This window comes from Bombus flavifrons, chromosome 16, assembly GCF_040668555.2.
Source record: "Bombus flavifrons isolate JBK064 chromosome 16, iyBomFlav1_principal, whole genome shotgun sequence".
NCBI classification, from domain to species: Eukaryota; Metazoa; Arthropoda; class Insecta; order Hymenoptera; family Apidae; genus Bombus; species Bombus flavifrons.
In genome coordinates, this window is record NC_138457.1 from 6,511,121 (window position 1) to 7,600,518 (window position 1,089,398).

At 34.9% G+C, this 1,089,398-nt stretch overlaps 99 protein-coding genes, 28 long non-coding RNA genes and 3 other non-coding genes across 323 annotated transcripts; 66 read left to right on the plus strand and 64 right to left on the minus strand.

Moving 5' to 3' along the window:
* The first annotated feature begins 773 nt into the window (after positions 1-773).
* On the plus strand, positions 774-4,090 carry LOC138188413 (E3 ubiquitin-protein ligase TRIM23). The gene is made up of 7 exons (XM_069130159.1): positions 774-1,218; positions 1,364-1,578; positions 1,658-2,218; positions 2,276-2,384; positions 2,509-2,882; positions 2,939-3,307; positions 3,410-4,090. Exons 2-7 carry the CDS (start codon positions 1,510-1,512, stop codon positions 3,602-3,604), a joined length of 1,677 nt encoding a protein of 558 aa, XP_068986260.1. The 5' UTR covers positions 774-1,218; positions 1,364-1,509; the 3' UTR covers positions 3,605-4,090.
* Positions 3,867-8,738, minus strand: Calr (calreticulin). The gene is made up of 8 exons (XM_069130160.1): positions 8,581-8,738; positions 6,838-6,942; positions 6,522-6,725; positions 6,025-6,176; positions 5,499-5,765; positions 5,186-5,422; positions 4,863-5,006; positions 3,867-4,671 (listed from the first exon to the last, which is right to left on the minus strand). Exons 1-8 carry the CDS (start codon positions 8,663-8,665, stop codon positions 4,654-4,656), a joined length of 1,212 nt encoding a protein of 403 aa, XP_068986261.1. The 5' UTR covers positions 8,666-8,738; the 3' UTR covers positions 3,867-4,653.
* A 1,141-nt stretch (positions 8,739-9,879) lies between these two features.
* LOC138188548 (enolase-phosphatase E1) lies at positions 9,880-13,470 on the plus strand. The gene is made up of 7 exons (XM_069130480.1): positions 9,880-10,329; positions 10,560-11,305; positions 11,411-11,707; positions 11,783-12,152; positions 12,237-12,555; positions 12,628-12,800; positions 13,332-13,470. The coding sequence occupies exons 1-7, from the start codon at positions 10,105-10,107 to the stop codon at positions 13,371-13,373; spliced, it is 2,172 nt and encodes a 723-aa protein (XP_068986581.1). The 5' UTR covers positions 9,880-10,104; the 3' UTR covers positions 13,374-13,470.
* A 936-nt stretch (positions 13,471-14,406) lies between these two features.
* LOC138188550 (uncharacterized) lies at positions 14,407-39,201 on the plus strand. 4 transcript variants are annotated; one of them, XM_069130482.1, is made up of 3 exons: positions 14,407-14,541; positions 36,659-37,177; positions 37,608-39,201. In XM_069130482.1, exons 2-3 carry the CDS (start codon positions 36,712-36,714, stop codon positions 37,796-37,798), a joined length of 657 nt encoding a protein of 218 aa, XP_068986583.1. In that variant the 5' UTR covers positions 14,407-14,541; positions 36,659-36,711; the 3' UTR covers positions 37,799-39,201. The 4 variants fall into 4 exon arrangements, with proteins under 4 accessions (XP_068986583.1, XP_068986586.1, XP_068986585.1 ...); XM_069130485.1 differs by having other exon boundaries at positions 36,659-37,174; XM_069130484.1 differs by lacking the exon at positions 14,407-14,541 and adding an exon at positions 29,353-29,531.
* LOC138188551 (uncharacterized) lies at positions 14,706-25,638 on the minus strand. 9 transcript variants are annotated; one of them, XR_011175537.1, is made up of 11 exons: positions 25,509-25,638; positions 23,632-25,391; positions 23,127-23,309; positions 20,841-22,360; positions 19,967-20,636; positions 19,442-19,909; positions 19,107-19,331; positions 17,873-19,033; positions 15,393-17,581; positions 14,934-15,303; positions 14,706-14,843 (listed from the first exon to the last, which is right to left on the minus strand). It is a non-coding gene; the product is annotated as an uncharacterized LOC138188551 (long non-coding RNA). The 9 variants fall into 9 exon arrangements; XR_011175541.1 differs by lacking the exon at positions 25,509-25,638 and having other exon boundaries at positions 23,632-25,120; positions 25,216-25,442; XR_011175540.1 differs by lacking the exon at positions 25,509-25,638 and having other exon boundaries at positions 23,632-24,803; positions 24,918-25,442.
* On the minus strand, positions 26,605-29,325 carry LOC138188554 (uncharacterized). 3 transcript variants are annotated; one of them, XR_011175548.1, is made up of 3 exons: positions 28,833-29,325; positions 28,584-28,744; positions 26,605-28,394 (listed from the first exon to the last, which is right to left on the minus strand). It is a non-coding gene; the product is annotated as an uncharacterized LOC138188554 (long non-coding RNA). The 3 variants fall into 3 exon arrangements; XR_011175547.1 differs by having other exon boundaries at positions 28,584-28,765; XR_011175546.1 differs by having other exon boundaries at positions 26,606-28,394; positions 28,584-28,756.
* On the minus strand, positions 32,312-35,007 carry LOC138188553 (uncharacterized). Of its 4 annotated transcripts, none has more exons than XR_011175544.1 (6): positions 34,874-35,007; positions 34,479-34,677; positions 34,153-34,350; positions 33,660-33,953; positions 32,730-32,993; positions 32,312-32,612 (listed from the first exon to the last, which is right to left on the minus strand). It is a non-coding gene; the product is annotated as an uncharacterized LOC138188553 (long non-coding RNA). The 4 variants fall into 4 exon arrangements; XR_011175543.1 differs by having other exon boundaries at positions 34,412-34,677; XR_011175545.1 differs by adding an exon at positions 33,071-33,368 and having other exon boundaries at positions 34,169-34,677.
* A 37-nt stretch (positions 39,202-39,238) lies between the features above and the next one.
* On the minus strand, positions 39,239-42,441 carry Echs1 (Enoyl-CoA hydratase, short chain 1). The gene is made up of 7 exons (XM_069130481.1): positions 42,221-42,441; positions 40,776-40,985; positions 40,486-40,610; positions 40,137-40,341; positions 39,633-39,752; positions 39,489-39,556; positions 39,239-39,418 (listed from the first exon to the last, which is right to left on the minus strand). The coding sequence occupies exons 1-7, from the start codon at positions 42,315-42,317 to the stop codon at positions 39,353-39,355; spliced, it is 891 nt and encodes a 296-aa protein (XP_068986582.1). The 5' UTR covers positions 42,318-42,441; the 3' UTR covers positions 39,239-39,352.
* A 1,286-nt stretch (positions 42,442-43,727) lies between these two features.
* On the plus strand, positions 43,728-45,411 carry LOC138188138 (uncharacterized). 2 transcript variants are annotated; one of them, XM_069129652.1, is made up of 4 exons: positions 43,728-44,187; positions 44,522-44,769; positions 44,861-45,006; positions 45,148-45,411. In XM_069129652.1, exons 1-4 carry the CDS (start codon positions 44,130-44,132, stop codon positions 45,284-45,286), a joined length of 591 nt encoding a protein of 196 aa, XP_068985753.1. In that variant the 5' UTR covers positions 43,728-44,129; the 3' UTR covers positions 45,287-45,411. The 2 variants fall into 2 exon arrangements, with proteins under 2 accessions (XP_068985753.1, XP_068985751.1); XM_069129650.1 differs by having other exon boundaries at positions 43,732-44,242.
* Positions 45,412-46,972: 1,561 nt separating this feature from the next.
* Positions 46,973-49,757, plus strand: LOC138188219 (inositol 2-dehydrogenase). The gene is made up of 4 exons (XM_069129798.1): positions 46,973-47,145; positions 47,548-47,790; positions 48,159-48,540; positions 48,932-49,757. Exons 1-4 carry the CDS (start codon positions 47,063-47,065, stop codon positions 49,379-49,381), a joined length of 1,158 nt encoding a protein of 385 aa, XP_068985899.1. The 5' UTR covers positions 46,973-47,062; the 3' UTR covers positions 49,382-49,757.
* Positions 49,758-50,489: 732 nt separating this feature from the next.
* Positions 50,490-53,656, minus strand: rngo (DNA damage inducible 1 homolog rngo). Of its 3 annotated transcripts, none has more exons than XM_069129796.1 (6): positions 53,149-53,656; positions 52,484-52,702; positions 52,146-52,400; positions 51,497-51,802; positions 51,275-51,421; positions 50,490-50,772 (listed from the first exon to the last, which is right to left on the minus strand). In XM_069129796.1, exons 1-6 carry the CDS (start codon positions 53,408-53,410, stop codon positions 50,561-50,563), a joined length of 1,401 nt encoding a protein of 466 aa, XP_068985897.1. In that variant the 5' UTR covers positions 53,411-53,656; the 3' UTR covers positions 50,490-50,560. The 3 variants fall into 3 exon arrangements, with proteins under 3 accessions (XP_068985897.1, XP_068985896.1, XP_068985898.1); XM_069129795.1 differs by having other exon boundaries at positions 50,490-50,775; positions 53,149-53,655; XM_069129797.1 differs by having other exon boundaries at positions 50,490-50,775; positions 53,095-53,236.
* Positions 53,657-57,886: 4,230 nt separating this feature from the next.
* Fer1 (48 related 1) lies at positions 57,887-61,436 on the plus strand. 2 transcript variants are annotated; one of them, XM_069129246.1, is made up of 3 exons: positions 57,887-59,530; positions 59,890-60,227; positions 60,712-61,436. In XM_069129246.1, the coding sequence occupies exons 1-3, from the start codon at positions 59,259-59,261 to the stop codon at positions 60,849-60,851; spliced, it is 750 nt and encodes a 249-aa protein (XP_068985347.1). In that variant the 5' UTR covers positions 57,887-59,258; the 3' UTR covers positions 60,852-61,436. The 2 variants fall into 2 exon arrangements, with proteins under 2 accessions (XP_068985347.1, XP_068985348.1); XM_069129247.1 differs by having other exon boundaries at positions 59,908-60,227.
* A 7,000-nt stretch (positions 61,437-68,436) lies between these two features.
* Positions 68,437-76,666, minus strand: Alh (coiled coil domain containing protein Alhambra). Of its 5 annotated transcripts, none has more exons than XM_069129217.1 (13): positions 76,115-76,666; positions 75,941-76,020; positions 75,712-75,876; positions 75,441-75,638; positions 74,690-75,355; positions 74,277-74,620; positions 72,988-73,461; positions 72,729-72,912; positions 72,424-72,643; positions 72,037-72,189; positions 71,699-71,906; positions 71,493-71,621; positions 68,437-71,349 (listed from the first exon to the last, which is right to left on the minus strand). In XM_069129217.1, the coding sequence occupies exons 1-13, from the start codon at positions 76,221-76,223 to the stop codon at positions 71,199-71,201; spliced, it is 3,081 nt and encodes a 1,026-aa protein (XP_068985318.1). In that variant the 5' UTR covers positions 76,224-76,666; the 3' UTR covers positions 68,437-71,198. The 5 variants fall into 5 exon arrangements, with proteins under 5 accessions (XP_068985318.1, XP_068985314.1, XP_068985315.1 ...); XM_069129213.1 differs by having other exon boundaries at positions 71,699-71,963; positions 76,115-76,660; XM_069129214.1 differs by having other exon boundaries at positions 71,699-71,963; positions 74,277-74,608; positions 76,115-76,659.
* Positions 76,667-77,204: 538 nt separating this feature from the next.
* LOC138188223 (uncharacterized) lies at positions 77,205-78,438 on the plus strand. Of its 2 annotated transcripts, none has more exons than XM_069129806.1 (2): positions 77,205-77,374; positions 77,516-78,438. In XM_069129806.1, the coding sequence occupies exon 2, from the start codon at positions 77,520-77,522 to the stop codon at positions 78,228-78,230; it is 711 nt and encodes a 236-aa protein (XP_068985907.1). In that variant the 5' UTR covers positions 77,205-77,374; positions 77,516-77,519; the 3' UTR covers positions 78,231-78,438. The 2 variants fall into 2 exon arrangements, with proteins under 2 accessions (XP_068985907.1, XP_068985906.1); XM_069129805.1 differs by having other exon boundaries at positions 77,206-77,346; positions 77,422-78,438.
* A 384-nt stretch (positions 78,439-78,822) lies between these two features.
* On the plus strand, positions 78,823-82,989 carry LOC138188220 (uncharacterized). Of its 3 annotated transcripts, none has more exons than XM_069129800.1 (3): positions 78,823-79,025; positions 81,551-81,836; positions 81,947-82,989. In XM_069129800.1, exons 1-3 carry the CDS (start codon positions 78,823-78,825, stop codon positions 82,436-82,438), a joined length of 981 nt encoding a protein of 326 aa, XP_068985901.1. In that variant the 3' UTR covers positions 82,439-82,989. The 3 variants fall into 3 exon arrangements, with proteins under 3 accessions (XP_068985901.1, XP_068985902.1, XP_068985903.1); XM_069129801.1 differs by lacking the exon at positions 78,823-79,025 and adding an exon at positions 80,040-80,828 and having other exon boundaries at positions 81,947-82,985; XM_069129802.1 differs by lacking the exon at positions 78,823-79,025 and adding an exon at positions 81,241-81,444 and having other exon boundaries at positions 81,947-82,985.
* LOC138188225 (uncharacterized) lies at positions 82,600-83,837 on the minus strand. Its single transcript, XR_011175426.1, has 2 exons — positions 83,701-83,837; positions 82,600-83,423 (listed from the first exon to the last, which is right to left on the minus strand). It is a non-coding gene; the product is annotated as an uncharacterized LOC138188225 (long non-coding RNA).
* On the plus strand, positions 83,304-86,937 carry LOC138188221 (arylalkylamine N-acetyltransferase 1). Of its 3 annotated transcripts, none has more exons than XR_011175424.1 (5): positions 83,304-83,438; positions 83,628-83,908; positions 84,001-84,099; positions 84,516-85,007; positions 85,079-86,937. XR_011175424.1 is itself a non-coding variant. In XM_069129803.1 (5 exons), exons 1-4 carry the CDS (start codon positions 83,360-83,362, stop codon positions 84,894-84,896), a joined length of 840 nt encoding a protein of 279 aa, XP_068985904.1. In that variant the 5' UTR covers positions 83,304-83,359; the 3' UTR covers positions 84,897-84,930; positions 85,079-86,937. The 3 variants fall into 3 exon arrangements, 2 of the variants coding, with proteins under 2 accessions (XP_068985904.1, XP_068985905.1); XM_069129803.1 differs by having other exon boundaries at positions 84,516-84,930; XM_069129804.1 differs by lacking the exon at positions 85,079-86,937 and having other exon boundaries at positions 83,317-83,438; positions 83,563-83,908; positions 84,516-84,896.
* A 3,559-nt stretch (positions 86,938-90,496) lies between these two features.
* On the minus strand, positions 90,497-95,667 carry LOC138188386 (uncharacterized). Its single transcript, XM_069130105.1, has 7 exons — positions 95,604-95,667; positions 93,198-93,494; positions 92,608-92,883; positions 92,314-92,546; positions 91,780-92,046; positions 91,242-91,491; positions 90,497-90,987 (listed from the first exon to the last, which is right to left on the minus strand). The coding sequence occupies exons 1-7, from the start codon at positions 95,665-95,667 to the stop codon at positions 90,815-90,817; spliced, it is 1,560 nt and encodes a 519-aa protein (XP_068986206.1). The 3' UTR covers positions 90,497-90,814.
* A 7,808-nt stretch (positions 95,668-103,475) lies between these two features.
* On the minus strand, positions 103,476-226,838 carry LOC138188226 (uncharacterized). 2 transcript variants are annotated; one of them, XR_011175428.1, is made up of 4 exons: positions 226,713-226,838; positions 225,967-226,070; positions 105,216-105,431; positions 103,476-103,574 (listed from the first exon to the last, which is right to left on the minus strand). It is a non-coding gene; the product is annotated as an uncharacterized LOC138188226 (long non-coding RNA). The 2 variants fall into 2 exon arrangements; XR_011175427.1 differs by lacking the exons at positions 225,967-226,070; positions 226,713-226,838 and adding exons at positions 107,623-107,766; positions 107,827-108,013.
* On the plus strand, positions 103,566-197,515 carry LOC138188224 (adenylate cyclase type 6). Its single transcript, XM_069129807.1, has 22 exons — positions 103,566-103,926; positions 120,085-120,245; positions 134,682-134,942; positions 137,343-137,501; positions 144,898-145,111; positions 146,575-146,885; positions 173,822-173,971; positions 181,943-182,064; positions 184,034-184,126; positions 184,409-184,555; positions 186,687-186,845; positions 187,270-187,518; positions 187,931-188,090; positions 188,768-188,865; positions 189,382-189,466; positions 190,125-190,241; positions 192,818-192,949; positions 193,904-194,142; positions 194,350-194,488; positions 194,821-195,040; positions 195,666-195,814; positions 196,571-197,515. Exons 2-22 carry the CDS (start codon positions 120,165-120,167, stop codon positions 196,901-196,903), a joined length of 3,618 nt encoding a protein of 1,205 aa, XP_068985908.1. The 5' UTR covers positions 103,566-103,926; positions 120,085-120,164; the 3' UTR covers positions 196,904-197,515.
* LOC138188217 (probable peptidoglycan muropeptide transporter SLC46) lies at positions 214,265-222,841 on the plus strand. 3 transcript variants are annotated; one of them, XM_069129793.1, is made up of 9 exons: positions 214,266-214,493; positions 217,745-217,967; positions 218,615-218,845; positions 219,703-220,054; positions 220,410-220,805; positions 221,299-221,436; positions 221,615-221,698; positions 221,896-222,052; positions 222,142-222,841. In XM_069129793.1, the coding sequence occupies exons 2-9, from the start codon at positions 217,956-217,958 to the stop codon at positions 222,254-222,256; spliced, it is 1,485 nt and encodes a 494-aa protein (XP_068985894.1). In that variant the 5' UTR covers positions 214,266-214,493; positions 217,745-217,955; the 3' UTR covers positions 222,257-222,841. The 3 variants fall into 3 exon arrangements, 2 of the variants coding, with proteins under 2 accessions (XP_068985894.1, XP_068985895.1); XR_011175423.1 differs by lacking the exon at positions 222,142-222,841 and having other exon boundaries at positions 214,265-214,493; positions 221,299-221,432; positions 221,896-222,034; XM_069129794.1 differs by lacking the exon at positions 222,142-222,841 and having other exon boundaries at positions 221,896-222,056.
* Positions 224,449-225,737, plus strand: LOC138188227 (uncharacterized). The gene is made up of 3 exons (XR_011175429.1): positions 224,449-224,644; positions 224,811-225,060; positions 225,249-225,737. It is a non-coding gene; the product is annotated as an uncharacterized LOC138188227 (long non-coding RNA).
* Positions 226,839-227,236: 398 nt separating the features above from the next.
* LOC138187938 (uncharacterized) lies at positions 227,237-228,746 on the plus strand. Its single transcript, XR_011175292.1, has 3 exons — positions 227,237-227,306; positions 228,060-228,137; positions 228,612-228,746. It is a non-coding gene; the product is annotated as an uncharacterized LOC138187938 (long non-coding RNA).
* Positions 228,747-231,359: 2,613 nt separating this feature from the next.
* LOC138187987 (uncharacterized) lies at positions 231,360-237,011 on the plus strand. 2 transcript variants are annotated; one of them, XM_069129336.1, is made up of 6 exons: positions 231,360-231,647; positions 233,208-233,273; positions 234,034-234,099; positions 234,534-234,696; positions 235,341-235,692; positions 236,254-237,011. In XM_069129336.1, exons 1-6 carry the CDS (start codon positions 231,524-231,526, stop codon positions 236,431-236,433), a joined length of 951 nt encoding a protein of 316 aa, XP_068985437.1. In that variant the 5' UTR covers positions 231,360-231,523; the 3' UTR covers positions 236,434-237,011. The 2 variants fall into 2 exon arrangements, with proteins under 2 accessions (XP_068985437.1, XP_068985438.1); XM_069129337.1 differs by lacking the exon at positions 233,208-233,273 and having other exon boundaries at positions 231,361-231,647.
* Positions 237,012-237,885: 874 nt separating this feature from the next.
* LOC138187990 (parathyroid hormone/parathyroid hormone-related peptide receptor) lies at positions 237,886-269,020 on the plus strand. Of its 4 annotated transcripts, XM_069129342.1 has the most exons (15): positions 237,890-238,118; positions 240,036-240,735; positions 253,155-253,237; positions 257,287-257,386; positions 257,720-258,878; positions 263,313-263,419; positions 263,648-263,806; positions 264,443-264,537; positions 265,066-265,418; positions 265,745-265,875; positions 266,037-266,122; positions 266,294-266,438; positions 266,630-266,894; positions 267,865-268,028; positions 268,358-269,020. In XM_069129342.1, the coding sequence occupies exons 7-15, from the start codon at positions 263,669-263,671 to the stop codon at positions 268,481-268,483; spliced, it is 1,503 nt and encodes a 500-aa protein (XP_068985443.1). In that variant the 5' UTR covers positions 237,890-238,118; positions 240,036-240,735; positions 253,155-253,237; positions 257,287-257,386; positions 257,720-258,878; positions 263,313-263,419; positions 263,648-263,668; the 3' UTR covers positions 268,484-269,020. The 4 variants fall into 4 exon arrangements, with proteins under 4 accessions (XP_068985444.1, XP_068985441.1, XP_068985443.1 ...); XM_069129340.1 differs by lacking the exon at positions 257,720-258,878 and having other exon boundaries at positions 237,889-238,118; XM_069129341.1 differs by lacking the exon at positions 257,720-258,878 and having other exon boundaries at positions 237,891-238,118; positions 265,087-265,418.
* Positions 269,021-271,776: 2,756 nt separating this feature from the next.
* Positions 271,777-281,233, minus strand: LOC138188299 (protein obstructor-E). 2 transcript variants are annotated; one of them, XM_069129938.1, is made up of 6 exons: positions 281,092-281,233; positions 278,447-278,667; positions 273,806-274,009; positions 273,381-273,575; positions 272,552-272,750; positions 271,777-272,223 (listed from the first exon to the last, which is right to left on the minus strand). In XM_069129938.1, the coding sequence occupies exons 2-6, from the start codon at positions 278,508-278,510 to the stop codon at positions 272,151-272,153; spliced, it is 735 nt and encodes a 244-aa protein (XP_068986039.1). In that variant the 5' UTR covers positions 278,511-278,667; positions 281,092-281,233; the 3' UTR covers positions 271,777-272,150. The 2 variants fall into 2 exon arrangements, with proteins under 2 accessions (XP_068986039.1, XP_068986038.1); XM_069129937.1 differs by lacking the exons at positions 278,447-278,667; positions 281,092-281,233 and adding an exon at positions 275,330-275,555 and having other exon boundaries at positions 273,806-274,011.
* Positions 281,234-286,718: 5,485 nt separating this feature from the next.
* LOC138188293 (solute carrier family 7 member 14) lies at positions 286,719-353,241 on the minus strand. 2 transcript variants are annotated; one of them, XM_069129929.1, is made up of 15 exons: positions 353,029-353,241; positions 347,635-348,683; positions 321,209-321,360; positions 319,660-319,813; positions 313,285-313,515; positions 300,711-300,919; positions 292,157-292,328; positions 290,896-291,079; positions 290,493-290,617; positions 289,835-290,093; positions 289,504-289,741; positions 288,951-289,095; positions 288,764-288,857; positions 288,549-288,676; positions 286,719-288,080 (listed from the first exon to the last, which is right to left on the minus strand). In XM_069129929.1, exons 3-15 carry the CDS (start codon positions 321,353-321,355, stop codon positions 287,758-287,760), a joined length of 2,409 nt encoding a protein of 802 aa, XP_068986030.1. In that variant the 5' UTR covers positions 321,356-321,360; positions 347,635-348,683; positions 353,029-353,241; the 3' UTR covers positions 286,719-287,757. The 2 variants fall into 2 exon arrangements, with proteins under 2 accessions (XP_068986030.1, XP_068986031.1); XM_069129930.1 differs by lacking the exons at positions 319,660-319,813; positions 321,209-321,360; positions 347,635-348,683; positions 353,029-353,241 and adding an exon at positions 313,599-313,695.
* A 358-nt stretch (positions 353,242-353,599) lies between these two features.
* Positions 353,600-355,235, plus strand: 140up (RPII140-upstream gene protein). The gene is made up of 4 exons (XM_069129939.1): positions 353,600-354,254; positions 354,325-354,576; positions 354,645-354,896; positions 354,975-355,235. The coding sequence occupies exons 1-4, from the start codon at positions 354,106-354,108 to the stop codon at positions 355,087-355,089; spliced, it is 768 nt and encodes a 255-aa protein (XP_068986040.1). The 5' UTR covers positions 353,600-354,105; the 3' UTR covers positions 355,090-355,235.
* Positions 354,634-360,706, minus strand: twf (twinfilin actin binding protein). 2 transcript variants are annotated; one of them, XM_069129931.1, is made up of 5 exons: positions 360,236-360,688; positions 360,032-360,109; positions 359,295-359,954; positions 359,113-359,231; positions 354,634-355,807 (listed from the first exon to the last, which is right to left on the minus strand). In XM_069129931.1, exons 1-5 carry the CDS (start codon positions 360,258-360,260, stop codon positions 355,637-355,639), a joined length of 1,053 nt encoding a protein of 350 aa, XP_068986032.1. In that variant the 5' UTR covers positions 360,261-360,688; the 3' UTR covers positions 354,634-355,636. The 2 variants fall into 2 exon arrangements, with proteins under 2 accessions (XP_068986032.1, XP_068986033.1); XM_069129932.1 differs by lacking the exon at positions 354,634-355,807 and adding an exon at positions 356,104-358,728 and having other exon boundaries at positions 360,236-360,706.
* A 527-nt stretch (positions 360,707-361,233) lies between these two features.
* Positions 361,234-363,239, plus strand: LOC138188298 (toll-interacting protein). Its single transcript, XM_069129936.1, has 6 exons — positions 361,234-361,442; positions 361,900-362,073; positions 362,185-362,318; positions 362,415-362,619; positions 362,710-362,880; positions 362,954-363,239. The coding sequence occupies exons 1-6, from the start codon at positions 361,365-361,367 to the stop codon at positions 363,062-363,064; spliced, it is 873 nt and encodes a 290-aa protein (XP_068986037.1). The 5' UTR covers positions 361,234-361,364; the 3' UTR covers positions 363,065-363,239.
* A 16-nt stretch (positions 363,240-363,255) lies between these two features.
* Positions 363,256-365,393, minus strand: Pex16 (peroxisomal biogenesis factor 16). Its single transcript, XM_069129933.1, has 5 exons — positions 365,113-365,393; positions 364,786-365,032; positions 364,434-364,707; positions 364,250-364,353; positions 363,256-364,156 (listed from the first exon to the last, which is right to left on the minus strand). The coding sequence occupies exons 1-5, from the start codon at positions 365,240-365,242 to the stop codon at positions 363,901-363,903; spliced, it is 1,011 nt and encodes a 336-aa protein (XP_068986034.1). The 5' UTR covers positions 365,243-365,393; the 3' UTR covers positions 363,256-363,900.
* Positions 365,394-366,018: 625 nt separating this feature from the next.
* Ts (Thymidylate synthase) lies at positions 366,019-367,956 on the plus strand. 3 transcript variants are annotated; one of them, XR_011175456.1, is made up of 5 exons: positions 366,019-366,297; positions 366,372-366,635; positions 366,718-366,980; positions 367,051-367,365; positions 367,606-367,956. XR_011175456.1 is itself a non-coding variant. In XM_069129935.1 (4 exons), exons 1-4 carry the CDS (start codon positions 366,105-366,107, stop codon positions 367,258-367,260), a joined length of 930 nt encoding a protein of 309 aa, XP_068986036.1. In that variant the 5' UTR covers positions 366,019-366,104; the 3' UTR covers positions 367,261-367,380. The 3 variants fall into 3 exon arrangements, 1 of the variants encoding a protein (XP_068986036.1); XR_011175457.1 differs by having other exon boundaries at positions 367,051-367,317; XM_069129935.1 differs by lacking the exon at positions 367,606-367,956 and having other exon boundaries at positions 367,051-367,380.
* Positions 367,012-369,620, minus strand: LOC138188301 (protein ILRUN). Of its 2 annotated transcripts, XM_069129940.1 has the most exons (4): positions 369,422-369,620; positions 368,882-369,132; positions 368,168-368,526; positions 367,012-368,091 (listed from the first exon to the last, which is right to left on the minus strand). In XM_069129940.1, the coding sequence occupies exons 2-4, from the start codon at positions 369,034-369,036 to the stop codon at positions 367,985-367,987; spliced, it is 621 nt and encodes a 206-aa protein (XP_068986041.1). In that variant the 5' UTR covers positions 369,037-369,132; positions 369,422-369,620; the 3' UTR covers positions 367,012-367,984. The 2 variants fall into 2 exon arrangements, with proteins under 2 accessions (XP_068986041.1, XP_068986042.1); XM_069129941.1 differs by lacking the exon at positions 369,422-369,620 and having other exon boundaries at positions 368,882-369,246.
* A 1,144-nt stretch (positions 369,621-370,764) lies between these two features.
* Positions 370,765-376,761, plus strand: LOC138188438 (uncharacterized). The gene is made up of 6 exons (XM_069130205.1): positions 370,765-371,385; positions 372,555-373,210; positions 373,429-373,678; positions 375,500-375,748; positions 375,820-376,067; positions 376,157-376,761. Exons 2-6 carry the CDS (start codon positions 372,556-372,558, stop codon positions 376,360-376,362), a joined length of 1,608 nt encoding a protein of 535 aa, XP_068986306.1. The 5' UTR covers positions 370,765-371,385; position 372,555; the 3' UTR covers positions 376,363-376,761.
* An 86-nt stretch (positions 376,762-376,847) lies between these two features.
* Positions 376,848-378,083, minus strand: CRIF (growth arrest and DNA damage-inducible proteins-interacting protein CRIF). The gene is made up of 2 exons (XM_069130206.1): positions 377,391-378,083; positions 376,848-377,279 (listed from the first exon to the last, which is right to left on the minus strand). The coding sequence occupies exons 1-2, from the start codon at positions 377,834-377,836 to the stop codon at positions 376,937-376,939; spliced, it is 789 nt and encodes a 262-aa protein (XP_068986307.1). The 5' UTR covers positions 377,837-378,083; the 3' UTR covers positions 376,848-376,936.
* A 54-nt stretch (positions 378,084-378,137) lies between these two features.
* Positions 378,138-378,782, plus strand: l(2)37Cg (RNA polymerases I and III subunit AC2 l(2)37Cg). Its single transcript, XM_069130217.1, has 3 exons — positions 378,138-378,264; positions 378,361-378,458; positions 378,530-378,782. Exons 1-3 carry the CDS (start codon positions 378,247-378,249, stop codon positions 378,738-378,740), a joined length of 327 nt encoding a protein of 108 aa, XP_068986318.1. The 5' UTR covers positions 378,138-378,246; the 3' UTR covers positions 378,741-378,782.
* Positions 378,783-378,957: 175 nt separating this feature from the next.
* On the minus strand, positions 378,958-380,299 carry RpS2 (ribosomal protein S2). The gene is made up of 3 exons (XM_069130215.1): positions 380,241-380,299; positions 379,566-379,914; positions 378,958-379,475 (listed from the first exon to the last, which is right to left on the minus strand). Exons 2-3 carry the CDS (start codon positions 379,911-379,913, stop codon positions 378,981-378,983), a joined length of 843 nt encoding a protein of 280 aa, XP_068986316.1. The 5' UTR covers position 379,914; positions 380,241-380,299; the 3' UTR covers positions 378,958-378,980.
* On the plus strand, positions 379,910-382,733 carry LOC138188443 (testis-specific serine/threonine-protein kinase 3). Its single transcript, XM_069130213.1, has 6 exons — positions 379,910-380,611; positions 380,763-380,894; positions 381,090-381,393; positions 381,791-382,350; positions 382,437-382,526; positions 382,595-382,733. Exons 2-6 carry the CDS (start codon positions 380,799-380,801, stop codon positions 382,640-382,642), a joined length of 1,098 nt encoding a protein of 365 aa, XP_068986314.1. The 5' UTR covers positions 379,910-380,611; positions 380,763-380,798; the 3' UTR covers positions 382,643-382,733.
* On the minus strand, positions 382,528-390,403 carry LOC138188387 (uncharacterized). The gene is made up of 15 exons (XM_069130106.1): positions 390,264-390,403; positions 390,070-390,192; positions 388,327-388,478; positions 387,314-388,258; positions 386,834-387,245; positions 386,263-386,759; positions 386,093-386,232; positions 385,750-386,012; positions 385,398-385,649; positions 384,969-385,312; positions 384,637-384,889; positions 384,318-384,552; positions 383,858-384,231; positions 383,387-383,677; positions 382,528-383,287 (listed from the first exon to the last, which is right to left on the minus strand). Exons 1-15 carry the CDS (start codon positions 390,397-390,399, stop codon positions 382,929-382,931), a joined length of 4,776 nt encoding a protein of 1,591 aa, XP_068986207.1. The 5' UTR covers positions 390,400-390,403; the 3' UTR covers positions 382,528-382,928.
* On the plus strand, positions 388,615-390,048 carry LOC138188444 (RWD domain-containing protein 2A). The gene is made up of 3 exons (XM_069130214.1): positions 388,615-389,077; positions 389,159-389,605; positions 389,698-390,048. The coding sequence occupies exons 1-3, from the start codon at positions 388,883-388,885 to the stop codon at positions 389,914-389,916; spliced, it is 861 nt and encodes a 286-aa protein (XP_068986315.1). The 5' UTR covers positions 388,615-388,882; the 3' UTR covers positions 389,917-390,048.
* On the minus strand, positions 390,383-391,539 carry APC10 (anaphase-promoting complex subunit 10). Its single transcript, XM_069130216.1, has 3 exons — positions 391,331-391,539; positions 391,011-391,263; positions 390,383-390,929 (listed from the first exon to the last, which is right to left on the minus strand). The coding sequence occupies exons 1-3, from the start codon at positions 391,353-391,355 to the stop codon at positions 390,638-390,640; spliced, it is 570 nt and encodes a 189-aa protein (XP_068986317.1). The 5' UTR covers positions 391,356-391,539; the 3' UTR covers positions 390,383-390,637.
* Positions 391,540-391,680: 141 nt separating this feature from the next.
* On the plus strand, positions 391,681-395,227 carry Mtmr6 (Myotubularin related protein 6). The gene is made up of 13 exons (XM_069130207.1): positions 391,681-391,852; positions 392,146-392,259; positions 392,344-392,506; positions 392,575-392,732; positions 392,813-392,938; positions 393,008-393,142; positions 393,247-393,379; positions 393,454-393,680; positions 393,775-394,025; positions 394,091-394,231; positions 394,299-394,425; positions 394,493-394,762; positions 394,831-395,227. The coding sequence occupies exons 1-13, from the start codon at positions 391,829-391,831 to the stop codon at positions 394,972-394,974; spliced, it is 2,013 nt and encodes a 670-aa protein (XP_068986308.1). The 5' UTR covers positions 391,681-391,828; the 3' UTR covers positions 394,975-395,227.
* On the minus strand, positions 394,873-400,413 carry LOC138188442 (calnexin). 4 transcript variants are annotated; one of them, XM_069130211.1, is made up of 9 exons: positions 399,796-400,181; positions 399,450-399,702; positions 398,552-398,847; positions 397,755-398,414; positions 397,537-397,677; positions 397,260-397,385; positions 396,446-396,607; positions 396,256-396,352; positions 394,873-395,015 (listed from the first exon to the last, which is right to left on the minus strand). In XM_069130211.1, exons 2-8 carry the CDS (start codon positions 399,691-399,693, stop codon positions 396,296-396,298), a joined length of 1,686 nt encoding a protein of 561 aa, XP_068986312.1. In that variant the 5' UTR covers positions 399,694-399,702; positions 399,796-400,181; the 3' UTR covers positions 394,873-395,015; positions 396,256-396,295. The 4 variants fall into 4 exon arrangements, with proteins under 4 accessions (XP_068986312.1, XP_068986310.1, XP_068986313.1 ...); XM_069130209.1 differs by lacking the exon at positions 394,873-395,015 and adding an exon at positions 400,188-400,413 and having other exon boundaries at positions 396,021-396,352; positions 399,796-400,104; XM_069130212.1 differs by lacking the exons at positions 394,873-395,015; positions 397,260-397,385 and adding an exon at positions 396,851-396,973 and having other exon boundaries at positions 396,021-396,352.
* Positions 400,414-401,381: 968 nt separating this feature from the next.
* LOC138188310 (B-box type zinc finger protein ncl-1) lies at positions 401,382-416,220 on the plus strand. 4 transcript variants are annotated; one of them, XR_011175467.1, is made up of 10 exons: positions 401,382-403,155; positions 403,331-403,662; positions 403,745-403,949; positions 404,022-404,520; positions 404,611-404,778; positions 404,853-405,103; positions 405,178-405,535; positions 405,623-405,855; positions 405,988-406,682; positions 413,933-416,220. XR_011175467.1 is itself a non-coding variant. In XM_069129956.1 (10 exons), exons 2-10 carry the CDS (start codon positions 402,475-402,477, stop codon positions 406,090-406,092), a joined length of 2,832 nt encoding a protein of 943 aa, XP_068986057.1. In that variant the 5' UTR covers positions 401,382-402,289; positions 402,378-402,474; the 3' UTR covers positions 406,093-409,758. The 4 variants fall into 4 exon arrangements, 2 of the variants coding, with proteins under 2 accessions (XP_068986057.1, XP_068986056.1); XR_011175466.1 differs by lacking the exon at positions 413,933-416,220 and adding an exon at positions 408,271-409,758; XM_069129956.1 differs by lacking the exon at positions 413,933-416,220 and having other exon boundaries at positions 401,382-402,289; positions 402,378-403,155; positions 405,988-409,758.
* Positions 416,221-416,344: 124 nt separating this feature from the next.
* ric8a (ric8 guanine nucleotide exchange factor A) lies at positions 416,345-420,232 on the minus strand. Of its 3 annotated transcripts, XM_069129960.1 has the most exons (11): positions 420,203-420,232; positions 420,000-420,093; positions 418,665-418,711; positions 418,440-418,579; positions 418,098-418,207; positions 417,565-418,018; positions 417,248-417,494; positions 417,031-417,175; positions 416,812-416,962; positions 416,626-416,745; positions 416,345-416,545 (listed from the first exon to the last, which is right to left on the minus strand). In XM_069129960.1, the coding sequence occupies exons 2-11, from the start codon at positions 420,019-420,021 to the stop codon at positions 416,419-416,421; spliced, it is 1,563 nt and encodes a 520-aa protein (XP_068986061.1). In that variant the 5' UTR covers positions 420,022-420,093; positions 420,203-420,232; the 3' UTR covers positions 416,345-416,418. The 3 variants fall into 3 exon arrangements, with proteins under 3 accessions (XP_068986061.1, XP_068986058.1, XP_068986059.1); XM_069129957.1 differs by lacking the exon at positions 420,203-420,232 and having other exon boundaries at positions 420,000-420,102; XM_069129958.1 differs by lacking the exons at positions 420,000-420,093; positions 420,203-420,232 and having other exon boundaries at positions 418,665-418,892.
* LOC138188312 (protein tramtrack, beta isoform) lies at positions 418,948-433,600 on the plus strand. 5 transcript variants are annotated; one of them, XM_069129962.1, is made up of 7 exons: positions 420,274-420,405; positions 420,563-421,705; positions 421,763-423,270; positions 425,240-426,968; positions 427,094-427,126; positions 427,591-428,583; positions 429,007-433,600. In XM_069129962.1, exons 6-7 carry the CDS (start codon positions 427,620-427,622, stop codon positions 429,561-429,563), a joined length of 1,521 nt encoding a protein of 506 aa, XP_068986063.1. In that variant the 5' UTR covers positions 420,274-420,405; positions 420,563-421,705; positions 421,763-423,270; positions 425,240-426,968; positions 427,094-427,126; positions 427,591-427,619; the 3' UTR covers positions 429,564-433,600. The 5 variants fall into 5 exon arrangements, with proteins under 5 accessions (XP_068986066.1, XP_068986063.1, XP_068986062.1 ...); XM_069129961.1 differs by lacking the exon at positions 427,094-427,126; XM_069129963.1 differs by lacking the exon at positions 427,094-427,126 and having other exon boundaries at positions 420,563-421,171.
* Positions 427,148-429,106, minus strand: LOC138188315 (uncharacterized). The gene is made up of 3 exons (XR_011175468.1): positions 429,025-429,106; positions 427,567-428,520; positions 427,148-427,428 (listed from the first exon to the last, which is right to left on the minus strand). It is a non-coding gene; the product is annotated as an uncharacterized LOC138188315 (long non-coding RNA).
* An 859-nt stretch (positions 433,601-434,459) lies between the features above and the next one.
* On the plus strand, positions 434,460-438,460 carry LOC138188313 (leucine-rich repeat-containing protein 15). 3 transcript variants are annotated; one of them, XM_069129966.1, is made up of 5 exons: positions 434,460-434,896; positions 434,966-435,169; positions 435,298-435,392; positions 435,550-435,660; positions 436,146-438,460. In XM_069129966.1, the coding sequence occupies exons 2-5, from the start codon at positions 435,067-435,069 to the stop codon at positions 437,208-437,210; spliced, it is 1,374 nt and encodes a 457-aa protein (XP_068986067.1). In that variant the 5' UTR covers positions 434,460-434,896; positions 434,966-435,066; the 3' UTR covers positions 437,211-438,460. The 3 variants fall into 3 exon arrangements, with proteins under 3 accessions (XP_068986067.1, XP_068986068.1, XP_068986069.1); XM_069129967.1 differs by having other exon boundaries at positions 434,460-434,593; positions 435,004-435,169; XM_069129968.1 differs by lacking the exon at positions 434,460-434,896 and having other exon boundaries at positions 434,983-435,170; positions 435,301-435,392.
* A 519-nt stretch (positions 438,461-438,979) lies between these two features.
* On the minus strand, positions 438,980-441,230 carry ND-39 (NADH:ubiquinone oxidoreductase subunit 39). Its single transcript, XM_069129970.1, has 7 exons — positions 441,013-441,230; positions 440,603-440,811; positions 440,244-440,537; positions 439,786-439,955; positions 439,567-439,692; positions 439,311-439,497; positions 438,980-439,226 (listed from the first exon to the last, which is right to left on the minus strand). The coding sequence occupies exons 1-7, from the start codon at positions 441,056-441,058 to the stop codon at positions 439,050-439,052; spliced, it is 1,209 nt and encodes a 402-aa protein (XP_068986071.1). The 5' UTR covers positions 441,059-441,230; the 3' UTR covers positions 438,980-439,049.
* A 1,283-nt stretch (positions 441,231-442,513) lies between these two features.
* Positions 442,514-444,716, minus strand: xit (ALG6/ALG8 family glucosyltransferase xit). Of its 3 annotated transcripts, none has more exons than XM_069130372.1 (7): positions 444,395-444,716; positions 444,012-444,284; positions 443,762-443,930; positions 443,494-443,700; positions 443,198-443,437; positions 442,986-443,131; positions 442,514-442,919 (listed from the first exon to the last, which is right to left on the minus strand). In XM_069130372.1, the coding sequence occupies exons 1-7, from the start codon at positions 444,541-444,543 to the stop codon at positions 442,520-442,522; spliced, it is 1,584 nt and encodes a 527-aa protein (XP_068986473.1). In that variant the 5' UTR covers positions 444,544-444,716; the 3' UTR covers positions 442,514-442,519. The 3 variants fall into 3 exon arrangements, with proteins under 3 accessions (XP_068986473.1, XP_068986472.1, XP_068986475.1); XM_069130371.1 differs by having other exon boundaries at positions 443,494-443,703; XM_069130374.1 differs by having other exon boundaries at positions 443,494-443,703; positions 444,012-444,273; positions 444,395-444,534.
* A 114-nt stretch (positions 444,717-444,830) lies between these two features.
* On the minus strand, positions 444,831-448,945 carry LOC138188498 (myotubularin-related protein 10-B). Of its 2 annotated transcripts, none has more exons than XM_069130370.1 (10): positions 448,571-448,945; positions 447,956-448,150; positions 447,707-447,862; positions 447,495-447,619; positions 447,264-447,416; positions 446,683-446,987; positions 446,465-446,611; positions 446,234-446,403; positions 445,995-446,165; positions 444,831-445,681 (listed from the first exon to the last, which is right to left on the minus strand). In XM_069130370.1, the coding sequence occupies exons 1-10, from the start codon at positions 448,631-448,633 to the stop codon at positions 445,211-445,213; spliced, it is 1,956 nt and encodes a 651-aa protein (XP_068986471.1). In that variant the 5' UTR covers positions 448,634-448,945; the 3' UTR covers positions 444,831-445,210. The 2 variants fall into 2 exon arrangements, with proteins under 2 accessions (XP_068986471.1, XP_068986470.1); XM_069130369.1 differs by having other exon boundaries at positions 446,234-446,406; positions 448,571-448,944.
* A 151-nt stretch (positions 448,946-449,096) lies between these two features.
* Positions 449,097-451,729, minus strand: Hpf1 (Histone PARylation factor 1). The gene is made up of 6 exons (XM_069130377.1): positions 451,596-451,729; positions 451,045-451,208; positions 450,363-450,932; positions 450,140-450,288; positions 449,835-450,073; positions 449,097-449,763 (listed from the first exon to the last, which is right to left on the minus strand). Exons 2-6 carry the CDS (start codon positions 451,174-451,176, stop codon positions 449,453-449,455), a joined length of 1,401 nt encoding a protein of 466 aa, XP_068986478.1. The 5' UTR covers positions 451,177-451,208; positions 451,596-451,729; the 3' UTR covers positions 449,097-449,452.
* A 55-nt stretch (positions 451,730-451,784) lies between these two features.
* Mgat1 (alpha-1,3-mannosyl-glycoprotein 2-beta-N-acetylglucosaminyltransferase) lies at positions 451,785-456,085 on the plus strand. Its single transcript, XM_069130376.1, has 11 exons — positions 451,785-452,043; positions 452,231-452,358; positions 452,415-452,520; positions 452,600-452,751; positions 452,823-453,053; positions 453,128-453,266; positions 453,342-453,570; positions 453,638-453,742; positions 453,808-453,898; positions 454,009-454,179; positions 454,589-456,085. Exons 2-11 carry the CDS (start codon positions 452,254-452,256, stop codon positions 454,700-454,702), a joined length of 1,443 nt encoding a protein of 480 aa, XP_068986477.1. The 5' UTR covers positions 451,785-452,043; positions 452,231-452,253; the 3' UTR covers positions 454,703-456,085.
* ND-19 (NADH dehydrogenase [ubiquinone] 1 alpha subcomplex subunit 8) lies at positions 455,742-457,324 on the minus strand. The gene is made up of 4 exons (XM_069130379.1): positions 457,196-457,324; positions 456,905-457,104; positions 456,297-456,475; positions 455,742-456,091 (listed from the first exon to the last, which is right to left on the minus strand). The coding sequence occupies exons 2-4, from the start codon at positions 457,031-457,033 to the stop codon at positions 455,875-455,877; spliced, it is 525 nt and encodes a 174-aa protein (XP_068986480.1). The 5' UTR covers positions 457,034-457,104; positions 457,196-457,324; the 3' UTR covers positions 455,742-455,874.
* A 644-nt stretch (positions 457,325-457,968) lies between these two features.
* LOC138188500 (CXXC-type zinc finger protein 1) lies at positions 457,969-461,138 on the plus strand. The gene is made up of 6 exons (XM_069130375.1): positions 457,969-458,173; positions 458,373-458,494; positions 458,573-458,663; positions 458,728-458,948; positions 459,021-459,597; positions 460,032-461,138. The coding sequence occupies exons 1-6, from the start codon at positions 458,144-458,146 to the stop codon at positions 460,542-460,544; spliced, it is 1,554 nt and encodes a 517-aa protein (XP_068986476.1). The 5' UTR covers positions 457,969-458,143; the 3' UTR covers positions 460,545-461,138.
* A 1,090-nt stretch (positions 461,139-462,228) lies between these two features.
* PMCA (plasma membrane calcium-transporting ATPase 3) lies at positions 462,229-550,834 on the minus strand. 16 transcript variants are annotated; one of them, XM_069130327.1, is made up of 16 exons: positions 550,628-550,834; positions 509,893-510,170; positions 509,607-509,804; positions 509,275-509,501; positions 508,853-508,988; positions 508,626-508,760; positions 507,040-507,075; positions 505,590-505,960; positions 504,620-505,104; positions 503,208-504,253; positions 502,184-502,398; positions 501,563-501,714; positions 497,027-497,159; positions 493,942-494,010; positions 489,632-489,716; positions 471,324-471,464 (listed from the first exon to the last, which is right to left on the minus strand). In XM_069130327.1, exons 2-15 carry the CDS (start codon positions 510,047-510,049, stop codon positions 489,684-489,686), a joined length of 3,393 nt encoding a protein of 1,130 aa, XP_068986428.1. In that variant the 5' UTR covers positions 510,050-510,170; positions 550,628-550,834; the 3' UTR covers positions 471,324-471,464; positions 489,632-489,683. The 16 variants fall into 16 exon arrangements, with proteins under 16 accessions (XP_068986423.1, XP_068986424.1, XP_068986425.1 ...); XM_069130328.1 differs by lacking the exon at positions 471,324-471,464 and adding an exon at positions 485,456-485,590; XM_069130322.1 differs by lacking the exons at positions 489,632-489,716; positions 493,942-494,010 and adding an exon at positions 476,406-476,474 and having other exon boundaries at positions 462,229-471,464.
* Positions 472,236-473,947, plus strand: LOC138188508 (uncharacterized). The gene is made up of 2 exons (XR_011175520.1): positions 472,236-472,866; positions 473,168-473,947. It is a non-coding gene; the product is annotated as an uncharacterized LOC138188508 (long non-coding RNA).
* Positions 475,657-479,485, plus strand: LOC138188507 (uncharacterized). Its single transcript, XR_011175519.1, has 3 exons — positions 475,657-475,986; positions 476,059-477,650; positions 477,692-479,485. It is a non-coding gene; the product is annotated as an uncharacterized LOC138188507 (long non-coding RNA).
* Positions 528,425-529,355, plus strand: LOC138188214 (uncharacterized). The gene is made up of 3 exons (XR_011175419.1): positions 528,425-528,529; positions 528,618-528,796; positions 528,887-529,355. It is a non-coding gene; the product is annotated as an uncharacterized LOC138188214 (long non-coding RNA).
* A 361-nt stretch (positions 550,835-551,195) lies between the features above and the next one.
* LOC138188494 (xanthine dehydrogenase/oxidase) lies at positions 551,196-566,842 on the minus strand. Its single transcript, XM_069130312.1, has 26 exons — positions 566,712-566,842; positions 566,467-566,651; positions 559,236-559,285; positions 558,971-559,151; positions 558,736-558,867; positions 558,425-558,590; positions 557,321-557,537; positions 556,947-557,167; positions 556,781-556,883; positions 556,555-556,682; positions 556,348-556,470; positions 556,120-556,287; positions 555,758-556,039; positions 555,532-555,636; positions 555,041-555,254; positions 554,719-554,902; positions 554,115-554,411; positions 553,973-554,055; positions 553,695-553,888; positions 553,454-553,612; positions 553,160-553,288; positions 552,552-552,682; positions 552,222-552,474; positions 551,782-551,878; positions 551,593-551,703; positions 551,196-551,456 (listed from the first exon to the last, which is right to left on the minus strand). The coding sequence occupies exons 2-26, from the start codon at positions 566,649-566,651 to the stop codon at positions 551,389-551,391; spliced, it is 3,981 nt and encodes a 1,326-aa protein (XP_068986413.1). The 5' UTR covers positions 566,712-566,842; the 3' UTR covers positions 551,196-551,388.
* Positions 566,843-567,258: 416 nt separating this feature from the next.
* lap (phosphatidylinositol-binding clathrin assembly protein lap) lies at positions 567,259-599,509 on the minus strand. Of its 34 annotated transcripts, none has more exons than XM_069130343.1 (20): positions 599,258-599,509; positions 598,862-599,187; positions 584,594-584,736; positions 583,482-583,557; positions 582,461-582,475; positions 581,674-581,776; positions 581,381-581,589; positions 581,202-581,308; positions 581,077-581,118; positions 580,889-580,983; positions 579,144-579,312; positions 578,601-578,729; positions 578,335-578,464; positions 578,053-578,139; positions 576,195-576,911; positions 574,568-574,751; positions 574,390-574,498; positions 573,577-573,639; positions 572,592-572,852; positions 567,259-571,755 (listed from the first exon to the last, which is right to left on the minus strand). In XM_069130343.1, exons 2-19 carry the CDS (start codon positions 598,989-598,991, stop codon positions 572,601-572,603), a joined length of 2,760 nt encoding a protein of 919 aa, XP_068986444.1. In that variant the 5' UTR covers positions 598,992-599,187; positions 599,258-599,509; the 3' UTR covers positions 567,259-571,755; positions 572,592-572,600. The 34 variants fall into 34 exon arrangements, with proteins under 34 accessions (XP_068986444.1, XP_068986434.1, XP_068986440.1 ...); XM_069130333.1 differs by lacking the exons at positions 598,862-599,187; positions 599,258-599,509 and adding exons at positions 585,106-585,234; positions 585,316-585,406 and having other exon boundaries at positions 582,461-582,472; XM_069130339.1 differs by lacking the exons at positions 598,862-599,187; positions 599,258-599,509 and adding exons at positions 585,106-585,234; positions 585,316-585,406 and having other exon boundaries at positions 579,144-579,264.
* Positions 579,308-579,965, plus strand: LOC138188506 (uncharacterized). 2 transcript variants are annotated; one of them, XR_011175517.1, is made up of 2 exons: positions 579,308-579,577; positions 579,653-579,965. It is a non-coding gene; the product is annotated as an uncharacterized LOC138188506 (long non-coding RNA). The 2 variants fall into 2 exon arrangements; XR_011175518.1 differs by having other exon boundaries at positions 579,308-579,515.
* Positions 586,863-589,720, minus strand: LOC138188134 (uncharacterized). Of its 2 annotated transcripts, XR_011175374.1 has the most exons (4): positions 589,235-589,720; positions 588,941-589,170; positions 588,172-588,486; positions 586,863-588,103 (listed from the first exon to the last, which is right to left on the minus strand). It is a non-coding gene; the product is annotated as an uncharacterized LOC138188134 (long non-coding RNA). The 2 variants fall into 2 exon arrangements; XR_011175373.1 differs by having other exon boundaries at positions 588,172-589,170.
* Positions 599,510-601,068: 1,559 nt separating the features above from the next.
* On the plus strand, positions 601,069-602,007 carry LOC138188505 (protein KRTCAP2 homolog). Its single transcript, XM_069130380.1, has 3 exons — positions 601,069-601,185; positions 601,418-601,636; positions 601,712-602,007. Exons 1-3 carry the CDS (start codon positions 601,182-601,184, stop codon positions 601,882-601,884), a joined length of 396 nt encoding a protein of 131 aa, XP_068986481.1. The 5' UTR covers positions 601,069-601,181; the 3' UTR covers positions 601,885-602,007.
* Positions 602,008-602,057: 50 nt separating this feature from the next.
* On the minus strand, positions 602,058-604,071 carry Stoml2 (stomatin like 2). Its single transcript, XM_069130378.1, has 7 exons — positions 603,640-604,071; positions 603,444-603,560; positions 603,223-603,370; positions 602,904-603,152; positions 602,679-602,834; positions 602,357-602,601; positions 602,058-602,278 (listed from the first exon to the last, which is right to left on the minus strand). Exons 1-7 carry the CDS (start codon positions 603,712-603,714, stop codon positions 602,099-602,101), a joined length of 1,170 nt encoding a protein of 389 aa, XP_068986479.1. The 5' UTR covers positions 603,715-604,071; the 3' UTR covers positions 602,058-602,098.
* A 2,570-nt stretch (positions 604,072-606,641) lies between these two features.
* On the plus strand, positions 606,642-615,541 carry LOC138188533 (lysoplasmalogenase TMEM86A). Of its 4 annotated transcripts, none has more exons than XM_069130439.1 (6): positions 606,642-606,799; positions 608,945-609,108; positions 611,298-611,491; positions 611,907-612,034; positions 612,903-613,013; positions 613,099-615,541. In XM_069130439.1, exons 1-6 carry the CDS (start codon positions 606,779-606,781, stop codon positions 613,171-613,173), a joined length of 693 nt encoding a protein of 230 aa, XP_068986540.1. In that variant the 5' UTR covers positions 606,642-606,778; the 3' UTR covers positions 613,174-615,541. The 4 variants fall into 4 exon arrangements, with proteins under 4 accessions (XP_068986540.1, XP_068986538.1, XP_068986541.1 ...); XM_069130437.1 differs by having other exon boundaries at positions 613,109-615,541; XM_069130440.1 differs by having other exon boundaries at positions 611,907-612,022.
* On the minus strand, positions 609,023-611,400 carry LOC138188535 (uncharacterized). 3 transcript variants are annotated; one of them, XR_011175524.1, is made up of 5 exons: positions 611,276-611,400; positions 610,654-610,746; positions 610,265-610,567; positions 609,283-609,514; positions 609,026-609,163 (listed from the first exon to the last, which is right to left on the minus strand). It is a non-coding gene; the product is annotated as an uncharacterized LOC138188535 (long non-coding RNA). The 3 variants fall into 3 exon arrangements; XR_011175525.1 differs by lacking the exon at positions 609,283-609,514 and having other exon boundaries at positions 609,023-609,163; positions 610,483-610,567; XR_011175523.1 differs by lacking the exon at positions 609,283-609,514 and having other exon boundaries at positions 609,040-609,163.
* LOC138188532 (intraflagellar transport protein 81 homolog) lies at positions 615,104-620,246 on the minus strand. The gene is made up of 13 exons (XM_069130436.1): positions 619,438-620,246; positions 618,991-619,139; positions 618,275-618,386; positions 617,732-617,848; positions 617,517-617,576; positions 617,286-617,438; positions 616,712-616,990; positions 616,240-616,557; positions 615,992-616,142; positions 615,753-615,901; positions 615,539-615,619; positions 615,301-615,464; positions 615,104-615,241 (listed from the first exon to the last, which is right to left on the minus strand). Exons 1-13 carry the CDS (start codon positions 619,540-619,542, stop codon positions 615,145-615,147), a joined length of 1,935 nt encoding a protein of 644 aa, XP_068986537.1. The 5' UTR covers positions 619,543-620,246; the 3' UTR covers positions 615,104-615,144.
* A 986-nt stretch (positions 620,247-621,232) lies between these two features.
* LOC138188534 (dynein light chain 2, cytoplasmic) lies at positions 621,233-623,769 on the minus strand. Its single transcript, XM_069130441.1, has 3 exons — positions 623,593-623,769; positions 622,903-623,020; positions 621,233-622,734 (listed from the first exon to the last, which is right to left on the minus strand). Exons 2-3 carry the CDS (start codon positions 623,008-623,010, stop codon positions 622,573-622,575), a joined length of 270 nt encoding a protein of 89 aa, XP_068986542.1. The 5' UTR covers positions 623,011-623,020; positions 623,593-623,769; the 3' UTR covers positions 621,233-622,572.
* A 2,233-nt stretch (positions 623,770-626,002) lies between these two features.
* cathD (cathepsin D) lies at positions 626,003-629,265 on the plus strand. The gene is made up of 7 exons (XM_069130411.1): positions 626,003-626,236; positions 626,779-627,026; positions 627,615-627,733; positions 627,990-628,189; positions 628,274-628,396; positions 628,471-628,717; positions 628,833-629,265. Exons 1-7 carry the CDS (start codon positions 626,175-626,177, stop codon positions 628,992-628,994), a joined length of 1,161 nt encoding a protein of 386 aa, XP_068986512.1. The 5' UTR covers positions 626,003-626,174; the 3' UTR covers positions 628,995-629,265.
* Positions 629,266-629,720: 455 nt separating this feature from the next.
* On the minus strand, positions 629,721-631,315 carry Coq3 (ubiquinone biosynthesis protein COQ3, mitochondrial). The gene is made up of 4 exons (XM_069130414.1): positions 631,002-631,315; positions 630,398-630,890; positions 630,130-630,310; positions 629,721-630,050 (listed from the first exon to the last, which is right to left on the minus strand). The coding sequence occupies exons 1-4, from the start codon at positions 631,211-631,213 to the stop codon at positions 629,926-629,928; spliced, it is 1,011 nt and encodes a 336-aa protein (XP_068986515.1). The 5' UTR covers positions 631,214-631,315; the 3' UTR covers positions 629,721-629,925.
* Positions 631,316-631,375: 60 nt separating this feature from the next.
* LOC138188525 (uncharacterized) lies at positions 631,376-633,377 on the minus strand. Its single transcript, XR_011175522.1, has 3 exons — positions 632,610-633,377; positions 631,923-632,211; positions 631,376-631,848 (listed from the first exon to the last, which is right to left on the minus strand). It is a non-coding gene; the product is annotated as an uncharacterized LOC138188525 (long non-coding RNA).
* Positions 633,378-633,410: 33 nt separating this feature from the next.
* Positions 633,411-639,232, minus strand: Dna2 (DNA replication helicase/nuclease 2). 4 transcript variants are annotated; one of them, XM_069130409.1, is made up of 14 exons: positions 639,013-639,227; positions 637,961-638,709; positions 637,626-637,890; positions 637,381-637,558; positions 637,035-637,320; positions 636,541-636,951; positions 636,224-636,466; positions 636,011-636,157; positions 635,545-635,935; positions 635,117-635,310; positions 634,688-634,880; positions 634,426-634,629; positions 634,170-634,352; positions 633,411-634,098 (listed from the first exon to the last, which is right to left on the minus strand). In XM_069130409.1, the coding sequence occupies exons 1-14, from the start codon at positions 639,118-639,120 to the stop codon at positions 633,892-633,894; spliced, it is 3,759 nt and encodes a 1,252-aa protein (XP_068986510.1). In that variant the 5' UTR covers positions 639,121-639,227; the 3' UTR covers positions 633,411-633,891. The 4 variants fall into 4 exon arrangements, with proteins under 4 accessions (XP_068986510.1, XP_068986508.1, XP_068986509.1 ...); XM_069130407.1 differs by having other exon boundaries at positions 633,412-634,098; positions 638,995-639,224; XM_069130408.1 differs by having other exon boundaries at positions 633,414-634,098; positions 634,694-634,880; positions 638,995-639,218.
* Positions 639,233-641,602: 2,370 nt separating this feature from the next.
* On the plus strand, positions 641,603-644,597 carry slv (sugar transporter SWEET1). Of its 5 annotated transcripts, XM_069130416.1 has the most exons (6): positions 641,603-642,089; positions 642,164-642,337; positions 642,404-642,528; positions 642,664-642,833; positions 642,923-643,399; positions 644,054-644,185. In XM_069130416.1, exons 1-4 carry the CDS (start codon positions 641,838-641,840, stop codon positions 642,791-642,793), a joined length of 681 nt encoding a protein of 226 aa, XP_068986517.1. In that variant the 5' UTR covers positions 641,603-641,837; the 3' UTR covers positions 642,794-642,833; positions 642,923-643,399; positions 644,054-644,185. The 5 variants fall into 5 exon arrangements, with proteins under 5 accessions (XP_068986517.1, XP_068986516.1, XP_068986519.1 ...); XM_069130415.1 differs by having other exon boundaries at positions 642,664-643,399; XM_069130418.1 differs by lacking the exon at positions 644,054-644,185 and adding an exon at positions 643,637-643,724 and having other exon boundaries at positions 642,664-643,399.
* A 662-nt stretch (positions 644,598-645,259) lies between these two features.
* TBPH (TAR DNA-binding protein-43 homolog) lies at positions 645,260-659,310 on the plus strand. Of its 5 annotated transcripts, none has more exons than XR_011175431.1 (5): positions 645,266-645,733; positions 648,247-648,416; positions 648,587-648,727; positions 652,432-653,389; positions 658,913-659,310. XR_011175431.1 is itself a non-coding variant. In XM_069129844.1 (5 exons), exons 1-5 carry the CDS (start codon positions 645,496-645,498, stop codon positions 653,284-653,286), a joined length of 1,326 nt encoding a protein of 441 aa, XP_068985945.1. In that variant the 5' UTR covers positions 645,266-645,495; the 3' UTR covers positions 653,287-657,010. The 5 variants fall into 5 exon arrangements, 4 of the variants coding, with proteins under 4 accessions (XP_068985943.1, XP_068985944.1, XP_068985945.1 ...); XM_069129844.1 differs by lacking the exon at positions 658,913-659,310 and having other exon boundaries at positions 652,432-653,107; positions 653,186-657,010; XM_069129842.1 differs by lacking the exons at positions 652,432-653,389; positions 658,913-659,310 and adding an exon at positions 650,487-652,425 and having other exon boundaries at positions 645,260-645,733.
* A 1,360-nt stretch (positions 659,311-660,670) lies between these two features.
* Pmp70 (ATP binding cassette subfamily D member Pmp70) lies at positions 660,671-665,194 on the plus strand. The gene is made up of 12 exons (XM_069129835.1): positions 660,671-660,882; positions 660,958-661,000; positions 661,563-661,753; positions 661,834-661,903; positions 662,052-662,149; positions 662,282-662,462; positions 662,535-662,747; positions 662,826-662,895; positions 662,972-663,444; positions 663,532-663,831; positions 663,907-664,068; positions 664,155-665,194. The coding sequence occupies exons 1-12, from the start codon at positions 660,767-660,769 to the stop codon at positions 664,230-664,232; spliced, it is 1,995 nt and encodes a 664-aa protein (XP_068985936.1). The 5' UTR covers positions 660,671-660,766; the 3' UTR covers positions 664,233-665,194.
* A 561-nt stretch (positions 665,195-665,755) lies between these two features.
* LOC138188234 (midnolin-B) lies at positions 665,756-682,787 on the plus strand. Of its 4 annotated transcripts, none has more exons than XM_069129834.1 (6): positions 665,756-666,549; positions 666,622-666,916; positions 673,118-673,205; positions 678,070-679,134; positions 679,529-679,868; positions 680,463-682,787. In XM_069129834.1, the coding sequence occupies exons 1-6, from the start codon at positions 666,429-666,431 to the stop codon at positions 680,717-680,719; spliced, it is 2,166 nt and encodes a 721-aa protein (XP_068985935.1). In that variant the 5' UTR covers positions 665,756-666,428; the 3' UTR covers positions 680,720-682,787. The 4 variants fall into 4 exon arrangements, with proteins under 4 accessions (XP_068985935.1, XP_068985933.1, XP_068985932.1 ...); XM_069129832.1 differs by having other exon boundaries at positions 665,757-665,995; positions 666,116-666,916; XM_069129831.1 differs by having other exon boundaries at positions 665,757-666,916.
* Positions 682,788-683,914: 1,127 nt separating this feature from the next.
* On the minus strand, positions 683,915-689,137 carry mib2 (E3 ubiquitin-protein ligase mind bomb 2). Its single transcript, XM_069129819.1, has 11 exons — positions 688,860-689,137; positions 687,952-688,412; positions 687,759-687,874; positions 686,873-687,474; positions 686,649-686,817; positions 686,304-686,571; positions 685,907-686,218; positions 685,466-685,829; positions 685,085-685,296; positions 684,764-685,005; positions 683,915-684,525 (listed from the first exon to the last, which is right to left on the minus strand). Exons 2-11 carry the CDS (start codon positions 688,380-688,382, stop codon positions 684,212-684,214), a joined length of 3,030 nt encoding a protein of 1,009 aa, XP_068985920.1. The 5' UTR covers positions 688,383-688,412; positions 688,860-689,137; the 3' UTR covers positions 683,915-684,211.
* Positions 689,138-690,086: 949 nt separating this feature from the next.
* LOC138188239 (polyadenylate-binding protein-interacting protein 1) lies at positions 690,087-693,289 on the plus strand. The gene is made up of 8 exons (XM_069129840.1): positions 690,087-690,562; positions 690,664-690,788; positions 690,871-691,125; positions 691,209-691,403; positions 691,470-691,579; positions 691,644-691,872; positions 691,968-692,293; positions 692,904-693,289. The coding sequence occupies exons 1-8, from the start codon at positions 690,412-690,414 to the stop codon at positions 693,025-693,027; spliced, it is 1,515 nt and encodes a 504-aa protein (XP_068985941.1). The 5' UTR covers positions 690,087-690,411; the 3' UTR covers positions 693,028-693,289.
* A 786-nt stretch (positions 693,290-694,075) lies between these two features.
* On the minus strand, positions 694,076-696,351 carry LOC138188252 (uncharacterized). Of its 2 annotated transcripts, none has more exons than XR_011175436.1 (5): positions 696,212-696,351; positions 695,716-695,967; positions 694,891-695,631; positions 694,557-694,804; positions 694,076-694,473 (listed from the first exon to the last, which is right to left on the minus strand). It is a non-coding gene; the product is annotated as an uncharacterized LOC138188252 (long non-coding RNA). The 2 variants fall into 2 exon arrangements; XR_011175437.1 differs by having other exon boundaries at positions 694,557-694,835.
* Positions 694,335-696,586, plus strand: LOC138188242 (neurogenic locus notch homolog protein 3). The gene is made up of 7 exons (XM_069129848.1): positions 694,335-694,452; positions 694,532-694,643; positions 694,702-694,827; positions 694,902-695,075; positions 695,380-695,633; positions 695,765-695,987; positions 696,197-696,586. Exons 2-7 carry the CDS (start codon positions 694,544-694,546, stop codon positions 696,565-696,567), a joined length of 1,248 nt encoding a protein of 415 aa, XP_068985949.1. The 5' UTR covers positions 694,335-694,452; positions 694,532-694,543; the 3' UTR covers positions 696,568-696,586.
* Positions 696,587-697,218: 632 nt separating this feature from the next.
* On the plus strand, positions 697,219-701,707 carry Pink1 (PTEN-induced putative kinase 1). Its single transcript, XM_069129838.1, has 7 exons — positions 697,219-697,539; positions 698,538-698,818; positions 698,896-699,428; positions 699,583-699,705; positions 699,802-700,216; positions 700,514-700,612; positions 700,685-701,707. The coding sequence occupies exons 1-7, from the start codon at positions 697,404-697,406 to the stop codon at positions 700,937-700,939; spliced, it is 1,842 nt and encodes a 613-aa protein (XP_068985939.1). The 5' UTR covers positions 697,219-697,403; the 3' UTR covers positions 700,940-701,707.
* A 142-nt stretch (positions 701,708-701,849) lies between these two features.
* Positions 701,850-705,175, plus strand: LOC138188236 (leucine-rich repeat-containing protein 34). Its single transcript, XM_069129836.1, has 10 exons — positions 701,850-702,530; positions 702,608-702,740; positions 702,813-702,947; positions 703,039-703,272; positions 703,333-703,562; positions 703,632-703,797; positions 703,854-704,096; positions 704,156-704,237; positions 704,301-704,549; positions 704,630-705,175. Exons 1-10 carry the CDS (start codon positions 702,334-702,336, stop codon positions 704,836-704,838), a joined length of 1,878 nt encoding a protein of 625 aa, XP_068985937.1. The 5' UTR covers positions 701,850-702,333; the 3' UTR covers positions 704,839-705,175.
* Positions 704,881-706,321, minus strand: LOC138188243 (uncharacterized). Its single transcript, XM_069129849.1, has 2 exons — positions 705,428-706,321; positions 704,881-705,357 (listed from the first exon to the last, which is right to left on the minus strand). Exons 1-2 carry the CDS (start codon positions 706,292-706,294, stop codon positions 704,998-705,000), a joined length of 1,227 nt encoding a protein of 408 aa, XP_068985950.1. The 5' UTR covers positions 706,295-706,321; the 3' UTR covers positions 704,881-704,997.
* An 814-nt stretch (positions 706,322-707,135) lies between these two features.
* TRNAM-CAU (transfer RNA methionine (anticodon CAU)) lies at positions 707,136-707,207 on the plus strand. The gene has a single exon. It is a non-coding gene; the product is annotated as a tRNA-Met (tRNA).
* A 314-nt stretch (positions 707,208-707,521) lies between these two features.
* Positions 707,522-707,594, minus strand: TRNAK-CUU (transfer RNA lysine (anticodon CUU)). The gene has a single exon. It is a non-coding gene; the product is annotated as a tRNA-Lys (tRNA).
* A 141-nt stretch (positions 707,595-707,735) lies between these two features.
* LOC138188232 (slit homolog 1 protein) lies at positions 707,736-714,598 on the minus strand. Of its 7 annotated transcripts, none has more exons than XM_069129824.1 (5): positions 714,059-714,598; positions 713,286-713,707; positions 711,919-712,246; positions 710,898-711,500; positions 707,736-710,309 (listed from the first exon to the last, which is right to left on the minus strand). In XM_069129824.1, the coding sequence occupies exons 2-5, from the start codon at positions 713,672-713,674 to the stop codon at positions 708,774-708,776; spliced, it is 2,856 nt and encodes a 951-aa protein (XP_068985925.1). In that variant the 5' UTR covers positions 713,675-713,707; positions 714,059-714,598; the 3' UTR covers positions 707,736-708,773. The 7 variants fall into 7 exon arrangements, with proteins under 7 accessions (XP_068985925.1, XP_068985924.1, XP_068985921.1 ...); XM_069129823.1 differs by having other exon boundaries at positions 713,286-713,769; XM_069129820.1 differs by having other exon boundaries at positions 713,942-714,598.
* LOC138188254 (uncharacterized) lies at positions 714,559-715,957 on the plus strand. Its single transcript, XR_011175439.1, has 3 exons — positions 714,559-714,685; positions 714,773-714,858; positions 715,105-715,957. It is a non-coding gene; the product is annotated as an uncharacterized LOC138188254 (long non-coding RNA).
* Positions 715,958-716,332: 375 nt separating this feature from the next.
* LOC138188228 (cytospin-A) lies at positions 716,333-745,186 on the plus strand. Of its 8 annotated transcripts, XM_069129814.1 has the most exons (14): positions 716,333-716,630; positions 717,366-717,513; positions 722,770-722,867; positions 726,747-726,890; positions 735,281-735,623; positions 738,043-738,408; positions 738,483-738,695; positions 738,772-739,227; positions 739,577-740,012; positions 740,282-742,093; positions 742,594-742,788; positions 742,870-743,043; positions 743,236-743,621; positions 743,948-745,186. In XM_069129814.1, the coding sequence occupies exons 3-14, from the start codon at positions 722,782-722,784 to the stop codon at positions 744,035-744,037; spliced, it is 4,701 nt and encodes a 1,566-aa protein (XP_068985915.1). In that variant the 5' UTR covers positions 716,333-716,630; positions 717,366-717,513; positions 722,770-722,781; the 3' UTR covers positions 744,038-745,186. The 8 variants fall into 8 exon arrangements, with proteins under 8 accessions (XP_068985915.1, XP_068985912.1, XP_068985913.1 ...); XM_069129811.1 differs by lacking the exons at positions 716,333-716,630; positions 717,366-717,513 and adding an exon at positions 718,502-718,956; XM_069129812.1 differs by lacking the exons at positions 716,333-716,630; positions 717,366-717,513 and adding an exon at positions 721,896-722,069.
* On the plus strand, positions 724,284-724,355 carry TRNAC-GCA (transfer RNA cysteine (anticodon GCA)). Its single transcript has one exon. It is a non-coding gene; the product is annotated as a tRNA-Cys (tRNA).
* LOC138188253 (uncharacterized) lies at positions 727,684-733,613 on the minus strand. Its single transcript, XR_011175438.1, has 3 exons — positions 733,187-733,613; positions 732,699-733,047; positions 727,684-728,585 (listed from the first exon to the last, which is right to left on the minus strand). It is a non-coding gene; the product is annotated as an uncharacterized LOC138188253 (long non-coding RNA).
* Positions 745,187-745,237: 51 nt separating the features above from the next.
* HDAC3 (histone deacetylase 3) lies at positions 745,238-747,121 on the minus strand. Its single transcript, XM_069129847.1, has one exon. It carries the CDS (start codon positions 746,714-746,716, stop codon positions 745,415-745,417), a length of 1,302 nt encoding a protein of 433 aa, XP_068985948.1. The 5' UTR covers positions 746,717-747,121; the 3' UTR covers positions 745,238-745,414.
* A 3,251-nt stretch (positions 747,122-750,372) lies between these two features.
* LOC138188244 (sex-lethal homolog) lies at positions 750,373-765,669 on the plus strand. 9 transcript variants are annotated; one of them, XR_011175432.1, is made up of 7 exons: positions 750,373-750,510; positions 754,233-754,539; positions 754,615-754,790; positions 754,878-754,991; positions 755,788-755,948; positions 761,462-761,826; positions 762,567-762,708. XR_011175432.1 is itself a non-coding variant. In XM_069129850.1 (6 exons), the coding sequence occupies exons 1-6, from the start codon at positions 750,455-750,457 to the stop codon at positions 762,821-762,823; spliced, it is 1,071 nt and encodes a 356-aa protein (XP_068985951.1). In that variant the 5' UTR covers positions 750,373-750,454; the 3' UTR covers positions 762,824-765,669. The 9 variants fall into 9 exon arrangements, 8 of the variants coding, with proteins under 8 accessions (XP_068985951.1, XP_068985958.1, XP_068985954.1 ...); XM_069129850.1 differs by lacking the exon at positions 761,462-761,826 and having other exon boundaries at positions 762,567-765,669; XM_069129857.1 differs by lacking the exon at positions 762,567-762,708 and having other exon boundaries at positions 761,462-762,408.
* Positions 760,476-769,572, minus strand: LOC138188255 (uncharacterized). Its single transcript, XR_011175440.1, has 3 exons — positions 769,452-769,572; positions 762,325-762,495; positions 760,476-760,903 (listed from the first exon to the last, which is right to left on the minus strand). It is a non-coding gene; the product is annotated as an uncharacterized LOC138188255 (long non-coding RNA).
* Positions 769,494-772,147, plus strand: LOC138188250 (uncharacterized). 3 transcript variants are annotated; one of them, XR_011175435.1, is made up of 2 exons: positions 769,494-769,627; positions 769,947-772,147. It is a non-coding gene; the product is annotated as an uncharacterized LOC138188250 (long non-coding RNA). The 3 variants fall into 3 exon arrangements; XR_011175433.1 differs by lacking the exon at positions 769,494-769,627 and adding an exon at positions 769,735-769,862; XR_011175434.1 differs by lacking the exon at positions 769,494-769,627 and adding an exon at positions 769,757-769,886.
* A 25-nt stretch (positions 772,148-772,172) lies between these two features.
* LOC138188233 (cytosolic 10-formyltetrahydrofolate dehydrogenase) lies at positions 772,173-777,082 on the minus strand. Of its 3 annotated transcripts, none has more exons than XM_069129829.1 (8): positions 776,915-777,080; positions 776,586-776,638; positions 775,588-775,729; positions 775,268-775,502; positions 774,209-774,888; positions 773,705-774,119; positions 772,937-773,595; positions 772,173-772,835 (listed from the first exon to the last, which is right to left on the minus strand). In XM_069129829.1, exons 3-8 carry the CDS (start codon positions 775,721-775,723, stop codon positions 772,258-772,260), a joined length of 2,703 nt encoding a protein of 900 aa, XP_068985930.1. In that variant the 5' UTR covers positions 775,724-775,729; positions 776,586-776,638; positions 776,915-777,080; the 3' UTR covers positions 772,173-772,257. The 3 variants fall into 3 exon arrangements, with proteins under 3 accessions (XP_068985930.1, XP_068985931.1, XP_068985928.1); XM_069129830.1 differs by lacking the exon at positions 776,915-777,080 and adding an exon at positions 776,712-776,814; XM_069129827.1 differs by lacking the exon at positions 776,586-776,638 and having other exon boundaries at positions 776,915-777,082.
* Positions 776,159-776,731, plus strand: LOC138188256 (uncharacterized). The gene is made up of 2 exons (XR_011175441.1): positions 776,159-776,266; positions 776,348-776,731. It is a non-coding gene; the product is annotated as an uncharacterized LOC138188256 (long non-coding RNA).
* Positions 777,083-778,230: 1,148 nt separating the features above from the next.
* LOC138188238 (protein Red) lies at positions 778,231-780,015 on the minus strand. The gene is made up of 2 exons (XM_069129839.1): positions 779,524-780,015; positions 778,231-779,454 (listed from the first exon to the last, which is right to left on the minus strand). Exons 1-2 carry the CDS (start codon positions 780,013-780,015, stop codon positions 778,396-778,398), a joined length of 1,551 nt encoding a protein of 516 aa, XP_068985940.1. The 3' UTR covers positions 778,231-778,395.
* A 138-nt stretch (positions 780,016-780,153) lies between these two features.
* On the plus strand, positions 780,154-784,791 carry LOC138188247 (thioredoxin-related transmembrane protein 2 homolog). Its single transcript, XM_069129862.1, has 6 exons — positions 780,154-780,284; positions 783,192-783,422; positions 783,509-783,689; positions 783,757-783,943; positions 784,023-784,218; positions 784,291-784,791. The coding sequence occupies exons 2-6, from the start codon at positions 783,279-783,281 to the stop codon at positions 784,387-784,389; spliced, it is 807 nt and encodes a 268-aa protein (XP_068985963.1). The 5' UTR covers positions 780,154-780,284; positions 783,192-783,278; the 3' UTR covers positions 784,390-784,791.
* On the minus strand, positions 780,453-783,231 carry LOC138188246 (N(4)-(Beta-N-acetylglucosaminyl)-L-asparaginase). Of its 3 annotated transcripts, none has more exons than XM_069129861.1 (6): positions 782,932-783,231; positions 781,974-782,251; positions 781,754-781,910; positions 781,453-781,678; positions 781,002-781,300; positions 780,453-780,735 (listed from the first exon to the last, which is right to left on the minus strand). In XM_069129861.1, exons 2-6 carry the CDS (start codon positions 782,101-782,103, stop codon positions 780,483-780,485), a joined length of 1,065 nt encoding a protein of 354 aa, XP_068985962.1. In that variant the 5' UTR covers positions 782,104-782,251; positions 782,932-783,231; the 3' UTR covers positions 780,453-780,482. The 3 variants fall into 3 exon arrangements, with proteins under 3 accessions (XP_068985962.1, XP_068985960.1, XP_068985959.1); XM_069129859.1 differs by lacking the exon at positions 782,932-783,231 and adding an exon at positions 782,436-782,808; XM_069129858.1 differs by lacking the exon at positions 782,932-783,231 and adding an exon at positions 782,288-782,478.
* kz (putative ATP-dependent RNA helicase kurz) lies at positions 784,617-789,790 on the minus strand. Of its 2 annotated transcripts, XM_069129816.1 has the most exons (16): positions 789,658-789,790; positions 789,411-789,590; positions 789,056-789,340; positions 788,397-789,002; positions 787,969-788,320; positions 787,616-787,889; positions 787,171-787,357; positions 786,862-787,094; positions 786,569-786,792; positions 786,237-786,482; positions 785,967-786,156; positions 785,751-785,891; positions 785,479-785,682; positions 785,193-785,411; positions 785,032-785,129; positions 784,617-784,956 (listed from the first exon to the last, which is right to left on the minus strand). In XM_069129816.1, exons 1-16 carry the CDS (start codon positions 789,730-789,732, stop codon positions 784,880-784,882), a joined length of 3,591 nt encoding a protein of 1,196 aa, XP_068985917.1. In that variant the 5' UTR covers positions 789,733-789,790; the 3' UTR covers positions 784,617-784,879. The 2 variants fall into 2 exon arrangements, with proteins under 2 accessions (XP_068985917.1, XP_068985918.1); XM_069129817.1 differs by lacking the exon at positions 789,658-789,790 and having other exon boundaries at positions 789,056-789,324; positions 789,411-789,549.
* A 167-nt stretch (positions 789,791-789,957) lies between these two features.
* Positions 789,958-791,219, plus strand: LOC138188249 (ARL14 effector protein). The gene is made up of 3 exons (XM_069129866.1): positions 789,958-790,314; positions 790,378-790,640; positions 790,714-791,219. The coding sequence occupies exons 1-3, from the start codon at positions 790,240-790,242 to the stop codon at positions 790,796-790,798; spliced, it is 423 nt and encodes a 140-aa protein (XP_068985967.1). The 5' UTR covers positions 789,958-790,239; the 3' UTR covers positions 790,799-791,219.
* Positions 791,220-791,344: 125 nt separating this feature from the next.
* Positions 791,345-801,437, plus strand: LOC138188248 (GTP-binding protein Di-Ras2). Of its 3 annotated transcripts, none has more exons than XM_069129865.1 (5): positions 791,345-791,667; positions 791,745-791,883; positions 792,782-792,987; positions 795,518-795,736; positions 796,319-801,437. In XM_069129865.1, exons 3-5 carry the CDS (start codon positions 792,850-792,852, stop codon positions 796,550-796,552), a joined length of 591 nt encoding a protein of 196 aa, XP_068985966.1. In that variant the 5' UTR covers positions 791,345-791,667; positions 791,745-791,883; positions 792,782-792,849; the 3' UTR covers positions 796,553-801,437. The 3 variants fall into 3 exon arrangements, with proteins under 3 accessions (XP_068985966.1, XP_068985964.1, XP_068985965.1); XM_069129863.1 differs by having other exon boundaries at positions 791,347-791,667; positions 792,778-792,987; XM_069129864.1 differs by having other exon boundaries at positions 791,347-791,667; positions 791,749-791,883; positions 792,778-792,987.
* Positions 801,438-802,101: 664 nt separating this feature from the next.
* On the plus strand, positions 802,102-807,869 carry LOC138187951 (doublesex and mab-3 related transcription factor 3, truncated). 3 transcript variants are annotated; one of them, XR_011175294.1, is made up of 4 exons: positions 802,102-803,581; positions 805,431-805,667; positions 806,015-807,414; positions 807,539-807,869. XR_011175294.1 is itself a non-coding variant. In XM_069129257.1 (4 exons), exons 2-4 carry the CDS (start codon positions 803,378-803,380, stop codon positions 806,657-806,659), a joined length of 1,086 nt encoding a protein of 361 aa, XP_068985358.1. In that variant the 5' UTR covers positions 802,102-803,021; positions 803,361-803,377; the 3' UTR covers positions 806,660-807,869. The 3 variants fall into 3 exon arrangements, 2 of the variants coding, with proteins under 2 accessions (XP_068985358.1, XP_068985359.1); XM_069129257.1 differs by having other exon boundaries at positions 802,102-803,021; positions 803,361-803,581; positions 806,015-807,869; XM_069129258.1 differs by having other exon boundaries at positions 802,102-802,421; positions 802,489-803,581; positions 806,015-807,869.
* Positions 807,870-807,886: 17 nt separating this feature from the next.
* On the minus strand, positions 807,887-810,722 carry hyx (cell division cycle 73 hyrax). Its single transcript, XM_069129256.1, has 4 exons — positions 810,522-810,722; positions 808,843-810,110; positions 808,614-808,755; positions 807,887-808,536 (listed from the first exon to the last, which is right to left on the minus strand). The coding sequence occupies exons 1-4, from the start codon at positions 810,650-810,652 to the stop codon at positions 808,500-808,502; spliced, it is 1,578 nt and encodes a 525-aa protein (XP_068985357.1). The 5' UTR covers positions 810,653-810,722; the 3' UTR covers positions 807,887-808,499.
* Positions 810,723-810,963: 241 nt separating this feature from the next.
* Positions 810,964-812,439, plus strand: Hou (GID complex subunit 8 homolog protein Houki). 2 transcript variants are annotated; one of them, XM_069129393.1, is made up of 4 exons: positions 810,964-811,167; positions 811,297-811,501; positions 811,582-811,976; positions 812,133-812,439. In XM_069129393.1, exons 2-4 carry the CDS (start codon positions 811,381-811,383, stop codon positions 812,307-812,309), a joined length of 693 nt encoding a protein of 230 aa, XP_068985494.1. In that variant the 5' UTR covers positions 810,964-811,167; positions 811,297-811,380; the 3' UTR covers positions 812,310-812,439. The 2 variants fall into 2 exon arrangements, with proteins under 2 accessions (XP_068985494.1, XP_068985493.1); XM_069129392.1 differs by having other exon boundaries at positions 810,964-811,501.
* Positions 812,440-812,539: 100 nt separating this feature from the next.
* LOC138188015 (nucleoporin Nup35) lies at positions 812,540-814,587 on the minus strand. Its single transcript, XM_069129377.1, has 3 exons — positions 814,447-814,587; positions 814,045-814,152; positions 812,540-813,969 (listed from the first exon to the last, which is right to left on the minus strand). The coding sequence occupies exons 2-3, from the start codon at positions 814,150-814,152 to the stop codon at positions 813,118-813,120; spliced, it is 960 nt and encodes a 319-aa protein (XP_068985478.1). The 5' UTR covers positions 814,447-814,587; the 3' UTR covers positions 812,540-813,117.
* A 230-nt stretch (positions 814,588-814,817) lies between these two features.
* On the plus strand, positions 814,818-946,054 carry LOC138188018 (uncharacterized). Of its 5 annotated transcripts, none has more exons than XM_069129386.1 (6): positions 814,818-815,069; positions 939,077-939,282; positions 940,246-940,381; positions 941,025-941,164; positions 942,354-942,621; positions 944,624-946,054. In XM_069129386.1, the coding sequence occupies exons 2-6, from the start codon at positions 939,094-939,096 to the stop codon at positions 944,689-944,691; spliced, it is 801 nt and encodes a 266-aa protein (XP_068985487.1). In that variant the 5' UTR covers positions 814,818-815,069; positions 939,077-939,093; the 3' UTR covers positions 944,692-946,054. The 5 variants fall into 5 exon arrangements, with proteins under 5 accessions (XP_068985487.1, XP_068985486.1, XP_068985485.1 ...); XM_069129385.1 differs by lacking the exons at positions 814,818-815,069; positions 944,624-946,054 and adding exons at positions 873,545-874,010; positions 943,604-943,737; XM_069129384.1 differs by lacking the exon at positions 814,818-815,069 and adding an exon at positions 873,547-874,010.
* LOC138188016 (cell adhesion molecule 2-like) lies at positions 815,066-826,446 on the minus strand. Of its 6 annotated transcripts, XM_069129379.1 has the most exons (7): positions 821,724-821,855; positions 821,144-821,349; positions 820,935-821,070; positions 820,417-820,550; positions 819,513-819,780; positions 817,510-817,625; positions 815,066-817,128 (listed from the first exon to the last, which is right to left on the minus strand). In XM_069129379.1, exons 1-6 carry the CDS (start codon positions 821,839-821,841, stop codon positions 817,555-817,557), a joined length of 933 nt encoding a protein of 310 aa, XP_068985480.1. In that variant the 5' UTR covers positions 821,842-821,855; the 3' UTR covers positions 815,066-817,128; positions 817,510-817,554. The 6 variants fall into 6 exon arrangements, with proteins under 6 accessions (XP_068985480.1, XP_068985481.1, XP_068985479.1 ...); XM_069129380.1 differs by lacking the exon at positions 821,724-821,855 and adding an exon at positions 825,919-826,446 and having other exon boundaries at positions 815,066-817,625; XM_069129378.1 differs by having other exon boundaries at positions 815,066-817,625.
* LOC138188027 (uncharacterized) lies at positions 931,682-937,716 on the minus strand. Its single transcript, XR_011175326.1, has 5 exons — positions 937,495-937,716; positions 937,014-937,064; positions 935,781-936,072; positions 933,968-934,145; positions 931,682-933,674 (listed from the first exon to the last, which is right to left on the minus strand). It is a non-coding gene; the product is annotated as an uncharacterized LOC138188027 (long non-coding RNA).
* Positions 945,907-948,190, minus strand: LOC138188013 (ribonuclease H2 subunit A). Of its 4 annotated transcripts, XM_069129368.1 has the most exons (3): positions 948,061-948,116; positions 947,572-947,760; positions 945,907-946,984 (listed from the first exon to the last, which is right to left on the minus strand). In XM_069129368.1, exons 2-3 carry the CDS (start codon positions 947,728-947,730, stop codon positions 946,139-946,141), a joined length of 1,005 nt encoding a protein of 334 aa, XP_068985469.1. In that variant the 5' UTR covers positions 947,731-947,760; positions 948,061-948,116; the 3' UTR covers positions 945,907-946,138. The 4 variants fall into 4 exon arrangements, with proteins under 4 accessions (XP_068985469.1, XP_068985473.1, XP_068985472.1 ...); XM_069129372.1 differs by lacking the exon at positions 947,572-947,760 and having other exon boundaries at positions 948,061-948,190; XM_069129371.1 differs by lacking the exons at positions 947,572-947,760; positions 948,061-948,116 and adding an exon at positions 947,466-947,565.
* On the plus strand, positions 948,171-950,376 carry LOC138188025 (ubiquitin-like protein 4A). Its single transcript, XM_069129400.1, has 3 exons — positions 948,171-948,306; positions 949,019-949,124; positions 949,200-950,376. The coding sequence occupies exons 1-3, from the start codon at positions 948,259-948,261 to the stop codon at positions 949,496-949,498; spliced, it is 453 nt and encodes a 150-aa protein (XP_068985501.1). The 5' UTR covers positions 948,171-948,258; the 3' UTR covers positions 949,499-950,376.
* On the minus strand, positions 949,655-952,028 carry Gem2 (Gemin 2). 2 transcript variants are annotated; one of them, XM_069129391.1, is made up of 6 exons: positions 951,901-952,028; positions 951,210-951,444; positions 951,037-951,121; positions 950,770-950,928; positions 950,406-950,693; positions 949,655-949,846 (listed from the first exon to the last, which is right to left on the minus strand). In XM_069129391.1, the coding sequence occupies exons 2-6, from the start codon at positions 951,314-951,316 to the stop codon at positions 949,754-949,756; spliced, it is 732 nt and encodes a 243-aa protein (XP_068985492.1). In that variant the 5' UTR covers positions 951,317-951,444; positions 951,901-952,028; the 3' UTR covers positions 949,655-949,753. The 2 variants fall into 2 exon arrangements, with proteins under 2 accessions (XP_068985492.1, XP_068985491.1); XM_069129390.1 differs by having other exon boundaries at positions 951,210-951,480; positions 951,901-952,015.
* A 129-nt stretch (positions 952,029-952,157) lies between these two features.
* On the plus strand, positions 952,158-956,255 carry LOC138188011 (ATP-binding cassette sub-family F member 2). 3 transcript variants are annotated; one of them, XM_069129362.1, is made up of 9 exons: positions 952,158-952,302; positions 952,899-953,086; positions 953,171-953,574; positions 953,645-953,808; positions 953,890-954,117; positions 954,210-954,597; positions 954,683-954,874; positions 954,949-955,152; positions 955,231-956,255. In XM_069129362.1, the coding sequence occupies exons 2-9, from the start codon at positions 952,906-952,908 to the stop codon at positions 955,369-955,371; spliced, it is 1,902 nt and encodes a 633-aa protein (XP_068985463.1). In that variant the 5' UTR covers positions 952,158-952,302; positions 952,899-952,905; the 3' UTR covers positions 955,372-956,255. The 3 variants fall into 3 exon arrangements, with proteins under 3 accessions (XP_068985463.1, XP_068985464.1, XP_068985465.1); XM_069129363.1 differs by lacking the exon at positions 952,158-952,302 and adding an exon at positions 952,321-952,447; XM_069129364.1 differs by lacking the exon at positions 952,158-952,302 and adding an exon at positions 952,665-952,833.
* Positions 955,784-957,459, minus strand: Tmem98 (transmembrane protein 98). Its single transcript, XM_069129399.1, has 4 exons — positions 957,140-957,459; positions 956,946-957,055; positions 956,736-956,868; positions 955,784-956,667 (listed from the first exon to the last, which is right to left on the minus strand). Exons 1-4 carry the CDS (start codon positions 957,293-957,295, stop codon positions 956,392-956,394), a joined length of 675 nt encoding a protein of 224 aa, XP_068985500.1. The 5' UTR covers positions 957,296-957,459; the 3' UTR covers positions 955,784-956,391.
* Positions 957,460-957,543: 84 nt separating this feature from the next.
* LOC138188021 (ubiquitin-conjugating enzyme E2 J2) lies at positions 957,544-961,539 on the plus strand. 2 transcript variants are annotated; one of them, XM_069129395.1, is made up of 5 exons: positions 957,544-957,630; positions 958,862-959,145; positions 959,482-959,716; positions 959,788-959,916; positions 959,992-961,539. In XM_069129395.1, the coding sequence occupies exons 2-5, from the start codon at positions 959,030-959,032 to the stop codon at positions 960,202-960,204; spliced, it is 693 nt and encodes a 230-aa protein (XP_068985496.1). In that variant the 5' UTR covers positions 957,544-957,630; positions 958,862-959,029; the 3' UTR covers positions 960,205-961,539. The 2 variants fall into 2 exon arrangements, with proteins under 2 accessions (XP_068985496.1, XP_068985495.1); XM_069129394.1 differs by lacking the exon at positions 957,544-957,630 and adding an exon at positions 958,494-958,750.
* A 9,498-nt stretch (positions 961,540-971,037) lies between these two features.
* Positions 971,038-978,770, minus strand: Twi (twist). Of its 4 annotated transcripts, XM_069129374.1 has the most exons (3): positions 975,910-976,929; positions 973,625-973,786; positions 971,038-973,559 (listed from the first exon to the last, which is right to left on the minus strand). In XM_069129374.1, exons 1-2 carry the CDS (start codon positions 976,763-976,765, stop codon positions 973,650-973,652), a joined length of 993 nt encoding a protein of 330 aa, XP_068985475.1. In that variant the 5' UTR covers positions 976,766-976,929; the 3' UTR covers positions 971,038-973,559; positions 973,625-973,649. The 4 variants fall into 4 exon arrangements, with proteins under 4 accessions (XP_068985475.1, XP_068985474.1, XP_068985476.1 ...); XM_069129373.1 differs by having other exon boundaries at positions 971,038-973,786; positions 975,910-978,770; XM_069129375.1 differs by having other exon boundaries at positions 971,038-973,786; positions 975,866-976,934.
* Positions 978,771-985,200: 6,430 nt separating this feature from the next.
* LOC138188211 (uncharacterized) lies at positions 985,201-988,891 on the plus strand. Its single transcript, XR_011175416.1, has 5 exons — positions 985,201-985,703; positions 986,498-986,802; positions 987,268-987,425; positions 987,714-987,881; positions 988,347-988,891. It is a non-coding gene; the product is annotated as an uncharacterized LOC138188211 (long non-coding RNA).
* Positions 988,892-989,056: 165 nt separating this feature from the next.
* LOC138188150 (uncharacterized) lies at positions 989,057-992,958 on the plus strand. The gene is made up of 3 exons (XR_011175382.1): positions 989,057-989,807; positions 989,989-990,647; positions 991,879-992,958. It is a non-coding gene; the product is annotated as an uncharacterized LOC138188150 (long non-coding RNA).
* A 248-nt stretch (positions 992,959-993,206) lies between these two features.
* Positions 993,207-995,949, plus strand: LOC138188028 (uncharacterized). 2 transcript variants are annotated; one of them, XR_011175328.1, is made up of 4 exons: positions 993,207-993,424; positions 994,070-994,523; positions 995,278-995,358; positions 995,425-995,949. It is a non-coding gene; the product is annotated as an uncharacterized LOC138188028 (long non-coding RNA). The 2 variants fall into 2 exon arrangements; XR_011175327.1 differs by having other exon boundaries at positions 994,070-995,358.
* Positions 995,950-997,462: 1,513 nt separating this feature from the next.
* On the plus strand, positions 997,463-1,001,047 carry LOC138188022 (uncharacterized). 2 transcript variants are annotated; one of them, XM_069129396.1, is made up of 7 exons: positions 997,463-997,547; positions 997,896-998,430; positions 999,030-999,245; positions 999,447-999,633; positions 1,000,363-1,000,471; positions 1,000,547-1,000,669; positions 1,000,733-1,001,047. In XM_069129396.1, the coding sequence occupies exons 3-7, from the start codon at positions 999,146-999,148 to the stop codon at positions 1,000,895-1,000,897; spliced, it is 684 nt and encodes a 227-aa protein (XP_068985497.1). In that variant the 5' UTR covers positions 997,463-997,547; positions 997,896-998,430; positions 999,030-999,145; the 3' UTR covers positions 1,000,898-1,001,047. The 2 variants fall into 2 exon arrangements, with proteins under 2 accessions (XP_068985497.1, XP_068985499.1); XM_069129398.1 differs by lacking the exon at positions 997,463-997,547 and having other exon boundaries at positions 997,583-998,430.
* A 103-nt stretch (positions 1,001,048-1,001,150) lies between these two features.
* Positions 1,001,151-1,004,663, minus strand: LOC138188010 (protein brambleberry). The gene is made up of 9 exons (XM_069129360.1): positions 1,004,381-1,004,663; positions 1,003,910-1,004,295; positions 1,003,240-1,003,425; positions 1,002,950-1,003,172; positions 1,002,581-1,002,877; positions 1,002,280-1,002,492; positions 1,001,977-1,002,210; positions 1,001,590-1,001,914; positions 1,001,151-1,001,516 (listed from the first exon to the last, which is right to left on the minus strand). Exons 2-9 carry the CDS (start codon positions 1,004,279-1,004,281, stop codon positions 1,001,390-1,001,392), a joined length of 1,977 nt encoding a protein of 658 aa, XP_068985461.1. The 5' UTR covers positions 1,004,282-1,004,295; positions 1,004,381-1,004,663; the 3' UTR covers positions 1,001,151-1,001,389.
* A 1,069-nt stretch (positions 1,004,664-1,005,732) lies between these two features.
* Positions 1,005,733-1,010,119, minus strand: LOC138188009 (nonsense-mediated mRNA decay factor SMG8). Of its 2 annotated transcripts, none has more exons than XM_069129359.1 (15): positions 1,009,958-1,010,119; positions 1,009,641-1,009,767; positions 1,009,271-1,009,545; positions 1,008,956-1,009,186; positions 1,008,692-1,008,885; positions 1,008,524-1,008,627; positions 1,008,247-1,008,440; positions 1,007,947-1,008,186; positions 1,007,663-1,007,866; positions 1,007,467-1,007,576; positions 1,007,179-1,007,337; positions 1,006,907-1,007,117; positions 1,006,521-1,006,832; positions 1,006,186-1,006,365; positions 1,005,733-1,006,007 (listed from the first exon to the last, which is right to left on the minus strand). In XM_069129359.1, exons 1-15 carry the CDS (start codon positions 1,009,996-1,009,998, stop codon positions 1,005,884-1,005,886), a joined length of 2,706 nt encoding a protein of 901 aa, XP_068985460.1. In that variant the 5' UTR covers positions 1,009,999-1,010,119; the 3' UTR covers positions 1,005,733-1,005,883. The 2 variants fall into 2 exon arrangements, with proteins under 2 accessions (XP_068985460.1, XP_068985459.1); XM_069129358.1 differs by having other exon boundaries at positions 1,009,623-1,009,767; positions 1,009,958-1,010,113.
* Positions 1,010,120-1,010,429: 310 nt separating this feature from the next.
* On the plus strand, positions 1,010,430-1,013,394 carry rdgBbeta (cytoplasmic phosphatidylinositol transfer protein 1). Its single transcript, XM_069129402.1, has 8 exons — positions 1,010,430-1,010,631; positions 1,010,850-1,010,998; positions 1,011,082-1,011,170; positions 1,011,272-1,011,279; positions 1,011,341-1,011,412; positions 1,011,477-1,011,575; positions 1,011,645-1,011,800; positions 1,011,880-1,013,394. The coding sequence occupies exons 1-8, from the start codon at positions 1,010,581-1,010,583 to the stop codon at positions 1,012,129-1,012,131; spliced, it is 876 nt and encodes a 291-aa protein (XP_068985503.1). The 5' UTR covers positions 1,010,430-1,010,580; the 3' UTR covers positions 1,012,132-1,013,394.
* Positions 1,013,395-1,014,420: 1,026 nt separating this feature from the next.
* Positions 1,014,421-1,016,577, minus strand: LOC138188215 (uncharacterized). 2 transcript variants are annotated; one of them, XR_011175421.1, is made up of 5 exons: positions 1,016,531-1,016,577; positions 1,016,262-1,016,369; positions 1,015,935-1,016,146; positions 1,014,861-1,015,014; positions 1,014,421-1,014,537 (listed from the first exon to the last, which is right to left on the minus strand). It is a non-coding gene; the product is annotated as an uncharacterized LOC138188215 (long non-coding RNA). The 2 variants fall into 2 exon arrangements; XR_011175420.1 differs by having other exon boundaries at positions 1,014,421-1,015,014.
* Positions 1,016,578-1,028,955: 12,378 nt separating this feature from the next.
* LOC138188029 (uncharacterized) lies at positions 1,028,956-1,030,708 on the minus strand. Its single transcript, XR_011175329.1, has 3 exons — positions 1,030,317-1,030,708; positions 1,029,879-1,030,058; positions 1,028,956-1,029,803 (listed from the first exon to the last, which is right to left on the minus strand). It is a non-coding gene; the product is annotated as an uncharacterized LOC138188029 (long non-coding RNA).
* A 13,985-nt stretch (positions 1,030,709-1,044,693) lies between these two features.
* Positions 1,044,694-1,071,547, plus strand: Pdfr (Pigment-dispersing factor receptor). Of its 7 annotated transcripts, none has more exons than XR_011175321.1 (13): positions 1,044,694-1,046,233; positions 1,048,259-1,048,366; positions 1,059,873-1,060,033; positions 1,060,635-1,060,738; positions 1,061,544-1,061,688; positions 1,063,104-1,063,206; positions 1,064,179-1,064,299; positions 1,064,784-1,064,862; positions 1,064,959-1,065,044; positions 1,065,611-1,065,791; positions 1,066,503-1,066,617; positions 1,068,315-1,068,498; positions 1,070,070-1,071,547. XR_011175321.1 is itself a non-coding variant. In XM_069129366.1 (13 exons), the coding sequence occupies exons 1-13, from the start codon at positions 1,046,152-1,046,154 to the stop codon at positions 1,070,080-1,070,082; spliced, it is 1,392 nt and encodes a 463-aa protein (XP_068985467.1). In that variant the 5' UTR covers positions 1,044,694-1,046,151; the 3' UTR covers positions 1,070,083-1,071,547. The 7 variants fall into 7 exon arrangements, 3 of the variants coding, with proteins under 3 accessions (XP_068985467.1, XP_068985466.1, XP_068985468.1); XR_011175322.1 differs by having other exon boundaries at positions 1,070,075-1,071,547; XR_011175323.1 differs by having other exon boundaries at positions 1,068,315-1,068,494.
* Positions 1,071,548-1,071,651: 104 nt separating this feature from the next.
* On the minus strand, positions 1,071,652-1,075,894 carry myd (stromal cell derived factor mayday). The gene is made up of 5 exons (XM_069129356.1): positions 1,075,157-1,075,894; positions 1,074,471-1,074,930; positions 1,073,670-1,073,933; positions 1,073,118-1,073,299; positions 1,071,652-1,072,970 (listed from the first exon to the last, which is right to left on the minus strand). Exons 1-5 carry the CDS (start codon positions 1,075,208-1,075,210, stop codon positions 1,072,794-1,072,796), a joined length of 1,137 nt encoding a protein of 378 aa, XP_068985457.1. The 5' UTR covers positions 1,075,211-1,075,894; the 3' UTR covers positions 1,071,652-1,072,793.
* Positions 1,075,895-1,076,960: 1,066 nt separating this feature from the next.
* LOC138188406 (sodium-coupled monocarboxylate transporter 1) lies at positions 1,076,961-1,087,849 on the minus strand. Of its 3 annotated transcripts, none has more exons than XM_069130150.1 (9): positions 1,087,565-1,087,849; positions 1,080,486-1,080,828; positions 1,080,027-1,080,252; positions 1,079,883-1,079,950; positions 1,079,424-1,079,719; positions 1,079,119-1,079,337; positions 1,078,792-1,078,975; positions 1,078,331-1,078,615; positions 1,076,961-1,078,181 (listed from the first exon to the last, which is right to left on the minus strand). In XM_069130150.1, exons 2-9 carry the CDS (start codon positions 1,080,816-1,080,818, stop codon positions 1,077,933-1,077,935), a joined length of 1,860 nt encoding a protein of 619 aa, XP_068986251.1. In that variant the 5' UTR covers positions 1,080,819-1,080,828; positions 1,087,565-1,087,849; the 3' UTR covers positions 1,076,961-1,077,932. The 3 variants fall into 3 exon arrangements, with proteins under 3 accessions (XP_068986251.1, XP_068986252.1, XP_068986250.1); XM_069130151.1 differs by lacking the exon at positions 1,087,565-1,087,849 and adding an exon at positions 1,086,196-1,086,520; XM_069130149.1 differs by lacking the exon at positions 1,087,565-1,087,849 and adding an exon at positions 1,083,946-1,084,297.
* On the plus strand, positions 1,080,744-1,083,236 carry LOC138188411 (uncharacterized). Its single transcript, XR_011175497.1, has 3 exons — positions 1,080,744-1,080,860; positions 1,081,969-1,082,267; positions 1,082,935-1,083,236. It is a non-coding gene; the product is annotated as an uncharacterized LOC138188411 (long non-coding RNA).
* Positions 1,087,850-1,089,398: the final 1,549 nt, after the last annotated feature.

Consider the following 1,089,398-nt stretch of genomic DNA (forward strand, 5'->3'; position numbering starts at 1 on the left):
TAACCTCCTATAGCCTCATATTTTCCTAATACAAACCGCTATTTTGGCGGACAAGTTATTGCGCTCGAATTTTTTCAGAATGTTAGGCTATTTTTAGGAATTTCAAGGAATTTCAAGGAATTTCGAATAACTTTTATGGTATCTTATTATCTTAATACTTGCCAATACATACCAATCTTCCCGAACTCTATCGTCGTTTTTTATTACTTATTTCTTAAACTTATCAGTATTAGGAGGGATTTAATGATTGTAAATGATGAAATGCTTTTAAATTATTAGACGCCTTATTCATTTGCAAATTAAAATTGTTTCATTCAATACAATTTGCAGGTTTACAATAATTATACAATTTTATAATCCATTCATTTGCTGTATATGTAATAATTCGTGTGGTAATTTGATTCCGTCGCTCGACTGGTTTGCTGAAAAAACTTCTCTCATATAAAAATAACAATAAAAAATGTATAAGTGTGTACATCACGGTATGTTTTGCTGTTAGTTTTCGAATTGACACTAAGCATCTGCTTTCGGCTTTTTTTTTCATTATCATTGCCACTTTCACAGTGGATACGCACGTTTTAGTCACTAAAAACACCAGAGGAAAAAATGTAAATATAGTTAGACCGCTTGACCGTTAGAGGCGGTAATTCATAGAGCTGAATTTCTCCCATGCTGAAAATTATGCAGAAAATTAGAATTGTTGCATATTCGCCTTGATATATCGCGAATGTAATTGTAAATCTGCCCTAAAATTGTAATATTACTAAATATTTCAAGCTGAAATAGAATTTTTGGATCTTCTCTTCTTGCATTATTGAATTGAATAAATATTATCAGTGAAATTTTATAACTATAGTACAATTTTACATAATAAATTCTTTTATGTAACAAATGAAGCTTTGGAAGTCAATTTTATGAATTAGAAGTCAACTAATATGATCTTAATATAAAATTATATGAATTATATATAAAATTATAGAAAAGACATCTATAATATATAACTTGTAACTTGTTAATTTACTAATATTATCAATTAATAAATTTGAATGCAAGAAGACCTTGGAATAGACTGTCTTGTTAATTGACGAAATTCGTCTGAACTGCATCTAATTATTAAGACAGCACTGTATCTAGTAAAAAAATAAAACTTTACTTATTTGAAATCATCTAAAACAATCATTTCTTATCGTATAATTAAATGATAAAACACGTGGAAAAGTTATGCAAAAATATTTTAAGCTTCTAAACTTATTTTACAAAAATTAAATTACATTACTAGTTGTTATAAGTTATTTGTTATTACTGATTTAAATATTTTCTGTCTATTGTAATTTTGTATATCATTAACCACGAATTATTACAGCTAACAAATATTTTATGCAGTTGTATATACGAAAATACTCTCTAACCTAAAACTTGCTTAAAAAGTGGAGTACTTGCATTAATACCCATTGTTCTGTAACTATTAATAATTTCTCATATATATCTAATTTCAATAAAGAAATTATCATGACTGACAACTTGGATCGTCTGAGCAAATACTTTAAACAGACTCTAAAACCTACTGTAAGAACCAACGTAAGTCAAGCATATTTAATAAACCAAACCAAATAAACTATCTTAAATTTCTGATTTTGTTTTAAATATCAATCTTTAGGTACTGGAATGTCGTGTCTGTGAAGAAGTATTTACTGTTGATGGAATAAAAGTACCAAGATTACTACACTGTGGTCATACAGTATGTCATTCATGTCTTTTACGATTGAGACCTTGCATGACAGATCAGCAGTTCTTATTGTGCCCTTTTGATAGACAGCCAACAGGCATTAGTCAGAACAATGTCTGTAACTTGAAAAAGAATTTTGCTCTAATAGAATTGCTAGAGAGACTAGAACAGTCCAACAGTGAGAAACTATCTATACTTGAAAGGGAGAGATTCCAATCTAATCAAACTTGCGATGAAGATGAAGCTCATACAGCAGTATTATATTGTACAATTTGTATGACACATTTGTGTGAGAATTGTGATAGTACCATTCATTCTTCAAGGACTTTAAGCAAACATAAACGTGTAGCTCTATCAGAGAAACCGAAGGACAAACCAAAGTGTCCAGTGCATACAACACATGTTGCAGAATTTACTTGCACTCAAGAAGGTTGCCATAATTCCCTTATGTGCTATTTGTGCAAGGATTATGGTAGACATAGTACGCATAAGGTAACAAACATAATTTGTAATTAGTGATCAATATTCTACTGTCTATTCTAATTGTAGCTAGCTTTGGTGGAAGTTGAGGCAGAGAATATTAGAAAATCTATTGTCACTGCTCTGCAGAAAATGACACAATTTATGGAGAGTATGAGAGATACAGCACACAGAATAGGCATGTTTGCTCTCATTATTCTAACACTTTCATATTTTATTTCAATTCTTTATTGAACAGTAGTTAATGCAAAGATTCAATAAGTAAATCCATAGTAAATCTTTATTATGATTGTTGTTATTAGAAACGGTGATACAAGAGCTAGAAGGATGGGCAATAGAAGATGCAAGACAAAGAGTACGTCAGCATTTTGAGGAACTAAGAGCTCTATTGGCTGAACAAGAAAATGCAGCCATCTCTTGTATTGAAACAGAAACCCGTGGGAGATTATGCGCTTTAAGCCAACAACAACAGGATTTAACTACCACTAGGTCTCAAGTAGCTGACGTGTGCATTCAGTGCGAAAGTATTTTGGATTCTGAAGATTGGAAGTTATTAAGTAGCGCAACGAAAGTTAAAGAAGTGTTAACCACGTTGGAACAACAGCAGCAACATTATGCTCAACTTGGCCCTGACTTCCTCACACCTGAGTCCTCTATACCTATAATATTCAGCCGTGTAAGTGTTTACATTATTAAGTCGAAGCATCACAATAATTCATAATGGAATTACAGGACAACAGAGTACATATCGGCACAAAGATTGACATGCGTGTGGTAATCTTAGGATTAGACGGTGCTGGAAAAACAAGCATTCTATCAGCCATAAGAGGCATCACGCTCTCCGGACCACCAATTTCTACAATTGGTTTTAATGTAGAAAGTCTAGAGTATAAAAATTTAGTATTCACTTTATGGGATGTTGGTGGACAACAGAAGTTTAGGCCACTATGGAAACATTACTATCACAATACACAGGCAGTAATCTTTGTAGTTGATGCCAGTGATAGATCTAGATTCGAAGAGGCTCAGAACGAACTATCAAAAATTGTAAATGAACGCGAATTGAAAGACGCTTTATTCCTAATATATGCCAATAAGCAAGTGAGATATCTTTTACAATATTTTCTTATACATGAATCATTGATAAACTTCTAATTAATTTTATCTATGGGGTTTTTGATCTATTGCTTTTTAATTCTGTAGGACCTCGCTGGTTGCGCCAGTGTCGAAGAATTAACTGATATTCTGTGTTTGCAAAAATTATGTTGCGGCCGAGCATGGCATATACAAGGCTCGTCTTCACTTACAAACGCTTGTGGTTCTACACAAGGTCTTGATTGGTTAACCCAACAATTGGGTGCTCATGAAACTTTATATACCATACCCACTATATCATAAAATTTATGTATGGCGACTATGCCTTATAGAACGAATGAGATTACAATGAAGAAAATTCAGACTTTGTATTTACATATTTAATTAGTCTGCAATTTGTTTTATAAATTACGTATTGCACATTCCGCGTATATCTTTCTTAATTAACTCAACAATTGTGATAATGTTTTGAAGTTATGTTTAGCTTATTGCCTTTGATATGATGTAACTGTCATGTGATAATAGTCGTATTAATCGAAAGGCGAAAATAAACGGCCTGGGCACGTCTAGAAAAGTCTTATTTATTTTATTACATTGGTTACTTGGTTTTGCTTTTAATACATAATCGTACCAATCATATTTATATTTATATTTCATTCAGTCATGTCTGCATACATCCAATCATTCTTACATTTTAACTGGAGCAAGATGTTTAATACGCGCGTACACTGTACGGAAATTGAAATAATATATAATATATATATTTATATATATATATATATAATATAGCATCATTAAATTACATTTCAATTATCTTTCAATTGTATATAAAAACACTTGACAAACAAAAACGGAACAACTTAGAGTCTTTCATGGAGCTGTGCCATGGGGAGGGGAGGACACGGGGCAAGATGACTCTATATGATATATATATATATATATACACACCATATGTATTCTGGTAGCACATAATGAGCACTTTGATTTCTTTTTTTTGACACTCAACGTTCAGGACAATAACCTCACATCGATGAATTTTATGGAACACGACCGAACGATTGAAGACTAGGTTTGAAAATTCAGGTTACGAAGATGAGGCCATGTTTCTTTAGAAAAAAATGAAAGAACTTTTATGGGTACACTGACTCAAATTGTCCACGAATTTAATAAATATTTCTTTTTCCTCGTAGAATTTCATTCGATTGAAAGGGATCTGATTCATTTTATGGCAATGGTTAGTTTTTCTTTTTTATCGCTATGATTTTTATGTGTTCTTATGGAAAGTTAGTGCGTGTCGCGGCCACACAGCTCCTGGAATACAGTCTGTGTTCGTGTCCATCACAACACATTATTTACAATTCATCATGCTCCTGAAAAATACAGAAAGACAAATTTTAGTAATACGGCGTTAAATGTTAAGATGGTGGGAATTGTTTCATCTCATTCTCAGCAACGAAGAATTCCAGCCATTTTATCAATCAATTTAAATCAGAGCTAAATAGAATCATCATGAGAATTAAATAGAAGGAACAGTTTTTAATATTTTTTAAATGAAGCTTACTTCAGTATCAGGGACATTATTGTCCTCTTCATCCGCATCTTCATCCTCATCATCATCTTTATTATCTTCATTTTCTTTAGTCTCCTTTTGTCTCTGTTTTCTTTCCTCCTCATCTTGAGCCTCTTTCATCTTTTTCTCACCCTCCTACAACGCGCAAATGATCGCCAAATAAATTTATGTAACTTGATACTCAAAATCGTAATAATAATTATGTAACTTCAGCAACGAGGAATTCCAGCTTTTTTATCGCTCATTAGAATCAGCAACGCTTCTAACATCATTATTTCTGCCAATAATTATATATAATCTTTTTTAATACTTACAATAGTGGGTTTCCAAACTTCTTCCCCAAATTTACGAGCGACCTCAAGATCATCCGTAATCAGGACATTATCGAATATTGTACCAGATTTTACTTGCCAGAGATCAAAACCGATAGCGCAAATTTCGTCCCTCTTGTACAATTCTGGGTCAGGAGTGTATTCGGGATTGTCAATCTCTGGGTGGATCCAGGGTCCTTTGTAGTTAGGATTATCAATTTGTTTCGGTTTCCATTCACCCTAAATACAAACAAATTAATTTACGTGAGTATAAATCTGAATTTAATTTATTTAGACACAAATTTGTACAACTAACCTTATATTCGGGATTATCAATCATTGGTGCTTCCCACTCTCCGTCCATTTCATCATCCCAATCTTCGGGTTTGGTGGCCTCGGGATCAGGAATGTGCTCGGGTTTGTCCCAGTCCTCTGGTTTTTGGTCATCTGGATCGGGGATGGTAGCATTGTCATCCCAATCTTCAGGTTTGCTCTGGGACGGATCTCTGATCTTCTTCGGTGGAAGGAAGTCCCAATCTGCTTCCAATTCACCTGATTCAACTTCCTCATTGTTGATTAAAACCTACGAAACAAATACAAACATTTAAATAAAAGAAAAGTTAACCATTTTCCAACAAATACGTATATATGAATCACAGAAAATGTCGTTCTTTGTTACTATCGTAAATAAGTAACTTAACTTATATACACTTTACGAACAAGATAATCATTGCTCTTCGAGATCCTCTAGCACCTATTCTCCACAGTAAATCAATGAGAACATGTGACTCTAGGCTCGATATATATTTCTACAACTTAATGTTATAATTATACTCTCTTACTTTGTATGTGTTGTCAGGCTTAACAATCAGAGTATACAAGTTGGTATATATATCATCCTTGCAGCGGATATCTTTGTTAATCAGAAGATTTTTGCCCTTGTAGCTGAAGATCACATGAACTTTCTTTGTTCCTGGTCCACAAATATCAGGTCCTGTGAAGAAGTATCACATTTAGCAATGATCATGTTCATTGGATTCCTGCCAAATACATATAATACATGCTATGTATTTTTGTAACAAAGAGAGAAAGTAACCCTAATAAGCATTTTTAATATTCGCTAGATCTAACATTTTGTTGTTTTATCAATCATCTTTAATTAATGAAATGGTTAATGTATCTTTAAAGGTACCTGAAATATGTATGGTTACTATATTCAGGGCATAAGTAAGAATTTGCTCTCCGAGATCCATTAGCACCAGCATGCCACAGGGCATAACCAGTGACTCTAGGCTCGGTTTCTTATTCAAATCGCTTTAAAATAGTTAAAGATTCTTACCAAACATGATCTGATATGGACTTTCACCATGCATATCTTTTTGGTCCAACGAGCAATCAAATACTTTTACGTATCCACCGCCGCAATCAATATTTTGTTCATGCTTAACAGTAAATTGAATAACAAGTGTTTTGTCTTTATTGCTGAATGGCTTGAATTTCGTGCTCAGGGCATAGAATCTGGCATCTTGAGATGTTTGGATACCTGATGCAAATGAGAGAAATTATTGTATCAGTTGTTTTATTAAATCGTACATATAGAGAATCATGTTTTTCAACTCATGTAAATGCTCTATAAGATACAAAAATTTCTTTACCTTTATCATTTTCTGGATTATTCCAAAATTTTCCATGGCTTAAAACAAACTTTCCAAATTCCTTTCCAGGATGTTCAGAATATACCCAATTCTTTTCCCAGGAATCTGTAAAAAATTTATTCATGAAAATACTAATTTGATGCTAATGATTTTAAAAATCTTATTATAACAAAATAAATCCTTGATTACATGATTTTAATGTAAGAAATATGAAGTACAAATTTAACAAACAATCTACAGCAAGAAATTTTCTAGAATAAAAACATTAAGATTTTTGTAGTACAAGATGTTATATAAAGAATAAATTGTTGCATAATAAATAATTTGCAAACAAAAGCAATTACCAGATATTTTACCATTTTTAAATATCTAAAACAAGATTTCATGAAAAAGCATCATTTATTATGCAACAAAATCTAATAATTATATAAATAACAATTTCGAAAATCTTAACATTTTATCAAATTCATATCATCGAATTTAATCGACTATCTTTCGCCAGAGATAGTAATCTGAAAGTTATTAGTCGTATTTGAACAGAATCGATATCTATATTGATTATCATACATACAAATAATGTTACAACGAAATCAATTTAAAGATCGAATCAAACTCAATAAACATATACAGAATACCTAGTAATCATGGCACAATTGAGAAATGGACGATTTTATTCTTGAAAAAGTAAGTCGAAAATATAGAATACGATTTTGTCATGGGACGCTACGTTTTCGAGCTGATTTGAAAATTTGTGAAATATACCCGAACTTGATTAATTCCGGACTGGACAGAATTGAATAATCAACAGGAGGTTAATCTACATGTGAAAATAAGTCGAAACGACGAAATAATATCTTTTTATAAGATGTTCCATTTCCGAGGAAATTAAGTTTAAAAATTTACTAAATACGTACCGGATTTAATTACCGTGTTCAAACTACATTTTCTTGAAAATCATAAACTGAATGTTCTAAAATTGAAAATTTTACATCTTGTTTACTTAAATTACATGTAGAATAAACATCCTATAGATTGTTTATTCATATCCAATCGGTAATTAAGTTTACACATATAAAATATATTTTCAAATTCATTTTCATTAAGAACAAAGCTCTGTATGAAAACTTTTAATTATTGTATATTTTAGATATATTTTTTTTATATAAAATCACCCTCTTGTCGGTCGTACCACAAGTATTGGGACACCCTGTATAATTGCATCGCTCTCAGCGTTCAACGCAGATCAACCAATCGATTGCGCGTCATGTCGGCGAAATGCAACGTATGCTTATAGCCCTCGCCACGAGACGGTTCTCATGCCACGTTTACGGCGACTTTGATTTTCCTCTGTGGCATATGGTATCGTAAACAATTCTACGGCGCTTGATCATGAAATCTAGCATTAATTATGTAGAAATCCGTGTGCACATATAGAGAGCACGGTATTGCGGAAACGATCGAGGTAAGGGCGTGTGGTTACCAAGGAGAAATACACCGCTCGGTCTCTCTTGGAATCTATTAGCAGATCTTTCTGGAAAGTACTCCCCGATAAATCAATTTTCCACTCTACTACACAACTATCTTAATTAAAGACATGGGTGTGGTTTTTTCCTATGAAAACACGTAGGGAAGTTCCGTTAATTGTTCTAGACTATCTTTGGTTTGGGTAGTTGCATTTCGAAATGGAGTTACAGAATAAGAATGAAATTACGATGGAAAATGTCTGGATGCGTGTTTACTCACCATCGAGGAACTTTTCCTCAAAGTAGACTTCCGCGGTGACGATCGTAACCGCCAACAGAAGGAAAATTGAGCTGAAGAATCGCATTTTCAGACGCCGGGACAACGAAAGTCCGGTCGACGAGGATGCTTACTCTACGACGAACTAGCCGATAATGCTCGAATCGTGGACGTGGTTGGTGAGTTAGCGGCTGTTGGGGTAGACAGATGGAGGATGCTGATTGGCTGAAACGCGAGCACCAATCAAAGCTGACCACGCTCAACCAACAAGGCGCCGCGCCGTGGCAGTTTATAGTCATGCCGCACGCACATACTTCACGTCACTGATTACCTCATTTTATCTATTGTCGATATAGTAGAGGATATGGGATAATGATTCAGTGAAACGTTGTTATTGGTCGGCCTGCTGATGGCCATTATTTGAATCAATATTCAAATAGGACTGACTTTCATGAATTTCTTTTGATACATTTGTTTTAAATATATGTATACAATATTGGATTGTTTTTTGATTTTGTTATGATCAATAAACCAGAATATAGGTATAGATTAAAATTATGTAAGAAATTCATATAACATAGCCTTTATAGACAAAAAGGCGTCACAGGCTTGACAATGAAAAGCTGATTGGGGAAAGTGTTTCGTCGTTTTACAAGGGCAGGTGAAAATTGGCCTCGTCATCAAAAAAGATTTTTCGCGAGAGTGCTGTCTGGGCAAACTTCTTGGGGGCTGGTGCGCCCATCCTCAAAGTGACATGCAAGAGTCATTTAGTCAACTCCACATGGTACATTGTGGTACTATAGGGTCCTTTATAGGTCTGTCTGGATGTTTCTAAAATATGGGCCAAATTTCTCTTACAATTATTATAAAATTAACGAAATTAATGAATAATTGTATTAAAGATTGAAAAATTTTAAATAAGGATTACTACACGTATGGAATTTTCATTACTATTGATCAATGTTAATTGTTCTTTTAGAGCTTTATGTTGATGATTAAATCAAAAGAATTCCATAGTATTGTTAAAAATTTGCTGTATTAAGCTGCAAAATACAGCAGTAGATAGATAACGAATAATCGCTTATCATGCACACTCTCGATCGGAAAATTATGTAATCGCGAGCAAATGTAGGTCTGACAATGAAACTTGACCGGCATATTTACACGGTAAACATGAAGTCGTCGATAAAACAGACACAGCCTTCCCTCACGTTTTATTCTATGTTTCTATTTGTCCATGTAGAAATTTTAACGATTTACACGTGTCACGATAAACTAACTGGTCGAATAGAGATTCTGATCCTTGCTGATGTAACCACTTATCACCTGGAAGAACAGCTCCGAACGATGTATCGGGTTTCAGAACATATTGTATACCGATTTGTTTCCTTGGTAACGGCTTGTAGCAGGCGCACTTCGCTTTGGTCGAACTGCCACAAAATCTACAAGTAAAGCCAGTAAGGTCCAATCAGATCAGAGAAGTCGGTGGACCTGCAAGAAAACAGAAAAAATTAAAAAAAGGGAAAAATGTTGCACTCGAAGGCAACAGCTGCTCTGTTGAGGTTGAAGGAGATAGACAAGAAGTATAATATAAAACGTAACGAGGGCACGAGAGTTCAGAGTAACGTCAGCACTGAAAGTTCTCTGGAAAGTTCATCTAGAAGTTTGCAAGTCAAATCTAAGATCTTAAATGACAAAGAAGATAGTTCAGCTGTAACAACACCTAATGCAGAGACGGAATTTAGATCCAAGGTACTGACCAGTTTTGCTGGATCATTTTAAATAACTTGTGGAAGATTTCAAGGTCATTTATTATGATATTGAACGTAGGAGGTATTTATAGGGAAAGAGAATTATTTTTTATAGATATCACATCTATATTTTTTTGGAATCGATACTTTTATAAATTAATCTTTAATAATGTTTTATTCTTGACAAATTGGAAAATTTATTTTATTTAACTATATTCAATGCTTATTTAGGCATTTTCTAAATCCAAGATGGAGATTAAGATTCCATTCAACAACATAAAAGATGATGAATCCTCAATCAGTGACAGCGTGACCTTGAATAAGTCTTCAAAGACATCCCCTAAAACGAGATCCATAATCGAAAGTATTGAAATAGAAGAAGAAAGTAAAGATTCAAGGTTGAAAGAATTTCCTGAGAGTCTCTCAAATCTGGATACGAATTCCAAAGATAAGGTTAAAATTCCCACGATAGGATCTCGAGATTCCCCAAGGAACAATGATAATTCTTCTATCGCTACAGCGTTCTCCAGGCGTTCAGATGTTTCTGAAACAATTTCAGAAGCAGTTAAATCCGTGAACGAGACTTCCTCTAAAAAAAGCGATGAAAAATCGTGCGAACCAGAAGTGACGATGGCTGAGGATAATGTCCCGTTATCGAATAGCGATAATAAAGAAACGACGATAGAAGAAGTTATCAGGCTAATCGAAGAAAAAAGCGAAATCACCTCTGAACAATCAAACACGATGAACAAGGACATTTCCATGGAGAAGATTTCCTTCAAAGAAGAACAGAAGACTAGATACGAAGATGACACTTTCGAAGAAGCTTCTAGTTCCATTGAATCATCCAGTTCTGTCGAACAGAAGCTGGAGAAGAGCTCGGTAGAGGATACTGTGATTTCTGGGGTGAAACATATTAAGATTACTCCACACAGGCAGACAGAGAATGTTCAGAAGACGGTGGTTGACGAAGACAGGTTATTAAAATAGAGATTCCTGTGTTTTTTTAAATATTTTTCTTTTTAGAAAATATCTTGAGTCGAAGGTACATTATAATATTTAGAATTATGTTCATTTCTCAGAGACAAAGAAATCGTGGAGTTGATCGCGCCAAAAATAATGCACAGTACCAGCGAGTGTGATATTGGCCTCGACGAGGAGTTATCGAATTACGTGAAGAGAACGGAGAACATGGACGAAGCAGGGCCGATCAATCTTCTGAAGCTACCTAAACAAGTAACTCCAACGCGGAGGCACGTTCGTCGAAAAAAGTACCGGAAGTTGCCCAATGAAAACACAGAGGAGAAAACTGACTCGACTTCTGAACACGAAAGATTAACAGAACGTAAGGAAAACAGCCAAGAGTCCATGACATCCACGTAAGAAGCAATTCTGTTATCTAAATAATATGTAAATAAATTACTTTACCATGTGTATTTCCTGTATTGTTTTAGAAAAAGTGAAAAGGATCCGAAGGAAACTTCCTTACCGACCGAGTACGGCAGAGGAGAATTTATTAACAGAATAGAAACTGGAAGGTCAGGAACTAAGATAGAAGATGGCAGTTCGAAAACGAATTTCAGTGAAGAGAAACTTCTAAGAGAGACTCCAAAACAGTCTGATGTTACCTGTACTTTAAGAAAATTGAATAAAGATGCAATTAATGCCATAGTTAGAAGAAGTAGGGTTCAAACCCCAGTAGAAGCTTTAAGTAGCCTAAATAAACCTAGACCTTGTAAAAATTGTGGAACTATAGCGAAGCTTCCAGTTGTAGATGCTGTAGATTATGACAGTGACGCTTCATCTCTAGAAAAATTTAAGACGGTAAATATTTTAGAGAACAAATTTTTGGACAATTTAGTACTTTTAATATTTCTTTAACATATAAAAAATTGTGAATCTTTATAGGGCAAGGAAACTAATTGTGATCAAAGAGTTAAACAGAAGAAGACTAAGTGTAAGAAAGTTTCGAGGTCATCGAAAAATCGAAAATCACCAAATTGTAACAAAGTAGAGGGAAAGCACTCGAGATTCGAATGCAGACAAATGCATAATCTGCGGAAGCACGCAGCAATACTCAGACTGCAACAAGAACGCGAAGACATCCGTAATTACTTGCTGGAGCTGGAAGGCACGCGATTAGAATTTGGTCCAGGCATGACGTCGTCTAAATTATCCGTCTTCAAACCTCTTGAATTTCCAAAAATCGCAGCATTTGTAAAACCTGGTAGATTATTTTTCTTTTAATTCATTCATTTCTATTTCCCTTAATTCATGTATCTTTTTTTCGTAATAACAGATGAGGAGGATTCAATATTTAAAGCCAAAGGTGGGCTTGCCGAATTACAGAAAAGAATACTGATGATAAAGCAGTGCCTAAAGGATCAATACATTCTTTACAGGGATTACAGTAGTTTAGCACAGACAGTGAACTCAAAATATATTCCTGCCAGCCTGGAGGATGCAAAGAGGGTATATGTTTCATTTATATTTCTTTGCCTATATAAAAAAGAGAAAAATTCTGAAGTATCAATACGTGTAATCTCTACACAAAATCTATTATTCACCATAAAATTAAAATATACAATACCATTGCATTAAGTCCTCCTCACAGAAACCATATTATTTTAGTAGAAATCGGTCTAAGAAAAATTACATAACTTTTCTGATAAATTTCTAATCTAAATAAACATTATTTACAATTAAAACTGAATAGTAGCCATTCCTCATCAAATTTTTCCAAAGTTACTATTACATTCCTAATCTAAAATAAGTACACGTTTACATAACAATTTTTCACGGCGCACCATTGTGTAGTACAACAAAAAATAGTAAGAAAGACAGTATCGACCGGTAGGAAGTACAAACGCGTAGGAAACAATGGAAAGACAATAGAAATGGCTTACGAGGAAACAAGCCAAACGGGATTCCCCTTTGCCGGAGGAAGTTTTTCGGTCGACGACATCCACATTCGAAAGTTTTAACGAAATAATCCTGTTTCAGACGATTCGCCAGTTACAGAGAGCAACGATTAAGAGCAGGTGACCGGTCGTTTCTACGAACCTCATGACAAGAACCGACCAGGCACGTGCAACGTGATTTTTCTACCGTGCCAGAGTGAACGGTGTTGTTTCGCGCAGTACTGTGTACTGTGTATTATACTTCCTCTGTGATGGTTGTGCGTCGACTTTTGCTTCGTATTATTGTACCAGTTTTGTGAAATAAATTTGTCTTGGAAGTGATCCCATGTTCATCGTTACTTTAGGTTAGGCGATTCTAATGAAATTTTATGGATAATTACAATTGGGAGTACAAGGGCCGACTCAAAAAAAGTTTCAAATTAACAATGAAATTATATTTGAATTTGATTCTTGCGCTAGAAGTGATTCACAAGAGTTTAGACAAAGTTATTTAACTACAAAGTATTTTACTTTAGTTCTATTCTATATTTTGTGTAATAAAGCTGATCGAAGGAAAAAATCCAAAAAAATAGGTAACTAAAACTCAAAACTTGTTACTATAGAGAGAATAACAAAACAAAAAGTGCATTACTTAAATAACTCAACTGAAATCTAATCTAAACTTTGTAATCCCCAATGAATCAACAATACTAATTATAGCTTATCTTCAAACAATCCAATAATAAATCGAAATCGCCCATTTCATTCTAGATAAAATTCCTATTCACTCTCACAATAAAACAGATTTTAAATCAATACCAGCCATCAATCATAACTTCGAAGATTGTTTCAAAATTCCATTATAATCGAGTCTATCCATCATAGCCCGCTCGATCTAAAAAATTTGCAGCTTATACACAAAAGCGTTGAAACATCCAGCCGGCATCTCAGTGAATCGATACCACGATATCATGTTGAAAAGGGTCTGGAGAGAGAAGGGCAGACCCTACGCAGCCATCCACGCTTTGGAGCGTGTGTACGCGTGCGTGTTGCACGCGCACGTGCAGGAGAAGCTCGAATGAGCGGCGGTGATGCCGGCGTTCTTTCATTGACGTGCTGTTCGCTATATCCTGTATTCTTCAGTCCCGAGCGAGCCTCTGCACGCTCGTGATCACGGATTTTGTGTTGGTGGCTTCTCTTGAGTAAAACATATTCGAAAACTTGTAATTTTTGACAGTGACTGAAAAATATTTCAAAATAAAATAAATCATACTTTAGAAGAATTTGGTGATTGAAGTTGGATGACATCTACGGTGAGTCTTTTAAGATTTCTTTGTGTTGTTTTTGGTTATTGAGTATTGTTGACTCTTTGACTCCTTCTTCTTGGGTACTTCTGTTTTTTGTTTAATTACAATAAAATAGAGAGAAATTACTGGAGTTTATAAGGTTTGAAGAAATTTAGTATGATTTTGGTAAAATGTTCTGACTGTTTTGAGAGTATATATTTAGTTGTTTGTAACACGCGGATATTTGAATAGATGACATCAGCAAGCGTCTGGAACAAGCGGCGCGCCACAATTCTTATCTTATTAAATATACATGCACCTTGCTACACCTGGAAAGCAAAACCACATATACTGTGTCAAGGTTCAATGGATCAATTGAAATTGTGCAACCGTAGACCGGTTTCTGCAAGTAAACTGACCTGCGGCTAATTAACCTTACTACCTGAGTAATTATTCAGGAATATCGGATCGATTAATGCGCTCTTCATTTCATTGGTCTCTTTGCCAAAATGCTCGTATATGGAGTAACGAATTTTTGATTTTTGCAAAAGTTCGACGTCTCAATTTTCCAATTTCCATAGCGTCAAACTTTTATTTCTTCATTTTTTAAAGCGTCAAGTGTCCAAATTTTAAAGCAACAAAATGATCAAAATTTTAAGTTTAGAATTTTACAGAATTTTCAATGCGTCAAGATATCAAAATTCTCAATTAAACATTTTGCAATCTTCAAGCCATCAAATTTTTGAGATTCCAAATATAAAATTTTCCAATTTTCGTATCTTTCAACTTCTGAAATTTAAAATAACAGTTTTCTTTATTTCTGATACAAAATACCCAAGGAAAACCTTAGCCACATCAAGAAATAATAAAACGCAAACCTCAGTAGCTCTTGAAACCCGTGGAGAAGCCGCGAAATCGCGGCTCGTGGCAAGCGTGTTCCCACGAATTTCTCCGCAGCGTCGATCGCGTCGAACGCAATATGTACGCTGGAATATCTTAGAAATTCGAGCGCCTTTAGAATGGCGAAAGTAATCGGGGAGCTCTCCCGGGATCTCCCTCTAGAGACCTTATCCTTGATGGAATCGAGGTCGTCTTCGATGATGTCGCCGTTTCATCGACGTCTATTCGTCAGATCTCGATGTTGTCGTCATCACGATGTTGCGGAAAAACAGTCTCGAATCCGACGTTTTCTAATATCCGTTTCCGTTCGACCCTAATGCGTCTTTCTCCGTGCTACGTGTCACTCGTGTGAAATAGAACAGGGATTCTAGGAGGGGAACAGATCAAGTGGGGAGCCGACCCTAATGATGCTGGGCCGACAAAGCAAGAAACTTCTTTTCGTCTCTTCGCATAACATGGTAATTTATGGCAATGGTAATTAATACGAGTCGAACAACGGGACCGTGAAATGCCAAAAACGTGTCTGAATTTTGTACTTTTGACTGGCCAATTACTTTCGAAGGTCCTTTGTTTCTTATTTTAGTCGTTTTGAGGTTTGGATATTTGTTTTGAGGATTGGATGTAAAATGAACCGTGAAATAGCAGAGACGTGTCTGAACCTCGTAATTTTTATTGATCAGTCATTTTTTATCATATTTTGTTTCTCATAGATAATCATGAACTTTTTGGTTAGGATAAAATTGGATAGTAAATCTAAAATAATTTTGACAATATTAATTTTTATCCCGGTTATGTTTTTTGGGAACATTTATACCATATAATGTTGGAGATGCAGATATCCTCGTTTTCTTTATGTTTGGAGCTCAACCGAGCGTGAACTTTGACCTGGAAGAGTGCACACACGCTCCGTCGACTTCCAGCCATTGTTATGGGCTAATTTACTTTGGAGGAAGCTTGAAATTCAAAGATGTTCCGCTCTATACAATTCGATATATCTAACTTGCTATACTTCCAGAGTTAACCTAACTTATCTTGAAGGGGGAAGATGAACAAAGGTCAAATGGACCATCTGTCTCACGTTACGCTTTTCTTCCGGAAGAAACGTTTTAAACAACTTAAAGGCCACTGATCAGGTCAATGTGAACATTAATTTTAGGTCAACCATAACTTTCAGTCCTTGTAATTGACCTTTAATAACACCTCTGGGTTTTTCATTCTAAATTATCTTTAGTTATTTTTGTTACCAGTTTTACACTTGAACGAGTATCCAATAATCCTGTGATAATGTGATACGCAAGGCTCACATGGTGAATGTCACTTCACGGGTTGTAGGTAATTCAGAGTGTTGATCCACGCGTCTCGAGGGCGAGTTTAATTACCACGCGCCATCTTTGTTAATGGTAATCAATAATGGACGTCTTTTGCATGGTATTAAACACATCTGGCTGTTTATTGACCCGCACCCCATTAAGAACTTCTAATCGATCCTCCATGAACTTCAGTGTACGACCCTTGTTTCAGGTTATAATTATTCATGGTGATAGTCGTCAGTTATAATCGATCCAATGTGCGTACAAATTCGAACTGATTGACAACGCTGGTCGTCATTGATAAAATGAAGAACTTGTAGGTGTCATTAAATCTGGTCTTTTATACTGTTAGTTCTCCGGATTTCGAACTTTCAGAATTCCAAATTAAAGATTTCCCAGTTCTGAAATTTTCACATTTAAAATTCACAGTTCTGTAATTTCCAAATTAAAAATTCTCCAAGTTTAAAATTCTGCAATTTTCAAACGCTCAAATTATCTTTTTCCAATTCTGAAACTGTAAGATTTTCAAATTTCCAAATGTAGAATTCTTCAAATAGTCAGATTGTATAGGAATTATAATATTTTTACAATAACTACATTGCATGTATTATGTAATAATTACCAATCATATAACTGCATAATTACAATTTGATGGAAATTGTCTTTTTTTAATCGATTGAACACGGAACGAGAGTGGAAACAATTGTTCCAGGTTGCAGATTGTCGATTGCCCAACAAGCAAAGAATCGATTCCGCAGTGCTACAATGATTTCGTTCCATCCATTCGACTCTTGACGATTTCTCCTCCGTTCATCGAGATGCTTTCGATCAATTAACGCAGTTTTTTCGATGCGTCACTGTAAACAACGAGGATTCTTTAGAAAAAAGCGCCATTCAATAGTTCATTTGACAGAGTCAATCAATCTTACCGCCATTACTCATTGAAAATTCTGAAGAATCGCTTCTTTATACCCAATACCCTGTGCTTCATTTCATGTTATAAGTGTCCCTATTTTATTCTCTAATTATATGCCGTGTTTCCAGCATTCAGTCTCTTCAATCATAAAGTGACATTCAGATAAAAAATGAGCAAAAATCCTATCCTAAGATCTTCATTTACGCGTAACCTACTATACTTTAAGTTATACCTGTCTCTCTTTTGTTCTCTAATTATACGCCATAATTCCAGCAAACGTTGTATGTTGTATCGGGGATCAAACTTCTCTCATGTGATACAGTTTGCGGCGGCGCGGGGAGTTACGAAATCACCAAGCCGGTTGCCCAAGACGCTATATGTGTCCGGTAGTTTCTCTTTGTTCCACTGGCTGCCTCCAGGATAACCGGCTATCCTCGCCTCTGTACACACATTTTCGCGCAGCGTTGTAATTACACGGTTCTTTCTGTTATACTTTGATCCATTTAGGCCGAATTATGTTTTTCCCCGTGAAATTTCATGCAACGTCCACGTAATCTCCAATTACCATCGTGTGGTAATAAAACAAGCCAGTGAGTTTCTTTAACAGGCAATTACTAAATTAGAAAATCGCTACTTTCTGACTCCATTTGACACTATGCTTATATTTGAAAAAATTTAAGATTAAATATCTAATTGTCTACTGCCTAAATTTTATAAGAAATATATTTTCCCAAATATTGTAACTTGAAATTTCAATGTATCGCCTTTAAAAAATTGAAATGAAGTTAGAATCGATAATAATCTAATACTTCGATTAGGTTTCCTTCAGATTGGCCAATTGCAATCTTTGTTCTCCGAAGACCCAAGGACGCACTTTCCCTGCTCACATGGCGGAACTATTTTTAGAATATGGCTGGTAAAAGGAGGAAAGGGCAGCGAGAACTCGGTTTGACGAAGCGTTTACTTCGATTTTCTCCCCTTAACTTGTTGTTTTGTCCGTCTGTCGCCTTCAGGCTAGTCTTTCATTCGACTGAGCCGCCTTTATCCTTCTCCGTCGACTGCTGACTATTTTCGTGCCAGAAACGAATGCAGCGTCACGGCGCCAGCGTCCGGCTCCCTAGCCAAACAAGAGAAAATTGTACAAATCGCGGCGACATGTATTTGCATCGTAAAGTCGCCTCCAAGACAACGCCGCCTTGACTTGACCCTGTACATGAGGTATATACCAGGCTATGTATAGTCAAACCCTCAAGGCCTAACTTATTTTGGTCTCCAGTTTCGTATTGATAGAAAACGAGGCCTTTTTAAACTTTGTTACTCACTTAACAATCATTTCTCTAGACTAATTCCATTATTATTACTAATACTTCTATTTAATTCTTCTATAATTACTCTATAAAACAATTAATTTGAGAATTAGAATCCCTAAAGTAAAGTTAGATTCACTGTAAACAAAAAAGGAGAACTTTTGTTAAGGAGGAACAGGAATTAAATTGATGCTTGATAATAAAACCATGACTCGCGATTCTGTGGCTTCCCCATGGTAAACGAAACGAGGCGGAAATTGATGGAAAGTCATTGACAATGAGTCACTGGCACCGCTTCAACGACTAGAGACGCGGGGGTGCGGATAATGTCATCGCCAGAATTAATTTAGTGGCCATCGGGGTGAATAACCTAGAACATCAGCTCTGTTTGGCCAAAAAAATGTTCGTTAAGTCATCTGGAAGCGATGACGCACTCGAACCTTAATTAAAAAAGCGCTTCAACAAAGAATCTGCACGTCTTCTTCGCTAATTACATTTTTCTGTCCATCATAACCTCGAAATTCAAACCAAATGGTGTTTCTTGTGTTTTTTCTTCTAGTCACAGATTTTTATTCCTTTATGTATTTATTATACAAGGTGTCCATGATTATTGGAATATCATGTATGATGTTCCAGGGGAACTTTGTATGATATTAAATATGGTCCTGATCCGATGCTAATTGTCTTTTTCTGATCAATAAAGTTTGACTTTTTTTATCCTGTTTCTTTTTATGCGTGAGGATTCGTCAGGTGATCTTCTCGCTCTTGATGGCCTCTCGCTTTTATACCGGATCACCTTGGGTGAGGAAACCCCTCTCTCAGTTGACTTCATCTCTGCTAGTGTCCACACGACGCTCGAATCTCTTTTAAAGGACGATAAACGCGCTCATGGTTACCTGATGCACACCTTGGACATGTGATGCCACTCCTCCTGACCCCAATTTGCGTCCATTTTTCGTCATCTGGAAGGATCACCGATGTTAGGCGCTTTTTTTAGCGGTTAGGGTAACTAATCTTACCTAGTGCGTGCGTGAGGTCGATATGCTTCTTCCGGAAGCTGTAAACAGGGTCGTAAATCGCGTCACAGCTTTCCATTCTTCTTCTTTCATGGGGAACACGATTCCACAAGGAGGAAGATATATTGGAGGTTAAAGATGAAGAGAGAGGATGAATTGAAATCGGTCATAAATAGATTAGAGGAGTAGGAAGAAATAGGCAGAGCAAGAAACATTTGTTCAAAGAACGAAAAATATGGTGAACAGACATTTTTCTACAGCTAATCTTTTTTAAAAAATATTGTTTGTTAAGACTTATTGCTGTGACTTCCATAATAATTATTACACTGCGATTCGAGACTAGAATATAAAGAAATATCTAAAATATTTGAAGTAGAAATTAAGAGAGATTAAACGATTAAATATTCAACACTAAAGCAATACAAGAGAGAAGAAAAAATACAAGTGCAGCGAGAAGAAAAGGGGGAGAGAAACAAAAGAAGAGAAGAGAACTTGAAAGCGAATAAGGGAGTGGCTGGGGGCGAGGAGAGACAAGAAGGAAAGTGGCCGAAAGGGAGAAGGAAATGGAGCCAGAGACTAAACACGAGGATCATGGTGGTCGATGACGCCGACGGTAACTCGTGGGAGCCTGTCGCCTTAAATACCTCGTGACATTATCCGCTTTACAATGTACCTGTATATAACATTAAATTAAAAAATGGTGCAAAGTACAAATAAAGTCAGAAAGATATTTTATTCGACAACCGTCGAATTTCCAAAATTTCAAAATTTTCAATTTTTAAACTACAAAATTTTAAAATTCGTTTCCCAGATAGTTTGACAAAGTTATTAAATATATGTAGCCTCACACAAAGAAGTAATTCAAACAAATACTTACTGATGTAGGTGGCGTTTTCGAGTTCAATAGTGGATGGATCATTGTTTTAAGCAATACATTTGAAAAAAGTACATATATTGAGTTTGAATTGTATGGAAGAATTCAAAACGCGTTGAGACAGTGAAGCATACAGAGAAAACAATGAACGTCGCTTCTGAAGTGAGCTATACGATTGCTTCAAAACGTTATAGAACACGGGAAACAGAGAGATGTCTTCGTGATGTGAATAACCATGGTTTTGTATAGCTGTAACAGCTAAATGCCATTGGAGAAGTGGAAATGAAACTTCCCAATCTGAAATTAAATTGGAACTACATACATATATATTTCAATTACGTGGGTACAAAGAACTGGTATTGAAAAATGCGAAGGCTAAACAAGCAGTAAAATGTGGTTTTGTCGTAGTCGATCGAGTCGTTAAGAATGATTGCACAACGTTGTTTATTTCCAATGCTATATTGTTTTTATCCATCGTGAAAATATATAACCTAGTCAATTTTTCATTTCTCCTATTTTTTTAAATTAATTCTTATAACTTTTATCTCATTCCTAATTAAAGTAAATTCGTAATTAACAATTAATAAGAGGAGAACTTGTAGTTTTGGATGAGTAGGTTATAATTTTCCATAGCTATTTTGTAATGATCAAAACGATGCGGAGACAGGGCAACGGGAATCTGGGCGAGCAAAGACCACTTATACGCTGCAGGTTGCATAACGGTTTCGCGCAGCATCCAGCGTATACAGTATCCAATGTCTGCAAAGAAAGAAAAAGGTGCGGACACGTGCGAGCGCTTGACTCCTCGAACTATTCGATCGATACACGCTCTCCGCCAAACAATTGGGGGATCGAACTCGATGTAACAGTTCGAGTAAACAACCTCCTAACCTCTTCTCACTGAAACAATACGTTCTGCCCTCTTCTAAATGCTTTTTCACGTCCCATTTTAGCAATGTGATGAACGTACACTTAATTGTATACAATTTACAGTGTAACTTCTTATTACATATTACTTCACAAATGCGTGAAGATGTATCTTCCCCTAGGTATAGAATTCTAACCTCTCAACTACTGATCATCTCTCATTATAATATATTTTTTGTCTACTACAAAGACTCGTTGGTGATATTTCATCAAGAAACAGATCAATGTTGTGACAGCAGAAGGTAAGAGGAGAATTAGTGAATGAATTTCTGGACAAACGAGAGGCGGGGTCGTTATGGCGAGTTCCACGAACTGAAATCTCGTTACTTGCTCGGTGGTCGAACGGTATCCCACAAAGGGGACGTCTTGTCGACGTGCCGCGGACTCCTTTGAGCTGTTTCCAGCACCGCACCGTCTGGACTTCTCTTGCCAAGGTCCGATTCATTCGACCGCAAACAACTTCCTTCATCAAGAAGTTTGTGCCTGACTTTTTCAACTTCATTCTTCTACCTCTTCACAGGAGTTGAATTATCGCGTCATTCACTTTCCAAACTATAAATTACTGTATTTCTCACCATTCTTTTCACATTCTCCACCTGTTGCACAATAATTTATTAATTGACAGTATTATAATCATTAGTGAATTATTAGATTATAGGTCATGTAAATTTCTTTTTATAATTTTATAGCTATAACAATTAATATCATCCAATGAAATCCCTATGCTGTTCTACAAAAATTATATATAGAATTAAGAAAAGATATTTCGCATATTTTGTGGCATAAAAAGACATTATTTCTTAGAAACACTCCAACATTTGAAATAAAATCTTCCATAATTTTTCTTCCTTTCTGAAAAAAGGTTATGTTTATATATGGAAGACTATAGAAGAGTTCCTATAAATGGGGATTCTCAGATGTAGAGCCTAGCAGAGAAATTCCTCTCCTAGCATTAAACTTTCATTAAATGCAATTAAACTGACACAATAAATTACACAGAATTTAATTAATCTTCATAAGGATAAAGAACTTTTACATCAATAATTACATCAATTATTTTTAATCTTAACCTAATTTTTGCAAATTTCCAAACCTATAAGAAGATTCGAAGAATATTTAAAATTTTGATTTACCATAAGAAAATCTAATCGAATCAGGATCTAATAATATAGATTCTAATCTCCAATTATAAGTCGGTATAAATGAAATTAATAAACTTTCGTGGATGGTTTTAAAAACGAGTTTTAAACGAGTATCGAGCAAAGAAGAGCGCCCGGCACGGAAGGACGCCGGAGTCCAAGGAAAAAGAAGAAAAAAAAGAGTATAAAGAACAAGCAGGATGACTCGCAATCCTGATGATACTTGTCTGTCCTTGAATCGGCCTGTAAGGTAACTTAACGATCTCCGTGGATTTTTATCGGACGTCTTTCCAAAGGTACTGCCGCGTTTCAGAAGCTCTCTGATCTTCAATTAATCTCCAATTAACAATATTTCTTGTAGTTTTGTTTATTAAAAAAAATTTGTGGCGCTGCTTTTCCTTACTAGCTGAAGAAAAGATAGAAACATATAATTCTTGGAATTTATCGAAGAGTAGTAATTCGATGAAACTGAGTATTTTGCAGAATCTATTATAAATTCTATTTTTATAATTATTATGAAAAATAATAAAAATAAAATTTACAATAATAATAGAATTTATAGTAAGTATAACAATTATTCTTATAATTATTTACAAATACAATTTTACATTTAAATTTCATTAACGAATAAATTTTTCATTAAAAAATAATTGGAAGGAAATTATTATACATTCTATCTTTTTACTTTAAGGTATTGTATCTGAATTGTTTTAAAAATAATTTTTTACCTTTAAACAAAGTAATCTTCTTTCGTTAAATATATTAGTTTGTGTAAATATTGCAGATTCGATCACCTCTTATTTTCTTATTGTTCTATAAGGCTAGTGACGTTAGAGTGTTTAATTAATTAGCAAACAGGTTGTGGATCGTTGCTTCGCCTCATCAGTATCGTATCTTTTAAGAGTGTGTATTGCAAATGCACATTTTTCTTCGCAGTATTGTTCTTTCCCGTCAAATCGAGGACGCCAGCATTAAATCGTTGGCTTTGGAAAAGAGCATGCATCGTGAATGGAGAGTTTCTCTCCGGGGCTTATTACGGCCCTCCTTATTTCATGAATAATGCGTTACTTTTGCTGTTAATGCAATTATTTGCAAATCTATTATTGGCTCTACAAAAATAAAACAGAAAGGTATATAAATATTATTCAAATAATGTATAAATAGAGAAGCCCCAAATTTGTAACCATCTACATTTTTGTAAAAAGCATTAAAAAGAAAAAAGTGTTGTTATCGATTTTAATTTAATTAGGTCAATAATAATTCACTGAAAAATTAAAGTTTATATAATTAAAATTATGAGGCAAAAGTTCACGTATATTGTTTGAATCATATTTCTTGTAATTTATATTATATTATATTATATTTAATTTAATTGCATTTCTATCACAAAATTTAATGACAGTAATGCAACAAGGATAACAAAATAAAAAAATATTCCAATTAAATAATTGTTGAAAGAAATCCGCGACAATATAATTCTTTGTTTCGTATGGAATAAGGGCCCAAACTAATTCTTTTCTGATATCTATGTATCTGTCTTACAACACTGTTTAGCAGACTTTAACAAGTAATTATTGAAAAGGCACAGTGGAAAGTTTATACAACAAAAAATCAAGGAAAAATATTATAATAATGGAAACGCTCCCACACGTATTTTATAGTTATCTTCGTTGATGATCATGTCGCAATGATTGTTGCATCAGAAAAAACTTCATTGGTCGATGCTTGGATGGCAGGAACACGATTTTCCAACCTTATTTCCGACGTTTCTTGAGCAACATCGCGATGAGCAGGAAGTTGTCACGAAACTACCTTCCGGAAGTAGTGACATCTTTGTTTTCCATTACTTCGTTACTCATTCTAACAAAATTGCAATCAAACATTCGACTAACTATGAATCCTAAATATAAAAATAATTTTTTATACAACAACCATACAACTCTAACGAAATCATTACAAAATTATTACAAAAACGTTTACGGCGACAGTAAAATTATTTAAAAAATATACTCACACTTGACATTAAGAAATTATTGCAACATTGCTTATTATTATGAAAATTATTAAAGATGTATATTCATATATCACTAATGAAAATGATTAGAAAATTATTATAAAAATACTTGTGATTGGTAAAATAATTTTACAAAAAGTATCTAAAATTATAGACAATCAGTAATTAATAACCGATAGTTAATTATTACATAGATTTATAAACTATAAAATCATATTTTAAAAACAAAATTATAAAAAATTGTCAAGGAAAGAAAACGAAGAATAAAGAAAATGAAATATAGCGGAGAAAAACGTACGACTGCGTGTAACGTGAAATTACAAAGTATAGAGGCGCCTTCTGTTGATATATCGTACTCTATTATTTCCAGGCACCGTTACCTTTTATTACACGGCAGATTTTCTTTTGTGGGTGGCTGCTTCCTCAATGGGACATTATAACGCCCGCGTGTTGCCTCCAACTCTCCAATGTTATCTAACCTCCAAAAAGAAACGTGAGAACGTATTTACATACATATATCAATGATAGAAATAATCGAAAAGTTGGGTTAGATGGTGCGAGCATCGATGGCAATTATACAAGACAGACAACCTGTGAAACACGTAGGTTAAGAAGATAATCGATAAACGCTGCACCGTTGTCACAAAACTGGTTTGCCAACCCTTCCGGGGTTTCATAGCTGTCCCTGCATGAACTTTGCTTTGGAAAGCTGATGTTTGGCTTTCCAGACTTGCAAAATCTTTCCCCATAGAGATTGGCGTATATGATACTTAAGAAGATCCATTTCTTTAAAGTTCAAGTTACGTAAATCAAGATTTGTTTATTAATTTTGAATTAATATTATTTAATTTATTATTAATTTATGGATGAAGAGATTTAGGAGGATCTACTTTCAAAGTTTAGGTTATAGTATAAATTAAAATTTGTTTACCTGTTGAGTTTGAATCTTCATTTATAAGCTTCATCAGAAAATCAATGCTGGAATATTATCGTATCGTTGATTTAAATTAAAATGAACTTGATGTTGGTACATTATTATCTGTGCCAAAAATCTATAGAGTGTGTTATGTGTCTGGATTTAATTAAGTTCGTCTAGACGCCTATGGTGATTCAACGTCGACGATGGACTCGAGAGAGGAAAAAGATGAAGAGGACCGGCTATTCTCTTATGTAATGGAGACTGAACTTTCTGCTCGGTGTAGCGTGCACTGCACACAAACAGCCTCGCAACTTCCAAGCAAAACGAAGGAGCCATTGTTTCTCACGTGTTCGACCGAGTTTTTCTCCTTTTTAACCCTATTAACGTCAAGTTTTCAACGAAAATATAAACGCCTCTGCAAGTTTTTATTTAGAACTTATGTCAGAACTCAAAAGACTAGTACACGTGTCTGCGAACCCATTGCGAGGTTATGACCGCACCTGACGATCATCTTCCAGACCTCCACCATAGAGAGCTGGTATTAAAGTCAATGAGAACTGGTTCGTGAACAGAATATGATGTCACTTTCGTGTTGGTGACTGGCAGCGAGGGCACGGGAAAATAATAAACAGGAATATGCGAATAGAATAATGATTAAGATTAGATACGATTCCAGTAAGCGAGTGATTCTCTTTGTTCGTCGATCTCTTATTTTCCTTGGCCTTATTCTACGATATTTGCCTACGAAATTTGCTCGTTTTCGGATAATGACGATCACTGTACTATCCTTGGAGCATCAGTTATTCTTCTTCCAACACTCAGCTTAATTTCTTTTACAATTTATATTTATGAAAATTCATAATTGGCAATTTAGATGTTTGAAAGATTAATAATTTTGAAAGACCCAATTGTTTGGTAATTAAGAAATTAAAAACTTTGGACGGTTAGTAATTTAGAAATTTAAGATTTTGATCCATTGATTGATACACTGGCTGCTGATAACGCTACATTGACGTCACAGCCTGGTCGCTCCCGAAGGCGGGTAATGCAGGTGACGCTGTATAAGCATGACACGTGCAAATAGTGACGAGCTTCAAGGAAAAAGATTTCATAATTTGAAAATTTGCAAATTAAAAAGTTCCAGATCATAGTCCCAGATGGATTAGTAATACCAAAAATGTACGGCGTAATATTGAATTCCTTTTATAAGATAGTAATAAATCAATAAATATAAGAATATTTTATTACTACGTATTTTTTAAAAACCAGTCATTTTGACTGCTTTTGGTAGAAATAGCTTACCTATTTTCTTAACTAACGTCGTTTTAATTATCGGCAGCTCTAGTGTTAAAAACTAAAAATATATAACTATTTCTTTATAAATAACAGATCAGAGTAACTCCGAACCATTTCACACTATAATTAGTAGCATTTTATTGAGTATAAAACAGCAACCCTCCTGTGGTCTAGTGAATCAGCTTTTTCAAGGATTCATTCTCGAAGAACGTGGTAGAAAACAGGGAGAATCACGATGTTGTAATCGGTTCTGACAAGTATAGTCGCGGATCCTCCTGTCAGTACGTGTTCGAGGGGAAAGGAGATGGTTCACCTTTCACCCTGGAGTAACTGTAGAACGAGGAAAGTCAGGGAATGGATTATGCTTGGCGGAGGTGAACAGCTGGGACTCGATATAACTCGCCACGATTACGTTTCTGTTGCCGCCTTTACCATGGAGTATTAATTTTCATTCATCGATGTTCAAAAGTAAACGCTTCGTCCTTGTTAATCGATGCGTTAATTTCGATATCAATATTTAAATAATATTTTTTTTAACGAAATTCAAAATATTAATTCTGGAATTAATATCCACGCTTTCGTTTAGAAATTTTAAGATTTTTCATTGTTCTCGCTTTCAAATTTTTTAATTTCTATATTATCAGGTGTTCAAGTTTTCAAAATTTGAAACTTTCTAATTTTCATATCTTCAAATCTCTATTACCAATCATTGAAATTATCAAATTATCACAATTTCGAAGTTCCAAATCTTTAAATCTTCACACATTCTAGATTAGGGAACGTTTAATTCTCCATGTTTTTCAATTCTCAAATTTTCAGACTTTTTGTAAACGTGTCGCATTTTCGTGTTTCAAAATTGTAAAATTTGACCGATCTCCCAAAACTTTCTTTGGTCGAGTGATTATCGAAACTTTAGAATTTAGGTAATAATTGTTATATTGCTTTCTTCGAGTGAAAAGTCGAGTTTCTACTGGTTGATTATATCAGCGAGACGGATCGCAGTGAACTGGTAGAAGCCACATGCTCTTCCGTGCTGAATCAGGATCGAGGCGGTGCATATTTGAAAAACAAACGAAAGCGCGTTTACGTAAGCGCTGACTCCTTTTCGTCTTCCTCGGCCGTTCCTCGTTCAACGAACTATGATAGCAAACTTTGAGCGGTTTCTGGTGTTGTTGACACGCGAAGTTCATTCACTTTTCCGTTCGTATCCTTTGTTCATCGAATTCCTTTGGTATGTTCCTATATTTGTACTTCTTTCAAATCTAAAGTAAGCATTCATAAAATTATTAATCTTGAATTTTTATGAAATATATTAACAAAACTTTTAGGATTTTCTAATTATTAAATTTTTATTATTATTCAAGAAACTCTTACTAATGCATCCTTACCAGTATATTTAGTTTTATTAATTCATTGATATTCATTACTTATAGTTACTGTTAGTTACTTACAGTTACTATTTATTTTCTGGGAAGCTTCTTTGATAACAAATTTTTTTCTAAAATCTTCCTTTGTTCTTGTAGCAAACCTACCACACTGTGAGGTTCAAACTATACTTTAGCATCATAAATTTTAATTAACGACTCTCCATCAATCCATTTAATTCTTCCTCCTATGCAGACATCTGGGAACTCTAAATTTTACTATCTCATTCAACCATTTTTAAAAAGAAGACATAGAGGGATCATATATACAGTTACCTAAAGTATCCAACTGTTAAGAAGTATAATTTATTTTACTTTCAAACTACTGGACCATCACTCTTATTTTTCATAAAATATCCTGATATATTTACACTTTCCATAATTTTAGATGAACTATACTAAATAGCTAATATGTTCAGATACTTTTACAATCAATATTTCTTCCAACTTCTTTGTACACCTACATATATGAACCTTAGCCAAGAATTTTCTAATTATCCCAATTATCTTCTTCGCAATAGCAATCTCCTGCAAACAACATTCTTCAGACTGTCATTTATCCTCTAAACCCGGATAACTACGTTAACTTTTAGTTCCTGGATAAACCTAAAGAAAATCCGTCTCTGTATCAACAGAGAACCACTCTGTCCAGCCAGGGAACGGTATTATCCACGTAAGAACAATTCGATCGTGATTCAGAGTTGGAGAGCGTGGGTGTGCTACGAATAATCGGCTCGAGAAGGGACAGAGGGCCGGCTGGATCTCAAAGTGAAAGTCCTGGATCGACGTTTAGTCGTGCCGCGGCCACAGACTTGCACGGATATTCTACAACGCGGTCAAACGTTATTCTCCTCTCAGTTCATTCGCTTCTTCACAGTTTCTTCATCAACATATTTATGTGAAAATGAATAAACAGTGGTGTACATGTGACCATTTTGGATTAAGGATCTACCAGTGATCTATGGAACTGTCAAGGTTTGATTGCGACCTTAAAAGTCAAACACAATTCTGAGTCGAGATTTATGAGTGGTTCGACGCTTGAGGATCTTTTTTCGTTAGTTCTTGAATTATTGCTGTTATTATTATGGTTTGATTGTAAGATTGGAAGCTGAATGCTATTCCGAATTGAGATTTATGGCTTGTTTTGATTCTTTAAGATCCTTGTCTTGACAATTTGACTAATTTAGAGTTTTGTTGTTCAAGCTGATTAAAATTTAGTACATTTAGCTATCTCATTTTAAGCTTGAATTGCGATAGGTCAAATACTTGAAAAGATGTCTCTTCTTGTGAGTCTGTGTTTACAACATTGACAAGTCGAAGACGTCTCAAGAATTCTATGAACAGAGTGCAGTAGTTATCTGTGCCGTATTAAGAGTCGATCAACAACTTCTTCGAAAGGAAGTCCAAGATTGAATGGATCTAGCAGTGTTATGAAACCACAGAGACCTCAGAATCCCATGTTCGAATGATAATTATTCTACTACTAATTGCTCTATTACTATCCCGACACAAGTACCATTTAAACCAATCATTAATTAATCACTTGGGTTTTTCCAACATACGCTATCTGTTCAACATCCATAATTCCACTTTACTAATCCTCTAACCTGTTTCAAACTGCTTATACTTGTTTTTTCCTTAATTATTCTCATCCTATACGCTAAAAACATATTCCATTTAGCAATTAAAATTACATGTGTGTCCTTCTATAATCCATTAAATTTCTATTAACACTAAGTGCGATCTTCTGCTTAATGTAACATCATAAAAAAGTTAATAAAGTAGGCTGAAGTCAGGTTTGCGTGATCAGTGGGGCGTTAATCGGATGAAGGCTCGTTAAAATCCGCATCGTGATCGATCAGCCGACTAGGAGAGGAACGATCACTTTCCGTATTATTACTTGGCTGTGTGAAAGGCATAACCTCGGTGCTCGTGCGCGCAATAACGGAAATATTAATGTACGGGCCTCGTTCGAACTTTCGACCAGGCTCTCTGTAACAAGCCACGAATCGATCGTGTGCTATTGCCTGTTCCTCCTGTCCTGTCCGCTTCGATCCACCATGCGTGAAGGCTCAACCAAGGCTTACGGTACATTGTGGCGTTATTTCGTACACTAATAGCCAGTCTCTGCCTTTCCACTTGGTCCTCTTGCTTCAGAATAAAGAACTTCCCCTGAAAATAGATCCAAGTTACTTTCGATCATCATCAATAAACTGCAAGACAACTAAAAAGAGTAAAACCTAAACAGAAAATTTTTTCACCTTTTCTACACCAATGTTGCACATAATTGTATCCTTTGCGCTTTTACACTTTTAAATGTCATATGAGTGCATAAAAGTCTTTAGTGTAATTATTAGTTAGGCCTGAAACGTAACTGATATTACTTCATTCAATTTTATCTTATGAGACTTGTTTCCCATATTTGTTCACTGTGATAGTTTGTAAAATATATTGGGTCAGATTCTACTTGGCTTTTATGAAGATACAATTTTTAAGGAATTTTTGTGATCACGTAAGAAACTCGGCGAGGAAAGTTCTTTGTATAAGGTCCACTATAAAAATTCTGCTCGTGTATATATTACTTAACATGGTCATGTGTACGTACAACCACGCATGAAATAAATTTTTAGAGGGAAAGAAGAGTAATGATACACAAAAAGTTAAGCAAGCATGACTGGAAAAAAATATTGAAAATGTGCCAAATAGCGGCTGGCCTGGAAATCATACAGCGCATGATGAGGCAAGCTTATTACTCACAAAAATATGGAAAAGAAGGAAAAAAATTCCAAAAGTACAGGTGGCAACAACTATCCGTGAAACATTATCTTCATCAGAAATATCATTATAAAGCAATTATTATCCTGTTCATGTAATAGTGTCAGACTTCTTCACCAACCACTTTAATTACCGCCGTTAACAAGTTTTACGAGTTTTCTTCCCTTGATACCGTTCCATAGCTCATTCCGAATTTTAATGAAAATTGCAAATTATGATTATCAGATCATGTCCGATTGTTATCAAAATTATTCCGCAACTATTGCATAACCATTTAATTGTATAATCAAGTAAAAAATTTTTGAATTTTTTTTACTATTTTTTATTATTATATTATGGATGTTTACGTGTTATATCCATAGTTCATAGATGACCAAAAGCTTAGGTTAATTTCAAAGTTTTCTTCTTTTTGATAGCATTAATTAATGACGTATTAAATTTGAAAAATCCAATGCTCGATATATAAAACGAATTGCAACAGAGCTCGCCTGTAAAAAGGAATCAAAATGTGTCTTATCATGTTTTTCTCCCGTAAAAAAATTTCCAAAAATTTAGATAACAACTCTCACTACAATCTCAATTGTTTTCATTTCTTATGGCGATTTTTAGTGTCAGAGTACTCTATTGCAATCGTACAAAGATTAAATCGGTACATAACATGTTGAAGGCTTAAAAAAATAGGTTTATCTTTTGTAGTTTTCATAGCACTTGTAATAATATTTAGTGAATAAATAATTACTCTATGGATTCCATTTTTTGAATCATATTCATAATAACACAAATTTGCATAAACATCCGTCTATTATCTAACTGTACCATTTCCATACAAATAATGAATCTCGCCCAATTATTCCACGCTATTCAACCATCGTATTCAGCTACAATGTCGTTGAACCAAGCAGCGTCATAGTTTTTCACGACAGCCACGTTTCTCGCGTGGATTTTTCGAGATCTCTTGGTAATACATAATTAAAGGGCAGAGGAGCACGGAGTGTTGTTGACGACAAAATTACCAAGGATTCAAGCTCGTTCGAACGAAAGATTTTTTACTGTGATTACCACACCAGGCCGGGAGAGTCATCCATTAAATCAGTGGTGCGCAACTTGTATCGTGCCCGACGATAATTTACGAGCGTGCTTATTAATCTTGTAACAGCTATCGAACCGGAATCAACGCTTATTTTGTAACACAGAATTCACTGAACACAACTGCAGCAACATATTTCCCATATATAGGGTGTCTCAGGTTTTTACTCAAAATAAAGATGGCATATTCTATAACTGAAAAGAAGAAAAAATGTTATATATAAATAGGTTAATATATGATTTATAAAAAAATTATAACAAAAATATGAAATGACAACAGATTATTCTTACTTTAAATCTAATGATACCAACCTAATCATTAGATATTAGGCCATTAGATTTGTATTTGGAAGGCAGGGCCTAATGTAAAAAATTCGTAATGCAATGAAATTAAAGAGGATTTGCAATGTAATGAACTCAATCTTTGCATTTGATCCATAAAAACTCGCGCAAGTAATCTACTAGGAAGAAATTTTCTTTGTCCATAGTGCGATGTTTCATAACAGTTATTTAATGTACACGTCAGAAGATTTGACTAGTTTACGCAACAGTAAATGCTTTTCCCTTCTCCGGTTTCTAAAAAAAAAAAGAAATTTGAAAATGAAATTTTTGCACTGAATTATTAGATAACAACTAGATTATGCTACACAGACCATAAATATTACTAAAAGATTTATGTGTACTATATGAAAAGTTAGCTCAGCTGTGACCTTGAAATCTTTTCTGGAGAAAAAAGTAGAAATTGAAAAGAATTTGAAGAAGTTTTATGCCTCACATATATAGCAATATTTTTCTCTGTTATGTAGATTATTTGCCATAGAATTCTTTTTCCAGTTCTATACTATATAGATGTTTGCTATACTATATAACAATCTTCCACGTTACCAAAAAGATAATAATTTCAGTTATGTAATATATTTTTTACAGTTGATAATATTCTTTTACGAAATCCTTGAAAAGATATTTCTCCAAATTATCATAAATTTATTCCCCAAAGTGCAATTCCCCAAAATAGGTTATGTAATACATATAAAAGAACAAGTTCTTGATGAAATGAGCAACATCTGGACATACTTCTACCAGAGTTTCTGTTTCTGGAACTTGTTTTGTCCCGTATCAAGGGAGTTTGCGCACCGCTGAGCCCGGTCGACCGATATCAAACGTCGATAGACTGGTAATATGGCGTTTGTATCGGGAACGAGGCACAAGCGGGTGAAAGAGGAAACGAGAGGAGCGGTTTACCTGGACGAAACTCGCTGCCTGGCAACCAGCTCGCCACCGGGCGACTGAGATATGTATATTGTTGATCCGTTGCAAAAGCTATGGAAATCGCTCCTCCTAATCTGAGCCTAGGCTACACCTTCGTTATAGAAGCTTTTAATCAAGCTTTTCAATTTATTTCCTAGCCTAAAGTGCTTTCATATCATGATACCTTACAGTGACAGCTTTTGATATACTATTTGCTCTTTCATACTTTGTATTCAACTTGGTATTCTCAGTGGAGTCTGTAGATTAGTTTCCACAAGTCTAAAAGTGCTGGAACAAATTTAGATACATTATTTTCTTTTCTATTTTACTCTTTATTTAGCTTGGTATGCTTAATGGAATCTGTAATTTAATTTCAAAAGTAGAACTGCTGACAGATTTTGGTACACTACTTCTTTTATTTTTTACTTAATATGGCATATTAATATACAAAAATCCAGAATTGCTAAAACAGCTTTTGATATATTACTTTTTTTATTTTCTACTTTATTTGCTATTGTCAGTGAAGTCCAAAAATCTAGAAACGTTGCAACAGATTTTCCACTATTTAACAAGAATTCTTGTTTTGCTTAACTCAGTTAAGTTCATAAATTACTCTCCAGGAAATGAAAAATTTCATTTATTCCTCTTCATTTTGATAGTTATGTGTCTTTCATACATTTAGATGCTAAAAAAGAAAACGTGGTTTAATTTCTAATATTTTATCACTTTGATAATAAAAAATTAACTGTGATTCATTTTCGTTCTAATGTTAAATGGCTAGCTGCAGTCATTGTTCGACACCGAGTGTCTTGCCTCGGATAAATATCATCCTACGTAATGGGGAGCGTGTTAATGTTGATTGCGGGCCGCGTAACAGTTCACGACTCTCGGACCGGTATCCTGGAGAACCACGTGCGTGCACACAGCATGCATACTTAAAGCCTGTGCGAATAACTCTTTCGTAATCGCTCGATTCGTATTCTTAAATCACTCGTTGTTCGAACTCAACGTCCTATACTCCAACAAAAACAATGCAAATATTGTTAATATTGAAATTAAATTAACCTGTTCAAATAGTTTTTTAGGAATAGCAACGATTCCATACTTCGAATATAGGTTAGGGTTACTTCCCTATCTAAATTCATTTAGATCCCATTATGTACTGTTCTAGGCTCTCAAATATTTCGAAAAAATTCTGGGATACTCACTGAAGTCTCCACTGCAATATTTTAATTCAAAGAGTTAAGTATTTTTTTAAATCAATGAATATCTTCTTCAAAATTTAAATAAAAATAAGAAAGTGCAGGACAGATTGCAGATTTAACAATTTATTTATAATTCACTGTATTTACATAAATTAATGTTGGGGATTTCCTAATTGTCTGATGCATTAACGTTGCATCAAACTGCAGAACCAGAACAAAGGATCCTATCTATCCACACGACTGCTGTACCATGACAAGATTCTAAAACGCGTATATACATACACAAACATCGTGCTAGAAACATCAGACATTTGAATGCAAAGGGATCGGGTAAAACAAAGCACGCGAGACCAGATTACGGTTCTAGCGGAGCGAAGATCTAGGAACAGAAGTGGACTAAGCAGCCGTTATTGGAGCATTAATAAAAAGCTAGCTGGTTATTGTTCGTCAATAAAAGACAGGCGGGCTATTACGCGATTCAGCGTGGGCCCGCGCGGTCCGATTTCAGAATCGATAACGCGAAATCTCGCCCACGTTTCCCTTAGCGCACTTTCCATCTGCGCCGTGAGAAACCGCTTTATTTATACCTAGTAAGTTCTTTTTCCATCACGACCCACGAAGTGTACACGCGTTTACGGTTGCATTTTAATATGCAAGCGTGGGTGTTTGACTGCGTTCGACCACATTTGCCATTTGTGCATTTTGTCGGTGGCTTTAGAGGCAAATTCAGTGTAGAGATACTATTAATTCGTTATTTTGTTACTTACTCAAAATTTATTGCTTATTTATGACTAATTTAATTTAAGGGGATAAAGTTTGGTAATCTATTCTAAGAAAGTAAATCTGGGGAATTTTCATCATAGTTAGAAAATAAAGAGTTGGATTTTATATTCTAAATACTTCCTATTTTGGAATTTTCTATTTTGGTTATTCTCATTCTGCGGAAGTTCAATAAAATTCAATTACCATAGCCATTTACAGCTGCAAAGGGAAAAAGATGGACAAAAAGTAACATATATAGGCGAACATTATAGTCTAACGGGTATTTGCTGATCGTCGGTAAATCAGTTTTTCCCTTTTCATCTCTCGAACAGTTGTCGAGAATCCGGTTGGGCTACTCGGATTTCTTCACCGGCGATTTAAAGTCCGTGTATCCGTCCACTATGAAAAAGGAAATGTGTGCATGGTGAATGCATTATATACGATCTGTATTTACGGTAACGGGAATATGTCGTGTGTTAAAGCTCCTTCAAAGCAGCAGCTTCCTTGATAAACCGTGCAATTTAACGGCGCCTGGAAAACCGCTTGCGCCGTACGCTTAATTATTATCGGTGACAGATTACGATACTACGATTGGCCATTTTACGTATAATTTTAGTTTTAGACACTGGTTATATTCTATTTCGTTTTCAAACCAAGCCGCGTAAATGACCAATGTAATAATGATCATTTCATACAAATATGCAGCTTTCTAATTACTATACTGTAGTGTATTTTCAACATTTGAGCAGAAGATTTTTAAATACAAGAATATAAACAATTTCTCTATTTGGAGAAAAATATTTGTGAATGTTTAGTATGGGAGTTGAATACTTCTTGTAAGAAATAATTATATACATTGAAAATATTAGATGTCATTACTGCTTAGCTCAAATGTTTGATCATTTATTTACCGTTCTGTATAGCGTTATCTCTCAGCTATTACAGCTATTACACAAAGCTATAAGCTAGTGACAAATGTATAAGCTAGTGATTATAATCCTTTAAATATCAAAAATCTTTTTTCAGATTAATAATTAAACAACTGTTGAAACATTCCCAAACTTCAAGCAACAAAAATAATGGCAAGGCAGCAAACAGCCGACAGGAACATTCCCCATCTTCGAGACATCTTTGGATTCGGTAATAAATGGGAGAACACGCGTCTCCAAGCTGAAGAGAAGGCACCAGGACACGACAGCGCCGTATCTGTTGGTTCAACTTCTGGTGAAGAAGAGAGCCCTAAAAACAGTAAGAAGAAGAAGTCGCGTCGTCGTGATAACAGCAAGACTTTAACGGAAAGCGACGTAAAACACCTGGAGAGACACCTATCTATGAAAAAAACCATTCGCAAGAAAATCATGCGCGACCTGCAACAGGCATTCGTCGAGGACCCGAACGAGTTTCGGGTAGACGATATACCGCCAGAACAGCTCAAGGCGGAAATCAATATTCAGAGCCTGAGTTTTGGGACACCATCGCAGAAACAGGGACGCACACGTGGCAACGCGGAGAACACGTTTCTAGACATGCTCCGTGCTGGAGGTGGTAGGATTTTTTTAAAACCATTCATTTTCCAGGATCAGCCTAAAAAATACATAAATATGTTAATTGAGATGTTTTGATGAAAGTTTGTCAATTGGACTGAAGTCTTATTATTATTAAGCATATACAATTCCAGACATATGTATTTTTAAGGTTATCATTAAGGGTTTCTAATACCATCAAAATTTATAATTCTGCAAATTGTATTAAATTTAATATTGTTGAATTATTATTCTGTAATTCGGTGTTAATATTTATCAAGTGTGTCCATTTATTAGTTGACTAACTGATAGCATACTACTTGACTGATTGAGAGCCTACTATTGATGTGTGTATTAATTCTTAGAGTTATATTTCAAGAAGATTATTTATGGAAAAATAAGTTCTTGAAAAATGGAAAAGAATAATGAATGGTAATTCATTTGTACTCCAGGTCTGGAAAAGAACTCTGGTGACGGAGACAGAGATTCTGGACACGGTGGCTCCCCCACTAGAGAAACTCCCAATGCACAAGATACGGATGACGAATCTAGTTACCCCTATGATACACCAGTTGCAACGCCATCAAAGAAAAGTGGCAACTTTTGGAGACGTTTCACCATGAAGAGCCGTAACAAGCGGTAAATCCCCCGAACGAACGTTGAATCGATCACTACCAACTTAATTTCCATTTCTGTAACTATACCAACTTAGTTATTCGAGCAGAGCTTGCAACTGTGATATATATACGAGAGAGGAAACCGAGTTGTCTCGTGTGAGCACACTTCCCCAATTTTTTTTTTACTGGATCTCGAGAAATTTCCGAAGCCCCTTTGCACAAGTGAGCCAATATTATTAGTCAAATTTTACACATCAAGGTATTAATATTAATAAATTCTCTTGCATAACTATAATACTAAATTTTACAAATTACAAATCATTCAAAATCGTAGAATTATAATTTAAAAATTAAATAAACTATAATAATAATATTGGTTGACAAATCATTATGCGAAAAGTCCCAGGTCTAACTGCAAGAACACTGAACCAACAATCTAAAAAAAATCTAAAAAAACAAATCTCTCATAATCAAAAATCACCATCTTACATATCAGAACAATATTTTTGGAGTTCCTTTTGAGAACGCTTTTTGGCTGAAAGTGTTTGCGAACAATCTTTGTAAATAACGATTTAAAATGTTACGAATGATGATTGAAAGTTCTCTGAGATCCTACTGATTCCATAACGTTACACGGAACTCCCTTTGGTGTGTACTTAAAGTAATAATTAATTAATTAAGGAATGCAGCGAGGATATTTAGAGCGTAAGGGTAGCTAGTTTGAATTATTTTTTTTTTATATATATATAATTTCTAAGATAAGGACGAGGAAAACCAGATGGAAATAACAAGTATGCACAGCTCTTTCATCATACCTGTACATTGTTAGTGTTAGCTAGTCAAGCAGGTTTTGCAAGAGGATCGACATACGAAGTATTCTAAAACAATTCGTCCTAATTTGATACTGCTATTTTTTGTGCAAATTTGATACATTTATTATATTTATCACACACGGAAACTTTTAGGACTAATATACATATATTTTAATATGAAAATAAAATTACGTTTGGAAGAGAAAAAAATGTTCAAACGAAAACGAAAAATTTAGAATTATCTTTTTGGACTGAAAAAAAGCACAATGAAAAGGGGAGCATCTTTTTATATCGTAAAATATAATCTTCGATTCTCCGAGAAAATCTGAAAACAGAAGTATAAATATTCCCAACTAATAAGCGAGATATATACATTATTATGCAGTTCGATATTTATTGTATAACGATGTTTATGTGAAATTCCATTGTTCCTATCGTTCTTGGATACCTTTTACGACGTCGATGGCATTTCTGTGCTTTCACAAGAGCATTAGAATCGCTATTAATAAGAAACATTTACCTGGTATGAACTGTCACTTGTAAATGTATTATACTCAAGGATTATGATATTAGATGTAAAGGTAGCTATTAAATAAAAGTTCTTTATGAACGTTAAATCTTGGTCTTTGTTTTCCTTCAAAATAAACAATCGTGTTTATTAAAAAAACATCCTTTTTGATAACAAGTGTAAAAAATATATAAGATGTATAAAAATAAGTATGTAGTTATACATATATATCTTATAATGGAGTAAACAGTAAATGCTTTTTACTGGTTGGTGAAGTTGGGTGGTCTCTTCTCAATGAATGCACTCATTCCTTCCTTCCTGTCACTCTGAAATTTTAATTATATACCATTCAATTTTTGTTTTTTAAATTATTATATTTGAGAAAGAAATCCTTACTGTTGCAAATGTTCCATGGAACATTCTCTTTTCAAAGTGTAGCCCTTCCCTCAAAGTAGTTTCATATGCTAGAAAAACAGTAAAAAAATGAATATTTGAATAAATGAATAAGAACAATCATGGTTACATAATTTCAATGATTACCAGTATTAACAGACTCCTTCGCCATGGAGACAATTAATTGAGAGTGAGAGGCAATTATCTCACCCAATTTGATTGCCTCAGTAACAAGTTTTTCTGCTGGGAAGATCTTGCTAACCAAACCTGCAACAAAACACGTCTAAATATATACATATAATGATATTCGTATATTATATACAGGATAATTTGTGATTCTTAGTAGGATAGAAATGCACAATTGGCAGGAAATTATTCTATATGTGAAAATAAGTTGAAAATGAAGAATAAAACTTTGTCGCTCAAGGTTTTGAAGAAAATCGAATTTGAACGTTTAACAAAAATTAACCGGTACACGAGTATTAAACAAATCTCCAAATTCGATTTTCTCGAAAACGAAATCTCCAACGTAATTACATTATTCTTGCTTTTCGTCTTATTTTAAGCCATAGAATTTCCCTGACTTCAGTTGTATTATGAGTTACAAACCACTTCGTCTACAATTTACTTTTCAGTTTCTAATAAACCTACCGCATTTCTCTGCCTCCTCAGCAGTGATCTGACCTCCTGTTAGTACCATTTCCATCGCTTTGCTCTTACCAATTACCCTAGTCAATCTTTGAGTACCACCTGCACCTGGTATGGTACCAATGATGATTTCTGGTTGACCGAACTTTGCCTTGTCTCCGGCATAGATGATATCGCACATCATTGCCAATTCACAGCCTCCGCCTAACTGTGTATAAAAATATACTATTTAATATCTAAGATATAAGCAAATATTTGTTTTATCTGCTAAATATTATACAGTGATTTGGATATTTGATATATTTCTGAAAATTATCAAGTTGCTATTTTTTTGTAAATTATATTAACTTACAGCATATCCATTTACGGCGGCAATCACTGGTTTCGAAGTTCGCGTGATTGCATCCCAGCTTGTAAGGAAGTTCCCTCTAATAGTTTGCGAATAAGTATTATTCTGCATTTCTTTGATGTCAGCTCCTAAACAAAAAAGTTCGCAATTTAATTCTAATTGAATAATTCATTAATAATTTGCTAATGAATATTAATTATGGAGTAAATTATAAATAATCCATAATATAATAATTCTAATTTATTAATCTAATTAGTTAATTATAATTTCAATTACGACAAAATGTGTTTTACCGGCTGCAAATGCTTTTTCGCTGCCAGTAAGAACTATGGCCCCGATGCTGTCGTTCGTATCCAATTTATTTACAGCATTATTTAATTCAGTCATCAATTTATCACAAAGAGCGTTTAAGGCTTTTGGCCTGTTTAACGTGACCAGACCAACGTTCTTCTTTTCGCCAGCAATATCTACCTTGATGAATTCATAATTCTGTTGAGTCTGACCTACAATAAAAGAATTTTTTAATAATAATTCCAGTTTTGTATATCACTTGACTTGATTTCACACAATTGACGAAATAAATCTTTTGGCGCGGAAAATTAGTGGCTTTATTTGGAATTTAGTATTTCCCAAGGTTATAGATTTTTTCGCTAATTAAGTAGCTGTTTATTTACCGTTTAATTTAATTGCTACAGAATCTGAATCGTAATAAGATTCGAATTGCGCTTTTGCACAAGAAAAAGCGAATTAAAAGTATCGGTTAAATATCAGTTTTTAAAAATTAAATCGGTAATTACATTAAACTGCAAGTAAAAGTATATGTGGAAATAATAATATATGCATGTATAAAAACGAATACATTTTCTGCTGTAAATGTGCATGTGGCACAGTAACTTATTATTTCTTTGTACACGTGTCTGTTCTTTATTTATCATATATGTAAATATATGTATATGATGTTCGCACGATATATGTACAATATATACAATGTATGTATAATATATATCTATAATATACATACCATTTTAGTTAAAGGAACAATATATAATAATATAATAAATCTCGCTTAACTTAAATTTATACAAATTATAAACAAAAGATAAGAGTTAGATGTGAATTAGACGTTATTTCATCTGGCCACCGAGAGGCGGCTGACAATCAATACTAACGCACACGCTATCACGGACGCACAATTATGTACAAAATTCAGTGGTACTGAAGGTTTTTTGCAAATATCTCGGAAACTAAGATCAAGCGATGGTTATGTGCATGGGAAAGTTGTTCAACGCCATATCCTCAACAGCATAGTAAAAGATCATCAAAACCTAAGATGACAGAGGTTTTTTAGGTAATTACCAAAGTTGGAAAAAGAGTATTGCCCCAAAAAGAAGTTCTGCCATAATAATAGTTACCAAAGGAACAATATTTACACTATAGGAATGGCATTAAAATTAAGATAAAAGGAAGAAGTATCACTGAATTCTTTACTATAACCTTTAACCTATAACTGATTATACTCCATTGCTTATATAATTGAGCAGATCGAAACATGAAAAATTTTGAACCAAAGTATTCTGTAAACAAAAAGAGGATTTTACAAAACGGACCCTAAAATTTTGTAACAATCCTAGAGATCTGTGTAACTGCATAGTACAATTTATATCAAGTAGCGTTCTAAAAGCAATTTACATATTCTATCCTTCCTTCCCGGCAATTCAACCAGCAACATAGTACTTACAACAGTAGTATTTCACGTTCCTCGCAAAATATTGTGGTTTTTGACCAATCTGCAATCCTTTGTTAAACAGAATTTGTCCAACGCGTATAGTAGCCATAATGCTTATTAGTAGGAATACTATTATTTGAGAATAAAAATAATGAGCTTAGGACGAAATGATAAGACTAACTTGTCACGTACACTGTGCATACGGGATAAACAAGATCCCGTGATCCACGTGGCTACTGGCACCAGTGGTGTATCTAAAGATCACTAAACCCTATTACTTTCACTAATAAAACCAGTACATATAAATAATTTCCTTCGATGTTATTTTCACATAGAAATATTACAAAATACATATTTCATGCCATATATATGAGTTATATGGCAAAATGCAACTATGAATTGCATTTTCATGAGGGAGTTCAATGCAAGTCGCTAAACATGTTTTGCTTCAATGATTATGTGAAAAGAATTTCGTAATCTGAATAAGTTTATCAAAACAATTTGGTATGATGTAATTTGTGAGAGAAAACATGTTTGTTATTTTTTTTATATAATTTGAGTTTTGTAGTTTATTTTGAAGACAGATATTTGTACACTACTTACATAAAGTAACAATCTGAGATATATTATTTTATTATACAAAACATTTAATATTACGGTTTTACAAAACCACATGTTAGAACTAGTTTTCGCTAATATAAAAAGCTATCCATGTGGTTTAAACAAATTTCTTGAAGAACCAAAAATTGGAGTCTTTAGCATAATTAATAAATTCTGCTCCAAAAGTAATATTATTAGAATCAAAAGAATATCAATATAATAGAATTTAAAATAAAACAGTAAGAGATAAAATAGTAGAGATATATCAAACATACTTAAGATTAAGCTCTGACGATTTTATTTCAAATTCTAGTGTTGCCTTTAGTACAGAATGTACTAATTATATTGAAAACTCTAATATTGGTCCTTTAATCCTTTAAATGTGATTTTATTTTATTGTAATACTATGTTAAAGTATAGTTGTATATAATAATATAGCACATTAATTAATAATGCATTGAAATTCTTTTCAAATTATATTCGAAAATTAACACATGTTCATGATTGAGAATGAGCTATGAGACTGACATCTTTGCTCCATCCGATGAAAGTAGCTTGCAGTTATATGTCGCAATCGATAAAGTAGGTAAGTGGGAATAAACATAAAAACAAATAGATTACGCGATGACGGAAAAAGACGAGATTTATAAAAAAATTCCGTTGCAGGGATTGACTAACTTGCGTAATGCAACTACTGAGTAAACAAAATAATTATAATCTTTTCACTGTCGTATCTTATTTGATCGATAACTCAGATGATCCTGAATGTAGACAACCAGATGCATTCCTTGTATCAGTGTCACGATTGAATTGTTAATATCTCGAAAGAAATAAAAAAATGTTATTTTATTGACCTTTATATAAGGAGAAATAATCTACCATTTTGTAAGATAGATAATTTTAAAAGCTTACCAATATAGTATACAAACAGTATCTTTATCTTTAAATACAAATATACGAATATCAACGCATGATTAAAGATTAAAAAAAATAGAAGATTGTAAATAAATTTTGCATTAGAAGAATACACAAATTTCCCCTAACATCGTGAACTAATTAATTAAAAATTAATTTAAGAAATTTTTACTGAATCGAAGAAATTGATTTAAAAGATTTTAGAAATAACTCTGCTCTAATTTTAGTGTACTATGATATTTGTAACAATCATGATTTATATATGACATTGGAAGGTTTATCAACCTCAGTAGTATAAAAAGAACTGAAATAAAAATATAGATGTATGTCAGGGTGAAAGTATTAGGAGATTCAGTGTTAAAGTGGGAGTCAGCCAAGGGCAGGTAATAGTAGGGATTGCTTTCTTATGTGTGAACTTGAATTCTCTGTCAGTTCACGGACGTTCATCTGGCAACGTCATGCAAGTACCGCTACATGTCGTGCTGCTTCTTATATTCATTTTAAGAGGGCAATCCGCGGGTAATTACAATATAAGTATTAATTAGAATGCGGATCTTTGATTCTACTTTTATTATCTATTTCATTTAACTATTTATTTCTAAACGATCAAAACGACTTGGACTTTGGTTTTTTGCTCTAATGTCGAAACAACTCTGTATTATCGAAATGTAACAATCGTTTTTATTGAACTCAAAGACCCGATGGCATTCATTAATCGCAGAAACCGATATAATAACCAGCAAAGACCGACTTCTTATCGATGAAGAAAATAACAGAAACGTTATTTATTTACCCCAGAGGAAATTTGGGAGCAAGATTTGTCCATGGACATGCAAATTGGGGCTTCCACAAAAGGATATGATTTGGTCGCCTTACGCTGTGGGGCAGAAAAAATGGTAGTGGGTCTGCAAACATCGGAAAATTTTTCAGGTGTGATATACACACGAGGTAGTTTTTATTCCAGACAACCTTCGTGTTTCTTGAATCCTGATCATGGTGGAAACTTCACTATGACTATTCCCTTCAACCAGTGTGACACAGAAAATGTAACTACATCGTAAAGTCTGCTGTAAATTTGGAAAAGTTACTACAAAATAAGTTGGTTTAAGATACACTGGTTTAAGATATTTGTTTCAGGTTGATAACAAATATCGGAACACCCTGGTTCTTCAGCATGACGATGAGCTAATTACTCCTGGTGACGCTGCTTTTATCTTGGAGTGTGACTTTTCCAAGCCCAGAGATCTCATAGTGTCAGCAGAATTGCCTGGAACTGATAAAAAGTAATTAGGTTTTTGTTAAATGAAGTTTTTGATTTGAAACATGTTAGACCATATACTTAAATTTTTGGATCTTTAAATTCCTCATAAATGCATAAAAATCTTTAGAAGAAACGAAGTCGTGTACTATGTTTTTATTTGTAGAGAGATAAGATCGAGTATATCTCTAGTGGACGCCGATCCAGGACGAGATAAAACGAAAAGGTCTGGATACGTGGAGAGCGACACCAACGAAGTTGTCTTTGTGCCTAACTCGGTCATCAAGATTAACGACGAGTTGTAGATCATTGTCTAGTACATTTTGTAATAAAGCTTACTTCTATTTTTAAATTTTGCTTCAAACTATCTAATATAATTATAATATAAATATTTAATATAAATAAATATAATCTATTATAAATATTTCAATTTAACTTAATACTCCCTAAATAATCCCATAGATAACCAACAATTAATTATTGCCAATCTTTTGGATTAGAAACTTGTTTATTTCCTTTTTAAAAATATCCCGTTATGATAAATACTTCAAGCTCAGCCCCCAGAAAAATTGTATTACATCCTATTCTTTATGTTCAATTTTCCATGAAACCTTCAACTAACTTTGAGAGTGATGAAACTGACCAATGAATCTGATTATTAATTAACTATCAGTAATAAAATTCCACTGTGATTTACGCAACGAAATTTTTTCGCGGCGACAACGACAGGATGTCCATCAATGACGTTAGTTCGTTGCACATGCGATACGACAGTCTGATAACCTTAGAACAAATTAGAAATTACTATATTCTCTCGTTTACATAATGCACTAAATAGTTAAAATAGTAGGTCATGCATGAAAACCAGAAAAGAATAACATGATAAATCACATTTTTGTTGTATCAGGGCTGTAGATCTTTTTATTCCTTTTGTTTTTAAAATTAATATGCATTTCTACCATTCTCTTTTATTTGTATCTTTAATTTTGATTTAAAATATTAATTAGATTTTTTTATATAATAAGTTGCTTCTATCTCAACTTTAACCATCAAGTAACATAAAACCCAGAAGATCAAGATAAATTTAGAAATTTTGTCTCCCCCACATCTAAGAGAATTTTCCAATAATTATATTCAATAATCATTTTGACAAATTTTTATGTGAATCATTAGTAGTCTAAAATAAGAAATCTTTTGAGTCATTAGTGAAATTATTTTCTTTTTTATTAATGGTTCAGAACCTTTTCCACAAAAAAACGTTTCATTACTTACATCCTTTATTATTTAAATTCTGTAATCATAACATAATTATCAAAGATCAAGTTTTCTGAACTTGGAACACTGAGATTAAAGTTTGCCACTGAATGAGTCAATAAAAGGTCAGTCGATAATTGGATCAACACGTTACCAGATAAAAAAGTCAGAGGATCAAAATACACAGGATATTGACACTCTTACAACAGGAGCTTACAATTTTCCACTTCTGGCTACGAAATGTTCATATCTCATGCAGAATATTTCAAAAGTGTCACAACTCAAAATAATTCAATTCTGTATTAGAAGAATATTAGAAGATCATTGTTTTCTATATTCTATTCTTCTTGTTAACTTATGCGTTTACTAAGGATAATATTCGTTTTAAACTTCCAAATAGTCTTTTATTTTTCCTGAAAAACTTGTTTCAGTTGTGTCATTTTTGAAATACATGTATGATACATGTATTACAGAAACGATTAGGTGTTAATGAATGAACAGAGTAACGTTAGACGACTGCTACAACTGGACATTTGCGATTTCGATGCTTTATATGAATGAGAGACACGTTCTTATTAATCGAACGATTAACTGGATTTGATATATTCATACCAGCTTGATGGCTATCTTAATGAGGCCAATATTTGAACCATAGCTACTTTATGAATTTACGTTATGTTAATCGCACACATCTCCCCCCACTATCCAGCTCGTTTATATACATATATAACAGGTCCATCGTTCCAGACTGTCTTCTGCCGATTGACGAATTCGGAGAACCATATTTTACTTACTTATTTAATATTTCATATTCCTAACAAGGCACAATGGCAACTGCGAAATTCAAGAGTGCCTCACCTTACACAAAACCACAACCAAAGCCCCCACAGCAGGATTATCTTTATCAAAAGTGAGTATTTTTCCAAGTAGGTCGTTCAAGTTCATTGAAGGTTTTGTATAGAATTTAATTAATGCAAACTAGATATTCTTCCCTTCCCTTCTTTTCATTATATGATACTCTATCCAGAGCAGAATTGGACACTTTGTAACTGAAATGAAAACAAGAAATTAATTTATTTGAAAATAAATTTCAAAATCTTATTTGAGAAATAAATTATTCCAAAATGACATCTACCTATTGACATAAAATATGTGTCTTGGGAACAATTCTCCTATATTTTACTTTTCTTCATCTCTTCTCTTTTAATATGTTCCAAGCCGGTTGTTGAACGTTATTCTACTCATATAGACTACTTAGTTCGCTCTTCCTTTTCCTCTTTCATGACTGAAAATGGATTAAATGTTATTATAGGTATCTGGAGGATCTGACACTGAGGAAGGATCTACTCCATCCTAAAGTAAGACTTGCTCTATTTGGAGTCGGCCGTGCTGGAACCATTCATCTGTCCAATATTATTACCAGTTCGCGTGTCAAACTGCTCTACATCGTAGACAATGTCGAGTCTAAATGGATGAGCCTCAAGGAGTACTGGCAACTTGACGACGTTGTCTTCTTGAATAGCAAACAAGCAGATAAAGTGTACAATGATCCTAAGTAAGTAATTTAGATTTTCATATGGGAAACATTTTAGATACAATGAAAGATGTATATATCGCAAAAGTGATCAAATGAGTTAGATTTTTAAATAGGAAAAATTAAAAATAACAAATCATTAACTAGCAAATTTAAAAGAAACTTTCAAAAAGTCACTTGCTTCTGCGATAAGGAGGATTATTGTATTAATATTCCCCACTACTGATCTTTCGATTATTATCAAAAATAATCCTTTCAAACCCCAAACATTTCCATTACAATTACTTAATTTCATGATAAAAATATCCAAAGTAGATTAAACTCGAGAGAAAACATAAACATCAATTAGGAGTTCAATTAACAATTAAAATCGTTTTTCATGTTGATAGTGTGGACGCAGTAGTTGTTGCATCGCCTACGTACACACATGAAGACATTGTAAGGAAAGCTTTGGAGGCGAAGAAGGCAGTGTTCTGTGAGAAGCCGATCGCTGAGGACAATGCTAACTCGATAAAATGTTACGAGACCGCGAAAAAGGTCGGCAAACCATTGTTCTGCGCCTTTAACAGGCGATTCGATCCCAGCTATTCTGCTGTTAGGAGCAGAGTGAGGAATGGAGAGATTGGACACGTTCAGATCATCAAAACTGTCTCTCGTGACTCTCCTCTTCCCAGCATAGAATATTTGAAGATGTCCGGAGGTATATTCCATGACTGTATGGTCCATGATATTGATATCATGACTTGGGTCCTTGGAGAGTACCCTATCAAGGTGAGATTCCCTGGATATTGCTATCAAACACTTGTAGTTGGAGTTTCAAGTAGGATAATTATGTAGAATATTGGATTAGTCCTTCGCTGATACCATGGAGACCTGAATTTATAAATACTACAGCATTATAAAGAAGTTTCCATGATTTAAAAGGATCCTAACTTCATAAAATTATAGGGTACAGATAGAAGTAACTAATAGTTACAAAAATCTTCAGTTCTAATTAAAAACAGAATGTAGCTTTGATTTTTAATTGCTACTATAAGCACTTAAAGTCAATAAGTATCATGAGATCATAAAAAGGTTTCATAAACAACTATTGGTAATGTTGATTTCTATCCTATTGACTGGTATTTGATGAATTATTAAATGTTGGAATATTTTCTTGCAGATTGCTGTCCAGGCACACGCACACATTCCAGAGATAAAAGCGATCGATGACTTCGACACAGTTGTAGTGACCTTGTATTTCCCATCAGGAACCTTGGGGACCATCGACTTGTCACGGAACAGTAGCTTCGGTTATGATCAACGCTTGGAGGTGTTTGGCCCCAAGGGTATGATCAAAGCAGATAATGAACAGCCAATGCATTGTGTCACATCCCAATATAATCTCGACGGATTAACCAGCGCACCAATATGGTATTCGTTCGCCAGCAGATTCATGAATGGCTATCGTCGAGAGCTGGACCACTTCATTGACATTGTACTTGGTAGAGCTGAATGCTCCGTATTACCCAAAGAAACTCTAGCTGTGATTAAAATTGCGACTGCATGCCAAGAATCCGCTCGTACCGGCAAGATGGTGGAAATAAAGTGGGCGCCAAACGAGCTACCCTAAATGAGGTCATGGTCTAGCGAATTTTTATCATTCCCATGATATTCCACCATTTTGTATCTTGTACGATCGTGATACATTCACTTCTAATTTTGTCTTTTAAACGAAATTTTCATTTCCTTTCACGACAGACGAGGGAAAGTTAAGATTATCTTCGCTGAATCATGATTTGCACGCACGAGTGAAAAGACTTAGGTGAATCTTGCTTGTTACATGTTTTTTTCCTCTTTTTTTTTATCGGTATAATAATATAAAGAAAATACAGAAAAATACCATATACCCTAAATATATAGTAATGATACAAAATTCACATTGTCTGTTAGCAGACTCAATCATGAAAGTTTGTAAGAACGAAACAATAAAAAATTCCCAAAGTTTATTCGTGTTTCTCTTCTTTTAATTCCTTACCCTTTGAAATAAAAAAAAGAATTAATGCAAAATTCTTTCTAGATTGGTCGATGCGTGATTGGTTTACATTACAAAATTCTCTTTTTTTCGTAAATAATAAAATTACAGAAGTGAAACTAATGTATTCTTGGAGGTATCGCAAACTGATTTTTAGTCGCGAAGCTCGAAATGTCCGTCAAATCGTGCAATGTGTCTCTTTGATTAAAACATTATCCTTTCAGAAGTCTATTTTCTTTTATCTAATCTAATAAATAAAAATTTTGTGAGACATCTACAAATGTGACGCAACTTTCACGAAAGGCAATAAGCTGCACCCCTAACTTATGACTTTGTTTTCAATTCATTTTATATTGATTCCTAAAATTGTGTATTGCAATAATGGTAGGCTAGGTTATCAGAGCACGCTGACTTCCACTTGAAATTCCAAATTTGATTCATTTCATTTCTGTATATCTAGCAAAAAGAATACAAAAGTCGGAGAAGATATATGTAGCTTTACTCTGAAGTAGCCACTTATTAATTAAATGAAATATGATATCTATACATACATCATAATATCTGCTCGACGAAATAAAATCCGAAACACCATTTCATGCTAATTGTCGAGCAGTGAGTATGCTTGCTTGAGCTGAGTTTCGATCGTGTGGTTTCCAGATTTTATAATAATCAATATGAAAATTCGCTACCAAAAATCAAGTACAAATTTTCCATTCCCTTATCTTTACTGTTCAAACATGGAAACCCCCACAATTTCTCTTTTCTTTCCTTGTTGCTTTATAGTCTAAAGGATTTCGTGAATAACGCATCGGTGGCTTGAGTTTTGTCTCCATTAAATCTACGCAGTTCGGCGATGACCTGTACTCTGCTGAATCCCAGAGATTCGATTTCTTTCACTGTTTCTTCTGTGAATGGGTCGTGGGGGAAGACTGTAGTTTCTATGGAGCCTAATCTGCTTGATGTCCCGCTTGAACTATTGCTTTCTTGCCCTTCTAAAACACATAGTATTCATTAAAAAAAAGTCTTTTTATATTCTAGCAAGCCACAAATAAAACTATAAAATTAAGAGCCATAATTATAAATTATCTGTTTCAAGTCACTAGTCCAGGCAAGTTAGGAGGATTTGTCTCAGTTGGATCTCCCTAGGAAAAGGAAAGTTACAGTGGCTAACATATAAGACCTTGTATTAAATTCAGCTGCATAAACTTCAACATTGAAAAGTAAATAATAGCGATAATATCACGAGCATTATTTTTGAAAATTTTCCTTGGAATTTAATACTATTATTAAAATTTCCATAATACATTTACTTGGATTTATAAATATATCCTTTTTTATTGCCACCACTAAAAGTCGAAATACACAATAAAGTAACATATATACAAAGGAAATTTATTGGGTTTCATTATGGAATGTTACACAAATTATTTAACACAGGATCTTATAAGGAATTATGGTAAGAAAGGATAGCCTGGACAGATACATACTTACCCTGCTGGCGACGTTGCTTCTTTGCATCTCTGGAGCCATAATCCAGTGCTCTTTGAGGTCCTCCCCTCTTGTCATCCTTATCATCTTCTGTGTCGTAAATACTTGCATCGCTATAACCACTTAACCTTAGCCACTCTGGCAGCTCCCCTAATCAGAATTAAGCATTTATGTTGTATAACAGATAAAAAGACATTGTGCAACCATAGAAATATTTAAGACCACCTTCTGCTAAAAATGGCGTCTCTGCACCGGTGGTGCCAATTTTGAGCACGTTTTTCTTCAAATCTATGCAACATTGATGCCTCTTTAACATGTCCAGACCCAGTAGCATGTCCATGCTTTGTTCCGCGAGGACAGTGAACGATGTTGTTAGATGATCATTACCAATTTGAATTTGTACCATGTGAATACGGCCAATGATGCGTTGAGTTCCAACACCATGTGCTATTCCAGCCCACCTTGTGTCCACCAATCGCATTATGTGGCATCGTTCGGCACAAGCATCCGACATTATAGTTGATTGTGCACCTGAATTTTAAAAACATAATATTACTATATATTGCGAAATGTTTTTTTTTTAAGAGGAGCAAATTCATGGAATTTTTGAAGACAAAAGTACAGTCTAGGTCAGAGCACGGATTTCAATATCTAAATTTAAATTTCTCCCACCATGAAGTACCACATACTACAAAGAATGACTTTCAAAATGCAGGAATTTAAAAATAGATACATTGGCACAAACAGCAGCCAAACAAAAATACATAAAAATGATCTTCTCTCCAGTTCAATGATGATCTCTGACATTTATCACTGCGCATTTACGCACGTGTATAACTCATTATTTATAAATGTAAATAAAGTTGATATTTACCAGTATCAATAAATGCTTTAACTGGGAATCCATTGACTTTACAATTAACATATAACATAACAACTGATCCAAATGTTTCTGGATTATACTCCATTGCAGCTTCCATGTTTGCTTCAATGTTTTTTTGCCTAATATCCTCTGCGATAAACCTCTGTGCTTCTGTGTCAAATGGATCTGCATTCATCATTCTTAGTCTTTGTGCTTCACGCTCTTCTCTTAATTTTATTTGTTCTCTGAGTACAGTTGTAAATCTCTCTACAAATCAATAATATCTATTGTAGAGTAAATTCTTAGATTTTCAAAATACAGTTCTTAATATGTACTTTTGGAAGACTCACCAAGATTTCCAGAAAGTAAGGCACTAGCCAGCTTGGGATTATTCTGGCTCAGCAACGCTAGTTGATCTGGATTAGCCAAAAACATGTCTCTTATTATTTCTGGATCATCCTCCTTTCTAGGGTTTTGCATTCTGGCTATAGTGCTACTGGAAGCTGTTGGCTGTCGACTGCTGGATGCTCCTGGTACTCTGATGGAACTGAAGTCCAACATGGGAATAGCTAGAGTAATATGTATCTTGGAATTTAGTACATTCTCTTCTTTACTACGCAATAGTGCGCTCTTAAATAATTGATATGACTAAGCACATGGCGACAAAAGCTATCTCTAACAAATCAAACTCAACACAAGTGAATACAAAAAACTTGTGCTAAACTGAACCGGACAGGTGTGCGGACAAGATGAGAGGAACTTAGATGATTCTCACACGAAGAAAAAAAAAACTGTATTCTAATAGACACTATTCTATAGTGAAACCAAAAGGGGGATAACATGCTCGATCGAGTCTGTTAAGACAAATTCATGGATCGTGCGTTATAAGTTTGGTAATATCTGATCGAGAGACGTTACAATACAGTGAAAAAGAAACGTAAATCGAAGCCGAAAAGCTAACCTCACGACCCGCCTCGATCGCCACTTTAAATAATGGTGCTGTATTGAAGCTGACCTCCGTTTAACGGGTGAAGGTTCAACTCGGCCCCGCTTTGATGCATGTGCTGCAAAATCACCACGTCACCGTCACGGATCCCGTGATCCTTCAGCGATTTCTTGTCGTTCATCAATGGTAGACCATTGAAAGCGATCACCATCTCATGGACTGGTACATTGCTCTCAATCTCGCAAAGAGCCTTGAAACTCTCCAGCTCCATATCCTCGATCACGTCCAGGACGAAGATGTCGTCGCTGAGCGTGGTTACCGTTACCTTCATCGTGTGTGTGTTTTACCTAGTTGCTTGTGCTCTCGGTTCCGTGCGTGCACAACGATTGTACGGTAGATACTAGGGGCAAACAAAATGGGCAATGAAAGTGGTCACTGGGTGGCAATAAAATTTCACGTGAGAATTTTTGCCGCTCCCCTCGCGCACGGGATGTCCGTACGAAGAGCGGCTACAGGATGTAAACAACAACCCAGCTCAGCGAAAATACTGGCTGGTCTTTGAGGCTTGACCTGAAGGCTACTTAAATCACCTCGAGATATCGAGGAGTAACGAGATCGTGAAATTGTGCCGATGAGCAGACTGCGCGCCAAGCTTGAATTTCGATTTGAATGCGTCATTCTGTCAATTGCTGTTTTAGCAGAACATCGGCGTATTGAATAAATTTTACTACGCAACATACACAGACAGATTACATTGAGAGATATGATCGAAAGTTTGCGGAGGTTGCTGTTGTGGGTTATGTTATTATATATTGTTCAACAACCTTAAGATGGGCGTTTTCTAAATTATCACGGAAATAGAAATTTCTAAACTTTGATATTCCATTTGTTTCAGTCATAGATTAATTAACTAAATCTTGTCTTGTGTGAAAAATAAATTATTGACTTGTGCTACAATAATACTGTATTTTGTACCATTATATTATTTGCTCCATTTTTCTGGTCAAAGGAACATCTCTATCTTTTTGATTAGTAATAAAGCAGCTCGAAATCAAATTTTCTAATAGCATTGAGTAGATTGAAATATGTATTTAAAATATTGAAATCTAATCGAGATTCTTTTCGTTTTATCCTTGGCGGATAATCTAGAATCCTACATTACATTATCGTCAACAGAGGGCAGACCAATGAACTTCAAATTTCTAAACCCAAGATATTCAAACAATAAAAATTGCTGGTTATTACTTAAAAAGTTATTCTCTTCATCTATATATTTCAAATTGTATGAACAGATTCCACACAACTCCACAGATGTTAAAATGTTTGCATAATGTCAGGCTCATGGACTTGCAATGGAGCAAATCTTGTTAGGATCACAATAGCAATAATCGGGATGTCGATTTATCATAGATTTCAATATCTATAATCAACGTTTACTGAGGAACCCTGTGTACGCACAATTTGAGAATTAAACGTCCCATACATGACGCTCAGATCGACGTAGCGATAACCTTATCTCCCACAGTGAATTGATCTTATCTTGATCATCCTATTTTCAAAGCAGCCTGTGGTATCGATAATTTTCAACCTAATACATTTATTTCGCCTAAGAAAATTATAGATTTTTGTGTACCAACCTTTTCACCTTAGATAAAGAATATTTCCTGATTTTCTGAAAATTTACCGTCTTTTGGAATATTTTATGATAAGGAATCGATCCTATGGAGGAAAAAAAGTATGGGCTAAAGGTGGTGCAGTGAAGCATGCAACGTTCAGGGGATCCTGCCCTCCTGGAGGGCGCGACCACGAGGACACCACAGGGGGTGCCATCCCCCATAAACCGGAAACGGATGCAGAGGTGGATATTAGACAGGTGGCTCAGAATTTCGCGTTGGACAGGGCTGATGGTTAAATTAGCGCATGATTTCGACGGCTCGCTCGATTACACTCGGAACAGGATGTGTCACGACAAATATCGTGCAAGGTGTGTTTGTAATGTTGTATAACACTGTTTCACGCTGTTTAATGATGTTTCCTATAGCCTGTAGAAGTTTGTTTGTCAATAAACAGCACCTGAAAAAGTAACAAAAATGTTAGGAAAATATTACTATGTATAATAAATACAATAAATATTCAGAATACAGCACTGTCTTACGTGGTTTGATGACTTTTTGTAGAAGTTTATAAAAGTTTGTAGAAGTTTATGTACCAATAAACAGCACCTGAAACAGAAAAAAAAATGTTAATTAAATTTTGAATAAAATTGTATAAGATCAAATGATATAAATGAGCGTATATTTTATTGTAAAATTGATTAGTGTGAAAGTTTTGAAACAGGGATTCCATTAGAGGGTATAACAGCCTACTGTAGGGCTGCAAATCGATTAAGCTTTGGAAGATGAATCGAGAGTGGGTATAAATCGATTTCACACTCCTGCTGAGTATAAATTAATAGACACTTATGGGGTTGTCTGTACTTCGAGTGGGTACCAGGATGTTCCCCGGGATTGTACCGGCTACCAGGTGTTGGACATGGGTTCCGGGGTGCAAGGATGTGCCATAGAAAATCGGTTAGGCATGGAGAGCGAGTCTTTTGGAGAAATGATGCGCTTTTATCAACTCCAATCTCTTTGTTTGCATTGAAATAATTCGCCCAGAATATAAATAGCATACTGAAAATTAAAATAAAGTATATTACATTAAATTGAATAGTTGTGATGATAGGAATCTCCACAATTTCCTCCCCTCTAATTTTCAATGTTAAATAGTAATGATAATTCTTTTCTAGCGGTTATAAAAAATAAATATTACCTTCTACAGCAGTACAATTTATTCGTTTCGTACTTAGTATTTAACTTCGAATTGAGGGCACACGTGCCCAGGGGATTTGCCATTTAAATCTGGCCCCCTTTGGTTATCTCTCGATCTCGAGGATCAAAAATCCAGCCACACAATGGTCCTGCCCCAATTCTGTGTTTTTCTTTTGGATTAGATCCAGACAGGCTGCGGCTTTCGATCTTCAGATTCGATTTTTTCATAATCAATCTTTGCACCTGCACCTTGCGCCATTAAAAACTATTTCATTCCTTTGTACAATCAATTATTGATAATTCATAATTGTAAAAAACTTTCTCTTACGCAAATTGCAAATTAAACGTTTCTGAATTAAAGCAGAAAATTGTACTCGTGGGAAAGGAAAAAATCGTTCCCTAGATTTTCCCTGAAACAACAGATGGAGCGAATAATTCATCCTGATGCAACGGGTCCTCTTAATTTGTAGCGTGTTAATTGTCTAGCCTCGGCGGATACGTTCAGTAGAAAGTTTTGTGGGAAATCGATAATGGTCCGTACTTTATATCCTGTCGGCGCTTCAAAGAAAATCTTTTGGTACCTTCAAATATCCTAAAATTAACATTTCCTTCCGTTTTGTCGTATATTTTTAATAGAAGCATTATTAGAATACTTTCCGGTTTTACTCCTACTTGAAGTTTGATATCTTACATTTTTTAGAACCACCACTTTTACTAGAAATTCCTCCTTCAATTTCAGACAAATTTAACTTTCTTCCTTTTTTCAATCCTTTTTGGATATAATATTTTTGGATTTCATTTTAAGGAATAAAATTATTACAAGTTCCCTACTCTATTATGTTGGATTTGACAGGATCTGTTTTCTTGAAAGAAAATTCAGAATATCTTCTCTTCTTTATTTTCTGAGGTTCTATATTATTCCACAGGATCCACAGGAAATGATGAATGTTGAGGACTAGCGAGTTTCATGGTTGTCCATAAAAAGAGCATCCAAGGGAATCAAAGGTGTAACGGAGAAAGAAATTAGGGGCACGTGTCGTGCACGTGTACCGAAAACACCGTGCAAGGGTTTACTCGGGGGTTAACCACTTCTGCGACATTTGGCCTAGCCGGAGCACCGTGTAATTATGTGGCCTGTAACAGGTCCGATATGATTGCTACTGTATCATTATCGTGCCGCAAAATTATATTACTTAATAGCGCAACAATATGTTTCTATGAAACTTTATGTCACGTGAAAGAAAGTTTTCCAAGCTTTGCACGATATGTACTTTTTAATATAGAGCTGTTATTCTTTAACATATTGTAGTCAGCTTTTTGTTAATTTTCTCAGTTAAATTCAAGTACGATATTTGACATTGATAAAAGTTCTAATATAATCCTTCCATTACGAATTGAATCTTCTAATCTTCTGAAGAAAAATGTCTTCTGGTTAAAAGTTTCTTTACGTAATTTCCTTCTCTAAATTCTTTCTTAAACCCATTACTTTTTCTAAAAATCCTTTTTTCAATTATTGAACTCCTTCCCCCGATTCTTGCTATATTTACTTTCTTATAATTTCTCCTACATTTCTTCCTTTCTTTAGTTCACCAAAATCCTTTGTCCAGTTTCTATTAAATCGTATAGCTGATCCTCTTCTTGGAATTCTTTTCCAGATTCTTTCTTATTCAACCAATTTCCACCGAATTTACAGCTTCTTCCTTAAACTTCCTTTATCCATATATATATGACAACTGTCTAACATCTAAAATATCCATCTTGGTGTGCAAATTCGATTCGTAAATCTATTCAATTCGCATTATCGCTCCGTTTCTTCAATCCAGAACCTCCCTGTTCCTTATCAGATCGATGAAGAGGCGGAACCAGCAGCCAGGCAACTAGGGGTAGGTAGGCTCCACCACCAACTAGCTCGACGAATGGGGATGCAGCTAGACTTTCAACCCCAGGAATGGCTTCCCTACCGCTTTTCTCTTTCAGTTTCGACAGACTACCTGAACCAGTGCTCATCAATGATCCACAGTTCCATTTCACCTTTCTAACAGCCTAACATTCACTCAACAGTTCGATATTCTCTCTTTCACCTCAAATCCAAATAATTATACATACTAACAATACCATGTCAGTGATTTTCCTATCTTTTCTCTTATGAGAATCAATTTTAACATCAATACATTAAATACATTGTTACTCATAAGTAAATAAATTCTTAAATTTGGTTATTAGTGGACCCATGAATGTGATAACAATATAACAGTTTTATCAAAGTGTACGAATTAATGCATTAACCCATTAGGTTCTAAGCACGTTTTAATTTATCACAATTTTGCAACTTCTCTTCAATTTTTTCAAATTTCATAAGAACATAAAACCCAATTTAGTGTGAATGATGTGTGTCGAACGTCCAATTAGAAGTTTGAAGAATCTGAACTATGAGTGGAAGTGAAGAGAACGTTGTCCAGGAAGAAGATCGAGGATGAAGAGATTGGCTGATGGTTTCCTTACATCCAAAGTGGTTCCTCAGTTGTCTGGAAGAGGAATTTTGAATTAGATCACAGTATGACCAACAAGGAAGGATTGAATACATTGTGTTAAGTGTCTGGACAAACCTGGACACGTGCCCTGGCTTCCTCCTGGCACGTGCCGCTGTTTAGAAGTATTTTCTAGCACGCGCTGAGGCCACGTGTCACGTCGATGGTATCAGTGATCCTCGGAACGTGATCGAGGGTGCTTGCATTGGAATTCGCTGGAAATTTCAACGAAAACTGCCTGCTGATCCCAGTTTAATTGAATCCATTCAATGTTCCTTGCATTGAGTTTGAAGAATTGTCTCTTCTGCGTTCAGAAAACGCTATATAGCGTTCCAGGAAGCACTCCGAAATTACACAGCAGCGTCGTCCGTGATCTCAATAATCTGTTTAATATTTCCTGTATTAAGTAGAAGATATTGGTTCTTCCGCGTTCAAAGAAGACTATAGTGTCCATATAGACATGGCTTAGAGGTTGTATAAAAGCATTGTGACTGATCTCAAGGATGATTCTTGTATTAAATTTGAATGTGGATCCCATTTGAGAGATTCTCAACTAGAAACTACAGTGTGAAGTCAAACGTTCAAAGTATCCTGTAACTCGTGATGGAAACGTTTGAATCTCACATGAGAGATTCTCAAGTAAAAACTACAGTGTAGAATCAAATCTTCCAAATTTCTACATCGATCTAAATAGGATTAATAAACAATCTTATAAACACTATGTAAGAGCATTTCAATGACTTAATTTGAACTAGTCAAAGATTCTAGTCACTATACCAAAGAATTTATCTGAAATACACAAGTACCAAAGAAATTTAAGTATAAGACAAGCTTCTTCAAGATGTATTCTATGGATAATTTGGAATTAGACATGATGAATCGCCAGTACATGTACGAGGCTCATAGTTTCCTTGGAAATCCTGCGATTCCAGCTCTGCCACCGCATTGCGGAGCACCTACCACGGCTACGCTGCCTTCGATTCCGTCGCAGCTAGCTTCTCATACTGCTGGCAGTACTGGAAGTACCAGTGGCAGTGAAATTTATTTATATGACGAAAACAGCACCGACAATGAGAGCGCTTACAGCAGTGACCAGGAAAACCACACCAGAGAGTGAGTATTACCTGCGCAAATAAATTTTTATTAAAATTATTTTCATATTTATTTTTATTCAAAAGAGCGTTTAAGTTAGCTTATGATATTTTGTCAAGACTGCGAGTCAAATTAGTTTTATATTAAGAAAATTTCTTCCTCTGTCTTTCATTTTCTCGTGGCCCATATTTACACTGAATCTCACAAACATCTTAAGGATATATACAAAAATTGTCGTCTACAGATGATAATCCCAACAAATACAGTTCAATAATACAGTTCTTCTACTATTTTGAAGCACTTTTAAACCTAACTTTCAAGGAATCTTAGAAATATCTTCAAAAATAGGTGTCTAGAGATCATTATTCTATTAAAAACAGTGTAATAATGATTTCTAGACGAAGTCAGAGCAACAGAAGAAACGGGGCAACGGGAAAAAGTCCAAGGCAGGCGGTGCAACAGAGGCAGGCTGCCAATATGAGGGAGAGGAGACGTATGCAGAATATAAACGACGCCTTTGAAGGCCTTAGGGCTCACATACCAACTTTGCCCTACGAAAAGAGACTCTCTAAAGTAGATACATTAAAATTGGCAATCGGTTACATAAAGTTCCTGAACGAACTGGTCAGAGCTGACAAGGGCAACGATCCTCTGACAGGAAACGGAGGTCTCTCGAGGTGCTCCGGTCGTGACGACACTAAGAAGGTCATAATTCGTGGTGAGGCCAATACCGATCGCACTCACATCTCCTTTCTATCATATCCACGTCATTCTTTCCTTTTTCTTTTTTTTTTTTTTAATTTATTGACCTAAACTGTGATAGATTTTACCTATCAATTGGCTTAAATTGTCTTTTAGATTTACCTGTCATCCTTACAGAAGGATTTTTGTGATTTACAATAATATATTTGACATTGTTCTTTTGTTTACTCTTTTATGCAAAACAATAAATGGATTACAGACAGTGATATAAAATCTTAATTAACAAGCACATTGAATTTCGGACTATCTGGTTTTTACAGACTTGTTTCATTGACAGTTTGTTAACAATTTTATTGATCAGTTTTACGAGCAACCAAATCCTATAGTTCGAGTAATAAACAAGGAGAAGAGAATATTTAATTTTATTAAAATTCTGATGGTTATTTCAATAGAAATTAAGCTCCTTGATATACTAATTTTGATCAATAATCAAATTTCAGGCAGCGAGGGGAACCCATTCATTTTCCATTCTTTGTCCTGGTCTAGGAAGTCGGACATCTCCCCGAATGGGACGATGTACGCGAAAGTCTGGACCCCGGAGGACCCAAGAACATCAAAGAATGGCTCGACATTCGAATAAAGTGCTCAGGTGTTAATTATTAAGTGCGTCGAGCCTGTTATTTAGTATCTAAGGACAGAAATTGCTAGTCAATCATTCATTTTTCCTAATTTTTAATCGTACCAAAAGAACAACATTTGTTAACAAAAAAAAGAATTATGCTAATTAATTATCCTGTATCTCTAGTCGATTTTAACACGGTTGGACAGTATTATTAAATTATTATTGTTAACATTATTTAGTTGTCCTATATATGGACAGTACCATTCTTTAAATTAATGTGTTAATGGAATTTCAGATAGGAATTAAATAAGAAATTCCTATAGAATATGAAGAACATGTGTAACTTCTTTCAGTTTTTTTTTTAGACGTGCTCAAAAAACAGCGAATCTACGCTTAGTAAATAGAGGAAGAGGAAATACATAAAAATTCTGTCAGGAGTTTTTCTCTTCTTTTAGGTAATCAATTGATTTCTCTATTGTCTGACAGAATTCATGTTACTATTGTACATATAAAGTGAGTAAAAAAGTGTAAGCAGATATTGTTTGTACGTGAAATGTGAATATGCAACAGAATGATTGTCAACGTGATTGCCATCCAAGCCAAATAAAGTAGGTTCTTCAAGTTTCAAACTGTTTCATCTTTTGTCACCATACATTTTTTATATTTTACCGTAATTCCTGCTTTCTTCCATTCTTTCTCTTTTATTATTGAAGCAGTAGTTAATGAAGTTTACTTGGATAAGTTAAAATTCCAATATTCTGCGCACTTCCTGATAGGTGTACATAGTTCTTTTAGAAATCAATAGTCTTCCCACTGTAGCTCGTTAAAATTTAATCCGAAACCTCTTTGCTTGGTTCAGAGAAAACTGAAACCAAAATAATTTTTCTTGAAGTAGCTTTTCTTTAATTTTCAAATTTCTACAGTCTCTGTCAATTTTTCAGTCTTCCAAATTTTTTATACCTTTCCATCTCCAATTTGTCTCGTTCCTCTTAATTAATTTTAACAAGTTATGTTACTGATGTTATGTTACAAGTTATGTTTTCAGCACGAAACAGACTCTATTTCATCAAATTTTCAGTCCAAGACTAATCTCTCAATCTTTTAGACTTTTTCATATCTTCAATTTTCCTTGTATTCTTTTCCTCCATTTAATATAATTTAAAAAGTTTATTCCCCAAAATTTCATCAAGATTCAATGCAAAGTAACGTAATGAAAATAAAGAATGTGTTTCCCGAGTGTCCAAGAAGTCGGACAAGGCTTTGAATGTAGTATTCTTCGCAACGAAATGGCGGAGGACTCCGAAAAAAAAGAGGGTAGAAGCTGCGCCAAATTCTGGCGTAGAGTTCGCCTGAAAGGGGAGTAGAACCGATGTGGATGAGACAGAGAAGGAAAATCGTGGGCGGTACGTCGATATTGCGGTGTCGCGACGTCCTGCGACTCGGGAATAATGGCGTCGACGGCTGCGGATCTTCCCACGACGCGATCCTCTTTTCCCTCTTCGTTATTTCTGTACCCTGAATACGGTTTTCTACCCGTGCCTCACTGGTTGTTACGTTAATGAGCCGAGCCATTTACTTAAAAATAGATATCATTAGCATAATAACTAGTCCACCTGCTTTTACAAGTTTCTGACCGTCTTCCACTTACAGTACTTACGTTTTACTAGTTAAAAGTATACGTATGTACAGTTAAATATGGAGTTAAAAGTGTATATGTATAGTTAAGCACTGTGTAGGGCTCGAAATTTTGCTTCGAGGGTGGAGTTGTATGGTAAGCCAGAATATTGTAGAAATTATTCCTTTGAAAATGTTTTATCCATCACTAGTTGAATTCCCTTTCTAATTTTTATGAAAATCTTTTCTCCTTGCGTCTTCTTCATTTAAGTTTGTCTTTCCCATCTCTTCTACTCATGTCTTCTCTTTGAAGTTCATTTAAAGTCCTTTGAAATTACAATATTTAATTCCAAATAAATGAATTTTTTAATTACAAACAACCAATTTATCAATAATAAGAACATGACTATACTAAAAGGAATACAATTATAAACATATTATTTTATTGTATTATTGTGACCAAATTCTGCACTTAAAATCACATTGTTTCTTATCGAAGAGATCAGAAATTACACTTACTAGAAAGACAGTCTACTAGGTGAACTAGGTCCAACTTGGTGGAGCCGCAGCAGGACGTGGGCCGCTATCAGCTGTGAAAACAGCATTGTTTATAGACACCGTGGCACAATGAGGTGTAATTGAATCCATATTCTACCCCGTTGTATCAGGCGGCACTCAACAGAAAGCTAGCGGAACGCCCCTGGTGCCCCAGGGGGTGGTTATACTTAACGGTTCGGAAATCGAGGGTGGTCGTCGATTTGTGGACAATTAGGGGCGATATACGTGTCCCTTGGGACGAATCGAAACAGTTCCCAGCTTCTCCGAGAGTGTTCTTTCCTCTCTTCTTTGTTTTTGGTTATTTAAACAGAATTGGAATAAGTATTTTATATTTGTCGTCAAATATTTAAGAAATATGTACTTTGAAGTAATTCAAGATGCTTAATAAGTACCATTAAATATAACAGAGTACTTAGATATCTCAAGAATTTTAGTATCATCATATAAATATTTAAAATTGAAGGGAGAAATTCTAAAATTCCTTACATGGATACATTTTAGGGTACGATGAACAACGTTGGATAGTAGATCTGTATGGACGTTGCATTCAGAGCGATGCTACGGTATTACTACATGAATCGCGAATTAATACTTTATTTGTGTGTCACTCCAGCTGCGAGGATCAACACAAGTGCGACCCTCGTGACAAGAGGGTGCTCTTAATGCGCGTCTGATACGCGGAAGGGGCTGCAGCCGCGATTCTATGGTTTGCTAATTTTCACGGGATCACGGTACCGTGACGTTCGAGCCGATTAGGTTCAACCTGGGGTATTGAACTTTCACGCCTCCCCTTAACCGCTGGACTTCTCTATGAAGATGCCCTGAAAAATGATTGAAGCTTTAATTCCATCCTTGTGAATAATAAAAATGAATATATGATCAATTATATTATTATCAAAATGTTGGGGCTTTTTGTTTTAGTTCTGATTGAAATAGAATTTCATTTTTAGATAATATGACTGAAGTAAAGAATTGGAAAATATTAGAAAACGATCGCGTTTCATATTGGCAAGAATATTAATGTAACACTTGATATTGAAAGATATAAGTGCTAAAAAATTGATGCGGCACGAAGTGGCGCGTGATAAGGGCAGGTGTATGAACACACCTGCGTCAACTGTAGATAAGTCTGAACCAGCTTCAATCACCTGACGAATAGCTGTCCTTTTATCAGTTATTAATCTTATTTACTTTTGTAATCATCGCACAGAAAATACTAAGAAATACTGTTAGTATACGATATACTAGTCAGTCACTCGTTATCAGTATATCAAATGCTAAAACAAGTTGCATTAAAGTTTCAATGTTTCAAGGAGAATAATTTACCCTTTTAACTTGAAACATTCGTATCTAACTGCTTAATTTACAATGCCCAGTTTTCTCTTTTCCTCTATCCGTACTGTAAAAGAAAGGAGTACAAATTAGTATAGAACAAAGCATGAGTAAACCAAAGGAAACAGGAAAATATATCAAATTCATAGATAGTGGTTTGAATGTAACCTGAGAGCAGAATTAACAATGTTACATCGACAGACAGGAAGCTGGGGTTCCATTACACATACTGGGGGGTGTTCTGAGCAAAAGAGAGCATCTATCCACCCTTCTGCTCCCCCTCATAGATTCCAGCCCCACAGGCTGAAAATTGGGGCACGCAAATACCTGGGCAGCTGCGTGCTCCAGGGTGTTTTCCGAAGTTCCAGCGAAATCATCGACCCCTGAATAACCCTGTCGGATCATTCTTATCCTTGTAGCTTTCCCTAAATATTCTCCACGCGATTGTACAAGTAGACAATGTAACACTTGATTTGATTGTCGTTAGTGGACGATTAGAAACGGTAAGAATAACGAACTGGGCTGGCTTCTCATGAATTTCTTCTACTTTGTGCTCTGTATTCTTCGACAATTTTCTTCTACTTACTAATTATTTCCCAAATTACATTTGGGTTGCACAAGTAGGATTTAATAAACCAGATTGCGAAAATAAGATTATTTCAGTTCAGTTTAACTGAAATTTAGAAGTGAAGAGATGAGTTTATGCATGAGATGTAGGTACTGTTGGCATGAATGAATGAATAAGTAACATCTTTAGGAGTGGAACATGTAGACAGATAAGAATCTAAACTCCATAGGTGAAATCCAGCGTGAAAACTCGGGCTCGATGAAATCCTATTACTTTACATTGGACATTGTTCTGCTGTAATGCGAAACTGAAGCTTCCCCTCCCCAGAAGATGATCTAAAAATACTGACACGTGAAAAGAAAAGGCACGTGCAATACTTTTGCTATATTCTCACTTTTATGTTCTGTAACATTAATTTCTTAATAACTTTTGCAGAAAAATTGAGAATTAAATTAATGTTATAGTAACGGGCCCATTGGTGAATTCTCACCTCTGCTACAATTATAATTATTCTGTCAGACTTTAATATAATATATATTTCTCTTGGGTGAATTTTTACCCATCGTACAAATTACCAACTAAAAAGCGAACATCACTATAAAGAAGTTAATCGTCGACTTTAACATTAACGTGGAAATTATTCATTTTCATTGATTTATTTAATTTACGTTGAATATATTAAGAGGATCAATTGGTTGTTTCTGGTAAGAGAGTCTTTCAGCTTTATCCATGAAACATAGCGTATTCGTACAGTCTCGTGTAATATTGATTCGTCGGAGACGAGGTCGCAGGTGAGCCTTCCCACGATCGTTGTCCGGCACTGAGGCAAACGTCAGGGATTTGTCTGGAGATAGCCATCCATGCCTCCATAGACGAGTAAATATACGCTTTTCCCCTTTGTTTCAGAAGAAATCAACAAACTTTCCATCCTACGTTCAAAATTTTCTTCGACAACCGCTTCAAACCAACTAAAAAGTATATTTCAAGGTATATTAGTTCATAAGTAGGTATTCCTAAGAAAAAATACATTTACTCCAACAAATAAGTAAAATCTAATATATACTTTTATATCTGAAAATAATTCTAATCGTCCGGTCTGTTCTTTGCTTTGTTTACCAGTATTATTTTGAATGGTAAATGAAGAAATTGCTACTAATACTAGTATCTGAAACTGAACGGAGCAGCTGTAGCTCTCAGAAGGTACCTTCTCCAAATAATTAGACTCCTATTAAAGGATCCATACAGAAGGAACGGAAGGATCTGGAAACAGGAGATGCGTCGATCCAGTGAAACGATGCTGTCGTCGTTTACTCTTCTTTTATTACATGCTTCCGTATGCACAGTTACATTACAAAATCGTATCGCACAGTGATTTACATCCCTGGATTCGGAACCGATCCACGCGACTCCGTGACGACGCTTCTAAATAAATCGTGTGCACCAATGACAAACGAAACTTCCAGTTTTAACTTTCTTGATCGATGAACGAAAAATATATATATATAGAGAGAGAGAGAGAAAGAAAGATTTGAGCGTATGATTATACAGCGTTGTTGTCAGAAGCGTCGTCTTTAGTCGGGTTAACTCCTTTTATGAGCTCTCGTCCATCCCTTGCACCTGAGGAAGGCCTTCAATCCTCTAGATTCGACAGTGTAAAATCTTTGCAGATGTACATATAAAAGTGAAACTTTCTAGGCATCCAATTCGAAGCAGAGAGCCTAGTCTCGTTGGCGCTGGTTCTCCTGAATTTAAGCCAGTGGCTCTTCTCACTGTTCGACACACGTGCTCTTCACAGTATTATCATATTTTGTCCAATTTAAAATGACGAACTTAAAAAGACATATACATAGCTTTCACATATAGATTATTGAGAATTTATTAGATAAAATTGAACATCTGGATACTTACATTTTTTTCAAATGTTTTTTTCAAGACACTTCTAACACATTCTGAGAGTCGGTTTTCATAATAATAATAATAAAATAACGATTCCTTTAGAACTGAAAGTCTTAGATCTGGAACCAAAGAACATATAAAGATAAAAGTTCTAATAAATTAAAAGCTAAAATTAAAATTCGTCGATTAAGCAGCGCATAAAACAAAGTAACCGATTTAGAGCATTGACAGTGTTAAACTCAGGATGCCCCTAGGAAATGGACAAGATTTCGGTGAATCGTTACACTAAACGCGTTAAAAAAACAATCAGCCTTTTCTCACGTTAGAAAATTCAGTTTTTTTTTCCCCTGTGTGGAAACACATATGGCATTTCGATCGGTATGCTCCTTCCTTTATATCCTTACACGGGTACAATAATAGACGTACGTAGTAGAGGACAGTTTAAAGGTAGCTAGCCACGGAGCAGCCCCGGATTTTTAGCTGCTCATGTTTGTTTCTCACTTGAAAATATACAAAAGACTACCGGAGGACGCGGCAGCCTTTGAAATGTCCTCGTGATTACACCCTTTTTTTTATCTTTTTACATAAAGCTACCGCTTTCTACAAATTGCGAGCTGTCCCAAGAACGTGGCCGTGTTTGACCCTTGACCTTTTTACAATATCTAGCACACAGTACGCTTTATATTTAACTGGCGCGTTTCTTGGGAAAACCAACAAGTGCATCGAGACAGATAAGTGTTTGTCTCCTTTCCATTTTCCAGTTTCTCTTCTCTTTCTCTTCAAGTAGAATTATTTTACAATATGAGTTGCTTGTTTCTGTTCGCTCGTCCAGAGATTGGGAGGGATATCAGCTAACTCTCGTAGAAAAATGAAAACACGCTTCACAAACGGCGCCAAGATTGGTTCACTTGCATACTTATTTTTTTTCTTTTTTAATTCTTTTTTAACTGTCCAACAGTGACTCTTAGCGAAGAGATCTCGAGTATCAAAATGCTACGGGTACGATCTGTGCCAATATTTCGGCCAATCAAAGCATTGCTGCCGCCTGGACATTGTGGTTTCATGATTTACAAATGCCTGAATGTCTCCTAACGCCAGTTTCTTGGCAAACAAAAGTATCGTACGCGGGACCAATGGGTCCTGTGTATTCCATTTCCACTGTACTCGAGCAGCCTCCAATTTATCGTTCGAATAAATAGATTTTTGCTCATTTGTTTCTCGCTGATTCGTCTTTTGGAACAATTAATTTGTTCGAGAACATCATCGTGAGCATAATAAGTTCTTAATATCAACGAATCTAACGATACATCTACCCTAAACGCATCAACTCTTGCGTACATAAGTATATACGTACCAAACATTTAAGTTACAATTAAACTACAAGCGAATAGAAAATCCTAATGGACAGAGCCACATTGGGTTTATACAAAATTTATCGGAGAAACATCTTTATCAAAACGTCTTGGTACAATGTTCGTCCAAAAGGTTTCAGTGACTTTGAGCGCAAAAACAATTTCCTATTTTCTTGTCTATTCTGTATAAATCCAATTGCGGCCCAGAATTAGAGAAGACTTTGGTCAAATTAAAGTGAAATTTTTAAGCGACAAAAATCTCCGACAGTCGATCCACAATGGATTTAGGAACACAATAATTTATTTGTACACGAATAATTGAAAAGTGAACACAAAATTAAACGAGAGCATGGAAATGTCGAAATTAGGGAGCGACGTTCTGTTCAATTTACGTTTGTTTCTTTTTATCATCTTCGATCGAGGAAAGGTTTCATCAAGGCGATTCCAGTCCCAAAATCTCGAACAACTTTGTTTTCTAATACGTTGCTCGAGTTTAAAGGGAGTTCAATGATTCGATTGCAAAAATTTGGCACGGTCTGCTGTGTGTAAAAATATTATCGTTAACTGCTCTCTGTTTCAACACCACACTTAATACACGCTTTGTTCTCGCCTCTCTCTCGCTTTCTCTCCCTCACTCTCGCCCTTCTATCGTACCGTATATTATCTTAAACATACAGCGATACTACATTGAAATATAATAAACGCATAAAATACTCTTCATCGGTATAAACGCATTGTTGTCTTTGACGATCACCCGACGTTTTGGAAATCCTTTAAAACTTTTGACTAAGTCATCAGTCATTAATACTCCTTTTTTCATTTACAACAGAGAACACCATATCCATATCGTACACCTTAAAAAATTCAAATATTAATTCATTTATACATGAAAAGAAATTTCTAAGAAGCTTGAAAAATTAAAATTAATTTAATTTTTTAGTATTTTTGGTATTTAAGTACTATGAAGTAACGAAGAATGTAGTATAATAGGTTCGTTTAGGTTCGAAAATGTATGATAACTAGACTGTGAATGTTAGTGCAAATTTATATTTTTATGAATAGGTATAATTAAAAAATTGGAACTTAGGCAAAAGTTTGTTTAATCTAATATAAATATTTTATATATTTTTGCATATATAAATTTGAATTGCATGAATGCATAAAAATCTTTAGTGATATAGTGTTCTATGTAAGATACAATCGAGGTACACGAAGAAAACTCGACAGAATTTTAGTAAATCGATTTTCCCTGAGTGGTTGCGTGCTATTCTGAACGCTTGGTGTCCTCATGATCTATCACTAAATCGTATTATCAACGCGTTTATAGTACAATTTAAGCCTAAAGGTTCCTCTCGGTTCCCTTTAAAATCATTCGCCTATCTTTCCTCATCGAGAATCGTCTTTCCGCAAAAATAATACTTTCCGATCAAGAACACAACGTGGTAACGTTTTACAAAATCTCATTTCCTACTACAGAGTAACAAAAGTATTAGTATACAAATTCTTACTAGCTAGGCATTAATTAAGAACGAAAAAGAAATTCATGAATCTGTATTAACATTAAAACAGATATTCTTTTCAAACGGAAAGACAGATTGTTCCATTGCTAGCAATGTTACTATTTTATCAATTCACTTATTAATTTTTTATTTTGGTGAACCGAGAGACAGAAAATTAGTCTCCCCATAATAATCATTTCCTTATTCTCAACGAATCGAATATCATTCATACAAATGTAGCTCTTATACTGAGCAAATGTCCTTTCATGAAAATTTTCATAGTTCAATTATTTAACAATGAGTTTTTTTTTTTTTTTGTCTTTTTGATTATGCGTCTCGTATCGACAAAGGTCGAAAATTCAATATTCTTGATAGTCTAATCGAAGTAAACTGTATGCTGCCATCGAGAAAGACAAGGTACAACAAAGAACAATCGCAAATGAACTCTTTATGCGAAAACGAAGCGCGTGTGCAACATTCTGTCTAGAAATAACTTTAACCGTTTCCTCAATTTCCATGTAACGGTCGTAGTTCGATCATCCGCTCTGAAGAAACCATTAAAAACCATCATACTATAAAGAATTATAACTATTCGATCCGTTTCACGGCCATCTTCATTGATGGAAGGCAGTGCTCGAGTTATATATCTAAGTATATAATTTTACATATATAAGATTAGAATTTACATCGGTTCCAGCCGTGAGACGGATCAATTACGAGACATTTACAAATTTAATATTAAAGATGTAGTCATCTTTGCGAAGCGTCGACAGTGGTGCGCTAAAGAGAACCCGAGAAACGAATTTTCGTTTGTAAGATGGCGAAAATGAGATGTCTTCGTAGAAAAGATGGGTGACTTTGCCGTACCACTAGACTCATACGCAATTTTCCTTTTTTTTCTTTTTTTATATAAAATGTACACCTACTTCGTATTATTATTGCTATTCGTCGCGATAGATTAACTTATAGTCTAAAATTTGTACATCTGCGGATTTACTGTTTCATCATACGATGTCGATGACAATGATGAATGATAATGATGATGTAAAGATTGTCTCAGACGTGCTCGATGACGTGCAATCAAAGGAAAAAACAAAAAGAAAAAACGCATCTCTACTTCTAGATTGCTTCTTTGTTCGAATTTGCAAGGCCTCTGTTATCGCGTTTGTATGTAAAGCTAACATAACTGACAAACTTTTGAACTGACAAAATTGCTTTCGAAAATTCGCCAAGTAATGATACAAACATACATAACGCGTGTATTCGCACGCAATAAAATCGTGAATTACAAGTATCGATAAATGCAAATATTTTCTTCCCGCTGTGTAGAAACTTTCCTTAGTTAGCATGTATTAATCTATCGAATTGATCACACTTTATCGAGCAGAGACCAGTCAGAGATCGAACCAATCAGCAAAGAAGCACGAAGGACAAACGACTTCCCTGTGTTCGTGTTTTAAGGATGGTAGCACGTTTCAGTCGGCGATGACAGGTCATCACGCCTGCTATCAGACGCAGCATATTCTTCCTTATTTTCCATCTATCTTCAGCTGGGTTTTCCAGGTGGTCCATGGCTGGGTGGAGAAGGTCCATGTGAATGAAGGTTATGAACATTACCTACTTGATTACTTGCCAAACTGGACATTGTGGGTTGGTACATTGAAGGTATGTAATTGCTCGACGACTGTGGCACTGACCTGAAACATATCAAAGCTCCACCTACTTTCCACGGAAATACGTTTAGCTATATGACATTTTACTCAATACTGCGGTTTCCAACGCCACATTTTAACTAAATCAAATATTGCAAGCCAAAAGAAATAAAAGTGTCGATTTTTACCTTGGTACCCCGCGTAGAGGATCTGGTGTAACGGACGAATTCCTGACCACGCCAGGATTACTAGCCGGCGCAGGGGAGACTATATTACTAGGCTGTCCTTGGTGGTACGCGCTTCCGGCCGGGCTGTGTCTATTCACATTAATTAGGAAAAAATAAATTCTGCAGTATCAGTACGCGTGATACTGAATACAGAACAAATATATTACCTGATCGTTGGACTTGGCTGGGGTGCGACTAACGACGTCCTGTGTTGATACTGTGAAAGTGAAGCTGCAGCTGGAGGTGACGGATCCGGAGGCAGGCCATTTTCTAGCGTCGTAGAGTGATTACTGGAGCTCGAGTGTGGCATGTACGTGTTATTTACTCGTGTTTCCCTGCTCACCCTCGGAACAGGGGCCGCAGCTCCTGGTGGGACTTCGGGATGTGGAACATTAGGGTGCGATGGGTTGACTGTTGGGTGTATGTTATTCACTATAATTTAAGACGATTAAATTTTCAAATGATTATTCCAAATACTAAATATGGAAAAATTCGAATAAATTACCTGGGTGAGCACTAGGCTGGGATGTCAGAGGGATTGCAAGTCTAGCGTTCACAGCCAATAAATGATCTCTCCTTTGCAGAAGACTATTTACATGTTCCTCTAACCTAAGGTTCTCTGCTCTCAATTGGTGAAGACACGAAAGTAAAGAAGCGACTGTGGAAAGAATTTCAGGTTTCAAGAAACTTTTTATTTAATCCATTTAAGCGTTAGTAGATCAAACGAGCTGGGAAGCAACATACTTTGCATTTTGGTTAAATATTTTTGGTATACAAATTCATCATTGCAAAAAAAATACAGTAAAAAGATGGTTCATGCATTTCTTTTTAGTTAAAAATCCCCGATTTCACCAAACCCATGCGACTAAAAGCATATTTTTCTTTGCCGTACACTCACTGTCAAAGTGTTGAGCTTGCTCCATTAGAAACTGGCTTCCTTGCTCCCATTGTCTCTCTAAAAGTTGGTCAAGCGTTTGGGGTATTGCTCCACCGCCCAAAGAACCGGTGCTGGTTGTACTAGCGTTAGTGTTGGCATTGGTGTTGGTATTGTTAGTGGCATTAAAAACCGAAGAAAATGATGTAGGCTGTGCACCTGTTTGACTGGATCGTATCTGTAAAATAATATATTAGGATAAGAACACAAAATCTCAAAATAGAAATTTTTTCCTTGTTTTATTTTATTTCGAAGATACTTACAGATGCAATCACTCGACTATGTAGCTGTGGGCCAACCAAATTCGTTGTAGGATTACTAGCTTCTGTAAAAATAGAATGTGCTTCAAGTTCCTGGGAAAGAGTATCAGACATTTTTTGTGCCATTGTGGAGGTTGGGTTCAACTGGTTTCCTAACATATGTGGTGCACTAACTCCATTCTGGAATCTAATAGATATTACAAATTAGCATATGTACAGTAATATAAAACACTGTATTATAGCACTCATCTTTATTTCTTACAATTTTATATCCTTCTCTTCTTTTGGGTTTGTGAGAGTCGGAGTACTGGATGCAGAAGGCGTTGGTGTTGTAGAAGCAGCGCTGGCGCTTTTCCGTTTCTTTCTTCCAGGCCCACTACTGCTCATACTCTCAGAACCAGGACTGCTGGGTGGAGATTCTTTGACAGTAGGTCCCATGTTGTTTGCAGATCCAGAACTAATGTTACTAAAATGACCACCGCTCAATGTTGGTCCTTGAATAATTGATGGTACAGGTGCCACAGTTACAGCAGGTGGAGGAGTTTGATGATTACTTCTTCCTCCTCGTTTAGACGTTGTTACCACTGCACTGCTAGACACTGATGTTACCACGGAAGAAACTGGTTGAGACTGTTGTTGTTGCGTCTGAGACTGTACTTGTGGCAGTGCTGGTTGACTATTCGATGATCCACGTTTCGGTTTACGAGCCTTTTCTTGCTTATCTGACGATTGAGAACTGAGAAAGCAACGAAATGAATATTTATTCAGTGGTATTGAATAACTGTATTTTTGTGCGGCCTTGAAACTAAGAATACTCGAAAAGTTCTGGAAAATTGATTTGTTATATAAAATTCAAAACAAACGGACCGTTGCGCACTGCCATTTACATCACGTTACTCCTTTCCTTCGTTCGTTGCCCTTGAGGCCCCTTGAGGTAGAAAAAACAAACATAACCTCAAAGTATCCTTAAAGCTACAGACGAATCAGAGGACGTCAAGAAAATCACAGTCGTTCACAATAATTTCTGTCAGAATCCGATTACGATTTACATCACACAAAAGCGAAATAAAAAATTCTCCTGAATTCATTTTTGCATTCGTATAACTCGTAACTCGTCGTCGCGAACACATTCCAATCGCCACGATGTTTTCCGGAGATTTTACATAACGCAGTCGCATCCTTGATGAAACGATATTTTTCACAGTACCATAAATCCATATGTAACAAGATTTTTTCTACCTGAATGTTTTTTACGAAACGCAAGAAGAGGTTAAAAACAAAGAGGCTTGTTTATCCAGCTAGTCAGCCATTTTGATACCTCCTGTTTTGGCGCGCATTTCAAATTACCCGCAACACTCACGATTTTTCTTAATTTTAACTTTTCTTTTTATATTACAAGTACATACACGTATGTTACAAATATAATTATATTATATAATATTAATATTAGTTAAAAGGTTTCAAATGATAATAATAATTATTAACGTTATTAGTAAATGGACATTTTACATAGGAAAAAATATCAGTATCAAAATTTAAATGTAAACTTACCGAGATCTCTTAACAGGTGCTTCTTCAGATATAAATCTTTCAGAATTCGACATAGCACTCGTCCTCGGTTCCGTAGTAGCTGCGGTAGTTATGATACTCTGTTGCAATTGTTGGTATAACGTTGGAGCACTTGTCACCACACTCTGTACCGTATTGGACAATGAAGTCGCAGTCAGTGGAACAGATACGACTATACTATTCGATGTGGTTGTTGGTGATTGAGTAACAACCGATGATTGGGATTGCGTTACTGCCATTATCACAGGTGTAGTGGTCACTTCAGTGGTGATTGGAGTACTTGATGATGACTGAATGGGGCTCTCTACCTTTAACTTGACAAAAAACTTTCAAAATATGAAACATATCGAAACACAAAGTTTGTAATGAAAATTATCGTACGAATTCTTATTTACTTTTTTCGACTTTTCCGGTTCAGTGTTCGTACTCAAACTTGTCGCTTCCGTTATGGTTGTCTGCACGTTATTGCTTGATACAGCTTGCTGTACAACAGAACTCACAGCAACCACAACCGAACCGCTGGCTTCGGAACTGACTGATTGATTTGAATTTTCATTCCCTATTACCGTCGGCGTTCGCGCCCCTGTCTTTCTTTTTTTACTGTGGCTCGAAGTTTTGTTCGACGATGAGGAGTTCGATTTCGTTTGTCCACTATTTTTGTGACCGGAGCTCGAGTTCGATCCGGATTTAATGGTAGCGGCGGCCACCGCGGCAGTGGTGGACGCGGTGCCGTCATGTCCGAACACACTCTCCGATTGGGTGACAATCGTCTCTACGAAGTTGGAAGTGGTGAATTTACTGGAATTTGTTGTGTTGTCTTTGGGTGTATTACGGCCGCTACTGCTTTTGTCGTCAGCAACGCCATTTATTTCTAGACTTGGACTAGTATTCGATTTGTTTTTAGAATTTGTAGCTGATTTGGAACTTGAACTCTTTCGTTTACCACTTGACGAAGATTTTATCGGAGTCTCCGCTTCCTTTTCAGGAGACGAGTCTGACGAACCATTATCAGCGGGTATTGGCTTATAAGGTGGTATTGTTTTTACATTACCACCTTTTTTCTGTAAGTGAAACGATCAAATTGTTACTAGAATCGAATCGATTCGATTTCGTCGAGATTTTGGTTTTAAACAGTATGACACATACCAATTTCGAGTAATGATGCTGACAATATCCACAGTATTTAACATTATCTAGATAATTGCCAGCTTCTTCACAGAGCAAGCCAAGAGCCTGAGCACAAGTAACATGAAATTGCTGCCTGCAGCCAGTCTTGTTGCACTGCATACAGGCTCCCACATTTGCTCTACTACCCCTTCCTTGTTCCTCACAAATATAACATGACTGTAACAACCACATTACATACTTTATATTAAATAATCATTAACAAGTCTATCTTAATTTGTGATATCTTTACCTTACTGAATCTTTCAGATGGTATCAATTGCAAAATAATTGGTTCCATTGTTGTCACGTTACCAAACCTAACTTCAGGTATATAAAGCGCACAAACCACATGTGCCCATCCAGCCTGATCGGTTCTCTTAAGAGCACCATCTCTGCTCGGACATAATTCGCAGCGCTGCAAAACAATTTGACACCCAAGTAAACAATGTACTTTTCAAGGCAATAATTATGAAACTTACTACACGGGCACTACGTTCCTGCGACTCACACTTCCTGCAGTACCATGGTCCCGTAGGTACCGTAACGATACCATAACAAGCTATAACAACATTAGGATGTACCATTACAATTGTATACCCTCAATTCTAAGCATATAACTCTACGCAGAAGAAGAATCAACGTAACAAACAAACCTTGGTGTACAGCAACTGTACAACCTTGGCCATCACAATACACCAGTGGATTTTCAGTCCAACCCCTCTCGTCAGAACACACGCAGCACCCTCCAAGCATCTCCTTCATGCTGTGTTCCAAGCAATTCGGAAGACGAGACTAGCATGAGGAGCTAGGCGAGCCGTAAGCGGAGATGTAACGCGAGGTAACCTCGCTTTCGCAATTGCATCCTGGCAACGTGCGATTCTCAACTCGTTTCTTCTTTGACTACTTTCCTCGATGCTTGTGGACACGCGTGACGCATTCAACGGTGAATCGTGGCTTGGAATGCGCGACCCCACGTTGCCCGTTGCCCGCACGATTCCACACCGTGGGAACACGAAGCACCGAGACCGAGGCGCTTTCAGAGTACCGTGCACCGGCTGTTCTTTAAAGAAATACCGTTTCGAAACGTGCTCGAACGGTTTGTTATTTACAACGGCGCTCTATTTGTTTCGCTGTTCGGCCATCTTATTTTGTTGTTGCGCCTTGCGTGCGCACGCGTATCCGCGCGCTCTACCGCGAAAATGTTAGAGCGTGTTCAAAAATCGGCCGACGTTTACTTTCTTTATAGTAGCTTCTTTCCGTCCGTGCTTCTTTCATAACAGTTATCAGACTGGATTTTTACGCATTTATGGGAAGTTTGAAGCTGTAAAAATGTACACAATACATGTAATATGTAAATATATATAAAATATACAACTACAGTATTTATTATATTTGATAAAAGGAACAAATTTCTATTTAAATACACCTTCTTTATCCATAAAAATCCATAAAAATATAAAAATATATAAATTCAATTTACTATTATTCGCTATTTATAAAATTTCCTTCTTTCTTTTCCACTGAAATATGAATTCAAAATTTTCGATTTATAAAGATTAAATTATTTCTTTTTCATTTACCTATAGATTCTTACATGCTTTCAAATTGATGCTATTAATATTTTTCGTCAGAATTTTAAAGAATATAGAAGATTAGTTTGTGAAGGCTAGTTTAGAGATGAGAATGAATCACGTGCTCTATCAATGAATATGTTATGATCCGAATTCCAATATCGACCAATCAAAACCCTAGTTTACGATTCTATTTATGTGTAACACCTTCCAACAATTTACATTTAAGTAGAGTGAGTCCATTGCACGACTAATTGTGATGTAACGAGAAACATCGACTTATAACATATTTCTGTTACCGATATAAACAAAAAGTTACGTAATATAGAACTATCAATTAAGGTATACATAAATAAAAGACAATAGAATAAACAGTAACTCTGCTTCAGGTGAAAGAGTGATTTAATGAATGAAATAAAAATACGATGGTAAAATAGATTTCTAACTTACTGACATCTTCATTTTTACAATATTGATACATAGAAAAATGGAATCAAATAACGATCAATATACTTTCGAATGGGCGAATGACACTCACTTATCGGAGATTTTATCTTTCTTACATGAAAATTTCGATAAGGAAGAGACCATGTTGAAAAGTTTGAGAGATAATAATTCGTTAACAATAGAGGATGAAGAATCGATGAGGATCGATCACGAGCGACTGATACGGGCAATTTTCGCTTTTTCACCTTGCATCATAGCGATAGGAAAATCATCGAAAAAAATCATCGGAGTAAACCTGATGATAGTTAGTAAGAATTCGAAGTCCGATGATGGTGCTGATGGCGTTTCCGCTGCCTTCAGCAACAATCCTCCTAAAAATGAATTAATGAAACAATATTTCAACTATTTATCAGAGATCAGCGAAACGGCTGATTTATATGGAAAGTTTCCAAACTCCAAGGCAGCCGTGGAATTTTATGCGGTCGCTGTGGATAGAAATTATCGTGGACAAGGACTTTCAAGGTCACTAATGGCTGCAGGAATTTCTTTCGCGAAAAATACCGTAAAAGACGTCGGATTCATATTTGGTGTGTATACATCTCTGTATTCGAAAAAAGCGGCGGGAAGACTTGGATTGAAAAGCGTTATGGACATAGATCTTTTGCACTACAAAGATAATGATGGGCGACCTATTTTTCAAGACACTCCGCCGCATAATGTTGTTTCTGTTATGGTCTTGCAACTTATTTAAAATTTTCCAGATAGCATGTATCGTACAAAAAAGTATACAAATGTATATTTCTGCTAAAAAGTATATGAGCTAAAATTGAGTATTCTGTATCTTTCAGTTCTCATACGCCATTTAATTGTATAATAATTATTGTTTCTAAAAATGTATTATTAACAAAAATAATTATTAATAAATATTGCTTTGAGATAAATTATTCGGCAGTTTTATATTAAATATTAAATTAATTTAATTTCATACTAAATAATTTATCTATAATCATTGTTTATTATATATTAATTATATATCACTGATTTAATTAGTACTTATTATTTACACTCTCTACTATCGCTTTAACACATTTGCCATCATCACTATAATTAATTACCAACTGTAAAACGTGTGAAAGACATTTCTGATTTATATTCATGTATCTTTACATGTTTGCTCGAGCGACCGATCAAACGCTAGCGCTAGAAACTGGACAGGTTGGTCTATTGCAACTTGCTTGTTTGACAGCCTGGATGGCTGCGATCCAATCGAACAATTCTTCTTCCTAAGAACATTCGTCATTTGATATTGCTATAGAATGCGATAACGTCAGCTACATAACCATATGATATCTTGTTCTGGGAAGTACCAAGACTGCACTGAAAGTCCCGCGAATCAAATTGACTATTTTACGTGTTACACTACGATTATAATATCCTCGCTCTGCTCTACCAATTGCAATTCGCTAAAGTTGCCCTACAGGAGCGGAATCGAAATTTTGGAACGCAATATATCTACAAACACAAACAAAGAGAATTATACATTATTGTAAGTAATTTCAAATTTCTTTTATGAAACTTTTAATAATAAAAATTGATATAGTTGTTAGTGACAATTCAAGGAAACGTGCCTCATGATTTATCTATTAATGAAGTATCTAGGTTGTCATCGATGGAAGTTTCCGGTAATCGGTTTGAACTTCTCGCTTCTTCACGACAGTTTTTTATGTCTTCGGTGATAAATTTTGTAACAGTGTATTTCTGAAATGTCACAGACATTAGACATAGTATTTTAATATTTGCTATATTTTACATTATTGTCTGAATTTTTTTTAAATTATTAACAAATACGAAATGACTAATATTGTCATCATAAAATAAAGTTTTTTTTTCAAAATTTTCCAACGATAAAATAAAAGGACGATGCACCCTCTCGTGTTAAGAACAATTGGAAATTTCAAACTTAGAAATCCGTTAGCAGCGTTGCAACAATATTGTTTTACCTTGGACCGCTTCAATTATCATTTACGGAATTGCCAATTAATATTATCAATTGTAAAATCACTGATACGTTGTATCTTGTGTGGTAATGTCCGCTTAAAATTTAGACGACTACAGCTTTAGAACTGACAAGGAACGCTACTCGATTGACGACAGAATCACACAGATTTTTCGACACGATTCGAAAGGATAAACTATGAAGCTCGCAAAAATATTTCTAGAAATGCTATTGGCAATTGGTTTAGGACTTGATCCTACTTTTGTTTATTGTATCTTTCTGCAATAAATCAGAAGAAAGTAAGCAAGAGTTTATCTCGTACGGTGACAGCCTACGCGATGTGTCACGTCGCGAACATATCTTTTGACGAAGAGAGCCTCTCTATATTATAATATTAATATTTATTATATTTATAGTTGCTATATAATAATGTTAAAAAATATTTCCATAGACAAAGTCGCTAAAATCACCATCCAAAGCGTGCTGGACCTTCTTCGCAAAAATAGATCTAGCTCCTACCAACCAATTATCAGTAGCATCTTTAAAACATTCTTCTTCCTTCGAACCGTGTCAAGAAATTCATCAAAATTCCATCATCAATCGAATGGCTTGCCAGTGGAAAATCTTGAACGACGAAGAATTTCAAGTTTATGGCCACTGGTGGAGGGTAATGAACAATCCTCAATGAAGATTTGGCTCATTGACTAATTAAATTAGCTTTACACACGGTTAACGACCTCTGATGGCCTGTGGTTCGACTAAATTTATCTCTGCGGCACTTTCATCAGCTCCCCCTCTCTCCACCCATCCACAACAAGTTGACACATGACCTTGTATGCAGCTATATGGTTCCACTGACTCGCATATATCACGTTTCTTAAACGGGTATCGCATTGTTGTCGAGTATAATGGGTTCATTCGACTCCAAAGAATTCCTCGCTATCCGTTCGCCTCATAATAAATCATAAATGTTATTCGTTGTAATAGCAGATGCACTTGCTTTCCAGTTGATAGAATTGTTTGAAAAATTGAAATTTCTTTATCGGGTCGGAATTGTGTGCTTGTTTTCGATCTCGTTCGACCGATTTGGTCAGTTATTTTAAGAGATATGAGGATAAAGAGAGCTGATGGAAAAATTGGAGAAATTCTAGCGCACGTGAAATGTGATAACATTGTTCGTGTGTCTTTCAAAACACGGTACATAGGTGCCGTTTTATCCATCAACCGATAGCCTGGTAATCGACGGTGTTAGGTCGCTGTGTTAGGACGGTGTTTGTATTCTCATGGAAGTGGCTGATCATGGCCAGTGTAGCGTGATCCAGCATTGTCTGCACATCTGTCAGTCAAAATGAGGTGAGAAGAAATAAAATTAAACTGTAACTCGTTATTGAAAGTTATTAACGCGATTCGGTAGCTTTTTGGCAGACCACAGGTAGTGAATCGAGTAATCGTCGAAAGTTGTGATTCTAATTTTTTAAACAGTTAGCTGTTTTCGACGAGTATACTCGTTGTGAGGAACTGGCAATATTTTGCGTTATGACGAGCTCTGTCAGTAATAGAATTAAAAAATAAAACAGTCATTTCGTTTCAACTTAATTCTATATACATACTACATACTCTGTATTTGACGAGTATACTCGTCATCGCTTACTTTTTCTGACACACTTTAAGTACACACTTTCCAAAGTTCTCAAAGAGGTCGCAACAGCTAACTGGCTCATATTAGTTGCACTGATTGATTACAGTACTCGTTATAATATTAGTTAGATGAAACAGATCTGTCTAAGTCCAACATTTTTCCATAAATATCCGTTGTTTAATAATGACGTTCAGAGAATATTTTGTTTCCTTTATGATTTACATAATATAAGAAGAAAATTTCTATTTGTAGGTACTATATCGTATAGAAAGATGGAAAGAAAATTTTTCAGGACGCAATTGAGATAGGCAAACGTTTCCTTATTTATAAGTTCATCAGTGTGACCCATCACACGCACTTCCCATGTCATCTTTTCTAATGTAAATATAGAATAAATATTGCATTAGTTATTTCAAATAATTGTATTTGCGTTTAGGAAACGAAACGGAATGCCACCGTACCGAGTCTGGGGTTCCACAGAGGATAGGACCATCGACTTCGAGTCCTTGACGAACGAAACTCTGGAAGGAGCTCTGGATGTCATGAGAAAGAGCTTCTTTGTCTACGAGAGCGTATCCAGAGGTGTAGACCTGCTCTCGGAACCTGGTGCATCAGAGGAACTCGAGAAACTTTGCCTGGATGCTGCCAAGGATGGCGTCAGTGTAGTGGCTGTGGACATATACAGTGGAGAAGTTATTGGAGTGGCTTTTAACAAGCTGCAGGTAAATAAAAAGGATGAAAAAGCCAAAACATACTGCTAGATATGAGTTTGTACGAATATCTACGATAATTACCGTATAACCATTAAAAAGACACTGCCTTCATTGTCCAGGTCCTTAACAGTTCATCAGACAAGAGCGCTTTCGAGATATTCAGTGAAAACTGCAAATACAAGTCGTCGAAAGCTCTAGTGGACTTCATGATCAACATAGACGCTAAGATGAATTTATTCAAGCACTACAACACCGACTGTATTTTTGAAATAATGTTCTTGGCTACCTTGCCGAATAATCAGAAGCGTAGGATAGGGGAACTATTGGTATCTACATCCATAGAAGTTGCAAAGGAGTTGAAAAAGGGAAAGGCTGTGAAGACACCAGTTACGATAAATGGCGACAATACGATACAGAATCTGGAAGCAGTGCCTAACCTAGTGTCTGCGATCATGACATCAAACTATTCACAAAAGATTTCAGCAAAGTGTGGATTCGAGAGCCTGGTGTCAACCAACTACAAAGAGTTCCAGTTTAATGGGAAATCTTTCAACGAGAGGATAGGGGACGAACACTTGAACTGTCTCCTAGTGGCTAAAAGACTATTTTAGACTGAATGTAACTAGTTAGGACACTAATTTATTATTGGACTGCGGATTACTATGAATCGAAAGATGCGAGGATGTATATAATGTGCAACAATATATAATATAATAATATGTTAACATTGCTATACCGTTAGACGATATAAATCTTTGTGTAAATTCTATTCTTATTTTATAAAAATATGAATTTATATGAATATCCATAATCTACTTATTAAGAAGGAATTTGATACTGATAGGTTTATCTTTAGAGATACAACAAAAAATACATATTTTCTTGCATAAAATTGTACAATACGAAGAAAATTGGCTTAGTGTCTATATATATTTCCACGACCTTGCGTTATTAAGTTAATCTGATTGTTGTAATCGAGTTTAGAGTGCTTGCACGCGATAAGGTAGCACATGTATAGTGTGTCAGCAGATAATTTACTAATCAGTGAAGAGTACTAGTTAAAAATATTCTCTTACACACGTTATGTCTTATTCTGCCAAAACATACAGGAGAAACAAGTATTATTCAAGTATTATTATGTCCAGGGGTCTTTTGCAATAAACAAATTATTCTTTAACGATCCTTCTTTTGAATCGTTCTTTTATCTATCACGTCCAAGTATTCGACATGATAATCTTTATTTATGAACGTGTCCTAAATGATGCAAGCAGTTCAGAGTAATCGCTTTGAAAAACAATAATGCGTCGATTATAGTTCTACAACTTGTACGCAGATAATATGAGCGTTTCCCCGATATGCATTAATTGGACGCTGAAAACTGAAGCGGAGGCTGCTTATCAAGACACCAGAGCTGTGCCAACAAAGGCCTTAATAGCCAGAGTGTAGGTCGCTTGGAAGAAACTACTCGAATTTAGCTTCATTCTGTTGTCGCACATGCAGCCGGGAACATCATTTTCTTCAAATATTGGTCTATGACTGAGTTATCTCTGCCAGTCGTCTCAGTACGTGTTGCTTCCTATCTGTTTCTTTATCAGCCTGTCAAAACAACAGGTAACAGATAAAAACGCCTTTCATCTTGAATAAAATTGATAAAACAATTAGTCGAACGTTAAATCACAGAAATTTATATGAAAATCTATATTATCTATATTTATCATAATTGTTAATCGAGCAGCTTCCTCGGAGAAAGGATTCATGAGACAAAATGGTGAATGGATTAAGTCCTGTTGGAAATTTTAGTTCCAGTTTTACCATTTCGCTTCTCAGCCATGTCTCTGGAGTCTGATGATGAACTGAACTACAAACTACTCACCAGAGACAAAGTAGAGGATGCTTTGGCTATACAGGCTCAGACCATGAAACAGGAAAATCTGGCAATAGGTTTGGGGATGTTTGAAGAAGATGGAGCTCCAGAAGAGATGTTGTTAGTCTTCAAGGAAGTCATCAAAGATGGTACCACGTTGATAGCTGTTGACAAGAAGACGAATGAATTAGCAGCTGTGGCGTTCAACAAGCTTCATGCAAGTTTTCATTCATTTCCATGGTAGCTAGCCAGTTTTTCCTCTAACTTTCTTTAAGTGATTTTCACCGAACGTTTTCTATCGCTTTGAAGGCTAGACCCAAAGAAGGAGTAAAGGATGAGCTAGAGGTGTTCATAGAGGAGAACCTGAGGCACCAGACGTGCAGGCAGCTTGTCAAGCTTCTCGATGACGTAAGTGTCTCTTAATGATTGGATAAATTGCCTCGTTTAGATCAAGTGTTATCTTCAATTTGTTCGGTAATTGCTTTGCTACCATCACAGGCTTTATTTAGAGACTCGGAAGATCTAGATGTATTTTTGAACTTGATTAAGACGTTTCTTGTGACTGTAACAGTACTAGTTTATCTTCGGAGCTGAAGCTATGAATTTCAGACCACGCCGCTACTTCTTCTTGCCACTTCTTCGCACCAATCAATAAGATCAATAATGAATCGAAGCAAATTCGTGGACTCGGCCTGTATTGAAATTCATAACTTCAATTAGAGTGTCATCAATAGCAACCAAAGCGTTATTAGAACAATCTTTTCTTAAATTTTCTTAAACAAACCAACTAAGATTAATTCTGCTGCTTCTTGGTCCAAGAACAGACTCAGTGCAGCGTAGATATTTTTGAGAGGAACAATGCAAATGGGGCGTTGGAGTTGTTTTATCTTGGCACCAATCCACGTTACCAAGGCCGAGGGATCGGCCGCCAAATGGTAGAAAAGTGTATCGAGTTCGGTCGAGGACTGTTGAACGGTACAATGAAGAGAACATCGATCGACGGTGACGTTCTAGAGCAGCACGTGCTCCCAGAGATAATTTTTGGTGTATTTGCCTCTAACTACAGCCAACGAATCGCAGACAAATTGGGTTTCGAGGTTCTACATGAGTTTCGATACGAAGATTACAGCTTTGCTGGCAGAAAAATGTCCGAGAGGATAGGAGACGTTCATAGAACGGCCAGGTTGCAGGTTTTGAAACTTTAAAAAGAACTAAGACGCGCGAGAGATAGGTTTTGTAGTGAGTTCTTTGATGTTATGTTGTTATGAGAGTTAAGAGTCTATGAAAACTGTAATATTTGGAATGGTTAATAAATGGTACTAATATGTACCATTTAATGAAATATTTTTGTTAATCAAGAAATATTATCAGTATTTTTTGTTTGTAGAACCTTTCGAGATATGAATATAATATTCCAAGAAAAATAAAGGAAGAAGGAATCCAAATGGTAATTCAGTTTGTCTCACTGTGCCATGAGTTTTATCAGACACATTCTATTGTCAGATATTAAGTAACAATTAAATAATTAAAACTCTTTGATAGAATAATGTTCGAATTTACATTCAGATTTGTTCTCAATCCCAAACTAAAATTCAAATTCAAATTTCAATTCGAATTTAGTAATTGAATAAATATCGAAACTAGTTTTAGCTAGTCATTTTTAAAAGACGCATTTCACCATCTAGTGAGAGGATTTCAGAGGAAAAAAGAAAGCAGTGATGGGCAGAATCAGTACGAGGGCACTCGAGATGAATATCAAGTCCGACAGTGAAGAGATTCTACGTTATCTCACGAGTGTCTCGTGGCTGGTACATAATTAACTTCGTTAGTCGGTGCCTGCTTTTCAGTAACTTAATTGATCTTGTTATTCAAACGAGTGGGCGACGAGTGGTCGAGTGACGAGAAGATGAGCTTTATACGACGACCTTTTTTTTTTACCTTTTTTATATAAGTATATATATGTATGTATTAACACATTTACAATCCGGTACATAATTGTTGAATATAGTGAATATATTGAGCGTAATTATGAATCTAAACATCGACCACGGGAATACGCTTATTTTCCTTTCTTTTTTATCAAATTGCTTTTTTACAAAATCCCCTCTTTTCAATACTACATACGTACTGTTATGGGAGATGCTTCCGAGGAGAAATGCAATGCGTTACATGAAAAAGTTGTAACAGAATTTCTCAAATAAAATATTTTACAAATATACTTAAGAATTTCGATGCAAAATTATTAAGAGCAGTTCTCCTCATTCTCGTAATATCTTTTTTATGTTAATTTCGTCGCATCCCATCGCCGAAATTTTCGATTCCACTTATTTAAAAATTTCAACTTCGCGTCCGCCAAAAAATTCTACAACTTAATTACACAATTAATGAAATATTTTTCATACTTCGATAAATCTAAGTTTATTATATTCCAGTGCTAACGAACGTCAAAGCTTTTGATCCGCTATTGTAAATCAAATTTGAAAAGTCCTAATAAAGAAAATTACAAAAGTAAACGATTGAAAAATTGTTTAAGTGCGGAATTAATTTGGCGGACCGGAAGTTGAAGATGCTACTGTATACGAGCTACGGTTGGAAATGTCATAGTTAACGTTATATTCACGGGGAAGACACCCAGTATAAATATATATGTATATGTATATATATTATGTGTGTATATATACGGCACTGCTGATCGCTGGTAAATAGTATTTTTTTTTTTTTGTTAAGTTTCGTAAAGCGTCTATCTGAAAGAGATGCGAAATACGCGTTTATCGTTTCGCATTGCTTAGCATGTCGCGCGCTAATTTACCATTGTAATCAGTATTCGAACGCACTACGGTCCTTTTATAAAAATATTCAACCACAAGCAACCAGATAAATGTAACAATATTTCTCCATTCAAGTTTGCATCAGATGCAATCTTCTTTTTTTATTTTTGTGCAACAGAAATTTGGATCTCTTTCGATCTAGTTAGTTATTTTGTTTGTTTTGTTTAACACATTCGCTGTTATCAAAATACTTCATCAGAAGTGTGTTTACTTGAAATAATTCAATTCTAAAAGATATATTAAATAACAAACACGTTCATACTTTCTTCAACTTCTTAGATCATTTGATCGAAGATACGAAATATAATACTATGATTCAATATTGCACACTACAACAACTAATAACTTAATAACTAATTGAGAGATAAACCGAGCGAATATATTATTAACAACAATGTAAAAAGATACAAATATTGAATTGATTCTGCACCGACGCATCATATGCATCAATAGCAGCGAATGTGCCTACGATAGGTCAACCCTCCCAGGTGGTGAGCGTTCGATAAAAAAATAAATCACTATCAGAAAGCCAGCGATTAGATATCCTGTACGCAGAATATAGTTTCATTCTTTTCAACATTTGGCGATAACAACCAGCGCGATTGAACAGCGTCTTATGCATCAGATAATTAGGAAAAAGCCCTGGAAGTGTTGACTAGTTGATTCACAATGAAAACACTCATCGTGCTTGAGCCACATGAGAAAATGATTCGCTAAAAAATAAATTATTAAAAATCAACAGTTTGCTATTTTTTCTTCTTTACTTCTTTTTTTTAAATTTTCTTCTTATTTCTTTTTTATTCTTTAATAGACTTTGTAACCTTCTCTAAGCGTAACTTCTCCGATTCACCAAGTTTCCCTTCTGTCGAATTTATTTCCCTCGTTGAACCAGAGTAACTTATTTACTCGTTAATTGCGCTTTCTTTAAAAAAGTTTAGAATCATTTTCTTTGTATGTAACTGCGTCTGTAATTCAATTTACGTCTCGTCGATTAAGAAAGCTACAAATTGAAATCGGCTTCCCTCTTGCGTCTTCCGTTAATTGTATAACATGATTTACTTCTTAATATATATATATACGTATATATACGATTAAATGTTGCGACTATAGAGTAATAATATAATAGTAGTACGTTCGTTATTGTTTTTCTTCCGTTTTCGTCTTTTATTATTGTAGCAGCTATAGCAGAATTGCAGAAAGAATAGACCTTAATAGGTCTAGCCAAAATTCATCTTCAGTTATCATAAAATAACTCCAAGTTCCTTTAACAAGTAAATATTATATATAAAATGTAAAGTGAAGATTATATTACTGAAAATTTACTGATAAACTTCCCCAATTTCTAAAACTAGCATCATTGGATCAGAGATAATGACAATAGTTGGGTTATAATCTATAATCCAATGGTACCAATCACGCTATTTAATGTTTTATTCTCATTCAGTTACAGCAATATGAGAATATTAATATGATACTAATAGAATAAATAAAATAGAAATAATGACATCAGAGACCATCTCAAAGCCTATTCTTCTTGCAATCTTGATATAATTACACTTGGAACGCTTATTATCAGTGTAAAAAAGTCATGGACGTATATAGCTTCTGCGATAGAATATGATTGACATATTTCCAACAACGAATATTCCTCTTTCTCTTACATTTCTACCATCTCAACATCTGCCAACAACAAACTACACTTAATTCACGGTACTTGTCTATGTGTGTCACGCTATTCTCAGTACGGCTCTAATAAATACTTATTAGCTATCGTTTACACGAGTCGCTACAGACTAAAACTCGGTATCTCATATTTTGGCACGAATTTTACAATTTTGCTTTCAGCCACTTTCAATCACATCCTCATTTCTTTTTGATTTTATGCGGACAGCGGTTTTTGATCAGCTTTTGGGACTGCGTGTCAGTCCAAGGAGAAGGAGGAGCGGGATTGACAGTCATGGAGAAACGATTCACCCTAATTCGTCTAAGATAAAATGCAGTGCTTACATACTAAGTACTAAATACGTAGAAAAAGAAGGCTCTTCTACAAAAGTTGAGCTAACACAGCTATCATAAGCAGACTGTGGATACCTATACATTTATGGAAAAAGACACAAAAATTTGCTGGATGTATATTATATAAAATATTCAAAGTAAAGTACTTCTTATAGTATTTCATAGATAAAATCTACATTTTGGTTTCATTACTTTACATTTATAAGAATGTGAATGTGTATTGATATCCACAATCCAACCATAAGACTTTGTTAATTAAGTACATGCATTTATCAGTTCAAAGCATTTCTAAAATAATTGTCTTTTAAAATTATGTTTTTCCTACTTGTTTTCATGGTCACTGTATACTTGATGAAAATAATAGGCTTAAAATTCTAAATGACACCTTAAATTTCATTTAATATAAGATAATTCATCTACTTATTTGATGTTTTAGAAACACTCTGTACACAGAATACTAATAGAACAATACTGAAAGCGTAGAATTATTTTCGCATAAATAGTTGCGATAAATAATTAAAATGGTCAAGAATATCAACAGGATTATCCACGCGAATGAATTTTGTAAAAATATAAAAAAGGATCGCACAGTGTGCGCTGAAGAGATCAGAAATTTTGTTAAATAGAAACATGTCTCATGTAAGTTTTTCCGACTAGTTCGAATTTGTTCGTGCGCCATATTTGTTCGTGTAAAATCGTGCTTTCACGCGTACGCACACACTCGCGTTTATACTCTATTTCTAAGACTGAAAAATCTGACGTTTAACATTCTTCTTCTCCTATCTTTGGCAAATATACTTATCTAAATATTCGCGTGTGCACGAAGTGGAAATGGAGGATCACAGAATCGCGATAAACCGGTAATTGCTTTGCCATCAGACAGTAAAAGCTCTATACTTCAAATATAACATCCCAAAAAATTTTATAAAATCAAAGTTTGTAAGTTTTTTTTATCTAAAAAGGTGCACCTGTGAAGATTCAACCACGTCATTTTGTCTTCTTTCATATTTGTTAAAAAAATGGTTGTAATCCCAATATGGCAACTTGGGAACATATTAGAAGCCAAATTGGTATGTTTCTGTTTACAGTTATAGAGTTATAGAGAGTTAATATTATAGAGAGATTGAATCGCTCTATTTTCTTCGATATTTCAACAGAGACATTAGATTCACAATTTCTGTTGCTAGATTCATTAAACATGGCAATGAATAACAGAGAAACCTAACCTCTAAGCAGGTCCTTTTCAATAATATGCAACTTTCAATCCAGTACACACTATTATACTTTGAGTTTATAAAATATTTTCTGTATTTTTTGTTTCTTTCTCTGACACACTCATTCACATATACACGTACGCACACCTATTCACATATATTCTCAACACGTATAATTCGAACGTTCTTTGTTTCGAAAATATTAAATATTCTCGTTATCAAAATAAAATATAAATCGGCAATAACGTTGTGTGACTAGACGGATGTTCTCGCTGGCAAATTACATAGGAAACATTGATCGCTTCTCTCCTTCCTCCTCCTCTTTCTCTTTCGCTTTTTTTCTTTATTTCGCGTATACGAGATAATCGGTATTATTGCTTCCCCCGGGTCCATGCCACCTCCTTTATCACAACTGTGCACAGAAAGCTTTCCTCCAGTTCAAGAGAGGTCACTTCATCGATCAGGGGCGGTAAAGCCAGTTTTCTATATTTGTTTCTGTAGTATCCATAAATGTAATGATACTGATAGAAAACAAAACTTAAGATTAATCCTTTCACAGGATTAATTAATTAGATAAAAAAAGAGAAACTTTTTCAAACACAGTGCAAAGAAAGAATCGGTTCAGAACTGATGTAGAACTGGCCTAACTGCTCTAAGTCCGTATGATCCTATTTCGTCTCAAATTACTTGTTGTGTCACAAAAAGTTGTAAGTTTTAATCATTGATTAACTTTACGATTTCACCGTATCATTTTCAACTACTACAATATATTTGGCAGCTTGCTTAACTGGGCTTTGGGCTACAACAGTTAAAAAGTTAATTAAGTCACTACCCCAGTCGATTGCAGAGCTCTCACTATACGTGTTCTTGCACATGCTACTCCCAAAGCATCTTCTTTCTCCTTCTTACCCCTATATCTTTAACTTCTATAAAATATTGACGTTCGATTTCTTCTGTTTTTTTTTTTTTTTATACGTTTAAACAAAAATTTGTAGAATGATTATTATGGATCCTTCATGCTGTAGAGTTAAATACGAAGACTCTAGATGGTTTCCTGAAAGATGTTCATCTTTGAGAAGATTCACACTGTACGTCAGGTGGTTGCATGGTCAAGTAGCAGGGCTGAGTGTCACGGAAATGCGATCTGACGAGAAGACCTAGGCCTAGAAGGACCACAGGAAGACCCAGCAGAGCGCAGATTAACTCTCCCGTCACTCCGGGAGACCATGTGATGAAACCTGTTTAAATTCTTCGTTTGAGTAAATTGAGTTTTGTAAAGTAAGCGATTTTAGTGTGTCTCAAAAGCGTAATCAAGATCCGAGTTACGAATGTGATTTACGAATCACATATATAATCACTTCAAATGAGACAATAATTCCTACAGCTTGTCATAGTTTTCTGGTGATTATTTAGGTTTCTAATTTTTCCTAAGTATCTCAATCCTTATGAGCAAAGATATACATGGTTAATTAATTAGAGGCTTTTTACTCACGGCCGTGAACATCCATTTTATAGATGCTCCACCAGATTACAGACAATGGAAGGGACACAGTGGCGGTAGCAACGGTGAAGACAGCGCTCTCACTTATAGACAAGAAGTTCAGTACAGAAATTGAGAAGATGATATACGCTATTAAGAAGATCCAGCCACGAGTAGAAATATTTGAGCAGTTGTCGCTGTTTTTGAAGTGACACGTGAGTCCATGCTCCACCACGCGGTATAGTTCCGCTGGAGATAATCCCTGGAACAGGAAAAGTACAACTCCATTTACTGGAATGAAATTTTAACTAGTACTTGACTAAATCGATCAAATGAATAAATCTTGTCTATTGAATCCCAGTTATCTGAACATGAATTTCTACTATGAATGAAAAATTATAGATAATGGGGAGAATCATTAAATTCCTATGTACTATTAGATTCTTGTAGGTAAAGTGATTGAATTTTTAATAAAACTTTCAACGTTATGTCTACTGAGTAAATAGAATCCCACCATAATTTTAAATGTAAATTGGTTTAATTAACTTACTCTGCCTATTCCTGGCAACGTGTCGATCCAGGACATCGATAAAATGGCGAAGAACGCGATTAAGTGAATGTAGAAGAGAGTTTCGAGGATTGGAGGTTTTGGAATATGTTTTGGTTTTATGGTGGGGTCAGGATCTGTCACGTGGAGCAATCTACCTCCCTCTTCTTCAGAACCTCGTCGACGGATGTCTCGTGACGATACCAATCTTGATACTGTATAAAGGAAAGAGTTTTGTTGGCTCGCCATTATTTGACACATATTCTGTTGCTGGAACATAAAAAACATTATCTTTTTTTGTACAATTGCCTATTTTTATGACAGAATAAAATAATTTATAAAATTAATACGGAATCTGTATTCTCCATAGAATACACTTCATCATAGAATATTAAATTTTCTTGGTAAATCTTTTATTTTTATGTGACGGTATACGTATATTTATTTTTTAATAATTGTTCTTAAATCCTAGTGATTATATACACGAGATAAAATGTCGTCCACAATATTCTTCTCGATTCATTTTTAAGCTCTCACCTCAGTGGTATAATGGCCCTCGAGCAAAGTGAAGAACATAGCGAAAGCGGCTAGTGCACCGACATAAACGAACGTCCAAATGGCCTTCACGCCCCAAGATCCTCTCATAGTTGTGGTATGACCCGAAACTTCCTGTCCTCTACATCGAAATTGATCACAGAGGCCATAATCAACGCTTATGAAGAGACCCACAATTATCGTAGTGCTTGAGAAGATCCTCTGCAAGCTCATCACTATAACAATTGATTATTTTTCATTTTCTTTTTATAAGAATGACAAAATGTGGAATCTTACTTTTGCGACAAAAGAAGAAATAGTAGACCAGGGAAAAGACAAGAGTAATGCCTTTTATGGGATCTTGTAGATGACAGAGGACCCTGTCCTGGTCCAAGCAAAGCGTGATCACTATGCCAGAGAGAGCATAAATGAGACTGATTTTGAGCAGAGCACAACGAGGGATCTTGATTCGCATGCTGTTTGGAATCAGAGCAGGTGGTGGAGATACTCTTCCCGCGATGAAACATATTATGCCCAGGATGAAGGCAGAGCAGAAGGCAGTGAAGAGAAGTCCTAAAATTGGTACAAAGAGGTTTTATTTTACATTTTTTATTTATTCCTTCACGTAGAATCACTATCTTCTCGTTTATAACCTACATAATAGGAAAATTCTCTGTAGGATCGTAATGGAATCCCATAGCAAACAATCCTAATCGATACTACAAACTTCTTATATCAATATCATACCAATTGTGTAAATACGTATACACAGAACGTACGGTTTGAAAAAGACGAATGTGTTGGCGCGACAAGGAAGGATAAAAGCAGAATAAAATCGCCTACGCGAAGGAACTAGAATTAGCATTATCCATTCGTTTCCGGGATACCTGTGTAAGCGTTGGACACGTAGCTGACGCTCTCGAGATAAAGGGGATAGGTGATAATCAAAAAGGTAATGGACACGACGACGGTCAGAAGGGTTGCGACGAAGCTGAATTTTTGCCAGGCCACCCTGTCCGTGTCGAACAGCTTATCAGTGACCTGATAAGCGACATATGGCGAGTCGTCGGTGTCGGTGTACTCCTCGATCTCAACGTCGCTTCCTGTGCACCGCAGCTCCTCCTGTTCTTCGTCGTCGACCACCGTCGAAACACAACTCGCCAGGCCCGCCAGTTTTGCAGTTTATTTTGTTCACCTCTCTGAAAAATATTGTTAAGACGTGCTATTATTAATCATCAATTAAATGCAATACAGATAAAATAGTTGATTGATAATTTTCTCTTGCAACGCAAGGCTATGTTATTTAACTAATTCTTCATTTACTGCTTATTTTTTGTTACATATTTTATAATATATGATACATAATATACATATTATATAACATATATTATAATAATCTGACCCATATTATAGCAATTGAGGATTGACGCAACCGAGAAATGAAAAAACGAAGCGAAGAACTTAGTGCTAAGTTCTAAAGACATGAATTTAAAGCGCAAACGTAGTACTGTATTTTGTGTACGTGGACTTTAGTCAACTAGAATTGAACAAAAGAACAGTACATCTGAACGCAACACGAAACTACAAACAAGCGTAGTACTAAGTACGTGCATGACCTGTAAACTATTCCTGGAAGAAAAAACACAATACAATATTTACAATTCATCCAATGTACACTAAGATCGATCGTCATTTGCAAGGGTGAGCTTTTTTCTCGCAGCAACGTAACTCACGCAAAACGATTCAGTTGAGTTCAGGTCGATTTGTTTTTTATCCCCGACATTTTTCCTTTTCGTCCTTGCAATGGTGCACAATTAACGAGCACGTTGCATGCACGCGCCGTTCCTCTACATACGCTTTTCACCGTGCAGAGATTAGATAACCGGTCTTTCCGTTATCGGCTCACCGGAATCGGAGAATTTCGTGCCCGGTTCTCCTGTATGGAAATCTGTATGCGAATGCAAACAGAGAATGGTTGGGTGGCTAGTTGGGAAGTGACGAGCATAGTAACGTTAATTCCCTTTTTTATAATGCTTTAACTTTTTATTTAAAGTGGAATTTGATTAAAACAGAAGGTTTTTATAGGTATATCTTAACCTACAATTAGATTGCAACGATGCATTAAAAAACTGAATAAGTCGAAAATGATGGCTAGATTATAAGAAATATAGTCGTAGCTAAAATGACGAGTTAACTCGCGTTGCTGCCGATGGCCACTGATATAGTGTTACGTCTTTCTACGATCTATGACTGATTGTTGTCGACGTAATATTACGTCTTCCTGTAAATTACAGCTGGTTACCACTGACGTAATATTACGCTTTTTTTATAAACTACATTTGGTTACCACTGACGTAATATTACGCTTTTTTTATAAACTACATTTGGTTACCACTGACGTAATATTACGCCTTTTTTTAAACTACACCTGGTTACCACTGACGTAATATTACGTCTTTTTTTTAAAAACTACATCTGGTTACCACTGACGTAATATTACGCTTTTTTTATAAACTACATTTGGTTACCACTGATGTAATATTACGCCTTTTTTTAAACTACACCTGGTTACCACTGACGTAATATTACGTCTTTTTTTTAAACTACATCTGGTTACCACTGACGTAATATTACGTTTCTTTATAGACCATAGCTGCTTACTATTCACGTAATATTACGTCTTTGTATAAACTACAGCCGATTACTAGTGACGTAATAGTACGTTCTTTCACAATCACAAAAAAGACGACTAAAAATGCAATATCGACTATCTTTGAATATCTTGTGTTTAGTACTGTTATATAAATGATGCACATATATATTATATCTTTTATTTGACGAAATATTAATTGTAGAACAGATAGAAGAGAAAGATCGGTAATCAAATTTAATCAAACTTCGAAACAAGTATTAAATTACGAAGCTTTAATTTTCAGCGGGCAGGCTGGATTTAATAAATGCAGTAAATGTATTTTAGGAATGAAATGCATCTTTCCTTCTATTAAAGTATCTATACGTTCGCCGTCTTTCTTGCCAGTTTTGGAGAAGTGTTGATAAAACTTTTAGAATTAATGAAAGCCCTCCGTAAAGAGAAGTTATTTAATTCAGAAAATATTTAACTGTGCGTGTGTATGTGTCCGCGCGCGCGCGCGTGTCTGTGTGTGTATGTATGAAAACGTTCAAGTGACCGAATTTAATTAAACTGATATAACTAAATTAATTAGATCGAAAGAGTTTCTCCAGTTGAACATAAATGAAGTGTCCATTCCAATTTATAAAACGTCGTTATTTACGTGCAAGTTCTATCATATCTGTGTACAAAGTTTTGTTGCTTCCTCCTTGTAAAAGCTCTGACATTTTTAAAGCGCATGAATTTCATTAGAAAATGTGTTGTAGCTCGCGTAATAATTTTTGTCACGAGTAATTGAAAAACTCGGTGAGAAAGTAATGTAAAAAAATGAGAGTACATTTTGTTCTAAAAAGAAGAAAAGAATTAGAGTGGAGGCTACATAAGACATACATACTTATCTAGGGAATTTTCTTACAGATACCATAAAACTTTGTGAATACGTGCTCTACATACTAAATGTAGTCATTTTTTAAACTGCTTTAGTAATGTTTAATTCAACATCTGCTAACGCTTTCAGTAATTTTTAATTCCATGTGGGTATATATATTTGATCCCCGGTAACTGTATTATAATAATCTTTCGTCGACTCTGTATTTTAATACTTGAACAAGCGTACAGATTATTTCCCAAATCAGTGAACGTTCCCTAAATTGAAAATTTTACTGATATCACTTGTCATACGATCAAAAAATTCCCCACATCAGTCCAGTACTGGTACACAGATTATTTCTATCTATTTTCTAAGTGAGCGAACTTTTCCCAAATTGAAAATTTTATCGCTACCATTTTTCATACGATCAAACATTTCCCTATATCGATACAAATCCGACATAGATGCTGCAAAGCAGGAAACCAATTAATATGTATCGTGTCGCGACATGTCAGATTTTTCCCCTAGGATCGCGCAGCCGATAAAGCGTAAAATCCTGTCGGAAGCAGATTCCTTTCACTGTTCGACCGGCAGATGTCACAAAGCAAATTCCATTCCGCAACGATGGAGTTAACGGTTCGCTATTTCTGGGCTCGAAATAATATCGATCTCCGCGATAACGGACCAATTTGTACAAGTTATCTAACTCAATGCAATAGATAGAAAAAAAAAATATATATAAAATCGGAAAATCGACAGAGAACGGATTAACTTCGCCCTGAGAAGCTTTCTGATACAATCGCAAAATAAAGCAGATATCTAAGTGATCTCATTTAACCGAGACACCTTGTATATGAACAAACACGGTTTCATACTCTCTCTCTCTCTCTTTTTATTCCCAATTTTTCGGCACAGTCAACCGAGAGGCTTTTCAACGGCGATCGCTTTTTACAAGAGATCGATTAACTTTTACTTATTATGTTCTTAAACGTGTACACGCGAGGCCTACGTGCATTCGCTGGCCCGATTTCGTATAAGCTTACTTGCGAGATTTTACCGTAAACTAATCCGTGTCGCTCACCGCGTATTCTAAGGGAAAACCTACTACTACCCTACCTTCGTAGATCGTATGATGAGGCGTTGGATCTATCCTGAAGAAGGTACAGAAGGTCTAGGTAAAGAATTCTTCGACTCATAACCTTTTTTCTTTAGCACTTTAGACTTTTTATTTTGACACAGCGCAATCGACGTTCTTCGTGAGTCAATGAGAATATGTTCGAATGATTTCGATGAACTCACGAACAAATACCTTGGCTTATAAGACTTTCTTACCCGGTCGGTAATAGTCGATCGCGACACGAATCGAATGGAGAACTTCAATGGGTTCCTTCGGTAAGAATACGGCTTTGTTGGCTTATCGGTAGCTTATCTAGCTATCCCTTTCTCTCTTGATCTCTTCATCTCTTTATTTGCGCGAACAGCTCGGCGTTGAAGCATTTATAGCTTTATAGCCATCGATGATCGACGGTGTCGTTATATAGCGAATGAAAACTCGTAAGGATTCACAAGATCGCTGGATCTTAATAAGAATACGAACAACTACGTTTAGTACTTTCTGTAGTATTTACTACTTTGGAATGTGTATTACTAAATGGAATATGTATTTTGCAATATTATGTGCAATTATTATAATTCAAATTTCTTGCCACTATGTGATAAAAATTCAAGTTGAAACCAGAAGTGTGTTCCATGAAATACTCGATTAGAAATATTGTACAAAATGTTCGTAATTCGAATTTGTAATCAAAAAGCTAATATTACATGATAAGCATTCAAGTTGTGACCAAGCACGTAGTACTACGTTCCAGTTACTATATACGTTTAGAGTTTTAATTGGATTGTTTCTCTCTTCTGAAAAATATGTAAAATACGGTTAACCGTCATGCGAAACAGAATGGTATTTGGTGGGAAAAAGGCGGCGTTTAAGGGCGGAACAAAAGAATCTAATTACTAGCAACTTCACTCGTCACAAGTGGCTCGAGACAAGACCGTAACTTGGGTCTCTAAAAACAATAGGATAAAGTGTGACGCAAAGCGACCGGATTGAGCTTTCTTTGGGAGTTTAACCTATGTTATTTTTTAATTTTTCACCACCTCGATAATCTAACGAAACGCGACACAGCGGAAAGGAAATAATTGAATAAATTCTACCTGAGCCAAAGACCTTTTTTGTAAAAAAGAAACTTTCAACCGAGAAGAATTAGCATTTAATGCTAATTAGCAATGCAAGAATTAGCAATTCGCATCAAACAATTTAATTTTAGAATTTAATAAATTCTGGAAACAATACTGTTTAATAATATTCTATCAAAATGTTTCACTTATAAAAGCGAAGTTAAAACATTCAATGTCTTCCAGATAATTTATATGTTTTTTAATGAAACATTTTTGGTAATTTCATTTAATAAAGACAACGTAAATTTTAATCATTATAATATAAATTTTAATCATGTATAATCAAGACAAATTTTGTATACATGGCGGAAAATTAAGTTATCTCCTATGAGAAATGTGAAAAGAAAGATTCTAAATTTGAGACTCGGTCGGTAAGATGGCGACAGGATATTGGCATTTTCCAGCCGAAGAATTAACAAACGTTAGGCCACGAAAGTGCGAACCCCGGTGTCGAGGAACTCTCTCGCTCTGAAACGAGACACTTTAGAGAACATTGAGTGTACTCGAGGGATTATATCTCAGTGCATCCTTGTCCAAGATCGGAAAACTTTTCCTTAATACAGCCAGAAACTTCCGACCAATCTCCACAGAATTTATACAACTTTCCTACCGCCAAACAAACTACCCTATAAACTGTTATTTTTCCCCTTCTTCAAATTGACATCGAAATTTATTAGAAAATAAATGGAACAAGATTACAATTTATATTTCAATTTATTGAGAAATAATTTGAAAATGTTTAAAAAATAATTAGAAGTTGCATTATGGGTGTTTGTGTTTTTTTTTATTATCAATAGTGAATCACATTATGTATTTAATTATTCTTTATTATTTGCTATATTTTTTGTTAGGAAACATATCTATGTATAATTTATTTGTTAATTTAATTAACGGCACGTGTTTGTTTATTGCACTATCAGTAAGTGATTTTTATTTATTTGTACTTCGTGCTTATCAATGATATTTGTATTTGCTGTATGGTATTTGCTTCGAACAAATACAATACGAAATACAAATTTTTAATTTCGGTAACATAAAATCAACTGGGAAATATGAAGGGAAATGAATTTTGAAATTTACCAACAATAATAAGGTAATAAATAACTTCTTAATTACAGGAAAACTCCCGTAAACAGTTGCGTTCAAAGCAACAAAGAACGCCAATAAGCTGCACGTCTACAGCCAATATCCAATACAAACTGCCACAACATCTAACCTAACAACATAATTTCGATAAGAGATCGAAAAACCGATAACCTCGAGCTACTAGGTACACCGCTATAATAAAGTATGAACTAGTTTCTGGTCACCTGTCACGAACATTCAAACGTGCTTGCGGAATCGAATAAATCAAAATCATTCGCGAAACTGTTTTGCAGGTTAGAGTTTAACTTGATCGATGGAAAATTTCGAATCGAATTCCATCGAGGCAGGGGAAAAAGGTGAAAAAAGAATTTCACGAAATAATGGCTTATGAACGAACTCTATATACGTGTTGGTATTGCGACTTACCTTCGAAACCTAACCTGACACCGCCCAGTGTCACACCAAAGCTGCTTCGAATCCTTCGGGAACTATCCTGTTCCTGTGGACGCTGTGCCCACTGGGGATTCACATTCGTAAAACGTCAGGAAACTCGATGGGTTTCACGAAAGCCGCGAACCACACGAAAAACCAGAAAAAACCACAACTTCGTCCCATTGTGAGACGACAACTGGCTTCGATGCGGGCTCCGTCCGCTGGCGCGCAGTACTGTCGCTAGGCGCTTGGAGACCACCGCCCTCTGTGCACGAAAATCGTTTCATTTGAATTTAGAAATATAGTGTGTTTCGGTAATCGTGGTATAATCGGTAAGAGGGTGATTCTACGTGAACAGATAAGTTGAAAATATAGTATAACATTTTTTCATACGACGTTCCGTTTTCAAGAAAATAGAGTTTGAACATCTTTTAAGTAGAAATAGAAAAAGTAGAAAGAATTTTTTCTTATACGGCACTTTAAATCATCTCCTTGCTAATTTTAGCACAATTATTAGAGCATCCCGTATATTGTTAATATTTACTAATTGAATGTAGTATAGATATTATAAGAAAGAATAGTATTTTTTATATTTTTAAACGTCTATTTTCTATATTTCATTATAATTTAGATATTTTTTGGCAGCGTTGTAATTGCTTTTGTAAGAACTTGCCTCTTTTTAGAAATAAATTCTGTGAAATTTTTAAACATTCCTTTGTGAAAGCTGGACAATGTGTTTAATTTTTGATGAACGAATAAAATTGAAAATTTGATTTATAATCCAATATTTCCTTTTTCACCGAAATATTTTTGTTAAAAGTGAAGCACTTTATGATTACATTAATTGCATTGTACATTGTTCTCCAGCAGTAGCATTTTATAAAATTTACAATAAATAATCCTTTTGGAAATTTCATCAAATGAAATAATTTGTTAAAAATATCTTTCTTCGTGGTATTATATATATTTTTAAATATAAAACTGTTGTAATAACACGTCTTTAAATATTTCAAAGTTGACTGTGCAATAAATCACCATAGGAGAGAACGGTCCTGGTATCACGCATGCGCAATGGATGTAATTGTAACTGGCGTAGATAAAGCGGGGGATATGTTTTACTCTTCGTCGAATTAATCGTGAAAATTATGAATTGTTAATTGCAGCTTGACGAATGTCGCCTGCAGATCTTCTTTCGTTTCCAAGTAATTGTTTCGTATGTCTGTGTTAATAACTCGTTGCGAAGACGGAAAAATGAATGATCTCATCGACGACAGGAGAATTCAATTACGCGCTCTGAAAATTCGTATCGCTGCGTATTCAATTGAAAACTGATTAATCCAGATGAAAAAGTATTTCTGATTGTATCTCGCGAATTTCTAGCATTGTACAATTCGATATGAGATTAATTAATCCAGATAAATTGCTCTTCTCGTATGGTGAGAAAAATGATTATTTTAGAAACGAGATTCATTCGCAAATTTTGAAGATTCTAACCTAACCTTCGCAAATTTGGTATTGCAAATGACATCCAGAAACGGGAACTGAAAAGAGGCAATTATTTAGTTTTAATAATCGTCATCTACAGATAAAGACGCATTTGGCGGGAAAAGCCGTTATTTTTAAATTTTCCAGTTTACCATCAGATTTTCACGAATTTGAGATCTTAGACATCACGAAGCAACGAGGATACAATTTCTCCCGACTCTCTGTCATTTTCAAGGAAAGTCGTGAGACACAGGGTATAGGGTGATTTTGGCACTGGCTTTAAAATTCTATTCGGGACTTAGACAAAGCGGAATTTGAAACAGTATTCCCACGGTGATCAAAGAGATGCAAGAATAATGTCGATTGTAAACTTCGCCAATTGCAGAGCTTCTCAAAGTTTCGCAGCACAGTCGTGAGAAAGGGCAATTTCGGTAACCAGATACTCACGTTTCAATGAAACCTGGCTGAATTATGAACAACTCTCTGACATATCCGTTTTAATCCCCTTACATTTGAAACTACTCCATCTCCAAATTTGAAACTCAAACCTAACCTCGCTCTTTTTTTTATCGAGAAATCAAACTGTTTTTATTAAAACTCCCCACTGTAATTTAACTTGAACTTTCAATTTTCAAGGATATTACACATATTTGGAGTCTTGAGTATGTCCTGAACGATCGCCGATGAAAAGGAAAGGTAGAAAAACGAAATAGTACGTTTGTAGAAGTACAGTCTGCGATTAGGAGGAGAAGCCTCCAAAGCCGAGGAACAGAGAGAGAGAGAGAGAGCGTATGAAATTGGAGCGTAGCAATCAGAAATGGGATGTTCATTGAATTCGGCCGGTAAAGGGGAAAGAGTAAACCACGACAAGGAGCACAACACACATTGTGAACCAAACCCTGAGGGGAATCGATAAGAACTGGGTTAATACGATCAGCTAAAGCAGCAGACTCCTTTAACCTGGCTATTATATTTAGAATCGACCATATGGCCAAATGTGGTAAACAACCCCATGGGGCATGCATTTTAGTTCATTCCCTTTGAACAGAATCGCTTTCGTCGCATTATTCCGTCTTGTGGTTTGTCTTTCTGTGAATCTAAGTGATTTTTAGAATTCTCCATCTAAGATCTGCCAATTCCTTACTGGAATTCCTGCGAAAGCTTAATCCACAAAGAAACCTGCAAACGATTCTCACTTTCATCTAAATTTCTCCCTCTATAACATCCAGACACCAGTACTCAAACCATTCTCCAATCTAAACTACGTTCGTCGTCGTAGCTTTGCTAAAAACCGCAATGCCGAGCAAATCCAAAGCGTAAATCCTTGGTTCCATAGAACTGTATCCCACTCCAACGCAGGAAATAATTGTTTCCACTTAGTTAATAGGCGTCAGTTCAGCGGCCGTACCAAGACGGACGGGTTAATCTTCAGTCGGGGGTTGCGTGTCTCCGGCTCAGGGCTGTAGGCGTGGGACGCACGTCGAGCCCTGCGCACAGTACGCGTACTGAAAGTCGCGCGGAAGCCGCGCCGGAAGGTTTAGTCTGCGCGCGACACTTGTCCGAGACGCGTCGCGCTCCTCTCCACCAGAAAGTGTATCCTCACAACGATTCCTTCGTAGAACCACGAGGAATATTTCAATCGAACTCTCAACAAACCTTTCTTCGTTGATCGATCATGGCTTCACACCTGCACCACGGGACACCGTGCGATAATCCTATGGTGGTCCTCTGATTCTAGGGTTGCTGGCATTCTTGAAACTTTCTAGACCGTTTCAGTGAGGAACAGAGATCTCTGTAGAGATACGGAAATAAGTTGGAGAATTGAGTTTTATTTTTCTAGTTACCTGCTGAATTTTTGCAACTTGCTGTCATCCGAAGAATCCAAGATGCAGGAAGTGAATAATTTCATACTGATTCGCTGAGTTCCAAGAGATCCCGAGCTTCTTGCGATCCTGACAGGGGTCTGATTGTCCGGGGAAACAAAATTTGAAGCTTCTCAGTTCTGCGAATCCTTCGATCATGAATGATCCAGCCGATTCATCGAGGAAGATTCCCAGCGAAGCGTAGGCTTCTGTGAAGAAGAAGATCTGTTAAAGTATCTCTCTTCGATAGTCTTAAGATATATTCAACAAACTGTTACCTATCGATTATTAGCTGCGAAAAATTGTTGTTAGACGAGAAGATTCGTTAAAGAATCGAGTTTGAAGGGTTTAAGAGGAGTCAGACAGTAGCAGATGAGGCCAAGTCCAGGCAAATCTGTTACCAGGCTGAACATTGAGCGTCGAGGGGCCTTGGCTCGCTTAAGCTGTAATTGCCAAGCTGCTGTATGCAATTGGACCGTTTGTTCCTGTCGTGTGTCCGTGATTGATCCACATTCCTCGTCCAGATCATCGCTTTCTTCTCTGCAGGCCAGCATTCCTCACAGTTTTGGCATCCCATTTCGCCAAATGTACATTTGCGCTGAATTTTAACATGATCCTTCGTACCAAGCTCTGCAGAGACTCTTCAAAGGCTCCTTAAGACAAACTAAAATCAAAAGAAAACGCCTCGAAATATCAGTTTTTAGCTTCTGATCGGCTAGAGATATCGATCCTTTGAGTGAACAGGTGTGGAGGTGGAAATTACGAGGAGGATCTCGTGTGAAATCTCGCAAAGGGACTGGAGTCTGAGTTTGGGGAACGGAGCAAGCATTTGGTGAGGTTTCGCAAGGATCTGACAAGAAGGGATAGTGATGAAGCTGGAAAAGAGCGCGGCAGATCGGATGGATCTTCGTGGAAGATTGATCAGTCAGTCTGATAAAACAGAGGAAAAATCGTTGTGAAAGGGGCCTAAGAGTGCCGGGAATCAAAAACGTGTCAAGATCGAGCATCGAGCGAAGGTAAGAATGCTCGAGTTTTATCGTCGATTAGCGTGACGACTCGTTGATCGTCCTTCGCGAGCACGCACTCGTTCTGATCGACGATTATGAGCGCCGCTGACCTGTCAGCTATGTCCATCTGTTTGGTCATAAAAATCGCAGTTAAAAATTCATCGACAGGAATTTACTTTAGCCGGGTCATTTTTGATCCTTCGTGATCCAGTCGCGTTTGACGTTCGTCTTGTTTCAGCCTCTTTACTTTTACACAGTTTACAAATGGATATTTTTAAACCTTTGTGTTAGAGCCTGATGCAATAGCCAGTCGCTAACAAATTTCGTTTCTATTCGATCGGAGATGGAACAAAGTCCCTAGGAAATGTTCGCACGTTTACGTGCAACGATCTAAATATTGCAACTTCGCTCGTTGGTGAATAAATACGATATTACAGAAAACTGTAACAATTTCAAACGAAAATGTCTGTTTTATCGGCTGGACATTTTTTGTGAAGTTACAATCAACTTATTTACAAGTATCGATTTTAGACCTTCTTTCGTCCATCATCGTAAATTCGTTCAACTTGGCCCGTTTAGAAAGAACTCGCACGAAACAAAGTTACTCATCGAAACGGTCCCTGTTATTCAACCGAATCATCGAAATTACGCGAAGAAGAAGCGAGTTTCCTTAAAATGTGGAAAACAGTCCGGAGCATGTTCAGTCGTTTCATTCGGCTCTCTAATACTTCAGCCGGTGCTCTAACCCCGTCACGATTATGTCATCGTTTCAGTTCGCCTCGTCAAAGTTACATAGACCTAGACATGGTTGCAGGGGGGAAAACCCGGTTTTCGCTGCAATTGGCAGTCGGCTATTCGCGTCTGCGATCATAATGGCCCGAATAAGCAGCGGTAGAACGCGTATGCCTTCGTTCTATTATTGGCTTATGATCGACAAGCATAATAACGTCCCTTTCACTACCCTAATTGGTCGATGCTCGTTAAATCCGAGACTCTGTCGTCAACCGTAAAGACAGACTGATTTGAAGCAAACAAGAGACACTGAACATCACAAGGATCATCCTTCGAAAGTGTTGGGATCACTCATCTGTCGTTGACAAGGAATATATTTTAATTAGAAAATTATTATTATTCTCTCCGTGATAATAATCACGGCTACGTATAATAATAGAAAACGTGATTTTGGGTTTAACTTTTACGACCATTTACAAGGTAAACTTATTTATTTGCAGAGGTTTCGACACAGAATTGGCAATTAATAAAAAAAAAAAAGAGTAAAATTGGAGATAAAAATTCACCTGTCCCAAAAATATATCGAACAGGTTCAAACGAATCATATTCGATTTCACATTTACGTTACGTAGCCTGTTGTCAGCGAACATGCCGGGTATATTTTTTTCTTCTTTCTTTTTTCTATATTTTTCCAGTTTTCGATAACGACGATGGCCGCAACGATCGATCCGGTTAGAGGTAATCCCCGCCGTTTGCGATTCTTTTATGGCCTCCGATAATATCTGCAAGTGAATCCGAAGGAATATTAAATTTTCGTTAAAAAGATCGTATTCGACGATGTAAGTTAGACAAATTCTCGAGGACAACCGCAACGATCGCACCATATAGCGATATAGTCGATGGCATCGACGCGTAAAATTACGCGAAGGAAATTCAGAAACGCGCATCGATGTTTCGTTTCGTTTCGTTCCGTGGAAACATTTTCGTGTCTCTAAGCGTTTTAAAGATGAAGCTCACACTCGGCTGCATAGAGCATCCGCTACGCGAAATATGTATACGATATGCAGAGCGTATGCAAGATACAGGAGATATGCATAATGCAAAACGTATGGAATTGTGTTTAAAAGAAACGAAGAGCACAGAATCTACGGCTCGGTTTCATCAGAGAAAAGCGAACGAATTACACGTTTGATCGGTAGGATGCACCGACAGAAACGATTCAGTAGAGGATCCTTGTGATTGCTATAAGCAATACATTCAGGTTTCTCTAACTATTATATACATCTAACTATATGTCATTTAATTTTGATATTTTTACTATCAAAATAATTCATATGAACAATCTTAACCGCGATGATAAAGAAAACAATTTATGTGAACTTTAACTTAAAAGAGAATGTAATACAACCGTAAGAAATAATTTAATGTTGTTAAAGAAGAAAACCAGATACTGAAATATCATTTGAAAATTAATTTCTTACGGTTGTATTACATTCTTTTTTAAAGTTAAAGTTCATATGAATTTTTTACTATCAAAACAATTCATATGAACAATCTTAACCGCGATGATAAAGAAAACAATTTATGTGAACTTTAACTTAAAAGAGAATGTAATACAACCGTAAGAAATAATTTAATGTTATTAAAGAAGAAAACCAGATACTGAGATATCATTTGAAAATTAATTTCCTACGGTTGTATTACATTCTTTTTTAAAGTTAAAGTTCATATGAATTTTTTACTATCAAAACAACTCATATGAACAATCTTAACCGCGATGATAAAGAAAACAATTTATGTGAACTTTAACTTAAAAGAGAATGTAATACAACCGTAAGAAATAATTTAATGTTATTAAAGAAGAAAACCAGATACTGAGATATCATTTGAAAATTAATTTCCTACGGTTGTATTACATTCTTTTTTAAAGTTAAAGTTCATATGAATTTTTTACTATCAAAACAACTCATATGAACAATCTTAACCGCGATGATAAAGAAAACAATTTATGTGAACTTTAACTTAAAAGAGAATGTAATACAACCGTAAGAAATAATTTAATGTTATTAAAGAAGAAAACCAGATACTGAAATATCATTTGAAAATTAATTCCTTACGGTTGTGTTACTTTCTTCTTTGAGTTAAAGTTCATATAAATTTTCTACTATCAAAACAACTCATATGAACAATCTTAACCGCAATGATAAAGAAAACAATTTATGTGAACTTTAACTTAAAAGAGAATGTAATACAACCGTAAGAAATAATTTAATGTTATTAAAGAAGAAAACCAGATACTGAGATATCATTTGAAAATTAATTTCTTACGGTTGTATTACATTCTTTTTTAAAGTTAAAGTTCATATGAATTTTTTACTATCAAAACAACTCATATGAACAATCTTAACCGCGATGATAAAGAAAACAATTTATGTAAACTTTAACTTAAAAGAGAATGTAATACAACCGTAAGAAATAATTTAATGTTATTAAAGAAGAAAACCAGATACTGAGATATCATTTGAAAATTAATTTCCTACGGTTGTATTACATTCTTTTTTAAAGTTAAAGTTCATATGAATTTTTTACTATCAAAACAACTCATATGAACAATCTTAACCGCAATGATAAAGAAAACAATTTATATGAACTTTAACTTAAAAGAGAATGTAATACAACCGTAAGAAATAATTTAATGTTATTAAAGAAGAAAACCAGATACTGAGATATCATTTGAAAATTAATTTCTTACGGTTGTGTTACTTTCTCCTTTGAGTTAAAGTTCATATAAACTGTTTTCTTATATCTTAATTTTAATGCTACAATTAACATTGTATTGCGTTATTATAATATTTCTATTCTATGATTATAGATTACATTGTATTTGTTATATTTAAACGAGGATCCTGCCAACTTATGGTAGCGTATTGCTGTAGGTATGCAGTATTGTTCGGTGTAATGCTATTCATGCACCTGTCAGTCATTAATGCCGCCCCCTTGATCCGGGTTTAATATTTAAGCCCGAAACCGAAACCTTTGTCGACCGTTTCCGGTTCGCGTGATTAGCATAATGTTGACCGCCCGCGCAGAACTGCAGCTTCCTCTGTTCATTGAAGTCTGTTTTCAAGAGTTTTCCACGTTACACGCTGAAGCGAATTCACTTTTACGCTTTCTTACCTTCGCGAATAAATCACCGGGCAAAAATTCTCGTCCCATTAAAATTATGGGGGATTTTTTAATAATTTCGTTACTAATCCTAACTAGACTGCGGATATTCATGCAAATTTATATTTCTACGAATTTAATCGAGCAAATAGAATTCTGTATATGAAATTGATTAATCTACTGAATATTGTCACGTACACTTACCAAATATTGTACTTTAGACATTTCGTATGTTTTTGTGTTAATACATTCAGGTGCCTAGGCATTTTGGTATCTTTAAATTGGTCATAATAGCGTAAACATCCACAGTGTTTTTCTAGAAACAAATCTAAATTTTTGTAGGGTGTATTCAAATTATAGGGAATTTTCTAGTAATTTTGTCATTAAACAAGATTGGACTGCTGATATTCATGCAAATTTATGTTTCTACGAATTTAATCGAGCAAATAGAATTCTGTATATGAAATTGATTAATCTACCGAATATTGTCACGTACACTTACCAAATATTGTACTTTAGACATTTCGTATGTTTTTGCGTATTACGTGCTTTCAGGTGCCTAGGCATTTTGGTATCTTTAAATTGGTCATAATAGCGTAAACATCCACAGTGTTTTTCTAGAAACAAATCTAAATTTTTGTAGGGTGTATTCAAATTATAGGGGATTTTTTAATAATTTCGTTACTAATCCTAACTAGACTGCGGATATTCATGCAAATTTATATTTCTACGAATTTAATCGAGCAAATAGAATTCTGTATATGAAATTGTTTAATCTACTGAATATTATACTAAATATCATTCTTTAAATATTTGATACATCTTCACGTATTATGTGCATTCTATACGTTTTTATATATTTAAATTGCCTATAAATACCTAAGTTAATTATAATAAATACATAACCTAAAAATTGTCTAATGTGCGCAAACAATCCGCAGTGTAATCATAATGTACAGAGAATCAGATTATTCTGTGCAAACTTCGAGATTGAATTTTAAGACTCTGATATTTAGATGACCGAGTTATCCACGTCTGCGTGTGACCATAAAGAAGGCAGGAAAAAGATTAGCGTCAGACGAGTTGATTTTTACGATCGTGTCGAGATGAAAGAGATGATATCGATGTACGAGTCGTTATTCCTTTCGACACGTTGGTTTTCTCAAATCTCATCCGGATTCTTCGAGGATCAGCAGTTACCCAAGAGCTCAGCAAGCTGTCCTATTCCCTCGGATAAACGTCGTTCACTGAATTTCGATCGACTGCGAATGAAATTATAATAACTCGCAAAATTGTAACCTCTCGAGCTATATGTATCAGGAGAAAGCAACAGCAAAAGTAATTTCTAGAAGATTTTTTCCAAAGGAACGCGATAACGTAGATCGAATTATAACATTCGATTTTTACAAATTTTCCGAAGTTTCGTAACTTTCTCCTAATTTTTGTTTCTACATCGGAAAACTTATTCCAAATTTTCCCTACATTGGACAAATATCTCTTTGCAGTCTTATACTTGGGAAATTTTCTTTTCAATTTCCCTGTATTCTAAAAATTTTCCTTCGGAATTTTCGCTATATTTGGAGAAAACAACGATGAAAGCACCTTTCTAGAAAAATTTCACAGAAACAATGACGAAATTCTACTAACTAAAAGTATCGAAATAAATTCCCCAGATATATTTGAAGAAATCAGTGTTAAAGCTACTTCGAAGAATCTGTCGTAAGAACAGTGATAAATTCTGAAGAAGTTTGTACAGAGTAGCAAACAATTTAATGGACCGCCTATAAACTTGCCGCATACTTTTACGGCACGACAATTTCCATAGACTTATCAAACTTTTACTAAGATTTCGCCGAGGGAAGGCTGTTTTTCAAAGTTACGTAAATATTACTAGACGATTGATCGAGACGTCGCGTGACGGTAATTTAGAAGCAGATCGGATCGGCAGTGAGTGAAGAGAACGTTTCTTGTGTCTCGGCCAGTGGAATAGGGCGGCCTTTAATCAGACGACGCGACGCTTCCTCCGCGACCATGAAGGTACCTGCGCTGGTTGTCGTTCGATCTTAATTGGCACTGGTTACGTGAACATGAATAAATAAACACGTGCTACCTGATTCCTCCTATTCTCCGCTTTTCATCACCGTCGTCTACTCTTATCGTAAAAATAACTGAAATACAACCTTCGACAAGATATACCGATAATATAGATTTTTTTCGTATCTCGAACTACTTCAAACTTAATCCATGGCTAATTTAAGCTTTGCAATGTCAAACGTTTTTCTACAAATATACCAATCAGAACTCAATTTTCAGTTTTCTCGTTTCACGAATTAAATCAAACCAGGCCTGAGTCAAATTAACCCTAGTTTCTGTAATTTCTTCTTTTGAGATGACGATGAAAGATAGTTGTACTAATTGAAACGTGATACTCTTTTCTCGTGTTTCAAGCCAGCTGAAACCTAATTTAGTGTAATTACATAGATTTTAGTAAAAAGATAACTGCTGCTTTGGTTATTCATTTGTTAGGCGAGAGAAATGGCATTTGTAGGGACATTTCCTAGTTACCATTCTCATCTAGGGGTCTCCAGGGAAATTACTAACTGTACAGCTAGCATGCACAATTTTGAGGATCGTTATTTGCTATGTTGAATAGCACAAGATACGAGAATTTCGGCCGCCCATTTTCAGTGCTGTCAATTAATCGTATCCTTTGTGAGCCAGTGCAGGTTTGATCGATTCCACCTGCTGCTTTTCCACCGTTCCCCAATCTATACTGCAATTAGGATCGTTGTAACCAAACATAACAACGAGGAAATTAAACTTGTTCATTTTTAGGGGAAGGATCTAGGGACTTTTTTGAAGTTCAAGACGAGGAATATGCGGTGAACGATTTTTGAGCTGTGGAATTCTTTTTCTTAGGTCTCGAACGATAGATATCGAACGATAATCGAAGATATTTAACCATTTCGTTTGGTCTTTAACAATCTCTTTTATAATCAAATCTCGTGTTTTGGACGCAGGGTCGTGTGTAATTGGAGGACAGCGATCAAACGGGTGTACTGATTTGTGCAACACGAGCAGAATATTTTTATTTTTATCGTACGGGTATACAGAGAAATTCGTTGAGGAAATAGCGACACAGAAAAATAATGAATAATCTGTAACGAACACCGAAACGCTTCGATAGGCGATAACAATGAAAACAATCAACCTTGTGCAAACAACTGCACTATTAACGTGATTATGCGAAACATTAAAGTAACGTAGCTTTAACGCTCAAACTACATCATTTCGATGATCATAGCGAGTGAAATTTTGAAAAGATCCCTGCAAAGTTGCTGAAATCAAAATTTTCTAAACAATGACCAACATTCAAGCAATCAAAAACTCGTGAGGAGACTAGTAACATTTTTTAACAACTCCTCATCGTCCCAAAAATTCTCAAACCAAATTCTCAATGATCAAAATCCTAAAACTCGATATTAAAAGGTCAAGAAGAATAGAAAATCGCGTCGTCTTGGATTAACGAAGATGAGGATTGAAGTGTTCAGAGGAAATTGTGGTTTCTAGTAAAATTTGCCAACCCAGACATTGGGTTGCCAGTGTTTGTCGTGGAAAATGATCGAACTAGGGACTTCGTTATACTCTATCGATTATCGTTAACCACTAGCTGAGATTTTCGTGGCGTCATTACCGACCAAAACCGCAATACCTCTGAATTCAGTGTACATACTCACGGGGGCCCAGGATAATTGCAGGCGTGATGACATTCGATTTGTTGCCCTACGGCGACCGGAAGTCGAGTTGCCCTTTCGACTAATTGCCATGGATTCACTGTGATTGCAACTATAACAACGATATATTACTACGTACATGTTGCTAAGGAATATCAATTTACGCGGGTGCATCGATCTGTTCTAATCAATTATCGATGTATTATTAGATCTATGCAAAAGTTCTAGTACTCTTTTCAAGCGTTTGTGTATAGTTACTTTTAATCGATCTAATTTCCCGCCCTTTTTGTGCAATTGTTTAGTTGGTATTGATCTATCTGAAACGCCAACTTCATGATCGATTAGTGACGATCACCATAACCTCAAAAAACAGCAGCGACCACGATACAACGCTAGGAATCTACTTACGTAAAAACAAGTATGCATTTCCATTTAAGAAAATAATGCAATTATTTATTGCACTGCATCACTGCGCTAAAAAGAAATTAAAAAAGAACATGGTCCTACGGATGTATATTTTTGAACCATTCATCTTACTCCTTTGACATTTTTCTATAACTATATATTGGTAACGTATATCATGGAATAGCTGCGTGGGCTACCCTGTATATTATCAATAAAGGTTTTCAAATGAAAAGATTAATATGTATCACGAATACAATATTTCCAATATTTATTGACGAACTGCATTTTTGTCGAGAATGTCGAAATATTGGCAATATTATTCATTGCCTGAGGGCAACCTTAAAAAAGTTAAAAAGTGAATTTTTCCTATCACTATATTGAAACAGATTTTGTAACAACAAGATTTTGTAGAGAGTTTCAGAGTTCAATTTGAAATTTTAATAAAGCTATTCAAGTTTTCCCTTGTTTTTCTTCTTCCAGGATGATGACACCGCGATAACGAGATACCTGGAACTCGATTTTGCGTCGTTTCACCCGATTGCGATAATTAGCCCAATTTCCTACAATTTTTTCATTGATCCCTGACGAGGTAATGGGAATTGTATGGTATGCTAGTCCCTGTCCTCTTTATTATGTAATTGTGTGTCAACGATGGATGCTGTTCTGATTGCTTGATCGCATGGGCATGGGACACACTTGTTGAACACACGTTCGATACTTATCCCATAAGCCGCTTCATTCAATTTTCAACCATTTCCTTCTTACTATCCTGCCCGACATTAAACACACATATAATTACTATACTAAACGTTAAAATTCTTATCACTATATTATTAGACGATTGATCTTTATCGGATGGAAAACAAATTTCTAAGCGTCTCTTTAATAAATATTTTTGTCTTTGCAGATGTATCATTATTCATAATTGTAATTCAACATGTAAATGTAATTTAACAAGAATGACAAAAACGTGGTACTACGTGTTTTTAGTACATTTACCACGCTACTTCTATTTCACTGAACAATTGGAACTTTTTAAAGGTAATCTCGTGAATAAATACTCTTCTATCTTCTTCCTAAATAAATAAATAAATAAATAATGCGAGAATTTAAAAGGGATAGCTCCTTCATGCAAATGTTTCGGCAGTATAAAAAGTGGCTAGCAAATTTTTTTCTCCGAGTTTCTTGGGTTATTGTGCAACGTCGGGGCGACACGAAGGACAAATTGGAATCTTTGAATGGCCCTCGAGAACACTCGACAGCGGCTCGCCTTTGCCACTCGATATCGAAAATCCCTTTTTCTCTATTCTACTCTACCAATCGAGCTTCAGGTCCGCAGACAATTCATCCGTTCGTCCACGGCTGTTCGCTGTTCTTTAAAACGTTTCCTCACTATTACGTCTCCCTTTTCATGGATTATTTCACGAAATAAGTAGAAGACAAATTGTTTCCCACACTCATAGACCCAGTTTGCAAGATGACCTTAAGATACTTGTTTACGAGAAAACAAATCACTGTTCCAAATATCCGAGTACTTTTATTCTTAAATTCTTAAATTTTCGATAGACGCAATATGTAGCCAAAAAGCTAGGTTAAGTATATTAAAAGAATATACAAAATTAGAAGAAAGCTGCCTACTTATTTAATCGTTTGAGGAAACTTTCAGACCATTTATTCTTTAGCTTTGCGTTATTTTAATTAGTTTAATGGCACGCAGACTCGAAAAATGAGGTTAGGTTACTTGACCTTTAAAAACATGGTGGTTATGCTGAAAGTTTCAGATTGCAATTTTCATGCTCGTACTATTCGAACCAGTTAAGACTTGAAATACATGTAAGATAGACTTAAAATTTAGACATCGTGTGCTATCTAGGTGTCAATTCCAAATTTGTGAGATACGATTGAATCTGGATTTGTTTTAGGAAATAAAGGTTCTAAATTGATCGATCCCCTATTCTCACAAACTATAGCTATGCAACTATACTAGGTTACAGTTATGCAATATTAAATTTTACTTGCAATATTGCAACTGAAAATTCAATGATTCATAATCAACTGCCCTCATTCACAGAGAAAACATGAGAACTGAAAAATGAGTTATCGTCAAAGATAATACGAGAACCATTTTCCAGACGAAGCTAATGTCTATACGCTGTAGTGCAGGTGACTGATGGACGAAAATCGATTCAAGACACGCGGCGTGCGTTAATTTTTAACGCGACTTCGTTTCCCCGTGCATAGCGCCATTTGAAAACGGATGTCGTGTCGTTTCTTTATTTTAAAAGGGAGAGATTAATGCAAGACGCAGAAAATGTCAGCCAAGTATTAAGGTATTTGTAGCGCGACAATATTCCTTAAAAGTAAAGCAAAATTTATACTTCTCCAAATTTTCTCCAAAGTGTCACAGTGTAAAGTCGGCTTAAGTCTCACTGTCCACGTGGCAACGTCGCGTCGCTTCGTAAAGGCGCAAGCGTGGTCCGTCCATTAAGCCAGCTACACACTTTTCGGTAAGTCTGTCAGTTACAAAGTTACTAAACGGTCCCTACCAGTGATGGTGTGAACCTATTACATGTGCCTACTTATTCCTATGGTACTCTAGCAAGCGTAGCTATACCTACATGTGTTATACGACCATAAGTTGAATGATATGTATGAATGAATGTTATTATTTTCTTTACTGTACTTGCTCTATCCGCAGAAGTGCCAAACTCTTTTAATTCGATTACTAACTTTGAATACGACGTTTCTTTCTCTACACGATGGTAATCTTTGGAATTTCAAGTTCCACAAGCACGGTTCGCCTCTGTAAATTTCTAATAATTCTTCCAAAATGCATAGCAACGAAAACGGTTCGTTGCTGTTTCACGAACAGGTGCACGTTACTTTATAATAACCACTACATGCACTCATACTCGCTGTTAGCATCGACACATCTGATACGCGTGTATGAAGCGACGCTTCGTGGACAATGGGCTTAAAGCACACTGAGACTCGAAAGTCATATTCCAGATGAAACCAAACCAAATGAAAATCTGTTGACCGTAACGTCGGTTTGCTAGCGGTCGAGACTGCGGTCAAAAGTCGAAAAGGAACACGGAGGACGAGCGTTTAATTGAATTTGTAGGAACCTGCAGTAAACTATATGATTTCGGTTACAAAATATATTACAGACCCAGCTAACAAAATGAAGTTGTGGATCGAAATAAGAAAAAAATGGCCTGCAAACTTCTACGGCCACACAATTAGCTCAATTACTTTTATCACTTACATTTATCACTTCCACGTTACTACGTTACTGCTGCAAACATACCGCATTAGCCATCTTATGCATCCTCATCTAAAATTAGCATGATTTCCATTAATACTTGGAAAATGACATTGTTCCTGCTTCGATTGAACGAATAAAAATGAAAGAGATTGCCACGGGATCTGATTGTTTAGTTTTACTGTGAAATCTCACATTTCAATCGATCCTGATCTGTGTCTGTACCTTAGGCTCGTAGCGTGAATCAGGCTTTAGTGTCGGTACAACATGTTTCAACGTAGACAGAGTTTTGAAAATGTTCAACTTTGAAGTCGAATATCTCCATTTCGGTGAAGCAAATCTTCTTGAAAATTGAATCCTGTAAGGATAATATACTAAATAAAGTATTGTCAAGATTTCAGAGGAACTGTAGGAAAGAAAGGCTAATTTCCACTGCAAATACCTTAATGCATCGTTGACAAGGCGTTAATAGAGCGAGGGGGAGAATAAAAGGTGTACACACTTCGTGCATCAGGTCGACGGTTCCAAGCGGAAATAAAAATAGAACTTGCTCGTTCTGTCTACTTATTTCTTCCTCTTTTATCGTTCGTTTTCTATTTCTGTGGCTGTGCTCTGACACGCAGCGTAATTTTCTCGTCGTTCATTCATTCTCCTCCGATACTCCACCGTATATTATTCGATACTATGAAAAATTCAAGCCATGAATTCCAAAAGCAGCACAAGTCCACTCTCGACAGTTATTGCCATGAGTTATGGATAGAACTGTTTTTGGCTGGATTATTAAGAACGCTACATCACGAGATATACACTGTACGACCAAATGCTCGCAGTTAGGTTTGCTACGTCTACAAATTAACTGAAATAGATTACATTTTTAATTAAATGTTTAAATTGATCATACACTGATATATCACGAGTAGCCGGACGCTTTGCTCGACTTGTAGTAACAGCGTGTGAATTTGACCAAATTATACGAATCAACGATGAGTTAACAATTAAAAGCAACACTTGCTACCTTCTTATTAACCTACCTACGTATTCAAAAACAAAGCACTAATTTATCCTCGTATTTACTGTACACGGTGTATACGCATGTATAGTAATTTAATACACACATTTGCTGTTTAAATATCAGCGACTGTATCAACATCGTGAGTCTTCCTATTTGTTTGAAATAACCTTCTTAATCCGCCCTATAATCGAAGAGTTGACTAGTCTTCAGATAAAGAGTTTGTAAAGTAAAAAAGTACTTCTGTCAGATATGTTTTATTATTTTACTACTTAATTTTATTATATAATATTTTATTATATAATTTAATTTGTTTTATAGTTTTATTATTATATTTCTTGTTACATATTATTACGCATATAGTCGATTAAATTGACTTTTGAAAATCAATTTAATCGGACCTACACCTTAGCTACAGCGATCACGAAGAACCAAACCATTGTAGTTTCATTTGACCGTATGATAATTTTGAGGTTAGGATATGCCTCGTCAGAGATAAACAAGTGTCCCGTGTACATTTCAGCGACAGTGTGATTTTTTTAAGTAAATTCTGTCAAATTTGATAAGATCCGGCTCGGAGGAATGGCACGATGATTTCATTGGGAGAATCATGTTGTTCGATATCGTTGAGCTGGTTCGAGGGTGAAGAAGAATCGATACGATCATTTATAGGGAATTATGTAAAACAGGGCATGGCTGTGGTATAATTGAGGAATAAATTTCATCGTTTGGCCCAATTAGCGGCAGTAAACCAACGAAAGTAACGATAACGAGTCAAGAAGACCAGCTGTTGGAATACTGGAGGCCATTTTTCACAGTGAAAAGAGAGAGGGAAAAGACCAACCATAGAAATTTCATGCAATTCTAACCTATTCATCAGAAACTTCGTTAGAATTAGTTGGAAAATTCTTTGAAAATGTTAGGTTATGTTCGTAGCTATCAGGTTGGCCAGTTGTTAGTAGTTGTACATCGACGAGTGTTCTACAGCGGGAAAATTTATCATAGAAACAAGTCACTGGGTTCTAGGTTGCTGTTAAGCATCGACAATACAACACACGTACACAGTGGGTTCCGAAAATAACCTAACTTTTTAACACTGTCGACCGGTGTCACGTGATTTCGTTCTGCCATCTGTCGTGACCACCTAAATAGCGCGAGACGAAACGATTTAACAAATACAAAATAAATGATCGATTGAAAATGAATGGTCAGAAAATAATTACGTTGTCGATTTCGGTAACTGAATGCGACAATCAAGAAATGAATTATTAAAATACCGACAGTCAGAAACCAATCCAGACAGGAAAAAACCAATGGCGACATCAGTACGACATCCTTCGTTATGGTGGTGTCAAATTCTTATGGCGGTTATACCATTGGAAGGAAAGTTGTAACGATCAACGTCAGAGTGGATTTTGTTCACGCGTCGAAAGATCCGATTCCGTCGCACGATAATACGATGGCCCATCACGCGGCTACTGCAGATGCTTTTCTTTAAAACAGATCAAAATGTTCCACCTCTCAGCCTGTTCGCCAGATTTAGCGCAATTACTTTTTGTCTCGACGAAACGACATCGCTTGTCGACAGTCCGCACACATCTTTAGCTGCAATGTCTGCCAGTGTGAACGCGCCTTAACGCGCAATCACGTTGAGTCAACCATTCGATCGCTTGATCAGATTGTCGAACATTTATGGTCCATATAATAATCTTTCTAACAACGGTTCGCATATAGAATTGACGAACAATGAGAAAGTGAAAAACTGGTCTACCAGCCCTGCAGCCTTTTACGTTTGCTTTTGTATTTTCATTGTTCCCTTTTAACGCCTGAAACAGTTCACAGAGTGAAACACACGTTGGCCATTTTCATTCGCTTGCAGAAGTAGCTGCCGCTGGCGGGAGGCAATCGCGCGTGAAATTGCTCTGGCAAATTTGTTTCTGCTCGTGAGGGGGGGGGGATAGTGAGAATTGGCGGGAAAAACCGGCCGACCCATTTCCGGCGAACATTGCGAATTTCCGAAAGCGAAGGGTCACAGTCGACCCATCCTGCGAAATCATTCTCAATCTCGTTGCCTGGAAGATTTCAGGATTTTCATGGAAATTCAACGAAAAATCCTGTTTTTCTTCCCTCCTTCCCAAGTTTCGCGTCAACGATGAAAATCCAATAGGATGTTTACGTGCGCTATTGTTTGGACGCAAAGTACTGCCAGTCCGATTGGGCATTCGATACGTGGAAACAGCACCGATGGATCTCTCGATTCTTTGAAAAACCCGTTAGCCTGCTTTTGACCGGTTTTTAGAAGTTTTATAGCACGTACGCAGTGAACATTGAAAACACAGTAGATTGAAAAAGTTCCGGGACTAATGTCATTAGGAACACAGCTTTCAAGGTAAATGAAATTTTATTATTTGCTATTCAACATACGTCTCCTCCTACACGAACGTTCTACTTCTCTCTATATACAAATGTTGGTATGTAACTGCTCATGTAAGTGTCGAGAGTGCGCGTGGTCCTCTTTTGAAATTGTCTTTTCTCTTCGTTAGTTTCTTCGTTATTGTCTTGAGTCGTATGGGCTGCAAGGTGATCAACGAATGAGGTATGATGCCGCGGATCATGAGATATTTTATACGCCAGAACTACGAGAAGAATGGTGAAGAGACGGACTTATGCAGTTTTAGGTAGATTAGTGGAACCACCTGGTAGAACATGTGGTGAAACCACTAGAGCCATCTACAATGAATGAGAGTTACAGAAGTTCTTCTGAGATTGTATTTAAAACAGCCGTCACGTTCTTCTGAATCGTTTCTGCATCGTCAGAACGCTGCTCTTTCAGTGCCATCTTGGGCTTAGGAAGAAGTCAGCAGAAGCGAAATCCGGGCGGTAAGCTGGGTCTCAGGCAACCCATCGACCAAGCGTCAAATAGCTGAGTGGTGAGATCCAGGAGATGTCAGTCCGATGAAAGTGACGGTCACAAAATCAGAAATGGGAACGATGTTGGTGGTATATTTTTATTCAAGGTCACTGATTCACTACGAATTCGCGCCATTCGACAAGACTGTAACTGGATCATTTGATACAGAAGCACTTGATGGCTTTTGAAAGGAATTCGTAGAGTCAGGCGGGACACGTAACGAGAGCGAGAATGGTCTCTTCTGCATGGCGATGCTCCGTCAGACTATAATCGTTGATTGCCTTGCAATTTGTTGTTAGAAAGTCGGTACACTGATTAACCACCCACGCTACTCCGCAGATTTAGCTCTTCGCTTCACTTCATCCCGTTTCCTACGTTGAACGTGTCACCGTGAAAGGACAGCGTTTCGACGATGTAGAAACAATTCAGAAGAATGGCAGATTAATCGGCTCTGAACAAGCCAACTGCTATGACTAATACACGAGCGATCTAAAATTCGTGTATATGTGTGTAATATTATTATCACATCACCAAAACAACCAAAAGCCATTAATAAACACACGAAATGGTCATAAGTAATGCATCTAGTAACATTTCACACTTTCATGCGAAGAAAAACAGAAAGGAGGTTAATTAGCATAATTTGTTATTAATTAATTTCACAATTAACACAGAAATATTGATTCATCAACGCGGTATCTGACGTTATATCATTCAAATGAACAAAAATCATTAATTAACTCGCGGAATAATTAGATCTATCGCGTCTAGTGACATTGCACATTTATCTAGGGGAAAACAGGAGAAAGCTTTCGAGCATAATATTTACCGCGAAATCATTTTCTCGAGAGAACCTAGCGAAAGACAAAAGAAAGAAAAAAAGATAAAGAAATGTTTGAGTTGGAATGCAATGTGCGAGAGATGAAAATATTTTTCTGGTTGACAGGAGCAAGATGGAGTAGCGGAGGACGGCGTTGAATTGGTCGGAAGAGCTTTTCGACCGACACAGACAGAGAAAGGGACGATATGGAGAAATACGGCGTCGAGTTCCCGAGGCACGAGTGGAGCCACCGCCTCAGCCTTCGTGCAAGTCGAAGAAGTCACCAGGTAAATCATAAATAACATCAGCGTTTACTTTCCAAAGCCTTCGTCCCGGTTCCTTTTACGACTTCTTTCCTGTCTCTTTTTTCTTTTTTTTTTTTTTTTTTTATTTTATTTCGGTTTTCCGAGCGAGGAAAGAGATCTCCGAGTGTTCTCAACGCAGTAAGATTTGCAGAAACGCTTAATGTGGCGGAAAAGTTTCTCAGAACCGAAGGTTCATATTAAGAAAGTTGGCTGAGAACGATTCTTCGTCCGGCCACACGGAACATTCAAACGGCGGAAAGTTACATTTGCTCTTTGATTGAGAAACGACTTTACCGTCCCCACCCACTTTACCTTTAAACTTCTTGTTTACCTCTTTCCAAGGAAACATCCTATCTCGGACGGTTACCGTGTAATATTAGGTATCTTCGCCTATGTTTCGTAACGTGTAATGCTAGGTGACTATGAATTCCTGGATAATTCTAATGATTTAGATGTTAGTCGCGATAATTTTCTAAACTAAATCTCAGGGGGACCGAATTTCACACGTAACATAAATCCTAAATCTCGAAGTAGATTTTGTGAGTCTTATGCGAAGCTCGGACAAGTTTCCTTAGAAATCGAACTGAAATTTGAAATTAAACGAGAAGAGTAAAAAATACGAATAACACTAGTTTCACAACTGATTGAGATATTAACGAAAGTCCCTATATAATATGTATATAAACAAGATGGAGACTGTCGTAGGGTACCAAGAAACGAAGTTATCGTAGAAGGTAGGATAAGCGAAGAGGCGATAAGCTGGTTAAGAGTTTTGGAAAAAAGCGTAAGAATATAGGTAGTGAACTAATTGTGTGCCAAAGACAGATACGTGATAGTATATAGGTTAATTATAGGATAATGTATCTGTATAGGTTAAGTATATAGATTAAGAGAAATAAATATATGTATGTTTAATTTGTAACATTAGTATGTGTAGTACGTACAGAACTAATTGTAAGCCAGAAACGAATACGCGATAGTATATAGGTTAAGAGAAATGAAATTATACGTAAAAAAAAATGAGACTTCACCATAAATTTAAAAACAATTCCAACACGATGTACGAAACAGATTAAGGGGAGAAGAAAAACGACGTGTCAGCGCCTTTGCTATATGGTAATTCGCAAAGACGTTGGAAAATCCCTAGACTAGTTATTTTTCCTGATCCAGAGTCTACTCTTGTAACGAAGAACGATGATTTTGCGAAACGTCGGACGCGAGGTTAAGATTAATCGAGGACAGAGATAATCGGCTTAGATCGATTGATTAATTCCACCGGCCTGTGTCGACAATAAGAGCCAGGTTCAATTTTCGTTTCTCCTTAACTGCACTCGTGGCTCGCGAACGCGATGTAATAACGCGCGACAGTGCGTTTCACAAGGCGAGCGAATAAACTAGTGAATAATGGATGAGTCAACGAAGCGTGTCACGCTCTTTAGAACGACGGAAAACAGGGTTACTCTATTACGACCGCGATAACCTGGCTACGGTATGGTTGTTCGTTGTTTATCGCTAAATTTGTTCTTGCAAACTGACGCCGGTTTATTTTTAAAGCACGTAGCGCTTCGTTTACACCCATTGGAATCGCCATGTTGGCGATTCTCGCGTCGATTATGGCTGACGAACACAAGCACCGCGACCACTTCTTGCGTTTGAGAAGCTTGGATACCGTGTCCAGTAAGGGGCACGGTATATCAGTTTCGGTCTCGTTGTCTGTATTACAGTTGACCGAAATCGAGACTCCTCGGCGATGAATCATCGTGTAGGGGACTCGATTATATGAAATCGATACGATCCGTCATTTTGCCGAATCTAGAGAAAGGCAGCGCGAGTGAAAGAGAGACAGATCCGAGAGACGGCTCGATGAAGTGAAACATATCAGCTGGAAGATGTTAATGCAACAATGGAACTATTTTATTTTCGATTATTGTTGAACGAAACTTTCGTCAATGTAATTGCGAGGTGTTCCTGATTAAAAGAGGATCAAACGCGTTGCAACTTGCAGCATATTTGCTTATCTAGTGACATTATCTTACTGTCTTTATCATATATCAAGTATACGTGCAAACGTGATTTAAACTACATCGCGTTTGGTCTCGTCTTAATCAGAAAAATCTCACGAATACCTCAGTAAAACTTGAATTGAAGAAAAATCAAAAATAGGAAAGTATCATCGTTGTCTCGTGGGTAACTATTGCTTTTTTCATGGACAATTGAATTCGGATCAGGTTACACTACTCAGTTGTCGAACTTCGTGTTCCGTCGGTGGGAACATTAGGGGAACTCCCTCCGGTAATGGAGGAGACGACCTGTCAATTACGGGGAACAAAAAAGCGAACATTTAGGTAGACACTATTGTATCACTACGTTTATCGATATAGTGCTCTGTCCTTTCATCAGATAATGAAAGATGCATAAAAATCTAGTAGTACGTCTTTTTTTTTGTATTTAGGGAAATGAAAGATCCTGCGAGTGCCATTGAATTTTCATTTCTTAACCTACAGCGCTTCTATAGTGATTCTTTTCACTGATGAAGTATTAGGTTATTTTATTAGGGTTAGCATTAAGGTTAGGTTACCCTAGGCTACCTGAGGTTCAGTTAAGTTAGGTTAGGAAGAGTTGATGGAGATATGGCTCTGCGTTTCTTGGCTTTGTGAAGCTTGGAGATCGTATGCAGTTAAAGCCGTGATAATTTAATATGAATCTCCATCGATATAGTACTCTGTCCTTTCATCAGATAATGAAAGATGCATAAAAATCTAGTAGTACGTCTTTTTTTTTGTATTTAGGGAAATGAAAGATCCTGCGAGTGCCATTGAATTTTCATTTCTTAACCTACAGCGCTTTTATAGTGATTCTTTTCACTGATGAAGTATTAGGTTATTTGATTAGGGTTAGCATTAAGGTTAGGTTACCCTAGGCTACCTTAGGTTCAGTTAAGTTAGGTTAGGAAGAGTTGATGGAGATATGGCTCTGCGTTTCTTGGCTTTGTGAAGCTTGGAGATCGTATGCAGCCAAAGTCGTGATAATTTAATATGAATCTCCATCGATATAGTGCTCTGTTCTTTGAAGAATCAAAGGAGAATTCCTCAGCTACTGAAGAATCGACGAAAACCTATTACGTGCACAATGTGTCAATTATGATATTTCATATAAAACCAAGAAATCTGTCCAATCCTTATGAACGAGAATCATCATATTTCTGATTTAATGGATTGTAAAAGATAGCTTATCTTGTAAAAGAGAGCCTCATTTGGGACTTCGAAATTGATGAAGTTCGTCACGAGAATTTGCGAACCAATGCGACCGAAACGATTCTCGCTAGATGCGACTTCGACCAAAGATAACCCGCAGCATAGAAGGCGCGGTAGTTCTCGCGTGATTGAAAAATTCCACTGACTTCACAAAGAGGAGGAGCAATGACAAAAAAAGGGAAGAAAAAGATGACACAGAAACAATTTGCTTAATGGCGTTTGTTCATTCACCGATTAATCGTAAAAGTGGCTACAATCGGTCTGCCTTCACTGTGTACGTCCTTTTCGCGTTAAAAGATGAAAAAGTGGCACGACTGTCGCCACCAGATGCGAAGCAGTGGAAAAATTGCTCGGGCGGCAAGTGATAAATTAATTGTTTTGCCTATCGAACGACAAGTGCCGTGAAAGATTCGAGTGACTCCGTCCGCCACAGTGATTCGAATGATTCATCTGCATGAAAATATTCGGCTGGTATTTTACAGCGGCGACAAAAAGTATCGAAGAATGTGCGCGTTTGGCAAACGCGACGACTATTTCAACGAGCGATTATCACAGCAGCTCCACCGCAGAATCTACCGCGTAGCCACCGCAAACCCGAGCTTTCGTTTCGCCACGATATTGTTTAACCATTAAACTTTATTATTTCGCCCGCGGTTATTTAACTAGGTTACGAAACGTCGAGCAATTTTTCGCCGATTTATGCAAACACGAGCTCTCGCTGGGTAGAGGAAGGTTTTCAGAATGCGTTTATTTTAAAATTTTTGGCGAATGCGAGGTAGTACGTTTTGTTTCAGTTCGGACTGTATATTCTTTTCCTTCTTCTGCTTTTCCTTCTCTTTTTTTTTCTTTTTTTTTTTAATACTCCACGTAATATTAGGTTTCATAAATTTAATATGTTTCGCGTAATATGACACCAAGGTTTTTTTTTAAAAATTAAGGCATTTCGCATAATACAGATCACATAATAAGATTTAATTTAATATTAAATTAAACGTAGTACAGTACTGCACAGTATAATATTAGTGAGATTTTCTTGATTTAGATCGTTTTACGCACTACAAAATTTTTCATTAAATTTCGGGTATCTTACGTAGTATCAAAGCCTCTTTTTAAAATGCAACATGTTTCGTATAGTACGAAGACCTTTTAAATCTAAGATCCTTCACGTAGTGCTATGTTGTTTTTAATCTACCACTTACGTACCAAAACGTGCGATCTTGTGTTACTTTAACGTGGCATTTAAACGATAATTCATCGTGACGTAGTTATTAATATTTATTACCTGTACAACGAAATAAATGCAACTATACTTCTGTTTGAATTTATAGCACTTTGCGTAATTACATCGCGAACGTTATTCACGACTGGCAGAAATAAAATTTGAAATTCCAGATCGATTCGAGACTATGAGAAAATTCGAACGTGTTCAACCGCAGCCGATGAATAATTCATCGCGTATAATTAATCGAATTCGCTAAGTTGTTTCACGCCTGGAGGGATGGCAACCGCCTCCTTTCAGTTTCAAAATCTCCGTCCTCTGCTTTATTAATATTTCGGCCCGATGCTCGTTAATTATTCATCAGGGATTCGTTCGATCATCGCGATTTATCGCGACACCAGATAATCGCCGACCAAACCTGTTATCATAGGGTATTATTTTAACGAGAACGAGATTTATAATTGACACGCGATCATGGTGATCATATCTGACATTACAACGCGTTAATAGCGGATACAACGAAAATTCAAGCGATTCGAGGGTCCTATGTAACATGGAATTTCCATTCAACGAATTTCATGGTTAATGATTGCACGTGTTTTCGAAAGCTCGCGGTAAATCGCTTCTCAAGCGAAATAACTATTTTATATAATCTACACCGCTGTTCATAAATATTTGCACATTTGCTGAACTTGCCAGGAACATGGCAATCGATCCACGTTGTTAGGAAGAATAACCGTGACAGTTGATGCAGATCGACTGTCTGATCTTAAAACTCGTCTTAGTCAACGCGACGAACCTTTCGTATAAAACATTCACAAGCTTTATGTCAGAAATGGGGGAATAAGAGAGATGATAAAATGTCCCTAGAGAAGCATCGGCGAATATCTAGGGAAGTAGAAAGCCGAAGACAGGGGAAATGCGATAGGAAACTTTTTGTCACGCGGCAGTCGCGTGTTCAGCTTTCCATGAATTGTCTGGAAATTCCTGCCGACTGATACGTTATCGAGGTTTCCACGCGTGCAATCGTGCACGATTGCACGCGTGGCCGACGAATTCAGCGAATGTTTCGAGCGCGGTAAATTTCATCGGGGCTTCACCGTGAAACGATAACAGACTATTAGAAGACTGCACATGTGTAGATTCTCTTATCACTGGTTGTTGATTCAATTTTCAGTAGTGTGCAATCTGAACAATAAAAATCGAAAATAGACCTGCCACTCTGCTGCACGTATAATAGCAACCTAACCAATAAATGTAATGCGCTTTGAGAACATAAGAAATATACAGGGTGTTGCAAAGGAAAAATCTGAAGCTTCGAGAGTTTATAGTTACAGTACGGTGGAGTTTCGATAATCCGATCTGATGTGAACCTAACCTATCTCGGATAATCGAAAACGATAATCAGAAAATGGAAAAATAATACGAAAGATTCGGTAACTGTTAATGAGTCGCGCATTAAAATAGTACAAAATCATTTTGATAATGTAATAACGTACATGTATTTAAGTTTATTTAAGTATCTAATTGATGGAAAGTTTGATTAACCGTCTTAACAATACCTGACTATTTTTCGTACTCTTTATGTTAAATTTTCGAGAGAAGTTACGATAAAGTTTAAAATACATCGAGTAATGCGAAACTTTGGTTAAACGGGACTCGGACAACTGAGACTCCATTGTATTGTACAATGTAGCAAAAAGATAAGGCAGCTAATTACAGAGTGCAAACTTTCCGAGAAAATTTTCTAACCTCTTTTGGAACAAAGATACGGCCTGGTCCAGTTCCTACGATTACCGCCATGTTTGATTTTCAACTGTTGGACGATGTTTGTCCCCGAAGCAAGAGAAATTATCCTTCTTAAACTGCGAAAAGAACATCGCACAATAGACGAGGAACAAATATAAAGCGAATTGGTCTCTGTTCCAAGATAAAATAAATAAAAAATATAGAACAGAATTCATTTCGTTCGAAGTCGTTGAATTTGAAAAGTCGAATATAAAAATTCATGGATCTAACTAATTCCTGATCAAACGTATGTAAATTGAATTTTCTGGAGGGGGAAAAAAAAAAAAAAAGAAAAAAACAAAATCTCGAACGAAAAATGTTCCAAAACACGTCTTCCTACTTCGTGTCACTTCCGTATGAAAAGTGCAATGTGTTCAAACAGAGCTAATCCTCGTTGAATCTCGTCAAATCCAAAACAAAACGTATCGGCTGACAGGAAAAAATAATACATTTTTCGAACATGTCTGTGCGTTCATATCCTGCCAAGCGAATATCGCTGTCAAGCTCGAAAAAAATAAGTGGAAAAGTCACGAAATTTTCGCCTGTCCGTTTCGTTTTCAATCGATGAATGATAGGGGAGTTTTATTGCGCAAGAACGACAGATAAAGATGGTTTAATGGCCAGTGACGAGATGGTCGAAACGGTGGATGGTAACAAAAGAACAGTGAGGCCAATCGAATTAACAAAATTCCTCGATGTAGCGACTAGGAGAATGGCTGACGAAGTGGCGGCTTAATTCGAGCAGCCGAACGGAAATAACAAGCTTTATGGAAGTTTATCGACCAGTCCAGGCAAGATTAACGAGTCCCTGTTGCGAACTGCTCCATGCAATTCCTTTCGCTTCGCCAACAAAATCTAGAAATTCCTATTTTCTTACTTTGAAATATGCTTCACAAACGAATGGTAGAAATTGGAATTTTCTAAAAATGCTAGAAACCTGAATTTTCGTAGGAAAAATCGTGGAATTTTTAGTATTTTGTCACGTTGAGAGGAGTTTCGCGGGAAAATTGTAGAAATCTGAGTTTTCGTATGAATAATCGGGAGATTTCCATTTTGGAATATTGAAAAGTCTTTCCCCCCCCTTCAAAAAAAAAAAAAAAAAAAAAAATAGTAGAAATTTGAATTTTTACATACAGGGAAAAAGGAAAAATTTGTATTTCGTTATACTGAAATCTGTTTCACGAGGGAAGAGTAAAAATTTGGATTTCGATATAAATTTTTGTAACATCGAGAAATGGGAATAATTTTGGCGTGTATTAAACAGTTTATGGTACATTCTATTGCGGGATTTTGAAACGTCGAATTCAATGATATTTCTCTCTTTTTGTAGATTTTTTTCTTTTTTAGGGTTTTCAAGAAAAGCGTTGGCGAATATTTTAATAAACATGTGTATATTTCAGTATATTGTGCAGGATATGAATATGTATTCTAATGGAAAAAATAAGTTTTCCTGCTACTGTTGGATTTTTAGTTTAGAGTTTCGATTACAAAGAATATTTAAGCACAAACAAGCGCATGTGTTAAAACAATCTGTACCTGTTGTAGTGAAAACAAACATTCGCCTTGTCATTCATTCATTTTTAGGGAAATTGTGAAATCTATTCTTTGACGAACAATAGGGAGGAACTGATATGAAATAAAAGTGCAAAAGAGAAAAGAAGAATGGAGAAAAAAGTTACATTTTCTATCGAGATGGATATTTATCAGTCAGATGTTAATGCTATGATTGTTGGTGCTATGAAAGTGCCATTTGTCTGTTTCTTCTACATTTTATCTTCTAAATTAAATTTTAAGATTTCAATTTTGCTCGGGGCCCCGGGGTTGCAAAGCCCGTACCTACCGATTACGGTAGGCCCCCTGGAGGTTGAAATCGTAATTTCTTTTCTCCCTTCTGAATTTTTATTTTGGAATTTTCAAGCAAATTGTAGAATACCAAAGCAGGATAAATATTTAAATAAGCCTATCTTAAATGTTGCATATCGAGTGTCTAACATCAAATATTAAATAACAAATTAAATTTCTAATATGAAATATTAAATCAACCGACAGGTATCGAAATTTATCGCAAATATTCTCCAAAATTAACTATTATAATCATGCTAATGTAAAAGAAATTTGCCGATATCCGGATAAAATTTATGTATATTATACAATATTAAATTAAATATTAAATTTATGTATTAAAATTTATACTATACTATATATACAGTATACATATACAGGGTGGTCCATTTACCTTTATCACCTGGAATATCTCGCTTTTTTTTCATAATATTTAAAAATATTTCAGGCACGAGTTAAATAATTTTGGCTACAATTTGACAGGGCTACATTTTTCGTAGGTGGATGCGTAGGGAAGTATGCGAAGGTCACTGTTGTCTTTTTAAATAGAACCATATGTCGTTTAATATATGAGTCGACCCAGTTGGACATTAGAGAAAAAAGTGTTCGCTTATTTATGTCGAGAAATTATTAGTTTAGCAGATATTTTACCTTCAATTTATGAAATCCAACGTGTGAAAAACGAAGATAAAGTAAACACGAGAATATCGGTTCGCATCTCTCTTTGTCTTTTGTACGTTAAATTTCACGAATTGAAGTTAAAACATCTGACAAACCAATAGTTCTTCGACATATAATAAATCAATGCGTTTTTCATAGGGAAAACCGAGATGGATCGACTAACGTATTAAAAGACACATAAATTCGTTAGAAAGACACATCGGTGACCTTCACGCGTCCTCTACGCGTCCATCTACGATGAGAGCTAATAACGTCAAACTATGTCAAATTCAACTCGTATCGAAAGCGTTGTTTAATATTATCAGAAGCGAGCGAGATATTCCAGGTGATGCAGTTAGGTGGATTATCCTGAATTTGTAGAAAAATGGTAAAATTTAGCAAATATTTGAAGGAGCATACACCGTGTCACACTGTATTTAGAAACCTTAATCAGTCAATAAAACAGAGTTATTTGATGAAAGTGACTAACTCGCGGGAGAGTGGAGTTAAAAAATCCTCATCTCGTTTAACAAGTCGATAAATTCCCCCTAAAGAACTATTCACCGTAAGGGAGATCTTAATTACGTCGAGAAGTTTTCCGGGATGATAAAACGAGACTCGACGACGTTAATTCAACAAACGACCCCTCTATGTTGTTTCAAGCCACCCGTTGGTTTGCTCACCCATTTCATTTCCGATATAGCGTTTGACGATTTCAAGATGAATATTTAACCAAACATAACCTAAAAATCAATCATCTTCCGAAGTACTTTTCTTTCTTCCTTTAAAGAAACTAGAACTTTCTTTGGTTTTCAGTTTTCTAGATAGGCGTATAGTATCTGGCTGAAGGATTGCGAATTGCTACGAGGAAAAACACATTTAACCAAACATAACCTAAAAATCAATCATCTTCCAAAGTATTTTTCTTTCTTCCTTTAAAGAAACTAGAAGTTTCTTTGGTTTTTAGCTTTGTAGACAGGCGTATAGTATCTGGCTGAAGGATGGCGAATTGCTACGAGGAAAAACACATTTAACCAAACATAACCTAAAAATCAATCATCTTCCAAAGTATTTTTCTTTCTTCCTTTAAAGAAACTAGAAGTTTCTTTGGTTTTTAGCTTCGTAGATAGGCATATAGTATCTGGCTGAAGGATGGCGAATTGCTACGAGGAAAAACACATTTAACCAAACATAACCTAAAAATCAATCATCTTCCAAAGTATTTTTCTTTCTTCCTTTAAAGAAACTAGAAGTTTCTTTGGTTTTCAGTTTTCTAGACAAGCGTGTAGTATCTGGCTGAAGGATTGCAAATTTCTACGAGGAAAAACACATTTAACCAAACATAACCTAAAAATCAATCATCTTCCAAAGTATTTTTCTTTCTTCCTTTAAAGAAACTAGAAGTTTCTTTGGTTTTTAGCTTTGTGGATAGGCGTATAGTATCTGGCTGAAGGATGGCGAATTGCTACGAGGAAAAATACATTTAACCAAACATAACCTAAAAGTCAATCATCTTCCAAAGTTCTTTTCTTTCTTTCTTTAAAAAAAAACTATAAGTTTTTTTGGTTTTCAGTTTTCTAGATAGACGTGTAGTATCTGGTCTAAGGGTTGTGAATTGCTACGAGGAAAAGCAATCGATATCAGAAAATTATAGGTTATAACAATGGATAACTCTCTTTAAAAACCTTGGAAGGAAGGTTTAATTTTTAATTCATGTTATTAATATCGGCAGATGCGTGTAGCAAGTAGAATTGAATTATGTAATCTCGTAGCTGGTAGCATTTTACATAAATATAATTATTTATATCGTTAATGCTATAATAGGCTAGAAAATGAAAAATTGAGTGATCTACGGAAGCAACCTACTCTTACCCTATACCAACGACCCCAGTTAAAGATTAATAATTCATTCGTTTAAAGATCGCCAGGTTTACAGGTGCATAATTAAAATCATATTAGGTCCGGATGATCATATATTCATGTGGAAAGACCACGAGGTATGTAAATTCCGCTGTATTAATTTTTTAACGCTGCATCCTACGTGAAGACCTAAACAACCGATTCAAACTAACTTATTCAAAATTAGAGGGAAAATAATGACTCTTGGCAAAGATAAACTGTACTGAATGTAGAAATACTTTGCTTAAAAATTACAAAATACTAAAATGCCAAAATGATCATAGGAATAACTCTGATCGATTGTAATTGCAATTTGATCTGAATCCAAAGGAGGAGCTCCATTATTAAATGACCAAATTATATTCGCTGTTGACGACAAGTAGCTGTTTCGTTGACCATGTAAATATTTATTGCTATTATTGGTAATTTAATGCAGAGACCGATAACAAAACCGCCTAGTCCATGTTCAGTTGATCCAGATTCGTTTCGAATTAGGTCATGTGTTTATAATTAATTTTGTTTCGAATTACAAAGCTTTGCAATTTACTTTATGCTTACTTAAATAAAGCGGATAAATCGGTCACATAATTATTCCATCGGAATTATAGATTCCCAATCAATCACCATCGTGTTTATGGTTATGCTTGTTCGAACAAAATTTTGGCTACGTACATATAGCTGGTTAAATACATTTCAAATTATTAATCGTCAGCCTGGAAACAGCTTTTAAAAAATTTCCAAATTCGCCTTCGAAGGATAAACCGCACAAGATTTTTGCTATTCGATTGGGAAAAAATGTTCTTCCCTTGATTCGAGCATTTTGCAGAAAGATTTCGACGAAAGAGAATCGTTAGCAGTAGGATCGATAAAGCCCAGGATAAGACACGTTGAAAGGAGCAGAAGTGAATAGATGGGGCTTCCATGGCTGATTAGGTAATAGAAATTTAATACGACTCGGACGTCGTTCGTCCTTCGTCTTCCAGCGTGCATTGATTTCAACTGATACATTGGAAAGCTTTCAGCTGCCTCTGCCATCCTACTTTGTCTACCGCACAGTCAGATACATCTACCGTTACCACTAACACGGAGACAAAATTATTCACGAGTCTCTAGATTTGCTATTTACTGGATGGTCAAAAAATTCCAATGACGCAAAGTCCAGTCCAATTTCTGAGCTCTCAGCTTTCCATAAACAAATACAACGCGATACAAACAAGTTCTAATAGCTTTTCGTAACACAAAAGGATTTGTACCAAAATCGATTACGAGCAAAAATGTTAAGCAGCTGAGAGATTCCGTCGATTGAACGCAGCAAAGCGAGTTAAAAAATGATCAGAAACAAATTAAAGCGACAGTGGAAAATGGGACGAAGCGAAAGAACACCTGCTCGCGCTACAAACCCCAACAACGGCTTCTTCAAAAATCGCGCGACGGACACCGAACGATCCAGGACTACTGTAACGTAATCGCATGGTTCAGCGACTCGACTAATGTAAACTCGGCTTTAGGTTCGAGAATAGAACGAAGATGAAAGATTTCGGAAATAAATTTTCGCTTTTTCTCCGTAGCTAATAGAAACTTCATTTCTGCAAGCGCCACGTGTTAACAGAGTCGATTAACTGATCGTAAGGAGGAGTAACACCCATGGAGACCCATGTCAAGAAAACGTGACGTTAGGCGAACTTCCGAAAACCAAGATGAACCAAACACGTGTAAACTGTCTTGTCTCGTGAAAGTTCACGACCACCTGTCCATTAGCCTGACAACTTGCAGTCACGTTTCAACAAGTCGCACACGATAACTCCATTTAGCTAGAAGAGTTGGCACGGTTTCCCATGAAACAATTTTCTCTCTTCGCGCGATACGGTGTTCGAGAAGCAGCAGCACGCAGCTTATGAAAGTTCAGCTTGAACATTCCCCTGGCGAAGTGAAAACAAACTGGAGCGTCGAAGAAACAAGCAACAACAGAAAGTGTTATTCCTCTTCTCCACGGGGGCTCGAAACAAATGTAATACATTTAAGAATTTTATTACTCCGCCTCCTCTGTCTTTGCTACCCCTCGCACGTTTTTCTTATCTTTCACATATTTTCTCCTTCCTTTTTTTTTTTTTTATCTCTTTCGTCTCTCCTGAAAGACAAACTGGTATCTCACGAACCCTGGTCCTAGCACCTACCATGTCTCAGAGATTGGAAAGCTTGGAAACTGAGTTCTCCTCTTCCCTGGATTTAAGAGGAGATTTAAATTCTTTATACGATACTCTTCGACTACAATTCTTTTCCCTCAACTATGATCTACTGTTAGAAATCCAGATGGTTCTGTATCAACTTTTTGGGACTCTGTGTGTTCAATTGGCGATTGGACTCTTTAGAAATTGTCTTTGCCAGAGAAGAATCGGAAATTTGCATGTTTCAATTTTCTTTCCTCTTTTCTGTGTTCAATAGTTTGCACTCCGAGTTTGTATTATTCGTTAATTAAAATATCAAATAAATTGAAATTTTGATTATTAAATAAAATTAAAATATCTCGGTATTTATATTGGGTTGGCAACTAAGTGATTGCGGATTTTGTAATTACCACCTAATGACAATATCCGCAATCACTTAGTTGCCAATCCAATAGTTACTATCGCATATTTGTATCGTTGGTCGTCATCGAGGTCCACTTGGAACGTAGTACTACGAGTTTCCCAATGTATTTTTAAATTTGATTCATTACATATTCAGATTTTCAATAAATGAAATTTAACTTGTCGACGGGCAGTATAACAGACTGTAGACAGTCATCTACCATACATCACAATTATTGAGGTTGACTGACAGAGGAACGAGTGGATGAATTAATAATAGAAAAATATATTGAAATAAGTATAGGTATAAGTATAAGTACAGGTATAGTGTATGCTGATCCAAAAGAGTGTTGCAATACAATAGAAGAAGATTGATTGGGAGCACGTTTATATATTTATAGCAAAGGACACTACTAAAAAGTTAACATTGTAGCTGTAGCTGAAGGCTACAAGAAACAGTAATAGAAATCTATTATAGCTCTTTTCTTTCTAGACCTTGTAACCCAAAACAAAATTTATATTCAAAGATACAATAATATAGACCTCTCCTTATTTTCAATTTTTTTCACTAAATTCTATTTTCTTTTTAGCAACGGTCTCCAGGTCATAGATATATAAAAGAAAGAGGATATAGAGTTTTTCTTCAAGTAATTACTTCAACAACCATATATTCCAACTACAAAGCGATGGATTAACAAATAAATTAGCCAGAATCAATTGGATGACGTAACAGGCTAATCTCACCAACTAGAAACCCACCTCTGCAAATGAATATAACTCTTCAACATAAATGAGATTCAATCTATGCATCTCTCTTCCTTATGTAAATTACTAAAATTTACTAATTTACTAAATTACTAAAATAATACAAATACTTATGCAAATTAACAAAATAGAAGATTCAAATACTTTAAACCATCCTATCATTCATCAACAGCATCACGTCCTAATTCACCATTCTTCCTAATTCCAGAACAAATCCGTCTTTCCACGTGGACATAACTGTTTAACACAAATAATCGTGGTCTTCTCCATGTGGTCTTAAGTTATAGAAGATCCAAAGGTGTTAGACCCTTCTGGCCTCCATTGCTTCAACCATTCTTCATCCAAAGCATCGTGTTCATCATCCCCAATCCCATCATGTTCATCATCCACAAACGGTAATCCAGTGGAACGATTTGATTTACAGGGCGAGGTGGCTACCAGGTCTGTAACCGGGTCCGTGAGAAGCACGCGAAGATGGGCCAGCTTGCGACAGCACGTGAGCAACAGCGACGGTGGCAAGCCGAAGGTAGAGCTGTTGCTCGATCCCCCGGGATCCAAGTCCTCGACACCATCTTCTCAACCGCATACACCCAACACCCCTCGAACTCCTCATACACCGCTGAGGAAATCCAACTGGGAAGTGATCGAGCACTTCACTGGCGCGCCACGTCCCTCCATCATCACGGTGAGCCCTTGTACAACTGGAATTATATCTAAAAAGGTAGCTTAACAGGTTCAATGAGAAGTTCTTCAGTGACACATGTTGCTGTTATTTTCCTTTTTCTTTTTTTTTTGTGTATTTCTGAACAATTTAACTGGTACGTTCTAGCCATGTTTCAAGTGAGATCTAAGATAGTAAATAAATTTTTTTTTTTTGTATTTCTGAACAATTTAACTGGTACGTTCTAGCCATGTTTCAAGTGAGACCTAAGATAGTAAATAAAGTATCTTTTTTTTTTTTTTTTTTGTTATGGAAAGTAGAGATTCTTCCATATGGAAAATGTTAAGTCAGAAGATCCTGCTTCTATCTGAAATGAATTCTTTCGTTCCTAACGTCGATAATAATAGAACAGACCCGAGTGCAATCGATCAGTCAGAGCGCGTTGTTCAGAATATGGTTGAAATCTGAAAGATTAGAAATATGTCGTCTGATAATCGTAGTGCGAGTTGGAATCTAAAGAAATTTCTGTCTAAAGGAAGAAGACTAGTATTTTATAAATAAAAATTCGACGTTACTCTTTCAACAGCTCAATATAAATACATACAGTTTGATACAACTTAACATAGTTCATCTTCCTATTGCTCTGCATTCTCATTGATCCATGTACATGTGCATGTGCATTTACATATACACTCACACACCCAACCTTATTTAATCCCCATTTTCTATCTCAAACCTAATCCAATCTACATCTATATCACCTGTATAGATGTATTAGCCTTGGACTGGGTCTTTGATTAAGGGATTTGAATATACAGATTCCACAAAGTTTCATAATTAGAAGCACTATCTGGCTTGTAACTATTATATGTATTATTATGCTAACTATGACATATATCTTTTCCTTTTTTATATATTGCTGAGGTTGACTCATAGAGGAACATGTGGATGAATTTGTAATAGAAAAATATACTGAAATAAGTACAGGTATAAGTACAGGTATAAGTACAGGTATAAGTACAGGTATAAGTACAGGTATAAGTACAGGTATAAGTATAACTTGTATAGATGTTAGCCTTGAACTGGGTCCTTGATTAAGGGATTTGAATATACAGATTCCACAAAGTTTCATAATTAGAAGCACTATCTGGCTTGTAACTATTATATGTATTATTATACTAACTATTACATATATCTTTTCCTTTTTTATATATTGCTGAGGTAGAGGAACATGTAGATGAATTTGTAATAGAAAAATATACTGAAATAAGTACAGGTATAAGTACAGCTATAAGTACAGGTATAAGTATAACTTGTATAGATGTTAGCCTTGAACTGGGTCCTTGATTAAGGGATTTGAATATATAGATTCTACAAAGTTTCATGATTAGAGATACTATCTGGCTGTTAACTATTATATGTATTATTATACTAACTATTACATATATCTTTTCCTTTTTTATATATTGCTGAGGTAGAGGAACATGTGGATGAATTTGTAATAGAAAAATATACTGAAATAAGTACAGGCATAAGTATAACTTCTATAGATGTTAGCCTTGGACTGGGTCTTTAATTAAGGGATTTGAATATACAGATTCCACAAAGTTTCATAATTAGAAATACTATCTGACTGTTAACTCCTTGGCTAATAACCACGAGTTTGTCTGATGGTAAAGAATTTGTGCCATAAGTGAAAACCACAAGTCTAAAAACACTATTTGTCCTCAAACGTTGTTTATTATTTCACAATTCCTTTTGTAGCCTCTAAATATACATGTCATAAGAACTATACATCTTTCACCAGTTGGGGCACACGGCTGAACAGACGAATGCCACGTTCTTGCTTACTATGGCTGGCGCGATCGGCAGATAGCGCGTAGGCCAAAGGCTTAACTATTATATGTATTATTATACTAACTATAGTGCATGCTGATGCAGATCCTCACTCTTACAGTGTTACAATACAATTGAAGAAGATTGATTGGGATCACGTTCATATATTTATGGCAAAGGGCATTACCAAAAAGTTAACATCGTAGCTGTAGCAGACGGCTACAAGAAACAGCAATAGAAATCTATTATAGCTCTTTTCTTTCTAGACCTTGTAACCCAAAACAAAATTTATATTCAAAGATACAATAATATAGACCTCTCCTTATTTTCAATTTTTTCTTTCACTGAATTCTATTCTTTTTGTAACAACGGTCTGCAGGTCACAGATAGGTGAAAATAAGGTGTAGAGTTTTTCTTCAAGTAATTGTTTCAACATATATATCTATATCCATATTGATTTTTTCCTTTTTCAGTGACTATTTCTCCTAAACTAACAACACTTTCTAATTCCAGAAACCCAATTTGTACCCGCGTTGTGACATCGGGAAGGGCCACTACAATAAATTGTACTCTGCTTTTTGTCGACAGATGAGCAGGGGATCAGAGGTGGGAGTTGGGCTTAGAACCGGGAAAGAGCCGACACAGGAGGCGAGCGTTAACGCGACGATAACTCAGCCAGCGAGGAAATGTGCGCTCTGCCGTTTTTTGAAGTCGCTGTGCGCCTCTCACCGCTTCAAAAACTTGCAGGTAAACACCTGGACGAACAGAGTGAAAAGGCAATTGGAATAACGAAGCATCCTTTTTGGCCGTCGTTATCCTTTTTGCCGGGGAAAATTCAACCTCCGACCTTGCGATGGAAATTCTCTCTCTCTCTCTCTCTCGAAAGAGAAAGAGAAGAAAAAGAGAAAGAGAAAGAGAGTTGTCCGATCGTGTTATTGGAAGGAAAGCACAGCAGTATCGGACGTTGCAGAAAATCTGCACGTAAAACGTACATAAATTTACAAAAGTGCAGCTTCTGATACGGAACATGCGCGAGCTGGACAGAGCTACGACTGGACTATTGGGTTGGCAACTAAGTGATTGCGGATTTTGTCAGTACCACCTAATGACAGAGTCCGCAATTACTTAGTTGCCGACCCAATAGTAAGGAAACGATAGTAGGAGAGGGAAACACGAGACTGTAGGTAGCGCAAAGTTAGGAAAATTAGGTATTACGAGGCTATAAGATTATGCTAAAGACAGGTGTAACGCGGTATCGATGTAATACGATTTGCGTGCTATTTCCACCACCATATCGATAGTCCGAGTAAGTGAAAGACGAGTTACAGCAGAAATAAGGAATCGGGGTATTTTCGTTGCTTGTTAGAACATTTTGAAGCATCCTGTACATCAAACATTTTTCCAATCTGCTAGATAAATAAAAGTGTGAAAAAAAAAAAAATACGACGAATAACAATGAACTACAATAGCTGCGTTAGTTGAAACCACTAGACCCAACGAATTTCGAACGTTCAAATAAAACAACCAACGAAACAGCTAAAAAAGTAAAAACAATTAGAAAATTGTTGGAACTGCGAAAATTGTCGGAGAAAATATAGGAAACAGAAGTAAAACGTTGCTCGCGATATAGAGACGATCAGTGACAAGGTGTGGTTGTTTTCTGACTAAATTTCAACCACTATAGAGTAATGTTGCAGTTACCTAAATAGGAAAACATGAAATCGCGCAATAAGTTTGCGCGGCCAGAGAATCTGAAACTGTACGGGGCTGTTCGCAGACAGTTGCGCAACTCCGGTGCTCGTTCCTCTTCCTTCCTGCCATTTGGAATCGAATCTGTGGCGAGCGATTGAGTTGCCATAAATTCGCAACTCCAGTAGAATAGTCGTGAAAATGGCGAAAAGTTTGACGACGTGGTTTCACAGCCGCGAATTGAATTCGCGTTGATCGACGATTTCAATAGCATTTGCTTCTTTCCTCCTTTCGACGAAGCTGCAACGATGAAATTATCGATGGTTCAAAATACATAGACGTGATATTACGTCGAGGAGTTTTACGCTTTGAAGCGTTTTTCAATGGAAATAAAAAATAATTAAAATTCATAAAATTGCCATTGCACGATGATTATTCGGATTTTTAAGGTCGGTATTTGAAGTTTCTTTGCGGAAGATTCGATGCGATTTAGATATTAGAAAGTCAGTGAGAAATAGTTTGCGTGTTTAATTTTTCATTTTTTCATTTTTAATTTCTAATTTCTAATTCCCGATAGCCACTGGAAATCGAATTAATTGACAATTATCACGTTCTAAATTGTATCTCGTTATTTCCGGAGAAAATTCGTCGATGAAACTGTCGTTGACCAGAGTTTGAATATAGACACGTAACACTATGTTATTTCCCTTATGCTACGCTTCATAACGACTACAGTCAGTGCTATATTCTGTGTCGTAGATAGCATGGTATCTCTTAATTTTACTTTACCGACCGCTAGCGATTCAACAGCACACGCACGTCCGACCGGCATCTCAGGCGCAGATTCTCCCTGGCGCCGGCTCTGTTTCGGTTTACACTCTCCAATACCGTTCTTTTCGTCCATCGCGAACGGTAAGTTTTTCAAATTGCTATAAAACCGTGGCAGCTTACGAAGCAACGCAATTGACGCAACTGAGCAAGGTACCTTAGTATTAAATAACAAATTACTGCTCGAATAATGAGAAAGATTGTCGGTGACAAAAGCTGATTAATAGACTATCGGTCGGTAAGCGTCGGCAATAAATACCGATTAATCGGCGATCGATCGGTAAGCGTCGGCGAGAAATACCGATTAACCGGCTATCGGTCGGTAAAGTGTTAATTTTCAGAACAGTCGTTCGTATTCCTATCGTTCCATTATTTTTTGCTATATCAACGGTGTTTCATCGAATTTTACTTTTTGATTTTCTTAAAGTAATGCTATATAACGTTTTATTAAATACAACATTTATATAGAACAGAACAACTATTTTATATATAACATAATAACTCCAAGTATTAACGAACAGCGCTCTATTCTCTCTTGCACATCTCAAACAGCAACGAATTTATTTTGTTGCATATCCATTCGTTCATTTTCTCTTCCTCTCTTTCATTCCTCGCTCGTACAATGCAGATGTGCACACATCTATTTTCTAACATTTTCTATCTTCTTTTCTCTTTTCTATTTTCTTTTATTTAAAAGAACACCCGATAATAGAATCGTCAGTGGTTGGGACTTAACCCTATGCACTCCTATGTCGACTGTGACTCGACATCAGTTTTTATCTCACGAGCTCCTTTGTCGAGTCTCACTCGACGTTCTTTCAGTCCCACCTTTTTTTGTGAAACGTGCGAAAGAAACGCAGGAACTCTGCTGCTGGGAATTGTTTCAAGATATATCATACACTTAAAAACTACAAAATTCAATAGAGCGAATAAAACTGGTTTTTAAGTGAATTTCTTTCCTCCTTTATTTATTTAAATTGTCTTATCTTTTAGTCGAAGTAAATTTCAAATAAAACGCTCAAAAACGTTAGGAGCTGCTGGTAACGAAATTGAAATAAAATTCAGAGTGCAAAGGGTTAAGAATCAGATACACGGTACGATAGGAATTCTTTAAATTTTCAGCGCAACACAGCATCGAACTTCCCGTTGACTGACAAATATTACAATTGTAATGGTATTCGGTTGGTAACTAAGTGATTGCGGATTTTGTCAATACCATCTAACGACAAAACCCGTAATCACTTAGTTGCCAACCCAATATTTCCGAGTTGCTTTTCGACGAACATTCGACGGTGAAACGTTGCGCGATCGGTTTCTAAGCGTCACACAATTGGCAAAAAATCACCTCGCAAGCGAAACAGATGGTGGACGTTGAATCGATCGATTATCAACTCGTGACGTTTCAATTTTTCCATTTGTGGATCGAGGGGGGAATTAGTTCCAGCGGACCAGGATAATGGAAAATACGCGTAGCACGTCGTTGCAGATTATAAGCACCGATGATCACCGGTTCCGCGAATTACAAAATTGTTTATTCTCATGGATGGTCCTGCTCTTTCATGTTGCTGCTCGCGTTTGTAGCTCGTGGCTAAAAATCGCTGTTTGCCCGCCGGTGTTCACCACCAGCACCGGATCAGATAATCCGGTTGAAATCGCTGCATTATGAAACATCCGCGTAATTCCTCTCTGCAAATATTGTCCGACGACTGTGAACCTCGTGTTACATTCTGTAACGCCGCTTTAGCTTTTGCTTCGTCACAGCACGATGAATCCGATTACGGTGCACACCTTTTCCTTGTATTCTTCTCTTCTTTATATTCCAGCGGTCGATCAAAACGATAACTAGTTACCATGCAAGCTGATATTTATCGCGATTTAGGTTACGTCTCACTGAAATTTGATCCGCGTCACGCAGCTACCTAGCTTTCTCCTTCCAAACTCGATTTCTGCCGCGTCTAAGTTACATTTCAAACATTGGGTTGGCAACTAAGTGCCACCTAATGACAAAACCCGCAATCACTTAGTTGCCAACTCAATAACTTTCGCTTACATCAGCGAATGAAACATCGTTTTCGTTACACATTAATTTACACATTAATAATTTATCAATAAAACATTATTCACTTGACGTGTATTGAATTTAATTGACGTGGATCGTCTTAAGTCAAAGAACAATTGCACATGTAAAGAAATTGCGTTAGGTCGAGTACTATGCGATGCTACTGCTGCAGTAGCGCGTCATGTTACTAGCATCTCGTTGATGCTATCGAATGTTCTCAATGTTACAAACGCGTTGATATTTCCTGTTTGTCAAAAGTGTCGAGAACGTAGCATCACACCGATGCTCCAACATTTCCAAAGTTTCTCGGACATGCAGCGTCGCGTCAACGCTACTCGGGTCAAACTGACCCGAAACCGTACCACACGTCCCTAGCAATCCGTTTCCTTCGGTTACGCCTGCTTAATCCGAGCTTCAGATCGCAGCTGATCCTCGAGGCTCGAGAGCTCTCGATCCCTGACGCGTACAGCTTACGTTTGACTAGAGCCAGCTTCCTGCTCCACAGTAAATCTTCGTTCTGTCGTGCGATAGGACTCCGATGGATAACACCGACGTGCAATTTCCACGTCAGATTTCGAGAAAACTAAGCAACAAAAACAACTGAACACTGTTCTACTTTATATCTAATTTATTATAATATCAGGTTTCGCATAAATGGAAGGATGCCTACGATGCGACATAAATTTGACCGAAAACAAATTTAGAGATTGAAAGCTAATTTACATTTGGCCCATGTCGTATGTATTGGAACAGAATTAGACGCTGTTTCGATTGCCAGAATAAAATCGAAGGCTTTCGCAGTCGAAAATTATTAATACGAAGCTATTAGATTGGCAACTAAGTGATTGCGGATTTTCTCATTACCATCGTATGATAATTAGATAATTAGATGGTAACGACAAAATCCGCAATCACTTAGTTGCCAACCCAATATGTTCTCAGGGTACGATATACCGTAAATCAAGCAGAATTTTAATATACCGAGCAATTAATAAAATAGGACAATGTTCTTGAGATCTTTGCACGATAGAAATTGACAAGCTAACTGCATTCCTTTTGCACAATTACGTTAACGTGGTACTACGTTTGCCTGAGTTATACAAGTTCCTACGACTCTTCGCGTAGTCTAGAATGATAGTAGTTTAGTAAATTTTAGTTTAATTAAATTTGGTCACGTATTCCGGTCGAAATTAGCGCAGCCTTGGGCCACAAGAAGAGTTTCACTTCGATAGACGATTAATCAAGGAAGAAGTCTGTGTTTTTCGTTAATCGAACACCAACAGCCCCGCAGCTATCTCCAGGTATCTTCTTCGACTTAGGAAACTTAGACGCTAGCTGGCAAGCTCTGTAGCAATAGCTTCTCTTCCTCTTTTGATACCTCGTATAAACCATATCACCTTACGCGACAGATACAAACGTTTAGAACCACTGTATCGCGTGAAAGTCTTGGTAGCAACGACGATATTCCATTCTTTTTATATATATTGGGTTGGCAACTAAGTTATTGCGGATTTTATCATTAGATAGTTGTTGAGATATGTATAATTGTCTGTGCTGGACTGAGTCAAATGCGTAGTAAAGATGCTTGTATGTGAGTGTCGATGTGTGGAGGTGTGTGTGTGTGCGCGGCGTCCGAAAAAACAGACGACTGTAAACTAGTCAGTCGGTTAAGAGTCGGTTAAGAGTCGGGTATGGAAGAATGTGGTGAGACGCGTGCAAGTATGTATCGATGAATATATAAGGAATCGTCCATGAAATAAATATATTACTATTTTAATATGAATCGTTAGTGTAAATTTAGTGTTCCTATAACATTATTTTCGGCTTCAAAGATCCACAATTCTCAACAATAGTAATGACAAAATCCGCAATCACTTAGTTGCCAACCCAATAAAACGTTGAAAAGAATATATCGGGAAGTTGAAAAGGATGAACCAGGAAAAGATTAAAAAATTGCTGCGAATTCAACGGATTGGTCGTCTCGAACGAACGAACGAATCGGACTGTCCATCGTCGCGATTTTCCATTCTCGTCGGAAGCTCGCTGACGGATAATTTAAAAAGCAGGAAAATTTTGCTGGAGACAAATTTTTAGCGGCATTTACTCGCGTTAGAAGCTACTAGGTCTACTTTGTCTCTTAAACAGTTCGAAGAATACTTTGAAATATCTTGATGAATTTTGTAGCATGTCCTTTCGAACAATCGATGCGATTTCGCGATTAAACAGTGTTTCTTCCGAGAACAAAGGCCACGGCGTTCGCTTGAAATCGCTTTCCAAGTAAATTTGTCCGAACCTATGGAACTGATTCGGGGAAACGCTAAAAACCGGGGAAATGAAAGAAGAAATAAAATATAAAAAGCAATACCGCGGGATTAACGGCGAGGCAAGCGAATGAAACAAAGAAAATGGAAAAGGAGGAACGACAATGGCGCGGCGTTCCACTGGTTTATTTCGCCTTTCAATGGCCCGCCACCAAGCTTCTCTCACTCACGATACTTCCGTGCTTCCTTTGATTTCACGCATCTCTAATTCAGCCAACGGTTCCAAGTAATTCTTTAATCCTGTCCGGCCTTTTTCCTTTTTGTCCAACTCCAGCCAGAATTCGACTCCATCTCGATCGAATAAATCGATCGTCTCACGCTCCGATGCTTCGCAAGCTTTCGAACTCTCGCGAACGATCGTCCAACTGGGAACATTTTCCTGGCCATCGAGGGATGCACATCTTCGCGAGAAATATTTTTCGAACGAACGCTAAATTAGTTGCACACTTGACTGTCGACGTTGTTTTAGGAGATTCACTCGAAGCAACGTCTGTCGCAAACGCGGCGAAGTATTGCAACGCTTGCGGAGTAGACATTGTCCGGAAAGCCCGATTTTCCGTACGCGGCATAAGGACAGCTCGGAATATGTGAAAATTACTGAAAACGAGTGACACATGCAACTCGACTTTCAACTCACGACTACTCAGCTCGACTCTCAACTCACGACTACTCGGCTTGACTCTCAACTCACGACTACTCGGCTCGACTCTGAACTCACGACTACTCAGCTCAAGATTACTCAATCCATGACTACTCAACTCAACTCTCAACTCACGATTCTTTCAACTCGACTACTCAACTCAAGACTACTCAACTCACGACTCTTTCAACTCACGACTCTTTCAATTCAAGACTACTCAACTCAGGATTACTCAACTCAAGATTACTCAATCCATGACTACTCAACTCGAGTCTCAACTCACGACTACTCAACTTACGACTACGAAACCCGACTCTCAACTCACGACTTGACTCCTGACAATTCGACTCTCCACTCACGACTACTCACAACTCATGACTCCCCCACTTGTTTATGGTTCACGCGATATTTCTTAGGCCATTTGTCCACGATACTACAATATAATATGTAACATTAGCTATAGAAGATTATAAACAATCTTTGGCAAATTTACGGTGGAAAAGGTTGCTTCTAGTTCCTAATCTTTTCAGGAAGTAAATGTGTCAGGTAAATGTTTGAGAAACGTTGAAAGAAAATTACTTGTTCCTGTTCCTTTTTACATTTTAGGTTGAAATGCTGTATCAACGCTACTTTCTCAGGATGAACCAAAGCAACATGACGCACGTTCTCGGTTTACTAGCGGGGCTGGCGTTTGCCCTGGGTATGCTTCTGATGCTGAGACTCGTTGTGGAAGACAGCCAACAATTCCTTGCCACTTTAGAGAGGCCAGAAAACCTGTCGCTAGCAGTGACGTTGGTCGTCTGCGTCGCAATTTATGCTGGTAAGTATCAGAAAATTAAGAGACAGGGTACAAAATCCACCAAGAGTTTACCACCAAATCATTGGACAAATCTTTGGCGCGAGAGATTCCCTAGCCGTGCGAAGACTTCTCCGGAAACAAAATCCAAACACACCGTGCAAAATCTCCGCGAGTATCGCGCAAATAAAATCTGGAAATTCAACTTGGTCAAATCTTACTGCCAAATTGTCGTTGTCCAAATATGATTCACATTTCACATGGACCGTACGAAAATAGATTCCGCTGGTGCGAACGAAAGCGTGAAATCTCCGCAACCGTCGCCGCAGGACAGCAATTTTCTTCGAGACGAACGATCGAACCTGAATTTTATCCGAAGGGTCAACGAGATCGTTTTCCACGTTTTCCGTCGCTTTCGTTTCAGCTTCGGTTGACCCACTTGCGCCGCTTGAATGTTAATTAAAATTTCCTCGGCAAACGTTCTGCCCGCGTGTAACGAACGCATAGTTTCAGCAAAGAGACAACAAAACCAAAGAGGGTTGCGAGAAAAGGTGGGGGAGGAAAAAAGTATAAAAATATCAGAATGCCATCGCGTCCTCTTACGACAGCGCGTACGTGCGTCGTAATAGTCGTACGAAGCACGTGTGCATCGTCGCTGACATCAAAGGTCGAGCGGCGCATCAGATTTTCAAAGCGGTTCTCCACGAGCAAGTTTTTTTCCATCTACTTTCGCAACCCTTCGTCTCTGAAAGCGGCTGTTGCCGCTCACGAAGTTCCAACGCGAGCGAAACGGCCACCGCTAACTTCATCGGAAAACTTATCTGCGACACGTACTTGCACCTCATAGGGGAAAAGCTCTTAGCAGTGAACTGTTTCTGACGAGTATACTCGTCGCGTCATCGTACTCGGTATATCAAACGGAACAGCCTCTTGCAGAGATCTCTGCATGATAGACGACGACCCCATCGATCACGAGGAACATAGCGACGACCAGTTACGAGGAAAATACCCTGCTACGCGTCCTGACAAAATCCTCGCAATCGTCTCAGTCGCTTTGTATTTATCAGACCAGTTTAATCGCTGTGGCAACTAAGTGATTGCGGATTTTGTCATTAGGTGTTAGTAACAAGATCCGCAATCACTTAGTTGCCGACCCAATACAACGTCGAGCTACACTCGTGGTACGTCTTTCGGGCCAAAAAGCCGATTAATAGGCTATCGATCGGTAAGCGTCGGCGACAAAGACCGACTAATCGGCTATCGGTCGGAATGCGTCGCCAACAAAAACCGATTAATAGGCTATCGGTCGGTAAAGTGTTAAGAAGATAACAATGAAATACGAAATACCGTGAGTCGTTCGTAGCGTTCAAATGTGCTGGCACTTTTTTAATTAAATCGTAGCACAAGCGGTTAAACGTTGCATACAGGGCACAGACTAACTGATCCTCTGGAGTTCCAGCGACTTGTCGAGTTTCCTTAAATTGCAGCCTTGGTAGCAGCGATATCCAGGCCTGGGATGAACGAAATCTGGTTAGCCGGCGTGAGTGGAATAGTCCTGGTGACTCTACTCGCGTTGCAAGTGGTTTTGAATGTACATCTGGCGCTCGGATCAAAGGAACATCGGAGCGGAGGTCCTTTGGCTGCAGTGTGGGCTGTGTGCTTCTTCATTTACATGGCGTACGCACTTCTGCCCATAAGGCTGCGGCACGCGTGCATCGCTGGTTTCATTTTCTCGCTGGCGCATCTGATCGGAGCGTTCGTCCTCTACCCTTCGCAATATCCTGCCATGATGGAACACGTGAGTGACATTCTGTAGCCTTGTAAATCCCGCGTTGCAATTGCTATTTTACACGCGCCTGGCTAACGCCTCTACCGGGCAAAAAGAATCGCGGCAAATTGAAACGCCATGTGGTGATCGGGTGGCACGAAGCAACTCTCATCGCGAGTTTTTGGCTCATGACCCCATCGTTGCGTATTTTTATCTCTTAGAAAGATCGTTAAACGAATGTTCACACAATGTAACAATATCCATCGTGATATTACGAAAAGCTGCAAGTGGCCAATTTCCTACGCATTCCACTTGCACGTTTAATGGGAAAAATATCGCAACAAGTCGAAGCACGACAAAGTTTCGTTTCTCCCATTTCTCCCTTGGGCTACTTAGGTAGTTTTTACAACCAACTTTCAACCCATTACAACGAAGATTAAAAGCTTTCGTAAAAATACGATGACCCAGGTGCGCGAGGATTTTCCTCCGACCTTCTTCGTATAATATTTCCTCCTCGGTGTAATATTCAGCATGTAAATTGCATACGTTAAGCAGACTTTTGAATTCCATCAGACAGTTGCTGGGAAATGTCCATTCTTACCGTTCGTCAAATATAACGAAATATAATAAATCGTCGCGTTTTTCCGATTCTCTTGGAATATTCTTCGCCGTCGAATGAATTAGACTGGAAGCGGATCGACAGACTCGGACTCGTTAGACTGCGGATTTTTACGCGGAGAGTTCGAAGGTTTTATAGGAAATTCGAAATCGTAACAATCCGCGTGATATTTGCAAACGTGCGAAACACTCGAACACTAAAACTATAGGTTTTAACGCTTAGCGATTGAAATAAGTTTCTCGCGAGATTCCATTTCTTTGATTACAAGAGAAAACCTACGAATTTCCACGAACATGGTATTCGTTGCGAGTTCTCAACTTTGGTTGCCAACTAAGTGATTGAGGATTCTCTCATTATATATATAATTTACTTTATTTATTTAATTTATATATATACATTGTGGTTGGTAACTGGTGGTACAAGCGGAAAGGGGGTGATTCTAGGCGAAAAAAGAAGTCGAAAATATAGAATAAAAATTGTTCGTTTGAGGCTTCGTTTTCGAGAAAATCGACTTTGAATTTTCGCTCGGTACGCGTGCGGTACGTTATAACGGGTCTCACTGTAGATCGTTGTTTCGATGGAAAAATTAAAAAAAAAAAATTAAAAAAGAAAATTGTTATTCTATATTGTCGACTTCTTTTTTCGCGTAGAATCACCCCTTTTCGCTTGTACCACCAGTTACCAACCACCCTGTATATGAAATTTGTAGTAGATTTCTTATTAACTCTTGCTGTATTTAATTTCATTATTCCCAAAATAAGCTCGATTTTATAGAAGCGATCGTCCGATTTACCCCAAGAATTTACGTTATTACATATATACATATCGACAATCGATTCTGTAAAATCGAGCTTATTTCGGGAATAATGAAATTAAATACAGTAAGAGTTAATAAGAAATCTGTACAAATTTTAGCTGGAAAATCGAGAATCCTAAATTACCGATCTTCTCTCGTGATCTAATCTATTCGGCAAAACGGCTGCCGGTAAAACAGAGCAAAAGTAAAAACATCGGTTGGCGGGTAGTTTGAATTCCATAGAATTTACATGCATACGTATATATATATATATATATGTCGAGTGTAAAAAAGTTGAGAAGCTCTCGAAGGCGAAGCGAACGTTTAGATGTGTTTTCTTTATGGAAAAATGGCTCGGGTTTATGGGCAAATCTTGAAGCGAACGTAGTAAATGGATTCAGTGTAGGGAACGTTACGATCACGACAGGCGTAAAGTTGGTAGAAATTTTTGGCCAAGTATCGACCCTTTGCTAGTTAATAATCTCTTATTAAATAAAGGAGAAAGCAAGACAGCGAAGGAATTATTTCGAGGAGGAAATTTAATGAAATTTCATTTCATTAAATTTGATTCAATTTCACATTATCGAAAAATCCAAGCACTCTTTTACTAGACATAATATTAGTATACCTGCCACTCTTTCTACTCGAGATACGCTTCTCTTGATTTTTCAAACTCGTGCTCAATCGTTGTAACATGGAGCGTTAGGTTTTAACGCCACGTCGATAATACGAGGCAAAGTCTACTGAAAGTAAATTTTAAGACACAGAATAGATGGTTCCAGCGCTGTGATTTTTCTGTCTGATTAAATCACAAGAGAAAATAATGTTATTATCTACTCGCTTAGTAATTTTATATAACGAAGGAAAATTGCAACACCGCAATTCCAAGCTACCTGCACCGTAACAAAATCCCTGCTTCGTGTTATTTTTATTAATTAGACCAGAGTTTCACATTTTTTTTTTTTTTTTTTTTCGCTTTTCATTATTATCCACAGTTTGAAATATAAAAGCTTATCAGCTTTATTCGTTCCCCTTTTGTCGTAACTTTTAACTTCGCTCAAACAAACTGATATTCCAAACATGTTGCAATTTTACTTCGATTCCGAACGCGAATGAAAGAAACGTGAGAACGTTTCTACAAATTTATTTATTTATCACATTGGCTTGCTTTTGCATTTCGTGCATTCATTTCGAACTTACGACCACTTCAAGTGGAAAAGTTTCAATTTTTCTTTCGACACTGTCAACTTTATCCAACTTTATCCAAAAGTGGTACAATTTTTCTTGCTCTTTGACTTTCTTTTTTGGATGATAAATTACGCTGAACTATGATAAATCATGCTCATAGGCTTCTTGGTTCTAGCCACGAGTTTCTATAAAACAAAGAAGAAAAAGGAGCAAGTGGGTGAAAATACAAAAGGAGCGCGACGAAATATTTGTCGCTAGGTGAAAGTTGTACTTCCGGCGATTGGAGTTGCCACGTAGTTTTCATCTGGAAACAAAATTATTGTATCGCTGACGCGGTGGGAAATCGCCTTTTCCTCGCCCTTTCCTTTCACACGTTCGCTGCAATTTGCCAAATTGTCGAGACTCTCGTTTTACGAAAAAGCCTTGGCAAATCTTTGAACGTTCGAGCTATTGCGCTTTCGTTGCCTTAAGCTCTGCCACTCGTGTGAACTTCACTCCACTTGTCCCTTTTTCACAGGTTTTATCGCGATTGAATAAAACGATAGAAGAAATGGGCAAAAGGTATATAGAATTTTTGGTGTTTTTGGTATTTTCACAGCTGTGCAATTCTTTTTACTTTCGGTGCTGGTAATTAGAAGCGAGTCCTCGGAGATGTTGAGAAATTTTTGAAATATCTGGGGAAAGTTGGAAGTATCGAAGCAGATAGAAACGTTGGAATTTTCCGGAATATCGATGAAATTGGAAAGAAGAAAATTTGTGGAAATATTGCAGTAGCTAGAGATATTGAAATGTTGAATATCGATAAAATCGAAGACGTTGCAATTTTGTTAGCATCGAACGAAATCGCATATTGAAATCTAGAGATATTAACAAAAATCAAGGTCAATTTGATTTTAGAAATATTCAGATATATTTCTGAAGAATTCTAAAGCTGAAAGCAATCAAATTTGTAATTGCTGTAGCAGTCAGATATGTTAAAAGCTGGGGATATTATAAAATTCCCTAAATTGAATAATATACAGTTATAAAAATTCTAAGAACATTGAAAAAATTAAATACCAAAGTCAAGAAATATTTGAAAAATTGAAAGCAATCAAATTTGCAATTGCTGTAGCAGCCAGATATGTTAAAAGCTGGGGATATTATAAAATTCTCTAAATTGAATAATATACAGTTATAAAAATTCTAAGAACATTGAAAAAATTGAATACCAAAGTCAAGAAATATTTGAAAAACTGAAAGCAATCAAATTTGCAATTGCTGTAGCAGTCAGATATGTTAAAAGCTGGGGATATTATAAAATTCCCTAAATTGAATAATATACAGTTATAAAAATTCTAGAAACATTGAAAGAATTAAATACCAAAATCAAGAAATATTTGTTAAACTGAGAGCAATAAAATTTGCAAATACTGTATCAGTCAGATATGTTAGAATTCCAGAATATTATATTATAAAATTGGAGATATTAAAAGTTGAGAACATACGTCTAATTAAGTACTCGTGTCATTCTCAGTACTTTCATCTACCTAAGTAAATGGGATAGAAGGACGTAGACGTTGATGGTCCTTCGCTAAAAACTGCACTGTTTAATAAAATAGATGAAAAATTGATGGAAGGTGAAGGATGGTTTTCCGTGCGGTTAGAATTTAGTGTATTCGAATGGCAAGCCTCAAGCAATTTTCGAAATTGCCCGGTGCTCTCGGTCAATTAGCTTTCGCTCTCGTTGCTGAAATCCGCAAGCATACTGTATCGAAAATATCGATACGAGGGAAGTTTGCGGAGGGCAAACTTTATTGGTAAAACCTAGGGAAACATTGATCTGGCCATTCTCAACCCCGTAAATTCCATCAGAATATGCGAAATTCCGTATCTGTTACGTTCCTTCCACTTTCCGTGTAGAACCGATAAAAGAATTCGAATCTAAACTTAACACTTTACCGACCGCTAGCGATTCAACAGTATACGCACGTCCGACCGGCAGCTCAGGCGCAGATTCTCCCTGGCGCTGGCTCTGTTTCGGTTTAGACTCTCCAATACCATTCTTTTCGTCCATCGCGAACGGTCAGTTTTTCAAATTGCTATAAAACTGTGGCAGCTTACAAAGCAACGCAACTGACGCAACTGAGCAACGTACCTTTGTACTAAATAACAAATTACTGCTCAGATAATGAGAAAGATTGTCGGCGACGGAAACCCCGATTAATAGGCTATCGATCGGTAAGCGTCGGCGAGAAATACCGATTAATCGGCTATCGATCGGTAAGCGTCGGCGAGAAATACCGATTAATCGGCTATCGATCGGTAAGCGTCGGCGAGAAATACCGATTAATCGGTTATCGATCGGTAAGCGTCGGCGAGAAATACCGATTAACCGGCTATCAGTCGGTAAAGTGTTAAATAAGAAATCTCAGCTGCATCCAATTGCAGGTCATTGCCAATATGTTGCTGATAACTAAAATTCTACTTTAAAAAGTTATTAACTGATTAAATATATTATATATTATATAAATTTCTAGTCGAAGAAATTTTAATCTCCCTTGCAATTAGATGCAGAATAGAAAATATGTTTTTATTAATACTTGACAGATAAACACTTTTTGCACTGTTTAAAAGACATTTGCTTGTGGAAGGATTAATATCGTCGAGCAGAATTAGAATTCCTGACATCCACACATTAATTTCATTCAGACTCAAACAGTAGTTGCTGGCTCATAAAAAAAGTCACGAAAACTGCTAATTATTACCTTTAGCATATAATTAGCCACTTCAGTATTGCGCTTGTGATAACTACATAGAAAATGAATAGAATTTTCCCCAACGAAGTGTCGCTTTCGATTTCAAATTCAACTTCGTAAAGTAGATAAAATTTGTTCCTCTGAAATATTTCCTCCGTTTGTATTTTTTACACTATAGCAATATCCGTCTACTGTTACCATAGGCGCAGACCAAAATAGAGAAGCTTATTAACTCCCATTACCACCATCCTGACTATTCAATTCCAGGGAATATCTCAGAGCTTTTATTTTATTTATTTATTCATTTGTGTGCATTATAAGGGTAACATTCTTTGCCATAGACAAAGATGGATAAATGAACAAATATTCAACGATTCATAGCAAGTGACAGTTTATGCAGAAATAGAGACGAATTAGGTACATTAGGTTTTCTCACACGTTTCTTAAACACGAGCGGTTTAAACGAAGATACGGTAAAGAAGTGAAATAGATGGACGAGTGAATTGGTGTATTTACAAATATGCTGGATGCAGCTTAGTAAGTTTTAGAGATGCGTGGACTAATGGAAACTTCCTGACAGTCATAGATGGAGCATTAAGCTGAACTTCTATATAGTTTACGTACACAGCTGTACACAGTTTTATAGGAAAATGTAACGTCAACTGTAAATCTGCGTTGTTCCAATGTAAAACGTCTGGAGGATGCTAAAAGCGGATCGTCGTTGTGGTATTATCGGACTTCTTTTAAATACACAGCACATGCCGTTGGACCATATCTAGGAACACATCTACAAATTCTCACTTTATCCTCTAAGGATAAATTCCTTTTGTCAGTAGCTTCGTCGTGTTCCATGTTAACACGCCTGGCACTGCTTTGACGAGTACCAGCAACCACTGGAAGTCGTTGGAATTGAACAGTCGCTCGCTCAAAGGACACGCTTAACACGGCTCACAGAAGACGCTGCCTCACCGTAATAAAGCTGAACTTTAGGTTCTGGACAGTGGTGCATTTGCACGTGCTGTCTCGGTTCCAGTGTGCACCGAATTTCTTGCAGAACTTAGTTTGAGGAATATGCGAATTAAATTTACTTAATCCTTCCTCTTTGAACTTAGACATCCCAAAACTCCTCTTCTCCTTTTGTGTAAAACAGTCACTTTCGAAGGTAACCCAAATCTGATTTAGAGGTTAGGTTTGTCTATCTTTCTCTCCCTTAGAAATTTGCCTTTAGCTCGTGGGGAAGTTTGGGATTTTTCTTACGACTCGCTACTTTGTTAAGTCTAACTTACGCGTCTGTTTCAGCTTCGATGCACACCGAGTCTCTTGGAGAAATTAATTTAGGGAATGTGTCTGCTAAATTGACCAAACTCCTATTCTTTGAACCTAGACATCCCAAATCTCTTCTTCTCCTTTTGTATAAAACAGTCACTTTCGAAGGTAACCCAAATCTGATTTAGAGGTTAGGTTTGTCTACCTTTCTCTCCCTTAGAAATTTGCCTTTAGCTCGCGGGGAAGTTTGGGATTTTTCTTACGACTCGCTACTTTGTTAAGTCTAACTTACGCGTCTGTTTCAGCTTCGATGCACACCGAGTCTCTTGGAGAAATTAATTTAGCTAAATTTACCAAACTCCTATTCTTTGAACCTAGACATCCCAAAACTCTTCCTTTCTTTTTGTATAAAACAGTCACTTTCGAAGGTAACCCAAATCTGATTTAGAGGTTAGGTTTGTCTATCTTTCTCTCCCTTAGAAATTTGCCTTTAGCTCGCGGGAAGTTTGGGATTTTTCTTACGACTCGCTACTTTGTTAAGTCTAACTTACGCGTCTGTTTCAGCTTCGATGCACACCGAGTCTCTTGGAGAAATTAATTTAGGGAATGTGTCTGCTAAATTGACCAAACTCCTATTCTTTGAACCTAGACATCCCAAAACTCTTCTTCTCTTTTTGTATAAAACAGTCACTTTCGAAGGTAACCCAAATCTGATTTAGAGGTTAGGTTTGTCTATCTTTCTCTCCCTTAGAAATTTGCCTTTAGCTCGCGGGGAAGTTTGGGATTTTCCTCGTGACTCAGTACTTTTCATAGACCCTTTTTAACTCTAACTTACGTATGTGTTTCAGCTTGAATGCACGTCAGATCTTTTGTGAAATTCATTTTAGGGATTGCATCTATTAAATTTACTAGCTTCCCTCTCCTTCGGGGATTTTTGAACCTCCATTTTTCTCCTGACTAGGTATTTTTCTATGGACCCTTCTCGACTTTAACTTACGCGTGTGCTTCAGCTTCGATGCACGTCAGATCTTTCGTGAAACTTACTTCGCGCATTGAGTCTACGGAATTTATCAAATTCCCACTACTCGTATGAAGCTGAAATTGAATAGGAGATCAAGAGGGAACCATTTCCTTTTCAACAATTTTTCAGGCTTCCTGTTTTCATTTCGGATAACACGAGATGAACTCCTGTCGTGGTGAACAGGAGTTTCTGGAAGATAGATAGCCTTTTCGATCTACGAGGATCTTCTTTTGATCCTCTTCGCTCTTGTTTCCCGGTTTCACGATCCAGCTTATTATTTTCCCAACGCTGCAAATTAACTACGCTGTTTATCTCGCCAGACAATAAGAGCTTCCAGATTAAGACAACCTACCAGTTAATTAATTTATTCAAGAAACTTGATACGCGCTTCAAACAACTCGGATATAATTTCAAAGAAGGGAATATTGCGTTACCCGGAAAGTTGGTTCCGATTTTTAAGGAATTTGGTCGCCTTGAAACATCATATTGCAAATTTTCTCGCCAAAAAACCTGAGAGAGAAGCACGGAACATTCGAGTTGCGTGAAAAATGGAGAAAATTCGTGGAACAAAATGCCACCTATATCGTTCAATAAATATAGATGTTTCAGGACGTGCCAATATTTTCTTACAATTTTTCCAAACAACATTTCACTTAATTAATAATTACATTTCATTGAATTAATAATTACTGCTCATTATAAATTACATTTTTAAATTTCTAAATGACCAATTTTTCCCCAATATTGTTGAACTTGGACGTCTCCAAATTTTCCAATATATCAGCATTATTTCAAAAATTCGATAGCTGCAAAATCTGTCGTTTCACGCGTTACTCCATACGCTGAAATATTCTACACCTGTTAGCTGAAAATTATTTGCCCATGAAAATTATCGAACGACTAGTAATAGCAAAATAATAAAACTATTGGAGAATGTTCTCGTCGATTTGCCGCTCTATTACACACGATCACGCTGGCAACATATGCGGCCACTGATAAGAGATAAGAAAAACAGATCGATGACGCGAAAGCATAAAGCTGACACGGACTCTACTAGGAAATCTCATGGAAACAGTTCGTTGTTATTGGATTTCTTTCGAGCTTGGTATCTTCATCCATCAAGCCCCCTTGCTTACTCAATCCCCACCCTCTTCTAGCCAATTTATTTAGCTTTTATTACACTGAAAGCACACAATGCATCCTCCAGTTCTATCAACGCGCGAGGAAACAGTCTCTTCGATGGATTCTTTAGTCGTCTACCTTTCTTCCTTCGACCGGTGTACGCTGCAATACGGTTACACAAAAACACTTCCATCTATTTTCAAACATTTCACGGAAAACTTCTTCGAAATACTTCGAAAATTGACTCAAGGATTTAGGGGAATTAATTTCTGTTCGGTGAAATTCTAAAAGTATTCGTTTGTTGCCTGGGTCGAGACTCGACGACGTAAAGTCTGAAGAAACAGTAAAACAGCGAGTCTCAGTTTTATCGACGAATTAAACGCTCAGCTGAAAAGCCGCGGTGTTCGTGTGGCGAACCGTCGTTTTATTTGGCAACAGTTGGCAAGAGCGTTGGCAAGAACACCCACTTGCAAGTTGTCGAAGTGTGTCGCAAATTACGGTGCAATTTTCGGGAAAAGTCGCGTGACATCGGCAACACGGGAATTTGAAGGAGGCAGCCGGTTCGAGGAACCGAGGAACAAGAGCTAGTCGCGGTAACGACGCGATTATTAACCGAAACGCCGCAATCGATGCGCGTTAGATCGAGATACGCGCGAAAACACGCCCCGGCATCACGACACACTATGAAAGTTTCACGTTAATAATAGACTCGGGTCGTATGGGACCCGACCAACTTTCATACTAGGGAATTTCGAGGGTGCGTTCACCCTGACTTCACTGACCAACTGTTTCCACTGCCCTGGAAAATATTACTCACGAAAATAATTAATACCTCGACGTGTTCCAAGATTCCTGATTACTTTCATATTTAATTATATAAAATTGTATGAAATTGTCCAATTAGGCGAGTAATTTGGGTAGATGAATCTTTGAATGTCACTCTTATCGTTGTCATCATCGTCCAACGAGCAACTAGAAACATGTCCGACCAATGAGCCAAAAATTCCTCACTTGCGTCGTTCAGATTCATTTTGGTGGGTCGAAATTGCAAAGCTTTGGAAAAGTAACTAAAATACTGCTTTTTGCTAACAGCACAAGCCCGTATACGTCTAGTAATTTGTCTACTATGGTCACTAACGGATTGAGGTTAGGTTGAGGTTAGATTAGATCCAACTAATAGTCTACTCGGTCGGTAACCGAGCAAAACGCCGATTTCTAGCACTGATTAAAGACACAAGATAAGCGTGACATTAAATGGCACTTTATGTTCTATGTTTTGAAGTACCGACCTGCGAAAAGTCAGAATGTTTCTCGTGTCTTTTGTCATTCGAATTGATACTTAACCTAGTCATGGAAAAAACGACGGAAACGATACATACGCACGTATACGCATATAGAGTGAGTCACCTAACGGTTTAAGTGGAAATATTTTCGACGCCATCGATTATATCGGGAAATGTTTCAGATAAAAGTTGAATGGCTTCGGGGGGAGCATGTTCCGATATTATTAGCTTTTCCGTAGGTGGGCGCGTAAAAGTCACGTGTAGGTCAGCTTTGCCTTTTTAAAGGGAATCATATTTCTGTCACGTATTAATCGACGCAGTTCCAGATTCTCCATGAGGAAGAATGGAAAAGCTCTTAATTTTACTTTGCAAACCTCATGTTATGCAAGTGAAAAACGAAAGGCACTAGTCGAGTCTCGCAGCAGTATCAAATGAAATTTCCAAATATTCCGTTTGACGTAATATTCCTTTGACGTGTAACATGTTCTTAAAAAGCGTCTGTGACTATTGCGATACTCTGGTGTGTCTTATAAGAACCAAGTACAAGCGTAAGTACAAAATTACAGCAAACGTAAGAAACATAAGAACTTCGAATGAATTCTATAAAAACGAAGAAATCGAAGAATCAACCATGGAACATGAGACGGATACGATGATGGCCTCGGTCTCTGCGCGAGCCTCGCAGTCGCCGCGTCGAAGAGTCTCGCGATCTTCCGAAAATTCCAGCTCCGATATCCAACTATACAATTTAATGTATCGTGTTAGTAATTAATTATTCATATTAGTAATATAAAATTAAATAACGCTGATAATACAGGCATTTTGAGCGGCTTCTACGAAGCTAAACGGCTGCGGATTATCGAAACACAAAAATGTGTTTTCGACCTTGAAACAAGTGCAGGTAAGGGAACAAGCGTTCGTACGAACTTCCTTCGTCGTTTGCCTGCCTGCTGCGTATTTCTCAAGTTGGCCTCGTGCGTTATAATACGTCCCGTACACTTTCACGAGCTAATCCAACCTAATTCAATGACCGAAGTTTCACGATTAAATACGCCACGCTGATGTTCAACCGGGGCAATCTGAGCAACATTGTGAACTGAAGAGCAGGATGGAAGAGAGGATGCAAAGCTTCTAATTACCGGCACAGGTCACGTTTCGATGGTTGTTGACGCGGCGAGTCCTGTTTTCATCGAATTTCCCAGCAAATCCGTCTTTCGTTGCCAATAACGCACGACCAAGCTAACGAGCTACGAAGCTGACCAGGCGCAACAACCGCAGCATTATTATACCGAAATCCCATGATCGATGCAACGCATGTTCAATGGAAGATACTCACGCAACACCGCTCTTTTCTTATCTTGTCAACCAATTTAATTTATTTATCGTTGTGGATTTGGAGTGACCGTCAGTTTCTCACTCGGACAACACATGTCCCATTTTTGAGGTTAGGTTGAGGTTAGGCCAAACTGTAAAGCTTATGACGCGGACATCATCGGTGCGGATGGGTCAGAACAAAGGTAAACAGCTGACAATATCGGAGGATACGCACGAGAGTACAATTAAACTAGGGAAAAGATGGAAAGTCAGGGTGCAAGGAGGAGACGAAGCTTGTGGTGGGAATAGCAAGAATATTCTACGACAGTTTTCATCAGAGAGTCGTACTACGTCGTGTTCAGTCTCAGCAAGATCGTACAACCGTTGTGTTCAGAACGTCGAACTTTTCGTGTATAGTAACAGTGCAAATAAGCTACCAAACTATACTAACACCCGGTATATTCAATTTATGTCCACCTTGAGCGTTAAGTCATTCAAAGTTCGCGATATCGGTTGAACCTGACCGATCGCTATTTATTAGGTTGGCAACTAACTGATTGCAGATTTTGTCATATACAGGGTGGTTGGTAACTAGTGGTACAAGCGGAAAGGAGGTGATTCTACGTGAAAAAAGAAGTCGGAAATACAGAATACACATTTTTTTTAATTTTTCTTTTTTTTTTTTAATTTTTCTACAGTGAGATCCGTTATAACGAGACGCGATAAAGTGCACGCGTACCGAGCGAAAATTCAAAGTCGATTTTCTCGAAAACAAAGCCTGAAACGAAAAATTTTTATTCTATATTTTCGACTTCTTTTTTCGCCTAGAATCACCCCTTTTCCGCTTGTACCACCAGTTACCAACCACTCTGTATATATAGGTATGAGATAGGTGGAATTAGAATCAGGAAGCTAAAACGTTCACATTTCTATAGTAATTTACTCAGTTTATTCCAACTTAAACAAACGTTATTTCGTCTCACGCTTTATACCTTTTCCCTGTGAAGCTTTTGCAACCATCAACATGGTAAACAGGTGCACAGAAAAACAGCTTGTTGCATATAGCAGACACAGGTACTTGCAAAAGAGAATAGTTGAAAAAGCTAATTGGTAAGTTTGTGAAGTTTTACGAGGTAGAGAAGAGAAAATAGGAAGTCTGTATCTTATTAGTTTGGTAAATATCTGTGCAAGTTGCAACAGACCTAAAATTTAAAATATACGGCCACGAACAAAGGTATCGGTACACTGTCTAAACTAGAATACCTTAAACTTTCTTAATAACTTTGTTGGTAACTTTATTAACATTGGACCAAACAACTCGAATTTCCTTGAGTAGCTGGATTGTACCACCTAACGACAAAATCCGCGATCACTTAGTTTCCAACACAATAAAGGAACCAGTTTTCCAACCGCGGACTCTAAAAGGGCAAAGCAGGGGTGACATCTTTTTTAAAGGTCAATTATACTCCACGAGTTGCTAGAATCGGCCACGTGAAATTCGGTGCATGAACTCCTCGTTCAAAAATAACTCTTAAGAGAGTTAAAAAAGAAGCAGTATGTGTTTCTCTCAAAGAATATTCTATATCTCTATATCTCCTGCAATTGGAGGCATGAAATTTGGCGTAGAAACTCTTCGTTCAAAATAAAGAAACACGTGTCTCGGCGTTTTTTGAAATTCATCCCTTAAGGGAGCGAGAAAGAAGAACCAATTTTTTTTAAATTAAAAAATAGCCGTATCTCTGTATCTACCAAAGTTGGAGGCGTGAAATTCAGCATAGAAACTCTTCGTTAAAAATAAAGAAACACGTGTCTCTGTATTTTTCCAAACTCATCCCTTAAGGGAGCGAGAAAGGAGAACCAATTTTTTTTTTAATAAAAAAAAATAGTCGTATCTCTATATCTACCAAAGTTGAAGCCGTGAAATTCGGCGTGGAAACTCTTCTGCATGGGACAAATCGAAAGATAGGAAGCATATAGGAGAAGAGGAGTTTCTGGCGACTCGCTCGCATGTCAAACGATTCCATGGAATTCTGAAATATCGTTTGCCTTGGAGTCGTAACGCGAGAAGATACACACAAACTGTGATGAAATATTCAGTTACGGTCGTTTCGCATGTGAAAGTTTCTCGTCTCTCGGAAGAGAACGTCGTTTCTGCCTGCGCAGGATTCTTCAACTTCCGGCTGCTTGTTTTCCCCTGGTTCTGTCAGTGGCTCCTCCAAGTCCAGGCCATTAGGCCAAGCGACCGTGGCCGTAATTGAATTTGCAAGTTTCTCGCTGGGGGACACAACGATTTCATCGTCATCCGCTGGCTTCCGTTCGCTCTTTTGTTCCGTAGAAGCCAAATCGATACTGGGAAAAATCATTTGTCTGTTGCTTCGCTCGTGCAACGAGCTACACGAGAAGAGTTTCTTCCTTTCGTCCACCTGATTCCATTTCTTTCGATATTTTCCACCTCTTGTCTTGTCTTTTTCTATTTGTTTATTTATTTATTTATTTATTCCCAGCTTTATGCGTTTATCATTTGGCTGGCTGGAAATCCTCCCATTTATCCTATCGTTACGTGACCTTGCTTTTTAAACGCAGTGGTTTAAAAATGAAAAAGTGGTTTATTGGCTTGGCAACCAAGTGATTGCGGGTTTTGTCATTAGGTGATATTGACAAAATCCGCAATCACTTAGTTGCCAATTCAATAGAAGCGACTGCAACGATCGACTATAGTCTCGACTATTTCACTTGCAATTTCTTCTCATTCTCGTTTGTCTGTACGTTGCAACACCTGCTATCTGATGGCTCATGTTCCATGTCTGTTCCATCGTTTCAAACTATTTAAATCCATCTGCTGGTTTGGCAACCAAGTGACTGCGGGTTTTGTCAATACCACCTAATGACAAAATCCGCAATCACTTAGTTGCCAACCCAATAGTTTGGCGCTGGTGTAACGTCAATTCCTATCAGAGGCCGGATGCGTGCAGGTCTTCACCGCGTACCCTCAATTAGCCCAGGAACCCACCATAAATTTAAACTTTTAGTTTATTATTTTTGTGTTATCCGTTTATGGATGGTCGTTGAAACAACCCTTAGGTTGTTATACGCCCTTTACTAATTACGGGGAAAGCAGGTAGTTACCTAATGGGAAAAACCCAATACTTGACTGACGAAAAAGCTGCTTTTTCCCATAAACAATATTACCTACTAGCCACGTTGGTAGGAGGCTTTCTCCTCCTATTTTCGTTTATTAACATGGCCTATAACCAATTGGCATCGTGGATCGTTACCCTCGCTTTTCCTAACGGAAGGTGCGAACAGCGAATCCGCGTTGTTAATTAAACAAAGGGCACACCCACACCGAGCTTTCCTCCGTAATGAGACGAGAACACCCGAAGAGAAATAGAAAAAAACCCTAGAATAGTGGACATCTGTCGGATCAGTGTAAACCCGTGCTGTGAAATAAAGACAATAGTTGTGTTACGACTCAGCTATTTTATTTCATCAAGCAATCCTTAAATTTACGTGACACTGGACTCGAACAGGGAACGATAATTTGGTCCGAGAAACACGAAAGGTTGTCGTTGCCTGGCCCAAGTGAATACCACGCTCCGACAAACGAACCAAGGGATCTCTAAACGTAAATAAATAAGAAAAGAAGGAAAGATGTTGCGAAAGAGAATTTCCCATTGTATAATTAACAAACGTCGATTTAACCAGGCGACTGTTTGTTAAATTTACTTCAATTTGAGCGACACCGAAATGATCATTAGCTACGGTCCTGCGAATGGTTAAATCCACTTGCTGCTCACATTTCACGCGCTATTATTCCCATAACCTTGCATTTATTTCTTTATTTTCCTATGGCGGTTCTCGTAGAGAGATCGAAGGAACTCGCTAAAAGGTCGAGGGATTTTATTCAGGTTAAATTCGATACAAACATTCTTCCCCCTTTCTTCTTTCTTCTTCGAAGCCTTCTACTTTTACATCCTTCGTTTCACTTCTTTCTTTCTTTTTTTCTTCTTCTTCTTATTTCCTATTCGCTGCAAGAAGAAAGAATTTTCTCCCCAGGCACCTCCCACCCCGCGCCACCGGAAGAAACTCAGAAAGTAAAAACAAATTCCCTAGAATTTTAAACGTTTCCTACTAGCCATCCTTTTATTTGCATCGCCATTTCTTATTCATATATTCGTCCGTTTGCAAGAACAGAGCAAAAAGAAAGGGAAAATGGTCAGAGCCAAAACGCTTTACAGACACTCGGTGGGTTCAACGCTGAAGGAAGCCCATCTGCCAAGGAAACTACGCTGTTTCTCTTGCCCCATTAACATAACAGTTATTACCATAGGGAGAAATCCGCAAGCGTGTCGTCTGTTATCCAAAGAAATCCCTGTTCGTGTATCTTCTGTCCCCGTCGGACAGACGGCACTCGTTTTTTCGTATTTTAGTTCCCACCAATATGTCGGCCGATTATTTGCTTTACGTTGAAATATTTTCTACGCTCGATTTACGTGGAAACGCGTTACGGTGTATCGCGACGCGTCCACACTTAGGTTTCGTATCATGTTACAGCGGCCACTTAATTGCCAAACTGTTACAGGATCCCTTGAAACGTTTTTAGAATCGAAGAATTTTTTTAATCGAACCGAACGACAATTCCTTTTTTTTTTATAGAAGTTGCGAGGAGTAGTTTGTTGGATGTCATATAAAAAATTTGTTTTCTTTAGAAAAAACTGCAGGAAAGCCACCTTTCCGCCTTCCAATGAAAATTTAAACGACGTATTTTGCAGATTTATTTTATTTGTATAGGTGGATTTATGTGCATTATTTAGGTCCATATACACGGTGAAAATTTGATCGCAATCGGCTAGCTCCAAAATCTTTCCACGCTCGTCGCTTGCTATCGCGATCAACCGATTTCGACAAAATTCTCGCCGCATACGCAACTCACGTAAACGTTCGAAACGTGTTGTTTACATGGAACTATCGCTTTCACAGGAGGTTTCGAGCTCGCCGTAAAGTCACACACACACACGACAGTATATAATATATATACACATATTCGTATGTGAAATATTTTGTCATACGATCCGTGTTTCTCGGAAATATTTCAGCGCCTGCAGATAAGCCGGGTACGCGCTGCTCGCGTGTAAAGAGACTACAGAATCGCGTCAGAGGATCAAATATTCTCAGGTTCGTTCGCTCGCCACTTCTCCACGTTTCTTGAGAAAAAATTCCACTTTTGCCTTTCGACGTTGAAAAAAGGACAGTGTATCCGCGGCTGGAGAATTTGGCGAGTAGAAATTGATAGGAAAGTCGAAGAGAAAGAAACTTCAGCACAGAGAATATGCAACGCCAAGACACAAAGTATTCCACGAAATACAAAGGGTGAAACGTTAGAGTTCTGTGAAACGTTCAGGGCTGCAGCAATTACGGAGGAAAGAGTTGCGCGAAGAGAAAAAGAAAGAAGAGAAAAACGAGGGAAGATAATACGAAGTGTCGTATAACGCGAGAACGAAGGAGAAAGGATCAGCGTGAGTTTAAATTGCCAAAGCAAACCACGGTCAAACGAGGGGCAAAATCGTGGAGAAACTGGGGCAGGATAAATTTTAAGGCGATGAAAAATGGATGGCCATGGCCATTGAACGAGGTTTGCGATCCTCTGGCAAACACAATCGCAGAATTATCGTTTCGTAACGTGCAACTATTCCTCTTCACGATTCCGCGATTATCGTTCGATTGAAACTTCATGGGTCTTGAAAAAGAACGAAATCGACGATAAAAGAAGATTGTTTGCCCACGACGTGCGTATTATTCGATCGATTTGAAAAGTTCGAAGAAATCATCAAACGCGATCTCGCGATGATTCGTGGATTGCGACGAACGAACGACGACTGTGTTTCTCGTAAATTTAAATTCTCCTGGTTTCAATAATGAATTTCGAGAATTAATTGAATCGATCACGACGACAGTGATTTTCGTAAGATGAAATTTTCAACTAGCGTAGAAAATTGAAATTGCCAATATTCGAAAGATTATCGACGAACGTTCGCTCTCCGCCAAATCCCAGTTTTGCGTTCGGTTGCAATTTTATCGGCACTGAAATATTAACGACAACGTTCGGCTGTATCGCGAATTCGCGATTATCGTTCCATTAAAATGCATTTCTTTTTTTTTTTTTTTTTTAATAATAACGCTCGTTTCCACGGTTTTTCCAATTAACAGCGGATTGAAATTTTCGCCTTCCGAAAAATTCACGGTATATCCTCGCGTTCGATTGCAATCCAGCCTTTCGAACGTTAATAATAAAGAAAGTAAGAAGAACGCTGGTTCGATCTCTCGATTATCGTTGGATTGAAATATTCCAGATAAAAAAAGCGACGCGTAGGAATAAATAAATATTCCATCATCGCTCGATTTAAATCGTCGTCTTTTCAAACGTTAATAATAATAACGATAATACTAATTCTCATCTCGAAATTATCGTCGAATTGGAAACTTTCTAGATGGAAAAAAGGTACATAGAAACGAACAATGCGATTATCGCTCGATTCAAATTTCCCTCGTATTTCGAAGCACCGATAACGATAACAATAACGCGGTTTTAATCTCTGAATTTTATCCATCACGTTAAAATTTTCTACGTTCAAAAGCGAAGAATGGAATAAAAAAAAAGACCAAGTAATTATGATAAAAGCAAATTGGCATATTAATGTTTGAATGAGAAGGTAGCTAACTGACGGCAAGCGTTTGACATGGCCGCTCAGTGATTGACGTAAATCACTAGAATTCTTCTCTCTAGTGGAGGGAAGTTACTAGATGGAACGTTTTAATGAAAACGAGGCAGAATGATATATTTGAGCTTGTAGTGGTTATTGGCACTCTGCTGCTCAATGATATACGATGATTAATCAACAGCAGCGATAGATAGGAAACCACAACGAATCGTTGCTTTAATTAACGCGAAATTCAATATGTCGTTGTCGTTGTAAACAGCCTTTCGGATTTCGAATCGCGAGTTGATATTAAAATGGGACACCCGCGTTCCATAAAACTACCACTGTGAAGCATACGCGTATTTCGACGTTTTCGAATTCCTTTTGAAACTATTGAAGAAGAATTAGCCGGCAAAAACGATAGAATGAAAATCGTTATATCGTCGACAATTATAATAAACAGTATCGTACAATGAATATGGGATATAAAGCGAAGAACGTATATAAAACATTTTAAATATTTTACGGAGTATAAAATCACTGAAAAATATTTGTAATATATTGGAAAATGTCACGTGAATATAAAATAGTATGAATATATTGAAACGTATAAAATGAATATAAAATATTTCAAAAACCTTGCCAAGTGTAAACTGAATATAAAATAGTTTGAATATTTTACAAAGTATAAATCGAACACAAAATATTTTTAATGCATTACAGAATATGAAATAAAGATAAAATAATTGAAATATTTTGTAAACTATAAAATGAATACAACATATTTTAAATATATCGTAGAATATAAAAGGAATATAAAATGCGTTCAATATTTTGTAAACTATAAAACATTTCCACTTTCAATTTTGAACGAATCTCAATTTTCCCGATATGTATGTATTATTTGAAAAACGGAATTTCCCGAATGTTTCAAACGATTCGAGTAGGTGAACGGTGATTTCCTATGGAATTTTTCATGGAGAAGTGTAAACGAGGAGGAGGGGAACGTTTTCGTAGAAGAAGTTGCGAAAAGGGAAAATCGTGACATCGTCGGCCACTCGAACCGGAAAATTCAATTGCCGTTTTCAGCGCAGCATTTCTATTGGTCGAGCCTAGCCGGAAATATGGTCGGCAAGGAAGTTGACAGAGCCACAGGGTTACCAGGAAATTTAACTTCCGCTGTTTGATCGCGATCTTCGTAAAAATTGTACAAATATTTGGAAAAATTAATTTTATGCTTGTACGAAAGAGAATTAAATTTAGTTATTTATTACTTTCATGAAAGCAGAAAATTTCATATCGTCAAGTTGAATTTTCTATTTCAAAATACGTTTAGTATTTTTTTCTGGCTATTTCACCCCGAATTTTTGTTCCAGCAATTTATATCAAATTCTCGTTTCTAACATTTCCATTCCCCTTCGAATATTATCCAAATTTTTTCTCCCCAACTTTGGCAATTCCTCTTTGGAAATTTTATCTCTGACCAACATTTTTTTTTATCTCCTTGTCGATATTTCCTCTGAAAATTTATTTCCGACAATTTGTCTTGGACTTTCCTCCGAAACGTTTCCCTCGACTTTATTGGGGTGGCGACTAAGTGATTGCGGATTTGACAATACCATCTAATGACAAAATCCGCAACCACTTAGTTGCCAAGCCAATACTTGGAAAATCGTTCTCGAAGGTGGCGGAAAATTCATTTCAACGATAAAACACAAAAGTTCTCTGCTTGCTGGGAATTTTCAAAAATCCAGCGACACGATGTTTCCGATAAATGTTGATATTATTACCAGCTACATCGCAGGGATAATTAAAAATACCTCTGCCTTTTCCATCCGCTTCGTACAATTATTACGCTCGCTCAGATTATTCCAACCGTTTCATCCCACGTCTTTTTTCTTCTACGCAAACTAATTCCCTTTCATGGTACAAAAATTCCACGACAATAAAAAAAAAAAAGACCGCGTCAAATATTTCGTAACATTTGGCAGAATCTGTTACCGACGAACCATAAGAAGATCGAATTATTCAAATAGCAATTTGCTCCCATCGATATCTTTTGCTCCATTTCATTCTAACTTTTACAACGTTATAACTAACTCTAGTTTATCGGAAAATCGTTATTATCGGCAAATACGTACGTATCGTATCTGGTCCGATTAATAACCAGCTGTAGATGCTTGACGACGCGATAAACGACATTTTTATGACATTAAACGGCCGTTTACAGTTAACACCGAGCTGGTTAATCCCGCGAGGTGGACGACTAATTTCACACAGCCCTAAAATCGTGCAAACACTTTGCCACGCAATTTCCAGCTTCATCACCGGCCGAAGCTCTTCCGCTGTAATTCAATTGGCCGATTTAATGAAATATTACCGACTTTATTAAAACGTTACGACTGCACACGGTTTAATGGATCCATCGAGTTCAATTCGTCGGAGAGAAAACTTGTCTTTGTCAATGCATTTGCAAAAATTCCGCAGGATTGTTCCACTCTTTCTCTGCTACGAGTTAATGCACTTCTCAGTGAAATATCTTTCTCTTCTTTATTTTTTATTTATGTCTTCTCTATTTTATTTTGCAATTTTATTTTATCGAAAAATTGTTCGTCTGAAATTTCTTTGCTTTCGGTTGTCGGAAGATTTCTGGCTGGTCGATTGGCTCGTTTCAAACATTTTTCACGAGGAATATGTTGTTATCTCGAAAGCTGTTTACTTTGAAATTCTTGAAACTTGGATTTTGTTTCCCTTTGGTTTTACGAAGATCTTAAGATGGTTAATTAGCTGGTTCGAAATATTTCGAAATTTCCTTAGTTCGCAGCTTTCTACTTTGAAATTTCTTTACCTCGCAAGCTTTTTATTCGAGAATCACGTTATTTCGAAATTTTTGAAAATTTGAAACTTCTTTCACTTTAAAAAGACTTCCAGACGAGCGATCAGTTGGTTGGAAATCTTTTGCTCTGCAATTTCCACAGTTCCTTTCCTTCTGATCTTCAAAAAATTTAAAGGTGGTAGCATAGCAAATTTTATTTTACCTTCCGTGCAATTTATCGTATTCAACTTCCAAAGTTACTTTTTTTAATCGAATTACAAAATATCGCTGCCTCCTCTGTTTTTCTTTTTCATTTTAATCAGAAAAATCGCAAAGTTTCGCCTACCTGAGGACTTCTTTCAGGTCTAACGAACAGGTCGATCAGACGATTTTCCAATTAACAACCGCCTTTGACAACAATTAACAACCAGCTAAGTCGAACGCACGCCACGTAAAATTCATTTTGTTTCTGCTTCTGAGTATTTCAGGCGCCTTCAACCCGCAAGTTGCGCCGTGCAACAGCTACCACCAGCTTCCTCTAACACGTTGCCAAGGCGCGTAACCGCGTTAACTGTCCAAATTTCACTTGCAAATTCCGATCGGTTTATTACACATTTTCTGAAATTCGAGTCAAACCTTCCATTTTCCTTCTTCCCTAATTTTTTATTCATACGGGGTGGATAATACATTGGTTTTTCATATGAGAATTAAAGGAATGCGGCGGAGGGAAATTTGAAAGTAAAATTTTAGGGGAAGAAAATTTCCGACGGAAGGATATTCCAAAATGAAATAATTTCGAGACTTCGTCCGTTAATTTTTAGTCAATTTTTTATTACAATTATTAATTTTTAGTACAATGGTCAGACTATTTGATTGACAGTAAAGTTGAGCAAGATTTATCTACAAATTCGAATTTTCCTCGCATTTTCTACCGTACGATCAATTTTCGAAATATGAGCTACATTTTTATTAAAAAAAAAAAAAAAAAAAAAAATGGCGCAATAAATTTGGGCTAAAAATTAATCGTTGCGGAAGATTCGATGGATAGTTAGGAATTTTAAATATTGGAGAAAATGTTACAATTTGCAACATCGAGAACGTGGAAATAAAAAGATCTTCGAAACGATGGCCAATGAAAATTTACGTGAAACGAATTGCAAGGAATTGCAATCTCACGTTGCCGAAGGCAGACAATTTTTAATTTGATGTTAGAAAAAAGACGAGTTGATCCATTTACATTCGCGAATTTTCTTTTTTAATATTTAATTGCCCTAAAAAAAAAAAAAAAAGGAAATTACCAGGATTCGACAATCAACGTCCTTCACATTGCTGTGTCTTCCATTTATTGGGTTGGTAACTAAGTGATTGCGGATATTATCATTAGGTGGTAATTATAAAATCCGCAATCACTTAGTTGCCAACCCAATAGAATTTTCCTCCAGGAAATTTCCATGAAATTGAAACGAACTGAAGTATCTGTAAATTACGACAAACCGATGTTTGGTCTTCGACAAGTTAACGCATAACATAACAGCGTGAAAGCTTTCCATCTGAAAGATGAAATTCGTCCTTGAAAATATCTCGCGAGCAAGCATGGAATCGTGTGAAAAAAAGCATCCTGTAAATACGTAGAGAAATATTGCTGGAAAAATTCTACAATATTTTTTTACACTCAACCGTTCTACCAATTTCACGCTGCACGATAAAACAGATAAACCGATTTACTTCTTTGGACATTTAGGAGGAACGAGCGAGAAGTGCTGTTTTTATTTGTTGGAAACTGAAAACAACGAGTAAACTGTGTGTTTAAATGGGAAATACACGGTACAGGTTGCTTTTATGCGTACAAAAAAAAAAAAAAAAAAAAAAAAATCTAAAAACGTGAAAAAGAGGAAAGAAGAAAGCGGTGAAATTTGTTGGAAAGCGAAGCAGACAGCACATGTAAGAGATTGCAGCGATGCTACAGGTGGTTGTTGCGGATCGATTCGTCTGACCAGCGATCGTCTGAAATAAGTTTCGCCATCAGGAAACTTCTTTAATACCAGTTTCGACCGTATTATATTTTATATTCACTCGCCGAGAAACTTCAATTCGTAGGAAACTTCGACAACACAAAAATCCTACCAGCTGTACTTTCACCTCGAATCGTAACGTTTCAGCCTAACCTTCCAACGCTCTTTCCAACATTTCAATCCTACGATTTTGAATTTCATCGATCGTTAGTTTTCCTCTGGGAAACTTTAGCGAGAACGACGACTAGTAATTTAAAAAATACGACGACAGTGGCAAACGCCTTCAGCGATAATAAATTCCGTTTACTTTCTATCTATTCGTAACAAATATCGTTTTTCATTATTCATACTCGATTCTCCTCATCGGAATTCACTGGGATTCACTGGAATTGTATTGGGCACATATTTTCATAGTGTTCATATATTGGGTTGGCAACTAAGTCATTAGATTGTATTGACAAAATCCGCAGTCACTTTGTGGTGGATGCTTAAACGTGTTGCTTCAAATGATAAAACGAGTTAACACTTGTTATGGTCAAATGAATTTAAAAATGGTTCTTAATACGAAGTACAGAGTTAGTACAATACGTCTTGATCGTCGCTCGCTCCATGCTACTCGTTAGAAGGATATTAGATACTCTGTATCCTAGAGAGCGTGTTCGTTTATTTATACTAGTCGAGAGAGTGCCAGAAGGTTGAAATTCGACACCGCTAGACGGTTACACGTAGCTGCGATATTGTTTTGGCCGGAGTTTTTTATTATTACATTTCGTACATGGAGACGGTGTCGATGTCTCGAGGCAAAACAACATGAGTCACTCTCGGTTCGCATCGTTCTATGACTCATGCGCCGCTGCAACTTAGTTGCCAAGCCAATATATCAACACTATGAAAATATGTACATACTTGTACCGCTATTGTATTGTATTAGCTCACTTTTCTTCCATTTCGATTCCGAATGAAATATGCCAATTAAATCTTTGTATCGTCGACTGATTCGACGAAAATGATCACATTGCGAGGGATGCTGAAAGGATGACAAATACATAATAAAATTATCTTCCACAAGTTTAATATATTTTTTTCATCAGCCTGTATTTGAAAGTAGAAATTGTCAATCTCTGGCCAGACGGAAGTTTCCGTAACGAAAAGTAGCGAGGGCCGATCAAAGGCCGGACGGTTTATTGAATTTACAAAGTTGCCAACGGCTCGATACACGTGGCCATACTAATTGCAAAGCCCATGCTAATTAAATGTCTGTACCGGCCTAGCAACAGGAAACACTTGACGCTCATACAACTCCTACCTCTTTGATGTATCCCAGAGCTTCGGCACAGGCGCTGCCCACTTGTGGTGTTTCCTTTAGATTTCCATTTCGATGTGAACTTGCCTTTATTATCATATACATACACGGCAGGCAAAAGAGTAGCGAAATTTCCTCGAAATTAGAATGCTGTTTAGACTGGACATTTTGAATTTGTTAGGAAGAAATTTATGGAGATTCTGGTCAAATATGCTTTTGTATATCAGGTCTGTAAGTATGAAACCGGAATTTGCCTATAGATGGCCCTAGCTGATAATGTAGTTATCGCTAAATTGCGTCATTGATGCCAAAAGTCTTTGTCGACATCTCACAAACATTTTCGACTCGGAACGATACAAGTTTCATACAACAGCATAGTTTGTAACAGCGTTGAACGTGTCAAATTTTGTGCCTGGAAACTACGATTTGCGGACAGCATTGATTTTCTCTTACCATTTGAAGAAAACTGCCGCAGAATCGCATCGAATGCTCGTCGAAGCTTACGGTGAGCATGCTCTTGGTAAATCACGGTGCTTTGAGTGGTTTAAAAAATTCAGAAGTGGCAATTTTGACGCGAGGAACGAAGAACGTGGAAGACCACCGAAAAAGACCGCCGAGCTGTTAAAACCTGGCGAAACCGTTAATACCGAGCGCTACCGACGACAAACGATCGATTTGAATCGAGCTTTGCGTGAAAAACGACCAGAATATGAAAAAAGGCGACACAAAGTAATTTTGCTTCGTGATAATGCACCATCGCATACAGCAAAACCGGTGAAGGAAACGATCGAAGCGTTCAGTTGGGAAATACTTTCGCACGCGGCTTACCCACCAGACTTGGCTCCGTCCGATTACTATTTATTTGCATCGATGGGACACGCACTTTCCGACCAGCACTTCGCTTCTTACGAAAATGTACGAAAATGGCTCGATGACTGGTTTGCCTCGAAAGAGCGACAGTTTTTTTGGCGTGGCATCCACCAATTGCCAAACAGGTGGAAAAAATATATAGCCAGCGATGGGCAATACTTCGAATAAAATATTTTTAATCATTTTCATACAATAAACGTGTATTTTCTATACAAAAATTCCGGTTTCATATTTACATACCTGGTAAGTTTTCGACTGAGTAAAGAAACGTCTAGAGCGTATAGATTTTACACCTGCGAAGCAAAAATTTGTCAAGATGTTGATGAAATTTGGACCGTGTCTAATGGTCTTGATCGCATAAATTTGCCACGAGGAAAGTTTATCTGACATGTTTGTGAAATTTCCAAAGGATAAAAATGGAAGCTGGATAAAAGTTTGAGGGGATCTTTGTCAAATTTGGACAGCGTCTAAAGCCTGGATCATAGAAATTTCCCATTTGCCGAGATCTTCGTGAGATTCCAACTGTGTCTAGAGTCTATTCTCTACATTTTCAACTCGCTAAGCAGAAATTTCTCTTCTAAAGAGTTTCTGAAGAGCAAAGTAAACGTCGTAGCATGTCTAAACTTTAGATTCTAACAGATATAAAATTTCAGATAGCAAATATGGTACTTGCTAGGCAAAAATTCGTCGAGATTTTCGTAGAATCTCGGCTGTTTCGAAAATAAATTTGTAGACTCGCTAAAATTTAATGATATTTCAGCTGTTTTTAAATTCTACGTTATTTAAATTTCCGCCTTACTGGGCGAAAATTTATTTAGATTTTCGGAATATTCCAACTGTTTCCAGAGCCTAGATTATATCAATACGAATCTTATCCACTCTTTATCTTTATTATATCGACAATTAAAAATTTATGAACACTGCGTCTAGGTGCTAGATTAATATAATTTTCGATTTCCTACGCAACAATTAATTAATTTCGGTGATGTGTAAAATCTTAGAGGCAAATATTTATTCGCATCTTCGCAAAATTGTCCTCGCGTCTAAGCATTAGATTGAGTATATTTATTTTTTATCGTTTAATTATTACTTTTTTATTATTTAATCACTTAGTTGCATAAATATATAAACTAACCCCAATTTATAAACAAAAACTCAATATATAAATACATGTACAAGAGAGTACTCGGACTTGTCGAACAAAACTCGATAGCGTTTGATTTGGAAAAGAGTAAATTCTTGATCGATCGAATGACTCGCGTTTCAATCGTATCGAGTTCGTGTTCCATTTAAGAGAATCAACTAAACGTTTTAAGGAAGGATTGATAGCGGCCTCCTTATCTGTAGAACCTCTTTCTAGCTGCACACTTGATCCCACTCTTACAATCTCCTAATCCGCTGTTGAAATTGCCCCTTCGACTATGTCGAACCTCTTAATCGGCTTATTCTCACTGTCTGTAGAGAATCTACTTCTGTCCAATAAAACTGAAAATCTCACGGAAAGCACCAATTGAAAAGGGAACGTATATTGCGTTTTGCCGTCGCCAACATGTTGCATAACAGTGCAGTACTACTGAACGTGTTAGTCTATTCAAGGGACGAGTGACAGAATTGTAATGGTCAGTGTATGTTATTGCCTTGGCAACTAAGTGATTGCGGATTTTCTCATTACCACCCAATGATAAAATCCGCAATCGCTTAGTTGCCAACCCAATACTGCAAGAAAGCGCTTAATTTACAGTTGCCTCGTTCATTACGAATCTTTCTGCTCATCACTGGCAAACAAATTTTCGATCAGACGTGTAACAGCTTATTAGATAGCGGTATATGTAGCTTAGTATACAACAGACGTAGCAAAAGCTTGGAAATTTCAACGTTGCAAACTATAAATATCTATGGAATGTTCAATTTTCTATTTCAGCTGTTAAGCTCTATCGTGGTAGTGGGTGGGACAAATATGGCAGGCGTTCTGACGCATCATCCCCGCGAACTGGCACAGAGGCAAGCCTTCCTGGAAACCAGGCAATGCGTCGAAGCTCGATTGACTACACAGAGAGAAAATCAGCAACAGGTATCGTACGCGAAATTCTATGAAATTCCATCTTTCTTCGACCGTGCAGACAAAGCACCGCACTTTTATTCGCAACGATAGAAGTCGCAGCTCCATCAGCGGAGGGAACTACAGTCTCTCGTGAATTTAGTATATCGATGGCTGTAGACATTTCCTGAACTCAACAAATTAAAAATCTGCTCGTCCAATTTGGAAATTTATCTGAATTAAGAACGGTAGCTAGTTTAGAAATTTAATTGGAAATTTATCAAATTGTAAACTTGCTCAGCTTGGTAATTTCTTTAATTGGGAAATTACCAATTTTGCAAGTTTCCCCAATTTCTTGATTTATCCAATTAGAAGTTGATCGAGTTTCTGACTATGGAGCTTCGGATTTCTAATGATCAAAAATTAGTAATTTTACTTAATCTATTTAGCTTTGAAATACGTCTAATTTAATGTTCACCTAAATTCACCTATTTCTCGATATTTGCCAAATTTAAGTTCTTTTATCCGAATTGTTGATTCGGCCAAACGTTAGCGAATTTTTCTTTGTGGACAAGGAAGGTATATTTTTAAAATTCAAATACCTTTCGATGTGCTGTGAAACGATGCTATTTAACTGAGAATTAACTTGTTAATAACGCACAGCCAAGTATTTAATACAATGTCCATAACGGAATGCGCCATATTATTGCAATATTCGCATAACGCCAGCGAACCTTTTATCTCTTGTTTTAACGAAAATCGTTTTTTGACAAAGAGCTGCATCACGCCGGAGTCCATGGGAAATGTTCGCGAATAAAATCTCTGTTTTACATATTTTTAAACGTTCCACCTCCGGAACATCGTGCGAAACACAATTCCGAATTTTTTACGCGAGAAACAAGCTTCTCTATTTGTAAATTTATCCGTGCGAAAAATTCAGCGAACTCGCGATACAAAATTAGAGAACCGGCAACAGATTAAAAAGATAGGACAACAAAGAAATGAAAACAAAAATCGTATCGATGCAGGATATAATTTTTTGTAATTGCGTTACGTTAAGTAACGTTAATTGCTGCTCAATTACGCCGATATTTGGTATTCTATGGGGAACATTAATATTACCAGGTTGGAAAATCGGCTAGTTACTAATAACGAGTTTAATCAGCGCCAGTTCGATCGAGCAAACTAACGAAATTCTAATGATCAAACCTGCCCCGTTGCTGCCAGTGCACCTCGATAATTAATGTACTTCACTAATTGTTTATTAATATCATCATCATCAGCCACGTATAGCAAACTATTTGCCCGACATTTTCTAATTTACTGTGATTTTAAACTAGAGGAAAATAATTGTTCGATAATTTACCGAGTAAGTTGGTCTTCGTTTAAACTACGTGAAAATTCGAAACGAAATCGCGATAAGTAGATCGCTGATTTCTATGCAAGTTCACGTCTTAACGAATATAATTGAACGACCTAACCTCGTTACGAACAAACCTATTTAAAGAAATCTATAAAGGAATATTAAAGCGAGTAACTAGTTGCGAATCAGACTTATCGTTTTTATCTGCTAAACGAAATTTCAAGAATTATCAACAGCTAGTTATCTTCGATACATTTCAATTTTAATTAGAGGTAATTAACCTAACTCGTTGGGAGGGGCGAAGGTTCTAATTTCTGAGGTAGTTAACCTAACAACAGGTAGATTATTTTTAGCAGCTCGGCTAAATAATAGCTGGCAACTGACGGAAGTCTGCTAAAGATAATGGTTTATCGGAGATCGGTTATAATTCCAGTGGACATTGTAGCCGTGACCAGGTTCATTGTATGCTTTAATCAGGTATCCGTGACCTGACGCGATAATAATCCACCACTGTCCTAGTAGCTCTCTCTTGTTTATCAAGCACATGGTCCTTGGCTTCATTCGCTCGATATCTTGCCTCTAACAAACACGTTCTCAATTTGAATTTCTGCAATTTTGTCAAATACACGCTGTATCGCTAGAAATTTCCTATGTAAAAAGAATATTCAGGCTAGCTTTCTGAGATATCAAAATTCTAACCTAATTCCTAATATAATTCTAACTTTTCTAATTCTAAGTTTTTCAATTCTATGTACACGCAGTAATACTTCCTTCAAACTTACCAATACTACAAATGTACGTATATTCACTTTTCCAATTAAATTTTTTATCAAGGAATTTTCTAAGGTAGCAAAATCCTAACCTAGCTTTTTCTTAAATTCTTCAGTTCTATGACAGACGCAGTACTTTCTACAAACTTATCAATACTACAAATGTACGTAATATCGTTCTCTTTTCCAATTAAATTTTTCACCCAGGAATTTTCTAAAGTAGCAAAATCCTAACCTAGCTTTTTCTTAAATTCTTCAGTTCCATGATAGACGTAGTACTTCCTTCAAACTTACTAATACAAATGTATGTAATATCATTCTCTTTTCCAATTAAATTTTTCACCTAGGAATTTTCTAAGGTAGCAAAATCCTAACCTAGCTTTTTCTTAAATTCTTCAGTTCGATAACAGACGTAGTGCTTCCTTCAAACTCACTAATACAAATGTATGTAATATCATTCTCTTTTCCAATTAAATTTTTCACCTAGGAATTTTCTATGACAGCAAAATCCTAACCTAGCTTTTTCTCAAATTCTTCAGTTCTAGGAATTTTCTAAGATAGCAAAATCCTAACCTAGCTTTTTCTTAAATTCTTCAGTTCTATGACAGACGCAGTATTTTCTACAAACTTATCAATACTACAAATGTACGTAATATCGTTCTCTTTTCCAATTAAATTTTTCACCCAGGAATTTTCTAAAGTAGCAAAATCCTAACCTAGTTTTCTTTAAAATTCCTGAGTTCTTCGGCACACATAATGCTTCCAAACTTACTTATTAACACTTATTAACGTTACAAAAGAACATAACATTCTCTGTGGAACTAGTAGCATTTTCTGCTGCACAGAAAGTGTTCATCAAAAATCTTTTCAAGATGGCAACATTCTAACTTAACTTTCCTTCAATTCCTCAGTTTCATGATACACACAGTGTATCTAAAGTAACTTAAAAAATATCGTACAGTGGCTGTGACAAGTATAAGGAACTTGATACACTTGAACCTAATCGATTAGCATACATGGTGTCTCAGCTAAAAGAAGCTACCTAAACGTCTCCTTCGTTTTTCGTGATATGAAGAATTGGTACAATTTGAATGGCTACAACGAACAAATACCCTGAAAAACAAATTTTTATCGATAGTAGTGTTGCTACGCTCTACCATTGCGGTGCAACATCGAGTTTTCCTCGGTTTATACTTATACCACTATACAAACAGAATAGGAAAACTGGTGGAGAAGACAGATGAAATAGAAGATCAATTTGCGCTATTTTCATCAACAGAACCGAATTACTTTCTTCGTAACGAGATGAAATTTTGTTTGTTCGCGAAGAGCTTTCATCAGCACGAAATTAAAGCATACCGATGACCAAGTGAAAGCTGTTCAATCTCGCCTGCTAAAGTACTAAGGTCAGTTGTTTTTCCTATCCCAATACTTCAATTGGAAAGTTTAATTGCAACATTAATTGTCCTTTCTGTTTTCCTTTTGGGTGATTGGTGGTACTGTGAGAATTTTTGCCAACAAGGCTACGTATGTACAGAGACATCGTGCGTATATTATTGCAACGCATACGAATTTGGTTGACTTCGATTAGAAATTATCGAAGGATGAATTTGTTTAATTTCCCACAATTTCTATCGTTCGGATTTCCAAATACACGATCCTACATTTTCGCGTTTTCCGCATCGAGCTTGCGATTTTCCAACTTTCTGACTCGTTGATTCTCGTGTTTGCCATTTAAATTTTCAATTTTGTAACTTTTCAAATTTTAATTTACCAACTTCGCCTTTCAACTTCATCAATTTCCGCTTTACCAGTTTTAACTTTCAACGTTGCGTCTTCCAAACATCCAATATCCAATTTTTCAAATTTCCATCGCAACGAAAGTTTAGCTTGCAAGCAAATAACCACGGGCAGGTAGTAAGGTATTTTACGATAGAAAAATTTGTCACGGTGTTATTTCACGATCGAGAAAACATTGGAAAACGTCAAGTTCTACTTATCTTCGAATTGACAGTATTTTTATTCGAACGATCAACCGATTCACGACGAAAATAATTGCACCTCTGTGAATTTTAACACAGTTTCACGTGGCCAACAGTGGGTCATTTCTGGCCTGAACGAGCGCAATGCGTGATCGTTGTTGCTTAGAACTGCCTGGTTTCCCTTATTTTTCTTATTTTAAGGCTGCCAGTTTGCATGAGATTCGCGTATACCGATGGAATTTATGGTTCCGTGGTATGCAGTTTTGGCACGATGCTACGATACGCTGTTAAACCGGCAACCATCGTCGACAAGTTCTTTCATAGTACTCTCGCAACAAGATATATCGCGTTCAAGATGGAATTTCCTTCCGAGAAAATTAAAAAGTCGGACTCTAAACGTTCTATGAAATATGTTTCTCATTACACGTTCCATCTACACTGAATGTAGAAGATATTCGCATACTCTTAAAAACAGAATAACTTTTTAAGAATTGGATCAAACGATTCGAGCTTTTTTCGAGGAGTCAGAAAGGCTAATTTACCAGACGACGCGTAAGAAAATTTAGCAAGCTAATTCCTCGGACATTTCGAAAAACAGCTCCTGCTGTTCCAGTTTCAGCTCGGTCCAATTTTAAAGAAAATTTTTCTATTCTAAAGAGTGTACGAATACTTTACATACGACAGATGACGAGTATACTCGTCAAACACGGAGTATGTGTTAATTGCTAAACTGCAGTTTAGACAGCAGATTCTAACTACTTTTCACGCATGACGAGTATACTCGTCGTGGCACAAAATACTGCCATCACTTCACGACGAGTATATTCGTCATAACTCAAAGTACTGCCACTTCTTTATGACGAGTATACTCGTCGTGGCACAAAATACTGCCATCACTTCACGACGAGTATATTCGTCATAATACAAAATACTGTCATCACTTCACGACGAGTATATTCGTCATAACTCAAAGTACTGCCACTTCTTTACGACGAGTATACTCGTCGTGGCACAAAATACTGTCATCACTTCACGACGAGTATATTCGTCAGAACGCAAAGTACTGCCACTTCTTTATGACGAGTATACTCGTCAGAGACAGCTGGCCGTGTAGCTGTCCGAAGCTACAAATTGCTGCGATAAACCGTTCAGAAGGGCAAGAAGAATTGATCTCGATTGGAAATTTTAATCAGCTGAGAATATCAAGCAATGGAGAAGTCTAATGAGAATCCAGGAAATCCAATACGGCGAGGCGACAAAGGAATGAAACTAGCCGACACCTGGTCAGAATGAAATGGAAGGTAGCGTTACGTGACTTGCAATAGGAAATAGCGGCCAAGAGGTCGTGTGTATTGGCCGATCACGAACGATAGGTGATCGCACGTGACACAGCACAGGTGCGCGCAACCTGTTGTGTGCGGAGAGGCTGATCGATTTATACGGCGTCAAATTAGTCGCGGTGAGGGGCCGCTGTAATTTCAGATTCTACGACGCGTACAGTATTCGTGCGCTTGGTAACAAGAGAAACCAGACTAAGTAACGATCGCAACTGAATATTTCATAGTTTGTATGAAATTGAGCGAGATACATCGACGAACGGAAGAATCACCTGGTAAAAGGAAACATCCCATTGGAATCGTTCGATCACGCCTAGCGAAAAAAGAAGCTGACGACGACTGGCTTCCTCGCAACAATATCAGCAGCCTCATTTTCGTATTTGTCGGTCGCGAAAATTATGCGAGCTTCCGTGGCAAGGGATGGTACGCCATAGGCAGAACGAGTTTGAACGTGGCGAAGATCCTCGACGAGGGTGGAAACATGTGCCGGTGATGATGAAAGCGGTGTAAGTCGTCAGTGGGGAGAAAGTTTCTTAAAATATTTAGAGATAAAGAGATAGACAGCCAATGCGAGTTTTAGCTCTGCTTACGTTTAGACATGTAAAACCAAGTGCAATTTTTGCAGACCATAAGGCTGGAATAAATAAATACACATGCGCGCATTCTTTGACAGAGAACGTTCTAAAATCTACAGGTTACCGTCGCTGTTAAATTTCAATTATGGCGAGTGACAAGTCTGGCAAAAGATTGGCAGGTAGAAAGTCGAGGAACAGAAGGTTGGATGTGGATAAGCAGAGGTTGGAGGAACCGAAGATGGGAACTGAGTTGAAACATTGAAAAAGCGGAGCGGTATGAAAAATTTGGGAAGAGAGAAGGTTGGAAAACTGAAACTGCGAAATGGAAGGAAAATAAGGAAGGAAATTGGAAAATAGGGAAAATCAAGTACGCTGGAAGGCAAAGAAATGAAAAGTCGAAAGATGGAAGAGTAGCTGGAATTTCGAGCTTAGGAAACAGATGCAAATGGAAGAGTGAACGTCGAGACAAGCAAAATTCAAATTTGACAGTGTTCGCATTGTAGCTCAAAAGTTTCGATGACGTACGATTAGGTGTGTGGGTTGCGCAGATTTATTAGACGCGCCGCAAGTTTCCACGTAACGCGGTTAACTAACCAGCTGGCAGGAGTACCAAGAGGAATTCAAAATAGTTGCTGTTAATAGCGGCAAATCGAGACGTCGAAGCAGCTGTGTTCCATTTGCCAATCGAGTTACAACGCTGAATTCTCCGAAACAATTCGTTCGATAGCCTGGGATACGAGAAATTTCATTAGCGACCTCTGTCCATGCTTGCAACTTCAAAAATTCTATTACAACCTACGAGTTTAGAAATTACAAGAGTTCCCTTGCCATATATTTAGCAGTAACTTCACTAAGACGCTTCACCAGTCGATCGACCGGTTTCAAAATTTTATTCAAAATTCTACATTCATCGTTCATCGTTTCTTTCGTTCACCCAACTTTATGCAGACTTTTACATCGACAAAGATTGAGAAACTGACTAATCAGACGATATAGGAATTTACACAAAGTTAGACGAACGAAAGAAACAACGATGAACGTACGATTTTTAATAAAATTTTAAAACCGGTCATTTGACCGTGCCTGGTAGGAGCAGTTAAGCGAATGAACGAATAATCCAAATTTTTCACCGAAACTGCCAGTTCATTTCAAACGAAAAGTCCCTCAAATTGTCAGAACGAGGTACTTGTCGTTGCTTCACAAGCCATCTGTTAGGCTTAGGCACCTTACGAACGCAGAAAATCACAGAAAAGTGTTGTATCTTCGGACAAGATCCAATGGTCAGGACACTGACGAAGGAGAACTATGAATTTGCTGCGTGAAAATGTTAGGCTACAGCTTATCTGATACTCTCTGCAAATTAACGTAGATGAGATACAGAAATCACTTGATAGGTAGAATACAGCGTTTGCTTGGTGGTTCCAAGTTATAGAAACGGCGAATATTCTGATCCAGCAACCTGTTCTCTTCTTTTCTTTAAATAAACTTTCAGTTTCGTTGAAAGATTTGTATCGTTCGTTCGTAATATCTATTGGGTTGTCAACTAAGTGATTGCAGATTTTGTCATTAGGTGGTAATGATAAGATCTGCAATCACTTAGTTGTCAAGCTAATAATATTAATAACTTGCAATTAGGATGACGTAAAGTACGTTATGACGTACACATAATGTACAATATTTCAGAAAGAATACTTTCTCTGTCTTTCATATTTATAATTTTGAATTTTTCCAATTACACGACCGATGATACCGGAAATAGATATATTCGAACAGCTGTTAAAGGTAGAAAATGAGAGAAAAAAATGGTTCTAATCTGACAATCCCTTGGGATATTTGCGCGAAGTATGCGAGGAAGGGACCATGAATTCCCGTGCGATGCGAGGAAATTGCATTCCCCTTGCTCTTTGCTGTTCGAACGTCGTAGACGAGAGGCTGTACGCGATGAACGACGACGAATTTTCTCTGATTTTTTTGCAGGAACGGCTTCTATTGAGCGTGTTGCCACGCCACGTAGCCATGGAGATGAAGGCAGACATCGCAGGGAAGCCGAAAGATACCATGTTTCACAAAATTTACATTCAAAGGCACGAGAACGTCAGGTGAGTACCGCCTCGAGTATCCAGACGCGAAGATATCAACAAAACAAAAAAAAAAAAAAAAAAAAAAAAAGAAAGAAGAAATATCTCAGAGATTTGGCGTCGTTATAAAGTTCAGGTTGATCGTGATTGACGATAGTTTTTGCACAGTTTGACTGCCTTTTGGGCATTTAAGTTAGATGAAATTAGAATTGCACGTTTGGAGGTTTCAGATAGTTCGGTCAGAGGTTTGAAACTTTTTGTTTGAAGGTTTGAGAGCTTTTGTTTCGAGGTTTGAGAGCTTTTGTTTCGAGGTTTGAGAGCTCTTGTTTCGAGGTTTGAGAGCTTTTGCTTCAAGGTTTGAGAGCTTTTGTTTGAAGGTTTGAGAGCTTTTGTTTCAGGGTTTGAGAGCTTTTGTTTGAAGGTTTGAGAGGTTTTGTTTCAAGGTATGAGAACTTTTGTTTCGAGGTTTGAGAGCTCTTGTTTCGAGGTTTGAGAGCTCTTGTTTCGAGGTTTGAGAGCTCTTGTTTCGAGGTTTGAGAGCTTTTGTTTCAGGGTTTGAGAGCTTTTGTTTGAAAATTTGAGAGCTTTTGTTTCAGGGTTTGAGAGCTTTTGTTTCAAGGTTTGAGAGCTTTTGTTTCAAGGTTTGAGAGCTTTTGTTTCAAGGTTTGAGAGCTTTTGTTTCAAGGTTTGAGAGCTTTTTCTCGGAGGTTTGAGACTTCTTGTCTGTAAGATTAAAATATTCCAAAAGAAATTTGGTCAAATTTCCCGTAAGGTTAGTAACTGAAGTCTTCATAAATAATACTACGTACAATTTACCGAGTTTAAATCCTTCTTTTCAAAGGAGCAAGTTTATTTAAAGTACGATACACTAACTAAATGTATTCCATTACAAATTCATCGAATTCAATTAGTTTTTCCAAGACAAGGGATTCTTTCTGTAAGAATTAACCATATTCTACCGCGCCGTTCTTCTTCTTTAAAAGAAACCTATTTACAGACCTCATTCGTATTCTACCGCACAATAAACAGACAACTGCATTCATTGCGTAATAATTTACCATAAAAATCCACCAAACAGCGTTTCCTATTCAAAAAGAGAGAACATTTCTGACCAAATCGATCACATTCTACTATACAGCGCTCAGAGCTCATTACACGTTTACCCGTCGATTATTTAAAATAAGACTTGTACCAAGCTAGTTCCTTCATCCATAGAAAGACGTTTGTCTCTGGAAACCGATTACACTGCACTATATATTAGACCAATTGTATTAACACCTCAGACGTTTCAATCAAAAATCTACCGAAACCTAACTCCTTTTGCCAAAGGAAGAGTTCAAACCACTCTTCTTCTACTGTGTAGTATTCAGACAATGCAGTATCCACTCCCGAGTCATTGAAAATAGAAATCTACTGAAACCAGTTCCTTGGAAACTCTTAGAAAGAAAGACAATTATCTGTCCAAATCAATCCTATTCTACCGTACAATCTATTACACAATTAACTGCGTTACACAAAATCCCATGTAACGCAGTTAATTCGTTACTGTTGGATTGGCAACTAAGTGGTTGCAGATTTTGTCATTAGATGATATTGACAAAATCCGCAACCACTTAGTTGCCAACCCAATATATATATATATATATATATATATATATATATAGCTATATTTCTATATAAAAATTCGCGTAATACGACAGGCTACCGTACCAGATTGCTAATAAAATATGTGAAAATTAATAGACACGCGTATCTGACTGAATAATTCTGGCACGGTGTATTCAGTGAGGCGAAACAGCTGAACATCCAACTCTATTATACACCAGGCTGACACACGCGTCTATTATACGTTACGGTAACGCGTATCTGCCACTCGAGGCTCGTTAAGTCGCACGACATCTACTACGAATTCCAATTAACATGCTGATATAATAACGACTAGAATATAATACCGAAGAATATATAATATTGCATTTGTTCTATTTTCTAGCATCCTGTTCGCCGATATCTGCGGGTTTACTTCGTTGTCGGATCAGTGCACTGCCGAGGAAGTCGTTAGGCTGTTAAATAAACTGTTTGCCTGGTTAGTCTATTTTATATTTGTCTTTAACATTTTTCTATTTTTCCTATATTATGTATTTTTTTTTATTAAAATTTCATTAATCAATAATTTACTAAAATTTTGTATCAAGGCTGCTCGTCATATTTTTTCGTTGTTTCGTTAAACAATTATACAAGTTGTTGATTTTACATTAGAACGTTTCGATCGAATCTTTGCTTCAGTTTTCTTTGGAAATTGATGATTTATTCTAATTAATAGAGGAATCATTCGCATGGAAATTCTGTAATCTGTTTGTTACGTTAGCTTCGACACGCTGGCGGCTGAGCACCATTGTCTTCGAATCAAACTACTCGGCGACTGCTATTACTGTGTCTCTGGACTTCCGGAACCGAGACCAGATCACGCTCGTTGTTGCGTGGAAATGGGTTTGGACATGATTAGCGCCATTACGTGAGTCTTTTGTCATGTTAATTGCTACGTGCATCCGATTTTTTTGTAGCTTTAATCACTCACCTATCACACGAGCCTCGTTGCTTCTCCCTTTTCATCAACTTAACACGTTCATCGCTAATTTTTACCTCTGTTAAGCGCTAACCAAAATCACTTTTATTTCAATCGACACTGTTAACGAATTATCAACGAAAATTCTTTTTCTAATATTGGCTTGGCAACTAAGTGATTGCGAATTTTTTCAATACCACCTAATGACAAAATCCGCAATCACTTAGTTGCCAAGCCAATTTTAAATTGCAATTAAACGTTATCACTTTACCGACCGCTAGCGGTTCAACAGCATACGCACGTCCGACCGGCAGCTCAGGCGCAGATTCTCCCTGGCTCTGGCTCTGTTTCGGTTTAGACTCTCCAATACCATTCTTTTCGTCCATCGCGAACGGTAAGTTTTTCAAATTGCTATAAAACCGTGGCAGCTTACAAAGCAACGCAACTGACGCAACTGAGCAAGGTACCTTTGTACTAAATAACAAATTGCCGCTCGAATAATGAGAAAGGTTGTCGGCGACAAAAAACCGATTAATAGACTATCGGTCGGTAAGCGTTGGCGATAAAAACCGATTAATCGGTTATCGGTCGATAAGCGTCGACGATAAAAAACCGATTAATCGGCTATCGGTCGGTAAAGTGTTAAGAAAAATTGCCGATATAAATTATCAAGAAAATTCTCTTTCCAGTAGATGGGGAAAATAGATGTTTGGGAAGATTGTTAATAAATCGTTGAGAGAATTTATCGTGCAATGAAATGCAATTAAACCTTAGGGAAAAGCTTGCATCTCCTACGAAACACACTACACGCTGTACATCCTTGGAAATATCTGTGCGCTTCGGTTGATTTTATAAGGAAAATAGATAGAATACGAGCTTCTTTTGAGAGCTTTGTTCTGAAAAGAATTTACGATTTGTTTCGTTATAAATCGTCATTATAGAATCCTCGAGAGTGACCATGTTCGTTTCTACGGCCACCACCACTCCGAATAACCTTTTATTCTCCAAGGAAATCATTTCTTTGACAAGACTGGATGTTTTTCAGTCTCATAACGAGAATCCACGTCTCGACAGTGTACGGTCTACTTTGACTCGTTTGCTCTGTTTCCGGCTCTTACAACGCTCTCTCTAACCTGCTTCTTCTGCTCCGCCATTTCTTCTATCATACGACGGAAACGCTATTAAACGACAATTCTACGAAAATGCAAGCTACCTGTGTAATTTGAAACTACCTGTAGTCACGAGATTAAGAAATACAAAGAAAGCTCTGTTTAGTTTCAACGAGGATCTCCGATGGTACGTTCAACGTCCGAGGAATTTTTCAAACACCCTGTATGTCGCAATTTACCATCATACCTATCATATTTATTACCATCGTATCTACGCTTAATCCACTTGCAGGAAAAATGAAGTCTATAACTGAAACTACAATCGCAACTGAGAGAATGAAACGTAATTAACTTTTCGCTTCCAACAAGCTTCCAACGGGATCTGACTTTCGAGAATTTTTTAAGCAGCCTACATACCACGATTTCTCACTGAAAATTAACTCGTTTCTCACTGTAAACACAATTCTACTCGCTGCCTTTTTTTACATTAAACCAACTTTCACCGACATGCTGGTCTAGACTGGAGGACTTTTGAAACACCTTGTACATAGTATAACTTCTCATTCATATTTTTACATAAATAATTTCAAAGAAACAATCCATCCTCTGTAATTACGATCTTTTGTAACTCGCAGTAACAGACCGTAGTACTCCATTTTAGAGAAGTCACAACTTTTTGGACACTCTGTATGTATTAGGTTGGCAACCAAGTGATTGCGGATTTTGTCATTAGGTGGTACTGACAAAATCCGCAATCACTTAGTTGCCAACCCAATACTATAATTTCTCATTCCAACCTGCACAGCATTTACTTAAAGAAACGAATTATCCTTTGCAACGATACTTCTTTTCTTTTTTTTCTTTTTTTTTAATTAGCAGTAAGAGATCGCGATATTTTATTTTGAAAAAATCAATGGAAATCCGATTATCGTGATGATATTCTCGATATACTTGGCGATACACTTTTCCAGTTTATATCGAGAGGTTGGTGCGGTGAACGTGAACATGAGAGTGGGGATACACACAGGCAGAGTTCATTGCGGGGTCCTTGGCTTGAGGAAGTGGCAGTTCGACGTCTGGAGCAACGACGTCACCCTGGCCAACTACATGGAAAGCGGCGGAATACCGGGGCAAGTTTCTCTCCTATTCTCTTTTTCCTTTAAGGGCGAAATTTCCAAGTGACCATTGGGGAACCAATTTCCATTAGGGAAGAACGTTGTCTTACATCATCAACTTACCGTTATTTTCCTATTGTATGCTTTGAATAATAAAAATACTCCGGTGGCATCCTGAGCGAAACGTGTGATTTCCGCGTGGCAGTCAAAGTGTTAATGAACACCTGAGATCTCTAGTATGATTTTAATATAATTAAAATCGACAATTCAATTGCTAATGATATTAATTAATAACGCGACAATCGTATGTACGTTAAATACGTTAAAATCCGCTCGAGGAAGCTGATAAACAGAAAGTTGTGATTTATTTTTCAAAAACCTCGATCGATGAACTGTACCGTCGTGTTGGAAATGACGAGCTGCGATTATTTCTGTACAGACGGGTGCACATCACGAAAGAAACACTGGACTGTCTTGATGGCGTTTACGAGGTGGAAGAGGGTCATGGGGGTGAGAGAAACGCGTATCTGAAGGAGCACGATATCAAAACCTACCTAATTGTCCCCGGAGACACGTATAAGGGTAACTTACCCTCGTCTGGGCTGAGGAAAGGTTTGCCAGCGAATGGCAACGTGTCGAAAGAGATGAGAGTGATGGGACACGGTTCGCAACACGGCAAACAGAACAAGTAACTGGTTCATTGTTTCTTTTCATTTTTCTTCTTCCTTTTTCGTTTTCTCCTTATGAAAATAATTTTAGACCAACGCGCGTGGATTTTCCTAAACTTCGTACATTCCGAAATTGTAAGTTTCTTCGGAATACGAATCTTTAATAAGAAAGTTAACTTTCTTTTATTTTATTATATTAAATAAATATCATTATTTATTTATTCATTATATTTTAAATATTAAATAATATATTTCTACGGATCGTGCGAAATGGTCGATTGTACGATATAATTCGCAGGGATTGGGGTATCGAAAGAAAAATTTTCAAGACTTAAGTCGCGACAGGTGTTTAATTTATGAATTTTCAGTTTTTCAATGTAAGAAGTTTCTCTTGTACGGACCTTTCTGTATCGGTTATTAATCCTGCGACAGATTAGGGTTTGGCGAGACGACCGAGGCGAAAAAGGACCCGGAGGACGAGGTGAACGAGTACCTGATGAGAGCAATCGACGCCAGGAGCATAGATCGATTAAGAGCGGAGTATTGTACGCCCTTTGTCCTAACTTTTCGTCTGCCCGACGTCGAAGGAAAGGTAAATGCAAATTCTTGTCCCCTTCCTGTTCATCAATTTATTTGAAAGATTCGTATTAATTTATAATTCCTGAAATAATTTATCTTTCCTCTAAAAGACTCTCAATAATTTACTGCCGTAAGGTCGTGCAATAATTCTAAATAGTAAATTACGCAATTTTGTGTTCGTCTTCGGCTTCCTTTTATTCTTTCGCTATTACCGTCATTATTTTTTAACACGTTCACACTAGCGCTGCTATTTTATTTCTCTGCTCCAGAACCATCGAATGGTTATTTGTTTAAATAAATCCTACCTTTTTCCATTAATGTACGTTAATTTATTGTTATTATTTCCATTATTTAATTCCATTATTTAAACGTTTAACTATATGACAATTTGTTCTGCTCACTAAACTAACTACATTTTTGCTGGTACGCACCGTCCGATGGAACGTTCGAGCGTGAGCCACCGGTGGTACACGCCGTCTAATGGGAGACTCGAGCGTGAGCCACCGGTGGCGCACGCCGCTCGTACGTGCTAAATCAAGTTCTCGCTCAAAATCAAAGTGACCTAATCTACTGTTGTTTAAACGGAATAACATTCGAGGGGTTTGTTCGTAAGAAAACTGAGAAAGTGCTATGTATCCGCGAAGATTTCGAAGAAGAAGAAACTATTTATTTGTAAACCATTTGTTGCAGTATTCGCGCGAAAGGGACAGAATGCTCTCGGCATATTTCGTGTGCTCCGGCTTCGTCTACATGGTCGTCGTGATTGCTATAGCGATCACTCTACGAGGGTAACTCTGTCATTCTGTTAATTAAACCATCGATCAACTAGGCTTTATCCAAATGTCCCTTTGCCTCATATCGAAAGCCAATAATTTTCAAAAGTTTGTAACGCGATCGGAATTTCGGAAAATTCTATTTTATTTCGATTCTACTGAAATTTAACAAGGACATACGTAAATCGAAACATATTCCCGTGCAAACTATATTCCCAAATTTTTCCGTTCCATTTCGTTGCTACGTTTTGAACAGCCACTACCAGAAGATCGAACATGGTTTCTGTCGATATAGTTCGTCAGAAATAGGATAATAGCAGTTAGAAAAATATATAACAGTTAGAAATGAGAAAGGTTGTGTAGAAGGACCGATATTGGTTTCAGTTACGATTCTACCATCTGTTATCGTATCGGTTCTGTATCCGCGTATTTCGAAGTGCTTCTATATCGACGGAAACGGTTCTATTGGCCGAGCAAAAGTGAAGCCTCCAGAGGCTTTCATAACGGTTACGAAATTGAATCATTTTTCAGGAGCGGATACTTTTACACTTGTGTGACAGTGAGCACGTTGATCATCGCCACGATCAATGGGATACTACTGGCAGAGAAGAACGAGGTGAGACTTTCGCTCAGACTATCGTCCTTTCCTTCTATCTGCGAGGAAAAGAATTCTTCAAACGAATTTGAGGAATCGCGTTGCAACGTGCATCGCGAGCAAATCGATCGCGTTCGCTCTTTGGAATCTTGCCACTTCCTCTTGACCTTGAATTCGTGGCGTGATTCCAGGTCACAATGCCGAGGTCGTTAATCGTGTCTCGTACATACGTCGCCGGCGATTGCATAATTCGCGGTATTTGTCCCCGTACAGGCAACGAAAAATTTCGACGAAAGAAGGAAAAGCATAGAGAAAATTTCTATGGAATTTCGCTGGCACGGTACTCTCGAAATATTACGCGTTCCACGATTACTTCCAGCCATTGGATTGGCAACTAAGTGATTGCGGATTTTGTCAATAACACCTGATGACAAAGTTCGCGATCACTTAGTTGCCAGCTCAATAGAATGAAAAATATGACAAAAACGAACGATAGGTTGCGCTATTAGGTTTCCTACAAATTTTCAGTGACAGTATTTTCCAAATTTCGTTGGAGAATTTTTATCAAAAAAAAAAAATACTATAAGAATACTATAAGAATAAGACTATAACCGAAGACTTGAAGAGACCAAATCTTCCAACTACGTAGACGATGTACGTTGAAATTCTGTTTCTTTAGAGAGTGCCACGGTGTCTGCGAGATTTTGCGGTGCACGTGTTCGAGAATCGAGGAGTCGCTCAGATGTTAGCTACGTGTGTCGTGTTTCTCACTTTCGCCACAGCTTTATCACCGTTGGTAAGCTCACGTTATTACAGTACTACACACTATACGTTCTAACATTATGCTAGTGCTCCAAGGTAATACAGATTGCTGTACTATAGAGACATTTGTTTCGACGTATGTTTATTACTCGCAAGCAGTTTGTTAGTAACGAAAACACAGATAAATCCGTTCAAATTATCTCTTCTTTAGGTTCTTCCACCTAAACCAAGAGGAAGATTTTAGATATCGATGAATGATAGCCGTCTATTGAGATGTGTATAATTTTATGTGCTACGCTAGATTAGCTGCGTAGTAGTGATACATGTGTGTGAATATGAGCGTGTGCAAGTATGTGTGTGCGCGTCTCGAAAACAAAGGAACGTAAACTGTTCAGTCAGTTAACAGTCTGGTATGGAAAAAGATGATTTTTCAAAATTTCAATTATTTTATGTGTTACATTTTTTTGGCAGCACCCACTTTGCCAGCTCATAACTCTTTAAATATCGAGTTTTTTTTCAGTGAATTTTTTACGTAATCTCGAAATATCAATAAACAAATGGTAAAAAGAAGGATAGCAAAAATATTTTGTGTTTCGCTTGTACAGAGCTGCAAAGATCGCCCGAAATTCATACCTCTAGACCAGAATACCCCCTTAAAAGACTGTTGAGGGTACGCGCCAAAGATGTGTAGACATCTGGCTACCATGTTGCCCTCGGTGTGCGCCCTGGTCTCTGATGTGGATCGATGTTACACGTGCAAGCGTATCGATGAATATCCTTGAAATCCTTTATCAAATAAATATATAACTATTTTGAGATAAATTCTAAACGTGAACTTAGTGTTCCTATAGCATTATTTCGGCAATCGAGATGCAAAATTATCAACATCATCTAATAATTTACTTACCATATACCTTGAGCAAGTAGCCTATTTCTTAACAGACTACGAATATCGAACGCTATATTGCTGAATGTCGTTCGTTATTTAGCTTCGTCTATATTGCTGAATGTGGTTCGTTATTTAGCTTCGTCTATATTGCCTATCACGTAGTAACATGGACGTACAGCGTAGAGAAATCTACTGTAATATCAACGATTGCAAGCATTCCACCAGCTCGGTATAGTATTGTCTGAAAGCTGGTGTAATTCCTCAAAATCCGACAGAATCTGGCGCACCGTATTATTAGGAGAAAATTCATGAGAGTGGCTATCGATCATCATTTAATACTAGGTATATATAATGAAATAGATAGCTATAGCCATCATCCATCATCGACGAATCTATAAATCCATTGATCTGGCAGAGAATATGAACGACATTGGCCTACGATCTCATTAGAATTCCATTTTTCCTCCACTACTTGTCAGATAGAAAACTATTAAACACGTATAGAGTATTAACGGTATTATGAAACTAAGAAAACTCTACAAGTTTCTTTTCTATTTTACACGTAGAACTTTTATACAAACTATACTGATAAAACTGTAATACTATTGCCGTATTTACAGCAATTAAAGTTTTTAGATGACTAGCAATATATCATGGATCTAAAATAAATTTTAATATTACATTTATTTGGTCAGTTGGTTTTATTTTAATATTCACAATTGGAGGATTAACAGGAGTGATACTATCTAATTTATCGATTGATATTATCTTACATGATACATACTATGTATAGGAAATTTTCATTATGTTTTATCTATAGGAGCAATTTTTGCAATCATTACAATATTACTTCGTTGATATCCATTAGTTACTGGATTAATACTAAATAAAAAATGATTAAAAATTCAATTTATTATAATATTTATTGGAGTGACTTTTTAGGATTAATAGCTATACCTCGACGGTATTCAGATTATCCTGATTTAATTTCTTCTATTGGAGCAATAATTTCTATAAATAGAATATTATTCTTAATTTTTATTATTTTCGAAAGACTTAGTTGCCAACCCAATAGAAGCTATTTGTACAAAGTTGTGTCACGTACAATTTGTCGGCGAACGAATCGAGAAATGAAAGTTCTATCGAAACGTATATTTCGTCAAGGTGATATTAGAAAACATTTGGAACTTTACGGTTAGATTCGTAAGTATGTATAGTACGAATATGTAAAGACAAGGCGTGATGATACCAAACTTGGTGAAACCAAGGCCAAGCGTAGCGGAAACCATACGTCGTTCCTCAACTCCTGCACGCCAAATAGTTCAGCAAACATGGTAAGAGGTTGATTTAAAAATAGCTGCAGATATATTTGGAGCTTGTTCGAGATAGACCTTTTATGGCAACAGTTTTAAATTTGAAACGTGGGTGGCAAAAACTGCCAAGGAGCTAAATATAAAAATACATGTTAGCGGACGAGTGCAGGGAAGCGTTGGAAAACATGCGCGATCGATGAATGAATTTGCGCGTGTTTGATAGACCGAGCCAGTTTCTAATCGAAACGACAATTAAAAGTACACAACATAGGACAATCGATGGGTGATTTTGCATTTTACATGGTTCGGTTTCATTTTCACCGATCGTTTGATCGAGAAAGAAGAACTTTTTAGGAGGAAAAAATTGAAAACGCGATGGAAACCGATTGATTTGTTTTTCGATTGCAGGTAACGCTGGAAGATGGTCACGTGTGTGGGAACGTGACGTCTTCATTGACCGAGTGGCCAGATAATTCAAGCGTAACGTTCCAGAGTATCGACACGCCCGTCGATGTTTGCTATTACACTGTCTTTGCTGACGTAAGTAACTGTGATCGATTCGATGTGCCCAGCCGCGAAGCTCCACCTTGAATTAACTCGGGATTAACCGGAAACGCGATGGCTGCTACTTGTGTGCAACTCAGACCGCGTTCCCAAGCTACGTCAAAATCGTTTCCATGCACATGCACGCGATTCGATGACTCTGTGCTTTAATCTAACTTCACTTTACACGAGTTTACACTAATGAAGTTTGTATGGATCTTCAAAGATAATTGCACAAGTCTAAATCAAGCTTGCTCTGACCTAATCCTAGCGAAACTGTACCATCAATCGAAGTCGAAATGAGCTATTTATTCGGTGTGCTGATTGATGCGAGCTGATTGACTCGAGCGGGACAATACTTTTAAATCCAAGACAAAATGAGTCGAGATCTTGTTTGAGATCTTTAGCTGAGTAATACCGATTCAAACCTAGTTGAATTAAGCCGAATTATGCGAAACCTAGCTATGGAAATCGAGTCAAACTGGGTCGAACCTAGTCAATTCGAATCAAACTGAGTCAAACTCGGCTAAAAAGTCTGAGCCAAAGTGATTCAAACCTAGACAAGTTGAGTCAAATTGAGTCAAATCCAGTTAAAGTCGAGAAAAACTCAGTCTTAAACCCAGCTAAAGTCGAGCCAAACCCAGATAGAGTCGAGCCAAACTGAGTCAAACCCAGCTAAAGTCGAGCTAAACTCAGTCTCAAACCCAGCTAAAGTCGAGCCAAACTGAGTCAAACGCAGCTAAAGTCGAGCCAAAGTGACTCAAACCTGGACAAGTTGAGCCAAACGCAGTCAAACCTAGCGAAGAGAAGTCAAAACGAGTCAAATCTAATTGAGCCAGGTTGTAATTTAAAACGCCTATTATTGCTATTCCTGTATCTGTGGCCCTATTATCCCTAGATTTCTGCATCTATACGTAATAACACATTAATTTCGTATGATATATGTTACAGCTTTTCCCGGTACTAGTGATGCTAGTTATGATAACCTGCGCTGTCTATCAGATTTTAACATCGGTGTTCAAAGTAGCTATACTAAGCCTAGTAGTCGCTTGCTATTTATCCATCAGCATCTACGAAGCCATATACGAAAGAGATGTAGAATTGACTGGAAGATGGTTAGCAGGTGTTCTGGTGATTTTCTTTATGACGTGTCTCATTGCTCATTCCCAACACACAGAAGCTACTTACAGGTAATACCTTTCACTCGCAATAAAATTAATACTCAGATCCATTAACAAGTAACGGCTTCATCACAATCTTACGAATACGATCATTTCTCTAAATTTGGGTGAATTTTTTGGAAAGCTTACAAATTGAAATAAAATACCAATATTCCTGCCAATCGCTATTTCTTCGAATTGGGAAAAATGACGAATGAAAAATGTCGGTAAATGCAGGTTGGACTTCTTGTGGAAATTGCAAGCAACTGAGGAGAAAGAAGAAATGGAGCACCTGAAAGCCTACAACCAAAAGCTGCTGGCCAACATACTTCCGGAACACGTGGCTGCCCACTTCTTATCTACGGTTAATTCAGACGTAAGAACGTTAACAATCTATTTATACAAAAGAAATCGTATAAATTTTATCGGTCGATAATTAAGATTCGCGAAGACCAACAAAATCTATCACTTCTTCTATCGTAATTATAGTAAACTATGGAACTAATATCTTTGCTACTGAAGATATCTCGTATCTGTCACTTAATAGAAACTAGAAAAACAAGCGTTGAAAATCTCAACTCCGATAGTTAAACGAACTGTATTCGATTTCATAGTGGAAAATTGGGTGTCCCGATATTTTTAATTGGATCGCAACTCTTCTCTGCCCGTCAGCTTATCAACATTCTTCCATGTAATTAACGATCGCAGGAATTGTACCACGAGCAGTGCGACTTCGTTTGCATAATGTTCGCCTCGATACCTAACTTTTCCGAGTTTTACGTGGAGCTCGAGGCGAATAACGAGGGCGTCGAGTGTCTCAGGCTGTTGAACGAGATCATCGCCGATTTCGACGAGCTTCTAGCTGAAGAGCCGTACAAATACATCGAGAAGATCAAGAGCACTGGTGCCACGTACATGGCTGCATCCGGTGAGAACCTACACCACCAGCTATCCCTTTCTTTTTTCTTTTTTTTGTACACCTCCCTTCTACCCGATTACACTATTCAACGAGGCACTGATTAAAATTCGCAACGTCGTATCTCCTGTGTTTCTCTTCCTTTCTCCTATTGCTACATATTTTTTAATGCCAACAGAGGACCAGCTTTATCTTTTTCAGGGGAAAAATTACGTATTTTCCGTGTCACAGGCTACCAGTCTGTTCTATACTGTTTTTTTTATTTTTTTCCTTATATTTTCGAATCTCTTCGGCAAATCTTTCGCGACCTAGTTTCTTGTATTGTTTGTTTCGTTTTTCGAAAATTCTGAATTCTTCGTGATGAAACATTGGGAAAAATTTTGCAAGTTTTTCTTTTTTACAGAAGAATTGGGTATTTTTTAAAGAGATCACATTTTCTCGTTACTGAATATTCAGTGATTCAAAGTATATGTTACGTTAGTGGTAATGTACTGCGTTAAATCTGTTCAAGCATCTCGTTGTAAATCTTTTTATCGGAAGAATTCGAGCATTTTCCTGGCAATTTATTTTAAGAGAAAAGAGAGGCCCGGCAATTTTTAATCTTCTAAGAGAATTTTCCTTTGTACTCTTTCGGTAGGATTAACGAAGAACACCTGCGACATGAAAGATTACAAACACGTAACCGCGATGGCAGACTACGCGCTCAGGATACGCGAACAGCTGGCGTCTGTTAATGAACACAGCTTTAACAACTTCCGGTTGCGTGTGGGCATCAATATTGGACCGGTAACGTCGATCAATTTCGCACTAGCTGTACGACACTCATCGAAACATCTACTTTCGTCCAGAACTAAACACTCAGCAAAATTCTATAAACTTCAACAGAACATGAGTATTAGACAAACTCCCTGAAATTCCTCTACTCCGAAATAAGCTTAAAATCTCCTACATTCTAAAAATTTGGTAATGTTGTAATTTGAAACTGTCCTGGTGTACAATAAAACGTGGTAAATATTGGGTTGGCAACTAAGTCATTCACCTAATGATAAAATCCGCAATTACTTAGCTGCCAATCCAATATATCTAAACCAAAAATCGAATATTAAAAAAGAAAAGAAAATGGAATCCCATTAAACAGATGTTAGAACCTATTCTCATATACGGTGAACCATAGAACGAAAAGTTTCTCCGGATTCCAAAATTAAATTTCCACAAAGAAAAGCCCCAATAAACGAACTTTCCCTCCTTTCCTCGTATACGATAGAAGTTAAAAAAAATGAATCCCCATTAAAGAAATGTTAGAACCTATTCTCATATACGGTGAACCATAGAACGAAAAGTTTCTCCGGATTCCAAAATTAAATTTCCACAAAGAAAAGCCCCAATAAACAAACTTTCCCTCCTTTCCTCGTATACGATAGAAGTTAAAAAAAAAGAAAGAAAAAAAAAAAATTTCTAAAACGGGTGCAGAGTAAAAATCAAATTTGTCCGAGAAGAAATCCCAGTGGATGATATATTTTTTTTGAACTTGTTCCAATGTAGGTCGTCGCCGGGGTGATAGGCGCCCGAAAGCCGCAGTACGATATTTGGGGTAACGCGGTAAATGTGGCCTCGAGGATGGAGTCTACAGGCGTGTTGGATGGGATTCAGGTCACCCAGGAAGTTCGCGACATCCTAATCGCCAAAGGATATCCGCTCACCTGTCGTGGTACCATTCAGGTGAAAGGCAAGGGTAGCATGGTCACTTATTTCCTGGATGGTCCTCGTGAGCCAACCAAGGCCAGCAATATCAACAGCAATAGCAACGAGGAGAAAATCAGCTCTGTAACGAATGGTAATTTCGATGGACCTGTCTCGCCTACCGTCGACGTCTGAACCATCTTTTTATCTCGTATGGTCCATAGGGACCGAGAGAGAATTTATGGAACGAGAACAACATTTTTCTGTAGGGGAAAAAATATTCCTATTTTTCCGGATGTGCGAAGAATTTTCGAACGGCGAAAACTGATTGTAAATGAGAAAAGGATACGCTGTCTTTTGGGTGAAATAGTCAGCTTCTGGATTCAGCTTCGTAATATCTTTGCTGAAGCAAAAAAAAAAAAAAAAAAAAAAGAAATTTGAGGAAAGAAAGAAATCCAAAAGCAAATAAAGAAAACGCAAAATTACGCGGAGGAGATCAAACGGACTCTCAGAGGAAATGCAAAGAAATCAAAATTCAAAGGAATTTAACTTTTTAACGAAAACACGATCGAACGATAGTTGTGGCAACGTTGCAATGAGAAATCATGTTTATAGACACGAGACAGACAGACGATAATAATCGTTTCCTATATTGCTCGTGTTCTTTCTCCGATCGATAGAAGCAAGACAAATTCATTGGAAATATAAATAATATCGTGTCTGAAGTTGAAGATGAAAGGAGAGATCAAGATCCTATGCATAGTATTTTTCCAAACAGTCGAATCATCTGTACACTACTTAACCGTTAGAAGAGGGATAGAAAGGAGGAACATTAACGTTAGAACTACTTAACCCGTCGGGAAAAAACGTCTCTTTTTGTCGTTAATATTGGGTTGGCAACTAAGTGATTGCGGATTATGTCGATGCCCCCTAATGGCAAAATCCGCAATCACTTAGTTGCCAAGCCAATAGAAACACGCAAGTGTTTTTTCAAGGATATCGATATTCCTCGCAAAGTCTTGAACTTTTTTTTAACACTCTGTATATATCACGTTATCATTACTTTCATGGTATTTAGAGATATGGTATTTAGAGGTTGGCAATTCTGGTGTTAAATTATTTCGCTGTCTGTTCGCCTGTCCTACGATCCACCGACTACCGTCCCCAATGACGATGAGAATCGATTTCTAAGATTCGTCGAGTAGTTGTGAGTGGAACACGCAGGCGAGAAATCGTGTAAGCTCAAACTAACTTCCACTATGTATCTCACCAATACAGCGCGCTATATACAGCATCGTGTAGTGCGTGTCGTACTTAAGCCGTATCTCGCTATTCTCTCTGATTAGCTACTTCGGTTGCATTCTAATCCGGGGAATATGATCCTTCTAAGTTGTCAGCCGTATCAATTTACAGGCTTTGGGATCAAGTAACTAATTCAGTGGTCAAATATCGTAATGGAGATGTATATCTGCAGAATAGAAACGCTCGAGTACGATTCGACGAATTGGTTTTCTAAGAGGATTGTAATTTAGAAAATTGGTTCTCCAAAGGGAAGGTATTATGAAAGTATAATTTGACAAATTTCTCTTCTTTTTTGTCTTGTATTATTTAAAATACGTGGTCGCATTAGTGGATAAGATCTGTAGAAATTTATTTAGACAGCTATAATTCCACTTGCGTTCGATTTGAATAAATTATCAAATAATTTTCCAATTTCCCACTTTTCTAATTTTCAAACGATCCTACAATCGATTGTCCTGGTTTTCGAATAGCCCGCGCTCCAGCTTTCCACTCCAACGTACCAAGAAAAATATAATCTTCGATATGGTTCGACGCGGTGTCAATTCTCAGAAAATCATGTCGATCTGTTCGAGCGATATTTGACCAAGTAAAAGAACGCGATTACACATTCGAAGGTGGTAATTTGATATCTGGCTGTCAGCTCGTTACGCCCATTCTTCTAGTCAATACACGAAAGATTAATAGGAGACGCTCGATACAACGAAACCGTGGCTGGGTTCTTCATACTGAAATTTCGTTGGAAAAAAAAGACAGAACGAGATGGGACCACGGCAAGTTTCTACGAATGAGTTCACGGCGAAGACGAACGAAAGAAAGAAAAAAGAGAAAGAAACGTACTCGAAGAAAAGAGAAAAAAAGACTCACTATTTTTACATTTCTCTTTTTTTAACTCTAATTCATCGACAAGATTAATCGTCGATTAATGAGTTTTTTAATCACGTGTAAAGATCATCTTCTATATATATACCTATACATATATATACATAGAATATATATTTAAAAATATATATATATATATTCTGAAAATATTTTAGATAAGAGAATACACGCGTTTCTGCACAGTGTAATTTGGTCTGATAGTAGATAGTGTTTATCGACTAAACAATGCCGCGTATGGTTGCACTAACGATACCTTCTAAGCAACCGCAACTGTGTTCTATAAGTCAATAACGTGTTACTACAGAATTCTTTCGTAATTTTCTGTTCATTCGGTGAGAAATGTAGTAATACGATTTTTTATTCTTCTCAATAAAATGAGAAATGTTTTATTGAAAATATTTCCAATACAGAACGTAGTACTACGTTTATCGAGACTTTGCGTTTATTAAAAGATTTGTGGCTGTCGCAGAGCGGATTCTCACACTTGGCACAATTCTACGTAATACTGTTCGAAGCTTTCGGGTGGAAACTCAAAAGGAACCTGTTTCCAACGTTTCGCCAGTATTGCGGCTGACAGCGACGGGCCAGGACACGAACACGATTCACTGCGTTTTTAAACTGCGAAGCAGCTGGTAAAAGAAATTTCTTTTGGACTCGGTTTCTACCAGAGAGCCTCGAACCGTGTCGTGTTCGTACTCTTGCGAGTGTTAAGCGTGATCAAGATTTAATATTTCAAATTTTGTAATAATTCCAAATTTCTTAATTTTCGACTTTTATCATTTTTCAATTTTTTAACTCAACTTCTCCAATTTCTTCAAGCTGCCGAGTCCTCTAATTTTTAATTTCCTTACTAATTTTATCGCTCTCCGCATTTCTATATTCGCTAAGGAAAAAAAAAAAAAAAAAAAAACGTATTACTACGTTCGTAAATGTTTAGCTACGTATTTTCATTTCAGTTAGAAAACTGTTAAATAATCTACAGATGCGAAATTTCCTAAGCGATCTAAATGCCTAAACTCTTCTTTATTTTGTATCACCGTACGATACTTTGAAGAGGCAACGTCCGTGTCGTGTATGCAAGGCGAGTCAAAAGTCACGTCACGCTGTGCAATTTAAATGAAAAAATTCCCAACGAAGATTATATTATAATTATGAATAAGCGACGCAAGATCGATGTTCTGACATAGTCAATAAAGTAATGGAAAATCGGAGCCTGGTGCGCTGATTCAATTACGTGTATTAGCAAATTTAGCAAAATTTTGATCACTAGAATCTAGTGACATTTTCCTATCTATCGATAAATTGCGCGTTTCTATGCGTTTCTAGGAAATTGAAAGATGCAAACGTTTCTCACGTTTCATGCATTCAATGTACACGATATACAAAAATTACGTATCCAAAAGTTACGAAACAAAGTGCTTTCTCAGTTTTTTTCATAGAATTGTGAAACTTCCAGATATTCGCAGTTTATCTGCCAACGATATTCAAACCTCTGATTGAATTATTCGTAATTTAATATTTTCTCCTTCTTTTTATCAAAATTTCTTCCTTTCTTTTACAAATCTTACTTTTCTTAGAATGCTTTAATTCCTATAAGTATGTGACTTAACGATACGATGAAATTAAAATTTCATTTGACGAAAGATATTTCGTACGCAGTGAATCGATGATAATATTTAAAGATATTACGACACCAGGCTCTGTACAAAGAGAAACTTAGAAACGAATTAATCGTCGTGCGTAGTGTCTGTCGTGATCGTGATGGATGTGAAACCTTCCAAAGAGTCTAATTAGTCGTCAATTGAAGTTGATCTTGAGCTGATAGAGCGAGCCTATAATTCAATGTTTCCTCTTGGCAAAAGAAATTGTATTTTGATGTTGCTGGCGGGTCCAGCCGTTGATAAATGTTAATCGACGTTACGATCGAACCAACCGCGGGCCATCGTTCGATAGATCGAATTAAGATCGACTTACAGATGCTTCGATGAAAAATTATCCAAATATTTTTCAATAGCTTTTCTACCCTTACAACTTCATTTTTGCCGATTAAAAATATTAAATCGTACACGAACGTGTCATTTCTCCCTTCTTATTAAAATATTATACTATTGCAACGTTAAAATATTGAAACGTTCCAATATCAAAGTTCTTTCATCGAGGCATTAAAGTACGAATTGCTATCGTTCTTTTCTTAAGATTTCTTCGATCGAGAAAGAGATCTATCGAAGCACCTGTAACTTAATATTACAAAAAAATAAGCTAAAATTTGTCATATCAAGTCTAAGTGTGCAAAAGCCCAACGATGTGTTAGCTTTCTAGCGATAAACCGTTTCAAGCGAGTTCTCGCTGTTATGGCTGGTGTTGTAGAGATCCTTCGTCAAGGCGTTCGTTAAAAAAAGAAGAAAATTCTGGAAGAACGAAAGTCTCCGTAGAGATCGGAGAAACGAAAATCGAATAAAATCTGACTTTCCGACGAAAAATTATTTTTCGAACCTCTCTGCGATACTCGTCTTAGAATGAGAATGGAAACTAGTCAATTTGAGATGAAGATGAGGATGCGTCAGGCTTTCGCCAGATTCGAGGATAATCGTTACTCTTCCTCCGTCTTTCGTGTAATTTCTCGATGGCCTAATCGCAGCAACCTGGAGTCCATACTGAACGTGTATCATAGTTATTAATCGCGGCATGTGATTTGCCAGGAATAACATGAAATAAATTTTTATTAAAAAAACAAAACCAGCTACAATGGATCGAATCATTTTATACCTTTCTACGAAAATTCACACCCACGAAATCCCCGACAAGTTCACTCCTCTAATGATTAATTACCTAAAGATTTTTAAAACAGTACGAGTTTACGGTAGTACGAACTATTTTACGAAAAAGATTGATATCCGACGATGTTAAAAATCTAAGCATAATGCAGATACTCGCTGGAAAAATCAACGAGACTAATAATAAAATCAATGAATTAGAAAGAGAAAAGAGCTATAAGCAAATATCTTGTAATATACAGTAGCATAATCTGCAATTTATTATAAAATAATTGATCCTAGCAGAATTTATTATAAAAGAAGATTGCTAAATATGATAGGCATTTTCCAATACTAATCGAATAAAATCATTTAATTAATTTTCATAGAATTTGATACTTCTTCAAGCCAAATAAATCCTTTGATAGATCTAACGAAGGATATTATTCGATACATAATTAATATATGTATCACGTACATCGATACTGGCGCTATCGAAGAAAGAAGAGCCATTTTATGTTACAACAATAACGAGTAAATTTTCTCGTTTAACTTGACAGGAATTAAAAAAGAACCTGACTTTTAAGTAAGTATTAAATGAGAATTTTAAATATCACGTACAGTGATGTAGGTGTTATTCAAGAAAAAAGAACATTTTATTTTTTAATTAGCACGAGTAAATGAACGAATATCGATAATATAATATAATGTTTAATATGAATTTTATCTGTCTGATTATTTAATAGCTTAACTTATTTCACAGTAACGTCATCGATTGCCGTTAGGCTTTTTTTCCCTTTTTGTTCCAACTAATTGATAGTATTAAAGAAGCGTGAATTTAGTATTAGCTTGTAGAAACTATTAAAATGATAAAAATGTATATCGTATTAAATCGTTGAAGGCGCCAATTTACGATAAAAATTAAGAAATTGTTCAATTTGATTTTGTCATAATGGAAAAACCGACCTTTGCTATGTCAAAAAATCGTTACCGTTTGATTGACATTTCGTCACCTTGTCAAGCTTTATATAAGGAACACGGAAGTCGCGCGCGAGCTCTTTTGTGCCTGAACTTCCGGAGAGTGAACATCGAAGAGGAAGTTAAATAAAAGGTAAATAAAAAAAAATATCAAATAATAACATTGAAGCCAGTAATTTGTAACGTCTAAACCATTAATTCACAACACTTAAGCTATTAATTTATAACATTTAAGCAATTAATTTCTAACATTTAAACTATTAATTTATTACATATAAGCCATTAATTTATAACATTTAAGCTATTAATTTATAACATTTAAATTGTTATTTTATACAATTAAGCCATTAATTTCTAACATTTAAACTATTAATTTGTAACATTTAAGCCATTAATTTATAACATTTAAGCAATTAATTTACAACATTTAAACTGTTATTTATAACATTTAAGCCATTAATTTATAACATTTAAACTATTAATTTATAACATTTAAGGCATTAATTTATAACATTTAAGCAACTAATTTATAACATTTAAACTATTAATTAATACCATTTACACCATTAATTTATAACATTTAAGCAATTAATTTATAACATTTAAACTATTAATTAATACCATTTACACCATTAATTTATAACATTTAAGCAATTAATTTACAACATTTAAACTGTTATTTTATACATTTAAACTATTAATTTATTACATATAAGCTATTAATATATAACATTTAAGCTATTAATTTATAACATTTAAACTGTTATTTATAACATTTAAGCCATTAATTTATAACATTTAAGCAATTAATTTATAACATTTAAATTGTTATTTTATACAATTAAGCCATTAATTTCTAACATTTAAACTATTAATTTGTAACATTTAAGCCATTAATTTATAACATTTAAGCAATTAATTTACAACATTTAAACTGTTATTTATAACATTTAAGCCATTAATTTATAACATTTAAGCAATTAATTTATAACATTTAAATTGTTATTTTATACAATTAAGCCATTAATTTATAACATTTAAGCAATTAATTTATAACATTTAAATTGTTATTTTATACAATTAAGCCATTAATTTCTAACATTTAAACTATTAATTTGTAACATTTAAGCCATTAATTTATAACATTTAAGCAATTAATTTACAACATTTAAACTGTTATTTTATACATTTAAGCTATTAATTTATAACATTTAAACTATTAATTTATAACATTTAAGGCATTAATTTATAACATTTAAGCAACTAATTTATAACATTTAAACTATTAATTAATACCATTTACACCATTAATTTATAACATTTAAGCAATTAATTTATAACATTTAAACTGTTATTTTATACATTTAAGCCACTAATTTATAACATTTAAACTATTCATTTATAACATTTAAGTAATTAATTTGTAACTCTACATTCATTGATTTAAATCAGTACCATCAATTCGTAGTGAGTGAATTAATGATTTATTTTGTTTTATTTTATTAACGAAATCTTTCAGGTCCCTGAAGTGCTATTTTATTACTATATAGCATCCTTTTTTAATTTTAAATACAGTACTTAATTTCTCATTTCACTATTTTGTATAAAAGCAGTGGTAACACAAGGTGTAATATTAAGATGTAATTTTCTATGTCTGCTAAAAACCAAGGAAACAACACCATATTCATGGAATCAAGGAAGCAAGTGTAGTTTAACCGAAGGCAACGACATCTTATCTGTAGCTACACATGAGTCAGAGGACATTTCAAATCATGTTGTTGTTTCGCCTCGGAGTACCAAAACCGTTAGATTACAAGTAATGTAAGAACAAATAAACTGCGGACAAAACAATGCCGCCGCTACAATGTCGCTTTATTATAAAATAATTTTACATCTCTGCTTCCAATGCTTAAAAACTGTTTATGTAAATGGGACCCGAAAGTAGTTACCTCCTCGTGGTGGGTCCCGGTAATTGGTATCGTTTTCCAAATAATAATACACCAAGTACTATTTTGAATATTAGTATTATTATTTGAAAACGATATCAAGCTAAAAACTACATGAGTATAGTCTGGTCTTGATCATCCAAAATAGTTTTGGTGATCTAGACTGGACTAATAACCCCCCGCGGGGGCACCGTGGGACATCGTGGGACATCGCAGGACACCGTGGGATGCGAGCGTTTTAGCCTTAATTAATCATAAGGTAGATACCTATGTTATGTGCATTGTAAGCTCATTCTGTACAAAGATACTTATCTATCTTGGAACGAAAAATAAAGATCTGGTCTCTCTTGATCCCCTCGCTTACCACACTGAAAAAATTGTTCCCGCGATATATCGGTTCACGGTCGCTCAGTTCTTTCAAACCGTAGCGTGACGTACTCGCTCGCGCGTATTCCGGGTGCGTGCGGGTCAACGTGCACTGGACAAATCTTTGGATTCGTAAGTCGCCCCAGGCACACCTCTGTGGTTAGTAACTGCTCGAAAACTGCCCGTCGTTTGCCTCGAATCACGGGAGTTGTCATCGCACTGGTGATACCTGCGATCCGCGATACTGTCCGATTGGTACTTCGGTACTCGGGCAGAGACCTGCATTTCACGTCCTCCGTAATCCTGTTCAAGTGGCGATCTCGCGGGGGTGGACCCCACTGTTCAGTTGGGGCCTTGCCTTCGTAATCCTGTTCAGCGGTCCCTCCCCGGGTTCTCACTTGTTTCAGTTGGAGTGTGTTAAATTGCAGGCCTGTTTGCTTGGTCACTAGTATCATCGGTCGGTGCCTTCGACCGTGATAAGATCCAGTCGACTTGACAGGTATCGAGTGAAGGTCAATGCTTGGGCTTTCCGCTGAACCTTAGAGTTATCTGGTGCACGGGAGTACGTCGCGTAGGTTTGTTAGTTCTTTCGAGAGATCGCGATCTCGTTCGTTTCGGGCGCGCCGCGATTTTTTTCTTTATCGTCTGATACATCGGGCATCTTCTTGTTTTCCCATTTTTAAGGGAAACTTATTGAAATCACGTTATATAACTTTTCAATATCTTCAATATCTTATAGCGTCGCAAAAGTAGAACGTTAAACAATTTAGTACAGCGACTCGTATGTCCCTTCTGCAAGACACGAAATGGTATATACAGTGTCAGCAGCTTCATTTTCTTCTTTTCGTTCCAAGTTAGATAAATGTGTCTTCGATACCGAATGCTGCCAGTAGGGATGCGAATTATTGTATAATATTTGTACTGATCGATGTAATCGTTATGTGGGAGATAGATGTTGCGTTACGTATGCTTTGTTCTACGTTTGTAAAGATTCATGTAAGCGCTGCGTTGGAGATATATGTTTCGCAGTTAGACTACGAAACAACTATTTCTTTACGCAGGCCCATGGTCAAGTAGAGTCAAAACTCGACATTCTGCCAATAGGTTGAATGTCGAGATCGATGTGTAGTTTTTAAATAACCCATGGGCGGGTCTCGTGCGTAGTCACCTCCTCGTGGTGAGACCTGGTAATTGGCATCGATTTTCAAAAATTAATCAGTCGATTAATCTTTGGAAAACGATACCAAGCCAAGAACTACGCACCAGTCCAGTTTAGATCACCAAAAGCCTCTAAAAGAATTTTGGTGATCTAGACTGGACTAATAACCCCCCGCGGGGGCACCGTGGGACATCGCAGGACACCGTGGGATGCGAGCGTTTTAGCCTTAATTAATCATAAGATAGATACCTATGTTATGTACATTGTAAGCTCATTCTGTACAAAGATACTTATCTATCTTGGAACGAAAAATAAAGATCTCGTCTCTCTTGATCCCCTCGCTTACCACACTGGAAAAATTGTTCCCGCGATATATCGGTTCACGGTCGCTCAGTTCTTTCAAACCGTAGCGTGACGTACTCGCTCGCGTGTATTCCGGGTACGTGCGGGTCAACGTGCACTGGACAAATCTTTGGATTCGTAAGTCGCCCCAGGCACACCTCTGTGGTTAGTAACTGCTCGAAAACTGCCCGTCGTTTGCCTCGAATCACGGGAGTTGTCATCGCACTGGTGATACCTGCGATCCGCGATACTGTCCGATTGGTACTTCGGTACTCGGGCAGAGACCTGCATTTCACGTCCTCCGTAATCCTGTTTAAGTGAAAAACTCGCGGGCGGGGGGACCCCACTGTGCAGTTGGGGTAATGCCTTCGTAATCCTGTTCAGCGGTCCATCCTCGTGAGTGGACCCCACTGTGCAGTTGAGGCCTCTTGCCTTCGTAATCCTGTTCAGCGGTCCCTCCCCGGGTACTCACTTGTTTCAGTTGGAGTGTGTTAAATTGCAGGCCTGTTTGCTTGGTCACTAGTATCATCGGTCTTTGCCATCGACCGTGATAAGATCCAGTCGACTTGACAGGTATCGAGTGAAGGTCAATGCTTGGGCTTTCCGCTGAGCCTTAGAGTTATCTGGTGCACGGGAGTACGTCGCGTAGGTTTGTTAGTTCTTTCGAGAGATCGCGATCTCGTTCGTTTCGGGCGCGCCGCGATTTTTTCCTTTATCGTCTGATACATCGGGCATCTTCTTGTTTTCCCATTTTTAAGGGAAACTTATTGAAATCACGTTATATAACTTTTCAATATCTTCAATATCTTATAGTGTCGCAAAAGTAGAACGTTAAACAGTTTAGTACAGCGACTCGTATGTCCCTTCTGCAAGACACGAGATGGTATATACAGTGTCAGTAGCTTCATTTTCTTCTTTTCGTTCCAAGTTAGATAAATGTGTCTTCGATACCGAATGCTGCCAGTAGGGATGCGAATTATTGTATAATATTTGTACTGATCGATGTAATCGTTGTGTGGGAGATAGATGTTGCGTTACGTATGCTTTGTTCTACGTTTGTAAAGATTCATGTAAGCGCTGCGTTGGAGATATGTGTTTCGCAGTTAGACTACGAAACAACTATTTCTTTACGCAGGCCCATGGTCAAGTAGAGTCAAAACTCGACATTCTGCCAGTAGGTTGAATGTCGAGATCGATGTGTAGTGTTAAATAACCCATGGGCGGGTCTCGTGCGTAGTCACCTCCTCGTGGTGAGACCTGGTAATTGGCATCGTTTCTCAAAAATTAACCAGTCGATTAATCTTTGGAAAACGATACCAAGCCAAGAACTACGCAACAGTCCAGTTTGGATCACCAAAAGCCTGTAAAAGAATTTTGGATGATCTAGACTGGACTGCACCGTCGGACACCGTTGGACACCGTGGGATATGTCTTGACTATGTCGAATCTATTCTGAGCCCATTCTGTACAGTGATACTTATCTCACTTGGAACGAGATATAAAAATCTATTCTTTTTTTCCACTGAATCTTGCAGTTATTTTGTGCACAAGAGTGCGTCACATGAGTCCATCGATTCTTTTGAAAGATCCCGATGTATGAAATTATTCTCTTATTTCGAATGATTTTTTAACGTATTATCTTATTGTTTCAAATTGAGTTATAACGTCATAAACTTGCAATTTAGTAACAGTTAGATTCAAATACCTCGAAACAAGGTTTCGCGCGTGTTTGTGCAGTATTCTTTAAGTATATTTAAGTGGCGAACTTTTGAATTCTTGCAAATATTTTCCAATATTTATAACACGCGACTGTAGTGTATTAGTGGAATGTATATTTCGTATTCTAATAACGAAAATTCAGAGTATATATTCTAATTGCGAACAGTATAATTCTTGCAAACGATTGCATTGCATTCACGGTATTCGTAAGCATTTGTTCGCTATCGAGAAATATCTCACAATTTTCAACTAATATTTTTCATACCCGTACCAATTTCTTAATAATAATCTTTTAAGCGCAAATAAATAACAGTATTTTCTAAATAAACGTTCGATAGGGAAAAAAAGAAATTTGTCGAAACGATGTTTCGCTTCTTTTCCACCCCCCACCCCACCCCACCCCCACACCCAACCCGCCATTAAACAGCTTTATTTTCAAGGAATATTTGTAACCGCGCGCAATGCGGTTGTAGAGTCAGTGTTTGCTACGCGATAGTTTCTTTTCAATATTTTAAAATCACTATAGTTTTGATTAAATTCGATCGAAAAATCACTCGCGAAAGTAATAAAATTTTATCAAAATAATTTGTTACGCGATATTAGAGTACTTGTTAGCCGATTATAATTTTACCTTTCGCGGTAACATATTCTTTTATTTTTCTTTTTTTACATATTTATTTTTTTGAATATTCGTTTTCGGTATTAGAGTCAGTGCCTCCCTCAAGAGGATAAAGCCTCTCCAGGAGCTCAAGAATGTAAGTAGTTTTATATAATGTATTTCAATTTGTTTTATTTATTATATTTTGTTTGAAATATTGTTAATTATAAAATAAAAACGATTGATAATTTAGAAAGCTGTAAATGTCCTTTTTAATTGAAATAAAGTTTTCAAATCTTAACATTAAAATACAATAATTGTCTCTGATGTGCATCAAAAATCACTGAATTCTCAATTTTTTTATTTCAAACTTTTATATTAGAATTTCAATTTACATTACTTATTAGAGTTTATTAAAATTTTAGTCTTTATTATTGCTAAAGTTCCAAGTTTGTATTACGTATTAACAATATACATGATATCTTATGTTTTGTTATAGACATATCGCTGCTTCAACTTCTTCATCTTCTTTGGGAATGTTCTAACGGTGGCTGAAAAGCCAAGAATGTAAGTATTTTTACATTATGTCAATTCTGTATATTTTTCTTATCACTATCATTTAAGAGATACAATTTGATTGAAAATTTGCCAGGTTAGAATCTTCTCAGGTTATTCTTTCATTAAAAGAAAATAAGCGTTAAAGTCTTAATAGCAAATTATGTAACAAACGACTAACATATTTCACAAATCATTAGATTCTTCATTTTTACATTTTTAACTTTCATATTAGAGTTTCACTTCTTATACTTATCAAAGTTTATTAGAATTCCAATCTTTGTTATTACCAAACGTACAAATTTAATAAACTTCCATTATCTCCAATTTTTCAAGCAATCTCCAATCACTCATCATGTTTTATTCTATGTTTTATTTAGTTCACCACTGGACCTCCCACGGTTCCTGTCTGATGTTAATCTCCATGATGATATTCGCTGGAGTGGTCCAACAGCCATGGTACGCCCTCTGTTTCTCCGCTTCGAACGGTGAGTCGCATGCGTTTCTGTTCCTCCGGTCACCCAATCACGTCGTAGGACGAAAGGTCCGAATCGACACGGGTGACTGGTTGTATTACGTAGAATTGTTCGCGAGCATAGTGACCGCGGGTATTTTTTATACCCGTGAGTAGTAACATTCCTTTTTTAAATTTATTAGTTTAGGATAGGTCTTCTTGCACATCGCGATTATTATAATTAGTTTTTTAATAGTTAAGTTAAACGTGTATTCGTGTTATTTATAAATATGTATGTTAATATTCCGTATGAATATTTGCAAATGGCAAATATCTACACGAATATACCTCGATCCTAAGCAATGAATTTTATTAGAAATAAGAGACGCTGAAGCGATCTCGTTTGAGCATTTTGTAGCGGAGAAATCGGATACCCTCCGATTTCGTTGCTTTGAAAGATGCAATTGTAGCTGAATGAATGTTAAGTCACGTTGGTTTATTTTACTTTGGCTAGAATTTCAAATATGAGTTAAAATTCATTTTTTCCCGTACAAGAATGTGTGAAATTTTACGTGCAAGAAGACACTTCGCGACAGGCAGATTTTTTAATCAAAGCAATAATTTTGAACACTGCATCTTCACTTTCGAGTATATGCTTTGATAAAGAGATCGCCTGAGATTATTTCTTTCTTAGTAATATATTTAGAGTAAATTATTCCATTTGATCGAGTCTCAGTCTTTTTCAATTAACGCTACCTTTTTGCAATATTAAAGTTTTTTGTTCTAATTTATTAAATTAATAAAGTAGAATTACTTAGTTACTATTAAATTAATAAAGTTGATTTAATCAGAAACGAAGTAGTAAAATATAAAATCAAAGAACGTTAGTCCGTTAAATAAAAATTACACAAACTAATCATCTTTTTAGATCAGGATTTTCAGGTTTAATCCTTTCCGTGCCCATTGTCAGGACCCCATTCACGTGCCCAGGTGCTACTTGAATGGGAGAAAGACAATGGGCACGACGATCTAGAATTAAGTAACGTAATAATTGATCAGCGACTGACGATGCGTTAGTGTATCGTGCACGACGTATTTTCCACATTATGCGTGTGTGTGGTTAGGCCGTGGAATTGCGTCGCTTGTTCCCATTCCTCGCAACTTCAAATATTAAAAACGTCGAGACATATATCGATTGAATTACGTCACAATTTCTGATAATATCACCCACACGATTAAGTGTAATCACACTCTCGATATTGCTATCAATTGCAATTATAATTCCAACTTTGCTTATATTTCTTTTCAAAATATAATTCCCTCACGCGTGTTTTATCACGTTTCACGCAATGGTCGCTAGCCTTCGTCAGTCGATTTCAGGAAAACGGTACGTACCTTAGAGTGTGCATGGTGTGTGTTAAGCTCGGGTGTCGGAGGCGTCCCGGGACGTCCTCTCTAGTGTAGGACCTTTGCGCCCGAGCGTTTGTGTGAGAACCGTGGAGCGTGTGTGTTGGTGTGCCTGTTTTGCCATTTTTAAATATAGCGCTAGGTAGAATAGGTAGTATACTTTCTGGTATGTCTGTTAATTATAAGTAGGTAGGGCCGGGCAGGTTGGCACAGTCTCTGGTCGGGTAGGCGCGTTTTCGCGTGACCAACCTGTTTCTGGAAATCTGATTTGAAAAATCGACGGTGAAACTGGCACGGGTAGAGCATGCTCTCGTCTCTGGTTTTGCCTATCGATTTTTCGAATTTCGCGGTCGCGGTCGCGAGTAGGCTCGAAACGAACGTTTATCGCTCGAGCACGCACATGCGAGTGAGCAACGATCACTGCCGTGATCGTTGGTCAGTCCATGTGCACTTTAATCAGCTTCCGCGATTTATATTTTTATTTCACCTTTATAAGTTTTTTTTTTTTTTTTGTTTGCGATTTAGAAGTCTCGAGCTTAGATTTAAGTTTCAGCGGGCATTGCGCCCGAAGAAAGAAGAGGCTATAAGCCGAAGAGGCCCGGCAAACTGCCACTCAAGAGGGCAACTACCAATGGCTACCCATCCTCTGGGTCATCCAGAGCATGGGAAGTCATTATCGTTACTACTTTGTCACTATGCTCGCTTTTAGTGTTTGTAGTAGTAGTAGTAGTAGTAGTAGTAGTTTTTGGCCGATGTATATCAGTCCATCGTCCCATTGGGCAAATCGCGATTTTTTCTTATTAGTGTGGCGACAGATTAATTACGGGTTGAATTAGAGTAGCGAAATAACATCGCGGCTTTTCATTAGCGTGGCGAGAAAATGATTACGGTTTGAATTAGTGTTGCGATAAAAAAATAATCGCGTTTGTTTTAGAGTTGCGAATTACCATATCGCGATTGTCTTTTGCAATTTTTATTATGAATTTTTAGAATTTCTTAGAGGATTATACGTATCAAAATTTATTCTATTTTCTATTGTTTAAAATTAGATTATAAAAATGTTGATTTTTATTTAATTTTATAGTATTGCAAATAGCAATATCAGAATATTTAAAGTAGCTTTTTCATATAGTAAATAGTAATTTTCATTGAATTCACTTTAAAAGAGTTAGCGTTGCGATAATGAAATGATCGCGTTTTGTTAAGTAGAGTTGCGTTTACGAAATGCCCAAACCCTCCGATTGCATTTGTCGGACACTGGATCACACGTACAGCTGCAAGAGCTGTACAAATGTGATCGTTGATCGGCAACCTCCTAAATGGTTGCACTACGATACCCCGCTATTAGTGTTGCGTATTGCTTAAATACGAGTGCGTAAATTTATATTTATTAGCGTTGCGTATCAAATTTCGCGAATTTTCAGAATTTTTTTTTTTTTTTTTTTAATGGTAGATTAATTGATATTGCAGATATAAAACGAAGCACTCGTCGCGTTTGATTTTGAGAATTTTCTGCTTCAGAAATATTAGTAGTAAATTAGCGTTGCAAAATAAGAATATTCCCTTCCACTCACGGTTTATTGATCGGGTTTATATAGAGTGGAAGGCGATCGAATTTTACTAGCCCTTCTGGCTACTGCTTTGTTTCTTTTTCAGCGCCCCTTAATGTCCCCCTTATTAATGCGTCCCTTAATGTCCCCCTTATTAACGCGCTACTTAATGTCCTCCTTGTTGATGCATCCCTTGATGTCCCCCTTATTAACGCATCCCTTAATGTCCCCCTTATTAACGCGTCCCTTAATGTCCCCCTTATTAACGCATCCCTTAATGCCCCCCCCCTTATTAATGCATCCCTTAATGCCCCGCCCCCCCCTTATTAATGCATCTCTTAATCCCCCCGCCCCTTATTAATGCATCTCTTAATCCCCCCGCCCCTTATTAATGCATCCCTTAATTTCCCCCTTACTAATGCATCCCTTAATGTCCCCCTTATCAATGCCCTTACTAACGTGCCCCTTATTAATGTGCTTCTTATTAACGTGCCCCTTATTAATGTACTTCTTATTAACGTGCCCCTTATTAATGTACTTCTTATTAACGTGCCCCTTATTAATGTGCTTCTTATTAACATGCCCCTTATTAATGAGCCCCTTATTACTACGTTTAATACTGAAAATACTGCTACAAGACATATTGCTTTGTTAGCATGAACGTTACCATGACTGCTAATATACTGAACTTTATTATGAATGTAATATATGTATATATTTTTTAAATTATATCTTATATATATATATTATTATCTTATATATATATATATAACCCAACCCAATAGAATTCCATCCAAACCTCTTATGGATTTCCACGAGTAAACAGTTTTAATGTTCAATCTGCCATTTCTTTTGCAAAACATCTGATTATCATTTTCCACTTCTCTGCAGCTTGTACGAGATAAGCTACCTCTCGTGTGTCGTTCGCTCCGAGTATCATTGTGCGGCCCGCTGCTTAAAACTGACTTTCTTTCGTTGGTGTAAGGAGGTTAGCTCTCGTGCAGAGATATTTCGGCCGATTTTTAATCGTCAATAACCAGTGAACAAAGCCGAAAACGCAATTCTGTATTCTTGATTTTCGTCTTATATCCGCTTCAAGAATCATCCCTTAAATTTCCTGAACACCCTGTATATAGGATCAAATTATTGAAAATATCGATTTCTACAATATAGCCAAAAATCATCGAGATTGAAGTGTAGTTAGCTTTTCTACAGTTCAACACGAGTCAATTTTATTTCACTCAAAAGCGATAATATTTTTTGAACCGTTTCCTACTTCCCGCGTTTTCTTCTGATCCTCTTTTACGCACGCAATAATATTTATTAATCCCTGAACATGCAAGTACCATTGTACCACTTGATATAGCAATATAAAATTATGTAAAATTGTTGATGTGAAAGTTGAAAATGATTGCTGTGGCTGAATCGAATCTCTTTGAATCAACTACGCGTACATAGTTAGGAATCTGAATCAAGTCTAGTCTTTACCGCGCTAAATGTTCCTTGTTACGTGGGGCTAGTTGGAAGTCAAACGTTGGCAACAGTGCTATTTGACTATGTGTGGTCGATAGCAGTTCGCAAGTTCTTAGCAGCGGCACGTGGTTATCGTGCTACTGCTGCTACTATGATTTAATACATTTCTAATATATTTTCTTTTCTATTGTTTACGATATGATTCGAAAGATATTGTTTCTTATGAACCACTATTATCGTTGTTGTGCCACCATTATTGTGTAACTGGATCATTGGACTTGCTGTTGGTGAACATGTGACAAAGGTAAATCAGCATACTATTACACAATACATGTAGAAGGATTGCATAAAATATTTGTGCAACATTATATTTTATACCATTTACATAGCGATCAATTTAGAATAAAAATTTAAATTTTGTATTATAAAAATGTATTATTATTTATAATTATATGTTATTATTAGAATGATACGTATATTATCTGATGAAGAAACACTCTATTAGGAAATAAAGATATAAAGATCCTTCTAGCTAGTGTATGTACGTTAATAAAATTTCTCATTAGAGACAAATGTTGCATCAACTCTGTGTATCATTATCGCAGGATTTCTTTGTCAATTTATGTTATTAAATTCTATTTCTTTTACACCATGGTGACGAAAGGAAGCTTCAAGGCTTTGTTCAATATTTCTTCTGTTAAATTTTTCTTTGTCGTGTTGCTCTTACAGTTTTATGAAATTTGAAGAAATCGATTGTCCTCTTCTGCAATGAATTATTTTAATTTCCTAGTCGTAGACGTTGCTTTTGGCTTTCTGATTTGCGCAATTGGCTACTATCAAGTACCAAACTCAAAACATCCAGGAGACCAAAGTGTTCGCGTAAACAAATTTTCGCGTGAACTTCCTCATAATAGAACAGTAACTTCATACGTAGAATACAAAATCAAAGAGACAATATTTTTCAATCCTCCTTTTTTTATCTCCGAAATTATTTTGCCAGCTAAATCGCATAATTTCTTCGATACAATTAGTTTTATGGTATTTACATGAATATAAATAAAAATATCGATAAAGTGTGCTCGATTATTGTAATTTTTATCGAATTACTGGAATTGGTATCACTCTGTTGCGTTAGACAGAAATTTCGTATTACAAGGCTACATATAATAATTTGCACTCAATTCTATAATAATAATGCTCGTTTTCGTTCAGTGTTTCGGTTTTTATGCTCGACCAGACATTGCCCTACCATATTACCGCAGTCTTGTAAACTCAATTTTTTATGAATTCTAATTATGTCATCGTTCGTAATTAAGCCTGTAATTAGTAGAAATCCTATAGAAGCAAACACGTAAACGCTTGGTATGTTTAAATATAGTACTGTAATAGGAATTATATTGTTCATATGATAGAAGACCACATAACGGGTGTTCATATAATACAGGTTCTACTGCATCTATCGCTTTCATAAATATTTTCTGTTACGACTAAAAAAAAATACGTAAATCATTTTATTTATCTGCTTGAATAATTTTTCTTTTACGTAAGTATTGATTTGGTAACTAAGTGATTGTCATTAGACAACAGGCATTAAGCAACAGGAAAAGTTTTGTTATATTACGAATCTGTCTTGCTTTTTTGGAAAATCAGAATCAATTTACAGATAAACTACTTATCTATATCAAATCAATGACCACTTTTAGTTATCGAGAACGTTGCTTTCTCATTTTTAATTACAAACCGCAATAAGCTGCGATAACCGATAACAGTTAACTAAATAGCAACTTCCGAGCGTTGAAATACGCGAGTGGTGAAATCGTCGTAAACGCAAAAACAAGTACACGTCAACGACCGGTCAGGACGTTTCCTTCTTTTTTCTAATATCCATCGTCTTTCTCCATCACCTTCTTCGTCGATATTGTCGGTAAAAAAGGAACTGCGCCAGTAGACGAAGCACTAACAAGGACACAATTCAGTTGCTGGTGGAGTAACGTAGGTTTTTTGATACGGTACATTATAAGACTATATTAATTAATATAAAAAACTGTCGGTACCACTATCAGCCACTTTTTGTACAATAGCACTTCTTAAACTATTTCTGTGGGCTGTGTATTATATCATTTTTTTGCGAAACAAATTGCTTATTTTTACCATCGACAAATATAAATGTCCCGTAAGACCGGGGGTCATTGAGGGGGGGGAGCTCCTCTAAACAGATTATCGCTCAAAGGTTAGAGTTTAGTAGATCGAAAAAATGATACATATACAATGATAAGGACAGTGGTTATTTAACCGAAACAGAATGCCATTTCTTGGGAGTGAATTACGTGAAACGAGACACAGAATGGTGGGAAATTGGGAGGACGATGGTTCGTTAATATCGATTGTGCGTGATACTTTAATTTTTCTCAAATGATTTTCACATTACTTTGAACAATTGTATTAAAATTATAAGATCATGTTTGTTTAGGATTATATTAAATAAAGATATATTTTTCTACACGTTTAAGATTATCTATAGATATTCAGATAACCAATCAGGTTTCCCAAAAGTCGATCCTTCGAGTATAAAATAGACATAAATGAAATTGGAATAGAACAATGAAATCTTCTAATACGATTTATATATTAATATCAACCCTTTGCGCTCGAGACGTTTTTCGCCTATCGAACAAATTGAGACGATTTGCCGTAATATTTGCCGTATTCCTTACAGCTAACTTAAAATAATTTCACATACAAATTAACATATAAAACTATTGTATTTTAATATTTTATGAATATTTGCATCTCAAATGCTATCTTCATCACTGTTTCTCTATCGTCACGCATTCTATGCGAGACATTACTAGATGTAATTTCGTCGTTTAAATAACGAAAAATCAAACTCGTCTTCGCTTGGCCTGAGCTTTTATCGTCGCATTCCACGCTTACAGGGTTCAATAAATTTGAAAATATTCCTATCGCCATCGACTGCCTAGCTTAAACTGACGCCGAAGACACAGCACGATCCGTGAACGCGATCTATTTTGAGATAATAAAATCTTATAGCCAATCGAAGTCAATCGTTCTACGCTTCGTAAGATCATATATGAAAAGTTGAATAACCCACTGAACCTATTACATTGGCATCAACGCTTCCAGTTCCAAAGGAATCAAACCTAAACAAACATGGTCGCGCGCTCGAATCACTGCGTGTAACGAAGCGATGGCTCCTCCCCAGCGCGAAGGGTTAAGCTGTGGTTAATTTAGGTTAATACTAAGTTGATAATAGTAATCTCTGTTTGAAGCGTTGAACGTTGAAAGTTTGATTGAGGCACAATTGTTTGAGATATGTGTTTGAAAATAATTTTAATTCAGATGTTACGACTAACTCGAAGATTTATAGAAAACACGTATTGTCTCATCCAACTTGGTTTTAAAAATGAAAATAATTATTACGCCGTTGAATTTCTTCTACGAAGAATCTTACCGGAAATTTTCTTTTTCTCTTTTAATGCAATTTTATAGTTCGCTAAATGTTTTAAGAAGGAAATTGCATGATATTCGTTGCAGAGAGGGTCGGTGTTTGCAAAGAGTGGGGGACACCGTTTTTACTTATCTTTGCAGTTTTTATGCCATGCCAGTGCAAGAAATCGGAATCTCGACGTAGAGTTCTAAGCGTAAGCGATACCAAGCTGCAAGAAAGTCAGAATGATCACGTGAAATGGTTCAATTGGCGCGCTTGTCCCTGACACCGAACGTCATTCTAAAATAAACAATAATCATGGGCAGTGAGGTAAATAAATCAATTATACTTTTATTTCTCTATCATTTCCTCTCTGTTCCCATTTCTTATATTTATTACTGGCTTTCTTCCTTATTTTAAAGCAATTCAAAATAACTTACACTATTAAATATTCCATTATAATAATTATTTTTAATCCCTGAGAGAATGAATGAATTATTGTTCTTAAATTGTGGGATTAATATCTTCAATTACTGTTCCATTTATTCATTCATAAATTAAATTATGATATTTTCAAATCGCACCATGCAACTATGATTTTTTATTTATTTTCTTCACACAGTTTGAAGAAATAATCCATTAATTTAATTAGATACAATTATTTCGTTCAATATAAAATTGAATAATTGCATTGAATTAAATAATTCAATTAAATCAAGTCGAACAGTCCATTAATTTTTGTATAATTCCTGTGTAATTGCGAGATAACAGTATCACAGTGAAAACAAAGTAAAGAGAATATCTCCTAATCGTAATATTTTTCAGACCACACTTTACCAAATTTTTTCTATGGAATTTCCACCATCGCTATTTTAGTCCCTCCATCAAAATTAACGAACGACAAATGAACTCTTTTTATCGACGAAAATCCACAAGATTATGATGAATATTGCAAATAAAAAATATTTTTTTCTTAGTTGAACCTGAACGAGAATACGATATCCGGCGAAAAATGGAGAAAATACTTCCGATGGATGGAGAAAGTGTCGGTAGAGCCAACGATGTGGCTGTACATGATGGCATTCATGATCACTTCTGTCGTGGAACAAGCTTTTTTCGTCTACAAAGCGTGTCGAGTGGATCACGGTTATTCGGAAGAAATTTGCGCTAATCTGAAGGATAATGCGACGATAAACACCAAAGTACAAGTATGTATAATACGTGTACTGTGTAATCTAAAAAAGCCGCGAAGATTAAGAGCAGGAACGTATCTTAAAATCCATCTCGCTTAAATAATAAAAAAAACATTTTTTAAGATTCGTTGCGTTGATAGAGCGCGAGAGAAAGAAAGCAATAATGACGATATATTTTACAAGATTTATGAACGATATATTTGTCGTAATACTTAAGATAAGAATGGAAGCACTTCGGAAGAACAAACATTTTTCATATTGTAAGATAAATATGACGATGTTGTAAGACCCGAATTTTTTAATCGAAATATGTTTTTTTTTTTCAATGGTATCAGGATTGCAAAATTGAGTACTGTTTAATCTTACGTGTATATATAACATTCTGACAAATTGGAAAAATTCTTAATAAAATATAATATGACGTTGCTTATTAAATATAACAGTAAATGATATTAATAAAAAATAGAATATTTTAGTATACTGGGCATTCCAGAATTTATAAGCCAAACATGGATATAATCAAGTAAAATGTAGATCAGTAATAGTATAATAAAAAATGTCATATAAAGACATATTATTCCAAAATTGGTTTGTACCATGAATACAAAATTTAACAAATTCTCCATTATACTGTTAAATATTTTTACATACTACATCTACATAAAAATTCCAATCCAGATATATGTTTAATTTTTAATGTTAGATATAAGAGGGGATATGTGAGTGCAATCGTGACAAGTGGGTGGGAGGTAGAAATATATAGGCAGAGACCCAAACGCATTAAATACTTTGAATATATCGATGAAGTTTAACTTTTAAGGCTTGGAACACGCTATATATATTTTCCTAAAATAAAATATGAACATTTTCAGGTAACAGTGTCAAGCTTCCATCAATGGAATAACATAGCAGGCCATGTGGTTCCTATAATACTAGCTCTGTTTTTTGGGAACTGGAGCGATCGACGTGGTCGAAAACTGCCTCTAATTATTGGGCTACTAGGAAAGTTCATCTATTCTTTCATGGTTGTAATCAATTCCATGATAGATACGTGGGATCTAAATACTATAGTATATACAGCGAGTCTTCCCATGGGCATGTTAGGTGGAGATGTCGCTATTTTTGGTTCCTGTTTTGCATATATATCAGACATATCATCCGTTCAGCAAAGAACCCTAAGGATTACCATTTTAGATGTGGTTTACCTCAGCACTATGCCTACTGGTAAATGAAATTCTATATTTTACTTAGTTGTGGAAAGATTTTGGAGATGTATGTATTAATAAATGAATCGTGGATGTTTATGTAAATTGATATGTTTATGGAGATATGAAAAGAGACAAGACTTAAATATTATAACTTCACTATGGATATTTTATGATGCGGGACAATATGACAAGATACTTCAGAGATCGGCCACTTTATGGCAGACAGAAAAGAAGCTTTGACAGAAGAGAACTTGTAGATGATGAACATGCACAATTTATTAATAAAAAGCGAAAAATTAATGATCATAAAAGCATTAAATATATATTAGAAGAAAAGAGAGGAAATGTAAATTATACATTTTTTATTTCAGGTGTGGCTCTGGGCTCTTATCTTTACTCAAATGTTGTCAAATCATCCTATACCATAATGTTCAGCATAAATTCCACTTTACTAGCTTTAGCCATTTTGTACTCATTGGTTAGACTAAAGTGGCAAACACTGCCTCGGCAACAGTCACTAGCAGGTACTAATTTGTTAACTGACTACTTTGATAAGAAACACGTGATGGCAACTGTGAGGACAATGACCAAGAACAGGCCAAATCATGGAAAGCTTCACCTGTGGCTTCTGCTGGTCATCATGATGCTATATACTTTTCAAAGAGACGAGAAACCTATGAGTTTCTTGTATACTCAATTGAAATTCAAGTGGGACGTGAGAAAATTTAGCAATTTCAGAACATTCCAATCAGCTACCTTTGTGATAGGTCAGTTACAATAAGATTTGTTTTTTTTTTTTTTTTGAAAAATTTATGACGAATATTGTATAGAAAACTGTATAAGAAATTGTCACACAGTCAATTATTGGAAAAATTGAAATTTGAGTCAATCTGAAAAGAAAGATTTATTCTAACTTAGAAAACCTTTTGAGCCTTATTACCAATTAGCAATTTCTTTTTACAAATTTTTATAAGAATTTATATTCTTATATAAAAATATTCTTACATAAAATGCGAAAAATTTGCGAGAAGCTTACAACTGATTATAGAGTCTAAAAATTATTATAACCATCATAATTTGTCTGAAGGAAGCTAAACATCGAGTCAGACAAATATTTTCCATGCTGTTTCATATCAGTGAAAGTTGACATTCTCCATTGGAGTACTTTCACTGGCTGAAAGAGTGGTTTTCTCTGTGAGAAACAGTTATTGAATAATCACGACACTGAAATGCATTGGCGTAACTTTATCTTTATTTTAGCGATGCTAATCGGCGTGCCAGTAATGAGCAAACTGATGGGAATTAGAGATACTATTATGGTAGCCATTGGCGCTATTGCTCATGCTTCTGGAAGAGTAATATTCGTCTTAGCCGAGATACCAGAATTATTCTATGTTGGTAATAAGAAACTACAATTATTCGTTAACAAAATCATCAAGTGCAACTAAAAATAGTTATCATTTTTTTTTTTAAATATTTTGATTGATTTTCTATTTCTATGTTTTTTAAAATAAATTAAGATTTTGGAAATTAGATTCGAGAATAATTGTACAATAAACATATTTTATAATTTCAGGTGCTGCTGTAGCTGCTCTTGGACCAATAGTGGCACCAGTCCTGAGGTCAATGACCTCAAAACTAGTTCCTGTGGACGAACGAGGTACTTACATAAATTGTGATATCTTTTCACAAAATTGAGAATAAGTTTTTTAAATAATAATTTCCCTTGATTATAACTTTGAATATAATCATAACTTTGTTAAATTTTAATTTTTCAAATAATTTATTGCATGATAACTCCAGATTACCAATTTCATTTTAATATTTCATATTAACAATTTTCATGGTAATTCACAGGGAAGGTATTCGCAATTTTATCAGTTTGTGATAATGCAGTGCCTTTGTTCAGTGGCATATTATATTCCCAGCTATATAATGCAACCATAGACTCAGCACCTAGCTCAATTTATTGGCTGACCTTTGTCACTCAAGTGTCCATTCTAATTCTTATTCTGTGAGTATAAAAAATTCATAAGATGAAAATATAAAGCATTTTATTAGACTAACACGTGTATTCATATATTCACTTTAATTATGTTTCAGAATAATTCAGTTTTCTACGAAGAATAGAACACATTTAGAACACATAGAATATATAGATAATGAAACTGACTGTTCATCAATACCTCCTACTATGAGTCAAAACACAAGTAGATGATCTTCAAATGAAAATGTATGCGATTGAATCTTAGACAAATGTAATTTTAATTTTCTTTTTATTTTGTAAGATATATGTTTGATTAATAGGCTGCTGATTTCCAATAGAATATCATAATCAAAGATATGTAGTATACAAAGAGATATTTGTAAAATACTAGGGGAACAAATTTTCTTAGATTCGATTCAAACATATGGTGTGTACTGATGATCTGTATACTAACCATGATCTGTATATTTTCTTTAATTGTAAATTTTCATTTTGTGTAAATATCCGCCGTCTAATGATTAATATTGTATTATTAAACCCCTATGAGTCACAAATTTTGTATAGAATAATTTCCTCAGATTTCATTGGTGCAAACCATAAGACCTATATTTAATTAACTGTGTTTATAAAAATGTGAATATGTTTAGGTATCCGTAGTGCAATGATTAGTATTTTATTACTAGATATCTATAGTCCATACATCACAAATAACATGTATAAAAGAAGAAAACTTTAATTAATGATACAAAAGCTTTTAATTCACCATGTTGAGAAATTTCCTTAGATTTTTAATATATAACATTGTATTTATTATATGTTAATATATTATATATTATATATTATATATTTTATATTATATATTTTATATGAATTGCATTTATATAAAAATATTATAATTCAAATGTATTATTTTTCCCTCACAAATTAATCTCTAGTGACGCGAATTGACCATGTTGGAAAATTTCATTAGATTGTTATTATACGATTGTTACAAGTTACAATGTGTTGTGTTTGCTTCGCAAATTAATTGGTCTAATGACGCGAATTAATTGGAATTACATACTTTTCTTTCTTCTTTAGTTTGATTAGATTTAACATAACATGCATCATACTGTTTTAGTATTCAAACCAATGACTAATGGCAAAAAAGGAATGTGCACTTTGATCAATTAATATTTACATTTCATTTCATTTCGATCTTTACATTCGCGTTTTTGTTCTCATCTGAGAATAATTCACCATCTGGTGAATGCAAAATCATGCTGCGTCTAACTTTCGATTAGTTAATTACTATTCATCAGGTGTCCACACCAAACGTGTCAAGGATGTAGGATCATTGTTTATCATCTTATGTTTTCGACGAATGATGGCAATGGAAAATCAACAAAAACTATATTTTTGTTATACCTTGCTTTATCTAAAATATTCCTAGTAAATATTTTTTAATTTAAAACATAAAAATTTCCAAATTATTATATATTTGAAAATCTCAAAAATTACATATTTTTAATCCAATCCTTCGTAAAAATCTTTCGTTTTAGAATTAATAAACGATATCTACAAAAATTTATTTTAGATTAAACCAAACATCTATGTATTATAGTTCGTGTGTCGTGCACCTTAATTAATTAGAATTAAAAATTAATATCTATACAAAAATTGCACCGCTACTTCTACGATATTAAATAACTTATATCTCAAACAGAAATTTAATAAAACTTACTTAGCCCAGCAAAATCCAAAAAATTCTAAAGTCCTACTGACAAAGGAATATTTTACATTGTAGTAAATATTCAGCATCAGAAATCCGTACAAAACGTTAGATGCGAACGATGAGCTAAAATTAACGTTCAACCGTCGAACTATGTAATTTGAGACATATTAGGGGAGATAAAGATCTCGCGTCAGACACAAAAGCAGTATCAAATTAAGGATTGTTTCTTCCAATAGTCCCAAACCGATCAAAATAGTAACAATGAACAATAAATGATTTTCCATATAAATCCTGGAAATTTATGATCCTATACCTTTTGAAGAATTTTGGCGATTTCTTTGTTAAAATATTTAGAATATACGGATAAAATGTTTGTTGTATTTTGTTCCTAAACAATTTCCAGTTTCTAAGTTATGAATTTTAGCCGACAGTAGTTCTAACATTAATACTGTATAATTTCAATAAACACGTTTCCAACACGTAGACGTATCGTTGGTTGAAATTATAAATTTTAGTTTATTAATCATGTATAGCTTATGAATTTTAATCATTGGTAGCTCTACCACATACAAACGGTTAAATTTCCTGAAAGCGTGTCTTCAGGAACCTAATAAATGAAAGAGCATGTATGAATGAGAATTAGCAGCCGCGTATGTGACACGCGGCTATGAAAACGGGAATTCCTTGTTTTGTTCATACGGGTAGTATTGCCATGTGGCAGACCTCTGACCCAGATTAACAACCACCTCTCAAAAACTCTCCGGTATAAAAGGTCTGCAGCTTCTGCAATCATCGCCTGTTCATACTTAAACACGTACTGAAGAGCAACTTGTGAAATTTATTTAAAAAAGAAAAAAATTTATTCAAGATATCCATCAGAAGATTTTCAGCTGATTTCTATAATGGTAATATACACTCCCGGACATTTGTTTATTTTTTATATGAAGAAACATAGAATATTGCTAATTAGAGAGAATTATGAAAAGCTTCCTAAAAGTAGTTTCGGAAATTCTGAAAAATTAAATGAATCTTCCATGTTCAATAACTCTAACAAATTGCAATTATTTCTAGATTTCAACGAGAAGACTCATCATTATCTTCATTGCAACTCTAGCTATGTTTGCGGCCTTAATAAATGCAAAACCAACAACGAACCGCCCAGCAGGCGCCATAACAGCGTATCCTATACCACAGCGACCACCATACGCACCAAATCCATGGGTTTATCCAAAACCCACGGTCGAACCAATTCATCAATGAAAATCATAAAGTTGGAAGGTCTAGGTGGAAGAAGAAATATGAAGAAAGGAAAAAATATTTAGTAAGTTCTTGGAATTTCTTTCCATAATTACCAGACTGTGGCTTTTTATGAAAATTCTCATCTTTATAAACGTAATGAAACAAATTTCACACAATCTAAGTAATACTTTGTTTCATCCACTGAATATTACAATAAGTATTATATTTTTGATATTTTTTTGCATTCTTGTAATTTTACATTTCCTATAGATGAATAAAAATCTGCATTTTAATAAGTACCATATGAATCCAATAAAAGCCAATAGCCAGTTGGCTAGAGGAAGATTGCAAATGAAACGTGTTAACGCACTGTAAACTGTAAGTCATTCATGAGTTAACCATGGTCAGGTACAATTTACTAACCAGACCACATGTGTTGTATATGAAGAGCAAATAAAATAAAAGAAGAGAGAGAGAGAGGGAGAGAGAGAGAGACGGAGAGAAAGCAACTTCTCGGGTACGTGTAATAATATCGGGTGTCCAATTCGTCAGTCATTACTTTTTAAAAGTATTATAGACTATTGAAAACAATCAAGCGAAACACGATTTTATTTGGTTTGCGTTTGATTATATATAATAGTATAGATTGTATAATGTATACAGAGTGTTATGTAACTGCAAACAATTTATAATCTAGTAAAATCGAAACAACAAAATGTATAATAAAAACTGATTCACTTTGTTCAAAGAAACAATGTAGAAAATTATAACAAAAAATTATTCAATTTACAAGAAAACAATTATTAATATTTAACGCGTTAATTTTTTTACAATCCCATTTTCCTAATATAATTACATATTCATGTCATTCCAAAAAGTTACTTTCTACTTTTGCACAAAACGCTATCGATAACTAAAACACATTATCAATTTCGAGAAAGGTCTAAACAATGAAGATACGAATTTTGTCGTAGAAATAAAGACTTACCTTTCGATGAACTGCTCCTTTGTTCTTCATTTCAAACGTACCGAAGGAGTTGTAAAAAGATACTGCTAATGACAGCTTCTATTCTTCGTTGCTTCTTTAGCCATCTTGAAAATGACAAACATTTGATGATAATACAGGGTGTTCAGGAAAAAAAAACATTCAATATTCAAATATATGGCACATATGACACACTATACTGAGCAAGAAAACTTTAGTAAAATTTTCGAAATGGTACGTGACTTTATAAAAGGTCAAGGGTATATAGAAATGAAAAGAGGACATGGGGGACACTTTCTATAAATATAGTAAATATAGTAAGTAACCAGTAGTAAGTCAATTATACTGCTAAGATAAAAAATACTCATATCTCGGGAATGGTTAAATTTTCGTCCTATGTTTGCTAGAGTTTTTTTACTCAGTATGGTGTTTTCTATGTATCATATAAATATTAGATGGATTTTTTGAATGTATATTTCCTTCAGTTCTCTGTGTGATAATTTGTGAACTAATGACATTAATATATTTAAAAAATACACGATCGATCTTATTAATTGAAATTTATAAAGAAATTTACAAAGAAATATATTCTCTTTATTTTCTATTTCCTGCTTCCTACCTCTTACGTGTATAGATCATTCCAGATTATATTAATATGGAAACCGTTAATCGTTCAAAACGTTAATCTATTTTTCGTCACATTTTCGTGCTAAAAACGCAATAAAAAGGAAAAAAGATTAAAGAATTACCTGTAAAACTGAAAGCACGAGAAGAATATCAATTTTCTAGATGAATTTGCACTAATTTATCAACACTTTTTACATAAATCACGGAATCGTTATAATCACATATTAAAAATGGCCGATTACTTCGAATTCTTTATTGCACTAAAAAGAATCGCGAAACAATGTTCTCCACCGGAAGTAAAACCCCCAACATAAACAACCAATCACAAACAAACTTTTTAAAAAAGACAATGGGGATTGGTGGGTACTAACCAAGCCATAACTTTATGCAAGCAACAATACAAATATAAAATGAAAATTAGGAAAGGAGTAAAAGAAATTCCTAGTTTAGAAATCTAGATATGATTGACAGATTATTTTAAGATAGACAGAAGTAAATATAAAAGGCTCAATTTTGATAAAATACATTGTTTGTATGAACAATTGACTACTGTAGTGCCCCTCCCCCCTGTGGGGAGAATAATGTGGCAGTTCGAGGGAGCTTGCCGGTTCTGCTCATTCGAGATTATCGTTACATTTTTTCACATGTGCTGTCACATTTTCGTGAACTTTTTAAGAAAATCGCGGCTGAAGTACAGTGATCCTGACTGAAATCAGGTAAGTTTATTAAATAAATGATTTTTATAATAAGAGTCGTATAAATTTCGGTATAAATGAAAGATTTTTTCATTTTCGGGATCTTGGCTTTCGATCGATAAAATGTTCGTAATAAAAACTGTCGTAAGACAGTTAGATTTAGATCACATTTTCTCATTAATCTTACCGGATCTTTCAAAATTTTAATTTAAATTGATATAATATTGCATATTTTCGTATTTGTTATAAAATAAGTGGGATAATAAAAATTTTTACGTGGATTGTGTAAGATAATCGCGGTTTAACTCCAGTGATTCTGACTAAAATCATGTGAGTTTATTAAATAAATGATTCTTCATGTAGAATATGTATAAATTTTGGAATAAATTAGTGGATTTTTAATAGAAAAATTGATTTTCGTGACTTTAGCTTTCTAATGGGTAGGTGTACCAGAACTCTCAATATTTAGTAAAAAAATAAGAAATTTAATATGAAATTTCGTATATTACAAGCAAATTACATGAACAATGATCTTTTAGAATATCAGAGTCCCAGGGGAAGTATCGACACAGAAAGTTAATTTTTTCGAATCTCCTATTTGTAAAAGGAACAATCTTTTTGTGACAAAAGTATTTTCATTCTCAATTTTACATATTATTTTTACTAAAAATTTAGTATGTTTCGTTTTTACATTATTTTCGAATTGTAAATTATTAGAATTTTGTTTCATTCCTTTTACGTTTGAAATTTAATATTAAATTTTTTCTGCTATAGGAAAACTTGCGTCGATTATCGATTGCAACTATATCATCAAAGAGCTTGAAGAGAACGCGCGACAACGATATCGACAAGGTAAGTGGTGTTACCTTTCAATTTCTTGTCTTCTGTATGTGCAGCTTTTGTGAAAATTCAACTGGAAAAATGTGATATTTTTTAAAACTTTTTCCACCGTCAAGTTCATTAAAAATTTAGTGCGTGGCAATGATTCGTTTTTACCTTAGTGAGCTTCGTTTTTGTACATTGATATAGGTTTATGGATATACTTCTAGCTAGTGCAATTTTTTGTAGCGAAACTTTTTCATTGATATAGTAAAAAATTTTAAAAATTTTTCTTTTCGTTCTTTGCTATCCAGTTTCATTAATAATCTTTATTAACACATTTCATTCACGCGCATTCTACATATGCCTATTTACCTATTATTTCTAAAATAAACGAGGTAGAAAACGATTTCATCTAAAAGGAAGAGTTGTATGTAAGTCTACTTACGAATTCATTCCTATATTATAAAATATCAGCAATTTAATACCAATTCTTGTTTGTTACAGGAAAATTTGTTCGACCATCGTCTTCTACATAGCAAATCAACGGCAGAAGGTAACGTGGAAATTAACGAAAGGTAAGTGGCGACGATGTTTTCTTTCCATTGTTTTCCAATATTTTGTACTCAAATGCACCCACAAGCCCTCCCTGAATAATTAGAGAAAAATGATTAATTTATATCGTAATACGTATATTAACGTTAAAAGCTGCTACTGATTTATTTATTTTTCTCGCTGTTTTCTTTCGTTGAAAATTCTACATTATTTGAAGAAAAATTTGTATAAAAAAATTAACGTATGTCTTTAAGTTTAAAATCTCCAGTTTGGAATTTTAAAGAATCTGAGATATATTATTGCATAAAAAATGACTGCTGAAAAGTCTCGAAAAACATTTGTTATTATTAATTTATTATAAGTACATTCACAGTGCAATGTTAAACGAAGGAAGATAGATTTATTAGCCAATAGTTTCTTATTTTCTAGTCGTACAATAAATATCCACAGACACATATGTATAGAAACACTTATTCTTTTTTATTTTTATAATATACAGCACTAACACAAACATCACGAACATTTATTCTTGCAAAGCGATGAACGATAAAAAGGACTCATTGGAAACGAGCAACGATATAATTCGATTACAACTTGTCCCACATGAATAACGTACAACTGCAAGGGAATCCGCGTTATTATGGTAGAACGAATTCTTTGCTAATACGAAAATGGCCATCCTATACTACGTCGGAAGGATATATTATGTCTCAATAATAGACAGCCGTAATTTTGTCAAATACACGGTTTGCAGTGTTCGTAAAACCATTGGTGAGTGGTAGTTCCAATGAAAATGGATGATAGTTCATGGTAGATGGAAGTGGATATATGATAAAATATTTCATACTGGGTCGCTCGGGAAGTTAATATATATCGTAATACGTAGATTAAAGTTAAAAATTGCTACTTATTTCTTATTTTCCCACCGTTTCCTTTCGTGGAAAATTCCACGTTATTTGCACGCGACACGAAAAGCGTTTTTTCGAATATAGTTCCCTCGTATTATCAAAATGTTCATCCTAATATTTTTAAATTAATAAATACAGATAAATTGATATTAACGTAAAACGCGATACGTAAATCACCTTTTCGTTTCTGTAAAAAATATCGTTCTTGTCGTTACTATCGAAATATATATTACAATAAATTGTCAGGTATAAATTTTCTCGTTGTGATTTGCTAAGTATTAACATAGAACACGACAGGTAATTCGTTTTTACATTTAAGAATATTATTCTGGCTTACCGGCGTATAATTCATAATTTTTATAATTATATGATTTTTTGAATTCCTTTTTTCCAAATAGAAGTTCTCAAATTATATAAATTTCAAATTATATAATTCGAATCGATATAATCGAATTAATAATCTGTATATCATATAATAGTTTGGTTCGGTTACATTAATTTTTGTTAATTTTATATGCTCTTAAATATGGAACGAAACAAAGTGCATTATAAGCATTTGATACCTTTCTTTTACGGGAAAGGCAAAAATGGTATACAAGTAGCAAACAAAATGGCACACAAGCGTTGTGGTTGAAATTATACCCCCTTGAGCACGACTTACTTGTGGGTGATTTCTTCTATGTTTATACATATGTATTTTTTGTATGTTCTTTATATATATATCTTTATCTATGTTTTTAATATGTTTTTGCATATATTTTTCTATGCTTTTATATATTTTTTATATCAATGTTTTTGTATATGTTATATTGTTATGTTCTCCAACATGTATTTTTACGTCTGTTTTAACATTATGTAAATATATTTTGTCTGTTTCAACATTTTTATATATATATTTCTGTAATAGAGATACATTATGGCATTTTAGTATTCTCTACAGAAATATTCTTTTTCTTAATTACTCGCGTTTTATATGCTGCATATGTGCGCATATTTTTGATCATGACGATGCTTGTTTATGATCGTTCTTATCAATTTGAAATTATTTTATCACTTTATAAGGATATTTTATTTTTTGCTTTTTTTTATATGATTACAATATATGTTAATATTTTACTTGCTATATGTATATTAACTTGTGTTTGTTTATATAGATTTATATGTATGTATATTTGTATTTATGTATTTATATGTATATTTACTTATTTTTATATGTATATCTACTTATTTTTATATATGTCTAGTTTAATCATTTCTATTTATAAATTTGTTACTTTCACATTATTAACTGATGACCATTCAGATTTTTGTTTCAAAATTCATCGTTTTGTTTTTTAAATTAATTTTAGTTTCTTGAGTAATATTTAGATTTTTGTTTCAGTTGTTTTGTTTTAACTGAAGATATCACGAAGGTAACGTGTCTGTTTAATGTTTCTATATTGTTCAACTCAATTGTGAATTAATTTTTCATTTCAATGTATTTATTGTAATTCTGAGTTGTTTAAACGTCGGCTTTTCTGTTTGATATAATTATTATGCATTGTGAGTGGATGGATCAGCCTGAATTCTCGTCTCTCATGCACAATAATTTAATTTATGACATATAAATTTTCACTGATAATATTAATTCAATTATGCAAGCGAATTGTAGTTTGTAGTATGTTTTACATTGATTGGATCACCATTCGTGGATCATGGAGTAGCGTTCGCTTTCGCTACACGTTCCTGCTCGTGCATTACTCACACATTTCAAATATTGCGCTCACAATTATACCAGCTGACTTACTTACGTATTGCCACTCTTTCATGTTGTCAGTCGGCCTTCCTGCTTCTTCGCGAGCGGTTTGAATGGCAGGTCTTACGTGTGTTGCGTGATCGGTCTTTTAAACATTCAGTTTATGAAAATTCAATTTTCAGTGTTGTTCCTTCCATTAGTAAAGAAAGGTGATTAAGAAGATGTACGTGCCTAAGGAAATTATTATTGTGGTGCTGGCCATTCAAGTGGTTTCCTCTGAATCAGAAGGTCTTCCAGGAATTTTGGGAGGAATTGAAAATGTCGCCAACAGTGCTACTACTTTTCGTAAGTAATTTTAAAAATAATTCTAGTTTTATTTCTTCTTTAAACAATTTTCTTTTACACTGATACTGGGTTTCTTTTTTAGTTTGAGCCTTGATCTTCGTTGCTTCTTCAAATCTTGAATAATTCAATGGAATTTGGAGAATGATGGGAGATGATAGAATGTTTCTTATTTTACTAAACTTGATTCTCAATTTGTAAATCTATTGTTTTTTTATCTCTCTTTATTTAATTCGATTTTAATTCTCTTGATTCTTAGTTCGATTTTTTAATTTCAATCTCTGTTGTTTGAAATAAATTCTGAACAATTCAATGCAATTTGGATAATGATGGAAGATGGTAGAGTACTTTTTGTTTTACTACATTTGATTTTCAATTTGTAGATCAAGTGATTTCTAACTATGGAAATGGAATAAAGTGTAACAAGATATAAAGCCAATTATGGAAGTTAGCCTCGTCCAATTATTTTTAACTCGTTCATAGAAGAAAATACTTTCACTTAGATATTATACTGTGATCTGACTTAAAAAGTCATCTCCAGTTTTATTAGATTTGAAAGTTTTGTCTTACACATAGAAGTCTGTATCTTAATTTACACAAATTATAATGAATATCATCTTTTTTGTTTCATGTTCGTCATTTGTACGATATATACAAGCATTAGTTATTTTGCAAGTAAAATAAGCATCGTTTTTGCTGTGTTATTAATCTTTGAAGAAATATGTTAATCTGAGGAGAAATCAAGGTTTTGTCATAAAGACATTTTAGAAACAAAAAATTAATATTTCGCAGACAAGATCAGTGAGATAATAAGATGATTCAGAAACAAGTAGTAGTCATACGTTTTTTTTTGTAGTGTGAGCGTCATTTTATAATCATTATCAACTAGACCTGTATATCCTTTTTATTGTATAACTACAGCAATTGTCTCATTATGCCCGTGATTGCACGCTGAACAAACTCAATTACTGCGAATCTGAAAAATCACACGTACATTCCAATGTTCGTGACTGTATCGCGTTCAAGCAATCGTTTCCTCATTTTTTCCGCTCTTTCGCATCATTTTACTGCATCATTCGTCATATTTACATTGTCAATACGTTTTCATTTAATGGTTACGTAGCATTATGTAGAATTCACCGAGCTTTTAAATATCTGCAAGTTTTCTTTAAGAAAGTTATTCGTATTAATTTCGTTATTGTGAATAATTACTTTGTTTGGAGAAATGTATTATTTCTAGAAATTTTTTAGATTTTTTAAAATTAAATTTATCAGTTGCTATTATATATAAATACTTCAACTTACTGTATTATTACTGTATTTTAATTTTCCGAGTTCAGTTACTCAATCTTCATCATTCACTACTGCATACATTAGTTTTCATTTGGAAGCCATTATCGTGGTTAATAACTCGGTTTGACCCTTGTTCAAATGTCACAAGTACACTCGTGAAAATGAGAAGCACCTACGCTGAATTTACGACCAATCGACCGTTTGTTGATCGTTCGTCAGGGAAAGGAGTTGTGTTTCACTGGAAACTTTGCGTTTACTCGTTTGTTGCAGTGTCAGGACTTTTGCAACGACAGAAAGAATTGATACACCGCGTTACGGACACGGCCTCTAATTACAGTATGTGACACTTTCATCCAAACAGTTCTCTCAGTCATAGTTTCCAAATTATTCCATCAGCTATATTTCCATTTCATTATTAATATTTATTTCGGAACAATTAAATATCAATATTTTCACCACAAAATTTGTATTCACATTAAATTAATGTTTACTCGAAATTCAGTTAAAGTTGAGTTCAATGTTAATTGGATTTGTAATAGCCAACAATTAGTCCAAGGATATTATCATGAAAATGGAATGAAGCTTGGAAAGTTGCCTCTATAAGAAAGCTAGTATTGCACCATGACTGCAATAGCATTTTTAATGGACAAGCCTAATGCGAGTTTCAGTTGCTAACAACATCGTTCAATTGCGATAACAACCGGTTGCGAAAATCTCAAGAGCTTCTTCTGAAATATATCCTTGCTTTGGCTAACATCAATTTTCTGATAATTTGGTAGTACCACTGCTTGGGCAATACCTCATAGAAAATACTACATCAGCCAGCAACCATAATTGCAATTCCAGAGCACGTTGACAACCCTCAGGCCTATTTTTCCTGTAAAGCCAATGGAATCAACTTTTTACCGTAGAATTTGACCTTCCTAATTCGATATGGGTATTCATTACCAATTGCTATTTATCACAAGAATACTTTCTGCATCACCATCAATCTCCATCCTCCGCTAAATCGCTTTATTATGACTATCAGTGTTCTTGTAAGTGTAATTATTAAACAAAAATAAAAAGTAAACTCTGCACCTTTTTATTGTTTCAGTTAACACCGCGGTGGAGACGCCGAGGAATCTTCTCATCAACGCGACTAAACTCACCACTGGTTACAGTAGGTACTCTAAACTAGAAGCTCATGAGAGTATTGCACCACTTGTACAAACTTTTCACGAATACATTACATTGAAGATCTGCTTCAAACTTTGTCAATGTAATTAATAGCTTGCGGATTTCTATGCATTTATGGGAAATTTGAAACTGTAAAATCGTACAGAAGGCACATAATATGGAAAAATATATAAAATTTTCAAAGTATAGTGCTTTCTATTAATAAGTAAGAGAATTTTCTATCTACATGTATGAAAATATGAATTTGCATAAAAGACCGCAGTCTAGTAATCATGATAATCAAATTTCATTTACAATGCTAATGAAATTTTCACATGGTTTTGTACAACACACATAGTGTATTCACGAAAAGTTTGAATGCTTTCGTGAGCCAGTGTATGTAATTACTGCAATCGACACTAATTGAGCAAAGGACAGTTGACAGCGCAGCCTCGAAGGGTCTGGAGTTGAAAATTCGAAGGTTCATAGACAAACTTCGTAGCAGAATGCCCTATGGGATACCAGAACTTGGAATCCCACCTTTGGAACCGTATCGTCTTGATGAATTGGACATACATGTAGACAATTCGGACATAGGGAAGTAAGTTAGAGGATTGATTAAGTCTTTGGTCACGTTGAAGGTCCTGAAGAATTCCTAAACCACCATCTCTGCTTTAATCCGATGTACTTTGAATATCAAATGATTTTCTGTCACATTTCCGGTATTGGAAGAAGTCGAGCGAACTTCCCGGAAGTTGTTGGTATGTTCACTAATGAACGGCTTCATGGCTCTGTCAGACTTCTGATGTTTGTGAGAACCTGAGATTATATGGCAGATAAGTTTAGGAATTCTCCATATAGAGAAAGTTGAGACTAGGAAGTCACGTTTGTTGGAGAGTTTTATGCAAATGTGTGAAAAATCAGCCGAACTTGACTTACGCGAGTCTTACGTACTCAAATACCGCGTGTTCAAACTATTTCAAGCTTCTAATTGCTCAAAAAATTTAATTTTTATGTTGAACTCGTTTTGGAATACCAAGTCCAATTTCTCGGCCATCAGACTGAAATAAATAAATACATACATAGATATTGAACATTTTTTCTACGTCTGCTTATTGTTGGAAATATTTCCAAAGCAAGATAAGAAGGAACATCCTGTATGAGAGGAAGAATAACTTTTTATATAATACCTATTCTCACGCTATCTGTTCAAATTAGTGGCTAACATTGTATTGGATTTTTCAGCATATCCATCGTTTTGGAGGATATCGTGCTATACAATTTGTCGACCTTCGTGGTCAACAAGGCGAAACTATCCTTGATCGGACCAACGTTTGCGGCGAATATTTCTATTCCGGAAATATACGCGGAGGGCCTTTACAATATATCCGGAGTCCTGGGGAACACAGTCGATTTGAAAGGTGCTGGGTCTTTCAAAGCGAATATATATGATTTCCAACTGTATGTGAACAGTTTATTGGGATTTCACAAAGGAGTGTACTTGAAGACCTTTGACATGGACTTTTCATTGAGATCCATCGATATCAATTTGGGAAACTTCATGGATGATGATGAATTGTCCGACGTCATGAACAAGGTGGGATCACTTTATCAAATTACCAATAGTTAGTGGTTGGTTTGTAATTTAGGAGCTTTAGCGGATTGAATTAGAAATAAACTCGAATTTGAGTATATAGTTTATGCAACATCTATTGAAGAAAAATGAGAAAAAGACTAAGGTATAAATACTTTGTAACCAACTTTGCTAATTTTATATTTCAATAATTCACAATAATTTTTATTACTATTATATTCACTGTGTGAAGAAGATGATCAAGCAGAAAAGTAATTTTAGATCTCTGATAGATTGAATTAATTAGAAAACAGTACATTTTAGTACTTATCTTCTGTACCATGGTTTGAAGAAAAGAAAAAAAAGATCAGGATACAAATAATTTGTAATAAAAATCTTATCAATTTTTATTTACATCGATGTTTCTTACGAATTTTTATTGTTGTAATATTCGTTTTGTTGAAAAAGTTGTTAAAGCAGAAAATTGAAGATGATATAATTATTTATTTAACTTCAATGTTCGAATGTAACAAATTGGTAGGGCAGAAGGGCCGTGAAATTGAATTTGCATGCATTTATCCGTAGGTCTTTAAGGAGTTAACACCAAAGGTCATAGAAGTTATCAAGCCGGACATACTTCCGGGTATCCAGAGTTATGTAGGTAGCAAAATTAACGAGACCGTCCATCAAATCACCCTGAAGGACATAATTAGTGTGTTGGGCAATAACGAAATCCGAGAATTTACGCATATTATTGCGGTCTAAATATACTTCTAATGAATTCTATCATTTGTAAAAAGTTTAAAAAATAATACCAACGATATTTAACTATATATATAACTATATATTTAACTATTTATAGAATTCAATTTAGTATGTTTTTAATTTGAAGTCAAAGATAGTCATTTGTTCTATTCTTTTTAAAAGATCTTTTCCTCCTTTGAAAGACCTTACAAAATTTGTCAATAATTACATTTTGAAAAATTACACTTCAATAAAATAGTCGTTGGCAGTATTTGTTAAATTATGAGCATCATAAAGTAGGTTCTTTAAAAAATGATTTTAGATATGAAAATTTTGTTATATAAAAATAGAATTTCTTAAGGTAGCTCAAACATTGACGTTTCTTTAAGTATGCCTTTTTGAAGTAAATCTTGTCTGTATTTCTTACAATTTTGGAGATATTTAGTGGTAAGTAGAGTGTGGTTCTTTAATCTTGTAGTTTGTTGTAGAAACTTGTTTAAGTTTTTTAGTAGTGCTTTTATAACGTTGTTCTGAATGTTCCAACATGTTCTTAAAATTGTACTTTACTATATGGGAAATATACAAGTTCTTATTACATATATACAGAGTAATATCTCTTTTCGCCTCTTTTCTTGTATTCTAGCCACTTTCACCAGTCCTTCAAATATTCCATACACTTTCTGAATGTTACACACCACATCTTATCGAATGTTTAATGTTTTTATTATTCATAAACTATAAAAGTAAAAAAGTAGAAAAGTATTTATAATGTCGTGTTGCGAAGGAAACATGAAGATAAACTGGTTATTAAAGAATATTTTAAAGAAATTCGAAGCTCTTTAAGGGATCAAAGGTTACCAACAGCAATACAAATGTAAAACGAGACACTAATTTTCCACTCAGATTCAATGAACTTGCGCCGAGGGACAAAATTGCTACACTTCATGCTTAATTCATTGATTCACGTGCCAGCCGAGAGTGGCATTCTTAATTTCTCGGCATAGAGTGTGAAAGTGACTGGTCCTTGAGTTAAATCTTGTTTAATTATCTGCTCGTATCATTTATTAACTATCTAAGTCATTAATTCTGTCATAACTAATTATTGTTATGATAATAATGTAATATAGTAATTTGAACTCTTTTGGTACTTCTAATGTAGCACTGTGTATGTATTACCCTCTAGTAGCTTAGAATACATTGTTCATATATATATATATACATTGTATATAGTGTATACATATTATATGTATCGTAAATAATAAAAATTAACGTAATTTAAAATAATATAAGTAAGTTTAGTTTATGTTGATAAAGGTAACTTGAGTTATTAAGAAAAATGTATTTTGAAGCACGTCGATTGTCAAATATACTCAAGTTAACACAACTAATTGATTTTTCTACATATTATTCATTAATTTTCCAAATACCATAACTAATTAGTCAATTTTTAGCAGGGAGATTATAAAACATCAACATCAAGAATCAAGATAGAAGAACTGCGCAGTTGCAAGTAATTCGATGATAATCAAGTAAATGGCTAGTCATTCATAATCGATTCTAATGATAACTTGCCCTGTTAAGATTAACGATAGGCCAATAACCAGATTTGCTTATCGGCTTATTAAAAAGTTATCTGCTCGTTGGTATAATTTTCCCGGATTAATTAACGTGTGATACCTTCTTGAAGAAAGGAGAACATTCTGAAGGTACTTCAAACTTTAAACGAAGAATTTTTTATTATGATTTTTCTTTCCTTTTTCCTATCTTCCCATTTATATCTCGTTGTATGATAAGAAAATTTTCACGATAATTGTTAATTGCTTCTTAATCCACACCGATAACAGTGGACGCTTCTACGCTTGATAATTTATGGATTATTATGAACGTTGATTGTACAGCGATTACTGAAATGTGATGGTTTAGAATATTGATAGTCATGCTGAAAGAGATTGATGATGAATTGCTTTTGTCAATTTGAGAGGCGTTTTTCTATGCCTCCTATGATAGGAACAAAAATCAAGCGACGCATGTAGCATACTATGTAGTCGAACACTATTTGATATTCCCTTTATCGCTTTGCTCTTAAACAAAGACAATTCTGTTTGTTTTTTAATTGAACAATGGGAATAAACATGTAGACATAGTGACTTGATTAAATAGTCCACTTTGTAACTTATTAGAGAAATAGCAGAATATTCTTCTCAGAAAATTCCAGAATTATGAACCGATGAAAATTCAATACTTATTACTTCAATAATTTTATAATTTATATAACAATTTTTCTGTTTCGTAATTACGATATTTATTACTTTAATCAAAGTCCTGGCAAATCTCATCACATTCCCTTTATTCATTAGAACAATGTGTTCAATCAAATCAAAAAAGAAGATTGTTCTACATCTGTTACTTTAGATTTTACAAATTTATTAATTAGAATGTTTTCAGAGATTGAATTATTCGTGTTTCTAGAAACATTTCAATAAAGAGGACAATTTCTATTGTCTTATCGTTCTTTATTTAGATGAATTTCAGTAAGATCGAACGCGAAATAATTCCTGTCAATTTCACTTCTTCTCTTGCCTGATTTTACTGTAAATACAAAATATTGGATTGGTTCTTGAACATCCCCAACTATAAAAGCGGCCCAAGCTTTAGCTAACAATAGATTACGATCGAGTCGCGACGAGTCCATTATCATCGTTATCGACGCTATTTTACAATATCGTTATCGTCGATCACCAAATACTTGCACGTGCTCCATCTCTTTTATATTTTGTGTGACCCGTTTAGAAGATAATTCCTTTTGACCCCTTTTCACCCTTCTATCTCAATGATCAATATCGATTAACTCCAAAATTAGAATTCTTATTTGTACATCTGTTTCCTTCATTTTTATCAATTATATCATCTTCTAGTTAGAAATTGACGTTTTCAATTTGCAATTACAAGTAGAAATTCTGCCAAGGAAGCAAGGTGTGAAATGTATATTGTAGACTATCTGATACATTGTATTTTTTCTTATGAATGGCTCTTGAAGAGTAATCTGTTCTCCTACTGCAATTGCTTTGTTAGTTCTCTAATAGGGTGAAATATTTCATATATGCCTTCAGATGAATAAGACTGCAGACATTCACTTGATTGCTATTGTTTCGGCTACATATATATCAATTGTAGAAATTTATTTTACATAATTAGAATTGAATCGGTTAATTAGTTCATAGACAAAACGTGCAACGAATAATTTATTTAACAATTTAATAATTTAATAATTAATTTAGCAAATTCATGATTGATAGTTAAACAAAGTTTCATCGCCATGAAGTTTGATGGACGTTTAGAATGGTTCTTTGATGAGTAATAGATGATCTAAACTAGAATCGAAACTCCAAATTCCTCTTCCAAAACCGACTTATGTTACTCTTTAATTTGTGGTAGCAATCTTGTTCCTAAAATTTGAAAACTAGTTTTTCCTTGTAGCTCGCGCTAACGTCCAGTGAAATATTAAATTTACTTGTTCATTTGATTTTTGATTAACGATAATTCTTTTCTATTTTTCATTTACTGTGAAATTATTGACTTTGTATTTCAACTTAAATTTCATTATATTTTAATTTCTTTTCCAGGCTCAAAAACTCCGCCCGAAGCATCCCTTCAGTTTCACCATCAATTCAGTTTGCAGGAAATAGTATTTCTCTGTCAGGACAGCAGTGTGCTCTTCTATTTTTCACCTCGTGACCGGAGTCAACGAAAAGCAACAGTTGGCGGAGCTTCAGAGCGACGAGGAAATAACTATGCCCGAGTATTGTTGTGACAAGAACGTGTAGCTCGCATGGAAAGGGAGAGAGAGAGAAAGAGAGAGAGAGAGCAAATCGGAAATCGCACATGCGTAAGATTCGACGATATAGAGCACCAGAAGAAGACAGTCGCGCTTAAACGGCGCCCAGCGTCAGACGTGTTAGTGCGTCGTCAGAGACAGTCGATCATCCAATCTATCCAAGGAACAGTTACCTCTTCACCAAAAGAATCTTAAAACGAAGATCCAGTTAGAGCGAAGAAGAGATTATTGTCATTTATGGGCGGATAAATCTTTGGTTGGGGTTACTAATGATGGGAATCAGGGGTGGTGCTTTGAACTTTCTTCATGAAGATTTCCACCACTTTTGCATTTTGTGACATAGAAGAACGCTTTTGAGGATTATCGAAGTATTTCTTCAGAACTTCTATGGTGGAATGAAACAACGATTCTGATCAATTTTGGATCCATCGAAGGAGTGTTTACACATCTTTTGCCAGCTTCTTTTGCATCCCGCCGAGTAGCTTCCGGTGAGTGACAATATTTAAAATTTGTATAACGCCTTCTGTAGAATGAGTGCAACTTTTTAATATTGAATAGAAATACAGAGGCGTGCAAAATATTTTTATCAAATCATTATGTAATAGTAGTTATTGGTTAAACACTTGCCAAAGTTTTAGAATAACGCGTGTAGAATATTTAATATTTTTGTAAAAAAAGAGTCAGGGACTGTGGCAGTTTTTCAGCACCGCCGCTGCAATATTTATTTGCATAAAGTTTCTCAGAAATAAAGTGCATCCTGAAAGAGTTCAGAGCAAGAAGAAAAAATTTCTGATAACTTTCTATTCCATACTCTCCAAATAGTGCTACTACGGTTTTAAAACATTCAATACAAAAATTATTTGTAGGTTTTTAATGCTTAAGGTATGAGAGCAGTTGATTATTAAACTTCAAAGTTCAAATAAGTTTCTAAGGAGGCTGGTTAGATGAAAATATATGCCAAAAAATATTCATGGCAATTATGTTTCCTTGAAGCTGACTTCCTTCGTATTTTATGTTCTTGAAAAAAAAAAGAAAAAAAAAAGAAAAAATGTGAAAGAGAAGAAACAGAAGAAAAAAGTACGGAATCTGGCGAGTGAACACATAAGCGGCATTTATTAAGGTCGTTGGTGGAAATTCGCGGAGCTCGAGACGAGTTTAATGTTCTCGAATCCATGCTGCTAGATAAATACTATCATAAACGACGGCTCTTTGGATCGCCTGTTGGGCAGTTGATGCTTTTATAAATAAACTCCAGAATCCGTTTCTGGTGTTTCTAATCGTCCCAGGAAAACATTAGTAAAGTGAGTTTTAATTAACTAGACGCCAGGTGTTAATACCATATTGCTCCACTTGGTCGTTCGATCCGATAGCAATCTGTGTACTTGAAACAGATTTTTGGCTCAAGGAAGAGCGTTGTTGATAAACGTATGTACCAGTTCTTATTGCTGTTATTTTTCTTGAAGTCTGATGAAATATAAAGTCGAGGAAAAAGTAGGAAAATGTTTGATGCGCCTAGTTTCTTTAAATCAAATAAATTCCTGGCTAAGGCCATTAATTATTCTTTGATTTTAGAGAAGCAAGATTTTGTAGTAAACAAGAGTGCTGTTGATAAACGTTGCCCGGAATTTTTACTGTTTCCCTTGTAATCTGATAAGATAGAAGAACGAAGGAAAAATTAGAAAATGTTTTCTAGTTACGTTCAGTAAAATTAAGCGGTTTCTGTTCATCGATGTGTAGATTTATTGATAAAGAACTAATGAGAAAAAGAGAAGAGAGAGTGAGAGAGGAAAAGGAATTATCGTTTAAATTATCAGTTCCCTATACATAATAGTATTGAAGGAAGGAAGATATTTTGATAATATTTTTCATTCATATTCGTTTTCTATCTCCAATTGTTCTATCCTCTATCAAGTGAAAATTAACTCTGACTTAAATTGTTTTCAACGTCACGTTCGAAAATTTGATTTTGTGATAGAATATTCCTAGATGTTCTATACAGTTTAATAAAGTAAATTTAATTTAATTAACAGAAGATAATACTTCTAGCGAAACACTGAAACAAGCGTCTAATAGTTTCACACTGTTATAATTAAGTAATTAATTAGTCAGGGTGTTTGGTCTAATCCTCCAGGCGTAAATATTTCAACTATTTTGTGCATTTTCAGAATAAATCCAACATTTACATATTAAAAATGTGTCACATAGGGAATTTAATTAAAGTTACCCTTGAGAGAAAGAGTAGCGAGCTGTGCGATGTCTGTAATGCAGCACATCGGCTTTATAAATGAGCTTTCTTGAAGATTATTACAGAGGAAAGAATAAGGAGTAACGAACACTTTTTAGATACAGCTCTCTCTCATTTTGTTTTCTCACTCATGTACATTAAGACCTTAGGACTTTTTGTAATACTTATAGCATTGCGTCAGTAATTTGCAGAATCCTTCGATATTGTTATTCTTGAAAGGTTTATCTCTTACTTAAAAGTTTGTAATATTTTTCATTTGTATTTTTTATGGAGATTTGGAATTTGGAAAATTTTCCATTTGTATTCTCTATAAAATGAAGATATATAAAATATATAATGTGGGAATTTTGAAACTTCTCCCTTATATTTCTTAAACACTCATTATGGAATTTGTAAAAAGTCTGTTAATTAGTATCTTTTAAATATCCATCATGGGAAATTTTAATATCTTTATCTGCATTTTCTGCATACATCCATAAAATGTATCCATCCGTAGAAATTGTAAATTTTGATTCATTTAAAAAAGATTATACAGTTTTCCGGTAATGGTTATTTAACAAATACTAATTAACAAATTTTGTATATATTTGGAAATAAGTGCCTGAAGGTACAAAGGAGAAGTTTTAGAATTTTCACGCTGCATAATCATTGTACTCGGGAAGTTCTCTACGCTGAGACTTTTTAAATGATATTTTCATACATTCATTTTTCTTTAATTGTGGACATTCACGTGTGGACTATTACGTTATACATATAAACCTTGGCTTATGTCAGAAGAAAAATATATTTTTACAACAATTCTGTTACGTTCTTTTGGTGTCGTGTCTGCATATGGAGCAGAAACGTTTATCATGGTTTTCGTTGACTGTTGAAGTATATGACTGGAAGCAGATAATTTGGTATATGGAAGTTTATTAGCTTTGATGGTTGATTAGGAGGCATGTGCGTTGAATTTCTAGCTTATTCTCAAGCCTGGTAGTAGAACGACCTAATGTATAGTCAGACACATTATCATGATTAAAGGTAGTTTGAATAGCGTGGGCATGCTATATTGTTTCTGCATATGCTTGATTCGTCGAATCGGCAGATCCATTGAAAAATTTAATTATTTAATTTTTCTAATTCGATTGCCTTTACTTAAAATTACTGTAACCATTCAGGTTTGCTATTTAACACTTTAACTTGAAGACTTTGGAACTGAAAATATAGTGACTGACGTGGTTTGGCTTTAGATGTAATTTTTCTAACATGGATATAATTTTATTTTATGGATAATTATAGCTGCATTTATGAAATATCGAAATACTTTAATTTCAAGTGTATTTCCCACATTTTTAAAAGCTACTTTGATCTTTCAACATTGTTAAATTTTTGTATAGGGAAAACTTGCAAATTCGTTGTTTTTGCACTCTCGTTATTAAGAACGCTATACCATCACGGATGAAATGTTAATGACTTTTGTTATTACAACTCTCGGGCATATTACACCTATGTTATGCAAGGATAATGTTTCAGGATATTTTTATGGAAATTTGGAATAACAGAGACAGCGTGAGGAACTCTGACCATTCTCGGCATTTTCTTGGATAAACATTATCATCCCGTGCGGCAGCAGAAGCGACGCGTTGCTGAAAAGAAATAATTATCAAAGATGTGAAATTCATTGTAAACGTCATATACCTGTGTTAATTGAATATTGCTGCTCATCATCGATTTTGAAATAAGCGTCCCTGAGTTTTAACACGACAATGTCCTCAATTGACGATATGTTTCTCAATTCTTCCTTTTGAGATTGAATTTTATCTCTTTCATTTCTCCCTTTTAGTTTTGAAACTTTAGTTCATGAATTACATTATTATCGATATTATTGAGATTATTTCAACTTTCCTCAACACTCAGTTCAGTGTAAAGTTATCTCTTTTTTGCCAAAACTATTTGATTTGTTTAATCAATCTTTGCAATAGATTGTTTATCGTTTATATATATTTCTTCTTTTTTTTATATTCACAGTTTTTAATTAAAGTCTTATCTCAATTTCCCCAAAGTTCAGTGTGTTACTTAATTACCGGGTCCAGTGGCTCAGAAGAGTCGGAGTGCCAGCATATTCTTCCCCCTGTTGCAGTAGTATAGTAGTAATACTATAGGAATTTTGGCAGAAATAGTTAGGCCATTGTGAAAGATCAAAGCGTGTTTGAAGTTTCAAAAAACTCAGGTTAAAAGCGTTTTTAAATGAAATTGGGATTTTGAATGAATTGACAAAAAGAAATGTGAATTAATTGACTAACGAAATTGTGAATTAGTTGTTTATACCGTTACTAGTTACTTCATATTGTTTACTTAAAACTTTCTTTACATCGCTACTAAGTTTCACAGATTTAACTTCTTTAATTCGATAATCGTTGCTTTCCATAATCTGTAAATTTAGAAAATTGTAAAATTAAATACTTCTAAGCGAGTTGCTCGAAAAAAGCGATTAAATTCTCATCACAGAGTTACTGTAAAAGTTTCAAAAAGTTATTTAACAGCTTGTCAATTTCTCCGTTGGAATGAACTTCTTGTCATGGCCTTTCGAAGAAATTGAAGCGAGCTTTTTGGAATTTGCGAAGTTCGTAGTGTCACGAAGCTCGTAGCGTCACGAAGCTTCCACGTAGCGTCACACAATGTGTTCGGCATTCGGCACGTGACTCATCGTATTAAGACAGAAACGCGCCTTTGTTAGCCCTTCGGGGCATTAATTACAGAGATGACACATTGCGGAGTAAACCAATTAATAGCGTGACATCGGCCCCACTTTACTTTCAACCTATTGCCTTCTACGTATATACGATCTTCTATATATATATATGTATGTATGGTTTCCATGAGACGATCCTCTATCGATCTCTTGAAATGGTCTTTGGTGTCATCAGGCCGTTTAAAGATATTCCTTAGGTCTGTGAAGTTGATATTCCCAAGCACAGATTTTTTTTTGCAAGAATCAAACGGTATTCCTTTGTCCACGATTAGGCCACATTTCACATTTGCCTAATCAAAATGTTTATTTGTCCACATTTCACTAACTAAAGGTTACCACCAAGTTAAGAAATTTGTTAGCAGTACCACCATGAAGATATTTCATTGATTTGTAAATGGGATATAATTCATGGGGGTGCTGATAACAAATTTTTTTAATTTCTTGATAATCTTTTCCTGAAGGGGTGGGCAAATGAAAATTTAGATTGGACAAATGCAAATAAATACTGTTTACTTTTTATAAAAATTCTCACTGAAGATTTGCTCAACTTCACAGACCCATCGCCCTTTGTAGTTTACTTGCCCGTTTCTAACTTCCTTGTTATGACTTCTAGTGTGGATCATATTGTGCAGTATCCGTGTTGGACAAAATTGTAATTTAAGTTATGGGCCATTGAAATGAGAGTTGAGTTTGATTGAGATTTCAGATTACTTGGTTTATCGACTGCATCTTTTTTCATTAAGAAGATTTTCCTCATTTTATTTCATCAATTTTATTCTTGTTCTGATTTTGAAATTGCAATGTAGCTCTACAATATAATTTGTTTAATTTTATATTAGTGCGAGTCACATCTGTACTTATTGAAAATTAGCGCAATGCTTGCTGATCAGCAAAGTATGGTAGTTCCTTATGAATTAGGTAAATACCTGTGAAATTTTTGTTATTGGTTGACAATTGTTGATTTGTCTGAGAACATTATTGCAACATGATACACAGTGTGTATACTTGAAAGTGTTACTAAAATTGCAATTATCTGTAAATCATCTTCAATATTTTTCGTGCTCCATTGGCTGACAGATGTTGATTTCTCCTTGAATATTATTAAAACGTGGCACAATGCCCATCCATGATCAAACAAGATCTTCTTTATGATATTAGGAACTATTTCCAGATCTTTATTATTCCATACGCCACTTGCTTCATATAGAATTTCTTGAAAAAATTTCTTTCTTCCAATTAATAATCTAACAAAGATACAATAAAATTGTAGAAAATTAAGTCAACTAATTAAGAAAAATTTATTATACATGTAAAAATTAACATGTTTACGTTATTAAATTTAGAAAAACTTAATTTTTACAATTTTCTAATGCGATATACCATACATACCTCTTCAATAAACGTCGATATTTCTAGAATAATAATTATGAAAATTTTGTTATGCCGCCAGTGTCAAGGATAGGTTTCTGCAATTATTATTGTACTTCGGTGTATAGTCGTTCAGAGAGTTGCAGCTACGACCGTACGTGATTCTGTATCCTCCTAATTACTGTTATTTACGATCACTATTACAGTAATCACGTTATCTGATCGTTTGTTTCTACAACGTTCCTCCGTGTATCGAGAATTAATCTCTCAAAGAGATTAATGTTGCAGACAAGGTGGTTCGTTATCCGTGGCTAATAATCTGGTTGTCAATTCAGAGGAATCGGTAGTTTAACCTCGATGCACCCTTATACCTCTAACTAATTTGCACATTTTGTTCAAGTTCCATTAGAGCATTATACAACCTGCACAGATATCATTTTCCTCTCCCTTTTTATTGTGTGAGTCCAATGTTTATTATTTCTCGCATAATATTAATACAATCTTATCAATATTATAGATATTATATAACGTATAATAACAACGCATTTACATATTTCTTCCTGGAATATCCTTTTAGTCAAATGTTCCCCTAACTATGACTTGTGTTCATAACAAGCCTCGAATAAAATTTTGAACAATTAGTTGTTTCTGTTGTCAAAGTAGAATGAGAAGTGGGTATGTGTAAGATACTGAAGAAATTGAAGACCTAGTTTCCCTTGAGAAACGACAGTTATAATAGCAAATAACTTGGAAAGTATTCTCTGCTATGTTGAATATTATTGAATTAAAAGATTGTATCAGTTTTAATTGCTATAATTTTAATAGATTCCAGAGGTACGAAAATAGGAGGAAGTATAAGCTGAAAGCTATCCTAAGGCGGAAGACAAAGATTATGAGTGATACTAATAATAATAGTAACTATAATTCTATTATTATAATTGAAAATTTACTACTGGAATTGTAACTTCATTAATAGAATTCTATTGTCTTTTAATTACCACAATACTATTGTCTCATCGTCATTCAAAGGCGGTAGGTATTTTTGCACCACAGTGTCTCGCAGTTTTACAATATAAAACGAGAGATGATAGTTGCTAGAGTCCAAAGAACTATGTGGACCATTTTCAGTCCGGCGAAAATTACTGATATTTACGTAGCTCTGTTCCCAGCTTCTCCGCTCGATAGTACGTTTAATTGCAGCTAGATTAAAGTTCAGTGACCCTGCTGAGTCTGGAAATAAACGTGGGCTAGCAAAGTAACATGCGAAAAGCGGGGTTGTTTTGAACAAGTGCTCCGTAACAAGCTTCAGCTATGAGTGATGAGTTCTACCACTAACGAGCCAGGAAGCCGCTCCTGTATACTTCCATTTTTTGTTTATTATCTAGTTTTCTTCTTTTTTTTATAAAAGAAATAGGAATACTTTGTATATAAAACCACATTTCATTTCTCTCGCTTGAGAAATTATTCTGTTAGGAGATCTGCTAAAGTATCGTTCAGAAATTGAATTATTGAACAGATCATAAAACGAAGCCACAATTCTTTAAGATATTTGTATCGTAGATTTTCTTACAGTTGCTTCAAAATGTTTATGACGCGTTATTTAATATATTATCGCATGATTCAATTATTTACTTATTATACATAATTCAATTTTTAGAGATGGAAATACTCATTAATATCTTTTTCTTAGAGAAAAGATGCGGCTAATCTAACGCAGTGCATATTTACAACATAATCATCCGGCTCAATTCATTATAACTGAAATAGAAATGCAAAAGCAGGCGTTAAAACCGAGAAACTCGAAGAAGAGAAGAACATTCCACCATACCAAAGAAATTGGAGAGCTATTTGCAGTTGAAGATTATAACACCTATCAAAGATGCAGTTGACGTCTTTGATCACATGGTTGCATGCTGTTCAACCGAAAAGGAAAATGAAGAAATGGCCAATTGGCTGATCATATATATATCTAGAAAAAGTGCAAACATATGATGTAATTGCAAAAAATGTAACAAGCTACAATTGACAAGAAGAAAAATATTGCAATCAATTTGCGGAGATAAAAACAGAGAAATATTGTAGGGTGGTAGGTGGTAGCAACTATCGAAATGATCTGAAACGAACAGACCGTAGAAGCCATATAAAAAGGGATGCTCTTTTCTATGTTTGTGAAAGTCAAATACGGAACTTTCTTTTCCCTCATTTCTCTCTTTCTTCAGTTTTTGCGCAGAGAATCTTTCTTCCCCTGCTTGTTTCATTAGTAAACTACAAGGATGAAAATGTATAACTTCCTTGAATTATTACTTCTTTATAAATCTTCCAACTTTTGTACAAGTTTAATGCACGTCCGGCTTGCAGAATAGCAATCTTCATTTGGAAAAAATGACTTTAGTAATTGATATTGTCTAATTTATTAGATGCGAGAATTTATAATTTAAACGAAATGCTATGTATCTACGAGATCTAGTTTTGAATGTTATGAAAAAATTAATATTGATACTGACTTACTTCCAAATTTTGGAGCATTATTACGAAATTGGTTCAGACTGTTACTACTTTGAAATTATCAAGGATTGAAATAATAAGAAATAATAATGTTTCAAGAATATGATGTTCAACATTGTGTAACTAAATGAATGGAACCTGTTTCATCGACGAATTTTCAATGTTTCTCCTTAGTGCTTTTGATTTTCCAAATAAGAGTAACATTTGTTCAAATGTTTTATTATTTCATAAAAATTCCTTATAGAATTGCTATAAAATGTAGTTACAATTTAAAATGCACTACAAAGAGTCAAACAAACGTAAAAAAGAAAATATAAAGGAGCTGGAAGAACAGCTTAATTTTCTGCATGACGGACCAAAAATAATTCCTTTGGTGACATACTATAAACAAACTGCCTTATATAGATATCAGTGCAAATTCATATTTTTACGAACACTAGTATGTTCTATGACATAAATATTGTGAGCTGGTAGTTATCTTAAACCGGGAAGCAAGCGTCATTGCAAACAAAATAATAAATAGAATAGTAATATTTGTTACACCATGTGTACATTACAATGTTTTCTGATATAATACATAGTATTATAATGGAGGTCTAATAATAGAGAAAAATAGCCAAATACGGAATATCATTTTGTTTTTCAAACATCGTTCGTATAAAATCAATCACGACAAAAAGCATTTATTCTACTCGTTTTTCTGTGGTTGCTGCGAACGTTTAAAAGTTCCTTTCTACACTGTATTGATTTAATCCGAATCGTAATTTGATACGCGAATATACCAATTCTTAAAAATTAATTCCCTGGATTTCTTGTTAAGAGCATTTTCCCTTTTTCTAGGTGATCTTTTAGTAAAAAAATTCAAATTAAAACACTGGAGACTCCTGATTTGACTATCGTTCGGATAACCAAGGAGAGAAAAGCAACTCCATATACAACAGCAGAGCTACTGACGTGTTCACAGCTAAAAGAAATCATCCAGCCAATTTAATAATTTGAGACTGTTCATTTATGATTACACGTGCATGTGGCATACACCAAGCTAAGTGTAAAATCCACCAGCCACTGATTATCAATATTATGATAAGCACCTTACTTTGCACATATTGTATATTTTTGCATTGCGTACATCTATGTATCTTGAACATCTCCACAGATGAATAAAAATCCTCAGTCGTAAGAATCGAGGATGGATTTTAGCATAGAGTATCATCAATTATGTTGTTAAGGATGAAAGGCTTGGCTGGTGCGATTGCATTCGCGTGCGTGACCCCATTTCTGGTTGTGTCGCGTAACCGGGAAGCCTTCAAGTGTGTCGTCCGCGGCTTCGCGAATCCACTGCTTGCAAATCCCTAGGATAAGGCCAGATTTATTCATGATTCATCGCCGTTTACCCGTATTTTATTATCGCCCGTGGCTTTTACGAGTCTGTCTTTTACGAGACCATCGTCACTGCGAAGAAGACTCCTCATTGTTCTCGTGTTCATGACAATCTGTTGGCCTCTCTGAATACCTCGTCAAACTCTAAGATAGAACCTGGCGGTGATAACCTACAATATATACTGGATTACGTTTATCTTCTCTCGTTTCTTCTCAGAGACTTAAGAGCTGTTCTAACGCAAATATAATTTCGGCTTTATTTTCAATGGATCTTTAATTGACTGTTCTTTGATTTAAATGCCTCTTTAAGAGCGTATAATATGTGAATTAAGAGTAGAAATATTTCAATTCAGAGATCATTATCATATATTATTTGTTGTTTATCGTCGCACCCCTTGGTGAGGTGTGCAATTTGACATTTTTATTTTACTTGGCACAGTTGCAATATTTTATATGGATCATTTTTATATTTTAACGAGCTGAGTATTCTTTAATCAGAATCTTTTTACTTGTGTATGTTTTTGGAGTTTCAATGTCGTTCCAGTTAGAATGATTTCAATTACTTCATTTGAGCAGCTTTTGATGCTTTCATAAAGTGATATCTCCAAGGGATTAATTGTAGGAAATCGTACAATTTTGCTGAGTTATTATTTATTATAATGATTTCTTTAAATGTGGCTGCGTTATTAGTACACTTTTTTGAGCCTGTTACCACCACTCCTTTTATTTTGGACATTTTCTTTAATCAAAACTCTATCGTCTGCACCGCAAATGGGACAATTCTCTCAGGAGATACGAGAAGTAACATTTTTCCCAGAAACCTGCCAGTATATTCTTTCTCACGTATCTATCTCCACAACTAATTAAACTCTCCATTTCCCATTCTTTTCTACACTCTACTTAATTTCATCGCACGATTCGTAGACAGAAGTCTATAGAAATGTCAGAATCGTTAAGAAAAAACAATTCGAGGCGAGGATTTTGTTTTATAATTTCGTTGCTTAACACAAGAACAATATTAATACAATAAATAATAATATTTATTATTGTATTTATCCAAAAAAATGGCAGCAATTCTGCTTCTGATCTAATATTAGCCAAATAATTGAATCGCAGCTACTCTTTTTCCTAATTTTCCTCGGGATCACTGGTCTACTTTCATCGTAAAGGAAGCGAGGGTTGTAAGGTAACTTCAATTTCGGAGTTCTCAGGACATCAAGCCCTCACCATTGCCATTGACATTTCCATTTTCTTTGTGGAAGCCTAGCATTCTTGCCAATAACGAAACGAATCTCGTCGAAGCTTGCAAAGCAAAAAAATTCGTCAAAGGAACGTGGTGCAAAGGCAACCATAAATGGGTAGCCTATTCATGCCAATGAAAACAGATGTCAGTAATACGTGGAGAATCAAGACTCAGAAGTCGATGACTCACGAGGATCGTTACTTTAATCGTGTAATTTTCTCTGTTTCTTACGATTTACTACTGTACATTCTCGTAATCTTTAGGTATCTTTAGGCTTGTGATCTTTCATAGTCACATTATAATTTAGAATAGTCATAATAATAGATAATAATAATGGACTTTCTCGAGTACCACGTACACACAATTGAAGTGATTCAAAGTGTTTCAGATCACATTAACAAGTTCTCACTTCGTATTATAACTAATTAATAAACGTTTATCGGAGCAGAAGGAAAGAACGAGTAGATGGACAAATTGAGTTTAGGAAAATTGACCTGATATTGGATGAGAAATTGATTGGAAGAAGAGCTGGATAATTATTCGTAGAAGGTGACTGATGGTTTAAACCCTCATAAAGGGTTGGGCCTCTCACTCTTGGAACACTAATAGAGAGTTAATAAAATGACAAACAAGGACGTAGCCTTTTGGGTTTGCCTACGAGTCCATTTCAGCATTCGTTTGCGAAATCGTGATTATCTTGTTGATTTGATTGACCATGTTAGGGCCAATTCAATTACCAGTATCGAACAAACCCTATCGGAGGGATTCCGTAGGTCGGAATTGCGAGAGCTTCTAATTTTGCCGTACGATAGCAAATAAAATTATTGTTATTGAATCTATGAGTTTCTACTTAGATTTATAAATCTTTTTAAGCGGAAACAGGTTGTTTGATAACGTTCACGATTTTTCCTCATATTTGTATCTTTTTAGCTATCTTTCTCCTTTGGATATATTTTGTTCATAAAAAGCGTGGAATGTATAAAAAGTAGTAATACTATATTGAATACTATAACCAAATATTTAAAAGCTATGTAATTTTTAAAACATTTATGGAAATGTAACATGTAACATTGTGGGTCATATAAAGTGAAGGAGGACAGTGTGTTGTAAATATAAAGATGGTAAAGATATATGTAGTGTAAACAATACTTGCAAAAAGAATCGAAAAAATTGATGAAAGACTAAAGAGAATCAGAAAAGTTCTTTCTCAAAATACTTGTTGACATTACATTAAGTTACATACTTAGACCTTGTTCTATTTTGGAATTCAGACATTTATGAGGAAAATAAATTCACTTTTTATTGTCTGTAGATTAGGGAAAGTATGATTGTATGTTTGTATGCGATTTATGTGTCGTGAAAGATAATTTGTTAGATGTGGTATTTCCACGTGGCCTATAGTATCTAATTGACAAAATATAATCCGTTTCAGGGTAAGGAGAGTAGACCACGAGTACGGTGTGCTGATTCAAAGGGCAAACGGAATAAGACGCAGCTGGAAAAATGAATGGCTACGTAAGTTCCATAGTCAAGCTACTATCGTACTAACAGTACAATAAGTTTATTAGTATTATTGTTATTATTATCATTATTATTGTTGTATTGTGTTATTTGATATATTGTATTATATTACATTGTGTTAATTCATAGAATGTTATTTATCACGTTATATTTTGCTATGTTTTGTTATAACTACATCAGATGTGCGAGTTTGTTACAGAAGTTGTACTTTGCTTTGATAATAACAATTCAGTAAAATAGAAAGAAATAGAATTTTACTTTGATTATTTAACTTTTATAGAGTGAAATGTGAAACTGAGAATCGTTAAGATATTCAAAGTAAAATTTTTTGCATGTTTGAACCAATATTTGGTACATTATGCTTGAGAGTAATGACCGTGGTGGAGAATTCCTCGCCGAAAGAAAAGCCAGAAATAGAAGGAACAGTGTGGAAACGAAGCTTCCTAGATAGTCACGAATCCCTTCTTGTTTCGATATAAATCCTCTGTAAATATCAATAATCCCTTTGTCACAGAGTTGTTACTCATTCATCTTCTGTTTTCTCTCTGTACTTGGGAATAAACCAATCACGGTGCTTGAATTTTCTCCTGAAAATCAAGCCCCTTTATACTACCTCTCTATTCAAATATAGCTTCGTCAATATATTGTTTGGAACTCCCATATTAAATTTACCTTATGTATGTCATATAGAATTTTTACTCTTTAAAAATTATTGATAGACCGTATAAATGGATTTTTATGCAAATTTATATCATTGTAAATGCGATTTAAACAGAAATTGGATAGGGTGTGTATTAAATTTCTCAATATTGTTTGCATTAAATTTTGCAGTTCCCTTTCTTCAAACAGAACAATGTAGGGATGTTCGGTATTTTTCTGCACTCTGCTGTTAAATTTATTTCTTTCTTATTCCACAGTGTTATTATCTGTCAAGTTTGAGACACACACGTCTTCGTTCTATAAACATTCTCTTATCCGAAGTAAAAATTGTGCTCTGGTATTATATCAAAATTGTGAACTCTGATATTAAAGTTATTTATTTTCATCCTGCGTGGTTGTTGTTTTTGGACTTATTATCTGAAGTATAAGAACATTCTTCTACAATGTGAAGGAAGATCGTTATAGCTTTAATATAAATATTTTAGTACGGCACACTGAAAACAGAAGCCAACGACTAATCCCTTCCAAATCCTTATTTTTCTTCTTTTCAGAAAACTATTTGTCACCAAGATATTGCACATCGTAATTACAATTACTCAGGAAAACGGAAACTGCTATTTGGGACTTAGTTCATCTCCGTCGATTGAAAAATACACATATTATCAGGAAGACAGATTAATCTTCATTTTCGTTCCTATCATGAAACGAGCCAACGAAAACCACAAGAACTCGTTTGTCCAGAAACAAATTGCGTTATATTTTTTTAATTAATGAAATAAACTTTCATCATATGGGAAAAATACGATATTTCATAAAAATTCCACGTTGCTCGTATCACTCTTGTTTTTCATGCAGCCAATCCTATATTTACTTTAATTTATGTACATTCCATCTCATATAGAATTTTGTACATAGTTGCACACATTGTGTTTACAATTTTTTCCAATCAAATTATCTTATCGAATGCTATTTTTAAGTTCTGATTATCACATTCGCTGCTATTGAACATGAAGCGTCATTCAATTATTTTAATTTAATTGCAAACAATTTTGACGAGACGATTGTTGTGTCTTTATGTATCCACGTCTCTGTATTTGACGTTGAGAAGATGAAAAAGAAGTAATGAAATAATGTGCTGAAAGGAAGAAATCTTTTTCTTCTTCCAACTAAATCCTACAAATTTTATGAATTTCAATGGACAATTACGAATTGTCTTGTTTTGAAATTCATACCGTATCATAGACGTTTCTCTTCCTTGACAAAACAATATGCGTATAAGTTGTCATTCAACGATGTTATATATATGTTTTTATACAACCTTTTACAAATCGTATTTCTGTATTTTTTATATTTTGATAAAACGATTTACGAGTAAGTAACTATAATTCTATTTCGGAGAAAGGGTGTAGAAAATAGCAGCGAGTGAATGTGAGTAATGGAAAAAATTGTGAAGTCAGCTCCCCCCGGCACTTCACAGTCGAGCAACACACGAGCTACTGGCATCCACTGAATTTCCAGGATTTTCCAATTGCAACTAGAAGAATTGCACGCTGCAGGCGATTTTCTTACGAGATGTTGAAATATATGTACATATGTTACCCTTCGCATTTGCATGGGAAATATCGTCGACACCCGTCGTTTGCTCACCAAATATTTCTACAAACTTGGAAAACTCGTTTCTGTTGTTTCATCCGTGAGATAAGCTTCCCTTTCGAACACGTGAACCTTGTTAGATAAGCTTCCGCTGGATTTCTGAATCCTAGTATAGCATTCTGTGGTTCGATGATCCAGCTGATGTATATTTTAAGATTAACTGGCATGTTGTAGAACAAAAATAATCGGATGTACAAGTCTTGTTTTCTCTAGGATATACTATGTATGTATGTATGTATGTATGTATGTTGATATATAAGGTGACCGATTTTAACCTATACTTGTGAATTATTGTTAAATTAGTTGCTGTATGAAAAACATATTCGGACAAGAATTTCATGATTTCTCGAGTGGGACATAATCTGATGCGATTACTTGCTCTGTAAATAAATGCATGTAGGTCATATGAAGATGATATACATTTTTATACTTTACTTTATACTTTGAATATTTTATATATTTCTTTCATACATCAGATGCATTCCTGTACTTTCAGATTCCCCATAAATGCATAAAAATCCGCAGTCTAGTTATCACCGTGTGAGCAGAATGATAATTAAATTGAGAAATGTATGATACTATAAATATAAATTTCATATGTATGAAATACACAAATACTCTTGTAATACATAGGATAACATCTACATTTTATACAATTTTATTGATATTTCATTTCATTTCATTTTATAAAGGATATTAAATTTATTGTTAAATGATAAATACAAAAAATGAATTTTGTATGTAAAAATAATACAAAGTCAGCTTAATGAATTGTCAAGAACGCTTTCATATGAAGGTATTAAACTTATTGGAAAAGTTCGTTGACTATTGTAACTTGGTCGGTGGTCCATTGTGACCAAGCGCACAGTGTATTAACAAAAAATATCAGATTCTGTTCTCAATAGGAGCCGTAAAAGATGAAAGAACCTGGTCTTTGAATTTATTTGGGTCTCGTTGTCTTGAATACCGGTGCACTTGTCAGTGTACTCTCTGGAACTATTACAAGCCAGGTTTGATGCCTGATAATAATTGGATGAGAGAATAGGGCTGGTTTGTTGCAGTGGAAACGGTTAGTGGGCGGAGATCTGTTGGTTTATTTTCGAAGATTAATACACAGATCATAGTGCAAGCAAACGTAAGGGATTTCCTAGTCCAGAAATAATTCCAAATTCTGGTTAGTTTAATCCTGTTATACTCTTTTAATTTTTATGGTCTTCCAATTTCACTTTTGTTTTAAGAAACAAAAGGATTTGAAGACTACGACAGAAGAAAACGAAAATTCATATTTTTATGAAGGATTAATTTTAAAATACTGTATTCCATTAATTAATTAACTTTCAAAAAGATTAATGTTTTTAATTAAATTCGCTTTTTCCATAATTCTAGAAGTATTTCTTGTGGTAATATCAAAATACCCAGAATACTAAAATATTGTTTGTTTCTCCAATTACACGTTTGCTTCTACAATACTTACGTATCTCGCAGGTTCTTTTCATTCTAAATTATTCTATATCGAAATATGGCTTTTTAGTTATAACGTGATATTAGTATCTGAATTATCGTATTTTCCTTTATTCCCATATCAAATACCATTAAAATTAGGTAAATTTACAAAAAGGAATTTCTCATGTTCATCTCCTGAGAACTTCATTTCTAATGCCTTTTAGAAAGATCTTACAAGTTAGGAAAAAACAAAGCAGTCTTAAAAAATGTTTCATCTTTGTTTTCAGGAGAACGTAGACTTTAACAAACCTGTGAGCCTCAACGATCAGAAGCGAATCCTGAAAATGAAAGCTGATCAGTGCCATAAGGGCAATATTTCATCGTCTGGTAAGTATTTTTTCTCCTTTTATTTTTCTTATTCTGCTAGTGATAGCGCATGCATTTTATCAAATAAAACTTGAAGACTGTACAAAGGCTCCCAAAATCGCTTTAACAAAAGTTAATAAAACATACTTCATACAATGGTACACACTTTTCAATTGCAACATTGTTAGAGATCTACGTCTTTCTCTATGTCGATTATGTGTTTAGTAATTTTGAAAGAGTCGCTTAAAAAAGAAAAAAAATAAAGCTGAATTAGTACTTATTGTAGTTATAAATAAATATTGAATGCTGTGCATAATGCCGAAAATATGAATAACGTTCTAAAATAATTAACAGGAACTGGAAGGTCGAGAGTTTCAACGACTACTGACTTTGATGTCGATTAAGCTCATAGCCAAAGGGTTTGGCACGGCTTAATTCGAGTTATTTCATCGAATTAGACCATCGCCAGTTACGGAAGTGTAGCTACGTTTGGCACCTGACGCTACTCCTCTAAAGCCATTCTCCATTTCCATGGAAAATCCCCTAGTTATCTTTGGATATTCGATACGCTCTGATGTAGTTTAATTAAAATTATATTGTAATATCTTCATCCGATCTTTCCTCCTGTAATGAAATATTATCTAATTTAAAGCAGACATCATAACTACTTTTAGATAAATTTGAAAAATTATACTATTAGAGCTAATTTCTTTACTTAGAAAGTTTCGCTTGCGAATAACCATTATGAATGATTAATATATATTCTCAATATTTATTGTTAATATTTCAAGATTCTCAACTGGAAGGATCAATATGTATCTTCAATACAATATCATCAGTATTTGTTGACAATATTACCAATCGTCTAAGATCACTGTTAGTTCATTCCTTAAAGCCAGATCTTAATCCTCTAAGTATCTAAGTACATCTACATCTTGAGCTGTTATATAGATTGCCATACATATATCTACGTCAGTCTTTGGAATTTCGTTTCTCTTCGTGTTTCTTTGGTTTGTCTATCTGTCCATGCGGAAAGCTTTATGCTTCCCTTTATGAAGTTTACCAGTTCCCACATTTTTCGGTTCTTGCTCTTACTATTTCCGTGCATTCCTTATCTCTCAGTGTGATCCATCCGATTAATCTCACAAATACAATAGCACGCTACTAGTCTGTAGGCATGTGATAGGAGTTTGAATAAAAGCGTAGATAAAGTACGACCAACGAAGAAGATGAGATAAAAGGAAGATGTAAAATCGGAAGACAAGAGCTACGTACAATAAACAACAGTGAACAACGTAACTTCGCACCATCTTTTTCTTCCAATCTTTTTGCTCGCGAAAATTTGTGGAATTTTTCTTTCATCTGGCGTGAAAAATAACGCTGCTGCCTTTGACATTCGAATGTTAAATACGCGGAAATTGTTAAACATCTGGAGATAACGTTTCATATAACATTGAATTTCGTGTTTGGGTAATGAAGGTACCAGCGCCAATTCTGTAATTAATCATTCAGCGTGAGTAACACACACAAATATACTGCTTCATCAGCTTTGAGCTAGGGGATTTCACGATCATTCCATGAATTTCCCACGACCCGTTTGTAACGAGAAATTTATGAAACGCGACAGACGCACTAGAAGTGGAAATTTAATACGAAACCAACCAGCTCTCCAATGCTAGTCTGGCTATTTGTCCCACACGCTTTAGTGCCGGGTGTAATTCGAGAGAACAGGCTGGGGAAAAATGCTGTGAATTTAAATGCCTTTGGAATCGTAAAAGGATTTGGGAAATTCATGGGTCGTTTCCCGCTGCCGGGGCAAAATTTAGCAAGGAAAAAGCGGCCGAGGAAATGGAAAATAGAGCTGGCATTCAAATCACGATTTTCGTGTCGGTCGAGGGCTTTTGCTGCCTCATCCAATTATGGCTGTCGCACTCCCAGATGCGGGCAAAAATAGTACTTGTTGCTGGAAAATTATTTCTCTTCTCGTTCATTTTTTCAACGTGTCCTGTAATCACTAAACTTCGGTTTTTAAATTCACACATTTGAAGGAAATTGATGGATTTAACTCCGTTCAATTGACTCCATTCGACGCATGATACTCTTTCACGAGTCAGCAATGGTTGCTCACTTGCCACAGGATTAAAGATTGTTAGCGAATCAATCAAATCTATACGTTTTATTTCATAATTTGTTCGATAGGATCGACTTATTTTTAAGATTGTAATAATCACGATATCTTTGTTGAAGAGACAAGAATATAATATGTAATATAGTAGAACAAAGTATATCAGGTCTGTAAGTATGAAACCGGAATTTGTCTATAGATGCCCCTAGCTGATAATGCAGTTATCACTAAACTGCATCATTGATGCCAAAAGTCTTTGTCGACATCTCACAAACATTTTCGACTCGGAACGATACAAGTTTCATACGACAGCATAGTTTGTAACAGCGTTGAACGTGTCAAATTTTGTGCCTGGAAACTACGATTTGCGGACAGCATTGATTTTCTCTTACCATTCGAAGAAAACTGCCGCAGAATCGCATCGAATGCTCGTCGAAGCTTACGGCGAGCATGCTCTTGGTAAGTCACGGTGCTTTGAGTGGTTTAAAAAATTCAGAAGTGTCAATTTTGACACGAGGAACGAAGAACGTGGAAGACCACCGAAAAAGACCACCGAGCTGTTAAAACCTGGCGAAACCGTCAATACCGAGCGCTACCGACGACAAACGATCGATTTGAATCGAGCTTTGCGTGAAAAACGACCAGAATATGAAAAAAGGCGACACAAAGTAATTTTGCTTCGTGATAATGCAGCATCGCATACAGCAAAACCGGTGAAGGAAACGATCGAAGCGTTCAGTTGGGAAATACTTTCGCACGCGGCTTACCCACCAGACTTGGCTCCGTCCGATTACCATTTATTTGCATCGATGGGACACGCACTTTTTGACCAGCACTTCGCTTCTTACGAAAATGTACGAAAATGGCTCGATGACTGGTTTGCCTCAAAAGAGCGACAGTTTTTTTGGCGTGGCATCCACCAATTGCCAGACAGGTGGGAAAAATGTATAGCCAGCGATGGGCAATACTTCGAACAAAATATTTTTAATCATTTTCATACAATAAACGTGTATTTTCTATACAAAAATTCCGGTTTCATATTTATATACCTGGTATTTTGAATCGTATTAAATTGAGTAATAATTTCCAATTGGCAAAGTATTTTGAAATTAGTAAATTTTGAAGAAAAGTACATTTTATGAAAAAGCGTTTGCAATTGAACGTTCTTGTTAAGTTAGATCAAAGATATACAAAAATAAAAACGGCAAGCACAAATTATGAAAGTGGACATTAAGGAATATTTAAGAAGACTATATTCATAGAGAGTGCAATGAAGAGTAGAGCAATTTGTCTAGAGTAGTGAGAGACATATCTTCATTTAATATATAATACATATTATATATATGATACATAATATATTTTAATAAAAAATACTAATTGGATTGGAATTTCTTTCTTACAGTTATTAGCTGATCATCATGTTTTACATTTTAATTCAAACGAAGAACTGCGTGGACCGTTTAATTAATTAACGGGCATGTCTTCGTCCTTGAATAAAACAAGCTCCGTAGAAGTAAAAGAACTCGAGCAGATAATGGATTGAAAGAAAAGGAAACGACCAGACTGATATAATAATTAAATTACGAGGCATCGTGTGACAGGAAGCATATATTGATATTGATACTAATCGCTTAATGAAAAATCGATTCGTGACAAAGCTATTCTGTTAACGAGCCTTTTCGGATCTCCCTGTTAAAAAGCAATATAGTAAACGCCTATCACGAATTAATTTCCATTTTAATTATCACTTGACATTGTTTTATCAAACAAAAGATATGAAAGGAAATATTAGATCACTTTTAACATCTTTAAAGCAATCTTATAAAAATTGCATAAAAGAATTATGTAATTTCTTTTCCTATACTTTTTCTTACTTTACATATCAATACCATAATTACAAATTTTAGCTGCAAATATTAAATTTCCTTTGTAACAAATATGAAAAAAAATTAAAAAGCTTATTCAAAAAGGAAGCTATACTCTTTCTTTGAAAAGTTGTTAAATATTAAACAAATTTCGTTTATATCATATTTCACCAAATCACATAAGGCGTAAAATTTGGCACATTCAGATGATTTTTGTTGATTAATTTCAACGTACTAGAATGATCGATAACGTTGCAATGTCAGTTGCGTTACTTTCCTTCAACTCGTGAAATTTTATACCAACTGGATTGCAAGTATTGCTTTTAACTCCGGTTTCCAGCTCCTCCTTCTTTCCCTTTTTTCGAGAACTTGGAGCCCGATAAATCAATCTTGACGTCGAGATAATTTACAAGGCTGTCGATGGGGTGATAACAACTCATGGAGAATTTCGATTCAGTAGCTTCGCCGAGCGTGTACCGGAAGTGGGCCACGCGTGCCTCAGGAAACAGATGAGTCAGAAATGCAATATCGCTTTTTACGAGTCACGAAAAGTCAAATTGGCGAATTCCTTTACTTCTACTTTGGCGAAATTACAATTTTAGTCATCTTGCATTTTTTTTTTTTTTTTTTTTTTTATTAATTTCATTCTACATTAAATTTAAGATTAATTGTAAAAACGCTGGATTCATCGAAGCAGGATTGGAAAGTTTACTTTGTTCCAGTAAGAGCAAACACAGAATTTTCTTTCGATTTTACAATTTTATTTCATTAAAGTGTTACGCGTATACAGTAGCGTTTTGTTCCTTTTGTAATTTTTTTAGAAAATTGCTTAGAAGAATATTTATTCTGGAAAAGGCAAACACAATGAACTTGTTGACTGCGTTATCGATTGACGCGATAAAAAATGTTGTTTGCATCGGTTCTGTACTTCCATTTCGTTCAATATCTCATAATGCTGTACTTAGAGTAATAATACTACATAGTAGGAGATAATGGAAATATGTAAAATTAAAATACGACAATATTGGATGTAAAAGCAGAACATTCGTTTGATGTCGCGCATGACCACAAGAGAATTCATTGAATAAAAAAACAGACAAGATCGTTCAGTTGACACAATGTCTCAGCACGATATATCGAAGCGTCCATTATTCGACGAAAAATACACCGGGCAAATCCCGGTTCGTTTCGACAACCGTTTTCATTGAAAAATTATTTTTGTCCATGATATCACTGGCTCGAACCAATGGAATTTTATTTATCAAGAAACAAATTAAAACTTCTTTCTTAAATTCTCAGAAAGAAATTCTAAGAAACCCAATCCTTAATTTAATTAACGATATCTATTCAGATTGCATTGCTATGAAATTTTAATTAGAAAATATTTATCAAGAAATAAATTCAAAACATTTGACAAAGAGCCTTTGTAAAAATTCGACAGATCTCGATCTTTACCATAGCCAACAATATTTTCAGGGAAATTACATTGTTGTACATTTGAATTAAGGGGTAAATTATAAATATTTGATTGGACCTTAATCACGCAATTATAATTACACCACTTCACTAGACGATTAATTATAAAATATATTTATAAAGAACTGTATAAAGCTGTTTAAAATATTTGTAGAGAATTTTCTATAAAATGTGTAACAGGAATTGCTTTAAAGTTGAAAGCTTTTACCTCTGACGAAAATGAGAGAGCAGAGTCACGTTTCGGCGAAATGAAGAGTTTTCGAAATCAGAGCAAAATTGAACGAACTTTTGAAAGCCGAGTAAATGTGGGGTGATGATAAAAAGCTCCTTAATCCAATACCTTTCCATGAGTGATATCAAATGGAAACCACGCGGTCAGCTTTTTTTCTTTCATGCACACGCGATACCATAGTGTGATATATTGCTTCCCTGTCGTGTAAAAAATGAAAACAAAAAACATAAAGAATGTCATGGTGCGCAGGCTGGTGCCCGGAAGTTTGGGATGAGATATTGTGCTGGCAATCAACGGCACCTGGGGAGTTGGCCATCCTGCCCTGTCCATCTTATATCACTGGGTTTGATGTCCAGGTAATTATCATAATTAAAATTGCAATTCCTGGAATTTCTAATGAAAACTTAATAAAATGGTGCCTATTATATTGTCGTATTGCTATTATTGAATCATTAGGGATCACAACAATTTGAAGTTACCAGGAAATCTAACACTTTAATAATGAATTTGAACGATTCCAATTTTCATGATGTGTTTCGCTTGTACTTCACGATCTGTTCTAATGAATATATTTGAATTTCCAGGCGAATGCATCCAGAGAATGCATGTCAGATGGCCAGTGGTTTTGGAATAGTAGTACCAATAGTACTTGGAGCAACTACAGTCAATGCTACAGAAATTCATTGGTGACTGTTGTAGTGGCACTGCCCGGTGGTGAAAAGAACAACGGCACTCTTATTAAAGTAAATGCATGTGAACACTACTAAATTTATCAGTGACATTAATAAGAAACCATCCAGAATGAATCCACAGATAGCATGTTTAATTGAATGGGTCGTTAGGAAATATAATAATAATACTACTGTGGAACCAGATTCTGAGTTTTTTTGTTATCATCTTTAAGAAACCTTGACGACTTTGAAGCTTCAAGACTTCATTGATCACGAGAGAAAAAACTAATCCGTGGAAAAAGGAACAGAAATGTCAGAAACTCGTTCAGAGGAGATAGAAATCGATGGGAATTACGCGAATGAGGTCAAACATTTTTCAAAAGGCAATCGATGATTAGAGACTATTTATTGCGTTCCTGTTGCAATTCTCAGAATTGCTTAGCACGACGTGAAGTCCTATTACGTGTAATTAATTCGATAGTGTTACAATCGTTTTGTGAAAAACGGGGAAACAGAATATTGTATCATGGCCAATTTGCTTTCGCAAGAAAATTAGCATGTGAACCATATCGGTGGCCTCTCTTTGATTGAAACCTGCGGTTTATCGATCACATTCACGCAGACTGATTTCCCCCGTGCTTCATAATGTCTCCAATTACCTTTGCAAGATTTAATAAATATTCTAATTAACAGTAACTTATGTTTCAGAAATTTTTTCCGATAGTAAAGACCATCTCGAAAGTCGGGTATACCGTCTCTCTCTTCACTCTGGTGATAGCTTTCTTAATTTTGCTTGTGATCAAGTAAGTATCAGCTCAGGGATACTACTTTTTATTCCTGTTTTTCAATTTTTAATAAGTACCAGTAAAAGGTATTTTTATTATTTAGAGCTAGAGCCTATAATATTTCAATTTTTCTAATCCTCCATTTTCACTATATTAGGTTGTCGCATGAGTTTGTACTAATACTTACAATTATTGACTTCCATATATTAATTCACAAATTCTACGTTTCAAAGTATAACGTTGAATTAATTTTATTTCTTGAGGGTAAATCAAAATACGAGTGATCCGACCGTTGCAATTTCATCAAGTAGAGAAGAGAATTTAGTCAGAGAAGAGAATTATATTTTTTTGATGGCGGAACCTCTTTTTTTCTTATTCAGCAATTCTCTTATCATCTGCATCCACCAGACGTTTTTAATGCTAGTGTTGTTTATAATTCCATACAAGAAAAATTAGAAATACAAACACATGGAACAACTTATTAATTTTATTTTAACTAACATGTTTCAATATCTGATCTTTAAAATCCCGAATCATTACTTTAAGTTTATCCCAAATTGGACGTAGGAAATTGAGGTGCCCCCGGAATATGCTGCACATGCATTTGTTCGCCTCGTTCATGCTCCGCGCGTTTATGGCGCTGATGAAGGACATACTGTTCGTCTCTGGAATCGCCTTAGCCTCAGATGTTATGATAAAAAATGGAAACACATATTGGCTAGTGGACGAGAAAGAAAACAGCTGGCTGTGCAAGGTGTTCACCAGCTTCTGGCAATACTTCATCCTTGCAAACTACTTTTGGATATTAATGGAGGGTCTCTACTTGCACAACTTAGTCTTTCTAGCACTCTTCACCGATATAAACTCAAGCATCATTGGCTACGTTTGCCTCGGATGGGGTGAGCATCTCTCAATAGCTATCTTCTGAGTAATGTAGTATTTCCTTGAAAATTCTGAGCTACTCTAAATCTTATCAAGTACATTGTTCATTCATACGATATAGTTAATTCATAGTTCTGTTTTTGTTCTTCCCTTTCTTTTTTTTTATATTAATGCGGTAAGAAATATCAATTTTGGAAGGACTTGCATCGTGATAGATAGTAGTGGCGATGTGAACTTGTCGTTCGTGTTGTCTTTTATTGTTGCTTAAAGTTTCCTAAACTGCTTTAGTGAAATTATCATGTAAAGTAGCAAAGTTAGTTTCTCTACGTGCCTGTGCCCTCAGGTCTGCCAGCTGTATTCGTATCGTGTTGGATAGTGGCGAGAGTGACTCTTGATAACAAGTATTGCTGGACCACTCATGAAAATTCCAACCTCTTCCTCCTCATTCGAGTTCCGACTATGCTGTCGATTCTGGTAAGTTACGTGTATCTTCTATATTCTATTCAAGTTGTTCAACTTTGTCTCACTCTCCTTGTCGCAACTTGGGAAAAGTGTTCATAACTTTTTCCACGTTAAAACTTTTTGATCACTTCGATAGACTTGAATATGAGAATCACCGGTTTCAAATTCCACAGATCAATTTTGGGCTGTTCGTCAATATCGTTAGAGTGCTCCTGTTGAAGCTCAAGTCCACAGTATCGGAGGAGACGCAAAGATACAAGTAAGTTTCGCCACCTAATTTCCGATAAGTCCTTTGAGTTATACGCCTGTTTACACAACCTAGTTCTCTGAGAACTCCTACAAGCTACCTCGTTCCAGAAGATGAGTAGTTTCAATTCTCTTTGAGTGTAGATTGTTCTTCGCGTGTTAAAGACTCTGAATTACTTTGCAGAAGGTGGGCGAAAAGTACATTGGTCCTGGTGCCACTTTTTGGAGTACATTATACCGTTTTCTTAGGCATGTCTTATAGTATTGGTGTAGATGAGACTGTTGAAGTTGTGTGGCTCTTCTGCGACCAACTGTTCGCTTCTTTTCAGGTATATGACTTAGAGAGTCTCTACACACTTTTCTTCGACTTCACTATTTTATAATATCTTCATCTGCAACGTCCAATTCTCTCTGCTCTTTCCATTCCATTGTGGTTTAAAGTTCTATCCTCGTCAGTTGTTCATTACGACATTGTAATTATGGTTCTTAATTAAATTTCTTGTTCTTTTTTTGGTAATAGGGTTTTTTCGTGGCCGTTTTGTATTGTTTCCTGAACGGTGAGGTGCGAACCGAGGTAACCAAGGCGATCAGGAGCCAGAAATTGCCTCGTTTTCGCACTAGGTGGAACTCAAGACCATCCACCCACTCTAACAGCACGTGCAGCTGCAATGCATCGAAACTTGGTAGACGGTCAAAGCGGCCACGTTGGTGGAAAGAACCTTGGCTCTGTTTTCTTCACGACAGGACAGCTCGACGCTCAACCCACTCGATGGCGAGTACACAAGGTGTCCTCTCTATCCTATCAAATCCTTCGTTCTCTCGCGCACGCCTTCAATGCTATCTCGATACCGCTGGCCATTATATTTTCAACACCGTCTTTGACATTTCATTTTCATATCTTCACCAGTCTGCATGTTTCTGTGTTATGTTCTAATCAATTAATGTATTTTAATTTGACGAAAGATTTCTACCAACATTAGAAATTGGTATGCGTGATCGGATCATTTGTTTTGATATTATGGACTAGTTGATCACTATTTCATTACTTTCGGTAGATATCAGTCCGTATTAAATTATAATACCTTGAGAAATAGGTTGTTATTCTACAGTGGATCTATAGAATAGTTGGTGATTAAAACGAGAATCATTAATAAGAATCATTAGTAGTCAACTTGATATTCTTTTCTGGTTATTAATATTCCAGTGCTCAAGATTTTCACCAGTCATTTGCTATAATTTGTTGTGAATGATGACGATGCAGTTCCTCTTCCCATTTATTTTTTTTTAATTTTTTTTTGATTTATGGTTCAGTAGAAACAGCGAATCTCTGCATTTGTCCTTGCAAATCTCTGTACAGAATAGTTGCTCTCTTGCTTGTAGATCTCTAATATTTTTCATCCCTAAGTGGAAAGAATTTTTAAATTTTAGAGATAGTATGATATATCGCTTTCAATGCTTTCCACGTTGATTTACCGATGCCTCTTCAATCTTTCATGCAAAATTGCTCCTTTGTCTTGCCATATATAACGTTGTCCCCAAAAAATGAGTTTTAGACGAGAGAATAATTGTAAATTCTTAAACTCTTTTTAAACAATTTTATTTGCCATTCTATATTTGTTTATGTCAACATTGAAAGTATTCTGTTTGTAAAATTGCGTGAGCTACAATGTAAATTGGTCTTTATATTTGATGTATTTCTGATGGAGTTGAAGAGGGTATCGAAGCGTTAAGGAATGTGATTGCTCATTCTCTCAGATATTGGCACGCGAGGAGGTAGTTTAGCGAGCAGCAGAGGTTACTTGGAAATCGCAGGGAACGGACAGAGCGCATATCCGGGAAATCAGGATCAACAGGCGAATCACACGTCACCCCTCTACAGTAAATACACGGATCAATCGTTACTTTCCTTTTGCTCGAACGTGAGTGCAGAGTTTTCTCCACCCATCTACATGATGGAATTACACTCTTTTTATTCACATGATCAAGTGTAAAAAGTAATTTTATAAAGTAGATTTTTAGTATTGTATAATAAATCGAATATATTACGCTCAGAAAATGTCATAGAAATTTCAAAGATATTGAAGCGTTTATTTACTTATATAAATAAATTTAATTAATTAATGAATGAATTAAATATTTAATAATATACTTAAAAGTATATTAAATGGAGCTAATGTATTTTTTCATGAACTTTCAGCTAACTAGGGATTAATAAATCTATGTTCTAAGATTGGATTTCATTTTTTAGGTTTCGGAAGTAACACCTTGCACAGGGCTCAATACAGATAGAATTCGAGAGCAGCATTGTTGGAGTGATTCAGAGTGTTGTCATCTCGCCTACGAGCTACACAATTTACATCATGGGTCCTCATAAAACCCGTAACCAGATTTAAATCAGTTTACTACTAAGACTCTGCGTGCAAACAGCTAATAAAAATAATGAGAAAATTTCTTCAGTGGAAGAACGTGTACTATACACGATTATTATAAAACGTATGAAGACTGTAAATCCATCAACGGTCCGCCAAAATTGTTTTAATCATAACGCTGCTAAAAAGTCTTGAATAATTCAGCATCCACATTTCTTCTACTGCTTTTGTATTACTCTATATTTTTTATAATGAAGTTGCTAAAACGAGGGAAGACGGACTTACAAAATTTCTATTTTTGTAGATGTTACTATTTGCACTATAATTGTTATACAAAGGTTTCTAAAGGATTTCATCGGGTTTTACTACAGAGTGATTTACACGAAACAATTTAATTGACAAGTATTAACACCGTAGGGTAATTAATACAATTTAACGCTAAACTGTAGCAGTGATAAATGACTTGCCAGTATTTCTATGGCCAGTTTGCTTTAAATTGCTAACTATAAGCTTAAACACACAGGTTTATTCTTTACAGAAATTCTTATATTCTAGATGTACGAAGTGCATCAAGTTACGTTAAGTCCAACTGTAAGTGCGTGTGAAATTATAATAATTTAAACTGGATATACATGTCGCTCAGAAAGTTCGTTCCGATTTTTAAGAAAAATTCAAATGCAGCACATTTAAATTTGGATATACATTTATTGAATTATATAGGTGCCATCTTGTTCCACAACCTTTCTCTATCTTTTACGCAACTTGAATATTCCATTCTTCCAGGACTTTTCAGGTTTTTACGTCGACCAAAGAGTTAAAGCTTTTGCCACTAATTGGAAATTTTGTAATGATCTATATAGGTGAAAATCTGAGAGTGTCATGTCTGATGAATACGATGAGTAGAGTAGCACATCCCAATCAAGCTCCAACAGCGTTTATCGAATAAGAAACTAACTATAAAACTAACAAAAATTAATGTAACCTAACCAAACTATTATATAATATACAGATTATTAATTCGATTATATGTATAATTTAAAAATTATATTTGGAAAAAATAAATTCAAAGAATCATATAATTACAAAAATGTTATGATGAATTATTTTCTGGTACGTCAGAATAATATTCTTAAATGTAAAAACGAATTAACTGTCGTGTTCTATGTCAATCTTTAGTAAATCACGACGAGAAAATTTATACCTGACAATTATAATACGTATTTCGTTCTATGTTAATATCAATGTATTAGTATTGATTAATTTAAAAATATTAGAATGAAAGTTTTGATAATACGCGGGAACTATATTCGAAAAAACGCTTTTCGTGTCGTGTACAAATAATGTAGAATTTTCAGTGAAGGGAACGGGCGAGGAAAATAAAAAATAAGTAGCAATTTTTAACGTTAATATACGTATTACGATATACATTAACTTTCTGAGCGACACAATATTAAATATTTTTTATAATATATCCACTTTCATCTACCACGAATTATCATCCATTTTCATTGGAATTACCATTCACCAATAGTTTTGCGAATACTGCAAAACGTGTATTTGACAAAATTACGACTGTCTATTATTGAAACATAATATATCCTTCCGACAGAATAGAGTGGTCATTTTTGTATTGGCAAAGAATTCGTTCTACCAAAATAACACGGATTCCCTTGCAGTTGTACGTTATTCATGTGAGACAAGTTATAATCGAATTATATCGGTGTTCGTTCCCAATGAGTCCTTTTTATCATTTATCGCTTTGCAAGAATAAATGTTCATGATGTTTGTGTTAGTGCTGTATATTATAAAAATAAAAAAGAATAAGTGTTTCTATACATATGTGTCTGTGGATATTTATTGTACGACTAGAAAATAAGAAACTATTGGCTAATAAATCTATCTTCCCTCGTTTAACATTGCACTGTGGATATACTTATAATAAATTATTAACGACAAATGTTTTTCAAGACTTTTAAGCAGCTATTTTTTTATATAATAATATATCTCAGATTCTTTAAAATTGTAAACTGGAGATTTTAAACTTAAAGACACACGTTTATTTTTTTATACATGTTCTTCTATCCTTTGACCTGTAGATGTTATATATATTGCATCAGAATCTGCTGAACCCGACTGTAAACGGATGTAGATATGTAATAATTTAAGTTGGATATACATATGTATTAACTTTATATATTGTACATCCATCTTCAATTATTTTTTCGTGTAGTCAACGAGCAAAGTGAACGACCGTTAGTCTGTGAATATCGCATTATCACTAGAACTACCACCCACTAATTGTTTTGCGAAAAATACAAAACATACGTTTGACGAAATTACTCTTGATTCTTATCAGGATAAAAAGATTAAGGAAATAGTTGAAGTTGGTAGTACTAGTGTAAGCAAAGAATTCATTCGACCAGGGTTACGTGGATTTCCTGAGACTTGTACTTTGCTAATATGGAACGGATTGAAATCGAATGATGTCCATATCCGTTCCTAATGAGTCTGGATAAACTGTCAAGATATAGTCCTTTGTCGTTTATCACTTTGTACATAGGATATGTGAATAATTGTCAGTGACGTGTGTATTTATGATGTACAATTGCAAGCAAATGTATGTTTTTATTCTTGTGTATACTTGTATGTGTGTATTCGGGTTGTTATTTCTTGCAATGAATTCAGCTTACGAACACGAAGAGATCGGCTGAAAATTTTCCACGTGCTTTATTGCCTATCTGTATTTCAAATCTAATCAATTCATTATCCGTTATCACGTTCTCGACTGTTCATAATTAAACATAGATGTATGGAGACATTCCGATTAACGAGGGTTACGTGGAATTTTTTCGATGTCAATTTCATTGTCAATTATTGGTTTCCTTTCTTGTTCGCTGTTATTGTTTTACCAGGAAGATTCGTTGGAAAAATATTATTGAACGAACATATCAATATTAAGAATGAATCATAATTAGTAAATCAGTGTAGTAGCTTGAATTTAAAATGAAGACTTGATAAACAGATTCAGTACTTTGATATGTAAATTTTTAGATACATGAAATATTCCAGTGTATGAGAGCGTCTCTGATACAACATTTTCTCTGATTAAATCATGGAAAAGTACTATATCTGTTAAAAAATACAAATGCGTAATTGCATTGGATTGTATCATATTTAAAAACATTTATACTACCTTTTGTCTCAACAGCTTTCTATTTTAGAGATCAAGTCCAAGCTCTTATATATGTATATTCGATGTAAAAGTTCATAATTGATTGAAATAAAGTGGAACATATGTATACATTGTTATTTTCCTAACAGATTTTTTTATTTGAAAACTATTTGGTCTACAATTTTGTGCTAAATACAAGCACATCATTTTTACAATAGTTCTTATCGATGATTCATGTATTTACATTATTACATTCTACTCATTTTCTTGTAGTTTCTACAGTGGCACACAATAGAAATTGCATGTGTTATTTTCTTGAGATATATCTTGCAAGTGGACACTGCGTTGAGATCGACTATGCTGGCCACTGTCAAATCGGATATTCATTCTCAACATAGTGTCCATTTGCGAGAAATGGTCTCGAAAGCAACTCGTGATAGTTTTACTCTCAAATGAACGCATATCTTTGCAAATCATTCATTCGTACATTAAAGTCATCACTATGATCCTCCCTCTACAACTGTACCTATTAACGGAACTTTCTTTTTCTCATGCGGCAAACCGAGTGGTTCACTGAAAATAAAAAGGGTATATTAAATAAAAATTCACAAAAAATGAACAATTTTATGGAAGAATTATGTAATATTAAATTATGGAGGAAAGACTTTAATGGAATATTGTGTTTCTATACGTTGGTCAAATACCTAGAAGCTCCAATTACAAAATTTATGAATTATTATGAATTCTACATTAATTATCTGATATAACTAATAAGACTATATAATGTTTAATTTCCTTTGTAGGTGAAGGACTTATAAGTCAAATAGGCGAGTGAAGAAGTGTTGACAGAATTGCATCTCTTGTTTGAGATTTATTGGAAATTTATTATAAATCCGCTTACCATCCACTGACGTTGTGCGCGGGAAGACATGTGTTTTCCAGCTGGCTGAAAGCCTTTCCTTCTTCGCAGACCTGCAATCGTGGCCGACCATTCACACACACGAAATAACGTTGACAGTCATAAGGACTGGCGTAGAACTCAAACTTGTACAGTCGATTTTCATCGTTAGGATCATTTGGGCACCGTAGTCCTAAGAATGCTACATTGACAATAGTAAAACAGCAATTAACAATTAAACAGTGTAGTGAATAATTGAAGTCACGAATCACTATATTATGTAAGTTATTGGTATAAATGTTCTCGCCCTAATTAGACATATTTAATGACATTTAAAATAACATCAAAATCTTTTCCTTTGGATATCTTAACGACAACAGTGTCAACAACATCACAGATGTATGAAAGATGCTGTTTGAACTTACTCCAAAAATATCTAACTCCCTTGAAATATTAATTGGTGTATCTGTCCTGTTACAGAATGCACCTCAATTGCAATAACAAAAACAATTATTCCCAATATAATTGGCAAGTTTTTCATTAATTTGAAATCTTGAGGATAAAGTTGAAAATTAAAAATAAACTAATATCTTACAAATGTCGTAAATGTTTATAATTCTTTAATATTGAAATATATATATTTGTAAGAACTCGAGAATGTGAAAAGAATGTTGTGTTTAGGTTTAAGTCATCATCTTCCACTTTTTGTAGAAATCCTGCTCTTGTATGATGCTTTTAATATGTAAAAAATTCCTTACGCTGTGGTGCGACGAAAGAAGATAAAAAAGATGTTTAAAAGATGTAAAGAAGAGGAAATATAAAATCCGCTTACATTCAACATCGCAGTCTGGTACTTGATCAGGCCAGTCGCAACGATAAGATTCAGAGTTGAAGGCCAACCCTTCGGGACAATGGAAAACATGTGCTCTCCCCTCTACACAGGACATGAATTTGCCACAATTGTGTTGATCTCCGATTTTGAAGAAACCATACTGATGGGGACAGTCATCCGTTGGCTGTGGTGTCTCTGAAAATTAATTTTTATTATTTTAATTTAATTGCCAATAAAATTATTTTTCAAGCGTTTAAATGCTGTCTTCATATATCTTCAACGGTTAAAATATGCAATTCTCTTAATGTGAATAAATATCAACGAAATTCTATACCTGTAAAATGTAAGTATAAAATGTAAGTATTGCAGAGTTAATTTACAAAAAATGATCAAATTTGAAAAGACTATTGTCACATGATACTAACGCCGGTTAGGTCTTCCATCACAATCCACACCCGCAGGATATTCACAAGGATAGGCGAACCTCACGTTAGGATTGAATAAGAGTCCCTCAGGACATAATTTGTGTTCGGGGATACCATCAATGCATTCGATGTAAGCGTCACATTGGGATGGCACAGAAAATCGACCATTCTTTTCAGGACAGCTATCTTTGTGTACGCTGGCCGCTGTAAACATAAGATAAACAGCTTTCTTTACTTGCTAACTCTATTTAATCTTGAATCATGTTATCTCCATACTCTGTGGGAAAAATTGGGTTGTTAATGATCCAGTAAATATTCCACCCTCGATTTTCTTCCAGAGGAATTGTTACATTGAAAAACGTTTGAAACAGTTTGGTTCAGAAAAATAACAAGTTCATTATAACATATGGTTCTTTTAGGTTTCCCTTTTGGAATTTTTTTACAGCAGCCTATACAACTGTTTCTGTAGATATGTTGCAATATATATTTGTTAATATTTTTGCAATTTCCAAACATATTTTTCAATTGAAGTAATAGATGGAAATTGTCCTAAACATATTAAATAATTCAGTTCGCCTATGTAATATTAAAAGATATGTTTATATGTAATGCTAACAATAATATTGTTTAATAATAATTTAATATGTATTATATTTAGTATATATATCATATATGTCATATATTTAATAATGAAATAAATTAATAATGAAAATTTGAATTTCAGGGAAAATCATGAAGCAGTCACGGTATAACAGAAAAACATTCTCTTGAGATTGCAAGTAACTGTTATGGAACGTGAAGATGAAGCTGTTAGGAGAATCCAGGTTTTTCAACGTACATTTGTCAAACACCTGTTCCGATATTATTTCACGACAGAGTTTCTCGATGAGAGTTTTATGAAATCGTCTGAGTTACTTCACCTTCTGTTGCAGAATCAGTTTGCACTGGTTCTGTGCCTCTTACTGAAGTGATCCACGACGATGATCTTCCAGGAATAGATATTTCGAAATGTTTTCATTTTCCATCAGTTCAAAGTAGATTTTAAGAAATTCTGTGATTTATCATTTTTTAAACGATAAAAGTAACTCGTCACAGTTTATTAAGAATTTTTGATCCAATCTTTATCCACTCGATTTAGTTTTACTAAATTTAATAATCTGTTCTCTATAAATCTGGTCTAGTTCTTCATCAACTCGTCAATCTCAATATAAGATTATGTATATATGTATATTAATTGTTTGAATTTATTCACTACTATCTTTTATATATCTATCATAATTTATTTCAAAATTTTTTGCACAGGTTTCCCATAAAATCTTTTCTCCAAATTCTTCCATTTATTATTATCAAATATCAAAAATATCCTTAATTATCAGTTCTGTAATATACTATTTCCTGTTTTACATATTCAGAGCTTTTAAAAAATGTCTTCCTCTTTTACGCTTAACACCATTCTATTTCTTTATTAATAAGTTAAACAAACACAGAAGACGCTGATTGCTAATGAATGGTTAATAGTTGCAGAGCTCTTTTCGCGGTCCTTCGGATTGGGAAACCCTGGCCCCTTGCATAATGCAGCACCTTGAAGACGAAACCGGTCCCTGAACCGCGCATGTATTCACGCTCACTATCGAATTCTCGAACGGAGAAAGTTCGAGGATGCGATTTGACCTCCGCACTTCTCTATCTATCTTCATCTTACACTGAATATTATTCAATTATACTAACCGAAATTGAAATTGAAACTAAATCAAGTCGTTCACAGATCGAAGTGGTTAATTCTATTTTTTGATATTTATATCTTACATAATTTCATCAACTTTCTCTATTTTACGATTTGTGAAGTTAACCGATTTGGCAAATAAGCAGCTCAGTTCACTGACTAACAACTAAGGAGTGAAGTAATGTGTAAAAGTTATGTAAATGCAATATAAAGACGTACATAAAACATTATTATGCAATTATGGAAAAGTATTTTGGAAAAGTAGTTAGCGATATAAAATAGTTGCAAATAAAAGGATTTCCCCGTTTAACCTTTTTAAAAATTTAAATTTTACAGATTCAAACTATATGGTTGAAAGTACTTAAGTGAATTTTTGTAGAGTTTCTTACATGTATGTGTATATATAAAACGCGTAAAAATCACAGAAGGTATGAAAGTCTGAAAGTATAGCGTGATGATACTGTTAAATTACCACTTAATGCCAGTTCAGGATTAAGTATCTCTCCTTCACTTAGCGGAAGCTGTAGCTTCCCTTAGGCGTCGAGATCGTCGTCTTCAGTTTACGTAACTTATTACAAAATCGGAAATCTATGATTTATAGTATGCTTTATTGGAACTCTCCGTTTGTTTACACGATTAGAAAATATTGCAAGCGTATATTGTAAATGTTTCACTTCTTAGTTGATGTGTTCGATATTAGCGAATTAGAAGTTTCCTTTCTTTTAGATAAATCTTCGGCATTAAAAAATTGATTTCTTTTGTAGCGTGAATAATGAATAACACTCAGGTTAGCAATCGAGTGAGGATCTTAATGAGAAACGGTGTGATTTTGATCATAAAGCGATAATGAAAATTATTGTGGGAGAATGGTCGTGCAAAACGTGACGTGGTGATGCAACATGATGATGAAAAGCTGAATGGTTTACCGGGACAGTCAATGAATTTTAACAAACACGACTATTTTTATCGATGGAATAATTTGGAACCTAAGCAACAAGACACAATTTACATGAGCAAACAAGCTGAAGCCATTGAAATATCTCTCTCCATCTGTTTCTACTAATTTACGAACCTACATAATGACCAGAAGAATCTGTTGAAGTATCTTTTAATGCATTCTGAATCCATAAAAGAGGCAGTGGTTCTTGGATTCTTAAAAGAACCGGTTAGATCAGTATTATGGGAAATATTCTATGGATATTCTGTATTATATGTGAATCTGTAGTATTATTATAGATAACATTATTAGCATTATTGTAGATGTCTTGTTTTATAGGGCATTATGATAGAAGATATCTAATATGAGTATTATAGAATTCAGTATTATAGAAGATCAGATTTTAAAGAGCTGTAAACTTCATTGCAACGAGTACTCTACCAATTTTTATCTTCACTGCAATTACTAGCACTTACACTGATTCTGGAATCCCTATTATCGCAATAACTATGATAATTAACAAAGAAACTCTACTGAAATGATATCACTGTAATAGTTATCATATTGTAAGTTTTATCATATGATTCCATTGACTGAATACAAAATTGCTAATTATACCTGTTCTATCATGTGACACTTGAACTTGGAAATTGTATATTTATCTATCTATATGTTTTAAGAATTAGTATGTATTCTTCTAGCTTGAATAAGAACATCGTATATTAATATCTTAATATTTGCATTTAATTAAATAACATTTAATTAATTGAAGGCCTTTGGCAGAAATTAACATGATATTTATTAAAAATATTCATTAAAGTTTCATAGTTTATTAGAAAATTGAAAAATTAGAAACGCTTTCCTTGAAAATAGAGATTTTTTTCTATGATTACACAATTTCTTTTTTATGAATCATCCATTCTTAATTAATTCCACCATAACGAGCAAATTACAAGTGATAATATTTTTCTTTTTGCAAATAAAACGTATTCTTCGTTAAACGATATATTTTGAATAATTTAAATTGCAAGGGATAATAATATCTTTCATTTTGCAGTCTATCATGAATAAGATAGTCTCCCTAAGGAAGAGTCTCTCATAAGTAATCACAGATGAGCACACGTATCTTCAGGAACCATGTATTATAAGACACAAGAAATGTCACTGATTCTGCTTTGCAAAATGAAGAGAACGGCGTTCGCTTTCTCGAAGATACGATCTTGTATAGACGAGAGCTGAAAAGAAGCCCTCTGGAAGGAATGCGAGTCTGGTTGGTTATTTCTAATAGACGTAACACAGTCATAAAGAGGAGCACGCGTATTGGCTGAAAGTGCCACATATGGAAATATCGGATATAAAAATACGTGAGCGATAGTCCTCCTTCCAGATAGATACTGAATCTAGGGTAAGTGCCCCCAATATCGCCTACCAAATTTTCAATTGTTCTCAAATAAAAGGTAAGGTCTCAAGCGAAAGAGATACTATTTGCGTTTCATGTACAAATATAAAGTACGTCTTTTTATATATATATATATATATTTGTGTAGAACTTATGTTGCCGAATCCTTCCTACTTCTTTTTCCTCAAAATATTACTGGTGAGCGATATTACGGGCTAGGCCTAGGCGATATTAGGAGCACTTACCCTACGTATATACCAATGGAAGCGTTCACATGCCGATTTTCGTGATATATAGTATAGCGATACTGGTTTCCTGTATCCCAAGTACCTCCGCCGCTGGCGATACTTTTCGTATGAAGTCGGTAGATCAAAGAATGATCAACACAGGCGATATAGACACAGGCAACCTATACACGAACAAATGAGACTGTATGTTTCATTTCCAGAAGTGTATCACGAACGTGTATCGCAATACGCAGTTCGTGATACACGTATCGCGTGTGAAAAGGGCCATAGAGGGCAGACCCTCTCTTGCCCCTGTGCCGTCCCGCGAAACTTTCCAACTGGTCACAGTACTCACAGCTCGCGAAGCCGAGGACGCCGCAGGCGATCAACAAACGAGCGGTCGTTGTTGTTATGGTCATCTCGAGCTCCTGCTGTCTCGACTTCCGAAACCAAAACTATCTGAATCCTCCTGCTCACGAGCTTTTATGATCTTCGCTCTACCACCACGCATGCCGGCTCCTTCTCGATCTTCTCCTCCCTCATACGTTTTTTGGGATCACTCAAAATTTTGAGATGCTATGTTACATAAGACAAATTTAGATTTGCAATAGATTACTATGGGAGGATAATAGAAATTTGAATTTGGATAGAAATTGAAGATTGGATGAGAATATTGTATATTAGTAGTGCATCGTATATTTATACTTCATTCAATAATATTTAATTAGATAAAATCATATTTGACTGCAAATATTTCTGCGAATATATATTTTTAGAAACTCAAATAAAAGGATAGGACCTAGAATTGAGATTTGTTTCATCTACTTTGGATATTTTACATATTTTTATGCATTATGTACATTTCATTTATTTTTCAAAAATTGTATTTATAAAGAAATATTTTGGTGTATTTCTATATTATAAAATGTAAACGATGACCTAATGCATAATTATTTTTTTTTAAATTATACTTTTTATATCTCAATCTATAGGTACAATTAAAATAAAAAATCTCCGTACCTGTGTGTGCGAATAAATTAATCTTTTTCATACAATTGCATTATCTTTCTTATTCAAAAATAGTTCTTCCTCCGATTTAAAATATTGGTTCTTCGAAACGGCGTCTATAATGTCATCCTAACCTCACTTTCTTCGAGCTCGCAATGCAAAGTAACATTCCAAACCGAGTCTGTCCATCTTACAGCTTATTTTTCTAATGTATCGAAGAAAAGGTTTGTAGACGAGCGATACGTAGAAAAAATCGAAGAAAATGTCAAGGCTCTGCTGGTTGGACGCCCGAGGCTTCTCCAACCGCGAAACTTAGCACATCGTTCGACGTTGCGCAAATTCCTATATCTTTTTAACCGCTTTTTTCTTATATCTCTTCTATATATGTATTATTCTTTCCTTCGTACTTCCGCGAAAGGATTCGTATCCTTTACATTTTCATGTGAAAGTGAATCATCGAAATTGAATATTCATAATCTCTTCGTAAACACAGTTACGTTGTCTGTATTATTTTTTTCTGGAAATGTTTTATGTGTTCTATCAATAATCAAAATTATGGTAGATAAAACTCTTGCGAGATAATTAGTTTTGCACTTAGGTGAATGCATTTGTACACTTTGATTTTTATTTTTTCTACTTTCTGTTTTAAATTTATTAATTTCTATTCTTTTCTATATCTTCAATTTATTTAAGCAATTGTTTTTCGTGTTAATTTGCAGGAGGAAGAATTGACTTTGCACCATTTCATTCATTGCCATTGTAACGAGTAATTACATGACTCTTTGGTCTTGGAGCAGAATTCGTTCCCAGCAGTGTTTCGATACGATCCTTTGTGTAGCGTTCAATGGTTATTATAACGTGAAATCGATTTTGGTTTACGCCTTATGGTATGGTTAACCATTATTTTTACGAGAGAAGTCAAATTGAAAAATTAACGAGATGCGTGGGACTTGTGATATGAAATTTTATTGCATTTCCTTACCCATGATGGAAAATATGGTTATAATTCCGGACGCTATAGATTATTTTAGTAACTCAAATAAAATAATAAATATTGATAACAATATGGAAAACTAATATAACTTTCAGATATCCTATTTAAATTTTGATGTATTTTAATATTATGTAAAGCGGAGCGGGCAATGAAATTTTAAAGATAATAAATATAAATTAATATTTACTAATAAAATACATTTAAATTATTATTTGTAATTAATTATTATAATAAAATTCCTCTTAATAGATGTAAAATTTGATATACAATAAAGAATATTATCATTATAAAACAAATTATTAATAAAACAAATGTTAATTAATCTTTATTAATTGATTAATATTTGTGAAATTTATAATGAAAGTTTTTATTTTGTTTTGTCGATTGTTGTCATTATTCTGAATATAATATTTGAGCCAAGATAAGTTATAGGAATACACATATTTTACATTGACAGATTATGATATTGGATTAAATGTGATAATGTTAGATAATTCGACCTAAAATGAGTAAAAGTTATATTATACGTGTTCATTAAATTATTCAGTCTCCTCCATTTGTATTAATTACATATTCCACAATATTTAAGCGAACTAATCTGCTTCCTTTTAAATACTTTCCATTGCGCCTATGTGCAATCTCCATTCATAGTTTAAAACTAGTTTGCGAAAAATTAAATATTATTTAAATGAGTACTTCGATCTTTTGATTAGAATTTGTAAACCTTTATATAGATATTTCGTGATTTAAAAGGAATATAGAAAGAAAGCTGAATCTAATCCTTTTAATTAAATTTTGTTTTATTAATGGAAGTTTGTTCACTTTATGGACACTGTGAGAACTTTGACTTACTTCAAATGCTCAGAATCACTTTGGACACAATAAACACTTTATTTTTACATAAGCGGAACTAAGCTTATTTATTTAACACTTTAACCTAATCCAATCTTCTAAATCGAAGCTAAACTTTATAATAAACTTCGTTAAAATTTTCCTACCTTCTCGACACGTCTCAATGCTTCGAACTCTTGTCTCTAATTGATTATTTACAAAACGAAATACGTTGATAACAAATTAAAATAATTAAAATACATGTAAAATGTGATATGATAACAATGTCACTGCCGAGGTACCGAATAGATGTGACGTTCAATGTTTTTTCATGTCCTGCATTTTTGGGGTCACCTGACTCCTCATATCATTTTTGTATCGCATGCAACGTTATCAACAGTAGAGTAGCGATTTGAATCGAAACTAAATTTTCCTATGAAATTACAAATAAGTTATAAAACTACATTTTTAATCGAATTCGTTATTAATTAGAAAACACTCTGATTTTTTGGCAGGTAGGTATGTCACAATCTTTTATGCCCTCAGTCGATAATAATATGCAACAAGGTGTTATCATTGATCAGTAACATAGATTTCTTTGGCGGGTGATAACGCAGGGAACTTCTTTAGCCTGAAGTTGTTGGGCTGCACTTCTTTGGTCTAAAGTTGGCGGTGTGTATAGCTCTGAAATCAGTCACTATGTCTACAAATCAATCAAATTTTCATTTGCAAAGAAAGTTAATTAAGAGAATTAATCTGGCAGACCAGTGCCTAAGACGGTAACGTGGCCGGCTACCACCACGAAACCAGAGTTTCAATCTCGTTGTGCCTGCACTTTTTCTAAAATTATTACATATGATAATAATTGACTCTATTCGTCAACGGCTTTAGCCGCGTAAACTACCAGATACCCATAAGAACACCCAAGTCAAGGTGAGTTACTTTTTGAGAATCTTTCGGGAATGTTACACATTTTATTTTTCGAAAATAAATCTACAGTTGGTTACTTTCTGAATAATCACTTTTATTTTTGATCCTTATCAATATTAAACAACGTAGTTACGTAAGGGTATATATATTACATGGAAAATTCTGTTCTCCTAGTGCGCATATATCTTCCCAAGATACCACGATTTTCCCCGAGAGAAGAAAAAAATTTGTATTTCGATAATTACACCGACTCACACATTCTCCGATCTAGTTCTCCCTCTCACGCTCAACCTTTCACTCTCTGCCTCTCTTACTCCGTTATCTTTTGTCATTTTTCACTCCTCCACACTGGAACATATTATTCAATTTTCACATTTTTTCTAAAATTATTAACTTTAAAGACGATCCGAAAAGCTTCTGCATTATTCAATTCAAAAACAATCAAATTGATCTCTCCAAATAATACTCAAATGATATGTCTTTGTCCGATTATCTATTTTCCTGCAATGTTCTTTGTTTTAATCCTTATCCGTTCCCGTAACAAGAAACGTATCCTAACCTCAAAACAATATAGAATTGTAAATATATAATACTGTAAAATGTTAAATATACCGAATAGAAGTTGAATAAATAATGAATCTGATTTTTTGTTTCGTCCAGAGTGTGTGTGGACCATGTATCATCCAACCCAACGTGTGGAAGGACCAACATCGCTACACACGATGTACCAAACGGGGTAATTCCCCACTTTTGGTGGAGGATGCACGATCAGAACTCTGAAAAGTGAGTTTCCATCGAGATACCCTCGTTTTCGAACGAAATTTCAAGAATTTGTCCATATATGTAGAGAACGAAGAGAAAGGGATCTGGATGGGAACTCTGTGGTTACTTGGAGGTAGAAACCGAACGGGAAACGAAGAAAACTAGTTTCTTCCCCGTACTGGCGTCACTTCCCTATTTGCAGCAAACGAGAAAAAGAAGCGAATGTTTATTCAAATGGACGCACACGATCCCTCTCGCTCGTTAAACGCGTTGGAAGATAATTTTCATCGTAAGCTGCACCACTGAACACGTGACTATATTTTTCTAACACCATTCCGCTCTCTTCTCGGTGTTCCGGAGTAATTTACCGCAATTTCGAAGTACGCTTTGTTCGAGCATGGTGCTTGATGAGCCTGAGTGAACCTAACGTTAGTCGATTCTACTCGAAAAATCATTTTTCTCGCCTGTTTTCCTTACGAGAGAACGAGTAGAAGAAAAATTTGAACAACACATCGCCTTATGATTGCAATACTTATACAATCACACAAGAACATTTCTTTTTAAAAATTGTCAATCAACTTGATAAGAATTTTTGGTAATTTTATGCTCTTCTTATGTATGTTGTCAAAAAATAAAAGTTTCTTCTTTCTAGGGAGTTTCTGAGATTTTATTCGCGTTGGTAGGAAGATGTCAGAGGTTCATCGAGCAGCCATACGTCGCAGTAGGCCATTTCCTCCTATCTAAGAATTTGAAAGACTAACTAAAAAAGCAAAGAGCAAAGTGCCGCGTCGAGATTCCGCTTTTGCCGTCATTATTCTTCTCCATTGGTTTGTAAAAGAGATTCTTGAAATTTTATATTCCACAAGAAAAAAGAAAGATCAAAAGTTCTCTATTTTTTAGGGCTCGAGTTATTTCTAAGCCTTGTTCGACGATCCAGGAATTTTTTATGTGGATGTGCAGGCACTGTTCTTTCACAAAATGGAACCATTTATCTTCAAACAACTTCAGCTCCTGGCTTTTTCCCTAGCGCAAAGGTCTAATTCGTTTTGTGGATCGATAATTACGCTATGGTTTCCAATCTCTCATTCTTCAACGAGTACCAACAATCATTAACCTTTTTCTTTTCTAATATTCTTCTATTAGGACGTTAGTCATAGTGATATGTATTCAGTTAACAACTCAAACTGAAAATGTACCCAGCCTGTAAATAGTCTGACTTGGATTTAAATCAAATGTTATCAACTATTTAGAGTATATTAAAGCTTTTTTAGACGAACAAAGTTGATAATATGTCCAGTAATTTGATTTCTATGCCTTCTAAGGAATTTTTCTTGGGGAATTCCCTTTTCAAATATTGTTCCAGGGATTAAAAGTGCTTCGATGTTATTGATACTCGTTCAAAAACTGTCGGGGATATTCAAAGATTGCTAATCAATGCTGAATAAGCGGATATTCGGAACAGCGATCACCGCTCAACTTAGATCGAAGCATATGAGGGATGAAGAAGACATTTTCCCCTAATTATCTTCCTTTTTAGATTATCTTAATTGAGATATGGTTGTACTTTGTTTTAAAGTAAATTTTTCTAGAATCTTTCTAACCTAACCTAGTCAACATAACAAAATCGATATCGTAGTTAAAGTCATATATGGAAAATACTGTTTGTTACTCTTCTTCATCGCTGATAAGCTTCTAATAGCGACGTTACAGGGGTCGGAACTGAAAACTAAAAAAATCCTAATACAGCAGCCTCGTTCTTGGATCGATCGATCCGCGATCGAACCTATAGATCGATGGTCGCGCATAGAAAGTATATCTCGTCATATATATATATGATACATATATATATAATATAATATAATATAATATATATATATATATTAGAAAAATTTTTTTAACAGACGCATTAATACTTAAAGATAAATGTTCAGATTAATCTTTCATTCTTCCGCGACATTTACTCCCACTCTTGCGCTCTCTTCTTTGATCATTCGTTCTACTACCAGAATTTCACGGTTTTCCCTTGCAAAAGGTGCAGACTGATATGTGAAAAGATCACTGATCGATATGTAGATCCGATATGGAGATCCGAGAATAGAATAAATGGAGAGACGTAAATTTCCCAAGCTGCCCCCTGTAGCTGTCTTTCCGCTGTAATTTCTTCTTTCCCTTTTGCCTTATCACTTTTCCACTTGCTCATTTTCCCAATTTTCCCGTTTTTTAACTCTTCTATTCAGTTTCTCAATTTTTTCACTTACCAACTTTTCACACTTTACCCAATTTTCCTATATTTTTTATATTTAGTTAGTATCTTCTTTAGCCTCATCCTTATATTTCATACGATTATACCAGCTTCCTTTGTTCTCACAATTTTCCTCATTACAATTTCTTCTCTTTGTTTCCCAAAGCAAAGTGACAAATACGATCATCGAATGGACGTTTATGATATTCCAAGAGTATTCTCTTCTTTGTTAATTTTAAAAACAAACAAACCTAAGGTTGTCGGTAATATATCCACTAGTAACAATCACAACTCTACTCTAGAACGTAAGATACATAAAACCATTTATAAATAATAACAATTGAGTGGTCAACAGTCGTTGTAGGAACTTGTCATTATTAGAACTGGATGTTCTCTACTGAAGAACATTTATAATCAAATAACAGATACCATTTTCCTATGGTGCTCCACAGTAGGGCACCCCAGAGCTGAGAATTTTTATCAGTTTCAAAATATCAATAATTTCAAATCTACATATTGCTCTCTCTCTCTCTCTCTCTGTCTCTGTCTTTCTATCTATTTATTTATTTAATTTGCCTGTTTGTTGATTTATACCAGCCCTCTGCAACTCCCATAGAACCTTATTTATGGTGTCTAGCAGGGGGCTAACAATCTTTAATCGAATATGTCCAATGGAAACGCGACATCACGTCGCAGTTCCAGTTTAATGTACAAGATAAGATTAAAATTCCTTTTGTAAGATTATAATCATATAATTCTAAGCTTTCTTCAAGATTGGGAAAGACTAGATTTAGGCAAGATCCAGTTTCTTTCTTTCTTCATATTTTCTCCGCTATTTTGTTTCTTTCCATCTTCATCTTCTACTCTCGTGTTTTCTTCAACTCTCAGGAACAAAGTTTCTTTGTTACGATCGTCTTGTTCTTTAATTCTTCTCTCTTCATCAATTAGCTGCACGTCTACACGCATCTTTCAGCAGATAAAATGCTCTCTTGGAAAACACAAGTGTCGCTTTACACCTAAGAATGGTAATGGTTGCGCTTGAACTTCTTTTTGGGGCATACCAAATTTATACTTATTTTTATAACGTATGAGAGTTTTTGAGGAGTAAAATGCAGTACTATGACTTTTATGGATAGGGATCATCATTTTATATATTATGTGTATATAAAGTTCAAACACATTGCGCAGTTTGTTTGGACGATGTTTAGACTTTGATCAGTAAGGTTGTCTTTATCATATTGGCTTCTATAACGCATCCCGTCTTTTGCGGGTCTTCAGTTTGCTGGTATCTATCTAAGAACAACATGTTTCTTAATAATACTAATTAAATCTAACTTACACCTAACTCAAACAAAGATCAATTTATTCAGTTAATCGAGCTCTCAACCTGAATGAGTCATAAAACATGTATATCCAAGTAAACTGTCCAATATTCATAAACTTTATGTATAGACAACATTAAAGATAATTATCTCTGCGTTTTAAATACGGTATTTTCAGATTTTATTCGTCGAAAACTACCACATATTATTAAAAAGGTAAAAAATTCGGAATGCTCCAAAATAAAGTTTAGCCATGGTCTCTCCCCCTAACTTTTATTTTTTTCTTCTTCTTCTTCATGATTCCGCCTCTGACAGCTCTGCCTCTCATTCTCTCGCACTCTCAGACTCTCCCATTCTCTCGCGCTCTCTCTCACTTTTATACAACTAGAATAATAAATATTGCCGCGAAAATTATTTGCTACATTCGTCCCAAACAGTAGTCAACAAGTTCGCCCATCGGAGACTCGCGGTTCCGCTATTTTTGTTTCTGTCTTTACCTTTTTTCGATTCAGGGGGTTCTTTTGAATGATCATTAAAAGGTGGATTATGCTCGACGATCGATTAGGATGGATTTGGAAATTGACGTTTCTCAGTGTGGAGAAGTGAAATTAGTAAGGGAAGCTCAGAATTTCGAAGCAGCACCTCCTGCACAATCGTCGAGCGCTTATCGAGAGACATTCCGGGTTTCTATATCCTTTTTTTAAAAAAACCAGTTCGTGAAATTTCCTCGTTAATTCTTCACAGAAGAAACAAATGATTAAATCATTACACTCTACGTGAAGAAGCATATGCATCAATTCTCTTTCAGCCATCTTAAATAATAAATTTCCAACTTATTTGTGTCGGGCACCCTAATTTTAAAATCAACAAAATTGTTTTAAAGCAATTCGAGATTCAACATTAATGCATATTCTGCATTAATCATAATATAAACTATAATATTAAAGAAATCTCTTTGAAAACCAATTATCTAATTTATCTGTTTACCATTGTAACCTTACAATCAATGGAACTCTAATTTTACAATAGTAAAATGCATCAGTTCACCATTAAGTATAACATAATCTAACCTTAAAAGACCTTTCAGAAGCAGCTATCCAACTTATTTATGTCAATCATTCTAATCTCAAACAATTCTCCAATAATTATAACATAACCTAGCGTTAAAATATCTCCTTGAAAAGCAACTATCCGACCTATACCTGTCAACCATCATAATCTCAAACAGTCCTCCATTAATCACAACATGAACTTAAAAGAACCGTCTTGAAAAACAATTACCCAACTTCCTCCTGTGAACCATCCTAACCTCAAAACCAATGAAATATTTTCAAACATAATGTCACTTACCAAATATTTAACTTGTGTGTTGGCTAACTAAAAATTATAAATGAATAGCCTCGCGAGTACCAACTCCATAGCCCCTCGCCTCATAACCTCTCAAAGGCCATTATACACCGCGAGCTCCGAAAGGGTCGTTTTTTTACGCCGATGAACGCTCGACGCCGGCCAGGCTCGCATAATAATTTATCTTGATATCATCAAATATATATATTTATATCGGCGCTGGTAGCCGCTCAATCGTCCCAGGTGGGGAAGCTTTCGTGGTCGATGAACAGCGATGATTGGCCAGCAGTTTCTGGCCTTTGACTTGGTGTCCCACCGAAGTTCGTGCTGCCGAACACAGGCTGCCCAAATGCATCCAGTTGCTGGCCCTCATAGATGCTGCGATCAATCGTCGTGTACGACGGATGCGTTTGTTGTTGCGGTTGTTGCTTTTGTGTATCTGTTACTGTCAATTCGATGTTCCCGGCTGACACGTTTTCCTCTAGATTCTCCGAAGTGTTTCCCTCCTCCAGGCTGCTATGCTTGATACCGTAGTAGAAGTACATGATGAAACCTAGGATTGGTTATAGATTAGGTTATGTTAGGTTTTATAATTTGAAACTTTAAAAACTTGAGAAAGTTTAAAATGTTATTAAGACATATTTAGACTAGGATACCTTAAACGTTTCTTATTAGTGATTCTGAGTAATCAATAGGATAAAATAGATTAGGAGTAGAATTATTATTAATAGGAATTTGACATTTCTGTGCATTTACGGGAAATTTAAAGATACAAAAATGTATTAACAGTTAATAATATAAAGAAACATCCAAAGTACTAAAATATCCGAAGTACTGTACATATTACATAAATTACTACTTCTGGAAGCTTCAGGTTGTAAACCAGATATCTAATAAGAATTATATTTGGATTTTGCATTAGCATTGCACTAGCTTACGAGGTGCTTACAAGACGCCGTATCTCTTCGAGTAATCATGATTCAAATTGCATTAAAGTAAAAAAGAAATTTGTTAGGTTTACCGAGAATCATCCAGACAGTGAATCTGACGAGTGTCAAGATGCTCAGCTTGAAGATGAGGTATATGTTCACAGTGATAGCAATCGCCGGTACGAATGGGAGTCCCGGTGTCATAAACATTACGCTACTTCTAAAAATGTTCCAATTTCACAATAACTGAGTAAAAGAATATTTAGTTAAAGTTTAAGTAAAAGTTCTATTTCGAATTGAAATTTACCTGTTTTGTGACTTTCTACTTATGGCAAGCAACACTCCAATTATGGCAAAGAGGAACACGAACATCATTATTGTTGTGAACGTTCCCATATTTCCTAAAATGAATAACGTTAATATTACATTATTGAAATCGATTGGAAAGTTGAAAGAAAGGTGAAAGGTTAAAGGTTCATTTCTCTGTGTCTCACCCATGCCGCAAACTATAATCAAATCGAAGATGAGGATCAGCAAAAAGAGTACGCCGACTAATTTCATGACGTAGCGACCAGACGCCTCCGTCGCTGGGCCTCTGTCAACCCAGGGGAAGATGGCAGGACAGAGATATTGTGCTGCCTAAGATAACAAGACATTTTATATTAAATATCAGAATAAACTCCAAATTAAATTTTAAAACCGAAAAAATTAGAGATTAATTATTATACTTATAATATATACTTTGTATACTACAAAAATATTTAATTGTTAAATCCAAGAAAAAAGGGAAAGATTCAATATTAAATACTGAAAGAAGATTCTAGAATAAAATTATAATTGGCAATAGAAATATGTATTACTTTAATAGAGTATAACGAGAAAACAAAAAATAAAGAAAATTATAGGTAGAAGAATAAAACAGTATTCTATAACGTTATAATCAGGGAAAACAGGAATGTTACAGAGTTATAATTAGAAACGTGAAGAATATTCCAGAATTATAATCAGAGAAAGAAAGAAACATTTCGAAGCTTCTAAATTCTATACCTGTAACCGACGTTGGAGGTAATTCAAAGGTGGTCCAATTATTGGCGTATTTCCTGGATATTGATGCGCGCTGCCACAACCGGAGGCAGCTGCAGCTGCATGCACACTACCGTAGAATTTATTCTCAGTTCTATCACTGACTAAATATTGATCATCTTTACCCAGACCAACTTCATCCTCCTCTGCACCATAAGTATCGTCCGAGTCTGGCGACGAACTATTGCATCTCCTCACTCTTCTCACCTGAAGAACAAGCAGTTCATCTTTGACTATTCATTCGTATAAACATTTTTATCATTATTGTCACAATAGTGTTCATTATTCTTGCAACTTTACCATGATACGTTGGCCACTGTTTGCTGCAGCAAGATCTGATTGTGTAGCCTGGACAGAATTCAGTGCAGTAGTTAGCTGATCGGGTCTCAGCTCCTTTCCATAAGTCACTTGACCATTTCCCTGATTTTCTTTAGTTGGTGATCGGCAAGGTGTTCTTAAACTCTGTGGTAGCAACTCTACAAGGTTCGTTGAGTGAGGTTGATAACGGAGAATCAGTACACAGGTAGACACCAAAGTGTACGCTAGCAGAGTACCTAAAAATCCAAGGACAAAGAACATTTTAACTATGTATTTGATACTATATACGAGGTGATTATCTCGCTGGAGACGTGAAAGAAGAAGCTGCTGATTGAACATTGTTTCGACCTAAAGAATGACTGGAAACCGTTCTTATTTTTAACTCTTCAAGGGCAACTTCTCCTTTTTGTAGCCTCAAGCGAAAAAAGTCGCTCTGTGTTTTAACTATAGTTTAACGAACTATTAACCAGATAACGATAGATACGTCTCGCTATCGTTAGTAATCGATGAAAAGAAATATTTCACGTGACTTAAAGAAGACTCGATATTGGAAGAATTAACTGGATCGGGTTACTTCGAAGAAAATTCTTTACGGTGTGAAGGAAGAGGCAGAGCTGATTTTTTATAGAACTCACCGATGGACATCATCTCTACCAACACTTCTAATTGAATAAACAGCGCAGCCAAGGCTGCACACACGCCAGAAGTCAGTGTTGCTATGACTGGAGTACCTGTTGCTGGCCACACTTGGCTCAGAGTCCTAGTGACCATACAAAAATACATCAGCGGGATTTTTATGAAGCAAATATAAATAATATAGAAACTGTAATATTTATTTCAATGAAGTTAACATAGAAAATTTTCAAATAGAAATTTGTAACATCTCTAGAAAATGTATTATCTATTTTGTTCTTATCTTATTTAATTAATTTTAATTAATATTTATTTTAACTAATACCAATTCAACTTTACTTAGAAGAAGATTTAAAAACGCAAATGAGTTGAGTCTTACCGACAACGCTGTCAGGTCAAACTTACCTGAATATAAGGCCATCCTGGGCCATAGCATAGACTATCCTAGGCATGGGAAACATGCTACCAAACATGGAGACTGTCAATCCAGCCAACGCACCAACTGCCACGATATATTTGCACTTGTATGCTCCAACTTGACCAAACATCTCCACCAATGCTGAATCTTGATCTACCTCATCGTATGGCACTGAAAAAAGGAAGTAGAACATTCTATCAATTTCTCACCTAGTACCTTTCATACTTCTTCTTACTTTTTCCCTTCTTCTTTTTTAGGCTGTTTTTCTAAGGACTTTTATCAGCAGACTGTGTTAAGAGAACTGCCAAGTATTCGTGTTCGAAAAATGTAAAGGTTGGTTTTTTAGAAGCATCAATTATGTCCGTTATTTAGAAGCATAACGAACCGTGCCTGTGTGACGAGGGTAAGCGAAGGATCACGTGTCGTTGAAGGGTGGCCAGAGATGCGTGAAGGGAGGTCAAGGATGGCCAAAGGCCTTTTGGTCGACGGATGATAGAGTTGAAGCGAATAATCTGTGGAAATGCCATCACTTGCCTGTTAATAATTAAACTAGCGTCATTAAATAACAACTATTCAGTCTAGAACATCTATAGAATGTTGTTCTCGTAGCTATATTTATTTTGTTGTTTGTTGCAATTAAAGCAAACCACAAATTGAGATTAGAATAATTTTCAAACTTCTGTGTTAATAATGTTAATAAAACAAAGAGATTGAATTCATAAAATAACTGAATATTTGGTTACTCCTTATGCTGCACTTGTAAACTATTGTTGTCACAATTATATTTCATCTTGAAACTTATATCCTTTGTTTGAATGTAAGCACTTAAAGCTTAAATTAAAATGATGTTAACATTCTTGCTTTAGCATATTGCAAGCCATAATATATTTATCCAATTGTTTACATTTTCTATAATTTAAGATACAAAAGAAGAAAGAGATTAATGTTTATTAAATTTTCCATGCGTTTTACAATTAATAAATAAGAAATTTCATTTTTCTTTATTCCCTCCAAAATAGTGTTATATATATTCATTATTGGCAGTTGTTTTGTCATTTGTTATGAAGACACAGGCTGTATAATTCCAAATATTTCTTCTTTCCACGAAAGGGTGAATTTAAATTGAAACTTAATCTTTTAATTAGAACTCTTCTACTTTTCTGTTTTTGTGTTTCCTATGTTTGGTCCTGTTTGCATCTGAAAATTGTAGAAATAGCAGACAGTAAAGGGAATCGGACAAGTACTTACCAACCAGCGTCAGCATCATGCTGGTGGTGACATAAGCGGTGAGTATTATGATTAACGAGGCGACTATAGCGAGGGGGATGCTCCTCTTCGGGTTTGTCGCCTCTTCGCCGGTGGTCGCTATAATATCGAAGCCGATGAACGCGTAAAAACACGTCGCTGCACCGGTGAACACCTGCAACAAGTATATTGCCTATTAATAGGACAGTTAAAGTCAGGAATTCCTATTCAGGTGTGTGTATGAATGTGTGTGTGTCAACAGCACACGATCGTTTCGTTTTTTCTTTTTGAAATATTCATTGATGGATTTGTTCTAGTTTGCAATTCATACTTTCAATATCCTCAAGTTGAGAATTTGTCCATGGAATAAATTTTTAAAAAGTTCCATGTACCCTTGGTCTGGAAAATAATTCATAGAACATTTTGAAAGAATGACACATTCTACAATGATGAAAATATTCGTAGAATATTCTTGAAGAGTTTCATATTCTTTAACTTAGAAGGTTATCCTTACAATTTTCTAGGTGAAAAGCACCATGCATTCTTTATTTGAGAATTTATTCAGAGAATATTCTACAGAAACTTTATGTCACCGAATAGGACATTTTATCTACAAAATGTTGTGTAACAACAGTATATTTTTCAACTAAGAATTTATCCATAGAATAAATATCCTGGAAGATGATATAAAAATTCTATGCTTTCGAATAGGCGATTTATCCATAGAATTCTGCATCAGAATTTTGTTATTAATATCTTGTCGAATTGAAAATTTATATCCCTTCGTAGAACGTGATGGGAAATTTATCTGAAAAGTTAAAATAAGATACTGATCACATTCTGGGAGAAGTTCGATCGTGAACAAGGGGGAATAATTGAGAATGAGAAATGTTCTCCAGCCTGTTAGGGTTGGGTGAGCAGAATGACAAACGAGTGTTCGTTTCATTACTAACCTCAACATGTTGCAACTTTTCTGCACAACCGTTTAACCTGCAATTCTGGCTGAAACTTATTTCACAAGGAATTGAAATGTAACTCACAATGAAATATCGTTGATAATTTTACAAGGAATTTAAATCTGATCTACAATCCAATATACATAGTATGAATGTACGATAATATTCACAATTAATAATATAGTTTCACTGAAATTTTCCAATTTTGAAAATCATAGGAGCCTTTTGGACAACTCAACGCTTGATGATTAACAAAAAGAAATGATTCTTTAAAGAATTTTCTAACAACCTAATATTTAGTAAATAATCAATGAAAGAATTATTTAGGAATAAAATAACTATGCGATTGAAATAACCAGATACTGGAATGAATAAATCAGTGGAACAATGGCCAAGGATATTTCGTTACTTGAGAAAAGTAAATCCCTAGGACGGGAAGGATAGAAATCGGCAAATTAAGTTGCTACCTTAATAAAAACGTTCTTTGAGAGCTGAAGAGTCTTCCAGGCCTCCTTTCAACGCGGATACTCCGTAGCCCATTAAATTTTTCAAGGTCCCCTAATGTCGTTATGAATTCTGATGTCGGCAGCTTCAACGAAACTGAATAAAATTGAAAACTTAATTCAATCTCGTAGGAAACGAAACCTGAGCATTACGACCATCTTTATTTCATAAAAGTGATGAATCATAAACTGGAATAATGTCACAGCCTTAGATACCAAATTGAATGTGAAAAAAGGCTACCGCTATCGATCGAATTATTCTGAAAATACTAGGGATCTCTTCTAGAATTCTAGAAATTATACTTAACGCTCCGTCTGTAATCTTATCTTTACTTTACTCTTTACATCACGTCGTCTGCACATTGGATCGTTTAAGTCCATACAATTTCTTTTGTAGGTTTCTTTGAAAATCCGAATCCCAAAATTCTTGAATACTCTTCCAAATTCGTAGAATATTATGTAATAGTATTTTTTTGCTACATGTTATTTTAATCTTCTTAACGGAGGAAAGACTTAAACAAGAAGAGAACGATCCAGTGTGTAGATGTTGGAACGAAAAATGAATATGAAGATGAATTAACAAAAATTTCTCGCTGGAATAGGAATAGATCAAAATCCAATTCAGAGGAACTAAATCTGAAGACGAAATACCACGATCAGCTGGATCACTGTGAACATCCACAGAATACTAAAAATCGGATTTAAAAACGAAATCCCTAGGAATTGGTCGAAATTATATTTTATAGGGATTTCTTCACTCCGATAGGACGGGAAGAATAGAAGGGGAATAGAAGTAGATTGGAATGTAATTCGGAGCAACTAGATTGAGAGCAACTAGCTTTTCCCTATTAACCGGATCGCCGTGAAAATCCCTAGAATACTGGGGATTCCTAAAAACTGATCGGAATTTTATTTTCTACGACCATTTCGCGTGTTTCTTCGACCCAAACGATCGAATGAAATAAAAAGGAGTAAAAGATAGGAGGGAAACTAGTTTAGACGGACAGGTTTATTCGTTCAAAGTGTTCATCGAGGAAGGAACTTGGCAAGTTGAAATGTTAACAGGTTCTATAGGATGACTTCTTTTCTCGGAAGAGAAAAATCTCGTGAATGTTTGAGAATACACGCTTGACCCTGTAGTATTTCGCCTCCGCAGTTCTCTCACGCCCCCATATTCCAAGCACCGCCCACATAAAGCCTCGAGTGGAAATCCTCCAAGCAGAGAATGCATTTCCTCGTTAAAAAGACACAGACATCTGAATTTAAACGGGCGTAACCCCCCTCTAACCATTCGCCCTGTAGCCTTCGTTCTTTTTTCTTACGCTTCGTTTTATTTCTGAAATTTATTACGTGCTTTTTGCGTGGAGCTAAACGAGCAAATTTGTAGGTTATGTTGGAAGCAAATGTTACCACGATGAAATACATGGTCGTACAGGAGAACGTTAACGAACAAAATGGCTCGCTTTTAGCGGAGTAAATTGGCAGATACAGGGATGTAAAACCAAAGCCCCTCAAGGCCCGAAACAACAAAGGAGGAATCACTAAAGAAAGTAATAGAGTAAATTCTATTAAATAATTATACTCTGTTAAATTAGCAGAAAATGTTACATCAAATTGTATAAAAATATATTTTTTGATGTTGTCAGTTTTAAGTAGAGTAGACAACGTTGCTGTATTGTAAAAAATATCTTTATTACAAAAAGATACAAACCAAAAAGATATATTCTCATTAAGCAGCTAGAGAACGAAGTAATTAAGCGAAACAAGAGATCAGAATACTAAGCCAAAGGCAAAGAGGTAGCCACTTTCAAAAAGTTAATATTCCTAAAGAAGACTTTCATCTTTACACGAATATAACATTTCAATCAGAAAAATGACTGTAAACTAAGATTTGTAATTTTTAATAATGTTTGTTAGCTATCATGGATACGTCAAAATCAAATAGACTTGCGGGCAACTTGCTCCAGGATTCGATTAGTTTCAAAAACAAGCGTCAACTGCAATCTGACTATTGAAGGGTGAGCATATTAATTTCACAATTCGTTCATTGTATAAAATAATAAGACAAAGACCAACATCTATCTATTTATATATTATCGTTTATTTTCCAATTGAATCCTCACAAAAAGTAGATTTTCATTTGCAAGTAATAAATAAATTATCGTTAACATCGTTAAAACGATCTTTATTTCAATAAGAAACTTAATTCTTATTCACAATTAAAACATTATTTTGACTTTCTATTTATTATTTAATAGAGAAATAAAATTTTCCCTAACGCTGAACGGAGGAGTTTCAAAGTACCTTTGGGTCGTTAAAGAATCGCGATTCGTCCGTATTCTTATTATTCCGAATTAATGACGACGCTTCGGATGGCTATTGACCTACAACGCACCTCTTTATCCCCAGTTGTATTTCCAAGAGGCCTTAACAGGGACGGAAGTTACAACAAGAAACAACTACAGAATTCCTGCGTCACTGTTCGATGGACATTACGGAATATAATCAATCGAAATTGCTCGGTGGTCGACAGTCACCCCTTACAAAGGGGTAGTTTCAGAGGTGTGATCAAAGAGAGAGGAGGTAGTTAACGCATGCATTAATATTAATCGAGAGGTTGACACAAGCAGTCTGCCGTGACCTCTCGAGCAATTTCCGGCGTGGGGGTGAGAAATAGGAAGGGACGAGGTCGCTAAAGATTTGAAAAGCCACCCTCAGAAAACCCACGCATACTCCTAAGGTCAGATAGAATGCACGTATTAACCGTTTCTGGGACGTTGATTTCACCAGGCATTTGAGAATTTGGCGAATTTCTATGGAAAGGCGAGGAGGAAGTATGATTTTGAATAGGTTAGGAATAATTTAGGGAAACGAATTAGTGTGTACATACCGCTGGCTCTTTCATTTCTAGAAGATTAATATCTGAAGGCATTGAAGAAGTTGGAATCTACAAGATTTTAATCGAAACTCGAGGAAAAGTTTAATTTTGTATACGTTAGGAGTAATTCAGAAAATCGAATATATATGATCTGAATATATATGATATATATAATCTTTAAGGGTGTTTGCGAATCTCGAGGATTTTCATTGAAAGAGGAGAAAAGAAAGTCTTTTATAGATTAGCAACGATTAAAAAAACTTCATACGTTTGAAAGATCTCTAGGGACAATTAAGGATCTAGAGAATTTTTGTCGAAAATTAGCAAAGAAGATTCATTTTCTCTTAAAAGTTAACTTTCTTAATTTATCTTTCTGAATTTAATTTCTCTAATTAAATATCGATATGTATTCTTTTATATCTGTTTATAGTTCTAAGTATTATAAGACTGTTATAGGTTAGGTTTATTATAAAATCCTTCATATAAGTTAATATCTTTGCTGCCATTAACGCATACAGCTTTGTGCTTGAAAGAACAATATTGCGCCATAATGATAGGTATTATTGTTATTATTATTATTACATAATGAACGCCCTTTATCTGCAAGATATTTCCCTCAGTATGAAGTTTTGCCGAAAATAACTTGATGGCGCATCGTTTGCGTCATTAGACGCACCGTAGAAAATCCCTATGATGCACACAGGTCACGTCACTGAACACCTAACAGAAAATACCCATGACGCATACGTTGCGTTAGCAGGCGAAAGTGTTAATTTAACAAAGCCAAGCAATATTAATAACATCAACGATATTGAACATTTAACAGAATGGAATAAAGACTCGTTCGGATCTCTTCGAAAAAAACGTAAAAAGAAAATAGAATTATAGCGGATAACCTACGTTCATTTTATCCCTAAAATTTATTTTCGACCCGCACGGATGCATATTCACCAAAGTTAACTTCACTTTCGTCAGGTTTTCGAAATTTTATACAAACAAGTTTTAACTTGGAATATTTATCGAAGAAATGGTAGAATCAGGTCAATGAAAGGTTGCTTTCTCGGTAGGGGCGAATAATGAAGTGGTATGGGGTGGTTTTTCCAAGGCACGAACAGGCTTTTCAGGGAAAGTAACGCAAGTTGGAAACGTGACGATGAAAAATTCACGTTTTCAAGGGGACACACACGGTCTCGGCGACGGAAATATTCATCGTGGATCGCCGATAAACACGCGATGGGGGTTGCTGAGGGGGTTGAAAAGGGAAAGTATCGCGTGCATAAATGCCAGAATACGACTAGGCAAACTTTTTCTCTTTTTAATTAATAATTCACGACCGTCGACACTTTGGATCGCTGACGACCGACACTAAATACATAACGTTTGGCTGAACTTCGTTTTGAGGTACGCAAATTTGTGATATTTTTTTTTTTTTTTTATAACATATGAATAATTTTCGACGAGTAGAATGCAAGAAGACTGTTCTCAAGGCTTGAAGATCATTATCCTAAAAATAATGCATGTATTATAGCTTACTGTACTGTATATTACACTTTATGTGAAACTAGTATTTCTAGATACTACTCGTAAAAAGCAATATCATATATCATGAAAGGAAATCATAAATTCTGTATGCCTCGTAACGCAGTTCAATCTAATTTTTATCTTGAAACAGTGTGAAGCAGAGGGCAAGCAGAATGTTAGAAAATCGCCATTTTTCACATCGCCTGGAATTGAAAAATTCATGCACAACCTGAAGACTGTGTCTCCCCAAGGAAGAAGAAACGTTCTTACCATTTCCCTGAGAAACGATGGATAAGTTGTTAAAAATTAAATCCAAATATGCGAACATGACAGTAATCGTACTTACATAAGCGTTATATTTCATCTTGCTCTTTTTCAGATATTGAACGATTTTCAAAAAGATGAACGAGGAGAGTCAGTTGATAAATCGACTAAAGTTATCGATGATAAAATGACTAAAGTTTTGAATCGATCAAAACCCAAGCATATTCTTGCGAACACATGTGGATGCAAAGTCGTTGATCACGTTGTTGGTTGCTGTTCGCATGTGACAATGATATTACGGTATTTTGGATTCGCACTGTTGAGATATATGTAATTTTCTATACTGTACTGGGTCAAATGTGTAGTAGAGATGCTTGTATGCGAGTGTCGGTGTGTGGAGGTGTGTGTGTGCGCGGCGTCCCAAAAAACAGACGACTGTAAACTAGTCAGTCGGTTAAGAGTCGGTTAAGAGTCGCGTATGGAAGAAAGTGGTGAGACGCGTGCAAGTATGTATCGATGAATATATAAGGAATCGTCCATGAAATAAATATATTACTATTTTAATATGAATCGTTAGTGTAAATTTAGTGTTCCTATAACATTATTTCGGCTTCAAAGATCCACAATTCTCAACACGCACGATTCCAATCTGCAAATGATTTAGTTGCTAATTTTCCCATTCTAACTACTTTCAAGATGGTTTAGTATCTTAAACAAAAGGGTAAAATATAACGCTTAGGTGAGCTCCATCACTATCATATCCACATGTTTCGATTCATTTTTCACAACTTTCTCATCGTTTCTTCAGAAAGCGACATCTTTTGTTCCTTGGGAAACACCTTTGAAGATACCGCATGAATTTCTCAATTCCAGGTGGTACCACAGTTGGCCATTTTTTAACATTTTTCTTTGATGGAAACGTTTCATTGAGAAACACGAAGATAGGAAAACCTGAAAACGATAAAATGCGGGCGTTGTCAATTTTCTTCTATTTATTCTGCTTTTCAACGAGATGAATATTCCAATATTTACCCGTTTCAACACCTCCGACGTCCTTTGAATAAACGTTTCGCGAATCCTTCGGGATGAAGAAACTCCGGTGCACCCACGGGATATTTAATATCATGAATATTGTTTTTATTCGTTTGCCTCCTATCTGCCCCTTCATCCCGTGTAAAAATGCTACTCTGCATGCCACATACTTGAGCAGCCATGCGTGTAAAATAATCGAATTATCGAACAATGAAATTTTTCTAAAGTTTGCTCTTGAAAATTGCAGGAAGTTCGAGTGGAAGAATGGTTGTCGAGTGGCTTGAAGAAAATGGAGTGGTTTAAATGTGACTCATTTCTATGAGCAAACACCTTATATTAAAAGAGTTATTTTTTGTGAGATGTAATAATATTTATATATCTATTTGTAAATTGATGATCTTGTTAGATTAGATATATTGTTTAATTAAAATCTTATTGGTTAAGAGGAATTGATTATAGATAGCATAAATACTAGAAATTCTATCAAACAAATTAAGTAACGCAAGATGAAGATTGACAAAATTCGAGATTTTACTGGCTAAGGAGAATTGATTATAAATAACATAAAGATTATAATAATATAATAATAATTATATTATAAATCGAGATGAGATAAAAAATACTACAAATTCTGTGGAACAGATTAATTAACGTCACATAAGATGAATATTTAAAGAAATCTCTGATTCGATAGATTCCTCGCCTGGCAAATCAGAGGATTACGGATGATTTTCGAGAAACGACTACTTAACGAACAATATCCAGTTGAAACCTAAATAATGCATCCCCGTGCTAAATCCAATTCCATCCGTACGGGTCACACGGTTCCCGGCTAGCGTGGATTCCCCGCGAGCCGTGAATCCGAATTCCCTTTCTCCGTTTGTCCACCTGATGCACTGTACGGTTTCACCGGTTTCGTTGAAACCCTTTCGACGCAACAAGTTTGCCATTGTTCCGTGAACCGCGAGTGAAAAGCTGCCGGAAATGGACCGGCAACTCTGCTTCCTTTCAAACACCTCGCGCTTTCCCACACTTTTTCTTTTGTCCCTCGCTGAGACGAGATGCTGAAGCTATTCAATTTGCTGACAGAATCGCGTAGATTTCTCGATATTTAACGCTAACTTTACCGGATTATACGGCCGGTTTCAAAATTTAATTGAAGATTGTACATGCTTTGTTATATCTCCTGTTCGTCTAACTTTGTGCAAATTCTTATATTATCTGATTAATCAATATCTCGATTTTTGTTAATGTAAGAATTTACATGAAGTTAAATACCTTTTATGATAATTTACATAAATTTATAATAATATAATTGATCTCGTTTAACTTTGATTGAATTGATTACTTAATTGATCTCGTTTAACTGAGACACCCTTGCATATGCATTTAAAAATACTTACACCACTCCAGTCATACGGAAAGAAGCCGTCGTGCTCGTTCCAATTATCGGTATCCACGTAGTACATCCCCGCCGTCATAATGAACACCCAAACGGCGAGATTGATGGCGTTTAACACGTTATTGAACACCAATGATTTCTTCACGCCTGCGGCCATTAGCAGCATCATCAGTAGGGTGATGACGAATGCGAGGAAATCGGGCGGTCGACCTTCAACAAACCAAAATTATCTCATTCGTCGTCGTTAATACTCTTTTCACATTGGATCATCGAACGAATTCTCCTCAAAAATATCTGTAAGTATGAAACCGGAATTTGCCTATAGATGGCCCTAACTGATAATGTAGTTATCGCTAAACTGCGTCATTGATGCCAAAAGTCTTTGTTGACATCTCATAAACATTTTCGACTCGGAACGATACAAGTTTCATACGACAGCATAGTTTGTAATAGCGTTGAACGTGTCAAATTTTGTGCCTGGAAACTACGATTTGCGAACAGCATTGATTTTCTCTTACCATTTGAAGAAAACTGCCGCAGAATCGCATCGAATGCTCGTCGAAGCTTACGGTGAGCATGCTCTTGGTAAATCACGGTGCTTTGAGTGGTTTAAAACATTCAGAAGTGGCAATTTTGACGCGAGGAACGAAGAACGTGGAAGACCACCGAAAAAGACCACCGAGCTGTTAAAACCTGGCGAAACCGTCAATACCGAGCGCTACCGACGACAAACGATCGATTTGAATCAAGCTTTGCGTGAAAAACGACCAGAATATGAAAAAAGGCGACACAAAGTAATTTTGCTTCGTGATAATGCAGCATCGCATACAGCAAAACCGGTGAAGGAAACGATCGAAGCGTTCAGTTGGGAAATACTTTCGCACGCGGCTTACCCACCAGACTTGGCTCCGTCCGATTACCATTTATTTGCATCGATGGGACACGCACTTTTTGACCAGCACTTCGCTTCTTACGAAAATGTACGAAAATGGCTCGATGACTGGTTTGCCTCAAAAGAGCGACAGTTTTTTTGGCGTGGCATCCACCAATTGCCAGACAGGTGGAAAAAATATATAGCTAGCGATGGGCAATACTTCGAATAAAATATTTTTAATCATTTTCAAACAATAAACATGTATTTTCTATACAAAAATTCTGGTTTCATATTTATATACCTGGTAATTCGTTGCATATATACGTAAACCACAAAGATCATTGTTATAAATTAATTAATGTTAAAATAGGAAGGTCCGTGGTATCGAAATGAGATGTTTGTTAATTTTTTTGCATCTTTGTTAAGCTTGGAATACATGCGATTGAAAAGTGTCATGCTAATTAACGGAACCCAATTTGTGCCATCGACTAACGAGACCAGGGATATCGGACTTAGTGGAACGCTTCCGGTTCACTTCGTCTCTGTAACCATTCTCGATAGCTTGAAATCCCACCCCTTCTGACTTTTTGAGAGTCGATTGCTTTCAATCTGAACCATTCCTATGCACAACCACGATACTTTCCATACTTTACGAAATATTAGATATATTCCATAGGGTGTCGTAAAAATAGTAATAAACGTGGTATGATGGATAAGACGACGATTGTATGTGAGAAAATAAGTGAAGAATGTTGAGTACAATTTTTTTGCAGGACGCCTTCTTCCGAGAGAATGAAATTTGAAAATTGATCAGGCAAGATACAGGTTATGTGCAATTTTGTATCTTTTGTTCCGAGTCCTCGTTCGAGTGAAAAAATCTTTTCAGGTAGCATCACATTTTCACCGATTTTACCATGATTATTGAGACACCCTGTACGATATGATACCATTTGTTCAATTTCAATAATACCTGAACAATTTTTCAATTTTTACGATTTTAAAAAGATATTCTGTTAGAAGGGATCTTGCAATCTAAATAGTTGGAAGTCATGATACATAATACTAAATGTAACAACTTGTTCCTCAAAAAGTCCCTAAAGCCGAAGAAGTCCCTAGAATCTAATTTGTACGAAGAGTTATCATAATAACAGAAACAACGGCAATACTCTTCGAAAGATTCTTCAACAATTTAACAATATAAAAATAGAGTAGAAGAATCGCGACAGAAATATAATCTTCGATCGAACGAAACGAGGCAAAGTCGCTGCATTGATGGAAACGCGTCGAAGGGATCTCAATTTCCGTCGTGGCGGCGTTAATACCGAATTGTTTCCTTTACGTGTTCCCTCATCGTCGTAATTTCTGTAGAAAATCAATTTCTGCATTTCAATCGTCCAGTATCTTCATCCCCTGCAGCGGTTGACCGTCTTCATCCCTTGATCGTTGTTTTATTTATTTCACCAGTCCCCTTTCCTCCCCTCCCCCTACATCCACACCACTATTGTCGATTTTGCATCCATTCGTTGGATATGCATTTTACTGTGTTCTATTTCTCGTCCGTTTTCCACCGAGACATTAACTTAGATTCGCTATATTCTTTTTTCACTTCTTTTTTCCATTATTCTTCCCTTCCCTCTTTTTTTTTTTTTTTTTTTTTTTTTTAGTGCTTTTCTCGAGATCGAAACATTGTGACCCTTCCTGGTAAAATTGCTTTTCCTTCTTCTCTTTATCTTTTCCTGCTTGTTTTTCTTTTTTCGGAAAAATATAATGAGTTTTCTAACAAATGAAATTCTCTGTCAGAACACTATCGAAATTAATCGTTCATTTAAGTCCAACTTACGAGAAACGGTAGTGGACTGTCTTACACCACTATGATTCTCAACCCCTTAAATAATTATCCAAAAGATCTTTGCTATTATTCTAAATTAATATATTCTAATAATTATCTAAAAGCTGATTGGTATTAGGCTTGGTGTCCACTATCGAAAACCATATATTTTTCACTACACACGTACCCTATAAAAACCGGAAAAAGAATTGTTGAAAAGCTATCAAGTTACTCGAGCCACCGGGACGTGAAAGAAAAAAATATAGAAAATCGATGTGTATGATGGAGAAGCGAAAATGTCGAAGTTAAATAGAGGACTTGGATCATCTTGGGCGAACAATGATAATGGCAACGCCTGGCAGAGCTTAGGAAGTTCGTCCTGCGGAACTGGAAGTCTGTTTGATCGAACAATATATCGTCGAATGGCGCATTGGTCCGCTTGATAGAACAAAGAAGACAATTCTCAGAGGGAATCTCCTAGGTTCCAATCGAATCGATCATCAGTGTGCTCCATTGTGCTCGTTCGAGGAACTGAAGACTTGGTAATGTGAAAGTTTTCGGCATTATTGCAAACATGGATTAAATCTAACATCGGTGGGGTTTGAATTGAACCTGTAGTATTTTGGAGGTTAGGAATCGTACATTTTACGAGTTCATTGAGAATCTATTTCATAATTTGAATTTTACCAATATTGTTATTCAGTAACATTAAGGATTTATTTCTCCATCTGAAACAAAGGCTACAGTTCTATTTTATACCTAACCTCTTTAGGGATGAATTTATTAAGACTAAGATTAAGGTTAGGAAAGTATATGTTTAAGTATTGAAGTACACCATTTTTATCCCATTTCATGGCTAAATTTTTCAGAAGCTAATTTCCCAAGGTTAGAGGAAAATGAAAAGAACAGATGTTTAAAAAGGAAGATTGATATAACCTAATTTGAATAAAGAAAAATGTTCAAAATAGGAAATTAATATAGCTTAACCTATAGATGCCTCGTCAATCATCGATCAAAATTCCTCTAATCACCGATCAAACAGATTCTCCATTTTCTACTGAAATATTGAACGAATGAAACCTAACATCAAAAACGAATGAAAAGAAAAATGTGAGAAATCAGCGAAAACTACAAAAGCCCTTCTTCATCCTAGGATACGTTAGTTCGCGTTATCCAGCCTCTCTTTAAGGCTTGTCCTCATGAATATTAAGTTCGAATAGCGTGTACGTGTTGGATACGTGAATCATGGATCACCCAGTGTATCCTTTGCTGCGAAACGAGGGGAAAAAGCGGCGAAGGGTCGCCCAGAGGAAGAAGGGAACCCGGGGATAACAAAAAGGGGTGCGAGAGGGGCGCTTGCGCGGATCAAGTCTAGCACCTGTGGACCTCATCGATCCGAAACGAAGCCGAGCACTTCGATGCTCTTTAACCTGCCCACCTGAACCCACTTCCTCCATTCTTATTCTCTGCATCCGGCGGATGTCGGATTCTTCGTCTTCTCCCTTATTGTAAATCGATCCTTTGATCTTTCTCTAACCTCTAACACTGCAGTTGGCAGATCTGATTTCTAAACTCAATTTATTCCTTTGGATACAATTCTGTGGGGATCCTTGAAATATGGCTGCTTATAATTAGGTTAGGGTTATTTTTCTTCAAGAATAAATTGAATTTGGTTGAATATACGCTGTCACTCATAAATATATCAGGATACTTCGTCTGTAAAAAAATAGTATGTGTATTTTATCGGAGTATACAAATTTCATGACAAATTATAGCAGCACTACAGTTCGTATCGAGTCACTAAAATCTAATGTAACTATTAAAAATGTAACAATGTACGTACTACTACGTACATATATTCGCTGTTTAAATATCATTGTTGTAGTAACATCGAAAGTCTTTCTATCAACTTCGAAGAACGCTCTAAAGCGATTTTAAATTTGGATCCTGTTAACCTTCTTGGATCCTGTTTGGATCCTGATTCAAATTGGATCCTGTTAACAATAGGTTAGCTTTTACTTCGACTTGTTGCAGAGTAAACCTTATTTAAATAACCTGAGACTTCAATGGATTTCGGTAACATTTGGAATTTATTAATACTGAAAGAATTGTCATTCTAAGGTCATTCTAAGTCCAAATTGAAGCCTTATTAAATATAGATTATATTCTATTTCAACTTGTTACAGAATAAATCTTCTTCAAATTAACTTAAATTTCTAAAACTAATTTAAATCTGTTAATGACGAAAGAATCAAAATACACATTAGGTATTTTTATAAAAAATATGACTAGAAATACAAAATGTAATGACGTGGATCGAAATCTATGGAGCACCCGGTAGATTTTAGATGGCTGAGACCAAGAAAAAAAGAAATACGAGGAAAATAAGTTGGCACTTCTTCCTTTGTTCTCCGATGGGACTCTTAAGTACGACCCAGCTGCAAAGTATCTAGGAAGCGAAGTATACGTGGTGCATTCGAATAATGGCGGACGCACGCTTCGTTGAGAAAGCTGGCTGAACCGTTACCATCTGCTGGGACGATGAAATGGCAAAGGTGAAGACGTTAAGGAAATTCATTCAAGGATCATCGTGCAAGGGACCTTCATCAGCCAGCTGGAAATATACACAAAATGTCGCTTTTCCATGTTCTCACTAGATTTTTCAATGCTTTGGTTAAAGCAACCCTTGGCGAACAGAGACACTTCTAAATATTTCACGTGCAAGTTTGTCAGATAGTTCAGATATTATTATTGCTTCAGATAAACATAACTTAAAAGATGAAACAACATAATAGTAGTTAATATTTGACATGTTTAAGTATATTTGAAGATTTGAGAAGAAAATTGGGTGGAAATGCATGGAAAAATGCTTTTTGATCGAACGTAAACTTAAAGTTGAACTCTAAGTAAACACTTGACTGGATTGGCGATATTCTATTATACATAGCCACAAAGATTATGAGAAATAAACTGATCGCAGTTAATGAAAAATTGTGATTTATCCTTATTCTGAAATACTTCTTGGTGAAAATAAACAAATCTGAATACTTTGAGGTTATGTAGATCAAGTTTTCCCAGAAACCTAGATTTACCATTATTACAGATAACCTAACTTAGCTTTTCCACCAAGTTTTCCAATAGCCTCATGACATAACCATTGAAACTATCGTGTGTCAACGTAAAGTGTAGTCAAAAATTTGCAACGACATTAAAATTTTGCTAAGAACTGTATCTCTTGGACGATGAAACCGACCCTCGACGATTAAAAAGCGGGAAAACGCGCCTTATCGGCAAATCGCAGGTCTTCGTGACTCGTTAAGCTCTTTTTGCGTTGAAACAATTCAAGGCAGGAAACAAAGAAGAGTTTTATTGTTTGCCAGGAAATATTCCTTTGGCCTCGTGCACTCGAGAGCCCTAACTTGATAATCGTCGAGCTAACGAAGTATCAATTCTTAGGTTATTTTTATACGCGGAACGGTTTATTGTCCACCATGTTTGAATAGCCCGAACCTATTGAAAAAAATTCCCTAGCTGAAAAACAGATACGATATTACTAGTCTTTATTAAAGAAACGTAGTTTGAGTATTATTATATTATTATAATTTAGGAAGTATAAAGTATCGAAGAATATTATACATCAGATATTTTATATCAGGATTGAAGAGAATATAAGATTTTTATTAAGCTTCTAAATTAAAATTCAAAGGAAACTCTTTAGAAGTAAATTACGAATACAATAAAGTTGTTTTCCACCGAAAAAGCGTAGTTCATAAAATCTCAAACATTCTTCTCCATATTTTACTAGAGAAAGATCCATAGCTATAAATATCAAATAACCAACCTTTATTAAACAGACATAGCTTAATTTACATAAATAAATTTTGATGAACAAATAACTTCCCTTATTAAACCGTCATGAACGAGTGAAAAATTGTGAGATATTAAAACGGAACACTTCGCATATCGAATGTACTGATAAACCTGCCATTATTAATCCTGGTATTCTTAATTTATTACAAGTAATGGAAATGTCCGACTAATTTATGCGCAAACCTTTTCCCGTTTCCTTTCATTTCTCCTTTTCTCTTTTTACATTTCATATTTTCTCCACGTCCGGTTTCTAATTTCCGGCCTTTATATCGTTGTTTCTACGGTTACGTTGTTTCAGACTAAAACATCGTTAACGAAGATCAAACTGCCATGTTCGATTAGCTCAATCGTCATGCCGATGTCTTCCATTGTTTCTTCTACCACGAGTTTTCCTGAAAACGATCCGATAAAAGGGAAATTCCGATATTTCTCTCGTCTTTTCTCAGATAGAGAAATTTCCTATCTTATTTGTCCCACGAACAACTAACCTGTGATCAACGATAGCTGAATGATAGTAATTCTTCGATTTTGTAGGTTATATTTTATATCACATATTTCTATATATATATATTTATTAACTATTTAATAGAAGTTTCAATGTCCGGCTGAGCAACTTTTTACAATACTGTTTGTTAAAAATTTCCAAGAAGATATAGAGAAAATAATTTATTGAATTATTTTATTATATAATATTTGTCATATAATGTTGCTATTTCCGTATTCAGAGGTAGGATCATATTAACTATTATTTTATTCTTTGGATAAATCTATCACACCGTTCTGAGCCGAAAAACCTTTATTACACTTTCTTACATGGACTAGGGATAAAAACAAAAGAACATCTTAAATCTATCGATTGTATCTAGAACTATCTTCTAGTTACTATTTATTGTAACTAGCGTATCTGCATATGGATGGCGAGCACGAACTCGCGTTGCCATCTTTAACATATGAAAACACTAGTCTGCTAGACAAGAGATTTTTGACCATCGTCGCGAATAAATAAAAATAAAAGGAAAAGAGATTAAAAAGGATTTGGAACACAGACAAAAAATATGGCTGGAACTTTTGTACTGGCGGGTCGATTTGGAAACAGATGGTTTCGCAAATGGTGGAAGGAAAAAACAGTGAAACAAAGAAAGGAAGAAAGGAATTCAAGCTTGTTTCACAAAGAGACAAATGGTGGCCAGGAATATCGAACTGAAACACGTTGTCTGTTTTTTCATCTCTTATTCTCTTCGTCTCTTTCTATTTCCGTAGAGGATTTTTAAACGATCTCTGTAGTATTCTATCCTACAAAATCATAAACGCAATCCACTTTCCAATTTTTCCCTTCTTTTTTCTCACCTTTTCCCGATAATTAATTTTTTTAATCGATCCTTTGTAACGCGAATTGGAACTGCAACGTATCGTTTCGATATGTTTTAAATCATTTCAGCATGCTATGTTATACAGTTTCTAACGTGTAGATTCTTTGAACGAGAAAGTCATTTTTGAATTCTAGATTTTCATCAACTCTTTGCCTGGAATTAAATTCAAGGTAAATTTGTACACTTGTATGAAACATAGAATAATTTGCGATAAATTAAACGATCGTGTTATAAATTTACAATTTCAGTATATTTCATTTAGAATTCACCCTGAAGCTAGCTGAAATTAAAGTTAAAATTAAAAATAATGGCGAGTCAGTCTTATTCGTTAGTCAGTTGAAGATTAGATTTTCAGAAAATTATTATTTATTGTTATTTTGACGAGGGAGGAAAGCTCTTTTAGTAAAAAATAAGACAATGTAGGAGAAGTGTAAAAAAAAATACTACAACACAAGATGATAGAAATTAGAAACAAATAATAAGTTCCAACTGAGAAGAAGAAGGTAAAATATAAAATTAAAAATTCAAATACAAAAGTTATAAAATCTAACGTTATGACATTTTTAAGTTCTGAAAAATATTAAATTACATATCTGTAGAATCTATGCCCTAAATCGCGTCTTTTCCAAATATTTCTACAATATATTAACGATTACAAAAGAAGAAGATTAGGAGTGGACACGGTATAAGCTCGTAATAGAACTATACTGAAGATTTTTATTCGCCTCAAATGACCGTTTCGTCACTCGAAACGCGTCAACTTTAACGCCCCATTGATTTTACGAGCACGCTATATCGACTTTAGCAACTGTAAGTCCGACTATCTGAAACTTGCTACTTAAACCGCGGGTCTGACTAGGGTCGAATTCATGCCACTTGCACCGCGTTCCACCATACGTACTACTGTCCCAACTGTCTGACCATAAACTTCCCTAACTCCTCAACCACGCTCTTCACAACCCACAAAGCAGAATTCTCGTAAAAAAAGTTTCGCTGAATCAAGATTGCCAACGTTTTCAACAAATATATTTGGATATAATGGATCGTAAAAGTGATGGAACACCTGTGGACAGCTTATATGAGACATTTAGAAGAACGACTGTTCAATTGATTGAGAAATTAGATTTTATTTTGAAATTATACAGGGTATAATAGAACACGCGAGACTAATTTTGGAAGCTGGTTATACGACAAATAAGAATGAAAACGATTTATATAAACGTACGTTCAAAAATCTATCTTCACAAACAAATTTACTTTTTTGATTTTGCATTACACAATTACCTTTACACGGTAGGCGCTCATGCATTTGGACGTAATCAGCGCTTGTTAGAAATTGCGAAATGAACCGCATTGTTCGAGTGAAGATGCGAACTGGATTCGTAGAATCGTTTCTCGCGCTAGAGAAATCTGATAATCAGATTACCAACGTATTTGTCGCGGGGTAAAGAACAAACCTTTGGGTGCGAAGGGTCGACTCGATCTCATGAAATTAATTTTGCCGCAAACTCAAGTCTCGTTGCTTCGCTTGCTTTCCTAGTGATAGTAGTGAGAAAATGGTCGGATTAGCAGTCCTTTTTCTATTTTCTTTTTTCTTTACATAACGCGTATGTTTGTGTGAGAAAATCAAGTATAGCATTAATAAAACAAATTATAAAGTATTTTAAATAATACTAATAAATTAAATAATTTTAGAAGATTTGACAATATTCCGCGAGATTCACGAGTTTTATTAACCTTTGCAGTAAGATTATTTTTAAAGGAAAATTCATCACTATCCCCCGCCTAATACGATAAGAAATAATGATAAAATAATGAAACAGATTACAAATTCTACTTTTTAGAACATAAAATTTGTTTTGCCATCCCCTTTTGCAATCGGGATTTTTCGTTCCTGTAATTCATCACTGTTGCCTTTTCGTTGCAGACAACCAATGACCTAAGCTAATTGCTTTAAACGACCCGTACAAGAGCACACTCTTCATGATTTTCTTAACTATAAATAACACTGAAAATAATATAAAATAAATGATAAATTGTACATTGAACATATGAATTATTAAACATTTGCTAAATAAATTGTTCTATAAATTATTTAAAGTCTGACTGTCCTGAAAGAATGCATTTACACAGGCCTCGGTATCAGTAGAACAATCCTATACTCATACAGACATCAAAGTGTCACGAGCCAAATACGAGATGCATAACCAATACTCTCAAGTAGAACAATCCGCCACTGGTGAGACACTCGAGTAGAATGATCCTTGTACGCGATCGATCCACCGCGAATAGAATGTTCCACTTTCGCGTTCGCCAGTAGAAGCGCCGCGTGAGTAGCCAGACATGCAGAAATGTAACTCGTAACAGGGAGACCGGATATCCAGTTACCCGGGTTCCTCTTTGTTGTTTCATCAACCCGTATTCATACCGTGTAATAATCGGATGCAGCGGAATAATCCTAGCACAAGTCCGGAGACACAGTGTCCTAACAATTTTGATATAGGCGACAAAGAGAGTATTTCTACGTGAAAAATAAATGGAAAATATGCAAAATATATGGAGTATCATAATAAAATGGGAAAATGGGAGGTTTTAGTATTTCTGAGAAAACGAACACTTATATTTCGATGTATCATGTCACAATATTATATTCTCTCATAGGTATTAGGAAAGAATGAGATATTTTATTCGTCGTTTTATTCTGCACCATTTTTAACTTTTCTTTGTGATATGAAGTAATATATAATGCGTTAAATTAGACTGTGAAAAATGAAAAGTACATTGTGCACGACAATTTTTTGTAATTACCATGAAACTGCAGGAAATTTTCAGTCAAATTAATAGGACGCAGCCCGTTATAATGAGCACACACGGTAGCATAACACAGTAGGAAAAATGTAAAATTCAAAATTCGTTAAAATTGACATTTCCCTTTTTCCTCGTGGATCCTTCATATTTAAACTTGATTAATTGCTGACTGAATACGAGAAAAACAGTTAGTGGTTTGAAACGAAAATAAGTGAAATATATGGAATAAGATGTTCCCCTTAAAAGGCCTCGTTTTCAGGAAAATAAAATTTGAAATCGTATTCCGTAAAAAAAGTAAATTTTCAAATTTGATTTTCTCGGAAATAGAGTATCCTGTGAAAAAATTGTACTCTACATTTTCGATCAATTTTCACACGTAGAATAACATCCCGTCGACTCTTCTCTCCTGTCCAATCCGGTTCTCACCAAATTCGAATATATTTGACAAAATTTCAAATTCGATTTTCTCAAACTCGAAACGTCATACGAAAAAATTTCATTCTACATTTTCGACGTATTTCCACACGTACGATAACCTCCTGCCGATGATTTTATCCTGTCCAATCGAAAATTAGCCAAGTTTGAGTATACCCGACCAATTTTCAGATTCAATTCTCTGGAAAACGAAGCATCGTATGAAAAAACTTTATTCTACATTTCCAATTTATTTTTTAACGTAGAGTTACTCTCCTTTCTATTGTACCATGATTTCTGGACATCCTATACATGTGCATGTAGTATGAGCCAACGATTTATCGGACCAGCCATGAAATCTTCATGCTCAGTGTTCGCAGCACTGCCACTTGTGAAACATCGTATTAACGACCACGACGAGCGTGAGTAAAAGAAACAGACTATCAAATGAAGTTTCTTTGAGCTGGTACGCGATGTAAATCTCTCTTCTTCGTGCATTTTCGCCTATGCATTTCAGCTCCTTTGATGGATCACGGAAAAAATTGTCGGGCCTGTTGTATAAAAGCACTGTGGCTACCTTTTTACCATTTTGCCTAGAAGCGATAGTGTACCACCTCTTAGTACTTTTTAGCGCAGGTGCAATTTTTCAGCGAGTCATAATGTCATCTCCTAACCGTTTCCTTTAAGAAACGCTTTTTACCAAGTAACGTATTATATAGTATCTTTTAAACATCTTTTCACGTGAAACTATTTTTCAATTAGTCATAATGGCAGCCTTTATCGTTCTTCCCAGAGGGAAAATTTCATTTTGAAATTTATCGTAAGGGATGACCTCATAATAATTAACAGCGGTATTATCATTTTTATTTATTTCTTTTTTTTTTGCAAGTTTTCAACGAGTACGTAAACTCAAAAATAGATTCTCATGAATTCGGCAAAAATTCTTCGAAAATACGTAAATAGATCGTAAAAAAAATTCATCTTTTCGAAATATACTTTTCACAATATGTAATGGCCAAGAACAAACGCGAACAGTATGCGTCATTGGAATGTTCGAAAAACATTATCCTTGTGAGAATGATGCAAACGCAAACAACCGACAGACTACTGTCGATAAGTTTTTCAAATAGATTTCACGTTGTTTCTAAAAACAGTCGTTCATCAGCAACGCAGCATAAATGTGTAAATATTGTGTGTTACGTGTACAGTTCGTGATAAATACAAATCATACAATCGACATACAAATGTCAGAATCGTTTCTAATAAATTCACTTCAGTGGTGGAACTTGTTTATCCTGCGTGTAATATCATGAAAAATTTCAAGTCCCAATATAATGACAATTAGCGGATTCCACTATACATTTTGTACATGTTTAACGTAGTTAAACGGTTGAATGGGATAGTAGCTCACCGAAAATGGTTCCCACGCTGTTGGCTATCGCTCCGGAAACGGCTCCATTCGTAAGGGCATCCAGGCAGGCGCTAAGAGCGCAGGCACACGCGCTCGTACCTATAAGGTACTCCAGTATCATGTTCCATCCAATAATGAATGCTATTAATTCGCCTACGGTCACGTAACTGTACATGTAAGCGCTGCCAGTTGTGTGAGGCACTCGTACTCCAAACTCGGCGTAACATGCTCCTGTAACATCAACACGAAATGTCATGTTAAGTTAAATAAAATCCAAAGGAGCTGTTGTTATTTCTTTGGCGAATTTTTCTTACCCCCACATTTCAGGATTATTCTTTCGATAACTGTATTATCACGTAAGCGTTTATTATACATTTGATAAAGCGCCTTTATGATATTCTACACTGAATCATCGATCGCGCACTTTTTTTGGTTTTTAGGTTATCTTCTGCGCTCCTTAATATTATTACTATTAATGATACTTTCAATAAAATAATAACTAATTATTGAACCTGGGCCCATAATCTGTTGTTATTTCTGTATTTAGAGGTAGGATTACAAAAGCTATTATCTTTTTCTTTGGATAAATCTATCACATCGTTCTGAGCCGAGAAACCTTTATTGCGCTTTCTTACATAGACTAGGGATAACAAGCAAAAGAATACCTTAAACATATCGATTAAATCTATCGATTGTATCTAGAACTATCTTCTAGTTACTATTTATTGTAACTAGCGCATCTGCATATAGATGGCGAACGCGAACTCACGTTGCATTTTTAACAGGAACAGATAGTTTGGACAGAAAGTAACGTAGAATTTCAAAGGTTGCAATCTAACTTGGTTCATACATTTCTTAGTAAAATTCTTTATCTTTGGTAAAAGGAGGCTACCGTATAAAAAACTGACTGAACTTTCTGGCCAATCAAATGCATAGTCACACGATTTAGATTTCTGTCCTCGATAACACGATAGAGAATATGAGAAAAATTCTCGAAACTTTCATTGATGTGATACGACAAAATTTGTAAAAAGCTGTTGGTAAAATATTTGGAGAGTTTCTAAAAATATTTTGTGTTACAATATAACAAACATACTCGGAATCTTCTCCCGGGAAAAAATTTGTTTATTCGCAAACACATTTTCGTTGAGACGTAACAAAATTTCTCAATATGAATTCTTGATAAAATATCCAAAAATTATCAGAATGCTTTTTCATGTGACAAACAAGCTCAATTCGGGATATTTTAAAAACACTCAAAGACCTTTTTGCTCTAACATAGACAAATTTCTCAGTACGAGTTGTCTGTAAAATACCCAAAAAGTGTCCAAAACTCTTTCACATATAATAAAAAAAAACATTCTCGGACTGCTTGCTAATTAAAGATACGTATAGAATTTGCAAAACCGTTTTTGCCACAATATCAAAAAAAAAAAAAAATGTTCAAATGATCACTCTAGCAAAATACCAGAAAATTTCTTAAAATTATTTCTACATAGAATGAACAAAAAGTAGCCAGAATATTTTTCAATACAATATGAAAAATGTGAAAATTCTTGCAAATTAAATATACCGCGCAAATTCCCAAACTCCTTTTTTCTTTCTTTCTTTCTTTTTCCAACAATATCAAACAACCTGTCCAACCACAATTTCAACTAAATATAAAAAATGTTCTGAAAATACTAATAAGTAAAGCAACCAAGAAGTTCGCATTTTCAATAGTTTCAAAAGTTTCGTACCGTATTGAAAATTCCTCTGAGAACATTTTCCCGATGGAAAATATCACAAAAGCTCTCGAAGCCATCTCGCCCTTTTTCATTAATATCAACAAGCTTTGTCAAGCTATTGTTTCAGCAAAATAGCAAAAAATTCCTGAAACGTCTGATTCGCGTTCGGAAAACAAAATCGATGGATAGTAGCCAGAGAAACATCAACAGAATAATGAGGCAGAGGCGGCGATTAACGATATGACATGATAAATTAGCAGTCGGCACCGGCGTACATCAACGTTATCGACGTTTTAATCCGTTGGTTGATTCGATCGGACAACCAGCCTCGTTCTGATGTAACAGCTGATTAAAGCTTCACGCGTTTAAAGGCCGCTAATTGATGCGCGAGTACGACCTGCAATGATTTAAATTAATTAGCCTCACGGCGTCAATTTCCTTCCTGATTTTTCACTTTTTTTTTTTTTTTAATTTCATTGACCGTGACACGTACCTCGCTCGAATAAATATTAAAATGTTCGATTCGCGTTTCATCGTCGATAATCTCGACGTATGGCGACGGATAATTTTCAGACGTGATAATTAAGTACGTTTACGACGTGTTTGTTTAATTCGTTTATTTATGAAACTAGGGTATTTCGCGGGGATATCAACGTGCAATTTTCGTGGTATTTTTAGATTACGTTATCGGGACAGATGTAGGAGTTTCGGTCTGGAAACTGGTTTTCAACTCGGCAAATATCGGACAAAATAACGCTGCGATAGTAAGAATAAGGAATGAATAATAAGCTTGTGTTTTTGTTTAACTTGTGGGAAATTTATGCAAGCAAAAATATTTTCTGTATAAAATTACGTTAGTATTCTCTTCGATATAAGTAGGAAACATATCGTATGTTTTCTTTAAACTGAAAAATCTTCTCTAAATATTCTCTTGAATGCAAAAAAAAAAAAAAAATAGAAGATACAATATGCTGTACCTTTAGAAGACAAGCTACGTTGTATTTTACCTCGAAAAGGATACTAACATATTTTAGAAAGAATATTATATATTATATATAATATGTAATATTTTATAATATAACATAGAAAATACCTCAACTTTCACAAGTTGGAAATAAAAATGTAATAATATAATAAAAAATAATAATATATAACAATTAAAAATAATAAAATAATAATAAAAATAAAATAAAAATAATAATGATATATAATAATTAATAATAATAATAAAATAATAAAAGATAATAAAAGATATAATATATAATAATTAAAAATAATAAAATAAAAATAAAATAAAAATAATAATAATATATAATAATTAATAATAACAATAAATAATAATAAAATAATAAAAGATAGTAAAAAATATAATATATAATATTTTATAATATAACATATTTTACATAGAAAATATGTCAACTTTCACAAGTTGGAAATACAAATTTATTAATACAACGTCTTGCGTGTTGTTGTAACATATTTTATCAATCAACATATTGTATATACAACGTATTTCCATTAACTGAACATATTTCATATTTTAACTTTCACAAATTGAAAATGAAAATTAATCGATGCAGCGCCAAGCATCTCCTTTACAAGAAAAAGAAATATATTTCATACGGAAGATATTTCTATTTTAAAGATAATACAATGTATTGTACATGTCTTTTTATAATACATTATTATTGTATATCATAGAGAACTGAGAGACAAACGTATTATGTAAGATCGCCACGTAGCAATCTACGTACAGTTATGGGATTGGCGCGTCTGGTTACAGGAAAGCAAGGCTGATGCGCAGCCCGTAAATCTAATCCGACATTCTTTTCCACTCGCCTCGAGCCATAGCAGCTGTCCTGCCGTATATGTGTCAGCAAACAGAGATGTATGGAAGCACGTGCACCATGGTGATCATGGACTATATTCGTGACCGGTGGCCTGATATAGGGAAAATAGGAAAAGGGAAGTTTTGATGATACAAGTTAGATGAGAAAATGGATAATACAATTATATAGCACGTGTCGTGTAACTGTAGTTTTGAGAAAATAGTTTTGCAACGAAAGTGGTAAAAGGTTTTATCAGATAAAATGAAATTGCTTAGACTGACGACTATTTACGAGTGAGAATATTGTAGAGGTTTCGAGGTCAGTACATTTTTTTATGGTATGACATCAAAGTGGAAAATAGGTTTAAAAGCTCTGTGAAGTTTGATTTTACAAAATTTATGGAACGAGTCTCAGCACTATGCCACATATATATATTTTTGTGGAAATTTTATTTCAATCCATTAGGATAACTCAAAGAGAATAATTCGAATGAAATAATTAAAAAACAGGATTTTAGTTGATTCTGTTTTATACTGCGAAGAAACAACGATTCCTATAACTAATTAGACAATTGTTAAAAATTGTCCCACGATATACACAGGCCGGACAAAGAGAAGTGTAGCCAGGCTATATCTGTCTAGACAGCCTATAAGTAGAAGCAAAGTGTACATTGTCAGACATTTGTAAGTCTTGATGTGACATGATAACACGATTCGTAAGTAGAATATACGCTATATCTCGAGTATAGCAAGTAGAATAGAATTATACGTAGCATTCTGTTTTCAAGGAGAATAACTTTGTGTATAATCAGACTTTAGAATAAAATTGCGGTAAGCAGAATATTATAATAATTTGTATTTTTCATTAACTTAACACGTGTGTTTTAATTGCAATTATTTCACCATATTCATCAATCATATCATCACCAATTGTGATCAGACTGTGACGGGCAAGTGAAACAAGATGTTAAGGGGAGTAACTTCACATATAGACAGACCATAAGATGCAGTTGTACTAAACAGGACAGTGGAGGAATTTATTTTTATTATCTTCGTGTATGTCGTACGTGTAAAGATATACTTAATGTATTGTACATTAGAAACATTGTTTCTGGCATGCACGTCGACTAAATTCTATTTTACGAATTCTCTAAGCGAAATACAACGTTCCAAGTAGAATATAATCGACTGTAACTGGACAGAAGCAAGTAGAACAGAATTATACATAACAGCCAGGTTCTAAGGAGAGTAACTACGTACACGGCCAGACTTCGAAGTAAAATTCCCCTAAGGAAGGCAATATGACGATTTATCTTTTAATTACCTTCGCGTATATTATAGTTGCGCATGCAAAAATTTTGTCCAATAGCGTCATCGACTAAAATTCACTTTATGATTGAAAATCAGCATTCTTGTGAATATTCTACGAATGCTTGAAAACAGCCTCGATTGTTCTCGTCACAGGAAGAATGAACAATGAGAAAGAATGTTTTTATGGCGTATGGTTGCAAATGTTTGATTAATTGTAAATGACAAAGAGGAAACGATGATATGCGATTTCCCGACTATTTATACGATATAGAGATCATCTGTACATGCGTAAAGATAATTTCATTCGTTTTATTTCTTATTAATTTTATTGCTTTATAAAGATTTAATAAACAGGCTTCTAAACATCTGATATCGATTTTCAGAAAAATTATACATTAAAAATGATATGCATTTGTTGATCTTTGTCCCGAATCCTCGTTCAAACGAGGATAATTTCATTAGAGTGGGGAGCGATCGAGCATTCATTCGTCTGATGTAAACGCGCCCTAAGGCAAAGATGAACCGCGTGTACGATCGGCGTGAGCCACTTTAAAATTTTTCCAAGTGGAAACAGAATTAGATCACGTGATGTTTTACCGCCTTAGACCGTTCTCGACGGTTTCCGCCACACAAACACCGTAAATCTAATCCGACCGCGTATCTAGCCGACGATAAATACGGTCGAGAATTCTCGCCGGCAGCGATGGTAAAACAACGCTTCCCATGAAGACGTACTGCTCCCACAGCTGCGTATACTATACTTTTCCCAAACGTTTCTCTAACACACAAGAGGGTTAAAACATCTTTCATCTCGAGGGAAAAACACATAATCCTTGGACTTGTTATTACAGGCCGATATTTATCTTACAATATTTCATTTTATTTTCAATATTTTGTTTCTGAATGTTGCCTACATTTTTCAGTATTTACAATTGTACTTAGAATAGCGAGATACCAGAAAATTTGCAGGATGCTTTTGTCATTGGTAGAAGCAATCAACCATATTTTGAAATATTAAGAACAAATGAGCGAGATTAATAACGAATCAAAAATAACTAATTTTGTCAAAATACTGATTGGTGGAATTGTACCTTTTTGCAATTTATGGTTTCATGCTCATTTTCTTTCCTTTTTGATGTTTCAGTTTTTGGCTTCTTCTGTATCGCATAAATTTTGCAAATTTCATTTTATTTTCAATATTTTGTTCCTGGATGTTGGCTACATTTTTCGGTATTTACAATTGTACTTAGAATAGCGAGATACCAGAAAATTTGCAGGATGCTTTTGTCATTGGTAGAAGCAATCAACCATATTTTGAAATATTAAGAAAAAATGAGCGAGATTAATAACGAATCAAAAATAACTAGTTTTGTCAAAATACTGATTGATGGAATTGTACCTTTCTGCAATTTATGGTTTCATGCTCATTTTCTTTTCTTTTTGATGTTTCAGTTTTTGGCTTCTTCTATATCGCATAAATTTTGCAAATTCTTGTAAGAGCTGACTTACCGGAAAAGATGGAAGCAATGGCCGCGATTATGAAGGAGATGACGACGCCTGGCCCGGCGACGCTGCGCGCCACCATCCCCGCGACTAGGTACATCCCTGTCCCGACGCAGGAGCCAACCCCCAAGGACGTCAGGTCCAGAGTCGTCAGGCACTTCTGTAGCACAAAAACTTTCGTTTAACAGCCTATTTTATAATCTTCCTTTAACATAATATTTAATAGAACATTGCATCTCATATTATTATCAATATCTAATGCAATATTATATATACATATAATATTCAGTAATATATTTAGTCCTCTGTAGAAGAATTATGTCATTGACATTAGAAAATTGTCTGTCGAATTTCTTTAAAAAAGAGAAAAATATGCGGATAGATATCCAGGAATTTTTTCATCAAATTCTAGTGACTGCAAGAAATTCCAAAATGTAATGAAACTATTTTCTTCTACTGCTTTCAAAATAAGAAAAATAAACTCTAGAAGATATCTAGAGGATTTTTACAAGTCTTCTCACCATATCTGGTGATAAAGAAAAACAAAATTCACTAAATAACTTCAAACAATCCCAACTCGTGAAGAGAGTAATCTCTTTCCCAATTTTTCAAGTAAAAAAAAAAAAATCAAGTAACAGACACAAACTTCCACTGAAAAAAAAAATAACTAAATTGAGGGAAACAATTTCCGAACGTCTCAATATAGAAAGACACTAATCTGTTTCCCTATTTTACCAGACAAGAAAGATGATGTGTAGGAGCGAAGACATAACATATTGCGAAAAGAAATTAATTCCCCATGGTCTATCATCGCGATGATTGATCACCTAGCCAGAACAGGAGATCTGAAGTAGCGTAGGAGTCGAGCGCAAGGGCTTGTAAAATCCTGTTAAAAATAGCTAGGGATCGATACGTGCAGGTGGATAACACGTACACAGATGCTTCTTCCTCTCAAGAATCCAGAATCTTAATGTCAGCCGGCTTGTCGTCGAAAGAAACATGGAGATTGCTCCCAGGCACAAAAAGGAGAGTTAAATTTGTTCCACGACTCTATTTCACCTTGTCTATTATCGGAACCTACCTACCTACGCGAACCAACATCCATTCGATGAGATAAATAAAGTTTCTGATTCGCTGGAGGATCGTATGAAACCGTGCAAGTGGGAAATCTTTCAGAAAGAATCGTATTTCTAGGGAAAATAAAAAGTCCCTATGAGACAAATTGCCACTTTGTATCTTTCTACTAATATTTGGTAAAATCTTTCGTAAAGCTATTAAAATATTCGATTATAATGGTAAAGAGCGGTTAGAATTATTTTATGGAAAAAAAGGAATCGTGGGATAAATTAATATTAGTTCTGTACAAGTTTCCTTTTTAAATTTTTCGTATATTTCTGAGGGCTAAGATAATTGAAATTACTGAAAAATTAGGATCGTTGTTTACAATATCAAAAGTTCAAGAGACAGAATCGAACCCGTTTTCAGTTGGATTGTTTGAGGTTATGTTTGAAAAAGTTCAAAAAAGAATGGAGATCTAGTATGGGAAGATACTTGCCTGTAATTTCTGCTTGGAATCGGTCGGATGCAGTGGCTCAGGTCCAGTTTTCCTCTGGTCACCCTGAAGACTGTCTACATTCTTCGTTCGTATAAATTTCCCGAAGAGCTCCAGGCCCTTTTCTCGGTTCATCAATTCGAGCTTCATTTTTCCTGTAACCAAATGCCATCGAAATATTTAACAAATAACGAACAGGATCATCTTTCTTTTGAAATTTGAAAAAGAGAAGAAACGTTAAGGTTAATGGTCGAAATCTCTCGACAAAATTTTAAATCAACCTCACAAAGTTCTAGTCTAATTGAAATTTGGCTGACTCATATTTCACGATGTCAACTTTTCTTTCTACCAGGGACACTTTAATGGCAACATTCATCGTTCCGAAACTCCCTATTCTTCGTCTAATTAACAAACGCCTGCACTTCGGTGTCCCTCCTTTACTTTCTATTTTACAAAATTAAATTTATTCACGTTTATTCAAGTTTAGAAACATTTCCCAGTTTTAGCTATTTGACTCGAGATCTTTTGCTTGAAAATTTTAGTTTCTCACTATCTCGGGAAATCACTGCACTTTTTATTATTTCATTAAGAAAAGGCCAATTTTTTAAATATTTCCTTATTTCGTAAAGAAAAATTGAGGTCTACTATACAAGACTGAGAAAAACCTACAGAAAAATGGGGAGGTTAAATTTAAGAAAAAAAAATCCCTAGAATCGAATTATTGGATTCGAATGAAAATTTGACATGAAGATTCGCGGATGGGTTCGATAGTGTCCCTCATAGATTTTCGAAAGGTTAGGAAGTCGCACAGGCGAATTATCGATTTATTATCCAGCGACGTCTGACGTCGTCTGCGCAGCGTGCGTCTTTTGTCCTTCCACACGATATCCCTGGAAAAAAAGAACCACGCGAAAGAAGAAAATTACATCCCGCGACCTCATCACTCTTAGTCACTTGCTAGGAACCATATTGCCCGGGGGAAACCACGGCCAAACAGAAAACCACCTATCCAACACGCAACCAGGACATTCTAGCGTATCAACATTTATTTCTAGCAACCTTTCTCCACATAGTTGCCATTTTCAAACGTTTATCTCAATTTTGTACGAATCCAAAAATTCATTTCTTAAAACTACGACGACATTGTCTATAAGAGTAATAAAATAAAAAATAGACGAAATATTTTGTAAGTAATTGTTCAAAGTCAGAACTTTAGATTGAAGAAATATCTTGTGCAACGAGAAAGTTAATTAGAAATGATAAAAGAAGAGAGAATATTGAGATATTTGGAAAGTGATTACTAAAAGTTAAATGAAGAATTTTTAGAACAGACTGTTCCATTTTAGGGAGGTGCTATTTTCAAGGAGAAAAAGACAGTGGACTAAAAATAGAGTGAAAGACGCCAGTGTAGTTCCAGAGAGTAGCATGGACGCAATAGAGAAAAGAAGGATTGTGCAAGGGTGTAAACAGGAAGGATAATCGTTCAGGAAAAAAAGGTGCACTCAGAGAAGGGTACTCGCAGATAAATTATTCAAGGCACGCTCCGAAAGTGGCGTCTATGAAAATGCCCCTTGCGTTCAGCGATGCTAATGGAATTCCTGAACGTTATCCGATCGCTCACGGACCCATTCTACTGCATCCAAATCCTGCCCATTTAAAATCAACTGTTACATTTTAAGCTCTCTGACATCTTTCAATTCGAATACTGCCTTAATCCATACAGCTGAATATTTGATAATAAATGATTTATCTGTATATTAAAATGGTATCCAAATATACGAGAGAATCCAGAAATTTATTTCAAATAATTGGACCATGGTGGCCACAGGTATAAGTTAGGTTTGAATTAGGTTAGATTATATCTAGACTGTATTTGAGTAAAAGCAAAATTTCATTTAAAATAATTGGATCGTGGTGACCACGCCTATAGATTAGCGTTAAGGTTATATTTATACTATATTTGGGTAAACTTGAGAATAATTTAGGTTTATGTTAGGTTGAATGAAATTTGGGAAAAGCTAGGTTAAAATTGAATTAGATCTGGGTCAATTTTCAGTTACATTGGAGTTAAGTTTCAGTTAAATCGCATCAAGTCTAAGTTGGCAATTTACTTTCCAAGTATCAAAACTGTTTTGGAATTTCTTCGTCGAGCAAGTTTTTACAGCGGTTGTTTCTGCTGCGTTTCCATCGCGGAGGTAGGATGCACGCGAAATGAAAATGCCAATTAAAGGCGAGATGGCGGCACGATAGAATAGCGGATGAAAGTTTCGCAATTTCACGGATGACGTTCGGGCATGCACACGAGCGTGCAAGAAATAATCGCGAGCTTTCAGTGCAATGGGGGCGGGACGTGATTTTTCCGGTTACTTGGTAACGAGCCACAAAAGTGGTTCGTCGGTATGCGACGCGGCATTTCCCGTCATAACGGACACGTACGCGGTTTCGCACAGTTTCGACCAGTTTTTCCAAAGCTTTACGCGACTTTTCTTTCATGAAACTTCTACCTAACCTCTCTCTGTCTATTTTACATTTCTATTTCGCTTCAATAAAACTTATGACCGAGTGCATTTCGTTTACATGTAAATGTTCACTCAAAAATAGAAAATGGCGTCTAAAAACGACCGTTCTTGAAATTTTTATACGAAAAGATAGTTTAAAGGTTAGGAAGGAAATCAAAACGAATTCTCGTGAGGACAAAATTTGTCGATTATTACTTGTGAACGATTCCTAACCTCTAAAACAACATTTCGTATTGATATTTAATCTTCTAAATAATTTCTAAAATATTCATGCTCATAGTTCCAGCAAGAAGAGGCCTGTAGAGGCTTATAGAGAGATTAGGAAACATCGTAGACGAGAATAAACAAGAAATAAGGGTTCTTGTGAGAACAGAATATATATAATTTTTAAGGCTCATTGGTTAATCGTTATTCGTAAACGAATTCTAACCTCTAAAGTAATACTTTGTGCCGAAATTTTACTTTCAGTATTAGTTCCTAAAATGCTCATTCTCATATCTTCCAAAAGGAAGATGCACATTACAGATTAGGAAATTTTTGTGAATAATAATGGAATGTCTCTGAGGTGGCATTTCCACGACGCAATCTAAGTCCCGGATGTCGAGTCTTTCAGAGAGATGAGCTTGTACGCGATTGCTCGTTGGCGACTGATGCGTGCAGTGCATGTTGTCTCTTTCATCTGCGTTGTCTCCTTGAATCTGAAATTCCAAACTGCAGTATATTGTTGTTAATTGTATCACTATCCATATCGTTCAACTCCCTGGGTTAGATAGCCTTCTGACGTCAAACTACCAAGCGTATACCTTGCCGCAATTTATCAAGCTTTATTAATCCTGGCATAGATCATAGCTGACCACAACAATTTTATTTAATATTTCATATTTAACGTGATGAAGGCCATTAGTGGTTATTCTCGTGCACGATATAAATTAAAATTAGGTAACCAAGTACCAAGCAAATTAAAATTAAGTAACAACGTAAAGCAACCTAAACTGTAATCTAACCCAAATTTCATCCAAATCCAATTCAACTGTAACCTAACCTTCCCCAAATTTAACCTCACATTTAACTCGATAAAAACCATAGTGGCGTAAAGTGTATAATACAAATTAAAATTAAGAACGTTATAGAGAAATTGCAATTTCGATATTTAGAGAAGAAAATTTTGGCAAGTAGTTTCGAAGATTATTAGGTAAAAAACTTGTTGAGAGGTTTCTCGATGCCATGCAAATTTTATTTTCGTACCACTGTAAATTTTGTGCACCTCCAAAATTACGAATTCCACCTCCTATCTCATGTACACTCTCGTAAAACACACTCTAGAGGAACTATTTTAAGAGTTAACTCGGTATCCGTAAAGGGTTCCATCCTCCTTTGTGGAACGAACTTCGAAACCTTCAAAATAGATTACGAGGTTCCTTTAGATTTTTTTTTCGTAAACGCCTATTATCTGGCATTAACTGATTTGCCCCGGATAATTCGCTCCTGTTGAACGATTTCAAACATGGCGTCAGACAGCACATTAACCACCCCAGTGAAAAGTTTGAAAGAGGTTAACTTGGAAGTACCACGATCAAACAAGTTCTCCAAGCTCTCGACGAAAATCTAATTTAGTGCATATTCTCGGAGAAATCTCGCTCGCAATTAATGAGAACCTGGCTTAGGTGTGTGCAGCATGAAAAGAGGCGATAGAAAAATTTCATTCCATATTTTCGATATATTTTTTCACGTAGTATCGCCTCCTTGGCTATTTTCATAGCAATAAATGTGTCAAATGATACAAGACTAATGCCAAACTCACCATAAAGTCGTTTAAAGTTCTTTTTCGAACTTTTAATGGTTCGAAAGGAGGCTCGTCCAAAGCCATTCATTTCGAAAGGCATGGAAGCGAGAATTCTACCCTTTTACCAAACTTTGATGGTGGATTCGTGCACCGAGGAAATTTATGAAGCGCGATTCATTTGTTTATTTATGGCTGACGGTGCATCCGCAACGGGCGATAAACGGGGCCGCCGGCTACTAAACTGCCTTCTGCATGAAGAAGCGCGATACGACCTAACCTAGACGTTCGCCAAGAGCTTGCCAAGGTGAAACGCACCTAATTTTTTACTCCAAAAAGGTGTAAATATCTTTTGAAGATTTGCGAGACTTCCGGTGGATGTACTCGCAACAAATTTGCAGAGAAAATAATCGAAATATTAAAAAATAATTTGATTGATAAGATTGATATCAGTTAAAAAGCAAAATTAATAATATATAAATTAGGTTAGTTTAATTTTAACCTAAAGATTACATCAGAATATCAACTTTGTTGAAGAAGGCTACTTATGAAAGAAGCCAACTAAGGTGCTACCGGATGAATATGATAGATGAAAAACTTCCAAGTTCTCACATTAATTCCTAACGAGGTTCTAAGTTCTTTCGAGCGAGAACAGGTGTCCCCCCAAGAAGACCTTCTGCGAAACTTTCAGAAAATTGCATTCTCCTCTATTCTACTCTTTTTCCGCTCGTTTTTAACTCGTAATTAAGGGAGAATCGCGATGGTTAATCAGAAATAAGCTGCTCAACGTAGCTTCGTTCACCACTTCCAGTTCTTTAACGAGAAAACCTAACCTACAATAACCTCCAAAGCTTTGTAACATTCACAGTTTGCATAAAATCACCCTTACACTTTGAATTATACAGAGTGTCCTAAAATTGTGATTCAATTGGAAAGAGTATGCTTCTTCTGAACAAATAAGATCAAATTATAGAAACAAATTTAGGGAGACTAAATTTCCTATCTTGTTTAACTGAAAACTGTATCTTTACGTGCAATACCTTCAGTTTTCAACTTAATTTTGTTTTATTCTGTCATACATTACCACCCACTTCCTATTTGTACCACAATTTTTGAAATACTTTGTATAGTGAGGAAAACAAGGTTAGGTTACAGTCTTTCACGGCTCAGGATATCGCAGTTCAGCCTATTACACGCTTGACACTATTATGTCTAACACTATTTTGTCGAACAGGCTCCCAAGAAAGAGCCGAGTCCAAAAGAAACAAAATTACAACGTTTCGTGAACATTGTAGTTCCGCATTGTGAACCATGCGCATGTGTAACAATGTGAATTGTGAATGTTAGGTTAACCCTAACCTCAAACGATAATTGTTTAGCAAACAACTAGTAGCAAGAACGACTAAGACCATGAACAGGGTAGAAGAAACGCCGAAGGTAATAAGCAACGAAGCAATTAGAAGAAGTAATGCGGTCATAAAAGAAGGAAAACGAGAGAAAATGGGAAAACATAAACAAAAGGTGAAATACGCGAGGTTATAATTAGACAGCCAGGTAGACGTCAACTCTGTCTGCCGTCAGAAATGTGTGCTCCAGTTTCACCGCTAATTATATCATCGTTCCAGACGTGTTTCATGCCAGACAGTAGAATTATTGTATGGAAGAGCCGAGATGCGTAAACGCAACGCGAAATCGCAGCACAGATGATGCCTCAGACGCTCTTCAGTCATGAACCAACCTGTGAAGGTTAGTTTGTACATAATCTATCCGTGAAGTGACGAAATTTTCAATATATTTGTAGGAGTGAGATTTTTATTCAAGGTAAGAAATAAATTTTTTTCCGGCTTTCTAGAAATTTTATTTAAGGAGAGGTGTGAAGTTATCTAATTTGAAGTTGTCAAATTAAAATTCTGTTACTAGCAATACGCATAAATAAAACTTAGCGAGGTCAGAGATCCTATGGTGTTAACTTTGCTGCCGCCATTGCTACAGATAAATCACGTGACAGATTGAGAACAGCCGGCGAATGAAATCTCGTTCGATGGATACTCGTTTACGCTTCGTTGCACCCATCCATTGATTTACTCACTGTATTTTAAGGCATGAAAATGGACATAGATGACCCGTGGATATTTTTACAGTCCGCTGAAAGTGGTAACTGGTTCCTGTCAAATAGAACCTGGTGTGATTGATCGAATCCCTTTGTCGATGTATCTACGCTATTTTTTCGTCGTATAAACCATTTGTCTGGTATTTTTCTACTTGCCCCAGAAAATAAATTTTCCCTCTTCTTTTTTTTTTCATTTTTATGTAAGAAAAAAAATCTGTAAATTTCATCGCATTACAATTTCAATGCATCAATGCGTGCCATGAATAAAATTCCCTAGTCAGAAGTCGGTAGATCAGACGATAGAAGTGCTGACAATACCATAAGGCGTTTCCTTGAGAAATCGAGCCGTGAAATGACCTAGTGGCACCGATGCCGGGCCAATGATGTAGAGAAACTGCTCGAGGACAATTAACTCGGCAGAACCTGAACGTTTCTTTGAGGAAAGTGCTTCGCTACTGGTCGGCCAATCACGGCCTCCATCTTCCAGCACAACCGGGACAAAGGAATTCCCTATTCGGGTCTCTTTTTCGCAGTATCCATAACCCAAAGCAATACTGATTGTTATTCCACTTTCCATTCTATTAATTTTAAATACGTCCATGGCTTATTACAGATGGGCAGTCACAATGGAACGGAATTTTTAAAAAATCATTTTTCTTATTGGTAATCCTGGAAATATAAGGCTCTTTTCACATCTGAGCAATTTCTTTAATTTTTCTCATTTTCTAAAGTTCGAATAATTAGCAATTTTCCTTTTAATTCGTAATACTGCAATAGTGTACAAATTTTTAGCTGAAAAAGTAAATTGCATTATGGAATGAAGTAATTATTAATGAATTAGATATATACTTTTCATTTATGTGTCAAATCAATTTTTATTTTAAATGAATTATCAATGTTAAATAATTTTGATTTTTATGTCAAATCAGTTTCTATCAATTTTTCGCAAATGAATATCAAGAGTTCCTTCATGGATAGTGACCTTGAAAAAATTTCTGCCTTTCAAGTACAATTGTTTTTCTTTTTTGCAGTGTGCAAAGACCTATACAGGTCAGGATATTTTTGGAAATATCTGAAAGGAAACAGAGAACGTTTGCCAATTCCATGGATAGACGCCTTTGAGACCTCTCGCATGTCGTGACTCGTTAAGCTGATCAACGATCGCAATTTCGAATCAGTCCTTTAATCTACCGACTGCTATTGGTTATCCATTACGCGTTTAACGAGGTCGCCGCTGCAAGAAACGATATTGCACCGGTATGGATTTATTTACAGCACGTCCTGACCAGCATCCCGCACTTCTTCATCCGCATCCCCTTGAATATCCAATAGAAAAGCGCGATATCCGCTTTTTTCCCTATTTTCCTTTTTTTTTTTTTTCAAGGCATTTTTCATAATTCTCTTTAAAACATGTATCCACACGAAACGGATAATTTAAAATCGTAGTCAAAATCATAGAATATCATTCTTTCTGTCAGAACTGAGAGAAAAATGTCATAAAATATCAAAAAAAAAAATAAAAAAAAATATTGTAACCTTGTCCGACTATGGAAAATGTTTTAGCTAACAGAACAACATCTCAATGTTTACCATATGAAACTCAATGTTTGAATCGATCATTTTGTCGTAAATATTCGCTAAATTGAATAGAAATAAAACGGGATAAAATTAGAAAGCTTTTATGTCTGTCTAGACATGCTATAAGTGGAATTAAACTGTATATGCTCAGACACGCAATGGTCTCGCAAAATTTGACATAATGATACGATTTCTAAGTAGAATATAAGCTATACTCGGATTATAGCAAATGAAAGAGAAATGTACATACAATATATAATAGTAACATTCAGTTTTTAAGAAAAATAACCTTCTATATGGTCAGACTTTACAATAGAATTTCTGTAAGCAGAATATTGTAATAATCTGTATTTTTAGTTAACTTTAAGCATATTTTAATTATAATTATTTCTGGCAAAAATTCATTTTAAGATTTTTATAGCACATATACAGACCATAAGATAAGATTAGTAAACAGGATAATGGAACAATTTATTTTTTTATCTTTGTGAGTAGCGTACATGTAAAAATATACTTCGTGTATATCTTTTATACTTCATGTGTTGTATGTTACAAAAATTGTTTGTGACACAATCATCGACTAAAATCTATCTCACGAATTTTACAGGCAGAATATAGCGTTCCGAGAATGCAATCGACTGTAGTCAGACACAGGCAAGTAGAACGGAATTATACATGGTAGCCAACTTTTAAGGAGAGTAACTTCGTACATGATCAGACGTTCAAATAAAATTGCACTGAGCAAGGCAATGCGACGACTTTTTTTTATTATCTTCGTGTACATTATAGTTATATACTCTGAAAATTGTTTCTAAGAGCATCGTCGACTAAAATTCACTTAATGCTTTTTTTAAGGTAACAAAGTACCGCGAGCACTCCCGACGCGATTCATTTAAAAATTTTTTCAAGTGGAAACGAAATTGGATCACGTGATGTTTCACGGTTTCGAACGGTTCTCCACCATTTGTTAAGTTTAATAACTATATTTCAATAACGATAACAAATGTATCAAACGATATATTAAAAATTGGAAATTTTTCGAAAAGTCTTATGAACGCTAGTATACACGCGATGCATCCAGACGTTTCCCGCAGCGTTTTTCCAAAGCCCAACTCTTGTACCTGCCAGTAAGACGAAGAACTCGATTTCCTGTCGCGAAACATTAATAATTCGCCGCTGGACTCCTAAGAAAATTCATTACACTTTATTTACCCTAATTTCAATCACGATAAACAATGCCCTGCATGCTTCTATACTTTCACGTGCAGCAATTTTCAAGGGGAATCACGAGAAAAGTGCGAACCGTTGTTCATCTGGAAACCACTGGTGAAGACAAAATGGATTCGAATGGAAGAAATAGATGAAAATAGGTTAAGGGTTCAAAATAGAATGGTTGGCTCAGTGGGTAACATGGTTGGCCACCACGAGATTGAACAAGGTTCGGATCTCCAATACTAAGAAAATTTATTTTCCAAGATTTTTAATAGCCATATAGTTGAGGAAACTGATTAGGGGGAAACAAGGGAAAAATGTGGCGGCAAATTTACGGAAAATGGGAGGAAATAGCAGTTTTCCTAGAAAACGGAGCGGAAAATAGTCTTCAAAGCTGGGATAAGGAAAGAAGTTTAATGGAAATTAGAAGAAAAAAGGAAGTAGATTGCGTGAAAAAGGAAGAAAATAGGTATTCGAAAAGAAAAATTGGACATATAAATATATCCTGAGTATCAGAAGAAAATATATTAGGAATAAGGAAAATATAGAGATAAAGAGGAGGATAATGAAAATGTGTGAAGGTAGTAAATGAAAGGTAAAGGAAAGGGCCATGGAAGGACACACGGACGAAGAGAAAAATCCGACCCACAAAAAATATTAGTTTTCCAAAAACAAACTAGAAGTTCGAAGCTCCCGTAAAAAATGGAATTAGAAATTCGTAGAAAATATCAGTTAAGGGAGGAAATTATACGGAGCTGTTTCACAAAGGAACGAAACATAAATAAAAAGTAAACAGTAAGATGAATAATTCCAAGGAAAAAAAATTATCTTGACATTTCTAAAATAAGATAACACAAGAGGGTGAGTGTAAAGACAAAGAAAAACTTGAACGCGTGAAAAAGTAGGTCTGCGATAAACGAAAGCGGAGTAAGGAGGAGAAAGGATGGAACGGGTGGGATCTCATTCAATTAAATCGGATGGAGAGAGGAAGGTGAAGAGGGGAAAAGCATCCCACAGTTCGTTCTCGTGTCAGGAACAGCAGAAAACGAAGGCACACTTGCCCGTGAATTTATTTCCCCTATGAAGATAGCTAGCAGGCCGGTTCTTGGCTGTCATCCAACTTCTCTAGGGTCGACCTTCGCACCGAGAACGACCTGAACCCAGGGACGCATCTATCGGGGGCGTAACCCAACTTCTCCAATCGCCTATTTCAACCCTCGTGCATTACTTCTCGACTTTGAAGTTCACGGAGATAATCCTGTATCGGCGTGCCTTACATTTCTCTATTTTTACCAACTGTATAAATAACTTAAGCAAAATTTCGTTTGATAGACGTAGTCATACAGTGACTCGTCAATGTATCTCAACATCCATCACAGAAAAATTGCATGTATATATATATTGTGCATCTTATATAAAACATTTTAAAACTTCATTAACACTATGACGAGAGAAAAAGTTGGAAACTAATCTGAAAGTGTATCGTATGTAGGAGTTACAGTATATTTACAGCAAACATATATTCAGTATAAAGTATAATATAGAGCATAGATAGTTTTAAAATGATTGAATATCGAGAGTCTTATCAATACAATGGATAATTGATTCTTGAAATATTTTTGTGATTCCTGTGAAATACGTACTTGCACTAAATATCTTATACTTTCTACGTGCATTTTCCAATTTGTTTCAAGCTTATCCAATTATGATGATAGAATCTTGTAATAAAATTAATGAAATTTTTATGTATTTCGTATAGCACACATAATATATTGATAAACGTAACCACAAGCGTCCGAATACTTTTATGAGCGATTCTACTTCCATGAAATTTCAATTTCAGACACGAAGATAATTTGGAGATCGTTCGAAAGTCGTATAGATAGTCGTAATTCAACGTCAAGGAGTCTGGAGCATCCGGTTTCAACCTGGCCTTTCCGGGTCAAACACTCGCACAGAAATCTTTTTACTTCTGACACGGAAACTCGTACGACCGTGAAACACCGCATAAATTTATCAAAAATGGAACAGAAACTTCCGACTTGAAAGTTGAGAACTTTTGCAGTTGGCAAACTCGAGAATCAAGTAAAAGAAAAGATTTACATCCGTGAGATTCCTGTCAGATGTTTATAGCGTGTTACGAAAAGATTTGTTTATTCAAAATATCATAATTTTGGATTTAGATTATTTAATGTATAGAATTATACATTTTCCATGTGCTTTTAGTTTAAGAAATAATTAGACTAAGTGATTATGCAAATTCATGTGTTTATGAATAAAGTCAGAGGAACAAAAATTAAACAAAAATTTGTTTCACACATATATTTGTACAAACACATTATCTATTGCTTCCTTGCTCTCTCTAATTCTACATAATTTTGTCAAAACGCGTAAAGACGCAACAGTTGCGTTGGTCATAGCGAAAGCGTCAATCATATTCTTTAGGCAAACAGGAGTCGTTCAAACCTTCAAAAATTCAAAAAATATTCCGAGGTACGTATCAATGCCTCTGTTACGTTATGCAATTGTTATATAAAGGAAAATATTTGAAACCTTTCTCGATAAGAATAAAACCTGTAGGAAAGAAATTCAAAGTGATAAAATTTCGCTTCATTCGCTTAAGAAAAGTGAATTGAGATTTGAAGAGAATATGAAATAGTTTCACAATTGTTCCTGATATTTTTAAAAACAAGAGAGGAATCTTGGACAATTATGAATAATCAAATAAAATATATTTCAATACCGTGTATTACAATAATAGAATTGAATATTTTTGCGTCAAGGACCACGGTCTAATTTCGTCGCACGGCCCTCTTTTGACCTGGTTTTCATACGGTTTCGGCGCACCTGATACAACGAGGATATGCCCCGCCTTTGAGCGACGAGAATTCGATATATCAGTCCGTTTCTACATTCTGATCTAACTGTCAAATGGACTGTCTGAATGCATCAGCAATTTCAAATCAGCAATACAAAAAATTGTATCAACCTAACCTATCACGCTCCATTTATTAACAGAAATAAAGACAACCATGGGAAATATGTACAAACTCATAAAAGTATTCAGACACTCGCAGACAAGTTTTATGAACATATTATGCAACGATTTATGCATATAAACCTAACCATTAATTTTTATTTCGGTTTATACTTTACAAGTAATGATAAAGGTCGTCGGTACCACGTAAAAAGTAAAAAGTACAAAATAAAATTGAAAATTCTAAAATTTAGTAACCTAACCTCAAACTATTGCATCGAAATTCGTGATTGACTCAATGAGACCAGAATAGAAATTACTCTTACCTTAAACTAATCTAATAATTTTCTCTTGCTGTATTTTAAATGAACAATTGCAAGACGAACTCAATTATGATTCCTCTTCTGGAATCTACCACTGCTAACCTATCTATTATCCATCGTTTCCTCGCTATGTTTTAAATGAACAATTCCAAGACGCAGTCCATTATTATTCCTCCTCTGGAACCTAGTACTATTAACAATTAACATACTATCTACCATTTTCTCACTATATTTTAAACAAACAATTTCAAGATAAACTCCGTTATACTTCCTCCACCGGGACCTAGTGTACTGCTATGAGGACCCTAGTATTACTAAACTACTACTACTAATACTATTAAATGAATCTCTCGTACTACTAACCTACTATGTACCATTTTCCCGCTATAGTTTAAACGAACAATTTCTAAGATGTGCTCCATTATAATTCCTCCAAAGGGTTTATAATAGAGGATATGGAACTTTGAGCGATTAAAAACAATTACAATGTGACACACGAAACACCAGCATCTAATGAACTGGAAGATACCAACAACAAATAACAGCATACGTTGCCCGCGCAATAATTACAGTCGTCACATTTCTTTCAACCCTGCAAGGGCTGACGTTTTAACGGACAGGCAGTTGTGTACACGACAGGATGCGCCAGGTAAAATGGTGTCTTTGCAGAACTGCAATTACGTTCGCTCGTGTTTCACAGTGACAGCGTCAAAAACATCGCGTTTTGCCGCAATTACCATTTCGAGCGACCGGTTTAATTGAACGGAACGACCCAAACGATTTTTCTTCCCGTCCCTAACTGTTTCGAATGTTAAACATCGACCATTCTTTATTTTCCAATGATCTGGATGAATATTTACATGGCTACCATAATGATTATACACGGGCACGTTTAATTAAACGGATCCAGACGGCTACCGGACCATTTTTTTAGGTTAATTGCCGTGCGACTTGTTATTTTTACGATTTCATTTCCTGGTAGTACCCATATCGGGGAAATTTCTTTATTTTGAGAATATTTTAAAATTAGAGTTCTTATTGCAATGTGTTGAACATATTGGAAATTTTGTGCAAGAAAACATTTCATTAATTCAACCAACTCATAACATAAATGCAATATAAATTTCGAAATCTGAAAAATTCGTAAAATAATATAAATATCGAGATTCGAAACACGTGGAAAATAATATAGGTTTTAAAATTTCCAGTTTTATTTTAAACAATCGAAAACATTTCAAGTTTAGGAGAAAATTGATTATAAGAGAAGATTTCATTAAATCGACATCCAGCTGGGAGTGTAAAGCAAAGCAGAATGAAGACAGTGGATAAAACCTGTTAACGTCGCTAATTGCATTTCGATTAGGGTCGATAACTGTGTGATGTAACTGGATTCAATACCTTTTCCCCTCTATTTTTCCAATGTCGTGGCCAACGAACAAACCGTGTATTCCCAGTAAAATGGTAGATACAGTGTGTTGAGCAGAGGATTGGAACGTATAGTATATATCGTTGAAATGAGGTTAGGATGCGGGTCAGCCATTGGCAACGCGAAATATGTAATTCGATTGTTTCGACTGCGCGTTGTTTCTTGCGAAACAATGGATAAAACCGGAGCTATTATTAATCCCTCTCGTGATACACTTGAAAACGCTACTACTGCAAATTAAATGTATCACCGTCGGAATTATAATCCCTGATGTCAAATTGCATTAACATTCGAAACTTTAACAACTTGGAAATTCATCGAAGATATGTATTTCATTCCATTCTCATCTCATTGCGATATATTTTTCTAAATCATACTATATTGAATTTTATTCTTACTGTATTGTATACATTTTAATATAAAAACAAAGTTTTTTTTCTCTTTAAGGCCATTTCCTTTTCTTAGTCAAATTAAGTTGAAATTATCGAATTAAAAGTGTCGGATAATTAACGACAAGTTCATTAATACAATCCTTTCGGTTGTACAACCTGTTCATTGAGAATGGGTCGCGTTATGTGAAACACCGATCGTATAAATGACTGTCCCACTTGTCTAATTAAAATTGACGCACGCCTCTTGGACAATAATAAATGACGATTTCTAGGAAGCCGGCAAATATGTTCAGCCCTTGTTAATTGAAAATTAACAATAACAATAAAAGTTTATTAATCTACCGTTGCTCGAGCAACGATAATTAATACGGTTGATTATTATCTTCATCAGCGAATTTAAATCGGTCGTCGTGTAATAGTTGGGCGAAGAGCCCACTCAAAAAATACGGCGCTGTACCGTGAAAACGTTGACACGCACGCTCGCCAGCCATCGTGGTCATCGATCATGCACCTCTTTTCTCCACGTGGCTCATTGCAACAAATGGTCGCATTAATGTCGCTTCCACTTGGCTATAATCTCATTAAATTATTGCTTCTAAATGGTCGAACTTCGTTTAAAGGTACAGCAGATTTTTCGTATCTTCTTTAATAACGTATGATTTTTGCACAAAAATAGTGAAAGATGTAAAATAAAAAATGTATATTATATTGTAACTTCATTTTTAAATTTTTAGGCCTACATCAGACTACTGCCACAAAAATTCGTATCTGAATAATTTTGAGATTACTTACTTTTCATTAAATAATTTTGCCCTTAAAAAGCACTTAAGAGGTGAGATTTTTATGTTAATTGAAACGTTATTAAATAAGTGTAAATAACTTGGAAACAACTGAAGCGATATCTCATAGTGGCAAAAGGTGGTCTTTTTGGAATTTATGGTTTCGAATGCGAATGAAATATTGAGGTTATTCTAACCCTGAATGGATTAATCGTTGTCTTTTTATTCCATATTTTATTCCAGGAGTCCATTCATAGCTTCTGTTTCTTTACAATTTAATTATGAGCGAGAATCAATTTGCACTCCCCTATTTTCAGCCAGGTCCGTCAAAACTTTATATTTTCACACGTGGAATCGTTGATTATTCAATAGAATTAGTTCGCAGATTCCTTTGAATCTTCGCTGCTATCTAATCAATGGATCAAGAATACGAATGTGACTTGTTTTGCTCACAATTAGATTTTTCCTAGTTAAGAACAGTTTTATCTCCTACCACGTGACCCAGTTCCACGTGCATGCCACCGAGCAATGAGACTGGAGGTCTCTATACCATTTATCGTTTCCAATCGTTAATTACCGCCATTATACTTTCCCTAATCTTCATTAGAAATCGATCGCCATAGAAAATTCCCTATACGGTGCATTCATCTGCATGATTACATTTTTATTTACCCTAATCATCGTTTGAAATCAAATATTCTCCGTACGACATATTCTCTGTATTCATTTGCATGATTGTAATATTACTTTCATTCCATTTCCACTAATCTTCGTTGGTTATCATTTCAGATGGACTGTATAGGGAAAAAAATAAACCTGTTAAACATATTCGTCAAGATACGAAAATTCTCTATAAAATTGGCCTTTCTGCACGATTGCAATTTTATTTTAATTTTATTTCGCCTAATAAAATACACAAAATCACACGAGTAAAGGGAAGGTGTTGTTTCGACAATTCTCATTTTGAAACTATTAATCATCTATCCATTTCAATTCAAGAAAAAAGCCAATGCCAACTTCTAGATGATCAAACAGAAATAGAAGCAGGATGTACATCCAGGAAATTTTCCTAGATCTAGAAACCTTTTTTATATCTCTGATTTATCTAGTAGATTTCTATTTCTAAGTTGCTATTGACCTTGATACATTATTTGTTTCGAGGTTAGTAATATGTAAATTACTGTATACAAAATGTAGAACATTAAAAGATATTAAAAAGAAAATAAAAAAAGATAAACTTAAAGTGTAAAATTGACGATTTGAGAGAAAACCATAGGGAAGGATACAAATATTTTAAAAACTAAATTCTCTTTAATAAAAGTTTGAGCAAAAAATGGAAAAAAACTGGAAAATGTTTGGAACTTCTAGACATTCAGTAAGAAAAACAAAGGCAAGGCTAGGATCAAAATTACTCAGAGTTAAGAGAAATGGTGGCAAACAGATGTTTCGGGAGATTATCTGGTTGGAACGCGTCCAAAACGAGACCACGGAGAATTAGATTGCGGGAATTTTACAAAACCGTGGGGAAATCGGCTTACGATTTCTAGCCGAGGCTTAATCCGCGGAAAATCGGTCTGCAATTGGTCTTAAGTTCGACTATCCTATTCAAGCTGTTGAAAAAGTTTCGTTCCTTTCGCTCGTTTTAAAAAGAAGATTCTAAATTTAAAATATAGAAGATTTTAAAAAATTGAAGAATAACAAACGGAAAAAAATATTTGAAAAAGTACAAGGTACTGACAAAAGCGCGGTTCTAGTAAAACATTAGAATTTAAGAAAATAAAGACAATAAAAATCCACATAACGAAATCTTGGAAAAGGAATTAAATATTAAAATTGATTTTTAAAATATTAAATTACAAAATAGAGCATAGAAAATGGTAAAGAAATTTATTAATAACGTTACGATGAGAGGAATTCTCACTACGATTGAGAAAATGCACTTGAATGATGAAACTTTTAATGAGAAGTAAAGTGGAACGAGTGAGATTTCGTGTGCGTGCACGTGATATGGAAACTGTTACCGGAAACTAAAACTGGCGAACAGTAATTATCAAAACCTTAGATAATTTGTGGACGAAGTTCCGCAACAAAATATGCTGGAGACTGTACAGATGTATAATTAGTGTTGGAATTGAATTTCAAGAATTGTCACCAAAATATCAGAATCGTCAAACAAAAATAATTCAAAAACAGATTCACATAAAAGAGAAAACAGATGTTCTTAGTGAAAGAATTAGCAACAAGCATACAACAAAGCTACCCAAAATAAAACTATGAGCAGTTTCGTTAAAAATATCCCTAGGAATCAAGACCTAGTAAAATTCCAGTAAAATTGTAAGAAAATTTCAGTAGAAAAGACTTTTAGCAGTTTTAGCAGAATTAAACGCTAATTTAACACAATTTGATCTCAATTTGACACAAAAAGAAGTAAAGTCTCTATTTCAAAAATTCCTAGACGATATATAGAGACATTACGTCTCGGACACGTTTTATAACACCAGATAAAGTGTCCATTTTAAAAGGAAGGTAGATTTTCGAGCTACTCAAGCTCTCACGGGAGGAAAGCTGTCGTTCGTCAATTAAAAGAATTATTCTTAACGAAATATCACCGCATTGTCGTTGATTAACGCGGTGTACGTGCGACTGCAGATTTTGTTGGCGACGAGGAGGCCTTACAACGTAACCCTGAACTCTGGTACATCGATCTACCGCAATGCAACGGGCAGAAATACCAGGAAGCCTCCTCGTGCGAAAGAAGAACCCGGGAAAGAAGATCCTCTCGAGTGGAGAAGACTGATGAAGGTATACTTTAAACATTGACACTATGTGGCATAGTTATTATACAAAAGAATTATAGAAGGACTTAGTAGGAATAAAATTCATAGGCTGCTTCACTGATATTGATATGAAATATTTGCATTTATGAAATATTCGAAGGTGCAAAGATGCACATATAACAATGCATATATTAAATGCAGAGATAAATTCTTCTCGAGTTTTGTGTAAAATTTGTATGTAATCAGTGCGAAGTCTGTCGAAAAGAATTCATTTCTGCCTAACCCTAGCCGTAATCTATTAATATACGAAAATGTACAGGGTATATCGCGATTTGTGAACAGTTGATTGGCAATTCGAAACTCGAAGAAACTCGAGTTTGAAAATTTGTCAAATAGTGCGTTCAGAAGCTATCATCGATCAACACCAAAATTGGAAAATACAGAATAGCGATAACAAGTTTTTTAAAATATGCCTTGGTCTTTACCATTATTTACATCATTTTTTTATGACGAATGAATTTATGATACAAGGTCATTTGTTTTTTTTTTTTTTTTTTTAATTCATATGTATAATGAAACTCAGGAATCTAGAAATTAATGGTGTTGACCAGTTTTGCTTCTGAAAGGCTCGATAAAATTGTCGAACCTTATAGAATTATTTCGTTATTAGACAAATTCTTTATCTTTATCATTTTTATCGATCAAATGCATTTAGAATGAATGAAAAGTATTCTGAATTAATCATTTAATTTATCTTAAATTGTTCCAAATTGATGACGCACCGGGTGCGTCCTACATTAACAATTTCTTGAGAAAATGCGAAGAAGAAAAGAGAGAAAAAAACAGATTTCTCGAAAGATCTACAATATAATAGCTCGTTAAACTGAATTTATACGGTTTCTGAGTTGTTAAGAAGCAATTTCACTGGAACAATTTTTTGCTACGAGACCTCAGGTTTGTCGGAAGTTGAGCGAAAAAATTGAATCTAACTTGCATTAAAGAGTAAACCTATTAAAACGTGGCGGGAAACGCCTGAGGCAGGGCGTACAAGTTTCTAGAGATGGTCATAGTTCCTCCAGAGAAAAAGTGTAGGATGTAACGCTGTTTCATACTGTGCAGAACAAAGAGTATCTTTCAGTTGCTCTACCACGCCCTCTCCTTTAAAATTTCATTCATCTGTATTCTTTACAAGACTCACTATCTAATCTTTTCGCTTTATTTCTGCTTATTATGTAATTTTTAAGCCACAATATCTTATTTTATTATCAAGCTTGATTTTATTTTATCATCAATCCTGATAATTCCACAATATAATTCATTTTTATCAATTTCCCTGGTACCAAGGGCAGCAAAATCAAGTAAATTTTCACTGAATATACAAAATTATTTTCTGAATATATAGACTACAAGAATTTAAAAGGAAAATAAAAATATTATTTATCATAGAACTTGCAAATTGAAAATTATATATTTATATTAATATAAATATTTAATTTGTAAATATATTAATATATTAGTATAAAATTGTATATTAATTCCACAATGCCTGTGTTTTACACGTTATTTTACTACTTGATCCTTAACTTTTCATCGAATGATTAAAAACCTGAATGTAGAACAAGTGGATGGAAGCCTAGCAACAATTTTCCAAACCGAGTAACAACGGATTAGAAGCAAATTGCTCTGGCTATTCGCTGGCTAACAAGAGAACAACCAGATGGAAGAAGCGAAAAAGTATTAATGAGAAATAATCGCAGAGAATGGGAAATACGTTTTACTTCATCGTGGTAATGGGTGGAGCCTAGGCAAAGCCATCCAACCGGAAGTCTGCTGCTGGAGATTATCCTTCCACCCGACAATTTCACAATCATCAACGTAAAAAAAGGAGAAGATGAAAGAGAAGAACAGGAAAAGATTTCAACGAGCAGTAAAAACTGTTTTATCACTTAGAGACCCGGTTTTCATAAATTAGCAAAGCTGTTAAAGCGGATAAACAGCAGATGAATAATAAAGAATGAATGCGAAGAAATATAAGCGAAATCCTATTTCTAGGTAGAAAAACCCGAAAGAAACTATCGTAGTTGTAAGATATATATGTACTTTTATCAATCACTATATGTATATAGCGCTCGTTAAAAGCACTATAAATAGAAATTTGATCTATGTATGTATCTACGAAATTCGTGAAATTATTTAAAGTGTGTAAAATTGATTTAGTGGAGAGGTTATATTGTAAAACGTTCAGATAGCTTCGGTGGCGCTTTGTAAATTGATCTTTAGTGCTTGCACTAAGCTCTGCCCTCCTACTTTTACCCGATAGTGTATGTGGCACGCGATTGTTCCGGTTTGCACGTCGACCGACTGATATTCATGCCGGAACGTTTCGCTATTTTTCCGTTGTGTTTTTTTTCTCCCCTATACTTTCGAACGTTGCCACTGATTATACAGGACATCCACTTTTAATGGATCTGCTATGTCGAAGCATTGAAATTATTTGTGCTATCGATACCAGAAGGAGAAATTATCACTCTTTGATCTATTATTGTATCTCAAACTTTCTCACAGTTTGTACTCACCTTATTATGTAAATCTTATCTTTTTATACAGTTATCTCTTAATTTTTTATAATAATTTTTGTCTTTTGTGACTTAGCAACGTTAACAGGTTAGGTCACAACATCAATGCATTTAGAATGGAAGCAATTAGTATCAGGTTCGTACCAGTATTTTTTCCACCGAATAACATGTTTCGTTTAATAAGTTTGATTTGATAGAATCACGTACTCCATCGTCTCGTTTGAAGATTTCAATGAGTTTCGTGAAAAGCTTCAACGCTGATTCTGTACAAGTGGTTAATAACTAACTCTTACACCATTCGTTCAATCATGTTTCATTCTGTCAGTCTTTGATTCTAATTCGACTGTACTTAATTTACAACTAGAGATCTTAACTTTCAATGGATGTGTATCATTGAAAGTTACAATAATATTAAATGCTCAAAGTATTATATTGATGGATGGTTATAGCAAAAGTTTAACAAAATTTGAGGAATGAAAAATTAAATTATAATATCTGACTTTATTTTGTAAGCTATACTTCGCAAGTTAAGTGTTATTAACCTAAAAGATAAAGAATTAAGAATTACCTAATACTATTAGCTTAGGTTAGGTTACTTAATTCTTAATCTTTATCTACTGCCATTAAGTTAGGTTAGGTTACTTATTTCTCAATTTTTTGTCATTTCGGTTAATTTTACGTTAAGAACCTTTATATTGCGAAGTACAGCTTACAAAATAAAGTCAGACATGAACGAAATGTGCTCTGAATAAATTTTATTGTATATTTTCGACTTATTTTTACATATAGAATCGTCCTTTTGCCAGCTGCACCATAATTATTGGAACACTACGTGTTATTTATTCGAAGCTTTCTTATAGTTATGGATGTAGGTCTAAATAAAGAAGTAGTGTAGTGATTCCATGATTATCTTAAGCAGCATAACTAAGTTATAGGCCGAATACGTATGAAACCAGATATTTAATTCAGGAATGGGGATGAACGAGTGCGCGGCCAGACGCATGAATTCATACTTGACCCGCTTGGAAGTCGGTCTTTCAAGAATAAAAATCAAGAAACCCTGCTAAAAATACACAGAAGGCAGCGTTAGGCTGGTCCTAATTGAGAATTTTGTGGCTTTCTTTGAAAACCCCGCTCTTCCACCTTGAACCCTACTTTTTGTTGAAAACACTTCGGCCCACAAGCATAAAAGAATTGTGTAATTACCTTTCCCTAACCTAAAAATCTTTCAGTCAACTTCTCGCAGTAGCCTCGATGAATTTTCACTTCTTTATGATTCAATTTCTGCGCGATTATAATTATTTGGAACATATTTCATATATAAATCGAATCACAATGAAATAGAAATCCGATGTGAATGGCTTAAGAGAATAACTATAATTCATATATAAACTGAGCGATAGAAACAATTCATATTCAGAAAAGCTTAAGTGAAATGTCCCCAGAAGAATCTTTAGATTAAGAAAAGTAACTATTATGTATACAATTCTCACGGAGCTTTTGCTTTACGTTTCTAGTAAATATAATTTAGATAAGAATCGAATTATAAATTACAGAATGAAAAGTCCACTAAACAATTTCTAGATTAGGAAAAATAAAATTGCTTGAGCAATTGCTGTTCGAAATAACCCATTGAAAATCCACCAAACTCGAATCAACATTATCAGTTCCTCCATTACAAGCCATTCAGACAATCGACGATTATTCTCTTAAGTATAGGGCAAATCATCCATAGAAGCAGATATTAGGATAATAATCATGGAATACGATTAATTAGTAAGAAAAGGAGGTATCAGTTACACGGTTCCTGAATAAACAAGGAAAATACGGATTACCGGAAATGGTTGAGGAGAATAGCTGCCTCGAATAATCGCACAGACTCGAGAAGTCGGTCAATTAACAGGAATAGGTTCGCACAATGGCTGGTTTCGCGTGAAGCAAGGTAGAGTACTCCGAGCAATTTCATGTTAGCACTGGATTCCAGCGTTCATTTAAAAAAAATATAGTGGCTCACGATAGTATTCGAACATTTACCATAGAAGTTGTAAAATATTTGAATACAGCATGAATAGTATCAAACATATAATTAATGCTAATAAAGATGGTTTTACTGTACATATACCCCCAGCCATAAATATTGGAATACCTGACAATATTTAATAAAAATTGCATTCTTTTCATTGCTTGTATTTTCTAATTATACCTCATAATGTAAAAAGCTTATTAAAATAGAATTTAGTTGAGTTCTCCAATCAATGTAACAAATAGGTGTCCTAATACTTATGACCTGCAGTGTACAATGCATATAATATATTCACAAATAATTTGTATAGGTATTCCAATATTATCATAAACCACTAAATCAAATAATCCCACAGAAGCCAGTTTCTGCATCATATTTCTTCTCTTTCATAGTATTTGGATCATCAACCAATGAAAACTGATGTCTTTCACACTGGAAAATGTTTCACGTTTTGTAAACGACCAGGGACCAATTTAATCCTTACATTATCGTCCCACTTTCCAGCTTATCACTCCAATTTGTTGCTCCCACTAGATCCAAATATGCCATCTACTGTTTATTCATCACGGACCATTTGCTTCTTTATTTTCTTTGCTCTTCTATTTTATCGTGGTCAGGAAAAAATTGACAAGCATATATGCACAGATGCAATCAAGCGGTCATATAACAAACTTTCGTTCGATAAAAACCTTCCTCTTTTCTCTATTTTTACTTCTGTTTCCTTCGTCGTTGCTCTTTCAAATCGACCTTTTTCCTCTTCTTTTACTTTTAACGAGAAGCATGAGCTATCATTAAGAGGTATTTCTGGAAAAACTTGTCTGCAAAATTTTCTCTTCAACTTAATATTCTCAACCGCCCCCTCCCCTCCATTTGTTCTTGTTTTTGTGTTCCAAGTTCTGGCAGTGGCATATTGCTCTCTACTTCCTTCATTTCAGGGAATTATGTGGATGATAGAAGAAATAAAATTATTTTGTTATCGTTTGGTTGAAATTTCTTGGATATTATATAAAATTGCTGTAGTTTCAAAACAGGAGTTCTACATGTGTTCTGCATTTAAATTTTAATTCTTAGATTTAAGTTTCTATTTTATATATATAATTATTAAATTAATTATGTATTAAAAATATAAGCTCAGGTTACTTTAATAGAATAAATGTGCCATTGATTTTGTTGACATCTTAAGCTTACAGTTTGTATATTTCAATTTCTGAATGGTAAAGGTAGAAATTCTATATTCTAAATTTAGACCTTTCGTATTTTATTCTCCTTGATCTAAAATTGGATCCTCTATGTCTAATGTAAACTCAGGCTATTTCAACAGGGTAAATGTTATTGATTTTGTGGACAATCTAAGCTTAGAATTCCTATACTATAATTTCTTCATATGTTAAATATGCAATGTGTTGATATTCTAAATTTGCATTTCCTAAATCTCTGTATTTAAATCATCTAATGAAGTCTTGCATCACTGTAATTTGTACATTCCAGATTTAAATCTCCTATATTTTAGTACACACTATGAATCTTCTATATTTCAAATAACCCAGTCTTCTTGAGTCTCCAGGTTTCAGACCAGCAAGATCACACACATCTCAAAAACTGAACAGAAAATCAATAAATTGAATATTGCAAAAATTCTTTACAAGCTCCTACTTCTGACAAATTGAAGCGAAGAATCCTTACCATATAAAACCTGACTTCTAAGGAGATAAGCACAAAAACCTAATTTTCTCAATATATCGATTATTGGACTTGCCCTATTTTGCAATTCATGTCTTCAATTTGAAGCCCAAAAGAGAATAATAATTCCTTTAGATATTTACTGCACAAAACCTGACATATATAAAAAGATAAGCACAAAACGCTGATTTTGGTTGATGAACTTATATTATTTTGCAATTCATGGTTTCAATTTGAAGCCCAAAAGAGAGTAATAATTTCTTTAGATATTCATATAGAGAAATTTTTCGTTTAACGTGAAATGATCATAGTTGAAATAAACAAAATATAAAGAGACTACTGTTGCGTGCAGAGGAACATTTTTATCACGTTCCCGACGCATCGAGACAAGTCTTTCGTGTTTACGACGAGCGGCTTAACTGTTTGGTCGATCGGTCACGGAAATACGATAGCCTGGACAGGGCCGTTTAATGTCACTGCCAGGTATTACTGGGAACGAGAGTGCTAGACATCGGACAGATCGAAGAGGACCTTCATAGAGATGTTCCACTGGGAATACGAAGGAGAAGAGCACTGTTATATTGCCTAGCCTTGAGAGACTTGATCCCAGAACAACTGAAATAATTATTATACTAATTGGTATCTTACTTGAAAAATCTTTTTAGGGTGGAAAATAGATAATAACTTTGAAGGCTAATTAAATAAATAGGAACGAACTTCAAAGCTTTACTTTGACATAACAAGGACTGTGAAGAAATTACTTTTTGTATAAATAGAATAATTTAGGTTCAAGGAAAGTGACAGAAGATAAATTCCAAATATTACCAAGTCTGTAGTTACAGAAAATTTTGTGAATGGGAGAATTATAGAAGAAAAAGACCAAGTCTAACAATTATCTAATTCGTTTCCATAACTTTCCACTTATTAATGAAAAAAGCTGTCAATATTTCTTCAAACCTATATTTTAATAATATTTTCCCAAAAGATCTGTATCTCAAAAAATGTTTGAAAGTCATCTAAATTTCCTCAACATTGGACTTATAAACCGAGAAACTAAAAATGATATCAAGTCATTCTTCACAGCTTTTCAATGCCAAATACAGAAACCCAGCGAAATTTCTTCAGAACAAGGTTTTCTCCTGTGTCTTTCTCAAGAAATTAATCTGAAATGAATGACAAGAACAAGTTTCTAGCCCCTAGGAGGGAAACATTGGATCTTTTGCACTTCCTTCTATTATCCGTCGCCTCAGTTCTTAAGGAAAGTTTGACATGCTTCGTTCCATCGACGTGTAAGAAGGAAATAGAATAAGATGTCGAAGATGTCGTTCCTCATCAGCCGACCAGACTAAATTCGAATCGAAACTTCTCTTCAATTATTCCCTTTCTCCCCGTTTCATGGATCATGCAACGCCGCCTGTCGCAAATTAACGAGCTTTCTTTATTTCAGAATGATATATTATATATATGTATAGCTTCGTGCTACGTCTTCGAAAGTAAGGGAACGTCAAAGTTAATGAAGAGAGGACCATAAGCAAGAGAAATAGTTCTCTTTTCTACTGTTTACTACTGATCTAAAATTAGACATCGTGAAGGAGATCACAGTGCACGCGATGGACTGCTTCTTTTCTGGAAATATCACCTCTGTGATAACACATTGTGAATTGTTGTAACTGAGTGGATGTCTTTCAAGGAGGTCTTGTAGAGAATTGATTAGGGTCAATGGTATGAAATTGGAAAATGAACAGTGATCAAATTTATGAAATTTCTTGGCAATTAAAAAGATTTCCAATAGATAGCAGATAATTTGTTAAGAGTTGCCTTCTTCCCTTGATTTTAGGACTATATCTCTATCTTCTATTCTAATGAAGATTCCTAAAGTCTAACTTCTTGTTTCCTGGCCTTAGTGCCTCTGAACAAACATAAAAACCAGGATCCTCCTCTAGAGACACTTAGACCATCCTATATAAAGCTCAAAGCTAAGCAAACAAGACTATCAACACCATTTCTCTACATTCCAACTTTCTTATGCCAGACAAGAATTACTCCAATAAATGTGTCTTTATCGCATTCCCTTTCAATCATCCGTAGTCATTAACTACTTGAAAGATCTCCATAAGACAAAGCTCGTATAAGACTTAGCTTTTGTAGAGGCTTAGAACTCGTAATTTTTCTAAAAAAGAAAACACCAAAACTGATCCAAGTCTATAGAACTCTGTCCAACACTATTCGACACAGAGTACAACCAATTAATAGAAAATGACAGAATAAGGTACTTACCTCGTCTCGTCTACCCCGTCGTCGCGGTCACCCTCCTCTGCGTCCACGCCACAAGGAATCACAGTTCACGGTGGAGTGGTACGAATTGGTACACTAATCCAAAACGGTCATCGGAACTAGCTGAGTGATTCTGGACGTGTAACACGCCAGTTGTGCTGCCACACGTAGCAGGGGAACGCGAACAGACGAGGATAACGATGGTACAACGGAGGACGAAACCAGCTACACTCTCTCCGTTTCTAAATGCACATATATACCTATCTATCTATCTATCTATAAGCCTATCGGTCTAGATTTGATCAGACTCGCACGATATGACCCATCAGTCTCTCCTATCCTTGCACTAGGTACGCTGGCTCTTCTTCTTCTTCACCATTCAGTCCAGCTTCGTCTATTCTAGCTAGTTCAGACCAGCTAAGTGATCCACAGCTACGAGAAAATGATATTTTATGATATGTTTGGTTCACCAACGACGGTCGTCCAGCCGGATTTCCTCCCTTCCTTATTGGGCCTTTTTTCTGTTCTTGTCTTTGCCCTCTTTTTCTGTTCTTCCTCAGCTTTTTGTTCTTGTGTGGTTGGTGTTATTTGGTGTCAGCTCGCTGGTCGGCTGTTTAAGTGAGAAAAACGTAGCTGCCGCTTTCTAAACTAACGAAAATTCCGGCACACACGACTCTCTCTCGCTCTCGCGCTCGCGCTCACACACGGCTCCCGATGCTGCTGGCCAGAGTCACATTTTAGTGCGACACACACGGGTGGCGGTACTCCGTGGGGCTACGCTCTCTCTCAGCTTGCCTCCGTCTCTGTCCGCCTTGGTCGAGCCTCTATCCCGCCCCTAGACAACCGACCCCACTATCGCGAATCCCCACCTGCGTGCAACCCCTTGACGATACACCCCCAACAGAATGGTGGTGGTGGTGGTGGTAGCTATAGTAATGATGGTTTAGACCTCTTCATGGTATCGGTTTGCTCATGAAAATATCGTTTTCAGGCCCCTGACAGTGTAACCAGTTACATTGTTTGTTGTGGATTTATTGGTAAGACAGGAACACCTGGAAAAGGATTTGGTATTAGTACATTATTGCAAGTAAACTTTTGTAATTGTAGTATGATATCTATGGCATGGTATTTTAGTATTATAATACCACCCATGGTATACTGAACAAATAGATAACAATAGTTCAGTACAATATTAGAAGTATATTACTACTTCAGCATGTTTATGTATGTATGTAAGTATACAAGTATGTTTTTTGTTCATTATTCTTTAGAACTGGGATGATAGTTCCACAGAAAGATTGTAGAGTGTGTCAAGTTATTTCCATCACTAGCACCCCCTGAAACACCCCTGTCAAATGATACACCACTGAAGCTTCACCATGCTTCCCCTCCACAAACCAATAAAACCCGGTAGTGTACTATCTCCAGGGGCACCCTGTTCCTTAAAATATTCTACAAATCTCCTGCACAAATAAATAGGGACCTGCGAACATTAGAAAGCACTATTTGAAGCATTCAGCTGAGAAGATCTATATGACTCTTTCTATTCTTCCTCTATTTTTCCATTCAACGTAATTATTCGTAATCACACATAAGTACGCATATAATTGCCTATTATTATAGCAGCTATTACTATACAAAGGGAGTAGTTTAATATCTCGTATGCAATGTGATACCTCCTCGGAATGAATTAATTACTAAAGTCATCTCGGAGAAGTCCCTTTTCAAAGAGATAATTCCAGCGGTCAGATCCACCAGTTGCTGTAAACGACCATCCAGTCCGAGGAACCTCTTCTAAATAGGAACCTGTAAACGACCCAATATTTGCATGACTAAACCGGTACCATGGTGACATTTACTTTTAAAATAGCTGAACGTTGTGATTGTCAGCATTTGCAGACGATCCTCCTTTAGACTACGAATTTTATCCTGGCCCAAAATTCACCCGCTCCCCCGACGATTATCGATTGACCAAACTTTCACAATCCCTTTAAACTTAAACTGTTGAAATATTCACACGATGTCTCTTCGATGTTGTTCTAGATAGAGCGACTGCATTGAAGTAATTAAATTGTAAGAATTGAGCTTGCCAGATCATCGATAGAAATTGAGATAATTAAGATGGAAAATTTGAAACAAAGAGATCTATCAAGTTCCTGCAACCCCTTTGTCAATAGCATAGAAGAATTCTACAGTGATCTAAAAATCGATTATTTTGGGATTTTTGACTTGGAAAAATGTCCAATTTCCATATTTCAGGATTTTCACACTTCCAATTTCTAAACTTGGAAATTTTCAAATTTCCAATCTCCAGAGCTGGAAATGTCCAACTTTTCATAATTTTCAAACCGGACAACGTTGAACTTTCCAATTTCCAGACCTGGAAATTTTCAAATTTCCATTTCCCAGGCTCGAGAAATTCTAATTTCCAATTTTCTAATCTCCAGATTTTGAAATCTCCAACTTCCAGGCCTGGGTATTTCTGAATTTCTAATTCTTCAATTTCTGTACCCAGAAATCTCCAAATTTTCTATTTCCAGATCCAAAAAACCAACTCCCTGAAATTCCTTAATATTACTCACATTGTCTAGCTTGGACCCAACAATAAATTGCTGGCTAAGTAATTCGTAACTAACTATTTAAGATACAAATAATACAATAGTGGTATGGAACCCAAAAAACAGTACGTGTCTGTGGTATCCCCAGAAAAGCGGCAGCTTATCCCCGTCGAGCAAGCCACCCCTGCCGCATCGTGGCTTCAAGAGCACCCCCGGCTCAATAGTGTACGCAGACGTGCTATCTAGATACGTCTATCTAGAGACCGTGTCTGCCTTTCTGGCCCTGGTTAAATGGACAAAACTTGTTTTGATCTGTGAACCTATAAGACTAGTGACTGAAGCTAACTGATATTGCTACGGGGCTTTGCAAAAGGTATCTACACTGTGGTCCAGATGAAGTTTGATGAATTGTGATATCTCAGAATATAGAACTGAAAGACCAGGAATATGTAACCTTGCCTTGCTACAAAATTTATTAGAATGTTAGAAATTAAATTTAAATAAATAAAGATATGCAGAAACCTTATTGAATTTTTCTTTATTGAAAAACAAAATTTTTTACTTAGAGACTTTGAGTCAATCAACAAAGGAACATGTTCGTCTCGTCAAGTATTTGAGAGAATTCGTTTTTTGAGTAAATTACACGAGAAATTAGACTCGATTCAACTGCCTTTAAGTTTTCGAAAAAATGTTGTTTTCGAGAATGGTCAGATGAAGAATTAATATTAGACTCGATTAATAATTTTCAGTAGACTTGAATTCTCTGTAGACTTTCATAGAGAAAGACCCATAAACGTTTGGAACGTAGAACGTGAAAGCGAGACATCGTTCGATCGATCTCGACGTGATAATTATAGTAAATGCATTGAATTATTCGGTCCCGGAGGCTTCCAAGTCGAGTACTGAGAAAACTATGCGAGGCGAAACGTAACCTGTCCGTCCTGTGCCAACTTTCACTCCAAGCGTGACGATCCCAACAGTGCCGTAAAGAAACCAAGGGAGGGGGGCGACTCTAAGAAAACTGAGAATCCCAAATGTTGCCCGATAAAAATTCACGGCCTCGTAAAAACAACTAATCAAGAACGGCAAGTAAAACGAGGAGTATCGCCCATCCAAGTTAATCTCACGGTACCTTAACAATTTATACCAATGTATTTGGAAAGTTAAGTAAAATTATTAAATGAAAATTTGACTCACTCGATGAAGGAATGAAATAAATGATGTTAATGCTTAGTAAATGATTTTAATAAAACGAAGAGAAGATGTAAATAATTGCCTCTTAAGGGTCCACTTAAAAATACTCTATATCATACTATAATATAGAAGAAATATTTTAATTATGAATGATATAATAATGTGATTTTACAAACTATGTTTTACGAATAAATTATATTTATAAAACAAAAAGATTTGAATTATTCATCTATATATTATATTTTTGTACAAAAATTATGTACATTATGCATATTATATTTACAATACAATTACAATATTACTCCAATGTACGGCCCTGGTTCCACCCCTAGCGCCCATCCCTACGTTCACCCTCACCTTCTTCTGGTTCCCCCACCACGCGCATGAAGGATTCTCCTATTGACGTTCTACCCCCTCCACAGCTCTCCCTCCACGCCTCCTTCATCTTTTCCAGCACACCCACGCGTACTATCCCTCTTGCGTATCACAGGCCATGCTCTGACGTAATATTGTTACGTCAGAACAGCATCGTACGCCGGCGCATATACGATGCACCTGTTCGTTTCTTTTAGGTTTAGATGTCGTTCACGAGATTAATTCGAATAGGTTGGAAGTAAATTTTGGTCGAACTTTTTCTTGGTATATACAAAATTTTTATTATAACATATGATAGTTCTAAAAAGTAAAATCCAAAAATATTGGTACTAAAGCGTGAAAATAATGACTTTCAAAGTTACACGCATATAAAAATCATATTGCACGGTTGGACGCCATATTGACTTAGTAGACAAAGTCATCGTCATGATACCAATCTCTTTTACAGGACGTCTTAGAATTAATATATTTTTATATTCTTTTCGTCAAAAACTATTAAATGTTATAAAATGAAGTCATAAGTTCAGTATGATCTAAAATGAGGTTCATAAAATGAAATCCCCATATCCATTTTAAGTTTACCCGATATAGGTTAAAGAATTGACAATTGCATATTTATAATTTTAAATACGATTTATGCATTTATAATTCTACCTATTTTGTGCATAGCATTAGTCTGGAATTATATAGTGACATTAATTTAGAATATTTAAACCATTAATTTATAATAATATTTAAGCTATTTTTTGTAACTATATAAAATAACTATAACTATTTCTAATTAGATATAATTATAGTGATGAATTATGCGTGAAACATGTTGATTAATATCAATACATAATACATATTTAAAATTTGTTTCTTCTACTATAATGTTTTCTCCTTAATGGGGCTTTTATCATTAATTTCAATCTAAGAAGATCATTAAAAGGAATAGTGTCTTTTCTTAGATAGGACTCCAATTCATTAAATATACTTTACATACCTAAAATGCAAACTATAAAATTCGAATATTCAAATATTCAAAAAAGTTAAAGAACCCTTCTTTTGCAATTATTTTGTAATACGGTAATCAAAACCAGTATCCTGTTGAGATCATAAAAGACCCCAAAGTATCATTTCAAGGTTAAGTTAATAAACATAAACCTTCATTTTTTTAAATAAACCATTCATTGTATTTGTTCACAAGGAAATTTAACTAAATTTTTTTAATTATTTTTTTAGAAATACGATAGAAATTGCGATTTTTTGTTTCTCATGTAGTACTTACGGAAGAGGAGCGAAGTCTGTTAAAGATCGACATAATTTGTGAATATGGCGGTTGAAAATATATAACTTTGATGCCTAATGGCTTTCAGGATACGTAGAAAGTAACGAAAACGAATAAACACGGGATAAATCTGAATAAAACACGGAAACATTACGTTAACGAAGTACACGTAATTCACATTAAGAAATTCAAACGCAATACTAATATATCGATTCTTATAATTTCGATTCTCGAATCATACATATATTGCCATTTTTATATTCGTACAATTCTCGATATTTATATAATCGATCTTAGTCAACCGAACGGGAAAATCCCCCTTTTTGACTTTAGCAAGGCGTTTTCTTCTTTTTTTGTTGTTATTATCAGTTATTGTTTACCTGGAATTGTTCCCAATTAATTGCGATACTTTTTCTGCTTTTATAAAGTACAGTATATAATAAAATACACCAATTTGATGGTGTTAAAATTAATTAAAAAGTTATACTATCAGTTATGACTAAATAAAGTTATAATCGAACAATACCACACTGTAAAGAAATATTAAAATGCATTGCGAATTTTTAATTTCACGTTCAAGTCGTGTTATTTATTTTTAGTCATCTTTAATGTTTTTAATTTTACCTATATTTTTTTATACTTTTAATATATACTTTTAATTTGATGTTTTGTATAAACGATATGTTAAACAAAATCATTATTTCAAAATATAATTGACCACTTAAATAATTTTTAGAGTTCTTTGTTTTTCAAGTAGTGAATATTAGTCCTCGTTACTGGAAAAAATGTACGGTGCACAGCTTTTAGGTTGGGTTGTCTAGTGCAGTGGGAAGCGTATAGCTCGCTCTGGCGCGCGAGGTTGGCTAAGTGTTAACAAATTGAATCCTTAACCTCACTTTCGTTATGAAGTAATTATTGTATAATAAAATAATTGAATTTGGAATGTAGTTTGTAATAATATTAATTTTGATGCCAATACACTATGAATATATAATTTTATAGTACTTCATGTTATCAGTGCTTATTGAATGTATGTTAAATAATACATGACCTGAAAGCGATAAATATAGAAGAAACATGTTACGTACAGTAATAGATAGAAGATTGATCTGCACTGTGTTTTTCCCATTTACTTCTTCGTCCGATAACACTTCCAATGATAAGTGGATAGATACATCCAAAGTAAAAGGATTTTTAGGCAAATACAGATGTTACTTTTATGACGAGTAAGAGTAATCATTTAATTTATATTCATCCATTTATTTAACACATTATTACAATATTTACTTTACACAGAAAAGGGTATCCAACCAAAGAGGTACAATCAGTCTTGAATGCAACATGTGCAGGGAGTGCAACAGGATTTGTCTTGGGTGCATTATATAAATTAAAAAATGTGCCACAAACATTCAAACATGAGAATCAAGCTGCATTATATCAACACAAGTTTGAATATCGACAAAAGCTGCAAAGAAGAGTTGAAATTGTTACGTTTAAAGCAGGTTTTCCAGTTGCCATGAAAATGGGACTGTTTTGTTTCTTATTCTCGTAAGTCTTGCAACTAATTTCTATTATAATATTGTACAAATATAAATTAATCTAATATTCTTTATCAGGAGCATGTCTTCATTCTTCTATGTATATAGAGGATACAAATTTGATATACTAAATTCCACGTTTAGTGGTGCTATAACTGGTTTCATATTCAAAATGAATATGGGTATAAAGGGATTAATTGCAGGAACCATAGTAGGTACAACATTGGGTACCTTTTATGGCTCTGTCACACAATTCCTTTTATGGATAACTGGAACTGAAATGGAGAACGCTTATGAAGCTGGAAGCAAATTAATGAACACAAGACGAGAGTATGTTTGCTATATTAATTGAACTTAAAAGTTTTCCATTCTAAATTTGAATACCAAAGATAAATTTTCATTTTTTAGTAAAATAAAAGAACATGCAAAGGCTGCGAGAGCAGACGAATTATCAGAACTGCAAATGATGTATATTAAGAATCAAGAAGCGAATGAAGCACTTAATAAGAAGGAGAAAGAGTAAGAATTTGAAGGATAAACATTTAATAACGAATGTATATATCTTATTAACATATATCTATTAATTTATGTAATTATTGTGTAATTATTACATAAAATATTATGTAATAATATTTATATTTAATAAATACAAAACATGTATAGAACATATTCAAATCATTTTGGTCTTATCCATAATATTTAAGATGAATGATGAATAAAAACATCATTCTGTAATATAATCAATTGTCATTAAAAAACAATCCTTCTTTACATCCTAATAATACTCTGTGCATTAAATTATAAATGAATGTAGTATAAATACAAGTTTGAAATCGTAATTACAGAATAGGCCTAATAGTTGGAACTTCTTTTTAAGATTTGAAGTATCTGCATATAAATAGTTCTTAAATTATAAAACAAATAATCCTCCTTAATAAGGAAACAAGCTAGATAAAACAAAAAACTTTCATCTTTTAACACAAGAGAACACAATATATATTTATCTGTATATGTGATGAGCATATTATATATCTTCTTGGTTCAACTCAACAAATTTGAAAAACATTTTTTTAAATCTCTTGTTCCGAAGTTCCTAAATCTTGAACCTTGGTTAAACGTTTTGCCCCTCTGCCTGGTGGACCCTTAGGTTTCGCAAATTTTGGCTGATGTAAACTGATTTTTGGATGTAATTCCTCTTGTAAAAATTCTTCAGTTAGTTCTCTTCCATCATCTATTTCAAGCTATATAATCAACATATTTTAAAGGGAATTATTACATTGCATTACAAACCAGAAACATCATTTACTTTGTGAGAAAAAAATACAGGAAAAATGAAAAATAAAACTCTAACTTGATAGGCCTATTCTGTAAGCTGAATGTCTTAAACATATCTTAAAATCTTAATCATAATTACATACCCATCCAACGACTGATTCACGTGCGCTCCTTAGAAACCTATTAAATTCTGTGCAGATAAATCATGATAAATAAAGAAGTGTTACACGTTACCTTATTGGCAAATTAAAACACAACAAAGTGTAAGATTAAATTGCATAATGCTTTATTATTTCTAGCGTGTTTAGTATTGGCAAGATACACAATTTGTTTGATCATAATGAACCTACAATTATGTACTAACAGGTTGGAAACGGAATTATACTAAAAACTTACAGAATAGGCCTGGTACAATATATTATAAATTGAAATATTCCCAGGCTACAGTGTGCGTTATGTTTAAATATAGAACACATTATTCATTAACAAGTTTTTGAGCATTTCGCGAAAAACTTTCCTTTTTTTTGCAACTAGACATAGAAATGTGTGCCAAATTCTATTTGTTCGTCAACATGTAAAAATAGGAAAACATCAATAAGGAATTTAAGCTGAAAAAGCTTTTACACAACTATAAAGGAATGAAATACTAATAAATTATGAGTATATTATATTCAAGAACTTCCAATTCTTGTAAAAAATCTCATGCTTTGAGCTTAACTTTCATATCAATGTAAATGTATGTATAATAATATATACTTGGTAGCAAATGAAAAGTAACAAAATTTTTTCGATGGATTTGAATAAATGCCAAGAATCTGACACACTTTTTTATTATTATCCTTGTTAAATTAGGCCAAACCCTTTCAATAAGTTTTTTATTTATTTCTTGGACGAAAATTTTTAAAAAGTTTATAAAAAGCTACGAGAGTTAAAAAAATACAGATCACAAAAAATAGAATGCCTCTCGAATATCTTGTTTGCTGGCTACTAGATTATAGTCCCATTTGCTATACATTTCGTATTAGGAATGTTTTAGAAGAAATCTAAAAATACTTTAGAAGAGATAACAGTAACTTATCACAATTCATTATGCGCTGTTCTCTAATTAGTTTAAATTATTAAATTGAAGCTTATAAGAATATGATATATGTTTAAAACAAGTTTCCTTGTTTAAAACATATCTTATTATACCTTACATCTTTTATTAAAAATAAAAGTAATAAAAAGTTAAAAAATAACCGTAAGGTGTATAGAATGTGTGTGGGTGTGGGTGTATGGGTAAGTGCGTACATACGTGTATATGAATGTTCAAATATTTTTATCTATATAAATTCAAACACTGCACAATTTTTCCGATTGTACAACTAATGGGACATACCAAGTTCAGTCTTTATATATATATTTGTGGAATCTAATGTTTTGTATAATTTACAATAGTATAGAACATGATAATATATATATATATATATATATATATACATACATATATACATACATATATAATATAATGTATATAAATATATATATATACATATATAATTTAATATGTATATAAAGTAAATAGTATTATCACTAGCTTGTGTTCAAAAATGATAATCATGTGCAAAGAAAATATATCCACAAGTTAATGTGGTAATTTGCACGTTTATCACTTATCCATTTATCTTCTTATTTATATTTCACAGAGAAGTTAGGTGAGTGGCATTAGCTAACTGGAGCACATGGAATTTTCCCTAACTCTCTAATAATCACATAAGGTATGCAGGTTTTACCACAGATATTTGTTTGAAACACTCTACCTCTATTTATCACTAATTCCTACATGAGTGTTCGAATGAATTTGAAAGTCAAGCCTTCGAGTTTTACTTAATAAAATTACTAATATATGAAAAATGAGTACTTAAAAATACAATATATCACTTTTCATTGGACTAGGAACTAATTCACACAGTTAACTCACTGGGTTTATTTTTCACATCTGACACAATAAACATTAAAAGTAGCATAAGAATTATATAAACTATAAAAGATGTAAATTAAAGGAACTATATAGAGAAAAAAATATCTTCATAAGATTTTTTATTAAACATTGGAACGCAATTAAAAAAATGCAAAATCCAATAGAAGGCTTCACTTTCAATGTCAAGCAACTAATTCTCACTTCATGATCTTTCTGCTTTTCTTGTTCTTTTTCGTACAGTATTTTCTGTACAAATAAACAATTATCCATTACGTTATGGTACTGGATCAACAAGAACTACATCTCATGGAAATTCTATGCATTGCGAGTTTCTCATAGTTATCAAAAAGATATTTTGTAAAGATCTTAACATGACAATTTTGCTCTTTAAAATTTAGAAAAATACATTGTTTGGTCTACTCTGAATTGCTACATAGATATACATATCACTTTGACCAATTATTACTAAATATCAATAAATATATTGCTAATTAATAAAAGATTTATCTCTGTAAAGATGCGCATTAAACATTTTCTCATTTAAATCACTCCATAATAACTGCATAACTATACTGTGCTAATGTCGAAGTTATTCAAAACCGATTACACCATCTTACACTACATAACATATTCGATCAATTAATATCGTATTATCACAAATTCAGAATTTACGAAGGAAGATATTAAATGTGTAAAACATCTGAAATATTTTATAACATTTAAGAAACATTTAAAAATGACAGACAAAGAACGTAGATTCGGTTAACTCAAGATACAAGATCTCTTCTGTTTTGACTTTTTCTCGGATATAGATTGAGGAGGAGCATAGGGCGTTGATGGAGTTGCAGGAGTTATTGCAGCTGTTTCTTTTATAGTTGGAGGATCTTCCAACATGTCTGCCAATTCCTCACCACTATTTACTTCCAACTAGGATTTATCAAATTTTTACGAAAATAAAAAAAGAAAAAAAGAAATAATTTAATTTCAACATTAAGATTCACATGAAAAGAAATGAAATTTGAAAGCAAGAAATACTACACAATGCGACTAAAAGGGTAAAATATTCGTTAATATCGATGCACGCTATAAGAACTATCTTTTTTTAATTAAATATGAAATACATTTCTCACTGGTATAAAAAATGCATAACATACAATTGAGTATTTTTATCTTTCAAAAAGCGTATAGATTCTAATATGATTTACCAGTTTTAAATGATCCTGTTAAGACATTCATGCAAAAACAAACCAATAGAAACAAAATAAATTAGAAGATATGGTTTACATCAAGAACTCTTATTTATTTACTTACTTTTTTCGTTATAGTCACTCCAAGTGATTGAATAAGTTCTAATAGCGGAGCTTTACACGATGAATATAACATCCTTTCCTTAATACTGCAACTGTATCCTGGCATGCTATATATAAAAACTGCAACATAAATAGAGGTACATTATTGATTGAAAGACTAACATTTTTATTTTTAGAACATACCTATACATTCCATGTAATCTCCTTCATGCGTGTGCTTAAAATTATAAAGATGATATCTAGCAGAATCAGATGGGACTTTTGTTGGTAGTTTATCCAGTGAAACTTCACAAGCCATAACTAAATGTATCTTCTCCTCTTCTAAGTCGATTTTTAATTGAACATATTCATGTATACCTTTACCAAGCTCCATGATTGCTTGTTTTGCCTCATCCGTAACAGGGAAGGCAACACCACTCAATGTTTGATGCCTTGTTTCTACGCTATAATCCGTAGTAACTGTGTTTTTTTTAAGTTCTGCTAACTCTTCTTCTGCAGTGGTTAATGGTGCCGGTGCAGCATTATTCCTTTTGTATTTGTGATAACCTTCTAATGTTATATCCTCTGGCACCGTACCATGCAATTCTTCCTTTATAGACGCAGTTCCAAATTCTTGTTTCAAAGTTGCTTTTGTCGACGCATATAACATCTTTTGCCTAACTGGTGCAGTATCGGGTGACCAAGAGATAAATAACCAGTCATAACCAGAGTCAGAAGACTTAGTATCTAATCGATAAAGAATATATGCAGGTTGATTCTCAATGATCAACGGTTTGATCATCTTATCATAATCATCTTGCCACTTGTTCACTGGTTTTGAAGAAGCAGCAGGTGTTAGTTCCTCTATGAAACAAAGATACACTTTTATTCATGAAACTTGTATTAAATTCACACTCACTGAGGGCAAGAGGCAAACTTACCATTCTCAATGGAAACTTTCAAGACTCGTATTTTTCCATCTCGACATTTAGCAAACAATTTCTTAAGGGCATCGTTCGCTGAAATAACCAAACCATTAATTTGTCATTATTGTTGTAAAGATGTTTTGAGGTTAATGGCCTACATTGTAGAACTTTCTACGAGATTGTTATGTGGAATCAATATTACAATGTAATAATGCGTACCTTTGATCCCTGTCTGATGTGACATGGTTCGTAAAGAATTCGAGCTCTGTTGAAAATATGGTAGGAAATTGGTCGCGCTTCCTCCCCGACCTCTTCAGATTAATCGTGAACGAACGATCCACCACCACCACCACAAACGGACCGTTCAAATGACTAGAACACGATGAAAAAAATCGCAACGGAATCCGAAATTAGGGGAAACCACCGATACACAACCTATTTAGAGGAGAACTTTTCGGGAGGATCCTAGCAACAGAGAAACGTACGTCACGCCAGTGAACCTGTCAAGAATGCTCCAAATCACGGCCGTACGACCGTGCTCCAAACCAAGCGATTATAATTTATTATCTTGAACAAAAAAATCTTAACTGAAAAAAGAAGCGACGTAAAAACCCACAGAAAATTATTTCAAACGCGAAAAATGCAACTTATTCAAATATTATTATTAAGACGAATAAAAGTTTTTGAAATTTTGCAACATGACTTTTGCCCTTTATTTGCGTGTATCTGTTTTAACCAACCTTCAGTTCCATTTACAAACTTAATCACATTATTAAATTACGGATTTTTATGCAAATTCATATACATATTTAAAACGATAATTAAAATAATAAAATCTCAGTAGAAGATTATTTTACTTACAAAGTATTATAGGAAGCACTACACTTTGGATATTTTATATTTTTTCTCATATTATTTACATTCTGTGCAATTTCCTATAAGTACATAAAAATATGCAGTCTATTATTTTACTATATATTGTAATCTAATATTAATTGCATTACATATACATATTTACTTATAATTGATTTATATCTTACAACAATATTTTAATTTTATTTCAAGATTTTTAATTAGTGCTGGAAAATATATTTTTATAAGAATCATTTGTATTATTAATTCACGCATCTAGATTCTCGTTTGGAATTGGAATTTCTGTAATATCATTCGCGTTTGAAATGTACACGTAATTCGAGTGTTTGAAAGATTCTCTTAAGATGTCGTGACATCAGCGTGACAGATGTGTGTTATGATTATTCTGATGCAAAAAAAAATACGTGTAGTTTGACAGGTTTCACTTATATCGAAGTCGATTATACTATTATATTAAGAATATTAAGGAAAAGTTATGAATTCAGTAAACCTTCGGATAACTGTTAGGGAAACCGAAAGGCGATCAGATTTGTACGAAGAGTGGAAAAGACGGGTAAATAATGTAACTTTTACAACAAACGTTGCAATTCTTTTTGAAATCAAGTACTGATACCATCACGTTAATTCAATCCATTTTTAATATTCAATTAAATTAAAATGAAAATCGTATAGTATTTTAAAATTAAAGATTCATTTCGTTAATTATTATCAATTAACAGTTAAATTCATAAATATTAATTTTTTGATGACTCATTCGCCGATTTGTTAAACAATATTAGTTTATTATACTATTATACATTAAAAAAATTCTTGGAATTCTATATTAAATAATAGAATTAGTAATGCAAATTGATTGAAAAGAAACTGCAAATAAAATGTTGCATTAACATAACGTTGCCAATTAATGAGATGTAATTATTCAGTGGAATTTGTCACACCTCCAGCAAAATTTACAATATATATGAATAAATAAATATTGATTTGAAATAATAATAATAATAATGTTCCAGGCTTTTCTAGGCCCACTCCCACAAGGATTTCTTAGATTGGAAGAGCGCAATGCTCAACAACAGCAAGAAGCTGCAGATCAGCAGGCTGCACTTGCTCTTCACCAGCTGCAAATGCAGAACATGCCAACAATGCATGAACCTCATGTTGGTAGACTTAGTATTACAATTGTTCAGGTAATTCTATGATTTTAGTAGACATGTAGGAGTTAATTCAGTTTTAAAAAGTAGTAGTGTATGTTTTGTAATAATATTTTAATCGTAATTTCAAAAAGATACTTCCTATAGGCTAAGCTTGTAAAAAACTATGGGATGACAAGAATGGATCCTTATGTGAGATTAAGAGTAGGCCATGCTGTATATGAAACACACACATGTTCAAACGGAGCAAAAAATCCACACTGGAACAAAGTTATTCAATGGTATGTAATTTGTATAATAAATTTATTATAAATCAAATTTATGTACTTATTCCATCCATCACTTTCTTTTATCTTTTTATTATTTTTATTATTCAGTTACTTGCCACCAGGAGTCTCACAAATATATGTAGAAGTTTATGATGAATGTTCGTTTGTAATGGATGAATTAATTGCATGGGGTCACATAGATATTCCATCAAAGGTCCTCCAGAAAGGGGAGATGCACGAAGATTGGTACATGCTTAGTGGAAAGCAAGGAGACAATCAAGAAGGAATGATAAATTTAGTTTTTAGTTATACGGTAAAAGTTATTAGTAATATAACAGAAAATATATTTAATCTACTACCAATAAGTTAATACCTGTAGTTAATAATTTATCCATTTTGATAGACTAAGTGTCATCCGTACGTGAGTGCACCTCCAATTATGATGGTTCCTTCTTCAACAATGCTTGGCATGACACAGTATGCACCAGTAAATGTTTACACAGCACCTCCTACAGCTGCAGTACCGCCTATTATTCCCAGTTCTATGCCAGATGCTGAAGTTATATTAAAACAGGTAATGTAAGAAGATAATAGCTTCACTCTTTTCCGCAATAAAACAACTTTTGTAATAATGTAATAACTTATAGATTTCAGAGATGTTCCCGAATGTGGATAAAGAGGTAATTAAATCAGTTTATGATGCAAATAATGGAAAGAAAGATGTAACTATAAATTCATTACTCCAAATGTGTGAATAAGTAACTTTTTATGCAACTCGTCATTTAACTCCAAAGGCCATATTTGTATTTTCTTGCTATATTGTATTTGAATGTGTAATATATTTGCAAATTACTACCATGCATTTTATGGTATATCAACATTTAGTGATTTTAATATAAGGGGATCCATAAAATATATTGGGCAGGGAAATATATTTTTTAAAGAAATATCTCTTTTAATCGTTTATATATTCATTCATCCTGTTTACATTTGTTTTCTTCTTATATATACAGCTATATGTTTCGTTCTACATATGTAACATAAAAAATTTCAATTTTCTATATTTACACATAGGAGATCCCGTATTCGTTAAGAAATCTGTATTTAGATCTTACTATTCATAAAAAATAATAAACGTGTACATTTACATATTTTTATTTGTGTATTTGGAAACGAATTACAAAAATATTGTACTCACGCATATTTAAGCAGAATATATCTACAAGTACTATAAAAGTATTCAATCTAATTTTGATTAAAACACAGCATTTGCAAAAATGGAATGGTGGCTTTCAATTTTGCTATAAAGTTAAAACAATATTTCTAATTTTTCTATTAAATGTAAAATATATTAATAATATATCTATGAATTGTTAAGTGCTTCAGTAAATTGTAGAGCTAATTTATCCTTACCTATAATAAATAAAAATTTGTCAACACTTATATAATTTATGACAAAAATCAGTAATTTCAAATTTATCCTAAAAATATTCTTTTTTTAAATTTGAAATTATCCTTATTCCTTTTATAATCCCTATTCCCCCAAAAATAAGGTGTATCAATAACTCTCTTAAACATTTAATAACTCCATAAACTAACTTGACCACATGTAAAAATATGTATTTTGCCAATGTGGCAAGTACTTTTTTATTGGCTCTGTTAAAAATTTTGCTAAAGGTACTCTATTGGAAAGTGCAGTTAGAATCGTATATATTCTAATGCAGCTATACTTATCATAAAATGGAGACTTTAACATGTAAAGGAGCAGAGCAAGTCTTCGCCTGAAGAATTCTTTCTCTTCTTCTTTGCTAAATGATATATTTTTTGTCCTTTTACTAGCTATATTTAAACTGTAAAATAACATTGAGTTTTTATATCATTATATAATTCAACCCTTTTTATGTAGTTATTTGATAAGTTTGGTACTAAATTTTATCTTTTACCTGAGTAAATCAATAGCAAATGATAACAACCATGGTGGCCAACGTTTTTCTCCAGTAAAAGATATACATGCCAAATGAAAAAGTGGTTTCAAAATATAAAGAGTCTAAAAATGAAATAAGAGATATTAATGAATAAATATTTTCTGGAGCTATTATACTTAGTTGGATTTGAATACATTTCTACCTCAGCTAATATTAAATCTTTTTCTGATACTGAAGATCTATTTAAGTTATGATTATTGTCAACATTAGAAGACAATGGTTCCCAAGTACGCATGTGTGAATGCCTGATATTTCTTATACTCCTAACAATAGTGCCAGACCGTTTCAATCTGAATCCTTCGTGTAATTTTTCATCATGTGAGTTGCTTAGCTTTTCTCTGTTTAGTGGCTGTATTGGAGGGCTTTTTATTATACGTTCCTTATACAGATGAATCAGTAGAAGTCTTAACACAGTCCTATGAAGGATTCATTTACAAATATTAATAATTGAGAGGAACGTGTAATCTGAACTTCAGAAATATTATGCTACTTACTTAAATATTTGGACCATAGTGATCATGAACCATCTTCCAGTTTGGCCACATAATTTTTTTGCAGTGATCTCAAAAAGAGCCTCCGTGTATTCTACCACAGTCAACCAAATTTTAATTTTTGATTCGAACTGAGGAAACTGTAAATGAACGCATTTTCCGCTACACATTAACAAATCATTGAAAAATACTATCAAATTCGAAGCTGAGTATAATAACTCCGACCAGAAGGCGGAATTATTAAAATGACCTAAAAAAAATGTTTATTGAATAAAAATCGAGGAGAAAAGTCATCGTATTTGAAGAATAAAAGTAACGAATTTTTCTAACCAGCCGTGAAGTAAGGTAAGCAATGGACCGTATTTTCAATCTCAGATAACAATTGTGGATTTTCTATAACCCATTTTCTATATGGTTCGATGATTTTCAACACGGAAGAATTTACATTGCCCAACACCATTTTGATCTGTTAAACAATCTAATAAAATATGATCTGTGTGATCAATAATAATTAACCTTCCAATATTAATATACTATATTTTATGCAGTATATATAGTACAGGACAAAAATCATTGGTCTCTTCCGATAGATCGGGCAAACAAAGAACATTTGTTTTTAATTTTGTTTTCTATCAGTTGTGATAACGATTTATCATATAATAGAACTCTTGTCAGAATAAACATGTTCTCTATATATATACAATGTAGTATGAGAAATTGCGTAAGATGTATTAAAAGTATAAATATTTTGTAATGAATATTAATGACATAATAATATCTAATAATAACGAGAAGTTAAAACATCTTAATATGATATACAATATTTTATAATTATTCTAAATTTATATTAAGTTCGTTTATATTTATCGATATAATAATTTCACATGTAATTAGAATTAGTTTTTATAATAAATATTAATATCGTAATAGTATTTAGTAACAATGAAAAATTAAAACATCCTAGCATAATACATTTTATTATCATTCTAAACTTATGTTAAATGTACAAATTTACAAATTATATTCAGTCATCGATGTAACAATCGTACAAGTAAATAATTAATTTTCCCGCCTATCAGGTGTATATAAAGTTCTCATAAATTATTGATGGAAATAAGAAATATATTATAATTTTAATTAATATTAATAATTTTGTGCTTTTAATAAAATTCGTTCTTGACAAATTTTAACGTATTTAAAAAGCTTTTAAATTAAAGCTTTTGTTACTATAGCCAAATACCGCCAAAATTTACTCCATGTTATACGGCGAAATCATTAACATTAGCTATTAAAGTATTATAAATCTTTTATTTTCTGGAATTATGAATAAATGTAAAATAACGAATGAAACGAATGAAATCCAAAAATGTACTCAGAACGGTGAAGAACACGAAGAATATCAGTATTTAAATTTAATAAAAAAAATTATAAAAGAAGGGACGAGGAAAGATGATCGTACAGGTGTAGGCACATTGTCCATTTTCGGGACACAGATGCGATTTAATTTACGAGACAGTAAGTATTTTTCATATTTTAATAGAAGTTTAATATCTTATATATTTAATTACAATAACAAGATATTACCATAGATGTATTCCCATTGCTAACTACAAAGCGAGTATTTTGGCGGGGCGTAGTGGAGGAGTTGTTATGGTTTATTAGAGGATCGACAAATGCCAAAGAATTAAGTCAAAAAGATGTTCACATATGGGATGCAAACAGTTCACGTGAGTTTCTAGACTCTTGTGGCTTTACAAATAGGAAAGAAGGAGATTTAGGACCTGTTTATGGATTTCAATGGAGACACTATGGTGCAAAGTACCAAAATATGGATACAGATTATAGTGGACAAGGTAAGACAATAATCGAATATTCCTATGTTTAATCGTACAAATTTAATTATCTACAAGTACACTGAAAGGTTTGTTTATACAGGGATAGATCAGTTAAAACAGGTCATAGATAAGATACAACATTCTCCCAATGATAGGCGAATTGTAATGTCAGCATGGAACCCAAGCGACATTTCAAAAATGGCTCTACCTCCCTGTCACTGTCTTGTACAATTTTATGTGAACAATGGAGAGTTATCATGTCAACTTTATCAAAGAAGCGCTGACATGGGTCTTGGCGTACCATTTAATATCGCATCTTATTCTTTGTTAACTTACATGCTGGCACACATTTCAAATTTAAAGGTAAATTTACAAGAAAGGAAAATTGGCAAAATTTTTTAACAGAAACTTGTATCTTTTTGTTTATTTTTAGCCAGGTGAATTTGTACATACAATGGGTGACTGTCACGTATACCTCAATCACATATCCGCACTCGAGGAACAAACAAAACGTGTGCCAAAACCATTCCCATATTTAAAAATCGTTAGGAACGTTGAAAACATAGAAGATTTTACAGCGGATGATATCGAACTTATCGGATACAACCCACACACAAAGTTATCTATGCCAATGGCCGTTTAAAAACAAAATTGAACACAGAGTACTGACACAAGCTTATGTACACGTTTTTATCTAGAAGTAAGATTCGGTCATTAAGAAAATACATGTTCGATTGATATTAAATTGGTAAATGAATATATATTCATATAGCATTATTATATTTCAACCATATCTATACTTTATTTTCTAATAAAAAGTTTTCGTTCATAACTTTAATAAACTCGTATCTTAATAATTATACATACATATACACACAAAAAAATATATATATATTTTTTGTATATATATATTTTTTCTAGTTATTTATATTTATATCAATTTCTTTCAGTATTATTTTCAAAAGTGGTCCATACATGTCTGTTACAGCTCTAACAAGTATAAACCATAATCATTTCGCCACATTTTGCATCACAGAAACAATCAAGTAAAAGAAGATTTTTCAAAAGGATGTAACTGACAAGCATGGACGGTAAAAGGCCTTATGTAAGCAACTTTCAGAATTTAACAAATTATTTTACTTTTATACAGTGTCTAGGTCCAGTACTATCTTAAATCATATATATAATTATCTATTGAAAATATTATTTTCTCGCGTGATTGTAGAAGGAAATAAAAACGTTTCTAGTATCTTTAAAGTGATATTTTAAACGAACATGTCATATTTAATTTGGTTGATTTAAAAAATAATCGAAAGCGTTTAAAAAATGTGAGAAGAAAGTTAAGAAAATTCTCTGGATATTAGGGGCTAGCACATCTTTGTATCATTAGACGATGAAGTACTTAATTGATGCAGTTGTTGAGTAATGGCCAGAGTGCCACTTTCACTTACTGTAATAGTTATCCAAATAACATCTAAATTTTAAAAAAGGGATTATTACTAAAAGATAATATCACAGATGAGTAACAACAAGAAGGTAAATGATTTTACCTCCAAACAAGATTTCTGTAGATTTTACCATCATCCTCCATTTACTTTGAAATGTACCACAATGTGGAGGACTTTGAAGATCCACGCTCACCTCTGTTATTTCTCCTGGGCCTAGAGATGGGACTGGTATTTTTGTACATTCACCCATTTGCACTCCTCCTATATATTGTAAGCAAACTCCATCAGGCCATGCTTCTCTACCACTGTTTTGTATATGCCATGATTTTCGAAAATTAGTAAGTGGTGGTATTGATTCTCCTTCGCCAATGGTGCTATCGCTTATCAGCATCATACAAGGAAATTTATGTTGAACTGGAGACTCAAAGTCAAAGTAGCTACAAATTGCCGCTTGGAGATTCCTAAAATTTTATGTAGATCATTTGCACGTACATATACATTTACGTATTTATTTATGTTTCATCAACAAATGTCTATACAATAGTTACCATATTTGTCTTTCATAATTACAGTTTTAAAGAATAAGTTGATATTCTAATGTAGCAGTTACTCCATTGAACAACAATTTATGTAATACATGAACAATAACTGAAGAAATTGCAAATGTTATGCGAGTGTGAGTTGTCAGTGATATAAATACATAAATAAGCAAGGATGGATAAGACAATACAACAAGTAAACATGGCGACGGTAGGGTTAGGTCGGTGGACTAAACTTGACCAACGTAGAACGATTACAAGTGGGAGAGTATCTCACCAATTATTCATATCCAAAAAGAACTCAGCAGTAGTTTCGTTGAGCTGGCTGCCAGCCAGCAGCTTCTGCAGCTGCTTCACCAGATCATCTCTGTCGGTGGTGCCTAGACAACTAAACTGGTGAAGCAAATGCTGGTCCACGTTGTCCATGTTCATAATGTATTTCGTCCCTCGTTCAATACTCCATGTAATGGGAACTGTCACACCGCGAGTCCGTGAGACTTCTCTGTTCTGTTATCGTTTGATCTTTAACTGCAAATTTTAAATGTCATTCTTCATGACGTTCATCCCTGCCATAGACATGAAAAATATAGACCGCGGGTGTCAAATGAAGAGCATGGTCCTCGTTAAAAAAGAGATAGACATATCTAACGTGGTATCACTATCTCTTTTTAACAGATACCATGCTCCGCCCATAGAAAAGGAAAGAGAGACGCGTTATTTATTTCTCTATCTCTTTTTTAACGAAGCCCATTTTCTCAACACGGCATCCGCGGTCTATACTTCTGATGTCTATGATCTGTGCGCAGTGGATACATACACTTCACACTCTACCCAAAAATGTACCGATTATGAGTACAGCCCCGTGGATGGTAAAAATCCGACTCTGTCGCCTTCTATCCCTTTATTTGCGTGATGTCACCTTGACCTTGAACGCTGCTAGTCTCCGTGTTTCTACAGCGAATAAATAAATACGCAAAACGGACGTCGATCTCTTCTTGAAATCAACTCGTCCGCAGCGTCAACGCGGTCCTACATACACGCAACTTGGGTTGCATATATGCAGGGGTCAAATGAATTTTAATTATTAGCGTATTATGATCAAGTAAAATATAATTTATCGTAGATTGTAGATTCTTATGCGTTTATCAAAAATCTACAAATGCAAGAATGCACAGAATGCAAATATATGTAAAGGACATAATATTTATTTTTTTATTTATTATTCTTATTCTTTACCTTTCAATTTAGAATGATTTCCGGTTTGCATTTCTTCATTTCTTGAATCTATTTTTTAAATCTGTTCTTTAAACCTATTCTTTCCTATCCTTTTCTATCCTATCTATACTGTTTATATCTTTAACTACTATATCACTTATATTTTCACAATCTAAGAGAACATAGTACAAAAACATAACATACAAAAATATAAATTATAAAACATTTAAAATGAAGCACTTGTTATAATATTTAGTGAACAAAATAAATTTTTATGTATAAGTTCCACTTTCTTAGTTATATTATTAAAGATATGAAATTACAAATCATATTGTTATAAATACTTCAATTTCTTGAAATTTACAATAAGAGAGAATGTAGAAACAAAAATGAATGTAAATAATCCTAACCGATGTAAACTGTTCGGTATATCGATACGGAATACATATAGTGATGAATAAACATACAGATGAATTTACATATAGTGATGAATAAAAGTGTAAATCTGCAAAAGATACTATCCTTTAGCAAGATCTTTTTAAGACTTCTAAGTCTAAAGCTTATGTATATCATAAATAGAGTTGGAGAGATATTTATGCAAACTAATATCTTTAAGAATAAAATTTGAAAAATGGGACCTAAACAGAAATTTTTTGCATCTATTAAATATCATAACAGATGTTACATTTTGAATATTTCATATATTTTTGCATATTACGTGCATTTCTGAAGTTTCCCATAAATGAATAGATATCCGCAGTCTAATCATAATTTATCATTAAATACACAATGAACTATTTTAATTTTATTTTAACAAGCAAAGCAATAAGCTAGTAGTGATATAGTAACCGATATAAGAATTATAATGAGAAGAAAAGTTTCAATTCCTTAAATAACGATTATTCAAAATAAAAGTCGTATATACCTTTATTTTATAAGTTTATTTTATAAGTTTGTAAGTATTAAAATATAAACTATTCTCATCTTTTATTTATTACAGTATGTGTAATAACATTTCTTGTTTTTGTTACGTGAACGCACTTAAGCGCCAAATCTCTGTTGCCGCACTGCGCATGCGCCTACGACCCCTCCTGCATCTGGTCTCGAGGATGCGTGCGCATCACGCCGCGTAACAATTGAAATACGAAAGAGAAGACAGTCGCGATCCGAAGTTGATCATGTAGATATTCCAAAAACGTCCGATCGCAAGGTGATTTCGCGTACAAAGTGGACAAAAAGGAATGAGTGTCGATTGAAAACGGGAGTGCAGTTCGCAATGAGACATATTTGAACCGTGTGAACCAGTGGCTATCGTTAATTAGTCGCGAGTTCTTCATCACCGATAATCCCAAGCTTTTCCTTTTTTCTTTTTTTTTTTTTTAGAGAGAAACGCGAGCTCGTGCATCGATGAAACGTTCAAAATCCTTGGAAAATTACTTTCATATTGACGTTAGGACATCGTGATGAAAGTTGGAAGTTATTTTACGATTAATAGCTCCGTTTCGACGATCGCGGAATAATTGGTGATAATAATCTCGTCGAAATCGAGATACTGGGAGAATTAAGGTAAGTATAGGTGGATTTGATATTGTGGCCAATTTGGAGTATCATTATTTAACCCATTAAAGACCAAGCAGTAAAATACATGCATGTAATATGTAAAAGTTGCGTAAATGCTATTAGAAAAACGTAAACAAAGCAGGTTATTGTTTTATCAGGTTACAAGAAGTATATTAAAATAGTAGATACATTACAGAAGTTCATTACACAAATCGAAGGTACAATAAGAATTTCACATGAAAAAAATGATACATCATAGTGTTATAAAATACTTTAATTTTTTTTTTTTTTAATTTTATGAAAGTATAAAATTTAGATAAAAGAAGAAATAATAACAAAATTAAAATATTCCATATTACAAAAGTATACAATGTACATTCGATAAAATCTGCTAATGCAAATCAATTGAAACAAAATTACAAACGAAATGTATTAGCGCAACTTTGATTCTCAATGGGTTATCTACGCTACTTTTATATTTTCGTGAATTCTATAGAGTTTTCACGAGCCAGCTCCAATTCATGGTTTGTGCCTAAACTTGATCTTTTAATTCAGTCGTCCTTAAGAAACAAATTCATTCAATTCAATATCGTATACAGCGAATACATTGAATGAATTTGTAAAAAGAGAAGAACGAATGAAATTTATCAAATTATCACTTTATCGCATGTTTCCATAACGTTTTCTTCATGTTTGACACAGAATTGTAGGGACGTTGCTTAATACGCGGTTCTTCCATTTTCGTGATGCGTATCTAATACACGTATTTTGATAAATCGTTATAAATAAAATCACACGTACTAGGCAAAATGACTGAGCTGTAACTGATACAAAAGCTGGAGTATGGGAAAGTATGGAAATTGGGTTTTGATAATGTTGCCATTTGCCGAGAAACACTATCAGTCCTATTACTAGACTGCGGATTTTTATACATTTGTGAAAAATTTGGAGGTGCAAAAATGCGTATAATGTATAATGCAAAGATATGTAAAATATTCAAAGAAGAGTATTTATTATAATATTTAATACATGAAACAAATTTCTATTCAGATTTCGCTTCTTTAGTGTTAATACTTTAGTGTTAATGTTCATAAAAATCCGCAATTTACTTTCCTGGCACACCATGTACATATAAGCATTAGTATAAGAAATGAACTGAAACTTGCCTTCGACAGCATGATTGGGCCGTCCTCTGGCACGGGCGGTGTCCCGGAGCACGAGTTATCGGACAACCAGTCCCGTGTCGGGAAGAAACGCATCTTCGAGGATCTGGATATCGAGAGCTTCTGCGAGGAGGTCCAGAACGGTCACAAACGGTATCAGTATCAAGAAATCGAAGCTCCAATGGAAGTAGTCGCCTCCAACCAAGTAATAGGAGACACCGCGGCTCTATTCTCTCCGTTATCGGCCCAGGAAGCCGTCGACGAATGCCCAGTCGCTCGATTGGAAGTACTTCTCGTGGACGGCACTAATTGCACCTGGACAACCGTCTCGGAGCTAGAATCCCAACAAAACATTGTCGATATCGCGGCTTCACCTACCACATCCTCCTCGTCGTCCGAACACAGGCAAGAACAAGTGATCCAAGAGATCCAAATCGAGGAAACGAGCTATCCTATTGGCTCTGACTATTGGGAGCCAGTTGTTACCGTTCCATCGCCTAATATGCAACAGGGCAAGACCGATGCGTGTTCTAGTAGTCATCATCAGCAACAATTTGATGATCAGGAGACTGGAAACCTTTCCTGGTTGCTGGATTTCAAGTTGGATCCGTTTATCGAGGCTGCTGACGAAAAGTCCACTGTACCTTCGCCCAAAGATGTTCACAGTGGTGTGCAGCTATTCAAGATATTGTCAAACCTTTATGTTTAATATTTAATTACTTGATAAGTTCTCAAAGTCTATTACCTTCAAAACTAAGCTAAAAAATGAGAAACTTTTATTCTATACTTCTTACTTTTACATAGGAAATCGCATCATGCTATGTATTTAGAAAATTATTCACCAATATAGTTCGAAGAAATCATATGTTTCATATTTTTTACGCAGGGAATAAGACAAGGGTAAATGGACGTTCTTATGGATCTACTTACGTGAACGACGTGAAAAGGAGTTACAACGAAAACGGATCGTCACATCAGGAGTCGAATCATAGTTACTCTAGCCTGGATAATAGAAATTTTGCGTCTTCTCGATGTAACGGCCCAAAGAAGCCGCCTTTCACGTACACAGAGCTTATCGAACACGCTCTTCGGGAAAGGGGAGAGCTCACGGTGTCAGCTATTTATCAGTGGATCTCGTGAGTACTTTCCAAGAGTATTTGAACCCCTCGGAAGCCACACTCGTCAATTCAATGAAAAAGAAAGTAGAAAAAAGGAATTATTATATATTCATTTTAGAATATATATATTTATTTTAATAGAACAATTTTCAATAGACTTTGTATGTAAACCACTAGAACTTTGTATAAGTACTGAATTTATAAAATAATAATTAGTAATAATATCGTAATTAATAATTTAGGTATTTATACAAATTCATATTTTTGAAAGAATGAATAGAACATAAGTAGAATTTTCTTAATGAATATTTTCTTTGGATATCTTGCATCTTTTCCCATATCAAGTACATTTCATAAATCTTTCTATATTTAAATTTCCTAGAAACATTCATAGTCAAGACACTAATCTTTATTATCAAAATTATTTGTTGAAAATTATCTGTGGTAAGCCTTGACCCAAATTCTCCATGAACACAAAATCCACAATGTTCTATCGAAATTAAGTTAAAATACGAGAATAGAGGATACGGAAAAGAATACATAAAATTTTAACTAAATTCACAGATATTAGAACTATAAGAATGAAATACAATTATGTACTAGATAAATATTGTAAGAGGAGGATTGAAAATGAGTTCAGGGGCTCGATTATCTATATTATCTATATTTGACAAACCTTCGATCGAACAGGTGAAAGCACAGAACCAGTAAATTGTGCACATTCGTGTTGGTGGAAAGTAGAGGGAGGGTTGAAACGAGCAAAAGAGCCGGTACCAGCTGGTACCACTGCGTAGCGAGGGCAGCGGTGCCAAGGGGTACCATCTAAGAACGCGACCCTCCCCGACCAGCTACCCCGCATCGACGCGGACCACGTTCTCGTAAATTCGTAGAAACTCGTTTCCTACATTTCCTACGGTTCGAAGGAGAACCATATATACCGAATGTATTACATAGTACACTTAGGATGAATCACTTCCAGGGAGATGAATTCGATACTTACAAATCTACAAAATGACATTTTTATAGATACATTTGATCTTTTATTTTATTTTCTCCCTTTTGATTTCTTCTTTTTTATGTATTTAATGTATGTATTAATGGTATTGGTTATTTAATGAAGAGGATCAAAGTGGTTTAATAATATAACTGATATACAAAATTCTCTTTACTGTATAGAACAATTAACAAATTTATTCTTTCTGAAAGAAATCAGTTGTTACACTGGGTATTTTGCACTCATACTTTTAGTATATTGGATAGTTTTTGATATTTTTAACTTATTTTTGGTAATTAGGTCACATATACCAAACAAATTTTCAAATTAAATGATATTTCATATTATTTGAAACCAACCATAATGAAAATCAATAAAAATCTATAATGTAAAGGTGCATTGTTCTTTTTTTGTTTGCATAATCATTAGATACATGTATGTAGTTATTGGATCAGATAAAGTTACTATTTAAAGCCTTGTGCTTGGAGCGTTCCAGCGGGTCTTTCGTCTTTTCCTAAAGACAGAGAATTAATTAGGGGAGTGTGTAACACTCCGTGACGTCGCCGCAAGCAGGTGAAGAAAATTGTTCTCGTGGGGTGAGCACGCTTGTCGACGTTGAACCGACAAGTGACAGGAACTATTTAAACGTCTGTCATTATGCAAATGTAGACATTCACATGATTATTTACTGCTCATTGAATAAGTGACAAAATTAGAATTTTTCTATATAGTAAATTCTATATTGTAAAACAATTTTTATAAAATTTGTCAACTCCCGCCTAACTTACTTATTTTTGTTTACTATATTTGGAAAATTAATAAATTATCTTTCTTATTATATCTAGAGAACACTTTCCCTATTACAAAAGCAACGATGACCGTTGGAAAAATTCTGTGCGGCACAATCTCTCCATAAATCCCCACTTCAGGAAGGGATCAAAGGCACCACATGGAGCTGGTCACTTATGGGCCATTGCGAATCGCTCAGGAGATCCTAGACCTAGACAATCCATTAACAATTTTAACACTAATCCTTCCATAAAGCAAATGAGCAAGAATACTCTTGAAGTTGAAAATCTGAGAAAGAACATCAGGTAATTAATCACTGTTTAGATAAAAAATTCATGATGGAATGTTTATTTACTTTAACCACTGACATTTTCAGTGAAATGAATCCAATAGATGAAGTAGAAGCGGCAACTGCCAGCATTACACAACAGTCTTCAGAAGAAGAGGCTGATAATGTAGTGAATTCTGTGACGCTAGAACACTGTGCTGAAGAAATCCTTAGTGGTATTAAGAAGGAAGTAGAGGTACAATATCTTGTACCTATGATAGTCTCCAACAATGAACATGAATCAACCCAATCCAATCAACAAACACAGGAGCTTCATTATCCTGTGAAAGAGAGTGGTAATCGAATTAATTAAACAGTGAAGCTTTTATGAATAAGAGTTCAACTTTGAATGTTATTGATTAAGTTGGCAAATATATCTTTGTAGATTTCCTTAACCCAGTATCAAAGGAAGTGGTTGCAGAAGAATGTGGACTTATCAGTGAAGGTTATCTAGTCACAGACCTAAATCCTACTACTTTGGGCCTGAACATGGTTGAACCAGAAATCATTACACCTGAAAATCTTTTTGGAGAGGAGTTAAGTTTCCAGTTCTATGAATTGTCGTCTCCATCGCAAATTCAATCTGCCTGACATATGGGGAAAAACAAGTTGCGATTAATTGTAATTGACGAGCTGCACGTACAAAACAATCAGGGCTGCGATCAAGTGGAAAACAGAGAAGATATTCATGGTGGTATCGATGAAAAGGAATTTCAAGAATCAATGGTTGAAAGCTGATTTTTTTTGACAGTACTACAGCAAGTCTCATATGATAATCAGAGCAAAAATGGTTATTACATTCCTTTGAAGATTCTCGAAACCTATGAGTGAGCAAAGTTGAATGAAATGCAGCATATTATTGCTCCAATTGTGCCTGGATATGTGTCTTATCGAGTCATTTAATACTACATATTAGTATAGTTTTCTTTTAGCCCTTACAGAATAATATGTACCGTTTTTTGTATTAGTAAAAGAAAATACAATATTTACTACAAGCTGTAAATATTATTATTCTTTTAAACTCTGATTACTTTGAAAATTTTATATACGAAGAAGTAGGAATTCAACTAACAGTGAATGTTTGTAAAGTGTTCATTTTACTATGTAGAAATTATTTTACAATACAACACGTTTTCATCAAACTGTCTATTCCGTAGGTATTTAATTATTTTTGTTGAGAATCTGTTTCATCTTCATCTTCCTCTGCCTTATTACTTTCAGATTCTCTAAGCAATCGTTCTGCTATTTTCTTTTCTCTCTCCAATGCCTTTGCTTTCTTCAGTTCCTTCTTTAACTTCTTCTCATCTTTTTCTGCCATTTTCACTGCCTCTGTTAGTTTTGTTTGGGACATAGATCCTTGAGCTATCAGTTGATGTCTAATCTTTTCAATCTTACGTTCCCTTAGCTCTTTAGCTTCCAATTCTGCCTTCTGCTTTTGAGCTATTTTTTCTTGTACCTGAGCTATTAATTGCTTCATAGTGGCCATTTTCTTTTCTATTTCTGCTTGCCTATAGAAAGATATATATTTAGACATTTATTGTTACATTATAGTATATATATATATACTATTATATATTATATATACTAGTATATATATATATGTTACTATTTTTACATACCTAGTTAACAATGCTTCTTCTTCCATTTTCTTTTTTTCTTTAATCTGTTGTAATCTTTCTTGAATATTTAATGGATGTGCAAGACTTTCATATTCTTTCATGTCTTCTACTTCTTCAGGAGTAGGCCAAGCCAATCCTGCAGGTTCTCCTAAAGCTTCCATTCCATACCTTCCTAATATTCGTTTCTTGTATTTGACTGTCTCATGAAACCGATCTTGTGGTTCATTGTAAGGCTTTTTCCCTAACAATATATTCCTATGTGCTTCTGTAAGTCTTGATTTATTTCTCTTTCTTTCTAACTCAGCATAATCTTTCTCTTCTATAAGGACAGGTTTCTCCTCAGCGGATTCAATAATTGTACTTCCCTTTGAAAAGTAATATCTTGGACCAATGTTTTGAAATTTTAACTTCAATGGTACATTGAAAATTAGCTGTTTTATAGACATTTTTTTGCCCTCCTTTTGTTTATTTTCGCGTTGTTTATTATATTAATAATGCAGAATTATTAACAACTTTGGAATTAAGTAATGAAAAATGTTTCCCTTATTTAACTAAATCATCGAACTATATTGTTCTTTGCAATTAATGAAAGTTATAATTAATATTTCTTATTAAGATCATTAAATCTATCTTGCAATACACTAAGTGAATATGAACATAAAGTAAATAGGTTATGTCAAGTTATATATCTAACTATATATATATGTCTAACTATATATATATATGTATATGTCAGGTTAGGCTATGTAGTATAACAACGTCTGTATGTTCAACGAGCTTGTGACGATGTTGATGATATTGTGAATTTAATATTATAATAATATATTTTACAATAATTAGTTTAATAGTTGATAAAATGGGTCGATTAGCAGAGGTACGATATTTATTAATATTAAATTATATAGATTATATGTTTTGCAATGTAAAATATAAAACATAACCTATTATCGAAACTTTATTTTATATGCAGGTGATTAGCGAACAATCATCCGAGAAATGTAAAACTTTTGTATTCATGGGTGAAGGTTATACTTTGGGAAATTCCTTAGTAGCAGTAATCTCGCAAAAGTACGCCGCATTAATTAGAACGTAAGTTCAACCATAAATAGACCATTAATTATTAATCATCTTTATTACAGTCCTGATGTGGAGTTTTGTGCTTGTTTCGTCAATCATCCTGCAGAAGGAAACATATACTTGAGGATCCAAGCGAAAAACGGAAAAGCTGTAGACATACTACGAAAAGGATTACAAGATTTTGAAAAGATTTGTGATCACACTTTAGAAACTTTCAACAATGCTTATGAACAGTTTAAGACTTCTAGAGATATGTTTGTAGATAGTACATAGAGTAGTATTTTTTACAGAAATAAATAATTTATTTGATTTTTACTTTATAACTATTATTATTTGTGAATATTAATATTTAACTAGATAATATTTTACAATTTTTTTTATATTACATGTGTCTTTATATACCATAAGTGCATAAACATCTACCAGTCTACCTACAAAATATGGTATGTAATAAAAATAGGAAAGAAAAGGGAAAATGACCAGAATTAGGTAATTCATATGGAAATTTATTTCTTAGGCAACCTCAGCAGGCCTCTGTCTGCCCACAACTCTGTGGCTTTTTGACAAATAGTCTGCGAACTCTTGATAAGGAGCTTTCCTTAGCGCCTGATCGTGCCAGAGATCTGGTGTTAAGTAGGCATAGGTTTTGGCAATAGCTGCATAGGTAGCTTTTGCAAAATTACCAAGAGTACAAGTAGATCCTCTGGCCGAGGTATAGCAGTCCTCTATACCAGCCATCTGTAACAATTTCTTAGGCACAGGCGCTGATACGATACCTGTACCCCTCGGTGCTGGAATTAGACGCACCTGAACCGATCCACACTTGCCAGTAACTTTACAGGGTACAGTGTGAGGATCACCAATCTTGTTTCCCCAATAACCACGACGTACTGGCACAACTGAAAGCTTAGCCAGTATGATAGCTCCACGAATGGCAGTGGCCACTTCCTTAGAGCATTTTACACCTAGGCCAATGTGGCCTTTATAATCCCCAATAGCTACGAAAGCCTATAAAATGGGAAATTACTAATATCATCTCTAGTGAATTAATAATCATACTAGATCAACATTTGAAAAGTTATGCCTATATAAAGTTACCTTGAAACGAGTACGCTGTCCAGCTCTGGTTTGTTTCTGTACTGGCATGATTTTCAGTACTTCATCTTTCAATTCAACTCCAAGGAATTTGTCAATGATCTCATATTCTTTGATAGGCAAGGAAAAGAGATAGATGTGTTCTAAGGATTCTATTTTTCCATCTCTAACAAGGCGTCCAAGTTTAGTTACTGGGATCCATTCTTTGCTATCTTCTTTACCACGTCCACGACCACGACCTCGACCTCTGCCTCCACGGCCTCTACCTCTTGGACCTCCACGGTCACCTCCTCCGCGAGAACCAAACCCTCCACGAAAACCTCCACGCGCGGCTGGAGCAGTGTCCGCCATTCTGTTTGACATTGACAAAAGAAATAAGATTTATAGATTATTAAATGAAAAACTAAATAATTAAATAATGTATTTAATAAAATAGTTAGGTTAGGTTTGGATTATGTTTTTGAACGGTAGAAATATTTTATTTGTTAGGGGGCAGTACCACACCAACCCCAAAACGCGTGTCTCTGATGACTTTTAGATTGATATTTTAAATACAAAATTTAATTTTTACAATATTTATTAAAATTATAGGATTTTTTATATTTATAAAAGTAACAAAAACGTGTTTTATAGAGAATCGAATAATGAAAATGAAAAAATTACTCATAGCATACTTACGTTCCTCCTCTCTCCTGAGTTACAGGAGAAAGTCCATCACCTCTCTCACATTCACGAAGTCGAATAAGTCGATATATCTCGATTAGATGCTACATCCGATATTTAAATATACATTTCAATAAAACACGAACTCTTAATGTTTTCATTTAACTAATTTTTTAATTAATTTTTTATCTCTTTGGTATCCTTAATTTTTTAAAAATTCATTTTCTTAATGTTTGAAGTAATATAAATACATATAAAGTAGGCCATGAATTCTGTCATCATGTTTTACATCGAGCATGATATTTAATTACGCAAAATGGTTAAATGACTTTGATATTTTCATAGCTAGAACTCTATTCCACTGCAACCTTGATTGTTAAATAAAAGTAAGCGGAAGAACAATCTTAAATTACTGTAAAATGTATAAGAGTTTTTACACAATATTATAATAGTTCTGTTTTTTTAATTACATTTATAAAATTATGAATTTGCATATAAATCTGCAGTCTACTAATCAGTTATGAATTATTATAACAGGATCAGTAGGATGTCACTTGTGGATTACGAAATCTCATGACGAGTTTGAGTCAGACGTCATCCGAGGAGGCAGTTTTATTAGCACGCGGTTATAAATTTCTAAAAAAGCTGGGAGAAGGTGCTTACGCGAAGGTTAATTAAGCATCTCGCAAATTATTAAGATTATAAAACGATACGGTAAACGATTTACAAAAGAGGGGTATAATTCAAATTCATTCCTCCCCTCGGTCGGTAACATCGTTTTCTTTACTTGGAGTTACCAAATATATGCACATTTTTTACAATCTTTCTTTGATTAACATAAAATTTGTGTTTGTTTAATCGTAGGTGTATCTGGCGGAGTATAAACCAGAATCAGATCCAGAAAGGAATAGTACTTTGGCTTGCAAAGTGATAGACACCGGGCTAGCGCCGAAAGATTTCGTCCGAAAGTTTCTTCCCCGGGAGCTCGACATTCTGGTGAAATTGAATCACCCTCACGTGGTGCATGTACATAGTATATTCCAAAGACGTACAAAATATTTCATATTTATGCGTTACGCTGAGAATGGCGATCTCCTGGAGTTTATACTGAAGAATGGTGCGGTTGCAGAGGGACAGGCGCGTGTATGGTTTCGACAACTTGCTCTTGGTAACACCGATATCTCTTTAAATCAGAGACCATATCTGTTATGACTTAAATTTAAGAAGTTATAGTATAAGAATTCATATTTTAGTTTAAATGATTTCTCTCACAAATAATCATAGTAAATTTAATATTTTTTAAGATTAACATTCCTTTTTGTTATTGGTAACTATTGATCAGGAGAGTCTTAATCATCTATAATAACTATTTATAATGCCAGAACATTTAAAGTTTGATTTTTTAATAAATGTATTTTTTGAAAGATTTTTAAGAATTAGAGCTTTTAAAAACAATTACTATTTTGGTCCCTGCTTTAAATACAGTACATGATGAAATAAATAAGATCAGGAGAATTATTAAAAATCATGACTATTCTATATTAAAAACTCTATCTTTGCTTCAGGTCTTCAATATTTACACGAAATGGAGATTGCTCACAGAGACATGAAATGCGAGAATGTTCTACTAACGTCAAATTTCAACGTCAAGCTTGCGGATTTCGGATTTGCTCGCTACGTGATAGATAATCGAGGTAAACGCGTTCTGAGCGATACTTATTGCGGTTCTCTATCGTACGCTGCCCCAGAGATCCTTCGTGCTTCCCCGTACAATCCAAAGATCGCGGATCTCTGGTCCCTTGGCGTCATCCTCTACATTCTTTTAAACAAATCGATGCCCTTTGACGACACTGATATCAAACGTCTGTACGAACAACAAACAAATCGCAAATGGAAGTTCCGAAGTAAAATCGCAGAAACCTTAAGCGAACAAGTAAAGAAGCTAGTGACTCGTCTTTTGGAACCTGATGTCTCGAAACGCTGGAAGCTGGATCAGACATTGCACAGTGAATGGATTGCAATGGATCCTAGACTTCTGGTACTCACACCAACTGAACAGACTGCTCTTAACAACGCAATACAGGAGAGGAAGAAAATCGAAGAGAAATTTTCTACGAAAGATCCTGTGAGACTGAAGGATTATTTTTTTATCACTACACTGCTGATGTATATGTAATTTAATTCTTTTTTATTAAAATATTTGTTTTTTAGAAATTGTTCAAAGTGGAGGAAAAGAAGAAAACGAACAACACTGCTAATGTGAAACCTGAAGAGGTCACCGTGATTAAGAAAGCTGCCAGAGTTTGTATTTTATTTTATTCTTTTTATTTTCTTTTGAAGAAATATATATAATGATTTCTGCTGCTTAGGTAACAATGTCTTCTGTAGTTGCTGGACCCATATTTAAACGCTCTTAGCGTTCAGGAGTATACGTATGTTGAGCTTTGTATGAGTCTCCATGACCATAAAACATCAAGTTGCTGTCAGAAGAATTTTTCTACACCTTCATACATCTTGAACAGTTTTATACACCTCTTAAAGGTTCTATTTTATTAGTTTCCTTCATACTGAATAACAATAATCACACATCATTCATTGTACATTGAGACACCCAAATATTAGGAAAATAATATTTAATATACTTTTGTTTAAATTTCTCAGTTACATATCAGAGATAATGCAAGAAAATTAATTTAACAATCTTCAATTTCCTATGTATCGTGCTTTCATTAAAGTTGTATTATTTTTTGAAGTACATTGCACATAGAAATTATGTTCATCAACGAACGTTTCTACTTTTCCTTTGAGGGGAATCCCAATAATATTTCTAGGACTTGCTAGTCCTTCAAGATCCCATACACCATCTGATAGTAATAACAAAAGCTGATTATTTGGAGATGTACTTATTTCAAACACGTCCGTGACTGGCAAAACATATTCTTGCAGATCTTCCCATGGCTGATAACGTAAGACCAAGGTCTGTGTGATCAGTCGTAGAACGATCCACAAGGTATCTATCCTTGACTCCGCAAATGCTTCCATTATTCTTGGTATGTGTAGTTCTACAAATTATGAAAGTATTTGCATAAACATTCGTAGTCTACTTATTGACTATTAAAGCATTTCAATAAAATAGAAACATCAAATGAACTTGGACAAACCTTTTGAATGAACAAGTTCGTTCTTTGTATTACTAAATAAAGATATGGATACAGAATCAAAGTTTACAAATACAATAAGTTCTTTTTCGTCCATAACAATTAATTTTTTGACATGAAAGTCACTGTCGTTTGTTTGATATGTTAATACAGTGCCGTTCAGTGCAGATTTACTAAAACAATGCGAGGAAGAGTTTGTAGATTTACATTGTACTGGCTGAATAATTGTAGATTTATTAGAAGCAACAATGGTGTCTTCTACGACTTCCAATTTATTTATATAAACAGCTCGATCTATAATGATAAAATATTTAAGTATTAATAATAATTAAAGTTACCTGTTGTTTATGGAGGGTATACCACTTTGTTTCGAAAAATTGAAAAAATTCTTTTTATATATTTTTAAGTTTGATATACATAAAATATTGTGGTGTGCCCTCTTAAAAGTTAAAAAGAAGGATGTAAAAGAAATACTTTGTAAAGCTGTATTAATGGTTTCGGCTGCCTCTAAAGATATCTTCATTTTTTCAGCAATGGGTAAAACACTCGAATAACTTGTGTAAAAATTCTTTAACTCCGCTCCTCCATAAGTATCTTTAACTATAAGATCTCCATGAATATGTAAGCTGTTTTGAAATTCAATTTCTGTTTTTATTGTTTGAAGATGATTATTCTTCTTTAACTGATGATCTACTAGCTCAGTCAAATTCACATCATTTATTAAACCACTAACAATGAGCTCAGATACATTAATAGAACCTTGAAACTTTTTCTGACCATAAATTCTTTGGTTCGTAGATTTTGTTAATACTTCTTCTATAGTATTTCCCATTACAGTTCCAGACACCCTAATTAATAATAATGAATAATAACAATTGAATATTAATTTTAGTTAAACCAGTTTAATGGTAAATAGATTAATTCTATTAATTACTCTATATCGCTAAAGGTAGCAGTGATAAATGTTTTTTGTCCCTTTATGATTGCATGTTTCTTCAACTTCGTCAAAGCATTAGCAGCCCATTTATCAAAATTGTAACCATTCAAATTCTCTGCAGTTAAACGTATGACTGTTTTCTTTCCAGTTACAATATTTTCTCTCGAATCGTGTCTCATAACATCTTTCTTAAGATCCAGTTTGTTAATCGTATGTTTTGCACTCAAGTTTCCTAAATTTGTCATATATTGTAAAATTTTTTTAAAAAAATTTTAGAAGAATCCTTTATTTTATCTCACAATTTTATTATTATTACCTAAGACCTTTAATGTATGGAATGTCCATTTTGCCTTCACTTGTTGGTCTTTATCCTTTAGCAAAGAATTCTCAAATATATCATTGAGATCTGATAGTGAAGATTTTAGTCTTGAAACATTTGAACCCACAATAAAAGGAACTTCAATATTATTCAAAGACACAGGGTATGATATTTCTTGTAACTTGGTTTTGCTTAAAACACGTTTTGAAATGTTTTTCCACATTTCAATATTTAATGTACTTATTTCATTCTAAAAGTGATTATTATTTTAATAATGATTTGTCCTATAATGTTATAACAAAATATTTATATGATAATTCATTGCTCACATCTAAAATAACATTTCCATTTATCACTATATTTTCAAAATGCAAATTCTTTCCATAAAGTGTTGTAACATTTGTTGTCAACCAAATTTCTGTAAACAGTTTTTCTAGTCTAATATTATTTACATTTGTTATTGCTGGTTCAAGTGGAAATCGTGCAGATCCCTTAATAAAGATATTAACTGGAGTCTCATCTTCAGCAATTTTAAAAGAATATGGTAAATTTATTGCATTTGCTTCTATATTACCAGAAATTCTCTTTTTATGCAAATTAAGATCTTTCTCTGTGTCTATCAAATGAAATGGAAGATGAGAAGCATGTATATGATTCGTACTAAAATCGCTACCTAAAACGAAGTACTATTAATAAATTGAATAAAAAACGTTATATCGTTAATTAATTTTTATTAATTTTTATTAATTATAACTTACGAAATATTATATTTTGCAAAGATTTCATATCGGTGAGCCTTATAGCATTATCCAAGAAATCAGTCATATTAATATTATTAATGTAATCTACATAAACATGTTGTTCTAATATTAGATTTTTAATTATCTTGTTACCTAATTCTATGTAAAATCGAACAGGTAATCTGAGAGTATTTGTTTTCAAGTTTGTTGCTTCTATAGAGGTATTGAGAATATTAGGTTCAATCCATGAATTCACAAGCCTCTTCAATTCTGTAGAATTAAAAAAGAATTGATGAATTTACAAATTGTATCAAATAAAATAAGAAGTATCAAATAGAAATATAATATTTAAAAAATTATCTTATTTTACCTGTTAAATTCAAATTATTCAGTTGCGTTGTAAATATATTTTTTGCAGTGAGATTATGATAATACAGTTTCTCAGACAAAATAGATTTGAAAACTACTGTGAGATTATCAATGAAATAATCTTCACCCAAGTTCCCGACAATTTGTGAACTATTTAATTTTTTTACGGCAATAATATTCGCTATTAACGTTGTAGTTTTAATTTCCGGTGCAATAACAGAAGTGGCACATAATGTTGAATCCTCTAAAAATAAATCTTGCTTCCTTTAAATGAAGAAAATATTACTTAAATATATTTGTTTTATATTAATTCTTTTACTAATGCAAATATTAAGTAAACTTACTCTGATTTTAATTTATTGTAAGAGAACTTTGTTATCTCTACATTTTTATGAAAATGTTTATTTCCTGATATAATACTAATATTTTGGAAATTCGCAGTAATCCATTTTTTAAAGCCATACACAGTGATATTACTCCATTTCTAGAATAAAACTCAATTACTTCTTTTACTTATTATATCACAATATATTTCCAAAATTAAATATGTAGGAAATATTATACTTGCCATTTTTTCACTTGAAAGGATTAAGGACACTGATATATTATCGTGTAAAGATATTGCATTTGACAAGGTACTTTTGATTGACCCTGTCTTACTAGCAATTAAGTCTGTAGACGTTAAATTATCAATCTTGACATTTTCTAAATTGAAATTGTTATATAAAATCATGGGCTCACTAATGAATATTGTAGGTGACAATCTTTTCCATTTTCCTTCTATTTTTCCCCTTAAATCATCAATATTTTTTATTTTTAGTTTAGGTGTTTTGATTGAACCAGTAACTGTTGAGAATGAGCCATTTAATGGCAATAAAATCCCTCCTGTTGTTAAATTCAGTTCTTTAACTTTCATCTCTTTTATTGTTACATCTTGCTTTGTTAAGAATGTGGCAATATTTAATGGCATAAAAGCATTTGTTGCCTTCATGTTAGTAAAAATATGCTTTCCTGAAATAAAGATTTCATAAATTATTTTCTATAGTTAAACAGTTAATTAAGAAATGAAAGTCAGAATGTATTACCAGAGACTAGTTGATCACCAGTTACTTTCAAAGCATTTTCCTGTAAATAACCTAAAGTTATTCCATTAATTAATTCAGAAACTATAATGTCTTCTATTGGAAGACTTAAGAGAGGACATTTCCAGTTTCTTAGTTCTTCTATACTTAATTCATCAAAATTTAATTCTTGATTTGTCTTTATTGACATTACTAACTTGGTCAAGAAATTCATATTCTCCTTAACATTTAATCTATTGATTTTACACTTTGTTTTACATTTCACTTGAATTGTTTTTGCATGTAGTGAAGAAATAGTTTTAATTTTAGGATGCCTCTTGTTACTAATATCAACCTTTTGTGCTTGAAATCTAAAGGTCAGTTTCTTATATTGCTTGTATAAATCTTTTAATTGTTGTAAGTTGTGTCTGTTTATCTGCAAAGGTAATAAAAATATTAAATTGGTTTGGCTTAATTTAGTTTGTTAAAGATGCAATATCTTACATTATGAACATGAAGCTGATCAATATGACCACTTAAAATTGTGATAGGATCCTTTGGCATTGGAATTTCTTTCATTGCTCTTTGAATTCTATTCTTGGCATTAATGTTCCATATTCTTATTTCTTCTTGTAAATTCTTATTAGATTTCTTTTTAATCCATAATGGTTGTTTCAACGTCCATTTATTATTTTTGCTTCTCATTAGTAATAATTCTTCATTATATAGTATTACTCGACGAAATTGACTGATTCCAGATAATTTTGCATTTAATTCTATGAATCTCCAGCCATTATATTGATAAGCTACTATAGTGTCTTTATGTAAAGTTAAGAGTATAATTGCTTTCCTTGAAATAACTGGTAATATAAAATTACCAGAAGAAATTTGTTGAAATGGTATAAAACGATCGTGTATTTCCTTATAAATAACAGTGAAAGACTCTGTTGATAGAGTTAGATAGTGTTCTGTGAAATGGCCTTCTGTTAATTGAAAGTAAGAGACATCTTCACTCAATGGCAATTTTTGTACCATTACAAATTTATTGGTTCTTAAGGAATACTTAAAAATCAATGTAGAAGAACCAGTCACTGCTAAATACATAAATCCTTTACTTTGGAATGGAATTAATTTCTTAGTACCAACATCAATGACCTGTATCAGATCAAAGTAATTATCAAACCAGATGTAAATTGAAATGTTTGAATGAGAAACTGTGCCTAAATGCAACCGATTCATTCCATTCCAAATTGTTAGATGATTTATATCATTCAACTCAAAATCATGAACTGGCTGCAGATAATAATTGTTTAGAACTTTGGTGAAACTTAAAATAATAGATCCATTTTGATTTTGGATAATGAGAAGCGCTCCATATGGACAACTGTTTACAAATATTTGTTTTCCATTTACCACAGGATAAGAGATTGTGTCATAAAAAACGTCATTCTGAAATGAAAACTAATTTATAAAATTCAGCATTTCACTTTGATTTTATAAAAATAATAGAATGTTACATTTATCTGGTACAAGGATACTTTGGAAATATCTAAAACTACAGCAAACCAGATTGTTTCAAATTCATTTTGAAGAGAAAAGAACTTAATGTCTTGGACATTTACGAAATTGAGTCGATTAAGATCATGAAATCCAGTGAATACATTAATACCTGTAAAAATTAATATTGAAATTTAAATTTAAATTTAAATTAGATTTAACAAACGATTTAGTTATCGATTTGGTGATTCGATTCGATTTTTGTTTATCGATTCAAATCACGGCGCTGTCTTACTAACTGGCCAATGTTGTGTACAGGTTAAGTGGCCGTCGCTATCCCCATCAGTTCTTAAAAGTATCAGTATAGAGGATTCGTGGTAATTGTGATATAGACCTTCCCTTGATAATTGACCAGGATCACCGATTGAACGACCTGCGGTCAATTACCAAAGCAATAACACACGTGTGTTGTTATCTCACTGAGTCTCCGATAACCTTAACATTATTTATTTTTTTTTTCTATTTAAATTAGAAATAATTTTAACGTGTACATCCATATGTGTTTTAACGGGCAATATGTCAACATACGAAGAAATAAAAGAAAATTTAACAGCTCAGGTTTGCGAGCTGGAAACATTGCAGTCTATTTATCCAAAAGAATTAAGGATTACAGATCATGGAGTGTTGGCTGATATTAACGAGTTCGTCAAGAATCCGATGCAGGAACTGCCTCGGAGATTGGAATATTCCATTGAAATTCCATTGAACAATGTAAGTTTGAAACAAACATTTTTATCAATATAATATATCAGTAGAATGTCTGCTAAAAATCTGGTATTTAATCATTCACAGGGATCTATAGAATTATTGACTAGTCTATCATCTAATTATCCTAAAGAAAAGCCAGAGGTTTATGCGAGGAGCTCTTTTCTGAGCCGAACTCAACAATTGCTATTAAACCAGACACTGAGCGATATTCTCGAACATCAAGAAGAAAATGAGCCTTGCATTCAAGTATTAATATTGTGGCTGCAAGATAATGGCGAAAATTTCCTTACAAAATCCAACAGAAATCTAGACAAAGAACTCACTCCTAAGCACAGGAATAAAGATCAAAAGAATTCAACAAATTTTGCCAGATTTTGGATTTATAGTCATCATATATATAGTAAATATAAAAGAAAGAAAATTGCCGATTTGGCAGAAGAAAATTCCCTTACGGGTTTCTGTCTGGCAGGAAAGCCTGGAGTAATTTGTATAGAAGGTGCCTTTGAAGACTGCGACTATTATTGGCAAAAAGTATCAACTTTTTTAATTTAAATAAAGAAGAAAGTCTTTTTTTGTATTTTCATAATTATAGAAAACTAAATTTTATACTTTGAAAATTTTAGATCAAATCTATGAATTGGCAGAAAATACTATTAAGAGTAGTAGAAGAGGAGAAAGATTGTAAAGATATGATGGATGTAATGCGTAAATTTAATAATTTTCGAGAAATATTCTTTACTACTACAAGACGTCATAATGATATGAACCAAGTATTAAAGTATTTAATGGAACACAAATCTCAACATGTGTTTAAGGAATTGTTTGATATTGAACTGTCATGACTTTAACAATCTTGTACAAATAAATTGATGAATAATTTGAAAAATTAACAGTAGATATCTACCATGACTTCAACAATGTTGTTAAACAAATAAATATATTTGTAGAGAAAAAATATACTTGTTATTTTTCAATTATTTTTAATAAATACTTACCTTCTCCAGAATTCTCCTGTAATTCTCTTTTATGGCGGATAGAAATTATTTTCGATGTGTTTTTAATGTGTTCCGTAATTTTTGTATTAATTTCAGTTAATGTATTATTTAAATTTCCCGACGCTAAAAATTAGATTTCGAAATATAATATACGAATAATATTTAACTTCATTTTATCGTTAGAAATTTCATACCATAATCTAGCTTCAATTTTCCAAAGAAATTTGATGTATCTTTAAGTACAGCATTTAATGCATAATTTTTTTCGGTATATTCGTGACATTTCGCGGTGTTGATTAATACTAAAATAAGGAAAAACTTTAATATCATATTTCCACACTCGTTACTTAGAATGTTGATTCACAATTAGAAATATTTCATAGATGAAAAGGTGGTCTTTACATTCCATGTTTACATTTTTTCCCCTTCCAGGTAACAGGATTAGTTCAAATTCGTATATATATATGAATTATGTTTGTAACATACAATTTCACATTGTAACTGAACTCTAATGAATATTTCATTAATATTCCTTGTTATTACAATTTCTTGCACAACGATTATTTCTTTATCTAACTGTAGCATAACGCAAAAATTCGTTGGTAAGGAAGTGGCCTGCAATGTAGGGAGCAGGTGGTCCAAGAACATCCTGTGTGGGACTATAAACTTTAATTTGTCTCATGTGCGTGTCTCGTCCATTCTGATGATTGCTTATTACTGCTATTTGTATCATAAATGTCCTAATAGGTCTATCATTTATGTCTTTTATGGGAATGATAACCCAACCACTTGGTTCATTCAAATCCATTACTTCTATTTCTTGGAGGTCATTAAAATTTGTACCTGCTCTGATACTTATCCTAAAAGTGATGTTATAACATTAACAATTATCTAACATTTATTACTGTCAAGTAACAAAAGATATATACAACATTTCTCACCTGCTGGGAGTATAACTTTCATCTAACTTATAATCTGTGTATATACATATGTCACGAATCGTTGTTTTCCTTTTGAACTGAATGTTTACCAGATGTGGAAGTTGTCCATCAGACTGCCAATATGTCTCTGTTATATCATCGCGCAACTGATCTACGCCAAAGCCAGGCTTACAACTGGACAGACTCCAAATTGCATGGTTTCCAACTTCTCGCACACGACCAGCTAGCTCCTCCTGTATAGGATCTATTTCTCCTAAAAAAGCATAACTATTACAGCAAATACCTTTCACTTGAGACATGATTATATGCAAGATATTTACCTGTATTACCAGTCTTGTTACTCATTGTTAATTTTTTAAACTATAGGTACTTGATTAATCACAGAAACTTCTTAATACACTGAAAACATAAATTTTTCGTAAAATAGTAGAGAATTGAGTAATTTCTTATCAAATGGACTAGGTGTCGAATTAGATACAATGTTATTTATTTAAAGGTTTCTGTCAAAGATAGAAAGATGTGATGTTTACTCTTCTGCTGCCATCTATGACTAACCCATAAGAAATTTGAAACTTAAAAAACAGAAATGTGTCGATAACTAAAATGAATGTCAATGTTTTCATCTAAATATTCGACAAACTACGTTCGTGTAATCAGTAATTAATTGCGTATATCAAGGCAATGGGGAATATATCTTTTTCATATTCGATAAAAATAGGTTGAGAACCCCTGTTACTGTCCGATAACTCAGTGGTAACCAATTTACAGCCCGTCAAATGGTTCATCAGGTGTAAACAACTGTGAACGAACAGAACGAAATGGATCAAATAAAAATCTCGAAGGTATCGTGATAAACACCTTTCATTTGTCGTAAAGCTGTTTCGAATGAATTTTTAATCACAATTACGAACATCTGTCAATATGACATTCACCAATATGTCTTTTCGGTCACTGCATATTGATGTCTGTAAAAGAAATAACAACAAAAAATAATTGTCCTTACATAATTGTATTAGAATGAATATAGAAAATTGTATGCATTTATTTTCAATAAATATATATTTTATAAAATATATATCTGGAATTTAGAGAATTGGAGTAATATCATTATGATATGCAAAATTTATAATTCCAGGTGGGGAACGTGAGGATTTTAGATAAATATAGTAACAATCATTCTGTTGGTACTCTTTATTTAACTGTAACACATCTTATATTTACAGAACGAAGTGGAAAAAAGAAAATCTGGGTATGAATATAATTTTATTACGATCATTTGTTTTACCTTTATTCCTAAGTAATATAAATATTTTTATAAAGCTTTTTACCATAGGTGTTATATACTCACATTGCGAATATAGAGAAGCAGCCATTGACTACGACAGGCTCCCCATTATGTATTAAATGTAAACACTTTTTCATTGTAACATTTGTTATTCCAAAAGAACGAGATTGCCATGATATATATCTTACTCTCTCAAAATTGTCTTGCCCAGGTGAACATTGTTCTATACAAAGTAGAGCTTAAAAAATCAATTTCTAACATTGTATGTTTTGTTTTTAGTAAGTTTAGATGATCTTTATTGTTTTCATTATCAAGAGAACAAAGACACCTTACCGCAACATGCAGGATGGAATTTTTTTAATGTACAAAGTGAATTTCAAAGGCAAGGTGTTCCAAATGAAGAATGGTCTCTAACGTATTTAAATACAAATTATGAGGTACAAATTTTATATTTGTTTTAAAGTTTAATATTCATTGTGAGGTTTTGATGTTCTAAATATATTAATTCAACTTTTAGCTTTGTGATACTTATCCAAAATATTTGTATGTACCTAGTACATGTGCCAACAGTATCTTGATAGGCAGTGCAAAGTTTAGAAGTAGAGGAAGATTGCCAGTTTTAACATATTTATATTCCAACAAGGTATGTGTATTTATTGAAATAGATAAAATATGAAAAAAATAAGCAGGTTCTATGTAAACTTTTTTACAGGCTGTTATCTGCAGATGTAGTCAACCTTTATCGGGATTTAGTGCACGATGTCCCGAGGACGAACAAATGATGTACAATATTTTGCGGACAAATCCTAATTCTAAATATATGTACGTTGTAGATACGCGACCACGAGTAAGTCTATAAAACGTTCACCAAAATATGTTTATAATTGTAAACCGTCTTCAATAATACCATTATAGAGATCAGTTACGTTATATTTTTTTAATATATTTTAGATCAATGCCTTTGCTAATAGAGCTACAGGAAAAGGATATGAGAACGAGAATTTTTATGACAACATAAAATTTCACTTCTTTGGTATTGAAAATATTCATGTAATGAGAACAAGCTTAAACAAATTAATAGAATGTGAGTCTTTTATTTTAGATTTTTTACGCAAATTATGGATATTTATTATTTTCATGTTTTTAATTATTGTCTAGTACAAAGGATGACATCAATGAGTGCATTTTTAAGTGGTTTGGAAAGCAGTGGATGGTTGAAACATATACGATCTATTTTAGAAACTGCTTGGTTTATTGCTAGAGCAGTTTCAAATGGAGTTAGCGTAGTAGTGCATTGTAGTGATGGTTGGGATCGCACTGCTCAAGTATGTTCATTGAGTGCTTTATTACTGGATCCATTCTACAGGACAATTCAAGGTTTTCAAGTAAGAAGTGATTGAACATTATTATTGTTATGATTATTATCATAAATTTTTAATTTTTCAAAACCAGAACTAAATATTTTTGTTTCATTTTCAGGCATTGATAGAAAAAGACTGGTTATCGTTTGGACATAAGTTTAGTGACCGATGTGGTCACATTAACTGTGATAACAAAGAATTAGCCCCAATTTTTACTCAGTTCGTTGATGCAACATATCAATTGTTGCAACAGTATCCCCATAAGTTTCAATTTAACGAATTTTTTTTGATAACTCTTCATGATCATGTACACAGTTGTCAACATGGTACTTTTATAGGGAATTCAGAAAAAGAAAGACAAATTCTCAGGTATTATTTTCAAGTAGTAATTTATTCTTACATAAGTAATTTATTATATTTTTAATTATTTTTAGAGTATCGGAAAGAACATATTCTCTATGGGGATACATTGCAAATAATATGCACCAATATATAAATCCTTTATACAAATGCAATCGTTTCAATGAAGAAACTAATCCTGTTCTCCAACCTAAATTGGCTCCACAGTGTATTATGTAATATATAATTTTATTATGTGAACGTATTCAACAATTACAAATTACATAAAAAATAATTTTCTAGTTTATGGCGAGGATTGTACTTTAGATTTGAGAATGGTATTCATCCGAGAGAAACGTACGAAGATTATCTTTCGATAATGCATGATCATACCAGTTGTTTAGAAGATCACGTTAAGCTTCTCATAAAGGTATAAATATTGTTTGACAATTTTTTTTATTTATTGGATTTTTAATGTTGCTTTTTACTTTAAACAGAGAGCTAATTCTTTGAGTTCAGTGTTGAATTTAAATAACATTAAAAAAAAAGGAGTACAAGGGAAACTAAAATTCGATAATAAATACACGATGGATCCATTATCTGAAACCATCATAGAAAATACACCAACTCACGAAGAGAAAGCAAAGTGTAAGATAAAAATTAGTCAGTTACAAAATGAATTGAAAACAGTTTCCTTGGACTGGAAGTTATTCCGTAACATGGAAGAGTGTGTATGTTCTACTACATTTGACGCATTTAATAAAAAGGTAAATGTATATTATAACTTAAGATTTAATTTAGAATTAGAATTATATTTCCTTCCTCTTTTTTTTAGCATCACTGTTGGTCATGTGGAGAGGTATTATGCACAAGATGCATGGGTGCACACACTGTTCTTGCTGGACATAATTCACAACGTGCAGTGCCTACTTGTAAGTCTTGTACACAGAATTCCAGTATTCCTTCTACTAGTCCCTAAATTTATTCCTTTGAACACTTATTTAAATTTGTAATCTGTACCTAAAATGTATATTATTAGATTATATAACATTAAGGTAGAAATAAGATAGTAACATAAACTAAAAAATTTGATCTGATGGAAACTGTTAATAGGGAATTGTATATTTCACATTTCTTTTTTTTATATGTATTCGAACCAAAGCATGTCGATTTTAAAGAGAAAGGATATATAACATAAGAAAGTATTACGAATAAAAACAATTTTATTTTAACGATCCACCGCAAATTGTATTATAATAACTATTCTTCTAATAGTACACAATCATACTTTTTTAAATAAGACTGTTTTTTTTATACTTCTATTATAAGATATGCAGATGACAAAACGCAATGTTTTGTTTTTAAGGTCAGAAACGGAGTCTCCCAAAAATAAAATTTAACTATTTTACATTTGCTTATATCAATGTAAATATTATATAATATATTATATCAATGTAATCTTCTTTTTAATTTTACTTTTTTAATGAAAAAGACAATAGCATAATTTAGTTGAATTGTTTTAAAAAGTGTTGATTTTTTCGTAAATTTAAATAGAAATTTACTTTTTTTTTGTTGTGAACACGGAGGAAAAGGATTTTCAGAATCTACTTGTTTGATTATTTTTAAACAATTTCAGACTTATCACTTATAAATAATACAACATAATATAATACATAAAATTATTTCAGTCACATTGCATACTTTATTAACATAATAGCAAAGGAATGAAACATTATTTAAGAAAAATCGTTACATTGAATAATATAATACATGCCTATGAAAAATATTAACTGGTAATATTAAATAACAAATTCTATATGAATTGTGTGTAAAATATTATTGGACACAAGCAACGAACTTTCTAAAAAAGACACATCATCCGCTCTGTTATACAGAAACTGTGAATAAATCTATTCTATTATTCATCTTTTTTTCTTAATATACAATAACAAAAATTAAATTGCTACATAGTATTAAGACATAAATAATTACACCGAACATCATTCTTACAAAACTGTTTTCTTCTTTTCTTTTTGAAGTACTTGTATCACTCATACGCGTGAGAAACATGCTTCAATGTGAAAATTATTTTGCTTAAAAAGTATGACTTAATGAAAAATTACACATGAGAACAAAATATCTAATTTTTAGATAAAAATTTGGCTTCTAGTGACATTTTATAATATATAATTAGATACTGAGAAAAATTCTAACGTTTACAATGCAAGTGTCAAGTGGAATGTGAGTGTTGCATAAATACCTTAGTAGTACGAATTCCTTTCATATAACCTTAATTCATTCTAGTCTTTGTTTGGTTTTCTTCGTCGTGGTCCATCACCACCTATTGCTGGGTTATCCTGAAAGCAAATTAAAAATTAAAATAAATTTCAAAAAATCATTTTCATCATAACATAGAAACATAACATAACATGAAAGAAATTTTTACTAACATTATCTTCGCTTTCTATTATTTCTTCATTTTCATTTAACTTTTCAGTTTCTTCCCCTGCTTCAGTATTAGGTAGTTGATTTTCTGTTTCTTCTTGCTTCTGTGCTGTTTGTTCATTTGCTTCTAAAGGTTGTTTATCTTCATCTTTTACATCATATTTATCCTAAAAGAAAATTTATAAATTTCTTACTTTACAAAGATAGAGAATCTTTTATAAAAATAGGGAAAATTACTTCCAAATATTTTTAAAAAACCAAGATTTAATATTAGCAAACTATTGCAATTAACGTAATACTATCGTTACAAAGTGGGTAATGTAACTATAAAATTAAAACTACTGTATATGTTTTATATAGTTACTATATTAGAAAAGAATAGTTTATAAGGCTTGATGATTCTTTTATACCTGAGAAGCTAAGCAGCAGTAATATATTATTAGCAATATGGCGAAGCCAGGAATTATTATACATGTACCGCATATCCAGCGATGTTCCGCAGCAAATACGCCAATCTGATGCCATACACTATACTGTTTAAAATAATCATAAAATTACAAGTCATACAATTTACACTGAATTTACTTAAAAACTAATAATCAATTAATAAACTTCTAAATATTTATATCTCTCCTTTAAGTTTTTCACACTACTATTTTGTATAATTTATAGCTGAGAAATGTGTGCAATTTTTATACTATATGTAAACGATCTATGTGGATACATTATTACTAAAAGTCTAGTCATCATATTGCTATACTTTGGTACCAATATTACAGATATGAGAGCGATTTGCACATTTGAAATTACAAAGTATACCTCACGAACTCGTTTCAGAAGATACCAAATGTATAATACAACTGGTATTGCACAGTATATAAAATACAACACCCACCAGCCTGGTTTATAATTTGTTACTTTTAATATACGACCCCATAAAGTTACCTGCATAGTACAGCGTATATTGATTATATTGATTATATTGCACATCTCATTAAACTTATACCTCTTTTAAAAAATAAATTAATTCATAAATTTAATTCAAGTAAATGTTGGATTGCTATTTTTCTTTGGATAGAAAAGAAGAATTGCTTACACTCTCCTTCTCGATTCTAGCCCGACGTACTTCGAATGTATCTTCCGCCCATTTTCTTGCTACTTCTTCATCATCAGCAACAAGAATATTATCGAAGAGAATGTCCGTGGACATCGACCAAAGTTCAAAGCCCACAGCAAACTAGAAATCCAAATATGAAACATATTCTGTAAATGTATACAAAATTTCGTAAAATATTATAATATATAGAAACATACAATAGGCATCATCCGGAATGGATGTTGGTCATTGAAGTAATTAGGATTATGAATTAGTTTTGGCTTCCATTTGCCTTTATAATTAGGATTGTTAATCAAGGGTGGTGACCATTTGCCCTTGTATCGAGGATTCTTTTTCATCTTTTGCTTATATGGTCCACATCCTGGTGCATCTGCACACTTTGGATTTGGAATTTCTGGAGGTTCCCATTCTCCATCCATTTCAATATCCCAATCTTCAGGTTTTACAGAGTCAGGATTGGGAATCATAGGTGATTCATCTTCGAGCCATCCTTCAGGCATGATGTCGTCTTCATCGACGATTTGTGCTGGAGCATCTTCGTCCCAATCGTCTGGTTTAACAGCTGATAGGTCAGGGATCTTTTCCTTGTCATCCCAATCTTCTGGCTGAACATCAGTAGGATCTTCTATTTCCAAAGGTGGATTGACTGGTGGAGTGAAATCATCCAGCAAAGATCCAGAATTTACTACCTTATTATCGACCTTGATTTCAAAACTATTATCTGGTCGAATGATCAAAGTATATAGGTGAGACTGCTTGTCTTTGAAAAAATCTTCCAAGCGCTCTCTAGGTTTCTTACAGTGTTTTTCTTCTATCGAACCATTGAGAGGGTTTTTATGTCGAAAGATAAAATGCAGCTACATTAGAGGAAAGCAACTAATTAATTTTGGAACAGTTTTGTAAAAATAAAATTGTTTTATTTATTTTTTGTTGTTTTATTTGTTTTATTTGTTTTATTATATTGTTGTTTTATATTATTATTATATATATATACCTTGTGATTGTTTCCACATTTATCAGGACCAAACATTATAGTATAGGGAGTTTTATCATGGAATTTCTTTAAATCTTGATGCTCTGCATCCAGAGTAAGCAATTTCAAATAAGCCCCACTACATTCTTGACCTTCTTGAAAATTTACTTCGTATTGTACAATTAATGGATTATCACCGAAGTAAAATGGTTTGGATAATGTAGTGGATATAGCAGCATGTCTAGCTTTACTCTTAAGGACTAGCCCCAGATCTCCCTCTTGCGCATGCTCTTTAGGTTCTTCTATGGACCAAATTCCTACAAAAATAATGTAGATTATAGTCTTATGTCATAAAAATCAAAATATATCATCAGTTTAGTAGAAAAGTAATACAACTAGGAAACAAATTTCTTTGTTATGTTTTACACTAGCTTGGATTTTGAAGGTTTCTAGCAAAAATGGTCTTTTAATTCTAACATTTTCCTTACTACATATATAACTATAGTGTAATTTTATTAGGTAAAATAATGACACTCCCATCTTAGAGAATAGTTCATTACCAGGTTTAAATTCTGCAGATATCACTTATATATTTCAAAAGTGTCACAACTCAAAATAGTTTACTTGTGCATTGTAACATTAAAACTATGAAAGGGAGATTTCAAGGACTAATAACAAGAAAAAGCATGAAAATAATATTGTGACTATTCTTTCCTAGAGTCTATCCTTTTTGTCAATAGTTATATGTTTATTACAAATAATTTTTCGCTTCACCTGAAAAATTTTTTCGACTTATGTTAATTTTTTAAATACATGCGCAATATCTTAAAATTGATCATCTTTTAGATGGGTGTGTGCATTAATCTCTTTTGTAAACTGAAGATATATATGAGTAAAACTAGAAACGAGAGGTTATAACCATCATATTTCGCTATATCTTCATCAACAGAGTCTTTCTTGGCTTCTGACAAGACCCAAGATTTCTTAAACTTCTCCTCGTTATCGAAGGTCTCTACTAAATATGCGAATCCGGAAATTTCAGGTGTCTTATAAACCACCTTAGCCGCTGTATCCTGAACATTGCTATCACCACTCTCATTAGCTTTGATAATACTACACAGCAGACATAAATATATAATTAAATTCGCTACAAGCCTGGCCATCTCATATTCCTAGAAATGAAAAGAATGCAAAACTTTATGAAGGAAAACATTGATTACGAGATGTAATATAAAAAAGTGAATACAAAAGAGAAATTCCCTTACCAAATTCAGTCGACGTGCATTGATTTCTCAGTGAACAGAGCGAAAGAAAAACGTCGCTCCGTGGATAATTTAATTAAGTAATAATAGTAATTCAATTATATAGGAGAAAAATATCTGTTTGTAGCTGTATTTCAAAAAGCGACAATACCGAAAACGAGACGTGCAATAGAAAATAGTGTCCCGCTTAATTAAATTAATTGAATTATCAAATGATCAGCGGATTAAAATAATAAAGCTTAAAGACAATTCGACTGAGACGTATTTAAAAATATTAGGTTCGATTCAGCCTCTTATAGATCTCCTTTTTACCTGAAGAGGAAAATTGATTGACCTTTAAGGAAATTGTATTTCCATTCGTACATTCTCTGACGTGTGATATTAATGTAACATACCGATTACTGATCCCCTTGAACCTCGTACAGTAAAACCACATCACAGTGATTCCCAATACAAAATGCGGAATCCTCCAAAATGGGAAAATATTCTAATAAACAATAATTTGTATTTTGTTTTTGCTTTAATAGCCGTAAAAGGGAATTTATATGTAAAAGAGTTTGTTTTTTATTGAAACGATTATTAAATATTGTAGTTTTTGGTAAATTGTGTAAAGATAGGGAAAAAAATCTAACAAAACGTTTGGTTATATTTTTCTTTTTTTCGTGGCGATGTTCTAATGAAATATCGAATGTCGCTGATTGAAAACCACTGTTGATAATCCTACTATGATAACAGAATTATAGGTACTGAATCTAACGTTGCGTAATTTACGCCAAATAATTCTTTAATCCTTCAAATAATAATGTTATCATTTTATTATTAATAAATGATTCTGAATATTTATCCTATACGATATTCATGAAAATATAGTATGAAGTGCGCGAAATTTAAAAAATGTTATTTAATCACTTTTTTTATACTGTAAAAGAGTTTTATACTTAAAGAGTTTCGATCTGAAAGATAATCATGCAAGGTTAAGAGGTGATTCTATGTGCAGAAATAAATCGAAAACGTAAAATAACATTTTTTCATACAAAGCTTAATTTTCGTGAAAATCGAGTTTAAAAAATTGGTTAGTAATTTAATTAATTATTGGTTAGGTACGTCATCAATCAGCAGATAAATAATGCGCAAATAGGTAAAAAATGTATAGAATAAAAGTTTTCTGTTTAGGGTCTCGTTTTTAAGAAAATAAAGTTTGGACTGGTACGGTAGATAAATTTTTTAATTTAATTTTCTATTTCTCTTTTCAATTTTTAATTTTAATTTTCTTGAAAACGAAGTATCTTATGAAAAACACATTCTGTATTTTGATTTGCTTTTTTTATATGGAATCGTTACCGATTGTACCATGATTGCTAGACAGCAGATTTTGATGCATTCATAGGAAATTTGAAGTGCATAAAATGCACATAATACGTGCAAAAATACAAAGATATATAAGGTATTCAAAGTATAATATCCTTTACAATATTTAATAGACAAAACAATTTTCTATCTTCTAAACAAGTTCCATTTTATAAAGTATATTTACAAAAATACAAATACAAAAAATACAAAATCTAATAATTCCTGAAGTATCCTGTATTGTTCTCATTGTAGATTGAAAAATTGGGTCAATAAGGACATTCAAAGTTTACAACGTCTCTAATTTTCGACATAGTCGCGTGATGTCGCCCGGTTTGCTGCATCGACGAAACTTGGGGAAGTTTCTAAGTCCCGCGTTACGGGTCTATAAGTGCACTCATCGTTATATTAATTGTTTGCAGGGCTCCTGCATTGGGGTCAACTCTTCTTGGTTCGAATGATTTATTCCTCCGCTCTACATATGAAAAAATCAGAAATATTCGCGGTTTGAGGCGTCGGATAACAATTGAAATTGAAACAATCGCCGTTTCGCTATCGTAAACGACTCAAAGGGGATTCGTGGATGATCGATAAAAATGTTTCTTAGTACATTCGATACGCAAGTCAAAACGTTGATCCTGTTCAAAACGAATATTTAATACGAATTCAGTTGGTAAGCATTCCGAGACTAGTGACGAAGAGAATAGTGTTACAAATGTAAATAGAAAGAAGAATAGATTCAAAGCTTTTGCAGAGAGAGGGAAGGGAAACGAATTAACCGCGTGTGTGTGTGTGTGACTACAGAAGTAAAACTTGGAGAGGAATTTTTTTTATCTCGATAGACACGAGGAAACGAGAAAGAGAGAGAGATAGAAGGAAAATAAAAAAAGACGGAAACGAAATATGTCAGAGCTTGAAATGCTGCATGACGAAAATTCGTTCGTCGTAACGAGCGTCTTGCGTTGATTTGATTTTTTCTCTTTCTCTTTTTTCCGTTCATTAGTGTGCGCCACAAGCATTATTTTTATACACACGGTAGTAGAAATCCCCGTTGGTGGTGGCCAACCGTGACTAGCAGTGTTTTGTTTCGTTGATTAAACGATCGATGCTACGATGTCTTGGCCCTCGTGTTTCACGATCTGAAAAAGGGGTTTGTGGCTTTTCTTTTTTTTTCTTCTCGTAATTATTCGTCTCGTTCATTGGAGCGATATGTTTAGTTAAATAACATTAAACGTTAGATCTCACGATTACCCCGGCAAGACTGTCTGTAAGAAATAAAGAAACTATCCACAAAGGAGAAGATATTCACAGACAAACAAGAAGTGATTTACAAAGATGGCATCGTCTATGGTGGCTGTTCCTTCTGGAACAGCTTCGGTTCCAGCTGGAACTGGTATTACTCAAAACGAAGATGTGGAGAATGGGAATGTGTTTACTGAACGAAACATAAACACTGTTACCAGCTGCAGCGAAACCTCCAATCCTGGTGATGCCTTGGAAGAAATAAACTGTGGTTCAGGCGAATCAGGTGATCAGGAATGTGCTATTTGCATGAGCAAACTTTGTTCTCCACGAGTGCTCTCTTGTCTTCATGTGTTTTGCGAGGCTTGCCTGGATAAGCTTCTGATGGACGAGGCAGGTGACTCTAAAGTTAGCTCTGTCCTAATCTGCCCGCTCTGTCAACAAGAAACTTCCATTAGTTCTAAGGGTGCTGCGTCACTGACATGCGATTATGTTCTAACGAATATACTTGACATGTCCGCGATTGAGAACATGGCTGTACTCTGTACCTCGTGTAAAGCCAAAGAGAGTGCGGTTGCACGTTGCTCGGACTGTGCCAACTTCTTATGTCCGAATTGCAACACCGCACACCAGTTCATGCGTTGTTTTGAAAGTCACAAGGTCATGGCCTTTGAAGATTTAAAGCAATCCAACGAAGCTATACCAATACACAAACCTATTTTTTGCGAATATCATCCTGCTGAAAATATGAAATTTTACTGCTACACTTGCCAGGTAATTAGCATGCCTCCAAATTCTTTGATTTTGTGATAATTTATTGAGGACTGTAGAGTCCATACATAGTATGGATTATGAATAGACTTAAACCTCTTATTGTATTATTATTGATAAGAGTACTGGTATAAAGATCAAATATTATAAAACCCACTTTATTAATTATTCAATTTAGGAACCTATATGCAACGAGTGTTTGCTTATTGAACATAAAGCTCCAGAGCATCAGTATGAAAGACTAATGGATGCAGAACCACGCCAGAAAGAAGAATTAATAAAATTGATGAATGAGAGTAAAGCAAGAATTGCAGACTGTGACCAAGTATCTGCACAACTAGAAAATGCACTTAGTGAACTACAAGCACAACATGATCAAGCTAAAGATCTAATTGTAGAGACATTTCAGAGTTACAAGGCTGTTTTAGAGAAATGTCGAGACAATGCCCTGGTTGAGCTTGAAAAATTACATTCAGATAGGGAATTAGAAATAATGGATACGTTTCATAGGTTAGAGGAACATTCTTAACTTGGAACAAATATTGTCTATATCTTTAAAACGTATTTACTACATCATTGTTCATGTTTACAGCGTTGAAAAGACAGTGGAGAAGATAGAAGATGCTTGTCGTTTTACCTCCAGACTTCTTGAGCATGGTGATGCTGTGGAGATCCTCGCTCTTCGTCGTATTGTAGGAACACAGTTAATGAATTTAATAAAAAACACACCAAAGCCAAATGTTACGTTTTCTATTCAATTTCAAACTGACTACAACCAGTTTGAAAAAGCACTGAAGGTATGTTTATACTATATATGTTTAATTGTATCTAAATGAACAAAAATACGTTAATGAAATATATAATTGTAGGAAGTCTTTGGTAAATTTCATACGGAAAGCACACCAGTAACAAAATCCACTCCAGAACCAATTACAACTATGTCAGGAGTTTCTGCGAACCAACAAGTTGTTCATACTTCAATGGGCTGTCCCCGTTCTATTAGTGCAAGGTCTCCCATTTCCCTTCCTACATCAATGCAATCCTCCTTCGAAGGTGACCCTTCATTTGTTATACCTCCAACATCCAGCCCTCAAAATATTCCACCTCCACCACCTTCTGTATCTCTTCCTCCAGGTCCTATTCATGGGCTTACTAGTATTCAAGAATACAATCTACAGCAGTTAGCTAGTCTGGCGGAAAAAGTCGAAATGGTTGGAGACACGAACGTAGTTGGGCCGAGTTCGAATCCTAGTCCAACGCCGTCTTTCACTTTAGCAGATTTATTTGCCGGCGATCTGAGTTCTACCAGCCATGCAATCAATAATTTACAAGCTCTTGCAAAATTAGGAAATACACTTGGTAATCAAGGTATGGGGTCACTGATATGAACTATTGTGCGTGCGTGCATGTGTGTGTCAAATGTAGTGTAATCATTTACTTCATTCTGTTTATTTCCAGATCTTGGCAATCCTACTATTAATGGTGGTAGTGGTTTAGTACTAGGGAGAGGTCCGTCGCCAGCCATTGTGGACACACCAAACTTGAGTCTAGCTGCTAACAGTCTTTTAAATGGAGGATTTCAATCATTATCTTCATCCACTTCCACCATACTTTCACAGGGTGCTGGTAAAATCTCTCTGGATTATTGTATATTTCAAATAAGTCAAAACGATTTAATTACATATCGATATTTCTTACAGATGATTTAAGAGGAGACTCCATGCATAACATGCCTGTAGTAGTAGGAAATACAGTTGGCAATGTAACTGGTTCCGGTTCTGGAAATTATACTCATCCGCGTTCGAATAACACGAAATTAACTCCTATGCAAATTAGGTGTAAATTTGGACAGTTAGGTCCCAGTAAAGGTCAATTCAGTTCACCTCACGGATTTTGTTTAAGTGCTGATGAAGATATTATTGTTGCCGACACGAATAATCACAGAATTCAAGTACTTTTTTCAATATTTGAAAATTAGTCAATTTAAATTCTCTGTTCGTATTAATAATCGAAATCTATTTTTAGATATTTGATAAGACTGGCATATTCAAATTCCAATTTGGTGTTCCTGGTAAGGAAGAGGGCCAATTATGGTACCCTAGAAAGATCGCCGTGATGAAGAACAGTGGAAAATTTGTTGTTTGTGATCGAGGGAACGAACGATCGAGGATGCAGATATTTACAAAAAGTGGTCATTTTATCAAAAAAATAGCAATTCGTTACATCGATATTGTAGCTGGCCTAGCTGTGACTAGCGAAGGCCACATTTTGGCTGTTGATAGCGTATCACCGACGGTGTTTGTAATCAGCGATACAGGAGAGCTGTTAAACTGGTTTGATTGCAGTGAATATATGAGAGAACCAAGTGATATTGCAATTAGTGGTAAATAATTCCTTTCAAATTATGTTTGGCTATATGGTGTGTTTCAAGCTTTTGTAAACTATACATATAAACTTCTTTTGTTTTCAGGTAAAGAATATTTTGTTTGTGATTTTAAGGGACATTGTGTTGTGGTGTTTAACGAGGAGGGAAACTTTTTGCGTCGTATTGGCTGTGACAATGTAACAAACTTCCCAAATGGGATCGATATTAGCGATGCAGGAGATATATTAATAGGAGACTCGCATGGTAACCGTTTTCACGTGGCTGTTTTTTCAAGAGATGGTTCCTTGATTTCCGAGTTCGAATGTCCATACGTCAAGGTAAACGTCCCAAAATTAATCACACGTCCCATTAACTTTCTCTTTTCTGAACAGAGCAACCTTTAATTAATTGAGATTAATTAAAAGTTAAATTCTTTTCGTATCAAACGATCACCTGACGGAATTTCGCAGGTCTCTCGATGTTGTGGCTTGAAAATAACCTCAGAGGGATATATTGTAACTCTGGCTAAAAATAATCACCACGTCCTCGTGTTGAACACTCTTTACATATCATGAAGCGAAGGGGCAGACCAAATAAGTATGTCGTAACTTTCTTCAGCGAGTGGAATTATCTTGGTGAATGTCGCTCTACTCTCAACGAAGAACAAATCGATTAATACGAAGAAACAAACGAAAGAAAGAAGAAAAATATCCAATATGCCCGTGACATTGAGTTCTTTGAGATTTGGGCCTATCCAAGCAATAGAATTACAAACGAGTGCAGCATGCAGCTTTAATAGTCTGTATAAAAGAAAAAAAAAATGGAAAAACAAGTATAAGTGCGTCCCTGTTTTATGAAAGTAACAACGTTCGAAAGAAGAAATAAAAATAAAAAAAAAATTAGGTAAACGTACGTCTCCGACCAAAAAACAGTATAAATAGTAATTTAGCGAAGTTGCATTTGGTAAACTGCCAAGAAAAATTAACATGAAGAAGAAAAAGAAAGAGACACAGTTAGGCAAGGAGTAGCAGAGAGAGGAAATTGGAAGAAAGCCGAATTGGATCGCTTCGACCGGAAGTGGAGGAGGAGATGTGGAAGGAAGTTGCAGAACGGTAGCTTTCCGTCACAATCGGTCACATCATCTTCGACTTCGTCAGTATTTTAGGTATGTTTATAAATCAAATTATTCTAGTCTCTAACGAGCACTGTTTTACACACTGATTTTTCAATCCGTACTCGAAGCAACGTGTATTTTTAATCTGGTGGTATTACGAAAATGTGTGATAAAAGTGGCGACAAAGAACGAGTGGAAGGAAACGAGAAATTAATAAGACTTTTTCTTCCCTACGTTACTTCGAGATCTATTTGTAGATACACTAAGTTTCTAAGATTTCGTTAAGAATCGTTAAGTAATCTAATAAGCATGTTGAGATACGAAAAGGTTACGGTTATTAGAAGAAGTAAATAATAATACAAATTCCTGTGCTTAACGTTGCGGTGAAGACAAATGTTGCATGCTGCGACACATGGTAGTACTTCCTGCTCTTATCATATCATATCTCTATTTAAAACAAACAAATAAAAAATGAAAAAAAAATAAAACGAACAGAAAACACATCCAGTACTCCTCGTTACGGCAGACACGAAGCTTAAACAAGAAAAAAGAACAAAAACTGAAAAAAAAAGGAATAATACGAGCTATGTTCCTGGTGATTCTTCTCCGTGCATTTGAAAATTAGTAGTTCAGAAAGAGTAAGAAAGAAAAGAGGAATTTTATGGGGCAATGTTAAAGTAGAGAGAGAGAGAGAGAGGGAGAGAAAGCATAGAATTACAGATACGTTGAAAATCAAACATATAATTGTCTTGCGAGACGAGGAATCGTACACGAATTACATTCGAGAAAATAAAAAATCGAAAATAATTATTCTAGACTTGCAACTGATAATAGATCCCGTTTTGTGCATTGTTAAAAGAAACAGAAAAAAAATATATAATAGGCGAGGCACGTAATGGTTACAATATTTACTCAGGATGCTTTATTATGGTCCACCATATAAATACAATATATATACATATATATGCGTGTGTGAATTATTGGTTCGTGGTGCTAGAGAATAATAATAATATATCCATACCATGTAAATGTATTTGTTACAAAAATTACAGAATCGTTCCGAGATTTAACAATGCTGTGGAATGATCATGTAATATATTATACAAGGTTCATAAGTAAAAATTATACCACCGGTATCATAGGAACAATATCTTTATCTATGTATAAAAAGATTAAAAAAGGAAAAAAAATTGAAAAAACAACGTACAGTTTGCTAAACAACTTCTATTTATGTATATATAATTAAACATGATCCGTAAGAAAAAAAAGATGAAAATCCATGTAAAACACATACATATATATAGAAATACACATATTTTTTAGGGTTGTTTACATGATCAGCCTTAAGATTTAATTGAAACTAAAACAAAAATATAAATGCAATGTGTATACAACATATATATATATATATATATATATATATACATACATATATATGTATATATACGGATATATCTGGCAGATCGCTATATATTGTATTATAATTACCTACAATAACGATTGAATGTGAATAACTATCTTGCCATACCAAATGTTAGAAAGCACATCCATATATATATATATATTTCTACTTGGATAGCTTTGACAAATTTGTTTTTCGCATACAAATTGGCTATGCTAAATAGAATTGGTTTTAAAGGGATGAATGGCTAGTTAGTGAGGAAAGTGGGAGGATATGTCTAAAACCTCAAGGAGAACAGTGCGAAATTGCAAAAACGCTATAATAGAGCTACTCAAAACAAAACAACAGAAAAAAAATAATAAATCTGCGCGTAACATTTGTAGTAAATTGCACGAAGCCTACGTACGTACACCTAAGCTAATAAGTCGTAATCATCTTTTATTATTAGAAGTTTTAATTTTATATATATTAAAGAAAAAAAAAAGAAGTAATTCTGAAGTATTTAATAGTCATGGTTAGTAGAGTTATATAAATAATGCCTGTGATAATAGTATCGTCAGGATAAGTTGTGTCCTTACAGAGTCTTTGATGTCGTTGCAAGGTAAATATTATTAGAGGTACCGAAACGAAATGTTGTTAGCGAGACGCCTTGTGGAAGGTGTATTTCTGTTTAATGCACAATAACACCCGATACAAAGCCATCGAATGGTCTCTAATGATATGTATGAATTATATACATAATACACAATATGAATATAAGAAAAGAGAAGCAAAAAGATAATATTGAGGAAAAGTAAAGAGAAATATGTTGCAAACATTTTTGCCAGTCGTATTTGAAGACAAAGAAGAAGAAAATAAAAAATGGACTCATAGTGTAATGAATGGATGACCATTAATGAGAGGGTCTTTTACCTCACAAAATTATTATATTACGCTCACTTGAATATTTTAGTATATAGATTTACTCTATTTACATATTTTTATCTGTGGAAGACTACTTGGCTAATTTAGGCCACTGTTGAAATTCACCCCTTATTTGCCTTGATGTTTAAATTACAATAATAATATAAAAGGAAAAAAAAATGAAACGGGGATTACATGTTACGTAAATGGTAATTGTGATAGATTTTTTGATGATTTTTACAATCTCAAAAGTCTTATTATCCTAATATGTATAGAATTATAATAGTCACTCTCGACATAAAAACTACATAAAGAAAACTCTGCTTACATTGTTAAAGAAAAATAACTAATAATTATTAAATGACAAAAAAGTAATGAATATATCACCTTATTGTAAGCAGTTTATAAGAGACAAAAAGATATATATACTATCAGTCTATTAAAGTAAACGTATTCAGATATGTTCTACGTATTATACTTTTATCTGATCTAATGTTTTTATCGCTATAAAAAAAAAATATATATATATATAAATAAAAACAGTTTCCAAGGCCTTTTTAGATGCCACCTAAATATACTTCTTCGACACGATTTCGGTTTTTGTAATGGTTCTTTGTGTTCGTTTACGATGACGTGCTATCTATGTGCAGCTTAAAAGAAACACAAAAAAAAAGAGAGGGGAAAGAGAGAAAAAAGAAATTAAAATTCATAAAAAAGGTGTCCATTGTTTTTACGATTCGTATCTATGATATCTTTATAACAATGAGGAACAAATTTAATTAATTTAACGAAGAATTTAAAAATTTTTAATACAGTAGTAAAGGCTCATAACTATTGATTCCATCATTCCTATGTATTTATTGACGAAGGAAACATTTATTTCGTAAGTATAATTTGGCGATTTAAAAGTGTCGCGTGATTTCGAACAAATTCTTGTGTTTATAGTGTAAATATTTGGTTTTATGTTTTCGACATTGATTAATCATCGGTCTATTAATCGACAATGTGTACAAGAATGAGCTGCTGCAGTTGTAAGAATGTGTACGAAAGAGAAAAATATATACATCTGACAAAAGTTGTTATTTGTCAACAACAGGAAAATTGTGTCGCATAGTCAAAACCAAAAAAAAAAAGCGGAGGGTATGCTACGAACAAGGAAAAAGGATACGAAAAATTAAATATATAAAATATGTTCCTGATTTTGAAGATCGCATCACATTTAAGTGATACAATAAAAATAAGATTACACTTGCGAGTTTTTTGCGGATATCGCGTCGGGGGGCACTTATATATATATAATATATATATACACAGGTAATATATGATATATACATATACACATTAACGATAGGATTTAAAATGAAAAAAAAAAAGGTTGCGTCATTAACTGAATTCTAGCCTACGGTTAATCATAGTCTTCCTAGAGTTGTGGAAAAAACAGAAAGAAAAAGAAAGGTTTTATCTTTATGCGATTACCGAGTTTTTTTCTATCTAAGATCCATGGCTATCCTGGAAGTCGAACCGTGATCTTTTACTATAGCCATAAAGGAGCGTAATAAAATAAAGAAAGTTATTACCCTCACAGTGTTTATGCTGATGAGAATTGGCAGTCGAATTGATCTGCTTGTGAGAGACATTTTATCGAACATGACTTAAAAGTGTAACTATAAAATATTAACTTTAAAAAAAGAAACAGATGGAACGGAGATGTTATAAGTGAAGGGAGAAATAGGAGAAATCGTACATGCATAGGTACATACATATATTTTTTTCCTTCGAACGTTATTATTCGTCGTGTATTTGTACAAAGATCTAAATATAGCGGACATAGGAATTAGAGGAAACAGAAGACGAGTTCACAAAGGTTTAGGAACCGTATCTTTATTAAATTATTCATGTGGAATAAGTGCGTTTTCCTTGTTGCTTTTTTCCTCTTTATTTTTTCTTCCTTTTAAAGTGGCATTTTTTTTCTTCGCTTTACTCATTTCTTGTAGGTCGTTTTTAAGTAATGTTAAACAACTATTTTTTTATCTTCGTCGAGGCATTAATGTGTGTTCTTGTGTCGGTTGTTTAAAAGAAAAGAGGGCATATTTATATGTATATATTGTCGTGTTGATTTTTTCCACATCGTTAAAATGTTGGGTGCGTGCATTTTACCATTTCACACATGACGGACCTATTGTAAAACGGGGACACCACTTTCAGTTTTCCATTTTTTTTCTATTATTAATTAATATGGCATCTCGTGTGGGGTTTTTCTTTCTGTTCTTTTTCCTTTTCCCCCCATAACTTTGATGTTTTATATCATTATTATTATTACAACTATTAATAATATTATGAATACTATTATTACTACTACTACTACTACTACTATTACTACTGCTATTATTATTATTATTATTATTATTATTATTATTATTATTATTATTATTATTATTATTATTATTATTGCAATTTTTTTATTTTTGTTTCCTTTTTCCTTTTCTTGATTTTTTTCGATCATTGTTACCACCTTGACCCGCGATTTTCGTTTTTTTTTTTTTAATTAACAAATTTCTTTTATGTGTATTATTTTCCTTTTTCCCTTTTTTAATCATTCAAATCTATATATATATATTTTTTGTTTTCTTCCTCTCTCCAATACTCAAGCCGAAATGACGAAAGACATAAAAGATTTCCTTCGCCTCGTTGCCTCTCGACCCGCCAGTTTTCGACAACTTATCTTTAATTTCTTTTTTCATCTTTTTTTTTTTTAATTCAAATAAGTGCGCGAACGCTCTTGAACAGCTCTTATTACTATTATTGCTATTATACTTATTATCGCTAATATTATTATATTGTGACCATTATTACTATTTTTTAATAATAGCATTAATTTAAATGTAGTTAATCGTTAAGACTTTACATTTTTTTCCTTTTTATTTTTTGTGTTTTGCTTTTTCAAGTTGAAAAAAGACGATGTGTAGATCTCAAGACAAACACTGAGGAAAGCTTCTCAATTTACAAAACGGCCATTTTTTTCATACCACTTCCTCTCTCCCCATTCCGCCTTCGTTAAATAATCATTTTTAATCTTTTATTAGTTGGCTCGATTCGAGAGGAAACGAGATTTTGATTGTTCTTCATCCGACAAAAGAAATTGCGAGGCCCTCGGTTTGAATTTCTCGCCAGTTCAGGCCGCATAGTTTCCGTCGATCTTCTTTTTTAATTTTTATCCTTGATTTTTTTAAATCCTCCGCAGACTTTTACTATTCGCTACGCGTAGTGAAATTCTTTAGTGCCAAAAGAAAGACTAAAATGAAAAGAAAATAAAAAAAAAAGTAAAAGAAAAATAACAAAACGAAGTTTAAAAAAGCGAACAACAGACTGCATAATTTAACGAACGGAACGAAGAGGAATAGAAGCACTTCGATCGCGATCATTTTTCTCCATTTTTATGTTTTATTTGTCATCGATATTTATTTAATGATGATTTGTTCGAATTAAGTTCCATTTATATTATAAACATTAATAAGTAAAAAAGAAAAAATAAGAATACATGGGGTATCAGTGGTTCTAGAGTTATAAGAAAAAAAAAGAAAATATGAAGAAAGGAGCAAAAAAGAAGGAAAGAAAGAAAAGAAGAAATTATTATATATATATATAATATATCTATATATATACACACAACAATTATAAAAATGAAAAAAATGAGGAAAGACAGAAATATTAAACGATTATAAAAAAAAAAATCCTTGCTTAGTCAGTTAAAGTACAAATGTTTAAATGTATTCTATGATTAGGTAATAAGTATAAAAACGAGAGAGGAGGCGTGCGTGTGCAAGCGTGAAAGGGATGAGAGAAAGAGAGGGAGAGCAAAACGCGTAGTTGCGTATAAACTTGGTTTCATTCCTTACTAAGCCTCTGATATAGCTTTATTTATATTTGCATTAGTTACTTGACGTTTAATAATACTTAAAATGACAGGACGGGCTGATAGAGGGCGAAGTAAAAAGAAAGAAATGTGACTTCTTTTTTTTCTTTTCTTCGTTTCTTCCTACTCATTAACATATGATATATATATATATATATATATATATATATATCATATGTGTAATATATATAATATCATATATATAATATATATATATTATATATATCCACACACCTAATATGTATACAAAACCCTCGTTTTACTTTGATATTAATTTTAACGAGACACGCGTTCCTTTTTTTTTTTCTTTTTTTTCGGAGATGTTTTCTTTGACATATCAAATTGACCACAAATGGACACATAAAGAAACCGTTGCATTCCATCGGCGTAGGTACACGCCCTTCGATGTTTCCCGTGATCTCTCTCTGTGTGTTTTTTCACTTTTCCAACGACAAAAACTTGGAACCTCCGCTTTCCCAACAAAAATACACTTCAATTTTGAGGTGGCAGCCAGTTTTAGACTGGAAGACAGGTTTAAAAACGTCCTCAATGCAAAATAGAGAAACAGTTCTTCTATGAATAAATCCTGTTACATTCATTAGCAACAAAAATTATATCTGAATGGATGATTCTTGGCTTAGTGTCTGGCTCGGCGTTCCTTGACAACTGGATTTCTGTGATTTTATCATTTGAATGCCTCCTTGAGCCAGCAGTCACAAAAATCTTGAAGGAAACCGAAGCAAATAAGTAACAAAAGGTAAAGATTTCAAGTGATACTGTTTCAAGCAATAGGTAGGAAATGACAGAAGACATGCAGCTTATCCCACGTGCAATGTTGCAATAACATGTTATTTATAGTTTGTAACTTATTATTTGTAAGCTGTATCGTTAAAGAAGGTGGTAAGTAATATTTGATAGTTAGTGAGGGAAACGAATTTTATTCTAATTTTTCTTCGTACAGTGTTTCAGATTTAGATAAGAAAATTTTCAGGGAATTTGCTTATTTCATATAAGGGATTTCTTTTTTTCTTTTGCCTTCATCTTGGTCTTTTGTAATTGTGTTTCTTCAAATTTGTTCATTAGTCGCCAAATCTTGTACCTGGGAATGGCATCTCCAGAAACATTCTAGTCATAAAGGGTTCAAAAGAGGTCCAGCTTCGAGCTTTTAATTCAAACTAATGGATTATTAGGACTTGTTAGTCTTCCTTGTTATCATGGAGGACATTGTGAAAGGACTTGCTTATTCCAGAAAGATTGACAAATCTCTAAATCCAGATCTGTTTTGGATCTGAATTGTTTACGAGCTTCTATGGACAATTTCACAACAAAAATGTCTTCAAAGAGAATGAAACAAATCAAAACTTGTTCTACATAGGGAGGGTCAGGGTGTCATAAATAAGCTGATAAAACAAAGGGAACAGTAATGTGTGAGAAAAGAACGCCGAGCCATATACTCCTGTATACTGGAATGAAGTAAAGAAACAATGTCTTTGAGGATAGAATTTAATGTAGCACAATATCCAAATAGATATTGGGCATATGGTTTAAACAGGAACAGAAAAGCAAACAAAGAGAATAGAAATATAAGAAAGAAATAGTAAGTGAAGGGAAGAGTTGATAACAGACAGAGAAAAATGAAATTCACGCGGTTTGCTATGCGTAAACCATGTTTTCCTGAGACCTCCATTGGTATTTTTTATTAGATGAGACTTTTCATGGAAATGGGAAAAAAGAAAGATGTTCCGACATGTTGCGTAAATACTTCAAAACTGTAAACTGTATAAAAGGATAGTACAAGACAAGGGAGAAGTGGTAAAAATGCAATATGGAGAAAGCGTGTATTCCAAATATATTTTTTATATATGCTAATGGGATGCCAAGGAGCATGGTGACGTTGTAAACGTTGAAAAAAAAATCAATACTGTATTAATTAGCGCGAGAGTTACACGTACGGTTATATGTAAAAAGAAAGAAAAAGGGAGAAATGCACATGCATATATCGACCGTGTAATCGAATTGTCAGTTCCCCCCGAAACTACTCAGCCTTTAGATTAAAAAAAAATATATATATATATCTATATATATATATATATATTTATAACCGCGAATTTTCGTTTTCAAAGTATTTCAATATTTATATAAATATATATATACATATATATATAAATATATATACATATATATTATATATACACATATACGTACATATTAAAATACATACATATATATGTATATTCGTTTCTCTATTAAGTCCTTTGAATGAGAAAGAAAAAAGAAAAAAAAGAGCGATATCTTTGATGATTCTAATTTTAATTCCTCATCGTGCCCAACCATCCACTCCTACCGAATTTCCCCAAAGTTTGTTAAAAACCTAGTCTTATATAATATACACGCATACACCACATATAAGTGTTACGATATATATATGTGTGTATATTATGCACAGTATGCATATGTACGCATGTATATATGTGTATATAAAGAAAATGGAGAAATGCGAAGTTTCTCCTTTCATTTCAACGGGGATTTCCGCTTGATTATTATATTAATTATTACTACTACTATTATTATTAATATTATTATTATTATTAATGTTTTTCTCTCTTCCTTTTTTTCCTTTTTTCTTCTCTACGTCGGTACCTACTAAATTTTTAGTTTCATTTTTATATGGAATATTCAAATTTATGGTATTATACGTATACACTTCTATATACACTTTTACAAACAATAATAAAATGGAAAAAAAATAAAATGAAAAGTAAAATATTTTAATCTACGTACTACATTAATATTATTGTATTTAAAGATATGTGGAAAACAGTTGCTACTTATATATTTGTCAAATGTACACGCGCGCGATATAATCTTTGGAAAGGTATCCTCTGCGGGACGGGCAGAACTTGGGGGGAAGGAGGAACAGATTGTTGCTCTGAATATATTTTTCAGAGTTCTTTTACAATGATATTCTGCATAATTATTGCGCTAAGACGCCATTTTGTTCGTTTCTAAATCTCGTGAGTGAGAAGTATTTAAAAAAAGTATAAGACTCTATTCTCTCGCCATTTACCTTTGTCAATTCGCCCAACTTCGTTACGCCCCGCGCGGATCTCGTTTCCAAGCAAAAGAGAAAAAGAAAGAGTTACTCAAATATGTAGGAAACATACGTTCTTGTCTGCGTATAGGCTTACTAAATGCAATAATAAATATATTGTGATGCTCACGAAAGCACATAACATAATTTACCAAAATTGTAATGTTTAAAATATTTCATGTGATTTTGGAAACTGTTATATTTTTTATTTCCTGCCAATTGTTTAATTTGTAATGTTGTTCTTTGTTCTTTTTTCAATAAAGTAAGCAAACCAACTTTACTATCGTTCTCTTTATATTTCTACGACCTTCGATTTAAAGATACGACTATTTCACCTCCATTGGATTTTCCGAATTATGAAGAACTTGGCTGACAACGAAGCAGGGTACGAAAGTAAAAGTACATTTTGTACATACATGCTTTTATTTCATGTCTGTTCTTTCATATAGTTTTATATATAAGAAGTATTTTTCAGCATTCAATCAGAATCAGAATCCTGATGGGCATATTGTTGTTTTGGCAGTTTCTCTTGCAATTCCAAAACGTGTTCGATCGGCTTTGGTTTCCCGTCTTCTCCAATCCTACAAGGTTGCATCACACCTTCCCTAAAATAATCAAATATATCATAAACATTGTACCAAAAACAAATTGATTATTATATTCATAAATGAATGACAGTACAAACCTCGTTAACTTATCAACAAGACCAAGAAGCTGCAATGCTTCATACTCTTTCTGTTCCTCTGACATTCCTTCCAAAGGATTAGGTTTTGGATGTTCAAAGCAACCAGTCACAGGATTGATCCTTTGTAAGTACAGATTTTCTTAAAATCGTAACACAAATTCATTATGATCTTAAGCTTAAACTTACTGTTCCTTATGTTTCAAGTATTCCTCAGTTTCGCTGTCTTCTGATTCAGAAGAATAGTAATTTGGCTTTTTTTTATTCGATCCTAATAATCCTTTATTTGCAAACATACCAGCAGCATTCCCATATCCAGTATACTTTACCATGCGAACAACTAAAAATGACAGGAATATATTATTAACTAAATATATATTATAGTTTATTAAATATTTGTAGCCTTACCATTCTCTTTACACAGTATAAACAAGAACTCTGCAACAAGATCTCGTACCTCTACTACAGGAGAAGTTAATAATTTACACAGTTTAGCCCTTAGAGTAGTTCCTTCTTCTGGGCGATGCATTACGTCCCTTAAAGGAGGTAAGATCTGAAAAAAAAACCACTGACTAATGCAATAACCTTAAATATCTTGGAACATCTAAATGGAAAAGAGTTCTACCTGTAACCTTGCATATTTTCTAATCAATCTCTCAGCTTTAACCATTCTGATAAAAGTAGTAACAATTGGACTGAGATTTCCTATTAAATCGGTTTTGTAATTTAGTCTTTTGTCTAGAAATTTTAATAAAACATATACTGCACTCATGTCCATATTTTGATATATTTGTTTGTGTTTCTCTTTACTAGGAGGTATCATTACTGAATAACAGTAATATGGTATTACAGTTAATAGATTTGCGATGTTGCTGGAATATAAAAGTAGTATAACAACATATGATAATATACATATATGGCAATGTAAAAGGTAATAAATACCTCTGAAGATCATCTTCTTTTTCACATTCAGATAACAATAGTTTCCTCAAAATTAAAACTAAACTCTTATTCTTCTCTTCTTCTGCCATATCATCTGAATTTATATACAAATTAAATAGTGCTTTTAAAATTTCACACAGTAATGTTGCATTATCTTCCTTGATATCATGTGATTTATCTTGTTCATATTGATTGCTTATGTTTTCCAACATTTTTATCAGACACTCATCTCCATTTAATTCTGTTTTGACAACATGTCTGGTGGTAACATTTAGGGCAGTAATCAGGAATACAATTCTAGTATCGAATAATGTTACTTCGTATGGAATGTGGTCATTGTATTTTTTCATACGTTCAATTAGGCATTGCAAACAAAGTGTTTTTGGTAATATTTCCTGTACCTTTGCACTGTTGAATATCAAATTACATAGTAGTTTGAGAGCTTCGACAGTAACTGCAAAATAAATAAATAAAATAATTCCAAATATTTGATATTTATCTGAACACTTTGTGATTAAATGTAATGTGCTTACCATTGGTATAAATATGTTCTTTTGCACCTGTGTCCTTTAGAGCTGCATTATTTAATATAATACCTAGTCTTTCGCCTGTGATTAATTCGTATAGCTTTGTTTTGTCTCTGCTACGTTAATGGAGAAAAACAATAGAATTACTTAATAATAATAGCAAAAGCTATAGGTCTACATTTAAAGCAATAACACAAAGTGGCTGTCATAAAAGTTTTAATGTTTTGCTAAAAATAAAAATGTGTTTATTCAATAAAGTTTTTTATATATACCCTGCACAGATAAAACAACATATCCAATAACATATTGTATCTCATACAAGCCCACACAGCTATATTATAGTATTACCTAAGTATCCGTAAAGTAGATAAACAATTATGATGAAGTGATGACTGTGAATTATCTGAGAGACAATGAAACAATTTTTCCCATAGCTTTTCTCGTAGCTTATCGTGGTTTAGTTCTTCGAATACAGTCCTGCTTCCATACTAAAATAATATAAAAATAAATATCAAACAAAAACAATTTATGTTATTAACTCTTCACAAAAATCTTTGAGACATTTAAACATACATTTTCCTCAAAGATGGCTATATCTTTTGAAAATTCGTCGCTTGTATCTGAAATTATTCGTTGCACTAATGCCTCCATGTTACTATCCGCATAGTATATTTGTCAAATTCAAAAGAAATTATATCGTATAAGAATGACGTTCCAGACGACTTTTAAACGTCTAAGCGACGTTTTATACACGGATCGAGGTCACTGTATTAAAGTAACCTAACTTGAGCGCCATCTCTATGAAACTAGGCACTCAAAAAGAACATTTCAAAATCTCAGAATTCAGATCAATCTTAAATTTCTCAAGGAGAGCTACAATCTTTTCATTTCTAAGTATTTCAATTAAGGAAACAAAGTGGATTCAAATTTTATTCATATTATGTAATAGAGGTTATATCATATAGGTTAGGATTTGGTAATTTCGATAATTTTTATTGAAAAACACGAAAATGGTTCCGATTATCGAATCGATAAGAGGTTTGAAATCGAACATTTCGTAAATAACGGCCGGGGCACCACTTTCATCTTGATCTCGCATGGAGAGTTTGAAAAATTAACTCCAGAAATGAATGAAGATTTTATTATTATTAATTCACGTTATTCAGATTTACATTACATCAGATTGAGTAAGTAAAAATTTAGTTAAATACCTCTGGATTTTTGGATGAAAATAATTTAATTAAAAACTTCGAAAATTGAAAAATTAGAGAATGATTTAAAGAGGGTAAAGAAATTATGATAATATTTAGATCTACATTTTTATTTTGAAACTATAATGCAATGTTAATATTCTTATATTACATATGAAGGTTACACAAGAAACATATGGTAAGTACATTTTTGTAAATCTTCTGATTTCAGTGTTAGTTTATGTTAGTTCAGAGAATTTTTATATAGCATGGCTAGAAATGAAAACAATCTGTTAGGTCCAAAGATAGCTGAAAAAATAGCTGATAAAGTAAAAATAAAAACAAGTAATATTTTAATACATCCAATGTTCTAATATTGTGACAAGCAATATTTTGAAAATTTTGAGAAGTACGAAGAAACACATATTCAGCTCTAATACCAAATAAGAAGACAGTTTTGGTCTTATAGGATTGACTAACAATATTCGAAACTTTAAAACTGTATTATATCATATAATATAAAATAGTATTATATAATATTAATAATATAAATATACAATAATAGTTCTTATTATCACACTTTGGTTATCATTATATAGTTTCACTACTAACTCATATATTTCTTATTACAGTTTCCACTAATAATACCGATCCTCTCAGATTCCTAAACGAAGCTTACAATTTGCAACGCCCTTTCGAAGGAACAAAATAATCTAACCTTTCTCACGGAATTTAGCCATGGCTCCCTTTAGATGGCAGGAGAAGCTCTTATTACTCACTCCTAGCCCGCAACATTTTATCGAAGATTGACCCTGTAACATACATAAGGGCCGTTTCTGGGGGAACCGGGGACCAGGAGAAAGGGCGTGGAACACGCGATCAAGGAGAAACAGGTTTCTATTCGCGGAGACTTCCACTTACCGGCCGTCGACTCCGTGGTCGATGCTCTGGCGATCTGGTTCAACGACTTTCTTCTCCGCGTACAAAACAAGCTATGGGCATTTCTTTGACCTCCTGACTAGTGCGCGCGCGCGGATTACATCACACTCTTGTAATCGCTCGGCCACCAAGTTTTTTCGCCGGAGGAGACGCCATGATGCACAAAAACGTATATCAGGAGAAATGTTGGTATTAGGAAAATCATGCATTGGCGTAGGACCTCCCAATTACAATTTATATAAAATGCTCAGTTACTATATACATATTAAACTTTCATTACTTTTGTTTCATGTCCATCCATTTACAATGTGCAAGTCTATTAATTTTTGTAAATTTCTATAGGATTCATTATTGATTAAGGATAATTTCGTCGAAGTTTTGTAACATGGGAAATAGTTTCTCGATTACCGAAAGTTGAAAAACAGGGGATCATAGTTTAGACAAAATGTCTCTCCCCCATAGCTATGTGCTATTCTTATCATCCCATCCTCCACACTTTCGCACAGTTCTCTTCGTGTTAAAAAGGACTCTCCGTCACTTAGTCTCAGGTTATTTTTGACTGTGGCTCGAAGTAACGGTCGAAGAGAAAGGAGAAAGAAAGAAGGCAAAAAAGAGAGAAATAAATTCTTCGATCGCGTCGGATGTGCACATTAGGCGTGGCAAAGAAAAGAGCAGCGATACAACAGGTGCCTCATACAGGAAACCGGCATTGTCAAGCTCCAAGGACATACCGCTATAAAAACTCTTCTATTCCATCCGGGCAGACATAAAAAGGGCGCAGAAGAATAGAAAAGGAATGACCTTGAAGGGTAGGGTTGTCCAACGAGCGGGAATAGCGCGCGCATAGATGCGTAAATTACGCGCCACTTTCTAAATTAAATATGGTATTCCTATCTTTCTTCTTTCTTAGAAAAATACTCGAAGAGCTGGTTTTTGGCGATAATAATACTGGTAAAACTTGTTCAGTTTTAAACGACAATAGGAATTCTTTTCCATTACATTTTATAGTAAATTCTATTTCCAGTCTTTAATCTATTAAAAGTCTATTGATTTGGTAAAGAAATTAAATATTCTGTTTTAATAATTGGAAATAGAACGTACATATTTTTTCTATCCATTCCAGAACTCAGGGTTCTCTTGTATAATAATTTATCACCCAATAATATTAGTGAATTGACAAGTTACAAGTTGCTAATTATATTATTACTTATTTTTTGTAATTTATAAATTTTACATTTACAATAGAATACTTAGATCATTTGTAATTTGTAAAATTTATTAATAAAGTTTCATCTGTTTTCTTGTCAAAGTGTGGCTTGTGACTTGTAAGATTTTATTGATATTAGTTTAATTGCGCAAGGAGGCTCATATAATAATACAACTTTAAAATCAATTACAAAGTTAAATTTTTAGCTATTATGACAAAATACGAGGTTAGAAGTATAAAAAAGGGGAAATAAATGAAATAAAAGGAAGCTAACAAATGTAATTTATATCAACGTGTATATAATGCAATGATCTAACATCTGAATATTATTTCAGGGGCTGGTTTGTGAAACCCGGATTTTGGAGTCAGTTTTCCCGAAATCGTACGAAAGTCGTGAGAGGGGAGGGCACCATGCGTGCGTGCACGCGTGTTGCGTGCAGTGGGCCTACGGTGGATGCACTTTTGGGAAATCATGCATATACGTGGCAACATCGCACAGCGGGCTCACATTCCACGTGATCAGGACCGGTTTGCGGGTGTCGACCCACTGACACTCGTCCACTACAGATAAACCTTGGCCCTGCATATGGGATACATACACCTTACTTGTGCTTCTTTTTATTGCAACACTGAAGATATTCTAACCACTGATGCATAGAAATCCACTGGACGATCAAAATGGCTGCTGTTTTACAATGGTTATACTACCACTCCTACCATTCAAAAATAATATCTATTTCCAAACATCAGAACACGAATTAATTTGCAGTTATTTAAATTTTTAATCTATCTTAATAGGTTAGATTATGCAGCAATTTTCAGAAACAGATTAGAGTTCTAAAGGAATGACTCTATAATAACGTCATAGAATTCTATTTCACTAATTAGAAATATATTCCATCCCCCAATGTGCTCGCGTAAATAGATTATTACTATAGAAGAATACCATTAGAGTATTATTATTGTAGAAGAGGAGAGCTTGAAGTTTGATCAGAGGAGTACTGAACGAGAATTATTATCAAATAAATAAACACGCGAGTAGGGTTTGATTCTTACATTAACACCTCGTACAGATGCATGTAAAGGCCTCGGCGTGCATTGCAAGGCCATTGACCGAAGGGATCCCCGATCGATGATCGGCTACCTGCTGATACATTGTTGCCTATACAATAGCTAAAGTATTGTTGGTCCGGTGGGTACCCTCCGGCGTCAAGTGCAATTATTCCGTGTAACCGAGTGCACTTTGTTCCTACTGTTCAAGATCTGCTTTGCCTTGTTGCATGGCCATTCATTGTAGCTACCGGGTGCAACGCCCCATTCACCTGTGTCATCGGCCTCGACGAGTAATTCTATGTGCATCCTTTCTTTCTATAGTACACGAGTACTATCTCGGAGCAAAAGAAATTATTAAAAAGTACTATTACTAAAAATAATTACTAGAAATAATTAATTTTATTAGTAAGGTGCAAAATGTTCTTTTTTAATGTAGTCTTCTAAAATCAGATGGCATGAAAAAATGATTTTATACTGAAGGATTAAGCAGTTTATCATTTTAAGTTTGATACAATTAAATAATAAAGATAATTTGATATGCATTTAATGACATAATCATGTTCTACGAATTTGAATTTTATTCTTTCGCTCAGACGATTGAGGCAAAATTTCGAGACAGTTTTCTAGAGAAGTCAGGAGGACGAGAAGCGTATGTGAAGAGAAACAGGTTCCTCAAGGGGATTGAAAAGCCGCTTGCATGCACCTTTTCAGATGAGACCAGCCTAGATCCATGTAAAGCTCCCTTCCTTACAGATAGTCTACACCTACATGATTCTTCTGTGTATTTTACGTAAGTGGGATGCACATGTGTATATCTAACGGTTCATTTATTTCATTTTCGGTGATCAACTCAATTTAATATTATTTTAAATTATCAGAATTATTTATACAACCTTTATCTCTTCGTTTTCTAGAAGAAAGAAGAGGTAGTCAGAGTAATATTTTTAGAACGATGCGACAAAATACGCAAGAATACGGAATCAAGAATTCCATGCTATCTGTAGATAAGCAAACAGTTGGTATCCCTCTATCATCGCTTTGCTCACGATAGATAATGTGCAACGTTGCTATAGTTATCACTAATATGTTCTTCCTATTCGTTCTTTCTTTCCTCTATTCGAGGAGTCACTAACTTCCTTTTTAATGGCTCCTTCGGAACGCATGAAGCAGCCTATGGCTTTTCGTTCGTCCTGCGTTTTTTTTAGTGAAAATCCGGTCGTCCTGAGACAAGAGGGAGTAAGCTGGCTGCTAAATCTGGAGCTCCGGCTGGTTGTTTTATTAAATAGAACCGCAACTATTCCAAAAAGCCTTGTGCATAAAGTAAGATCAATTCTATGATTCCAATTTACTTTATGATTTAAAGAAAACTTCAAATTGTACAATAAACTGCAAATCTTCAATTTTTAGGTAATTCTATAAATAGCGTAGTTGAAATTTAGATTTTGTTAATTTTTTAAATTTAGAAATTTTCCATTTCATTGATATTCGACGATTGAATGAAAATAATTAGTAATATTAATAGACAATTAAGACAGTGTTCTATAGTTTTAGACATCTTCTGAAAGATAAATTTAGATTTAGATTTAGATATCCTATTGAAAGAGGAATGAACATAGCAATTTTATAAATTAACACGAAAGACCAATTCACTATGTGGAAGTAGAAAGAGTCTAGTCGAGGTCGGTGTGTTCAGCCGACATCGAATATGGAATTTTTTCGATGGCGCAACGGTATACAAGGATTCACCTTAACAGCTTCGCATTCCCCCTTTTCCTTCGTCTTTTTCTTCGCCCAAGGGTCTCGTCCGATGGCGCACTCACTAACACATTCACAATTCTATCGATGTTAGTGTAAAACTATGCATACGTGCACGCGAGCACGCAGGAAAACGATTTTCTTTTATCGTGCCCCGCTTTTATCGTCTCTACTTCTTCTTTTGCTGTACGAACTGGTCGAGATAAGGTGGGAATCGAGCCGCATATTTTCGGCCCGTTCTTAATGCGCCACTTCGCGAGCCCTAGTAAACAGGAAACGACGTCCACGTGCGTCTGTTCGCGAGGGAAAGGAGAAAAGAGAGAACTGGCAAGCTTTTTTAGCCATGTTTCATTCAGCCTTCTATTTTACTCCCTTTATGAATTTTCATTGCAATCATCACAGTAGATCTATTTTTTAATATACTATGGAAATGGATTTCTATAAATTTATTACAAAGTAGAAAGAGTTGAATCGAAGAATAGAAAGTTATACTGCTGGTTACGATGAAATACGGTTTGATTTGCGAGGAACATGGGAACAATTTTGGAAGATTTTATAAGAGCACGCAAGCGCGATCGACGGTTGCATAGAAGCCAGGGCGTGGTAGCAATTTTCGGGAACGCATACAGACACGCAGGTTTCTCGTACCTTGCCGCACATTAGTCCACTGATAATTAGTGATGGTCTTAAGATGCCTTTTCAGTTTTCACAATTTTTAACATCTGTATCTCTCTATCTATACGTATAAATTCTGGAAGACTTGCAACAAATCTCTTAATTTTACTAAAAGATATATTGTCGTTAACTATCTCCATTAGTTTGTAAACTGAGAAGATTGAGTTTAAAGTTTATGAAGTTTAATGTTGTAAAGGCAGGAAAGGCTTAAATAAACTGAATATTTGTTACTTTCTAAATAGAATTTTCATCATATTATTATGCATTTGTATTTTATATACCAATGAAACATATTCATGCAGGAATACTGCAATAAAATATTCATTCAGGATCATTGAAACAATACAGTGTCAACTAATTGTAATTGAGCAAGATAATAAGAATTTTTAAATACAAAATGGTAGAGAAGTCATGATAAAAATTTCAAGGAAATAAAAAAGTTGAACCGTTGCTCGAAAACTTGCGAGAAAAAGGGAATCTAATAGCCATCGCTAGCGCTGATACGCGGGTGAAAGACGTGGGTGTACACATACGATGCCGCATAGTCATCCACGCACGCACACGCGTGCAAGCATGCACCACTTAGATGTGTATGCATCGTACCCCGCAGGATATTGGCCTAGACGCAGTGTGATTGGCCGATCATGCAACCAGGGGCGACGATTCCTCTGCAAGACTCCTTGTGCGTGCTATTCAGTGGCGTAACTTTGCCATCTGTATGTTTTTTAGCTTTTTACGCCCTTTCAAGCCGAACTTCAATAGTATACATACTACATAGCACGATTTAAACTAATAAAATAGTATAATATTACAGAAAATATGAAATTAAAATTGCAAGTCATTATCAATATAAACTATCATAGTTTAAAATTACATTCATAATATCTTAATTATACAATTTGGCTCATTTCTGAAACTAATTTATCTTTAGTGAATATATAATGAGTAGTGATAGAAGCATACTGCAAATTGCTATTTGTTATTAATAACACAATAATATAATCAATTAATATAAGTTATTACTTAGATGCAACAAATTTTCGTTTCTGAAAACTAGCAAAATTTGCAGTTAAATATCTAGAGATTCAATGAAACATTAGTTTCTCTAGATTTCGTTACCAACAGACTATGGTTCGCATAATCTACTCATTAAACAAACTTGTTAATCGCCTAGTTATTTCGTTTCTGCTGGACAAAGTTACCTCGTTAATCGCGTTAATCGTTCCCGGGTACCGTTCATTTCTTGCTAATGCATTTCATTCATTAATGATACGTCATTTAAAAGTCCTAACTGGAATATTTCGCATAAAGGGACGTCAGTTACGCCATTGGATATACGCACACAATGACGACAGACGAAGCACGAACGCACACGTATGAACACCCCTATGCGAGGAGAGCCATGACCAGCTCGGCCTAGTGCGTCTTCCACGCACGGCTCGTCAGTGGTCGCCGAGTAGGCCGTGGGAGAGGGTTTCTAAATACGTTAAAGCTTGCTTTTGCTACGAGTGTGCACTCGTATCGTATCGACTAGCGACACCGTTGCTTTCAAAGATACTATAATCATCATCAGGAATGCACCAAACCTCGAAAGAAACTAATGTGACGATTGCGAAAACAAAGCTTTAGTGAAGATATACAAATATCGAACAATACACATGTTAAGAAAAACAAGGACAAACATTTGGATAACAATAGAAGATAAAACCAAGACGACAATAGAAGACGAAGATAAGAACTTTCGTGGGTGAATTTTGTTTTTGTAAATAAGACCGTGTTCATGATCTGTTCGCAAATGATTGGCTATTACTGGTGAAAATTAAAGGGATGTGAAGGGATTTGCTTTGATCGGCGGTTTCGCGTATACACGCGCTTCCGCGCGCTATGTGCAGTCACTAGGGGTTGGATTCTTTACGGCAACGTTTCTGTCGTCTGGCTTCAACGAAATTGAGTTACTAATGCGAGTGCACACATATGCTAACTAATCGTACATCTCCTAACGTACTACTCGGCGGCCATTTGAACAGTTTCGCCGTACTGCGTCAGAGTTTTGGAAATGTAAGTCTTCGGAATACTATGTCATAGATGTTTCAGAATTGTACTAATAAATTCTTTTCTAATTTATTATATACGTACGTAGACTTGTCATTATCAATGTTTACAATATTTTCTATTTCATGTAGTATTCATCGTGGATTAATGTTTGTCAATCATTAGTAAATTTTATTAATAATAATGTTTGTAATAATAACGATCGTTTACATGCTTTTAACGTGTTTTTTATTTCTTAGTTTTTGCTCGCTGAAGCTTAATTTATTCATCGCAAGATCAATGTTGCTCGAATTTTAACTTCCGCATATGCGTTATAGCATAACACGCGTCTTGCACATGCGCAGTATCCGATTGTTAAATGAGGGTAGTTTCACAAGCATGACTCATACCTCGTAAAATATTATGTCCTATGAATTTCATTTCCAATTAGCGGTTCAATTGTTAAAGGATGCGTAAAAAGCACCTCCTGAAACATTTTTACATTTTCATTTTGTAAATTCCAGTTTACCGTGTTCTATAATTTTACAAATTAAAAAATTAATCGTGTTCGATGCTTATTAGTCAGTTCTAATCATATAATAGTAAATAATTAATTAGTGTTAACCTAATTATTCGCAATTTCTTTCAGAACCCGCTTTGCTGATTGAGTTAACCGAGATGGCGAGTACCTCGCAGCAGTACTGTTTGCGCTGGAACAATCACCGCTCTAATTTACTGACAGTGTTCGATGAGTTGCTGCAAAATGAGGCATTCACTGACGTGACTTTGGCAGTTGACGGAGGCGCGTCTGTCAAATGCCACAAGATGGTCCTAGCAGCATGTTCCTCCTACTTCCAAACTCTGTTCATTGACTTACCATGCAAGCATCCTATCGTCGTATTGAAAGACGTGAAGTATTCTGAGATCAAAGCCATCCTGGAGTATATGTACCGAGGCGAAGTAAACGTGGCTCAAGAGCAATTGGCTGGGTTATTAAAAGTCGCGGAAGTACTAAAGGTGAAAGGGTTGGTTGAAGAAAATGGCTCCCAAGGTCGTCGTGAAGAGGTTGAAACCTCTATGTCACCTCCTCCAGCCATAAGTACCAGTACAACCAGCAGCGCAGCTCACAGTAGTGATCATACGTCTCCTCCACATTCCACGGGGACTACTTATGATATTTATGGCAAATCACCAGCTGATAGAAGTAGCCGTTTACCGCTGCCAATGTGGCCTCTACCAGGGATTCCTATCACTCATTCCAGCTCCAGTCACCAGACGGCGACACATCAACATTCTGCCATGTTAAGCGGGTCATCATCCATTTTAACCGGTTTTGAGACTTCTCCATTGAAACGCAGGAAACTCTCAAATATGTTAATGAACAGAGACACACCGATTCTCAGAACGGTGCTGGGTCAAGGTCACGCGGATAGTTCCCAAGGGATTCCCCTCTTGCATCCGGATAGCCACGAAAATCAGTTCAGAAGCAACAGTAATGGCTCCTCGAATGAGAATGACAGACGCAGTAGTACGGATGTAGTTCATGGGGATCCTGCACATAGTCCTTATACTGATGTGTCTATAATGGATGAAGACGATAAGCAAGCATCGCCACAGTCATATATTCCAGACATTAAACCAGGTAAGAGAAAAGAAATATAATATTAAAGATTCAAGTTTCGAAAAATTTACGTATTGTTTATTAATCTATATATTTACTACACAGAGCGTCTTATGATTTAGCAGCTGAACTTTGTTAATACGTTCTACTATAAAACTTATTTTGATTTTGCTTCATTTTAATGAACCAATCAGCTTCATTATTAATACCTGTTTGATATATTTTTCTTTTTTAAAATTATCCACACATAAAAGTTCAGTAGCGTGGAATTGACAGAAGTTCTAAATGATTTATGTTTATATAACATTTTGTGTTTGAGTATACCTGTAAAATGTACTGACAAAGTTTTGCTGTTACTCTATATATTACTGTCATTAAATATAGAAGAATGTATATGTATATCATAAGTTAAATATTAAACACAATTATTACTTTTTGTTACAGGGATGGTTAACTACGTACCAGCGCAAAAGCCAGAGTGGAAACGGTACAAGCAATACACGAGGGACGACATAATGTCTGCGATCGAGGCAGTACGTTCGGGAATGAGTGCCCTCCAGGCGGCACGTAAGTACGGAGTACCCTCTCGAACTCTTTACGATAAGGTGAAAAAGTTAGGAATCACGACATCACGACCATTTAAACGTGGCTCGAATGGTAGTGGCGCCTGTTTTCCTTATGGAATCGGTGGTAACGCAAATGGCAACATCTACAGCGGTGCCCTCTCGGAAAACGAGAACGAGAGTGGCAGTGTGATCGAGGGTTCTGGATCTATTCTCGATGCGTATAAGTCGAGAGACGGTCTTGTAGACCGGGAGATGTTGGACGTCAGTCGTTGTACCTCTAGCCCCATAGTGCATTCCGTGAAACAGCAGAACAACGAAGATCAGGTCGAAGATCTCTCTGTAAGTCGCAAGTCGGATGTTCGTGTGATAGTCCCACCATCCTCAGTGATCAAGGACGAGGAGGATATTGGCTCTGATTCGTGTAGTCACAATTAACCTGGGTTTACTATCTTATCTCTCATGATTACCGGACTATACCTCTAACAGATACTAAACGTACTATTACTCAGTCTGTTATCACATGAAAACTGTTCGAAAAGTTTCTAGATAATTTAAGGGTATTGGATTTTAGAAGAAATTATACGCAAGTCTCCGTGTCCTGTGAAACGAAAATACGTTCCAGCTTCGTAATATAACGAATTTAAAAAATTACTCTATATTTGACGATGATCTGGTTGTTCGTTTCACGGGAGATCATACCCCTACAGACAATCACAGACTTGTGTGTGCCTCAGAGAGAGAGCAACAAGGCGATATAAGTGGTTTAAAAGACGCAACCAAACAGAAGCCAATTAAGTAAGTCAGCGTTTAACAAATGACTCAGGGATCAATAATAGATTGTCGTCGCAAAAGTAAGTCATAGAACATACGTATATACATAAGGAATCTGGTATATGAGGTTCTTCTCAGATTACCTTGCACAAGACTGATTCATGCGTTATGAGTTCAAGAGACTGAAGTATAATCAACGATTGTGTTCCGAAGTTGTTAAAGCCTAATGCTAATAAGGAATATAGTGCCTTCTCATATTAATGTACTTTAACAATTTAAAAGAAAGTATCAGTAGTTCATTAAAAGTTGTTAGTGAAAAGGAAGAAAAACATTGCAAATGTTCTTACTCGAATATTTAATGAAATTGACCACATTTATATATACATATATATATATATGTTTTTGTTTTTTTAGCTTATTTTAATTTGTGAAGTCTTGAAGAAATGCGTTTTAATCAGATTAATAGCAGAAACGGGCTTTCGATAATACGCGAAAGATCTTCAAGATTTTACAAACTAATTTCGAATCGCATTAAGCTTTAAACACTTTTGAACTAGTGAATATATATATTTGTTTTTTTTTAATTCAGTGTAATCATTGTGATTCGATATTCTCGTTCTTTTCTCATCTAGCAATCTACATAGTAGTAATATTTTATAATCTTCATTGACTTTTATAGAATATAAATGCCGCGTGAAAGAAAAAGGTGAAGAGATTGTATATTGTTTTAATGACTTTGTTTTTAATTCTTTTTTTTCTTTTAAGAGAGATTTTCTATCTTTAGCATTAAATGCTGTCACTAAGACATAGATTATATATACAAACTATATATTATATACATGTATACATACATACATATATATATATATTCTGAAAAAGCATAAAGAAAGAGAAAAAAGGGATAGAGTTATACACTTTGAATAATTTCGTGTTATTGACTGATGATATCGCTGTTAATTTGTTGCTAATTATAAGAATACATTAGCGTTACTGATCAATGGCCCTGGGATACAGCTGCAATATTGCTCAATATTAATGCATAATAACATACGAATGAAGTACCTCTAAATATTAATGCATAATAACATACGAATGAATTACCTCTAAATATTAATCCATAATAACATGGATTAATACTACCTCGAAATATTAATACATAATTGCACGGAACGAACTACCTCATTGTACAACGAACAATAGTGTTCATTATTAACGTTAAGACTGATAGAGCTGAACCTACATTATTATATATATTGTCTGCTATATTATATTATATCATATTACCTACGTATAGATAGTGAAGTAATAAATTTAAAACATACGTTACGACTCACATGTTCTTTTTGAAAATAGCTTTAAGCACTTTTTATTTTTCAGTTATAATTCTTTTCACTGAAACATGTTACTGAAATAAAAAATACAAAGTGAAAAATTTAAAAACTATTTATTTCTTTGTTAATAATATTAAAATAGAACGAAAAACAGAATTTGATAAAACAATCATTCTGAGTGAACATGGAGAAAAATACAAACGCAAGGCAATGTATTTTCAAAGAGAATACCGTACTTCATAGAAAAAAGTTGCGTGAATGAGTGTTATCCAATGTGTGACGAATAATATGTTTAATAATTATTCCAAATCAACAAATATCAATTGCATAACAATTTCAATAGATTTGTTTAAAAATTTATAGCGCAAACGACCATTTGAAATTTTTCTGTCCTCCCGCACTGGGTTGTTATTGGTTACTTTTTTCGCGGGAGAACAACTTCACGCAGTTGGTAGTAGGATGCGCTGTTTGGAGAATTATTTAATAGTGGTGACGAATAACACGAAATTGCAATTTCACCTGAATATTTTGCTTTCTATTTTTACAGCATCTTACATATTTTATAGCATTTTATTAGTATAACAATAGAATTGTAGAATAATGAAAAATTGAACACAATCAAGTGTCTCAAAGCACTCGAGTGTCAGATGAAATGACAATTTCTTGTTACTATTACATATAATAAAATTATCACACTGTACCTGTTCGCTGATCGCGATGCGATTGTAAAATAGAGAAATAATGTTTATACAGAATGTTTTAGAAATCATGGCACAATGATAATAAGGCGGCGATTTTAAGATAGAAAATAAGTCGAAAATGTAGAATGAAATTTATTGTGGTCTTAAGTGGATATACTGCGGATTTTTATGCATTTATGAGAAATTTGGAGGCGCAAAAATACACAAAATGCATACAATATACAGAAATATACCTTTGGTGAACTGGTAAGAGAATATAAATCAGAATCATTAGTTTTCCAGAGAAGCACTTATAATATTTGAAGTGCAATATAAGGCCAGGTATTAGATTTTGGATATACTATTAGAATGATAAGCAAATGACAGTAATGTCAATTATATTAGCGTAAAATATCCAAAATAGAATATTTATTCTAATATTTAGCAGATGAAACAAATTCCTATTTAAGTTCTATTACTATAGTTATGTTTATAAAAATACAAAAATTCATAAAAACCAAAAATCTATAAACGGAGAAACTTTATTCTATACTTCTAACTTATTTCACGTAGAATAAATGCTGACTGTTTACTCATAACCAGCCGGTAATTAGCCAAGTTTACATAATCGAATTTTGAAGTTTTATTTTATTGAAAACAAAATGCCATGTAAAAAAATTTCATTCCATATTCTCGATTTATTGACGCACGTAGTATCCCTTCCTATACCATGATTATTAGAACACCTTGTATACAAAAATGACTGATTTCAATATAAACAAATATTGAGGCCATATTGTAGCGATAGAAAGAAATATTAAAATTGAGAAAGATAGAAATATATAACAATGCCGAAATAGATATGCATATAACATGCCTAACCAGACAAAAAATAGTTCAACCGAAGCAAATATTTAGACTGAGATATATTTAAAAGACTATACAATGTGTTCAAAATAAAGAGAGAAAGTATATAGTTGTAAATTAAAAGTGCAAAGTGCTCAAGAACATATCAATGAATTTCAAAATTCGCGCTCGAAGATGTCGTTAACAATTTCTGCACAGAATAATGAACTTAATGAAAAAGAGAGGTAGAAAACAACAAATTGAAGCGTATTTAATAATAATTAATGCATAGAAAATTGTGAAATCACTTGAATGGTCTAGATCAAAATTATAAAAATGATTTAGCATAAAATGTTATGGGTTGTCTTACTTATATGATATAAATTTTAAATGGTATGTAAATGCAATTTTCGATGCCTTACAAAATTAAAATAAAGAATTTTAATTACAATAATCGCCAAGTTAAGATTGTACATAATCAATCAAATGTGGGATAGAATGTTGTCTTTTTATCATAGTAATTTTATCATGTAAATTTAGCATCGTATTATTTTTTAAGACTGACTTTTCTCCTATAAAATAATGTACACTTATGTACATGTACACATACACATACATACATATATACACGTATACATGAAAATGCACTTTTGATTAATTGTAAGTTTCTAATGTTTGACACCTTTCCACCTCGTAACACGGAGTTTCCTATTTCCATTATATGGATATATGTTACTAGAATTGTACAAGTTTGTTATAAAATATATTACTCTGAGAAACTCCTGAGAAAATGGTTTTTCTTTGTATATTAATTAATAGATGTTTAAGATTTATTTTTTAACAATAAACCAGTAAATAGTTGAAGAAATTTCTTTTCAAACCACCAACCTGATCAACTTATTACAAAGTCCTATATTTTTTATTATTGAATAAAAATAATTAAATAACATGTCGTTCCCTACATTATCGACAGAGAAGATATTAATATTACTACTCGTTTGTACTCTTTTAATAATAATCGAAAACTGTTTCTTGTTCAAATTATGTACCTTAATTTTTATTAAATGGTCTAGACTGCTTAAATCGATATTAGTCACGATTAACTTACTATAATAATAAAATGTAGATCAGAGAATAGAAACAAAATATTATATATATATAATTATAAATTAACGATAAAGACCCCGTTGGTTAATTAACAATGAATAATTTAAAATATATTTAGTGAATATTTTTCTTGTTCAAAGGCAACGTTGAGATCAGTTCCACTTATCTTTGAAGAGATTTCACTCTTCGTGAAAACCCCTTCTTGATCGTCGTCGTGTCAGGAACAGTTCACCAATATCCCCGCAAGGAAAACTTTCAATCAAACGACGAGACAACCAGCCCTCAGCTGATGGTAAAACAACCAACGAATTAACTTTGTATGGTAATTAAATGATAAAACAAAATCTTTGCAGCAAGACACGTTATCAGTTACAAGTGAAAGGACAATTTAGTTTGATAAATTAGCGTTAACAAATTTGAAATTAGCTTGTTAATAAAATTTTCATAGTTATGTGAAAGTACTATTAAACAGTATAAAATTTGATATACTTGGTCTTAATCGATTTATCGATTTATATGTAAAGGCTTTAATACATAGAATGATGGATATCGATATGGAGAATGATAGATAGATGAATATCTTTTTGTAACCACTGTAGAAAGAATCAGGAAGAGATGAGGAAAGTTAAGGACAAACAGAAAAGTAAGAGAGACTCAAGAAAGGAGCAAAAACTTTAGGACGCTAGAAAAGGACAAGAAGAGGCGAAACAAAATAGGAGAAGGAGAGCCGGTGAGAGCTAGGTAGAGATAAGTAGAATCAGGAAAGGGTAGAGATACTGAGGAAGGGTTAAAATGGCTCAAGATACCAAAAAGAGTAGAAATGAATGGTAAAAAGTGTCAAGAGCCAAGGAAAGGTGAGGGGAACTAAAGAAAAGCAAAAAATCAGAAAAGGATAAGACTAATTAAAAAAAGACGAAAAGGGGGCACAAAGAGGTAGGGTGAGTAGAAAGAAACGGAATTACATGACTACATCGACATCCTGGACCAGTCGCTAAGATGATCAAAAGCCACATACTGTGCCGGATTATCCTAGGTCAGTACGCTTGGTTCTGGTCATCCCGCGCTCCACAGTGTTCTGTACGTTTAATAAGTCTCATTCCAGGCTACGCGCACCAAGAGAATAATTATGGGCTTGCGCAGATCGTTCACCGGGGGTGGGGGTAGGTGGCTAAGGAGAAATAAAGCCTCGAGCCCAGGCGGTGAATGCGGCCACGGATTGCGAAATTTCCCCGGCCCGTTTCGTCCTCCCGGTTAATCGTAGGACCTCCATCCGAGTCAACCTGCTCTCTTGTCCTTCCTGTTTACGGTAAGCTCTTTGATCTCGCGTCTCTCATTCATCAACGCGATGATTGAAATAATAAACCAGTGACGAATCGTAATTCCGGGATGTGTGTGTGTTGAGATATTTTTTTTCTGGGACTTGGTGTTTTTCAGGACACGTTGGAATATTGGCAGCTGCTCGCGACGTTTTCCTGGATGCTGAGGCATGCGCCCTAAAAACTCTGGAATTGATGTATTGCAGAGCGCAGGTACAAATGAGACAAGTTTCGCGTGTGTGGATCGTATCCACGCTTCCTGTCCGTGATACGCGAACACTCGCATGTTCGAAAAAGAATTCTCTCACTCCATTTCATCTAGGTATCTCTCATGTACCCCTGTTTGTACTTTCTTTCATGGCTTTTGTAGATCTGCATTTATTACCTGCTGTGGACAGCGACGCTTACCTTAGAACAGGAAACCAGTACCGCGAAAAATTGGGACTGCCCTGCAGAATGCATTTGCCTATCTCCGAAGCAGGTAATTATAGGATGCTTATAAAACAGGAAACAGCAATTTCATTGGATCTTTCCTAAAATACTAAAAATTCGTAACATAACAAGGTAAAGGAATTGAAGTTTAATTTGACATGGATTAAGAGCTTAATAGGAATTAGTTTTCCGTGTTTATCCGCAATTAATTAGGCTTCCGAAAGAGATATGCGTTACATAGAGTACCAGCCAATCGCATGCTACACTACTCCATGTGCGGTCACAATGGTCTTTGAGGATTAGAAGGCAAAGCCTAGCTGAACATAGTCGTGCACGTAGGGATTCCAAGAGGAAAGCAAGATTCCAGCAAATTAATTAGCCACCAAGAAATCAAATGCAGCATCATAACATAATTTACTACCAAAAAGAAAAACATAAACGGCTTTTCTAAAAATGAGAATCTTCTTTTCAAAGTATCAAAAAAAAAAATTCTCTTTTCTTTTTCAAAAAATAACGGACCAACAAATTTTACAGGTTCTCTGCAATACAGGTGGGTTAAAAGACATTCCTACCCAGCAGCTGCCACAAACAGTGGAGGAGCTCTCCCTGACAAAGAACAACTTCCCGGTAATAAAAGGCGACGCATTCGCCGGCTTGAGAGTGCTGCGAAAGCTGACGATGGATGGTAACAACATTTCAACCATACGTCCATTCGCATTTCGAGGTTTGAGCAAGTTACGTGAACTCTCCATTCAACATACACCTCTACCATTCATCGAGAAATTCTCTTTCGCCGCTCTACAAAACGTATCATTATTATTATTGGCGAACAACAAGATACGATACATCGAAGGCTACTCATTCGCCGGGACCTCCAATGTCCGTTTAATTCTATTGAGCAATAACCCGTTGCTCAGAATTCAAAGCCACGCGTTTTCAGGCTTGACGAACGTGGTTCGCCTGATATTCCCATCAGGAATAAGAACCATCGAGCCGGACGCATTCGATGGCCTCCAGTATATTGGTCTCCTAAAGTTGACCTACATGGACCTGTCTTCCCTTCAATCTTACACATTCCGTGGCTTGTCCTATGTACAATCGTTGAACATTCAGGAAAGCGATTTGGGCATCGTCGAGAAGGATGCCTTCACTGGGCTCACCCACGTTGATCGACTGAATATCGTAAATAACAAGATCGATCTGATCGAGAAATTGTTTCTACGATACGAGAACAATATAGATATGTTAAGATTCCATGGGAATCACGTATTGGAGGCGCCTCGACATGTCAAAGACATCAACCTGGAAGTGAATTCTATCAGCGCCATTGATAACCACTTTCCCTGCGACTGTCAGGCTCACAATGTATTGGACAGCGATTTTGTCAATGGCACTGTTAGCGAATTTCAGAAGAGAAATTATTGTATCTCGCCAATCGAGTACAACGGGAAACACATGGACCTAGTAGACTTCGGACTAGTCGCCAGATGCTACGACAACGTTGTGCAGGACAACTTGGGCTCCGGCGTCGTTGGGATCTTCACGCTGCCAACCACTCTGTTCCTCATTCTTCTGTTCCCCATGAATTTATTCCAGTGAACCCAGGTCTGCTTCATAAGGGTTAGACAAGAGAATTTTCGAAAGTAACGTATACCAAACTTTTCCTATAATTCTTTCTCATTTAAATATTTATGTATTTATACACATAATAGATCGTTTCATATAATACAGATAACCTACAAACTGATACATTTTTTTGATCTTATTTCACATAAAACATCGAGATAGATCTACACCAGTTTCAGATCCGATAGAGGTTTAAATATCATTGCGGCTTCATTTCATGAAGTCACTATCAAGAAACTTTTTCTATCGTTCGATTATTATAACTCGTACAATCTTAAGCATGCGACTATGAGCTTTAACTGGCCCATGTAACTGGGCAGGCGAAACTGCATCCATTTGGATTTATTCCGTAAACTAAAGGTGATTCCGAGTAAGTGACTTGTTCACATTTATCACATCATATTATGTTAACCCTTTGTTTTATATGAGCTTTCTTTCAATTATTTTTAACCCATTCGAGGCCAAAATCTTATTAAAAGAAAATTTCCAAGAACTAGCAGGACCAGCTTTTGAAGTTCCTACTAAATTCCTTTTTATCTCAGAATTTAAACCAATATCTATTTCAATTCTTACACAATTTTCCTACCATCTGATTTTTGTAGAAAATTATTTTGCTAGCATCTTCTCGAGACTGGTATCAAGACGCACAAGATGCGTCCGCCTCGAATGTGTTAATTATTCAAGAAATTTGATTGAATGCCTTAATATGGATAATATGTACTGCCACGACTTTTTAATGTACCTTTGAATGTATGAAGCAAAGAGTTAACAACCAGAATTGAATACATAATTTACGTCGATGATAATGAAAGTACATAGGGAGTAAGGATATAATAAGGTGAACTTATGTAAGAAACCTTTGGTGAAAGAGTCAAGTTTTTCCGTAACCCAAGGAAAATAAATAGCGCTACTCGTGTTTTGTCTTAGAAAAAGTTAACTCTCAGTGGAATTCTCAAAATATTTTACATTTGCCAGTATTTTTTATCATTTATTGAATACCACATTTATTATTATTGAATTTGGGAAATTAGTTGAAAATATCTCGATTCTCTGAGAGTTAACCAATCATGTGAATTCTACATGTGCGTAGTCTTCCTTAGGTAAAGAAACCGCTCTAATAAAAAATTCGATTTTGTTATGTATATTTGAAAAGAGTAATATGAAGTTCTTCAGGATAGTTTATCTTCAGATTTTTATTTATTTTTAATAAAAAATAAGATATATTTCGCGGCCTAAATTATTTCCTTTTACTGATTATAAATTTGTATTATTTTAATACGTACAAGAATAAGGGCTATTTACAAATATTTCATTGTTTCACCGAAGTTTAAACTAAAAGTCTAAAACCGTGCTTTTAACTACGAAAAAAACGAAAAGAGAGAAACGTTTTTTCTCTTGTCATTTGTAATGTAAAGTCTGCGTGGCCTTCGGTCAGCATAGTAACCGAGGACCAAACTAGCTTATATTTTTTACCAACATCAACCACATGACGTATAACAAAAAATAATAATATAAAATAATATAATATAATAAATAAAAAATAATCTGTAACCTTTTATTGTAGTTAGAGAGATCTGTCATTTAATAAATGATTAAAGAAAGATTTGCAGCAATTCTTATTGCATAGACTGACAGTAGTGACATATAATTTCTATACAGTGTGTACAAAAGAAATATTTTTACGCAAAAGTAATAACCAGAATTCAAATACTATACAGAAAATTATAACAATTATAACAATATAATTTTATATTAGTTCTTTATTTAAATCAGAACACTCGCTTTTTTCTATAAGCTCTAAATGTGAACACTTTATTTTGGTACAGACTTCACATCAGGAGGGACACCTAGCTGTAATTCTTCAACCTCAAGTCTGTTGGATACATATGGTTCAACTTCCCATGCTATTACTTTTTTAAAATCAGTCGGCGTTATTCCTAAATCTTCCAAAGTTGGTAAATTTGGGTCTATCTTATCATCGGCATGATGCTAAGAAATTAACAAATATTCTACTTAGTTTTAATGGATACACTTATCGATAATTTAAATTAATTACAAGTTTTAAATACTTACAAATTCCAATATTTCCCACGATAAATCTATAGTACGATGTACTGGAGCGATCAATTCTGCAAATGTAGTTTTCAACCAAAAGTATGGGTTAATCTTCATATCTCCTATCACCATGTTGTTTCCGACGTATTTCATTTTGATATCAAACATCATATTAATTAGATTGTTTAATTTGTACCTTTGTGAACTGAAACAAAGTATATTTTATATTTTTATACATATAAGCTTTATTAGCAATATTATGTATATTACATACCCAACAAATTGGTAAGTTTTACCAGCAGTATCAGGATTCCTTATTATCGCCACAAGGCCTGAAATTACATCGTGAATGTACACTGGTTGCTTTTCAGTATCTTCTCCTTTGTGCCACAATGGTATGCTATTGTAAAAGACGGATTTTATGTTATTATAATATTATGGTTCATGTTATTATACATATATGTAGGTCATAAACAATTATAATTGAACATACTATTCGAAGGTCGTTCTATCTGTACTCATATAATGACTAATAAATCTATCCATGGGTCCATATATAACTGATGGCCGAACTATAGTAGCTTCTGGGAATTCTTCTCTCACTGCAACTTCACCTTTCCATTTTGATTTTAACATCTTCGAACCATCTTGTATTATCCTTGGCTTAAAGAAGAGAATAAAATCTGATATCATTAAAAATCATTATTTTAAATATAATTGATAAAAGTAATGATACAAAGTTAGAAAATCACATATCAAAATTAAATTGATATATATATCCAAGCCTTCTACAGAATAAGTTAATAGTATTGAGAAGATAAGAACTAAAAGCTTTAATCTAAAATAATTTTAAAAATTGCATATAATCCTGAATATCACAGTATCATGCTTTAATTTATAACTTTGTTACATCTTATCTACCAACTATATAGTTTAATTCAATTGGCCTACTGTAGGTTTCTCTTCCGCATTTAAGCATGACATGTGAATGAAACGCTCCACATTGCATTTCTTGGCAAGTCTAGCCAATGTTCTTGCTCCTTCTACATGCACATCATCAAAACTGAAATTTGACGTCTCATAAGTTTGACCAATCAAATTAATAACAACATTGGAATATTTTATAGTCCTGATTATTGATTCCTCATCTTTGAGATCAAATGGATGATAGTAGATTTGTCCAAGATCTGCACCTACTTTCAACTCTCTTACGTGATATGGATCACATCTATGTGGAAGAATGAGCTGTAAAAAAGCATTTAACATAAAATATGAATTTTTTAATTAGAAGATTTTTTTTATTCACTTGCCTGAGTTCCAATTTTCCCTAGCCTAATACTTAAGGAATTTCCAACAAAACCACCACATCCAAATATTGTACAAACTATACCATTGAAAGAGCTACGACCGCCAGTACCCCTTTTCAAATTGGCTGTAGTAGGATTTTTAATAACCCTTGGTTGTGAAGAATAATTGTAGCTCTGTACTGCATAAGTGACAGGGCCCACATTTTGATTCTCTACATGTCACAAGTTAAATCATTATTGCAACATAAATATAATATAATTATGTATTATTACATAAGTATAATATAAGTTAATGATGCATTTACAATGTATGTAGATTCTGAAACAATGATTTTGTTCAAATTGCTAGCATGTTATCATTATTGAATTGTCATCGAAATAAAATGATAAACATGTGAAATTAACAAACTTACTTGTCACCCGTACGACTTTGGGAATCCAAGCCGCCATATTTATCATTTGTCGCGAATAGTGATGTACATAGATTCGTAAACGAACGTTACGCTTCCTATGTTAACAGGAAGCAGTAGAGAGATCGCCAATGCAATATTAATAACGTCAGCTCAAAAATGCTATCTAATAGGAAGGACCTATAGCGGCAAACAATCGAACCGGTGCTCTTGGTGAGCAATATGTACATATGCATAGCTGGAGGGGAAATGTGCTTTCGCACTGGGGATCAGCGAAAGATAAGGGTCAAAGCAGAATTCTGTCGAAATTTCAATTTTGGGAAATTCCTGGAATATGACATCACTTGTTGTGTAATTGCCAAAATTTGTGCATTTGTATCCTCGATCAATGGAATTAAAATTTATTCAAAAATGACGATCAAAATCTCATAAATGCTAGGCGCAGCGTTTCGCTACTCGTTTCCCACCCGTTTCAGATCCGATGCAAACGAGTGATCTTTTTCCGTATGATATCGCTACGATCATATGCCTTTCCTTATTCTCCCAGTTGAAAACAACAAAAACAGACATAATATGATTGCAACGATATCGAGCGGACAAAAGTCGGCTCATCTGCATCGAACTTAAGCGTCTATTTTTGGTGCATTCCGTACAGCCTTGTTCGGGCTCACACTTCTTTCGCCAAATATACGTATGTTTCTCTCACTAAAAGCACCCAAGAAAATGTGTGTATATTTCGGGCATTTGACCACTGGGGGGCTGTAATTCGTAGAGCGTATTTTTTACATGATCACATGAATGTTGGTTGAATTCCTTTCATGCTCTTCCGCTATCTCCTTGCTCATCTTTGTCTAAAAAAAATTAATTTGTGTTTCATTTGGCATAAATGCAAAATTCAAAATAGAGTCCTGTCCTGTTAATGTAATTTGATTTTTTCCTATTAATATTATGTAATATTAAGTAAATGCGGAGGATGAATTAGAGCATGCAAGGAAAACTAAAGAAACGAAACTAAATTACAGAAGTTTCTTCGATCAGTCACTAATAATTTTGAGCGCAGCATAATTGAAATAAATTTTTATATTATACTGTTCATATGTAATATTTGATTAGTAACTCAGTATTATTAGTATCAATATAAGTTACAATGTCATCTTACACAATTTAGCGCGAAGTAAATAATATTTTTTCCCAATGCGATGTATTTCGTATATATATTATTACATATCACAGATTATATATTATATTGAAAATTATATTTAATGTGAATTATTGTGTATTTCTCTAAATTTATTAAATAAACCAATATTCTTAAAGGGAATATGTACAAGCTGGTATTATATATTTCATACACGTGTATAACTGAAATTTATAACTAAGGCATATGTAACGTGAATATAATGCGTATAGTAAATGTAATGCAATGAATCTAATAAATGTAATAAAGAAGGATATAAACAAAGAGTATAAAATGAGAGGTATATAACAAGTAAAAACTTCATACTCAATTTTATTGTATTTTATCTTTATGATTATTAATTTTACTATATCGCAAAAACATATAGTAATAAACCACCCAAGAATAAGTTACTCCTATGGCGCAATATAAAGAAGTAAGAGCTAGAGGCAAAAACGGTAATTTTTCACCGAATATTAATTTGTGTATAATGGTTTCATACACTGTTAATACCGGCAAATTAATCACATATATATATTCGTAAAAGTAAAGAAAGTTTACATTGAACTTCCGAGAGAAAGCTAGAAAACCTGCACTCATAAATACCAAAAGTACCAAAATCTTTAATGGAGTTAAATTACTTGGATAAAGTAAGGGTAAAAGGGCAGTGTGGCCTGCACTGCTTAAAATTAGATAAATTCTAGCATCATTCTTATCAGTTGCTGCTAGTACACTAAAATATACATAAGAATTAATTGATTATGTTTAATTAATTCCATTTCCTTTTTCATTTACTTACCACAGTGGTATAATAGCAGTTAAAATAGCTTTCTCATGTACATGCCAACCAAACATGAAAGAACACAAAACACAGAGAACTAAACATCGTACAAACTGCTTTGGATTCATATACTCTTTTTTACATAATAAGCAGTATAATGCAGGCTGTAATATATGCAATACTTTTATTTATTAATAATATTATCAACAATTGAAAAGCTTATTACTCACCATCATAGTGAAAATAGTTAATAGAAATGTTACAATTGGCGTAGGAGTTGGTAAAACTAAAAATGATTGTTCTTGCACTAAACCACCAGTCATGACTGCTGATCTTGTAACTTTTAACCATCCTAATTGCTTTAAAATTAAAGATGCTATTTTATCTATACCTATATACAATGCCCAAGCATTTGCTGCCCAGTATGCATGTACTAAACCCCTTTTGAATGGGAAGAGTCTTGAAATTATCTAAAATAATCATAATTACTTAAGGAGAAAGAATATGATTTAACATTATTATTTACCTGAGGTAACTGTGAGGCAAATGGGCCAAAAGAAATTATTAAAGTAATAATAACTATGCTTCCAAGCATATACAAACGTCTAAAGAATGAACCTCCATTCATGCAATATGATCTCAGTAGCCAGACTAGAAATGCTGGTGCCACGTACAAATAAATATGTTTTAGATTTAATAGCAAAGCAAACCACAGTGTTCCAAATAAGATAGCCTTCTAAAAAGTAAACTGCTTAGCCTTTATGTAGAAACAAAATGTTTCCTTATATATTTACCTGTTTATTTATTTTAGAAACATTTGCAATAGCAAGTAGAAGAATACCAAGTAAGAATCCATTGTATTGAAAATGTACATGATCCACTAGGAGTAATCCCATATTACATAAAGAAAAAACTATGAAGATCACATATTCATCAAAGGTTGTACAAAATACTTTGCCAACTCTAGAGGGAATTTAAAGTATAGAATATATTTTAAATATTACTTTTTGAATGAAGAATGATAATAATGCATTAAGAACTTACTCTTTAACTCCATAAGCATATACTAAATCTAAAAATATAACAGTGCCTCTTTGGAAAAGGATAGTATTGGAGGATGCGTAATTTAGATTTTCAACCTTGAGCATATTATGATCTATGAGTCGTGCTATATGACTGAGAAAGTATTCAAACCATGCAAACAATGGTGGATAATCCAAGGTCCATTGTGAAGTGGCATTCATGTACCATTCTTTGAGTGGCAAACTATGTGTTATGGCAAGCCAGTTGCGGTGAACTTCAAAATCTGTGGAATGACTAAAAATCAAATGATGCATATATGGTTACATTATGTGATCAAAGTGTATACAGATAACAAAAAGTGATCAAAGAGGTATACAATTTATTTAAACACTAAAAAAACATACTATGTAGGCATTAGAAGTACTTTGAGGCACGAGACGAGTAGTAATACACGAAAAACAATTTTGTTTGCGTCCCATTCCTCCAACGTTGAATTCATTTTTTGCACCTTTTTCGGTGCAAAAACATCTTTGTTACTCGAAATATCCATCATTAAAAAGGGCTTTACGTGGCATTTTTCTACAACTTCGACAAATTTAGCGGTTACTCAGTGCTGCCAACCATTGTTGATTTAATGTTCATCTTATATAGTAATTTTTTTACATAAATAGAAATGAAATATAAGTAAAAAAAGGGGATTTAATAATAGGGATAGAAAGAATTCATTAGACCATAGATAATTTTTTCTACAAAAAATAGTTCCATTGTTATTTAATTTATAACATCAGTATTATTAAATATCAATTTTCCATAATTTTGCTATTTTACAATGCAACTTACAATGTAGAAAAGAGAAATCTTCGTAATATTGAAAATGCAATTTCACGATGTTTAATCCTTTAAGTACCAAATTAGGAAGAACTGAACCAAATGGATCGGTAACAATTTACAAAATAAACACATTAGATTGCCATGTAAGTTATTTTTTCGCAAAATTCCGAACATATCTATAACATAAATACAAATGAAATTTATGATATAAATAAATAAGCAAATTATTTTTTTCGGTCATAACTTGCTTGTAAACACTACGAAAATCTGGCACTGAAAGGATTAAGAGAATTTTCCCTAATACTCATGGCGATTCTCACGTAACTACAAAAGACATTATCTGTTCCTTTTAACAAATTAAGAAAACAAACGTTAGCGAGATATGTACATCAGTCGGTCGCAGTGATCAAGGACTGCGCTTCTAACAGGCTTTTCGTAGCAAGAATGGAGCTGTTCATGATTGGGGTGCTCACTATATTCCCAGATTTCTTATTTGAAAACGGATAGAAGCTATCGATATTCATCTGAACGGAGTAGCTGTTTGATTTACCAGTAGGCGATCCGCAATTACCATTTATGTTCATCTTCAACTGATTCACATCATTCCGTAGTAGCCTAGCATAAAGCTCAATATGATTCCGACCACCATTATGAATCTCCAGTGTTGGTATCCATCGAAAGTAACACTGAGTCCAAAGTTCTAGATTCGCAACATTGTACAGGGGTTTTATCACACATTTCTCCTTGGAGTCTGTCTCGGGGGGATTGTAAAGGGGATTATCAAATAATAAAATATCTTGGTCGCTGAATTGCTCTCTCCAATCCCACACACTTCTTAGAACAAGAGGTTTCTCTGGATCCTAAAAGACATTTATTTTTAAGATTAATAAGAAGTTACTTATACGCTTACACTCCTTGAAAATGTTAGATATTAAATATAAGATTAATATTTCTATACTCTGTCCAATGAGTTGAAGACATCTAAATAAACCTAGTTTACTATGTTGGTAGTCATTAGTAAATTATGAAGTTTGTTGTTTCCTTGATTAATTGTTGGTTTTGATCACATTTATTTATGTTTCCTAACTCAACTCCCTGAACAAAGTGTATACTAAATACTATATTAAATACTAAGATAGTATATTGAATGATAAAAGATTTTAAATAAATTACCGTAGCTGCCGCAACTCGGTCTTTCTCGCAGTTAAAAATGAACGTATCGAAAATGGAAACATGGGCAGCATCCCACAAAGTTGTCAGGTACGTTTCCGTGAACTCGAATTCCGCGGGAAATTGTTGACTCAATTGCCAGACACAGTCAAGGTATAAAAGGAGCAACGGAGACTATTGAGGAAAGAAAGAGAAGAATAAAATTTTTTGATTTATAGACAATTAAAATCATATTAATTTACCTTCTCTGAAGTCCTCTTAGAAATATGACCTAATCTATCACAGAATGGATGTCCACCTGCAACCCATTCTTTTTGCAAAAGAGACTGGAACCCATTTATGGTTCGAAAATAAGGATCAAGTAACAATTGAACTAAGCTCGATACAATACAACAAAGGTCTGTGCCAGCACCTTCTAAAAAATTAATCTTATTGAAATAAAGATAAAAAAAAGAATTATATTGTATTGTTACCTTGTAAAATAACAGAGAATCCTAAATGAAGGTGTTCACAGGCTTCAACAGCTTTTTGTAAACAGTATGATACATGCTTTAACCATTTTGTGTTCTCTACTAACGAATAAAAATTATTATCCTGTAACCAAAACTGCCTAATGTTTTCTGAAATAGATAATAAATAATTACAATACTTATTGTAGAATTCACGGTTTCAATAAATAAATTGAATTTACCTGGAGAGCACAGGCTGACAAATTTTGAAAAAGCTAATGCTATTAACTTCACGCTAATACCTTTATTTAGCTCTAAAACGATTGGTGGCATTTTTTGCGGATGACTTTTACGAACGTTCTCGAACATAATGTTTTCTTGTATTCTATTGGTAACTAACGGCGAAAGTTCGGACATTTTTACTAATGCTGCACCACGCGCATTCGACCAAGACCAAATTGGTGGACGGTTACCTTGAAAGCGCTTAGCTGCATCTATTAGCTGACCATCGGTAATCGATGCCGGTATAATTATATATCGAGACAAGCTATAATAAAGTTTACATTACTGTGAATTGTTCAACGCACGATAGAATATTTAATAATTAGACTACGGATTTTTATGCAAATATTTTTGAGAATATAATGAAAACAGTAGAATCTCGGCAGAAAATTGTTTTACCTACCAAGTATTATAAAAGGCACTATACTTCGGATATTTTTTTTATTTTGTCATATTATGAGCATTTTATGCGTTTTTGCACTTTCATATTTCGTATAAATGCATAAAACTCCGCAATCTGTTAATGATCAATTATATTTACCTACGACAAAGCTTGAAGTCTATATTAACGGTAGATAGTCTCCAAAATTTTCTGAGTTTTTCATTGTGTATGGTGCGTTCCAATTCGTTATGCCAATCCGAAATATCCCGAAACAAACGAACAGCTTTGTCAAGACTACTATAATAAGCTTCTCTGAAATCAAATGAAAGAAGAATAAATCATTTTGTAGTTTCAAAACTGTAGTTTAAAATATTTATCTGAAAAACTAACTGGTAATCATAACCAAATAACAACTGGTGTCTGCTAGGGAAAGCATGATGTAATAATGCTTGCAGAAGATTCTTCCCATCTCCGATAGGTGAAAATTTGAAAGAAAAGGACCATGTACGTAAATTCTAAAACCCATAACGTATTTTTCGATTAAAATGAAAAACGCGTAACAGATAATGCATCATTCATAACAATGTATGGAAAACAATTACTTTACAAATAATAAATATCCCTTTTACTTTAGATGGTACAATATTTCCGGGTATCAGTTTTCTTTTCTTATCTCCTACAGTTACATAAATATCTTCTATGTTTGTTAAACATGTGTCCATATACCCATAAAGATGATTTTGTTGACGAGCCACATCCTGCAAGTAAAATACGTCTTAACAACTTTTAACAAGAAAACCGCAATTATGTTGATACATTTAGGCTTTGTAAACTTCCCAAAATTGACTTACTTCTCCATTTGTCTCATCAGTCGTAACAAAAGTAAGTTTGAAATTTGTAACAGATAGAATGCCAGATGTTCCTTGATTTAAATCACTAACAGGTGAGAACATGAGGACATTTTGTGCTTTGGTGATGAAGATTTCACCTGGTAACAACTTAATATTGTTCTCGGATACAGAATTACGTCGACTAGAACCTAGTGGCTGCACATAATTCATGAGAACATCGTTAAATTCAATAAAAAATTAAGTAAATACGTTTTTTAATATATATTGAGACACTAAGAAAATTCATATAATATACTCCTAGAAAAGTAGAAAACATCCTGTATATTTTCAGCAGACTTGGGCACTGTTTCTTTGAAATGAAAATAGTAAATAAAAATAATAATAATTACTACAAATAAGATAACAAGTAGTAAAATAATTTATTTTTCAAATATGTTGTTATTTGAATAAAATCATCTAAGATAATGTAACAAAACAAATAATAAATAAAATAGAAATTATATTTCAATAGCTATTTGCATAAAAGCTTATTTTAATAATGTCCAGCCCTGATTTCCAGTATCCGAGATAGAGGTTATGTCTGAATGTTTACATAAAATTGTATCTGACAATTACCTGCATCTCGTGTTCCTCCAGTCCAACATAACTTATGAAATTATTGCAACTTTTGCTTTCCATCGCAAACGTTTGAACGATTGCTGTCGATTGATGAGAACTAAAACCATAGAAATGAAAAATTCGCTCGGTGCACGATTCCTGCTTTTTTATTAGTTTCCCCTTAATTCCATTCTCGTCTGATCGTGCGAATTATCATTGTAAATTGAATGCGGGACATTGTTACGTTTATACAAAGAAATTCACTTCTTGACCCGGAACAAAATCATGATAGAATCTCCCGTTTCAACCATCCTGAATAATTCTTTCTACGGTTTCCTCTTCGTCCGTCGCTTTCGCGTTCGTTCATTGCTATAGTCTTTCAGCCTGTATTTGTCACTGTTACCGTGCATACAATTTTGCATCGTGTAACACGGACATTCGTTATCTTGTCAAATTTTATTTAGGATAAGATATATTTTACAGATTGAATTAGAGCTAAAAGAAGAATGAATAATGAAAGAATAAATATTTATTGATTAAAAACATATTTTAAGTATAAAAAGATAATTACAATTCGTTCTTTATTTACAGTGGCTACAAAAAGTATTCATACATACTCTTATACTCCAATGAAATGTTGTTTTATGAGGTTTAATATTTCATTTAAAATTTCTGTAGCTAGTACTAAATGAAGCTATGGATGAAACTATTATCATGAAAGTACTACTAGATGATACTAAATCTAATTAATTAGTATATAGATACTATAATAAATACAATGGTGTACAAATACTTTCTTTAATCACTGTGCTTTTAAGATTCGCTCTTGTTTACTCTTCAACTGCTATACGGCAAAGACTTGTTTTATTTTTACGGTTATTAACAATTATAATCTATAACTTAGTCAAATTGAATAACACTCAGATCCAAGCTCCTCCTCCTATTTTTTAAATGGGATGTAACAATTTCCAGGAATTGCGATCTTTGTAGGAGATTGTAGGCAAGGGATAGTAAATTTAGCACTTTAGTTTGAACGGAAAAAGCACCGCTAGAAAACAAATCGTGGCCTAACTCTAGAACTGTGCCGAAATCACATTCATCGGCTGCGATCGTTGCTAATCGTATCACCTCATCCAGTTTAGACATTGGCATCTTCCTCGCTTCCAGTGCTGGAGCATCTTCTATTTGTTTTAACAATTTTTGTAACTCGCCTATATTACAAATAATCATTATGAATTATATATTATGAATTTATTTAATTTCTTAATATATAGTTACTTACTATTACTAACAGCCAAGTTTCTGTATCCTAATTGGGTTTTCTTATCGTACGGCACCACAATGCCAGCTTTGTGAAAAGTTCTTGCAACAGTTTCTTTTTCTCTGGCTTGCATATTTTCTGCCCTTTTTTCTAAAGTTATATTTCTTTCCTTCGCAAAGCTCTTTAACTTTTGACGCAATTGTGCTATAGGAGTTTTCTCAAATGGAGTAGCTAACTTCAATTTTTCTTCAAAATGTACACTATGTAATGTAAAATGAAAGTTACAAGTATATTTTCATAAATTTACAAATACTTTTACTACTTACTCCAGTGTACCAAATATATTTTCTGCAACAGGGTCGATTATACAATTCACAGCTGCTTTGTTCTTTGCCATAAATACAGGCTTTTCAAAGACATCGTCCCTCCAATAACCAAAATGCAAACCATCCTTGGTATTGCTTTTGATAACTGTCTGTAATGAAAACTTAGTAATTATTTAATCAGCATTATGTGATTATAAAATATTGTAAATTATAATTCTTTTACTTGAAATTCTGGTGGATCGTAATAATACCTCCAATGCCTTAACAGAGCTTCTTTATTCTCAACTTTAGCATTTATAAATCCTTTTCTGAATACATCATAAGGACCAACTAGTTGCAAATGAACAATTTTTAATGCATTCAAAGGATCTCTTTCACAAATGCTCTTACAGAATTCATAAAGCTGAAAGAAATCCTCTGGCATTTCTATAAAAAATAAGTGAGAAATAATTTCTTTTGCAGTTAATGGAAGTATTTCATCATTTTTTAAATATCTTCCATTTTCAATATCACCACCATGTAACAGTGATGCAATGGTGATTAAATCATTTGAATTTTCCACAGATTCTGTATTATTTGAATCTTCCGATTTTGCAGTAACTTCACAAGATGTATCATCATCTTCAATAATATTACTCTCCATGTTAGTTACAGCATTATGCAAATCTTTATCAGTAATTTCATCATTTGTTTTCTGTATTTTTTTCTGTGGAGAAATGCTTGATACTTGAACATTAGCTTCCTGTTTTCTTTTATTATTTATCATTTTTCGTTTTGTAATTTTTCCCTTTTTCTATACATTTTTAAATAGAAATTTATATAAAAAATTAATTTATAACATAACCAATATAATGAGATGCAGTACTTTTATATGAAACAGAAATAGAATAATTTAAAATTTATACCGTTTCTTTTGCAGGAGGATGTTTATATTTCTGGTGATGAATTGCATTTTTTTGGTAACATTTAGCTCCATATTGACAGGGAATTCGTGTGTCTTCTTTATAAGCTTTAAATTCTTTCTCTTTGTCAGACATCTTTTTTTTCGGTTAAATTTGGCACGAAAAAACTGAAAGAGAATTGTATATGTCGGAATTTCATAAATAAATTGAAGATTAAGTTAATTAAATTTATTGCGTGAATTTCATTAAATATCCTTTTACTTGAATATAGAGAAACTAAATCATAAGATTAAATATAATTACTTTTACAGGTTATGTAATACTCACTTCAATTAGATCAAATAGATACTTATTATTCTACTTAAATATAAATATTGTCTCTTTTATCCTCCATATATTTGAAATATTAAACATAAAACTACACTATAAAATCACACAAAAACTGCGTGTATAAAATTAAATACATATAATTCTCTTTATAGGTTATAACATTCTCTTTAAATTACATCAACATATTATATCATTTAAATGTATCAAAATAAAAAAGAGCTTACGGTACTTCAGATAAAAAATTAGATCAAGGTTATCACATTTGTTATTTAAAATCGTGAAATATACTTTCGAAAATGAAATTCTTAATTTTGATAGGTTATTTGGGGGCGCCACAACGAACATCTACGTGGCTCCATCGCACGGTTGAAATCTAGATTTCTTGATAATTTTCCCAAGGGAAAACGATAGTTTTCGTCCAAAAGAAATTTTCTCCGCGTCTGCCGCGTAACTCAACAATGGAGTTTATAACACGGTGTCAGTGCATTAGATTTTCAGATTTTATTTAAAATTTCATCTAGAAAACGGCAAACTTGCTAAACGTATTCATTTACTTCAAAAATTCGTCGATTGTCAGACAATAAGATTGTGAGACACTTGTTTCTCACCCACGAGAAAATGCTCGTTCTCGTATAACGATACTCGATAAGTGGTTACGTGGGTATCATAATGGTAAGTAATTTACTACGTTAAAGTCATTTATGAAAGAAATTTCCTTATTGATCATCATCGATAATGCATTTTTACATAACAATATTCCTGCAAAAATTTCTATATACATCAATAACTCTATCAGTGAGGATAGTTTAATGGTATTTTATGTATTTTGAAAATATTTATAGTATATTTCATATTTCAGATGAGGTGACACCTGGTCCTGCCATGCGGAACAGGTTAGTCACTGTTATTTTCGGCTCTCTTGTTCTGTGGGGCTTCATCACATATTTTTTGATTTCTGATGAACCAGTGAATAAAGAACGAGATACGGTAAGCCAATAAATTGACATTTGGATCTTGTGATTAAACGATAATCTTATCTTTAGGCTAAAGTATCAAATCAGATTAGTAAATTGGAAAGGAGAATAAAGCAAGAAATAGCATTGAATCAGGAACTCCTCGAAGATATCAAAGAAGATAAACAACGTAAAAGTATGTTGATGGTTCAGATAATGTTAAATTTCACTTGAAAATATGATGTCTTAATTTGTCTTTCTTTTATTTGAAATAGAAAAAGTAGATATTGTAAATACAAATGCAGATGAGAAACAAAAGGATATAAATCATGTCAATGAGGACAAGCTTCTCTTTGAAAAGGAGGAAAAGGATATTAATAATAATGATAAAAATGCACAGCAATTGCAAATAGAGCCTATGTATTCAGTAAGTATTGTAATACATTTGTCACAGTTGAGTTTTAATAATATAATTCCATGTGCTTCTTTCTTTAACAGAGTGAAGCCTCTTATAATGTTCCTATGAAGGGAAAGCTACCAAATGGATCTCCGATATTAGCAATTTTGGTGTTTTCTTGTAATCGCATTACTGTACAGAGGTGTCTTGATCAGTTGATCAAATACAGGCCCAGCATAGAACAATTTCCAATTATTGTCTCGGAAGATTGTCAACATCGACAAACTGCTGATGTTATCGCCAGATATGGAAATCAAATAGTGCACATACAAGTAGTCTATCATATTAATCTTTCTTTCTAGTGTATGAGATGACCTTAACAACATAAATATAAAATATTTTCCAGCAACCCGATCAATCGGATATCGAAGTACCTCCGAAAGAGAAGAAATTCAAAGGGTATTTCAAAATCGCACGCCATTATGGATGGGCTCTTAATTATGTATTCTTTCAACTTAGATATGATACTGTGATAATAGTTGAAGGTAATTTATTTTGTATTTATAATTATATCTTGATTGTATTAAGTTACTTTGTTAAAATTCAATTACTTTATTTAGATGATTTGGACATAGCCCCAGATTTTTTTGAATATTTTTTGGGCACATATCCTCTATTAGTATCTGATAATTCTCTATGGTGTGTGTCTGCGTGGAATGATAATGGTAAAGCTGGTTTGGTCGACGACAATGCAGCAGATGTATTATATAGAACAGACTTTTTCCCTGGATTAGGCTGGATGTTAACGCGTCAATTATGGACTGAACTTTCACCGAAATGGCCGAAATCGTAAGTAGAAATTTTATTTAAAGAACTTTTATTTAAAATCGGTAGACTGATTGATTTATTTTAATAGATATTGGGATGATTGGATAAGACAACCTGAACAACGTCGAAATAGAGCCTGTATTCGACCAGAAATATCTAGAACTAGAACGTTTGGCAAGACGGGAGTGAGCAAGTATGTACTTAAATTAATAGAAACATATTCTGTTAATTTAAATTTAATCTGTATGTTATTTGCAGTGGAATGTTCTATGAAAGGCATTTAAAGTATATCAAGCTGAACACAGAATTTGTGCATTTCACAAAAATGAACTTAACTTACTTACTAAAAGTAAGAAAAAGTAAATTTTAATAGCGTTTAATAATAGCTTAATTCTAAGATTGTGTAAGGTATATAAAATTAAAAAGAAAATTTATCTTTATTTTAAATAAATCTTTCAGGACAATTATGATATAAATTTCGTCAATGAAGTGTACCAATCAACGGTAGTGAGTTTTTCTGAATTGAAAAGCGGAAAAGTTGTGGCACCTGGCGCCGTACGAATTCCTTATTATTCTAGACAAGCGTACAAAAACACTGCCAAGCAGTTTGGATTAATGGATGATTTCAGGGTACTACACTATTCCTAAATTATGAAATAGATTGTAGTATTGTTCATAATATAGCATGATAATTAGACTGCGAATATTTATGAAGATTTATATTTCTATAAATATAGTTAAAAAGCTGGAATCTAGGTGGAAAATTATTTTTGCTACTAAATATATAAAATACTCAAAGTAGATTATATTCTTTAAAGAGAAATGCTTTGAGCATTTTATGTATTATTATATTATATTCTCTATTAGGAGAGAATATTGTACTTTCGGTATTTTATATATTTTTATATATTACATGCATTCTGTACATTGTTGCAGCTTTATATTCCTCATAAATACATAAAAATTCGTAGTTTAGTGATAATAAAATGACTCATGTATTAATGTTTACAATGGATTTGATATTCATAATTTTATGTAGAGTGGTGTACCAAGGACTGGCTATCGTGGAGTGGTCACGTTCTTTTACAAGGGACGACGAGTACATTTAGCGCCCAGTGCAAACTGGAATGGTTATGACACAACATGGAGCTAACAAAAGATTCGATATTACATCCCCCTTTTTAGACTTAAACGACTAATTGCTTCCATAAGATCGTTCGTTGAAATCGAATGAATATTTTAACTACATTGAAAACACATGACACACGAACGTTTATTAGTTATAAGTGTTGCCAGTCGAATTTGTGTCAACGAATTCATCAAGGATTAACGGCTGCTTGTAATTTTTCTTATAGAAAATTTCTCAGCGAAATTTGGGTAAATATTGTTACGTAATAAGAGATTTGCATAGTGCCTCAAAACTCATACCCACCGTTTGTACACAAAGTGCAATGTAGATCATGGTATACGGGAAGTCTACTTCGAGTATAAACGTAAAAGTGAAAATAGCGTTCCAGAATATCATGTCTATGGAGTATTGTATACCGAATTGTAAAACGACTGATAAAAAAGATTTGGATTATTCGTGTAATTTGGCTTTACTTGTATTAATTCGCTTCCATTTTTTTCTTTCGTTTTATCTAGTCTAAGTATAAATGGGATAATTCGTTTGAATAGATTTAATAATTCCTATTTTCTTCCAGTAATATTTTAAGGTTTCTGAACCTTTATGTAATTCAGTGGGATTTCCTATTCCACCTATTTGGAAATCATTATTATGTAGATCCGTGTTGCACGAATAACCTAAAGTCTTTTCATTGTGTACATAATGTTTATATTATATCAGGTGTATATAATTTGAAAAGAAACCAATGTTTCAGCTGAATTCATTCTTGTTGCTTACTTCCGGGACGCGTAAAGAATTTTGTATGTTACTATCAAGTAATAATTGAAAAGTCAAGAAGGTATGACTTCATTGAATTATTTCCGGTATTATTTAAAAAGATTTCAGTGAAGCATATACAAATGTAAAATAAATAAATTCCGTATTTTAATTTCTTTATCGTATAATAACAAGCAAATGTTCTATTAATAATAAAAAGATCATATGCAAGCACTGATATTGATGTTTACTTTTATTTTTTTATTTTATTAAATATGTTTGATAGTTCATAATTTACTTCATTTTCGACGCATTTATGTTGCTTGCAAGCATTTATTCACAATCTCATGCAGAACAAATACAAGCCAATTATATGACAATATTCATTCTCCTAAACTTGTAGTGTATTTAGACTACAAAACTTGCAATTATATTAAATAACATTAACGATTGAAACCACTATGTCCACCGTATCTTGGAGGGGAATACGGTGGAGTAGGTAGCTGAGGTACTGCATCTGGAAATTGTCGTTTTTCCTGTGGTGGTTTTGGTCTTGGTGAATCATGTACTTTTGCTTCGCAAAAATATCCAAAAGGTGGTCGTTCTAATTTTAAGTTTTTTAACATACAATCATCAAATACCTGTCTGGTCTTACTGCAACTAATAATTATTGAATTATGTTACAACTTGATAAAAACAAATTTATCTTTTCATATTGTAAATCATTTCTTTTTATCTTTCTCTTCTTTTAAATATTATAGTAATCAAAATTGTAAATATTCATCGTAAAATTTTTTGGTCAACGAAGGATAACAAATTTTTATATTTACATACTGTGCAAAAATTTGTATCTATATTTACATACTGTTCATCATTGCTTGCCGTTGAAGATGTGTTTATAATACAATCCACATGTGCTTGGAATTCGCTTCCACAATGTTTCTTAATGTCCTGGAATCCTTCTATCGCACACTTGGTTACATCTTTGCCTTCTTTCAGACATTTACGAGGATCTTTCAATTCATATCTACATAGCATAAATTCCTAAAATCAGGATATTGCTTCGATTAAAAATTTATTGATTCGCAACTCATATATTTATAATTAGACTGCAGATTTTTATAGGAAATTTAAAGTTGCAAAAATTTACACAACACATATAATATGCAAACATATATAAAATATTCAAAATAAAATATTTATTACGATATTTAGTACATGAAACTTTCTGTTTAGGTTTCACTTCTTCAGTTATGTTCATAAAATTATAAAAATGTATAAAAATCCACAGTTTATCCATAATAAATGATTTATCATACATTGGAAATTAGGAGTAACAATTGTTATTAATTTGCATAAACTTCATTAAGATTATATAACTTCGAAGGCGCTTCGAATCGCACAACTTTGTGCGATTAATATCAAACATTATTGTACTTTATAATAAATGAAAGGGGAAAAAGAAACACGTACATTATTAAACCATTCGCATCTTTTTGCAAGAAAGACAGCAGCGGCAGCAATGTAAGGCCAACTGATATTTAATTCTTGTGTATTTAACTCTTCGTCCGAAGGGAGCTTGAAAATCTTCGAATTAGTCATACTGTATTCTACTGGATCACAGTATAATAACGAGATAAATGCCGTGTTTCATGAATTAATTGATGACAATCCTAAAAACAACAATTACAAATTCATTTCAACATATTGATACATTGATTCCTTGATGTAAAAATACAATAGATATCACTACGTAGATATTACTTAACTACTGGGTTTTCGAAGGCGGATCTGGGTGCCCTCCTCTCAATATTTAATTTTTGTTGATGTAAGTAATGGCGGTGTATTCAAAAACCTAAAAGTTAAAAATATATTATTAATCCTAGGTAACCTTTAAAGTATTTGAAGAACAGTGAAAAAAGACCCTTTAGAAACGTTGACTAATATTTCAAACATATACATTTTTCTTTGAGTTACCAGCGACCATACAGTGTCAGAAATGCGTTATTTTAAAGTTAGAAAAAATTATCTCTACCTAACAGTGATTCTCGCGCTACTATACGTGCTACTAACATTTGGTAACAAGATACTCCGATTAAACTATACTTTCAATTAAATATAAATGAAAAAGCATTACTTAAATTTTATTGGATATATAGATATCAATTAAATTAAATGCTCTATCATTATTGATTGCAGATTTTTTTGCATTTATAGAAAATTTGAAGTTACATTACAGGAAAAGAAAAAATACATAAAATATTGAAAATATAATATTCGTTCTGATATACAAGTTGTTTGATAGATCTTACCAAAGTTTTATTTGTTATAAAAATACGGATTGGCATAAAAATCCGCAGTCTAATTATATATTATACATTTTATACTCGATAGAATACATTATTTTATTATATGGAAAAACAGGTAAATAATATTATAGAAAGATATTTATGAATATGATTGCGCGTTCTTCTATTTTAAAGATATGTTTTCATCGAAAAGATGATAATGATAATGCTGTAATTGATCTTTAACGAAGTTGCTAAATTACGTACCAGAGAAAGTTGAACACCACTGCAGTAGTTATTCTGTCATGGTGGCAGTGTTCTTTTGTGTTCCGTTAAAAATGAAATTTTTCTGCATTTTAGAGATTATAAAGACATTCTAAATAATAAATTCTGTAAATATCGTGCTCAATAATAATCTACAACCATGAGTGATAAAAGGCAACAAAATTTATCGGTACGTACTCGTAGGACAATATATATATTTATGATGATTTTAAGATACCCATTTTTCGGAGTATTTAAGTTTAGTATTAAGAAAAACAAATTTAAATCTATTAAGTTTAAGATTTTGAATAAACATGCTCCATTTACTATCTTTTTAAACTAATTTTTACAAAATTCCATTATTGTTAAATAAAGATTCTATTTTACAGAAAGAAGAAATAGCAAAACAGTTTATGTTGCCAGAGAGAAAAAGCAAAATTGCTACTTTATTGAAACAGGATGGACAAGCATATTGTATCTGCAGAAGTTCTGATAGCTCACGTTTTATGATGTAAAGTGTAAACATAAATTATTCATTGTTTATCACCTAATGCAAATCAATGCTGAATGAAATTTATATTAATTTCAGAGGATGCGATGCATGTGAAGAATGGTATCATGGTGACTGCATAAATATAACAGAGAAAGATGCCAAGCATATAAAACAGTTCTTTTGTATTGTAGGAATTACTTATTTTTAGTGAGCCATTTGTATTAGGTTGTACTAATTGAATATATTTTTAGCGTTGCAGAGAAGAGGATCCGACTCTAATAACACGTTACAAACCTCGAAGAACAGATCAAGAAGATCGTAAATACAAGAAGCATAAAGAGAAAGAAAGGGCACATCGATACGAGTATGATGCACCTTGGGATCCTACAGCAGTAAAGAAATCGTCTAAACGTTGTGGAGAATGTACAGGTTGCGTGAGAACAGAAAATTGTGGAAAATGCGATGCATGCAGGTAATCATAATGAATATAAACAAAAAATCTCTTAACCACTTCTATCCTCACTAATAATCATTTAATTTTTAGACATTTAAAAAAATTTGGGCCATCAGTTAGATTGAAGCTCAGATGTATACAGAGAACTTGCAGAGTGTTAGGTGATCCATTAAAACCATCAAAGAGCTTCAACAAAAGCTCAAAATTTATTAAGAAACGGAAAAGAGACTCTAGTAATGAAAGGAATGAACATTTGGAAGTACCACGACATTGTTATGGACCCGCTTGTACGAAACAATCTCGACCAGGTAGTAAATATTGCTCAGACGAGTGTGGCTTGAAATTAGCCACTAACAGAATTTACCAAGTGCTACCTCAACGGATTCAAGAATGGTCATTGACGCCATGTATAGCAGAGCAGAATAATAGAAGACAATTAGAAACAGTTAGGAAACAGCAGCAAGACGTTCGAAGAATACTTCAGGAGTTGGATAAGAGGCACGCAGAGTTGGACAGAATTATCGAACGCGCCAAGCACGCGATGATTGATCCTCAGACAGAAGTGGATGACAACGACGACACAGAAATGAGCATGTATTGCATTACTTGCGGCCATGAGATTCATTCGAGGACTGCTATCAAGCATATGGAAAAGTGTTTCAATAAGGTATTATCATAACTCAAGGAATACATAGTGCGTACTACAGAGCTAAAAAGAAATCTTGCTTATGATCCAGCATTGCTACATTGTTTTATTTGTATGTACATTACCATGTATAAGTATATTGATACTTGGTGATATCAAAAGATTGATAGTTTTATTATATTTTCAACATTGTGATAGAAGAATGTTTTTCTAATTCTTTACTTTACTTCTTAATTTAATTCTTTACTTCTTACCATAATGGATCAAATATCCTGTTAAATTGAAACTGAAACAAGGAATATAACTGCATCAATCAAGTTCCATATTTATCTCTAATATAAAGCCGACACATCCTAAAATCTCTAAAATCATTCTAAGACCTCTACAACTTTTTTTCAGCTCCATACAATCTACCCTTTGATCTTTTTATTAAATTATATGTATTTATTTTTCAGTACGAATCTCAAGCATCCTTCGGTTCAATCTTCAAAACTCGTATTGAAGGACAAGTAATGTTCTGTGACTTTTACAATCCTGTGAATCGAACTTATTGCAAAAGGTTAAGGGTTCTTTGCCCTGAACACTGCAAAGATCCAAAGATTAGTGAAACCGAAGTGTGTGGTTGTCCGTTGGTTACAAACGTGTTTGACACGACTGGTGAATTTTGTCGAGCGCCGAAGAAGAGCTGCGTGAAGCATTACGTCTGGGAGAAGTTGAGACGAGCAGAAATTGACATGGAGAGGGTGAGACAATGGTTGAAAATAGACGAACTTGTCGAACAGGAAAGACAAATTAGAGCGAATATGGCTACTCGGGCTGGTGTCTTGGCTTTAATGCTTCATTCTACATATAATCATGAATTAATGGAACAAATGACGCAAGAACAAAATAGAGAACAGCTAGAAGCTATGGAAGAGGAACTGCAGCGAAGGTACGGCTTACTCCAAAAGGAGCACACCGCAGAATAATGATTGTTCTTGCTATAAATGGTGTCTTGTAGCTGATGGTATGTTGAATTTTATAACATATCTCCATGATGTGTTCAATATCGTATTTATAATAATATATTGTACAGAGTAATATTATTAATAGCGAAAAATAGGAACGTATAACGTTTAACAAATAAGATTCGTGGTTAGGAATGATCTAGAATAAATGATAAATTTGTAAAATTGTTATTGTTAAGAATTATGAAAAAAATCTTCTTGGATGAATTGAAGAAATATGATTACTCGATTATTGAGATTTAATTGAGAATGAAATTATTCATAACGAAAAGAAAAAGATTATTAGAAATTATTGTTAGAAATATAAAAGATCGAGATATTCGGTTCAATGAAATTTTTGCAATAATAATATTATAGTTGACTCGCTTAATAATAAAATTAACGATTTACAAGTTAGAGAATCAAAGGGCGTATAGTTACAAAAAAAGAAGCTGCAGAAAAAAATAGAAAAATTGCCTCTGGATCGACTTTGTATAATTGTGTATTTCTCTTTATTTATAACGTTCAATTAAACTTTTGTAAATTCAAATTTATAATATAATTTTTCATTATCTATTTTAGTGTTCACAATATATCATTTCACATTATATGATTGCACATGTGAAACAAATCAATAACTCGTTATATGAAACATAATTCCAACGTTTCTAAAATTTACCACACTTTAACTTCAATAAATATATTACTTGCTTAATTTTAACCAGTTAAGTTCCGACTCGTCGCTAGAAAGGATACTCTCTCAAAATACTTCTGAATTACAACAAGTTTCCAATCATAACACAGGATATTACATTTCTGGCACAATACAACTCTTCAGTTTTTATTACTGCATGTATATACATATAGATATATATGTATATATATTCTGAATATCAGTAATGCATACATATTCTGAACACACATATATATATATTTATATATATATATATATATATATATATATATGTATATATATTTATACATGTCACATCTTTCCTTCGTATCTTTTTATGCTGCTTGGTATGTTTTTGAGGCAAACTGTGAGAATTAAAACACACTCTCTCTCGTTTTCTCTGGGCATCTGTATCGGCAATAACCCATTGACAATGGAATAAACTTCGAATATCCTCCAAAAACGCTTTGGATGAAACTCGCTATAAATAACTAGCTTAATATATTTAATGTTTTGCCAAGTGTTGCGCTCAATATAGTTGCAAAAAACAATCTGCGTAACTCCTAGGATTCGTACTTGGGAATGAAGGCTTATTTACCAAAAAATTTAGTTCTTTTTATAATTTCATTCACCACTTTCTTCTTCATTTTTTTATTTTCTTATGTCATTTATCAGTAAATTAGTATTATAACAGTGTCCAATGTCTCCTCACTATATGTATACGCATTTAGTATTCTTTTAAATGATCTATGAGTTAACTTTATCTTTTTTCTCTTGTTTCCTTTCTTATCCTTTTTTTTTTTGTTCTTTTTCCTTTCCTTTACACGTAAAGACATGCACGCACTTTTTTTTTCATGAACTTACTCGCAAACTGAATGTGCATTTTCCGACACACTGTCATTATCCGCCACCGGCTTTCGTGATCGGCGAAACGGCGATCGATAGCCTGGAAATTCAGTAAATTGAGAAAACGATGGAAATATAATCAATGTATACGTACGTATTTTTGTTCTTTTCTGTTTTACTTTATAATCTTTCAGCTCTGAGCGCGCGCACGACGTAGCTAGGATTTTCTTTTTACGTATAATTTATAAACGACGAGACACAACTAAGCTGCCGAAAGAAATCGTCTCTTCCGCTAGCTCAATGGTATTATTATTATTATTACTTTTTTTGTATACTTTTTAATATTCTTTTTTTTCTCTTTTGTCTTTCTAATTACTCTTGACGATCGTCGAGACTTGGTCCCAACCGCAATGGTGAGTTTTCTCGTGTCGCTCTGGATCCATTAATAACTAGATTGCGGATGTTTATGCAAATTCATATCTTTCTAAATATGAATAAAGAAATGGAACTTAAAATAGACACTTGTTCCGTTTTCTAGATATCATTACTAGACTGCGGATTTCTATACATAATATTTTCTGAACATATGCAACTGGAGAAATGTAACCTAAGTGAAAATTTATTTCATCTACTAAATACAATAAATACTCTACTTTGGATATTTTATAGATTTTTACATATTATATGTACTCTGTGCATTTCTACACCTTTAAATTTGCTATAAATGCATAAAAATTCGCAATCTAATCATAATTTTGATGCTTTCACTTTGAATATATTACATGTTCTTGCATGCTATATACATTGTGTGCATTTTTCCAACCTTAAATTTTTCATAAATGCATAAAAATCCGCAGTCTGCTAATAACGATCGATCATGGACTCGAAATTCCAGCCGTTTCTCGGTCCTCACGACGGAAGCCGCATTCTTTTCAAACATTTTTCTGACGAAATTATGCGAATCTGTAATTTTTTTCGAAAATGTTTAAATACATATATTTAAATATATATGTTTAACCCTCAACTGGTATCGTTGCAGTAGAATACATTCTTATTTGTCAAGTATTTTAATTTGTTTAAACATTTATGTCTGAGGCGATAAAAATAATTAATGATACTTTTTCTCGAATAAATTTATATTTTAATATTGAGTACCGTAACTTATAGTCACCTATATTACCCAAGGATAACAGTTAAGAGCTATATTAAATTAAAAATAAAAAATTAAGCGACCAAATTTGCCGCGTGTATGGTTTATGTAACAAATTCGTTTGTCGTTTGGTATTAAATTTCGAATCTCTTCCATTAAATAATTTAAAGTATGTAAAAATATACATATTAGAATTTTTTAACAAAGCAAAACAAATTTTAAGTTAGATAATCTATTTCCAAAGGATAATGGAACACAATTTACTTAATAGATCTATACATGTATATGTATAATTAACCTAACTTATCTTCAGAAGATAATAGAGCAAAATTTAATTAAAATCTAGTAGTTAAAAATGAATCTTACGTAATTAAAAATGAAAAAGTAACGATTTTTAGCGAAAGAACTTATTACACAACATAATAAATTAAAAATTAATAATTATCGTCATTTATGACATATAGAATTTCGACTTCTGCATTTGAGATTTCGACAACTTCGATTTTGTTCTTCGTTCGAATCCGTACCAAATTTGGAAAACGATCATAACCTATAAAAGAATCGATTTTGTTTTCTGTATTTCTTTAGTTAATTACTTGTTTATTTTTCAAAAGGATAATCATGGAAAGCGATTCGAAGGATAGTCGACGTTTCAAAAAGAGTACAGCTAGGTCCGATCGATCGACAATCGATTTGTTCGCGATCGATAATCGGACGCGAAAACGGCGGGAGATGGATGCAGAGAACAATGATTGTTTGCCTAATGGCTGCAAAGATAATGACGAAGGCGCGACAGTGTCGGCGAAATTGAACAGTTTACAGAGGTTATCCTTTCTTTTTTGTATATATCTCGTAAATAATCTTGTACTTTAATTACTGAAATGAGACGACAAGATTTTCTTTTCTAAACAACGGGGCGGGAATAAACGTCGCTAGATGTGTAAAATATAATTATTCGATAGATCCGCATAGTTTTTTTTTTAAATACAAGTTTCGACGCGTCTAAAGTAGCTCTTTTTTTCAACTTTTTTCTCTTTTTTTCCCTCAAGAAAGTTCGTCACGGTTCTATGGGATCCTTCTTTCCCTCTTAACACGAAGAAGAAAATTCGCCGCTGCTTCGAGCGCGATAACGATCGATCCAGCAGTAAGATATTGCAGCACTCGTACGTATCACTGGTATCGATCTTTCAAATCGTCTCGCATCGTTCACTCTCTCTTTTTTTGTTTATTGCTTATAGTACAAGGACGCGATTAACGCTATTCAACTTTTTTTATTTTTCCTTTTTTTTACGTCATTAGACGTGAAATCGACCTCTCCGACAGCATGAGTCGAGTTTTACCAACCTCTTTTTAATTCTTTCTACAAAAAATTCATGTACAGTGAAAGCTGGATAAGTGTGCGGCACGATATACTCCGTATTTCGTCATTATCCCTCCCTCTCTCGAATTTCTTTCTTTTTCTTTTTTACTGTCTTTTTTGAAGTTTGGTCTCGACCAATAGATCAGCATTTTTCAACCAATGTACCGCGAGAGTTTTGAAAACATGCAATATCTAATTATTTAGTCAGGGGCACTGACCTCTTCTCCTTTAGAGTATCAAATAAAGATATGCTGACAGCCAAAACAATAGTCGCCCAGTGTGAATGTCCTGTCTTGAACCAAATATAATATATCCTTTGGTGTTCTGCAGAATTTTACTAATTAATTTATTCCTTAGTATTAGTTTGTTGAGAATTAGATAAAAGAGGTTGAAAATTGTTGCAATGGAAAATACATCCCTCTATTAGATAAGTGCAAGTTCGTGTTTCTTTTTTTCGAACACTTATTCAACTTTAACTGTATCATATTGGAAAAGTCCTAATAATTAAGTTACGGTAGGTATGTTTTTTAGGTTAAAAGGAAAGGAAATAGATAATCAGTAGAGGAAAGAAAATCTCGATGCACGGTGTCTGGAGATGCATAACGCGATTATTATCGAACAATGGCGGAGCGTAAAATCAAGAGAAATTACAGTGTACGTTAAATGCCATTACGAAAGTGTCAACATCCGGCGTCTCGATACCGCAGGCAGTGGCACGTTTCGATTCTATACGATAGACCGGAGATACCAGATTCGAAAACAGAATTTTTGTGGCTATGCAACCATCGATCGACAGAAATTCTCCCAACTATTTGAAAATACTCAGCACATTTCCTTCTTTTCTCTCTTCTTCTTTCAGTACATCGTGAAATGATATTACAAATGGTACAGTATTAGCAATATTACCACGTGAATTCGTAATTCGAAATTTTCGTTTGCGCATGGGCCACAAATCTCTTTCTCCAACAAGATTAATTCTTTCGCAAACCAATATCAATCAATATCTATTGTGAAGTCGATATTGGGAGTCAATTATCATTATCATCATCATCGTCGTCGTCGTTATTATCACTAATATTATTATTATTATTATTGATTCAACAAGGACAGAAGACAACGGTTAACAATAAATTCTGTGTAAGAATATTTAAATGCCGCAAAAGGATTAACCTTGCAATCTGGAAATACCGACGGAAACAATTTGATCGGCGATGGGGACGACGATCTCCGGTTTAGTCAAATCTACGAGAAAGTTTGCGTCACGGGCCACCGGAAGTCGCCCCCCCCCCTCTCGCTGTTCCTCTAACTCTCTGATACAGTGATAAATAAACCACGGATTTTTATGCAATTATAAGAAATTTAAAGATACAAAAATGCATAGAATGTATAGAATGTATAGTATAAAGAAGTATATCTAATATCCAAGGTATAATAGCCTTTATAACATTTAATAAGTAAAAGAAATTTCTGTCTAGGTCCTACTCATTTAATTGTATCTTTTGAACATATGAATTTGCATAAAAATCCGCTGTCTAGTGATTAGGTTTACTTTACAAGGATATACAAGTGTTTTCTGGCTACTCGTCTCCACCGAGTTCCTTTAAACAAAAACGAACAAAATCATCGGATTGCTTGATCAATCTATAGGACCATTATCATGATCGTGATCTAACCAATAATAATATATATTTACAACAAAAACAAAAGACATAAATATGTAAAAAGATTGAAAAAAGGAAAAAAATACTATAAAAAGTAAGTAAATGATTGAGAATTATTTTATACGCCAAACATAACCTATACATATAAGAAAAATTTTGAGCATGATAAATGCCCCTAGAGATCGATGACCGATTAATTCGAGGCGCGAGAATACTATTGTATGTATATATATAGTATATATATAGCATATATATATAGTATATTTACATCGTTAGATGAAGACAGCTCGATCTCGTTACAGGATCGATAATCAGTTCGAAGCACGAGATGGGAAACGACGTTTACGGATCGATGCAATATCATACCGCTGCACGAACATGATTTTTCTCACTTTCATCGTGTCGGTTAAGTTCACACTTTATATTCTATCCTCTTCTTCTTTTATTCATCCTCTTCTGTCTTTTATTCCATCTTCTTTTCTTCTTGCTCGTAGCAACGTCGAAAGGAAACACAAAAGGTATAGAGACGTCCCCGGAGCAGAGTGGCCGATTTTACAAGGATTCGCACCGGTGACGATCGTCGCGAGGTATATACAAGGACAGTTTCTCTTTCACCAACTTCGATGCTACGAGAACTCAACTATATATTTTGTCTCAAGAATGGCCTCGAATAAAACCTTACACACGAGCAGCTTCTATGCCGGAATATCAAGCTGACCACAGTCAGCTGACCATATTTTTCTCTTCTCGTACTTTTATCTCCCCGTGGAATCGTTCGTCCCCCCCCCCCCTACCTTACTCTTCTCATAAACACGCGACTCGTCCGATAACATCGGTCTGTATCGAGAGAGGACAGCATTTTTGCTCGTTTCATTTTATAACAATACTTTTTACTCTCATTCTGTATTGGATATCGAAACTACACGATTTGTTCCTCCTTTTTTTTTTTGCTTTCCGTGTACGACATTAGTTTTTTTATACTCTACACAATCTTAAATAGTCGCGAAATGCGTTTAAATATAGAGTACAGAGTAAGAACAATCGGAGCGTATAAAGATGCTTAATGCAGTTTAGGGACGGGACAAGAGTGACGAGTCGAGTTTCGTTCATCTTCTATTTTTTTGCATTTTTTTTCATCGTTTTTATCTCGGTATTTTTTGTTCTTTTCGAGTTCCACTCGGATGATCGTGCGATCTCGACGGCGGGCAAGAAGAACGTAAAAAGGTATACAACGAGGATGACAATAGGGTGAGAAAACGGCAATAACGAGAACGGTGATCCGAGCATGCAGAAACTTCGATAACAGCAAGATATCGATAACCTGTATGTGTGTGTGTGTATTTTTTTCCATTTCTCATTGATTCTCGATTTTTTCGTATCTTTTTTTTAAGAGGATGTTCAATGCCCATTTTTAACGACTACCGTAATTATAACAATCGACACTAACATTTTTTCGTCGTTTGGCTTTATCTTTTTTAATCTCCCGCTGTTGCGGATTTTCCAAATTTATGGAATTAATTGCGGGCAATATTTTCACCATTCGTAAGACGCGATCGTGTCTATCAAAGTCTGCGTGAAATTAGTAGCGATCATTCCTTTCCCTTTTTTCCCTTTCTTTGTTTAAGGATAAGTTTCCATGAAATATGTTATTCTGTTTCCATTTTCGTTCTTTATATTTCTAAGTTTTGACTAAAAAAATCAAAAGACAGAGAAAGTAGAGACAATACACATAGGCGTGCATGAGTATCAGTGGCAAGGATAAGAAAACTAGAGCTGGAGACATAGAGGAGCGAATAAAATTAGACAGCACACAGAGGTAACAGTCAGAGTGATAGAAACGGATTGTAAAAACCAAGTAAACAGAAATAAAGATGGAAACTTAACGATAATAATAATAATAATAATAATTTTAACGATAATAATAATAGTAATAAAAAAATTCATGGTAGATATCAATATTGGTTTTCTTTCTTTTTTACAGAAAAAGATTAGAAACAATTGTGAGGGGGAGGATGACGATGTAGGTGACTAATCATGAGACAAACATAGTACACGATGACGGCGAGGACGACGACGACGACGTCGACGACGATAGCATCGTTGTATATATATATATACGTATATGTGTGTGTACCGTTTACAGATATCCATAAGAATAGCGCGTCTTTATAACTGGCAGTGTAAGGCATAGAGTGCTTAAGACTAGAATACGGTGCATGTAAATAGGCCTTGTAAAGCCTTTTCATCTTTTTTTTCACTTTTTTCTCTCTTTCGAAACTAAGTCCTATGATTTATTTTTTTCATTTTCCAAACGGACCTACGAAAAAATTTGTCCGCGTGAACGCAACACGACGAATTAACGAGCTTCCGTGACTCGAGCGCGCGCAAAAAGCAAATCACCGTCGTTCCCCGTATACAAGAGGAATATCCATCGTCCATCTTTGCTTTCGCGTTTCCCCCGCCATACCCCTCCGCCCGCGCTCTTTTTTTTAACATCAGCACACACACACACATCGAACGAACTTTTTAGAAAGCTACATGTACATATTTCAAACGAATATATATATATATATATATATATATATATATATATATATATATATATTAAATATACATGTATATAATGTCCATATATACATATATATTATAAGCATATATATATCGGCTACTGACTTCATGGAGACTTGGTAAACACACATTACGCTTTTCTTATTATTTTTTCCCCATTTTTCTTCTTATTTGGCAGCAGTTCCCATAATGTAGTTCTTTTCCTATCTTTCTTTCTCAGTTAACTAAAAACGCATAATGTATTATACTCGGTTTGGAGTGAATATCGATTATCGATATTAATTGTAATCCAATGGCGCGAGAATACTGATTTTTGCATTAACGAAAAAAAGTTTGTCCCTCTAGCGACGTACACGATTATCGATCCGTGCTGTCGAAGATCGCGGGCACAATCGAACAGCATCGGACAATGGAGGTGTCATTCGAGATATATATATATATATATCGATCAGAATTTCGACCGATGGTCGATACACGCACACTTCGTTCTCGATTGAAATCGATAGGTCCTGAGAATAATTACAGTATAGCCACGTGAAGTAAAATTAGGAAAGAGGAAAATATGTAAACGTTTAAAAAAAAATAAGTGAATACATATGCGTGTTAGATTCGCGGCGAATTTCAAAACTGCATGGCCAGACACGTTCTTTTATGTTGTTCATATATATATATATATGCATATATAAATATATACGCATGCTTCGGCGAGCAGAGAACACAAAAAAAGGTGTCTCGTTGAAAAAACGTGTTTAATAATTCTTTCTCTTTTTTGGGTGGATCGTAGCTATATATTTATTACTAAAAGTACATGCAGGTTTTCGTACCGTGGCGTGATTAACGTCTTTACTATCAGGATCTTTGTATCGATTTAAGCGTAATAATGGCAATGTCGTGGCATTCGTTTCCCATTTGTTCAACCTTTTTTGGTTTCCCCATTTTTTACTTTCGTTATAATATTCTTACTGTTAATCTCCCATTTCTTTCAATTACGCGGACGTAACAAAGAAGAATCGGTGCGACAAATTATCTTTTTTTTATTCCTTCACCTCATTTCCCTTTTGCGATTTTTTTTCGCTTTTCTTCTTTCTTATCCATCATGAAATCTCGTTTTACACACGAAGTAAGGCTAAAAGACAATGCGCAGTTCTTTTTATATTTTTCCATTTTTTTTCTTAAACTTTGTTTTTCGGTAAGGCACCCCCAGTGCTGAGTATATTCACGGAAGTATTTAGCAATACAAACTAGTGACTAGATCATGTTTAAGTCACGCGAGGAAGAGAGACAAAGATAGCAGCGGATATAACAAAGAACAGAGAAAGAAGAAAACAAGAAGAACAATAGTACAGTGAATACGTATTGTGCGAGGCAGAAATAGAAAGAGAGATTAGGAAGGGAAACGATAGATAGGAGCAAAAAGAAGCCAATGAAAAACAGAATGACGTACGACGAAGGGAGCGAAGAAAAGTCAAGAGTAGGAAATAGACCAACAGCGACACGAGACTCCTAACAAAAAGAAAGGAAAATCCGTTTTCCCAGCAGACGCGATCTTAAGCGAGTCCCATGTCGCGTCGATGGAAACAGTTTCTTTCAAGCTAACTTTGTTCGTTTTCGTATTTCTTCCCCTGTTCTCTCCACCTCTGCTACAATTTCATGCGGTGCAATTTTATTATAGGAGAAAAGAATGAAAAAAAAGGAAAAAGTACCACGTAATATCGTAGGAGAGGGGGGCGATGGGACGAAAACGACGTAACAAAGAATGAAACGGATGAAACTGAAAAAAAAAGACCGAATATTCGGTGAGAGAAAGTGATAGATGCGCAGAGAGCGAGGGAAATAAGGAAAAATGAAGGAAACGTAAGTAACAACTAAACAGAGGAAAGGCAGTGGTGCGTTACTTTGGTATTTTATAATTGGTGTTTCGCACGGATCAACTGAGATGTCCGCGGCAACGTATCGTGGGCAGAAGGTCATCGTCATCGTGTTTTTATATCTTCCATTTCATAGCTTTTTTCCTTCTCTTCTCCCAGACTGAACACGGCATGACCGACATACGATAAAATCGTCCGTTCTACTAAAATCGACCGCCGATAACAAAGCACGAACAGAGAGAGAAAATGACGAGGACCTAACTCGCGAACACGATTTTTTTTTATTGTTTCATTCGACTTCGTTTGACTAGGTTAGGAATACGATCCCCTTTCTTCCTTTGTTGTCCAGGAAGATCAATGCACACGATTTTCGTCCTGTTTTTTTCTTTTTTTTTTCCAAACGCGCTGGCCACGAGAAAAACAAGGATGAGGATGATCAATTTTTCGTCGTGTTTTACACATCGTCAGAGAGGATCGAACATAACACACAGCTTGATGAAGACTGTCGTCGTCGTGATGGCTGCTGAGATCCACGCCATACTTCTCCTGTTCTAAACGGCGGTTTCAGTGTGACTGTGACTCGACAGCCTTTCCACGTCTATCTCGGGTATGGTCAGCTCGTCTGGGTTGTTGTCGGCGTATTCGATGCTGCTCGTCTGCGAGAGCCGCTTACTTAAGGACGACTGTTTTCTCAGTACCTCCGCCAATGTAGTGGTGCTGTGCTCGCTCGTGTAGCGCGCGTCTAGGCCCTGCCGAAATGCGTTCACTACGCGGATCTGTAACCGGAAACCTTTCTGTCAATACAGAGCCTTCGTATCCCTGGCTATGCCACGAGCTTTGGGAGAAATACACCGTTAGATAAATCCACTTAGGTAATCGAGGTTGATCCTCTATCCCATTATACCCATCGACATTCTTTTCGTTTCTCCTTTGTGCTTTCAATCCTAACAAATTTCCTTTATTTCGTTTGAATCTGAGAAGAAAACCAGTAAGAGTACTTACAAAATCAAATGATCCCTAATAACACTAATTTCCCCTAGATTTAAGTTTGTATTCTTTTTTTCCAGAAGATCAACGATACCACTTCTTCCTTGGATTTTGAGACATCGAATGTCGAGGGGAAAAATGCATGTGGCTCAAAAGCAACAGTAAGTGACCAACGCTGGAAAGCAGGATTTTTTTAACAAGTCACGGGAACAAGTAGTGTCTAGATATTTTTTAGTTAAGTCGTTCTTTGACGGATATGATGATCAACCTCCGCAGAAACAGATTAGGGAACAGTTATGTAGATATATATAAATATAATTATGTGTATGTATAAAGAGACAGAAAGCAGCGGCCACACGAATTACTAGAAGAACTAGCGGGGCGTTGATACCCTGCACGGCAAGGCAATAGTTAGACAACAGAATCTGAAGAGCGACGTCGATGGTATCCAGAAATCACAGATTAAAATACTTCCTTAGTAACAGATTAATCTGCTCAGAAAATTTTCTTAATCTAACTTTTTCTTTCTCCTTATTTTCCCTGTTTCTTCCAACAGAATAATTAATTCCACGACCCATAGACGTCAGCACCTCAAATTATACTTGCAATGTCACGCAACACCACATGCACCTGTCGATCGTGGAGTCCTCCACTGTATCTCGTTTCCATATTCCATTTTGGTAACAAGATCGACTACTGCTTCAGACAACGCGCGATCATCGATGCAGGAAGCGGATATGCGAGGCTGAAAAGCGTCTTCACCTCCAGCTTACGTTAAGCGTAATCTCAACTATGTCTATATCAGAGATCCCTCTGTTTGAAAAAAGTGGCAAAAAAAAAAAACAAAAATCGTTGAGTCCTTTATAAAGCTATTCTAAACAAAGCCAACACAGATACTACGTTTTTGGCAAAAAACACACTGTCCAAAAGTATACGCGTCTTGAGGCTGGTAGGACGCTTTTAATACCAATATAGCGATAGAAAAAAAAGAAAGAAAATTGGAATTCCACGCATATACACTTGCATCGTTTGGTGAGCTGTAATACAGCGTGACAGATTGCATACTGCAAGAACTTAGCATGCATTGGCGTAGTATCACGTAACCGATGAACATTGCTATATCCAAATTAGCCAAAAAATTTACCCCCGGATGGAAAAAGAACAACCCCCATCTGAAAACACTCGCGAGAGGTAACTTGTTTATTTTATTATTTTTCTCGATATAAATATATCACAATATATTCTATATATATATATATATACATATATATATATATATATATATATATATAACAGTAATACCAAATATATATATATACATAGAATAAATCTCTCTTTCTTTTTTTTCTTCCTTCCTTTCTTGCATTTTCATGGAGGTGGCAGGAAAATGTGTCGCGTTAATGATTCACTGTGTATATTATAATTCATTTTTTCAAGATTCTCTTTTTTCTTAAATCATTTCTGATTGCTTTTTTTTATTGTTGTTTGACAGAAAACATTGAGGGAATACTTACACGATGCGCCGTGGAGAGAGGTCCCCTAACCAGGCAGACAGTCAGACTCTTTAACCTGGTCGAATATCCGGTTTAGATAATGTGTTTCTCTGGTACTTTAAACATGCATGCTATACCACGCAATGCGCTCTGCTGATCAACGATTCTCCCCTCCACAGGGAGACAACGATCATCCCATTGAATTAGTGTTTTTCAGTTCGTCATTTTTCTTTTTTTTCGACTTTTCAGTTCTAAGCAGCTCACAGGTCAGTACACATGGTCTGGTGATTCCCCGCTTCACGAACGAAGCGTCTGCCCTCTTTACTCTCATTACTGAATTACGTAGACGCCCGCTCATAATTATATATAGAGAGAGACACGCTAGTAAGGTTAAATTTACCCTTTTTGAAGTTGGTACAAAAATAGCAGTGAGATAAGAAGAAGATTAATTCTTGTCTCTTTTTGATTGTTGCAAAAGCTTGAAGGAATTGGTATGTTGGTAAAGTACGCAAACTTATCGACAGCTGATAAGTAATGACGAAATGGAGGGAAGTCGCATCAATCGTGCCGCTAAGATCAGCCAGAGTGTACAAACTTATTACAAAACAGAGAGAGAAGGTGAATGGTGGCAAAGAGAAGTAAAGAAGGATCTTTCAATCAGTTCAAAAAGAAACCGTAACACGTCTTTGAAGATCATCAGAGAGGTACTAAAATCAACCATATATCGCTCGATTACATTATAAATTATTCAACAAAAAAAAAAAAAAAAAAAAAAAGAAGATATTAATTGACCCTGAATTGGAGAATTATTTATGAGCTAACAAAAATTCTATCTGATACTCTACAAAGGTGAATCTTCGTTTCTCTATTTTGACGATCGATCGGTATCGAGTATCCAGAGAAAAAAATAATTCTTTGTATAATTCGACTGTAGAAACTATCTTGTAAGCTAATCATAGCGTTAAACTTTCAGAAAAAGAGTCATTTTTAAGGATCCTTCACAGGACAGCCAACTTGCATGAATAAAGATATCCAGTATTGCAAAGGAGTACATACAAATCGCACACCGCTTTGCCAGGGACTGTAATTTGAAAGATTTGTGGATCTGTGTTCTATACATAACGACCGGAAATACGTTCACTTAGGAAAAATGTAATTATATTAAATGTACTATAAAACACGTGGTATAGTCGTAATGCATGGAACATTAATAACGTGCCTGCGAACACGACGTGGATCGTGTGAATAAAAGTATGGATCATGAAAAAATGTGAATGTGTTATGTAATAGTACATTGACTTTCGTTTGAAAGTTTCTATTGGCCAACTTCTGCGGCCATATTGTAAGCGACACTTGAAGTTAATATTCGATCGAAGTACATTGGTTCAGTCAACTTTATCATAGTGACCATTTTCTGTAAACAAAATAGTAGAATCGACAAAAGAGATGATGAAGTTACGCGAACCACGTCGTATCATAAATGCAATCAAAGGTATGGTACTATTTGCTTGCATGTAAGCATAGTTAGCCGACAGGTCAGCAAAATGTTTGCGAAGTACAAAGAAGATGAGCCCTTGAGGTTATCAGGGCAGCAAATGGTACTGATTAAATAGCAGATGTTTAATTCAGATCTATTCAAAAGGATGGACAAATGTCCTGTAAAATTAGGGAAAATATCCCTGTCAAGCAATAAAAGAAAGATCTAGATCAAGCTATGTCCATTATCAATGAATGTCGCAACAAAGAATTTCATTTGGATGAAAAATTTCCGATTATATTTGATTATCTCATTTTCATAAATATTTTAGTAATTTTTAATAAATTTGTTTGTTACTAAAAGCAAATTCTAAAATATTATTTTAGATCTTACTAGATCTTGTTTCCAGAGAATATTTAGTAGTATTTCAAATGTAATAATGTTCATAGTTCTAGCTATTTCTGGTATATTAATGAATTGTATTTTTATCTTAGGTTTATTAAATATTGTCTTTTATCGAAACGAGAAAGACCGATTGATTTATCGCAATTTCTATAATTTTCGAAGACATGGAAAAAAACAGGGTAAAATCGTGAAATACGAAGTAACAGAGCGCAAAAATGCAGCGTGCCACTGAAAAGGTTAAGAGGAATTCTTTGTTATCGATCTATCGATAAGCAATAGTAAGTTCTCGACACCAGTGGTGATCTCTGATGGAACTCTTTTCACAAAATATAGTGATATTTTGTGAAATCCCCAAAATTATAATAGTATCTTAGTGATAATAGTTTTAGTAACAATTATTTTTTCATGTAAATAGTATTTAACGTGCGTAGTGATTAACAAAGTTGTCATTAGTTAATTTAAAATAAAGCTATTGCTATATATATTTACTATAATGAACAGATATAGTACTAATAACTTTATAGTTGTTACTAATGGAAACGAAGTGCTACGTTTTTTGTAAAACGGATACTGTGCGTCCCTAATTACTTACAAATCTAACTGAAGCAGTTCTAGAACATAGTCTATTAAAACTAATTTCAAACATCTAGTATTTAAAATAAAAGAAATTAACTTGTAATCAAATGTCACCAGGTGTCGAGATCCACAAAGAAAGAGAAATAGTTTGAGAAACAGAAGCGGCCAAACAATAGCTCGTGCGCACGCGCGCTATCATAGAAGTGTTCTATGGTTGTGTGTGTGCATTAGGGGAGATTCATACGTGACTAGAGGATGTCGCAGACGCATAAATCAGCGAGAAAAAGGGAAAATAGGGACCTGTCGATATGTACCACAAGTAAAAAACATCCCTAACCTTTCCATTGCTTAAGATTTCTGGTAACTTTTATCACATCTCTTTTAAAGATAGTAAAAGAAATCTTATAATTAATAAAATTTTGTTTATTTTAGATTGAGTCAGAAGGAAAATGAAAAGGCTAGGAAAGATTAGCAATACCAACTTATAAAATAAAAATAGAAGACAAAAGGGGTAGAAAGAATGCGTGTAAAACGAAAAGCGTGTGAAAGAAACAGAGAGAAAGAGATAGTATTAGACAGAGATAGAAATTCTGTATGTATGTATGTCTGTGTAAAAGTATGCCTGTATGTATATGTTATGTGTATATGTGTGTGAACATAAAGTAAAAACAGTTACAGTAGACAGTTACAGACAGACAGACAGACAGACAGACAGACAGATAGAAATAAGATAAAGATCTAGCGAAAGTGTGAAAGATAGAGCAGAGAGGAGCGCTTACAGCTTGGTCTGTCGAACTCTTGCTGTAGGGTACTGGTATCAAACGTTCCTGCAACTCGCCACCTATTACCTTCAAGAGTAAAGGATAATATCATGGTTATAACTGGATACAACGAGCAGTTAATGCACTTAACAGTACACCATTTCTCGAAATATTGATGTACTAAAAAAAGTAATTCTTTTTTAACATTCCTGAACCTTTGTCCCGGTATTGAATAACACCACGCTCTCTGCCTATAGGCACCTTTTAACTGATGAAATTATCTCTTTGAAATTTCCCTAGGAATAAATCCAAAGCTATATTTATAGTTACCATCCCTCATGGAAATTTTGTTTAGCAGATTATACGAGAAACGATTGAACTGGCCTCCAGGATACCAATTTACTATTTTAGAAACTACTTTGTTTGGTGTTTTGTAAGGAGTATTTACAACAGAAACAGATATTTAGAGATAGTGAAGCTAAAAAGTGCCTGATCATCAATAACTATTGAGAAAGAAGTACACTTAAAAGTGGTGACCTGCTGGTTATGTATAATCATTATGTATATGTTATTCGCGTGAATATCATTGGATGTGTAAAACTCGCGGCACTCGATCGCACGAAGTATATGGAAAAAGGAAATAAAAAAGATAACAGAGATTCATAAGTGGAAACCGAGAATAGCTCATACATGCAACGTAAGATATAATATCCTTGAAGATATACACCCTCGTACGATATGTTTTCCATTTATCATTTCTAAACGAAAACTGTTGTAAGAAATGCCTAGCAATGTATGTATTTCTCTTGTTCTATTGTTTGTTGATATTAACTTAACAGGTGAAAATCCTACGACGAATGAATCCTATTACAGTGACAAATTAATTAATTAGCCCAGTGAGAGACGAGTTTCATAGATTCCACTTATCTCTGCACTTCGAACTTCTCGAAACCTACCCAGTGAGTTACAAAGGCACGCATATATAACAATGATCTTTATTACATGAAGTAATAATAGAGTATCTTCTGAATAGTGTCACGAAATGGTGAAAGTTTAGGACAATGAGTGAGTAGAATAAATCCGAGATTAGAGTTTAGAAAGTTCCGTACAGACTCAATCTTAAACATAGTAGAGTACTGCGCATCTAGTTGTATGCATCCCAGTAGAGTACCGCGTGTTTAGTTGAATATAGAACACCGTGACGTTTAGTAACAAAGTAGTCTACAGTAGAATAATCAATGACTGGCACAGTACCAGCTAGTAGTAAGAAGGAGTAGTCAGATGGACCGCAGTGAAATATTAAGTTTAACTTCGTTTTGGAGTGCATCAAATCTGTCACTTTTTTAATAATGTATGATACTTTTTGGTGAGTAGAATTTAAAAATATTAGTTACGTTATTACGAGTTATTCATATAGAGCTCCGTTTTCGAAAAAAACTGAGATTGTATATCCGTTAAGTTTGCGTGCATTCCACTAACCGTAGTCTAGAATTACTTTACCCAGTCTAGCTAGCTACGGTTACCTCCATTTGTGTCTACAAACAATATCAATCAGGATTTTGTTTATATATCTCACAAAACAATGATATCCGCGTCTTAGAACTGAGGATTTTTAATTCTACTCGCTAAAAGCTTATCATATGTTGTGAAAAAGGATCACAAATTCGGTATGTCCCAAAACGTTCAGCCAAATATTCTATATTAGAGTTCCTGTACATTAGTGTCTTAAGGCCATCGAAGAGTAACCTCGATTACAGTGCTGTCCACTAGTAGCAGGACTTCTAAATATACCTTCAAATGATTTATATTTATATAATATCCTCTGTTTGATTATATCCATAGAGAGTACTGACAAGGTTTGACTGTTAAACCTGGGGATGCCTCAAATATATTTATGTATAACAAATTCCTCTATCATTATAATATATAATTTTTATAAGATATAATTTTTCAAAAGAACTGTAACAGTCAACTTGCGAATAAAGTTTTGACACCATTACTTTAATTTAGTGCTCACACTCTGAAACAAAGGTATTTCTCTCCTTCCTGGGGAATTTTACACCGCAAGTGGCTCAGTTACGTGTTACGCCATAAAAGTGGGGGGTGACTACTCGAAAATGACCTTGAAGAACCAACATTTGAGAACTCTAGGATAGAATTAATTAGACGTATCTTAGTGATACGTTTAATAACTGATCTGCCGTGCAGGATTCCATCGACTGATTTTTTCTTCTTTTTATTGTATTACAAAGTGCAAAAGCATTAGTACGGTCTTTGAAAATAAAATCAGGCTCTGGAATCCCCGTAAAATAAATCGATTTACGAGCGAGAGTGGTGACTTACGAAACATACGAACAGAAATGTTAGGTGAGCGTGAGGAAAAACAGAATAAAGTGAAAGCTGATGTGCCTTGGTTCACAGCCGGAAACAGTGCTCTTGAGTACCTTTCCGGAAATGCATTTGTTTCGAAGCTTCACATGGCATTGGTGATACAACCATTATTTTTTCAATGCGAATAGAGAGATTGACAATTGGGAAAAATATATGTACTTATTATGTCAGACGGAGAAAGCAGAAATTTATTTTCATTAGATGAGCCTGCTTTGACAAGCTCGCAACTTATTTTTTTTCTATCGTTGAGAAAAATCTCTGAGGAGAAGATGGACATTAAAAGCAGTTGAGTACTTTGCACTTTTCATTTCCTCGACCGTGAAGGAACATCGTGTATTCGTGCAGCAGAATACGGTTTAACGCAAGCAATGCATAGAAACCACAGAAATGCTTTTTTCAGTGTGAGCATACAGTGGACAATCTTAAGTAATTTTCTCATCTTATACTTAATAAAACGCAACCTTTTCAGGCACTCATCTTCATTTCAAATTCTCTTAATTTCTCTACATTCATCCTTGATCTCTCATATAATGAGATAGTTAAGGAAATGCAGTGCCTAAGAAGTTAATCAGAATGCAGACTTTCATACTTCTTTGGTCTGAAAGATTCAGATCAAAAACAAGGCTCAATATAGACAAAGTGGACTCATGTTGAGTTGTAGAGTTTTACAAAGTGCAAGCAGATACAGTGTAAGTTACAATACCAATAAGAAGTGAACAAAATAAAAAACTTTCATTGAAGTCTCTTTCACAGTGTTCTTTCTGATTCTGATAAGACTCCTAATACTTTCTATTACGCTGAGAATAATATGAAAAGACATATAGAAGTTTGGCTATAGTGAGTAAAAAAATAGAAATATTATGGCATCGCTTGAAGAGTAAGTAGTTTAGTTATAGATATATATATAATAATTGGATAGAAAATAACCCACATGGGAGAAAGATTTTCATAGAAAAATGCACATGGACCAGCATTGGTTGCCTTTAAGAATCACTATTTACTTTTATTCACCAAGTCATTGTGCAGATTTGTTTTTTCCATTTATAAAGACGCGAATCGAGAAACGGACTTCTATGACGCGCGCTCTTATTTTCTCCGTTCAGTAGAGGGATTAATGAACTATAAAATCGAATAATTAATCCTCTGCAATAGTTTAGTTAAATTAATTTCACAATATTTACAATTACGCTAACTATTTGAACTTGTTATTTTCTTAATAATAACTATTATTTCATTATATTTTACTTAATAGTCTATCATTGTCATAATCCTTTCTTTTTCCTTTTTGAATTTTTCTTGGAATGAAACTCCCAAGTATCACTCATATACAAGAACTTAAAGAAATCTTACAGCTTCATTTGTCTCTCCACTTATTTTCTATATTGAATACTGGATCACAAAGAAAATTCTCTTCAAGGTAAGAAATAATTTAAAGAGAACTTATATAACACTGAGTATTTACGCACTATCAAATAGAATGAAACATTATGACGCAGTATGTATGTACATGTACTTCAACATCTTTTATGTCATATTTAATCAGGTATAGAACAAATTTGTCGCATTAAATATAATCACACATTTTGTATAAAGAATGTGAATGCAGAGGTTTAATATCACAGTGAAAACGACCGTAATACACATAATTTTTTGCGACATGAAAGAAAGAAGAGAAAATCCAATATACTAAAGATATACCTAAGAATGTTCATGCACCCTCTGCTGACCGGTTTCAATCAAATATAACATTCGGATAACGTGTCTTAAACTTTATTTTATATAATAACAATAATAATAATAATAGTCGCTAATAATAATTAATTAAAAATTAATATATATATATATATATTATATTCTCTACGTGTATCGTTATAATTGGTAGTCAATCATTTTCATCATTCCCGTATAATAAACTAATTTTAATGCGTCAATATGTAAAACTGAACGTCTTCTCCCGATTGCAACATATTTTCTCTCATTGTTATTTGCATAAAAACATTTGTAGCCTGCATTAGACAGATAATCCCTTGACAATGATGATTTGCAAATACACCAAAGTTCGTCTGTTCCTTCCTTTTTTCACAACGTGCCACAGATTTTCTTTAATCTGTGTATGTATTTAATGTGCAGTGATTTCTAGCCCGAATCAAACAGGTGAATCACGACAGAGAACCCTAACATAGAAATGGATAAGAGATAAGAACAAGACAACTTGAACTCCACAATTGGAACATTTGGAAGTTGAACCTTTTTTTCTAGAAGAACTCGAATATGCCCCATGAACAAAGTAGATCTTTCTGTTCTATGTATCAATGAGACAGATGATCATGTGAAAATAAAACCAGCATAAAAGAGGCAGATTTATGTACAGCGGTTAGAATAAAACGTTCGATATAACCGTACAATATATATATATGTATATTTCTTATAAAAGAGATTTTATTTAACATTTTAATGTATCGCAGTTCGTGTAAATTTTTGTATAGCCATCAATGAATTGATAGCACACTGCGATGCATTAAAATTCAAGCTTTCAGATTCGAGTTTTTCAAGTCTTTAACTTCTTCCAACGTCCCACTCTATGCATGGGTAGTTAAAATAGTACCAGAAACACGTTTTATAGAACCAGTAGTCCAGCAGAGCTTAGTTGCAATAGAATACTATGTACAGAATAATCTGGTATTTCACCAACGCAACTGGAATTTAAACTGGGTAGTTTCACGAGAAGGATTTTTCTAAACTATCCACCAGTAACGTGGTTACTTTTGATCGGTGATGTTATGACTCATCATCGCAACCAGGAGAGAAGACCTAACGCTGAGTAGTTGTTTTCTCCTTTCTCGCTTTTACAGCTCTTTCACGAAATATTAATATCATAGTCTTTCCTTTTTTCCCTTGGCTTTTCTGCTTCATTTTTCGTTTCTCTCGCAATCCTGGCAGTGGATATCGGCTTTTAAGTCGATGTGTTTCACATTGACACACACCTGGTGCGCGAAACGTTTTAAGAGATTACAAAATGGAATAGATAAACTGACTATATGACTCTATCCGTCGATCTGAATCGGATTAAAAAGTAAGTTTGCCTCGTTTCTCGTTCGCTATCCGAGCGCAAAAGAAATTCTGATCCCTGCCGATCATGTTACTGATAGCTTATGATACAATTCCTCAATGAAACCTTGATCCCTCCTTTCAGAACTTCCTTATAACTTTTGACTTTCTTCCGTCTCATAGCATAATAATTTTCCAATGTTTCATAACATAAAAATCAAAATAAATTAGAATTTATAAATACACAATACAAAATGTATATTTAAATACTTTCTTGTCATGAATTAAAAACTTACAACATTGAATCTTTTCAATTGTCCAGCTATCCATGTTCCAAAATAGACGAATCAAGATTTTATCATGCTCCTGAATAAGAGAAGAAGCTAGGAGGGAGAAGAGGACAGCGACGAGATCCGATCTCACGATTAAGTACTTCCTTTTGCCATTGTCGTTCCATTGATTGCTCCTCGGTAGGTCCTTTGTGCTTTTGAATTGAGAAAAGAAATGAATCGTGCTCTTCGTGATTCTATTGGCGGACTATGGCGGCCTATAAATCGATTGTCTCATGACTGCTAGCTCTGTTTTCTTGATTTACCATGCTCTGACATTGTCCCACGTATTTGAAAACCTGTTTGGGTGACTCACGGAGACACAGGTTCTAGAGAAACCGAGCTACAGAAAGATTCCCCTCAGATGCGAAAGTGAAATATTGCAGTATGTACAGAGTGTTTATGGAGTCTTGATCTACTGCTGAAATCCTTGAAACTTTTGAATATTTATCATTTTGGTGGATTATTAATTAGAATACCATATAAATTGCTTAATAATAGAATTATGAGTATATTTGTCAATTAAAAACTCAATTTAATGTCTTCAAAGTCCTTGAATTATCCTTGCAAATACAGCTTTTTCCATCTATATAATTTGTCTTTATTTAATTTTATATTATACTCCGCTCAAAATCTCATCGGAAACTCTATTTCATTAAATAATTTTAAGAATTTCACGTTGCTTTAATCTCCAATTTATTTTAAGCACAGTATGATATCAATATCATCATGCACCACCAAGCTTGACAGATGACACTGATTTAATAATTCTGGACGCAGCTTTCTTCACTACATTTCACAGTGGAATCAAACAGACAAAGACAAGACAATAGGATTCCTGATAATTGTACAAAAGCTTAATATATGGTATGAAAGAACACAGACTTTATAAACACCCTGTACGATTTCCTAAATGAACATTAGATAGTGACGATGAACAAGTCAAATGTGTTAGGTCTTGATGATACGTTATGCTTCCTAATTGATCCTTAAAACAGAATGAAATGAATAAAACAGCTATCAATTTTTCTCTGATTATAGAAGCTCATTTTTATGATAGACAATAATGGTCTCTATATATACAGGCTTCTGGAGAAAAGATAAGTACATTTTCTGTTAAAACAACAGACTTTGGGAAGATTCCAAAAGAGACCAATGCATCTTTCAACTCACCCTGACGGAGTATTTTATATATAAAGTAATATTCTTATGAAAATCAAATGGAATTGCTTCTACTGACAGAAATGGATGAAAACTGTTCTGATATGTTTGAATCAAGTTCCATGAAAGTTAAGTAGGCGAATAGGGTAATGTAAATGACGAATGAACGGTGTGTGAAAAGATATTAGTCAAGCAAGCAAACATTTAAGCCGGACCGACGTGCACGCAGACAGTAGGCAGCCAGTCTAACATTTTAATGGATTATTATCAGGCATTGTCTGTTGCACACTGAACTTAAAATGCTTTAAATAAAACACACGAAGTTTAACGCACAAAAATATGAGCGAATGTATACAATAGAAGAGTGAAGACACTTGTTGACACAGGGAACATTAAATGCATGAATAGTAAGTTCCAGATTCCTCCATCTTACATTATTTCTTTTATATATATATATATATATATATATATATATATATACATCCATTTATACAATAAATATATTTTCCGAAAATTAATTAAAATATTTAATATAGTTTAATTTATGAAGTAATAACAATTTCTATTAAATGGAGGAATCTCAAGCAATCTTTAATTTCTGAAGTTTCATTTTGATTGATGTTAAAGTAGAATAATGACTTTGATTGAACGTAAATTGTTTGTCTCGTTTTCTGTGCTCGGTTTCCTAAGGAGGAACATGAAAGAGGCTGAACAAACATTTCTAGAGCCGATGAATTGGGCCGCCTCGTGAAGAAGCTCGGACGGACAGGCTGAACAGGCCTCTGTTTTCAAAACGAACCTTAAGTACTTGCAGCTCTCTCTTTCTCCCAGAATTCGAAAGAAGCGACACCTGACTGTTTCGAACATCTTTAATAAAAGGAGCATTTCGTTCTAACTCCGTAGGAGAAAAAAGGAGAAGAAAAGAAAGAAGAAGAGGATAGATCATGTCTTGGAATAAAAACGCTCTTCCTTGGAGAGAAGACAGCAGGAATGAAGGTACTATGGAGAATCCAGTGGTCTCTCGGATAAAAAGCAATCACTTGTGAGAGCTAGAATAAAAATTATAATGAAATATGAAAAACCTAACTTTAAGAAAAAGTAAAACCTTGATAACAAGTTGAAGTACTTTCGATGCAAGAGAAGGGACAGTAAAATGCAGAGAATAAGAAAAATCCACTACGAGTCAGTCTGCAACTGACAAGGAGTTAATACCTTATGGCTTCCAACGTAGACACAGAGAACAGATAGATAAAATATCTATAAAATAGACAACAAAACCCGCACGACGATTCTATGAATTGTACTTGTAAGAAGTAGAAAAAAGAGAAGAAAAAAGACGACATATATAGAAAAGAAGTTTAACAATGGTAGGTGGGAGTTAATTTGCTAGTCCTTTGAAGCTACCAGCCATCAAAAAATCATGAATGAAAATCTACGACCCGGTTATTGATTATCATTTTAAATGACTACCATAAGTAAGTAGCTGAACAAGAGAAGAAAACTTATGAACGTGTCTTGCCACAAAACAGTGGCTCGGGCAAGAACCAAAATTGGCAGATGGTCTAGGACCGAGGACAGTGTTCTGACTCCTAGTTAAAACATAGAGTAAGAGAAAGAGAGGATTGAAATGGAAATACAAAAAGAGTATAAATGAAAAAACGATTCATGACTATGTTATAGAGGAAAGAAACAAGAGGGTGAAGTGAGAGTAATAATCATGACGAGAGAAAAGGGCAGAATTTGTGGATGTACAGTGGTGACACGCAAAGCTGCCTTTTAAATGCTGGTTTCATGCACGAGCTTCGTCAATTCCGGGAGGGCCAGATTATTGGAGCTGAGAAGCAGGGAGTTTCCTGTGTTGCTGTCTCTGTTGCTGTTGTTGTTACTCTGCATCTGCGTATGGTTGGGTTGTTGGGCCTGGTTTAGGGCGCTATTGGACGAGGATCTATTGTCATTGGTGGTGTTTATGGTGGTATTATGATGGTGGTTGTATGCGTTCCCCGATCCCGTGACGCTGAGCAGCAACGGCGACGTAGAGCTGTTCATCCTGGCGGCTGTGTGGTCCTGGTCGGCGGTTTTGTTCGGCAAATTGCCCTTGCTGGCGTTCAGCGCGGTGTTTGTCGGGTCTTCGTCAATGTATGTGAAGTCAGATAGTGGTCGGGGCCCGGTGTGGCTGCGTGAGCTGCGCATACTGTGTAAGCTGTGTAAACTATGGACAGAGCGACGCTCCTCCAAATCTTCCAGAGTCGACTTGAACGCTCTTATTACTCGTAGCTGTAAAAATAGGGAAGAGGATGTTCTATCAGGAAGCGAGGAGGCAAGCTAGCGACACACAAGCACGTCATACTTGTATTTATCTCAATTTGTGTGTGTCAAACATCATATGTTTTTCATGTAGATTGTCCTTTCTCTCTCTCTATATATATATACATATATACACAGATAATATACGTGTATATATATACATATACTTTTCTCAATTTTGGTGGAGCTTTATGATTACTCAGTTGTTGGTCTATAGATGTGTATATTTGTGCTTTCCCTCTCTCCCTTTAATCACAGGGAGAGACACCCGGTTCTCTTGCGGGGATAATTTGGGTGTACAGCTCTATAGGATTTTCTCTAATCGTGTGATGTTCGTGTAGTTGTATATATGTATATGTCTCGTGTGCATACACTGATGGGTTGTTCTCTTCGTCGTGGACCTGGTTGCATTTCACCCGAATTCAGACTTAAATGATTGCGTTCTGGGGCATGGCTCTATCGCCAAGCGTACATGCGCGCATCTATATTTACTGTGCGTACCTATTTATTCTGGCTAAAAGCCGTGGGAGTATTCAAAGGGACCAAAATAAAAATAATCAGGAATTCTTTGCTTCACTACGTATCATCGTAACAACTCAATTCTTTCTCAATAAGAACGAATCTGACTGGACGAGTCTAGTTCTCATCTCACAGACTCAGAGAGTACTACTAGATTACACCTGCACTTAGGTAAGCTGATTCTAAACACCAAACAACAGATTTCTAAAAGCAGAATCATCTTCGCATCTTACTTCTGATCAGTTGGCCTCTTCTAAAAGTAAACACGATGGACATCGAATGGATCATTTCATTGGATTTTATTTTCACCGCCAAAGTCCAGTTACAATGGTATACAAAAATTAGGATGATACTCACAGAAAGATCTTTGGTTTAAATGTGTCCTGAACCAAAGTAATAGGATGAAAATTCTCAAGGATGAAAATAAAGATGTCAGGTTGCTGAAACAATTTGGGATAGCATGAAATTCCTTATTCGAATAAGAAATTTGGTGTCTTGGAAATATTAAAAACGCCTTCCTAGTGGTCAATTAGAAATGATAAATCTTGAACCAAGAGCTGGACAATGGAGGCTAGTTTTGATGAAGCACACGCTTGAACCGCGACCGTGAGGAGAGAGTCAAGCGTAGGGAATTGAAAGTTAAGATAAAAATAGCGACAAAGAGACACAGTGTACAACAGTGTAGCAAAGAGTGTGTATACATTCTGAAGAGAAAGAGGAAGAGAAAGAGAAGAAGATAGAAATGAAAGGAAAGTTCTATAAATTAGAGAGCATTCTGGTGAATTGTTGTGACTTTATACTAATTTCTTGTGATCATGCTACTCAAATAACTTTGCATTCCACATTTATGACGATTAACTGATTCCTTTAAGGAATCTTTTTGTGCAGATTCAAGTTTCTCTCTCTTCTGGATACCAAATACAAATTGTTTACTTTATGAATTAATATATAAAGTTGTTTGCTTGTTTTAAATAACAAGCAATAATCCATAAGCTTATTCTACGTTCTTACATTCCTTTGAGTCTAATGACTCTATCAGTACAATCTTTATAATCAGCAGAGTAATTAGAAACCTGGACTGTTCGAGACTTATGATTCTTTAGTCTCAACATATACCCAAAATAGCACTGAAAATGGATCTATTCATGTTCAGTATTTGAACTCTGATAATAGTTGCATATTTCCTGACTTTGGAATACTATAAACGGGATAATGCCTTAGTGCACCATTCTTTTGCTTAAATAGACATATTCTGCTGGTAATTGAATCCTAAAATAGATTGCCTTGGAGAATTCCAAGTTCACTATAGGGCGCACCGTGCGGTATTGAGATTTAGTCATTAGAAAATTAGAGTCAAAGATGCGCAATCCAGTTTGATGAATTTGAGATACGTTCGTTTGAGAACGTGGAGATATCAGGACGATTTACATGCCGGCAATTATAATAGCAGTTACAATACATCATAATTATAGTAATTGTAGCCACTAGAAGCTCCTGTTTTGACGAAACCCTTTTTTTTTTATCTGGTTTAGAACGCACAAACCATTGCCAAACAAACTCAACCTTTCTATGCCACTTGCGCGCAACACCGTGTTAGAGATTGGGCAAACACAAAATCGATGCAAACGTGAGCAATCGTGCACACGCACACTCGCATACCGCGTCAAAGAAACAAATTAAACGGATTTATACAGAGGAATGCCATATGCCACATCTGTGTAGGGTTATCATTGCTTTCGGATAAGTTATTTCCTTTTGCAGCTTAGAAACTGATGATTCAAGTACACAGTGTCTCCTTGAAGCTGCAGAGAAGTGAACATGCCATGAACTTTCTTTAGGATTCAAGTGTACTTGATTCCAAAGCCATAAATCAAGTAATCCACAAATCAAATGATAATTTTTCTTTCACTTTTACTTCACTCTTGCTTTGAATCTTCGTACCTACTATCTAAGTAGGATCTAAATCCTGCTGTTGATTTATGTCTCAACATAATATCCACCAATCTTCAAGTTTATCGATTTCAACTAGAAAAAGAACAAACTTTCAAAAAAAATTTAAGCAAGAAGTGTTCACTTTCACCAACAACTGTAGGCTGACACATACAGTACAGATCCTCAGTAAAGAGTGAAGCAACAAAGGGAAGTAAGTCCAACTGCAATTAGATACAATGACCCAGCCACGAGCAGCAGATGGCACAGGAAAAGGCAAGGAATCATATGAGACTGAGAAAAGCTGAGAAACACATTCGTTCACGAGAGAGGTTGAAGAAACCATATTTTGATAGGAGATTGAAGAGACTGTAGGTGGTTTTCAGACAATAACACGCCGTGAAATGTCTTCCTAGGGTTAATCTGTAAAAACAAAAAGGCAAAAGTTGGTTATCACGGTATTACACGCTTGTAAACACGTTCTAAAAGAAGACTTTTCACGGGGTGCTGGATCTGAGATCCTTCGCCAAAGACACAATGCGGGGGAGAGAGACAAACACAAACAGAAAACGCAAGCAGCAAGGAGGAAGAATCTCCGCTCGACCAGGCAGAGCTTTTTAAAAAAGCTGGACAAGATTGCCTCTCTCGTCGAGGCAGTTCTATAGTCCTCGTGCGAGTGTACGTACGATACCAAAAGAGGGATGGTCGTGTTTAGTTAAAAACAAGTTCCACACGGCCGCCATGAAAAAAGAATGCTTTTTTGTTTTTCTTGTATCTTTTTTCTTTGGTGCTAACAGTCGCGGTATTATATCGTATGAACAAGTATGAAAATGATACAGTATGGGGGAAAAACACGCAGCACACAATCATGTCAGACAGCTATACACTACTGAAAAAAGAGGGGAGGGCTGACGGTGGTCTACCAACACAAGAGGCTCTTCCATCGATTCCACCGACCAACTCACACCCACTACACAAAAACACAGTGCAACGAAACATCGTTCACTGCATCCGCGCTAAGGAATCGTCGCCTTCGTCCTTGGATAATTTCTCGAACTTTATCTAGTTTCGTATTTTCTACATTTTCCAGCCTTTCGCTATGAATGAACTTTGCTCATATACCTCTTTATTTATTTTAATATAAATGCAAACTATCAGTCAATAGTTACCTATATGAAAATAGAAATACAATTACTTTTTTGTTTTCTTTGTGTTCTTCTTAAATTAAACATCTTAAATATCTGTTGTTCTTTGTTATTCTGTTTTAGTTATATTTGTCATTCTGTAGTATTTTGAAATCAGCTACGACATTAAACAATACAATGTTTTATATTCTCTGAATAATTTACAATTACTCTTCTCTTTTATCAAATTGGTTTCTCAGTGGCAAATAATAAGTAGCGAAAGGGTGAATGTAACCGGTTATTGAGAACAGGTCCGATGGCGACGTTTCACTCAGCACAGCGTACGTACGTCGACGATCCGTCCTGTGTATGCGTACGTATGGCAGAATTGACGATACAACGTATTATAAACGGCAGGCGATCTACGTGAGCTACGTACTTGTTTGTACTCCGACAGGATAAGTGTGGCGGCGGGCAAGACTGCCGCCCCGTTATACCTCAGTCTCCCGAATGGGTTCCGCTGGCTAACAAACCACAAATCATACCATCAGTCTTAATTTCTATTCTCTCCGTAGTATCGTTACTTGTTTTAGGCGTGTCTTTTTTTTTATTTGGCGTTTGCGTCAGTATTTTAATCCCTGCTTACACTGGCATATGTGTCTCGTTATCTTATATTTTAGTTCTGTTTCTTTGTATCTGTTGTTGCTGGACTCTTCATTCTCGTTAGTCAAAAGTTTCCCAGTTATCTTCTTAATGAGTCTTTTTTCAGGTGTGTACGTGAAAGTGTACGTGTGTAGAGTTCTGGAGGGCTCGAGACTTCGTGCAAGTTGTCAAGAGGCTCGAAGATCACTTGGGATATATTCTTGAAGAATTGAGTATTAAAAATCAACTTAATGTTTCGGATATTAATTAAATTTGCAAAGTTACTCTTGGCTTCTTAAAACCTTCCTCAATAACCTCAAGATTCATCAATATACAAAGTAACTCGAACCTTTTGTGTAAGAGAATCAACAAAGCTTGAAAGCTTGCATAGAACAGAGTTGAACGGTCAATTGCTACATGCAAGCGTTTTTCTTATGTGAAATAAAGTAGTAAAAAATAAAGTATATCCAGCAGGTTCTGTAAGTCCAGAATAATGTGATCGGTGGTCTGGTAGTGATGTTCTTAGAATTATGAATAAAACATTCTTCAAGTTTTCAACGAAGCAGGTCATCCAAAACAATGTATATTCAATATATCAACATTATTCTTCCATTATTCACAGTTCTAAGGATTTCCTGAAATCCAAGACCATTAAGTATTAAAACATTCTTAGCTTCCTTTGGCTTAAAGACTATTCTCTGATAGGCTTCATCCCTTTCTAACCAAAGAAAGTACAAGTAAGTGTATAATAAATGCACATCCGCCTCAAGCTTGCAAAAAACGATAAAAATCCCTATATGTTTGTGACATTGTTTATGTGTGTATGTACAGGTATGAGTTAACTGCCAGTTTTCTTGAAGGTTTCTTTATCAATAAGAGCTTCGACTGTCGTGTACACAGCAGACACAGACAAACAGACAGATAAACAGACAAACTGTGCACGTACATCTCATTATATACGCAACAGCACACGCACATCGAGAGACACACGATGCATTATGGCCATGTATCATCCACCATATAAATGTTAAGTGGTATGGTATAATATATCACAGCAAGACTGGCACACACTGCAACGATTAAAGAACACAAATAAGAAATAAAAAGGAGCAGATATCAGCCAATAGAACCTCAGGTGTCCACAGAGCTGTAGACACACATGTATGAGTATAATTATTATACTGTTTGTTTCCCTGATGCAACAGCGTGTCGTTGTTGGCTTGTGGTTGTTAATCGATGTTGACACTTTGTTTGTCCATATTATACGTATCATCTTTAAGGTTCCTGCCGTAAGTTCTTGGTCATGCAGTTCACACGCATAGCACACGTACAAGGTACTCTGGGGCTGCTTATATTCAGTAAGTGCATCTCTTGTGAATTAACAATTGTTTGAGTTTTAGGAAAGCTTCCATAAAGAGAAAGATTGCCTGTGCTTTGTGAGAGTTACAGAATCATCATAGCTGCTTTTTTCTTTGCTTTGTTCTGTATCGGGCATGATAGTTACTCATATGTTATCATATGTATACAGAATGATGATGGTGACAGTGACAACAATAGAGCTTGAGGCAAGCTGTTGGAAAACAAGTAGCTTTTTCTTTATAAGATATATAATAGTAATAATGGAAGTGATACAGCTTGTGTGGGTGGTGCTAAATTGGAGTATAAATAGGAAAATTTTTCCTTGTGCCCCTTTGTCTCAGTTACTGAGACTACTTTTTTTTGGACAAAATAAAGAATGTTTTAGAAATGAGCAAAGTAAAGTAAGATATGAGGCACTGAAGAATGTTCTTGTTACATTAACCATAGACTGATTGGAAATATATAGTTGAAGCGTGACAAAATATATATATGTATATATATACATATATATACATATACATATATATGTAGATATATGTATAATACCCAATGTATCTTTCATGGCAGAAGATTATTAAACAAAAGAAAAAAAAAAAAAAAAAGAAAGAAAAGAAAAAAGGCAAATACGTTTATCCTCATGATATAGAATTCTCATATTGAGAGTATAATTGTGTTATGTAAATATTTTTCTATTGATAAATTTCTGTCTGATAAAAAAGTAGTGGAAAAGAAAGGTACTTTAGAAGCAGACAGCAAAAACACGTAAAAATTCATTCTCAATGCTCAACGGAAAAAGACTGCTGTATCATAAGGAATCACTGAATCATTTGGTAACACAAGTTATAAACAGAGCAATTCCTGAAATTAAATCTTGTGTCATAAAAGAAGTAGAAAGAGAGAAATAATGGGTTAAAACAGAAAAAACATGTTTCTAAGAGAACCTAATAAAAGTGAATGCATTATAAAACTCAACATCGCCTAAAAATAAAGATCACTTCGATGATTCTGCCAATGAATACATATACATATATATATATATATATGTATATATAATTAAGGAGATTGACCGACAGTGTTTTTAAAAATGAAATGAAATAAAGAAAAGAAAGAAAGAATTGCAAAAGCGTACCTTGCCGCGCGTGTATGTGTGTTCTGCACACATATATACGCATATACATACATATACGCGTACACATACGCGGATGCATTTTACATACACGTGTGTATATATACATATATCTACGTATGACACGTATATACGGGCAACTTATATACGTACATACATACGCACAGATGTGCATGCAACACCTTAGAATCAGTGGAAAAGAAAATAAAGTTAAAACAACAAAAAAACAAAAGGATGCATAAAATGTGAAAGTTGGGAAGATAAGGAAATCCAGTTTAACTTTAAGATTAGGTTGGCTTTTACTTTATGGAAACAGGAAACCAGAAATTAAGAAATAAATATATCCAATGTAAATAAAAATAAGCATATAAGGTATTTTTTTACTTGAAGAGAAGAGATTAGGCTTGAGTGCAAAAATAATACATACATATATACTGTACTTTTATGAAGCACAATTATTCATAAAAGAGAAATAAGTGCATCAGTAAAGTACATGTTAAATAATTAAATTGATAAGTATTATTAAGTGACTATATTAAAAAAGAACCATAGTGATTAGTAATATATCTTTACATTACTATGTATATATTATCTTTACAATATTTAAAAATTGCAATAAAGGATAATGATAGGATTATCTCTTATCTAATAAACAACCTTCGACTTCTGTTTTATTTCATAGTAACAAAGCTCTAAAATTTGCAGTTTTCAAAGCTTTGTATCTACAAAATGAAGCAAGATGAAGCACATGATTATTAGATAGAAAATATTCTTCTCTAGAGATATTAAATATTAATATTTTTCAAACATTTGGAAGATATCAAGGAAATCTGGATTAGGTAATCCTTTGAATATTATGCCTGATATTATGAAGATACTTATGAGGAAAATTGAATACTGAAGTTAGAAGTTGAAAAAGGGAGGCTGGATTGGACGTGTTTGAGGAACTCTCTTCCCTTCAAGCAGAGGATGATGTGGATCCCGACTGGAACAAAATTTTAATCCGGATAACATGAAGAAAGAAAGGGGACAGAGAGTAGGAAATACAAATATACAGTTGGGAAAAAACAATAGCGCAAAATAGAGGGTAAAAAGATTATCCAACGGGTCGTATGTCTCCTCGCTGTGTTCGTGAAAAATAAACTAAAAAATAGCACGATCTGCGCGAAAGAAGCGAGTAGAAGCTTGCGATTTGCAAGCAGAACTGCGACGAATGAAAAACAGGCGAGAGATATACACGTTGGAGAGGCAAACAATTGGAAGAGATAAACTTAGGTTGAATAAAATGAAACTGAAATAGAAGGAAACATGGAATTCTTAAAAAAAAAAAAAAAAAAGCAATATGTTAGAATATATTTTTCAAGACCAATTAGAAATTGTAAATCAAAGTAAGCTTTGAGTTGATGTTAAAAGTTATTAAGAGAGGCAGAAAAGTATAGGCATGGATAAGAGAGGAACTAAGTACGTCAAACAGAAAGCACCAGTAAGAAGGAAAACTCAAACTGGTTAATGAGAAAAAAAACAAAACCATCGAGAAAAAAAAGTAATCAAATGGTAATCATAATAAAGAATTAATATTTAAGAACGGTCAAACAGTGCGGAGATTGGACTTGCGGACTAACCATATAGTAATCCTGAGAGGGGGATCTGCCTGTCACAGATACATTCTGCACCAGAGTTCTATTGCTCGTCTGAAAGTAGGTTACATATTCAATTTACATAATTAGCTTAACTGAGTGGGTATCTATAGTATTTTGTTTTGTTTCTTTTTCTTTCATTTGTTTGTTTCTATAGTAACTTAAAATATACAGTTTCACATAGACACATTGATATTCTTGTGTAGATTTAAATCTGTATATATGTGTGAATCTTGCTTCATAAAAAAATCATTTCTTTTTTTTTTTTGTTGATGACAGTGCTAGATCATGAGGTAGTGTTATCAGAGTAAGAAGAAAGGAAATAAGAGAGAAAGCGAAGTATAAGTCAACAGAATAAAGAAAGTGGAAATCATCTCGGTCAAACTTTACTCCTCTTTTTCCTTTTTGCACCTTGGATTATGCGACCATTCCATCAATTTCTTTTATTACTTCTTAGATAACAAGCGCAATCAATTGGTATTGCAATGTCAATGATGATTTCTTGTCGCATAGTCAAGAGATATTCTCAATAAAATAGCAGAAGTAACATCGTGATGGCATAAAATAAGTAATTTACACCATCACGAGCCGCGGTGTTGGTCAAGTATGCGCTAGCTTCATCAGCCTTAACCCGTTCCCATCGAGAGAAGTGAAAGAATGAAAATAAAAGGAACAGAAAAATACGAGAGGCGTCGTCGACGAAGGGCTGTTTGTTTTTCCTTTCCGACTCTCGCTCGGGTATCGATTCCTAAGTCTTCAAGCGCTGAACAATTCTCCAACTGTCCAGAACTAACTTCCTAATATATCATTAAATTAATAAAAAATTTATATCCACAAAAAGATCTGTCACTTTATGGTCCCAGTTGAGTCTCAGTCTTTTCTTTAGAGAGCCTCAATGCTGGTTCTCAGGTTAAAAAAACATTTATATTCCAAAAACGTATGAAAACAAACTTATGAACTTTCTTCGTACTACATTCCTTAGTTACAATTCTACAGATTCATCTCTACAAGGAGCTAGAAGGCACTTGTACCTTCCGTTCTATGGCCATTTCTGACTGCAAGAAGTAAAGTCTAGTCCACGAAGAGGATATGACTTAATGAAATGGAGCATTGACTACTTAGACCACTACTATAAGTTGGTCCTAAATAATCAGATCTGTGCTGCTTCTATGTAGATCTGGTGACTAGCCATCTAATACGTGCTTGGACTCTATGGATCATAAACGATCAGGCAATCGTTATTGAAGTTAATACAAAGATAGAAGAGATCTACTATAGCTCTCTACGCCTTACTTATCCCTGACTATATTCATTGCCCTTAAGTAAACAATGCAATTTTTGTCTAACTGGAGCTGATTTCTTGACTGAGCTGGTTGAAAATGGGCGATTAATGTGGCAGATGCCAAGAGACCCGAGTAGGTATTTAAGAAATGGGCAAAAGTCAATTATTCGAGTCGTTCAATTAAGTCTTAATTGACTTCCTCGTGCTTCGATTTAACCTCTTCGAGCTTGAATCTCGATGAAATAGAAGTGTCTTTTATTCGAGAAAAGCAGCAGATTCTTCTGTAAAAGAAAAAGTTGCGAATGAGAAAACCATGTCGAAGAGGTTAAGCGAGGCAATAGTAACACTTGTAGCTTATAGTGTCCAAATATTTTTCACTTCTTGAAGATATTCTCTTTGGAAAGAGTAACTGAAACCGACTGCTACATACAATGAGTATGTTAACCCTTTATAAGGGGTGCAGTGCCAACTATAAGAAAGTGGAACATAATCTATCTGAAAAAAAACACAAATAAACATTAAACGCATTTTCCTTGGAAAATAACTAAATTCTGGTTAAAAGTAGGAATATTCAGTATCTGAATAAACTTATTTCGAAGAGACTACGTAGTTCCGTTCAGTTCAATTTTATTTTGTCTTATAAAGGGTTAAGAGCCAAAAAATGGTACCTAATAGACTATAAAAAATTTAGACGAGCTTCAGAAGACCCCATAAAAAAGATTCAGTCGCTGAAACGAGCACTGAAATAGGGAAAACAACCTGAAGACGATCAATCGGGTCGAAGTCAATCATGTGACTCTCAATATAAGGGGCGCATGTTTTGTTTAGATCGTCGAGCTTTCTTTCTTTCTGTGGCTAATGCGAGATATATCGCAATATCAAGAGGGCAAAAACGCAAGGTACGCATCGTCGAGGTAACACGGCAAAGAACTCAAATGAAAATGCAAACCAAGGTAAACAACGGTCTCGAACGAAAAAAAATAACCAAATGAGAGAAACTAAAAAACGTACGTATATATATATATGGAACAAAGTATATAACGTACATGTATATACTTTTTGACTGTGTGGCTGCCTAGACTATACCATTACACGTAAATACTCCTTCATGGTAGATTCAGAATTCAAAAACATCAATGAAAAACTGGTTCGTGAACGTGGATCTTACTTGATCATAATTCTAGATCCTAACTGCCTCTATTGCTAGACAAATCGAAGAGTTTGTATGGCTTCATCTCTTCCAATAAAATAATTCACAAAGTGTGAGAGAGAATTCTCATGAACGTGAAAAGCAGCTGGGGATCAGTAGCAAGCAAAATCCAGGCTAATTTCAGCGTTTCTCTTGTCATTTCTTCATCCTGATTCTCTGTCTGCGAAGAGTCATTCACAGTGTAGTGGCCAATCTGCGCACACGGTCATGATTAAAAAAGAGAACAACTTGTCGCTGCGATGATATGGTATATATTGGGCGTTGTAATATAGTCGATGGCAAAATACACGTGATTCAACAAAGAACGTTGAACACAACCGATTCGATGATGAAACAAGACCTAGAAAATCGACGCCAGGACGACGGGGGAGACTCGTCGGTCCAAGGCCAATTAGAGAAAGCAATCGGAGCGTCGCGTGCGCGGCTATTTCAAGTAGTCTCGTTAATTCTATATTATTATTCTTTTTTCTCATATTAATTTCATATTGTTTAACTTCATCTCGGGGACGGGGAGAGGGGAACCCGAGAGAACGCTGACTTCGAGTGATGACATGAGAGTGAGAGATAGGGATAGTTACCTGTGTCTGTAGTCGTGTTAGACCACGGATCCATAGAATTTGTCCTGCGCGCGGCTTTTTATCCGAGTCAGGGTCGAATTTCTCATCTCCGAGATTGATCGCACCGATATCATCCGGCTGGCCGCGGCCCCATCTGTTTTTAAAAAACATGAAACCAATTCTTCATCACTCGATCCCTGTTACACACATGGTCTATAATCAAAGTAGGTTGTTTTTTTTTTTTTTTTTTTAAAGAGGGAAACTTTGATTTTGATTTTTAAATTTTTTTTTTTATTTGGCTGACTGATGACGCGTAGAACCGGCTCCTCGACGCACTGCACCCAAAATTTTCTCTGTTCTATGGTTTTTCCCCTCGCTCCTTAGCTTGGATACCTAATCACGCTATCTGTTTAACGGTATTCGACGACGCTAGCTAGTTCAATTTTTGCTTTCTTTTTTTTTTTTTTTTTTTTTAGGAAAATCGACTGACGGTGGCATAAACGGTGATTGGAAGTGGCCGAGAAAGGAAAGCAGACGGACAGAGAGGCGTACAGGCTGTTTCACAGTCACGAGATATTGCTACTCTTGGGTTTCAATGTGATCCTGTGTTTTGTAAATGAACTAAATCTTATTTACTGGAAGCAAACATTCACCTTTCCTCTCTATCGTTATTTTATATCCTCGTTTTTCATTTACGATAATATACAAAAGAAAGTTTAAGAGACAAACGATAGGAAAAAGGCCAGAATTGTATGAATTGGAATTATATTTTGACGTAAGCAATGAATGAATGTAATATATACCCCGAAATAGATTACAGTTACCTATAAGGTAGAAAATGTTTAATACAAAAGCTATTGACATTTACAGAGATTAAACTTTCTTTCGTCCATCGCTATACATCTTCTTTGTCACTAGAATATTCGAATCCATGAAACAGAAGATCACCACTATTTCCTAGAAAATTTTACTTCCAGTGAGCAGAGCGTTTCTCGCCGAAACAAACGCATTCAAAGAAGAAACCTGCAACTGCGAAACAGCCAATAATATATACACACATACAAGAAAAAATGTTTTGCGACGTGTAAAAAGAATGAGCCAACGAACGAGGGGATGCGATGTGAGGTGCAATGCGGACAAAGTGAGCGATAAAATGCAGTTTTCTGCAGATGAAGAAACGACTGTACATGTGTGAATGGATAATGTCTATGTATATGGCGTGTATGATGACGAAAGAGATACTTTTGTACTTGTTAGGAGAAGGGCGACAGCGATGAACAGAGCTGATAGGGGGAAAAAAAAGAGAGAACAATAAAAAGAAGTTAAAGTAAAGGAAAAACACAATGACAATGAGGAGGAGGATTAAGTGATGTAACAACACGTTCTGGGGAACGATGCACGCGTGATCTGGTAAATTTCAGGACTTTGGGTGTGAGATCTTTGGTATTTCGTAAATTTTCCCTTCTCCTCTGGACAGGTTGCTCTTTTATCTTTTTTCTTTCTTTTCTCTTTCAGTTCATTTTTCGCACGGTTTAACGAGTCTGAATGGCATACATATATAACTTCCGGTATCCTCTGCAACGTGTGCCGTTTTGTCGCCCAGCAAGATGCGAGATCTCCCTTACCTGTTCAGGAGGGACAAATTTTGCAAGTAAAGCTCAAGAAAAAACCGCCACTACTTCTCTATGTGTCCTACGACAAGTGGCTCAGTAAAAGCTTTAACAAGCGAATGCAGAAGATTAATATAAAAACGTGTGAGAACCCCATATATCGTTATGTATATAGGTTTTCGTTTCACCTCCCGTGATCATAACATCGTGTTCGTATAGTTGACCAGGACGACCACACAGAAGCGTCCCACAATACACATACGTATATTATATCCTGTATCGATGATGACCATATTTTGTTATCTGATTATTGCTCGTGTATCTTTAATTATCTTCTTTTTTTTTTTCTTTCTTTTCTTTTTAGTATTTTTAGTGCGCTCGACGCGAGAGCAGCGAGAATCGCTGGTCCCAATTCGCAAGGGATTCTCGTCCCCTAATTTTCAACTTGCGAATTGGGAGGCATAGCCTAAGCGGACAGAGAGAAACAGATGCAGAGAATGAAAAAAAACCGGTTCAGAAGGAGAAAGTTCGGCTCCGTGCGTGTAATGGATAAAGATGGGGACAGAGAAAGTACAAGAACGAAACGAGATAGGGAGAGACAGACAGAAAGAAAGAAAGACAGATAGACAGTTAAAAGTTGTTGAAAAAACAGAGTCGTAACAGCTCCAGCGAGAGAGCGGAATGATTACAGATAAAGCGCTAAGCGCAAAAGTTACCACTTATTGTAATAATAGTATCTAGTTAGTCCGAATTTTCAGCTCTGTGAGAACTTCAGAACCAAAAGTTCACAAACTTGAACTCGGTTCAAGCGCGCTACTGAGATCCCTTGCACCAAACAGAAAATGCAAATGTTACAAAATACAGTGTATGTTTAGATAATATCGTGAGAGTATAGTGAATCATTAGGACGCCGTTTTCATTGGTTACTCTTTTACACAAACAAGTACGTAGACATCGGAGAAGGGTCTTCAGTCATGCAACGGCTAAGCCTAATATACGAGGTCCAGGTTTACCAAATGAGAAACGAGTAACAGTATAATATCCACCAAGGGAACTAATACTCGTTTTTTTTCGATGGAGACTCTACATACTTCCAGTATCCAAATAAATACATATTCCACAAATTCCTATGAATATTCCAGATCCATCATGATTAGATATCTTTGAATCTTGATTCTTTTAATCTTCCAAACATACTTCTTCCATAATTCTCAGTTCAAAAACGTTTTCCAGAATTTATTCAGGTTTCCATCGACCAATCTCCAGGTTCTTCAATTTTCATGAAACAATAATTCAAAGATATATAAGGTCTTTCCTATATTTAGATACTGTGTTTTTGTTTTATTATTGTCTTTGTCTCCAAACGTTCAAAGTTTCTTCCATGGAAGAAACCTGGAACGCTTCATTACTTGGCCAGCGCTAATGTACAATTACAAAAAAGGGGAGCGAGGGAACAGCTGAGCACGCGCTATCATTCTTGTCCAATGTGTTCAATTCAGATCACAGTGTTTGCATATTCATGGTTTTAATTGGGTTTCCTTAATATCTGGGCGTCTAGGGAGCATGCTACATAAAGCAATACGTTATTATGGTGGAGTGAGAAACATATGACGGGCAAAAGCAATAGAAAAGGATTCCTAGAAGCGAGAACATAAACCAACAGAAGCGCTACGATTATACAGCTATCAATAATAATAGTAATCAATATGATTTCCACGATGCATGCCTCCCTTCTATTACACTTTTACACGATACCGATTATGATGATACTTATCTTTCAAATGGTACCGTCTTTTCGATGTTGCTACACGCATATATCTTGTATATTGTATGATAGCGATGGGGTTTAGTTATATAATAGGAAATACTGTGCGAACAATATATGTAACTTCAAAAATCTCTTTAAATTAATATCGAGAATAACTATACATAAATTGTAAGAATTGGAAAATACAACAATAGTTAATACAAAATTCTCGATCTTAATATTAAGAATTACATACAAAATTCGAACAATACATCCTTATACAACTATCAACCACCGTCAAGAGGCAATATATTCTCCAATAACAGAGATTCCGTACTCGTACAATAGACGAACGCTGAATTAATCGTGCTCAATTATTAAATACAACTTCCAAGTATTGATATATAAATACATATACATGAAAAATCTTTCTCAATAGAAATTTCGATTAAGATAAAGAGGTTCATGCAAAGGCGACTATCGTGTACCAGGAGGGTCTCAATAAAAACTCATAGAAGCTACGTATGACAACTCGTACGTTAGAACTTCAATCAAGATTCATGTAATCGCGCTTCCAATTTCCAAGACTAGTTAGTTTGACAAGACAATACAAGGCATACATGAGAGCGTATTTTTCAGATTCATTCTCAAAGCTTTAAAGAAGTTTCCCAATTACATTATTTTATGCATTTTAGTCAATGTAGCATCCCTGATGTAACGCGTTCCTGTCGCGTCACACAATGCAAGAAAGCAAGAAATATTTACAATATTCTCCCATCTTACATACTCCTGATTTACTTAGTAATGCGTGCAATATGGCTGCTTTAGTTGTTCATAGCTTCTAGATGTCTTTTTTTTTTTCTTTTTTTTTTGAGTAGTCGCTACACGTTGACTTCCGGCATTCTCGCCTTTGAGTTTATATCAGAAAAAGATTACAAAAAGAAAAAAAGTAGTAAGACAAAAATTATACAATACGAACAAAAGAGAAACTGAAAAAAAGAACATGTAACAAAAAATATTATTTCAAAATATTTTCTGAACGAGAACGCAACACGTGGGCGTGACTATTGTATTCTTTTCTTCTTTTCTTTTTCTTTTTTTAAGTTAGGTTGCGCCCGCTAGACCGAACAGAAGTATCTCTCATCATCTACACATTAAAAAAAAGGGTAGTTTTTTTACATGAATATGTTTATAACTTACGAAAGGATTTTAGGAATCTTGCGCGTAGGAATAGTCGTAATTACTTGGCCCCACAATAGAGTACCGACTCCGAAGAACAGGCACCACATCCATTGTTCTAATGTGAGAGCTTTCGTGCTGAACGCCATTTTACCGTATTGTATGATAATTACCTAGAAAACAGACATAGGATTTTATTGAGGAGACACAAGAAATGGTAATTTCGGTGTCACCCAAGTGTTAAAGAGCTTCTCTCGTGTCCGTTTCTCCTTGGCTGGAATTCTTCCCTTCGTTAAACCTATCTTCTAATTAATTGAGAGTGAGAAAATGTGAAATTCTATCTAAAGGCTATTTATTAGCTGACTATTTGTTATTAATAGAATAGAAAGCTAAGGATAAATATTAATAGATTCTTCCATTGCAAGTTCAAATTCTATATATCATACTATACTAGACTTGGCTATTAAATAAGTAGAGAAACATTTAATCTCTCTAATGTTCTACTATATTGACAATTTCTATCCCTAATGTCCCATATATCAAGATATTGAAAACGAACACGAATATATTGTTAAACACATAATCATAATTCTAATAATATTCTTAAGAAATATATGACAGAATGTAAGAAATATGGTCTACCTGCGCTAGACATGTCATGATCCAGATAGAGTAAAAGATGGGGTTGGTGAATATTCCTTGGAAGACATTACGCTGACCATGGATTTTCCTAGCGTTAAATTCGTTGAAAAGAGTCATCATGACGAATGTGTTGAAGATGATGGTGAAGTGCTGCGTTGGACCGCCACCAGTCTGCGCAACTCCTCGGCCTGTTTCGATGTCAAGCATCTTATCACCTATCAATCAAATAGCTCACTGTTAAAAAATGTTTTGTTTTGATCGGTTTAGTCATCTCGAAATCAAAAAACAAAATCATTCTCACAAAGTTATTACGCTTGACAATAATCCGAATTATTTCTTGTTATTTCTCTTTCTTTAATATTGTTGTAGTTCATCGCTTAAAAGAAGACACTTGGAAGGAACGCAAGCCTGACTGGTTATTTCCAATGGATCCAATACAATCGTAAAAATAGACACACGCGTTGTGTGTATAGAAAGAAATAAGATTTCTTATGTAAATCTCAAATGTCGCTTTCTGCGCGACAAATAAGTCTCTCAGAAGCCACACCGATGAACTCTATCTTTTATTCATTTTTTAATTTCATTAAATATGTATACGATTAATATTTACTTCTCAAGAAACAAATGACTTACTTCCATAAGTTAATTTATCGCAAGAAGGTGACATAAATAATAGTAAATTCTAAGATGAATTTAAACAGTGTTTGCGACGTTATCATTTTCCTGTACTTTCCAATTTATGAAGTTGACCAATGTAGTTTCTAAATGGTTCAAGTAGCACATATTCGAACTTTTTATATATACAATTTTCTTTTTTTATTTTTTTGGATTCAGAGATGACAGAGAATATATGAACCTCCCAGAAGCCAAACTGATCATATTAAAATTGAACATTTTAGAAAAAGAATTCTAAGCTAAATTTTAGAAAGTAATATTTGTAATTGTCCAATATATGGCCAGTTTGATCAGCATGGATTCTCTGAGGGACTCATACAATGAATGAGCGAAAAACAAGAATATTTACCAACGAAAAGAAGCATAAAAATTACAGACAATTGATAGACAGCTTGGCCGAGAATGTTCTTCATCATTGTCCTGGAGATGAGCGGCTTCGTGCGACCGTACGGTTTACGAAGAAGAAGGTCAGACGTTGGCATTTCGGTGGCCAATGCAAGAGATGCTAATGTGTCCATGATTAAGTTCACCCACAACATCTGCACCGCTTTAAGGGGGGAATCTTGCACGGCACATGCTCCGATAAAAGCAACTATAACAGCGACGATATTGACGGTCAATTGAAACTGCAAGAACTTCGCTATACTATCGTAGACGTTTCTACCCCACATAACTGCCTTCACGATCGACGAGAAATTATCGTCCGTTAGAATGATATCAGAAGCTTCTTTAGCGACGTCGGTGCCGGCGATGCCCATGGCAAAGCCGACATCCGCCTTTTTCAAAGCAGGACCGTCATTCGTTCCATCACCGGTTACAGCAACAACCTCGCGACTCACGCTCGCTTTGCTATCGATTATGCCTTTCACGAGCGTGTATTTGTCTGTAGGCGACGACCTAGCCAACACCCTTAACCTCGGCCACACTTTGTCCAGCAAATGTTGCTGTACCTCGCCGTTAGCGTCACGGATCCTCCTGTTGAACTCTTTGCCTTCTAAGATCAGGAAGTCTTCGTTCGGCTTAAAAATCCCACATTTCAGGGCAATGGAACGCGCAGTATTTATATTGTCTCCAGTCACCATTCGCACAGTGATGCCCGCCTTCTGACACTTCCTGATCGCGTCCGGCACCTCCGGACGTACCGGGTCCTCAATACCGACGATGCACAAACACGTGAGATTGTTTACGACGTTCTCCTCGTCCTCCCAATTCGGATCGTTGTCGATGTGAACCTGATTGATCTCTGCCTTGCCGGGAACGAAGTCGCGATATGCGACGCAGATCGTACGCAGTCCGTCGCACGCCATCGGCTCGATCACGTTCTTTACCAGACGCTCCTGCATCTCTCTGGTAAATTTCTCCAAATGACCTTCACGACCATATATAAAGGCACATCTGAAACAATAAAACGTGAAGATTATAGAAGAAGAATATAACTATAATTCTTATGATCTCTTAATTTTCATATTATTCAGCGATTAAAAAGATCTATTTCAGCATAACATAATTAAAAAAGAGGAACAGTAAATATTTTTCAAGAGACCTCATAACGAAAAATTTAATAAAAAATTTTCATGACATGTGACCAGTTGACAAGGAGTTAAATTTTAAAATTGCTTTCAAATGAAAAACAACAAGCTTGTAACAATTTTATGGTAAATAATACATTCTTTCACAATAACATCGGCCTGTAAAATACAGCAAGTGTTTTCCACGTTTGATCTATGAATTATAATTGGCTCAGGAAAGAAAACAACATACTTCTTCATAATGATCTCGGAAGCGCCCTTGGTGAAGAGTCTGTATCCACCACCTTTCCTCGGGATGACAGTAGACATGCTCTTCCTAACGCTATTGAACGTGTACACCCGTGTGAAGGTTTCCTCAGGTTGATCGTCTCGTATCGTCTGATAGTTCATGCCCAGGGCTACTACGAATCCAAGTAAGGCACATTCGGTTTTATTACCGACTTGAAGCGGCAATTCTGTAGGTTCCTGCGGGGGCATTATTCTGGATGTGTACGCCGAATTAACAGCGATAGCTTGAATTATTAAGTTTCCGATGTGCGACGGGATCTCCGAGAACTCCGGGACCTTTTTGCTCATTTTCTCGCATATGTACGACTGAACGACGGTCATCCGGTTGGTTGTCAGGGTACCAGTCTTGTCCGAACAGATTGCCGTGGCGTTACCCATAGTTTCGCAAGCATCCAAATGACGTACCAAGTTGTTGTCTTTCATCATTTTCTATACACAGAGAATCATACATAATTGTATACTCATACATCAACAATATTCCTTCACAAAATTTTAATATCAAATAAAGAGTAAAATGAAGAATTTACAGAATTTTAATATTTCTCTATCATTTTACTCTATTCCTTGTTTTTCCCTGTTTTTCTCTATCATCTTAATTATTAATTTAGAAACAAAATAAAAAGAGAAATATTAATAAAATAGAAATAGAAATAAAAAGAAAATATTTATGATAAAGTAGAAAGCTGTTGAGTGCATTCCGATAACTTAATATGGATAGAGTCTTAAGAAATCTACAACCTTTAATGCGAAGAGTAAATCTCAAGAGTGCTCCTCTCTACAGTGAGGATACAGTGACTTTTAAAGATTTATAAATAGAACAGGAGTTCATTTTGTTCGTAGAAACACAATAACGCTTTTTCAAACTATTCTACTAATTCTGAAGTTCTGAGGGAATGAAATTGATGAATAGTTACCTTAACGGAATAAGCGAGGGAGAGGGTGACAGCTAGAGGAAGACCTTCGGGAACGGCGACTACGAGTACCGTTACACCAATGATCAAATGCCGCACCAGATCACCAGCGTACATATTTTTCCAAGGTTTCCCCTCTATCACAAACGTGGTAACGCAGAACTGAATGACTAGAATGATAACAGTAAGCACTGCTATGGTCGAGCCGGCATAACCGATTTGTATGGCGAGTTTAGTTAGCTTGGCTTGTAAAACACTCTTCTCTTTCTTCCCTTCTGCTCCGCCCGCATGGCTGGCTGCATGATGGTTCTCCCCGGCCTCGTGCTTGCCTCCACTCACATGGCTGTTTCCAGTTATTTCTCCAGCTTCATCTCCTTCATTAGCAACATACAGATTCATTTGAGTTCATCTATAACCACACCGTCTGAAGCTCGATTCCCATTTCTTCCTTCTTGATTTATCGTCTTTTAATTAATTCTAACTTTAAAACAATACAATTTAGAAAGTAGTAATATTTAAGAAGGTGCAGATACATTGTTTAATTTTGGATTTTTATATAGCAATATTGTCCAAAATTACATAGGAATTAGATGACCAGTGGAATCGAGTTTCCTCGTACTACATTTACAACTACATTGCTTTACATACTCTAACTAATATTATGATACTGGTGACTAATGTTAGTAATCAGTATCTACCAAAGAAAAAGAAAAAGAAATGTAAACGGTACCAATAAGCCGGCAAAAATGGAGAGAATATAATCAAGGATTAATCGAAAAGCATAACAGTTACATGTTATGAAATAGAGGTGAGTAAAATTATTATAAAGTATACAAAAGAGAGAAAAAGAAAGACAGGGCGCTATTGAAATAAATGCAGAAATAATCAGAAGCTATACAAAACTTTAATAGCGGCTAAGATTCTTCTTCAAATATGCATAGAACCACTGCTATTGGAAGCATTCACAGAATCAAATATAACAAAAGGTACAGAGAAGCACGGATGAGACATAACTTTACTCTTTCACGCTGTCTTCATAAATCTTCCCCACTTAATTTGTACGAGAACAAATGGATCAAGAAGACAAGATAGGAACAATAGAAGTGAAAGAAAAAAGTAGATTGATTTGACAACAAATTTCTGTCTTCACGTTACAGAGGCCATATACATAAATGTATAATATAGAGAGTGCAGTGAACAAAACATACAGAGTGGTGACATAAAGGACAAAAGTTCAAAATTAAAAGTGTTATCCTATTTATCTGTAAGTAGAACTTAAAAGATTTTTCGTGACGCGTGCGTACTTTAAATAAAAATATACAGAAATCTAGAAAAAATTAAAAGAAAATTATTTTTTAAGATAAATAAATAAATACGCGCGCGTGCTCATTTAATGTATATGTCGAACATCAAAGTGATGAACAGTAATGATTTATGATAGTACTTTATTCACCTGTTAATGACTTCTTCTTCCGCTGCTTCTTAGCCTCTAGATAAAAAAACGCATGCAAAACAAAATCGATTAGCAGTCTATCTAAAAATGTAATATGCCAGTCGTAAGTTATGCCATATTTTTGAAAATTCTCTTTCATTCTTAATCTCCCGATTTTTATCGTCTTTTCTGTTCTCGTATTCTAGCATAATACTAATTAATAATCCTAAATGAACAGCCTAGAAGGTTTTTCTTTCTCTCATCAACGCTAGCTTCGTTTTTTGTTATTGTTGTATGTATTTGTAGTGTCTCTTTTTTCTTTTCTTATTCTGTTAATTACCTCATCTGAACAGAGTATTCAAGGGACAGTGTAAAAAACATGTTATACAACACTTAAAGGGCCTTCCAGGTTGTGCAACATACACAACACACAACAGCGTAAATCACAAGAAAGCAAACTGGATTTATGTCTATTTAATCCTTTGTAAATAGTCTTAAGGTCGATTCTTACTATTAACGTTTGATATTTTTGAAATAGAAGGTGGTATAAAGATATAAGCTGAATCCCTGTTCAAAAATCGAAAATTAGAGAGTTACTTACTCCACCTTCTATAAAAAGTTAGTAAGAATTGATCTATACGTAACAGTAACACTAAAAATACTTCTAACTCATTCAGTGGAGGGTTTTTATACATAAACACATAAGACAGAGATACGAACATTAACAACCAGATGCAGGCTAATATAAATATTTCAAAAAAGGCACATGATGTGAGTAACTAATAATAATAGTAATAATAATAATAATAATAATAATAATAATAATAATAGTAATAATAATAATAATAGCTGCAATTAACGTGCGATACTAATAAATATTTAACTGCTTACTTAAAGTTTAATTTCTACGAATTGCAAGATTTTGTACTATTCTAACCATTCACTCTCTACTTCATTTTTCAAAAAATTTTTCTTCCTTTAATGCAATATTACTCTCAATGCAATGACGATAAAGTGAGCTATGAGCTAAATGTTTTCTTCAAAGGAAAGAAATTAGTATACCGATCAAGGAGTCATTTCAAAAGTACCGCAAACACATGCTAAGGAAAATGAAAGTGTCACAAATAACTGGAAAAACTAAGTTCACGATAAAATATTCTCGCGTCAATCCAAAATAAACACCATGCGTCAATTGTTGGTTTTCTACTTTTCTTTCACGTATTTTGTGCCATGCGTTTCGTAATACCCGCTACTGCTCTCTCTTAAAACAATTAGTAGTTAAACTTCTTTGTAATTTATTCGGATAAAAATTTCTAGCATTTTCCACAGGAGGAGAGTAGCGAGTTCCAATTAATTTTTTAAAGTACTATAGTGGGAGAACTTGGCAAGTCTTACCATTTTGAAAACAAAATTATCCGTAATATTTGCTTCCTTCAAGATGCCAAGGTAATCATTTTAAATTCCGATGATCTTCCTTAAATATTTTGTTCTCAAAATGATAATTTCCGAACACTACACTACTTTATCTTATCCCAAAATGTTTAAGAACTAATTCAGGACACCTTGCATCGATCGTTCCATTCCCCACTGAAATCGAGTTTACATACCTTTCTTCATCTTCTTGATTTCTTGTTCTTGTTGATCAACAGCAGCACCCAACAAAGTAAAGATAATACCAGCCTGGGAGTTAACGCCCACAGCAGTAACTAACATTTTCCCAGAACCCTCCATCACATGTGTACCTTTAGAAGGGACAGAAGTCACTGTGATTACCATCCCAACACAGAAAACAAATTTAATTATCGGTGTTCGATCTGTGAAACAGAACCCTCACCTGAGAGTACCATGGGATCGAACGATTCTCCTTTTTTAACATGGTCTGACTCTCCGGTTAAACTGGACTCATCCACTTTGAGATCGTTGCTTTGTATAAGGATACCATCTGCTGGCAGCAGGTCTCCATATTTTATCTGAATTGTAGATTACCCAATTTAGGGAAGACCTTGTTTATGTTTTTTCGACGAAGTAATGTTCGTATCCCGAAACTCATTATCGATGCATGTGATTTATTGACAAATTCTCAGACAAAACGATATGTTCAAGAAGTTGCCAAATTTAAGTACAAATGTTTCTATATTAAATCATGTTACTGATTCAAATATGGGCTTTTCGTGTTAACCAGAGAATCGTAAATCGTACTTGACTGCATTTGAAATACACTTTCTGCTAGTACAATGCATAGTCTGCTGCACATACCTGACATATATCACCAACAACAATGTCAGTCACAGAGATCTGTTTGACCTCTCCTTGCCGAATGACAGAGAATCTATGCTCCCCTTCTATCCGACTTTGGAGACCCCTAAACTGTTTTTCCTTAGAGTAATCATTGGAAGCTGTTACTATTACCACCAAGATCACAGAAACAAATATAGCAGCTCCTTCTATCCAACCGTACTTTGATTCATCTTCATCTATCAAAGCTGTAAAAGTTCATAAAAAAAATGCATTTTTTTATATCTTACAGAATACGTTTATTCTTATTCTTTACCCAACAGCTAAGAAATAATATTAAAATTCATACTTACGTCTCTCCTCATCATCTGCTGGCTGATAAAAGCTAAGACCTAATGAAACCAATGCAGCTACTTCCAAGATGATTAATGTAACATCTTGAAGAGCTTCCCACACTAGTTGTAGAAACGTTTTTGGTGGTTTTGGAGGTATTTGATTGGAACCAAATGTATCTCGTCTATGTTGGATATCAGCTGCTGATCCACTGAGACCTGCACAGTGAAAGTAGTTTCTTCTGTGAATATTTCATTTGTACATGCATATTTTGAATCATAGAACTACACAAGGGTAGAATCTTACCTTCACTGGGTGAAGTGTATAATTTTTTACAAATCTCCTGCACACCACCATAACTACTGATTTTATTGACACCTTCACGTCCCCGGAGCTCCATGAGCTCACGAAGTTGCTTAAGAGTGATACCATATTGGGTTGGTCGGCCATCTATTGTTGCCATTTTGCTTTGTACACCGACGTTGGCCTAAGCCAACTCTACTGTACTCCTTCACGCTAGCAGCTCGTATTATTCTCTGGTGTCACTGACACCACTGGCCTCCAGAAAATTGGAGGGCCAACAGCTGCAACAGATAAGAAAATCATCCTAAAACTCCATTCCATTCAACAAATCTTTCTTATATCAAGGACTGCCATTCTCAAACTAAGATATGCATGGTTTTTATTGCTGTGCTATGAATGCTAATTAAAAAATAAGATATTAGCATATGATAATGGCAATGCGAGTCATAGTTATTTAAACAGATGTGTCATTATGTCATAATTATATTGGTACTTCTGGTCTTGATGAAATGGTAAAAAAAAATGAGATAAATATCCTTATCTCATGATACTACACTATCAATATTGAAAAGTCTGACACAGAAAGAGCTTTATGAAAATGCAATTCCATTTTATATCACCAATAGTGAAAGATTTCAAGGTTATATATATGTATGCAGTTTAAATGGCACCTTAATTTTTCCATAGGCAATGGACATTATTATTTCTAAGAATTAAAGTTATGCAATTTCTATAAATTATCAAGTACATATAATCATAGAAAACCAAAGATTCAATTTCATCAAATATTAATATTCTAAAATATATCCAATATATATATCACAATAGAAATCATAATACTCCTATTAGAATCAATACAAGTGATGAGAGGAAATCCAAACAACAGGAAATACAAGTCATTGAACTTTAAAATTATCGACTGATAAGTACAAACATTGGAAATCGCAAGAATTGAATGAAACCTAAAATTTAAAATTAGTTATGAAATAATAGGATATAATTTTTTAATCAATATCCTTCCCGCTTCAAGAAAACAGTTATAAAGTGAACTTATTGAAACTTTTATTCCATACATTTTTACATGAATAAGAAACTTCTATTTTCTTGGAAGCATAAAAGAGTTGTAATTAAGCTAGGACATCTATTCCCCTTAGAAAACATTCAGGTTGTGGAAAACAGATTATTCTGTGGCATGCCATTGTTAATTCAACTAGTAGCCTTCAAGACTTACACTAACGAAAGTAATTTAGAAAATATATTGCTCCTAAAACTAATCTCTGAACTCTGAGCGCACACGTAACCTAAACCTCAATTGCTATTCCTGAGTTATGCAGTAGACAACCACTCAGTTTAGATTAGAGTTAAGTTTCGTAACTTTAAAATATTTAATTACAATTTATATTCTACATCTTCCACAATGCCAGTGATAGCCTACATCGTTTAAAATGCAGAACTAAAATAAAATTAAATAAAATAAAATTTAATCTTATCTACAATTAGACAATACTAACTGGGTTTTACATAAAACAGAAAAGAAATAACTGTAAAGTTAAAAGTTCAGTAAATAACTTTTATTTATAACAGTTAATAATTTCATTCGATCCCTGGAAAATCACGAAAAAGAAGTTGTTAGATGCGATAGAATAACCGTAGAGCGCTATGGACGTAAAGTAAAAGGCTGCCACGAGTGGCCTGGCCTAGACTGTCATCGAACGCCGACATAGTTTTGAGGTTATGTACCTTGACAAATGAGTCATTACTGAGAGACGGCAGTAAAAGTGGCAGACACTCTCTTCCGAAATGATGTCACAACGAAGAAACGATGTAACGGGAGCTTGCAATTGAACGAACATCGACGATATAGCCTGTCTAAAAATAACACCGATCGCGGAAAAGAGACAGAGCGACGACAGAGACATAGGGAGAAACACAGAGGGATAGAATAGCCCGTTTACCTTCTGGTGACAGTTTACGTGTTGACGGCGACAACAGATCGCGAATTGGCATGCAAACTGACCTCCCCTTCACTGGTTACGGCCACGAAGCTTCATTCTTCCCTGTCAATCACAGAACGTGCAGAAACCCTGATTCGCGACACGAACACCGCTCTAGGCAGCGAACTTGCTCGCCACGGAAAGGCGTGTTAAGTGAAATAAGCCATTAGCAAAGTAGTAATCGATTCGTGTTGCCCTCTAGCTGCTCGCACGCGTACTGCGCAAAGTTTCACTATTTTCCACTGGTTCCACTTGCGGCTCGATGCTCTAAACCATGATGTCGTAAAAGAAACTAACGTTATTATAAATTGTAATGTTTCTAGTATTATGTGTCTCATGAAAGAATACATCCAGAAACTTTTTATTTATATATTACAGAAAACATTTTAAAATTTCATTGGTAACGAGATACGACTATCATGATTATTTTGGTCAAATTTGAAACACATGTGAAAATGTATATAGAAGTTACAAGATATTTATTGAAAGTATACACTTCTCAAAGATCATCAAAATATTTGAACAACCAAAGTATTTACTATATCAATAAGCCACAATATTTAGTGAGGCCATTTTTAGCATTAATTGTATATTTAAGACTGCTATCCATGCTGTATACTAATTTTTCACTGAGTATATGTTTGCACTATATACATATATGTATATATATATATATATTTTTGAATATTATGTAAATTTGAAATCAATTCGAAAATGTGTGTATATACATATATATTCAATATATTATCTCATTACAGTGCTAACGAAATCACGAAAAGTTTCGTACAATGTAAAAAAAAATTTTCTGTGGTAAATATGCGTAAAGTTTTGGGAGCCATTGTACAGATTCATCATTCTAAATTATAACCTAGAATGTTTTTAGATTTATTTCATAAAATTTGTATGTACAATACCTCTTTCTGTTCGAAGTTTACAAAATTTTGATTTAGGAGGCTTGCTTCCGTTCAATTGTTTAATATTGAAATTTTCCAATAAATGTACGAGCTATAGAGAAATTCCACTATTTTCTACTAGACCTGACACTGGAAGGTAAAGATGAACCAATATTATAACTGAGCTGTGGATATTTATGCAGATTTATATTTTTATGAGTGTAATTTAAAAAAACAGAATCTAGTTAGAAAATAGAATATTTTAAAATAGAAGTTTAACTTAAATATTATAACAAGTAATATATTTTGTCTATTTTTGCATATTACCCATAAATGCAGAAAAATCTGCAGTCTGGTTATAATTTATAATATTAAATTTATTCAATGAATCTTTTGATATATTTTTTTACATATCTATAGAATTTTCTATAATTCTCCTTGACAACTGCGATAGATTGAAATGCACCGTAACATTTTATTTTTGCAAAATATTACATTATATTTGCGCTCTTTTTTCTGGTAATGTTATCCAAGTCATTCACATTACTGATAATTATTTAATCCATGAACTTTATCTTTATCTCATTTTAATTATTCTAAAAAATTTAGTGACGTGGGTGACCGATGACCACCGTGCGGTAGAAAACGTGTTAACTCTTTCACGGATCAGTTACTCTTAGTTCCAACGAGACGTTTGCTATGTAATACCGAAACTTCTTAACAAATGAAACGATCCATAGAGAATTGCTTTGATAAATAACTTAATTAATTCGTGTAAGTCGAGATATGTACGTTGTAATCTGTGTCGTAGATGCGAACAGTCGCGAGCGTTTTGCAATATGTAATTTACGATATCGTGGAACACACCAAGCGGAATTCAACACAACAGAACCGATACATCACATAACGAGTCTCGCAATCAACTGAACGCTCCTGGCCGCACATTTTTACTTGGAAAGTTCAACCTGATTCATTCATCACGTTTACGTAATTTTTACTCACAACTTTATTTCCATCCTATTACAAACGAACTCCCGCTAAACAACTAGTTACCGCAGCCTTAAATACCTATTAACAACTGCTGTATGACAGACATCATCGTGAGAGAACGAAAATTCGCGATGATCTAAGCGAAATGATCGCATTCTTCAAGGGTATCTTATAGAAACTGCTTGTGCGATAAATCACTAAACAGCGAATGTTTATGCAAATTCACATTATTATAAATATAATTTAAAAAATGGAACCTAGATAGACAACTGTTTTATCTACTGAAGATCATAAGGAGTACATTTTGAGAAACCATTGTGAATCTTCAAAGATACAATATACACCATAGATTTTTAAGTACTTCATACCTTTATGAGTATAATTAAAGAAATGGAATCTAAATAGAAATTTGTTTCATCAACTAAGTGTAATAGTACATACTCTTGGACTTTAACTATTTTATATATCTTTGCATATTATATGCATTGTGTACAATTTTTCAGTCTACAAATGACTTTGTTTTCATAATTTTCTCTTGACTTTTTAAGTCTTTCAGATACATGTGAATAAAATAGCTGGATTACAAAAGAGCTAAGTATATATGGATTTCTATACCAATAGTAAGAATCAAAATGCTATTACTGGATCTATATCTATTTCTATAAATGAATTCGTCCGGTCCCTTCCTCGGATAACTTTGTCTTTGGGCCAATTCTAGTTTTTCTACTTTTAATTTTAAAAGCAAAAATAATGTCATCTTATTTATTAATATATTTCAATGTTTCTTATGTTTATGCTGTGCCTTAAGAACGTTAAGGTAGATAATTAAAAATCCTAGACTAATAAGAAGATATAGATTTATGATCGATGTAAAGGCTTCTCTTGTAAATGATTTCTCGTTAATTTCGTTTTACTCTATTCTTTTTCCCAGAAGTCGTATGTAACAAATTTCATAAACATAATGAGGTGTCATTATTGAATAAAGTATTACCGATACTCGACGAACGGGAAGCAATAATTGCCTCGATTTTTTCATTCGCAATAAAGTCACCACGGTTTATCGTGTTTTAGTAATCGACGCTCTTTTTTCTACCCCAATAACCACTCGTATTTAAAGAGTGTCGTTTAACTAAAAGAAATTGTTTGAAGCGGTCAGAGGCCATTTCCTTGGCCGCGTGGAGGAAAGAGATATTTTCTCTGTGCTCTATATTTCGAGAGTACGTGTCGATATTGTTGATTGAGCTGAAGAGCCGAGAGTCGATACGGGGCAAACAGAGCGGCAAAGCAAGAGGAGAAGAGGGAGTTACTAAAGAGAGAGGAAACGGAATTCTTTTTACCATCCAATTCCAACTATTTTCGTACTTTCACGCGGATTCCCTTCCATTGTTTACACTCGTTCGAGCACTCGAGTCGAGAGAGATAGAAAACGTCGAGAAATTCTTGTTATCGAACTTTGGAAAATTCTTTTTATTGTTCGAGAGATGGGTTTATCGTAATTTTATTTTTCAATAAATTTTCATCCATACTAATCGTCGTACACGACGTCTTGATCATTTCACACCAATCATCGACGGAACTTAACCTAAAAAATTATCGCCATTTTATTTTTCAACAATTTTATTCTACGTTAATAGTTATATTGATGTACAGATTTCAATTCATATTAATCGTCCTACATATATGACACCTCAAAAATATCGCATGAATCATCAACGAACTTAACCTCAAAAATTATTACCATTTTATTTTTCAACCGATTTTATCCTACGTTAATAGTTATATCGATGTACAGGTTTTTATTCACATGAATCATCATACGTATATAACCTTAAAAATACCGCATGAATCATTTGACAGACTAAAAGATTATCGTAATTTTATTTCTCAACGATTTTAGCTTACATTGATCGTTGTTTATGGCATTTTAATAATATTATACGAACCAACAATAAACCTAACGTATAAAATTTCCGGTTGCTCGATTTATAGCGTTTGCAGTTGCAATTATGCCTGGCAATTTTCAAGGCGATAAAATCTCTCTTTACTCGTACCCGTGTGCTAATGACGCAAAGTCTACAGAGAAATCGTGTAATCTCGCTCTTTTTCTCTCATATAAGTTATACAGGTTCAATGGATGCAGAGTTGTGACCAGGGGTGGGCTTCCTTAATTAGAAACTGATTTGATGCGAAGACTAACTACTGCCATAGTAAGCGTAAAGGTGGTGGTAAACTGCCCTTATTTTCAGGCGTTGTTTTACAATTAATTTCACGCTCTATCCCTATCAGGGGCGCATTCACGCAGGGTTACCAACCTTCGAATGAAAAACTCCACCGTCTTTCAGCAGCGAATGACACACGCGCACACCTGTGCTCGTGCGCACACACACAGAGGATAATTGAGAAAAAGAGAGAGATTCTGGTATTATGCGATGCACTTTTTCGAGAATGTGAATCTTTTTTCATACGAACAATATTAATACGATCAATGAAACGTTAACGAGAATCGATCCATCAATAATCCCGGGAAATCCAACAATAACTCCTCGCCCTCTAATTATAATGCCTCACGGGATCAGTTTTCACTGAATCGGATAAAATTGCTCTATTTCGACGCGGACTTACCGCACGGACGATCAGTGTATATTTAGTGTTTTCACGTGTTTGAACTGTACTGTTGCCCATCCTGAACAACATACACACACGCTCTGTCTTATTTCTGGATTCCCTTAAAGAATTCACCATACCTCCATCTTTCAGGGATTAGCCATGACCGCACGTGTCGGTTGCCAATTATATTTTTGCTAATATGTATTGAGTTTCCTATCTGTGTGTACTATTTCTGTCGTTTTGTACCTATGGACTTGGATAGAGGATAAGTGTGTACATGCACTGTAACACATACACTTATAACGTCCTATATCCTGCAGTATGTATATATATATATATATATATATATATATATATATATATATATAAACTGTATTATATACACTTATCATCTAACCAAGTCCATAGATTCACAGCACACTAATACTATACACAGATAGGAAACTCGATATTAGCTCTGGAATCCCAATAACCATTCGTACTGCAGATTTCTATGCATTTATGGGAAATTTAAAGCTGCGAAACTGTATAAAATGCACATAATACGCAAAATTACTTATTTCTTTAGGGAACATAATAATTTAGTGAAGCATAATAATTTAGACTACGTAACTGAAACTAGTGAAATAAAGCTAAAATGGAATAAATTAATATTTCTAGCTTTTTTATTAAAAAAAGAAACAAAGAATACCGAGCAAATTTACTAGATACACTGACTCGCTGAGGTCAAACGAAACGACATAAATAGTTTGATGTGAGTTTAAGTCAACGACAAGAAATGTACGAGGAAAGAGGAGAAAGAGATACAATCTTTCTCTCTATTCTCATTTCTCATCTAATCTTCTCACGTAATTTACCATAAGAGCTCATTACTCGATTTACGTCATGATTTCAGAGATAACGTTCCGCTAGATGGAAAAATGTAAATCTATTAAATCACTTGCGACAAAGATGATACTTTGATACCCGTGATTGCAAAATCTCGATTGTAAAAGTACGTTAATGACAGATAACGCAAATCGGTCAAAATCTAACGCGCCGATACGTATCGATACTGTTATCGAATCGATATGTATCTACCGATGCAAACATAACCTAAACTGAAGCTAACCTAAATAACATTATCGTCCATATTATCTTCTCGAAGAAAAATTCTAGTACTGTAATTTCACTTTTATTAACGACTCACGTTACGTGTATTATTCCGGAATATTGTTTTCTGTTTTTATACCACGAACTATCTTAAAATTTCATTAGCATAGTAATTTAGATGTAACCCAATAAGAGCTATCTGAATCACAAAAAATTAATACAACCTTCCATTTAAAAAAATCTCTAGTGGCCCCTTTTTTCAGTCTACGATTCGTCACAAAAAATAAATTGGGCACTAAAACAGTACGCTATTTAATTACAGTAAAAACGAAGTTGATATCTCCATTAGTTTCTAAGGAAACAGATTGTAGCACTTTATCTGGACCACCCTGTATACTGTATAAAACACCTAAAGTACTTTCTACAACATTTAGTATATGAAATAATTTTCTACTTCAGTTCCATTTTTCTAAAATTGTATTCATAAAAGTATAAATTCGCATAAATATCCGCAATCTAGTAATGAGAATCGACCATAATTGTCACCATGTATTCATTAAATAAATTTAGATAAAAAATGAATCTAATGGTCAGATTCAAGCTCTGTAGCGTAGAAATAGAGTGGGATGACCTTAGCCGGTGCGAAGAGTGACAATTAACCCGCGGAACAGGCGAGATTTACAGCGCAGAAAGATTTGCATGCATTTGTGCATTCGTATGCAATTACCCGTATGGAGCGCGCGCGCTGTCGAGTGCCATACAAACCATTCACTGTTTCATATCTCATTACTCGCGCTTTTCTGACTGATGAGCCATGTAGAATATAAAAAAACCAGAGAAAGACATCAGTCTACGTTTCATTAAACTTTGCAGAATTCTCCGCCATCTCTCAACTTTGTATTATTTTACAGAATTTTAACCGAATCAATGCAGCGACGAGGTTATTAAATATTATCGACATCGGTACAATCGATTTTCGATGGTTGCACCGACTCAATTATTAACGAAATCCTGTTGGTCCTATCTTTTCGAATTTTCATTAATATATAGGGCATTAATCTTAAATTCATCATTACTGTATCTTAAAGACGTGTTGTATAAATAAATTGCGCGTTATATAAAACATTTTGAGTATGTTGGTCATACACATATATGTCACGATTGTGGTGGTCAAATTTGAAATCAATCTGACGATGCATATACATAGAAGTCACAAGACATTTATTGCAAATATATATTTAGTAAGAAATTAGCATACAGCATGAACAATTTTAGCTCTCGACTGATATCGTTGAATCATATTTAATTGCTAACAATTTACAATATATTTAACTTTAATTTGTATCGTATATTTTATAGAATAAAATGTCTCTGTCACGTAAAATACAAAATATAAATTGATATAAAATTCTCTAAAATAAAATAATTTTATTCTAAATTACTCGGAATAATTGCTGACACAGCGACTCCAATTAACGTTTAAATATATTCTATAATAAGTAAATTGCACATATTTATGCAAATTCATATTTCTATAAAGACAAACAGATGAACGGAATCTTAGCAGAAATTTGTTTTACCTACTGAATATTGTAACAGGTGTAGGACGTTTATGTATATTCGCATATTATACGTACTATGTGCTTTTTTGCATTTATAATTATCCCATAAATGCATAAAAATTCGCAGTCTATTAAAGATGCTGAATATTGGAGACTCGTTAATACCATGGATTAAACTGTTTAAATACTTCCGCTTGTATCATTATATGTCTTGTAGCACTTATGTACATTTTTAGATTTATTTCAAACGTTACCAATATAACAGTAACAGACGAGTCTCACTCTTGCGCTAGTGAAAATTCAAAATGTTCCCTATAACACAAGAAATATATATTTATAAGAGCTCTACAAGTATTCTACAAATATTTCATTAAACTTTTGGAATTCCGGCTATTATATCAGAAAGCGTACTTACGAAGAAAGCCGAGCGCATATCTCCGACACTGACAACGAACTGCACAGACATACGCACACGTTCACACTGGACCGAATATTTATAAACCCAAGGCCGGTAGGACGAGACAAACGAGGGTCAACGAGCAACTTCTATAGAGGATTGTCTTCCGCGAGAAGCACGGTTCGCGTCTATAATTCCGCCGGGTGAACGAATTCGCGAAACGCGACTATGAAAGAAAAAAATTTACAGACGGCCAGTTGGTTGTGCGCGCCACTCAATGGCGACACTAGCACCACACAGTGGTGTGGTGGGGAGAAAGAGAAGTAGTGGTGGCAGTAACTAAAAGTAGAGAGGTGATGATGACCTTCTCGCAGCCAGCCGCCGATAATTAGCCTGACAGATTTTAAGATATTGGGGCCTAGACCGATGTAAACCGGCAGGATTGATAACGTGTCGAAGTAAAGTATCGTGTAAACGTTTCATGACGCTAATGTGCTTCACGCCGTCGTATAATGACGTCAATCGAGTCGACGAGGGGCGGCGCGGCGGCGGCAGGCGAAAGCAACAGGAACACACACACACACACACACACACACAGGCTATACAGTGAGAGACAAAAGTATTAAATAATACAGTTGGAATATAAAAATAAAAAAATATTTCTTATATTATTAAACATAATCGAATATATGTCTGTTTCATTACATTCGGATAATTACAGTAATAAATGTACAGGAACAAACTGTTAATTAATTTATTTGATTATTGAGATAGAAGTATTTATACAGTACAAGAGATGATCCAAATACAGACTAGAGTTTAAATATGAGCTAGTTGAATTTCTAAACACGAATACTTTTACTTTTATTTTAAATATATGATTTGAAAGAGACATTACCTTTGTTCAGTTTTTTTTTAACTTTATATCATAAAGCAAACAGGTTTTAGACATATATACTGCCATCTTAAAAATCTTGAACAGATTTGGCAATAAATCCTGAAGTAGAAGTGCTACATCATATTTAGACTACTTCCTCTACTACTACTTTCTCTACTAATATTCGCATTATTAAAGTAACAAGTTTTTAGCGAAATCCGAAGTTCAATATTTTTCAAATCTTTGAGAGTATTTTATTGTATTTACGAATTCATTCATACACATTCTGTACAATTACACACATTTAAGTATATTTAATAACAGAGAAAATATTTTTCTTTTTATTCCCATATTCCAATCGTATGAATATTTTTGTCTGCCATTTTATGCGAACGTAGACATACGAGGTGAAAGAGATGAGGGGTGTGAGACCGATTAAACACGTACAGAGCGTCTGACATAAGAGAATTTAGCTCGAATTTCGTACTTTCGTGGAAAATCGTCGCAGTGCTGTTGTCGGCGCGTTATATGGAGAAAAAGTTAGGCGAACACCGCGTGACTTGAATGAATTTATTGATCTGATCTCCTCGGACCGACCTCTGTCACGTGACTCCCATTGCGATACGGAATAAATGACCGACATATTTTTTGGTAAACGCAGGGTGTTCCAGTAACCGTAATACGGTCGACAAAGAGGCGATTTTACGCGAAAAAAAGGTCGATAACGTAGAGTGAAACTTTTCACATGACGACACGTTTCCGAAAGAGCCGAGTTTTAAAGATTTGTCAACTATACTGAGAATATCAGATAAGCGAACTTCATTTTTAATGAGGTTTCCTATTTTACGACAGGGTTAGGTTCTACGAAGAATCGACTTCTTGCAATTCTTATCATCATTACCAGTTATTAGATAGTATAAGCAACCTGTAGTTATATAAGAAAATGAAAGGAATATCAAATATACGACCTTCACTTTTAGGTTAGAATTGCGTTCCGTTATTTTACAATAGAGCTAAGAAGATATAACGTAGGATTTGAATATCACGTCAGTGGACTGATTGTATGTAAAAAATTGAACGTTCAACATGATATATTACCGTGAGTTATATAGGGTAATGTAACTATGACAGTATAGTGATATATCTTATACGGAATGTTGGGCTTTCTGTTGCTAAAATGGCACGATCAGGTGATGACCCAATTATTTTGAGCAACGTAGCGCTTGAACTGGGTATCACAAAGGGAGAGCAACGTCCGAGATAGTGTTCAGAATTACGTCAATGTCGATGGAAATAAAGTAATAAAACGTTAGATAAAAGGAGTCGTACAAATCTTTTTATTATAGTACCGATTTCCACAAAAATGTCTACGTCGCGGAACTTCATTTACAATAAACACTCGGCTATGTGAAAAATCTCTTTCTTTTTTTTATCTCGTGTACACATGTTCAAATTTGGCATCGCGCGATAAAGAGAATATACTACTCTCTTTCCTGTTGTCTCGAATCACGTTGGCCAACAGAATAAATAGTAAGAATCGATTGATCTAATTGATATGTTCTCGATAAGGGAGATATCATAGCATTTTTTAAAGACAAGCTTCGATAAATCTCTCATTAAAATTGTTGTATGTGAATGATCGTTAAACACTGTTCGATATAAATATAAAATAATAATAATTAAACCACGGATTTTTATGGCACATTAAAGAATGCAAAATTGCACAGAATGCGCATAATATGAAAAATTATATATATATATATATACAAGAGCAATGTACATGTAAACCACCATGTATCCTGGAGAAGTAATATTACGTAAATAAAAAAAAAAAATCTGCGATATAATATAAATATAGTATGAAATAATATAAAATTGATAAAATATGTATAAAATAATGGATTTGTATGAAAATCTAGTGATCAATTACAATAAGTCTGTTACTGACCAGTGTTTGCGAATTGACAAGAAAAAAAAGGATTGAAAAACCAGACCCCTTGCTATACGACAGCAGTAAAATGACAATTCACGGAATCCACCGTTAAATGACAGCAATTTCAACTTGGTCCCTCCCACTAAATCGGGATCTGCCTTCGGTAAAACGATACAGGCAATCCTACGCGAGACATACGAAAATTTACGAACCTTCGGTGATTTGATTCGATACTGGCGCCTCACGGAGAAAATAAGAAACACATAGCAGCACACAGTGCCCCGGTACGTACATATACACGTGTGCAGAGATCGTGATTCACTACGGAACAACAATAACACGACAGATTCTTCGTAACGAGCGTCATAATTGGAAAGAGATCTTCATGCGACATGAACACAGCGACATTGTGATGTTACATTACTAATCAGTATTCGTCACGCTAAACGCAACGCCTTCGTGGAAACGGTGAACGAAGGCATGCTCGTGACCGAGCATTATATATAGACTCCGCACGACCGCTATTATGCCTTCACTATTCCTCCACTGCGTTTATTTATGTAGATGTTTTACACATACACAGCTGTGAAGTAATAGGTTATGCACTAGTTGAACCGTCTGTGAAAAAAATTTAGTAGACGAAATTCCTCGCGAGATTCGGATAAAAATGTGTAGGGTAACATTTTTTTTTTTTACAGAATATTTATCGAGAGAATACACGTCGAAACTAACCTCGTATACTTTCTTTTATTCTTCACTTCTGACTCTCTTTTTTTATATATACAATATCACTTTCTTCTTTTTACGTATAATTTTAATAAATTAATTTCATTTTGCACATAATCGAAAGTAAGCATTCGTGTATACAGTCGCACGAAAGTACACAGACTCCGATATAATCTTACCAATATAATCTTTAAACTTTACTCAATACAATCGTTACAGTCATGTTTCATTGTAGCGATAATAAAATATCGAAGTGTATTATGTAACACATACGTGCAGTATGTACATAAGAGTTTTCTACAGCGATTAAATAAATACCAGATAAATAAAATAAATCAGTAAGTAGTATGCTTATCGATAACTAAACGTATTGGAAAAGAAAGGGAAGAGAATTTACTTTACTTAAATAGATTAAACTAAACTGATATTCTTACCAACTAGTAGTTCAAGTAACTAAATAAATTGAAAAGGAAAGGACGGTTGAAATTTATTTTTTATTTAAATTGACTAAACTAAAGTGGTAACTAATATCATTAAGTTAGTAATTCCAGTAATTAAATGCATAAATTGAAAAAGAAAGGAAGATTAAAATTTCTCCCTCGCTTTCTCATTAATCATAATTCAACGACCGACTGACTAATTGTTTCGATCTCATTAATGTACATTATTAATGGAAAATCCGTTGGTCGACGAGATGGTTGCTACTCCCACCACGCGTCATTTAAGTGCACAGCAAATATTGACTCGCGCTGTGGAGATAAGGGAGGAACATATTTGGAGAACGTTGAAAGGAGCTGGAGCTAAAGAGAGAGATGGATATATGTCAGTAGAAGGGGCATGCGCTTTAAAGGAATACCAACGAACAATCGACATTTACGATTTTCAATGTACATACACCGTGTACAGTGTTAACACGAGTCGCGCGCCACTGAACGCGTAACCGAAAAGAATTCCTATCGCAGAATCTAACAGGCTTGGCTAGGCACTACCGTCATTGTTTTTACGCGTAGGCGTAGACAGATGCATATTCAATGTTTGAAACGACCGTTCTATATCGGGTTACAAGTTGGTTAAACATCGTGTTAAGACGTTAGTAATTTTCCTATAATTTTTATCTTTATTTAAAAATATTCGGCGATCAGAATCTAAAAATAGTATATACGTATATACATTTGAGTTGAGCAAACTTTGTATATCTAAAGTAATCCTAACCTACCTTAATCTGATCTAAACTAAAGATTTAATTTTGAATTAAAGGAGTTTGATAAATGTAAACCAAATTAGTCTTAACTTAATCTAACCAAATCTGAACTAAAGATCAATAGCACTGGACGAGTAGAGGGAAAAATATGAATATGGAATCTAGGAAGACTAAACTAAAATAGGATAAGATCTATTCACAAATCTAAACCAAACCTATTCTAACAGAAATTTAATATAACACTATAACCTAACATCGCTTATCTACAAACTCGATGCTGTGATTTATCACTTAGTAAATTTATCCAATGCACGTGTAAACAGAAGTGTCTTACGAACCAGAAGTTCAAAATTGAAATTAGTATCTTTAAATTATACTCCTACTATCAGAAAATACATATAGAGTATCTACGAAAACATTTTTTGAAACATTCAACAGAATGGATTCAAATTTGAAAGATGTGCTCTTGCATATTATTTAAAAAAATGAAGCAAGGATTGGTTATTTTGCTGGTCCGAGGGTATCCCGAGCGGCAATAAACACGTTAGTCCGTTAGTGCAACACAACTACCGAACGAGTTCGCTCGCGTGTATTCAGCCATTTTAATCAAATTATTCCGCTCTGACGTTCCCTCGATCCTATTTCAAAGAAACGATCGGAAGTCCGGTATCTATGGCAGGAAAGTTTATCGCTTCGCATCCCTTCGCTCCGCTGTAGTTCTATGAACGATATCCAGGACCAGTCGACGATCCCGCCCTCTCCTCTAACCTTCCTCGACTGCCCGCCTAATCTACACGTCGTACGATGCAATTTCGACCTGCAAGGATATCTAACAGTTGTTGAAAAGGGATAACTAGAAGCCTGGAATCCGTGACACAGAACTGTGCGTTACCTATGCCTGTGCAGGCTCGACACGCAACATAGGAGGGAACCGAAGTTCCACGATTTCGTACGAAATCTCACGAAAATCCAACCACCAAGATGGTAACTGGTAGCGTTACGCGTTTAAGGAGAATGTCCTGCTGCTTTCGGATCTTTAGACGCATGTATTTAAATCAGAAAAAACGGAATACATTATATTAATTAAATTATATAGGGTGGCTACAAAGTTCTAGTTTTACTTTACAATGGCGGACAAAAGAAAGTTTGTAAAGTAACAAAAAATATAAAAAATATCATAATTTTATAAAATGAATTTATATTTAATAAGAGTAATGAATAAATATAACATATATCACAGAATAGATGATTGTGATCAACGTAATGACAAATTTCTAATACAAATGTTACTAAAATTCACAATGTATCGATTCTAAGCTTTCTTAACAAATGTTTCTAACGTAACAAATAAGTAATAATAAGTATGCATTAGAATAAGTCGGGTTTTGTTCTATCCCCGCCACGTATGATGTAATCATATGTTGAAATTATTATTCTTTTTACGAAAACATATTATTGGAAATATTCTGACGAAATGCTGAAAGGCAATGCAAAATATTCAAAAATTTCTTTAGATTAGGCGGGATGTTTATTTTTATCCAGTCGCCCTAACGTTTGAATCGTCGCCCACATTCATCCACACCCAAAATCGGTCCTGCTTACGATCGTGGGCAGAGAAACATCCTCCTCGCGGTAAATTGTTGCGAAATTAACAATTCATGGCCCGATACGCGCCTCATAGTTATTTAATTATTGGGAAAACAAACGTTCCTTGACATCACTCGAGCGTAAATAAAATTCCGATACCTGTTCGAATATCCCCTCTTTAAATTAGAACATTTCTAATCGTTCCAAAATATCCACTTGGAAATTTCGAATCTCAAATTAACCATTGCGATTTCACGAATTTTTAATATTCTCAGATTATCTTCATTTTTTTATACGTTCAAATATTTGTTCGTTTGAACCTCGAATGAATCCCAAATTCTTAACCTAAAGTATTTTCTGAACACGACATTCGTTGACACTTTATATTTAATATAACGAATTCAATTTCTTTAGATTTTTTATTTAAAACCACGTTTAGAATTTCAATACATACTTTTGAATATCTGCCTTTTTGATTCTGCGAGGAACCATTCCTAACCTAAAAATTTCCGCGACAGTCGACAACAGTTTATAATCATGTAATAAGTTTTTTAGATAGTTGACCTATGACTATGTTCAGAATTATCAAAGAAATTAACTGTAGTTTATCGACTATCGTTCGAATTTTCTACGAGTTAATATTGACCCGTAGCGACAGCCAATAGTGATTCATTTGTAGGACAAAGTAACACACTGTAAATGCAAATAAAGTGAATATCTACCTGTTATGTGCAAAAACACGAACCTGGAAACATCGACCAGCCAGGATATCTCGTATTCCTGAATCGTGACGCACACAGTGTTATTACGTCACGAATCTTGGGATCGATACGTAGCTCGTATTATCATCTACGACAAAAAGCCGGACTTTCAAGTTTGGCTGAATTCAACCATAGTCCATCTCGGTTTTCGTGACAAGAAATCTAACGAGATAGTCATGGACACATTTCTTACGGGATTATCTTCTGAACATCGTTCTATGTAATTTTCCTAACGATATTTTCTATTAAAATATTATTTCTTATATTTTGTTATTTCTCTGTGAAAGTATCTCGATTTAATAATTTGTTGTAGGATAATACAATGATGATAGCATATACAAATTTCTAATGATATACACTTTATATCAAGGCTATTTTTATTTAAGTGTACTTCTTAACCTATAAATAATGAAACAGGTCTTAGTAGATTCAGTATAGTATATACTAATTGTATAGTAGGATTTTATAACATATAGATTAATATTAATATACTATAGTCACTCACTTCAAAAGGGCATTTTTATTTAGACGCAATAAAGTAATAAAACAGCTCCTAATTGGGCTAGCATAGTATACTTTGCAGCGGAATTCTATAACATTTTATTTTAATAAATATATCCATTTCATAGGATGAAAACTTTGGTTAATGATCGTATGTGAAATATGCGTACACCATTGTGATAGAATTGTGAATAACAAGAGTACTTCAGTGAATAGGAATTATCCCCAGGAGTTTCAATACACCACTAAGGAAACCTTCCCTTCATTGAGGAAAAGAATCATTTCCCAACCCAATCATTTCGATATCGATCATTTCGTAACCTAACAAAATGAACGTTCTCTCCTTGTTCAAATATTAGAAGGTAATGCTTGATACGAGGCATATGGGAATAATAACAGTAGAAGCACGTCTGACGACGACAATTAATTGTTAATTGTCCTGTATCCACGTTTGTTGTAACCCAGTTAAGCAATCCAGGGTTAACAAGAATCTCCTGCGTCACCACGCTAATGGATAATATTAATTCAATATCGTACTCGATGGAACACATCCTATTGAAGCCATCCATATAGCCCATCCACCTTCTCTCTATCTCTTTCCTTCTCTTGTCCGCTATATTCTGTGTATAAATACTCAGAGGCGTCAAGTGTACCGGACATCGCGCAGCGAAAGTGTTACAACGAACGTAACAATCGTGACACCATTATGCACGATTTAATGCGCCGGTTAAGATTAGAACCAGAAAGCTAAATAAACCGTTAAACTGCCAATAAGGTTAATTCACATCAGACGTCAATGAACAGGAAATTAAAAGCGTCCGACACGCGGGCCCTCTATTCAATCACCCGGTGACACTTCTTTGTCCTTTTTCAGATCATGCAGAAATACGCATCGATCTAAGGATAAAGAAGGACTGCCACGGTCCAGGAACCTCTCTTTTGATCACGTGAGATGTCACTGCGGTTCGACGGACAGGTCCTGGATCAGTTATGCTTCGTAACTACGCTAGGGATACGCTAGACTATTCTGATACGTCAGAACCATGACAGAGGCCACGACTGTCATAATCCAAATGAAAAAAGTATTGTATAAGAAATCATATCTTATTTTAATGTTTAACTCTTGATTGATATCATTGGGTCACGAGAGAGCGTAATAATTTAGGGCCAAATTATTTTAAATTAATTTTATTTCTAGCATAAAGAACGTAAAATATAAAATAAAATTAAATAACCCTAAATATTAATAATTTACATTAGGAAATATAGGCTATAGAATAGCGATATTATGCTTCTAAAGTAATTATCAGCAACTTTGAAGTTAAAAAAGTAATTTAAAAGGCAAGGTTACTTTAAAAATATACACTGGAACATCAATCGCTTTTTTAAGAGTAACCGATAGATAATACTGATATCGATATAGAATTGCAGAGATTCGATAAGAGGGGATTTCTTGGAAAAGAGCGCTCTCCAACGAGAAATCGAGCCCATGTGACGTAAATTGGTGCTGTTATTCGAGGTATCGTGATCTAACAAAATTTCTGATAACCTATACGTTATCTAAATACACAATAAAAGAATTTCCTATCGTAATTAATTGTTTCCAGAAGTTAACGTCATATAGTATATCAAGTAGGTAAAGTTTAGCAAGAATTTCCTGGAAGCAGAAATTCATTTGCAAGAAAGGATTTTCGAGAGTCTAGAGAATATCAGAAATTCCCTGGTAATATTTATTGCGTCTGCTCTAGTTACAATATTCCTGTAGGGCATAATTTATTGTCATCTTGTAAGTTTAGTACAATATTCACTAGAAACTGATACGCAATTTGCAGTGTATTAAACGAACGAAAAAAATTCTTTTCTCTTTTTCCCCTAGTTATTTTTTTAGTCACAGTTCTCCGGCTAAATTAACTCAACTTGAGAGACATTCTTTGGGAATCGATCTACAGACAAACAATACAGAAGTCCCGTGAATCTTCCTGCGCCACGATGTTACACTTCATTTTCTAAGCGAGTGTAGAAGCATGCGCGACTGTAGCCGGCCTATATGACACTAACATATCACTACACGAATGCAATAAATAATTTGACACGCCTTGGACCTGCAATTACTCCGGACTATCGGATATTGTATCCTAAAATACCCCGTTGGTAATGAATATTGAATTAACATGGATTTCTTTTTTCGACGAGTCTCTACACAGCTGTGTATCGAAAAATCGGTCACAACTGCGACGACTTAACCTCACCCGTACACTAACTTCTATCATTTCTTTAACAACTTTCTATAATCTTGTAAAAATATTGCAAAATTGCTTTAAGATTCCTATTTTTGAACAGTTATATTTTCGTAATAAAAAATTCTAAGAAATTTTAATATTTAAGCGTCCAATCCTTATTTATATGCTTTCATAATGTTTTGTAATAAATGAATGATGTTAAATAAAAATTTTGCATTCATCCATGTTGTATATTTTAGCTTGAGATATTTTTCAAAAAAATATAAAAATAGGTATTTAGATACCTGATTCTCTTTTAAGTACGATGATTCGACTTTCAAATTAGTAACCTAAAATTTCTAATCAACTAAAAATATCTGAGGTTTCAAATTAATAAATTGTAATAAAACAAATGTACATACAATACATAACCTCTATTTGTCATTGTGATATAGAATCTTAAGTTAACTACGTCACAACTCAACTCTCTAAGGTTAGTGGACAATTCCAAAATGGCGTAAAAGTGTGAAATTTTAGGACAGGAATACACTCTTGTCGGAACAAAAAAGTTGTTGAATACCACTTGTGCTCTCTGTCGAGAGCAGATAAACGTTATACGCTACTGGATTATGCGGTATTGATCGGTATCGAAGCCCTTAGTAATAATAAGCGGCGTCCTTGATTTCGCTTTGTTAGACTTCCATAGAATAGGTTATGTACGAATCCGGATGCGATAGTGGAGCCACAGAAACGTGGAAGACAAGATGGTTCTTGTCCTCCTTATGTTTGTATCACTGGTATGTAAGTCTTTAATAATTTATATCTTTAAAATTATCTAATGTTTGCATCTGCACTACCGTGCGTAGGTATTCGGACATTTTCGAATAATTGGTAATATATAAAATATACCTCAAATAAAGCTCTTCAAACTAACTTTCGTCTCTAATCTCATCTCAGACACCAACATATATAGAGCGTACATATTAATTAAAATATTTGATATTAATTAGTATAAATAAAAAAGCAATAACTGGAGGTGAATTAAAATGGTTTCTACGAGAACACTTAGATAAGTGACTTAGTGTATTCGTTCAATATTGAGATATTAGAATAATTGAAATATGTTTCCAACCACATTTTAAAAGTTATATAGATTTTATAAAGTGTCAGCTGTTTATTAGAGATGAATATGGAACTTGACTGATACAGGTATATTCTTCGTTTCACCTTCAATTTAGCAGAACACTTGATCCCACTTTCGATAAGAAGTAAAAAATTAACGATAGAAAAACATTTTTCTCAATTCTCAATTGGATTGCACCAAGTAATTATGTATAATATACGATAATATATGTAATTCTAAAACATATAACCCATATCTTTCATTCCATTTTCACGTAAAATTACTCCATTGCACATTGTATCATGATTACTAGGACTATACAATAAATTCTATTAAAATAGGTGCAATTAGGCGTGTTCGATAAAACGTTAAAACGATAGCTTTTTGTTTGAATAGAGCCGATGCTCCGTCGGTAAACAAGGTGAACTTTTCGTCATCCTCTCTTTAAGTGATCCATGGAACAAAGGAACTCGAGAAACCCTGGGTTTACGTTACTCACAGCACCGTGTGAAAAGATAGATAGATAAATAGATAGATAGAGAGAAAGAGAAAGAGAGAGAGCGAGAGAGAAACAACAAGCTCTAAAGTGCAATTTCCAATACATCTCGAGGCCTCTTCGGGCTGCACTAGTGTCCTTAACGCGTGCACATAGTTGATAGGGATCGATAGCTGAAATTATTTTTGCGCTGTCTTTCACGACCCATTTTTCAACGACATTGTGTGTTCTAGTCGGTTATTCCACGAATCTGTGCCTCATGCAATCCCATGATTTTTAATCAAGCCTTGCGACTACGTAGTACATTTTCATATAGGGGGTTAGCCTTCTATAACCAGAAATGTTTTTATGAGTTTAAAGAAACATATGTAAACTGAAACCAACAAATATCAACCTCCAGATATACATGATCAATGAATTTACAATTTCCGGAGATTTTATTATGAAGAAAATGACCTTAAAATAATAAAATAACCTTGAAGTCACAATGGGTTACGAATGTAGCTAAAGATGAAATTACATAGAAGGAAAACTGATGTATCAGTATGTAACTTCAAAGCTATGCTACGTTAGACATGCTACGTTACATTAGACATAGAAATGGCTATTTTATAGAGAAACTAACGTGAAAGGTTAAACGGAATTTGCGAAATTTGAACGTTAGAGGACACTGTCAAAGAGGTTAGAATGATTTTAAAAAAGTGATTCTAAAAAATTTGAAAAACTAGAACACCGTGGTTTAAAATAAATACTTAAAGTGTAAGTACTTATGAGAAACCCCTAGTTACCTAGCTTTGATTTTAACAAATTCCTTTTATAAATTGGTAACGTTGGTATAGATCTCCATATAATAATGATATATGTATACTTTAGAAAATGATTAATTTTATTTTTAACTGGGAAATATATTACGTATAACTTAGTTGCAGGTTGCGATTTGCCTGTATGTTGTTATTTTACAAAAAAAATTGACTGAATTGAATTTGAGGTTATATCGAGAAACGAGATAAAATTGAACGATAAGGGAAATTGATAGAATTCTTCTCCCATCTTGGCGTAATCGTTTCAACGAACTCAGAAAACCTTGAAAACATCTGAGTCAGGTAATTACACGGCTTCTTCCGAGTATATTAGAAATTCTGCCCGTCGGCCGATTATAATCACTAACATTTCGCTTATTGATCATTCATTGACATCGCGTTTAAAATACCCTTGCCAATAAGCAAATGAGGGAACGAAGGTCGGCTATATATACGGTGCCCCGTAAAACTGGGTCGCACTATATCACTGAAACAATTATGTCACCGATCCCTACATTTACCTAATGGACTCCCAATCTTGTTTTCAATAAAATTATATCCACTTTATATCTAATAATTTAGATACAGTATACAGAAGGTTAATAACTTTTATAAATTAAAATTACCTGAAATTATTAGGTAAAATTATATTCGTGTAATTCTACCTCATAATTGAAATCACAAATTCGAAGATGTATTATGTATGTTCATAAGAAAAACTAACAAGATTAATAATGAATAAAGGAACTTAAAGAAGATAAACAAAAAGAGAGTGACTTTATTAAAATACTGATAAGCGGATTCGATCTAAAATTAAATATTTTCGTTATTTATTTAAAAAGATGATCTAGTAGCTGTCATTTTGAGGTTAGGGACAGGAATTTATGGCTTCAACGTGAAATTATATATTTTCGTTATTTATTTAGAAAAACCCCAGTAGCAGTCCTATTGAGGTTAGGGACAGCGTGAAATATGAGTAACACATCTAGATAGCAGAATATAATATATGGTATAGTGTAATATCTACTGGTCTGAAACACATATGGGAAAAGATGGAAGTTTCAGTAGTACGAACCTAGCTATTGCGTGGCAGTAGTTCGTCAAGCGCCTTCGCGCGATTTAAGCGACCACTATGGCGCGTTTCACAAGCCACTCACGTGCAAGCTCGATTAACTTTTCATCTAGGATACACAGTCAACCTACGACGAACCTAACTGAATATCGAACATTCCTGATCGAATAGTACTAGTTCACATGTAATTACGAAAGTATCCGAATAATGTAGAAACTCGGAAACCTTTTATGAATATACTATGTGTGTTATGGACTATGTAGGAAACATTTTGAAATTTCATTAGCACTGCAATGAGGCACGAGTATAATTATGTCGGAAACCAATCTGAGAATGTACATACACATCGTATCAAATGTTTTTTTAAAATGAAATGTACACATTATAACGTTCGTGTGTAATATGTACATATTAGGTTAGGTTCGTATGAAACATTTAATCAAAGCAATTTCCACATAATTCGATGCACTTTCCCAATGCTTATTTAGTTTCATTATTCCGGATTTATAAAAATGACCAGTTCTAGAATTCAACGATTTTTAGGATGGAACCGTTATAGTTCCTTTTAAGACAATTTATGCGCTAAAAGATCATCTAGATGGGACAGAAAATATCATTAACCCGTCTCAAATGCTACATTTGTTTCCAGAAATTTTCATCTTACTTTTTCCAAATTGAATTTCATCTAACAAAGTCACGTGAATATTTTGATTGCTCATTTATACCAAATTTCATCCTTAATGCAAAACTTAGATGACACTTCGAAGAATCCACATTTCGCGTGTGCCAATTTAATGGAGGTTATAAGATACTTAACGTGGAGATATTGTATTAATAAATTTCAATATTCCGGTAGAATTATCTGTAGCAGTTATTACGTGTCTAAGGTGGCTATCTATGCTGTGTATAATAATTTTGTACCACATATACAGGGTGGTTGGTAACTGGTGGTACAAGCGGAAAGGGGGTGACTTTTCCATCGAGACAACGATCTACAGTGAGATCCGTTATAACGAGACGTGATAAAGTGCACGCGTACCGAGCCAAAATTCAAAGTCGATTTTCTCGGAAACAAAGCCTCAAACGAAAAATTGTTATTCTATATTTTCGACTTCTTTTTTCGCGTAGAATCACCCCCTTTCCGCTCGTACCACCAGTTACCAACCACCCTGTATATCGAAACTTTTATTTACTCTTTCAGATTCTCCCAAATTTAACCAATATGATTGGTATATTAAATTTGTATGAAATTCGCAATAAATACTTTGTAGCTTGTATAACTATATACACTTCCAAATTGTTTCCAACTCCGACTAAAGTAATCAGTAAAGTCGTATTTTACTGCAGTGTTAATGAAACTTCGAAATGTTGTATATAAAGCAAATTGGTTGAATCTTGGAAAGCGCACGTAATTGAAAATGAAAAGAAAAAGGATAAGAAAGTTTTTTCAATCGAAGGTGCACATGAACGATAACCAGAACAATGTATTCCAAGAGACCGGATGTCTAAACATTAAACACAGGATTCCGATGATTTACGGCAATCAAGAAACTTGGCAGACGGTCACGTTAAGCGTCTGCGCCGGTGAAGAGTGCCAAAGTACCGACAGACTAGACGTCGAGTCGACGTACATCAATCCTTTTGGCATCGATTGACCAATATTTTTCCATTAATAGCGTTCCCGAATTTTCAGACGACGTTTTTCATTGACCTCTCGATGGGAACCATTCGTGTCGATAAAACAGTAACTTTCCTACTATATCGGGCGAAAACATAACACAAATAACGTATGAGAAGTATTCCTGCTGAAATGAATATCCATGAGATTCTTGAAAAGCAATTTCGAATTAATTAAAAATTAATTATCTTCATGAAGATCGGCTAGCCTTAAGAGTCGATGATTAATTTAACAAAATTAATAACATGTAGGTTAGGTTATGTTTGGGAGAAAATTCAACAACTTGGAATATTTAAAAAATGTAAAGGTAGAAGATAAATATATCGTGAATATTTATGTAAATTCCTACTATTCTGAATATAACTGAATATTATAACGAGTGGACTGTAGATTTTTATAAACGTAATTAAACAAACGGAATCTCGGTAGAAATTCATTTCATTCGCTGTACTTTGGATATTTCACATATTTCTGCGTTTCTGCATTTTTAAATTTCCTACAAATCCATAATTGGATAAATGAATGTGTATATTATATTATATACTATAATTATAAATTAACACTCGTGTGACGCTAGTGTCGCTTCGTATAATGTTAAGACAAGATTTGTTCGTCTAATATTATCATGCTTGAAATATGTTATTGATTATAGTGGTAGAGTGGTGTGATAACCTAAAAATACTAAAGTAGTGGAGCCTTAGCCATTATTAAAGTGTATTATGGTATTAAGCTGGGTTTAAGTATGTGTTGTCTTGGTTACGACTATGTATGTTTTATCTCCTTGCATTATCCAGAAACGCGATTCCCCGATGGCTTGGAGCAACGTATTAGCTTCTGTTCAATTATTTCGAAACATTACGAGTCACGTTATCAAACACTCACGACTTCGTTAGCGAAAAATTTTCATCACGTTCGGCGACGACCTTTTCTCTAATGATCACTGATCACGAACGCTTCCCGCCACTGTGAATCATCGTATTTGCTATTCTGGATGACTCCGACTTCGCTGTTTGTCTGCTGGAATTTCAAACACGGCATCTCTGTTTCTATATCTCTTTTTCTCGCTATCATAGACGAAGTATTGTAAATTTTAGATATCACTCGTATCTCTTGATTTCTTAAACTTACGAATTTCAATTTCGAAATAAAAAACTTAAGATAAATTTTTTTAGAGAATCTAACATTATTATTATTATACGATTAAAAATTTAGTAAAATTCCGAAATTACTAGATTTAAATTTCAACTATTTTCAAATTCAACTTTTCAATTTAGAAATGTTGATAACTTCAACTTTAAATCTCGAAAGTTTATAAACTCAAATTTGAAAATTGAAATTGTCGGCAAATTCTCAGAAATTAGAAAATTTAAATTGAGCATGTCCAGAGCTTAAAAGTTCAAATGAAAAGAATTCAAGAACGTAAACGGCATTGCAAGTTCCATATTTGCAAATGTTTCTATTTTCCCTATTTCCCTAGTTTCTATGTGTTCAAACTGAGACTTTCAAACGTACAAATTGCGAGCAGCTAAATGCGTTGAAAAAAAAACGACTAGTTACCCTAGTTACCGTAGTTCCCCTAGCTTGTAATCGAGAGATCTCGAGCGCAAGAATGCCCGGGATGTTTCGCGGAAAATAATTCCCGCGACGTCGTCTTTGACCCATTTGCCGGGGCGCGCGGTGGTGGAGGGGAAGCTTTTACGATGGCAGGGATTTAAAGGCGAGGAAATATGAAAAATAGAAGGTCTCGGTACACGACGATAACTGTCGCTGCCACGCGCAAACTTACGAACAGAAAAGTTTTGGATAAGAGCAAGACTCCTCTGTTGCTGATATATACGCCCACCTCCCTCCCTCTCCCCTTCCCCCTCCTTTCTGTACAAAAGTGGCTTACAGCCAAAGCGAGAACGATATTTCATTCCGATGGAATCTCGAAACTTTCGAACCATTTGCCTTGGAAGCCCGAGACACGGTTGTATTGTGCGTCTGTACATTAAACAGACAATGTTTCGATTGCCCCATAAACGTCTCCCGCCAACTACAATACCCAAAAATTACTAAAAACCATTTTACAGGTTAAGTTAATGAAACCAATACGGTTAGAAAAGAAACAAAGTTCGAGATATACGTGGTTATTCAGTGACTATGTATACTGAGAAATAAGTTGAGATATTTGGCTGAGGTGGACAGGATTATCGTCAGTAAAAATTCCCTAGGGGCTCTACGCTATCTCTCTTACAGAATTATTAATCCTTTCACGGTGTAACCCCGAGAGCTATATAGTATTGTGAATTTTGTAGCTTGAATTTGTAGTTTAATTATAAAAGCAATTTTTAATTTTCTATATGATATAAAAAATGCAATAATCATAAGAACAAAGAAATAATAATGATTATACTTAATTGTAAATCGTTCATTTCGATATTTTTGTTTCATTACACTGCCAAAAGGATAAAAGTATTCAGTGGGTCTTACATGGGTCACCATGGATCTCCTGATATATATATATATATATATATAATATATATATCTATATAAGACAAGTGGCGCGTGTGTCGGCTACTGTAGCAAGCACACGTGGCTTAAGCTACACGAGAATAACGTAGAATTCATTTACTGTTCCTAACTTCTTTGGTATATATTTTGAAGTATATTACGAAGTAAAAAGAAATAGAATTTGACGCTCTCTTAATACAGTAATAAGAAGTACATTAATCTTTTCTGCAAATGATTTCTTGTCCTAGTGACAAGATGAAAATTAAATTGTATGATTACCAAACACATATGTAAAAAGGAAACCAAGCAATATATCTAGTATAACTGAAATCTGTATAACTAAAAATACCTTAATTTCGAAGGATAGCTCGAGAGATGCTGCAACCAATGGAAAAGTCACCAGGAAATAACCTCGATCTGATCTCACTCGCGCCACACTTCGGAAAGCCACCAAAAATCGTTTCTTTAGAACGGCTTAATAAACCAGTCACAGTCCGCGCGTACACGCACAGTTTCCAAAAAAGCGTTTCCAGGGAAACGAGCCCGCTAGCCTGACGTTAAAATAACCGCGGCGTCCTCTGTTAACAGGAAAACAACGGTATATCCGTCGTCGTTTATAGGCTCGCGGAAGAGAAGAGAAAAAGCATCTCGGAGGTTAGCAACGATGCATATTGGCCAGCGGCAAAGTTTCGCCTCGAAAAAGTTAATCGACGGGCCGCTGATTTATTTCTGGCCGCCGCGCACGCTCGACCAGTTTCACACACGTGTCTAGTTATTTTTAATCCACTATGATGCGTACCAGCCACACGGAATAGACGGAGACGGGCTAGCGTCTGCGGCGCGACGAGGACTACACACATAACAGCACACTTCCTGGTCAAATTTTCGTATATATCACGGGTCGATAAATTGTCGGCACGTGGCAGTCCCGATGTCTCTCCGGCGATTACTATCGAGCACTAGTGGCCAGACACACGAACACGAAACCATCTTTTATCTCGCTACGCTGCACGATTATAGCCTACGAAGAAACGTTATGGAATGACCGGTGACGGTCACGAAGTTACATACCGCGCATGCGTGCCGCGCATACTTATTCGCGATTTCCATTCGAAACACTATACTGCCGCGATTGGATTTTTCTCTAAAATCGATACATTTTTAGAACTCAATCTGATAATTTAATAATTTATCACCAGGCAACTTCTCTTGATATTAATTATAATATGACCTAAGAAAATAACCCTCCATGCGGATTAAAAATGGTTATATACGCAAAGTTTTATTTTTCGATACGTGAGTGTAAGTTTCCAATGGAACAGAGAAAGCTGAGTCTCGTATATATGATATCAGTTACGATACATGTAAAAAGTTTAACTCTTGCTTTAGCTTAAAAATGGTTGCATATATACAATCCTACTTTCCGATATGTAAGCGTAGAATTTGTAATGGAATAACAAAAGTTGAATCTCGATTGCGATATCTTGCGCGTCCTCCGAGACACGTTTGTTTCAACGAAACCTACATGTCCGTTGGAATCAAATCGAACTACCGTAAGTCATACAGGGCTGGTAGGTAGGAAAGTTGCAACGGAATCGACAGTAAGTTTTCCTCAAGGGAATTGTGCCCGCCTGCAATAAAATCACTGGACCAAAGGAACCAAGAGTGGGAGGAATAGCACAGCTTATACTACTTGCAAAAAAAACATTTTACCGTCTCGTCCTAACCTAAAAAAATTAATTCGTGGAACAATAAAGTAGCCCAAAATTGCAAGCCAATATTCTCTCTGTGAATGACGATTGTGACGCAGCATTTTTATGACTTCTTTCAGAAAAAAAACGTCGTTCACGAGAAACTGTAAGTTTCCCAAAAGTTCTTCTTTTCATCTCAATGCAGTACAAATAAAGAATATGATATTTGAACGAAAAAGAAGCTAGGGTTGGTTTTACTTTCCTCGACGACTACATTCTGTACATTTTCCCCTCGGTTTCCTATCAAGAATCACATTCGATACACACACAACCACTTAATTCTTCCACATATATACCTCCGTCTCTAATATAGGTCGATAGGTCGATATACTCATGGCTACAACTTAACCTTTCATCGGAAAGACATACGAAACTGTAGCAAACTATCAACCTGCCCGTAAAACAACTTCTTCCCTATTTATTCTATAAATATCCACCCACGCATAGGTTCGCCTTTAACCATCTCGAAAATCTCGAAAAGCGCGGATGATAACCTACATACTCAACCTGCTCAGCCATCGTGTGATCCATACTAAACTTTCTATTCAACCAGCTAATATTTTCAGCACGTGTAAAACAAGTGTATCATTGGCGGTACACATGGTTTTAGTTAAAAATAATATCAAATTTAATGTGTCAAATAGATCCTTAAATAACGATTAATGGAAACCAACATTGCTATATCTCTATTTCTGTACCGGAGGTTTCGAGTTCAACAAAAATCACTAGATTTTAATTTTAGTAAAAATATCTGTAAGTTGGTATGATGAGCTAATAAGAAATTTTTGGATGATGATTAACCAACAGTGGTCAGCATTGTCCTCTTAATACTATTACAGAAAATTCAGGTTCCAACAAAAATCACTAGATCTTGATTTCAGTAAAAGTATTTTTGATTAATACAAAAAACAAGCAAATAAGAAATATTTTATTTACATTTATCTTAAAAATATATCAAACAGCGACATCTACCTAAAATATTTATTCTCAGAGATTTGCCGGCTGGTCTCTTAAGACACCTTTTCCCCTCACGGATGTTTCCCTAGAACCTAAACGTCATTTGCACGAAATTGCTTTCAAAGAAACTCAACCTTTGTTTTCCTTCAAACAACTTCGCTTTTATTACGGCCTCCAAATTCTAATTCACAATTCCCTAGATCTTCCATCGTAATAAAGTGGTAATCCTGGCGATACGTAAATCCGTAGTAAACACCGTAAAAAGGTGTTAGAATGGTGCGCGATAAGACCAACCCTGAGCCAACCACCGAACACGACCGTTTTCCCCACGTGCGTAATTAGTTTTGACGGGCTATCGATCGCGGCCGGTTTCGTCAGCGTCGCGAGTAAGTGTCAAAGGTTGAGTACACTTCCTTGCAAGTGAGTCTAGGTCAGCCGTATTGGGTCGATACTATGAAAGCAGGACAAAACGAGGACAGAAAGCTGGCGTGTGCTAGAGAGGGAAAGAGAGAGAGAGAGAGAGAGAGAGAGAGAGAGAAAACGAGCCTTCGATGTATTTCAGGACAAAGCGAATCGGGGAGAGCAAAGGCGTGCGCCCGTGGCAACGTGGTGGGGATAGCCAAGGGCTGATACGAGTAGTGGGGGGTTGAGGAATTTTATGCACGATTATTTCAACGAGAATGGCTGAGTTAAAGGGACGGCGACTACTCGGGTCTGACTAATCGCGACCCTTTCTACTGTACACAAGATCAGACCGGCCCCGGACTCTGCTAAACTGTTATCAATCCTCTGATTCATCGGGTCTACTATTAAACCCGTGCATATTATATACAACGACTCATTGGAAAACGTACCAGGCGTACCATTAGTGTGTACCAGGGTCTCAATAATTCGTGCTTACATTCGAGCCGAGGTTTGTGTAACTCGAGATCGTGTTCTGAGAAAATAAATATTTCCAGCGTAGCACGGTGGAAACGTCGTAACAACGAAAAACGACAAACTACCGGATCGCGCGCGTACATACACGTACACCGTGTGCACATGGACAGGATTACCTCACCAGCTCTCCCAGTGTGTAATTCGAGCCTGCTTCGATTCCGTTTAGCTCGAATCAACGAGAACAGCGTGTAACAATGTTTCCTCTCCTTACGTAACCTAACAGAATTTGACTAAATATCGCTGTACATAATTTCAGAATCCAAATAACCCTCAAATCTAGGGATCCAAAATTTAAGTGTATCAACGTTTATTCCTTAACGGCATAATGCAATTGGTATGGTATGTCGGTACATCGAAAGAATTTCAGGTGTCGTATATGCATAGAATAATCAAAGAAGCATCCGCAAGTTCATAATAGCGTACGTTTAGACAGGCAAACTTCAAGGCATCACGTTATTCCATAAGAGCATACGAGCCATTATCGCGTCATTCACGTATACCTTGCTCTATGAAAGGGTGAAAGCCGAAGAAGAATAAGAAGAGAAGCGAAGGCAACAATGCTGGAGAGGAATGCAGCGCGAGCAGAAGCTGCGCGTGATAATGCGCCTGCCCGATCCCGGGACAGACGAGGTGTAGAAAAGAGAGACCGTTTAGAAGGACGGCGAGTCTGGGCGTCTCTGTCGATCGCACGCGGGCTCTGGCAGGCTGGCTGACACTCCCGAAATAATGTTCAACCGCGACCGGTGCAAAAATGGGAGGGGCGAGAGGAGCGGCGTAGGGGCGGTCGCGCCGGAGTGGGAGAAGGTTGTAGCGTGAGAGAGCCGCGCACCGGGGGTAGGTAGGTCGAGGAAGAAGGAGAAGAGGAACCAAGAGGAAGGAACGAAGGACGGATCGAGCGAACGGACGGACGAACGGTTACATAATTTTCGTAATGTCACTATTGTGCGGCGATCCGTGCACATGCGATCCGGTCCAGACAACGGATGTGTCTTGCGGCACAGGGGAGGAAGTTCAGCTGCAAATTTGAGGTTAGGAAAAAAGGTTAAGGGATATACTATACGAAACTGATGTATTAGAAACGGGTGTTTGAGAAAGAGCTAAAGTAAAAGAAAAATAAAGGTTAAGAAAATAGGCGTGTATATGAGAATCAGTGTATTATATGTAGAATATAAAGAGACATAAGGAAGAAAGATTTTATACGATCGTGAGTAGAAATATATGATCCAATGGTTCGTACACGTGTGTCTATGTGCAGCAGAAGACACACGAGCACGAAGTACGGGTGGATTCGGAGGGGTGGTGAGATGGCACCAGCCTGCGGAGGAGATGGTATTGGGTGGGCACACATAGACGAAAGGGAGGCGGGGCAGGGGAGCGGCTGTTTGCGGAATGGCGAATCAATCGGTTGAGGGTTCGGGGCAATACTCACCGCGCGCTGATGGTCTGCAAGATGTCTCGGTGTCTCGTCGAGGTGGCAAGAGAGAGAAATTTGATGTCACATACGCCGCTTCATCAGGCCACTGCGCGCCGTTTATACCACTCTGCCTTTAGCGCTTGGCGCTTGCTACTAAAAATATACTCACTTGCCGTGTATTCCCCCGCTTCACGTCTTGTACCGTGACCGACACATTTATTCGCGCGTTTCGAAGCACTCGTATACTTGCAACCACGAACAAACGGATCGCTCGATTACCCTGGATCGTGTCACGGACGCCCGCTCGTTGCCGTGTGTTGCTGGCTGCCGCCGCTTGTCGCCGCTGCTGCACGCCGAGGACGACGAAAGACTGCCAAGAGGAACCAAGAAAAAAAAAAGAAAGACGGTCCTCGAGTCTCCCTCTCTCACATGTATTACACACGCAGCTCTTTCTTTCTTGATGGGCAGAAATTGGACCAAAGAAAAGTTTGAAAAAGAAAGAAAAGAAAAACGGAGAAAGGGAGAACAGAAAAATGTAAACGAAGAGACTTCGAGGGGGAGACAGACAGAGAAGCGAGAAGAAACAGCAGCCTCTCGTAGGTTTCGCGCGGCGCGACCCACCAGACACGAGACCCCGCGCGACGCACGAAAATACACGCGCAGCCCCCGGAGAGCTTTCCTCCTCTGACTCGAAACACGAGAAAACGCGTACCGAGTAATCCAGCCGACACACCGGTGAAAATCTCTGACACACTCTAACACATAGAGAAGAACCAGGGAACGGGCGTAAAAGGGGGGGATAGGTTTCAGGGGAGTATACAGTAATTGTAAGTGTATATATACGTGTACATGTATGTATGTATATGTATGTCGTAATGGGGAAGAAAAAGGGGGAATATCAAGGGGAATACGGAGAGTTTTGACGGACAGGAAAAGAGAGAACGAAAAGAAAGGACGGATCCGAACGGTTTGAGAACGGGCAAGAACGAGGGAACGCGTAAGAATGTAGCACAGAGAGCCGACGTCTACGAGGAGAAACGCACGGGAAGAAACCGAGGAGAGGACGAAATCGCTACTTCTTACTCTTTCTCCGCGAGGCGCCGCGTCGCGACGCGCCGCGCATGCACTACTATGCCGACGACCGTTGGAAAATCACTTCTCCCTCCGCCACCCCCTTCCCTGGACACCCCTCCTCTTTTCTCCTCGTTGTGCGTCTCCGCTGTGACACGGAGAACACCTATAACCTTAGGCACACTCAGTTTATCGCGTCTCTACGGTACAGGTGATTTTTGTATCTTTGTAAAAAGGGGTGCTTTCAGGTCTTTTTCTTTCCTCCCCCCCCCCTCAATATTATAATACTTCCGCACTCGTAATATAGTAAAGTCTGGAAAAGTGCTCGAAATTCTAGACTCATGCTGATCACTTAGGATAGGGTTATAATGGATGCGTATTTGGACGAATCAACATTCTGACGAACTCAATACGTCACAGTAATGAAATTGCGTATGCATTGCAGCCTTCAGATGACTGCTCCTATTCGTCAGAACCACCAGTTTATTCAAATAAGGATCCACTATAACTACTAGCTTTATCCAACACAGCTATAGACATTGGTCGGGGTCGAACGTTCAAAGAGCTTCAAGAGTGGTGGCGACATAAACTATAAGTGTAGATCACGGACACAATGTTTAAAAAATGGGCCCCATTGAAAGAGACTCCATATGTCTGTTTCTTTTAACGAGGACCACGCTCTTCATAGCACCCGCGTTCTATATTTCTTATGTCTATGGCTGGGGATGACAATCGGGCACTTACGGCATAGATCGTGCCGAGCACTTATCCAGACTTTACTGTATACTATTATCGTCGATACGCGTGTCTTTCCATCCTGCTTCGTTGGTCACGAGACAAGAAGAGGAGAGAGAGAAATTGAAAGTAAAAGAAAGAAAATGAAAATATATAAATGTTTCTTGTTCGAAGCTATCACTTGAAATATTCGATACCGGTACAAATTACAGATATCCACCGAAATACAGGTCGATGTCTTTCCCTTTGTGCCGTTTCTCATACAGGCTGGTCGGGTCAGACGTATCGCGTGTTATCAGCGGACAGCGAGCCACACAACGTCCGCGCATGGACGAGCCTCGTTTGCGTGCGCGCGCACGCGAGCGTGTCTTCCGTTTTGCGAGTATGTCGCTGGCCTCGTGTGTCCGTTCGTTCCCGCAAGGCCTGTATTATCGAGATACAATTCCTCTTTCTCTCTCGTCCTCTCCCTGTATGCTATATACAGTCGGAGACAAAAATAAGCGGACAGATAATGGAAGTAGATGGACATCGATAAAGTTTAATCGAACTAATACCAGTGTTACGTTATATTCTTAAGTTTTATTCATTATATATCCTAAATTAATTAATTGAAAATATTGATTTACATTTTGGTGTAAACAAGTCGTATTTAACAAAACTTCATTGATTCCTATTTCCACTACCTAACCACTTATTTTTGTCACCAACTGTACATACGTATTACGTATTCAATTATTCTGTGCTAAATGTGTGTCAAAATTTCTCTCTACTTCTGTGTACGTATGTCTGGCTTGCTTTCGGTGTCCATAGGCGCGTGTAATGTTACTTTCTTTTACTTTTAATAATAGTATATTTATTTTACGGTTGTGTACGTACGTGTGTTCTAACTGGGTATTACACGTCGATGTGTTGTGAGAAAAAGAGCAAGAGAGAAAGAGAAAATAGAAAGAGAAGAGAAGAAAAGACACGGATAGAGTGCGCGCGAGAGGCAGGGAGAGGCTGAAGGTCCTTCGTGCGCACGAATTCGGTGCAAGCCACTGCGCCCGATCTGCACGGCACTGCGGTCTCCGTTCGACTGTCATACCTACGCTGTCCGAAATGTCCCGAGTTTACGCGCATGCACACTCTGGCGCCCCGACCGCCCAACCCTCTAACATACTACCCCCGTTTTCTATCTCCTTCTTTTTGCTTCTTTGTCTTTGTACTATTTCCATTTTTCTACCTCCCTCTCACCCCCTTCCTTTCATTGTTATCATTCTCATTAGAAAATTTTATTATCTAAGTAAAGCGTTTCTTTTTCCGTTAAAATTGTTTAATAAGATTTTAGGATAATGATTGCAGGTTCATATAAAAGTAGGATGTATTTGCCTGACTTTTGTGGTATGGTCGTACAGGCGCGGATTAAGGGCGGCTATAGCCCTGGATCTCCCTACTCAAAGCAAATATTATACAAGTTATTTTACGACTCATTTATGGTAAAAAGATCTAAAAATGCAATTATTTCTCAACAACGCCTACCAAAAATTCTTAAATATAACTTATCACAAAATTACAATGCATATACTATAATGACTAATTCACTCGCTAATCTTAAAAAACAAAAAAAAAATTGTAAAATAAAGATAAATTGATTATCTTTTAAAAATTCATAATAACAAATTTTTAAACACAACTTTTAATCACAAAATAAGTTCTGTTTCATATTTACGTAAATTTATTTCACTTTGATCGTGTCCTCTATTTTTCTACGAAGGAGACCTCCGTTGGGTCAATAGTCCCAGGCCTTAAAAACTTGAATCCGGCACTGCGTGTATGTATGTGTACTATGACCAGTCATACTTCGCTTCCACCCCTTCTTCCACCCTTTTGTTGGAACAGCCGAGCGCGCATACTCGAAGAAACATTAAAAAACTTAAAAATCTTCCGGTATAAGGAGGATCGTACGATTCACCTCCCAGATATTTCTTAATAACTCTTGATGCTTCTAGGGCGATCAGATTCGCGGAATTTTCACGCCAACCGAGAAAATACCGCGGAGATCGCACAATTAAGTTCTCCGAGTCCCTGACCCGTATATGTATGAACTCCTTATTCTACTTTTATCCAACCACTTTTCGAATATCTCTAACCTCATTCTTCTTTTTCTAACAATCGCTTTTATGATACAATCGTGAACCTTGAGAGGTTATCCCATCGATCCCATTTTCAGATGTAATGTAGAACGATTGAAAAACTTTTGCAGTTTTGGGAGAAATAGTTTTATGATACATTGAAAGGTTACACGATCGCATTTCTAAATATAATGCGAAATGATAAATTTGAGAGGCGTTTTTTGGTTTCGTTGAAATAGATAGCTTTACGATACATTGAAAGGTTATTTGGTTCCAATCTCAGATATGAGTGGAACAACAAATTCCAAAGACTCTTCTGGTAATGTAGTAAAGGGATACAGTTGTTTTTGTAACGATGACCCATACGATAATTAGGAGCACCGATGCGTCATCCTAGATTCTTGAACTAGAGTTTCCTATTTCTCCAAAGGAATCAGCCGGTTCACCGCATTAAGAGCGGTGATCTTTGATTGCCTCTGCAGAACTCGTGCCGCGCATGTCCAACGAAGCTTCCAAAACCTCAAAATATTTTCTGCCAAGAAAAATTCATCAAATCCCCTTCCTCGACGATATTTTCCGTTGCTACGGCGGAACGCGACTAACCATTTGATTATGCACTCTAGCTTGATAAATTATGGACATCCGTATCGTCCATCAAATTGATTTCGTAATAATTGAGCATGTATTTGACAATTCAATACTTTACCGATATACACGAAAAATAATCTAAACGGAAATTATAAATTAAAAACAACGTTATGTTTCTCTTATTCGAATAATAAAATGAAATAGTAAAATATTTTTAAAATTGAATGTAAGAAACGAAGCTAAAAAGATGTTTACATGAAAAATGCTACAATTCCTGAATGTAAATGAAAAATAACCAAAATGATCGATCTAATCCTCTTTTATTAATATTTCTTATGTAAATTAAAAAAGAAGTTATTATCTTCTGTTTGAATAATAATATAAAATAATTTTAAGATTAAATGTAAGAAACAGACCTTAACAGGATGTTCATATGGAAAATTCTATAATTTCTGAATACAGATGAAAAATAACCTAAATGAACAATACGAGTTCCTCCTACTAATATCCGTTACGTAAATGGAATACGATGTTCCGCTTTTCTAGAATATTTCAGAGGTTAAACACGAAGAACGAGCCTAAAAAATGTTTATAACTAAGCATTCTATAAAAATGATGATACGCTATCGCATAATTCCAGTTCAAACAGGTTTCTATCGAAATGATGTACTTTGACGTCACCCGTGTCGTTTAAACGTATACATCAAAATTGTGCTACCACTAATTTCGACGCGTGTACGGTTATGGTGGGATTAATTTTATTGCGGGGAATTAATACAATTAATTTTACTTTATCACCGACGATGAGTAACGAGAGTGACGTCAAACGACTGAGACCCACAATTGGGGATACGTTCGTTTTCACTAAACAGGAAAAGCGTCAGTTTTTTATACCAGACGTAATCAAATAGTTTCTATATATTTTTCTCTCCCTCTTTGTCTATGTAATCAATGATAATCAAAAAGTCACGAGCTCTCCATCTGCCATGACATAACCTACTTAATACCAGGTCTCACCAAAGGTAAAAGTGCGCGGAGATTCTGTCACAACAATTTATATAAGTACGTACGTATTGCCACCTAGTGAAAGGAGTTTGAACTGTGATGTACGTGCACCTATATCAGTTGATAGTTAAACTGAAGGAGAGTAATCAAACAGTAATACATTTGTATCCCTTCGGGCACTTAGAATTATAATACGGCATCGCGTCCTCTTAGTATCACAAAAGTATTCTGATTTCAAATAATCATAACCAACTGAATGCATGAAATGTAAACATTCAAACGCTATTTCAACGTTTAAACATTTAAAGGAAATTCGATATTTATATAGTATGTAAAAACACATATTTTGCTCAAGTTATTAATTAATAACGACAAAACACAACAAATTAAGGTAAGATATTACAATGCAAATATTCCATGAAATGTGTTTCTAATTGTACATTAACTTACCTCTAAAACGAAATGTAATATATTGAATGTATCGCGGGCCACGGTGAACTTGATCTACAATTTTCACAACTTTTTCATCGAATATACCATAAATGACGATTTTTATATCTTAGGACTTCTAGAATGATGTTTCATTAGAATTTTAAGTACCTAAAGGGGTACGTCACTTTTTGATCATTCTTCTTTGTTTCATTTACTAAATATTATAAAAACTATTCTACCAGTCAGTTCACATTATCAATTATCAGCAGATCGTGAATTTTTATGCAAATTCATATTTCTATGAATATAATTAAGGAACCAATTTATAATTATTTAATAGAAAAAACAATATTCTTTAATTGTTCTTTCTATTAAATATTGTAAAAAGTACTATAGTGTGGAGAAAAATTAGCATTATGTATAATTATGCACTTTCAAATTTCCCATAAATGCATAAAAGTTCGCAGTCTATTTATCAGACGCCCCATATACGACAAGATTTTTGACCGGAAAAAGACATACGGGGAAATCGCTTTGCCGAAGCCCCATAACCCTCGGATCAAATACGACATGCGTGATGAACAGGTGCTTAAAAAGAATCGAATATATAGAGAACAAAATGCAAAAAAACGAATACATAAATAGTCTGACCTGCTAAGGGAAAAGAAACCCTACAAACGATGTGGTTTCTCGATCATCAACAGTACGACGAACAACTATATGTATTAATGTAATTGCGTCAACTTTCCTCAGTTTGATAATTATAAAAATTTCAATTGAAATTTATTTTGGAACACACCGAAATTATAACTTTCTTTACAACATATTACGATAGTTTTTGACTATTCAAAAATACTAGTTTTAAGGCACAGAGATTATTATTTGAAATGTTATGCGTATATAAAGTTTATGTATATACATACATATATTGCATATAAACGTTGCTATATAGAATGAGGTCGATAAAGTCACCATCACGATACCGACCATTTTTACGCATCCAATATTTTTTTGTTGGCCAATTTACATCATTAACAATATTAATTAAGCCTAAGCTATCATGTATTATTAAATATTGGGAATTCAATGTGCCTCAAAGTGAAATTCAATGTCTTCTATTGTTAAGGAAAAGATTATTAAGTAAATAATTAAGGTTAGTTACAGCAAAAGGAAAATAGTAAAAAAGAAAAGAAATACTACAGAATTTAAGTAGAAGAAGTAGAAATTAGAAGAAATATGCCTATAGAGATCAAAGAAAAGTACTTCATACATATTTATAGACTAATTTGGAAAACAAAATTACATAATTCAAATTTCCCGACAGTTCATTTACTCGCGATTCCTTCTTTACCATCACACTGATTTTAAAATATTGACTTTCATGACCATGTGAGTTTATAAACATAAAGGAACTGATTAATTTGTATAATTATATTCAGAATCTATACATGTATTCCTGAATGCAAGACTTAATTGTGCCTTCCGGTTATATTACCATATTATATAAGTAGTATTCATAATTATGCATTTATGACTTCACGAATCAGAACTACATTCGATTTTATAAGGATAATTGTAAAGAACATAAAGTACGTTATTCTTGATAAAAAGAATTCAATACACCAAGCAAACTAACCTCTCATAAATTTGTTTCAAAATTAAAAAAGAAAGAAAGAAAGGATATTTATATAAAAATTAATATTTGTAAAAATTTATATTAAAAAGATAATCTTGTAATGATATATGACTTTCATACGTATACATCGCGTAAAAATATTTCGGAAGAATTCACTAACACTTTCACATATCTAGTCTCTAGTTTATATATACACTACCGTGTACAAGTATTTGAACACTTCTATTAATATAACAAATATTAATATAACAACTATTTGAACAAATGAAGTTCTGTAATTAAAGTTTCATTTCCGATCTCATTTCAAGCAACCATATATATAGCCTATATAAACCAGTTAGTAGATATTGATAAAAACAATAATTGATATTAATTAGTGTAAATAAAAGAGCAATAATTTAAGGTAAATAAAAATTGCTTCTATGAAAATGATTTTAAGTGTATCTCTTCAAGTTGAGATCTTAGAATTGGAATATGTTTTCCCAACCATATCCTAAAAGTTTCTATATATTTTATATAGTGTCAACTATTTATTAGGGATAAATATAAAAGTTGATTGATGCAGGTATATCCCTTGTCTTAGTTTCAATTTAGTAAAACATTTGATCCTAGCTATGGTTATTTTGGCTATGGCAAGAAGAATTAACAATAGAAAAACATTTTTCTACTACTAAGTGAAAATATAATAAAAATATCAATGTTTTGATTGGATTACATCAAGTGTATAAGTACCTATGCACGGTAGTGTACATAAAAGATTTTGCTGAAGTCATAAATGACTCTGATTAATTTGTTGAAGTTTGATTCTTACGAAATTTAAGTTAAAAATTCGCGATACTCCTTTAACCGCCAAAAAAGCAGCGCGGGATAACATGTCAGAACATGCACCATTTTGAACGAATGCAAGTAAGGTTAAGATTCAAGATGTCAGTAAAAGCAATCACAATTTAGAATTAATCTAAAATCTATGCAAGTAGTTAAAAAAATTCAATGTTGCAAGAGGTTATGTCTGTTAATAACAATTAAATTTATTATTTGTGAAAACGTGATTATTCAAGTTATATGGAAACAACATAGTCAGTGATAGCGTCACTCACCGATGACGTTCCAGGGCTCTTTCCATGGCCACATGCACTCTGCTGATGTTTCCGTAACGTCTTCCAGTATTTCCACACGACAGGAACAAATGTCGTCACTTCACACCAGTTTATTTATCGAAAACTGCAGAAATTTTTCGACAAGAAAACGCAGAAGCAAATAACAACAATCACTTCTGGACTACCGCGCGTAAACTGAAGCTAAAGCCTACTATGCTGCGCAGTGATTGAAAAGTCTGCTATTGCGCAATTAGTAACAGGGTCGTATGCATTAAGGTACCAAATTTTTTTTTTATTTTAATTATTATGATAATTTTATATATACTACATAGCATTAATTTATTGATAAAATTGCTATATTTTTAGCTATATATAACACTTGTTTATAACTTTTTTTTTAATAAACTACTTCGTCCTATTTATTTTTCTACAAAGTCCTCCATGAATAACATATTTACATACATAACTGTGCGATAGGATAGTGGTTTATGGGTAATTTATTGCAAATTTTTGCACATTTTAACGTGGAAATTTAAATATGTGCAAATTTCTGAAATCGATAGGCAAATTTTAGAAACATATATTTATTGTCTAATATTATTATTATATTATTGTTACATATCAAGTGCTGTAAGATAAAAATAATTATTTATATTTTTACATTTCTTTATTATAGATAACTGTATGTAATAATATATGATTATTAAAAGTGGATTAGGGATAACGAAAGTATGTCTTTTATTCAAAAATAAATTTTTATCTCAAAATATCATTTGCTCTTTGCTGGTTAAGCTATTCAATAGAATTTTCTCGGTAGTAACGGGACCATCTGTGAAAAAAAAGAGTACGATTAGATTATATTATATAAAACTATGTGAAGCTATATTAACACACACACACACACACACACACACACACACACACAAAATAATAAAAGAATATACTTTTTAATAATTTTTCATTACCTAATCTGTTCCAAGGATCTTTGTTCCCAGCATCTTCTCTTGCTGACTTAAGCGCATTTTGAATTGCAATAAGTACGTTATAACTCGTACATAATGGTGGTTCACCAGTAGCTATAGAATTTAATAAATACCAAGTTTAACATCTCGGATTTAGAGTTATTAACCATTTGCTTCAGTTTGTTGTTTTACCTTTTGAACGAAGAACGCTTGACGGATTAGAATTATTTCTACGGAAATAAACTCGAAAATCGATAGGAATGTCCTTCGCGCCGGGTGGCTTATAATTCTGCAAAAAAAATTTAGTTTTTGTTTTTCAAGAATTCCTCTTACGTGTAATATGGCAGACTGGTAAAACCAATTTGGTGTAAATTAAGATTTTGAGAATTTATATCCAATTATGTACCTCAATTTTTAAAAGTATCATCTCTTTCATTCCATAAATAATTAAGTTAGAATTTTATTCTCTACCGCGAACCGGTTTCATGACTTGAAAAGATATCTTTTATATTATTATACTTTTTATAGTAATAAACAGTATACACTATTTTATAAAACCTAGTAAAAACTGATTTATACAACTATAATTCTCAGCCCTACATATATTAGGTTAAACAAATTTAACAACATACCCAAGTTCTATAATTAGTCAGCTGACCAGTTTTGGGATCATAAACTAAATCCTCGGAGGTCCAATAACCAAGACCCATCATAAAGGCGCCTTCCACTTGTCCTAAGTCTAATTCTGGATTCATGCTTCTCCCAACATCTTCAATTATATCCACTCTGTGTAATACGTGCTGTCCAGTCAATAAATCCAGTTCAATTTCCGCAATATTTACCGCGTATATCGGATAAGATTTTATATCATCTTTTGTAGTAAACCTATAAAATATGTTTCGTAAATATTCGGAAGACTAGATTAATATTTCTATAGCTATTTAACTACTGGAAACACATACATATATCGGGCGCACAAGTCGATATCTTTCGTATGTGCTGTCATTACTAATTCTTGCCATGAGGGATCTTTCAGCTCGTTTTTTATAGGTTCAAGTCTTTTTACCAGTTCTTTGCAAGCCATCATGGTTGCCTAAAATTGTTAAAATACACATATACATAGGTATTCCTAAATACAAGATGACAGGAAAGTAATGGGACCTCTAAAAATATTTGTATGTAGCTCAAGTATAAATGGATTTTGGTCTCTCGAAAATAGAATCCTCGAGAAATTAGGTTTTAATAATACTGCCAATTATTGAGAATTGAAATCAGTCTTATTACTAAATTGCGAATATTTATGCATTTTTATATTTTTACGAGTATAACTAAAGAAATTTGTTTCATTTAAAGAGTATTATACTAAACACTCTCTGAATATTTTATACATACATTTTTGTAGAAATATTTTGCACATTGTTTACACTATTTTTGCCACATTTTGTAGATTTTTGCATTCTCGAATTTCCCAAAAATGCATGAGCATATGCAATCTACTCATTACTTCTCTGATATACTATATATGTAATCTTTTTTGTATAATGTATTAATAAATGAAAATAAGTCTTACATATGAGCAAGTCTCGCTAGTGATACTACCGCCAGTAACAAAGTTGTTTGGAGATGTTAAATTGTTGCTTGGTTTTACGGTAACTAATGATAAATCGATACCCAAAGTATGTGCTGCTACTTGAGCTACCTGTAATGAAAAAAAATATGTAATTAATAAACTGTTATTGTAATAAATGTATTACTAATAATAGTTAATTTATATTAGTTAAGTAATTTGTGTATTACTACCAATAATTTATTATAATACATGTACAATATTAAGATATTTTATTATATTTATATTTTTTGGCACCTTGGTATGAATTCCCTGACCACATTCAATTCCTCCATGAGTAATTGAAACTGTTCCATCCCTAGCATAAATTGATACAAGTGCATGGAATTGTCCCCATAATTGTAAAGGATACATTAAGGGTATCAAAGATATTCCTTTTTTCTTCCATCGATTTTCCTACAAAAGTTACAAAATTATTTAATTAATTAATTTCATATTATGTATACTAAAATCATGGTAGATATTCGAACTACCTTACATTGTTGAAAGAATCTACAGCTCTCTTTCTCGTCTCGTAATCCGCGTTTTGACATAGGTCATTTATCATAGACTGCAATGCACCTTTATGGTCCTCATGCATATTTGCATATCTAACCATCAATGGGTCTTTTCCAATAGTCTTTGCTATGTGCTCCATTATGTTTTCTATCATAGCTACAGCTTCTGTCGAACCTGTCAATTAGAGAACTTAATTTTAGGGAGGCTATCATCATTTTTGCTATGTTACAAGTTATTATTCAAAGTAATTTGAAATACCTGGAGCTCGACAGTACGTGTTGGAAGGTAGGTCAGTCTTAACCTCAAAGCCTTTGTAAGCCCAGGTTGAGTAGTCATAACAACTAAATAAGAATCAACTATTTTAAACTGTTTATTATAACATATGTTCAAGTATATTTACCTATTGATATGTAGTGCAACTAAAGGTGCATGGAATTCGTTGAAATTGCAACCGGCATTGCTCCAGTAATTTGCATTTAAATATTGAATGCGACCATTATCATCTACACCAACTTCATACTCCTGACGAGTATCATAACGCTTTCCCATAGCTTGCATATTAGATTCTAGTGACATAACAAATCTAGCTGGTCGATTTAATTTGTAGCATACTAAGGCACAAGCACAAGCAACATGTGTGGCACGGCTTATCTTTGCACCATAGGCACCTCCTAATCTTCTCACCTTTATATTAATACTGTAATTAATAATTAAGGAAACGTAGTATTAAATATTAATATTAATATATTATATATATATATATATAATATTTAAAACATTATTAGTCAATTAAATAAATATTATTAAATAAATATTAAATATTACATTAAAATATAAAACATTATATATTATTTAATTTTTAATATTTATTTAATATTTGTTTAATATTTACATATTAAATATTGTAATATTTAATATTTAATATTTATTTAATAAGATTTATTTAATTGTCTAATAATATTTTAAATATTATCTGTTTGTAATCAATATTTTGTATGTCTTACCTGTTGTTTTTTATATTGAGAAGCTCGGCTATGGCTACTTGTATCAGATCTATCCACTGAGACGCTGGATAAACGTCCATACCATCTTCTACTGGCACACAGACACAAGTTTGAGTCTCCATAGTATAATGATACTGCCCTCCACATCTAAATTCTCCTTTAACCACGTGCTTCACATCATTTCCTATGATATTTAATCAAAAATAACGATAATCAGTTGTGTAAAAAAGTCTATAAGTAAATGATCATAAAATGCATTAATTTATAAGAAAGAAGATATTAATCAAATATTTTATTTAACACAAATATTTTGTGTACACACCCTTGTTCGTCGCTTCAACGTTAGCTGATTGAAGTAGTCTGGATTGGTTTTTGGATGCAAGCACATCTTCAATCGTTAACAATAGTTTTTCAGGCGTGAAGTCGACGTAGGAAATATGTACCTTCTGTGCTGCTTCATTCGCAATCGCGTAGCTTATCGCAGCGATCACCCCAACTGGCTGCCCAGCATAATCGATATTTTTATCCGCAAACAGCTTAAGATACAACGACAAATAAGAACAAGTTATGAATTTTAAACATTTATAGTTTGCGGATTTTTATGCATTTATGGCAAATTTAAAAGAAAAAAAATACATAAAATGTACATAATATATGAATAAAACATTCAAGGTACAATATGTGTTATAATACCTAGTAGATGAAACAAATCTTTATACAAGTCCTAGCTTTTTTAGTTCTATTTACAAAGATATGAGTTTGCATAAATATTTACAGTGTATTCATAACATACTTGTTTATGAATCAACTTACTACTTCATCATAATTCAACATTACTTCTTGAGCACTTCCTGGTATGAATACATTTTTCCCAGGAATATCTTTGGCAGTATAAAAAGCAATTACTCCTTTCATTTTCTGAAAAACATATTTGGATTTATGTTATAAAAATAAGTAATAAATAAAATAAGTAATAAGATTTGAAATTGACCATTTTTTTAATATTTTAGATTAATTAGATTAATCGTGAAAATAATACCAATGCTTCAGAAGCATCTATTTTATCCAGTTTCCCAGCCCCTACTGTGGTAAGAACGAAAGCACAGAAAACTTCATCTGACAATGGTGGAATATCATTTGAGTATTGAGCTTCTCCAGATGTTTGATATATGGATTCCAATTTTGGCAAAGGTTGATTCAAAGGCCATAAATTCTTATCACTATCAAAGTCCTGTTTGCCTGAAGATAATCCACGCACCAAAAGAGTTCCACCACTGCGTGCTCTTGGATCCACACTCTCAGGCTTAATACTTAAAATATACTACAAAAAATATTGCATCTCTGATCAGACATAAAGATTCATTTACTCAAAATTTTAATAGCTTTCATTCAGAAATATACCTTAAAGAAAAGTCCTTCCGCAAGTGTTTTTCTAAATTTTGGAGAATAATCAGGTAAGACATGATCAGGATGAAGTTCATTGTCTAATTTATCCAAAGCATCTTTAATTACTTTTTTGTCCAAAATGGATTTCCCAATCAAAAAGTTTTCAGTGTTTGATGCATGCAGCTGGAAAAATCAATTTTGATTTAAACCTACATTGCTAAGTAAACCTGTAGTTTTACTTACGAAATCCTTGTTTATTCCACCAATTATGATGTTTGGTTTCTCAAGCACTTTTCCAGCTCCATCTAATTTAAACAAGAACCCCGCATTCACGTGAGCATGGGCATTCTGTGCTCGTGGCATTATCTGCAGTCCAATAAAATCTTCCAATGAAATCTATGATTCCAGGTAATCCAATTATTCTAGATATATCAAGATACAAAGGCATACCTTGTAAGATCTGTACTCGTATTCTTTGCCAAGAGCTGGCAACATTATACTGTATATAATTTTGTGCTTCATGTCCAAGTTTAGGAAGTTCAATAAATTCATGCTAGTTTTTTTGCTACCAGCTTCCACTTTTCATAGGAAACAGTATTTAAATAATAAATTTTATATCAATACAGAGAATATGCATAAATGTTTCAAATAATTTTGTTTGAACTTTTTTAGTTACCTATATGCACTTGTGCTCCTGCAGTTTCCAATATCAAAAATAAATCTGATGGAAATTCACGATGCGTGTGCTTGATCATTAAATTTCCTGCTACAGATCCAATCTGCAACATAAAATGTTATCAGTGGTTTGGGTTCATCGTACACTGTTAATTATATTTACTTACATTTCTCACTGGGATGCTAGCAATTAAATCGATATGTTTGGCTAAGTGTTGTAAGTATTCGAAATTTGGTTCCTTTGAATATTTCTCAAAAGTCTCCATTGCTACAGTAAGTGAAATATTTCCTCCAATAATCAAAGCGTCGTCAGTTTTTGTTATATTACGCAGATCAGGTATGTCGTTAATATCAATACTTATATCCGGTGTCTTCATTCGATACACACCTGTAAAGAAAAAAGAATTTTAATATAGATAGAGCACAAATAAATATAATATGGAAACCACACAGAAAAAATATGATAATTTCTCATTTGACTTTCATCACTTAATAGTTTCATGTGTAGTTTTCATGTAAAATAATGGTTATTGATCATTACCATGTGCGGTGTTACCACCATGCAAAACATAACTCGCATTTGGATTATTCTGAAATAGTGTGAATAAATCATCGACTGCTAGAACCTTATGGAACTGACTACCATCCAATTTCATGGAAATGTTAGCTTCTGTATTCTGGCTGAGTGTGTAGCAACCATTGCAACCATTTTCACACGGCATACCAGTTTTCTTGCAGGCTTTTATTTTGAATAATTCCTAGATAACAATTTTTTGTCAAAGAAGATCGGAGGAGATTAAGTCGAAGGAAGTATAAACTGGTGGTGAATAGCAATGAAATAATTTTTTGGTTTGTTTGCAAAAATACACAGAAAATATAAATATGGTTAGATTCCATTTCTTCAATTAAGTCTATAATACATTAATAAAACCTATAATAGACTGTATATATTATGTAAATTAATATATAAACTATATAAATTATATAAGTATATAAATTATACAGGGTGGTTGGTAACTGGTGGTACAAGCGGAGAGGAGGTGATTCTACGCGAAAAAAGAAGTCGAAAATATAGAATAAAAATTTTTCGTTTGAGGCTTTGTTTTCGAGAAAATCGACTTTGAATTTTTGCTCGGTACGCGTGCACTTTATCACGTCTCGTTATAACGGATCTCACTGTAGATCGTTGTCTCGATGGATAAATTTAAAAAAAAAAAATTAAAAAAAAAATTTGTATTCTATATTTTCGACTTCTTTTTTCGCGTAGAATCACCCCCTTTCCGCTTGTACCACCAGTTACCAACCACCCTGTATAATTTATACAACCTATCTATTACTGATAAGCCACGAATGGGCAGTGGGTTGCCCATCAATACGCGCCTGAAACTCTTTAGAATCTTGTTACTGTTGTTTGTTTACAAAACAAAATGAGGTTGGATATCTATCTATCAGATAAAAAATGATGCATTCATTATCCTCTGCCGAAATTTCCTACTGAATTGATATTAACAATTCTGTAAATTAATGATTGCACATTTTATCAGTAAGATAACAGATAACTGTTACATCTAATACTCGAGAATAAATACGGAATTATGTTTCAAGATCTACTCACATCTTAATGTTAATATTATCACTGACTTACTTCAATGTCATGAATGTCTTTAACAAGCTCTTTTGGAGCATCGCTCGCAAATGCCTTGAATGCATCCAGAATTGGTCGGTAACCAGTACAACGACATATATTGCTTCCAAAAGAATTTTCTATCTGTTTCATTGTTAATTTTTTTCCCTTTTTGTTTTGCAGTAGACTGAAAACATTAAGTTAATTAAACCTACTTGTTCAATTTATATTAACATATTATTTAATATTAATGATCTACAATATTAAAATAGCATTTCAATTCTTATTGTATGTATATATATAATGAATATAAATGTAGAAGGTAGAAATACCTATACATGTTCATTATCATTCCAGGTGAACAATAACCACACTGGGAGCCATTTTTGCCTGCTAATGCTGCTTGCAGGGTATGATAGCCTTCTTGCTTGTTACCCACACCTTCAATCGTCTTAATAGCCCAGCTGCATTAAAAAAAAATGTTAAAATGAGATCTAAAAGAGTGAGCAATACAAAAAATATGATATAAATATTAATTTTAAGAAATATAATTAATTTGAAACTTACCCATTGCAGATCAAAACTGGTACCAGGCAAGAGTTCACAGACATTGTCTCACCTTTGACTTCCACTGACACAATGCAAGCACCACAGCCTCCTTCATGACACATAGCCTTAGTTCCTCGTAGTTTTGCATAATCTCTGATGAAGACGTTCAAGGATGTTCCAGGTGGAATCTTTTCTGTCACTGAAAATGGTTATACCATCAAAATCATTATTGTTTCTATTCTGCTTTTGAATGATTTTAATTGACTAATTATTGGATTCAGACCTGTGTAAGTTTGCCCATTGATGGTGAATTCTACAACCTTCCTGGAATCCCTGTAACAATAATTTTTGCATTAACTAATAAATCGAGATATATATATATATATATATATATATACACACACATATATATGTCGGAGATGAAAGGAAAGCCGAAGCCTTTCCTTGAAAAATTTGGGAACATCCTCTAGTACTCTAGCCTAGATTTTATCATAGCTGTAATTGTTCGAGATTTGTGATAGCGAGATTGGGTTCGAGGTGACAATTGGTCGCAGAACGTAGCCACGGTCACGGGATGGACGTTGTGCCTAACGGAGGTCTGGTGTGATTGTATGGGTTTTCCGAGAAATGTGGTTGTGGCGGCATGCGACCTCGGGAGCGGGCTTAGCCACGTGCGATGTTGTCTCGGAGGTGCCGATACAAGGCGCATACATTGTATTAATAATCAAACTCCAGGCAGAAACTGCCTAGCAACGGCATTTAAAACTTTCTCCATGCTTTCAACGAGTGTGTATCAAACTTCAAGCAGAAACTGCCTAGCAACGGTGTTTGGTACCTTCTCGATGCTTCCAAACGAGTATAGAAAACAAATACAAGCGTACAGCGAGAAAAATCTCCACGAGGCTGGCATTTCGTGCGATTGCCTTGGAGAGTGACACATCGAACATTTTCAACAATCGTATTTCTGTGCCTAAGATCAGTTTACGCTTAGTAGAGAGTTATCCCGCTGACCGTGGATTCGTTTAAACCCAAAAATATTGTTAATAGCGTTCATTAAACTTATTATTCGTAAAACATACTATTCATTAAACTTACTACTCGTTAAACTTATTATTCATTAGACTTATTATTTGTTAGACTTATTATTCGCTCAACTTATTATTCGCTCAACTTATTATTCACTAACTTTATTATTCGTTAAGCTTATTATTCACTAGACTTATTATTTGTTAAACTTTGTAGTAGACTTGTATATACGTGTAAATATAATCTCGGCTGTGTAAAACAATGGCTAATTCACGTGAAGAGTTGTTACGCGCCCAAAATTCTAACCATAACCCGATATATATATATGTAATTACAAATATTTTTTAATATTATAATAACATTATATAAATGATATTATATAAATATTTTATTTATGATATAATATAATAGAACAATAGAATAGTAAAATTAGAACAGAATAGTAAAATTTAATATTAATTTCAACAAAAGGACGATAGGCATCATACTCGATATTAACACGATCTTTATATTATGTTACATTATACTTATTATACTTTCATAGCATCATATTTAGTTTAATTTTATTTTACTGATTTCTTTTAAACTTGAAACGAACACTGCTATCTCATTAATGAGACAAACTCGTTCTGAATCATATAAAGCATTAGAGGGCTCACTTTATATACTGTAATAAAACAATTCATTCTATTATTGTAATGGAACTGATCATTTGATGCAAATAAAAATGCAAGTTCTATCTTTGCACACTATTGGAGGGATAAGTATGTGTAATAAATAAACTGTTACAGATGTATACTAATAAGTAAAAAAGCAGATATAGTATTTTAAAAAATTTTAGTAATTGGATACAATAAAATGTAATCTAATCTTTCGGCGAGGTAAGAAATATTATTCGAAATTTGTAATGAAATTGTAATGAGCACATAAATTACAATATCAGCAAGGTAAACTGTTACAAACAGTAACAGATCATTGTTAGAATTATTTGGGTAACCTACAGAATATTGGGAAGTTGTGAAGCTATAATGAAGTGTTTGAATAAATACTATTTTTAAAAAGGACTTAAAATCGGCTTCTGTGTTTAGTAAAATAACATTGAACCCCTATTTCAGAAATTCTGAATAACCAGTAGTTATAATAACTAGAATAACTATAGTAATTAATTTTCTCTTCTATCTATTTGAATAACAGAATATATTATAATATATACTACATTAATTATCGTAATGTCTATAAAATTTATTCGAAATACATAGACAAGAAATGAGATAACCCAGGAACTGTATGTATATAAAAATATATCGAAAAAATTTATTAGTGAAAAAGACGAACAATTTTTGATAGATAAAGAGATCTTATCTGGATAAATCTTTCTTAACTTTCGCTACGAATTTACCGAACAACGTAATACGTATTTCCAAATAAAAATCTAATAAAATATTAAATATTCCAATTATAGTAAATACTCTAATACTCTACTTAGAATAGATACACTAATTATTATTTATTACTTGTATGTAATTGTATGTACTAAAATCTACTATAATTTGTATTAAATATTAATTAGTGTTTAATACAAATTTTGTATAAAAAATTTAATACAAAATCTTTAATATAAAATTTGTACTAGATATTAATCAGAAATACTGCTATGCTATTACTAATAAGAAATGCTTTGATCACCAATCAGAAGTATTAATAGCATATAATTTGTACTAAATTATTTGTACTAAAATTTAGGAAAGTATTAAATATTTCAATTTGAGTAAATACTCTAATATTCTACTCAGAGTAGATACACTAATTGTTATTTCTTACATACATGTTTATAACTATATTAACATAGATTTTAGCACAAATAATTTGTATATCAATAAAAGTATTAAATACTCTTGTATGGAACATTTTACTAAATGATTTTGCATTAAAATCTACTAAAATTATAGGATCATGCAGAAGGTTACAATGTATCCACAATGATGCCCATCATGATTTCAGATATACACAAATGTAAAAATAATCTTGTGTGTAAGACAGTGAAACTAGAATTTCTTGCCACTTATTAAGTCCAATGACAAGTCAAATTGTATGTACAATAGATGCATCTAAGTGTAGGCAATGAGCAAATACCACACGTTATCAAAACAAGATTTCTGATGATCTTATGTAATAGTCGGTAATAGCGAGGGAACTCTGATTGATAACAATGTCACGCTATAGAAGAATACATTTTATAGTGAACGTCGTGTAACGTATAACACATAACATTGCCCTTCGCATATGTGCAACAGTATCTGCTATCGCAAGTGGCGATAAAGCGATAACGCGATTCAAAATGAAGAGAAAGCTATTATGTAATCATAAATCCTTCATATATGTTAGACTGGAAATTGAAGGAAAGACGCAATGATCTACGCAATGCATACATTATGCAAAAATATGTTAAATTACACTTATTATAATATTTAGCAGATGAAATAATACACGAATATCATATATACCATTAATAGTATTAAAATCGTTAGTGATATTAGGTATGTATACAGGGTGGTTGGTAACTGGTGGTACAAGCGAAAAGGGGGTGATTCTACGCGAAAAAAGAAGTCGAAAATATAGAATAAAAATTTTTCGTTTGAGGCTTTGTTTTCGAGAAAATCGACTTTGAATTTTCGCACGGTACGCGTGCACTTTATCACGTCTCGTTATAACGGATCTCACTGTAGATCGTTGTTTCGATGGATAAATTAAAAAAAAAAAGAAATAAAAAAAGTAGAAAAAATAAAAAAAAATTTTTTCTATATTTTCGACTTCTTTTTTTGCGTAGAATCACCCCCTTTCCGTTTGTACCACCAGTTACCAACCACCCTGTATATTAAAAATCATTTCTGGCAAATGTGATGGAAAAGTTATGAAATATGCAGATGAAATTGACCGTAGTCAGGAATATACATTTGATGCACTCCATCTTATCTTCCATCTCATCTAGAAGTAAGTTACAGTATAATTAGAAAGATATTTCATGGAATATTTGCATATTAATACCTTTTTTCTATACTCTAATAGTACTTTCGTATTTCTATTAATCACATCCGCGAAACATTGAATAATGTACGGATGCTAGTAGTAATATACTAGCAATAATATATACTATTATTATATAGTAGTATATAGTTATACACTATTACTACTATATTACTATACTAGTATAGTAATAGTATAGTAATAGTGTAGTATAGTACTATATACTAGTATGCTACTACAGCATACTATATACTAATATACATACATCATTATACTATACCATATTATAGTATATACTACTATACTCTTCTTCTATTTTCCCATAAAATCTAACGTTCTTATTTTTTAACAAATTTTGCTAATGATTTCTAATGATATTCCTCTATCTTTCCACAGAATCTAACATTCTCATATACAGAGTGTCCAAGAACTGATAGCACATGAAAAATATGTTTAAAATATTCAACACATTTTTCACATTTGAAAATTATTATTGTTATTGTTATTGTTATCTTATTGTTGTATGTAAATTTAGGTGATATAGATATAAGTTAACAATCAGCAGGAGATTATTCTACCTGCAAAAATAGTTTTCAAGAAAATTAGCCCGATATACGCGTATTCGACCAAATTTCAAATTTTATTTTTTCAAAAACGAAAAATTCTATGTAAAAGTTTTTCTCTACGTTTTTTACCCACTTTAACTCGAATAACTTGCTATCGGTTATTCGTTTCTGTCCCGTTCAACATTAATCAAGTTCAACTCCACTTGACGAAATTTCAAACTCGATCTTCTCGAAAATGAGGCGTCATATGTAACAAAACAATTTTATTCTGTATCTTCGATTTGTTTTCCTCACGTGAAATCACTTTCTTGGTGATTGTACCATTAATACTGGAATACCTTGTATATACCGGTCATTAGCAAAGCAACACTTCTTATGTCACACTGCATATTTTGTATACTAGTAATACTTCAAGGAAGAAGTTATTAAATCATTAAATGATTTACACTTTTTAAACATGAAATTTCATCGTGATAATAAATTATCAATTGTCAATCGTTGTGCAATCGTGTAATACACTGGTTTTCAATTTTAAACAACTTGTAGTGAATTATATGTTGATTATCCACCTCGTTAAAAATGTCGGGGATTTGCATAAATGTATGTACTTGCAATGACATAATGGACTTCTTGTTTTTTACAAGAAATTAACTCGGATAATTGAAGGTCATATTATCGGCTTCTTTGCATTACCCTATGTTCATTGTCATTTTTTATCTGCAAGTCGAACATTAATTTTGTATTTGTTATTATATAATTGTGAATTGTTATATCTAAATTATTTATATTTTTATGGAATAATAGTAAAAAATGAAAATTTTAGAGAAGAGGCATATTAATGTATACATTATTGAAAATACTAAATACAGCTTAAATACTCTTACTAAATACTAAATACTTATTATATTAAATAATAAAAATAGAAGCTTAATGTGGACCTTGTATTCGATACAAGGAAATTTGAAGTGGTTGCAGGTTGTGCCACTATCGATACCAAACAGTCATGTATAATGAAAATTATTATGGGCATAGGCCTCAATAATATAATACAATACAATATAAAATACAATACAGTATATTTCTTTTTACTTGTGAAATTTAATTTTATATTTGTGATTACTTTTATTTTACCAATGAAAAATCTGTTTCTATTTAGTAACTGATATTTACATATAATATTATATCTAATATTAAGAAGAATATAATATTATGATATCTAAATATTAATTATTAAAGGCAGATTTTTATAATATTATATTTAATTATATATTATTATATTTAATTTTTTTACAATATTATATTATAACATTATAGTATTTATAATATAATCATAATATAACTATATATCATATAATTATTATTAACGTAATTATACAATTTTAAATTATAGAGAGGAATTATAAAAGGTTGCAAATTGTTTTACATGGTCTGGAACTTTTCCTACGCGATACGTAACATTTTTCCCCGTGAAATTTTATATTCTACATTTATATTTCAATTATATTCAATTTTTAATCCAATTTAATCTAATCTAATCTGGTCTCTACACTTGACAATCAATGTCATTGCATGACTACATAGGAAAGAGAAAAATTCAGAAATATTGAAAAAATTAACAATCAACATCTATACTACACGAATTATAATAAGTAATAAGCGCAAAGTTGGGTTTTTTTTCATGAATTTTGCAAATTTAGAAGTAAACATGCAAAATGGCCGAAATTTATCTTTGATTCAAATTATGTATAAATCGTGTAAATACATATGCAACTAAAAAACAGATGTGTTGAAACTTGTTTCATGACAAGTGGTAGTTTTTTTTTTCAGTGAACAGTCAATATTTGCAAAGTTCAATTTATACGGCATATAGAAACTCGCTTATTCGACTATGACAAATTAAAGTGAACGATTTCTGTCATTCGAGATAATCCCTTTTAACTTCGTTGAAGAAGCTGTTTTCTGTGAATCTCAGCGGCATCGATCGTTTCTTAGCAAACAACGATTGACTTTCACTTTCCGTGAAAGGATCTGGAATTTAGCCGTAGGGCCAAAGAAGTCGTTTACTTTTTCTTGGCATCGTGCGCTTAACGAAATCGGATCTCAAGCAATATTTGTAACTTTGTCCTCTGTAGACATGAATTATGCCAACAATCGCACGCTATTCAGCTCGAACAAGCAGAAGCAGAGAACATCTATGATGTAATTCTTATAAACGTTTGTGCGAGCAACTATCCTGTCAAAAGTGATACAACCTCGATAAGTTCTTCAGTGAAAATGTAAAACTGTCTGGAAGCTTGTGAAACAATTATTTTGCTGTTTTTGTTAATAATTATTAACAGCTTACAAAGTTGTTTAAATGATTTAATGTTAACAATTTTATTGGAACGCAAAATTTTAACAAAAAGTAAAAAAAAAAGGAAAAGAGATATAGTTTAGAAAAATAATAGTCAGTAATTACTATTTTTGGAATTTTCCATTCTTAGTTCTCGAAATTTTCCACGTTTCTCCAACAGAGGAACCAGAGGTTTTCAGTTTTGATATTTTTGAAATTCATAGCTAAATATTGATATATAATTCTTAGCTTTCACATACATTTTTGCATTGTAATTTCATCAATACAAATCATGTCAGCTGTGTCTCATGGAAATGGCAGTGATGTTTGCAAATGTTTTATATAAAACGTATAATATATATAATAGTTTTTTACAGTGGATTATGTATATTATGTAATCTTTTATTACATGCAGAAAATATCTTCTAATATCTATATAGATATATAGTTATATAACAAAAAGGCCATAGATATTTCTATATAAAATTTTAGATACAATTGTTGATTAGTGATTGTTGATTTGTGATTGATTAGTGATCGTTACATAAAATTGTGAAATCACTTACCCAATGTTCCTCTGAATACCATTCATGTTCACAAGTATTCGAACCTCAAATTCAACGAAGCAAATTTTGTAATTGTTTTTGGTAAGACAACTTCTACGACACAATCGTCGCGTTGGTACCGTATAAATTGACTGTACTTCCAAACGATCGTTGTAATGCGTTTCTATATCACTCTCTCCCACCATCTGCAATAAAGATAGTTACAAAAGAGGAATATTACGTCTGCGACTGTTTCGATTACAAACCTAGTTGTCATCATTGTCTGCTTGATATACAGTACTTTTCTGTATGAATCATCAGAATGAAATAGCATTTTCTTTCTTCTTTTTTTAAATTAATCTCCTTAACAGTACTTCAAAGTACTTTTGTACCATAAGCATTGTTTTTTATCGTTGATTAACTAAAAATAATTTGACATTTTTTTACCAATTAAATAGCAGGGTAAATCGAAGAAGATTAGAGTAATTATTGAAGAGAATTACAGAGTAGAGTAATCTTTGAAATAACTCTAGAACTAAAGAGTACAGAAATTTCTAGAACAACTGTAAAAGGAATTTTTTAAGTAATCTAGTCACTCAACAAATTGACCAGGCGAACGTTAATCTTTCTTTCTTCCTCACAATGAATAAGAGTGGTCTCACATTCGCTAATTTTAACAAATATTCTATTAAACGCCTTTCGTGTATTATTGTTAGTAAATATTTAGTTATAGAAAAGAAAAGATAAAGCGTGCTAGGATAAAGTAAATGTTAGTTTATCTCTCTTTTCACGAAGAAGAATGGACACATCTAGTAATTTCAATAAATACTCTATTAAACGCCATTCATGTGTTACATAATAATCGTTTACAACATATTCGTAGCGCATAATGATATCAATGACAATTAATACAAATTAACCGTAAATAATAGCATCTCAACTAACATATTTTATAGTCGGTGTACTTCTTCCGTTTTGAATTTCACGCGCATCAATTATAACTACTTACGTTAAAGAGAGACGTCCTAACAGAAGATAGAACGGAAAAACGAGATGTATAATATGGCATACTATGGTTTCCTTTTTCCCATTAGATGATGTCAGAAAAAATAGCGGGTTCTCTCCGTGTTTCTATAGACTCTCTAGTTTGCTACCGATATATCGATTCGGCCGAGCTCGTCCAATCTTTTAGTTCTCTCTCTCTCTTTCTCTCTCTCTCATTCTCTCTCATTTTACTTTCTCGTTAAACAAAATATTTCCGCTAAAGGCTAGCGACTTTACACAGGATTTCCCTCAAGAACGCTCTTTAACACGTTCAGTGCCCTCGACTAATCTTATATTCCCGTACATTTACTGGTAAATAAGTTAAACATTGTATTAACATCAACTTACAATCGGATAGAATGGACTCTCGCAGAAGAAATTAATGATATGTACAATTCATCTAACTAAGTATCTAATTGTATGTACAATAATCATGGATATAAATATTTACCTCTATTCAGGAATAGGCTGTACACTTGAAAATTAATGAGAAATAGAGTTAAATGACAATAAGTTCAACTTACTGTCTACTAGAGATTCCGCGACTATTTAACCTAACGTTAGCTAGAGATTGAAGATAGAGTACACAGCTTCTGTTGACTACCACTACGTTGCTCAAAATAATTGAAATATTAAGTAATTATTGGTACAAAAAAAAGAGGGGACACTATAAATTCACTCAATACTTAAGTTACATAGCATTGGAGTATCATTTTGAGCTACGTATCACTCAGACTCCACTCTACCAGTTGCAAATCACAATATTACTGGACCCTTGTCAGTCAATTAGTGATCATTAATGATGTGTTGTTCAACATTCATTCCACGACGCTGGAACGCAGTAAGAACAGGGAAGTTAGGAGATCATTCTTGGGTTTCATAACACTGAACGTGTTAATGGCTGATCGATGAAAAATATTGATATAGTAATGTTCGTTTCTCGTTTTGTCCCTCTCCGAATATCGCCTTGCCTTTCGCTAGCTTATAGGGGAGAGTTACATGGATCGCTACTGCCCTATAATCCTCGATAAAATATGTGTTATATATGTATATGTAATATTGTCCTGTTACACTCGATCACCAGTAAGTTTACACGAACGTTTGTTTTTTGTGTACTGCAATGTAAAACATTGTTCTAAACGCATTACACGATCGTACAACCAAACCTCTTCAGAACAAAAGAAAAGAAAGCTAAAGCATGTAGTATAAAAAGATCAATTTACATTTATTCCATTGTTCTCAAGCCTAAAGAGAATTACAATTTCCTTTCTCCTCCGCTTTTCGTTGATAATATAGTACAATCTCACTAATCTGGACAACTCTGGACGATTCCGAAATAACGAAGTTCTGCATTATCATGGTTTCCACATCTTTTGTGCGAAGTGAGACCTCGTTAACCCTAACTCCATTGGATATTCCACTTTAACTATTTCGATTTAGATTTCCTTTCACGTTTGTCACGATTCAAAAGTTTCTTTGTAGAAATATTTTCCTTTCTCTCTTTCTTTTGCAAATAGAGTTAAGGAAAATATAATCGAAAAAACTTTTCTACCTATCAGTGTACTTTGTTCAAGAACTTCTTCGGACCAGTTCCTCCTCCGAAAATAAAACCTCATTAATTCAAACCTCATTTCTACTAATTCGAAATAAGTTTTTTTCTATACAAGAAATTCGGATTAACGAGGTTCTACTGTACGAAAGAAAAGTTTCCAAGGTTACGCAGAATGTCAACACAGAGACCACCCTTTTAAACTTAATGGTGACCAGTTTTCTTCTTGCATGATCTGTAGTCGTTAATTGAACATGTACTTTATGATCTAGTCTCCTATGGCCATTACTTCCGCCAACTGCGAGAACCATATTATACAAGAACACCTAAGTTAAATAAGTCGCAGACACAAACTTCGCATCAGGAGTGCACAAATTCCTTGAATAATCACGTTTAGAAAATTGGGAACCTCTTAATCTCGCTTCAACAAAGAGATTCATTACTTGAGAAATCATTTGTCGTACTAAACTTTAACAAGTATAATTTGTACCTCTTGGATCTTGAATGTGATTTATGCATGTGGTCCAATGTGAAAGAAACATCTGTGCACTCCTGACCTCCCAAAGTCCAACGCTTTGAACTAAACTTTCTCACATTCTCATTGATTCGCTCTTCCTTTCTTACAACCTTCTCTTCTGCAGTCATAATATTGGGATCTTGATCAAGAAACTCCTCTTGTGCTGAAAACAGCTATGTTTTACTCAATTTGCTAATGTAGTTTTATAAATTCATTGATTAAAGAATATTTTTCAATTTTGTCAAATGGTTTTACCGAATTTTTGTAAAAATTCGTAGAATCTTACAAACCAGCGCTTGCTTTACATCGTTCGAAATTTCTCCAAATAAAGCGAAAATCGCTGCTAATTCACAAATCATAGTGGTCATTGAATGAGTATCAAATAGGTAGGTTCCAGTGACCGCGAAGCATTCAAGTCTCACTTCAAGTTTCTCTAGGTTCTCTTTCCGTTCCTATACACCAGTGTTCCTCTAATCAAAGCCATTCGAATCAGCCAGAAAGAATGTTTACAGATGCAACACCACGGGGAATAAAGTAAAAGAAGTTGGTACAATTTACAGGGCTTTTTTTCTCTCCGCTTAGAATCTCGTGCAGCCTCTTCGAGTGTCGCGAATTCCAGACAGGAACAAAGATATTTATATTACTATATAATGTATTCGGTAATATATAGCAAACATTGTTCATGGAGGTAGCTGCACGCGCCAAGGGGATGAAATGAATCCCGAATTAGACCTTAGAACAGGAATTATTGACTATATATTAATAGTACCATACTGAATCGTAGATCCGCGTGTTACATTCATTATAATTTATCGCATGAGTATCATAATCTTAACTTGTATATATAGTTCGTTTTAATTACCTAATTAAGACAGTTCGGAACGGTATACGGATAAAGAACATTAGTGAGACCACCTAACATTCCATTTTATATCTCTTTCACTCGCACAATCTCACTCTCGTTCGCTATATATATATATATATGTATATCGTTTAGTATTTAATACTTTAATAAAGGATACGTCGTAACTGCTTCAGCGCCCTGAGTCGAAATCAAAATATATACCGGTAAAGATAGTACGAAAAAATGAAACAGAGCGACACGGGTGCGCCATTATTAGGATTACGCCATATACATACACATACATTTATATTTATATGTATAATTTTTCTTTTTCAGATAATATTTATATTTTTAACGTTATATCTTCTCGCACGAATTGTGAAATATAGTCGGGTACGTATGCACCTGCACAATTGCGCGCGCGTGTGCACATGTATACGCAAAATACGTACGTACTTTACATCTTTACTATGGATACATCATGCATCAGCCAACTATGTATAATTTTCCACGATGTGTATGTACGTTTAGAATCGACATGACTTAAAGCCAACTCCAACATAGTTGCTCTTTCTATATTATACGGAAAGATGATTCTCAGTTAAACTCGATACACGTTCCAGTATATATAAAGCTTGTATGGAACTACTTTGGACCTCCTACCTCCTGTACCGAAACACTTTCATTAATAACTCCGTCTCTTCGTTCAACCTTCCATTCATTCTTGCTCTCAAATATACATGTACACGCTCTCTCAGGCTCTCCCTCATTTTCTTCCAGCTCTCCCTTCGATCACTGGAAAACACTACAATGTCGATGCAATACTATCACAGTCAACTCATACGGAATAGTTGCATCCACGTACCTCATGGAATTCTAAACGTAATACGGCTCGTACAATCTTTTTTTTTTCATTTTTCATGTTTCATTTTTCATAACTCTGTCCCTAAGCTCTCTATTTTTTTTTTTTTTCGTTTTTTATCTTTTGTTTCTTTTAGTCGTCCCGCAAGACTATGTATATATATGTATGTATACACTGAGACTACGCGTATCTCTGTAAGGCAACCGCCGTAAACTGAGTAAATCCGTATATACGATTATACTCAATCAGCAGTAGAAATATATATATATATAATATGTATATTAATGAGAATCCGTCGGCGCCGTCGCGTTTCCCGGAGAACGATCCAACGATAAACTTCAATATTCTTCTTCTTCTCCTTTTTTCTTCGTGAGGACGGGCCGGTTCGTTACGGATGACATAGAATAACAAGAGCAAGCAGGGCACATTTCCTAGGCATATTACACGGTATTTACAAAGTTGGTGCTTCGTTTGCTCGATTCCAATCAGAATTCCTGCAAGAAAAAATCATTTTTAGTCATATGAAGGTTACATTCAAACTCATTACTAATATTAAACATGGTAATTCTTGGATATGTGATCATGTTTTCTTAAGTTAGTCTTTTATAAATATTATAAAGTTTGATAAAGAATGATATTATATAATACAATATCTTTTTGTATCTATTAAAAGCTACCTCATACCTTCTTAACTGATTACCATTTCACTTATCCAAAAGCTACTAAATGCTGTATCTATTTAATAATCAAATTGCAATCCTTTGATGTGCTGTCTTTATTTTTACATTTTATGAGTAAAGTTATTGAATCGTTGACTGAGTGCAGATAGACAATGTTAACTAGAAACCGGTGCCATTAGTAAATGAGCCTGATAGGAATTATGTATGTACTTCAGATGGAACTGTGCATTGTTATACAAGTATCTTGTGTAAAATGAAATCTGTTCAACAGCTGTTAATCATTTACAAACAAAGCTGCCTTTGGACAGATTCGCATAATCATGCTATATTATATATTAATCACAAACATATACAGATACAATTCATTACAATATGCTCTGATATGCATAGCTTTGTTCCTTCTTAAGAAAAACTCTCTAGAATAAAATCACCAAGTCTATACATTTGGCTTATTTTTCTATTTTATTTACAAACTAATTGATTAAAATCCAAGAATTCAATTAGGTGAATTAGTGGATAAAATTTGTTACGTATCACCGTAAAAAATCAGAAGACCTTTTAATTTCCAGAATGTCTATTTAATTCCAATCACAATTCACAGTTTTGTCACTGACATTTCTCTTCATGACAAGGGCATAGCAAATAGATACCTAATCTCTTCACAGGGCACCAAATGGATCAAGTTGGACTTGATTATTTTGCGGCTGTTGAACAGCCTGGGATTGTTGTTGCTGCTGCTGTGGCTGCGGTTGCTGCTGAAGATTAGCACTCATCATGGGATTTGTGCTGGGCATCATCATTGATGCAGTTCCTCCTGCGACCATCATGCCACCAGGACCACCAGGCATTGTGCTCATCATTGGCCTCATGCCCTGCATGCCCTGCATGCCCATTGGCACACCTTGCATTCCCTAGGGACACCAGAAAGCCGACTGGTCAGATACACTGTATCTGTACTTCTGGAATTCTTACTACTCCAAGTCCAACTATCTCCAGTAATTGTTTTCCCTTCGTTAACAATGCTTTCAACATTTGACCATTTATATTCAATCAGATCAATATATATGGAGCTCATTGCGTTTTAGTATTTTGTATTTGGGTCGTTTTAGTTTGCATTGTAGGTTTTGTGTCACTTTACACATGTGTGGATATATGGAACAGCAAAAGTAGTGTATTTACATTTTTACAAATCTGAATCTAGTGTACAATAGATATTTATGAAGGTAGCATTGAGTTTATTATACAATAGGGTATTTCATATGCAATAATCAAACAACATACTTATGAAAAACCTACAACTCTGCTAGAGAAAGTAGTTTAAATCAAACACTCAGGTGCATCACACATATGAATAAATGCAAAGCAGGGAAATATTAAGGATATAATATACATTTATAAGAACAATGGTTACAAAATTCTATGAACTATTCCTCTACAATCAGTTACTAAAGAAAAATTTTGTCATATTTAAACATTCAATAATCATCTAATGGCATAACTTTTTTTCAGGGAACAAATTAGTAACAATATTTGTTATGTACAGCAATGTGAAGTTAAACCTTTGATCAAGCGATAAGTTCACTTCTTTTTTTTTTTTTTTTTACCATATTTAATTCCATGGAAACTGGAACTTACCAATGGTGCAGTGTGGGGAGGGAAGCCCATAGCAGTTGAAGGGAGTTGCGTCATTCCTTGTCCCTGTAACAGCAGGTAGCATGCCATATGCCATGCATGCATTGTATACCTAAGTGTATGGATCGACGAATATGTTTTCTATATTCTAATATTCATTTCCTCTTTACCCTGTACTAAAGTGGTCAACGTTTTTTACAATTCTAATTTATTTTAATTCAAAGGAAGTCTAATGTAATTTATATTTAAGATGTTTATCTTGTGAACTTTCAATAATTGTGTTCAGTGTTACAGCGATACTTGAATATAAAATAATGCACAGTGCATCCAAACGTGCAACACGATAACCGAGCTAAGTGTTTCAGAGTACTAAAAAGGACAAGGATCTATCGTAATCATTGATTATGTGAAAGCTTAGTGAGCGATAAAGCAAGCGTGCTACGATAATCTACGGTTATATAAACGTTGTAAATTACTCGCAAGTGTTTTCCTGACATTAAACTCGCTTATCGACTACATTTATGCTTAGAAATATAAAACGAATTAAACAAGATCGTGTCGCAAGTCCGAAGACGAAGATAATTTATTAGACATGGTTATAGGATAATTATGTACAATAAATAATAATCCTATAACGATAAAAAACAGCATGCTGATAGTGATTCAGTAACAAATGGCGAGAGTAGATAAAGATATCTGACATGTAATATAAGAATAGTAGGGGTCGTGATACTCTGACAACAAAGATATCACGTCCAACAACAGCGTGCTGATAATGATATAGCACTGGAGAACTGGTCACCACATTGAACTCACCATTGGGCGATACCCAGCACCAGTCGTAGCTGCCATAGGCTGTGGTGTCCACCCACCAGCTGGGCCACCAGTTTTAGCAGCGTTTTTGGGGGAATTCCATTGCATACCCCTAAAAGAAACAAAAATACTACTTTCCTGTCTTCAAGACCAAGCTGTCAAAAAATTTTGTACACCTTACTTGACTTGCTGCTGCGCACTTTTGTTGATTGTCAGATTTTGAGCAAGACTAGCAAGGCTGCTATCCAAATCTCCAGTCAGGACTTTGCCAGTGGATGTTGCATTCTGCTGTTGTCCTGCTGCTGAAATATTATTATCTCCAGCTACAGTGGTAGGCATCAGCATCATGCCCAAACTGTCAAAACCTAAGCAACATCTACATCAGCCAAAGCCCCATAAAGCATAACCCAAGGTTACATGTTCTTATTGCACATTGAATGATACACAAAGAAGGACCAAACTTTTGAACATAAAAAAGCATGGGTTTTGATAAACAAGATGGTAAAATTGAACTACTTGCAATTAACTGGGATAAATTATAATAAAATAAAAGAATATATCCCTTATAATTTTATATATGAAGTTTATAACATTTGCAAGTACATAACTCTGGAAAAGCCATGCTTTTTACTTTAACAGAGTATACAGTGCGAATACGTGTATCATTATCTTGACTAAAGGTAATATACATTCATTTATCATTGTATTATATGGAATAAATCTACAATATATAGCCATTTAATTCCTTGCAGCTTAATTTGAAATATCGACTTATTAATATCCAACTGCAAAAAATTAAAAATAGTAGGAGAAAAATGTAAAGAAAAAGGAATATTTCAAATATATACACAATCTATTGGATATATTATGCATTGGTAATTAAATAGTAAATTCAGGTAGTACTTACAATATACCTCTACATTCTCCAAAAACATAAATTGTAAAAATTTTCCAAAGACATCATGCCAGTACCAGCAGGTACACATTCAAGCATTACAAACGCATCAAATAATCAACTTTTATGAACAGCTCAATGAAAATCTACTTCACGAACCAAAAACAGATACACAAATCACCAATGCTGTATATCTCTGAGCTTGTACTTTTGTGATAAATTTGAAACTGGTATTACAAATTTGGTTTCCCTCTCTATATTATTTCAGAATTATTATATCATTATATAAATCTAAAACATTAAGAATGCAAGATTGGTTCACTTCTTTATATTATCTCTAAATTACTAGATCCCCCTCTTTACACTGAAATATCGCAAACATTAATCCTTTCACAACCAAATGTTTGGAAGCTATAGAAGCAAAAATCTTTTTGATCAATCGTTAAGAAAATATTCTTTTTTGTCTTTATAAGGAAGATGTACCTTATTAAAATTAGAACCAGTTTTAATGAAACTAGATGCAGTTATCACAACCCCGTTATACCTATCATTCTTCCAAAAGTATTATTTTATTATTATTATTAATTTTTGATCAACTTAAGCCAGGTGTTCAACTATTTGTGGATGGTAGTGTACATAAAATTAGTAAAATTCAATATTGATAGAAAATTCTTGATAATGAAATATAGATTCCACAAAAAATTGTACAAATATTATAAAGATAGAATTTCACCTTATCATGCTTTTCTGTAGTCTTCATTTTAAAGTACAACATTGCTTATATGTAACATCTGGCGTGAAAGAGTTAATCATAAGGTACACAAGAGTACACAGGCTCATGAGGGCCACTGGAAAGCATTACTGATTCCTCTGACATGCAAACTGATGATAGTCATCTATACATTCCCGTCACCTGAGGTCGGCTGCTTAGCCGGAGAACCGTACCCCGCCGGGACTTGGGTTGGGATACCGTAGCCGACCATCGGCCCTCCAGGCATGACCGGTTGCCCGGTGGCAGCCATATTCGCAGCCATATCGAACATGCCAAAACCCTGCTGCAGAGGTTGCTGTGCTTGTTGCGCGGCGGTTGGTAGTTGTTGAGATATAGGTGCCGGTCTTGACGGAGACCCGCCCAGTGCCATACGAATGCTATCATTCAGATCGTCGAACGCGCTCTTACTTGGAGCGGCGGCGGTGGTACTCGACGTTCCGGCGGATAGTTTCCCAGCTGCCGCTCCGGACATTGTAGGCGAGGTTGGTCTAGGTGTACCGTTCATCGCTGTCGCGGGAGGCGGCGGTCTGGGTGGCGGCGTGGCAGTGGACTTACCGGAGGTCAGAGTCACAGAGGATGCCGCCTCCGCGGCGGCGTCCCCAGCGACACCCTCCGCGGTCCTGAGCACTGCAGAGTCGCCCCCAAAGAGATCTGCCTGGCCGCCAGCACTGAACAGGTCTCCGCCGATTTGCCCTTGTTGCTGGCCATCGCCACCGCTCACATTAGCGGCAACGTTTGCGGCACTCTGCTCGAAGAGACCGAAAGCGGCTGCGTTTGACTGCGTTGACTGGGAACCAAGGGAAGGGAAGTCGGACATAAAAGGATTTGGTACGGATCCGGCCGTTCCTGGAGCACCAGCTTGCGCAGAAATCAAGGTGCATCGATTATTAGCGTTTTCACTTTCTCAATGCGGGGTTAATTGCATATTACTCGCGAGGGTCTGATATGCTTTCTGACTACATTACTTGTCGTGCCTTGTCCTAACACGTGCACGCTGCATTGAAGATGATACTATAGGTGATTGTACACGTGCCTTACAATAAAGTTCTTGAATCGGGCCGATTAATAGAATACTCTGATATATTTCTCAATGAAAGCTTGTTGAATTTTGTATGAAAAGGTAAACTTTATTGTTACATCGTGTAGTCTATGGATCTGTAGTAAGAAGCATGGTCGTTATTCGCATATGAAGATCACAGGTAAGAAACACGACAAGCACAATTTTGATGAATTTCTAATTTTAATGCCACTTTATGATCAAACAGGAGAATGTTAATATAGCATGATTGAAAATTAAAACAATCTGTTAGTTTCAAAGATGTTAATCCTTTAAAAGTATCTAATAAGTTGACAAAGTTTTATGGGAGCTAAAAATTGTAATTATTAAGAGAAGCAACATTTTCATATCTGCAAAATACTTTTATGTTACAATGAGGAGTATTTCGAAAATTTTGAAAGGAATGAAAAACACATGCGTAACTCCAGAACCAAATGAAAAGACAATTTTGGTAACATGGAAGTATACTAAATGTTAAAACTGCTTTCGTGTAAAAAGCAGGAATATGATTTATTGTACTCCTTCTCCATAGTTTTCATATTCTTTAAATAACAATGCCTCTTATTACATTAGCAATACTATGATACTTGAGAGGTTAACCCCAAAGCTTTTTAAAAAATTCATTTTGAGATTGATCACAAAATAAAAACTACTCACTGTATCCAAAGATTCAATTTAATCGAATTGTTCTTGGCATATTGCTACAACCTTCTTTTAGGATTAACTTGCTCAGGCATCGTTAATGAATCTAAACGATTTAGTAAGATGCAAAGGTACGATACAAAATCTGAAGCAAGAAATCCTTCACCATAAAAAGAGATGAATATATACATGTACAGTGTGAATGTGAAAAAAGAAGATACAGTGCATTTAACTTGATAAGTGAGAGATTAAAAATCTTTATCTCGTAAACCAATGAGATAGGTCGAATCAAGTACTCACCAGATTTCGAGTCTTGATTACCAAATACGGAAGAGAAACTGTTATCTGTAACAAAGTTATTATTTGCTGGGGGCACTGCGGCGAAACCTACAAATCAAAAAATAAAAACAGACCGATGAAATAACATAAAGAACATAATCATCGTACAATAATCGCCAAAGAAAAATGTACAGTGATAATAAATAAAAGAGAATAAAAGGTTTAGTATCGTTTTTGTGCTATTATAAGATACAATAATAACATAATTAATTAAATTACATAAAATAAAATACTCATATTTACCGTTACCGTTAGTCATCCACATATTGTTCTGCGTTTGTGTGGTCGATGCAGTTGCAGGCTGTGGCGCTCCGAACATATCCGCGAAAGGATTCCCTGCTAATTGGAGCAAATCGTCTGACGCTTTTTGCGGCTGAAAACAACAAAATGTAATTTATAAAGAAATTATCATGGAGGCAAAGTATTATGTATTCTAAACATATTCTTATTATATTATTATAATATAATAAGACATTATGTATTCTAAAAAGAGGAAAGTTCCTAGTTACCTGACTTTCAGCTGCCGTTGTCGTTGATGGTGAACTGAATAGATCTACTATTGGTTGATTAGCGTTGTTGGTCGGTGAACTGAGGAATGGATTCGTACTAGGTCCGCTTGATGGGGATTGCACTTTCGCCTAGAATAAGGGAATCGGGTCAGCTATGGAACCAATGGTTTTTTATAATAACTGAGCCCCTTAGTCTTACAATCTAACTACAATAAATGAAGACCACATGGAAAAATATGGTAAATCCATATAAAATTGTTGGTTTTTATGACTTTTATAACACTTGGTAGTTAAAAAGAAGTATTTTAATATGAAATAGCTGAAGAAGAGAATAACACGATATTATATCGTGTTATATATTAAGATAATTAATATCTTTAATATCTTTGAAATGTTCAAGAGGATTATCAAATGAAAAGGTAGTTTTGAAGTGGAATTGGTTGACAACGTATTGAATTATAAAATTGCTCTTCTATAAAAGACAGGAAACGTGACTTATCACGTGTTTCACATGTGGTCTTCAAATAAAAAATCTTTCAGTACCTTGTACTGATTCATAGCAGCCTCCTCTTCCGCGAGGGCTTGCTGCCGCAGTGCTTCATCGATATGTCCATTTCCGGCGTGGTCAAGGCGATTATTACTGGCTGCTGTTCCAAACGCAGTACTGGTGGAAGACAGGGCGGACACTCCCGACTTTACATTCGTTCTATTGCTGCTCGGGTAATGATTGGGCGATGGATGTGTGTCGATGGAGTGGTGTGGATTCACACAGGAGGAAAAAAGGAAGAAAAGCCATTTTCAGCAGCGAAGATAAGTGTGGCCGTAGGAGCGAAAAAGGAGCGAAAAAGGAGCGAAAAGGAACGTTGATCATTGAAAACAAAGGAGAAGACAAAGAAAAAAAAAAGAAACAGTGTAGTACGTATAAAGATAACAACGATGTGTAAAAATTCAGCTACTCAGTGCTCTTTCACCCAAACGTACATACAGATATGCTCCATAAATATATAATTATTGTACATGCGTAACGCTAACTTTCCTTCTTTTATCCACAGATATTAATGTGTTCTTTTTATACATATATATTTTTCACTACGTACGTTTTCAAATGAACTCACACAAGCAATTAAGTTGAGTAATACTACCTAACATGTCTTACAATAAAAACGAAAAAGAAGGAAGGGAAAAGAAAAAAAAAGACACACACGCACACACTTTCTCGTTTGCTACTGCTACGGTACGCACGCTTATATACAGACGACATATGTGCAAGAAAATATCACCTAGCTTTTAATTTTATATTCAAAATTGGCTATTTTATTGTTTAAAGAATGTGTTAATTGGAAATAAATGTTGATTATAAAGGTTGTTACTGTTGTACGAACTTTGGTAGCTCATTACACAGAAAACATAATAGTCTCAGAATAAATGATCCAAAAACTGATCTATTTATGATCGGTTAATCAGGATAGAAATTTTAATAAAAAATGCGATCATTTATCTGGAAAATACCGTATCTTAATTTTATATTGAAAACGAGATTTAAAATATTATTAAGCGCTCTCGCCGCAAGTGGTTAAAAATTATATATATATATATCACCGAGATGGTGATCACACCGTGAATCAACAGAAACATAGATAATCGTGCAATAATCAGCAATAAACTATTTTAAAAAATGCCTATGATAAAATGTAATCTCTTGAGCAGTAAGCTAAGTGAAATTTCCGTGGAAGACTTGGAACAAAATCTCTAGAAATCATAAGAAGCAATAACAAACTGATCTGATACCAAACATAGTTGACACTATAGCCCGCAAAACAGAAGACAATGAAGAACGAAGGAAACGAAGGAAAGAAGTAAAGAATCCTCCTGAACGAAAAAAGAAGCGCACGTTCTCAAGCAATAGAAAAGAAACGCCAACATTACCTTTTACCCTACAATTTACAAAACATTTTGCGAGGAGAGTAATATGATTAACGATTGGATGATAAATGGGATTTGCATCTTTGCGTTGAATTTGCAATAGAATAGTAATAAAGGAAATAGTCTGATAGGATTCGATGCCTAAATATGCGATATTGTGTTTCTTGAACCATGATAATTCTATAGAAAATATTGTTTTCCAAGTGAAAATACCTTATTCGTAGCATTTTTATACAATATGCGTATCTTGTATAACATTTTGTTAACAGACAAATCGCAAAATATTCCTTAGAATTAGTGAATTTAATCCTACTCTGAACGTTAACATAGGCTTTATATGTTTGTACGAATTATAATTAACACACCTTGCAGACTGTGTTGGAGTGTTTGCTGCAGATCCCTTCTTTCCTTCCAAGGAGGCAAGATGTTGCTCTAACGCATCCAGTAAGCTACTAGGGGCCTAAAAAATGTCCATTTTCAAAATTTCACAAATATACTTTCTTATAGAACTCAACGTTACGCTATTTAAGTCCAATTGAGTTATATTTCTTACCTTTGTTAGATCAGGTATGTCTCCTTTATCAATGCCAACGTTCTAAGGAGAAGCACAAAAATTAATCTCGACAAATTTTTGGAGCGTAATTATGCGATTCGTACGTAAAAGCTAATTCAACTTACCTCGGCAACCTTTAAAAATTCACCCACCCGATCCATTCGTATGAGGAACTTTTTGTACAAGTCCAGAGCTTCGCGACATTGCTTTTTATTCATATCAAAATACTTTTCTAAAATTAGAACCAACAATTAAATATTTCTCTCAAAAGATGACAGAAAATATTAAATTGTAAGTATACTACCTAGTAAGTTAATAATGCCATCATTGTAACAGGCAAACAATCTAATCAGATCCCGGAAAAGGAGCATGAAAGCCATGTTTATGACACCGTTGGTGAGATCATTAGCGGTGCAATCGAACTCCAATAGAGCATCCAACTGTGACTGTAAAACTGGCAAGGTTTTCAACAATTTCTCAGCGTTCATTGTGCGCAAAGTACGGTCGTCCTTCCTAAAACACAATTTTAAAATAAATCATTTGCTACAAGTACAAGTAGCTTTCTTTCATTTTTATTAATCAAAGTTGATCGCTTACCCTCTTTTCACCTTGCAAAAGTCAAACGCTACGGTCCTGTAAGAAAGAGCCTTCTCATTGAGGTACTTCGCATATCTCCTAATAAATGGTGACATGTCATAGCCTAATGACAGAAAAAAGATCAGTTTAGAAGATAAATTTATCCTTCATGCATATTGTTATACAAGAATCCAAAGAAACTTCAGGATACAGTTAATAAAACAAATAAACATCCAGTCTTTTCCCAAAGGAGGTAAGATGAACTGAAAATTGAAATTGTACAAGTGCAAAAATTTCAGTACATGCAAATGAAAGCGGGCATAGACTTTGTTAGAATTATCGATCTTGACACGCTTTCAGTCTGTAACGTGAAAAATGTGTGCGACACGCAAATTATGAACACATTCATCTTCACCTCCTACATGAAACCTGAACGCATATTTCAGGAGAAATGTGTGATGATGTCAATTTAATTAGTGCTAGAAATCACAAGTAGAATGTTGATTTCCTTAGGGAATTTATTGCATGATACTTAATCACCCAACTGGCATCATAAATTTTAAATAATGGTCTGGAATACGGAAGATACAATTTTTCAATTTCCTGTTGTACAGTTTAACATCATCAATAAATAGTAACTAGCAATTAGACTAATTGTTAATTTTATTCAGGATTAAAATTTGGTAAAAATTCTTGTATTATCCAATTTGTTTGCCAAGTGTTAAACAGAATATTAAGTTATCGTTAGGGATAGTAATACAGAAAGAACATTCACAGAGAAAGGAAATCGAAAGATATTTTAACTCACCAATACGAGCTCCTGCTGTGCCCAAATAGAGAGAAAATTAGTTCCAGGTTAGTAAATCATAGATGAATGCCAGATACGCATACATAGCTGCATAATGGTAGGAAGTTAGCCAGGAAGAACTTATTATTAAATTGTTGATTCCAGAATAAAAGTGATGGTATTGTTAGAAACAGTTATACCTTAACTATATGTATACATATAACTAGTTATTCGATTTTGACAATATCTTGATATTAATTATGTTAATACTTTAGCTGAAAATTAGCTTTCACATTTTCAATCCTTTTGAAGGAGTGAAGAAATCTTTTATTATGTTTTAAAATAAAATATTGCAATTAAGGTGTTGAATCGCTAAAGTTTATGAGACTATTTTTATGTGCAAATGTGCTCGCGTGCATGCTGCATTTGGATGTATCTTTTTTACTTCTTGGTAAAGTTGTTAATAGATTATATAGTATACAGATTGTATAAGACGAAAGCAACAACAAAAATAATTTCATGCTACCTGGATAATGGTTCAATTAAATCACTGTCTAACGCGATTTTAATTTATCAAATTAATCCCCTGCAATTTTGAAGTAAATCATACAATTATCAATTAATCAAATTCACTCGTTAATAGCTATTTTAGCGATTATCATTCGGTTAATGTATATAGCTAAAATTCAATTCAATTAAAAATTTTTCTAAAATATCTGTAATTCGAATAATTCTCCCATAATTTTTTACATCTCATCATTCTTGTATTAACATAATTCAAAAGTTGTATTTCACAGCTTTTGCAAACTTCCATTTAATTCTTATTCATTTCTTTGTTAATATTCATACTTTATACTGCAACGTCTTTTTTAAAGAGATTTAACCGTTTTAAATAAAATACTACAATTTATTTAAAATCACCGTTAAGATAAAAAGAATAAGGAGCAATGAACATTGATAGGGAGATGACCGGAATCGACCATCTAATTGAACCACTCGGCACAAGTTAATGCAAGAAGATTCTTTTAAACATTGTGGTCACCTTGAACGCCGCTTTTATCGAGAAAATTACTGAGTTGAAACGTGCTGTTACTGGACGCCAGATACTGTGTAAACCTCTGCAACAGAAAGGTCATTGCACTTGTAAGTTTTTTTTTTTTAGGATCACCTGATATATACATATATATATATTTTTTTTGTTATGTACATTTTGTTCATCTCTTAACAATATACATAAGTTAAAATAACCAACTAATTTTATTTCAAAAGAGACATACAATTTTTATAATTCCTTATATTTAATAATTTCTAAGAAAATTATTAAGATAATAGAAATAATTAAAAAATTGAATAAGTATATCCTATTAAAGTTCCATGACGAATTATGGCGAACGATGTATGCAATATTTTAAAACAGATCGTTGCTCGCATTACTAGAATTATTGTCGCCGTTGTGGCTCTGTCCAAGGAAATGACTATGTTACAGTTGCTGTTCTATTGAATTGCATGTGCAAACCGTAAATGTTAGACTCTGGTCACGGACTCATGCTATTCGACCCCGTGCACATTCACGCACAGGCGACTGGCAAGGGCGACGACACTTCCCCTCTTCAACTCATTACTGAACTAAAATGAGTTAGACAACCTCTCGACAAATGTAAATAATACTCCAAACATTCTATTCCATGTTGTCAATTAAAAATTCCATGCTAACAGTTCTTTCCAATTTAACCTTAAAAATTGCAAACAATATTATGTTTATATTAAGTATATTAAATACATAAATATATTTAATAGGTTATTGGGACGTTAAAAGCTAAGTGATTTTAAACATTTATTCAATTTATCAGAGTATAAAATGTTATCATAAATTCAGTGAACTTTAAGAATAAGATAAAGCATAATATTCAAGTAACAGAAAATCATCATAATGGAGAGCCAATTAAAAAGAATATGGAAGTACAATTGTTTTTCGTGTTTTACAATTAAGTAATCAGATATTCACTACCATATCGTTCCTAAATTGGCATTTATCAAGAGGCAAAGGGAAAGAAAGTTCGTCTGATTGCTTTTGAGAAGTCACTTTATCGAGAGAGCCACTCATGGGTAGGTACTCCTGAATCCTGTTCTGCATTGCAGATACGGGGCCTTTACCTCATTGCCGTAACAAAGCATATGGTGCACCGTGATCAGAGCTTTAAAAACGACCGTCCAGTTCGTGTTCTGCGACCGTTCTATCAACAGATTCGCCAGTTGAGGTATCGACACGTTGGGTTCGTTCGTGCACCGCACCAAATCTGAAACAAAGAATAACGAGTAGTCTCCAATTATTTATAGTCACGAATTTCTTTCTCCTTTTCTAGTAAAATTACTTTCTCTACTTTTAATACTTATTCAAAATACATTAGTATTAATTATAATAATATATATTTACAATAATGTATTACAGTAATTTATTATACAGAACGCCTCAAGAATGGTGAAAGATGGGATTCTATGTGAAAAAATAAGGCAAAAATATTTTTTCGTACAACGCTTCATTTTTGAGAAAATTGAACTTATACAAATAAGAAGATCGACTCCCTTTTTTCTTTTCTTTTTTTAGTTTAGTTCAATGAGGATAATTTCTTCTTCATGTTAGAAGTATAGACACAATATATGTACACCATAGTAAAGTTGTGTAAGGTAGAGAAGATGACGTGATAAAGAATCTTCATAAATAGTAAACCAAGGATTTTCTTTTACTTCTCCCCTGAGAGGACGACCACCCATAAGCTTTCTCATTGTTCTCGGGACTAGTAGCAATTAAAAGAAGACCAAGATTAGTCATTATCTCTTCCAAGCCGTTTCCAGTGAAACCATCAAGGGCTATCTACCATCTCGACAGAGTACTATCGTTTCTTTCTCATCCCGACAGGCCACGCTATTGATCGAACCGTTGTTTTCTACCATAGCAGATGAAAAATCTCGTGGTCGAGAAACTGACCTTCAAACGAAAGAGACACTTATTCTATTTTACATTACCCATGTATATAGGATCTGTGTAAAGAAACACGGAACAGAGCATAGAACTAGTTTTCCGCGAATGATTCATGGCTTCCAACCGCGTCTCCCCGTCCCATTCATTCTCTAAACACGGAATGGAACGATCCGTTTATTTGAACTGAAATATCTTTCCTAGAAGACGCCGTTCCACCACTTGGTATGGAAGCAAAGGATCTAAAATTAAAACCCTACGTCCGTATCGGCAAGAACGCATTTTATGATGGTTTCCAATGGCACAATAACAATTAGAAGGTATAAGAAAGAAGGTATAGTGGCCGACAAAGGGCTATAGATCGCCAAGCGGTTTTGCAACCGACTTCTAAGAATATCGAGCACACCACGTGCGTTCCTTCCCTCGTCGAAATCTTCCGCTTCAATTACTTTCTGTTTTCTCCGGCGTTGTAAAAGGTCTTCGAACGTCTTACACAACTTTTATCATTGTTTAGATTAGATTTTATGTAATCTGAGAGCGCAGAAGTGCTGGACGTGATCTTTCGCGTGAAATTCTTTGTTTGTTTTCAACGAATAAAAGTCCAACGTAGCCGTTGCCAAAACGGAAAACATGTCTCGGCAAGTGCTCGACCTTGTCACGCTTCTTCTTTTCTAATAATGTACTCTCGAATACAGACCGCAAGCCGTCTCCATTGAGTAGTGCTCTTTGCTATTTATAAAAGGCACAAACCACGCAGTTTAGTGTTTACTGTTTGCATTCTGCCAGTGGTGTAACAAGTGCAACCGACGCCATTCGTCTATATGTATTGTACATGTAACAATCTGGTAACAATCTGGCAGGCTAAGGAGTATAAGTGAGATCTTCGACATGATAAATGCGCTAATATTTTCTACACTGCAGTCTTTTCCTTATGATTCTAACAGTGCAAATCAATTTTATTTCTTCCCTGCCTTTTTCCTAAGATTCTAATAGTATATCCAAATTCTGACATCTGATCTTACATTACACTTTAAAATGTTATATGTAGAATATCAAAATATTATAAAATATTTTAAAGAATATTCTTCTTCTAATAATAATATTATAGAATATTATGATCCATTTTGTTCTATTGGAATAATAAAATTCAATAAAATAATATAAACAAAGAATGTTGTGCATTTATTATTTTCTTACAAAATGAAAGAAACCTTTGGGACAACCTAATACAATATTTACTATAAACTACGAATTCTTATGTATATATGAGAAATTCAAAAGTGAAAAAATGCACACAATATGCATATATTATATTTAGTAAGTACACCACCCTTACTTGTTTTTATAAAAATATGAATTTGCAGAAATATAATTACAGTCTAATAACAAGTGCTTCTCTGCAGAGCTAATTCTTCTCACTTATAACCCCCTCCCCCGCCACCCCAGAAAATAGTCAAAATATAGGTTAGGAATCTTCGAATTGGATTAGAAAGGAAACAGGTGGCTCCCTGAAATAGAAATCATGTTAGAGGAATAGTTACAGATTCAATTTGAATGGATTTAGCAAAACGCGAGAAGATTAAAGGAAAGAGGAAACAAGACTTATCTTTGTCCAAGGTTTTGAAGAGGCACCGCTACCTACTTGCGATATCAGGTTCCACGACTGTTTATCTGTTCTCTACAGACCAGGAAAAAAGCTACACTTGAACTAACCAATATGTAAGGCAAATACAGAATAGAAGTTATGAAATTCTTCCTAATTCATCTCAATTAAGTCCTATGGTTGACAAAATTCTTTTAAATTTGTTCAGAAGTATTTCCAAAGACACCTGTTTAAGTATCGGGTTGTCCAAAAGTTCGTTAATTTCTATTATAGATTTTTATCAAATAATAAAACATTCAAATATACGAATACTATCTTTAGAGAATCGAACTGAAAATTTGATAATAAAATAGGTTTCTTTTCTTCAATGAGATGAACACTTAACCTCATACATCCAGGAAATTTTGAGTCATGGAATGTTCACTTTCATTTCTATTTATCTCGAGTTACTGAACATAGCGCAATTTCAACGTTATTTGTTCTAGTCTTTATAAAACTTATTCAGAAGACACAAACAAGAAATGAAATACTTTAGAAGCTTGTAAAAGCTATTTGAAAGAATTAATTTTCGATAAAAGATAAGAAATTTTTGTAAGAGAGACTGACGAAGTTACAGATGGCAAAAATTCAAATTCTCGATGGATCTTTCCTAAATTTCGCTAACAATTTTTTTAATATAATATGCTTAGCACGTTTTAAGTTACCAAAATAGTATCTACAAGTATCTTGCAATTGCTTAGGAAGGAAAGCTTGCCATGTATGCACAGCCTCGAATAAAAATCGATAGAAAGAGACCCATTCCGCCTCTTGTTTTCGAACTGACTTTATAAATAAACAACGAGAAGCACATTGTGGCGGATATCGTTGATGGACAACATGTTTATAGCCGTTGGAACAGAGGGAACTTGATGAATCGAACAGTTGTTGAGAAGAACGGGAGATTGGTCGTTAAATGTAGCGAAGAACGCAATCATTATCGGAATTTATCTGGAAGTTGAAGGGGTGTGCATGCTGAGATGTTTCTCCCGAGAGTCCAGACTCGAATGGGGGGCGTCACCGATAACATGTTTTGGTAAGACGATAGCTGCAACAAGCGAGGATTATCAAAATGAACAAACTTTCATATATTGCAAAATAGGAACATCTGGTTACCTCGACCTTGCATCATTCTATTTCTCGCATTCCGTTTTACAAACTTTCTGTCGGCTCCTGATACGTTTCATATTTCCAACGACGATACAAATACATATTTTGGATAATCTAGTCCACAGTTGGAGAATAAAAATAGAAAATTAGAAGAATAGAAACTTAGCTTTGTCCTCAACTGTATGAATTAGTAGGCTGGTTCATATGAAGTATGAAACATTTTGAAATTTTAGTAGTATTCTAATGAGACTCGATTATGATGATCGTTAGGCTGACGGATATTTATGCAAATTTTCATGGTGACAAATGAAAAAATGGAACCTAAACAGAGATTTCCATTACTTATTAAATATCATAATGAGTACTATGGATATTCTATATTTGTGGCTTGTTGCAAGAAGTACCAACGTCAGTATTTATGAAGTTAAGATGTTAACACTTAAACATACATTAAAAAATACATGTTCAAATAATATCCGACAGAAAAGTTTCTGCTGTTTCAAATTTCTTTTCTAATACAAAAAGAGACAATTTTAAAGCTTATGCTATTCGTGCTTTTTATGTTGACTTTGGTATTTTTAGCAGATAGTTTATTTTATGAAAAATTTTCAACAAATGCCATTATAGTGATTCCTAGATAGAATTTGAAACTATCGTTTTTTTTTTGTATAAAATATAATCGCTTAGAAACTCAATACCGGGCTTAACTCAATTTTGCAAAAATACGACAATGCCACTTCTTGCATCAAGCACACGATACATTTGTACATATTACGCGATTTCTCTGTATTCCTGTGTTTCCAGATATTCCAAATAATCGGATAAAAATCCGTGTTAGTAGTAACAACGTATTTCTTCAGTTTTATTCATAAATTTATAAATCCCATATAATGAGAAAGAAAATTCCAGTGGTTTCCATTTATGTATATCTCTTATCCTTTTGCCGTCTTGCTATAATTAGAAAGTATAGTACAATCTTGTTTCCAGGAACGTCGGTGATCGTTTCTGCAATAAAATTCGAACGATAATTTGTATTCTATTTATACGAAATATTTTTGATAAAAGTTACTTTAGAACGGGTGGTCTTCCATAATTTTAATAACCACGCTGCCAGGAATTACGTAGAAAACGGCGACAGTAGTGCAGTCCAATCCAATCACGACATCCAGCGTATAATTGCAGGAATTGGAAATGGAACTGTCCGAAGGACAATGAATATTATCCAAGAAGGAAAAGGAGCGTGCGAAGAGACACAGGAAATATCGATGGTAGATATCTTCGAGACTGTTGGTCGTACAATGCCCGCGAGCAAATTACACTTTGCAGATAAATTATACGACTTGACGTGTCTTCGAATAGATTATCATAGGCACTTTCCATTGCTGCACGTTTACGTATCGAATTAAGAGAATTACGTAAACTGTCTTTCCCATAATGAATGATTTTATCCCGGGTGAATGAACAGCAATTTATCGGAAAATTCGTTTTTAAGGATAAAAGTAGTCTTAAATTAAATTCCCTATAAACGTATAAAAATCCCCAGTTTAGTGACAAGTAAGAAACCCCACGACTGGTGCGAATCACCTTAATTTCTCGTTTCTCAATTTCTGAACGACGGTATGATTAACGACGACCACGATAGCGACCACGGGGATCTCCGTAAATATATATTCATCACGTTAAAATTACGTAAGAAGCTTCTATTAACAAATTGCATAAATCATGACGTAATAATTAAGATCCCCCTTTCTCCCTAGGAAAAAGCAGGCTGAGCCGTTGATAATCGACTTTTCTTGAAGGAAGGCGAGGTTAGCTATAATCAGGAAAAGAAATCATGCCAGTAATTGCATTACTGGTTTTACTACGCCAAGAGAAAATTTCTTATTCTTATACGTATTACTTTTGATTTTAATTTTATTATCTAAGATGTTTTTTTGGTTAGCTATGGACTGGGGTCCAGATTGTGCAACTTGTGAAAGAACAATGATTGATAACTATGCGGTTTATATATAGACTTTCCCTAATTATCATGTAATTCTCTTTTTTTTTTTTAAGCTTTTCTTTATCATCAAAATACGAAATTTCAATGGGTAGGGAGCTCGAGAAGTGAACCTACGTTTTATTATTTTATTTAGGAAGAGTCAAATTTTAAAATTTCTTCCGTATTTCGTCAAACTAAATAAAGATGTATTTTAGATGTACTTATGCTAGTTTTTGAGTTTAATTCACATAATGTTTAACGTTTACCAAAGAAGGTTGGGTTAAGTTTTAGTAAATTTATTTAAACGCGCGTTTGAATGAACGAAAGTATGTAACCTCGTTACGTTTAAAGAATTGTTGGCCCAAATCTAACCTAATCTAACGCAACATAATCTGACCTAACCTAACCTGACCTAATTTTTTTTTAATAAATTCCGACCATTAAATAGTCAAAGATAATAAAGCAAAAGAACATAAATTTAAAATCATTTTCCTTATTTTATCAAAAAAGAGTAGCATCAAATATGTAGTGAAAATTGGAAGAAGTTACTGAATTGCATAACTATAAATTATTTAATATCTAAAATGCAAATATAATCTTGAAGTACAAATTTAATTTCCTTTATTTCAATTCTTCTTGTTACGTATAAATTTTTTAAACTACCTGGTTTAATAACTCTTTAAACTAGCATGCACGAAAGACTAACCGATCAGTCAATTTCAAACAAAGCCCATTCACTTTATTACAAATCTCTCCAAGAAACGAACATCAAATTTCTCTCTGTTTGTTCATTATAATATTTTCTTAACTCAATTTGTCTGTCCCGATCAAAATAAATTTTTCTTTCGAACGTTAGAACTTTTCAATTTTTCATTTCTCTGTTTCGATAATAGTTTTAATCCCAGCATAAACCATCGAACTTTAAGAAAATTTTTCCTTCGCGTTCTGACGACTGCAACAGACGCTGTACCGCACGTCAATAATGATTGTCGAACATGACCGCAGAACTTGTATAATATACGATAAACTACAAGAAGAACTGAAATAAAAAAGGTACATTTATACTTCAAGACTATCCATTTACATCTCAGAAAGATCTAACCCCACATAACCAATAATTAGTGTAAAGGAAGTTCATAAAGATTACTTGCTTTTATTGTTGTTACACCAGAATCCCTCCGCCCCTGAGTCAATAGTTATAAACGACATACGAGGACCAGGAAGAATCGAGTCGAATCGAATCGAATCGATCGTAGAACCGAGAAGATGTAGATAGTCGACTAGACGGTACTTCGCACATGCCCACTAGCAATGCATGCTGGGTAGCTTTCGTTCGAGATTCCGTCTATCGATCGGCCGTACACTCGATTACCAGCCGATGACCTCGCGATCGTTCTGATTGCATGCCCATTCGGAGGCCACGGATGATCAGTTGTCGTGCTAAAGATAGCACCATTCTACGTACTGTCGATGAAATTTGCCATCAAGAGACACGAAATATGCACACATTTCTGCTCCTTCTTTTTATCGGAAACCTTTCACCAGTAAAATATCAACAATCATAACAATAATTTATCGTTTGTAATCGAGATATTTCTGGATCGTCAAAAGTTCGATACTGTCTCATGAAATACTTTTTAAATATATAAGTGGTTTCATTTATATTGCCGTACTTAAGTATTTGGACACTTCTAGCGCTTTCTATGATACTTGCTAGGTAAAACAATTATCTACCAACATTTTACCTTTTTAATTGTATTCTCAAAAATATGTGTGCGTGTATTTGTTTAATACGGAGAAATAAACTTGGTTTGCGTGTATGACACAGTATATTTATTTAACATATGTAATGTACTCGCGCTTGTTCACCCCCTCACTATCAAGCTCTCACGCATATTCACATCTAAATTTAGTATCATCGAAAGTTACGACTATAATTAAAGACAACAAAAAATCTACTATTGCGACGGCGTTAATACTGTACATGTTTGGTGATTTAAATTTTTTACAAATGCATAATCACCCAGACTTTAATAATAGGTTATGAAACGAAGAAAATAGTGAATTTCTAGTTTTATTGTTGAGAGCAGTTGTTCGTAGAAATTTTTCCGAGAAAAAGGACGAATTCGAGCCTGCTGAAGATTTAGTCGACAGGAATTCGTTTCGCTATCTAAATTAGCAGACCGGAAGAAAGACTGCGAGTTCCGTTCCGTTAAAACGGAAACGCGCTCTTACTACTAACGAAATATAATGTTAATGTTTTCACTCACCAGGGGTTGACTGAAACAAATGCTACTACGTAAAATAATAAAACGATCATTAACTCTGCAATGTGTTAAAATTAAACAAAATATCACAAAATCATTCATAGTGCATCGTGATCCAAGAGAATTGAAAAATTAAATTTAAAAAATGCCAATTATTCTCCAAAATATTGTGTAACTTGATTTCCTTTGCTGTTTCGAATTCTCTTGAGTAATTTTTGTTCTACAAAAGTGGTTTCTTCAATAAGAGTGACTCGTGTTTTTCAGTTTCTTTCCTCTTCTTATACGTTTTAAATGATATCGCACAAACGTATTTAATAACTAGACTGCGGATGTCTATGCAGTTTTACATTTTTACGAATATGACTACAGAAATAGATTCTAAATGGAAACTTGTTTCGTTTATTAAGCATTAAAATAAGTATTTTGCTTTAGGTATGTAAAATAAAAATTAGGAATTAAAAAATTAGATTTCCCAAAAATGAATAAAAATCTGTGGTGTATTAATAACCTATAAATTAGGTTTCAAATTTATTGCAACAACATATTCACTGGATATTCCCTATATATATAAATAAATATGTGTACACGTACATAATTTTTTAATTAACCAAAAAACCATTATGTATTTGAAACGTTTCTTATTTTCTATGTCATAAAGACAAAATGACCATAAAAAAAACAGGCAACAAATTACGTTATATTAACGAAATATGATGCAATGGTTATGAAATATATATATATGTTTCGTATATATATATATATATATCCCGAGAGCTTCTTTCTATATTTCTTCCTTTTTTTAATTCGGCTGAATCAATTAGAAATAATTCGATACGATTGAAAAGTGCAAAGACCCTACGTCACAGTCTCCGACGAGGGTGGGCTTTTAAATTGGAACAGATACAGGTCACACCACATACACATATATCTACAAACCTTGATGCAACGCATGCGACAGTAGAATCGATAATCACGAGGAACTGGTGCGGTTTCCTATCATTTCACGTATAAAATTGCGTACTTTCCTGTCGATAACTAAACTTTTACACAATCGGTAACTGTCCAACTCTAATTAATCGAAGGAACGCGACATAACGCAGTTTATGAACATTCACGTCACCCTTAGTCATCCCACGTCATCCTTAATATTAAAATATTCTTCAGGCCATTTTCGCATTCCACTATTATTTATAATCTAGAATGCATATTCATAGCCTAAAACAATCAACATACACTGGCTCACGAAGATATTCCAACACTTATACAAATTCTTTATGAATATATCATGTTATACGAGACATTTTCAAATTCCATTAATACTGTAATGAGATCGATCCTTATAATTATACTGGTAAAGTTTTAAACGAATCTGACAATGCACATATTAAGTTAGGTTTACTTAGGTTTTTCTCATATGGTACTGAAACCTCATGTTACATACATATGTATCTAATCGAACCAATTTTCTCATAATTCAAAACTCTTTCCCAACAACTGTTTAGTTTCATTGTTCCAGAAAAGAAAGAATTGTTCCAAAATTTTATCAATTCTAAAATTCAATAACAGAACTGTTATACATAGTTTCTTCAGTTAAAGTTTGTTCTAAAATAATTATTACGTTAGAAGATTATTTAAATGTAATACAGAAAATCTCTGCCTCTACCAAATGCTAAATTCGTTTCCAGCAATTTTTATTTGAATGTATATATACAAGTTTTTCATACTAAATACGGGAAATACTTTCGTAAGCAAACTGTATATTCTGTTAATTCAAAGTCGGTAGTCGAAATTAGAACGATTTATGTATCAACAAAGAAAAAAAAAATGATTTTAGCACGAAATTTGAATTCTATCGTATGGCTGTTTAATAACATTGTAAATGTAACAGAGGTTATAAAGGGGCAAGAAATGTATTTATCGATACGATTGATAGGCATAGAAACATAATAAAGTTCCCATTCCCGGCAACATTCGAAGAACGTTATGTCACTAACAAGCTTCGACTTCATGGCAACATTCATAAACCGATAATATCGTAACAACAACTTCACGCAGGAAGCGGCGGAAACTACTTTCGCACGAAACATCTGTTATCAGTAGGATCCAGCGTTCAAAAACTTTCACCATTACTTAACTAGAAATCTCGATCAATTCCCTTCGAATATTTTGCAACGATATGTACATATATTGGTTTTCATGTAACGATCGACTAGAACCAATTTAAACCTAGTATGTAGATATATGAACTCTACTATATTGTTTCTGAACTATAGAGGTTATGTTGTTAAAAAGGCCTTTTATATTGTTAATTCCATGTTATTAAAAAGAATTCTCCATAAATTTTAGAAATTTTCGTTAATACAAACATTTCACGGTTATAGATGGCACTTATTCGTGTTAACATAATTGTAATGGGCGTGTATAGGTCGGCAAGTACTTTGCCAACAAACTATACAATCGATACCAGCAACTCGCGAGCGGTGTGGCTATACGAGCAAAAAGTCTACTAAGTCAAGTTACTTGTTTCTTCAATAAAAAGTAACGATCGTTATCGGTGTAACGGTCGCGAAAGAACGTAACTTGATACCGTGATAGTTATTCAAAATTTCTGATGACGCAAACCGAGTTCTCAACTCAGCGGCATGAAATTATCCAACATTCAACATCTATTAATATTTTCATGCATTTTCATTTCTTTCTTCAGCCGACTAATCGATTTCTCAATTTCTAGCTCTTAGTAGGCGTTAACTTCCCCGAATAGAAACTGCATGAAATATGAAAATTGCCTTTAGAAGTTCTTAACATTAGGTACAATACACGTGTGATGTACAGTTCATAAGATGAGAAATGTAAAAAGGTACCAAAATTTGATACAATCGTAATTTTATAAAACTGATTTACATTTACTAAGAACAATAAATAAATAAAATATATTCCATAGAATATATGATTACCAATATGACGAAAGATTTTTAGTATAAGAGTTATTAGAATTCAATTAAGAATATCAATTTTATCTGCCACTGTCTGTACATATGTCGAATGATCCAATAAGGTTTTTATAACGCGCTAAAGGACTTTTTTAGAATGAGTCGCCATTTTCCCGATATAGAAGTCCAAAGATTCAGTTATATAAAACACATTAAATACATGAAAATGAAATCTCTATTTTGTTTATAATTTATTTCAATTTAATGAAATTTTGACAATGTAGATAATTCCTAGAAATGTTCATGCTTGATTTTAAAATCATTATAAAATAAAATAACAATTGATTACGCTATAAGAATAGTGCCAAATTGAAGAAGAAAAATAAAAAGTGTTTACATATTTAATAATTATAAAAAGTAAACATAAACTGAACAAAATGTACAACTGAATTGAACGGAATTAAATAGACTAGACTTCTGAAAAACCCTATTAGAGCTTTGCAGTAGTAGATATGTACATATGCAATGTTTCCCAATAATCACGATACAATACAATTTTTTTATAGCTCGCGTCGTTTCGGAGAAAATTAAATTTAAAAGTATTTGACAAATTTTATTCTGTATTTTCGTCCTATTTTTATACGTAGAATCACCATTATGCCGATTTTGCTATGATTATTGGAACACACTATATAATACAAGTTGTACTAATATCCCAAATTTCGAAAAAGGATTTCCACATTCATGGCTTGACTTCCTCTCGTTAAAACCTTGTCGATCAAGGCACTTTCGTCCGTGCAACGCCTCGAAATGGAAAGTAACCCGTTAACGTGTAACGGACAGAAACACACTCACATACACACGAGAGGTGCGCGCTTCATTTCTCGTACATCAGACGTGACTAATGCGGTAACGTCAACACCCAGACATTGGCTTAGGTTCATACACCTTGAAAAACCGTTTGATCTCGAGAAAAAAATGCAGATATTCCCGTCGGAACGTGATTCATCTTCCGGCCAGTCTACGAGTCGCTTTGTATATAACAATAGTTGACTATACACACTAGCTATACAAGAAACATTGGTACATTAATGTATTTAATATAGTAGCTAGACTGTAGATATTTATGCAAATTCATATTCTTATAAATATAATTAGGGAATATGTACATTACAACGTCTTATCTTAGCCGATAAAACCTACAATAATACAACAAAATATATACTAATGAATATATAATAAATTATGACATAGCTTCAACATTTAAATTAACATAAAAACAAAATATATCCAACATGCACAAACTTTAGAAAAGATTGAGATAAAAAACACTGATTCTCAATACAATAAAGAAATACATATATATGCAAATTAATTAAAGGAATGAAACTTATGTAGAAAATTGCTTAATCTGCTAAATATCATAGAGAGTATTATACTTTAAATATTTTATATACCTTTACAAATTATGTCCACTTTGTGGATTTTTGCACCTTTAAATTTTTAATAAATGTATAAAAATCAATTGAGATTATAGTAGTATAGTATATAGTAATGGTAGATTATAATGGTATTTTCGTACGGCTACAAATATTTGATACTATGAAAATGAAATGTGGTTCTTGAGAAAACTATGCTTCCTTGGGAAAGAAAGATATGTGCCAATACTTTTTGTGGCCACTGTACGTCTCACTGATATTCCTCCATGCGAGGACTAATGTTTTCAGAACAAGGTCCTATCCGAGGACCTATCCTCTCACTTTTTTCATGTAACGGAATTGTTCGAAATACTGATAAGTTGAAGATCCAAAACAGTTATATTTAGCTATATCTAATTATAATAATTATATATATTATATATCTATATATAGCGTAATTATATCTCGATTAAGTCATACGAACATTGAGAATTTTTATACAAATTCATATTTTTGAGAATACATTTGAAAAAGTCGAAAATTGTTTCACCTACCAAGTACATATTGTACAAAACACTATATTATATTTTATATATTTCCTCATATTATGTGCGTTCTACGAATTCTACATTTTCAAATTTCCCATAAATTTAAATTCTTTATAACATTCCATTTTCTTAAATACATAAAAATTCACAGTCTAGTTATATGTCATGATATAATGAGCAAAACATTGCGGTCTGTTTACATTGAAAATTTGGCTAAAAGTCGATTTTGAAATTTATGCAGATAATAAATCGCAGAAAGTTTGAATTTCTAAAAAAGGTTATGTATATGCGATTTGTTTGCTTGCAGGTGCATGATTAAGCTTGAAACGATTCTCAAGGGGTGTAACCTAATGTATAACCCAAACCACATCTATTCAGGACCCTTATTCCTGTATTAGCTATCTATTTCTGGTAATCGATATTTTTAAATGGGCCATAATTTGACAATATTTATTAAAAATACAGCGTTTCAACTAGGACCACGCGGAAAAACTTAGCATATGTTAATAATTTTTGTGAACATGCCAAGACAATTAAAAATATCTAATCTATAGACCTAATTGAAATACATTCTAATTATTTAATTATTAAAATTAATAAACAGATAGCGTGTACGTACAAGATATAAGAAATAAATTTTCAAACTAAAAAATATTTTCTCGTAAAAATTAGCAGTATAGTTAGTAGTTAATGCGTTCACTGCCACGCGTATTTTGTATATTTTGCCCTAGAATATACTATACCATAACTTTTAATTTTTGTAAAATATTATATTTGTACACTTTTTTCTGACAATTCACTAAAAATTTCTTAGTCCATGAAACTTATTAATGTTATCTAAATCACTCACACCATTGACAGTTTCTTAGACTATGAAATTTATCAGTGTTATCTAAATCATTCATACTATTGACAATTTATTAATTCACGAAGTTTATCTTATTTTAATCGGTCTAAAAAATTTAGTAACGCAAGCGATTGACAGCCATCGTGACACTAAACGTGCTAAACGGATATGTACCATTCGTCACCGTGAAAATCCTATGTAAAATCACCTCGACTAAATCCGATTCACCTAAGACCTAGAACATTAATCCCATCCTTTCAATGCAAATAACTAGAGCGTGGATATTTACGCAAATTCATATTCCTACGAATATAATTTCAAACACAAAATCTAAACGGAAATGTCTTACTTACTGACTATCGTAACAGATGCCCTTTGCCTACTTCATACAGTGGCATGTAAAGATCTCCGATCAGAATGAATTTTCAATTCTATATTCAAAAAGTAATTTTAAGTAAATTAGTAAGAGAAGGTATTATAATACACAAGTACCATTATATAGTTATGCAATATTACTTAACAGTTTTTTAAAATATCGCTTTTGAAATACTAAGTGAAAGATCTATCTGTTCGGAAACTTCTACACGCCCCAGTATATTTTTACCTACGATATACATTCTGTACATTCTTCAACTTCCAAATGTCCCATAAATACATAGAATTCCTTAGTCTACAAACACATAATTGTGTCTTCGGAGAACTTACATTCGAGATGCTTCTTTTTGGGTCCTATCATCTCCTCGGTAGTAGCTTTGCAGACAGCCTTAGCGAGACCCTGACCGGCGATGCTGTGCCTGGCTGCCAATAGCCTGTCGTTGATCGTCTGTCCCGCCATACTGTCCCTGTACTTCTGTCACACTCGAACTTTTTTTCCTCTAAAGCTCACGCACCTTTCGACTCTCTAACTACTCTCCTTCTCTGCCTCTCGTGTCGTACTATCTATCACAGTCAGGAACAGTTCTGCAGCCTCGACGATAGTGTCACACGCACACCACCACAAACTGGCGTTTCAACCGACACGAGAGTAAAACCTACTCGAGAGCACCAACAGGGAATGAAGAGTTATGTGTAGAACGATATACGTAAAGATTGCGAATATACATGCGTGGAGCCGGTTCCCGTTGGTTCAAGTAGTATTTCCCTCGATTTCGCGACCAACCGGCCTGGCCTCTGCTTTTTGGTGTCGCGAATTCGATCGAGCCGAATGAGCTCTCTCGCGCGCGCGTAAAGGGCTCAGCTGGGCGAACGACAGCTCGGCTCACGGCGACGACAGAAGGCTCTCACAACCTGCCAAAATGGCGACCCGGACCTCCTACTCCTTCGCCGGACCGATCACTCCTGACAGCCAATCCTACTCCTTCTCCGCGAACACGGCCTACTACCTCTGACGTCATACTGCGCTAGTCAAATCAACTTCCGTGAACATATACGACACTGCTTTGATAACTGGCCGCAGCTTGAGACGGAATTTGGTCAGATATTGAAGCATCTGTTTGAATTGAGAAACAAGATTGAGCTTTTCATTAACTTCATAATGCTCGTGCCTGTGTGAAATATGGACACAGCTAACCAATTATTTTTTCGTATTATTAAACAATCACATTTTCGTGTTTATTAAAAACGCTTTCCTTTACTTTTTACGTCCTACCTAGCATTTTACATTTGATTGTATTAAAAATACGAAATATAGCATTAGAATTACAAAAAGTATGTTGTTACATAGCCAAAACACAATTCTGTCAAAAAAATTATGTATTTTTAACCGATTTTAACGCATCCATTCTAATCATAACCTTAAATATTTCATTCATTCAGAGCATACATTCATTATAACAATAGCTTACGAGATTCTACATCAATATAAAATTGATGAAAAGATAGAAGTATCTGATTTCAGATATCATATTTAAGATATCCGATATAAATTTATGTTTATGTTGATTGTCGGGATTGGAGTTGAGATAGAAATGGAAAAAACTGCGAACATGTGGTAGGGATAGTAGTAGTCAGTTTACAAGGCAGGATTCTGGCCACTTAATGAGGGAGTGCTATGGTACGAAATTTTGATGAAAAGATATCTTTAACTTGAATGTTAAATATTTTAGATATTTATAGAATATTATGGTTGATTTATTTTCTCGATCAATTTTGTTATTTTTAATATTGTATAATTTGAATAATACATTATTTTGATGACAGTTATACATAAAATGAGAGATGTTATTCTTATTTGGAAATAGTTGCAGAATTTTACAAGGACGATAAAGAAAGAATAGTAAAAGAATTGTTAATTAAAATATCGATCGAAAAGGGAGTCTCCGTAACAAGTTCAAAATCGATAACAACGCTTCAATCCCTGCGCACGCATATTTCTTGTCAAGTAAACCATCTAATGTATATCATACCAATGATTAGATTGCAATAATATTGTCCTTTGTTCTAAATGTTTCGACAATCTTTATATCTGTATAATTTGATGATGCATTTTAGCAAACTAAACATTTAAATATGCGAGAGAAATTTCGACACGTTCTAGAGAGAAAATGTCACTAGACTATTTAATCCTGCACTACCATAATTCTTCACGACCATAGCTAAATTTTTAAATAAATGATGATTTATCTGGAAAATAGATATTTGAAAATATCCCAATGAATTTTTCCAGAATTTTTCACACGACTTATGTACACATTTTTTGAACATTTAATTTCATAATCCTAAATTATATATTTGAAATAACTTTCCTTAAAAATCTATTATTAATCTGCAATTATACAAATTATAAATTAATTAAGAAATCTATAGCTACAGAGAATATAGATTCTTAATTATTATCCTAGCCTCTGTCTTAGCTTGTTCAACGCTTCTTAATTTGATTAAATTTTAAATTTGAGGGACTTTAATGCAACTAATGTTGGTATGTCTTAGCACATTGTGACAAAGTGACAACATAGCACTGTGCTGAAAATTGAAAGATCCACGAATCAATTCGAACCGGTTCTAACCACAAAAATTTTCCTTAAAAATGCGTACGTATAAATTTATAAAGCACCATAGTTCAAAACGTTTATAGAAATCTTTTTTGCGTAATATATTGATAAGATATGTAGAAATATTACAAGAAATAGTATGCTACTTTCTGATTAGTTAATATTATAGTCACATTCCTATCCCAATTCTTCTAATGTAAATTAATTTTCTTCAAAATAACGATTTAAGTAAATTAAATATGGAAACAATATGTTTTCTTTTATTTTTCAGCTGTTAGTAGCGGAGTATCGTTTGTGTTGTCATCTATTTTAACAGTTCTCGTATTTTCGGGAATGCAAATATATAAAGCTTCCCTGGCATCGTCACAGGTTTATACAATATTGGGAGGATATATTGGATCTATATTGTTTTTGTGTGTATTAACTGCAATAGGAAACTTGGAAGCAACAGTATTTGGCAAATCTTTTCAACAAAAATTGTTTCCTGAAGGTATGTTACTTGATGTTGATATTAAAAGGTCAAACATCACTAATTCAAGATAATAATCAAATTTTCTTGTTACAGTTATCTTTTCATTGATAATCAGTTTAATCGCATCAGGTCTAGTACATCGTGTGGCAATTACAACGTGCTTCCTGTTTTCTATGATTGCATTATACTATATCAATCGAATTTCCCAAGAAACATATGCTGTTCCAGTACCTACAGTCTCTGTTCACACAAAGAAAAGAAAGTAAAAGAATCATAGAAACTCAGAGTAATTTATCAATCATTACACTACTGCACTTTTAAAAAATTAATTATTCTTGTAACTATTTTAACTTATGAATCTTTGCATAAAATTGTTTTGTTATTATTGACTCATAATTAATTATTTCTCCCCATCCCTATAAGGACAGAACCAGAAAAAATAGTAAAAATCAAAATATATTTATGTTATGTATAAGTATTTTACAATACTTTAGGGTTTTGCTTTCTTTTGCTGCTTCTGTGCTTCTCTGCTTCTTCTTTGTCACTGAAATATTCGAAAGATTCGTCTGAGTCATCAACACTGAGAGCATCTTTGTTCTCTTTTGCATCAGGATTATCTAAAGTAGGCTGAGACATAACTTGTTTATAAATCGTCATTGCCTAGAAGATGAAGTAATCATATACAACAATTTACAATCTGCAAAGTAGTACACAAGGACAAATTTTTGAGTGACATACTTGTGTTACTAAGGAAGACACATCAGAAACATTACTGGGCAAGATCAAAGTATTGTTGACCTTTGCCAATTTGTTGAATGCTTTGACATACTGTTCTGCTATACTATATGCTGCTGCATTTTTTGCATCTGTCATATTGAGAGCATTTGCCACAAGTTTTAAACTCTTTGCACGTGCTTCTGCAATGGCCACTAAAGCCTGTGCAGTACCAATCGCCTTATTTATTTCTTCTTGTTTTATAGCCTCTGTTATGGTATTGTGTAAGTTATTTATAATTTTTTAAACATAATAGATTGTTGACTAAAAACACGATTACAATTACCGGATGCTAGAATCTGTGCTAAACGTTTTCCTTCTGCTATATTTATTTCTGCTTCTCTATGTCCTTCTGATTCTAAAACTGCGGCTCTCTTCTTGCGTTCTGCTTCCACTTGCATTTGCATTGCTTCTTGTACTCTCTGAGGTAGTCTTATGTCACCTGTTACAAGAAATTCAAGTGACAATAACTTTTTATATCAAATGAGAAAGTTTCTTCAATTAGCCTTACGTATTTCATATCTTAGACAAGCTATTCCCCAAGCTTCACTTGCTTTATTTATACTCTCAACAATACAAACATTGAGCCCTTCTCTTTCTCTGAACACACTATCTAAAGGTATTTTTCCTAGCTCAGATCTCATTGTAGTTTGAGCTATTTGAACTACGGCAAACTCAGGATCATCAACACCATATGAAGCCAGAAATGGATTAACTACTCTTAAGTATAATACACCATCAATATTTAACGTTACATTATCTACAATAAAAGAACAATATAATTAATGCCATTTTATATCTGTAATATTTAAACATATAATTGAATTTACCTGAGGTAACAGCACTTTGTTGAGGTATTTCTATAGCTATTTCTTTGAGACACTGAACATATTTAATTCTATCAATTATTGGTGTAAGAATGTTTAACCCTGGGTTTAGAATCCTATGAAACTTTCCCATTCTTTCAACAACCCATGCCTAGAAGGATTTATTAAAAGAAATTTGAAATGAATTCTCAGTTGGTAAAAGAATAATAGAAATGATTATAAACCTCTTGTTGTGGAACAAATAGTATAATGGTATTCATTGGAGTGTTAGATTTACATCTAACATGTTGTATTATCGGCAGTTTAGCAACATGATGTTCAAATCCAAGAGCTGGTTGATGCTTTAAATAAAATTTTGGTTATATTGCAAAAGATTGCAAAGATAGATTTTAGAAATAATGTTTTAAGAAATGAGATTACCTTTAATATTCCAAAATTACGAGCAAGCTGTTTAAATTGGCAGTTTAATCCCCACTTGTACGTTCGCAACAACATTGTACGGACAAACACAAGAGACGTTTTCCAATACTGTATCAGGTTAGATTCACGCGTTTAAACTATACAATACCATATCTTTGTAAACGGAAATTTTAAAAGAAAAGGAACGTTGAACAAACGTCCGCTTGGATTTCCATACAATACCCGAGTAATCGCAAAAAAGATGTTTTCAGTCATAAACCATGATATTTCATCCTTCGCATTCCCAAATTTGATAAAACGCCGAGATGTTCAACGTAGCTGAGCGGACTATACAAGATGTCCCAATAATCATGATACAATCGACAAGTCAAAAATATAGAGTAACGTGTTTCATATGACGCTTTTTTCTTCTTTCATTTAATCTTTTTTTTCCAGAAAATTGAATTTGAAAATTGATCGAATACAATTAAACTTAGCTAAAGAATACATTTCTTCAACTTCTAAGCAATATTTCAATCTTAATTATTCCTTGAAAAACATCATACACCTAGTTTTATTCACGCTATCAATAATTTAGAACTATTCAAATTTTTCAATTTCTTATTCTTGAATATTCAATAATTCATGAATTAATCGTGAATATACTTGACTCTTTAAAAAACCGCACAATCTAGGAAATATCTTTTAATCTAAAGATTAAATTTTTATATTTAGTAATAATTATTAAATATTAAAATACTAAAATATTTTCTCATTTCATTTGAATATTTATCAATAATAGTTATTATTATGTAATTTATTTACATTCATAAAGGATATAACCTAACACAAACACGAAGATGGTACCCCACTGGGGGTAGCCACCCACATGATAATCAAACAGCTAAAAAATTCTACCAAATGTCCAAATTGGACAAATTGTGAATGTGAAATATTAAATAAAAAATTTATTTACATATCATTCATTTTATGTTCCACAAGATTATTAAGTTATCGTAACAAAATATTCATTTAAATATTCAAGTAGCGTTTGTAGTGCTCTAAAATGAGATTTAACAATGCTGTTTGTATAATGTTACAATTATATATCACTGTGAAATTATAAACGAGGAAGTTCATCTTATTTTTTTGTGCAGTATATGACTATATACTCTATAATAAGAAGAATAAAAAGTAGAGAAAAGTTATATAGACGAGACGAAAAGAGATTTAACTTACATGGTCCAGATGACCTCGATTTTTATTATCATATCAAAAGTGCCTTGAAGAAGAATGGAACAATATATTCATAGGGTTATATTTGAAAACTGCATCATTCGTTGCCAAAACGGATGTTATAGATAACAGAAGATAAGATCGGACCAACGCATTATTAAATAATAAATTGCATTCTATCTTTTGTTCGATTTAATAGATAACGAATATTATAACTTTGAAACTGTGATCTCATTCCGCTGACTCTATTTGATACAGGTTGCTAATAAATATGAAAGTCGATAATAAAAGATTTACTTTACCTATAGGTATTATATTGCTATAAAGTACTTTTCACATATCATTCGCCAAATTTGGGGAATTCTGATTCTAGAATAAACCTTTCTTCATTTCAATTTTGTTGTAGCAATTACTAGTATTACTGTGCTTCAACTATTGTACAGTTATTGTATTCCAGTCAGGCATAATAATACAGTATTTTATCAAATATAATTTATAAGTAGCCGTAACACTTTTATATCCGGTAACCTTAAAATAAATTATTTCCTTCCATTTAGTTAAATCGAATAGGAAAATTGAATCATCCTTCATAATACATTTATTATCGAATTACACAAAACTTAAAACTTTGTAACGATAAAATATCGAGATTCACGCCATCTTGATCGATTCGATATATTTCAAATTACAAAAAGACTTTAATTTAATTGTTCTTTAATTTCTATATATTTCATGTAATTTATTAAGAATCGCTTTAATTGGATTCAGAAGACGATACTTAGATATAAATAAATATATATTTATATGTAAATATCTTTCATAATACCAATTTTTGATAATACATATATTTATTATCCATCATGCAAGGTCGAAAGTTTTCATACAATGCAATCGAGAGTTACGTCATCTCGACTGATTCGATACATTTTAAATTACGAAAGAACCACGTTATTCGTTAGTTTTTATTATATACTTTTATTATATAATTCATTTTATTTACTAAAATTTATTTTAATCTTCAAGTATTAACATGCAAGATTTAGTAAAAGAGAAAACTTTGTGATTTATGAAAATTTGAACACTTGGTATGGAAAACTCTGAACACTTTAGTATAACATATTTAGTAGGGTATGTATGTGATATCAAGTGTTATGTAAAACATTTTGAAATTTTATTAGCACTATGATGAGACAGTCTTCGGCGTTTTTTGTTATTCCTCTTTAATATGCAAATTAGGAGTAGTATTTGAACAATACAAATGCCACATTGATCAATTTCATAAACTGAATCATGTAGAAATTACTATAATTAGATGTATAATGTTCTAGAAAAATTACGACGTAAGGTTAAAATCTAACTCGAAAAAAGACATGTCGTATGTATTAACCTAGTATGTACATTGTTAGATTCGGTTCAAACTTTACCAATATAATCACGATAGTTGTGTTTCGTTATAACGTATATATATAGTAACGAAATTTCAAATTGTTTTGTATAATATACGCATAAAATGTCTTTAAAAGTGTTTGAGCACTTTCATGAGCCACTGTACACTCAAGAAATATATTCATGATTATATTCGCAAAAGGTTTACATAAATGTTTACATACTTTACTGAGCCAGTGTGGATTACAAAAAACTCCATCTACTTGACGTATCTTCATATTGCCCGCGGCATGACAGTGTTAGAAACATGTCTGTTCTAGGGTTAAAAGAAAAGGACCTAACCTCTATTGGTCACCGTAAGCTATTGTTACAAGATCAACCAATAGGAAACGATGTTGTTCACGCGGAGAGAAATAATGCAGCAGTTGGGGGAACAGTCTACTGTGGCAATTGTATGGTAACTGACAGTTCAGTGGAAAATATCGTGTATGTAGGTGCATGTCATTATTCAGATCGAAAAATTACGGTTTAATTGAAAATGTCATCTCCTGCACAAGTGGTAAGCAATATTTCTTCTTATTGATTTTTCAATTCCAAATAATCTTTCCAACAGTCTTTGTTGAATTTATACATTTTTCTTGTTATCCACATCTTGACAGTTCTCAGATGCAGGTTCGTTATTTTCTCCTTCGTAGAACAAAGACCTTGAAAGATTCTTCTTCCTTTTTATTATAGTAAAATACAGAAACTCAAAAATTACAAAAGAACATTCCATTGAACAGCTGTTCTCTTTGTTTTGAACAAGCGCTACCTTTTTTGCGTCCAGCGCTGACTGACTTTCGTTTTTGTTTACGGGCTATTAATAACTAATGTTGGTAGTATTGCCTGAGTCAGTTTGTTTTTACGTTTATTTCCGCCAGCTGGCAATAAGAACATAAAGGATTCGTTCGTTTTTCTTCGTTTCAAATCGATCTATTACTTTTCGTTGTCAGTTTTTTGTTATAGGAAGTACGACGTTTTAAATATTTAGTCTTAACGCGATATACCGTATAATCTAATTAGTAAAGTATACATTGTTGCAACTATATGAATTAAATTTGCTCTTATTGATATGAAAATTAAGTGCCACTGAATACTCTTTAACTATCCTGACTAAGTTACTCTGCAATCTTCCACTGATTCTATAATTGATCAATTAACATTATAAAGTAACGTTATACAGTATATGTAATGTTTTATTGAAATATATTTTTGTCCCAGACAAAGAATAAAATCAGTCCTTGAAAATTAATTCCTTCCAATTCTGCATTCCATTCAAATCATCATTTAAATTGACTGTTTTATTGGAATTATATCATGGAATTTTTATAATTTCCAGCTATTTGCATATAGTACCAAGTTTAAAGTGCATAGAACTATTCTTTGGTTTATCTTTATCATGATAATCTAGTTTGTCTTTCATGAATTTTAATCTCAAACAAATATTATGATTGCACAAGGGTATAGAACAACAATTAACAAAACCATTATGTTTCTACATTATGATAATGTACTATTCTATTATCTTATCTTTTGTATCTGTTTATCTTTCCTTTCTTTCATTCTTCATGCCCCATACAAGATATGTGTATCTTAAAACTATTAACTTTTCTTTTCAAACATTTTACATAACTTCTTAAACTTTTTTACAATAACAAACATCCATTACACACGCATAAATAACTTACAATTAGACGCATTAACAAAATTATTCTTCCCTAACACTCTGTTTGCTGACACTGGTAAAATAATAAATATGTCATATTAAGCGTAATTTATACATATAACATATAAAATCGATGACGCACCGCATGCGTTTCGAAAAAATTTGGTATATATAACTATCTTGCGAAATAAGTTACGTTTATGAAAATATATGTTAACTATGTCGCAAAATAAAACTAACTTTGAGATACTTAATATCGAAGGGAAACAAAGAAAAGAAAGATTTAAATTAATAAAAATTCATTAATTTTTTGTTAGACGCTATATAATAAAATCGTACAAAAGTAAAATACGTAGATTGCGGATTTCTATGCAAATTTATATCTTTATGAACGTAATATTTCGTATAATATTACAAATATAATTTAAAAAATGGAACCTAGATAGAAAATTGTTTTACCTATTAAATATTATAGAAACTCCCATACCTGAATATTTTTAAATTTTTGTAAATTATTTTGCATTTTCGAATTTCCTATAAATACATAAAAATCCGTATTCTAAAAATAAAAATAATGAGAACAATTAAGAGGAATTAAAAGTAAAATAAAAAGAAAAGATTAGTAGTCGATAACGAGAGCATTCAAATGGATTAACACGTTTACTGTCACAGTGATCATCAAATTCTTTAACATGATTAAAAAAAAATTTTTTTCTACACTAAGCGATTTTCAACAATGTGAATAACTTAGATTAAATTATGCGCAATTAAAAATGCGGAAAAAATGCATAAATACGATATAATATAATGCAAGAATTCAATATTACGGTGTAGTATATTTCATTCTCTTTTCCAGGATAAAATAAAGAAAGTTCGTGTGTCAGTGAACGTGTTAAGAAAAGATCGTTATTGTTAGTACAGTAGCGTTTCGGTTAAGAAGGTGTCAGTCACGTTCACGGTCGGTCATTCGATTCCGATTTCATGTTTTGTCTGTTCCAGTTAAAAAGTGTCGGCCCAAAGCTAGTCCCATTCTTTAAAAGCGTGTCCGTGTATTTTATATTACTGGCCGAGCAGCCATCCCTGCTGACGGCATGTTTCAAGTGTTTGCCAATTATAAGTCTTATCGTCTTTGTTCTTCTACATGGAATTAGTTTATCGCAGGAGTAAGTGCGACAGAATTTTGCATGTGCCGATCCTTTTTGTCTCACGCCTCTTGTTCTGCAACTCAATAACACTCTATTAAATGGTTGTTTCAATTTTTTATTTCAAATTAATATACGAGCATTGAAAAATTTGAAAAAAAGTAAAGAGAAGGAAATGAAAATGAAAAATCGCACCAGTAGTGTCACTAGCGCCCCATGCATTTTGGATATAAAATCGAAAAGTATTAACCGGAGGTAATTTATCGACCTCCGTGTTTCCGTTTTTATTATCAACTTAACGACGCAACGTAGTTGTTGCCGTTTATAGTGGCTCATTAAAGCACTTCAACATTTAACATGGGCAATGTATTTTTATGTATATATTAGTATGATACGACTATCATGATTATATCGATAAAAAACCAATCTGAAAATATATATATCAATGATGGGTGAACAAAAAGATATAAGTTAAATTTTAGTCAAACTAGGATAAGTATGTCCTTTATTCGTAGTCTGTGGTTAATTCGAATCATTTTTGTAAAACTCAATTGTGTCAGATACTGGTTGATCAAATAAATATAAGTCAAACTGAAGATTTTGATCAAAATAACATAGATCATCAATTTTGAAGAAAGAAAAATGTTTTGTAAGTGCAATGGAATGAAATATATTCTAACAGTTGATCTTACATCGTACTTTAAATATTGTTAGTAGTAGTTGTCTCTGCAAAACTAATAATTCTGATTTAATACTCTTTTGTCTGCATAAATATCTGATACACTATAATATATATAGTATATAGTATATAGTATAATAGTTACAAGATATTTTGTACTTGCACTAAATATTTTGTAGCTTCCATGTATATTTTTAAATTCGGCTGAAATTTTACCAATATAATCATGGTAGCCATGACTCATTATGGTGGTAATAAAATCTGAAAATGTTTAGAAAATGTGTGTAATATATAACACGCATAATATATTCATACAGAATGTTTATAGATATTTAAATAGTTTTGTGAGTTACTATACATATGTCATATTATATCTACAAAATGATACTTCTAACGAACAAGCGTTTAACTGAGCGGAAGATACGAGTTAATCGAGTCAATGTTACATTTCCGTGGCTACTCGTAGGTGCTAGCCATTTATCATACGACCTCGCTTACATGCTTATTTTCAGGTCACTTTTTTTTCCTAATCGGTAACGCACATATTTTTAAACGTCCCGCCAAGTTTGTTCTTTTTAACGATTTTCGCACTCCACAGATCGCGCGAAATTCTCGATTGATCTCGTAAGAGCAATTTTCCGTTGGAAACAAAGAAGAGGATCGATTTATTACGAGGCAGAATATAACGTTCTGCGTCGGCCTTGTGACGTACATACCGATGATTGCTCTTCTTCCTATGTAACGTACGAAATGATCGCTATTACGTTTCGACAGCCGGCAATATATATATTAACGATATTTCTGTAATATTTTAAACAAAAAAAAAAATTATATCACTTTATAAAAGATGAACATTGATTGAAAAATATTGCAACCGAAAAAGTCACCTGAAAATGTAAGTGTACGCTAGAATATTTCTTCACTGCTTCTCTGTGCTTCTGTTTGCTTGGAATCTTGGATCAGAGCTGGGCAATAATCATCTGAAATTTTCAGTTTCATTAATTATTTATAATACAATTATTTATCATTTCAAATACTTATAAAAAGATAAATAACGAATAATTTTATTAACATATAATGTCGTCGTATTATGTAAAATTTATTTGTTAAATAAAATATATACGCCCATTTCTGCCATGATGGAAGTAATGTCTTTGGCGAAATGTATTTGTCGATTAGTCGATTATAGCTGATAATAAACATTTAAGAATAAAGTTATCATGGAACCTATTTAGTATTGGAACTACGTATGAACTATAACTTATATAAGGTATAATTTATATTTATCCATAAATTTTGAAAAAATCTCAGAAAAAGGTCAAAGAATACACCATTGTAATTCTAAAGGTTTTTAATAAAATTTTTAATAAAATTTGTCATACAATTTTTAAGAAAAATTAAGTAAAATCGGTAGTTCTAGTATTACTGTTATTGCTACTTTTCTTTTAACATTAAACATCGATATTCTATTTAGTTTTAGAAATTGAATATTCCCAGAGAGACACTTACGATTGACGGTCTTATTTTTCAGATACAGGTTCTCCAGACGAATATTGACAGGGTTGATATTCAGTTGCATAGGAGATGCGCTATTGGTTTGGCCTAGTTGTTTCACGCCAGGGATGTGCATGTTTGCCCTGGCCCAAATCATGTACATCAGTGCATTCGGTTTTATACCGCTTAACATAATGTTAGGTACAATTTTATACGCGTTGTGTTCGCTAGGTAAGTCAAGAATAATCAGACTGCGAATTTTTATGCATTTATAGGGATTTTAGAATTGAAAAAAATATACGAAATATCCAATGTATAGGACTTAATATGTAATGAATGAAAGAAATTTCTACTTATTGTTAGATTCCATTTGTTTAATTGAGTACGTAAAACCAATTTGCATAATAATCCGTAGTCTACGAATAATCCTCCGTCCTCATTATACAAATAAACATACTGATTAAATATGGTGTCTCAATAACCATTTCCACATTTGTTGTATGAAAAATCTTTGTTCTACATTTCCAACGTATCTTTTCACGTAGAATCATCCTCTTGTCGATTGCACCATGATTATCGAGACATCCTACATATACAAAAATTAAACAAGCTTTTGGAAAAATAAAAAAAAAATCGTATTTTTCAGTCATATACGCTTTAATGCCTGGTCTGAATGGAATTCTGGTGATTGGGGTTCCTGTTTACACGGTCTTACTAACCACCATGGCGTGGAGGGCAATCTCTAGAGTGCAATTTTACAAAGTACAGAGAAAAGTAGAAAAAAAAATGAAAAGTTTTGTTTTGTTTACACACGGTGTTTTCCAGTCTTTTGGAATTTTCATGGATCGTTTGGCTTACTTCCTGCCTTTTATCTAGCAGAAAATTAGATTAGCTGTAGATAAATTGAGTTACATGTTTTGTTACGTTGAGTGTAACACGATCCACTGATCCAACTAAAGGGTGAAACGAGTCATGTAAAAACAAGCTGGGTAGGAGATGGCCTACACCTTGACCACGTGCATCTACGTACCATGCTTCCTTGTTCATCGCGTCGAAAGGGAGGAGGTTGCGTGTTATAAATAAATTATAATTTAAGAAGGCTTTTTTATTCAATTATCCAGATTAAAGGAGATGTATCCGTTCATGAAAGGATTATATTGGATCGTTCGAGAAGTTCGTAACGTTTTTATTATGAATTTCTATCCAACACATGTAGTTAAACTGATTAACTGTTATTATTTATTAGACTGCAGATTTTTATGTATTTATTACATATTATACAAAGATATATGTATGTAAAATATCCAAAGTATAGTACCGGTTTAATATTTAGTAAAACAAATCTAATCCCACTTTTTCAACTATATTTATAAAAGCATGAATTTGCATAAATATATCCGTAATTTATTTATGATTTAAAAGTTATTCGAAGGAATTCATTACCGAGAAAGACGAGAAATTTGTCAAAAAAGGACTCGTATAATTACAGATTACGAAAATCCGAATTCTAGATAAATCTTCCTTAACTTTCACTATCAATTTTCCGAGCAAAAATAATACGACTGGAAAGCACTGTGCTGGAAAGTACAATAACTATTTTCATCATACACGATCTATTGAATAAATCGTATTTCTTCGTCAGGAGCTATGGACGTGGACTAAATTATGCAGCTGCATTGGTAGTATATGTTTCCTCATATCTGATACGCTGCTCGGATTTCACTATTTTCATACTCCCCTACCTTATTCTCAGGTATAATGATTTTGATACATAATATCTTTATACGTATTTTTAATACGATTTTCTTTATTGTCCTTTTTTTGTTAACTCGTCAAAGTATTTTTCAGGTTTCTATAATGTTAACGTACTATGCGGCTCAATTGGGAATAGCTTTGAGCGCAGTTGGTTCTAAAAATAGCAACAACAACAATAATAATAATGTTAGCAACGATAAAACTGATACAGCCTTGGTCAAGGGTTAAGAGAGAATTTCCTCTTCTGTTTATAGAACTATAAATATTGTGAATTACATTATACTGCTCGAAATAATTCGAAACCTAGGCACGAATAAAAATACTATAAGATATTAGGAAAGTTTAGTTTCCACAACGTTGATAGCTGTCGATATATAGATAATAATCTAGCTATTTTGAGCAGTATATTACTACTAGAGACCACATAGATCAGTTTAGCGTAATCGTTGTTTTGAAATAGGTACAATGCACCTCGTTAAAGGATTTATGGTAATCGTAAATCTAGAAGTCATAAACACTGCCACTTTCTTAAGGCAAGGATTTTTACCTGATCATTCAATGATTCATTGTAGTCGATATTTATTGCATTTAACGATCGTCTGATGAACGTTATTCATTCCCTTTCTCTCCGACGTGAACGTCGAATCGAAAGAAAGATATAAGAAATGCTGTGAATTATTAAGTATAATCGTATAATGTTATTTAGCAACAATTAGAATGCTCTTCGCGATCGCAAGAATTCTTTTTACTCCAATTAATACTACATATATGCTCAACGTATAATGTTTACTCAGACTTTCACGTTGGTTTATACCGTTATGAACGTTGAATATTAATAGAGACGAAAGATTTCAGTATTTCTATATAATTGTCAACTCGAAACGAACTTCTCGAGTAAAATATTCGCAGAAATGTTGACACGTGCAGTTTGTATATCATCTCGTGATACATATTACGAACCAAAATGTATTTCTTTGTACAGTAGTGAGTAAAAATGCTAAATATCTCATGAATAGTTGAATGTTAGTTAAAAGTGTACAGATAGAACGACTTACTTTTACTAAAGTGAATAATGAAATTCTAGATGTTTTGGTACTGTTCTCTTGTTTCGAATAATAATATAAAAGAGAGAGAAGAAAATTGTTTGAGGATTTTAAAAACCTTTAGCAATTATTCTTGTAGTTGAATTTCTACTACTAAAACTGGAAACTTCACGTAAGAATATAATATATCATATATTATTTTACTATTGAATTTACCATTATTATTATAGGTATTAGACAATAGTATTGCATTTATTCTAATTATGATAGATACCAAGTAGAATATTGACTCGAACAACTAAAATATTATTTTTTCAAAGAAACTATGTTTTATATATCTATGCCAAAGGAGAAATAGGATTTTCCCTTCGGACAAAAATGTGCATTTTATATCCTAGACATTGTAATAATTGACTAGTACACGTTCACTCATAGATCTCGATGACATATCACTTAATATTAATGATTGAACTAATCATATTCAAACCGTAAAAGAATCTGAATTCCTTAGTAGGTATAATTAGAGCTGAGTAAAAATGAACTTGATTAAAAAAACAAAAAAGAATAAATTTCAAATAAAACAACTGAGGTATGAATGAGATTTTTGTTAAAGTTGAAAAAATGTTAACATTTATTATTTCTCGGCTACAACTTCATTAAATTCAGCTCTTTCAACACATATTGTAAAAAGATATATTTAATGTTGTATTTTAATACAAGACATGTACAAGCATAGCATAATATTGTTTCGTGAAATACATTTAGAACACATATTTCAGAAACAAAACATTCGTAGAAGTGTGATATTAAATACTTTAGCGTATACTTTCTTCAAAATAATCAATTGTTAGTGTTTATAAATTTAACGTTAAAAAATGTTACTGAATGAAAGTTATATAGTGTTATATATCTTTCAATTCTACTTTGAATATATGTAACTGTTTCAATCTAATTTTTAAATTACCGAATCGATCACGAAAATCTGTAAATTTAAATTGTATTTTTTATGTGATTAAAGTTTTGTTAATTCGATATACATATCTTTAATGCCGACAATTTCACTGAATATCTTTTCGTGAATATATATTACTGTAAAACCAACGTTTCTGCTCCTCCTCGTCGTACGACGATTCCATTCGATTGTTTACTTTCCTCGGCACATTTTATTTTACATTTAAACACTCTAAAAAAGATATGTATTTTTACACGTCATTTTTTAAATACACTATGTATTTTACTTACGATAATATATCATTCCACATCTGCGTTTGTTTTTCGTTTACCACGGAGATTTCTTTCAAACGTTCTTTTTCCATCGTTAAATTTTTTAATTTTGTTTCTTCCGCCTGGATGGCAGAGTTTAGTTCCTCTTTTATCTTTTTACCAGGATCAGAAACTGTTGGGTCCTATATAATACAATAATACTTACAAATATAAAAAATAACGAAACATGCACGAAAAACTAAAAAATTGAACAAACCTCTATGTCTCGTTTTATTCTTTCTTCCATAGTCTTCATTTTAGTTATTAGATTCTGCAGTTTGTCCTTCTCTTCAATATCCTTTTATATGCATTTAATATTTATAGAATAATTAAATAACAATGTGATAATTAAGCGAAAATAAAGATATAAATATTTGATATTTATTAAATGATAAAGTAATATTTAATACAGTAAACACAAAATCGATTACCTTCGCTATTTTGTTTTTTCTACTCTGCACTTCAGATTGTAAATTATTAATCGAGCTACTCATGCTTGATTCTACTTCGTTGTGAGCTTTCTTCGCTTTTTCCTGCTGTTGTTCGAATTCTCGACACTTTTGTCTCAAACTCTGCACCTCTACAATATTCAAGATTTTCGAATACTTTATTTTAGTACATTTTATATTCTCGTTTACTATATCTTGTTATACATATATATTTTTCTTACCATTTATTAATGGAACCAATTTCGCTCTAAAAGCAGATACATCCCGACCCAACTGAAGATTTATTGAGGATGCATTTTCCTCCGTGAAATTGACTGGAATATTTTTTTTTACAGTTTCCAGTCTCTCTCTCGCCTGATTGCATTGATTATACTAATAATATCAATATTATATTAATACACTAATAGATATTATACTAATTATTATCCAAATCTGTTTAAAAATCAGTAGTAAAAGATAAAGTACATACCTGATTTTCTAAGATGGCGGCTGTTCGATGCAAAACACTGTTTTCTGCATTAAGCCATGTCAATTCGGACTTACAATGTTTATAAAGCGTTCCTCTAGTTTTTAAACGATTTATATACTTTTTTAACTCCTCCCCTTTAGGAATAACATCTTCTACCACCATTTTTGACAGCTCATGCTTCTCTTCCAATTTTACTTGCAGCTCTTGTAAAGAACTCATCGTCCTCTCTAATTTTTCAAGGATGTTTCTTTTTATATTTGCAACTGCGGCTGCTTGTTGTCGAAATGGTTCAATCTTATCAATATTGCTTTGCGAGATCTAGACAAATTTTATTAATGAATATAACTTGTAACTAGAAATAAATGAATTTTATTTTTGTTCAATTTAATGACTAAGAATTATAATTTTATAAATTACGAATATATTGATAAATAAAAGATTTATCCATGAAACGAATTATGTATTATTTTACCTTAAACTCTATCAAATTCTGAATCTCTTTGCCTATACTATCCAATTTATTTCGTAAAGTCGTTATTTGATCCGGACCCAAATACAAATACTGTTTTACTGCGTTCAAAGCTTTTATGTGATCTTTTCTCGTGTGTATTTCCGCAGGTAGCTTTTCATCTGTGACTATAGTTTGAACGGTAATCACCTCAGATAAATGTTGTAATAATGACTGAGCAGTAATTTCATTCTCATCTTTCTTCAGAATTTGTAATTCTCTTTCCAATCTTTGTAAGTTAGTCTAAAATTGTTATTCGTTATTTAAAAATTTCTACTAGAATTGCATTAAATATATTAAATTACAATGTTCCGTGTGTAACTATCGTAATTTGAATCATTGTACATCGAATGATCCTACGTGAAAATAAAGTCTGGCATGGAAAAATTTTATTCTATCTTCCACTTATTTTTTTATGCAAAATCATCTCCTTGTTAATTACACTATGATTAATAAGACACCATTGCTAAATTATAAAATAATCTTATTATATGAGTTATAAGTATTGTTATAAATCTGAATTATTTAGTGTCTCTACTTGTAATCTGGATATTATTTCTTTTTCTTGCTCCTCCTGCAACGCAAAATCGCGTTCCTTGTCTTTCTCTATTCGCAAGGCTCGAGCAGCATCCAACAAGTGTATTCCGCTTTCAGCTTTCGTTCTCATCTTCTCTATACGTATAGTTACCGCCTAAATTAATACAAAATTGAGATTAATTTCCAGAATAAAAATAAACGAATAAAAACCTACAAATAAGTATTTTCTTACTTCTTTCTCTTTCTCCATCGTTTTTAAATCAGCAGTGAGCTCGCTAGCATTTTCAAAATTCTAAACTCATGGGGAAAAAAATTAGGAAGATCTTACATACATGTAGATTGGTTATTGAATATCAGATCGACTGCTTTATTTTCGATATTTTACTTTAAATTTCATAAATATATTGATGCATAAACATCCGCAGTTTAATCATCGAGATCCTTTACCTTCCTTCCGATCTCCCTTTCCTTGTGCGCTGCTTTGAATCTATCGATCAAACTTGTGTATTGTTCGTACAAAGCGGAGACTTCTGGATCGCCTAAATACTCAGCAGGAACCTCTAACTAATTAATGATAATGAAATCACTCGATGGAAATAATTTTAAGAAAACAAAGTCACATACATATACGGTGTGTCGAAACAGTAATAAGACTGATCTTGTTTCTTAGAAACTGGTAATAATCATCAAAACTCAACTTTACAAACCATAACATACATCCATACTTTAGCTTTTGTATCAATTATAATTTACTAGTTTTAGCATATACGACTATTTTGAATAGTATATATTATATAATAGTATTATATATATATATTATGATTATCTGATTCTCAAGAATGTGAACAGCGTCTTCAACGATGTATTAGTTTCCTAAGGATTCTATTTTAAAGGGAACAAAGTTTGTTTGTACTTGATATTTATAAATATTTTTAGAAAATCAGCCGTGTTATTTTTCTAGTACACCTTGTACATGAAGATACAATATACCTTCACTAGGAAACGTGATAAGTAAGCTCTCTTTCGAACTATGTTTACGTGAGACAGAAGCCAGGTCAGGATGGGGTGTATGGTATCAGGATCTCCGCGAATCAAGCCCTGCCTATATACATATAAGAAACCACCATAAATAGAAGTACTTGAGTAGTCTTTTAGAAAAAAGTTCCTAAGACAAAATGATAAAGAGTGAGACTGTGGATTTTTATACATTTATGGGAAGTCTAAAGGTGCAAAAGTAAATAACAATAAATTGTATATAGTATGCAAGAAAATAGAAAATATTCAAAGTATAGTATCTATTATAATATTTAATGAGTGCAATAATTCTGTATCCATGTCCCAATTCTATGAATTATATTCATATAAAAAATGATCAATCTGTGATCAGCCAAAAATATAAATATTCACAGTCTAGATAGTCTTTTAATATTAGCTACATTAAATCTTAACCCTGCTATTCTCCTTGGATCTACACTTTCCCAAATTAAAAATTCCAGTTCAATAAATACCAGTAACTCTAATTCAAATCACTCTACTTTAATACTAATTCAAAAAATGCTATTAAAATATATATAAAATATTTAAAGATTTGGTTTCAAAATACAGTAGTAGAAAGTAGTTTGAAATTTTAAAAGGAGATACTTGAAGTAGCAAAGAGAACAGTAGGATTAAAGAACTTTGTCCAAATGAAAGATAAAGATTCTTGCCTAAAGGTCACAGGGTCTGTTTGAGGCTGATAATGAAGAATACGGAGAATAGACAGGATATAGATGGAGATCTCTTCAGGAGTTTCATTCTTTGTATCACTGGCATCGACATTCTGATCCTGTATTTTAATTAACACTTCTTTCAACACCTACAATGCAATTAGCATGAACAAACCAATCATTGATAACATCATTTGAATTAATTGAAAAGTGAAATCTTATGAAATCAAATAACAAATTGAACTATCAATTGAAGTCAACTTGATCAACTCTATCAACTTTCTGTAAGTTCCACAATCGCTCAAGTGCACTAAAACACTACCTTCTAGCCATCAAGTAGCATAGAAATTAGTATTGATTTTAACACATAGACTTAATACATGTTTTTCCTGTGACCTTCAATTTATGGAGTCAATCAGTATGACCTCTGAGCAGTTAAATTCTTACTTGAACCAATTCCTCTGAGCTTAAGGAATTGAAATAAATGACACTGTAACTACGTCTCAGCAGCTTGTTCACCTCAATTACAATGAACTTAGTATTTTCCCTCATTATGTACCAAACTTTTTCTCCTTTTCCTTTAGTTCTTACTCAAAACTTGGGAGCAACTGGAGAAATGTTTTGTTGTGATTTGATTGTCGTCCTGGCAACTGTGTCACCTAGGCTCTCTCTTCTTCTGAAAGCATGCAAAACTATACGTAGAGGGATTCTTTTGGTATGGTATACACTCGAATTAGGTGAAGCTTCTGCATTGACCTTTCCGCTCGAATTTAGTCACTAATTAAATCTGATACACGATCTAGTATCGATGACTCTCGAAAGATCATTTAATTTTTAATTTAGTGTAATTGTTTGATGCAACTCTTGTATGTAATATCGATTTTACTGACTTAATAGACGTTACGCATTAATTAATAATTCAATAAGGAGATAGCATGTATAGAAAGAACCGATAAAGTTGATACAATTAATCGTTAAATACATTTTACAAAATATTGAATACTTTCAACTACAAATAATAAAATATAATAAAATTATTATTTAATAAATTATTGTATTATAATAATAATATTATATACAATAATTGTTATATAATAATAATAACGTTATTACATATTTATATATTATATTCTAATCTATATACAGAAAAGAAATTTTTTTTATTTTTTACTAATGTTTTATAGTAAATAATTATGATACAAACAATATTATAATATAATTATAAATAAACAGATAGAATATGTTCTCAATGTAGTTTAAGAATCATAATTAGCTTTATTTTTAAAAAAGACGTCGAGGCACACAAAATTATAATTAGCAGCGACGAGGATTGCATTGCCTCGTTTTTCTTTCGTTTCTCTTTTAGATATATTTTCAAACATAACATACGAATTTTCTTTCTTCAATTTCATCATATAAAATTGCAAGTGCTTCCACTTTTTTCTTTTTCTTTCTGTTCGGTAATCACGCAGTCTTGATATACATAAAAAAACTTGGGAATTGGTTGATGAATTATTCACTCCACGTTTAATAACACAGTGAATATATATATTTGAAATCTTATGGGAATTGATGGTTCATCAGCAATGTGTGAATTGTTCTGAGCACAGCTTTGTTTTTTTCGCAATACTACACTTTTTCAAATTCTCCTATTTAACAAACTTCAAACACTAAATAAGTGTATCAGTTTTTCTCAATGTATTCTTTACAGATGCCACTATTCTTCATTCGCCTTTATGTGCGTTAACACGTAAAAAAAAAAGAAGATACATCGAAGATGAGACCAAAGGGAATACGTTCACCTGAACATTTAGATTGGATTATAATCAAAAAGCGTGTAATTAATTCTGTCCCGCTTCTGCTATCTTTCTCTCTCTCTCTTCTTTAGATGTAATTTGTCGTTTTAAAGGGCAACGTTCTCTGTTAAACTTTTATAATAATATTGCGTATTATTATAAAAAATGCGTATTATTATAAAAAAGAACCATGCAAGTCATATACTTGTGACGATGTTTAATAATCAGTCTAACATTTGAACAATGTAGCAACGTTGTGATAATCAAATACTGCATGAAAAATCGTTTTAAGATTGCACTATATATAAATAGTATAATATATATGTATAATCTATATTTTATCATATATATAAGTACCGTAATATTGGGTATTGGGTGTTACATAAAGGATAAAATTTAATGAGCTGAATATATCTGTTCCTCTTTTTTTTCTTTTGGAAAGAAAATAAAGAAAATAAAGAAAGAAAGAAAGAAAGGAAGGAAGGAAGGAAGGAAGGAAGGAAGGAAGGAAAGGAAGGAAGGAAGGAAGGAAGGAAGGAAGGAAGGAAGGAAGGAAGGTAGGAAGGAAGGTAGGAAGGAAGGAAGGAAGGAAGCAAGGAAGGAAGGAAGGAAGCAAGGAAGCAAGGAAGGAAGGAAGGAAGCAAGGAAGGAAGGAAGGAAGGAAGGAAGCAAGGAAGCAAGGAAGGAAGGAAGGAAGGAAGGAAGGAAAGAAGGAAGGAAGAAAGAAAGAAAGACAGAAAGAAAGATGGAAAGAAAGAACGAGGAAAAGAAAAAAAGAGAAAAAGAAAAAAAGAGAAAAAGAAAGAAAGAGAAAAAGAAAGAAAGAGAAAAAGAAAATAATTCCCTAAATGTATATTGCCTTAAGAATAATACATTTTGCAAAATTCCGTGTGCACAATATAAAAAGAACTAGAATTATGACAATGACTCGATTTGAATATTATGCAACATCTTACTTAGCACTGTGTAAATTTAAATAATCGTTACGTTTAAATTTATCATCAACGCGATGGCGGGTCCATAACTAAGCTTTCTCTCTCGTCAGCCTCACTTCCAGATTTTTTTTAACAGAAGTGTCACAGAATTCAAACGAATCGAAGATGATTTCGTTAACCACTTCTGTTTTGCACAGCATCACAGAATAAAGGGACAATTTACAACATTACATAAAATAATAATGATCGCAGCAATCAATCAAGGTTTGGCTTAGATTCATTATTGATGACTACTGAATACAGTTCTCCTCAAGCATAGTAAGATAATAAAAACCATACATGAATTTGTATGAATGTTACATTATACTTAGGTGCATTTAGTGTATTAAACACTAAAAATTTATTAATTTAAAATCGCCAGTATTGAACTCAACCTCGCATTATATATACCTAATATAAAACAAGAACACAACAAATTTTCTGGCATACATGATACATTTTAACATGTAAGATTGTATGTCAATTGATTTTCTTTCACTTTTTTTTCATTTCTTCTCATTCAGTTAATCATCTCCCTACCCTTTCTTTTTCTCTCCATAGCTTCTACAGAATTTTTCATTGTCTTATCTCCTGAGATAAGTAAAACAGCAAAGTCAATAGTACCGATGATCATTATATACTTTTATACTTCTTTGTTTAACTGGGAGTGCGTGTTTTTTTGCTTGAAATCAAATTTCCATTATACACAATATTGTAATTTTTCTTACAGACTGTGACGTGATTTAAGGTATTTCCATGTAGCGTGTGTGAAGGGAGGAAGAAAGGTTTGTGATTACAGAATAGACTCCAATTTATCCACTTTTGAAGAGAAGGATCGCTACTTGACCCAAGTAAAAATAGATAAAATGTCTTGTTTCATGTGTTACATAGCTTCCAAAGTTACGGCCTACGATGCAATGCCACGTTGGATTGTATTTTTTATCAAATTCTTTCTTAATGAAGGCTGCAATGTCCTGAAATAAAAATATATAATTAATCCATTACATTTCACACATTTATTTCTCTACCTCTTACTTATTATATCTAAACAAAGTACATTATATTCAAATTCAGATACGTGTACCATTTCTCATCATACACGCAATATCTATGATATTATTCAAGTCTGAATCTAAACATACCTTTTCTATATTGTACTTTTCAAGGGCTTGAGTTGCACAGTCAACAGCATCCTGCTGCATCTCCTCAGACATATCAGCATTTTTTATCACAGCCTTTCTGTCTGACATTTTGATAACTCTGAAACATACAGAAAGCAAGAAAAGAAAAAACCTGAATACACCTTTCTACGCATCTTTCCACTGGAAAACATTCAATGTAAAAATTGCTAAGAGGCTAGCAATTTTTCTCTTTCTTTACACTGAAGGATGAAAAGAAAATACTAATTATGGTTACTGAGAGAACTATAAATTGAACCTGGGAAAAGGAATGCGCGCAATTTTGACAGTAGCATATATGTCATTAGCCGGCATAATAATCCATTGGGCAGTCATTAAAAAATCCAGAGGATGATTAGATGTGTAATAATTGCGATACAAAATAATCGCGGAGAGTAAAGAGTTGCGGTGGCGAAACGCGGGAGGACGATGTTTTATCGATATGCGACGAAACGAGAATAATAATTCGTTTACACGCAATGCATCGTAACCAGGCCATGATAACGGCGGCTATTTGAAAATTAATATCGCGCTGAGTGTAACGGTGATTAGATGAAATCAGAAAAGTTGACTTTTGACATAAGAGATGGGTTCCGGTCTAAAATATGAAGAAAAAAAAAATAGATTTTCCATTTGTATAACACATCGACATACCTTTTCAAATAACACGTTCACCAACTGATACACAAGAAAACGATCGTTATATTCTGGCCCCGGCGGTAATGTGTACTTATTTTTTTCTATGTGAACTGATTTTCACAAAAATTTAGCTCGCTCAATCCAACACCGACTTTTCCTCGATTGAGTTCAAGACTGAAGTGCCCGTACTGTGATCCTGCCCACTGATTGGCCCGCGATTAGGGTCTTCTATCACGGTCTTCTATCAACCCAGAATGCATTGCTGGTAGCAACCCGCGTAAACATAAATTCGAGTAATCGATATGGAAACTCTTTCAACGAAAATTACAATCGTACGGCGATACTTTTTTTTGTTTTTCATCGATTCGATTTTTATTCCTGTTACAAAATTGAATTTAGAGAGATTATAGATTGTATAGAGTAAGCTATAAATACAGTAATGAACAAAAGTGTTAGGATGAACTAGGTTAGTTTATAGAATTTAGAAGACAAGTTCTTTGTTCAATTCCCCTGTAAAATGTAAGAAATAGGAGTTGAAAATTATGATGACATTGATTTTGATTCTTAAAACAAATTAAATAGAACCTTGGTTTTGAATATCTGTTACACGAAACTGATATTTCTGTTTCAGTTACAATTTCTATAGTGGTTTTCATGTCGCTCCTAAATTATCGTTTATGGGTTCGAAACATTCGATTCTTGTATCGATTTTTCGATATTTCAAATTTAAATTTCAATAAAAACATAGAATGTTTTTTACTATTCAGTTATATTGTATATCCACTGAATGATAATGAATAGACTGTGTATTTTTATGCATTTATAGGAAATTTTTAATTTGTAAAATTGCACATGATACAAAAAAATATATAAAATATCCGAAGTATAGTGCTAGAATATTTGATAGATAGAACTACTTTAATTCTATAAAAATCCGCAGTTTAATAATGAACTATAATATATATTTAGATATATTTAAATTCAAAAGTTACATATGTTTTTCAGATTTCTACAGAATTTTATAAGAAAATCTGAATACAACTAATTTCAAAGCAAAAAACGAAACAATAACAGTTTTACAAGGTAAATGTCCAAATATTTTCGCCAGTTACTATATGTATATCTACATAAATGTATAGACAACCGTAGAAAACAAGAAATTCAATTTTACTAAATGTTCATTTTATTACAAGTAACATCTACTCTAAATTAAGAACTGAACTAGGAAAGAATAATCCATTTTTTGTCTGAAATGCTTTCAAATTTCGTTACGTTAAAAATACTGCAAGATAGTCAACAATTCCAAAATCTGTAAAATTACAATAATAAAAGTACATATTGAATTTTTTCTTTCCTTGCATTTCATAAATTAAAAACCAAATTTTTTCTAGAATTAAAATTTTGTGAATTCGCTAATACAATATCATTCTAAAGTTGAAATAGGTTATGCGAATTTTGCGATATTTTAAACTCGTCGAATATACAGTACTTCGAAATATCGACGGAGACATGCACGACACGCGAAAATGTTATTATAATACCCTTGCAAAGCTAAATTACAGACAATTTGCCAGTCGATATCAATAATGCCAATAAATAACGTATTTGTAAATGAAAAGTATTTGTCTTTCCTATTTATTTTCGATCGTACGAGATGAAAAACATATCAAATCTCTGATCACGTAAAAAATTTTCAATATTCCTAATGATTTGACTGCAGACTTTTATGCAAATTCATATCTTTGAGAATATAATTAAAAGTGTAAAACCTCACTAGAAAATTGTTTTACTTGTTAAGTATTATATTATAGAAGGCATTATAATCCGGATATTTTATACGTGCATTCTATGCAATTTGGCACTTTTAAATTTCCTGTAAACACATAAAATTCCACAGTTTATTGATGATTTTATGTACACAAAAGTTATTTAAATTTGTTAACATAAAAATATAATGCCTTCTGATTCCAAACAAATTTTTTTAAACTGAATAACTAGGTTCATTACAAGGTGGCGCTGGGTCGAAACGAATTAAATTATTACTTTCCTCACAAGGTAGCGCCACAACGAAGACACATAATACGTTCACTAACATAATCCTACTTCATATACATACACGCCACTTAAGCGCGATATCTTTCTACAAGTGGTTCGTTTTATGTATTTGCAAGTATTCAATCAGCTGACTATGACAACAGGGACGTATCTACATCTTAACAATTTCTTCAAATTTTCGATTTTTCTGTGATGCTATATTTCAATGAATATCTATGAAAATTATTACTGTAAAGTATATACTGTGAATATATGTAGTCTTGAGTTCTTTATATAAACTTTTTACTTATTATATTTAAACTAACTTTATGTAGTAATATACGTGATATTGGCATGCGTCTGCTGGTCCAAGATGCGCACGCGCAATAAGTTCCCGATAATCTCGGAGAATCCTTTATTAAGGGAGGCTTTTACTCGATGATGTATCAGTGTTGTTTCTGCCAGTAGTGTTACGCAGAAAATTCGGGAAAAAGGAACTTCCTTTTCTGAACTTTGTTTGCTAAGATTCCTATTTCAAACAAGAGTTAGAAGCTTGTTTGAAAATGTACCGTACCGCTTTGTGCCTTTGTGCTTTCATAGCGCTAGCCAATGCTGATTTGCAGAGGTAAATATAACAATTTTTTTTAAACAAAGAACATGACTTTCTATAATTCGCTCAGTTATTGTATACACTGAGGCAAATTTTTAAATAATTTAATAATCGTCACATATTCCTCCAATTGTACTTGTTTGTATAAAATGAATAATCATTTTCGAAATGAATTTCATGTGTGATGTTTTGTAAGTATAGCTTCAATGATTTTCATAAGTTGGCTTTCTGTGGTCTTCTTTTATCCCCCTAAAGAGGATACATTTCTATCCTCATTTTTATTCTAATATCATTGCACATTGTTTTTCATATTCTTGAGCATTAAAAATTTATCGGAATCAGAATCTAAATCATACTTTAATACATACTTAAGTTATATATCAATATAAAGGTTTTTCAAAAAATAAAGAATTATTATTTAATGATAAATTGCTATTTATTTTAATATAAAATTTTGTTGCAAAAATTTGTTTGCGGGAGACTACAATGTTTCTTTATAGACTTAATTAGGAATTGCTAATGTAGATTTCAAAAATATATTTTTTGTTTCTTTCAAGAATTACTCTGCATAAGATGGACACTGTTAGGAAACAATTCAAAGAATATAACACTGAAGTATACCAAGCACACATGGTGCAAGGAGATTTCCCTCAGCCAGAACCCCTTTCCAACTATCTGGATGCTCAATATTATGGTGTCATTAGCATTGGAACTCCCTCACAAGATTTCAAAGTAATCTTTGATACTGGTTCCTCAAACCTCTGGGTTCCTTCCCAGAAGTGTCATCTTACCAATATCGCTTGCAGTGAGTATATTGTCAAAACTTATAAAAACTTTAAAGATCTTTTGTTTCACTTCTGTAATTCATAATTTATTTACATGAATTATATAAGCTATTGCGTATGATAGATCATAATTTAAAAATATTATGAAAATTATATACATAAAACTGAAAGTTTAACTTGTAGGTTAAATGATAAAGAAACAGTAATAATAATATTGAGTAATTTATAAATTGTTATTACTACTAACAGATTTTAGATATCTAAAAAGAATGGATATGATAATACTGTGATATGATATATCAGCATTATGAAGTGCAACTTCCTATCTAAGATAATGATAGTACTACACTTCAAGTATTTATAAATTAATTGCCAAATTAAAAACTCCTCTGTACGATTAAGATCAAATTATCTCTTTTTATAATAATGTTATCACTGTCATTAGCACAATTAAAACTTTATCTTTTAGATAATAATACTACTACATATAGAATGTTTATAAATCAGTAACAGAATTAAAAACTTTTTTATGTGACTAAGATAATGTTATCTCTTTCAAATTTGTTGTTTTCTTTAAATTTAACACAAATACCATATATTTTTTTCAGAGTTGCATCATAAATATGATAATACCAAATCGTCCACGTACAAGAAGAATGGTACTGATTTTGCCATCCGTTATGGCTCTGGAAGTCTCTCTGGGTATCTGTCTACTGATGTTGTGAATGTAAGTATTTACATGCAGATAACAGAGTATTTATTCCTTTCTTACAAATATTGATTTTGCTTCCCACGATTTTCTAACCATTATCTATAAATAACTAAAAAATATATCACCTAATCATGTGACTCAATTTCCTTCTAACTTTCTATATCCTCACATATTTTTTCGTGAATATTCACATCTGTCACTCAGCTGCATGTAATTAAATTAATCGAATTAAAAGAGGAAGTTAATTGAAGAATAACAATGTTTGATACAGATTGCTGGATTAAAAGTCTCTGATCAGACTTTCGCTGAAGCTTTGAGCGAACCGGGAATGGCTTTCGTCGCCGCTAAGTTCGATGGTATCTTGGGTATGGCCTACTCTAGAATTGCTGTCGATGGCGTAACACCTGTCTTCTACAACATGGTCAAACAAGGATTGGTACCTCAGCCCGTTTTCAGTTTCTACCTGAACAGGTATCGTAAAGTAAATCAGAAATTATTCGAAATGTCACAGAGGAAAATGAAAAAATAAAAATCTTATTTATTAATTCATCTCAGAAACCCTGACGACAAAGCTGGTGGAGAATTGATCTTGGGAGGTTCGGATCCAAATCATTATGAAGGTCCATTCACCTATGTACCAGTCGACAGAAAAGGATACTGGCAATTCAGGATGGACGGGTATTTATTAAATTTGTGAAAATAACTTTCGTAGTCCTAGAGAACAATGTGATTAACGATAATACGAATTTTAGAATCAAAGTAGGATCCCAACATTTGGCAATCTGCCAAAAAGGATGCGAAGCCATTGCTGACACAGGTACCTCCCTCATCGCTGGACCAGTCAAAGAAGTCGAAGCCATCAACAGTGCTATTGGTGCTACTCCCATTGCAGCTGGAGAAGCCATGGTAGACTGCAATTCCATTCCTAACTTGCCTACGATTAATTTTGTATTGGGTGGCCGATCTTTCCCTCTAACTGGAAAAGACTATGTCTTGAAGGTAAGATAAATATCTTTTAATCTAAATATCTATCAAGTATTACAAGAAAACTTCATGATATAAAGAATTTCAACTTTGAAATGATTTAATAATGGTCTTGCTTTTTCTATCAAAGGTTACACAATTTGGCAAGACTGTCTGCCTCAGCGGATTCATGGGAATGGACATTCCTGAGCCAAACGGCCCACTATGGATCTTGGGAGACGTTTTCATCGGTCGTTATTATACCGAATTCGATATGGGAAATAACCGTGTCGGTTTTGCTAAGGCAAAATAGGTTTATCTAATGTGATATGTTAAGATAAGCTTTTAAAGTATATACTTTTTCTTACATATCTATTTTAGCGTCATATTATGTTTATACGTCTTCTGTAATATTTCCAATAATTTCTCTGCTTATCGTCTGTATAATATGTATAATAGCCTTACGAGATAAAAATAAATGTAATAAATGCGTCGTCATGAACATAAATAATATGCAAAACCTGCCTTATAACAAAATGTATAATATATTACGGAGACGAAAATAACAAATCTTTTTCATGTTACTTCTTGCGTTTTTTCTCCATTAACGGTCAATAATGACCACTAAAATCCGAACATCCGCAAAAATATTATCTATACATATAACAAGACAGTAGAAAGATTGTGTCTATACATTAAACAAAAAAAAAGTAAAATACTCATCCAGAAGCAGCTCATAATCTCGATCTGTCCTGCAGAAGCTGAGAAATAGCCTGGAATCTGAATTATATACACTCCCATGTTTGGTAGATATTAAACAACGATGGTTTATGTCGTGTTTGTCCTAAAATATAACCCTTTTATAAGTAGTCCACGCGAATAAAGTCATAGGTAAAAATTAGTGAATTATAATTTATGTATACACATATGAAATATTTGAAGGTGCAAAAGTGCACACAGTGTATATAACACAAAAATATAAAAATGATACAAATTCTTATTTAAACCTCATTCTTTTAGGTCAGGTATAGTTTTTAGATATATCACAAAGTATAATATAATAGTAATAATAATAATAGTGCCATATATCAATATATAAATTGCAATATATATATACGTATATGAAATACTGAACTAACCCCAGTAAGTATATAAATACCAACACATAAAAGTATATATAATATAATATAATAAACAATAAATAATATATAAATAATAATGCATGAAAGAATAGAATATGTCATTTATTTCTCTTCTTTTCTCTTTACCGCGTGAAGTGCATAATTTATCGCTGTTGAGGCCCTCCACGACCACTCTCTTTTCAAAGGATTGTAAAATAGTCCATGAATCAATTTTGTCTTGCAACCACCTAAAAAAGGGTCAAAGCTTTAATTGATAGAAATTTATAAAACAAACCCCCTTAATATTATCAATGAAAGATAATATACATGTTTCTAATATGGACTGCATTTCGGCAGGAGTGACAAATTTATTCCAATCATGGGTGCCCTTTGGTATTAGCTTTAAAATATGTTCAGCTGTGATTATGCCTCCAAGCCATGAAGATAATGTTTTATTAAAAGTTGTAAGAAATATTGATCCTCCAGATTTTAAAGTACTTACACAGCACTGTGAAAAGCACAAAAGTATAGTCATATATACATAATCTTACTCATATTATATTAACTTTTTCTTCTTTATAGAAAAAAGTTATACCTTTAAAAACAAATCCTTATTATTTACATGTTCTATAATTTCTGAAGCAACAACAGCATCGAATACTCCTTTATTAATCAATGCAAAATCTTCAATAGTTGTCTGAACATAGTTTAATTTTCCATCTAAACTAGGATCCAAAACAGCATGTCCTTTTGCAACCGTTATTAACTCTGAAGAAACATCAATCCCAGTCACGTTTGCTCCTGTTCTAGCTAAAGATTCCGAATATAATCCTCCACCGCAACCAACATCCAATATTTTAATCCCTTCTAATGGCAAATGAGGACATTTTATTTTGAATCCAGTATTTGCTAGACCATCTCGAACAAATTGTACTCTAAGAGGATTTAACGAATGCAAAGCATGCATTTCACCATTAGTATCCCACCATCTACTGCTCATTTTAGAATGAAACTCTACTGTTGCAGGATCAACTGTTGATCTTTTTACTAGATCACATTTTTTTAACTGTTCGGTATGTTCAGATAACCTGAAGTTATGAATCAATGTTTGAATTGTAATGAATCATGAAAAAATATTAATGAACAATGAACTTTTGTTTTAATATACATATCAAAAATATCAAACATAATTTAGTTACCGGTTTCGAAAAGTAGAGCCGGTGGATATCAGCCGTAAAGGTGTAACTTTTGTGGTTCTCATGTTCGATATTCTATAAAAATCATAATAAAGAATTTTGAGAGTACGAGGTAACTTTGAAGACATGTAGAAACAAATGAAGTGTAGAAGAGTGAACAACTTAACTACAAACTCGTTCCAGTGAAAATGTACAAAATGACAACATAGCCACATGTACGTTTACTTATAATCAAAACATTACACGCGCCATCTATGAGTTACTGTTAAAACTAGAGTTAGTTATAGGCGAAAACAAAAAGGGAGTTTAGTGTCACCGGTCCACTATTGCACACGACATTTATCCCTCTCCCCTCCCCCTCCCTCTCATCCCACCCCTCCCCAAAGTTACACAGCACCCAAAAAGTAGACTACCGAAGCGTCCTGTTTTGCGACCAAGTTTTCAGGACAGAAAAAACAACTAAAAACAAAATCACATAAAAGCTTCGCTCCCCAGCAGCTTAAATCCAAAGAATATATTAAAACACAAAAAATGTAAAACGCCGACACATAACATAGCATGGCTATGTCGTACCATCGCGTATCGGTACTTTTGCCTAACACATCTTATCAAAATTTATAGTTTATTGTGAATACCCAAATGTATTAAAATGTATCTTGGTCTAATAAACGTTATTTAAATAAATAGCACACGACATTTATATACTTGAAAATTACCACTTGATTGAAAGACTTTTTTCGACTTTTTTCAAGTCCACCCAAATGTTTGAGTTGCCCGATACCAAACGGTTCAAAAGATTCTCTCTCTCTTTTCAGCTCTTTCCGACTTGAGCCAGACCGCTCGACATTTTCTAAACATGCCGAGATAGCACCAGGTTATAATATATTGTTTAAACAAATGGATTTTTAAAAAATTTGCTTATACAATCATATTCCTCGCTCAAAAAAGACCATCCATTGACATCATTTCTCCATTTGATAGTTTTTGAAATATTTTAGAAAGTATTTTAAATATCTTTTTAGTTATGCGAATAACTTCTAATGAATTTGGAGCGTCCTGCTGCATCTTGCTTTCTTATTTTTCATTCTTGTATTCGACGTACATATTTATAACAGAACGATTAAAATCAAATTTATATGTAATCAGTCAATTTGCAGAAAATGATCATTAAGAACGAAAAATATCGAATGAAGTGAAAAAGAGGTCATGATACCTGTAAAAATGCAAATAGTGACATTGTATAATGATTATTTTTCAAATATGCAGGATCATTGGTAACTGGTGGTACAAGCGGAAAGGGGGTGATTCTACGCGAAAAAAGAAGTCGAAAATATAGAATAAAAATTTTTCGTTTCAGGCTTTGTTTTCGAGAAAATCGACTTTGAATTTTCGCTCGGTACGCGTGCACTTTATCACGTCTCGTTATAACGGATCTCACTGTAGATCGTTGTCTCGATGGAAAAATTAAAAAAAAAATTTTTATTCTATATTTTCGACTTCTTTTTTCGTGTAGAATCTCCCCCTTTCCGCTTGTACCATCAGTTACCAATGACCCTGCATAAACGCTGCGCGATTGTGACCAGTGACATCAAACTCCTTTTGTATTCTCACCTATAACTCACACTAGTTCTAGCAGCAACAATCATAGATGGGGCATATAATGTTTTGATTGCGTAGTATGTGTACATGTGACTATGTTGCCATTTTCCATAGAGTTCCGAATTGCGTTGTTACACTTGTATTACATATCTTATCACGTTGACATATAATTTTTCAACAATTAGCTATCGACGATAATGGTAGCAGTAACGACCATAATTTTCATTTATTTTTAATCAATGTCGAATATTGCGTCATTGGAAAAAATATTGAATATTGTGGCGTTGCGATATCAATAGTTATACAAAGAACATGTTTGAAGAAATTACAGGAATGTTTTATTTCAAAAAAAAAAATAACACACAGAAGAAGAAAAACTAGTTAAAAAAATTAAAGATAATTTTATTGTTAGAACTATCTTAATTGTTTTAGACCTTTTTGTATGCAGTAGCTCACGAATATATCTGAACCTGCATTGAACCTTCTCAAAAAACTATATAACCTTTTAGATTAAATGATTAAATGATAAAGATTTGTGTGTAAGTTATTTATAAATACATATAGTATAATATATATATTATACATTATTGCATTATATATGTTATAAATATTATACTATATATTACTTACATAATATAATTTGTAATATATATTATAAGATATTTTAATTGTAATCTTCAATCATTGATCTTCAATTGCATTAGATATTATTCGAATCTGGAGTAGATACAAGCTTTTTTCATTAGACAGACATTGATTTCTAATTAAATTCATGCGTTTGCTTATATTACAAACTGATTAATTAAAAAGATTATTGATTATTTAGTGAATACCATTAAGTTTCAAAAAATAAATTGGACAATATGTAAATAAACCGATTGTACATCTTATTGAACCATTAAATATCTTGAAATCATTATCTTATCATGATATCTAATACTCTTGATATAGTATCTATATTTATAATTAAAATAACACATTATTTGTTATCTCAATTGATTTCCGTTAAAGTCAATAACTTTATGTATGATCGAAGATGTTTGTTCTATAATCAAGGTAAACGTAAAAACAGTAAGTTTCTAATCAAACACATATCTTAATTATCAACACTTCATAATACATGTATAAAATAAAATAATACATCAAACATTCCACGTAGACATAAAATCTTATCAAAATTGAAATATATTCATGCATTGCATATTCATGCAGCCTCCTTTCATAAATCAACAAATTTTTTTTATGCAATTCTTCGCCGTAACAAATTTGTCGTATAAAAAGGTAATAAAATATATTACAAAATACGTAGAAGATTTTTCCAGCAAAACCCATTATAGCCATTATTTAAATCTATTATATTTTTATTTTCAATTAAATAAAATAATTTTTTGAAGGCCGAATATTGAGATATAGTTCTTTTATCCGCTACGACAATTAACTTATGCTTTGCTCTAGTTATAGCCACAGTTAATCGCCGGTGGTCCCCTAGTACTTCTAAATCCTATGTTTAAAAAATATTAATTAGACCATTATTTTTAACTTATATAAATTTATTAAACTTAAATATGTTACCTCTCTTATATCACTAAAGTTAGTTATACTTTTAGCACATGAATAAATTATGATCTCTTTATCGCGTCCTTGATATTGATCAACAGTATTTATCTCTATATCTTCTGCAACAATTTTTTTCAATAAACTAACATGCGCTCTAAATGGCGCAATAACGCCAATATTTTCAAGTTTCGCATTCACCTAAATATTAAAACAATTATTCCAATATAAATTTACTATAAAAGTGGCTAATTTAAATGTTATTCAATGTCACCTTTAAAAATGTTTTCACTAATTTAGACACTATAACAGCTTCCCAAATGTTTGAGTTTACTTCGTCGCTATCTAGATATCCTTTTTCACTTAAGTTATAGTTTTCTTTTAGTTTATTGGTACATCCCGTGTTTAATACGATTACGGAGTCACTTATGTCAGATGATAATGCTTTCTGTATCCATTCTTCTTCTTTTGTTAAAACCTGAAATATAATCTTATTAGCTTACGAATATAACATTGAAGGGTGTTTTATTTATTACATTTACTTCTTTGGATGGTGTAACGAAAGTAGCATTCTCTATAGAAGTATCACCTGCTTCTAACATGTCATTATATGTAAGCTTATTTGCTAAGTACATTATACTTTTATTCATTCTATACTGTTTTGTTAGCTTAATAGTATTGTTTTCATTATCCAATCGAGCAAATAAGGATTCATCTGCACCAAGTTTTCTGTGAAAAGAAGATTATTACAATTTTATAATGAATAAGGAGCATAAAAATATTTTCTTTGTAATCATCATGTGTACATGTATTTATGCGGATTTATATTTTTATTGAATGCAACTAAAAGAAAGAGCCTAAGCAGAGATTTTTTTTTATGCATTTCTACATCTTTAAATGTCTCATAAATGCATAAAAATTCGAAGCCTAATTATAATGTAATACATTCAAAAGTATTTTGATACCTGGCTAATTTGTTCTTAATAATTGGGGGCAATTGATCAGGATCTCCTACAAGAATAAATTTCTTTGCACTGTATAAAGGACGTAATACAGTTGGTTGCAACACCTGCGTGCTTTCATCCACGATACATACGTCAAACGTACGTCTGCCAAGAAGTGCATGATGGGCTCCGTAACAAGTTACACCGATAATATTCTGTAGAATTATAAAGATAGGTAATAAAATTAATTACAATAGGAATCACCATATCTCTAGTGCTATATGAATACCTCTAATGCTGCAAAAAGAAAAATTCTTTTTTAAATAAAATTATTTACAAAATACTACCCCTGGGTAAATTTTAAAACTTTTTCCTATTACCATAATCCTAGAGGTATTCAGGATGATAATTTTATTATAGAAAATATCATGTTTAGAAATAGTTCATACTTTACTAGAATACACCGTCTCTAAGCTACTCGGTGTATTACAATTTGCTGTAGCATACGCTTCACTTTTATGTCTTAAAGATGGATGGGTCGATGATCCTAATCTCAGAAAGTCAATATTCTTGTGTAACAGTTTCAATAAAATATTGTCTACAGCACTGTTTGTATGTGAAGTAATTAACACAGAATGCCCTAGTTTATGCAGAACTTCTACTAGAGCAACTAGTGTCTGCGTTTTTCCTGTACCTGGCATTCCCTTAATTAAAAGATATTCTTTCGCGGATATTGCCATTAAAACTGCTCTTTGCTGAATTTTATTTAAATTTTGTAATATCCTTGCACTTGCCTTTATGATCGGATATGGCAAACCTTTTTCAAAACATGCTGGTTTCCTGATAAAAAGACAAATTCAACAAGAAAAGATATAAAGATTTATAAAAAGATATAAATATGAAAATTCTACGAACTTGTCTATCACAATATCTCGTAATTTCTCGCAAATTTCACTGTCACTCATTAAACCTCCTACGTTCGCAAGATTGCCGGAAAATAAGCTGGAAGACGAGTACTTATCTATGTGGAAAAATTCGTTTATATTGTACTTGGTAACATCTCTGAAATCAAATAGAAGATCATAATTCAACACAATGTTCAACAAAAAAACTTTCTTTTTTATGTACCTTTCTAATATTAACGTAATAGAATCTTCTTTTCTTTGTGTTATAAATCCTGCAGATAAATTTATCCTTGTATTTGTGCTGACTAAAACATATTCGTTATCTGAAAATTCCATATATGGAATATTAATATTTGAGAATTGTGTGTCGAGATTTGAGCGAACAAAAGTATGTCTGTATTTTGTATCGCAATCAGTAACTTTTCCTATCACTTTCAAATTACATATACAAGTTTTCTTTGCTTCCCTGAAGAAATGGAGTAATCAATTTAATTAAAAAGATCAATATAATTTTATAAAAATGACCATGCGCCTTTTTACCTTTTTTCTGGACTTAATGTCCATAGATATCTCGTTACATTATTACTCGACTGTGAACTTTCTTCCATCTGTAATAAAGAAATCCAATGCAACACATAATCGATATGACTAGGTTTGTATTTATCCAAGATTTTTTTCCCTAACTCCACTAGTGGGTTTGTCTCAGATAACTGTATACTTGAATCTTTGCTCAAGTACATACAGCATAATGTATTGTAAGTACACTTTGAACAGGCATTATGATGATTAATTGGCTCTGGTAAATCCAACATCTGCAAATCTGATTTAGAAGTTAGATTCGTTAATTTCTCACTCGATTTGGGAACAAAATAACTAGCTAAGGAGTTTCTTAATAGTATCAAGTCTCTTTTTTCAGGATGACTACTATTAATCTCTTGTATATTATTCTCCCTGTAATAGAATGTATCGGTATTATAACTAATTATAACTAATTTAGTAAAACTTTAATATGCTCTGGTAAGTTAATGAGTTACCTAAGATAAAGTAAAAGACCTGTATCCGTGTCTTGACCTGTAAGACTCATCATCATGATGTAAAGAATAACTTGCGCTCTGTGCTCCAAAGAAAATGAAGGCTTCCCTGTCTTAATTTCGAGCGGCATAATTTTTTGTTTGCAATTTACTTTAACTTCTGCACTAATATCTATCTTTCCTTTTAAACCTAATTTAGGCAGCCAAATATTCTCTTCTATGTCCCGAATTTGAGCGATTCTACCTTTGAAGTTATTCTTTATATTATTTATACCTTGCTGCGTTTTATCTAAAATTTTGAATATTTTCAATAAAAAATAATAAATCGTGTATTATACATTTTACCTACCTTTCAAATAATGTTGGATAAATTCTCGTATTTTTGGGACATATGGGAGAATTTGTTGCCTACAGGTCTCCAAAGATATCTTGGATGCATAAAGTAAACTGCATGTATCTGTGGTCTGCAATATGCTGTTCATTAACTTTGTAATATCGCTTACTTCACTAATGTTTTTTCTTATTGCCTGGAATATTAATACCACATTTATAAAATCCTAGAAGAATTCAGAAAGAATGTTAAATTACACTTACGGTTTGCAATAATTCATGCACTAAACTTCCAATAACCAGTGGTGTGGAATCTCCCATGAAAGGAGGCAGACTCTCCATCTTTCTAAACTTTTCACTTAAAACTGCCTTTCTTTTACAAAATAATGCACCAGATACTGTTGTCCCAGATATTAATGCATCTGGCTGAACAATAAGAAAGCCACTACTGTTATCTATAATCCATTGGTTGTTTTCTTTTCTAGCTTGAATAACAACAATGTCATCTTTTTGTACTTTAGCATCCTTCCTAAATTTCAATTCGAGGCATTGAATTAAATATTCTATTTTAAATGCACTATTGTAATTGTGCTACTTACCAGAAATCTGAACATCTAACAGTTGTATCAGATGTTCCAGAGTCTTCTTGGTTCACAGTTAACAATATGCTATTGTACTCCCTTTGTACATCAATAATTTTACATCTCTGCAAGGAATTAAAATTAATTTGGCTAGTATTTAAACACCATTCTTCCTCGAAACAATCTTTAAAATCATCTGTAAAAAATGACTCTATTTCCGAGTGAATTCCTTCATGCTTTTTATCACTAAACACAGATTGTTTCATATGATCTGTTTTGTTCTCTTTTATCAGATGGTTATCAGACTGAATCTCTTGTAACAGTGCTTCCTTTACCATTATTTGTTTTTTGTTTGATTTATACGTTGTGCTTATATATTCATTGGTACCTGTATTTTCCTTGCAATCATATTCTGTTATAAAAATGTCTTTAGATATAGTTTCATTTATAGCCATGTCAGTATTGTTATTTTTACCAGAGCTATTGAATATATCAATTACATTGTCTTTATTTCCAGTTGCAAGTCTTTGTTTTTTTGGAGTTTGATTTATGCTTTCTATGCTACATGCACCTGAAATAGTATCACATTTTGCAATTTTAACTCGTGTTGAATCTGTATCTTTTGAAATCTTTCTCTTTCTTGGCGTTTCACGATTTACGGCATTGATTTCAATTGTACTATTCACTGTACTGCTATTACTTATACCTTTTGTAAAATAAACTGATATTTTCTTCTGAGAAAGTTTTGTGCCATTATTTGAGTAGCTCTATGAAAAAAAAAATCACACTGATAAAACAAAGATATTCATGAATTTTACATGTTTAGCGACCAAAAAGCGAAATAGTAAAGAAAAATTGTTGGATAAAAGCTATATATTACTTTTGGTTTCGTTTACTGAAGGATAAATTTCAGGATGCAAAGATGCACTGAATGCATATAAAAATATTTAAAATATAGTACTTGCTATATTTAATATATTTATTTATTTTTATTGTTTATTACTTATTGTTATTATTATTTATTTGCATATATATCCATAAATATATATTACCTTAGCAGACTGACTTACTTTCTTCATTGTAAGTCTAATATTCAGATCTTTCTTTTTCAATGCAAGATTGTTCAGAAAGATCGAACTCAAATAATGGATAATCTGCTCTAAACTCTGTAATGTCATCCATCATCAATTCGCGCGCATTTTCTACTAGGGAATTAGGAATCATAGAATCATGCAATTACAAGAGGAGATATGGAAACGTATTCTATAGTGACTAGAGGAACTATACACATAGGGAATTTAGAAACATACTTTATTTCTGAAAGAAATATAACATAAAAATGAAAAATGATATTTGTTGTGCAGAATAAAGAAAATGTTTAATAATGAAAATACCTACTAATATTTCAATTTATAGTAAAATTTATGTATAACATTATGCATACTATCAGAATATATAACTATATAGTTGTAGTAGCTATATAGTAACTATATAGTTATACAGGGTGGTTAGTAACTGGTGGTACAAGCGGAAAGGGGGTGATTCTACGCGAAAAAAGAAGTCAAAAATATAGAATAAAAATTTTTCGTTTGAGGCTTTGTTTTCGAGAAAATCGACTTTGAATTTTCGATCGGTACGCGTACACTTTATCACGTCTCGTTATAACGGATCTCACTGTAGATCGTTGTCTCGATTGACGTTATGTTGATAAACACTTCCAATGTGACCGAAGTGTTTTCCTACCTATTAACTTACTATCCGACTTTTATCGCTATCCACTATCAGTACCTATTAGCCTACCACCATGTCTACATACAGCAATCGGGAATATACGGACATGATACTTTCGTTAGGTGTGTGTGGTGGTAACGCATCAGCCGCAGCTGATCATTACAGACACCGGTATCCCAATCGTCGACATCCTGACAGGCGTGTTATTCAAAGAGCAAAACGAACCCTCGGCGAATATGGTTCTTTTGAAAAACTTAGACGACATGGTGGTCGTCGACGACGCGTTAGTGTAAATGTTGAAGAGCAAATAGTAAAGGACGTTTTGGAACATCCTGACATAAGTGCAAGAAAACTTTCTTTGCGGTATAATCTTAGTTGCTTCACGATTCTTCGAATTCTACACGAAAACAACTTACATGCTTATCATGTCACCAGAGGGCTCATGCCTCATGATAAGATTTCGCGAAAGGCATTTTGTCATTGGTTGCTCCAACAGCATGCCAACGATGCGGAATTTCTGTTAAAAATTTTATGGACCGATGAAGCGAAATTTACAAGGGATGGCATGTTCAATGTCCATAACATGCATAATTGGCAAAATGAGAATCCTCACTCTATTCTTGAAACACATTTTCAAGTAAGATGGAACGTAAACGTCTGGGCTGGCATAATCGGACATCTAATTATTGGGCCATATTTTTTCGAAGGAAATGTAACGTCAGCAGCATATTTCGATTTCTTACAAAACAAACTACCGGAATTATTAGAAGATGTACCGCTGAGAACTAGAGGAAGTTTAATTTTTCAACAAGATGATGCACCGCCACATTTTAGTTGTCATGTGAGAGATTTTTTAAACCAACATTACCAAGGCTGGATTGGTCGTGCTGGAACAATAGCTTGGCCACCACGCTCTCCTGACTTAACTCCGCTTGACTTTTATTTATGGAGCCATATTAAATCAATTGTCTATTCTGAAGAAATCGCAAGTTGCGAGCAATTGAAAGAAAAGATTATTGTAGCCTTTCATACTTTAAAACAATCAAATACGTTAGAAAGTGTTCATAGAAATTTAATTAGAAGAGCAGAAGTATGTGTTCGGCAGAATGGGCAACATTTTCAGCAATTTTTGTAATAATAAACTTTATGATTACTTCATATTATTTCATTATGTATTCCTAATTTTCCGTTACGGCAAAAACAAACTTAAACTGCGATAATATCCATCAAGACAACGATCTACAGTGAGATCCGTTATAACGAGACATGATGAAGTGCACGCGTACCGAGCGAAAATTCAAAGTCGATTTTCTTGAAAACAAAGCCTGAAACGAAAAATTTTTATTCTATATTTTCGACTTCTTTTTTCGCGTAGAATCGCCCCCTTTCCGCTTGTACCATCAGTTACCAACCACCCTGTATAGCTGATACAGATATCATTATATTTGCATACATATTTGAAATTCAAATAATTAACTACATAATATGTAATTATATTTATGATGTGTAAAATAATACAAATTTAAATATAATCAGGAGAGGTAAATGAGACAACGTAATATAAATTTGGAGTAAATTCAGGCTTTCAATTTTAAGGTGCTGTAAAATAGAGACGAACTGTCAAAATTAATTTTTTAAGCCATCCGTGAAACGACCATATTACATGATCATGATTTATAATTAACGATTACCCGCCAACAATTAAAACACCACATGCTCAGTAATGCTGCTACGCTACCTACTGGTGAAAACTAAAAGTGAAGTCATTCAAGACGATTTACGCAATTTAAATAAGCTACACTGCAATTGTGAAATTGTTCAATATTTGTATACTATAATCTTGTTTAAATATTGTATTATGTATGTTATATATATTAATAAATATATTTTTCACCTTCTATTAAATAAAAGTCAGTATCGTACCCAGTAATCCCTAGCAATGTAGTTTGAAAATTACTTCTTTATGTATTAATATTGTTGTTTCTGAAACAATTATATTCATCTTTTGATATATGTATTTACATATGTCAAATGACCTAAAGACTATAACATTGGATGAATATCCACCTCTTATAGGTGATCGATTGAACTTTAATGTATATTATTAAATCTTTATTATTCGTAGTCTATAGGATCCTAACCTATTGAAAAAGGTGAATGAAGGATGAAAGTTAAATTAAATTTATTCGTTTATTTTATAAATAAATATTTCAATTACAATAGTGTAAAATATTATTCGCAATCGAAAACTCTGTTTAATAAGACGGAGATTAATTTTAAAAATTGGAAGGAAGAACTAGAGAGAACGATGCAAGTTCTCCCAAATTTTATCACAGTTGAAGAAGAAAAGTCATTAATGGAAGAAATTGATCCTTATGTGAGGAGACTAAAATATGAACAGTCGCATTGGGATGATGTTAGTATAATTAAATTGAACCATCACTATTTCTATGAAATTTTAATTGTACTTCCCTAAATTGATTATTATAGGCAATACATAATTATAGAGAAACGGAAAAAGGCAAATGGAACAATGAGAATGCAAAGATAATAAATAGAATTCGAGAGAAAGCATTTTCTAAAGATATGTCTCAGATTTCACTGATACATATTTTAGACTTAGCACCAGAAGGATGGATAAAGCCACATGTTGATAGCATTAGAGTATGTATTTTACTTTTTAATTTCCAACACAAGCAGAATTTACATAGATAGAATTCTTCTTCATAGTTCTGTGGAGAGATTATTACTGGTTTAAGTTTATTAACTGATAGCGTAATGAGACTAAAAATGGTTGATAATGTAACTTTATATAAAGATTTTCTATTGCCAAGAAGATCCCTATATATAATGAGGTAAGAGTAATGATTCCTTAATTATTTATATTATTTACATTATGTTATTATATATTATATTAATGCAACTCATGTATATTATTTATATTATGTACTTTTAATACATATATATTATCTGTTATCTTCGCTTTATAGTGGTGCAGCTAGATACAATTATAATCACGAAATTCTAAAAAATGAGGAATCTTTTTTTAAAGGACAACATATACTAAAAGGCAGACGTATTTCAGTAATATGTAGATGTCAACCACAACGTGATGCTTAGTACCATACAATTGTACATAACTGTTTCGGAAAGTTATATTGTACATATATAAAATATATTATTTAATACATTATAAATAAAAATGATTTAATAGAAAGTAAAAAAAAATATATATATATATTCTCTTAGACACGTGAAGTCAAAGATAAATATATACAAATGATCACGTGACGCTGCAATTATTGGTTAATGGTCGCTAGTATATTGTAATCTTCAGAAATGATTTTAATTAATATTTTAAAAAATGTTTTAATTGTGCGGCTGAACTTATGACATTTATTTAACCTGTAGTAAAATATGCTTAAGAGGATAATGTTTTGAAAAATAACTTTTTATTTTATATCACAGAATTTTAAACATGATGTAATTTCCCCTAGATTTTGATTACATGGTTTTGCTTATTTTCTCTCGCCAATCTCATTAGACTCTCTTTTATAATAAAACTAGATCACATTTTATAGTGAATTTCAAGGTTAAAAATCCAAATCATGAATGTTGATATACAGAAGTAATATGAATATTTTAAATCATGTTCTCGACGGAGATTAGAGACGCGTTAGCCACAACCGCCTCTATTTGCACGGTTTTACAATTTTTAGCCGGCGTGTAAGTAAAAATACAAGCCTTCAACAGACTTACTCTTATGAAGAAAATTTTAAAATATAGTTGTATAATTTATTGTCATAATCATGAACAATAAGGTCACAAATTATAATCATATAACTTCATAAAACTTTCTTTTGATAATGATAAGAAAAAAATCTAAAGGAATAAGCATTAATTCTCTTTTGTTGCACTCAACAAATTCTATTGTCTTACAATGAAATCAGAAAGTTACAAAAGTATGTTTTAGGCTAGTATGCAGAAAGATCATTAAAAATGGCAGTACAGGAAATAGTTCAATCTTGGCATTTGTAACATGTTATACATCGTAAGTGTTATACCTTTTTGATTTTAAAAACAATTTATTGCTAACAGATGTTAATTTGCCTTAATGATTGTTCATTTGATCCTCATATCATTGCTTAATTTATAAACATTTTAATGACTCTTAAACATTTACTTAACATTCATTATTGGAGTCAAGTTCTTGTATAAAATGTTACAGATGTGTCTTGTGGATGAGATATGGTATGCTTATTGGAGATCGATTTATATTGTTAGTGAATGTTTTTGGCTCCATACTCCAAGCATCTTATGTTTACATATTCATTTTGTATAGTGTACAAAAATTTAAACCAATAAAACAAATGATTGCAGCGACTTGCTTCCTTGGAGTTGTGTACTTTTATAGTTTTTATGAGGAAGACAGAGCATTAGCTGCAAAATATGTTGGTTTCCTTAGTTGCATATTAACAGTATTATTTTTTGCATCTCCATTAATGATGTTGGTAAGTCTCCCAATTTTTTCAGTTTGTAATAATTGCTTGGCTTGAAGAAGAGATAATGGAATAAAATATTTTTTAGGCACATGTGATAAGAGTTAAAAGTACAGAAAGTTTACCGTTTCCCATTATCATGGCTTCTTTAATAGTTTCTTGTCAGTGGTTTGCATACGGTTGCCTTCTTAATGATCGATTCATACAAATACCAAATTTCTTAGGCTGTGTATTATCTGCATTTCAACTTTGTTTCTTTTTAGTTTATCATAACAATCAATCTAATGAGACTTACCTGATATAATATTAGCAAATATATGTCACATATTATGTACTGTAAACAAATAAATATATTTTTTAATATATTAATCATAAATTAAAATACATGATTTGTACTCTCAAAGAGAAATATATTTTTGAAATAATTAGTCGACTTTTTAATTGAAAGGAAACACTACTTATTCTTCAAATTTGATTTCTTCCCGCTAAAAACTGCTGCTATGAGATTTCTCAAACACTTCTGTTGGCACTATAAAATTCCCTAAATATCAGAATAAGAACTAATAAATACACAATTTATAAAAATGCAACAATGGCATTAAATAATATCTTATTTCTAAAACCAAACAAAATACATAATAGATTTATAACAAAAACTATTTTCCATGTATTAAACCTACAAATTACTTTTCCTTTCTACTTCTAGTAAATCTATAAATTACTTTTCTTTTCTTAGTTTTTCAACATATATTAATTGATAATTCGAGCATATATCATTATATTTTTTACATTTTGTTAATATAAAAATATAAAATATTCAAAAACAAACAACTTCATAATGCTTAAAAACCACATTAGTGCTTCATTTGAACTCCGTATTAGTCATACATCTGTTCCAAATATACCAAAACAAATATTGTTTAACTGTTTCAAAATTACTACTCATATTCTAAAAAATCTTTCTCGCATTCTGCTGTTATAATATCGTTCAAGATAATCGATTTTCTCCTAAAAATGCTGCTTTAAAGGCGGAAGTTGACGGAACGTATATATTGGTGAAACACATTAGTGGAGTTCCGGGGCGGGCCGGTTGGCAGCACTGGCAGAGGTGGTGGCGAGAAGAGAGAAAGAGGTGCGGTGTTGCGTGACTGACTGCGAGTCCGAGCGTGTGTGTTTGTTGTGTTGTACAAGGAACAAATTTGTACTTCTCTTATTTGGGAAGAAAACGAGGAAAACAAAAAAAAAAGGAAAATAGGGAAAACCGTTTCGCTTGATCTTTGTTTTTGGGGGAAAGAGACCGCACGTTTGGAAGAGAAAAGAATCATGTCGTCGTACATCCAGGTTGCCGAGGACGAAGGCGATGAGCCGATTGAATTGCCGACCGAGGACGATAGCACACTTTTATTGACTACCGTAACCGCCCAGTTCCCCGGGACATGTGGCCTGAAATATCGGAATCCAGAATCTCGGACGATGCGCGGCATTCGTCTCGTTGACGGGCGTCTTCATCCACCGGAAAATGGATGGGGCAAGGCGATTTACTTCTGTGTTTTTCCAAAAGGTGCTTATTTCACTATGAATCGTTGCTTTTTCGATCGCCCTCTCTCTTTCTCTCTCGCTCTCTTGGTATATATATATATATATGTATGTATATATATATATATATATATATCTTTCTCTCCCCTATTTCCTCCCCTCCTTCTCCCCACTCCTTTCCAAAAATGTACTAACGCCACACGAATCAAGATCAACTATATGTATATAGCATGCTTTTGCATATACTGGAGGAACAGAAATATTAATACACACTTAGATTGTTTTAGAAAATTTTTGTATGAATTTTGAAAACTGTAGTTAGATTATGGATTTTTATGTAAATTTATGTATTTTTAGGAATGTAATTGGAAAGGTAGAATCTTGTAAATGCAGAAAATTGGTTTACCTTTCAAATATTGTAGAAAGCACTATGAATTAGATGTTCTATATATATTTCCATTTTATATGCATTTTGTACAATTTTGCAGTTTCAAATTTATAAATGCATAAAAATCCGCAGTCGTGTAATTTTGCAGTGATTGTAATTTTTTTTTGTAAAATGTAAAAAGTAGGGGTTAAGAATTATTATGACATCAGTTTTGACTCTTGAAACATTATTTCATAAAATTTTCATACGAATTTCAAGAAAAATTGTTACATGTAACCTAAATTTTTACTTTGGTTATGATTCTTATGAGGGTTTCGTATTGTTTTTAAATGATTTTTCTTTGTTCTAAATCTGATCTAGCATCAATTCTTTTATTGATTTTATGATCTCCAAAATTGTATGTTTTGATGAAAGTAGTTTGTGGAATATTTATTATTATTTATCTTTATTGTACTATTTATTATGATGTATATTTAAGATTTAAATTCGAAAGTTATATTTTGCAGATTTGTATGGGATTTTATAACTAAATTTAATATGTTTTGGTATTCCTGATCATCACTATATATTGATTAATATGAAACTTAAATGTTTCTTAAACTTATCAATTGTTTATAACAAATTAAAGCTTTTTTTGTTCTTGTGAGTTTAGTAATATTATTGTTGCTAATGTTTGATCTTGAATAATTCATGTTGATCTTATTATGATCATCAGACTGCAGATGTTTACGCAAATTTACGTTTTTGTGAATGTAACTAAGTAAAGTTGTTTCAGCTACTAGCTTGAATATTACATATACTTGTTCAGATTATACAAAATGCATGCTATGTAATTTTATATTTACATTTCCTATAAATGCATAAACATCCATAGTTTAATGGTCATTTTACTCATATACTTGTCTTTTTCGAAGTCCAGTACATGTGTTTGTGTTTGTTATATTTTGAGCTTTCAAATCCATCCTCTCTTCTTTTCCTTTTTTTCTTGATTTATGTTTTTTTTTTTTTTTACTTTTTTTCAATAACATAGAACTTCACCTTTTTGCATATTGCATAACTTTATTGTTAATCCTCTGATTCCCATAACTCAGACTAGGATACAATGTGGAAAATATTTGTTAATGTCTATCTCTATAAATATATTTTAGTATATATATAAAATCCCCTTTTCCCATTATTAAATGTAAACAGCAAAAGCTTTTATCTATAGAATAAAAAATAGAATGAAATAATGCAAATAACAAAATCCTGGAATTGCAATGTTAACTCTACGTTTCATATGTATATAAAAATTCAAGTATCAAAAAGCTAGTATTTTTATATAAATTTGTTATGCAAATTACATACTGTATATTTTTTTTGATATTGCAATACTGTAACTGATCGAGTAATCAAAACACATTTTCTCTACAAAAACAAGAAAAATCAAATGTATCAAAGCAGCCATTAGAGTTCATTAGTATCTATAAACTATCGATTTGCTTATGCTGTAAAGCAGTTGAAGGTACATATGGGAAGTGGGGGGTCAAATACTTATATTTATTTCTAAATAGTTTTAAAAAATAGTTTCTTATTAACTTTGATCATTTACTACATCTAGTGATATTAATGTAAGCATATGCTAATATTCAACTGAATGAATGAACATTCACAGACCTGGATCATAAATATGTTAGCATTGTATTCTTAACTCATATTATTAATAATATCTATAAATATCTATATATTTATAGCTAAAGTTTGTTTACATCTATGTGAGTATTATATACTATTGTGTATTATACTACTGTGTATTATATATTATGATATATAATATATAAAATTATTCATAGATGTAAATCTGAATGTTTAATATAATGTATTTTGCGCGTGCGCGCGCACACACACACACACACATACACACCCATAGTCACATACGTATACAGTACGACACAAATTTTTTATATTTTTTGAAAAGTAGTTATTTGTACTGGATTTCCATACTTCCGTTTTTTTATTATTATTTTTATTACAGTTGCATTTATTTTTTCTCTCTTTCTTAAATTATATATATATACGTGTAGAATCTTGTGATATGACAAACTTTTTTCGGATGAAGTTCTAGTAAAATGAAAAAAAGTTAGTAGACATGAACACTTATATCTTTTCAGAGAACAAACGTAAATCTGATGACAATTTGGAAAATTCCACAGCTAAGACTAAAAGAATGGAAACAAAGTTGCGTTGCACAGACTTGATCGTACTTGGTTTACCATGGAAAACAACCGAGCAGAACTTGCGAGAGTATTTTGAAACATTTGGCGAAGTACTCATGGCACAAGTGAGTTTCTCAATTTTTTCCTTTCACCTTTCTTTTTCTGTTCTTATTTAAATATTCCTAAAGAATGTGAAAAAAGAGGGTATTAAAAATAGTTCAGTATCGAATAGTGAATTAAAATCTTGAAAATAATTATAGATTAAAATTTCATTTCAATCTAAATTTTGTTGTAGGTTAAAAAAGATGCAAAGTCGGGACAGAGCAAAGGATTTGGCTTTATTAGATTTGGAAGTTATGAGTCTCAATTAAGATGTCTTGCCCAGCGACATATGATTGATGGGCGATGGTGTGATGTCAAGGTTCCCAATAGTAAGGTAAGAGCATCATTATGTTCATTGAAAAACATTAATTGTTTCTTCATGTATCTGCAAGTAGCTATGAAATGTTTAATTATTTAACAATTGTTTAAGATCTTAATACATATATGTAGGATATTTGCATGCGAATCGTAGATCTGTACCCGCGTTTCGTATTATCCAATTTATCATGTACCAATAATGTAATTTTCTGATAAATAATTATTCACACAAATTAATATATTCTTAATTTATTTCTCTATGAAATAATACAAATATAAAATAATCTTGTACTATTTCTTTGTTCTTTAAAGTGATTTAGTAAATATAACAAAATAATGCATATTATAAAAAAGATGTCCCAAAAATTATAAAAGCAAAAAAGTTGTTAATTAAGTAAACAGCAAAATTACTTTCTTGCAATGAAAGACAATATCTTTATAAGAATGATTTTTCTATATATATTTTGTATAGATCTATGATGCGCGTTGTAAGATATTAGTCGAACTATAAACAACAGTACAAATTATAAAAAAGATAAAAGAATGATTAAGAGGCCTGACTAAGGCACAGACGCGGATGGAATCTTGGTTGAAAAAGTTCTTTTCTCTATTCTGAATCTTTGCACAATGACTATAAGACATATAATTGGTTTCCATTTACAATTTTTGAACGTCATCTTTTTATATATCTCTTGAGGAGAAAGTATACTGTGGTATAAATAGATGAATGTGTAATCGATTAAGTGGCATATTTATAATGGAAATGTGATATATGTGTGTGAATGCTTTAATGAGTGTAGTACAATGCAAAGTGAGATACTTTAAGAAAGTATGCTTGCGTGCCCTTGTAAATAACATTGGTATGTTTGTGTTCTCTTTAAATAGTGTGGAAATTTCACGAATATGCTATGAGAGCGTACCACTGTCAGACAAATAAATACGGAAATTTGAAAATACATACCCAATTGGTTTATACAGAACTTAGGACAGATTAGTTGCAACATGTAGGACTACTATTTTATGAACTTGATTTCCTAGTGCGAAATTTTCATAAGAATTCTGTGTACTGTGCAGCTGGTTAACTTGTTAGAAAAATTTAAACAAAAGTATCATTGCATCTATGGGACGAGATTTAGAGAGATCGATCTTTTTTCGTGTTAAAACGTATGTTATGCACTGGGAGTGAATTTTAAATGATAAAATAGTCGAGCACTGGTTAAATGTGTAACTTTTTGAAAATGATAAATATTGTAATGGGTATGGTTTGCGTGACAGTGTGTGCAATCGAAGGTGTGTAATGTAACAAATTGTTATAATCTCTTGAAGTGAGCACTGAATTTTGCGAAGAGAACTTCCAGGTCATGATTAGATTTAACTTACATAAAACGTCAACAAGTATAGAATCATTCAGTATATGGTGTCTTTTACAATCGATTTAATATAATACTTGTAAAATGGTATTGATAACGATACGAACAAATAGAGTGTACAGTTCGTAGATGAATGAAAGACGCGTGATGTCTAAAAGTCGTGCCGTTCTTATTACTATAAAAGATCTTCTATTAGCGCGTGTTACGATGATAGTTTGAAACTTTATAATTGGTATGTGGTATGACACGTTGAAACAAAAAGAAACCTAAGAGAAATAAAACAAAAGAAAAAATATAGAAAAAAAGTATGTTAATGAGTGAGAGTGCGTATATGTGTGTGATTCAATCAATTATAATAGATAAAAATTGTATGTGATTGTCGAGGGCTGGTGTATCTGGTTGCAGAATATTGATGGCTTAATGATGGCTCGTCAGTATGATACGAGCAAACACAATGAATGCTACCGCCCTATACCGGTTCATACGCCGAGTAGTCGACGGGTACCTGTGGCGAAACCGTATATCAACTTAAATACATCCGAAGCTGCTAATACACCTAGGTACGATTCGGAGTACGATTATAAAACAACGCATTATCCGTCGTACCCTCCCAATTATCCGTACGATGATAACAATAAGTACAAGTACGAGGGCCAGAACTATAATGCGTATGAGAAACCGAGTTACCCATCCTATGAGGATCCTGGGTACGACACACGTAATTACATGGTCCAGCATACAACCGCAGCAGCCCCGAATCCCAGCGCCGCATATCCGTCCGACACAGAGTATACAAGATACACCAACTACGAAGGACGTGCTGTATACCCGGTCATGGAAAATCCGGACTACACGGAGAAAGCCAGATATAATTATGGTTACGATCGAAACTATTATGAGGCGGACGGTCGTTACGCATCCACGGATTGTAGATACGCACTGGATGTCAGATATCCAGATACCAGACACGCGGACAATCGAATTCCAGCTGATAGTAGAGAAGCTGATTGTAGATATCCGGTGGACAATCGTGATATGGATAGAAGATACGCTGTCGATGGTAGGGACCCGGATGGTAGATACGCTGTTGAGAATAGAGAAGTAGACGCCAGATATCCGCCAGATTCGAAGGAAGTAGACGCCAGGTTTACAGATACAACAAGATATCCGGCTAAAGAGAACTATTACGACCGTTATTACAAGCATCGCCCATCGAGGGATCACCATGTCTCTGATACCTCAAGATACTGATGAGTCTTGTTACTATCGTTAAATACATATGTGTCACGCTTCAACGGGAATAGAGATTTTCATGATTGGAGATTGCTTGTAAACGCTCAGTTCATCATTTGTATGAGATACCTTCAAGCGACAAAGAATTTTCACGATATGTGTTCTTTTGTAATTTGTTTTAACTCTTCAATTGCTCTTATTCCTCGTATAATATTTTCTCTTCATTGGCCTGTTGGGTCGCTGATTTAATTTATTAATACAATTAATGATATTTGTCACCCATCATTGGTTAGAAATGAATACGAGCGATAATTTTGAACATAGACATTTCTCGATGGAAACAAAGTGAAAGAGAATGTATCTCGGTTTAACAAGCGAATCTCTTGAATTTCTGTTTCCTTGAATCTATAAGTAGTCACATGGTATTCGCTATAAAGACGTAAATTACATATATTCCCCTTGATTCGTGATCTCTGTTGCAAATATAAAAAAAATAGAGAAAAAAAGAAAAAAAATGTTATTTACTTTTAGCAATAGCTTTGAATAACTGTCTACATTTTATCATCAAACTATTGTGCTTATTCAGTTTAAGATAATGTAATATATATATATAGCATGAAATTTTACATCGAATATATACAGACAAAAAGGAGATTGTACAGATTTTGTGCATGGATTTTAAAAAGGCCATAGTGCTTAAGTATTATATTATATTTACATATATATATATATTCATGGGGATAAAAAATGTAAATTGACCAGGCGATACCTTTTTTCTCAAATCGTTAATTAGACATGTGTATCAAAAAGATTTTTCTATAAAACTTGACGTTAGTGCAGATTAACATTCTTTTCTCTTCTCTTACTTATTTTTATGTGAAATATTTGGACATTCAATCAAAGATTTTAATAATTAAGCTAAATAATAAAGTTAGTGTATACTTGACCATTATTTTTGATAAATGATACATTATTGTATGTACATTTATAACAGTAATGTGCACTGTACGCAAGTTTTATTGAATAATATTAAAAGAAAAACAAAAAAAATCAAAAATTACCAAAAACCTGTGAAAATCTGTTGTACATGATTGATTGATTGTGCGTTTGTGCGTAGGAGGGAATGATTCAGCAAGTACCCTGCAAGGTATTCGTGGGACGCTGTACAGAAGACCTAACTGCTGATGATCTGCGCGACTATTTCTCCAAATATGGCGAAGTGACGGACGTGTTCATCCCAAAACCTTTCCGTGCATTTTCATTTGTTACTTTCTTAGATCCCGAGGTAGCCCAGTCCCTATGTGGCGAGGATCACATTATTAAAGGAGTGTCTGTACACGTGTCGAACGCCGCGCCGAAGTCTGAGGGGAACAATAAAAATTTCAATAATCAAGTGAACTCGAACATGCGTAGAGGCGCTCCAGGTCCCGTCGAGAATAACGTGCAGGGAAACTATCAGGGTAACCGATACATGGGCCACTCAGGTAACAATATGGGTCCAAATGGCTGGAACAATCCAGGGAATCGGGGCAATCTGGACATGCCTAACCTTCAAGCATTGGGTATTACTGGGCAAAATAATGGCGGCGGTGGCGGTGGCGGTATGTCAAATCCATTGGCGATGGGAGGGCTGAATTTGTCCGCGTTACCAGTCAACCCGGCTTTGGTCGCAGCTGCACTGAACCAAGCATCTTGGGGTCTGATCGGTAACTTGCAGAATCAGGGAAACGATCAGGGCTATTCGAACCAGCCTGGCCCACCTGGTCAACCACCTTCAGGCAACAATAGTATTGGTAACAGTGGAAACTCTGGCTTTCTCAGTTGGATGAATCAAGGGGGTGGTGATGGTAATACTGGCAATCCTGGAACAGGTGGTCCAGGCCCGAATAATCCAAACGCATCCCAAGGTGCTTGGCAGAATCATCCAGGACAACGTGATCAGAAATCGAACACCTTTCTCAAGTACGAATAAGCTGCGTCGAGGGTCCCAGTATAGTGCTGGAAAGGGCGACGAATCCGTTCCTTTGATCCTGACACACGTTAACTACAAGTGACAAGAGTCTAGGCAAGTGTATGTAGGTACAAAATAATCTTCTTCATTTATATAAAGAACAGAACCAAAGCCTCTATCTCTCAATGGAGGGGAACGGGTTCCATGATTATTCTTTCTGTATGTTCCACTATCTCAGACATACAGAGAGAAATGATATATTTTCTTCCCTTTTTTTCTACTTTTATTCAAATTCAATTTCATTTGATCATGATGATTATATATACATATACATATAAGATAGTGTGCTCTGTGGAGAAAAGTAACAAACAAAATGAAATAACACTTTCTGTCTTTTAGCACGTCACACAAGAAAATGATATGTATTTCTAACTCTACATCTCTGTCTTTTTCTCTTTCTCACTTTCTTACTGGCTTATGGAGAAATTAGCACAATATTCCTTAAGTGCGTGTTTTAGAGAGGACGGATAGCTTCGATCATCTGAACTTGCATACTAATTGTATGATCTCATTTCAAGCGTGCGGTCTAACCAACTCAGTATGTACAGAATGTACTAAAATGACAATGATGAGGATGATGATGCTGCTGGTGATTATGGTATGATAATGATCATGATGATGATGATATATATGCACATATATAATATATGATGATTGTGGATGTGTTGTAGAAGAACAAGAACGAGATTTATTGTAGCGGAGTACGTATATGTGCTTATGTTTATTTAAAGTTTCGTGCCGTGTGTTTAAATGTGTAATTGAGAATTAAAGGACTTAGTGCGTACACAGAGTCCAATAGAGTTTGTAGAACATGAGATTAAAGATTTTCATCGAGTGAAAATCATCAACTTTGATCTTGATCTTCTTGCTCGCGTGTCAGTGTCATTACACAATGTTGCATTAATGCCACTGGTATACTCATTTTAATCGAATCATCAACATAGATCTATTTGAATTTCGCAACTGTGATTTAATTGAGGCAAGATACTAACGGTCATGAGATTAAGAAAGGTCAATAAGAAGATTTAGTTGAAAGACAAATTTCATTTTTATTTAAGTAATTGCATAATATGTCCCCTAACAAAATAAATTTAGAATTTTATATAAAAAGAATGTTGAAATCGGAGTGCATTTACCCTATGTTATAAAAATGAAGTTTAGTCTTTGCTGCTTGGTTCTTTTTTATTATTTTTTCTTTTTCTCTTCTTTTTTTCTAACTTACTTCTTCGTAGTCTTTATTACAAATAAATTGTGAGTGTATAAATATATATATATATTCTCAATGTTGAATTTATCTTCTTAATCAAGCAGATGAAGTTTCAAGGGGCCGTCTGTTCATTTCTAATGAACAATTTTACGTTGCAACAGTAACATATTTACGATAAGTGTAATGTTCGTTTTTCGTATGAGAAACCGTTGGAATGTATGGAAAAGAATAAGTGTGAAATTGAAGTTGCATACAGATTGATCGCAGCTACCCGATATTTAAAATGCCATTAATTCTTTAAACGTTTTGCCTTAAAAGGAGAGAAAGAACAAACGGGAAAAAAGGAAAAAGAAAACGTTTCTAGCGCGTGTATACACGAACGGTTTATGTGAGAAATGTGTTTTACATTGGGTATGATAGGTGCGTAACAAATATTTCATTGATTGATTGCGTGTGAAAGGTGGCATTTCTAATCTTTCCGACTTCTTATTTTTTTCTCCTTTCAATTCACTTTAAAGACATATTGCAAGCTTTTAATATATTTTTCGCAAGTAAAAAAACAGAAAGTAACAAAATTCTTCGATCGTCTGAAGCAATATAAGCTTACATATTTTACAAACTGAGAGTAGAGTATTTATTTTCTAAAGATCACGATTAGAAAAAACAATGGGAAAAAATTCACTCGTATTGCATATTTAGTAGCCAACAAACTCTTGCGTAGATAAACTTTTAATGAAGATAGAAAAAATAACTGCAGTTGAATTATTTTATGGTATTAACAATACGCTGCATTGAAATTAATGTAGGTGGGATATTTCCAGATTAACAATTATGAGTACACATTATTAAGGGGATATAAAAAGGATTTTTGTGAAAGATACACTTGTGTTATCATATCTTTTGTGCATGTTAATTTTAGAATGTTTCGTATTTGACATGCATATAATTTTATTAAGTATCATTGAGCAATGCGAGTTTCATCTTAATAAATATGTGTTATTGTTACGAGATCATGTAAATGTTTCTAAATCATTTAAGCAGAACTCTTTGAACGTGTACTCCTAATTGTAAGATTAAACAAATATTATATAAACGTAAACTCATAAATTCTATAAGTTAGGGCTTTTAAAGGATTTAAAGGATTTCGAGAAGAAAAAAGTATATAAGTTTATAATCTATGTAATTTAATGAATTGTGATTCGATATACTATTTTAGAAAGCTCTAATTTTATCTAGAAACCTATGTAAACTTCCAGTTGCGTAATATTCAGTCAGACTTGCAATTAGCAGTACGTGTTAGCATGATTTGATCAAATATTTGAATAGCCTGGCTCACCGTGCTTCTTAAGAGTGTAAAGAAAAAAAAGAAACGATTTCTTCTATTTTATTAAAAAATCGTTGTCTTTTTCTTATTTTGATTTAACGGATTGAGGAGATTATTATTATAATCGACAATTAGATTGGATTGTTTTACCTCACGTGTCTCTCTGTGTGTGTGTATGGCGGTCGAATGTATTTGTTAATGGTCGTCTAAGAACTACAGGCATGAAAGTTTAATCGAGAAGTGATTTCTTGCTGTTTCACGATCACGAAAGCATATAGATATTACTATATGTGTCTGATACAAAAACTTAAACAACGTGTTGATAATGATGAGTGAGTACATTGATAAATGTGAGGTGAGCGGTAATTAATTACGAAAAAACAAAAGATGAAAAAAAATATTTTATGGATGGAGCACAGTCGTTTATTGAATGCCTGAATATATATATAGATAAATATATATATATAAATATATATGCATATATAGATATATATATCTTTATTGAAATCCAGAATGTTTATACATAATGTAAAGAAAACATTGATGGAAAGTGCGTCGAAGTTTATTTATTGACGTCCTGCTGTAAATGATAATCGATATACAAAGACTGTAGTTTAAGACAACTTTTAACAGACATTAGAACCGTTTCTAGCTCATTATTATAGCCGGCTGATCTATTTCAAATCGTTCGCTATTCACCATGAAAAAAATATTTGTTTAATTTCTTCTGTTGAACATTAACATAAATCTAATCGTGCAATTAATAACGTATATATTGTTCTTCGAGGGTGAAAACAATGCTTTCCTCTCCTTAGAGAGTCATCGCGAAGCGGATTCTTCATCCATATATTTATGAATCAGTTGGATCCAACTGTTGCTCAAAAGATGCCTTGCGAAACGATTTGGAAATGATCTACGACGAGTGTGTAAATAATACGTAAGGAGCATTAATGTCGTTCGTGGACGTTTACGAATTTTGTTGTAGACAGTTCTCTGTTGTAAATTAATAATTGAGATTGCGTTTCAAATGAGAATATTGAGAGTGATGATGACCGAATAACATCAAAGTTTTGTCATGTGAGAATGTTATTTTGATAGGTGGCAGAGATTGATTCTTATTACATAAGTTCATTACAGGATGATTAAAAACTATACACTGGCAGTAGTTTATTTATACACATTTTCAAATTCCTCTGCTGGACCACTTGTTAACCACCTATTTCTGTGTTCGATCAATATCACATCATTTTTTAAAATTATAAGAAAACATATAATGACAATTTAATAGATAGCTTATTTTATATAATTCGTTGTATGTATTATGTGTGTGTGTGTGTGTGTGATATTGCTCGAATTAAGAAGCGTTTCATTTGATCCTGCTTTTTTCAAGCTACTCTCTTTTTCATTTGAGAAAATAGAAAAAAAATGTGCGCCAACAATTCTTTTATGTGGAATCAACGACAATTATATTCACTTACAACCTCTTATACACGAATTTATTTCAGGCCTGTGATACCTTCTTTAATTATATGCTAATGTATATTGTTACCTGTTACAAGGTGGTTCAGATTACTGGAACCATTCAGGTGACTCTGTAAACATTTTTAGCAGATGATGTGTTGATCTACATGAAAATTACAAGATTTGGGAAAACTGTGCAGTGTGTTATCCAAGTTTGTTGTATCTCTTGACAATCTTCAATGTTTGCAGTGTGAATCTATCATGGAGTAAATATGTCTACATGCTTATATACCAATATATCTTATCTGTGTTCTGTGTTTGATTAAACATTCATAAAAGTTATTAGCAATTTATCATTGTATATACATTGTAGTACACTACAACATAAATTTGTATCCCTTAACATTTTATCAAAGGCTTTTATAGATTTACAGAATCTTGGAATGTTCTTCCAGCATCAGTAACAAATTAATGAATCTCTGTGCTTGGATAAACAGGAAACTTTGCTGGAGATATGCTGGAGGAACATTCCACTAGTGATCAAATGAAACCTTGAAGATGGTACTAAGAGATAGAAAAGCTTGCTGTATTGCATCACATTCCAAAAAATCAGTCCCGACCACTTGGACCAGTCTATACACGTATATACTTAATTTCACATGTTACTACTCTGTCAAAGTACAAGAAAAGGAGAGAAGGGAATGAGTGAGTGGTTCTATCGCAGACAATCACACCATGAATGGAAGCATTTTTGTGAGTTACATAACAGGTTACCGTCCAATCGATGAATGAACTTGATGATGATGATTATGATGATGATATGATGATGATGATGATGATGATGATGATGATGATGATGATAGTGGTGGAGGTGATAGTGGTGATTATATGATGATAGTGATGATGAGGATGTTGAGATGATGATAATGATGAATAATGGTAATGAGGTTGAGGATGAGGATGAGGATGAATATGATAATTATGATGAGGATGATGATGACTGGGAAGTAGACGAGAGGCTAAACTTCGCAACAGGTGATTACGAATTGAAATGTATTACTTACGTACTATCGGGTTTTGCGTCATTGAAAAATCAACACTCAACTCAAGGTTGAAGTCTCCATTACAAATGACGCTTCCCATTTTCTATAATTCTCGCTACTATTTCGACGCACGGATGATGGGATTACCCAATCCGGTAATTTATTACATTTTTAACATTTGATGGCCTATACATTGGACAAATATTACGAAATATTCATACTTCTTTTTCATTTTTTATATATACATATTTTTTTACTCATTTCTTTTATGGAATAAATTAATCGTTTAAACTAAAATCATTAATTGCTCTTTTTATCTGCTGATATGCGTTATTCACCTTCAGGAATCACTCTTACCTTTTTGATCTCTAATATTTCACATTCTTAAATATAATAGATAATTTAAAGAAATATGTGTAATATAAAGAGATTGATATAATTTAGTGTCGATTTAAGAAATCACCTGTACAAAATCATCAAATGGCACTAAATATTTTTATAATTTTTCATCTTATAAACGTGTACTAATTCTGATACATTTTTCTTTAGCAGTTTAGATGAATGAATTATTCTCTATAAATTCAAACGGACCGATATATGCTACTTGAATAATGAAAGAATAGAGGAGAAGCACGAACACGTGTTACACAAGTGTTAAGTAGATACAAAAGAAAGGAGTGAAATATCATTAAAAAAAAATATGTGATGAAAGTTCATGTTTTGTTGTAAGCTAGTTGTCCAATGAATTATTTTTAGATGATAAATGTTACTGTGGGTAAAAATTAATTCATTGATGTTTTTGTTTGTAGAAGTCATTCATCGATGAACTCAATTAATTATTCAGTGACTGGTTGGTGGGAATAATTTGACTTTCAAAGTAGGAATTCTGAAGTATGTGCTTCAAACCTTTGCATACCAATGACCATATTTACAGCTGCAAAATAAAAAGGTGCTCAAGTTTACTTTTTATTTACTGGTTGTATTTATAATATTTTAATAAAGTATGTGTAAACTTATATAAATAATATTTATATATAGGAAAACAATCTAATAATAAAATAGTGGGAAGTATTGCAGTATTTACATAATCGAATTTGGAAACATAATGATTGTATAAAGAACTTTCAATAAAGTATATTTTTTATTTGAAGCTAAGAATAACTTGCCTTTCCTGTGTCTTTAAATCTACGTATATTTTCTCACATCATGTAAACGTACTATTGATTATTTAATAAAAGTAGTTGTGGTTAATGATAATATTTAATAAAAATTTCAACATATATATATATATATATGTATTTACATATATGCCTGTTTTGTATTGTCATAACAGTATGCAATGAAGTATTTATTAAGATGTATTATTAAATATTTAATATTCAATAAATAAGCAATATTAATCAACAATCTCAATCATTTTATTTACAAGTGCATTTGAACAGTGTGTAAAAATATCCTTAATGACTGTAATAAATGTAAGTATTTTAAAAATATGAAGTAGCTAATGTACAGACAAAAAAGAATAATTAATACATTTTTCTTATAAATAATCCTCCTGTTTTATCAAAACATTTTCAAAATATTTTCATTTTCTGATTCTTACATCATATCGTATAATCGTTTCCGCATTATTAGTTTAGATCCAAGCGATCTTTGTAAAAAAGAAGTAGCGTAAGAATATCATTTTCAACTAAATTAACTGGAAAAGCAATTTTCTCTCTAATATTACATATTAGATATACATATTCCTTATAAATGTGGTATATACATTTCTTGTTTTTGTAATAACGTTACACAGATTGTAATAACGTTAGCACAACCCTGTGAATAATCGCTCCAAATTTGGGCAGAATTATGTTGCACAGAAGAAAGTAAAGTTAAATGATTACTAACTTCTAAATTCTAAACTACATATTTATGTAATTGAAAATTAATTTTGCATGTAGAAAAAGACTTTGTATGTATATTTTTCATCATTAGAATACTTATCATTAGAGTGTGGAATTTTTATGCTTTTCTGGAAATTCGAAGATACAAAAATGCATATAATGCGTAAGATATATGAAATATTCAAAATGTAGTATGAATGTGCATAAAAATATTCGCAGTTAATTCATCATATATCCGTTTCTTCCTAGGAAAGAAAATTTTCTGAATAAAGGAAAATTTCGAAAATCGATTTTTCACCAATTTTGCAATGCAAATAAATGCAGCATTGAATGTGACCAACAGTATGTGTGGTAGACTATAGTGTCCAAAGTTTGCAAACTTATCGATGTAGTTGATTCTTCGCCCCACTACTTGTTCACCTCAGTGTTTAAAGTAGACGTAGAAGTGTTGTAGCGTTATAGCTTGTAGCCGTCACGGAAGACGGAGCTGAATTTTTGATCTTTGATAGTAGAAAGAATGGCACCGACATTTAGCAAATTTGCTACAAGACGCACTTTAGCTGGTGCTTGTGCTTTAACTGCGTTAATATGGATTTTAAAAAAAAGAAACCGGAAACAGGTCGCGAAATGCAGGTAAAATCTCTGTGCATACGTATACATGCAATTGTTGGTGCTGTTGTGATATTGAACATTTACTTTATCTCGCAGAAATGCCTGGTCTACTAATGACATTCAGTATGTTATTAAAGAGGTAAGAGAGAAAATAATTTTTATCATTGTACATACAATAATCCACGATAGTATTCGAATACTTATCACAGAAAATTTTTATGATTATAATACACGCATTATATGGAATTTTTTGAAATTTCGTTAGCGCTATGATAGACACAACTATCATGATTATAATAGTAAAATTTGAAACCAATCCGTAAATGTATATAGAAGTTACAAGATATTTATTTCAAACATACACTCAATGAAAAATTGATATACAGTATGATTAGTAATTTTAAACATACAATTAGTGCTAAAGATGGTCTCACTATATATTGCGGTTTATTTATTAATGTAGGGAATAATGACTTTATATAATCTTTAAGAAGTATATTCTAAATATCATGTAACTTCTGTATACATTCTCAGATTCATTTTGAATTTTATCAATATAATTATGATAGTCGTGTCTCCTTATAGTGCTAGTGAAATTTCAAAATGTTTTATACAATATATACATATAATATATACATGAAAGTTAGCAACAATAAATGTTCAAATATTTTCATGAGTCACTGAAGAAATAATTTTTGCAGGAGGAAAAACCAAAAGGGTCAAGAGCTCATGTCAATGTTAGATTCTTCAGACAATTGTACCAATTGCTCAAAATTGGTATACCTTCAATGGTATCCCTTGAAATGGCTTTTGTTCTCCTTATCGCAGGGACACTTACTATAAGATCTATCTGTGATTTTTGGATGATAAACATGATCACTTCAGTAGATGCGTATGTTTTGATATTTCTTTTCAATCTTGATTTAAAAGTATGGTATGAAAATTTATTAAGTTCTCGTTTGTCTTTTCTAGGTCAATTCTTAGAATGGATAAGCCATCATTCAAAAAAAATCTGTTAAGATTTTTTTGTTTAATACCAGTGGTAAGTGGATAGATCCAATGTAAAAAAATTAGAAGTTGCTTTCATAGGCTGCTAATGAAATCTTTTCATTCAGGCTGCCAAGCAGCTTTATTTTCTTACCAATTGGAAGAAATTATTGATATAATCTTCCATGATTATATTTATTTAGATATCTGTTGTGAACAACGTACTGAAATATAGTACATACGAAACAAAGTTGAGGTTACGTACAAATATCACACGAAATTTATTGGATCAGTACCTTAAGTAAGTCAAATTTCTTGTCCTATCCATAACATATATTTTAATGAAGTGTATGGCATTGATAATGATCAATGTTGTTAGAATGAGGAATAATAGATGAAAATTAATTATAAATTCTTTAATCTTTTTTTGTAGAGGCTTTACTTATTATAAAATGAGCAATTTGGATAATCGTATTGCAAATCCAGATCAACTTTTAACTACTGATGTTGATAAATTTTGTGAAAGTTGCACAAACCTGTACAGTAATATTGCAAAACCTTTATTGGATATTGCTATTTACGTCTACAGACTTACAACTAATCTTGGTGGAGAAGTATGTGAGATAAAAGTCCTATAGATGTAGGGATACAATATATTAATAATAAAATATACATCTATTTTACAGACACCATTAATCATGCTTTCTTATCTCATCTTTGCTGGTGTAGTAATAACTCATTTACGTAAACCCATTGGGCAGATGACAGTTAAAGAACAACGTCTCGAGGGTGAATACCGTCATATTAATTCCAGGTTAATCACTAATTCTGAGGAAATTGCATTTTATCAAGGAAATAACAGAGAAAAATTAACTATTCTTAGTAGTTTTCATAAACTTGTAAGTTACAGAATACATATACTTAATATTTACTTGTTACACGCAAGTTAACAATCTACTCCAATATTTCTTTTGCAGATGACACATCTTCGTAAATGTCAAGAGTTTAAAACTCTTATGGGAATAATTGATAATTTCGTTGGCAAATGTAAGACATTCTCCATAATCTAACAATGTAATTAATTGCTCATTGGTACTAATTTTCAATTTGATCTTTATTTCAGATATGGGGACTGTGGTCGGTTTCTATGCTGTAAGCATACCTTTCTTCATGGAAAACTCTGCGCTCACGGAAACCCCTAACCATCGTTTTAAGAGTTATTATACTTACGGTCGTATGTTAATAAAATTGGCAGAAGCCATAGGTAGATTAGTTTTAGCCGGGAGAGAACTGACGCGACTAGCAGGATTAACTGCAAGAGTAACTGAAATAAAGGTCGTCCTTGACGATCTAAATTCAGGAAAATACGAAAGAATAATGATTTCCGATTTTAAAGACGAACCAATTGGAAGTCCGGGTGAAGGAAGAATAGTGAACAAAGATAATGTCATAAGATTCGATGGTGTGCCTCTAGTAACTCCTAATGGGGATATTCTTATCAAAGAACTATCATTTGAAGTAAAATCGGGAATGAATGTATTAGTTTGTGGTCCAAATGGATGCGGGAAAAGTTCTTTATTTAGGATACTCGGAGAAGTAAGTCGTTATAACTTTTTCAATAATAGCTTAATCTTATTTCATATGTTCATTCATATCTCGAATTATGGAAAATTGATAACATAGTTATGGCCAGTTTGGAGTGGGACAGTTACCAAACCTCCGCGAGGGAAATTATTCTACATACCTCAGCGTCCTTACATGACTCTGGGTACCTTGAGAGATCAAGTAATTTATCCTCATACAAAGACAGAAATGATAAGACGTGGACATATGACGGACGAAGATTTAAAGAAGTTGCTAGATCTGGTTCAATTGGGCCATCTATTAGATAGAGAAAATCTTACAAATATCGAGGGGCAAGGTTGGGACGTCGTGGCTGACTGGATGGACGTTTTGTCGGGTGGCGAAAAGCAGCGCATAGCAGTACGATATTTTAACATCTATTACAGAAATGACAAAATATAGAACTTACATAATATTGGTTGCGAATTCTTGCAGATGGCTCGAGTATTTTATCATAAACCACAGTTTGCAATTTTAGACGAATGCACAAGCGCTGTTAGCGTTGACGTCGAAGATTCGATGTATATGTATTGCAGACAGGCAAATATTACATTGTTCACAGTATCGCATCGACGATCCCTTTGGAAACATCACGAGGTTTAGGAATAAAATCATTCGTTATTGTAAAATTACCTAATTTATATTTAATGTTATATGCAATTTATATTTATGTTTATTTTCAGTATTATTTGCAAATGGACGGAAGAGGAAATTACGAATTCAAGGCTATCGAACCGGATACGGAAGAATTCGGGTCGTGAATTTTCATGACCCTTGCATCTAATAATACTTGCCACAATGCAAGGGATTGTCGTTTTTTGTTCAACTAATTTCGTATAATTTAAATATAAATATGCAGTGTACAGCGCATCTACATATGTATTAGAATCGTTTAGATTCACGAATACTTTATTATTGTATACTGTATATTTTTATATATTACATTTTTATATATTGAATATTTTTATATCAATGTCTTTTACAACAAAAAAGATAAAAAAAATGGGTAGAATAGTGTGAAAGAACATTAGTGTACACTGCAATTTAGGCCTTAATGCTATTGATTTATTTAAAAAAAATGATTAACGTGTACTGTCACGATACATGTGTTCTTCCAATACTACGTTGTGAAGAAAAAGGAAGCTATGGGAACAGAAATCTTTCAGGTGTAATATTAAGCTATTGGAATAACATATTTTTGATACTTAGTTTTTCAAGATTACACCACATCATAAAATATTAAAATGTGAGACATATGCATTAGAAACAATCTAATGTACATGTATATGTGTATAAAGCTATAGTTTAAATCGTTTTATACTTTAAAGATCAAAAATAATTATGATTTGTTATGTGTAGATCACATTAAATAAACATTACCAGAACTTATATCGAATTGCTGGACAATAAGAATGTGTAATAAACTCGGTGATGAAAATTGTATTACGTTAATATCAGATTCTAAATAGCCATTATGAGTATTGGAATACTAAATATACACGTAATGTATAAAAGTAAAGTATAAGAATGTATTAGAATAATAAGTACACATATTATACAACCCACAAATCAGAGGTATAAAAAGAAATTCTATAATTTAAAAAGAAGTAGTTTATCATGCTATAAGTGCTATAAGATATTTCAATTTCTTCAAACTTAATAAAGTTGTAAAATCTAGGTGATGGAAAAAATAGCAATAAAAAGATACAACATATTTAACAAATCCTTTGAATTCCTTTTTGTAACCAAAATTTGCAAAATGCACATGATATGTAAAAAGATATCAAGTATCTAAAGAAAAATATACATTATAATATTTAATAGATGAAATAAATTCCTATTCCTATGTGTTTATTTGACAAGATATTGCTTAGTACCTTACACTTTGCTGTCATGGCGATTATCGGTAACCCACTATATTTTTTAGAATGATTAAAATGAGATAAATTTTATAGATTAACAAATTTTCAACAATATAAATGACTTATTATTAAATAACATTGCCAGAAAAAAGGTGCACAAATACAATATAATATTTTGCAAAAATTTAATGTTATAATATAATATACCTCAATCTATTGCGACTTTTAAAGCATAATACATAAATTTACATGGCAGTCAATGCGTTAATGGATTAAATAAATTCTTTAAGCATGAACAACAAACTAAACATCTTTTCCTATTCAAATATCCCGCTCTGGGGACATTCGTACATTCTCCGGAATGGCGCTGCTATGTTAGTTGACCGTTGATCGGTTGGAAAAGCTAGGCCCGGTCTGGGAAGCTAGCAAAAGTCTGGGCTTTTGGCTATTCAGTTGCTAGTGGCTGGTCACAGGGTTTGTACACGGAATTTGTCTTTAGTGCAGATGTGTATATGTGTGTGCGCGATAAGAACAAAGAATCAGGCAGCACAGGGCATATCTATGTTACACAAAAACGGACCAAAAGTACAGAACCTTATCATATATGTGTCCAACAATTCCTAAGAACAATTCCCAGTACCGATGTACTAAAATACCACCTAGTAAGAAAACTTTTTTTAATTCCTAGGGATCCCTATATAGAATCATACATACCTATATAATCACAAGTCCTATATACGATATTTCAAGGATCTCATAAATTTCCTTTTCTTTTTTCTCAGATTGGTCTCCACCTCAGTCCGTCTCTCCCTTCCCATCCTCGTCTCTCCCTACGTTGGTTGGTATTTCGCTTCGTCGTTCCTCGTGGCGTGCGCGTTCCCGAAGACACTGTGGCCAGACCTTCGGCGACACTGCGGTTGTGCGACGCGGACGAGTGTGTCTCGGACAGCTAGGACGCCGGGAGACACAGGTGCAGGTGCGGGTGCATGATACACATTACATAGTAGTCGGGACGCGAGAACGTGAGTTGGAACGAGGTAGGTGCGCGTAAGTTGGCGATACGGTTCTACCAGTATCGTTAGTTACCGTGGCAGAATGGACGGTAGCACGGGTCCGCCGTCGGACGTGACGGCGATGGGCAGCAGTGAGAACGACGAGAGATCGAAGACCCAACGGGACACCGACGACATCACCGCTTCTTCGTCTGCGTCGTCAGGCACGGCCACCACCTCTTCCACGTATTCTACAACAATGCAGAGCGACCAGTCAACGGAATATTGCGGTCAAGGCTCGATAAGGGCTGGCTCCACTTCTCCACTCCCTACGAACTCCTCATCGTCTTCGTCGTCATCGTTGTCGTCGTCCGCCTCCTCTACGCCGCCGCCGCCACCGCAGCCGGGGTGTGGCTGCGTCGCTGCCACCGTCCTCGAGCCCGACGAAATTACCATCAGCATCACGCCGACTACCGGTGGGCAATTCGACCTTACGGTCGACCGGACGGACACCGTCGAGAACCTCAAGAAGATCATCTCGAAGAGGTTGAAGGTCGCAAAGGAACGTATTTGTTTACTACATCGGGAAAGGTTCGTATATCGAAAGAGTATACGTGCATGTAAGAGTCCCAGAAGTCAAAATGATTTTTGGAGAATTTTGTAATTTTAGTAACAGAGTATGCGATTGATGTTTTGTTTTTTGGTAACTAGGTGGTTGAGCGCAATGGAGGTGATCAGTTTGGCTTCTAGAGGTAGTAGCATATGTAAAGTACATACTACTTTGTTAACCAGCCGAAAGTTTACTTTGGTAATTGACCGTAACTATCCCCACTAGTCCTTGCGCCTTTGTAAAGAGAAGCTTCAGCATTATACATTTATCTCTTTCGTTTCTTTTGCACGCGTGCAACTTTCATTTTTTTGCGTGTTCGGTATTTAACTGTCCTTAAGAAAATTGTTGCAAGAAAAAATCTATATCTTGAGATAGGTATCGGGTATCAGTGCCTGTATCTCTGTTCATTTCACGCTGAGGCAGAATTTTTTTTTATTCATGTAGACTCCTCCCTTGATAGCTGACCAGTTACCAAGGCAGTATTGTATGTACACATAAAACGTGTTACTATCGTTTTGAATCGTGACCTGTTTGTCATAAATAATAGGTTTAAACGTTATATTAATTATAAATTGATAGAATATTATATATTCTATTTATTATAATACAAGAAATATTCGGATCACATGCTTTGAAATTACCGATAAATCGATGGAGCAGACGATTGATTTCGGGTAATTTTTCTCACGATTTGATTTCGAAGGGAAAATTAGGTGTAGACGACCCTTCATAGGAAAAAAAAAAAAAAAAGAAATGGTAGGTGAACGTGTGCACACTACTGCACACGATATTGTTGGTTGAAAAGTGCGAGAGGAAGAACGAAAACAGCATTGATGCTCTGAACGAAAAAGAGAGAGTGGGCATAATACTCGTAGGCGTCGTGGGGGCCGCCGCTCGGACTGATCCTCCTCCTTCGTACAAGCACGCAAGAGAAACATGGTGGAGAGGAAGGTTGGCATACCATAGATTCGAAGTAGGAGGAGGTGGAGGTGGTGTAGTAGGTAGAATATCTCGGGAATCGCGTTCTCGTAAAGTGGAACGGTGACAGCCCTCTGCAGTGAGAGGTAGAAGAAGAAAGAGAAACAGTCGGATGGAAAAGACGACAGGATTGGCTATTCCCGTACGCAACATATCGCTGGAATTTTCTCTCTTTCTGTTTATTCCTCTTCTTGAATTGCCTCTCCCCTTTTTCTTTCCATTTCTCGCATCTCGATTTTATATAGCAATTGTCGTTAAATTTTTTCTTCAGTTGCATCTCTAACTCTAAGAAATCACAAAGGGCTTTGAAAAGTCATATATTGTAAATTCGAATTTAAATTACTGAATAATTGAGAATCTGTATTGAGTTAGTAGCTTACAAGATGTAAGTTTTGGAAATTTCCTGATTTTAATCTTGTTCTCTTCAGGTCTATATATATATATATATATATATATATATATATATATATATATATATTATTATTATTATTATTATTATTAAAGTTTAGATACTACTTAAATATTTGATTTTGGTATTGCTTTGTATATTCCACGTTTATTATGAATAAAGATTTCTAATATATATATATATATATATATCTAAGGAAGGTGTGAGGAGAACAGCAAGATTAAATATAATTGTAATTGCATGTAAAGCAATTGAGCGTTTCCAACGAAAGTATCGTGTCTTTTTCAAGAGTTGCATCGATGAGAAACGAATACCCATCGCTATTTGTTCCCTTGTGCCTGCCAGGCCAGTTTCAGGCTCAGGTAGCATACGCCGGTTCTTCGCTACGTAGTTAATGTGTGTGCTCTCTCGCTTCTCCCGTCGGTGTAAATGCGACACGTGCACATTGTTAGCCCGTTTGCCGTGTGTGCCCCATTCGTCTCTTTCTGTTTCATTCTATTGCATCTTCAGTTCATGCGTATCGCATTAATTACAGAATGGACCGACGATTTTAATTTGCCCGTATTAGCGTTATTTTCCCTGTGAAACTGTCAGAATTGGTCAGTGCTCGTATACTTCTCTTTTCATCAAATTTGCTTTTCATCATTTTACAAATTTTCTTGTGTTTTTGTTCTATATGGTTGTTGAAAATTCATAATCTTTATCACAAATAATATTATTTTTAAGTTTGTGAATAGATTTTCTATCTAAAAGATAATACATATATCTTCTGGTTGCGACTTGGATCACGTAAAAAAAACAAGGTGTAATGCAACCTTACCTTAACCGTTTTGTGCCACGATTAAGCATGTGTCATCGAGAGTCTTATACCTGTTACTCATCCTCGTTGCACAAACAAGGAGTAAACTTTTCCATCCAATTATTTTTATCATCGACTACTATTCATTTAAGAATTTTTTACCGTTACTATAAAAGAAATGTGTAATTAATTACGATTTTGTAATTAGTAAGAGAAATGATAGTGGACAACGGTATCATTACAAATAGGTTTCATGACCTTAGAGAGTAACCAAGGAGAAAACAATATTTATCACATTAGCGATAAGAATGTTCTTAGTATTCCTTTACTTTATGTATTTATATATGTTCGAATTTAGACGTAGTTTATTCTTAGCGCCATTCACGTAGCACGCTTTTCTCTTTTTCATTCATAGAGGTCCATACTGAAAATACAGCTAATTTGGTTTTTCTAACTATATTTTGTGTACATACATTGCTGATCATTGTGGATGCTGCATTTATTATTTGAACCGCTTATTTGTCAAGGCAGTTAACGCCACTAAACACAAATTAGAGGAAATTGATAAATTACACAATATAAATAAACTGTAGATTTTTATGCATCTACAAGAAATTTGCACAAAATACACATAATATGAAAAAATATATAAGATATCTAAAATATAGTTCTTTGTATAACATTTGGTAGGTACAACAATTGTCTATCGAGTCTGGGTTTTTGATCATATTCCCAAAAATATAATGTATAAAAATCCGCAATCTAAAGCATCAATCAAATACTTTGGCATTAAAATCCCAAAAATTTTAAAATAGTGGAGTTATCCACTTTATCCTATGAACGACTTATTTATCATGTGAATTGCAACCGTCTGTGTATGCTTATCCATTCAAACAAACAATTCGATTCTGTTTTTTGTCGACTCATCCGAAACCGATAAAGCTTCTCAGAAGACGTATCTATGTCGTAAAACTTCCTCCCAGTCATATGCTCATTGTTTCAAATATGTACATTCCAGTACTTTGTCAGTTAGAATTCAAATCAAAGAATTGATACCTGGTTTTCATGAAAGAATAAGTTTAGGTTTTTGGGGCTTCAATAATAGTTTTTCAATAATAGTAATAGTTTTTTAAAAAGAGGATACATACTTATCCGAGATGATCGTAGAAACGTATACAGGTCAAAGACTTGATCTTACCAGGATCTTCAGAAAAACCGTTAAGCCCGTTGGAGTCCGCGCAAGTGGCGCCAGGGTCGCGAATATCCGCCACCCTCATACTTCCTCTTTCAATGCCGATCAATCGATAGATGTCTCTGCTCTATATCAATTTATGAACAAGAAATCCTTTTTTACTTATTTAAGAATGCATGTTAGATCCCTCTTGCATAATTGAATTAATATTACTATTAGATTGCAGATCTTTATTCAAATTCATATCTGAGAATATAATTAACAAAGTATAATCTCGGCAAAAATTGCTTTACTTATTTATTATTATAGAAAGCAGTATACTTTAGGTGTTTTATATATTTTTTCATATTATGTGCATTTTGTGCAATTTTGCACTTTCAAATTTCCTATAAGTACATAAAATTCCTCGGTCTAATTATTATTAACGAAATTTTACAAGTTACAAGTTGCAGGTTATTAACGTCAATAAATTTATTTTGCACAGTAGTAACGAGTTTGATAACGAAACGGTTTCCCGTTGTTTAGTTTCTCCCTGATTACCTTATTTGGTGTAAAATTGGGAAATTGTTAACATAAATACATAACCTACAATTCGTAACTTGTCGATTCGCCAATATTGTGCAGAAGGTTGCAGGTATAATTCTTAATACAACTTGTGTAACATATAAGGAATAATCTAATCGCAGTATGAAGATGAACCTTAGGCTTTGATATTTGGATCCTCCAAGCTCTAAAATATATTTAAAAAAAATTGAGGTTTGCCTTAAGTCTCTCTAATTGATAGTGGATTCTTTACGGAGGTAGTACCGAACGAGTTTGTGGAATGTATATGCATTTGCAGAATTGAAGTCAATTATACGAACGCTGACGAAGGAATGTTGGTATTTTCGCAATCATTTCAGTGACTAGTTAATACTTTCGAACGTAAATACATACGTTTCGCCATGTTATAACGATAATAAGGAACGCTGCTTGGAAACACGTCTTACGAACAATCTATCTCCTTATTAGAAGAAGCATAGCTAATAAATTTCAATCGGGCGTTACCCCGCGTTGTATAATCCCGGTGCCGCTTCTGGACGTAACAATGGCGTAACGTTGACCTGATCTTCGTTGTCGGTTAAATCTTAAAAAATTCCCTAAATCTACCTCATTTCCATCTGAGAACACAACTGGAAACAAAAATCCTACAATTCAACTTCAATTCAGTTCATTCAAAAAGTGAAAATGTGGTTAGGTTAGGAATTAACTGTGGTTAAACTAGATTACTTAATTTTGAAATTTTTAACTTAATTTAATTTTATTATTGATCTGTTTCTATATAAATCTATATAAAATGAAATATCCTAAATTTTAGTAACCTAATATAAGGTTATTATAGTCATCTATAATTCAATAATACTAGTTGGAAAGCCTAAGTGTTAATACATACTTAGAAACCTGCGCATGTTACAAGATGTGTTTTAATGAACGAATGAGGCAAATTTCTATATCTTTCTTTTGTACGTTATCTGCAATAGAAATGAATCATCAATATTCTAATTATAGCTTATTCTACAGTATATAACCTAGCTTAACCTATAATGTTTAATATATATATTTTTTGTAAAGATTATAACTTAAGCTAGATTTTATATATATATATATATATATATATATATATATATATATATACATATATATATGTAATTAATTATGGAATATAATTATGAAATTTTATATATAATCATGGAAAATTCCAATTCTAATTATACGAAATATAGGAATAATGTGTTATAGGTATAAACATTTTGCGGAAGGAATTGCACAGTGTTTCTTGCGGCTCGCGACATTGCCAGTCGATATCAATTCCCTGTACGCTATTTGCGGCTTCATTCGATGTCTGTTGTGGCGATAGAGCAACTTATCGTATTGTCTAATCTCTCGGATCTTACCGCTGTGTTATCATTTTCTTGTCCCTTACTTTCAGCATGATGATTAACGCTAATGTCACAGAGGTTTTTAAAGCATTGACGCCTACAATTTATGTAATTTTGCGTGGTATTGAAGTTTCTACTGATTATCGTAATTGATTACACATTCGCTTATTCGTAGATCTTACATAAAAAATAAATAGATGTTTCTATGACAGTAATTACATGTAATTAGCGATATGTTCTTACAGGCAGTTTTCGATGAAATATAACTTTGACCATGGGCAGAGATAAAGTTAGTTATGAGAGGTCACAATAGTAAAAATGACTGCATCATACTGCCTGCGATAAGGGTAACGCCTCAGTGTTGGAATTGCCCGCAATTATCAGGCAATGTATTGCAAAACAACATATGGAGATTAAGGGGAAAAACGAGGAGTGCCCATTTTTCGAGATTTTCCACTTTATAACACATTTTATTCGTGAGAATTGGGACTGCTAAACTACCAGGATCGAGTCACAATAATTATGTTATTTTTAAATTAAAGTGTCTCCATAAGATAATATTAAGGATTTGGTAGACTAGATAAAAACAAAGAACTTCCACTCTGTATTGAAGTAAAACACAGATAAAAATAATTAATATTTTATTAATCATTCTTCTTTATAATATCTAAATATAATATATACTATAAGATATAAATGTCAATTTATGAACAATACAGTTAAATTTATTAAATGTTTTCCTTTTCTAATGGGCTAAAATATTGAATCTTAATTTTCTTATTTTGTGATATTCATATGTTACCCTTAATGTATAACAATTTTGGCACTGATTTCATTAGCATAAAGTTTCAATGACAAATTTAACTGGAAATTTGTGTGTTTCAGACAATTGCGTGAGGGAACGCTAGAGGAAAATCGTTTACAAGATGGCAGTCGGCTTACGCTGCTGCCGAGCGTGGAAACCGGCCTATTGGTAAGTCAATTGCATATTTTTGGCGATAAAAACCTAATAAAACTACCTAAATTACTATAGACCAACTTGTTATCTCAATGTAAATTCAATTCCTTCTTTTTATAATGCAGAAAGTAATTATGGTTTCAAAAGATCATAAAGCATAGTTTCTATGAAATAAATGGATTATTGATCACTACCATTGTCAATTACGAATGGAAGAGTAAGCTTTAGGGTCTAAGCTGTATGAGATTATTTCTGAACAGAAGTCGAATCTCATGGGATTTTTTTTTTTAAATGTTGCTTATTTGTCGCTCTACGAAGAATCCATAGAAGAAGAGTTCCCACGAAAGATAGAAAACATGTGTGGAATTGTGATCCGGATAAACGCCGTTAACTTGGTTCGTGTATCATTGGGTCACTTGGTTTCTCGGCCACCGTATCGTCAGTGCTTTATTTTCCAGTACTATTGCGTCATACTTTTCTTCGTTCATCTTGTACCATCCTTCTATTGTCGTGACACCTTAGAGGTATTTCCATTGGTCACAAAGTTTCTGTAATTATTCCTTTTTATAACTGAGCAGTACCTCCAATCCAGAACCTTTATTTTTATCTTATTGCAATTTGATTATTCTATAACGTTAAATCATTTACTCAATCCTGTATTTTAAATGATTTCCATATAATTGTTTATGCATCTTACAGTTCTACCTTCTTGTTCCCAACATCATCCCACATTCGTAAAAAGAAGAAGAAGGCTTTTTAGATTTCCTTTGGTCGATGTTCCATGAGAACGAAATCAGAAGAATCAAGCTAACCATCTCCGCTAGGTTATTCGGTTTGAATCAATAAAAACGAAGCTGGCCCGTGCATACACCGAGTGCACGCGCATACACAAAGGATACACGGTCTTTCTCTCTCATTGAAATAGTCTCTCTAGGGCTGTGCTCGAGGCACTGGCAACAGCGCTGGCACACGGGTCCTTATCGCGACCGAGACTCGTTCGCATGGCTGTCAAGGGGACCGCCCGCTCGAGTCTCGGTCACCCGCAGTCAATTTTAAAGTATACTCGTGTGTAGGGTATGTATATGTGTGTAGCTATGCTTCGCGACCACGATCACCGCTACAGTGACTCTATACACGTCCGACGTTCTTTCGTGGGTGGTTACGAAGAAACGGGGCGAGACATACGCCGGTTTCGCACAACATAGTTGGCCAGCCTAATCGGCTCTACTCTGGCTCTTCGGATCGACACGCACCTTACATTAGGTTGTTTAGAAAATTGGTAGTCAGAAATGAAGAAAGATCTATCTAGAATTCAATTTTCTCATCTGTAACTTCAACCCGTAAAAACACTCTTATGTGTGTATTATATGTATCGTATAAAACATTTTAAAACATTAATACGTTTTCTTTCTGGTATTTGCTCGAACGTTTTATTATTTGATAGAAATTCATGACAAAAACGTTATGAAATTTTCGACCGATCCAATATTTATTCTTTGTTTATATATAATGACTACAAAAGGTATTTGCACACCATTGTATTAATTATAGTATTTATATGCTAATTCATTAAGTTCAAGTGTATTAAATTTCATGTTATTTGTATTTTATTTTCATTTGATTACAAAAATTTAATACTGTGATAATAAAATGTGGAACCTGATAAGCAAACGCTTCATTGGAAAATAAGGGTGTTTATAAGTACTTTTTTGTAGCCATTATAGTTTTGCTCTTATATATGTAGTATTCTTTGTCTATAGAATACCATATATGGTATTCCTTGTCTATATTGGCTCTCTAGGAGTATGGAGGAACATAGCTCTGTATGGTTGCACCTGTAAAAACGTAGTACTACGTTAACTGTTCATTCATGAGCACGTAGCGGTGGTTCTTGACCTTTATTTGAAAAAAACCGGTGCTATGTATTGAGGGTTCTCAACCTTTGAGATTAAAAACGTTGTATTCACCAAATAGATTATATTCGTGTTTTATTGAAAATTAGTAACCTGGGAGAATATATGTATACATGTGTGAACTCCTGAGCTAGAGAATAAAAGGCGATATCGATCACGAAATGTAAGAACGTATATATAGCCATACTCGTTACAGGCTCCTGCATAGTAGTACTGGAATGAGACTTCTTTAGACAGGTTGAAAGTTTGATAGGCGACTCCGGTAATATCTACTTGGCTAGTGGAGAAGTTTTATTGATCGACCGTGGAAATTCTGCAGAACAGAGCAGAGCATCTCTGACGTTTCCGCGTTATTTCCAGAAGAACATATCCAAAGGGCGTTAAATGATAAGTGGACAGCGCGCTAGGACCAGGTTAATGTATCGTTTTTGCAGCTGGCTCAATTTAATAATCGCAGACATTGTTAAGCGAGGGTGAAGACAGCTGATCACACTGTCATGTCTTAAACCAAATTGTACCGCTTTGAATAACGAAAATCGTAAGAATGCGATGATGTCATATTTGTTCTTCCTTCGTTTCTTTTAATGAGATAGAAAGAAGAGTCATAAGGTCGCATCGCGACGCGACTTTTTATCTTCCAGTCACCGATAGTCTAACCGCAATGTGATACTTGGAACGCAGAATGTTATAAAATGAATCTCCTTTGTTAAAGTCTATACCATATTGTAGAGAAATTCTGGATGAGCGTTTTGGAAAGTCGTAACGAGTGAGAGTTCCTATTTTAGTTGCCATCTCCAGATGGTTCAAACATGTACCAAAGGAAAGGCAAATTCTCAAGGTTAGGGGAAAGCAACCATATTCCAGTTGCTTTGTGAGGTTCAAAATATTAGGTTGCTTAAAAAGTTCCTAGTAGAAAGTAAAGAAACATTTATGTAGAATTTCTTTGAATAGCTTTCGCAAGCTTTTACAATATTTTATTTCTTGTTTATATCGCTCTAATAAGTTTGTAAAAACTAGGATAAATAATAATGAAGGTGTACTATATTCAGTGATTGATGGATAAAACAGAATGTTTCAGCTACGACTCAAAATTTTTTAGATATATGACGTTCAACACTATCTTGTTAAAAACAGAAACCTGTTTTATTAACGATCCTCGATATTTCTCCTCAGTTCTCTTTAGTATTCAAATTAGAAGTAGCATTTATATAATCACTACGAACTTTAAGAACAACCCAATATTCAACAATTGGCTACAATGTAGCATTGCTCAATAATATATCATCTTCTGATAGATTCTACATAAGACGCATTTAAAAGCGGTTAAGATCTATCTACACGTGTAAAGCGCGGACGTTACAACTGGAGACGCTGGTATTAACGTAATTTGTCATTTATATCGTATTAAGAATTTCTGGCAGTATCTCTGGTTGACGCGTGGTGCGTAAATCATAAATCGTAAGCGTTCCTCGTGTAACGATACCCCTACCATCGGCTGTTGCAACCCAAAGTTCTCTTTTCGAAGTGTAAATACTTTTTCCTTATCCTGCGATACGACTCACCACCACCGCAGACATGCCTGAGCAACACAACGCATGGTGGGGTAGAACCAGACTCCGGCGGTGAGGCGTCAGACACACGGGTATTTACGATTCATGGTGTACGTTCCTGGCTTGATAGCAGGTTGCGCTTCGAGCGTGGCGCCACTGGCTTCGTCGACGGTCGTTGCGGCACTCACAGTGCTCCGTGGCATTGACAGGGGTTCTCTGACCTGTAGTAATTGCAACGAGAATCCATGGGAATCCCTGTGATCCTCTAATAATAATTTGTGAATCTTTTATAGTTGAAACATGAAAGCTATCTATTTTATAAAATCATTAATAATAATTATGGAAAAAATAAGGAATGGAGATGATTAAATATATAAATTGAATCAATAATAAATTACTAAATGATTCGCTAATTGAATCTAATTGGTTAAAAAATTATTGATATAGTATTAATCTGTTTTATTTGATTAACTTCGAACTAATGGGAACTGGGAAGTTTTGTGGAAGTTTCGGAGAAAGAGAGAAACATTACGTGGTTGAGATGACGCAGGGTCCATTCATCGAAGTTTAGATTTCCCGTAAAACGAATGTAAATCGAATTACCGAATATACGATGACCGTCAGTGAAAGGAAGTCCGTTAGGTGTACCGGGGGATGCCTAGCTGTGCCGTCTAGGGTCTGAGCCTCGGTTCCGCGAGGTTTCCTCTCTTCTGCAGGTCTTCTCGCGTTTCCATCTCTTGTCGTGAGCTCATCGATTCAACCTCATCTTTTGCCTGAATGAATAAGCGATACCAGCGTTATGAGATATTGGCGTTTCACTTCGTAGGCCACTTTACCAGCGGTCCCTTTCAATTCTGCCATGATTTTTCAATAGTTGGACTCGTGCAAGAGCGTATAGTTGCTCGAAAAAAGCCAGTATACTTAAAGAAAAAAAAATATATTAGGTTTTGGATCTTCCAAAATATATTATGTAAAAGATTTATTTTTATCAACTTTGATCTATAAGATCAAAGCTGTTTGATGATGGTTATACAATAGGATGTAAAAAGCGACTGATTCAGATGTTTGAGTGCTAATACCGGAGCCATAAAATTGGTAGAGTGGAATTGGCTAATCTGCAATGAGTTCTTGGTCGTATACGGCTTCCATCTCGGCTCTCCGACTGTTGCCTTTTATCCTGTAAAAGTATTTAAACGCCGTTTAGCGGTAAACACTTGATCGAATCGTGTCACGCATTTTTATCGGCTGTGTTACATTTCTAGTCAGTTTTTTTCTTTCTGTAAGAAGTATGTATTAGGTCATCCGACAATATTGTGACAATGGAAATAACTGTCCATATATCGCAATTTCGTTCCCAGATTAATGGAATGGGATAAATTAATAAAAATTGAATTAAGATATATTATATATTTTCAGGCACAACGACCAGAGCAGAGCGTGATGCAAGCGTTGGAGAGCTTGAATGATTCTCAGGTGAACGATTTTTTGTCCGGCAAGGCTCCCCTGAATCTCACAATGCGACTAGGGGATCACATGATGCTGATACAGCTACAACTATCTACAGTAACTCCGGCCTCGCCAACGGCCAATCAGGCGACCAGCAATACCACTGGGTTAACTATCGGTGGAAATAGTTCGAACGGGTCTAATTTACCCACTAGCCACGTATCAAGTTCCCTGCAAAGTAGGCGGTCCACTGTACTGGCTGCGCGTTCGACCAGCAGCGCCTCTGCTAAGTTACAAAATGGAGCCGCGGCTGCGAGGACGTCTTCTTTGATAAGCAGTCTGGCTTCGGCGTTACACGCAGCAGCTAGCTGCAGTACCAGCCTCTCGACAGCCACTACGACAACCAGTCCAGTCTGTTCAAGCCGCACCACAACTGCCTCCTCGGTCTCATCCTCATCTTCTTACTCGCCGAGTTCACCACATTCGTCCTTCTGTGCTAACCAAGCGCCAACCGCTCGAACTAGCAGCAGCCACGGCTCAGTGTCACCCAATGGGAACTCCAATGCTTGTCAATCTTGCCTTCTATACCACCATCATCACCACCATCACCATAATCACCACCACCACCATCATCACCACCATCATCATCATCACCACTCAAGAAACAAGTCCATCAATTCGCCCAACAGTTCTCAACCTTCCTCCTCTTCATCTTCCGTGGACCACCTACAACAATCTACCTCTACTGGACATGGATGCATGGAATCAGTGCCCTACGATATAACCCCGCCAAGAAAGAAACTCTGCACTGCTCACCACCATGGCCAACAATCCGCTAACAGTACAGATTCCATCAGGAGTAATGCTGTGGATGGGGATGCTAGTCCTCAGAGTCCTACCTCTTCGTTGGCTGAGCAGAATTCCAAGGCCGCAACCTTAGACACCAGGGCGCTAGCTGAAGCTTCTCGTAACTTGACGCAGAAACTTAAGCAGCTCTCCTCTGAGGTACTCACCTCGCGGGTCGACCTCGCAGAGGTATACATTGTTACCGATGCCAGTTCCCCCTGTGTACCACTATTTCGTATATACGTTAGCGCTGTGTGTTTGTTAAGATCTTAAGAGATGTGAAAAAATAAACCACCAAACGTCTGTGTTTTTTTAAATAATAATAAATATAAAAAATATATTGTAAAGCGCATTTTTTAGAGGCTCTCTTAGGTTCTTAAATGTGTTTTCTTCTTGCTTTGTTTATTTTGTGATTAGAAGAATATCAATTTTTTTTCTATTTTTATGATTTTATGGTCTTTTTGTAATTGCATGCATACAGTGTAAATTTTAAGTAATGTGAAACACACAGTGAAATTAATATTAATATTTTTTATTAAATTATTAATGTAGTGAGTAACCACATACAATTTTTGGGACATAGGAAAATGCAAGACGCAGACAAGGTGCAATAATAGAGAGTATGCATCATCATGGAAAGGGTGTATACTCTGGTACATTTAGTGGGACCTTAAATCCAGCTCTTCAAGATAGACACGGACGTCCTAAAAGAGATATAAGTACCATCATTCACATTCTTAATGATTTGCTATGTGCCACACCAGCTGCTACTGCAGGTCATTATAGGCACCATCACAGGCACTCTAGCAATCGCCAGCAGTCTTCAACTTCTCCGTCCTCAACTGGAACGACAACCACAATAAATGGTGCCCCAACACCCATTGTTGGATGTCATGATTCCTCCAATCCTGGTTACTCTACTGGTACTCTAGAAATCTAGCTTAACCCTTTGAGTGTTTAATCCATATGTAGTATGGACATATAAAATATGCAGAAGCGCATGAATTTTTAGTTCAATTTTTAGTTCATGCAAAAATATTTTATAGAAATCTTACTATTAAACTGAGGAAAGAGAAATATGTAAACAATGAAATATTGGGTTATCAAATAAGGTTTAAACATTTACTAGCATAAATTATAAACTTTGTTCTGACATCTTGCAATAATACAATTTTGTTCGATAATTTCATTATTAAAATGAAAATTAATAAAATTATTAAATTATAAATCCATTATTCCATCTGTGTATAATCTTTGTTGTTTCTCTGCAAAAGTGTGACCTCAGAAACTCAATACCAAGAAATACTTACTGATTCATTTGTCTAAGAGAAATTAAAACATAAATTCTATATTTAAAAATATTAATTCAAAGATATTAGAAATAATTGTATAGTAAGAAAAATTAACATCTTTCTCAACTATATCTAATTATTTTACTAAACACTCAAAGGGTAAACAAATCGACTATAACACATTAAGGAAAAGTAGATCTGTAACTTTATTATTTATAATTATAGAGGAACTGTCAAAGGAGAATGAAGCAACTAAGGGAAAGATGAGACGTTTGCGCTTAGTGATGGAACAACGACGTGCAAAGAGAAAAGCCAGAAGACAGGCAGGAGCTGCACCATATACCACACAGTGGGCGGCTGTAACACCAGATCCAGATCCAAATCATGATCCAAACACGGCCAGTACCGCTACCACAAATACAACAGAACCTCAAAACGAACCCGAGCTGCAACCTTGCAGTCCTGAACCGGTCGTAGCTTGAACCTGTCAATCGATCAATACGAAGAGTAGTAATTGTATAATGCAAATTCAGTTTTTAACTAGCGCACTGATTTATTCAAGGATAAGTGGGCAAAACTATCACTTCTCACCGCGTATACGCTTCCTTTCGCCAGGAAGAATTTCCGTTTCAACACACATACCACATTAGCGAAAGTTTACTCTTTTTGTTTACGCGACAGAGAAAAAAAGATGAAATATCTCGAGTTATTTTAAATGCGTTTAAAACGACGGATTGGACGGATTGGAAGTACCGCGGTCATCTTCGCGGTATAAATGAAATACTGCAATGAAAACTGAGAGACCGTTGGGAAAAGCTGTATGCTATAATTGTGCACGTGTGACATTCTACATGCATAATTTTCAGTATTGCCTATAATATACGTACCTCCAGTCCAAATATGCTATCGAAATGTTTGAACTTTTAAAAGAATCCTGTCAATGGCGAAACTCGAACGAAAGAGAAAACTTAGCAATATTGTATAATGGAAGGACGTGCAATGTTAGGCACGGTATAGAAATTATTAAATAGAAGTTTCACAGAAAACATGTGTACGTCTCTGCTGGAAAGTTTGATGCTATATTTATTAGAGATGAAAGAGATAAAAAGTAATTAAATCATATTAAAGAATTGTTTTGGCTATTACTCAGGACTTGATCATAGCTGACAATAATTGCACTTGACGGTGCGACAGCACATACAGAGAAAATCGGCAAACGAATGGAGCTGTGGAATTCTCTACGGAAAAGGGGGAAGAAAAATAATTCGCTAGAAGAATTTTGTCGATAGAAATCTAGGGGAGTAAAAAGAAGGTCGTCACTTTGATCATTGATTACTAATTCCTGTCGGCATCGGCGTATACTCAAATTTAGTAGACACGAGTAGACAATTTTAAACTCACATACTTTCACGAATCGCAGGGAAGACTGTTACAAAAGCAATGTTACAACTGTTTACTCATAATAACACGAGAACATTGGAACTTAGTGCAAGAAGAAGGAAGAATTCTTTCTCTTTTTTTTTTCTCTCGACAAAAACATATTTACGTCTGTCGATGAACTGGTTGAACCGTATCAAAATATACCTTTATGCAAGAAGTGCACTTTATATGATGTCACCCGTGTATTCATAGAAACTTCTCGTTATCGACGAGTAGCTAGAAATAGTTCAACATACAATAAAAAAATGTTCTTTCTCTGATTTATATGTCTCTGTGGAATAGAAAAGTATCTTTGGAAAGTGACATCGATTCCTCGTAGTTAACGTATCCATAAAATCTAACGTATAATATGGATCAACTAGTTCATACTTCGATAATTTCATATCAGTTCTGATGAATATAAAAAAAACGAGAATAGACTGGATTTTTAACTTGAAAATATCGATTCGTAAGCTTGATTGCTTACATTGTTCAAGTATCGTCATAAATATCATCGTTCTCGACAAACAAGAAAGGAAGAAAAGGAAGAAAGAACTCGAAGCACGTGGATAAATGGTCCTATAGTTAGAATTAGATAATCCTATCGCATGGCTCCGGCCAGAATTCATTTAAGTTTCACTAGGTACTAAATAATATGATAATATCTGATAAAGAATAGCGTATTACGTTTAAGTTACTTAGGAGAAAAAAATATTACTATTATTATATTATTATCATTACTATCGCTACAGTTTTAAAAACTGGCTCAATATTGTAACATATGATTATTGAATTTTATCGAGTACCAAAATAAATAAGATTGCTTGCTAAACTAAGAAAAAAAATGAACGAAGTCCATCTTTAAGTCTTGTTTGAATGTGGCATCATCTGTTGAGTGTTTGTTATTATTGTTATCATTGTTTATTGCCTGTGTAAAGAAAAAAAGGAAAGGAATCGCCGATGCTGTTTTGTTCTACATTTATTATATTGATTATTATTAATTTCTAAGTTAAAATGTGTTTTTTGGAAATATATGTTTCGTTTTAGTTTGTAAGACTATATATAAATATGATTTAAGAAAAGCCTTGAAGAAGAAAAATATTAAATTGATTAAAGTTATTCATTTTGAAATTGTTTATTTAAATAATGTCTTGAATCACGTAAAATTGTAGAAATTTATTATCGACGCTTAAAAAGCTACGCTATCATAGTTTATATAATATAATGAATTGTAGTTACGCGCAACACAGACTTCGTGACAATACAACTATTATTATAAAAAAAGAGAGAAGGAAAATTATTGTTTTCTTTTTTAGTAAATTGAATTATTAATACAAATGTTATGTCAACTGTAAAGTCCCAAATTAAATTTCTAAAATGCAATGATAATATAGAAATTGTGTCGTTTCTTTGAAGAAATCTGTAAAATGTATAATTGGTACAATGGTATATTTTTATGGTTATATATCTAAGGAGTTCTACGCTTGGACCACTATAGTTTAATCAGAAGTAATGATATGCCAACTTTAGCAATAGTATCGCACATTCTTTGAGAGGATTTTTTCGTATAAATATTATCAATATACTTCTGCTCTATAAAACGATTTGTTCGATTCAGTACTATTAGTGGCACATATTTTACAATGGACAGCTACCTTTGTCGATTAATCTTTATTATTCTCATTTTATTATTCATATAATCACAAAAGGACTTTATAAATTAATAAGTATAATTTTTTATATTAATTTTGGCTAGAAGCAATATCCTTTGATATCCACTTTTATATATATATATATATATATATATATATATAAAATTATATATATATAATGTGTGTATGTATGTGTGTGTGTACTAAATTTTCATACTACTACTAATGTCACATCAACATTACATACAAAATAATAGAAACAGTACATACTCTCTACAATTAATAATAATATACATTGTATATTATGGAAAAGTATTTACGATATGTATGAAAATTTGCAAGTTCATTTACATGAATCTCCATTATACTTAATGGCGTTGTGTTGTTATTCAGTCAAATATGTATTATTAACAAAAAGAGAATCCCAAAATATTCATCAGAAGTGTAGAGGATATGTATCCTATTTTTATGAACTTTTTGGAATGCTCAATGATGGTTTGATTCCATATCTATAGTACAGAAGAAGGAGGTTTTTACAAAATGCTTATTTTTAACTAATGATAAAAAATGGACGGGATACAACGGGCAAAGTGTCGTTTGTAATCCGAGAAAGAGAAGCACGTGATTATTTTGTTGAAAATAACTACAAATTCGACAAAAAAAAACTGTAAATGTGACACTCACCCACGTGACTTCCAAATTTTATTTTTATTTATGGCACAACATTGGTGCGGTTATGGAGACTTGATTAAACATGTTTTATTTAAAAAAGGGGATATTGTATATTTTGGCAGTTGTAATTCAGTATTTCATTTTACATGCCAATAATATCACGTATTTAACGTACGAATATTAGGAAGCAAAATAGTCTAGAGGGCGAACAAACGTTTCCAACTTGATTGTCTAATACAAATTAATCTTTTTCGTAATAACTTTGCGACACATGTGACAGGTTTTCAAAGGAGCAGCGCAATGCTCGCAGGCCCCATGACCACATAAGAAGGCGACATTTCGACGGCGTTCCATGCAAATGCTACACATATTAGCTTCCTCCAGATCGGCCACTCTTGTTTCCAAATAACGCAAACGTTCTAAATCCTTATCTTTCTCTCTTTCCTTACCCTGATGATCCTCTTCCTTCTTCCTCTCATCCAATACATTATCTTTCACATTCTCTTCCTGTTTTGTCAAAGGAATATCTCCCGTTGCTTGGCCATCTATAACAAATCACAAAATAGTAAATTAATAACTTTTATAGGAATATAGAACATATCATTATTATTTTTTAAATTTATTTATTTATTATCTATTTTTTAGCATTATGATGTTTCCTCTACCTGAATTCTACAATTTTATGAAATTTAAAGAAATTGAAGTTAATATAACATTATGATAAGCTATATACGCATATTACTTGATCCTTAATAAGTTGAAGATAATATTTATATAGAGTACCTTGATTAGCTTTCGTTTTGGCAATTCCATGACCACATTGTGCACAGTTGATAACAACACTGCTGCCTGGATTAAATCTATTTCCATCTTTCATCGCGTTTGTCACTATACCTAAGCAACTGTGGCATTCAGAAGCGTCACCAGAACCTGGAATACACTTTCTCGTTCCACGCACTACTTCCGATTGTAACGCTGTGTCTATCTGATATATGGAAGGCTGAGAAGCAGGAGTATTTTCTATTCTGTAACAAGTTCATATAAAAATAAATTAGATTTGTATATACGTTATACAATCTCATAATCAATCATCAAGTTACTTACTCTAATTGAGTACTCTGACTTTGGTATTGGTAACACCGTAGCAAATCGGTATGCGGGGCTAATTGGGAATCAGCTTCGAGAAGATCCAATGGTGTCTTATTCTTTGAGTTCTTCACATGTTTCAGTAGTGTACAACTCCTGTCCACACTTACTAGGAAACAAGCTAACGCGAGTTCTGTCTTCGCGCCTTGGCGAGCCAAATTTTGCCATATCTACAGTAAGCATTATTCGAATAATGTAACTAATAAGAAGAAAATTAGAAAGGAAAAAAATCAAATAATAATGGATTGTGAGATATTTATTAATAATTAATAATCTATAGAACTTAAATAGATAGTGGGAAACCTATTAATAATTATTAATCTAGGAAACATAACATACCGCGTAGATAAGGGGAGAATCCCGACAACTTTCAGGCGTAGGAACCACGTTACTCTGATTGGGACTCTTCACTATAGCAATATGTAGCACCGTATCTCCATCTGCATCCGTGCTAGCAATGTCAGCATTATGATGAACAAGAAATTCCACTAAAGCCCAATGTCCTTGCGAAGTGGCAAGATGCAAAGGGGTCTGTCGGCGATTGTTCCGCAAATCTACTTTCGCATTTCCACCAGTCGGAGAAAGAAGCATGGCGGCTACGTCTTTATGGCCGTTCAAAGCTGCAAGATGCAATGCCGCAAAACCATCTTCTTTTTTAACATCTACAAGATGTCTTGCTCGTGCCACTAATCTTTCTGTTGCACTATACCAAAGGATACACATATACTTTCGTGATTAAGTCTCCAGAAGTTTCGTTGCCGAAAAATCGAGTATACTTACTGAGCATTACCCTTCAAGGCAGCATGATGTAACACATTGAAGCCTCGTTTGTTTCTCAAGGTGAAATCCACCCTATCGCACGAACAAAGAGCATCGATTATATCCAGAGCATCTTTCCCAATGGCATCGTGCAATGCTGTGTCTCCGTACGAGTCTTGCAGATTAACGTCGCAATGGTGACGTAATAATACTTTAACACACTGAGCGTGTTGTTTGTTCACGGCAACGTGCAACGCGCTACATTTCCCATTGTTCACAGCGTTAATTGCTGCGCCACGTGATAGAAGTAGCTCCATTATTTCCGGTTGATTGCTATGATATGAAACAAGAAAACTCTTAAAAATATAATTTTGAAATTTATATGATTATTTTAGATTGAATTGATTTCGGAACAAACCCAAAAGCAGCATAGTGAAGAGGCGTGTCTCCGTCCTCGTCTACAGCTCGTAAAGAAGCTCCAGCATCCAGGAGAAGAATACAGAGATCCTTTTGCCCTTGATGAGCCGCCACTTGAAGACAGGTCTTTTTACCACCTCCTGGGCCGCCAGCTCTCGCATCTACTCTACCAGGATACTTTTTGAGAAATTCTTGAACTGCAGAGACTCCAGCCTCACCTCTGGCTGCATCCCTTAATAATTTTTCAACCTCTGTGTCCACACCTTCAGCTATATAAGCAATAATAAATTGACAGTACTTATACATATGCATATATTTAAATAATCTGTGATTAATGGAAGTGTACCTGTCCAATCTCGACTTCTATTTGCTTCATCCAGTAAAGCAACAGTTTCAGTTCCAGGAGGAACGGATGTGACGCTTAAAGGATTGAACGTCCATGTATGACCATCTAAAGCTACTCTTAAATCTCCGTCAGAATATATTTTGATTACTTTCCCGGTTTTTCCCAGAGCCTACAAATATTCTTACTGTAAACTTTAGTGACTATTAGAAAATCAATAAACTTACATTTTTCATCACGTCTATCCATTCTCCGTGACCTCGTTGATATAGTTTAACCGCGGATAAGTCGGTTTTCACTCTAACTATGTCGCCTAAAGAAAAACTGTCTTTGCTGGTGACTTTTGTTAACGCGCCCGGGTGAAACGTCCATCTGTTGTTGCATCCCTCAAATTGTACACGTATATCTCCCTTATCTGTGATACGGTGAACTCTGCCGATCTTTCCTATATATTCGGCCATGCGTGGATTCCAACCACCATGACCTTCTTGCATCTCTTTGAGCGTTTCTACTGCAACCAATACTTTTATTTTGTCCCCAACGTTGAAAGTTGAGTGGCGTGGACTAGATACAGCAAAAGGAACACCATTCCTTGTCGGGGTTACGTTGGCTCCGTTGTCAGGTATGGTCATTATCGGTTGCCCAAGGAGCGGGAGGTGCTCCTTATAGTATGTGCCAGCCATAGCTTCTTCCACATAACATAAATCTACGCAACCCTTGTACCCGAGTCGGTAAACGTTTGTGCTGCCTTTAGACCATGATACAGTGGCCACTGAACGACTACTTTCGTTATCCCATCCACGTATATCCATGACTCTGCCAGTTTTTCCTAAGTGCCAAATATATTGTGTATCTAAGATTTCCTTATTATAATATTGTTATGAATACATATTTATACAAATGTGGATATTTATGCAAATTCATATTTTTACAAAGGTAATTAGAAAAATGGAATCTAGGAAGAAAATTGGTTTAGGTACTGAATATCATAATGAATATCATGCTTTGAATATTTTATATATTTCTGCATGTTACTGTGTATCTTTGCACTTTCAAATTTCCTAACAGTGCATAAACATTCACAATGTGGTTATAAGCATAAATATGTGATACCTCTTCCTCCATCTTGATTTCCCCATTCCCAATCAGGACCGCGAATAACTTTGGCCCCTATAAATATTCCTTTTAAAGGAATCTTGGTGCAGCCTTCTCTGGGATTCAATTGAACTCTACATATCAAATAACTAAGTTTATAAGGTGACTTGTATATCTAATCAAATAAGAATGTAATCTTGAAAAAACTTACCCCACGGAGTTGGCTGTTTGATATCTTTCAAAACAATGGCTCAGATCATGCACTTCAGCCATGTAGCACTGAGTACATAAATCATAGTCGCAACATTGCATGCATTTCCATCTAATACCAATTATCCCATGTCTTTTACATCCATCACATATGATATTTGCATGCTTAACTCCTGTGGCTGCATTATCGAATACCAAAAGGTCATAAGCTCCCTGGTATCCAATTCTATAATTGCTTCTGGATCCATGGTCCCATTGAACAATAACAGTTTTATCTGGTGTCCTATCTGATGGATTTGGACTGGAAGCAGAGTTGCCAAAGGAGGGAGGTTTGCCAATTTCTACGACTGTTCCTGCATGACCTTCTCCACCATCTTGGTCATCCCACTTCCAATCCTGTCCACGAACTACCCTCAAGCCAACTTCTAACATCTCCAAGTACACGTGATACTATATGTGACCCTTTAAAAAATTAATAAAGTGCAAGTTGTTTTATAAAGAATATACATTCACCATGCAAGATTAAAAATTCATTGCGTTAAAGAATCCTATCATATAATTGTAGTTTCTCTACATTCAATTCATTTTCATGAAATTTTAAATCTGCAATAACACATTATATTTTGAAGCAGTTAAATAATATGTTACATTAATTTAAACTTATTATTGTTCAGAATGCAACTTATATTTTTTTACCATACTTTTCAAATTATATATGTCATTACTCAAATTTTTTAGAGAATAGAAACTTATGAAAGGAATCGTTATTTATTCATTTGTATAGGAAACTTTGCTCGGTGCATGGAAAATTCCAGTGTGTCATTGCAATAAGATTAATTGCATGTTTTTGAAAAAGGAAAGAAACAATTGGAAATCGTATACATTTGGGTTGCAAGCATACGCACGTACCTGAAACGGTCAAACCTAGTACAATATATTTTATGAATCATATGCACGCGTGCGATTTTTCACGTAGCTTGGTGAATCTCGAATAGTGAGTAAATGCAACGAGACGAATGCGTACGAAAGAACTCGGCGACGATTTCTCGTATTCGACAACATCATTAGCAAGGACCACGAAGGTTCATTTCGATATCAATCTGCGTCCGTGTCAACGATCGTAACCTCATAACTCGGGGGCTAGTCGAAGGCGCCTCTTTCGAGTGATCGCCGAGGCTAATGGAAAACTAGCGAGACAGGCATTTTTTCTAAACTATATCTGTGGTATAGCAAATGTGAGATTTTTTGAAAAATGTCTACGTATTTTTATGCATTTATGAGAAATATAAAAAAATGTATAAAATATTTAAAGCATGGCATTTGTTATAATGTTTACGGAGGGGAACAAATCTCTTCTTAGGTTCTACTTCTTTAGTTGTGTTTCTAAAAATTTTAATTTGCATAAACTAGATTATGGATTCTTATACATTTATAGGAAATTTAAAATTGCGAACATGCACAAAACGCATATAATATACAAAAAATATATAAAATATCTGAAGTAGAGTATTTGTTCTAATATTCAGCGAGTAAAACAAATCTCTTCTGAGGTTCTATTTCCTTTTTCATGTTCATAAAAATTTAAATTTACATAAAGTACGCTACGTACATTTAAACATTTACAGTAAATTAAAAATTGCCAGAAGCACGAAATGTATATGATATAAAAATGTATATAAAATATCCAAAGGATGGCACTCATTATACTCGATACTCATAATTTTATTCTATCAAATTGATTAATTAATTAACGACACTAAAAATAATTCCTTTTTTCCTATCAAATTCGAAGAATTATTTAGGGCGAATTTCGCTACTTTTTCATGAAATTGTTACTTGTCAGATCTATTACACGATTTATTCTCTAAATATCGTTCAAAAATATTCAATACCACAGGTGATCTTTTACATATAACGAATTTAAATATTTAATCAAAGCAAGTAAATTAATACGAGTATATGGATAATTTCTTACTATTAAATCTTCTTAATTAATTAATGAGACTAAATATAACTCGAATTTTATTAAAGATAAGAAATTATATATAAAAGGAGTACAAAGATTTTTCTTTTTATCAAATTCCTCTTCTTTTTTTTTCATATTTTATTCCTCACGTTTGGTTAGTACATAGTTCCAATTTGAAGAGCGGATGGTGAGATATTAACCAACTTCTCACGTTTACCATCGATCGTAGTCGATTACAAGAGGGATTTGCTGTGGATAAATTTGTTAGGCCGACTTTTGATGTTCTGTTTATGAGGCGGCACGCGTTTTATTGTGAATAACGGACCTAACGGGCTCAGCGGAATTACTGAACTTATGTGGTAAAATACGCACGACCACCAAGTGTGCGTCTCGAATCTTACTACGGGTGACGGTTCCCCACACCGGTGCCATCGTCGTCGTTTAACATAACCTCAAAGTGACCACATAGTCAAGAAAATTTTAGCCGGGGAAAGCATGAATCCTTTGGGAGGTGATGGAAGTGGAGACGGGGACGTGGAACGACGTGGAACCGGACGTGGTCGTGGTAGGGGTCCGTGGACTTCCAACCCACAGGATATCCCCATATTAAGGAGACCGCATCATGCTACATCTGGAATGCAAACAGGTTGCTATGATTTATGAGAAGACTTCTTCAAAGCTGCCGTGCTATTTATGCTGGATTTCTTTGTACTTTATTGCTTTATGGTTGTGGCTTTTTAACTGTAGGGTCAGTAGAATCAAGAAGCATGGAACAGGGCAAATTGGATAAGTCTTTCGATGATATTATCCAGAACTCTACATTGTCCGTTCATGCAGCTGAGTTTGTTCCAAAGTCATATCCTGTTAAGCAGGTAGTGTTTATTTTCTATTGGTTACATTGGTTATTTGATTGGAGTAACTGTGAAAAATGTTTGTATTTGTTTGATGGTACAGCGTCATCAACAACAGATGTATATACATAAACACTCAGTTCAAGATAGGTTACAAATGGCGCGTGAAATACCTCTCCAAGCACATATACAGCAAAATCCTGCGTATAATTATGGTGCTTCTCAACATTATCAGCAAGTAGAGCAAGTTCAACAGTTTGATAACCTTTCACAACAGCAACAGCAGGAGCAGCGATCAAATATACGAGACTATGGTCATTTTGATGATGGTTCAGGAGACTATAGAGACAAACATCAGGTTCATACTTTGAAAATATGTTATGAAAGTTAATAGGAGTTAAATAATTAATTTAATTTAATTTATTTATTGTTTATTAATAGGACTCGAATATAGAAGATGATAATTACTTAATTGAATTTGCAAGCATAACACAGAATTTAATGAGTGTTATACATTCGTTGATATTAAATCCAGGGCATTTCACTTTGATCGTGCCACCGCTCATAAATAATCTTAGGCCTTATTTATTAATTCCTAGTCAATTTCAAGAAATTATGAAGATAATAATTCAACAGGTATATTCTTGTTCTTTTTGCATTAATTGAAAAGAAAGTTGTATTGATGCATGAAATTATTTCTAGTCTATAAATGAGGGTAATTTCCGGTACAGTGGTGCTCGGCTTTGCGCCTCTTTGGACAATAGTTTGACTCCCATAGAACAGACGTCTTTCAGATGGACTTTGTATACTTTGTGAGTTATTAAATGCTAATGAAGTATTTAAATCTTCGATTTAATAAGTGCAAGTTGGCAACAGGTGTAAAAGTGAAACAGACAGTCAATCTTCCAACTGGCAGCAAAAGGAGAATCACACAGAGGAAGAACAGAAGAAGTGTCACGGGTTGATACTACTTCTAGCTGAATTGGTTACTCAAATGGATCACGCTTCTGCGTTTACTTTAGGAAACTTATTAATTCAGTTTATTATTATTATATTAAAAAATCCCGCGCCGAATTCTGTCAAGAACATCTGTCAAGCCCTTAAAGTATATAACATGTGAAAAATTTCCTATGTTAAGAAATCTAGAATCCAAGAATTTTCTTGAATTCATTGTGTTAATTTTTCCAATATGGTTTACAGTTAGCAGGACAAACTTTAGAAAAAGATAAAGTTGAATGTCGACGCAAAGAGATGGAGAACATGATGCGAGCTCTAACGGAAATTGTAACGGAAGGTAGAGTGGATTCACACATAGGACATATGGTACATAGTGTCCACGAATTGAGAAACGGAAACTGGGGTCAGAGTTCCGATAATTCCACAGTGGAATCAATAGAGCCAATAGATCCCAACCAGGCCATCGATGAACCAGTTTTATATGGTCCTGATGGCAAGCTATTAACCCCGGAGGAAAATAAATTCTTAGAAGAAGTTGCCGATAGCACAATGAACATAGAAGACCACATGTATGTACATATAATTAATCAAGTGTTATATATATATTTTCTTTAGCAGTATTGTGTAGTTTTTTAGGTAAATTTACTACTGCATACAATTCTCTGGTTAGGTCGCTAGAGTGATTGTTTTATCTTGTAACTCTGACATACTATTTCTTCTGTTATGGAGTTAATTCTAAACTTTTTATATATTCCATGGTGTATTAATTTACCGTGATGAATTAATTACAATCTAATGCTCTTAATTTAGTTATGTGACTTGTAGCTGCCTATAATTCAAGTTTTGTTTCAATACACACACATAGATACAGATTCACAGTCACTTTATATATACAGTGAAAGACACAAGTATTCCTACAGTTGGAATATAGAAATAAAAAGATTTATATTTTCTATATAATTAAATATATTCAAACATATGCAATTGTATATTATAATAGACATTTATAAATAATTGAATTATATAATAAATTGTAAATTGTATAATAAATGTACACAAATATTGGTATTATTGATAATATTTGAATATATTTAGTAATGTAAAAAATATTGTTCATTTTATTTCTACATTCCGACTGTACGAATACTTTTGTCCCTTACCGTATGAATACTTTTACAGCATATCGGAACAGGGATATGAAGGTGAAGAACCATGGATGTCGGAGGACGACGACATAGATGCAGCATACGAAGAGTTTTTAAAGAATATTCCGAAGCAGATTAAAAATCAGACAAAAAAATAATCGGGGACACACGACGATGGTTACCTACTATAAGTCATTATTGTCTAATTTCGTCTCATAGTTGGAAACTATGAGGCTGGTTTCCTAAATTTCGTTCGAAAATTTTTATAATGTAAAACGAAGCACAGACTAAATCGAATGGTATGCTGGAAGCTTTTTTTTGCATTTGTACAATAGATCATCGGATAGATTAGTCTTGAGTTTTTATTTACGAATATACTCTAGGAAACCAGATCGTTTCAATTACAATTTTTCGCGCAGACATCTATAATAAATTGTTTTCTTTTTTTTAAACTCATGTATCACATTTATAATCGTGCACACAGTTTCTTAAATTTAGCAATGAATATCGCAAAAGTTTGTTCCTAGGACGAAAGACGGTATAATCTATTTGTCTATGATATACAAGTTTATTATTAAGTTATTTAAATTATTGTAATAAATCAGCCAAACAAATAAGGTAAAATATTAATCATTGTCTTCATCATTTTAAGAGTCTATTACGATCATTATTAAGAGAATTTTGGTATCTAACTAATTTTCTTGCAGGTATCATAATTGGGCAGATATGTTTATAGTCTTTCCTTGTTTGCATAATACAGTTTTATAACTTACGAGTGATTTTTAATTCGACGACCTTTGAGAGTTCGATTTTTTTATCTGATTTTTTAAAACGATTGCGCATATAATGACCTTTGCGTCGATGATCGTAATGTGCACGTGGAACCATCGACACTGGCAGGTCCATTTTTGGCGCGAAAGGATGATTGCCCATCGAACAGTAGACTTGCAGTGCGATTACTCACGCTCTCTGTATTTAATCTGTAACGCGGTGCTTTTTTCGAATATATTTATCCCGTCATCGGGTTTACATTCCGACCAGTGAAAGTCGATCTATTAAAAAAAGAATAGTTGATTTATTATGTAATTAAAGCATCGAACTCTACCGCGATTTGTTAGGATGTTATTTATTAATTTATACGATCGATATATTTATATTTGATTAGAAGAAAATTTTGTAACGAGATATATCATGTACCAATAAAAATAAAAAGGAAATACGTCATTTTTATTAGGATAAAGATGGAGTCATTGCTGACTGTTTTTCTTCCACCTCGTTAATTAGCAAAGTAAATAGCTCCCGATTATGTTGGATGAACTTGAAATAATATTTTTCGGAATGTTTCTTTGCTTACTCGAAGAAAAAGATGATCTTCTGGAGTAATTTACATTGGAAGTGGTCCAGCGTAGGCGAGACCCATCGAAGGATCGTCAGGGGCACGCGTAGGCAAAATTCAAACTGGGACTGAAGGTTGTAGGAGGTGGGGTTTTCCTCGTATTCAAACTCACGCTCATCTCCACATTCACTGAGAACCTGTTACTTCACTTGGTTCGGTCTTCAAACACGGTCACTCTTCGTTCGAGGTAATATTTTTTTAACTATACCTATGAATTAAATGAATTCATCATAGTTTTGAAAATTTAATGAAAACGTCTTTTTCAGGCTACTAAAAAGATGAAATACTTACAGACCGCAGTTTTACTTCTTGTTTCGCTATTCGCAATCACTAACGGTGGATATTATCATTCCAAGATATTGTCACCTGACAATATTGGTAAGTTAAGTCAAATAATTTATAGATTGTTTCGCTAAAGTATTTTAATATTTTTTAGGCTGCGAAACGTATACTTGTGGAGTTAATGCAAGATGTACTGTTAGCGAAGGCAGACCAGTTTGTTCTTGTATGAATTTGCACATGGGGGACCCTCTTTCTCGCTGTACCAGGGTGGAATGTTTAAGTGAGTGTCTATATAAAAGATTTGAATGTTTAAGTATATCAAAAAAGATTTTTAATTATGTACCTAATTTCTAGTTAATGAGGATTGCATTGGAAGCAGAGTATGCACTAATAACAGATGTATAGATGCCTGCGATGGTCTGTGTGGCGTGAACGCGTTATGCAAAACCAAAAATCACATTCCAACGTGTTATTGTCCTACGGGACACACGGGAGATCCTTTCACCTCTTGCCGTGTAGCTGACCCTCGTAAGTAATACTTTCGTATATGTTTCTATGCATATAAAACTATACTCCTACTATAAACATCACAAAAGTTATGAAATTTAAGTTTAAAGATTTAAAAAGAAATTAATATTGATGGAAAACTTGTATGTCTACAAGCGACTGTAGTGTAAAAAATATTTTTTTCGAGAATATCGGTTAGTAATTGTTTTGTAGAAGTTTTAAATTTTAGATCAATCCTACTTTTGCGTCACTCAGTATTTAGTATACATGAAACAGAATATCCTTCGAGACAAGTGTGACTTTAATATTAATGAAACTTTTTTAGAGGCTGCCTGCAAGCCGAGTCCTTGTGGAGCTAATACCAAATGCGAGGTAGTGAATGAGGTTCCTGTTTGCAGTTGCCTTCCGGGTTATAGAGGATCTCCTTTAACTGGTTGCCGCCACGAGTGCGAAAGTGACAGTGAATGCCCGAATCATCTTGCCTGCTCGTCTAATTTCAGATGTGAAAATCCATGTCAATGCGGTGAGAATGCGGAATGTCACGTTATTAATCATCAAGCCATGTGTAGTTGTCCAACTGTGAGTATCGTTCGAAAAATTTCAGATTATTTTTTATTCAATGATCAATGTATAACGAAAATTAAGAAAGATTTATATTTACAATTAGAATTTTTGTCATCTGTAACACTACTTTTTTTGCAAAATTGTAGAACTGGTTGGGAAATGCGTTCGTAGCCTGTCGTCCGGAATGTACCACGCACTTAGAGTGTTCAGGGAACAAACCAGCTTGTCTAAATCAGAGATGCGTGAACCCTTGTGACGGAGTATGTGGTGTGAACGCAGATTGCAATGTGCGAGGCATAACTCCAGTTTGTAGTTGCCCAAAACACATGACTGGCAATCCTTTCGTTAGCTGTAGATTATTCGAAGCACGTAAGTAAACTTAATCGTGTACAGTGTTCCAAAAAATCAAGGTTAATATCTCAGATCTTCACTACCAAATTAAAAATATTTGAACTCATGAACTCTTCAAGGTTTACTTCAACTTTTTGAAACAAATTTATATGAATTGCAAATTTATTGAAGCAAATTTAGCAAATGTATATGAATTGATACATGATTAAATTTATTAATATCCGTAGGAGATCTGTGCGAACCTAATCCTTGTGGAACCAATGCAATTTGTACTCCTGGCCATGACAACACTGGGAAGGAAAGACCAGTATGCACGTGTCCCTCAGGATATATAGGAAACGCTCTGACTAGTTGTCAACGTGGAGAATGCTTCACTGACAGCGAATGTCCAGATAATAAGGCGTGCATTGACTACTCTTGCCAAAATCCTTGCACTGGGAAAGAGTGTGGACCATCAGCTACTTGCACACCCAGGCGGCATATCGCGGTGTGTACTTGCCCGGATGGGACTCGTGGAGATGCTCTTTTCACTTGTAATCCAATTGATAGTAGAGCAGTATACAATTATGGCAGGGCTTATAGATATCATTACTACTGAAAATCAAAATTAATCGTAATTAATTTCACGGATATTTCCTGTATAGTGTTATTTCAGGGTTAATTTTGAAGAGAGTATATATTCATTAATGTCATTAATTAGTTAAACTAAAAATGTACATAATTGACTATATGAAATAAACATGATCAAAGCAGTTTATCAAGTTCACCGTTCTTCAATCGCAATTTATTTTTCCTATTGGAGGAAATACAATTGTATCATTGGCTTAGATAAAATTGAAGTGTGAGTAATTCTAAATTGAACTTGCACCATGCACATAGTGAACGCATTTAATGCGTTTCTTCCGCACGTTATCAGATCTAAAATCAGATAACTGTACAAATCGCATAACGTTCTTCAAATACAATTTATCTTAAAAATAAACGCATCGATTACTACTAGACTACAAATATTTCTGTAAATATTTAAGTGTACGTAAAAATTCTATATTTACTAAATAAATATACAGATTATTGCTAGACTGCAAATATTTCTGCATTTACATATAAAAATTACAAATATATTAAATTCCTTCTCAACATTTATCTTTTATTTTTATTTTAATTTATGCTCTTTCTCATGACATATGGCTGTTCACGGTTCCGTAATTACGTGTTCTGTCACACTCCGACAGAGTTCGACAGCGCAGTGCGAAAGCGACAGCGGAAGGGGAAAGGGGTGATTTTGCTGAAATTGTTCAATTCTTGTCTACGCAGTTAATCGAGAATCTTTAAAAAACGATCAAATTAATAACAACGAGTCTGCCTTCGGTGGTGAAGGTTTACTTTTCTTGGGAGTTAGCCCGCTGGGCTCTCTCGGCCCAAAAGCGCGGAGAGATGTCGATTCGGACAGCAGTCCATCGTTTGGTACAAAATGGTCGGGCTCTACTGCATTCATTCAGAAATACCGAGTGCTTCTACTCTAATTTCCATCAAAGGAACTATCACGACAAGATACACGTTGTGCAAGTAGGTGAGTTCCTTCGAGAAATTTATTCCTGCAGGATGGTCGACTGTTGTCAAAGGACCTTGACACAGTTAGTAACCAAAACAGAAACTGTTGATTGATTCAACATATTTTTTTGACAATTCAGGTATCTTTGTATATGTATATTGTATTTCATATTAGAAGTTATGTTAATTATGTTTCAGTATATTTCCAGTTTTGAGGTTATTTAACTATCATATACATGTATTGGTTTGGCGGATAAGTCTTAAATACTTTCTAGTATGAGTTATAAACTGTATTTTAATATCTTGTAATAATATAATTAAACCAAATATGCACTATTCTATTCAATAATCTTCTGCCATCTTTTGAGTAGTGGTATTGTTCCATCTATATAGAATTACTGTTGTTTCTGAGCATATACATGACCTCAGGCAGGTTTAAAACTTATCAACATACCAGAGCTTTTTACAAAATTTTTCTGCGTAAATAAATAAATGGATAATTTAGAAGTCAATCAGTGTAAGTCAGATTTTCATTTATATCCTGTCGTTATAGAAACTTTTAATCCGTAGTTCAATTTAATCATCATAATACATTTTCTAATTTAGTTATTATAATTTTTATTATATAGTTATTATAATTGTTAATTAAAAGTTTTGGTGCTATAAAGACATTTACAAGGTGCAAATTATTTTTTATGGAAGACTGACTTACAATGATTGGCTGTTGAATCCCCTAAATAATTATTTATTTTCTATGATTGTCTCTATTGTATACAAAATTTTTATATTGACTAACTATGGATTAACTTAGGTAATTCGATATGAAGATATGAACTAAATTTGTATGCTAAAAAAGAACATGAATTAGAAAAAGAAACTTTTGGCAAATTGTATTATAGTCCAAAAGAACAGTGTGTCATTGTGGGATTAGGTTGTATAGATGAAATAGATGAAATATCAAAATTTTGGAATGTATATAGAAAAGTTAAAGCTTTACCTTTGTCAATTTTAAAATAGGCAAGTCCCAGGGCTGGTTGCCCCAGGGTAATAGCAATGTGTCCAGCACAGGAAAACACCTTGGTTATTTGGGGGCCCATGCTCGACGAATCTTTGTAGATAACATCCTGAAGCGAGTCACTAATAGTTTAGCTGCTGACTTGCGTAGAAGAGCTGCTAGTAGATTGGTCTTTGGTGGAGACTCAGCTCCTTTTTTTGCTTTGGTTGGTGTGTCATTGGCATCTGGTACTGGAATATTAACAAAAGAAGATGAATTGGAAGGAGTCTGCTGGGAAATTCGGGTAAATAACAGTTTATTTTTATGTTCATTTGATGAAGAAAGTTTAAGAAAAACTTTACATATTAAAAATATTTACAGGAATCTGTATCAAAATTGCAATGGAACACGCCACAAAATGACAAAAATTACGAAACAATCGAAAACGAAGAGAAAGTAGTTAGTTTAAAAGATTTTATAATTGGCCCTGCAATCGCGAAAGGATGCTCTGCGGTTGTTTACTCGGCAAGATTTAACGATTCTCCAAGTACTGAAAACCAGATAAACATCGACGATAAAACAAAAGATATAACTTCATTTCCATTGGCATTAAAAATGATGTTCAATTATGATACCGAATCGAATGCGTTGTCTATTCTGAGGTCCATGTATCGGGAAACTGTACCAGCCAGAAAATATTTACGAAACGAGGAATTAGCTGACTGGGAAATGAAAATGGTCGAGAGGAAAACCAAGCTCCCTCCTCATCCAAATGTCGTAGCAATGTATTATGTCTTTGCTGATAGAGTACCAGTGTTACCTGGTTCTTGGAGAATGTATCCGGATGCATTACCCGCACGCATTAACCCTCAGGGATCTGGAAGAAACATGAGCCTATTTCTGCTAATGAAAAGGTTTCTGATATTCCAAGAAATAACTTTTCGATTCTCTCTCGCATGATTCTTAAAATTAAAATGTTACATAATTTTCATAAAATTAGAATCTCAGATAATTCTCTCAGGATTAGAATCTCAGATAATTTAACTGTTCCTTTTTTTTCAATTGCAGATATGACACTACGTTGAAACAATATTTGAGCAATCACAACTTGAATATGAGGGTATCAATACTACTGCTGGCTCAATTACTGGAGGGTGTAACTCATTTGAATGTACATGGCATTGCACACCGGTAAACTAATATTGTTTGTTTGATCAGAATGTCGTTGTATTATGTTTCAGATTATATCATGTTTCATATATACTATTTTTGTTCTTAAAAATGCAGTGACTTGAAGAGTGATAATATTCTGTTAGACTTGTCAGAAGAAGCAGAGAATTGTCCATCTTTGGTAATCACAGATTTTGGATGTTGCCTGGCGGATAAACGTCATGGATTGTACCTGCCTTACAACACTCATGATATCGACAAAGGTGGGAATGCAGCTCTAATGGCGCCGGAAGTAATTACAGCAGAACCTGGTCCATTTACCAGTATCAATTACACAAAAGCTGATCTTTGGACAGTTGGGACCATAGCATATGAAATATTTGGTATGAAAAATCCGTTCCATAGCGACATGGAAGGGATTTCTCTTAAAAATCACAATTATAAAGAGACAGATCTGCAACCTCTGCCTAACCATATGCCAACTATTATTTCTGCACTCATTAAGAATTTATTGTCGAGGAGCTTATATAAGGTATTTACAACTGAATATATTGCATGTGTATTTTAAAAGTGTGTCACTACTCAATATAATTCAGTCCTGTGTTAAATAAATATCAAAACCATGGAAGGAAGATTACAAACTAATATTTACTCATTTTTTCCTAAAGTCCGCGTTTAGCTGAATAATGTTATATAGTTTAATATTTATATATAATATAATATTTTTTGTAAACTTCTAGATATTTTCTCACTTTTCCTGAAAAATCTGTTTGAGTCGTGTTACTTTTGAAGTATATATACGATATTTTTAGCGATATTTGTATTTCAGAGACTCGACACAGAAACTGCAGCAACCATAGTACAATTGCACTTATGGGCACCGAGCACCTGGTTTAGGAGCGAATGGAAATTGCCATCAACTAATGAAGTATTATTTTTACATTCCTAAATTAATTTTTAAATTTGTATAAACTCCATTATATTTTTATATTTTTTGTAGATTATGCAATGGCTTCTGTGCTTAACTACAAAAGTACTTTGCGAAGGGCGAAATTCCATGTTACAACTACCAGAAGTACTGGAAAATGAGAATGTCCAGGAAGACAGAAAACAGAATTCTTATAATAGATCATTTTCCACAAAATCTTGTGGAAGACGTACCATGCCGGAATATCAATTAATCGCTAGTTTCCTTGGTAGAGTAACGCTTGGCAACATTAGAACTGCTTTAAAATGGATACAGCAGAATGTGTAATATATTTTTCCGCGAAGAGAATGAAAAATAATAAGAAAGAAGTATTTTAACGCCTGCATATCGAAGGACACAACTGTTCTATGTTATTTATCGGTTGAAATGAAAATCATTGAAATAATTTTATATATTTGATTTTATTATATATTATCGTTAATACGTTCCTCAGTTGTTTTTCCTTATATTAATTTATTTTTGATACTGTAAGAGGCACGAAAGAGTCATATTTGTGATTGTATAGATTATTTCGCTGTAAAAAAAGACCATCGGATGTTATCGAGAAGATATGGTGATTTTTATGTGATTCGTGTGCCTTGTAATTAAACGATATTAGAAAGTATTGTAAAACTTATTTATTTTTGGCAATTTTATTGTATTCATCTTATTTGTCAGAAATAAATAAATCGATAAAATAACTTATTGTTTAACGTGCGTAGAGAGCAATCTTTCAACTCAAAAGTAATTTGCTCTGTGTTCTAAATAATTCTTTTAACGCTCACTGTGGGATACTACGATTGTATTGACACATGATAATTTTCAAATGGGTTTTATAAATCAAACAAGACATTGCTTTTTAAGTTCGAAAGTCTCGTGCAAAATGAAGCAACGAGAGAAATCAAATATCAAGATAAAAATATTGTTTTTTATAAAAGATTTTCAACAAATCAATTCATTACAATATAATAATCCAGACAGACTTAATTTTACAGATGATGTGTGCAAATTTCAATACTGTAAACCATTGTTAAAGAATAAAGCTTGTATTTAGTATTTGTAGACGTAATTAAGTAGCTTTTTTGGGCTTCCCGCATATCTGCATTTTATATTTCATTTCTTCAAAGTCTAAGTTTTTAGATTCCGCCAAGATTTTTAAATACGATAAGTATTCTTCAAAGGTCAGAGCCCTTTTGCGAAATTTGAAAAAGGCAAGACCAGTGTCTGTATTTGTTAACGTAACCATATCGAGTATACGAGCAGAAATTAACCATTTGTCACTTTGTGATAATGGCAATAGGTCAACGTTTTGCTCAAAAGAAATTTGGTCCATTTCACAATATGCTAATTATAAAATAAATATCCATATCGTAATTGTTATGTTTTATTTTGATATGGATACTGAGCTCAAAGAATATTGTATTTTTTTATATTTACCCCTGAACATTTCATCTAGTGGAACAATTTCTGATTCATTATTTTTCTTGAGAAAAAAATCATCTGTCATTTTTTACAAATTATAATGTGTTGATGACTTGTTGCAAAATTTTTTACAAATAGGAACACAATGAGTGGCTTCACCTGAAGTATAAACATTTCAACTACCATCTTTACTATATATATGTAAACGTAATTTTTAAGAAACTTTTCTTTTAAAAATTAGTAGGTATTAGAATTGAATCATGAAATTCAATAAATATCAGTGTCCACTTTCGTGCACAGATTGTGGAAAAGTTAATGTATTTAATGTATTGGAGAGTGTAAAACCTCCTTATTTTCATCAAATCTCATTATGTTTCTTCAAATGCTTCTGCAAAACAATTTGCAGTACAGAGAAAATACTTGATATGCGTGGACCTCTTGTATATGAGAAACTTGGGTTAGTAAAAGTAGAAATTATCATCTAAATTTTTCCTAATTATCCAATTAAATTTCATATTTTCTATACAATTGTAGGAGACATCTTCAAGACATAGACATTCCGGTTTTATTAATTTTTTTGAAGGAAAATCAAGATATCACTCATCTTAATTTGGCCAGCAATAATATCTCAGATACTGGTTTCATAAATTTGCTTGATCATCTTCTTGTAAGGTTAAATATCTTTTAAAAAAAGAATTATTATTAATATATGTATTCTGAACACGATTCTTACTATTAGTTATATAAAAATATTCAAGAATTGGATGTTCAAAATAATAATATTGCCAACTATGGAATTGATTACATGCTTGAATGTGGAAAGAAATTAGAACTTAGAAATCTTAATTTGAGAGCAAATAAATTTGTTGACCAGGTAAAAGATATTTTTTATGTAAATAAATAAATATATAAATATTTTACGATTCCAATTTATTAATCAAAATTTAATTAATTAATCCTTACAGAATACAAAAAATATAGCACTCTTTTTATTAGAAAATAAACATATGTGCAGTTTAAATATTGCAGATGTAAATCAGACAGCTTCTGATTTAATATATTTCATGATGGTTTTGAGCTCAGACCAAGAAGTCTCTAATGAAACTTTGAAAAGTTTAGACATCAGTGGACCAAATCCGGGGTGCATGTATTATTTTGATTCTGCTCATTTTGCAGATGTCATTGGTCATATGCTTAAAGTAATTTGATATTTCTAGCTTTCTTAAATTTTCTTATTTTAATCAAGATTTTGTTTACAGTATAATACTACACTGAGAGCATTACATTTACAAAAATACAACTTTAGTTGCCATAATATTGAAATCATGATGTCCAATGCAAAACACAATGATTCACTGCATTTGTTGGATTTAGGCTGTAACAATATCGGTGATCATGGTATTGATCATATCTCTGCATGGTTAACAAAGAGACCAGCCTTAAAAACCCTAATTTTGTGTAAGAATATCATAACTGATCATGGTGCAAGGTATTTATTTAACTACAGAAAAGTTTTTTTCCAAGAATAAGTATTTCTTTTAATTGTAGTTATCTTTAGGAGTTTGAGTTGTGCTATTCCTTTCTCGAAACTTCTGTTTCTCGATATTTCACATAATAAAATGACTGATGATGGAATAGTGAATATCTTATACACGCTGAAGAAAACTCCTTTGTTGAGACAGTTAAGGGTATTTGGCAATTGCATTGGTCATCAAGCTGCAAAGGTACTTGCAAAAGTATGTAATGGTCAGAATAATTTATATATCATAATCATTTATAGATAGTTAAACGAATGTTGATATCTCAAGTGTTGGATCAGAAAAATATAGATGTCAGACCATATAAAGTGGATCTTTGGTGGCATTTTGCAAGATATGAAGAAGATAGTTGCAAAAAAGACTATCATGATGTTCCCTATCATCTTTCTTCACAACCACCAAGGACTATTCCTCCAACAAGACGTTCTATTAGAAAATATTATAAATATACATATTCGATTGCAACTGAATTTAAATTGCAACATGTACGATTTTCTTATAATTATTTTTTATGATAAATTTATTAAAAACTACTCTGTTTTAGTCGGCTGTAACCTTCACTTCTACAGCACTAGGCACAGATCATGCAAGAGACTGTAAATGTTGTTATTGCTTCAAATGCAAGGGTAATCAAATAACTGTTTTCTGTTTTCTTTAATGAGAAACGATTTGATTAAGAATTTTTTTAGTTCCCTATTACGATAAACAATGTAAAGGAGCTGACCATCCAGATACTTGCACTTGTTGTAAGTGTAAGGGAGATGAAAGTAGTGATCGGTCTATAAATAAATCAGTTTTAAATAGAATTGTATCTCCTTCTGATCCTATGAAGAATATTGAACATATCTTAAAACGAGTAAATTCTATGACCAAGGAAGATATCTTAAGGTGGTTTAATATTAATAATGATATCTTGGAAGAAGATTTTAAACTTATTGGTAATATGAAATAACAAATTTACATTATGTATATCACTAAGGTGGTATATAATTCATAATGATCTTTTGTTTGAAATTAGATCTAAATGGAAGAAAAAGCACAAAAAATACTACTTTATGCAAATGTTCATGGATGCAGCTAAGCACATCAGTATTACAGAAATATTTGCAAAAATCCCCTTCAAAGGACTTAGTTATTATACATAGAGATGACTTTATTTACCTAAACAGTATGTGCAAAAATGTTTGTACCAAAACTTCTTCATTAGTTTACTGTTCAGATGTTTAAATAAAAATAGATAATTGTCTACAAAGGTATAAGAACAAAAACTTTCTGATTTTAAAAGTCCATTTTTTTAATTATATACTTTCACACATGTAGATTGAAGATTTGAAAGATATAAAAATAAAAAATACAATGAATTTGTTTACATCTTGTATAAATGTTTTAAGTTCTAATTATTTGCTTTTCCTGCTTCTTTGTGTCCTCTTTGCTACTTCTTGCATTGCGTCGACCGTCGATCAACATAGCTTTGCCTTCTTCCTGCTTGATCTCTGCTTCCTTTTCTGGTGACAAATGACTGGAATCAGCTTCACGGGGTGTTTTATTGATCTGTAGCAGATCATGCGTTTCAGAAGCAACTGGACTGCCAAGAAGATTGTGTTTCCTCGCTAGAGAAGTCTCTGGATGCATATGGTGCATTCCTCTAAAGTTTAGAGCTCCGTGAAGATGATGATTGTAACCATGAGGTGGAACATTCATGTTGATAACAGTTCTTGTTTTACCTTGTGGTGCTATTTTTACATCCTGTAATCAATTAACACATATTAATTATCATATTAAACAATCATTTCATTGTTTGCTATTTACTACTTACACTTCCATGAATATGAGGCATCATTAAAGATGATCTATGTTGAAACATTGATGTATAGGGCATGATAGGCATTGGCATCATGTTCATAGCCATTGGTTCAATGTTCTGACAAGTACACTCAGTCAGTGGTCCATGGAGATGAGTGTAAGGAACTTGAACATAAGTGGCATGTTCGGGTTCAGAGATAAACATCAACTGTTCTTGATATGTAGGGACATAAGGCACCACAGTGTAAGTTTCCTGGGGTACTGGTAAAGGTTGTGGATACTTCTCAATACGCATAGGTTTTGACTTCTCTGTGACAGTTTCAACTTCTATTTCAGGTGATGGAGTTGGTTCTGGCTTTGGAACTGTCTGGGGAACTTCAGTCTGTTGGGTAGACTGGCTTGTAGAACACGGTTGAGAAGAAGGTTGAACAATTTGTACAGTGTGAATCGGTTGGATCATTGGCTGAGGAAGGACCACTTGAGGTAGGGATTGGAAAGTTGGCTGGACCATTTGTTGAGGAACGACTATATTCGCTTGAGGTAAATTTTGAGGAGCAGGTTGAATGAAGTTCAGAGCTTGGAATGGCTGAGGAACGGACTGAGCCTGCACCGTCAGTGGAATATTCTGAACAAGATTATCGCTCAAAGCAATCTGCTGTGATGCTGGATCTATTTGTAGACAGAATGCAGCTTTCTTCGTCCTACCCTTCTGTTCATCATTTTCTTCAATTTTCAGGTCTTCCTTGGTGGTTTCTATCTTCGTATCTTCTGCCAGTGATTTCTTCTCAATGGCCTTGCGTGCTGGTCCGGCGTGGATTAAAGTGACACCCACCAAAACGAACAAGAGGCACGTGTTGAACTTCATTGTTGTTTCCTTCATAATTTAGAAACTTCGATTGAGGCTCGTTCAATCGAATTTCATTTTTATAGGGATCCCATGTCGCGTGAATTCTATTTGAGGTCATCGCAACGAACGTATGATATTGTTGAGTGCTGACTGAGAATTTTTTCGCTATATGTTTCGTAAAAATTTGGACATGACCTTTTTCAATGTAAAGAAATAAATTGTGTATTAAATTTTCATTAATATATATTTACATGTATATCTTATATAGTGGAATTAGATTTAGAATTAAGTTTTCTATCGATGCTCAAATGTGTATAAAATTTATAATAAATTAATTGGATTCACATAAAAATACTATACATATGAATACCTTTTAGTAGGTCTCCTTACGACATTTAAATAATATTAGTCAGCAGATGTCAATATATTATTTAAGTTAAATAAATATGATAACTCTAATTTATTTATCAGATTGTAAACGTAATTACACGCATTTCGTAATGAACCGCCTTTTTTTTTAAAGCACTCATTCCGCATAATTTGCAAAAGCATAATTCGTAAAATTATTCGCAAGATTGCAAATTGTAGCGAATGTGGGTCAGTTAGCGTAAACGCAACTGCGCTTTATTTTGCTGAATCTACACATGCTTTACTCGAAATTGTCCCAGTTAACAGAAGTATCTTTTTTTTTTTACATTCATTTGAGTTATTTCTTATAATTATTGTAATTCTGATAATTTTATACTGCATAATAACAGAGTAAATTAAGTTCTAAACCCTCTATACTATTATTAAAATATAATAAAAAAAATACTTTTTTAAAATAAAGAAAATATGAAGATGGAGTTCTAAAATGGGGAAGAAGCAGCACAAGAGCAGAGTGGCGCAGTGGAAGCGTGCTGGGCCCATAACCCAGAGGTCCGTGGATCGAAACCACGCTCTGCTAAAAAGTACAATGTAAGAGGAATGAAGGTGTGTACTTGACTTTTTTTTACATTTTATATATTTTTTTTAACAAAAAACATTCCTTTAAACAGATAGATCATTCGAATTTTAGATTAGTTAAATACATTTATTTTATTTAAATATAAAGGATATAATAGCTCATGAGTCACTCTATGTAGGTAATCTATCAAAATCATTGATAACACGTTTAAGATGAAAACGGTACGTTACAATTTCGCCAGTTATGTATTCACTTATTCTTTTGTTTTATAAAAAACATTGTTATTTATCATAGAAAAAGAAAAAAAATATATTCGCCCAACGTGGGGCTCGAACCCACGACCCTGAGATTAAGAGTCTCATGCTCTACCGACTGAGCTAGCCGGGCTTTTGAGTACGTGTTGCAGCTTTGTACAGAAATTTTTTATATTTTTTATTGTATTACATCGATATAATTTGTAACATAACGCGTAATTTGTAACAGTTTCAAAGACTGTTTTTGATTAATGGATGAAGAATAAAAGTTAGGTCAGCTTACAATAAATTATTTATTTGTGCAATTGCAAATTACAACTATTCAAGCATAAATTAGTTAATTCGTCGCTGGTTTAATCTTTCTTACATAGCTGCTTTCGTTCGTGTCCTCCTAAATTACTTACAGTTGTAACATAATAAATATTTAACTGTAATACAGTTTTTCTTATTGAAGATATTTATACAAAAAATAAAATCTAATTTTTTTACAAGAATATATTGATATCCTAATAAAATATGATATGGCACGTAACGTTAATAAGTAACTAGTTAAACTGCAAATTAAAGAAATATACGCAATTATAGCTTGTAATATATTCCATATTCTCGATCCTCGATGGTCCCTCTTAGCAGCTATCATTACTAAATCCTTGTATGTTATGCTTATTAAGCACTGCGTTACAGAATTTCATAACACTCGTCCAGTGTAAGTATCTTTATTATTTAAAAAATTAGATTCAACTTCGTTTAGGAATACGCAGAATTTGTAATTAGTTTTATAATATACGATGATTTTTGATATGTAGAATCCAAAAATATTGATTTTGGGGCGCGGAAATGATTATTTGAAGAGTTATGCGTATATAAAATTCATATAAAGTTTAACTCGTCAAAAACTATCATACGTTATAAAGAGACTGCAGATATTCATGCAAATTTATATTTTTGTGAACATAATTAAAAAGTTCTAACTTAAATGGAGATTCATTTTACCTATTAGAAATCATAAGAAATGCTCTATTCTGGGTACTGCATACATTCTTGTATATTGTACGAATTCTATGCATTTTTGCATCTTTAAATTTTGCACAAATACACGATTCGCAGTCTAGTTATAAACAGAAGTTGCAAACTCGGCGTTCCTTAAAATGAATTCACCGACGAAAGTAATACTATCACCAGAAAGGAAATTTCTGTTAACACGTATAAACATTTAGTCTCTATTAATTATTCGAACAGGTGTGCAAAATGCGTTTTGCAATGAATGAACACATATTATTGTACCATAGTTAGGTATCGAATTTAATGTCACTTAATAGGCTAGTGTTATCAGCGATGGTAGTATAAATAGAACGAACAAATTTCGACTAATGGAAGCTTTCGAACACTCTGATGGACAATCAAACGATCCATCCGTCTTATTTACCAGTAAAAGATTTCTCACCAATGTCTTACCCTCGCAGGAATTCTCGATTTTGATAAACCTAATCTTTCGAGCCTCTAAGAATTGCTCCAATTCGACTCTACACCTCCATTTCAGAGGATTCCCAGAAAATTCAACGATATAAACATTAGGCATATCGTTTAAGTCACTAGTAAATATGCATCTTAAGTCATTACCCTCGAGATTTAAATATGTTAAATTATTTAAATATCGAAACGATCCAGATTCGATATACTTGATGGAATTACCACGCAAATCTAATCTTCCCAAGTTCGGGAATGCAAACCAGGAAGATCCAACCATTTCCAGAGGATTGTCCTGTATCGTCAAATTCTCTAATTTATTCAAACCATTAAATGCGCCTTCCTCTACAGTGGTTAACTCAGAATTTCTAATAACAAGTTCTTGTAGATTTACAAATCTCCTGAGCGACTCTGCAGGTAGCCTAGGTAGGTGACCCTCGTAAAATTCAATCGATGTTGCATCCTGCCTTATTGATTGTAGCAACAACAGATTACCACCCGTACATCGATATCGAATCCTGGTTGTATCTTCCATGATAATGCAGGTTCCTTCTATAGTTTCGTTCCTAGCCGTTGGGCTAGTTGTCACTGAAATTGACGGACTATGAGTAACTTCCGGTACCGAAGAAGCGTAACAATCTTCCTTCAAAAGGAGTGAACTCCTATTATACTGTATGCCTCGTGAGTCGAGAAATTCTGCTAATTTGGTCCCACACAGGCAACTCCAAGGGTTATTAGAAACATCCAGAGACGATAAGTAGCGTAATTGATGGGCTATATACTCTATACCGATGCAGTTCATGGCGTTATCAGACACGTCTAAACTAATAAGGTACGGTAAATGATCGAACACATCGTTCGTAATTCTATATATATTGTTGTGAGATACGTCTAAATGTTTTAGGTTGTGAAGACCTTGGACCATATCCCAGTTTATGGACTCTAGTTGGTTGCTTCGAAGGGACAAGTGTTCCAAGTTACGAAGATTTGAAAAGGCGCGCGGCTTGATACTTTCGATACCACAGTCTCGAAGCTCTAACCTTGATAAGTAACCGTTAAAGCGCGCAAAAGTGTTCTCGGGAATCTTCTTGATGTTCGATAAGATAATTCGAATCTCGCGAGCTGTTGAAGGTATCAGATTTAGTTCCTCGATTGATGTAATGGCTCGACAAGTGTAGACTGTATTGCTGCTGGTTTCCTCTGGATTACAAGTACCCGTATAAATAGTTGGTGAAGCGGAAACGATGTGAATTTCTGGTGGCGAAGGAGTTACAAAAGGTGGAGGAGGTGTCCCAATTACGGAAATGTTCGTTTGATTGAGGCTGTTTTCGAAAGAAGTCCATTGCACTTTTCCAGTGGTAAAAGAAGTATTTTGAATGGTCTACACATAAAAGAAGATAATTATTTTTACTCGATTGAGATCGACCAGAGATCATAATCTTATAATTAGACTATGGGTATTTATGCACCTTTATATTTATGTGGATACAAGTAAAGCAATAAAATTCTGTAGAAGTTATTTTTATTTATGAGAAATCCTATATAATTTCTGCAGCTTAAAGTTTTATATAAATGCATAGAAAAGTGTAGTCTAGTTATAACTCAAATTAAAGTTATAGTACATCATAGATTAAATAACTTTGGTTACCAGTAACGATTGCAAGTGATTAAAATTTACTTGGTTACTGCTACCAGATATCAAAATAAGTAAAGGTAAATGAAATAAAATTCCTTTCATCGCTGATAATGGTTATTCGTAACCAAAACATTGAAAAGTTGATACTTTTTATCAGGTTCATTTTTTGAAAAATCTTTTGAAGATATAGTGATTATTGTCTTGCATTTAGACTTGACAAAAATTAACTTTTTCTCAATAACCTTTTTGTAAAAATTTTAAATGAATGTTGTCTTTGGTTTCTGAGATAAGCATTTTAAATTAAGCAGGTTGAAAAAATGATTGGCGTAATACCTGTTGCTCGTGCCAGCCAGTTCTGCCATCTGGAATTTCATTCTCACTCTGATAACACCGGCCTGCATTAATTTCGAATCCTACGTTTCTCTCGGTAAGGAAGTTTTGTAAATTTGTTCTGCAAGTACAAAGCCATGGATTTTTCATTGCGTCTAGCCTCTCTAACTTTGTCAATTTAGCCAGTTCCTCAGTGGTTATGCATCGAAGCAAGTTATCTTGAATATCGAGATGTCGCAAAGAATCTCCAACGTGCCACAATGCGGTTCTTTCAATCTTCTCTATGCCATTTCGTTCCAAAATTAATTGTTGAAGACTGACGAGGTCTCGAAACCAATTGACACTCAGAACTGGTAACCAATTACCAACTAAGGACAGTCGTTGCAGCTTATGCAAACCTGCAAAAGCTCCATCTTCGATCGTAGTGATGCCACAGTCGACCAAATCCAAGGTCCTCAAACTATTCCCAAATCTAAAGAACGCGTACCTTGGTAACTTGTCTATCTTTAAACCAGATATCTCTATCCAAGTAGTTTTATCTGGAAGTCTGTCCAGGGAAGTGAATACGTTCGTTTGAAATTCATTTCCACGAATGATCGTACGATCCTGTAATTAAGATCAAGATTACTAGGAAAATTAAGAAATGAAATTACCTACAGTACGCTTAATATTAAATTGCGGACTTGCATGCATTTTTGAGAAATTTTTGTATCATATTTATCTTAATTCATTCTATTATAAAATTGTATGCAAATTGTGCATTGTTCCTTTTTAGGAACATAAAATGATAAAGATGGATCATGGTTCTTAAAAATAACTCTATATGGACTAAAGACAATAAACAAAAATGTTATTTTTGACAAAATTATGATCTAGATACAAATGTAATTTTTATACAAGAAACAGTCAAGGACTATTTTTTATATATAAAAGCTCAAATTTTGCAAGAAATGGACATACGATATTTGTATAGCAAAACATTTTAAAATTTTACTAACATTGTAATGGACCACCATGTACTTACCCTATTAAAATCATGTAATTGTTGAGTAGTGAGAATAGAAGGAAGAACAGTGAAGCCAATGGGAGTCATGCATTGATATTTCCTACAGTCGTTAATTTGCTTCAAACATTCGACTTCCTGGACGATAGAACGAGATCGAAAATATTCATCAAGTTTTCGTCGACATTCGCAGAGCCAGGGATTACCATCGATTCGTACGGTCCGGAGCATGAGTAGATAAGACAGTTCATCGATCGGTAAGCAGTTGAGATCGTTATCACGCAAACCAAGAACTTCTAATCTGGGCAGCATGCGGAATAGGTCGGGCTCTATGTGCACCAAATCGCATCTGTAAACAATCCCGACGTGCTTTGTAACGATTACGAGGTTTATTATCATTTTTACGTAACAACAGATTTACAATGAAGTCAATGAGAGCGCTGGCGTTTCGCAAAGAAGGAAATGCCGCGTTTCCACGTCTCTTCTTGCAAATAACCTCTACCTACGATGCTTGTTTTGGAAATCTTTTTAGATCGTGACATCATGTTTTCAATTATGTTCCCTGTTGACAACCAGATCATCGTTCATCGGGTTGTTTTTATGTAACCGGTACCATTTTTGTCCTAGCAGAGGCTTCAATTTTGATTCGCGTAATCAAAATAGATCCCGAGAATAACATAGGTAATTTTAAACATTCTGCTTTAAATTCGACTTTATCTTCTTCAATGTAGAAAGCATATACATACAATGGCTCGGGGAATTATTCGTACATTTGTTGACTCCTTTTATAAGCATATTACGTGTGTTATATGAAACACATTGAATATTCATTAGTACTGTAATGACACTCAATTATCATGATTGTGTTGGTAAAACTTTTAACAATTCTGAAAATGTGTACAGTAGTTACATGTTATTTAGTACAAGTATATCGTATATTGTACTGTATATTTTGCATGGATCACAAAAATATTTAAACATTTTAGACAAGCATCCACAATATTAATAATTAATCATAATATTCAGTGTGACTATTTTTTATTCTTATTATATGCTTCAGTTGCTTATTCGTATCGTATATTGATTTTTTGCTAAATATAAGTTTTCAACAAACATCTTGGCAACTTCTTCATATATTTTCAGATCGGATTCAAATTTTGCCAAAAAAATCATGACATTCTTATCTCACTATAGTGGTAATAAAATCTCAAATGTTTTATATAACACGCACGATACATAAATAAAAGATTTCTATGTTAAGTGTACGAAAGCTTTTGTATGCCATTGTATATTTTATGATTTGAATAATTTGTGATTAGTTTATAAAATAATTCTAAATCGTTTAACTCTATTTTGCTCACAAGGTAACCATTAAAAATAAAATTTACCTATCCAGGATAAGTCTCCGCAAGTTTACCAAAGGGCGGAACCAGGCGGTCCTAGCTACGTGTATTTTGGTACCATGGAATATCAACCATTCTAGTCTATCTAAACCAGCAAAAGCACCCGGACTGATGAAATTGATGTGACAATTATAGAAAGAAAGTCTCTGAAGGTTTTTGAAACGCCAGAACGCATTTTCGGTGATAAGACTGAACCTCGACACCGTAAACTCTATCCAATCTGCATCACTAGATATCTCGTCAAGGTCGTCCAGGTCGCCGTGAGTGCAAACGTAAGCGATCGACCTTTCGTCATTTACAATCCGTGCTAGGCTGCATTTACATTCCACTTGGCCAATTAGGGCGACCAACGCCCAGAGTAAAATCAGATGCATCGCCTTTTTCCAATTCTAGATTTGCCGCGTCACCTGAACATATATTTTCCGCAGTAGAGTCTCAATGTCGTCCTCCAGAAATAGCACTGCAACTTCTAAGATTCGTACGTCAGGAAATAGGCTTCATAAAATAATCATTCTATTCTCAAAGAAGGTTCAATTTCTATTAAAGATAATAATATCCTGCATTAGCAATTTATTTCGATTTTCAAACATTTCTAGTTTAAAATTTTTAAATGTTAAAATTATCAAGCTTCGTAATATTACCGTTTTACTTCGACACGATGGTTATGTTTAAAACCAGAAAGTACAGTGTTACACTTTCCAGGGACCGAATGCAGATTTTTGCCCCGCACACCGGAAGCGCCACTTGCCACTACTCACCATGGTCACGTTCAAACGATCTGACCGCGCTCCTCTCGTCACCACCGCCTCTACGTTTCACTTTCAACGGTCCACAAACACTATTCCGTTCCGTATTATCTTTCGAATTGTCCACCGATCTGAGCACTTTTCACGGATCAGCTTATCCCCTCCTCTTTCAACATTGGAAATTTCCAATATAACAAAGTATTACCATAACTGACGGAATGATTAACAATTTCATTTTTGTTAAAATTACTTCCATTAATCTTCATAGACTGATCGTCGACTGTTTTCCAGGTAGCATATAGAACCAAATATTGGCTGCGAAATGAGATCAGTCATCTCCAATTACAATTAAGACTTAAATTAAAACCACTAATTGTAAACTCGAAATTTTGCCAAGGAATAACTGTTCAATGTAATAACTATAATTAAAGTGATGATTATCATCGGAACAGTTGAAAAGAGACCAAGTTGTTTATAAGCAGCTGTGCATCAAGAAAGCGTGACTGTCGAGAGAGATTGTCCAGTTGACGTATCGGTGGATCGAAACGAATCAACGCAACTGAGCTCGTGATCCTCGCGCTTCCTCGTTATATAAACTTCTAAGGCCAAGGTTGCCCTTGCTTCCCGCACCGGTTGTAGGTACATACACCAATCCGAGACTTATCTTTAGCATACGCCGCTCTAGTTTGGTAGGAATACTCACGTTCTCTATGATGCACTTGCCAGAATATGACGCATCCGTACCTCCAGCTGCAGCTGCTTCTTTGTGAGTATGGTTCTGTCGATCAAATTTGCTGCGAAGTCTAGGTCAGGTAATGTAGAACTTAACGGAAACATTAAGGCATCTTCAAGGCCACTACTTTGTAGATATATTACTAGTAGAGTGCGCATACTTAATGTAATGTATAAATTACTACAGTCAACAATTAATCAATGATGAATTTTTTCATGTTCTTTGTTTTATAATTCTTTACCTTTTCCTATTAAGTTTTCTATTCCAATTTTAAACTTTAAGTGTTAAATCTTAAGCTTTAAACTAAACGTTTAAACAATTTCAGACTTTCAGAAAAGCCACATAAAGGATGACTTAAGGACCACTTAAGAGATGACCCAATATTTAATGCATTATATTCTTTTTGCCGCAAGTAGATTATAATTTGAGAGAAAATTGAAAGTAAGATTACAGAGTATTAGATATTTTTCTGGACCATGAGTTTTCAAGCTGTTTCTATGCTTCCGTTATAATTCACAATGTCGACTCGAATGATGGTCAGTTATTTTTCATTGCATCGTAACACAAAACTGTTGCATTTTTAATGGCACCTTGCCACTGTTGTCTCGTTTTCTTTTAATTATATAAAGACTATTTTAAAGTAACAGTAGTTTCGACACGGTTATGGAGTTAATATGTGATCCATTTTTATTGAATAAATTAGGCGATGAGTTATTACTCGCGTATCTTATCTAGCCCAATTGATTGCCATATGTTGAGCTACATAGTTAAGATAGTTTGGCTCTCAATAGGTAGCCAAAAGCGTCATATCTGATTCATCTGATTTAGCACTATTGTCTCAAACGTTTAGTTTCAATGGAATATTGATCGTCAGATATCATTAATTGCAAGACAAACATCCTGACGTGCATGTCCCACCTACTCTTCCATTCAAGGACAAAGTGACCCACCCTCATAGTTACGTAAAAAACCTATCACCCTATTTGTTGAGGGTCAATCCTAATGCTCCTCTTTAATCAAATTTATTTAGGATGGTTCTGACCAATATATACAATTCACGAGACAATACAGTTAAGTATTGGAACAGTAATAGAGATTCAACAAACATTTTCACATTAGTTTCAAATTTTATCGATATAATTGTGACAATTGTGCTTTATCACAGTGCTAATGACATTTCAATGCGTTTTATACACAATTTTATATAAACAAGATTTCTATCGTGTATGTTGAAATATTTTTATAAGCCACCATATTACTACAACTATACTATACTATATATATATATAGTATTATATATATATATATTACTATATATATATATATATATAGTATATATATATATGTATAGTATAGTATATATATATATATTTATATATATATATATATATAAATTGAAGAAAGGATTAGAGATAATCTATAAAGACAAATACATAAAAGTCAGTACTACATAGGATAAAAAACCAGGAAGCATTACTTTATCAATTTTTCCTAACGATCTTTCAAATTGCAGGTTTGCGGATTTATATTCGTATGCAATAACGTTGCATTGGTATTTGTGCTCCATGGTGATTAGTCGTTGCTGCTACGCCGTCTATCCATCCATCCATCCATTTTACCCATCCAAGTCGAAGACGATGCATCGTCATTGCAACCGGCAGTCTCTCGCGGGCTGTCGTTCGCGCCGCATGCAGTTCCGCATTCGTTCTCTTTCAGATCGCGCCTCTTATTAGTAGATCGCGTTTTAAGATGAGATAGAAAAAGGTGATAGTAAATTAACTAAACAGTTATCAATATTTAGCGATGTTCGATCGATAGTACAGTTTGAATCAAGTGTTGCAGTAGGATCCGGTGAGTAACATATAATTTTTTTAATCGCCGTAGTCCCTCTGTTAGTGTTAACTGTTAACGTAATTACTTCTAGCTGCATCTGACCGTGCTAAAAACCACGAAATACCGCCCTGCTGCCTGTACCGTTAATTTTAATGACTAATTCGACCTATTACACGGTTCTGGACTGGTGCTGGCATAATAAGTCATGATTCTCAGAAGTAGCACCCCTTTGCAGCTTATTACTATCATTTAATGCCGGTGGATTTCAAGTTTGATAATGTCGATTATATGAAAAAATAAGGCCTAATGCGATTTAATATAAATTTTCAATTGAAAGATGCCACACAATATAATTTTATCAATATCGCAATGACTTTTGCTTCTTTATTGGAGTTTAAATTATTATGTCTCTTATTTTGATAAACAACAAACTTCAGCGTAAACTGAGAACAAAGAATTCTATGCATTAACAACGATTCAAGCTCAAGAAATTTATTAAGAATAGGAAGATGTAATTGAGTCGGAAATGGTCCAAAGAATGCAGTAGGAACAGTCTAGTATACCAAACACACAAATGCCTTGGTACTTAAGCGCTATTAAGATTATCAATTTTAAATTAAAAATTGGAACCAGAAAAACTCGAAGGCATTCAACCTGTAAACTTCGATAGCTTATCGTTGGCACCACCTTCACCCTGAATCCGAGTCCGAGGGCTAAAAAAAGGATGACAGAAACGTAGTAAATTGGTTACAGGTGAAGCTGGAAGGGTGGAGTTCGAATCGAGAGCAGCGAGAAAAAGTGACAGGCGAAAAAATGGATTCTCACGACAACCAGATAAAGCCCCAGCTTCTTGATCCATGGTTAGATCTACGTGGGACGCCACGAGCCGTAATCACGCCAGGTGGGTAGAAACGAACAGGTATTTGGAGCGCGACAGGAGCTCTCCCGGAGAATGTTCTCTGCAGCTGACTTCCACCATGCGCGCGGGGATTCGCATATTACCTAATGCACACGCACGGCAAATGAAATTAGCGGCGATTAGGTCAGAAGGTCACCCAGTTCGCGCGTACCAAGGTCGACCGAGCCAATCGAACGATGGATCACGTATAGGTGCTTATGCATATGTGTTCATGCGTGTCTTCTAACAGGTAAAAAGTCGTGACGACATCGCATGTGCAGCATTTTTTGTCATACTATGGAATGTTGGAGGATCTCTCCGATGATGACTAGAATTTTTTCTTCGATACATTGTGACTAGTCACGAAATGGATTAGTAGAAATGGATGTACCATCTGTTCACAGTTACCATGTACTGGATACGAGATGTACATACGACGTGTGCTATGTATAGAACATTGTGAAATTTTACTATTGGTAAAATTTCAATTTAGATAGAAAATGTATATAAAAGTTGCAAGATATTTATTGCAAACGTATACTTAGCATTTATTAAAAAATTAGTATACACCATAATAACTACCTTGAACATATAATAAGTATTAAAGATGGTCTCGCTAAAGATTAAGGCTTATTAATATGATTGATAATATGTATTTGTACTAAGTATCTTGTAGTTTCTTTCGGGTTGGAGCATGTGAAATATCATTCCGTCATAGATCGAATTTGGATCAATTTTCTCTACTAAATTTTGTCACATTGTGGATTATCAGTCGTACCAAAGAAGCAGAAATTTATTGTAAGTGGCATTTACCAAATATTCAAAAGATTTTTGATGGAATTTACTGTTACACATGTCATTTACTTGTAAATCAGTCATTTACTTGTAAGCAGTAAATCATCAATAAATCATCATTTTTTAAGAATTGGAAACTAATTGCATTATCTACATTGAATTGACAGAAAAAGTGAAGTTGATGATCAATTTGGTTTATTCGAGGCTAATGCATTACTAGTAATCTCGTACATCATTCTATTCCTATGGAACTCTTTCGGAAATTCTGACTAGACGCTCCACGTTATCACACAGATAATAATATTTAATTACAAAAAAGGAAACAAACACCATTGACAGAAATCGAGGAACCGATTGTTCGTGTGACGAACGCCGAGCTCGGAATGATGTCTAGCGAAGGGACGAGCCGATGAGGAAGAGAGAGAGGGAGAGTCAGGAGAGGTCACAGCAGCGGAATAACGTGGAATGGAATGGCATGGACGTAGCCAGTTCGCATTGAACTGCCGAATCACGCGGATCGTTTCGATTTTCCTCTCTCTCTCTCTCTTTCTCGTGACCGGTTTGTTCCCTCGCCACGCTGGACGCCCGTTTACGGTTGATACTGCCACCAGCCATTTCTACCTGACCCTAAAATTGGATACCTATGTGCAGGTGCGGTTACGATGAGGTTATGTCACACTTTATAGTGTATATACGTATATACGAAGAGACGTGGGGTTTCTGGGGGTTCTAGTTAAACGTGTATGTACAGAAAAAGTTATGTATAATAGGGTATAATAAAGACACCATGTACACGAGACACTTATCGAAGTCGGTTTAAAGGGCGTTAGAGAGGAAAGGCAAGAGATAATAAAGGTTACCGCGCGACCCGTTGAATCGTTTACGCGGGTGTCGCGTGTGTGGGCTGTCTGGTGTTCCCAGCGGAGCGACGGTACCGTCCAAGCTGCTCCCGTTGACAAAGTGTAGGCCGAAGAAACAAACCTATCATCGCCACACCCTGCGGCCAGACGTGAAAAACGTCCAGATCCGATGGAACCTTGTATTTGTCGATACATCCTCAGCATTGTGCACCTCTTCTGTTTTATAACAACGTCTTGATGTTTTTCCAAGTTCGTTTTATTTATTAGTTTTTGAACTACCTTATAGAGATTTAACTAAGTTTGAATATTTAAAAAATCCTGTAGTTTGTTTTTTCTAATTGCTAACTATGTTGTCTGTATCTGTTCTAGAGCTAATAACTCTATCCAGATGCTGTACTAAATCCATATAATTTTAACCTGAAGTCTGAACATCATCCTGACTCCAAAGAAACTTTATCTGTGATGTATTCTCAGCAATCTGTACTTCTACTATTTCATACTCATATCTTGGAGTTCTTCTACATCTATTTTGCTTATTTATTGAAATACCTTATAGAGGTTCAAGTAAACTTGAAGACTTAAATTAATTTAAATTAATTTACTTTTTTTTAATTACTAACTCCTTCATCTCCATCTGTTTTAGAACTAATAACTGTACCCTGCTGCTGTTATAAATCTACATAACATTAACCTGAAACCTAAACACCATCCTGACCCCCAAAAAATTAGTATTTAAGAATCTTGCATAAAGTGAAGGAGTTTGGCCATGCCACAAACACAAACAAACTACAGAGCACGAGCGCACAGATCGTTTATAATCAACTGTAAATGATAGACGCGAGATTATCGAGCCATTGGGTTACACGTCCGCGCTCGTTCGTCCAAATGGCGAATCTGTCAATTTGCCAATTATGTAAGACCAGTTCTGTTCCACGAGAACACCGGGCAACGATCCGTTTCTGCAGGAATTTCAATTCCTTCGGCGGACAGGAATCGCGCGCAACTTAGTGTTAGCAGCGACTAACCGGTCATGCACATGCGCCTTATGTACAAACGGATCTTGTATCGCTATGTATCACGCTCTTCCATCAAACAGTACCTCCGCACGTTCATTCTGATGAGTTGTGTACCCATGAAAAGTTGATTATAACTTCCTAATTAAAAGCCGAAGAAGTTAGGTTATGTAATATCATGTATGAATGTAGCTTTAACAAGGGACTAATTATATTATTAGTTCCTATTGAACTGTAAATATTTATATAAATTTATGTAAGACTGATGCATGTGAAACGTAATTTCTTGAATTTAACGGATCTACTACATTTTGGCATACCACATTCGTTTTTAAATTTCTCATAAAATAAGAATTTACAGCCTAATAATCACTTTAATTCTTGCTTCTAGAATGATGATTAGACTGCGGTTTTTTATTCTTATGGATATAACTGAAGGATAAAGCTATATGGATATAACTACATGTAATAATAATCAGCAATTTATTTTACTTTATGTATTTTTGCATATATTTTTACACTTATGTATTTTCCATAAATGTATAAATATCTGCAATTTAATGATCATAGTTTCAAATCTGTGAAGCCACTATTACAGTATTGTAACTACAGCTGTACAAAAGACGCCTGTTTCAGGAAATTGTATTGAATGAATTTAATAGAGTACACAGGGCTCAAATTAAGATTAGAATTTGATTGTATTCTCTATGGGGACACCCTGTAGAAGAATGGACAACGGGTCGCGTGTGCATTGCGAGTTTAGTATGTGCGCCGCGAGTATTTCGCGTCGAGCAAGCGGCCACGGGTGCAGGGTAGTACTTACGTACGTATGTACAGAACGTAGTTACGTACCGGGCATGCATCTTTATTATTGGCCGAGAACCCGTACGCGAGGCGAGGTTCGATGAACCTTTATAGCTACGTATACGGACGTGTACCCTTCTGATTGAAACTCTCCCAAGTGCATATTCGCTGAAAATCCACTGGGTCTCACCAGTTCTCCTGGGAACCGGTATTTCTTCAACACATTGTAACTAACTTCTTCAACACTCATTTATAACATATTAACGCTGCTTTATCTATTAGCTAGCAAATATTCCCAAATATATATGTATCAGGTTTGGAAAATATTTAGCGAAAGTTAAGAAAGATTTATCTAGAATTCGAACTTTTTCCATATACGTATGTATGATTTCATCAGTCTTTTCTTGAAAACTTTTTCATCCTTTTTGGTAATTGATTGCATTCAATAGCTTTTACAAGCTTAAGAGTATTCCATTTTTTGTCTATGACCCTGGAATGAGTCTCCTAAATACTATAATATTGTATTATAACTATATATATATATATATATTGTATTATGACTGCTATGCAAAATATTCTATATTATAGTGTAGACTATATTATAAATATAAATAATAATGTAAGTATGTACATGTATAATTGAGACATAATAACTTCTATATACATAATCTATAGATTCGTTTCAAATTTTATTAATATATAATACATACTAAGAGAATTTCAAAATGTTTTGTATAACGTAATTTATAATAGTTTTCGAACAAGTCGATATAATATATTATCTGTCATCGTGTATTCGTAGATATTTCTCGACTTATCGCAGCCGATTTACTTCTTATCGCATCACCTCGAATTCCGTCGTGTTTTCTGTGTACTTGAGAAGTTTAGTCCTAATGGAAGATGTTATGGGTGAACTACGTGCGTTATAGGTTAAGAAATGTTTTGTTTGTGATCCCGGTGAAAGTTGTGACGTGATCAATTAATAAATCGGGACTTTTTGTATCAGAAAAGTTATATCGATCCCAGTAGCGGACGTGGACCAAACAACATGTTTCGACAAATATTGGACGCTTTAGGAGGGAACTCGGTACATACGCATATATGTACAGTGGCTAGTGGCTACAAAAGAATATTCCCACATACCTTTATTTTTTGATTAAACGTCTTTTTATTAGATCCTATATTTCGTTTTCATAGTACTAAATTTTCGTACTCATAAGTGTTACTAGACATGCTACTAAATGATATAATTTAGTATACATGGACTTAATTAACGACATATTATATAAATACTATAAAAAATACGTGATATGATATGTAAAAATTTTTTGTAGCCACTTAAATATAATTCTAATATTCAAAACGAACCTCTGGGTTCCGTCCTTCTCAAAATATGTATACCTGGTTCATACATATATATGTATATTCGCGTACTGTGGAAAATGTTAGATGCGCCAGTATTGCGTTGTCGAGTGGCGGCCTTCGTTTCTATAATTATTTAGTGCATGTTTCGTTGGTAGTCACAGTTAATACGTATCCACTGCGTGAACAGATCGAATTCGTGTTCGTAAGAGAAGATATCTTGTCAAGGATGTCACACTTGCGGTTTCAACGCTGCACCTGTACTATTAATCCAAAGACGTTTGCGTGCGTTCACATGTACTCGGATCAGATACTCTCGAGAGTGGTTTACGGCGAGTGGGGGAACGATGTACCGTTTAATTATATTTTCTTAAATCTGATCGTATGTGTTGTATTAATTGGTTGCCTTTTCCTGTTTGTCACAGGCTCGAAGCGGAATGTCCGTGGGTTCGGGAGGGCGGGCACCGTTTAAGCGGGCAACAGCCACTTCTATCCCAATCACGAACAAGTCCACGAAAGCCCGGTGAGTACCAATTGTTTGTTGTACCATTATAAGAATCAATTACATTCAGAGATCATAATTTTATAACATAAATTTAAAACGGGCATAGCATAAAAAATCGTATCCCACGATTAGTTTATATGAATTTAGTTAAGAATAGTTATTATAGATAATTAAAATTTTGTTGGTTACTGGTGACCATAATTGTGACTGGTGACTGAAGTTGTTTTTGGTTGCCATTAACTATTACAGATGGCGAAAAGATTCTTTTGTTACCACTAACGATTTTTGATTATTTTCAACCATCATCAATTTTTATTAACGTCACTGATATTTACTATCTAGTACTAATTGTAAAGTTAACAATACCGAAAACGATTAAAAAATGTTTCGCAAATTAATAATAATTACAAGTAAACAACAAAATTTTAATAATAAGTTATTCATAGGCTGCAGATTTTTATACATTTATGGGAAATCTGAAGGTGCAGAAATGCATGCAGTGAACATAATATGCAAAAATATATAAAATATCCAAAACAGTGTTTATTATAATATTTGGTAAACAAATCTCTATTTAAATTCTACTTCTTTAGTTATCTTCATAAAAATATAAAAATACATAAATATCCGCAGATTTAATTATTCATAGTCAAAATCATTTAATTGAAGATATGAATTGTTATATTAGAACTAATTGAGATTTAGTCACTAAATACAATTCCTAATAAATATAATTCCTCTATGATAAGTTTTTCATTTGCGTTACGTTTAGAGTGAAAGCTAGTTAAAAACGATATATACACTAAGAATTCGCTTTCGCTTTTTCTGCTTCGGCGCCTATATAAGTCGCCTCTATACTTTGCCATTTATTGCGAAACATACGTGCGTTTGTTTACTTCAGAGCATTTCATTTCATTTTTCCATTTGATCAAACGATAATATATCTTTGAAAATTCCTACATTGTCGATATAAGTCGATAACAATGAAAATACGAAAAGTTGACGTATAGATGGCGATAGTATGTAGTCGGCTTGGCGGTAAACTCGTTGGTTAATGTAATAAACATTGGAAGCCGTGGGACCAAAGCCTGACTTGTTACCGCAATCGTAATGGCTTCCTTCAACAGACCCTGCCTTGTCTGTTACGCATCGAGAAACCGGTCGAGCGATTATTTTTCCAGAAATTCCGTTATCTACCTGTCGCAGCCATTGGCGTCGCTTTCTCTCTACAAATCGCTTTACTGGACTGTACTAACACTAGTTCATTTGATTCCAATTAAGTACATTTTAAAGTAATTTTAACTCAGATTTCTGAAAATACTTGAATCAGTTATTCTGTAATCTGGATGAATAGTATAATTTATTGGGAAAAATTTATTTATGACTAGTTTGTTGGAATAAGTGTAGCGCCATTTTGGAAACTGTGATCAAATTGGGGATATAGCTCAGTGGTAGAGCATTCGACTGCAGATCGAGAGGTCCCCGGTTCAAACCCGGGTGTCCCCTATAATTTTTTCTTTCCCTATAAAATTTTTATCAATTTCTTGATTCTAAATTATTATAAGATAATATCAAATATATGGTATCGAGACTAAGAGAAATATAGTATTAATAAGTCTACTCTTATCAAGTCTACTTTTTATGATAATCTTGGACCCAGTTTATGTGCATGAATGAAGAGTAAGGAGAAAAGAAAGAATGTCACAAAATAGCTTTATTGAAAAAATTAAGTTTTGATATTTATGTCTACTAGAAAATTAACAACATTCAATGAATTTACCTGCATTGTTCATAAAGTAAAGTTTATACCTTACTTAGATGTCATACAAAAAAATGACTAATAAAATAGTAATTATTTTTGTCTGTGTTTCGCTCCAGTACAGCGTGGACATTTCCTGTTTTTAATCAATACACCGGATCTTTAACGTTATCTTACGGAAACATTTTGAATATTGTGATTATTATGATTTGTGATAGTTTTCACAACAAAATGCGTTATCGAATAGAAAATTAAGAAAAATGGACATTTCCCGTTTTTCCCCGTACGCCCTTCAGTTTTCAAATGCAAGAGCAGATTATGCGCATGAATAGGCAGCTTGCGGATTTTTATACATTTATGGAAAATTTAAAAATATACAAATGCATAGAATGCATATAATGTATATAAAATATCATATATACAGTATATTCAATTGACAATACCTAATGTGTGATATAAATCTTTAAATAGATTCTATTCTTTATATCATTTCCATCAAAATATGAATTTGTATAGGTATCCACAGACCAGATATAGAAAAATATTCTACGGTAGAGAAACCAGTAACAGTTTTCCTTGTTAAGACCACTTGTTACTGGCAGTTTACGTAAGACGTTAAGAGAGCATTAGCCAAGTACAGACACAAAATGAAATCGATCCGATTTACTAGATCCCCATTCTTAGTAAATGGATCGAACGACTGAGGGCATTGACCAGCAGTCAGCAATGAAACTGACCCATCATCTGGTCACATCTCGATGCATGTCATAATTGCTGGACACTTTAAATCCGTTCAAGTTCCTCCACATTCTTTTTTAAGGAAACACATTGTAGTTGAGATCACGCAATTCATTAAATGCTCAAGATTAAGTGGGTCAAAGATTAATCTCGTTTAATTGCAGAGAACGAGTCTGTCGTAACTGGTAACGACACAAGAAAATCCTACGATCTTTAAGGAAACTAGATCTAACCTACTACGTTTTTTCGATCTGTCATCTCTGTTTCTTTATTTTATGGCTCACCAAACTGATAGTACATATATATATTTAGTAATTGAACCCATGAATTCCATAACAGTATAAGTTCACTTTTCTACGCTATATTAAGTTAACTTTGACAATTTCAATCTAGTCTCTTTTCCAAAAACTTCATTTTATTAGCAAAATAAAAAATATCAATCAAGGAAACTCGAGAAAGAAACTCTTAAAGGATTTTGTTAAGATTTCAAATTTAACCTCCAAATAGTGCTATTGGGCATAGTAAAGTCTAATAATTTGTTGTATTACTATTATACTACTATTATATTACTATATTATATTTAGGGTATTTTATTTTATTTTGTATTTTACTTGTATTTTCACTGTGATAGGGATTAGTAATAAAACTAAATTAAATTAATAATTCAGAAATTATGCGATTTTGTCTCAAATTGTTATGTTTTCCAGTGGGTCAATGATTAGATAAGAGTTAAAAATCTTTCCTTATTTCTTTTAAAAATCTTTTTTATAAAAAAGGAACTGTACTTAAATAACCAGAATTAGGAAGATTAAACCGTATACTATATAGTTACTGGTGAATTTTTACAGATAGAAATGTAGAAACAGGAATGAAAAAGACGTAAAGGAGCCTCGTCACTGTAATTCGATAATAAGTTCGCTGTTCATGCGATTGTTATGGGAGCAGGTAGGAGTGTTAACGCGCCTACGTGTTGCACAATCCTTTATTAGTCATTTGCATATTTCTTGAAGAAATCTTACGTGATTCGGTGATGTCGTATGCATCGTTTTTGTCCACTCTTTCGCTCATGAAAATTTAATACACTTTGTCACTTTGTAATGCATGTAGCAACAGGATTGTTGCAATCAACCATAGGCTTTGCAATATATGTGTAATTGAAGTCTCCGCGACATACATTGTATTTAATGTATTATACAAGGTTAAAAATATAATAATATACAAATTTAGAATACAAGTACACAAATTTCAATTTGTTAAATTTACAACTTAGATTACTACTATACTCACAATCCAGTTACAAATTAAAGATCGTATTCGAATCGTGTTTGCTCGATTTTACAAATTCTCGTCTCTGTAATATCTCATAAATATAAAAACAGCGTTTTTATTGAAAATTTCAGATCGAAACCCGAACCAAAGCCACCGGCCGGCACGGGAAAAAAGCGGGACGTGGTCGCGTCGTTTTTCAGCCCGAAAAGGCCAACGAGCAGAAAAGTCGAGCGGCCTGGCAGACACGAGGCGAAGCTAGAGGAGCGACACCACAAGTGAGTTTCAAGTCGAACGAGTCTCCGGCGATTGGATTACCATTACCACAAACCATGCGTCTCTCACAATGATGCGAGCCATGTGACACGTTTTGCCAGTTAGGCGCGTGTGGCGGCCTCCTCTCTTTTACGGAACAGGAAAAAACCGAAACGAACGCGAAAAGAAAGAAAAGGGATACGTACGATGCGTCGTTAGTTCATAGGAAGGTTCAGTGACCCCATACACGCTTCTTTCCCGATCATTTCTCGATGCCATATGTTACTTGTACGCTGTTAAACGTATATGTATGTGCAACATAACATACGAATATCATAATTTTCTATCAAAAAAGCAGTGGTTCACAGAAGTACTCGTATACCGACCACAAGATTTTTTATGAATATATTATATGCATTCTACAAAACTTTTTGAGAACTCGTTAACACTGTAACGAGACACGATCATCGTAATTATTGTACTAACGTATTAATTGGAAATGTATATAGAAATTACAAGACATATATCGCAAATATACACTCAGTAGAAAATTAGTATACAGCATAGATACTATTCATAATTGGTCTTCAGGTTATCAGTCATATTATATATTGCTTTGTAAGCCGACGTTTCGTGGACGTTGTATTTCACTTCTTCAGTGTTATACTGAAACTGAGTATTTTCAGATTTTGTTAATGCTTTTTATGGTCAAAGAAGTGCCTCTGGTTGGCCAATGGAAATCTGCCATAAAAAGAAACCTGGAAACAGTTTCAGGATAACCCTGAAGAAGTGAATTACAACGTTCACGAAAGATCGGCTTACAAAATAATGTATAACACGATTGATAACCTGAAGATCAAATATGATAAATTCAGAAAACCATCGTGGAAATCTTAAGTCAATAATAGTCTTAAACGTACAATTAATACTAAAGATAGTCTCACTAAACATTGTGGCTTATTAATATAGTGAATAATAATTGACTTCAAATACTTTGCTAATTTACGCGCAGTGTATGCTTCCAATAAGTATCTTGTAACCTCTACATATATAATTTTCAGATCTATTTCAAATTTGATCCATATCAGATTTCAAAATGTTTTGTATAATATATATACATAATATATATACATAAAAAGCTTCTAACAGTTTTCGAATACTTTCGTAAGCCACTATATCTATTTCTGACTTTTCTATCGTCTCTACTTTCTATAAAAATCAGTATAAACCAGACTTCACTTGTTGCGTTTTCCACAGGCGAAGATTTGGTTTGCGTGAGTTAGAAAAGTGGAAGTCCGGGCCTGTATAGAGTACACTTTCTCCTACTGTCAAGATACGCTAGTTGATTGTTACGTGCAATAGCTTTATGCTGCTAAGTAGGCGAATTCTGGTCCGCAGATAGCGCTACCGCGCTTTAAACCAGTTCCTTTTGTGCACTAGCTGCAGTTTCCTTCCTTTCCTCTTGTTCCTTGTGGCGGAGACCGCCAATACCTTCGCCAGACTTGAGTGGCCGAGAGAACTCTCCAAAAATCACCTCATGATGCCTTGAGAACACGTGCGAATGTAAATCAGGGGGTTATACATTACTCTCGATTGGTTCACCATACCTGGTGACTTTATTGACTTCATCCAACAACTTCTTAATGGAATCGACCACCTTTTTGAACACTATGCTCTCTTGATAGCAAGTGTTTTCACATCATGGTTCCTCCTATAGTCTATTATTCATAATTACTCCTGATGGTTGTTTTCAGGACGTTTTATTTGAATCTTGTATAATTAGACATCGTTACATCGATACAGTAGTTAAGGAAAGTCTTTAAAGATTTATCATAGAAAACTTTCATGTATTTATTATATGTACGTGTTATATAAAACATTCTGAAATTTCATTGGCGCTTTCATGAGACTCGGCTATCATAACATAATATATTCATAAAAAATTTCTATAAATGGTGGAACACTTTCATGAACCACTGTATATTCTAATCTGTTGCTCGCGCATACATACAAAATTATAGTAACTAAATCGATTCATTATTCTTTCAGGGATATCTGGTTAGTCTGACCAACCTGTATACATTTCTTCCTTCTAACATTTCCCTCTGAATCATGCTGTTTGACGTAAGAGGTCCATTCTAACCTACTAACTGGTCCAATCCTGTTCCAGGTGATTATAAATCAACCTCTCCATTACATCAGATAAGTCACGCTCATTTTTTTCCTATAACCACCACTTCCCGAAGAGTTCTTAAATATATTAAAATCTTGCATGTATATAAAACTCTGATTGATTAATTTTCTTCTTGATATCTTAGATTAAATGTCATATTTCGTATAAATCCAGCAAATGTCCTAATATTTATGAACGAGAATATATATCCGTAGTAAAGTTGAAGTCCGCGAGTAATATCTCCTGGAGAGTATACAGTTGTTTGGCGTAAAGTCAGTCGACAATGTCTGCTCGTTGTCGTCTCTTAATTAAGATCTAAAGATGCGGCTCTTTACGCTAATAGAGAGAAAAGGAGAGAGAGAGAGAGAGAGAAAGCGAGAGAGAGAGAGAGAGAAGAAAGGCACAGGTCGATTCTTACGGGGTCTCTAAAGTGGCGACTGCTCGACGGATCGACGACCCACTCTGACAATGAGAGCGGTACTTGGTCGACGTCGGACGACCTACATACCCAGTGAATCAAAAGTCAATGAGCTACTCGTTGCAGCCCGATAACTTCTTTGTATTTACGGCGATCCACCATAGAACGGTGTTCAGCCAAGTAAACACGTTAGTGAGGTCTTTAACTCGCCATCAGTTATCAATGAACCTCATGCAACAGATGGCATGCATAATCTTTAACCACCATTTAGATCCTTTCAAATTACAAATTATCTAATTATCCTCTTTGATATAAAATTGTAAGAAAGAACTGTATAATCTACAGCTTGTAACTATCAAATTAATTGGTAAATTATTTATGTTCAGTGCCAATGAAATTTTTAAATATTTTATATAACTTTATATATCTTTAACTGTTGTATATAAGTTTTTTCTAGCTAAACCTACTTTAACTTTCGCTTCGAAATTTCTGAATATACACTAGTACACTTAGGTCTGACAAACTTTGAATATTTCTAAAAGATACAGACAGAGGCTATTATGAATGGAATCACTATAATAGAAGCTTGCGACGAGACGCTCTAAAGGCCTTTGAATAAGGGCAAAGTCAATTGGTAGAAAACGGGGAACAGAGTGATGTCATGCGTAAGCTGACCGAGGAATCAACATCAACTCCGCACCACGGCCTTTATCTATTCTTCGTAATCGTTTATTAGCCACTTCCAAAAAAGAATCCAGAATTCGAAGTGAACCAAATGGAAGACAACCCACATTCCAGTCTTGTAATCGTTGCCTGTTCAATATTTGCACAAGGCGACTGCAACAATCGCTGTTTGCTTTGGATATAAATGTTTGTATCAAGCGTATCGCAGCCGCGTGACGAAAATACGCCTGCGTATTTTTCTTCCTTTGCTTATTCTGTCGTCACTGATCATCATCATTTTTACCGACTGAGCTTCATTTTGGAGCACACTGAATACATATATATATATATAACGTTTAAAATAACCATACCTATATCTTAAAATTAGTATTTTTATTATATAGTGGCAGACAAAAGAAAGTTTATAGAATAAGAAATACAAAAAAAGATATCATAATTTTACAAAATGGACATATATTTAATAAGAGCAATGCCACAGAATAGATGACATTTAAAATTAAAAATGTTCAATACAGATATTACTAAAATTCATAGTGTATCAATTTCAAGCTGTTTCTATTTTACACTGTATGTTACGAAAATTTTTTTTCAACTTTTTTGTTTATTTTAAGTATACTTTATTCGTGTCTACATCGTGCATAGGGTTTTATATTTGTTGTAAGTAAAGCTTGTTTTATCAAGTGTATAGTGATTTAAAAAGGAACTTAAAAAATGATAAAAAGATTTAAGAAGTGAAGTCACAAATTCGGTGTGTCCCAAAACAAAGTTTAGCCTTTTTAAATTTCTGTCCAATTCACCGGCATCTCACATCGTTCCTTATCTTACAGTGTCGCCGCAAAGAAATCCATAGCTCCTTTCTCTTGCCTACAAATCACCGAAGACAAGAATTCGCCGAAATCGTTATCTGACCGAATGCTATTACACGAATCGATCACGTCATAAAGTATGCATGAGCGATGGAACCTCCTACACTTACACCTGGCGATAATGATATCTCTTTTGCGTCTCCTTGAGCCACAGATAAGGCCATGTCGTAAGCGGCGCAATTCCTTGGACGTGACAATTCGCGAAAGAGGTTTATAAGCTCGTTAGTTCGATCAAGCTAAACGCTTGATGTCATGGTGATTCAGAGAAAGCACGTTTAATCAGCCTTGATCTCGTTTATCGAACAGCCTGGCTTATATTTCGCTCTATTTTCGTATTCTGATTCGAATAGAACGAACCAAAGAATTGTTACCTTTGAATTGATACATTTTCTTTAGAGTTAGAATGACGAGAGTTAACTACAAGGTCAGTTAAACAAATGTTGAGGGAAGCAGAACAAATCGAAGGGCTGAAGAACCATCAAAATAAGAAATGTTCAATCAATCTTTGGCGTCTGGAGGAACGCAATGACGTAAATTGTTGCATAGGAACGTTATATGGAATATTAATCGAGGAATGAACAACGCGCGAACGTTTAAGTGCATCGACAAGCCGACGTGTCTACATCGTAGCGGACATTCTCTTATTGATATTACCAACGCATCCACCTTCGTACGCCTGGGAAATGTTAAACCATGCTAGACGCAATTATATGTTGTTCTAGACAATTAGGAGAACATAATATTCAAACGGATTGATTGCTCGATGAGATATTTGAATTCTTCTCATTGTTCCTTTTGTTCTTTAGTCTCACGGAAAGATATGTCTGTATGTATTTATAAAGTGCAACAGGTATTCCACATAATCCAGTAAATGTTATTTAGATCGAGCAAAGTAACATGTCGGTGAAGTAGGTTAGGATACCACCCAAAGAAGAAGAAAGATCTTAATTGATTTTTAATTAAACATTTTCTTCAGACTTCGTTATGGATATGTAGTAACTCGTAAAAATTGAGAACTTATTTTATAAAACAATTTAAAATTTCACTATCATGTAATGAAAACGACTGTCATGATTGTATTGATAAAATGTGAAGCAGGAATGTATATATCGATTATATTTATTATGATATTACTCGCCATAGTCTCATGACAGTGTTAATGAAATTTCAACATAATATATTCATAAAATGTATATACAAGTATTCGAATACTTCTGTGATTCACTGTATGTACATATAAAAAGAAAAGAAACAATGAATCGAATGATTATTCATAGGAATTTTCGCAACACCCCGTACAACGAGCTTATTATGTTAAATCTGCCGAACGCGTATTCCCCAGACTTTTTTTAGATTCGGCGCCAGTGGACGCCAGCCAGGATACTTTCCAACATCGCATCGCGACCATGTATATTTAGACGCATTTCTGCCTGTCTTTTTTTTGGATCGTTTTTCCGCAGCCTCGACGTCTATATGCCTGAACATATTTGCGATGACAAAGTGGACGCGTTGTATTTCCGCTAAACTGAATAGAAAAGCTCCAATACGGGTGTGATAATGACACATATGCACACACTGCATAGTGCCACGAAGATAGGTCCATAATAAGCCTGCTTTACGAATGTGTTAGCCTTATAATGCGATCAGGTATATGCACAGCATTGCATTTTGTCCACGTTATTTAACTTACCTTGAAATCGATCCTTATCAGATTACAGTCGTTAGAGTCGAGTCATCGATTCGGACATTCCAAAGAGACTGATTTCGTTTTTCGCGTTCTAAATAACCATCTTGTTCCATTTTAATTCTGGATAACTCTCGCGTAACATAAGTTACAAATATTAGCAGAAATATAAGATTTCATTTCGATAATATAAGTAGATTCAACCTAGACCCAGCCTAGACTTATATTTAACCCAGACCTTGGCAGGACTTGAGTCATGTCATCGGACTTAGCTCACACAAGCTTGGTATACTAATTCAGCTATACTAGTCTAGACTGTAGTATTTAGATCTCCTTATTTTATAGAATTCAGAATCTATGTACATACATGGGAAACCAGAAAAGGATTTAAGAAATGATATGAACGCCATTCTTAATATTTCTGAGTTAACATCTGATAATATATGTTGTTTGTAGTAATCAGTTTTGCATTAGAAGGCAGGTCAAGGACTCACCTCAGGTAGAGATTTATCCTGTGGAAGTTTAGGCCACCGGGTACATACCATATGTCGACCGTATGAGAAAACTGGTCGACGGTGAGACGTCTGCAGATTCCGTGGCCTCCTTAAGCAGCTTCTACCTCCTCTTCCTCGCCCCTCTGTACTCGCCTAACCATCTTCGACGGCGTATGTACTCGTTCCCAGAGAGTTGGCGCAGGCTGTCTTAAGCCCCACCACGATCCTCGCCAATTATCTTTGTTTCTCTTTCATCTTCTCTCGCTATTGCGGTTACAGGGATCTTCGTTGTGAAAAAATCGAACAAGAAATCGAATGATCGAAGCCCCATCGGCGACTCGATCGGTTTAACAGGGCCCTTCCTGAAAGTGCGTGAAATTTCACCATTTCAACCTGTTGTAGATGGCTCTATGAAGTTCCTAATTCTCCCAAGAATATTTTATGTAAAATATTTTCTAAGAATCAGTGCTTCCCCATACTTATTTCTTAATTTTCTCCTTCCATTTATTCTCAATGAATCTTTCATCTCGCGAGAAATCCGAAGCAATCTTATGTAATTGAAATTTCACTACCTCACACTACTGTCGCACAGTATATTTCGTCCGTATGATAAACATCACGATGTCCTTGCGATAGCCTGATAACGATTCGTCATAGACAGAAAAATGAGAATAATCGCTCTTTACATAAAGAGCATATTTTGTGTGTATCGAAAGTGGATCCTGAAAAGGATCAGCAGCATCATCGTTTGCTACAGTAACTTCTAAGTATATATTCGACGCCTAGACGCGTTCTCAAGCCCTTCGTCCAGCAAAATGGTCGGGGCCCGTGGTGGGGTAGACCATTCTGGAGGGGACACAAGTCGAGACTCGTATTCAGTGCTCGATGCACCGCTGTAGAGAGTGTGTTGTTTTTCTGTGTTCTTCAAAGGAAAGTTCTTCAAATCATACAAAAAAGCATTATATCATCGATAGTACAAATAAGCTTCAGTTTCGAATTTCACATTTTTTATCCAAAAACTAACGAATATACCATAATACATATAGAATTATCAATAATTGGAATTTCGCAAGTGGCTTTAAACTACCGACGTGTTTGAAGTTCAAATTTTGAACGAAGCTTGGACGTTCGGATTCATCGGAGATTCGTTTGGAAGGTTCCTATTTGGCGAATTCAACGTTCAAGAATGCAAGCGTATCTTCCGAACAAACATAGAGAAGAAATACACTCGTGCCACGGAGGTCGGCCGGTCGATGCAACAAGTGGTCGCCGTCGGAGGCTAAGATCCAGTCGAATCCTCCGTACATGCTCGGCTGGAATTCGTAAACGCTCGTGAGAGACACATAGGCCTCGAAAAGTGGCTCGAGGTCGTCGCATCTCGTATACGAATTTTCAAATTCCTTTTCGGGATCGTGTCACACGCTGTTGCTAAACGATCTCGTCTTTCCCTCGTCGTGTAACCTTAACTTCAAGTGACATCGTTCAGGGATCGAGAAAGCTCGTTTGGAGAAAAAAGAAGTCGAGGAAACTTTTCCCCGTGTATACTAGTTATACTTGAAATCCGATGTTGTTAATTCGACGACGTGAAAGTGGCACGTTTTCCTTACAAAGCATTCTGTAGAATTTCACCGTAAACCTTAGTATAGATACATCTATGCTATCCTATGAAAAGAGTAAAAAACAACTGTATTAAAAAATTTCTTTCATTAGGCTATTGTGTATAACGTAAAGACATTGATTATAGGGAATCTAGATTATCTCTAATATGTATATTTGTTGCTAATGAAGTTTGTCCTTGTGAGGTGGATAGATCCCCGAGATGGAATTCTTATCGATTAGGATCGTGTTACCTGTAAAATGGAATGCAATGGAGACTTTAAATAAGTCTTGTAGGAGTATAAATAATTTTGTTCAATGATCTTACCTAACGTAATCGGTTTGTAAGGTGAATAATAATTATAAATTGAACATTATGATAATGTTGTTAGCTGGACGATGAGAGGATAATAAATGTTCGTGTTTTCGGGAATGATGGTTTTGGAATTTCGGTTAAGTGTCCAGTGAAGTGTGAAGAGCGACCATGATGAAGTTCAGATCGCTGTTTCGCAGAGGCCAGCAACAACCGCCGACGCAGTCGCAGCAGCAACAACAGCAACAGATCCCGCTGCGTCAGGCGCCAAGTGCCTCCTCGCTTGAGGCGAAGAACGAAAACCCACCGGTAGGCAACTGGGGCTCCCTCGGTAAAGAAGGAGCCAAAGGGAACGCTAAGGGTAGCTTCAATCCAAAGGGACCCGGTAAGGGGTCCAGGATGCAGGAGCTGGAGCGTGAGATCGAGGTGTTGCGCAAGGACCACGCACGACTCGAGTCGAATCTACGTGAGGCATCTTGCGATGCTCAGCATCTTCACGAACTACGCGCTGAACTTACCTCTCTCAAGGTAATTTTCCCATTTTAATCTTAACTTCCTAATGAGTAAAGGGAAATAACGAGGAATGTCTATTTATCGTGATTTTCCATTTTATAACACATTTTGTTTGTGATAATTGGGATTACAATACTATTAGATCACAATGATTATAATGTTCAAAATGTCTTTATAAGATAGCCCTAAGAATTTGGTGTACTGGTTAAAAACAGGGAATGTCTATTCTGTATTGGAACAAAACACAGGTAAAAAGTAATTAATATTTTATTAATCATTCTTTTGTACGATATCTAAGTAAGATATAATTTCATTTTATGTGTGAAAAATACAGTTCAATTTATCGAATGTTGTTTCTTTCCTAGTGAACTAAAATATTAAAACTTAATTTTCTCGATAAAGCTATTTTGTGACATTCTCTGTTTTTCCCTTTGCTCTTTATATCTACATTACATTGATTAATATCTACTTGGGTCATTTAAAAAGTTTATAGCATTTTTATTATGAATTTCTATCAAATTATGAAACGTTTCAACAAAGAAGAATTGGATATTAAAATAAATTAAAAAGATTTATCGAAAATTCACCAATAAGACAGGTTGTTCATCTCTATCTGATTTAATTACCAAACATAGTATTTTCATCATTATTTACAGTAGTCATTGCAAAATTTATTCGAAAATGGAAAAGACGATCAATTCTTCGAGAAAGAAGTTGTTATAAATGGTAAAAATTCGAATTATATATAAATTTTTCTTAACTTTTGCTACAGATTTACAGTTTTAACGAACTATAAATGAGCGTTGAAGAAGTTACTTACGATATGTTGAACAAACATCTATTAACAAGACACACGTCTTATTTAAAGTCAGTTTTGAAAATAGTGGAAATATCAATTTTTCAAACTTACATTAGAACAAAATTGATAGATAAAAATTTGTATGCCGCGAGGGAAAGATTCGTGTATATATTTATTGTGTTATTTGCTTTCATTTCGGTCTCTCTCTATCTCCTCTTTCCGTTGTTCTACTCACGTGTAGATCTACTTCTCCCACTTAAATCCCCATTCTCGTCTAACATCATTGACCTTACAAGGAAAACAAACACAGGAGATCGTCTTCGAGGGCGGTTTCTACGAGATGGAGCAGGTTATTTACCGACATTAACAACGATTCAAGGTGAACGTGGGTGATCCTTTTTTTACCCTTTAGCCGTGCTTACTGGTATCATGAAAAGCGGATGTTATGCAATCACTCAGTATAATCTTATAATTTAAGAATAGTCTTAAGACTGAAATAATTAAAGCTACACTTGTTCACTTATTAGATTCACTATTCAATATTACATAATATTTGATTATTGAGTGAATAATCTATAAAAATACAATCTGCAATCTATGAAAGTGATCGTTGATCTCTTTTTTGTAAATATAGTTGATGATTACTTATCATAGAGGGTAAGGATTATTTTTCCCAACAATTTTTTAGATTCACTTAATTACAAATAGTCTATCAAAAACATTATCATTTATAAAAATGATTTATGATCCTCTTTTACAAATCTAGGTGGTAATTACATACTTACCAAAAAAGGTTAGGATTATTTTTCCCCGCTAATTAAGGTTTTGTGAAAGAATTAGATAACTGTAAAAAACAAAAGATTGAATTTTATTATAAATGAATTTAATAAAATAAAGACACTGAAAACTAAAACATCCATTAACCATACTTATAAAAAATGACAGAAAAAATTGATCTTTCTAAAATAAATAAATATTCTGTTTCGTATTGAAATTTTGTTTTTTTCATGAAGGGGTTGGAACATTATCCCGCGTATTTAAAGGATAGCCAGAGGGCGTAGGAAGAGGGATGTTTACGGAGGAAGGAAACTTGTGAAGTGAAACGACCGCGAACGCTATGAAAAAACGTTGTTTCTCCACGTCTACGGTAAACGACAAGGAGCAACTTCCTTTATAAATTGTTTACACTTCCCCAAAGAGTCATAAATAGACAACCATCACTCGTTTAGAAAGTTGCGAGATGTTTGGTTGAATTTCGTAGACCTAACCTAAAATGTTGACACTTATTCGCCGCATAATCAAGAGATCGAAGGAAATAAGAATTGTCCTCTTCGAATTAGAAACTTAGATTTCTCAACATTGTCATAGCACATATATCGTACGATTAAGCATATTACGTTTCATCATACTAGTCAGCCCAAGTAATTAGAATACTATCGGTTACCATATTCTCGTTTATGTAAGCGTTTGGCATCGTGTTTTTGATATAAATAAAACGGCAAAGAAAAAGAGAAAAATTGACAAAAAATGTTATAACAACGTAATAATATCATTCGTATATTTATACACTTGCTTGAAGTAAGTGTATTTGAAAATTTGTAATGAATAATAGGGTTCGCTCTTTTTTAATTGTAGGAACAGCATAGTTTGGAGTTAGACCGCCTTACAGAAGAGAACGAAGCTCTTCGTGCAAGACTCAGAGACGTTGCACATTCTCCCTTGTCAGATTCAGAGAAGCAACAGTTACTTCTGGATGCCTCAAGATTACACAATTCTGCACCAGCATCAATAGCAATCCCCCAAGATGAAGGATCCACACCTATCACCATATCCCAAGATAGTGCTCATTGTACCACCCCAGATTGGGACAAGCATTCTTCTAGTTCTGTATCAGAGGTTTCTGTCGCATGTTTGCAAGATAGAATTCTGCAAATGGAAGAAACGCATTATTCAACAAATGAAGAGTTACAGGCAACAATACAAGAATTAAGCGATCTACAAGTATGTGCAACTAGCAGCCAAAAACTTTATAGAACAACATAAGATAGTAATTATAATATTCCTCTTATTCATAGGCACAGCTTACAGAACTACAAGCTGACAATGAAAGATTAACAGAAGAGAAAGATGTGCTGTTGGAGTCACTCTGTAGACAAACAGAGAAACTCGAAGACTCCCGTTCCAAGGTTGACACGTTACAAGGTCTATTGTTAAGGGAGGAGCAACCACAGGAATCTTCCAAAGGGTATAATACAGAACGGGAACAGAAATTAGTAGACCTTCTAAAAGTAAATACACTTAGCTTTAAATCATCAAATTATAACAAATTGTATTAAATTAATTAGTTAAATTAACTAATTATAGAGTGCTCAAGAAGAACGAGAATCATTGCTGCAGAAACAAGAGGAACTAACATCTGAAGTGAAGAGTCTTCGAGCAGCTGCAGAGGTCAGTGTTGCGGAAACAGAGCGATTAACAAAATGTGTACACCTTTTGGAATCCTCGGTGGAGACGGCGAGTATCGAACGGAAACAACTGGACATGGAACTAGCAGAAGCTAGGCAAGAGGGTGCAAATCGGAATATAGAAATCAGTAGGTTAGCCACGCTCTTGGAAAATGCTCGAGCGAAAATCGAGGAATTAGAACAATCGAGGCAAGTGGAAAACAAAAGCGAGGCAGATGAACTTTTGGATGCTGCTAGAAGGGAGAAAGACACTTTGGAAACGCAAGCGGCTGCCCTGCAAGAGCAGTTGGCGCGTTCGCATTGCGATCATGACCGTCTTAGGGATCAATACTCACAGCTTCAAGAAGAATACAAAGTATGCTCACTATGGCGGAAAAAATTAACATATAGAACTGCAACATATGCAGCATTTTAATGAGAATACTTTTATTTATAACTTTATAAAAATAATTCTTGTGAGAAAATTACACCATTTCATGATGTAGATGTAAGGGTAGGAAAAATTTATTCTCGCAACCACTTTCTTTTTATAAGATTTCAAAGTCTTCTGTATCCTTTTTTAGGGGAATCATATATGTTTTTACATACCAGTCATATATGTTTCTTTATTTTCTACATCAGGATTAAATATTAAATAAAATACGTATTCTCGTTTAAATGCCGCATTCTGTATAAGGGCAAAGAATTAATTAAATATTTTATAGGTAGCGCGTAATAATGCCAAGTCAGCAATAGATGACTTGGAATACAGGTTGAACCAGTTGAAGGACGAAAGGTTATCCGTGAGTGCAGAACTACAACTCGTGAGAGATTCTCTTGCGGAGTTGCAGGCACAATGTCAAAGGCACCTGGAAGATAAAAGAGAGTTAAAGGCCGCATTGAACGAGGCTCAAAGAACGGAACGCGAAGCTCAAACGCGTCAGTATGAATTAGAGCGAGCGTTGTCTGAAGAACGTAAGTTGAGGCAAGAACAAGCTACTGAGTGGGAACAATTTCAAACGGACCTCCTGATGACCGTTCGCGTGGCGAACGATTTTAAAACGGAGGCTCAGAGTGAGCTGGAGCGAGTTATGATGGAGAATAAAGCACAGAGGGATAAACTGAGAGCATTAGAAGCTCAACTCGATAAACTGAATAAAGGTAAGTGAACTACCTTTGGAATCTCTTATTTTAGATACATTTTGCTGTTATCAAACACGGAAAGAGAACAATCATATTTAATGTAAGATTGATTATGATGATATAATAGGGAGACAAAGTTCAATCAGTGTATTAGGACAGATGATTGATATTTATTGTTAGATACTTTTACAAGATACTTTCTAACGAACGATCAAGGAACAGAAGTACAGTGATTAATACAATGCATGTTATCTTTTTTTTTTTTTTCAATTTCATTCGGATGTCAGGCAGCACTGCAGTTCCTCAATGTAAGAGTTTCGGTAGCACTGCTGGAAATTCTCGCAAGCCGGCTAACAATATCTTAAAACGCGGTCGTACCATTATAAAGAGGCGGCATGAGTGCAGAAAGGGCGCTTTAAAACCCAATCTTTTTAAAAAAACGTCTGAGTTGGATCCAAATGAAAAAGAGGATTTGCAAATTGATGACTTGAAAGAGTTAAATTCAGTAATTCATCAGGAAGATATTGAATTCGACGATAGTAGCGAAATTTTATATTCCAAGGATCCTATTAAACTAAATGACAAATTAATTTCTGGAGAAGAAATTGAGATTTGTCCTTCCTTTGAATCAAAAGATAATTTACTGGAGCTTGTTGATGATTTTGAAAAACAACCTTTGATAGAATTAGATTCCAATAACGAGGCTTTAAATATCGAGGCTTCTAACTTTAAAAGAACAAAATCAAAGAAGTTTCTCAAGACCTCTGAAGATTATCAAAAACTTCATGTATCAAGTATATCAGAGGAAAATGAAATTGCAAAATCATCCTTATTGAAGAACATAAAGGGCATTCAAAATGCCGGGACAGATTCGTACGGTATTCAAATTTCTAATAGTCGATTTTTCGTTCCTAAGAATTACGTGTATTCCGGATTGGAAAATGCAATGGATGATTTAAAATTTGAGGTAGATCCGGAAATGAGGAAAGTGTTGCAAGAAAGCACTCAAACAAGCAATGACTCGATAAATACAGATAATTCTGAAGTAACCAGCAATCAAGAATCTCAACACACAAACGAGTTTAAAATGAAAGATATATTTTTGTCCGATACAAGGGATAAAGAAAATTCTTTACTTTCGCAGTTCGGAACTTCGAAATTTAACGAATCGGAGGAAGAGTCTAAGAGCGATTTCTCTTCAAACAAAAAGCCCAGGTTATTTCTGAAGAAAAGCGAATCCAGATCTGGCAGTGAAATTGTGGATTCTCTTTTAGACAGTACTCGCAAGCAAGATATCTTCAATTCTACTTTAGAAAATCGAACCTTTTCTACATCCCTAGACAATCTAAATTTACGAACTTACTCTGCTGATCATTTGGATAATAGTAATATCAGGAAGATAAAACAAAAGGAAGATTTGATTCCTCTTAATGGTTACATTGACAAAAGTGCAATACGTTACAGAGACACCAATGATTTAATATCTGTAAGACCAAAAAGTTTTCCATTTGAACCTTACTTACCCCAAAAATCAGAAGATTTGGTTCTTGCAAATATTAAAAAAAGGAAAGATAAAGAAAGAGAAGAATATAGTACATATTCTATTCTTTCTTCGCTGGAAAATTTACCTAGATCTGCTTTAGATCCTCCATTGGCACCATTCTCCTCTCGACTCGCACCAAAAGAACATCTAATATCGTTTTCAAAAGAAACTACCAGAGCATTAGATTCTACTTCAACACAAAAGACTACTAGTGGAGCTTTGGGGTTCAACAATGAATTAAGGGAGATTGGAAAGAATCTAACTCTTTGCGAAGCAAATAGATTGAAACGTATGAAATTCTTAAACATGAACTTGTTTCAATCTGAACCAAGTATAGAATCTCAGACTAATAGTTTGGTAATTACGGATGAAAAGAAGATACAAAATGAGAGCTTAAGCTCAACCTCGGAATTAAAAATAGGTCAGAATAGTAGCGATTCAATGTTCAAGGATAAATCTCTGATAGGGAGGACTTCGTCTTTAAGAGAGAAGTTTGAGACGATCATTGAGGATGTGGAACTGAGACCAGGCCGACAAATAGGTACAATACGCGACCGTAAGTCGCAAAAAAGTAGTGTGGAAACGTGATTGCTTGTATTTGCAGAGTTCAAACCCTCGTTGTCTGTCCTGGATTTTTATTCTAGCAAACAGATGTGTTTAAACACTTGTAATACACCCTTTCTCGTTGCTAGTCTCAAATATACTTTTTCTAGCTCCCCCCTCCCCCAATCTCTCACTTTTCACTATTGTTTGGATTAATCAATATATCTCTAATTTATGTTCTCTAGTTTTTTTGTCTGTGACCTGAAATTTTGCTTTTATGTTTTTCGTCCCTCATCAAACTGTTTATGTATCATTCAACACAAAGTAAATGTAAATATACTTGTGGCCTTAGAACTACGAATCGAAAAAAGTGATTGGTTTTTTCTAGATATTTCTTTCTTGTCATTCTTGTGCTTTCCTATTACATGTAAACATAGCGCTTATTGCTTTTTTTTTTGTTACGCGATTTTGCTTCAAGTACAATTGTAGTACAGTCTTTCTCTGATCTTTCAGCTAACCAGAAAGTGATTCAACAACCGCAACAAAGGCCAGCAAGCACACCGACGGAAACTCAACACTGTGTGTTGACAAGCGTTCAACAGGAGATTGCCGCGCGTCGGAAAGCTAATATTTCTCGTCAAGATTCAAGGCTATCTGTGAAATGTTTAATAGAAAGTATTGAGAATGCTACAAAACAAGCAAAAGCAGGTATGAAACACATAATAGATGAATTTTTCTATACCACCCAATATATGTCCATATGACTCTAATATAATAATTTGTACATAGGCCCTGGAAGTCGTAGCAGTTCTACGTCCTCTCTTAATTCCATTGGAACAAATGATATAATGACATTAAAAGCCCCACTTCGTGATCAGCAGCAGATCAATAATTTAATCTGCACGACGAACTCAACAAATAATAATAAAACCCAAACCGCAATCACTAGAAAACCACTGTCAGGTAATTTTCTTTTTAAACATTATGTTATCACTATGCTAAGTAACGACATGTAATTTATTTTCAAATGTTATTTTCAAAAGTTTTGAAACAAGATTATTCATAAAATCCTCTGATTCATACACTGTTGCTTTCTAAAGCCAATGTTCTGCAAAAGCATTTGAATGTTATAGAACTTTTCAATGATTAATACAGAAACAAAGTCAACAGTGCCTGTAGTGTTGAGTCCTGGCGAACTGCTAGATTCTGCTGCACTGAATGCGAAGGCAATCGACTTTGTACGTCGCAACAGCGTAACAGACTTATCAGAGCGCAAAGATCCTCTCTGTGGATTGATAAAAAACGGAGGCTCGAAACGAAACGCATTGCTCAAATGGTGCCAGAACAAAACTATGGGCTACCGGAATATTGATATCACGAATTTTAGTAGTTCGTGGAACGACGGTTTGGCTCTTTGCGCCATCCTCCATTCCTATCTCCCACACAAGGTACCATACGATACGTTGACACCAGTGGAAAAGAGAAGAAACTTTTCTATTGCTTTCTCCGCTGCGGAAAGCGTTGGGATATCTACTACGTTGGTAAGTTATAAATCGTGTGATTGTTATGTACACTACTATCCATAAGTAGTTGAACACTTGATGGGTATTTTTGTTGTATTTTCAAAATTATGATTAGATTGCGAGTATATTTAAATAGAAAATTTAAGTAGAAAATTAATTTAGCTATTAAGTATTATAACAGATACTTTCTATATGTTAAATATATATTTTTTCACACCATATGCATTCTATGCATTTTTGCACTTTCAAATTACCCATAAATGCATAAAAATTCACACTCTGGTTATGGGTGGTAGTGTACCTTTTAATAAAAAGACTTTACTAAGAAGTTACTTAATTCATAGAACATAGGGGAAATGTGTCAATTGGAGCGACCTGACTGGCAACAAGTTATGACATATGTGACCAGTATTTACAAGCATTTTGAAACCTAATTTTCGGTTCGGTGTCTCCTGTCATCAAGACGGTTCCTCCTCTCATTGAGAATTCACCGTTGGACCGAGAACGAATCAAGAACAAGATCATCTAGTCATCTAAAAAACATTTTCTATAGGGACAAAAATCTTTCCAAGAACTTTTTTCTTTTTTGGATTTCCAAGGATCGCTGGATTATAGCACTGCCTACGTCTAATGCCTGTGTATGATCGCGAGAGTGTGGATTTCAATGGGACATATAAATCTGACACCAAATGGAATTGCTTTTTACTATGAGACTGAATGTTTTTAATATACATGCATATATTATATATATATGTTAAGAACCGGAGACAAAGAAATAGAGGCAGGGATTTATAAAGAAAAACAGGAAGTAACTAGAGAGAGACGTGCTTCTGTAAAAGAGAGAAAAAATGAATATAGAAAAATGCAAGCTTTATCGAGTCTTCTTGTGCGTGAATATGTATCATATATATGTTTCAGTGCCTCCATTGCAAAGCCAATACATTAATTCCATTACATGCAAGAGGGTTTTTTCTACCTATCGTAAGTCTTGCATTTTTTTGTAACTGACACAAGTGTCGAGGTAGATATTTCCGTTCCTCTCATACTGTGAGTATTTTTCTACTTGTATTATTTTTCGAGAAACTTTTGTAAAGTTTTAAGAACGAATGTACAGAATGAAGCGCCTTAATTTAAAAAAGAGAAAACCTAATTTATTGTATTAGTCACGTTTTTTAGTATATATATATATATTATAATATTATACGAAAGCCGAGCAGCAAATTTATTAGAGAGACGAGAAAGCATCGTTTAAGTTCTACTTTCTGAGTGTAGTAAAGAACGAACGAAAATATTCATGAAGATTAAGTTCTCTGTGATATAGCGAAATAGCCCCGAAACAGAGATAGAAACGTTATCGTTATTGCTCTTATTATTATTATTATCATTATTATTATTACTATTATTATTACTACTACTACTATTACTACTACTACTACTACTACTACTGCTGCTGCTACTGCTACTATTATTACTATTAATACTATTGCTACTATTAATATCATCCTCATCGTCATTGTTGTACCATTGTAGACAATATGCTGTCTGACATAAAACAATAAACTTGCCTAATGACTATTTAAAAATTGGGAGTTATTATATCTTATTGTATAACAAGAAGTTGGTAAATGCACAAATTAAGAAAAAAGTCTTTTTAATGAATCAATGATATTTACAAGTTTTGTGTATAGTATTTACAAGTTTCGCGTCAGCAAAAGTTAGCTTTCAATCGTTTCTTGTTTCATACTGGTGTAGATAGTCGGCTTCCTACTACAACGTTTTTCTGTTTTATGTTTAATTTGTCCGGACTTTTATCACGATTCACTTACGTCCATTTTGTCTTGATCTTTTTCTCCGGAATAATACTCATTATTTGGTTCAACTATCTTATCAGTGTCCTGTGTATTTTGCCTGGAGTCAGGGTCAGGTTCTGGTTGCCTTTCTTCCTCTGGAGGCAACGCATCGCATGGAACATCCTGCATTTGGACACTTGGAGAGTGTTGAATCATTTTCAAGTTATCGTAAACGTGTCTTGTAATAGCCTCCAAATATTGTTTGCTATTCGCATTGTCTTGTCTGGTTACAACATCAGGATGCAATGTAAAGTCTGGTGCGAAGTACTCTAGGTATTCTGTGTAGGGTAGCTCATTACTGATTTGTTCATCGACGAGCAAAGAGCTTTCGTAGGTCCAGCAACGCGCAACATTACGCAACGTATATCCTCCTCCTCCAACAGTGAGCAATGGCACATTTAGGTCTCTCACGAATTTCACACATTCTCCATGACCTTTTGTGCTCAAACTAAAACAGCCAAGACGATCATTTGCGAGCGAATCTGCTCCACATTGTAGAACTATAGCAGTTGGTTGGAAGAACTCCATTACATGAGATATAACAGGCTTAAATACTTGAACATAAGATGTATCATCAATGCCCTCTTTCAAGGGTACATTAACAGAATAATATCGACCACTTTCTGCTCCGATTTCATACATATCTCCAGTACCAGGAAAGAAATAGTTTCCATACTTGTGGAAAGATACCGTCATCACTCTATCTGTGAGATAAAATGCTTCTTGTACTCCATCCCCATGGTGGACATCTATATCTATATAAAGTACTCTAGCATGGTATTTCAACAATTCTAAGATTGCTATTACGATATCATTAATGTAACAGAAACCAGAAGCTTCAAATTTCTTTGCATGGTGCAGTCCTCCACTCCAATTAATAGCGATGTCACAGCAATTATTATTCAGTTTTGTAGCACCTTCTAGAGAAGCACCTGTGTACATGGAGCAGAAATCAAATAATCCTTCAAAAACAGGACAGTCATCACCTACGTTAAAGTGACTTAAATATTTGGTGTATCCTTGCAAGTTTTGTGGAGTCACTCTTTGTAAAAATTCAACATACTCGTCTGAATGAAAGCGACACATATCATGGGTGCTTGCACGATATGGACGATAGATCTGCATCTTCTTGTGCAAACCATAATTTAATACCAAACTGTGGATTACAGCAAGTCTGTGAGGCTTCATTGGATGTCCGGGGCCATAATGGAAATTTCCTACGTCTGGATTGTAGAAGTATGATACCTTTTTGTTGTAACTCATTTTGAGGTTAGTTTTTTGGGATAGGTTATCAAAATATGCGAGTATATACTTATATAATATAAAGAAATATTTTTCCTTCGTCAAACTATATTTACAACATCGTTATAAATGACAAAATAATTAAAATTCTTCAATATTTTTTGTATATGTAATAATTGGCGCTTATTTTTAGAATGTCAGAATGTAACGCTATGAGAATCAAATATCACCCAAGTATCTTTTCAGTCAAAAGATCCATCGACTAGAGTAGAACACAAAGAATTTTACGTTCAACTTCCATTGGACAATGAGCCACAAATAAACAGATAAAACTAAAAATTATAATATAAACACTTGTAATGCATGCACAAATATAACCAATTTTTAAGCATCGCTCTGACAGTTTTTTTTACAAGCATTTGTATTCTAACTAATTTCCCCTAGATTTTGATCACGTGGTTTTATTTACCTTCGCCAAATGCTAATTCATTAGACATGACGATATTTAAAAAATCACAATAAACATATACTTTTGTAATACCTTTCCCATCCTTTTAAAATATACTACTTCATATAATACTTACAGTAAAACGAAAATTGTTAGAATTTATCAATGTTTTTCCTAAAAAATTTGTATTATTATTTTATTATTACTTATTGTTAGTTATTTATTTTTTTTGTGATGCTTGTAATTTTAAGTTCAGTTAAGCTAAGTGCTTTTATAAATATAATTTAAAAAATGTAATGTAGGCAGAAAATTATTTTACTTATTAAATATTATAGAGTACTGTATTTGGATATTTTATAATTTTTGCATTTCGCATGCATTTTGTGCATTGTGACAAATTACTATTTCTTATAAATGTACAAAAATCCGCAGTGTAATAGTGATAACCTAAAATATAATAAAGAATGTACATAAATACATTATTATACATTTTCTTTTATTAGGATGGAAAATCGATACTCTTGCAGAGAATCAAGTGGCATACTTTTCAAATTTGATCACCTGTGAATCGAAATTTCATTGCAGTGTACAATGACTAGATCGCTGATGTTTATGCATTTTTGGGAAATTTAAAATCTCAAAAATTTACAAAATGTATATAATGCATAAAAGTATCTAAAGTAGAATAGTTATTTTAATATTTAATAGATGAAACAAATTTCTATTTAGGATCTATTTCTTTAGTCATGTTCATAAAAATGTAATACTCTATAAAGATCCGCATCCTAATAATGACAATTTACAAGTTGGTTCTAAAGACGATGGATAAATAGGCCAATTTCCATTAATTTTCAGGATGTTTTGAAATGGATGCTGTGCCAAATTGATTTGATAGGCCGCAGCCATTCTTGTTTTCGGGACATTGGCGGTTGGCAACGACGCTTCCAACGTATTCCAAGGGATGAATCGAATACTGCAGGTTTTTTTATTATTTATCCACAGAGTGTTAATTAACATTTAAAAAGTAGTCGTTTCTATGCGTTAGAAACCGTAATTGACTGGCCAAGTAATAACAGTTTAGAAAGTATGCGGCCGGATTCACGTAGCGTTTCGTTCACGTTTCACCGGGAAGTTCTGAATGTCAAAAATTCACCGGAGATCACGAAAAAGCTGAGACGACGCCTCCAGGATCGTTTCGAGAAGGAAAAGCCCGGAGATTCTTGTAAGGAGAAAATGTCAAAAGATAAGCAAACAGGTGACCGTAGCTGGAACAATTTAAGTCTTGGAAATATGTCAGCAGATTCTAGACGTGCTCTGCGAAGCGGAGCCGAAAAGTTATCAAAAACTATATCTTCTGTACGTACAACTTTTGGAACTATTTCACAGGTGAGATAAATTCTCAAGAAAAAAGTAATAATAATAACTAAGTTATAGATGTTCGTGCATATTTATGTTTTGACAAATATATATATAAAACAATGGAACTTAAATATAGGAATGTTCAATCTCTCTGTCTACTGCAATAAATACTTTATTTTAGATATTTTGTATGGTTTTGTATATTATGTTCATTGTATATATTTTATTATATTTTAATTGTCTGTGAAATTTATTTTTGTTAAATGAACACTAATAATATAATCAGGGAAAATGTCCAAAAAGTCAAAGTAAAATCCATTATCATTACTTCTGATTTTACACCATAGTTCATATCATGATTTTCTTTTTGACATTTTAAAGTAGTCCTTATTAAATACCTTCAAAGCTTATTAGCTCACTATGGTATACAATCAGAATGATTTGTTGCTTTGATGTTTGAGAGTAAACATGCAACTGCAAACTACTCATAATGCAGAAACATTCACAATATAATAATACTCAAATAAAAGAATAGCAATATTATATTCAATAACAATATGATTGAATTCTCTAAATCAATATTATTTTATTTATTACATAGAAGTTTAAGAGTTCCACACGTAGACGTCAAAGATTGGAGGAGCAACAATCTCCAAATAGCATTTGTAAAATGCAAACTCCCCAGACTCGTTCTCGCCAGCTCCTTGGTAGAACACCAACAAAGCTTTATAGTCCTTTTGGCATAGAATCTCCAAGACATGCGTGGAACAAAGAGAACAATGAAACACCGGTGCATACTCCTCCAGGAATGAATACACGATATATCCAATGTAGGCCATTCCGTTTCACCAGAGCTAAAGGATTCTCTATGTTGAGATAAAATCTCTTTCTTTAGTTATTCTTTTCTTAAATGTTACTTGAATGATCTCTTTAATTCCCAGCAATGCATTCAGGATTGTGTGCCTTGTGCAACGTACAATTGAATTATTTATTCGATTTTAATTAAGCTAGTGATCTACTTTGACATATTTGTATCTCTCTAACATGTTATCTATGATATCAAACTGCTTTAGATGTACATGTAATGTATAATCTATTTATACTTTTTTATACATATTTATATTGATAATTATTATTACTGCAATATCGAATAAAGAAGAAGTATAAGGAATTCTTTAAGTCAAACGTATTAACCAATTAATCTAAACAAGATATTTAACTTTTCAGTTATAAGATTTTAAGAAACAATAGAAGTTAGCGCTCCAGAAGGAACTTAACCTTTACGCGATCAACTACTGTTCACCGATATTCTTCATACAACTCGTCACATCTAATTAATTTGTATTTAATTTTTTATCTGTTTCAAATAAAACAAGACGATTAAGAACTAAGAAATCTAACTTCTTCGAAACATCAACATCTACAAGAAACTTAAGTAATCTAACCTCTACGATCAACTGCTATCAATCTTCCTACGATTCGTTACATTTAATTGTGTATTTAATTTCTCATCTGTTTCAAACAAAACATGACATGGATAAGGAGATTGTAATCGTATATTTCCCATATTCATTATTCGTGCTTTGTTTGTCGTTTATTATGAAGCGTCGCAGGTGGTAGTAACCTGAACGATTTCAACTCACTAGTGAGCGAAATCATCTGTGCAACGAATTTGTAGAAAAAATTTTCCATGGAGTGTTAGAATTGCATCTTCGAAGCTGATTAAAAAATTCGAAGCAATCTCGGAGCGGGAACCACAGTATATTTCATTATAGTTAGTGCGCACGTGCATGTTGGTAGCGCAGTCGTGAAAAAAGGAAATTTCTATAAAATGCGCCAGTGCATCCGAAAAGCATCGTGAATGCGACACGACCGATACGCGAAAATGAAAAATCGCCCGCTACGACAGAAGATACTCTAATACTTAGTGTTATGTTTCGCGTACGCTCGGGATGGCCACACACGAACAAAACGAACGTATGCAAGGCAGTATGAATCCCCAAGCGGGGTAAGTTTCCTATTTAAACTTGATTTTCTTAGCTGAAAACATTTTACGTTGACAAAAAGATCGAAAAAATTGCTTGCTAACAATCTATTGCGTTTTATTAGTCATGGAATCTATATCGAGGTTAGAAATTGTGGTCGTTGTATTTTTAATACATAAAACTGTTGTTTACATATCTTAACATTATATTTTTATATCTTTTGAAAGTTTAGATGATGTTTATTGTATTGCTGTTTCTACTTTTGTTTGGTGTATGATAATTTGGATGAAATATCGAATTTTAGATAAACCGAAGGAACGATCGTGTTAAGTTTCCCGGAAGTAGGCTCGTGGTGGTAGTGTATAATAGCGCAATGCAGTGGCTTGAGAAGTTAAGAGAGACTGGATTTTTAGAATTTTTAGAATATCTACGTATATAACGAAATATCGATATTTAAAATTATTATTAGTAGACTGTGGGCTTTGATGCACTATTATATTTTTATGAACATAACTAAGAAAGCGGAATTTAAATAGAAAGTTGTTTTATCTACTAACAATAAATATTATAATAATTACCCTACTTTAGATATTTTACATAATTTTGCATAGTGTATGGATTCTGCAGACCTTTGCACCCTTAAATTTCCTCCAAATGCATAAACAGCTACTAATAATTAGGCCGAAGACTTTTATGCATTTATGCAATATTTTAAGATATAAAAATGCAGAAAATCTATGAAAAAATACCTATATGGAATATCCAAAGTATACTGTTTTCTATATCTTCTCTTATACTTGATAGGTAAAACAATTTTCTACCAAGGTTCTAGTTTTTTAAATTACTTTCTCTAAAATGCGTATTTGCATAAAAATTTGCAATTTAGTTATTAGATACGTTATGTACTTATTTTGAGCAGCGTTATCGCCTTTTTTCCCTTTTCTTATATGTAATATACGTATAAATAGGACAAGTATAATGCAGATAAATTCCACCGATTAAAAGAGTAACCTCGTTTCCTGAAACAAAATAGGGTGTAAAAGAAAAATGACGGTTGTGCGACCCAAACAAGAACAAAGTATGTCGGTTCTGGTTTCGTAAAATCTTACTGCGATAGGATTGTACAAGCTTTTTCAATATCACGTTAAACTCAAGCTACATAGTAAAGTCGCGCGTTAAATTTGCGATGTTCGCAGTTCCTTATTGGGAGGCATTTCCAAGGTATGTTTAACAAAAATGTGTTCGCAAATTTAGTTACACATCCATACATAATATATAATAATAGAGTCCAAATAATTAAATTTTCTGTCGTTCGCGTAGAAATGGTACATTAATTTTATTTATAAAATCGCGGCTATAATTCTTTTTAACGATTTTCTGTATTAAGTGATTATAATGAATATTAAGAACAGAATAATTTTGAAAACTAGTAGTCATAGATTTATTCTATTTAAAAATCGACGTTGAAAGGAATAGAATAATGAGAGAAATTGGCATAGGCCCCGGATTCATGTAAACATGCGCCAGAAATTTAGGCGGGATGTCCCGCTCCATGCGCATCCCCATTGTACTGGGCGTTTCATTTGTTAGGGAGTTAATATATGTACCTAGTAATATATATGCATACATACTTGTAAAATTTCGATAATAATATTAGATCAATTGTGCAAAACGGCCCTGTACAGAAAAAATATTACAATTTTTTGTGAAAAGATTTTTGATCAAACATAACATATATTTGATATTTATATAAATTATGTCTTGTATTTTTAACTAGAACTTCTAACTTGTGAGCTTACTAATATTATTAGTTAATTGAGCTCTTGCACCATATCTTATACTATGTATGCACTTGTAAAATTGCGTTCGTAATATTAATTCAATCGTACAAGACAGACCCCTACAGTGGAAATATATAACCACTGTAAAAAAGTTGTTAATCAAGCATATATAATATTATTGAATATTTATATAATAATATTTTTTACTTCTAACTACAACATCTAATTTTTAAATTTACTAATATTATTAGTACTAATTAATAACTGGAGAGGTATTTCCATTCTGGTACTAATAATTATGACGTGTACATAGTGTATTATAATATAATTATAATTACTATATCTAATGTAATTATATAATATATTAATAATATTAGTCAGTAAATTACTGTGAATTGTTAGAAAGGTCTTAATAATATTAGGTACAGATTTAAAATGTACCAACGAATTGAAACACTCTGTAAGTTTGTTCGGAGTGAGAGTAGCGTAGTGGGGTAGCGTGCCGCGAGAGGGTGCCGTGCGAGGCAGGTCAGGGCTGGGGCTCAGTACGTTTGCGTACGCCGTGTCGTTCGCATCGTGTTACGTTCCTCCGCGATTCTTCGCTCGCTAACTACTCCATTTCTCTATGTATCGAGCCCTTCTCTGTGAAATTAACTAAACCACACTAAAGACCATCGATGTATGATAATCAAGTGTGTGCATTATTCGTGATGGTGCAACGATTCGCTTACATAATTGTTGGCGTGCATTAAGCCAGAGAGTTGCATATACGCGCGTGACACAAGTGAGAGTGCGTGCACTGCTCCTTTTCGCTGCTCTTCTCCCACTATACACGTCAGTTTCTTTCTTCACATCTTCTTCCCGCTTCGGTATGTATATCTTATTTCCACACTCCCATATAACCACTCATTAAACTAAGGTTTATATCTTCAGGTCCGTCTGTCCTTTTCCTTCGCCTGCTCTGGTGCCCTCTTTTCCTCTCACTCCCTCCATATTCTGACAGCTTGGTCGATTCACGAATCTGCCGGGCCTTTTCCCCGGGCTTCTTCAAAATAAGGCCAAAAGGTTACTTTCTCTCACTCAACTCCTAATTCTGATTTCCTTCTCTTTTTTTCCCTCCATTATTTTTCTTTCTCCATCTCTTTCTAGCGTTGACTCAGCCGTTACATTACCTCGAGAGAATTCATCACTGACTCGGTAATGAATGACAACGAAATGAAGAAACGCGTTCTCAAGTCGCTAATAAAAATCGAGCACGAGCGCGTAAATAATAAACAAAACCAGACACAAGCGATCGAATACGCGGAAGTTCTCGTCAACGAAGCGTGCTCTCCTCCCCCTTTTTTTTCACAATTCGATGAACGTGCTTACGAGTAGAGAAACATTGCTACATTGAAAAATAGATACCTTCGTTCTAGGACACCTTCACGGGTACTCATTGTTAAAATCGTATTAAAATGGAGCTAATTTTTTAGTCAGTTTGTCCATTCATATACACATTTATCACCTCTGTTACATTTTCATGTAAAAAGGTTATGATACATAAGCATTTTATATAGGAGTACACTAGTATTTGCATTATATCTGGAAATTGAACTATTATATATTACTTTGGTAGCTGTTTGTTAGCTAAGTGATATCTTTCTGTTTAGTTTCACGATTGACATGCTACGTTATTGGTTTGATTTATGTTGGTTTCATTCATGGCTACTCTTGCTGGTTCCGTTTTGTCCTTACTTGCCTTTGTTTGTTTGTTTCTGACACACAGGTCTGGCATCATATACATATATGTATATATGCAGATTTATTTTCTATTTATTTTCAATTGCTTAAAGAAAATGAGAGCATTCAAAAGCGCAGACAGAGCAACGATCATGGCATTGCACGGGGAAAACGTAGTAATGATTTTGTTTATATTTTTTGTATTTGCTGACCCCATCAACGATTATGCTGGGACGTATCAGGTGGAGTACGCAGCAGTCAGAGCCACAGAACTCACAGCCAGCAACAACAGATCAACAAGAACCGCAGAATCAAACGGAGAGTCAGAAAACAGAACAAGAATTTACCAAAATGACAGATCAACGAGAACAACAACCCCAGCCACAACAGCAGCAACAGCAACAACAACAACAAACCAAAGGCAATGAAGAACCAAGAACGAATTTGATCATCAATTATCTTCCACAGAGTATGACAGAGAAAGATCTTTATAGTTTGTTTGTAACTATCGGACCTGTGGAATCTTGTCGTGTTATGAAAGATTATAAAGTAGGTTCATTACATGAAACTATAATCAGTTTATATATTTTTACAAGAATCTACATTTATCATTTTATTTTATAGACAGGATATAGCTACGGTTTCGGCTTTGTTAATTATGCGAAAGCAGAAGATGCAGCCACTGCTATAAGTACTTTAAATGGACTCCAAGTCCAGAATAAAAGGCTAAAAGTGTCTTTTGCACGGCCATCTGGTGAGGAGATCAAAGAAACTAATCTTTACGTAACAAATTTGCCAAGGTATATTATGATATTTAATATAAATTTATCTATTAGTAGATAAAAATTGGAACGTATAGTAATGATATTACACCATGTTTGTTTCAGAAATATAACTGAAAGTCAGATTGATGATATATTTAGCAAATACGGAAATATCGTGCAAAAGAACATTTTAAAAGATAAGCTCACTGGATTACCAAGGGGTGTAGCATTCGTGAGGTATGTTTCTTTCACTTTTGTAGCATCCCATTCTTAAAATCATCTAGTACTATCAAGTAGTCTTGCGAAAATGTATTACAAAGAGACAGTTCCATTTAGCATTAAAAGGCAAATTGTCGTGCTAATGAAAAATATAAGCTCATACTCCTTGGCGCATTGCCATTCTTGTCATAATTAGTAACATAACATCCTAAGCTGGTAACAAACTATGATGGAAGTATTCATAGAAATGTATTCTCTATGTATTGGTTGATCAATTACATTTTTATTGTTTTCATTATATGTACACCATGTGCTTAGAAAATTGGAGCAGTTATTAATTGACAGATACAGCTGTTGATACATAGTAGACAAAAACTGCCTAGTCATTATGCAATTCGTATCCGCGCGTGTTGGATACCTGTATTTATTTTCCGAGATCTTTGGTGCCAAATTATTTTTGTACCGTTCCTCTGCCGTTTGTTTCACTTGCATAATTTCGATTTACCGACCACTGACCTAGTTAGCCATCGTGAATTGTGCATGCAACTAGATTTCTGGTTTGTTGTAGGAAAATAGTCTGGGAAGTGTGTCAAGCATCTGGAAATAGAATCGAAACTAGTTTGACAAATTTCTTAATTTTGGCAGATTTAAGGACTCGTTAACTCGTGTTCTATATAGCACGCTCTAGATAGTTCTTTCAATCTCAACCTCATACGTTATTACATAGATCTGGCAGGGGTTACTCGCGTCCATTGCCAAGTAAACCTTTTTGGTTGATTTTTAATGTTTGTTTCTGGTTACTGTGTCCCTATAGATTCGACAAGCGGGAAGAAGCACAAGAAGCGATCGCACGACTACACGGTACGATACCAGAAGGTGGATCAGAGCCACTTAGCGTAAAAATCGCGGAGGAACACGGAAAACAGAAAGCGGCATACTACGCTGGATGGCAGGCTGGTTACAACCAGAGTCGAGGTAAGTAGTTTCGATTTTCTTGATAGACAATTAGTCTTGCCCGAGTTTCTTTCGTTCTCAACCTGACAGTAGAAATTACTTCCTTGAAGAACAAATTGTAAAAATACAAATTTCATAAAGAACATTATGTATTATAAATCTTAATTTGTGAATAATTATGATATTTGATTTTTACTGACAGGTCAGATCTGCATTTTGGCTTTCTATGAATCTTACTAAAATCGCAGTAAACCATTGTTTTGTTATCGGCATATTGTTGAACCGTAGAAGCACTAAGATCTTGAAAGATCATTTTTCCATAGAACACATCTCTATTTATTCCTGTCTCTATCGTTTTCTCTCACTTTTTCCTTAGTTCCTGATTTTTTCAAATTGTCGTGTTAGTTTTCTCCGTTTCTTTTCTTTTTCTTGCGATGATACGCGCGTAATTGCGAGAACAGAGGGTAATGGTCATTGTAACAAATTTTGTAACGTAGTTGCAAGGTGTACAAAATTTTTATGTCTATCTGAAACACGTTGTCCAGGATGCGAATGATCTCTTCCAATTTGAAATTTTTCTTCGAAAGAGCGTTCGCATCATTGACGGCGTGTAAATGTGAGATCATGTCTAACATTTGAATTGTTTGCCAGATATGGCTGCATCTAAATCAATGTACAGCGAAGATTGAAAATGCTGTTTGCGTTCTAATGCGCGCAACGAATAATGCAGCAGATTCTCTGCGAATGTGTGGAGACACGTTTCTTGTCGCGCCTGTTTTGTTTCTCTGTGTTCTTTCTGTTTTTGTTACAAGTTTTTTTGACTTTGTGCGCATGAGATTGTTTCACGTGAAATTGAGAAATAAGAAAAGAAAGAAAAAGAAAAAAAAAAGTAAGAAACATAGAAGATCTCTTCTGACAGTGGTGTTCAGTTGATGAAAGAATGAAAAATCTCCTTGCAGACGGACCCAAAAGACAGTATTAATGAAACAGACAAGAATGCAAACATGTAGTGTCGCTGTGATAGAAATGTTTTTGTGTGTGATGATCTTTAGTGGACAAAAAGCAAGAAATGAAAAGAAAAAAAAGACTGAAATATGTCGTATCCTGCTAGAATCAGTGGCAGCTTGTGATTATTGAAAGAAAAAAGAGAAACACTCGCTAAGTTGTATTCTGCACACAAGGCTGGTTTTTTAGAAGTTTGTTTTTTTTGGACATTGCCTGGTCAACGAAATTGTAACTCTGTTTTTCTAGTTGCCGATGCTGCTGTTACTATGTTGATTTTGCCTCATCGTTTCTCAAATTTGTTCAAACCATGCTGTGGAGCATCATCCTAGTTCTATACATTTTTGTGTCAGCAAATTATTGTATAATTATGTACGTCTTTAAGCTGTTTTTTGTACTTTCTTTTGGTAAGACATACCGTTTCGTATTACATATACATATATGTTTTGTTACTTATTTAAGACTTTGGAAATACATTTTCTGTTTAAGAAGATATTTGTTGCTTCCTCTTATGATCCTTCAATGATGAACGTGCGTGCGAGATACTTGTTTTTTTTCTTTTTATGTCTCTAATTATAATTAATTAGGGCTTAAGGTTTTTTTAAAACACAAGGAAATATGTATGTTCAAAGGAAATATGTACGTTCTGAGTAGGATTCTTCGTAACACGATGTTTTGCGATTTGTTTATACACTGCTCAAAATAAGAATATTTTTGAAATAATATAAGAGAACTACATAAATTAATTCATCAAAAGAATATTATGTTCCCTGTGCAAAAGAATTTGGAGCAGTGTATAAAGCACGCAGCTCTCCTGTCACATAAGTTGTTGTATGCCTGCGAATAATTATTATTTAATGAGCGTCGTTGCTAATCTATGGTTAGTTCTGGACAGATTGCATTTGCAGAAACGTGTGGCTTTGACAGAAAACTTGCTCAGTGCATGGCTGTGTCCTCTTTCAAGCGATTATCATATACAGTAGTGGACAGATGTATTTAGATAAATAGTTTCCTCTTCATACCTGACATTCCATCATATTTAAAGGTCTAAGTCTAATTTACTAGGTGGATAATACGCAAATTAAACGGACATAAAGAATTTTTAGGCTTACAAGTGTTGCACTGTCCACCTATTTTAATGAAACTATTTGTCCAACTGCATTTGTCTCCAAGTGTTTCGTATAACTCTTTAACATGAATCATTTTCATTTCTATGCTCGCCAATCCACAAAGGAGAACGTCTGTACCCAACCAGGAATAAATACCAGCGTTATGCGCATTACCTTTATTAAAAGAAGAACGCAATTTCTTGTTTGGTACTCGTTGTTACCCTTGCAGTTATGATACTATGAATTCCTATTGGTGTAATGAGATTGGCATGATTAAGTGCGCTTAATACCAAGCACAATTGTTACTACCGTTAATTGTAACTGGAGAAAACAGATTCTTAGACAGGAGGAACAAACTGTTGCTTTCTGATTCAATATTTTAGGATTAATTCTTTTTTTCTATGTGAATCCTAGCTTTGTTCGACTTTGCTTTTGTATTATAATAACAAGATGTAAAGTTCCTCAGGCTTAAGCCTGATCTTAACACAAAGCACAACTGTTTGTAATTCAATAAACAACCACACAATTTGCTCAACGAATGTAAACGAGTACTTTGTAATCTATCAGGCAACAAGTCTGTGGTTCGAAGACTCTCCTCCAATAAAGAGGAGCTTCACGATACGGTTTTACTACTAGCAGAGTTTGATTTAACACTTTGACACAAAATATAGAAGACACTCATTAATTAATCTTATATCGTATCAAAGATAACTGCTCAGAAAGTTGATTACTGTGTTAACAATGGATAGTAGTGTCCAATATTTTGATGGTCAATGTGTTAAACAAGAAAAAAGAGGACGTTTCTGGGTTTTACTTAGATAGAATTATTAAGTAATACCCAGTTTAACAACTCTGAATAGCTAGACGAGTCCTTCCTTGCAAAGGTTGCACAATTTTTACGACTGTCCGTTAATCGATACTTTGTTCATTGTGTTCACTGATATCGATTTCTCAGTGAACTGTATAGATAGTAAAGTATGTATATTCATTCATCCTGTAAGACGAATCGCGACTATTTATTCTCATTAGATAAATTATATCTCGTCTTGTAAAACTAATGGATGAAATTTGCCGACGAAAATTGTCTTTCTAAAGATAATTCGAACAGTAGACAAGCGAATAGGCTTGAGAAAAAGCATTGTATTTGGTGATATGTCGTTGCTAAAGCAACAATATTGAACGAAAGGAAAAATGGCAATCGTCCTTTCGAATTGATCGCCATTTTTCCATGTTATAAAGTTAAACGATCTTCGCTGTTACTAACTTTCGTCCTTTTAATGCTAAATACATAAATATATATATATATATATATATATATATATTATTATTATTATTATATATATATAATATATATATATATAAATATATAATATATATATATGAATCGGTCGAGAAAAAATGGTGAATTTCGAATTAGCTAGAATATATGAGAAACACACGTATCTCCTACGACCCTGACAATCGTTCCTTTTTTTAGTCGACTTTTCGCGACTGTTCGAAGTATAATTATGACGTGGACGCTTTCGATATATGGTCCGTATTGACGTTATAAAATAATAGATCTCCCTTGGTAGGAGGTACGATTCATCTTGCTCCTATATTAATAACACGTTCAGGTGCATGATCAAGAACGGGAGTGCATGATCTTCTTTCGCTTGAATAAATTGTTTCTTTATTTACACAAAATTCAAATTTATATAAAATTATATATGTTATAAAAAATTGAAATTGTAATAATAATGTGGATGATTAACATAAATGAAGATGATTAGTATTGAATATTCTGTAGAGAAATGATTAGAATGGTTGGCTTTTTCAATCAATTTTTTCAATTATTATTATTCAGATGTAATGTGCCTAATAAACCTAAGATATAATTTGACTAGTGAGAATGAATTTAATTAATTTAAAATGAATTAATAAAAATCTGGAAAAAGCTCGAAAAATGAAAATAATAATCAAAAGAAAGACAGACTTTATATATAGGATTATGCATTCCCGATTGACGAAAAATTTGGGATTTAGAAAATAGAAACTCTTTAGGAATTTAATATTGCGAATGCGCCGGTATTTGAGCCCTTTGCACACAATTACGTCTGTTGTAAAATTCCTATCGCTGCGAAATTCGAATTAAAGAACAAGTAAAAGACAGACGGATCGGTCGCTGCGATAGGGCTGAAAAAAGAGGAATGGTAAAAAAAAATGGGAAGCTGGGATAATTTAACACCGAGAATTTAATTAGTACTTAAGTTAGTCGGGTTAATGAGTAAGATTTTCAAATATTCCTTTAGAATATATTCATGTTATGAAATGATCTCACGTTGTTCTTTCCAAAAAAGAAAAAAAGAAAGAAGAAGAAACCGAAAGAAAAAAGGATTTGAAAGGAATAAAAATCGAAATGGAGATTATTTCTGAAAGATCTAAAAATTCCCTAGGAACTCTGGTAATAACAATAAAATTTGAAAAGTAGAAACGATCGTTCCCATTGTCGCAATAATATTGAATGAGAGCAATAAAAATGATTACGTTTATGGATGAAAGAACGACGCGAGTGTTCAGTGTAAATAAATCGAAATTCTAATTTTTAACTTAACATGTTAAGTAGTAAATTGTAAGGTCTAACGGATCGAAGATTGTGCGAAAATGGTTATAATCCCGAAGTCTAGTAGTGCTAACGATGGCTGTGATATGGAATAAGGAAATAACTAACGAGAGAATGAATAAAAAAAGAAAGAAGTGGAGTATCCGGGATATACAACGGATAAAAACTTACTTCTCTTTTCCTCGCTCTCTTGCTTTTTCTCTTCTCTCTCATTCTCTTCTTCTTGAGTCGAGAAATCACCAGAAAAATTCATCATCCAATTCCTGTATTAAAAGCTTCAAAAATTTATTCAGAACACGTAAAAATATTCCTCTAGAAAAATTATAATATGTGGAATTTGAAGTAAAAATTGGGAAAAATGTCGTAAGAATTTATCATTTATCTAGAAAGATTTTTACAGAGTAACTTGAGAGCGACGAAATTGGAGGGGACAGAGAATTATGTCTCGGTTGAAAATGCCTGCGACATTCCCAATAATATATTCATCATCGTATTTTTCTTTTTCTTCTACCGAAACGAATATTTAAAAAAAGGAGAGAAAATCGAAAAAACACGGTTATGCGATCAACGTTTTACTGTAATTAATTGATCTCACTTTACCGAAAATTAGATTCGATTCTAGCGTTTAAAATGATCGACATATTTGCAAGATGCAGAGTGAACCGGAAGTGGCGCTATCATCTACAAAATAACGCCCCCCCTCTCAACTATTTAGAACTGATCGTAATTACCAAGCACAATTTTTCTCTTGTAATTCATTGTTTTAAGCGGAGAAGATATTTGTAACATAACCTAATTAAGCGTTTCTTTTCGATTTCCAGTTCACTCTGCGCACCTGTAAAGAGACACACGCATACATGATACACACACAGGACACGTTACATTGATATAGTAGAGAGCTACAAATATGTACGTGGTATATGGGTAGACTAAACGACAATTGTTGTACGAACATTTCCATTTAAGAAAACGTGTGTTGAACGCACGAAATACGTGCGTCGAGTCGTATCGAGAAACTGGCCTAACAACGTACTTATGGCTTTTGTGCTGATGATATCCCACTTATCCAATATAGTTGATTCCGATATATCATCATTAGACTGCGGATTTTTATTCACTTATGGAAGATTTGAAGGTTCAAACATGCACACCATGCATATAATATGCAAAAGTATTGGGCTACCTCGTAAGTAACACAGTTTTTCTGACAATTAAGTTTAAAAGAATGAAAGTTGTTACTACTGAAGTTTTATAAAATTGAGATAAAAAGCTTCAGAAAAAGATAAGGAATTATAAGAAATAAAATCATACTGATTAACTGTACTGGTCAATTGCCATCATGCAATGTTTTATTTTCATTTAGTATACAAAAATCAGCGACCATATTACTTATGAGATGGTTTAATATATAGAATATTCGTATTTAAACGCTAATTAAGCAGTACAGTATTCGTTATAATATTTAGTACACATTTGAAACAAATTTCTATTTAGGTACCATTTCTTTAGTTATGTTCATAAAAATCCGCAGTCTAATCATCATTATTACCCCATTCAACAAAGAGGATACTTGAATTGCTTGAAAAAGAATGAACGAACGGGAATCATAGTCATCATCAGGACAAAACATGACAAGTTTGCTCGAGATTTTTTCAGACACGCCCCCCGCATAAGTATCTCATACCTTTCTTATTCCTTGTTGCTACACGGGTCTACGTGATTCTGTAGTCGCTCGTTAAATTTGATTAAAATGATTAGAAACGAACAATCAGCATCTGTCCACTTTATTCTATACACCATCTACCTGTTTATGTATATTCTCGCCGGTTTCCTTTAGAACTATTCCATTCTTAACCTGGAAATTAAAAGAAGAATTTTCATTTCTAAAAAAATTATTGGTGATACTGATTAGTGAAATGTTTTCAGGTGCTGGAGGCGGCCTGGGAGGTGGAGGAAGGGGCAGGGGAATTGGTGGACCGCCAGGAATGGGCATGGGTATCAGTGGAGGTGGGCCAGGAATGTTAGGAAGAGCGGGAGGTGGTTTCGGGCCGCGTGGCGGGCCACACAGCAGTTTTCTCGGCGGAAGTGGCGGCCCTGGCGCCATGAGAATGGAGAAGATACACCCACATCGCTTCAATCCTATCGGTATGGGCGGCGGCTACGTGCAGTCCCACTTCTGGTGACCTAGCGTCGTCGACGACCTAGCTCGCAAGACAGCACCGGCTATGTACCTTTCTTCGTCCGACCGGAGACCAAGCAGCGACGACCGTTGTTGTTCGTAACTCTGTCGAATAAGCATACGTTACCCTCGAGCGATCGTGAAATCAAGGAGACACCATGAAGACGCAACCAGGATCGATAAAAGGCTGCTTCGATTAAACAGTATAGAGACAAAAAGACACACAGGGTATAAGTTGAGCAGCCTAGCGTCCTTATACTACGACTTCCCTCGTATGTCTCCAACGACGTTCAGCTCGAGATGCTTGAGGACTGACTGATCAAGGATGTGTAAATTATTACGCATAGTATTTAATGTTTCTACGTGCCTGTACCAAAGCTCAGAACACCTAGTATTGTACATCCGGCGATGGGTGTTCAGTCGTTAGACTTTGTTAAAAGAACGTCTCTCGAGGTCTTGCATATCGCCGAAGATGTTGTCTTGAACGCTTCGAAACTGTGTGTCCATTCGAAGCCCTCCAAATAACGTAAATAAGTAACGTAACATAATCATGAGTGTTTAACGAGGTTAAAGATCGTAATTGTTGCATTGTGTCGCCATCAGTTTCTGCTAATTATTTTGTTTCGAGGTATTCAAGAGTCGCTAGAAGGAATAGCGCGAACATTTCGGAACGGTATATATCAAATATATATATAAAAAACGTTTGATGACGATAGGAGGAGAGTATGATGCTGGACCCATCGCTATTTCTACGTCGCTTTTTATCGTTAATATCTTATCCCTCTTTTCCGTATCTAGCTTTAATATCTTCGTTCCATTGTGCGTTTAAATTAATGGCGTTCATTACCGCCAACAAAATAATGATCCTCAAATGTTTTATTGCGTTAAGGTACAAAGGGAAAGGTAAAAAAATGAAGGAAAGAACAAACAGGAAAAAGAACGTTTGGTTATCGAGTCTATGCCCATGTTAGGCCGAGCTTGGTTGAGACTCGGTAACAAAGTTACGTTGTGCTAAATTAGCTCTGTTATCGCACCTCTGAGATCGTTGATAGACGAATTCTCGTGAGATTCTATCTTTCTTGCAATCGAAACGCAAACGCGATGCGAACAACCCTTTTATCCTAACTAACATTTAAGGAGATTGTTGTGAGGTATACTGCAGGCTAAAATCCAAGATGTTTTCAATAACGGACAGCAAACTGAACTGGTACTCGATACTTTGAAACTGTTCATATCAACTGTTTCAATTGCAAATAGTCTTGCAATGATTGTTTCAATTAAGTTCTACCTAATCTTACATCTTTTACCAGAGTCCTGTAAACATATATTTTAATGAATAGACTGCGAATATTCAGGCATTTATGGAAAATTTATGAATGCAAAGATACACATAATAGGCCAAAGTATATAAAATGTCAAGAGTAGTACTTGATAGATATTTGAGCAAAACAAATTTCTGTGTAGAATCCATTTCATAAAAATTTGCATAAATATTCGTAGTCTATTAATGAATTCTTACCTTGCTTAACACTTAATCAATCGCGCGCACCACAGCGAGCTATACGTCTCTCACCGTAACCTAACCCCAACCTATACGCTGTCTATCGCGCATTTTTCCAAGTAACGCGGACTATTATTCACTGCTTGAAAAACAAAGAAGTCTAAAAATTGTTTAAGTGGTCAATTATATTTTGCGGTAATGATTTTATTTAATGATTTCACATATTGTTTATATAAAACATCAAATTAAGAGTATATATTGAAAGTATACAAAAATATAGGTAAAATTAAAAACATTAAAGATGACTGAAGATAAATAACACGACTTGAACGTGAAATTAAAAATTCATAATGGATCTTAATATTTTTTTATAGTGTGGTATCATTCGATTATAACTTTATCTAGTCATAACTGATAGTGTAACTTTTTAATTAATTTTAACACCACTAAATTGGTGTATTTTATTATATACTGTACTTTATAAAAGCAGAAAAAGTGGCGCAATTAATTGAGAACAATTCCAGGTAAACAATAACTGATCATAACAAAAAGAAAAAAGAAAACACGTTGTTAAGGTCAAAATGGTAGATCTCCCCTTTCGGTTATGCAGCGATGTATTTTAAAGTGGGGAGATCTCCCTATTCGATTGGCTAAGTGTTAAGCTAACAAACATAGATGATCAAGTACCTGTTGATTATTTTGCTGTAATCCTAATCAAGTACCTGCCATTAAACTGATTCTTTGCAAGTTTGTTAACAAGTCAGATAATTCTTGTATTTTTGGCCAGCAGAGTGCCTCTTATTGTAGTTCAATTCGAATAAGGATATACGATACTCGTGAAACAGTGTTTCTCTTAGCTTTGATCAGCTTCACGATCGCTCGAGTGCTATGAAAGCCAGCAAGAGGCTGGCTAAACCAGAAGCCTCCTTTTTCCTTGATAGTTGAACGTTTTAATACTTTTAAATGAGCAGGAAACGGGAGGCACGTTGAGGGCAGAAGCTAAGAGTTCTACGTGTTGTTGTACATTTCCTTTTTAATGGTTCTAACTCTTGAAACTTTATCGAAAGTTTAACGTTAAGAAAAAGAGTTTTTATCGGAGTCAGCGTATAAGGAAACTGTGTTTCCTGTGCTCCGAATGGCATTGGACCACGGTGGTTGCGAAATAACTTTGTTGAACGAAGCCTTTTAGTTTCATTTTCCTCCTAGAACTCCAGCAAAATATTGAAGAACAGCTTAGCTTATTTTTGTATAATTAAGAATATGATCCGTAGATCGTCATTCTTATACGTAGATCGTTATACTTAAAAAGCTCAAAAAAAAAAAGAAGGAAAGGAAAAGAAGAAAGAAAATGCAAAGCACCACCGTTGTCCACAGTATCGCCGCAAATTGTACATAACTTGTAATTGAAAATACGTCATTATCACGGCACGTCGTAGACAAAAATGAGACTGACTTTTTATAGGTGACAAATTTTACGCGAACAATTTTAAACATTGAAATTGCCTTATTATTATCGTCGCAAAATAATTGCAAAATCTTTTTTTTTCTTCTACGTTCTTATTTCTTATTTCTTCTTCTTCCTCTTTGTTTTATTTTTTTTTTCTTTTAAATTAATCGCAGCGAAGAAACGGAGCTAATCCGTTTATAGTTGCAACTGCATTCACCGCGGACATAACAAACATTGCACTTTATATTATTCGATGACGAATATGTAATCTCTTAAAAAAAGGAAAAAGATTGCTATCACGTTACATAGGAAATTGTTTTACTTTACCGACGGAATCATTAGAATTTGATCGCTAATGTCATTTTGTTAACAACATTCATATGATCACATACTCTCTTTCTCTCTCAGTCTTTCTCTCTCTCTCTCTCTTTAATTGGTAGTTATATAAGAACTAATTATTTAAGACGAAATAAAATGTATGTGAAAAAAGAAATATGGAGAGCTCTGCTGGTTGTGTGTTTGTTGATAGAGGATGAGAAAAAAAAACAGTCAGCAGATTGTTCAGAATGCATGATTATTTATTGTGGTCGCACTAAAGCCACGACTTACCACTTTTTTTCTCGTTTTTCTTTTTTTTTTATTTCTACACCCATGTACAAAGAACAATGAAAAAAAGTTCAGTAATTGTTAACGACGTGAATGAAGAGAAAAAAAATGTTCACTGATGCGATTCACTGAGTACGGTGTTGCCCTTCAAAAGGCAGCTTGCGTTTGTAAAGTAGCAAAGTGCCCGATGACGAGCCGCAACGTAGCCAGTTCAGGATCATTTCCACAATTCCAGAACACTCCTTGTGACAATACTGCAAGCAAATGCAAATTTTCCCCATTCAATGTCCAATTGTCACTGTTCAAATTCCAGATTCAGACTTAAACACTTTTACATGATATGTAGAATTGATTTTTGTCACATCGTACACAGTAACATTGAAATGTTGGAAGAAAGATCAGAAACAAAAATCAGCTTGGTTCATGATGTACATTCTAGGGAGATTGTCTTTTGACTGAGTGTTCTTGTGATTCAAGCAGGAACTTTATAACTGTTCAACTTGTACACCCACAGGACGCTGCGGTTTAAAGATTAGCCCAGCTACTTGCAAAGAGGAAACAGGAAGGGGCGGATAGCTGCACAAGATATCACTTTTGGTAGATTTATAGCTAAGCACAACAAAAGACATGGATATTTCCTTCTTCATAAATTCCAGGCTGAAATAAATAAAATGTACAATTTTCTGCAATTCTTCCTACGAGTCTCCTGTCATCAGATATTGGATGAAATTATATTTGGAAGTTTGATATGTATGTTAAGCCTATAAAGTGGCATAAATTATAGATAACATTCTCTAATTTAAACCTGAATCTAAATATTTCAAAATAAATATTAAATGAATGCTCTTAGAACAATATCTGCAATATAAATCAATTGTTTTTTCAACTTTTTTCAATAATCCTAGTACCATAATTAGTACCAATTAATATCCAGATATTTAATTCACTGACAACACATTACAGAAACCATTAAGGAACCTGGGTTAATAACCTGAAGCAACCTGAACCTGTAGGCCTCCTAAGAAACAAATTATCCAATCCATTCTGGATCTTCTTCGCAACCCTGCTAATCAAGAACTAGGTCAATCTAAATTGAAGAGGACCTCCTCGACAACTTTTTTTTCCTATATGAAAACGTCAACTAGATGAACATCGTTCGTCTAGGATCGATATAAAATGTTGATCAAAGTGATTTGAAGAGTAAGCCCTAGCATGGTAAGCGTCCTTTGACACGTGCAACATTTAAGGGTCAACTCAGAGTCAGTGGTCTCTCTCTTGACACGATTACAGAGAATTTTTCTAGTTTGTTAGCCATGATTACCTTCATCCCTTGACCTGAACGGGTGTTTTCCCTCCCCTCGTTTTTCTGCTTGCCTCTTTTTCCCTGGGCAACACTCGCGGAAAGCCGGCGGCACTCCCCAGCTCGAAACGCTGCCGTCGGCTGGCATCAAGTGAAACATGAACATCTGCTTCACGCATGGTGAGGATGAGTGTTCCACGTGTTGCTGTATTTTTTCTTCCATTATCTATCTTTACAGGAAAGCTCTAAGAAAATTTTGAAACTTAATATTAGACTTAATTTTACTGAAGCAAAGATTCAATTAAATTATAATTTATTCGATAATCTTTCCCGCTAAGTAGTGCAACACTGTAATTTTTTGAGATGAAACAATTTGATTTAGCGTTAGCAATAAAAAAGATTTTGATATCAGAAAGCACGTTTGAGTTGTCAATAAAAGATATGAAAAATGAGAAGAATATTTTCATGATATGAAAATAATTTTAATAGTAACTGAAAAGAGGAGAGAAACGAGGGGAGAGATTAGCAACAAAGAAGTCTTTTCTTTCTTGGTAGCTAAACAACGTAGTCTGTAGTCTTCAGCATCATCGACTTCTGTGCTCACAGAGCGAACGATTGCGCAATCATGAGGGCCACGTGAGGCCTTTGAAATGCATTCAGTCGACCCGCTTTGACAGGACCACCTGGAATGTTTTTCTAGTAGACCGATAACAACCTCAGCTGCCTCGAGTTCACAAATAATTGAATCACAATACATGGAAAAACTATGTTTTGATCGAATTAATGGAATTAAATGAAGTAATCTAAGAATTATTTAATCTATCATTTAATTTAAAAGTGAAGTTTGTTCTTTTAAAAATACAACTTCCAAATTATCTAATTTTCTTTTTATTATTAATTATTAGATCTGTATATTAAATCGTGGTAATTAGAAATATGATTTGATGAAGAATTTGCATCGCAATACACTTGGAAGGTTACAATAGAGATCGTAAAAATGAAACAAATTATTTGAAGAAAATGAAACCAGAATACGGAACCTGGTCTAACAACTGAATTCTCAGTCGGAAACGCTTTGAAGATTCCCTGGCAGAGCGGAACGAGAATCTTTCCGAGTAGTATTATTGTTGTGACCCAGGATGACTCATACACGTTACGCTGTATGTAGTTGATTTTTCTCGAGTGAATCAACAAGCTAGCGTCGATGCACCGTGCTATACGCTTGAGATCACTTTTCAGCGCAACTGAGTATGTACGTACATATTATGTACTTCCAATATTTAATTTTTATTTTGAACGATCGTTTCTAAGTTCCATGAACTGTGTCAAGTTAATTCAAGTCATACGTAATCGATTCGAAATAAAAGGAGCCAAAAAAGAATATTAGAAGTAACGTAGTCAGTTGAGCCAAGCCTTGACCTGTCTGAAAAGTCCATTTGCATTCACGTTATAATTACTGTATGTGAGACAGCTGTGACATCCGGAACCATATCGAACAATAACTTCATTGAAAGCCTTTGAATTTCTATTTTAATCGCCGCTGTTAGATTACCATTCAATTCTAAGTATTGTGAAACTGAAGAGAAGTTTAATATTACCTTTGAAATCCTAAATTGCAAGTTTGAATCTGTAGCTTTTACTACATATAATAGCTTAGATTATCTATGATTCTTTGAAAAATTGACAATACTTAAAATCTGTTAAATTGTAATGAACTATGCGATCTAAATATCAGATACAATTAAGGAAGTTGAATTAAATAAAGGAAGTTGAATTACATGTATTGAGATGTAACTGGAAATGATAGAGATGAAAATCAGTTGATCCAGGAGATAGCACAGCGGCCCATATCCGTGCTTCATGGAACACCCGATAGATCAGCTTACCAAACACGCGTGGCCCACAAAAAGATATTCGTTTCCGCCCAGCGCGATATCCACGGGATCACAGGAAGGTTACAATAGCAGCTTTCGGACACTATGATATTAACGGATACGTTTTCTTCAATTTCGTTCTTTTAAAGAATTATTAGACCGAACTAATAACTAATAACCTCTTCTCCTTTACATAAACAATAATTAAATGATTAAGAGGACAGAAACTGAAACATAAAACTGAACGTAAATAGAGACTGCATCAACACTACACGGTTTGAAACGGTTTGAACCAGTTTTGTTAAGTGAGAAAACGTGCGAAATTGATGAAGACACAATGTACTATAGCCATCCAGCACGATGTCCCGAGGGCGACTGAACAGTGAACTTGATTTGCAGAACAGCTGCGGAGAAGGGAGGATTCCGAGAGAAAGAAACACGTGGTGCGGTTCTCCGAGTGAAGAGGGGACATTTGGACGCGGGATGCGTGGCTTCTTCTCTGTTGGCCGGCAAATGTAATTGCTAAGTGGATCGCGATGTGAATTTTGACCGCATTAATTTTAGTGCCAATGCGACTTTCAGACCTGCAACTCCCTTCATCGGTTCATCAATATTGTCTTCACACTCCTCGCAAGTAAAACTGGTTGCTGTTAAGTAGGAAATACGTATGCTCTATTCTAGAAGCATTGAAAATACTGTTCGTAAATAATTAGTCAATTATCAAAGGGATTTATCGTGAACTACAATCTCTATTCATAATAATTAGCGATTTTGGTAGTTAGCAATCCATTATATTTCATTTTTAACGCTATTAAAGGCTTCATTTGTAATAATTAAATAACTTAGGGATATTTATTATAATATTTAATAGGTAAAATAAATCTTTATTTGGATTCCGTCTCTTCACGTACATTTATAAAAGTACAAAATTATATATATTTATATAGGTCTACTATATTTAATTTTTAACACAATGAATTCGAAAATAAAATTTTAAAGGAAATAGAGTAGGAAAAGCATTTAGATATAAGTTAATATCTGATCAGAGGACACATTTCCATTGAAAATGTATCAACGTTTTGGAGTCGTTCAGAACCTACCTAAAAGGGGAGAAAAAAGCGTAGATACGCGGCGGAAAAGTAAGATAAACAGAAGCATGTGGAAGAGAGAAAGCAACGGGGATTGGGAAAGGGTCAGGGGGCAGCGTCCTGAGGTGAGGGAGCAGAGCCGGGTCAGAGGAAAATTTGCATTTCCTGTTCACGATGAATAATGCCGCATGGAAAACCGTAGTTGGCCGGTCGTCGAATTAATTCAATAATCCTTGAAATTTCAATGAAAAGGCTATTCGTTTCAAAAGCCATAGAAAAGAAATCGTGTTCGTGGTCGTCGGAAGGAATTTCACTAGGTATTCATTTATGTAACACCTTTATCGCAGTCATAGTATTTTTTATATTCTTCTTATTCACTATATTCTTCATATACTTATCTCTCTTTCTTCTTTAAGGATATAAAATAATTTCTGGAAGCCAAGAACCATCATAAATTCATACTTAACGGAATTCTTTTTCTGAAACGAGATGTAGAAAAGGATGTGAACTTGTAACTAGTATTCTAGAGCTATTTCATGGGGTTGCTTCAAATGGAGGAGGAGGAAGTGGGAGATGGAATGTTTATGAGAACAGCTGTTCCTGCCCTCGGGGTTGTTGACCATTCATACACCTACTTTCATAGAAGCCTTTTTATTAGTAGGTGGATCTTCAGGTACACAGAAGCAACACGTGTCCATTAACTTCGGGGAGTTTTTCTTCCTTTATCTTGAAGTTAACGTTTTACGCGTCTGTTCTTTGTGACTCGAGGTAATCCTAAACAGAATCTTCGTCTAGGATGAATTTGTCAGTAGATAAAAGGATTAGGGTTTGTTTGAAGAAATTTTTAAATAATAATAATTTTAATAAAAATATTGAAATTGAAGACTACGCGAGAAAAAGATTACAAGCCTATTTTTCTTAATTTTTTCAATTTTATAGTATTTGATGGATAAAGAAAACTATCTTAATATGAAGTTAAAATAGGAAATTTTATAAAAACAAGAGGATGGAATATAAAAAAAGAAAGACATTTAATTGTATAAGAGATAATTTATATATCTGTAATAACTTATATAATCCACTTTGTCAATACTTTGTTATACAACTAGACAGAGCCATCTGTTAATAAGCAGCTTAGAATCAATCTTAACAAACATTTTGTAATACATTCTATCTGTCATGGTCATTGAAAGAAATGATTCTCTGAGAATATAGATCAATTGACGAAAAAAAAAAAAAAAAAAAAATAGATGGAAAGATCTTAGAAGGAAATAATGGTATAACGGCCAACTACTCACAGAAATGGAGCACACTTGTCTCTATACAAAAAACCACGTCGGAGCATCTGGAGTTTTGAAAGAGGGACTAGAAGGGGCTTGTGTAAAAACTGTTTATGTAGCTCGCTTGCGTGGGAGCAAGATTTTGCTGTTTCTCAAGATGAGAAATCTAGATTATCTTGACTCGATGATTATCTTCTAGACTCGAAAATATCAAAAACATTTAAAAAAATATATCCAATACGAGTAAAAAAGGGTACTAAAATTTACAAATATATATTCTTGGTGCATAAATTATAAAGCATAAAGTGCAATGAAAATAGATAAAGCTAATAATATCATCTTCTAATATTCTATAGTAACGGTCTTCGTTTTTAAGTATTCGTTCAAAGCGTCTTGACCCAGATCCTTGCCAAAACCAGACATTTTGAAACCACCAAAAGGTGCAGCCACATCTGTCTTGTTATATGTATTGATAAACACTGTCCCAGCTTCTATTTTCTCAGCAAATCTTAAAGCCTTGCTGATATCCTTTGTTAAGATACCCGAAGCCAATCCGTACTCTGTATTATTAGCCCTAGCAATCATTTCATCCATGTTCTTCGAGCTGAACTTGGAGATAATCATGATAGGGCCGAAGGATTCTTCTTTTGCTATGTACATGTTGTCCTTGACATCTATGAAGATAGTTGGCTCAAAATACCAGCCTGGGCGGTCTAATCTCTTTCCACCATAAACTAGTTTAGCTCCTTCTTGAACTCCACGTTTCACAAAGCTTAAGAGCTTATCCATATGTGCTTTGTGATTCTGTGGTCCATGGGCGGTGCTTCTATCTAGAGGATTTCCTATAGAGATCTTCTTAGTCTCCTCCACTACCTTCCTCACGAATTCGTCGTGAATTGTCTCTTCCACAAATAGCCGACCTATTTAAAAGAAAAAAAATGTATTCGAATTTTTAGTTATTTTTAAATTCTAATAATGTTTTTATAAGAACATTTATTTTTTAATTATTTGAATACTATACCAGCAGCTATACAATTTTCTCCCTTGTTGAAAAACACACTGCTCATTCCAATTTTAACTGCCTGTTGAAGATCAGTATCTTCAAAGATAACTAAAGGACTCTTTCCACCTAGTTCTAAAGATACTTTTTTCAAGTTACTGTTAGCACAACACCTCATTATGGACTGTCCAACCGGTGTAGACCCAGTGAAGCCTAGTTTTCTGATCAGAGGATGTTCACAGATAGCGTTTCCAGTTTCAGTGCCATTCCCTGGTACAATATTAACAACTCCAGGTGGGAAACCAGCTCTTATAGTTAGCTCTGCGAATTTCAAAGCTGTTAAAGGTGAAGTTTGAGCTGGTTTCATTACTACAGTATTGCCTGCTGCCAGGCAAGCTGCCATTTTCCAGGAGAGCATCATGAGAGGGTAATTCCAAGGAGTAACTAGACCACAGACACCAATGGGCTCCTTTCTCGTGAATGTTAAGTTGCGATTTGGCCTGGCATGATTTATTGGTATGGTGGAGCCTTGGATTTTGTCACAGCAGCCAGCAAAGTACCTCCAGGTCTCTATGGACATTCCTATATGGGTTTTCAGAGCCAAAGTATATACTGCACCGGAGTCTATACTTTCAATGGTAGCTAGTTCTTCCTTATGTTCCTCCATTAGGTCTGCTAATCTGAAAAGATGTTGAATATTATAAAATAAATTATAAAATAGTAACATTATAATAATGCATTAAATTATAAGATAAAGATGTACCAGAGGAAATTTTGGAAAATATTTACTTGAAAAGAAGAGCTCCACGCTCCCTGGCGCTGATCTTGCTCCATTCCCCTTCTTCAAAAGCCTTTTTGGCAGCCTTAACTGCCTTGTCCACATCCTCCACAGAAGCTGTTTCAACCGAACAGATAACACTCTCATCGTGAGGATTAACCGTGTCTATAGGCTTTAGACTACCATTCACGAATTCTCCATTTATGAACAATTGTTTAGGAAACTTCAAGGTCATGTTGTTTGCTTGTATTTCCACGGCATCATACTTGATCTCTTTGGTAGCAGAGATACCTCTAGCTGCAAGAATTACCGTGTTAGCAAACTCAATGAACACTGGAGCCATGAAGACATCCGTATTCTGCAAAGTCACTCCCAGATTGTCTTTGACCTCCTCTACCAGCCTCACAACATCCATACTTCCTGCTCCTGTAAGAAAATATCAGATATTCGATCAATTAAATTTTATTAATAAAGTTTTATTTTTTAAATATTAATAGAAATACTCTTCCACATACCGCAGGCAAAGAAGTCAGTATCCTTGTCAACGTCCGTCTTGAGGATACTCTCCCAAATACTCTTTAAAGTTTCTACGTTCTTCTGCTCTTCTTCGGTGAACTCAAGCGTAGTATTTTCACTCTGTTGACCGAATTTGTTGGCACAAATGGTTTTATTCCCATGCTTTATTCTCTCCACGTTGATAAAGTGATTATCAATAGTGTTAATTAGCAGTCCACCTTCGTGCAAGTAGGCTGGTCTATCTTCTACATATATTTTAATCCTCTCTTGAGGTAGTTCATCACCAATCCACAAGCTAGATCCAAACAGACGAACTTCATCGCCGTTGATAGTTGTCCACGCACCTGGAGTGCTACTCAAGCCACGAATGAAGTCATGAATTTTCTTAGCAGGCTTAGTCCAGTCTATTCTTTGAAGTTCCTTTTTGTTCAACATGGGATCATAAGTGGCTCCTTCTTCTTTTTGGGGGATCATTGGAGCGGTTCCTTTGGCCACAAGATCCACAGCCTCCGCCATGGCCTTGATACCTTCAGGATACAGGAAGTTACTGTACAAAGAGTCCAGAGTATCATTAGGCTCTATTTTGCACGATCTCTGGAGTAAAATTGGCCCTGTATCAAGGCCATCGTCCGCCCAGAAAATGGAGAATCCTGCAGTATCATCTCCTTCTATCAACGTCCTAAAGAGAGCATAAGAAGATCATGATTACTTGCAAGAAAATTATATTATTGAAAACGACGATTATGCAGTGGCGCCCGACAATTTATGAGTCTCTTTATCGACATTCACCGATACGAGAAAGGCACGAATAAACACGTATCATGTGTTGCGATAATTTTGAACCAGATAATGAAATCGAACCGGTTCTAAGATAGCGTGCGCTTCGATTGACGTTGTCAGTGTCTTGTTACGCGCCTCTCTCGTCACGAGTAATACCAGTTCGGCAGATAAGCGGCTAGAAAATCGCACAATGACCACCGAACGCTCTCATTTATTACATTAGTCAATTGCAATCAGGTAAAGTGTTACTATGGTTACTTCATTTCAGAGCAACTGACCAACTAATAGCACTAGCTCCCCGATGTCGCGGCAGTATCGATGGATGGTAGCATATGCTGTGATGACGAGGATGATTGATGACCTCCATGGGGATGAATTGACTGCAGAATGGAAGAACATTTAGGTCGACTTCGATTCCTTTATACATTTCAAGGACTTCCGGCAAGGTCACGCCTTTGCTTCTCCAGGATTTGATCTTGAAGACTGGAGTATTATCAGCGTTTGCTATCGCCGCTGTAAAAGAATGTACAAACATGTAACAATACGATGTTGGAAAATTGACAGCTGATTAGTAAATATTTTTTGTAGGATTAATTACCTAGAGGATCCTCCCGGTTAGCCTTGTCGGGAATGGTGAAGACTCCTGTGATCTGATGACCATTTTGCTTCAAGAGCTTGTAGACCTCGGCTGCGAAGGAGCTCTGGCCAATTATAGCCACTTTCAGCTGTGCCATTGCCGTCTAAATATTAAAATACTTTAATTGTCATTTATTTAATGATATACATGTAGCGATACATGAGTCAGAGGACCATTCAAATCATGTTGTTGTTTTGCCTCGGAGTATCAAAAGACTATTAGGTTACAAGTAATGTAAGGACAAATAAACTCCGGGCAAAACAATGCCGCCGCTACATGCAACCGTCGGTTGAAGACGAATTTGAATTTTTTGACTTTCCCCCGACCAGTATAAATAAACAGACGCGATCGCGAGCGACACAGTACATATAGAGTATCGAATATCATCTACAGAGTATCTCCGAGTATTTATCGAGTTACGCGACGAACATTAACGAGTATTTATTCCACGACTTGTATTTTGTACCAACGACTCATGTATACGGCCGTAAATTATTTATTTATTTATTTATTCGAAATATATTTGACAGATTTGCGACAGTAATATCTCGCTCTCATTGTTTCGTACTATCTATCCTCGACCAATCCTCCACATACGTATTTTACGTTGTTAGTGAGACAAGTATAGTGAAATATTAATGTAAGCAAAATGTTGAAGAGATACGGATTGTGAGAAAAATCAGTTTTATATAACTAACAAATTACTATTTATTAATTATAGATTATAGAAACTATGGAAATTAAAAAATAATAATAATTAAAAAATTATATCAGCGAATATAAATAAGAATAAATAGAGAAATGAAAAATGAATAGTGACATATTTTAGGTATATACGAAATTGCTATAATCACTGATTTCGTTATACTTGTCTTGCTAGGGCTTTATCCTTCAGCCAACCCAATACCAAACATTAAGCATCGTAACAAATACAGTATAGTATACACCATTGTACATACCTATTTCCAGCGTTTAACGATATCTTCTAACTTTCACTGTACTTTCAAATAAGCTGCAAAGAGAAGACAGTGTGAGGAAGCTGTGTAAAAGGAAAGTATGCTACAAGATAGTAAGAAAAACTAAACCTGGCTCCTACTTCCATCTACCATGTTATTAAAATTATATGGACTCAATACAATCTACTATCACCAGAGATATTTCCAACATGCTATATGCTGTATTGCACCGAATTATCATTCTACTTTCTACTATTTATATTTATTTGAATTATTCGTACACCAAAGCAGTGTAAACATTGGTATCTACAAATTTCATACAATTGGCTTACTGTGTTCACGACGTAGGAACGTATCGACAAGAAGTTTTTTAAGAACAACATCAGAAAATCGACGTGGACGGTCCTCCGGCTGTTTTGTTCAAGTGCGTTCACTTCGCCAACTGCTATTCAGCTACTGACGGCTGGTAAATGGCTGGCACTTGTGGCTATCTGACTGAACCGCGTTAAACCACACAACGTTTATATAAGCTGATTGTATCAGTCAGCAGGGTCAAGAATCGTTTTTTAATTCTTCTTTTTTTTATCTATACTGATCATTTAATATTTATATTTCGATTTCCTACATGGATTTTCCCAATGAGATTTCTCGTTTCGAAATATCAAGTTATTATACGTGTTATACGAAAAGTATCGAATTTTCATTAGCACCGTAAAGTTTGAAACAAATCTGTAAATACACATAAAAGCTACGAAATGTTCAGTGCAAATAGTTTTTAGAAAATTTATTCGAAAGACATAAACCAGAAATGAAATACTCTAGAAGCAATTCATTACCGAAAAAGTTAAACAACTTTTTAAGGAAAGACTAGTGAAGTTACAAATAGAAGAAATTCGAATTCTAGATAAATCATTCTTAATTTTTAGGAAGTAGGAGGGAAATCGAATAATATTTTGGTTATTTCTGTATTTGATTGTTTACCATCACTTAGACAAGTGATGTTTTTCGGTTATCTATATCGAAATATATATCTATAAATATCGATGTATTTCGGTTTTTATTAAGATAATAGTAGTTACTAACCGTTAGCTTGATTAATTATTATTTTGAAAATCTAGATATACGTTAAGAATTTTGGTAATTATCTGTTTTTGATAAGAAGTCGTTCATTTTAAAAGTAATACGTGTCTTTAAGGTGCAATAGTAACATCTTTTGTAAATTCAAACTGTTTATTATATTTTTATTACAGTAAATGATCAAACAATCAATGAATGATCAAAGTCTAAGAGGATTAAAATCTTTAGTGTTCCAATTTGAAGTAATTCCATATCTTAAAATGTCTTAAATACGTCACTTCCAATATCTTAGATAAGTCAGAATGTTGCGAATCGACGCTTTATTTAAAATAAATTATCGTTAATTATAAGTCTTAACTAGTTATAACGAGTTTTAGTGAAAGATTCCCCTCTATCTATTGGTCTTAGGTCACAGTATGTTTACATGATCAATTTTGTACTGGTTTTAGTCAGTTTTAGGTCATGAATGTTTAGATCTCCAGCCGTGATGTATAAAAAAATTATGTAAGCCTTCGATTATGTTGCAATAATAATAACGCAATTTCATAAAGAGAGATCAGGGACAACATCATTTTAAAAATATTATACAGTCTTTTATTGCATCTCCGATTTTGTACAAGTGATAATCATAAACAAATCATACAATATATACTACACATACATATATATATATTCTATATAATCTATATATATATATATATATATCGTGAACAAGATTATACAAGTTACTCGACATTCAATATCTAGGGACTTTGAATTCTGATGCAGCATCCAACACCGTAGTAGGTTTCCTTTTGTTCATAATATTTTGAATCTTCTGCCATTCTCTGTCCAATTCAGCTTTCTCGTTCTTTTCTTTGTTATACTTCCTTGTTCTTCTTCCATCAGCCATTTTTACACCATACTGAAATGCCGCTTTTGGTAAAGCTTCTTTGTTGTTCATATACTCGCTGTACTCTTCAGGTGTATCAAAATCCCACCTGCCGATGGGGCCTTTTTTGTTGCCAAGATCCATTTTGGTATAGTCTACTTCATCATCTGAATCATCTATTGCGTCCTGCATCTCGTCCAGCCCTGGGTAACATTCTGCATACCCTTCAGGCTCGGCAGCTAGTTTATTAAGAAGCGCTCCTTTCTTTGGAGCATTACCATCCGAGTTGGAAGGTGCAACATTCGGTAATTGTGGAGTGTTTGCTTTATCATCCGCGTCCAAGCCACCTTCAGGCTTATCAAAGTAAGAGGCCTTTTTCTTTTCCCTCGGTTGATTCGGATCCTTCTTACCAATCGTTGGAACGTAGTCACCAATGTCTCCATAAATACTCTCATCCTGTGGTCTTGGAGCAATATCCATGTCATTCATATCGTCAGGTCTAGACCTTCCATCCTTATTCTTCTTTCCTTTCTTACCATGACGGTTGCCTTGGCGAAGATAAGACAAAATTTGTGCCAATTTGTTTATTACAATGTCGTTTGTTGTTAAGGTAGGGGTATTATCTATGGTGGGCACATCTGCCTTGCTTCTGATTAAGGTCGTTGGTATATCTACATCCGTGTTTTCATCATCCAATTCTATCACGTAAGCCATACGGCCAGGAGTGAATAATTCGTTTCTCTCGATCTGTTTGGATTTCATGGTCATAACTGTTCTATAAACGTTGCGTCCTATCTTGGTTTTAAACTGCATTTCATCGTCTTTCTTTTCTCCCTCCTTCTTTTCCTTTTTTTCCTTTGGCTTCACTAACTTCTCCATTTCTTGCTCTTGTTCGTGTTCCTTTGCTTCTATCTCGCTACGTACCTGTGGAATAAAATATCTTTTTTAATATATTTATATTCTTATATATAATTTTTTATTGTAGATTCTTACTTTTTGGAGGAGAGCATAATCCAAGCCTTTCACCAAATGAGTATGCTCCATGTCACCACCCAAGAATTTTGATTGCTGAATCATCTGCCTCCTTCGCTCAGCTGCGTCCATTCCTGACTTTAAATCTGGTGCAACTGCACGATATGCACTGGCACTGTTCATTGGATCCTCTGCTTGATAGTCTTGATTAGTACCATCTCTACGTTCTCTAGCTCTGTCTCTATACTTCTCTGCCAATTCTGCCATTTTATCCTCTTCTTGTTTTTTCAGTTTGGCATAGAAGCTCTTTTTCTTCCTTCGCAACTCTGCTCGACTACCACCACTAACATTAGGTGTCTGTGCAGTCTTTGCATTGGCGTCTCTAGCAGTCCCAGGTATAGAAGCTGGAGTTGCAGATGGAACAGATGCTCTTGGTGTCATCAACAGTTTCCGGAAGTCATCGTTCGTTAAACGAACGGACATTCCCATGTCCTCCTCCGTTGTTTCTGGCATTTTAATTATTGTATATGAGTGTTCTAAAATGTTGAGGTTAGGTTATTAACGTCAATTAAATTTCTATAAAAAAACGGAAACTAATTAAAATTTCAATATTGTAGATTGAAGTATGTGTCTCACGTACACCTAGTATTGAGAAATGAATAATATTGATTCTAAAGAAATCAACATTTATCGCTCAACTGTTTCGACAGATATCATAATCCAAAAAGCGTCACCTCCGTCAACAAATGCCGCAGCGGTACTGCTGTCTATCGGAAAGCGCCGTAAGTATTTTGAATTTGAACCTTCTTAAGTCTTATGTGATCGGAACTGCAATTCCAGTTTCTGATTCTTTCTTTAAATAATATTCATTTTAGATAATACAGATAACAATATATTATAATATAGATATTATATTATATTCTGCAGTTCTTCAACTTTTATTTCATTCAAAGAAATTACAAGGAAACGATCGGTTGTTTCTAGACTTTAAAGACTTCGTATTTGGCATCTATGCAATTAACGAAACGCATCATCGCTTGTCCTAATTCAGGATTAGCTACGTAATGTTGGAAGCGTGTGATTCCGTTGCACGCAGCTCCGTATTCTCCATCTTTGTTTATTGCAATTACAGCACCGGTGAATGTAGGATAATGTTCGGCAATTCTTCTAATTGCTGTAGTGGCAGCTTCAGTTGGAGTCGCGCCACGGCGCATTTCCTCTACAGCCAGGAAACTAAAAAAATATTCTCAGATTGAAAATTGCTAATAATTAAACAAGAGTACATCCTGATTAGGCTGTGGATGTTTTCGCAATTATATATCTTTATGAACGTAACTAAAGAGATAGAAATTAAAGTTATCCATCTATTAAATATCATAGTGAACACTTTACTTTAGATCTTTTAATTATTTAGTATTTTTTCTATTATATATTCTATATATTTTTATTAAAAATACATAAATGCCTAATTATGATAGTTCATTGAATAACCTTCTTACCTTGGCAAAAAACGCATCATTATATCTCCTTCACCGGTTCCAGCTGCCGCACCAACCTTTTGATCAGCATATGCGCCTGCGCCAGCTATGGGGGAATCCCCAATGCGGCCAGGGATTTTATTTCTAGCTCCATTCGTCGATGTACCTGCTGCTATATGTCCATTCAAATCTATAGCTACAACTCCGATCGTATCGTGGTTTTCTTCGTTCACATGTGATTCATGCTCCTCCACATTGTCTTCCATGATATTCGCTACACGATATGGGCCACAAGACTTTTTTGGGTCCGGAACTACGTTCTGAAAAAGTAAATATATGATTTTAGGCGGACATTTATATATAATACAAATATATGTGTATGAGATTTATTTTCAGCTTCTTTGGTTCTTCTTTTCTGAAAAGAAATATTCTTTTCTTGGACTCTTCCCTAGATGGAAGATTATTGGTATACCTTCCAATAATTGGGTTGACAGTTATTTGACTTCCAATCCAACCACATTTTCTTTGATTCTTCTGTCTGTAAAGGTTCTTCTTTGAATCCCATCTCTACAGCGAATTTTGTAGCCAGTTCTCCGCCAAGCAAAGAATGTTTGGTGTTTTCTAAAACCTTACGAGCAACTGAAATGGCATTTTTCACATTTCTTAATAGTCCTACACCACCCACATCCATTGTTACTCTATTTTTGGGTAAATCATTCAATTAGAAACAATATTTTGCTTAGAATATATATGTAAATGAATGAAAAATATACCCATCCATGATTAGAGCATCCAGAGTTGTTTCTCCAGATTCATCTGGACTGCCTCCATATCCTACAGTTTTCCTGCATCTTTGCTCTTCACAGACACTGCAGCTTTCTTCTATTGCATCCAAGGCACTCCTTTTCTCATTGTTCAAAACATTCCATGCTGAAAAGAAATTATCATTATAATATTGTTCCTATCTTTTTAAAGACAGAAATGTGTAGTTACCTCTTTGTGCAGCATCCTTATAATCCCAGGTAATGACTACCAAAGGAATACTCTTATTAGAGGCTAAAGCTTTCTGACAAAATGTTAACCAAACGTATGCAGTCAAACATACAATCAATAAGGACTTCATATTTGAAGTTTAGTTCAAAAGCTATTGATGAGTATGGAGTATTTGAGAGCAGATGATCTTTGTTCACAGAAAAAGTGGGGATATATCTCTTTGATGTCACTATGTACATTTACATTGTTTTAACATAATGCTTCTCAAGAACAGAGTACTAATAATCCTCAAATGTTATTAAACTGTGTTAGACCTATTGTAAACATAACAAATGGATCATTCTCATGCAAATTTATGTAATAATTATTTAGATAGTTCTAGAAATGTAGACATATACGTGTCTATATACACTACATTATACTATATTACATATTACACTATACTATATTACACTATATTACATTAAAATATAAAACTTTATCCCCTCTTATGGAAAATTTTGAGATATTGAGTCCAATGAATGTGTTATTATTAATCGTAAGTCGTATCTTATCTATAATGCATTTTCGTATGTAGTACAGTTTCGTCTGATGCATAGAAATTTATCGGATACGATTATTAATTAATTTATTTATTTTCATGATTAACATGACTTATCTAAATCGTACTAATTACAAAAGGCTAATGGAAAATTAATAATAAGGAGTTACTTATATTAAATAGTAGTAGTTTAGAAAAACAATTTAATTTCTTTCAAATGCTGTTACTAATAATTATTATGAGAATTGATTATTGAGAAAAATTATTATGAAAAAAATAATTGGAAAATGTAATATCACACATTAAAATAATTTAATTAGATAATAGGGAAATTCTAGACGACTTATTTCGCTTGATTTGTATTATTATAATTTGTCGACCAATGAGACAACCGAATTACTTATGTCGCTAATTTACCATTTAATTCCTTAAATCAGAGATCATACTTCGTTTATACTCGTTCTTCTCATAATTTTGTATTGTATTCGATAAGGAAATTATATGAAACAGTCTTGATAATATTTTGGAGTTCATCTAAACATGGAAGGGTTCGTTGACATGAGCAAATTGTAATTGTTGCTTCGTCTATTGTCATCAAGGAAAAAATTGAATTATAACAAATTATTCAGAATATCTTTATAAATTAATTGAAGCTCGTTCTACATATAATAAAATAGGATAAAAGTATCTTTCCACGAAACTTGGAGCTGCTGTTATCCTAATCAGCGAACATAACCTATACACAGATCATTTAAAGAGAGAAAATGCCTTTAAAAAAAGACTTGCGACTTCTGTTGAAGCCCTATTATTTTATAAACATTTTACTCAGTCTCTCATATATTGTCTCCAAACGTGTTCCATTTGTGTGTAACTATGTATTTGCACAAGCTGAGTGCGAACTTGATGGGGTAAATCATTTAAATATAAAGACAAACAGTTTATTATGCTATGCGTGTAGAATATATATTTCATACTAAATATATTCTTGTTTCAGAGAGAGACAGAGATTCTGTTTTTTCTTATGATAGTCATAATGATAAGGACAAGGAAGACTGGAAGTGTAACTATGATAAGCTACTTATCATCCAGCTTTGTATATACTAAAGTTGCCAATCTGATTCTTTGGTTTTATGCAGATATACGTATGGGAATAATATTTGCTATTGTATTCATCTGTATGTGTTGACTTGATATTGTAGTTATTCTTCATATGAATGTTATTACATGATTTAATAATTACAGTATGCGGTCTAGTATTTCCTGAACCAACATACCAAGGTCCAGAGAAAGTAACGTATTTACGAGGTGCAATCGGATTGCAGGAGGAATTGCACCGTGACACGAGAATCGTTTGGTTAGTTGCGTTTTACACAGCATGGAACCCAGCTTGCGTCAACTTTGCACCTATATTCTCCGAGCTTTCGGCAGAGTTCGTAATGATTGATTACTTATGCACTATTTATCACTATACAACCTTTCATTGAAAGTAATATTTAGTGGATTTGTAGATACGCTTTGGAAAATTTGAAATTCGGAAAAGTAGATATAGGGAGGTATCCAGATGCTGCAGTGAAGTACCACATAAGTGATGCTAGCACTAGCAAACAGCTTCCCACCTTAATTTTATTTAAGGAAGGGAAAGAAGTAGAAAGACGTCCATACGCAGATCATAAGGGCAAACTAGTTAAATTTCTTTTTTCATTGGTATGTATGATAGAGTTTCTTATAGTTGAAAACTTTAAAGTATGTACCAAACAAAAATAGTTGCTTTTTTAGGATAATATAAAGGCAGCTTTCGATCTGAACAATGTGTACAGAGATTGTAAAAAAAATCCAATTAAAAGGAGAGAGAAGAAAGCAGTAAAAGCAGAATGACCTAATTAATATTTCCAAACGTTTGTTGAATTACTGATGTCATAGCACTGCCAACGATTTCAAATGAAAATTACTTCTACTGTGTAGAATAATGGACGTTTAGTGTCACGCGCAAATTTTCATTTATAGCAAAACTGCAAAAGATTTGTAAATATTCATTATACTTTCTATCATTGTACGCATTTTATGCACCACTGTGTTCTATTAGTGAATATCGGATATTAATGTAGGTTTAAGATAGTAATTTATTAAAAGCGAGTAATTGTTATTACAATCATTGAAATGGAATGATACATAAAGTGTCACGTGTATGAATTCATGAAAAACCAAAACAGAGCTTCTAGTTAATCTAGATCGTATGTGACATTGCAGTTTCATTGAATAAACTGTTGTTGAAATATATCACTGTATTAAATAATTGTATATTACAAAATTCGGGTATGTAAAATATACATACAATTCATGAATACGGAGTCAGATACTAAATTTGTCATACAGGTGGCCAAATGAGCATAACGTGTCCATGAGCTGATTCTGGTAACCATTTCTGATAAGCAGACAGAAGGACTGAAATTAATAATAAATCATTTTTAGTATTTACTCCGACCCTATAGCTATGCACATGCTATAAAACATGCTTACAATTTTTATCTACTTTCCAAGTTTCTAGTAATTGTTCTCTTGACATAATTCCGCGGGACAATAATGATTGCGTCATTTCCTGTGTTCGTGGTATTAATCTAAAATAATCATATAAAATTGTTAATTCAGTGTCGAGTAGCTTCATGTATTTCAAATCTTACTTAGCCCATGTCTTGTTAATACTTTGGGGAGTCGATAACAATGAAGGAACGAATTGTTTCAATTTTGGACACACTTTTCCTTCTAAAAGGAAACATGCAAACCATTTAACTCCATCTACGGATAGTGGGTACTCCACATCCATTACTGGTAACTTCCAACCTGCTCTTCCAAATGTTCCTGCCATACTGCACATTACCTTTCCAGTTTCTGGATCATACCTACACAAATACATTGCTATAAGCAATTTATGTATTAAAAAGAGAAGTACGGTTAGGAGTAAGAGACCTTGGTGGTGGATCAGTCAAAGGTTCTCCAAGTTGACATAGAGATGGAGCAAATTTAGGTAGCCATTCGGGTTCTATAGTTGTAACACCACGCATGTACATTTTATTCGTCTCGTATATTTCTTGATAAACTACCCATTCAGGGCAGGTTTTTCGAAGGACACATGAGGAATGTATGAATACTGGATCCTCCATATCTGTGGTTCTGGATAAAATATTATATAATTACATTCGGCTATGATTTAAATGATCAAGGAGTCTTTGATATCTTACTTATAAGCATATTTCCATTTAGCCTTGTCTTGATCGTCATTAACTTCATCTGGCATCACTTTCCTTGCAACTTGATCAGCCATTCCTGCAAGGACTATTTGCCTGAGTAATTTGGCTTCTATATCGGTTGGAGGTTTCATCCTAAATTAAAATTGTCAGTAGGAGAGGAATTTATTAAACGTAAAATGTAATTCAATTACTTTCTGCAATGCGTACTGTGGGTTAATAGTGAGATTCAAATCCTCAATATTCAAATTGATTTCATTTGTTAGCTGCTGCCGGAGCTTTCGAATTTCCACAATTGCTTTGTGTCGCAAACCATGCTCTTCGCAAAAGGGAAGTAATCTTCCTTTAGTTCCAGCATATTCTGCACTTCCCACAGCTTTAATTAAGACCATCGGATCGCCTTTGCATAGAATACATTTCACTGCGTTAATATAATCTTCATTTCTTAATATTATTCTAATCTTTTTAAATTCTATTTACCAAGAAGTAAGCTATTTCCGGTGCCAGCCCAGAAGCGCCTCATTTGCAACCATTTATTTCGAGAATCGCCGTCCATATCGAATGCTTCCATCAATACTTCTTGAACAGAAAGTGCAGCCACCATACACACTGTATACTGCAGAAGGTCATATTGATGAGAGAGAGCCAACATCTTTCCATAACAGGGAGCAACTGGAAATGCAGCGATACTGCGACCGAGTGGCGTTACTTTGGCACTATAGGAACCTAAATAAAAATAAGTATAGTAAAGAATAAGTAACCGATAATGATTAAATTAATGGTTTAACTTAAATAATTATAGTTGTTAATACCTTCTTTGCCGGAAGTTTGTTGTTGTAAAGCTCCAAGTATCATCAATCTTTTTTCAGCAATTTGTAATTGTATAGTATCCGGTGGAGTTGGGAATGGGAAATTAACAACCTTATCAATATTCATGACTTTCATCTGTAACATTAAATCATCCACAGGTTTCCTTTGAATCTCTGATTGACTAAACTGTTCAAACTGATCATTGAACACTGCTGAAGAGTACAACCTGTAAATAATATCCAATAGGGAAATTAGATCTTTCAATGACTCCAAAATTGTATATTGATATAAGTACCTGTAACAATGTCCAGGACCAGTTCTACCAGCTCTCCCTGCTCGTTGATTAGCGGATGCCTTGCTAGTATAGCAGATTCTGTATGTGCTTACTCCAGTTACTTTATCGTACATTCTCGTTTTACAACGTCCACAGTCTACTACATACTTTATGTTAGGTATAGTTAAAGAAGTTTCTGCTACGTTTGTTGATACTACACATAAACGGTGTCCTTCTGGGGGTGATTCGAATACCTAAGGATTAGAGACTTTTAATACTATCGTCCCCACTTGCCCTTTTTGTGAATTATTCTCAAAATTTTTTAATTACCCTTGCTTGTTCGTGACTCTGAAGCAGAGAATATAATGGTAAAACCCATAATGGTTGTGCATCTGCACAAGCTTTTAAGTCAATTACGTCGTCATCTTCATCTTCATCCTCGTCTAATTGTATTTCTTCGTCATCTTCTGCGCCAATTAAATCTTCGTGAGTGTCATCGGTAGGAATCACAGAGTAACTAGAAATTGATACATAATTTTAATTAAACTGCGGATATTTATTCAATTACATATTTTTATAAATATATAAAGAAATGAAACCTAAATAAGAATTTGTTTTATCTACTACATAATAAGTACTTTACTTTGGATATTTTGTATATTTTTGTACATTATGTGCATTTTGTAGATTTTTTGAACCTTGGAAAATTTACCAAAAATATCCGTATCTAACTATAAAGAAACTGGAAGAATTACTGTTATATTTTCTTACATACTCATCCAGATTAATATTTGGTAATTGAACTTTCTTCTTTTGTCGTAATTTGTTGTAACGAATAGCTTCCTTGCAACGAAAATCATCATCATCATCATCGTGATCACTATTATCACTCTTGTCCTCATTATCACTGTTGTTTTTTATATCATCCTCTTTCTTCGAAGAATCATTAGTCTTCTGTGGTTCTTTCATCTTGTTTGCAATTTCCTTTTTATTCTTCATGGAAAAAGCTGTGCGTAATTTACGTACTACATAATTTACTTCCCGTTGCCCTAAATTTTAACGATATACATTTTTGAAACAACAACATTATAAGCTCTAGAAATAATCCCAGATTGGAAAAATATATACCTGTTAAAAATATTAAGATTCCACCATCGGGAAGGCGAGTATGTATTTTTATGGCTTTCTTTACAGCATCAGAAACGTAATTGATGCTTGTCCTTTTATTAAAATGTATCGTAACAGGAAACTGTCTCGATTCCACTGTTAATACAGGCGGTTTCGTTTTGAACAATTTACTATTTTCTACAAATTCCTCCACGCGTAAAGTGGCTGACATGATTACGAGCTTCAGAGGATTCTTCCTTTTATTTCGAAGTGGTACAATTCGTGATAGCAAGCCTATCAGAATATCAGTATACACACTACGTTCGTGCGCTTCGTCGAGGATGATTATCGAATATTTCGTCAGTAAAAAATCCTAAAATATTTAAAATCTTGATTATGATTATCATTTTCGTTTAATATTCGTTTAATTTACCTAGATGATTACATACACTCTGTATTTCTTTTAATAATACGCCATCAGTCATAAATTTGACTTTTGTCTCTGATGTAACATTCCCCTCAAAACGAATCAAATAAGAAACTTCTTCTTCGGTGAGATTCATCTCTTCGGCGACACGTTTGCTCATAGATATAGCTGCTACTCTTCTAGGTTCTGTTATTCCAATTACCTTTTCTCGAGCATAGCCAGCTTCATAGAGAAATTGGGGTACTTGAGTTGTTTTACCACTTCCCGTTTCACCAGTGATTATCACAACAGGATTTTCATTAATTGCTTCTATTATAGCTTGTTCTTCTGCTACCACTGGCAACTTTAACCTAGCTGCTTGGATTTCCGGTTTCCTTTCCAGTATTACAAACGTGGCAGGCGTTCTTTCTATTGGCTGCTGTGGTTTTAACAATTCTTTACTTATAGTGGTTTGGTTTTCAATTGACTTTTCCTGTTCTTCCACAGTACTTTTTGTTATATTATTCTCTACAATATTATCTTCTTTGTTTGGAATATTTTCACTTTCTTCTGAAGTTTCTGCTGCATCTTTCTCCTCTCTGTTTTCATTATCCTCAGAATTAGATTCAGATTCACTATTGCTAGGTTCCTATAATAAATAATCATTAGTTTTTACATTAACTTTTAATATCATTAACTTACATCAAATCCAATGATGTTTGGATCTGAAGCAGCATCCTGTACTTTTTGTTGTTTCAAAATTGCCATCCTTCTCTTCTTGCTACCTTTAATAGCATTTACGGCTACTTCTGACATGTTGTCCTCATTTTCATTATTTGATTTGATCACATGTTCCTTAACAGGTAATTCCATTTCTCTAAAGTGACGTTTCAGTCCTTTAGTTTGTACACTGGTCAAAGATATATATTGCTTCAGTTCTTCCTGCGGTGCTTGAACTTTCCCCAATTCCTCTAACAGTTCAGTCCTCTGTTTAAGATTAGAATATATGCAAAATGAATACTCAAAGAGAAAAAACTAATTCTATATTATAACTTACACATAACTTTTTCTTCTTCTTTTCTATAACTTTCTCTAATTGTTTTCTACGTTTCTTGGATAATAACCGTGTAGTAGCGACTTTTTTAACTTTGCTCTTTGTTCTTCTTTTCTCATTTGGGAGAACTAGCGCGTTACAGTTATCGTAATTATCTTCACGATATTTTATGTCTATAGGAATCTATTCAAAGAAGAGTATAATTAAATCTTATTCATTATTTTTTGGATATAATATTATACAGAAATACCTTTTTAGTCGCAGAATTGTCAATTTCAACTTCTGCGATATTTCTCGCCTTCCAATTATACTTTTTCCTTCCCATTTTTACTTTTACACTTGAATCCAAACGTAAGTAAAGTAATGCGTTCTGTTTCCCAAAAAATTTGTTGATTTTAACCATGTGCTTCAGTTAAAGGATGACATCTAGCACTTTTTTTATAAAGCATGTATAACTGTTTATAATTGACGTCTACGATAGTTTGTCATAGGTGGGTAACAGTATCCGCAATCGGTAAGATCAGATTCATAAATAAAAAAATATTTTCTCGTAATCTCAACAGATATCACTGATACAGCGCGAAAGCATGGTATTAGAATAAACTATAGCTTATTTTTATTAATCGCTAATTAAACACGAAAGAATTGATTACAGACAAAGCGAACAATTTTTTAATTACATCATACATTTTTCATAAGTATAAATATTTATGCTTTTATATAATCTTCAAATTAAGTTTTCAGAAACATAATTTATATGGTAGAGGTTATGTGGAACAAAACATTCTAAGTATTGCTGCAAATATATTTTATTGAAATTCAAATGTGAGATATGGATTCAGGAAACTCGAATTCTAGTGAAACACCCTCGCACCCGCTAGTAGAATCTACTCCACCTACTCAACGAGTAAGTTAATGGATTAATATGCATTCTAATTTTATTACATCTTTATAACCTATGCTGCTACAGAGAACTCGAGGATCACGTCAGAAAGCAGTAGACAGCGTGACGAAAAAATTCCTGCGAAATTTCGATCCAGAACACAGTGAAAGGGAGAAACGAAAGCTTCATAGACGACTATACCAAGGCAGCAAAAGACACGCTTTGTACAATGAAAATGGCATATATATCCAAACAGGAGATGATTTATGTGACTGTTTAAATTTGAATTGTGCAGGATGTCATCTTCCTTGCGTCAAATGTTCTTCGCCAAAGTGTAGCCACGAATGCAGGTTTGGCATAAAAGAGTGTTGGATAACTGCACTAACTTTCACAAGCTAGCATTAAGTACAGTTCTTTTACTAGGAATAATCGCAAGTGGACGTACGAGTCAATAGAAAATGAAGGCAGCGATATCATCATAAAAAATCCTTTATTAAAAGAATCTTGAAATTTCAAGTCTTTTAATCTACAATATGATTGTACTGTATTTATAAAAACTCTATGGCTGTGCTACACAGGGAAAGAGAGGAACTTCACTAAGTTCTTCACCGAGTTTCAAACTGTGTATTACTTTCTTTCACTAATATTATATAAGTTATATGTATTAGAACTAGAATAATCATAACATAAAAACTGATATACAAGTGTACTCGTGTCTTTGGTCTCTTTATAATATCCTTGCTTTCAGACTAAACACTTCCTGTCGAATCCTTTCACAATCATGTCTACATCAGCATTTTAGGAAACCATAGCAGTATGTCACCAAGCTAGTCACTCTGATCATCCTTGTACGTAATCAATTCACCAGAACTGCGTGAGAGAACAGAACAGGAGTTGAGTTGCAAGCAGAGTCCTGCAAAAGCAAGGTAGGTGGGACTGGAAATCACGCACAGTTGACGGTGCACGTGCGTGTGCACCGACACACGGACGCGCTATTGATTTTCCACGGCACTTTCGGCGTAGTGCGCACGTACCTAACGCACATACACACGTTCGGCTGTGCAGAGTGGGGTGAGCCCCGGTGCGGAGGGCGTGCGCTTCGTTTTCCATCGAGATCGTGAAAGTTCACGGTAGCGAGTGGCCGGACATAGAAAGAGAGAGTGCTGAGAATATGCTGATCCCGTGGCCGGTGGAAATCGAGCGCAACACCCGTCGATCGATCATTTGCTAATTAACTGCCGTGGTTAAGGTACTTGGACGTTGGACAGGTGACCCGCTTTGCCAGGACATCGACACTGGATGAGAATCCTTGGCCAGGCCAGTTATTATCGTCCCGGCTCCTAGAAGGCTCCTTGGTCTAGCACGTTGACTGTTTCGGTGGGCAGAGGATTCCTTTGAACCTTAACGGAGCTCGACCTCCAGTCTGTGAAGTTCATTACTGATTTTTGAATTAGGAAGAAGAGGCAAGCAAGTGCACACGGGAACGTCTTCTTCAGTGAAACGTCTTCTCCAGGAACTATATTGGTTTCCTGGAAGTCAAAGTGACTTGTTCGACGAAAAGAGAGCGCACGGCGGCATCGTCTGGCCCACAAGGTTCACCAGACACTTTATTATCTGCAGACCCTCCGCATCACCGGGTCAATGCGATCGTGATCTTATCGCCTAATGCGACTCGTGACGCGTCGACGTTTAACCGTGGTCGTGGTTCAGTAATTGGTCAAGAATATCTCGCTCCGGGGTTCCCGGGTACCTCTCTGCTCTTTGTACTGATTATTTTTTATTTCGTTCTTTTTAGATGATCTCGGGAGTGATTGGTAGTGATTGATATTGAAACCCGATTCACACGTTTCTTAAATCGCCGTCGATATTACCATCGAGCCTCCGAAGTGAAAACGTTGTTTGATAACGTTGACAAGAGACTCGAGTCTCAAACATCACTTGTTGAATACATACACATATAGAGGGATGATTACGGGTCGTAAGAGGATTTTGAAGTGGCATTTATATCGGGCCGTCGTTTTTCTCGCCGAGTAATCAGTCAATCGAGCATTCCAATATCGCTAAAAAAAAAAAAAGAAAATAGTTCTATTAAAAAATTACACAATCTATTGGAAAATTGCAGACGAAAAAGATAGCACGTGGAGCAGTAGCTTGATGACTCCACGTTGACTTTATTCATTAAGCTTTCAACTTGTGATTCAATCATTTGATGATAATTGGAGATACAGTAGTGTTATAATCCATATATAATTTGATTGATGCTCAAAGTGGTTCGCTTTGTAATTAAATCAGCCAGTCGTTAAACGTCATCGCACTCGTGGGAGTCGAATAAAGAGAGTACATATATTGGTCAATGTAAACAGCAACCGGCAGAGGCGTAAAAAGAGGGAAGGAGAGATTCTGGGGTGGCGGAGGGTTGCTGCAGCCTTTACGCAAAAAGCCGTGGGCGTGTGAGTCAATTTCGCTTTTGTACGTCGTGTGCGACAGACAGATTTAAACGGGATCACGGACGGACCCCGACTGGCGGGGGTTAACATCATCGGGACGGCAGATGTCAGGATGCCGGAGCAGAGCAACGACTATCGCGTGGTGGTGTTTGGGGCGGGCGGTGTCGGCAAAAGCTCTCTCGTGCTGCGTTTCGTGAAAGGAACCTTTCGTGAGTCCTATATACCCACTATCGAGGATACGTACAGACAGGTAAGCCTAAGAAGGATGCGTGAATTAGTATACTTTATACATGGTGTCCCGGTAATCATGGTAAAATCGGCAAAGGATTGGTTCTACACGAAAAAATAATTTTATGCTTTTTATGCGATGCTCCGTTTTTGTATAAAATCGAATTCCAAAATTATAGACTGCAGATTTTTATGCAAATTGATACTTTTATAAATCAGCATGATAGTTGCCACGGGAGTCATCGGTGACTTACCATTGTCTAGGAATAATTAAATTAAGATAAATTTCATAGACCAAGAAATATAATATGTTGCATCAAATATAGGTTTATGCAAATTGGTATTTTTATAAATTGAACAAGTGGAATCTAAGCAGAAATTTCTTTCGTCCACTGAATATTATAATATGTACTATAATTTGTATACGTACTTTGTATATTTTTTCATATTATGTGCATTTCCTACATTTGTGCAATTTTAAATTTCCTATGCGAATACATAAACTTATACTTAAACTGTAACTTATTCATAATATAGCCGCGGAGTTGATCTAGATATCGATTAGATTCAATTGCGCGCGAATTTTATTTTTCATACTTCCAAAACCGATATAGTATATGAAAATTTTATTGTCTGTATAATTAGATAATTCATTTATCTATTTAATTAAGTCAATTTGAAGCGAAATTGATCAATTCCAACAAATTTTTATCAATATACATTTATATACATTTGCATTTAAGGTTTTAAAGATAATATACGTTCTCAATATTACATTTGCATTTAAGGTTTCAAAGACGGAATACAGGTACCCTCGTATAACACGATATAGTTACATTCCAAAAATATGTCGAGTTATGCGAATCCGTATTATCGTAGAGATCTTAATGAATCTGAATGAAAATTAACAAACGTATACTATTCTCTGTTTATAACTAAGAGAAATACTTTCATTGAAACAATCTACAATTAAGAGAATTACGTATTACGTATATTACGTAAGCGAGGGCAATTTCCTTTCTGGCAAGATATCCTCATCTTCTAATTTTCGTTGATTTATGTACGATTTCCATTTATGTTTGTTGTAAAAAATGTCATCGATTTTTCATCAGAAAAGCTCCGAATTGCCAGTCCTAGAAATGAATTAAAAATTTCCGTATGTATTCCAAAATTCTTGCACATTTGCTCGAATAAGAAATATCGAGTTATAATACTTGCACTTAAAAATTCTCATTGCCTACTATGTTGTATGTAGAATTTCCCCAATTTTTAAATCGTATTACAGCTAATGTTGCAGGCCTACCATGTTGTACAAGGATATGTAAATTTCGATAGAGTTGGTCAGTTCAATTTCCGTGTGTTTCAATATCGAAACAGCCTAGATACTACGTTAATGCATTTCTTATCATTTAAATCGATTTCGCGATCTCGTATATCGAGACTATCGCACGTTTGATAATTAACCGGGGAAGTAGTATAGAATTGGATCGGACAGGCGATGCAAGTAGTAGAGGTATGTCGTATATGAAACAGAGGTAATAGATTTTCCCGATCAGATAAGTAACAGGGACCGTCGTGACGTAAATCGCTGATGCTTCACCGATGATTCATACATGATGCAAGATCATTGTTCTAATCGTTCATCTCCTAACCATTATCTCGTTCTGTAATCACGAGATTCACATGGAATCGAACTGCCAGTAAACAATCGATCTCCTCGACCGAACAACGTTTTCTACCTCTGTTTTTATTTGCATTTCAAATCCATTGTTCTCTCGACATTGTTATATAACCCACCAGAAAACGAGATAATAGGGTTTTAGGTTAGAGATACGATTCGAATACCATTTGAATACGTTTAACTTTTAAATTAACCCTCTATTATTTTATAATTAACGATGCTTCCTGTTCTGAATGTTTTAAGACATGAATGATATTAATTTTCAATTGATGCATTTTTTATGTTATCGTATATCGATATCTAATGGTTGTCGTCGATTATCGATATATCGCTCATTCAATGAATTTTAACGTCATATTTTAACCATAGAGATATGGTCTTAACAAAGTTACAACGATTCAATACATTCAAACTAAGTTTTTTCTAAAATCATAATTTTTGTGTTATGTCATTGTTACAGTAGATGAGTGATATATATACATATTAATGGAGGCTTTTCCTTACCGACATTAATAACGAATATTGTGGATCGCGTTGCGATTGGGATTGCGCGATCGATCGATTAGTGGATAATTCAAATTATCGACGATCCCGTTCAATTGATTGTTTGCTCAATTTCTAACATCGATTAAGCGGTCATCGATCGTGATCGTAAGTAGATTTAAATTATTCCCTAATCGATCGATGCAATGTCAGTTTCAAGCTTGTTGAAACTATCGAAGAAGTTTCGGAACGAGAAAAAAGAAAGTATAAAAAAGCTTCGTTGGTGGAACTGTTGAGACCCGTGCTGTGTTTGCGACGAGAAGCGTGGCGAACTAACAGAGATATTCAAACGGGCGGAAATGGGACGATTATGCTACGAATATTTCAGGTGATAAGCTGCAATAAAAACATATGCACGCTTCAAATTACGGACACAACGGGGTCTCATCAGTTTCCCGCGATGCAACGGCTCTCCATAAGCAAAGGTCACGCCTTCATCCTGGTGTACTCGGTGTGCTCACGGCAAAGCCTCGAGGAACTACGACCGATCTGGGCTATTATTAGGGAGCTTAAGGGACAGGACGTATCACAGATACCTATAATGTTGGTAAGGCCTATTCTTTTGGTTGTCTCGTTTTCAAGTTGTCATATTTTTCTAACAAAATGATGACGTATAATATGAAGATTAATGTGAGAAAGCTGTGAGGAATGTTACAGAATAAATATAACTTGAAGAGTAGGGGAAAACAAGAATTGCCATAAAATAATTTTATCGAGAAAATTAATATTTTAGTTCACGAGAGGAAGAACATTTAATGAATTTAACTGTATTGTTCGTAAAACGAAGTTTATACCTTAGACATCGTAAAAAATGAATAATAAAACATTAATTATTTTTATCCTTGTTTTGTTCCAGTGCAGAGTGGAACAAACCACTGAATGAACCCAGTACTCTAAATCTTTAACGCTGTTTTATGGAGCCATTTTGGACATTATAATCATTGTAATTCGATAGTTCTCTAGTCCCAGTTGTCAGAAACAAAATGTATTATAAAGTGGAAAATCATGAAAAATGGACATTCCTCGTTTCTTCTCATCTTTCATATTTAAAGCAATCTTTTTATAAATTCTTCACAAAAAGAATAACAATATAATTTGATATTTCTATTTGATTCTCATTATTTAACAGGTTGGGAACAAATGCGACGAGAGTCCATCGGTGCGCGAGGTATCGATGAGCGAAGGAGCAGCAGAAGCCGCGAACTGGGGCTGTGGTTTTCTGGAAACATCCGCCAAGACGAATCACAACGTAAATGCATTATTTCGGGACCTGCTGATGCTCGAGAAGAACAGATCTGTATCGTTGCAGCCTGTACAAAGCAACAATGCGATCAGTCTAAAGGAAAAATGCTGCGTAATGTAACCTAGCAGAATTAGAGCAGCCATAATGGAAAGAAGTCACGGTGCATCGTGTATGAAGACGACCAGAAGAAAGAAGAAAAAGAAGGAAAAAGAAGAAGTTATTCGAAGGACAAAAGTAACAGAATCAGTCGGCGATTTCTCGACCCGGCGTGGCATCGGCCACGGTAGTCTCGACACGACCAGTAGTTAGAATAGATTAGATTTTGCGCGAACGAAAGGGACGATAGATATCCGTGAGACTACGTGTCGTACAGGGTGTATCTAATGCTCTTTTTTCATTAAGAAGCTTATTCTCGCGCAGATAAATAATTCTCCAGGACGTTTGTGGGTCCTCCAACGATGAGATCGGATAGATTGTGAGATTGTGCGTCGGTAAGATGGATAATAACGTGCCGATTGTTACAACGGTCGATTCAGAGCATTAGGGCCGCTTTGTAGTCTCTTTCTAAACCAAACCGTATTACTATACTATTGATAGATTTTTTAATTTTGATACAGAGCGACGTAACTCGGTCCGTCTTCTAGGTTTCACGAGACCAACGACGCGTTTTTCATTCTGTACCAGTCGGCTCGTTAATGGATCATTATACATTCTGACCATCCGCTCGACTATCCCGAGCTTACTATATGGAAGGGACACGATCGTTCTGACCGGCATAGAACCGATCTAGACCAAGTAACCAATCTGACAAAAAGCGATCGTCCTTTTCGTGCCCAACGGAACAACGTGGATTTTCCTTGAAAGAGCAGCCAGTACAAAGCTTATAGTCTCGACCTCGTTTGTTGATATATATGTATTAATGTACGATGAGATGTATACCGAACAGGTTTAACGATCCAACACAGAATCAACGCTCTTTCACGAAAATCTTCCGAGACCGCTGTCCGAGACTACTAACGCGATGATCAATTTCTGGGACTAGTATCGCATACAAGTTTTCTCCATCCGGAGATGGAGCATAGGGGCGAAACACATGCGAACGAGAAACGACAAAATTAGATAAAAAGTTGTTACGAGATTGGTTTTTGTTGAATAGTTGTAAGGTTTTTGTAACGATGCTAATTAGGATTTATTACTCGACACATGTTGGTTGATACAATTACATGTACTTACACACACTTACACATACACGGACAACACACAGAAAGGCTTACATACGTGTACCAACACGCACAAACACACACAGAGTCATTAGGCACCATGCGTTTCCCGTGTTGACCCAAATTTTAGTGTTTTCCTCCTGTATGTCGTACGCACAGACGTAGGCTATTAGTGTTTGCGAGGAGACGCTAATTAAAGGGACTCGCCTCAAAGAGCTCGTTTGTTCCTCGACTCGAGTTTCGTTCATCTTGCTACTCGCGTTTATTGTTGCAACCGAGGTTCCTGGGCCGAGTTTGGGCAAACTTTTTCACTATGATATCTCTGTCCTCTAGTATTACTATTATTATCATTGATAAACAAATAGAGAGGGCGAAAGAGAATGTCTTAAAACAAACTTTAGGAATTTTTGCCAATTTCTTCAAAAGTAGACATTATGAGTGTTATCAGCTTGAAAAATTTGCCCTGACTGTCCAGCTCATCTTTGTTGGAGCAACCGATTACTATAGTTTCCTTTGTATTTAACTGTTATTCGATGACGTCTCTGTATCTGTGGGAGCCAAAGCTTCCTTTCATTTAAGAAACGCAATGGAGGCACGAGTGGGTGATAAATTAGTCTCTAATTTGGTCGGTAGAGTAACTGCTTGTTTCCAGCGAACATCAACGAATTATGGTTCCAGCCATTTTATACGTGGTCGTTGTTTTGTCTACTCGTGCCGGCGTTCAATCATCGTACCGATAGCTTTAAGAAACAAACGCTGTAATTCTGTCTAACGCGTTAACGGGACAAAATGCGTTGTCCCACTGATATTACGATAGACAAACGATCAATGACATTACCATGATCATTATTATTATTGTCGAATCGCGAATTATTGGAACACACATATCCTGCATTGTAACCGTGAACATACAATCAGGTACGTGCGTGCACAAGTTAAGGAATGAGGGCCGGTTTCATGTCGATTCATCGTTTCTTAAACTCCATATTGTCGTTTAAATCTAATTTAACAAATGAATTGTAGATATTTATGCAAATTCTAATTATTGAATTTTTTTTACTGACTGAATATTATAGCAAGTACTATTCTTTGAATATTTTATATATTTATTTTATACATTATTTCAAATTTTGCATGACTATATAAAAATCTGCAATTTATTAGCAACTGATACGTAAAAAAAGTTCATTTACCCATATATCTTTTAGTGACTGGAAAAGTCATCCACGTCGAAATTGTTTTCTTAGAATTATTGCAAGGTTGAAAAGGTTTGTCACAATGTAATGGTCGGTGTTGCATTAATTTCTTGGCGGCCTGGTGCTCTCGCGTATCTGGCATGAGTCTGTATATACATACATACCTGCATGTTATATTTAGATGCAAGGTTAAAAAGAGTCTAGTCAAAGGCGAATCTGACCTTATGAAATCGACCCTCAGCATGCTGAGTGACGAGAAGAAGGGTGGCAAGTTAAGGGAAGGAAGGGAGGGGAAAACGAGGAAAACACACACATACACATGCGAATTAGAAATCGATATATCGTATTCTATGATTTTTTCGGGGCCAATCGGTGTGATTTGTATAAATTGTGAGCTTTTTCTGCGTGATCGTAGGTCGATTTCTATTGTTTTCACGGGTTTGCAAACAATTCGCAAATATAACTTCTGATTTAATCCTTTGTTAATCACGTTGGAAAATCTCTAACCGCGATTTTTGACGATTTTCTATCTGCGAAATCAGGCGATCCTTTTTACAGATGTTGGTGTTCGATTTTTAGCATTCGTCGAGAACATTGTATAACTGTGCTTCGTCTTATATACGTACATTGAATCGTGATTTTCAAAGGATTAATTTTGGAAGCTTCCTCGCGATAAAAATACGTTACGCCGAAGCGAAAATTTGTTTCAGTGAAGTTGCATTACTTCGTCCTTGTTCAAAGAGCGCGCGCGTCCGTCGCGCGTGCGCGGTAGATCGCCCGCTCAATTTTGAAATATTTATACGCGCCAAACAGAGTACACGCATACATCGAGAGCATCAATTTTTTATCGTATTATAATTACCAAGGCACGCACGACCACGAAACATAACAGAACACGATGGATCTCTTACGATATTACGCTTTATTTTTTATTGTGTGTCCACGAATGTACCTATGTACGATATTTCCAATAATCTGATCGCGACTGTTATTCGAAGACGAAAATTGAAACAAAAATGCCATACTTAAAGAGACGGTATTGGGTAGATTAAAACGTTAAAAAAATAGGCAACGTTTCTATCAGAAGCATTTACTATAGAAATTCATAGATATAATTACTGTAAGAGAAACTAATAAGTTTCAGAGTGATTAGAACGCTTGATTCAATTTTTCCATAAGAAATAGAAAATATGGAGGATGCAATATCCAAATAGGTGCAATATTAATGAGAATACAAATTGTCTATTATATTACAGATATATTTACTTAAAGATATAAAAATCTAGATAGTGTACTATAAGTAACTAACTATTTCACTACGAGTCTTCTATAATGGCGCAGTGGTCTAGTGCTTGCCTTCGTACGCGAATGAACTCTGGCTCGAGTCCAGCTCAGGATAGAAATCTTCTATTCGATTTTTCTTCGTCGTTCTCTCCATAGATTTAATTCCAGTGAACTTATTGTAGAGCGTCGATGTGTCAAATCGACTCTGTCACTTAAAATAAATCGAATAATCGTCGTGAAACTAAAGAAACAATACTGAGAAGATCGGATAAAAAGGAGATCGTCTTCGAATAATAAGTTCTACGATTAGGTATTTGAAGAGAGAGAGAGAGAGAGAGAGAGAGAGAGAGAGAGAAAGAGAGAGAGAAGGATACAGGGTCGTTCGTGCTAAAAATTCCAAAGAATACGTTGTCGTTATTTATGGGAAATTTACTTAGGCTTAAGCTTGTTGTTAAGTGATGATCGATTTTAAAAACATGCATTCTCTCGATAATATCCGTATCTTCTCATTACTTTACGAAAGAAAAGAGAGGAGAAGGAACCATAAATGATATGTGTTTAACGACCATGATGAGGAAACAAAGCTAACGCTTGTCCACCTAGCTTCCTGCAGAAATTTCAGTGTAAAAAGAAGAGAAGCGTTTTAAAATGAGTTTTAAAGAACTGGCGATAAAAATATGCGGTTGAATCGAAGGTGGGGGAGGAGAAGGGGAACAATGAGGGTGTTAGAGAAAAAGTAAGTCTGTGATCGATATCGTGAAATAAAAATCAACGAAGTTTTACCATATCAAGAAATAATCATATCAATGATCTACCATATCCATATAACTCAGGTTGAAGCAGAAAATATGAAAGATAAAATAGAAACAGAGAAGAAAGTATAACAATCAAAAAGGAGAACCAACTATCTGATCGTGCAAATTAAACAGAAGATCCGTGAGTGTTTTAAGGGATTATTCAAATTTGGTTAACTCCCACCTTTGATCGGTCGTAAATCGACGGAAACGAAGGAATCACATATCATGGCTACGCGTTCCACAGTATACTCGCGGGTGTGCGTCTTTAGGAAGGCACGAAGAACGTTTTAAATATTTAGCGAAACGAAGAAGAGATGAAGAAAAAAAAAAAAAAAACTAATAACATTACGAATATCGACAATGATCGATTTATTGTTGCGATGGCTCGTTTATTATTATTATCCACACTCCAGAACCGTTTAACCGGCTACGAATCTGTACTCGTGAAGAAAATGAAAAAAATATTATAAAACCTGCGAATTATACAATCTTAATTCTTGGCAACAAGCTTGTTCTCTACAACCAATCACTCCATTTCCAGTCCTTGGGCCATCTCCATTCAAAATATAAGTATCATATTCTTTTTTCTTTTTTATATATTTTTTTTTTCATCATTCAACAACATTCTCTTGTGTTCGTTTTTTTCTTTTTCAGTTTCAAAGAAGAAATAACTTTTGGGTATAAGATTCTTCAGTTCAGTGCAGATTTCCAGTCTTGGTCACCTTCATTCAATACACTGCTATTTTTTATTCAACCCATTCAATAATACTTTGCTCTATTTTCTTTCAGTTTCATAATAAAAATAACTCTTTCTGTTCATACAAAATTTTCTACTTTAATGGACATCAATAGAACATATTTAAATATCTTCTAACCGAGATTTCATATTACCAAATGATTTACTGTCAAGTGGTTATTTGTGTCTCTTTTCCAGATTCCACGTTTCATTTTCACCGTATCAAATCTTTGCAGTCATACAATAATACTACTACAAGAATGAATTAATATGCAAATGCTATAATAAAAAAAAAATAGTATGCCAATATTCGTTGCAACCACTGCGTGTACATCAGGGACAAAATTAATCCACAACGGGAATGACATACATCGGATTATAAAAACTATTGTGTATTTCAATGTTTACGTCAGATACATGAACTTTTAATACTACACTATATCGAACCTTGAAACGTCTCATCAGACTAGTCGATTTGTTCAAGCTTAGCTTCTTCTGTTTAATAGAAAATTCAGTCCTCAATGTATTATAATGGTTACGACGTACATATATGCTAGCAATGAGAAAGAAATTCGTACCACTGTCATTCTACTGTTAAATCATTTTTTACTTCCTTTCAGTCTCAAAAAAGGAATAGTTTCTTTCTTGTACAAAATTTTCCGCTTTAATGGATATGAATGTAACACGCTGACAACATTGCTACAATGTGACAAATATCTCTTCTAAGAAAAATTCCACATCATTGAGTGATCAAAGGTGATAGAGAAATATGTATTATACAAAGTATTAAAACAAGGAAGAAGGTTTATTTAAGCATTTTCAGTGAACGAAGAAGAGTACTGTATATCCATAATCAGAAGTATCACAAAAATTGTCAAATTAGTTGAACCTCGTTGAGACACCTTTGTATAAAAGCCAGTGGGCATATTGGCTATGAAGAATGGGACACTTCGTTACTATCCCTGATCGGCAAGTGTCAGCAGATCCGTAAAGTCGCAGAGGATCTCAGTGACCGGGTAGGAGTGGCGGAAGAGAACAAACATCGGCGGGCCAATCGTGAAGAAAGGGTGGTCCGGTGGATGTTTGTCTTGTTGCTCCTCCGGAGGGATGCTGGAATCGCTGTAGAGATAGGCAACGTGTACACGGTGCGGAGCCAATCGCGCGCCACCACGGAAACATCCAAATGTTGCAGAAGATTAGAGAGTGATTTCTTTCAGCCGGCTGGCCACTCAGTCGTCTATCAACAATCGCCCTGAGACGCCAGATAGTTAGCAATTTATTCGTTCCTCTCGCTGTTTATTCGCATAATCAAATTTGTATCTTCATCGTCGCACGAAATTAATATCTTGTTACGGTGTTAGTATGGAAACCGATAATAAATTGTTTCGTTAATTGCTAGATTGCGGATTTTTCCAAACGAAGATTTATATAAGTGAAAATTTTCATTTTTGTAAATTGCCTACCAATGTATAGTCTTGCGTCTTAAAAATTGTGACGAGTATCGTACTTTGTATATTCTATATATTTCTGTACATTGCACGCATTTCTGCGTCTTTAATTTAACATAAGTGCATGAAACTCTGCAGTCTAGTAATTACTTCTTTGTAGTGTTAACAAAGTTTTACTTTTATTTATACTTTCTATTGTTTCGTTTACTGTTGGATGACTCGAAATGATTAAATCTGTGGATATTAGTGAGTGATCAAAAGACTATGTTGCGTGGAAAGAGTAAAGGTAAAGAGGAGAACGAGGAGGATGAAGGTGAGCTGAAGCAGAGGAGACCAAAGTGTGCTCGGTGTAGAAACCATGGCTTGATTTCTTGGTTGAGGGGACACAAAAGAGAATGTCGTTACAGAGAGTGTCTTTGTCCAAAGTGTTCTCTGATTGCTGAGAGGCAAAGAGTAATGGCTGCTCAGGTAAGATTGCTTTTAATTTTTTGCCAATTTCAATTCAAATAAATTCAAATTCTTATTCGACTAATTTTATTTTTATTATTCCTTGTGATTTCGAGGATTTATCATTGTTCACGAAGACACCTAACGAACATCGTATTTATATAAAAGAATAAAATCGAGAACCTACACGGTGGTTGATGTATAATAACTTTTTGACATATCGGCAATAATTAATGAAGCATCCCGTGTTCCTCTGCGAGTAGATGGAAATGGAGAAAAAAAGGTCAACTTCGTCACCTTCGATATTTAATGAAAGCAATCAGTGCCCTTCGTCATTTTCCATACGAGTGGAATATTGTTAAAAGTTCTTGACTTTTGAAAAAAAAAGAGGTGGTCAGGGGGAACTAATGACAAAGTGATATTCAGTTTCTATTGCACTTGTGCCACTCGATCTCCTGTTCCTCTGGTAGAAGAAAGAGAGTCGATCAAACGACGGGGGAGAAGAGGAATTAAATCCATTAACGCTCGGTGTTGCGTTTCATTTCTGTTTGCATAGGCATTATGACACTCGATACTTCATCCATCCTCTCGATCCGCTCGATGGAAACGTTGCCGCCGGTTTCTCAAACAAACTTGCGTGAAACACGGAAAATGTTCGCTTCTGAATCGAGCTTGCTTACCTTCCACCAATCAGCCGGCTAATTTGTTTGATTTCTCTCGCGTTAATGATTCTACTATAACACAACGTTTGAAAAATATGAGGATTGTAAATGACATTTACACTGCTACTGAAATTCCATTTCTTCTCCCTAAGAGAAATGTACTTTCGTTTTCTATTAGAAATATTATTGCATCTAATGTTGTGAAAAAAGAACCTACAGATCTATGGTATATATTTTTTGTAAAATTGTTCTTTATTCTGTGAATATAGAAAGAGCAAAATTCTTGAAGGATCATAATTATCAAATTAAAAAGTGGAAGCAAGGCTATTCATTTCCAACGCTATTTGTTTGATACGTTGTTTTACCTTGTCATCTTCTATACCTTTTTCCAAAAAAATACTCGATTATTATATGAATGATTTAATGTTCAAAATCGATAAGTAGGTAATAATATTAAATGTCTATTATTGCGCAATATTTCGCTATGGGGTGAGAAATTCATTAATTGCAGTCAGTAGCATTGTTGAAACAAATGTTCAATCTCACCGTATACGTCAACAATGGTGAGAGTGTTAGAAATTGTAGCGTAACTTATTATTAGAGTCAATTTGTAATAAATTCTTTGCGAGAAAATTAATTATTAGACTGCAGATTCGATTTCCTTAAAAATGAGTCATCGTATGAAAAAATGTTATTCTATATTTTTGACTTATCTTTTCACATAGAATCGCCCCTTGCCAATTGCAAACAATTGAACCATGATTACTAGAACAGCCTGTACTTCTGCGTACAATGTGTATTTTGTATATTAAATTTATCATGTAAATACATAAACACCAGCAATCTGATAATTATTGATTTAGGACCTTCGGAATGAATATTCTTGGTAAAATCGTATTCTTTTTGGAAGAAGCGTAAAATCTAAAAGAGGGACTCTGTCAGACTTCCTCAACAATCCTGACGATGTGAAACAATATAGTGGGTGGTCCGGCCGGGAATAACACGTGCCAAATGGTCCCATATGTATCTCTATTGACATTGGCCGTTAAGAAAACACATATGCAGTATCGGCTAAGCGGCGGGTCCATTTATAAATTAAGCTCAGAGTCATGATCCGATCTGACTTCATTTTTCATTGCCATGTGCCAATATCTGAATTTCAGTTCTTCATTCACAGAAATTAATTTCATCTATTCTATGATTTAAAGGTCGCCCTTAAGAGGCAACAGGCGGCTGAGGACGCTATTGCCCTGAAAATGGCTAAAGTAGCGACTGGACAGAGATTCAATCGACTTCCTCCAGGGAAAATATTTGGCATGGCAGTAACCGAACCAAAGTCAGTTGTAGATACTAACAAAGAAGAAGATCCTCCTCCTAAAGAGGGCTTACACATTGAAGATCCGAGGAAAGACGACTCTCTGAATAACCAGTGTCAGGATTCATCAGTATGTAATCATTAGACCGCAGATTTTGATGCATTTGTAGAAAGATGCGTATAATATCTGTAACATTTAATAGTTAAAACAATTTTCTACCCAAGTTCCATCTTTTTAATTATATTCATAAAAATATAGATTTGCGTAAGTAACCGTGTCCTAGTAACCATTTAGAAACTTAATTTAAATATATCTATATCATTTTAACAAGTTTGAAGCACCCAAACAAAGTTGAGACAAGTACCGATACTTGAAGCGCTATTGTCATGTTTTAGGCAACAGCCAGCATGATTGATCGATGTAATATCAACAATAGCAAAAATATTGAATATCTGACTGGTCGATATGCTTTTTAGACGACCAACGAGAACCCGCCAAAGTACAAGAGCCTGGTATTCAACGTGAACAATTCAGAGGAGACAAAAGAGAGCAGCGTGTCGCAGACTTCAGTGGAAACATTAGCTCGACTTTTTCCCAACACGAAGCTCTCAGTACTACAATTGGTGTTGCAAAGATGCGGCCAGGACCTTCTGAAAGCCATCGAGTACTTTGCCAGTGAAAGTTTCGGAATCAATTCCACCACCTACGCATCAGCGTTTCGACCACCTCAAACCATCAACGAGACCAGGAGTAACGAACATATTGCAGGCACGATGTTGGCACCAATATACTCCAGTCTGTCCAGGAACTTCTACGGAGATGGTTACTGCTTGTTGAACATCGTTCCCGATCAGTTTCCCAAAAATATAGCAGATACGACGGCTTGCACCACGTTACCCATAAAAAACAGCGGACAACACGAGCAAGAGGGAGTAGCTCTAAACGTTCAGTATAACAATTACTTCAATTCTGGCGTACAACAACAGCTGAGAGATCACATGTATGCTCAGGTTACGGATCATCTTTCACCGAGGCCTGGTTTCCTTCATTTACCACCAGTATTGCCGGGTATCCCCTGCGTGCAGCCTAATTGCACTCAGTGCAGTTACAAATTTCCCTAAACAACTGGAGAATTTTTATTTGATTAAGTAGATTGATTTCGTTTATTTTAATCGAGGAGTTTATTTAAATACCATTCGAATGAGGAAACACGACAATTCACATAGACAAAATTGTATTTCAAACGGATTTAATAATTTGTGACTCTGATTCAGATTTCTAGATCTTAGGACATCGTGTGCTCGCTGTTGATAAGGCTGATTAATTACGGATTTGAAAATGTTATCAGCTTATCGTGTGTGAAACTCCACGTGAGCTTAACGAGCGTTCGCGTGGCCTATGGTGTTGCTATCAGGGTAGGGGAATTTCCGTGATCGGCAGACCTTAATCTTCAAAGTTCAGTGCGACCAGCCGGATCAAGCGAAGCGTGTTTCTAGCATGCATCGCTTGTCCCAATGGCATACTCGTCTCTCTATCGATTGACCTTTGATCGTGGAGCGTGAAATACAATCTGTTACAGTAGTTCGTGATGTTTTTTACAATTTTTTTTAAGTGATCACCTTGGTTTAATTTGTATATACCAATAGTCTTCAAATAGTTAATTTTCTTAATTATATGTTTAACATGTATCATTGACATTTATTGTGAAAATTTTGAAGTCAATTTCTAAAATCGTTATTTTGTAATACAAAAAAATCTGTTCTCTATTTTCTATAATTGCGTTTTGTAATAATTTAGTTTATTAAAAAATATTTTATTTATTATTTTTTAATTGTTGACCTTTTTATTATTTATTTTGCTACAAAGGTACTTAAAGGTAAACAAGAGTTTAAAGTGCTCTCAAACTTACCCTCCAACGTAAATAGCTCGCCTATTTATATGTTATTTACAACACGTAGCACTGAGAACAGGAGTCCCTATAAAGGAGATATTTTTTTTAGGTATTTCTTCGGGAACTGGTTTGAAAGTTTCTCGCGGCAGCTATCGCGTAACTGCTAACCTAATAAGACGCCAGTAATCGAGTTAGGAAGATTCAATTGTCTGTATAAACAGTACGGATATCCTAGAGAAACTGTCGATGGCCAGAAGCGATTTACTTTGGCTCCGCTTTTTAGGGAGGCGAAACATTGAGGTTAACCCCGCAGGGAATTCCCCAATTCGTCGTGCAGCGAATTACAAGGAACTTGACGTCGTGTTGAGAACTAATAATTCTCTTGGATTTTTCTTTCATTTACACTCTGAAACAGTAAGCGGAAGGAAAAGACAAACACTGAGATACATAAGCGATATATACTAGTTATTCTTTATTTGGTTCTGTAATATACGTTTCACGGGATGTACCACACCGTGAACATTTTCTTTTCTTCTCTCTTTTATTTTCTGTACCAGTCGTTCGTGTTGCTTTGTTTTTGGTACATGTATGGATATACGAAACACGTTCTTTTTTATGCTCTATATATTTAAGAATAATGCTTGTTGTTGCTCGCTTAATAATAGGCACATCAGTTTATACTAGAGTAACCAATACCATAGTAAGAACTTCACTACGTGAACGTTACATGAGGATATTAATCTTACAATCCAGAATACTATGTAAAATCGAATCGAAAGATTAACAATGTTACACGTGTGAATTGTTTCTCATGTATGTCCCAGTTCGAATATATGTTCATTGGGCGAACATGTGAGGATTAGTCTTAATTTATTGCCAAGCTCTCGTAGTGGAACTCTTCAAATGGGTACACACGCGACAAATTTTCGCATTTTTCGAACATTCATATGTCTGTATATATGTATGTACATGTTGATTTGCTCAGTAATATATACAATGTCTCAGTGTGTAACCTAGCGAAAATCGTGCACCCATGTTAACGATAACCGTGGTCTTGAACAGGATCAAGTTTAAAATCGAAGATGTGGCTTGTTTTTAATCATATGCCTGTAAGGAATAAGATACCAGGTAAAGTAATTGGAGTATTATATGCGTATTTGAAGGTTCTATGAATAGATAGGTACTTGTCAAGATGTTCCCAGAATACCATTAATGCTGCCCGATCCAAATGTCTTTTTGTTCTGCTTAGTTCTATCACTGTTACTGCCCAACGTGCTACATTTGTATCAAGCCTCATTTCGTCGTATTTTAAATGAAATGCACAAACTATAAAAATAAAAATTAACCAAATTAAATTCTGCTCCCGTAATAATGAATATTATATTATTCATATGGCAAAGGAAGTAAACTTACTTTTTGAAAAAATTTCAACAGGGTTACCATCGAAAGGCCAACCCTTGAATTGCCAAGCTGGACCCATTACAAATACCGCCACGACCCTTTCCCAGTCTGCATTTGTAAGTTTTTGTGGATTATCTACTACCCTGTATGGTACCGTGAGCCCGCCTTCCTTTCTTCGTTGTAAAAGGACCTCGTTCTCTCGTTTACAGCCTTGTGCTCGTTTTTCTTCGTTACTGACGTATTTCAGATCCTGTAGTATATCTTTCGAGTTATACATCGTAATCAGTGATGTATTTGCGCTTGGAATGATAATAATAGGAGTTCTGCTAGGACGCTTATTCTGCGCCGCTTGCTGCGGTGTAAGTTTAGCAGCGGAAGTCGGTAGCAAGCCAGAACTAGGAGTCGTGGAAGGATTACTTGGCGGTTTTCTAACAGCTGGATTAGTGCCTTCTGTCACAGACTTCAGAGTCATGCCGTGATAAGTACCCATAGTGTCGATTTTAAATCCTTCTGTCTCTTCTTTTTGTCTAATAAACCTTTCTTGATCGTAACGATTGTAAACAGCTGGCTGCGGTAATGGGCGCATGGGTGTGGAACGTGGGGTAACTATAGGTGTTGGTGCGGCAGGACCTTTCTGTCTACCCTCTTCACGGGCTTTAATACTCTGAAGAATTGCGAATATATTCTTCGCAAATATTTTCCCGCTACTCTGTAAAATAGTCGCGCGTGTTCTCCATTGTCTTTCTCTAGAAACTATGTCTTTCGTATCATCAACATCCATTAATATAACACGCAAATCAGATCCCATTCCAATATCATCGTTTTCCTTAATTGTGGTACGTTTTTTAGCTAAACGTTTAGCCTTGATAGCCGCAATCTTTTCAACAGACATTGCCTCAGAAAGGGATTTAATGTTATCCACTGTGACGGAAGCTTCCTTTGGAGCATCCAGCCTGGCAGCAAGTTGCTCTTTAACTTTCTGGACATGAGTCTCTTCAAAACGTGGCTTTTTAGAGGGACCACCTTCCAATCCATCTTCAGCTGTCCTTTTAACTTGAGTAGGAATTTCCAAAGGAGCAGATTTGTCTATGGCGGCTGATGTAGCAGTTTCACCATTGAGATATGCCAATAAATCTTTTCTATCAGGTCTTCGTACCACTGGTATATTCTCTGCAGCCGCTTGCCGCACATACACAGGATGTGTAAGTTGTACATGTTTGAGTAAAAACAAGAGGCACTCAAGGGTATAGTATTCCTTTGGCGTTCCTTCCTTGCCAGATCTATGGAAAATTAAATTTTGTATTTATCCTATTTGTTAAATATTCTAATATGTCTGCAGAAATTTCTGTATATAAGGCATAACAGTATATTGGTAGCAACATCAATTTAAAAAATAGAATAAAAGATTATATACTGTTTTTTTGATTTGTATAACCAAAAAAAAAAAAAAAACAATACGCATAATGGAAGACATTGCACAAATAAAAAGTACAAAAAATGATTTTTCTTCCTAGTTTTGAAAATTGAAATATTAATTCATCAATCTTTGAAGATACTGACAAACTTTTCGCAAATTGTATAGTATTTAATCGGTGGTAAGGAGATCATGCAGAAGACTGTCCAATGGTGGAAAGAAAGTTCGAGGTTACAGTTGTCACGATTAATTCTTTAGAAAATTAGTAATCACTTACCCATAAGTTAAATAATTAGTTTTCACATTTTTCGGCCAAGAGAACTCTCCAAAGATTATTTGATTTTCACGTTCGATTATCTCTTTTTTATTAACATTATATTGCCTTAGCAAGCTCAATGGGTCCGCCATGATTGTGAAATCCTTGTCAACGTTGGTATGAACTTCTCCTACTTTATCAAACGCGGATAGGAAAGAATGACTTTTACGCTATAGACATTTGTTAGTATTACAGTGTCGAACGAAAGTATGTTTGCAGTAAATGTTTCATAGATTGGTTGATCTGTTGGTTGGTCCGACAATACTGGTTTTGTCTCCTATTGGGTTTTCCATAAGAAATGAGACCACGTGACCATAATTTCCTCGAAAGCGCACTATCTGGCGTATGCCGGTTATGCAGATCGCCACGTGATTACAAATACCACCTTTAGGTGGTAAAGTAAACCAAAAAATAAATCACCATACACACTCGCGCATCATTCGTGTACGTTAATTTTTGGGGCATACTTCGATTGTGTTTGCTATTAATATCGAACGAAGCGTTATTCGTTGCTCGTCGCTTCTCTACACAACTTTATTAAGATATACTTTCAACATAATATTTCCAGTTTACTGCACAGGAAATTTGCTTACACTTTTCTCGAGTTGTTAGTATTTGAGAGATGTGAATCGTTCTTAAGACACACTTTCCACGATTATATCTTTAACTTATTTACTTTCGAAACAATAAAGAATCAGCTGTTGTGTCAAACAATCACCATAATATCTGTCAATAGGGTACCTCGATTGAGTCTGTAGGTACATAGTAGTCTACGATATATTGGATTGTCATAAACATTGATGCTGATTGTCAAAGAACGATGAGCTACCCGGAGAAACAGGATAACATAACGAAGGATGAATGGGTCGCCAAGCTGGAAGAGAATTCTTACACACAACGTGTTTCCATGAACAATTTGATTATGAATTATTTAGTTACAGGTTAGATTTTCCTCTCTTAACACATAACTTTAAACTGTTGTGTCTTGATCAATCAGTCACAATCAAGTTTTGTTGTGTAGAGGGATTCAAAGAAGCTGCGGAGAAATTTCAACAAGAGTCTGGAGTGGAACCCACAGTAGATCTAAGCTCTTTGGATGACAGGATTCGTATCAGGGAAGCAATTCAAAATGGTCGTATTCAGGAGGCAACGGATCTCGTGAATCAGCTGCATCCAGAGTTATTGGATAACGATAGATATCTTTACTTCCATTTGCAGCAGCTGCATCTAATTGAACTGATTCGTACAGGAAAAATAGAGGAGGCTCTACAGTTTGCTCAAGATAGACTGAGCGAAGCTGGAGAATCGGACGATATTATTTTGTGTGAATTAGAGCGTACTTTAGCTCTATTGGCTTTTGATGAGCCCCATAAGAGTCCTTATAGTGATTTACTTCACCCAACTCATAGGCAAAAGGCAAACAATTATTGTCTGTAATATTTAATTCTTATTCTTAATGGATTGCAATAATAATTTTATTTATGAACTTATATTTACTAAGTTTCTTTATAAACAATAATGATATCTGCTTTTATAATTAATAGTACAAATATTTTTTTTATAAAACTGTAGATAGCAAGCGAGCTGAATGCAGCTATATTGAAGATGGAGCACAAAGAGTCAACTAGCCCACGATTAAATAATTTGCTGAAGATGATACTTTGGGCACAGGATGAGCTGGAAAAGAAAAAAGTGAAGTATCCAAAAATGACGGATTTGGGCAGTGCCACTATTGAGAGTCCAAAATAATTGTAACCAGGCGAAGTGTGGGACAATATGAATGTATTTATTAGTACAAGAAAATGAACGTATGATTGTACCATATTAGTGTCTACCATGTGAGCAGGGCTTAGGAAAAAAACAGACTTGAGCATTTTAACATAGTCTTAGTACTAATTATTTTCTATAAGAAACATGTATAAAATATCGATGATACATATATATATATATATATATATATATATATTAGACTCGAATTAAGAGAGAGGAATGCACTGATCACAGTAATCATGCAAATTTTTAACATTCGAAGTCATTGTCATAAGTCTCGTCATGTGTATTATACCGATGACGCGACATCAAAAATAAGTTCATTATCAGGTTGTAAAAATATTCATAACATTCACCGATATTTTCTAAATAACACGAGTATATTAAGAAACGGACCATTTTAATTAATATCTATGCAATACACGTGATTCAACATTGCGAAAGTAATTTTAACGTCCCTTAATCGTAAGCTGTGTTATATTACGATAGAACCGATTAAATATTGATAGTAGTTTAAAGTAGAAAAAAGTACTAATAGAGAAATACATAGTTTAGACATAGCATTATGTGATAATTGGTGTTTATAAAGATTTATATTTGGTACCATCGATAGTAAAGAAGCGTAAACAGACATTTTTGGGATCTTTTATATATATATATATATATTCCTCTCTCGGATTATTCATGTCTATATTGCATTCGATTTTTATAAAAACATAAGGAGAATTACATATTAAATAATATTTGTCATTATCGAAACAGCATGTATTATTGTCTTTAGTCAAAATTACCACCCAAACATATATTCCATTGCTTTCGAAACTAAACCTGTAGATTTCTGTGGAACATTTTCTGGCGATCTCACTGATTGTGAACTAAGATTTTGATTGTAACCAGCTGCCAGTGGCCTTGCATTTTGTATCCTAACGGGTGTGCGTGGTGTATTGTATTCTGGCGATTGAGTGAGTCTTCCTAGATTCGAGAAACATTTAATACTTCCGTTCATTCTTGAACGACTCTCTTTATCCGATCCTAATATAACACCCTCGTCTGTACAAGGGATCAAACCGATCATTATAGATCCAGATACTATATTTCCATTACACGCGAGTGCCCTTTGTGCTTCTAATTCTGAAGCACATTTTAAGTGTATCCAGTTGCTCTGTGAATGTGGTGGAGGATGCTTGTCCACTACGCGAACTCTGCTCGAGATGTGAGCTAAAACTGTATTCATATCACTAGGAGAGAAACCGAAAACGGTTACCCATTGCAAAAGACCTTGTGATTCATTTGCATTAGAGCTCATTGCACCATCGTTAAATATAGAAGTATTCATACTATTCACTAAAAGTCTTGGTTGATAGCAAGGTATACTTTGATTTGTTGCTGACAAGTAGGGTGATGCAGTTTGAGAAGTTTCTAGAGTATCGAATAGTCCTCTCGTTGGAGGTCCACCAGTGTGGCTTTCTGTGACTATTTGTGACGTGTTAGGAGTATTAGCACTTCCGAACACAGCTTTCTGACGATTACTACGATAATCTGGAGTACCATAGTGGGAAGGTGGAGAGGTCAGTGCACTGTGACCAATGTGTGACTGTTTCAGAATATCTTGTGGGCCCATCAAACTTATTTTGGCAGGCTAAAACATTAATAAAAGTGATTACTTAAATTATTGCGCAATATTATGCAATGCAATTTAATAACTTTTATTTACCGTTGTAGAATCACCTAGAAGGAAATTTGGGAGGTATGCAGAAGTTCCTGGACTTCCAGGACTTTGCACTGGACTTCCAACAGGTGATCCTAGTGCCATTGGTTCCATCTAAATCCAAAATAAGAAATTATCAAATATTCGCTTAAAATTTTATCGAGTACCATAGTATTTAATACAATTTATATTTACAAAAAAATTAACTGCTTATGTGTTAGATATAAAAAATTAATATATTTCTTATTTTAATCAGAGAGACTATATGTTGTTTGTTTTGATACACTTTAAATATTCTTCCATTAGATGTTAACTTTGGCCCGTTGAGGTTATACACACAGAATTTTTAACTGTACACATCTACAATGTAAATTACTTAAAATCAGGTATGTTATCTTTACTACTTACTACTTTTACTTGAACAAATTGCAAAAACTTTTAACGCAGTGTATAAATACTTAAATATTCACAGCCGCTTAAACGTTTGATTAGATATTTAAATAACGAACAACATTTGATTTCTACTTACAGATGTCTCCTTTATCGTATGAAAACCGACAAAAATTATTTAAACTACTTGTAACCTTTATCGTCATGATTTATTTACTTTCGAAGTTTTAGTGTACTTTTTATTAATAAAGCCTTAAAATACATGAAAAAAGTAACGTTATGATGATAATTATTTTATTTCAACTTTTATTTTTCGGTACAAGAATTTTTGGCGGGAAAGGAGGCAGCGAGATCACGTGATACGGTAGCAACGCCATTTGTATCTTGAAAGTCGCGTCGGAAGGAAGTCTATATGTGGCGTTCGTCGTTTTACAAACAGATTTTACATTAAAAATTTTTAATGTCATTCGAAAATTAGTAGTGTATATATCCTGTGTATCAAATAGTATCAGAATTTTCATATAAAAGTGAAGAGTTATAAAGATGGAACATTTTACACATCATTCTTCATGCGACGTATGGAAGGCCTTGTGTCATGGTTTCTTAACAGCATTCTTCCAAAGAAAATATTGCTCCTATTGGTGAGTGAATCCATTCATTTTTAATATTTTCACATCGAACTTTTAATGATTTTGACATTGTTTACAAGTATTAGCATTGCGTCGAAAATTAGGTTAGGTTAAATTACGCGTCCACAAAGGAATTAAACGAAACGGAAAGAGTATTATAATAGTGAATTTTAATAACGATGAAAATTATGTACATATTTACAGCTTCGTTAAACACTTTTTATGATATGACAAGTATGTACCAGGATTTTGATACGCTACTATGTAAGAAACACATATTCGTTTTTAGCTTAATTATCAGACATTACGACGTCGTGTTTGCGATTTTTGCCTTTTTTCCTTTCTCTTTCATGTTTAATTATATTAAAAATTAACATTTGCGAAAAAATGTAAAAGTTTTTTTTAATAAAAGAGAGAAAATGTTCGCTATACAGACAAAGCACTCAAAAGTTCACGTCGTAGAACGTAGTAATTTTTGAATTTTCGCGCACATGCATACAGAAATATCTAGACTGCTGATGATTATGCTGTTTTCTATTTTTATAAATATAGTGAAATGGAATTTGAATAAAAATTTGTTTTATCTAGTAAATATTATAATAAATGCTATTTTATACACATATATAGAAATATATAATAATATATTATAATATTAAACTATATATAATTATTGTACTACAATAAAATATATCAAAATAATTTGATATTTTATATATTATCGCATATTATATGCATTCTGCAAATCTTTGAAATTTTACATTTTTGAAAAGTGCATAAACATCCGTAGTCTAGAAATAACAATGTAAATAATTCACCAATAAAATTTTCGCAGTAAATAACGATAAGTAGCATTAACAATGTTTAATTAACGATCTTTCTTGTGAAATTGCTTCGTGCAGGAAGACAACTGTAAATAATTTAGATGTACAATAGTGCTTAATAGCCTTAAGATATTATTAGAATAATTTGAAGAAAAGTTGGATTAGTATCATTTTTGGAAATTTCGTTGTCTAGCAATTTTACAAGAAAGATGGATTTTTGAAATGTATATTTCGTGGGTGGATCGTTAAATCTCCGGGCCCTGAGCTAAAGTCGTAAATGAAAATTTGTACAAACATACGAAAGCGAGGATATTTTTAGTTAAAATGTTGACATAACACACTTTTATATATAATTCCCCGCATTAAAATGTTTCGCTTAAAACGTGGTTTTCATATAATGGCGCCTATTTTCAAACTGTTCTCAATTCCTCGTATTTACGCGGGAAAACTTGAAACGTGATAAAGTCACACGATCATTGAATGTAAAAATCTAGATAAAAATATACGCTCCTAAAGTATTATAGCTGAGATTACGTTGTATGAGATGCACCATTTATGTCACCACTGGGTATTCCATTTTTCAAGAATTGAAATTTCAGTTAATACCAGAATTCATTGAAAAGAACTTTGAATACATTATTATCTTTATAACGACATTAGATTTACTTAAAATTTGTATGTTTCTGTTATTTAAAATATCTTTAAGTAGACTTGTTAGACAACAAAAGCATACAATTTATGGCATAATGAATTGATATCAATTTAGTGGAAATAATAATTACCCAGCATCCGTTTGTGAAGCTAGCTATCAAAAATTGTTCTTGATTGCTTTCCATTGCATTTGTACAACACAATAGCAAGATTTTGAGATGGAAAAACATGTGCTTTCCATATAGAGGTTCCCCCTTTCTTTTTGTCAAATATATAAAAAATGATATGCAGTAAAAATAGAAGTACCCTTATAAAATTGTAGTAAAAATAATATTGTTTCAATGTATGGGAAAGCAATGAGAACTTCCTTGTCATTTGTTAAAAAGATCTCTGGACGATCTAACATATATATAATATATGTATATATATATATATGCATATGGAGAGACGGATTTATGCTTCCTTTGGTTTCTTTTCTTTGAGTAATTTGTTCTGTGTTGTATTTTCTTTTATTGTTTTACTTTCTCTCCCTCTCTTTGGTAGTTCCATGGATATGTTTTAAATGAAACCTTTTCTTCACGCGAGAATACATTTAGAGCCTAGAACATATTTTGGTTTATTACTAGTGGCAGATCTACAAATATTTGAAGAATTTTTCTTCATAATTTTCTTTGAGAAATTGTACACATAAATATTCTGAAAATTTTATCTTAATCTTCTTAATCAAATATTTTGAATTAATTTAATTTTTCAAAAGTAATTTCAAGATTAATTTTTTTTAAACGATAGTAAGTGAATCGAATTTGGTTTAATTCAAATTAAAAAAGGGGGAAATAGAGAGTTAGATAGATCTGTCACTACTTGTACGACGAAGACGTCTAGTCGAACGTCACCCTTATGTTTATCGATATGATATTTAATTACGATTACGCGGCTTAAAAATTAGCATTAGATACGATGGGAACAATCTCCTAACGTACTCGTTTTACACTCTTAGGAAGCAACGTGAAAAACAACTGTCGTTATTATCGAGCTAGGATGATTCCCGTGATCAGAAAAATGATCATCCGGTTGAATATTCTGGTTGCCTCACTCCCTGAAATAGAAAATAACTTTCCTTAGAATACGCTTTACAAAATATAAGTTGCAACCATTAAGTAGCTGAGAATATTTTAGAATGTAATGCTTTTCAGTTATTGTATGAACTGATTTTTAGAGCGACAATATTAACCGTTCAGAATTATTTGGGCATAAATGGACAATATACAAAATTCTATAATAATGTTCTATATAATACTTAAAACTAATATTGTTGTCCCAAGCATATTTGTTTGCTCTAAGCAAAGAACTTTCCTTAGAATACGCTTTACAAAATATAAGTTGCAACCATTAAGTAGCTGAGAATATTTTAGAACGTGATGCTTTTCAGTTATTGTATGACCTGATTTTTAAAGCGACAATATTAACCGTTCAGAATTATTTGGGCATAAATGGACAATATACAAAATTCTATAATAATGTTCTATATAATACTTAAAACTAATATTGTTGTCCCAAGCGTATTTGTTTGCTCTAAGCAAAGAATTTAAATGACAATGGAGAAAAGCAAAAGAATCTTAGTATTGCTAACTTCCTACTACTGCTTTTATTCAGAATATCAAAGCAATGTTTCTTTTTTGCAACTGTAAATCTTCTGAGCTATATCAATGTATCAAAGATTCTATAGTGGAAATGGAGAAGGAATATTCTTCAAACAAGATCAAGTTTCTACTTTCATTTATCATCTAAGACTCTCTTTGTCGTGCCATATTCATCATTACTTGATCTTCAATAAAACACTTCAAAGCAAACAGGAAATCAATAGCACTTTTCTTCTCCAAGAAGCTATTCTGTTTAAACAGTTTTTCAAGAGGACTTGATTTGCCTTCATTGTCTATTCAATCAATTAAATTGTTGTATCTGGATTTGTAATGGTAAATTTGTACTTGTATTTATATTTGTAATGGATTTCTTTGACTTTGGAAAATGTTCTATCTTCCAAGCAGCCTAATTGAGTCAAGTTTAAAATAATGATGTTGGATAACTAAGAATTTCATGTCTCATATTTTTGAATTTTTCTCTGTAAACGATACGTATGTGAAATTATGATGAGTTCGACTTCTGTTTGTTGTGTCTATTATTCATGTAGGTTTGTTTCTCTAATAAACACTATCAATCCTTCCGATTCGATGCTTTTTGGTTAGGTTAATTATCACTTGACCGTCTTGATTGATGAATTATTTATCAAGCCCAAACGGGCAAGCGTTTAATCGCCAACTAATTAACCTATAATGTAATCAATTTCGCGATTTATTTGCATTTGAAAGTGTATCTCTCTTGACCGAACACAACGGCCAGTAAATTTTGCGTGAATTTCGTTCAAGTATTCATCCGTGTAATGCAGCTATAAATAGTAGTCCTTAAATTAGTGTTTAACATAATAAAATATGTAACGTATTGTAAATCCTATTTTTTCCATAGAATTAATATTTGTCACGATGTTCGCTGGTAATATCCCCGATACTAAAAGAAGAAACGAAGTATAAGGTCCAATTAATCACGTTACAGTCGGTAAAGAGGCGATTCTACATGGAGAATCAAATAAAAAGTATAATAACATTCACACATTTCACAATTGTAGACTGTATGCCCTGTTAATTATTTGCTCTATAATTACCCAAGTTTACGTACATTAAACAAATTTTTAAATTCTATCTTATCCAAAAAAAATTGTATTCTGTACTTTCGATGTATTTTATCACGTAGAGTCGTTCCCGTGTCAATTGTACAATCTTACATCCTTGATTTCTGAACTTTCCCGTATAGAATCGTCTGAAACGTCGAATCGAAAGGATTTACGAATTGTTGACCGAACAGTGGTGACATCTAGGTTGTTTCCAGCGAAATGTTTGGTCGAACGACGGAGAATCACCGGGTATTTTACCATTGATTAAATCGTTGCGTGTGTGGCTCTGTGCCCTGGTCTCGCGACTCTCCATCACCGGGGCTTTCAGGATCCTCTCGTCTCCTTCCACGCTCTCCTCTTTGCTCTGCAGATAGACGGTCGCTATTGTCGCCAAGCACTTGAGCTTCATGTCGCCACGCTTGAAATGTTTGTTGGCAACGCGAAACTCCAAGCCCAATACCGCGGTCTCCAGGCCCTTCTCGTCCACGGCGGTAATGTGCGGTCCCTTCAGGTACTGGGTATCGGCCTGAAAAGCCGTTGATTGTTTTCGTAACAATAAAACGGACAGAGGCAGAGTCGCGACTTTTACCGGCAATGCGCGATTAGAGTTCACTTTATGCGGCCTCTTTTCACATCGGTCGCCTTTATGACGGCTTTTCTCACGGTTACATGAGAGACATCCTTCGCTTGTTGCGATTAGCCATAGAGGCAGAAATTGTCTAGTATGGAAATGGATCGACAGATGTCGTTGTATAAGCTTCCTTAGATGGTTAAACATTTTATATCGATCCGATGTATAATCGCTTGAGATTTTGTAAGGGGAAATGAGAGAAGAGAAAAAGGAAATGAGAAAAAGGCTACAGAATGAGAAAAGGAAGAAGGGATAAGAGATGAGGGGAAGGGATATAAGGAAGAAGGAAAAAGGAAGTGGTGGCAAAGAAGAAAGAATGAAGGGGAGAGCGAGAAAGATAAGAGTGGCAGATCTAGTGTTTTATATCTCAGGGTAATTTATGATAGTTCTGAAGCGAATGTGGCGAATTATATCTATGGCAGATCGTATAGACCTGTAGACCCATAAATCCATAGACTGTAGTAGTTGAGTTTTCATTGCCGAATTAGAGACGCAGGACATTAGGGAGAGACTCTTTTACGAGGTACTTACCGGATCGCCGTTGATGAACCAAGTTAACAGGGCGGCCGGTTTTGAGGGCGCTGATGTGCAGTTCATGCGGACCACCTCCCCTACTTGGTAGCGGGAACGACCACCGGTTATTCGTGGTCCTTCGTCAGGAAGAACTGTAAAGAGGGCAATTTTCACCTTTTTCTATTAGCCAAGCTTTCTGCTATCTATTTCCACATATACTGTCGCTCGTAAATATCGGGACATTTTGATTGATTTATAGTAACAATATTTGTATCTGACCATTATGTATAAATTATTGACGAACTAATAATCGATTATGGCGATTGTAGGGAATAAATTCGTCAAATTTATCGTTTATCCGTAATTTTGTAATTAAAGCACATGTTGTTAAAAATAAGCAACCGCAAGTACCCCAGAGAAATAGTATGGCTCACGTGATACCGTAGAAACGCACAATTCATTTTCAAGGGTCTCCTAGTCTCAAGAGGATAATCGAATGGTTAAGTGGCCGGAAATGAATTAATAAATTTGCTCACCTACTACCGTCATGTCTGCGTGATCAGACACGGTTTGAAAGGCGGGAGCCTCGGCAGAGACCTCGCACCGGTATCTCCCTGAACTAGTAAGATTCACATTGTTCAGTACTACCGATATCTTGGTGGAATTGTGTATCTGCAACCGAAGATCGTCACAGATTCTAATCTTTAGATGAGAGCGATTGGATATTCCTGCTAGATATACTCACGTTCACGTTTACGCCAGGAACACGGAAGGTCTGCACCATGGGTTCGTCCCTCGGCACGAAACGATAGAACTCATGGCCGTCTTTGTACCATTTCACCGAGTACAATACCTCTTTGTCCAGGTTGAAGTTGCACTGCATACGGACAGTTTCGTTTAGAACGACGTGCTGTGGTATCTGTAGGGCCGTCATACGAAGAGCCACGATACCTGCAAAGAGTTTTCAACGTGCTTGTAGTATTTTTTTTTTTTTACGAAAATTTTTGAGAAAATTATAGAATATTCTGAACACGAATATGCCTGGGATCTTAAAATTATTCAAATTTAATCTTCGTCGAAACTAAATGTATTCTGGACATTCTTTCATGCGATTAAGTAGTCAAGGTATATCCTGGTAGTAACTTTCATGCTCGAAACTGTTTCTAAATTAATCTAAAACCTAGCGGAAATATACTCGAGAGATGTTTGACTACGCGTCGTACTACTGAATCGGGTATATGAGTGGTAACGTAAGATCTTGTATATGTCTGACTATATACGAGTCCATATTACTCAAACCCGCCATCTGCTGTCCAAATCTGTACCTTTCCGCAGAATCCAATCTATTTCGTATAACCCATCTCTAAAAGGACGTAGATCACTTTGGTCAAACACGAAACCAATCGGCGGATACGAAACAAAACTCTTTTCTTGTCGAATCATCGACGGTACTTGGATAGGATGTCTGTAACTGCACCGTAGCCGAGCCGTTGATCCTCTTACGCGGTAAGCTTCTTAAAATTACCCGTGATCGAACGGAAAATACGTTGCGAAACTGAGCAAATGCTTCTCTCTTTGGAGCGGTATTTAATCGCGGCCACTCTCCTCTTTTCCTTCCCTTCAACAAAGACAGAGGTTATTGGAAACGATACAGGGGACGATTATATTGCGTCTTGTTGATGGTGAAAAATCAGCGATTTCCAGTCAGATATTCAATGGATGATATTCCTTACTCCTTTCATTCTGTTCGTCGATTGAATCGATGGAAAATTGACAAAAGCGAGTGAAGTGTTAAAACCGTATCGGCACGAAGCTCTCTTTCATTTTCTATTACTGCCTATTTCCTTATTCAATCGTTACTGGTAATGCTACCAATCCACTAAACATCACTCGAGAATCGTTGGTTGTAATTTTTTTTTCGAGTGGCCTTAATTAACTTCTTCCATCCTGTTCCACTCCATATTTTTTTTCTCCCCTCGGAAACAGCCTTTTTCACGACGATCTCGTCGCGTTCGTATTCGTTCGATTATCCATTTGATTGGATCTGTGGATCTTTTAAAAGAACGTATTGCCGGTCGATAAGGAAGGCTTCTCCCCTATCAGCCGTGTGTGATCAGGGCTATGAGAACATTGTAGGTCAGACCGGTATAAATTGCGGTATTTTCGGTCGGTTTCCGTCAGATACGGCTACGTTTATTGGAAACGCGTCCTTCTATTCGAGATGGGATACGACGGAAGGAATCTTCGACGACGAACATCAATATTCCACGTGGTTGAAATAGATCGAGCCACGAAATAGAGGATGGGAATCGTACTTAACATCGAATTGCCCATAAGATGTCGTATCCCTTTTACAGCTCTGTTGGAAATACTCGAAATTTTATGAAACCTCAATTTTAGTAAATTGTTAAATGAAAATGTTTTTATATAGAATGGAGTAGTTTGCTGTGTAGATTAACCATCAAAAGAAACATTTGCGATCTATAGAGGGCTGTTGTATCTTCCGAGTGGAGAGGTGGACACCTGGCGTCACGACGCTAGTCGCACGTGCTCGTGACGGACACGGACACGGTCGATTTAATTAAAGGCAATCGGACGAGGGTTGGACGAACCTGTCGAGAGGGGAGGTTAATCAGTAGCTAGATATATACTCAGATTATTTACCGACTGTATTATCGCCTGGTATTACGCGCTTATGCCTCGAATTAAACGGTACACGGCCACCGGCGTTAATTTTCAGCTTGCGTGCTCCAACCGTATTTTTTCAGGGCTCGAATTATCGAATTTTCTGCCACGGCAGTCGTATGTTAACATACACGGGATTTCCCAAAATAAGAAGCTTTTAGTAGCCGTGATTATATGTACAGAGGTGGATATAAAAATTAAAATGTTTGAAAAACATCAATTTTTTTTATCATATACAGGGTGTCTAAGTTTTTAGAGAGTATATTCGGTACATTCTGTGGGTTCAATAAATAAGAAGGAGATAAATAAAAAGAACGTCAGGCGGTTAAAATTTCCCACAGCCTGTGTGTAAATGCATTTAAGATGTAACATGATCAAGCAAACGGAAAGCTCGATTGATCTAACCTAGCTACGTTTGATGTGGCGCCAATTTAATTACGGAACATCTAGCATTGACCAAATCCAGATGTTAAGTTAGATTGTAGCAACCAAATAAGTTTGTCTTCGCCTAAACTTCTAACTGTCTGTGCTGTTTTATCTTTTACGGTTAACAAGTTGTACGCGGTTGGTAACTAAGTGATTGCTGATTTTGTCATTAGGTGGTAATGACTTAGTTGCCAACCCAACAGTTGTATTTACCATGCGTCGGACAAAATTAAAGAGAATTCTATGTATCGACGAAACCACAATTATCCACTGTAAAAGCGTATAAAAGCGCAGGAGTTCTGAAAACGCAATCAGACCGGTAGGTAGTGGCTGCAACGTAATTTCCTTGTTCCTTGTTGGAATTAGGAAGGTTAGGGTAGCGGGGAGAGAAAGAATGAATGAACGAGGGCGCGCCGAGCAAAAGAAAGAAAGAGAGAGAGAGAGAGGGTGGCGGCGGTGTATTGTTTTATTTAAACGGACTCAAAGCTAGTGCCGGTTTACCGGCGAGTTTTATTGGAAATTGAGCCAATTAGAGTACTCGAGTTAACGACCTATCGTAATACACTTTCGCGAGGCCATCGAAGGTTATGTCGTTCTGTTGGCCCCCGTCTTTAAACGAACGTGACATCACGAACCGCTTTACGCGCCCGTATATTTTCTCGTTTCTTGATTGGCAATGGTCCTGGAAGCGATTAACCGATGCTCGCGCGACGACCGGAAGAAGTTGTCGACTCGATCGTTTCCTCGTTCAACCAGCACCTTGTCGCTTTGTATCGTCTTTCGTTTCTCTTTTTTCATTTACTAGCTCGAAACTGATGTTTCCTTTCGCTAGAATGAAAAAAGTGGTATCTTCGTTCAGGTGGAAACTTCAAGATACGTTTAAATAAGATTCAATGCCTTTTTCCTTACTTCGAGTTTACGTTAGCTTTAGGATGAACTGAATATTTTCTGCAGCAATTCGGATCTGATCGATTGAAATTTGAACGAGAATTTGGACCAATTCTAATCGAAGCTGTTTTTAATTAATATCTTCTTCGATACCAAACGCAATCTACGTTGATGGAAATTTAAGCTGGAATCTATGTTAACTTTCCTATTATAATTCATTAAGCTTGAACTCGATTCAGTCTTAAGACATTTGAACTCGAATTAAAATTTTGAATTTGAATCAAACGTTCGCAGCTTCTATAAAATTCACTAAAAAAATGGAATTGGACCTTAACGTAGATCTGGCGCGTCTTCCAATTTAGAGTGTAATTCCAGTTAATCGAATGAAAGAATCAGGCGAATTAACTTGACAACTAATTTATTATAGTATAAGTGTGAATGTGAATACAAGTTACATTTGGTATACGTAATGTTAAAAAATTGGACAAAAATGGTTTCGGTGGTAGGTTTTATTCAGACCGAGAATTTATCCACTTTTCCGCTTATCCTGCTGGACTTCCGCGTCCCGGGAATCCTATTTCTATCCTCGACAAAGCGGATCCTATCTAAATGTCTGTTGGTTACCGTATTACCGCCATTCTCTCAGGGAAGTTGGCGCTCTACACGGTAAACCGACGTGTTCACCGTTGAAAATAGGCTCTTAATTCTCATTTGGTCGTTCCACGTCGCGGCAACGTTAAATAAACGACAAATAAAAAATCAACAAACAAAAACAGCAACTTACCCTGTCACGAATTTAGTTTCCATTTGAACATACAAGGGAGGGAAGGTCTTGAGCAAATCTTGAACATGTTACCAGCATAGAAATCTTTAATTTACGTGCGCTGCAGTTCATTCGAACTGGATTCCTCTAAATCGAATCTTTGGACGCGGAGTTTTACTGAAAACTGGAATCTGTCACGTCAGGGCCATGGATTTCACGAAACTGCCCGAGCACAGAACCGAAGATTGATGACCAGAGTGGCAGATAGAATTGTCCCGGGATCTCCACGTGGACTAAGGAAGATCGACGCGTTTAGGATATTGGAATTACGCAAATTACACGGGGGGAACGCGGAAATCGATGTGGCTCGGATGCCAGAGGCCCGTTGGTTGTCGTGCAAACATCCAAACAATGCGAACAGCCGCGTGGAGACCGGTTATCGGTTCAAATATTGACTGGCGATATCTTTAGCCAGCAACGAATGCAATTGATCACAGTTAAATATTTATTCCTCTAACCAACTAGTAGTTGGAATGCTAGGAATCTCTTCGTCACTGAGCTATCGGCAAAAGAATCCATGGGAGGTCCTCGGAACCACATCCTACCATCGAAGTCTACTTGGAAAATCGTCGAAACTCGGAGAATACCGTTTTGGATTACCGGATGACGAACCGACCAACTTGAATAGACCAACTTCTTTCATCAAAGAGAAGCTTTTTCTGTTTCGTCGTGACATCAATAGGTACACTGAGGCCTACCTGAGTGTAGTATGAAAGCGGAGAGCGCGACAAGGCTGGACAACAGGGTCCTGTGGTTCACCGGAAACGGCATCCTCTCTGGCGACCCCATGGACCGTGGACCATTCGAAGATCTCGTCACTGGCTGGCCATCCTCTTGTTCTTTTGGCACTGTTCACGCACACGAGACTGAAATCGATCTGTCTTTCTCCCTCTTCCTCTGTCTGTTTGTCTGTCCGTCCACCAGGTGTACACCTCGGCCACGACGACTACGATCTCGGGGCAACGACGTGGTATAGAAGAGGTGCGGTACGTCGGACACAGGGACACCCGGACGAGCGACCTTCGGGAACGGTCAGCAGGTGTCGGAGCGGCACATTATTTTCCACGTTTCGCGCGGTCTAATTGAAAATCTATACGGGCCAGAGAGGCAGTCGCTACTGCGGCATCGGCACACACCAGCAGAGGGAACCTGGAGGTGCTGGTGTGTTGCTGCTGCTACTGCTGCTGCTGCTACCACTATGATGCTCCCTTGCTAGTGTGGTGGTTGTAGCCCGATGGTGGTGGTTGGAGGTGCTGGTGCTGCTGCTCTGGTAGCGACAGAGACGGTTGGATGGTGGGGATGGTTGGGCGGGTTGGTAGGGGAAGGGCGGTGGAGCGGCCGGGAGCAGAGGAGCGAAGAGAGACGAAGGCAGCCGCCGGACCGACACGACCGACCGAGACAGGGCGAGTTCGTGCCTTGGCCAATGCGCACGCGTCAGCAACCCAAGTCGATGATCGCTGCAAAGTTCTCCGTCTCGCTCTGCCGCTGCGCGAGGCTACCTCGTTCGCTGCGTTGCGTGTGTGCAGGCGCTAACGAAATTGGGGGGAAATACGCTACGCTCCGGGCGACCCGCTCCCGGCGACTCTTCCGCTAGGAATTATACGGATTTTTGCTGCCAGTTGATTGTTTTCCTTCGTTCCCTACTTCCACGATGTGTTGTTGCCTCTCATGGTATGATACGGCTGGCTGATACGATATGGGATTGATCAGTCATGGTAGCAGAAGGGGCTGATTGCTTTCGTTCATCGACGTTGATTTCCAATGATTATGAATTATGTGATTGAACGAGCTAACGTGGTATCGGTGAAGAAATGGAAATTTTCAAATGCTATTTGAACAAAAGATGCGAGGATTCTGCTATATGGAGCAGCCTGTAGAACCATACGGTAACAGTTTTTCATCCCTTCTGTATGTCCTGGTGTTCATAGTTGCAGGATGTAGAACGTATCTGGGAATTTCGCGCAGCGGGAATGCTATATTCGCCGTCTGGACTCGTTGTAACATTAATCGAGGAAAAGATTAAGGAATACGGTTGGTCGGGGCTGCACGAGATGGTTCTGGTTACAGTATGTGGACACAGCTTTCGTATAAATAATACAGCCACCCTAATTCACCGAGTAGAGAGCAGTGGCGATTACGAAATGATGGTTCCCTGCATGGCTGACCCCACACAAACCCATTCTACTTGCGCGGAGTCCCGACATTTTCAAATTCAATTTGCTCCGCGAGCAAGCCTCGCATGTAAAAGGCTCACAGGGCACTTTTCACTCGTTCTTTCGTCAAGAATCTTCCCTCCTTTGGTCCAAGTCGCCATCTTTCATTAGTTATATTTCATGTCGTTTTTTCGTCTTGGTCCTTGACGAATGCTACTCCGAACCTAGCGAGTCCTCCTCGTTGCTAAACGAATTCCGTGTTGGAAACGAGAGCGAAACGTAAATATGACAGGTTAACTTTTTATATTGTTTTTTCGCCTCTCGTATTCTGCTTTAGACCCAGCTTCCTCGTCGCTACACGTTATCCTACGTTAAAAAATCGGTGGAAAAAAAAGAGAAGAAAAATGGTGATCCGTCGTTGCAGGGTCTATCGACTAAATGGAAAACGCGACGCGTTCCGGTTGCAGCCGATTAATGCGGCGTGAATAGCCAGGCGTGTAACGCGAATCCAGCGCTGGACCGGCGTGAATACAACAAATCAGGCGAATACATCTGCACGGAGCTGCGTGTAATATGCACGCCTGTAATATCTGTACTTATCCGGGATTGGGCCATGTGTACACGGAGACATTTACGCGCAGTTTTCCGGACATGGCTCCGGTGTCGCGCGCGCGTTACGTGCTTGGCCGCGTTATTCATGGAATCCCGGTGGTCGAACTTAAAATTCCCGGCGCGAAAGGGAATGGGTTCGCGTGCTCGGCCGCGCGTAATTTTAATAACGTCGTTCGCATGGCCAGCGGCAAACAGAGACGTCCGCCGAAAGCAACGCGTCAGTTTGACCAGTTGGCCCGTGCGTAAAATGCCCGGTGATGAACGACCTTGCTGAGTCGAATCGTCGTGAAAAACTAGGCTCGAAAATTGCCAGGGAGAGCTTTTCCGGTGAACCTTCCTTTGGGGAGAGAAAAAAGAAGATTGAGGAAGGAGAGCGTGAAGTGTCGAGGTGTGTGAGGTAATAGAAAGGATCACGCAACTGGGTGGGACTATAGTTTGAGAATGGTCGACGGTGTAATTAGATGACTGCAGTGATGCATAACGCGAAGTATGACTTCACTTTTTCAAATAGGATTTTAATTTTGTTGCACGTCTGCTGACGTAGTTTCTTCTTCTTCTACTGTAATAACTTTAACAGCGAGTGCTCTCATTTTGCAAAATGATCAAACTTTCATCTAGATTTAAATCTAAGACGTTAGCTTAGATTTAACCTAGACCTAGCGTAGCTACAGATATCCATAGTACCAGAGACCTAGATAGCTTAGGCTAAGCCAGACCTAAGGTAAGGTTCTCTAGGACAGTTTTAACAGCAATGGAGCAAGAGAATATGAATGAATTATGAAAGAACGTAATTAGGTTTTTGGCAAGTTTAGTAAGCAATTAATTTGCCAACGAAACTGAAAATGTCTGATTCTAGCAATGCTCGATACAAAAAAGCTGTATTAATCTGAAGTTGCAATTAGGTGGTACAGTTCCGGGTACAGTAGGAGGATTGAAATAAGACACGGTTAACTTTCAAGTCTCTGAAACATGTTCGCTTTCATATCGAAAACTTCTCACCAGGAATTCGCTTGCTCTTGTTTTATAGTAACTTCCCCGTGTTTTCAAGTATTTCGACTATTCTTGAAGATGATATCAAGCTGATAATTCCTATAATTAAGATCTTTATTGGTTATCATGGACAAGCTTCTCCTGTAATTTTCACGCTTGCAGATTCCAACTGAATTTTTCACATTAGTAGCAAATTGTCTCATACACTCTCACTCGTTATTTGGAAGTTGAAAACAAAAATGCACGGTTCGCTGTGATACGTAATTTGTCAGATCATAATACTGTGGCAACTCCGAACATGCTGTGTTCTAGCCTAGCATAAAATAGTCAGTCAGTAGTGAAACCTGTCTAACTAAGAACAGTTGAAATAATAGTTGTTTCATCGGTGGAACTAACAGCGTGAAGATTCGTGAAATTTCTCGTTCGAGCGATGTACGGAACGTTTCACAGCACTTTGATCCCTCGTTGTGGAGAAAAGAGTGCTCGTTAAAGATCTTAAGACGCAGCAAAACAACGAACGCGACACCGATAATCGTACGGAAATTAGACGAAGCCTGTGTGGCCGTGTTAACGAGCACCGAAATCGCTGATCAATCTTGCACGGTCTAAGCGAAATACAGGCAAATCACTCTTATGTGATCGTGAACCGACTTTCCAGTTATCGTCCCTTTTATCTACCCTTTTTCTTGCATATCTCGACCGCGAGAAGAAGGTCAAGTGTGTCAGGTGACGGAAGCAAAACTAGCGAGTACATCACTTTTCGAGTTATTCACGGCTTAATACGCTAACTAACGCGGACCTAACTCAGGCTACATAAGCACAATTACAGTCCTAATGTACGTGGATTCGAATCTAGTTCAAACTTAACCAGCATATCGATAACATATCCCACCAATCTTAACCCAGATTTATGCTCTAACATAGACATTGTCTAGGCCTGTAATGTAAACCTAGCTGAGACTATTATAAGCACAATCATAGACTAGACCGACCGCTTGACTGAAAGCTCAAGTTGAATCCTCAGTTAGATCCAAGTTGAATCAGCCAGAGACTCAAGACCCAAATCAAATTCAATTACAACCGAAGCAGAAGCTAAGGTAGATGGAAGATAAGTAGGTGAGCGTAAGGTTGATCCAACGTAAGCAGTTGAACCTAACCTGAACCTAAGCAAATCATCCATAGAGGCAAGATCTAAATTAGGGTCCTATTCGACCCTGAACGCTTCAAAAGTTCCAGCGAATCTAACCTTCTTTTTCACCTATTAAATCACGCTTATGCGATCAAGTAGACGTAGGATTCGCGATCTTCCTTCCGTTTGCTCCGAAGGATAGGCGAAAATCGGCCGATCGATAAGTTAGTTAGAGCGAAATAAATTGCGCAAGGGGCGAAGCGAAACTCGGTGGGTAAAGTTGGCGGGGATTACTCGCAGTATTACGCGGCAGTCGACTGGATCTCGCGTTCCCTCGATGCTCTGAAAAACGAACGATAACGAGAAACTTGGGGTCCAAGGGGCGAGCTCGAGTGTATCTTGCGCCAAGTTGTTCCTCGGATGGAATTAACGAGCAAGGTTCGACGAATATCCGTGGATCGCTGTTGTCATCGACAGCGGGCGAAGAATCTGGTGGATCGCGTAGCTCGATGGAAATCTTGCGCGTGAAAAAGGAAGGCGAGTGGAGAACGACAGACGGCAACGGTTCCGCGGCTAATCCAGTGAAATAGAGAGAGGATTGAAGCGACTGCGATCCGCTGATATTTCCTCGTTTCCAGTCGGCTGTACAAACTGTCGTTTCCAACGGTTGCGAAAAAAATCCCTTTAAATCTTGGCTGACACCAGTCGTTGCCCAATTAATATTAGACGCGTTGCACGGCCAACCGTAAGAGATTACCGAAAGGTAAAATTTTCGTGATCTGGTTGCGAGCAGAGAGCTCTCCGGGGCAAATGGCAACTGATAATTGGCCTTAATTTTTAATTAGCCTTCTATCGGGTTAATTACGGTGATCTCGGGATCGTCGTACGATTCCCAAGGGGACTTTTACCTTTCACCCTTTCTGAACGGCCCAACGAAAGGGATTATCGAAATAAAGGCGCCGATCCGTGGCTGGCTGAATCCTCGAGTCTTGCTACGGGAACGAGCCAACTTTCCAGGCTGTGCCGCGCGAGTTTCGATCGAGTTCGAAAACGAAATTACGTTAACGGCCGACGATATCGTACTCTGCTTCCTCATGGTTTTCTCTTCCACTCTGTCTCCTTCTGCCTCGTTGTTTAACCGCTCTTCCAGCTGCCTTCCATTCCACTGTCTTCGACTCTGTTTCGATCTCTGATTCTTCCATTCAGAACGTCATCTTGAATTCCAATCGCCTCGAAGAAATTCGAATTTCCCTTCGCCCATCTATTATCTTCGTTCCGAAGAATTTGGTCCTCAGAGGACTTTGAACGGTTGATACACGAACATTGCTTTTGTCATGTAAATTTTAAGGGTTGGTTGATGAAATAAAATAGCTGAGTCGTAACACAACTATTAATTTTGTTTTAATTAAACTTTATTATGATTTTAGCAAGCACAATGTAATACGCACTGAATTAACATAAATCACAATTCACTCCAACCACGTTATGTAAGACTTAGTTACAATGATACGTTAAGTACGCGACTGTTATGAGGGTAGAGACCGGTAAAGATAAGTTGACTATTCTCAGGATACAGAATAAGTAAGTTTTACTGGCGATACTGTGTCTGAGGAAGGCTAGGGGTGGGTGTGTCTAAGGACACGGGACTACCGGATTTGTTGATGACAATTTTGGTTAAGGAAGTGAGGGCAGTAGACACCGTCTCCGATTGGGTAATAAGACGGTTGGTGGACCAGCAAGGGGTTTAGCCGCCCTCGCGAGAAAGTTGCTAACGGAACATACCAGATGTGAAGAAAACCAACTTTCTATGGTAACACGTGGTAGACAATAAACGTAAAGGAAATCTAAGACAAGAGATACTCGTTTAACTATGAAAATTCCTAAGACCTCTGGTGGGTACCAGGTATGTAAGCATGAAACCGGAATTTTTGTACAGAAAATACACGTTTATTGTATGAAAATGATTAAAAATATTTTATTCGAAGTATTGTCCATCGCTAGCTATACATTTTTCCCACCTGTCTGGCAATTGGTGGATGCCACGTCAAAAAGACTGTCGCTCTTTTGAGGCAAACCAGTCATCGAGCCATTTTCGTACATTTTCGTAAGAAGCGAAGTGCTGGTCGGAAAGTGCGTGTCCCATCGATGCAAATAAATGGTAATCGGACTGAGTCAAGTCTGGTGAGTAAGCCACGCGCGAAAGTATTTCCCAACTGAACGCTTCGATCGTTTCCTTCACCGGTTTTGCTGTATGCGATGGTGCATTATCACGAAGCAAAATTACTTTGCGTTGCCCTTTTTGATATTCTGGTCGTTTTTCACGCAAAGCTTGATTCAAATCGAGTTGTTGTTGCGTTTGAGCGTCATCCTCATCCAACGATGCTTGCAATTCGCTGTCTCGAAACTTTTTCGGTGGTCTTCCACGTTCTTCGTTCCTCGCGTCAAAATTGCCACTTCTGAATTTTTTAAATCACTCGAAGCACTGTGATTTACCAAGAGCATGCTCACCGTAAGCTTCGACGAGCATTCGATGCGATTCTGCAGCAGTTTTCTTCAAATGGTAACAGGAAATCAATGCTGTCCGCAAATCGTAGTTTCCAGGCACAAAATTTGACATGTTCGACGCTATTACAAACTATGCTGTCGTACGAAACTTGTATCGTTCCGAGTCGAAAATGTTTGCGAGATGTCAACAAAGACTTTTGGCATCAATGACGCAGTTTAGTGATAACTACATTACTAGCTAGGGCCATCTATAGGCAAATTCCAATTTCATACTTACAGACCTGATGCTTAGGACTATTGAAGGTACCATCCTGTCCGCGCTGTGTGGCCTGGTCTCTCTGATGTGAATTGGCGTTACACTTTGATGGTTTAGCTTTGAGTTAATAGATCGGTGTATCTGTTGCTGTTAATTAGGTGTCTTGGCGTTAGGCTAGTTTCGTAATATTCACACGATATTCCAATAAATGTTTCCTTTAAATATTATATTGTCTTAATATCTGTTACTAATTATCTCTACCATTTACATATTATTTTAATATCGAATATTTTAACATTGTCGTGATAATTGAGTTATAGGATCGAGCTAATGCTCTGTGAAGTCCCAGTTCTGACTTAATATTGTGATATTGGTTCAATACGTTAAGATTGACGTAACTTAGTTAACAGTAAGTTAGTCTGCCGATATCGTAATATTGACTTAGCAATCTAATAATGGCCTGAAAATAAACGCCATTTCAACGTCTTAATATTTGTTATTAATTATCTCCGACATTGATCCACTCTCATATTATTGGTACTACAAGGACGTAACTGACCTAACGTCGATATTAGCCTAATACAAATTGATCTTGACGTAATTATTATTTCGTTTATATTTAACGACGATCTCGCACTTTCTTAGAAAATTAGCCAATTAATCGGATTAAGTAATCCCTTGAGAAATGGATCAGATATCGATTATCAGATTAAGGATATTTTCATAGTCTAAGGTTCCAAACGGATCGACGATTCTCGTGACCTGTTCTCTGGCAAAAAGTATTTCGATCGATTCGCTACGAGAATAACGAACGATTTACGAAGATAAAATCGACCTATTTGCTTCGTTTATATATTCCAACAATGTCACATTCCCGCAATTCGATGGATGAAACTCTTAGGGAGAGATCGATATCCACACTCGTGTAGAAGCTGTATCTGTCGTAACTTGATGTTACACTCCTTGTGACTGGTTAGGATTCCGTGAAAAGCTAAAAATTCTCTGCGGTTAAGACGGCGATAATGCGTTAAATATAACTAGCAAATCTTGGACGAAACACTCATTCTTTCTGTCTTCTCTCGTTGTGTCTAAGGTATAGGTCTGTTAGGTGAGAGCCTTACTGAAGAGTCCACACTAGCGTTAAATATAAGATTCTCCATGAACTTGGAGATATATCGGCAAAGCTAAAATATCAGTATCTATCCCAGAGTCAAAGGGGAGGTCTCGAAAGCTGCGGTAGTCTCGTTATGAAATCTACGATTTCTCAAATTATCCGCCACTATTTCTAGCCTTTAACGCGTAAAGAACTTGAGAGGCACGAGAGGGAGGAATATTCGTTATGAATGCCCGATTCCATGCAGAGTTGTTGGGAGCTAGGTACAACCCTTAACGATCGCGAGAACTGGCTCAGCCGGTTATCATTTTCGCAACAAGTGGCGCGCACGGAACGCACACCATCCCTCCGTTAGATATCGCAGTGATTTCGTACGGGATCCGGAAAGAGTGAAGCGGGTTATATGAATGAAGAGAGGTGTTTCGTAGGGGAACGAGTTTTTACGATTATCACCAGCGGAAGTCCTCGAGTCACGGTATCCTTTATAGAGCAAGTCGATTTCGTTTCACCCTTCTGGGTCACGGGAAATTCGAAGGGATCAATGAAACGGCGGATATACTCAAGCACACCACTGATTCCGTATTCTATAACCAATTCGTATAAAATACAGCCTACCGAGTTATCTCGGTTAACTGGTTTACAAAGAGCGTAGCTGTAACAAGTTTTTGTAAAATATACCAAGATATGGAATTTATCATATCGTGTCAATTTTAATTATGCTATAAAGGGTTGAGGCTCGCAGGTTACATTCAGATTTAGAATTCGTTCATTGCAATTATAAGCTGGTAGAAGTGTTACCTGTATTTGAATTTTAATGGAGTCAGGATTAGTGTAATTGTAGAGATGGCAATTGGCCACTGACGATGTTATTTGATGTGTTTTATGAACACGCAAATATCTTAATTTTGATTGACGTAGTTGTAGAAATAGTAATTGGCCGCTTGATGTTATTTGATGTATTTTATGAACACGTAAATATCTTAATTTTGACTAAGGTAGTTGTGGAGATGGTAATTGGCTACTGACGATACGACAGAGGGTTCTGATGTTATTTGATTTATTTTATGAACACGCAAATATCTTAATTTTCATTGACGTAGTTGTAGAAATAGTAATTGGCCACTTTATGTAATTTGATGTATTTTATGAACACGTAAATATCTTAATTTTGACTAATATAGTCGTAGAAATGGTAAATTGGCCACTGATGATACGACAGAGGATTCTAATGTTATTTGATGTATTTTATGAACACGCAAATGTCTTAATTTTGATTAACGTAGTTGTAGAAATAGTAATTAGTCGCTTGATATTATTTGATGTGTTTTATGAACACGTAAATATCTTAATTTTGACTAAGGAAGTTGTAGGAATGGTAAATTGGCTACTGATGATACGACAGAGGATTATAATGTTATTTGATGTATTGTATGAACACGCAAATATCTTAATTTTGATTGACGTAGTTGTAGAAATAGTAATTGGCCGCTTGATGTTATTTGATGTATTTTATGAACACGTAAATATCTTAATTTTGACTAAGGTAGTTGTGGAGATGGTAATTGGCTACTGACGATACGACAGAGGGTTCTGATGTTATTTGATTTATTTTATGAACACGCAAATATCTTAATTTTCATTGACGTAGTTGTAGAAATAGTAATTGGCCACTTTATGTAATTTGATGTATTTTATGAACACGTAAATATCTTAATTTTGACTAATATAGTCGTAGAAATGGTAAATTGGCCACTGATGATACGACAGAGGATTCTAATGTTATTTGATGTATTTTATGAACACGCAAATGTCTTAATTTTGATTAACGTAGTTGTAGAAATAGTAATTAGTCGCTTGATATTATTTGATGTGTTTTATGAACACGTAAATATCTTAATTTTGACTAAGGAAGTTGTAGGAATGGTAAATTGGCTACTGATGATACGACAGAGGATTATAATGTTATTTGATGTATTGTATGAACACGCAAATGACTTAATTTTGATTAACGTAGTTATAGAAATGGTAATTGGCCACTGACGAAGATTCTCATGTTATTTGATATATTTTATGCACACGTAAATATCTTAATTTTGATTGACGTAGTTGTAGAAATAGTAATTGGTTACTTGATGTTATTTGATGTGTTTTATGAACACGTAAATATCTTAATTTTGACTAAGGAAGTTGTAGGAATGGTAAATTGGCTACTGATGATACGACAGAGGATTATAATGTTATTTGATGTATTGTATGAACACGCAAATGACTTAATTTTGATTAACGTAGTTATAGAAATGGTAATTGGCCACTGACGAAGATTCTCGTGTTATGTGATATATTTTATGTACACACAAGTATTATCTGAATTTCCTTCAAGTAACTAAATGGTAGATTTATTTCAAACCTAAACTAATTATACGAAATATCTTATTTCATATCCTTTCATACATATTTCAATTGTTCTTAGTAATCTAACGATACATCACTTCAATTCTATTCCATGCAATAATCGCAGTCTAGTAGAATTTCTATTGTTTCCTGAATTTGTGTTCCGAATTCGATCTAGATTGCACCTAATCATGGTTAATCTAATTTTACGTTACATTATTCCCATAGACAATGTCCAGTGTTACCTACGAGCATTTTTCCTAGTTAGCTCGATAAATAGATCTTAGCCTGAATCTAACCTCAATCTAGTCAGATACGTGCAAATTAAAATTTTGCTTTGACCTGATTTGTCACCTGTAAAATCTATTCCTATCATTCCATAATCGAACACCTTTCCAAAAACACTCAACATCTATTACAATACAATCTACTAATAATTATTACGATAACTTGCGACTCGTAAAATTTCACTGACAAGACCCCCAATCGTGCGATAGCACTCTCAACGTTATTTCTCATTTATTTACTTTCATCGTAAACAGTCTTTGCAGAGCGAACGACCACCCTTTCTCTTCTTTTTTTCTATCCTGATCCTCGTGAACAACGTCCTAAGGTGAAAGGGGACGTAAATTTAACTGGATGTCAGGATCTGCTTCGGGTCGGTAATATACCGTCCGTACGATAAAAAAGCGGATAACAAGGTTAATTCCAAGCGATTATTTCCATCGTTATCCCGATCAGGTGGAGATCGAAGCAACCTGCGCATCCCTCTGGATTATCCGCTAGCATCGAGATTCGTATCGTAGTGTCCCTGGAGGCGTTATCAAAATTATCCTCGCGAGATCCTCTATCCGAGTGGGTATTGTGCGTTAAGGGCTCTTATCGTGCAGATTCATCGTTCCAGAGATTCACGCGGCACACTCGAACGACGAACCTCGGGGGTGGGTTCCGCGGGCTTTACGTTCGATCGTCTCGAGGGTGAAAGTAACGATTGGGTTGAGCTAACTGATTCCACGTACGGACGAAAGCACGTCAGATTTTCCTCACCACTTTGACTGCCACGCTGAAGTCACGTGTTTCGCTGAAGACGCCAGGGCAGTGTTTTTATTATTCAAAGCGTATAATGGCAAAATCATAATAAATCGAAGGTTTCTACGAGTGTTGTTGAATTTTGTAATCTTGCTAGGAACAAGATACCGTTTCGAACAGGGAGCTGGAAAAATGGAAGACTATGCCATTTGCTCGAACTGCAGCCTCGTCTCTGTCGTATTTTTCTATTTGCGGCAGATTCAGATTCGCCCTTAGTGTTCGGCCAAGTTGATAGTCATGCGGAATAATTCGCGGCCGATGTTAGAGAAGAAATTGCAGCACGAGGCGGGCTTAAAGCGGAAACACTCGGCTGAAGAGTCGTTAGCGTAGGTCGGCGAGAAAAGTACGAGTCACCGTGTCGGAGACTTCGATAAATAAGGAAGCAGGCACGTTCCAGGGCGTAAAAGTCACGCTATACAGTCGCGCCACGTACCTAGTCGCGACTCGCCACGAATACGGCATCGCCCTGCGAGCCAGACGTTGCTCAAGGGGATGAAAATCATCCTGACACGTGCAACTGGTACCCCAATTAAAGCCAGGGTCGGTAAATAAAGTCGTCTTACTTAACGACCCGCTGTATTAATCGCGTCAAAGCAACCTGCACTTGTTGCCATTATATTGTTCCATATTCTTGTGGCAAAGCTGGACTCAAGTCGAGCTTGTAAAAGTTGGCAAATTTTTCTTCAATTTCAAAAGAATCAATTATCCGCGATAAAAACAAAGATACTTAGTTTGGTAATAAATAAAAGAATTTAGGACGAGTCGTAGATTGGAAGAATATGAGCACAGAGCGACACAGCCAAGGTGCATTTCAAGGCCACCAGTAGAAACGAATAAATCCTACTAGATTGAAAAAGTCACTATACAAATGTTTATCGACCGATGGTTTTATGGGGTAAATCCCTAGATACGTAAAAGATAGATAGACGTTGGTGAATGATAGTCCGTGTGCTTTGAAATGGCCACGGATTCTGGAAATCCTAAGGTGTAGAAACTTGTGGAGTAAAATAGGAAATTTAGTAAAACGTGACAGAATTAATCGCCTGCTACGTGTCCATGAAAGATGATGATTCGTAACTCAGAGATACTTTTAACAGAGTTTGAAATAAATTAATCAGATTGTGCGATGCGTTGATAAAACAGATTAATCGGATTTCCACCGTCGCGTTAAAGATATTTTCACGGCCTAAGGTTGCAAACGGTATAACGATTCTCATGATCTTTCTATCTCCCAGAAGACGTAACTCGGTTTGTTCGCCACGAAAACATCAATCTACGAAGATCACTAAACCTAGCGACAGTTTTATCCTTCGTGGATTCGTTAAAATCGTGTCAGCGCTGAAAACAAGCAGTTTGATCAATGTACTATGAAAGCTACCTGGAAAAGCGGTAAAATTGAGTATACAATTAGAAAATCACCAGGATCTGCTAAAAACGTTGTATTGCAAAATATTTATTAGATACATATAGATAAAAACTTTGTCTGAGATGCACAACAAGCGCCAAATGGATCTAAAGAATCGAGTATTTAAATGTTTGATAAAAAGCATTAAATGTTAATGACAATATTATTGGCTCGGTATCTAAGTGATTGCGGATTTTGTCATTACCACCTAATGACAAAATCCGCAGTCACTTGGTTGCCAAGCCAATAAACGTTAAGGAGGACTTGTAGAAAATATCAAGTTTCAGCTCCAGCAATATTATTACTACAGTCGACTGTGATAATGTTAATGAAATTTTAGAATGTTCCGTATAATACACGTCCGTGTGATCGATAGGATACGTGGAAGATGGTTCTTTTTTCATTATAAATCTGTAGCATCGTACCACGCAGGTCGTCGCTATATCGACGTGCGCGTATCTCTCTATACATTCATGGGCTGTGTTCAGGCTGGAACGTTGAAGTATCGAAAAGTAATCAAGAATCAGCCCGCAGTGAATATCCGATGGAACATCGTTCTCGTGCATTTACACCGGTCTCTACCGTGTTACCGTACTTCTATTCTCGTTTACACGAATATCATTTTCACGTATCGTGAACGCGATTGCACGTGAGGCAGAGAAGAGAGCAGACAGAGTCTCTGGTAATTCGAACGTAAATCGTTGATCACGAACGTATGCGCGCACGTTTGTTCCGTGACCGACGTTTGCTGTTTCGGTTGCTATAATACGGCTATCGGTGAAATAATATTATGCCGCGTTCACAGTTACGCGAATATCGGCCGTCGTCAATAACGCCGCCTCGTCGGGTCAACAGCACCGGCTAACATTGTTGCATCGCGTTACTTTGACCTTTGACCCTTGGTCTTCTCGCGAATCACGTTCTCTGTAATCCCACCCTCGGTCGCGAAAAGCCTCGGCTCAAAGTCCACGCAACTAACGCCCACGATTACGCACAACAGCTGTTTCCTTTTACAGTGATCGCTGGTTAAGATACACTGGCTGCTCGCTGCACTGAAAATAGAAGCAGCCAAGATTTCCAGAATTTCGATTTAGTCACGTAGCCCAACTGTCGAAGCTATTATCCGATTAATTAAATTAGTAGCTTGAGTACTTGTTAGCTCACAGGACATGTTCTCACCGTACGAAAGAATATATTGGCTTCTATAGAACGAATAGACTGTTTTATGCTACTTCTCTCAGACCTACGTTCGTCGACCGATGGCAGAGTGCGGGTAATTGGAGGAATCGGATGATAGTGGACCAAGTTCTTCAGCGGATGACACCTTTCAAGCCGAAGCCTGAATCTAGGATCTAATGGGAGCAGCCTAGTTGAGAGCAAACTCCACTCTTTCGAACTCATCGATCCAATGAAAATCCGAACTTAGCCAACCTGTGCGAAGCTAATTAAGCCGAACAGGAACCTAATCTGAAGGTAGTCGGAACTGAACAGGGAGCTGACATAAGACAAACTGCGGCCTAATTCGAGCCTGAAGCAAGCCAAGTTCAAACGTTCAGACCTACCTTTAAACAATTTGATCAAGGTGCAAGCCTAAAGCTAAAGCTAATTTAAACACAACCTAATGCATACTTGCTATAGTTGAAACCTACCTGAGACTTGGCCCAAGACAAACCGAAAACCTAATTCAAGACCTGACCAAAGTGAAACCGCGAAACGAGCGGATCAGTGAAGATGATGTCTGTTTATGGTTGCGTCCTATGGGAGAATTTCGAGGCGTAAAAGGCGTGAAGAATCCACTGGGAGTACGTACTCTTCGGGCAGCACGTCTAAACGCGGCACAAGACGCATGCGCTTATTTATTAGCGCGACCGAAAATCGATATTCGACCTCTCGCTCTCTCGCACTCTCCGCTTAATATTTCTTTCGACTTGCCGCTTTTCCTGCGAAAACGCCGCGATGCCTTCGCCTACCTATCGACGCTCTTGCGACGTCAGACGTCGCTCTGGCGCGTTCCACGAATTCGCGCAGCGTCTTGAACGATCCTGGACCCTCGTTCCGATCCTTCTGCAACAGATTGAACCACTTAGAAGAATTCGCGCGAAGATCTCGAGAATGGCGTAGGAAACGGACAGCAGACACGGGTCGATGTTCTCAGCTTTGACGAACGAAGATTCTCAGGTGTAATCTTGAGTTTCTGGCAAGTGGATCTTACACAGGCTACTTGTAACTGTCCGGACAGATTGACCAATTTGTAGGAAAGATAGCAGACTGCAGATTTTGCTGCAGTTTCATATTTTTATTGACGCGACTAAGGCAATGAACGTAGACATACAGCTTTCTTTCACTTGCGTTGAATGCCTTCTATGCTTCTGTATGCTCATTTTGTACATTTTCTATTCTCATCTTGTTCATTTTCCATAGTTTTGCACTTTCCAATTCTTCATAAAAATCTGGATTCCAGTGACGAGTTTTATAAAACCGCACAAATCAATGATTCTCGACAGCCAGTTTTTCCAGTGTCCCAGTTAGTTCAGTGTTTTGCTCGATTCAAATTTGGTTTTCATCTGTCATCGCTCCATCTAAGGGATTGTTAACCTCTCAGTCAGTAATTGCATGACCATCCAAAATCTACATTTAACCGGTTAGAGCTGTCTTTTGACGAGTATACTCGTCACGAAGAAGTGGCAATTTTCTGTACTATGACGAGCCTTGTCAGCATTAAAATTAAAAGATCAAACGATCATTTTGTTACAGTTTAATTTTATATTATAACAGTCACGTGTACCCTGTGTTTGACGAGTATACTCGTCGTCGCTTGCCTTTGCGACACACTTTTCAAACTGGTCGCAACAGCTAACTGGTTAACAGATATAGGATTTTGTTACGTTTGGTCCATGTTATGAATTTTTATAGCATATTGTAGGAATCGTTAAATTTTATTTTCATCGTAATATCGGAGCCCACGTTTATTTCCAATTTATTATATCGTAACAGGCGCGCTATAGTTTGAAACTCGCTAGAAATGGAGCCGTTGTGCTCTACCAGTGCGCATTGTGACACGAAGTCATGGACTAAGAGACACGGAGTAAGAAACGTAAAACTTGCCACGTGATTAATGACGATCGACGATAGAGATTAGCTAAATGGGAATCGATACCGAATGTTACGATTGTATCATAAATTGCCCACGTACTCGTGCAAAGAAACATTAGTCGACACACGTCGAGATATTCAATTCACCCAATCCACTTAGCATTTTGCGACAATTTTTCTTCCGTCTTTGGTACCCTCTGTGCCACGTGGCTCTCGTATAATCTACGGTGAGCTTCTCATTCAAGCCACTCGTGTTTCCTGAGCATAAAAAGAAATCAATAACAGCGTGTACCATCGGTGGTACACGCGGCCTCAACAATGTACCAATTAACGTATCATTTAGCAATTCAACGTGTCAATTGTCTACGCGAAAAATTGTCCATCATTAACCAATTTCATTGACAATTTTTCAAATTTTGTCTTCTCTAATACAAAAGTTGATCGGTGATCTTTATCGTTTATGCATTCGCGGGAAATTCAAAGCGAAGTGCAGATACATAAAATATTTTTGTTAATTGGCAAGTAACAGGGACGAATTCGTTCGTAATTTTGTCTTTTTTTTTTTTTTTGTGAAGGCGATGCAGAATATAGAAAAGTCTACATCCCTGGATCCATAAGATCGTTCAAGATTTTGGATCGTCGATCGACTTTTTGACGAACGTGGTCGTGATAATTGTTCCAGTTCGAGGACTGTTCGTTAAATTTATTCTAACCAAATTGATAGCTTTATCGAATTATTCATATGGCGTATCCATACCATGTGCTAACAAATAATTTTCATACGAAATCTACTTGTACGTAGTAAAACTTCACACGGTGCTGTGCATAAGTTTCAGACCACGTACGTTGCTGGTTTTAGTTTAGACTGTGTACCTTATTGCCTTGAAACATAGTTCTAGTTTCTGTATGTAGTATTACATGGAATTGGATCTTTAGATATTTCCTTCGTGGCGTTTGTTGGACCACAAATTTTTTTGACGACTTGGTATCGTATTGTGGAATATACGTAGGACATCACTTGGATACGTAGCAACTAAGAAGCAGGAGTTGCACGTTTTTCAAACATAAAACAAGAAATGAACTTATTAACGCTGCAACTAAAAATTAAGCAGTGGAAGCTGCGTGGAAAGAGTAAACCGTTTTACGAAAAAAGGAGATATTTAAATCATCGAAAATAAACTACTGCAAATTTAAAAAACTCTCGTAAAAAACTATGAATCAATTATATTAGTAGTTCTAGTGTTAAAAAAAAAAAAAAAAAAAAACTGTTACACAGCTAGCTTCTCGTTTTTGAAAAGAACTATTCCAATCCATCATTTATAAAGCTCCGGCAAAAAATTGTGAATTGACCATTGTAGCAGTTGTGACGTTGAAAACGCGCAATCCTCAACCCATCATAGCTTAAAACTATGTGCAGACGTAGATCCAATTCAGATCTATTCGGGTGGGAAACGTGTTAAGCTCATTTTCGTTGATCGATATTTTCACGATGATAGTACACTTGGACTTGCCATTAAGCGGATTAATACAACCCTTCCTAATTACATCGATCCTATCATAAGGATGTTTCACCGTAGAGAAATTATGCACGCGGCTATCAGAGAATCGGTTGAACCACGACGACGGAGTTATAATTTACCGACCGGTCCTATCGTAAAGCTGACCTCTCGAAGGTACGTGTACAGGCTACTCCATCATAGAACGCGGAATTATTTCCATGGTTAACCTCGCAAGCGATTGACTGAACGGCCGAATATGTTGGAATATACATATGCTCCCAAAAGTGTTGCAAAATTCGTAGACATTTTTTGTGCATATACCACGCGTTACGGAAAACACCTTGAAGTTTCATTGACGCCCTTATGAGACTCGACCATCATGATTATATTGGCAAAATTTGAAAGCAATCTGAAAATGTATGTAGCGATTGCACGATATCTCTTATTTTCTAAAACGAATGCATGAGTGATTTGAATTGAATGAAAATTAAATGATTTTTAAACCTATAAACGCTTGATCTTAATCTATACTTAACTGAAGTCTAACCCGCGGTTAAATCAAACCTGACCAAACTAGCTCAAACCTCGTTCAAACGTAACCGAATAGTTTCAAGCATCTCCATATAAATTCATGATCTAACCGTCTATTGTAGATTCAAACCAGAATCAAATAATTTTTAACTTTGTCACACCTGATCAAATTAGCTCAAACCTCGTTCAAACGTAACCCAATAGCTCCATGCATCTCCGTATAAATTCATGATCCAACCATCTATTGTAGAATCAAATAATTTTTAACTTTGTCACACCTGACCAAACTTGATCAAACCTCGTTCAAAGGTAACCCAATAGCTTCAAGCATCTCCATGTAAATTCATGACCCAACCAGAATCAAATAATTTTTAACTTTGTCACACCTGATCAAACTTGATCAAACCTCGTTCAAAGGTAACCCAATAGCCTCAAGCGTCTCCATATAAATTCATGTTCCATCTATTACAGATTGAACTCAGAACCAAGTGATTTTTAACTTTGTTACGCCTGACCAAATTAGCTCAAACCTCGTTCAAACGTAACCCAATTGCTTCATGCATCTCCATATAAATTCATGATCCATTTATTACAGATTGAAACCAGAACTAAGTGATTTTTAACTTTGTTACGCCTGACCAAACTAGCTCAAACCTCGTTCAAACGTAACCCAATAGCTTGAAGCATCTCCATATAAATTCATGATCCAACCATCTATTATAGATTCAAACCAGAATCAAGTGATTTTTAACTTTGTCGCTCGGCAGACGTATCCTGTCGTGGTGTCAATTTTCAAAATGTTGTATAGATAGTAGCATGTAACGTATACGCGACAGTTTTCCATGGCAGGTGTTTAAATACTTTAGCGAGCAACTGTATGTAACGTGGCGATGGTCTCTACGGGAAATGCAATAGGGAGAATGCGTAATGAGAGTCGGTGGTGATAGGGCCGATTGAATATTCGACCGATTACAGAACGGTACCGCACGTGTCGTTTAATTGATCGTTTCACGCGGCTCGCGCTATTCGCGGCTGGTCCTTTTATGCGATAGACAAAAGGCAGCAGTGAATGAAGGACATTTTTCACCGACTCGCTCCACACACAACGCCTGACATGCGCGTACCTCGCTTTCTACTCGTTTATTACCTGGTGAACGTGGATTCGCGATCATCTCGCGGATGCTTTAAAGGTATGTTTAAAGGTGTAGTTCCGATGAAAAGATGCGTTTGCGAAATGCTAGCCAAGAGACATCTCGTTGTACTTTCATTGAAATTTCTGTTACAACAAGTTACGGTTACTTGGATCTGCGAATGATTTGATTTCGATGTATTGGGTTGACAACTAAGTGATTGTCAATAGCTGGCATTGACATAATCATAGAAAATAGAACATAAATAAAACTTCGTCTAAATTCACGTTAGGTTCAAGTTTCCCAGTGATTTGGATAAAAATAGAAATCGGGTACTTAGATTCGCGAAAAACCTGACCAAACTCGACCAACGTAACTCAAAGCTGACTTACCTTCGACCTGGCTGGAACTTGTCTGTGACCTAACCTAGACCCAACAAGATTCTAACCTGAATCTAGTCGAAATGAAATCTAAATCCAAGCTAACTATAGCGTGCGTCTGGATGGAAAAAAGAAAGAAAGGGAAAATATCACGGGAAAGCGGGTTTTCCTATTTCTTCGTCTCTCTTTCTCCTCCTTCGTCCCTCCTCCCTCCCCCTTTCGCTACTTTTTTAATCAAACGAGCAAACTGTACATTAACCGGTTCTAAGTAAAATTTGCGGATTCACCTGAGCAAATTTGCTCAGTGTTGAAACGCAAACACGGCTAACGAGAGAGCGGAGCCGATCTTTTCCCGATTTTCGCGCTACAGCCGCTGCCTATGGTCCTCCACCTACGAAGATGGCGGCGGGATGGCGCGCGGTTTTATTTTATCGGGGAAAATGGCAGGGAGCTATCAAGCCGCGGATATAAGCGTCACTTTTCACCGTTGAGACTCGGCATCGGGAATCGGGACGCACTTGTCGGAACAGTTTCACACGTTAACGTGTTTATTACGCATATAGGTTGCCGAATCTATAGGGTGATTCTGAAATATCCGTCTAAGGACATTAAAGTAAGACCGAGTCATCTCGTAGGACGACGAGATCAAAAGATTCCGATCTCTGCAAAACACTATTTCCATTTAAAGCTTAATTAATTACTATATAGAGTACTCTTTTAACCATCTTCCTTTAACTTGTTTTCCCAACTGCGTCGATAACGAAATTATCACCTGAAACAGCTGCGTGGTCCGCTCTTTTCTTACAGTTGTACCTATCATAGCTACGCTTGTTATGTTGTATAGCTATATATATCTCTTTAATATCTGGTTTTCTGAATCACCCAGTATATCAGGTGGAAAAACGAGGAAAGGAAGGACAGGATTAGATTTCATAGCGAAATCTCCGCCATTGCGCTCTTCTTGACGTTTCCCCCACTTGCAACCCTCTGTACACGTGTCCGATAATTTAGCCCTGCAACGAAGATGTTACTCTCACCGAGCGACTCGTTTCACGCTCGAAAGAGGGGAAATCCTGATTCGATTTTTTTATTCAGTCGTCGTCCACCACTTCCTGCCCCTTCGTCCCCTTCTGTCTGAAACACGAAATACAAGTCTCGAGATGGTCCCTTTTTCACGGCCGTGATTCATCGAACTTTAATTTCAATCGGTCCCACGGTGAGAGGGAGGAAAGTGTCGCCCCGATTTGTCCTTGATCTGAGCAGGGAAGAGCCAAAGGATAAACTACGGTTCGCCGTAAAAAGCTTTCCCGACCACGGGAAACACCGTTAGGATATTGATTTATCCGCTTCTATTTCGATGTTCCGCCGGCGCCACCTGAAACCCATCGGGTGCCAACTGCCGATGCTAACTAGCTGATCTTGAGCAGCCTTCTCCGATTCTAAACTCTCACGATCGTCAGACGATATATTTGTCAGTCGCATTCGCGTTTCGTTCGTATCATTTTAGCACTTTGTGCTTTGTCCCGATGTTTCCTGAAAACCTGAAACCTGAAGGATCCGATCAGAGTAGATGGGAGTAAATAAGAACTTGATCTGAGCAGATGGGAGTAAATAAGAACTTGATCTGAGCAGATGGGAGTAAATAAGGACTTGATCTGAGCAGATCTGGAAAGATGGGAAGCTGATCGAGGCAGACTTGAAAGAACTCAGGGCCTGATCAGGGCAGATCTGAGAAGGCCAAGATCTGAGAGCAGAGCGGATCTGAGAAAACAAATTGGGTCTAATTAGGAACGAACTTTATGAAAGAAAATAAGCGCCAGCGATCAGGTCTGCTGTGAGTCATCTCGAGGACCCGTTTTCTTCCCTAGAAATCGGATCTCTGTCGTCTGTGAAGATGGGACGACAGCGAGGGAAGGTTAGATGGAATTGCATGTCTCTTTTATGTTCTGTACTGTAATTGCCATATCACAGTTAGCCCGAAGTCCTGAACAGTACCGAGAAAGAATTCTGTTCTTAGGTTCCCTTCTTGCCAAAATGGCCCAACGTCACTCATTCACAGAAACAGGGCCAGGCTCGAAAATTAGACTTGTCTTGGTTCGAGCAACATATCCAGCTTGCACCTAGTCGGAAGGAACTTTTCATTCATCTTCACCGCCATCAAATTTATCCACACGATTCCCCTCTCGCAGAAGGGCTGCCAATTTCAAATCGAATTTATTCCCCTGTCAGAGAGATCCGCGCGCTATGAATACCGTCACGACGATGTATAAGGTCAGTGTGCCTATATATATATATACCGTACACATACGTGTATTGGTCGTCGAAAAAATAGTGCGTGGAAACGATTTCAACAAACTGGATCGATTTTCTTCCACACCCTTAAGAATCCGGGATAGAAGAATCCACGATGCGTTCAAGTTGCTAACCTCGCTCGTGTCTCACCCCATAAATATTTATCGATCCTCATCTGTCCCCATGGATGTGTGATAAATTATGCTATGACAAACGTTAGCTGGACTCTTAAAATTGGCATGTTGGAAAGCCAAAGGATGACACAGGTCTGATAGGATTGTTTCTTCTCTCCTTTCCCTCTACTTCGTCAGCCTGTACACGAGGCCAGTCACGTGGAACGGAACAACGAAATAATCGAACATAACGCGAAGATTTGAAACGTTGCCCGAGGAAGAGTATTAATCGTGGGTTGAAATTAATCAACTAAATCTTCTGACCCATTTGAGGTTTTAATTTTGTGTGAATTCATAGTCACACCATGCTGTTATCGATTCGTTGGTCGACAGAGGCTGGATCAGTTCTGTCACGCGCAGATATTTTCCCTTCACCATTGAATTTGCTATTATTCCTCAAAAGAGCGACAGTTTTTTTGGCGTGGCATCCACCAATTGCCAGACAGGTGGGGAAAATGTATAGCCAGCGATGGGCAATACTTGGAATAAAATATTTTTAATCATTTTCTATACAAAAATTCCGGTTTCATATTTACATACCTGGTATTTACGTGTTGTGTTTCTCCGTGACGAACCTCTGCCTATCGTGCTGGTTCTCGTCTTCTCTTATGCAGTGACGACTGGTCTCTCCGGAGGGTCGTTCCACGAATTCGATCCACGCCGTCCACAGGAGATACACGTCGAGCCGTGGATAACGCGTTGTATTTTTCCCGGGTCCTGACCTCCTTCTAGGAAGCCGCTAGGTAAGCGTGTTAACGGGGATTTCGTCGTTGCGATAAAGCAATTACGTCGGCCCTGGGCGTCGCTAACTTCGTCTGGATCCTCTGCTGTTCTTCTCTCGTTTCGTCTTCCTCTCCTTCTTCCCAATAATGGAAGAGGGTTGAAAAAGTATCCTTCGTTACGAAGCAGCTACATGGCCTTGGCAATTCCCTTTCTCCACCAGCTTTTTGAACTCTGTTCCTCCAAATTCTGTCTGGTCTTTAGATAAGTGCGCGTTCCAGTATTGGAGGATAAAGAAAGACCACTTGCGTGGCCTGCAAGTATTTCGACATTATACTTTGCTCGAATGTCGTTAGAAGCTTTTTACTGCTTGCTGCTTTTTATAGATCAGATTATAAATGTGAATTATCGTAATAATATTTGCTATTTAAATTCCATTGGTTGTATCAACATCGGGTGTCTACCTATCAGTTTAACCAGTTGGCTGTTTCTGACGAGTATACTCGTCACGAAGAAATAACAGTTTTGTGCTATGACGAGCCCTGTCAGTGATAGAATGAAAAAATAGAACAGTCATTTCGTTACAACTTAATTCTGTGTTATGACAGCCACGCATATCGTGTGTTTGACGAGTATACTCGTCGATGCTTACTTTTTCCGACATATTTTAGGTATACATTTTTCAAAGAGGTCGCAACAGCTGACTGGTCAAAAGATCTTCTTTAATCTAACTTACAATACGTGACACGAGAAAATAAGAAAACGTGGAAAATGTATAAATAGATTAATACACGTTATACAGTAGCAGTTGTCATAGCAGTAAAATGCATTTTATTGTTGAGGTTATGTTCGTTCATCCTATGTCTAAAAGTACCACAATGCATTTGGATTAATGATAGCTTTAAATTAAAACGTTTGTAATAAAAATTCCTGTTGCTATTTAAAAGAATTGCCAAATACTGTTGCGAGAGCTAAAAGGTAAAAGCTTCGAGTGAAGTTAAAATAACCTAAAGTTGGTTAAGGTTATAGGTTACGTAAATTAAAAGAGCGGCAGAAAACGGAAATTTGTAGACGTACGATGGTATTTAAAACGCGTGATAAAATCCGTTTGAGCAGAAACTTGACAAGGAAGAAAATAATATTTCACTCGATCAAGGAACAATATACCGAATTAACTAACGCTTATCCTCGACGTTCTCAGGCAAAAAGAGCGGACTCGATGCTTAATTACTCGTCGAAAGAGAGCAACAAGGTCACTCGAAAATTGCTTCTCGAAAGAGCAACACTCGCGTTCGCGCGCGCCTGCACACATAACCTAAGTGCAATCTCATTAGGCGCGCCTAATTGCAACGAGAGGGGATTATAAACCTTTCAAGGCTTTTTCGTAAACGAGCCGGCGCGTTTTTACGCGAGTCAAAACGCGCACCCACTTCCGCCGGCTATCATTTCGCAGACTCACGTTCCAGTCGTAGCGACAGAACGTCTGTTTTACGCTGGTTTTACACTCGCACGACCGTCTGCTCCGCTGCATCGCCGAGAGCCACTTTCTACCTTTGGTCAGAGAAAATTGAACGTACATAACCTCAACAATGAAGCGTCTTCGAGCTCCTTATGGATCCTTCTCCTCGACGAATCCTGGCTTCTTGCTGTTTTAAATCGTTCAAAGAACTTTCTGTATTAGGAAATCGATGCAATCCAAATGAAATGCAGTTTCGGATTTCAGCTAACCTCCCAAAAGAATGTTTTGCAATTCTTTCAGGTAACGACAAGAATTTTTGTGATAAACCCTCATCCGTTCCTAGTGTCAATTTGATATACTTTTCCCGTAGAAGGTTACACCATTTATAGAACAATTTTTCTTACATTTTTGGCACGTTGTGCATGTGAAATCCGATGCTTTTAAAAATGAAAGTTATAGCTATTGTTAATTCAAACATGGCGTTCCTAGACGTAGTCTGAACGAACATAACCTCACTAATGAAACTTTTCAATCTGTTCGACTTGAATTATGGTTGTTGATTCAAAAGCATCTGCTAAATTCTAAATCATCGAATGATCAATGAAAGATCAATGTGCGACGAACAAAGAATAAATGAACGATGAAAAGGTTTTGTAAACCCAATTATATTTATTTTCAATCTGCCTGATGAATACTGGCAGCTTTCATCTCGCTTGGTTAAAAGAATTTTCTGAATCAGTAGATGATCGATAACAATTAACGAGCGGTCGGTAAACGATCGATGAACGATGCAAAAGTTCTAGATAGTCGATTATATTCGTTTTGAACGGTAATGTTGAATATAACCTCAATTCGAGTGGGGGAGAAATGAATTTATTTGGCGTAGCGATGGAAACGGTAAAGCCCATGGCCGAAATACGCGAAACCGCGGATTCTATGGACGAATCGACGCAATTGGCCGTAAATGAAGGGAGCGAACCGTTGTTTTAATCGCGACGAATCGACTGGGCTACATTAACGCGGCATTATCGGTCAGGTTAATGGCTGCCACGTCGTTCTGAAGTCGTTCACTCGAACCTGCTCGTCTACCTTTTCGCTTGCTAAATGCAACCGTTACGCGGTTACATTTAATTTATTACAACCTGTCGTCTAGTTGCACGCGTCCCAGGACGCTTTATTAAGAACTTGTAACGAAAATACGATCGTGAAGTAAGGCAATAACTCAAAACACTGTCCTCGGGATAGCGGCTTCTTCGGCAGATTGCCTCGGGCAAAATTGATACAACATGTGAATCGGCGAACAAGGATCAATAAAATCTCCAGCAACTTCGTACACCGACGAAACTTATCATCCCTTATCGGATGGTTTTAGAGACAAGAGGTATTAACGTATCGAAAATTCCCTCCACGCTGTTCCACGTTAATCCTGTCAGATTATACTGTTTCGTTCTATTGCACTCTTATTATTAACTTCATTCGGTCTCTCGATCATACCAATTGAAAACCTAATACACGAGTACTCAAGTAGTCATTGATCATTTTTTTCTGAAAAGATCGAATTCGTTTCTTCGTTAGAACCGGAAGAAGTATTAAAGTCCGGAATATAGAAAATTCATAGGACTCAGGATGAAAAAGGAATGCTCCTTGAAAGTAATCCAGGCACTTGCTTGCTTCTCACGATACGTATCCTAATTGCCAAATTGCTGATGGACAGGATGCGATGGTTTTCTTCTTGAAAATCATCATAACTGATTTATCGGCGCATCGTTGGTCTGTACACTTAGATAGAATCCACATACTGGTACGTACACTCGCTACTAAAGCGTGAACCCGAACCTACTAAATACGATGGAGTATCGACCCACAAATGGCCCATATTCGTTGGAAAGTTGATGCAGATAACCGAGCAACAATGGGTATCATGGTATTAGTTTGGAAGAAGGCGCGAGCCACGCGAAAAACCACGCTGCCAATTATCTCGAGGCGCACATCTGCCCAATTTCTGTCCGTGACCCCTGCTGGACGACAGCAGCTGTCCAATTTCGAGGACAGGCCCTGCACGTGGAAAGTCAATTGGCGTAGAGGGTCACCAGGCCCAATTAACATTATCCAGGATTTTGTAGATCTCATTAACGAGGTCCGACAAAACCGGTGCCATTGTCCTATCGTTGGAATTAGGGAACAACTACTTGAGGGGCTACCAGGAGCACCAATTGTTCCCCTATTACAGAGGGTACTACTGGTCATTCGACTCGATTCTTCCATGGATTTCCAGCGATTTGTTCGTCGAACAACCCGATCCGACCTATTCTCTATTATAATTGGTATTTTGCAAAGTTTTTTCCCCCCCTCCTAATGAAGTTCTGTAGGTGGAGCTTTTGATCATCGAAGATGGCTATAGCTAGTCAGATTCGAGCGATATTTCATCGCGACTTTACTCCGGTCCATCGTAACTAACAAAATATACGAGGGATATTTATGGGGTTAATCGTAGACATGAGAACGATGGGTGGTAGGATGGATGTCCAAACAGTGTCGTTTGAGAGTTGTTTTTTAGGGCGTTTCATCTTACGCTAGAGACGTACTGGTATCAATAAATCAGGCGACTAGCTTCTCCCTATTCCTCAGTGCCTCGAAATGAAATATTTCACGGTATCTGTAATATTTGAAGATGTACATTTCTGACGTGTCTTGGACGCGTGCTGCTGTATCGTCTTCGTATTGTAAATTAATTATCCGCCAGAATATAAAAGAGCGAAACGGTAAGAGAGGACTTTCCAATCCATAAATCGCAAGCTGTCAATGTCGTTGATATTATTTTAGTAAATTATAACGCAAGGAGGTGGAAGTGCTTAATGGTGGACAGAGGTGGGAAGCGATCGATAGCGCGATTCCTCGATTGAACCCGAACGACAGCTCGGTGACATCGCAGTTTTTCCTCGTCGGTAACACCGTTACCCGATTAAAAGGGAACCTCCACCCCATCCAAAATCCTTCCCTTGCATTCCCACGAGCGGATGTCTCTGCTCTGGCGTTCTCCTCGCCGCTTGTCTCAGGCGTAATTACTCGTCAGGACTCGTGTCCGCTTTACTCATCGGCGATGAACGAAATCTTATCCTGCTGTGCTAACGAGCAAAGCGAAACTCCGATCTTCCCCTTCCTCTTGCAAACAAAGAGGCACGTTAACAAAAGTTGGCGAGGCAGAGAAAAATGAAAGCGAAAGATAAAGGAGGAAATAGCCGAACGAAGAACAGGAGGAGATGGAAGGTGTGGAAGGAGAAACAGAGGACGACAGGCAGACAGAGAGAGACTGAACTAGAGAGGGTGGAAGGGAACGGTCGGGAATAAAAGGAAATAAAGGGAGAAAGGAGACAGGGTCCAGGTCCAGTCGAGGTGGCTGTATTTTCCGTCGGAAAGACACGAAGTGGGTCATCTCGGCTAGAGAGAAGTTCGTAAAAGCGTAAAATGCAAAAGTAAAACGACCAGAGTAAGAGAAAGAGGGGAACAGAGAGCAATGGAGGGAGGCAGAGAGACGAAGAGGAAGGCTACACCATCGTGCAGGAAGCTAGAGCTGCCGTTGATGTATACTTCGAGATGATTTGCATAAAGTTTCTCCCTGGCGATCCCTGGGAGACCGGCGAGGACGAATGCAACAACAACGAGCTACGAGTAGTAGATGGAAGGAGGAGGAGGAGGAGGAGGAGGAGGAAGAGTAGGGTTGCCTGTTCCGTCTTTAGACGGAGACCCCTCCATAAATCAAGCCAAATACTATTGACGCCTGTTTTCTGGCAGCAGAGAGGGACAATAGATGGGGGTACAAGCCTAATTTCCAGAGCTGCCTTTCAAAAATGGCCTTGGCCTTTCGCGTACAGCCTGGTTGGGTGGAGGAAGAGTTATAAGTTGCGTTCAAAAGATAGAATATAGGAAAATCTGCAAAGATATCTTCAATCGTCGAAAGACTAATTGTAAATTGGTGATACAGTACTCCTGTAATAATTGACAATTAGGTCAATCAGCACTTGTAGAGTGCTTGAAACAATAACAGGGATAACATGAACCATAAGAATAACGGGGTTTGTTGGTCAGGCTGGGGTAATGAAGCGAATCCAAGTTACTGAGCTGTGCCAGCAATGTAATTACCAAGGTAACTCTATCTACAAATATTCGGTTAAGACGGCAAGCACGGTTGATGATAGTCGAAGGAGGAAAGCGTATTGCATTTTTACAATTTGATTACTATTTAATATCTTGAAGAAGATATTATACACAATATCATTGAGAGATTACAATTGAAACGCGTTACCCGTGTAAAAATATTCATCTATTCGCGATGAATGATTCAACGTCTGAGCAGGAACCAGACTGACCCACATATGGGTCAGGCGGTCACGAACACTAAACGCGTGAAACACGTGTTAAAGACGTCAACAGAAAATTATTTACCACTCGTCACTCTGATCCACTCCTTTGCATTATTAATTTATAACGCTCCCTCGTAATTAATGCAGCTGGAACGTACAACTCCTTGCGAATCTGTGCCTTCGCGTACACGTAGAAAAATTCAATTTCCTACGTCGAGACATAGAAATCGAGAATCCCGCTTCTCGCCTCGTTGATTTCCCAACTATCGATCATCATCCGCTTAGTTCGCCCGCCGTGCATCTGTCGTTATTGAAATCCGCGCTCGTTTGTCTTCCGTCCTGAGTAATTACCGGAGCCCGTCGATGCGTTCGTTTCTCCTCTTTCCATCCACGCCCAACAGGCCGCGCGATTCCCGGTGTTCGCCGTGCACCAAAAAATCACTTTTGCCGGTTATTCTTCTCGTCGTTCGCGATGCTCCTGCCTTGATTTCGGTGTATGCTCCTGCACATCCGGGCCGGAGGCTCGTTCCACAGGGTATCTTGGGCAATCTGACGATGGTTAGGACTGGATTCTAACTGCTCTACCTCGGTCGATCGAAACGTCTATAGTCTGGCAAGAATTCATTCTGATTTTAGACTTTGTAGCTTCACGAAGATTGTAAGACACAATGTTGGTGGTTGTTCATGGGTTTTGTGAATACAGCAAACATTCGCTATTAATTGCACGAAAGTATTCTCTGCATAATTGCACGATCGTCATCCCCGCTACTTACGCGGTTTATTCCCTCGACGCACCGTGAAGCTCGTTTGGGTAGCGTGACATAATCTAACGTCAGATGTTGCTGGGACGATGTATATCTATTGGGCTGGCAACTAAGTGATTGCGGATTTTATCATTAGGTGGTATTGACAAAATCCGCAATCACTTAGTTGTCAACTCAATAGGTACGTACAATACGAAAGCGAATTTCTTTTATTTTTGATTTTTTTTTTAAATTACTCTTTCGTCAATGTATTTGCGAAATATTTGTAATTAACACGTCATCAAACATGGTATAATTTGAATCATATTTACTTACACTCGTCGTTTATTTGCTAAGCAAATTGGACCAAGTTATAGCGTGTTTGGTGTCATTTTAATCAGAAAAATGTGACAAACGTGTTGGTAAACGTTTCATTAATCTCTCACGGAAAATTGAGAATTTTGATTTTCTCTCAGTTTCGTTCCCCTTTTCTACGCGATCGACGCGCCCCAAGACCTCGGTGTCGAGCGATACAATCGTTTCTGCATCTGCATAATTGCAACACTTGGGTTCCGATTTTTGTACAGTTATCCAATGTTTTCTCCGTTCGTCTGAGAAATAAGAAGGTAAAAACGTTCAGGTAATTAGAAGATCGAAGTGCCACGAGTATGCCAACTTGTCGATACATTCTAATTTTATGCAGCACGTTTGAATCTTCTGTAGGTAGCTGCAGGCCTAATATTGTGGTTTTTGAAATTTGGTTTTGAAATTGCGAATCGAGTACAGTTTTTGAATAGAAACGATACGATGCGATAAAAGTAAGAGTTTTATTGATAAAGAAATCGATAGATTTTAGAGGTTAAAACTTCGGTCGCCAATTAATTCCTCTTCCTCGGTTAACCGATTGGCTGAGTGCAGACTTTCTTCGTAGTTGAACGCTGCATCCCTCTGTCAGGAATTATTTTTGTTTTCCACCTGACAGCTTCCTTTCAATATATCGAATTAGAGTTGCTTCCTATTGGACTGTGTTCTCCGAGGGTGAAGCTTTTATTAGAGGGTGGAGAAAGATCGACTTGAATAACTCTCAGAATTATGTGTATCGAAGGAAAAAGGAGCTTCTCTCCAGATAGAGGCAAGTTACTTAGTAAGAAATACGAGCCAGTTATCGGAATCGCATAGACTCCTTGACACGCGGCTCCAGAAGATGCGTCACGAAACTGACGAGAATCCTTGAACAATGCTGCGATTAATTTAGCAGCCAGCTCTGTCTTTGTGAAATAAAATGCGCTTTACCCTTTAAAACATTTTCAAACAGAATAGAAGCAGGCGTTGATCGTCAAAAAATATTATATTTTCGATCAACATGGAAGACAAATTCTTGACTATGTAAGTTTTTGCTAATTCGCTAGGAAGAAGGGCGAACGAAAATTTGTAGAATATTTTTGAAAATATTCTTACGAGCTTCCCAATGTTCAACTTAAATTGTATCAAAAAATCTATTTTTCAATTCCATCGTCGGACGAATATAGTTCTTTTTATGGAATATTTCTCGTTAGAATTGTTCCAGCTGGTGTACTTAGCGATATCATTCTGAACTATTTCCTCAAGGCCATATGTCAGACACGCTCCTTTGGGTAGGATTACTGTTACGAGCGTATTAACTAATTGGGTTTACTTGGAATCAGGATTGAAACGATATTATAGTTTCCACATGGACGACATCGATGTTTGCACGATCGTGTTTGTTCACACGATAGGCATTGTTTGAACACTGTCCTGCAACACGAGTATTTTTACGTGTTTGCAGATATCCTCGATTCGTTTGTTGTGTCGATCGTTCGATTTAGAGGAGATTATTGGAAATTGATTATTAATATCACGATATCAATTGAAAGTCGACGTGATTGTTTTATGAGTAGTTTATCGTATCAACTTTATTCCAGCTGTTAATAAAAGTTGAATGGTAGATACGACGTAGATTGAACGATGAACTTGATATAATTCTCACCTGAATTTGCCATTTTAATGCACAGTTAACTAGCCTCAATTAGGTTTCGTGTAATGCTATCTGAAATCTGTCATGAACTCAAACTGAACCTAACTCAATGTGGACCAATCTGCTATCGAATCCAGTTTCAATTCAAACTTAACCTAAATCAAGAACTATCGCAATCTGAAATTAACTTATTGGTTTAATATGAATTTAGTGTAAACGACACCCAATCAAAACCTAATCCGGGTAACTGAACCTAACCTAAATCTGTCTAAAATGCCTGAGTTCCTAAATTTGTCATCGTCTACCTTCAATCTCGATATTTTCTCCGACGTACTATAAACCTAGACCTAACCTAATTGAACTTAATATCGTAATTTACACGTAACTTATACGAAACCTAATGAAAAACTAATCCGAGCAACTGAACCTAACCTAAATCTGTCTAAAATGCCTGAGTTCCTAAATTTGTCATCGTCTACCTTCAATCTCGATATTTTCTCCGATGTACTATAAACCTAGACCTAACCTAATTGAACTTAATATCGTAATTTACACGTAACTTATACGAAACCTAATGAAAAACTAATCCGAGCAACTGAACCTAACCTAAATCTGTCTAAAATGCCTGAGTTCCTAAATTTGTCATCGTCTACCTTCAATCTCGATATTTTCTCCGACGTACTATAAACCTAAACCTAACCTAATTGAACTTAATATCGTAATTTACACGTAACTTCTACGAAACCTAATGAAAAACTAATCCGAGCAACTGAACCTAACCTAAATCTGTCTAAAATGCCTGAGTTCCTAAATTTGTCATCGTCTATCTTCAATCTCGATATTTTCTCCGACGTACTATAAACCTAGACCTAACCTAACTGAACTTAATATCGTAATTTACACGTAACTTATACGAAACCTAATGAAAAAGTAATCCGAGTAACATAACCTAACCTAAATCTATATCGTTCTCTCACTTAAATCTCGCTATTCACTCAGATCTACTATAAACCTAATCCTAACCTAATTCAACGGTATATCATAATTTATACGAAACCTAGCTCTAAATAGAACTTAACCTAAGTCTACCTAAGTACCAAAGTACTTAAATCTGTCTCTATTACGAGTCTTGGTCTAATTAATTTTAACCTAATTTAACTCCACGGCATACACGAAATTCAATTTTAACCAGAACTCAGCTACGTAGTTTTAACTTGAATTTAATTTGAATCTCCTATCGCGATTCTATCAATATCGATAAAAATTGTATAATTTAATTTGATTCTTCGTCGGCCGGGGTGGAAAGCTTTGCTGGCCGTGGATTTGCCGATTCCGATCGGTAATTTTATCGGGTCGAAAGTTCGCCGGCCGTTAGGAAGTCGGCCCAGGGGCCACTCATCTCAGGCGAATTATGCGGAAAAAATTTTTTTTGATTCCAAACACAGGCGGTTACCATCGATCCACATCCGGTTGGCGTTACCGTAGTTACCGAGTTTTCCAAAAATTCCAATCTTTCAAATGGAACGAATGGACGTTCCGGGTAATTGTACGAAATGCGGGCTCGGCGAGATGCAAGCCTAAACGAGGGTAGGAAATAAAAGCAGCCCGGGTTACAGACCGGGTGCAACTCGAACGAAGGAGCGAGACGGAACTTTTTTCAATCGACCTGCGCCCATATACGGGCAATAGACGTATAAAATATTGCGCCGCAGTAAAAGGATCCTTAAAGTGCTCGTAGAATCACAAAACGTGGCCTCTTGTCTCTATTTAGACTCGCTGGCTGTTACGAACAAAACGTCGATTCCCTCGCGTCCAATGCTCTTAGCCACCTGTCCAGCCAACCTGAATATCAGCCTAATTCGCGGCCCAGTCACCGGTTTATAATTTCACTCATCCTTTGTTCACCTCGATAGCCAGCATTTTATGTATTTTGTCTAATACATCGGGTTATCAGGCTCGGACCAAGTATGTCAAAACGTTGGTTTATGATCGCAATTTGCTACTTTTCACTTTGGTAGCCTCGGTAGAGTCAGCTACTATGAGCAGCAATGTTAGACGGTTGGAGCAGGCAGTTACAAAATACGAAGATTGGACTTACAGCTGGAGAATGAGGAATGACAGGGGAAATGTAAATGGACGGTTATGGAAGATGTCTCGTCTACCAACAATGTTGCAAAAGTCAGCTCGATCGCTGTACTCGGTGCAACTGGATGCATGTTCAATTATACATATTTCTTCGGTCGGTGGAAAAATGTAGGTCAGCAAAAGTGAGCAACGAATAAACATCAAGCTTCCTGTTAAACCGAGAATATATGCGACACACAGTCTTTTCAATCATTGGTCGAGGCTTACGGTGAACGTTGCGTGTTCCGTACACGTGTTTTTCAACCGCGCCATTACACGTTCTTTAGTCGATGAAAAGCGTAAAAGCGAAAATTCTCAACAGCATTACGGGAGATAATCTGCGGAATGGTTTTGAGCAATAGCTTTACCCAGCTCTATCGTACGCGACTGTGTGTCAATTTGGAATGCTGCTACTTCGAAGCTGACTGTAGCTGAATTTGATTAAGGGGGTATTCTGGTCCAGAGGCATGAATTTCGAGCGATTTTTGAAGCTCTGTACAAGCGAAATAAAAGATATTTTTGCCATCCTTCTTTTTAGCATTTGTTTATTGATATTTCGAGATTACGTAAAAAATTCACTGAAAAAAAACTCGATATTTAAAAAGTTACGAGCTGGCAAAGTGGGTGCTGCCAAAAAAATGGGGTGTCGTGGCGTGCATGATATCGACTCTTCTGGTCATCCGAAATAAAAAATGCGAACGGATTCTTAATTAGTATGGATGTCGCTATCGTCTGAACCTTGGGAAAGTCAATACAACATTTTTTCACAAAATGACGGCCGTTCGAAAAAAAATTTCTTATTTCGCACGTTTTTTTTTGACAATTCCGAACGTTTAAAAAATAGTAATATTAAAGATTTTGAGCTGAGCGTGGTCCGGACGATAGAGGAGTATACAAGGAATATTCAGACCAAATTTGAAATAAATCGGTTCGTTAGAACTTGAGATATCGTGCACGCCAACTCGAAAACAGTAGTTTCGAGAAAAACGCGTTTAAAGTTTTGAGACAAGTTCACTCGGACAACGTCTACCGTCTACTGTTCATTTGTTCCGGTCGGACCGGAGCAGATGCCGCGTCACGAAAATGACTGTAACACATAAAATAATTGAAATTTTGAAAAATCCTTTTAAGGGCATATTCTTGAATGTCTAAACTTTGGAAATATGAAGCAAAATTTTTTTCGATTTTTTCAAATTTCTAGACCAGAATACCCCCTTAAAACAAGTCAGTAGGCGGCGGGGCAGCCAGCCACGCTCGTTAAGGCCCAGAACTGAAGACGACGTGTCGCCAGTTCGAATCCTCGGCTAAGAGAACATTGAAAAAAGAGACAAGTCAGTAGGGCGGCCATAGTCTTGTTCTTTTTTCTGTCGTGTCTCGTAAAATTGAAATTAAAATACATTTTACTGTATGTAAAACGAACAGGCTACGTGTGACAATTATTGTGTTTTGTCATTACCACCTAATGACAAAATCCACAATCACTTAGTAGCCAACCCAATATATTGGACATACGTGCCGGGAGATATCAGGTTCGAGTGAGCGTGAATCTTTAGGTACCTTAGCGTGGCAAATGTCACGAAGCCTAATTTTTTCTCTTCTTAAATTTTCTGCGCCTGTTTAAATTTCTTTCGCTGGTCTGCTTATCGTACATCGCTCTGAGCAAACTTGGTCGAAGGTTAGAAATTCCAGCCATCTACGGCGAGGAATATATGGTCGCTACACCGGTATATCCAGCGATCTGCTGATATTCGTACAAATATTTTATCGAGAAAGTACGCTATCGGCCAGCCACGAACGTAAAACGTTATTGAATTCGTGAACTCACGGGGAATAATTCGATCGAAGTGTTACTGGAATTAGGAAACTCGCTTTAGAAATAATACCCTGTGTTTTCCCCGAGTGAACCTGATCCACTGAATTTTTCCTATTTCCTTCTGCCGAACGACCAGCTTGCAGATAAAGCTGCAACAAATTTCTCATACTAATGTCGTTTTCAGCCATCGAGCATTTACTTTTAAATAATCTCTTTAGAAAATCTTGGGATTTTTTTACAATCGTTACGAAAGAAAACCACGCGCCGATTAAACGAACGAGTGTAAGTTCGTGATTGTAGAAATCAAGACCGTACGGATCAAGATTGCACAATGTATGACTCGAGTTATGATTCCTGAGTGAAAATATGTAGTTGGTTTGAAGGCGTGTGAATCGAGGTAACCTGGGTTGAAGTGGTGCAGTAACCTGATTTGATTTAGGAAGCCAATATCACAGGTCTAAAATTAGCAAATAGCTCTATTCTTTACCTTCGTTCGAAGTAAAATTTGATCGAGCCAAAAATAAAATTACTTTTAGCAACTCGTCTTTTCCATAACGGTATCGTATCGGTTAAAGTGAAAACTTCGTGTCTGACTGATTAGCCGACATCAGAAACTGAAAAGAAAAAAGAACACTGGCAGTTCGAAGAAGTATCAAGTTACTAGATTGTCTATCCAGAGATAGCTCAGAAAGTGTAAAATTTGAAACTCCACACGATAGACCAGTTCTAATGTGAGAAACCCAAGTAGAGCCAAAGTATGCAACTGTTAGCTGAAAAAGTAATTCGTAAACCGCTGCAGCATTTCTAACTTATCATCGCGCACGAAATCTGATATTCCAAGCTGCAAAAACTATCGAACACCATCTCGGGCATCGGAGACTCGAGAAAGACCAACGTAACTTATCTTATCTCTTAGATCTCCACAAATTCCAACATTCGCGTCGACCTCGAAGCCTGACATTGCAAACATCAAAATATCAAATTCTCCAGTTGTCCAGTTGAAAATAGCTCGAGTTCAAAGACTGTGCTTCGAACTGTCCCTCGAGGTGGCAGCACCGCCGCTCCCCTTTAATTACCGCCAGCAAATTGCAACAAGATCTGGCTGGGGCTGTGTAGGGTGGCGAATAGTGACAAACGGCGAAGATACTTTTCGCAAAACGATGAGGGAGGGCAGCTGGTAGAACGTGTGGTGCATCGATAGCGTAACGATCGCGTGCTCATTATCCTGGCGGGCGGCAGGGCCGTATGTTGCGCATTCCAGCCGGCAACAGAACTCCATATTTATGCCGGCGGCCAGCCATATGCGTTTAAATACCCTCCACGTTACACGTATCGTGTATACGCGTACGTTATGCTAACGGTATGTGTATGCGAATGCTATCAAAACGCGACACACTACGAATTCGTGTCTACGTGACTGGCCACGATAAACAGGATGTCTGGAATCTTTATTCGATCGGTTATGATCTTTCGTGCAGCCTCGGGGGGGGGGGGCGTATAGGTACCGTGGGCATCGCCAGGGAATATTAGGCAACTTGGGGGCTCTTTGCATTTTTCAACCCCTTAGCAAACCCAACTTCTTGTATCTTTATTTCCAATAGAAAATCAAATTTACCTTGATTACTTGCTGATTTTAATGAAACTTTACCAGGTATGTAAATATGAAACCGGAATTTTTGTATAGAAAATACACGTTTATTGTATGAAAATGATTAAAAATATTTTATTCGAAGTATTGCCCATCGCTAGCTATACATTTTTCCCACCTGTCTGGCAATTGGTGGATGCCACGCCAAAAAGACTGTCGCTCTTTTGAGGCAAACCAGTCATCGAGCCATTTTCGTACATTTTCGTAAGAAGCGAAGTGCTGGTCGGAAAGTGCGTGTCCCATCGATGCAAATAAATGGTAATCGGACGGAGCCAAGTCTGGTGAGTAAGCCGCGCGCGAAAGTATTTCCCAACTGAACGCTTCGATCGTTTCCTTCACCGGTTTTGCTGTATGCGATGGTGCATTATCACGAAGCAAAATTACTTTGCGTTGCCCTTTTTGATATTCTGGTCGTTTTTCACGCAAAGCTTGATTCAAATCGAGTTGTTGTTGCGTTTGATCGTCATCCTCATCCAACGATGCTTGCAATTCGCTGTCTTGAAACGTTTTCGGTGGTCTTCCACGTTCTTCGTTCCTCGCGTCAAAATTGCCACTTCTGAATTTTTTAAATCACTCGAAGCACCGTGATTTACCAAGAGCATGCTCACCGTAAGCTTGGACGAGCATTCGATGCGATTCTGCAGCAGTTTTCTTCAAATGGTAAGAGGAAATCAATGCTGTCCGCAAATCGTAGTTTCCAGGCACAAAATTTGACATGTTCAACGCTATTACAAACTATGCTGTCGTACGAAACTTGTATCGTTCCGAGTCGAAAATGTTTGCGAGATGTCAACAAAGACTTTTGGCATCAATGACGCAGTTTAGCGATAACTACATTATCAGCTAGGACCATCTATAGGCAAATTCCGGTTTCATACTTACAGACCTGATAATTACTCGAGATAGAGCTGTTTTTATTAATTCAACGCTTTTACTTGGAAAGAAATAACTCGGCAAAAGAAGCAACTGTCTTAGGTTTGGCTGAATTTCTATTCGAAGGGAAAATGAAGAACGATATTATTCGAAATAATCAGCTATTTTGATTAACTATCACTTTGGTAGTATAGGACAACGTGGGATTAAGATGACGTGTACATATGTGTGCAACGTATGTGTATTGTATATCATAACCCGTGTAATCGAGTTGAATTTCCGGGCTAATAAGCTGAAACGAACAAGCTACCAGTAGCATTTCGATCAACTTTACATGCTGTTGTTGCAAACCGGTCAAAGTGTCGAGAAAGTCACGAGTGGCTAGCGTTAATCCAAGACATTGTAATTTATGGCTAGGTAACTGAAAGTAAATTAGGTCCGTAGTAGATCACAGTTTGTTCCGCAATTATCACGAATTACCGTTTCCTACGTCCTTTCGCCAGCCTTAGCTCAGAGGCATCCTGCCAGCCCAATGATGACAGAGAGACGAAAAAAAAAAAAAAAAAAGACAGGTCTACGTAAAAATTAATCGAATGACACACTTGCAAGCCCTGCATTCGTCTAGCTCGCCTCTGGCGATGGTGGGGGCGAGGGTTACAGGGCGACCTCGTCCCTTTGCTCCCACCGACAGAGCATTGTGCGGCCCAGCGAAAAGTTAGCGAGGACAAAAAGAAGTGGCCCCAGCGCCGGCGGACTTAATGAGAAATAATTGAGTTAAGGCGAGTTATTTTAAGCGGAAAAGTTGCCGTCGAAAAGCGTAGCCTTGTCGAGCAAACCGGCCGGGTCTTCGTTCAACTCGTCGAGAAGAGGAAGAAGAAGAAGAAAAAAAAAAAGAAGAAGAGAAAGTTTCTTGCGGCGCGTTAATCGATCGACCAGAACAATCTGAAGAATCAAATTCGACGAAGTTGGACGACGGCTAAACGAACCATAAGCAACGATCCCACTCTAATGGACAGTTAAGTTTCCCACTGACTGATCGAGTTACGAGCAACGTGAGAAAATTGACGGCGAAAAATCCCACCTCTCCAGTGCAAGGACACCTTTGACAATTTCAATGAACCTGAGTTTCGGGATTTATCACTTGGGACACGTCCATCCTTATAATTAGACCGCGGATATCGAGACAAATTTAGACTTTGACGAACAACGATGGAGACCTTTAAATAGCACGGTGTTATCCAAATATTAATTTGGAATGTTAAATATTGGATTCTAAAATTACGATAATTCATATAATTATAAACAATATGAGGTACAGTAACTATAGCTGACTAAATACTTCATTGGGATATTTTGTATATTTTTGCGTATTATCTACACTTCCGAACAATGATATTTCCCATGAATGCATAAATATCCACGGTCTGCCGATAATTATTTCGAACGACGTCAAAAATCGATGGCTTACGTAAATTCCAACCAAAGACACGTACGATTTGCATCGATAATCGATACGGTAAACAAAGTGTTCATTGCTTGAATAATAAATTACGACGATAACAATAACCTGGAAATGCTTCTATAATAAAAGTGAGGTAAACTATAAAAGCAGTACCGTTTGAATAATTGCGAGCGGTTCTGTATACAATCACGAAGAAGACGCTTATCTGGAGTCGCAGATTAACAACCTTTGTTTCGTCCTGATCTTCGTTATACTTTGCTAAAAGGATTACGGTCTATCTTACCGTTTCTTCTTAGAAATCTCTTCTAAGGCAAGCTTTCATTTTCTCAGGTGTTAACATCCACCTAACCTCTAACCTAACTCCGATCTAATCTACACCTAACCTAACTCTGACCTAACCTAGTAACCTAACCAACTCGACCAACATTTCTTTCTTGTTTAATCGTAAACAAAGAGGCTTTAGTTCTCTGTAACAAAGGTATACGTGTATTCTAATAGACAAATAAACAAATGAAATGGAAATTAGGCTGAGAGAAATACGTTCTATGAAATACCTTGGAATATGTTAGGTTAGGAAAGTGTTTCAAACGTAGAGATCTCTTGTTTTCGAACGAGATTTTGTTCTGCTTATACAAACCCTGGATAATTCCCCTGGATAATTTCATTAAATTACAGTTCGAATCTTGCAACTAGAAATTAAGAATTTTTGGAATTAGCAATTTGTACGTTTCGGAAATGGGATTTTTCGAAACTGCTACTTGGTAGAATTACTGTGCTATATGCAGAGCTGTTACCGTATATCGGTTCCAAATCGGTTCTATAGATGTCCTTTATGTGAAGGAATCCTAACCTAGAACATTTTTTCGATTGTCAACTTTACGGAACGCAATTTGTCGTGCCTGTCCGAGTAACTTAATATATTTCGATGGCACGGTAGCACATAGCGAAGGATCAACGTAGGTAGATTTCATCGATCAGCTGCGGAGTTACTGCCCTATGGTATAATTTAGCCATTTTCGAGGCGGAGGAATTTGGCTTTGGCCCAATTTCGATGAATTTTTCAGTAGGTTGGTGAACCAATTAGGTTCACCTATTTTACGATTTCCAAGCCAGTGACCGGGTCGTTGGGCCATTTAAAGTGAACGTGGATCAGACAACAGGTGTACAGTTTGCCCAAGTCTCGTCAAATTAACCGTTTCGTAAGCATTAATTGACGGCTAATTGTCAAGTAATAATTAACGTTTTATTCCGGGCAACTTTGGCCACTCCCCTGTGAGCGCAACATGTGGACGTGGCGAGCAGCAACAATAGGCTCCGTGTTAATTAATCGAACACGCTCGTTTATTCGATAAACATTTACCAACTCGAATAACCGATTTGCTCCATCGATAAATCAGGCTGATCGATGCTTCTTGAAACTGCTAACTCGCCTACCGTTTACATTCGTCTTGGTTCTAATTAACGTGGAAAATCGAGGATTAAACAATAGAACGACGTATTTCTCACACATAAAAATCACGACTAATTTTAATCGAGATCTGCATTAGATAAGTCTACTTTCCTTTAGACTCTTGCCCGTCCTAATTTCAATATAAATCAATCAATAAACGGCTATCAGTCTTAAGCAGAGTCCAAGTGACGCTAAAATAGGACTCGGTGCAATTATGTGTATTCTTCTGTGAACGTGACAACATCGATATCCGGGTGTTTTTGTCGCAGCTAGAGAAATAATGCACACGAACGTAAATGAATTATCTATCGAACTGGTAAGGTTGGATCGCCTCTCACTAACTTTATACTAACCGGAATTATCAAGCGAATGGAAACAATCTGGCAAAGAAACTCGGTTAACGTAATGGGGAAAAATTGTTCAGACACTAACACTGGAATCAGCACACCAGCCAAACTGACTGGTTTTACAATTTTATTATAAAATTCCTACTAAAAATCATGTAATTTTTTCCCCCGCAATGATGTAATGACGTTCGCAACGATAATATCGTACGTGATATCGATGAGCTCGTAGAATATTTTTGACTACTTTTTGATATTTGTTCAGTTTTAGAATTCTTATGGCATATGAACCATTTTGTGTGTTTCTTATTTAAAAAACCACCATTTGGGGATTATATGTTAACCAGCAAGTAAGTAACTGTATCGAAAATCGACATTTAACAAAATTTGAAGAAATTTTGCAATATTTAATTATTCTAACCTATGGTCGTTTTAATCCACAGTGTCCTTCTAATCGCACGTGTAGTCATTTTACCAGCACGTGCACCACTTGAGATCAAACGAAGGAGCAATTAATAAAGTGCGGCGATCTTGCAAAAATCCAGAGAAACTATTTGAAAATGAAACTGATATAAAAATCGCTATTGCTCGCATCTTAATCTCGTTAGGTGGCACTTGGACCACCGTGGCTGAAATGAAATAAAAACACACGGCGAGTGATTAACAAGCCGTAGGGAAAATGCAGTGGCTGACCAACCTAATCCAAGAAACCCTATAAAAACCAAATTTAAAAAATCATCGCTCCGCTTGCAGCGTAGTTGCTTTAAAAAGTGCGGCGGCGCTAGACCCGCTCGAAAGCAAATAACCAGCTCCCTGGCCAGCCGTTCCCAGAAAAATATCGCTTTATTAAAAACGCAAACTCGGCTGGGCAAACGTTTGTCACCGTTCCAAACATTTATGCCTCGCGATAAAAGGATTAATGCTCGGCCGTTTCGTGACCCACAACCTTCCTATTATATTTTTTTTCTTCTTCCGTAGACCCCGGGGCCGTGGACACTCGCCGTCTGCCCTGAGTGCACGCGTAAAGAGAACTAGCGCGCGCGCACACTCGCTTGCACACACACACACACCTCAACCCCTTGAATAACCATGGAACATCGCGGTTCAGATTTATCGTATATTATTCCTTACGATTCCCTGCTCCGTTATTTGTTCCTTCCTCCCGTGGTCCTCCATCTTCTCCAGGGAATTTTATGGAACCCCTTAAATCGACCACTATAAGAATAGAAGGGGTGGGTTGGCCTCGTTGTTCGATCTATACTCTCTCAATTTCGTGTATCCTGGCTGAGAAAGTGAGAAGGGTACGCGTGGATGATGTTTTCAGCAGATCTAGTACGTTCATAGTAGCCGACGCGTATGGACCCTCATAGTGCTGCACTCTCCACTTTTTGCACATTTTGGTAGGCGAATTTCGTAGGTGCATCCTGTTAATGCACAGTGAGGACGCTGGCTTTGGTTAGCGACGTAAGATGAGAAGCGATAAAGGGGCAAACGCGAGGTCTAATTTTGCTGCTTCCATGGCAAAGAGTATCGTAGATGCAGGGGCAACGTGGATGACAGGGATCGTAAAGCAAGGAATAGCGTCAGTCATTGAGCACCTTGCTGCAAGAATCGCGAGAGTCCAGCTTCTACAAAAGCCCTACCTGTTCAGGTCTTATGTATTGGCTTGGCAACTAAGTGACTGCGGATTTTGTCAATAGGTGGCATTGACAAAATCCGCAGTCACTTAGTTGCCGGTCCAGTACTTCTGTACATCGCTGATCGATAGGTGCAGGAATCAGACGAGTGCAATGCGTCCGTATCGCTTCTGTCTCTTACGATCATGATCGATGACTGATCGTGGTTACCTCATTGGCTCCCTACAACAAAAATATTGTACCACGATGGAATTTGGGAAATGTTTTCACCGTGGCTAGTAGATAATCACGATCAGGTAATCGAGGCTAATCAAACGATCTCCTTTCGGTTCGATCATAGCGGTTTTATGATCCTGACTCGAGTATCGGGGGTTCCTTTAAAGACACCCTATAAGCAGAAGAGCTCCCTATGTGCCAGGGGCCAGAATACGATGACAGTGTGCCATGCTCGTCGTAAGCGGCGAGTAAAAGGGGTCGTGCGACTATCGGCGTAGCGATCTTGCGCGATTAAAGTCGTGTGGATTCGAAAAGCGATATTTTCTCCGGGAAAATTAAGTAAGTGGCGTTCTCGATAGAAAACGGTGCCTTTACGTGGGTTTTACCGGATAAGTGACGCGTAAAGTGCATCGTGCGCGGTTATCTTATTTATACCCTGTGTGTACATCGAAGGGAAGGAAAACACGGGGCAGAGTGTGCGGTGAAATTGAAAGAAAAAAAGGAAAGGAGGGAAAGAGGAGAAGGAAGAAAATGTAAAAAAGAGACGTAATTACCGGGAAGAAGATCGCCACGCGGCCCTTCTGGTGCCCCCTTTGCACGTTCAACGCCATGGCGTAAGTGTTTGTGTTTTGCAATTACCGCTTTCTGCTGGCCCACCCGAAATGAACTCCCGCGAGTAATTAACCTTCCTGGTGGTTTGCTCCGGCCACGTGCGAACGAGCTTGCTCTCCACTCGGTGGAAGCGCCTTCGGAAATTTTCAAATCCGTATCCTCGCCGTAATTCGCCACATTGTAAATAGCGATGGGATGAAGCACGCCACGTATGTAGCCATAAATACAAATTAACACAGTCGTCTCCCTCGGGTCTATATGACCCGAAGCTGATCTTATACTTCGATACATATTGTTAGAATATATATTAGTCATTAAATAATCATTATCTATGTATACTTTAATAATAATATCTATGAGCATATATAGATCTATTCTCTGTCTATTAACACGTTGACTGGCGCGTCACCCATATTCGGGTGACAGCAAAGTTTTTGATCCGACAGCATCAGTCACATTCGGGCGATAGCGAAATTCCCGGTCTGGTCGTGTCACCCATATTCGGGTGACGCTTATTTGACTACCTGCGAAGGATCGTCTATTACGATATATATTGGGTTGACGACTAAGTGATCGCGAATTTTGTCATTAGGTGGCATTGACAAAATCCGCAACCACTTAGTTGCCAACCTAATAGTCACGAAGTATGTAATTTTATTATTCAACGTAGTTTCCGTACTTTTCGCGCATTGCATCATTCTTATGAAGAAATAATTGAAGAAGAGAGGATATCCGGTGAGATACAAAGCGAAGGGGACAACGGGGTAAAATCCAATATCCAACGATCGCCTGGTAGTTCGAACGCTACCCGGAAGAGTTTTGAAAAAATTTTCCATTATCCTTGAACGATGTTAGCAGCGAGGAAACGAAGAATTCTATATTTTTCTGAATCTGTCGGGGTTTTTTTTTTATCTACTCGCGACGTGCTTGAGCCCGTCGCTAGTCACGAAGCTTAACTCAATAAGGGATGGTTATTAAGATGTGTGGTTTGTCGCCGAAGATCTCGCGAGATTGAAAAATTGGCGGAACTCGGCAGGGTTAGGTCGCCTTTTTCATCGATCCTGTTAAATCTTATCGGAGGATCGCTGTGTGCAGGCGTTTTGGGTAACAAAGGTGTCATGATTTATGGAGGATTAAGGCACGTTCCCATCGATCAAAAAGGGGTCGCGGTAAGGTCGTGATGCGATCGTTTTAGAGTCCTTAGAGATAAAATCGCGATTATAGTCGCGGCTCCATTACGGCCACATCACGATAAAGTCAGCTCGTCGATGGGCATTATTAAGTGTCCTTAATTCGCGACGCAATAACATTTTCCCCAGAAACCACGTTCGCCAAAGCGAATTTTAACATTTCCAGTGCATTGGATCAAGAGAAAAGGAAAAAAAAATTCCACATCTTAACGATTAATACAAATAATTTTTGTTTCTATTTTTTTTTACTTCAACATTGAGTCGAGTGGTCATTCGTTGATCAGACTGCGTTTGCTATGTTTTTGTGTGTATAGCGTAGGAGAGGTCCTGTCGTATCTTGTCTACCATCTTTCATAATTCGCGCACGTTGATAATTTTCTCCGCATTCGTCCCTTCCAAGTCTTCATAATATTCGTAGACAAATATTTGCCGTGAGTATCGTAGATGCCTGCCCTCGCATGAAAGTTTAATTCGTAGCGCGACGCTAATATCCAAAAATTAACAAAAAAGAAAAACGCGTACTCGTCATACTATTGCTGCGATCTAAAAATTTTCCTTGATGGACATACGAAAGAGGAAGAGATAAATTCTGGACGAGCTCGAATAGAAATGCAGAAATAAAGGAAAAAATCGATATCCATTGATGCACCATCTCGACCAGAAAATCGCGAGAGTTGCGAGTTGCCGATCGCGCGGCGAAATAATGCTTGCCACTAATGGGACGTTCTTGCGTGGAAACGTAGAATCGTGTCTTTGCGCATGCGCGTGTCCTTTGCTCTTACACGGACCCCGACAGCCGAGATTTATCGCGTCGATTCTTCGGTCGGTTTTCAGGCAAAATAGCGACACATTGTTCCGCGTCCACGTTGAAAAATCGCTCACTGCTCGATTTCTGCCTCGATTTTAATCAATTTTCGACCCTCTCGAGTTGCCATGCTAGGAAAACACGATTTTTCAAGAGCGTCGCTCTTCCGTTCGGGGGCTCAGGTGGCGTGCTAGCTTCGTTTACGTTTCTTTTTTTTCCCACCGATAGCGCTGCACAGAGATTTACAAGTGCCCTGTTTAACCCTTTTGTTCAGAATTGTTACGTTCTATTCATTTTCTCTTCTGTTGTACACGAGGATTTCTAGGTTAGGAACAAACGGACGAGTTAATCTCCTGAACATAACCTGCTTTTTTAAATCGACAGGCGAACTTCATTTTTATATTATTTGCAGATTTACCTTTCATTCATCGCAATGTATTATTTGTCTGCTTTTATTATAATTCCTCTTATCATTCGTCCATGTTCGTATAGCAGATTTTCATGGTAGTAACACCTGTGAGTAACGTGGCTTTTCTGATGCAAACCAGATAATCGCACAAGTTCGTTGGTATGCAGTTGGTCGTGTGTAGGTATCAATTATACGATGTTCCTGTTCATCAGAAACAGCTAGATACCTGTTATCCTAGTCACTTACTCCTAACACCCTTGAATTTCCTAAAATCGATGGTCTATGCCCATAGCTGAAGCAAAATATTTACTAGAGATTAGTTGGAAAGTATTTGTTGTTTGACGACTGTATGTGCACAGGAGAACTTGTTCTGATAGTACAATCGTCAGGGGAACCCCTGGTGCGGTAATAATTGCACAAGTGCACACGCGACGATAACTGTAGCGGCTTGTTATTGCGGTTGCACGGTTTGACGCGATTCCGTTTGTTTATGGGTGTATGTAACCATTCTTCCTTCCGTGATAACTCGACCCTCCTGTCGATCCATTGATCTGACCGACGAATATATACGACTTTCTCACGCTTCTAGCTATTACCTCTGATGTTTAAAAAATCATAATTAGTAGGATAGTTTTTTCTATTTTATTTACATAATATTATCCGGTAATTTTATTTTTGATTTGAGATCAATAGTCCAAATATGAATAATAATGTCCCTTAAAAAATTCGATATAATTTTTTGCCAAAAAGAATACCTCGTAACCGCTGGTCGATAACATTAATTCAGTAGATGCTATATTTACATCACCGAACGTTTTCCTATTTCCGTTTTCGGTTTTTGGGAGTTGATTAATTCGAAAAATAATTAAGGGAGAGAGCGGAGGATAGGAAGAACAAGAAGGGGTTGCGTCTGTCTTTTTGCTTCTGTCGGACAACAAAAATCTAATTAAGTCGTCAAGAGACCGTGTCCCCGTTTGGGCTGGAATAAAAAGCGGGAAACAAATTTTCCACTGCCGGCTAGAAATTTTTTCCCGCCGGTCCGGTATTTAAATACAGAGGAATTCCCACGGAATTGTTCTTGCGAAAAACAAACGAATAAAGGGAACATCAACAATTACAACAGTGCTCCGCCGCTGGTGCTCGACAAACCCACCCATTTTACCTTTCGAAAAAAGAAGAACACGGAAAACCTACCAAACGACCAGAAAAAAAAAAGAAGTAAAATCTTGCTAAGGGGAACAATAAAGTCATTAGTAAAAAAGTAGGGGACCGATCGTAGCGGCGCCACCCCCTAATTGCCATTGCTTGGCTCGCTCACACAATCATTACCACTGACCCGCCACTATTTGCCGCTTTCCCTTTCGCCGTGCGTCAGGAAAATTCCGAAACAGCCGCCTCCTTCATCTAGTCCCCACTATGGTCGTCTATCCGCCCCACCGAATACCAGTTGATCTCGTTCGGAAGCAAATCGCGGGGACAAAATCTCGTTGACTCGAAACGAGGCAATCTTCCAGTCTTCGGGACGCGGTGGTGAGGGTGCGGGCCACGATACGCCGTCCCTGAGGCGTGTTCCTACTCTCAGGCGCGCCGCTCTCCCCACCACGCCAACCGAAAGGGCGCAACACGAGATCGTACGCGCTCGGTTGTCTTCGGCGTTGCTCGGCCACGCTGCTGCTCCGCTCGACGCCAGCCATGAACCGCGCGGTGGGGGTAGCCGTGGAGTGGGCGGCATGAGCTCGCTAGGGTCGCAGCACTTGGACACGCGATCATCGCGCGATACACACGCTCTTCCCAAATGCCTCACCGGCTGCAGTTATTTCCTCGCGACGCGTGCCTTTCGCGCGATCGTCACGCGTACGACTTATCGTGAGGGAGGTCAAGGGGAGTCCGGCAAACCTCTCGAACCATTCGGTACTTACTCTGCTGCCTTCTTTTTGTCAAGGTGCTCCTTGCCGCGGCCCTTTCCCATTGTGACTCTGCCGCCTTGAATTGTGACTCGGGTATATTACAGTGCGTGGACTACTGCTTTCGTGAGCTGACACCGTGTGTGACGCTGTTCTCTGTGAGACTGTGGTGAAGCATTAAAGAAGATTCTTAGAGAAGATAGACTGGTTATAAATTGATCGATTGCCTGACCATGGATTGGAGACTCGGATTGCTGTTGTTGACCTGTCTTCTTATTGATGGTGAGTGACTTTTCATCTGGGGGACGTTTCTTAGATGCGTATAAGAGTATGTGGTAGGGTGTTACGAGGGTGGCTTTAGCGCTGTGTCACTCGGTGCCGCAGTCGCAGCTAGAGTAGCGTGCGTTCGCTGGTATTAAAAATTCCAACCTATTCTGACCGTCGTTTGTTCAATAACTGCCGGAACATAGTATCCAAACGCGCGATGGTGCCATCGCGGATTTTCTTTGGAGGAATTTCAGCGGATAGACTGAACGGGGCCAGGCTTGATTGGGTTTCCAGAAAAGTTATGACTGACAGGGATATTGTGCTCGTTAGAGGAAGGTATAAGAAACTTTTTTGGGGCTCATAATGATAGGGAACAGATTTTTCTTACAGTTAGGTTCGTTCTTAACTATCGTCTCAAAAGTTATTAGACTTTCTACGTAGGACAATTTTATTATTACATGTTATATATAATTATTAATATTTTGTTTATTATTATATAGTTTCAATATTATAATAGCGGTCACATTTGATCAAGATGTGATTCGATCGTTACAAACGAGCACTGTGTAAAATATTTGAATTGGATCATTATATTTAACCGCCGTTAGGGTTTCCTATGTAGATTAATTTTCTTTTATATTTTTATATTATCGTTATTATTTTATATTACGATATTCAACTTATTCATAGCAATTAATTATTTTATGTCGCTCTTTTCGTAAATCAATGGTATTCTATTGTAATAGAATTTTCACTGTTTACATGTTTTTGCGACAATCTCCACGTTTCAGTATCGATCACAATAAACATACCAAAACAAAGTCAACCTTCGAATGGTAGGAAGTTCCAAGAACTGATAGCTTCGAGGCATTGCACAGTAATTCCTTAACTAATCACATCAGCATGTTTAACAGGTGAAACAATATATACTATGGAACAATTTATTATAAGAATTTTAATTAAATTAAATTTATTTCTATTTTTATTCGATTGAAAGGAAACACGAATTCATTCAATTTCTATATGTAATCTATGTATAAATATTATAATAATTTGTAGATCTCGTTTTATTTCGCTATTTTACCAGGCTACGAAATGTAGGATTCATTTACGCCTCTTGTTTATTACACTAATTACTGTATCTTACCGTACTCGTTAGTGTTGTGTACAAGAATTTAGTATCACTGTTAACACCAGAGTTTACCATCCTATAGCTAGATATAAATAATTATAATCAAAATAATATGGTGCAAGTAAGTACTTAAACTATAAAATTAAACTATAAAATTTCTGCGAGATATCAACATATTTTATTAACGATTCAAATTCGCCGTAATATCGAATTTTCTGAAATTTCCACGAAAAATAACCTTATTTCGATCGCTTTGGCAATCGTATTATTAATTTCGTCAGGAACACTAGCGCGCATTCGGTAAATGGCAAAAACAAGAAACACCGGAAGCCCCGCCATTGTAGCAGACTTGTTAATTCCAGTTGTAAACACCAGAGATTCTTTTAGCTGATACTCATCTTAAGTATACTTTTGTACGTTAACAACAATGGCTAAAGGATAATGTACTATTATTTGGGAGATTTAGATAAGAGACAGGAAAGCAGTAATATTGCTTTAAAAAGCCAGCAACTCGTGACAATAATAATTATCCCTACTTCGTTAACGAGCCAAACTACTGATCTTCCTAGCGATTTTTAATTAGCAAATGGCAGTCTTCCTCTCTTGGATATTAAAAAGAGAAAAAAAAAAACTCTATTTATAAGATGTATCGACCAATCTGATCTACAATCTTTTGTCGTCGTTTTATTATTTGCACGATTCCATTCTCCCAGAATTTACTATACTTTCCTGAACGATAATCCGGATTTGAAAATTCCTGGAAATCGAGGAAATTTCAACGCGTTTGACTCGGTCTCTTTCTGATATCTCGATGTCACCGCGAATTATCCATTTTTCGTCTACCATGGAAATTCGTCTGAAAAGTAATTCGTTTTGTAACGTATCGAACAATGCATAATCCAAACGTCGTACCTATTGTTACCACTAACATAAACAGTTCTCAACGCTGTATTTCGATATTCGCGATATTTCAGCAGTCTCGTTTATCGCGTGATATAGATTACTTCGAATGAAACTTGATATCTGCTCGTTATTAATCACAATATACGTTCTAGAGTGCTTAACGCGTAGACTGCCAGGCGAATTTCACATATTTAAAAAAAATTTTTTTTTACCCATTCTCAGATATACTACACCATGACATTTAATCTTCGAAAAATATTACGTGGCATTTGCACGTTGTTTCCTGATAACGTTATCTAAATCATTCGCACGGTTGAACAATTTTTAGCCCATAAGATTTATCTTATTTTAACCTTCTCGAATTATGATATTTCAGTGTTGCTTTAACGTTAGCAACTAGCTACGCGATTTTACACGATATTTAATACAAGATTGAAAGCCGATAACAATTTCTCCATATATTTTTCAACGTCGAAGAAACGTTTATGATCAGGATTGAGAAATTTCGAAAATGAAAATCGAAAGAACACGGTATTCGACGTCTTACGAAGAAGTCACGTGCGCGACGGAAGACTTAAAACGCTAATAATATGCCATCAATTATACAAGAAGGGTGGGCGGAAAGTCTCGCGAAACTCCATCAGCGATAACAAGCTGTCGAGAGTTTGTCGTCTTGTATCCGTCTTGTTTGTCGTTGGCACGCGTTTCGGGCGTTCTCGTTGCTCGACGTTGCTCCTTCGAAAACTCGTTTCGCGATATGGGAATAAACAAGTAAAACGGATCGAGCTGAGGTTGTACAGCTCGGGGTTTGACCCAATTACCAACCATTGAAATTCCTCCAGGTTTTCCTTTCTTTCCCCCCTCTCATCATCCATTCTACTCATCCGTGTGTAGCTTGAAGCAATCTTGGAAAAAGGCAGAAGGCAGATTCCGATCAGCGACGTATCCGCGATCAGATCGCGGATAAGCGGCGCTAGTATCGCGTCTAGATGGAACAAAGAGAAACGTGAGCACACGCGTCGACCTCGTCCCCTCTCTTTCTCTCTCATTGCGAACTCCAATTTCCTGATGGGAGTGGATTAATATAATTTGATGGCGCCTCGGGAGGATTATGCATCTCGTGGCTCGATCTTCCTGCGAAGCCAGGGTGCCTCGTTTCGTTTCTACACCTTCGATGCTGGTACGTTCCCGTTGCGAGAGAATTAGGCTGGATGAAGCTTGTTAACGAGTGTCACACGAGAGCCTTTTATGAATATGGATGCGCTCCGGTGTTGGTGCGTATCGAACGATGATAGTTATGGCACGGTGTGGAGGTTAGGTTGAGTCAATTAGGAGGTTAGGACCGACAAGTGAATTAGGGCTTTTGAAATTCTACCGTGTATACTTTACCACTATAAAAATACAAATACAAAAATACAATACAAGAGATAAAAATGTTTTTTTTTTTATTTCTTTTGATACTGAATTCCTATCACAGATTTCCACTTTTATGGAAAATTGGAAAATTGCAGGCTAAATACACGGGGCTAAGTGTTTCTTACTCTCGAATCTAATACGAGTAATACCAATTCTAGGGAATTTTTTGCCAAGAATTTATCAAAAGGATATAAACGAGCATTACTTTCGGAATCTTCTAGTTGCAAAGAAGAGAGGGGACACGCATTCCAGATAGAACAGCCTGGCGACGCGAGACAGTAGAAAAAGATTTCTTATTCTCAAACATAACCTAAAGAATCCCAAGCGTGGGCAAGTTATCGTCAAGATACTACCAGACACACGAGCGCCACTTGCTGAATACTCAAGTCCCATCAGAATCCTCCACAAAGGATGTACAACAGTTGCATCCTAAATATACGGATTTCTAACGTAGAGCAGTAGAAAAAGATTTCTTATTCTCAAACCCAATACGAGCAATACGAATTCTAGGAAAACCTTGGTCAAATGTTTTAGCAAAAGTATGCACGAACAACCACTTTCTCAATACTCAACCCCCAACTAGAATGCTTCTAGTTTAGCAAAGAACATGAACGCCACTTTCTGAATACCGAATTCCCATTAGAATCGTGGAGCTGCGAAGAACACGGGAAAATTGCAGGCTAAAAATCCTCCGCCGTCCATGAGATCCATTAGCACAACAGGGTAACACGAGAACCTCTAATTATTTCGAGCGGTATAGAATTTGCCGCGTCCGTTCTCCGACTGGGCTCGAGCAGACTCGTCCCTGTGTACAGGTGTCGGCACGCGCGATTCAACCGCGATATCTTCTCGCTGCTTAACGATAACGATCATAATAATTTAATTTAACAGCCGGCGAGAGAAGGAGGTCACAGTCGCATCGATCTTCCCCGGAAAGTCCGCGAGATGCAGCGAGCAAATATTAAAGGGCCACCCCCTCCGTGCCTTGCCTCGTCCCCGTAACACCCCCTCGCCCCCATTTTCCCCAGTTTTCCACCCTCGTTTTTCTGCCATTCTTTCGTTTTCTTCCAACCTTTTTTCTTCCCTCCCCCTCGCCACAAACTCCCTCTTTCCCATTTCATTCTCTTTGTCTCTTCGGTGCCTGGACCTCTTCTGTGTATGAGAAGAAGAGAGAAACAGGGCCAAGACCGTCTACGAAAAATGCAAACTGAGAGCGAAATGTGCTCGAACCGCGTTTATTTTCTCGACAACAGCCAGCTTTTTCTTCCAGTCGTTTACGGACCCCGAAGAATCGTGGACCTGGTTGTGGCGCGAGGATATAATAACGTTCAATTACCGCTTCTGTCTCGACGTCTAGGGGTCTCGAGACGTGCCGGGGAAGGCTCGGATTAACGCTTGTTAGCAAGGTTAAAGATGCTGTTCTTCGTGACTGGGAGATTACTGGTTGCATGCGAGCGCAACGCGCTTTAAAGATGGAATTAACGCAGGCGAAACTATCAATTTCTAGTTTTTGCAGAAATTTTATGCATTTTGTAGATTCTGAGTTGCAGCTTTTCTTGGGGAGAGGGGGCAGCTTGATGGATTTTTTGTTTTGTCAACTAGTATATAAATGTGACATGGATCTAATTTGTAGACTGCGGGCTTTTATTCGTATTTCTCAGAATGTAATGAAAAAGATATAAGCTGAGTGGAAGATTGTCTTGCCTAGCTAGTATTATAGATAGCACAATAGTTTGGATATCTTTTTGTATTATGTGCAATCGTGGTACTTTCAAATTTTCTACGAACGCGTAAAAATCTTCAAAAATCTACTAATCTGAATGTAACTGCAAAGTGAAAAGAAGTTTGAATTTAACCTGAACGGCCAATCCTAACCTATACCTAGTCCTGTTTCTCGACCAAACAGTGATCGAATTTAGTCTTACTACGACTTTCAAGTCTGATCTTAGTCCTAACCTAAACCTAATTTAGATTCCATTCAGACTTAATTTCAATTTGCGGTATTTCTTAGACGTGCAGGTCCGTTGTAACTGCCTATTACGACGTATGAAGGATATTATTATAAAGTATAGTTTAATTGACTCAAATAGTTGAGGTCTAACCTAAACGTAACATCATAACTCGTCCTGACCAACGTTAAACTCAATCCTAACCTATACCTACTCCTGTTTTCTGACTATACAGTGATCAAATTTAGTCTTACTACGAATTTCAAGCCTGATGTTAGTCCTAACCTAAACCTAATTTAGGTTCCATTCAGACTTAATTTCAATTTGCGGTATTTCTTAGACGTGCAGGTCCGTTGTAACTGCCTATTACGACGTATGAAGGATATTAGTATAAAGTATAGTTTAATTGACTCAAATAGTTGAGGTCTAACCTAAACGTAACATCATAACTCGTCCTGACCAACGTTAAACTCAATCCTAACCTATACCTACTCCTGTTTTCTGACTATACAGTGATCAAATTTAGTCTTACTACGAATTTCAAGTCTGATGTTAGTCCTAACCTAAACCTAATTTAGATTCCATTCAGACTTAATTTCAATTTGCGGTATTTCTTAGACGTGCAGGTCCGTTGTAACTGCCTATTACGACGTATGAAGGATATTATTATAAAGTATAGTTTAATTGACTCAAATAGTTGAGGTCTAACCTAAACGTAACATCATAACTCGTCCTGACCAACGTTAAACTCAATCCTAACCTATACCTACTCCTGTTTTCTGACTATACAGTGATCAAATTTAGTCTTACTACGAATTTCAAGCCTGATGTTAGTCCTAACCTAAACCTAATTTAGGTTCCATTCAGACTTAATTTCAATTTGCGGTATTTCTAAGACGCGCAGTCCATTATGACTGCTTATTGCGACGTATGAAGGATATTAGTATAAAGGATACTTTAATTGGCTCAAAAACCAGAGTACAGTGACGTGGAAAAATTCTTGCGAAACCGAGTCGTATTAATCTAACTTCTGCTTACTGATGAAGGGACTTCTTGCGAGAGGTTCTAGTTAAAACGAATTCTTCCTCCTCGATCATTTCTTTAGCCAGGCCTGACGGCCGCCAATTCTCAATTTACCAAGTGTTTTTAAAACGGGGCACCGGCTAATTTATCGAGCCATCAACCCAAACGCCTTCGATGTTTCCCTCAATTTCAAGACTCGCTATTATTCATCGGTTCTTCGATCATTCTTTATAAAAGAGGTATATTTCAACGCTCTCTTAAGGCCACCAACGACAACGACGTCGGTTGTTGTAATTTCTAACCTTAACAGAGACAGAACCGTCGTTTAACGCGTGCCCTCAGCCAAATTGGTATTTTAATTGGTGGGGATAGAAAAATAATACGCAGAAATATATAAATACAAATATACATAGGGTATTATAGTCGTTATAATGTTTAGAAAGCGAAACAAAGCCGTAAAATATAGAAAATATACTTTGATATATTTAGAAAGGAAAATTAGATTTGATTTGGAATTCATAGTAAGAATAAGTTCCATCACTGTTCGATGAAAAATACTGTCAAGTACAGATTAGGATTGATTTTTATGAAATTTCTCATATTTTTATAATTATAATTGTAAAAGACATTATAAATAGGAAAATTGAAGAATTTGGATTTTTTTATTGAAAAATGTTCTACATACCGACGAGAATACTGTAACACAGAATTCAAGTGTAGTTTCCCTTCCTAAACAGTCATTAATAATGCTAAAAGATGGTGTCACAGTGTCGCCTCTATGGGGAAAAAACTCAAGTGTCTATAAACGTTAGTTAATCGTTTCTTGGTTTTTGTCTATGCTATCTATCCAAACGAACGGAACACTGAGTTTTCTTTACAACTAAGATGTAGCACATACTATATGGCTCTTCTCCAGATATATTTTTTTTTCTACGAATTCAGGTTACGTTAGTGGATATGTTTCCTTTTCCTCTTGAACATCTTGTTTCTTGACACCTACAATTGAAGCATAAACACTCTTCGATCGAGGGCTTCTCCTAGACAACACTGTAAGTGGCAGACATCGAATTTCTTAAGAGCGAAACTTGATATTATTTTTGAAATTTCATTTGTTTTGATTATTATAAGACCTCGTGAGTGTGCAAAAGATAATCCAAGAGCGTCACGAAATTTGTTTATTTTTCTACCAGTATAGTGGAATTCCGTTAGAAACAGGACCGTATTTGTAGAAATGTCTCCTCTTAGTTGTAGAGAAAATTGAACGTGCCGTTCATTTAAATTTGCAAGCACTGTAAGTACCAATTCTGTTTTGTCTCTAGATAGCTAGTTTAAAAGACAACAAATATATTTTCTCAAGGTGGTCTTTCTATTATTATTGCAAAAGTATATTTTATAATATTCCATATGTTCGAACTTACTTACCATTTAATGCCACTTACATTGTTTTATATAGATGCGATGTTAGACGTACCGGTGGTATTACCTTTTAACGCTGTTAGCAATTACTTACAAATGAAAATCTTTAATTCTATACTACGGTATTCCCATTCGTATGTAGATAAAAAAAAACAACATTTTTTCATTTTTGCACTTGCAGTATTGCCTATGAGAAATCTTCAATTAAAGCAATACACCCTCTCTATTTGCTGCAGCCGCAGATTCTTTTATTGCGCTTGAAGTAGACTCGAACATTTCCTAAAAAAAAATACAAAAAAAAAAAAAAAGGTACGGTTATCGTTCGAATCCTAGAAAATGAGCCTTGAAAGAATTTATAAATGCCTGTGGAATTTGATCACGTTACTGCCGGATAACCTGCCTCGAGAGAAACCGACGAGTCCACGTTGACAACGAAAAAAAAAGAGGGGGAAAAAAATACAGAAAAAAAATGCTAGAAACCCGCAAAAATCGAGGATCGGTTGATGGAAACATGGATAGGAAGCAGCAGTTGGATTTTCATGCGATGAAAAACAGTGGCGCCGATGGGACCGTTGAAAAATTACCATTTCACCGACTGCTATTCGCCATCTCTCTCTGCCTTGCAGGTGGATGGCAGGCCTCGAAACGGGACAAATGAATTTCTGTTTTCATCGCACAGAACGATTACGAGCAATTCATCGACGCAAACCCGTAAATTCCGCGAAATCGATAACGGCACTCGTTTTCCCCCCATTATCGTTAATGCGACGTCGCAAGAGAAACAGCCAGAGCCCCGATGATGGCACACGCGCTTAATAACCGATGGTTTCATCGACTTTAATGGGATTGCCACGAGAATAGGATATGTATCGGCCAACCGAACGTTTCCTCTCGTTTCAATAACGCGCGTTAGAGTGGGACGCAGGATATTGAAAAGCAGGATAGAAAACGTCGTGGACAATCGTCCACGTCATTAACTCGTGGCCGGCAAAGTGGTTCTCTTTTTTAATCGAGATGCGTGCTACCTCTTGGTTTTTCATCGGCAAATGTATCGACCGGGTCGTTTGAACCGCTTCTTTGAAACCTGTTTTTCTCCTACATGCGATATACCGCGTCTCATCAATCTCAAATACGGGGCAAATACAGGGTGTTCCGGTAATCGCGGTGCAATTGCGATTCTGGAGTATGTTTGGCTGAAAATGCCAAAATATCTGGAAAAATACGAATGAAAAAATTTTGCAGGTGAAAGTTGCATGGTACACATTTTGATTTTCTCTATTTTACCTCTCGATGGCCTTGAAATGTCATGTGAAAGTTACATTAAATTTGTTAAACAGGAATCTGTATTTTTTACTATATATTTTCGTAGCTAACATTTAATTTCGACAAGCCACTAGCATTAACACATAATGTAGGTAAAGAGATGCCAGAAATGTAAAAAATTTCACTGAGTACATTACATGTACACCCTCGTGTTATACTGCTCCCATTATAATATTTAGAAGCTAAAACAAATTGCTGTATTAAAAATTCCTACGCTAAAAATTAGTTCAATTTTCTATGTTATCGTAATACACCTATCGTCGTATTCCTATCATTTTCGAGAAAGTATATAAAATATACGAAGTACGGTACTCTTTATAACGTTTCAAGATTTGTTTCATACCCCATATATTGCCACGACTTTCTATATTTGTCATTATATAATTCTGTATATTATTTTTCTACCCTCGGAGAATGTCTTAAATTGGACGAAAATATGAAAGACTCGTTATTGGACGATAACCGAGCTGGGAAAACTGAGAGGAATATAATAGCTAAACTGGAAAATCCCGTAGCCGGAATTGCCCTTCTCGACGATAATTTCGAGCAATTTCAAGCGGTCGTATAGCCGGCGACACAGTGTTCCTGAAAATCTTGCAGCGGGTAGGATTAAGTGGGCGTCAGCGTCGATTTTCAGCGTCAGCCGGCGTTCACGAATGGGGTGAGCTGCGTGAACAGGGAGGGGTGGAACAGAGCCCGTGGCCCGGCGCGTGTATCGTGGCCGTCAACAAGCGTGCAACTTTCACGAGGACTTTATCCAGCCGCGGCCGTTACACGACGACCCATTTCCGCGAGAACATCCATACACTCTCTTGCACGCCTAAGCTTCGTAAGATAATTGTTCATCGGGAAAGCAGGCGTTTGTACGCGTGTGTGGGTGTGTCGAGCGTCAACTCGTGGTCGCGTTAACGCTGGTGCACGCGAAACTCCACGCTGTTTCCGTTTATCGCGGCGAGATCAATCCACAATATATACCAGTTTCGCCCCAATTCTCGATCGCGCTTGTTGGAACCTCTCTTCGTACTTGGGGGTGAACATTCGTCAGCCTTAACTAGCAGTTGTTGACTATTGGGTTGAGTAATAAGTTCATTCTCGTTTCATTGGAGTGGTTCGAAGAATAGTAGACAAGTTGTTGGAAGCGTATAAAGGTTCGTGTAGCTGAATTTTTTAGGAGAAATATATATACATACAGGGGTCCGAAAAAAGTCAGTAATGCTCGGATATATGATTACCGATCGGGACCGTGTTTGGCCATATAGATCTGAAGCAGTGACTTTCCGAGAATTTGCTCGCATTATCTGACTCCTGTTCGCTCTGGCGTGCATTCGTCGCGAGTAAGAGCGAGAAGGAGACAGTGCGAGCGAGACAGAATAGGTAGAGTGTAATAAGATACTGCAGAGTCTGGTTATATCTTACTTCTAATCACATATTACACACAGTTGTATGTGGACAAAGATCGGGACCGGAAGTATTCATAGTTGCCGAGAGGTGGCCTTCCAAGAATTGCGCCAAATTATCCGACTCGTGCTCGCTCTACCGTTCTCTAGCGTGCGTGCATCAAAGGCTGGCGCGCGAGAGGGAGAGGGAGAGAGAGAGAGAGGGAGGGAGAAGCGGGCAATGGAAGTGAGACGGAATAGGTAGAGTGTTATAAGATACCGTAGAGTCAGATCCTTCTTTCCCTTAATTACATATTTCTTTAGTTCCTGTTGAAATATTGCGAGTCAAATATAGTCGTGTTTGGTATCATTTTGTTCGTACGAATCTCAACAATTCGATTCAGGCCATCTCGTAAGTGTATAACGAACAATGAAAAAGTTTAGATTTTTCTGATTCCGGTAATTCGATACCGGATCGAATTACGTCGATGGGGATCACAGATAACAGCGAGGTTTGGCTCGAGCCAGCAGTTTCAGAAATTGCTGGAGATAACTCGAGGCCATATAAGCGGACGAATTCGTGTCCATATACATATCCGGAACTACTGTACGTACATGTTAATAGAGATATACACTGATACATACACACTTTAGTAGATGTTATCTATGGGCTGTTCCAAAGTTGAATTTGATATATAAGCTTTTCTTTTGTTGAAACGTCTATACTTTTTTTGTGGCCCCTCTCTGTATACTTAAAGTTAGGGGCTCAAATAGAACGTATATATGTACAAATAGCATGTATGCTTGTAGAAAAGGATAATAATATTTAATGGATTTATTATCCACCGAATGAACTTATTCCGGGGTGCATATTCCCCAAGCTGAACTTTTAAGTCGTCGACTATTTTTCGACTATTCTTTTGGCCAGTTTTTTATCATTGAAAAACTTCCTAACTACTTTTTAAATCTGTTCTTCAATAAGATACTTTTTATTAGATTAGCGCACGTGCAACGTGTTTCTTTATCCAGTAAATTTTCCAAATTGTCGAGCCACATCTTTTCCTTAGAAAAATCCGTATTTCCTTGAAAATACAACTTCTCGTTGTTCAGTATCAAGACAAGAATAAATCACGAAGGCGAAAGCTGAACGTAATGACGTTATATCGAACCAGGTGTTTGTTAATACAAAAAGAACAGAGGTTGGAACAAAACTACAAAGCAAAGAGGGACATTTATTGTTGAAATCTGACGGTACTTTTCGACCAACCCAATAGGTAACGTGAAAAAGTCGACGGGTTTGGAAATTGGTTTTTAATCCCACAGGAAAAATGAACACAGTTCGATGGGCGAAACGTGTCCATTATTAATAAACCGTCAGGATTTTTCCCATATGGGGACACCTCTGACCCTCACCTGGCCCAGGAAGCCTATCTAAACACATCTGATGACGCTTCACCGATACACCCACGAGCGAGCACGTGCGCCCGTGAATGGACGGCGGGTTTGTATAGGTCAGTGGTTCCCAAATTTCTCGTCGGCGATATTAGAGCCCGGATAGGCCAAGATATTATTCATACATCTACATTTTTCATATGGAGGCTATCACAGCTTGTCGAGAAATGTGTCATATTTTCTCTTCGTTCTTTTTTGCCACAAATATGGTGCCTTGAATGTTTGTACCCTTAACGCTCGAACTGTAAAAGATAGAAGAAAAATTCTGTAGTAGGAATGAAAATCTAAATTTGCGTTTAATATGATACGAGCGTTTGTATATTAATAAAAATGTAATACAATATTGATTTCGTCGGAATACACAAAAATACATTAAATTATTTAAAATTACTAAATTCCTACTGTAGTATTATATTTAGGAAGCAAAACAAATTTCTGTCCAAGTTCTATTTTTTCATTTCTTTCCTAAGGTATAAATTTGCATGGACATTCGCGTTAACACGAATATTTGCTTTATAATATACACGTTACACTTGACGACGCGATAACGTGTTATACATGATAAGAGTTTAAATATCATTATTTATATACCGAAACGTTGAAATCTCGAATTTTGGTGCAAAAATAGATAAAAGTCGGAAAAAGAGATTTTTCCATTGGACCTTCCATTTCCGAGATAATCGATGGCAAAGATTCATGGGTTGTCCGACACCAGGTGTCGTTCACCCACGAATTTTCGGTATCGATTCTCTCGTGAACCGGACGTTCTACGAAAAAATACCACTCTTTATTTTTCACGTGTTTTTTTCCGCAGAAACGGATAGTATGGATAAAAATTCCGCGAAACGCACGATAAAATAGTTATTTCTAAATAGTTATTTGGGTGCCACTGGGCCAGGGACATTCGTGAAATTTTTCCATCGTCACGGTACACTGCGTGCGACTGAAACGCAGATGGTACCCGTTATACATGGGCGTGCCACCAAGGGACGTTTTAATCGCTTAAAATCGTCGTTAATTGAAAATGAGTCAATTTACGCGTGCAAGAAGACCGCCATTGGATGACGCACAGTATTTAACAACTGCTGTCTGACCGGCAAAGTGTCATAATGTTCCTCATTTTCTATTGTCTACTTTTCAGTCCTTTCAATTTTCCATTTTCCCTTTTAATTTTCTACTTTGCTTGTTAATTTTCCAAATCCTTAAAGATCCCTAATTACAGGCCCTGCTCATTGAATTAGGACCACACACAAAAAGTTCACTTGTCTAAGCACAGCGCTATATAGAACTAACCAACTTCACTCTGTGTTAGTTTGTTAATTTCGTTACACGATTAACATTCGTTTCTAAAGGAACGAATGACTTTCTTCCATAAGTTCATTTACTGCAAGTGAATGACTATAGATTGAGGTTAGGTCGCGGTTAGGTTGAGGTTAGGTTCACTGTTCGAATTCTAAGGCAAATTTGAAAATATACCATTCCTATGAATTCCCATTCTATTTTGCCATTGCAACGTCTGTGTTGGTATTCTGAGGTTTTCGGTTACGCGTCAGCTGATATCGGTGTGCCTGGTACTTGACGATCTTTTTCACGGTCAGGCCGCAACTTGAAAATACAGCGTGACGTCATGTCGAGTGACCACGAATCGTCAGCCTTGGGACAAAAAAGGCTAATATCCGGTTAGATGACAACCGCCATGGGTGTGCTTCCAGTGGAACTGGCTTTTTTCACGGACCACCTCCAATTCTTTTATTCGGGGCCCTATACCAGCCTACAATTCACTGGCAGAAAATTAAGGAAGTATATTAGATGCGGGTAGTGAATATTATAGTTAATTACAGTGGGCCGTAAAATTCGTCGAACATATGCTACCAAACGACTATTTTTATTGGAATAAAATTTTACTGTTTTACCGAATTAGTACGTTTTACGCGGAGAAGTGGAAGAGGTGTGTGTTTTATGGTCGTTCTGTGAGTGAGAAAATAATTATGTTGTCAGATGTTTTATGTACTTTATTTAAACAATACGGTGCTCTTGTAAGATACGCCAAGACTATTATGGACGAGTGGATATTAAACGTTTGCAAAATAGTGGTTTTATTTTGATAAAAATGTTTCATCGGTCGATATAAATTAGTTTCATACGATTTTTTTTTTTTTTTTTCTTTTAGTTTGAAAGTGGAGAATTTAAAAATTCAATGGACGTTGACCTTGGTCAAGAATTTCTATCCATAAGTGTCAATCAATAATTGATGGAAATATTTCCATTCCATAAATATTGAAGCATCAGAGTGTTATCCCTGTTTTATCGAATGAACTGAAATCTAAGCTTGGTATGGTGAATTCTAGTTATTTAATCGAATACATCGGCGAAAGTATTTCAATTTCCAGGGGCTCTTTTTTTCTCGTAGCAAATTCACACACATTCGCAGCTTAACAGCCATTATTTCCACGGCCACTCGATCAGACTGCAATTCTCCTTGATGAAATTTTTCAATTTCGGCTAACTTGCCGCAAATTCGAGATAGAATGTGGCCACTCCAGCGAATAATATTCCAACGAACAACCGTTTGAAGCAAGTTAGTTATCTAACTGACTGGCTAGACTAACTCTAGCCATCGCATGAATTTTCCTAGTGCAGTCGAAACTCTCTGAACCTGGAGACTTTGTTACATAAAACTCGCCAGTCAGTTCCCTGACGAGTATCGGTATCCAGGATGTGCAAGATTAGCAGCAGAACGTAGAAAGTAATTTTCGATTCCGGTTTATTGATTCAGAAAGAAAGGATTATCTTTTAAAAGGAATATTATTCATTATCGTTAAATGAAAAGGATTATTTTTTCTAAAGCAATGTTATTATTCGAGGATCACTTTTTTAGAATCCTTAAGAATTTTGTATAATTTCTCCATTAACTATAAATTCGATATGTCGGGTTAATCGGGTTTGTTGGGTTGGTGCCGGTTCTTGGGGCGCCTTGCGTTTCTTCATTAGGACTAGCCATTATAGTTGTTCAAAGGTTTATATTTACAGTAATATGTACAGGAGTTGACTAAACAAGGTTTAACTGTATAACGTAAAGTCACTCTTAAATAAACAATGTTCTCGGGTTTAACGAATCCACGGTCAACGGGACAACTTTTTGAACATTTAGTTATAAGCTTTCTTGAAATGACGTTTGCTATGACGTTCGGTATCTTTTTGACTAATCGTTTGACGTTGTGTATCAACTCTCCAAGGTGATCATACAAATAAAAGACTGACACGATCACACTTGTCAATTGCATATTGATCAGGGTTATCAACAAAATTCCAGGCACCGTTACTAGGCTCGCGTAGAGCCGTTATTGCTCCCGCCTCGGGACTTGTTTGTTAATACAACGTGTGTCCCTCAACATTAGTACTTCTACGTTCATCCCGAGACCGTGGCTACGTTCGGTGACCGGCAGTGTCACCTCAACCTCAAGTCCACTGTTATAATACTATATTGAACAGGTTAAACAAACAGTTTAACCGAAAGTATTGGGAATCTTCCCAAAATTCCAAAAGAAAGGCCCGCTATCCCTACATCTCCGACAGATATATTTAATTTTTGCATTTAGTATAATTTCAATACGACCAGTGTTCTTTCTGTCGAGACAGAGTCGCCATGAAAAGTATCATGAAAATGAGAAAATTGAATTTCCTGTAGGAAGATCTGAATCTCGAAAATCTTTTTAATTAGTGGAATGGTAGAATAAAATGAATTGGTAAAATTACAGAGAAATTGGTAAAATTACAGTTTATTTGATTGTGATATTTTGACTGTCACATGGAGGAAATTTTGTGTGCAAACAAATTGGGTTGGCAACTAAATGATCGCGGATGTTGTCATTTGATGGTAATGAGAAAATCCGCAATCACTTAGTTGCCAACCCAATACATTTTTAGCGAAATTACTTGCTACAGAGAAATTTGAATTACAAAGAAGACAGTGGAGAGAGAAAGAGACGAACACAAGGAGCTTAAAGTGGCAAACAAATTTCCTATTGGGACTCGTATTAATCAAATTTCGCGTATAAAAGTACACACTTTTAATGGACAGGTAAGGCTTTTGCGAACATGAAATATTTTAATTAATAAAGTATTTCATTGGCAATCGCTTCGATCGAATTTTTTATGCAAGAATGTAAATTATCGAAGAGGACTACGTTCAGTACGGAAAAATGTAATATAGAAATTTTTAATTAAAGAGAAAACGATAGAGAAGACATGCGAGTACACGGAGTTTCAAGTAACCAAATTTGGCGTATTAAGAGCACGAATTCTCAGTGAATAGGAATAGTGCTCTCGAGTATAAATTTACTACGGAAAAACTTGGTTTACGAAAGAAAACAATGGAAAGAAAAATATGTGGTTGACGACTTCGTTAACCAAGAAAATTTTCCATTAACCCACGAGCAGACTTATATTAATTATACTTAGGAATTAGACTTATATTAATTATATATAATTATATTATACTGGAAATTACGTAGATGATATTTCGAATTTATCAAATCACGAAGAGTTATCTCAATCCTTTTTCCATCGGTTCAGAAGGTAACGAATATCTGTCATTAAAAACTGGCTAATTTTTCAACGAAAAGTTGCAGAGAAATTGAGAAAAATTCGATTGATTGAAAAGAATTGAAAAGAGTACGATGATCGTGCATCGATGATCGTGATCCGTAACTGGTGGTACAATTGGATATTGTACGCGTTGGGGTTATTCGATGTGTAATCAGAGAAAACTAGTGGATAAATTGTAAGGCAGAAAATATATTTAAATATAAGTGTAATTATAAGTAAGAATAGAATTTGAGCTGGTCCAGATCCGCACGCTAGCTGTGTTACCCAATAACTGAAAACGCCGAAGCCAACGTCGCTTGTCTACTGTTTATGGTCTGACTTGGTCGCAGTCTTTTGTCTACGCGCTGTCGATGGCTTCAGTGCTTGAGAAACTAAAAAGACCAGATGTAGAGTTTTCTTATAAGTGGTGACCACTTCAACAGTACGTGAAAAATCAACACGAAAATATGGAATACAGTTCCTTTCGTTTCTGAGAAAATCGAGTTTGAAAACTTGTCGAGTATACTTAAACTTGGCTAAGTATCGATTCGTATTAAGTACGAGTTAGCAATTAGCAGGTAATTATACATGTGAAAATAAGTGAAAAATGTGAAGTAAAGTTTTTCCGTTTGCGGCCTCATTTCCACGCAAATAAAGTTTGAATATGTTCCGTTAAGAACTGATGCGATACACGCGCACATTTTCAAATGTGTTTTTCTCGAAAAGGAAACATCGTACGAAGAAATTTTGTTCCACGCTTTTCGCTTATTTTCACGCGTAGTTTAACCCTCCAGTTGATTGTCTGTTCCTACTCAGTTCGAAATTATTTTATTTCACTATACTTGTCAAATTTTCCAGTTCGATTTTCTCGGAAACGAGACGTCGTGTGAAAATCTCGTATCCCATATTTTCGCCTTATTTTTCCTCGAAAAAATCTCTCCGTGTCCAATTGTATCATTAATTACGGGCCACCCCGTATAATTAACTACGTTAATTGAAAATATGTCAAAGTGGAAAATTATATTTGCATTTAAAAAATGATCCTTCAACGTAGGTTTATGAAAATGTATTTTCTGAAATTGAAAGCGGGTGATTGGCAGAATAAAATAAGCGGGTCGAATAAACGGTGAAATGGCCCCGGTTTTGTTATTGCACGCCAGCTAATGGACCTACTATTTTTTTTCCTTTCTATCTCTTTCTCTCTTTTTCGTTTTCTTCTTTTTTTTATGAAAATTCATACGCGTCTCGTAACGGGCGCACTAGTAATTTGTCCGCCGGTTTCCGCGGATCAATAACCTACTTTTATGATTAATATATACGGTACACCGTCCAGGATTATTCGAATGTTCGCTTTAATACGAGCTGTACAGCCACGGTTTTAATATCCTCCTCCTGGAAGAGAGCTGGTCTTCGTCTACCTTTTAATACCACCCTGTGTCATGAATAACTAGCAAAATGGAACGCCACTTGAAAATCCTTTTCTCATTCCTGTCGAATGTCCGTCAATAGTTACAAATTTCAACTATTATCTTCCTGAAAATTTGTCGTTCGTTATGCAATTTTTTAATATTTTCATATATCACAATTTTGTCTTGGACCTCTGGTCTGTCAAGCGGCTAGAATTCGTCGAGGGACTAGATGATGCATTGGTCAGACGCGCGTTGTCTGCTCGTTGATACTTATACTACTCGTGCAAGTGGTATGATTCATTTATACCGTGACAGAGACTGGAAGTAGAATCACCTGTAACATGGCTGACATTCTTAGCGTATCAAATAGCTAGGCTTCGTTACGGATCTACTTAGATACTGGTCAGACGCGTGCTGTCTAATCGTGAACGATTATACTACTCGTATTACTCACACAAACGATATGATTTATCTATAATGAGATCAAGTTTAACACGAATATTCTTCTTAGTGTATCACGTAAGCTTTGTTGAGGATCTACTTAGATATTGGTCAGACGTGTGTTGTCTCATCGTTGCGACTTATACTACAGACTTGAATATAATGAATATGTCGGAGATGAAAGGAAAGCCGAAGCCTTTCCTTGGAAATTTGGGAACATCCTCTAGTACCTTAGCCTAGATTTTATTATAGTTGTAATTGCTTAAGATTTGTAATAAGCGAGATTGGGTTCGAGGTGACAATCGGTCGCTGAACGTAGCCACGGTCACGGGATGGATGTTTTATCTAACGGAGGTCTTGGAGTGGTTGTATGTGTTTTCCGGGAAATGTAGTTGTGGCGGCATGTGGCCTCGAGAGCGGGCCTAGCCACGTGTGATGTTGCCTCGGAGGTGCCGATGCAATGGGACATACATTGTATTAGTAAAAAAACAACTCCAGGCAGAAACTGCCTAGCAACGGCGTTTGGAACTTTCTCGATGCTTCTAACGAGTGTGCCTAGCAACGGCGTTTGGAACCTTCTCGATGCTTCCAAACGGGGATAGAAACAAAATACAATCGTACAGGGAGAAAAATCTCCACGAGGCTGGCATTCTTGCGTTTGCCTTGGAGAGTGACACATCGAGCATTTTCGACCATCGCATTTGCGTCTAAGTTAGTTTCGCTTAGTAAGGAGTTATCCCGGTGACCGTGGATTCGTTTGAACTCAAACATTGCTAATAGTATTATTTAATTTAATTATTCGTAGATCGTATTATTCATTAGGCTTAGTGTTTGTTAGACTTATTATTAGTTGTACTTATTATTTGTTAAGCTTAGTGATAGACCTGTATATACGTGTGAATAAAATCTCGGCTTTGTGAAACGATGGCTAGTCCACATGAAGAGTCGTCGTGCGCCCAAAATTCGAACTGTGATCCGACAAATAAATATAAGTAAAGACTAGAGATGGGCTCAAGTTTAGTATGTGAGGTATTCTTAGTGTATCGAGTATCTAGGCTTCTTTAAGGATCTACTTAGATACTGGTCAGGCGAGTGTTGTCTAATTGTGAACGATTATACTACTCGTATTACTCACACAAACGATATTATTTATCTATAATGAGATCAAGTTTAACACGAATATTCTTCTTAGTGTATCACGTAAGCTTTGTTAAGGATCTACTTAGACATTGGTCAGACGCGCGTCGTCTGAACTCTGCAACTTATACTACTCGTGCAAGTGGTATGATTCATATATGAAGACTAAAAGTAGGATCACGCGTAGCATGACTGACATTCTTAGCGTGTCAAATAGCTAGGCTTTGTTAAGGATCTACTTAGATACTGGTCAAACGCGTGTTGTCAGATCGTGGACGATTATACTACTCGTATTACTCACACAAGCGAAATTATTTATCTATGCTGAGATCAAGTTTAACACAAATATTCTTCGTAATGTATCAGATAGCTAGGCCTCATTAAGGGTCTAGTTTAATATTGGTCAGACGTGTGTCGTTTGAACGTATACTACTTATACTACTGATACAAGTAGTATGACTCAGTTATAATGTAAGCAAAGACTAGAGCTGAAATCAAGCTTAACGTATAGGATATTTTTAATGGGAAAAATACAGTGAGATATAAATCGAAGTATACTATCTTTTTCTATGCAGAAATTCTAAATGACTCACTGTCTTAGAGAATAACGCGCGGCCCAAACTCGTCGACCTAGGAAGTCGAACTTTTGAGAAAAGCTTCCGCTCACCGATGTAAGCACCCAACTAAGAAGGGACTTTTCGAAATTCCACTTCCAAAGTGACAAAAGTGGGGGTAAAAATTTCATTCTTTTTCGCAAACGACTCGACCAGTAACCACGAAATGTTAGAAATACTCTTCTCAGATTTACTATACTCGTTCAATTTCCAATATTTTCCAATATTTCAGTGCGTTAAATGATACTAAAGGAAGCTGTATATCCAGGAAATCGGAGAATGCAACTCGAGCACAGGTCCATTAGCAACAATATCCAAGAAAATTCCGCAGTGTAGCCACCTAGTAATCGCCTTGCTCTGCCCATAGATGCAAAACACCTTCGGTCCATTCGTCACGGCTCAAATATTCCTCTGGCGCTATTTTTCTTTCTCCGTAAAATTTTCATCCACTTACGTTTGACGAATCTGCTGAACCAGCGGAGAGGTTGGTCCCGTTAAGGGGGTATTCTGGTCTAGAAATCTGATAAAAATCGAAAAAATTTTGTTTCATATTTCCAAAGTTTAGACATTCAAGAATATGCCCTTAAAAGAATTTTTCAAAATTTCAATTATTTTATGTGTTGCAGCCATTTTCGTGACGCGGCATCTGCTCCGGTCCGACCGGAACAAATGAACAGTAGACGGTAGACGTTGTCCGAGTGAACTTGTCTCAAAACTTTAAACGCGTTTTTCTCGAAACTACTGTTTTCGAGTTGGCGTGCACGATATCTCAAGTTCTAACGAACCGATTTATTTCAAATTTGGTCTGAATATTCCTTGTATACTCCTCTATCGTCCGGACCACGCTCAGCTCAAAATCTTTAATATTACTATTTTTTAAACGTTCGGAATTGTCAAAAAAACGTGCGAAATAAGAAATTTTTTTTCGAACGGCCGTCATTTTGTGAAAAAATGTTGTATTGACTTTCCCAAGGTTCAGACGATAGCGACATCCATACTAATTAAGAATCCGTTCGCATTTTTTATTTCGGATGACCAGAAGAGTCGATATCATGCACGCCACGACGCCCCAATTTTTTGGCAGCACCCACTTTGCCAACTCGTAACTTTTTAAATATCGAGTTTTTTTCAGTGAATTTTTTACGTAATCTCGAAATATCAATAAACAAATGCTAAAAAGAAGGATAGCAAAAATATCTTTTGTTTCGCTTGTACAGAGCTTCAGAAATCGCCCGAAATTCATGCCTCTGGACCAGAATACCCCCTTAATTGGCCCCAACGGGAACAGTCGATCTATCAGTGTTCGTTGTAAGTTCGTCGAAAGAAGTGTCAGTGGTGCAGACGAGAAGGGAAACGTTGCCGGTCTCTCGGCTGTTGAAAGAGGGGGGAAAAAAGGTACGTGGTGGCAGGTTAATTAGAAAACACCGGTCCAAGGCCGAGGAAAATCTGTTCGCGTAACAAAGAGACAGGCGTTTGCAGTATTGCGGGAAAGTGGAACGGTAATTTCCGTTTTGCCCGGTTATTTCGAGACCGAATTACTCGGCTCTTTGACCCTCGCCTTGCCTCACCAACCAATCAAGAGAAACTGCTAGGAATTAGAGAATTGTGTGTACGCGTCTTTTCATCGATAGGGCCCAGCCAGAGTTTTAATTAATCACGTTCTCATACGCGCACGGTTATTGCAACTTCTCTCCAGGTTGGACAAGTTGGAACCATTGTTTAGCCCTTTGTTCGGTCGGTTCGATCGATGGAAGCGAAGGAGCGTTAACGAGGCCGATCTCGCGAATAATATTTCCCTGACTTCCTTTTCTCGTTAACCGGGGCAGTTTCGTTGGTACGACGCAAACCCCGCGTCTAAACCGACCACTTCAACGACCACGTAAAACCCGACAATTTGTTTAACCGCGGCTGTCGGTTCGATTTTGTGAATGGCGGTTGTGAATTATCATAAGAGTTTTATTTTTTTGTATTTTTCACTATTTCTGACAAACTGATCCTTCGTGCGATAAATCGAACCGCACCAGCTGGAGGTCCATTGTATTTACTTTTTTGGCTCCAGTGTTATGCTATTGGTACGTCTTGAGACTAATTCCTTTATCGTTAGTTTGGCCAAGCTTCACATTTTGTCGAGTAAAGGCATTGGGGAATTTAGTTGGTCCTTTTTGGTCTTAGTGGTTTAATTGGGCTTGGAATGTCGTATCTTGTTCTTAAGTTTCATTTGAATTTCAGTTATATTACATTTTATTATCAACCCCAATTCTTTCCTAGAATTTATTTTAAGTAATAATTACTAATTGTTTATAAACTTCATTGCTAATTCATTACTAATTTATTTATATACTTCGAGTGTATTTTTTTCCCAAAAATTAAATAAGCAGAAAAATGTCGTATTTATGTAGAAAATTTTCCTATAATTTCCACGCTTCGACGAGTTTGCATGAAAAATAATATCGTAGCAATTTTTTTGATTAATTTTTACGTTCCTTTTCCTCCAAACACATGAACATCTATGACCTGATTATTGCTAAATTATTAACAAATTATTGACGTAATATTGCCTGGCAGACAATGGACATTGTGCTAGGGGTATTTCCTTTGTTCGAATCTTGTCGTGGCTTCTTAAGTGTCCACGGTTTCGATGGAAATGAGGTTTTACAGTTCTCTCGTAGATATGGAGCTCTTAATGTATTAAGGAGTATGTTAAGTTGGTATGTGTGCCAAGATAGAGTGGTTCAAGGGAGGTAATATTCTGCAATTAAGCCTGTGGACAAGCTAGGGATTTCAGAGGAGCTTGCCAGCAAATTTGCTGTCATTTGTTATCACGAAATGATTTTACCTAGTACGGTATCTGGCTTAAGATGTAGCAGCAAATATATTGCCAGGTGATGAGATGGTATCATCAGCCAAATTACTCTGCCATTCTATGTACTTTGGTTAAGTAGCCTAAAGACTTTGATTTTCCAAAAAATATTTTACTCGCGGAAACGTTCACCTGTGACCATTTCTTGCCTTAAAATTAATATTTTTCCATTTTACTCGTCGAAAGTTACATGTGTCGAAACGAATAAAAAAATTTGAAAAAAATTTTTTTTAAATCAGATACTCGATGTGCCTCGAAAACGAGGTTCAGCCCAAAGAGGTTTCGGTGCCTCGTTCATATTTATAAAAATACAAATTTGCATGAGCGTTTGCAATTTCTAGTAACAAGCGAGATAGAGCGTAGGTAGGTGGCAGCACGTTCGTTGGACGTCGGTGTCTCTGGCGAACTCATCCAAAATCTGGCCGCAGACTTAATCACAGAATATTACCGACCCTAAATCACCGTGAACCTAGTACGGATACCTAGACACAGGCATCCTCGTGGAAACTCGATTTCCACCACGTAATTCCATTTTCTCTAGCCTACCATCGACATTCTATGCTCCGTTGGAAACAGTCTTGATTAATTTTTTTTTCCTCCGGGAGAACAGATACAATCAAAGTTTCAAGTGTGCCCCTCTTCTCTCTCTCTCTCTCTCTCTCTCTCTCTCTCTCTCTCTATTTCTCTTTTATTAATGTTATTCTTTTTTTGTTGGTTTTGTTCTGTTTTGTTTTTCGTGCCGCGAGAAAAAGTGGTAAGTGGGTCGAGGCTCCTTTTAACAGCAGCGCTCGTACACGTGTTTGCAGTTGTATGTGTGCGTTTGTGGACGCGTGTGCTCATCGAGAAAAGGTTGGAGACGTCTCCACACGAGACTCGACCAGAGATCGAACCAGGGATATCAACCCCTCGTTAGGATTGCTTCCATGTTTAGAAAATAAACTGAGATGGAAAGGGGAAGCACCCGTGGTTCTCCTGCAGACGGAAAACACACGCGTGCCACGACCTACCTTGGTGTTTAAATATTTTCCTTCGCGTTGCAAACAAGCCCCCTTGGAACTCTCCCTTTGGTTTTGAAGCCGTTGGTTCGTTGTTTGCCTCGTGCCAGTGATCTGAGAGTTCAGACTGTCCTGCTTCTTCGACTCTTGAGTGATTAATCGAACCACCGTGTTGGAGGCTGTTCTAAATTGGTAGGTACGCCAGCTATCAGCCTGGGAACCGATGTAATGACTGATTTAGCGAGTGTGTTAAATGGTTTGAAGATGTACGAGGCTGTTGGAAAGTTATTGCTCTCTTTAACATTTTTCATCGATTTGAAAATGGCTTGGATTATGTGTGAACGTTCTACGCGGAAATGTATGTAAAGGGTGATTTTAGGACAGTTTGAAGATGTATGAACATGTTGGACAATTATTGCTTTCTTTAACACCTTTTATTGTTACATCTAAAAATAGTTTGGATTATGTTTGGGATAAATGTGTGAACGTTCTGCGTGGAAATTTATGTAAAGGGTGATTTTAGGACAGTTTGAAGATGTATGAACATGTTGGACAGTTGTTGCTTTCTTTAACACCTTTTATTGTTACATCTAAAAATAGTTTGGATTATGTTTGAGATAAATGTGTGAACGTTCTGCATGGAAATTTATGTAAAGGGTGATTTTAGGACAGTTTGAAGATGTATGAACATGTTGGACAGTTATTGCTTTCTTTAACACCTTTTATTGTTACATCTAAAAATAGTTTGGATTATGTTTGGGATAAATGTGTGAACGTTCTACGTGGAAATTTATGTAAAGGGTGATTTTAGGACAGTTTGAAGATGTATGAAGATGTTGGAAAGTGGTTTCCCTCTTCCTATCTTTAATCGCCAGATTTGAAAATGGTTTGGAGTATGTTTGGGTTACATGCATGAACGTTCTACGTGAAAATTTGTATAAATAATGAAATGAGAAGTGTGTGGAGTAATTTAAAAGAGTATAAATTAGTTGCAATTCTAATTTTCTACTTAAAGAAGATTTTTAAATTATGTTTATCTTAAATGTCAACAAATAACTAACGCACCAAAGAAAAGCCAATGTATGGACTGACCTGAAGTCTACGTTGAACAATTTTCACACGCGTACAAGCTACTTGGAAAGCGAGAAAAGCCATCCTCCTTTATCTCGCTGGTCTGCAGCTTTAAAAAATGTTCCACCACGCTGAACGATGTTCACAGAGAGAAGGCAGGAAATCTTGTGCTTTTCGAGGTTCTCTCGTGAATGTGAAAATTTAACAAGGATTTGGTGCATCATAACTGCACTTTTCAAGAAGCAGACGGAATTTTTTACCAGCTTCTCTGCCCTCTTTGCTTCTGTGCTCAAAAATCACTGTTCTCAACAACTCCGCTACATCGGCGTGTAATTCAAACGCGGTTAAACTTCCACCAACGATCCCATCAACTTCAATATGTAACATCATAAATCAAATATAACAGCTCCATACTATTCATGCTTGTCCTCATACTATGCTTCCTATTCGAATACCTTGCGTAGCATATATCGGTTCCTTCATTGTACTTGCCAAGTAGTCGATCATCGCAGGCAAGTTTCGGACCTCGGGACGAATATTCTCAAGTTCCTAGCGTTGAAAATCTAGCAACCATCGCTGGGACCAACTTCTTACAATCGGATCGAATCATAAGAGTCAGAACTCTTCAAAATTATGTCAGAATTACAGTCAAAAAAAAAAAAGAAAAAAAAAAGAAAAAAGCGATCTTAAGCGAATGGAAAGTTTCCAACAAGCTGCTCACCAAGTTCCGGACCTACTCAACTCAACGTTCGACTCTACTTGCAGGGACCTTTTTTATTTTCCTAAAGTGTTCACACTGCGTCTTGGAATCTATCACGTTTAGACTCCAACGTACTTGAAAACCTCGCTGCTTTTTTCCAAATGCTTATAGAGGATTCGTGAATCTAGTTGATCAACGTTTGAGCCTGCCTATAGCGTACTTGAGCCCGTCACTAACTTCCACCAAGCACTCTACAGCTCTGGTCATTTTTTTCCCGGAACCAGCGATAAGAAACCAGCACTTTATTCACACTCCTCTATGCTCACATTGTTCCGAGGAGCTTTACAGAAGCCAAAGGGTATCGACGATCAAACCTGTAGGGTATAATGAGGCTTGCTTTTAGTCAGTCAGACTAAATTGCTTTAAATGCAGTCAGTAAGACATCAGCAAATCAAATACAAAATTTCGTACAACCTTTTTGTCCATTGTTTCTGGAAGACGGATGGCCAAATTCGTCTCACCTGCCACCTGGTGAAATATTGGCCTGGCAATTAAGTGATTGCGGATTTTGTCATTACCACCTATTGAAAAACGCCGCAATCACTTAGTTGCCAAGCCAATACATCACCATCGTGGTATCGCGCGAGATTTCTCGCCTGTGAATAGCCAGACAGGTCGGACAGGCTGGTGCAGCGGCTATTTTCCGCGACAATGACTCGCGAAACGACAAACGCTGTCGATAAAACGGGCCCCGGTACACGCTAATGGCGGGATTAGCAGCACGATTTATTAGTCTAATTCGAATGGTATTATAACGCTGGAAAATGGCCCACGTGTATTAATGGAATTCATAATCGCAAAAGTAATATTCATTGGGAGGATCTCGCGTCCATGTTGGTCCGCAGTCTGTACAGGTTTTTAGGTTAACTGACTCTGGTAATCTTGACGATTCCATTCACGCGAAACTGTTGTTACGTTGTAGTTTCAGAAAGTCAGTTCTTCCGTATTTTTCGTGTCTCATCGTAGATCTTTGCGCGTTTTGAGAATCTTCGTGAACAGAGCTGAAGAAATGGTATCGTGGAGATATTGGGTTGGCAACTAAGTGGTTACGGATTTTGTCATCAGATGGCAATGACAAAATCCGTAATCGCTTAGTTGCCAACTCAATAGAAAGCAGAGTTCACGTTTTCTATATTCTAGGTATTTTTGCGTTGTTATATTTCGGATATTATACTTACCCATAGATGTATAAAAATCCATGGTCTGCTTACCGGAAATCGATAATGTCGCGTGTTATTAATAATTTCGTTTAGATTAGGTCCGTTGCACAGGCGCCAGGTGTTGTAGGCCATTCGAGAATAAAGAGGAATCTCCTTCGGTCATAAAATTGTCAAATCACGGGGAAAATCGATGTTTGATTATGCAACTGGTGTCGTTGAGATGGCCCATATGGTAATTTCACGAGGTGTTGTTAAATATTCGTCACGCATGGGAATTAATAATGGCGTCTGGATTGTTCAGGTTAGATGTGTTTCGCAAGATTCCCTTTAAGTTAGCTTTGCAAGTTGGCAAGTTGGCCCAAGTCACTCTATAAGCAATGTCCAATATTGGTTAAGGGTTGATAGTTCAGTCACTAACGTCAGCCTCTAACCAAACTTGTGTACTTCTTGACTCTTCTCACCTAGAAAACCATGATGTGTGATTTTCCAATCTACCATCGTCACTCTGGCTAACGTTAGCCATTTCCAGTTAACAGAGGCAGAATTTTCCTCGATTGACAGAAGCAGAATTAAAAAAAAAAAAAAAAAGAAAAATCATTTTCTACAAATTCTCATCTTGTGACTAAATTTATCTGCTTTAATTTATTCCTTATGAATTACCAGTTAGAATTTCAACGACTAAAGAATTATTACGAAGTAGGGGAAAAGTTGAAGAGCGCTTGTAGAAAAGAGCGCAGGTGCGAAGAAACAAGCCTTTCAGCGGCGAAAGAAAACTTATGCGTTAATGTAGTCAAAATTCGTGAAAGAGAGAAAGGTAAAAAAGCCTGCTGTATGTGCCAGCTCGTATTTGTAAAGAAAACTCGGTCTTCCATTCGTTTCTATAGATGGCATAGATAGAAACAAAGAAACGATTGACTAATTGTTCATCGGTACTTGTATGTTTCTCTGTAGAATGGACATTGTGACATTGTATCTTCTGCAATAGAAAGTCAAAGCTATCCAATTGCTGCGCTTACAATGTCGTTTACGAGCGCTCTTCGATTTTGTTCTAATCGTAAGAGCAGACGTAGGTAAGCGTGGCTCGTCGGTAATTAAGAACAAAGGAGAAAGGAAAACAGGTCTGCTTCTTACCGATAGTCGGAATTAAAGATCGAGCCACATCTTAAAACGTAAAAAGAGGTAGCTGTGTTTGTATTCTGCTATTGCAGATACATTTCTTGATACAGATATTCATAAGAGAAAGACCTCTCTACATCACAGTTTGACTTCTTTATTTATGCACTCTCACGAACATAACCTAAAAATGGGGCACGACTCTTAAGAATTCATGTCAGGACTGCGCCTCATACATATAAACTTATCGAAGCCTGTCTCCAAAGCGTGATGCCAAACAGAACGCGTTTGCTCGGGCTTCCCCTCATAAACAACCGATGTCGAACTTCTTTCACTGCCTAAATTTAGTCGCCGAGTCACTATGATCGGTAGCAACCTCAAATGCCATAAAACTAGAAGGAATTATTTCTGATTCGAAGAATCCTTGCTTTGATGTGTTGGTCGAGTGTTAGAATAATAAAGATCATCGTTCTTCCCTTTCTTCGTCGGCACTGAAAACGAGTTCCAGGTATCTTTTTTTAGAAATTTTTTATCCTCAATTTACCTTTATTACAAAAAAGTGTATTCTCTTTAAACAAAGGACTTGGTTGTAAAGGGGAGAATAAGCGAATGGTGTTTAGACTTGGAAATCATTCTTTTGTCCTCTTTAAATGGCTGCAAAAGGATTCTAGTTATTTTTCGAAAATTTTTTTATCCGCATTTCGAAGAGAAACTTTTTTTTATTATTTTTTTTTTGCAAAAATATATTCTTTTAAAACAAAGGATTTGAAAACAAAAAGAAGACTGAAGTATAGCGTTTATATTGTAGTTGAAAATTATTCTTTCTTCTTTTTAAAACACCGAGGTGGCTAGGAGAAAAATTCTAGTTAAAAATACTTTATTTACATTTTAAATAAAAACACTAGATAGCAAGAAACTTCCCTAGGGAAATATTTTTTCGAAATAAGCATAAAGCATAAAAGAAACAAAAGAACGTTGTTTAGATTTAAAAATTTGATCAAGTTGGAAAATGGCCGCTTCCTGACCAGAGTGTTCCGCAAGCCAGCAAATATTTACGCTAGAACGAGATCCAGGGATGTAAAATAAACGTCCGTTTTAACGTTAATGAGAAGAAGTATATAGCAGCGATGCATCATCATTGCCGGTCGCGATAACGTCGCGCGTCGTTTACGTATTATTGTAAAACATATTACCTGTGATATCTAGCTTGCTTTTTTCTCTGTCAGGTAACAGCGACGTACGTGGGGAGCCGGTATTAAATAAATCAAGAGTCTCTCATCGCGAGCACGGCTGGCAAACAGCCGGAAAATTTGTCTGTTTTTAATTTAATATTTTACATTACGCGGAGAATAATGCTAATATACAACGTCGCGTGTGTGCGCATGCGCACACAAAATGTTTATCCTCCGACGGGAATAGCAAACACATACATGTTCCACCACACAAAAAATATCCGGCCACTTGTTTATTTTTAATTACGAAATTAAAAATGATTTTATTCTTTATAGTCACTTACAGCTGTTTATCGGCCGATCATCAATTTGTACAACCTAACCTAAATTCGGGTAAGACCACATACTGCGAATCAAGGTATGGTGAATCGATTAGATAGAAACAATTGGATTTTCAAAAACATCGAGCAAAAATCTTCATCATCTTCGTCGCTATAAATCGCAAAAGAATTTGTAGCTTTGTTGAAAACCACGAGACCGCTGCCATAACCTAAAGTCCATTCCTGACTAGAGTTATTGGTCAAATTGAAACACCGTATTTATAATAAGTTGACCAAAGTGTCCGGATACTTAGCAGCAATAGACTACAGGTTAAAGCGTTCTCCCCCCCCCCCCCCAATTTGTTTTTCGTGTTCTCTTCCGAATCAGACGCGTGTTTTTCAACGACTTCCACATAGTCGTTATTTTCCCTACCGTCGAAGACTTCAATTATTTTCCGGGATTTGGAAGGAGCACGAAGCGCTTACCTATTATCTCACATGAACAATAACTCCGTCATCGACGAAGTGACACCATTTTGCGGCCATTGTCGAATGAATTATGTACGCCGCTCGAAACAATTGGGACTACGTGGGATCAGTTGTCGGCGCAAATTGCATTCGTGGTAGAGAAGCGAAATTTGTCTACGTTCCCGTGCAATCGTCTCGATATCACCTGACATAGTCACGTTTTCGATATAGAGCGCGGTATTGAGGCATGTCGTGCAGAATTAAAAAGCAGCCGAGTAGGATGATGTTGTAGGACTTACATAACCTAAATTCAAAGAAGTCTATTTTTGTATTAGACCTTGTAGGGATGAGGTCGAACACTGTGACTGCAATATCGTGCAAAATTCTTCGTTGGAGGTTATAAATGAACACGTTACCCTATTGAAGGGTCTACCATAACCTAAATGCAAGTAAAAACCGTCCGTGGTTCAAGATATAGGAAGTCGATTAAATGTACTGAGTTTCCAAAAACATCGGACAAAAATCTTCGTTACAGGTCATACAAGAATTTAGAGCCGCATTAAAAGACACAAAACTAGCCTCATAAGCTAACTTTAAATAAATCCATTTACTAATACAACTACAAGAGTCATTACGATATTGTATTTTCAAAAATGTCGTGCAAGTAACTATAAAAACCCCGAGGACTCCCATAACCAAATTCAAATAAATCCACTTCTGAAACAATGTATAGATAATCGAACGAGTGCCAAATTCTGATAAATCTGTAGCAAAAACATCTATTAGAAGTCACAAAAGCCCACGTATCCGCGTTAGAAACTGCCATAACCTAAATATGAATAGCACCATTCGTGAATCATCCTATAGGGAGTCGATAGAGAACATGGCGTTTTCAAGAAATATCGTGCGAAGAAGTTCGTCAGTGGGAAACGAGGAGGAAAAAGCCCGCAGCCTCGTTGAAAGCCACTAAAACCAGCCGCGCGCTCGTCTAACCTACAAACCGCATAGCATTGTTTTTCCGGCGATGCGATTACCGCTCATTAGAGGGACTACCGTGTACACGGAACGAGAGCGATTATTGTCATTGGGGGAACGCGTGTGTCGCCGGTGAACGTTCCTTTGTCCTCGGGAACGATTTATCCCGGAGCGGTGAGCACGAGCGCGGCCCAACGTTCGCTTTTTAAATACGTTCCGCCTTTTTGTCCGGTTTTCTACATATATCGAAATACCTGGCCAAGCGAGAGATTCGCTCTCCGTCTCGAACGTTTCCCCCATTTTTTCACGACCATTGAAACCTATAGAAATATCTTCCTTCTTTGTCATACCCTTCCCCCATTGCAACATACCCTTCCCCCTCTCCTCGACATTCTCCGTTCCTTCCCTCCCCACTCCTACCGGATCCGCTCCTACACCCCTCCACTGCCATTGCGCCTTCGCCAGTTCCACGAATCAGCCGGCTCTTTCTGACGTACCGCGAATGCACCGAACGGTTTTCATCGTCCGCGAGCCGGAATCGCTGAACGGAACGCAAAATGCCGCGCTATGCACGTCGATGCCGCGAAGCTTTCGGCAATCACGCGTGAACGTATTGCAATTTTATTTTGATGCGAGTAATCGTTCATGTTGGCCGATCAGGTGAACAGTGGCCCATGTAGTATATTTCGTGATGGTATAGCCAAGCTCACACGTAGTAGACGGATTTTCGAATTTGATTTTTTTGCAAACGGAGATATCTGTATTAGGCAACGTGGAGGAATGCTACATAATACAGAAATATAGAAATTTTGTTTACCATGGAAGTACGCGCTCTGTGTAAAAAATAACCGAACTTTTTAAAAGTAAAGCAGAGACATTGTTTCGAGGAAACTGTCTTACAGTCGAACCTCGATAGCTCGTATCTCTGTAAGTCGAGAACCTCTACAGGACTACAATTTTGTTGGTTCCTTTGCGTTCCGCTGCGAAAACCTCTGAAAGTCAAAGTAAAACTTACCTTAACTCGAATTATTCGCCACGTGTTCAGATGCATTATTTTACCTCGTAACTGGAATTTAGAATAGCCAAACCTCTATAAGTCGAACTTCTATCGCTGCAGCCTCTGCAGGTCGAAGTGTAGCTATAGCTACATTATGTGTAAACCGATCTTTCGATATCGTCTTTTCTCTTCCAACTTTTAGGATTGTCTCGAGTAACGTGAGACGATGCAAGCCGTATCACTTCCTCTTCGCCCTTCGGCCACGACGACCACATGCATATCCATGAAAGCTAATCGTTATTCTTCGGTCGAACGCATAATTGCCATCGGCTGTCGCGTCTTTGACTTTTGCATTTATGTACGTTGAATGAAATGAGTTGTAAGAGGAAGCTTAAAATGCTAACACCATCTGAAAAGGTGAACGTAATTGTCTTCGTAAAAAGCTTCTGTACGTCGAATTTTTGTTCGACGAATAGAAAATTCTGTAACTCGAAGATTTTAGCTCTTCCTTTGTGGTTCGACACATCGATGTTCGAATGTAATATATTTTGGATCTCCTGTTCCACATAGAATCACCCACTTACCGACTGAGACAACCTATATAGTAGGAAGTAATTTTATTGGCATGAATGAGGCGTAAGAGCAATAGGATAAAAATAAGCAAGAAGTAGATAGGTCGAGTCGGTGTGAACGGGCCATAACGTTGAAAACAAGACGAAACAAGTTCGATAGAGACTGCGACGCGGAAGAAATGAAGGGATAAAGAGTCGATCTGCGCGTTCACCTTTTGTCGCGTAATATTTTCCGATAAGTAGCGGAAGCATTGAAAGTAAATGTTCGGGAAATATAGAAGAGAAACGCGATGATAAGCGCGGAGCCAGGCATGCACAGGGTGTCCTAAATTTGTCGAACGAAATAAATCAATGCATTCCACTTTACCGGTGCATTAATCAAACAGACAAAGATTTAAGTGCAGGTTAAATTTTGCTTTAGGGTATCAGCACTACTTAGTGAATTCTTTTAGTTTGTTTCTTATACCTTTTTATATCTGTTATGTATAGTTCGACCATAACGCGAAGATTGCTTTTTTCGCGGTACTTTTTTAGCTAACAATTTTACTAATCATTTGGAATATTATTCTCAACTAGCAATCGAAATACAATATACGATTCAAACATAACCTATCCATGTTCAAATGTAATTCGAACCAAATCTGACCTAACCTAATTGAAATCTAAACTTGCATAGAGTAAATAAACTCAACGGTATAATTAACCGTACCGTGTGCTTAGATTAGACACAAACTAATATAGCCAATAGAAATTCCAATAAACAAATGTGATTCAGTGGAATAATAATATGTTCGCAAAACCAATCTCTGTCACATTAAAACCGGCTAAATTTCCGTCGTCCGATACATCCTAACCTCGTTAGATGAAACTTGGCTTATGAACGAGGAAAAATGGAGGAAAGATGTTGCAAAAAAGATCGCACGGGTGTAAAGAAGAAAAATGGATTCTCCTCGTGTCTTGATATTCGCGCTTTTAGGAGGACACGCGGTACGTAACGTGCGCGAAACGTAATAGCGTAATATCTTTCTGGAAGATATACGACAGACCTGATACACCGTGGCAATATAACTCAGTAGAACCATACCGGATCGTGTGAGAAAATGATTTTTGCTGGGGATTTTCGCGGCTGGATTCTCAGGGTCACGTGACTCGCCTAATCGACACTGCACACGCTCGCTGTCTGGACTATTGAGGGAAAAAAAATGAAAGCTTCCGCGCAAGCTACAAGTCATACAAGGGCGTGGCTGTTTAAGGCTTGGAAAGGGAAATTCATCGGTGGTAAGAGTTATTGGTCGCTCGTGTGCCTTCGGTCTCGAATTTTGGTCCTGGTCACGCCAGTGTCCTACCGCGTGGCGACAAATAGCTGGCTGCCACGCGAGAGCACTATCAGGCCGATAAAAGTGGCCACCTATCATTAAGACGTACAACCAGATACATCTGGTGGAAACGATATTTCTGAACGTCTACTAGCGGCCAACATTCGGATCTACCTGTTACGTCGGTCTTAGTTATCGTTTTTAAAATTTTCGAATGCTCGTTTCGTTGGGCTAAGTTCGATTAGGTTTGAGGTTAGGTTTGCAATCTATATATAATCGTTGTGTATACGCATAGATTTTAGTATCGTATTTCATATTTGTTTATAGAGAATAATAAAAAATTCGATTCGTGCATATGTCCATGTAAAAATTCTAGAAAAGATTTCGAGAAAATTGAACGGAACAGAGTATCAAGTTTAGCGTGGCGTATGGACCAGCACGAAGTTAGAAGGTACACTCAGGAATGTCAATATCGGTTCGTATCGCGTAAAACGAGAATATCCCTAGACGGACATTATGTTCTTAGTTAGGGGATTATGAGAAAGCACCAGCCAATTGACAATACCGGTCGCCCGTCGATGTGCAAGACGAAGTTTGATGAAGTTTTCAGATGAAATTAAGCTATCGTCCTTTCGTGTGTACGAAAGCCGCGCTTAACCTCATCCCAGCAGCCATCTTTACTGCTTCGTTTTCTGCACTAAGTCTCACAATAGCGTGAATAAAAATAACCAAACTCTTGACAGTCCTGAAATAATAACACCAGGATCGTTCCCACTACGCAATAAATTCCCTAGCAGTGTTATCTGGCTATTCACCAACACCTCATCGAATCCTCGTTCAGTAGAGGTTAGATAATTACGTGCCATAATTTTCCATTGATAATCATTAGAGAGAGACAGCGTTAATATGGGGAGATTAAGTGCACGGTACCTTGGAACATGGAAATCGATATAGGTTGAACAAACGGGATTATGTGATTAACACTAGTGTTACCAAATTCGTTAAAACAACGAGTCCCTATTTTCTTTTAAATGTAATAATCGTAATCGTTGTTATAATCGTTGAAAGATGCGAAGGCTTTTGGTAAAATTAACATAGACTTTTACTATATTGTATATATTAAATATATTAAATTAGTATACTGGTGATCAATTTTTATCGAAATTTCATTCTACATAGAAAAATATATCGCGGATATAAAATAAAATGTTTTCACACGCGATGGATAAAATCAAATTTGAACGTTTCTCTGGTATGTATGAACTTGTTCAGCCTGTTCGAAATTACTTTTGATAGGAACGAAAAAAAAAAAAAACAGTTGGAGGTAATTTAACACGGTATCCAATCGTTTGTTTGTTAGCAAAGCTGAAGGATGTGATTACGCGAGATTGAGTTCTCTTGAGGAAAAATCAGAAGAGAAGGATCTAGAATAACAATGAGAATTTATCACTGTGTTTTCCTACAACAGTACGAGATGTCTCTCTCTCTCTCTCTCTGTCTATCTGTCTGTCTGTCTCTCTCTCTCTCTCTCTCTGTCTCCCTTCGTTTTCGCATGAATTCTTACAATAACATCGCGAAGCAAGTAATAACACGACCAGTTTCAGCAGAAATACGAGGTAGACGAAGGCAAATATAATTCAGGGTGTTTCATCTCGACCGAGGAGCAATTTTGTTTAGCTGGCACTGATGAAATTTGGCTTTTCGATCGCTGTCGTTAATTGATTCGTTAAACGTCAAATGATATCTTTGGTTCATGTTACGTCACTTCGTTTGCGAGTATTGCATTTCATTTGATGTACATAGCTTATACATTTACATGATAAACATCACTAATGATAGATACAAACATGATCCTTCTATCGAGTCATCTAGTTCCAATCTGACGAAAACTGTTGCGTTGGTCTACGACCAAAAGATAACACTTGGAATTCCATGAAATCTGCTGAGAACCTGTAAGGTCCGCCTAGACGTTCCCCTAGATTCACATCTGATTGACGATAGTTTCGAAGAACCGAACTTGCACACTGCAACGATGATTCTTGAAGTCCCCTGCAAACTCGCTAGAACTTGTAAGATTCATTCAAACTCACCTAGATTCGTATCTAGGATTTACCTAATTGACTAACAACTGGAAGAGCCGACCCTGCACAGAGCAGAGCCCAGGGTATCTCTGAAGCTCTGTACACCTGCACCGTGCAGGCTGTAAAATGATTTACTCGGATGCATTTAAATCCTGATCAGAAATTTGCTTAATTAGCGAAGAGGCGGAAGACCTAGAGAACCGCAGATGAAAGAGAAGCTTTCAGAATCTCCTGCAATCACATTCGAATTTAGCTAGTGCTGCCTAGATTTCTATGCATGGTTAATTAGGGAAAAGATCAAAGATGTAAACCGTCATAGGCTGAGGAGAATCCCTCGGAATTCCGCTAGGAATTCACCTGGAACCTTGGAAGCGCGTAATTCAGCAACTCGCTTCCTTCAGATTTCGTGAGATTCGTACGCGGCGTTCTCAAAGACACGTCCGGGGACAGGAAGTGCTCGACATGGCATTTTCCAATCGTCCTGGGAAAAGAAACGTGCGAACTATACCGCAGGACAGAAGGGAAGACCGAAAGGTGGGAAACGCGGTTTTCTATCGTGTCAAGGGCCGTGTGTTGCACGTGAGACACGGCTTATCGACGCCCACAGGGATCCGTGTTTCCGGCGGCGTTCTTGGCGCACCTCTGCAACAACAACAACAACCGGACACAGAGTGCGTGACGACGACAAAATCAGAGATAAAAATTCTCGCGGCGCGCAAGCGACAAGTATTATTCGCCTGTCGTAGTAGGATCGCCGCGTCTCGTCCCCAAGACACTAGGCGAATTCTTGAACGAGAACGCGAACGTGCGTGCGCATTCGATCACGATACATCTCTCGCAGCCAGCTGCTTCTCTCATGCAAATTCCCACCTAATTGCAGATCGCTGGCCGTCGATAACGCGTTTACGAAGAGCCAGTAAATTTCTGTAATAACAGGCCGCCGCGGGAATTTCTAATGAAGAAATTTCCGTGGCCCTTCCTTCAACAACCCTTTATCCGACCATCTCAGCATCCGCTGTTTTGCTCTCAGTGGCGACAGAATTCGCACGTTCGAAATTTTCGTAATCGTAGCTGCTGAGAAAACCACTTGGACGCTTGTAGAGACGCTTCAGGAACGTATCAGGTCTGTAAGTATGAAACCGGAATTTGCCTATAGATGGTCCTAGCTGGTAATGTAGTTATCACTAAACTGCGTCATTGATGCCAAAAGTCTTTGTTGACATCTCGCAAACATTTTCGACTCGGAACGATACAAGTTTCGTACGACAGCATAGTTTGTAATAGCGTTTGAACATGTCAAATTTTGTGCCTGGAAACTACGATTTGCGGACAGCGTTGATTTCCTGTTACCATTTGAAGAAAACTGCTGCAGAATCGCATCGAATGCTCGTCGAAGCTTACGGTGAGCATGCTCTTGGTAAATCACAGTGCTTCGAGTGGTTTAAAAAATTCAGAAGTGGCAATTTTGACGCGAGGAACGAAGAACGTGGAAGACCACCGAAAAAGTTTCAAGACAGCGAATTGCATGCATCGTTGGATGAGGATGACGCTCAAACGCAACAACAACTCGATTTGAATCAAGCTTTGCGTGAAAAACGACCAGAATATCAAAAAGGGCAACGCAAAGTAATTTTGCTTCGTGATAATGCACCATCGCATACAGCAAAACCGGTGAAGGAAACGATCGAAGCGTTCAGTTGGGAAATACTTTCGCGCGCGGCTTACTCACCAGACTTGGCTCCGTCCGATTACTATTTATTTGCATCGATGGGACACGCACTTTCCGACCAGCACTTCGCTTCTTACGAAAATGTACGAAAATGGCTCGATGACTGGTTTGCCTCAAAAGAGCGACAGTTTTTTTGGCGTGGCATCCACCAATTGCCAGACAGGTGGGAAAAATGTATAGCTAGCGATGGGCAATACTTCGAATAAAATATTTTTAATCATTTTCATACAATAAACGTGTATTTTCTATACAAAAATTCCGGTTTCATATTTACATAGCTGGTACACGGGCAGACTGTGTATTATGCGTGATAAGTAAGTGAAAGGTATTTAATTTTCAATTTCGAGAGAATATTTCGCTATAGATCGTTTACCAGAAGTATGAATCCTTATCCAGGTGAACAATCATGTCTGGCTCCTCTGTCCGAGATGATACGCGAACATTACCGACGTAGCTATGGTTAACCTATATTTTTTGAGGTTAACAGAGAGGAGAGCTGCTCTGTACATCGAAGCTTCGTTAGTATTTCACGTTAAACCATTTTAACCGAGCGTTTGGCCAACTTGCACGCTAGAATTTTCATGAAATTGAATTGAACGAACTTGAACCTAACCTAACTTTGCACCCTCGTAACCTACAATTCCGTCATGTTAATCATTTAGTTGGAAGGTAAACTGACCTACATCGGCAGCTAGTTTTCAAGAGAAATAACATCCGCGATCAACGTTTAGGCACGCGCCTGTTAACGACTACGTCGTATTTCTTAGAACATTTCTACAACAAAATCGTTATCTCGAGGATTATGATTACGTGAATACTAAAAGAGTTCGAGATTTTGATTCATAAATTGATTTGACAGTGATCCAGCTTCGTAAAACTTCGTATATGCAACATGTGCGATCCTAACCTCAATCAGATGGTCGATGGATGTCCACGCTTAACATTTTCATTTACGACCGCTCCAGATCCTTTTCGCTGAGAGTAAAGTACGCGCAGGATAGTCTGGTCGTCTATTTAGATTTTGGATGACCGTTATTCTCTTTGGCGCGTGGAAGCTCGACATCTTAAGGGTTTGTCCTCCTGCATAAATAAATCTTGCTCATCTCTTTGTCTGGCCCGCGGCTCTGGGCTAGAAGGGAAACGGTGAGAGGCTGGATCGAAACAGAGAGAAGAGGCTCCTTCCTCGTCGTCGACGACATCGTCTCGTTGTCTGCTGTACGCACATTTACACGGGAGCCAATATTTGCACGGCGGAGTTGGCATCAGTTTCCTTTGGTCAGACCTCTCGATGCCGCGTCGTATTTATCGTGCAAACGAACGACGATCCCGCCGGAACTTCGGTATCAGAGCGACGCTATCAGACGGTAAACGGGCGAACTACTTGATCCGGATAAATAAAGCGAAGATAGCCGAGAAAGATACACTCTCGCGGCACGTCGATTGATCAGACGGAAATTTCTCACTTGATCACCACTTCTCTGTAGCCCCGGAGTTGTGTGCTCAAACACGGAACTTTGATTCTCTTGAATGCAAAGAAAAAAAGTTACTATTTATTCCCTAGATGTGTCGGACCCTATCAACGAGGTTGGGACGTTCGAATTGTGATTAACAATGGAGACAAAAGTTGCTGTTTATTCTCCAGATATTCTAGATGCCATAAAATCGTCTTTCTTTTTTTTTCCGAAAGATAAAATATTAACTTGCTCTTCTTCCTTCTAAGAAAAGAGCAGTTACTAAAGCCTGAAATTTTATAGCTTGGACACTAATTAAGATAAACGACAGGAAGGAAAAACTACCATCTAATCGTTGGACGGTATGAAAAGAGGTTATGTTATATTAGCCTTTTCTTTAAGCGATGAAGTGCCTGGAATTTTCGAGTTTGGACGTTAATTATGGAAAACATTAAGATACGTTCAGAAGCTTTGAAGATAATCTAGCCTGTCCTATGCTATTCGCTGAAAAGCCCTGTGTGCGATGCTCAGGCCGGCTTAACGCCGCGCCCCAGTGATTAATCACTCTATGATCGCGATATTCTTCGGTCTAATGCGCCAGTGGACGCCGCGTGGCAACACTGTTTACACAGGCTTTTTATCTCGTGAATCGAGGAATCCCCGCCAATTTTCTACTGCAATTTTATTGGTCGGTAATGCAGTACCTATTAACTTTCGACAAAGATCTTACCGATCTGGCAAATCATTCGCTTGGAACTCGATGAAAGATGCGTTCATAGAGTGTGAAAGACAGAGATCTAGTGTTTTTTGCGGTCATCGTTTGCACGCAGGCAGGCCTGCCTTTGACAGGTCCTAGCACCACCGTCGAATAAAGGGCTCCTTCTTTTTATACCAACTATCTGCCACGCTCTAAAAATGTGAAAGTCAAATTTAAGATAACTTTAAACGTTTCGAGTATCACTCTGATGCTTGTTGTAATCTTTTTTCATAGAAGTCCCCAGATATATCGAAAATATTTAGAATATTTTACGTTTCAAATGCAATTTCTCGCGAAGAACGAGCTTGATGATAACGTGGAAATAATATGGAATAATAAATCTTCGATTGGTCTTAAAATTTCTGTAGCAACTTTTTGAAAATCTTTCAAAAAATTGTACGGTAGTTTGAAATTCTCTGCAGCGAGGTAAGCGGCGTCCGGCGAATCATTATTGAATTAAATGGTCTGGAAAATTTTTGAGATACTCTGGTTCCTTAAATTAACGAAGTTGCAAAAGTTTCTGCGAAAGTTCTAGCGCGCTGGAGCGGCGGGCTCGAAGCATTTCAGATTATTTAAGACGAGGCCATCCAGGCCGGGTTATCTGTCGCGAATAAATCCGTTCGTTTGCTTATTTACACCGGATTACTCCCGTTTCCTGCAACTACAGGCCATCCAACTACGACCTAACCTCCAGGACAACTTTTCAAAAATTCCTAGCCTGTTTTCGTTCACGTTGAATAAATATGAAACAACGTCTCTTTTATTTGCCGAAAAATAAAAAATTCAACAGATACAGAGAAAAAATAAAAGTATGTATGTATAGTCGAGATTTATTCAACGCGTACAACTGTTGGCAATGCTGTTCGTTCACAGAGCGATTGCACCCGACAAAAGCCACTGTGCGAACGTATAGCCCGTCAAAGGGTTAAAACGATTGGAAAATCTTTTTAAACCTAACCTCCGAGATTATATTTTGAAAAATCCTAACCTATACTTATTCACTTTCAACGAACGTTCATATCGTTTTTATTTATCTGGAAGAGAAAAGAAATGGAAGATAAAGGAAAACTTGCAGTTGAGATACGTTGACCGTAGGCAACGGTTGGTAAGCCTGTTCTCACTAAAGCCGCGATTGCACGGAACAAAAGGCAGCACGTGATCAGATAGGCTCGTAAAAGGGTTAAATCGGTGCAAGAGGGAAGAAAATGGAAACTTTTGGCTTTCGATTACGAGCTCGTCCCCACGTGATTAATTAACGAGTACTCGGCCCCGTTTATTTGTCGTCGCTCCGTCACGCCTAGTTCTTTTCTTTGCCGGGATTCGATCGATCGAAAAAATTCCAACAAAAACACGGGCCCGTGCCACGGTCATAAAACGCGGGTGTAAAACAAAACGTCGAACGATTGGCCCTGTAAAAACGTCCCTACCCCCGTTTCAGTCGCGTGCTCGCAACCCTCATAAATCCTCAACCCACGAAAATTTTCCCCTATAAAACATGGAAGAAATGGATCCCGCGACAGATATAGAAACATGCAGACGAAAATTCTTTTGTACGCGTTACAGTGAACCTATCCATTCGATAAATATACCTATACACTTCGCATATTTGCTTCGTAAGTAAATGTATTCGCAACTGGTGATATTTAGATTTTTATTAGCGAAATCGTATAAACAAATTAAGTATCCAGGGATCAGAGATGGACAGCAGTTGTTACTCGTAATTGATTTTTGTGATCAATTATTTTATATAATCGTAGTAACAGTAATCTATTGTTGATAAATAAATTATCATTATGTACGTGTAATTTTTAATCAGTAATTTTTAAATCATTCGATGACCAATTTATATTTTATAAGTATCTGTACATTTTGAAAATTGTATAATACGGCTTCTTTCGTACGTAAACTTCTTCACATAATTTTGATTGCCTAACACTATGCGATTTGGTAGAACTAAAATATTCATAGCATTGTTATAGCATTGAAAAACTATACATTAAATTATGATAAAAAATGTAATCGTTTCACGATGAATGATTAATAAATTAATCATGACCATTGGTTACAATTTTTCATTTTTTTCCCTATTCGTTAATCGATGATCAGATCTGATTATTAAATAACCAGTAATCATGATTAATAGCCTGATTTTACGTTAATTACAATTTTCAGTCATTAATCAAGTTACGTTTTACGCAAATCTGACAGACACTCAATGCGATGACAGTGTGCGTTTTTAATTCTGATCAAGTAAAAGTTTCCACGAACGTTTCGATTATCAACTAACCTCAAAATTGTTAAGGCACTTTCCACGAACGTTTCGATTATCAACTAACCTCAAAATTGTTAAGACACTTTCCACGAACGTTTCGATTATCAACTAACCTCAAAGTTTTTAAGGCACTTTCCACGAACGTTTCGATTATCATCTAACCTCAAAATTGTTAAGGCATCGTTTCTCCTCAAAATTTGTCCCTTTCACTGTGTAATATATGCAAAGTACACCGGTGTGTTTAGATTTCCAAGCGCTCCTTATGGAGAAAGCTGTAGCGCGCCTGATCGTCATCGTAGGGTGAAACTGTAAAGACTTGAAAACAGGACCCACCCGAACGATGTTAGGCTTCAGTCACCGTCAGGTTCGCTTGAAACGAGCCACGAGACGTGGCGCCGCTTCAGGGGGTTTAATTTCGCCTTGACTGATGTGCAACCATTTTCAACCGTTTTTATCTCCCTCCACTCAGAGAGATTATGTGGTGACGTATACGTACGATCCATTCTGATGATATCGAGGAGGAGGCAGGCTTCTTTGACTGACCGGTAGGCGTGGCCAATTTCATTTGAAGACCGACATCCCATCACATGGCTGGTAACATCTAACTAATTAGCTTTCTCTACTAGTTACATCTGACGTGCAACTGTCTTACCCTAGCTAACGAGGCACACTATCGCTCGAAAGTAGGATTCTTGGTCATTTTATTCTCTCTACAGCACAATTTCATTCTTCGTTAGAGCTGTCGTAGAATATTATGGCTCGATAAAATTTACTTCTCAAAGTTGATGTACGATAAAAGAGATTGGCACGTTTCGTTGTCAAGCTATGGATAAAGTAGAGAAGATCCTATCAAATTGATGAAGAGGCTATTGTGAAAGAATAATATCCAAAATCACTTGATACTTTTTAGAGAATCTTATTCAGGATGAACACTGCCATACCGACCGTTCCTATTTATTTCGCACTCGGATTAGAGATTCCATCTTTATATCATTTTAAATAAAAGTTTTGTATTAATAATTCATATTTTATTCGGTGGTTTGTCATTAATTCATACATTAGTAACATGTACTGTTCATATAATTTTTAGTTGTAGTATATATAGGTGTACTGTATAATTAGATCTACAGATCGATATCTCCGCTTCCATTTGAGTGACTCTCGTGATTACCATGTTCGCATAGATAGCGCCTCGCGGTAAATGAACGAAATGCTAGTTGCAACGTTCCGTGCGAATGACACGATCGTAACTAGACTTTCCATCCATCATCGGACAGGTTAAGCTTATAGATTAAGTATATGATAATGCCAGTGAAAAAGAGATAGATAGTGACGGACTTGGAATCAAACTCTGCTCGACCACTCGTCTGTGCCATCCATATAGCGAGCCTACTCGTTTCGTCAACGTGATTCCGTGGCTTCCTTTGTGCTTTCCTGGCTATTCTCCCCACGGTCGTACTCTATTGTAAACGCGTATACCATTGTCACGATGCATTAAAACGAATCAGAACTGTGAAATATCATTCACTACCACTCATGAAAATCCGCCTTTTCTACTCGGGTACATTAAATCCGCTATTAATCATATTTATTGCCACAATTTATTTTCGTTCTTTTATTATCGATACATATTTATCATACGAAGGAGTAGAATAATATTCTTTGAAAAAAGGACTATTCGCGAGAAAGATGGTGAAGCACACCTAACCTCAAAGTTCATCTTTGGCCACCATCTTTAAATCATCTCGATCGATTCATATTTCGGTCTCTACGCTTGTACACATTTGATATACCTAATTTGCACTAATTTCCTGTATGAAGATACTTAAAGTGGATAGATCGAAAATAGAATTGATTTACTAATTGATACTTTAGAATAGTTGTAGACTATGGATTTTCCTATACGTTACTTTCCTAGTCTGTTCTTGTTGAGTGCGAATTCAGACTACGCTTTAAAGTGCTTCTCAGTCTCTTACAATTCTTTTTTCAACCATCTAAATAAAAGTTACCGATCTGTTACCGATGGATGATAATCGTTCGATAAACTACCGATACAACAGATCTTATCTTTTTTAATCGTCCACTTCGTATACAGCCATTTATCGCGCAATAATTGCTAAACGAAACCATTTACAGAAAATCGTATCACCAAAATCAAAATATCTAAAAAAAAAAAAAGGGAGAATCTAGCCAAACACGAGGCAAGGTCTCATTCGATCCTTCGAAACTTCGATGAACACGGCTAAGGAGCAAAGGGATCGATTTAGCGCGGACAGCCAGCCAGCATCAAACAGACGGTGTAATGGAATAGATTCCTTTTCGTTTTTCCTACATCCGACCATGGGCATCCAGCCGGAAAAGCTTTGCAGTTTGCCGGGGATACCCGGTTCGCCGGTTTAATTACCGATCCGATTGCGGCGCTACGTTGCAGTTACTCGGCTGTTGCGACGTGCCAACGTCGTCGTTCCTTCCTAGTGTGAGTGGGTGGTTTGGCTGAAAAAAGTCGATGGAGCGCCACCGAGCGGATTAAACGGAACTGTACAATGCCGGAGAAGGAAGAGAAGGAAAGAAAAGAGCCATTGTAAATAGATACGTGTGCCAGCAACGAGGAGCGCCACACTCTTCTCCCGTCGACGAGAAATTGAGCCTCGATTCGAGCAGCAACTTCAGGCGATGAACGAGTCTGCTCCTTCATCTCTCGCTATCAACACGATATTTTAGCGGTTCATCCATATCTCCTCGAAGCCCTTTTTTTACGACAAATTAGCTCTTTGCATTCTGATGACTGTAACAGGTGCTATACTGCACACCAACAATGCATGCACTATATCAAATATAATATAACCAAAAGTTAGTCTGGAAAAGATTCTTAAAAATCACTAACTTTCATTGTTGTTACACGAGAATCCGCCCTTAATGAGACATAGATCATCATTTCGTAAACATCCTGTATAACGAAATTACGGTCGTGGGTTAGGTTTTACCAGTCGGCCATTATAGGATCCTAATTCGATTGGAAGGTTGGACAGGGGGAGGAAGGAAGGAAACTCCGGCCGTGGAACGATAAGTTTTGGCGGATGCGACGTATCCGGTGATTTAGCATTGTTGCCGGCCGCGCGTCGTCAATGGACGCACGCAGGTAGAACGACACACGTTATATGTCCTTCTATCCTTGTCTTTATCGATTTCCGATCGATCCCCATTGTAGACCATCCACGCTATTCTACCTCCTCTCCACCTTCAAAAATCCTCTTGCTTCTTCTAACGATACTGTCGAACATTCTTATTCAAATTTAGACCTAGCCCTTTTTGAGGTTAGGCACCCCTCGCTTCCAGCTTTCCCTAATGTACCGGTTCTTTAAAGAGCCACTCGATTATCCAAGCAGACAGATTTCGTTAAAAATCAGAAAGAAGCATCCTCAGAAATATTGGCGATACCTGGAATGAAGACGTTTTTTTTTTCAGATTTATAGCTAAAGTTCCTTAAGCTCTGGTTTACATTTATTCAGACTCGAGTACGAGCCTCATTTCACTTCGAGAGAAGTTTGTAAACGATCCTCTGTCGATGGTCGAAAGAGTCTCGGCCGGGTAGATGGTTTAAAACGTCTAAGTATAATCCTCAAGATGGCGGAGAGTTAATTACTACTGGAATTCCCCGGTAGCTGGTTGAGACTTTGCCTTGTCAGTTTACAGTCGATATAGCTATATAGGAGTTCTTAAATGTGGGTTTGTGGAGTGACAGATAACATGATTATCTTGGCAGACTACCGAGTTCAGAATCTCGATATTCCGTGTCAGGTTAGGATCTTTGTTGTCTTGTATAAATCTAACGTAAAAGAAAAACACTAGGGACTTCCTAGATAGCTTACCAAACACGGTCCCAAGACGATTGGTCGTCACTACTGTACTTGAAAACGAAACCTAATCTCGAGACTGGGCTCAAAACGAGGTCTAGTTTTTTTTTCATTTTTTCCTAGACAGGTTAGGGGTTGCCCTTTCAGTGAAGCTTGACTGAGTTCAATTCACGATATCAATTCACGTTCTTTTTACTCCGAAATTTAACCTCTGCTGGTTAAATTAATTTCTCTAGCTATTCCTCGAAAGTACCAATATTTAAATAAGTCACATGTAAGTCGAATTTTTTGATAATCCTCCGATTAAAAAATTCCCAGACACACTATATATATATATATATATATATATATATATATATATATATATATATATATATATATATATATATATATATATATATCCAAGTACATATAATATTCTTTAAAGAAGAGGAATAATTTAACCACCAAAAATCTCAATTTCTCCTAATAATTTTCTTGTAGATGTACAGGCACGTCGGTAAAGCTGCGTCGAATCTTTTCTTCAGCAATGCTCGGATAAATCTGCGATGATACGTCAGATATTTCTCAAAGAATCCAAGACGCCTGCCGTTCTGTCGGTTCGATAATACGGTTTCAGCCGTATTAGTTAAAGCCGCGGAATCGTCGAGCGGTTCGTCCGTTTTCCAGCATCGCGTAATCTCTGGATATCTTCAGATATTCCAAGCATCTTTCGAGGCATGAATGCGTAATATCCAAGGAAGGCGCAATTAGAGGGGGAACGCTGTGAATAAATAAAAACGGGATAGCTCGAGTCTCGCGTCGCCTGGGGGAATTTTTATCGAGAAACTTTTGTTATGATAAACCGGCTGCACCGTAAGTGAACGAATGATGGCTACCGGAGGCAGATGGAATCGTCGAATTGTTCGGTGAAAATGGCCACTGGTACTCCCTTCTTTTCATCTAGAAAAATGGCATTTTTTCTAATCCAAGGGTAGAGTATCAAAGTCATATTAAATATCTTCTTCCTCCGTAGAAGGTACAGACAAAATTCTAATAAGATTGCGACGTTTCTTCATAGATTAAACTTCTTCCTATCTTTTTAGTCTGAGAAACAGTGTCTAATCAAAGTGATATCAGATTAGGTTAGGTTACAAGCCGCCCTCCTCCGGTTTTCAGCTCGAAAAAATAAGATTCGTTCGATAATCTAGTCTAGTGACATTTTTCAGTATCCGATATCGTATAAGAAATGAACTACATTTATATCTCTGACTTACTACATATATGATCCAGCAATTTTAGGTTAGGTTACCTGACTGTCGCTTTAATATAAATCAATTTATCTCTCATAAATCGGTGACGTGATTAAAAAATGATTAGAAACCACTAGCGCAGAGTATAATCTAGCAGTGTGATTAACTAATAGGATCAAATAGTGCCTACATCCCTATGAAGACTCGGTCGGTAATCTGATCTAGTGACTTTTTCCAGCGTTCGATATCGATCCAGGTAAATTCACTTCTAACTGAAGGTTCGATTAGCTCCGGCAGGGTAAAGATTCGTTGGTAATTCGTCGGAAGTCGTAGCCTGTCCCGTGGTCGGACGATTACCCGGGGATTGAAGTTTTTCGCAAAGCTGGTCGACGGATTAATCCCCCGAAGGAAACGCGTCACGGTTTAATTCTTCAACGGTGGGATTTAGAGTCGCGCGCGGGCCAATCGAGACTCGCGATTAAGAGCTAACAACGGGCAAAGAGCCGAACAATCGGGCCCCGGATACGAAAGACGGGAGATTTAAATGTCTGCTTAAAGGATCAGCCGATAAGACGGTCTCGCTACCGGGTTTCATTTGACATTTAAATCGAACCGAATTCCACCGATCCTTAACCCTTCCGCTATCTTACCGGAAGTTCTCAACCGGAAGTGTACTCTGGTGTACTGGTCGAAGAAAATTTTTTAACTATGAAAGAAACGCTGTATAGTTTCTTATAATTAACCTATTTCTTTTGATTTTACCATATTACTTTTTTTTCTTGTGGATACCGCACGGTTTTTTAGATTTTACTCGACTTTCAGGCTATTCCAAACTGTTCTAAATTGTTTCAGTGCTTGTTCCTCAACGAGTCAACCAAATTTTGTACCTAACAAACGCGCCGCGGAATCTATGAAAAAAACATTTGAAAAACGAGGTCGCGTATAACGAAGCCTCCGAAAATTACTTCGCGCGTTTGGATTTGTTTCGAAAACTCTACGCAGTTACGACTGTTCCCAATTGGATAACATTGGCGAGCGTTTAACGACCGAAAATCGAAAGACCAAGAGGCGAAGGTGGAGGGGTAGGATGAAAAAATATCGATAATTTTCCCAGCCTATAAACGCGTGGCTCAATAAATAAGATCTCTTAAATAAAAGCACCGAGCATAAATATATAAATTACACAGCGGGAAGGGCTTTAATTAAATAATGCCGGGGGAATTTATGGGCAGCGTGATTCGATATCAGACCAATGTAAAAGAGGGACGCGAAATCCGTGAGAAAAAGAGAAAAAGATTCGTTGTGGAATTAAATAAAAATAGAGGAAAAGGAACGATTGAAGAGGAAAAAGAAAATTGATCGAACTGGCTTTAAACGACTTAAGTCTATTTTTCGTATTTATTTATATTCAAACACGCGACAATTGTCCAATCTGCCGGATAAATCTGTTACCCCGATCTGTTTTCGTTATACTTTGAGTTTGATATATATATCGTTAATGGAGCTTAGTACGTTGCAAAAGTAGGCTTCTACATTAACCGACTGGATTCGAATCTAGTAAATTAGGTACGACTATGTTAGTAAGTTCGATAAGAAGCCATTTTATGGGATTTTACACGAACAACGTGTTCAAAGCAAAGATGAAACGGATTTGTAAATTATTGAAAAATATCCGAACGGTTCTGGTGAAATTTTCGAATATATGAATCGTCGAATGTGTTTGCACGGTAATATTTATACAGGTTATTTATGCTTCCTATTATGGAGGGAATTTTTATAGGAATCGTAATTATTCTTCGTTGATGAATATTGATTTACCTGATTTTCGATCGTCATGTACTGATTCTCTGATAAATTATTCGTAACATTTAATATTCCATATAACATGACATTTACAATATTTATTTCAAAAATATTTTAGCATATCGCCACGTTTATAATTCAGTAATCTGCCTCGATATAAAAATTTTATTCCATTCTGCGGTAACGTTCGTATTGGGATTCAAATCGACTCGAAAAGAAAGGGAGGATTGGGGTGAAACAAAAATTGGAAGTATGGAATACATGAAAAATTCTCAAAACCTGTGTGCGGTCTCTTACCTTTAAAAAAGAAACCTTATGTTTCATAAATAATTTCTTGGTAGGAAAAGAAGAAGAAAACGAAGTTGAAATGACGTAGAAATTCTGAAACCCCATAAAAATATTTCTCGGTAACAAATTTCTACGTTCCTGTAAAACTTTTCTTGGTAGAAAAAAAAAACTGCGAAATCCCTAGAAACCGTGGGACAAGAACAAAAAGAATTGTGTATATCTATGCTTTATCTAGTTTATGGGAGAGTGCAACGTGATCCACTGGACGTTTCTAGCGATCGTTTCACGCACTTCGTCTCGGAACACCTAATCGGATATAGGTCCACCGATACTCGATCGGAATTGCCGTTTTTACTGGGCGTTATTATCGTTTTAGCGGAACGCCGGAGGGCTGACCGAATTGCCGGGGCGGGGAAAAACGAGCCACGGCTGAGTCACGTTCCTTTTTTTCCTCCTTCCCGACTAGGAAGTATCGAGTGAGTCATTTATACACCGATAAAAATCACGGAATAATAAATGCTGCGGGTACGAAGTCACCATTTAATATCGTACACGACCGATCGAAATAGTTGATCCGACGGTTCCACCGAATAATCTTAGCCCATTTCACTGTCCTGTAGCATTAAGTCTTGTTTTAACTCGAGGTAACTTACATTGACGCGGATTAGAATCTAGAGTTTGTTCAATGGTCAAGTTACGATGTTTGATCTAGATTAGGTCTGAATCACAATGTTAGGTCTGGGTTATAGTGGTAGACTTATGGTTTATGGGATGTTAGGTTTACGTTAGAGACCACGTTACAGTGTTAAGCTATGCTGTGTTTATTCTGGACACGAAATTATAGTGTAAAGCTGTACTAGGCTTGAGTTAAGTTCGAATTAGAGTTCCATTTGGTCTGAATTATATCTGACTCATGGTTAGCTTTGTATTAGTCGCCTATTAGCGTAAGTCTCTAAGTTAGAGACTCAAGTTTGGGATAAACCGAGTTTATATTAGATTTGACTTTAAATTATATCTATTTATATAGTGAGTCTGTTATTTATGGTAAATTTATGTTAAATCCACGTTAGAATTTTCAAGACACAGCTAAGTATATATGCTGTCAGATCTGAATTATGTTTACATAGAATCTCAGCTGGATCTTCAGTTAGGTCTGCTTTAAGTCTGTGTTACTCTGAAATCTATAGAAACTAACTTTGGGTCGGATCGATATCTGATCTATATTAGGACCTAATTGCTATTCCAAAATGTTCCACAATGTATATATTGTCATAGCGGATTAGTTGGTCCATAAAGATCTGGTCTGGAAATAAAGATACATCTAGCTAAAATTAAATAAATGTCCTGGCACTTCTCAGCAGTAATCTATCGAAGCTAGATTAAAATAGTTCTAACATAGATCTTGCGTGTTCCAAGATACGTTTAAAAATGTGATCCAACCAGACAATTTCTACCGAATCACTGATTATCCAGAAGCGTCGAGCTTATTCAGGAGTCTGACTGTCAGTTCTACTCTCAGTTAACCGATTCCCCCACCATGAGCAGGCTAGCTACTTCTACATATACATACACACATCTATATAAACCCTTATATGAAGATATGAGTCCCTTATACTACTAGATACAGTATACGTAACTCCAACCTAACCTCACTATGAACAAGCTAGCAACCATTATACAGGGTGGTTGGTAACTGGTGGTACAAGCGGAAAGGGGGTGATTCTACGCGAAAAAAAAAGTCGAAGATATAGAATAAAAATTTTGTTTTTAATTTTTCCATCGAGACAACGATCTACAGTGAGATCCGTTATAACGAGACATGATAAAGTGCACGCGTACCGAGCGAAAATTCAAAACCGATTTTCTCGAAAACAAAGCCTCAAACGAAAAATTTTTATTCTATATTTTCGACTTCTTTTTTCGCGTAGAATCACCCCCTTTCCGCTTGTACCACCAGTTACCAACCACTCTGTATATACGTGTGTGTCACTCGTCTCTCGTGTCGATTCGACGCCAGATTTTTCCGATAAAGGATTATGTTATTCGGCTATATATAGAACAATTTTTCTGAAGCTTGTCGACTTTGACGTGCGATTGAAATCCGATACTTCTGAAGGAAAATTAATGTGAATGTGTGCGAATGACAAAGAGCAAAATCAATTATTTATACTTTTATTCATTGATGTTTTACCATTATTCCAATTTGACACACGACGAGGGGCACATTGAGTTGTGAAAATAACGAACACGCGAAGAGAAGAAGGAGCCGCCAGTTCGACACCTAACCTGTACAAATCTCATATAATTGTACAAGCAACCAGTCACCAGAAGAACGACAATTTTTCTCCGACTCGAAAGAGGCCAACGACGAGACAGACAATTTCTCGCGCGTCCCAAAGTTTTCCCTGCGACGTCTCGCGGTAATAACGGGGAAGACGTCGCGTGCTTTCGACCGCTTAAACGGTGACGAGTAATAAAGGGTGTTGCGAGCTGACACGTAACGCGTCGAGGGTCGTCGACACATGGGACGTGCTCTACAGTGGGATTTCGGAATTTCTAGAGATCCTCGTGCCACGCTCCTATATGGCGAGTTCGCCATTCGCTGACCCTCTCCCCCCCCCCTCCCCACCCCTGAAATTTCACCCTTGCTTTTCTGCCTATTACGAGATTCGATTTGGACTACTTAATATTCATGCGATCTTGAATTATAAGAGCGCTTTTGTCATGGAGATTCGTGAAGCGTAACTAAGGGTGTTAATATTGGAAAGACCAGTTGCGTGATCTTCGTCCATCGACGAATCAATAAAGATTATTAAGATGATAAAGGTTATTTACTTTATATTTGGACGTCTTACGAAATTACGCATTTGAAATGTCCCGCTTAAAATTATCGTCCAATACCGGTCAATTATTTAATTGGTTGATTCTTCTAAATATAGATTTTTATTCGAATTTTATTTTCACATATATTGCAAGTAAAATAATTAATATTTTCTTGGTTATCCGACGGGTGTTCAGCCGTCTCTGAGCCATTTTATTTTCGACGAGTAGCTTCAAAGCTGCATTCATGTTCGCCTCTGCCCATTTTGCTTTTTTCTGTTTTGAAATTTCAGACATTTCTCCTTGGCGAAAGGTAGAAGAGAGGTTAAATGAACATCTAATTTAATTTCAATCGCCAACAGATTGAACCTACAGATAAAGAAGGTTTCGATCGTGCCGGTCGACGGTTGGATAGTCGATACTAACAAACACGGGGGAACGTTGTAGAACGTTATATATAATATATATAGTATACAAAAAAAATTGCAAAACTGCTAACAAAACTTAATAGACTATATAATAGAACAAAATCACTTACTTAACTAAGAAACAAAATATTAACCCTAGAAAGTAACTTTTAACAGTCTGATGTAGCACTATCAATATAAAGTGTACTATTAACGTGTCAGAACAGCGAAAACAATAAAATAAACGACGTGGTTCCGAAATATGTTACACGAAATTGTTATATTCGTTTGTTCGTTCAAATAAAGTTGCTAATTAGCATCCAGTGTAAAAAGCCAGCACTAATTTCGGTCGGTATTGCACGACTCTGCTCGGTAGGTCGATGAACTCTTCGCGAAACAACTAAGTAAAAAAGATACAGTTACGGATAAAAAATAAAACCAAGACCACTCTGAAATCTGAGAAGCACAGTCGCCCAAAGGAGATTCCTAACCACCATAAGACGTTCCACTCGAAACAGGTCAAGTTTCGTTCGAGACACTTTTTGAAACGACCTATAGCTTCTGCGGAATATAACTGCGTGCGAAACTTCAAACGGGACACCCGATATATCGAACATGAACTGTAGACACTTTGCTGGAACCCACTTACGATATTAACAGAGGGACATAAAAAGAAAGGACACAAAATCGTCAGCGTGGAGGTTCGTCGACAGGCTCGTATCATTTCGTGGCAAAAAGCGTATCGATCGCTTGGCTAAGAACAAAAATAATGGAAGAGGTTATGTTGTACGATTCGCCTCGTATAGGTTAGGCTAAACTATATTAGGTGGCAGAAGCGAGAAATTCTACAAAGAGAAAAAAGTGAAAAAACGTGTTCTTCCCCGATGGAATTCGAACTGAAGCCGCAAAAAAGAGCAGACCCCTGTTTTCTTGCCCTTTTATCACGACAACCGCCATAACGCCCTTCCATTTTACGCCAATGTATGTATATATCGTAACAGAAGTAGATGGTCAAATGGTCGTTTCGAATACCGAATGGAATATTCATTCGTCTTTTATATTCTTTGGACATTAGTCGATAGCAGATAGATAATTTTAGTTAATTTTTTGACAAATTTGACGAGGGCAGATCTCTGCAAATTTCGTGTCCGACGCTGAACGAATATGACAGACTGCTGATTTGCGAATCATCGAGCAATTTGTAAATGTTCGTAATTATTATATTATATTTATATCCTTATAGCCAATTATCTCTCTATTAGAACAATTAGATTTAACAAAAAAAAAAAGAAATTCGAGTCATCGTTCGTGAGCTCCTTCTTTCTAACCTACAAAATAACTCGAACAATAGAAACGAGGATTTCCGACGGAAAGAAAAGTGCCAGTTTTAGTACTCGCGTCGTTCGTCCTTCGACCTAATTATCAGCGTCGTCGAATCCGATCAATTTTCTACGTTTACAAATTTCTACAACCAACGTAGCCTAACGTCGCTTCACGGCAGCGACCAAAACTTCGAAACAGTCTGGTAGATTTGGCGAAAAATTATGTCTTCTGGGTGAAATCCTATCGGGGAAACACGGTCCATGGAAAATTTCATACCGGAAGATTTTCGATCTGAAAAATCGGCGTTGTCAAATTTTGAACAGCTGCGAGCTGTTTGATGAGAGGACACTTGGGAACAGTGGCGGGATAAGCGACGGTTAACCCGAATACCTCGTGCCCTTCGGCTTGGAAACGATTCGAATGCGAATCTGCGGGATCTTGGTCGTTGCTGGAGGAACGAGCAAAGGGATGGGGTTGACACAGATCGGTGAAAATATTATTTTAATAGAGGTAGGGAAGTTGCCTCGGTGGTTGTAACGCGTTATCGAGTATCGTGCTACTCTCTAGAACTAATTACATAGTTAAAGAGTTAATTATTGCAGGAGAACGAGGCCGCGGTATGCGGAATCGTTGCAGCGTAATCTGCGTGCCCCGACGTACGGTTCCGTACACTTTGCCCTTCGAGCTTACGTGTCTTCTATTGGGTTGGCAACTAAGTGATTTTATCATTAGGTGGTAATGACAAAATCCGCAATCACTTAGTTACCAACCGGCGCAGCGGAATTGTTCTCGTTTCGTGTTTTAAATCGAGCTTCCGACCGACCACGATCCAAGTTAGATCACCGATAGATAAACGAAGGATCGATAGAGCTTGTGCGACAAGTTTAACCTTGCCATTGTCCAGGACATTGTCACAGTCGATCGATTCGTTGTATTCGTTTGCTTTAGAACGAACAGCGAGGATCCTTTGTGTGCAGTCGTGTAGTGAGATTATCGAGAAGCAGAGATTAAGTAGGCGAAGTAACTGTCTAGCGGGACAAAGTGCAGAAACAAAATAATAATTACCAGGCCGCTTCTAAAAATTTCACATGACAACGAAGCGTGTATTTTTACACGATGGAAGTTTGCTACTGACGTCGCCATCGGTTCTTTCACACTCATATAGTGTCCAATGATAGATATATATAACACGACCTGAACGTGAAATTACAAATTCACAATGCATGTTGATATTTTTTTACAGCGTAGTATCGTTTATGTTATAACTTTATTTAGTCATAACTGATATTGTAACTTTTTAATTAATTTTAACACCACTTGGTTTGGTTGGTTGATTGGTGTATTTCATTATATACTGCACTTTATAAAAGCGGTGAAAGTGGCGCAATTAATTGGGAACGATTCCAGCTAAACAATAACTGATAATAATAATAAAAAAAAAAGATCACCCTATTCGGTTGGTTATGTGTTAAGAAGTACAGTTACTTCCGGAAAAAAAATATAAAAATAGATTGCTAAATATATACAACTATATGTAAAACTAACAATTATTCTAATTTGATTGTTCAACGTATAAAATTCGTACCGATATTCCTATATCAGATCTTACACAACCAATCCTTGGGATTCACTCGATGGATTAGTTTATAAACTCGTCACATTCCCTCTATCGGCAGCACATACCTGCTTATTTGGCTTGAAAAGTGCACGTTCACCGGGGGTTTCCCCTATGGCCGCACATAAATTTACGATGTCCCACGAAACGGTCATCGATCTCGCAACGAAGAAGGAAACCGAGACCCACCCTATCTCTGGTGTCGTTTATTACTATTATTAAAACGTCTCCTTTCTTCCTTTTTTCTTTCTTGTTCCACGGCCACACGTGACCAAAGGGCGCGTGAGGCGAATTGGAGGGTAAAAAAGACCCGATGGAGCTTCTCGTTTTCTCTCTCGACTTATGGTTTCCCCCGATATCGATACACCTCCCACCTCTTCTCTTCAATCGATTCACTCACTCCCAGTCTGTGACTCGCAGTCGTCACCAAGTTTTTCACTTTGTAGACTTTCAGCCGCGTGGGTACACGCTGGACGATGCTTACGGATTATCGAAGATGTTATTGGGTTGGCAATAAAACCATCAAAATCCTTCGATTCTCTCACTTACAGCGTCCGTCCTCCACGACTATTCGTTTCATTCGTTTCGTCGACCATCGAAGATTCGATAGTATCGGCATGGCAACTAAGTGATTGCGGATTTCGTCATTACCACCTAATGATATTGTCCGCGATCACTTAGTTGCCAATCCAATAACGTAAACAAGACGTATCCTTATGGGACCGAGCCGAAGCGTTTCGACGATAAAAACAACTCGTTTAGTAACCTGATACCGCTGTTAGCCACGATGTGGAAACGTAAGACGATGTCGAAGTCCGCCGACAGTAAACACTCGCGTGTCTCCTTTTGTCATCGAAGGTTCTCATTACCACGACCTCGTAACTAAAGACATACGACACCGTTTGCCCTTTGCAATGGTCAAACGGTAGCAGGTAGCCGATGCTGGCTGGCATTTAGTTGGCTTCGCTCACGGAACGTACGTGTACGATTTCCGTAAAACAACACCACGACGAAATTAACCGACTGTCCAGACACCGATGGGGTTACCGCGATGACACCTGCGAGATTCCTTTTTTCCCTCTTTCTACTCTTTTTCTCTCCTTCTCTCTCTCTCTCTCTCTCTCTCACTCTCTCTCTCTCACTCTCTCTCTCCAGCTTCCCTATTCTGTGCATGGGCCGCGTTTCATTTCTCGTTTCACCGACCCTTCGACGAAAGAGCAGGGCTTCCTCTGGGGAGACACGATCCTGGAGAGATCCAATTGTCCACGCGGATTTCTCGTCTTTTTCTCTCGCTCTTTCTTTTTTCTTCTCTCATTCGATACGTGCCACCGGTGTCTGATCGCTTTAAAGGCCTCCAGCTTGGATTAAGATGGCGCCCGTGTGGCTCGTATCCGCGTATAATCCGAAAGGTTTGTCCCGTGGTAACAGAGACGCGCCACGCTGGTCGACAGTCCGAATCTCCGCGTTTATCGCGTTCGTTCGATGGATCAATTAGCCCCCTTGACTTTGGTCGACAGGATGGTTCGCTTAATCAGAACGGCTGATAGGTGAAAGAGACGCAGAGGGGTACTTGGGATGACAATTTCTTGGAAGCCACATCAAGCACAGATTCCATCAACTGCAAGTTTGACCTTTCATGTTGCATAACAAAGGAAACTACTAGCTACGGATAACTAACTTTCTCTCTCTATCTCTTTCTCTTGCTGGCTTCGCTTAGTCTTTGTATCTACTTGCAAGATTAATTCTATGCGATTAACGAGAGATTCTGCGTTTCGTTAACCACTGTGCGGACGAATTTGGGTAATCAGAAACGTAACAGGAGTTGCAGGAACTGTTAGTCCTGTCTCATTTGATGGAGGAACTCGTGTTACACGGTGCTCTCTTGATTTAATGACTGCCAGCAAAGATTCCAATGTTCGCTCTCGTGCGCCAGGTTTACCATGGAAAAAGTCCTCTGCGACTAGTCAAACAGCAAAAAGCAAAATCCACACGAGCATAGTCAGAAGCCAAGAGAGCAGGTCTGGCCTCGTGCAAGCTGAAATGGATTATTCGCGCTATTCGGCGTTTGTTTTACCAACAGAGACCCGAACAATGAAGGTAATAAAGCGGAACAAGTCAGTTGCTTCAAGCAAGCTTCCTCTTTCACTATTCTGCCGGTTAAAAATTCTCCAAAAATTCACTCGCAAAGAAAAATGTATCTGGAAGAAAGTCTGTACGTGGCACGTCTTAGTTGCAGAGAAAACTCAGGGTTTCATTCGTTTAGATAGATTATATGGTCAAAGGGTCAAGAGACAAATAACTAACGTTTATCGACACTTGCATTTTTCTATTTTATTTGCATATTTCATTGGTACGTGGAATATTTTCCAACAAAAAGATCAGAACTCTTTAATTTTGGCATTTTCGGTGTTTTCTAGAACTGTAATTTATTTTTCCATAAAATGACTGATTCATTTTTTTGCTTAATTTCAATTGCAGTCCAATAATTGGCAGATAAAGTAGATCTCTGAAATGTCCTAAGTGCAAAAACGACTGAGTTCTTGGCCTCGAGCGTGTAAATTAGAGATTTCAAGTTTCGTTAACCGCTGTGTAAATGAATTTGAGGACGTAGAAGTGTAACAGGGCTTGCAAGAAGAAGCCCTTCTTCGCCTTCTGCCTGATATAATGACTTCGAGCAAAGATTCCAACACTCCGTTCACGGACCCCACCCGTGCCAAAACCCAAGTCAAACAGCCGAAGCCAAAATCCACATGATCAAATCCGATAGTCGAGAGGATTTCCAGAATCTTCTGGAACCGAGTTTATTTCATTAACAGAGGCCAAAACGAGGGAGCAACGAGGGCAGTAATAGACCATCGAGAAAATCATCCACGTGTAGAGAAGAAAGCTCCATTATTATCCGAAGTGATGTGGACCGTACCTACCTCGGATAATGCGGGGAACTTTGTTAGCTTCCACGAGCCGTACAATAAACTCGTAAAAAACATTTTGATAACATAATCGTGTATTTGGGTTTAATTGATTATTCAATCGGTTGAAAGTTTGATTTAATCGCTTTCACGATACCCGACTGTATTTATGCTTTCGTACTTTTCGTGTTAAAATTTGGAACAAAAAAAAGTGAGGGGGAAAAAAGAAAAAAAAACAAAGAAAGAACAAAGCTACGGTAAAGTTCGAGGCACTTCGGATAATACGGAAGTTCGGTTAAACGGGACTCGGATAACCGACACTACACTGTACGTACGGTGCAACCTATCGGTTTAAGGATCAATCAGAATCGATCCGACCCACAGGTAGAATAGGCTCGGTCGAACGCGTAATTAGGAGAATTTTACCCAGGCTCCGGCCAATGTTCACCGTTTATCAGGCAAATCGGAATTGCTTCGCGTTCGTTGGAATAATATCGAAGGTTAGGTAAGGAGGTACGTCGTCGCCGACCTAATTAACGACGACGTCGGAGGCGCACCGATTCTCTCTCTCTCTCTCTCTCTCTCTCTGTCTGTCTCTCTCTCTCTCTCTCTGTCTCTCTCTTTCTGTTTGAAAGTTAAAGTGCTCAGGCGATCCAGGCTCGATAAAAGCGACCCTGCGCGCCCTTATTCATCCCCGTTTCTGGTATACCAATACACGAGCCTGGAGCGACGGCGTGACACGGTGCAGGCGCCGCGACGCGTGCAATGACTGACTCACAGAACAAATCAGACCCCCTGCCGTTCAATATGCATGAGTTATCATTGGTAACGGAACAGGAATGAATCATATTTCGCGACGTTCTCAGCCGGCACTCGTTATTTCACCTCACCCTTCTTCCTCTTCATTTTTTCTTTCTTTTCTTCTTCTTTTTTTCCTTTTTCTTCTAATCGAAACGATCGACTAACCTCGACTCCTAAAGGACTAGGAACCTTTCAGACGAGCGTACGACGATTTGGTTTCGACTTCTTCTTTGGTTTAGTACAGGCAGAGGGGCGAGAGGGCGGCAACAGCGTGTGCCGCGGTGGTGTTAGTCGAAGTGAAACCGGAGAACCCTTCCTCTTGCTTACACGGGAACACTTGGACGCGGGATTGATTCTTCGATAAGGAGTCGACGGAGAAACTGTTGACAAAGGAATTTTTCTGTTAGAAAGTGACGTTTATGCGACACGTAGCACGTAGCCACTGACGGAGTTTCTTTCAACGTATTTACGACGCGCGTCTTTAGCGTCGAAATTATTGCACTCGAGTAGGCGTTCTCGGCCATTCGTAAAGTAATGACTTTGTCAAAAAACGGGAATTAGAGAAGTTTTGATAATTGTATGCAACGTTGGAAGATGATGGATACGTATCGTATTCTTTATTCGCTTTTGTGTCGAATATTTTTGAAATATAGTTGCTTGTTACTGTGTATACCTGATAGAAATTTCCTTTTACTTCCTACGTAGAACACGGGATATTTTTAATCTCGCACATATGCAATCTTCTTAACCCTCCGCCGGCAATATAGTTTCTTTTTTTTTCATTAACACGATCAGCATCATGGATCTTTCAGTCCCTGGCCTGATTTCTTATCGTGTTAGGCTTTGGAAATCTGAAAAAATTCCCAGGTACTTATTGTAGTATTTAATTCACTATTCAAGTGATGCCAAGTATTTCAACAGTAAGAATAAAAATAAAACGTGGAAAGTTATGAAGAAATGGGAATTTCTTTGGAAATACACGGTTTTGTGTTAAACAAATATTTAAAAAGAAAAAATGGGTTTTACCCGTAAAACTATGATCTTTAAAATTCATATATGTATGGTCTTTAATTAACTACGCTAACGTGCGAATCAGGATACAGCCCTTTAATTATTTCATCTATTCTCAGAAGCAATTCAGAGTTATAATACGCGACGAACAAAAGGAGGCAAACGAAGGTTCGAACGACAGGAAATACAAGAGTGAAATAATGGCGTCGTTGGTGGCACACAGTGACAGGCGTTAAAGAAACGTCTAATGTTTTTACAGTTCCGTATCTTTTCTACTCCCAGTAGCCGACTTTCCTTTTTTTTCTCCCCACCCCCTGCCTCTCCCTCCCCCCACCCTTTTCACTCTCCCGCTCGTTATCGAGCCTTCTTATCTCTCTTTCATTCTCTCCTCCGTCGTCTTCACACTTATCACGGTTTTCCCTTCCCTTTTCCCTTTCACTGGCGACGCTACGCCATTTACATCGCCATTCACGTCCACCCTGCCCTTCTTTCTTATCGTCCTCTCCCTTTCTGCCTCCTTTAATAACCACTCGCGTCCGCTATCTTCCTCGGACAACAGCCACACGTAGCCACTACCGCGTGATTTCTCTTCTTTTCTTCCCCCCACTCCCCCTTTTCTTCGACAGTCACACCCTCGTTCAACCCTGGATTCAAACGAAAGGCAACCCTTTGTCAATCGAAAAGAAGCCACTGGACAAGGTAACAAGCGACTTCCAGGCCGATGGGAAAATATTTGCTGTAAGGGGAGCGCCCGCGAGAAACACGTCCCTAGGGATTTTAAATACGGTCCAGACTGAAAGCACCGGACAAACCCCGGGAACTCGGTCATATCCGCGTTTCTAGTCGATCGTTCAAAGTTCGTTGTGTGATGCTTTCTTGGGGCTACCATGGTTGACAGATTCGACTTTTTATTGATAGGTTGGTAAAAGATTTAGGGTGGAGCAATTTTTGTGTCCAGGAGATTGATTGGTTCGTTTGGCACGCGATTTAACGCAGATACAGTGATTTATACTTTAAACAGTTGTTGTTATCCCTATGAATGCATAAACATCTAGTCGCCTGTTGATGACAAATATACGCCGGCTACTCTCTCTCTGAGGTTCACAGACTCTCGTTTTCTCAGATTTTCACCGTTCGTGGACAGATGCATTCAGAGATTACTTATATTTTAGATACTATTACTCTAAACAGTAGCGCTTAGTTCACAATTATCGTTACATTCTGGGGAATTTCCTGTCAGAATTTCCCTAATTGTCGCTGTAATCGTCTAAGCAATGTGATATCCTAATAAGACCGATGAAAAACAACGAGACATTCGTTGAATTCTTTGGTCATTTATGTGGAGCGTGAAAGAAGAGGAAACGAGGACAACGCACGTTGAGATAGTAAAATCTCCCCTTCGTCTTGTTTCGTATTTTCAACTATGTCGTATCGAAGTTCTTCTGTTTAATCACAGAAAGAATTGCGTTTGTTACCAAATTTAATCGTTACGTGGCGCTTGGATCGCTGCATCAACGGGACCGATAAATGCAGCCCGCCCCGGGCATTCGTGGAATAATTGGATCGGTTTTTGCAATTGTGAATCACGGCCCTCGACAATCAGAGGAACAAGACTTTTTCTCTTCCGTCCACGCGACTTTTCCGGATCAGATACCACGGTGTGCTGCCTTATCTTCAAAGAATGCCACTCTTTTCCTTCGCGTAGTCTCATGCCATCCTTTCTGTGTCCTTTCTTCCCTTCCGATTCCTCGTAACCTTTGTTTAGGCCTTTGAAGACGGAAATAAAGAACCACGAGAAAGACGAAAGGTGTATTCTTTGTCTTGTGGATATCTTAGATATTGAGAATATCGTAGAACATGTATTAAAAAGCAATTAATGCGATTTGTTTGGAATTTTTAGAAAATTATTATTTTTTTTAGTACCAACAATCGGTAAACTGGCTCACGCAATCAAAGAGTATTCCAATTTAATTTTAACAATTTTTCGATGGTTCTTAGTGCCTTTTGACATTTTATGGTTGTTGAATTGTGCTCGCTAATGACGGTAGACTATCTTATCGACGGAATCAAAGGAAAGTGTTCGAAATCCATTCCGATGAAATTTTTCTCCGTTACAAAGTAAAAGCAATAATTATACGCTTTGCGAATTGGAGAATCCTCGAGCAGAAATTGTTGAAGAATAACAGTGGCAGAAAGAAAAGAGAGAAAGTTGACGGACTCGGCTTTAGATTAAAGTGTCTTGCATTTACGCAGACGTCGAGATTCCCTCTTTTTCTCTGTTCTGGAACACCTAACAATGATTCTTTCTCTTACTGCGAGAGGAGATAATTCTCTTTGTTGCAGAGTGTGCCCTTAATGTCGGCCGATTTCGTAGTTAATGCCAGTCGCGTTTAAAAGTAATGGGGCTAAAAAAGTCGAGGAAAATGAAATCGAAGCGTGCCACGAGATAAACGACAGGAACGGTTCTTTATTCTTTTATTTCTGTTGTAATTTCTGGAAAACTATCTCTCTCTCCCCCTCCCCTCCTCTCTTTCTCTCTCAGAAAGACTGACTAACGACGAGTCCACGAACTGTATAAATTGATATCCAAACTGGTTTGTACGTGGATTATCTAATTTTAATTGCTCGTGTTTCGCGAAAATCTACGGCCATAAATATTTTTATGGTAAAACAAATTTTCTAAATTACTCATTTAAAAATTTACTTACAAATTTACTCAATTACACGCTTGAAAAATTTCTTGGAACTTAAATTACTCCCTGCAAAAGGAACGAGGACTTAAGACTTATGAAATATTATAGATTTAAGTATTACATGAATAAATAAATGTGACAATGTTAATTCCTTTGTTTCGAACGAGAAGGTTGTTATTGTTAAGAGCATGCTAGGTCTTCGAAAAAAGATAACGACCTTTTTAACCTCATGTAACGTTAATGCGAAGATATTGAACGTATATTCAACGAGCATATTGTTTTAGAATATTTTCTATCAACGTTTACAATTAATTTGCAAGATATTTTCTCATTTTGCGAAATTTCCTCTGGGAACAAGCGATTATTCATACGTTGATAAATTATTAATATACGAAATTGATTCAAAATATCAAAACAGACGGATCGATAATTTATTCCACGTGAATCAAGTAACATAAATTCTAGAAGCTAAGGTATATAATATAATAGTAATTACCATTCGCGTACTTTAATTACCGGTTCAAATAATTACAAATTTATCGTCGAATTTCCTGAGGAAATTATATTCCTCGTAACGTTTCTATTTTTATAGTGCAAGTTCGTCAGAGTATTTCTGGAACATCCTAATTTTTATTGGCGACAAGATATTGACACTTGCGTCGAAAAATCACGAAAACGTCAAGCTTTCTCGTGATATACGACTTTAAGCGCTTTCCACTTTTTTCATACAATGCTTTACGCTGTTTTTCATAAACCTTGAAAAACATAGAAAAATTGAGCAATTCTATATATTATATAATATACTATACTATATAATATACTATAATATACTATATAATATATTATATAATAATTATTATATATTTATTATATATTAAATTATAATATATAATTGTACTTAATTTGCTATTTATTTTTGATACTTAATTTTGATAAGCAAGTACGAGTGAACAAATGATTTTGGGAGGAGGTTCGCGTGCGATGTAACACGGACGATCGCGTGGAGAACGCGGACGAGCGCGGAAAAACGCGACGTTTCATCAGTATCAGTGGAAGGTTAAAAGGCAATTCGATGGAATTGTTCTAGCGTTGCTGGGAACAGTGAGCAAACACGCGTGAGAATGGCTTCACGTTCCCAACGTTGAACGATTCATGCGACTATCGCTGTCACGCTGCAGTTTTCTCCTTTCAACCTCCGAGAATTTGTTAGGTCTCTTGCCCACTTGCAACTAGTTGCGCAACTTGCCGACTATCGCGACTGAAGTAAAACAGTATTTGGGCAGTCACAGCCTCGTAGGTGTGTGTCTTTAGGCGCAAAAACCATGAAATCTGACACCTTCGCTTCGGAGAGATTATACAATGATATTTCATCTGGACGTCGAATAAAAATCTGTATTCTCACATATAAATGTGTAGCGGCACTTGACAACAACTATGACCGGACGGCAACAGCGCAATGGTTTGCGTCTTTGATTACAAACATTCGGGACTCGAGTTCAAATCCCGGTGCCCGTAGTCCGATTTTTCTTCCGTGATATCTTAATGAGAAGAGAGCAGCAGTTTTTTCCTACAACATTATCAATCACAGTTTAGACAGAAGAATCGACTAATTAAATAATTTGTTCGGTACTGGACGGTAATTTTAATATTGAGACGCTTCAAACGCGCAATTTCGAACGATGCGAATATATAAAAATAACTGATCCCTTCCAGTATTAACACCCCCCTAGTTACGCTTCACGAATGTCTCTGACAAAAACGCTCTCATAATTCGAGACCGCATGAATATTAGGTACAAATCGAATCTCGTAAGAGGCAGAAAAGCAAGGGTGGAGTTTTGGAGGGTCAGCGAATGGCGAACCGCATGTATAAAGAACTTTAATGGCTCGGTGAAGAGCTCTCATAGTCTGTTAATAAGATCAAGGGAAAACTGTATTACGTGTGAAATTAGCATGGCGACATTCATACGATGTAGCTCATTCCCGAAAGTCGAAATCTGTCTCGTTACTTTTTAACAATTAATAATAATTTGCATAAACATTCACAGTATGCTAACTAGCATCAATTTGTGTTGCCAGGCACGGTAGCGTTGAGGATGCTGGAGCTGGTGGTCCCTCAGCACGTGGTCCGTGGCCAGAACATCAAATTGGAGTGCAACTTTAACCTGGACGGTGAGACGTTATACTCGGTAAAATGGTACAAAGACGGGAACGAGTTCTACCGATACGTGCCGCAGAACATGCCGCCTGTGCTCGTCTTTCAGCTGCCAGGTGTCACGGCGAACGTAAGAATCACGTTGTATTGATTTTTACCGCGTCTCGTGCCAATGCACCCCTCGCCTAGCTTATTCTATTTAAAGCGCATCGCTTCTCATTTTTATCGCGTTCTGTCGCCTGCGTTTCCATTCAGTCTTGCCCATTTCCGGTCTACGAATTTCTCTTCGGGCCTCCACCACGTACGGCCAACGAAATTCAGTCGGGAACAGTGTCCAGCTGTTTCACGAAACTGCACCTGTTCCCTTGGGCTACGTATCTTTCTCTTACAAGAGAAATTAGGGTTTGCGAATTTTTTATCAGCTAGCAGCTTGCTTTTAGCCTTTGGTGTTTAGTAATATGCCATCGTCGATATTGTTCACCTTTTTTATTTTCAGTATCCTAGGGATTTCAAGAATTTCTCTTTAGAGATCCTTAACATTTTGTAGGGTTGAATAGTTGTTAGGTCGTAGAAGATCTGCTCTTTTTTGAATGATTGATAAATAGATATTTATGCAATTGTTTCCACGAATAATTAAAATAGCAAGGCCTAGATAGAAGAGACTTGTTTCGCTTATAAACATTTTGCACTCGGATGTTCCCTCTGAGGGAATTCGAAGAGAAACTCGGTGATTATATAGCACAAAATTACTAAAGCTTCAAGCTTTTTTTAAAATATATGTTTCCTTGAAGTTTCATCTTCACGTTGTACCAAAGAACAAATAAAGGAACGAAAATTATGGCCAGAGTGCAAAGAATTAAATATTGTAATCGGTAAACTCCGGATATTTCAATCACAAAAAATGTTATTTCAATACATGTTGAGCATTCGCTTCTGGTAGCCTCATGAACTCTCACAGAAGAATGTTGATGGCAAGAATTTGCTATGAAAACCGCTGTAATCATGATAGCTGATTCGAGGAATAGTACAGGGGTCAATTGCAATGGGTTAATTGGTCCATGGCGCTACAGGGAGAATCATTGTCGTTTTTCAGATTCACAATTCGACCGAGAGATCGGTCGTTCTCTATTCCGTGAACCTAATGAGCACCGGAAGATACAGATGCGAGGTGTCAGCCGAGGCGCCATCCTTCCAAACGGTCTCCGATCACTCGGACATGCTGGTAGTGGGTAAGAAACGTTTACAGATCGTTGCATCAGTTGATCTTCCCCATCGCCAACCACACGACGAACGTTTTTTACGTCCTAACAAAAATACCAAACGTCCTTTCTGCTTCCCTCTAGCATGACAGGTCCACGTAGATTCACTATTAGTTCCATCCCATTTACTATTAAAAAAAAATAAGTTAATTTTAACCTGTGTAGCTTCTTCCTCTTCTTTGTTTTTGCAGGATTTATATATAAACATAACATTTTTTAACTATTTTTCTGTGATTTTCATCTTAATTTTATACTTACCATCGTGAAAAACGAAACGTTAGATATAAAATTTGTTGACTTTTATTTTTTGCAATAAAGAGTGAGGTAAATAACTTTGTAGTAAAATAGCATACCCTGTGTAGGGCTATTTTTCCTCCTTATCATTTCATCACCTGAAACTATTTTTAATTTTCTTTTAATTTTCTGATAATTTTTTAATATTATACGAATATCTCATTCTTGCAAACATTTTGAGATTTGATATTAATTCTATTTACTTACTTGGCTTGTTACTTTTCGTAAAATTACATAAACACGTACCTTTACATAACCTTACTCTTCCAAGAATTTAAGTACCTCCGAGAGAAAAAAGAAAATGGTTAAAAACTTGCAGCCCTACCGGAAGACGGGCCCATTATCACCGGAAGGCCAGGAAGGCATCGTTATCAAGTCGGTGACGTGGTGCGGTTCAATTGCACTTCGGCGAAGTCTAAACCAGCTGCCATGCTCAGCTGGTTCATCAACGGGGACCCTGTAAGTAACTTATAACTGTTCCTAGTACTTGTCAGAAGCCATGAAATTCCGTGGGAAAAGTCCTGTGCGACATTTTTCTTATCGCTGCTTATCCGCTGTAATTACTCGCTTGCCATCAATTTCAACTTCTTTCAACACTGTCCACTGGGTGCCTACCGCAAGTATATTGATTTTCAGAATATAGCGTGTTGTTGGATCAAGGAACGGTATTCCGTTAATTGGACAACCGAGGCGGATCGTTTAAAGCAGCTAATTGAAGTGTTATAAATGATACCGGCCGTGTTGCACATTCGTTTTATTAGAACACCGCCATCTATGAGCATCTTTAATGACTACGTAACTCAAGTATCCCTTGTTCGTTAGTTTCCAATACATGGTAAACATTGATTCAGGACCTTCCTGCATCTAACACAATTTTAATGCAAGAATTTGAGATAGCGAATGATATTTTAGAAGTCGAAAGTATAACGATATGCTCCGAACATAAATTTTGGACATTTGATTGCTTAGAATCTAGAAGATTGCAGTTGGATTTCTTCTAGTTGGAAACCAGGAAATTCTTTAAGGATACACTAAACTATGTATAAAAAGTCGATAAATACATAATTGAAAAAAGGACCTAATAGGTTTCGTAATCAGATAGTTGAATTATTATGAAATTTTTCTATAAAAACTTTATAAAAAAATACAAAGGTCGGTAGGAATCCTTATTATTATCAATTCAATAAACCTAGAACCAAAGCAGGTACGCCCAATTTCCAATTTTGTCATGTGAATTCTTTTTCCAGAGAACTACTCAATTATTTATCCCTTCATCCAATTCGTCATTCTCTTTGTGCTCAGCCCGGTCTTTCTCCTAAAAGAACAATTGAACGAATCTTCCAGTCGACGTCCATTACCTGTTCCATAAATAATTACCTAGTCCAGGTACTGGTCAAACACCTGTTAATAAATCATTCGTGTGCTTTCACGTGCCTGCCATCTTTCGAAACGTTGCAGTCCCTCGAGTGCAGTCCAACTCGATCACAGGGTTAACGTAGCCGTAACTTATCCTGGTCAGGCTCGCTCGTCCAAAGTAGAATTGCAAATTCGACTTACTTCCCCTAAACACGCAGACACCTGCACGTGAAGAAGCAGACTTTTATATCTTTTTCTTTTTTTCTTTCTTGTTATTTTTGGTGGGATTCAGGTCGACACGCAATACTTGAGAGGGCCCCACATTACTGAGGTGGATCGCGAGGGTCTGGAAACCGCCGTGCTAGGTCTGGAGTTCCGTCTGCGTACGAAGCACTTCAAGAGGGGGGACCTGAAGATCAAATGCCTGGCAACGATAGCGACCGTATATTGGAAATCGAACGAGCTCAGCATAGAGGGTGAAAGGCCCCTCAAGATGCCGGTCATGGAGAGCAGGGAGACAAGGGCGCAAGGCCATACGCACGCGGAACATATCTTAGGAGGTAAGCGATGGAACACGAGCTGCTCGGTCGGTATACAGTTGTCGAAATTATTCGATCACTTGTCAAACCTTTCATGAGTATACAGTGGCTACAGAAGGAATTGACACATGCCCTTATTTTCTAATGAAGCGCTTCTTTGTTAGAATCTACATTTCATTTCCATAATATCGAATTACTAAATGATGAGAAATTTAACATACTTTAATTTAATTAATTAGTACGTACATGCTATGGCAATCGCAATGGTTTGCCAGTAGTTTTTGTAGCCATTATATTATGCGTTATACATAAAACATTTCCAAATTGGAATGGCAGTATAGTGACCAGTATAGGCTTGAAACAAATTCGAGAACAATTGAGATACATAGAAAGTATAAGGTATTTAGTATAAAGATATACATATCAAGCTAACATTTTTTTATATATCGCTTTTTGGATATCTTGCTCGGTTAGGAGCTTTTGCACACTACTGTATACCACGTTGTAACGCGAAGTAGAATCATAAAAAAAGTTATTATTTGGAACGGAAGGCATCGAAAATATAGAACGGCAGTTTTTCGTGGAAGCTTTCATTCTGAAGGAAAAGCATTCCGAAGAGATCGCTTAAGGACGCGTGCACTTGACGGAAAAGCCTCAGTGGTTCCCATTTCTTCTCGTTTATACAGTCCCGTTGAAAATGCATTTAAAAATTGTTTCGATAGAAAATTATTTGAAATTTGTGCAATATTAGTTCGTTTTTCATTATTACTTAATTATTTATTGTTTCGTGTAATGAATTGTATTATATATAAATTAAATTTATTGAAAATTTAGATTATTCAACGATTTCCGTGCTTTGCTTTGAAGCCTCTATTTTCCATATATCGATAAAAAATTCTGTCGGTAAAGAAAACAGCGATTCGATAATTTATCGATTAATGAGTAACCTTTTCGATTGAAGTGAATGGAACAATTAGTTTAGGTATGTCAAAGTCTTTTACAGAAACATGAGAACCGCTGTTATACTTCAGTTAACTCTTGGACAGCGAATTTGTGGATGGCGATGGCTAGGTCAACTTTGATACAGACATTTCACGTTTATACTCTTTAATGATATACTTGCGTGTTATCGTTTTATCAGATTATATATAAACAGTTTTATTTCTGGGATAAATATTATTATTACGTTGGGGTAAATATCGGAGAATTATATTTGAAAGTGTTATTAAAAAATTTATTATCGTTTCCCACACTTTATTTTTATTTTCATTTTTATTTTTATTTACTTCCTCGTATATTGTTCGATATATTATACTAAAAATTCCACAAAAATTATGGCTATAATAACTATAATCCAGGTGAGGGTTAAACGCGCACGTAGCACATTTTCAAACCACTTTCTTTCTAAGCCAAGTAAGGAAAAAAAGAAATTTTGTTGCTTTTAAAGAAAAAATAATTTTCCAGAAATATTCATAACTTTTCAAATTAAATAGAACTATCTTAAGTCCATCATGACATCTACTAATTCTTTTCCATTTCCAAACAGATTTTCATCCCCTAGGAGAGGATCCCTAACCTATAAACGATCCTTTACCACCAAGACATCAATCGTTAAGATCGATGCCAAGGAAAAAGAACCGTCTGTCCACGAGGAAATATCGAGACGAAATATCGTTAGGAAAAACTGTGACAACGAATCAGAGACACGTTCGTTTGCCGACAATTTGCTGACTTATGGTCACATGCCTGGCGAACGTCAGTAAACGTTTGTGTCAGTAGCCTGTGGATGCAATTCCCTCGCCAATATCGATCGAATTAAACCGACGATACGTTCCGATTTTTCACTCGATTTCCATCGTCCATTTTACTCTTTTCTCTCTCTCTCTCTCTCTCTCTCTCTCTCTCTCTCTCTCTCTCTCTCTCTGCCTCTATTTTATTTTATTTTTTCCTTGTCCCTGGTTCGTCGACAAAAATTGCTCGTTGAGATTCATCGTGGTTCAATGCTTTTTCATTTCTGTTTCAGGAAGCGGAAGCAGCATGTTAGCGCCGTGTATCTTCCTGCTGATGACGAGTATATTGATTCTACGATAAGAAGGACACACACAACATGGTGCCACGTCCTTTTTTGTGCTCATCCTTTTCAGGCCTCCAAAAACAAGTGTTATGGAGACCACTGGTGTACTAAATTATCCGTGTTGTTTCTATTTTTTATAATCGCAGTTAGTGGAGTTAGCGACGATATAGGCGAGAGAATATACTTAACAGAGATATACGTCAGTATGTTAGAGATTAGAAAATGGGTGGACGCGTAAATTCGTACTTACTGAATCGGGTGTGTAAATCTCCCTGCATCTTGCACGGATTTTTTATACTTTCCATGTTTCGTTTTCTTATAGCTTATAGTCGTTTTTAACACTATAACGAAAGGCTAATTTCGAAATTGACGAACAATGGTTTTTTTGTACTTGTAGAAAAATTTAGTAACTTTAAATATATGAAAAACAAAGAGATTAAAGTAATAAATAGATTTAGTTATCTAACCCAAAATGCAAGATGACCACTACAAATGCACAAAAATTCTTGTCCGATTGCATTTTTAATTTCGACAATAATATAAAATTGATTGTCAATATAAAAGTAATGAAACGTAAGAAAAGTAATTAAATCTTGTATGATGTTAATAGAATTTAAAAAGTAACACAAAGTTAACGCTCATATGGCGGAGCTAGTGTCGTGTCTGCGGCGTCATAGTGTTAAATCCCAGATTCTCAAGCAAGATGCAAAGAGATGTATAGTCTCGTTAAAGAAAACATGATCGTGGTTACTTAAAGAAGCTATTCAATCGTTGATACAACACAGAGAGCAGAGTTTACAAATCTACGTTCATCTCAGCATCTTCAAATTCTCGAGAGTGCGAAATTGCAGCCCTTACGTACTTCTTTTCCTCTCCTTCGTCTCTTACTATTAAAAAAAATCGCAAGCGTAAACGAACGATTAATAATCAACCGGAATGAATGAATGAATGAACGAACGAGCGAACGAACGGCGAGTATATTTATATTCTAATTGTACACGAGTGTTTCTATCGTCCAGTCACGCGAGAGAACAAGCAAAGATTTTAGCCCCGGTGAGAGTGTTCTCTTACGTCGTAGCTTTTATCAATCTAGTCGCTATTAATCAACAGAGATATGTTACCCTAGAAGTTATTGTGAGCCGTGTGTATGCGCGTGAATGTAGAGTGTGTTTTACCAAAGAACATTTTGCGCTAAATAACATTCCTAATTGTTAATTACAAGTGAAATACACGGGGTGGTATAAAAAGAAACCACTACCTGCATATCGTATTTTACTGTAAGAGCACTTTGTACATATGTACATAAATTGAACCGACTTTTATCTCTAACTTAACGTTCTGATAAATAAAGCGACGTTTACGTCAATGGATCAGACATAAGTCTTAGTTTTATCCAAGAATAACTTTTTAATTATAAGATACTATGTTTGCGTGTCTATGTACTATTCGTATTGTAAACAAAGATCATAATTTGGAAGTACTGGAAAGGCATCTTTCAGTGAAAAAGTGATGTTGCTTGCTCTGTGGCTTGCAAGACTTAACCGGCGACTTGGCGAAGAATTTGGAAATCTTTTGTTCCCCAGGATTCCCTGTGTCTTCCACTTCTTCCCATTCAACGGACAGGGCCTTTGACTCCAGAATCTTTTCAGCAGTAGACCAGCTGAACCTGACAATATGCGGAAATCCAAATACTGGATCTACATTCTCGGACAACCACTTTTTAGTATCCGGATCATTTGGATATCCGCTTCCGTACTCGGTTGTTATCAACTCTTCGCGAAATTGCCAAGCTTTCAAAGCATGATCGCGCAAAACTTTAGCGCAAATACTGGCAGCACTGACGATAGGATACGTTGAGTCAGCCTTCTTTGCCACAGTTATCTTTATATCCGGGAAAATCTGTTCTAACCTGGCCTGGTACTTTTGCGGTACGCCTACGGTGTCTACATAGATTTCTGTGATGTTTGCACCAGCTTCAATCACCAGTTTGGCTAGTTCAATCGCGGAATTCATAGAAACTTCGTTCAGGGAGGTCTTAACACGACGGTACATGTTATTCGCGATAATGTTAGGGGATATGACATCCACAGCCCAACCTATTGTCTTGTGCTGCTTACAAATCTTGTCAAAAATTGCGTCTCTCTGTTCTTCCGTCAAACTCTTGGAGTCTGCGCAACCTAGATCCACAAGAAGTTGCTTTTCTGATAAAGGTGCATAGGCAATCCCGTAAACCATGGGTCCCAAGACTGGCCCACGTCCAGCCTCATCGATACCAAGTTGACATGGTTCATCCCGACACATTTGCGGTACCTAGAAGAAATTACAAATGAGGACTCAAGTTAGAAACTTGATTCGTTTGAGAAATGAATTATCTGTGAAGGAATGTTTATCAGAGTGTACTATTAAAATCATCAATAGATTAACAATTAAACGATGCTTATTTGTAAGAAATTTATTCTATATTCTTATGTTGTAGGATACATATATATATATATATATATATATATATATATACTGAATTGCTCCTTTTCAATCATACTTTTTATGGAATTTTGTATAATTTCACTGCTTTTACAAGTGTTTTTAAAATACATGATATGTTTCAGGCTCCACTAATAATGATTCTATAATTTTACTAGGTTATGTTTTCATAAGAGCAACTACAAGTTACATAATTCCAAAACAGTTGCAAGCTGTTTTAGATACAGTCTATTATGCTATTCTTCTGTTAGTTATTAACAGAAGGTCAAATTGATGATATGTTAATAGTTAATAGTTAACATTCAATAACCTATACGTCACTATGATCTCAAGAAAATAATAATTGAAGTAAATGATAAGAAAACAGAAGCTCTTAGAGTAAATAAAACATATTGTTCTTTTTTATATATACATACATCTGACAAGTGAACTCTATTGATACTATGATCCCAAGCTTTGAAATACGGGGTTAGGTTTTCTTTGCAGGTAATCTTACTATCTTTCTCAGAATTAACACAATTTTCTTCTAATTTCGTTTCTTCAACTTCAACTATCATTTCCTTTTCGATCTCCATAACGTTCACGCGTTTTTCTTCCAATATAACCTCAAAACCGAATGCCAGTATTTAGATTAACCGCCAAAATCGCAAACGTGAATATCGATAGGTCGTATCGAAGTATGATAAACAATTCTCTAATCCAAATGAGCATCACATTTTTAAATTGCTAGGGAATAATCTAGTCAAACTTAAGAAATTTACAATAATTAAAAATATTTTACAAATATTTGATTAGGTATTTCAATGATATTTTGAAGAAAAGAAAAAATAGAATTATCTCGATAAAACTCATGTATCGATAAAAATTCGCCCAATATCGACCTCGCACCAAGGGTTTCTGACTACCTGTGTGCATGTGTACGCGTGTCCTCGGTAGAAATAGTTGATGACGCCGTGTGTTAGTAATATCGTGTGTCGCAAAATATAACCTCACAATAAAATGCTCGAATCCTTATCGGTATCATTAAAGGTCTCGTTCTTGAGAAGAATTTGATTTTACACAGTCGTGTTGGTCTGAGGACGCTTCGGCGTGCACGTTACACCATGAAAGTTATCGTGAAGAAGCTTCAAGGGAAAGAATGCGTTGTTGACGTGAGTAGACAACAGCTTGATTTCCATTTTTCCCATTTTCCATTTTTCTATTTACAACGAGAAACGTCGCGCGATATATCTATTCAATTGATGAGCCGTCGACGATGTTTCTAGAAATTTTTTTAACCTACACATAGAATATTTTGTACATCTTAGGAAATTAACTTTTTGAATTTTTTTTATTTAGAGTAGTCTTAATAGGGTTACATTAGTATCACCAACTGTTTTCGTTAATCAGGATTCCGTGACTGACAATAATAATCATTGGCATACATATTTTCTGAGTGGTATACACACTAATGATGGGTTGAAAGTCATAGTGGTGTAAGTCAAGATTTTGAGAATTTGCACATATTGCATATACTTCAGCTTTTAAAAATATTGCCTTCTTAGCTTTGTAATTAACTTAGTTACAACTTTAATCTCTGCCACAATATATTTTTATGACTTGAAGAAATGTACTCAATCTTTTGTAATAAACACAGAACACTATTTTATGAAAGCTAACAGTGGACTGATTTATGCTACTATAACTCTCAGGTGTCTAAATTTGCATATTGATCATAGCTATTGTCAGTTATTGCTTTTGTCAGTTCAAATTCCTGTTTATGAAACCTGTGTCATTGATTTTACTGTAACCTATTTTGTCATTGAATAAACAGGTTTCGTGTCATTCTAAATAATTGTTAATTATTTGTTTGTTTTTTAATAGATTACACCTTCAGACACAGTTCTTCAGTTAAAACATAAAGTCAGTGACCTCTTGGGCATAGATGTTCCACACCAGAGACTGTTGCTTACGGGCAAGACATTAGCTGGTAATGCTTGAACTATAAACAAAACATTTGAATTTTATGTTTGCAGTCTAAGACAATGGCGTAAAAATATTTCAGATGAAAATCCATTGAGTTTCTATCCAGGAATTAAGGATGGGAGCAAATTAAATCTTTTGGTTATTAAAAAGGCAGAGGAAGGGTCTAGTGAGGGAAGAGCTTCACACAGCAAATCTGGCATATATCTCTTACGAGATGAAGTTTCTAGAGTTCTGAGGCATTATTATACAGAGTCAGAAACTGAGTCGATAACCAATGAGTTGATAAAAGACCTAAAGAATAAAGTGAATAACCTTAGTTACGATGATCTAGAACGATTAGCGACTGCACTTCTCCAGGACCAAGAGAATATAGCCTAAGAATAAAATTTCGGTTTTCCAACTTCTCTCGCTTATTATTTGATTATTGTAATACACTTTTATTTAATTAGAAAGAAACGTTGCCTCATTATATCCTGATAACCAGTAGTATATTTTAAATAATCGTAAATAATAAGACGTGTAAAGAGCAACATATAGATGTATTAAAAGGTCGATTTTATTAAATTTATTAAAACGTACATAAAGTATACTAATAGTAACTGCACTTTAATAAAAAGAAATAGACGGGAGTTCTCAAGGATCGGCCAAGTCCAATTGGCGAAAGTATCGCGCAACTAGGCATATAAATAAATTCAGTGCCCCTATTTCATGTACTTCCAGTCTCTTCTAAAAAAAATAAATAGAAAAAAGGGAAGAAGCAGATAAAGTTAAGATCAATAAGGAGAGGGCCTCAACTTTGTGTGTCTGATTTTAATGAAATTTTAGGGCCTGTAATAAATTCTTTTTTCTATGTTCACTGAAAACATTAAATACAAAAATAATAAATTCAACAAAGAGTGAAAATGTTGAAAACAGATGTTCATGTTAGTTTTTATGCAATGTATTAAATATAAATTATTCACTTTATGGCAAGTACCATCCTAAAATTTTTATAATAATATTAATAATTAATTTAGAAGTATGTATTTGAAATATGCAGACTCAAGATTTTCATTTAAATCGACACTGGAGTTGGGGTCCTCTCCTTATTATAAGATACGTTAACTACAAAACAATTAGTAAGCGATTTATATGTTTTCTTTTAATACAAATGATAATTGTATCTTTCTTTTTAGACTACTTCTTTAACTCACTCCCTGATTTATGTCAATGGCAAATTTAATATACGCAATAAAACTGATTTGTTAAAAAATAAAGGACAGTGTTATTTGTAATCCATTATTACCGATTTTGCACGCATGACAGAACAGGTTCTAGCCAAAGAACGCAGACAAGAACATGTTCCTGGAGTTAGTGGCATTTCTAGAACAACTAGCAATGCATATATCCATTGACCCAATTTGTACTCAATCTTTTTTAACGTTTCCATGTGCTCAACTAAATATTCTAATATTTGTTCTACCATTGGTTGGTTTAAAGAAAAAATAACATCCAATGTTGGAGGAACTCGTATATTTTCTTCATCATTACCTGAACAGAATTTGATCCAACCTTTCTCATTATCGATACTTGGCTGTAAGATTAAAATGTTAACATTTTATTATGTTAATTAAAACATGCAACTAGTAAAAACGTACTTTAATATATACCATATCGATCTTTGGAGGTTTCCATTTACGTTTCAATGTCTGAATTTCATCTTTCAATTGACTTATGTATAGTCTGATATTGGAAAAGTCTGACACTTGACATAACTGCCAATCAAGCGTAGGACCCAGCCATGGTGGTGCCTCCATGCAGCCTGATAACTTATAAGGTTGTGTTTATATGATTATTATACATTATCCGAATTCTGGCTAATGTACAATTCATACTTCTTTTACAGATGATATTAAAGCATCCATTTGCAAACTTACAGGTTCAACATCAATCGTAGGTTTTTTAAAATGTTTTCTATCAATGTCAGCTACTACAATATCAGCACATTTCTGTGTTTCTATCCTGTAGTAACATTATATAAAATTCTTTATTCTCGATTACTAATTATTAAAAATATTTTTTTATGATTATTCTCTGGAGATTTACTTACATTACTCTTTTTATATATTCTTCTCCGGAAGTTGGAGGCAAGGACAAATTAATATCCTCGTCAATTTCTCCAACATCAAAAGCAAGTTGTCTTAAATAATCTGTCATTTTGTTTATTGTTTAACAGATAGGTACGTCCAATTTTCATTCGATAAGATTAATTTTATTCGTGGACAGCATTTGTGTTAGTATATTTATAGGTTATATTGTTTCTTTCAGATTAGGTTATGGTCACCCTTTAATATAAATACCAAGGAACATGGCAGTTGCAACTAAAATTTAAAAAGTTGCAATATAGGCAATGTAAAAAAGTTAACAAAAGTTGACAATAAACGCTTTGTTAAAGCAGTCATTTTATTTAATAAAGAAGGAATACTAAGAAATGGAACTTTTTATTTATAACATTAAGCTTTCAGCTTGATACATTCGGTTTTTTCGATTTTTAATTGCTTATAATTTTTTTATTTTTTATAATTTTTGAAAAGAAAGTATGAATAATCCAATTTTTGCTTCCTGCATTCATTTACATAATTAATGAAAAATGTGCAACTGAATTCATGATCCTCAATTTCTTCGAATATGTGTATATTTTATCCAAATCGATTGAATCATTAAAAAGAAATATATTGTTTAAATTGTCTAACACATTGCGAGTAATGTATGTATGTTGTATTGTTGGTTGGGTAACATACGTCTTTTATCATACAAGATATATATGCCCGTCTCAGTTCAAGCCAGGTCGGTAGGTACAAGTATACCTACAGATATGGATACGCTGAGTAGGTCCATGATCGAGTCATTTGTGTAATCATAGTCATGCTTGTGATTCACAGTGTGTAAGGGATAAGGAGACGTCTTTTGGAAGTTGTATACATTGTATCTTTACATAAAGTTGTATATTTGTAAGAAGTGCTTAAAGCCGAAGCACTAACGAAAAAGTCTCGCATACTAGAGACCTCTGGTAGCAGAGTGGGGAAGGTTGCCACAGCAAATAATTCTATCTGACGAATGATGTCGCTTTGACGGCTTTGCCTTTATCCATGCACGTGTGTTTGCGTATTGCACGGATCGTTCGATTTTTGGCGCACAACTAGGTAATAACTCTCGAACCTACTATAAAATCATTACCTCAATATAACCTATAAACATCTTATCGAGTAATTTCTAATAATTCTAAGAATTTTTATAACATCCGCTACTGTCGCAAAATAATCGAAGTTTCTTTTGTCTCAATTGCAGGTGCTTCGTCTCTATTTTTCCCTGTTATCTTTCTTTTCCCCCTGTTAAACGTTTCTTATTTTTATTGTACAACCAACATTAATAAGCTAGTTATTTTTATTGGGTAACTTTAAATGTGACCGTAGAAGAAATTCGAGAAATGCAATAAGAATCACGGTTTCTGTATCCCAGGCCCACTATCTGTGTCTTTCTCTTTCTTCTTCTATCGCCCTGTTCTGTCCCTCTCTTGCCTATGTACCTCTTCGTCGCACTCGTTGGCTGGCTCATGTAACGAGCCGTTTACGGCAATGGAAGTTTTTCAATTTTCGAATTTGACATTACTCCGCTCCGATCTTACTTTTTAACGCACGTGCGATCGTGTTCCTAACCTCCGGCTTACATAACACGTATCTTGTACCACGTATCTCATACCACGTTAAAACGACACTCCAAGTATCTAATCGAATTTCAGACGAATCATGCCGTCCGACGCAAAAAAGAAACAGCAACAGAAAAAGAAGGAAGCAGCTAAAGCTCGTCAATCAGGCAAGAAGCCACCTCAGAATAACCAGAACAAGACTGTGGAGGATGGTAAGGAGTCCAGTCCTGGAGTGGGAATCATTCAAAATGGAACCAATGGGTTGCCTGTTAGTGCAGAAGGTAAAATTAGAAACTGTCTTTAAAAGGCAAAAATGTTATCAAAGGTCTTTTAATTGAGAGTTTGATTCATTGGTGTTATTATAGAGGCACTGTGTATGAAACTGGAAGCAGATGCAAGATTAAATGCTGAAGCACGTTCATGTACAGGATCATTGGCTTCACACCCCCGAAGTCGTGATATAAAGATATCTAATTTTTCTATTACTTTCCACGGCTGTGAACTGCTGCAGGATACTATGTTGGAATTAAACTGCGGCAGACGTTATGGCTTGCTTGGACTTAATGGCTCTGGGAAATCTACTTTATTAGCTGTACTTGGAAATCGAGAAGTTCCTATTCCTGATCAGATTGACATTTTTCATCTGACCAGGGAAATGCCTGCTAGCGATAAAACAGCTTTAGATTGTGTGATGGAGGTAGATGAGGAGCGTATACGATTAGAAAAACTGGCAGAAGAGCTAGTAGAATGTGAAGAAGAAGATGCACAAGTATGTTCTTACTTTGTATATCTTGCTTTTTTTACTGACACTTAATATTTAACAGATTTTATCTAAATAGGAACAACTCATGGATGTCTATGAAAGGTTAGAGGATATGTCCGCTGATACGGCAGAAGCTCGTGCTGCTCATATTTTACATGGTTTGGGTTTCACTGCAAAAATGCAGAAAACACCTACCAAAGATTTCTCTGGAGGTTGGCGAATGCGAATTGCTCTTGCAAGGTTAACTATCTAATTATCTGTGAATAGAAGAGTTTGCATATGTATACAATGATCTACTAAGGCTGTTTTATTCTGTTTCAGAGCTTTATATGTGAAACCTCACCTATTATTACTGGATGAGCCTACCAATCATTTAGATTTGGATGCTTGTGTATGGTTGGAAGAAGAATTGAAAACATACAAAAGAATTTTGGTCATTATTTCTCACTCACAAGATTTCCTCAATGGCATCTGTACAAATATCATTCATGTCAATAAAAAGCAACTAAAATATTATGGTGGTAATTATGAAGCGTTTGTGAAGACAAGGTAAATTGAAATTAGATATAACAAAAAGATCAACAAAACTTAAATTCTTGCTAAATACAAATGAGAATATTAATATGAGTTCTCTATGTTAGAATGGAATTACTGGAGAACCAAGTGAAGCAGTATAACTGGGAACAGGATCAAATCGCACACATGAAGAATTATATAGCTCGTTTTGGACACGGATCTGCAAAACTAGCAAGGCAAGCACAATCTAAGGAAAAAACATTGGCAAAGATGGTAGCACAAGGTCTCACAGAAAAAGTAGTCAATGACAAAGTACTGAACTTTTACTTTCCCTCTTGCGGAACTATTCCACCCCCTGTTATTATGGTTCAAAACGTTAGTTTTCGTTACAACGAAGATTCACCTTGGATTTATAAAAATCTAGAATTTGGTATAGATTTAGACACCAGAATTGCATTAGTCGGGCCAAACGGAGCTGGAAAAAGTACTCTTTTAAAATTATTATATGGAGATGTAAGTTCCAATCAACCACCATCTACGGAAATTAAGAAAAGGAATATTTATATATACAAAATTACATATTAATTTATAATTACAGTTAGTTCCAACTAGTGGTATGATACGTAAGAACAGTCATCTTCGAATCGGGAGATACCATCAACATTTACATGAATTATTAGATCTAGATATGTCGCCTTTGGATTATATGATGAAAGCCTTCCCAGATGTTAAAGAACGGGAAGAAATGAGAAAAATCATTGGTCGTTACGGATTAACCGGTCGTCAGCAGGTATAATTATTTATAAAAGCTTAAATATCTATCATTGAGGTTCAGAAAGTAATATTTTCTTTTTGTATGTATAGGTGTGCCCAATAAGACAATTGTCTGATGGTCAACGTTGTAGAGTGGTCTTTGCATGGTTAGCTTGGCAAGTGCCTCATCTATTATTACTTGACGAACCGACCAATCATTTAGACATGGAAACAATTGATGCATTAGCTGATGCAATTAATGATTTTGATGGTGGAATGGTGCTTGTGTCTCACGATTTCAGATTAATCAATCAGGTATATACTGCCGTTTGAAAAGACTAGGTATATAATCCATTAATTATTTGATTATATAATATCTATTCGTTTTATTAGGTGGCAGAGGAAATTTGGGTCTGTGAAAATGGTACAGTCACGAAATGGAGTGGAAATATATTAGACTACAAAGAGCATCTGAAGACCAAAGTGCTTAGTGACAACCAGAAGAGACAAAAGGAGATGCACAGAAGCAAATAATTTGAATAATGTGTAATATGCTTTGCCCAATTTTTTTCCAAGTATATTTTCTCTCTCTCCGTTATAGTAATCTGTCCTCGTTGTTTCGTGTCTATTGCTGACTTTGCGCTGCTGTGTAGCGTTTATCAGTGATCGAAGATTTTTTAGTTAATTTATTTAAATAATGAGCAGCGAATTACTTTGTAATAGCTGGCGATATCGATTCATGGTGGATATTTGCCATGTTATTAATTTAGAGATCCGACATTATTACTGTAATACGAAAAATTATAGATTTCACATGTATATACATATGTATATGTGTTTACACACACGTATATGTATATGTATGTATATACATAAATAGATTACTTAAGAGAACTACTGAAATAAAACACGTTTAAGTATTATTAACACACAACAAATACTCGAATTCTTTTCTTGCAATTTAGCTTTATTATAAAGTCGTATTTAGCTATAAATTAATTTGATTCTTGGTATATAAAAAAATATATGGATGTGTACAAACAGTTATAAATACTTAATATAATCGATAAAACGACACGATTTCTCTCGAATAGAACTTCTCATCTGACATTATACATAAATACTTTGATCTAGTATTAACATCATGGAAGACTAAAGTCTCGCGGATATCCATATCACAAGAAGTAGTATATCTCTGGTTCTTTCGTCGTGAAAAATGTTTAAATCTATATATATATATATTATATATCTTACAATATTTTTTAATACGCCATGGAAGTAATGTATGCATTTTTGTAACAACTATGATTACATGAAATGTAATACACCGAATATTGTCGATAGAAAACTCGAAGTTGCACTATTGGGTTTTGGACCTTGACATAATAAAAAAAGGAAAAGAAATACATAATATGAAACACTTTGTAATGCTGTGTATACCTTCAATTTCACGTAGAGCCTAATAAAGCCTAGTATAAGGACCCAAAACCATGAGAAACATAGAAACTGTAAATACTGGTGAAGATTCTTTTGGATTAGGAGATAAACTGAAGGTCAAACTGGTGTTGAAGCTGGAACAGAACAAGCCACCTCCTGTGCCAGTGCAGCATTCCTTAAGATTGATAAATGGGAATCCATATCACTTAAAGCTTGATCAATAAATGCTAATTTCCTAGCATGACTCTTGGACACTCCATGTTTAGTCACCAATGCCAGGTGTGTAACAGCCAGTACCAATGCTGCTACTCTGGCTTCCAATAATCTTGCATCTAATGGTGGATACAAGCTTCTAACCACATCGTCAACTCGAGGTGGAATACGTCTGGCAACCTAATAAATACAAATATACAAATTCTTAGCTTCGAGTGTTACTATGGAATAAGGAAGTATACACTTACATCCACTATCTCCAATGGGACAGTTTTACTGTTTACTGTGCCTGCAATAGCAGTGAGACTGGAAGCCAAAGCATGGCACGATCTTAATACAGCAATACATAGTGGAGCTAAACCAGTAGCATCATCAACCCATCTGTATTATCCATAAAATTTCACCATTGAGTAATTAATTCAGAGTCTCATCTCTAGATATTAACAAACGCTCTATACCTCTCTGCACCAGCTAACCATTCTTCGCTTTCCCAAACATCTAAGCCTAAACCAGAGAAATTTTCTCCCTCTAGCAAGTCTGAGCTTAGATCTGGAGAGTCTTTCTGATTCTGAAATGCAATTGTACAGATTTTACCATGTTTCATAAGAGAGAATAAACAATATATATATATGACTTATAGTATATAACTTACATAATAACATCTTTGTCTTTTGCATATAACAAGTAATACTAAGAGTGCACCAAGGAAAACAGCAGCAAGTGCACCAAGTGCAACAGCTACTACTGTTTCCATTCCTGTAGCACTAGTTGTGGGACCAGTGTTACTTATGGACACCGGAGAACTCATTTTTCAGATGAGTTTGGCAATTCAATTATTTTGTTCAAATGAACCTTTTAATTAACTAAACCCTTTTAAATAGTTCATGAATACTGTTTCAACTATTTTTCTTGTGTCAAAACTGTAAACAGCGTCGAGTTTCCCGGTGACAGTCGGTGGGAGGCGGAGACTGTCACGAATCTTAAGCTCCATTCATAAAAAATAATTCCTGATTGTAGCTTTTGTAAGTCACGTTATGTAATTCGGAAATTATATTAACAAGTGGTTTTGTACTATTCCATGCCTGTACAGAGGAAATCTATGAAGAATAAGATCATAATTGGTAAATCCGTAAAAAGTGGAAAGTAAATATATAGAAAAATTTATATAATGAAGTATTAAACAAGTTCTCCTCTTTTCTCATTTTGCTTATTTAAAAATTAGAAGGAATTTTTGGTAGGAATTTCTTTATTACATTTTTAGAAGTATGTTTTTATGGATGTATACACATTTTTGGATCTGTGTGATTATTTTGTTATGAAAGTTAATATCTAGGGAGTTCTAACAAATACTAAAACTATGAACGAATGTTAACAGTTATCCCATTTAATTTACAAAAAATATTTAGCATTTATTTATTACTCAAACATAGCTTTTATAGTTTCGGAAAGATCATTTTTTAAATAACAATGTTTCCTTGATGGTAATAGTAATATTTATAAAATATTTACTTTTTAATCGATGTTTAAAAGTTCATCGAATTTTTTGAAATGATCGATCTTGTGATTTATGATATTAATAAACGAAAAGATAACTTTCGAAAGTAGGAATTTAAAAACTTTTGTTTTAGAATGACAATTAATTTCTGTAGTTACTTATCAATTAAATTTATTATTTTAGAAATTCAAACATTTAAACTTGTATTTCCTGATGCCTCCCATTTTAATTCTTATATATGTATAATTACTCTATATTTTTTAACAATCTTATAATTACAATTCTTTGAAATATAGAATGCAATTTATTTCTTTAATTATATTTTCTATAAAATTCCATTCAATAAATAATCATTACCGAAATCTTAAAAGCATTGATAACAAAATTTGAATCATCATAACTTTTTTATAAACTAATGAAAAGGAAATAATAAATAAAACAAAAAATTCAATAGCAAAGGAAAAATGATTTATAAATCGATCAGCCAATAATTATTATTATATTATAATACCTGGCAGCACTGTTGCGAAATGAAATAATTCAGTGCATTTCATAGTCATATGTTTTGTGTCATGAAAGAGTTGCTGTCAAATTTAGTGTCATTCGTGAATATTCTGTAAGTGAAAAGGCAAAGATATCACGAACGATTTCGCGACAAGTCCACTCTGTTCAACTTGCGTACTCGTCTGTATTTACGTTACAGAATTTCGAAGAGAATATAACCTATCTTTCTTAAAGTTGCAAATTTCTTTTTTATTAGGTTACCAGGTAAGGTAATACATTGAAGGTGATATAAAAAACAATACAATACATTTAAAATTTTATGAAAATCGACATTTCAAGTTATCACGTGAAACATAATTTCTATCCTTTTTTTAGTTCAGTGTGAAACTTAAACGAAAGGTGTCACACTTGTCCCAGAGTCAACATAGAAAAGTTTTGTAAAAAAATTGTTCAGAGAAATATATTTTAAAACAGAGAGGTTAAAAAGAAGAGATCAATTGATTAGAGAATTAGAAAGAATTCACAAAACATTTTGTATACAACATGAATAGGACAACGAACAGTGCAACAGCGAGACTGAAGCAAGACTACTTACGTCTTAAAAAGGATCCTGTACCATATGTTGTTGCAGAGCCAGTACCCTCGAATATATTAGAATGGTATGTGTTTTAAATGTTTTTGTATATTAAGAGATAATCTGTTATACATAGTGACTTATAAAAGTATATAGACATTTACCTTAGGAAACTTTTATGTATATTTGTATGTGTTGTATAAAACATTTTGAAATTTCACAATACTGTGATAAAATTTGAAACTGATTAAAAAATGTACATAGAAATTATAAGACATTCAATGTAAACATATATCTCCCAAAGAAAATTCAAAATGTTTTGTATAACATAGTATATTCATAAAAAGTTTCTGTAAGCATTCTAATATTTTTGTGAGTCATTATAAATGCTTATATGTAGATACTGTATGATGGTTTTTAGGCATTATGTTGTGAAGGGTCCAGAGAAAACTCCCTATGAAGGAGGATTTTATCATGGAAAACTTATATTTCCAGTAGAATTTCCATTCCAGCCTCCTAGCATTTATATGACTACTCCAAATGGCAGATTTAAGGTCAATACAAGATTGTGTTTGTCTATTTCTGACTTCCACCCTGATACATGGAATCCAGCGTGGAGTGTATCTACTATTCTTACAGGATTACTTAGTTTTATGGTATGTAATTAATCATTAATAATTAAATTAAGTTCTAATATATCCAATACTAATGTATTGTCTTATGATAGATTGAAAATAGCCCTACCATGGGTAGTATCAATACATCTGATCACGAGAAAAAACAATTTGCTGCACAGAGTTTAGAGTACAATTTAAAGGACAAGTTGTTCTGTGAACTTTTTCCAGAAACTGTTGAGGTATCATTAATATTACAAAATGATATACTTTTGATCCATACCAAATAGATTAGTAGAAGAATTCATGTTTCATAGGCAATAAAAACAGAATTGGAACACAGAAAAGAATTAGAAAAACAGGCAAGGCATCAGACCACGGCTTCAGAAGTTTCGTCGCTGTTACGCGATCAACTACAAAGGGATCAAAGTCCATTGTACAGTGTGCTCACCAATCTTGTTGTCATTATAGGATTCGCAGCATTTGCTTTCACAGTAAAATATGTATTATGGAGTGTCGCCATGGAATAAGTGAACGAAAAATGAATACATAGCATACTTTTCGATAAAGAAAAAAGAACGAGGAAAGATGTAATAACGATGCGTGCAGATCTTGAAGAAAGGTATTAGAAACTGATTTGGGGCTGTTTGTCCACATCGAATCTACGTGGTACTGTTTAATCTCTTAAAGTCTCTCTTTTCGAGTATGCTGGTCCACCACACGGGCGTTTGATAGATTTTTATAACAAAGTTACTTGTAAAATACGAGTTGTGTACTATATTCGCAAATTTTAAATGTGGTAACCGCGAAACTACGGTAACAATTCCCCAAAGGGTTCTACCTGTGAGCGTTTATCATCAAACAAAATGTCACTGAGTTCTTTATCCAGTTGTAAAGAGAAAAAAGGAAGAAAAACAAATTATAACGCTGTTAATTGATTCGAATTGAATTTCGGATTAACACCATTGGCTTTCAGTCAAGTTCTGTTACGCGAATTTCCAAAGCGTAGTTCAACTAACCTGAACTATAAATATTTAGCGATTATTTGAACAATTATGTAAGTAATTACATGGTATAAGGATATAAGAAGGGGATAGAGGGAAAATGAAAGAGATAGAGTAATAGGGTAAATTCGTGGGAGCTTCCCAATGCTATAAGTAAATCAGTGAAGATTCAAATCTTGCTACTGCTTTCTATTCTTGATCTTTCTTTCCATACATCCACAACGGACTTTTCGCACGATGCTTCAACAACAAAAAACACTTCCCGAATACGTTTAAAAATAAATAGAAGTTCGTCTCTGCGATGTGCCAATGAGAAACTAAGTCAAAATTTCTAACTGAATCGAACTAAGCTTAGTAGAGAATAGCTTGTGTCATTGATGAAACGTGCCGATCTTGTAAATACGTGTAGTAGATTAGTAAGACGTGTGTAATATCAGTTGATAACAAAGTTAAAAAAAAAGCAAAGAAATTGAACAGATCAGTGTCAGTATTCATTGTTTAACTGTTTCGAGAGATAATTTTAGAGAAATCGATTCTCTGAATATACATGTTATGTGTTCTCAGCTTACTCAGAAGTTTCGTTCGAATCGGTTATCATCGCTTTATTGGATGTAGTGTACTTTTGCTGTCACCCGGTGTGATTGAAAAAAGGAAGAAAAGAAAATGGGATTTAATTGTAACTCGCAGATTAACACATTACGATTATACTTTACCGAGTAATTAACAATTGGTAACGTGTACGAAACTATATTCATGGAAACAGAACTGACATATAATCCGTGAAACGATATTTATGTTAAGGAACTGCGTCGGTTTTATTTATGGATTAAAAATAATGTAATAATTTTTCTACACGAAAAAGATGTCTATTTTTTGCTTCCTTGCTATTCGATATATTTGTAAAAAAAAAAAAACAAAAGAAAAAGGAAATTATTTAAAATTTTTAAATATTTAATGTACAAGCTGATTAATTTACTTAATTTTAAGAATTCAAGTACTTTCAATATTTTAACAACAAATTTAGCGAACAACTAGTGCAATACACCCAGAATAATTTATTAACACTGAAAATTGTGCACGCGAAATTGAAATACGAACAGAATTTGAAAATGAAACCTTCGCGCTCTTTTTCGTCAATGTCTTCGCACCATCTTGAAGCGCAATGTGTTTAAAAGCAACTTCTACGTTCTAATGAGTATTTTTACAAAGAAATGATCGTTTTCTCTTCCAATTAGATTAATTTTGTTCAATTATTGATAGAAGAGGAAATCATTCACTTTTAGTTGTAAAACAAAATCTGAAGTAAGTTGTATTTTCACTTGTTATTGACATTCGTTATCATTCTCTGCCTCCGCATAAAATTTACAAATGTATATTAGTTACATAACTTCTATTCACTCGTATACATGAAAAATTACTTTTATTTTATTACTCAACGTGTAAATAATATATAATTAGAAAATATAGCTACCTTATATTAGGCGAAAAATTGTGGTTATAGTTTAAGATTGACACTTACAGATGTCGTCGTGATACAATTTTCTGGTCTGTTTTTCGTCACACAATTTACGCTTTGTGTATCATCTATTTCCTTTTTATATACAGACATATAATATACTATAATAAATAAAGAAAGTCATCGAATTTTTTATATATGTAAATCATATCACAACGATGCTAATACATTTACAAGTCTTATTTGATTTATGTAGTCACAATATCGAACACGCAGAAAAATGCAGTATACCAGAGAAATTTGAAAGAAATATTTATATTTCATTATTAGTTTTCAAATATTCAAAAACATCTTATTTCTCGAATCCAAATATCCTTTTTGAAATAATTTTTTAACTTTAATTTCGTATTTTTAATTACAGCTTCGATTTACGATTTGAAGAATATTTGGCTGAACTTCGTTTTGGGGCACAACGAATTTGTAACTTCTTTTGTGTTTGATGTGATAGTTTTTGACAAGCTAAATCAAATTTTTTAAAGCGCGAAAATTATTAAAAATCAGCATAAGTTATTTAAAAAAATCACAAATTTAGTGTTCTCCAGAATAAAGTTCATTGGAATAATATTAAATATTTTTATAGAGTATTATCGAATATTATCGAATATTATCGAATATTATCGATTATCGATACACCTGATGGGGTAAGATTAAAATTCGATCGACATACATATGTGTACGTGTATGTAGCATCTTCGAGAATTGTTTAAAGAACCATTCAACGGTTTGTCGATCGAAAAGGAAGAAAGGGAATGGGAGCAGTGGCAGTTTACCGGGATGGTAAACAGTTAGAATTTTCTTTCAATGCTCCCTTGTTTGAGTGCGGTCGGGAGGAAGGATGCATCCTGTGAAGCCGTCTTTTACTTTCGTACCGATTCCTACGTTTACTCGTTTCTGCCTCTGGAGCCGTGTACTCGGAATTCGAACGTAGATGAATGAATATCAACTAGGATAATAAACGAAGAATATTCGAATTATGATGATTTGAGGAACTAATATAATTAATTTAAACAATTTAAGGGAAGCCTGCACTAATAATTCTTTCTTTTTTAACCAATTTTCTATTTTTTTTTAGGAAATGTAAAGTAATTTGGTTTTGAAATTAAATAAGTTTGAGATTAGGTTGGGCGCCGTTTCTTAATTTTGAGCGTTGGCAGTTAAGCTTACTAGATTTCTAATTTTTACTGACTACATTAGGAGGAGAGTATTGTGTTTGGTCTTAACGTATGCATGTATATGTGTATACATATGCATATGTTTGTATATATATGTATATATGTTTATTCGAATTCCTGTAATTTAAAAATGCCTTAACTTTAATCAATTCTAACTTTACAGGTCTCAATCGATTCATGCCTGTCATAGTAGTGTTGTAGGCTATGTAGCATATTAAAAAGGCGAAATGGCGGGAGATACAAATTGCAAAAAAGAAGTTCATGTGCCGAAATCGATGAATTTAGGAAAGAAATGTGGCTATTGCTTTTATTATAGCGCATTTAACTATAGGTTTTCGACGATATCAAAGAGGATTAAATAATATAAATATTAGAATAAAATAACACGCGATTACGTAAGATTAAAAGAACAAAGAAGAGAGACATATGTGTTCAAAAACTTAGAAATATGAGGTACATATTCATCGTGGTTTGGCTCCCACATTGACTAAAAACTGATAATAATTAATAGCTCTATTTGAAGATTTCATGTTGTTGCACTCGACATACTATTAATTGCAAATGGTATATGATCATAATAACCATTAAATTCTGTAAATACTGTGGGTGTCTGACTACTGCATTTTTAAACGTTACTTATCTATAAATTCGGTGACTATATATACTAGCCACTTAAAAATATCTGAATATGTATGTACCTCATATTTCTAAGCGAAACAAATACATCTTGTATTTTTATCTTTTTAGTTTTGCGTAATCGGGTACCATTTTATTTTAATACTTATCTTACTGGTAATAAAAGTTTTCAGATTTTAACGTAAGTAATGTCTAATTTTTTAATATGAATAATTCCAAACTTTCAATATAAGTAATTCGCAACATTTTCCTCTCTCCAACATAAATAATTCCTAATATAACTGAAATGCATCTAGATTAAATATTATTTTTATGTTCTAACTTCTTCTTTTCCGCTCAAAGTCACAGATTTTGAATGACTTCAAGAAAATCTTCGTGGCAAATCAAAATTTCGTAGCATCCCGTGTTCCTTGGATTCAAGCAATAGTGCAGCTGCCTTGAAAGCTTCCTGTACACCAGTTTCACGAAGATCCACCTTAATCTATGAAAATATGCCGCAAAAGAAGCAAACAGCAATTTATTTGACCACGAAATAATAAGGAAGTCGTTCATACGCTCCTTCTCTAGCGATCCCAACATCCCCTTTCTCGACTTCTTTCCGCCTGAAGACCGCCTCCTGCAAGTAAATCATCGAACCAGGCGCCAGGATACTTTGGTCATGCCTGAAATCCTGCGAAAATAAGACGCACATGTCCGCGACGTGTCTCTATTTCATTCTATATCCTTAGATTTAATCACTAAATTTACTAGATTTAGTAATTTGCAATTAGATTTTACTCTATTTCTCTTGATTACTATATTTGCAATTGAAACATTACGTATACTAATGAATAATCCAAATTTTTCAGTTAAGCTCATAGTTTATTTAAAAAACAATATAATACAAAAAGTATTGGCCGTTGTTTAACTTTAAGTGATGTATTAGGCAAGTAATGAACTCCATCACGGCAGAATGCTGCGTCTTTAGACAAGATTCAAGCCATTTTTGTATCTGATCCACTAATTGGAAGTGGGTATTGGATAAGGAGGCGTGTTACATCGATTGGAAAGGTGGTAATCAGAAGGAGCAATGTCTAGTGAATAAGTTGGCTGCTGCAAGACACCAACCAACACTCATTATGATGCTTTTTGTCATAAAAGCAGTGTGTGGCCTAACGTTGTTACGCAGCAATTTCATAGAACATCCTCGTTTGTTAGTGCCCTGACAATTGGATTTTGTATAAAGACCCAACATTATTTCGTGACGGAATTCAATTTTCGGTATTTCTCTTTTCTAAATAAACTTTGAATTTCTCTGGTAAATCTGGATTATTCGTTTGTACAGCTAATATTTAGATTAGACTTAAGTTACGTACAAAGAATGTTCTCAGATTTAATCTAAGTTTACTAAACTTTCAAATTTGTAATTAGATATTACTATACTTTTTTTCATAACAATATCTGCAGTTAAAATACTTCAACCACAAGCTAGGATTATATTGAGAAAATAATTCTTTTCATGTTTATTAACAATTCTGTTCACAATTTTGTAAAAAGACGTCAAGTATTTATTAATTACACTATATCAGAAGGAAGCATGCAGTTAACAATCCTTCAGAGGGTCATTTTGTATAAATTGGTACAAGATGCAGCAGTGTGATTTAGAAGGTCGTGAGTCGATTAGGAACAGTTCGAGGAACCGTTCCTGGTATCCATTTCCTCACAGCAGTCGAAAAAACGATTTCGAAAATAATTAACTGGCGGGGACGAGCTCATTACGCGGCTTAATTAGTTGCCACTGGTATTTGTGTTCCTGGAGACTGCCACAGGAAAGCTTGACTGAATCGGCTACCGAATTATGTATGTCGATGTTCCCGCTTAGAGAACGCGCCTTTTATTAAGTTACCCCGCCTCCGGTTTTCAGCTGGGACCGTTTCCTGTAATACTTTTTCCGCCCAAACAGAAATGCTTCTTTGGTCAAAAAGTATCGTTAATGTCTTAATAAATAAATATTAATAAGATATTATTAAGAAAATCAGATTGAGGACTAATTAGATTTCTGTTTTTATAGATCATGAAAAATACCGAATGAGGAAATTAATCTTTTCTATAAAAGAACATTATGACTGATTAGCAGACTGCGTATTTATGAGCAACTTGAAGGTGTAAAAATGTATCGACAGCACATAGCATGCAAAATTATATGAAACATTTAAAGTATACAACTATCTTTTCAGTTATAAGTGCTTATGAAAATTTATATTTACATAAATATCCACTTATTCAAATCATACATACGGATCATAGTAGACAAGTTATAATTTAATTAATTGACACTAGCAAGATTGAAAATACCTAACTAAATTGAAAATTTTAAAATCTTGACTTATACTACTATGATTTTCAGTCTGCCCAATGATACATGGATATGCAACTTTTAAGTAACGTTGTGTTATTGAAGGTTCAGTTAGAGAATGGATGAAAATTTCGCCGGTTTCTATTTTTATCGACATGTGCCTGCGACGAAGTATAACCAGCAGGGTGGTTCCTTTGCCGGTGTATTTACCTACGTCCCATTGGAGTGGCGCAGCCCGTCGCAAAACGGTTTACTGGCCGCGTAAAACGGAGCACCGTGCCATTGGATCGCCCCCATACAGATATATATACATGGTGTGCGAGTGAGGAGGGTGGAGGAGGTGGTGGTCGTACTTGGCACTAACGATGGACGATTCATCATCCTGGGGGAAAACGAAAGGAGTGACAGAAATTGCGGTGATTTAGTAGGAAAAGACAGAGAACAGATGTTTAACCTTTCCACCGTATCTAGCCCCTGCATAGCCTCTATCTGCCTACTCCACCGTCTACCTTGTCAGCTTCCAAACGTTCTTCGTTTCAAGTATATATCTATCTTGTGCTGATTTTTGGACAAGACGAGAAATTGCTAGATACTGGATGAAACATTAGAGTTTCAAAATTAGGAAACTTATGGTAAACTTAGTGATTTATTGGAAATTTATTGATTACTGACTTATTGGAAAAGATTTATACTTATATGGAAAACTTATCTTATTATGTAATGACTAGATATCATCTTCACATGAATCTTACCTTGAAACTTGTTCTAAATACTTTTCTGCAGATTTTAATCAACGTAAGCCTAAAGCAAATTTCTTAAATTTTATCTGATACCATAATTTTTAAGCGGTTCTCTTCATCGATGAATATATAACATTATCAGTGTATTAAATGAAAAAGTCTTCTATCCACGAAACGGAGAAGAAGAAACAGAAGAAGAAGATGAAGTAGAAAAACATAGTACAGTCACGGACGCCGATGGCAGGATTTCCATCGAGTTCTCGCGTTCGTAAATAAACCGGTGAAGCGTGGTGGGTCGCTATGTTTAGGTTAGGTGGTTTCTCAGATTTCTGGGATCACCATGGGAGAATGTGACAGGTCTTCCAGCTACCGGTCGGTTGCTTTACGATCACAAGTACGCTTCCAATTCACTGACGACTGCGTTTTGAAAAGAGAAAAGTGAAGAGATAGCAGCTATTCTTTTTTCTCCTTCTAAAAAAAAATCTTTCTTGGTCTTGTAATACATATCTACCTTTGTGGCTTCGAAGTCCCTTTGCACAATTGAATTAATACTATTAACCTAATTCAGTAGTAATAAGATTGGTAACCAAAACAATCAACATTGAACAAGTGGATTTTATAAACTATAAGCTAACTGACTGTCCTATTTGATGCGTAATTGCAAAATCGGTTTGTGCAATAGAAATTTATAATTTAGAACCCGGTACATATCAATGCAATTGGTGACTTATGGTATAAAAGCATCGAAGAAGTTTATTCTCCCGAAAGGAACATTGAATCAGGTAATGTATTGGACCGAACTCCTACTTTTAAGTCTTAAACTACTTAAACACACGATTATTCAAAATTCATTTCAAATTTTCTCTCAATTAAACATTATAGGTGAAAATGAAACAAACGTCAGAAATTGAATTGAAAATTTCGCCAGAAGAAGTAAGATATCCTTCTAACATGGAAGGGAAATAGTGAAGACTAGTGAGTATCAGATGAGTTAGTAAATTATTATGCAAATGGCTGGAAGAGATCTATTTTCTCAACGAAAGCATTAAACTAGGTACTACATTCAGGTAGACCTCTGTCCTCGAATCTTAATCTATTCATACAACACGATTATTCAACATTTATTAAAAATCCCCTCTTAATTCAACACTTTAAATCAGAATGAAATAAACATAAGGAATTGAATAGAACATTCCGTTAGAAGAAGTAAGACTGCGTGTCCTTCTAATATGGAAGAGGAATAGTGGAGGGAATAACATGTCGAAAAGATCGAAACGAACATCCGGTGTATGTTGATTGGCCAAAAGACTGGCGGTTGACATCGTTTTTAGCCAATCGGACAAACTGGGCGTCGCTAGTTGCCGTTTCCTTGCAATAATATTTGCACTGGCTCGTCTAATCCATTAAGCCTGCCATCGGCTGACGTTTGGTAAATTATTTATCGGCTCTCCTCCGATGCTATTTCGTCCCTACTCCGCTTCGCCTGTCGTTCCTCGTCTTTCCACGATGCTTCTTTGAATTTACGATCTGGGAATATCCATACATTTCGCGTCTGAACTCGTTACGAGTTTTCGTGACGTCAGCTGAACATTACGCGACCATCCCCGCACTTTGAGCGTCGTCGGTTTCCGCGATAGAACTTCCGGCGTTGTTGGAACTCTGATGTGGGTACTGAGCGTGAAAGCATATGTCAAATTTTAATACTTGGAGTATTTCTGTAAATACTTGGAATTATCTCGCGAATTTCTAAGATTCTTCCGATTATCGGAGATTTGAATTGCAAAAGCGTAGAATTCCAAAATTTAGAGTTGTAAGTTTGAAATCGCAATGTTCTTCTTGGTCAATGTCTTAACATAAATATTTTTCGTAGTATGTGTGTATAGTTTGTAGTATAATAATTAATATAATTTTTAAATATTTGATATACACTAGTATATCGAATTAAGTATTTGAGAAATACTCTGTAATTTAAGAAATTATTATTTTCATTTTTCATTGATATATTAAATTTGTAAATTGAGAAAGATAGGGGAAAGGATTATCAAGGTACAAGAGAGATTTATATACTTAATAGTAAATTTTATTGCAATTCTCGCAATAGATATAAAAATACTGTACATTAGAAAGTCATGCAAGTGCACGCTGATAGATAGTATTAAAAAATGCACTTTGGCATCGTTTTAAGGAATGGAAATCCAAGTGTTCACATATCATAGGAAACTTTTTTGTAAAGTTATATTAATTCTCAATAAGAATATATCGAGAGTTAAATAAATATCTCAGTGGAGTGTAGCTGTTTGTATAATTAAATGACCAATCGGAATACGTCAACGAATCTAGAATAATTTTAAAGAAAATGTTAAACTTGGAAGAAAGTTTTTATCCGACTTAAACTAAGAATCTCCACCGAGGATTTTAATTTATAATTTCTATTCTGATAATATAAATATATTATATATATGTATGAGAAGAAATTTTTCGAAGGAATTTTTTCTTCAATCTAAGTTAGAAAAAAAATTCTAATATTTAATAAGTTTCGAATATTTACAGTATTTACAACATTGTTTGGTGATAATTCGATGAGGAATAAATTATTGCGACTTCCGGCCACTTGCGATAATGAAGTTAAAAGTGAACTTGTAAGAAAATATACATGCATTTTATAAATATTACAGTCTCTTTGGTTGAGAATGTACAATTTGGAAGTCTACATAATCTAGTATGTACAGGATTTTTGGTTGTTCTAGCTGTATGTACAGGATTTTTGGTTGTTTTAGCTGTATGTTCACTTGAGATGTTCTTCAAAGCTTATAATTAAAGAGTTTACTATCATAGAAGGTACAATTTATGTGAAGAATTTTATAAGGAAGTGGAAAACATTAGCAATCTCGAGTTGTACATTGTACATTACTAAATGACCAATGTTAGTTTTTAATAATTTACAATGCAACAAAAGTCCCTACATAATTATAGATTTTTATAGAACCAAACTTACTCGAGATTACTTTACATATATGTGTAAAATAAAATTATTTTCAAAATTCTCGTAGTTCTTATGAGATTAGAAGTTATTGAGTAGTCTAATACCACTTACTTTAACTACCTATATCTAATCCATCTTTGGTTCTATCATTTAGCCTACTTGAAAATTAAATAACAGTATAAAAATCTGACACAATCACCGATGGTTTGCAATTGTACATATTTGCGTGATGCATATTCTTTTAAATTGAGAAAATCGGATCTAAGGTATTAACATTGTGCAGACCTGAATGAACACAGGATATAACATTCAATATTTATGAAAATTTTACTTCAGTTGAACTAACAAACGAATTAATTGAAAAGTACGTTGTTACACCCGCTGTCGAAAATTCCAATTAATAATTTATCATTTTTTAGATACTGAGTATTGAGCCCAGAAGAAGTGAAAAAATTGTACTCAGATGACTCAGTTTTGGCGACTAATTTTATTACTGACAAATAATGAAAAGGAATACACGGTTACTAAACCTTTTTAGTAAAATCTTTGAAGACCAGAAAAGGAAGATTTTTGGAATAGTGAAGAAAAGATAATTTCTTGATTAATTGCGAATAAAATAAAATTTTATGCTTGGACTCTGGATCACTTACTCTGGACTTTCTTACAAAGAGAAAGATATACTATATTCTTCACTACCAAATATAAATCTTGAAATTTAGCGATATTATACTTGTCATCTCATAAAAATTTTTTAATAACCAATAATACCAATAATTCAAATTCTTAACAGAAATTTGAAAAGATATAATTATACAGAATAAAGAAAGTGACAATCTTTAAGAAAAATCTTTGAAAAAAAAGTATTTTTGCATGAAACATCTTCCAAAACTGGTATGGTCTTTCAACGAAGAAAAAAAAGGAACACGAAGAAAGGAGAATAGCATTCTGACAGCTTCTCAAGGGGGACACTGATGGCACCTCGTTTGGAGGCAGGCTTTTTTTCACGAAGATTCAGTGCGGCAATAAAGACGCTGGCGGATTTAACGTAGCGTGTCTTCGTTAACCAAGTCAAACGCGGGCTTAACTTTTCCTTCTTGCCTTCTTGGTTTAAAATAACTGTTTGCTTTCGAAACGTTTCACGTAGAAACTCAGAAACAAAGCTCTAACAGAACTTCCATTCTAACTGTATGATACATATCTGGTCAAAAATTGTTCTCTTCTTTGGAATAAAAGAGAATGATGAAGAAAAAGAAGAAGAAACGTATGAGATTCTGACCGACCTATCGGCGCCAAAATGCTCGTTAATGCTTCTCTGCCGGTTGTTTTGTTTAAGTTTCATCTACCCGTCGGAGCAGTTAGAGCTTGTTTCCACAACGTCGAGACGTTAGCCTGCCACGATCATCGAGGCTCGTAAAAAAAACTCGTAAAATTGTAGCAATGACGCTACTGTCTATCGTGAATCTGGGAAAGGAAAATCGGACGAGTTCAGGGAATTCCTGCTGGTGCTTATTGTATCATTTTGAAGTTATCCTGATGTATGTATAATTTTAATGAAATTTGCAATTGAAAAATTATTTATATGAATTGGTAGAAATTCTGTATTAAAATTAAAAAGTTAGGAAAATGCATTATAAATGCCACAAGTTTTCTCCTTATTGTTGATGAGACTATTGTAGAAATTTACATTGGTATGAATTTGTACAAATTACTAAAAATTGTAGTAGAAATTAAAAAAAAAATCGGCAATATTTGTTTAGAATAGAAATTTTATATTCACACTGTTCTGTTTCTCTAGTTGTCAATTGCAGAGCACGCGACCTAGCTGACTTTTCATTTTAGAAGCAGAAGCCTCCAGAACCATAAATTCACCCTAATGGACTGGCCAGCTTTTCGAGAGGTAATGAAAGTAGCAAGAGAAAATCATTTCGGGAATCTCGGCAATAATCGACCATTGAATGACTTCATTGTACGTAGGAGCCCTCTTCCTAATGTTTGCAGGCAAACATCTTAAAAAGTATCCACTTCAACTATATCTTCTCTGATAAATTCATTTATCACAGTAATACAAAGAAAAATAAAAAATTATTATGGAAATTATAAAATCTTTAAATATTCAAACTTGCAAATTAATTAAATATTTCCAATAATTGGATTCATTAAAATTTATAAATGCTCACTTTTACTATGAAATTACAGATACCAAGAGCACCAATTAACTAACCGAGGGTACTAATGTAACTATAAGATCATTTTGAACCATTTTTCATCATTTCCGACATTTAGATTCGTTAAAATGAATAAATCTCCTTAACCAAATTCCAAGATCACCGACGTAACCAACATGATGATTTTGGACGATACCTCATCACATTGACGGAAGCGAGAAGAGATCAGTTAATAAGATGCTCCATACGCTTTCACACGGTACAGAAATTGCGGAGGAATTGGCTAGCCGGCCAAAGCCACTCCACTGTTAATAGAGCGACGTGGAGGCGTAAATTATTGGCTTACATTATATCGTATAGACCTAACCGTTGATCTATAGCGGCGTAAAGTCGACTGTCGCGATTATATTTCAAAGAGCGGTCAATAAAGCACGTCACTGGCCCTCCACTACGAATAATTGCTGTTAATTATTTATGTACAACGGTCAGCAAGTGTGACAGCATCTCTTCGCCATCAAATCTTTGGTTTTTCCATATAGATTGCTTCAGAATATAGTATATATCACTCAATAGTAATATGAGAAGTGAAAAATTCAATTTTTGGCCTTGAAGATGCTAATTGGTAGACTAGATTGGATGGTCGCGAAAATTCAAATTTGTATAGATACAACCAAAGATGTAGAAAGTAAATATGACAAATGCTTCTTTTGCTATGGATATTTTATATATTCTTGCACGGTATGTGCATCCTGTATATTTTTGCATATTCAAATTTCCTACAGATACAAGTATTCACAGTGTACAATTAATTTCAAACCGTCAGTTTATATTATCTTCTTCCGATCAGTCGTAATTTCGTTATTTTCGTGCCAGCGAAAATAAGAAATCCACGCATGACTTTATAATGAACTTGCGTGATTTCCACCTTTTTGTGATAATATGTTATACTCCTTAACCTACAATATCGTGCGAGAGACGTGGTATGTTGATTGGGCTAAACATAAACAACACGTGCGAGAGACGTGTTACGTCGATCAGGCCAAACATAAATAACACGTATGAGAAACGTAATATATCGATGTTATTGATTTATTATTTATTTCAAGATAATAAATCTCTTGTTCAATGCTCAATCGGTAGTAACTATTTATCAAACATCTTGCAAATGAGAATTAGTTGTATCTTACACATGCGTTTACATATCAGAGGCGACTGTGCGATTTACACAATTTTGAACGTTGTTGTTGTTTACCACACGCTATTTGAACTTGTATTTGAATGAATTGTACGGCATGGGATTAAATAATCGTCGAGCCTTCTCGAAGCTCTGTGTCCTGAGATTTATGGAAGTATTTACACAGCGTCCAAGCGTTGATTAGGGGTTTTAAGTAACTTTTACCTTGTTGAGCGTGACACAGACTTCTCTAGAGATTCGAATTCCAGTCATCTTCCATTCTCCAAACACTAAAAGCGTACGAGAGTTTCTCGTGGGCCATGTAACTGCACGACGACGAAGTTATTTCTCTGGCAGCTAGGACAGCGCTTCTTGGATTTCTTTCGCCTGGAAGAAGACAGGAAATCGAGCTTGATTAATTCCCTCTGGACTTCATCCTTGGGCCGGTGTATACTGTAAGGAATGAAATTCCGAGTATTGGAACGAGAAATGTCGAAAGTTCAGACTCTCGAATTGCAATTTTTGAAATTCCAGAAATATGCAATCGCAAGGATAAGAATGGCAAAATTTAGACTTCAAAAAGCTCAGAATTGTTAGAAAAGTTTAGAATTCTAAAGCTTAGGATTGCAAAAATTTGAAAGCCCAAAGCTCAGAATTGTAAAAGCTTAGAATTTCAAAGGTAAAAATTGTAAAAGTTTGATATCTTAAAGCTTACAATTCTAAAATTTGAGATCTCAAAACTTACAATTGTGAAAGTCAAAAATCGCATAGTTGAGAATAATGAAAATTGAAATTCCAAAGCTTGTAATACCAAATTTCAATATCCTAGAAGCTTACAATCCCAAGAAGAATTCTCCATTTTATTGAAACTCCAAATATTGTAACAGGAAATACTAAAAATTTCAAAGCTTGCCTCTATACATTGGGATGAAAAGTAAAAGAATGAGAGCTGAAGGATCCATGTTCCGGCGCAAGCAAGTAAAAAGAATGCACGTCGAGACGAAGGGAGAAACGTCATGGGATATCAGTTAAGCAAAGTGAAAAAGAAACATGGAAGAGCGGTATTCGCGGTTGGAGCGCTGAAAACGGACCAATCGTCGTCTTCGGGACAGTTAGCGTGTCTCGATATCTTTAGTCACCTGAAGTTATGGTATATCGTCGCCATTTGGTTTGCACTAGGTCGCCTTGTACTCTGTCAATCCTGGCTAAGATACTGGGATGCAAAAAAACTAATGAAGACACGTTCCCCCTTGCTACGATATCGACAGAAGCTGTTTTTGCTCCGAGAAACCATCATAAATCTCATAAAGACTTTAATTTTAAGCTGGAGAGAGATACCAAAAAATTGGCAACTTTATCTTCACCTTTGTTTAAGAAGACTATGGATGTATAAATTAATGTTGAAATTAGGATAAGAGATCAGTCAGCTTGAACAATAAGACAGGTTTATCTATCTTTGAAAACCTTAAATATTCATCTTTAATAAGCTATTCTAAGAATAATCTAATTTACTATAAAACTTTTTTTAGGTTCCGTCGCAGATCTCTCAATTTCCATTAACTGAACAACGGCAGAAGCTTAATTTATCCTTAGAAACCATGTCATAATAATTTCTTCTATGTTCTATCATAAACTTCTCAATTCTCATCTTTATCCAAGATAATAAGAAAGATCCAGCAACATGCTAAACATGAATTAGGAAACTAAGTAACCTGGACAAAGAAGAAGAGATAAATTGTTTCATGTAAACAAATGCGGCTTCCAGAAGCTTCGTAGAAACGTTACATCCCCTGTTTGCTCACCTATCAATTTATAAACATTGTTTAGCTGATGACAAACCGAGTCGAGTGAGGAAAGATGTTTACCTGAAGGACTAGCTCTAGGAATGACACAGATACTTAACATGGTTTCTGACATTCGAATCGGAGGACCACTTCTTCATGGGGGTCTGTTTAATTACGGGACTACTTTAAACAAACGCGAGCTAGTTTCTATAAACATGTGCTCTTGGCTGAAGAAAGGTACCGACGGAGATTTTGCTACTTGCTATCAAGCATCGCTACTTCGATATTCGGATATGTTTAGAGATGTGTAATACACCATTCATCTTGATAACAATGTTTTTGTATCGGAACTGAAGCGCTCAAATAGAAGAAATGAGTTCATATTTATTTTCACATAAAAATTGAATGTTTGAGAGAATATTAAAATTGAAAAATTCGATGGAAATTTATCATCAAATTGTCATATTACTATATTCTTAGTAATTTGTCAACTTTTAATTGTTTAATTTATTTCACAAACAAATTCTTTATATTGGGCCAGATTATTAAGATTTCAGCTTCGAAGATTCTAAGATTTTACTTATTTCAATATCTGAGTTTCAATGTTAGAATCAAAGAGTTTTGAATAAAAAGAACAAAGCGATACTGATTACATACTTTCAATTGCTTTCAAAATACATACATAAATTGAAGGAATGCGAACTAAAACTCCACCAGAAGACTCACCACCATCCTCGCCGCCATCGGTGTTTTCCGTGTTGCAGTGTAACACCTGGAACAGGAAGTCGATATACCTAGTGGCCAGTTTTAGCGTTTGAATCTTGCTTAACTTGTCACTGGGCAACGTGGGTATGATTTTTCTGAGCGCAGCAAACGCCTCGTTCAAACTCTGAGTCCTCTGTCTCTCCCTCACATTTGCCATCACTCTCTGAATGTGTATTTCTTCAGAAGTTCCACTCTTTCTTCTAATATTCTTCGTCGAGGCAGCACTGTTTTCACTACTGCAAGACTTTCTTTTCCTTCCATAATTTTTCTTCTCTGCTTGCTTGCACCTCTGCTCTATATCAGGCTTATATTCAATCGCCTCCATGTGATGGTAGCCCTGTTGTGCTTGTCTAGGTGCCATCTCTTCACCTCCGGAGGAGTACATCTGTGGTGATGGTGTCAAATAAAGACTTTGTTCTTGATCTCTACTGTGGTCTGATAAGAATCCTGGGGAATTATCATGGGGACGCCTGTCATAATCGGTCTGAAGCTCCCTCAGGATCTTGCCATTGGGATGTTCCTGGTACCTTTTCTCGTCAGAGTTTTCATACATCAAGTAAGTAGGTTCTTGATATACCACTTGGTGATGGTGATGATGATGAAGATGATGATGGGCTTGATATCCAAGCTCCTCGTCATCTCTATGTTCCGGAGGGCTACTGAGATCCATCAAATGCTTTGAAGGTGAAAACCTCTCGTAATGATGAGGAGAATTGCTAGCAGAGCTGTCAGCGCTATGTGGAATACCAGAGCTGTCGTTGTTATCCAGAAGATAAAGTCCTTGGATCCTCTGCGCCTGAAGACTCACTGGCTGCATATTTGAAATCCACTTTGCAGCTATTTTCAACTAATCACCACTGTTGGATACACTGTAAAGGATACTATATAACGGTACACGGGGTAGTATGACTGGTGGCTAAGGTTACCAATAAACATACGTCTCTGCTCCAAAGTTCAGAGTCGTCTGAAGGAACCGGCCCTCGGACTGCCTCTTCATGTCAACCAGGAACCCCGCCTCCGGCTATAGAATCGTACCCCTACCCTTCACCGCGTACTGCTCCCCTACCTGGCCCCTCTGTCTTCCTAACCTAATCCCTCCCTCGTTCTGGGACGGTTTCTTTTATCCGTCGCGTCCATCAGTCCCCACCCACGAGATTCCTCTGTTGGAAAGAAAAAGATGCACTGAAAGGGCGTTTGGGAGGTTGGAGAACGCGATCGGGCATCTACAAAGTTGTAGCCATTATCAAAGAGGTAGACAGACCCGGGAGGGGAGAGATGAGATGGGTGAAAGTGGAATTTGGACACTTTCAGACGATTTATATTTTTTTCCCATTTAGTTCCCCTGATTTATCTTTTTTTTTTTTTGTAATGAAGTCTCTTCGCTTCTCGGATAAAGAAGAGATTCGAGTGCATGAGAGTATAGTTTTGTATTTGTGAGATATGCTACTTGGAGTTTTGTTTCATCTGAGTATTTGGTTTTCAGATCTTGTTGATGGAGATTTTATAAAGTTTTATGCGGAATGATTGATGATCTCTCTGTGTTGCCTTGGTGATCTTGATCCGCAAGAGTGGAGAGGCTAGAAAGAGAGAGTACAAGTTGGCTGGATGATGCGTGCGAGAGTGATGGTAGGCTGTGAGTTGGGAGAAGGAGTGGAAAGGGAGATACGATGGAGAAGGATAGAAGGCTTGAGGGACGACCCATGTTGAATATTTATATCGTGAGGAGCCAGTGAGAATAAAGCGGGGGATAGCCAGGAACATGCTCCGATGTGCGAAACTTTGCATTCACTTGGCGCGAAAACGCGCGATTCCTCGGCTTCCTTTCGTTACTTATCATTGTGATAGCGTTCCTTTCTTCGAGTATGAATCTTTCTTCAGATCCCTTTTTTTTTAACGCCATACATAAATCATTTATTGATACCCATTTAATCATAACTAGATGATAATTAACTATCATACAATAATATCGACTCATCTCTACTAATTCATCTCATCCATTTTCAATTTTAGCGTCCATAGTCAGTATTTTTTACAATTATATTCTCCCAATTTGCTTCTTTTATTATTTCTCTATTTAATCCTCATTAGGTTTAATTATCCTGATCAGTCTAATTATAAACCACCCCTAAAATATCAATGTACCTCTACTAATCCGTTTCATACATCTTTTTATATTCGTTTCATCCTGGAAACTGCCTCAACATATACTCCTCCATGCTCTACCACTTGCATGCATACATAAACCAAGCACCATAAATCTTCTCAAGCAACAATGGTGTAACTGGAGGCATCAAGTATCGGCGCCTAGGTTCGCAGACGTTTTAATCGAGGGTAGACTGAGATTGGTGTGTTTTCGCGGATTGAAATTAATGCATCAGGCGTGGAACGATTGAAAATCACGCGTGGAAGAGCACAACTCCAGCGTGGCGAGGTTGGGTGATGGATGACCAGGCTGGATTGCCGAGACGTGTTTGTTGTGACGGACGAAAGCTCTTTTGAAGGTGTCTATAAATTCCGCGTTTCGAGCTTCCACGGGTTCCACGGTTTTCCTACCCGGTGCCGTGATTTACCATTCCCCGTTCAGCCACGCCTGTGTAAAATTTAGTTGTGGGGGTGGCGACTAAGCCAAATGAATCTCTAGATTCCTCCTTAATCAGGAAAATCTGCTTACGCTAATTCCAAACTTTTACTGCGCCAAATTTCTTCTATGATTCGTATATTTCTCGTCGTACGTTGTTTCGGTTAATATTTTACATATAAGTAAAGTATATAGTCTTTTTGTTATTTTTAATTTAAATATCAATGTAAGTCTCTGTAACAATCAGTTCGTGTAATTTTCTTCTAAGTTTGAAAGTTTTGTTTTCTCAATTTATTTTCTCTAATATGTTATTCATCTGTTTACAGTTTCGTTTTACATATAGCGATGAATAAGATCTGGCATCAGCAAGAATGAGAAATTTTTCATAAATTTTTGGAATGGAATTTTCCCATAAATTGTTACACGTATTACAATGAAAAGTACACGAAGATCCATTTTCAGTGAAACGTACGTATTGGCTCTGTAGACTTAATTTCTAAGTTTATTATCAATTTCTTCCTTCATTACAATCTTTCACAACTAATAACAAAAATTCTCATTTCAAAATGGAATTCTCATCTCATTCTCATCTTGCAAGAACATAACCTCAAAGAGTAAGCATTATTACATTAAAATACTTCCATGTCGTCATTAATAGGTGTTAAGCCAAGGTAGCAATCTATAGAGAGACTTTCGAACGTTTGAGGAAGTCTCAGAGCAAGCGTCTGGGTTTGTCGTCAACGTCGGAACACGTTTATCGAAAGTGAAGACATTAGCGCGGCTTCATCGTCTCTCCCGTTCACTTCTGGGAAGCGAAACGACCAAGCAGAAAATCCCGGATCCTGGCTCGTGGCCAACTGAAAATCAGATCGCCAATAAAGAGGCCGATAAATAACGCGGCCAAACACCAAAATAATACTCGTTGCTGATCAAAGTCGAATAACTCGCGGCGTTTTCCTGACCCCTCTAGCCTTCCCTTGCAGCTGAAAACCTCGAGGGGTTTGGCCACGAATCGACCTGATTTTTTGACAGTTCTATGCTTATACATACAGTGCCTCGTGAAAGTATGAATTATTACAAAGACTCGACTTATCATAGAAAATATTTATGTACACACCTATTATGCGTGTTATATAAAACATTTTAAAGTTTCATTATCGCTATAAAGAGACACGACTAACGATTATATTGGCAAAAGGAGATCAACGTGAAGATGTATATAGAAATCACGAGATAATGGCTCCATTGAATATTCAAGCTTAGTAATATTAGGTTGTTTAAAACGTTCCTAACTTCAAAAAGTTAAAGAAGATTAATCTAGAACTTGAATTTTTGCCATCTATAATAAAATAAAAGGATTAAAATATATTTTAAATATTTGGAGGCAGGAGAAAAAATTAATATGAATTTCAGTCACATAACATTATAAGACATTAAGGTATTTTTATTATTTCTGTTTGTTTCTTCTCCTTAAAAGATTTTTTATTAGTTAGAAATGAGAATAATGCAGTTTTGCAATGTAGTAAAAAATACTTCAAAAATTTGTAGGAGACGAAATTAAACGAGCATCGTTATTCAGGGTCTCCTGGAGGAGAGTCCATCTACGCAACACACAAGGGGTTGTACACGTGCGTGCGCGTTCCTGCCGCACGCACCGTTTCACGATATTAACGCGGGCTTAATTGCGCGTACTGGGGCGCATTTAATCGGTGCACATGCGAATGTGTGCCTCGTCGTGCACCGCTGCAGGTTAAGAGTCTTCAGAGGCTCCTTTTTCTGCCAACGACTACGTTTTATAGCTTCCTTCCTTGCCCATGCTTTCGTCGAAACAGGAAAACAAATTGATATATATTCTTCTTCGTTTTCTTCACCTTTTTTTATCCCTTCAAAAAAGATGATTATATTTTTCTGTATATATATGTAAAAAATTGTTTAAAAATACCAAGTTTCATTTAAAAAGTAGATTACGTTTCATGTTGAAAAATTATTTAAAAATTCCTGGTTTCAAGATTAAGCTGGAGTAAGCAAAGACGTTTTATATTATTAGCAAATAATAGCAAATAATATAAGCAAAAAAGTTTTATATTATTCCAATTACATATTTACTGTGATATGTCCTTTATATTCTTTTAATTATGTTAATATTTTAGGTAATATAACTGTTACAAATTGGAGTGGATATCCAAAAAGTTCAGCAATACTGGCGCAAGATGATCTAGACAAGGTGACCTTTCGCATAACATACCAAACGTAATGAGTCGATGAAATTGCCGCGGAGAGGGAGAAGCTCTTTTAGATAAACAGCTATGTGCACGTATTTTTACCTGTCGCTGAATAGTATCCGATTAGAGACAAGGGTCATTCAACTTAGTTCCTTGGAAGCGGCACATCGTCATTGTAAATCCGATTTGTTGGAAATTTACGAGTCACCTTGTTTACAGTTGCTGCAGTTTACAGTTATTAAGATGTTCGGTGTGCCAAGTTGAATTCAGCCACCAGCAAAAGAATTAGCACCTGGTGAGCGGCGAGCATCTTCGACAAGTCCTCCATCATAGCCATAAAACGGCGCCGGTACGTCTACGACCATCTAGCCGTTACAGCGGGGAATCCCAAGAAGCTTATTCCGAGGTGATGGTCAATGTTTAAAAAAGTGAATTATGAATCGATCGAAGGCGAATATAGTTGATTTTTATTGGAAATATCAACGAAAATATTTCTAAATATGCTTATTGCTGCAGGTCATTGATTAGAGATTAATTTGATCGAGGAAATCTTCCATTTTGCAAATCTTCCATTTTGCAAATCTTCCTTATTCCAAAAAAACTTCTCTCAAGTTGCATAACACATAGCTTTCAAGTCTACGGACGTTTATGCTAGCCTGTGAAGAATGGACGGCGTACATTGTGGCAATAGGCGTGGAATAATGGCCCATGTGTCGTTACGTCGAGTCGACCGTGCCGTTTCTGAATTGCATTTACGAGCAGAACGGAAACCCGGAACATGTGTTCGCGACCTGCCGAAAACTCGCTGGTGCAGGCACGTGTTTCCTTACAGGGAAAAAGGTAAAAGACCCAAGAAATTGTCCCAGGACATCGGCATGTTTTTCCTATCATTCAACTCTTCTTATGCGACCAATGCGATTCATACTTGTACAATTAACGAACAGGTTACGAATAATATCTTCATACTTGAATTTCTGGTGAATGTAACATTAAATAATTAATTTAATGGCTACTCCAGAACAGCCGCCAATTGGTAATGTGTAATTGATAATTGCAATAAATGCAATTGATTGGTGGTAATAATTGAGTATTGAGTATTGTCTACTCTCATTCAGTCAAGATTATTTGAAATTTGAGGCCATCGTCGATTCATAATATTATATCACCATTACAAGAAAAACTAATCTGGGAAAGTCTCAAATAAATATACGTTTGATTATACTAAGCATAACTTCTCAGTCATTTTATAATAAGAATTATTTAATTAATTAATTTTATAATAAGAATTAATATCAATTAAATTGGTGCTTATAATTAGGCTGGGAATCTTTATGCATTTATAGGAAATTTAAAAGATGTGAAAATGTATAGAATGTGAAATGCACAAATCATTGTTTAGATTATATTTCTTCGTCTATGTGTACGTCTATGTCTTCGTCTATGCTAGACCTTGAGGACGATACTTAATCTTTATTCGTCAAATTCATTCATAAAGTTTATTAAATTTTCAGGTTGTGTACATGCTCAAAGACTATGCAACTTTCCTACCTCGGGCTTATTGCTGTTACTCGGGATGATGGTGCCGTGTGTTCGACACATGGCGAAGACGATGGTACCGGTGCAAACATTGTAGAAACTATCTGTCGGCGTGGATCGTAAAGGCAACGTTTATAATGCGCACGGCCTAGCCCAGGGACACTTTGTGCACATGGGCAATAACGTTGGCTGAGAAACCATAGGAGAATATTGTCGCAGTAGATGTTTCAAGTTTATGGACCGAAAATCGACGAGCACTCGTTCTGTTCGTGAATCAAGATCTTCGTCTTCCAGCATGTCCATCGTTCATTGTGATTAACCTCATCGTGGCTGCACTTAACCACGTTGTAGGGATTTTACTATGTGTAGCTGAACGATTGCTGATGTTCAAAATGATGTTCAGCTTGTTCTTCAGTTATTTTCGGACATTTCTATTATTACTGAATCGTAAGTTTTGTTCAAGTCCGATCTTCTTAGGTAATATCAGTTTTAACGAATCTCTTCACTACCAAATTTGATTAGTTTAGTCCTGTATTAATAGTATGCTGTTTATTAAAAGCAATGGTCATTGGAAATAGTGGCTGTGTTAACAATAGAATTAATATTAGAAATAATACAGTTCATTCTAGACTGAACTAGTCAAATTTGATACTGAAGAGATTTGTTAAACTTGGTACATATTAATTATACTGGTCCATTACATCGTTTCAATTATTTAACTTGTCTGTTAATCTTGTTAATTTCTCTAGATCGCTTGTAGAATTGCGAATTTAAGACAATTTGTAAAACTGACGCCGTTGATGTTGTTTGATAACCGTAGACGAAGCAGCAAGTATATTAAAAAGATTTGGTAGATTGTAAATACTACAACAAGTCACGGTAAAAGGGCTTGTGATCGGTAAAAGTCCGTATTTCGGATTAGGAGCCCAGCAAAATATTTGCGTTTAGAACAATAGGCAGATTATTAGATATTGGATTTCTAATGTTCGCGCATGCCATTATGTATATATCTTGATGTATATATCACTTTGACACAAACTGAAATGTTCTTTGCCTTTTTCGCAAGGAAACAGTTTATACAATTGGATATAGAATTATGAACATTTTGTAGATTATATCAATCAGTTTGAATTTATTCACTGACAGAGTACAAATAATCTTATTTTAACTTGTTGCCAATAATGACGTATAATCTATAGAAACACAGCATGAAAGGTAAAACGGGAAGAGTGGCGTGGATAAGCACCTTTATTAGCGAGTCAAAAGGACCTGCATTGTGAGAAGCACTTGTCGCCATTCAAGAATCATAAAGACCATTTGACTCTGGTCTCGTGCCTCCTTTGAATCCTGTTTCCCTCCTATTCAACAAGACTGCTTGCTTTCTTCCTTTCTGATGAAAATTCGAAGCATCCTCTGGATAAAGAAATATTCCTATGTAAAAAAGAATTTTTTTATTTGTATGCCTATATAGAAATATTGTTTCTCTTTTGATATTCTTATTCATAAAGATTATTTCAAGGTGAAATATACAAATGAAAATTTTCTACTTTACATTATTCCTAAGCTTTCTATACTTCTCTATAAGACAAAATTAAGTTAGATATCAACATTAATCAATTGACCAGAGTCTCAGACTCATAGTCTCAGAATAACAATTTTTATTGTAATTTAATTTATTATTTTTTAGATGTTTCCCTAGAATTTTTAATGTAATTTAATTTATTATTTTTTAGATGTTTCCCTAGAATTTTTAATGTAATTTAATTTATTATTTTTTAGATGTTTCCCTAGAATCATGGGTTCTGCGAAGGTAGCTTTTTCACGAGGGACTGGCTCTCTCTCTCTCTCTCTCTCTCTCTCTCTGGCTCGTGCTACCTGTTTGCACTTGGCGGTCCACCTTCGCTGACCTTTCTGCAATCCTGGTGAACACATGTCAGGATTCTGCCAGTCATATAAATTGGAGAAATTTGGCGAGCACGTGTTGATCATATGGTACGGTGCAGGTTTAATGAAATTCCTGTCACGTTGCTTGTGTTCCCTGTATTGTTTGGCAATTATTCTACCATCCCGAAAATCTGGAACTGTTCTTGAAACGGCACGAAGATTCCTTACATAAATAGCAGATGTGCTTGCAAAAATCAGAGGAAATGTACTTTTGAACATAATTTTTAATTACAAATTATTGAGATTACTAGTATTATGATTTACCAATTAAACAGTAATACCGAGCTTATATATTATCCTTTTTTTGGAACAGTTTTTGGATGGAGAATAATTCTGGAATTAAATATTTTAATTTTAGAATATTTTTCACAGTTAAATGTTAATCCTAGTATTAAATATTAGCTTTGAAATATTTTCAAATTAAAAATTAATCCTTCACTACATTAAATACCAATTCCAAAGTAAAGAAAAATATTAAGTAGTAAAAATATCCAACTGCCTACATATAATTTCTCACGTTCCCATTTTCTTTGTAGCAGGTTCTTAAACATCTAAGGATTAATAAAGGTGGATCGTCCGCAGAGCTTAGAAGGATCTCCCGCTAGCTCTATCACATATGTTACAGAAAAGTTAACAATGAAAGTGATTACCCTCGCAGTGATTGGCTATTAATAAGCTTTTGTTGGCTTAAGCTCATAAATTATAACGGCCAATTTAAAAAAACTTAGGGTTACATGATTATCGACGCGTGCATGCAAGGATGATGTGAAAACATGAAATTCAGAAAGATTACGTACTTTTACATTCTAGAAAGAAACAATCAATTGTCACTAAAAGCAATTAATTATTAACTTTTTAATTAACATTCTCTACAATTGGTTCTTAACATGTCTAATTTTCTATATTAATATTGCAAATATTGTTAATAAATTCCAGGAATAAGATACATAGAGATAATAATTCAAACTTATCAATAAAAAATTCTGTTCTCCTAGTAGGTCCTAGCAAAATTCCTTAAAAAAAACTGAAATGCACTGAATATAATAAACTGCTGGTACTTGGGGAAATACGTCTTTCGCATAATCACTACTTTTGGTATACAAGAGCTATTAAAGTTTCCTTAATCTAACTGCGTCTTGTTAACAAGAAAGAGGAAGATTCTTTAAAACTGACCATAGCTACCTGACAGGTACAGATAAATGAATTTATGATAGCTGGTTTTCCCCAAGTACGAGACTTTCTACGTTTAGTTCAGTTAGATATTTAACCGTTCAAAACATTTTAGTATAACCTCAAAAAATTTGTTGGATAACTAATCAACCTACAAATACAAACAGGAAGATGATACTTGAAATTAAAAAGAGGAGAAATAATGAAATGAATTGTTGTATAGATGATGTTCAAAAGAGAAAATTATCAATATATATTTAAAGTGATGTGAGATTATTACTACACGATATTTGGCGATAAAAGAGGTATGTAATGAATAGTATGTTATGAGAGGTAATAACGATTAGATGAATTTTTTATAGGTTATATTTAATAGAATAATTTAATAACTTTATCAATAATTAATAGATGTTTCGATGAACTTGTTAAGTGATTAATCAATCTCAATTGACAGATTCATTAATTAGATTAAATGATTAAATGAATTTTTGTATAGGTTATGTTTAACAGAAGGTTGCGAAATTGTTGAAGGTACTGTTAAATTATTTTCACGATATTTGGCAACGGAAGAGATAATAAGTAGCGCGTTATGGGAGTCATGACGACGATCAGGGTGGTCCTCTCTCACGGTTCGAGAAACCGCGTTCTGGAACCGATGTATACACGGTGCACGCGTCGTCAACGGGGACGTCTACGTCGCGTCGTGGATGCCGCGCTGCCAGAAAGAAAGTCGACTCGAAAATCAAACAAACAGCCGACGACGCCGCGTTTCTGCACTTCCGTCGTCGCCGTTTGTTTATTGTCGCTGAGGGATCGCTGCCCTGGTGATCCGTGCACCGTTTAATGCCGCGTTTCACACATTATGTAATTCTTTCACGTGCCAGTTACATCTAAAATCATTTATTCTTTGAATAATCACAGTTATCTTCAATATTGTTAACAGTATTATCTTCTTTGAATCATCTTTTACTTAATCATGTTCCTCTTTATTATTATTAACGAAGAAAATTAATAATAGTAATGCTCAATGAAGTTTGATAAGGATGCAACAGATTTCATGAGATTTGCTTCGTATGTTAAATTTTGAATCTGTTTTTAGAAAGATAACATCGATGGAAGAATTCGATAAGTAAGTATTTTTAAAGAAGATGGTAAAAAAGAGAAGAGATTAGGCTGGAAAGAGAAGAAATTGTGAAACGTCGATTCTTTACAGCCTTGTAAGACGGACCTAATGAAACGTAATTCATTCCCATGCACCTTGAGGAGACATCGTCTGGCGAACACATGTCCCCATTGGATTTTATCCATTAGGAAAAAGTGCGCCCTTCGTCGCATGACATTGGCCGCCGTCGAACATTGAAACTCGAACTCGCTAATTCTCCAGATGCTGGCTCGACTCAAAGGGTTATTAAACATATTTTTATGTTCGCGTCGATGGAAATATTTAGACCCCCAGGGCGTCATCTCAGCCTCAAGCGAGGTTAAAATTATATATTTTAATTTAATTAGATAATTTTAAATTAATGATTAAGTTTAGTATATATATATATAATTAATATTACAATGAATATTAAACTGATTGACTTGAAAACCATACCAAATATTGAACATGTCCTAGAAATGAACAATATTTATTTATATTTCGTTCTTACTAAATATTTCTTCAATACTGTTTATGTATAATAGTAACCTATAGAATATACTATACTACAATATACCTATTCTGTAATAAGAATTTGTTAAGAAAGAGATTCAACAATTCAAAAGCATTTTCTTATAAATAGATGAATATTATTAATAATATAATGAAGAATATTTATGTAATCTTTTGTCTATTTATTAATGGAATATAAATCTAATTTTTAACAGAGTTGTCCTCCTACGGAGAAAATGGATAGCCGTCGGCTAGACAAATTGAGGAAAACAGTTGTCTGATAGTCACATCTGTTCCCGGATTATGAGCACGATAAATTTCAGCCTGTGAAGCTAACAGCCGGATTAGCGAGCGTTGTCGCGGTGTCAACGAGGTGCTTTCACCTTCTATCTTGTAATTTGCGAATCTTACATTCTTCTCTAATAACTTCACTACAATAAACATTATTTATGTAGGGATTAATGTACCACATTTTCTTAAACAATTGCTATACTATTCAATTATATCTTCTTGACAAAAATGTTGATCAACAAATTTGTTAAATTATCCATATTTATTTTAGCACAATCTTCGATCATTTTTGGCAACAATTTTTGGACAATTATGATATTTATAAAAATATATAGCTTCCGTTTTATTACATTTCGATGCCTTCTTGCAGAGTTAAGTACAAGAAGTACGATCTTTTGGGAACGTCGATGTCACAAGAAAAGCGGAAATGAAAGAAAACAGCGGGCACTGTTCGCAAACAGAGAAGCTCGTCAAGAGTCCCTGGACTTATTGTCTTCGTTGTTCTGCCACGGCTACCTAACGTGCATGTGCGGATTCTGTACGCATTTCAGAAATGCCTACTTCAAACACACGTGTTCGCCATCAGGTTGCCCAAGTGGTTGCTTGACCTTCGCATTTTTACTTTTTGAACTCTTTCTACTAGATCTCTCTTTTATCTTACAAAAATGCTTTATCTTCACTATTAAAGTATCAAAAATTCTAAGAAGGATTCTTGTAACAGTTAATTAATTTCATTTTTGACAACTCTCTAAATTATACATACATAAATTGTTATTATTGCGACTTGAAAGTTTTAGAAGATAATAACAATACAACAATCGCAGTGAATTTTTTGATGCTAGATTTTGTAAGAAATTATATTTTATTTTCCTAAATAATGTTTCTGGTATTACGCTTATCAGTAAAATATTTTATTTTCATAATACGTTTATTTAATATTTTTATTTATGAAACTGTATTGATCTCTATATAATTTCAACTAACCCCAATCATTTTTATGTAGACGATTTTTTTGAATCGAACAAGAGGTCAGAGGTGACCACCATGGACTCCGGATTGAATTTCCGAATCAACGTCTTCGAGGAGGTATTAGCCCCACGTGAATACCGTGGTCCCCGATGTCGAGGCCGTGAATTGGAAAAAAAGGGCCTCACGGATCGTTGTGGCCTGGTTGGGCCTCTGGAATCCTCAGTGGGGGTCCCACGGATGGGTTCTTTCGTTTTTCTTTCGATCCCGCAGGAATCATTGTCGTTTCCTCTGCTCAACGCTTTCTTTCAACGTTTTCTCATACCTCCGGTCTTTTTCATATCGAGCAAGTATTTCCTAACATAATTGATTAACAATTGCTATAATCTACATGTATCTAATACAGAGTGAACAATATATAGCTGACTAATTTCAAAATCCCATCATTCCTGAATGATGTATCATTTTTTGTGCCGTACTAGAAATTATGTTATGGATGCATGGCAAAGTAAACAAGAAACCATCCATCAAGGATGTACACAGTTCTGATGACATCACACTTGATATATTGGAAACAAATATGAAGTTTATATTTATTTATTTATATATTTATATTTATATTATATTATATTTATATTTATTATATTATATTTATTTATATATTTAATAAAAGCAATGAACAAATGTATATTATATATACATATATAGAATAGACTTCTATTATAGTGAAAAACTTTAATATACAAGTTATGGTGTATCAATCTTAAACTTTGTTTTGTCCATTACTATATCTATTAAGTATTTAATAATTGTTCTTTCTATTCTAATGCTTTTTAATTATAGCAAAATTGAACTTCAAAGTAACGAAGAAAAGTAGGAGCAACGTGGTAATGAAAAAAAAGAAAAGCCAGGAAATTTGAAACTAGTGATCCATTATGCAGCAAAGATATGTATGTAATTTGAAGTAAAGTAAATAATAATAGACAGGAGGGCAATGTTTTTTTTAAACTGCAGCAAAGCTAAGCTGAAAAAAGAAGAAAAGTAGAAGTAACACAGCAGCCAAGTAAAAAAGGAGGAAAGCTGAGAAACAAATGTTGAAAGTTGAAACTAATGGCGGAGTCGAGGCTACTAATTGCCATGGAAATTTCGCAGGGTCTGGTAAATTCGTTCAGGAGGTCCCGTGGCACAGTCGAGGTCGAGAGTTGAATCTAAATGATCCTGGTTCTCGGAAGGAGAGGACCATCAGGACACGCGACACTTCCCAAGTCGAAGGAAGCGTGCCCTTTCTTATTTTTTCCTCCTGCTTGGAACCCTGTGGTTGCTACGGGCCCCTGGAATCATCCTGGTGAAAGATTCATCGTTGCTGTTTCAGCGGACTCTATATATGTTACCAACTGATGCAATTTGTAGATCTTTGGTAAAAAAAAAAGGAGAAAACCAGTCTCCAGGGATGAATTTTACAATAGAAATGACATAGGAAACAAAATCAATAACATAAGTAAATTATCAAGTCAGCTACTGATAATATCAGTGTATATAGTTTTTAAAAATATTAGATAAAACATAAAAAAATGTGGATGGCCTTAATAAATATTAAACATTATTAAATGTCAAATATTAAATTAAATATCAGTGTCAATAATATTGAGATATATTGATAACAATAATTATATTTTTAGTCTGATTTATAAGAAGATAAAAAGAAGAAATGTGTGTTGTGTGTGGAAAAAACCACCGACGCCATTTTCTTTAGAATCCCCTTCATTTGGTCCGGACCAATTGTAAACGAGTCTCACCTGTGCATTACCTCTCACCTGTGCTTTAGTCTCCTATTGGAGGATTAAGAGCAGGTAACAGGCAAGTGTCCCCACTAAGCTGTAATGGAGCTACTGGTACAAAATGAATCCTCTCTGGGAAGAGGAAAGTATTCTGTTTTATTTTCAAACATAAATTATCAATTTTTACCAATTTATATAATGTTTCATTAAATATTTAATTATATTATTTAATTATTTTTTCATTTTTCTAGTGCAAAAAATTTCTTGAATTAAAAGAAGCATGGATTTATCAAGATTGATGTAAGCTAGTGGTTTTTCCGTATTGGAAACTGGAAATATATGTATAAGACATTTGTGACCAGGTGTGACAGACGTTTACACTTGCATTCGTGACGCTGTACACGTCATGGACACGGACGGCTGCTAGGTTTCATCGAAACAGCTGTTGTCTGATGTTGTCCCTACCCGATGTCAGACTTGGGGCTATTAAAATTCAGCGAAATCCATCGCATCAACTCAGAACTAGCCGTAGCTCTTACTACATACTACATAATATTACAGTTAAGTGCCTTTACTTCAATTTTCTCTTCACATACATTTTTTTCCAATGAAGATTGCTCTTTCCCTCTAATTTTCTTAGCTTTATAGGTTTTTACGCTATTGTTCCTCCAATTTTAACTTCTTTTTTTTAGCAAAACTCTATGAAAGTAAATTTCTTCTTTTATTTTATTTCTTTAAACTCTTAATCGACTTCTACTTCATGTATTTTTTTTCTCTAAAACAGTTGCTTTCTTTTTTCTACAGTTTTGAGCTTCCTCTCTCTTAATAACTTTTACATTTCTTTTTATATCTTCTTCTTTCTTTAATATACTAAAAAGAATTCAAATCTAATGTGAATCTAACTGATCTCTTCCTTTCCCAGGTTCCCTTCCATTTTCTATTTTCTAACCTCAAACATTCGGTGCGTCGAGCTCGTGGACTTTCGATAGGACTCGTCGTATTCGATAGCAGCCACGCTAAACGCACCGTGTCACGAATGTGTAACGAGAAACGACCGACCCTCTTTCTTTCTTTTTCCCCATGAAGTCAGTTCGGGTCGCTGCTTTGAAATTGGCACGCGGGATGATTTTAGCTATTCGAAGTCTGGCGGAAAGGAAGGAGAACGCGTCGCGTTCGACCCGCTGGCGCCAACACGACAAAAACTTTTCATAATCGGCCGTGTCTCCCCTCGTTCTTTCGTTTCTGACTCCATCACATCGGCCTAGAAATCTAGGAATCCCCGCCTTTCTCTAATCTTTCTTTAGCTTGTTTTAATATCTGAATAATAGTAGTGAATAATCGCCAGAAATATTTTAACTTCACCTCTTGATAAATTTTGTTCTAGTACCTTGCAGAGTAGTAGATGTAAATTTACTAAATACTAAGGAAGAATATTAATTACAACTCCATAATGTATTAGTATGACATTTTTTAATATCAAGCACTGAGGTTCAGATATTACTAAAAGTTCTTTACTGTTGTCATTCAGATAATGAAACAGATACAAAATTTAGTATTTAATATGTTTTATCTAGTGTTAATGTAGTTTATTATTGTATCTAGTTTTAATATATAATATCTAGTATCTTTAATATTTCAGTGACAACAATGAAGATTTTTAACCTCGATTTCTAATTGATTTCTTTCTTTTACTTTAATTATCCCTTTTAATGTGTGACTTATCTTGTGTTTTATCTTATGTCTTATCTGTATGTCTTCTTTTTCTAACTTTAGTCTTTTCTTTTTATGTAGATAATTTATGGTGGCTGAAAGGGAAGAAACATCACTAAAATTTCTTCAATGAATCTTCCAAGAAGGCTCTACTTCTTTGTCACAGCCTGGTGAGGACTTTCAGGAACCTGATCCAGTAGGAATTTTTCCTGAATGAATAACTCTTAACCATTCACTTAATCATACACGAACTTTCTCTTTACACTTTACAAAAAATCACATATACCCTTTTCTCTCTTTTATTTTATTTTTTAATGGTTTTATATCTTCATACACTTGCTTATTATTGTAGCAATGTAATGTAATTCTGTCATGAATATTATTGCAGCATAATTAAGGTAATTATTTTTAGCAAATTTGTAGTTGAAAAATGGTAATTGATCTTTACTCTACTTATTATATATGTAGAATATTAACATTGACCAATATATGTGAACTCCCATAATAGATTAAAGGAACAAAATGAATTCCACCAAAGGAGCCGCCTTCAGCAATGGAAAAAAGGAAGAACAGGGATTTTAAAAGCGTTGCATAAAAAAGGGTCTCCCTTGGTCAAAATACTATGTGCCACCCTGTGCAAGTAAAAGGGGTTGGTCCTCTAGAATAATCTAGAATATGGCCCCTTTTTATTTGGACACCGAAAATGGTCGCTGCGATGAGCTTTCTCGAGGTATAAATCAACAGTCTAGGAAAAACACACGGCGAGAGTCGTTCAACGCTGATATATGAACACGTGATTCATTAACAGCCACTGATGAAGTATGTGTTAATGAAGAGAATCCTCTTCTTCGTTCTCGTTCTATCCCCCAATTTTAAACCGTGTTTTCCCTATGAAATCACGTGGTTCAAACGTTATTTTCGAAGGAGAAATGGACGTAGAGTGATTTTAGGTTAATCCTCCTAATGTGAACCATCATGTTGTTTTTGTTTAAAACTTGTACCATACTGAAATTATTCTTCAATCTACTCTTTTTAGATAATCTATACTTATGCTTAATTGCATTATGTTCATTTATTCTTTGCTTATATTTTCTTTATGAATATAATAATACTATGGTGAAATTACATTACATGTAGAAGAAATAGTAACTAAGAAATAATGAGTATTAATGAAACTAAGTAATTAACTTGGTTTTGGTTCAATAACGTTATAACAAATTTTCATTGCCTTGTTACAACAATAATTAAATATAAGAAGATACAAAATTATAGATATGAAGATACAAACTTAAGTATATAATATAATTTCCAAATTACACTGTTATAATAAATATTAACTTATAAATTTCAAACAATCTGTTTCCAATAAAATTTTAATTTTAATAAAATATTTCTTTTTATTTTTAGGTTGATCATAGTAATCTGATTGGACATCAATGAGATTCAATCAACGAAGCAAATCCAGCCTTCGCGTTTGGATAGTGGATGTGACGGTAGAGGGTTGTTCTTCTATTCGTTTCTGTCCCATTCTTTTCTTGAAACCGACGACACGCAGTCGCGGAGGGGCGGCGCCTTCAAATGGCAGCACCTAGAGCGCAGACGCCTTCGGTTTCACAGCGTGCTTCCGGTAAGGGTGGCCCATAGAATTCCTTGGGGTGTCTAACGCCCCCGCAACACCAATCGTAAATTATTCAGGTTTTCAAGCCCCTCTCTCGACTCGTCCTAATTTATCTTTTTCGAACCCGTGACGACCTCGCCTTGATTTTAATTAAAAACCACGCCGAAGAAATTCGTTATATAAATGAATTTTTACTTTTGGTTGAGGCCAAGCGATTTTTGGGTATTTTTGTATGAGAAATGATATAGTGAATATCTTCTGATGTTTATAAAAAGAAATATAGTTTTCTTTTCTGTTTAGAGTCTTGATCCTCTTTTATCAATGGGACAACTTCGGCTGGATTTTAATTAAAATCCGCGCTAAAGAAATTCATTAGATGAATTTTTAGTTTTAGATAAGGTTAAAGAAGAAGTTTACAAGAAAGTCCTATATCAACACCAATTTAGTCTCTTCTTTGCTACATTTATTCTTCTTGTTGATGAATAATTCGTTAAAAGAATTTTTTATTTAACAGAAATCTTCTACCAAAACTCTTCATCGGTATCGCATCTTTTCCTTTCTCTTTTTCTCTATTTTTCCTACCAATAAACTATCCAATAACAATTTTCTTTCCTTTATCGCCAAATATCGACTGAAATATTTCTTCTTTTCCAGGCTTCAACTAGAGCAACAATCTCGACTATCAGAAATCTTTCGACCGTTCTGAAATAAACCAGGAGAGCACGTCGGGGCTTCCCATTCGCCTTCGAAAATGTGTTTACACGGCACTATACACTTCACCGGAATAATTCTCGATGTCTTTTTGCTCCGTACGAAAACGAACGAGTTTTCCTTGGCGCCTGTATTGTGAGGTCCGCGATTTCGCGGTATCGCCTGAGTAAATTCCATCCATCGGCGGGGGTGGCGGCTGTTACAATTTACTGTTTCCACGTTCCGATCTATTTTAATTATTGCTGGCGAGGTTAGCCGCGAAAAATTCCATAAATCTTCGTCTCCTGCGGTAATTAGCGGGAATACTTTCGACTAGCGGGCATAAATCCTGCAATTCCTTCCAGGAACCTCGGAACATTGACGACACGAGGTGCAACACAGATCCAGTGTCTCTCAAGTAACCGAATTTTTCAAATTGAAGCGACTAAAAGTTCATTTCAGAATGTTTTACGCGATAATTATTGAAGAGGAAAGAGGAAGATAACTGGAATTAAGAGATCATTGCAATGTTAATGGGTAATTGTCAATTGTTTATTGATTATTTATTGTAGAAAAATTACAGAGTGGCTGAAAAATGGTCGGAAAGTGATTTAAAATCTTGTTACAGTTTTTTAAATAATAATTGAAGAAGAAAGGAGAAGAGAATGGGAATTGACCATCAGTATCGATTATTTATCATAAAGCAAATTTAGAATGTAAAATTCTCCTATTCTATCTTAAAATCTTTTGTTAAAGATTCTTTAGGAAAGACTAGCTTAGAAATTTCTGGTTCTTATGAATTTTTAGAAAATTAATTACTGAGGAAAGCCAATTTGAGGTGCTGTGTCACGGTGTGATCGCTTGAAAAATGGAGGGACGTCGCGTAAATCGGTATTATAGAGGCTTGAACGGCTGTAACTGTTCTTAATTCGCGGGGACGTTTATTTGCTGCACTCCGAGGCAATATAATTCGACGCGTTTCCGCTATTTTTATCGTTTAGTGATTCATTTTCCCTACTATTAAAAAGAATTATTGCCTTCGAGTCTCAGAACGTGTTACTGCACCGACACTTTCCTGTCTTTTTATAATCTCTTCATTCCTAACCTCCAAATAATTCGTTTTACACTTATTTAAACTACCATAGATTAATCATATCTTCTTTTATTTCCAGAAAGACACATACTTCTAATTTCTTCAATATCATTCTTGAATTAATACTCATTCAAACATGCCCGCATCTTCATACAGAGAAGTATAAATTAGTTCTTAATTCTCACATCTTGTATTCAAGAGTAAATTTTATTTAAGAACATTTCAGGATGAAAAATATTGGAAGAAATTGTTTTCGAATGGTAAAAATACTTTTGATTGTCGAAAGAGCGGAAACTGTGCTGAAGATAATAATCGCTTTCCGTTCGCCGTAAATCTCTCCTTATGAACGGTGGCGATAGGGCTTGCCTGCACGAAAATAGAGTTTTTTCCTGGCCCTCGTAAAATATTTATATGCGCAAATAGTGGAGAGCCGGGTTGAAAATAGGGCTGAACGAAAAGAAGACATAGATAAGAGACTCATGGAATTTATTCTCCTTCTTCTGTGTTGTTTTTCACCCCGGAAATATCTCTTTGGTCGGCACATGAGATTTTCCTTGCGAAAAAGTCAACGTCACTCGTGATTTTTACTTTGATCTCTCACGACTTTTCATCTGACACTTATCGCTTCAATCTTTTTATCTTTAAATACGGTAAAAATACTGTTACATTGAAGAAGAAACAGTTCCCTCGTTTACAAAAGAAATCATTTAAAATTAACAATTTTTGGTTACAAGCAACATTTCTTCTTTTACATGAATTTTAAATTAAGAAGAAATATGTGAAATGTCTTGGAGTAAAAAAAAGTGGAATTTTTTAGTTGTCTTCTCTATTGGATGAAGCTCTAAAATCCTTTCCTGTGCAGATGTTGACGGCAAAGTATCTAGGGAATCGAAGAGGTGACAAAATCGGTCCTTCGGTTTTAATAGAGAAGTGGACCCATTACGCTATCGCTTGAAAAAGCCGTTATTCATGTTGGACAGCTGTTTCCTTGGTTAAAAAAAGGTTGGTGTTGCTTTTTGAAAGAAACGAGTGTGAAGTGATCATTCAAAATGGGTAAAGAAGTTTTTTAAATTCTCTTTTTTTAACAAAATTGAACTTGCAACAAAAGAAAGACCTAACAATCATTATTTCACTGAAAATCGTATAATTTTATCTAAATTATGTTTTTTAAGAGTATCTTAAAAAATTGATTTCTTGAGATGGTTCTTTTTTTTTATTAATATCGAAAGTGGGTTCCGATTATGCAATGGAAGTAGTCGGTCAAATCTTTGTTAGAAAATCGTTCCGACTTTTCAGTCCCGCCTCCCAAACAGGAAATTAGTTGCCGACAGGCGGTTCGAATTATACATTTCTCGGTAAAGACCTCCTTTTTCTATCTTCCGCCTCGATTTTGCTTCATCGGCCACATCAAAGCAAAATCATATCCATTTCCTTTTTTTTAAATTCATTTTTCATCAATTTATCCCAAAATTTTATAAACATTTACGTCACATTAAAACTAATGTATTATTAAAATAAAGTTTAGGTTATAAATTGTAACATAGTTTTAATACAGTATCTAACTGCAGATATCGTGATAAAGATTCCATTGGTTTCTATTTTACTTACCTAACCTCCAGTGAGCTTTTTATGCAAGCTTACTGTGTGAGAGGAGAGAAGTTGTCGACGTGTTCCCTCGACAGCTGCCACCACTATAAGATCCGGTTCACACGAGTCTCCTCACTTGTCTCCCCTTGATCTTCTTTTTACACTTTTATAAGAGCTTTCTGAAAACTGTGCATGACACTATCACCAAATTTCTTCTTCTTCGTTCACTTTTCTTTATTGCATTATACCGTAATTGATCTTAGTTAATTGATTATTCGTTGATAATTTCATCATTTTATTGGCAATAGCTGGTAATAGTGTTACGAGATGGATGATGAAATAACCTTTCATTTGCAGAACTGAAAGAGCCACCTCATGCGCGAACTTTTTGCCAGAGAAGCACTTATCAAGGACGTTCAATTTGCAATACACTTGTATGGTGACAGTGTTGGTGTAAGTCGGTAAACAGGAAAACACTGTGCGCATTCATTCCTCTCTACTGACCCACATTCGCAGAAGTCGCTATCTTTTCTTCTGCTTCTCTTCTCTACCCTCGAACAATCAGCTATAAGTCAAGCCAGCCACGGCTCGTTGATCTGTCGTTTCTCCTTGCTCAGGATCGTACGAATCACTTTTTTCACCTTGCATTTATCTTTATTCGAAGGAAAAAGTGGTACCATATCGATAATTCATTTCTCCAGTCGCTATTTTATCGACTGGTTATTTTCAGGTAAGAAAGCTGTTTTAGTTTCGTAACGTCATGTAAATATGTAATTAAGTAAGAGTAAATAACTGGATAAAATATTAAATATAAGATTTAAGACACTAGAACTATTTTTAGAGAATATAGTTAAATTTATTTTTTTATATAGAATTATTAGAAAAAGAAAGTGATTATATTTGATCCGCAGCAGTTGTTGTCCAACAATAACAAGTAAATAGATAAGATATTAAATAAAAGATTAAGGTCCTAGAATTATTTAAAAAAAATTTTAATTGAATTTGTTAGATATACTTATTAGAAAATTTAGGGGAAGAGGAATGATTAGATTTAGAAAAAAGTAATTCTGATGTTTTTGCAGCATCTTAACTAGAATTTTTTTCTTTCAGAGATCCTTATAAGTGGCGACGCGACGCAACGTCACTGGATCATTCGTCTGCACGTCAACTTTCTTCCGTTTCATTTTTGTCGACGTCCAGTCACTATTTTCGACTAATTTACTAATTCGAATCGGAACTAGCAGGATCCCCGACGACGTTCGATTCAAAGAAATACATTTGTACGGATGTTAGGAAACATCAAAGCACGTCACATTGTCGGGCGTCCCTCTGAATGTGTTTCTTCTTTTACACTTGAGGAAAGTAAAGTGAAACCAACGTAAAGTGAAACCTTTCAGTAGAGATGTAACTATAATAAGAAAAGTGAAAAGAATTAGAAATTGAGAAAGAGTTACCAGAAATATATTTTTTAACCTCTCTGATTTTGATATTGCAGAATTTATATCATAATTTAATATTTCAGAATTTTAATATGCCTATTTTAATGTTGCATGAAGAAGATATTTGATAAAGTTGTAACAAGGTTGGTTACTGAATGTAAGAAGTAAAATCAAGAGGAAAAAAAAGGAAGCAGTAGTCGGGTCGAGTAAGTACATTTATGGGTCGTATCTTGGTAGATAGTATTCATTAGGGACACCGAATACGCGTCAGCGGACAGGATAAAAAAAATGGAAAAAATGATTCGATCTACACTCGTGGGAAGTCTGTGATCTTCCTAAAGGCGACTATAAATCAATGCAGTATTTAAGATTGGCCTGATGCAGATCTTTTAATATCAAAATGAAATATCGAATTACATTTTGCTTTCTTTATCTTATATTATCTATTAATGGCAATTATTTTATTATTTTATCTATTAATGGAAATGGAAGAAAAATACTAATTATAGAAATAAAACTAAAGAAAGTTGTAACGATAATACGCAAAATTTTTACAGTAATAATCTTTTAGCTCAAAAAAATAATCAAATATTTATAAAAAATATATTCTATAAGCTTCTATAAAAGAAATAATTTATTAAAAAATAAAAAATTGTATGAACTCTATACAACTCTAAAAAAAAAAAAAGAAAAGTAGAATTTTGCTGTCAAAACAATTTTTCATACTTTTTCGTATTTTAAAGTATGTAGTAAAATTGTCGGAGCATGTAACGCGACAGTCGTATATCATCATTTTCTCTGACAGACTTCAGGGACCGTCATTTCATTGTTTTTTCTCCTTTTCTGCTGAAAGATGATCGATTTGTGACGGTCAGGTCGAAAGAAAACGTGGAAAAGGTCAGAACGTCGCAGAGATCATACATGGAGCTCAGGTCAATGTCGAGACGATCACCACCTTACACGCATAACGAACAGAGGTTCATGAACTCGCAGAATGCCTGCACGACAAAGAAACAAAATGGTCCTCTTCAAATGTGCCTCATTTTTACACAATATTCCTTCCTCACTTCAAATATATTTTTTCATCTTCCTCTTCATCTGTTTTAATCTTAAAATTTCAACTTTTCAGTTTAATAATTTTAGAAATTTTAAAGATTCTTGAAAGAAATTTTTAAGTTTTAATTTTCATCTTTAAAGATTAATTTTTCTTTAAAAATTAAAGGTTTAAGTAAAATCAAAGTAGAGGAGGAGGACAATTCACCAACAGTGATAGTTAGAGATGTATGTGTCTTTCCAAAATGTAAATACTTTGTCTACTCTGTCTGTGGGCTCCTGATATGCTTCCTCTGTATTGTTTGGATCAGCCTCGTGTTCCCTTATCCTATGCATGCTTCTTGTATTGTAAAATGGTATTTCAATTCTTCAAATATACTCTTTATACATATGCTTGCAAGTAATAGTAATAAAAATTTGTTTATATTAATATTTCAGTAAAATTTACTCTTTTTATGAAGTTTTCTTTATTTTAATTCTTCCTACTGATATACAGTTGTCAATAAAAACCAGAAAAAGGAATTAATACATATATATTGATATTTCGTCCCAATATGTTTCTTTTATAAATTTTCCTTATTCTGACTAATTAGATATATCGTTCATGTATCACCAACATCCTATCCTTTATATACTTCATTTTTGTAAGAAAACGTGCTGCTGCATCAAATGAAGTAGCATAAATGTTTTGTCTATAATCCTAAAAGCTTGGGAAAAATTGTTTTATGATAACGTCTACTCTGCAAGTAATCCTGTGCATAAAGCAACTGAATATTAGCCAGCAATGGTAAGGCTCGTATATTTTTCTTTGGCTGGATGACACCGCTTGAAAAATATACGAGCCACACTTTTCAAGCCCATGAGAACGTCGCGCGTGTTATTTCGGTGCTCCCCTTTGAACTTCCACGCTGCCAAAAGACGATAAAAATTTTCACGAATAAAGCAGTCGATTTCGGATTAAATATACCTTACCTAGTTCCGTGGATAATCGTGGAAAATTTTGTCATTATTTTCTAGTGATTTTTCTTATCGGCCTTATATCGAAAAAGATATTTTGAAATAATTTGTTTCTTTTTTTATTATAGGAAATTTGGTGATCCATGCAAGTATGTTATGCAGAAATTTAGGAGTCAGATACTTAATTGGTCGTCCTGTGTGAATTGTGGCCCACGTGGTGGTAGATGTCTATATACAGTAAAAAATAATTTTTATTTAAATATTAATAATTTTTTATTTCAAAATATATAATGTCTAACTTTGGCTTTGTAGCTCAAGGAACCAAAACCAAGTGAGAGTAACATAATTAAAGCTATTCATCTTGCTTCAAATTTGAAGACTATGGAAACCATCAAAATTGATTTTGATGAAATTAACAAAACTTGCGTAGCAACGGTATATCTAATTTTTTAACTCGTGAATTATAATTTTTTAAATTATTTCTTTTTATTATTGAAGGGAGAATCCGTGGCAAATGAATGGTTCAGGATTTTCGATTATGGCACAAATTACTGCAATTTGCATAATTTAGTAACCGAGATTGGTTTTGATAAAAGTTCGAAGTTCTTGGAATTGACAAGCAATGCAGTTTGCACGCAATACAATATGGCAGTTTGTGACTGAAAAATATTGCTTTGACTTTTCTTTGCCATTTATGAAATGTTTTCATTTAATTAGTATACATACGTACATTTGTTGATATTTTTAAATAAAGCTGCAAATACATTCTTACTGTTTTATTAATGTTGATTTTACAATAAAAGTTTATAAAAATAAATTACAATTATATTTAATACAAAATACATGCTTCTTACAAACAACTATAATATAAAGTGCATAGCATTCTATTATGTACAATTTTGTTTTTTTTATAAACTACAATATTTGTCATGTTGAGAATGTAGAAGACAATGCTTCAAAGGCACTATATTGATGTTAAAATTACGGACATTTATGAAGTTCAAGAAATTGTCCAATTGATAAAATAATTTTATATCTAATTATTTAGTTTAATTGATTAACAGTATTACGTTTACAAACAGTTCAATTCTCGATAGAAGTAATTCTAATTAACTTAATGTAACAGACTAACCTAACATTATGTTAAAAAATTTATCAGTCACCCATTGAGTGTGAAAAGGAATGTTTGCTGCAATAAAGACCACTTATTGCATATAACCGACACCTTCTGCCGCTTAGTGTTATGCCATTACATATCACTCTCGATGATGTTGAAGAAATACTAAGATCAAAAAGAATTATTTTATTGATGATAACAAAATTCTACTTTGTTAGTACTTTTGAATCAGAGATACCTTCTGGAGGGTGAATGTTGACGAGAATAAGAAGACCTGCTGACAGAATTTTGAACTTCTTTTAATCTTTTTAATCTTCGTCTTAGATCATTGGCATCGATTAGAAGATCAAGGTCATCGATACTTCCGTTGTTTTCATTCACTAAATTTGAATGTTCAAAGTATGTATTATCTTCAGACATACTTGGATACTCTTGTTCATAATTACAAACGAGGTCTTTATGATTTCTCCTCGAGGAAGTGTACGAACAGGACAATTCCTCGCGTGGCATTAATCTTTGCTTACTCCACGAAGTTACTGCTTGTATCAGCGAACTAAACTTTTCTGAAAATTGCAATTAATTATTTTAATGAAGAAAATATGATATATACCACTTTTGAACTTACGGATAGATCGGTTTATTTGATAATGGACAAATCTATAAATTTTCCATGTACTCCTCTTCAAATTTGTGTAGAAAGATATTGGAAGATGACGTAATTGAGCAATGTAAGAAGAAGAAACATATTCTGCGGTACTATTCGCATGACCATTTTTGTAGACGGTTTGAATCGGATCTGACTGCGTTTCTCTTCTTTTTGCACCAAATAAACGTTGAATTCCAACCATTAGGAAATGCACTAAGAAATAAAAATATTAAAATAAAATGTATATTAACTCTATAAATATTTTTCTTGTATAATACATACTCATTGTGATTAAAAATATTAATACACTCATTGATACGAAATCCAAACAAGCATCCATGCCATGCTTCAAGAAAGATACTAAGTTTAACGGTACAAGTCCCAGAATAGTGACTCTAGTTAGCAGTGGTGCATGAAGGAATGCAGCAATTACCATGGCAAATAATAAGTAAACAATGTGCAAGCTTATACGATATATTCGATGCATTTGTTCTCCTGAAAAGTTAGAAAATTTAATTATTCATCTTAATGAGGTTTCCTTTTTTTATACTACAATATTCATAGTTTCCAAAATTATAATTACCAGTATCACCAATGTAATTGGTCAACCAATTAAGCTTCTCATCTATCTCTGCACGCATAGTATTTGTTATATTCCAAATATATTGAATAGTGTCATTAATTTGACCTAATTTTTGTAAAGTTTGTTCATATTGAACAAGTGCTGCTTCATGTTGTGCGAAAATTCGATCTGTACTAGATTCTATTTTGTCCCAGATCAATTGTGCTTGTAACTGAATGTTTAATAAATCCTCTAGTATTTCTTTATGGTTTTCGCTACGTTCGATAGCTTGTTGCTCCAAATTTTTATTTGCCTCTTCTACAAAAGATTAAATTAATTGAATGTTACCAATCACAAATATTTTAGATTTTGATTCATTTAAATAATTACCTAATTTCCTTCTGATATCGTCCGCCATTGCCGCAAGTTGTGCGTGTCCAGATCGAATCAAAGCTTTTTCGTTGTTCAATTCTCTTAAATTTGTTGTCACAAGATTATGAGCTGATGCTTGTGCATCTTTTAAACGCTTTTGCTGTTCTAATAATGCTTTATTACCATCTGACAAAGACGATAGAGCTTCTACAGTCTGTTCTTCTAGACGATCTTGACCTTCCTAAAAAAATATTCAATGATAAAATAATGTTAACGTTCAGAGCTCATACACTATTTTATACACTCACTTTTAATGAACTCAGTGTCTTAATTTGTGTGTGCGCAGTTTGCATTAATTTGTTCACAGTCAATTCTGTAAGAGCACGAAATTGAGTACTGCGAGCTGCATAACAAACTGCTCTGGCTCTGTTACTCATTAAATGGTATGCATTCCACATATCTGCATCCATATCTGTGGTACATTGTTTTAGTGACTGCAAAAAGTACAATTGTATTCACTTTATAAATTTTGAACAAAAAGATTTCCATAGTATTACGTATTTTTTTAACTTTATTATATATAAATAACAGAAACACTAAATTTTTAGTACTGTTACATAAAGTTCAACTGATTAGTTTCATGTACAAACAGGGACTGTACTGTATATTATGAAGCTTGAAACTAGGAAGACCTTAGTGGTGGTCTGTGTATTTTGTAAGTGGGGGAAATGCAAGTCTGAACATGTTTCATACCACCCTTCCACATGTAATTTCACAGACAGTGGTGTATATTTAGGTATTTTGTATACTTGAATTCAGTCCCCTTCTTCAATGCATAATATCATTAACAAAATAAAGTTTATAGAAATTATATACATGAAATTAAAAGTGGAAAACAGTTGAAGTTTCAGAAATTTCCAATTTTTACATTGCTATAAAAAATAAAGAATTTATTGTAAAAAGATAATAAAATTTTACCATTTCCTCAGTACATGGAAATATTTTCCTGCCCTCCACTGCAGACTGACAATTCAAAAGATTAACACTCAGTTTGGCAAGTTGTTCCTCACTCAACCCAGAGCAAGAAGTTTTAATCTTCATAATAACTTTGTGTTGGCAAGTTTCTAAAGGCGATGACACTTGAATTTCTGTAAACTTTGCAGCTTCTTGAAGGAACTTCTCATCCTCTGTCATAGATTCATAAGGAATAGAAACCAATGGAACACCATCTGCTACCAAGACAGTGGTATCATCTGTATCCTTTCCCCAAATCCATTTAAATACCGAAGCATAATCACCTTGACAAGTTATTGACATAAGTAACAAGACCAATAAATGTATATACACCATCCTGCTTTGTTTTTCTGAAAAGATGACAAACAAATTCAACAATTGATATTATTTATGGAATACTGAATGACTTTTAAATGATTATCAGAATTAAATTACCTAAAATAAAAGTTGAGAGAAATTGACTTCTAAATGATATTGAGCAAATAATCAGAATATAGAATTAAAAATCATAATTTTAGATTTACGACGTTAAAAATACTCAGTTTCTTTCGCAATGTTATATCACTTTCACCGATGTAAAATATATTTGTAAAATATTATACTGTAAAATATTAAAACATTATTGTTAAGAAAACCGAGTGCTTCATTCATTCCACCGGAAATTTTATAGTAGTAGTGGGTGACAAACGAAAATAGCTGCTTTACAGGTGAGATACAATATCAACCGTTTATTTATTCTCGTTGTGCTTGGACTTTGCAACGGTCATAGCGCTGCAGTTCAGTGGCGGAGAAATTAGAAAGTGAAATCAAACTTTCTTACATAATATTTGGTAATATTTATTTAATTTCCAGTTAACCTCGTTCCAATATGAATAATCACAAAAAATTATTACAATATATGATATAAATACTATACATATCTAATTTCAATATTAATTGTGAATCATATTAACTAAGTATGAATTCGGGAGATTTGAATTTTTTCCAAGATACGATTTAAGCACCAACCAATCAGAAGTCCACTTTTATTCATGTTAACTGCACAGTTCTTTGAGTAAACCAATCAGAGCATTTCCCGGCTACCGAATCGCTTGCGCAGATAAGTCTCGCGTTGCTTGCAATACCGCGAATATGTTTGTGATGTCGCGAATTCATAATTTTGTAAGTTAATTATGCCGAAAATAGTGTTAAATGTGCATCGTGGAGGTTTTCGAAATACGCTGTATGCTGTTTCGGTGAGTCAGAAACATAAATGTCACTCTGAGTTAACTTTCACTGAATAATTTGCGAATAGTAAATATGTAGTGCATATATTGGGTGTCCTTTGAAATTTGTATTAAATAAAATCAAATAAAGGACGCTATCGAAGCAATACTTTTTGATTTCTCAGAGTTCGTAGCATTTTAAGTTTTGAAAAAAAAAGTACTTTCTAATACATATTTGTTTATTTCAATTTTGGTATATAAAAGGTTTTATACATAAAAGTTATATTATCTATTATGTAGTATTATACAGGGTATCTCAAAGTTTAACAGCCAAATTTTGTCAGTATATTGTGTGGATAAAATCAAGCAAAAAGTGTTAAGGATATAGCTAATTTGCAGCTGTATTAAAAAATTAAAAAAATATTGACAAAGTTTGGCTGTTAAATTCTGAAATACTCTGTATGATATCGTATATATAATTTTTTATAGTTAGTAAATGATAATTATAAAAACTAATTCTTAGGCCATCTTTTGAATTATAAAGATCCTTTTTACTGACTACATTCAAATTGAGTTTTATTATATAAAATTGGAATTAGAAATTATAAATAATAATACAAACTTTGATTATCCTTATATATTTACAAGAAGTAATTTACTATTTAAAAGAAGTAATTTGTACAAAATTTATAAATTTCGTACAAATCAGTTTTTGACTAAAAATATATGAATACTATATTTTCTTTTCCGGAAGTACTTCACTAATTCCGTACATTCCTGCCAATAGCCTTCCGTGTGAAGTTGGTACTGGTTCTTTTGGCGCCAAATATGGACCCTTTTCATCCATATACACGTATCTAAATTTTCGTTAAGAATTAATTTAAATTTTTTATAAACGTTGTGATATATTAAAATTTCATACTTTAAAAATTCACATTTCAAAATTAAAGATTGTTGAAATTACAATTTTCATTACTTAAGTATTCTTATGTTATAATACAAAAGGCAATGTAGATATTAATTTTGAAAGGATACGGTAATCTCAAGACCCAGTAAGCACTTTGCGATAACTTTATTGGTTCATCGCAACCAGTGACAAAAATTGGACAAGGTGGAGGTCCAGGTTGTACTCTAGGATTTACTGTAACATGAACAGGTGCTTTCGGCGTCACTACGTGAATTCTCATTAATTGAGCTATTAGAGGCTTTGTTTGCCTGAAAATTAAAAAATTAATTCGATATTAATTCAAAATTAATTTAATATCATTTATTTGGAGCTAAAATACATACGGTCATTATCATTATTTGAATTTAAATTAAATTTAATTATCTGGATTTCTATCGAAATTGTTTTTTAAATATTCACATACCGACAAGGACAGGGAAAATAGAGCGGCATGTCCGCAGTACTGGATGTGACTTTATTTCCACTGTCCTTCACAATCCCATTTCCAGTAGCCTTCAGAACCTTATCCGGCGCAGACGCCATAAATCTGTGTCCTCTTGGACACTCGTATTCCACTCCCACAAATATTTTCACTACAAATTCCTTTCCGCCTTTTGATTTCCGACCACGAATAGTATTCATATTTTGAAAATTCTTTCCTCTCGGACAATAGTTATGGGTTCCATGATCACCTATAGTAGGCCACAAAGAGCCTCTTTCTTTTTGATGCTCTAGTCTAATAAAAAATTAATTGGTACAAATTAAATCCAACTTAATGATGAAACTGAATTTCTTGGTTTATTAAATTACCTAACAGTCACATCCCATGGTAAAAGAAAAGCGGAAGTGGCTAAAACACCAGCTTGGTGTTGTAAACCCAAATTATGAGAGTATAGGCTACTTGGTCCAAGGCAAACTAGGGACCAGCTAGAGAATTGTGGCAATAAACCAGCTGGTGATTCTGTATGTAACATTCCTGGTAGATACTCTGTTGTTGAAGGCTGCCTGACTAGAGATTTCTCTATAGAATTGAAGAATATTGAAATATAATATTATAATTAATCCTCTCAAAGAATAGTTACCTTTTGCATTTTCTGCGTCACTATCTGATACTTCTATAACTACTTTATGGGCGTCACTAGGTGTTAAACTGGTTTTACTGCTGAGCTTAGTAACGTCTTCATTAGTTTCACTCGTTGGAGGTGACTGTCCTCCACTTCCATATGGAGTTCGAATATCATCTAAAGTCATAACCTTAATGTCATAAACTTAACTTTTCAAAGAATTTTTTACCAATAAATTGACTTTTCAACGAATTCTTTACCACAGGATTGAATTGTAAATAATTATGAACAATAAAACAAAAATACCATTCAAAGTGTTAACTCCTAAGCTGCAAGCTTGAGTATTTTCTTCAGATGTTGGAGATTCTGCATGAGTGAAAGAGTCCTCTCGTTTAGTAGAAAACAACTGTGCAGGCCTGTAATAAGAATACACCATTGTTCAAACTCTAAGACACAGAAATCTATTATCAATATTAATATACAATTATTATAAATATTTTACCTATAATTATGAGTGCTTGGTTGGAAAACAGGAAACTGTATGTTTTCTAACTGAGCACATCCACATTGCTTAGCTAGCATTTGAAAATAATCATAATTGGCCTGTCTCAGACTGAATGGATCCTCCCTTGAACCCTGACAACGACCACAATTACAAGCACAGATGTATCGAACTCCACTACAATGTTCCCTAATTGGTAAGTCACTGTAAAGTGATATAACATTATATTGAGATTACATAATAGATAATGTGAGATGATAAATCATTTTCCTTGCATCACGCACTTGTCATTCTCTCTTTGTTCCGTTTGTTCCCCGCCTCCAGCACCCTCACTTCCACCTCTGTGTATTGGATTCGTGCAAGGATTCCCTGTCAGAGACAATACTTCGCACATCTGCCTCCCAGATCTCCAGTGCTTCTCGCATTCGGCCTGTAGTTTTTCATTAAACTCTTCAAACAAAGGGCCTCGTGCATGCATCTCAAAGACTCCCATTGCATGTGCCAATTTTGTTTCATGATATGCTCTGGTGTAAAATATTGAGGGATTACTTTATGTAAATTTTTCTTGGGGAAACTTTGAATACCTTGTGTAATGTTGGGGTAGGTTCTCTTGGTAAGCCTGAAGGGCTCGTGGGAGTACTTTGCTGCATCTGCTCTTACTGAACTTTACATCAGTATCTAACAAGCTGTGTAATGTTAGTAGTTCTTTATCTGTTCCATGTATAAAATAGTCGTATACTTTGTTTGCCACTTCACAGAATATTGTAACATTAGGTATCTGATAAAAAAAAGATTGAAGTTAGAAGCAAACTAAATGTAAAATTGTAATTTAATATTAGTTGTTTTTATTATTGGTCTGACCTCAAAATAGGCAGGTACAGAATGTCTTCCAACATTGTCATCAAAACCTCTTGCAAAGGCTAGGTTTATATGCTGTTGTAGAAATGATCTAAAGGAACGAGTTTCTGTGAACATATATGGAGTTATTATTATTTTGATTATGTAGTTTTAATTCAGTAATATTCTTACCAGTTTCTGTATCGTCTATTTGAATATTGGAATCCTGACTAGCTAAACTCCTTGAAGTACTTCCTCCAGAGCTAACTTTGCAACTCTGTACCAGCTTCTTTGCCATGTAGCCCAGAATATCTCTGGATTCTGTCGTACCAGTGTGTACATATACGAATTCTTGATTTGCAGGAATTGCAAACAGTGAATTTGAGCTGAAAATTTACCCACATATTGTTTACATTAAATTAAACAATGTTTGAGTTTTGTAATCTTTATATTTACCTAATATTGGTTACTATTCGATTTTTCCTCAATACTTGGTATATCTGATCTTCTAAGGAATGCTCCAGTTTCTTGATATTAGCTCCACTGGCAGGATCTTGAAACACAGTGGGACAAGTTTCAAAATAGAATAAAACTCTAGGAGAGCAGGGTCTAACATTTGATACCCAGTCCTTAGGTAAGCTGTATATGGAACTTAGGACATCAGAAAGTTGTGGAGAAACCTTTTGTCTGAAAATCAAAATATACATTTGTATTCAAGATTTGTATTGTATTGTAGAACAGTATATTTATTGAAAGAAATTAGATGTATACCTTACCATATCCATGGCTCTGAATAAATGTACATAACTATAGTCAAATGTGTGAGTTGGATGAGTAAGAATAATAACATGCGATATGTGAAATAAAACAAGTAGTGCTCTAGCATATTTGTCTCTCATGTGTGCCCATACACTAAGGAAATCCTTGCAGTCTTGTTTTTCTAGGAACTTATCATATTCTGTTAAAAGGGTGTGTGTATCTAATAATCCTCTTAAATGCAAGTATATAGTTCTATCTTTAGAATCGTAGTATCCCTCAATCTCACACTAGAAATAATTTCATTAGTGTTATTTTCGTACAAATTATTTTAGAGATTCTAATGTATTCTTAAATAAACTCTTACAAATGATTCTTTTTCTACTTCTGGTTCATCCAGGAGGCCCACCTGCAGGATTGAACTGAGCATGTTGGTCTTGCATCCTTTTGCACTATATTGTGACTTTCCAAATACAGATACTATCACTACCTTTTTATCTGTGTGTACAAAACTAAAAAGAAAATATTGAGAAAAAATAAATACTTGCTTTTGTATTATGATAAATACCAAAATATTTCTATATACAAGATATCACATTCACTGTTATTTTTAATTAATACATTTATACATCAATGAAATAGTTGTCGAATTTAGAAAACTTTTTCTTTATTAAAGTAAAAATGTTTTCTTCGTTAAATTACCTTCCTGCGCTGCATGGGAGTCGGAATTTTTGCGGTCGCATTGTATATTTGTTTGGCAACTGAAAGGTTATGTTATCGCATGCTATAGTTATAAGAAAGTAGCGCACAATGCAATGTAATGAAGTACATTTGTAACAGGTTATAAACTTTATTAAAAAATTGCAGAAACATGAATAAATGTAATTTTTCTGTATTAAGCAATTTATTTTTTAACAATATCTTTTTGCATAACCTTAACTTTTTTTAAATAAATGTATTTAGGTGAAGATTGTTATAATTCCTAGTAACACCAGGAAACAAATTTTCTTAATCACACTAGAAAAAATATTTAGTTATTTACAATTGATCATTAAATAATTTAAAAGATTGGGATTTTTTCTTTATGGTATGTCTAGTTACACTATCGTTTGTGTAAGGTGTCAAACATTATTATCGATTTGAAACAGTGGACGGACTTCATACAATTCGATTGTTTATTGGCTCATCGCCTGGAGCTAGTGAAATAGCTATTTGGATGACAATTTCATCAGCTCCATATTCATTAGCTAAGGAGAGAACTATAATCTCATAAGCGAATATTAATTTAATGCAGTCGTAGGAGGTTGTCTGGTTTTCGTTACAATATGGTATTAACGAAGGAATATCGCATATGTATGCCGCTTACTACAGGGGAGGTAAATCTTTCTGAATTTTTAATGTTAATTGTTACTACAGCTTTGCATAAATATTCCTTCCATATACAGGTATTAGAAATTTTCGTTTTTAACATTCCGTTATAATTTTTTACTCTGTCAGTTAATATTTTCTCACAATTCTTGATTAAGCACAATTAGAACTTTGGTTCACTTCAGTTGAATTAAAGAATTTCAATTATTGATTATATTCTTTGTAGTATCGGATAGGGCAACTTTATATGATTGCTAGACACAGTCATGAGCAATCAGATAATGATGAAGGTGTTGAGGTTGTTGAAAATGTGGAGTGTGATGATCCAGAACACGGAAAGGGTCAATATACAGAGAAACGAATCCATCTATCTAGGTAATTTTCATGGCATCACTTATATCTCTAAATTTAGACTATTATGGAGCTTGATGCCTCATATTTGTTATATTAAATTACAGTAAATTGCCATATTGGATTCAATCTCTCATTCCTCGAATATTTTATGTCACAGAGAAGGCATGGAATTATTATCCCTTTACTGTCACAGGTACATTAAAATATAGTTAATATTTCATCAAATAGAATCCAAAAATGTTTCTTTCTAGCTAATAATGTGGCTTTTTTTCATGTTACTTATGGTCTACTAAGAATACACTGTAAGTATAAAAATTGTAGCTTTATGTGAGGTTTCTTGTTACATAAAATTTTACTTTTTAGTGTTCTTTTATTCCAAAATTGTACATCTCAATAAAAACGCGATATGAAGATAACAATGGATCTACAGAAAATGTATGTAAATGAGTTATATATGTAAATAGAATCAGTTCTGTTACATATAATACTATTAAAACAGTGTTTAGGTCTGTCTCCTATTGAATTGATTCATCGTGAGGTTGATTTTGTGGATATTGCGTACGACGAATTATCCGCGAAGCACTATAAAGAGGAGGAGGTATTGTTATAAATTATAACACCTAGGTCTTGACTTAGAAATTTGTATTCGTGAATATCTTTACTTTAGGACCCAAAATTCTTTAAATCTCAACGAACTGGTCGTGGGCCATTGGTAGAAGGGTGGAAAGGCACTACACAGCCTATAATGTGTTCTTACAAGCTAGTTCAAGCTTCTTTTGAAGTGTGGGGTATGCAAACTCGAGTGGAAGACTTCATTCATAGAGTAATTTGTTCATAAATATTCGTAGAGTACTTGAATTACGAAATTTACAACTGTAATGATGTTATTCTTACATCTGCAGTGTATTAGAGATATTTTATTATTGGGTCATCGTCAAGCATTTGCATGGATTGATGAGTGGTATGACATGACACTGGAGGATGTTCGACAGTACGAACAAAAGATGCAAGCTGAAACTAATGAGAAAGTGCGACTCAGAAATATGAATAACGAGAAGCCACCAACACCAACCACACCAACTTCTTCAATGCCGTCTTCACCATTACCCAAATCTCCTACACAGTCCACTCGATCATGGTTCTCTTGGTCTTAGCCATATTGTTAGAGTAATCAACTTATCTAGGGAATGTAATTATGATTGTGCAAATAAATATCGGCACTTTCGATTCTGTGTGTGTATATATATATATATATATATATGTATATGTATATGTATATGTATGTACATTATAGCCAGGTACCTGCAACAGGATTTGCGAACCAGAGTTCCTGATCTGTTTTTCTTTTCTAGATCATTTTTCTGCAATATTGTCAAACAAAGAATATCTATCGTCTACACAATGTTGAATATTTTTATAGTTTATTCATGTCTATGCTAATCAGTTTAGGACTAGCTGAAAGTAGTATTTTAAAAAGTGCAGGTTTCCCGCGAATTTATGTTAACTTTAGTATTTGTTCTCCTTTATAAAATTCATTGCAGATTATATTGTTGTATTTTAAGTTAAAGATATTTATAAAGTCATTTTACCAAGGCAGGAAGTAAAGATATCAGGAGTAGTTCTTGAATCATTGTAAATGTCGTAAAAGTAGTAGCGAAACTTAGACCTAATTAGGGAAGGCACCATGGTACATCTAAAGTGGATACTTATTGATATTATATACACACCGGCTTAAGCTATATTGATGTGTGAAATACTGTAAAGATCAGTGATTAGTGTTTAACATAAGAATTATTAATTGTCGTAGCAGATCATATACTATGCTATGTGTATACTATTTCTTGATGCAATTACGAACTCTCACGGCACTAATGAATTGTGTTCTTTTTTTGATTTAATAATGAGGTTTATATTAACTTAAAGATAGCTATAGTATTTTTTCTAATTGAATAGCAGGTTGTACATACAGAATTATCTGAGGTAGGATATTAATTCTACTTCTTGTAGGCTTTAAAAAGGACCAGGAGTATCTGTTTTTAATTTTGTGTTAGCATCTGAATTGTCTGCTGTTTCTAATTTATAATTATGTGCTGTCCAAAATTTTCTTGGGACCAAAACAGACCTTAAAACAAAAAGAGGTGGAAAGATACACACGCACAACAATTCACTTTTAATTTTTATATAAAATTAAAGCTTGAAACTACAGCTGTACACAATTGCAATGTGCATATTGTGCCGTGGAAAGAAAAATGTTCGATCTCATTGTTAAGAATCTTTTCATTGCTTAATTTCCATAGCTTAAAGCATGTTTAAAATTGTGTTCTTTTTTAAAAGTGTACTCACCGCAGAGCATTTAATTGTCTCTTTATTGTACGAATATGTATTTAAATAAACGTTTCAAGCTATTCTTTTCAGAAGATTCGTTATTTTATTGTTTAGTCTGTAAATTTACAACCAACCAGCTAGTTTAATACTAAATTTACAGTAAGTGTAATAAGTACATAACAGTTTGATGAGCAAAAAAGCCAGCTGAATAGCTTTCATACATTTCATACAGCTATGTTTACTTATTTTTACAAAACTACATAGCAGTACAATTACCATATTTAAATTACATTAACACATTCGGTGCTATCAAAGCACTTCAAATGGCTGCGTTTTTTTAAGAATTATTAGTCAGAAAACAAATGAAGAACCTTAGTAATGATATTTGACTCAATATACTGTTTCTTAGGTTATTTATCTTCATATTGAAACACTAAAAAAGGAAAAAGAACTATTTATTTATCCAACAATAGTTCCAAAAGATTCAATTTCATTTTATACTTTTTTCATGGAGGGTGCAAATTAAATTGGTTTACGAAATAGGAAAATTTGCTGAAGTCAGGTATATTACTTGCAACTAAGTAACTGTCCGGATCAAAAGAGCGTCGCGAAGAGGTCCTGAACTTTTAATTATCTTCAAAATCGGCATGGAATTAATAAACTTCTATTTTTTACTGTGAGACTCGTTTCACACTACTCCAACCACTTACCCCTCTTACCTTGCTCGTTTATCATATTCGTCCAGCAGTCGTACACAGAGTAGAGCAAAATCAGTGGAGAGACCGCTTCGTAAGAGCCATTAATATCTTACTCACTGATATCTTTTTGTGGAAATTCTTTCTTTGGTGTTTTTTACTTATTGAAATTTTGAGTTTGTCACTGTTTTTTTTTAATTGCTATTTATTTTTTGGCGTCTTTTAATTTTTGTTAATTGTTGCAATGGTTTCTTTTTACCACGCCCCCTCTTAATCATTGAAATTTTTTATTGTCCTCTCGTTATCCCTCTTTCATCGCCGATGAAACTCACACTTGCCTTCTTTTATTATTGGAATTTCATTTTTAGTACAATTTTTTATATTGCTTTTTTCTTCATCAACGACCTCCTTTTTGCTGGGTTCTTTTCTGTTCGAGTTTTTGTTTTTTCATTGATACTTGTGCTGCTTATTTTTATCGTTAGGAATTTTCTATGGTATATACTGTTTTTCTTTATTGTATGGATATATTTCGCACATTTTCTATAACAGAGAAAAATTATTTTCGAAATTGCTTCGATATGTACTATGATTTCTAATTTATTTGATTTTTAAATTTATACAATATATATAGTGGTACTTCTCACGTAAACATATCATTTGCATCATTTTCTTTAAGTATTTCTTACTATAGATACTTTCTCCTTCCTTCCTTTTCCAGTAATTCCTTTCCTTAATTACTCAGTTTCATCGATTACTATTACTATATTCCCTTTACTACTTCACTTCATAACCAACATCAGTCTACCACCTTCTCCACTTGATTATTCCTCATCCTTGCACTCACTTCTCCATCTACATATTACCTATCTTCATCCTTATTTCTCCTATATCCTATTCCTGCTTTAATATATCTTCTTCTTGGAAACTTCTTTCTTCACCAGTTTAATGCAATCACTATATGATACTTTTGATAATAACTTTTCTCCACGTAAATTATTGCAAGTAAGTTTCTGATACCTATTCAAATAGAACTTAATTATTTTCGAATAATTTTTATAATAATAAAAAATATACAGGGTGAGCTAGTAAGAAAGGAATAACTTGTTATTGACTTTATCACGAGACTGTTTGAAATAAAATTTATTGTATTCGAAATGCCTGATCAGGTGAATACAGTTTAATTTTTTAATACCTTATTATGTTTTTTGAGATGTTCAGATCACCTCGAATTTTATAAATGGCACCGTGTATATTTTATATTTTATGCCATTAATTTTTTTATACCATATACTTTATACCATTAGTCGATTCAGATGGACATTCTCTACAAACTAATATCAATCTATTAACTGGCCACCTACACGGTATTCGAATTTATGTGTATTACCCTTTGTTCGAACACTCTTTGAAGGTTGAATTTCGAAAAACACTTAAACACGTGTTTGATTATTTTAAAGGAGAAGGTCATGCCAAATTTCAAGCTTCTACCTTCAGTGGACATAGAGATACGGTTATGGTGTAAAAATATTTTACCCCTTTTCTACCCCATCAGAGTTCGTATTTTCAAAAAATTTGTTTACACCCAAGCTTAATTTCACCCATATCATAAGAGAAGTATATTGGGCGCTCAAATACAATAAATTTTATTTCAAACATTTTTTGAGTTAAGAAGTAATGAGTTATTTCAAGCGTTCATTCTTACTGTCTCACCTTTTATATATGTGTATGTTTTAATAAATCTATAAAATAGAAATTTTTCTTTCTTAATGCTTCTAAATATTTTTTCACATAACATTATCAAATAATTTCAAAAATAAAATAATAGTACGTGTCCGAAATACAAAGTAAATAATAATAATGTACGTCGTTATTATAATTATAATATAAAATAATATATGTAATTATTTGTTGCTTGCTTCATGGAGAAGGTAGCGTACTTTTGGACAGCACTGTACAAGAGGTTGGCGAAACGTCGCACCGATTTAGAGAAATTTCGCTGCAACTTGCACGATGATTGTTTTTTGAAAAAGAGATCAGTGAAAGCAATCATTTCCCCGATATATTCTCTGTTCTTTCTATCTTTTTTATTTCAATAATAAAATAGTTCGCACAGAGGCGATACTGTGTTCTATTGTAGCCGAATTTATCTCTAGAGCCGTTAAATTTTGTATTAATAAAATATAACCAGTTAAACGATGCTTAAAAAAATTGGAGATTTGATCGTTCAATAAAATTCCAGAGCATAAAAATTTATTTTTAATTACCTTATTTCACTATTTTTTATTTTTGTACATAAATTAATCTTGTTTATGAACTAATCTTTTTCAGTTTTTGTAAATAACAAACTAAATACTCAATGAGTAATTTTCTGCCTGAAATAAATATGAGCACAAAATGTCCAATGCAACAACCGGTGGTTCAATTAGACTATATGTAAATTTCCAAATTTCAACATTTTCAAAGAAATTCTATTAATCCACCAAAGAACTGGAAACCATCTGAATATAAAAAAATAGTAATCGAACGTTCTTACTAGTAAGCCTCAACAGCAAGATCGAAAAAGCCAGCTTAACCCTGTCGCGACCCTCGAATTTTGCAATCTTTTTCCCAATTTAGCAAAAGCTTTATAATATCTCAAAGACATGTTTATCTTTAAAGACGAGGGGCTACTCATACGAATAACAATTTTTTCATATTGAACTCGAATTTGAAATATTTTCTAATATACAAAAATGGCCGACAGAATACACAGTTAAATACACACATAAAACATCAATCAATAGCAGAGAAGAATTGAAAAACCGTTTACGGGAAAAAGCTGCTGCCCATGTATCGTTCTATTTGAGGATCCCTGTGCACCTCGTTGCTCAGGCTGACCTACTTTATTCGTGTAAGAAGGTTTGCTCGTGCATAGGGATATTTCGGCTAACATTTAATTGTCAATAACTAAAAAACAAAGCCGGAAACGCAATTTTTTTATTCCTGATTTTCATCTTATTTTAGCTTCAAGAATCCCCCTTAAATTTTTTTACATCTGTAGCCGAACGCTCCATATATTGTACAAATGTCCGCAACATTCAGCTTGCAGATCTAATATTACAATGGAATAACTTGAGAAACTGTTAATAACCAAAGAAGAGCAATATATTCTTTTATAAAATCAGTATTAAAAATAAGAGGATTGGTGACTATTGTTATTATTATTGATGATATATATGACGCAATGTATTTTTGTTGCTGGTTGTATATATATTCAAAATACGTGACTTTCAAGTGAGATTGCATTGGTGTCCCAGTATTTTTCTGATCGACCGTAGTTAAATTAAATTTAGAAATGTCTTTTATCCTTAACCAGTTAACCACAGCTATAGTTAATCCTCTGTGCAAAGGGTAGAAGGATTTTCCTACTATAAACGATTATGCAAACGTTCGAGGCTGTTAAAAGCGTAACCACGCGGTAAGAAAGAGCTTCTGGCTCGCTTCTCACTGTGAAGGAAGAAAGAATGGGTTCCTCCCCCTTTTATCACGTGGCCATGGTGTGTCACGTGTTCTATGGGCCGCGTGAGGTCGACAGTGTCGACACCAGACACGTGAACAACCCAATCGAGGATATTGTATTTTCGGATTAATGGAAATTCACTCTGATCAACACTGTTCGTCCTACTATCTGAATTAATTAACGGCCTTCTACATCTGTTCCTCCTTCGTGTTTCGTAATCGGCAATCCATTTAATTAACATGTACCCTACCTGTCTTTTTGCGCCCTTGCGTTTGCGTAACCGGAATTATAACCAAGATAAGTGAACTCGGTTCTTCGACAAGGTTGAAATCGTTTCTTTTTGTTTTTCTTTTATTTATTTATGCAATGTCACGTTAGCTTTCGAAACCATTATTATTATTACATATTTATTTTACCCAGCTCCTCTCTTGTTATTACGTTAGGTTCTTTAATTTTTCTTAAAATCTACAGTTCACCTCATACACAACAATCCATAAAATATAACATTTTTAACGAATATATACGCTTTTAAAGCTATTATGTTTTGCAGTGTCTTTACTTCTAAATTCGTAAATAGACAATTTCTTAAAAAAGAATTTCAAAGGATTCTTCTGTAAAAAAATAGAAATTATTTACTAAATAATTCCTGTAATTTATAATAGACGATATTTACCAAATAGTCTATATACAATATTTACTCTCTGTTTAATCTCTAACCTAATGTAATTTGGAAATGACTTGCCGCTGATTCCAAAAATAATATCATTTAAACGTCTTGAACATTTCAGGTAGAGTTCACTTGAAATGACTTAAATAGCCAACAGGAGGTCCATTGTTGGCCACAGGACGATTCACGTCACCGCAAGCCTCGTGGTTGCGTATAATTGGTTCGCGCGAATAAGGATCCACGCTGGCGCGAACGACTCTGTGGACAAATGGTGGAGGGGTTGAGGTGCGATTCCTTGCGCGACTAGACGCGTCTCTAGCCAGTTCGGAACAGTTACCGCGCGTACTTTGTCACGTTCGCGTCGGTTATCGTGGTCACAAGCCCACCGCGAGACTTGAACTGCTTTTCCTCAGTGATCCTGAGCATTTTGTCTTCGCTTCAAGACTCTTTTAATTCCTTGCATTGTATCACGGGTGAGGCTTGCAAATACTTTGAAATGTATTTTTATTTTTATGTTATTTGTTTATAATTTATTATAATCATTAGAAAAATAGAACGTCTGTACGTATCAAATATTATAGAAATGTTTATATATTTTTTATGTATAGTTTATATATACATCTTCATACTATATGCAATAATGTGCACTCTATGTGATTTTGCATTTTCTAATTTTCTATGGATATATAAAAATCCGCAGTCCAATAATTGCTGATAGTTATACCATTTACTGAAATTAATCCTAGTTATGTTATTTACTTTGATTCTTCCATCACATTTGAAACGTGCTTTTGCAAGTATTCTTTAAGCGAATGTTTACATTAAAATTTTGTACAATTAGTAATTTGTAAAATATAATATGATCTGTGTAAGGGTATTTTAAATACTTGTACAATTAGTTTCAATTATTTAATTTTATTTATCATTAAGTATAAAATGTTAATTGTTTGATTTCAAGTGATTTGAAATAATCGTTGATAGAATTTGGAAATAGGAAATTTTTGATAATTTTAATATCAAAAAAGTGTCAATAGAATTTTTGTATTTGTAGTTGAGAATGGTGTACATGAGTGTTTGATCAAGCTTTTCGCTGATTCTTCCAAAAGTGACTAGGAGGAGATAAGTTCAAAGCTTTTTATTCATAAAATTCTCTGCATAGTTTCTTGTTATAAATTTTTTCAGATTGAAAATTATTTAACATATTCTTTTACCTTTAAATTATTTAATGGTGTGCTCTTCAGATCTGATATAGCTGTTGATCTGTAAAATATGTTTTGCTCTTCTCCTCTGTAAACAATTTTTACCTTTGCAAGTATTTCCATCTTTTCCTAATGTTTATAAGAATCGTTAAATCGTTCCAAACTGTGATCTCCAAACGTAATTAATGTATTCTCGATCTCAGATTAAATTTTGTTCTTCAGTCTTAGATAAAGTTTCTTCCATAATCTATATCAGTTTTCATAAGGCTCTTCAAGTATTCTATCATATCTAGCAATTACAAGAATCATTAAATTCATCATAATTGATCTCTAGATTAGACTTCATTCTTGTCTTTATAATTATAAAAATTGTTCTTGATCTCCCGATTTTTATTTTGTCCCTTTAAGAAATAATTCCATCTACTCTTACATGTTTTTTCAAATATTCCATCTTTCTTAATGGCGAGGAAAGGAATCACTGTAGCCAGGCTGTTAGCAACTGCAAAAACGATGCTGATCGCTTCACCTCCCACTGCTTCCGTCTCATTAACTGAAAAACGATATTCCACGGCATCCACGTTCTTCTATTTATCGACGCCAGTGGAAGGAATGACCTGTGCAGATGCAATATCGTTGAAAGTGCAGCTTCCAGTTTCATCGACGATTCGTCGACGCGTAATTATTCACGTGTGCACCACGTTAATACACATGCTCGCGATTTCCAATTATCCGCAACTCCCTCGACATTTCTCCACCCCCTCGATGTCCCTTCCCTCATCACCAATTATTTCCTTCCCGCGAGAAACATTTTATCCTATTGGCCACTAAATCTAATTAAGCTTTATTATTGCGTTGTTCTATAATAGTATAATACAATATCAGTAACGTTCTGTGAAAGGAGAAATATTACATATCGGAGAAATTACTGTAAAATTATTCTTTCATTGTTCTGTACGGTTGGAAGATGTATGATATCTTTAATGACTGGAGAAATAGTTAAGTTGGAATACGAGGTAGTAGCATATACAGGATAGTAATGTAGTATATATTGTGCAGTACTAAAAATAGAGTACTATAATATGCTACTACCATAAGTACTAGTCTATACTATATACTAATACGAGGTAGTAGCATACAAAGGATAGTAATGTAGTATGTATTGTGCAATACTAAAAATAGAATACTATAATATGCTACTACCATAAGTACAAGCCTATACTATATACTAATACTAGGTAGTAGCATACACAGGATAGTAATATAATATAGTAATGTAGTATATATTGCGTAGTATTGAAAATAGAGTAGTATAATATACTACTACTATAAGTACTAGTGTATACTATTACTATAAGTAGTATATACTATTACTACAATAACCAGTTACTACTAGTTACTATTGCTATTAACTGGTAATATATTTCTCCTGTAATATTTCCTGTTCGCTTTATTCTACTTACAAATGCTTCGTTAATTGCTTCAATTAAATGTTAATATCTTTCGAGATAAAAATTAATTGTCGAATATATTTCTCACTGGAAACCAATTAAATTTCATCTGCATCATTATACCGCCACGAATAACACAATTATGCTAGGAGATTCATTAGAACAAGTCGCTGGATGTTGTTTGACCAATCTTCGCTTATTTTCCTTATGCAGTTCAATTATTATCTCACAAATTGGAATATCCTTTAAACCAAGCATTTTTCGATTCAAATATTTTAATACTTTCTCGCAGAGAATTAAAAATTCATCGAACATATAAATGAAATTAAATAAACGAATAAAAATTATACAGTTCCATTTAAAAAAAGAATGCAATTTCTCGGTGCATCGTTACATACTAAGAAAAAAAAATAAACTAAGCGAGTACCTATGAATATAGATGCTATCATACCATTCAACTTTTCCCTCCACAGTATTTTTTTCTATCTCTCACCGACTTTGAGATAAAACTCTGTTCAATTGTGAATCGCATTCTATATATGTGTTTATTTATTTTTTGACTCCATCACACAGGAAACTTTGCTTACGTATTTCTCTCATTCTCGTGCTTTGTTTGGATATAGAGCTTTTGTTTGGAACATCCATGCACGCTTCTACCCCAAACACACGTATCTCATCTTATGTCTAATACTAACACTTAAACATACGATCTTTTTATTTTTTTAATTTTATATCATATATATTTCTGTGTTTCAGTTAGCGTGTCTTACTTTTGAACGATATTTGTCGTGCTACAAATACCTTAAAATTGTCTATCGGTCTTCCCATGGCGAGAAGATAATCTGTTTCCTTGGTCAGTCAGGAACATCTTGAATTGCAGATGAAACGAGAGCACGTGATGCGCCTAAAAGATTGGAAGTAAAAGTCTCCGGTCAGAGTGACTCTGCTCTTTATTCATCTCTTGGATGCTTATTGGATTGAATCTTTTTCCGTTTCCATTGGGTTTTGAACATCGAGGAAAGAAAATGATGCGAGTTTTCCTTTAGATTGAATAGTGTTATGAGCTTAGGATCTCTGCAGAGATAAGCAGAGACACGTTACTTTTTCTCATATCGACAGTTATTGGTTAAAATGTATTTTATTTCTAATGAAATCGAAATGAAAAATATCTCAAAATTAGAATAGTTTGGGCAATATTACGAATTAAGATAATTTCATCAATAGGAAAAGATTAGGTTTCTTCGTTATATCAAGTTGTAACTTTATTTTAATTTTAATGTCAGATATTGTTATTCCTTTATTATTTTATATTATTTTCGTTCGTTGAATATTTTACATTAAAAAATTGCAACCTTCTCGTTCTTATCTTATTTGTTATTATTCACAAAATACAGCTGAAATCATGTATATTTGAAAATTAGAATTTGTTGATTAACATTCTATCACAAGGATGTTTCATCAACAGCGAAAAATCAGCTTCTCTATTTGTATTAAAAAGTCACTGTCTTTTTTCCTATTTTTATTATTATTTCACGAAATTATGATTCTCCGGAATATTCTACCCACGAGCTAGAATTACATTTTCATAAAGAATGAACAGGAAAAAGTATACCCATTCCATTCCATCAAGCGATGAAATTAAAATTTTCACGAAGTATTTCTATTCTAATACGTGATAAAATTAGAATTTCTCATCCGATCCTGGGACCACAATTGTTGGAATAGTTGAAAATCGGTAACAGTAGCGAACAGTGGTCGGTAACTCGTTAAGAACGTTGCAACGTTCTTCGACCTTGAAGGTTAGCGAACCTAGAATGAGAAGAGCTGTGATTATAAACGTCTGCAGGACTGTGGCTTCTCGTTTAGCATGCAATACGCCACTATCTGCCTACGCAACAGTCGCTAGGTCGTCGCTATAATTTCATCCTTTCGATATGCAACCAGTGTTCCATAAATTTCCTCCTGGCTTCCTCGATTCTGGGTGCCTCTGGCATCATAGTGGTCACTGGACCATGTTAACTACATCGACGAGCTATTGACGTGGATATACTGCTATTGGACCCAATGGAACTTTTATGGCTATTGGCTTCATCATTATTATTGGAAAAATTCGTTTCGATTTTTAAAGAACGTGAAGGGCCCAAGGAATCTGAGAGGTTCTGGACGGATAGAACGTTCAAAGGAACTTTGAGAAAGATTACGGAACAAAACGCCACCTACCCAAAGTATAGTATTCAGATTGCGAAACCTTTTATCTGAATGTGTCATTTTGGCGGTATTTTAGGTTGCTAAAGTTGAAGAAGATGAGGGTCATTTTTCACGGAAGTAAACGATTTTGAAAATTCGGCTGACAAAGATCTTAATCGTAGAAATCCGCGTAAGACCGTGGTCGTGCAGAGCTATAAGCTGCAAGCAGCAGGACAGGCGATGGCGCTACTAGCCAATGCCAATACTACAAATGCCTATTTTACCATTTACCACTCTCTGTATGATTACGGCGTAATCTGCCGCCTCATGACGCCCACGGAATAAAAGATAGCTCGAACAGAATCCATTTCTCACGATTCAAACGCGTACACAGTAGGTCACACAGTAGTTTCAGACTACCGAATTTGAAAAAAGATGTGAAAATTCGCGAGCACTTTGCACATCAACAGGTAGACCGACATTTTTTTACGCGTTACACATGATATATTCTTTCTCATTTAAATTGCTTCTTAAATTACTTTCTCACAAAAAAAAAAAAAAAAAAAAATTGCTGGAGATGGGAGAAAATGTGACAATTATACTTAAAAAGGTCAATTACGTAATATCCACATTCGACAGTATAAGGTTGCTTCTAAAAAATGAAGCAGTAGTTACACCTTCTATATTCATAAAAAAGCACAATGTTAACTTCCGATGGTATACCATTCTTTGTCATTTTATTCTATCCTCATATTCTTTTTCATCGTCCTCTTTCATCTCTGACATTTTAGAGATGTAGTTTGATCTAATTGCGTGGGACACCCTCTATATTATATAACATAGAATTAATATTTCTTATATAATTGAACATTTTCATAACACGCTACAGTACCTATACCAATTTGATCAGATTACTGAAAAAGTTACTGAAATAGTTGTAAAATTCCAAGATTATGAAAATTCTTTAAAATCTTAATTCAAAATTAAGTAAAAGTCAAATATGATAAATCTATTTATTCCAAAATTCAATCCAATCTAATTTAATCTAATTTAATGGTGAATACTAATATTCACCAATATTAATATTACCCAAACATTCCAAAGGTGGTCAAACTTTTTAACAAACCAATTGAAATCTGTGTAAATCAAAATATGATCATCTATTTATCCTGGCTTTTGTCCATAGTTCACTCCAAAATATTGCAATGTTAATATCCAGCAGAATGCTGAAGGAGTCCATAAAATAGTTTCAAAATTCCGAGGCCAATGAAACCTTCTAACAAAGCACAACCACAAAACGTAAATACTAACCAAGCCAAAGCAAAAGCCAATTATTTATTAATCTCGAAATTGATTATTCCAGTTTAATTCAATTCAAATTGCCGCGTCCTGCCAAACAAAATCCAATCTCCTTTCCTCATTAAATTCTCAAATCATTGTCCAGAGGAAAATTCGCCAAAATCCCAGGGGATCTTGAATCAGGCTGGTTCCAATCGTTAAGCGTTCATCCAGGTCAAGGCTCGATAGTCGGATGGGCTCGTAACCGAGGCTTTTGTGAACAATGGGCGCGCGATACTGCGGTAATTAGCGGGCAAATTTTAGAAGAAGCGCGGAATCGCACGCTTGGTCTCCCCTTTCACCTGGATTGTTACGTGGAGCAATTTGTTCATGGGAACATCTCAATCACTTATAGAAACTTTTTAATGAACGTACTATAATGACTAAACTACAAAGTTCTATGCGTGTTTATATTTTTGTGGATATAAGGAAAGTAACGTAATCTAAATAGAGGTTTGTTTCATTTGTGAGTTTTTAGGTTATGTCAAATATACCACTTTCGAAATTATACTGTTATTTTTTAAACTTCTTTGTTCTTCGTTTTAAGAATAGTTGATTTTTGCTCTTAGTCTTGAAGGTACTAATGGAAATCGTTGGATTTTATTGGTGCAATTTTTGTTTGCAGAATAAAAGGCACTCGATAGCTAACGTTCGGTTTCGTCCTCGACGCCAGAGAATTCGATGCAACACGCGTAGGAGGCAGTTACTGATTCGTTAGTAGTTGGAAATGGTTTGGAATTAATGTGTTTGGCACATCGATTAACTTTCCAGTTCTGTTTCATGTTTCCTATTTTCAATCTTTTCGTTTTATTGGTCCTTGGCAAGTTATCAAAATGCAATTTTAGCCCTAGAAGATAGATTCTGTATATTTTCTCGTTGTTTTCTCTTAGACTGGAATTTTATTTGGGTAAATTAATCTTCTGTTTCAATTTGAAGCAAATTGAAACTATATTTCTGCTATTCCTTGAATTTCATACAAATTCGTAAAAAATGTAATCTACAAGAAAATTCTATTTTTCAAGTCAAGTATCCAATTTTTCTAAATCAATCTTTAGCTTTCTTTTTCACCAAAAAGAAACAACTTCACTAAACGAAAGAATAATTTTCTATACGCTCTTTGCTTTTTCCCTCTTTATTTGTCTTCTCATGTGAACAAATTATTCACAGAGTAGAATAAATTTATGTAAAAGAATTCTTGGTAACCAAATAATTTCCATTTTAATAACGGCAACCTATTTCTAGATGTAAGATAAATCTAGAAATGAAATTCTCATGGGTCACTCCGTAGATTAAAATTTGCCACGAGGCAAATCAACGAGAACGAAACGCTTTAGGTCTGACGATTTACGATTGCGTTCTCACGTATCATGATCGTTACCATCGAGAGGTGATGCATAATTAAACGAATCTTGTTTATCCAATCGGGTGATCAATTTGAAATACGCAATTATAACGAAAGCAAATGTTTAGGTTGAGTTAAGTGTAGAATTAAATCGCTCGATGACGATTGTTTCTCGATCTATTGTATTACCTGTGACCTATGGCAAAAAGGTTTCAATCGAACATAGCAGAACACACTGAACTATACGAAGCACTAACACCAAGTGGGCGATGTTTATGAGGTGTGATTCTATACATCAAGATAATGAGATAATGAGAAGCTCATATACAGAAATGTTGTTTGGGAATTAATTTCCAAGTTATATAGATTTCATAAGATTGCAAGTTTTCATTTTTAACAATTTATAAACAATTTTTTAATAAGTAATCATTTTATATTAGAAATACAGTACATTAATGGTTGCTGAGGGACAATGAGTTAGTCGACGAATATTTCTTTCTAATTCATTCATATTTCATGCTTCTCACCTAAAAACACTCGAAAAAGAAAAAGAGGTTAGGTTTGGATTATATTGAGAAGAAAAGGTTAGTTTTGGACTAAGTTACAAAGGAAAGAAGGTTCGAATTATATTGAAAAGGAAAGATTAGTTTTGGGTCAAATCAGAAGAGGTAGAAAATTAGGTTTGCATCGGATAGGAAAGAAAAGAATATTAGATTTAGGTTAGATTAGAAGGGGAAAAAAGTATAAATGTGTTTGACAATTTATTTCTATAGTAAGCTTCTCCCGTTTTTCATCTTTCATCGGTGAACGCAATAGAATGGATAATTTTCACATTGTTATAATAGTATTGATGTAGTTATGGAAAATACAAACGATTAAAGAATAAAAATTGTATAAGTGAATGAATATCTAGTGATTATTACGAATAAAAGGCTTTGCAATGATATACGTAGTATGATATGGTATTACAATGGGATAAAATATTTTTAAATTTTTGATGTCCAGTTCTTTTAAGTAGCTTTTGATTTTAAAAGCTACATTTTTTTAAGTTAATACATAATAACAAAGAGATTAAAGTTTTGAAAGTCGATGTTCAGCAACAAAAAGCTGGTACTTTTCCAAAGCTAACATACGATAACAGGAAGCTTACAATTTTTAAAAAGTTAATGCACAATCGTCCAACCTTGTGAATCTGCTCTTTTATTCAGAAAGCTCTTTGTACATCCAAATTGTTTGATTTCTCAAGCGAAACAAATAGTACCATTCTTAAATATTAGATTATTTTAAGCAGTCAAGCTTATTTTTAAATATTTCTGTCGTTTTCCACGATTAAACCATGAATGAATGCCATTTCTACTTTATATCTATAATTCATGTTTCAATATGCATTTTAAATTCGTTCTTTCATGTCATTCCACAAAGTAGAAATATCGTCATGAACGATAGACTTCAAAGCTCCTCAATAATCCTCATAAAGATTCTCTCCTATAAACCGCAAATCAATTTCGTGCCTATTTTCTTCTGCGTGGTTCTTATATTCCGGGAAAATAATAACACGGTTGCGATGAAAATAATTTTCTTAGAAAATGAAAGAAGATTCCAGTTTCTATATAGATACTTGTTGCATCATATTTTTAATTGAACATCACACAAATTACATATTTTAAACAATAGAAATCTGATTTAATTTTATTCTAAAATCTTAAAAAGAATTTACTTAATATAAACAAAAATAACCTAACCTAAAGTAAAAGCTTTTAAAATTAGAAAAACAGGAGCACGAGACATTTAAACCTTGAAAGCCTAACTAAATCAAAAGTCCACCTACTATCAGTAAATAAAATCATAACCTAAAAACTGTCAACATTGAAAAGACAAGTCCACAAAGAACTAAAACAACAAAAATCTAACTTATATAACTTTAAATGTTTGGCTAACACCAACAAATAAATCTTAACCTGCAAAGTAAAAATTCTTAACATTGAAAAGACAGAACTATGAAGCACTTAAATAATAAAAACCTAACCTGTAAACACATAATCAAAACTTAAATCAATATCGATAAACATGTTCTAACCTAAACATAAGATTCTTAATATTGAAAATTCAAATGCACGGTCCATTAAAGCTATGATGTCATAAGCATTAAACACGATCCTAATCCGAAGCTTTTGAGGTTAAAGTACCTTTAGCCAGATTAAGCTTCGACTTTCGAGAGGTGTCTCGTTAAAACCTCTAACAGTCGCACAACCAACCACATGAAATTATTCCATATACCAGTTTCTAACTAGTGAAAAGTCTTCCGTATGCTTTCTTTTTATCCTAAATCAGAAATTGGATCGAGCATCCCTCAACGCCCCGAGTCACTCGCCTCTATGATTATTCTTGCTCGACCTGATGACTTTTTACTAAAGAAACTGGAGTAAATGAGATTTCTTTGACATTTCTGCTTGGATCTATTTTATTTCTATCAAAGGGAGCCCCGAAGGAACTTTTAAGCAAAGAGATTTGAATGAGAAATGACAAGGATGAACAGAAGTAGTAGTTAACTGGAGTTACATTTTGTTGATGTAAAAGAGACGAAACTTGTTTCCTCACAGGATCCCTTTCCAGTTGAGTTAATGGGCCTTCAACTTTTGACGCGAGATCTTCATTACAAAAGCAGAGAAACAATTATATTAGTTGCAAAATACACTGTTCTTGCCAAGAAATGTAATTATTTACGTTTTCGTGTTCATTTAATTATTCTATAATTCTGTTTTAAATGAATTATGAATAAAATATAAGATATGATTATTAAAGCATGGTTAATAATAAATAAAATTAAATTATAGGTTATTTTTACATATCTTTAGAACATAGAATAAAAATTATTCTATATAATTCTTATTACATGTATACAGTAATAAAATGAACACAAAAATAGAAATAATTATATTATACAAAGCAGTTATTGTTATATTTGTTTCATTTTATTGATAAGGATATTAATTCAATTATTTTGAATAGATATCCTCTAACATAAAAGCATTGATTAAATTAATATAGAGATACCTTGCAGCAATTATTTTTGTAGCCTTGACCTTTTAAATATAAAGTAGAAAATAGATAATTAAAAGTAGAAAATTAATGAAATATTGGACAAATTATCTTGCTTCCTTAATTCTGATTGGAATACAGAAGAGATATTAATTATTTTATGGTACACCTATATATGTACCATAAAAGTTGAGTTAGATTTCAATGTTTCTAACTTTAATTATTTTATTGGATCACAATACAATATTATTTCTGTGTAATTCACGTAATGGTTCAGTTTGCGGACTAATGGGATCCTCTTTAATTCTTGGATGATACTTTGATTGAATACTGTTTTGTCACGCGTTAATTAATCACCGTTTCGGTCTGCTGTTGACTGGCATACAAAGTTGTGCATCTATCGCGCCAGATGCGCTCCTCTAATCTCCATAAACTGAAAATCATTTTCCTTTAGTTGTTGCCCCTTCCACATTTCCCAACACAAACTTTAACCATTCAGTGATAAGTGATAAGTTTTTTCAATACTTGATAATTTTTGTACGAATAATTAATTGCAGACATACTCTACACGTGACGAAAATTTTGGTTCTTTATTGGAGTCTTTAAATATTTTTTGAGGGTGGGAGTAAATTCTTGAGATTTCGAAAATTATGTCTGAGAAAAATGATTTTTTATCAAAACTGTAAGCGAAATAGTCGCCACAGAATCATTTATCAATGTCGTACTACTCAGACTATAAAATGCAGATTTAAATTCATGATTTCCTTCGTGATTAAATTATAATAGCTTTTTCTCTGATTAAATTATGATAGTTTCAAGAAGTTGGAAAATTCTGAAAATGCCAGGAGATTAAAAAATTTTAAAAATAAACATGCAAGAAGAACCCCCTCACATGCGCTATCTTTCTCATTGTAGATTCGCGTTTCCTTTTACATACGTAGATCATTGGATTAAGTAAACGCAATATCTGACCTCTGGCACGTTGCTTCGCAGCTGGAATTCTCTATGGAATTTTCAACTCCGAAATCCATGTTGTACGTTCATAAAGGCAATTACCATGCTCGATAATGCGAACTAATGTGCAGTGCTGCAATTAAGCAGGATGATGAAGATGCTGTTAGGCTTAGAAGATGTTAGATTACAAGCGGAGTGTATCTTAGACCTTGCTTGCTAATTAGCGTGGAATTTGAAACTATATTGGCTTCTTAGGTAAACGTTGCTCCGTATTTATCAATTTTGTTGATATTTTTATATTTTGCCATATTGCCATATTCTTCTATGTTCTTATGTAGATAGAATTTCTTTATCAGTTAGTTAGAAATTATTTATTATTTGGAATTACCTGAAAGAACGTATGCATTATTTCTGGCAATTAGGAATTATTTTTTGGTGAAAACCAAATTTTATTGCTTGTCAAGTTTTACTTTGGTTAAGTTAGGTTTAGGTTAGGTTTAGCAAGTTTTGTCACGCTCATACATAAATTTATCCTAATATTTGTAAACGGAGAGAATATGCTTTATTTCTTTCATGTTATTAAAAAAGAATATGAATTTTTATGAATTTGCTGCAATTCATTAATCATTTAAAGAAGACAGAGTACTGCGTCTTTTTTCACGTTTCGTGAGACGAATGAAACACACTGTTCTGAACGCTAGCTCAAGAAAGGAATTTATTCAACCTGTCTTCGTGAAGATCATTTACACGCGAGACAGTAATAATTTCCAAGCGACGACACTGACAAGGATACAATGGTATGTCATTTTGACAAACGAAAACGCTCACTGTTGTCTAGTGAACGATGCAGTATGTGAAACGATTGTTCCACGTTGTGTAACCGTTTTATATGCATGAGAATGGAGCACGTGTAATTGGAATTGCAGTTTCGTGATGGATCATCCGTTTAATAATTTTTCACTCTACATGGTTATTAATCATGTTGATACGATTTATTAAAGATAAAAGTGTGAAACGTTATGAGCACTGTGACAGCTTTTTAACCTCCAATTTATTTACGTAGAATTTTTACTTCAAAAATCAACAAAATATAATTTAAAATTAATAGAATATCCTATGAATAAAAAAATAAAAGTAATAAAGAAAGAATCATTATAAATCATTAATAACCAGCATTAGAAAAATAGAATAGATGAATATATGAACAAATAAATGAATAGATGTGCATATTGCACGGTAGTGAGTGACACATTTGGCGTTAGTGTCGCGTCAGTTACATTATCATAATGCCAATGCACCGTGCTTAATATAAACATCATCAAAATACCACATACACAATTTAAATGAAATGTTCAATTTTAACAATAACTTGTAGTTGGAATTTGTAATTAAAATGAAGATTCAGATCGAACACGGTTCCTACTCTTCCTAGCTTCCAATGCGATCATGATGTTTTCAATGTTTTAATACCATTTGCATAATATCAAAGGAACGCTCCGACGAGTTCCTTGCACTATGGTTCATCATCCTCTTTATGAATCTTTTTTCAGCTGACGATTGTTGCGAAACCCTGATGAGAAATAGAAGAAGTAAGAATTGAATGGTATAAATATAACCAGAGGATGTCGAGGCGGTTTCTATTTCTGTGCTGAGCTTCCTCCGGCGAGAAAGAAGTGCTTCTTTCACTTTTCCAGCCAGCTGATGCCGGCTAACGTACAGTGAGATTTCTGACCTACAAAAACTAGTTGTCCTTGCCAGCCACGACTATTCTCCTCGCAATCGATTGTCCCATTTCAACGTGAAGTTCTGATGCGGAGCCGCGAATCAAGCAGTGGCAATTGTGATTCCCTTTTAGTTGATGGATCCTATCGTTTTCAATGGGGCAAACTTTCTTAATTGAAGAGAATCCTCTGCTTCCTTGTCGCGATACTTCCCCCTATTTGGAGAACTGTTTTAACCATGAAAGTTTGGTGGTGGATTAGCAAAGAGAAATACAGAAGAATTTCTTAGCTTAAAGGTTTACAGAGAGATTCTTCAGATTTTAGGGGAATATTTCAGGATTAATATCATTTAATATTATGTAAAGAGGTTTTTTTAAGGCTTTTTTTTTAGACAATTCTTTGGGCCGCAAGAAGAGTTCTTGTATTAAGAGATTTTTGATATTTTCAGCAGAGAGAAAGAATTTTAGATTAGGAAGATTTCTTGGAGTGTGATAAGATTTTCTACGTTAAATTTCCTTTCTTCTATTCGTAGACGGTTCTCTATATTTCATGAGAATAGTTTGGTGAATATTTCAAGAGAGGTGTTTTAGTTTGTACAAAGGTTCTTTATATGTGTGTGAATTGTAAGAAAATTCCTTACACTGCAAAGTATTTCTTCGTGTATTATTTTCTTGTCTGAGGATTCTTTAGATTTCAGAACAATATTTCAGATGGTTGAGATACCTTTTGTAGGTTTCTTTAGCCGATAATAAAGATTTGTGATTTATGAATTATCTTCTAATTATGAATAATCTTTTATGATATGGTTATCTCTTTTAATGAAAGTGTTAGCTCTATTACCACCGTGAAAATAAATAACAGGAAGGGCGAAAACGCTCTAAACGGACGTATAATCGCTCTAGTACCCTTCTTCTTATTTCCATTCTTAACAAAATTAAACAAACGTTACAAGCTTTCTCATAAACATTTCCAAAAATCACTATCTTTGAAGTTTCTCTTAAGGAATTCTCGAAAGACGTCTTCGATGTGTTAACAAACTCCCAAATTATTCCATCAAATCACGTACTGTATGCTCTAATTTCAACAGAATCGAATTCCGCGAGAATTTCATCAGGTAGTTATCGTCACCTTTGTTTCTTACATAGTAATGAATTTCAAAGTAGTCGTGTTCTAGCTGGTTTTCCAGAGTTCAACGGCTCATGAAGCTCGCTTAAACAGCGTAAGAGGAATCAACGTGATCCTAGCACGTATCTGTACCTCGCAACTTTCTTGGTACGATTGATAACTCGATTGCCTCGAGGGAGAGACGGGGAGAGACGGGGAGAGACAGGTAGAAATGAGAACTGTTTGGAAGCGTGCATATATCTGGTTACACATAGTACGACATATTGGAAGCTAAAAATTAATTGAATAGTGAACTGTTGCTCGTTGTTAGCATTATAGCATTTGGTTTTTAGGTTAGGGTAGAAAATAGGACTATGTATATTGATGAAGAAGTGGGGGAATTTTTTTTTGTTATATTTGTTGATGTGGATATTAATGAGAGAAAAGATCTTTCCTTATAGTAGTGAGGAGAGGGAAAACAAGAATATTTATTACTTTAGTGAATAATAAAATTGTTAGTGGAAGAACAAGATTTTTGGTTATATTAGTGTAATAGAATTTTATTTGATTTTAGTAAAAACTTTTAATTAATTGAATAGCAAAATATTCACGCAGGGAAAAACAGATAAATTTCCTTTTATCTATTATTATTTATTTCTTAGTAAAAAGGTATATTAAAAAAGGTAATTATAGAGCAGTCGTTGAGCAAAGACTGTAAAGCAGAATCAATTTCACTCTAAAGGAAAAGAATTTAAAGTTAAAATTCGCGAGAAATTTTTAAGGGAGTCTTTTCAACCATTGCTGAATTCGTTCTAGAGATACGTGTTGGTCTTTTGCTTGACCTATTTCACTGGAATATCGCGCTGCCGCGCCAGTATTTTTCTCTGTTCTCGAGGGTTTTTTCACCATTTTTCTGTTCATTTCGAAATATCAAAAAATAACTTGCCTCGTCGAACGACATGGAATCCCATGGATTCCATGTTTCCCATGTTAAAAGATTTATCAGGCCGAAAAACGAACATTAAACAGTTTCCTTTTTTTCCATTTTGGTCTTTTGAAATTTTTACAATTTGTAAATTTAGAAATAGGGAAATCTGAAAATTTGGAAATTAAGAAATTCGGTAGCTGGGAAATGGAGAAACTTGAGAATTAAGCAATTAGGAAATTAGGACACTTAGTTTAGAATTAGGAAATTAGGAAACTTGGAAATTGAGGAAAGGAGCTGCGAAGTGAGGAGATCTGAGAACAAAAAGAAATTTGGAAATTTTAAAATTAAATAATCCTTACAGAGATAAATCTGATATGTTTTACAAAGTACTCGTTGAAAAACTAAAACGAAAGATCTTATTATACTAAAATCCACTAATATGCAAATATTATTTGCAAAATCCAAATTTTAATTCAGTGGTACAAGTTGTCCAATAGCTTCCATTTATTGCTTCTTAAAGTTTCTGAATCAACCTGTCTTGCAGATCCTATTCAATTTCTCTTGAACATTTCAAGATGAACAATCAGAGGAGAAACATGAATCTTGTCAGTGGAACATGACGACGTTTCCGAATCAGACTCTATTCATCTATGAACACGAGCCAGAAATGCATGGTGCGTACGCTGAATGCTGGATCTCGACTTTCTGGCAAACAACCAAATAGTCCGTGTGATTTCCTCTTATTTTTCTTCGTCCTTTTCGTCATTTCGCTTTAGGGACTATTTCCTGGTCACAAAATTTCGCTTTTATTGGTCGCTCCTCTCTCTTTTTTTCTTTTTTTTTTTTTGGTGGACAAATATTCTGTGGTTGCTGCTTTGTTAGTCTTTCATAGCAAATATTGCTATGATATATATGGTTTGAAAGTAGGAAAAATGGTTTCATTCTTTTTTGCTATTTGTAGGTTAACTCTGGATATTCTATGGTTTGGTGGATCTTCAGTTTATGGGAGAATTACATAGGCTTTTTTATTTATTTACAGCTTTTGATATTCAAACATTTAAAGAGCATTTGATCCTCAGCTTATGGAGCGATTATATGGATTCTTTTTATTTATTTAAAGTTTTAGATATTTGAATATTTCGGATATTTATACGGAGTTTTGAATTATTTAGATTTTCTTATATATTTGGTGTTCGTTTATACTCGTAGAAGATTTTTCGAAATTAAATAAAAATTATTGTTGGAAATGGTTCAAGAATGATATGAAATGGAACGTATTCAAAATATCAGTATTCTTTTTTGTCCATATATCTTCCTTTTATCTATATCACAAATAATAAAAATTATTTTCCTAGTTCCATCGATACCGTTCAAAGACTTTGACAGTTTAAAAAACAATTTTTAACAGTTTCAAAAATCCTATTTTATGAGATTTTAAACTCTGTCACACAATACCAAACTTCTTCCAATAACATTTCCAACTACTTGTAACAAATTGATTTACAATGAAATGGGTTTCTCTGTGTCGTTCGAAATAGTTTGCACAGAGCAAAAATATTATAATTTAAATACAGAAAACTTCTCTCTGGCTGATACGAGTGATATGAGCGAATAACGAAAAATAAAAATATGGACATTTTTTTTCATTTCTCTTCCCATTAATTAGTTGCTTATCTGAAAAAAAAGAAACGTCAAACAATCGTTTACTATGCTTTTTCTCTTTGAACAAGTTTCAGTTTTTGCTGTAGACAAATAGGGGACATAAAAGAGATCCAAATAATATTATCGCATCCTCGGTTGGGGTTGGCCTGTCTTCTTTTTCGGTCGTCTGATCTGGTTGGGGAATATTGGGAAAGATGGAGGAAACGCGGATGAAATTATTTTAGTTCAGGAGGAGGGTTGGATGAGATTGGAAGTGTTGGAGGAGAAGTTGAGCACTTGGCTTTTTACTGCTGAGCAAGTGCGGCCAGCTAGCGATACAATTCTTCAGAGGCTTTGTGGCCAGCGATCGAGGAGCAGTGGAGGGGATGATAGTGGTCATCATTCGAGGATCGAATGGCGCAGGGGAAAGGATCCGTACAAAAGCGTAGCTGACGTGAATTCCTCGTAACGATCCAATAGTGAAAATTGACGATAATCCTTGGAAAATCGACTCTCGTTACTGGTTTGTCATTTGTGTACTTTTTCGGGTTCTGGTCAGTGTTCCGCTTTCGTCGCCTGATCGGTATGGTAACTGTGATGGTGCTGAGTCAAACATTCGTCGTGCATTCTACATTATGGGGATAGTAGAATTTGAATAAAAAAGGTGGCCTTCAAAAATAATTGTAAAAATCTGCTGAAAAGTGCGGAATTTTTAAGTCGATCTTTGATATTTAGAATTTATTATTTTTTATTATTTCCAGAATTTACTACAATGATCGAAACGTTGCTTCTTTGTCGGTTGTATTTTATCCTTCAAGAGTTTAAAAACACTATTCAGAGAAATTCCATTTTCACTTCTACTTTCCACCCTCAAACCGCAGTACATTAAAAACCGGAATTCAATTGCCTAAATGGACCAGCAAAAAATTGCAAATAAAATTCTATGCGAATCCATTGTAAGCCTTTTAACGCGTCATCCGGTGACACTTTTCCTATTTTTTCTCCAAGAGCTTCAAAAAAACAGCACCAATTCCATTTTCATATTCTGTTCGCTGCAATATATTTGGAAGGATTCAATATTCTTAAACGAACCAAAAAAGAGTAAACAAAATTCCAACGTGTTAACGTGTGAAACTCGTACTCTTTGATTCTCCAACCTGCAAATGTATCGGCCGAGGAAAATCCTGCCTGATCCTTGGAATATATGATTTCCCTCTCTCTTTCTCCTGGGTTGATCGATTTCCAATTTCTTCAGGCCCCTTCAAAGCTTCTGCCTCCACGTTTCTCGCACAATAAGAATAAAAAGTCCTCTTCCTTGTCTCTCGAAACTCTGCACATCAACTTCACTACTGATCATTGAACGATGGAGCAAAATTTCTCCGACTTTCCTCGATCCTCTTCTAAGCTTCTACCTCCACTTTTCTCGGAGAAGTAGAAAAAGAAGAAGAAGAAGAAGAAGTCTTTTCTTCTTTCCGTGAAATTTTACACATGAATTTCACCACGATGGAACTACAATCGACAGCTACGGTGGATCTACGTCACCTACTCGTTTGTTTGGTAATGACTTTCAGATGACGATAAGTAGACTGCGGATGCTTGGACAAATTCGTATTTTACGGAATATTTTAAGAAATCTGGTTCTTGAATAAAAAATAGAGATGGTGATGAGCATAATGAAGATATTTGAGCAAATTCATATTTTCAGGATTATTTTTAGTAACCTGGGATTGGAATAAAAACTTGAGATGCTGATGAATAGACTGAGGATATTTAGGCAAAATCGCATTTTTTGGAATATTTTAAAAAACCTGGAGCTTGAATAAAAAATGAATATGGTGATGAGCGGACTTCGGATATTTAGGCAAATTCATATTTTTGTAAATATAACTAAAAATCTGGAACATGGATAAAAAGTTGTTTCATCTACGAAATATTGTAACGAGTGGTAAACTTTGCATATTACGCGCACTCTATGCATTTTGGCGCGTCAAAATTTTCCATAAATTCATGAATATCCGTAGTTCAATACTGAGGAGCTGGGCGATCGATTTTTAGCAGGAATGGGTTAGTTTTATTTAAAATACAATTTGAAATTGATATAGAAGAATTAAATTCTTAGATACTATGATTTTTCGATAACAAATACTTACCAGCTGATAATAAATATTTTATTATAAATAAATTATTTCATTCGCATTATATACAGGGTGGTTGGTAACTGGTGGTACAAGCGGAAAGGGGATGGTTCTACGCGAAAAAAGAAGTCGAAAATAGCAGCAATCATACTCTATAACTACTTGCAAGTAGTACGAATCCGCGATACATCAGTCACAGTACACTCCCAGTACAAAAATTTTAAATTTTTTGAATTTTTTACTATTTTAACAAAATTTGTAATATAATAGTAGTACTATAAATGGCAGCTATTTGAAACTTTAGGAACGAAGTATTATAACTTAATTGGGGAAGTACCCGCTTGGCAAGCGGAAGATCCGGGCCGGATATCGGTCGAGCGATCCGATCGACCGAATATTTTTCTCCCTACAGTATATAATTAGTATTGGTAAGCTTTCTCGAGAGGTTCAGCGTTAATGAAAAATTGATCAGTGAAAAGGATGTCAGATTGTCCTCATGGACTATCGGTAGATAGACTGTCTCATCGATTCTTCTGTTGTATGATAAAAGTGAAGCCATCGATGGAGAAGATGACACTGAGACGTAACGATGCGATAGTATAATGGCATCATCTCCCTTTCAGTTTGGATGCTACATTTTTCAATATCGACAGGTTCATCTCGCTTTAAATGGTCCACGGTATTCCCTTTAAAGGGGCTGTTGCGTTCGCCAGGTCAAAGGTTGGGTGTCTCTTCAGATGATCTTCAGTTGGTTCATCTTTGAATTGCGTGTTAGTTGTTTTTTCTAATTTACTAGTAACAGCCGAAGGTTAAACGGTTATTTTAAAGTGTTTTTCGTAAAAGAATTTTATATTGGTCAGTTCACATGACAGTTTTATTTGAAACGTTACAGCAGATAGGTCAAAAGTCAGATAGCTTTTTTCGGAGTGTCTTTTTGGAAAAAGTATTTTTGGCGTGTCTCTCAGTTTTATCCAGAGAATAGCCAGAAATTAGTAGAAGAGAATTAGCTCTTAGACACACGATCCTCCACTAACAGATGTTTAGACACTCTTAAGTCTGCGGTAAACTGCAGTATAACAGTCGCAAATTGGTGGTCGAGTCAGACGTTCATCGAGGGAGGAATCGATGCTAAGTGTACAGTATAGATACCATTTTGTCGAACTTAGAAACAGACAACGCGAGTGAAAGAGAAAGGGAAAACATATCGGTGAGACAATACCAACACATCGATGAAATTTTCTTCTTTTTAACTTTTGTTCAATAAAGTTTGTACCAGTGTAATGGTGGGATCGAAACAATACCAAAACACGATATAATTCGCAGCATATTTACTTATTCAATGATATCGACTTAGTTTTTTTCGTCTTTTAGATATGCATGTAGATGTGATCTAAACCGAATCGTGTTTGGTCTTATTCTGGTCAGAAAAAATCTCACATATACGTTGGCAAATGTTTGATTTAAAAGAAAGTGAAAACTAAAAGAATTTCGTCATTGTATTATTAATGTCTCGTGAACAATTGATTTCAGATCAGGTTACGTTACTGATTGTCAGTCGTGCAACAAGGGAACACTAGCAGCCCTTGTGGGGGATTCCCTTCAGTAGTAGCCATGATATGGGCAGATACGTATACTATGGATACGAGATCCCATGAAGCCAGGCGAAGCAATTCGATCGCGACCATCGTGACTCTAGCATGTAGAGTAGAAACGGGTCCCATTGAAACTACCGACACGGATCTTCCTGACACTCATTTCACCGACAACTATTCACCGACACTAGAGCTGATCGACGCTAGAATTGGCCCATACCAGACTTGACCAACGATAGCTTTGACCGATACCAGACTTGACCTACGATAGCTTTGACCTACAGCAGTTTTGACTAACTGACGGTATTAGCAGGGAGAAATAAGAGAAGATTTTTATTTACGTAGGTTTATTGCTACCAGATTGAAGAACGAGTGGATGAATTTGTGATAGAAAAGTATATTGAAATAATTAAAGATATAAGTTTATGTTGATTCAGATCCTTACTCTCTTAGAGTTACTAGACAATGGAATGATAGGGAGCACGTTCATATATTTATAGCAGAAGGACGTTACCCAAAAAGTTAACCTTATAGCTTGGGCTAGATTGGAGTTAGGTTGGGCTAGATTGGGGTTAGGTTGAGCTAGATTGAGGTTAGGTTGAGCTAGATTGAGGTTAGGTTGAGCTAGATTGAGGTTAGGTTGGACTAGATTGAGGTTAGGTTGGGCTAGATTGGGGTTAGGTTGGGTCAGAGGCTACAGGGAACAAGTATAATATATACGTTTATACTGATTTAGATCCTTACTCTGTTAGTGTTACTAAATAGTGGAATGATAGGGAGCATGTTCATATATTCATAGCAGAAGGACGTTACCCAAAAAGTTAACCTTATAGCTTGGGCTAGATTGGGGTTAGGTTGGGCTAGAGGCTACAGGGAACAAGTATAATATATAAGTTTATACTAATTCAGATCCTTACTCTGTTAGTGTTACTAAACAAGGGAATGATAGGGAGCATGTTCATATATTCATAGCAGAAGGACATTACCAAAAAAGTTAACCTTATAGTTTGGCCTAGAGTCTAAAGGGAACATTAATAAACAGATCTCTATTTATGTTCCCTAAACAGATCTCTATTTGTTTCTTTGTTCCTAGACCTTGCAACCCAAAACATGATGTATATTCAAGGGTACAATAATATGCACCGCTTCTTATTTAGAATATTTTTGCGTAAGAGCAATCTCCAGGTCACATAAATAAAGATGTAGAGTTCTTCTTGAAGTAGCTGCTTCAACAGTGAGGAAGGGCGCCAACAGGAGTGGTAAATTCCCATTAGGATTATACAGGCGACACCAGGAAATTATCGATCCCCTATTTCGGTTAGGACAATAGAGGTGGTTAAATTGATTATAACACTGAGCTAACAGATTATAATTTACACTTTATTCCAACAACTTGTAGACAAGATGTTTACGCTTGGCGCGTATAGATATAAGGTAGCTAGATGACTGATCTAAGGCTGATAAACCAGTGCAGAGATGTTGACTGAGTTAAAGATGTAAACCCAGTGCCGTGATATTGACTGGCTCACAGATGTGAATCCAGTGCAGAGATGATGACTGATCTGACGATGGTAAACCTGTGCAGACATGTTGACTTATCTGTAGTCGTTGAACCAGTAAAGTTCAGTGACGATGTTGTCGCAAAGGAAAACTCTTGCTGGGTGTTGGTCGCCCCACCACTGGTCGTTTGCGGCTGGAAATTCCGGGAAAAATGGAAATTCTGAGAAATATGGAAAAACCCACTTTTTATCCGATGGAGCAATAACCATAAGGAACGTCCTGACTTAAAAGTGTTTTATACCAAGGGCCCTAACGGTAATATGGAAATGCTTAGTTTTATGACAATTCTTTATGATTATTACGGTCCGACAAATTATATTTGCGTTAGTGGCCGCATTGATCGAGGGATGGATTTGGCCAGCTTTGGGCCAGAACCTTCAATCTGATCATCAACCGTTTGCAGCAAGAAACTTACGTAAGCAAAAATCCCCTGTGCTGATACTACCAGTCAGTCAAAGGTGTCATCGACCAAGTCTGGTATCGATGATGACTATCGAGTCTAGTGCCGGTGATTTCAATGAGACTCGAGCAAAGAAACTACCGTTGCACTTCATTTTTCTCCTTCTCTCTTGCTCAACACTTCCTCGCTAATGGACACTATAGTGGCGCTACGTACTAAAGCCACAATGTGGTCGTCGACCAAGCTTGATGGGATCTCGTTTCCAGTGGTGGGCTAGGACTTAAATTTCTACCGAAAAAATAGTTAGACATCACCAGCTCATCATTTTTAGCTGATTATCTAAATTCTACGTAGAGCGATCCAAAATCCATACCGATCCACCGGGTAGAGCTACAGTAGTACTGTACAGGAGTTTACGTTAATTGCAAGTAGTACAAATTCGCAATAATTAGACGAAAGAAATTTTCAACGTATATTTTTCAGACTTTGTATCCTCTTACGAAGCATATAATCTAATATTGGAAAGCTTGCCTGACGTGCAAAGTTAATGAAAAAGTTGATTCGAAAGACTACTTGGATTTCAAAGTTCTCATAGTGAGACACATGCGAACTTCGGTATATTCGAGCTCGATATGTGTACGTGCATACACGGCGTATAGAAAAGTCTGAAGAAAGTAGAATTTTTTACGAGTAAACTTTCAGCACCGGTGCAGTCTTAGAAACGTATATACAGTGTCCTCGCAGACTGGCAACTTGTTCCACCAGAGGCACGCTTTCAATAATTCTTCATTCTGAAAAGTAGGTTTCTTTATCCAGAACTGACGATCCCAATTATTCTCCGTTTGTCCATATAGACAAGATATCTATAAATATCTGGCTATTTGTTATGAAGATACAAAGAAAATTATTATATTCTATCGATTATTTAATCGTACGTTAATCTCTATATTAGGTGTTTTAGGTGAAGATACAAATTATAAAATTTATAATAAACTTACAGTGGAATACTTGGTACAATTTTTAATAAGTAAACCGAATCACTGTTGATGAATAAAAATTTAGAGCGTAATGATAAATTAATAACGATATTAATAAATAAAAATAAGATATAAATTTGCACAAATCCTCTATACCATTACATATTGGTAAAATAATTTCCTGTTCTTATGTTTAATTCGATAGAGGTTTCATATTCAATTTCAATGAATTTTCCGTTTTAGATTTTTCGTCGAAAATAATTCCCTTATTTAATTTCTCAATGTAGCGAGATTTGATCAGAAATCATTGCGGGTCATGTAAATCCGTTGTTGAATATTTGTAAAGTTATTAACGGCAATTTATATTTAATTAAACGGTCGTATTTAACAGCTGATTAAATTCATTACTGGCTGTGTCTAAAATTATGAACGGTTAATTATAAACTCTCTTTTGTTGAATTTAAATTAGCGAAGCTTTAGCACGTGCCATAAATACACACATAAATCCATAGTCTACTTACAGTTACTAAAGTAGACAATATTTAATTAGAAAACAGTATCAACGAAATGCAAAACTTAATAAAATTATTAATATTATTAAACTACTAATATCAATGAAGTAATATAATGAAGTAAATAATAATAATTAATCAATAAAGTAAATAATATAAATCAAGTACTATTAATAGAATAATATAAATTGTAATGTAAACAATATAAATTACCCGCTACTTTACAAAACAATATAAATAAAGACAAAATGAAATAGTTCACTTTAAGAAGCATCCACCTCGAGAAAAGAAACAAAGACTACGACCACACAGCTACCTCTTGTACACAAGAAAGTTTAGCCCATTTTCTGCAAAGCGAGGAAAGTATTCGGGAGAGCGAAGAAATTCTTTTCAACCATAATCCATTAATTCTGTGTGTAAAAAAAGGCAGCAAACGGAACGAAATGAAAGTACATATCTGGCTTATGGAGCTAAAGCGATATGGAGAGAACGCTGGGAATTAGATACGGCCGCTTAAATTTCCCGAGGATACCTGAAGCCCCATTTCCGGAATTCGCGTTATCGCGTCGCTGATTTTCGACGACTACCTCTTGGCCTGGAAACGATCCCAACGCCACACTTGTAACGCCAGGCAAACGAGTTTCAATTTCGTTCGGATGGAATCTGACGCGAAGAGAAGATGTTGGTGGGAGCGCGAATTTTCCGAAGGAAGACTATTGGGCTCGTTAAATTTTCGGAAGTGAGGAAAAACAGTTTTAAATTGGATATGCGGGAAAAGACGTGGTAATCTAGTTGAAGAAACTTGGAGTTTTAAAGGGACGTTATTTATGAAGCTGCAGACCCTCGAGGTTCAAGGTCTAATCTACTTGGACTCGCAAATGTCACGTAACGTTGCTGATGGAAAACAGAGTCGGCTGAATGGACAATGGAGATGGAAAACTGAATTGCAGACAATAAAAATAGAAGACAGGGAAAGTTATTTAGAACCGCGTCTCTTGGATCTACAACAAGCGACCAAGGATTAAGAAGACTCTTCTTTCGTTTGTTTCTCTTCAGAGAAGATACGGACCCTCCTGGCCATAGGGGTGTCCCTAGATGTTACGAGCTTAGAGATTGTTATAATTGGGCTGTGGACGTTTATGGAAATTCGTATATCGAGCAAAATATTTAAAGAGTGGAAAGGATAGAAGAATAGAATACATATATTGGGACATATATTGGAATAATAGTATACATATATCCGCAATCACTTAGTTGCCAACCCAATAATATGTACAAATATATGGAACGTTTAAAGTAAATTTCTTATGACATTTAATGGATGAAACAAACCATTTAGATTCCACTTTTTCAGTTGTGTGCATAAAAATATAAAATTGCACGAATATCTGTAGTCTGATCATTTGCGTTTCGTTGCGTTTTGGATATTTTATATATTTTTCCATATTACGTACATTCTGCCAATTTTTGTAGCTATACATTTTTCATAGATGCATAATCTGTAGATTGCACACGGTATGAAAAAATATGTCAAATATGCAAAGTAGAACACGCGTCATAACGGTGAGTAGGCGGAGCAAATGTGTGCTTTTCATTTTTGTAATCATTTTACATTTCATGATAAGAAAACGAGTTTTCATAAACGTTCGCAGTCTAGTTATAACGTTTCTTCAGTTGGGAAAGAATATTCGATATCTCGCTTTGTCCTCGATTTATTTCAGAAGAGTGTTTTGAATTTTCCTTTAATTTTGTGCAAGAAATTTTTATCTTTATGTCGATTTTTAGGAATTTTGTTAATTAAGTTAGGAAGCATCGAAGTTGTTTTAAATTACCCACAAAAGGGGAAAAGAGCTTTGGAGACTCTGATATTGGTTTTCATTAGTAATGGTCAGCGATAAGTGAGGCAATGTACGATATTAATATCGTGTCTCCAATTTTTATAATTATACGATTGGTCACAAGACCTGAAAGGATTTTTCTTCTTTCCTTGTTAATTTATTTGGATATTTTTTTTAATTCAATAATATTTCCCATCTATTGTCTCTCATTAACAATATTATTCCTTTTTCTTTTCAGGTGAAGACCATCAATGAAGAAACGCTTCATGGATCAGACCAAAGCCCAATTACCGCAGAAAGCTTGCATTCCATGCAATTTTTCATCCATCATCCTTTCATAGAAGTATTTCTTTACGTCCCATTTCTTGAAGTATTTACATCAGGAATCTAAATAAAAATACTCAAGGGAGAACCAGTCTGCACTGCGACATAATTAATATACAAAATCCAAACTAATATAATGATATACCAATATACAACAAATATATAGATATTGTTTCCAAATGGTTTCCAAGGTGTTGGAAGAGGAATCAATGTGGCTAACATAGTGCAACCCCTAACGAACAATCCTCAATTTTGTCAATACATGAAATTTAAAGAGATATATAGAAGCAATGTTTTAAAACCATCACACTGGAACCTCACATAACTTGCTCAGAAGAAAGAAGAGAAGGAACCAATCACGTCAAACATATTCTAACCACTACTAATCTCTTCTATATTCTTTCTATTATTGTCGATATTAAATTCAAAGGAATCTACAGCATCGTTATCTGCAAAAAGCGACTTGATATTCATAAAACTTTGTCAGAACAAAGAAGAGAAGCAACAAACGATGTCAAGCATACTCAAACCACTATTAACTCTTCTTCCTTCTTTCCATTATTGCTGATATATAAAATTTAAAGAGATCTACGGAATCAGTATCCCCATAAAGTGGCTCGAAGCTCACATAGCCTCCTCAGAGCAAAGAAGAGAAGCTTTCATTATCGTCAAACACGCTCAAACCATTACTAACTCCTTCTACGTTCTTTCTGTCATTGCCAATATATAAAATGTAAATCAATATTGAGAAGCATCTGCAGAAAGCCACTCGGATGTGTCATAATCTCCTCAGAACAAAGAGGAGAAGCGATCATTATTGTCAAACACGCTCAAACCATTACTAACTCCTTCTACGTTCTTTCTGTCATTGCCAATATATAAAATGTAAATCAATATTGAGAAGCATCTGCAGAAAGCCACTTGGATGTGTCATAATCTCCTCAGAACAAAGAGGAGAAGCGATCATTATCATCAAACACGCTCAAACCATTACTAACTCCTACGTTCTTTCTGTCATTGCCAATATATATAATGTAAATCAGTATTGAGAAGCATCTGCAGAAAGCCACTTGGATGTGTCATAATCTCCTCAGAACAAAGAAGAGAAGTAATCAACATCGTCAAACACACTACAATCGCCACTGAATTGTTCTCTGTTCGTCCCATTATTGCTGAAATATAACATTTCAAGGAGTCTACAGAATCGATATCTTCAAAAAGACATAACATACTTCTTCAGAACAAAGATCAGTAGCCAGCGTGGTCAAAGATACTCCAAACGCTACCAAACTCTTCCCTATTATCACAGAAGCGATTAGTTATCAAGAGAAAGCGACAAAGCGTTCAGCGACGAGTATAACTGGAGAATAAAAAAGTCCTGGTGCTGGGTAAGCGACGTGGATCCTAGTTACGAAGAGGCAGCTTAAACGTGCAGCGTTCATCGGTTTAGAAGAAATTCCTTTTGCCTTTGTCAGCGTTCCTCTGCACGAGATAAAGGATTCAGCCAGCCAGAATTCGCCCGTGCAAGCGATAGAGAAGACAGGAACAGCGTGGCCGCGGGGATATTCGATTGAATAGCCGAATTCGATTACGTTTCGTGTTGGAGAAAATGGTTTCCGATGACGAGAGATGAAGAAACCCGAGAACAGAGTATATTTGCTGTGTGTCGTATGGGCGTGTTCGTTGAAGTTGTATGGATGAGGAGCATGTAGAGGCAAAAGCAAGTGAAAATGGACAATTAAAGGAAACATGGGCATCGGTAATGCCATTGGCAATAGCACGCAGGAGTTCTGCAGCGACAAGTATAAGGACTTTCAGCCTCCAGATGGAGGTAAGTACTGATAGAATATTATGCTAAGTTACAAGTATAATAAGTGGGAAGAAACGGTACAGAGGTCAAAATATTGAACTGAAGACCTTAATAAAAGAAGTCGTGCATACGAAGTAAAAATTGTAAAATGTAAAACGATACAGTAATTGTAAATTAGAAATATTAATACAAAATTTAAACTGTAGGTTGCACGTAGAAACTTTAGCTCGAAATTGAAACTGTAAAATGGAAGCTTTAGTATATAATTCGGATTACAAACGAGAAACCTTAAGCTGAAATTCAAAGGTGGAATGATGCACGTGAAACAGGAACCGCAAAAGGGGATTATACGATTGTAAATTAGAAATTTTAATACGAAACCCGAACTGTAAATCGCAGGTAGATAGCTTAGTTTGAAAATCAGATAGCAAATTGAAGATTTTAGCATAATATTCAAATTCACGTTTGAAATTTAAATAAAAAACCTTGATATGAAATTCAAAGAAGAAATCATACGCGTATCAACGAAAATTTCAAAAAATAATTACACAGTTGAATAAACGCATCGAAAGCAGGTTAAAAACGGAATTCTATCAATAAAAAAATACCATAAAGAAAGAAATTCCATCTATAGGGAATCAATCGATATACAGAGTGTCTGAGCTACGTAAATGTGATCGTCTAAATATCTGGCTCGCTTGTAATCGCGTAAGAGGATTCTCATGACGAAGATAAATTATTTCAAGAGGCGAGTGAGGTAGACTTGAGAAAAAATTCCTTCCACCATTACATGTGCTCCTTGAAATTGTGTAACTTTGTCTCGAGAATTTTACATTTCAAATCTTCACTCTGGTAAGCTGTCATGGTATTGGTTTTTCCAGAAGCAATTGTGCAACTACAATATTACACTTGCACTTTGCACTTCCATTTCGCACGAACCTTCCGTACACATTGCAGTCCACTTCTTCAGGGTAGACCTGGAACTGACGGTTTCAAATCCCATTATCTCCATGTACACTGATCGATATTTCTCTTGACTGATCAAACTGTTCAACTTCCAAGATCTGACCAGAAGTCGTTTAACTTGATCGATCAATCAAAGTGGACAAAATGAGGCCTGAAACGCTTAGCTTCAGGATGGCGTTAAGGAAGTAGGCTACAGTGTGCAGGTGCGAAGTTCAAATGAAGCAGCTTTGCCCTGAGATGTTTCTCATGTGTAAGCAGTACAATGGGTAATCAAATTATTTAACAAAGTAACGTGTATGTAAAGGATAATACTGCCTACAGTCTTGTCAAATATATATTTCCAATCTACAAACATCACTAATAACTAATTAGTCAATCGAATTAGTCTACTTAACTAAAAACGTTGCAAATATCTCTCTTCTCTTCGCTCTTTTCTTCTTCTTCTTCTCCAATTTCTTCACCCAGTTTACAGACTTATATCTTCCTTCTTCGTTGACTATCTCTTCTCTATTAACTGCCCAATTTCTAGAAACCTACACTCTGCTATCACGTGGTCTGAACTTTAAATTTCCGTATTTGTCCCCACTCTTCTCTCAATATCATCTCAATATCTACAGACTTATCTTCTCCTTCGTCTTTGACTATCTCTTCTCTACTAATTCCAGTAACCTGCACCCTCCTACCATGTGCTCTAAATTCTAAATTTCCGTATCTATCTGCAATTTCTTCTCAGTATCTGTTCCACTTAGAAGTTAACTATTTTAATGTGAAATAACGTAACAGTAATGTAATGTAATGTAACAGTTTGGTCATTCACGCATCAGCTAGATATTAAGGAGACCCAATTTAGCCGAGACACTCTGTATGCTAGGAAATATAGAGACGTATGTTCCCTGGGATATTTCGGTGGCTCGTTCCGCATACGAAAGCTGCAAATGAAATTCAAAGAGCAACCAATCTCGTATATCAGTTAGGTAGTCAGTTTCAAAATTGTATGAAGCAGCGACACGCGGTCCAGTACGAGGAAACACGGTGTGACAGTAATGTGGTTCACGTATCCGTTTCTGTTTCATTTTACAGAGCTGTGGTGTGAACCGGTCTGGGACTCTTTGCTCTGCTGGCCACCGACCAAAGCATCTACGACGACCAAACAGAAATGCCCATTCGAAGATGTATTCGACGCAACCAGTAAGTATATACACGTGTCACCGTTTGATGAATGCACATTTAAATTGCTCGTTACCTGGGCTGGTATACACTGTGTGTATAGATGTAAAGCTGGAACGTAGGTAGAAGGAAAGTGAGTGAAGAGAATATCGAGTAATAATGTAATTAGAATTTATATGTATGGAATTTCCAAATATGTTTTGAAGATAGAAATCAGGTTTGGTGGGAACATGGTGATATGTTGATTGTTAATCAATGAGTATTTTTCTAAGATTTATACACACAGTGGCTACAAATAGTATTTGCACAACATTGTATGTGTTATAATATTCGCATACTAATTAAAAAAGAGTTAAAACTTTTTTCAAAATTAAAATCATTCAGTTTACCATAGAAACAAATTTCTATCTTTTTTTCTATGATGCAACATTATAAAATAAATTTGTTATGCTTTGAAGGATTATAGATAATAATATTTTCCTATATTATAGGAAATTGTTTTTCAAAAGTCAACTTTTTGCATAGTGCCAGTGAAATAAATCCCTATTTTTTTCTATGATGTAGAATTAGAAGTTACATTTCTTGTATTAAGGATTATAGGAAATATTTTCTATATTATTCTTTTAAGGATTTTATATTATTCTTTTAAAATCTTTCATAATATGACAGAGACAAATTTCTGTTCTTTCTTTCTTCTGTTGTAATACAGAATGGAAAGGTACAGTTCCTATACTTTGAAGTATAATATTAAATATAGGACGACTTTAAAATTTGTATTTCCAATAATTGTTACAAACCAGATAAAGTTGGATTTGCAAGATTAATATTCATCTGACAATAAACCGCTGGACTGTTTGAACTGAAAGAGAATTAATTCTACTGTTGTACGTGGAATGTGTCAGTGCTCTTTAAGAGGTTAAGTCGGGTTTTTAAATGAGAGACTGCAGGGAGAAAAATAAAAAAGTATTCTATATGAGCAACCTACTGAAAAGGAACATCAAGAATGGAAGAAAATGCCAGAGGAATAATATAGTGTATTCTTAAATGACGTAAGCTTTGTTTCCAATGAGTCATTAAACGTGAGAAGAAAAATGGGAGATATTCCGCATGAGAAGATCAGTGAGAAAACGAAAGAAAATTTCAGGAGAATAATTTAGACTATTTTTCGTTGCTTAATCCCTGGAAAGACAAATGAAATGCATTTTCCATGAGAAAAGGAGCTTCAGATGTGGACGAAAACTCTAAATGAATAATGCAGATTTATTCTTAATCGCTTAAGCTTCGTTTCCTCTGTAAGGCCTTCAACGTAGGTACAGAAAGTACACCGTGCACAAAAAAGTCGGTACAAAATGCATTCAGAGTTCGAGAAAGAATCAGGAGACTAACCAAGTGCGAGATGCCTTAAGCTTCGTTTCCAACATTTGACTATAAAAGAAAAAGGCGGACTGGTAATGAAGTAGGTAGCTTGGTAAGTTACCGATGCTTATACCGAACTACTACACTGTACAAGAACAGATACGCAAGAATAACAGACTTATACGAGGAATCTAAATCGGAATATACACACATTACGTCACATTAGACAAAATGTAAAAAGCTTCTACAACGTGTAACTTGGGAATGTTACTAACCTATTACTAACGAACATCATAGGCAATTACGATAAACTAACGAATGAAAGAAGAATCAAATATAAATTCCCATTGGAGGATTTGGAAATCAGAAAACTTAATAAAAATAATTAAACGCAGAAAACGTAAGAGATACGTAGAGGATGCAATAGGTGATGATTACGTGGAAGAAGTAAATAAAGAACGAATAAACGTTTCCAATAAATACCAGGTAGACCTGAGAAACTACAGTTAGTATTAATTAATTGAATAATTTAATAGTTTGAATAGTTTTTTAATAAGAAGTTTAATAAGCACCATGTCGATTGAAGTATTTTTAACTTTCAACTAGTTTGTCATTATTTCAGATGTAATTAACGTCGTTGGCCAGGCTTTGAGAAAGTTGAATGCTTTTCGGTGTTATTGACTTTTTAATCCAGCTCGTTGAATTAAAACCTTGAAATTCCACGGTGGCTAAAGGCGCATTTGCATGGCAGAACGTTGGCGGAAGAATGTTGACGAGTTCACATCGGCGATCAGAAATTCCCAAACGTTCGTACTAAATTCTAATCAAAGAAGAACCAAGTTCCTGAGTCAAGTTCATAATCCTTATGGAAAAGCTCCCTAAATAGACGGCGTCCCAAATGTAAAACGAATTTAAAGAGTCTCTCTTAAGTACTTCTAACCTAAATCGTTGTTACTTAACCCATGATTATTCCCCTTTGCTTGCTTTTCTTCGTTTCTTCGTCCTTCTGCAAACTTTAAGAGAAGATAAGTTTAAGTTGGTATTCTGATTTAGACCGCCATTTTTTCTAGGTATACTTTAACTTTATATAAATTTCTAAAAAACGTAAAAAACGCTGACAAATTTAAAATTTAAGGTTATCTCCATTAATCCTATATAAAAATCCTTTACATTCCAAAGAATTTTAGCTTTTTATAAATTTCCATAAAATGTGAATCAATTTGTATATATAATACTTCCCCCCAAAGACATCGACGAAATTTGTAAGGTTAGTTCAATCAGCGGAGAATAGAATTATTGTTAAAGAGAATGGAAAAAGACAGTTAAAGTGGGTTTGTCGGACGGTTAGTGGCAGTAACATGTGACAGCGTTATCGAGTGCAATGAAAATGCGACGAAGTGGGTCGAGTATCGGGAGTTCCCTGGTTCTCATTCGCACTGTCTGCTTGTTATTGTCGCGCCGTGGAAACGGAAATGTATTGCGGAGACCGGGTGGCAAGTTCAAGTAAGCTGCCCGTGTCAGCGAATCCCGGATAGGAATCGATGTCGTCAGCTTACGACACGACTCCGGTTAAAGGAGACCGGCCCTAAATATACATATAATATAATATATGAATAATATTAAACATATAATATTTATTGAACAAAAATATTGTCACAGATTAGATTTTTGTATTAAATTCTCTATAAATGTATAAAACGTATGGTTCCTTGTCAAGTTTCTTCCTAAAATAGACCTTAAGTAGGAAGTTAAACAAATGCAATCCTAACCTTCAAGTCTGAAATATGTTTAGGTACAATTCGTCCACTTCCGTCGTACAAACCGCTTTATAATGAAACTAAATATTTTCTTAGCGACGTAAGATTTCAATTATTGCAAAATTGATACAAAAATCGATTCTAGGATAACTGGAATCGATATAGGGCCAAACAAATGATTTACAAGAGATGTACTAACTGATCTGAGAATTGTAACCAAAACAAAAATTTCGGTTCCTCATGCATGGTTCCATAAAAATTTCTCCTTCTTCGTTTCCCCATTCTTCGAAGTAATAATTCTAGCGTCCGCTAATAATAACGACCGATAGGTTAGGACGATATAATATATTGAATTACGATTGTAATAGGTCGCTCTACACTATATATATAACTCGGTTAGGTTTGCATTGGTTTCCAATCTGGTTTAATCTAAGAATCGTTATGCTGATTCGCAAAGTACTGTCTGTTTAAACACCTGTGTGCGTAGATTAGATTGGGGTTAGATTTCGAAAATCATTTTACTGATTCACGATATATCCTCTAGTTAATGTAGACCGATGTTAAACAGCTGTATCATGCAATCAGATTTAGGTTATGAACCGTTATATCTGTTCAAGGAACATCCCTTGATTAAACAGCTTTCCGATGCAATTAGGTTTGAGTTATATATAGAGCCAAATTACAAATGTACTGAACGTAAATCCTCATATTGATGCGATGAAATGGTAATAGCAATTTCGACCGTGTGGTTGCGTATAGGTTAGGAACACATAGTTTAAGTAACTCTTACATTCGTATTTTACGGGAAAAAGATTTTCCAATCTAGAAATTTTTATCTTCTGCTTTATTCAAGATGGTTTTATTAAACAAACAGTATACTAGAATCATTACGATTTTAGTAATACCAGTTTTTATTCGTATTTTACACAAAAAATAATTTTGCAATTTGGTATTAACAGATTTTGAAATCTTCTACCATTTTTAATATGAAGAAATGTACCCAGAAATGTGCAAATTAACAAAGATAACTACAGACATCGCAATTTGACGCGCCTGAGCACTAGCATCCCGTCTTCCAATGCAATCTCGGCGGCTTTGCTGGTTGCCTACTGTCGGGCGCTTAAAAATTTACATTTAATTTCATTTTACCAAAAAATGAACAGAAATGAATCATGTACTTGTTACATATATAAGACAAAAAATACTCTTTACAAAATGTCCATCCCTAGTGTGGGTCCCATATGTTATACCGAAGAAATGTTTCTGTATATCTTATTTACCGGTTGCATATGCGTATTGAGAAAAGATGTCTACAAATATTTAAATATGTTTGTTTTACGAAGCTATATGCAATTTAAAAATGCTACAATGGAGGATTAAAATTTACGATTCCAAGAATGAAAACCTTCAATCATTAGACTTTCCAAGAAAAAATGCGTCTCGCTCAATTTACCGAAGGCTTCCACCTAAACCCGAGCAAAAAATGTCGTTTAAAATATCCGATGCAGACAATCCGATCTAGGATCGAGTTCTATAAAAATAAATCTCGAAGAAGATAACGGCAGAAGATAAATTTCGCACTGAGACGAATCTGTGAAACAAGAAACGAAGCGAATGATTCCCAGTGATCCAACACCGAACTCTACGTAATACAGCGAGCTGGTATACTTGCAAGTCCCCTGACGGATTTTCGTATTGTAACAACACGAGGAATTTGCATGCAGGTCAGGTTGTATTCAGCGCAGTAGCGAAGTTGAATCGGGTACACCGTAGAGAATAGAAGAACGACAACAACGGGTCACATCTGTCGTTAATCCACGAAAATTTCTTTTCTCTGCGCGTCTTCCTTTTCTCGCTTTCCTGTTTTTTATTTTCTTACTTTTTCTTTTTTTTTTTTTTTTTTTTTTTTGAATGACTACGTCCTCGAACTATATACGCCACGTTTCTGGGATTCGTAAGTGGGTTAAATTGGGATGAAGTGGTCCTTCCAGGATCTGTATCTTTGGAGATGATGAGGATTTTGGGGAATCTATGGTATTTGATTTTTTATAATCTTTTTGTTTCTTTTTTTCCTTCTTCCAACACCTAAATTTTTAGGATCGAAGATGGATTTTGTAAAATATTCTTGTTTGTGATTTTCAGAAAGCTTTAGGTTTGAATGTCCTTTTTATTAATTCTGTGTTATACTTTCAGCTTCTTCTTTCTCTTCTTCTTCCAAAATTTGAGTTTTTGGCTTGGATGTGAATTGTAGAGAATATTCTGCTCCATAGTTTCTACAAAGTTTTGATTTTTTAGTAGGTTTCTTTATTATATTTTTGATCTATATATTTTTAGATCTTTCTTCTTCCTAAATACGAATCTTCGTGGTTGCTTAACTTTGTGAAGTATTCTCGCTTGTCCCTTTTCCACATACTTTTAATTCTATTTCTTAGTTATTCTTAAATTAAGATCATATTTTTCAAATACTTAACAATTTTTCTTGACTTGGACGTGACTTTCTTGAAATATTCTGACACATGTATTTTACAAGTATTTCTGATCTCTCTTTCTTATGTTTTAAATTCTCTTCAGCATCTTCTGCGCATTCACTTGAAACTAAACTTCGTCTTCGTGGACGTGAATTTCTTGGAATATTGTTTTATCTTCTTGAGACGTATTTCACATATTCTATTCTTTATCTTTCACTTTATCTGTACATTCGATCTATCTTTATATTTCAATTTGCGTAAATATTTCCATTTGTAGTGTTGCTAATTCCATTTTCAATTTCCTAAATAATTGTCATCCCAAATTATGATGTATCTTCGTTACAAGCTTACGTCTGCTCTCATGTTGCACGAACATTTCCAATTTCAAATTCTGGTATTTCCATTGCTCATTATATTGCATTTCTCATTACAATCGTGGTTTGCAATCTAAGTTTGGTTTCCCTACTATTCCATAACCCAGTATCAACTTCTAACCTCAATTCACACAATTTGATTTCGTACTTACAACCTAAAATTTCTTAGATACTCCAATCCCAATATTTCAATATTTCTAATCTTAATTTGTAATGCACTCAGATTCAATTTTGAGTTTCTTGAATATCATTAATCCAATTCTCTAATAATTTTTAACCTTATCCTTTCCAGACTTTTCCTAACCTGCATTTACAATATTTCCAATGTTATTTTGAATTTCTACTTTCAGACCCTTAAACACTTTCGATCTTAATTTTCTAATTTCAATCTTTAAACGCCACTAATCTGAATTTGCAGTATATCCAGCTGCAATTTCAGTTCAGTTTTTATTCAGTTTAGTCCAAAGCTTCATAAACAAGATCATTTTCTAATATTCTTTTGATCATTTCTAACCTCATCTTCTCCATATATTTCTAACCTCAATTTACAATCGCGACATTTTCAATTGAAATCGTATTTCCATAATTCATATCAATATTCAAAAATTCCTGTTCAATTAACTCAAAGGAATATAATAACTTAATAATAATTTAATAACAATCGCAAGCAACAGTATGAACTGTTTCCAACAGATTTTCAAATAAGAAAAACTTCTGTTCTCCAAGATCTCACGTAGAAATGCGAACATACAGCCAACGATACGATGGAACGATTTATTTCTACGGAATATCCGCTTTCAGATTCGTTCTTCGATTGGAAAGAAGGGGAGTAGGTATTATCAACGCGGAGAAGAATGCTACTGCTTATTTTCTTCGACGTGTAATTCCTTTTTTTTTTTTGTCGTGGCTTTTTTCTCTCCTTTTCTAGAATCACTTGGAAAAGTGGCTACATTGAATTTCCATGTCCGTTTAAATGCCAGCTGGCTGGTGGGCGGGGCTTTGCCACTTTTCAACTGAAATGAATACCTAGCGAGCAGACGAGAAAGACAAACCATTCTTCGATTCTGGATACTTCTCTGATCATTAGTGAAGCTTTTGAATCTCTTGTTTACACAGTTTCTTTTTTTTTTCTTTCCTTTGATTTTAATGTCGCATCGACAGGATCATTAGCGATAGCTATGCCTCGGTTGTTCTCTATATCTTCTTGCTGTTAGATTCCATAGTATATTTGGGCTTCTTCTAAGTATTTGAGAGTATTTTTAACGCGATTCTGAGACCTCAAAGTTGTACTTGGGCGAAGTCCGTATTTTTGTCCCTGTGCAACTGTGTTTCAAATCTCCTGCACTCATAAAGCAAGTGGTTTTCCGATAGCATCTGGTTCCATTCTTTTATAGATATTCGTGTTTATTGAAGCTCCTAGTTTGAGAAATCTTCTATCACGGGGTTGGCATGTGGTTATGCCTCAAAAATCAATACAGGTATTATGCATCACTACGATATTCTGAAGATAATTATTGCAATATTTAAGATACAGAAAATGCTTGCGAATTTTATCAGTTAGTAAATGATTTTTTTCTTTACCAATCAGAAGAATGCCATTTTTCATAACGTCATATTTGAGTTTTCAAAAGAAATTTATTCTTGGGATTATCGTGGCTTGTTTACAAAATTCAATTTTATTCAGAAACTTAATTTTATTTACACAGAAAATTAATAAAATGCATTGATAATGTTATAAAATTAAATTTTACTTAAATAAAATTTCCTTTTCAATTTATATAAATTTAATATGAATTTTATATGAATTTCATTTTTAGATTCATTTAAATTCAATATAAATTTGATATGAATTTTATTTTTAAATTTATTTAAATATTGTTTTTAAATATTGTTTTTAAATTTACATAAAATTAATGAAATTTTATGAATTAATTTTAATCTCAAATTTAAAAATGAAATTCAACTTCTTATTGTTTAATTGATACCTTGTTGTAGTATCCTCCCATTGTTTTTGATTATTTAATATAAGAAGGTTTTTCTATTAACTTGGAAAATAACCGCTTTTAGTTGAATACAAATCTGCCATGAAAATGATGTAATTTTTGGCGTTTCGAATTTTATAAAATTCTACTTTAATTTTCACCCGATCAATTGATAATAAATTTCAGAATATACAATTTTTATATAAAATTTGATGCTGGTATGCTTGAAATCGTAGAAAACGATACTTCAATTTAATTTGAAACAAAAATAAATTCCACAACGAGAATTTAATTCCTGGAAGGTTTTTCATTATATCTTTATTTGAATAACGAACTACAATTAAATATAGCTTAACTTCCTCTTCTCATTCCTCTTTCTCTTCTATATAATCACATTTTTTTCAGCTCACTCTATCTGTATATGGCCACGATTACGTTAAAAGTTTTAACGTGGTTTAATTTGGAACACATAGTTCCTACTTCAGCGGACAAAATTCACGCGTAATCTTGGCATTAAACAGGCAAAATCAGAGAACGAATGCCTCCATAAATGCTTCCATAAAGACAAGGACGATTAAAAAGGTGAATGCTAGAGGCTCAAAGATCTCACTTCCGATTGCTGATCATTCTTGAAATGCTAGAAAATTTTTTCGAAAATCTTCAAACTCTCTCAGCTCTCTTCAAACATCAGAAATTCTTTCTTTCCGGGAAATTTAGAGAATATTTCTGTTTGAGATATGTATTTTATTTTTCGTTTCAACGATCTGTTAATCTAACAAATTAGGGCGCGCACGGGTTTATTCGGGCAAGCCACGCCTCACAATAGTCACGTATGACAAACAGAGATTATATTAAATTTTTTAATACGTTTATGAATAAAGTTTCCTTTTAAAATTTGTTTCATTTATATTTCCCTAATGAAATCTTTTTTATCTTCTACTATTTTATTTACAAGCTATGGCTTGTCCCAGTTGTTAAAGCCAATCTGTAAATGTTCATTATAAACGGAACATTATACAGGGTGTTTAATCTCATTCCACCCAGTTTATTCAACCCATGTGTATCGTTCGATTTGAGGATCTCCGTGCGTAGGCTGACCTACATTCGTTCGTGTAAGGAGGGTTGCATGCGTACAGGGATCTTTCGGTCAATTTTTAATTGACGATAACTAAAAAACAAAGCCGAAAACGCAATTTTTTTATTCTTGATTTTCATCTTATTTTAGCTTCAAGAATCGCTCCTTACATTTTCCTACATCTGTAGCCGGACACCCTGTATGTTCATTATAAGAACATAACAATTCGTACTTCTTCTTTTATTCTTCAGATGTACTCGAGTTTGTGGGATATTCATGCTTAACTTCGTTTTCATGTATCGTCGCTCTGTTTCTTCTCTTTCTTCTCTTAGCAGACGTTAAAGAAACCGAATAAAACTATATCATGTAATGCCTTCGGTTTCCGATACTTACTAGAATATTAACTATCGTGCGAAATTGCACCGGTTTATCGAGACACGTACTGGAAATAAGCTCCTCCAGCATTCGCGTTCTGGAATTGTGGATCATCCCCCGATTCATGGTGTTGCGAATCCGTTTACTTTCATGTGCGAGACTAGAATAACCCACGACATACATCCCTATTTCAGTCTCTAATATTTCCATGAATTTCAACCAACGTAATCCAAATAGTACTCAAAATCTTCGTATCTTTGTTTTATTTTATTTTTATAAGTTGTTAAATCGGATTGCAAGTGAAATGGGAATTTCTTGGAAAATTTTAGAGACATCAGAATGTTCAAATTATTACTATTGGCGTAGCAAATTCCTTATTTAATTTACATTTGTTGTTTTGATTTTTGGTAAAGTTTTGTTAACTGCAATTTAGAACTGTATGGTTAATTAAAATCATTATGGGAGTTTTGTAAATTATTTCACTGCTCGGTCCTTAGCAATTATTATCATTTTGCAACTTCTACCAATTGTCAGTAATTGTTATAGTTATTACTATAATAATTGTTATTAATAATTGTTAAGGATTAAACAGTGAAATAATTTGTAGAGATCACAATATATTTGTGTATTTTATAATATATTTGGATGTTTAATTATTTAGTATACGAGTACATATTGAAAATAATTATTATTATGTTATTAATTGGTTTATTCTTTTTTTATCATAATAAAATATCTTTCTTTCCTTGCAATCTGTATTTTACGTTTGAATTTTTGGAATTTTTGAGTTCTTGTTTTTCTTTGGACGCCTGACGACGAGCAATTTACTATGCATTGGTGGAAATTGTGTCGGTAGTTCACCAATTTAATTCACATTTACCGACAGCGTTGCATTTGCTAAATATTTCGCAAATTTTATTAGAGACCAAGCAGCCAAACATTCTGTAACATTTGCAAAGTAATTGGAATTGGAAATAATAAAATTTGCAAAATAATTCGCAGATGTTAAACATAAATAAACGTAATTAATTAGACGAGCGGGCAACCCGATTTACATCAATTTCTTTTACGAAACTCAAAGGTAAAATACAATTTGTCAAAAAAGGAAAATGTTTCCTAGCAATAAAACAAGATTTATGAATTGAATTTATTCGGTTTTCTCATAAATTAAAAATTAAACGCATTAAATTGAATTGAATACTTTAATGGTCAATAATTTATATTAATGACAATAAATTGTAATTAATACAATAACGTGCTATTATTAATAATATATTAATATTAATAAATATTAGTTTACAAAATAAGAATAAGAATTATAATTAATTATACGTAAAATATATTGCTTCAAAAATAGCACAAATCCAGTGCCGCTTATAGACGGCGCCCGCGAAATGACCAGTGGGTACGAGCGCCGCTTATAAGCGGCAACCACGCGACGAATTATGGGTTCGGTACCCCATACATCGGGCATGCACCAGTGCCATCTGTAGTCAATAATATATTTTTTCGTTATCGACAGAACATTTTCTGTTGATTTTATTGATATATTGGATTAATCACTTCTTATAAGTTACTCATTGTTGAAACATCAAAACGTTTTAAGCAATATATTTCAAACATCCAAGCGATCGTATACTATTTCGTGCTAAAAAATCTGTTAAATCCATTGACAGTGAAACGATATTTCATATACGGTTCTTACAAGAATTATTGTTATTTAAAACTTAGGTAAACGTATATACAGCAACTACGCACACTGTGCGCATTTCTGGCGCGCATTTCCGTTCAGTGACAGTACTTCGGCGGGCTAGACTGCCGAAGCGAAAGGATTAAATCAATTTCCAAAACTCAACGTTCCCGTTTATCGCGCTAAATAATTCTCAAACTTGTTCAGGATTAGTTAGACAAATGTTGATAGTTAGAGCTTGTTTGATTCCAGCCAAGTGAGACATTTTGGTTAATTACTAATCAAACAGTTTAATTGGCCAAATTAGACAAGATAGTAAATCGATTTGTCTTTCTTAGGTTTTGTATAACGCTACAACACAGTGCAAAACAGTACAACCAACACTGCACCGCAGCACTGATACCATCAGGGAAGCTCGCACTTGTTAAATTGAGTGTGCTGTTTGTTTAGAATCGGTGGAGAAGAAGTGCGGTTACAATGGTCGATGGGAGGGTCAGAATGGGACGAATAACGAGGAATACTCGCACGGCTGGGCAAACTACACAACTTGTTTGACACCAGAAATGCTCCGGCTGCATGGAAAAGTTTACACCAACACCGTCGAGGGTAACGTGAGTGTCTTAAAAGCTGGATTATTATCAGCTGAAATTCGAATTAAATGGATTAAATAAGAATCTGAATTGTATCCATTTAGATGGTAAAGCCAAATATTAATGTTCAAAGATGAACATTAATGAAATACATTAGGGGCGTTCAAACACAAATTATTTTAGATATAATCAAATTATCTAAAAGCAAATAATTTTAAATATAGTCAGATACATGAGCAGCGTTGGAACACAATTTTTTTTTAAATGAATTTCAAATAATATGTTTCTAACATTAAAAAATTATTTTCCTCTATTTTTTTTATTTATTGTAAATGAAAATTAAAAAATTGAATTGACGTGATAATCTACAGATAAAAGATTGATATATTTTTTTATTTCGTTGTATTGCAAAAATAAAACTGTCATTGATCACAGTATAAATATCCAGGAGCTTTCTGTTAGATAAGATTAAAAAGAATCAAATGATGGAAAAGAGTCGTGTAGCTATTGGATAATAAAACGAGTGGAAAAACGTAAAAACTGGAGACGCGTAATAATTTGTGTAAAATAGCTAATGAGAATTAACTTTTTTTATCGGTTGTACCTTTTCTTTGTTTTTCAGATGAAGCTGGACATAGCTGAAAAGACTCGAACGTTGGAATTCGTTGGTTTAAGCATCTCTCTAGTAGCTTTGCTTGCTTCGCTTGCCATATTCTGTCGTTTTAGGTAAATTGTTCATCATATTAAAATTTGTCTAGCTAAAAGGTAATATTATTAAGTAATATTTCAATCGCTATTTTATTATAAACCTATAGTGAAATTGAAATACGTATTTTGGAGATTTGAAAGAAATCGATTGAAAGCCAATGTAAATAAACGTAATATACTTCTAAAATGTGGAAATTAGGCAAAGTTTTCTATGAATAAAAGAATAAAAAAAATATTTTTTTTACCGTAAATACGAGCTAATATTCTGCCATTTAAAAGGTAATTTTATCGTCAAAGTATAATAAAATTAAAATAGATATTTATTTTGAAAATTTAAAAAAATCAATTGGAGCTCAATACAAATAACAAGAATAGAAGAATAGAATAAACCTCAAGAATAGAAGAAACCTCAAAGACCAACTATGGGTTTGGTCATTACCACCTAATGACCAAATCCGCAATCACTTAGTTGCCAAACCCAATAGTATATCTTCTTATTCTAATTATAGCTGATACTAAGCTATTTCTGTTTTCCATTTATCTTAATGCCAAATATCAAGATAGCACAATTATATAAATAATAATTAATCTCAGCAGAAAGATGGGAAATACAGCTGTTGGAGGGAATTAGGTTAAGTCCTTGCCAGAGCTTTATGATTAATGTAATGAAACCTTGATAGTGTCACACGGTTTCCGAGATACTGAAAAGCCATTTATTTACAAACAAAACACAAAGATTCCAGCACCTTTCTTGTTAACAATGCCACATAAAAATGGAAATAAATTACGTAGAACTGAGATGATAATATTCATGCCAATCTAGGTCCCTGAGAAACACAAGGACCAGGATACACAAGAATCTGTTCGTCGCCATGGTTGTTCAGGTCTTGATTAGATTAACACTGTACATAGACATTGAGGTCCTCAGGAGGAAGACTTATGGTATTCAACATGGCATTGGAAACACCGTAAGTGCTTGTAGTTGACTAACAAATAGTTGCTTCCAAACTGTACTTGTCAACGTATTGATTAATTAATATACCATGAGATATAAGAGATTATATATCCCTTACATTTGATATATATTTGACTATAGAATTGTCATTGTTTTCCACCTATACTGATACACAATTAGTCATAAACGTCTACATTCATCGTCTAAAATTTGGAATAAATCCTTAAATTTGAAAAATATTATTATTATTATATTACATATAAATTTGAATTGCAACAAGAACATTATCTTCAGCAATTTCTTTGGTATAAAATTAATTGAACATTTTCTGAAACATATATGCATTTAAAGAACGGCAACAATCTATTATGCTTTTTTTAAGAAGTAAGAAGACACAAAAATGTACATATTTACATATACTTGTTGTACTTGCATGAAGTTATAAAAGTGTAGATTTAATATTATGTTAGTAAACTTGTAGCTTTTCTGTAGACATTAATAATGATCTACAATCTTCGCAGAATTGGAGGTTTTATAATTTCTAAAGTAATTCCATCTCAAAATATACTGAGCAAATTCAAAAATATTTCATATTGGTAGATAACTGTAAATAATTGTATGACAAAAGTGTGTGTAGAACTTTGTGAGCGATTATATATTAAGAAACTTTATATGAACGAGGTACATTTTTCTTCTATAAACACACGTCCAATCTGTCTCCATTTTCCAGTAATAAAGCTCTAAAGATATAACGCTTGGGCGCCTGACAGCGAGCAACCCGCTGTGCATGCAGCAGCTGGCATGCCGTGTTACTCGTTGTCAGGAGCTCAACTATTGTACTTTTAAAGCTTCAGTATTAAGAAACAAAGTAAAATCAAGAACGTTTATTAATAAAAAACGTTCCTTTTTCTATATAATTATATATATATCAATAATCTGAGGTTGTACATCTATTCTTTCATCAGAAATATAATTATCTGAAATAGTAATATTTATTAAACATTATGTAATTATTATTAGATAATTTAAGTGAAAGACAATTTATCAATAGTAGTAGAAGAGTTAATCTATAGTTGTAAGATATTTTATATATTGGTTCAAGTTATTAATCAGACAGAAATTTCTATGATTAATAAAATTGAGATTTAATAAAGACAAATCAGTTTCAGATAAATTAACTTTAATTTTTCCAAATAAGAATACAATATAATTTATTTCCAACAGAAATGAAACATTAAAAAGAAAGAAATTATCATATTAGTATCTTAATTAGTAATATCCTAATTAATTATTATGTAGCAATAATTGTTATTTCCAAGAAATTAAAGAAATTGAAAGAGATCCAAGTGACAAGTTAAATTTATAATTAACAGACGTCAAAGACAGTCTAGTGTTAAAATCTACTTTCGAAACTCCTTTTTCTTAAAGCCTGTGCTCTGTGAGGCCAGCTACGCCCTTTTGGAGTACACCAAAACCGCTATGTTCATGTGGATGTTCATAGAGGGACTGTTCTTGCATAATATGGTCACTGGTAAGTGAACCGACGTTTATTCTTCAAAATTTCCTTTACATTATCAACACAGAAACCGAAGAACAAATATTTCACCAAGCTTTCGTGGCTCTAAGACGATTCAGTTCTAATTAAAAAATTGTTTGCTCTCAAGTTCTTGTTCCTAATAGGAAATTCATATCTTTCCTTTCCAATTATTCTTCTATTTTTAGCTTGATCACGTTGGTTCAGTAAAAACTTATTCCACTTGTTTGCTATTAAATTTGGAATCTTACCAATTTTAACAACTTGAATTTAAGATTGAAAACTTTTTGTGAAATAAAATATCTTCATTCAAACTAAAGATTTTCTATATTTTAGGGAAAATGTTTGTAATACTGATAACAAATTTGGAGTTCGTTTAGGAGTGTAAAAACAGCATAGCATCTTGTATGTACAAGATGTTCTAGTCTTTTTCTAGCTAAACTTTATAAGGACTTTCTATAGACATAAATAAGAAATGAAATTTACATAATTATTGGTCGTATGAAACTTTATTAGAAAGTTACAATGAAAAGAGAAAATACCAATGATTATTATCTTATATTCAGTCTCCTGCTAATTCTGTAATTCAAAATTAATACCATAGATGCCAATAGCAATCTCCTTTAAGTTACTAAATTTTTTATTAAAAAATACTCTAAGGTTTCTTCTTAAATTTCTAAGTAGGTTTTATGAAATATTAAAGTAGTGATTTTAACTAGTGTATTTATCTTGCAAGATAAATATTAAATAATTGTAAGTAATTTTAAATATTAAGTATTTTGGGATAAGTGGAGTTGATAAAACACTTTGTATATCTACTAAGACATCTGAAACAATTTCCAAGTAACTGACCTAGTTACCTAATCCCAATAAATTTTCCATGTTACAAAGTCCTGCTATGTTATAGGAATCAAAAGTTTAAGTGAAATACTATCAAATAATCACACCGTCTTTTATTTACTGTTCCAGTAACGGTGTTCCAAGAAAACTCATACTACAGGATGTATCGGTTCATCGGATGGGGATGTCCCGTCATAATGACGCTAGTGTGGGCCATCATCACCGCCTTCTATTACCATCCAAAGTCGAAGTAAGTCGGAGATTGCCACGTCTATAGGAAATGAAGCTATAGCTACATGAAATTCAGCTATGGGTGATTAAGATTGTAAAACTCATCCTCTAAGTGCATCTACCTAAAGTTTCCCTTCATTTAGTTAGACACCATGACAGATTTATTGAATACCACTTTCAGATGAGATTGCATCCATTATGGAATGGTGTAGAAATCTATTCAATCTTCAACTAAATCTTAAATTTTCTCAGCTGTAGAGAAAATTGTCCATGTAAACTTTTTCATATTTTTACAAAGAAGATAGTAATTAAATACACTTGCTTTAAATAGTTGATAAATTGTTTAAACAAGAGCCAATTTTTCTATATGTAAAATATATAATGAAAATATATTATGTAAATTAGTATAATATAATGTTGTATTTAATACTTGGATCTCCAATTCATCATCAGTTCTTGGTAGAAGTTTGTCAAATAAGAATTGTTTATGGTGCTTGTATCAGATTTACCAGATGCTGGTCTGGATACAATCTGTCTTCCTACTTTTGGATCCTAGAGGGACCTAGATTTGCAGTGATATTGGTGAGTAATATCAATTTGGAAAGATACATTTTAATTTGCAACAATGGCTAGATACAGGAAACTATAGAAATCTTTGTATTGATTTTGTTCCTTCAGCTCAATTTTCTGTTTCTGCTGAACATCGTCAGAGTGCTTGTGGTGAAACTTCGACAGAGTCACACCAGCGAAATCGAACAAGTCTTGTAAGTAACTCATACGACAGTAACTTTTTCTAAAAACGAAGTAAGTGTCACAAGCAGAAGATAAAGTAGCTAAGATACAACGAGTTGTCCAATCTTATCAAGCAAAAAAGAACAAGGATATTTAATTAGACTTCACGAAGGCTGGGTCAACGTGTTTACACTATACTCACAACTTTTTAATTAAAAGTAGGAAAATAGTGGGTAAAGAAAATAATTGAATTTAGATAATTAAATATAGGGGAGGGAAAACATTATATAGCAATATAATGTAATATTACATCCAATGTTGTAATATTAAATTAAATTATTTAAATTAAATATGAAAATGTTAATATTTATACATATAATACGTATTAATAATACATATAATTATTAATTAATTATTATTAAATATAATGTAATATCGAGGAATCGTGTAATGCTAAAATATACAAATAACAATTAACGTATTACTTCGATATTTTATGAATAATGGTAAAATAATACAAATTCTGATCTCCGAAAAAATATATTTTGCTGAATTACAAAAATAATTCTAACATCCTTTGCTAATTTCTTTCTTACAGGAAAGCTGTGAGGGCAGCTGTGGTGCTTCTGCCTTTACTAGGCATCACCAACGTGCTCTTCATGATCGAGGTACCCCTGCACAACGTGAAGAAATTCGCCTTGTGGTCTTACTCTACGCATTTCCTTCAATCCTTTCAAGGTCTCTTCATCGCAACACTGTACTGCTTCTTAAACGGCGAGGTGAGACAATTGAACTTAAAAATGAACAAATTTCTCTATTTCAGTCTTCTTTTGTTTCAAATGGAATATAGTATATTATACATATAGTATAATATAATCAGTAGATTAAAACCCTAAAGTGATTAAATTATGGGAAGAAACAAGGAAGAAGACAGGACATTCTTGGGAGTACCAAAACTAAGCTCCAAGACTAAAACTAATAAATTGTTATTAATGATTTTTTCTGATAAGTTACTATATACTTTATGTTTTAATCTTATACTAAATTTAATATACAAAATTGATCAACCACCTTCCAATGTTCCAAAATTGAATCACAACTAATATCAAATATCCAATTTTTAATCTATTAACATTAAATATAGTAATTTACATCAAAAACGAATCAAAAACTTCCTAATATTCCAAAAGTAAATTACGACAAACCGGAGACTATAGTTCATCTTCGAACAATTCATACAAAAACACGGCGTTTCGAATTCGCAGAGCGCTAATATATCCAAAGCTCGATTTAGGCTGAGAAATAAATTACTCTAAGGTGAGGGAGGCACAGTAGCGCGTAAACGTTAGTCTGGATTTATCAAGCGTGGAATTTAGGTTGTAATCACATTCCACCCTACTCTTAATTAAATTATTCAAATATGCATTGCAGTAAGTGAATGGTCGGTTTAGTGATACGATTAAGGGTCAATTATTGTCTGGTACACACAGGTGAGGCTCGCTCTGGACAAAACTATTTCTGTCTACCTTTCTCTAAGAGGAACTGACTTACAAGCAAGAAGACAGTCGACATTCAGTGGTTGTCAACCCCAAAGAATCGCGTCGGGTGAGTGAATTAATGAATTTATTAAATATTTATGAATTGTAAATCATCTGAGTTTCTCTTATAAATTCCTGGCTTTCATGAGATTTAAGTAGAAATGCTTTTGAAAATTCTTGGTCAACTTACAATTCTCCTAAGTTTGATTAATCCCACTTACAAAAATATAATCCAATGAATTACAATTTTCCTAGCATTGCATATAATTCTTTATAAAATAAATTAAACTAAAGACGTGTAATTAGAAATGATGATTTATTATTTGATACAAGGTAAGCCGGATAATACCAGGATATATTTTCCATTTATCAGAGTATGTTAATATTTACAATTCTATGCTAATAAACAAACATCTGTTTGACAGGAGAATAATCTATTAAAATATTAGAAGAAATATCAAGATACTAGTTTGAAGGGACATTCTACGTATAACACTCTGATAAAATAAAATTGAAATGAGCTTTCTCACATGATTTACGATATTCCAAAATGATCGAATATTTGTTCTCATTATTCCATACATTCATGCATTTAATTGATAAATTAATTAACAAATTATATTACGATCTTATTAACTTAAAAATATCTATTTATTAACATGTAGCAAGGAGGGAATAAATTATTAATTAATTAAATACAGGGGAATCTGACGATTGGAGAATTCTTGAAAAATTTTTGACAAAGCAGTGTTTATCGTAAACAAATATAAAGCAAATCCAACGAACCGTGTTTTGGATCGTTCGTTTGTATGGGCCAAATTTACCCTTTGTTCAAACCGTGTTTGACAATTCATCGGCAAATTGCAACTGCAATTATCCAAACTGTGCAAATTGTAATCGACGATAATGTTCCGTGATTCACTTTGACTTAATTATTATCGTTACTTATACTTTGACTTAATTATTATAATTCGGTGAATTATTTAAATAAAATATTTGCCTTTGAATTAATTAATATATTTACTATTGAATTTCAAGCATAAGAAACTGTCGAAATGAAATATTTGTATTTGGATTAATTACTATTTATAATAATATTTATATTATATTTATAATAATTAATATTTGGATTAATAATTTAAATACTATCGTATAGCGAGAGTGTGGGTATTATAGAAATAAGATATTTGGCAAACAAAATTAAATTAAATTGTTCAGGTGAAATTATTTGATAAGCGATTTCTCAAATTATATTATCACGTCACATTTGGTTACATTTCATTTGAAACATTTGTTAACATATAGGTACACATATTGATATTTCGTTTGTAAATTAGCAAAAGTCTAATATTTGAGAAATACACACATAAACACAAAATATCATTTGCTAAATACTAAATACAATAAAAAATTATTGGCAATTAAATAATTCATTAATTCACCATTTAACAACTAAAGTACGAAATAATTCGGAGAAAAATCACTTGTTTTTTTTTTTTAAATAAACTGACACACAATTATTTCAATAATATGTGATCTCCCTTTTACTAATATCATTTCCTAACAGTCATCGTTTAGTAATTTAATTACTGAGTTCCTATATTATAATTATTCTCATCTATTATGAACGAGAAAATTAGCCAAAAGTTTTACAAGGCAGAGATAGCAGAAAATTTCTTCACCTCAAGAAATCTTATTCATTGAGGGGCAGAAGATCGAAGAACGAAAAGAAAGTGATGGAATAATGATTGTTAATACGTGCAGTGATCGAGATGGAGGAAGAGGAGATGAGACCCAGCGGATGGATAAGACTGTGCTGTCGAGGTGGAAATACTCCACCACCGGACCGACCTGCCGAGTGAGTAATGATCGAGGAAACTTCGCCAATCCGCACTTAGATCATTACCAACATCGAAGGTTGATCCTCCTCGCAACATCGTACCAGTAGGTAAAAACACGCAGACACGGAAGCATATACTGTTGCATCTTCTCTTCTATGTCACCACTTACATCATCCTAATTAAAGGAAGCTCTATTAGGTTTCTTCTTCAAGCTGCTGATGAACTTACACCATTATATACACTTCCTTTGGATGTATTCAATTTTATCTCTTCAATTGTTTCTTCTGGAATTCTTTTAAATATTATCAATGAAGTAATTAACCTTGTTGTTTTCTTTGGGTTGTTTTTTTGGTTGGTTTCATTTCTTCTATCCAATCGAATTACCACTGGATCTCGATGGAACTTTTTGTCCTTGAGTCGAATTTTTGTTATTTACGAAGATTAATGGGTCTGTAAACTTGAGATATCTTCTTGGCTCTTCCTAACTCTCCCTCGATGATACTTAGTTCTTTTAGAATTTTTTAAGTTCCACTGGTCATTCCTGGACTCTTTAAAGCTTTTAAGGCTACTTTTTACACTATTGCACTTTTCGTAAAGTTCTTTAAAGTTTCATTTTCTTACTTCTATCTCCCCCTGGCTCTCCTTCGGGCACCATGGTTCTTTTAAGGCTTTCTTTTAACTGTATTTGGTTCTCTTGAGTTCTCTTGAGTTCTCTCGAGTTTTCCTCCAATTTGCATCGCTTTATAATATCCATGAATTTTTGTAGAATTTCTTAGTTTTGGTTCTTCTTCGCTCTCCCCGGCTCTTCCCAGCACTTCCCGACTCTCCCCAGCTCTCTTCGGTTCTCATTCGTTTTCCCCGGTTCTTTTGAGATTTTGAAAGTTCTACTGGGATTTTTCAAGTGTTTTGAAACTCTTCTTATGCTTAGATTTCTTTGCATTCTCCTTAAATTTTCGGGAGAATCTTTTGGTTTTAGCTCTTCCTGGCTCTTCCTCATTTCTCTCACTTCTTTTGAATTGCTTTATGCTCTGTCGTGTTTCGTAAAACTTCTTCAAACTGCTAAAATTTGGAGTTTTCTATTAATTTCAATATTTGCTGTTGCCATAATACATTAGTGTTTGGAAATATATTAGACTCTATCAATCAGAAACTACTCTGTCTCTTAAACACTCCTCTCACAATTTAGTTCTTCGCGTGCATATAGTTAGCATAATTGTTCGCTCTTTGTGTAAATAATTTGCATGACGTGTAGCTCATAATTGCTTTGAAATTCTCAGTTTGTACAAACCAGTCCGTTTCTCAATCTCACTTGCTTTTACATTTAACTACAATAGCTTTTTATTGTTGTAAAAGAACCTCTAGATTAATTAACGAACACATTGTCTCATTTAGTAAATAAAGTTAAAAGATAGAAACTGTGTCAACGATATTACAAGCAGTCGATTCTTCTCTTTCAATTTGTTTCATCCATATAACTTCAATGTCTTCAATTGTTTTTCTATTCTTTGTGCAAATGTTTCTTCCAAAATGTTTGTGTAGGTGTATTTCTGTTAAATTCCCAAAAACCAATATAACAATGAAAACTCTATGTTCCAATTAGTGTTCCATGTTCAGAAAAAAGTATTGTTGTAGATGACCCGAATAATTTGGTGGAAACAATACTAGTTTGCGATTTCAGAACAGCTGTCTGACCATGGAGCCTCTCTGGACTCCTGAACCTTGGACAAAAGCTTCAAAGTTCCATTCAGACCATGAAGATGAGCTGTGAGCTTCTGTGGATCATGAAAAATGGACAACCTGATATTAATCTAATGACTCAATCGTTCAACTTTCAATTAGAAATTTGATTAGAGTAATGGATGAAGATGATGAGCACAGCGTAAAACTTGATCTGATTAACATTCTGAATGTTTCAATAAACTTCTTTACTCGAGCAGCATGGCCATCAAATTTTGTAATTTCTAGAGACATTGTAAGATATCTATGAAATGTTAATTAATAATTTACTGATGTCTGATTGAGTGGATATTGAGGAAGAATGATGGATGGAAATCTGGAATTTGAAGATTTTTTGTTGAAAAATTGGAAAGTGAATTGTATGTGACATAAGTCATAGTGAATGGCATGAGGAAATTGTTAAAGATGATTATTAAGAATTAGTGAATCGTGTGAATATACACTTCTCTTCATTTTCTTCTTAATGAGAATTATTTCAAGCGACATATCATAGAGAATTGAAATGGTACCTCTACAAAAATTACTAATAATTAATCAAATTCAGGAAGTTAATTTTGTTAAATAAAAATGAGTTGTATATATTAAGAACAGAATTTACGAGAGACACATTCAAGTGAGATTTATTTTTTTATATCTTCATTTGGAAGAAAAACGACAGAAGAGAGACGTTTATAGATGTAATTGACGTACGTGTATTGCTGTTTCTATTTTTTAAAATATAATCGTGGCTGATAATGCATCAATTGCGTCCTATGCTATTTATCTAATACATTAGAGAATGCACCATGTGCATCTTGGGAAAAAATTAATTCCAATCAGAATGTAAAAGATATTTGACAAAATAAGAATTTCAAATTAAACAATCCAAAATGTCAAATAAATTAAGAGAACATTCTGTAATCTATGCTTATAAAAAATCGTTATAATAAAAATATCATTTTTTCTGGAGTTAACCCAGACAAAAAGAAAATAAAATAAAACTGGGAAACCAGAAGGTTTTCAAATATCCTATTGTAAATATTTATTTTATGGGTGAACTGAAGCTTTGATAATTAATTTTTGATCAAAAGATTTTCATTGAATAGCTGTAACACTCTCTTCATGAATTATAGACTGACTACTGCGACAGAACGTACTGTGTAATATTTTTAAGCTTTTGTCAAACGGCCCAGGGTATTTAATTTGTAAGGCTGGCTAATTAGCGAGCGCATCATCGCTTGTATGACTTTGTAGCTGTGCGTTTTTTTAAAATGTAAATAAATTATCGTGACATGTACCCTGTTTGATGAAGTTTTTGCAGAATTGTGACTTTAATTTTTACACTTTCTATAAGCATAATTTTAATCACAATTTTTATACTTTTTATATAATTCTAAATTATAATTCTTTATAACATTTAGAAAATAGTATACATTTCCATCGCCTACCCATTAAACAATTGTTACCTAAAAATTTTATGGAATTTTAAATTAAATTAGGAAACACACGGTTTGTTTTAAGTAGAAATATATAATAATCTGATATTTGCAAATAATTTTTATTGCCATCATAAATGTACAAAAAAACACGTTTTATAAAGTACAAGATTGTTTCTTCAAGAAGGAACATTCATAATTTTTATTTCTACAAATTTCAGTCAACGTAAGATATATGTCCTCTATAATTACACATGTAACATATTTATGTAAATACTTCTTAAAGACGCAAATTAAATCTATTTAATAATAGACAAAATTTTGCAGGATTAGAATTCTTAAAGTTATAAAAGTTTAACGAAGAAACTTCTGTTAAACAAATAACCGTGGAGATCCACTGAAAGGACGGATTTCAAAATCTGATTCATATCTTCAACATCGTTCCTTTCAAGTTACTATTACTGTCCATTTTCTTTCCCCGTTCAGAATTTGTTCTATCACGAATTAACAGAAAAGTGCAATAAATAATCTTAAAAAATTCTTGTAGTAGTAGACATAACCTTAATGGACGTCCTAACCTCAATTTCGAAAATAATATTCTTGTTAAAAGACTATCACAGACACGGTTTAAAAGCACATGAAAATCTTCGTTGTGCTTTTCAATAAACGTACAAAATTCAATATATAATAGTAATACTGGATTATCTATTAGAGAGAGAGAGAGAGAGAGAGAGAGAGAGAGAGAGAGAGAGAGAAAGACATTAATCCTGGGTTAGAGGAACAGAGAAAGCAGAATGATGCTTATCCTTGTGGAAAAATAAGTTCTTTAACCCATAAGTGTAATAGTTCAACTCGTTGACTTATCCAAACAAAACATTCAAACTCTTAATTTATAGGTTATGATTATAAGGCTCAATCTAGTTGAAAATTACTGAGACATTTGGTATCAGTATCATTTAGAAACAGATATTGTCTGCTCCGGCAAGAGTAAGACTCTTCTTATTGAAGAAAAGGTTTTTAGAAAACCAAAATTGGGCACAATTTACCAAATTTCATATAAAAAGGACGCTATCATTATGTTTCGTTATCGATTAGGAGGTTAGGTTACTGTCAACAATAAGGTTAGGTTCCTAACAGTAAAAAATGGCGCCCAATTTTGGAGAGTAGGTTCCATTTTGCTTTAGAAAATTAAAGCAGTTGTCCTCTTCTCTTTACTTAAACATTGAGTCTCTTTTTTCAATCTTGAGCAATTAAAACTCGTCGTGGAAACTTCTTTCCGTGTCTACCATTTTACTACCCAGGAACAGGTCCATTTTGCTCAGAATCTCGGACAGGTTCAATTTCTCGTCGAGATTCGTATCCGACACACTTATTAAATGTTGGGCTTCTTGTATCGCGTGCCTTGGATTTCTTGGGTCTATATACATCTGCAATAGAATTTTAATTAAAAAATTAATGAAGAACAATAAAAATTAAAAAGTTTAACAAAAATATGTTTCCTTTAATATGTATAAATATATGCTTAATAAATTTAATAAACGTGTCCCTGAAAATGGCAGATTCAGATTTATTACCAGAAGTTCTGTTCTATCGGCTTTTCCATTTTTGTTCTTGTCAATAAGATGTCTGAACTCCTTCCGCCTGTCGTCACTTCCGCCTACCGGTTCTCGTTTGTCTTCCTTCAAGTCCAGACCCATCCCTTCTGAGGGTAAATCCGAGAATTCATCTTCTGTCAACTGTTCATCCCCATCGCGGTCTAAAATGGAAAAATGATGTAAATTATTATTCTACTGGTACAGAATCATTATTCTTAACATTATTAATAATACAAAAACATGGAAAATAATTTAGATTATTGAGAATAGAAGCAAAATTGCAGAAATTGTTAATGTTAATATTATGAAGAAGAAAAAGCATTGATACTATAAAAAATTAGTATAAAAAGGGAATTAGGAAAATTGTTAGTTATTTTTGACCTTGAAAAGACCAAAAATGATGTAGCACACTAAAAGAATCTTTAAAATGAAATGTTTAAAATAATAATTGTAAAAACTGCCAAAAATTAAAATTCATTCATAAAAGTTAAAAAATTACGTTTCCAGATAAACTATGAAGTGTGTCCATACCAAACTTCTCAAATAGATCTTCCACCATTTGCAGTAAGGCCCTATGACTGCTCTCAGGGTGGGTGAAAGCCAGAAACTCGTCGAGTGCCAATCTCTCCGGATCATTTCTTGCCGCTTCCGCCCATCTAGCTCTGTCTCTCATTATACTCTCTTTTAAGGTACGCGACATATCGCTATGTTTCTTGTCATGCGAGCTCACATAGCTCTCGGGAAATCCGTGGGATCTGAGAAAGTGCGCGTGATACTCTTCCCATGAGATCTCGCCTGGAATATTCAGAGGGAACATACAATTTTACATTCTCTTTCATATCTACTTTCTACTGGCCACTAATTTAACATTTATCGTTTAGATAAACTGAAAACATTGAATATTTCTATTAATGGCAGTTTGTTTCTTAAAGAATTTTTTAATAAATAATTTTACACTGATTTTAGTTTTGAAATTTTGAAATTTTCCTTGAAATAATTTGTTTGCTTTCTATTCATTTTTGTACAATTAAAGGATTAGTATTTATATTATAGTTGAGCTTAAAGTTTAGTTAGTTTAGTGTACAGTCTCCTTTCTTCTTGTATTCTCAGGAAAAAATTACTGTTTTTCAATGCTTTTAAAATTTTTTGTAGAATTAGAATAGTTTTTAGATATTTTTTTTAGAAATTATTATATATTTATTTGTTCTGTATTCTTCTACATTCAAGTGACACTTATGTCTTCTCTATAAAGAAGAATATCTTCTCTTAAATTTGTATCCTAAATCTCCAAAATCTACATTTAAACTGATCTGTACAATTAAAATTACTCACCATTCCGCGGATTATTATCTATAGCGGTAAATAAACCAACATTCTCTTTCATGGCTCGGCTGATATGCTCGGTAATTTTCGTATGAATCCATCTAGCCAATTCTTGGATGTCCAACAATTGATCCTGATCAGTATCAGCTCTTTGAAAGATATTCTCCAGCAAAGTTCTTGGATTCTCCTGATTCTCTGCTTCCTCCACGTCCTTGATATTCTTATCAATTTCTTTATAATGTTCCAAATCCTTTTTGTCGGCCGTCACTGCTTCCAGCTCTATGAAAAGATTCTCAATCATGAATCCTTTGTTATCTTGTACAGCGGTGGTGGACGTCAGACTCCTTAGGGGCACGTTTCTGTTGTACTTGAAGAAGAGCAGGGACAAATAAATAACGAGAGGCACTAGAATGGTCCAACGGAGAAAACGGAAGCACCGTAAATCTGACTTGAAGGTGACTTTGTGTACCTATTAAGGAAGCATTGAGATAAGTGAAATAAAAATTTAATTTGAAGAGTTCTTCTCAGAAAAATGTTACTATTTATCTGCTTATATTTGGAATTTTTATTAAATATTCTATGATTTTCTTATTTCACAGCAGGAAACAGCATTGAAATAGTCTAATTACTGACTCTATTAAGAAAGTCTTTTGGAACATAGAAAAAAGAATGAGAAAACTACATAATCTACTTACAAAATAGGAAAGATACATGGCTGGTTCTCCCTTTACAATGCAAGACCACCACATACCATTATGCAGCCCCAGAACTTGAAGCTTCCCATTCCTACATTTAATCTTCAATTATCATCACTGTGACTACCTATCCAGCCTCTCAGAAATCATTGCTAACAGTCACTCATAGGTCCTTGCGTTAAACATTATCACTGATGGTACTGCACCATAGATACTCATGACTCAACACGCATCAAAACAGTTCAAGCTAATAACAACAATCCTACAAATGTATTCAGAGATTGTATGCACTTGGTAAGAAACATTGAGTAAGAAATGGAGTATAAATTAATGACACAATATTAATAATGAAGTAATTTTGTGTAACAAGACAATTTATGATGATGACACTGCACAAAGTCTATTTGCTGCACTAATAACTCTCTGTTCTTTGACAAAAACACGAATATCAAGCAGAACTCTGGCTGCACGCTGCCTGGCGAAACGTTAACTGCGTATTGATCCACTTTCACTGTCGTGTCCTTTCTCTATGTCTCTCTCTCTCTCTCTCTCTCTCTCCCAATGGCGTTCCCTGTTCCACTTTCATCGCTGTCTCCGTCACTGTTCCTCTTATCACAGACGCATATTCTCTGTCTCCTGATTGAAATGTAGTAGTAAAAGTTGGACCACAGCTTCTTGTTCCTCTGATTAATTTTCTGAACCAGCTTTTGGCTCTTCTTAGAGCAATGACCTCTTAGTTGTTTCTTTTGGATGCTAATGAGTAAATTGAGGATTTTTATGCATTCAGGGGAAATTTGAATATATAAAAGTGAAGAGAATACATATACCAAAACATATATGAAATCAGAGTAAATGAGAGAATTAAGAAGATTTCATTAAAGAAAAGAAGAAAAAGATCTTCTTTCCAGTCCTTTCCCTCTTATTTTTGGAATTTTATTATTCTTAGGGAAATGCTTCTATTTAATATCTAATTTATAATTATAATATCTAGATTTCTTCAAAGTATTTATTTTTGTCATTCACTCTTTTATTACATCTTTTCTTATTTAAAGTTAAATTTCTTTTTGAGACAATGAAAGGAGAGCTAAGAAAAAGTTCTATTAAATTAATACATAAAGATTCACACACAAAAACTCGCATATTTAAATTAATATATGATTACGTATACAGGAATATTACACAGGAAAGGAATAGAGATTAAGAAATGAAGACTGACAAGTGTAACAAAGCTACCCAATACATTTCTCTTCTTATATACATAAATATTCATATTCAAATACTTTATCTAATAATGAAGAAACTTACTTAAAATATATTCACGTATATTCTCAGCTACTTAAATACTCGGAAGAAACGAAGTACAGATCCGCAGTCAAGTGAAAGAATGATTTTTCATCTCCACAGTATAAAAAAAGAAGAGAAGAAAAAAGCGAAGAATAGAAAAGAAGAGGAGAAAAACCATTCCAGAGTTGACAAGGCGTTAAAAAGAAGATTCCTAAACGAATCGTTGACGTTTCACGCGGTAGAAACTTCTCAGGGCGGGATTGGTGCTTGAAGAGATGAAGAAAAGTATAAAAATTCTTTTCTTTACGAAAAAATTCTTTTCTTTACGAAAAAAAAAAAAGAAAAAATTACACTCGTTAAACCTTTAACATACTAATAAAACATCAACTGGAAAATTTTACTTTTAGAAAGTAAATAATCTTTTCATATTAAACCGAAGAAGATTCTTCAAATTTAAAATAACAGTTGCCTCCACTTAGATTAAAAGTATAAAAATAATAAAAACATTTCTTGTATATGAATATAAAAATAAAAATAATAGAATAATGTATTTCTTTAAATATGATGAAAATTTACAGAGAGAATTTCCTAGTAATTAATTTTTAATTATTGCAACCGCCCGCGAGAAGGTTTCTTGCTCAGGAATGGTTGAAATTTACAATTTAAAGTAAGTACTATATCAATAATTACTGCCATAAATACACTATTCTACACAATTCCGAGTCGTCTCCTGGCAAGGAGTCTTCTCTGAGTATCCTTAAGTATGTAAGTATCCATGGTCCTTCTCTAAGCTACTAAGATTCTTTTTCTTCATCAATATTTTTTAAATACTATCTTCTTCATGATACACTAAAAGTATAAAAAGTAAGATACTTCATACTCTAAAAAGTATTCTTAATTGAGTCTCTTCGAAAGAGTTTTGTTACTTTGGCTTGTCTATTTGTAATGCTTCATTCTGCCCTTTTAGGTTTCAAAACATTAAGTTTGAAATTCAGAATCTTCTCATCTATTCTTCAGTTGTCAAGGTAGAAGTACATCTTAATAGTCAATATTTTAGTTATTCTTCTTCTCTTCGAGCCTTATGTAAGCACCATAATCAGAATGAAGCAATCTATCATTATACTTTGCAAACTTATAATGAATTATGAAACCTTGGCAAGAGACAACAAAATTAATTCTCAAAAGTGAATTCTTAATCATTTCTGCACTTATCATTTTGCTATTTAGCAAGTTTCTTTTGTTAAAAACTAACACGTAGACTTTTCTAGTGCAGTCAGCGCAGATCTTCCCTAACTTACTATAGAAAACAACCTTAAAGAAATAAAAATAGAGAATATACTGTTGCAATTAGGAACTGCTGCCTTTTGGACAAATTCTTTGGAATATTCCCATAATTCTCTAAAATAATCTGATTGCTCTCATAATCTTATAATCTCAAGAGGAAGTTTCAGTTCCTAGAATCTCCCCTAAATGTACTAATAGATATTATTTTTCATATCTTTGGACTTTTAGTATTTTCCATCTGAGATTTTTCATCGTCCAACTCCAGACCAAAGTTTGTGATACCATGGACATTATTGGCACATGGTTTTCTTTTGATACACAACAAAGAAGCAATGGGTGGACTCAGGAGGTTCTGGTCGAGGTCTGCTGAGTTCTGAAAACCTGTAAAACAGCTCACGATCACGCCTACCAACATTGTCAGGATGCAACCTATTCCACTGTACCACAGGTAACTGATCTAAAAATAAATGGAACAAAAATTAAAGTTTTAAAGACTAAATAATTAATTATCATTAAGGTCTTTGTTCTTCTAGTGGAAATATAAAGGTGAGAAGCTACTAAGAGAAACAAATAAATAGAATTACAGGAAAATAATAAAATAAGTACCTTATATATGGAGTAAACTTCATCATTGTTGTCATTTGATTGTTTTAGGCTTATGTCTGTAGTGTTAATGCATGGGCAAGCATCGACTGACACTGGCTTATTGTCTAGGTGAATTTGATCATTTAGTAAAGCAATTTGAGCTCCCAGGCCAATCCAAAGGACGATTACCATACTGGTGATGGCACCAACAATTGCTCCTTTGGCATTTGCCCATGGAATAAACATTCCCAAAGAAAATAATCCCAGGGTAATACCCCCGACCATGCCATTGAACGAAAGTGCGACCTGCAAAATTAATTTTCATCCACCATGATCTCAGAAAGATAAGTTCGCATTAAATATATTATGTTAGAAATTTAGCACGAACTCATGGGAAAATTATTTTTATGGATTAAATTTGATAGAGCAATTACTTCATAGAGATTTTGAAAAAAGAGAATTGTATATGAAGAAATTGATACCTGAAGAACGCTACCAAGTCGTTCAACGACAAAAACCAAAGTGAAACTAAGCGCTCCAAAAAAGATACTAATCCACCTAGCATAAATTGCACCCTTCCTGGCTGGCATCTCCATCTTGAGTACCCCTTGGAGAATGTCTTCACAGGTTATGGCCGCCAGGGAATTCAGAGCACTTGCCACAGTTCTGAAACATTTTCCAAGATATATTTTCTTCAGTTTGGAATCGTTACAAATTTTATATAAATATCTGTTCTTTAAATATTAAGCCAGCTATCTTATTAATTAGGAAAAGGATATGCAACATACAGAAAAAGTTATTCAACATACCCTAATGAGGCAGCGAAGATCCCAGCAACAAAAAAACCAGGCACTCCCTTGAGACTGCCCATGAAATTCATAACGTATAGTGGCAACAATTGATCCTGGCCACTTATATAGCCAGCTAGTAGAGGATCACAGTCTTTGTAAGTGCTATAGAGCACCATACCAGTCAAGAAATTTATGGTATATATTATAATCATACCAAAAGCTGATACCCATAAGGCTCTGGAATAGAATGGTAAATTAAAACAATATGAAACTGAAGATATGTACATTTTTTATTTATTTAATAAATTTTTGAAGATATTTACGTTCTAACTTGACCAATGTTTTCTACGCTAAGGTACTTTTGGACGGAAGCTTGATTGCTACAGAACATGCTGGTCCAATAAATGGTCCCACCAATTACCACGCTCCAGAAGCTATGTCGGACAGTTGGACTAGGGTCCATGTTAAAGAATTCCATTCTTCCAGATTGTTCGTTGACTTGCCATACTAAGGAAGGTCCTCCTTCCCAAGAAAGACCACATCCAGCGATTAGGAAGAGGGAGCCGAGGAGCACCGCTGCTTGGAAGGTGTCCGTCATTATGACGGCCTTCATTCCACCCTAGAATGGATATAATAAAAATAATAAAATAAAATAAAATAAAAATAATAAAAATAAAAATGAAAGAAGAGAAATGGGAAAAAACCAAAGAAGAAACTAAAGAAAGAAAACAAAGGAACTTGAAAAATATATCTTCGAATTAATCAAAGTGAAGGATAGATACCTGTGAGGCGTAGAAGATACAGACTACGTAGACTAGAGTGACGGCTATGTAAGTATTGAGGCCCGTGACTGTAAGAAGAGAAGGCACATTAATTACGAGAAGACGCGGATTAGTCGAGTCGTATCACGTTTCATTGAAGCTCACCGTGACTTAAAGCTAACGCTGGCGCATATACAGCTACAGATGTGTAGAAGATCATCTGCAGCATGTAAAGACCTCCGGCAAGTAGTCTGCAATGCCGGTTGAAACGAAGATTAAGATATTCATAGCTCGAGGTTAATCTTAGTTTCATGTAAACCGGCAGGTATAGGCAGGAGGTAATGGGTACAACCAAAATAAAAGATAGACATGTCATCCAGAATTGAGTACCCTGTAATTTTTCAAACAAGCGTTTTGTCATAATAACTGTAGTGCAGTTAGAATTTGATGAGTCAGTATATTGGATATAAATGTTTAATCACCAAAAAGTAAGAAGATCTGTATAATTAGAAAATCTGAATAATTAGGTCTCTAAATTATATTCATAAAATTAATTAAAAAATTTATTTTCCAAAATAAATCTAAGTCTACTGTATAGAATCATACCCTTTTAAAAAAATATACCTGTTCATACATTTCGGCAGGATTTCCCAGAAGTTCAATAGCCGTAATAAAACTAGCGGCCAGTGACATCGCCATAGGCAACGTTCCCATGCTTGAGCCACCAAGCAGGAAGTCCTGGCTGGTTTCCTGCTTCTTAGCGAAGAAACCATAGAAAGTACCTATTAGGCATGAGATTACCAACATAGCAGCTAACACCATATAGTCGGCCCATGAAAAATAGTAGAGAAGGACAGGATGGTTTTCTATGCATTCTTCTTTTGTCTCTGCGGATGGCCGCTGTTCTGCTGAAGAAATCGCCAGACAGAAGAATAGTACCAAAACACGCGACCTCATTTTTCAGGAGCTTGAATACAAAAAGAGAATTTTCTCATAAATGTAAGTTGTAGCTGTTTTTCTTCTTTTGTAATAAATCGGAAGTTAGGATATTTTTTTGGTATAGTTTCTTCTTTTCATTTTGAATATTTTTAACTTTTGAAAGTATATTACATTTTTATACTATTTTCTACATTTTTTAAGTGAAGAAACGTGCTCAAAGATTTTCTAATTACTGTATATTTCTTTCTCTATAAATTTCCATAAATTTTGAATCTCTGATAAGTGGAAAATGATCTTAATCAAATTGTCAAAAGTACTTGTGCCTACCCATATACTTCTTTTAATCAACCACATAGTAAATTTTTATTAAACGAGTTGTAACAAATTTTTTAAATTCAAATTTACTAAAAATATAATAAATATCGACTATGAAGACACAGGAAATATAAGTAAAACTAATTGAGGCAAATGTCAATTGTACTCGGCATTTTCCGTCCTTGAGCTTGATTTATTGACATTCGATCGTGTGTTTTCTATAGATCTACAATCACGTGAAAAACGTAGCTAACCGATACTTGTGCGCTACCCAGATTGATTTCCATTATGCGATCGGTTTCCATATCATTTTACATATCTGCGGTATCACGTAAATTATTAAATGTGTAAAAAACATAACAACTGATTTTTCCTTTCAATCAGTCCATAATCAATTTCTTTTTAATTTTCAATTTCGATTTTCACTTTTAAAATTTATTATTGAAGATTGGTATCAAAACATTAGTAGAAAATTCTCACAAAATATTATTTTGAGATAGTTATATTATATAATTACATCTTCTTCAATCTAATCTTCCAAAGAACAGAATGATTTTCTATGAAATTCCCCAAAATTTCTTCCCCTTGAATCTTTGTTTTCCCAAAATTCTGAAATATCTCAAAATCTCGGTATCAGTATATTATTAAAAAATATTGCCATAAAATATTATTTTACAGATCAATCTGCCAAAGAACAAAATAATTTTCGAAGAAATTTCCAAGACTTACAAAAATAAATCTTTCAAAGAAGAAAATAATTGTCAAAGGAATTCCTCAAAATTCCATCTCTTCCTCCATATATAAAAGCATGTATCTCAAAACAAATTACATTTTCTTGTTTCATTTGTTACAGATCTATGTTTATCGGCTGCATTGAAACCTAAATACTTAACTAACAGTTGCTCGTGTCGATCGATCCAGTATGTATGCACAGACCAAATGGGCTTAGTAATCGTTTAGTCAACTTGATTCTTTCTTACATAAGCAAAGTGTGTGTTCTATGTGTGCTTTGGTTGGAATGGAACGATTATTGAACGTATATCATGTCTCACCAATGGTGTAATTGTTTAGAAGGATTTGCACCGTAGTTGTAGCTATTAACACCGGCGTTCGATCATCATTAAGGAATCTGGTTGACCCTGACTAAAACCAGTTAAGTCAAAAACAAATGGGTCCAATTTGTTTAAACTGAGAAGGAACATGTAATTAAATAAGGAATCATAGTCACATCTTCTATCATATTCATATGTAAACAATTTTTTGTACATGAAAATCTTCCATTGCATTTCAAGTCAATATAAGAACACTTTCAAATCAATTTTGCATATCTCTTCTTTCTTTTTTTTTTTTTTTTATTGAATTTTGGATATTTTTATGCTTTCTTCTTTAGTTTATGGAGTATTCAGTTGCCATATTTTGTCTTATGCAATTTATAAATATCTCTTCATTTTTTAAATGGATGAGTGTGTCCATAAATTCTTTAATTTTTGTACGTTTGTTCTGCTATAAATTCCCACAAATTTTCTATTTCTATATTTTATTTTATATTTCTAATTCTTATTTTCTATAGATTTCCTGGTTTTTTGTGAATTTCTATAAATTTATTCCTCTACAAATTTCTATTTTATCCTTCATTACCCATTTTTCATTTTATGCTAATATCTGAAATTATTTTATGTAAATTTGATTTTAGAATCTGAATCCCAAACCTAAATATTTTCTTCAATAAAAGACCCATAAAAATCAAACTTATTTTTGAAATATTAAATATTATATAAAGTGAAAAATGAAAAATGAAAGAGAACTTTTTTGTATGTAGATTTCATTTTTGGAGTACTTTTGTGCAAGAGAAGGTTTAAGTGTGGAATCTGGATTTCAAAAATTGTAAAAGATGACGCTATCACTAATAAATTTTTATGATTTGTATTGTAATCCATTTGAAAGCTCACAAGCGGAAATACAGGACCTTCCTTTGATAATTGCAAAGGGAACCAGATATCCGTAAATATTATCGCCTCTTATAGGGTAGCTAAATGAATGAAGGAGGTCATACCACGTTATTTATTCTATTCATGACATCTGCCTTGTATTTCAACTCAATTTTAACAACTTATTACTGTAGAATGTGCAACTTCTCCATAAATTAATCGTTTTATTATTTTTATGAGTTTTGTGATACTAGTTTTCTCTTCCTATGAATTTTTATAGATTTTCTGATCTTTGTGAATTTTTTTATAAATTTTATAATTTTTTAGATATTTTAATTTCTGAAAATTTATACAAATTCTCCAAATACTGTAAATTTTTGTTTCTATACATTTTGAAATATCTTGCCAAGAAATTTTCAAGAGTAACAACATTTTCAAACTATTGATACCTTAAAATCTTATGCTCAATAACTTTCAAAGCATTTTGCCTGAAACATTTAATTTCTTCAAGAAAAACTATGCCTCCAACCTTACTGAAGATAACAAACATTAAAAAATCATTTAGGATATAATAAAGAATATTTTCAAAATTAAATTTTACTTCTTCACTTTAGTAGGGGTATCAAATACTTCTAAAAATCCACTTATAAAATTAAAATTTTACCAAAACCATTGAAGAAATTAAAAAAAATTTTCAAAATTAAAAATCTTACCATTTTACTTAAAAAGTTTACCCTTACCTATACAAAAACTAACAGATACTTTAAAGAAACTACTCAGTACACAAACAACAAAAATATCTTCAGAATTAAAAATTTTACGTTTTTATTCTATTAAAACTTACAGACACCTTTAAAAAACCACTCAAAATATCAAAAAAGATTTGCAAAACAAAATCTTACCTGTTAACAACTTCTAGATAACCCAAACGTAGTCCACCTTCCCAAGATGGAAGAATAAGAAAAAGAAGAGAAGAAGATATACAAAGAAAAATATGAAAATAATGGTCTAAGGCGCTAGTGATGTCGTGTAGTTGGTAAAAAGGTACGAAATTGCAGCTGTATAATCTTGCTGCTAGCCTTCCTGACGTAACGCATATATGCTCGGATTTTTTAGCGAGCAACGGATCAAACTAGCTCTTCAGAATTGTCCCAGATGGAATTGAAGAAGTCGTGACGAGAAACTTTAGCTGACTAATTAATTGGGACTCTCAGTTTCACGCGTCTTGTTTGGAACGGAGCCGGCGGATTAAGCGAAGAACGATTTCAGACTGTCGTTTTAATTGTCACATGTGTCCATTTATATGAACCAGCCCCTTCCAGGGCTGCGAGTTTCTTCCATTCTGCGGACTTATGAAAACGATACTTATGACCACGATAATTACGCTGTTATTAAGTGGCCTACGTGTGTTTAGGGTAAAGACATGATACTCTAAGCTATGAGGAGAAGTGGGGCAAGGGTGTAATATAAAATTGTTAATTAAGTGAGGTTGGTAAGATGTAGAATGTAGATTATGTCTTCTAAATTTTGGAAATATTAATTTGATACTTTGAGGATGGAATATTGAATAGGTAGATTTTTGTTCTTAGAGAAATTAGAAAAATTGTTGGTTAGGTGGCGCTTTCAATTTTTCAAACTTTTTAGCTTTTTTTTGAAAACTCTTCTCCGTGGCACTCTATTGACATCCCATTGATTCTTGTGCTTTAATCAAATTATCCCAGTAAGAATTTTATATCGTTATATCATTATACCAAGCAAAACGTGCCACAAGAAACAAAGAAGAAAGAAAGAAGAGACTTTTAAAAGAAAAAAATTTAGAAAAGAAGAGAAAGTAGAGAATTTAAGGACAAATTTTAGTAGAAAGGAAAACATCGAAAGAAGAAATGAAAACTTGTATTTAATGTTATTATATCTTCTTTAAAGCAGAACGTATCTTATATAATTTTGAAGATTAATTTAATTGATCCATGTTTATGTGGAAGACACCGTGATCTTCCTAAATTCTCAATGACAGACTTATTATTCATAATTAAGCGAAGACAGTCAACGTCATAACTTAGAAATTACTTTTAATTAGTAAAGTTTGACATAGAATAATAAACTTGACTTAGAATAAACGGACGCTTAACGCTGATAAAATCTTCTTTTAATTTTTGTTATCGACGATCCAATTGCTTTTCCGAATCTTTCTTTTATTTTCCTTATAATTTCGTAGAACTGTTGCTCCAGATTGGAGATAAACATGATAAAATTACACACGGTTTCTCTGTTTATTGATGAATTTGCCAATTCAAATGCTAAACAACTGTTATGCATCGTAGACACGGGAAAAATTATGTTAATGGCAATCGATAGTCGTCATGGTTTGACGCAATTTGATAGTAAGATATTTACCGCAAATGGTGTTAGCTATCTATTTATAATTACAGCAAATACTACAATATGTCCATCAAGTAGAAGCTCGTACCATCAAGCTCTTACTATACAATCATAAAACGCAAAAGAAGGAAATGTAATGGTAAGAGAAACGAAGAAAGTACGTATTACGTAGAAATGTAATGCAAAGCTTCCAAAAATGAAGAAGAATTGAGCAGAAGAATATTCTAAATCTTTTTTTATTTTTCGTTTTCTTTTCCTTCTTCTTTTCCTTTGTTCAACATTATAATACAAAAATATTGAAGAAAAGGAAAGTCTAACTGAAGAATATTCTGCTATAATTGCAGGACAAATTCAAGAAGAAATGAAGAAAGGAGAAATTATGAAAAATGCTAATGCAAAAATACTAAGAAGGAAAACAAATTCTAATATAGTTACAAAGCAAAAATTCAAGAAGATATTATAGGAAATACTAATGCAAAATGCTAAAAAAGAAAAGAATCCAAGTTTAGGAATATTTTAATATTTTAATAGGGAAATTTAAAAAGAAATGTAGAAGCAAAAATTATGACGAATTCTATTACCAGAATACTAAAACAGCTAAAAAGTACAATTGCAGACACTTCTAAGTAATTATTCCACTTTTGTGAAACATCAAAAGAGACTAAAATGGAAAATGTCATATTTAAAGAAGGGAAAAATACTCTAAATTATAATTTTGTGTAACAAGCTACTATTTTCTCCAATTCTTCGCTCACTTTCTTCAATAAACTTACCGTTTCCATGTCCTTATCCTCCACAGCTTCCATGAAGCAACTCGTACTCGAAAACATACTTTATGAAGAATGTCAAGAGATACCATGAACAGTTACAGGAGCAAACTCGCGATTGCAATGGTTTCCTCGATAAAGAGAGCTGATAAACTACCACTACCCGCTCTGTATGCTGAAGATTGGAACATGAAAAATCGACACCAACCAGAGTATACATGAAAACCATGTTTGCAGTCAGTTGGAACGGGATTCAACCGGTTACCATTTAAAGGGTTGTAAATCAACAATATTCCTCTAAGTTCTACATCTCTGACACTTTCATTTATATCATTTTTGTTATAAGTAGCAAGCAGACTCAGAAAAAATTAACAATGAGAAAGGAAGAAATATTTCATAATTTAGGAGACAGAAGAATTAGAAGAGTTAAGTGTAATTAACAATTGGAATTAACAACGAAGAAGAAAGAAAAATTAAAGAATTTGAAATTAAAAGATTATGCAAAATGATTTGATAAAAGTAGGAATGAAGAACTTGACAGTCTTCATCAGTGAAGATAGTTGAAGATAATTTTAGGAAAAATGTACAATGTGTTCATGACTAAACATAGGAGATTATCTGTTACTCATTCTAGCAACGGAGAACTCATGAGTTTTTCTGAATGAATCTGTCGTTTTATCGGTTTTCTAAACGTGATTGTCTTCCAAAATTTTTTTAGCTTACATTTTGATAATTGAAACATAAGTTAATTCACTATGGCGAGGTGATTACGCCTGCACTATGCGTATGAAAACACAAAAGAAGATGGTGGGGAGAGGCGAGAAATGCTCCAGATTATATATGACACAACGTGATACAATGAAATTCTCTTCCTCTAATGATTATAGTAATTCTACTAGGAACGCATGATTCATGTCGGGTTAAACAAGTTACACCGCTAATTGATGAATGAACACACAGAAATAAATAACATTACTAACCAGTAATTACACGTTTAGAGATATCTAGTAAATTTCTTCTTCAAAGAATACTTCCAAATGATTTAACAATTGATGGCAATAAATATATAAATATATAATATATAAACTATACAAAATATAAATGTTAAAGTAAAATGTAAAATTAATCTTTTTTTGAAGAAATATTGAAGAGATGTACTGAAGAAGATATTTAAAGATATTGAAACTTTTTCTCATTCAATAATTAATTTATTAGATTGTATAAATATAAAGATTAAAAAGGTTTTAAATCTAAAATTAGTATTCTACTAAAGAAGATATTGAAATTTTATATATAATAAATGGTACTATATTCTAATTCCTTAGGTTAATTAGTAGTTTCCTTTTAAAAGAATCAAAATAAAATTAGTACTTACTCTTTCGTCAAACAAATTTTCAATTCACAAACAATTAAAACAGTACTTTAAATTTGCGAAAGCTGAGAAATTCGAATTTTTCATACACTCTACGAGCTCGAGAGAAACGCATAAATACGCTCATACACACACACACACACACACACACATGTATTTTAATTCACTATTCATTTGACATCGTCTATAATCTATACTTTTGGTTTAGTCTAATTTAATAAAATACTTCGGCTGTCAAAATAATCGATAATTTTACACGTTTTCTGTTTTTCTTTCTGTTCCTTAGTTTTGCTCGCATAGTGCCACACGATCAAGATAAAGAGACCGTTGACTTCGAAGGTAAACAGGAGGATGATCCTGTGTATAGAGTTTCAGGGGAAAGAGAGAGGAACAGGGAGAAAGAGAACCTTAGAAAGATAAACAGAAGTAAGTATAAGAATAAGTAAATATAAATACATCTGTACATTATACTATCAGATTCATAACAATTTTATTTAATCGAGTGAAATAAATCATTATTTAAATCACTGTAATGTTACAATAGCTTCTTCTCACAATAATTTGTTTATTCATTAAAACCAGGAGGAATGATCAAAAGACAAATATAAGATATTTAATAAGATACTTGCTCTGTATTTTTCAATAATTCTAATTTATACATTCAAAAATCCTATACTGAAATATTCAATATAGCAGATAAAGTAATTTTTGTACAATAAAGTAAATTATTTATTGTAATAAGTTGTCAAGAAAAGAGAATACAGTATTATTTTGTATTTATTATAAGTTAAGACCAGAAAATTGATTAGTATAACACAAATCTAAATATTTATAATAAACATAAAACATTTATTTATTAATTTTTTAGTAATTCTAATTTGCATATCAAAGAATCTCATACTTACTTGTCAAATAAGATGTACAGTATAATAGAAGACTTAAAATGATAAATTTTATATATGTATTTACATTTAACGGCAATTTCATGATGGATAATCGTATTCGAAAGAGAATTAACTAATTCGAGGAAGACTGAGTCTTTCAGAGGACATGGGTCAGTATAGCATTCGACACCTCGTTTAAAAAGAATGTCAGTTAGATTTCCTGATGGATTAATTGGCTGTTAAAGAAGTAGTGGACGTGGAAAATGGCGGTCACAGTTTCACTAGAAAAATAATTAAAAAGAGCCCAGTAATCGAAGCGCGAGCCACGGATAAATTGAAACTGGTTTCAACTGGCCACTAGTAGTTTGATCTGGGACTTGCTTCTCTCCAGATGCACCTTAGATCGTTCTCTTTCTTCTGCGAGAACTTCTTTTGAAATACACGTTGTCCCCTTTTATTTTTCTTTCAAAATTTCATAACACTAATTCCTACAAAAAATTAAGCTTGTAATTAATTTCAAACAAATTTTTCCATTAAAGAGTTTGACAAACTTCAAATATAACTAAATTTCATTTGCTGGAAGTTAGTTGTAATATAAGTTAATGCAAAGTATGTTAAAGAAGTTATGTTATGTTATTCCCTGGAATAATTCATAAGAAGTCTTCTGATTTGCTTTATTGAAAGAGATAAAATGTATTAAAGAGGGAATTAAAAGCCACAAATTTCAGTTCTAAGCTAGTCCATCATTTCTAACAATAAATACTCATTCCTGCTGCTCGATTGGCTTACTGTTAATTGTAATTACTTGATTCTTCATTGGATAAACAAGAGGAGAAACTGAAAATAATTGCTGCTACTCATAGCATCGTTTCCTTTCACACATACATTGTTTTATTGACCCCTGTTGCATAGTACAGTGAAGCTTGGATAAATATATTGTTACATTCTACTGA

Excerpts from the sequence above, each read along its gene's own strand:
- Dna2 (XM_069130407.1), bottom strand. The coding sequence starts at position 639,120 with ATGACATTACAGAGTTTAGAGCAGATTATCCATTATTTGAGTTCGATC. Across the intron at positions 637,559-637,625 it reads TGCATGAATTATTGCAAACC|GCAATAAGAAAAAACATTAG; the intron begins GTAAGTGTAATT and ends TTAATATTCCAG. Across the intron at positions 634,353-634,425 it reads TAGTGAAAACATTTTTAAAG|GTGAATGCGAAACTTGAAAA; the intron begins GTGACATTGAAT and ends TTTAATATTTAG.
- LOC138188550 (XM_069130482.1), top strand. The coding sequence starts at position 36,712 with ATGGCAAGGCAGCAAACAGCCGACAGGAACATTCCCCATCTTCGAGAC. Across the intron at positions 37,178-37,607 it reads CATGCTCCGTGCTGGAGGTG|GTCTGGAAAAGAACTCTGGT; the intron begins GTAGGATTTTTT and ends TTTGTACTCCAG.
- LOC138188248 (XM_069129865.1), top strand. The coding sequence starts at position 792,850 with ATGCCGGAGCAGAGCAACGACTATCGCGTGGTGGTGTTTGGGGCGGGC. Across the intron at positions 792,988-795,517 it reads TCGAGGATACGTACAGACAG|GTGATAAGCTGCAATAAAAA; the intron begins GTAAGCCTAAGA and ends CGAATATTTCAG. Across the intron at positions 795,737-796,318 it reads CACAGATACCTATAATGTTG|GTTGGGAACAAATGCGACGA; the intron begins GTAAGGCCTATT and ends ATTATTTAACAG.
- LOC138188301 (XM_069129940.1), bottom strand. The coding sequence starts at position 369,036 with ATGAACATGGACAACGTGGACCAGCATTTGCTTCACCAGTTTAGTTGT. Across the intron at positions 368,527-368,881 it reads TTTTTGGATATGAATAATTG|GAATCTCCAAGCGGCAATTT; the intron begins GTGAGATACTCT and ends ATAAAATTTTAG. Across the intron at positions 368,092-368,167 it reads TACAGAAATCTTGTTTGGAG|ATGTTATTTGGATAACTATT; the intron begins GTAAAATCATTT and ends TTTAAAATTTAG.
- LOC138188442 (XM_069130211.1), bottom strand. The coding sequence starts at position 399,693 with ATGGCCAGGCTTGTAGCGAATTTAATTATATATTTATGTCTGCTGTGT. Across the intron at positions 397,386-397,536 it reads CTAGAATCGAGAAGGAGAGT|GTAACTTTATGGGGTCGTAT; the intron begins GTAAGCAATTCT and ends TGTACTATGCAG. Across the intron at positions 396,608-397,259 it reads TTCTGAAACGAGTTCGTGAG|GATAAATATGATGTAAAAGA; the intron begins GTATACTTTGTA and ends ATTTTCTTTTAG.
- LOC138188138 (XM_069129650.1), top strand. The coding sequence starts at position 44,182 with ATGCAAGTACCGCTACATGTCGTGCTGCTTCTTATATTCATTTTAAGA. Across the intron at positions 44,770-44,860 it reads ACCAGTGTGACACAGAAAAT|GTTGATAACAAATATCGGAA; the intron begins GTAACTACATCG and ends TATTTGTTTCAG. Across the intron at positions 45,007-45,147 it reads TTGCCTGGAACTGATAAAAA|AGAGATAAGATCGAGTATAT; the intron begins GTAATTAGGTTT and ends TTTTATTTGTAG.
- LOC138188244 (XM_069129850.1), top strand. The coding sequence starts at position 750,455 with ATGGCCACACACGAACAAAACGAACGTATGCAAGGCAGTATGAATCCC. Across the intron at positions 754,791-754,877 it reads TACGTAACAAATTTGCCAAG|AAATATAACTGAAAGTCAGA; the intron begins GTATATTATGAT and ends TGTTTGTTTCAG. Across the intron at positions 754,992-755,787 it reads AGGGGTGTAGCATTCGTGAG|ATTCGACAAGCGGGAAGAAG; the intron begins GTATGTTTCTTT and ends GTGTCCCTATAG.
- LOC138188236 (XM_069129836.1), top strand. The coding sequence starts at position 702,334 with ATGAAATTCAATAAATATCAGTGTCCACTTTCGTGCACAGATTGTGGA. Across the intron at positions 703,563-703,631 it reads ATAACTGATCATGGTGCAAG|GAGTTTGAGTTGTGCTATTC; the intron begins GTATTTATTTAA and ends AGTTATCTTTAG. Across the intron at positions 703,798-703,853 it reads TTGGTCATCAAGCTGCAAAG|ATAGTTAAACGAATGTTGAT; the intron begins GTACTTGCAAAA and ends AATCATTTATAG.
- LOC138188013 (XM_069129368.1), bottom strand. The coding sequence starts at position 947,730 with ATGGAGATCGAAAAGGAAATGATAGTTGAAGTTGAAGAAACGAAATTA. Across the intron at positions 946,985-947,571 it reads ATAGAGTTCACTTGTCAGAT|GTACCGCAAATGTGTCGGGA; the intron begins GTATGTATATAT and ends AATTTCTTCTAG.
- LOC138188217 (XM_069129793.1), top strand. Across the intron at positions 221,437-221,614 it reads ACCAGAATTATTCTATGTTG|GTGCTGCTGTAGCTGCTCTT; the intron begins GTAATAAGAAAC and ends TTATAATTTCAG. Across the intron at positions 221,699-221,895 it reads AGTTCCTGTGGACGAACGAG|GGAAGGTATTCGCAATTTTA; the intron begins GTACTTACATAA and ends GGTAATTCACAG.
- LOC138188293 (XM_069129929.1), bottom strand. The coding sequence starts at position 321,355 with ATGAAGCTCGAATTGATGAACCGAGAAAAGGGCCTGGAGCTCTTCGGG. Across the intron at positions 319,814-321,208 it reads ATTCCAAGCAGAAATTACAG|AAGTGCCTGACGACTCTGGA; the intron begins GCAAGTATCTTC and ends TTTGTGCTACAG. Across the intron at positions 288,081-288,548 it reads CACTGTCTGGATGATTCTCG|GTTTCATCATGTACTTCTAC; the intron begins GTAAACCTAACA and ends AACCAATCCTAG.
- Pex16 (XM_069129933.1), bottom strand. The coding sequence starts at position 365,242 with ATGGTGTTGGGCAATGTAAATTCTTCCGTGTTGAAAATCATCGAACCA. Across the intron at positions 365,033-365,112 it reads CTTACCTTACTTCACGGCTG|GTCATTTTAATAATTCCGCC; the intron begins GTTAGAAAAATT and ends CATTTTTTTTAG. Across the intron at positions 364,708-364,785 it reads ACTATGGTCCAAATATTTAA|GACTGTGTTAAGACTTCTAC; the intron begins GTAAGTAGCATA and ends AATCCTTCATAG.
- Stoml2 (XM_069130378.1), bottom strand. The coding sequence starts at position 603,714 with ATGTTGTTGCGAACGTACAAGTGGGGATTAAACTGCCAATTTAAACAG. Across the intron at positions 603,561-603,639 it reads GTAATTTTGGAATATTAAAG|CATCAACCAGCTCTTGGATT; the intron begins GTAATCTCATTT and ends TTTTATTTAAAG. Across the intron at positions 602,602-602,678 it reads AGCACAGATTCTAGCATCCG|AGGCTATAAAACAAGAAGAA; the intron begins GTAATTGTAATC and ends ATACCATAACAG.
- HDAC3 (XM_069129847.1), bottom strand. The coding sequence starts at position 746,716 with ATGAGTTACAACAAAAAGGTATCATACTTCTACAATCCAGACGTAGGA.
- LOC138188238 (XM_069129839.1), bottom strand. The coding sequence starts at position 780,015 with ATGCCAGAAACAACGGAGGAGGACATGGGAATGTCCGTTCGTTTAACG. Across the intron at positions 779,455-779,523 it reads ATTATGCTCTCCTCCAAAAA|GTACGTAGCGAGATAGAAGC; the intron begins GTAAGAATCTAC and ends TTTATTCCACAG.
- LOC138188022 (XM_069129396.1), top strand. The coding sequence starts at position 999,146 with ATGGAGCTCAGGTCAATGTCGAGACGATCACCACCTTACACGCATAAC. Across the intron at positions 1,000,472-1,000,546 it reads GTGGTAGATGTCTATATACA|CTCAAGGAACCAAAACCAAG; the intron begins GTAAAAAATAAT and ends TTGGCTTTGTAG. Across the intron at positions 1,000,670-1,000,732 it reads ACAAAACTTGCGTAGCAACG|GGAGAATCCGTGGCAAATGA; the intron begins GTATATCTAATT and ends TTATTATTGAAG.
- ND-19 (XM_069130379.1), bottom strand. The coding sequence starts at position 457,033 with ATGACTAATTCGAAGATTTTCAAGCTCCCTTCGGACGAAGAGTTAAAT. Across the intron at positions 456,476-456,904 it reads GATGCGAATGGTTTAATAAT|GAATTTATGCTATGTAGATA; the intron begins GTACGTGTTTCT and ends TCCTGATTTTAG. Across the intron at positions 456,092-456,296 it reads ACGGCAAGCAATGATGAACA|TTGCAGTAAGACCAGACAGG; the intron begins GTATGTAAATAT and ends AATAATTATTAG.
- LOC138188298 (XM_069129936.1), top strand. The coding sequence starts at position 361,365 with ATGAATTCAGTAAACCTTCGGATAACTGTTAGGGAAACCGAAAGGCGA. Across the intron at positions 361,443-361,899 it reads ACGAAGAGTGGAAAAGACGG|GCTTTTCTAGGCCCACTCCC; the intron begins GTAAATAATGTA and ends ATAATGTTCCAG. Across the intron at positions 362,319-362,414 it reads TGGAACAAAGTTATTCAATG|TTACTTGCCACCAGGAGTCT; the intron begins GTATGTAATTTG and ends TTTATTATTCAG.
- Pink1 (XM_069129838.1), top strand. The coding sequence starts at position 697,404 with ATGTCGATTCGGACAGCAGTCCATCGTTTGGTACAAAATGGTCGGGCT. Across the intron at positions 699,429-699,582 it reads CTATTTCTGCTAATGAAAAG|ATATGACACTACGTTGAAAC; the intron begins GTTTCTGATATT and ends TTTCAATTGCAG. Across the intron at positions 699,706-699,801 it reads GTACATGGCATTGCACACCG|TGACTTGAAGAGTGATAATA; the intron begins GTAAACTAATAT and ends TTAAAAATGCAG.
- PMCA (XM_069130313.1), bottom strand. The coding sequence starts at position 510,049 with ATGGCAACAATAGATGGCCGACCAACCCAATATGGTATCACTCTTAAG. Across the intron at positions 509,502-509,606 it reads AGCAGATGATGAGGAGAGAC|CTTTGATAGATGAAGATGAA; the intron begins GTAAGTATGAAT and ends GAACTTTTACAG. Across the intron at positions 485,591-497,026 it reads TAACACGACTACAGACACAG|CTACGAGTAATAAGAGCGTT; the intron begins GTAACTATCCCT and ends CTATTTTTACAG.
- LOC138188018 (XM_069129384.1), top strand. The coding sequence starts at position 873,962 with ATGGATTGGAGACTCGGATTGCTGTTGTTGACCTGTCTTCTTATTGAT. Across the intron at positions 874,011-939,076 it reads GACCTGTCTTCTTATTGATG|GCACGGTAGCGTTGAGGATG; the intron begins GTGAGTGACTTT and ends TTGTGTTGCCAG. Across the intron at positions 940,382-941,024 it reads CTCGGACATGCTGGTAGTGG|CCCTACCGGAAGACGGGCCC; the intron begins GTAAGAAACGTT and ends AAAAACTTGCAG.
- Mtmr6 (XM_069130207.1), top strand. The coding sequence starts at position 391,829 with ATGGATCAAATAAAAATCTCGAAG. Across the intron at positions 392,939-393,007 it reads CATATTTATATTCCAACAAG|GCTGTTATCTGCAGATGTAG; the intron begins GTATGTGTATTT and ends ACTTTTTTACAG. Across the intron at positions 394,426-394,492 it reads ACGTTAAGCTTCTCATAAAG|AGAGCTAATTCTTTGAGTTC; the intron begins GTATAAATATTG and ends TACTTTAAACAG.
- LOC138188219 (XM_069129798.1), top strand. The coding sequence starts at position 47,063 with ATGGCAACTGCGAAATTCAAGAGTGCCTCACCTTACACAAAACCACAA. Across the intron at positions 47,146-47,547 it reads CAGGATTATCTTTATCAAAA|GTATCTGGAGGATCTGACAC; the intron begins GTGAGTATTTTT and ends ATGTTATTATAG. Across the intron at positions 48,541-48,931 it reads TTGGAGAGTACCCTATCAAG|ATTGCTGTCCAGGCACACGC; the intron begins GTGAGATTCCCT and ends ATTTTCTTGCAG.
- LOC138188386 (XM_069130105.1), bottom strand. The coding sequence starts at position 95,667 with ATGTCAGAGCTTTTACAAGGAGGAAGCAACAAAACTTTGTACACAGAT. Across the intron at positions 93,495-95,603 it reads AGATATGATAGAACTTGCAC|AAACTGCAAAACTGGCGGGC; the intron begins GTAAATAACGAC and ends GGTGAACAAAAT. Across the intron at positions 91,492-91,779 it reads CGTTGCCAGGAATAGGCAGA|GGATTATCTCCAGCGGAACT; the intron begins GTAAGTTAATTA and ends TTCCTGTTCCAG.
- LOC138188494 (XM_069130312.1), bottom strand. The coding sequence starts at position 566,651 with ATGGTGGGAGAGAGTGATATAGAAACGCATTACAACGATCGTTTGGAA. Across the intron at positions 556,884-556,946 it reads CTAGCATCCCAGTGAGAAAT|ATTGGATCTGTAGCAGGAAA; the intron begins GTAAGTAAATAT and ends TTTATGTTGCAG. Across the intron at positions 553,889-553,972 it reads CACGTACTGTCGAGCTCCAG|GTTCGACAGAAGCTGTAGCT; the intron begins GTATTTCAAATT and ends TCTAATTGACAG.
- LOC138188242 (XM_069129848.1), top strand. The coding sequence starts at position 694,544 with ATGAAATACTTACAGACCGCAGTTTTACTTCTTGTTTCGCTATTCGCA. Across the intron at positions 694,644-694,701 it reads ATTGTCACCTGACAATATTG|GCTGCGAAACGTATACTTGT; the intron begins GTAAGTTAAGTC and ends AATATTTTTTAG. Across the intron at positions 695,634-695,764 it reads CCATGTGTAGTTGTCCAACT|AACTGGTTGGGAAATGCGTT; the intron begins GTGAGTATCGTT and ends GCAAAATTGTAG.
- LOC138188221 (XM_069129803.1), top strand. The coding sequence starts at position 83,360 with ATGACTGAGTTATCTCTGCCAGTCGTCTCAGTACGTGTTGCTTCCTAT. Across the intron at positions 83,909-84,000 it reads TGGCGTTCAACAAGCTTCAT|GCTAGACCCAAAGAAGGAGT; the intron begins GCAAGTTTTCAT and ends ATCGCTTTGAAG. Across the intron at positions 84,100-84,515 it reads TTGTCAAGCTTCTCGATGAC|ACTCAGTGCAGCGTAGATAT; the intron begins GTAAGTGTCTCT and ends GTCCAAGAACAG.
- Gem2 (XM_069129391.1), bottom strand. The coding sequence starts at position 951,316 with ATGACAGATTATTTAAGACAACTTGCTTTTGATGTTGGAGAAATTGAC. Across the intron at positions 950,929-951,036 it reads CTACGATTGATGTTGAACCT|TTATCAGGCTGCATGGAGGC; the intron begins GTAAGTTTGCAA and ends CAACCTTATAAG. Across the intron at positions 949,847-950,405 it reads CTGTCATGCGTGCAAAATCG|AAGAGACTGGAAGTACATGA; the intron begins GTAATAATGGAT and ends TATTTTTTTTAG.
- LOC138188228 (XM_069129811.1), top strand. The coding sequence starts at position 718,771 with ATGGAATGGCATGGACGTAGCCAGTTCGCATTGAACTGCCGAATCACG. Across the intron at positions 722,868-726,746 it reads AACAAGTCCACGAAAGCCCG|ATCGAAACCCGAACCAAAGC; the intron begins GTGAGTACCAAT and ends TGAAAATTTCAG. Across the intron at positions 738,409-738,482 it reads AAGAATTAAGCGATCTACAA|GCACAGCTTACAGAACTACA; the intron begins GTATGTGCAACT and ends TCTTATTCATAG.
- LOC138188387 (XM_069130106.1), bottom strand. The coding sequence starts at position 390,399 with ATGATATTAAAGTTTTTCCTTATTTTAGTATTAATCAACACCGCGAAA. Across the intron at positions 387,246-387,313 it reads ATCAGCTTCATGTTCATAAT|ATAAACAGACACAACTTACA; the intron begins GTAAGATATTGC and ends TTACCTTTGCAG. Across the intron at positions 384,553-384,636 it reads CCATACATTAAAGGTCTTAG|GAAACTTGAGTGCAAAACAT; the intron begins GTAATAATAATA and ends TGACAAATTTAG.
- LOC138188444 (XM_069130214.1), top strand. The coding sequence starts at position 388,883 with ATGTCAACATACGAAGAAATAAAAGAAAATTTAACAGCTCAGGTTTGC. Across the intron at positions 389,078-389,158 it reads TTGAAATTCCATTGAACAAT|GGATCTATAGAATTATTGAC; the intron begins GTAAGTTTGAAA and ends AATCATTCACAG. Across the intron at positions 389,606-389,697 it reads GCGACTATTATTGGCAAAAA|ATCAAATCTATGAATTGGCA; the intron begins GTATCAACTTTT and ends TGAAAATTTTAG.
- LOC138187990 (XM_069129340.1), top strand. Across the intron at positions 257,387-263,312 it reads GGGCAATATTTCATCGTCTG|GCTGGTGCCCGGAAGTTTGG; the intron begins GTAAGTATTTTT and ends CATGGTGCGCAG. Across the intron at positions 264,538-265,065 it reads TTAATTTTGCTTGTGATCAA|TTTATCCCAAATTGGACGTA; the intron begins GTAAGTATCAGC and ends CATTACTTTAAG.
- Coq3 (XM_069130414.1), bottom strand. The coding sequence starts at position 631,213 with ATGTGGCTATGTTGTCATTTTGTACATTTTCACTGGAACGAGTTTGTA. Across the intron at positions 630,311-630,397 it reads ATAAGGATTTGTTTTTAAAG|TGCTGTGTAAGTACTTTAAA; the intron begins GTATAACTTTTT and ends TGCTTTTCACAG. Across the intron at positions 630,051-630,129 it reads GCAGTCCATATTAGAAACAT|GTGGTTGCAAGACAAAATTG; the intron begins GTATATTATCTT and ends ACCCTTTTTTAG.
- twf (XM_069129931.1), bottom strand. The coding sequence starts at position 360,260 with ATGTCACATCAGACAGGGATCAAAG. Across the intron at positions 359,955-360,031 it reads GAAAGTTTCCATTGAGAATG|AGGAACTAACACCTGCTGCT; the intron begins GTAAGTTTGCCT and ends TTTGTTTCATAG. Across the intron at positions 359,232-359,294 it reads AGATTACATGGAATGTATAG|TTTTTATATATAGCATGCCA; the intron begins GTATGTTCTAAA and ends TTTATGTTGCAG.
- Tmem98 (XM_069129399.1), bottom strand. The coding sequence starts at position 957,295 with ATGAGTTCTCCGGTGTCCATAAGTAACACTGGTCCCACAACTAGTGCT. Across the intron at positions 957,056-957,139 it reads AAAGACAAAGATGTTATTAT|AATCAGAAAGACTCTCCAGA; the intron begins GTAAGTTATATA and ends ATTGCATTTCAG. Across the intron at positions 956,668-956,735 it reads TCCCATTGGAGATAGTGGAT|GTTGCCAGACGTATTCCACC; the intron begins GTAAGTGTATAC and ends TGTATTTATTAG.
- LOC138188438 (XM_069130205.1), top strand. The coding sequence starts at position 372,556 with ATGATTGGGCCGTCCTCTGGCACGGGCGGTGTCCCGGAGCACGAGTTA. Across the intron at positions 373,211-373,428 it reads GCCCAAAGATGTTCACAGTG|GGAATAAGACAAGGGTAAAT; the intron begins GTGTGCAGCTAT and ends TTTTTTACGCAG. Across the intron at positions 376,068-376,156 it reads TTATCCTGTGAAAGAGAGTG|ATTTCCTTAACCCAGTATCA; the intron begins GTAATCGAATTA and ends ATATCTTTGTAG.
- mib2 (XM_069129819.1), bottom strand. The coding sequence starts at position 688,382 with ATGTTAGAAGTTGGCTTGAGGGTAGTTCGTGGACAGGATTGGAAGTGG. Across the intron at positions 686,818-686,872 it reads GGATAGACGTGATGAAAAAT|GCTCTGGGAAAAACCGGGAA; the intron begins GTAAGTTTATTG and ends GAATATTTGTAG. Across the intron at positions 686,219-686,303 it reads CTTCACTATGCTGCTTTTGG|CAATCAACCGGAAATAATGG; the intron begins GTTTGTTCCGAA and ends TTCATATCATAG.
- rdgBbeta (XM_069129402.1), top strand. The coding sequence starts at position 1,010,581 with ATGGTATTAACGAAGGAATATCGCATATGTATGCCGCTTACTACAGGG. Across the intron at positions 1,010,632-1,010,849 it reads TGCCGCTTACTACAGGGGAG|TATCGGATAGGGCAACTTTA; the intron begins GTAAATCTTTCT and ends TATTCTTTGTAG. Across the intron at positions 1,011,801-1,011,879 it reads TGGAAGACTTCATTCATAGA|TGTATTAGAGATATTTTATT; the intron begins GTAATTTGTTCA and ends TTACATCTGCAG.
- LOC138188021 (XM_069129395.1), top strand. The coding sequence starts at position 959,030 with ATGAATAGGACAACGAACAGTGCAACAGCGAGACTGAAGCAAGACTAC. Across the intron at positions 959,146-959,481 it reads CCCTCGAATATATTAGAATG|GCATTATGTTGTGAAGGGTC; the intron begins GTATGTGTTTTA and ends GATGGTTTTTAG. Across the intron at positions 959,717-959,787 it reads CAGGATTACTTAGTTTTATG|ATTGAAAATAGCCCTACCAT; the intron begins GTATGTAATTAA and ends GTCTTATGATAG.
- LOC138188239 (XM_069129840.1), top strand. The coding sequence starts at position 690,412 with ATGAATCCTTTGGGAGGTGATGGAAGTGGAGACGGGGACGTGGAACGA. Across the intron at positions 690,789-690,870 it reads AGTCATATCCTGTTAAGCAG|CGTCATCAACAACAGATGTA; the intron begins GTAGTGTTTATT and ends TTGATGGTACAG. Across the intron at positions 692,294-692,903 it reads ATGAACATAGAAGACCACAT|CATATCGGAACAGGGATATG; the intron begins GTATGTACATAT and ends ATACTTTTACAG.
- LOC138188223 (XM_069129806.1), top strand. The coding sequence starts at position 77,520 with ATGGAATCAAATAACGATCAATATACTTTCGAATGGGCGAATGACACT.
- Pmp70 (XM_069129835.1), top strand. The coding sequence starts at position 660,767 with ATGGCACCGACATTTAGCAAATTTGCTACAAGACGCACTTTAGCTGGT. Across the intron at positions 661,001-661,562 it reads TTCAGTATGTTATTAAAGAG|GAGGAAAAACCAAAAGGGTC; the intron begins GTAAGAGAGAAA and ends TAATTTTTGCAG. Across the intron at positions 662,150-662,281 it reads TTATTGGATCAGTACCTTAA|AGGCTTTACTTATTATAAAA; the intron begins GTAAGTCAAATT and ends CTTTTTTTGTAG.
- xit (XM_069130371.1), bottom strand. The coding sequence starts at position 444,543 with ATGATGGATATTTCGAGTAACAAAGATGTTTTTGCACCGAAAAAGGTG. Across the intron at positions 443,931-444,011 it reads TATGCTTATGGAGTTAAAGA|AGTTGGCAAAGTATTTTGTA; the intron begins GTAAGTTCTTAA and ends AATTCCCTCTAG. Across the intron at positions 443,704-443,761 it reads TTTCTAAAATAAATAAACAG|AAGGCTATCTTATTTGGAAC; the intron begins GTAAATATATAA and ends TTTACTTTTTAG.
- LOC138188310 (XM_069129955.1), top strand. The coding sequence starts at position 402,475 with ATGGCATCGTCTATGGTGGCTGTTCCTTCTGGAACAGCTTCGGTTCCA. Across the intron at positions 403,156-403,330 it reads TTTACTGCTACACTTGCCAG|GAACCTATATGCAACGAGTG; the intron begins GTAATTAGCATG and ends TATTCAATTTAG. Across the intron at positions 405,104-405,177 it reads CGAATAATCACAGAATTCAA|ATATTTGATAAGACTGGCAT; the intron begins GTACTTTTTTCA and ends ATCTATTTTTAG.
- LOC138188532 (XM_069130436.1), bottom strand. The coding sequence starts at position 619,542 with ATGAGGGAAAATACTAAGTTCATTGTAATTGAGGTGAACAAGCTGCTG. Across the intron at positions 616,558-616,711 it reads AGAATTTGATAGAGTTTAAG|ATCTCGCAAAGCAATATTGA; the intron begins GTAAAATAATAC and ends AAATTTGTCTAG. Across the intron at positions 615,242-615,300 it reads ATGTGGAATGATATATTATC|AGTGTTTAAATGTAAAATAA; the intron begins GTAAGTAAAATA and ends TATCTTTTTTAG.
- LOC138188009 (XM_069129358.1), bottom strand. The coding sequence starts at position 1,009,998 with ATGCGACCGCAAAAATTCCGACTCCCATGCAGCGCAGGAAG. Across the intron at positions 1,009,768-1,009,957 it reads CTCCCATGCAGCGCAGGAAG|TTTTGTACACACAGATAAAA; the intron begins GTAATTTAACGA and ends TTTTCTTTTTAG. Across the intron at positions 1,008,886-1,008,955 it reads CGAATAGTAACCAATATTAG|CTCAAATTCACTGTTTGCAA; the intron begins GTAAATATAAAG and ends GTAAATTTTCAG.
- kz (XM_069129816.1), bottom strand. The coding sequence starts at position 789,732 with ATGGGAAGGAAAAAGTATAATTGGAAGGCGAGAAATATCGCAGAAGTT. Across the intron at positions 789,591-789,657 it reads ACAATTCTGCGACTAAAAAG|ATTCCTATAGACATAAAATA; the intron begins GTATTTCTGTAT and ends TTCTTTGAATAG. Across the intron at positions 785,892-785,966 it reads AATCTCACTATTAACCCACA|GATGAAACCTCCAACCGATA; the intron begins GTACGCATTGCA and ends ATTTTAATTTAG.
- LOC138188312 (XM_069129965.1), top strand. The coding sequence starts at position 427,620 with ATGGCGAGTACCTCGCAGCAGTACTGTTTGCGCTGGAACAATCACCGC. Across the intron at positions 428,584-429,006 it reads TATTCCAGACATTAAACCAG|GGATGGTTAACTACGTACCA; the intron begins GTAAGAGAAAAG and ends TTTTTGTTACAG.
- LOC138188247 (XM_069129862.1), top strand. The coding sequence starts at position 783,279 with ATGCCTTTAAAAAAAGACTTGCGACTTCTGTTGAAGCCCTATTATTTT. Across the intron at positions 783,423-783,508 it reads CTGAGTGCGAACTTGATGGG|AGAGAGACAGAGATTCTGTT; the intron begins GTAAATCATTTA and ends TTCTTGTTTCAG. Across the intron at positions 783,944-784,022 it reads TTCTCCGAGCTTTCGGCAGA|ATACGCTTTGGAAAATTTGA; the intron begins GTTCGTAATGAT and ends GTGGATTTGTAG.
- LOC138188220 (XM_069129800.1), top strand. The coding sequence starts at position 78,823 with ATGATATCTTGTTCTGGGAAGTACCAAGACTGCACTGAAAGTCCCGCG. Across the intron at positions 79,026-81,550 it reads AAAGAGAATTATACATTATT|GAAACGAAACGGAATGCCAC; the intron begins GTAAGTAATTTC and ends ATTTGCGTTTAG. Across the intron at positions 81,837-81,946 it reads TGGCTTTTAACAAGCTGCAG|GTCCTTAACAGTTCATCAGA; the intron begins GTAAATAAAAAG and ends TTCATTGTCCAG.
- Ts (XM_069129935.1), top strand. The coding sequence starts at position 366,105 with ATGAATAAATGTAAAATAACGAATGAAACGAATGAAATCCAAAAATGT. Across the intron at positions 366,636-366,717 it reads TACAGATTATAGTGGACAAG|GGATAGATCAGTTAAAACAG; the intron begins GTAAGACAATAA and ends TTGTTTATACAG. Across the intron at positions 366,981-367,050 it reads CACACATTTCAAATTTAAAG|CCAGGTGAATTTGTACATAC; the intron begins GTAAATTTACAA and ends GTTTATTTTTAG.
- Hou (XM_069129392.1), top strand. The coding sequence starts at position 811,381 with ATGAGCTACCCGGAGAAACAGGATAACATAACGAAGGATGAATGGGTC. Across the intron at positions 811,502-811,581 it reads TATGAATTATTTAGTTACAG|AGGGATTCAAAGAAGCTGCG; the intron begins GTTAGATTTTCC and ends TTTGTTGTGTAG. Across the intron at positions 811,977-812,132 it reads ACCCAACTCATAGGCAAAAG|ATAGCAAGCGAGCTGAATGC; the intron begins GCAAACAATTAT and ends ATAAAACTGTAG.
- LOC138187987 (XM_069129336.1), top strand. The coding sequence starts at position 231,524 with ATGTACGTGCCTAAGGAAATTATTATTGTGGTGCTGGCCATTCAAGTG. Across the intron at positions 233,274-234,033 it reads GGACACGGCCTCTAATTACA|TTAACACCGCGGTGGAGACG; the intron begins GTATGTGACACT and ends TTATTGTTTCAG. Across the intron at positions 234,697-235,340 it reads GACAATTCGGACATAGGGAA|CATATCCATCGTTTTGGAGG; the intron begins GTAAGTTAGAGG and ends TGGATTTTTCAG.
- LOC138188533 (XM_069130437.1), top strand. The coding sequence starts at position 606,779 with ATGTCATCTCCTGCACAAGTG. Across the intron at positions 611,492-611,906 it reads ATACGCGTTGTGTTCGCTAG|TCATATACGCTTTAATGCCT; the intron begins GTAAGTCAAGAA and ends CGTATTTTTCAG. Across the intron at positions 613,014-613,108 it reads CTCCCCTACCTTATTCTCAG|GTTTCTATAATGTTAACGTA; the intron begins GTATAATGATTT and ends AGTATTTTTCAG.
- LOC138188011 (XM_069129362.1), top strand. The coding sequence starts at position 952,906 with ATGCCGTCCGACGCAAAAAAGAAACAGCAACAGAAAAAGAAGGAAGCA. Across the intron at positions 954,875-954,948 it reads GATTAACCGGTCGTCAGCAG|GTGTGCCCAATAAGACAATT; the intron begins GTATAATTATTT and ends TTGTATGTATAG. Across the intron at positions 955,153-955,230 it reads ATTTCAGATTAATCAATCAG|GTGGCAGAGGAAATTTGGGT; the intron begins GTATATACTGCC and ends TCGTTTTATTAG.
- ND-39 (XM_069129970.1), bottom strand. The coding sequence starts at position 441,058 with ATGATAAATATGGCGGCTTGGATTCCCAAAGTCGTACGGGTGACAA. Across the intron at positions 440,538-440,602 it reads TAGGGAAAATTGGAACTCAG|CTCATTCTTCCACATAGATG; the intron begins GCAAGTGAATAA and ends GCTTTTTTACAG. Across the intron at positions 439,498-439,566 it reads AAAACTTACCAATTTGTTGG|TTCACAAAGGTACAAATTAA; the intron begins GTATGTAATATA and ends ACTTTGTTTCAG.
- Alh (XM_069129213.1), bottom strand. The coding sequence starts at position 76,223 with ATGAAGGAGATGCTTGGAGGGTGCTGCGTGTGTTCTGACGAGAGGGGT. Across the intron at positions 76,021-76,114 it reads TACAGTTGCTGTACACCAAG|CTTGTTATGGTATCGTTACG; the intron begins GTTTGTTTGTTA and ends ATGTTGTTATAG. Across the intron at positions 72,913-72,987 it reads GAAGAGAAGGATATAAAATT|ATTCCAGAATGGAGTTAGTG; the intron begins GTAAGAAATAAA and ends AATATCTATTAG.
- LOC138188234 (XM_069129831.1), top strand. The coding sequence starts at position 666,429 with ATGGACGGTAGCACGGGTCCGCCGTCGGACGTGACGGCGATGGGCAGC. Across the intron at positions 666,917-673,117 it reads TGTTTACTACATCGGGAAAG|ACAATTGCGTGAGGGAACGC; the intron begins GTTCGTATATCG and ends TGTGTGTTTCAG. Across the intron at positions 679,869-680,462 it reads CAATCCTGGTTACTCTACTG|AGGAACTGTCAAAGGAGAAT; the intron begins GTACTCTAGAAA and ends TTATAATTATAG.
- LOC138188025 (XM_069129400.1), top strand. The coding sequence starts at position 948,259 with ATGAAAGTTATCGTGAAGAAGCTTCAAGGGAAAGAATGCGTTGTTGAC. Across the intron at positions 948,307-949,018 it reads GGAAAGAATGCGTTGTTGAC|ATTACACCTTCAGACACAGT; the intron begins GTGAGTAGACAA and ends GTTTTTTAATAG. Across the intron at positions 949,125-949,199 it reads TACGGGCAAGACATTAGCTG|ATGAAAATCCATTGAGTTTC; the intron begins GTAATGCTTGAA and ends AAAATATTTCAG.
- Mgat1 (XM_069130376.1), top strand. The coding sequence starts at position 452,254 with ATGCGGAACAGGTTAGTCACTGTTATTTTCGGCTCTCTTGTTCTGTGG. Across the intron at positions 452,359-452,414 it reads TGAATAAAGAACGAGATACG|GCTAAAGTATCAAATCAGAT; the intron begins GTAAGCCAATAA and ends TCTTATCTTTAG. Across the intron at positions 453,571-453,637 it reads TCACCGAAATGGCCGAAATC|ATATTGGGATGATTGGATAA; the intron begins GTAAGTAGAAAT and ends TTATTTTAATAG.
- slv (XM_069130415.1), top strand. The coding sequence starts at position 641,838 with ATGAAAGTTAAATTAAATTTATTCGTTTATTTTATAAATAAATATTTC. Across the intron at positions 642,090-642,163 it reads AACAGTCGCATTGGGATGAT|GCAATACATAATTATAGAGA; the intron begins GTTAGTATAATT and ends TGATTATTATAG. Across the intron at positions 642,529-642,663 it reads AGATCCCTATATATAATGAG|TGGTGCAGCTAGATACAATT; the intron begins GTAAGAGTAATG and ends TTCGCTTTATAG.
- LOC138188498 (XM_069130369.1), bottom strand. The coding sequence starts at position 448,633 with ATGGAAAGCAAAAGTTGCAATAATTTCATAAGTTATGTTGGACTGGAG. Across the intron at positions 448,151-448,570 it reads TGGAGGAACACGAGATGCAG|CCACTAGGTTCTAGTCGACG; the intron begins GTAATTGTCAGA and ends AATTATGTGCAG. Across the intron at positions 447,417-447,494 it reads TTATTTGGTTATGATTACCA|AGAAGCTTATTATAGTAGTC; the intron begins GTTAGTTTTTCA and ends ATTTGATTTCAG.
- LOC138188443 (XM_069130213.1), top strand. The coding sequence starts at position 380,799 with ATGACGAGTTTGAGTCAGACGTCATCCGAGGAGGCAGTTTTATTAGCA. Across the intron at positions 381,394-381,790 it reads GTTTCGACAACTTGCTCTTG|GTCTTCAATATTTACACGAA; the intron begins GTAACACCGATA and ends TCTTTGCTTCAG. Across the intron at positions 382,351-382,436 it reads AATTTTCTACGAAAGATCCT|AAATTGTTCAAAGTGGAGGA; the intron begins GTGAGACTGAAG and ends TTTGTTTTTTAG.
- Echs1 (XM_069130481.1), bottom strand. The coding sequence starts at position 42,317 with ATGGCTACTATACGCGTTGGACAAATTCTGTTTAACAAAGGATTGCAG. Across the intron at positions 40,611-40,775 it reads CGAAAAAGCATTTGCAGCCG|GAGCTGACATCAAAGAAATG; the intron begins GTAAAACACATT and ends TTTTTTGTTTAG. Across the intron at positions 39,753-40,136 it reads TGAGGAGGCAGAGAAATGCG|GTTTGGTTAGCAAGATCTTC; the intron begins GTAGGTTTATTA and ends GTTTTGTTGCAG.
- rngo (XM_069129795.1), bottom strand. The coding sequence starts at position 53,410 with ATGAAGGTAACGGTAACCACGCTCAGCGACGACATCTTCGTCCTGGAC. Across the intron at positions 52,401-52,483 it reads CTTACTTTCTGGAAATCTTG|AGAGATTTACAACTGTACTC; the intron begins GTGAGTCTTCCA and ends ATTGATTTGTAG. Across the intron at positions 51,803-52,145 it reads TAAAGCATTTATTGATACTG|GTGCACAATCAACTATAATG; the intron begins GTAAATATCAAC and ends TTTAAAATTCAG.
- LOC138188500 (XM_069130375.1), top strand. The coding sequence starts at position 458,144 with ATGAGTGATAAAAGGCAACAAAATTTATCG. Across the intron at positions 458,495-458,572 it reads GATAGCTCACGTTTTATGAT|AGGATGCGATGCATGTGAAG; the intron begins GTAAAGTGTAAA and ends TATTAATTTCAG. Across the intron at positions 458,664-458,727 it reads TAAAACAGTTCTTTTGTATT|CGTTGCAGAGAAGAGGATCC; the intron begins GTAGGAATTACT and ends ATATATTTTTAG.
- ric8a (XM_069129957.1), bottom strand. The coding sequence starts at position 420,102 with ATGTTACAGGGTCAATCTTCGATAAAATGTTGCGGGCTAGGAGTGAGT. Across the intron at positions 418,580-418,664 it reads TAGCCATCTTTGAGGAAAAT|TATGGAAGCAGGACTGTATT; the intron begins GTATGTTTAAAT and ends ATATTATTTTAG. Across the intron at positions 416,963-417,030 it reads TATACTGTGTAAAGAGAATG|TTGTTCGCATGGTAAAGTAT; the intron begins GTAAGGCTACAA and ends TGTCATTTTTAG.
- LOC138188413 (XM_069130159.1), top strand. The coding sequence starts at position 1,510 with ATGACTGACAACTTGGATCGTCTGAGCAAATACTTTAAACAGACTCTA. Across the intron at positions 2,385-2,508 it reads AGATACAGCACACAGAATAG|AAACGGTGATACAAGAGCTA; the intron begins GCATGTTTGCTC and ends TGTTGTTATTAG. Across the intron at positions 3,308-3,409 it reads TAATATATGCCAATAAGCAA|GACCTCGCTGGTTGCGCCAG; the intron begins GTGAGATATCTT and ends TTAATTCTGTAG.
- LOC138188243 (XM_069129849.1), bottom strand. The coding sequence starts at position 706,294 with ATGAAGGAAACAACAATGAAGTTCAACACGTGCCTCTTGTTCGTTTTG. Across the intron at positions 705,358-705,427 it reads TGCCTCATATTCATGGAAGT|GATGTAAAAATAGCACCACA; the intron begins GTAAGTAGTAAA and ends AATTGATTACAG.
- CRIF (XM_069130206.1), bottom strand. The coding sequence starts at position 377,836 with ATGTCTATAAAACAGCTAATTTTCAATGTACCATTGAAGTTAAAATTT. Across the intron at positions 377,280-377,390 it reads GAAGAAGCATTGTTAACTAG|GCAAGCAGAAATAGAAAAGA; the intron begins GTATGTAAAAAT and ends ATCTTTCTATAG.
- LOC138188548 (XM_069130480.1), top strand. The coding sequence starts at position 10,105 with ATGTTGCACTCGAAGGCAACAGCTGCTCTGTTGAGGTTGAAGGAGATA. Across the intron at positions 10,330-10,559 it reads AGACGGAATTTAGATCCAAG|GCATTTTCTAAATCCAAGAT; the intron begins GTACTGACCAGT and ends ATGCTTATTTAG. Across the intron at positions 12,801-13,331 it reads GCCTGGAGGATGCAAAGAGG|ACGATTCGCCAGTTACAGAG; the intron begins GTATATGTTTCA and ends ATCCTGTTTCAG.
- myd (XM_069129356.1), bottom strand. The coding sequence starts at position 1,075,210 with ATGTGGTGGTCTTGCATTGTAAAGGGAGAACCAGCCATGTATCTTTCC. Across the intron at positions 1,074,931-1,075,156 it reads CCATGTATCTTTCCTATTTT|GTACACAAAGTCACCTTCAA; the intron begins GTAAGTAGATTA and ends CTTCCTTAATAG. Across the intron at positions 1,073,934-1,074,470 it reads AGATAATAATCCGCGGAATG|GCGAGATCTCATGGGAAGAG; the intron begins GTGAGTAATTTT and ends TGAATATTCCAG.
- LOC138188505 (XM_069130380.1), top strand. Across the intron at positions 601,637-601,711 it reads ACAAAAATTGTTTCCTGAAG|TTATCTTTTCATTGATAATC; the intron begins GTATGTTACTTG and ends TTCTTGTTACAG.
- TBPH (XM_069129841.1), top strand. The coding sequence starts at position 645,496 with ATGTCGTCGTACATCCAGGTTGCCGAGGACGAAGGCGATGAGCCGATT. Across the intron at positions 648,417-648,586 it reads GCGAAGTACTCATGGCACAA|GTTAAAAAAGATGCAAAGTC; the intron begins GTGAGTTTCTCA and ends ATTTTGTTGTAG. Across the intron at positions 648,728-652,431 it reads TCAAGGTTCCCAATAGTAAG|GAGGGAATGATTCAGCAAGT; the intron begins GTAAGAGCATCA and ends GTTTGTGCGTAG.
- APC10 (XM_069130216.1), bottom strand. The coding sequence starts at position 391,355 with ATGAGTAACAAGACTGGTAATACAG. Across the intron at positions 391,264-391,330 it reads TAACAAGACTGGTAATACAG|GAGAAATAGATCCTATACAG; the intron begins GTAAATATCTTG and ends ATGCTTTTTTAG. Across the intron at positions 390,930-391,010 it reads GAAAGTTATACTCCCAGCAG|GATAAGTATCAGAGCAGGTA; the intron begins GTGAGAAATGTT and ends CATCACTTTTAG.
- hyx (XM_069129256.1), bottom strand. The coding sequence starts at position 810,652 with ATGGCGGACCCATTGAGCTTGCTAAGGCAATATAATGTTAATAAAAAA. Across the intron at positions 808,756-808,842 it reads TGTTGAAATTTTTTCAAAAA|TTTGTGCATTTCATTTAAAA; the intron begins GTAAGTTTACTT and ends TTATTTTTATAG. Across the intron at positions 808,537-808,613 it reads TTCTGGGAACATCTTGACAA|GCATATGATTAAAAACAAGC; the intron begins GTACCTATCTAT and ends TATTCCTTACAG.
- LOC138188406 (XM_069130150.1), bottom strand. The coding sequence starts at position 1,080,818 with ATGAGGTCGCGTGTTTTGGTACTATTCTTCTGTCTGGCGATTTCTTCA. Across the intron at positions 1,078,976-1,079,118 it reads ATCTTCGCTGCCTCATTAGG|AACTGTGGCAAGTGCTCTGA; the intron begins GTATGTTGAATA and ends AAAATGTTTCAG. Across the intron at positions 1,078,182-1,078,330 it reads AAGTTTACTCCATATATAAG|ATCAGTTACCTGTGGTACAG; the intron begins GTACTTATTTTA and ends ATTTATTTTTAG.
- LOC138188246 (XM_069129861.1), bottom strand. The coding sequence starts at position 782,103 with ATGAAGTCCTTATTGATTGTATGTTTGACTGCATACGTTTGGTTAACA. Across the intron at positions 781,301-781,452 it reads GTCAACCCAATTATTGGAAG|AACGTAGTTCCGGACCCAAA; the intron begins GTATACCAATAA and ends TTACTTTTTCAG. Across the intron at positions 780,736-781,001 it reads ATGATGCGTTTTTTGCCAAG|TTTCCTGGCTGTAGAGGAAA; the intron begins GTAAGAAGGTTA and ends ATATTTTTTTAG.
- Calr (XM_069130160.1), bottom strand. The coding sequence starts at position 8,665 with ATGCGATTCTTCAGCTCAATTTTCCTTCTGTTGGCGGTTACGATCGTC. Across the intron at positions 6,943-8,580 it reads TGAGGAAAAGTTCCTCGATG|ATTCCTGGGAAAAGAATTGG; the intron begins GTGAGTAAACAC and ends AATTTTTTACAG. Across the intron at positions 5,766-6,024 it reads AGCCTGACAACACATACAAA|GTTTTAATCAACAATGAGGA; the intron begins GTAAGAGAGTAT and ends TTTGTTTCGTAG.
- LOC138188232 (XM_069129824.1), bottom strand. The coding sequence starts at position 713,674 with ATGCATCTGATTTTACTCTGGGCGTTGGTCGCCCTAATTGGCCAAGTG. Across the intron at positions 712,247-713,285 it reads CGGAGACTTATCCTGGATAG|ATGCGATTTGGTGCACATAG; the intron begins GTAAATTTTATT and ends GATTGTTTACAG. Across the intron at positions 711,501-711,918 it reads AATTACATGATTTTAATAGG|GATCGTACGATCATTCGTGG; the intron begins GTAAGTACATGG and ends TCTTAATTACAG.
- cathD (XM_069130411.1), top strand. The coding sequence starts at position 626,175 with ATGTACCGTACCGCTTTGTGCCTTTGTGCTTTCATAGCGCTAGCCAAT. Across the intron at positions 627,027-627,614 it reads TCTTACCAATATCGCTTGCA|AGTTGCATCATAAATATGAT; the intron begins GTGAGTATATTG and ends TATTTTTTTCAG. Across the intron at positions 628,397-628,470 it reads TGGCAATTCAGGATGGACGG|AATCAAAGTAGGATCCCAAC; the intron begins GTATTTATTAAA and ends TACGAATTTTAG.
- LOC138188224 (XM_069129807.1), top strand. The coding sequence starts at position 120,165 with ATGGAGAAATACGGCGTCGAGTTCCCGAGGCACGAGTGGAGCCACCGC. Across the intron at positions 173,972-181,942 it reads AGAGAGAAAATCAGCAACAG|GAACGGCTTCTATTGAGCGT; the intron begins GTATCGTACGCG and ends ATTTTTTTGCAG. Across the intron at positions 195,041-195,665 it reads CACGTACATGGCTGCATCCG|GATTAACGAAGAACACCTGC; the intron begins GTGAGAACCTAC and ends CTCTTTCGGTAG.
- LOC138188016 (XM_069129379.1), bottom strand. The coding sequence starts at position 821,841 with ATGATTCGACAAGAAAAGAGTTTTGTTTCGTATCCGCCGATTGGTTTC. Across the intron at positions 820,551-820,934 it reads CGCAGACATGACGGTAGTAG|TTCTTCCTGACGAAGGACCA; the intron begins GTGAGCAAATTT and ends CCCTCTTTACAG. Across the intron at positions 817,626-819,512 it reads ACGCAACGATTTAATCAATG|GGAGTGAGGCAACCAGAATA; the intron begins GTAAAATACCCG and ends TTTCTATTTCAG.
- LOC138188010 (XM_069129360.1), bottom strand. The coding sequence starts at position 1,004,281 with ATGGTGTATATACATTTATTGGTCTTGTTACTTATGTCAATAACTTGT. Across the intron at positions 1,002,878-1,002,949 it reads CGATATCAGAAGGAAATTAG|AAGAGGCAAATAAAAATTTG; the intron begins GTAATTATTTAA and ends AATCTTTTGTAG. Across the intron at positions 1,002,493-1,002,580 it reads CAATTACATTGGTGATACTG|GAGAACAAATGCATCGAATA; the intron begins GTAATTATAATT and ends CTAACTTTTCAG.
- Twi (XM_069129373.1), bottom strand. The coding sequence starts at position 976,765 with ATGCAGCCAGTGAGTCTTCAGGCGCAGAGGATCCAAGGACTTTATCTT. Across the intron at positions 973,787-975,909 it reads CGATGGCGGCGAGGATGGTG|GCGAAAGAAATCCAAGAAGC; the intron begins GTGAGTCTTCTG and ends GTCTTCTTCCAG.
- LOC138188233 (XM_069129827.1), bottom strand. The coding sequence starts at position 776,965 with ATGTTGTTCTTAAAAAACTTCTTGTCGATACGTTCCTACGTCGTGAAC. Across the intron at positions 775,503-775,587 it reads TAACCGGGAGGATCCTCTAG|CGGCGATAGCAAACGCTGAT; the intron begins GTAATTAATCCT and ends ATTCTTTTACAG. Across the intron at positions 772,836-772,936 it reads AGAAAATTGTATAGCTGCTG|GTCGGCTATTTGTGGAAGAG; the intron begins GTATAGTATTCA and ends TCTTTTAAATAG.
- LOC138188313 (XM_069129966.1), top strand. The coding sequence starts at position 435,067 with ATGCGGCCACGGATTGCGAAATTTCCCCGGCCCGTTTCGTCCTCCCGG. Across the intron at positions 435,170-435,297 it reads TCTTGTCCTTCCTGTTTACG|GACACGTTGGAATATTGGCA; the intron begins GTAAGCTCTTTG and ends GGTGTTTTTCAG. Across the intron at positions 435,661-436,145 it reads TTTGCCTATCTCCGAAGCAG|GTTCTCTGCAATACAGGTGG; the intron begins GTAATTATAGGA and ends CAAATTTTACAG.
- LOC138188015 (XM_069129377.1), bottom strand. The coding sequence starts at position 814,152 with ATGGAACCAATGGCACTAGGATCACCTGTTGGAAGTCCAGTGCAAAGT. Across the intron at positions 813,970-814,044 it reads TTCTAGGTGATTCTACAACG|CCTGCCAAAATAAGTTTGAT; the intron begins GTAAATAAAAGT and ends TTAATGTTTTAG.
- LOC138188249 (XM_069129866.1), top strand. The coding sequence starts at position 790,240 with ATGGATTCAGGAAACTCGAATTCTAGTGAAACACCCTCGCACCCGCTA. Across the intron at positions 790,315-790,377 it reads CTACTCCACCTACTCAACGA|AGAACTCGAGGATCACGTCA; the intron begins GTAAGTTAATGG and ends ATGCTGCTACAG. Across the intron at positions 790,641-790,713 it reads AAGTGTAGCCACGAATGCAG|GAATAATCGCAAGTGGACGT; the intron begins GTTTGGCATAAA and ends TTCTTTTACTAG.
- lap (XM_069130332.1), bottom strand. The coding sequence starts at position 585,391 with ATGGTAGAAAACAACGGTTCGATCAATAGCGTGGCCTGTCGGGATGAG. Across the intron at positions 578,465-578,600 it reads CAACGGCAGCTGAAAGTCAG|CCGCAAAAAGCGTCAGACGA; the intron begins GTAACTAGGAAC and ends TGTTGTTTTCAG. Across the intron at positions 574,752-576,194 it reads GGCTAAGCAGCCGACCTCAG|GTTTTGACAGTTTGGGCATG; the intron begins GTGACGGGAATG and ends GATGTTGCTTAG.
- RpS2 (XM_069130215.1), bottom strand. The coding sequence starts at position 379,913 with ATGGCGGACACTGCTCCAGCCGCGCGTGGAGGTTTTCGTGGAGGGTTT. Across the intron at positions 379,476-379,565 it reads GACAGCGTACTCGTTTCAAG|GCTTTCGTAGCTATTGGGGA; the intron begins GTAACTTTATAT and ends CCCATTTTATAG.
- LOC138188534 (XM_069130441.1), bottom strand. The coding sequence starts at position 623,010 with ATGTCAGACAGAAAGGCTGTGATAAAAAATGCTGATATGTCTGAGGAG. Across the intron at positions 622,735-622,902 it reads AAAAGTACAATATAGAAAAG|GACATTGCAGCCTTCATTAA; the intron begins GTATGTTTAGAT and ends TTTTTATTTCAG.
- Hpf1 (XM_069130377.1), bottom strand. The coding sequence starts at position 451,176 with ATGTCTGACAAAGAGAAAGAATTTAAAGCTTATAAAGAAGACACACGA. Across the intron at positions 450,074-450,139 it reads AATATATTTGGTACACTGGA|TGTACATTTTGAAGAAAAAT; the intron begins GTAAGTAGTAAA and ends TACATTACATAG. Across the intron at positions 449,764-449,834 it reads AAACTTGGCTGTTAGTAATA|GCGAGTTACAAAAATTGTTA; the intron begins GTAAGTAACTAT and ends TTTGTAATATAG.
- 140up (XM_069129939.1), top strand. The coding sequence starts at position 354,106 with ATGTTACGTACAGTAATAGATAGAAGATTGATCTGCACTGTGTTTTTC. Across the intron at positions 354,255-354,324 it reads AGATGTTACTTTTATGACGA|AAAAGGGTATCCAACCAAAG; the intron begins GTAAGAGTAATC and ends TACTTTACACAG. Across the intron at positions 354,897-354,974 it reads TTAATGAACACAAGACGAGA|TAAAATAAAAGAACATGCAA; the intron begins GTATGTTTGCTA and ends TTCATTTTTTAG.
- Pdfr (XM_069129365.1), top strand. The coding sequence starts at position 1,046,152 with ATGGGCATCGGTAATGCCATTGGCAATAGCACGCAGGAGTTCTGCAGC. Across the intron at positions 1,064,300-1,064,783 it reads TATTACCATCCAAAGTCGAA|ATTTACCAGATGCTGGTCTG; the intron begins GTAAGTCGGAGA and ends TGCTTGTATCAG. Across the intron at positions 1,066,618-1,068,314 it reads ACCCCAAAGAATCGCGTCGG|TGATCGAGATGGAGGAAGAG; the intron begins GTGAGTGAATTA and ends TAATACGTGCAG.
- LOC138188299 (XM_069129937.1), bottom strand. The coding sequence starts at position 275,502 with ATGAAGATAGATAGAGAAGTGCGGAGGTCAAATCGCATCCTCGAACTT. Across the intron at positions 273,576-273,805 it reads TGATGGAAGACCTAACCGGC|AGACACCACAGCCAACGGAT; the intron begins GTTAGTATCATG and ends ATTAATTTTCAG. Across the intron at positions 272,751-273,380 it reads ACCAGACTGCGATGTTGAAT|CATTCTTAGGACTACGGTGC; the intron begins GTAAGCGGATTT and ends TTGTCAATGTAG.
- Fer1 (XM_069129246.1), top strand. The coding sequence starts at position 59,259 with ATGTATTCTATGGATAATTTGGAATTAGACATGATGAATCGCCAGTAC. Across the intron at positions 59,531-59,889 it reads CAGGAAAACCACACCAGAGA|TGTAATAATGATTTCTAGAC; the intron begins GTGAGTATTACC and ends TATTAAAAACAG. Across the intron at positions 60,228-60,711 it reads TAAGAAGGTCATAATTCGTG|GCAGCGAGGGGAACCCATTC; the intron begins GTGAGGCCAATA and ends ATCAAATTTCAG.
- LOC138187951 (XM_069129257.1), top strand. The coding sequence starts at position 803,378 with ATGTTGCGTGGAAAGAGTAAAGGTAAAGAGGAGAACGAGGAGGATGAA. Across the intron at positions 803,582-805,430 it reads AAAGAGTAATGGCTGCTCAG|GTCGCCCTTAAGAGGCAACA; the intron begins GTAAGATTGCTT and ends TATGATTTAAAG. Across the intron at positions 805,668-806,014 it reads ACCAGTGTCAGGATTCATCA|ACGACCAACGAGAACCCGCC; the intron begins GTATGTAATCAT and ends TATGCTTTTTAG.